Source organism: Ambystoma mexicanum, chromosome 3q, assembly GCF_040938575.1.
Source record: "Ambystoma mexicanum isolate Mex_15411 chromosome 3q, UKY_AmexF1_1, whole genome shotgun sequence".
Classification (NCBI taxonomy): domain Eukaryota; kingdom Metazoa; phylum Chordata; class Amphibia; order Caudata; family Ambystomatidae; genus Ambystoma; species Ambystoma mexicanum.
In genome coordinates, this window is record NC_090926.1 from 1,228,148,274 (window position 1) to 1,229,292,486 (window position 1,144,213).

Consider the following 1,144,213-nt stretch of genomic DNA (forward strand, 5'->3'; position numbering starts at 1 on the left):
GTAATGTTGAGAGTTAGTGGAAGTGAGAAACAACCATTGCAGACATTTTAGATGACTCGCAGACAGTTCAGGAGATCCATAGAGAGGCACGCAGATTTTTTTCAAATCGTGTTTAGCCTTTCTAGCACAAACATGGGAGAGCGACCTGGCCTGTGGAACTCCAGCAGTCTCAGCTTTCCGCTCACATGCATGGAAACCGAAAGCAAGACGGCAGAATAAACAATCACTGGGTCATTCTGCAGAGCCCAAGTAAAAGGAGACAAGCCTGAAACAAAAACAGACCACCAATCAGAATACAAGTATCCCACACAAACACACCTCCAGCCCCTTAGACCATAGAAAAGGGTGTGGGTGTTTGGAGGACGCTGGTGTGTTGGAAAGAACGAGGGCAGGAGGCTAAGAGTTGGAATAGGAAGAAATAGGGGACTAGGAGCAGGGGCACATTGGACCCGGAGAGAACCATGGTATTAGTGTGGAGTAGTGCATACCCTGAATCTTGGGAGGAACCTGGGACATTTGGAGGAACAAGCATGTGGCACAGCATTGAGGAGCTCCAGGTGGAGTGAGAGGAAAGGTATATGAGGTAATCCATTAGCTCATTGTGGAGAGACATTGAGGAGGAAGAATAGAGTGGGCTGGTGAGCTGGAGAGCCAGGACCTCTGATGCAGGGCGGTGGCTTCCTGTTTCCTCAAGACTGTGGGTGGTGGTGAACAGTCTGATCAGGCTCAATTAATTGTGCAACCCTGCTGGTAATTACCAGCCTGCATCTGAAACCACCGAAGGATGCCTTGCTACCTTACACAAGATACACAAGACAGCCAAAAAAGCAGAACATTCAAGAAGAATGCTTCACTCAGAGACTGAGTGCCGGGGAGAGACCTAGAGAATCTCTGTTGGGGTGGTGGGGAAGACATTCTAATGATATGTTTTCATGTGTTTCTTTCGGCCACCCTTTTAAATAAATCCCGTTGAACAACACTTCGTTTGTGGTTGTTGTCTGGGCGGGAACTGCCTGGGTTGAAATCCACAAGGTATATGTTAGTACAAAGGGAGCAGTGGCAATTACTCGTGAAGTTTGACTTTTCAGTGTGGAAGATGGGATTGTGTGTTGGTGGGCAGTAACAGAGGTGGATGAGTGTGGGGTGTGGGTGCGATGGTGGGGAGCTACTGAGATGCTTTCAAAGGCTGTGCATGGTGGGTCGGGTTGCTGAGCGTTCGCGAGTCTTTGGAAATGATTGCAATTCCACCACCTGTTTTGTATGGGCCTTCTCTGTGGTGGATGGGGTCATGTGGGGCGCATGTAAGCTTGTGTGATTTAGACTCGACTCTGGGAAAGAGCAGGTCTGGGGTGTGCGTGTGGTGATGTGGTCACTGATTCCATGTTTGTGCAAGTGCAGCCAGGCATTTGAGGCGTAAGCGGGTGTATGTAAATAGTCTCAATGAAAGTGTGTGCCCCCTTTTCATTACACAGTATGCATTCTTTCTGTTCTCTCTTAGAGGGGTGGGTTAGTAGTGTTCTGATTAGGTGTGTGTACTTTTAATTTGATTTACGTATATTGTTGTTTGAATGCTTCTGTGTATAGCCTGCCACTGGTCTGCACTACCTTAAAATGTAAAGGAGGTGTATCATTCAGGTTGTCTGTTGTACCTTTATGATTAGAATCACTGGTTTAATTGTACTGTGGGGCAGAGTAGGCCCTTTAGTCACGACTCATCTCTACACTCCAGCACAGCAGTAGACATGTCGTTACACTGGTGTGACAATCCTATCGACCTAGGGTGCAGCTGGGCGATGTTGCAACACCAATACTACGGGGAGCGCCTGATCCTTGTCCTAGGTTCCCTGAGCTTAGTGCGATCAGAGTCCTTGATACAGACCACCACCAAAAGCAGAGCAGATCATTTTAAAATGGGGGTGCAACTTACCGCATTTATGGTATGGCACAAACATGATGAATGCGAGGTGGTCCAGAACAGCAGCACTGTCATCTCTCCCAAAATAACGGACCACAACCGTTCTCGATATTAGCAACATTTATTTTCTTTAACAAATTTTACATTCTTTGACACTTCATACCATGGACACAAAATGTATGCTACACACGACTAGCTCTTAGATATCGAACAAACATAACATTCCAACAAAAAAACATAAAATCAGTGACAAGGTATGGTGAAGGCACGTCGCAAGAGCAGCCAGCTCATGATATTCTGACGTCACGGAGCATTGCAAAGTCTCAGCACGTCGCTGCATGCTACTGCCTCGGCTGCAGAGACTGCTGGCAGTACGTCCAAGCAATGGTATCAATGCGTACCGCTGATAAATCAGCCCAAGAGACACGGTGGTTAAAAACACAGAAAGCATACAGATTCATTCTGACATTTGAAAGATTGTGGTTTTCTCGCAGCAGTGTGCCCTCGTTTCCATTCAGATGCTGAAATGCCACGTCCTAGAATTCTTGGCTTACTCTGCAAGATATTCTCCATATAATGTACCATCCCAACCAGGGCTTTCGAGTCAGCGAAACCTAAATGGATCATCCCACTGGAGTGCATTGAAACAACGGAATATGCCATATAAATGCTGTGCATTCTTTTCAGCAGGAGGCAACCATTCCCCAGTCTTCTAACCACATACACTTACAGGTATTCTGCATTAGCCGCAAGGACAAAGCAGGCTGCAGATACACAGAAAAAACGGTAAAATGAGCAGCAAATCACAGTGCTATACAGTAGTCTGTTCTAAATGTTCATTCAGAGGCGTGTACCATCAATTCTCCTTGGCTAGTGTCTAGCTTTGGCACCTCTGTTTGGGGTGCAGTGGCAGGCAACTCAACTGGCTTTTTCTCTTGGTATATAATCTCAGGTTTGACCCATAGCATACTGCTGAAAGATATACTTTTCAGATTCCAATCAAGGACTGGGATTATGAACTTTATGTCCAAATATCGGACTCCCTTATAAAACACTGTTCCTATGCACTCTGGGATTACAGAGCTTTTAAATAGTGGACAGTTAGACGATAGCTATCCCAACTTCATGTAGTGCATAGCGGCTTTAGTCATCTCCATCCGTTCACTAGTGGACCCTTGCAGAACACTGGGGGGTCTGCTCCAAGCAGGCACACCCAACTAGTGGATTGGGCTACCAAAAAGGTGACACCAGAAGAGTTGATAATCTTTGTGGCTACCACTCCAGCACGAGGACAGCTGTTAGGAGCAGCGAAACAGGTCCTTCTTCCTACGGTCATCCAGTGCCTCAGTGTTCATCAGGATAGAAATGTAAACATATACGACTAGGGCATGGGTACAACTTTAATATATGGTCTCAAAACACCCCACCCCTAATATTTGCGTTAAAAGAAACAACTAAGTCTTAGCTTTCAATGTCCATGATATAACGTATGATAAGCACCTCCTTTCTGAATTCACCCTTGAAATCTATATAGGACAAGAAAAAATATCCAGCATGCACCAGACTCCATTATAGGACCACATGATAAGCAAGCCCACTCATGGACATTACTTAATGGGAAGGAAGCTACACAACAGCGCACCGCTTAAAAAGTATGAAAATCTGCACAGCGAGCCGCAGGTTAAAAAAAGAATAATAAACATGCTTTCCCCTTTCATTTTGAGACAGCCCTAAACACGTTAGTGCTTGCCTGAAGAGATACCACTCTCACAGGATCCGGTATTTGTTGACTTTGGGTATCATTTACCACAGACAATGTGAGTGTTCTCCTTGGTGTTACTCTTTGTTTTGGATTAAAATACCTTGGGAGATGGGATGCAGGCAAGACTGGTGGTCAGTCAAGTCACATAAATTGGGAGTATTAAACCAGCTGCCACTTCAGTAACAGATGTTCCCGTCAGAAAGTACAAAGGACAGTTTGCGTTGCAAGTTAAGGCATTCCCAGCTCCATTACCCTGGAATGGAGTTGCCAGTTGGCTTTCTATGCCATTGCTGCTAAGCATGTGGCCATCAAGACAACTATGACTACAGCCCACATGAATCCTTGGCCAAAGACTATGCTGCCTACAGCTAATGGGCACCGAAGACCAACACATCTGTAGTGCCACTTACTGAGTTGGCACGTTCTAGTTTCTCGCAATTTTACTGCAGGGAGGATCAGGTAAATTGGAGGCGCTTTACTGTTTTCCCAAAGAGGAAAGTAAGGCAGTGAGCATTATGTGCCCACACAGTGATATCAGCAGTCAAAAAAACGTGTACTTCTCGAAGGAACAGTCTATTAAAAATACACTCAGTACATCATTTTGCAACAAAAAACATTCAGTATTTAAAAACGTCCCCTTGGGCATTTACTGGTATCAAGATGCAACATGTTTCGCCTCAATTGACCTTGACCCTGGTAAATTAACCTTGCAGATTGCACGCTATGATCTCACAGCTCGATCAGGTTTACATTTTCACTGTAGGCAATTGATCTGCCCTCTGCAATCAGGTACCATCCTTCTCCGCCATTTGGATGGCTCACCAGAGGGTACGAGCGGTCCTGTCACATGGGTGCAACAGGAGGCGGCTTTGAAACTGTATGGCTGCAATCCATCTCCTACCCAATGATTCTTGGCAGCAGTGGATGTCTTCCGACAGCAAGTAGGCCGCATTTGCTGACAGTTAAAGGTTTGTTGTGTACCCAGCGAATTGACCCAGCTGTTTCTAAACATCTTTAAAAGATTCCTTGATGTTGCTTCAGAGGACTGTATTGGTAACCATTTCCAAATGCGAGTGCAATGTGCTGATTACGTAGGGTTGCGCGCCATTATCATGTGCTGAAAAATGCACTTAATATCGAGGCTGCTATGTCATTCATCCCCTTTTTATTTTTACAGGGGCGACTGGTACACCCCTTTCAAAACCATCAACTACCTACCTCTTCCTGCCTTAAACCTTTCATCCCCCTTTACGCTGCCCACAACATATCTTATATCGGCCAAATGACCTTTGAAAATGTGATGTTAAGTGCACACTACTAATGCCAGGATGTAGTGAGCGGTCATGGTTGCCCACCAGCAGCTCCAGATGAAAGGCTTATGTGTAGGAGCCACTGTCCACCAGCCACAATCCCTTAGCGCTGGCACACTTGGTCTGTGGTCAAGGGTGTAGGTCAATTTGGGTGACTTGATTATCGTTCATGGTTTTTGAAGGAGATCACAATGAGTCTACCCTCAGCTACTTGGATGTGGAGGGCTCCATGAGACTAAGATTGAGGCCAATCGCTAGACACTTCAAGGAGGCAAGCTGACAACGCGGTAAAGAAGTGTAGAAGGAGCCAGAGAGGGATCTCCAGCTAAGGAGATCCACCGGAGATCCACCGAGACTTCAGCAGGTGGACACGCTCTTCTATTTCGTGTGTGCTGGGATAAAAGCCAATGACTGCCTGCAAGCCCTGGAGGTATCTTGGATGGAAAGTGAATTTACAGTATCATGTTTACCCTTGAAAAAAAGCCATCTTCGTAGAAAACAACAGCCAGTAAAAGCCAATTAACAGTTCTTAAAATAATCCCCTAAAAGAATCCAACAATTGAATTATAGGAAATGTTCCAGCATAGGCCTTATTAAGAGACATAGGGTGTAATGCGAGACATTCTGCAGAAATTCAATTGACAAATTTTTGTTTTGCTAAATAACCATAATTCACAATACACTCGCTAGTAGCTAAAATACTACATCGGTATGTGCCTGACCGCATTACAGCACCAGTGCACTCTTGCAAAGTGAATCCCATGTACTCCTCAGTCTGGTTTTGTTTCAATGCAATTCGTCAGGCAATCATTTACCTGGGTTCAGTTTGTTTTGGTTTTCCAAAACAAGCAAGTCTTATATGTACAACTGCCACCATGCCCATGCGGAGGTTGGGATAGAGGCACATCGCTTTGACTGGCACATTTGTGTCATCCCTTGGGCTCCTTGCCACGCATGTGCTCTGTGGGGTGGAAGTTGCATGGTTTATCGCTTTGACTGGCACATTTGTGTCAGCCCTTGGGCTCCTTGCCACGCATGTGCTCTGTGGGGTGGAAGTTGCATGGTTTGTTAATATGGGACATGTAGGCTACAAAACACTCCAGGGGATACTAGCAACAGGACAGTCAAACAATAGAAACGGCTGCAGTGTCCCTGGTCAGGCAGAAAATCATTTGGCAAATCTACGAACATTCGGGATGGGCCAGATCCCTTCATCTGGAAATACACCAACCACTGGCCTGCCATCAGAGAACAAGGCTTTGAAACTGCAGCAAGGGCGATCATGTGATTTAAATATACTCAGCCACTAGCATGCTGCAGAAAAGACATGCACAATTCCTGGGCACAGGTGTCTTCCGTATGCAGCCCCATTTTAGGGCGGAACAGGGAGGGGGGCATCTGACTGAAGCCCAGAATGGGCACTGGAGTGGCTTGTGCCCAGACAGTAGCAGTGCTCATCACTGAGTAACACCAACGCTCGCCGGATGGGGAGGGAACAGATGTGCCATGCTCCAGGGCGGTTTGGAAACTGTGGCAGCTGGACCACTTTCCACCTGGTGGCTGGAGGAAAGCTGCAATTTCAGTTTAGTATTGTTAGGCACAATGTTCGGTGAACACATAGGGAAAATTGATAGCAAAAGCAGTGGATTTATATGGCAGCACTATTTGGGCATGGGCACGTTCTGGTACTTCTCAGCAGGGTAGCAACACCATTAGACCTCCAGCACCAGGACTTCTCTAAAAGGCAATGTGAGGAGCACCAGAACTTGTTTCGTTTTCCCTACGGTGCAAACTTAGAGTAAACTGGCTGAACAAGCTTCGCATTATTCTCCCAACCAGAGGTGAGGGCATCGGTTTTTTTTTTACTTGTGAGAAAGAGCGAGTGTGTCAGGGAAAAAGTAGAGGAACCAGGAACACCAGAATAGGGCAGTACGAGGTGAAAGGGAGCGAGAGAGATGCCGGAAGCAGATAGCAGCTAAAATGAAACAATATGGGGCCTAGCGATTTGTACCCACCCAACACTAAAATTGTGTTGGGGTAGAGTCCATTCACTTTCCCCCGTGACTGAGCACCTACATTCGTGCTTTCTTGTCTTCTATCGTTGGTGTGGGAAAGTTGACCTTCCAAAGCTTCACTCCTCTGCCCCAGGCCCCAACCTCCCTTGCTTTGGCTTCAGTGGTACGGAAAGCAACAGTACTCAGTGTTCGCTCGCCTAACAGGAGCAGCCGCTCTGCGACGCAGGCGGGTTCTCACTCAAGACTGCATTCTTGTTGCTGCCGACAGGTGACACGTTGCCGTCCAGACTCTCATTCATCTTCTCACAGATGATGTCCACCAAGCGCTCAAAGACTTGCTTGACATTGATGTTTTCCTTGGCGCTTGCTTCAAAGAACTCAAAACCTTGCAAGGGAGAGAGGAGAGAAAAGGACTTAAGCAAATATAGAACGACCACCAAGGGTTAGTCATCTAACAATGATTTACATACCACTTAGCCCGCCCTGCACACTTAACCCTTCATTCCTATTTTGTCTTCTACTCTGCTGCACTACAGTTCCCACAGTTACCCTCTCTATTCTTCCCACCATTTCACAGGCTCCTCTACCTTACCTGCGTATTTCAGCTCCATCCCACCTTCTGGACTTAAGCACTCCCGCAAGGCACCGGAGGGCTACAAACTAACCTGCTAACCTATCACGTATGGACTTTGCTGCCATTAACAAATCATGCGGGCAGCAGATCGTAGCATATGTCGTGTTATAAGCTTTAGAAATGGACTGCAAGAGTTTGCATACCACATGACGGGAACAGAGTCGAGCCAGACAAACCCCCTATGGTAAAGAACCACTGACCAAGTGGAGACACACTGGCCAATGCACGTTGAAAGCGGTCTCCAAATCCAATAGTTGCCAACTCCAGACAGCCCAAAGCATCGTACAAATGTTACACCCATGCATCTTACCTGAATCTGACTATCCCTTACGGTTAGGAGTGTCCAACCAATTATTCCCTGGATGTGTCACATAGACCCACATTCTCTGGGGAGGAGTGCCTCTTTATGTCCCATGCTGCCTTGATGAACATATGGCTATCTGTTTGAGAGCAAAGCGATCTGTTATTTATAGTAAGTGTATGTCTGCATGAATTGGGATCCTCGGTGTATGTCCTAGACACTTGGAGGTAGACAACGGCTTTGGGTGTAACACAAGAGCACATATATTCCATGCATTTTCCCTTGGTGTTCTCGCTTACTGCCAAGGTGTTGCAAAGGCTAATATGACTACTTGCCCACCAACCTACCCAGAAGGCCTCTGTAGACCAGGGTGGCCAAGGGATTGAAAAGGCTAATGTGACTACTTACTTGCCCACCAACCAACTCAGAAGGCCCCTGTAGATCAGAGAGGCTGGGGTGAAAGTTCCATGGCCAGTCGTAGGACGTCCTATTCCTGAAGAACCCTTGCCTCTGTGTGCATGCACCTCTCTTTGGGATAATGTATGCGCTATGTTGCCCAACCAGTATTGTGGCTGACCCTATAAAAGCCAGCACCGCAGACCATCATTTGCCCAAACACATCTTAATATCTGCAGCCACAGCATCTCCTGTCTTTCTTAACACATGACCTGCAACGCTATATAGTATTCTGCAGTCATTTTCTTCCTGATGGCTCTGGTGGTGCCCATTTCTTTTTTTGCTACCTATATTTGCCTTCCTTCTGAATTATGTTAGCGTTGCTTATATCTTCTCTGCTTTACTGAATCTATTTTTGGCTCCTAATTGGCTTAGGTACCCTCTGTGTCCAGAAATCCAACACTTGAGACTTTCTATGACATTTCACAGCCCCTATAAAATGCTCCAGACAGATCCAACCTCCCTCACTTACAGAATTAAAATGCACATATGTACCCCCGTATATTTTGTTTATTACTAAAACAATTTATTTATATAGCACAATAAACCGCTAGGCATCAAGGTGCTAGTTACAAAGGTTACATAGATTGGTTACAAAGATTCAGAGTCTGTAATTGGTTGTCAGCGTCCAGTCTTTTAGAGTGGTAGTGGGCTGTGAGCAAAGAGCAGCGTCTTGAGTTGTTTCCTGAATGTCCAATAGCATTGCTCTGCGCTTAGCGCGGGTGGCAGCGAATTGCAGTATTTGCAGGCAGTGGCTGGGAAACTTGGGTCACCTGCTCTCTTTAGTTTGTGTCTTGGGGTGTTCAGCTTGTGAGTATTCATGGAGCGGGTGGGTCTAGCAGTCTGCATTTTGTTAAATGTGTGTGGCAGGTAGGCTGGGGCCTCGTTGGTTATGCATTAATGGCTAACGTTTTTAAAATGATGCGCTCTTTGACTGGGAGCCAGTGAGCTGGTTTTCTGGCTACAGATATATGCTCATGCTAAGGGATGTTAAGTGCAGCTCTGAGGGTATTGTTCTGGATTACTTGTGTAAGAAAGGCACAGTATCAAAGCAAGATAGACACATGTAATAACAGTCCAAGGGTGTTTTAAAACTGTAAAATGCGTGAGATAAACACCTAATCTAAACCTAAATCTGAAATGGGAGCAAGCTATGGCCATTAAATAATAATAATACTGTCCAAGTAGAGTCTAGTTAAATAAAAAGGGCCTATGCTAAGAAACCTATTGCCAATCCTTACTGCTATGTTACAAAATAGTGTGGGATAATGTTCATAAGAACAGAAAGAAGTGTTCACCAAAAATGATAAGTCAGGATGTTATAGCCGGGGTCTCCCTTCCCCACATTTTCTAGCACTGGACAAGGTGTGTCCCCTGAGCACAGTACACTCCTGGTCTTCTCCAGCATGAGGTTACAGTTCCTTTTCCAGTATCAAGGCTTTCTGTGCTTAAGTCTCTTCTCATGCACAGTCTCTTACTTGAGAGGGCGTGACACACCAAAACAATAGAACAAAAGTTCCTTCGGGTTATCTTTACGTGGGGTGACTACCCGTCACCCTTGGATTCCCCCTTAGCCGGGTTTCGATCCTTCTCTCAATCGTCAGCCTCCCTCAGTCGGGTTCAGACCAACCACTCACTGTGGATATCCCTCAGTCGGGTTCACACTTGTCATCACAATGTTCACAGGTGTTTTAACACGGTGCAGGATTCACTTCCCTTGGATTTCCAGCTCCCAGTCAGGCTCTCTCAAGCCCCCAGTCAGGCTCAAAATAGTTCCATCATCACTATGTTTCTGCAGGCATCCCTCGGTCGGGTTCACATTTTCCCAAGAAACAGTCTCCTTTGTTTAACTTTTCTTTCCTGTTAAAATATTCGCAAGTCTTAACGTCTTTTTAAACAGTAACACAAGGTTCAGATTAGGCCCCCTTGTCCAGGCTAAGACTAACCAGAGCGCTTGCCGATTCAAACAGACTTCCGAAGGGCAATCTTGTCTCACTGGGTCACTCTGTTAGCAGACGGCAAGGGCAGGCTTTTTACCATCACAGTTTGTACGGCGTACCCCTCAGCCAGGTGTAAACGCCAATTTGCAACAACAAAATGTCTGCAATGTGTCAAGGACTTTCAATTGTACAAAGGATGTGACATGACATTTTTATGACCCCCTTAACACCTTATAGCACAGCCTTCCCTATGGCCTCTTGGTACTAGTTTTCCTTTAACTCAAATTTTCAACACAGTCTCTTTATTCAGGAGAGGGATACCAGCCAGAGACCTTTCGACTGAGCGTCTACGTAATGCTCGAACACTCTGACTCTGATACCCAGTTTGTTCACAAACAATGTTTGCCCACTTTATCTTCTTACGGCTGCTACTGAAACCTTGAGCCTAACACAAGCCGGTTTACTATCAGGTGCTTCTGACTCACCAGTAGTGTTGAACTCGCTCTGTTCCTTTTTCCGCTGGAGTCAAGGATGTTACCTCGATGGCCACCACATCACCCCGCCCTGGCTATCAGTGCAGCGGGGTGCCATGTACCGCTGACATCTGTCGCACCACCTGCCAGCTGCGATGCCCGGTCTTATGTATTTTTCATCAGACGCTTTGCGGATCTGGGTTGAAAAGGCAAGAGCAACTCCCTCCTTGCCGTTTTTCTGGTCTCACCGTTTTTCTCCTCCGTTTGAACTGCCATCCTGGAATGGCTGCTTCCTTGTGCGTTTGGTCTTTCTTTGAGTGTGTTCCGCCTTTTATCCCTACGAGGAAGCAAAAGGGTGGTCAGGTGTGTGTAGTTGTCGCTAATAGCCTGACTCTGCCTGACCCTTGTGTCAGGTCAGGTAAACGGCTCGGGTATAGGTCCAGTGTCGCTCATGCTCTGGGAAAGTGTTTGTGTTAGGAAAGGGGTTGGGGGTAGAGTGAGCATCCTACTGGGCATGATGGGGAAAAGGTGTCATAAGGAAGGGGATACCGCGTCTCACCCTTCAGTGTCCCACTTCCCCTCCGCAAGGACACCTCATTCAGGTGATCCTCCCTCACTAGTCCACCCCTAGTTACTGGATCCCATAGCGATGGCTGTATTCTGGCCACCCGGATGACAGATCCCTGGGGACTAGTAAGTGAGATACCTTCAGGTTTCTCACACTTGTAACTTGTTGATATTCCGGGTTGATGTACCTGCAAAGAGGGAGTTGCAGTAGTCAATCCTCGAGCCAATAAGCACCCGGCGATATGTTGGCAGCTGTCGTGAGGAGAGAAACGGTCTGCTGGCGTTGAGTAGTTTTGTGGTGTAGGCTGCAGAGGAGACAATGGCATCGACCTGCCGCGTAAGAATGAGGGTGACATCAAGGTCTTAACGTAGCTCAATACTGGGATCATGAGCCCCTCCATGGTAAATGAGCTGTAAGCTTTGTCCAGTTTATGGAGGACAGTTCGGGAACTAACAAGGGGGATCTCTTTCTGGTCTTTCAGGCACATCAGGTGAGAGGCCATCTATGCCTGTATTGTTTGGTGCGCTGAGGACAGCAGGTCGCAGTCCGAGGCATAGGACCTGCGTGTCACCCGCATAGTAGGTATAAGAAACGCCCCGCTCATCGAGCAGATCAAATAGCAGGTTTGCGAAGATGTTATACAAGGCTGGAGGGATGCGGGATCCTTGTGGTACGCCAGAGGTAGCAGGAGAGGGGGAGGGCTGCCGTGTCTAAAACACTCTCATGGATCTGTCGAACAGGAAGGAGGCGATCCAGGAGATGGCTTCCGGCGAGAAGTTAGCTGCAATGGCGAGATGCTGGCACAAGATTTGGTGGTCCATCCAATCAAAGGCAGCAGATAGGTCAAGCAGGATTGTTGACTTATCAGGGTCCTTGATGTCATCTAACAGGTTTTTTTTTTAAGTCAAGTAGTGGCGATTCAGTTCCGCGTCCAGGTCTGACGCCAGATTGGCGTAAGTATAAGATGTTGTTAGCTGCGAAGTAGCGTGTCTGGATGTAAGCTTCTCCATTGAGGATCTTCAATAAAAACGTGACTGTGGTAATAGGATTGTAGTTGTTGGGTATTTCTGGGTCAAGCAGGGGTTTCTTGAGCAAGGGGAGTACCCAGGCTTCCTTCAGGCTGGCTGGCACTTGAAAGTACGAGAAGGACGCATTGATGATGGCGGTGATGAAAAGTGCTAAAGCTTCAGTGCAGTCCTTGATGACCATGGCTGGGTAGGAACCACCAAGGCATCGGGAGGATTTTAGGCCTTTCATGAGCAGAGAGACCTCAGTCACATCGGCTACATGAAAGTGGAATTGTGGAAAGTTTGATTGGTCTGTCACAGGGATGTTCGTGAGTGGGATCAGAGAGCAGACATCCAAAGTTGTTTTATTGGAGATCTTTTTTGGAGCGTCTCGACTTTGTTGATGTGAGCCGCTTGTATGCTGGAGCACCAGACAACATCCTTGGGTGCAGGTCGATGGGGTGGCAGTGGGGGATTCTAGCTAGCGTAGAATAGAGAAAAGCTCTTGTGAGCTTCGATTTGGTGTTTGAGATTCTGGAATTGTATGTGGCTCTTTTAGCCTGTAGTATAGCTATGTTGTATTCTTTTACAATGGAGACAAAGCGCTCTTTGTTGCTGTCTGTAGGAGTATTCCTCCAAGTGGTTTCTGCCTCACATATATTTTGAGGGTCCGGGTGTCATTAGTGAACCACATGTTCCGATGCTTGGCCAGTTTAGGTTTGAGCATGGTCAGAGGAGCGATAGAGTCAATAGCGGCTGTGATAATTTTGTTGTAGAACTCTACTAGGAAGGCAGGATCAGGTGGCTGAGAGAGTGGTGGCTGCAACTCTTGCAGCAAGGTTAAGATGCTGTTTTCGGTGATGTTGCAGGTGTTTCTAGCCAGGGTGGTAGGTAGCGATGGGGTGGGCATAGGATTGGAGGTGGCAGTGGGAATGGAGAATGTAATGATATGGTGGTCCATCCAGGGACAACGTAGAATGGAGGTGATTGAGGCTTTGCATTGGAGGTCAGAGCCAATCCAGGCTGCAGCCTTTAGAGTGAGTGTGGCTCAGGAGACATCCTGTGAAGCCATTTGAGGCCAGGGATGCAGCTAGCGATGAGGCATTGTTGGCACCACGGTCATTGTATTCCAGGTTTAGGTCTCCCAGCAGTAGGGCTTTGGACAAGGGTTTGGTGTTGGTCAACAGAGCATGCACGATATCTTCCTAGAAGGATAGTGTTGGCCCAGGGGTACGACAGACTAGGTGGATGGTAATCATGGATGTGTGATTTAGTTTCAATTTGGCTGAAAACAGTTCTCTATTGGGGGAGGAACAGATTTCTCTTAGTCAATTAATGCTACCCCACCACCTTGTGCGTCTTGCCTGTCCTTGCGTTGGATAGTATTTACAAAGGGTATGCAACCGAGAGTTCAGCGGCGGTTGCAGCCTGTAGCCAGGTTTCGGATACCGCTAAGATGTTCAGGTTGTTAGTCGTGAAGAGGTCAGAGACCTGATTCCAGCTATGCTGCGTCCACCTGTGGTAGCAGCTATGATTCTGAGAAGGCTGGATTACTGCAACTCCCTGTACCTACCACAACCCAAGGGGTTGGTCGGCAGGCTACAGCGCCTCCAGAATCTGGCAGCGAGGGTGGCAATGGGTACCCCATATGGGTCCCATATATCTCCTGTGTTAAGCTCCCTCCACTGGTTTCCTGTCACACAACGTGTGCAGTTTAAGGCCCTTTGTATTGTGCATCCGGCCTTGCATGGGCTAGGCGCTGAGTATCTGCCGGTTAAATTTGAGCGCTACATCACCAATCGTCTATTCCGTTCGACATCTGCCGGCATGTTGTGCGTTCCGTCCTCTGCCGCTCTCGGCTGGGGGGGGGTCATGCCTTCTCTATCACAGCAGCACAGCTGTGGAACAGCCTTCCTCTTGCCTTAAAATGTGTGTCTAATCATCTGGCCTTCCGTAAGGCTCTGAAGACTCATTTGTTCTGAGCTACCTGCAATTGGTTTTGTGGTGCCTTTCGGTTCTTGTGGCTTTTATCTCTCCAGCGCCAAGATGCCCTTGGGTGACCGGGCGATATACAAATAGCCATAACATAACATAACAGAGATGTCTAGTGAGTGGGCTGGTATAGATATAGCATTAACCAGTGCACAGGTAAGCAGGACAGAGGGAGTAGCAGAGGTGCCTTCACAAGTGTTGTGTGCCCTATATTTAATAGACTCAAGTTTGGATTTTGTGAGTGGGATGCTCTGGATGTTGTGGAAATTGGAGCTGGGCACCTCCACCTGGATAGGACAACCCATGCTGGCATTGTTGTTGGTATGGACGTGGCCTGTGCGTTGGACTGAATGTGTAGGAGTATTGTGTCTTGAGGGATGTCACAGTATGTATGCTTGGAGAGTGGGCACCTCAAGGGGATAGTGCATGTATCCCCTCTGAACGTGGTTAGTTCACTTAGGTCAATAGCTGTAGTCTGAAGCAGGCCACTGCGTGTGATGTGAGGAAGACCAGGCTGGCGATGGCTATTCCTCAGTGCAAGAGATTGCTGCACCGTGAGAGGGGAATGTATGTGGGCAGTACGTGCCTCTAAGGGCACTAATCTGGTGAGGTGCAGACCGGAATGCTAGAGGGTATGGGTTGCCAAAGAGCAGGGCCCGTTTCTGTAGTTAACACTTGATTAGAAGTGGGTAGTTAATCAATGTGGATGCATGGGGGGTAAGGCAGGGTGAAAGGAATGGGGTGGGGGTAATGGTTGAATAGTGCAGTATGAGTTTTGGGAGCATACATGATGGCTTGATATTGGGTAGCGGTGCCACATTGTGACAAATCACTTCCGTGACACCGGTGATCCAGCGATAAATATTGGTTTCAAAATCATCAATCAGCCCCACACCTCGGGTACACCAGAAGGGATCTGAACAGATTGGAAGCACAAGCAAATTATAAAGCTGCTTGTCCAATTTTGGTAACGTGGACGGAACGGCAGGCTTATCTCTGCAAGGTTGTGGATCATTGGTTAGTTGCAACACAGCAAAAATACAATTACCCAATGATAAAAGGGGACTGTCCAGTCAAGGTTGTATACAATTATTATTATAAAATTAATATTATAAATATGTATAAAGTGCGAACTAAGGCCCATAGGGCGTCTAGGCGTAAATATCTACTTTATTATTAAACTGACAGTTCTAGCACACTGTAGAATACAACCCCACCCTGTAAAGGAATGCAGAGGACAGACCCTATCAAGAAGGTAAAGGGATACACTCTGGATACTGAGGGTAGTTGGTAAAGTAATTAATCACAATATTTCAATTATACTTGGTTTCAGCACAAAGGGAGCAATGGGTCGTATAATATCTCTAGGGGCCTTTGGAGAAGGGCGCTTGTAGAAGATCTTGGTTCTCGACAGCGTCATGTTGGTTTCAGGGGGCTTTGTAGCTTTTGCAACAGAGATCAAAACAGGATATAGCTGCGGGGTTCAGGCGGGCAGTACAGCGAACAAGGCTGGACGGACAGCTGCAGGCTGGCCTAAACGGCGGCTCGGGGTCAGGAATAGTTGTCTCAGTGCTGGTTGGCGGGTCTGAAGCACTGGTCAAGGCATCTTGGATGTGACAAACAGTCAGTGGTGCAGTCTGTTGCAGCTCGAGGGCCTTGACTGCCTCAAAAATGTCCTTTAAGGTAGACGGTGGTTGATGCTTGTCGGTGCTCCCTCCTAGCTTCTTGCTGGGTTCTTGTCGTCCTTTAAGGCTGACGGCCCAAAGCTGAGGACAGTGTTGTCAGCAACAGCCATGTCCTTGGTTTAGAGACTCTATGGCACTTCCCTCCTAGGAAACTTGCTTGAAGAGCCTAGCAGGGCACGCTGTGTGCTGGCAGGGTACCTCTGGGTTCAATACCTCCCTCTGTTCCCTGGGAGATGTTTAGGGGAGGGATCTTGCTTCCTTCATTGGAAATCCTGGCCGCCCTCAACTGCCTTCAGCCAGGGTCCAAACGAGTCCTTCTTGTTACTCCTTGCAAAATCTTCAGGTGATCTGCCAAAATAGGGGTTCAATCCTCTTTTAAAGCTAAATGGGCCCAAGTGATTGGTGTAGGCTAAGCCTACCATAACGAACCAATCCTGCGTCCCCACCAACAATCTTCTTCTATGCGTGAGGTAATAACAAGAGTGCTTTGCAACAGGAAAGGTAAAGGGGTAAAACATGTAATACTAAGTCCCACCCATCTTCCTGCCTGCGGTGGATCAAAGGGTCTCACTGGTTAATTGAGCTCTCTGTGGTTGCTGATTAAAGGCAGGTCTCCCTTGAAGTTGTGGCAAGAACAAACTCTGTCTCCATCAAATCACATACTCATACCTTCTGAATGGGGTATACAAGCACCAGACATGACCGCTCACAGTCATTGATAGTAAGAGGCTGGAGCTGGCTTCAAGTTGACACAGATGCATATCAAGTGTTGGGGTTTCATATCTTTTGTTAGCCTCTGCAGTTAGGCCCCATGTGGACCTGTTTGAAGGTTGCTCTATTAGTATGCTAATTATGTTCAATTGCTGCCACCATTTCTGCAGGGCCAACAAGGATAGGGTGGATCCATGGAGCCTTTGTTATTTAATTAGGCTGGGCATGGAAGGAGGAAGGTTTTGCCCTCTCCCTATTGAGATGCCTTGATGTACTCCTGGGGATCACATTCCAACAAAATATGACAGGGAGGACTGCATCTGTAGGCTGTGTCCACCCAGACTACACAGGTCTATGTGTATGTCGTCGGTGAGCATAGCAAAATGTGTGCAGATCAGCCCCCACATTTTCCAGAGGTTGATCTGCTATCATTCAATTTCATATAAAATGTCAACAACAAAAAAAACAGGCACGTGCACACCCACCGTGCGGATGGTCGAATTCCTTGCACACATACCTTTTCAGCAGCATGGCATGGAGGCCTGCAATATCCCAAGCAAGAAAAACACGACTTGTCCTGACAGGCCCAGGAAGGATAGAACTCGGCCCTTTTCCGTGGGCCTCCTCTGTGAGCCGGCTTCGCCTGCCGGCTCACTTGTGAGCACATTTGTTGTGTGTTGCAGTCTGCCAAATCAGTGGTAGGCAGAGGTGTGTCAAAGCAGACCCCATTCACATATGGCAAGACCCCAGCGGCCATTTTGGAGTGAAGCCTGTGCTCTTGAGAAATACATCTATTTACCCCAGGCGAGCTTATCTTGGGGACTTGTGCAGCATCAACAGCTGTGAGTAACTGTCTCCTTCGGGTTGCGGGTTAATGCAATGGCAGCAGCTAATGATACGACTTCATCTCGCATCACTGTGCAATCAGGGGTGATGATGTGGGGCCATCTCTTCATCACTGGCCCTTTTCTGTGGCCCTTCAGTTACTTGAGCTTGAGACGTTGCCCGAGACTAACCTGCTTTCAGCACGCTGTCAAGGTGTTTTCACTCCCCACGGTTTTTGATAGCACTGGCACGCCGTTTATTTCTGCTGTGGCTGGGACTTTCTGAAAGAAGTAGTTGGACTGTTCCTGATCTCACTAGGCAGCCCGTTTTATCTGCACTTCTAATTGTGCCCACCATGAAGAAGGTTCGTACACTTTTTCTGATATGTCTGAAGCATAATCAAACATGTGCAACTACAGGGGCTTCATCTGAACAACAGCCCCTCCTCACAGGATGATCCACTGGCTCAAGTTCCAGGTACTCCATAACAGAACGGATTATGTAGAACAATACTCAATTGTATGGTGGCAAAAGGTCTAGCATTTAGGATTAAAGTCTGAAATCCAATCTCCTCAACAAGAAAAACATGATTTACCCGCAAGAGTATGCTCGCTGCGTGTATCTGTTATAGATTCAAATACTATGCATAGTATGCCATCTAGTGGTTGGCACAGAACATTTCAGTTTGTGTACTTGACATCTTTGTAACAGGCGTTGAGAACCGCACAGCGGTGATCCCTGGTTGACATCGTTTACCACCCACAAAAACCTTTCTCTGTGAATTAGTATGCCTCATTTCCCACTACCCATTGGCGAGAGATAATTAAGTTTGGCGAGAGAATTCCGTTTCCGTTCTGTAGACGCTGAACCCAGAAGCCTGAAGCACAAAAGGTTGCGCACAGAAGCACGACATGCTGTGAGTGTGCGTCAGACTTCCGGGTTCCGGGCCTGCAGACCGCAGATGGAGGCCCGCAATGCTGACTTTCTGAAAATAGATCCGATAATTCACACTTGGTTGGTGCATGTGGAGAACTGACATTCATGCAAGGGACTTTTAGGACTGGCTGGCAACTTGCATCTTCAATTCGTCATCCTGATATATCCAAATTAACAAATCTTGTTTTTCATATTATACCAAGCTGAGTAGAGGCTGTGCTAGGTGCATGAGAATTATAATATATATATATATATATTTTTTTTTTATTTTTACACCTATTTAAATACATTCTTTAATATTGTCTGTCTTGAGAATCGGATCTTCTTGAGTGTCTATACCGTCGTGTTTGGTTAATGTATGCAATGAGGTCCAAGCATGTTTTGCCCACTAAGAACCTCCCCACCCTAACCTCGTCATCAGCTACGTTCAGATATATTATATCCACACCAACTAAGCCAGGCACACACACAGCTCAGTAACCGTCCCAGCCAGCGGACATCAGAAAGCCACACTTCTACAAGCAACGCATTTATCGCTGTCCGAGCTAATGCATGCTGGCTGCATGGTAATGTAAGCGAGACTCTCCGCCTGGAAACCAGAGCGCCTGCAGAACTCTGCATGCATTATCACAACAGCAAAGAGATCTTGCATGTTTCCTCTCTCCACAGTAGCCCAACAAAGTTGTTACAGCCCCGGGTTCCCTCCGTAGTTAGGCTCCCAGCCCCGGTACCTGAATGAACACGTGGACACAGGTCTGCTCATTATGAGTCCCGGCGGCAACTGCCAAGCACAGGCTCTCGTTATTGCAACGCACAAGCGCGGCCTCATTCCGTGTCACGCATGCGTACATCACTCCGTAACATCCCTCCTTTTTCATAACAAACAAAACAGTCTTACAAATTAACTAAAAAGAGAAATGTCAACGTGATACACACAGCAATATCCATCAACCAAATTAGATGAGGTCCAACATGGGCAACTATCGTCCCTTCTGGCCTTTAGGAACTCGGGTCCAGATGTAGTCCTTGAAGCGGGTCGGGCATCGTCGACCCTCCTGGCAGGGATAGCGTTCCTCCTCTCACGGGGAGACTCCACTGGCACCGGATCCCTGGGGTCTTCTTCAAGGCCAGGTGCTGCACTGGAGGTGTAGGTTGATATCCCGCCCTCACAAGGTTCGTCGAGGGTATCCCAGATGTCGACCTTCTTCAAAAAGCAAGAGTTTCTTGTGGTCATTCCTGTCATGTCGGACGCCGTCACCATCCAGCCGTTGACATGAGTCACACCCATGGAGGTGGGCTCGTAGTTGAGGGACAACTTACGTTCCAGTTGCTGGTTGCGTACGAGGACGGTGTCCCCTACTTCGATGTTTGCCGGCCTCAGATGTCTCCGGACATTTTTGCACTCATTGCGCTCTCACCTTGCTTCCAGGGTCTTTTAGTCTTCGATGACCCCAGGGGCCCATCCCGCAATTTCAGGGATAAGGTCACGGGGGCACCGGTTGAACAGGGCTTCCGCTGGGGCCACCCCTGTGGACTGGTGGGGTGTGGATCGATATTTGCAGAGGAATTGGTACAGATTTCGCCTCAATTCCCCCCTTTGGCCCAGAGTGATCCGGAACACCTTGTTGAGGGTCAGCATAAATCGTTCCACCTCCCCGCTGGCACGTGGTCACCCTGGGGTAACTTTCCTGTGCATCACGACACATTCGTCCATGAAAGCGGCAAACTGGCAGCCCTGGAACGGGGGACCATTGACCCAGCACAGCTCATGTGGAAACCCATTGGTGGCGAAGATCTTGTCCAGCGCCTGGATGGTGTGATCACTGGACGTGGACTCGACCAGCTCCACCTCCGGGTAGCGGGACAACTAGTCCATGAGGACTAGGAAGTACATGCCCCTCCTGGTGGACCCAAAGTCTGCATGCACAGTATCCCATGGCTTGTCGATCATGTCCATAGACTCGATACAGGGTTGTTTGGCAACTGGGGCGGCAGCTTGACACCAGACGCACCGCTGTAAGTGCTCGTCGACCCTCCTTTCTAGATCTGGGAACCAGACCTTAGCTCTCAGTCATGCTTTTGTCTTGGCTGTGCCTTGGTGGCCTCTGTGAACGAGTTCCAATACCCGGTCCACCAGCGCCCGCGGGATCACAATCTGCCTTCCCCTCAATAACAGTCCTTCATCGTATGCAGAGAGTTTGTGACACACTCGCCATAGCGCCTGCAGGTCGTGCTGCGCAGCAGTTCCTTTCCGGAACAGGTCCGCGAGGACCAGTTTCCAGTCCCCACTGCCCATGGCGGTTTGTATCAGCTGGAAACACTTGTCGCCCCCTGAGGCTGCGGCCAACTCGTCCAGTGACAAGGCAATCAGCATGGCTGACTCCACCACATGCCGAATGCCCTCAGCACAGTCCCCTCCTGACTGTCCAGTCTGTGCGCTGCTGCCCCTGGGATAGCGGGACAGGTAGGCCACTGGGTTATTCGTGCCAGGCCTGTACTGCAGCTCCACCCGATACTCCATGAGAGTGAGCATCCACCTCTCAATCCTCGGGGGCGGTTTGGATGATGCCCCTGTCATGATGGAATTAGGGGCTTGTGGTCCGTGACGACTGAGACAGGTTTACCCAGGATGTATATCCGAAAATGTTTGCAGCCCCACAAAATGGCCAGTGCTTCTCTCTTAATCTGTTCTCTCTGTGTCTGTTAGGGCTTACTGGCGTAGGCTATGGCCCGCATCTGCCCTTGAGGGTCCGGTTGGAGCAGCACCATCCTGAGACCCACCGGGCTGGCATCAACAGCCAGCTCGGATTCCTTCTTGTGGTCAAAGAACGCCTTTGTTTCCTCACCAGTGAGCGCAGCCTTGATGGTGTCGAAAGCCTTCTGCTCCTCCGCTGACCACGTCCAGGCGGCGTCCTTCTTTATGAGGGTCCTGAGCGGTTCCGAGAGGGAGGCAAGATTCTTGATAAACCTCCCACAATAGTTCACCATCCATCACTCCGTAACACAACACACCCACTCTCGTTCACATCCACCAGAGTTACTGGGCACCAAGCAAATGGAAGTAGTGCGCAGTATAAACCCCACTAACATATGTAAAAGATCGTATATTGGCCAGAAATGCAATTGTTGATCCGAAAGACCACATGGAATGGGCTCACAACAAATGTTGTAACATGCTAGCCTATAACATGTTTGTGCAGAATCAATTAACAAAAATCAATATAAATCAGTGTTGTCAATTCCAATGTATTAATTGGATTGCCATTGTGTAAAGAATCAAAGGTTTTGCTGATTTCTTTAGTTCTGTGAATGTAATATATAACTACTTTGTTAACATCTAATGTGTCCAGATCTCTTTCTGCATGTGACTTGGGGTCAGTAAGTTAGCCAGGCGGATCAAGTGATCATCATAACATGGAATTGAAATATGTACTCATGTATAGTTCAGCCTATCCCTGCACCAGCCATTCATGTCGTGTATCCCTGCACCATCAGCTATTCATGTAGCATATCCCTGCACCATCAGCTATTCATGTAGCATATCCCTGCACCATCAGCCATTCATGTAGCATATCCCTGCCCCATCAGCCATTCATGTTGTGTATCCCTGCAGCAACAGCCATTCATGTAGCGTATCCCTGCCCCATCAGCCATTCATGTCGTGTATCCCTGCACCATCAGCTATTCATGTAGCATATCCCTGCACCATCAGATATTCATGTAGCATATCCCTGCCCCATCAGCCATTCATGTAGCATATCCCTGCCCCATCAGCCATTCATGTAGCGTATCCCTGCACCATCAGCCATTCATGTCGTGTATCCCTGCACCATCAGCTATTCATGTAGCGTATCCCTGCACCATTAGACATTCATGCAGCATATCCCTGCACCATCAGCCATTCATGTAGCGTATCCCTGACCCATCAGCCATTCATGTCGTGTATCCCTGCACCATCAGCCATTCATGCCGTGTATCCCTGCACCATCAGCTATTCATGTAGCGTATCCCTGCACCACCAGCCATTCATGTAGCATATCCCTGCACCATCAGCCATTCATGTCGTGTATCCCTGCACCATCAGCCATTCATGCCGTGTATCCCTGCACCATCAGCTATTCATGTAGCATATCCCTGCACCATCAGCTATTCATGCACCATATCCCTGCACCATCAGCCATTCATGTAGCATATCCCTGCACCATCAGCCATTCATGCAGCGTATCCCTGCACCATCAGCCATTCATGTAGCGTATCCCTGCACCATCAGCCATTCATGCAGCGTATCCCTGCACCATCAGCCATTCATGTAGCGTATCCCTGCACCATCAGCTATTCATGTAGCGTATCCCTACACCATCAGCCATTCATGCAGCGTATCCCTGCACCATCAGCTATTCATGCCGTGTATCCCTGCACCATCAGCCATTCATGCAGCGTATCCCTGCACCATCAGCTATTCATGCAGCGTATCCCTGCACCATCAGCTATTCATGCAGCGTATCCCTGCACCATCAGCCATTCATGCAGGGTAACCCTGCACCATCAGCTATTCATGCAGCATATCCCTGCACCATCAGCCATTCATGTAGCATATCCCTGCACCATCAGCCATTCATGCAGCATATCCCTGCACCATCAGCCATTAATGTAGCGTATCCCTGCACCATCAGCTATTCATGTAGAGTATCCCTGCACCATCAGCCATTCATGTCGTGTATCCCTGCACCATCAGCCATTCATGCAGCGTATCCTTGCACCATCAGCCATTCATGCAGCGTATCCCTGCACCATCAGCTATTCATGTAGCGTATCCCTGCACCATCAGCCATTCATGTAGCGTATCCCTGCACCATCAGCTATTCATGTAGCGTATCCCTGCACCATCAGCCATTCATGTAGCGTATCCCTGCACCATCAGCCATTCATGTAGCCTATCCCTGCACCATCAGCCATTCATGTAGCGTATCCCTGCACCATCAGCCATTCATGTAGCATATCCCTGCACCATCAGCCATTCATGTAGCGTATCCCTACACCATCAGCCATTCATGCAGCGTATCCCTGCACCATCAGCCATTCATGTAGCGTATCCCTGCACCATCAGCCCATCAGCTATTCATGTAGCGTATCCCTGCACCATCAGCCATTCATGCAGCGTATCCCTGCACCATCAGCCATTCATGCAGCGTATCCCTGCACCATCAGCCATTCATGCAGCGTATCCCTGCACCATCAGCCATTCATGCAGCGTATCCCTGCACCATCAGCCATTCATGCAGCGTATCCCTGCACCATCAGCCATTCATGTCGTGTATCCATGCACCATCAGCCATTCATGCAGCGTATCCCTGCACCATCAGCCATTCATGTCGTGTATCCCTGCACCATCAGCCATTCATGCAGCGTATCCCTGCACCATCAGCCATTCATGCAGCGTATCCCTGCACCATCAGCCATTCATGCAGCATATCCCTGCACCATCAGCCATTCATGTCGTGGATCCCTGCACCATCAGCCATTCATGTTGTGTATCCCTGCACCATCAGCCATTCATGCAGCGTATCCCTGCACCATCAGCCATTCATGTAGCGTATCCCTGCACCGTCAGCTATTCATGTAGCGTATCCCTGCACCATCAGCCATTCATGCAGCGTATCCCTGCACCATCAGCTATTCATGTAGCGTATCCCTGCCCCATCAGCTATTCATGCAGCGTATCCCTGCACCATCAGCCATTCATGCAGCATATCCCTGCACCATCAGCCATTCATGTAGCGTATCCCTGCACCATCAGCCATTCATGTAGCGTATCCCTGCACCATCAGCCATTCATGCAGCGTATCCCTGCACCATCAGCCATTCATGTAGCATATCCCTGCACCATCAGCTATTCATGTAGCGTATCCCTGCACCATCAGCTATTCATGTAGCGTATCCCTGCACCATCAGCCATTCATGTAGCGTATCCCTGCACCATCAGCCATTCATGCAGTTCATGCAGCGTATCCCTGCACCATCAGCCGTTCATGTAGCGTATCCCTGCACCATCAGCCGTTCATGTAGCGTATCCCTGCACCATCAGCCATTCATGTAGCGTATCCCTGCACCATCAGCCATTCATGCAGCGTATCCCTGCACCATCAGCCATTCATGCAGCGTATCCCTGCACCATCAGCCATTCATGCAGCGTATCTCTGCACCATCAACCATTCATGCAGCGTATCCCTGCACCATCAGCCATTCATGTCGTGTATCCCTGCACCATCAGCCATTCATGCAGCATATCCCTGCACCATCAGCCATTCATGTCGTGTATCCCTGCACCATCAGCCATTCATGGAGCATATCCCTGCACCATCAGCCATTCATGCAGCATATCCCTGCACCATCAGCCATTCATGCAGCATATCCCTGCACCATCAGCCATTCATGTCGTGTATCCCTGCACCATCAGCCATTCATGCAGCATATCCCTGCACCATCAGCCATTCATGCACGTATCCCTGCACCATCAGCCATTCATGTCGTGTATCCCTGCACCATCAGCCATTCATGCAGCATATCCCTGCACCATCAGCCATTCATGCAGCATATCCCTGCACCATCAGCCATTCATGCAGCATATCCCTGCACCATCAGCCATTCATGCAGCGTATCCCTGCACCATCAGCCATTCATGCAGCATATCCCTGCACCATCAGCCATTCATGTCGTGTATCCCTGTACCATCAGCCATTTGTGTAGCGTATCCCTGTACCATCAGCCATTCGTGTAGCATATCCCTGCACCATCAGCCATTCATGTCGTGTATCCCTGTACCATCAGCCATTCGTGTAGCGTATCCCTGCACCATCAGCCATTCATGCAGCATATCCCTGCACCATCAGCCATTCATGTCGTGTATCCCTGCACCATCAGCCATTCATAAAGCATATCCCTACACCATCAGCCATTCATGCAGCGTATCCCTGCACCATCAGCCATTCATGGCGTGTATCCCTGCACCATCAGCCATTCATGTCGTGTATCCCTGCACCATCAGCCATTCATGTAGCGTATCCCTGCACCATCAGCTATTCATGTAGCATATCCCTGCACCATCAGCCATTCATGTCGTGTATCCCTGCACCATCAGTCATTCATGTAGCGTATCCCTGCACCATCAGCCATTCATGTAGCGTATCCCTGCACCATCAGTCATTCATGTAGCGTATCCCTGCACCATCAGCCATTCATGTAGCGTATCCCTGCACCATCAGCCATTCATGCAGCGTATCCCTGCACCATCAGCCATTCATGTTGTGTATCCCTGCACCATCAGCCATTCATGCAGCGTATCCCTGCTCCATCAGCCATTCATGTTGTGTATCCCTGCACCATCAGCCATTCATGCAGCGTATCCCTGCACCATCAGCCATTCATGTCGTGTATCCCTGCACCATCAGCCATTCATGCAGCGTATCCCTGCACCATCAGCCATTCATGTCGTGTATCCCTGCACCATCAGCCATTCATGCAGCATATCCCTGCACCATCAGCCATTCATGTCGCATATCCCTGCACCATCAGCTATTCATGCAGCATATCCCTGCACCATCAGCTATTCATGTAGCATATCCCTGCCCCATCAGCCATTCATGCAGCATATCCCTGCACCATCAGCCATTCATGCAGCATATCCCTGCACCATCAGCCATTCATGCAGCATATCCCTGCACCATCAGCCATTCATGTCGTGTATCCCTGCACCATCAGCCATTCATGTCGCGTATCCCTGCACCATCAGCCATTCATGCAGCATATCCCTGCACCATCAGCCATTCATGCAGCATATCCCTGCACCATCAGCCATTCATGTCGTGTATCCCTGCACCATCAGCCATTCATGCCGTGTATCCCTGCACCATCAGCTATTCATGTAGCATTTCCCTGCACCATCAGCCATTCATGCAGCATATCCCTGCACCATCAGCCAATTATGTTGTGTATCCCTGCACCATCAGCCATTCATGCAGCATATCCCTGCACCATCAGCCATTCATGTAGCATATCCCTACACCATCAGCCATTCATGTCGTGTATCCCTGCACCATCAGCCATTCATGCAGCATATCCCTGCACCATCAGCCAATTATGTTGTGTATCCCTGCACCATCAGCCATTCATGCAGCATATCCCTGCACCATCAGCCATTCATGTAGCATATCCCTGCACCATCAGCCATTCATGTCGTGTATCCCTGCACCATCATCCATTCATGTAGCATATCCCTGCACCATCAGCCATTCATGTAGCATATCCCTGCACCATCAGCTATTCATGCAGCATATCCCTGCACCATCAGCCATTCATGCAGCATATCCCTGCACCATCAGCCATTCATGCAGCATATCCCTGCACCATCAGCCATTCATGCAGCATATCCCTGCACCATCAGCCATTCATGTCGTGTATCCCTGCACCATCAGCCATTCATGTAGCGTATCCCTGCACCATCAGCCATTCATGTAGCATATCCCTGCACCATCAGCTATTCATGCAGCATATCCCTGCACCATCAGCCATTCATGCAGCATACCCCTGCACCATCAGCCATTCATGCAGCATATCCCTGCACCATCAGCCATTCATGCAGCATATCCCTGCACCATCAGCCATTCATGTCGTGTATCCCTGCACCATCAGCCATTCATGTAGCGTATCCCTGCCCCATCAGCCATTCATGTCGTGTATCCCTGCACCATCAGCCATTCATGTAGCATATCCCTGCACCATCAGCCATTCATGTAGCATATCCCTGCACCATCAGCCATTCATGCAGCATATCCCTGCACCATCAGCCATTCATGTTGTGTATCCCTGCACCATCAGCCATTCATGTAGCATATCCCTGCACCATCAGCCATTCATGTAGCATATCCCTGCACCATCAGCCATTCATGCAGCATATCCCTGCACCATCAGCCATTCATGTCGTGTATCCCTGCACCATCAGCCATTCATGTAGCGTATCCCTGCCCCATCAGCCATTCATGTCGTGTATCCCTGCACCATCAGCCATTCATGTAGCGTATCCCTGCACCATCAGCCATTCATGATCAGCCATTCATGCAGCATATCCCTGCACCATCAGCCATTCATGTCGTGTATCCCTGCACCATCAGCCATTCATGTCGTGTATCCCTGCACCATCAGCCATTCATGTAGCATATCCCTGCACCATCAGCCATTCATGTAGCATATCCCTGCACCATCAGCCATTCATGCAGCATATCCCTGCACCATCAGCCATTCATGCAGCATATCCCTGCACCATCAGCCATTCATGTCGTGTATCCCTGCACCATCAGCCATTCATGTAGCATATCCCTGCACCATCAGCCATTCATGTAGCATATCCCTGCACCATCAGCCATTCATGTAGCATATCCCTGCACCATCAGCCATTCATGCAGCATATCCCTGCACCATCAGCCATTCATGCAGCATATCCCTGCACCATCAGCCATTCATGTCGTGTATCCCTGCACCATCAGCCATTCATGTAGCATATCCCTGCACCATCAGCCATTCATGTAGCGTATTTCTGGGGGTTGTAGTGATCACATAGATCCCATCAAATGTATTTTGTTGATAATAAGTGGGCTTATCCACAGGAATTCATGACCCAATTTGTATAAAATAGATTTTACATGGCCTTTCACACCCATAACATGAACAAGTGCTGCTCTATAATTGGTTAGAGAGGGTGTACACCAAATAATCAGCCAATAAAGACTTGGTCTCTAATGCGATCGAGGGAAGACCCAGCTCCATATGGAGCAATGCATTCTGGCAACTGGATGGAAGGACAAGCAATTTCTTCAGAAAGTGGTTTTCAACGCAGCTAAGCTTCACAAGGTTTACTCCTCCCCAGGTTTCTGCACCATAAAAGGGAGGCAGCACCTTCTTGGTTCTTATATAATGTTAATGTTTTTGATACCGCCCCTCTTCAATGGGAATTGGAAAACTTCAAGGCTGCCCTGCTATGCTTACAGATGCTAAGGCAGGCCTTGTCAAATTGGGCTGACCAAAGGTCATTCTCGAAAACTATCACACCAAGGTAACCGTAAAATGCTGCCTGTTCCAAAACACAGTTATTTTTGCTAACAATGAGTTTGTCCATCCAGTAATCACTTCAAAATGTAGCTCTTTGCATTTATCTAAGAAAGTATTAAAGGTCGCCCTTAGTCCCATAGGCGAGGTGGACAATAGCGCTGCATCGTCTGCAAAGAATACATCCAGGATTGATTCTTCACCCAGTCTTGGCTGGTCCAAACAATTCGCACAGAGTGCTCCAATGACGTCCTCAATATATATATAAATATAGAAAAAGGAGGGGGGCAAGGACATAGCCGTGCCTCACCCCTTCACTTAACAAAAATGGTTCAGTGGTAGCATACCCTAGGACCCAGCGCTCCGATGCCGTATAGTGTGAATACAACTGCTGCATTACAGCAAGTAAATCTATTGGAACCCCCCCCTGTTAGCAACACCTGTCACAAATGTTTCTGCGGGACACCATCGAAAGCCGTTTGGAGGTCTATAAAGACAGCATATAATCTCAGCCGCCTCAATGTAACATACTTTTGTAATATAAGATGCAATTTAAAACATTGGTCGATCGTGCTCCTTCCTTTTCTAAACCCAACCTGCAGGAAGTTAATAATATTTTTTGTGTCTGCCCAGGCATTTAAGTGTTTCAAAATTACCTTTGCAAATACTTTACCTTTGCTATCAAATTTTTTTAACCGTTTTTGTGCCAAAAATACATTGCTTTCCTGTGAGTTCTATAAATAAGTGTATCCCTGCACTGCCAGTCATTCATGTAGGGCATACCTGCACAATACTACTGTATTTTCATGAGCAATTGCTCTCATATTGTAACATTGTAACCTTGTCGTTAGACGGACAACCTTAACTCATCGGTGGCCATCCATTTAGTACTTATTCCATATATACTTATCCATTTTCGTCACCAGCCTAATCGAGGCAGGAACCCCTAATACAGACGTATGGGGCTTAACTCGCCCCCACCCACCGCCATAGTTGATTTTTGAATCTAACCCCTAACATTGGCTATCCTTAATACTATTTTCTATTCCCACAATCTTCCCCATTCTCTGATGACATGTGTAGAAACCTGGTTTCTCCACTCCTGGTCAGTCCTTTCTTTTCACTCCCTCCCTCTCTTTTCGTTTCAAGTTGGTCTCCTCCCTCAATTTCCTTCTCTTTTCGTAATCCATTCTCACTAATTGTAACTATCACTAATCCAGCATACTGATTTATTAGAGTTCGCCACATTCAGTGTGTTTTAGCTGATCCCTACACTTGGGCCTCTGACCCTTGCATCACCAAGCATTACTGCTCAGTAACCAGTCCTCACTCAAGATGGTGTCCTTTTTTCGCCACCCGCGCCGTTAATCGGCAGTCGGGCTACGTGTTTAATTACTCGCAGGAGCCGCGCACGCCTGGCTCCTGTTCACTGTTACAGCCGAGACGCTGGTAAGACCAGCTACTTTGCGTAGACCCCTAACCTGACAGAGGGGCTACGCGTACATCCAATCTGTGCCCAGACGCGCACCGCCGCTCAATCACTAATTATTTTGTTCTGTCTGGTTCTCTCCCTTCGTGTCTGCGACATGGCTCGCTGGTTCTTGTGTACCTCCACTCACCGCCGCATTTGCAGTTTCACGCGATTGCGCTTTCAATTGACCTTGCAACTGCATCTTAAGTGGAGCCCACGATCCTTCTATCTTTTGTTGCTTACCACACATATTGTGTTATTAATAAAGACTTCCCACTACTCAGCCTCAGTAGAAGAGCAAGTGCTCGAAACACGTGTCAGGCTACCTTTTTGGGAAATAAACACATACCAACTGTAATTTATGTTGTGTGTGCGTGCAGTGTGTCTGTAAAATCAACTTGTTTCATGTAGCATATCCCTGTACCATCAGCCATTCATGTAGAGTATCCCTGCACCATCGTCCATTCACATAGCGTATCCCTGCACCATCATCCATTCATGTAGCATAACTCTGCACCATCAGCCATTCATTTAGCGTATCCCTGCAGCAACAGCCATTCATGTAGCGTAACCATCAGCCATTCATGTAGCGTATCCCTGCAGCATCTGTCATTCATGTTTATGTAATCAGGGCAACAGCAGTGTCTGTGACCTTTCAGAGGCATGTGCCCATTGTGTCTTCTGCAAAATAGCCACTTCCCCCCTTTCATATGCTTTCTGTGAGCCTAGCATAGAATGCTATTTCCAAGGCCGATGCCAAGTTTGGCCATGACCTCCTGAATGCCATTTGTTAGGTCATTGTGTGCAGCACACATCCACCCCTCATACTCTGTAACTCAAGCTAAGGAGCTTTCTCATATCCAGGATTAATTGGGCTGCCATATAAGAATAAATTACAAGTTACACATCCTACTAATTACCTTAAACTGAGTCTTTACACTCCTCTAGCTTCTATGACCTAGGACACAGCCTCCCAAATGTACCTTAAACAGAGTCATTACACTCCTCCAGCTATATGACCTGGGATTTCCCATGTCAGCCGTGCTTAAAACGGCATGTGGTATGAGCCGCAGACCCAGCCTTGTTGCTAAATGCACAGTGCGATGCAAACACTTTTATATTTGTTACAATGCAAGCCGCAAGATTTGCTTTTTGCCAGTACATTAGAGGTTGTTTTCAATAGTCTGGGCTGAGCGCCAGTAACCTTGAATTGAGTATACAATGCGCACTTACATTTAACAATCCGCTATGACTATATTGAAGGCTTTCTGGGATGAGCGCTAAATGTACCAACAATAATAAACAGAGATAAGAAGGCACTGCAAAGAACTACAAACGCAGTCTTTTCTGTGCTTTACATGGGTTTGACGATGTCTGCAGAAACATTTGTTGCAATGATTCCTAGTGCCGAATGATGATGTCCTTGGCTAATATTTACACAAGGGTGCTGTCCATTGAACACTTTTGTTGGAATGATTCCTAGTGGGGAATGATGCTTGTGTCCTCGCAATTTGCTTACACAAATAAGAAGTGTGTTCACTGATATTTTTGTTTAGAAAGAGTTTCAGTGCTGGATGAAGTTTGGTGATTGTAGGCGTGGTAGGAGTCAGCTAAGGCCCTGCACACGGCTGTTCAGGGAGTTGGAGCTGACAAGACGATCAGGGGCAGACACACACGGCTTGCTGGAGAGAGAGCACAGAGGTATTTCAGTTGTGAGTGGCCAACGTCCTCTTTTTATTTTCCTTTTACTGGATCCTAAAGCCTCCAGGCTGGCTTCTGGCCGGTGTGAAGCATTTTGAGTCCCTAAAGGACTTTGCTTATTGATATTTAAGCAGAATTTTAATTCTGTTTCAGCTGCTATGGGAGCAATTCTGTATTTACCCCCAAGGCAAATCAAATCCCCACCTAAAGAGCAGACACATTATTCTGGATTGGATATATGCTGGCGCCATTGATTCCAGTGAACACTTAATTCTCTTTTGATCAATTTTATCCTATTTCTGATACGTTTTGATGAAAAGATCATGGTTCATGAACAGGTGGCTTTTTAATATTTTGTTTTTTGTCAATGTTTCCTTGAATGGTGGATAATCCCAGGCATTCAGTCATCTCCAGGCCTCTTCAACTCCCTACCCTCTACAGTTATTGAGTATGGAGAGGCCTTTTAACCTTAATTTGATATCACATTGAAAAAGGTATTGATCGAGGCAGAGGCCTCCATGAGACTGCCTACCATGATTTGGTGAGGCAGGTGCTAGCGTCCCTAGCGTGATTCATGAGGTTGCCTAGAACGACCTGGTGAGGGAGGTAGTTGATTTTTAAGGTGACTATGGTTACTTGAAGACGGTTGCTCAGTCTTAGTGTTGATTTGAGGTAGAGGCAATGGCAATTATTTCAGCTTTTTCATTAATTACTTTTTGCATGGCAATGTTTCTTTATCAATTTTGCATAATTGTAAGATTTATTTTTTTACATGAGAGTGTAAGACGCATTCATTGAGTGTTAATTACTGAGAGCGAAGTACTTGAACATGAACTTAAAGAAGAACAAGTTACTCTCTTACCTGGTAACGTTGTTTCGATGGGATGGTCCGACGACGTATTCCATATCTATGACAGTCATCACCACAGCTGTGCTGCTTCAGAAAGTTTTGGGCTTCTGCGTCCTGCATCGATGACAGCGCAATCACCACAGCTGTGCTGCTTCAGAAAGTTTTGGGCGTCTGAGTCCTGCATCGATGACGTCGATGCGCCGTCCCCGAGGACCTCCTCGGACGGCCGACGTCACCCGATGTGATAAGTAGGACGCACGATGCCCGTAGCCTCAGTTGTAGTTTTTTCCCCAGAACGTGTGACACCAGTTTTCTGCCAGTCAGACACACAAGGCCTTGCGGAACGCAAACTGCAATCGCATAAGAAATTCTGCAGAGGGGAAGGTAGGGAGGGAGCGATATGGAATACGTCGTCAGACCATCCCATCGAAAGAACGTTACCAGGTAAGAGAGTGACTTGTTCTTCGAGGGGATTGGGTCCTCCGACGTATTCCATATCTATGACAGACTCCCAAAGCAGTACCAAGCAAGGAGGTGGGAAAAGAATTTAGAACACAAATTTAGCATGCCCAATCAAATTGCGGAATAAAGGACTGCCTTGCCAAAGGCCAGATCCTGCCCTCGGATGGAATCGAGGGAGTAGTGACGTGCAAAAGTATGTACCGAAGCCCAGGTGGCTGCATCACAGATGTGACGAATAGGAACACCCATCTGCAGGGCAGTAGACGTAGCCACTCCCCTGGTAGAATGGGCCGCAAGCCAGCTGGAGGGTCCTTATCTGCTAAGCGGTAACACTCAGAGATAGCTAAAATAATCCAACGAGACAAAGTCTGTTTCGTCACAGCTTGTCCCAGACGCTTTCCAGCGTAACCAATGAAAAGTTGATCGTCTACTCTGACCTGGGACGTGCGCGAAGTATAAAAGCTCAACGCTCTCCTAGGATCAAGCCTATGGAGCCTCTCCTCTTCCTTAACAGGATGTGGAGGAGGATAGAACGCCGGAAGAACCACCTTCTGGCTCAAATGAAATTCTGACACCACCTTCGGAAGAAAGACAGGACGAACTCGAAGGACAACCCTGTCCTTATGAAACACAGTGATGGGTGGCTTAACTGAAAGTGCCTGTAACTCACTCACTCTGCGAGCGGAAGTAACCACAACCAAAAACACAGTTGTAACAGTTAACAGTCTCAAAGGGCAAGAATGCAAAGGCTCAAACGGAGCACCCATAAGAAACTTAAGAACAAGATTCAAATCCCAACCTGGCACCAGAAAAGGTGACGGAGGAAACATTAGAGAGCCCTTTCAAAAACTGAGAAATTAAAGCAATCTTAAAATAGGAACATTCTTCGGACGAGCGCTTAAATATGGACAGCGCCGCCAGGTAACCTTTAATGGTCCCCACTTGCAAGCCCCTGTGGGCCAAAGAAAGCAACAAAGACAGAACCATGGGAATGTCACATTCAAAAGGATCCACATTCTTAACTCTGCACCAGTCGCAGAATTTACGCCAACGGACAGAGACTTTGTTGCTGGCCGTCTGGCCGAGAGCAACACCTTCAACACGTCTTCAGGGAGGTCCCAATCCTTATACCTCAACCTTTCAGAAGTCAAGCGTGAAGGTTGAGGGATCTGACCTCTGGATGGAGAACCTGACCCCCCTCCCGTGAGAGCAGATCGTCTCGGTAGGGAAGACGACATGGAGGGCAGATGGACAAGTCGAGAAGGTCCGGGTACCACGTCCTCCGGGCCCACGCCGGAGCAATGAGGATCATCCGGGAACCGAACCTCCGTAACCTCCGCAGTACTTGCGGGATGTCGGGGACTGGAGGAAAAGCGTACAGCAGTGGGAATGACCACTCTACCACAAATGCGTCTCCCAAGGCTCCTTTTGGAGGAAATTCCCGCGAGCAGAACCTTTCGCACTTCCGGTTGACACTGGAGGCGAAGAGATCCACTTGAGGGGTCCCCCAAAGGGCGAAGATCTCCAGGAGAATATCCTGAGCCAGCTTCCACTCGTGAGAGATCGTGCTCTGCCTGCTCAGAGCGTCCGCCGTCTCGTTGTCGTCTCCGGCCAGATGAGCAGCCGAGATCGAAACTTCCTGCTGGATGGCCCAGAACTCGAGCTGCATCGCCTCCCTGCACAGAGGAAGTGACCCTGCCCCCACCCTTTTTGTTGAGGTAGTGCATGGCCACCGTGCTGTTCGTTAGAATCAGGACACTCTTTCCTCGCACAGTCGGCAGAAAAGCCTTCAGGGCTAACCTGACGGTCCAGCTCAGTCTGGACTCCGACGGAGACCAATGACCGCTGACTGTCAACTCGTTGGCATGAGCTCCTCATCCCGTGAGGGATGCCTCCGTCACAATCGTCACCTCCGGCCAGGGCAGCCAAAATGGGGCCCCCTTCATCAGATTGCCTTCGACGGCCCACCATAGAAGGTCCTGGGCGACCGAGGGCGGCACCTGAACAGGGTTCGACTTCCTGCTGGAGGACTGAGACCACTGGAGCTTGAGTGCCCATTGCAAAGATCCCATCCGCAACCTGGCCTTTGGCACCAGAAGAATGCAGGATGCCATGAGGCCGAGCGGTCTCAAGAACTCGGACGCTGGGAGAGTCTGGGCAAGTTGAAACTTGTGCACCATCTGCTGAATGTGAAGAGCCCTCACCTGGGGAGGAAAACACAGCCCCAGGGATGTGTCGAGCACTGCTCCGATGTACTGGAGCCGCTGTGTTGGCATCAAATGGGACTTCTTTAAATTGAGGGAGTGGCAGGTGACGGACAGATGATCCAGGACTTGCTCGGGAGAGCTCCCCCTGATAAACCAATCGGCCAGGTAGGGGTAGACGTGAATCCCCCCTTTCCTGAGATGTGCTGCCACCACCACCATGAGCTTGGTGAAAACCCTCGGGGCGGAGGTCAATCCGAACGGCAGGACCCAAAACTGAAAGTGGGAGTCGCCAACCGCGAACCTCAGCTACTTCTTGTGCTTGGGATGGATCGGCACATGGAAATAAGCGTCCTTGAGGTCGAGAGACACCAACCAGTCCTGAAGTTGAAGGGCCTGGAGGACTTGAGAGAGAGTAACCATCTTGAACTTGTCCTTCCTGAGGAGTTTGTTCAAACCGCGCAAGTCCATGATGGGTCTCAATCCCCCGACTTTCTTCGAAATCAAAAAATAAGGGGAATACCATCCCTTGTTCCTCTCCGCTACAGGCACCAGTTCTATGGCGCCTTTCTCCATCAGGGCTTGACATTTCCTGCGCAAGGAGCGGATCCGGACTCTTCAAAGAGAGGTTACCAGGTGGATTGTCGTGAGGCCTCTGCCTCAGCCGTGGGATATGATCTCCAGAACCCACACATCTGAAGTAATGGCACGCCACTCTACAAGATGCTGCGCCAGCCTTCCCCCAACCGGCGAACCATGGGACCTGGCCTCATGACTGAGTGGTAGCGGCTGCGGCGTTGCCTGAGGGCAAAGAGGCAACTGCTCGAGCGGCCTTGGCACCTCGAGTACCCTGTTTTCCACCTCTGGCACTCTTACGGTGGCCTCTTTGACTGACAGCTCCTCTCGCTTTACTGAAGGACGAGTAATAGTGAAAGGAACCTCCCCTCCATTGTTGCCCCCTAGGACGAAAAGGCAGAGGTTGTCGAACTGCAGCGCCCAACGACTTCGCTGCAGCTTTGGAGGTCTGCAACCTCTCAAGGCTCTCGTCAGCCTTGCTTTGATTGATTGATTGAGTGTTTATTTATATAGTGCCTATACACAATGTGTTTCAAAGCACTTGCTGCCAAAAAGATGTTCACCCTCAAAGGGCATGTTGAGGAGCCGGGACTGCACATCAGGATCGAATCCCGACTTCCGCAACCACGCAAACCTGCGTATTACGGTGCTTGCCACCATGTACCGGCTGACACAATCTGTCATGTCCAAACCAGACTGAACGGCCTCACACATGGCATCCTTGCCATCCTGAACCATAGCAAGGAAACCATCCCGTTCGTCCCCTTCGGGAATATGTTCAGCCGCTAATGCAACACAGTTCCACAGAGTGTGTGTGAAACGAGACAAGGCACATACGGAGTTGGCCGCCTGAAGCGCCATACCCCCTGAAGAAAAGACTTTCTTCGCCCAGCCATCAAAACATTTGTCGTCCCTATCCGGAGGGATGGTAGGTTTCGACGCCTGCTTTGCCGGGGCCGTAGCCGCCTGCACCCACAAACTCTTCGGAGTGGGGTGCCTGGACAAGTAGCAGGGGTCGCTACTGGCTGGACGGTATTTTTGCGACAAAGACTTGCCCACTGCCGGGAGACTCTCCGGAGCAGTCCAAGCCGCCGCCAACCTTCTCTGCAGAGCCATATGAAACGGCAGTACCGGGTCAGTGGGGGGACCAAGATCGAGGATGTCCGTGAGATCATCCTGAACAAACTCCCCTGGGGGAGCCGACCATCCCAAGTACTCGGTGACCCGAGACATAAGGCGCCGGTACGAAGAATTGGCATGAGTGCCAGGCTCCGGCCTACAAATCTCCACCTCCGGAGAGGTGTCCAGTCCACTGGCATCATGCAGTGACTGCCTCAGGTCATCAAATTGGCTATGGCCCGAGAGAAGCTAATCCGGCACCGTAACAAGAACCAAGCCCTCATCAGAGCCCTCATCACCTTCTGAAATGTACTCCAGGCGGTGAGAGGAAGACACCTGGGGACCAAAGCTATGCCTGACTAGAGCCTTTCTAGGGGCTACCCCCGTGCCACGGGGCCCCTCCGACACCACCGCCTCGAAAGGCGTCAAGGGTGCCGAACAAGTCGGTGCCGGCGTCGAGAGAATCAGCGTCGAGCGAATCGGTGTTGACGTCAGCCGCAGCGCCGTCAGCATCAGCGGCGTCGACACAGGCCTCGAAGCCAGAGCTCCGAGCGTGTCCTTCGACGACCTAGGTGCAGACAGAGTCGACGACCCCCTCGGAGGCAGAGCCTCGAGAGAGGTCGTCGACGACCTCGGCGCCACAGGCGTCGAAGTCTTCCTCGAAGACTGCACAGGATCACGCGGTCTCGAGCACGTCGAGGACCGGGACCTGGAACGGGCATGGCGAGAACGGTTACCCTTATCCGAGCGGAACTTCTACCGCGAACCGTGCCGACCACTCGAGCCGAAGGCGTGCCAGCGGTGTCTCTCGACTGATCACGACCGACCCCACTCGGAGGCACGGACGGACCGGTGCCCTGCGATTCAAGAATCACCAACATCTTCTTCCCGAAGGAAGCCCATTCCTCTGGTGTCGCTTGCATGGTGGGATAAGCGACCCGCCGATGGGCGGAGTCCTCAGAAGAGGACTGGGAAGGCGACCGATGCCGGCGCTTCCGGGAATGCCTCGAAGAGGCATAGGAGTGACGAGACTGACTCCTGGAAGGAGACCCACCGGTCCTCCGATGATGACGCGGAGAGTCGCCTCTCAAATCATCCGTTGAAAGCCCCTCAAACCTGGACTTCCTGGGCTTAGACACCCTACCTACTGACAACTCCTTCTTGCGCTCCTGCAAGGCCTTGGCCGTGAGCGACTGGCAGTCGACACAGTCGTCCGTGTCGTGGGCCTCTCCGAGGCACCAGAGGCAGGCGTCATGCGAGTCCATTACCGACATCTTGGACCCACAGTCCCCGCATTTCTTGAAGCGGGGTTGAAGACTAGGTAGACATCGTCACAAACAGGTTTTCACAAAAACCGAACAGGTTCAAAGAACCGAGAAGAATACAACAAACTCCAAAGAGTCGAGGCGTACCGAGATTCACGAAGCGAACACGTTCGCGGAAAAACGGAACTGAGGCTACTGGTGTTGTGCGTCCTACTTATCACATCGGGTGACGTCGGAGGAGGTCCTCGGGGATGGCGCATCGACGTCATTGAAGCAGGACGCAGACGCCGAAAATGTTCCGAAGCAGCACAGCTGTGGTGATTACTGTCATAGATATGGAATACGTCGGAGGAGCCAATCCCCTTGAATGAGGCATCTATCAAAATGAATCATGTATTTATGTTTTATATATGGTACATGTATTTTAGTACACATATGAAGGGTTACTGTATGGTGTGGGCAGTGGGTTACCAATAAAAATATATGTGACATCGGTAAACACATCCTGTACTGATGATTGAGTAGCAGCCACCCACTGCAGGGGGTTGATTGCCTACTTTCATTACTGATGCACAGTGACAGGTATATGTTTTTCCCTGCCTCTACTCCTAACACAGCCCTTGCTGGGAGGGTCTTGCGCCACTCCCCTAGGGTTGGAGGGGAAGTTCTGGAGGATAGAAATCATGTCACTATGCTCCTTTAGCTGTATGACCCAGCTTCCAGCCTCTGCCCTCCACCTTAAACTGAGTATTTACACTCAAGGTGTATGACCTAGCCTACAGCCTCTCATATCTACCTTAAACCAGGTGTTTATCATCCTCCAGCTGTATAACCCAGCTTCTCAGCTCTACCTTAATCGGAGTCTTTACACTCCACCAGCTGTATAACCCACCTCCAGCTGCCTCACCCAGTCTTCAGCCTCTTAACTCTACCTTAAACTGAGTCTTTAATTTCCTACAGCTCTATGGCCCAGCCTACAGCCTCTAAACTCCGTCCAAGTTGCATTATACTTGCACTAGCTCAGAAAGGAGAGATTAAGATAAAATGGTGCTGAAGTGGGGAAAGGCAAGCGTGGAGCCTGGGCGCGATTTTGAGGCATCGAAATGCTCATGGTTTGGAGCAGGGTATTTTGGGTGACATATAGTTGATTTTAAGCTTTATTTTACTAATGTGCCTATACTTTGCATATCTTTATCCCATGTGTGCTACAAGAGTGCAGAAGTAATGTTCGGACACAGAGGTGACATGTTTTGGGTTATAAACTTGTATTCAGTATAATAAGAGGGTTGGTGAAACGCCTTAGTCTCCCTAAAGCTAAGAGGGATTTCCTTGCCCCAAAGAAAACAAATGAAAACTGTCTGGATGTCAAACAAATAGTCACTGTCGTGTCCAAAAACTCTACTACTGGCCCAAACACTCTTAACCTGGATCTAATGTGCAAAGATATTATCTCAACTGAGGAAATGGTGTAAAAAGTTCTTTCCCAACAAAATATTCCAAATGTTTCTAGTGGTTTTAAGAAAATTAGCAAATGTTCTCTCCAAAAGGCAACAATGTTGTAATATCTGTCCCGGGAGGATAGCTCAGTGGCAACGTGCTCGCCTTGGAAGCAAGACGACACGAAGCAACACAGGTTTGATCCCCGGGTCCGCGCTTAGAAACCTCTGGGTATTTAAGAGCGTTATAAATACGCAACTAAGACAAAAAAAAATACAATAATGCAACTAAAAAAACAAAACAATTCCTCTAACAGCGCCTCGATGCCCACGGTCTGTGTGAGCGCTTTAAAAATGCAAAAAAAATGTATAATAAAATCCAGGGAATGGCTCCATTCCCCTCGATTCCGCCTTCCACCACTTACAAACTTCGAGGTTGTCTCCTTATTATGTGGTTTCCTTGAAATTTCACAACAACACAATAAAACTTCCATAAGTCCGGAGAAGTATTTCCCTGTTCCTGGCTTCTTTTTAGACTTTCCCAGAATCCAAAACAATACTCTGTCAGCCAAGGGATTTTTCTTCCTTCTCCTGGACCCTTTTAAGCTTTCACAATAATGTGCCACAATAATATCTTACTAGGCCCCAGACCCTATATTCTCTCAGAATGTTCACCTGATCCTTTGGCTCTCATAAGTGTGCATGACCCAGACTTGCCCTGCTGTAGTGTGCCAGCTTGGTTTACTCTCCTGCCAAGCATATCAATCTACTCTCTATCTCCTTGGCACTCAGTGTCCCAGACCCTCTTATCCTTTGGTTCTCATCTGGGTGCAGACCGCAGACTCTCAATTCTGAATCATGATGGCTTGGTTTACTCTCCTGCCACGCATAGGATTCTAATCTCTCTTCACTTTTCCCTGGGCATCTTTTCTTAAGGTGGCAGTTTCCAAGATTGTGGAACTCACAGAGGATTGTCTGGGCTACGATACATGTAGTCCTTACATCCTGGACTACACCCAGTCCTTCTCCGAGCACAGTGTTCGGCTCTTCTGTCTTGCAGACAGTGCTACAGCATCGCTGGCAATTCCTCTCGAGAGAGGGGGATCTCCCTCACCTGATTTCCGTCATCTGTTTTGAATGAAGTGTTCCCAATCAGTTTCAGCGGGAGACTAGACAGTTCAGCACAGTTCTCAGGATCAATCTTCACACTCCAAGCCATCTTCTTAGTCCAGGTATTTGTATTACAAATAAATGGAAGGCCAGTTGGATTCTCTTGTGTGCTAGTTATTTTCTTAGAATAAGGTTGGCTTGTTAAAAAGTTATTAGCACTGTTTGTGACAAGTGAAGGAGGGTTTGGTTTTGGCAACGAGAGGTGGATGACAAAGCGGAAATATACCGTGTTCTCTGCAAATGGGCATCCATAATCCCATAAGGGGTTTCCTCTACAATGTGATCCCCCCCCTGTGCACCACCCGAAGGGGGCCTATTGTTCTGGGGACACACCACCCCTGGACCCATGGGAAAGGTCTCCCCCTAGGAGAGAAGGGACAACATTCACAGATCAGTCACAGCGCTCTATGCTTTTAATCAAAGTGTATATGTGCTCTAACATTGGTTGTCATCTTTTTCGGTCTACCTGGCAGTCAGAGCGAAGTTGAAGAATTGGCATGGGCTCACCTAGTGAGGTGAACAAGGCTTCAAAGCCTGCTACAGATACCTTTATTTATCCATTTTTTAAAAGGCAGAACCACAGCAGCAGAGCCGTTCCTACTCTCTGGCCTGATGTGGGAGTTCTGCAGCATTGGACTTGTCAGGTTTGACAATGGCTCCTGAAAGCTCTTCATATCTTTATGGATGTGCAGCACTGTGAACAGTATGCATTATCCATCACTTTGCCATTCTCTCTTAAAAGACTGATTTGTGTTGCATTGCGGCAGGAAAGCAACTGCTGGTCAAGATTACAATGTAGCCTGCCCATGTATCACGACTGTGCCACTGGAGTATCAATTGGCACCCATTGTGGACTATATGTTACTCAATCATCACCATAAACCTTCCCAGACAATACCTATTCATATTTTTGTCTTTACTTTCCGTTTGCAAGACTTTGGAACTTCCTTATTTAATTTCACAAACTACATGTCTCATAATGCACCTTGTGGCAGTTCACATTCCCTGGCTATTCCAATGCAGCAGTTGGAACTATAATCCCCAGAAGCCTTAGAGATCAGTGCTGCTTTCTCTTTCCCAGGACCAGAGAGAGAGGAGGCCACTTACCTTCAGGTGTGCTGCTCCAGGTGCTGCTAATCAGCCTGTTTGAGCACACGGCAGGTCAGTATTTAAGCAGCTGCCCGCAGGAGCACATGTCTCTTGCATTGAGCTCGCTTCCAGCCCTTTGTTGCCTTGATCCTTGGTATTCTGCCATGTCCTGTTGTTTTCAGAACTGGCTCCTGTTCCAGAGCCCTGTGCTCCCTGCCTTGCAGCCCTGCTACTCTGCCATCACTCCCCTGGCTTTTGCCCTGCATCTCTGTGCTTCCTGTACTGCAGCCCTGCTCGTCTGCTTGCAGTCCTCTGTTCCCCGTCTACAGTCCCTTGCTCCTTACCACCAATTATCGTGTTCCCTGCCTGCAGTTCCATGTGCTGTGCCAATTGCCCGTGTTACCCGTCTTTAGCATCCTTGAGTCTTCAGTCCTGCCCTTGTTATCCCACTTTAGAGTTGCTGTTCCTTGTTACCAGTCTGCAGTTTCCAGTCTCCTTACACCTGCACTCAGATTCTAGTTTTTTTGCGTTTCTTCTTTTTTCCGGTTCTCTGTCCTGAACCTTGCTCACTTTGACTTCCTTTTTTCCCTGGATATTTCTGTTACCGTTCTTGTTTTCACTTGTGCCTTATGCATTTCCTTTGTTCAGAGTTTGGCTGCTGGGTTTCCAGTACGCAATCTCTGCACCCTTCCCTTTGTCTCATTTCAGTATTGTACCTTGTGCCATTGTTAACAGTGTGCTGGTTCCTGTTTCAGGAGGCAGTCATTGTTCAGTTCTTGCTGGACCTGTACAGGCTTCAGTATAGTGAGTACTGTTTCCTGGTTTGTGCCTTAAGTTCCAGACACAGACACTCACTGCTATTGCTCCTTTCCATGAGCATTTAGAGTGAGGCCTTGTAATAGTAACATGCTCAGAAGGCCGGAGTTTCCATGGTTCGGGTTGAAACTCTTTCCTAATACTGCATACATCCCAAGAGGGAACCTAACATGTTTGTTTTACTTGTACTCCATGCACCTTCCTGTTCACTGCCTTGGTTGTCACCTGCTTGTGTACTTTTCTCCCTTCGGCTTTGTGGGCATGTTTCTACCCGCAAGCCCCTCTGACACCATGCCTGTGTATCTGCCATAGCTTTCTCATATTCTGCAGGCTACCGCCAAATGGAGCTTCTGTTATATCACTTAACAGATGAGTATTAAGGGCACCTAATACAAGTGTCCAAGCCCCTATATGACATCAAAAAAAAGGTGAAGCCAAGGCAAGCATTCTGGGAACTCTTGTTTAGGCAACTTGGGATCAGGAAGAATGCCAAGGCAAAGTACTGTATTGCCACCACTTTATTTGGGTACTCTGTACAAGTAGCATGTCACAAATGCTAAACTGAGATATTCCCAAAAGAAATACTCAAGATAGTCTTCTCTCAAATGTCTCATTTCTACTGGCTGCAGAAAGGGTTCTAGCCCATCCAGTTCACAGGAGGCTCAGGGGTCATTGCCAGTAGTGGAAAAGAGGGGTTCCTTTGTCTGCCTGTGTTTTCTGTTGATTCTTCTGCCCTTGCCTCTGATCCCCCCCGTAACCTCCCTGTCCCGGTCTTGTCCCTTGTCCCAGCATTATTATTAATTAATTTGGATTTATAAAGCACCCAGCGGGCCGGAGGCATTGTGGCGCCGTTCACTTAGTGCATGTTATCACATTGGTTACAAAGGCAAATACAGACAAAAGAACTTGTTGAGGGGTTTTCCGAAGTTACAGAGGAACAGTGTTGGAGGCAGTGAAGAATGGTAATGGTTTAGTTGAAGAGCTTTGTTTGTAGTACTTTTCTGAATGTAGTGAGGGATTCTTCGTTTCTTAAACTGAGAGGAAGCGAGTTCCAGGCTTTAGGCGCTAGTACTTCAAAGCTGGTTCTGCCAGCTTTAGCTCTGTTGAATGCTGGGACAGAGAGTTGGTGTGAGTATTTGTCACATACTGGTCTGTGGGTTGGTGCCTGGTGCATTCTCTCTACTAAGTAAACTGGGGTGGTCTGGGCAAGGCATCTGTGTGTGATTGTTAGGGCCTTCAATGTTATGCGCTCTTTGATCGGGAACCAGTGGGCATCTATTCTTCCCTGGGAGATGTGTTCTCTCCTGGGGATGCTGAGTGCCGCTCTAAGGGCATTGTTTTGTGCAATCTGCAGTCTGGTGATGTTGTTTGTGGTGGTGCCAAAGAGTAAGATATTGCAGTCATGCAGTTTTGCGCCAATTGTGGCTCTAGCAATTTTGAGGCAGTTCTTTGGTGATACATAGGGTTTCACAGCATTTATGATTTTTGAGGTGAGTGCTGCAAAAGATGAAATGGTGCTGACTTGCCTATCCATTGATAAGGTGGAGTCCAGGTAGACGCCAAGGGTTTTCACTGCAGCCGAGGTTGTAATGACAGTGTCTTCAATGCTGAAGGAGCTATATTTGTCATCTAGTCTTTTGAGGGCTTCTTTGGGGCCTACCGGTAGTATTTCAGTTTTTTCCCCCCATTTAGACATAGGCCACTGGCCGCCATTCTAGCCTGGATGCGTGCATATGTGTCTTAGAGGGTGTTGAGGTCTTGCTCATAGTTGCCTGTTAGAGAAAAGAGAATTTGTGTGTCATTTGCATAGTTTGTAAAGGCTATGCTGAAATCTTCTAGGTCTCTTAATAGGGGAAGGGTGAATATATTATAGAGTGTAGGGGAGGTACATGAGCCTTGCGGGACACCACAACCGATGGGTGATGGCAGGGCAGATGCCTGGTCCGAGAAGACTCTCATAGCTCGACCATCCAGCAAGGAGGTGATCCAAGCGGTGGCTTCTTGGGAGAAGTGAGCTGTGTCAGTGAGATGTTTGCACAGGATCTTGTGGTCAACCAAGTCAAAGGCCGCCGAGAGATCTAAGAGTAGAAGGAGTGAGGTCTTGCCTTTGTCCATGGCTTCAAGTAGTTGGTTCTTGAGGTCAAGTGGGGCTGACTCTGTGCCGTGGCGGGAGCGGAAGCCAGATCGCCTTTTGCTAAGGATGTTGAGTGCTTCCAGGTAAGACTGAATCTGTAGCTATGCAGCCTTATCCAGAATTTTCAACAGGAATGGCACAGTGGTAATAGGATGCTAGTTGTTAGGGGAGTCAGGGTCAAGGGTGTTTTTTTTTTTTTAATAGAGGCAGAACCCAAGCTCCCTTATGGATGAGCGGGACGGTGTTGGTGGCGAAGGAGGCATTGATGAAGGTGGTGACAAAAGAGGCCAAGGCTGTGGTACAATCTTTGATTAGGTTGGCTGGGCAAATGTCTCCTTTACATGACGGTGGTTTGGTATGCTTCATGATTAGAAGGACTTCGGGGATTGTTACTTCGCTAAATGTGAAGGACTTGGGTGGGCTTATGCTGTGTGTAGTATTTCCATCTGGTAGGTTGGTGGAAGGCATAGGTGGTGGTGAGTTAGTTTTGGGCAGTTTGTCGATTTTGTTCTCGAGTGTTTTTATTTTGTCTAACATAGCGTGGATGTTGTTGCACCATGTTGCTTTTTTCTCGGTAGGTTGTGAGGAGGTGGGGGGGATTGTAAGCTCATTGTAGATGGCGAATAGCTCTTTGGATTGTGATCTAGCTTTCTCAATTCTGTATGTGGCCGCTTTGGCCTTAGAGACAGCCTTTTTATATTGTTTAGCGACAGGGATTTGTTTGCCAAGAGGTTAGTGTTACTCTTTTGGCGGTTCGGGCATCCTGGAGTTCTTGTGTGAACCAAGAGTTTGCATGGAGAATATTTTTGGCTTTTTTCTTTTACAGTGGAGCTACAACCTCTACGATAGCTTTAAGAGTGGTGTTGTAAATCTCAACTAGTGTTGTGGGGTCGTTAGATGTGGGATGGGAGTGCCGAGGTTTCCAGGAGTGGGAGTAACCTGTCTGTGGTGAGCAGTTTTTTTTATCTTGCCACAGTTGCCGGTGCGGGTGGGTTGGGTTCCCTCCTGTTTTTAATCTGGTCCTGCCTCAGGCTGATCTGGCCCACTCGTCCCTTGTCCCACCTTTCTGCTCTGGCTGTCTTCATCCCTACCTCCTCCACCTGCTTCCAACTCCTCCTGTTCTCAGGGTTTACTTGGGGCTCTTGTTATCCCCCTCCTGGTATCGAGTCTTCCTCCGGACCTTCACCACCTCTTCCTCATATCACCTCCTTATGCTAGCCTGCTCCAGAACCTTCATCACCTCTATAATGACCTTCTCTGGATCTTCACCATCTCTTCCCATCAAGCCTCCTTCTCTGCTGTTCCCGTCTCCTGTAGCTTCTTCCTTCCTGCTACCTCCTTCCAGCCTCTCTCAAGCTCTGATCATACCCCCTTCTCCTGACTGTCTTACCTCTCAATACCTTCTTCAACTCTTCACTGCTACCACCTCTCCAGCCCCCTTGTCTCTCAAGCCTCCTCTCCTTACCTCGGCTCTCCACTCTCCACTCTCCAAAGAATCTTTAATTCATGTACTCCTCCTCTGTCAATCCTACAGTGTTTTCAGAGGAAGCCTGATCTTACTGAGTCTAAAATCAGAAAGCATATGCAATGTCAAACCAGCTATGGTCTTTCTCCCTGCGGATTCCTAGCTCCAGCTGTCATGGCACAAGTGTCATAGTTTATGTGCCTGGCTATGAAGATAAGATAGGCATTGATAACCACTGCAAATCTAGTTAGACCTTATGCCAACAGTATTTGCCTTTTGGGAAAGAAGACTAGAAGAGGTTGCCTTTTAGCCCCTGTTTCCTGGCCCTAACCCAGGCCAGCGAGCATTCAATCCTAGCCTAGGCCAGGGACAGTTCCCATGCTAAATAACATTGCTGTTAACAGGAGAAGGGCTACACCCGGAGTTCCTTGATCACTATGGGATACAGACACCAGAGTGAATTGTTTAGGCATCCCACTGGGGATCCCATTATATTGAATAAACACACTAATACCTTTACCATGTTCCCTAGGAGTCACCTTGCGTGAGCTCCAACTAGCTGGGGACCTGCTACATCAGCTCACCCTTCCTTGGCGAGGTCCCAGGGACCCTTTAGGGTGAGTCTGGCACAGGAGACCCCCTACCTAAACTCAGGTGCCACCTACATGGAGTATGAGACCAGAGGATGGCCTCTGTGGTGGCTCCATCTTGCTAGGCACCTGGAATTATGTGTGGACACCAGCCTTTACATACCTTCTTTTGGGTATGGGTCAGGCGCACTCCAAGATAGTGCCATACCATCATTTAGATACATTGGGCCTCATTCTGAGGTGGGCGCAAAGGGATACCGGGCACCGGTAATGACACCGGTGCCGGTAATCCCTTTGCGCCTTATTCCAGGTTCCCTTAGCGGGTTTCACCAGGTGTTATGGACGGGACCCGTTAAGGGATACCGCGGTCAATAACGGTACCGCAATTAGCAGTACCGTTATTGAAGCCTTCCCCCTTCCCATTGAGCCCTTTGGGTGCTCAAATGGGAATGGCTTTTACAATGGGGACTTACCGGTCCCGCCAAGGTCGGACTGGACCGGTAAGTCCCCATTGAACGAGGGCGGACACGGTCCCGTTATTGGTGCTAGTCATGGCACTAATAGCGCCATGACTAGCACCAACCTCGTAATGAGGCCCATTGTTACGTTGGGATATTTAACTTCTCACACTTTAACACGTTACGTTTTTTGATGCACTCTGTTGCTTTGAGGTGACGCCATGAGTACGGTTGCACGAGTAGGTATCCTTGTTCCTTTACCGCAATTGGAACGTACATGAAATTTCCCCCTTCCATGTTGGAGGAACACGCTACGGGATATTAACCATTCCAGTATGGCGGATTACGCAAAGAGAGGTAATGTGCGCATGCGCGGTTCCTCTAGATTGATACATCTGTTTACAGGGTGGACCTGTTTTGTTTTTCAGTACAGGAGAAGTGTGTTTCCTAGTGCACGACTGTGCGCTGCAGTATAGGTAAGTGTTAGGCGAATGGGATAGCTTGGGGCCAAGGTGAAGTATGCACTATTATACACGCAACGATTCATATTTACTAATATGTACTTGACTGATGGTAGTCTTTATGGTTGACCATTACAGGCTATTGTTAACAGCTTTGTACGCACGAGGAAGTGCTGTTTGGCTCTTTGAGCAGAGTGTCGGAGTCCGGCACTCTGGAATACTTTGATGCAGCTACTGTCTACCTTTGGGTGATTTCCCCATTGGGGGTGAGTACACGGCTTGATTTAAGATTTGAGTGTTTTAGCCTGTATGTATGCCCTATTTTTACCATCAGAGGAGGGACCACACCTTCATTTATGAAGTATTATTATGAATCTGTTGTGGGAGAACACACACCGTGGCTTAAGAGTGAGGCAGTGGTGCTGTTCCTACTACTTACATGGGTAACACACGTAGTTTCTGTTTTTTTTTTAATAGGACTTCCCCAGTGGCTTGCTTCCCCGATTCATCTGTTAAGGTCAGTACCCGGTATTTGTGAAACACTGCCTTTAGATCAGCTCAGCATGTGACCAGTATCCTGATGGGTGTTTATCTGTACTCTCTTAGGTGAACTTACACAAGGGTGAACAACATTCGGAACGATTAGGCTTTTCTTGCCCTGAAGATGGATTGCTTTTCAATCCGAAACGCGTCGGCGATGTAACATCATATACAGAAGTCTTTTCGAATATTGGTTTAAATGAAAGTAATCTGACTGTTCTCTACACACTTGTCAATACCCGATATTAAAGGGTGGATTTGCGTTATGTGAGATTTAGGAAAGATGTTACAATGCGAATCTGCTTGTTTCTAATCACAAGCACTTTATGTTTTGGACTGACTTGTTGTGTTTTGGATGATACGTATATGAGATTGATGTATCAGAAGTAGACTGGATGTTGAGTTGTGACCAAGAAACGATATGCTTCGAAATGTATTGTTGTGTTTAATGTGTTTGAACTACACCAGATTGGTATCTTTTATGTTTATTAAATGAAATTGCCTTTGAATTTTCACTGAACTGTGTCTAAAGATTCATATAGAAGTGTGTTAAGGGGGGACACCTATGTAGTGCTGATTCCCCCCCCCACACACACACTAGCATACCAACGTTGGGTTCCGAGGAGCCCTTCGGAGTGCATTTGGGGTTTTCTGTACGGTGACGTATGGTTTTGTTTTGCTCGGCCTCAGGCAGGCTGCCACTCATCACACTACTTCACGCCAGAGTACCTCCCCTCTAACCCATTCTTTAAATAATGGCCATAACTATATTACGTTCTACTTCACTATTAACCCTACTTAACACTCCCAGGTAACACTTACCCCAAACTCTACGCTTCCCCCTACTTAACCGTTAACCTACTTAACATTTAATTATTAAATAAATATATACATATATTTACACATACATTACCATACTAGATACTACATAAAACACTACGTCACAATGGGGTGACTGCTGCAGTCAGTCACTCCTACTACACAGTACCATGCGGTCTGTCCTTGGCGCTGGGCGAGCAGATTCAGAGCTGGTCCTGGATGGTGGCATTCTGATAATGCTGGGTACAGGCTGGGCCTGTCCCCTGATGGCTCCTGATGGGGCCTTGGCACCTTTTCTTTCTTCAGGGTGGCCCCATCCATGACATGGGTCCAACCGCTCTCACTGCGCATGTCCGCGCTCCCTGCAAGTCCTGGGTAGCTCCCTGTGTGAGTGGGCGTCCGCCCATGCTTCATCGCCATGCCCCGTTATTGTCTTCTGGGTGGGCCCAATTTGCTGGGCGGCCCAGTCGCACTCACTGCCACACCCACTGTGTTGTTTATATTCAGGGTGGGCTGCGTTAGCTGTAGGGCCCAGCTGTGCTCACTGCTGCACCCCAAAGCATAATTTATATATATGGATGTTATATCCGCCCTACGTCCCGCAGCGCGGTGACGTAGGGCATGTTAATAAAAGCCCCGCCCCCTGAGTGGGAGGCAGTTCCGGGCGAAGCTGAGCCAGCGTGTGTGTGTGTTTCTTTGCGCTCCCCTGCCAAGGCCGCGCCCAGGCCATGCGGCCTTCTTGGACCGGAGCCAGCCCCTCGTGCTGGGCCTCCGGCACAACGCACGACTTAACAATGGCGACGAGGAAGTGAGCGAGCATCCACGTGCTCCGGAGCCCACACGGTCGCTCCGTATAAATTTTTGGACACCCGGTGGGGGCCTCACGACCACGTGACCCCCACCCCCAAAAAAAAAAAAAAAAATTTAAAAAAAATTTTCTCTTTTCATCCCCCTTTTCCACACCTCATCCTCGTGGGGTGAAGAAAAAAAAAAGAGTTTTTTTCACGTGTCGGCCCAGGCACCACCAGCACGTCGTCTCCTGCACCAATCCATCGGAGCACATGTGCCGGTAGGACGCTGCATCACCACAGGGCACGCACGAACCTGAAAGGTAGACACTCGGCGACTGAGCGCACGCATCACCATGGCGACTGGGCTATCTACCCCTGGACCTTCCACACCGTCCAGAATGGCGGCAAACCTGTCCATAGCGTCACCACTGCCTCGCATGCAGGGAAGTTCGTCGACGTTGATCCAACCATTCGACCCATTCACGACCCATCGTCCAGTGGGCCCAGATGGCAGCTATGGCTACAGAAGTTCGAGATGGCCATGGAATGTAAGGACGTCACGTCATCCAGAGAAATGAAGGCTCATCTACTCCTTAGTGTGGGCGACGAGGTGCTGCGCATCTTTAACTCCCTGGAGGTGGACGACGGCCAAGATGCATACCAGAGTGCGAAGGACGCTCTGACAGCACATTTTCTCCCGCAATTGAATCCAGACTATGAAACCTTCATCTTCTGCACGACCATCCAGGCCACCGACGAGACTCTCGACGCCTACCACACGAGGCTGAGGAAGCTGGCCATGTCGTGTGAGTTTACGAACACTGAAAGGGAGATTAGGAGGCAAATCATAAATGGAATTCACTCGGAGAAGCTGAGGCGTCTCGTGCTCAGTGAGAAGGGTATCCCTCTACAGCGCATCCTGGAACTGGGCCGACAAAGGGAGCTTGCCCACTCCAGGGCCGCAAACATGGAAGTGACCCTACAAAAACTCCAGCCGTCACTGTCCACAGCATTGGTGGCTCAAATCTCGGACAGACAATCAACGAGGATCGAATATGGCAGCGGTTACACCCAGAACAGGTGGCAGCCTCGAGCACCAGGACCAACTGAATGTGGATGGTGTGGTGGCCAAAGGCACGGAAGGCGAAATTGCCCGGCGCAAGGCACCACGTGTGGAGCATGTGGCCGGAAGGATCACTACGCGAAAGTGTGCAGATCCGTGAGTACGCCGTTGCAGCCCCCACAAGGATCCCAGGAGAAAGGGTCATCGAAGAAAAAGAAACAAGCCAGCGCGAGGAGGGTAGCGGTAGTCAACTCCTCGACGGAAGAAGAAGGAGATGATCTCTCAGCCCTACGACAAACAGCAGGCACGGAGAACGAAGGAAAGGGCCGAAAGGTATACTTAGTATCGACACTAAACCAAGGGCCAGCCCAGTCGAAAAGAACCGCCAGGCGACGAAAATGCATGGTCAACATACAAGGCCAGGACATACAAATGACCATCGACACGGGGGCGTCGGTAAACGTCATGCCAACCACCGTTTTCCGAACCCTCGCTCCACGACCCGAGCTAAAATCCACAGACACTCGACTATTTGCCTACGGCAGTCGAAAACCTCTACCAGTCATCGGGAGGTTCCGCACCACGCTTGAGCATGGTGAACAGAAGTTGTGGTCGAAGATCTACGTCGTCAAGGCGGGAATTGAAAGCCTGTTGAGCGGAGATGCGGCTGAAGACCTGGGCGTGGTAAAATTCATATGCCACGTTGACGACACATCCGAGGTCGAGAACTTTCTCAGGCAGCACCCCATGCTACAGAGGGGGATAGGCTGTCTCAAAGGAAAGACCATCAAACTACATATTGATCAGTCAGTGCAACCACGCGCAGTAAGACACCGACGGACACCTTTCCACATGAGGGAACAAGTCGAGAAGGAGTTAAGGTCACTGGAAGCCGCTGGTATTATCGAAGAAGTCACGGGACCAACACCGTGGGTTTCCCCGATGGTGGTCACCCGGAAGCCCAAACAGCCAGGGAAAGTTCGGATCTGCATTGACATGCGCCTGCCCAATGCAGCCATAAAGAGAGAGCGACACATAACGCCGACAATCGATGAAATCATCACTGACCTCACGGGATCGTGTGTGTTCTCGAAGGTAGACCTAAAGGCGGGGTACCACCAGCTGAAGCTACACAGAGAATCGCGCTACATCACCACGTTCTCAACCCATTTGGGCCTGAGGAGGTACAAGCGCCTGAGTTTCGGCATATCGTCGGCCGCGGAGGTTTTTCAACAAACCATCCAGGAGGTCATCAGAGGCATACCAGGGGTACTGAACGTGAGCGATGACATCCTGATACATGCACCGGACATCAAGGAACACATCGTGAGACTGAAAGCACTACTGGGCAGGTTGGAAAGCGCCGGACTCACAATCCATCGAGAAAAGTGCGAATTCCTAAAACCAGAAATTACGTTTTTTGGATACCGGTTCGACCGCACCGGCATATCGCCTGATCCCCAGAAAGTGGCGGACATACAAGCTGCCAGCCCCCCCATGACTCCCACCGAGGTGCGCAGTTTCCTGGGTATGGCCACCTACTGTGGCAGATTCATTCGGAACTTAGCAACACTATCCGAACCACTGAGGGAGCTAACAAAGGCCAGCACCAAGTGGGACTGGGGACCCGAATGGCAGGAGGCATTTGAGAACATAAAAGACTCCCTGTCAACGGACACCAGGATGGCCTACTACGACACGGACCTCCCGACAGAACTATTTGTGGATGCCAGCCCAGTCGGACTCGGAGCAATCTTGATGCAGGTCACGAAAGAGGGTACAAAAAGGTCGATTGCTTATGCATCCAGGGCGCTCACTGCAACGGAACAAAGGTACTCCCACATAGAGAAGGAGGCAATTGCCGTTCTATGGGGATGTCGACATTTCCACATGTACCTATATGGGCGCAAGTTCACGGCGATCACCGACCACAAGCCCCTGCTACCAATCTTCATTGGGTCATCGGCACACCCACCAGCCAGAATCACCAAGTGGCTGCTACACCTCCAGCAATATGATTTCGAACTTGTCTACCAACCGGGCAGCGGCAACCCCGCGGACTTCCTGTCGAGACACCCACGACCAGCCACCCAGCAGGAAGTGTTAGTCGCCGAAGAAACGGAGGAGCACATCTGTCAAGTGGTCCACACCATGAGGCCCAGAGCGATAAACATCGAGGACATTACGACAGAAACCCAGAATGACCCATGTTGCGATCTGGTAAAGGATGCCATCTTGTCAGGCAACTGGAAAGACTTCATGTCGCATACACGCAATAGAACCGAGGGGGCCAAGGCGTTCCTAGCAGGCATGTTCACGATTCGACAAGACCTCTCGATCACTGAGGGAGGGCTCCTGCTAAGGGGTGACCGCATCATCATACCCCCAAGGCTGCAAGACAGGATAGTTGCCCTAGCGCATGAAGGACACCAAGGGCTTGCAAGGACAAAGGCACGGATCCGACACAGGGTTTGGTTCCCTCACATTGACGATCGAGTGGAGGACTTAGTGAACACATGTCTACCCTGCCAAATAACGAGTGGACCCCCTGACCCAGAACCGATCCTATCGGCCGAGCGTGGCCGGGCACGATGGGAAGCGATCAGCATTGACTTTTGCAAAATCAGAGAGGGTCTACATCTACTGGTGGCAATCGATGACCACTCACGATATCCAGAGGTCGAGATACTGGAGTCCACCGCCGCGGAGGTGGTCATCCCGGTGATAGAAAAGATGTTTGCCACCCATGGTCTGCCCACGACCATTAAGAGTGACAATGGACCCCCATTCACAGGGGAGGAATTCAGGTCATACCTACAGGAACTGGGCATCAAATACCACCATATCATGCCAAGGTGGCCGCAAGCTAATGGGGACGTCGAGCGTTTCATGAGAACTATCAACAAGGTACTCCGAGTATCTAAGGCAAACGGCAGCCCATGGAGGATCGACCTGTTCCGTTTCCTAAGGAACTATCGTGTCACCCCCCACAGCACCACGGGCATACCACCCGCTGACCTTATGTTCGGAACTGTCATCAACTCGTCGATTCCCCATCATCCAAGCAGTTCCCCTGACGACATCGACCATGCACGTGTGGAAACGAGGAGAACACGTGCCAATGCTCACATGAGCGCCAAGAGAAGAGCAAGGCCCTCGAACCACAGAGTGGGCGACCAAGTCATCATGTTGCGAAACCCCACAAAATCCAAGATGGACACCAGGTATGACGAACTGCCATGGACTATCAGCAACCGGCGTGGGACCATGATAACGGTCACACGGGGAGGTCGGGAAGTAACAAGGAACGCCTCCTGGTTCAAGCCCGTGCCCCAGCACCTCTGGACGGATGGCGAAGGGCACCACGACGACAACGAGCAACAAAGCAGCAACGTGCCGGCGCAAGACCCCCAGGAAGGATCTGCGGGGGATTGCAGCTGGCAATCACCGAGACTACCCAGCAGTGAGGACACATGTAATGAAGGTGAGCAGACTGACGAGCCGAGCGGGGACAGCCCCCAAGCGAAGCGGTACAGCCTGAGAAAGACCACGAGGCCGCCTGCGAGGCTGAATGACTATGTATGCTAATTTCCCCAGCAGTGGCAGAAGTGTTATAGTTGAGCATGCGGCTTATGTTTATGTTGTTTAGGTCATGTTGAAATAAAGGAGGAATGTTATATCCGCCCTACGTCCCGCAGCGCGGTGACGTAGGGCATGTTAATAAAAGCCCCGCCCCCTGAGTGGGAGGCAGTTCCGGGCGAAGCTGAGCCAGCGTGTGTGTGTGTTTCTTTGCGCTCCCCTGCCAAGGCCGCGCCCAGGCCATGCGGCCTTCTTGGACCGGAGCCAGCCCCTCGTGCTGGGCCTCCGGCACAACGCACGACTTAACAATGGAAAGGCCCCCGTTTGCTGGGGGTCCCACCCGACATCATTGCCTCGCCTGCCGTGCCATTTTATATTCAGGCGGCGTCCCCTGTGCTGTGGGGATTCTGCCGCTTTCACCACCGCAATAGCGACCATTTTAGGGACAGGTAGCATCCTCATGGCAATGGGGCACACTGTCTGTTGCCACTGCCATGTGCTGCAACCATCTTCTGGCTGCTTCTTCACCCAGGCTGCTCTGCTGGGCGGCCAGGGAATTTCTTCACCCGGGTTGCTCAACGGAGCAGCCGAGACTTCCTTCACCTCCTCCGGAACTTTGATCACCGCTACACCCTCCTGGGTGGAGCAGGCTTCACTGATCCCTCCTTCACCTCTCAGGCCGCTCCTAGCATGCGCAGCCCAGGAGGACTTCAATTAAGGGACCCCTCGCTGGCCATGAGGCAAGCCATTAGGGGGTATGGCCAGGTAGCCTGGTCTAGGTAGCCCCCCCGCACCCCCACACGTGGCCCGGGCTGTGCTTCTCTTTATTGGCCCAGGTAGTACCTGGCATGCTGCCTGGACCAGGATACTGCTGGGCCTGTCCAGTCCGGCTCCCGGGTGGGCTGTCATCCGCCACGGCCCCAGGGCAGCCAAGCTGCTCCCGATATAAGCAGCTCTTCCCCTTTGGATTAGTGTCTGGGGAGGCTCCCCATGTGCCGCCTGCAACCTTTAGCGGGATATATGCCCTGGGGCGAAGGGGTGTTCAAGGCAGCGCCCCCTCACCCCAGGTAATCCTTTCTAATTTTCTTCTCCCCTCTCACTGCTCTGTCTTTTTTTTCCAATTCCCTATAGATTCTGTTCTCTCCTCTCCTCTCCCCAGCCTATTCCTGGGCAGTGGAGTTCTATTGTATTCGTTCCATTCTTCTTTTCTTTTCTATCCAGCCCGATGGTGGGCTGGATAGTTTCTTCCCAAAACACACACAGAGGACATATATATCAATAAAACACACACTACATTTTAAATAACAACCTTTATTGTCCTGGTGTCTGCTGCTTTTATTTCTAGGTGTTCCCTCAGGGACCAAGCATGCAGCCACACTAACCGGGCCCCGTGGTGCCAGGGGCTACACCCTAATTTTCGGAACCTATTGCTTGGACATTGAGCAGTCAGCAGCCGAGTCTGGTTTTAGATTTTCTTTCTTCCTTTCATCTTCTTCTTTTTTCCCAATGGATTACATAAAGGTTTACAAAAGGTGTTTTTAAGCCAAAGTGTTTTAATAAAAATCAATCTACAGTCTTAACCAAACATGAGCCTCCTGCTCCCTCAACCCACACTGCCAGGCTTGGCTGCCTGGGTTTTTCAAGGCTGTCCCTCCTCCCCTTGGGAGGAACATCTGGTGAGGGTCTGCACCTGTGTTCTCTGATTGAGATAGGGCTTTGATTAGTTATGACCCCCGAGTGCATTTGGCACTATTTTTGGTCTAGCAAGTGGGGCCACTTCTGTAACCATCCGCCATCCCGGAACCCAGTGATCCTTTTCTGTCCTGCTTGTGCTGTACTGAGAGCCTCTTGTAAGCTTTTTACACTCGTTTTTGTGTGATCAGGGAAACTACAATAGTGTATACTCGGTAGATGCATTTTCTGCCGAGAGACCATTCTCCTATACGTTTGTCTTTCCCTCTCATACAATCCCTTGCATCTGCGGGATTCCCTGCTTCATCAAATGTCTCTTAAGTTTTAAAATGACTTCCCTGATGTTCTGGCTGAAGCTTTAAATGTTTTATAACATACGCTACCAGTGTCTTTGGAATGGAAATATTTTCCCTTAAAGGAAAAGGCAGAGGTTACTACACTGGAGCTGGAAGTTTGTCTAGCGAGAGCTGCTCAGTCTGTCAATTGCAGAGCGTTTGCCTTTTCAATACTCTGCAGGGTCTCATCAGGGGTCTCACAGCGGGCGTAGGGCTTCCAGGACTACTCTGCCCTAGTGGACCGATGGATTTGTATTTATTTTATTTATAGAGCGCTCCTTGCCCTGGGGCATCTGGGCACATGTTTAACAGCACACAATGTTACAGAGCATTTACAATAATTATACATGGGTTACATTATTTACAAGGTTAGCAGATTAATTATTACTCAGCATATACAGTATATACAGATGTTACATGGTGAGGCCAGTCAATACGCAGTATTGAGTAAGGCAGTAAAGAGAGACAAAAAAGCAGAGAGAAGAGCCGGAGGGATCAAGGGCAAGATTCCTGTCAAGAGATTAATCTTGTAGGCGTCCAGTGAGGTCAGGTTCAAGGAGCCAACGTTTAACGTTGATCTTAAATGAGTGGAAGGAGGGTTCTGATCTAAGGGAGGCAGGAAGCATGTTCCAAAGCTTGGCTGCCAAGACCGGGAAGCTAGAGCCGCCTGAGTTTTGGAGCTTGAATCTCGGGATAGACATGGTATGACCTTGGGCAGCTCTAAGTGGCCCTGTGGAAGTACACGAGGAGAGTCTGCCGGTGAGGTAGGCTGGAGCAAGGTTAGCTCTTATTTTGTGACGTGTTTTCAAGGAGGTACTGTGCTCGACAGAGAACCATTGCAGGTTGGGTCTGGTGTCCGATATGTGAGATTTCTCAGAAATGTTCAGTGCAGCCCTGATAGCATTAGTCTGTGTTACTTGCAGCTTATTCATGTTTTTTTGGCAGATCCCTAGGTAGAGGGCATTGCAATAGTCAAGACATGACTAGGGTTCTGGCAAGCGTGATTCAGTTAGCTGTTGTAAGGAACGGCCTGAAAGCAGTAATTAGTTTACAGGCCTAAACTGATGCTGCTACCACAGTATTAGTTTGCCGAGAGAAGGAAAGTGTGTGTCAAGGTAGATACCAAGAGTTTTTGTGTTGTTGGATACATTGATGGTATTACCATCAATTGTGAAGGATTTAAAGGCAGGGTCTAGCTTATTAAGCCTGACGCGAGATCCCAGGATTAACAACTCGTCATTTAAACACAAACCGTGTTGCGCCATCCAGGCTTGGATTACTGAATAGATTTCATTGAGAGCTATATTGTCTATTGCATGGTCTCCCGTGATAGGAATAAGTATCTGGGTGCCGTCAGCGTAATTGGTATACGTGACACCCAGTTGATCGAGTATGTCGAAGAGAGGCTTCGTAAAGACATTATACTGCGTAGGGGAGACACATGAGCCTTGTGGCACCCCGCAAGTTACTGGGGAAGGTTCAGCATAGGCTGTTGGAGAGAAGACTCTCGTAGTTCTGTTAGCAAGGAAAGATCTAATCCATGATGTGCTGAGTCAGAGAAGTGTGCAGCTGTTTTCAAGTGGTGGCAGAGAGTTTGGTGATTAACCAAATCAAAAGCTGCTGATAGGTCAAGTAAAAGTAACATGGAAGGTTTACCCTTGACTTTTATGTCTTGGATTTGTGTTATAAGGTCAATCAAGGCAGGTTCCGTAGCATGTCTGGGTCTGAAACCTGATTGCCTGAGTCCTAGAAGCTTGTTAGTTTCAAGATAAGCCTGTATTTGGAGGTAGGCAGCCCGGTCTAGTATTTTTAATAAGAAGGGCACCGTTGTGATGGGCCTGTAGTTAGATGGGTTACCAGAGTCAAGTGTGGGTTTTTTGATTAAGGGAATGACCCAAGCGTCTTTTAGGTTGCCTGGTACCATTCTAGTTTTGAAAGAAGCATAAATGAGGTTGGGGATAAAGGGAGCGAGATCGTGTGCAGCTGCTTTAATAACAGGTGCAGGGCATAAATCACCTTGATAGTTGGAAGGTTTAAGCTTCCTGATGATACTTTCCACTTTCCATGTTGACAGAGGTGAGAAGCTAAATGGTTTACACGAGAATACGGGAGTAGTGATGTTGTGCACTGCAGGTTTGAATTTTGGGTCTAAAAGTAAGTTAAATTTTTTGGCAGTGATTTTTGTTTGCAACATCGATATTTTATCAAGGAGGGCCTTCTAAATATTAGTGCACCATAGCGCATTTGTAATACAATTGTCTGTAGGGGCAATAGGAGATTTCAATTCTTTAAGTATCTTGAAAAGTTCTTTAGTATTGGATTCGGCTTGTGTGATACATTTATTATAAGTATCTTTTTTAGCGAGGATGATGGCTTCTTTGTAGTTGGATGAGGCTGTGGTTAGTGAGCCTTTGTTGGCTGTGGACGGGCAGTTTCTCCAGTGTGCCTCAGCATTTCGTTTGGCTTTGCGCAACTCGTGTAGGTGTGGTGTAAACCAGGAGTTGAGGTGGGATCGGGGTTTAGATTTGTACAACTTTAGAGGGGCGATAGTATTTAATGCTTTTAGTATTGAGTGGTTGAAAATACCAACTAGAATTGTAGGGTCCGAGGACGAGGGTATATTGTTAAGAAGAGGCAGAATAATTGGGAGGAGTTTGACAGTGGTTATGTCTTTCTTGTTCCGAGTGTAGGTCTCTGGGGCGATGATTGGACTAGGGCAGTTAGATGTGGCTTTAATAGAAAATGTAATTTTGTGGTGATCTGACCAGATGCAAGGTGAGACAGATGTTAGATTAATGTTGCAGTTTAGGTCGACAGGCCAATCAAGGGTTCTACCTTTGATGTGTGTAGGCTCGTGAATGTGGTAAGTGTAACCAAGATCGGATAATGTACTGGCTAAATCAGAGGCATTGGACTCCAAAGAGTCTCTGAATCCAGGATTAAGCCTCCAGCACTGTTCTGCATTGAAGAACTGTGACAGTACACTTCTATGTGATGGGGCAAAGTGGGGTGACCAGGGAATCCCATACGACCGCCAGGCCAAGCATCCACTGGCTCTGGCAGTACCCAGAGCAAGGCAGGGGGCTTTGTCACAGAACATAGTAATACGAATGGATTGGTTGTAGTATTTCCCCTTTTATGGGATCCCTAAACCTTTTGCTTTATACTGTTGGTCTTCTTGGCTTATTGACCTTATTGTGGAAAGAGGGACTTTTACTGACTACTCCATTAAACTGAACCCCCTTCTTGATGTTGCGAGGAGCCAGGAAATAAAAAGTGGTGGGGCAATTCCTCTGTCCCTGCTCTAGAGAGGTTTCCCTACCTAAAACCAAAACTAAGCCTCTGACAAGGTCAGAATGTCCAAAGCAAGACCGTCCTGTGTCCAAAGTACTATTCTGGCTCTCACTTTCTTACAAAAGAAATCCTAAGGGGAAAAGGGTAATGTCTTTAGCCTTGAGCGGTTTATAAATGTTCAAAAAGGAAAATGCGTTACTCTAACACAAAAGGTCCAGAAGGACAGAGTTCCTTATTCCAGAGGGTGGTTCCCTTCCTCTGGATTTGTCTTTCCTCTGTTGTCTATTCAAAGATATCAGTTCAAAAACAACTTGGTTCTTTATCTTTATCCTGCTAGGATACCTGGTGCACTCTCCCGCCACAATTTCACTCTTTTTATCTTTGATTTCATACAGCCTTTGGCTAGTCCTGATATCTCCTTCTCAGGACCCCTTTTGCTTATATGTTTACTGCACACTGCTCAGTTTGTCCTTGCCTGGTGTGTTCTTTACCAGAGCTTTCTTCAGTGAACATACTTGCAACTGCCTGGTATACTTTCCTGCCAGGACTTTCTCAAATGCACACACTTGCAAATCTACTTTGCCTGCTGTACTTTTTCCTTCCAGGGCTTTTCTCATGTGGGCTTGGCGCCCTTGTTAAAATTTCTGCTTCTCTCATGTGGGCTCTGTGCCCTATCACAACATACTGTCTCCTTGAACTTTATTATCTAATGCTGTCTCTGCCGAGTATACTATCCTGCCAGAGCTTTTCTCAAAAGATATATTGCATTTATTCAAAAGTAGGAAAACGTCTTACTTTTTGTCTCCATGTCCCATTTACAAAATTGCTCACAAGTTCCTGCTTTTCCAGATACTCTGTTTGCTTTCTAAACAATCTTATGTTTTTGGTCTGTCTGCTAATACGCCCTGGTGCCCTAGTTTCCCTTCTGTGGACTTGCCGTTTGCTGGTGTACTTTGTTCTCCTTATGGTATGCAGATGCCGGTCATACTGCGACTCTTCCAGTCTAACCGCTTTCACTCTTTTGGCTTCTCTACCTCTCAAGGTTCCTGCTGGGCCTCTCTGTTTTGTATCAGGCTTCGGTGAGGCAAATGCTGCCGCTTCACACCTGCGACGCCCAGGAACCCTGTGTTGTCTTTGGGCGAACCCGCAGTGCGGATTCGCTCATGGTCAGCTCTCCTCTTTTTCCTCTTTTGGGCTCGATGACTCCACAGAACCTCTGATAGCCCCACAGTCTCCCGGTTTGTACCAAGAGAAGCGGCTTTCTACCTCCAGCAGCACGCCTTCGTTCTCCTGCTGCAGCCTGAGCAGACTGCTCTCTGCACGCCGAAGAAGCTCCCTCTGCTCGCAGCTGTTGTACTATTAAATCTGCACAGGTATGCACACCCAACAGCTGGAGTGCAGCTTGTGTTCTTGGTATTTTCTAATCTGCATTAATCGGCTCATCCTCCTCCTCAAAGTATTCTTGCAGTTATGGGAATGGAAGTCAATTCCTGATGCCTCACTTGCAAAGTCTTTGTGAGTGTTCTCAGTGGTCCCAAGGGCAGGTTAGCTCTAGATGACTTGTAGGTAGAATCTGATAAAATGTTGTCATGATTCATAGAGAGAAAGTCAGATTTTGATGGTTCATATACATATCTTGTTAGAATGTATTTAGTACTTTTCCAAGGTGGATGAGGGGAAGGGTAACAATATGCCATTACAGCATTCGGTATGGGCGGTTATCCTCAAAAGTAAATGGGGGAGACCATGGCTCATCCGATGATCCATGGTACTCTCCCGGGGTTGTCTGCCCCCCATGTGTTCCTCCCTTATATAGCCACCCACACGGTTCATATATACATGAATAACTACGAGCAAAGAAATATTTATTACAAAATAATTTCTGGTTTACAGTTACACATAGTTTGAATACTCCCAGTGGAAATGGGACTTACTTTTGTACTCCGTAAAGACATTATTTTGCTCCCAACATTAAAAATATGGAGTAAAATATCCCCACTTCACAATCTTACCTAGGGCACTGCACCGGAGGAAACCAGACCGCGGGATCAGTTAGCTTCTAGGACAGGTTCCATGTGTTAAAATCGCTGCAAAAATGGCCGTTTACACAAATAAATGAAGGCAAAAAGGCAATGGTTTTGCTGCCGCAATCCATGTAAAGGATGCGGATGACACCCCGCAACCTCCAGACCCATTATACCATTCAAGGGGAGTGGGGACACACCTGCAATCCCTGCTCCCCTTAAATGGTATAATGGGGTACACCTTTACCAGGTCAAAGCACAGCATTTTTGCCATGATATTTTGTAAAGGCAACATTTTGCTACGATATTATTACTGCATACCCTTTGACACTGCTGGTTGATCCTGACATGGAGGATAGGCTTCTTGTAAACTCTGACCAAGGGGTCCACAACACATGACAGTAACTAAAACTAGGGGCAGGGAGGTTCGTCCTGAGGAACTATTGAGTAAGAAGCAGGCAATAGGAGACAGACAAGCTCCACGCTGGGTAGGACCAGACGATCTGGGAAGCGAACTGCCACCGTCTAAACAGCCCAGAGCAACACGCCCAAGAGAAGATTGGAGCTGGCTAGCGGGCACATTGGCCAGGAAGTCATAACGCCAACAGCTCTCAGAAACTGTCCTCTTCCAGAATTTGACCCTCTGCTCCTGGAACACCAGGGGATTTGCGCACTTATTTGGGGAAGGGGAACTCGTAATCGAGAAATACGATAAACTGTGCCTCCAGGAGACTTGGCTGAAAGAGGAACCATCCCTGGAAGGATACGAAGTATTCCTGAACCCTGCTGTCAAAGGGAACTTCGGACGACCCATGGCAGGACTGCTTACAGCATGCAAGGAGAACAAACAGCTGGACCAAACTTTTGCTCACAGAACCCTATACCACTGATTCATTTTGTGTTGCTGTCAAAATGTTACAATCAACACATCTGCCATCTCCTGATATGTAACATCTACTGGAGCCCCGCATCACCAATTGTAGTAAATCTTCAAGAAACAGTTATGAACTACATTGATGAAGCTAGAACTACCTATAACAACATTGACTTCTTGGGATGTGGGGACTTGAACATGGAATGTTTTGATTCTAGGAACGAATTGATAACTAATCCACCAAGAGCTGCCACTTCGAAGATATTAAGGGGTATAAGTTGGAGAGAAGACCTACAAAAAAGAAACAAACTTGATGAATGGCAATATAAGGGGTGACATCCCACCGAAAGCAACCTGGAAAAGAGGTGCTCACACCAAGATCTTAGATTACATTTTCGCGTCAGAGACTCTATTTGGCCACATGAGTCACTTAGATGCGATATCATGTAACAACAGTGACCATAATCTATTGGAGATGGTGGGAAGCCGTGCCGAAGATATGGCTGGGCAGCCTTCCCACTCACTTAATACTGCCAACATTGAGGTTACACCGGGTCTTAACCGGTTAAGAATTTCTTCTACTGACATCAGTAAACTAACTACGTCCTTGTTTAATGGCAAAAGCTGGGACGCTTCTGGCAACACCACACAACCAATCCACTACCCACTAGCCCTGAAAATCTTTCAGGCTAAAGTCGGAAAAGGTTTAAAAAGTGTGTTTACAAGGAAACACATCTTCAACAACGGCATTTATGAAAAGAAAAAGTTCATTAAAAAACTATCTATGCAACTAAAAAAGGTGTGCTCCCTGACGTAAGAGAAAAGTTGAGAAAAGAGAAACAGTCATTTAATAAATGGTTGAAAATACACCAACATCATCTATTGCAGGCAGACAGGTGGAGAATGTTGGGCCTGATGGCCAACAAGAACACAGTCGAGATCTGGAAGCTGTTGAACTCTACAACGGTTCCACAAGATTCGATCCTTGAAAGCTCAATATCATCGTCAACTTGGGAGAAACACTTTGCAGGCTTGTTCTCCAATAAGTTGGGGGAAGGACACGAAAAGGTTACACTCTCCAACTTACCCTGGACTTTCGAATTCGATAGGGAGGAGATACTTACCCTAATGAAAAAAGCAAGTGCATCAAGGGCAACGGGCCCTGACGGCCTAACAGATGCTATCCTGAAGCAACACCCGGAGCATTGTGCCGACTTCATGCTGTCTCTGTTCCAGGAAATTAAATTAACAACATTTCTTGGACCAAGTCAATCGTGGTCCCGATCTACAAAAAGGGCGACAGGTCTGACCCTGCCAACTACAGACCAATCGCCTTTTTGGACGTGGTAGGAAAGCTGTTCTCAGCAATACTTCAGAAACATTTGAACACATGGTCCAAACAATCGCACCACCAAGACCGATGGCAATCTGAGTTCAAAAAAGGGACGGGAACTGCCCTAAATCTTTTCCCGATAAACTTTTTGAAATGCAGGGCAAAAGCAACTAAGCAAAATAAGACCTATATTGCGTCTATAGACTTGGCCCACACATTCGACTCAATAAACAGGAATACTTTATGGGGAAAACTGTTAAAATGGGGCTGTCCGATCGACCTGAGGGAAGCTCTGGAACTCCTGCACTCTGTAACAACACTAAGAATATGATTGGACAGGGCAGGAACTCTGTCAAGCGAAATTGGATCATTATCAGGGATAAAACAGGGCTGCAGACTGGCACCGGCTATTTTTAACCTCTACATATCTGACATCGAGGAGGCTTTTGAAGATGTGAGGTGCTTTTGCCCAAGGATTGCAGGTATCCCAGTAGGAAGATTACTCTACGCTGACGACCTCCTAATCATGGACCAAGCTGAAGTGGGTCTGCAGAGACAGCTGAATGCCTTGTCTAAATACGTGTGTGACAACTCATTAACCATCAACCCTAAGAAATCCAAAATCATGGTTATAGGAGAAGCAAATAGAACCCACAGAACGAAAAGAAGTTGGAGTCTCCAAGGGGTAAAAATACCCGAGGTTACATCAATGCAGTACTTGGGGCTAACAGTGAACACTAGCATGGTAGATTCACACAGGGTAATGGTCGTGAAGTCAAAAGCTAAGAATCTAGCAACCCAGGCTAGAATAATCAACCGTAAATACAGCAAATTTACCCTACTACCTATTATTAACTTCTACAAACTGAAGGTGACTCCCATTTTGACGTATGGCTCTGAAACTCAGCTACAACTTGCAGGCTTCCTTTGGAGGCAGGTTGAGGGAGCATTTTGTGTTCTGAACATGCCAAGCTCCCCACCGGTAGAAGTGATCAGGAGAGGAATGGGAATGGTGTCACTGTACACCATCATGGTCTGGAGATCACTGTCATTGTTGAGGAAATGTTTACAACCACCAGGTGAAGGAGGGTATGAAGTCCTACATATAGCTATTTCCTTAAACAGTGAGAAGTCTCTAACTGAATGGAGATTTACATGTGTGGAGATACTAAAAAGTCTAGCATTGAGCGAAGAGGTTCCACTGAAAAACCCTGACCATGTCAAGAAGAAACTTTACGATCAGGATTGGATAGACACAGGTGAACGGATTCGGAGCATGAAAAGTGGTGGAGGGATAACGAAAGACGCTAGGAAACGAGGCCAAGTTCCAAGATACTTGACAAAGTTCCCCTTTCCCACTCTCAGACAAGACTTCATGAGGTTCCGCTTTAACCTGTTCCCAACAAAAGACGTTCTCGAGAGATGCAAAATAGCCTCAATGAGAAATTACACGTGTCGGCTCTGCAGGGGCATGCTTGAAACCCTAGAACATTTAACAACTGAATGTAAGTCATTGAAGGATTTAAGAACAACATACTTGGGACACTTGTTTCAGAATTCAACAACATTTCCCAACTCACTTTGGGTTAGCTTGTGTCAAGGGAGAAGAAACACAGAGATTCTAGCCCTGATGGCCTTCGTCAAAAAAATCTTTAAGAGACTGACAGTGGAAGAAGACAAAAGGAAGAGCTTTATTGAGACGAGAGGAAAAAATTGATGAAGATTGGAGCTGCCATTAGATTTTTGGGAAACGATGTGGCGGTCTTATCTACTTCCTTTTTTTTCCCTCTTTTTGTTATTCTTTTTTTTTTCCTCCTCTCTCCGAATGTATACATTTTGTATCATATTTTACATAGTTCATCTTGCTAGCAATTTTAGGAAAGTTGTTTTTTTTAGTAAATATCATAAAAACGTTTAAATGTAAACTATAAATATGCTTATAAAAATAAAAAATAAAAATAATAAAAAGTAACTAAAACTAGATGTCAGTAACATAGGGAGGCGGTGAAAGAATTAGGGTGCGATCAATCATGAAGAAACAGATCAATGGGGAAGTAGAGTCATCAACTAGAGCACTCATTGGGACGATTTCTGCCAGAGCAGGAAAATAAAAAGTTGTGCAATCCTTTGAACTCGGAGGGCGCTTGCTCGTCATTCGATTGTATGAGTTTTTTTGCAGAGAGAGGAGGAGGAAAGGCATTGGCTAGGACCAGCAGCCAGAAGATTAAAGAACAGGGTGTGGTTAAACCAAGTGAGCTACATAGGCCAGAGTGAAAGAGCAGGCTAGATTAGGGAGCCTACTAGGGGGCTGGGCCAAAAGGTTTTTATGAGTCAGATTTTGAAGGGAGAAGCTGGGAAATAGCCTGCTAGGCGCTCTAGCTGAGACATGGGTGGTAGTTCCAGGCATAAAATAAGCAGTGGCCGCATAGCAATTTGCTATGCTATTCTGAATGTTTGCTAATGAAATGGACACTTGCGTAGCAAAGTTAGCTATTTATGTTGCCCTCTTCAATGAAAGCACAGCTTGCCTTGCATTCCTCTCTTGCCCGCGGTGCGCTCTTCACCCTCTCTTCACTTCCAGTGCTAATGGGGAGAAAGTGCTGCAGTAATCATCTCCTCCACTCTTAAGTGCCAAAGGCATGCATGGGAGTGCTAGGCAAGAATACATTTTTCTTTTTCAAATAATTACAAACCAGAAATAATCTGGATGATACTTGGATTACGCTTTCTATATCCTGTCTGACAAAGTATCAACTTTATATATTTTTTTAAATACACTCATGCAATTCCATTCCTAAAATTACAGTATTCATATTGTAAAACACTGCAACATCCCCATACTTTACAGTAAAGTTAAGGTTAGTGTATCTAAATTTCATAGTGTCAACTAAATTTCCTTTTGTTGGGGAAGATGCATCATATTGACGAGTGAACACTTTTGAAAATATGCATGATCAAATGCTTTTGATGGCAAACCTAGTTCTAGAGCAGGTTGTATACATCTTGCAACTGTTGCTCAACTCTTTAGCGAACCCATACTCTTTGACATTGTAAAGTATCACCATGTTGCTTTATACCAGGTACCCTGAAAGTGAGATGACCACAAGCTACAATATTCCACTTAGTTTGCCCAGTTCACTGCCTACTATGTAATCCACTATGCTTAGTATCTTTCTTTCCTCTTACATAATGAATACACAAAGTGAACTAGATGCTTACACAAAGTACATCTACAGATCTACTGCAATAACAAACACTGTAGTTAGCCTCTATATTATCACCTGCAGGAGACAGCTGCCCAAACTGCTTTCAGAACCTTTTTATCATATATATTTATTTGTGTCCATTCATGCAGCTAACCTTTTACATTTTACAAACACTAATCTATTGCTCGTAAAGTCTTTTCGCCCACTCGCATTGTCGAGTAGAAATTATGAAGGGCGAGTAACATTTACAAGAGATGTTTGAAACTTTTAGTTAACATTTACTTTGTTTAAAGTAAATGTCAAAGGTTTCACTGTGCATGACCAGCCTCTGAGTGGCAGCAGTGTGCCAAACAAAGTGAGTTTGTAGTGACATGCACCATTTTATAGAAATCGCATTTTAAATTAGTTGTCCTCCGTTACTATGGGTCGAATGCATTTCTCTTAGGTTGAATGGGTAAACTAAGTTACCAGACCTGCATGTCTAGATGAAGTTTAAAGAATTTGCTAGGCCTGACTCCTCTCACTAATGTCTTATTTCAGCGGTATGCACCACTGCTTTATTGTTGCTCATTTCCTTTCTTGGGTACATATAACCTCTGGTGATATTAACAATACTGGTACACAATTGCTAATCAAATAGGTCAATCTGCTAATCATTTTTTGAAAACTAATGTATGCCTTGTAGTTGCAAAGTCACCAGACCCTACTAAAGATGTTTGCCACATTGAAGGAACCTGGGTGAGGAGCGAGGAAGGTAAAATACTCCCCAGAAATACTGATGTATATGGAAGGCGGCGGGGGATTTCTACTTAGATTAATTCCTAGGGCAAGAGGGAAAATAAGGCTCTTGCCCCGGCAATACACTGACGAACCCCTATGGAAGATAGGTATGATAAATGGCTTTCGCCAGTAGACTTTAAAGTCCTAAAGACGGGCAATTATCGGGATCATATGAAGGCAATGACAAAGATGTTCCACGGCAAGCAAAACATCCCTGAAACAGATCAAGGAGGGCATAGTGGCGGAAACGGCATGGGTGATTATAAACAAATGTTACATCTTGTCTAGGTAATAGCCTCATACAGTAAACAATGTTGAGTAGGTTCTAGACCCATAAACGTATACTTAGATATGCTGGGCTTGTGGCAGTGTGGAGGGGAGCTTGACCTGTTTTTTGGGGGTTGCAGCAGAGTACATGGTTGCCTTCCTGGCCACTGAAAGCTCACATGGTGACTTTATTGTGGGACTCAGTGATTGGGGATCAGAATTGGGTGCATAAAACATTCCCACTCCATGCAATGATACGTGTCAAAAAGATGATGCTGGTGGATCCCAGAAATCCGCAACTCAATGATAGAAATTAATTAACTATGGCATCACGAGAAATTGATTGATCATAGGAGAAAGGCCATCTGAAAAATGTGAGAAAATTAGGGGTAACTGTTTAAGGTTATGGGAGCTTGAGACGATAGACCACATTGATTTGTATGAAAGTTCAGGCATGATGTAGTGTGGGTGCTACACTCACAGAAGGGTAGATACCTCCATCACTCTGCACCCCTAAAACCTACTTCTATTTTTTGTGCATTCTCCATTCAAAGGATTGTGCGGATTCGGGGAATGAACAATCTAAGGAGATCCAAGAGGGTGAGGCAATCTAGGAGGTCTAGCCATAAAGAGGATAGAAGGGGCCCTCCTTGATAAAAAATATGTTGCTATTAGGGGAGAGATGTAGTACATATGTGTGAATAATTGAGCAGAGATTCCAATCTTCGTCAATTGCCTCGCCTTTCTCGACAGTCCTCTTCTTGCCAGAGTTAACAGCGCCTAAAGACCAGATCAAAACTCTTGCTCCTGCTTAACAGCACACCAAACTACCAGATGCCAGCCTCGCCACAGCCCTTTCTGAACTTCTTGAATATGTGACCTTGCAGACAGCAGTGGGCATGTACCCTGACCCCATCCCCTTCTTCATGGGTCTGCAACCTGCAGATCTCCAATTACTTTGTACTACAATGCTCATGATTCTAGAACATTGACTGTGCTGGCTAGGGCTGATGGAATTTGTAGTGCAATATAGCTAGAGAGCCATACGGTTGCAGACCCTGCTCTAATTTCACCATCTTTCCAGGATGTTCAATGCCTTGGGCTGCATAAACCTGTTCAGGCGAGCAGAGTGCAAGGCTAGAATCCTTGAGAATCCTTGATCCCTCCGCCCTAGGTAAGCCTGTAACCATGTGTCTCATCAGCAACACACCCTGTGCACCATACCCACACGCATACTCACCTAGAGACTTACCACCCATAAACAACCTGCATAACTACACCAGGCAACCTCATTCAGACGCTCTCACATCCTACCATTCAAGAACTCATTTTTGGCATGCTCATTAATGTACATTCAAGTATGTCACTGAAACTACATGCCTGTACACCAATCAGAAAGTTAACACTGACTAAGCCACAAAGAAGTCCAGCAAAATCACCCTTGGAGATGTCAACCTCACAGGAGACCCACCTCTGAAAAGCAAGGCAGTACTCCTCAAGACCCTTCACATTAAACAATGTAGCCCTGGACCCTTGCTTAACAAGGAAAACACACTCAGCATCTTCTAGCCAGTATCACCAATGCGTGTTTGCAGATCTGCACACAAGAGTGACTGGACTGACCACTTCATCATCCAATTCCGTACCTATCTTGTTTTACTCAATAACAACCAACCAAAACCCCCAAACAATAGTATCACTCCTCCAAAAATCCTCATCAATACACTCAAACAGGTCCCTGACAAACACTGTAGGCCCTCCTGCACCACTGGAGATATTCACTACTTAGTCCAAACTCTCTTCTCCATGGTATACAAGGCAACTCACTGATGGCAAACCTTTCTCCCACAAACAAGCATAAACTGGGTACAAATCCCAGTCCCACAATTACTTCACCATACCACAAACCTGTATGAGCGAGCACTAACATCTCAGCTTAAGCCACTTACAAACAATTCAAATGCTCAAAGCTATTCTAAAAAGCACCATCATAACTCTGGTACTCCTTCTGGTACCGCTGTGCACGGCTTAACTCCCACATATCATCAATGAGTTGTATGCCTCAGCTTAGGCTGGAACATGGATGAGGATGGAGTACCAGGCTTTAACAAGAACCAGGGTCTGCAAAGGCACCCACATGCACGACTTTCCCAGGGAGAAGCAAATTATTCCTAAAAATGGCAAAGATGGATGTTGGAATGCAAATGTGTGCCCGGTAGATACCAGTGGTGCGGGTGAAGTGGCAGGCATAATAAGCATCCTGAAATCGAGATCTGAGTGTTGCATTGGGCGTCTCATGGGACAATTTGGAAAGAACAGCTGGAGATACGGCTGCTGGGGCTGGTAGGAGGAAGGTGTGAGGTGTCTAGTTGACAGACAGGGAAATTCATGCAAAGGAGTCCCTATGTGCGAAAGTGATACTGGCGACCCAGAAAAATGACAGAGTGGACATTTAGGTGTTTGACAGTGACATACAGAGGTAACAGCCAGGGAAGCGAAGCATTTGTCTAAGCAACAGACATTTATGGAGGAATTTAATGAGGATTGACCAACTATGGTGGGCATCTTGGAGCCTATCATCTCCCAGGCATCCATTGAAGCCACCCTGCTCACTCTGATTGGTCACATTTATTAGGGTATTTATGTTGCGCGTACCTACCTGCGGGAAGTAACGGAGCACTTTCAATCATATGGTGAAGAACACAGTGAGGGAAGCAGAGAAACATGGCAGTGGTGAGCTAACGGGAGGGTGGGCAATTAGCAGCAAGGGATCTACAAGCAACCAGGGAAGGAAACAGTGAGAAGCAGATATCCCAGTCTCATTGATGAGTGAGACACCAGGGGAGAACTTATCAACCTTTGAGGACAAGCTACCTGATGCCTTCCTGAACTCTGATAGAATCTCTCACGATATTCCAGAGCAAAGTTAACACAATTCTGCATAGCAACAAAATAGGAGGGTGGGAACGGTGTAGATCGGAACGGTGCTGTGGAAGTCGGAACGACTGAGTATCAACGGAACAGCAGAGGTAAACATAAGAAATAAAAGCTACTTGTGATTGATTCACAAGAAATGTGTAATAGTGCAAGAGCAGTTCGCACAGGTGAGGAGAGTCCTTCAACACTGGTATCAATCAACAGGGAACAAGAAAAAGAGTCTGCGGTAAGAGCCCTATCCGACTGCCTATGGTACAGCAATGCACATGGATGGCCACATTCAATGAGAACACTGCTTCGCCAGGCAGGGCCTCAGGAATATGGGCCAGGAGTATAGCTCAGGGGCAGCGTGCTCGTCTTGGAAGCAAGACCACACCGAACAGCATTTCCAAGCTCAGAGGGTCAATTCTGGCATGAACGGCGTTACAAGAACCGAATTTATATTGAGGCTTCAAGGTAGTCCTGTGGGATTCTTGCCATACCCATTACCCAAAACGATTGCCAAATGTAATCCAGGGAGAATGAAAAGGTGAAGCACTGTGTTTTGTTTTACAGTGGAATTGTTCCTTACTTGTTCCCCACTTTGACACTCGTTCTGCCCTTTCCTCTCCTATTCCCCCCATCTACTTAGTGCGAAGAGAGGAATTGTAGACCCCGTGACTTTGTTTTGGGCTTATATTTCCCAACAAATTAGTACTTTTTTGTTCTAGTTATACCCAAACAAAACTTGCGTTAATCATCTTCGGAACCCACCGCCACAAGCATGACATCCACGAGCAAATGCAATGCCATCATTTAAATAATCAATATAAGAGCATAATACAGGTGCCACACGAGCCCTAACCTCCCTGCCCCCCGTCACCACCGCCACACTCAACACCTCACTCATGGGCAACCAGCAGCTTTCAAAACCTGACCTAATAGAAATCATCTCAACCCTCAGAGCTGCAAACAGACCCTCGCCCTTCAAATAAAAAGGCCTACCCTCAACTCGATGACCTTGTAAACTACAACCTACTAGCCATTCTTAGGAGCCAGAATAGAACAATGTGTTGCCATCCAACTAAGACTACATAAATAATCAACACCTCCTCCAGCTCATGGTTTTATTTATTTTATATTTTCATCTATTTAGCGCCCAGACCTGGAGGTATCACAGCACGTTTACAGGAATTGCGAGAGCAAACAAACCGATATGTTCGGTTAAGTCTGTACATTTGTAATGTAATCCTGTTAGAACTGTTATGTTGGCCAGCCACCCACGATACACTTTCAAGTAGGCAATATCCACAGATTGTTACCAAACACAATGGCCTAAGAAACAATGACAGGACAGCCCTAGGCTGGAGCATAATAAGTGAGTTACCCCTAAGTGTGGGCTATTACCATTGCGATTTAGCTTCCTCTACAGGAATGAGGGGATAACAACATCACATTAGCATGCCTTTATGAAACATAAAATGGCAGCTATATGTGAGGATTGCTTTTCCCTCCCTCGTTGGCCATTCAAATTTAGACCCAATATTTGGGTGGGATTTTAAAGTGAAATAGATAAGCTAAAAAACCTGCAAGATCTGTACTATTGGAAATAACAAGAAAGCATGCAACTCTATGAAACATACCAATTCTGGAGAACTTCAGTTAAAGGTGTGCAGCACATTCATTGTGCTCATGTGCTGTGTAGTTTACTTTCTGCCTTTCTGCCTTTAGAATGTGTATCGTTTTCCAGCACTCTGTGTTACTGTTCCGCCTGCGCGTGCAATGCTGTGTGTATATTCTCTTAATTCTATGACTATATTTGATGTATTATGCCTGTGTTATCTATTCATGTACATTATGTATTCTACTTATGTATGTTTGAATTATGCCTCTATGTGTCTTGCAGCCTGTCTGCCTGTGTCCTTTTTGGCTGTATTCTGCCCGTGGGTCTGTATATAGTGTGTCTGTATTTGTATTATGCCTGTGTATGTAAATATATGGGATACATTACTCACCGTAATCGTATTTCTGATGCTTGTATCTGCTTAGGCCGACATCTAGTGGAAGCTGCAGGGTATTACAGTTTGTTTTTCGAAACTCGAAAATGTGCGTCGACACAGAGCGTGCCAGTAATACTATTCCTAGTGTGACGTCCACTGTACCCATGATCCCTCACGAGTGTAGGACCCCCAGATTGTATTTTTTCTGACATGAGGTAGCATGAGGAGTAGCGTGAGTACAGATTATCCAAGCAGATAGATAGAAAGATAAGACTACAAGCGTCCATGCAGCTTCTCTCAGAGGGGAGGAAGGGCGGGCGCATGTGAATCTAAGCAGATACAAGCATCAGAAATACGATTACGGTGAGTAATGTATCCCTTCTGAGGCTTGTGGAATCTGCTTAGATCACATGCTGTGCATAGATTAGGTGGGATGTGAGAAGGGTCATGAGCAAATAAATGTCTTAGAACCGCTTGTCCCACTTGAGTATCTGTCTTGGAATGAGTGTCAATGCAGTGGTGCCGAGTAAAAATGTGAATAGAGCTCCATGTAGCTGCTTTGCAAATGGTGTCAAGGGGTAGATTGGCAATGAAAGCCAGAGTGGCCCCAGTGCCTCTAGTAGAGTGGGCTCTTGGCGTAAAAGGCAGAGTTCTTTCAGAAAGGGAGTAACACAGCTGGATACAGTTGACTATCCACTTGGAGATGGCACCTTTAGAGACACAATCTCCTTCTCTGCCTGTAGCTACGGAGGCAAACAGTTGGTCTGTTCTTCTTAGCGGCCTGGTCTTGTCTACATAGTAGAGGACTGCTCTTCGCACATCTAGAGTGTGTAGTTTCACCTCAGCAGAGCTTTTGGGTTCTTGGAAGAAGGCCGGAAGCTCAGTGGACTGGTTAACGTGGAATTTAGAAATGAACTTAGGTGAGAACCTAGGGTGTGTTTGTAGAACCAGTTTATCCTTATGAACAGTAAAGAAAGGATCCTGCACTGACAGAGCCTGAATTTCACTGACCCTTCTTATGGATGTAATAGCTACTACGAAGTCAGTTTTATAGGTCAGGTGTTTGAGACTGGCTTTATGCATGGGTTCAAAGGTTGGCCCCATGAGTTTAGCAAGCACCACATTAAGGTCCCATCCAGGTGGTGGGTTTGAAATTGGAGGGTGGAGTCTCTTTACCCCTTCCATGACGGCTTTAACCACTGGTACTTTCAACCACGAAACCTTCTTATGGGAGGTGGTGTAGGCCGACAGTGCTGCCAGGTGTACCTTGAGTGAATTAAATACCAACCCTGCATCTAGCAGGTGGAGCATGTAGGTGACAATGTTGGAAGGAGTGCAATTAACCAGGTTGATTTGTTTATTCTGGCACCAGATAATGAACCTTTTCCATTTGTCAAAGTAACAGTGCCTCGTGTTTGGCTTCCTAGATTCTTTTAAGATGTCAGTGCACCTCTGTGGTAAGTTGAGATGTCCAAACTCTATGACTTCAGGAGCCATGCTGCCAAGTTCATTGAGCTGGGTTGAGGATGCACTGTTTGACCTTGGTGCTGGGACAGTAGGTTGTACCAGCACGGGAGCCTGATGGGCTCGCACAACGCTAGTCTGCATAATTGTGGGAACCACAGTTGTCTCGCCCACATGGGAGCAACTAGGATGAGCGCCATCGATTCCCTGTGCATCTTGTTGACCACCTTCCTCAAGAGAGGGGTTGGTGGAAAAGCGTAGGCAAACATCCCTGACCAGTTCATTCACAGGGCGTTCCTCTTGGAGTCTGGCTGAGGAAACCTGGATGCGAATCCTGGCCATTGCCTGTTTTCGCTTGTGGCGAATAGGTCTATAGTGGGGAAACCCCACTGTGAGAAGATGTCTTCTACGACTTCTCTGTGTAGACACCATTCGTGTTCTTCTGGGAGGGGATCTCTGCTCAAAGCGTCCGCTAGCGAATTGAGATCCCCTGGAACATGTTGAGATGACAGGTAAATGTTCCGTCTGAGTGACCATATCCACATTTCCCGGGGCAAGCTTGGACAGATTTGGCGAACAAGTCCCTCCCTGTTTGTTTAGGGAAAACATTGCTGTTGTGCTGTCTGTTAAGATCTGCACTGATAGGTTCAACAGGTGGGGCTCGAACGCTTTAAGCACTCTGAATGCTGCCAGAAGCTCTAGCAGATTGATATGATTCTTGGCCACTGTGTGAGACCAGAGACCCTGAGCTGTGTGGTGATGGAGGTGTGCTCCCCACCCTGACAGGGATGCGTCTGTTGTGACTACAGCCTGTACCTCTGGATCGTAAAAGGGTTTCTCCTTTGACAAGTTCTGTCTTGTCCACCAGTGAAGACTTTGTACAAGTGTTGGCGAAACGACCACTAGATCGTCCCATTGACCACTTGCCTGAGACCAGTTTCACCAACCATTCCTGCATGGGTCGCATGCACAGGCGCGCGTGGGGGACCAGGTAAATACATGACGCCATCATGCCTAGCAAACGCATCGCGTTGCGCACCCTTATCTGGCGACCGGGCTGATAGAGGAATTTACAGTAGTAGATTCCGAATTCTTTCCTCTGATGTAAAATCCAACCCCTCCTGAGTGTTTAGGACAGCTCCTAGGAACTGTTTGGAGGTGCTTGGCACCAGACTTGATTTTTTCTCGTTTATGGAGAAACCCAATTCGAAGAGGAGGTCGATCGTTCTTTGAATGTTTGATCTGCAAATTACTGGGGTCTCCCCCGTGTTGAGCCAGTTGTCCAGGTAAGGGTACACTGGGATTGCCTCCCTGAATAGGTGTGCCGCCGCCACTGGCAGTATCTTGGTGAATACCCTTGGAACCGAGGCTATACCGAAGGGCAGCACCTTGAACTGGTAGTGCTGACTGTCCACCTTGAAGCGCAATAATCTTCTGTGCGCTGGGAACATGGAAATATGAAAATAGGCATCCTTCATGTCCAATGTTGCCATGTAATCCCCCTTTTTTAGGAGGGGGATTACCTCTTGTAGAGTAGTCATGCAAAATCTTTGGGACTTGACATACTTGTTTGCAGGGCGTAAGTCTAATACCGGGCGCATTGTTAAATCTTTTTTTGGCACAAGGAAGTAAGTTGAATAAATACCCTTGTTTACCTGGTTGCCTGGGATGAGTTTGATCGCGTCCTTTGCTAGAAGATTGACAATCTCCTCGAGGAGGAGCTTTTGGTGGTCCAAGGAATGTATCTTTTGACGTGGAGGGTGGTTTCGGGGGCGCTCGAGCAGTTCTATGCAGTATCATGCAGACATTGTGGACAGCACCCATCTGTCTGATGTGATCCCTTCCCAAGCTTGGGTGAAGTTGGAAATGCGTCCCTCTACTGGGGTGTGTGAGAAGGGTCCCTGACCGGAGCGTCACTGTTTTGCAGGAGGCGTGCCGCCTCTGCTGGGGCTGCCTCTATCTCTACCATGGCTTCTTTTGTTTCCTCTTCCGTAACTCTGGGTAGTCTGTTGGTTGTTACCCCATGATGTACCCTGTCCCTGTGTATAATTGGAGCCCCTTTGGGAATTCTGGCCGCGTGGGCGACGAAAATTACCATTCCCTCTTTGATTAGGGGGCTTGTTCGTCAACTGTCCCAGGGATTTCAGAGTATCATACTCGTCTTTGGCAGTTTTTAATGCGTCCTCCAAATGCTTTGCCAAAAAGGAGATTCGGTTCCACCAGCATGTCTATTAGGGATGCTTGCGTCTCTGGTTTATACCCCAACTGTCTTAACCAAACATGCCTTTTAACGACAGTGCCCTCTGCTATGAGCCTGCCCGCGTTATCTGTGGCATCAAAGGTTGTTTTAAGGATGTAACCGGACACGGCTCTCCCCTCCGACGGGACCTGGGCCAATTGACCCTTTAGTGGTTCCGGTGCAGAGTCAATGAGGGCAGCTACCTGCTCCCACTGGTGGCAAATGAAACTTGCAAGCAGATAGGTGGTGTTGGCAATCCTTGTCTGGTAAGCGGAAGTGGAGGCTACCTTCCTTCCCAACCCGTAGATTCTCTTGCTCTCCTTATCTGGGGGGGGCCTCAGATGATGATAGAGCTGTCCCCGCCTTCTTTCTGGTGTTAGTAATTACCAAGGAGTCGGGCTTCCGTTGACCCGTTATGTAAAGCGGGTCTGACTGGGCGGCCCTGAACAATTTCTCGATTCTGGGGTTTACAGCCCTGGTGAGGTTAGGAGTCAGAAGGGAAGGATCAATTCTCAGTTGGATGGACTTGAGAATTGGAATGGCTTGGGCAATGGGTCTCTTCTCTCCCACTAGTTCTTCTGCAAAGACCCTCTCCTCCTGTGCCCCCCGAGTGTCTATGCGGAAGTGTTCTGCCGCTCTAGCCTAGACCTCATTTAGGAGGGGCTGGTTGTCTACTGGATAGTAGGTAACCTGGGGTTCTTTGCAAACAGGAAAGTCTATTCTGTAGACTTCTGTGACATCATCTTCCTCGCCCTCTTAATCCCCATAATAGTCCACCCCAGTTTGGTCATCCAACATTACCAAGTCTGGATCCTCATCGTACTGTTGTGGATCCTCACCATACTGTGTGTAAGGCTGTATGTAAAAATGGTCTGAAATCAGAGTTGGAGTCTCAACCCAAGGTTTCTTAGTAGGGGGCGGAGGGTCCCTGGATCCCGAAGGAGTAGCACTGTCCGGGGTATAGGTGAGGAAGTGCTCTGGGTTCTTGGAGGAGAAGTCAGCTAAGGAGGACATTCTAGTCATTACCCTGTCTATATCTTCAATGGTTCATTTTTTGGAGCTGGGAATGACCATTTCCTGAGAGGGTTCCCCTTCTATTCCTTGTTTGAACCTAGGGGCCTGGACAGCGGTCTTGGATTTATGTTTATCTGAAGACTTTGAACTGTCCTTAAGTGTCTGTGATGCAGAAGAAGAGTGAGATGGTTTCTTCTGCTGTTTACCCTCTTCCCCATGAGTAGAAGAGTGTTTCCCTGATGTTTTCACCTCCTCAGAGCTTTTCGACACCTGGCGTCGAGATTCGGGGGTAGTGTTTCTTTCTTTCGAGTGAGCACGTCGGGGCTCGGAAGCAGCCGCCGAACGGTCTGCCGGAGCCGACTTCTAGTGCGTAGCCTGGGACTGGAGGTCGGATTCGTCTTCTGACGATCGTACCTCTGTAACTTTGGTGAGTGAGGCACTCTTGGCAACTGTGGACGGTTGCCTCGAATCGTGCGGCGATCTTGACCGGGAACGCTCAGAGGACACTGATTCGGTGGACCGCTCTCTTCGTGCCTCTTTCCGAGAACTCGACACGCGTGTCAAGTCTCGGTTGGACTTCGAGTGTTTAGGTGTAGAAGTGGTGTGGGTAGCGCTTGTGTCGCCGGGTGTGTTCCCCATAACTGCCCTGCCGGACAATCTTCCGAGGTCGGGGACTTGCGCTTGGGTGTCTTTCGACACCTCTTTGCCCTCGCCGTCCAAAAGTACGGCGTCGCTGCCATCACTGAAGGCGCCCTCCGCTTCCATGGCCTCGAATTGCCTGTCGTGGTGGGCCCAACGTTTGGTCGAGCTGTCCTTTAGTGTTTTCGCCTTGAACCGGCTACACGCTCTGCAGTTCGCCTCGGGGTGATCTCTCGGCAATCGGAGGTTACAGGTGGCGTGTTTGTCAACCCAAGGGTACTTGCGGTTGCACTTGGGGCAAAATTTAAATGGGGTACCCTCCATATGCACCCTGTGGCAGTGGGCTAGTGTGTGTAGGAAAAATAAGAGTGTAGAGTATGTTTCCACCCCCCACTCTCCCTACTTGCAGGGCCGAGGCTAGAGGCCTTCCAAGCCCCGGGCCGAGGCCAGAGGCCTTCCGAGGCCCAAAGTCCGTCGTGCAGCTCTCGACGGTTGTTTGTTCTTCGGACCGGCGTCGATCTTCGAACTTCGATGTCTCGACGTGGGAGTGGAAAAATGGGGAAATTAATATTATATTTAGCAAAATATGGCTGGAAGCCAGGGAACTCCGCACAATGCTTCCGACCAGTATGGCGGCAAAAAAACAATCTGAGGGTCCTACACACGTGAGGGATCATGGGTACAGTGGACGTCACACTAGGGATAGTATTACTGGCACTCCCTGTGTCGACGCCCATTTTCGAGTTTCGAAAAACAAACTGTAATACTCCGCAGCTTCCACTAGATGTCGGCCTATGCACAGCATGTGATCCAAGCAGATTCCACAAGCCTCAGAAATATATATAGATAGAGAGAAAGAGAAAGAGAGAGAGAGAGAGAGAGGGAGAGCAAGGGAGAGAGAGAGATAGATAGAGAGAGAGAACTCTGCTTGTGTCCATGTGGTTTTCTTGTATTCTACCTGAATGTGTTTGTTTTGTATGCTCTTGCTTCTATGTTTCAAAGTGATAAAGTCCAAGAGGAAGCATGCAGGAATTGCCCACCTAGTTCGTCCGCCAGCCTCTTCCCGTCTTCGGCTGGAATCAGGCGATCATCCTCCAGGTCGCACTTGTTCCCCACCAGGATGACTTGGGCGTTGTCCCACGAGTAGGTCTTGATCTGCGTGGCCCTGCGCCCATTTAGGAGAGAAGGGAGAAACATTAGCTTTAATGGTCACAGCGCCAGGCACATTCATGCTGCATCACAGATATCTGATAGATCTGGCCAAGCACACCCAATGTACGCATGTCAATGTTCAGGAAAAGGGATACATGTACACAGGTCTTAGTGCTACATGATCAAGGACGCTGGTAGAGCGTGTAAGTCAAACACCCTGAGAGGGCGGGCAAAGTGTACAGTTCGTAATTCACTGGCGGATGCACGCTCCCCGCTATTAAGCCAGGAACTGTTCCTTTTTGGTACATTTACATCATGAATCTAGGGGGCATTGGAGAAAGTCCAGCAGCTCTGAGCTAATATGCTTCCATCACATTTTCATGCTGCCAGAAATGCTGGAATCCATATGCATTACAGGTGGGCAGGGGTGTTGCTAGGTCTGGAAAAGACCGGGGCTACGCTAATGTTGGAACTATTGGGACTGGGGGCTAGCTAGTCTTTTGGCTGTAGCTCCTGAGTTTCTATCCGGGGCTACAACCAAAAGACCAGGGGCTATAGCCCCTTTAGCCCCCCCTAGCAACGCCTCTGCAGGTGGGGTTTTTTTATTTGTAAAAGCTACTCAGAACCTATAGAGATTCATGCTAATGAGGTCCCTTGTACATAGTAAGGGCATGAACTACTGTATTATCCACTGGCTGGAAAAAGGCACAGAAACTGCCAGATAGCCATGGCTGTAACCCTGCACGTTAGGGGGAGGAGGGGAAGTTAGTAGGACTGATCGGGAGAAAAGAAAGAGCTGTGATGTGCTGTTGGCCGCTTCAGTTCCGTTGACATTGTTCACTGAGCGTAGGTGTGTTTTTTGGGTTGGTAGCTCCCATGGGCTGTTGGGCGAGGTTATGTGTGGCTTGTTTCAATGTGGTGTAGTGAAGTACGTGCGGTTTGTTCTGCTATAAAGGTATGGTTTTGTTTATTCAGAGTATGAGAGGTGTATGCAGAAGGGTGAGTTTTAGTAGGCTTAGTGGCAGTACCTTTCATACCCCTGCTGTTATGACTAACTGTGGCCCACACCCCTTCCCCTGTCGTACATTCTGGAGTGCTGCAATTACCACGCCCACGGGTTCCTCCAGGAGGATGCGTTCCCTGTGCCCTGCGGTCCATCTGTTCCTATCTTTCTCCAATGTTTCAATCTTAGGCCCTCTATCAGTGGTCCAATTAAGTCCGACCATCTCCCTCCCCGGTTTCATCTTTTTGACCCTCTATAGAGATGGGTACACTCTAGGCCTCAAAAACCACCCCTCCATTCAGATGCCTCTCTTCTTTCCCGCAATTCACTCCGGTCTGGAACAGCTAAGGGAAGATCACCTATTTTTACACAGTAGCAGTATTTCGACCCCTAGAACTGGCACAAGGGGCTACAGGGGGGAAAACATTCCTAGATCCGAGATACAGCAGCAAGTAAAAACCACTTCGATTTGAGATGCCTGGCAAGTGGGAAAAATTGGTACATTTGAGATACATTAGTAAATGGAGAACCACCTACAATTGGGACACAGCAGTGATTGTAAAACTACTTACTAGCTGGCTAACATCGGTGTGCTATGTTATGTTAGGTAATAAGAGTGGTAGGGTTTTAATGATATACAGTAATTGCTATAATCCTCACCCTGACCACACTTACCTTATCAGTCGCTGCTGGTTGACGGCGACAGGCTTCTCAGGCAAACACACAATGGAGCTGCTTCTTCCAGAGCTGCCCTTTGCCTTTGGGCCCACAGCCAGTGCGGCTACCCGGGCAGAGGCTGCCCTCAAGGGTTGGCTTAAATGGGGCACTAGGGCCAATCAGGGGTCGAGTGTGGGCTGGGAGGCGGAAGGGGAGAGTGGAAACAGAAAGAGGGCTGTGGGAGGGGGTTGAGCAAAGAGACACCGAAAAGCGGTGAAATTCAACAAAAGTTAAACTCACTTGTGAGGGATTCGACCATCTGCACAGTGTGCGCGTGCCTGGGCTTTTTTAGGAAATGGAATAATGGGAGATCAACCTCTAAAAATGTGTGGGGCTAAACCGCACACATTTTCTAATGCTCGCCGCACAACGAAACACATAGTCCATTGTACTCTGGAGGACACAGCCTACAGGCGCAGTCCTCCCTGTCACATGTATCTGACAGGTGACAGCAAGGGGTGCACGAAAATATCAAGATGAGAAGAGCAATACCTTCCTCCTCTCTTGGCCAGCCTAATTAAATATCAAAGGCTCCATGGAGCCACCCTGTTCTATTGTCTAGGTTCTCTGTGGTGGCGGTGCATACTGATGAGAGTTAATTGAAGCAGGCCTGCGAATTGGCCGGGTCACAGAACTTAACAATGGATATGCAAACAAACACCTGTTTTATATGCAATGTGTCACCTTGAAGCTAGCTCCCACCCCTCTGTACGAAGGGCAGTGAATGTCATGTCTGGGACAACTGTTTACAGTAGGCAAACTCCCTTTCAGAGGGACGAAGTATGTGATTTGAGGGAGGCTCAGTTAATCATAGAGACACTTTGATCTACGACAGGAAGATGGGTGGGACTTAGGAGTACATGTTGTCACCCCTTACCTTTCCTGTTGCAAAGCACTCTGGTGTTGACCTCACGCATAACAGAAGACTGTTGTTGGGGACCCCAGATTGGTTCCTTAAGGTAAGCTTAGCCTGCACCAATCACTGGGGTCCATTTGGCTTTAAGAGAGGGCTGAGCCCCTCACTTAGCAGATCATCAGATAACTTTGGAAGGAGTAAGAAGGAGGACTCATTTGGACCATGGCTGAAGGCACAGTCTGCCTTACATGTTCCGTCAGTGACGGAAGGCCAGGATTTCCAAGAGGGAAGCAAGATCCCTCCCCTAAACATCTGCCACACAAGCATCAACCAGCGCCCATCTTTTAAGAACATTTGAGGCCGTTGAGCCCTCGAACCGTGACCGATTGCACCACTGACTGTTGTCACTCTGCAGTCACTAAAGCTGTCCGAGACGCCTCGACCAGTGCTTCAGATACGCCAACCAGCACATGGGTGATTCTTGACCCCGAGCCGCTGTGTAAGCTAGTCTGCAGCTGTCCGTCCAACCTTACTTGCCAAACTGTCTGCCTCCTGATACCCGCAGCTGTCTCCCGTCTTAAAGTCTTTTGCAGGAGCTGCAAAATGTCCTGGAACCGACTCAGCGCTGTCAAGCATCAAGAACATCTCAAGCATCAGGTACATTTCGAGTGTGTCCCCACGGTCCTTCTCTGAAGGCCCCTAGTGACATTTACGACCCCTTCTTCCCTTGGTGCTGAAACCAAAGAACCTTGAACAGTTAAGACTGATTGCTTTACTGACTACCCTCCTGTCAGTATCCAGAGTGCATCCCTTTCCTTCGTGAAACTGTCCTCTGTGTTCCTTTACAGTTTGGGCTGTATTTTGTAGTGTGCTAGAACTGTCTATTATAATAATAAAGTATATATTTTTATACAACCTTGACTGGACAATCCCTTTTATCATTGGGTAATAATTGTATTTTAGCTGTGTTTCAACTAACCAACTATCCACGACCTTGCTGAGATAAGCCTGCCGTTCTGTCCAAGTTACCAAAATTGGACAAGGAGGCTTATAATTTACTTGTGCTCCAATCTGTTTGAATCCCTTCTGGTTTTACTAGAGGTGTGGGGCTGATTCATGGTTTAGAAACAGATATTCATCCCTGGACCACTGGTGCCCTGGAAGTTGATTCGTCACATCAGTAACAGGCCAATGCCGGCAAGATGGGCAGTAGCTCGGAGAACAATGCCGCATCTGCAGGGGCACTCACCGGTTTGGAGTGACAAGTGGAAAGTCTGCGAAGTGCACAGGCGAGGGGATGAGAGCCTCTAGATATTCCAATCTGGGCGCTGGAACCTATCAGGAGGGGGCTGGGAGTCGGGAGGGGGAGAGTGAATAGGAAAAGGGCTGTGGGATGGGGTTGAGCGAAGAGACATGCCGAAAAGCGGCGGCATATGACAAACGTTACATGACAGTGAAAGGCAAATGCCGGCAAAATGAGCACAAAAAACAAAATTACACAGAGAAGCACACGGACACATTAACATTAGCGGGACGGTGCTCTCTGGTCAAATACCACCCCTTCTTCAGTGTTCACCCCTTTCCTGAATAGGCCTTTAATTTCAATTCAAAGCATTTACCATCGATACTGATTTGGCCAATGGCTGTACCGTGTTGGTTGTAGATTCTTGAGTTTCACCTTAGGGTGCAGAGACACATGGTTTCACATGTTTAGTAGGGTATCCTTTCCAGGCTGTTTTGTGTCTCAAGCAGAGCTAGAGGGGTATGGGCGGCAGAGGAACAGGGAAAATGGCTGCGATTTGATAGAGCTCCGGCCATAACGCCAACACCCTGCCTCAAATAAAGGACTAGTGGCTGAACTAACCAACAAATACAAATGAAGGTATTTGGTCGACAGACACAAGCCTCAGTGAATGAACTGTGAAACATGCCTGGCGCCAGAGCGTCTAGTGAGGCTTCCTGCTGACAATCAGTCGACTACTGAATGATGCCCCATGGTGACGAAGATGACCTGCGGGGGTCCATCCATGGGCACACCCCTAGCGCTGTAGTGACCTGCATCATGGACAATTCTGGACAGGAGGCTCAAAGGGCTGCAAGAGGTAGGCGTGCCTGTCATTTGCCACGGGTCCTTCCTAGCCAGTGAGATTTGTCCAGAGATGGGCCTGGAATGGTTGACATTTGGTGGCGGTCCAAGGAAAAATTCAGGGGTAAGCCAAAATTAGAATGCTCTGCTGTGGAGGGAGTATTTTCTCCCACCTATCCCACAACTAGGCTAATGTAAACAAAGCAGCAACACGTAATAGGAAGTTGCCAGAATGGTAAAAACAATTTAAATACAAACATTTTTGTGCTCTCACTGCAGATCCATGTTCTTGTCACTTATGCTTTGTGAACTAAATGCAACTCTTTCTTGGGGCACCTTGGCTCTCCTATGTTTATGCCAGGCGCAGCGTAACATGACACACACACACAATCCAGTGAAAGAATTATGCCACTCTTTCAGTGGGAAATCAATACATTCATTACGTTCTTGCGACAGAATACCGTCTGTGATGGTGAAATAGCCTATGATGTGCTAAATTCGGTTTCTGGAATAGAGATTGCGATTTGCTAATCAGGCTTCACTTTCATAATGCCCCATGCCAAAATGCATACTGATATCATATTTTATTTATATCGTGCCCATACACAAGTGTTTCAGGGCGTGACAAGGCACGGGAGGGGAACAGGGGAGAACAAAACAACTATCTTACTAGGCCCAGTGACATTGATAACGCACAAGTGCATGGAGGAGGGAACGGGGAGTGTGCAAGGGGCAGGGGAAGAGTGGAAAGTGCTGAACACGTGAACAAAACAAAAGCAGGTAGTGCGGCCAGCAGGTGGCAAGTGCAAGAACAAGGCGCAGACAACGTGGGTCTAATAAGAGCAGGAAGGGGCCTGTATGGTTGTAGATAAAGACCCAAGTGCAAGGGTTGCCAGGAGGCAGGGCGGGTATGCGGCTGGGTCTGCAGTGATCTGGGCCTGAAATCAGAGAGTAGCCAGGTGCCCAGTTCCAGAAGAGACAGAGATCAGCAGGGGAGTGGAAGAGAGAAGGCAGAAGCAAAGAGGAGGGTCTTGAGGTGCTTCCGGAACCGAAGATGGTTCTCCTCAAGTTTCAGAGAGGCAGGGAGGCTGTTTCAGAGGGAGGCCCTAGCCGAAGAAAGAGATCTACCCCCAACTCGTTGCTACTGCACAAATGTACCCTGCTGTGACCATCTCCTGACATCCCCCAGCAGCTGCCCTGCAGTGTTTCAGGGCAGGTTCAAAGGTAAAAAGGGCGTCCCTGAACACAGTTGCCAGAATACGCAGAGGAGGTTTTTCCTGCACTTCTGGCTCAAACTATTATAATTGTGTAACCAAGCAGCCTGGTGGCAGTTATTAATATTTAAATAGAAGCCATGTCTAGTTAGAAATATCAATCAAACATGGTGGCTACTAAGACTACACAATTTTAATGCCACAAGTATTGGATTTCATATTATTGTCAGCATGGTGACGGTTGACTCCTGCACGACAGGGCCTGGTGTCTATTAAACTGTCTGGCCTGGGTGTACCACAACAGCCATGCTGGATCCAGTCCAGGAATCATCCCTTTGATCACCCAGAGTGTAGACATGTTCCCACAGGGTACAGGCACCCTCCCCATGAGGTGCCCTAGAAGCTGGTGCTTTAAATCTAGTCCCATCATGACCATGGCCACATCACACAATGATGCTGATTACTGAAGTCCTTTTAAAATAGCTAGACACAGGAAGAGGTGGTATTAGTATAGCCCAGAGGACAGCTTCAGTCCATGTTGGATTTTGGGAGGGCTCACAAACATCCTGTCCCCTAGCCCCACTTACGATAGACAAAGCACTCATGGCTTGGCATCAGAAGGCATAGTGCACTTGTTACAGCAGCCATGATATGACTCTTAACAACAGGCTTTCTCTGGACCAATCCCCTCTAGCAATTTACCCATCTAAGGGGGAATCTCTCCCCTTATTTGATTTATCTTTGGACACTAGTTGAAGGATTCACTGGAAACTGATTGGGAATGCAGTCTACTACAAAGTCCTTTGCCAGAGATGCGAAGTCCAGGTTGTCCAAGGAAGAGAAAAGTTCTTCTCCCTGACCATTCGAAGGGCCTATTTGGAATGGCCAGCTGGCCCACAAGGCCTACTGCATCTGAGACACTGCTACCCAGGACCCGGCTCACTGGAGATGGCAGAACCATGCACACCTTCTTAGTTGGGAAGGGCAGAAGAAAGGGCTTGTCTTTCCCCTTAGGCTCTAGAGTGAGATTCAGTTTCCAGCAACCAGAGAATCTAGTAAGCAATCTTTGGCTCTCCCAGGATCCTGTCAACGCTGCTCCCCGACCCGAACCTGGCTCTATGCTAAAAATGCGGTTTGATGCTGTTAGGGAGAATTCTCTGTTAATGCTAATTTCCCAAACCAGTCCCCCAGCAGCTTTGCTGGATTTTTTGGGGTTTATTTTTTTCTCCTGCTAAGAGTGAGACTCTTTTGCTCCCACTCTTAGACATGATTTGAGATATCCTTTGACTTTGTAATGTGTTTAATGGGCTATGGGGTCTTTTACTCCATAGGGTTTCATGTATTTTTTGGTAAGTGTGTTACACAGAACCCTCAGTGCAGTAACACAGGGGTGTCATAGTGACCCCCAAACATAGACTCCATACCCTGGGACTGACTACTGTCTCCTAGGGCATGTAAAGTCACCATTGACTTTACTAGTTTTAAATTGGGAACAGAACCAGTACAAACCATCATACTGTGGAAGTACTGCTAGGGGTAATTAGATTGCCCCAGGGTCTGTTTTTCGAGGGGGCACTGTGCAGTCCCCCCTTGTCGAGTTTCTGGCTGGTGGCAGTGGTTACCACGCGAAATATTCTACCAGAATATTTCCTATGGGATTTTTCCATTCATTTTAAACGCACCACTTTTTGGTGCAATGTAAATAAGTGGTGTTTTAACTAAGACTTGTTCAATAAGTAATCAGGGATGTATATATATTAATAGTGACTGTGTTTGAACTTGCTTGCCATATTAGTGTTAGTGTATATTACAAAGTGTGTTTTAAAATAAATAATTATATACTTTTATACCCAAGCTCTGGTCTGTGTTTGCTTGTGCTACTGTATTTTAGTACCTATCTTATATTCTCTATATACTGTCTAACTCTTCTTGAGAGATGTCTGGCTGCTCAGCCACAGCTACCAGGTAAATCTGGGTGGTACAGACTGCTACCAATTGGGTTTACTGCCAACACATGTAGTCCTAAGCCTTTTGCAGTGGTCCCTAAAGCCTCTTGCACAGGTTTCTGCCTAACAGATGCCAAAAATGCCTAGACACCCGGTTCAACAACAAAATAAAACTGAAACACAAGAACTGCAAGGTAATTGAATTGGCCCTCTCCTTCTGGTCCCCCTTAAAATACAATGGTGACTTTTAAGCCTTCTTCTCTAACTTTTGAAAGACGTTCTATAACGTTGACATTTTGCTGCTGAAATCTTTGCCTGAGAACCCCTTCCTACAAACCCAGAATGCCTCTTTATTCTAAAGTCTGCTTTCTGTGAGAAACTAGGAATGAGACGTGGGCACAGAGGACTTGTGGTGATTGGTATACACTTTTACTTAAATAATAAAGGGGTTGGAAAATGCCTCACTGTCCCTAATCTAGGAGGTATTTGCCTACCTCAATCAAAAACTAAGGGCCTGTCCTGTGTCAAGATGTCCAAAAGTAAAAAATATCCTGCGTCCGAAATCCTATCCTAGCCCTCCCATTCTAAAAGTAATTCTAAGGTGCTAAGGGTATTGTCTTTTGGATTGAAAAGTCCACAAATGTTCAAGTCCAACAAACAGGTATAATCCGACACAAGTTCCAAATGGATAATGTTCACAGTTCCTGGGAATGGTTCCCTTCCCCAGGTTTCTCTCCAGCAAAATAAAAGTTCAGAAGAATAACCAGGTTCATTGTAGCCCAAGAGGATGACACCCTCCTCTTGATGTTGCAACTCACTCCAGGGAAAATGATTCCCTTCCCCAGGTTTTTTCCACATTCAATGCAGTTAAAAATCCTAAGAGCATCAATCTTCCTTCGGATTCTCTAACTCACAAAACACCTGCTATACTCTCCTGCCAGGTTCTCTGACAACAGGTTTCTCGATCTGAATTTCGGTGTGGGTCCCAGACCCGCAAAGCACCTGCTATACTCTCCTGCCAGGTTTCGCTCAATGTATATTTCACTCTCTCATACATCCTGGTATACTCCCCTGCCAGGCAATATCTCTAAGGATATGATTAATCCTTGACATAGTATTCTTCAACAGTTACAATTATGGGTGCGGGTCCCAGACTCTCACAACACTTGGTGTTCCAAATTCACTTTTGTCCACTTGGTTTTCACCAAGTCCCAGCCCCCTTGTACACTTCCTCGGAATGGAGCCCTCCATTTTGGGTTTCTCTGCATTCCACACCCAAAAAGCCCCAGTAACACTTTGTTTGACTTCTCAGGCTCACTGGTATTATTAGGTGGCTTTGGCGTCCTCTGTGTGTGCCCCTCTCTGCATCGTTTGTGCTTCGGTAGGCATCAGCGTCTCCAACAGTCCCCAGTCCTCTCCCTGCTCTGGGGTATGAAGCAGATGTTCCCCCTGCTCTGTGTCTCACATCAGCGTGCCGCTTGGTCTCATGTCCCTTCTTCACTCGCGGGTCGACCTGACAGCTCGGGGCTCCCGATAATCACTAGCCGGTCGGGTCTCTCTGCAATCGCTAGCCGGTCGGGTCGCTCTCCAGTTCTGCACGGCTTCATCTTTGAACTCCTGTGGTAGTGAAGGGAGCTGTTTGGTGCCAATTGGATTCCTCCAACAGCTAGGCCTTCACTTTGGTCTAGCTGAGTAATCTTCATTCTGGTTGCTCTCTTCTTCATGTCAGTCTTTGTTACTGTAACGGTTTATTGAAAGGCCACCCTCAACACAGGGAGTTGCTTCCCTTCCTAATCTAGGTGTACACAATGAACGGTTTAATGTTGTTTCTTTGTTCAGCTCTATTTCTGATTCATCTAATACCCCTTGGATCCCGCCCCCTGAGCTACCAATGAGCCAAGAACCAGGCCGGTATACAGGAAATATATTTGTATTTATTTGAATGACAAATATTGGAAATCACACCGAAACTAAACACACCACCTTCATTGTGGCTCACAATTGAACTTATTTTACATAAATAAATCAGACAAGTTGATTGGGAAAAATACAAATCACAGTACTTTACTTTATCCCGATTTCAATTCTATAAATAACCCAAACTAGTCAATGAACAAAATCAATTGACACATGCAGTGCTTCCTGCCCGATTATAAGGCTAGCAGTTTGGTTTACAGATTTGTGTAAAAGCATATGGAAATTATTATTTCACCTACACTTTTGCTTTGAAATAAACTCAGGAATGTTGTATTTCAGACCCCCTCTACTTTGAGGCCTGTTTGGGGAAGCAACAGAAAGAATTGGGATGATTTAAGAATGTTGGATTTCAGATCCGCCCCACCCCTGCCCTTAAAGTCCTGTGTTGGGGAAGCTGGGCCAATAGGATTACCCAATTTAATCACTGGGAATGAGCTTTGTTAATTTAATATTTTAACAAAAATCACCCTGTGGTGTTCTGCCAAGGGGAATTCATATTTTTAGTTAAATAGGCTAAGGATCTACACGGTTGGGCTCCACCCACCCCCCACTAAAAAGGGAAAGTATTGAGACCAAGCAGATTGCCCACCTTTTTTATTTTCAAAGGGCTCAATTCTACTTAAATTTCAAACCTCTGTGTAGGGTTCAGGAAGGCCAGCTGCATTTCAGGACCCTCTTGAAGGACAGGGTTCTGGTCACTCCACTGTCAGGGCTGGCCTCCAGCTCTTCACCATAGGGCCAAGTCAGCTTTTTTAGGCCTTCCCTGCAATAGACGGCTCCACTCAGATGCAATTCCTCAGCAATCTCCTCTGGTGTCTCCTTGCGGCTGTAAGAAGGTAATTTTCAGCAACTCTCCCTCTTCTCCCATTGTGCATATACCAGTGATGACACCATCAAGATTTCAATACTGAACCGTGCCCTGCAAGAATTCCTGCAAACAGGATTGGTCACCCTTCTCTCTCCTCGCAATTCCAGTCACTCTCTAAGGAATGGTTTAGGAGTCTGGAGCGGACATATGGCAATTCCCATTTGAAATCCCCTTTTGTTTCCATGTCAACCTTTGGCAAAAATCTAGTTGTGTGTGAAAAATATTCTGATTTACTAGTAGCTGCCATAATGTATATATTTGCTGATTCAGCTAATCATGGGGAATTTAATAAAACAACAGCCGGGTCCACACCATGTTGCAGAGCTGTTTGTCAATTTTCCACAATTTTTACAAAAAGCATAATAGTTAGGAACATGTAATTTACTCTCCACATTCCACCAGCATGCCACTTATCAAATTCGGGACATGTTCACTGCAGCCAGGAACACCTTTTAGCTGGCTATTACAATTCCCTAAGTCGCAGGTGAATTCATTTTATTTCAATAAAACCACCCAGAAATCATGTAAAGAATTACACACAAATAAAGGCAGCAGAACTTGTGGTTGTTGAGAAAAATGCTTGAGTCATATTAGTCCTTTTAATAAATATGAAATCTTCACATTATGCAAACTGTAGCTCTTTGGTCTCCACAGGCCATTTGCCACACTGGGCCAGTCTGTGAACAGTCTTTTTTTAGTCTCTTTGTAGTTTGTAGCATACGTTGCAGATCGTAAATACTTTGGATGCACCGGCCAACACAGAGATCCCCCACTGCAGACATATGGCATCCTGTCCTCTTATCTGAAGGGGACCACCATTTAAATCTGGAAAGCTTCTATTTTCCAGTTTTCTTTTCAGATTTCTGCCTTGATTGCAGCCCCTGTTTTGACAACTCCTCCCCACATTCCAGTCATGCATTGGCTGTGCCATTTGCCCTGCACACAAACGAACTTTCAGAGACAAAGTCTGGGGAAAGTTTCTTTTCAACACCCCTTAGCAGGCCACACAAGTTGTAAACAGCTGGGATGCGCACTCTGCCAACAACAAGCCAAAAGGGTCTGCCTCAGGCCTAAATTAAATCTTCATGCGACACATGGAACAACATTTTTATTTCAGTTGATGCTGGTATTTTGCATGTGAAGCATAACATTCATTACATCTTGTTTAACACAGACCAAGTCTTTTCCCGGACATCGTTATGTAATCCGGAGAATGTTTTTCAATGTCTTGATTTCAAACTGCAAATGCACATGTATAGCCATGTTCGTGTCAATATTTGCAAGTCCTTCTTTTCATGTGAAACAGGCCTTTGATTTTCTTCTGCCACCATGAATTAAAAGGCTGTTTTTTCCTTTTGTAATGACAGATAGGCCTTTTGCACATTGCACTTCCTTGTGTTACTTGCAGAACCCCGACAGTCTGCCTTCATCAGCCCATTTTCATTATGAAGGTTCTTTTCAGAAGGCTGGCAGGTCATTTGTCTTCAGTGGGCCCTTCACTTCTGTTAGTTTGGGGCCTTTGATTACACCCCACATTACTAGTAACACTGCGGGGTGTATTAAGAGTTGTATGAATATGTGTTGGGAAATATTAAGAATTACTGCCACAATATGCCATGAGGGCCTGAGGTACTGAAGGGATGTCCCTCAATGGGAATGGGGGATACCATGTCTCACCCAATGATATCGGTTCACCCCCCTGATGGTCACCTCCCCCAATATGGTCCTCTCCCAAATAGCCACCCCCAGTGTCAGGATCAGGTAGCGGCTGCCGTCCCCTGGCCACATGAAGAGAGGCTACCTCCGTGAAAGGAGTATTGACACCAATAGGTTCATCGCATTTTTCTGTCTTTTCCCTTACAGGAGTAGTCCAGAAATGCATGTTTGTTAGTTCAATGAAAAAGCCTACGTTTTGAAGAACCTTGGTTTGACATTCTTTTATTCTGGCATCACTGTACTCTTTTCATTCGGATTGCTTGAGCGCCAGCTCACACCCCTCATGAAGACTATACGGTCCGACGTCAACCCACATTACCATAAGAGGTAACCTGGGCCCATTCCACCTTCGGGATTGGGATCACAGCTGATTTAGGAGTAGGAACTTTCCTAATAAATATGTTTTAGATATATTTTTGATCATGGCCGATCTTTTGACCCAATAAACATTTTGTGTGAACTATTCCTTTAAGATGCTGTTCAGGAGCAGAGCAGAGAGTGTTCAGAATGGGGGTTCAAAATGGAGAGGACAGTGTTTGGCCACAGTAGTATGGGGGGGCAAAAACAGCGAAATCTGACTAAAGGGGTATAGAGGAGTGACAAGGGAGAAGATATGACAAAGCCTAGGTACACCCCACTTGGTGTGATGCGGGCTCAGCGACTCAGAGCGCTGGGTCCGCAGTGACAGAACAATTGATAACCTCCCCCTTGCCAGCCAATTCACAGCAGTGTAGCAGTGTATATAACGAGGGTAAAAAGAAAACTGCTAGCACTGACAAAAGGCAGATGGATATGTGTGCTGCATGAAAAGGGCCTGAGCACATGCTGCACATACAGGTCGCTTGCAGAACACAGAATCAAATCCCAAGGAGATAGCTCATCAGGTTAATGTACCTGTTGCAGAAGTGTGTAGCCAGCTTTTACTTTTTAATTTAGCCAGTAGGTCATTTGCTCAATGCCAGTGAAAAAGCCTCAGGGATACGGGCGCCCGCCAAAAGGGATGTGTGCGTAGCATGCCCAGGCAGACGGCTCATAGGGGAAAAGTACTGGCCTCTGACACGGGGCCAGCCTGCACTTCACAATTTCGATTCCCACAGCTGGACCTACTCAGCCTTTCATCCTTCAGAGGCCCATAAATTGGTTAATAAGAACACCTGCTATTTATAGCGCTACGAAACCGAAGAAACATTGTAACTTGCGGTATATAAAACAAATAGTATATTACTTGTAGGTTGCAGAGTGCAGTAGCAGTGAGATGCTCAATTCCTTTACTATAGGGTCATGGATTTCAATCCCAATAAGAGAACATGGGGTTAAAGTGTCTTCTGCAGAGATCAATGGGTAACCTGCGGGAAAGGAGTACCTTGCCTAGCAAGATAGCTCAGAGCATGACCTGTTTGCTGCAGTGATCTGCATGTATGCTATAGACCACGGGTTCAAATCCTTCAGGGCCAACACACTTTCATGTTCCCCAATGTTGATAATATACTATGCAGATGTTTTATTTGGGTACCTGTTAGAGTAGGATATGGAAACACTAGGTATTTGGCACTTTACAACAAAAAGGCAAGCCGATAATATTGCTCTACCCAAACTGATTATTTCATTCGTGTATTTGGTTAAAATAAAACTTTAACACAATTGTAATACGTCATAATTCACAGTACATCATAATACGCATAAATAGGCATACATCATATTAGAAAAAGTGACATCTTATATATATTAAAACAAATATCAAGTCGACCCGTGTAAATAGGAAATTATGTTCGTTCCTAATCACGTTACAATTCAAAAAGAGCGAAAATAGTGTAGTATGGTTACATAAAATATGTTTTAACTGGTTCCTGCCATATATGAAACTCAGCAAAATTAAGAATGGAAATGCTCCCGGAATATAAAAAGCCCAGAATTGGGCTGTTGTAACATTATTCAAATCACTTACAAACTTCCTGTAACCTTTCCTATGGATAGTTAACTTGGAGCTGGCGTTAAGAGGTTTTAAGGCAGGAGTGCGTCTCCAACCGAATGAACGCCTCTCCTCCACACTGGAGCCTTGAAAAGATTGGCATTTTAGAGTGGTACAAAGGAGCAATGTTCCAATACATGGGTCATAGTTTGTTTTGTCCCCACTCTCACATGCACGCATTACTAGCCGGAAGAGCAGGACTGCCTGGCCTGTAGACAGCCAGCGAAGTGTGCACAAGTGTGTGGCTGTTTGCTGTGAAGGACCGTTGGTTGTAGCCGAGCCCTCATAAATTATCACTTTTTTTGGAATTTGGTGCCGTTCAGAATTGGGAGGCTGCACCTTTAAGAGAGACGGGCACTGTGCCTTGAAATAGCGTAGTTTAGCGAAGTGTGCAGAAGTGTTTGGCTGTGGTAAGTTTCATCATACTTATTTACTAAACACTAATTAAACATCTTGTATGCCTCAATCTTGAAGTCAAGTTCCTATTCTCACACTGACTGTGTTCTGGCGTCACGCTAGAAAAACCTAGCGTCCTTTGAGAACAGTCGGGGTGACTGTGGGCGTATGCCTTTGAGCCCCGACAGTTGAACAAGACTTTGCTTTTGTACTTTAATCTCGACGGCGTGTGATAATTACACGCACATTCGAGTGAATAGGAGCACACTGCTGGGGCGACTGCGGGCTCTACTTGCCTTTGAGCCCCTTTCGCTGTATTTCAGTATAAATATTGAGTGCCAGTCAATCCGCTCGAAGCCGTTGCGTTTTTGATTCTTCCAGGTTCTACGCAATCTTTCTGTCACTCTCTGCACACTATTATTTAGATTGTGTATTTTTGTTGCACGCTTACCAAGTGCCTTTGTATTCATTTTAATTTGCATATTGAATACAACGAAGATACAACGAAGATGTACAATCTGCAGAGTACTATTTATCAAAGATGACTTAAAAGCCCCTGAAATGGAGGGACATCTAGAAGTCAGTGAAAACTGTCAAATGAGACATTAGTTAATCTCTCCTGCCCTGCAAGTGAAATTACAGACATCCGATCCAACACAGACAGACTGGACACACATGAGCTGTGTCCTTAATAGAGACACAGGAGCCTTTGATTCTGCCATCAACTTCTACTGATTTAATTAAAAACACATTAAACCAGAACCTGGAGTATACCATTTCGACTTAAACAGTAAAATGCTGCATCAACAACTGGATCCAAAAAAAAACAAAGATCCCGTAGCCTGAATGAACTTCAATCTCTCTCTTCTGCAGTAAACCCAATCCAACAAAATCAATATGATAACATTGATTCAACTGATTCAAATAGGCATAGTAACATTTTTCGTGAAACACACGAGATCCCGCATCACAACAACGATGCGACTCATCCTACCGAAATTATCCAACACGAGGATGGCATCGCCTCTGCATTTACGCCCACCGTAAAAGCAGCTTTGGGATCGAGATTTGGTGAGGCGAGGACACGTTGTGAAATCACCTGAGAAAAATCTGCATACTGACCCACAGAGATGTCAAGACCCCCGCTGTCAGCATTAAGTTGTGTGCTTAATTCGCTGGTAAACGTCTTCGAATCTTTCAAAGACGAAGTTCACACTTATTCACGCTCCTCCACTCTTGTTCTCAGAGAAAAATATTTTTCATATTTCGTTCACAATACAGTTTGGCTTTTTGGTATAGGATCTCATCTGGTAAGGAGATTCCTTGGTTTATTGCCTTGCTTTAATTCTTCAATGAACTGACTTTCATTAAAATGTCACTGTAATGTGCACATATTGTACAGATTCAATAATAGCAATACCTTTTTAGCTGCATTTTAGATTTCCTTTATTGAAATAGTCATTTATCTGATATGTTTTATTTTTTTATGTTTGTGTAGTCATATCTTGACTGGAGAAGTGTTACTATGAAACGTTGTTGTATCGTTGATCTTCCTTTCTTCTTACCTTTTCTATTTCCTTATTTTCTTTAACGTATTTCTATTTCTGATGACGAATGTGTAAAAAGTCCTTTTCTGTAACTATGTGCATAGTAAAAAAAATAATAGACAGTCAGCTGAGAAGTAGAGAAAGTGCAGGAATGGCTTATTTTCCCACCTACTACTCTTTAAATCTTAGTCCCACACTACGTTTGAAGGAGTCTTTGTGGCTCCTTCTCTACTTAGATCAGTGGAAGAAAGCACAGCTTAACATCTCGGGACATTGTTTTATGCGACTTTATGAAGCAGCACAGGAGCTCTGCTTGCTTCCCAAGGCGGCTGCCAAGTTTCCTCGAAGGCAGCAGGGCCCCAGTGCTGTGTACCCTTCTGCCCCTCCCCCAACCTCACCTGCAACAGCCCAGTGCTGGCCCTAGGCGTCCTGCTGAGTGTGCGCTGAATCACTGCAGAGTTTATAAAAGGGGTGGCACCCCCTCATGGCTGAAGCAGCAGGACAGGTTCTGCATCCTGAGCACTGCTTTCCTGCAGCAGCACTCTTTAGGTCCCAATTGCTTCAGCTTCTGCCCTCCCTCACCCTCCACCAGGGGCAGAGGTAGGAGGGTTGGAGACTAAAGCAAGGGTTCTGCAGTCCGCTAAACCTGCTGCATTGGAGAAGCACAGCTAGCATTGTTTGGCTGCTGAAGTAGTTAACTAGTGTCAATAATTAGGAAGCCACATTTTCGAATAATAATAATAATCAGGTGATGTATATAGCGCTTCATGATACAGTCCTCCGACTTCTAAGCGCTGTAATAATAGACATTATTATGCACTCGTGGTACTCGGTTTATCAACCTGAGGGGTGGAAGTGCTGAAAGGCAATGGATTGGGGCCTCAGCTGCCACCAACGCAACGTGTGTAGCCTTTACTATCGGTCGTTAATGTTAAAGGTAAGGTATTTATTTGCACTGCGCACCGCCGCCAGGGGAACTGGTCCCCAGGCTCTCAGGCAGATCTGCAGACAAGAAGGTGGAGTATGGGGGCCTGGTTAGTCGGGTGGAGAGGGAGTAGGAAAGTGAGAGGGTGGTGTCCTGTTGGCAGCTTCAGTTCGTGTTTCACTGTGCACCGAGCTTGGATGCGAGTATCGAATCGACGTGTGCTGTTGGTGTGGCTTGTGTGTTGATTGTTTGTTGCTGCGATGAGAGTTTTTTAAATTACAAACCATGTCCCGGTTTTGGGCAAAGGGCAGGTGACAACAATTATAATTGTAATTATTTTCACAACACTTTCAGAATTTTGAAGTTGGAGGATTGGCTCAAACACCCAACCTTTCAGGTAGGACCCACAACACTTGCTGACTGTGCCACAGAGACTGGCTTGGAAATGAGTGTACAGCAAGCCATGTAATATCAATTAAAGATTCACAGAGAAAAGTGCACATATTAGATCATATATAATGTATAGAAAGGAGAAGTGCTGGAAACCGTGTTGGGTGGTCTGCGATGGGAAGTCCTTCTTTGATGGGGTAGTTCTTTTATGTGGTGTGCCGTCCCTGTTTTTCGTTTTGGAAATCTGGTCACCCAAGGGCATCGCTCCGCCTAACACCCTAGTACCTCGGCACCCGCCTTGTGACCCCTGTTGTGTCCCCTTTGCACAGCTCTGTGTTGCTTCCGAGCGAGATGTATGCTGTCTAAAGCCCATACATAGGGGACGGGGGTACGCTTCAAAGGGCTGTAAAGAGCCGGGGATAGTGGCCCAGCACTGGGGGAGAGGGGTGTAAAGATGGGGAGCAGGAAGGGGTATTGGTGGATGAACTGGTGCAAACAGGAGGGCATATGGAAGAGGATACCTAAGGGTGGATTAAAATATGGCTGATTTTCTTATTTTCGTGGTTCTGCATAGGCCAAACATATTGCATGTGTGGCACTTGAGTACACTTTAAAGAATCGTTCCAGCTTAGCACACAACTGTACAGTGTTCTCATGCCCGCACCCGTGTGGTTAATGGGCACTAGGAAGGCAGGCAGGCAGGCAGGCAGGCAGGCATGAGTTCGAGCAGCCTTGTCAGAAGCGGCAAAGAATGCGCGGATTAGGCCAGGCATGTCTGGCTGTAGTGTCGGTTGTGGGCATTCCTGACCGCTTAGCAATCACCTGGCTCCACACTGCAGGTTACAGAGCGCATGCGCAGGGGCTGCGAGCCGTGTCCATCCTGGATTGGCGAAGATGGACGCAGCATCAGTTCAGCAGGCTTGAGGTGCATTGCTAGAACAGTTGCCAACACTCTGAAGCACCTCAGAGGCACAATTATTCAGAAAAACCGAGAGGAATTCATTTTCCCATAGGAATGCATTGGGGTTAGAATTATTTTCGGCAGGATACATGATAAAATAGCGAGTCTCCCGCCTAAATGGGGAGTATTGGCATTCATGAGTTAAGGCCATGCACTGCAGCCCTGGGTGGAGGTGCACTGGCAGAGTTGATCCCGTTTCCCAGTCTACCCGAATAGCTGGAAGCCCCGTGGAAGAGCGGTGTATAGCAGGTTGTGTTTAAGTTCAGAACCCAAGTTCCCAGTATCGTATATGTCATTTCAGTACTAAGGGGTTATGAAATCTCGTCCCAAACCTCCCCTCCCCTCACTTGCCGAATAGAATAGCGGGACACCTCTTTTTTTTCTACTGGCTCAGATGGAGCGGGAGCAGCGATTACGTAATCTCTGGCTTGTCCTGCACTTTGGGCATATTGGCCAAGCAGCATCCTGTCACCACTAAAGCAGCTTTCTGTTTTTTTAACACTATTTTGTATTGTTTTTTTTTGTCTTCCGTCAAAATACAAGCATGAATACTATTAATAATAATGTATTATGCATGTATGTACTAATCAGAAAATAATATGGCAAGGCCCTCTCCCTCCCCCCACCCACCCACAAAACAGTTAATGACGTTCCTGATCATGACTAAAAGTAAAAAGAAAAAAGCACAACAAAAGGTTATGTCACATAAGCATGGACATTTTTACTCCCTTCAATTGTAAACAGGTCCTTTCGGCTTCCTTTATTGCTGTAGAGATCCCCTCAAGGTTATATCAGAATTTACACAATGCTGTCCCATCTCTCGTGGTTACACCGATATTGTCCGCAGTAACATTCTTATCAGAGCTACCCCTATATCAGCGTACCCCGGTCTTTGGTCTTATTGAACCCACTTGGATATGAATGGCTCCCATTCCTTCTGAGAAGATCATATGTAGTCGTTAACAAGGGTTGTCAGTCTTTCCATCATAAATATATCCCAGAGCTTATGTAGCCAGTCTGTCTTGGCCAGAATTCTTGGGCTTTACCATTTTTGGGCCATTGCCTGCCTGCTCAAACATTGACTCCCACATTCTCAGTAAGCGGTATCCTTCCCTATCTCTTGGGGGATGCCAAGTAAGATCTGCAAGCGGTCTAGAGCAGGGATGTCATTTGGGGTCGCCAGGGGCCGCAGTTGCAACCCCCTGTGCTTTCCCTTGCTACCCCACAAAAACAAAATAAAATAAAAAAACATTTATTTTAAAATCTGAATCTCCTGGACTGTGGCCAGCACCACGTGCTCTTTGTTTCTGAAGTGGCTGGCTTCCTTGCTCAGACCTCTTAAAAACAAAAACAAAAAACAGGGGCTTCCACAAGTCTAACACTTTGAGCAGTGACCCTAAATAAGAAAGAATAGGAATAACAAATAATGTGTCTTTGTGGAGTTCTATACAATATTTGCTAGACTCATTAAAGGTTCATTTCAGGCACACTTCAGGGGGTGACTCACTGATGTAATCTTTTCTTAAACACCTCAAGTTCACAATGTAGACAAGGGGCCTCATTATCAGTCGACCAGCCCGGTGAAAAAGTGGCAGCATTGATGTATACCGACACTTTACTGGACCGGCCGACTACAGGTTTGCCGGTGGGGCACCTGTGTCACCTCCCGCTAAAAGCTAGAGGTAAGGCAGGTGCCCTACCGGCGTCCGTCATTACCGGCACCGGTATGGCCAGTGCCTGCAATGATGTAGCAAATCCCCTCATGGAATTCTATGGGATTCCATGAATGGGGATTAACACTGTCATTCTGGTACTCTTAATCGGGTGGCATTCCCGAAGTGCCGGAAATTGTAGTAACATTTGCCGGTATCTTGGCGGATCAACTGCCAGGATACTGGCAGCCTTGTAATGAGGCCAAAAAGCATCGATAAAAAATTTAGAGCAGAATAAGCATCCATTTCGGAGTATGTATTTTGCTTTTTGCAAGTTGCAGTTATAGCATGTTTTTTTTCTATATAGCGCTTTATATAGAAAATAAATTATGTATAATATTGCCTAACCCGTGTTGGCACTCATTTATCGACCTCAGATGGATAAAAGGCTGTCAGGGCCAAAGCCAAGACCAGACCAAGACAAGGGGTGCAGAGGGACGTGGTGGGGGCTGTGATGAGCGTACGAGTTGTGTCCAGAAAGTTGTATCCATTTAAAAGGTTGCTGTGCCCCTTCTGCAGAAAAGCAGCCTTCAAAGACTACAGCTCCCAGCAGAAGCAGTCTCCTGCCTACAACTCCCAGCATGCCCGGGGGCGCCGCCGGCCAATCAGGAGTCCAGCAGGGTGTGGCTCGTCAACACGCATTCGCAAGCCCCGAGGCACGGGGCTTGCACTCGAGACTTCGGAAGGAGAGGACGTGCAGAGCCCAGCTCCTCCAGAATCATTCACGAGGGGCCCCGCCCCGCCGGAGAAGCAGTTCGGCCCCTCGCTCCCGCAAGATAAGTCCTTAAACCCATCTTGGGGATCAGAGGGATCGGGGGAGAAGCGCAGGGGGCTTTAGCCCGCCCATTCCGAGCCCCTGCGCCTACTGAAAAGATAAGTGGGCGTGTATCCTAGGCGCGTCACCAATCCGCGCTGGTATTTGTTGTGGGGAAGTGAAGCGTACGAAAGGCTTGTACGTGTGTTCCCGCCTCCTGGGACCAGGGAGAACAAGGCGCACGGGAGGCGAAAACACATGTGGCAAAAGTTTCCGCGGCGGTCTGAAGGAAGACCCCTGTGGAAGTTAACACTGGCAGTTTCCACATCAGGAACAAGTGGAAAAGCCTCAGAAGAGTGGCAAACTTTGGCACACTCAAAAGCCCGTGATCTGAGCTCGGGTGGCAGCAAGGAATGTTGTGTGTTTGTATGTGTGTGAGGAATGAATGAGAAGGTTACGGGAATGCAGAGGCAAAACCCTAACTCGTGTTATTTCTTTTAGCTTCTTGGACCAGCACGGAACACTACGGACCTGCCACAAGACTTGACGGCTTCATCACGGACAGGACACTGAAAACCAGAGCTAAGAGTGCATGCTGAAAAAATGCTAATTAGTTGTGGACAGAACTAGGTGCATGGCTTAGACTTGTACGTTAGATTAATCAGTGAGGGGGCCCAAGTCTGACTATGTGGAAGTGGAGTGTAAATAGCTGCTTGGTACCAAGTACAATTTAAAGTGTGCAACAATCAACCCTTTTCCCTAAAATTCCCCGTCCTATCCACAACCACTACCCAATCCTCAATCCGGTTTTCCTAAAACCCCCCAACCCATCCAATCAACAAGACCCTAACCGTCCTTCCCTGCTCTGGTCCGGGTAGCCTGCGTAAGCTTCGACTTGCGGGCTCCACGACGATAGTGGGGGTGGTTGGTACTGCGTCGCTCCTGCGCCTAGGACCAGAGTGCTCTGACAGAAGCGCAAGCCCACGTATTTTCCAGGCGCCTGAGCGGCACAGCCAACCCTCACAACAGTCATGGAAGAAATTGCTAAAGCCTTACAGGATTTGCAAGGGGAGCTAGCCGTATCCAGCCAAGAATACGCTACTTTGTCCGCGCAAGTACGGAGTCTAGCTGCCCAAGCATCGCCCTTACCTGGTCAACCGTCTAACCCGTTACAGGTACATGTAACCCCGGAAGCCATAGTTCCCCTTGCACCTCCAGAGCGATATGCAGGGGATCCACAAAAATTCTCTACGTTTCTGACCCAATGTCGTCTCCATTTTCTCACCAAGGCGTCAGCCTTTCGGTCTGCTCAACCACGTACTGCCTTTGTGATATCGTACCTTACAGGGGACACCGCCTCTTGGGCGAATCCTTTGGTTCAAAAGGACGATGCCGTCCTGTATGACTGGGATGAGTTCCTAGGGGAATTTGAGAAAATCTTTAATCGACAGGCAGCCACCCTCTGTAAAGATCGGGAATTGCTGAGTTTAAGACAAGGCAATAGGGAACTGGTGACTTATGTCACGCAGTTCAACCGGCTAGTGGCAGAAGCCGAATGGCCCAGAGAAAAAAGGATGTCCCTATTTTATCAGGGATTGAAAGATGAGTTAAAGGATCTTATAGCTCAGGTTGACCCACAGCCAAGAGAGTGTTCGGATATGATAAACTTAGCCTTGCGTCTTGACCACCGCTTGGCGGAAAGGTGAGGCGATAAGAGAAGAGGAGAATCCCGTCCTGTACCACGGTTAGACCAATTTAAAGGATCTCGTGGGACGGTGGACAAATCTGAGGGGGATGAGCCTATGCAAATCGGCTCAATCCGGGGCCCCCTAACAAAAGAAGAGAAAGAGCAGAGAAGAAAAGACGGGGTCTGTATGTATTGCGGTAAGGCTGGGCATTTCGTTCGCGAATGCCCCGCCAAACCAAAAACTCAGGGAAACGCCTCGGCTCGCTGGTAGTGGGGGTCACCCGGTCGAGCCTAGTTAGCAGGGCCCCAATTGCAGGCTATTCAAATCATGGCCCATATATCACTCAGAAGGGTTGCCTGGAGTTCTTGACAAAAAAGAAACAGGTTACACTGTTAATCGACTCGGTTGCGACTGGCAATTTCATCAATGCCCAGTTCGTGGGTACTTTAGGAATTCCGGTGCAATGTAAACCTAAGTCAGAACTGGTACATGCAGTAGATGGTACCCCCCTTAGTTCGGGTCCCGTTACCCATAGTACCTGTGTTATGATCCTTCAGTGTGGAGATGGGCATACAGAAAAGATTGCCTTTGACATTATTGCCGCCCCGCAATTTGGGCTTATCCTGGGATTGCCATGGTTAAAGAAGCATGACCCACACATTCAATGGACCTCAGGGTCGATAGACCTGAATTCTCCATATTGCAGAGAACATTGTTTAAAAAGGGCTTTGCCGGACATACGCTCTACCAGCATTGCTAATAGTCAACCAGAGGTACGTCCTGAAGATCTGCCCCAAGAATATGCCGACTTTGTGGATGTGTTTAATAAACAGGCTGCTGAGTCTTTACCTCCACACCGGCCCTTTGATTGCCGGATAGACCTGGAGCCAGGAGCGGTATTGCCATGCAGCCGCATCTACGCTTTGACCGAGGCTGAAAATGACCACCTCCGGGAATATACAGCATCCAACCTCAAGAGTGGTTTTATTCGGCACTCTAATTCTCCGGTTTCGTCACCTCTGTTCTTCGTACCGAAGAAGTCTGGGGAGCTCCGGACTTGTATAGATTACCGCGGAGTGAACCGGATAACCATTAAAAACCGTTATCCGCTCCCTTTAATCCCTGTACTTCTTGACCAAGTTAGGGATGCGGTCATCTATACCAAGTTGGACCTTCGAGGCGCATACCACTTGGTACGGGTACGTGAAGGAGACGAGTGGAAGACCGCCTTCCGAACCAAGTTCGGATTGTATGAATATCAGGTCATGCCATTCGGCCTCTGTAACGCCCCCGCCGCCTTACAACATTTCCTGGATGGGGTGCTCCGAGAATATTTAGACGTATGTGCCGTTGTGTACATCGATGACATCCTCATCTATTCCAATAGCCTCCAGGAACATGTCCAACATGTACGTGCGGTGTTGCAGAAATTGCGAGAACATCATCTCTACGCAAAACTGGAAAAGTGCGAATTTCATCGTACCACTGTGGAGTTATTTCCTAACCCCAACCGGCGTACAAATGGATACCAAAAAGGTGCAGGCAATTTTAGATTGGGCACCTCCGGCTAATGTAAAAGATATACAATCCTTTCTAGGGTTTGCAAACTTTTGCAGACGCTTTGTTAAGAATTTTTCAGCATTGGTTACTCCAATCACGAAGCTTCTTCGTAAGGGTTGCCCGTTTGTTTGGGATGCCACAGCTGAACAGGGTTTTAATCAGCTCAAAAAGGCCTTCACCGACGCTCCGGTACTAAAACACCCAGACTTGTCCAGACCATTTGTGGTTGAAACGGACGCCTCCAGTTATGCTTTGGGGGCGGTTCTGTCCCAAAGAGATCCCACGACGGGTTTATTACATCCGGTGGCCTATTATTCAAGGAAGCTGCTGCCAGCTGAGGTGAATTATATCATCGCAGATCGAGAACTGTTGGCAATAAAGGCAGCATTTAGTGAATGGCGGCACTATCTGATGGGAGCACGTCATACGATAACAGTAATCACAGACCACCGAAACCTACCATTTATCAAAACCGCCAAGACCCTGAGCCCGCGTCAGTTGCGTTGGGCCATGTATTTCGCGGAGTTCGATTTTATCATCACATATAGGCCCGGAAACAGCAACCTGAAAGCTGACATCTTATCACGCTATCCCGAGCCGAAAATTCGCGAGGCGAACCCCACGCCCCAGTCAATAATCCCTCCCGCTCACATTATTGGAGCGACCTCTGACTTCTTTGAAGCAATTCAGAAAGAAATCTTTATGCAAGAACTGCATCATTGGTGCAAACAGGACCCTCGGAACGTAGTTTTTGCAGGGCTCCCCTACCACGCTCATGCTCTGTATCTGCCTACTACGGCACTCCGGGAAAAGGCCATGTTGTGGTGTCATGATTCATCCCTTGTAGGTCATCCGGGAAGATCAAAAACACAAGAACTGGTGGCTAGATATTTTTGGTGGCCAAAGTGGCGACAAGATGTTCAACAACACGTATTGAAGTGTGACATCTGTGCCCGCAATAAGGCCAGTCACCAAAAACCTGCAGGTCTTCTGCGTCCCTTACCAACTCCGGACGTACCATGGCACACTGTAACCATGGACCTCATTGTGGATCTCCCGCCTATACAAGGTCACACTTCAATATTGGTTATAGTAGATACCTTTTCAAAAATGGCCCATTTTATTCCTTGCAAGGGAGTCCCAACCGCTAGTGCAATTGCGGAACTCTTCCTGCAAAACGTCATTCGCCTACACGGGCTTCCACACCATGTTGTTACCGACAGAGGCCCACAATTTACTTCACGATTTTGGCGTGAATTTTGTAGGATTATTGGGATGGAAATCCATTTGTCATCCGGGTACCATCCCGAGACCGACGGCCAAACCGAGCGTGTGAATCAGGGGCTCGAGCAATACTTGCGTTGCTTTGCTGCAAGCAGAGAAACCACTTGGGTCCAGCATACTTGGTTAGCTGAACTGGCCTACAATAATGCCGTACACACGTCCACCAAAAAGACTCCCTTTTACTGTCTTTATGGACGACATCCACGTATTCTTCCCGTAGCTGTCCCGTCCTAGGGGTGGAATTGCCCACACTAGCCGGACAGCGAATTGAAATTGAGCAAGTATGGAAGGAGGTACAAGGTAATCTCGTTAGAGCAAAAAACTCTTATAAGTATTATGCAGACAAAAATCGTTGTGCCAGTCCTCCCTATCGTGTGGGTGACAAAGTGTGGCTTTCCACCCGCAATATTCGGTTGGATGGTCCCAGGAAATTACAGCCCCGTTACTTAGGCCCATTCCCAATTGTAAGAATCGTAAATCCAGTTGCAGTTCGATTGGAATTACCATCCCAAATGAAAATCCATCCCACGTTCCACACGTCCCTGCTAAAACCTGCCCCGTATGGAACTCCCGTCAAAAAAAAACCCCCGATAATTGTTTACGGAGAACCTGAATATGAAGTACGTGCAATTTTGAACTCCAAAAAAGGCACTAACGGCCAATTGTATTATTTAGTGGACTGGGTGGGGTATGGACCTGAAGAGCGCTCGTGGGAGCCCTCACATCACGTTCATGCTCCAAGATTGTTGCGCACTTTTCATAAGAATTATCCAGATAAACCCGGAGGGCCTACCTTCCGTGGGAGGGGGAGGGCTGTCAGGGCCAAAGCCAAGACCAGACCAAGACAAGGGGTGCAGAGGGACGTGGTGGGGGCTGTGATGAGCGTACGAGTTGTGTCCAGAAAGTTGTATCCATTTAAAAGGTTGCTGTGCCCCTTCTGCAGAAAAGCAGCCTTCAAAGACTACAGCTCCCAGCAGAAGCAGTCTCCTGCCTACAACTCCCAGCATGCCCGGGGGCGCCGCGGGCCAATCAGGAGTCCAGCAGGGTGTGGCTCGTCAACGCGCATGCGCAAGCCCCGAGGCACGGGGCTTGCGCTCGAGACTTCGGAAGGAGAGGACGTGCAGAGCCCAGCTCCTCCAGAATCATTCGCGAGGGGCCCCGCCCCGCCGGAGAAGCAGTTTGGCCCCTCGCTCCCGCAAGATAAGTCCTTAAACCCATCTTGGGGATCAGAGGGATCGGGGGAGAAGCGCAGGGGGCTTTAGCCCGCCCATTCCTAGCCCCTGCGCCTACTGAAAAGATAAGTGGGCGTGTATCCTAGGCGCGTCGCCAATCCGCGCTGGTATTTGTTGTGGGGAAGTGAAGCGTACGAAAGGCTTGTACGTGTGTTCCCGCCTCCTGGGACCAGGGAGAACAAGGCGCACGGGAGGCGAAAACACATGTGGCAAAAGTTTCCGCGGCGGTCTGAAGGAAGACCCCTGTAGAAGTTAACACTGGCAGTTTCCACACCAGGAACAAGTGGAAAAGCCTCAGAAGAGTGGCGAACTTTGGCACACTCAAAAGCCCGTGATCTGAGTTCGGGTGGCAGCAAGGAATGTTGTGTGTTTGTATGTGTGTGAGGAATGAATGAGAAGGTTACGGGAATGCAGAGGCAAAACCCTAACTCGTGTTATTTCTTTTAGCTTCTTGGACCAGCACGGAACACTACGGACCTGCCACAAGACTTGACGGCTTCATCACGGACAGGACACTGAAAACCAGAGCTAAGTGTGCATGCTGAAAAAATGCTGATTAGTTGTGGACTGAACTAGGTGCATGGCTTAGACTTGTACGTTAGATTAATCAGTGAGGGGGCCTAAGTCTGACTATGTGGAAGTGGAGTGTAAATAGCTACTTGGTACCAAGTACAATTTAAAGTGTGCAACAATGAACCCTTTTCCCTAAAATTCCCCGTCCTATCCACAACCACTACCCAATCCTCAATCCGGTTTTCCTAAAACCCGCCAACCCATCCAATCAACGAGACCCTAACCCTCCTTCCCTGCTCTGGTCCGGATAGCCTGCGTAAGCTTCGACTTGCGGGCTCCACAACCATAGTGGGGGTGGTTGGTACTGCGTCGCTCCTGCGCCTAGGACCAGAGTGCTCTGACAAAGGCTGAGTTGGCCTTCCCGGGAATCGAACCTGCAACCTGCAGATCACAACCACATCGCAGCAGCGCACGCTCAACCCACCGAGTTTCTTATCGGCTATAGTAAAATGAGCAATTAAATGCCTGAATGTTCTCCGAGTCAGAACGCAAATTACACTCTGTAGTGGATACCATTAAGCTGGTAACAGATTTAACAGCAGGCCAGTTCATCTGCAGGTCTGGTGCAAAGTTGGCCACATGTCAAGCCTGCATGGATCTACTTTTCAGGCTTCAGAGGTTGGCAAAATACATACCATTGGGAGGGTTCATAACTGTATATTGGAGGGTCCATAAGTGTATATTAAAAAATTGAAAGCAGTGTAGGGAAAAGCAGCTCACTCACACAGCATCCCGTACTCTGGGCATATATACACTCGTTACCTCCTACATGCAAACACACATCCGGAACAGCATGCCAGAGGGATAGGAAAGATAGATGCATTACAACAAAGCATTAATTGTGACGCAATTAAATCAAGGGTCACTTTATGTGCTACGGTCAAACATTTCTACAGTATACACAAGCTTTTAGGCACAAGGATTTTGTCACGTGACCGAGGTAACCGATATGGAATTTCTTTTAATGATCGTAACAGAGACAACGGCAGAAAAAAACATGCTATAACTGCAACTTGCAAAAAGCAAAATACATACTCCGAAATTGATGCTTATTCTGCTCTAAATTTTTTATCGATGCTTTTTGGTCTCATTACAAGGATGCCAGTATCCTGGCAGTTGATCCGCCAAGATACCGGCAAATGTTACTACAATTTCCGGCACTTCGGGAATGCCACCCGATTAAGAGTACCAGAATGACAGTGTTAATCCCCATTCATGGAATCCCATAGGATTCCATGAGGGGATTTGCTACATCATTGCAGGCACTGGCCATACCGGTGCCGGTAATGACGGACACCGGTAGGGCACCTGCCTTACCTCTAGCTTTTAGCGGGAGGTGACACAGGTGCCCCACCGGCATACCTGTAGTCGGCCGGTCCAGTAAAGTGCCGGTATACATCAATGCTGCCACTTTTTCACTTTGTATCACTTTATCACTTCCAAAAGGGCTCCTTCAGTGGGTAAGCAGGGGGCGCTGAGAGTAGTTGTTCCCACTACTCCAAAAAGGGGCAAAGGACCCTTGTAGGCCTTCTTGATCGATGAAGAAAAACAGGGGTCCGACAGGACAGCAGAGAGCGAAGGGTACCAAACCTTCCAATGAGTCTCTGGCATTTTCACAAGTCTGTTTCTTCGTTGCAGGATACTTGGCTCCTTCTGTAGTCCGTGGAGAACCTGGTATGGATGCAGAGCCCCTTCTCTTATCCAAGATTAGCTTTGGGCCAAAATCAAGGACTTCCAATCGAAGATCTGCACTCATGCAGAAATCCCAGTCGTGAACTAATCACGCCCCACGGTGGTCCCAGTCATTCAGACACTCCACACATCATGGCGCCAGTAGTGTCTATTGGGACCAGACAGTCCCAACCCGCTTCCTGGGCACACACATGTGACATGCAGAAGCCCTTGAAAGAGATCGGTTTTCGCCAGAGGCTGAACGCCGAAATAAGGAAAACCCGGGTCACTCAACCTGGGGGAAGCAAGGAACAAAATGGCCATGGGACAGAACACAAAAACTTTGTGGCTCGACCATTTCCAGATGTGGCCACAGTCTTGAACCAAATGCGGTAAACGTGATGTGATCTTGTAAAAAGAAGTAAAACCAACTGCTGCCACCAGTTCGCCCAAGGCACACTTGTACAATCACCAAAAATCCTTTGAGGTTGTCTAGGGCCCTAAAACAAAAAGGACCCTCCGCGCACAGCACTGGAAAGTACTGGAAAGTACATTGTGCACTGTGAAAAATGTACCAAGAAATGGCAACATAATCGAAGACTAAGGGAAGCATAGACGGTATTGACAGTCTGAAGGGTGTGCCAGTTTCCCCATAACAATTGAGCAAAAGACAGGGGAGCGCAGCTGAAGGCTGTTCTCCACTGGCTAAAGTCAGGTTAGGATAGCCACATAAAAGCAAAACATTTGGGGGCGGATTACACATTGATGAAATCTTTCCTAAAACACATCATTATCATTTGGCCTTGGATGTCTGTTTTCATTCACAGTAATATGGTAATATGGCCCTATACACACTGATATTAATGATACATATGGTGTTCCTTTCTTGTATGAAATGTATATCATATTACATACAAGATAGCTATAGCATAACCATATTTTTCGTAGTGTACTTACAACAATGTTATGTGATGTCCCTTCATTTTTTGTCAAGGGGTTTAAGGTCGTGTTCCACCGCTTCCCCTGTTGGCACTTGGGGGGAGGGGTCAAATGACATCACTTCTCTGGTCTAGGGTGATGTAAGGGATCACGAGTAAGACTCGGCCATAGTGAATTTTCAAATGTGGGTTATAGACATTTATTAGGCATAAAAGAAAACGAGTGGGAGAAATCCTATCAGTCATCAATTCTAAGAGAGGTTTTCCTACATCAACAAAACTAAGGAATCTCTGTGACAGGATGTTAAACCATAAAGCATCTTCCTTCTTGTGTCCAAAATTTCTAAAATGACCCTTACATGCTAAACCTAATATAATATGCACATGAGGTTTTTTGATAACGAAACAGTTGTAACTTTACCAAAGTTACCAACATAAAGTTCCAAGGTGCAGCAAAACAAAACAATAGAGTTCCACTAGGAAAGGCGTCTTCCCTTCCCCTAGGTTTCCTCTGGTCTTCCAAAACCTCTTCTGGTCTACTGTTTTATTTCACAGTTCCAAAAAAGGGTGAAAGGAGACAACTCCACCTTTGGACAGGTTTCTGTTTCTCTCACTCCAAAAATAGATGTGTAGATCCCCTCTGCCTTCTCTTCAATTACTCAGTTCTTTGGGGTTCTCTCTCGCTCATCACTCCCCCTTTTGTCGTTAACTGTCTCGATTTCAAAGGGGAGTGCTTTCAGCCCTTTGATTGTTCCCAAACCTTTTCTTGAACCTACTTACTTGTATTGACTAAATTGTTACTTTATCAAAGTTCCTGTTTTATTTAAGGGTGAACTCCTCCTCCCTTGAAGTTCCTTTCCCTTTAACCTCCTGGAGGCACCTACAACTCTCTTGTTACTGTTTTCACAACTTAATAGAGGGGTATTGACATCTCGACTTTCTCAGTTTTTTACCTTTTCCTGGTGTACTTTCATGCCAGGATATTGCAAATGTAGAACTTCTTTTTTTTAGAAAGTGGTATGGGTTCTCCCTTTTCCAATGTTTGTCAATTTTAGATTGGGATTTCAATTCCCCGTTTCTCTTACTCTTCTTACCCCTGGTTTACTCGCCAGCCAGGGTGTTACAACTGTTTTACATGGGTGCTTGTCCCAGACTTGCACATTGCCTGGTTCACTATCCTGCCAGGGCTTCACACCTTTCATTCACCCTCTGTTGTATCCAGAAAACAATCCTTTTCATATGCTGGGTCACCAACCTTTTCTTAACAATATCCGTGTCAGTTTTACTTTTCTTGTCTTGGCTCTTATTAATGTTCATATCAGTTTCACTGTCCTTCCTTGGACTCTTAACAATATTCGTATTGGTATCAACTGTTCCACTTCCTTCTCTTGGGCTCTCACGCATTGTGTATCGTACACAGCATTCACCCATAAGTGCCCGGTAACTCATTCACTCTCCCTGGGCTCACCGGTCTCCAGCTGCCGTTGACAGAGACGTGGCAAACTTCTCCTAGTTTCGCTTCTCTGCACGCCGTGTCACTCCACTGCACGGCGGTTCACAGCCTGCTCCATCCTCTCCTTCCCAACAGCATCAGAACAAGATAGCCACAGCTGCAGCGTCTGCCAGTCTCACTGTTTCTCTACCTGCTTACCTCTCTGCTGTTCACCTGTGTCCATTTTAAATGTCCCAGCCTTATTTTGCTTTCTCCAATGACTACAACGCGGCATTGGTTTGCCGCGCCTGGTTATCCACATTACTCCATCCGTCTTCCTCATCTCAGTACTTGAAAAGGGGAGGGAAGAGGAAAGCCATGTTGTTGGTTAAAAAAAAAGTGAGAATTCACCATCCACATTAAAACAAGCCCTAACTGAGTGTTGCAAAGTTACATGGCCATTAGTATGAGGTAGATCTGAACGGTTGTTTTTATTCAAGATCTCTGTGCCTCCCTGGAGTTTGTTCTCACCTATGTGGTCCTCCCACAGATAGCCACCCTTAGGGTCAGAGTCAGGCGGCTTCTGCCTTTCCCTGACCACATAGGAGAATCTTCCCTCCAAGAAATCATTCACGAGGCCGTCAGATTCGTCACAGTGAGCTGTACATTTGTTATTTCCTTAGTACAATTTAGGAGTTCCAGCCCAGAAATGTTGGATATTAGGAGAGGACCACAAGATATGCCATAGTGAGCCTACTTGCCCACATGCTTGGGGGCCTATGGGGGATACTCCATTAAACATCTTCAATAGTTTCAAGGGGTCCCTATGCCATCCGTGTAACATTTTAAAGTTATTGTTATATATCTATGCTTCTAATTATTTCAACTTAATGCATAAAAGTAATAACGCCATAATTATATTTCATAATATGCATATTTACCTTATAGGGTCATTAGCATCTGTTAAAAAGATGCATTTTAAGACTTGTATTTAGCAACTGTAAATAGTAAACTTGTTATGTTGCCATTGCCATGTCTGGGCATACGCATCTTGGGTAATTGTGACAAATAAACATGTTGCGATTCTGGTATAAACTATATGCATAAACATGTTGAAACACTATTGTATAGGCGCATTATAAAACCATATCATATCATGTTACGATCTCATGCCGATCTGGAATGTGCATCTTGCTGTCATTCCCATTTCTGTAACAAATCACAATAAACATGTTTGGTGGTCTTCTAGGAGACATGGAACCTCCAGAGGGTTCATAAGGACAGGATATATGTACATAACTCTCCTGGTTGCCAGACTCATCTGCAACAGGAGGGCCTCTATTTTTCTATGAAAATAAATAAATACTTAACAAGAAAACTCTCCTTGACGCCTGGAAGTCCCTCACTTCAGTTATGTTCTATTGCTGCTTTAAAGAGATTCCCATGTAACGTAACTTTATAGAGCTTATCCAAGATCTCCTCTGGGATTTATTCCCCGACTAGCGCCTCCCAATTTGTTTTGAAATGTTGCCTTCCAGATGTATGCGCAATAATGAGAACCTTATATATAATTTAGATATGATCTCTTTCCTTAAGTCTGCTATATCTATTGCTTTTTCAAGTGAAGTAAAGCCCCTCGCCAGATTGTCATTCCATTTTGGGTCGGTAATTTTGCCCTTCAATCTCAAGTATTCAAAGATGTTAATGGTATCTCGGCCTAGTATGTCACCTTGAATTCTCCCTCCATAAATAGTTTACCTGCCCTTTCAAGTCCTCCATTGGACCATTTTTGCTTGTGGCAAAACCCTTGTCTTGCTAGATCTATAGGGCCTCCCCATAGTGGGTTCTGTTATATAGTTGAAGCTTTAAGATTCTATCACTTTACAGAGAAGTTATATTTACTTATATGCTTTGTTGCCAACTTATAGTTTATCAGTGCATTGTTATAGGTATGTCACAGGTGTAGTGCAAAGTAGCTTAGTCAGGTAGGGAATCCATACATGCTACCTAAAGAAGCAACATTCTATGCGATTATGATGCACCTGTTTATGTTCATACAAGATTCCAGGCTTGTTCGTTGCTATATTGAGATTTACACAGAAGCAGCTTTATAGCTGGAGGTCCTTGTTTATACTATTAAGCTTAAATCAATACCCCATGACATTACCGTGCTAACTGAAGAGTGTCACTTAACATTGGCAACGAGGATCTGCGCTGTCCGAGGACCTCCAGCAGCCAGCAGTGCCTGAAGCGACTGCTCCGTTCCGTGGAACGTAGTAGCGGCCGGGAAGTAAGTCCTGCGCCTGCCCCGTCCGTTGCGCTTCTTCTTGCCTTTTCAGCGCTGCGCTGGGTTGTCTCGCTCCGGAAACCTCTCGCGCGGCCGAAGTCCCCTCCTCCCTTGTGCGAACGCTGTTTATTAAGGAGCCGCGTCCCTGCTGCCTGCTTTAAAGGAGCTCCCGTATACATGCTTGTTCTCGTCTATGGGAGGAGGGGTGAAGCTTACCAAAATGATGGTCAGAAGATGAACATACGGCAGTGAAGGAAGCATTCCGAGTTGTAACAGAGAGTCTGCTGGGGGCACAGAGTGGCATATGGAATGTTTATAAGGTAGTGGGCTGTAAGAGTGCAAAGGCAATATTTGAAGCTGCAAAAGAGGAAATAAAGGAGATTTAAGCAACCGTGCTAGAAGGAAGACTTCTTTCAAGAGGAGTTGTGCGTAAAGCAACCGTGTTAGAAGGAAGATACCTGTCAAGAGGAGTTCTGATAACTGGAGAGTGTTCCAAAGTAATAAAAACTTTATAGAGTTTGCATAAACCCTGAACATTTCAGTGGTATAAAATGGCTATGTCAAACCTCAGTGGTCCTCCCATGTTTATGGCGAGCCCAGGCCCAGCAAAAATCAAATGGGCTCAGTGGAAAAAAGGATTCTTGCATTACCTAAAGGCGGTTGGGGGAAATTCAATTTCCTCTGACAGAAAACTTGCTGTGCTGATGCATCATTTGGGCTATGAGGGTCAGAGAATTTTTTAAACTCTTCCGCAGTTGGCGAGTGGGGGTGAAGGAGACGAGATGTCTGAATTGGAGAGTGCTTTGGCTAGACTGGATCTTCATTTTAATCCGAAAACTAGTACTGTTCTTGAGAGATATAATTTCTGCATGAGAATTCAGGAGCCAGGTGAATCAGTGGAAGAATATATCACAGCTCTTCGCAATTAGCAGCTACATGCAAATTTCAAGGTTCACATGATGAACATCTACGTGATCATTTTATGACACACTGTAGTGCTGACCACATACGCGAAGAACTATGGTTAAAGGACGAACCTAGTCTGGATGAGGTGTTAGTTATTGGCCGCAGGGTGGAACATTCTTTGGCATGCATTGCTAAATTGGCTAAAAAGGAGAAGTCTGATTTGGTGAACGTCAATGAGCATAAGAAAAAGAAAAAAGGGTAAAGAGAAAGAAACGATAAGTCGCAGTTACGGCGGCGATAACAAGTCATGGAAACAGAAGAGTGAAGAAAAAGGAGAGAAGGGAGAAAAAGAGGAACGTTTATGCTATCAATGTGCTAGCAATTCTCATTTTGCTGCGTCTGTGGTTTGTCCTGGGAGGAGAGCGATTTGTAATAAATGCAAAAGACGCGGACATTTTGCGAACTGCTGCAAAAACTACCACAGTAGCCAGAAAAAAGTCCTATATTTGAATGAAGAGAAAGGAAGGAAGTCTTTGGATGATGAAAATGAATGGTCTTTAGAAAATGTCATTGTAAACGCTATAACAAATGATGTGGGTGATGAGGGTAATGTTGACGATGAATGTGAACGCCCGTATGCTGATAGAGTAAATGGGAGGCAAGTGCGTATGATGGCTGATTTGGGGTCAAAGATTACCTTAATGTCAAAGGATGTATATGAAAAAGAGGTGAAGGGTGACATTCGCAATCTGAGCAAACCTGACATCAGTCCAGGAGGTTACAACCAAGAGCCCATTGAGTTGTTGGGATATAGCATAAATAAGTTTGAATTTAAGAATCAAATGTGTGAAGGAAAAATATATGTTGCTAAGAAAGATCTCACTTTGTTGAAGTGGAGGGAACAAAAGAAAATTAAAATCAAACTTTACCCGAACGAAAGAAAATTAAAATCAAACTTGACCCGAACGCATGTGAACAAGTTTTGCAAGGTAGTGATTCTATCATAAGCAAACACCCTAATGTTTTCAGGAAAGGGACTGGAAAAATTAAAGGTATCCAACATCAAATCATGTTGAGAAAAGGAAGCATGCTTGTAGCGGCAAAGCTAAGGCCTGTGCCACTAGCAGTAAGAGAAAGGGTTAAAGAGGAACTTTCCAAGTTATTGTCTGATGATGTTTTTAAAAAAGCAGGAGGTGTAGATTGGGTATCGCCATTAGTGGTAGTGAAAAGAGTTCAGGGGATCTTCGATTATGTGTGGATCTACGTCAGCTAAATAAATGTGTGATGGTGGACCGGCATCCTTTACCAAACATGGCAGAAATGTTATTGAGGATTGGTCAGGGCAGAAGTGTTTCTAAATTGGATATGGCATCTGCAAACCACCAGGTAGAACTGGAGGAGCGATGCCGCAAATTGACTGCTTTTATATCCCATGAAGGAGTTTTCCAATTTAGATGCATGCCATTTGGTCTAGTGTCTGCTTCAGCAGTTTTTCAAAAGATTATGGATAGACTGGATCATGGCCCGCTTGGCCTTCCACATTAAAGTCTCTCTTTCCAGACTTGCAAGTAATGTTTCAACAAAAAGTTCACGTAGGCCTCCCTCTGTCGGGCTCAGACCGTTCACAAAAAAGTTCACATAGGTTCCCCTGTCGGGCTCAGACCTTTCACAACAAAGTTCACATAGTTCCCCCCTTTGTCTGGCTCAGACCTCTTCAGAACAAATTTCAACAGGACCTGCAAAGGGGCTCCCTTCCCCAAGCTTATTACACTTTGCGTCCCCCTCAGTCGGGCTCAGACCGCTTTTGGATGTCAAAGACTTTCGCATGTGCATGGCTTTCTTTACAGACCTCTATAGGACCACTTTGTCTAAAAGTTCAAGGTTCAACTTTCACTATCTCCTTCTCTAGGAGTTAATTTTGCTTACTTCACTTTTGCAGTTCACTTAGTTTATCGTTACAAATGATGCACCTTTCATGGAGACTTTCGAGTGGGCTCCTTCCTTTCACTGACCACTCCATTACTCAGTATTGCTGACTTCACAGCTGGCCTTACCTCAAATTTCATTCACAGGTCTACATTTCGTCGTGTCTCATCCACACGCATGCAGCCTTCACTTGCGATATAATGTTGCCTATTCAAACTTTCTTTAACACACACCGGTCTCTCAGGTTGCTTGCCAACTCACTGGCTCTGTGCGTTTCTATCTTGGTTTTATGATTTCTGGCCACCTGGATGACAAGTCCCCGAGGACTAGCGGGTGAGACACCTTTTGGTTTCTCACAGTACCCAGATTGTCTCATGTATTATAGAAATGTCCTAATTTGGGCTGCTTTATAATACTGGTGAAAGTCTGGTAGGCCAAATCCCTGCATTCCTTTGGAGGGTTAAAGTTGATTTCTTGACCCCTGTGCTTTCTCCATCTACCAAAATCAGAGCATCCACAACCCCAAGGTCTTTGTTTATCTCATTGAACCATCTGGATTCCCCATCACTTGCCTAAGGGGCTCCTGATTTGCTTACTGTTTTTCTATCTCTCGTGGGGTCAAATACCATGTTAAAATCCCCCTGTCAGTGCTTCCTAGAAGGGGACTTCGGCCGTATTTGGGCAATATACTGATCCCAGTGTTATTTTGCTACTGTGGAGGGTAGGGTCCCTGTAAGGAAAATATATCGTCCCTCTGGGTCTTCCTTCTCAACCACTATCCTGAGTTGGCTCGCAACTATATCCAACGCTCCTCTTTTTTGTGGATCCAGAGGAATGAAATATTCCGTCTATGGATCTACCCTCCAGGGACGGTCCATTGCCCCTCATCCAGTGAGTCTGCTGTAGGAACAATAGGTCTAATCAGGAGCGACTGAATTCTCAAATTGTCAAGGATCTTTTTGCTGGGGAGTTTTAATTCTCTCACATTTATGGAGCCTATCATGAGAGCTATGTCAGGGTCAGCAATGGATTTGTAGTTGTATATTCTTCAGTTCACCTCCCCCATCCATATTTTTATTGTTATTGTTATTTTACATGTATATAGCGCCTTATATACCATTGGTATGGTCTGAAGGCGCTGGTAAGTTGAACGCCATTGGGAACCGAAGTTCAGATCAGTAGAGAGAGTAGAGAGAGTCGAAAAAGGTGCATGTGGGCACCGGGTATGTGTGCAGCTCATGCGGTATCAGTGTAATAGCTGCTTCTTAGCAGTAGGTGTGGTGGTTGAGAGATCAGGAGTATGTGTTCGTTCTGGCAGGATTCATCCAGAGCAGAGGTGGCTGCGTTAGTGTGATGCTGGAAATGCATCGGAGGGACAGGGCCTCCGTATCCTTGTCCTTCACTGCTTTTTATCGTGTGTTCTGTCATGTTTTCCGCGCAGGAGTGGATGTGGGACTCCTGGCGGTGCAGCTCTCTCTCTTTTGGTTTGGATACCCTTATGGCACCCATGGGTGGGAGTACAACCCTGTGCCCCTAGTGCATGTTTTTGGGCACCTGTGGGTGGCCCGCAGAGCAGGGTATGGGCTGGTGGCAGCTCCATGCTGAAATTGACAGGTGCGCGGAGTATCCTCCATTTTGGGATACCCCGGCCCTGCCCTTGGGATCTGTTGATTCCTGATGGAAAACAAGATGGCCCCTGTGGCCTCTTGCTTTCTATTACCCATTACCTTGTTTTCCCAAAGTCCTGGGAAGCCCTGACTCTGTCCCTTCCCCCTGACTGGCTGTTGGGTGGAAATGCCATATATGGTGTTGTTGTGAAGGCCCGGACAGACTAGCTGGAGCCTTCCCGGTAATGTATGTTGTGGGTACTTCCTGTGGGTGGGACCTGGGTGAATAGAGTGTGTGACGAATATGCATTCTGTGTTGTGGATGTCTAGTATCTGGTGGTTGACACAATGACTGAGACAGCCTTGCCCGAAACCGGTATGAATGCAGCTTGGAGTGTTGAAAGCTCGGTACTTGTCCCAATACACTTAACTTGTTGCGAGTGTCTGGAGAGAAGTGAATGGCCTGAATACCTCGTGTGCCTGATTGGCTGCCTGCCTGCATGAATGCCCTTAGTCGTGATTGGATGCTTGAGTGTGACCCAGCGGAATGAATGGGAGATCAACAGTATATCTGGGGACCTCTCACTGCTAGGAATGGTGTTCAGAAGCTGAAGTCCACTACGACGAGTAACTGAAGCTTGACCTTGAAACCCCGCTGGACGAGAAGAAGTGCTGTTGCTCTCCTTCCCAATCTGAAAGCTGCTGTGCCTCCAAGGACTGACCCAGAGAGGACCTGGTAAGGCGCCCTCTTCCCGAGCTACGAGGGACCATCGTGCACAGCTGATTTTTGCCAAAGCTCCTTGGTAGACAGACCTTCGACAGGCTGCCGACCCGAGACGGAGGCTGCCGCGGAATCTCAAAGAGAAGCACTCGGACTGTTGTCCGCCACTTTTGACGACCGCCATCGCCAACCGGAGCGGCTGTGCTCCCGTTTGCCTAAGAACTTCAATTGATCATCGGACGCTCTCGTCTGCATCGTCGCCCGCGTTTCTCCCGCTGGAGAAGGCCCGACCGTCGACGCGCCGAGGAGCAACCGCCGGTGGGTTTCCCGCCACCTAAAGACCGCAGAGATGCCGGCGACTCGACGCCCTTGCTGGGCCACAGTTCTTCATCATCTCTTTGCGGTCCAGAACTATCGTCACCGAGGTGCCCCGCACACCTCTTCCTTGCAGGACCCCAACGCTCTGTCGTCGACGAGCACCGCTAGGAACGAAGCGGCCACTTCACTGCCGTAGTTCAACCTGTTCTCCGTCGGACGTTCGACGACCTGTGACTCCTGCCTTAAAGGGAGGGCACTCAAGAAGGGCCGTCGATTCCCCGACACCGAACGCTGAGTTCCTCGACGCCTCTCGACGATCCGTGGCTCCTGCCTTAAAGGGAGTCACTCAAGAAGGATCGGTCGACGCATCTCCGGAGAACTCTACTCCACCAGGTACATTGGGGGGGTAAAACCTTAATAGGAGGAAGTAAGACTATTGAAAAATATATGGACTGGGCTTGTGCTATATATCTTTATATACAGGTTGCCTAGGTGGGGATATCTCCACACTGAACTGTGCCTATCGGTAGGGGCCAGCATTCTGCCTATTGGTTCAACCATCTTACGTTCCTGCCTATCTCTATTGCTGGTTTCCTTGTTATTGATCTGTGTGACATTTTAACCGTACAGTTGATGCACTTCAATGAGATTCGAAAACATTGGTGGTACCACTTTAGAATTGTATATATTTATCATTGTTGACTTCAGAGTACAAAGTGTGTTATTGTGATCGTGTACATTCCTTTGAATATTAATTATATAAAGACTGTTTTCAGTAATACAGTGTGTGGACATTCCTTTATGGGGGTTCGGGGACTACACTGTACTTAAGAACCAGCCCACATCACCTCCTGAGAAGCAAGGCCTTGATTGCTCGTCCATTGCTACCACAATAGAGAATCTTAGCTGGGGTCCTCTGTGCCTCTCCTCTACCATATAGAGAGCGGAAGTACATACACCCCCTACCAGTCTCTACAGTTAGGCCCGAGGAGAACGCCTGGCTGGGGGGTGAGTAACCAGCAGTGTTTACTTAGAATGATGTGGAGTGAGCGGTGGATGTTGGTATAAGAACAGTTATACGGAATGGTGTAATAGTATCTCTGTGTTCTAGTTGAGTGGTGATGTAAAGGAGAGAGTAAGCGTGGTGATGTGATATGGTGGGTTGTATGGTCTTTCAAACGTTCTCTGTATTCAACCATACTATATACATCACTTCTATGCGCTCCAGTCCGTTCCTTGCACTCCTATCCACTCATGCATCTCAGTCTGCTCGATACACTCTGGTCTGTTCCACGCACTCATGCATTCCGGCTCCTCCCTCGCGCTCGAGTCTGCTCTGCGCACTCCAGTCGGCCCCACGCATGTACTCTTGTCTGTCCTTCACATGTAATATACATTCATCTGTTTTACGCACTCATCCCTTCTAGGCACTCATCCCCTCTAGACACTCATCTGCCCCCCGCACTCATCCACTTTAAGCACATATATTCATCTCTATACTCACCTGTTCTATGGCTTCATCCGTTATGTACACTCATCCTCAGTGTACCCTTATTTGCTCGTCCACTCTATCAACTCAATCAATTAATCTGCCCTATAAAGTCATCAGGTCTTATACAATCTTCCACTCTGCACCTAACCTCTCAGTCTCGGAGTACTTGTGAGGACAAATTGGTGAGTTACATCCAGAAACGTTTTAATATTGAAAATCCCCAACTCCCAGTCGTCAAACCCCAACTCCTGCCTGCCCCTCCAGTCCTGAGTGGTTGTCAACTTCACATTGGGACCGTACCACCAGATTATTCCAGACCACTGGTACACCTCTGTAGTGTTCCCCATTGGCCTGAGACTCCATCTCTTAAATCAAAATCAGAATCACTGGTTCAACCCCCTCCTTGATGTTTTCTCCCCTCACCCCCTAAAGACAACTCCCGAATTGTATGCCCCGACCAGGCCCCCATTTTCCCAATTCCCTCAAATGACATGAAACAAATACTGTTGCCAGCCCACTGCCTTTTTGGACTGAATGAACAGCAACATGTGCAGCTTTTCTCCATACCAGTACCTTTGATCTGTCCTCAAATCTTTTCAGTCGACAGGGTATGCATAATTTTAAACTTTCCAGGAGCCTGGGATTTGCCATCTGTTTTTGGATTTCCTGTCCCTCACTTTTCTTCTACTATTCATGTCGGGTTCTTGTTCTTGGGGTTCCTCCTCTCCTAGTAGCTCCCCGGAGAATATCCTCTTCAGTAACCAGCTTGTATTTCTGACCTGCGTATTCAAACGAAATTGAGAAAGGAAACTCCCAGAGGTATCTCACTGCCTTTTCATTTAGCCATCAGGTGAGGGGGAGCATAGGCATCACCTAGCGAGAGGGAAACTAGAGGAGTCATGGTATATTATGATCTTGGTAGATCTGTAGAGTATGAGCACCACTCCTCTGGCTTTTTCTAACACTTTAGTTTTCTCTCTATAGTAGTGAAACATCACTGGCACTGATCTTGGCCCTCTGACACCTCCTCCTGCCCTATACGCCCTGTCGATCGTGGGTTCTTTGATGCCTTCAATGCCAAATAATTGTCTGATAACCTCCACTTTTCCCCATCCTTCACAGGGAATCTGAAAAACCTGAGGTTGTTGCTCCTTTTTGCGATTTCCAAGATCATCCATTTTGAGAGCCATCTCTTCCTCCCTTCTTTCAAACTCCGAGATCCGTCATGTATAACTGTGTTTCTAGTATATCAACTGAGGATTGGTTGGCTTCCAGTCCTCGGAGTCTGTCGTCGATGGCTTCCACTTGTTTATCTGACGTGGGCTCATGTCTGTTCTAATGCTTCTGCTCTCTTCTAGCAATGCTGCTACATTTTTTTCCATCGCCTCAGACGAGTGATGTGCTACAGTGCACGGTTCAGTGGATGTCACCACAGGATATTTATATTTTTGGGGGGCTTCCTTCCAACCCGTCAGGGGTTATACCTCTCCTGCGGCGTGGTGTCTTTCACTGCAATCTAGCAAACCCTGCGCCACTTGGCATATGGGGTCATATGAAGTCACGGCCTGACAAACACCTATCTAATACCTAAACACATGCCAAAACCGCTGGCTTTTCCAATGCTGGCTTCTAACCAGACATCAGTGCAGGTAACAGATGCGAGGACACAGATATTGCTTATAAATCAGGACATTTATTTATTATGTCAGCAGCTCATTTACAATTAAGTCAATAACTCTCAGAAGACTGCTTACAAATAACACTGGCAGGCCATTTAAAGCATGAAGCATGATGTTACTGCATGGAAAAGCGAGGTCAAAGAGAACCGAAGAAGAGGGGGCGTTTTGGCACGGATTGGGGCAGATAGTGGGTGGGAATGGCCATAGGGATTAGCATTGCCATGGGCGATCAATGGGTGGTTCACACCGGGAAAGAGTTAAAGCTGTGTGTACCTCCTCACACCCCATTTCCCTCTTATCTGTACTCAAATGCAATAGATTTGGAATATATGTAGCAGCAAAATGCCACCAAATGGGTACACATTCCCTGGTATAAACACAGAACTCGGATTAGCAGCATCATAGAATGTACAGGTGCTCCAGCATGGATATGGGCAACAGACAATAGGGATGCTATACATATGACATAGCATACATTGAGGATACGTATGGCAAGCCACAGTAATTGTCTTTCTGTGGCTTGCATTTGTGCTTAAAATCACTTGCTTTGCTTAGGCCATCATCTAGTAGTTGCCTGGGATTATTACATTTTGTTTTTTGAATTCGAAAAAGGGGTGTTGGCAGGAGCGTTCCTGTCGCACTATGCCCATCGGTTACCAAGCCAGAGCACGTATGTCAATATGTCAGAGATTAAAAGAGGGCCAAGGTTTTCAAGCTGTTTTATCACGAGTGAGCAATGAAAAAGAAATGGAGGTGTGCAATATTTCAAGGATTGCTATTTATTGCTATTTGTATAAAGTAAAAGTACATCCAGTTAAACCAGTTTTTACCAGTATACTTGAGAACTAAATCACGTTTAGGGACTGACATTACATACTATGAGATTAAATGAGTTGCAAAGGCTCACACATGTGGTTGAATGGTCAACTGGGGATTTGAGCTCAGCCTTCAGTGTCAGCACTTGACTACAGTGTTTCCCAGTTCTCGTCATAAAGCAAAAACAGTTATATATGAATGTTTGACTTTAACCCTTTTTTGTAGAACAGACTTGGAAACACCAATCACACAGTAACCCAACATGACAATATGTTTTGAAATGCTTAAAGAAAGGTGGTATATAGAAGGAGAACTATGCTACTGTACCTTTATTTACTCAGACATCAAGTAAAGTCTACAAATTCAAAAATACTAATTGATGGGAGCGTAAAAATCTGCGATTCACTGCTGCATTTTAAACCTTTTGCAGCTGGTGTCGCTTCATGGGAGGCCAGCGGTAGCTTTCTCCACTCATCCCACTGGAGGGACGGCAGGCCCTATGTAGTCAGAACCTGCTGGATCATTATATAAATCAAAGTGCAGAAGATCCGCTGTCAGTCGGGGATCTTCTCTTTGCCACATTGTGTCCATGAGGAAGACTGTTGGATCTGGTCAGTGCACCCACACACACTCTCTCTCTCTCTCTTGTGGATTCCCTGGGATCTTGGCAATTTGCAGACCGGCTAAGCCCGAGTCGCATGCGCTCCTCGGTAGCGTTGTGGTTGTGGCCTCTTAGGCTAAACTGTTGCTCTTCACGCAATGCTAGATACCAACCCTCAAGGCTTTCTTGCTGCTGAAAAGTGACCACTGATTCGGCTCAGTTATCAAACCTGATGTTCTAGATTGAATGGTGTGCGCTCTTTCTTACGCCATCTTTGGGCTTCCAGTGACCATGTGCCCCCAAAGGATTCTCTCCACCCCCGATGTGGCAGGCAGTTTCATCTAGACGGTTGGTGCTTCCTTATTAATAGTAGGAGCCATCTTCATCAATGAACGGTGTGATTCTCAAGTCAGTCTGTAGAGGAAAAGTAGGTTGGTTTCTGGGCGCTCCATAATGGCACAGGATTTCACTTCTAAATCACTTCCCCAGATTTCTGCAGCATGCAGTTTGGTGCTCCCGAATTTCCTCCGTAGGATTACTTTAGTCTGTGGAGGCGGGCCATTTCAACGCCTCCTCACTAGGCAATTGATTGCACTTACTGAGGATTTCCCTAGTCTTGATGATATGTGCAACCCAGCGCAGATTAGCAGTAATTGCAATACACAGATACACAGTTATTTTAACGCCATCTAAGATTTCCTCCTTGTGGAAAGGCTCCTGCAGTTCGTTTCCATCCAATTTCACTGGAGACACTGGGCCTCATTACAAGTCCGGCGGTAACCCTGCTGGTGCTATCGGCGGGTTGCCGCCTGACTTGAATATTTACTGGTGCCTGGCTTGCCCGTAACACGGGGGGATTACACCACCGGCATTCCGGGAAGTCAGGCGCTGGTAAATTATAAATCCCCATTCCCATTTGAGCTCCATAGGACTCAATGGCAATGGGGATGACGGAAGCATTGGCACCGTTAATAACAGTGCCGGTGCTTCTGTGAAACTCTGCGTGCGGGTGCCGTCCTCCCGCCAACCAGGTCTGACCATGGCGGGCAGGACGGGTATCCAGACAGGGGCAGTCATGTTTCCGTCTTGGCACTGGAGGAAGGATAGGAATTTCTGTCAAATCCCCCAAAATGCCAATTTTGCCAGAGTTGGCCCTGTGCACCAGTCCAGGTAGCTCAGGGTGGCATTACCCAGCATGTGCTGGAGTAGAAGGACACCCACCTTGGTCACCTCCAGACGGACCCAGCACCCCTCTACCCCATCCAGCACATGATTGATCAACCTTTAATCCAGTCTTGCAGTACCCCAAAGTAAACTGGAGATCACTGTGCTGCTCATGTAACAATACTGGATATCCGGTTGCCTACGTTATTAGATGGCTGCGTAGAGGGTCTACCAAAAAGCACCTCAATTGAAAGTGTTGTGAAAGGCCTACATAGTGTTATGGGCTTCAGGACAATAAATCAAAAGAAAAAAGATAAGTCTATATACGTGCACTTGCACGTTCTGAATACTCACAAGGCATATTAGGGTCGTCTCCCCTTCCCTTAGTCTCATGATTTGTTTGTACTTTTAATTTAATTATTTATCATTGCTGTAATGAATGGTGTACCTTCCCCTGTGCCCACCCTGTTGCCCTGTGGGCGCTTTGAAGCAGTTGTGCTAATTGTATAACCACCTAACAAGTGACCAATAAATAAATAAATAAATACAACCATCACTGGGGGAAGAAAAAGAAAAATTGTTAAAGTAATGGAAAGAGAAAGATATGGGACACTTAGTGCATGGGTAAATAAGATGGTGCCAAATCTATATATGTTTAATGAAAGATGATACATTATGTTTCTAATTTGAGTATACTAATCATGTGTATTCATTCAGTATATTTTAAAGGCACAGAAAACAATAAATAGAACAACTTTCCCTTCCCAAGGGAAACATCGAATCACTTGGTCACAATCCTAAAAATCTAAATAGTCCCTCCAGCAGGCAGTGTTTTATTAGAGGACACCCCGGATAGAGTAAGGCAGTCGGTAAATCACTACAGCAGTCCATTACTTAAATAACAAGTCAAAGGCGCTAGTGCGGCCAACTCGCTGGGCACACTAAAGCTGGCCCTATATATTGCTTTCAGCGTTGCTTGTTCAGGGCTCAATGAAGCAATTAACACCACCAAGTCACTGAGCCCTGTTCTCCAGTACTTTGAGTTTGGCCCAGTAACAGTACTTCCAGCAACAGATGAGCCCAGCAGCCTGCCTTTTAGATGGGTGTTGGATTGTCCTTTGGCGTAATCGTATGCTGAAATCAAAGGTTTTTTTTAAACCGAAGTCGAACAGAAATGTGCCTGGTCTTTTTCCAGACGTCACAGTGTTTTCAGGCCCATTTACCTTCCTCTGGGATGGCTACATCTCCTGCCCATTCTGCCATAGTCGCATTTACATCTCGGCAGATCAGTAGCGAGAGCTTTTCCCATCGTAGTGATGGCACCTTCAGAGCTCCGCTTACAAGGTCAATGTTCAAACCAAAGATGTTGGGATATGATCATCAATGGAAAGGGGAAGTGCACTGGAGGCGAGAGGGGCGTGGGCTTGTGGGGTTGCAGGTGTGTACTATGCTCCCTAGACCGTGCTGTGCATCCTGGAGTAGCAGTGGCTGACCGGTCAGGGTATACATGCGTTGCCATAGACAAGTGCATGCTGCGGTCAAGACCGGTGCATGCCTGCATGGTAAAGGCCCTTTCCGGGCCGCCATACTCTGACACTGCGGGCGGGGGCTATTCCACCCGGCAGTGCCCACCCACAGAGTCGTCACGGAAGCACAGGCACCGTTAACAATGGTGCTGTGCTTCCGTGAACCCATTCCCAGGGAGTCCGATGGAACTCCACGGGAACGGGCACTTAACCAAACCCACCGGCTGACTAAATCATCTCAAATGCTGCCCATGCAATTGATGAGTCCCTCCCTGAGTAGAAGGGCGCTGCCTATAGCCTCCAAAGAACAAGGCAATTAGTTCTGCATTCCAGCGAGAGAACTCAACACTTTTCCCGTGTTTGACCAGCATTACCAGTTCTGTGAGCTCCATTTCGCTACACATATACCTGACACGCAGGTGATAAATGTCTTGCAGTCTAATAACTTCACCTGCCAAGGACTTGCAAAGGAAGAGAGTACAGCATTGGTCTCTCCGTTACAGGATGGCGGACTCCTCTTGGAGGAAGGCAAACGTACCTTTCCATGCAAACCAAAGGGCCAGGTGAAGGTTAACAGATAGTATGAGCAGCATCCTTCCAGGGTGGGGGGCAACAAATATGCAAAGGGTCTCCGATAAGAAAGGTTATCCATTCAGGGATCCCACATAAGAGGGGATGAAAGCCCTCTACATCAGAATTCAGCCAATCAGAATCCAGGCAACAGTTGCCAATATGGCCATGGTTCCATGATCGCAGGATTCCACTGACCCCAACATCATTTTCTCACACTATGCTTGCTCCCTCTCTCCCCTGCTTCACTCTTACCCGAGAGAAGTTCAGATTTTACATACTATCATACAGGAAATTCATCATTCTATTAAAGACACAGAGGACAAGTATTATGTTTTCTCTTTACTTCACAAACTCGAGCAGCAAACACAACAAATAAAGATTTAAGCATCAAACAAAAATAAAGAACTACAATTTCCTCGAAACTGTAAGTCTCTATGTACTGCTCCAACAGCAGCAACACATAATGCCATCCACCAGTCATAAGGTTTTACCCTTATAACCCTTCAAGTCCTTCCTAGATAGGAGATGCAGCCCTGCTGGCTGCTGAAAGTGGAGTGAGCAGGCCAGACGGAGACAAACGCCTTAGAACGGGCCTTGGAATAGGGGCCGGCTTCGCCTTGACGGCTTCGCCTTGACGGCTCCTTTGCTTGGTCATAATAGATGATGAGCAGCCAATCGGACTGTAGGGAGGGCTCCGGGGCGCACACACGAGGCACTCTGCCTCTGGCAAAAAACGGCAGCCATCTTCTATTGCACATAGATGAACTTCTGTGTCTAGCAAGTCGTTGTAGCCAAGGTTGAAGTCTCCCAGGATAAGTATTTGGGATATAGGCTTGAGGTTGGTTAAGGCAAGTTGGGTGAGGTCCTCCTCAAAGGTGGATAGGGGTCCGGGGGATCAGTTGATGAGTTAAAAGCTGACACTGGCATTGGGCGTGCATTTGATTTTGGCTGAGATAGATTCGGAATAGGGGAGAGGGGTGAAGTTGAGCAAGTGGAGTGGAAGGGTATTTTTGTAGAGGAAGGCTACCCCTCCCCCTTACTTTGATACTCTGTCGAAGGGAAGTATGGCGTATTCATGAGGGATGGTGATTGAGAGTGCTGGGCCAGAGGTGGGTGTGAGCCAGGTTTCTGTGAGTGCGAGAATATCCAGGTTGTTGGTGGTGAATAGGTCCTGGATGTTTGTGGGTGCGTTGCAAGAGACCTAGTGTTAAGAATGGCACAGTGCAATGGCGTTTGGTTGGTGTGATGAGGGACAGGTGCTTGGGTATTAGTGGTGTGAAGAGGGACAGGTGCCTGGATATTATTTGTGGTGTGAGGCAGGGCAAGTGTCTGGGAGAAGCGTACTTGGTGGGCAGTGCAATGTTTGAGCACTGCAACACGTTGCATATTAGTGGGTGGAAGGGAGTAGTCAGTAGGTGAAGTGGTACATGCTCTAAGTTGTGTGTTGTGTTCCTTAGTGGTGCGTTGAGTAGTTTTGATGTGCCCCACCAAAGTGCTTGAGGGGTTGTGGGGTTGGTCGAGTGAGCTGGTGGATTCAGGATGGGAGGAAATAGCTGTGGTGAGGTCCCATATGAGTGGAGAAGCGTTTATTCTGTTGTGGGTGCGATAGGTGGGTGATGGGGGATGTGACAGAGGCAATGGGTGTGGATAGATTAATGCGCATTAACGCACAGGTGTTTTGCAAGGTGGGGAGAGTTATGGTAAGGGGTGGGAGGAAGAGGGTGGGTGGATAGGAAGCCCGTTGAATGTTAGCTGTGGGTATAGGCATTGTTGTGAGGCTGGCTAAGAAAGGCACAGTATTTAGGGAGTGAGGTTTGGGAGGGCGCTGTGTGTAGCAAGGGGCATGACGGGCTGGCTGGGCAGAGGGGTGGGAGGAAAGGATACAGGGGTGGGCCGGGGCAGAGTAGAGTGCAGTGTTTAGCCATAATGTTTTGTGCACCAGCGTAGGACAGTACCTGGTCAGGTTTGTGAGAGCGAGTGAGTTGGTGGGAAGACATGCTGTATTCATGATCGGGGACATGGTTAGGTGATGCTAGGTTGTGCATCATGCATGATGGTGCCGGATGCGGGCGGGAGCCAGTGATGGAAGAAAGCCTGGTGGAGCGGGTCGCCTGGCCGGTGCCAGTCAATGAAGGCAGTACTGCGTAATAGTGAAAAGGCGGGAGGAAGGCAGTGGGGGCTGAAGACGGCACAGGATGAGAAAGGAATTGGAGTGCAGTAGTAACCAGAGGGGCTACAAGGTAATGGTGAGTTGTTCCGATGAGCGGTGGCGTGACAATGAAGGAGAACGGTAGAATAGGAGGGTGTGTGCAGTTGGGCAATGGTATGGATGGAGACTGCATTAGCGCTGTAGCGGGGCAGATATTAGCCAATGCAAGTGTGGAGAGTAGCAGGCAATGCTTACTCTTTTCGACGACTGGAAGAGGGAACAGTTTCCTGACTTCTTTCTCACTGAGTTTCTTTTAGGAGGTGCCTATTGTGGTGCCTAATACAACGTTCATCGGATCATCCTTGCTGTTTTTATCTACATTCTTCGTACATGCCCTGCACTGGTGGGTAGAACTACTGACATTCATAATTTCCTGCAAGATCCTAAGACTGGTCCAATTGGGAGGATATTGCTCACAGCTCTAATAGAGCAAGTTCTTCGACTTACTGAGTACAGTGGGGAAAACACAAATGCCCCTATCTGATGACAATGCACATAGACTGGTTAGTATGGTGTTTTATCACCTGATTGAGGAATGCCCGCTTCCGGTTGGTAGAAAAACGGATGTAGGATGTTTTTGAGAGACCCGAGGAACAACGAAATTGTTTCAAGACATAATAACGCAGGTTAATTTGTATTCTGAAAGAACACTGAGAACAGAACGAGACTTTTGAAGAAGAGATCCAGAGCTTAATAGCTGTGGTCGTTTACTTCTTGCTAAAGGAGAATCTTTATTTCATCTGATGAAAGGACGATTCCTTTGTCTTCATTGGGAACTTTGTTGATCGTCTAGTAGCAGTCAGCTGATCAAGGAACTTATGGAGAAAATTCTGCAGCCTTCAGAGTATTGCATGATGTTGCCCAATAAAAAATGTTTTTCCCCTTTCTTAAAAAACAGAGAATGGGCAGCATCAATAGCAACAACGTGATGGCAGTCAACGAGATACGTCCACATTGTGCAAGACGTTATTGTTGTAAGAAACGGGGTTACCTGTATATCATTTACACATGCATTTTGTTCATATTAATACTTCTTTCACTTACTGTTTATTAGGTGAATCCAAACAGAGAAAGGATTCCTGTGTCTCTTCCTATGCAGAAGGATGGTACAGATGTGGCAACTACAAGGCAGCCAAGACCTTATGTAATTATCCCTACTCTAGAGGTACATTCAAAGGCACCTAGTTCTGAAATGGATAAAGCCAGGCTTCCTATTAAGAGGATGTCACACCTGGAGATTATGGAAGACAACATTATGCCTGCACATTATGTTAATGGGATGAGGCTTTTGGAACTTTCTCCTACACAGGTAACACATGTAAAAGCACCAGGTCCACTGACAAATGTCTCTATGATTGGTCCAGTAAGAAGGAATTATGCTGGCATGCTTCATGAGATGATTAAAGAAGCTCAAAAGAAAATAAATGATGCCTAAACGAAGTACTAAGGAAGATGATCATGAGTTAAATGAATACCTGGACAGTACAACACACTTGGGGAATAACATATGGTATTAGCAAATGAAGGAAGTGGGAAGGAGGACCTCAAAGGATGAATGTTTTGTATGTGCACTCTGACCTTATAGCATGGGGAAATCTAAAATCTTCATAGCTATTGAAATAGACGTCTAGACAGCACATAGTCTTTCACACATAGCACTCTGCCTTACAAGAGGCCAGTTCATGGGTCGAGATGCCTACCTCAAATTGGCATTTGAATGGACAATCCAGATGAAGATGATTATATCCAAGACACGAAGATAAGAAACAGGGCGCATACCAAGAATCACGTGATAAGATACGAAAACCTGGAGTAAAAGGAACTGAAATTAGATAGGAAGTAAACACACGACTTGAAAGTCCATGAAAATCTGCAGAAGAAATTCAGAGATGGAAAAACAGAGGTCAGATGCAGATTCGGGGATCAGTGCTATGACCAGATGGATGGGAAGAAGAAGTGGTCATCTACAGAGCCTGGGTGATCATTGGTTGTTATCAGCCAGTCATTGATATAGTACAGAATGGATGCAAGCCTCTATAGCCAAGACTTGCTAAATTACTGACCTGGGTCGAAAATAGAGGAGGACCCTTGCAGATAGTGGCTTTGAAAAGTGCAAAGCAGTGCTTCAGAAACAATGGCACAAGAAAAGTCGGAGAAAACCAGAACTGTGGTTGAATCGTTGATGTACCAGGAATGAAACTTGGAACAGCAGTAATTATGGATCTTTACTGGGCATGTGGATCCAGAGCTTATATGAAGCTACCCAAGGGTTGGGGAGGAAAGTGTTCATTAGTAAATGTACATGTTCCGACGTTGGTGGTTCCGAAAAGTGACTTAAGCATTGACAGCATTCCGAAAGCAGATTGTCACCTGAGGAAAAAGATCTGCAGAGCTGATAAATCGAACGAAGAGAGGGAACTATTTCTCAGCCATGTCAATAGAAGCTTTTGATGCCATTCCTTATGAGAACAGACGGTTCAGTGAGACTTCATCGCTATTCACGTTGGAGCAAATACTAAATGGATGCATATCACCAGATGGTAATTGCTGCAATCAACACTAACATAAAGGGATTCAATGCTATCAGAGAAGAGATGAGAGCCATACGACTGATGACACTTTAAAATAAAGACGTCCTGGACATGATTAAAGCTATGGATGGAGGTGTTTGTGCAGAAATTGGAGAATCATGTTGCACGTTCATACCTTCTCATGACGACAAGAATGGGACCTTAACAGAGGCCATAGAGATGTTGACAAAGCTACACATCCAGATTGTAGACGAAGTGGAAGACATTGCAGATGATAGCTGGTTTGGGTCGCTCTTTTATTGGGTTCGACAATGGATCCATATATATTCAAGTTAGTTTGAGTCCTGATCGAGATGGTGTTGCTTGGATTCTGTGTGATTAGAATAATAATCACACAATGCAAGAAGACAGCAAAGAAAGTCATAGGGATGAGGATTATGATTGATGTTGAATTAGGATGGATGGCCAGAGACCTGACAGATGAAGAAATCCAAGACTTTGTGAAGGCCAGTATCCATGCACCTGAGGGAACGAAGTTCTTATATCCAAAGACAGTGCATGCTCATGACATGGAACAATGATGAGCATGTGAAATCAGCTGGATGCCTGAAAGGAGTCGTAAAGATATGGGTCCCGAAAAAGCATTTCTTGAGACAAGGATGTTTGGATGTGAAGAATGATGGAAGAGTGGTCGATGAATTGCCCAGAGGGGGGAGTGTAGAGGAGGAGCCAAGTACCCCCACCTCAGCCATCTCGCCCACATTGCCTATATGTTGGGAACCAGAGTGTGAGACACGTGCAGTGCTAGTGAAAATACCAATACAGAGGAGAATCCTGGCAGCAAGGTTCCCATTAATTAAGCCATACCTGCATACAAGACACTATGATGGCCATTTGAATGAAATCCCATAAGAAGCAGAGCAAATGTCTGGAAGAGAAGGATAGTGACATCACACACAAAGCTGTTCCAACGTACATAGAAGAGATGCAGGGACAAGAGAATGAAGATATTCTATAAGGCATCAAGAAAGTATCAAAGATAAATGACATCTTGGGCTCAAGATGAAGAAACATATGCTACAGAAACGATGAATATATCAAGTCATTTTATACGTGTACATGCAATGAAATGCAAGCAGATGAAGTATCCTTGAGACTAACTATGTAGTCAATCGATTGCGGCAAGCGCCAACGTATATATAGGAACGAGTGAATTATGGACGTTTCCACAAAATGTTATAGTAGAGCTAGACCAAAAGAAGGAAGGCCTCTTTTCCAGTGTGTTGCAGTCAAAAAAGCAATTGAATTACAGAAGCGGATCTAAGAAAGGTGAGGTTGGATGAATACCAAGAAGCCGATGCCTTTTCAGACTTGGATGAGCAGAAAGTAGTTACAAATCGTGTGAAAGAACAAAACTCTTGTTCAGAAAGCATGGACAGAACAAGGAAGACGTCAGAGGTCTATTAAAAAATAGTATTTTAAATGCACCAGAGCTCAAATATGTGGTCTTCAGTCACGTGGAAAGATGAAGTTGGACAAACATAACGGACCGCACCTACGCATGAAGGCAGAGCGTGCCTTCCCTCCCCTGAATTCTCCAGAGCAAGGAACATTTCCAAGGCCAAGTTCAAAGCCTTAATTGACATGCAGACCACTGAGGTGATGATATAATAATTGGTGGGAAACTATGGTTATCTCCAACACCTGGAAGTCTAGCCTGCGTGCTGCTAACGTAGGTGGAAAAGTGTGGATGAATGTAAGAGTGCCAACCAATTGTAGGGGGCCGCATGATTAAGAGTTCATATAACCAATGGGACATTGTGTATTTAGTGACGCTCATAGTGACTTGTTGAGGGGAGGGATTAGTTGCTCCACCTGATGTTAAGATCACTTTCTTAGACAAGTATGGAACGTATACCTAGACGTTCCTTTTGAGCCTATCACATTTGCCACTAGGTTTTAGTAGTTTGCCATGTAGGAGGATGTTTGTAAATACGTAGGTTCACGTCATCCATGACGAGTTTTTATTATATAACTCATGTTTTTTCTGAAGCAAATTTAGAGATCATGCGTTGAGACGTCTGTTGATGTCTGTTGTACTCCCTGTTTTAGATAATTGATATTAAAACAGTTAACCTTTTTGCCAACTACCTGAGTCGTTTCGATTGATGTTTGAGTAACTTCTGCATCCCCATTCATCTCAATGTATTGCTACCCGGTCTTTGGAAATGGCATCTAAATGGACATTTACAATAAAAGCCAAAGTACCCCCTGTGCCACGTGTAGAGTTTGCTCTGGGTTTGAAAGGCAGAGTTTTGTTACAAAGGGAGAAGCAAATTTGAGTGCATTTGACTATCGACTTTGAGAGACAGGATCCCCTTCTTTTCAAGTAGCTATGGACACAAAGAATTCATCAGTCTTCCTTATTGGCCTTGTTTGTTAAGGTAATACATATCAGCCCTCCGAAAATCTACGGTATGGAGGTTCTTTTCTGCTGAATTGGTCCAGTTTTGGAAGAAAGTTCTATGGAATGGTTAACATGGAACTTTCAAATACATTTAGGTGAAAAACATGGATGGGTTCTTAACACCACTTTTTCTTTACTAATGGTAATAAAGTGATCTTGAACAGAAAGTGCTTGTAGTTCACTGACCCTTTAATGGATGTAATGGCAACAAGAAAAGCAGTCTTGTAAGTGAGGTGTTTGAGAACGATTTTACACATTGGCTTAAAAGAGGAACACATGAGCTTTGCAAGAACATGATTTAAATCCCATCCGGAAGTTGATTTTGAAATAGGTGGGTGTCATCTTTTAACCCCTTACATGAACGCTTTAACTGCTGGCACTTTCTACCAAGAAACCTTTGTTTGAGAGGTGGAGTATGCAGACAGTGCAGCTAAGTGGACTTTAAGAGAGTTGAAAACCAACCCTGTGTCCAAAAGGTAAAGCAAATACAGAACAAAGTGTGAAGGAGTGCAATCAATTGGATTGATGTCTCAAGCTTTGCAAAGGATAACATACTGTTGTTAGGCAGAATCCTATGCAGTTCCCTTAGGGAGCACTACAGGAGATTAAGACTACAGGTATATGCAATAGTCCGTACCACACATATTTAGTTGGTAGCTGTGGCTAAGCAGTCAGGCTTATCTCAAGAGGGAGATGAGCAGTATTAAGTGTTTATACAATAGGCCTACAACACTATGGAACAAGGAAACACTGACCAAAGCTTTGTATTAAAAAGAATATATATTTATTTTATACACTCAAGTTCAACACACAATTCACTATTATTAAAGTAAGTTAAAACAGTCAAGAAAAGTATACACAGCTCTCTATTTAAATTGTAGACAAGTTAGAGCAAGAGTGAAAACTGAGCAAAGCGGCACAGTGTAAACCAAGCACAAATGGCACTCTAACAATTTCTCAAAATGGAGGGAAAGGACAAGTTATATAGGTTTAGACTCTTTAACACACAAGCAACACTTCCCAAGTAGATTGTGAACAGGTTAGGCAAGGCAGTACTTTAGCATATGCAATATTGAGGTGAAAACCGAGCAAAATGGCACTTCACAATATTAAAAAGAGGAATGAAAAAAGGTGGTTACAACAGTTAGGTGCACCAACACATTTCTAGGTGAGAAGCAATCTAGAGAAGGCAGTTGTAACAGATTTAGCCAGAGTCAATAGGCCTGTGCCAGAGTCAGTGGTACAAGGCAAAGTGCCCATGATCAAACGGTTCTAGTAGCTGCAGTCAAGTCTTTGTTTAATGATTTGAAAAGGCAGTTGCAGAAGGTAAAAGACAATGTTAGACGAAAGGGGCGGCCAACCCAGTAGGTAAGTAAAGTATTTAAAACACCTTTAGGTATACCCAACGAAATGGGAGGCCTGGCGGAACAATGTACCTTTAAAGTGGAAGAGGCTCCTGCGGTGGCTGTAGTTCCTGGCAGTTCCTGCAGTTCGGGAGATCCAGCAGAGGAAGGTTCGAGTTACTGCACTGCCCAGGGATGAAGCCAGCCGCGGTGCTGCAAAAACAAATACAAGGTACGATCCTTTAAATCGCGGTCATGGTGTACGGGTGCCTGGCTATCCGGTCTCCGAGTGCAGGGCACTGGCGACCAAGGCAGGTCCTGGAAGGCGATTGGTGAACTGGTTGGCCCCACAAGCTCAAGGGAAGAAGACTCTTGCAGGCGAAGATCTTCAGAGTCGTTGGAGAGAAGTGGTGAGGATCTGCAGAAGGACTTCACCGGTGGTTTCAGTCGTTGCAGAGGTCTTCAGCTTCTCTCCTCTTCGGGTTTCTAGTTCCAGTGGCGACGTCTTGTCCTCCAGTCCTCAGGACCTTGCTTTTATGCAGCAAGACCCCCATTCATACAGCCTAGCTGTCACTCACACAGTGGGGTGGCTCTCCTGGCGGGAGAACCCCCAGCCTATCAGGGCAGAGTGCGACTTGGGTTCCGTAGGCAACCCTGTTCAGGGTGCCTATTCCCCCTCCCACACATCCGGTCTACCCCAGACTCAGTGGTGCTGAGAGGAGGGCTTCCACGAGGACCTCCTCCGATGGCCGAAGTCACTGGATGTTATAAGTAGGGCGCACAACGCCGTAGCCTCAGTTGTGGGTTTTTTCCCCAGAACGTGTGGCACCAGTCTTCTGCCAGTCTGACACACAAAGCCTTACGGAAACGTAAGCTGCAATCGCATAACAAATTCTGTAGCGGGGAAGGTAGGGAGGGAGCGATATGGAATACGTCGTCAGACCATCCCATCGAAAGAACGTTACCAGGTAAGAGAGTAACTTGTTCTTCGAGGGGATTGGGTCCTCCGACGTATTCCATATCTATGACAGACTCCCAAAGCAGTACCAATGCAAGGAGGTGGGAAAAGAATTTAGAAAAACAGAAATTTAGAATGCCCAATCAAATTTCAGCGTAAAGGACCACCTTGCCAAAGGCCAAATCCTGCCCACGGATGGAATTGAGGGAGTAGTGATGTACAAAAGTATGTACCGAAGCCCAGGTGATTGCATCACAGATGTTACGAATAGGAACCCCCCTGTGTAGGGCAGTAGAGGCAGCCATACCCCTGGTAGAATGGGCCAGTAAGCCGACCGGTGGGTCCTTACCCGCCAAGCGGTAACACTCAGAGATAGCCAAAATAATCCAGCGAGACAGTTTGCTTCGTCACAGCTTGTCCCAAACGCTTTCCAGCGTAACCAATGAAGAGTTGATCGTCCACTCTGACACGGGACATGCATGAAATATAAAAGCTTAACGCTCTCCTAGGATCAAGCCTATGGAGCCTCTCCTCTTCCTTACCAGGATGTGGAGGAGGATAAAACGCCGGTAGAACAACCTTCTGGCTTAAATGAAATTCCGACACCACCTTCGGAAGAAAGGGAGGACGAACTCTAAGGACAACCCTGTCCTTATGAAACACAGTGAAGGGTGGCTTAACTGAAAGTGCCTGTAACTCACTCACTCTGCGAGCGGAAGTGACCGCAACCAAAAATAGTTTTAATAGTTAACAGTCTCAAAGCGCATGAATGCAAAGGCTCAAACGGAGCACCCATCAAAAACTTGAGAACAAGGTTCAAATCCCAACCGGGCACCAGGAAAGGTGACGGAGGGAACACATTAGTGAGCCCTTTCAGAAAGTGAGAAATTAAAGGAATTTTAAAATAGGAACACTCTTCAGATGAGCGCTTAAATATGGACAGCGTCGCCAGGTAACCTTTAACGGTACCCACTTGCAGGCCACTGTAGGCCAAAGAAAGCAAAAAAGAAAGAACCATGGCAATGTCACATTCAAAAGGATCCACATTCTTAACCCTGCACCAGTCGCAGAACTTACGCCAACGGCAACGGTACAGGGACTTTGTTGCTGGCCGTCTGGCCGAGAGCAACACCTCCATCACGTCTTCAGGGAGGTCCCAATCCATATACCTCAACCTTTCAGAAACCAAGCGTGAAGGTTGAGGGATCTGACCTCTGGATGGAGAACCTTAACCCCCCCACCCTGCCGTGAGAGCAAATCATCTCAGTAGGGAAGACAACGTGGAGGGCAGATGGACAAGTCGAGAAGGTCCGGGTACCACGTCCTCCGGGCCCACGCCGGAGCAATGAGGATCAACCGGGAACCGAACCTCCGTAACCTCCTCAGTACTTGCGGGATGACGGGGACTGGAGGAAACGCGTACAGCAGTGGGAATGACCACTCCACCACGAACGCGTCTCCTAAGGCTCCTTTTGGAGGAAATTCCCGCGAGCAGAACCTCTCGCACTTCCGGTTGACACTGGAGGCGAAGAGATCCACTTGAGGGTCCCCCACATGGCGAAGATCTCCAGGAAAATCTCCTGAGCCAACTCCCACTCATGAGAGATCACGCTCTGCCTGCTCAGAGCATCCGCCGTCTCGTTTTCGTCCCCAGCCAGATGAACAGCCGAGATCGAAACTTCCTGCTGGATTGCCCAGAACCAGAGCTGCATCGCCTCCCTGCACAGAGAAAGTGACCCTGCCTCCCACTTTTTGTTGAGGTAGTGCATGGCCACCGTGTTGTCCGTCAGGATCAGGACATTCTTCCCTCGCACAGTCGGCAGAAAAGCCTTCAGGGCTAGCCTGACGGCCCTCAGCTCCAACAGATTGATATGGAGTCTGGACTCCGACGGAGACCAACGACCGCTGACTGTCAACTCGTTGGCATGAGCTCCCCATCCGGTGAGGGATGCGTCCGTCACGATCGTCACCTCTGGCCAGGGTAGCCAAAATTGAGCCCCCTTCATCAGATTGTCTTTGACGGCCCACCACAGAAGGTCCTGGGCGACCGAGGACGGCACCTGAACAGGGTCCGACATCCTGCCGGAGGACTGAGACCACTGGAGCTTGAGTGCCCATTGCAAAGATCTCATCCGCAACCTGGCCTCTGGCACCAGAAGAATACAGGATGCCACGAGGCCGAGCAATCTCAAGAACTCGAACGCTGGGAGACACTGAGTAAGCTGAAATTTGGGCACCATCTGCTGAATGTGATGAGCCCTCACCTGGGGAGGAAAACACTGCCCCAGCGACGTTTCGAGCACTGCTCCGATGTACTGGAGCCTCTGAGTTGGTGTCAAATGGGACTTCTTTAAGTTGAGGGAGAAGCCCAGCTTGTGGAGTGAGTGGCAGGTGACTGACAGATGATCCAGGACTTGCTCGGGAGAGCGTGCCCTGATCAACCAATCGTCCGGGTAGGGGTAGACGTGAATCCCCCCTTTCCTGAGGTGCGCTGCCACCACTACCATGAGCTTGGTGAAGACCCTCGGGGCGGAGGTCAATCCGAATGGCAGGACCCGAAACTGAAAGTGCGAGTCGCCAACCGCGAACCTCGGGCACTTCTTGTGCTTTGGATGTATCGGCACATGAAAATAAGCGTCCTTGAGTTCGAGAGACACCAACCAGTCCTGAAGTTGAAGGGCCTGGAGGACTTGAGAGAGAGTAACCATCTTGAACTTGTCCTTCCTGGGGAGTTTGTTCAAACCCTGCAAGTCGATGATGGGTCTCAATCCCCCGTCTTTCTTGGAAATCAAAAAATAAGGGGAATACCATCCCTTGTTCCTCTCCGCTACAGGTACCAGTTGTATGGCACATTTCTCCAGCAGGGATTGAATTTCCTGCGCAAGGAGCGGATCCGGACTTTTCAAAGAGAGATTCCCCGGTGGATTGTCTTGAGGACTCTGCCGGAAAGGAAGACAGTAGCTGTGGGTTATGATCTCCAGAACCCACAAATCTGAAGTAATGGCACGCCACTCTGCAAGATGCTGCGCCAGCCTTCCCCCAACCGGCGAACCATGAGACATGGCCTCATGACTGAGCTGAAGCGGCTGTGGCGTTGCCTGAGGGCAAAGAGGCAACAGCCCGAGCGGCCTTGGCACCTCGAGTACCTTGTTTTCCACCTCTGGCACTCCTACGGTGGCCCCTTTGACTGGCAGCTCCTCTCACTTTACCAAAGGACGAGTAATAACGAAAGGAACCTCTCCTCCATTGCTGTCCCCAAGGACGAAAAGGCGGAGGTTGGCGAACTGCAGCGCCCAACGACTTCACTGCAGCTTTGGAGGTCTGCAACCTCTCAAGGCTCTCGTCAGCCTTGCTGCCAAAAAGATGTTCCCCGTCAAAGGGCATGTTGAGGAGCCAGGCCTGCACATCAGGAGCAAACCCCGACTTCCGCAACCATGCAAACCTGCGTATCACGGTGCTCGCCGCCATGGACCGGCTGACGCAATCTGCCATGTCCAAACCCGACTGAACGGCCTCACACATGGCGTCCTTACCATCCTGAACCATGGCAAGGAAACCATCCTGTTCATCACCTTCGGGAATATGTTCAGCTGCTAAGGAAACACAGTTCCACAGAGTGTGCGTGAAACGTGACAAGGCACATACAGAGTTGGCCGCCTGAGGCGCCATACCCCCTGAAGAAAACACTTTCTTCGCCCCAGCCGTCAAAATGCTTGTCGTCCCTATCAGGAGAGATGGAAGGCTACGACGCCTGCTTTGCCGGGGCCGTAGCCGCCTGCACCACCAAACTCTCCGGAGTGGGGTGCTTGGTCAAGTAGCAGGGGTCGCTACTGGCTGGGTGGTATTTTCACGGCAAATACTTGCCCACTGCCGGGAGACTCTCCGGAGCAGTCCAAGCCACCGCCACCCTCCTCTGTAGAGCCAGGTACCGTAGGAACGGCAGTACCGGGTCAGTTGGTGGACCTTGGTCGAGGATATCCGTAAGGTCACCCTGAAGAAAATCCCCCGGGGGAGCAGACCATCCCAAGTACTCGGTGACCCTGGACATAAGGCGCCGGTACGAGGAGTCGGCATGAATGTCAGGCTCAGGCCTTCAAAACTCCACCTCTGGAGAGGTGTCCAGCCCACTGGCATCATGCAGGGATTGCTGCAGCTCTTCAATTTGGCTATGGGCCGAGAAAATCTTGTCCGGTATCGTATCCGGAACCATGCCATCATCAGAGCCCTCTTCCACCTCCGAAATAAACTCAAGCTGGCGGAAAGAAGGCACAGAATGCGGAACAAAGCCAGAGCCCCGAGGAACCTCGAAAGGCGTCGAGTGAATCGGCGTCGACGCCGAACGTGGCACCGACAGCATCGATGGCACCGACAAAGTCCTCGAGGCCGGGGCCCCGAGCGCATCCCTCGACAGCCGGGGCACCAATGGCGTCAACGACTTCTTCGAAGGCGGGGCCTCGAAAGAGTCAGTTGACGACCTCGGCACCACCGGCGTTGAAGTCTTCCTAGAAGATACCACAGGTTCACATGGTCTCGAGCGCGTTGAGGACCGGGACCTGGAACGGGCATGCCGAGAACGATTCCCCTTGTCCGAGCGGGACCTCTCCCGCAAATCGTGACGACCACCCGAGCCCGAAGGCGTGCGAGTGGTGTCTCTCGACCGATCACGACCGACCCCACTCGGAGGCGTGGACGGACCAGTGCCCTGCGATTCGAGAATCACCAACATTTTCTTCCCAAAGGAAGCCCATTCCTCCGGCGTCACGTGCTTGGTGGGGTAAGCGACCCGCCGACGGGTGGAGTCCTCGGAAGAGGACGGGGAAGGCGACCGATGACGGCGCTTCCGGGAGTGCCTCGAAGAGGCAGAGGAGTGGCGGGACCGACTCCGGGACCGAGACCCACTCGACTTCCGACGACGACGCGGAGAGTCGCCTCTCGAATCGTCCGTCGAAAGCCCCGCAGACCTCGACTTCCGTGGCTTAGACACCTTACCTACGATAACTTCTTCTTGCACTCCCGCAAGGCTTTTGACGTGAGCGACTGGCAGTCGACACAGTCATCCGTGTCATGGGCTTCCCCGAGGCACCAGAGGCAGGCATCGTGCAAGTCCGTAACCGACATCTTGGACCCACAGTCCCCGCACTTCTTAAAGCCCGGACGCGGTGTGGAAGACCAGGTAGACATCTTCACAAAGAAAGACTTCACAATACGAAACAGGTTCAAAGAACCGAGAAAGAACAGGGACTCCATCGAGGCGCGCCGAGATCTCCGAAGCGAACATGTTCGCGGAAAAAACGGACTGAGGCTACGGGCGTTGTGCGTCCTATTTATAACATCCAGTGACGTCGGCTGTCTGAGGAGGTCCTCGAGGGCGGTGTATCAACGTCATCGACGCAGGACGCAGCCGCCAAAGATTTTCTGAAGCAGCACAGCTGTGGTGATTACTGTCATAGATATGGAATACGTCGGAGGACCCAATCCCCTCGAAAAAAGGGTCTCACTCTTAGCAGGAGAAAAAAATAAACCCTTCTGATCCAGCAAAGCTGCTGGGAGACTCTATAGGTAAGCTTTAGAAGAGAATTCTCCCTAACAACCATTTCCATTCAATGTAGTAGCAATGTCTGGTATTCGATTTCCAACACCTTTGTGGTAAGTTTAGATGACCAAACTCTATGACCTCAGGAGCCAAGCTGCCAGGTTCAGAGTGCGAGAGCAAGGATGATATACTGTCCCCTGGTGTTGGACAGCATGTTGTATGGGTACAGAATATTCATTGGTCAGCACAGAGACATTGTGAGTAGGGTTGAGTACCATGGTTGACGTGCCCACATTGGAGCTATTAGAATGAGGTTGACTTGTTCCTGGTGCATCCTGTGGATAATATTGTTGAGAAGTGGTAGTGTGGGGAAACGCGTAAGCAAAGCTCCCTGATCATCCACAGAGCATTCCCCTTGGACCTTGTTTGTGGGTACCCGGAAGCGTAGTCTGGGCATTGTGTGTTTTGCTGCATTGCAAAACGATCTATGTCTGGGTGACCCCAGCTTAAGTAGAAGTTGTAGAATGTCTTTGTGCAACTGCCATTCGTGTTCTGATGGAAGCTGTACGTCTCTGCTTAAGAAACCGGCTAGACAGTTGTGTACTCCTGGAAAGTGGTGGGACAGGAGGAACATGTTGAATTTTAGTGCCCAGCTCCATATTTTCTATGCTATTTTGGACAGACCTGGAGTGCGTTACCACTTGTTAGTTTATGTAAAACATGGCTGTTGAACTGTCCGTTAGGACTAAGACTGTATTACCTTGAATTAGGTGTTGAAAAGCTTGGAAGGCTTTGAACACTGCTAACAAATCTAGAAAGCTGATGTGTTTCTTTGTGAGTCTTTGAGTGCCCTTGCTGTGCGTAGTGTGGTTGAGGAGATGTGCCCCCCAGCCCGACAGTGATGCGTATGTGGTAAGAATGGCTTGTACTGCGGGGTGGTGAATGATTTCCCTTGCAGAAGCTTCTCCCTTGTCCACCACTGCAGAGAATGAACTGTCCACCACTGCAGAGAATTAACTAAATTCTGCGAAATTTCCACTAGATTGTCCCACTGATCGCTTGCTTATTTCGCTAGCCGCTCTTGCATAGGAGGCATGCGCAGCTGGGTGTGAGGTACTATGTAAATGCAGGAGGCCATCATCCCTAGTAGGCACATGGCCTTCCATACGGTTATCTGACGACCAGCTACATAAATTGGAATTTGAAAAAGGGACAGTCTTGTCTGGATTTGTGCCCAAGAAACTGTTTTGTTTGACTCGGAAACAATACGCTTTCTTTTTGTTGATTGAGAAGCCTAGTTTGAAAAGCAGGTTGATTATTTCTTGGGTGTTCTGATGAAACCTTCGAGGTGTCTTTGTCGTCGAGATAAGGGTACACTGGAATCAACTGTCTGCGCATGTGGGCAGCAGCCACTGTGAGTACTTTGGTGAATACCCTTGGCGCTGAGGATATGCCGAACGGGAAGCACTTTGAACTGGTAATGAGTCATGCCGACTTCGGACCTGAAATATTTTCTGTGAACTGGCAAAAAATGATATCTTTCATATCCAATGTCGCCATGTAATCCCTGTGTTTTAATAGCGGAATTACTTCCTGAAATGTAGTAATTCGAAACTTTTGTGGTTTGGCATATGTGTTTGCTGGTCGAAGGTCTAACACAGGGTGCATGGTTAAATCCTTTTTGGGAACAATGAAGTAAGATGAATAAATACAAGAGGCCAGTGCATGGGTCGAGATGCCTAGCTGAAATTGGCATCTGAATGGCATCTTGTTTACCTCTCCTTTTTGAAGAAGGGCTTGGATTTCTTCTTTAAGAATTTGTTGATATTCTTGCAACATCTTGTGCTGTTTTGGAGGAGGATGATGAGGTTTTGATAGGAACTCTATGGAGTACCCTTTTGTTACGGTGGAAAGCATCCACTTGTCCGAAGTGATCCCTTACCATGCGTGGGGGCATAATGTGGTATTCGATCCCCTACCGAGGTAACATGGGAGGGAACCTGAACTGGAGCGTCATTTTCTTTGGGCAGTGGCACCTTTAGAGGCTGCAGCCCGAGATCTACCTCTACCCAGTCTAAACCCTTCTTGATAGGTAGGCTAAAAGGGTGTGGCTTACGCTGTGTTCTGATATTTATTTTGGCTGAATGTAGATTGAGAGGCTCTTGGGTTACTTAAGTCTCGAAAAAAATGGCATGCATTGAAGACACATCTTTGAACGTAAGATTTGTTTGAAATTTGACATAGAGATTTTAAAGTCTTATGATTCTTTCTTGGCTGTTTCAAGGGCTTCATCTACTCCCAAATAGCAAACTGCATATTTACCAGCATTGATTACAATTTAAATCCTGACCAACGTAGCGAGGCATGGTGTTTTAAAGGTTCCCACTGCAACAATTCTGCCTGCATTATCTGATAATCGAGGTTGCCTTTAATCATGTTATTTGCCACCTGTGTACCTTCATTGAAAGTTTTTCCGATTTCTGTATGCATAGGGTCTGGGACAGAATCTAGTTGAGTTTATACTTTATCCCAAAGGGACCTATTGTAACTGGAGAGCAGGGATTTGTTAGCAATTCGCACCTGGTATACGGCTGATGTTGCTACTTTTCCCCCAATTGCGAAAACCTTTTTGCTCTCTTTCTCTAGGGGTGCCTCAGCAGAAGCTAATGGTGTCCCTGCTCTTTTGCAGGTGGTGGTAATAATGGTGGATGTGATCTGACCCTTGATGTACAAAGGGTTAGTAGGTACAGGGCAAAGACAATGCATTACTTACCGTAAAAGCATTTCTGATGGTTGTATCTGCTTAGATTCACATGCTGTGCATAGGTCCGACATCCAGTGGTCACTGCGGAGTATTGCATTTTGTTTTTCGTAGTCGAAAAGGGGACGTCGACAAGGCGTGTCTGTAACACTATCCCTATAGTGACGTGCGTTGTACCCACAATCCCTCACGCGTCGAGGTCCCTCTGTTTGTATTTTTCTGCCCTGAGGGAGCCTTATAGACGTGAGTGAGTACAGAAAAGAGAGATATAAAGGAAGTCTATGTTCCTTCCATCCGAGCGGGGAGGAAGGGTGGGCGCATGTGAATCTAAGCAGATACAACCATCAGAAATGCTTTTACGGTAAGTAATGCATTGTCTTCTGATGTTTGTTAATCTGCTTAGAATCACATGCTGTGCATAGACTAGCGAGCAGTACCCGGAGTTGGCGGTGGGTTATGAGAAGGAACAGTAGAGAAAAGATGTCTTAATACTGCCTGTCCCACCTGGGAGTCAGATCTAGAGTGTGCATCTAGACAGTAGTGTTTTGTAAAGGTGTGCACAGAACTCCAGGTAGCCGCTTTGCAGATGGACTCAAGGGGAACATTTGCAATGAATGCTATGGAAGCCCCAGTGCCTCGAGTGGAATGTGCTCTTGGCTTGAAGGGTAGTTCTCTCTTAGCAAGAGTGTAACAGAGAGTGATGCATTGAACAATCCATCTAGATATAGTGGATTTTGAGACCGCATCTCCTTCTCTTCCTGCTGCCACCGAGACAAAGAACTGATTAGTCTTTCTCAGTGGTCTGGTTCTTTCCATGTAGAACATGACAGCTCTGCGTACATCTAGTGTATGCAAACTTTTTTCTCCCGAGCTGGAAGGGTTTTGAAAGAACGTTGGTAGTTCTATAGTTTGGTTTACATGAAATTTCGAGATGAATTTGGGTGCAAACCTTGGGTGTGTGCGTAGAACCACTTTATTTTTGTGAACTGTTACGAAGGGGTCTAGTACAGAAAGAGCCTGTAGTTCACTTACTCTCCTAATGGAGGTGATAGCTATTAGGAAAGCAGTCTTAAGGGTGATATCTTTAAGAGTTGCCTTGTGCATGGGTTCGAAGGGAGGGCCCATGAGTCTGGAAAGTACCACATTTAAGTCCCATCCGGGAGCTGGGTTAGCTATCGGAGGGTGTATCCTCTTTACCCCCTCCATGAAGGCTTTGATAACTGGTATCTTCCACCACGACACTTTAAGTTGGGAAGTGGTGTATGCAGAAAGTGCCGCTAGGTGGACTTTAATGGAATTGAACACTAAACCTGAATCCAGTAAATGGGTCAAGTATAGAATAATGTCAGTAGGAGAGCAGTCAACTGGGTTGATGCTAGTACCTCTACACCAGATAACGAATCTTTTCCATTTGCTAGAATAGCAGTGTCGAGTATTAGGTTTTCTGGCTTCCCTGAGGATGTCCATACATCTCTGTGGGAGTTGTAAATGTCCAAATTCTATGATCTCAGGAGCCAGGCTGCTAAGTTCATGGTCTGAGGGCATGGATGCAGTGTCCTGCCCTTGTCTTGTGACAGCATGTTGTACGGGCAGGGAAGTTTCACTGGGGGAGATAGGGACATCTCCATCAAGTGAGCGAACCAAGGTTGCCGTGCCCACATTGGGGCCACTAGTATCATGGTAACCTGCTCCTGGTGCATCTTGTGCACCACTTTGTTGAGAAGGGGAGTCGGGGGAAAGGCGTAAACAAATTTCCCTGACCATTGAATCGACAGACCGTTCCCCTTGGACTGGTTCTGGGGGTACCTGGAGGCGTAACTTTGGCATTGTGAGTTCTCCAGGGTTGCGAATAGGTCTATATCCGGGAATCCCCATTGCGTGAAGATGTCTAAGACGATGTCTTCGTGCAATTGCCATTCGTACTCTTCGGGCAGGGGGAAGTCTCTGCTGAGTTTGTCTGCTAGCAGATTGAGTTCCCCTGGTACATGTTGTGCTAGTAGGAACATGTTGTGTTTGAGAGCCCACTTCCATATATTCTGGGACAGCTTGGACAGTCCTGGAGAGTGAGTGCCCCCTTGCTTGTTGAGGTAGTACATGGCTGTGGTGCTGTCTGTGAGGACCATCACTGTCTTTCCTTGTAAGTGTTCCTGAAAGGCTTTCAGTGCTTTGAACACCGCTAGTAGTTCCAGCAGGTTTATATGCTTGGATGCTAAACTCGGAGTCCACACTCCGTGTGCCGTTTGATGGGATAGGTGAGCCCCCCATCCTGTAAGGGATGCGTCTGTGGTTAGAGTGGCTTCCACTGCGGGTGTGGCAAAAGTTTTCCCTAATAACAGGTTTTCTTTTGTCCACCACCGTAGCGAGAGAACCAAGGCCTGCGAGACCACCACTAGATCGTCCCATTGTCCGCTGGCCTGACACCACTGGCTGTAGAGCCACTCTTGCATTGGGCGCATGCGCAGGCGCGCGTGAGGTACCAAATAAATACATGCCGCCATCATCCCTAGCAAGCGCATTGCTTTGCGTACCGTCACCTCTCGGCCTGCTACATAATGGGGAATTTGAAACAGCATGTTTTGGACCCTCTCGTTGGAGGGGAATACGAGGCCGTCCCTTGTTCGAATTAGAGCCCCTAGGAATTGTTTGGTTTGGCTGGGGTCTAAGCTTGACTTCTTTTCGTTGATGGAGAAGCCCAGTTGGGACAAGAGGTCTACGGTCTTTTGGGTATTGGAGAAGCATGTTTCGTAAGAATCCCCTGTTATGAGCCAGTCGTCGAGGTAAGGGTATACCGGGATGGATAATCTGCGCAGGTGGGCCGCTGCCACTGCCAGTACTTTCGTGAATACCCTTGGTGCAGATGCTATCCCGAAGGGTAGTACTCTGAACTGGTAGTGTTTGTCCTCTATTTTGAACCTGAGGTATTTTCTGTGCGATGTCAACATTAAAATATGAAAGTATGCATCTTTCATGTCCAGTGTTGTCATGTAATCCCCTTGTGATAACAGTGGGATTACCTCCTGTAAGGTCACCATACGAAACTTTTGGGGTTTGACAAAAATGTTCGCTGGGCGCAGATCTAATACAGGGCGCATGGTTAAGTCCTTTTTGGGTACAAGGAAGTACACTGAATAAATACCTTCTGTTACCTGTGATAGGGGGACGGGCTCTATAGCTTCTTTTTTCAGTAGTTCTTCCACCTCTTGAAGAAGAATGGAGAGGTGTTGCGGTGTCATGCGCCGGTTCCGTGGGGGTTTGTACTTCGGGGAACCGTTGAACTCGATGCAGTATCCGTGGGCTATGGTGGATAATACCCAACGGTCTGACGTGATTCCCTCCCATGCTGAAAGGAACGATGTTAGCCGGCCCCCGACCGGTGAGGCATGGGAGGGGACCCGAATTTTTGGGTCATTTGCTGGTATTGGGCGTGGAACCTCTGGGGCTGGAGCCACGACCTCTTCCTTTGCCACGGCGTTGGCCTCTTTGAGTGAACTGGGTGTTACCCTGGTTGGTGGGCCAGTTGGAGCCAGAGTAATATTGTTGTTGTTGGTTCTGCTGCTGTCTTTGGCCACGAAAGGAGCGTTTATTACCATAGCCTCGCCTGTTAGGGGGCCTAGAAATTTGATCAAGAGTCTTGATGGTATCAAACTCTTTTTTAGCATGTTCTAGGGCCTCATCTACTGCTTTTCCAAACAGATGTGTCTGTTCAATGGGTTTATTTATGAGGGAGGCTTGGGTTTCGGGCTTAAAACCTGAATTGCGTAGCCAAACGTGGCGCTTGAGAAGTATTCCCTGCACTAGGGAGCGGCCAGCCGTCTCAGCGGCATCTAGGGAGTTTTTAACGATGCCCTGGTTTACCAGTGTGCCCTCTGATATTATAGCTAGCAGGCGAGAACGCAGAGGTTCAGGTGCTTCCTCTGCTTCGCTGCGCAGCTTGTTCCACTGTGCATCTGCGTAGCTAGCTAAAAGTGAGTTGTTATTAGCAATTCTAGTAGAGAAGGCGGCGGAGGTCGTGATTCTCTTCCCCAGTGCGTAGAGTTTTTTGCCTTCTTTGTCTGGAGGTGCTTCACTAGTGGATAGTGGCACCCCTGCTCTTTTTCTTGTGTTGGTAACCACAAGGGAGTCCGGGATAGAGTGTCCTCTGATGTATAAAGGGTCAGAGGATGAAGGGCTGAAAAGCTTTTCTATTCTAGGGTTGACCCCTCTTACTAAAGCTGGGTTAGTAAGGGAAGGAGAAATTCTTCTTTTAATAGAAGCCAAAAGTGGAATAGATTGGCTAACAGGGGCTTTTTCTTTGATGACTTTTTCTACAAAGTCAATGTCTGGAAGAGTTTCCCCTGTATCAATCTCAAAATGCGCTGCTGCCTTGCGCAATAGTGCATTGAGGGAAGGTTGGTCATCTATGGGAGAGGAGTTCCCATGTGAATCTTTGAGAGGAGAAGGGAGAAAGGCATCAGGGTCTGAATGTACTGATGGGGATTGCCAAGGCTGCACTGACGGTGAATGCCAGGGCTGCGAGGTAGCTGTATCCTCTTCAAACCCTGTAGCAGTGGTGTAAGGATCTTCTTCGAACCCCTCTTCCTCAAGTTCTACCTCTTCTTCTCCACCCAAACACTCCTCTTCTTCTTGGAGGTATTGCTCCTCCTCAGTGAGATCAACCAGCCTAGGAATCTTGACTCTAGGGTCATCCTGTGGCCATTCTCTTTGCCTTTTGTGAGTGGGTGGGTCTTGGTTTCCTAGAAACCTTTCCATTTTCTCCATGCAAGAATGGAGTCTTTCAAGGGTCTCATGGGGTACCCCTGAATAGTCTAGAGGGGGGAAATTAGTGTTTTCGCCGTCGAATCGTTTCGAACGCTCCCACAACGTCGACGAGAGGTTCCCGTCTCCTTCTGAAAAACCTTCAGGTAGTTCGGAAGCGTCCTTTGGAGAAAGGGGCAGATCCTGGCTACTTTTGTGTTTTTTCGACGCGGTATTCGACGTTTGTTTCGTCGTCCGCGTACGTTCGTCTTCGGCGACAATTCTCGCTAGGCTCTCGGCCACGATTTTCTCCGTCGAGGGCTTTGGTGTCGACGTTGTGTGCGTTGCGCGTTGTACCTCGACGGTCGCTCTATGGAGCGTTGCGTCGGATGTTTTTGGGGTAGCGCCCGTGTTAGATGGAAGCCCAATCGCTGGTCGCGGCTGCGTTTGCGGGTGGGGCTTGTGACCTTTACGGTCTGCGGTAGACGCCGGAGTGCCCTGCGTCCCCTTCGGCGCTGATGGATCCTTCGTTCTCGACGAAGAAGAGCCGTGGGTAGTGTGTTTAGCCTTATGGGGTTTGTGTGCGTCCTTGTCGCCGGGGTGTTCATCCCCATAAGCAGGGCGTGAGCCGAGCCCGTCGGGGCCGGGGACGGACGACGAGGAGCGGGAGCGCTCCTTCTGGGGGTTCATGACTTCCGTAACGGACGTCGAGTTATCGCACTCCTCGTCACTTTCAGTAACAGCGGCAGCGGGTGAGGAAACTGACTTCGACATCGCGTAGTCCGCCCACCTCTTAACCCTACGTTCTTTAAGAGTCCTGGGTTTTAAGAGCTTGCAGGCTGCGCAGCTGTTCTCTATGTGATCGAGGGGTAAGCAACGATTACAGAGCTTGTGCTTATCTTTCCAAGTATATTTGCCCCTGCAGCGTGGGCAAAACTTAAATGGTGTCCTCTCCATAGCTGAGGCAATAATAGCTGGCGATAACAACCCCAAGGGAAAGAAAAGGGAGAAAGAAAGACATTCTCAAAGAGAAGAGACAAAGTTCTAACCCCCACTCTCCCTACTGTAAGTTGGCCGTCGAGGCCAGGCCACGTGTTCGGCAGCGCCGAAGGATCTCCTCCGCTCTTCCTCTCCGTCGAAAATAGTTCGGCGGAGAAACAGCTTCACAGCTAACGTCGAGGGGGAGCGATTGTTACCAGTATATTAAGTTATGATAAAAGGACCGAGGTCCGTGGTAAGTATAGCAATGTCTCTCTAGGAGCTCCGCGAAAGGCGACCAGAAACTGGGCGGAAAAAAACAATCTGAGGGACCTCGACGCGTGAGGGATTGTGGGTACAACGCACGTCACTATAGGGATAGTGTTACAGACACGCCTTGTCGACGTCCCCTTTTCGACTACGAAAAACAAAATGCAATACTCCGCAGTGACCACTGGATGTCGGACCTATGCACAGCATGTGATTCTAAGCAGATTAACAAACATCAGAACATGTATTTTCTATTTTGGGGTGTACAGCCCTGGTAAGTGATTATGTTACTAGAGAGGCTTTACCTTTCTATTTATTGTCTGTAGTAAAGGTAAACATTGGTCCACTGCAGATTTGTCTTCAAACATTTTGTCTACAATATCTAGATCCTGGAGAATATCCTGTGTTTGCAATTTGCAGTGATCTGCTGCCCTTTTGAGTAGATCTTGTATAAGATCTGATCATGCACATCATGCACAGGAGAATCAGCTACTAGCTGATCAGCATGTGGAGGTGAGGGGATGAAGAGTTGGTTGTCATCATCATAAGTATCGTCATCACCAAATGAATCATCATAATAGCCAGTATTGTCCTGATCTACATCATTGGCCTTGTCTTGTGTAAGAGTGATAAAATGGGGCTGTAAAAGGGCATCCACCTGTAATCTGGAAGATTTAGAGTGAGCCTCTCCTTGCATTAATTGTGTTTGTTTCTCTGTAAGTGGAAATGTTTACATAAAGTTTACAAAGGAAGAGACCTTGTCCATAGTTTGTTGGAATTTCCCCTTTGACCAATGACTTGAAGAATGCTGAAAAGGGAATGTAGCATCTTCAAAGCAGGCCGGCGCGAGAAAGCTCCGCAGAGGAAAGCTGGAACTTCCATCTGAACCAGACAAGCAGTTGGAGAGGCCAGGTGAGAGCCGGAGAAGCACAAACGAGCGAAACGCAGCAGAGAAGGAGCTAGCAGGGTCACAGCGGCAGAGAGGTGCATCGGATAGACCGCTGGGCGAGAGAGAAGCTGTCCACGAAGCCGCAGGAGGAACAACAGGACAGCGAACACTTCCAGGTGACATGAAAAGTGCCCAGGAGCGCTGGGAGTCCCAGGGCGCACCAACACATGTTTCAATTGGCTAATTACCGTATATGACAAGCAGATGAAAGAAAGAAACTTATGTGAATTTCCTGACATAAGTCAATTTGGTAAAAATACAGAATACATGCAACAACCAAGTAATGAACAAGTTTCCTGTACCATGGGAGACACTCCTTTTAAATTCTGCACCTCCTGCCATAAACAGTATCCCTGGAAGTACACGCATAAGGAGTACAATCGGTGCCTTACTCGAGATCACCCCAAAGAACGATGTGCAGCCTCCAAGCTTTATCGACCTAAGAATCTATAGGACCGGCGTACCAAACGTTGGGCGCCCCATGCCATGCAGGCCAAGGTTCTTGTAAAGGTGCCAGAAGGTACCGAAGAGCCATTTCATGTTTTCAGGTTTAGCTAAATAAACTTTAATGGCTTTGTAAACTAATTACTTTCTTTTAAATAATTTCCATAGTTTAGGATACATTTAATTGCTGCACTTAAAAAGGTAAACGTAATGTTATAAACAGAACGCTGCGAAGCATTTCCATCGCGAAGAACGGCTTCCTTGTGTTGTTATTCCTTTTCTTTGCTACTGTGGAATTGTCACAAATTGTTTTGATAAACCCTAGTATTCAAACACTAAAACCTTTAGGAGCCGCCCTGCCAAAGCGAGTGGATTCATGTCTGAATGGACGATTTCATTTCCTTCCATCGTGAGCAAATTGTGGGTTATTGGAAAGGCCCAGAAAGAAACAGATTCCCTGCACGATGATGGAGCCACTGCTACCCAGGTGAAATCAATATTTTTGAAGCCAGGCCCAAATTCTACACAAATACATAGACAAAGCTCTGGTATTAGGCCATCCAGTCCTGTTATTTCCCCATTGGATTCTGAGCTTTTACAAGTCCCAACATTCAAAGCAACAACAGGAGTAGATGCCCCTTGTAGGAAACACGCTGACTCGTTATAGTAGTGTACAAGTCCACTTTATTACGGAGCTCCCCAGAGCCACGTCCACCGCACATTCAAACCTTAACCGTCTCCCTCCGGTCGCGTGGCTCTCGCTCACCAGCCTACCAGAAAGCGCGCGCGACCATCACGAGACGCAACATTCCAAACACATAGGTCTCTACATATCTTCCCCCTTTTGCAGCAATTAAACTAAAGTCAGCATAAGAGAAAAACAATAAAGAAAACAACACATTCTCAATGTAACCAACATAGTCACATTAGAGAAAATTAGCTAAAACAGAAAAGTTAAGTGCAAAGATTATCTGCATTAAAATTCAAACTCATGCATTACAATCTAATGCGCATTTATAATAGAATATCAAGTTTCGTAGTCTTTCATCCACATAGGCTTTGACCTAAACCTATGCGAACCCTCTTCATTGCCCCGCACACCAGTATTATCATCGTTTACAACCACATCTCCTTCTTTCCTCTCTTCCTGCACTCCCCTTTCATTGCTCACATTCACTTTCCTTCCTTTCACTTGCTCATCCAATGCATTGTCTTTCCCGTCCCCCACCTTTGCCAATCTTCCCTTTGACCAAACTTCTCCTCCCTCCACGATAACCACATTGCCTTTCACGGCACATATCTTCTTCGGTCCCAGGAACTTACTTTCTACACATTTGTTCACTAATCTGGGATTTTTAACATACACTAACTCTCCAATCTTCCATTCCTGTTCCTTCACTCGCATTCTGTCATCAAACAATTTCTTATTCTTTTCTTGACTCAAAGCAATGAGTTTCATTATTTGACCCCGATCCACATTGACTACCTTGGCCATGCCTAACCATCCTGGACATAGCCTTGTTCCAGGATCCCTACCCTTCATAGACACAAATGGAGATACTCCAGTCACAGAATGTGGTGTAGTGACATAATTCCAGGTTAACATCTTTAATATCTCCCTCCATGGTTGTCCCGATTTCATGGCCATTTGTAGAGCCCCCTTTATGTACCTGTTAACTCTTTCAACAAGTCCATTCGCCCTGGGACTATACAATGCTGTCCTCGTGTGTTTTATACTATATCCCGCAAGAAATTTCTTCATTGACATTGATACAAATTGTACTCCATTGTCGGATACAATTTCAAAAGGTACTCCCTCCTTAAGAAAAACACCTTCCAAAAAAACAATCAAATTCTTAGCCGTGACCTCTCTCACCACTTCCCATTCGAACCATTTGGAATGGTAATCTACAACCACAAATACAAACTTTAATCCATCTCCCAAACCTGCTACGGGACCTATTATGTCCACTGCTAGCTTGCTCCAAGGTTGGTCTGGTACTACACTCGGTATTAACGGCGCCTCTCTCACCACCCTGCATTTGTCACTAGTTTGGCAATCCATGCAATCTTTGACAAACCTCTCCGCACTCCTGTCTATCCCTGGCCACCAATAGTTCTGCCTTAACTTCCTTTTCATTGCAGCTTCTCCAGGATGTCCCTGATGTGCCAGCTTTACTAGTATAGACCTGATTGATTGTGGGGGAACAATGCACCTACCCCTCCTTAGCCTGTTGTCACACAAATTCAACTCGTTTTTTATTTCCCACCATGTATTGAATTTACTATCCAATTCTTTCTTTTCCGGCCATCCCTTCACAGTCCAACACTTCACAAGTTTAAGATCCTCATCTAAATCTTCTTCACGTGTCCACTCTTCCTTGCTAACTGCATTTTGTATTTCTGCCACTACTGACTCCTCCTCTGCCTCCCTTTCTTTTTCTTCCACCAGATCACTATATACCGGCAGCCTGGACAGGCAGTCCGCTACCACGTTTCTCTTTCCTGGCAAATAGCTCACATCAAAATTAAAATTTTGAAGTCCTAAACCCCACCTGCTTATTCTTGGGGAACCCAAGGCCCACCTTCCACTCTCAAAAAGCTGAACCATGGGCTTGTGGTCCGATCTGACCACAAATCTCCTCCCCCACAAGAAGTACTTAAAATGATTCACAGCCCAGAACATGGCCAACGTTTCTCTTTCAATGACTGAATATTTGCACTCCGCCCCTCTCAGTGTCCTAGACGCAAACGCAACCACTCTCTCTTTATTGTCTCTGTCATACTGTACTAATGTTGCACCCAGCCCCAACATGCTGGCATCAACCACCAAAACAATTTTGTCCTTAGGATCAAACCTACCTATGGATGGTGCCCCACTTACCGCTTGCTTAATACATTCAAAAGCTACTTGACAATCTGCTGACCATTCAAACCTCACGCCCTTCTTGAGTAACATTCTAAGAGGAATGGACACCGTGGCAAAATCTTTCACAAACTTGTGATAATATTCTGCCAAACCTAAAAATGATTTCACTTGTTCTTTATCCTTTGGCACTGGTGCACATTGTACTGCCTCTACTAGACTACTCTTAGGTCTCACTCCCTGTTCATCTATCTCATGGCCGAGATATTCTACCTTGTTTACCGCAATCTTACACTTACTTCTTTTTACCGTCAATCCTGCCTCACTCAACTTGTTCAACACCTGTCAACACCTCATCATGCTCTTCAATGGAATTAGCATAAATCATAATATCATCTTGGAACACAATAATGTTTTTAACACCGTTCATCACTGTCTCCATCACCCTTTGGAATACCGCTGCTGCCGATGCGAGTCCAAACGGCATCCTGCAATATTTGAATGTTCCAAACACCGTAATGAATGCTGTCAGATGTTGACAATCCTCCTTTAGTGGAATCGGATGATATGCTTGAGAAAGATCAATAACTGAGAATACCTTGGCATTGTTTAGCACCGATAACTGGTCACTAATTATTGGCAAGGGATGTCTATCGATTAAGATATTCCTATTGAGATCTCGCAGATCTACACACAGTCTAATGTCTCCATTCGACTTCATAGCCACCATACCGGTGACAGCCATTCCGAGCTTTCACTCTTCTCTATTATGCCTCTTTGAAGTAAAGTCTCTACTTCCACCTTTAGCTTCTCACCCAGCTCCTGAGGTACCGGCCTCACCTTGTGCACCTTAGGATTGGCGCCCACTTTCAGCTGAATCTGATGCTCGAATCCTTTCAACATCCCTAATTCCTCTCGAAACACTTTCGGGTATTCTTTCTCCCACTTGTCCTTTACTTCTGCAACATCAATTGGTCTTTCTGCATTCGCTTGTATCCTTATTCCCAACTTCCACTGTTCACCCCATCCCAGAAGTGATGAACCTTCTTGAGTAACATATATTTCTGATTCGCAGCTTCTTCCCTTATACTTAATGGAAGCCTGGAACATCCCCACAATTTCAATTCTCACGTTCCCATATGCATAGGGCTCAATATTGTGCTCCCTCAACATTCTCATATCTCCTTGCATGCAACCCAAAAATGTTGCCTTTGACATTAAAGTCCATGGTGAACAACTGTCCACCTTCATTGTCACTACTCTTCCATTGACCATGAACATATCCGTAGGCGCACCTCCTTTATTTGATACTTCCGATATCTCCAGCACATGTTTTACTTGGCCACTTAGTCCCATTACTTGTTCTTCCTCTTGTTCGGGTACTCTCTCACTTGCTTCAATATTGTGCACAACCCCCAATTCACGACAAACTCTCGCGAAATGACCCTTCTTACATTTCAGGCAGGTGATATTCTTGGCCGGACAGAACATGCTTGTAGAAATGTGGCGGTTGCTTCCACACTTGTAGCACCGTATTTCTTTGTTCGGGGCCCCCTTTCGGAACCCTTTCACCGCCGCCACTTCCCCTTCCTGCTTGTCTCCTTTCATAGTTGACATGTACTCATGGGTCTGCTCCATACTTCTCGCCATGTCTATGGCTGACTCTAGTGATGCATCTTTTGATAACAGCCTCTCTTGTATCTTCACATTATTCGTGCATCGGACCAATTGGTCCCTTATCAGAGAGTCTGCAAGCGGTCCAAACTCACAAGTATGACTAAGCGACCTCAGTGCTGCAATAAAATTCTCCACAGGTTCTTGTGTACCTTGTACCCTCTGGAAGAATTTATGCCTCTCAAATGTTATGTTCTTCTTAGCCTCAAAATGTACTTCCAACTTCTTCTCTGCCATAGTGTATTGATCCATCTCTCCTTGGCCCAGATGTTGAATGTCAGGTAGTCCATCATAGACACTCCTGCCCTCAGTTCCTAAATTATGGAGCAAAATTGCTTCTTTCCTTGCACTTGCAAATTTATCACCCCCTATGGCAATCAGGTAAGTATCAAACAGCTTTTTCCATCTGTCCCATCTTATTGGCGGGGTACCTAGTTCTGACAGGAACGGCGGTGGTGGTGACATACTTGCTGCAGCCATCTTTTTTTTTTTTTTGATGAAGTTACTCCCTAATGCTGCTCACTCTAACAGACTGGAGCTTCTTATTTTATCCTCTATATTTGCCAATCTCTAGCTGGCTCTTCCATCCACACCCTCCTTTCACAATGTCTCTGCTTCTTTGTATGCTGTAGTTACAGTTCAATATTCTTTCCAACTGCTTGAATCCAAGTTGTCCACTAGATGGCACTGTTCTATCTTCCAGGCTGTCAGGGACAACTCCTTTTTCTTGAATGTCCCCCTCTTGTTTATTTTCCAGCCCAGCCCAGTCCCCACTCCCCCTCTGCTCCTCACCTTAACATCCAAGGAAAGTTGGGGTGGGCGGCACCAATCCAGGACAGCTGTACAGGCTCAACTCTGTTTAGTGAGCCGAGGCAGGGATAGTGAAGTGCGCCACACTACTCGCCCGCCACGGAGACTGTTCTCCTGCAGCACCTCGCTGTCAACAGCTGCGGCGACAGTCCCCCTGCGGCCCCACACCTCTCCGTAATGCGCTACCGTTCTTCTCCGACTGCTCTCCTCACCCCGCCGGCTCCGTGGCTCCGTGGCGAGCTCCGTTTCCTCGTCGCCAAATGTAGGAAGCACGCTGACTCGTTATAGTAGTGTACAAGTCCACTTTATTACGGAGCTCCCCAGAGCCACATCCACCGCACATTCAAACCTTAACCGTCCCCCTCCGGTCGCGTGGCTCTCGCTCACCAGCCTACCAGAAAGCGCGCGCGACCATCACGAGACGCAACATTCCAAACACATAGGTCTCTACACCCCTCTTATGTATGGCTAGAGGAAACATGAGAGCTATGCATGGGATATTGCTTCTGTGTGGCTGTAGATGTGCCAAACCTGGCATATTTTATTTCCCATAGTACAAACAGCCAGATCTGGTGTGCCTCAAATCTGAATATGCGTCAACGTTCTTGACAGATTTCTTTTTCGCGCGCGTGTGAGTGTGAATGGTTCTTGTAGAGTCAAGTATGGAAGATTGCTGTCACGGTGCATATTTCTGCAATCACGCGAAACTTTTGCTGCAAAATACTAAATTTAATCTCTATGCTACCTTGGTTGGACAAGTTTCCCCACTTTAAATGATTACAAACCAAATGATAATAAGACTACCATGTTGCATACATGTTAGTTTTAACTGCAATAATTTGATGTGGAGGGGACTGTCAATCAGACACCACTAAACTTGGACTGGTGTGTGTTGTGTCGGTCTGTAGGGCATCCATTGTTTTTATTCTCAGGGAAGAGCAGCTTTTGAGCGGCTTGTAACTTTGGTGTTGTACGACAATTCCTCACTAAACTTTACAAAAAAAAGTATATGCAGACATCGGAATGATTTTGTGGAGTTTGGTGCGGTTCCTCCAGCAGGAGGCAAAGTTATAAGAGGGGTCCCAACACTTTTGAAATCCTCATAGACATAATGGAAAAAGTATTTTGCTCATGCCTACTGCCCAAACCACAGGACTGATTGGCACCAAACCTGCGCGAGGAGCGGCAGCTTGGTCCCAAAAGCGTGCATTCGCAGATTTGGTGTAAATCCATCCAGTAGTTTTAGAAAGAATGGGCAAAAATTAGATGAACAAAAATGTGTGATATCTGCGTACGGTCTGTGGATTCATTTCCGCAGACACCTCTGAACCAGCCAGAGGACGGTGTGGTGTTCGCAGATATCAAACAAGCACGCTGACTGGTTGTTACAAACATGATCTATGTCAAGCTTTCTGAAACGGTTGCCATATTGGATCAGCAGACCAGTCTTTGTCCACAGACAGCGCAGTGAGAAAAAATTCTAGAAAATACATTTGGGGTTATTTTGTGACTGAAAGTGTCTGGGAATGGTGGGGAGTGGAATAAAATTAGAATGAAGCCAGTTTTATTTGTGCGATTAGAATAAACTTGTCACAAACTGGACTCCCTCTTTTGCTTTTGTTAATCCCCGACTTGCCTAACTCAAGATTGAAAGTTTACCGAATATTGCCCCCAAGCCCCCGTTTTCCCATGTTTAAAACCCAAACCCAACCCCCTTCCCACTATTTTTAAACCCTAACCCACCCCATATATATATTTTTTGTATTCTGTATTTTTTCATTGTTTTTGTTTTCGTTAAAAATGCATTCTTTATTTTCTATTCGTTAAAATCGCTGGATACCCGCCAGAGCCACCTCTCTTTCATCCTGCCCTCAGGACTACACTGGAATTGGTAAATATGAAAATAATGGTCTGAGGCTCCCAATGATAAACAATGTAAGGTTCTCCAGTCCCTGTCCATGGTGTATGTTCCTACTCTTACCCCTCAACCACCGTGCATATGTCATTCAACCTCATACAACCCAAAAATGCTCCTTTGTGAAGGCACCTTAAAAGGACTGCCTCTTCCCTCTTTGCAAGTTGTTTATGTTTGAAAGGACAATGATTTAATACTAGCCCTCACTATTAGAAACAGAGAAGTCTGTGCAGGGGAATTTCAAGCGAAGCACAATTTGTACAGCAGCTGCTGTCTCTTTTCACTGCAGACAGCAATTCTCCTTAACTCTCCTTCACCAGCCAATCGTCGAGCGTTGGATGCCCATGTATTGAATCTCTTGGTAAATGTGCCACCACCAATTGCCAGGCATTTCATGAAACCCTTTGGTGAAGACTGGAACCCAAAAGGTAGGTCTTGCGCATCAATGCCCTCTGTTGCTTCACAGCTAGGATTGTGCTATGGAAAACCCAGAACATACATACTTACATCACATGCATGGCAGTGTGCATCCATAAACTTTCTGGTTGCCATAAAGTCTCATCCTTGTTACAACAGGGTGATGTCCTGTAACTTTGTCATTTTTAACATTGTAGAGTTGCTGCAGATCCTATATACACAACACACTGTTCCAAACTTCATCGGAGAAGGAAGTGGGTACTCAAGTGTCCTCGGAAGTAGGTGGAATACTTAAAGAGCTCCCTTTTCCTGGTGAGGATGATCTTCTAGTGCCCCTCTGCTCAACAGCACCTTGTGAGAAACCAGAGTGTATTCTCACTCCTATTCTCCCTGGATCTTCTTCTCAGGTGGCCAGGGGAAGGCTGCTGCTGTTGGATCCAGAACCTGCGGGTGGACAAGATGGGGAGGATCACTTGGGTAGAGGGTCCTTGGGGATTGGGAGTGAGGTTTCCAGGGGTGGGATGTGGTATCCCCCTTTTCCTACTGATGGTCAATCTTCTCTTACCCCTGCCATGACCTCTTTAGGTGCGGTAAAACCGCTTCTCTCATTTTCCCACAGGTAACATCTATGGGTACAGAGACACACTATTTCCCCCTTCCCATTTATACATCATCCCACTCTCCCTCAGCCTTTAGGAGGTCTTTTTAATCTCACCCCAGGTCCCCCTCCACATTTCCAATAAGTACTAGGATGAAGAAGAGGTGATGGGGAGCAATGAGGATTACCCCTAGGAATAACACTGTGCAGAGAGAGGCCTACTATACTCCACGATTAGGCTGTCCTGTTAATAGAGGCAGGCAAGGTCAGGCACTTGACAGGAATCCTACACACCTATACTCTTAGGATTGTAGGATTGACCAGGAGAAAAAGGGGTCCTAAGGGTCAGTCATGTCCTATTAAGTGGCCCAATGGAGGTCAGGCAAGAGAGACCAAGGACTCGCACCTGAAGCCCCTTACCCAGGTGTATAATAGGTAGGGCATTGAGCAGTGCAGCCAGCAGTAGTTGGGAGAGCAGAAGGGAGGCTGTGGGCCTCATTACACGGTATGCGGTAACCATGGCGCTATTAGCCGCCGGTATTTTACAGTGTCCGCCATGGTGGATGGCGGAATTACCGCCCTACTCCTAGGTGAGCGGGGGCGGTAATTCCCCATTCACCAAGGCACTTCCCCATTCCCATTTTGCCCCCATTAAGGCCTTATTGATTGATTGATATATTTTTATTTAAATTTCAATACTACACCGCAGGCTTGTTCCGTGAATTTTTTGTTGATAGAAAAACAAAGGGTCAGGATTTGTTCAAATGAGTTACAGTTTGCTCTAGGATTAGATTTGTTATAGGGCATATAGGGCATCTAGGGCATCTAGAGTTTTCTTGGGTTCTCTATTCTTTTTGGATACGAATGAGATAATGTGTCCCCATAGGGCCGCTTTATACGCATCCCCAGTTTTTGACTGGAGAGGAGACCTCATCTTTATTAATGTGGAAAAGAAAGTGATGGAAATCAAGAACAGATTTTTGAAAATTGGTATCCTGAAGAAGTGAGTTATTAAATCTCCATCTGTTTATACCCTTTTAAACATATCCCAGGTCTAAACTAGTGATTAGAGGAGCATGGGCCGATATTAGTGAACATTCAACAGTAGAGTCAATAATAGCAACACATATGTAATCTATCCGTGATAACGAATTATGTGGGGAGCAATGGAAGGTGAAATCTAGATCAGTAGGATGTGAGAGCCTCCATGAGTCAACAGTTCCAATTTCCATGAGACATTTAACACATTCAGTATGTGATTTGTTACTTTTGAATTGAGAGGGGGACCTTCTGTCTAAGAAAGGAACAATAATATTGTTTAAATCTCCACATAATACCAAATTGGGAAGATCTGATTGCAGACTCATTTGTTTCAACTCTGTCCAGAATTTAGGCTCTGGGTTTGTGGGTCCATAAACTTTGAGGATTGAGATAATTTGAGAACCCATTGATAGCTTGGCCAAAACCCACCTGCCTTTGAAGTCTGAGTCCTTGTGTAGGACTTGATATTTAGTACCTTTTTTAATTAGAATTGCCACTCCGTTATGCTTACCATCAGCTTGGCTCGCAAAAACCTCTGCCACCAAAATGTTTTACATTTCATAATATTCGTAAGGATAGGTGAGTATCCTGCAAGCAGGCCACAGTTGGCTTAAATGTATTAATGTGAGCTAGTACTTTCTGTCCCTTAATGTGGTTATTAAGACCTTTTACATTCCACGTCATAAACTTTAAAGGCATATATTAAAACAGCACAATAGTAACAATAGACAAACAGAGTCAGCAGTTAAAACCTGTATAAACATTAAGTACAATTCACTTATCCAGAAGTTAGCCTATGCCAGAGAAGGAAAATAGTTACAAAAATTGTCACACAAAGATAGAAATAGGTGTAAAAAATAAAAAAGGAGGACAAACGTGAAAACAAACATCGCAACAACTGATAATAGGGAGTGAAGGAACAGGTATACATAACTTGGTGATGATTCAAACTTTCCCACCCATACGTTATACAGTAATGAAGTAGAGCAAAAATAAAAAGCCCGGAAATTAGCATTGCATTATCAAGTGCCAGAAGGGGGTGTAGGCACATCCCGTATGGGGTGATACGTCAGGGAAAAACCAGAGAAACAATCCGCTCTGAAAAAAAATCAAAAGTTGCTAATTCCAGAGGGATGATTATTTTGAGGAGGCCTCCCTTTGAGCTGAATTATGAGACACAACCGGTAAGGGAAGATGGTACATCATGTGTTGCTAGTAGAGCCTGTGTCCATTGCTTCCATCTTTTGTAGTCTGATGTAATTCTTTAGATCTTCTGGTCTTCAAAGGAAGCAGTCTTGCCCTTAATAGTGACCTTGAAAGTGCATGGGTGAATCAGGCCATATCTCGCATTTAGTTGTTCTCTTCTCCGTTGTGCAGTTGTTTTGGATACATCCTGTGAAATAAAGATCATGTGCCCATTCCTTTGGCTTTCTGTAGGATTAGTTGAAGTTGGGAGTACTCCATAAGCATGAACATTTTTGTTCTTGGTGAATTCTTCTTGTATGACTCTGCCCTTTTGGGTCCAAGTCAATGTGCTCCTTGAACATTAAGATTAATAGATGGCTGTATATTCAGAATGTGGGAAGGATTTTTTGGAGAAAGAGGGCAACATCATCCCCTTCCGCCCCTTTGGGAAAGATAAACACACAAAGATTGCTTCTGCGATTCCTATTTTCTAAATCTTTGTTTTGTTTTTGGAGGGTGAGAATGGACTTTTGCATATGGGCTACTTTACTAGCAACGTCTTCAGCCACACTAATTCATTTTTTCTACTTCTTCGACCCTATTCTCAAGATTCCTCCATCTTTCATCCATTTGTTGAAGTTTGGCATTCATAATTACCAGAAAAGGGTTTGAGAACCTTCATTTCCATCAGTATCATCTCCATGTTTGTTTCCAACGTTGTTTGAGTAGGCGGGGGAGTCACTTGTGGGTCTTTTTAATGTGGTTATTGCCACATCCTTGTCGGTGGAACCTTTTTTTTGTGTAATGCCATAATGAAAGGACGGTTGTGCTAGTCCGCCAGCTGGTGTTAATAATGTGCCTGAAGTTCAGAATAAATTCGATGTCTGCTATAGAATTCACCACAGACAGTTATACAAGCGAAGACATTTCTAAGAGGCCACCATTAGCTGAAAGTCACTTGTAGGAAAACTCCAATGACGCAGATAGGCACAAAGTGGAATTATTCGCCCTTAAAAGCAGAACAAGCAGTTCCTTCCATGGGGACCAGAGGGCAGAATTCTATAAATTATAATATTCAACTAGCCGGCTTTGAAGAAGTATTATATGACGTGTGAGAAGTATCACAGGCAGAGAGGATAACTTAAAGGCTGCTTCCTGAAGTTATAAAATCTGAGTATGAACCTAAGTCTTTTAAAGGTTAGCGGAGAGAAGCTTTATTAGAAGGTTAAAGGTAACTTAGACATTGAGAAAAGGGGTTGCGTGTAGTATTAATGCAGGGGTTGCGAACCATTCAGCTTCCGCAGAAGGAATATCGATGTGCATCACTAGCGTTATCCAACAGTGCTGACAGGAAATATGGCCTCAACTTCTGCTAGACACTGCTGCTCCAGGGCCTCTTCGTATCACCGGTGAAGGATGGAAAATGGCACCGATAAAAAAGTTCTTCCACTTCCTAGAGCACCGGGAGGTCGAACGAGCCCAAACGGAAGGCAGTTGTAAAGTTTTAATGTCCCTCAGTATATTAAATAAAAGAAACAGAGCGGAAGCTCCGATTCAGCCTGCCCTTCTGTGCCCAGCGTGAACATGCCTTCCATACATTTTCTACAATGATCATTTACATTTTTGTCCCTGAAATTAAAATGGAGTTAAAACAAGCACATAGCGATCAAGAACAGCTAATCAATGTGCTGCATTATATTGTAATGCCCACACGGATATCCTTAAACTTCTTTAATTGAATGAGATTATCATTTTTCATACTCTTGCTTTTTTTAAACTCTTCAATGTGTAAGAGTCTAAGCCTGCAACCTGCGGATCTCTGGATGTTTTCTAGTTTTAATTGTCCCTGATGAAAACAGACCCACAAGTAGTATTTAATAAACATTCAAAAAGTAAAAGGAAATGATCAGTATGTGTCTGTGGCAAAACCACTGTCTTTACCACTGCTGTCCGGCGTGGTGTAGGAAGCGTTCTTTAGCGAAAGGCTCTCCTATTATTTTCAGGGCCAGGTTCTTCAAGGCCATTGGTTTTGATTCAACATTTGTACTTGATCTTTCCTTGCAGCTACTATACAATCGCCGCACATTTGGAATACAGTCATAAGGCCTTGTGCACATGGAACTATTCTAGTTGGAGATCCCCTTTTCAGGATTTGTGTTCATTTCCTCTTGATCTCGCTGTCCAGAGACCCCGGATATGCAACATTGGAGAGTACACCGGCTGGCAAGCTCAAGCCATAGCGTAGGCAAGCCCTTCAAAGAGTAATTTCCCTTCAAAGAGTTTTCAAGCCCAATACTCTGTGGCATCGTGAATCCTAGGTTTCTCCATCCTCAAGAAAACGTTTGTGCTCCTAGGACAAACCCTACAACGAATTCTTACAGTTTTTCCCATTCAAGCTTTCTTTGTTGGACACTGACGCAATCTGCCAGAAAATAACCTTTTCTAATGCGTGAATTTCCCTAGGAATTCAAAGGGATCCACCACTCTCCATCCCTCGTTGCTCAAAATTCCTGGGCTTTAGGCCATGCACTTTTTGTCACTTGCCAATTGGTCCTCAATTTTCTCTGGATGAGACGTAGCGTCCTAGACTAGGTAGGTACTATATACTGGATGAGACCTCCACAGTTAGAGGTACAGTAATAACCTGCTCCTGTGTGCTCATTAAGCATTCCAAGACTCTGCCGCATACTTCCCTCAACACCTTGTCCAATGGTTTATCCTCACATAGGACTGCTTCAAGATCATTCTCCTACTTGGTGACCTTAAGGACTCGCCTTCCACGGAGAGGCTCAGGATTCCTTACTTAGCTGCAATGTCTGTTTCCCAGTGTTCTATCTCCTCCCCTTACTCACCTGTTAATGAACAGCCACTCAACCAGTTCACTCTCAGGTCTCCTGCGAGTGCAACTTGCACATGTGTGACATATCATCAAAGGTTACAGTGACGTTTTAAACTGTTCACATTTATTATTCAACCATTGTTGCTTTCTCAAGTCACAAGCCAAAAAACCTCAAAATAAACTGGCATGATTTCCCCTCTGATGACCCCATGCCACCCTGGATCCTGTAAGTGATGCAAGTGATAGGATTCATGCCACTGGAGCCAAGTGCGTGGCCAAAATGGCACCCTAAACTGCTGCTTAGATTTCCCTTATTGTACCTCTAGCCCTGCTTGATGCCGATTAATCTCCAGGTTGATGATGTGTTTTTCCCCATCATTGGTGTCACTGTGATGTAGAGCTTGACAGGGCAAAGATCCAAGTAACACAGCAAACACTGTTCGTTCTTTAGAAGAGGGTCCATTCATGTTTTCCTGCCCTCTCAGCTCCTGGCTCTGTGAAGTGGGACTAGATGTACCTTTTGCCACCAGGTCGCTGAGACCTTTCCAGTATGTTACTAGCCCTGCCTCCACCTCTTCATGCTTTTTTAAAGACCAGCATGTTTAGCATCCTACCCCGTTGCAAACTTCTGAAGGCCTCTGTGTTAAACAACCTCGCACCCATTGCCCCTCATTCATCTTTGTGACCCGGTCAGAATTCTTTGTATGTTTCGTTTGCATTGATTGAACAACTGCCTTTTCCTAAAGGTCCTTCACATGTCCCAACCCTTCTGGTGCAGTTTACCTCATAGTCGCACCTCTACTTTTCATCCCTTCAACAGATATAGCTAAAACGAGGTTTTACGCATCTCATGGTTTTGTCAGCATTCTCCTCAGTTTGAGAGTTTGCTTATCATACAGGCCGACACATGCATTCTATATTTCTGATTTGACATTTTCTCATATGTGGTTTCATCCCTGTTTGCGCCTGTCTGAGCCGGTGAGAGCCAACATTTAGGATGGTAACGCCTTGCTGTAAAACAACTGTTACACTTTTGTACGATTCTACTGGACGTATTCCAGTTATGGGAACTTTCTCATGCTCCTCCCCTGGCCTTAAAGCGCAATCCCCTTAGCGCTTGACCCAGAAATGATCTCTGCACACCATAACTGCTATTAAGGAGCCTAATAAACATCTGTTAAGATGTGAAAATTGCAGCTGCCCTTCACAATATGGTTACATGGGAACATCTTGATCTACTGGTAGTTACAGAAACAGTTCCCCAGAAATAGTTCCCTGATCTCAATGAAATTCAGCCCTCTGGGTTTTCAGGGCTTTGTAAAAATAGGGTCAGCAAAAGATGGGGTTTGGTTATCTAATCGTCTCTGAATCTGTTGTTCTCAGATTCAGCTCATAATTTCGATACTTAAGTGTTGCGCACTTGACTTTGAATGGTACATAAAGAGTGCACTCTTCAGCATGTGTCGCTGAATTCCCTCCTCCTCTTAATGCCAGCTTGATTTCTGAATTGCAGGTATTCTATGAGAACTTGCATACTTATTGTTTTGGAGGATTGTATCTGCATATTGATTCTGAAGATTCTTTTCTAGTGCACCATGCAGGTTTTTTAAATGTATTTGGTATTTTTTCCTCAGCGTACGTAGGGACCCACTCATTCAGCAGAGCATCTTTTAGATGTTATTAAAGACCCTCCCATGGTGCCGAGAGATCCAGTACAGTTATCCATTTCATGCTCTTACCGCGTGTTAGTAAAAAAGTTCCTGTAGTGATGGCAGCAAATTAAGAAGTAAACCTAATCCTATCTAGTGCTTTGAAACCAGAATTTGAAATGTGCTGTAAATTTGATTTTATTGCGCTTAGCACTTAGAAGAACATTATGTTTTACCCACGTTTCAAACGTGTCCGATTCGCCAGTCTACAATCTCAATTTAAAGATAAAATGGCAGTTTGTCTCCCTCTTACTCAATGCAGTGAAGTCCTCTAGAATGAATTATGATCCTTAGAAGTCTGCAGAATTATGGTCTTTAAATTCTCAAGATACAGCAGTGGATTAAGGGCCCGCTCGAAAGATCTGCAGGTTTCGATCCAGCCTTTCTTTCTTCGGTCATCAAATGAGTACTCATTTTGGTGGGGTCATAATAATTGTATATAAAAGGTTACATGTCCAGTATTTTGGCAAAAGTGCTATATAAATAACAAATGGTTTTTATAATATAGGTATATGGATTGTAACTCGAGTTACTCCTGCACTGAGGTGGATAAGACCAAGTGTGTAAATCATGTGGCTCTTTACAGGAAAGCTATTTAGTCGCTAAGAAACATTATGCCAACAGAATTTATTAAACTCAATCTTACAGGGCATAATTGTTTAAAATGTGCCAGGAATTAGCCTCTTCAAAATTATGCTACTATAAAGGCTATTCCATCACAAATCTTGTGTGATGAATTACCCTCTTTTTTCGTGTCTTAAATTTCCACCATCCGGGCATCGATAGTAGACGAGTGTAGACTATATGTCTCATCTCTTCTCAGATAACTGGACTTCTTTTCAGTTTGGATCTAGTTAGCCTTCCCCTGTGAGAACTTTGAGGGAGCAGGCATTGGCAGTCTCAGATGATTGACTCTTGACTGGCTTACAAATCGCCGACCAAATGCCATAGGCTATTCGGAGGCCTTGCTCCGATCTGCGAGACGCTCAGCTGCGCTGCCCCATCCCATCTCTCGGCACTGGTCAGACACGGCAGTAATGCTCGGCAGCTAGGTTAAAAGAACAGTTTTCAGAGAGCAGGGCTTGGGGGCAAATCACTTGGAGTACAGGGCAGTCATCTTTGGAATGCTCTTCCATTGACCATTAGAAAGTGTACATGGTAATTGGTTTGAAGATTAAATTGAAACGTTATCTGCTTGCTAGTCAAGTGGTCCAATTGCTTCCCTTAGCTTGTGGCCCACGTTTTTAAACGCAGGAATCCGGGATGTGCACTTTGTCATTTTTCCTTTTGTCCTTGTTTTTTGTAAAATATGTTATTGGCTACTGGTGTTTCAGCGCCATGCAACTGTTTTATTCTGGTGTATGCCTGTGCTTAACAAATACGCTTTACTACAACTGTACAACTCCTACTACATCTCTGTCCACCAGCTAGAGGAGGCATATATTCCATCCAATGTGTATAGAAAGAAGTCTTTTTTTGTCTTTAACCTTAGATCTTACTTACTTCCACTGTATATGGCTGCCAATAGTGCACAGTGCCGCAAAATGTGCGCGGCAATTCATCAGCAAGACTGTTTTGTCCTATTTCTATGCACCAATGTTCCACTCACCAGAATGACATTTACACCTACCAATGTAAAGCCCGCTCTTATGGGAATGCCTAATTCTGAAGGTTATTAGTGTAAAATGTTCCTGGTAGGAGCACTACATCCCCCATCTCGCTAATAAATAGAAATGAAAAAACACAGTTCTCGAGCAATGGTATTTCTCAAGGATTCACAGGGTAAAATCAAGTCTGGAGGTCGAGAATAGACATCAATAGGCTACACTTGCACTATACAACCTGAAGTTGGCCTCTGGAGACATCATCTATGGTCTATTCCCTCATCGGCCAGGTCTGAAAAAGAGCGAAAGAGTTGAACAACCTACTTAACAAGCTGTTCAAGGGCCACTATTGTACTGAGGCTTGTCATGAGCAGGGCGGGGAAGAATTCAAGACGTGGGAATGCACGATGGATGCCTTTTCAGGAGAACTATATGTTACTAGATTTTCTTCTGGGCTTCCAGGACACAGTATTGACTCAATCTCTTGCTAACAACACTATCAAGATGCTCGAACATACATTAAGTACATCCACTCGTTGAACCCCATGAACAGGGGGTAAACGTCGCCTGAATTTCCATCAGGGGGAAATTGCTGATGAGGCAATGACTATTCTGCAGCTTCACATTCTGTTTATCTCCTTCAAAGGACGCACCTCTTGAACACACATAAACAGGACCCATTTTAAATTAAGAAAATGCTGAAAATCCATCAAGTGAGCCGACAGTTCCGAAATGCAGTGATTTGGATGGTGCTGATTGAAGGAACAGACCATGGCAATTGAGGTTAGAAGGCGCAAACCCCTGGAGACCTGGAGAGACATTTGATAAGAAACGGCACTCAGAGGTGGACTATTAGAACCTGGAAAATCTGCACCTATGTGGAGCTGCAAACTCGCGCATCTTGCTGCTGTGTGGTAGAGAGCACAGCACGCTGTCATGTTGCGGCACCTTTACCTACTGCCCTGTGAAGGTCTGGGAAGACCTACCCAATCCTTGGTTTAAAGGACCCCATAGAGGAGGGCACTACCTAAACTGCTCTCTCATCAGTGGAGTGCCTGGTCTGGGTGCACGAAAGCCCCCCTGTAAGGTCTCTGTTGAAAGGGGCAGGGTCACTCCCAACATGCAGCGAATGAGGGGTCACTGATCAAGAAAGCCAGACCAGTTTACCATCTTTTTTCATATACTTACACGATTGGGCAACTCGAATAAAAGAGGGTATCTCCCCAAAAGAACAAAAAAATCAGGATGGACTCTCTACCTTCAATGGGGTGAGTTGCATGCCTTCAGAAATCTCTCCCCTGCCCCAATGTCTCTTCCGCAATGTGGATTTGTTGGCCTTCTTAGTTACAAATGCAAATGTCCCCGTTTGTACAGTTAAAGAGTGGTTATCTCAACCCTTTTGACGTTTGGATAACCTGAACCCTTCTTCTTGGTCTGCAATGACCGCAGCCTCTCCCAGGTCCCATGCCCTACAATTCACTCAATGATACAGTCTTGTAAGCAAACCTGTCAGTGGATGTGGCCTGCAGTGAGAACTAGAAAGTGGTCTTGGGGGTCTCCCTAGTCTTTCTCATGATTTCACGGTCTCCACTTCTCTGAACTCCAAGTAATCTCCCTGATGCCAGCTCGTACCTCCTCTCGCCTACCTACCTACTGAGACCCAGCCGGGCCATGCCTGTTCTTCGTAACGAGCACTGGCTTCCCTCTCTCCTCCTGGCCTGTTTCCCCATCACCTGGTGGTCCTACTTCAGCTTCTTTTCTTATACTGATGTTATTCCCTCAGTCTCCTCTGTACCAGCTTTAGTACTACGGTCAACTCCTCTAGAGGTTCTCAATCAGTCCCTTTAAGGCCCTTCTATGCCCCTGATGTTTCTTCCACCGTGGCACTACCAGTCACTCCCACCTCCCTCCCCTGGGGTCTCACCACTTTCTACTGGTCCTACCACCTCCTCCTTTTCTTTAGGTCTCGCCTCCTACCACCTCCGCTGAACATCAAGAAAGGAGAGTGAAAGTAATCTTCTCCTCCTGCCACCATCCTGATGTTACTACCTCTTCTGCTCCCAAAACCCACACTTCCTAACTAGAGCTGGTTCCTTTTATAGGATCTTCCATCCTCCCCCTAGGTCTGTTTTCTAGCGAGGGTCTGCACTGGTGGCTAGGAATTAGGGGAGAGCTATGACTGGCTGTTCTCCATTTGTCAACCCCAGGCTGCTATGGGCTCAAGGGTTTCAACCAACACTATAATTTCTGCCATCTTTGTTTTTAGGCTTTCTTCCCAGACCCTCATTGGTGCTGCCTGGGCTGTGCAGAGCTCTCCTGCGTTTCCCTCATGTGTTTGGAAAGATGGAAACACACTGGGCGAGCTTTTGGAAAACGTAGTTTCGCTGTGTGTAGGGGGAACTTGCGAAATTGTATATCCAGCATGAGAATCTCTTGCAGCTGAGCAATGCTGTTGAGACTTCTTTCTGTGCTCAACTCTAAACGTTTAAGTGTGAACTAGCAACATTGGCACTCTAGTAGGAGAGTACTTTGATATACAGAGGGTCGTTTTAACTGTATATAAACCCTTGGGCTTGCTACCAACCACAAGTGAAGTGTGAGACATTTCCTTAAAGTTCAAGCTCTTTTCTCCAATGTTACACATTTGTGTCTGCTCTGTCTGTTGGGAAGGGGAGTCCTAGAGTCGTTGTGCGGATTCTGACCAGGTGTTTTTGTATGGGCAATGTGGTTAGGACTGAGCTGCTTTAGCTTCCAAGCAGGGTGGGGTAGGTCTAGAGTCTCTTAATGGGCCTTAAGTACAGCATTGTGATTGTACCCTGCTGCATGACTGGGGCTAAGGTGGCATGACCAGGGTTTTCTCCCACTGCTACACCCAGGCCCAACATCCACTGGTTCAGGGTGGCACCGGCCCTCTGAGTCTCCAAACTTACAGGTCCTCATAGCCAGGTAGGGGACTATATCATAGGATGTAGAGTCTATGGTTCTTCCCCAAAGTGGAGAACAGATGGTACAGGGTTGGGGGAGGGGCATCTACGCTGCAACCTAAAAAAATACAGGGCCACACCATACGTGGAGACACATTCAGTCTCTGGACTCCTTTGACACTGCGCATGATTTTTGTATGAAAGCATGCACAAGCACAAAAATAATTCCCTGATTGCACAGGGCCCCTTGGGGTGCACAAAAGAAACCTTGTTCCCGGTTAGGTAGGAGCATAAACCAAAGCCCAGTTGCCGAGTACCCTTGCAGTGCAATTTGTGTGACAGCATTGTCCTAGGTTTCTCCACTAACTCAGAACAAATCCAGGTGTACGTACCAGTCCTGTACGGCGCCGAAGGAGTCCTGGTTTGAAATGTCATACATGAGCAGGAATCCCATGGCCCCTCGGTAGTACGCCGTGGTGATCGTTCTATACCTCTCCTGACCGGCTGTGTCCTATGGGGAGAGAATAGGGGAGTGGGTCAGAGAGACCAGTAGACGGACAGTTACAGCAAGATAGAGAGGCCCTGAAGCCCCACAACACACCCAAACTATAACAAGCTAAATGCATGCATCGAACGACAGTTCAGTCTCTGGTGGCCACTATATAGGCAGGCATTCTTTTATCTCATTGGGTTCTTTGGCACTGCTGTGCCCCTATAGGAAGCGTACTGAATCTGTGTGCTTCGCAAACATTCACATCCGACGTGGAGGGGCTTTGCTTGCAGAAACCACTGCTTGCACAGTCTTCTCCCAGACCTAATCCCATAACACATCAGTCATAGGGTGTTTACTTAAAATAAAACCAATAGTGACTTCTTTTGAATAGTAGGACCCTTTCCTGTGTCTACACCTATGACCTGAATTATCTTGAATGGGTTTTCCAGCAGCAAATACGCAGTATATACATTACACTCACTCGCAACAGGGCAATTTAAGAGTGCAGGCGTTAGCCAACAATACGAGTGATCCTTCATGAACGAGCCCCATTCGCTTGTTAGATTTCACTCATGTTTTGACTATCCATTTGGCTGGTTATTCGAGCTGGGCAGCATTAATGGGTGGTACCAGCTTAAGATGCAAATGGGTAGTTCCCCCACCCTGGTATGGCAGACGGCCCCACTGAGCTCGAGATCTGGGCATCATTGCCACAGTCCATACAAAAAGATCATTGGCATTTGTTTGTTTCAGTAGAGGACTTCCCACTTTGCTGGCAGTATAGGTATTACCCAGAGCATTATTTTGGGCATATCCCTAGATGGTGGCCTACGCATATCCTGTGGATCTAAACCAAATTTACATTCTGCAAAATGGCACCTCCGCCATCAGACAGGACAAGTAGAACCCTCTCATACACTGCCTACAAGGAATGACCACATCTTTTACCCATGCTGACCCCTTTGACGAAGATCCACCCCTGAGGCTGCTCCATGATGCCAACCCCGGAGGTGGAATAAGGAGGGTCCCCCCGGGCATAGTGCCCATTCTCACACTCACTTACCGGGTTAGAAGGAGAGAGAGAGGGGGAGAGAGAGAGAGAGCGAGAGAGCTAGATAGATACACAGAGAAAGAGAGAGGGGGAGAAAAAGAAAAGAGGATTGGAGCACAATCATTGTTCGCTCAGGACCTTAAGAGAATTGTAAACACAGGGAGGGCAGCAGAAGCCACAAACCTCAGCAGAGAAGTGGGACAGGAGCCAGTGCCACACATGCAGATTGGAGGGAACCATGGCAGAGCAGATAGGCCATGATGGGGCTATCCGACTCCAAAATGGCACCCCACTATTCATAGACTCAGCCTGCAGAGCAGCGGACCACCTAACAATTCCCTTGATCACAAGCAGCTAGCTGTCCATGGGCATGGGGTAGGGTCCCGTATATTTGCCCAACCAGATGTCACAACTAGTAAGCCTGCACAGGTGTCCCCACTGTTTCCATCATTGGCACAACCACAAAGTAGTTCCAAACATGAAAGAGTCCACTCAAGCGCTGAGCATTGGCATTTGGAGACAAGACGACAATGAAAGAGTGAGCATGACAGTCTCCAAAAGAGGCAACTGAAGGGAAAGTTTGGCAGTGGAGAAGGAAAAGGTGGATAGCGGACAGAGGAGACCATCGGAGGCAGGGAGAGGTTAGAGGCAGAGAAGGGTCAGATAGGGGAAAGGGAACAGAGTGGTCCCAAGGAGAGAACAGCACTGGCCAAGCTTTGAGGGCCAAAGACAAGACTACAATGGCCAGAAAATGTACCCAGGACAGCCTGGAAAGAAATACAGTCATCAGCAAGCAGGCACGCACTGCTTAGGAGGGCCATCTTACGTCAGCAGCGACCAGGAGGGGGTGCCTGAAACCCCACGACCATGAGAAATGGGAGCATCTTAATACCTTGGTCAGGATTGCCTCCTTCCTCAGCAACAGGAAACAAATAACCGCTGTCTCAAATAACCGCTGTCTTCGCTCAGTGAGCACTGTTAGGGAGAATTCTCCTTCTAGGGCTAATTTCCCTCACCTAGGGAGTCCCCCAGCAGCTTTGCTGGATTTCTGGAGTTTATTTCTTCCACCTGGTAAGAGTGTAAATCCTTTTTCCACTCTTGGATGTGTTTTGGCCTATGTGTTTTTACTCATTGTGTGATCTTGGGCACTGGAGCACACCACTCCAGGTGCCCCTGTTCTTGTATGGGTTTCACAGCACCTTCAGTGTAGTAATCCAGGGTTGTCTTTAAGACTTCCCTCTGACTCCATTTTGCTGGGGCTGGCTACTGTCCCCCAGAGAAAGGTAGTTGCCATTTACTTTACATAGTCATTTTTACCACAGACCCAGTACACCCCATCTTACATGGAGTACTGGAAAGGGCTAATCTGTACCCCTTTTCTTTCTGTACCTCCCTGAGCATTGTTTCGCTCTTTTAACATTTAGACTTGGCTGGTGGCAGTGGTATCTACCCTAACTTTTCTACCGCGATTATATTAGATAAACGTGGTACTGTTCTTGGCTATTATATTAGCCTCGAACATAAACCCGCTTGACCAAATCGTCTTTCTTTTGGCTCCGGTTGTGTTTATTCGCCATTTCTTTTTGTTAAAATCCTTCTTGTGTTTTACTTTGCGCGGCAAACTAGGTTTGCCTTCTTTGTTCACCGTCTTTTGGCGGGCTTCTGTAGAGAAGCCCTCCTCTTGGCGCCTGGGTGTCTAGGTAGACTGAATGTGGGGAAGGGCTGTAGTCACCCCCTGCACAGGGTATCCTAGGAAACCCAAGTTGCACTTTGCCATGATTGGCTGAGGTGGTTGTCCCGGCTGGAAAACCCCCCTGCTGCGTGATTGACAGCCAGGCTGTGTGAATGGGGGTTTTGCGCATAAAAGGCAGGTCTCTTGGGCTAGAAGTCAGAGTCACCTCTGGAACTACAAGGAACCGAAGAGAAGCGGAGAGAACGACGGCTGCTGCAACTACCCCGTCCCGGTGAAGCCCTGCTGCAGTCCTGAGCCATCTACCCTTTGACGACTAAGAGGAGATCCAGTCCGGAGTCTTCTTCCCTTGAGCCTGGTGGGGTTAACCAGCTCATCTTTTTCAGCCAGAGATCTCCGCCGTGGTCGAAATCGCTTCACACTGCTGAAGTGGTCCGGATAGCCACCTGCTGAGCCTCTCCTGTTTTTAAGGAGCACACCTTTTTCGTTGTCGCTACTGCCGGCTTCATCCCTGTGTGGTGCAGTCCTCCTTCACAACGAAGCTCCAGGAATCGTGGGTCTGCGGGAAACCAACAGGAACAACTGCCAGGGCACCAGCTGCATCGTGGAAATAAGGTACTGTGTTCTACTCGAGGAAACTGGGTGAATCCCTTTTCTTCATCCTCAAGGCTCGTCCTTTTCTTCCCTCCTTCTTATAACTTTTGCTTCCGAACATTGACAATATTCAAGTACTTTTGGGCTACGCTGAATCGTGAACTGTCTAACGGTGTGATCTTCGGCACAGGTCTCCGGTGTCACTTAAACCTGGCTCCGACCCTTTGACTTTTGAACTCCTGTTTCTGAGTGTTTCTCGATACTGTCTGTCTAACCTAAATATTGCCTGTGATTTTTGCCTCCAACTCCCTCTGGGTATCTCAGGTGCTAAGTGTGCTTTTGCCCCGGTAGCATTTCATGTCACGGATACGCGTTTATGGAGTAGACCGAACTGTCAAAAAGTGATGGCAACCGTATCCGCGGTATCGTGTTTTGTTCATAACACCGGTTCATTCAAACACAGGGTACTTACCTTGAGACATACTGTACAAAGTGAATTGGTTTGTTGTTGTATATGTAACGTGTGGTTTTGTTTAAAGTTTAATAGAGGTGTTGTGTTTATAACTGATGGTTTAAAAATAAATTTACTTATATTTTTTACCTGAAACCTTGAGTCAGTGTTTGCTTGAGTCACAGTGATTGTGGTCCCTTTGTGTAATCTCTGCTACTGCTCATATACTCTTGAGATAAGCCTGGCTGCTCTGCTACTGCTACCACTATAGCTGGTCCCTAAGGGCACTGCACAGGATTCTACCTAACAGGCACTGGAGTACCCAAGGCGCATGCCTATCTGCTCTCCTGTTCAACCTCTATCTGACCACTCCACCATGAATCATCCACACGCACAACCTCTCCTATTACAACTACGCTAACGATACCCAAATTATCCTAAGAATCCCCAAGACAAGCACCAACCCTCGTCCCAACCTTGAAGCTTGTCTCTGTGATATTGACCGATGGATGACAAAAAAAACACCAACTATTGAACCCTGATAAAACTGATATCATGGTGTGTGGCAATACAGCCCTTCTCGCACATCTGCTCCCATGGCCCCCCTCCCTCAAACCCCACACCCACTCCAATAACGTCAGAAACCTAGGCTGCACTATGGACTCAGGCCTAACTCTCTCCCGTCAGATCAATAACATGTCAAAATGCTGTCACTACCACCACAAACCTCTCAGACGCATTTTTCCCTACCTCTCCTACCCTAACAGACTTGCCGCAGTTATGTCAAGACTGGACTATGCCAACTCCCTATACCTGAGTGCACTCAACAAACTCCCAAAGAGCCCAAAAACGCTGACGCAAAACTGCTCCTCAGCCTAGGCCACAGAGACCACATCTCACCCGAGCTCTCCGAACCTTCCAATTGCTCCCAGTCAGGTGAAAGTGCCACCTTCAAGACCCTATGCATCAATCACTCACTGAGCAGTGAACAAGATTGGTCCAACGTACCTACAAGAGAAGATAAAACCCTACCTGACATCTTGCACCCTAAGATCAAGCACTGCCCTTTTTCTAGTGATTCCAACCTCTAACTCGGTCAGGAACGGAGGATCCACCTTCTTCAACCTTAGCCCCAACTCTGTGGAACTCACTCCACCCACATATTCGACACACCCAAGAATATATGACCTTCTGCAAAGCTCTAAACACCTGGCTCTTTCCGTCATGCCGACTATGACCATCTGAGGCGACTGAAACCTTGCAACCCTATGACAAATGTTCAATGAGATCCCGAGCAATGGCGCCACTGGATTCGCTTATTAAGTCACTAATAAGCAAACGCGTGCTTGAAATCCAGAATAACAAGCTTGTTAGATCATAACTCCACCCAAACACTCAACTCCCCTATCACTATGCTTACTCTCTACTCTACACCAACACACAATTAGAGTGCAGCTACACCCCTCGATCAATTTCGGCCTACCTGCTCACTTACGGACAATACTCTCATGAACATCTCATCCTTCTAATAAAACGCAGCTACACCCCATGGAAACCGGCCTAGCTGCACACATAAGAGTCCTACACAGGCCTAACACAGCCAGAACCCTGCCTGGGTGTCCACCCACCAGACTGCACACATTCAACTGATATCAAATTCCACCACACCTAATGCTAGTCTGCAGCTACCACAAGGCAATTGCAACAGCTGCGCACATAATTGGTGCCTCCAAGCACCGTATGACTCCTTACTCTCTCAACTGACCTGGACTATGGTCCCTGAGGGTGTGCAAACTACCAGCGCTTTGAGGTCATACCAATGATATATAGAGCGCTATATAAATTCCAAATAACATAACATAACAGGAAGGTGCAACTTGACCTCAACTAGGACATTAGGATTTAAGAACCTAAGGACCTATATCAGCAGCATAGCTCTGGGCTTTCTGAACATTCTTTGCCCTTCCTTGGGTTCCGCTTTGAACTGCCCAATGTTATTGTGGACTTGGCTGGCATCCCTTACTCCCACCCTGGCTTTATGGACAATGAACCCTCCGTTGCACAGCAAATGTGGAATGTGAGTCCCGTGTTGATCCCTCGGTCCCGACACCCTTTAAATTAGGCTCCATTGGAGCAGCCCCAGCCAGGTAGTATAGGGATGACACACCCCTGCCCCCCCCAAATCTGGCACTATAGAAATGCTGCCAAAAAGCAAACTAAATATGACCCTCAATCAGGGAGTATAGGAATGAAAAAAGATTACCATAATGCAGCATCACATATTACCACATTAAAGGCCATGTATATAGCGCGTGGACATTTCCCCCAGTAAAGCCTAGCCAGGTGCAGGGTAAGGCTTCAGCACTTTGAGAAGTCTAGCACTTGTGCAGCATGAATGTTATATATTCTAGCTGCATTTCCAGGACTATATACCCCTAATCTCTAACCCTGTGCCTTCCCCATACCTCCCTCGCTCTTCCCGTCCTCAAACAACCAACCTGCCTGCCCTTTCCTCAAGTGAGCCAATCCCATAATCAGCATGAACATTACAATAAATACACTATTATGCCCATTTCTACATTGCCCCTAGCAAGGTATAGATTCTCATGCCAGCAGCCACAGTGTACCAGTCTAGACATCATGTTTGCGTCAGCCTGGCAGCTACTGTCCAGTTTGCATAATGCCTCAGGCCGTGCACGCATACACAGACAAAACACACTGAGCGTCCACGCCCACCAACATCAGAAGGAGGATAGGCTACATGTCTTCCTCCTGACAGCCACACACTGCTCGTCAAAGCCTACCAACATCAGAAGGAGGATAGGCTACATGTCTTCCTCCTCCCAGTCCCACAGTGCTCGTCAAAGCCTACCAACATCAGAAGGAGGATAGGCTACATGCCTTCCTCCTCACAGCCGCACACTACGCGTGCATGCCTACCAACATCAGGAGGAGGATAGGCTACATGGCTTCCTCCTCACAGCCACACACTGCGCGTGCATGCCTACCAACATCAGGAGGAGGATAGGCTACATGTCTTCCTCCTCACAATCACACACTGCGTGCCCACCCCTACCAACATTAGAAGGAGGATAGGCTACATGTCTTCCTCCTCACAGCCACACACTGCATGTCCACGCCTACCAACATCAGAAGGAGGCTAGGCTACATGTCTTCCTCCTCACAGCCACACACTGCATGACCACGCCTACCAACATCAGAAGGAGGATAGGCTACATGTCTTCCTCCTCACAGCCACATACTGCTCGTCAAAGCCTACCAACATCAGGAGGAGGATAGGCTACATGTCTTCCTCCTCACAATCACACACTGCGTGTCCACGCCTACCAACATTAGAAGGAGGATAGGCTACATGTCTTCCTCCTCACAGCCACACACTGCATGTCCACGCCTACCAACATCAGAAGGAGGATATGCTACATGTCTTCCTCCTCACAGTCACACACTGCGTGTCCACGCCTACCAACATCAGGAGGAGGATAGGCTACATGTCTTCCTCCTCACAGTCACACACTGCGTGTCCATGCCTATCAACATTAGAAGGAGGATAGGCTATATGTCTTCCTTATCACAGCCACAAGAGTCAGCGGATGCACACAATAAAAAAAAAACAGCACATTTGGTGATTGTCTCGTGCATCTGCCACCCATATTTCTTATTTCTTCATTTTGGGCAACCAGGTAGCACTTCTGCACCGGTCATAAAGCAAACATTGTTTCTTTTCTGTATTAGCCTATAGTGGTACACAGGGCCCTGCAACAGATGGGAGTCGCCTGTGTCAAATGGTACAAGAGGGGACAACACACATGCCCAGGATGTCATTCATAAATACTCGAGACACATGCCAGGCAACGCCTATGCCTTTCCACTGGTCTTCCCAGATAGAATGGTCCTCCATGACTCCCCCCCCAGCCCTCGACTCTCTCAAGCAGAGACTCTCACAGGACTCTGGAAATGGCTCTTCGTTGTGATCCACAGCTTCACCTTCTAGTACCAAGGTTCACTTGCATCTCGCCTCAAACCAGATCTGCAGTACCCTTTCATATTCTGTACTGGTGCCAGCGACGGCGTCTGGCCCTTTCAACCTTTTCAGTTGAAAGAAACCTTCCAGTACTTATTACTGCTTGCCTTACAAGCTGTGTTTTCGTTTGCTGGACAGCTTTCGGCCGTCACTTCCCTCGAGGTATATAGAAGTGTTATCACCTCATTGCCTTTTAACATTGGTTCCTCCACATCAGACCCATGCTGTCATTAGTAGATGAGAAACCCACCTGGATGCAACAACACAATGGTACCTACGCAAAAACTATGCAACGATCTTGCAGACCACTTTTAAAATAAAATCACTGACATACACTAGATCATACAAAGCAGACCAATCAACCAGACTGTGCACCATGCCCCGACTACACTGGAACCACAGAACCAGCTGCAAAGCTTCACCAAAATATCAGGAGACAGATTCATCAAGCTAATGAAATATAGCAACAAAGCAGGCTCCCCAATGGACCCCTGCACACCAGACATCTATAAATCAATCCTTACACAGGGCACGCCACTGGAATGACACAGAAACCTCTTCAACCGATCGCTCTCAACGGGAAGAGTACCGCAATTTTACATCTGCATACATCAAACCACTCATCAAGGATACTGCGAGCGATGCGGAAGGCCACTCAAACTACAGACCGATAACAAACATTCGCTATCCGGCAAAAACTGCTAGAGATCCATGTCTACGAGCAAACACTGGAACACTTGGAAAACTACCAACTATTGGACCAGGCACAAGTCGGCTTCAGACCCATGAGAGAGACAGACAGCACTTCTCTCTATCTGGGATGACCTAAAGACCAACGCAGATTCCAACACAAACTCGTCAGCGTTGACACAGTCAGCTACAACATCCTCATCAAGAGACTGGAAGAAATAGGGATCACCGACACGGCGCTGCTCTGGATTAAATCTTTCCTGTCTGAAAGAACAGAAACAGTATGGATGAAACCATTCAAATCCGCGCGGCGGGACAACGCATGTGCAGTACCACAAGGATCCTCCCTATCCCCACTCCTCTTCAACTTCTACATGACTCCACTAATAAACCTCATCAAAATGCACGGCCTCACATGATACAACTACGCAGATGACACCCATATCAGCTACAAAAAAATCGAAGATGTACAAGATGAGAACACAACGCTAGTAGACTGTCTCAAAGAACCTTACAAATGGATGAACACAAACAGCCTCAAAGTCAACCCAGGCAAGACAGAAATCATGATTATATTAAAAAACCAGGGAAGAAACCTATACATACCATGGCCCACAGAACTAGGAACAGCGCCCTTGCCATCAAAATAGTCAGAAACCTTGGAATCCTAATGGACGAGTTTACTCTAGAACCACAGGTAAATGCAATAATTAAGAAGAACAAGTTAGACTCTTACCTGGTAACGTTCTTTCGATGGGATGGTCCGACGACGTATTCCATATCTATGACAGTAATCACCACAGCTGTGCTGCTTCGGAAAATTTTTCGGCGTCTGCGTCCTACGTCGATACGCTGTCCCCGAGGGCCTCCGTTGAGCCGACATCACCGGATGTTACAAGTAGGACGCATGACGCCCATAGCCTCAGTTGTAGTTTTTTCCCCAGAGCGTGTGGCACCAATCTACTGCCAGTATGACCACAGAAAGCCTTGCAGAAACGTAAGCTGCAAATGCATAAGAAATTCTGTAGCGGGGTAAGCAGGGGGGAGTGATATGGAATTAGTCGTCGGACCATCCCATCGAAAGAACGTTACCAGGTAAGAGAGTAACTTGTTCTTCGAGGGGATTGGGTCCTCCGACGTATTCCATATCTATGACAGACTCCCAAAGCAGTACCAACGTAAGGAAGTGGGAAAAAAATTTAGAATATACAAATTTAGAATGCCCAATCAAATTGCAGAGAAAAGGACCGCCTTGCCAAAGGCCAGATCCTGCCCACAGATAGAATCTTGGGAGTAGTGACATACAAAAGTATGGACCGAAGCCCAGGTGGCTGCATCACAGATGTTACGAATAGGAACACCCCTCTGCAGGGCAGTAGAGGCAGCCATACCCCTAGTAGAATGGGCCCGTAAGCCTACCGGAGGGTCCTTACCCGCCAAGCGGTAACATTCAGAAATTGCCAAGATAATCCATCGAGACAAAGTCTGCTTAGTAACAGCCTGTCCCAAACGCCTTCCAGCTTAACCAATAAAGAGCTGATCGTCCACTCTGAGCCGGGACATGCGTGAAATGTAGAAGCTTAAAGCTCTCCTAGGATCCAGCCTATGGAGCCTCTCCTCTTCCTTACCAGGATGTGGAGGAGGATAAAATGCCGGAAGAATAACCTTCTGTCTTAAATGAAATTCCGACACCACCTTCGGAAGAAAGGAAGGACGAACTCTTAAGGACAACCCTGTCCTTATGAAACACAGTGAAGGGTGGCTTAACTGAAAGTGCCTTAACTCACTCACTCTACAAGTGGATGTGACCGCAACTAAAAATACAGTTTTATGGGTTAACAGTCTCAAAGGACAAGAATGTAAAGGCCCAAATGGAGCACGCATTAGAAACTTGAGAACAAGGTTCAAATCCCAACCGGGCACCTGGAAAGGTGACGGAGGGAACACATTAGTGAGCCCTTTCAGAAACTGAGAAATTAAAGGAATTTTAAAATAAGAACACTCCTCAGACGAGCGCTTAAATATAGACAGCGCCGCCAGGTAACCTTTAATGGTACCCACTTGCAAGCCCCTGTGGGCTAAAGAAAGCAAAAAAAGACAATCACAGGAATGTCACATGACAAAGGATCCACATTCTGAACCCTGCACCAGTCGCAGAACTTTCTCCAATGGCAACGGTACAGGGACTTTGTTGCCAGCCGTCTGGCCGAAAGCAACACCTCCATCACGTCTTCAGGGAGGTCCCAATCCTTATACCTCAACCTTTCAGAAGACAAGCGTGAAGGTTGAGGGATCTGACCTCTGGATGGAGAACCTGACCACCCTCCCTTGAGAGCAGATCGTCTCGGTAGGGAAGACGACGGGGAGGGCAGATGGACAAGTCGAGAAGGTCTGGGTACTACGTCCTCCAGGCCCATGCTGGAGCAATGAGGATCATCCCGGAACCGAACCTCCATAACCTCTGCAGCATTCGCGGATGACGGGGACTGGCGGAAACGCGTACAGCAGTGGGAAGGACCACTCCACCACGAACGCGTCTCCTAAGGCTCCTCTTGGAGGAAATTCCTGCAAGCAGAACCTTTCGCACTTCCGGTTGACACTGGAGGCGAAGAGATCCACTTGAGGGGTCCCCCTAAGGGCGAAGGTCTCCAGGAGAATCTCCTGAGCCCACTTGTGAGAAATCACGCTCTGCCTGCTCAAAGCGTCCGCTGTCTCGTTTTCGACTCCAGCCAGATGAACTGCCGAGATCGAAATTTCCTGCTGGATGGCCCAGAACCAGAGCTGCATCGCCTTACTGCACAGAGGAAGTAACCCTGCCCTCCCCCACTTTTTGTTGTGGTAGTGCATGGCCACTGTGTTGTCAGGACATTCTTGGGTATTACAATTTTTATTTTACATAAATAAACATGAACATGAATAATCCAATAAACACATAGCCAATCAATTCAATGTAAATAATCAACATATCACAACCAATTTAAAAATACACATCAATGTACTAAAAATAAAACCGGTTGAAGAAGAAGAAAAAGAGGAAAGAAAAAAGAGAAAAAAAAAAAAAAAAAAAAAAGGAAAGAGAAAGGAAAAAAGAGAGCAAATGCAGGAAATAAGGACTAAGAATACTAATTGCATGAACCATACAACAAATTCAATAATAAAACAATCAATATATTGTCCCAGATCAAAGTTCTGCTTTATTCATAGGCATCAAGAAAGCAGCCCCAAATGTTCCAAAACTTGTCAATGTCATCAGTGAGTTTGTAAATAGCTCTTTCACATGTCAGGACATTCTTTCCTCGCACAGTCGGCAGAAAAGCCTTCAAGGCAAGCCTCATGGCACTTAGCTCCAACAGATTGATATGGAGTCTGCACTCCGACGGAGACCAACGACCGCTGACTGTCAGCTCGTTGGCATGAGCTCCCCATCCCGTGAGGGATGCGTCCGTCACAATCGTCACCTGCGGCCAGGGAAGCCAAAATGGAGCCCCCCTCATCAGATTGCCTTCCACAGCCCCCCACAGAAGGTCCTGGGCGACCGAGGGCGGCACCTGAACGGGGTCCGACATCCTGCCAGAGGACCGAGACCACTGGAGCCTGAGAGTCCATTGCAGAGATCTGATCCACAACCTGGCCTCTGGCACCAGAAGAATGCAGGATGCCATGAGGCCGAGCAACCTCAAGAACTCGAACGATGGGAGACTCTGGGTATGTTGAAACTTGTGCACCATCTGCTGAATGTGGTGAGCCCTCACCTGGGGAGGGAAACACTGCCCTAGGGACGTGTCGAGTACTGCATCGATGTACTGGAGCCGCTGAGTTGGCGTCAAGTGGGACCTCTTAAGTTGATGGAGAAGCCCAGCTTCTGAAGGGAGTGGCAGGTGACGGACAGATGATCCAGGACTTGCTCGGGAGAGCGCGCCCTGATCAACCAATCGTCCAGGTAGGGGTAGATGTGAATCCCCTCTTTCCTGAGATACGCTGCCACCACCACCATGAGCTTGGTAAAGACCCTCTGGTGGAGGTCAATCCGAACGGCAGGAACCGAAACTGAAAGTGCGAGTCGCCAACCGCGAACCTCAGGTACTTCTTATGTTTGGGATGGATCAGCACATGAAAATAAGCATCCTTGAGGTCGAGAGACACCAACCAGTCCTGAAGCTGAAGGGCCTGGAGGACTTGAGAGAGAGTAACCGTCTTGAATTTGTCCTTCCTGAGGAGCTTGTTCAAACCGCGCAAGTCCATGATGGGTCTCAATCCCCCGTCTTTCTTCGAAATCAAAAAATAAGGGGAATACCATCCCTTGTTCCTCTCCGCTACAGGCACCAGTTCTATGGTGCTTTTCTCCAGCAGGGATTGAATTTCCTGTGCAAGGAGCAGACCCGAACTCTTCAAAGAGAGATTCCCTGGTGGATTGTCGTGAGGCCTCTGCCGGAAAGGAAGACAGTAGCCGTGGGCTATGATCTCCAAAACCCACACATCTGAAGTAATGGCACGCCATTCTACAAGATGCTGCGCCAGCCTTGCCCCAACCGGAGAAGCATGGGCCTCATGACAGAGCTGAAGCGGCTGCGGCAGTGCCTGAGGGCAAAGAGGCAACTGCTCGAGCGGCCTTGGCACCTCGAGTACCTTGTTTTCCACCTCTGGCACTCCTACGGTTGCCCCTTTGACTTGCAGCTCCTCTCGATTTACTAAAGGACGAGTATTATCGAAAGGAACCTCCCCTCCATTGCTGTCCCCTAGGACGAAAAGGCGGAGGTTGGCGAACTGCAGCACCCAACGACTTCGCTGCAAGTTTTGGAGGTCTGCAACCTCTGAAGACTCTCGTCAGCCTTGCTGCCAATCAAAGGGCATGTTGAAGAGCACATCCGGAGCAAACCCGACTTCCGCAACCACGCAAACCTGCATATTACGGTGCTCGCCGCCATGGACCGGCCGACGCAATCAGCCATGTCCAGACCCGACTGAACGGATTCACATATGGCATCCTTGCCATACTGCACGATAGCAAGGAAACCATCCCGTTCCTCCCCTTCGGGAATATGATCAGCCGCTAAGGAAATACAGTTCCACAGAGTGTACGTGAAACGAGACAAGGCACAAACGGAGTTGGCAGCCTGAAGCGCCATACCCCCAGAAGAAAACACCTTCTTCGCCCAACCGTCAAAACGTTTGTCGTCCCTATCAGGAGGGATGATAGGGTACGACGCCTGCTTTGCGGGGGCCGTAGCCGCCTGCACCACCAAACTTTCCGGAGTGGGGTGTGTTGTCAAGTAGCAGGGGTCACCACTGGCTGGGCGATATTTCTTCGGCAAGAACTTGCTCACGCCGGGAAACTCCGGAGAAGTCCAAGCCGCAGCCACCCTTCTCTGCAAGGCCATATGGAATGGCAGCACCGGGTCAGTTAGTGGACCTTGGTCTATGATATCAGTCAGGTCATCCTACTGAAAATCCCCAGGGAGGGCAGACCACCCCAGATAATCTGCGACTCTCGACATGAGGCGCCGGTATGAGGAGTCGGCATGCGTGCCAGGCTCCGGCCTACCAAACTCCACCTCCAGAGAGGTGTCTAGACCACTGGCGTCGTGCAACGACTGACGCAGGTCCTCAAGTTGACTATACCAGAAACAATGTAATTTGGAACCTCTGCAGGAACCTCACCTTCCTCAGACCCCTCATCCACCTCAGAAATATAATCCAGAGGCTGTAGGGAGGGTACAGAAAAAGGAACAAAGACATGCTTAGCCTTGGCCAGAGCCTTTCTTGGGGGTTCCACCGTGCCACGGGGTAACCCCGACAACGCCGCCTCGAAAGGCGTCTAGGGCGTCAATGGAATTGGTGTCGACGTCGAGCGCGGCACCGACAGCATCGACAGCTTCAACACTGGCCTCGAGGGCGTAGCCCCGAGCGTGTCTCTCGACAGCCTAGGCGCCGATGGTTTCGACGACTTCCTCGGAGGCAGAGCCTCGAGAGAGTCGGTCGACGACCTCGGCGCCGCAGGCGTCAATGTCTTTTTTTGAAGACTTCACAGGTTCTCACGGTCACGAGGGCATCGAGGACCGGGGCCTGGAACGGGCATGTCTAGAGCGACCATCCTTGTCAGACCTCGAAGGCGCCCAGGTGGTCGCGACGACCGCTCGAGCCGAAGGTGTATGAACAGCGTCCCTAGAACGGTCACGGCCGGCGTCTTTCAATGGCGCGGACGGACCAGAGCCCTGCCATTGGAAAATTGCCAACATCTCCTTTTGGAAGGAATCCCATTCCTCAGGAGTGGAATGCTTGTTGGGACGGCGACCTGTGACGGCGCTTCCTGGAGTGCCTTGAAGAGGCAGAGGAATGGCGGGACCGACTCCCAGACCGAGAACCCCCGGACTCACGACGACGATGCGGAGAGTCGCTCCTCGAATCATCCGTCGCAAGACCAGTGGAACGCGACTTCCGGGGCTTGGCCACCTTACCCACCGACAGCTTCTTCTTACGCTCCCGCAAGGCCTTCGATGTGAGCGATTGGCAGTAGACACAGTTATCCGTATCGTGGTCCTCCCCGAGGCACCAGAGGCAAGCGTTGTGCGTGTCCGTCAGCAACATCTTGGACCCGCACACCCGACACTTCTAAAACCCGGACCGCGGGGTGGAAGAAGCCGAAGACATCATACAATTAGCAAGGAAGAAAACAGGCTCGAAGAACCGAAAGAACAGGATTCAGTAGAATCGAGGCGCGCCGAGATCTCCGAAGCGAACACGTACGCAGAAAAAACAGAACTGAGGCTATGGCCGTCGTGTGTCCTATTTATAACATCCAGTGACGTCGGCTCGACGGAGGCCCTCGAGGACAGCGTATCGACGTCATTGACGCAGGACGCCGATGCCGAAAGATTTTCCGAAGCAGCACAGCTGTGGTGATTACTGTCATAGATATGGAATACGTCAGAGGACCCAATCCCTTCGAAATGCTTCTTCCACCTGTACACAATCAAAACAATTCTACCATTCTCCTTCACGCACAAAACACTGGCCATCATTTCCCTTATGTCCAGGATAGACTACGCCAACAGCCTATACCTTGGAATGCCGGATTATCTACTGAAGAAACTGCAACAAATACAGAACGCAGCAGCCAGACTTCTCCTCGAACTCTCAGAAAGGGACCACATCACTGCAGCGTAAACGATGCTACATTAGCTGCCAGTTAAAAAATGAATCACATTCAAAACAATGGCTTGCCCGGGTTGACACAGAGCAATCCACAGCCAAGGAGCAGAATTCATACAAAAGAAAATCACTATTTACCAACTGGCCAGAACATTCGGATACAGCAACGACATCCGCCAGGAACCTAAACCATACACAAGGAAAAATAATCAGTGGATCAGCATTCCCTTGCCTAGCTGCAGAAATTCCGAACTCCCTTCCGAGAGAAATATGAAACATGAAGGACCATCTAATATTCGGAAAACTCCTAAAAACCTGGCTCTTCAACTCAGAACCAGACGAAAACGAATGAGCAACACCCACAACCCTCGGAATAAACACACAAATGGAAAGATGGAGGACTAGACAAAACCATGAAAAACTGCAGGGAGTTGGAGGGACGTCCGAGTGGAAGGGAGACCCTGGTGCACCCATTGCCATGGAGGGCCCTACCTGAGAGATGGGAGCATAATTGGTTGAACGACAGACATATGGCATTAGAGTTAAAGAGGAAAGAGTGGCGGTCGAACAGATAAACCAACCACAGGGTCCAGGGAGCTCAAGGGCACAGGGAAGAGCCCGACCCTCCCCCGCAACCCCCCCAGCGGTGTAGACATCCATTAGTCTGAACACGGGGGAGGAGGAGGCATCACCACTAAACAGGCCTGCTGACAACCCACAAATCTTCACAGAATATAGGAGAGAGTCCCCCCTAGCACACCACAATGCATGACACTGGCAGGGACATGTGCCATAGGTGGCCAAAGCGGTGGGGGTATGATGGAGCGCCACCACTAACCAACCCACTTAAAAAACAAACACATCCCTCTGCTTACACCGTCCCTATAAAGCACAACCAACTGCACACACTTCACTATACCACAACAACGAAACAAACCACATATACCCTCGAACAACAGCACATGACAATTACTGAGCAGAAAATCACACCTACGCGCAGCGAACTGTGGAAACCGAACTGAAGCTGCCAACAGCACATCACAGCTCTCTTGCGCTTTTTCCTCTCTCGTTCTTACTAACTTACCCTGCCAACTTGATTTTCTGATCCACCAGAGTGCCAGGGGACCACAGAAGTGGTGATAGTGTGCAGTATAAATATCCTTTAACATAAAGTATTATTTGTAGCTTTTCAGTGGGCATTTAGTGTTTCAGCTCCCTGCCTGCTGGCCGTCACGCGTGATAATCGGCAGCTATTAAAAATTGCTGAATTTGTCTCCAATATGATGTGTTCATGGGCGCCTCAGACTGTTTTCTTCTCAAGGCAAAGGGGCCCACAACTATCATGTTGAAATGGGCCCCCACACATCTTCAGCCAGGCCTGACTGCGGCCCAGAAGCAATCCTGCTAACATACCTCAACCACGTCCCTGCAGCACCACCTGCTCTTTCAATTCCGAGTCTCACAATCCTGACCACCAGCAACTCCTTCCTCTCCTTTTCTCACTTCTAGTGCTCAATGTGCATGGTGGTACTCATGGGCCATGGCCATCCCTTGAGAGGGGGGGGCAAATGTGGAATTTGGCCTCCAAAATTGCTGCTTCGCTTCTCAGCCCCAAATTTGAGCTCAAACCCCAAACCCTATGGAGGACATTACATTTTGACAGTGTGTGTTTGCTTAGCCTGTCCTTTCATCTGGCCTGAAACAGACACGCCAGTAATAGATGGGCCTTCTATGTGGTTGGGGTGGGGGCCATCTGTGTTAAAAGCAGGCTTCCAATATGCTGGGCACAGAGTTTGCTATATGTGCTGCTTACAATTTAACATGACACAACCAAAAGACATTTTCAAATGAAACTCTTTGCTTAAACTTAAAGGCCACCCACCATTTTTTTTAAAATATGCGTTTTTGTTTAAATCCGCCCAGAAAAAGCCTACCCTGTTTGTGCCCCCTTCCGTTTAGTATTGTATTGCATGGTATACTGCTAAACTCGATATTGGTTAGTCAAACACCCCATCGAAATGAAAGGTTCCCGTTATTCTGACAGCAGTTATTAGGAAACTGAACTCTGGGTTCTTGGGTGCCACCATTCGATTTTCACCCTGGGGGCAGCACCCTTGCCATGAAAAATCAACAAGCAACCTGCCCAAGGCTAACGGTGCATTTTAAAATTTCTTATAACAAATTACAATAAGTGTTAGGATTTAGAGGCTGCTTTAATTACCTTTCAGCAACAGTCAATACATATGTGGCTCCTCGATTGTGCTCACATTCAGTGCACTACTAACCGTGCAGGTCACATACATGACTTAAAAGCCAATAGCATTTCATCTTCAGCTAGACTGTGTGACGGGGTCAGGGACCAGACCATGGCAAGAAGGGTTGGAGACCCCCCTCATCCTGAGGGTGGGAGGCTTACCAGGGTGTGGAAATTTGGAGGGCCCCAGTCCCTGTCCGTTCTACATGTGCTTTGAGGTCTGAAACAAGTACCTTCTTTTCTTGACCCATACCTGTATTGCACAATGCAGGCACGTCTCTTTCTGTTTGTCCCGTAGGACTACACTCCCAGAGATCATGGCCAGAGAAGCAACCCAATCCAGAGAAATGGTGAACCGGCTGGGCATTTCTCGCATCAAAGTAGCCATTCCAGTGCTGTGTGTAACACAGACCTGCAGGTAACTTTCAAATGGCCTCAGAGCGGCCTGCACAGCGAAGCAGAAATCCCAGCCCTCTACATGCTACAGCCATTCAGTTCATCAGCAACAGGGCCACAGAGTGGTCCGCACAGCAAAGCGGCAATTGCAGCGGTCAGCGCATTACGAACTTGGACCTTGCCTGTGTTGAGAGCGGGCGGCCATTCTCAAATACCAGCAGACCCATATACGAAAAGGAAGCGGGACGTAACTCCCATTCCATGTCATTACTTACCTGTTACTCCCCTCTGGGGGGCAGAAAGACAGCGGTTGTGCTGGGGAACCATCTGAGGGAGTGAGCCAATGAAAAAGGAAGGGGAGGTAAAAGGAAGACGTGGCATGTTTGTATGAAGTCAAGGGAGGAGAAGAAGGAGCAAAAGAGCAAGCAGGAGAAGGACGGTGCAGGACAGCCGGGAGGATTACTGAAGGGGTGTGTATGGTGAGGGATTGGTTGGTGGGATAAAGTGGTACTTTGGTGTGAGTGTACATGTAAGGTGGGTGAGTAAGACCATCAGAAAGAGAGCAGGGGTTGAATGAGACTGAATGGGAAGTGAAAGAGGGTGACTGTCGGAGAAGGTGTGGGTGGAGTGGAGTGGAGTGCAGTAGCAGTAGTCTAGATGTGACGGTAGTAGTGGTAGAGGGGAGGAGAGTAGGAGTAGCAAGGGAACATTGGAGGGTGTTTTTGCATTTTAATTAAAAGTCAAACTTGTGTGTTTTTGCATTTTACTTGAAAGTCAAATTTGGGTGTTTTTGCATTTAACTTGAAGGTCAAACTTGCGTGTTTTTGCATTTAACTTGAAAGTCAAACTTGGGTGCTTTTGCATTTAACTTGAAAGTCAAACTTGGGTGGTGTTTTGCATTTTACTTTGGCCATCGACTGTAACCTGCTAGCCCAGTGACTGCTCTATACCGCTGTATTTGCTTCTCCTCCCTCTGCCTCCTCTCCCCCCACATATGGTGCTTTCGGTTTCTCCCATCTATTCAAACTGCTTCTCTATCAACTATCCCTCTCTTCTTACTAAGTCTGGAAAAAAAGAAGTTTAAAAAGGATATCCTGGCTTCAAACCCTGGTCTCCTTATTGCAGATACTTATACCAGTGCCTATTCCAGACAGAACCTCACTGACATCCTCTTTGTTGTTCCTTCGCCGGATCTATGGACCCCCCATATGATCACTTTGCTCTTTCCTGTCTCCTCCTCTCCCATTAACGGTGGCACTCGCTGGGAAGTCCTCATGGCTTCCTTTGACTCCTCCAGAGTCATACTTAATGTTTACCTAAACGGCGCTGTCATGGTCCAAGGCCCTCAGGCCAACCTCCTCCTCTTCGACAGGCGCTTCCCTCGCCTCATCAACTTCCTTTCTTCTCCGGCTGTCCCCTCCTCTCATTCCTTGGCTACCTTGCCCACTTTCCCCCCTCTTCTGCCCCCCTTCAGGCTCCCTCCACAGCTCTGCAGGGTGTACCTCTGATTTGTACCCCTCCTCGGAAGGTCTTTAAGGCAGGCAACCTTCTTCATCTTGCCACTCTAAATTCTCGCTCTGCTGTCAAACACTCCTCTAACATCTGCCACCTCCTTGAAGAATTGGACTTTGATATCCTCGGTCTTACGGAGACATGGTTCACGGCCAGCTCTGTCACGAGCTTTGACACTCTCCTCCCTGATGGCTACAAGATCCTCTCCGCACCCAGATCCACTCGGCCCGGAGGTGGTGTAGCCCTGATCTTTCCTGAGTGGACTCCGGCCACTATCATTCCCACTCAGATTTACTCCTCTTTCGAATGCCTTGTCTGCAGACTCGCAATCTCTCCTAGCCACTCTCTTACTGTTCCTACTCTCTACCGGCCCCCTGGGCAAATCACCTCTTTTCTCTCTGAGTGGTCCGACCTCGCCTCCTCCCTCCTGACCGCTACCACTAAACTCCTCCTCCTTGGTGACCTCAACATCCATCTGGATTCCCCCTGTCCCTCATCTCTGCTTTTTCACGACCTTTGCTATTCCCTCTCCCTCTCTATCCTCCCCTCTGGCCCGACACACTCTGCAGGACACACCCTCGATGTCCTGATCTCTTCTGGCCTCCCCCTCTCTATCACTTCGAGCATTCCTCTCTCCTGGAGTGACCATTGCATCCTCCCCTCCCATCTCTCACTTTCGTCCCCTCAAGCCACGCTCACCCCAACACTGCCACCTACCTTCTTGGACATCTGACCTATGAAGCGTGTGTCAGTTGAGGCTTTCGCTGACACCTTCTCCCCACCCTCTCCTCCTCTTGCTGAATCACACCCAGACACAACCCTTCCCTTCTCTACTCTTCCATTTCTGATACTCTGGATGTTTTTGCCCCTGTCATGAGGATCCGCTTGAAGTCCAAAGCCAAGTGTATTCCTGCTATGATTCAGACCTACCTACACTTAAACGCAAGTGTAGGGCGGCTGAGAGGAAATTGAGGTCTTCTTGCTCATGCTCTGACAAACTGGCATGTCGCCTGCTCCAAAGGCAATACTGACTCTCTGTCCTCACCAAGAAGAGAGCCCACATTCAAGCCCGTGTCTCTGCGGCATCTAACAACTCGGCTGAACTCTTCAAAATCTGCAAGGAGCTTGCCAACCCTGCTGCAGTCTCTTCCCCTCCTCTTACCTCCTAAGATTAATCCCGCCGCCTAGCTTCCGATCTGCAGAACTTCTGTCAGCTAAGCTCCAACTCTCTGCCACACAAACCATACTATTACACCTCCTTTACAGACCTCCAGGCCCCATCACCACATTTGAGGAAGAGATATCTGACCTCTTGACCACCAACACCAAAACAGGATCTCAAATTATCCTTCTTGGCGACCTCAACCTCGGTCTCGGCGACCCAAACGATACCAATGCACTCTCCCTGGAAAGCACCATCTCCCAACTAGGGTTCAAGCTTAGAATCACAGACCCTACCCACAACAAAGGCAGGACCCTGGACTGGCTAGCGGATCTCAACTGCTCTACGACCATTACAAAAAACGAGCAAACTGCTTGGTCTGACCACCACGCCATCTCCTTCTCCATACAAGGGAATTCACAACCAAACTCTCCAACCCCTACCATCCCCCAAACCCTCACCAGAAACAACCGCAACATTACTTTACAAAACCTCTGCCCACTTATAGACAATATCTGTACCCCTACAAACTACGCCAACCTAGATGCAGAGAAACTCGCTGACCTCTACAACAAAACGTTAGAATCAGCAATAGACACCATCGCCCCACTCAAACTCACCAAAGCCAAACCGGCAGCTCATATGAACAAATGGTTCACACCAGAGCTAAAAATCCTCCGAAACTCCAAACGAGCCGCAGAAGCCACCTGGAGAAAAATGCCCAACCTTTCCAACAAAACTCAACTCTCGATAGCAGCCACCACCTACAAAACTGCTATCCTTAAGGCCAAAAAAGAGACATATGATAACAGAATTGAGAACGCCAAATCCAAAACAAAAGAGCTCTTCAATATCCTTAGGGAACTCGAATCCCCCCCCACTCTGGCTGAAACCTGCGTGAAAGATGCAGACTGGTGTGAGAGGATTCAAAAAGCCCTTGCAGACAAAATCACCATGTTACAATCCAAAATCGAACTGAAAAAGCTCAGCCTATCCAAAAAAACAAACCACCCTCCGCCCACCAACCCCAAAACACCTACTTGCCCCCCCTTCTCCTTCTCACCAGTTTCCACTAAAGAAGTGGAAAGCATCATTAAGGGCCTCAAGCCCTCTAGATGCCAAGGGGACTCATGCCCAGCTCCCATCATCCAAGAAGGCGCCAACACTCTGGCCCCCTTCATAACAGCCCTCATCAATGCATCCTTCAAATCAAGCTCAGTGCCCAGTAGCCTCAAGGAGGCCTGGGTCATGCCACTTCTAAAAAAACCTAATCTAGACCCCAATAACCCAACTAATTACAGGCCAATCACCACCGTTCCCTACATCCTAAAGATCCTAGACAGAGTGGCCTACCTGCAAATACAGAAGCACCTGGAAGACAACAACCTCCTGGGTCTCAGACAATCCGGCTTCAGGCCAAGGCATGGAACAGAGTCAGCCCTACTGGACCTAAAAATCCAGATGGACGAGGCAAAGGACAAGGGTAATCTAGCCATTCTCCTACTGCTAGATCTATCAGCTGCCTTCGACCTCGTCGACCATCAGATCCTCACAGAACATCTGATGACCTCAGCGGCCTTCTCTAACCAGGCGACTGCCTGGATCCAGTCCTTCCTAACCAACCGAACCACCCGAGTCTTCTCCCCAGGGGCATCAGCACTCCCTGTCCCCATCACCTGCGGCGTTCCTCAAGGCTCGTGCGTCTCGCCGACCCTATACAATATCTTCACAAAGCTATTGTTTGACCGCCTAGATAATCTAGGTGTCACTTACACAAACTATGCTGACGATACCCAGGTTCTCATCACCCTATCAGGGTGCTACGACGAGGACTCCACCAAAATCAACAACCTTTATTTAGAGATCCAAGCCTGGATGGCAGAGCACGGCCTATGCCTCAACGATGAGAAAACTGAGCTCCTCATTGTCGGCTCCCAACCCCGGCTAAAAAAACTAGACCCCCGTTACGCGTCCTTCAACATAGACGGTAACCTAATCACAGTAGCCAAAGAAATTAAAACCCTTGGGGTTTATCTAGACTCTACTCTCTCGCTCAAAAGACAGGTGAACGCAACTGCCTCTTCAACCGCTTACACCAATAAGCTCATCAACGCCTGCAAACCTTTCCTATCACCTTCTAGCTGCATTACACTAGCCAGAGCGTTAGTGCTCTCAAAAATTGACTACTGCAACACCCTCTTACTTGGCTCATCAGAACACAACCTGAACAAACTACAGGTACTTCAAAATAATGCCATCAGAGCAGCCCTCAGTATCCCACGAAACGCCCACATCTCCAGCTTCAGACAAGATGCTCACTGGCTCCCAGTACGAGACAGAATCTCCCTCAGATCCCTCGTCATCGTCCATAAATGCCGCTCTAACGACGCACCCAAATACCTGGCAGACAAGTTCCACAATCACACCTCAACTAGACCAACTAGAACTCCATACGCACACTGCCTCTCTGTTCCCAAATTCTCCCTAAAAAAAGCAGGCGGCGCCAGCTTCCCGGTCCTAGCTGCCAAACTATGGAATGCTTTGCCACCATACCTTAGAGCAGAACCCTCATTTTGGACTTTTAGAGCCAAAACAAAAACATGGCTTTCCAACAAAAATGCCGTTTAATGCACTTTCTCTCTGCTTGCCTTTGTTGACCACCTGTAACCCGGTCTACTAAGCCGTTGTTGTTTTTTCACAATCTGTACTGTATATTTTTGCCATGCTGTAACTGTTTTTAAGTCTCCGGCGCCCAGCTACCCCAGGGTTCGGTGCGCGGTACAAATAAATAAACTAAACTAAACTAAACTAAACTAAGCTCTCTGCAACGACCTTGCCTCTCACTTTATCTCAAAAACCAAGGACATCTTGTCCCTCCCTCTCCTCACCTCCCCTCACCCTGCGTTTGCTAACCCACCCTTAACCACCCCCCCTTCCTCCTTCTCTTCCTTTCCCCTTTTCTCACCTGATGAGGTCTCTAGACAAGTACGATCTATGAAAGCCTCGTCAAAACAGGTTCATCCCCGCTCCTCTAAAACCATCAAGGACCACATTGACACCCTCGCCACAGCCCTTGCCGATTTCTGTAACCATTCATTTTCCTCAGGATATTTCCCCTCCTCTCTGAAACATTCCCTTGTGCATCCTCTCCTCAAGAAACCCACTGCTGATCCTTCCTGTCCAGCTAACTATCGCCCAATCTCCATTACTCCCTTCCTTGGCAAACTCCTTCAGAAGACGGCCATCTCTCAGCTTAACCTTCATACTGACTCTGTTGGTTGTCTTCATGACTACCAATCTGGTTTCAGAGCAGCCAGAAGCACAGAAACTGCTCTCCTGAACCTCCGTGAAGATCTACTCTCCAACCTTCACTCTAACATTCCCTCTGTTCTCATCCTACTCGATCTCTCTTCTGCCTTTGACAAGGTCAACCATACCATCCTGCTCAACCGTCTGTGATAACCTGGCTCTGGCTTGGCTGACCTCTTTCCTCTCTGATCGAACCTCCTAGGTCCAACTGGGGTCCTTCCGATCATCCTCTCTACCTGTAGTGTTCTTTATGGAAGATTCTTGAACTGCCATGTTGGATTTGCACAGATGCCAACTTTTTACAGCTTGAGGGTCACTTACGTGTTGCCCACACTCACGTGCTAGGCCCTCAGAAATGTGCATATTTGCATAACCTCTCGTACCTCCCTGAAATGGATACAATGTTCTTAGAGAACCCATCACTTTGAGAGCAAATTAATAATAATTTGTTTTTTATACTGCTTTAAGCTCTACAAAAGGACCTATTCACATACATTACTATTATTATCCAATCAAAATTGGTAAATTGCATTCAAGCACAGTTAACTTTGATTTACATTTGTAAGTTTTTAATAGTGTCGATGAGTGAGTGTGTTTGCCCCAATGAAGAAGAGCGCTCCTTAGTTGACTGTTAACGCCATCACACTTAAAAGCGCTTTTTTTTGTACAATTTTTGCCAAATAGGGATGATGTGTCCAAGATCACACACTTTGAGTGGAGAAGCTGGTATTTGATCTCAGTCTGCAGTTTAGGACCCTGAATGACCTCTTACCTTCTCACTCTGGTTGTTAAAATATCTAAACATTCAATCTAACATATATAAATCCTTATAGAGCTACATTATATTCCCCATTCAGAGTGGAAATACGCAAGCAACAGAATGCTAAATAATGTCAAGCTGGCCATTCTCCTTTTGGCTGTGCAACTTCATTTGGAGTGTTAAGGGAAACCAGCCTGCAGCGTGAAATCATGTACAATGTAAAGGAGATGTGAAGTGTCAAGGAATAAGGAATGAAAACCTTTGTCTGTCCATGACATCATGCATGTCCTAAGGTAAGATGCTGATCATTTCACATCACCCATGCTAGAATTCTAAATTAGAGAACTTGCTGACTTTTTAAATGTGCAGGAAAGTAAAGTGCCCCCTGGAGAGCGAAATCTGCAATGGTGAGGTTATCACGGGATATCAAAGCCCCGTACTGTTTACAGTAGCAGACCTCAGCACAGCTAGCGTAAGCAGATGAAAAGGCTACCTTTGCATTTGAAAGAAGACTTCCTTTAGGAAAGTGATGCCCTTGCTTCCTGCACCGAGAGGCTCCTGCAGGTTTTTCGACACCTTTGCAGCCTCTGGGGTTTGGAGTTTTATTTATGGACAAAACCTGGAGACACAGGTAATTGGCAGCTATGGTCTTGCATACATGCCAACATTCTGTGACCAAAAATCTGCATGAATCTTGAAGTTTAAAAAATAGTAAGTAGCATAATGATGACATCACAGGAAATGTCACATCAATTTTACCCAATAAAATGACAAATACATCTAGGGGTTAACAGCCGCCGATTACCACGAGATGGCCAGGCAGCAGGGGGCTGAATCAAGAAAGCCCCACTGAAAAGCTATAAATCCTTTTATGTCAGCATATGCCTGCTGTGGAGGAACCGTGTGAAAAGGCAACAAGGTGATAACACTTCTGTATACCCCAAGGGAAGTGACGGTCGCAGGGGCTCCTGCAAATGCTGCTTGTAAGGCAAGCCGCAGAACAAAAGTAATATAGAGAGAAATATATTGCTGTGTTATAAGACTGCTAACTGGCAACATGGGGCAGTTGCTGGGGACATCCCTGATGCTCATGGCCACTTTCAACTGAAAAGGCTGAAAGGCCCTGATGCCATCTCCCCTTGACACATGAGCTTCTTGTTCCCTTCCTGGATTCGTTTTTGTGCACCCGATCTGTGGCCAGGCACACATCCATCAAATGAATGGGCCATTTAAGAAGCCCACCTTCTGAATGCCGGGGATGGTGCAGGCCTGGCTGGGCCTGGAAATCGGTAGGCGGTAGGAGAGCGTAAAAAGCAGGAGCTCACCGGTAGGGTTGTCAAGCATGGACTTGTAACACGTGTGTTTGGCTGAGTTGCAATTCAGTGAGTCCTTCAAGGTATCCGATGAGGGGGAAGGAAGAGTGGGGGTGATTGCAGGCTGTGCATTTCTTTTGTTATTTATTTATTCAATAGTTGATACAAAGCGACAGCAACAAAAGATGACAAAACGTGTTCGTGGAGAGAAAAAAAAACACAGTAAAATATTTGACCAAATACTCTGGGAGGTTGTTGGGGGGACCTTTTGCAGATGTTAAACATGTTACCTTTCCAGGGTGTATATTAACTTCATACACATCGTTCATTATCTCAAACTGTCTCCGAAATTATAGGTCACAGTTTAAATAACTGCAAACAGCTCGCTTTCCTTAAACGAGTCATTCGTTGTGAACCCACCGCCCCTTTGTTTTGTGTCCCCCGCCCTCGCCTTGGGACCCCCTGGAACTATACCACCATTCTCACCATGCCCGAGATGTTAATGCATTTCATTTGTTCATAATCCCCTCGCCTCGACCCCACCGTTCACCTGACACAGGTCCCCGAACAGTCCATGAAACCTGGGTCAGGCTCCCCTGTACCGGTGAGGGCAGAGCGAAACCCTCCTTCCCACCTCCCCCGCACTAGATTTACTGGATTATTGCATGCGGGCCCCATTTAAGCATGGCCATTATATGTTTCCATAAGATGGCGTCCACGTTTTATTGTGATGGTGGAAAGAGCAGCGTCTGATGACGCAGGCAGGGATGCGAGCGTGGGCGCAGCGGCGCCGCCTGACGTCCGGAGAGCAGTTAAGAGCAGAGCCTTGATGTCAAGGCCAGGAGATGCAGATCTCCGTTACTCTGGCAACCTGCTCCAGGCTCCAGCCGGGGACACTGGGCTCCTGCAAAGATCCGGTGGATGACCCGCGGCGGACGCAGAGGCATCGAGGCACACCTGACGTGAGCTACTTTCCATGTGCTCAGAGGTTTATGTCTGAAATTGGCCATATAGAAAATGACACCAGTCCAAAAAAGGCTTGTATTTATTGATGTATTTATTGTTTGCTTGTTAGGCGCTTATACAGCGAGTACATTCTGTTTCAAAGCGCCCATGATTGTGGATGATATTATCAACTGTTTTCTGTGAAGCGGTTTGTTCCCCCTTGTTGCCGGCAGTGCTGGCCAATGGGCTGGCTCTTACTGGATCTGAGATCCGGAATCAGATGTGTAGCTGGATCTCGGAATCCGGCCCGCCTCAGCCCCAAATAGCCCATCACAAGTGCTCAATATAGTTTGAAGAAAAAAAAACACAAAAAAAACAAAGCGCTTATCACGCTATAGTATGGAGTGGGGGCGGAGCTGCACACAGCATATTGGCGCCATGAGCGCTATTCTGGTTCCACCGCCCTACCTATGCGTGCACAGTACGCTCGCACAGAGCAGATTAGATCACTGAGGCGAGCCCCCAGGTTTGCAGAAGGTCAAAGATCCTGCCAGTGAGCAGAAAGAGCCCTGTGCGCACAAAGCAGAATCCATTTGGAAAACGCAATGATCACTGAGCCACCAGCTACGCGGGCTCGGTGATCACTGCCTTTCCCAAATTAATTCTGGTATTTATAGCTTGGGATGTCAAAATACATTCTGACACAGACGGTACATGCAGGGCCGGCCTTAGGGGCAGCAGCGCCTTGGGCAAATTGGCACCTCCCTCGTGAGCCGCTGGTCAACGTGGGGCGGGCCAGGATGTGCCTTTTTTTTGTTCTTTTTTTTAACCTCCTTGCTCTTGCGAGGAGGTAATGATATGAATAGGGCGATTCATACCCTATTGTTATTAGAGGTGCTCTACCTCGGCGGGCGCATAACAATGAGGCGCCTGCCACGCCTTTTGGGAGAGCCCTTGAAAGACTCCCCCGAGCAGTCGTGGCAGAGGGCTAATGGCACCTTTTGTTATTAAAAGCACCTGCAGCGGAGGGGCGCATTTAATGACAATAGGGTGCTGACAACAGCACCCTATTGTCATTAAATGCACCCGCCAACACAGGCGCATTTAATAGAAAAGGCCTGCCTGCAGCGCCTTCCCCCACTCTGCCAGCTTGGGGGAGCCCTTGAAAGACTCCCCTGAACTGGTGTGGCAGGGGCTAATGGCACCCTGGGAGGGGCGTGGTGCCCCGGGCAGTCACCCGGCTCCCCCTCCTCCTCTAAGGCTGGCTCTGGGTACATGCTGTGATGGCTTGAGAAGTATGCAAACCATAGTAGGGTACACTTACTACAATTTGTGACTATTATTTTGAACATTTGCTTTGATCGAGCTCAACTGGCAGCTCCACCCCCTCCTCCAAACTCCGCCCCCTCACCATCCCTTGTGGGATCTCCCTCCATAATATTTCCATTTCCACCACTGGTTTGCAGTCCATCGTATATAATGCCCATGCCGTACTCACCGGCCCCAATCTGCTCTGCTTCTAACCCTCTGCCATTTCTGCTGACTTCACCCAGGACTCCTGCTGGAAAGGTATGTAAACTCTGTCCATTTAAGGGCGCAGAAACGTTTGCCATGTTGAATTTAACATCCTCCCCCAGAGAACACGAGGCATTTGCTCCGGTCTGCAAAGAGACGGACATCCATCCTTATTCAAGAAGAAATAATGTCCACAAATGATGCATGGGGAAAAAGCACAAGTTGCATTCTACAGGTTTGTTATGGCTAGCGCTAAGACCCAACCACACTGTGTCTTAGTGCTACATGGCAGGGCAGTGTCTCTCTGCCACCAAAGCAGCCCTTTCTGAGAAGAAACTTGGACAGGTGCTGTGGGCAAGTACGGGCTCTCTCCAACTCGGTGCCAGTGCAACGCAAAGCCAGTCCTGGCTCAATGGGGCGTAAGCTCAGGAGGACCGACAATTTAAGAAATGAGCCCTGACCAATCGTGAGGCGTTCATGAAGTTTCAGTAGGAGATGTAATAACATTACCCCGAGCCCAGACATTCCGGTCCTTGGTGGCTTCCTAAGGGCAGGGTGTAAAATGTGCACTTGCCGCGAGCCATTGGTTAGTGACATAGAATTGCGATGGCAAATGACTTTTTATGGCTGGCTAGTAGTTTAATTTGAATTTTCGCCCCTGCTAAGAGTATGCAGGAATGCTGCTTCAGAGTCCCTGCAATGGCTTTATATACCACCAGCCATGGCTTTATTCTCAGCTGGACCTATGCTGACGGAATGCTTTCTTTTTCATGGACTATGTCCACATTAGAAACCAGGCACAACCTGTGGAAATGAACAGGCAATGGTGGCTGCGATGCTTGGTCATTACAGAATCTTCTATTCACAGTGAAAAGCTTGGGAACTCTAAGATCTTGAGTGCTGTGCCTTTTACTTCACCTACAGGCTGGAAGGCCAGCCCAAAAAGCTAGCGTGGGACTGTTTATTTGGTCAAAGTGGGCCGGTTTTTCAGGTTACTGCACTGAGCAGCTGGTAGATCAGACCAATATTACTCACCAAACACGCTTTACAAAGCCACATTTGTAAAAACAAAAATATTCTCCAGCTTGGGGTCTTCCGTGGATTCACATGCTATGAATATGCCCCGTTGCTGGGAATCCTCAGTAATATAAAGTAGTATAGCTTTAAGCTAAAGAAAACTGCTTGGCGCTTTAATGGCATATTGCTGTCACTTTTGGGTCATACTGCCCCAGCTAATGACATTGGCTCTGCTTAGCTCCGTCCCTGGTGGCCATATTCAGATTTTTACCACACCATGGGAGTCCTCTAGTTTTGCTCCTCGCCTTACTTGATTATTTGGTCTTTTTCTTATAGTTCTTTTCTTCAATCCGTCACTGTTGTGACTTGTCGGCAGCGGGGATACGTTGCCGGTCTCAATCTCACTGTCCATCGTATCACTACGTTGTGTGAGACTGCAAACAGAGTTTTGAGCCTAGTTCACGCGCCATGTCAGAGGCCGAGAAGAAGAGCCTCTTCAAAGCCTGTTCCAGATGTGGTCAGAGGAATGTCTTCATCGAGGACCGCCACCAAAAGTGCATTTACTGCTTGCAACCCCGACCACAATTTGGAAGAATATCCCATTTACCAGTCTTTCTCTACTAAGATGAGGAAGGATCGCCATCAGAGACTAGTCTCATGTCTGGACGAAGGACTCTGAGTCAGAGTCTGTGCGTAGGCCTAGCAGCCCAAAGAATGTATTCCCTCTGGGAAGAGGTAGAGATCTTTGAGGACCCTTCCTAGAGGAAAGTACCTACAAAGGCAAAGTTGTTGCATGCTCAGACTTTCTCGTCAGCGAGCATCACGGCATCTTAGTTGTCTGGATCAGCAACGGGCATGAAGGGAACCCATTCGGAAGGTCAGAGATCGCCCACTCAGTCACCGTGTACAAAACGTCATTGGCAGCGTCATCAATGGCAACCACAAAGACTTCTTCATCGATAACACCAAGAATGTTGTCGAAATTGTCATCGATAACAGTTTGCCAGGCCAGCGGTAACGTTATTTTTCTTCACATCTACAGGCTCATCAACGACTGCAACCATCTCAACGGCCATGACGGCTGTCTCAAGGGGTGCACTGCCTCCAAGGCCTCTGTCAGTACCGGCTGGATCTGTCCCATCCGCATTACCTTCTCCAAGTGCACCTTCCCGAGAGGTTCCAGCAGAGAGGGAGGCACCTCCAGATGCCTCTTGTCTACCAAGGCCCACAAAGGGCCCTCACCTGCCTGCTGCATCCCCTGTGAGGCCTCCCAGGGTCGAGTCTCCAGCCCCTGTTTCCACTCCTGCCATTGCACGCTCCCAACTTCTTAGTCGGCGAGCACTGCACCGTCTCATTCGTCTGGATTGGTGACGGGCATGAAAGGAACCCCATCTTCGGAGGGCCTGAAATCGTCCACTATGTCACCGTCAACAAAATATCCTTCATAGTTGTCATCTTCAGCGACCCTGAAGACTTCCTCATCGACGACACCAAGACCATTGTCGAAATCGTCATCATCATCGATGAAGACTCCGTCGGCGCGGAGGAAGAAGTCTTTGAAGGCGTTCGCTGACACCCTATGGAGGGTGGTGTTGGCCTACTTCCACAGTTGCTGCCCACTGCAGCCTGCACAACCGCTTCAACCTACTCGCCATACGGGCCCTGACCTCATGCTCCAATCTTGATGCCTTAGGCTCAGAGAGATCCATTGCCAAGAGAGGTTTCTTTGGACATTTTGTCAACTCTCCACACTCTGGTCTCAAGAGATTCAGCAGTGAGTACTGCCTGTGGCTCCTGTAGTTCTGGGCCCTGCCCCGGTGGCCAGTCCACCAAGACCGTCTCAGCCCCGCCAGGCGCCGCCTCCTCCAGTGCCTGCGATCCCGCAGCCACCATCTGCTCCACGGCCCAGATACAGAGGGTACCGAGGGTATGGATGAATTTAACGACAATGTCCATACAGACAGTGAGCTGCCAGATGCAGACCTACCATCTAGGAATTCTCCCCTGGATGAAGTGGGATATGATATGATATGGCATTTATAACACGCCTATACACAAGTGTTTCAAGGCGCGACAAGACAAGGAAGGGGAACAGAGGGAAGACAGAGACAACGATCCTACTAGGCCAGGTGGCATTGAGATTGCGCAAGTGAAGGGGGATCTTTCCAGGTGATGATTTCCCAGGCGGCCAAGCTTTTCAAAATTTTTCAGGAGGGAAAGGAGGGATTTTCTTTTCCAGCACTGTGAATCCTCCAGAAAGACTGGTCTCAAGTCTAGCTTCTGGGTGACGTCTGGGAGGACGGGCTGCTGGCCCTTTTCCTCGCCTAGTAAAAAGGAGAGGCTGGTGAAGAAATATATGGTCCCCGGGTATGGCTCCTAAATGCCTCAGTGGTCATCCAACACTGGATTCAGTAGTCTCGGCTGCTGCGAGTACGAGGTTGTCTAACCCTTCATCCTCTTCCGTCTGACCTGAAGGGAAGGAAGCTGGATGCGGGTGGAAAGTGCATAACCACCATTGCGGCCTCTACAGTCAAGGCCGCCACCGCTCTAGCCATCCTTGCACACTATGACAGAGAAGTCTGGTACAAGTTAGGACTCATCCTCGATTCCCTGCCAGAGGACAAGAAAGGAGAGGCCAAGGCCATATTTCAGGAGAGGGAACTGCCATCTGATCATGTGATCAGTCGCTCGCAACATTGCCGATTCGGGTTTCCGACAGATGGACAACAGGTGGCCGAAATGCTCTTTGAGGGGATAACCTTTTTGGCAAGACATACACAGAAACGGCATGCTCTCTGAGCACTCTGCAACAGAGGACACTGGACCTTTGCTCCCAGAAAGAGAAGGTCTCCCAAACTTCCAAGTTGCTCAGCCCTTCCTACAGTCGGACCTCCCGCTCCACTGCTCAGGAGGCGTATAAAGGCCGTTCCCAGGCCTATAGGGGAGAGATCCAGAGTTGTCATCCGCAAGCCATCAGGACGCAAGAAGGAAGCCTGACCAGGCCCAGCCCAGAGCCCCCACTTCAGCACCCCAGTGGGAGGCCGGCTATCTCAGTTCGTCGACATGTGGCGCAACATATCCACAGACAAATGGGTGCTCAAGGTCATTGAGCAGGGATACTCTCTAGAGTTCCAAGACAGGTGCCCACGCATTCCCCCCATAATGAGACAAAACAGCACAGAGCCCAACTCGTCAAGGAAGTTCAGGCCATGCTTCTGAAAGGGGAAATATAACCAATGCCTCTGTGCCTCCGGGGCTCTCGAGTATACTCCAGGTACTTTCTGGTTCACAAGAAGTCAGGCAGGGTGAGGCCCATCCCGGACTTGCATCGTCTAAACAAATTTCGGAAGTTCCAGAAATTCAGGATGGTCACGTTACAGCACATACTCAGCCAAATGGAAGAGGGAGATTTCCTGGAGATGCTGGATCTGGAGGATGCATATTTCCACATCCCCATTTACCTGAAACATCGGAGGTCCCTAAAATCTGTTGTCCAAGGAAGACATTGCCAGTTCAAGGCTTTACCCATCAGCCTCAAGCGTGTTCAACAAATGCCTAGCCCCAGTGGCGGCGTTCCTTCGTCTGAAGGGAATATATTTCTACCCCATCCTGAACGATTGGCTGGTCCCGTCTTGTGCTCATGCCGAAGAAGCACAAAATATAGCGGAGATGGCTCACACTCTAACCTCTCTGGGATTCTCTAAAAACAATCCCATATCCTGCATGGTGCCTTCCCAGGATGCCCTGTTCCTGGGTGCCTGACTCAACACAGTATCATGTCTGGCTACCCCATTGGAAGAAAGGATAAGGACCATGCTAGGGAAAGTTCAACGGCTGTAGTCAACCAGCGTTGCTCCAGTCCGGTCCATCAAATCCCTTTTGATGATGATGTCCTCGTGCATCCATCTGGTCCCTCATTGCAGACTGCAAATGAGACTGCTTCCAAGCTTTCCACCAAGTCCTGCACTGGTTGTCCATTCACCGTCACATCTCGCAGGGAGCTACTTTCAGGACCCCTGCGTATCAGGAGACAGTCACAACTGACGCCAGAGGCCTATAGCTCCCAGAGGATAAGGTGTTGCTTATCAACGTTCTGGAACTACCGGCAGTTGTCTGGGCTCTCAAGTTTTTCAAGCCTCAGCTCTTGGGAAAGGTGGTCAGAGTCTTCACAGACGACAGAACCGGATGTATACGAATTGTTCGAACTACAATTGTTCGAATTACAATTGACCTTTGCACAATTGACCGAATTGTGAAGGTCAATTGTTACATATATGCGGGGGGAAACCCCCCGCAACCCCCCATTATATATATAAATATATATTACCAAACCAATATATATATATATATATATATATATATATATATATATATATATATATATACGGTCAATTGTGCAAGGGTCAATTCGGACCCTCGACTTTCGGTCAATTCGGTAATTCGAACAATTGTGTTCGAACAATTTGGGTAATACCGACAGAACCACCATGTATTACATCAAGAAGCAGGGCGGGAAAAGGTCACCCCTTCTCTCTCTGGAGGCACAGAACCTAAGGCGCTAGGCCATTGCTCACCGGATGTTTCTAGTCCCGTTCTACCCGGCAGGCGTTCAAAACACCATTGCAGATTCTCTTAGCAGGGAGATGTGGTCCTGCCCCAAGTGGGAGTTACGACAAGCTCAAGCCTCCTGGATCTTCAGCGAGTGGGGCAAGCCTCAATTCAACCTGTTTGCAACAGCAGCCAATACCAAGTGCCAGCAGGTATCCTCAATCAAGCAGTCTGGGGAACACCTTCGAGTTACCGTTCGTGTGATCAAAACAATCAAACTATCCTGTTGCAAGATGATCCTCATTGCACCAGCATGGCTCGGACCTTCACCTGTCATTGGTGCCGGCCGTGAAGCCGCCTCCTATTCCAGACCTGCTATTCAGAGAAGGAGTGGCAATCCTGCACCACGACCCAGCACCCATGAACCTGTTGGCCTGGCTCCTGCAGCCTTAGAATGTGGGCATTTCTCACTGCCATTGGAATGTAAGAAGATTCTAGCTAAGGACAGGGCTCAGTCTACACTTGCATGCTAAAAACACAAGTGGAAGTGCTTTACAGTGTGGTGCCCGCCACAGAAGATGTCTCCTCAGCGTGTTACAGCGCCGCAACTTCTGCCTTACCTTCTTTTGCTGGTTAAGGCTGGCCTTGCCCATGTGTCCATCAAAGTACACTTAGCCGCAATATCCTGGTATACCCGGGATCCTGGAAAACGCTCTCTGTGGTCTATAAGGGTGCAGAAGTTGAACACAGTGGTGAAATAATTTTGTGCAAAGACGTTTATTAACACAAAAAGGTTGAAAAAATACCTCTCTAACCCCAAGTACTATGAGGGGTTTCCATGCCTCAAAGTAAACTAATAAACATGTCAGGAAGTCCGAAAACATAAATGTCACTGTTGTGTCAAAAACGTACTTCTGTCCCTAACACTTACATTCCAAGATAACTGTTCAGGGTATTCCGTACTAAATGAAAAAATGTTCTTAGTGTTCTCAATTAACAGAAATGTTCCCAGTTTAGCTGGTAGTAAGATGATAAAAAGAAATGTTCAAAAACCACAAATCTCCAAGTGTGGGTTAGTGCCCCTTTCCCCTAGACTTAAACAATGCTCTTTCAAGAGGCTGGATCACAAATAAGGTAAAGTCCCTTATATTGTCAGTCTTTATATCCTATTGACCCCAGATTCCTCACCGCCAATTATTGCATTCACTGATAATAAATTATTTAATTTATTATTCCACTGTTTTCCAACTTTGTATGTGGGTGCCGGTCCCAGACTCACAATGATGATTCGGTGTCCTCTCTTGCCAAACTGGGTAGTTCTTAATAAATGTCTTTCACAGGGTCGCAGATCCTCTTGTGTTTAGGCCTTGGTCTCAGATATGGGTGCGGGTCCCAGACTTGCACAGCAGCGTTACACTCCCCCTTAGTTTACTCTCCTGCCAAGTGAGCAATTGGTTTTGGTTTTGTTTTGGGTCATAGACCCTCTCTTTTCAGTGCGAGTCCCTGGCTCGCAAGGTGGCGCTACTCCCCCTTGGTTTACTCTCCTGCTAAGTGGGTAACAGGTTTGGGTTCTTTTAATATTCCCCAGACTTCTAACAACTTCTGGTTAACTCTCACATAAGGTTTAATAGTGGTATACATAGGCAATTTACAGTGTTTAGCCATTTGTATAGTCTTTGTTTGAAGGTGCATTTACTTTCATTTCTGTTGTACTGTTGGCCCTGGTGCTCAGGAATGTTTTCATGTTGCTGGGGTGATGGCACAGCATTATCCATTCCATCTGAGGATATATATTGGCCTGCCCAATGAGCCAAGATCAGATGTGCTGGTTGTGTTGAAGGGGGGGCCTCTTTACCATACTGCTTAAATGAAACCGGTGAAGATTTGCTTGCTTTTATTTGCATTTTTTTTAAAGCGCTCACACAGCCTGCAGGCATCGAGGAGCCGTTACAGGAATTGTTTTTGTTTTTTAGTTGAGTAATTGTTTTTTTTGTTGTTGTCTTAGTTCTGTAATTATTACGCGCTTAAATACCCAATGGTTTCTAAGCGTGGACCCGGGGATCTAACCTGTGTTGCTTCATGTCGTCTTGCTTCCAAACGAACACGTTGCCGCTGAGCTATCCTCCTGGGTTTGCCACGGTTATTGGATTCAAACGTAACATACTTGGCCAAGGAGCACCCAAACCTGTTGGCAGTCCCGCTGCTGTTCGCCCGTCAGCCTCGACTTTACGGCCTCGGTCACTGTGTGCGCTGCCGGCCCCGTGTCTAAGAATCTTCGCCTGGAGCTGTGGAGTGACCTGTGCTTCGTTATTGTGTGAGGCAGATCACTGTGGCTATTCCTGCCTCACTTGCTGGCATCACACAGCTGTGTGCTTTGCTTCATTTGAGTTTGCCAGCTTCGGCAGCAGCGCACTGTGTGTGCCGCTATAACTCACTGGTGCCCCTTTCATGTTCGCGAGGCCTGCCAAGCCTCTGGAGTGGTTTCTGCAACCCGGAGTGTGTCTTGCCGGTCTGTGTACAGCAGAGCACTCTGTTTCGAGGAAGGGACCCCAGCGCTGATGTCATGAACTTTGTCCAGTAGGAGCCCTTCGTCTGTTTTAAGTTGTTGATTAGCATGGCTGCGAGGCGCTCATACTCGTCCCAGTACTTTCAGTGTGAAGTTTTTATTTTTGGTGTTTTATTTTGTGTTTGGTGTTGTGTTGGGTGCATTTAATGCGTTACTGCATAACTCCCTCAATTTACATCCACTCCAGGAGAACCATCTGTTAAGTGGATTACCTGGAAGGAGAATTTCCAGGACTATGTCCTGGCATTACATGGGCCCAGCTACAGCATTGAGCACAGGAGAGCACTCCTGACGCACTCATTAGTTTGAAGGCAGATACATCTTCAAAAGGCTTCCTCAGGTACAAATCATGAAAGGAGAAGGAGAAGATGTTCTTACACCATATGAGGTGATATTAAAAAAGATGGGCATCCTTTTGATAAAAAAATAATATTATTTTACAGAGGTATTATTTCACAACGAGCAACCAAGATACTGATGAAATCAGAAGATTTTGTGACTGCCCTCGCGGAACTGGCCAATAAATGTAACTTTGGTGTCACTTATATTTAGAGAATTAGAGACCAGTTCATGTTGAAGGTATAAGAAAGCAAGGTAAGGGAAGAAATGTGGGCCAAAGGTGACCCCACCTTGGATGAGGTTCTAGCAAAATGAATTTAACATCCTGTGTTAAGGAAAAAAAGAACATAAAAGCTCTATCACGGTTATTGATTCTCAAACAGACAGGAAATCAGCACACAATATCAATAACAATGGGCATGCTATTTACCCTGGTGTGAGGAATGAGCTACAAGGTGAGAACCATCTTAACCCTCGGGCGTTAAGAAATGTTTCCATTCTGGGAGCACCTCTCATTTTGCCAAAAATATTGGGTACCCAGAACACAGGGTTATATGAAGTAAATGTGGACGGAGGATATCCTCAGAGACTTACAACAAGGTGTCAAAGAAATTAATGACATGGGACAGTGTGATGTTGTAGACTGAGGAAGCAGTGTCGGAAGAGGAGGACTTGGGAAATTGTTGGTCGGTAAGTGAAGTTGGTCCTGTGGGAGGGGTGGATAAGAAACCTCATGGAGAGATTGTAGTAAATGGCATTGAAAAAATGCTAAAGACATTTGTGTTTTAAAATCAGTTGTTGGGTTTTTCTGTTCTTTTTTTTCAGCGACAGGGTGCCTTCGGGCGTTTGTGCGCTCTATAAATTCCATAACATAACAACAAGAATGGTGATTGACTCGGGTTCCGATTACACGATTATAAGCAGAGAAGTATGGCAGAACACATTCCCCAAAACTAATCTCATGCCAGCAACCATAAGAGCGAATGTGTATGGTGGGGTATGTATTGATTTTGTGACATTAGATGGGCGGAGCAAGAGAACCAAGGCCAAGGTGTATGTCTCAGGAGAAGGGGGCTGTCTGTTAGGGTGATAGCAACAATCTGAAATGGACAGAGTTATTGACCCTAAAGTCCCAGGAAGTACATGAACAGTGGTGTCAAGGAGTCAGAAGCCAGGTTGCCCGAGGGGATATGTTCAAAAGATTTATGTCTTAGAAGGGAGTACTCCCCTGTGGTCTCCAAACGCAGATGTCTGCCACTGGCGTTGCGTGAGCAAGTTTCACGTGATGTAAAGAGATTGGTGATGGAGGACATTATGGAGCCGAATGAAACTGCGGAGTGGAGTTCTCCCGTGATGGTGGTAAGGAAAGGGGGCAGTGCTGTTCACCCGTGTGTGGCTTGAGTAAATGTGTGGTTGTGGATAGATTTCCCTTGCCTAATACTGGGGAATTGCTGAGTGGAATAGCTGAGGCTAAGGTTTTACCACTCTGGACTTTGCTGCGGCATATCATCAGGTGGTTTTACAGGTATTGCCCCAGAATAGCGGAACATAAATGCCAAATTAGCAGTTTCAGGCATTCAGCATAGGTAAAAATGACCAATCCCAAAATGCCAAACTAGGTGAGCGGGTGTTGCAGGGGTGTCCCCTGCTCTTCTAGTTCGGCAATAATGTGGTTGCAGGGGTGTCCCCCTCCTACATTAAAGGGAATGCAGGGGACACTAACACATTCCGAAGAGTTGCAAAATGCGACGAGATGGACTTTGCAATTTTGTCATTGGAGCTTTTCGACGTAGAACCGTTTTACACCCAGAATCCTGTGACTTCACGACATTCCTCACACATGATGGTACATTTTGGTTTAAAAGAATGACCTTGGGTCTGATTTCAGCAGCTGCATTTTCCCAACGCATTATGAATGCGGTCTTGGGTGATATCAAAGGAATCGTGACATATTGGTCACAGGTATTGATGAAAAGATCACGATAGGAAATTGTGTGCCGTGCTGGAGACGCTGCAAGAGGTGGGCCTGACGCTGCAGACGGCAAAGTATAAATTCAGAGCGAGGGAGATAGAATATCTGGGGCATAAGTTGATATGAGAAGGAATATATACCCGAAAGAGAGTCTAGTGAAAGCCATTCAAGAGATGGCAGCTCCCAAGGATAAACAAGGGGTGCTGTCGTTTTTAGGAGTGGTGGAGTATCCGCAAAAGGTATTCAGAATTTCCCCGACTGCTGCATTACCATCAGAGGATTGTGTAAGAAGGATGCTGTGTTTGAGTGTACTCAAAGTGTTCAGGAGGAATTTATTAACATAAAAACGATGATTTTGAATGCACCTATGCTAGCGTGCTTTGATCGTCGCACAGAAGTTGCTATAATGACGGATGCCAGCGCCACAGGTCTGGGTGCGGTCTTCATGCAGAAGGATAAAGGTGTGGACAGTAGAACTGCATTTGCATCAAGGGTGTTGAGAGGAGCAGACGCCTGCTATTTGTTTCTCAAAAATGAGGCCATAAGTGTTTCGTGGGCAGTAAAAAAAAAGTTCTAAGCTTTCTTTTGGGGCAGAAACTTTATGGTCCTGCGCGACCACGAACCTTTGGTTGCAGTTTTTCGGACCAAAGGTTTGGATGGAATTGCAAGATGGGTTACTTGTCTGAAGGGGCATGAGTTCAGGGTACAATATGTGCCAGGTAAAGAATTATAGTATTGCTGATTGTTTGTCAGGAAATAGCACGGATGATGTCAATGGGATGGGAACTGAAGCGGAGGTTGACAATTATGAGGATTTTGTGGTGTGTGGTGACCAAGGAGGAATGGCAGGGGGCGAGTAGTAATGATGTGGATTTGCAAAGGGTTAAGGCGTTGGCTGCGTCTGGCTGGGAGGGTTGGAACAATGCGGCTAGATTAGAGGCATTTCATCATGTTGTGGACGACTTGAGTGTAGAAGGAGGGGTTGTGGTACATGCACGACGTGTGCTTCCCCCTTCGGGTGCGAGGAAAAATCTCCTTGAAGAGGCACATAGCAGACATTTGGGGATTGCAAAAAAGAAAGGGAGGCTCAGGGCGGACAACTGGTGGCCTGACAGATGGTGAGGTTGAGCAGCTAATTAAGAGCTGCAGTGAGTGTCAGGTGTCAGATAAGGTGTTCAAAACACAAGTTCAACCGCTTAGGCCCATTGGTTTTCCCACGCTACATTGGACATTCTGGGGCCAGTGTCCAAGAGAAGAGTAAAAACATTTATTTTTGTGTTGGTTCACATGTATTCTAAATGGTTTGAAGTCAAAACGGTTCAGATGGCAGATTCAAGGGCGGTAGTTGATTTCTTGGATGAGTTATTTCAACGAGAAGGATTTCCTAAAAATATGTTAACAGACAATCAAGTATTTATTTGGTTTTTATAATGTGCCTAATACCATACCTGAGTTTGGTTTCTAAGCGCTGATTCAGGATTCGAACCTCTGTTGCTCTGCGTGGTCTTGCTCCCAAGACCACCACGTTGCCCCTGTGCTATTGCAGGATTAAGAGAGACTTTTTGAGGAACAAAGGTTTAGAACACCACAAGACATTGTTATTCCAGCCTTCCACCAATGGCGTAGTAGAGAGATTTAACAGGATGCTGATGCAGAGCATTAGGATGGCTGTGCAAGGTAGCAAGGATTACGAAGAATGTGTGCGGAAAACTGTATGCTTATAGGATGCCGTCCCACGCCATGACAGGGTTGATACCCTTTGAATATTGAGAAGAAGGAAGGTAGCCACATCTGTCTGCCCTCCATGGCAGGAAGAATGAATGGCATTCGTATCATGGGATGAAGAAGAGCTTAGAGAACAGATAGTGGTAAATATTGAGAAGATGGAGCGTTACGGTGGCGAGAAGAAAGCACGCCACACAAGAGTTGAGCTGCGTGATAGAGTGAGTATTCAAAGACCCTGTGCAATACTAAAAGGTGAAAGTAAATGTGTGGGTCCCATTCTAGTGAGAAGAGTGTTCAGAGATGCTGTGCAGTTGGAAGATTGTAGGACAAGGAATAAGAGTATGATGGCCGTGGGAAGTTCTAGAGTGATGAATTAAACCTCCTTCCTTCTCTGTTTTTCAATGTGTATTAGGAAGGGAGGTGTGTTGGGTGTTCAATAACGCTCACATAAGGTTTAATAGTGTTGTACATCTGTATATAGGCAATTTACAGTGTTTAGCCATTTGTATAGTCTTTGTTTAAAGGTGCATTTACTTTCATTTCTGTTGTTGTACTGTTGGCCCTGGTGCTCAGGAATGTTTTCATGTTGCTGGGGTGATGGCACAGCATTCTCCATTCCATCTGAGGATATATATTGGCCTGCCCAATGAGCCAATGTAATTTGCCCTGGTTGTGTTGAAGGGGGGCCTCTTTACCATACTGCTTAAATAAAACAGTTGAAGACTTACCTGCTTTGCTGTGGTTATTGGATTGAAACTTAACACTGCATACCTCTTTTCGTCTTGAACAGTACCGGCGTTTCACCAGTCACTGTGATGCTCGCTGAGGCTCCAACAGCTTTTCAGAGAGAGATGGGTTCTGCAGTGCTTTGGAGCAACATTTCAACTCTCGCGGCTGCACGTCCTGCCCTGCAAGTGCTTCACCAGAGCTTGGGTAGGCTCGAGGTAAGTACCGGCACGAACGCACTCGGTCCTTTGAACTTGGACCTTCGTCGGCCTTTCATGTACCTCACGCCGTGGCAACCCGTTCGGTTTCCCTCTGCTAACTTGGTGCAGACAACCCGCTATGCTATCTCGCAAGACCCATTCTCTTGTGACTCGTACTCGGAAGGTTCGTCTCACTCAGGCTTCTCAGCTGTTTGACTTTCTTTTTGAACACCTGCGCCGGCCAGCTGCCTCCATTCCAGCAGTTGACATGTCAGAATAAACTAGACCAAGCACTTCGTTTCTTTGAAGAGATCTTCCTTGAGCCAGTACTAGTTCTTTCCTCTGAAGCGGGACGCTTAACATCTTTGGATATTTCAGGTTCGTCAAGGGTATTAAGAGAATACGCCTTACAACAGGGTATATTAGTTCTCCCTACAAGGGAGGGAGGGGGGCTCAGTATTGTAGAAGGGGTTGGAGTTATCAAGGAAAATTAATGCTGCGTTCCCTGAGAATAATCATCCCTAATTACACGGGGAGCTTCCCTCCCCATTTGATCCTCCTTTGGTGCACCACCCCCAGGAGGATTATCGTACTGTGGACGAACTGCCCTGGCCCCAGGGAAAAGGCCTCCCCGTAGGGAAGAAGGGAGGATATCCTCAGATTCTTCACAGGCTCGTGAAGGAGTTCAAGGGCCTCCTCAGAACATTCCCTCTGGTGAAGGCTCCTGCCCCGGCATGTGAGTTGAATGTGGTCCTGTCCAAACTGATGGGTGCTCCATTTGAGCCTATGCATCGGACATCTTTGAAGTTCCTCTCGTGCAAGACCACCTTCCTAGTGGCAATCACCTCCGCCAGGTGTGTTCCTCTAAGCCTCCATACCTGCCTTTTCATCAAGCCAAGGGGGTTCTACAAACTCATCTGTCCAGTCTGGCTTTCATTTAAGCTAACCTTTTTTGTGTCAGCCAAGCAGTGCTTCGCAACCTGTTTGCACCCGGTGAGTCTGTGCCAGGGGTAAGGAACAAGTTACTTACCTGTAACTGTTGCTCTCCAGCATGGGTCTGGCATGGATTCACATGCTCATGAATATTCCCCGTCGTCAGTCTGGGAATCCTCGGTAAAGAAAAAATCAGTATCAGTTTCGTTTCTGATCTGTCTTTCTCAGTAGTAAACAATCACTGGTCTCTGGGTCATACTGCCCCCAGCCAATGACTGCCCTCTCCCTAAGCCCCGCCTCTGGCAGCCATCCTCAGATTTGGTAACACGTAAAGTGGCATTATGACCAAGTGAAGAGCCGCAGAGGGGTAGGAGGGAGGGTTCGCATGTGAATCCATGCCAGACCCATGCTGGAGAACAACAGTTACAGGTAAGTAACTTGTTCCTTCTCCAGCATGGGGTCTGGCATGGATTCACATGCTCATGAATATAAGAATACATAGCAGTACACACATGCACAAACACGGGAGGTGGCAAGGCTCAACATTAAGCATTACATCAAAACTCAACATTAAGCATTTCTTACCTCCTCACCAGGCTCACCTTAGGCGAACAGGTTGCGCAGCACTGCTTGGCCGACCCTGGACTCCTCCCTGGAATCCCGGTCGATGCAGAAGAATCTCGAGAAGGTGTGCGTCGACCTCCACGTAGCAGCCCTGCAGATGTCCAGCAGGGGCACACCAGACAGGAACGCCATGGTAGCAGCAATAGCTCTGGTCGATTGGGCTCTCGGACGGCCGGGCAACGGGCGGTTTGCCAACCGATGACAGTGCATGATGCAGCCGGAGAGCCATCTGGAAATGGAGGCCTTCGAGAGAGCCTTCCTTTGGTTCACAGGTCCAAAGTTCACAAACAGCTGTGATGTCCTCCGAAAACTCTTTCGGTCCACGTAGAACTTCAGTGCTCTAGCTACATCCAGCGAGTGCAAAGTCCTCTCGGCCGGCGACGGAGGCTACGGGAAAAAGACTGCTAACACCAAGGGCTCGTTGAGATGGAAGTCCGACGGCACCTTGGGAATGAAGGAGGGGTGCGTCCTCAGCACTACCCTCGTATTGTGAAAGGTCAGGCATGGAGGCTTGCAGGATAGTGCCTGTTTTCCACGACAGAAACTTCACGGGGCTGAATGCAACGGCTCGAATGGTGGACCCATGAGCCTGGTCAGCACCACGTTGAGCTCCCACACCGGGGCAGGTGCCTTCACCGGCGGGAATGATCGAAACAGTCCTTTCATAAATTCCTTAACCAGGCGATGAGACCACAGGGATGACCGCCCTGTAGTCCTGGTGTATCGGGAAATCGCTGCCAGGTGTATCTTGATTGAAGCGTGAGATAGTCCAACTTTGGCTAGCGACAGTAGGTACGGCAATACTTGAGGGGCCGTAATCCGCAGAGGGTTAATCTTCTGTGCCCGGCACCAGATAGAGAACCTCTTCCACTTATGTCCGTAGCACTTGAGAGTTGAGGATGCCCTGGCCTTCGCAAGAACCTCTCTGCAGTCGGCCGGGATATCGTACCCTCCAAACTCTAGTGCTGCAGTAGCCAGTCCTGAAAGTTCAGCGACTCTGGGTCGTAATGAAGAATGGCGCCTCCTTCTCTGGAGTGAAGATCTGCGTCCGTCGACAGCTTGACTGGTGGGGACGCCGACAAGTCCAGAAGGTCCAGGAACCAGATCTGTCTCGGCCACGCTGGTTCGACGAGGATCATCCTGCATCGGGACTTCTTGAGCTGGTTGACGAGTCGGAGCAGCAATGGCAATGGAGGGAACGCATATAGGAACAGGCCGTCCGAGGGGAAAGAGAAAGCATCGGCCATGCTCCTCGGTTGGGGAAACCTGCTGGCGAACCTCTGGCACTTGGAGTTCGTCGCTGTCGCGAACAGGTCGATCTGGGGTTTGCCCCATCGCTGAAAGAGTCGGTCCACTTGGCCCTGGCGTAGTTCCCACTCGTGGCACGAGCGCAGCTCTCTGCTGAGTGAGTCAGCGATGGTGTTTATCCCTGTCAGATCAAACAGCACCAGAAACCTCCCTTGAGCAACGGCCCAATGCCACAGATCCTGGGCTTCCTTGGATAGGGCTGGGGACCTGGTTCTGCCCTGCTTCCGGATGTAAAACATTGTGGTGGTGTTGTCGGTGAAGATCCTCACAATCTTGCCCTTGAGGGACGGGAGAAAGGACCTGAGGGCCCAGAACACTGCCCGGAGCTCCAGGATGTTGATGTGGAGCGGCTTCTCCTCCGGGATCCAAAGGCCTCTCGCGAGAAGATCTCCGGTGTTCGCTCCCCACCCCTCCAGGGAGGCATCCGTCATCACTATCACCTGGTGGGCGGGGTCTGAAAATCTGTTCCTGCCGCCAGATGAGTGCGGGTGCCCCACCACCGGATCACTCACGAAGGTCTCGTTGAGAGGGATCATGTCTTCGAAGCTGCCCATTGCTTGTTTCCAGCGGGCATCGAGGAACTCCTGTAGAGGGCGCACCCGAAGCCTGCACAGGCGCACGAGATATATGCAAGAGGACATCATCCCGAGGAGGGACTTGATGGACCTCACCTTGGCCACGTCCGTGGCCAGCAGAAGCTGCACCTTGCCTAGGATGGCCTTTGTCCTTTCCTCCGACGGTGAGGCCAGACGCGCCACTGTGTCGAGCTTGGCTCCCAGAAACCGTGCAACTTGTGAGGGGACCAGGTGGGACTTGGGGAAGTTGATGGAGAACCCCAGGTCCGCGAGTAGCTGGATGGTCTTCGCTGTGTGTTCCACGGTGAGCTCCCTTATCCTTGCGCGGATGAGCCAATCGTCCAGGTAGGGGTAGACGTGGATCCCCTGTAGGCGCAGCCGCGCCACCACTGGAGCGAGGCACTTGGTGAAAACCCTGGGTGCCGATTTCAGTCCGAACGGGAGGGCCTTGAACTGGTAGTGCCGCCCTTGGACCACGAACCTGAGGAACTTTCGGTGTCCTTTTAAAATGGGGATGTGAAAGTATGCATCCTCCAAATCCAACGACGACAGGAAATCGCCCTCCTCCAGCTGTCCCAGCACGTGCTGGAGGGTGACCATCCAGAACTTCTGTGCCTTGATGTACTTGTTCAGTCGTCGCAGGTCTAGGATGGGTCGCCATCCTCCTGTCCTCTTTTTCACGAGGAAGTACCTTGAGTATACCCCGGAGCCCCGGAGCATCTTTGGGACAAGCTCAATGGCACCTTTTTTGAGCATCGCCCTTACCGGCAATAGCAGTTGAGGGGCGTGATTTTCCTTCCTAGCCACGGGTGGAATGCGGGGGCACTTTTTTAGAAATTCGAGGGCGTGCTCCTGGGCCAGGGCGTCCAGCACCCAACGGTCAGTGGAGATGGACTCCCACACGCTGACGAACTTTGCCAGCCGGCCTTCCACCGGGGTGCTTTGGTGGGGGCCCGACACCACGGTCGGTTCAATCTTGCTTGGAGGACGCCTTGCCGCCTTGGCCTCCGTGGCGATGATGGCGGGGTCCACCCGACTTACCTCGTCCTCTATAGGCTTCCTGCGACGAGGAGCAGGACGCTTGGCGGTACGTAGAGGAGCCACCGCCAAATCCCTTGGAGGCACCCTGCTTGCCTCCGGTGCTCCGAAAGCACGGCCTTCGTTGCTGGAGAACGGCTAGGGCCTTAGCTGTCTCCGTGTCCGCCTTGATGGCTTGGAGGGACTCATCCACTGTTTTCTCAAACAGATTGTTCCCGTCGAACGGCATGTCCAAAACCTTGGCCTGTACGACCTGGCGGAAATCTGTCGCCTTGAGCTACCCTCGTTGTCTAAGGCAAACGCTGTTGCCTAGCTGGCGGAAACCGGTGTCGGCAATGTCCGTTGCCACCGTAATGCCATGGTCCGACGCCACTTCGCCTTCTTGCAAGATCTCCAGGGCCTCGGCCCTCTTGTCGTCCGGTAGGAAGTCCAACAGGGGGGCGATCTTGTACCATAACTCCCTGTCGCAGCGGGCCACGATCGCAAGGGCGTTGGCCGCCTTAATCATTGTTACAGCCGACGAGATAATTCGTCGACCCATTGCGTCCAGCTTCTTTCCTTCGCCGTCCGGCGGGGAAGTTGACGTTGAGGCCGATGCCCCCCCACCCCCGCTTTCTTCTTGGCTGCCGCTGAGATGACCAAGTCAGGGGTCGGTTGTGCCCTAAGGCACAAAGGGGCCGCATCAGGGACCCGGTACTTCTTCTCGTACCGATCCCTCTTAGCAGGCGTCGTAGACGGGTTCTTGAGAATGGTGAGACCCTCGTCCCAGATGTCATCCAGCAGAGGCACGGCAAGGACTGTTTTCCTCTTGGCCTCGCGCCGTTGATAAAGGAAACCTTCCTTCTTTTTCTCTTCGGGGCAGAGCTGAAAAAGCTTGGATGCCCTGGCGATCATTGCATGGAAAGATCTGATCCCGTCGGGCGAGGAGGCCGGGGCTGGGGGCGATGGAAGCTCCGTCCCGTCGTCACTGCTGTCATCGTCGGTACTCGTCGTGGCCGTGTCCGTTCACGTGTCATCCCCAGGGACGGGGGACGTGGGCAAAGGTTGAGTAGGCCGCGAGGGCTGAAAAGGCGGGGCTGGATGGATCCGTCTTCTCATGTATGTTTGGGGGGCTTCCTGCCGGGCCTGGCTCTGGCTCCTCCGTCGAGCCTGGTTCCGGTTCCTCCGTCGGTGGTAAGGGCAATCTCGTCCTTATCTCCGAACATAAGGATTGTATTGCCAACAAAATGGCTGCCGAGTTGTCCTGCGGCTCCGGGAGTGACGGGTGACTAGGACCCTCGCCGGTGCCGCCGTCGGTCTCGTCATCACCTTCGTCGGGATCCCTCCCGTGGGAACGGGCCTCTTCGACGCCCTTGTCGAGGCCCTCTAAGACTTCTACCAGCTCCTCCTCGGATGCTGTGTCTGTGTCCACAATGGCCCCCACCCCCCCTCTTTTTCCGCCGGGGTCTTCACGGGGGTCTTTTCGATGAGTCTGAAAGAGGCTTCCCTCCGCGCAGGCAGGGAGACTCGGGGCCCCGAGGTCACCTCCACTGGTGTAGCCCCCACAGGCTGCGCCAGGGCCGCCGCGACTTCCTCGATAGAGACCTTGGCCGGGTGAATCAGGGCCTTTACCACCTTATGTGGGCCTATGGCCTTCACCTTGGGGGGAGGGTCACCGCCTCTCTCTCCCTCGGCCGGATCCTTTGAGCTCGACCGGGGCCTCTCCAGAAGCTTTGCCGGGTTCTCAGCCTTCCTCTTCCCTGAGCCAGAGCATTGGCTTGTGGTTGATGGCGCTGGAGAGGAAGCGCCCTGCCTGGCAGCCGAGGAGCCTGACCGTTCGGCGCTCCCGGTGTCCGCGGACTCGCAGTGCTTTGCCTTCTGTTGGGCCCCCGTCCCCGGGGCGCCCTCACAGGACTTAGAAGACCACTCGGACTTCTTCTTCTTCTTCTCACCAGACGGGCTCTTTCCTTCCAGCCAGTTGGAGAGACGAAGGTGTCGGTCCCTGATGGTCCGTTCTGACATGTTCCTGCAAAACGCACAGTCCTTCTCCACGTGCGTTTTGTCCTCATGAAGGCAGTAGAGACATTTCGAGTGCTCGTCCTCCTTGAACACATTCTGCAGCTGACATCCATGGCAAACCCTGAACAGCTTACCGGGCGTTGAGCTTCCTTTCTCCTGGACCATGTTCGGGTAGGCCGCAGAAACTCCTGGACTCCAAGAAGCGTAACTCGACGAAATCTTCACCCTTGAGGGGCGTAGAAAAATCTGACAGGGATCCTCGTTAATCGGATGTAGAGACGGTGGAGCTTCAGGCTCTATTTGACCGAAAAATTTGAAATTCTCTTTGAAAAAAGCACGAAAACGCAGCAAAATCTCGAGAGCTAAACACGAGGACTCCCAACACTTGAGTGTGCGGTAAAAATCTGAGGATGGCTGCCAGAGGAGGGGCTTAGGGAGAGGGCAGTCATTGGCTGCGGGCAGTATGACCCAGAGACCAGTGATTGGTTACTACTGAGAACGACAGATCAGAAATGAAACTGATATTGATTTTTTCTTTACCGAGGATTCCCGGCCTGACGACGGGGAATATTCATGAGCATGTGAATCCATGCCAGACCCCATGCTGGAGAAGTGTACCGCTTCTGTGTTGAGCCTTACCACCTCCATGTTTGTGCGTGTACTGCTGTGTAATCGTATTCATAGCATGCAAATCCATCGAAGACCTCATGCTGGAGAAGGAACAGGTTACTTACCTGTAACTCTTGTTCTCCAGCATGGGTCTTGCATGGATTCACATGTGAACCCTCCATCCTTCCCCTCTATGGCTTTGTTTGGTTCCTACAGCCACTTTACGTGCATTACCAAATCTGAAGATGGTCACCAGGGGTGGAGTTAAGGAGGACCAATGTCATTGGCTGTGGCAGTATGACCCAACCATGACAGCAATAGGCTATTAAAGCGACGCGCCATTTTTTAGCTTACAGAAATACTGCTTTATATCATTGAGGATTCACAGCCTGACGGCAGGAAATATTCATAGCATGTGAATCCATGTAAGGCCCTTGCTGGAGTACAAGAGTTACAGGTAAGTAACTTGTTCCTTACCAAACCTCCCCCTTAAGCAGTACTTAATCTGGCTGTCATGAAAATTAATGAACATCTTGTGACGGAATACATCTGGTGAGATTAGGATAGTGCAAGGTTTTATGATCTTTCTGAATGGGTGGTCTGCTAATATGCCCCCTTTCATAAATGCTCCAGGCAGAAATGATAGTGTTCAAATGTGCCTTGCTGTATCCAGTCTCTGGACAACTAGAGTGCCAGTTTTGCAGTGGCATAGCGCAGGTTCAACGTCAAATGTACATCCCTCACAGCTGCTGGTACACAACGTTCCTGCATGCAGAGGTGGCATTTCTGCACCTCTGAGCCAAATTTAAATGTTTGTAGAGCCTAGACAGTGTGGTGGCACATACATTTGTAAATATAAGCCAAGTCTCAGTTTGGCACGGTGATGGCTAGATTCACAATTACAAAGCTGCAACAATTTGATATTGCACCAGTGTCAGGCCCTTGATGGTGATATACAAAGGTTCTGACAGTTAGAGAGGTCACTGGAAAGAAAGTTAAATTAAGACAAAAAATGAGATTTGTCAATTTATAACTAAATCTGGATATGATTCTCCACATATGCCACTATATCCAAGCAGATATACCTGTATTTTTATATTTAACACAAATTCTACCATGCCTTTCGGATTTATGGTTGCATGGAAACTCGTTTGTTTACCATCAAAGGGATTCCAAAAAAGGCCAATGCCACACCATTCTTTCCGTCACCCAATAATACTGGATTTATGAGGGGCGATGTGAAGGGGTTGCTTTAGAGCCAATTACTCATATAAAAGGGAACGTGCACGAGGAACGGTTCATCAGCTTCTGCATTCGCGCATTTCCTTCCCTCCATACTTTTATGTTAGGTACTATGTGCCCTAAGAGCTGCTGGCATGCCAATTACTGATGCCCACCAGAAAGCATACATGTGGTGTCTGATAATGGACGTTGCTAAATTCCAATATACCCTGAATGTCTGGCAAGCCCACCTCTAAGCAAACCCACCAACACCAGTTTTAAAAACTCAGAGCGCTGCATGAAAATGAGGCTGTGTAGCAGATCTGACTTTCATGGCAGAATCCATTTACTAGGCCAACGAAAATGTCATGAAATATTGGGGCTTGCAAGTAGCGGGCGGATATCGGTCAGAGCCACACTTCTGCGACACGCAAGTCACAGTACAACCCTGAGCACCCATGCACCCAATCTCTGATCCTGTGTGCAGAGATAGACCAGGAGCCCAGAAAGGAGTGCAAATGAGCAGGCATGCTTACTTTGATGCTTTAAACAGTAATGGAACCGGGCTCATCACAATACACCTGTGAATATGCAGCCTCCTTTAACCTCCTCCCAAGGGGGGGGACATTGCAATAGCATTTGTAACCCCAAAGGCTCGTTTCCCCTCTCCTCCTGCACCTCGATAGCCCCATTCTTCCAGAACAATAACCATAAGATTATAATAATAATGTGCACCGGAAGGATGAAGTTCTAAGTTGGTTCTGACTACGGGATTCAAACTTTCAAAGTGCATGTTACAGACCAGCACATTACTGTGTAGCTATCCATCCTTGGCAGTGTGACCATTTATTTCATTTATAAAAACGCACAAACGACCCAAAGGCATCCAGGCGCAGTTCCGGGTACCAGTTACAAGCAATAGGTAGACATAGATAGATGCGAAGAGTTCATTTACAAGACATGAGACTCGAGGACAATCAAAGAATAGGCAAACCACAATGTTTTCAGGCATTTCCTAAAGACGCAGTATAAGGATTCTGCTCTTAAGGTGGGCAGCAGGGAATTCCACTGCTTAGCACCGATTAAGGGAAGCTAGCGCCTCCTGCTTTGGATCGTTTGACTTTGGGTAGGGTGAGGCGGTGTAGGTAGGAGGACCTGGTAGGTCTGGTCGTCTGTGCTCTCGAGAGTCTCAGAGAAAGGTGTGGGGGGCTGTTTTGGAGATGCATTTGTAGGTGATGAACATGGTTTTGAATATTATGCGTCCACGGATGGAAATCCAGTGAGCTGCTTTCCTGGCTGCTGAGATGTGTACTTTTTTGGGATATTCGCGGCGGCTCAGAGCACAATATTGTGAATGACTTGGATCTTTTGGTTGTTTTTGGAAGAGTTGCAGGCGAAGAGGGTTTTACAGTAGTCCATACTGGCCCCTATGACTACCCGTGCAATAGTTAGGCAATAATCTGTAGATAAGAGGGCCTAGAGGCAATCGACAGTTTGGTGGTGTAAGCGGCAGAGGAGGCAATCACATTCCCTTGGGAGGTCAATGGATTCTAGAGAGAAGCAGAAGCCAGCGTTCAGGTGCTTCATTTCTAATCTGGGCTCTGTAAGGAAGGCATGGTATCAAACAGTGAAGACAGACACAAGTTATCACAATTCAAGGGTGTTTATTGAACTTCGATGGGTTGGTAAAATGCGAATCTAAACCTAAATCTAAGGATGGGAGCAAGCTACGACTATCAAATAATAATAGCAACGCAGTTCTAATAAAGTCTGTCAACATAAAAGGGCCTATACTAAAAAACCTATTGCCAATCCTTACTTCTAAATACAAAATGGTGTGGGATAACCATTTACGCAAAAGAAAGGTGTTCAAGAAATGATATGTCAGGATAGTTGCGTCCCTTCTCCATGTTTTCAGTATATGGCAAGGCGGCACGTGCAGGCTTTGAACACACTCTAGCTTTTTGGCCATGAGGTAACAGTTCAAAACATAGGCATCAGAATCTTCTGCCAAAGTCCCTCTCGCAATGATAGTCTCTTAATGCAGAGGGCCTGATGCAGCAAACACAACACACAAGTTCCTTTCCTTTGCCATGGTTTCACTTTCACAAGTTCAAGACTGGTCTCCCTCATTCGGGCTCGGACCAAGCATAACCCACATCTGGGCTCAGACCTCTTTTCTACAATGTTCACAATCTGGTCTCCCTCGTTCGGGCTCGGATCATGGATCCCCCCCCGCCCAGGCTCAGATCCCCCATTTGATACCAGAATCGAGGACTTTCGAATGTACAATGGATTTTGCTTAAACCGTTGCAGGACCACTTCGATTCACTTCACACAATTTACAATTCACATCGATCTTCTGCTTTTGTTTCCTTTTGTCAAGATACTGTGCAGAGACCTTCGATTGAGCACATTCACAGTGCCGTAACAACTCTCTCAACGGTATCATATCTTTTCTTCTAATGTTCATATATTCACCAGCAATTTAGCTTCACTCACGTTTTTTATCACACACATTTAACAATGTTCCTTCCAGCACTCACTTTACAATGTTGCCACTTGCAACCTTGACTTCAATACAGACCGATCTCCCCAACTCACCGGCTCTGTTGTTCTCTGCCGCTTATTTGTTCTTGGAGCCAAGGACGATACCACAGCGTCTGCTGCTCCCCCCGCCTTGTTCAGTTACGCAGGAAGACCCTTGATATCTCCGACACACATAGCAGGATTCTTTAGCCTTGTTTCCTGGTCTTACATTTTCTGCGTTGAAGGTTTCTTGAAAGTAACGGCTTCCTGTCAACAAGGGAAAGGGTGTTGCCCCTCTCACGAACCTTTTGTGTCTTGCCGTCTTTCTCCCCTTGTTCAACTGTCAACTCAAAACTGCTGTACCTTTGTGTGTTTTGCCTTGCTCAGAGTGTGCTCTCGTACTCAGTCGTTTATCCGTGTGGGGAAGTGTAATGGAAGTCAGGTGTGAGTGATCATGGATGATTGCCCGACCTCACCTGGCCATATTATTGGGACAGGTCATGTACATGGTTCGGGTGCGAGTCTGTCCAAGAGCGGGCTATCCGTGAGAAAGTGTTCATGCAGGAAGGGGGGGGGGGTGGTTGAGTTTCTAAATATCCCAGGATGGGATAAAGGTGTTACAGGATAAAGCATCTCACCATCTGGTGCCCCACTCCCACTTCCCGAGGACCCCCTAACCAGGTTATCCTCCTGCACTGTTCCACCCCCAGGGCCTGGATTCAAAGGTGGTGGCCGTGCCATAGCCATCCGAGAGAGATCCGCAGGGACTAACGGGTGAGACACCTTCGGGTTTCTCACAGCTCATTGAGGTTTCCTGACCTATGTTGCTGTAATAAGAGCCCACAGGGAAGGCTGTTTGGCACCCCAGGATAAACAACGTTTTGCCGTCCGTCGGCTAAAGTTTGGCAGATGCCTAGAACTGGCCCCAACTAAAGGAGTACTGCAGAATACATCCATCTATACAAAAATAAGTGATTGGTTTCAAATTCATGAAAGAAAAGTTTATAGACCCCTTTTCTATTCTAACCAAATGTCGCTTCGGAATTGTGAATCAGAACAATGACAATGTTCTTCCGGGACCCAATTCAACATCTGCATTTTCTGAAGACTCTTTTCTATTTGTTTGGACAGATCATGCAGCATTTCCTGCCATATTCCACTCACTTCTGAGCGCTGCAATAATAGGTATTTTTATGAAATGTAATGTACGCAGAAAGGTTTCAAGCAGTGTTTTGTCCCATTTCAAAACATACAAAATAGATGTTTTATTACCTTCTATTGGACTAACTGCAAGTATTTTGCAGCGGTAGAACAATGCATAAGCTTTCAGGGTCACATAGACTTGCTCAGGTGGTGCAGAGGGGAATGAGATCACCACATGGAAATCGTTTGCCTTTGCACTGATGAAGCAGTCTATGCCACTTTGAAAGCTTATGCATTGTTCCACCGCTGCATAATACTTCCAGTTAGTCCAACAGAAGGTATCCAAACCAGAATTTACCAAATGTAAATGCTACTTTAAGATCAGAAATGGCTACTAGCATAAAAGAGCACGAGCTGAAGTCTGATTTCATCATCAAACTGCGAAGCCCAAATGAGCCAGGACCAGGTCATCAGGTTTCCATGTGGTAATGACGCCTGGAAAAAGTCACCAAGTAGGCGATTTATTTTGCCTGACCCCTAAAATACTTTGCCCAAATATTCTAAGAGAGGTATACTGGTATATTATAAACTCCAATCCACGGATATTTGGGAAAGTGTTTGATTTTACTGAGGGTGCATTTTTTGGGAAATGTCGCCCCCTGGTAGCCATTTCCCAGGTTACTTTATCACTGGACACAGTCATAAGGAGTCCGGCCTCATTCCTGCAAGGGGGGAGCCAACGCTAACCGTAGAGTACTGATGCATATTGCTCCTTCATCAGCAGCTTTTAAAACCGCTCGCATGCCATATGGCAGGTGGCAAGTGTGCACCCGCCATGTTGGATTGGGAAGTACCCAATGTGATGCCTAGAAAGAAAGTGTGGGAAGAAATACTGCTAGGCCTCTTGGAATCATCAATACAACTGGGCGCTACATGGGCACCGTTCATCCAAACCCACTCTCCTGCACAGACACCAATCCCGCACCATTCAGGTGAGCGCGTGGCATAGTGAGGCATAGCGATGCCGAGCCAGACTTCACTCCCGCAACCAAAAAACTGCACATCACATCATAATCAAGACTCCCGACACTGCCATGAAATGGGGCACTGGCGTGGAAGTCCGATTTCAAAAGCAGGATATAGCCACAGCTGAAGCCTGACTTGGTTCCGGTCATCCAGGTTCAAAAAAGAAGACTGGTGTTAGTTAAAGGCTCTTTAGACCTTATGTGCGGGTGAATGCACTATGTGGGCCTGTGCGCGCCAACAACAGTGTGCAGTGAAGGCCTGGGTGCTCAAGAAGCTCCATCCTACACACCGTAGGCTGCCTGCTGACCTTGCCCGAACTGGCAGTTGGGCAGGCATAAGATTTCAGACTGGAATTTGGTTTTGATTCTCTGTACACATGGGCATATGTCTCTGGGTGGTGAGGTGCCCTCCTGAATCACGCTGTCATACCACCCCTCTTAGCCTCCGAACGCAGAGGCTCTAGTTATTTGCATCCTGGGGCTCCCTAGGGTGCAAATACATTTTGGGTTTTTGAGTTATACCTCTCAACATATTTATTCTCCAAGTGGGGTGAATTCAGGTATGTTTGTCGGGTGCACCCATTGAAGTGACCAGGAATTAATGCATGTTTGACTGTTGGTAAAGGTTTTCCTGAGCAAGTGAGTCCACTGTAGTCTATGGTAGACAAGTTGTGTTTCGGAAGGATAAAAATGCATCGGAGGCGGGTGACACACTCCTAATGCGTGCGAGTTGGGAGACTTACGCCTACCTACATCACCAAAAAACAAACTAAGATGGCCGCCAATGGAAATAGTAAAGAGACCTCATCCTTTAACTTTTTTCCAAGGCCATGAGGGGGAGGGGGAGACAGCTGCGTAAGGACCCAAGAGGTGCAGACTCCCGATTTTGAAATGAAAAGTATAGCAAAATATTGCTATTTTTCACGTACTCCCGCCTAAAATAATTCTAGCCCCAATGCATGATGGGGAAATTAATTTCTCCCGAATTCTCTCGTGAAATCTCCCTCCTAGGAGCCTCAGAATGTTGGCATTTATGGAGGTGGGTTGGATGGTGAGAGAGGGAAGGGGGAGGAGGGTGAAGATGGTGGCTGTTAAGGCACAGGAGGTTGGTTGGCGAGGAATGTGTGCAGATACTGATGGATTTTACTCTCGTTCTGTGACCCCCCTTGTTGGTGAGCACCTCCCCATCAGGTGTTAGTAGGGAGCCTTTCCGACAGGGTAGCCCCTTCTCAATCCATCTGAAGGCGAGATCCAAATGAAACTTTAGCAGTGGCAGAATTGGCAAGAACTAGTTCCCAGTAACCCATTAGTTTAAATATAAAATCCTTCATCCACTATCTTTATCCCAAGTAGACCTCCACCCCCCCCAAACACCCTTTTTCAGGAAAGGGCAGGCTCAGGGGATTGGCGAAAGGACACAGAGCCGGGCACCTCTATAGTTGCGTTTATCGTGGCATTGCGAGTACACGGTGCTGACACAGAGGCGCAGGACCCGTCACCTCTAGGGCTGGGTGGGCAGAGGGGACTCACACATGAGTGAAGAACCTGTCACCTTTAGGGCTGGGTGGGCAGAGGGGACTCACACAGGAGTGAAGAACCCGTCACCTCTAGGGCTGGGTGGGCAGAGGGGACTCACACAGGAGTGAAGAACCCGTCACCTCTAGGGCTGGGTGGGCAGAGGGGATTCACACAGAAGTGAAGCACCCGTCACCTCTAGGGCTGGGTGGGCAGAGGGGACTCAAACATGAGTGAAGAACCTGTCACCTCTAGGGCTGGGTTGGCAGAGGGGACTCACACATGAGTGAAGAACCTGTCACCTCTAGGGCTGGGTTGGCAGAGGGGACTCACACATGAGTGAAGAACCCGTCACCTCTAGGGCTGGGTGGGCAGAGGGGATTCACACAGGAGTGAAGAACCCGTGACCTCTAGGGCTGGGTGGGCAGAGGGGACTCACACAGGAGTGAAGAACCCGTCACCTCTAGGGCTGGGTGGGCAGAGGGGACTCACACAGGAGTGAAGAACCCGTCACCTCTAGGGCTGGGTTGGCAGAGGGGACTCACACAGGAGTGAAGAACCCGTCACCTCTAGGGCTGGGTGGGCGGAGGGGAACCTGTGACCTCTAGGGCTGGGTGGGCAGAGGGGACTCACACAGGAGTGAAGAACCTGTCACCTCTAGGGCTGGGTTGGCAGAGGGGACTCACACATGAGTGAAGAACCTGTCACCTCTAGGGCTTGGTTGGCAGAGGGGACTCACACAGGAGTGAAGAACCCGTCACCTCTAGGGCTGGGTGGGCAGAGGGGATTCACATAGGAGTGAAGATCCTGTGACCTCTAGGGCTGGGTGGGCAGAGGGGACTCAAACAGGAGTGAAGAACCCGTCACCTCTAGGGCTGGGTGGGCAGAGGGGACTCACACAGGAGTGAAGAACCTGTCACCTCTAGGGCTGGGTTGGCAGAGGGGACTCACACAGGAGTGAAGAACCCGTCACCTCTAGGGCTGGGTGGGCAGAGGGGAACCTGTGACCTCTAGGGCTGGGTGGGCAGAGGGGATTCACACAGGAGTGAAGAACCTGTCACCTCTAGGGCTGGGTTGGCAGAGGGGACTCACACAGGAGTGAAGAACCCGTCACCTCTAGGGCTGGGTGGGCAGAGGGGATTCACACAGGAGTGAAGAACCCGTCACCTCTAGGGCTGGGTGGGCAGAGGGGACTCACACATGAGTGAAGAACCTGTCACCTCTAGGGCTGGGTTGGCAGAGGGGACTCACACATGAGTGAAGAACATGTCACCTCTAGGGCTGGGTTGGCAGAGGGGACTCACACAGGAGTGAAGAACCCGTCACCTCTAGGGCTGGGTGGGCAGAGGGGATTCACATAGGAGTGAAGAACCTGTGACCTCTAGGGCTGGGTGGGCAGAGGGGACTCACACAAGAGTGAAGAACCCGTCACCTCTAGGGCTGGGTGGGCAGAGGGGACTCACACAGGAGTGAAGAACCTGTCACCTCTAGGGCTGGGTTGGCAGAGGGGACTCACACAAGAAATGAAGAACCCGTCACCTCTAGGGCTGGGTGGGCGGAGGGGAACCTGTGACCTCTAGGGCTGGGTGGGCAGAGGGGACTCACACAGGAGTGAAGAACCTGTCACCTCTAGGGCTGGGTTGGCAGAGGGGACTCACACATGAGTGAAGAACCTGTCACCTCTAGGGCTGGGTTGGCAGAGGGGACTCACACAGGAGTGAAGAACCCGTCACCTCTAGGGCTGGGTGGGCAGAGGGGATTCACATAGGAGTGAAGATCCTGTGACCTCTAGGGCTGGGTGGGCAGAGGGGACTCACACAGGAGTGAAGAACCTGTCACCTCTAGGGCTGGGTGGGCAGAGGGGACTCACACAGGAGTGAAGAACCTGTCACCTCTAGGGCTGGGTTGGCAGAGGGGACTCACACAGGAGTGAAGAACCCGTCACCTCTAGGGCTGGGTGAGCGGAGGGGAACCTGTGACCTCTAGGGCTGGGTGGGCAGAGGGGATTCACACAGGAGTGAAGAACCTGTCACCTCTAGGGCTGGGTGGGTAGAGGGGACTCACACAGGAGTGAAGATCCTGTCACCTCTAGGGCTGGGTGGGCATAGGGGACTCACACAAGAGTAAAGACCCTGTGACCTCTAGGGCTGGCTGGGCGGAGGGGACTCACACAGGAGTGAAGAACCTGTCACCTCTAGGGCCGGGTTGGCAGAGGGGACTCACACAGGAGTGAAGAACCTGTGACCTCTAGGGCTGGGTGGGCGGACTCACACACAGGAGTGACTAACCTGTGACCTCTAGGGCTGGGTGGGCAGAGGGGACCCACACAAGAGGGAAGAACCTGTGACCTCTAGGGCTGGGTGGGCAGAGGGGACTCACACAGGAGTGAAGAACCTGTGACCTCTAGGGCTAGGTGGTATTAGAGAATAGGTACAGAACCTAAAGGTCCCCTTTAAGTAGTGGATTCGGACAGAGCCCGTCACCTGCAGGGCCGCATTTATCAGGGCATTGGTACAAGGATACAGAGCCTGCCATGTCTCTGGAGGCCTTGAGTAGGGGATTTGGACAGAGATACAGAGCCTGTCACCTCTAGGGCCGTATTAATTAATGGATTGGGGACGTATAGGGCCGCTTCTATGAGGTGATTGGAACAGGGATGCTGAGCCGGTCACCTCTAGGCTGAGTGGGCTCAGATGGTGACTTGCGCTGGGGTGGAGAACCCGTCACCTCTACGGCTGGATATATCACAAGGCACCCAGCTCATGCAGCTGGGGGGAGAGGGGGCGAGCTCCATTGACACCGGGCTACAGTAAACCCCTCGCTTCCAGGGATGGAGTAGCCCATGGAGAGAGTTTGAAAGGGTGAACAGAGGCTGCTGGAGTGATTCACGCTCAGGGGCAGCGCTGGTTATTGGGCCGGATTTTCCCGGATCTGAGATCCAACAAAAAATGTCACCCTAGATCACGAAATCGGGAAATTACCTTGTGCCGATTAATGCATTCGATCTGCGTTTGAAGCAGAAACGAGGATTCGAACTCTGGGCATCGGGACCAAAGCAGAGTGACTTACTCACTAGACTAGTGGGATGTGGGATCGGATATGATACGTTATTTATAACGCGCTCAACACCCAGAGGTTTCTAAGCGCGGACCCGAGGATGGAACCTTGCTTCCAAGGAGAGCACGTTGCCCCTGAGCTATCCTCCTGAGAGAATATTCTCATTACAACACATGTGAATATTCCTGTCGGGAGTGTACTCTCCGGAAAATATTCAAGTACAGCTGTGTACATTTAAAAGATGAGCACTTTTTCTAATTTGCTTGCAACATTGTTGGAAACGCTCCTCTTTTCTTTAATAATGTATTAACTTCCTGAAATATAAATGTTTATTTAGTGGGTCGGAACACCCATCCCCCTTCCCCTCCCGTGGCTTGTGTGATGATGCTTAGGGCAGCGTAGTCACGCTCACCGGTGAGTCACGCTCATCCTGTTCCTATGGAAAGAGGAGAGCGGCCTCCAGCAGGATACGCGAGCGGCACCGCGACATTAGAAACCGCCATTCCCAGGAAGGGTTCTTTCACGAGAACAGGACACCAGCGTGGAGTCTTATGCATCCAGGGCAAGGCTAAAGCATGCAGTGCAGCGTAGGTTTCCTAATACAGAAACGGTTCACTTTACTTTAAATGCAAACTTGTTAAAAGGGTCCAATTTCAACTAACTCTACAATTAAACGTCCTATCTTATAAAGACACCCTTGCTATCCACATATTGTACATTAAAAAGCACATTTTTTTTTTTTTTTTTTTTTTATTTGTTTAGTCGTAAAACAACTTTTCAAATCAATTACATAACACTTTTCAACATTATTTCATCAATCATTAATGATGATCATAATTAAAAAATAATAAAAGATACATAGTACAAACATTTAACCACAATTAAATTTAGATCGTAAAGTTTTTTTTTGCCGTTGAGACCTCTTTGGTCTCAACGCATTGGGTTCAATGCAAAAGGGGAGAGAAAACATTCATACTTTGCATAGATCAAAGTTCTCAAATTCATTAAAAAATATAATCATCTGGTAAAACTAAGTCTAAAAATTGCGTAATTGCTATTTGCAGAGATATTCTAGGGCTAGAGAAGAGCATTTGCCATTTCTGGAACTGAGTTACATGGTTCTGAAATATTAATTTACCTTTAAAACATTTATTTCTCGCCTCTGACACTGCTTCACAGTCTACTAACAGATGCTGCATGGTTTCAATTTGAGCTTTATTTTTGCAGTATCTGCAGTAATTTTGCTCACCTGTGATGATCTTTCTTCTATGCAAAATGTCACGAGTGTTATATAGGTTCAGCCTGAACCTCATGTACTTTCCTCTGAAGTGCGAGCTCGGATGTTTTATAAGGTAAGAGGCGGTTATGCCAAGTTTCTTCAGCCCAAAAAGAGTAACATCAAAGTCCTTATAGGTTGAGCACTTATTAATGTTTTCCGCCCAATCATGCTGGAATATTTTTACTTTAGCTCGATCAGGGTTTGATAGCAGTAAATCAAGTGTTATTGCCGCATCACTAAGTGCATCTAATGTATGATTACGCCACTTACGAGGGAAGATATTGCTAGATGTTAATAAGTTATGGGCTACAACCTGTAAAATGGTTGATTTCTCCAGCCCTATTATAGCTTTCCGTAGGAATGCACATTGTTTCCATGCTACTTGTGAATAGAGCGATGTAAGACCCAATTCAAAACGAATTATTGCCATGGGTGCACAAACAGGGAGTCGCAACACTTGTTTCCAGTAATCTGATTCTATTCTGTCCCAAAATGTGCGGTTCCTATGTGGGCAAGCTTCAACTCCATACAATAAGATGGGTGTTACTTTCATCTTATAGAATGTAATAATGTGCATCACTGAAAACTTCCCATATTTTCGTAAGAGGATTCGGGATTGTGACACCAAAGATTGTAATTTAACTTTCATCTCATCTTTATATTGCTCCAATGTTTTGCTGTGCTGTACCATTACACCCAAATATCTATATTGCTTGACGATATCCATTTTAGCTTGCTGTAGATGCCAACTATAGTTGCTCATTCTGGAGTGCTTTTTAGGATCACATACAACTATCTGAGATTTGTGTGTGTTGATATTCAAGTTGTTGTCCTGAGCATACTCGCTCAACCGATTTAACATGTTTTGCAATCCTACAGGGGTCTGTGACAAAAGGACTAAATCGTCTGCATATAATAAATATGGGACTCTCTGTGATCCTATTCTTGGTGGATCACCTGCACAGTTGTTCAAATATTCGCCTATGTCAAGTATAAAGAAATTAAACAAGAAGGATGCCATAGCACATCCCTGTTTTAATCCCCTATATGTTCTAATCCTCGGCGATAGTTGGCCATCAAAGGTAATGCGTACTTGCATAGAGGTATTAGAATGGAGCAGGATTATCAAAGAAAGTAACGTGCTTGGGCAGTCATTTTTCTTTAATTTACTATAAAGTCGTTCTCGATCGATTGAATCGAAAGCGGCTTTAAAGTCTATAAATCCCAAATACAAAGGGGCACCCTGCTTTAGCTGCTGAGCCTGTATAATAGCAAGTGCAAATATATTAGGGATGGTGCCTAATCCCCTCACAAATCCAGACTGGTGAGGGTCTAATAATGATTTTTTTCCAATCCAAGCATTGAGTTCGTGGAGTATGATTCTACAAAAGATTTTACCTGGGGCATCCAATAGTGATATTGGGCGATAGCTATCTGGGGATTGTCGATCACCCTTTTTGTATATTGGGACTGTAATTGCCTGGGTCCATGTTAAAGGAATCATCTGATAGAGATTGATTGCGGTGAAGATGTGAAACAGGATGGTTGCCCATATCTCCGGATGCTTTTGCATAGCAAAGTTGGATAAACCATCTGGCCCCACTGCTTTTGACTTGCTAGCAGTTGTGATCAGTTGATATATCCCCGCCTCATTAAACTCTAGATTGAACGATGTGGTGCTAATCAAATTGCTGGAAGGGGAGCTACTCTGAGGTGCAGCATAGAGTTTACCAAAGTGCAAGATCCACGTCTGTGCACATTTAACTCACTAACACGTTTGTGCATTTATTTTTCACTTTAAAAGCAAAAATTGAAAAACCTTCACTGCAATTAGCTTCTGGTCTTACAAATGTCGGGAGAGGTCATTATCTCGGGATAATTAATGGCCCTCGCTGTGGGTGGACGTGTATCCTGCTGTTATGAATCTTCTCTTGCTCTACTGGCCTAAAATAACTCCAGAACTGGCCTCTGGATTTGTGCCAGGCATCCCTTTTTACACAATTTTAAAGTCCAAAAAAGCCAATAAACGTCTTAACAAAAGAAGGCACAAAGTCGTCCATAGAGTCCATCATAGCTGCCAAATGAGGCTCTACTGGAGGGTTTCACCAGCCCACTCGAGGACGCAGAGGCGCCAGAAAACCACGAGCAGGGCAGGCTGCTAACAATATCGTGGCTGAAGTCTGCGGCTAACAGTACAGTCACCTGAGAGCACCTCAGCTCTGCAGACTCTGGAACGGAACAGCGCTAGACTCTCCTGGGTCACCACGAGTAGGAAGAGGCTGATGTGTCTCCAATGCACTCTCCCCAACCTGGTATTAGGGCCATGTAATATGGACTGTAGGGTAATACGTGCTGGTGGTGGCTTTTGCATTTTAAAGTCCCCATACAGAACCAACAGATGACTTTGGAAAACTGCATATTCCCCCAAGACAGTTTTATTATCATTATTAGGGTATTTATTGAGCGAGGACCTAGGTTTGGGAAGCAACAATTCGTTTTACAATCATAGGGGGAAGAACACAGTGAGGGAAGCAGAGAATAGCAGAGGGCACTAACAGGGAAGGCGACGGTGGTCAATTGGCTGCAACGGATCTACATACAAGCGACCAGGGGAGGAGACAGTGGCGAGCAGATCACGGCATCTCCGGTAGGGTGCGGAGTGCAGGGTGTGTGGGCCTAGGTGTTGGGGTGGAGCCATTCCTTGAAGATGAAGGGGGTTTTGAGGGGGGGATTGCTTTTTCTCTGTTCAGGATGTAAACTAATAAAAGTATTTTTTTTTTTAAAAGAGAGCTGAAAAGAGAGCTGTAGGGACCTCTTTCAACCGTCCCATACAATTTGTGTAGAATTTTAATGATACACTGTAAATCTACTCTCTATGAGGGAATATGGAGGCCATCAGTGGCACGCGACAAAGATATTTGAAGAGGCCCTGTCCGCCATAAGGGGCCTTGGTGACTTAAGCCACTCTACTTTGCTTTTTTAAAAGACATCAGGGCTCATTACGAGTTCGGTGGTATCCCGGCAGTAATTGCACTGGGCCGCAACCAAATGGTGTTTCCATTACCACCACTTGGTCCGGCGGTATAGCCGGTATACACTTGGTCCAGCGGTATATAATCTTGATAATACCACTGGATTAAAAGTGGCGGTTTGGTGGTGTAAATCCCCATGGGGATTTTTGGTGGTATTACCTCTGATGGAATTATTGGATGGTAATACCACCAATTTATGGAGGTAAAGTGGAGGAGTTACCTCCACTTTCTTTCCCGCGCCGCCAAACTCGAAATGAGGCCCATTATCTTAAACATTGACATTTGCTGCTCAAATCTTGTCGGTACCCCTGCCTTCACCCAGAGTGCCCCCTCGGCTCTCAAAGTCTGCATTGTATGCGTTTACTTTACAGGGGTCGGTATGTAATATATGTTGCCCCGCTCAGTGGCATTACAGAAACATCCAGCACCCCAGGACGGGTACATGTGCACTCATGACGTGACAGTAGCACATGCGTTATGTGCTTGCCTTGAGAAAAGGGAGCAGCCATGCAGCATGGGTGTATTATCATGGCTGGGTCAACTAAGCCTTCCAACAACGCCCACGCCCCGGGTTGATAAAACGGGTGTCACGAGTGGGTTATAATAGCATCACTTATTATTACAGCCATGACTCGAATCGAGGAGGGAGCACGCCAGTGGACGGCGTATGCCCACTTTGAGAAGGCGGACGCCATCCCACTGTGCTTATAAGGAATACAAAAAAATAAACACTCGAACCCGGGTTGCTCAGTTGAAAGGCGACACTTAAATACCAGACAAAGTCCGTATTAAGACAACATTAAATGTATCATATGTTCACTTCCTGTGAGGTCACTTCCCAATGCTTGCATTACCGTCCCCACACTTTTTTAAATTTAGGATTGGAGCACTGATTACAGCGCTTATAAGCTGATGCGAGGCGGCATTTTGTGTTATATAAATTACCTTTTTTTATTATTCTACATGCCTTCCTAATTATTGACACTACCCAACTACTGCAGTGCAGCAGCCATACAATGGCAATGATCCATAATTCCAAATGGCCGTTTAGCGGATTGGGTAACCAGTGCTACAAGATTCCTGAGGGGGGCGGGCGCTACACTAACCACAGCAGTTACCTCGGATTTCTAACCCAAAGACAAGGTTGCAAGAGAAGCGGTGCTCAGGCGGAGCTTGCAAACTTAAGGCTGCAGAACCTGTCCAGCTACTGTGGGCCAGGGGGGTTCCCACCCCTTCAGTAAACTTTGCGATGATTCAGAGCGTGCACGTACACACACTCTCAACACGCAGCCCGGGCCGCATCACACCCCAGAGAAGGGCATCGCCCAGGCCTCTTCACACATGGCAGACACCCGCCCCCACCCACCACCTTGTCAGATTAGTAGAGGAGAGGCGCCGCCCGGGTGGGAGTGAGACCCTCTGCTGCACCCAAACACAAAGACTTTTGGGCGCCTCCTTTATAGTGTGATGGTGTGTACGTTTTTTTAAAAAAAATTAAAATGCCTCCTTGTTGGTTAACTTTCAAATAATCAGCACGCTTTCAAATAATCAGCGTGACATAAGCACCAGAATACTCGTCCAGCAGCAAAGACAAAATACACTTTGTAAAATATTTTAGTGTTATTCATATTTAAAAAAAATGCCTTTAAGGAACGTGAAACAAGGCGCCTAATGAGTCGGGGTCATGACTCCCCGAGCAACCAATCACAGTAGTTAGAGGTCCACGTCATGAGTCTGTCTTCCTCTTCTCTGCTGCCCATCACAGCAGATAAGAAGATGCGTCCTCGCCGGGTCCACGTGTTCGCGTTTCTCTTTCTGTGACTGTCTTGCTGTACACTCTGCTGTACACTTGCCGCTTTGTTGAAGTACACAGTTGTTCTGTGTGGCTGTTCCTTTGAGTGAGGGCCACCTTGGTGCACTGGCATATTCTCGCAGACGGGGCTGGCGACGCGAGTTCAATGTCCGGGACCAGGCAGGGATGTTTATGTCCAAATACATTAACCTTCGAAAGCTCGAGGGCGCGTTCGCTGCATTTCTTTTCTGGTCTGCAGTGTGGCACTGGGCCATACAATTGTTTCGGGCACTAATGAAAAAGTGGCCCACAGCAGTTGCACATGTCCTTTTGTGACACTGTTTGACTGGTACCCAAGGGGGAGTTTTTTGATAAAATGCGATGCAAATTGTGCATCGCATTTTAGCATTAAGCAACACTGGTCAAAAATATTAGCCGCACAGTGAAGTAATGCATTAAACTGGCCCACAGCAGCATTTTGCGTTTTTGGTTCGGCCGTGGGCCCACTGACCTATAGGCCATTCCGAGCCTGCTGGTCTGCAGCATGACATCCTTAATGACCGTGCTGGAGTGTATTTCAGTGCACGTGAAGGTGTGGAGTGTGTTAATATACTTGCTTACCTTCACTCTTAATCTGATGGTGTATTTTATCTCAGTAGTTGGATTGAATCCATTGACTACTCTACTATGGAATGGATATACTTTATAGGTGCAGCTAGCTATCCATTATCACATTCCCTCCTGGACTGCCAAGGGGAGATGCACGTGCTCGTTTATTGGGGCCATGCCAGAAATACTCTCGGCAGTTGAAATGCTATCGCTGCAGGGGGTACAGTTGAGGTGTATTACCGTGTATTTTCCAATTCTAGGAAAATATAATCCCTGCAAAGGCTCATAAATTCCAAGAAGAGAGAGAGAGAGCCCTTATTGCTATTTCTATCTCCCTCCATATCTCCTTTAGGGTTGTTCCTGCCCCTTTCCCAGGGCCCCCATACTTGGTATTGAGGACGTTCATTCCTGTTTAGCTTTGAATAAAGGGGGTTACGCTAAAAGAGATGCAAGGATGGAGAGCTTGGCTCGTGCTTCCGCACACGCCTTGCCCTCCTGCATGCATTAGGATGTGGTGCCGTTATTGGTGTTGGCTCCCTAAGCGAGGGCACCTCCTGGGAAATTGCCCGTTTACATTTTGCTACACCCTATGTGGTGTCACCTCCCATGGGCCATAGCTTGGGAGCATGTGATGCACCACGTAGCTTTCAGTGTCACACATGTCCCCAAACATAACAGGGTATTTATATTGAATCAAAGCTGCTCATGTGCCGAGGACACTTCATGGAGATTGTGGATTTGTTATTTTGGTATCCTTGTATCTCATACTTGCCTCTCCCATGGTAAGGTTACCTTGCAGAGCGAACAGGGTGCTTGCTTCGCCCATAACACTTTGTCTTGCTCAGCAGAGAATGGTTTCATTGGTGGCAGAACTACTTATGCACTATCCCATTAAGGTTCTTTTTTGCCCCTCCCATGCTGGTGCATACATGTTTCCCTTACAGGTGATGCGGGTGGAGTTTCTCCCATTGGTCTTGGCAGGTTTTTGTCACTGTGATTCTTTTAGAATGACATTGTAAGGGTATTCTGTCTAGGCTTTTTCTCAGGCGTTAAGTGCTCCAGTTTACACTGTTGGTGACTGTATGAAGTTAGGATTTGTGTTTAATATGTCTCCCATCCGGTTGGTTTCCCCTTATAGTGTAGGTGGGAGTTGCTAGGCAAAGGAGGCCCAATTAATTTCTTTCCCCCCTTTTAAGACTTTATTATACACCCTGTGAACTCTTCAGTTTAACGTTTACAACCCTTGCTGTATTTCCTCCCCCGTCCTACAATATCTAGACTCATGTGAGCAAGTAGGGACTTCCTACGGAATTGGATATGCAACACATGGCTTGTGGTCATGTTCCTTGGGGTAATCCCTAGATCACACCAACAAGGGTGCACAACACTGCAGTGTGGCTTTGAACTTGCATAATAGGAAGCATACAGTCTTGCCATAGACTAGCTAATCCCCCTCTCTATCGCGAGTGAGGGTTTGGATTCTATTAAAGAGACAGAGGCGACTATTAACTCTTCCTCCCTCCCAGGGCTATGGGAGTGGGTTTGCTGGGGGAGGGAGATGAGCAATGGTACAGAGAAACGATGGAGTGACGCCGGTCACAAGTCCTGTCCCTTCTATGGGCACAGCTTAGGTAATAGACTCATCTCATGATGGGTGTTCGGAATGCCTTTTTTTCTCCAGAACGGTAATTTCTCTTGCCATTCGTTTAGGAATAAGTGGGACATAATTCTAGTGTATTTTCACTCCTAAGTGTACATTGTGATCTTCTATTGCAATGTCTGCAACGGGTACGGTGCACAGTGCTTGTATCAGACATTTATCTTGCCTTTGTCATCAGTATACAATTTCCTACATCCCTTGACATAATGCAGGAGAGTATTTTATCATGGTTAAGAGAGAAGTGACAGGAATTGTATGGTGACACCTTGTTAGGTAAAACACGTCAAGGTCAATGGGGAATGTTTGGTTTTGCTTCATCTTCTTGTGTGGCGATAGGCAAGGTACCTGGTGACACCCATCTAGAGTTCAAGAGAAGATTCTTTTTCCTTTGGAGGTTGAATAAGGTAATAATTAGGTAGTTACGGTCAGGAAATGCTAAAGGGGGGACATAGTAATGTACCTTATCCTACCAGACATTGGGCCTCATTCCAAGTCGGGCAGTCCGGTAAAAAAGGGTCAGTATTCGTGGATACCAGAACTTTACCGGACCGCCAGACTATGGGTTTGCCGGTGGGCCACCTGGGTTACCTCGAGGGAAAGGCTGAAGGTAAGCCAGGCGCCCTACCGGCCCCGTATTGCCGGTAATGATGGCAGATTCCCTCATGGAGTACTATGCGAGTCCATGAATGGGGATTTACACCTTCATTCCGGCACTCAGAATCCTGCAGCAATGCTGCCGGACCAAGTGCTAGAAACGGTAACACCATTTGCCGGTATCCTGGCGTCTCTACCACCAGGATACAGCAAGCTTGGAATGAGGCCCACTGTCCTTTTTCAGCAAAACTGTAGTCCCCCTGGGATGGATCACATGGGAAGGAATCCCCCCCTCCCCTATGGGACTGGCGACAATCATCATCAAGGAATGCAGTATGGACTGGCGACAATCATCATCAAGGAATGCAGTATCAACACACGTTACCTCACCCTACCCCTCTTCCAAGATTAACTTCTACTATCCCCTTCCTCGATACAGCTAATATGTATTATTGCTAACTTGTATATTAATGCTGAAGAGCTAGGCAGTATTGGGTATTACGCAAACTAACCTGCATAATAACATTGAAAATGCACATAATTAAACCAACATGCATAACATTACTGACAATGCATGTAGCCAAACTAACATGCATAACACCATTGATGATAGTAAATATTGTGCAGGTAGTTTGACAGACGATACTCTGACAAGGAAAATGGCCAGGAGTACAAAGATCACTTGCAGGCAACTGAACGAGCGGTCTAGTGCTCAAAGGGCGGGGTTTGGCTTGAAGGAGAATGTTAATCCAACGCAGGAGGAGTTACTCGCGGTTCAAGGTGCAGTTCAAGCTCAGGCTCAAACAAAAGCATTGGAGAGACACGAAAACGGAAAGGCTATCCCCAAAGAGGACAAGTGGGAAGCCAAACCAGACGAGAGTTGAAGCGTGGAAGAAACAGAACACATGACCGGGGTGAAGCCTTAGTCTTCAGCGAGGCTGCAGACCCCACTGGACACTCTATTACGGCTGGATATTCCTACAAGGAGACAGCTGTCGGAGACCACCACAAAGGAAGCAAGCAGGTATCAGTTGCGCCTGGGAGCTCTAGGAGTCTGGGGAAGTGCATGGGTGAGTTAAGGAGCTGGAGAGGGAGGGTCTGGGACCCTCCAACGAACCAAAACCCGTTGTATATTTGGCATGCACGTGAAACAAGCGATACAACGATCCTGTGCGATTTTGGGACCCGCACCCAAAACTACAAGGATCTGGAACACCGAAACAAATGGGGGGGGGGCGGGTCTGGGACCATACATCTAACGAAAGACAGTTGTATGTTTGGTAAGAGTACACAATGCACCTGTGAGAGTCTGGGTCCTACACCCAGAACCACAGGGGTCTAGGACCCTAATAATTGATGAACATCTAACGAGAGACAGTTGTATGTATGGCAGGAGGATAAGCCAAACAAATACAAGGCATATGTGCGAGTCTGGGATACACACCCAAATCCACCAAGGTCTGGGTCCCTGGATCTATCAAAGGATATTTAACTATTTTGATGAGAGGGACTGAGACCCTGAAACAAACAAGACATTTGAAGCAAAGGTTAAGACCCCTAAGACTTAAGGCAGAGGAATCCTACACCAGTAGTACACCCGAGATGTGAGCTAAAAGAACAATTCCTTGTAAGCCATTCACAGAGTAAGTTCGAGGAAATGAAAACATCCCCAAGTTTGGAACGTTACCTTTATGAACAGTATTTTTGCAACACTTTTTACGGCCAGCAAGACTGGGAACTTGTCAGTTGTTTGAACAAATAAAGAACACTATTTCCTTTGAGAGGAGATCAACCCTGCACCTTATATTAGTTTGTTAGTGTTGAGGACAGTAGCAGAGTTTTGGGACACGGCAGTGACAAACAATTTAGTGTCGGACAGCCTAACAATACCATTAGTCTCCTTTGAGGTAGAGAAACCCCTCGTAGCATTAGGGATAGAAAGGCATTTTCCAGTCCTACTTCTGCCCCTTACAGTAGTTGTTTGTGCCTTATGTACAAGTGGGTATCCAGATTATGGAGGTTTGGTTCATTGGATTGTCCCCCTTTATTTTCATGCCCTTCTAGGTGGGTATTCATGAACCTTTAAGGTTGGCAGGGTAGCAACTCATCTTCCGCCTTTGGCACATATATCCTCTTCAGGGGCTTTTCCTTGGGAACCACCCTAATAGAATATGTGCACCCTAGCCCTTGGGATTCCAGGGACGATTGCCTCATTTGCCCAGGGCTCCTTTCTCCGGGATTCTTGCAAGCTCCCAAACTCAGGGGATGACACTATTCCCGTTATGAGAAGGTCTCATGCATGAACTCAACTCTTGGATTCCTTCCCTCATAAAGCAGGGGTTGGTAACTCCACCAACAGTCATTCTTTATAAAACCCCTCATGCACATAGATGGCATTAAATAAAAGTGCATTGTAATATTGCTTTCCTGCATTACATCAGGGTGGTGCAGTACGTTATAGCGGTTTAATTTATTTTGCGCTGAAGCACGCAATCAGGGCGCACACCAACACAGGAGAGGCACCACACAAGACAGGACACAGAGGAAAGCAAGGTAAGAGGGGGGTTCAGTTATTCAAATAAACAGGGTTTCAAATGTTTCCGAAAGGAAGACGAGTTCCTTTCCTGCCATAAATCAATAGGCAAGGAATTTCAAGCATGGGAAGCTGGGCAGCCAAGCTCTAGTTTTATTTCCACAAGCCCTTATGGCATGTCTTGCGTCAATAAGTTGGTTTGTCATTATTTATTTTCCTCCAATAGATTAAAAAACGTAACTGTAAAAATATTGTATAGTGAGGGAGATAGGCAGACTCCTTGATCCATACATTGTAGTAGTCTGGACTTCAGATCAAGCAGGGCCTGACCCTGCCTGAACCCAGACTGCCATTTGTTAAGGATGCCAGATTCATTCAAAAAATATGAAATGTGCAAATGCGCCACTCGATCCAAAATCTTCAAAAGGAACGGGGTATTTAGTGATGGGTCAGTAGTTCGCCAGAGTTTTAAGCAAGGATGTGATCCATGCCTTCTTAAGTTCACTCGGAACATGGTTCTCCTCGAAAGAGGCATTCACAAATCTACACAGAGTGACCATTAACACAGGGGAGCATTCCTTAATTATCAGAGAGGGGCACAGATCTGCTTTACAACAAGTAGGTTTTAGATTTGCACTAAACAAGGAGGTTCACTTTCTGTGATAGATCTAAATTTAAATTGATGGTCTATACCCTCGGGCGGCCAATTACGATTCTCCACAGAGCTAGCTCCTCTAGCACATGATAATTCATTGCTCTTTACACTTTTTTAAATCTTATCCAATTTCCCCAATATGGCTTCTTGGATCGTGGTGCACTAAGCCACATCCTTTACAATGATATCTGATTTAGTCTTACAGGGGTCCTCCAATTCTTTTAATATCTTAATCATTTCCTTAGAGTTAGAACGCACATTTCTGATCCTATTTTTTTTTTAATTGTGTTTAACTGTATTTTACCCATTTTTTTTTAAAAGTCCCTCGTCATGAACACTACTTGTTTCTTTAACTTTAAAAGTTCCAAATCCTTGGTTTACTTGTGATTTTTTTTGTGTGCAATGAGTTCAGGTCAAGGCTCTCCAGGAAGTTTCCAACCGCGATCACCGGCTTTTGGTTTGTCCCGTCCATCAAATAAGCCCACCAGTAATCTGATACTATTATCATACAAGTCTTTCTTGGCTCCAATGACTGCCAATTTAAAATCTTTCACTGCCAATCTATCTTTTTCCAGAGAACATTGTCAGGATTTCCATGCATAAAAAATGTATTCTTGGTGGATTTCAACTTTTGTAGGTCTGAAGAAAACCATAGGTTATTTCTCCTTTCTATGGCCAGCTTTGTTCTCAGAGGGCCTAGACACTCAACAGCTTCCTGTAAGGACTGCCTATATGCCGCAGCAATTTCATCCGCTGTTGCAAATTCCGTCACTTTCTGTGACATGGGTGTTAACCAACGAGCAAGAGATACTGGCGTCAGTTTTTTAAAAGAATTCCTAACCATAAGGCTTTTTTTCCACAACATTGGGCAAAAAGGGTTTGTCTAAAACCACCCTACATTGTATAAAGAAATAATGATCAGACCAAGGACATGGAGACCGATAAGTCCTCCATTTTAATATTATGCAGGCTATCATCACTATTGCTGAGCCAAAAATGTGTTTGGGTGGCTTAAGGTAGTACTGGTTGAGACATTTTTATTACACCAGTAGCACTTTTACAGCTCCAATTAAGCCATTAACTCTCAGAAGACTGCTTTGCAAAAACAATGGCAGGCAAAGTTTGATTACACGCATTGGGCGGGTAGGGCCGGTAACTGGTTGGAAATGGCTATAGGGATGGGTTAATAATCAAACACTTACAAGCTGCGTGTTCCTCCTCATATGCCATTTCTTCCTATCTGTATTCTAATGCAATAGTTTCAGCTTATAGCCATTAGGTGGCTTCAGCGCCACCTAATAGCTCAAACAGGAAATGAATCAACACAAAAAAATAGTAAAAGGAGATGTTCCCATAATGTTGCTGACAAAATAGGTACGCACATTGAAACGTCCGAACCTGCTTCAAAATATTCGCTGCAGAGGAGACCACTAGGGGATGCGGAGCAAGATGGCTGCGTAGTAGCACAGCTCCATCCCCAACCAGCAAATCCAGAGAAATTCCCTACCTCACAAAGTTAAATCTCTTCCCTGGGACCTGCAGACGTGTGGCGGAACAAGCGGGCAGCACTCCGGGTGGTTGAGGAGTACTTTGTGATGCGGACAGCGACTGACCAGCCAGAATGGGACAGCTTGCCGGCCTGCGGTCTTGTGGCATCAGTGCGATACAGGAATGCTGTAACCCCTCCCTGGGGAGGCGCAGCGCCAGAGGAGAGCTAAGCGGAGGCCAGCCGCACGACCATCTAGGCGGTGGCTGCAGCATCAAGGAGTGTGTTGGGGGAGTGAAACGATGCAGGGGAGAGCTGGCGGGAGCCAGCCCTGGTAGTGTGGAGGAGTGCATGCAGGTTGCTGCAGGAGGCTGGACCCTGCATGCCGAAGGACTGTGAGCGCACTTCCCACTGCAGAGGACAGCCCCTGTGCGCTATAAGATAGAGGAAACTCCAACGGGTAGACCGCCCATAAATGAAGGCAGAGTGGCGTGTGGCTGTAGCCTAGTAATCATCCTGGGCCTGGTCCATCATTGGTGCCTCACATTGCCTGCAGGACTGCGCGACATAGTGCAAGTGAGAATGTAAATCTGCAGGGAGAAACGGGACTGCCACGGTGAACCATGGATGGGAGACAAGTGGAGTAACAACCGATGCCAGCAACGTTGGAACCATAGTTTAATTGGTGCAGGGGGCCTGCTGAGCACCGTTAACCCCTATTGGTAGAGGCCACCAACGGGAGCATGGACGTTTGAAAGAGGGATTAGAAGATCCCTGTCAAGGAGGTAGAGCACACCCCGAGTAAGCAGAATGAGCTCACGAAATGGGGCGCCCGAAGAGGTGGTGGATTTGGGGCAATGTTAGCAGGGCCCCGACCCACAGAAGAAGTGGGGCCTGTGAAAACCCATTCTTCCAAGTGGTTATGGGTTCCAAGAGCACAGGTGCATTATTGCCAGAAACAAGAAGAAAGATGGGGGAGTGACAGGTGGCTTGGACAGCCTACAGCAAGATGTCCAAATGATTTTATTGGAACTGAAAGCTTTTAAGGTGGAGGTGCAACTGACTATGGGCACGGTCACGGAATGTCTTCAAAAGTGGAGGACACAGTGGAGGCCCTGGAGCATAGTCAGCACTTGGCAGACGTTGGAAATTTTGGTATGGAAGCACGAATTAAAGAATTGGAAGCCAGGGAAAGGAAAGCGAGAAGCAAACTGGATGATGTAGAGAACAGGCAGAGGCGAAATAACATACAAATATGGTGCCTGCCATCGACGTAATACGTTTGGTATACAGGTTTTCATTCTAAACCCCTCTCCTCCTACCGGATAGAACGACGCCGGTAACGTTGGCCCCTGACACAGTGGCTTCAAGAGGAGGGGCTGGATTACCGGTGGAGGTTCCCCTTTGCTCTCTCCTTCGAATACAAGGGCACGCAGTACGAGGTAAAGCAAGGGGAAGAAGCAGGCCTGGAAGGGGAGGAGATGCTCCAAGACGGGGGAGAGCAGTGCCAGCTGATGGAGCACTTTCGAAATGCATTTGCCCAGGTATCATTTCTTGGCAGATGTGTGGAGGGTTCATTTTCCACGTAAACCAGGAAAGACAGCTCCCTGGTCAATAAAGTAACCTCGCCCAAGGTGGAGGCTGTCACATGGTCTGACCACAAGATGGTTACGGTGGGGTGGAAGGTTGAGCGAGCGGATGGGGGGGGGTCGACCCGATTACGCTTCAACAACACATTGATGAGACCCAATCTTTAGAGCGTTCCTGGGAAAAGAGATAAAGGGGTACTTTAAAACCAATGACACAGGGGAGGTCCCCAGGAGCACGGTTTTAGAAGTGGCCAAGGCCACAGTGTGAGGGTTGCTGATTGTGGAGGGGGCAAGGACAAAGAGAGAGAGGGACTTTGTGTAAAACAGACTGCGGGAAGAACTGTGGGTGCTGTGTGCCCAGTACATGGTGAAAGGCAGGGATAAGAAGAAGCTGGTGTCCACGATGAGGAATAAACGACAAGAGCTGCACTCGGGTTTGATTGGAGGGGTGGTTAAAAAGATGAGGTACACCAAGCAGAAGTACTACAAGAAGGGTGACAGTCTGGGTACCCTGCTAGCGAACAAGAAGGGTGGAGAGGAGAGTGGACCGGATACATAGGGAAGATGTGACCTTACTGGAAAAGAGGGGCGGTATCCAGTTTTGTTTTGCAAAATACTATGAGAATCTTTACTCCGAGATAGGAGGCGAGTGCCTCAAAGAATATCTGAACACACTGACGATCCCATGGCTAACGGCAGAGGAGGGAGCAATGCTGGAAACGGGAATCACAGGAGAGGAAGTGACTCTTGCAATAAGAAGGCTAAAAGGTAGGCAAGGCTCCAGGAGAAGATGGGGTTACTGCTGACTTCTATGAGCAATACCAGAAACTCTTGGCAGAGCCACTAGCCAAAGTGTTTAATAGAGTCTGTGAGGCAGGGGATATACCTCTCTCCTTTCTGAAAGCTATAATCTTAGTTACACCCAAACCGGGGAGGGACCACACAAGCTGTGCTGCATATAGACCCATCAGACATTCTGCGTAAGACCCTCCACAGAAGCAAGGAAGCAGTGTGTCCCTGATTGTCATTGGATGCCGAAAAGGCTTTTGACTGGATCAACTGGAGGCGCTGGATCTCAGCCCTCTATTCCAGGCCGAGAGCGAAAGTAGTGGTTAACGGAGTGAAATTCCAGGTCCTCATCTTAGAGAGGGCCACGATGCAGGTAGGCCCGCTTTCTCCCCTCCTAAATGTTCTGGCTAGGTCATGGGCAATTGCAGTGAGGGAAGATCTAGGAATCTCAGGGATCAAGATGGTGGGTGGAGAGTACAAGCTGAGCCTCTTTGCTGACTAGGCCCTGCTCTATATTACTAACCCGAGGATGTCCGTTCCCCGCCTGCTACAGGGGCTGGCCAGATACAGCGATCTGTCTGGATTGAAAATGAATGTGGAAAAATTGGTCACCTTTGTGCAAGGGGACTTCCCAATCGAGGACAGGGAGTGTACTAGGGAATTACTCTTTCAGGTGCAATCGAATGGCTTCCGTTATCTGGGCGTTGAGGTTTCACAGGACTTCGCAGATCTCTTTTTGATAAACTTTACCCCACTTTGGGCTAGCATACAGTGGGACATGCATCGTGGGAGCAGGCTCACTATTTCGTGGATGGTACGACTAACCTGCATAAAAATGGTAATATTGCCCCCAAGTTCCTGTTCCTCTTACAAAGGCTTTCAATTATTTCCACCAGCTTTTTTTTGGGCTGGAGCTAAACTCAGAATTGCAAATAGAGTATTTATTATCCCACGAACAGAGGGTGGGGTGGGTTTCCCAGACTTGAGGCATTATTACCGGGTGGCCCAATTACGCATTATGGTGGCGTACATATGGACAATGCAGTTTTGGCCCCGATTACGTTGGAGGAGTGATGTGTGTGCCCCAGAAACAGATCCCGAGGAGGGTGATTCAACACCCGGTGCACGCTGTGTTTAGGTCCATTTGACATGACTGCGGTGCCACACATTGGCTCTTCACATGGCCCTCACCATTAAGTTGCATATGGGCTCCCCCCACTGAGAGATCTTAATGCAGAACCCCTACAGTTTCAGCCCTGGTGTGAGGCTGACCTGACTAGAGCGGGTCAGATTTGGAAGGGGGGGGGCCTTAATCCCGGTGGAGCAGATGGAAGAATGCCTCCACATTGGCAGTAGCTCTGTATTTCGGTACCTACTCAAGGGGGCACTCATGGACCCCAGGGAAGGGGGGGGAGAACCTGGAGAGAGACCCAACTGCCTTTGAAGAGCTGTTATTGCGCAATGAGGGATCCAAGGGCCTAATAGCAAGGATGTAAAAGGCCCTTCTGTTAGTGGAGCCTATTGATCCACCACTGGCAAGGAAACAGTGGGCACAAGATCTAGAGAGGGCGATAAGATACATTGTGGGCTCCGATGTGTATGACAGTGTCTCTCTCTACGGTCTCCTTACAATACAGGATGTAGGCGATAAAACTTCTCCATAGGTGGCAGTACCTCTTGCCCCCCTCCACCCCGCACCTCCCTCCCACCATCTACCTCATCTGTACTCAGCCATGGACTCTCGCTGTTGGAAATGTCGCCAACCAGGAGGGGATTACTACCATATATGGTGGGGCTGTTCCTGCATACAGATATACTGGAAGGAAGTCATCTCCTGGGTTAAAAGGATTGATGGGGCGAAAGGGGGCTTTTGCTGTGGATGGTATTGTGTCCAGTAAAATTAGAAGAGGGAGAGTTAGAAGAGGAGGGACATATGTGCGTGTCTTGATAGTGGCGGCCCGGAGCTGTATTGTGCAGTTTTGGAAGAGGAAAAAAGTGTGTACAGAGAGAGGATGGGTCGCGGAGGTGCGATCTACTTATGATATGGAACAATATTGAAGGAGCACAGCACCCTTCTTCAGCAAGTATGGGAGATAACTAGCCCCGGGGCAGAGAAATGCCCCAGACGCAAGTTTATTAAGAGTTATTGATGTGATGCATAAGGGGGGGGGAGGTGGGCGGGTGACGGTACTACTTATAAGTGAAACATGCTACTGATTGTAACTGGACAAATAGTGATTACTTATGTGAAAATGACAATCACATTTCATTTGAAATAACAAACAGCACATAGATATGGGCAAATGTTTGTCTATTGACATTATTTGCATAGAATTGGAAATATAGAATTACAAAATGTACACGTTTAGTAGTAGGAGGAAAGATCAGGGACATATTTGTCATAAGAATATTAACATTCAAAGAATGTCAAGATTTGTTTTCCTATATCCATGGGATATTTTAATTAGCAATGACTTATTGAAAATGATACCAATTTGCTTTAATGTTAGAAGCTATTATAAACTCTCTCACGCTGCATTGTGAGTGCTATATTTTCTTTGTATTGCTACTGTGATTGTCTTTTTGCTAGAGGCTTCTTGCGTTATGGTGCATGGTTCTAAATACACAGCTTTAAATAATGTTCTATTGTGGGTTTTGGGTACAGTCAAACAATAAAAGGAATCGTTGTCATTAAACATAAGGTGGTTTTGAATTATTTTTTAAGACAATGGGCCTCATTACACATCGCCCGGTATGGAAACAACGGTGGCGGTAAACCCGCCGCCACCATTGTTTCCATGCCGGGCGATCACAACTCCTGCAGGCGGGAGGTAATGTTCCCGCCAGGTCTGACCTGGCGGGTTTAACACCGCCCGCCTGCAGGGGGACGAGATGCTGCCGGTGTTTCCATGATCCCCATTCCCATTGAGTCCCATAGGACTCAATGGGAATGGGGATTTACACCATTCCGCTTCCGTGATTCCCGGGAAACCGGGGTTGTAATGCCCCGGTAATTCCGGGAATCACGGAGGCGGAATGGTAATACGAGTCTGGCGGTAACCAGGCGGTTTTACCACCGCGGTTACCGCGGACTCGTAATGAGGCCCAATGACCCTTCAGAAGAAATCAAGTTATGCAAATACTGCAGCCTCGTTGACAGTATGTACATGAACATAAAACAAAGCATTTCTCGTGCCAACAGAAATAAAACACAAAAGCATACATTTACTAAAAATAAAAAATAAAAAAACGAACTCCCTGCGAAGCAAAACCCCAATATGAGACGTTTTGCACGCTTCGGCGCGCTTTCATGTGGTCTTGTGGGGAAATATGCAGCCAAGCAACCAGGCGACCTTGGTGCGACTCCCCGCTACGACTAATCTATTTATGAACAGATTACAATATTTTTCATCACCAGCCTACCGTTTTTGCATCTGCCCTCTGATAAAAGGTGGAAGGATGCCGCTCACCCACCTGCACCTTCAACTTGTGCCCTGAATTGTTGGACAGCGCTTTCCATTTTTATTTATTTATTTTTTTATTTATTGATACATTTTACAGACACGCTTAGCATTTCAGCACGCCTGCTGGCCTCACAACCTCATTTTGTGGATCTTTGTCAGGTATCTGGTCACGTGACACAGAGCATGGCCATGCACTTGAAAAGACTGACTGAGAAACAGGAAGGGGCGGACTCCTGACGCAGCTCGGAGGCCGAAGTTTGCTGGAAAGCAAGGGTCACGCTAGTAAGTTGGAAGGACCCTATGGATGAAAGGATGCAGACAGCTCACGCAGTTCAGAAACTAAAGCACTGAGCAACAGCAAAGGGCAAGGGAACACGCACTGAAGCCATTGCTTTGAGTCGGAGGCAAAATTGAGTGGGGTGGCTCCAACAAGTGGGAATGGCCGAAGTGCTGGACATGCCCCTGTAGGTCAGGGGAGGGTGGCGTGAGGAGTCAGGAACGAGACGCGGACACAGGAGACATGCTGGGGGCTGGAAAATACTTCACTATCCCTATTCTAGGAGAATTGTTCCTACCTCAACCAAAAACACATGAGTCTGTCCTGTGTCAAGATGTCCAAACATAAGGTATGTCCTGTGTCCGTAATCTTGTTTTGGTCCTCACACTCTGAATTCTCTATATCCGTCGTTCTCCGCCAGTGTATACATTGTTTTCAATCCCATGTTGTTTCCCTGTTGCCCTGCGGGCGCTTTGAAACACAATTCACATGTTGTATAAGCGCCTCACAAATGCACAATGAATAAATAAATACATAAACTCTACAGTGCAAATGATGCTGTTCACACAAAATTTAAAATTCAACAAAAATGTTCCAATGACCAATGTTCACAGTTCCAGGGAACAGCTTCCTTGCACAGTGTCCTTGTGTCTATCTTACCAATTCAAAAAGAATAACTAAGTTCCAAGAGGATTACTCTCTCTCCTCTTGGTCAAAAAGGAGTTCCAATGAACAATGTCCCCAACCTGAGGGAATGGATATCCTTCACCAGATTCCTTTTACCAGTCTCACCAGTTCAAAAAGAATAATCAGGTTCCAAAAGGATTACTTTTTCCCCTTGGGGTATTCATTTTTCTTGGGGCATCGAGTCCCTTCCCCAGGCCTTCTCTTCCTGTTTAATATTAGCAAATCCTAAGGGTATGTCTCTCCCTAAGCACTCTCCTTTCTTCTGGGCTTGTTCTCAACAGTTCGTGATTTCAAGGGCATGGCCTTCGTTGAAGTTCGTTACCATTTATGTCTATATTTGTCTTCATCTGGTATACTCTCCTACCAGGACTTGGTTACACAAACACTTAGCTTCGCCTGGTATACTTCCCTGACAAGACTTTACTACACAAATTACTTTCTTTCAGGTTTGGGTTTAATAACCCATTAATGGCTTTCTGTACTATTACTTTCGCTTGTTTAATGGCTTTGCTGTTCACGTCTCGTTGCGTTTTCAAGAAGCGCTTTAGGCCACCCGGTAATCCACTTGCTTTCATTAGGTTCACCGTTGGTTTTTGGCTTCTCCTCGCTTCGGTTGCCTTCAGTTTCTGTTACTTCTACGAAGCGACATTCACAAGCTGGCAACCCAGTACCTCTTTCCTTCCCAGGGCTGTTGCCTCCAACACTCTATTGCTGTCTCCTGCTGTAGCGTACTGGCTCTGTGTGCGCCCCGTCAAGCACTCTAACTATGTCTCCTTTCGCAGTGTGCAGTTCCCACTGTTCTCTCAGCGGTGGAGTCCCTGCACCCAGGCATCTCCTCTCCTGCTTTGGATTCGCCTTCAGGTCGCATGCAGCGGCATGTTTCTCTGAAGCGTGGTAACGGACTGAGCTCTAATTCGGTGTCTGCAGCTCTCCTCTCTCCGTGTCAGCTGTAGCCGGCCCGTATTGGAACTTCATGGCTTGCTTAATCATTTTCCAACAACTAGACTGCTGCGATGGTCGCCCCGGTCCTCGTGATCTTCATTACTCTGTTGTTCTTTCCTGTGTCAGTAGTTCTGGGACCAAATCCTGTAAGGTTTTGAGGAAGTGGCTACTGAGCCTCCTTGGAAGTGATCCTCACTACTCCCTGCCTCTTCCTTGTCCCAGTTGCCAATGTACTATCCCTAATGGGAGTTTGGGGAGCAATAACAGTTGATCCGTCAGGAGGTTGGGAAGGAATGTGGCAATATGACATCAAGGCAAGTGGGACAGAGGAAACATCCCTTAAAGGAAAAGGGGGGGTATGTGGTTTACTCCAACAATGCGCTGTTACTCTCCCGAGGTGTACCTCCCCCAGATGGTCCTCCCTCGTATATCTGCCCCCAGAGTTAGGATCAGGTAGCGGCTGCCGTCCCAGTGCCATGTAGGCGGAGGCCTCCTCAAGGTAAGAAGTGAGGACATCGCCAGATTCATCACAGTGGGCAGCTGCCACAAACAAACCACCATGGGACCCTGAAAAAATGCATTGTGAGTCTCTCTGCATGGTTCAGATGGCCTTCTTTGCATCCTGTCTGCATATTGTAACCACATCTCTCTGGAATGAAACACGGTCTTAATCAGTATACAAACAATTCAGTCTGTAAATGATCCTCATTATGTAAATAAATCACCTGTGTGAAAATGGAGGGGAATGAATAGCACTAATTAGGGTTTGTGACTGCTTTGCATAAAGCCAAAGACCATAAGAATCATTGCATATTGTTATTCTTGACAAATACACATTTCGAAGGGATTGTGTCCTCCGACGTATTCCTTATCTTAGATATAAATCCTTCAGCTTTGCTGGCCTCGGAAAATTTTTTCGCCAGAGGGCGCTGCGCGTCGATGATCGCCGAGTCGATGACCCTCGACGGCCTCCGTGCCGACGTCGACGTCATCCTGCCTATAAAGGCCGCGCGCAGCGTCCGTTGCTCAGTTCCGTTTTTCCGCGCTTCGTTGTGCCTCGGAACACCGTTGCTCAGTTCTCGTCAAGATAAACGTATATAATAACTACTATTTACCTCGATATCGATGGCATCCTCCTCCGACCCGACGACCCCTCGGTCCGGTTTCAAAAAGTGCCGAGACTGCGGGAAGAAAATGTCGTTGACGGACCCTCACAGGGTCTGTTTGTGGTGTCTGGGAATCACGCACCAGAGTTCGGAGTGTGAGGAATGCCTTTCCATGACGGCGAAAGCCTTGAAGGAGCGTAGGGGGAAGCTCGAGAGAGGTAGGTCAACTTTAACTTCCTCGAAAGCTTCTTCGGTAGAGTCGAGACGTTCGTCTCCTCACCATAAAAAACACTCTCGATCTAGATCACGAAGTGGCTCCCACCACTCGTCGACATCGAGACACTCGAAGAAGAGACGTAGGAGATCCCCTTCGTCATCTTCGTCGAGTTCTCCTGAGAGAGTTCATTGCCCCACAAAACGCAGCTCGCAAGCTGAGTGGGAGGAATTCAGGAAAAAGATGCTAAGCGTCTTCGAGAAAGCGGCCTCGTCCCCCTCGAAGACAGCTGAGGGTGATACCCCGGGTAAAAAACCCAAAAAATCTAAACGCCGCGAGTCGCAGTACCCGGCGGAAAAGTCAACCCGAAAGCGCCTCGAGCCATCGGGAGATAAAGCATCATCGACGCCATCGTCGAAAACTCCTTCGAAACAGAGGTCGGCGCCATCGACGCCGTTGTCGAAGGATCCATCGGCGCATCAGTCGATCGAGTCGACGCCGACGTCGACGCCGATATCGACGCCGGTGAAGGAAAGAACCACGGCTACTCCACAGCCAACGGTTAGACAAAAGACCTCCGACTCGACGCCGAGAACGTCGACGTCGTTCTCGAGCAGGACTCCGATCCTTTCGAGTTCTTCGAGGCCTAGTACACATTTCTCGACGCTTTTCACGGCGCCTTCGAGTACTTTCACGTCGGTGTCGACGACATCGACGTTTTCAAGGCCTGTGATGATGGCTCCTTCTGCATTGGAAATGGGGTTTATACCATTCCAAAAACCAATGTATCCCCCTTTAACCTCGATTTTTGAGGAAAGGGAGGTTTCAGACCAAGATATTGATTTACAGAGGACCACATCACCAGAGCCAGAGACTTTCGCCTCTGAGGAAGGAAGATTAAAAAATCTTCAGGATGCACTTCAGGAAGCTAGTGGCTTGGACACTTCTCCTGAAGCAGAATTTATCAAACCAGACCCAGGAGAACATGCGGAGACTCCATATAGAGCTCTGATGTCTAGAATCATAGAATTTATGGGTTGGTCTGCACCTTCTCCTGCCTTTCAGCAGGATGACCTCACTGACATACTGGACAAGGGCCCACAGGAGGATCCTGTGGTTCCATTTCACTCTGCTCTACAGAGAAGGATTTTGACAAACTGGGAAACGCCAGAAATTATCCCGGCAGTAAATAAAAAACTGTCAACAAAATACAGGGTGGCTAGTTCTGACCCTGAATATTTGTCAAAACACCCTACTCCTGAGAGCTTGGTTGTACAGGCTGCAACCTCATCAGGCAGCACATCTGCATACCCCACTGCTCCGCAGGATAGGGATGACAAAAAGTATGATGCCATGGCTAAGAAGGTTTTTTCTGCCTGTAGCATGGCGTTAAAGTCTATTAACGCGACCTGTACGCTCGCTAGGTTCAGCCACACCCTTTGGGAGTGCGCTTCATCAGCGGCTGACTGCCTCCAAGAAGGAGAGGAAAGGGACGCATTTTTAAACATCATCAGGGATGGTAAAGATGCGATGTGCGAGACCCTACAAACTGGCCTAGATTCTGCTGACAGTATCAGCAGGGCCATGGCGGCAAGTACCACAATCCGCAGGCATGCGTGGTTGAGGAAGTCTGGTTTTGCCTCTGACGTGCAGACCAGGCTTTTGAATATGCCCTTTGACGGTTCTACCCTCTTTGGAAAGAAGGCGGATGACAGTTTGGAGAAACTGCAAACGTCCAAGGCAGCAGCCAAGTCATTGGGAGCTGCTATCCGTCAGAATACCTTTCGTCCTTCGGGATCATCGTGGAGAGGACGGTCCTTTCGTTACTATTCCTCATATGGAAGGGGCAGGGGACGACCGGCTCAAAGAGGCCAAGGAAGATTTACCCGTGGTGGACGGGGTAGGGGAAAGAAAGCCGCACCCGCAGGAGCAGGAGCCACTTTACCTTCGGCAACTGCATCAGCCGCTTCAAAACCACTCTGAGGTCTCCCCTCACAGAACACCAGTAGGGGGCAGGTTAACTCACCATCTGACGGAATGGCAGGCTATTACGTCAGATGCTTGGGCTCTGGAGACAGTGGCCCAAGGTTACTGCCTGCCCTTCCTACATATCCCTCAGAGTCATCCACCGGGGAACAACCCTTTGAAGCTTCCAGATCCGCTCCTCTTGCAGGAGGTTTTAGACCTGCTAGAGAAAGGTGCCATAGAACTGGTACCTGTAGCGGAAAGGAACAAGGGTTGGTACTCCCCCTACTTCATAATACCGAAGAAGGACGGAGGACTGAGACCCATCTTAGACTTACGGGAATTGAACAAATTCCTCCGAAAGGACAAGTTCAAGATGGTGACTCTCTCTCAGATCCTTCAGGCCCTCCAGCTTCAGGACTGGTTGGTATCTCTAGACCTCCAGGACGCTTATTTCCATGTGCCGATCCATCCCAGGCACAGGAGATACCTGAGGTTCGCAATTGGCAGCTCTCATTATCAATTTCGAGTTCTGCCATTTGGGCTAACCTCCGCCCCGAGGGTCTTTACCAAGCTAATGTCGGTTGTGGCTGCAAGTCTAAGGAGGGAAGGGATTCATGTCTACCCTTACCTAGACGATTGGTTGATCAGAGCTGTATCTTCGGAACAGGCTCAGAGACAACTGGATTATGTTTGCCACTTCCTTCACAAGCTGGGCTTCTCCCTCAATTTAAAGAAGTCACAGATGATACCATCACAGAGACTCCAATTCATTGGAGCAGTCCTGGACACTTCCCTGGGAAAAGCCTTGCCACCAGAGGTGAGGGCTCGAGATATTCTGCAGATGGTCATCAGATTTCAGAATGCCCAATATCTCCCAGCCTACGACTTTCTGAGGTTGCTAGGCCTCATGGCATCCTGCATATTCCTCGTGCCGGAGGCTCGCCTGAGAATGAGATCCCTCCAGTGGGCACTGAGAACTCAGTGGTCACAGTTCTCAGGAAGGATGACAGATCTCCTTCGGATCCCGGTCAAAGTAGCCCGAGACCTTCAGTGGTGGGCCTGTCGGGAGAACATCCTGAAAGGAGAAATGTTTTGGCAACCATGGCCGGAGATAACAGTAGTCACGGATGCCTCACTCACGGGGTGGGGAGCTCACGCCAACGACTTGACCATCAGCGGTCGTTGGTCTCCATCGGAGTCCAGACTACATATCAACCTGTTGGAGCTGAGAGCCATCAGACTAGCGCTGAAGGCTTTTCTGCCGTCTGTACGGGGAAGAAACGTCCTAATAATGACGGACAATACAGTGGCCATGCACTACCTCATCAAAAGAGGAGGCGTAGGCTCACTACCACTGTGCAGAGAGGCGATGCAGCTCTGGTTTTGGGCAATTCAGGAAGGAATCTCTCTATCGGCAATTCACCTAGCCGGAGAGAAGAACTTGACAGCGGACGCTCTGAGCAGGCAGAGCACAGTCTCTCACGAGTGGGAGATAGCTCAGGAAGTCCTTCAAGAGATCTTCGCCCTTTGGGGAACCCCTCAAGTGGATCTGTTCGCCACCAGTATCAACAGGAAGTGCGACAGATTTTGCTCAAGGGAATTTCCCCCGAGAGGAGCTCTAGGAGATGCGTTCGTAGTGGACTGGGAGTTCCCACTTCTGTACGCGTTCCCTCCGGTCCCTGTCATTCCTCAAATGATCAGGAGGTTGAGAAGGTTTCGGAAGACCATGATCCTAATTGCCCCGGATTGGGCCAGGAGAACGTGGTACCCGGACCTTCTAGACATGTCCATCTGCCCTCCAATTCGACTGCCATACAGAGAGGATCTTCTCTCGCAGAAGGAAGGTCAGGTTCTCCATCCAGCCATCAAGACCCTCAACCTTCACGCTTGGTGTCTGAAAGGTTGAGGTACAAGGATTGGGACCTTCCGGATGATGTTATGGAGGTGTTGCTTTCGGCCAGAAGGCCGGCAACTAAAACTCTATACCGCTGCCGTTGGAACAAATTTTGCAGCTGGTGCAGAGAAAAGAATATTGAACCCTTTTCTTGTGGTACACCTATGGTGTTGTCATTCTTACTTTACCTGGCTAATTCAGGCCTACAGGTTGGCACAATTAAGGGCTATCTCGCAGCGCTATCAATCTTTAAGCGCACTGCAGAGGAGCCTTCATACTTCAAAATTCCATTGGTAATACAATACCTAAAAGGATTAACTAATGTTTATCCCCCGAAACCTTTTCAAGTTCCCTTATGGGATTTAAACCTAATTTTAAACTTCCTAAAGGGTGCCCCTTTTGAACCACTACACTCTTGTTCATTGAAGCTTCTCACCCTCAAAACTGTTTTGCTAATAGCATTGACATCTGCTAGAAGGGTTAGCGAGTTGCAAGCCTTATCGTGTAAACCTCCACATACAATCTTTTACAAGGACAAAGTTGTTCTTCAGGTGAAGCCTAACTTCCTCCCGAAGGTAGTCTCGGAGTTTCACATCACTCAGAAGATTATATTACCTTCTTTCTACCCTCCTCCTCATCCGGGGAAGGAGGAAGAGAGACTGCACAGGCTGGACCCTAAGCGAGCCTTGAGCTTCTATATCAGCAGATTGGCTAAGATCAGACAAGCAGACCAACTCTTTGTAGGTTATGCAGGACATAAGTTGGGCCTTCCAATAACAAAACAAACCATCTCCAGATGGATTATTTTAGCCATTCTGGAGTGCTACAAATTGGCAGGAAAGGAGCCTCCTCAAAATCTAAGGGCTCATTCTACCAGGGGTATCGCAACATCCTCAGCCCTTCAAAGAGGGGTGCCAATTCGAGATATATGTGCGGCTGCCACATGGTCGTCCGCACATACATTTACCAAATTCTATAGCCTGGATTCCTCCTCTAGTCAAGAAACTAGATTCGGCAAGGCTGTGTTACACTCTGTCCATTCTGGAAGGGTAACATAACTTTTATTACTCCCGCCTCCAGTCACAATACCACTGCTATGGGAGTCTATCTAAGATAAGGAATACGTCGGAGGACACAATCCCTTCGAAGAACTAGTTACTCTTACCTTGTAACGTTCTTTCGATGGGATGTTCCTCCGACGTATTCCTTATCGACCCTCCCATCCATCCCCGCAGTATGACTTCCTGTGGGTTTGCAGCCTATGCTCCTTCAAGGTGATTAGTCTAATCCAAAAACATTACTGGGGACTACAAAACGGAACTGAGCAACGGACGCTGCGCGCGGCCTTTATAGGCAGGATGACGTCGACGTCGGCACGGAGGCCGTCGAGGGTCATCGACTCGGCGATCATCGACGCGCAGCGCCCTCTGGCGAAAAAATTTTCCGAGGCCAGCAAAGCTGAAGGATTTATATCTAAGATAAGGAATACGTCGGAGGAACATCCCATCGAAAGAACGTTACAAGGTAAGAGTAACTAGTTCTTCACCACTAGAGACAAAGTTACTTTGCACAAGGCTTGCAATACAGAGCCTTTCACTTCCAGTACTGCATAGGCGTAGCGACTCACACAGGACACTAGAGAGAGTCTTTCAACACTTGATACAGAGCTATTCCCCAGAATGACTTAGTTCGGCCCAGGTGTTCTTCTGCAAAGGGAGACAGAGCCTTTGCTGTTTAGGACTCAGTGGGCCCTGTGGTTCAGCCCAGGGATACCCAAGCTTTCACCTGTAGAACATACAGGCTCAGGGGTTTGGCACAGGGCCGCAGAGCCTAGTGAGAATTTAGCAACTTCAGTACATTCAAGTCATCAGCCCCCACGAGTGAGTCCTCCACCAACGACCTCTTGCACTACAGTGGCAGGCGAAAGCAGGGACTATCCTGAGACAGGTACTCAACCTAGGTCACGAATAACCCATGGATACTGGAGATCCAAAGATGGCTTTTTGATCAATTGAAACATTTACCTATAAAGAAAGCCCACCAAGGACAAAAACCAGATTACCTGGTATACTTGTGCTACCATCAGGGGTGGACTGGCCTACAGGGAAGGTATTTCCAAATGGTCCCATTGGAAAAGGGTTGGGCTTGCTCAAACTGTGTAATATGGGGCCACTTTGACAATTATTTGCAGGGCCTCTTTTGGTTCCCAGTCCACCACTGTGTACTGTTACAAATCATTTGTAATGCATACTTGCGCAGATGTAGGATTTCCGGAGGACTGCGGTCCAGGGCTGACATTGCACAACAGAATTCATTTCATAAATACACTGCAAGCTAGTGCGCAATCCAGCAATTGCGAGATTAAGGCCACACAGCGTTGCATGATCCATTTCATAACAAAGCAGTGTCATCGAGGGCTACTCCTTCAGTGGGGGAGGGGAGATACAGGCTGGTGTGTGGGTGGGCTATGTCAGTTGCTAGTTGTTGATGAGTGTGCTGCCGAGTAGTGGCGCTTCTTGGTGCTTACGGCTAAAGCAAGCATGTGCGTTGTGGATGCCAGAAGGGAGGCTGGCGACCAGTTAAAAACACGCTGGCCGAGCACCGCAAGCACCAAAGCACTTGCTGCATTGGCCGGCATCGCACAAATAGCATTTTATACATACTTGCAGATTGATAGGCATTTCAGCGTTTAGGCATTTAAGAGACATACAGTGGTAAACTGGCCTACCACTGTATGGCTGGCTTCTTTTGCGTGGTACCCCAGCATATTTCCAAATTTTCTTATAGGAAAAGAGTTGGGCTTGCTGAAATGTGGCCACTTTGAAAATTATTTCCAGGGCCCCTTTTGGTTCCCATTCCACCCCTGGAGACATATGGCATTAACGTCACTCAAGTCTTAAAAGGAGGCATTAACGGCTTGCTCACACAGTGTCATACGGGGCAACTTTGAAAACATGTCCAGGGCCACTTTTGGTTCCCAATCCAACCCTGCCACAAACGGCATAGAGGGCAGAACATGTCATGGAAGGCATAAAAGGCGGTGGCATGAAGTGTAGGTAAAGAATAAAGGCAGGATGGGTGAGGAGCCATACGTAGCCAAGTCCCCTGCCTGCCGCTGAAGAGCGAGGCTGAGATCAGATTCTAGAGTTACTCAGTACAGCAGCCCCTATCAAGGGTGGTCAGTGCTTTAAGTGGGGTAAAAATGGGGGGGGGTCATTTGAGTGCATGGCCTGCATGATGGGCGTGGCCTAAAGAACAACATGTACAAATACACAGGGGCAGCCTTGCCCACATAAAGCCCTGAGTTTAACAATGATGATATCGGGGGGCGTGGCCAGCATTGGAGCGATGAGGACGTGAGCCCCTGGAGTCCGGTGGCCACTGCAAACATCCTGATTGAATAGCCTGCTACGAGTGTCTAATCGACCCAAAACGCTCTCCTCCTGTGGGTAAGCGCCTCGGGCTCACACGGACAAAGTCACAGGCCAAAACGCAACATTCTGAGTGAGTTCGGTGTGGCGGAGTACCGCCTGCCCACAACCGCGATACGGCCCGGAAGGCTGCCATAAGAGGCCTCGAAGCGGAGGACAAACACGCGCAATCCACCGCATGCAGAAACACCCCATATGTTAAATACATTTGAATGGTGGGCTGCAAACTGGGGGTGGATTGCCAGTACATGTAAATTGCCCGCGACTGCAGGTGCAAGAAACAGGATTCCTCTATTTCCCCCCCACATCACATTCGTGCAGCATCCACGCTAAGCGGGAACAGTTCGCCTCTCAGCCTCAGCAGGAAAGGTGTGACACAAGACTGCTGCACCCTAAAGAAATTAGAACACAGTGCAGAATCACAGACAGCTGCATCTGCAAACCTGCAACCTGGCCGCAGCGAACAAGATAATCAGGACGGATAGTCACTGAGGACAGCGGGCGCCCGCATCAGCCAGACCATACGCCCACCACCGACACGTTGAGGATGTACTAAAAGAGTCACTTCAATCCTTACAACAACACAGCAACACAGGCAGAGACATCCAGCATGGGCAAGGACAAATCTAAAAAGTTGATCTCCCAGAGCAGGATAGATCAATTCACCACACCATCAATGAACAGCCAGCCAGAGCAAGATCAACCAGACACCATGGCAGGCATGGAGGGCACGATATCACTAAAGGACATCATGGCAGCCATAGCGGACTCGCGTGCCTCTATGGAGCAGAAAATGGACGGGGTCAGCACAGACTTCTCCCTCCTGCGCCACGACCTCCAGAAGTTGACATCACGTACCGGAGAGGCAGAACAACGCATATCTGGCACGGAGGATGGGATAAGAAACATAGAACAACATCTGGCTAGAGTCACAATGTGCCTGAAAACCATGGAGGAGCGAGTGAATGAGAGCGAAGGAAGATCTAGGCGCAACAACGTTAGGATCCTGGGATTACCGGAGAAAGCAGAAGGCCCACAGATGGAGCTATTTCTGGAGCAGCTGCTCACAGATATGTTCGAAGCAAACACATTCTTTAACTTTTTCTCCATTGAAAGAGCCCATCGTGTACCAACGGGTCGTCCACTGCCAGGCGCCCCACCTCGTACACTGATCGCCAAACTATTGAACTATCGTGATCGTGATGCACTGATTCAATCTGCAAGGGCGAAAGGCACTCTTACCTACAATGGATCCAAAATAGCATTCTTCCCAGACTACACCAGAGAAGTGCAGAAGGCTAGACAATCGTTTGACCAACTGAAAAAACAGCTGCAGTCCCTCAAGGTGAAATACGGCCTGATGTTCCCTGCCCAACTCAAAATTTACCATGCAGGCACAACGGTCCACTTCACCGACCCCAAAGAAGCGTGGAAATGGGCGGAACAACACATCGAGGGAGATTGGACGGCGACAAGGAGCAACAGAGACAGACCATTCTCTGCTCGACCAGGTCCTGAACCGCCAGACCAATGGCCGCCTGCACCGGGACTCGCACCACGGCCGCAGGAATGAGAGCATCGACTCCTGAAATGTATGCGAGAAGGAACACTTGTGACTCTACTATATGGGGTTTAAGGTACTGCATATCAACTCAATGCTGAATATGGGTACAGAACAGCCACGTAGAAACACACAGCCAAGCGGCCAGCCCAGACGGAAGCCCCCCTTTCCCTGGGATGCCACCTTGCGACATTGCACCGGGATATGTCTGGAACTTACGCACAGGGATACAGTTCCGAGCAGTTTACTTGTTAGCGGGCTCACTCAGCTGCGGTTAGCTGAGGTTTATAGTTGAATGTTCGGGCGACAGATGCTTCGAGTTGGAAGGAGTATAGGGTGGGGGATGAGAAGTTTGTTAAACGATCGGTTTGTTAAGAGAGGGATCCAGGGTCCATTTCTAGAACATTTTGGCACAACACCACCAGCAAATGACACGTGTACACGGTGCTATGAACCAGTGTCTAACCCTTACTCTTCACTAAATGGCCTCCACTAACGTAGATGTCAGAACCCTACGACCCCTAACCTGGAATGTTAACGGGATGGGAGGCGGGATCAAGAGGCGACTCATCACACAGCTCCTAACACACCAGATGTAGCCTTCCTAACCGAGACCCACTTAGCAGATACTACATGTAATTTGTTCAAACGCACGAACTACAGAGTTGCAATACACGCTGGATTCACCACAGGCTCTTGTGGGGTACTTATATTAATACACAAACGCCTGCCCCTGACCATGATACAGGTGATCCAAGACACTAGTGGCAGGTATACATTCATTTCAGGAACACTATGGAACCAGACGATAGCTCTGATATCGGGAGATAACTCAGACCTAATGATAATTGGGGGCGACTTCAACAAAGTCATGGAGGTGGGGATGGACCGCTCACACTTAAGAGGAAGAAACCCCACTGCCTGAACCAAATTAGCAGCGTTCACCACGGCAATGGGGCTGAGAGGCTAGATTCTGTCATGGTCTGCTGCACACAAAAAGAAACACCAACAGAAATTAACAGAAGCCGAAGAACAAGTGACACATGCTGAACTAAACCACTTGGCAGCAGACCAACCGGTAACAAATCGAGCATTAATACTTGCCCAAAAACGTTTACAGAACGTGACACTAGATAATGCTAGACAAGCGCATAAGACGATGAGAGCCAGAATATACGAGACCGGTGGTAAGGCCTGCAAAATGCTGGCTTGGTTAGAAAAACGCGAAATAGGCAGCAGCCAGGTCAGAGAGATAAGATCAGAAAGAGCTGAACCCTTACTGACCGACCGAGATATAGCCGAGGGCTTCGCAGCCTACTATACAGAGCTGTACAGGCCACCCACACTGCCTATCAACAGTTCGGTACTAAACGACATAACCCTCCCCATGCTCGACACAGAACAGCAGGCTCTACTTGAGAGAGATACTACAGAGGAGGAATTGATAGCGGCCATGTCGGAACTCCAGACAGGGAAAACACCAGGGCCAAACGGCTTCCCGATTGAGATGTGGCGTAAATTGGGTACGAACGAAATTGCCCCCCACCTGCTACGAATGTTCCTATAATCCAAAGAGTGAAGGATGCCTACCGGCAGACCTCCGGAAAGCCACGATAATTGTGATCCCCAAAGCAGATAAACCGCCGGACCTCTGTAGTTCATATCGACCAATTTCACTCATAAATAGTGAAACCAAAATATTAGCAAAAGTGCTGGCCAACCGCTTGCAACAGGTCATCACAACATTAATCCACCCTGACCAGTGCGGTTTTATTCCAAAACGGTCCACCCGCATGAACATTCACAGGCTACATACAGTAATAGAGGAAGCGCCCACCACCCGAGGTCCCCTGGCTGTACTGGCGATTGACTTTGAAAAGGCCTTCGACTCTGTGTACTGGGAGGTAATCTGGGAAGTTCCTGAGCTGGGTACAACTCCTATATGAATCCCATGAGGCACAAATGAGGGTGAATGGGTGGCCATCGCACACTTTTATGCTTGGGAAGGGAACCAGACAGGGGTGCCCACTATCCGCCATGATATTTGCCCTGGCCATAGAACCGCTAGCAGAGGCATTGAGAACGTCACCGGCCTGGCGCGGTATTCAATGGGAAGACGGACGTGAGTATAGAGTCTCCCTGTACGCGGATGACCTGCTTCTTTACTTAAAAGACCCACACCACGCCTGCCCTGTGATTGTAGACATACTAGAGGGCTACGGTGCTTTCAGCGGGCTAAGAGTAAACTGGCCCAAATCAACTCTGTTCCCAATAGGCACCACAACCTTTATACTACCAGCCAATTGTCCCTTTCGCTTAGAAACTGAGCAGTTTAAATACCTTAGCATTCAGATTACTAACGACTTAAGCAAATATGTGACCAACAATCTCCACCCGATAACCAGATTCACAGAAGATACCAGACACTGGGTCTCTCTCCCATTGACCCTACTAGGAAGGGCAGCGTTATTCAAAATGATGGCTCTCCCACGTTTTTTATACATACTACAAAACGCCCCACTACACATCCCAGCGAAAGAATTCAAAAAGATAGACAGCGCACTAAGGAAACTCCTCTGGAACAATGGACCTCCACGCATTGCACTGAGCACTCTGCAGCGTTCCATATGGGAGGGAGGAATAGGGCTCCCCCGCCTACAGTCCTACTACTGGGCCAGCCAAATGGCAGTGGTCAATGACTTACTGCACAGGGACACCACGTTGCCCCACAATAGACTGGGGAGCATCGGAGGACGCAACAGACCTCAAACTGAACTCCTTTACAGAGTAATAGGTAATTCAACCCCACAGTCTATGCATTCACACATTGCCCGAGTTTGGAAAGACACACACAGGTTCCTGGGATGGGAAGGGAAAATCACCCCACTACAACCATTGTGGAACAACAGGAATCTACCTGAGGTGAATAAGCTTCCGAGGTGGTGCACATGGTTACAACATGATATCAATACAGTGGGCGATATTGTGGAGGGGGGTAGACTGGTATCCTTTGAAACCCTTGAATCCAGATTTCACCTCCCAGGCACTGAACGGTTCCAAAATGCGCAGATGCGGCATGCCCTGCAAGCACACCTCCCAGCACTAGAAGACATGGCCGAAAGCACTCCCCTAGAAAGAAACATAGTTGAGGCAAACATCGAGACTAAAGTAACGTCCAGCATGTACAATGCAATTACTTCCTTTGCCACCACCGAACTAACCAGCCTAAAAAACAAATGGGAAAGGGATATAGGGCCTATACAACCAGAAGACTGGGTGGGGGCTCTCATGTTCCCTCGGGAGGTGGCCATTTCGGCCAGACTCAGACTAATCCAGCTCAAAATATTACATAGGATCTACTACCCAAGGGTGGCGCTATATCTCTGGGGGAAAACAACCGACCCACACTGTCTACGGTGCAAGAGGGAGGAGGGAACCTTCTTCCACATACTGTGGGAATGTAACCATATACAACAGTACTGGCAAAAATGTTGTGATGAACTTTTGCGGGTACTGGGGAGAACAATACACAGAGATCCGAAGCTATTCCTGCTTGGGGTGGAGGAGGAGGGAGAAATGTCTAAATACGAGAAGTTGCTCCTATCGACGACATCAGCAATAATTAAAAGGAACATTGCACAATTGTGGGGCTCGGAAATAACACTGCAGTATGAACAATGAGTGACGGACGTCAACATTTGCATTGCAATGGAACGAAGGGTATATACAACCAGGGGGTGCCCGAGGAAGGCAGACAAGGTATGGAATAAATGGGAGGAGGCCCAGTGAATGACTGTACCAACATGAATAATGGACGATAAGGTACAGTGTACAAAAGTAATCCAATCTGGCACATAGCGTGAGATACAATGGACATTGCAACACCCTTTTCTTCCCTTTCTTTCTTATTTTCTCCTTTATTCTTCTTTCACCTAACCAAGAATTGTTTTATTGGTCATATAGGTGGAATGTTTATATGAAGAATGTATGTTTAATGCTGTTAAGATGAAAAACAATAAAATGTGTTGTCAACAAAAAAAAAACAAAAAAAGAAATATGATAATATCTTCAGACTGTTTTAGCTGTCTGGTCTGGCAGCAGCGGGTTATTCTTGGGTGCAGACGTTTACGCCCCCCCCCCCTACTTCCCCAGGCAAGTACCATGCTGATGTGCATTAACCTTCAAATAGATTGTGTCCTCCAAAGTATTCCTCATCTTTCACATGTAATGTCCAGCTCCAACTGCTTCGGAAAAAACTTTTTCGGCAGAGGGCGCTGTGCGTCGATGGCATAGAGTCGATGTCCCTCGAAGGCCTCCGTCAAGGGTGACCTCATTGGAGATCATATATAGTGCGTGCGGCGTCCGTTGGCCTCAGTTCGGTTTTTCCGCAACTGCAATCGGCGCACCTCATCATCTTACGACTTGTTTTCGAGAAATTCTTTGAAAAATCCTTCGAGATGTATTCATCCTCGACGTCTTCAACACAGAAAACCTGTTTAAAAAAATGCCGGGGCTGCGGGTCTAAGATGTCCCATACCGACCTGCACTGGGTCTGCTTGTGGAGAGGACCATGACACGACCAATTGTTCAAAATGTCAATCCATGACAGGAAAGGCCTTGAGGGAACAGAAGGGGAAACTCCAGGTAGGAAGATTACCCAAATCCCCTAAACCCCGACCTGCTAAGCCTTTGGCCGATGAGTCGAGAGGAGACTCTCCTCGTAGAAAGAAGACAAAGTGATCTAGGTCAAGGAGTGGTTCGCACCACTCGTTGTTGTTGGCTAAAAAGTCGAAGGGGAGGCACCGGAGGTCCTCCAACGACTATTAATCTGTAAGGGTCGCATGTCCCACAAAAAAAACCTACCCCAGCAGAATGGGAAGTTTTCAGAGAGGAAATGTTAACATTTTTAAAAAACAGGGTCATGTTCCTACCGAGCCTTCCAGGCAAGCCAGTAAGTATAGGTCTCGGCCAAAATCCCACGTGCCCTCAAGCCCTGGAAACCGGCCTGACAAACATCGAGAGCCCTCGAGGACCTCTTTTGATGAAAAGCACAAGGAAAAATCTACATCGAGGTCCTCCACACCATCGAGACCCTCGACGCCATCAAAACCACCGACACCAACAGTGTCCTCGACAGCTGCTAAACCTTCGTCCACGACAGTGTCATCTACAACTTCGAAGACAGCTACGCCGCATACGCTGGCTGTTCCATCAAAGCCAAGCGTCTTTCCTAATCCGACACCAATGAAGCCTTCAACGCCATCGAAGCCTACACTGACTCCATCTGAAAAAGTCTATACTCCTTTACCCAGAAAGGAGTTTGTGAAATCACTCTCTTCAATCGATGAAGATGAAAAACACTGATGGGAAGAATGCTCCTTTTGGACTGCAATATGGAACGCCCAATGCTCCAGAGTGTCTGATTTCAGAGGAGTCCAGGATTAAATATCTATATGACAATTTCCAGTCAGCGAGTGGAGTTGATGCTTCACCCGAGCTAGAGTTCGGTAGACCTGTGCCTGGTGAACATGCTGACACTACATACAGACAACTCACGTCCAGAATTGTAGAGTACCTAGGATGGAGCAGACCACCACTCCCTTATGAACAGGACGATTTAACCAATATTTTGGATAAAGGTCCCCAAACTGACCCGGTATTGCCATTCCACGTGGCTTTCGTGGCTTTACAAAAAAGGGTGGCTGGAAATTACAAAACTCTGGATACCAATTCAGCAGTTAATAAAACTCTGACATGAAAATACCGGCCCTCCAGTAGTGACCCAGACTATCTGTCAAAACACCCCAACCTGGAGAATCTGGTGGTGCAGGCATGCTACAGCAACATCGAAGCAGGCAGCATAACCTACAATCCCTCCTGATAGGGACACCAAGCATGTAGATGAATGGGCAAGAAAAGTATTTTCAGCGGGGAGCATGGCTCTGAAATTAGCCAACTCCACCCGTGCCCTGGCAAACCTTTTGCACACTCTGTGGGATTGCATATCTATGGTGGCAGAGCATATCCCTGAGGGGGGAGAAATGGATGGCTTCTTCGCTATAAAGGACGGCAAAGAAACTAGTTATGAATTCCATCAATCTGGGTTGAATACTGCGGATAGCGTCAGCAGATCCATGGCGACCAGCACTGTAATACGCAGACATGCATGGTTGCGGAAGTCAGGTTTTGCACCAGATGTGCATTCGAGACTTCTCAACATGCCTTTTGACTGGTCTCAGCTTTTTGGCAACAAGGTTGACGCAAGCCTCGAGAAGTTGCAGACCTCTAAGGCAGCAGCCAAGTCTTTAGGTGCTGCTCTTAGGCAAACTCAGCCTTTTTTTAGTAGTGGACTTCCTTGGAGGGGTAGATCTTTTCGCTACTACTCCTCAGTTGGAAGGGCGAGACGAATGGCCAGTCAAAGAAGCTAGAGAAAATGTTCTTGTGGTGGAGGAGGAAAAGGTGCCAAGCCAGCTCAAGCAGCAGCCTCTTTACCATCGGCCTCTGCAACAGCCGCCTCAAAACCACTTTGAGGTCTTGAATCAAAATTCACTTGTGGGGGCCGACTGTCTCAGCATTTAGAAGAATTGACGAGCCATTCGTTCGGATACTTGGGCTCTGGAAACCGTAGCCCATGGTTACTGCCTTCCTTTTATAAAAAGACCTCAAAACAATCCACCGGGGAGCCACTCTTTGATGGTTCCGGATCCGCTCCTTGTGCAGGAAGTTATAACCCTGCTAGAGAAAGCTGCTATAGAACCGGTACCAGTAGCGGAGAGGAACAAGGGATGGTACTCCCCATATTTTTTGATCTCCAAAAAGGACAGAGGACTGAGACCCATCTTGGACTTGAGATACTTGAACAAGTTCCTCGGGAAGGACAAATTAAAGATGGTCACACTTTCTCAGATCCCCTCCAGGCCCTCCAACTCCATGATTGGTTGGTGTCATTAGACCTTCAGGATGCTTATTTTCATGTGCCAATCCATCCCAAGCACAGAAAATACCTGAGGTTTGCAGTTGACAGTTCTCATTATCAGTTTCGAATTCTGCTTTTCGGGCTAACCTCCGCCCCGTGGGTTTTCACCAAGCTGATGGCAGTAGTGGCAGCGAATCTCAGGAGAGGGGGAGAGGGTCGGGTTCTCCGGCTACCCCTACCTGGACGATTGGCTGATCAGGACGCGTTCTCCCAAACAAGCCCTGGATCATCTCAGAGTCACCTGCCACTCCCTTCACAGATTGGGCTTCTCCCTCAATTACAAGAAGTCCAATATGACACCTTCCCAACAGCTCCAATACATCTGCGCTGTGTTAGATATGTCTTTGGGAAAGAGCTTGCCTCCCATAGTGAGGGCTCAAGACATTCTTCAGATGGTATCCAAATTTCAGAATGGCCAGAATCTTCCGGCCTTCGATTTCTTGAGGTTGCTCGGCCTCACGGCATCCTGCATTTTTCTGGTGCCAGAAGCCTGCCTGAGAATGAGATCCCTTAAATGGGCTCTAAGAACACAACGGTCCCAATTCTCAGGAAAGATGTGGGACAAACTTCAGATTCCAGCCAAGGTCTCACAGGATCTTCTGTGGTGGGCATTCAAGGCAAATATTCCGAATGGAGAACCCTTTTGGCAGCCATGGCCGGATATTACATTATTGACGGACGCCTCACTCCCGGCGTGGGGAGCACATGGTAACGATTTGACAGTCAGCGGTCGTTGGTCTCCATCGGAGCCCAAACTAAATATCAATCTTTTGGAGCGGAGGGCAATCAGACTAGCGCTGAAGGCCTTCCTGCCCCCTGTACAGGGAAAGAATGTCCAGATAATGACGGACAACACAGTGTCCATGTACTACCTCAACAAGAGATGAGGTGCACGGTCACTACCACTGTACAGAGAGGCAATGCAGCTCTGGTTCTGGGCAATTCAAGAAGGAATCTCACTATCAGCAGTTCATGTAGCCGGAGACGAGAGCACAGTGGCGGACACTCTGAGCAGGCAGAGCACAGTCTTCCACGAGTGGGAACTAGCAAGAAGTCCTTCAAGAGATCTTCACCCTTTGGGGAACCCCTCAAGTGGATCTGTTCGCAAACAGTGTCGACCGGAAGTGCGAACTGTATTGCTCAAGGGAATTTCCCCCAAGAGGAGCTCTAGGAGACGCGCTCGTGGTTGACTTGGAGTTTCCACTCTTGTACGCGTTTCCTCCAGTCACTGTCATTCCTCGCGTGATCAGGAGGTTGAGAAAGTTTGGGAAACACATGATCCTAATTGCACCGGATTGGGCCAGAAGGATGTGGTACCCAGACATTTCAGACCTGTCCATCTGTCCTCCGATACGTCTTCCCCAGAGAGAGGATCTTCTCTCACAAGAGGTGGGTTGGGTTCTCAATCCAAAGGTCAATATTCTCAACCTTCACACTTGGTTTCTGAAAGGTTGAGATATAAGGATTGGGATCTCCAAGATGACGGTATAGAGGTGTTGCTTTCGGCTAGAAGACAGGCAACAAACTCTTTGTACCGTTGCTGTTGGAACGAGTTTTGCAACTGGTGCAAGGAAAAGAATGTGGATCCTTTCCTGTGTAAAGCACTGGATGTATTGTCCTTTCTTCTATCCTTAGCCAATTTGGGGATCCAGACTGGTACCATTAAAGGCTATCTGGAGGTGCTATGCATTTTTAAGCGCTCGTCAGAGGAATGTTCTTATTTCAGAATCCCTTTAGTGACTCCGTTTCTAAAACGACTCATTAATGTGTATCCTCCAACTCCCTTCCAGGTTACCGGTTTGGGACAAATGTGTGTACCCTTTGCACCCCTGCACACGTGTCCTCTAAGGTTGTTAACCTTTAAAACCATTTCAGTGGTTGTTCTCACATCAGCACGAGTGAGCGAGTTGCAGGCACTGTCAGTAAAGCCACCCTTTACAGTCTTCTAGAAGGACAAGGTTGTCTTGAAGGTCAAACCTTCATTCTTACCGAAAATCATATCGGATTTTCATTTGAACTAGAAAATTGTCCTGTCTTCCTTCTAGCATCCATCTCACCCTGGTAGGGAGGAAGAAAGACTGACTTCATAGGTTAGATCCTAGAAGAGCATTAAGCTTTTACATTTCAAGAACATCCAAAATTTGGTTTGACGGTCAGTTGTTCATAGGGTATACGGGACACAAACTAGGTCAGGCTGTTACCAAACAGACCTTATTTAGGTGGATAATTTTGGCCATTTCTGAGTGCTACAGGTTTGCAGGGAAAGACCCTCCTGAAGGCTTGCAAGCTCATTCCACTAGGGGCATGGCCACATCTACAGCCCTGCAAAGGGGAGTTCCTATTGGGAATATTTGTGACGCTGCAATGTGGTAACAATACACACGTTCACAAAACATTATGTCCTGGATGCTTCCCATTCTCAAGATCTTGCTTTTGCAAGGCAGTACTTTGCTCTTCCCTGGAAAAGGTATAATATGTAGAATTCTACTCCCTCCTCCAATTATTAATATTGCTTTGGGAGTCTGTCAAAGATGAGGAATACGTTGGAGGACCCAATCCATTTGAAGAACAAGTTACTTACCCCTGGAAACGTTCTTTCGACTAGATGCTCCTCCAACGTATTCCTCATCGCCCTCCCATCCTACCCATCTGTAGAATTTACCATGCTATTACAGCTTCCACTCCACCAAGGTTAAGTACTCTCATGACTGTATTTGTGGGCATCTCTGCTGCATGAGGTGGAGGAAAAACAGAACTGAGGCCAACGGGCGCCACGTGTGTTATATATGATCTCCGATGATGTCACCCTCGATGGAGGCCTTCGAGGGACTTCAACTCGAGGCCATCGAAGCACAGCACCCTCTGCCGAAAAGGTTTTCCGAAGCAGTTGAAGCTGGTCACTACATGTCAAAGATGAGGAATACGTTGGCGGAACATCCAGTCGAAAGAACGTTACTATGGGTAAGTAACTTGTTCTTCTGAGCTGCAGTGAATGAGTTGCGATCCGTATGTTCTGCTGTTGTCCATTTTAAATTATGAAGACACGTTGCCTGCATGTGCCCCTGTCCACTAATATACCTAATATATTACCCTGCCCACACACACTCTCCCACATAAAGACCATTGTTTATCAGGGTCAAGAGAGTGCATTCCACCCCCCCCCCCCCCGGTCCCCCACCTCCGACTCCCCTGGAAATCTCCTGCTCGTTGGCTATTCTCTGCTCTGGTACAGAATCCCCCTCCCCCTTCTTAAAGTGCATTCTTGTCTGAGGATTTCGACCATCCGCACAGGGAGAGGGCGCTCAACTGGGCTTTTTTTTATTTTTTCATAAATGAATGATGGGAGACCAACCTCTGAGAAATGAGTGCAGCCATTCCGCACCCATTTCATCGGCTTCCCGAACCAAACACATAGTCACCTGTACTCTGGACAGACAGCCTACGGGCGCTGTCTTCCCCTGTCATATTCACATGGAATGTGACTGCCCTGAATACAGCAAAGCATTCCAAAAAGGGGGAAGGCACACCTTCCTCCAGCCATGAGCAGCCTAATTGAAATATCAAAGGCGCCATGGATCTGCATTCCTTTGTTCTCCGGCTGGTGGCAGTGCAAACTAATGAGAGATAATTGAGGAAAGCCTGCCCAGTGGGTTTGTTTGCCGGAGAGACAACATTAAGGTGGGACTAACACCCCTTTGGTGTGCAATGTGTCATCTTGAAGCTAGTTCTCAACCCTCTGTATGAACGGCAGTGAAATGCATGTGTGGGTCCACTATTTACCGTAGGCAAACCACTGCAGTGCTGACCCCTTTCAGAGGGGAGAAGTATGTGGTTTCGGGGAGACAGGAAGTCTGCTCCCAGAAATACTTCAAGGGAAAAACCTGCGCTTTAATCAAGAGTCACAGAGGGCTTAGTTAACCAGAGAGACACTTTGATCTAAAACAGACAGGGAGATGGGTGGGACTTAGGTATATGTTGTCACCCCCTTGTCTGCCCTGTTGCAGAGCACTCTGGTCCTGACCTCATGCATAACAGAAGATCGTTGGTGGGGACCCACAATTGGTTCATTAAGGTAAGATTAGCCTACACCAATCACTGGGCCCATGTGGCTCTAAAAGAGGGCTGCACCCCTCCCTTAGCAGATCATCTGAAGACTTTGCAAGGAGTAAGAAGGAAGACTCATTTGGACCTGAGCTGAAGGTACAGTCTACCTTACATCTTCCACCAGTGAAGGAAGGCCATCTCCCATGGAACAGAGGGAGATACTGGACTCAGAGGACCAGTCCAGCAGCTCCAGAATCGGTACCCAGCCGGCACACAGCATGCCATGCTAGCTTCCGACAGCAAGCTTCCTAGATGGGAAGTGCCGGAGAATCTCTGGACAAAGGACAAGGCTGTTGCCTGCTAACACCCCCCTGAGCTTTGGGCCATCTGCCTTGAAAGGACACAAGAGCCCTGAGAAGAAGCAAGGACGAGTGCCACACAAGCATCATCCAGCGTCCAAGGACAATTTTGAGGCAGTCGAGTCCTCGAAACGCATCCAGCTGCACCGCTGACTGTTGTCACGCTGCAGTCGCCAGAGCTGTCCGGGACGCCTCGACCAGCATGCTGTCCAGTCATTTGGTCGAAAGACAAATGGTCGAATTTTTTTTTTATTTATATATATATTTTTCAGGTTTTCGTTTAGGAAAAAAAAGGGTTTTTTAGCAAAAAAAGGGGGTTGGTGATGGACCCCCTCAAAAAAAAAAAAAAAAATGTGAAAATACAAAAAAACAAAAATTCGACCATTTGTCTTTCGACCAAATTGCGTCGACCATTTGTCCTGTCGACCATTTATTTTCGACCAAATGTGACCGGTAACCGACCAGCATTCCAGATCCGCCAACCAGCACAGAGACAACTATTCTTGGCCCGAACGCGCGATGGACAGCCCGCAGACGTCCGTCCAGCCTTGCTCGCCTCGCTTGCCGAACTGTTTGCAGCCTGGTTTGCAGCGGTCTCCCGCCACTAACTCTGTTTCACGGGCTGCAAAACGCCCTGGAACCGCTTTGTCGCTGATGAGCACCAGTGTGCTAGAACGGTTTGCTGTAGTAATAATAAAGTAGATATTTGTATAAAACCTTGACTGGACAGACCCTTTTATCATTGGGTAATAATTTTATTTTCGATGTGTTGCAACTAACCAACGATCCACGACCTTGCAGAGATAAGCCTGCCGTTCCATCCAAGTTACCCAAATTTGGACAAGGTCTTATAATTCACTTGTATTCCAATCTGTTTGGATTCCGTCTGGTTTCGGGTTGATGTATAGTTTAGAAACCGATATTCATCCCTGGACCATTGGTGCCCCGGAAGTTGATTTGTCACACTGCCCCCCTCCATTCATCTCGCGGCAGATCCCACCCCCTCCCATTCCTTCTCCTTCTCATATAAGCCTCTCAGATGCTACACCTGCAACCCTCCACCACCAGACCACCCTCAGTGATCAAAGCCCTCCATAAACATCCATGCTCTCCTACTATTGATCTGCCCCCCTTACTCTCAGTACCCCCCTGATCACAGCCACCTCCCACCCCCCGAACCCCCAGCCCATCTCTGGGCAGATGCAGGTGCTGCTGGAACAGAGCAGGGACTGGGCAGAGGGGAGCAGAGCTAACCTGTGTCCTTTCCACCCATGGAGCAGGGCGAACACAGGACAACTCAAAGGAAAACATAAGTTGGTTAAGAGGAGAGCAACAGATGTACATGTCTGATGCAGTTTCATCTGGCCGAGGCGAACGCTTAGGAGAGAAGTTTGCCTCAACCAGTAGAAACTGCAACAGCAAAATCAGTGGCAGCCGGCTGGAAGTCACTTACCTTGCCGTGGTTGTGGCTTCTTGTCGGGTGTGTCATCTTGGTGTTCGTCGCAGGCAGGGGGGCTTGGACTCCAGCCGCAGGTGAGTGAGGGAGACCAATATGGCGCACCCTTCTATTAGGGCTGGCCTGGCTGCCTGGGACTGCAACTTCCTCTTGCGAACCCTTAACAAGGGGTCGCGAGAGGAAGTTGCAGTTTGGGACCACTGTACTTCCTGAAGCGGTGACTGACAGAAACGCCAGCCATAGCGTTGCAGGCAAACTGGCACTCCTGCCAGTCACACAGTTGTCTTTGATCATGGTGGCAGCCGGTGGAAAAATGCTCCATTGCGGCTGGATAATGTTCCAGCGTGGCAAGGTGGGACTGGGGGCCACGGTCAGCCCCCCTTTCTGGAGCCCCTGCTAGCCCCAGCCCACTTAAAGCCCTGAGGGTGGTCAATGGTGAGGGATCATGGGAGTCGTAGTCCAAAACATATGGAGTACCCCATGCTAAGAACACCTGCTCGAGGACATGGTCGCCCCTCCCTACCCCAGACAGAGGGGTTCCAGGCCTAGCGGATTCAGTGATATTCCAATATAGCAAGAAAATTGCGGGGCCCTGGAGGATAGCGCTCAGGGACAACACACTTGTCTTGGAAACAAGACAATGCAGAGCAGCATGGTTTTGCTCCCCGGGCCAGCTCTTGCATCCCCCATACTGCGCTGGGAAGATAAGTAAGAGCCAGTATCTGCAGGTGTACTGGTAGTCCCAGTGTAGGCCTCGTCAGTGCAACTAATCCCCCGAGGTGACTCCGAGGCACAAGCGATCCCAGCATCGGCGAAACCGGCCGCAAAAACAAACAGGCCGCTTGTTTGCCAAGTGGGCAGGTTGGCGGACGCCCTTCCCACCTGTGAAGCGTGACAGCTCTGGGCGGGCGCGGCCGGGGCTTCAAGCAGCTGTGGAGAGCAGTGGTTACCGGGGACACACGGGGTGTCCGCCTGCCGCTCGCTGGGGCCAACCCCCGGCCACGGTGACAGAAAGAGGACAAACTAAGAAAATGCAGGCGCTCACCCTCACCACCCTCGCCCCTTACGGAACAGCACATGCCGCTGCTTAACGATAGGAGTTCAAAGCTTGATTTAAGCCGCAATATTCCAACATTGGACCATTCTATGCCTTTTAGAATGGGGCTTGAATGCAAAGAGACAAAGCTTCCCTGTGGCATATGCGATCAGAAGTGCACTGGGAACCAATAGGAAGAGCGTGTAAACCCGGAGACTAGGCAGGTCGGCCTAACAGGATGGACACGCACTCATGCCATCACAAACCCCTCCACGCAATTCTCCCCCTTGTGTCAGTGGCACTAACCCCAACTCTAGCTATGCAGACTACTAACCTGGCGCTCTGGGCAGTATAAACAACTACTTGCATACCATACCATGTTCTTGTGCTATAATGAACAGGTTACCCAACTAAAGGGTACTCAAAATAACAAGCTTGGTGGCTTAGAAAATCAAAGTACACACCCACACGCTTCCTCCACCCCTCCTGCCTTCCGAGTGTACCTGAGGGTTCCCCCAAATCTCATTGTCCTGACTGGAATTTACCAAATATTTTCTCCAGATCGCTGCTGCGTTCCCTGCAAATCTCCCACATATCTTCTCTAGATGGCTGCTGCGTTCCCTGCCAATCTCCCACATATCTTCTCTAGATGGCTGCTGCGTTCCCTGCAAATCTCCCACATATCTTCTCTAGATGGCTGCTGTGTTCCCTGCAAATCTCCCACATATCTTCTCTAGATGGCTGCTGTTTTCCATGCAAATCTCCCACATATCTCCTCTAGATCGCTGCTGCGTTCCCTGCAAATCTCCCACATATCTTCTCTAGATGGCTGCTGTTTTCCATGCAAATCTCCCACATATTTTCTCCAGATCGCTGCTGTTTTCCATGCAAATCTCCCACATATTTTCTCCAGATGGCTGCTGCGTTCCCTGCAAATCTCCCACATATCTTCTCTAGATGGCTGCTGTTTCCATGCAAATCTCCCACATATCTTCTCCAGATCGCTGCTGCGTTCCCTGCTTATCTCCCACATATCTTCTCTAGATGGCTGCTGCGTTCCCTGCAAATCTCCCACATATTTTCTCCAGATCGCTGCTGTTTTCCATGCAAATCTCCCACATATTTTCTCCAGATGGCTGCTGCTTTCCCTGCAAATCTCCCACATATCTTATCTAGATGGCTGCTGCGTTCCCTGCAAATCTCCCACATATCTTCTCTAGATCGCTGCTGCGTTCCCTGCAAATCTCCCACATATCTTCTCTAGTTGGCTGCTGTTTTCCATGCAAATCTCCCACATATTTTCTCCAGATCACTGCTGTTTTCCATGCAAATCTCCCACATATCTGCAAATCTCCCACATATTTCGTCTAGATCGCTGCTGCGTTCCCTGCAAATCTCCCACATGTTTTCTCCACATCGCTGCTGCAAATCTCCTCAGTGTTGCCTGCACATCTCCCCAATGTAGCCCGCAAATCTCTCCAATGTTGACAGCCAATCTCCCCAATGTTGCCAGCCAATCTCCCCAATGTTGCCAGCCAATCTCCCCAATGTTACCAGCTAATCTCCCAAATGTTGCCCGCCAATCTCCCAAATGTTGCCCGCCAATCTCCCCAATGTTGCCAGCCAATCTCCCCAATGTTACCAGCTAATCTCCCCAATGTTACCAGTAAATCTCCTGAATGTTACCAGCTAATCTCCCCAATGTTACCAGTAAATCTCCTGAATGTTACCAGCTAATCTCCCCAATGTTACCAGTAAATCTCCTGAATGTTACCAGCTAATCTCCCCAATGTTACCAGTAAATCTCCTGAATGTTACCAGCAAATCTCTGTTGACTATTTGAACACCTAGTCGTGCTGTTCTGTGCCCACTTATCACTTGAACAGTCTTCTTGGAGGGCTAAAAGGGAAGTTACCTGAGCAATGACGGCTTGATTAGCACTATAACCCGGAACACCTACAGAGCCGCAGACTGCATACCTTAGGCTACCTGTTACAGCGCGTGTGTTGACTAACTGGTGCTTCCTGTGCCGCATCCGCCAGACTTCTAGGATATGTTACACACCAACCAGAAGTGATTTTAGCCAGGATGGTAAAACCAACTTCAATGTGTTTGAGGCATCTGATCCGAAACTTGTATCCAGAGGGAAATGCTGTCAGAAAGCATGCGGCCTGCATCGGAGGCCTGTGTGGTGGGTGGGCCACAGGTGACCTTCACAGCACGGGCACTGTCGGAACACTGCACGCTTCACACTACCCAACAGGATGAAGCGGCCTGGCAAGGGCGTCCTCTGAAAGAGGGGCTGTCCAGAAAACATATCGGGGTCCATGCATGCAAAGAGGCGGGTCGGGGACGGCGCACAGGCTTCCATTGCAGTTCTAGGAATGCATATACCCCAGGCGGTGCCAGTACCGGCCACCACCACTTCCCTGCATCTGCATTAAGCACACTGAAGCCGCCGCGCCACTGCACGGCTCCTGGGCAGCGCCAGCCGGAGTGCTGCTGTAAAAGGGACACGTGCTGGGGAAGGGAAGGGAACGGAAGGAGTGCCAGCGGGGTGGGAGTGGTGTGTAACCGAGCACAATGACGGGGCAAGTTTCTGCCACATCACCCTTATCTCAGCCCTGCAGGAAACGTTCTGTGCGTGTTGTTATGCTGGGACCAGTCACCAGTAGTCAGCCCCTGCCAGGCAGTTTAACCGGCAACCACTGTGAAATGACACCCCCCTTCCCCATTAAAGACAACACTTGCAATATCCATCAAGTGTAACCCGAGTAACTGACCTCCCCTAGACAACCTAACCAACCAGACCTCACCCCGAGCATCGCGGGACGGCATCTCACACCAGAGCCTTCCGCTCCCCCAGGCGCATGCGGGGGCAGGCCATGCATTCCTAAGTTGCTTTGAATTCTGGGACTTTTAGTTTTCCTCATTTTCAAAGACAAAACAAAAAACGAGAAGTCCAAGAATGTGAAAAAAACAGGACTAGGTGGCCTTCTCGCGCATGGCCACAAGAAACTGTACAGCTCTGCTCATATCAGGCCTGGTCACGAAAGTCGTTGTTGACGGATCATGGGAGTTGTAGGCCAACACACCTGAAGAGCCTCAGTCTGCCTACTCCTGTCGCAGACTGCAGACATCACTGACAGTGGGCAATAACGCTGAGTGGTCAAAGTGAGTGGAAATGGTTGGGAGTGGACTTTCATTACTTTTATTTTTTACTGTTGACAGTTCCACTACTTTTTGGAACCATTTTCACTGTTCCGGAACTGTTCTTTGTGAAATTAAAGTACATGTTTGCACTACCAGCCTATAGCAGTTACAGCTAAACTGAAATCGGTTTCAACCCAATTGGCTGGCAAGTAGTCTGGCTGCAACCCTTGACAAATGCGTTGCACGTTGCTTCCCGCCCGGGTCACAGTTCCACTACTTGGTTTGGGACACTTCTACCACTCCATATTGCTAGCATAAGAGGAAGTCTCTTACGAGACATCACCTACAGCGCACATTAACTTAGAACCAGAGTAGGATGACGTTTTCCAAACTCCAATTAACTTATAACAAAGCAAAATGACCTTCATTCCACTTAGAACCATTACCCTCCACGCATAAGATCTTACAATCAGCGTGAGATGACCGATTCTATACCAGGAGACATCCCTCTTAGCTTGCTTGAACACAGAGAACAGGAAATAAGATCTTGTATATATAATTACTTGATCAGGACTGGTGCCTTTGTAGCGCGGGAACTCTGAGGCAGCGGAGAGAGTACACACAATGCAAGCGCTGTTATGTTACATGGAATGTATTATTCCTGCCATTCACCCGTCAAGGTGTCTTGGCTCCGGCCTGGAACACACAGAGACTTAGCACGAGGAAGTTTACATTGTCTCAAGTGTGGGGAAAAGCCATGCTTCAGCGGCTCGGAGGAACGTCAAATTTCCACAATGAACCGAATATGTTCCGGTAGAGAGCTCGATCATTAAGCGGCAAGAAAGGAGAAGGGCACGGCCACCCCAGCGTAAGAGTCTTCGTTCTGGGAACGCAGAGGAGGTGGGAGTCGCAGAAGCAAATGTTCCAAGAATATTGGCACAGAACTAACTTACTGGAGAAGAGTCCCGGGCCTATGCCATGTAGACCGTGACGAATCGTGGATCGGACACTTATCAACCGGTACCCAGAGAAGGATTCAGAGAGCAGGGTAAATATGGCCCCAGGGTGCCAACCTCAGGCTGCCATGTTGGACTTCTTTTCAGCTCATTCACGGCCCATTTCGGAAGGCCCATGGAGACTCTGTTGGTGTAGTGCAGGTGGGATGATTTGAATGCATTAGCAGACATGACCTGAGGGTAAACTAGATATTTCAAAACGCCCCTAAGACTTCATAGTTAATAGACGCTCAATTTAGAACACTTTGACATCTACTTTTGCAATGGGAGGTCAAGGGCTAGAAGAGTCCATGCGTGTTTAGCCTGACACATTGACCTATTGTCAAGAGCCCAATGGTCCGAACCAGAGATCTGGTTTCAAATTGTCCACAGCGAACACAATCTCAATCTTCATTGGATTAAACTGCAATTGATTACTAGGCAATCAAGCAGCAACCTCAGTGAGATAGGTCTGAATGTCACCTCTGACACTTTTTCTGTGCCAAGTGGGCGTATAAAACAGGAGGCCAAACGAAGGAGTAGGTTTGACCAGCGGGCGCATCCACTGATTGAGAAGAGGTGACCGGGCCAGAGCGCTAAGGCAGTCCATCATTTAGAGCGCTCCGTTAAGACGAGAGCGAAGAAGGAGGGATCTGACTGGGGTCTATTCTGTGTAAAAATTGCAACAAGACGGGAGTTTCTCCTATTCCAACATGGTAGAGTCGTCCCAGGAGATTCCGATGGCCAACAGTTTCAAAACAGCAGTAAGGTCCACAATGAATAGTGTGTCGACAACCTGACTATTCATTAGTCTACGGAGGCCATCATTTTTCTCACCCGGGACTGACTCCATTCATCCAACCAAGTAAGCAAGAGGAGCAGTAGTCCTGAACGCCCCCAGGAAAGCAGGAACCATCTTCTCCAGTAGGTTTTGTAGCAAATGGTACCCAAGATCAAGACTAGACATTGGGGGAGAGGCTGCTTATGGAACGGGTTTGTTCAAAAGCAGTAGCAATGCTGTCAGCTTCATAGAGTTAGGAAAGAGTGCAGATGGGTTAAGGACTGTAGAACTCTAGAAGGGAATGAGTCATTTGGGAAACCAGGGTCATTACCAGTCTCAAAAAGTGAGGCACGCTGCTCGGAGAACAGCAGGTAAAAACAGGTTCATACTTCTGAAGAGATAGTTAGGCTGTCAGCTGACCCAGCAACATTCGGGGCACGTAACAGTGTCTGTGCCACAATGTTACTTCTAAAGAACGGGCAAACGTATGGTTGGCATATAGAGGCTTGAAAAACCCCTTCCACTTGAAATGTGAAAGTAGAATAAGTCATTTCAGCAAGGTCACACAGAACACACCACCACCCAGCAGCCACCACTTGAGGTTCACCTCCATTTCTTAGCTACGTGAGCAATGCACTGTGGGTATGCAAATGATCTCAAATGCAAGTCTTTAGTTCCGGAAACGTGTCTTTGTCCATAGGAAGAGCTATTTTATACATAGCTTTTTAAAATCAAGTGGATCGCACCGGTCATGGCTAGAGCAAGAGGGCTAAGTCCTCACGTGCCAATACGGACTTGGGAGTGGGTGCATTAACATTTTCAAAGGAGTAGCTTACAACACAAAATGGCACCAGGTGGTTGATAGTTATATTAAGAAATGATAAAAACACTAGCTTGGGATTCAGTTGCCATCAAGACCTTCCTCTTCTCTTCCTTCTCTCTCACCCTACCCTGCTAACCTAGCTCTCTGCTCTTCCTCCTCTCCCTCCTTCCATACAGCTTATTGACTGGCCGCCTGGTGTACCTCAGAGTCTCACAGGTCCCAGGCACCCCTGCCAGTCTTCTGCGCGGCCCCACCCCAACTGCACTTGTAATAAAACCTCGAGAGCTCCTCTCTCCGCACATCACCAAGTCTCTGACTGGGCGCTGTTGGACACCTGCACCTCCCTTCCCACCTGCACTTAAAAAAACACAGAATCGCCAGCAGGCCCATTTGCTGTATCTAAACTGTTATATGTATAATATTCACTTAATCTGCCTGTGTAGACCGTTATCGTCTCAGAAATTCAAGGGCTCTGAGCGACTGTTTTTCCCTGTGTACATTCCCTCCTTGAGCACTTTGCAACACTTGCCTGTGTATAGGCGCTATACAAATAAACATTACCATACCATGTCATCCCGATAGTCGTCACAATAGTCGTGAGCAATAGCTCGCTCGTCAAGTCTCATTTTGTTACATGTACAGTTACTAAACTATGGTGACATTTTCACTCAATATCTCCCAAGTGGCAAGAAACCCAAGTGAAGATGGTGCTCACCCATATCTGCAGCTTGACCCTCTTCTCGTTCCTGTAGACCGTTTTCACCTTGAAGTCGATGCCCACAGTGCTGACGAAGGCCGAGGTGAAGGAGTCGTCGGCATAGCGGAAGAGGAAGGAGGTCTTGCCCACACTGCTGTTCCCGATGATGAGCAGCTTGAACATGTAATCAAAGTTCTGGTCGGCGGCATCCTTGGTGGTCTGCCGCGAGTCGTTGGCAGAAGCCATCTGTGGTTCGAAAAAATAAAAAGGGTTTGGATGAAGCCAATAAGCAAACACATTACCAACGATGGCAGTACCATCAAGGATAGATTTAGCATGGAATTCATGTGTCGAGAGAATTTCCAATTGTTAAATCATGTGAAACCACCTGCACAAGCGCATGTGGGGAAGAAAAGAGGATGGGGAAAATAATATGGGACCACTTACTAAAGGACTTGTGTGGCCTAGACCAAGGCCTGCCTCACACTTCCCCAGTTTGGGCTTGTCACGCACAAGGCCACAGAAAGCATGACTACACTACTCGGATCTGTGAGGGGGATGAATTACCTTAAAGGTGAGAGGTTAGGGTGAAAAGCAGTTTGTGCTCAGTATCTTTGTTCATATTTTTCTGGAACACTCTTCCGTACACTTGGGCCCCATACCAATAACTACTGGCTTTACATTTACGCATTCATCTTGTGTAACCTGCAATCCCATTGGATGAAATTGTATTTATTTATTTAATTGTTCAATCATAACACGCTTAATACCAGCGAGTGGTTTCTAAGCACGGAATCTGGATTAGAACCTTGTTATGCCGGGTTTTCTTGCTTCCAAGACAAACACATTGCCCCTGAGCTATCCTTCCTCCCCAGTTGCCAAAGGTGTATGATCTAAAATGATAGTCGAACTTCAGTTGGGAAAACCAAGACAGAGTATTTCTCATAACCCGATAAAAACAGCTATATTTGGCACTAGCTCTGACCGCCCCCTCCCAATGCAACAACCACAAGAAAGAGCAATTATTTTGATCCGGCAAAATGCTACACTTCGAATTGAAGGAGAACTCCACCTTCACACCTGTTTTTGGTAGTGATAATGTTATCGATACCTTCCATACAACTGTAGACATACATAAAGCTTTAGATAAAGGCAACCCACCAATGGGTAGGAAAAATGTATTGTTGGCTGAAAGACATACACTGAATTCTCTAATGACATAAAAATTGTGATTGAGCAAGCCGACAAAGGAGGCAACATCGCGATTCTTAATAGACAGGATTATGTACTGATGGCGAGTGAACACCTTGAGACACCCGGCTGGTATGAAAAATTGACTATTAATCCAAGTTGTGATATTTCGGTCAAGGCTAAAGAATTCCTCTTTAAAAGGGACCCGGTTTGGTCTATTGACTGATGAAGAAAGGGGATTTCCGACATAGAGTACCTGTAATCTACTTCCTCCCTAAAATTCCTAAGGATTTTGAGAGACGACCAATAGTTAGCGGCTGGGGCGTGATCGCTGAGAGATTCTCACAATACGTTGATTCAATCATTAATATGGAGGTCATTACACTTCCAGAGTACCTCAGAGATACCGTGCATCTCCTCCAAATTCTTGAGTATTGCACTTGGGAGGCTGATTATTGCTTTGTGATGTTGGACGTCAAAGCATTATACACTTCAATTGCACACAATTTTCCCCTTAGAATCACTGATTACACTTATGAGAATCAGCGAGCATCGCACATGGTGCATGTGATGAGGGTTAAAGAGATGCTATATTTTTTTAGCAAATATGTGTTTTTATTTGATGGCAAATCTTTCAGACAGACAAGAGGGGTAGCAGTGGGAGCCAATTATGCCCCGTGGCTAGCCAATTTCTTTATGGGCTTTTTTGAACAGACAAAACATGTCTAACACAAATAACCATACAGCTAATATGCTAAACTGGCATCGATTAATCAATGATATTTTTCTAATTTGGCGAGGGAGTGAAAGTCTTCTCCAAGGCTTAAATAAATATCTAAATATTTTAACCACTTTGGGATCAGTTTTACCTGTACCACTCCCCCACAGAGATTAATTTCCTTGATGTTCATTTGTATGTGAAAGATAACTAAATTCTATCAACTACGGACAGGAAACCTTCTGAGGTTAATACTGTGCTACTAGCTTCCAGCAATCACAGGAAGAGTGTAATTAAGAAGCTACCCCTTGGCGAATGTGTACATGCTCATTGCAACTGGAGCACTAGTGAGACTTTTAAAAAGGAATCTGAATTGTTGAGGAGTAGGTTTTCGAACCGTGGCTACAGTGTGACTAACTTAGTGCAGGCCAGACAGAAATGTGTACAGATGGATAGGAGTACTTTACTGAGGCCCAAGCAGAGAACACCCACTCAGTACAATGAGCTGTCACTTGCTTTCATTAGATTCAGACTTGAAAAATTGCATTAAAGAGGCACCCACCTTTTATTATACTAAAGCTAGACCCTTAAAGCCCATTTAAACCCATTTATTCTCAACCCATTAGAGACACAGAGAACTACCATTCAGCCCTGGCTGGGTTCTACAAATGGGGGACATGTAGTGTTTATTAGCATGCATTGAACTGGGCATTAAACCTTTTAAAATGAAAGATGTCATCAATTGTCAGTGAAGGATTGTAGTACATGCTATACAATGCATTTGTCATTTAACATTCATTGGAAGCACAATTTGAGAGCTACGAACAAGAATTATGGAACACTTGGATTCCATAAGGAGTCAAGACCTAAGGATACCACTGGCAGTTCACTGGCAAGGAAAACACCAACTGGAAACGAACACATTCGGTTTGTGGAATTACAAACTGTGAAGAGTAACTGAGTAGGAGGCAGCAGGAAAAGATGCCTATGTCAACTGCAAGCAACATTAATTTGCGAGTACAGGACCGTCTTGCGGGTTTTAAACTCTGAAAATGAAATGAGTGTTTTCTTGCAATCATCTTTAACAACCTGTCTTTCTACCTTGTGTGCTGGCAAGCACCCCAAACACAAATGGGACGCTGGGCCAAGCCGAATGTACACTTCAGCAGTTATGTGCCAGCGGTTAATATATCGGTTAATATAGCAGAGTTTAAATATTTGTAGAGTGGAGAAATCATTCCTTGAAAATGTGGTCGAAATATACTCAACTGGTGTACTTTCACGTCACTAGTCCCTGAAACCTTCTCGCTAGTGGTCAGACTTGGGGGAGGGAGTAAAGATTAAGTTCTCGCAAGAGATTTAGAGGTTTGACCAATCGGGGTGCGAGTATAGTAGGCTGTACACCTCTGTGACAGACAATTAAGCTTGTTTGCCCTGGTCAGTACCAACCACAATAATATTTGGGCCATGGGTGAACAGCAACTGGTATAATGTTGAATGCCTTTTCTATTGGGTCTTGTCCCCCTTAGGGAACCGACACAGTATATGGCTATGTTGAGCATTGACATTCACAGTGGGATAGAACAGGCTACCCTTCAATAGTGATGGGCACCAAGTATTGTTTTGGGAAGATTATTTTCGTTCTTTCACATCACCATGAGCACTGTGCTACCCAATTCACTTTATATTTTCAGTGTCTATGCCTTGGTTGTACTTTTGAATCAATAAGAGCATCGCAAGATACAGCTCACTTTACACCTTTAGCACCAAGGTATTGGCCAAACAACATTTTCTACAGATGTACATTCCTTTGTAGTAGGTTGTGGTTTCTTTAAGGGATATATATATATATATATATATATATATCTCCATTATGGTGAATACTTTGTGTCTTCATCATAATAGTTGCAGTTATTGTCAATGATATCAGCTTTTTAGAGGTGCACGAGAAACTAGGTTTTCAAGAATTAATGATTACCAGCAATTGGATTGATACACATAAGATTGTTGCGCGTTTTACGTTGGTGTTGTCACACATCCACGTACGACGTCACTCTGCCTATATAATTGTAGCATTCTAAGATGGCGGCCGAACGCACGTGAAATGCTGCTTTTTACGTCCAACTGGATCTTGGCTTAAACCACCTTTTTTATAAGTAAGTTCAGATAATTTCACTTTAACCGTCTGACGTGTGCTCGTTCATGGCATTAAACCAGGATTAGAAGGGTCACTTTTGGCTGGATTTTGGCTGACTTTAGGCACATAGGAAAAGGAAATTACTTTTCAGGATTCACTTTGACATACTTCGATCCATTTCTGATGGATATGAATTCCAGAACCTGAAAAAGATATGCCTGGGTTCTTTTTGAGTATGATTTGATAAATTGGGCTTCAATTGGTAATTGGATTTCTTAGCTTGGATTCTTTTGCGATTCAGGTGCTTCTGTAGGATAGAACCATACACTAATCAAAAGTTTAAACGTTTTGTGATGCAACTATTTAGTAAGATGTTATTTCTTTAAACACACGTGACTGTGATTTTTAATTATTTAGTCCATACCATAGTGATACAATTGTGAGAACTGGGTTCGAGGATTCAGTTATAATTGGCCACCTTCTGGAACCGATTACTGTACTTATTGTTCTCAATACATTTTCAAAGAATTAAGGGTGAGGGTTTTCCAATTATTCCACCCTCTTTGCCCCAACACAGTTTGTTTGTTTGTTTATTTAATATAGCGCAAAACCAAACCCGCAGGTAGCAAACATTACAAGGATACTTGTGAACTTATTACAGTGACAAGCAAAATGGGCAGTAGGACAGTTCAGCAGCGTTACAGTCTGAATAGACTTATACAGTTAATGCCAGTTGTCGGAAGCATAAAGAGCTAAGCAACAATCAACCACAGTTTTGTAGTCCCGTAGGGTCCAGTGAAATTCCTAGATACTAGCAGTGGTAGTCGGGGTCCCTATGGGGGGACAGGTTAACATAGGGCCTAGTCGGGAGGTGTCACTCAGGACGAGTGGTTCTAGTAAAAGAGGGTGATCACATTAGATGTCATTAGATCGTATCCATGAAAGAATCTTGTGCCTGAAACGTAGGTAGGGTTGGTCCTTTCTAAGTTCTAAGGGGAGTTTGTTCCAGGTTTGGGCAGCTATGACTGGAAAGCTAGCGCCGCCAGCTGTACTCTTTTTTATATCTAGGCACCATCAAGGTATAAGCGTTAGTCATTCTTGTGGGGCGGTTTCAGATTCTCTTGTTTATTTTATTTGCTAGATAGGGAGGAGCTATATTGTTGAGGCATTTGGACGTGAGCGAAAGGGTTTTGAGGGTGATCCTGTCTTTAATCTTTAGCCAGTGGATGTTCCTTCTGGCGGTGGAGACATGGGCTCTGTTAGGTATGTTTAAGGCTACTCTAAGAGCGTTATTTTGGAGAGTTTGGAGTTTGTTAAGGATATACTTGTTAGATCCCGCATATAGGGCATTACAATAGTCCAATCTGGATATGATAAGTGCATTAGCTAAGGTAATACAGTTAGCCTCTGTTAGGAATGGCCTACATGCTCGGATCAGTTTACAAGTATAGGCTGTGCAGGAAGCTCGGGAGTTAGTTTGTTTCTTAAAAGTGAGTGCTGAGTCCAGATAGACCCCCAGGGTTTTGACTGCAGGCATCACTTTAATGACATTGTTGTCAATGTTAAACGAGGCACAGTTCGGGTCAAGTTTTTTAATCGCTGTCTATGTGCCGAGAATCAGAATCTCCATTTTGTCGTCATTCAGAAGAGGCCATGGATGCCATCCATGCCTGAATGAGGAGATATAGCTTGTTTACCAAAGCTGAGTCTTCCAAAAAGTTACCTGAAAGGGGGGTGAGGATCTGAGTGTGATCTGCGTAGTTAGTGTAGAGGACACCCAGTCTATCCAACTTGTCAAACAATGGTTTGGTAAAGATGTTGTACATAGTAGGAGACACACATGATCCCTGGGGGACACCGCAGGAGACTTGTATGCAATCAGCAGCTGCTAGAGTGGAGAAGACTCTCATTGTCCGGTATATTGTCCAGTATACGCATGGTTTGACTCGTAAGGGTTCATGAGTTTTTTACAGTGAATATTCTTCTGAAACCTATATTAAGGACAGGATTTTACTTATGCGCCTATTTCATTTTTGTCATTTTTTCTTTCGATCTCATTTTTCATTGTGTTGGTGTGTATGTTCCGGTCATACATTTGACCAATTTTCAATATTTGATTCCTATAATTGTAACGTTCTTTTTTTTACTTTGGTCAACATAACTGCATAGCTCTCAACCCACACGCTTTTGGCGGGTGTCACCTGCCCTGTAAGCCACTAACTCACCCGCCAAGCCTCCTGCACGCCCATTTGTTTCAATGAGCTCTCAACCACCACAAACAAAATCGGGTGTTTTCACCCGCCTTTGTGACACAAATGGTTGAGAGCTATGTAACTGTGATCTATCAATGATGACTCTGTGGCGACATTATTCAGCCTGTAACTACATATGAATTGTTATGTATGGTTGTATATGTTTCAATTTAAATACTCAACTGCCCTGAGGAAGACATTAATTGGTTGTAACATGTGTTGCCTGTTTTGCAGTTTTCATTTTTTGGGCACATTTGCTTAAAAATCTTAAGGAGATCTTTGTTAATGAATCCTTGCATTTGTGCGATCAAGGTAGCAGCAAATTGGCACATCGTTATGATGTTCTTTTTGTGAACATGGAGTTCTAGACAACCCCTTACATATCTCAGTATATTGTGGCCCTGATGCTAGTACCTTAACACACCAGGTATCTATTGGCAGAGTAGCTGGAACCCTGGTAGAGCCCATCTCTGTTGAGTTTATATATGGCAATAGGATAAGGTTGCAGCTTGATTGAGATATACACCATGCTAGTTGATAAGTCCTCAAAGAAATAGACCACAAGCTATCAGATCTATTAATTGGAAATTAGTCAATGTTTTGACTGTCAATTTCCAAAACATTCATCAGGACACAGATTTCTTGTTGAACATGGTCCTTCTCAATTTCCATGATCAGAAAATATGGAAAGATTGTGCAGGAGCTTCCAGTGTTATAGTACACAAAAAGGAGTTGTAGGACGACACAGCTACAAGTCTATCGAGAATTAAACCGGGAGTACCTGCAAATTCCACGCTGGCATTGTCCATTGTGCAAGCGAACATTCAGGGCTTTAGATTAAAAAATTGAGCTTAAAGTGCGGTGAAGGACAATTACTGTAGCGACTGCCCCGTTCACTGCTTTGCCACTGCACTTCTTTCGACTGATCAGGATCTGGTGTGGCATAGTTTGCGGGCACGGCACTATTGATTGAGATCCCTGGGAATGAAAGGGTTACTGCACTTTTAGTCATGTTGACTGCATGTTTCCTGAAGCCCAATACTGCCAGTACTCAGACACCTGTAGAGCCTGCCCTAGAGTACACAGGGAGAGTGCACCCTTCCATGAACTGGCCAGGAGCGTGGGATAGAATGTACTGGGTACTTCCGCTGCTGAAAAAACCCTCTCTAGCATTATCTAGAAACCAACCATATCCTGGGAATGCACCAGTCTGGTTTCCGCCCAGGACATGGCACACAATCTGCACTGCTTCACCTAAAAAAATAGATGGACGAGATCAGGGATGAGGGCAAGCCTGCCTTGCTCCTCCTACTTGATCTGTCAGCTGCTTTGAACCTGGTTGACCACAAAATCCTATGCCACCCACCTTAACACCAGAGCCAATTTTGCCCCTGAAGCCACTTCATGGATTGCTTCCTTTCTAGGGGGAAGAGTTAAGAGAGTGTTCACTAAGAATGCAAGTGCACCACCAACACCCATCACGTGTGGGGTACCACGAGAATCCTGCATATCCCATACAGTCTGTGAGGAACCCGAGTGCGTCATCACTTCTTTTTCTCCGGGATCCTCTGCTCAGGTGGCAGGGGAAAGGCCATCGGTTTTGAATCCCGACCCTGGGGGTGCATATGTGAGTGAGGATCACCTACGCGGACAGAATGCGTGGAATGGGGAGAGGACATGTTTGTGTGAGACATGCATGGTATGCACCTTTCCCTTGTCAAAGTGAATCTGATACTCCCCCCTGTCTTTGTAGGCTATTGTCAGCCTTTGTCCCTTGCTTCTGCCCAAAATGTCCACAGTCATTTCATGTGGATCGGGATGAGGAGGAAACAACGGGGAGTTTTGAACTCTTCCATTCATTCACACCACTTTGGTACTGAGACGGGGAAGAGGGCTTTGGAGGAATTCCATGGTAATAGCCAGGCATGTCCAGCTAATAGATTTTCCCATAGACAGGCAACTGAAGTGAAGGACTCGCACCTGTATGCATTTAACAAGTCCCAGGTGTATAAGAAGGGCAACAACCCAGCAGAGAGAGAGAGACGACCTGGAGAGAAGGACGTAGCTCGTAGAAGCAGAGCGGGCTGGGGAGGAACCATCTTGATGAAAGCTGTGCTGAGCAGGTGTGTGAAAGAGGTGCCGGGGCCAGAACGGACTGCGAGAGGATCAGAAAACCTGCTGTCCTCTCTGCCCGGTGTCCACAGCAGGAAGTGTCGGACATTAAAACCTCCCAAGGATGCAGATCGCTGCCAGGGTGAGAGATGCTCTCTGTAGCTTCTGCGGTGGAAGATCACAGCTACGCGAGGCAGAGGAAGGTGAGCACTGCTCGCTGTGGCTCCCTTGTGGAACAGGTGGAGTGACTAGAAGTCGGAACAAGTGGCCAGATGGAGCTCCTGCATACCGCCGGTGAGTGTAAAGAAGGGAACACTCGTACCGGGGTGCTCAGAGGGCTGCAAACAAGCATAGTAGAATATTGAACGGACTGAAAACTATCACAAGGGCTATGGGAGGCCAAACCAAGTGATTTTTAATACATAACAAGTTGCAAGATGTTATAAATACTTTTGAAAGTTGCAACAAGCATTTTTGAATACCGACCTAACTAAACGATAGGATGAATATATTTGAATACCGCACAAGAGAAAAACAAATGGTGAACATTTATTATGTGAATGCAAGGTGGTGCAAAGGGGTAAACACCACGGTGTAAGAGACAAGTTGTAGCACAGCCAAAAGATTGCCAAGAAGAATGTGAAAGATACAGCAGTCCAAGGACCTACAGGTGAAGAGAGAAAACATGTGTTGGCAAAAGCATGAAGAACATAGAAGCATAACAAAGTGCATGGGGTTATCAGTTGCATGACCTGTAATGGGTGGACCGGTTGGTCACACGGCTGCACCTTGACCCAGTGACCCCTACATGGAAACAGCCAGGGAAAGCAAATTTAAAGAGGTTTGCATGTTGCAACAGTTGCTAAAAGTGAATGGTAAATGCAGAAACAGAGCCACCTATGTGAGCCATTGAAAAGCCTGCTTGACCAAGGATTTGAACTGGAACTGTTTTTGAAAGCTAGAAGATGTGAACAGATTTTGGAATTTGGACGAGCTGAAATCTTGGGGAAGGGAAACCCAGGGTCTTTTGGAACTGTTATGAGCTTAGGGAAGGGGAAGCCGGGTATAAGCCAAGAGCTGGAAGAAGTACAGAACTTTACTTTTGACCACTATTTATTTTGCTCCCGACATCCCTACACATTTTATATACTTAGTTGTGAGGGCAAGGGTAGGTTTTAGACACAGACGGACTTGGTTTGAACTTACTGACACAGGCTATCCGCCTTTTACTTATGAAGTTGAATCTGTTGCCTGTCTCTTACTTCATGATGCTTTCACAGCTCTAACAACTTCACCAGACCCCTCTTTGACATTCTGGACCTCATCGGCACAGCACACACCAACTATGCCAGTGACAAAGATTCTCCTCCCGCTCACTGTTAACTACGATGCAGGCTCCAACACCCTCAATGCTGCTTACTCCACCATTCAGGCTTGGATGGGCGAGAACCGTCTCCGCCTGAATAGGGACAAGACAGAATCCTGCGTAGGACCCCCTGCGGTACTACATAAACTCAATTACCAATATTCAGCGTTCAAAATGGACACATTGGTCCCTGTACCTTCCTCAGTGAAGATGCTAGACGTATAACTGGATGCCACCCTTGCACTGTCCCGCCAAGTGAATGCCATTGCCTCCTCCGCAGCCTATGCCACTAAACTGTTAAATGCCTCAAGACCCTTCCTAACCACAGATAACTGCCTTATGTGTGCCAGGCTGGATGACTGCAACGTCCTCTTTGCCGGCACCTCATCTAAAAACCTCCAGAAAATGCAAGCCACACAAAATATGCTCTCTGAGCAGCCCTTAACATTCCTAAACAGAAACACATATCAGCATCCAGGAGAGCAGTTCACTGGCTACCAATCCGTGAACGGATTATATTCAAAACCTTGTCCATTACTCACAAGTGTCTGTCTAACACTGCTCCTCCTTGCCTCTCTCAGAAAATCTCCAGAGCCCAGTCATCCAGCCCAAAATCAGACATCCAAAGATCGCTGCCAAACTGCGCAACTCCTCGCGCCTCACCTTGAGAGTAGAACCGTCATACTGGGTATATTCCGGCGATGCCGCAAAACATGGCTGTTTGCTTAGCCTGGACCTTCACTGCCATATTTGTGAACTATACTACTGCCAAGTGTTGATGGTTTAGTTGTGTGTACTTGTAAACTATAGTACTGTCATGTGTTTATGGTTTAGTTGTGTGTACTTGTAAACTATACTACTGCCAAGAGTGTATGGTTTAGTTGTGTGTACTTGTAAACTATAGTACTGTCATGTGTTTACTGTTTGTTCGGTTTTATTGCAAGTAACTTGTTTCTGTAACAGCCCCTTGATGCCTCCTGGTTATTTGGCCGCTTTATAAATGAAAAAAGTAAATAAATATAACGAGTATTTATCAGATGCCATCTCGTAATCACTATACCATGCTTCAGTTGGAATTATGCTGATTTGTGCTATTTGCATAGAATATTTAATTGCCCTGACGAAAGTCCTATATTTTAGAAAGGACTGAAACATTCCAGCGTTTGTTATGCTGCACTCCTAATAATAAGGAACTGTTGAGTAAGGGGGGTTGTGGTTGGCGCGTGACACCTCATGTGTTGATCGGACATTTAAAATATTTGCTGGATGTATTTTGGCAATATAGCTAGCTATCGATGTGTACGTTTTTTGTCACCAAGTTTTGGCGATGGTTTTAGATGCATGTGAAAGTTATAATGGCATATTTTCAATTATTATTTTGGAATTACCATATTTGATTATGTCCCTGTACGCTTCTTTTTGTAAGACTATATATAACTTTGTATTTGTGGACTGAAGACCAGTTTGTCATATTGGGGGAAATGTGGACACGTTCCTGTAGGAAAAGAATTAGACAGCGTTATGGATTCTCTGGAGTTTCCAGATGAGACCCTGCGGGTTGAGAAAGGAGAGACTGCTGACATAGCTCTATTTGGAGAATAGGAGGGCATGGGTGCAAGTAAACCTGTTGAGGAGGGCAAGGAAGGAGGCCATTGTTAGGAAGGCAGGAATGTGGTGCACGTGCTGACCATTCAGTGCATTTGACGGGTCAGTGAACGACCTAGGAGCAGAGTCTTTATTACTTGAGAAGGAGCGGCACCTAGAGAGGCTGGCCCAAGGAGAGGCATCCAGTGCTCTGGGCAGTGGTTCATTATCCGAATATGCGTCTTGTTTCCATTTAGTTTCAGAGATCCGGATTTCACCCAGTTACCTATATCCATGGTCTATACTATGTACCAAGAAAAGGCGAGAGCTAGAGAAGGGGAGGTGCCATCATGTCTTGGGGAGATCATCTGTGTAGTAGGAGAAAAGTAAGTCTTTAAGAGGAAATTAGGGAGCAGAATAGACGGAGAGGAGAAGCAAGGGGCCTAGAGCACCACTGGGGTAGAGCAAGCCTTTGGGTTCTGTTAGACAGGAGGAAAGAGAACAGGAAAGAGGAGTTTTGCTTAAATCAAGAAGCTTTGAGATGATAAAGGTTGGGTTGGGAAGGAAGTTGGATCTAGGTACTGAGGACAAATGCAGGGTTCTAAATTTCTGAGAGCCCTTTCCATCCTGGGTCTAGCCGAGTAGAACCTGGTTACCTTGGAACCAGCACCTACCAGGAGCTATGTTTGGCTCACCAGACTAACTGGTGCCTTACAAACATTAACTTTGAGTGTTCGAGAATGTTAATAAAGAAGAATTGGGATTCCATATGGAAGTTAGATTTGCAGTGCGCTGTGTACTCGTTCCTGGTTCAATAGCAGCATAGCAGCAGCTCCTCCTGACTGGGTGATGCCCGACAACCAAGAGCTGGTTTTAGCACCTGCTCAACGATTCTTATTTTCGAAGCCTGCAAATGCACTTGCCCTATTTATGTCCCAGAGTCTTCTGAAGTGGTTGTGAATAAAGAAAGATAGAAATGGCGCAAGTAGATTGGAGTGGGGCGACACAGAGAGAAGGATGACACAGAGCAGGAGGTGGTGAGGGAAGGGGGTGGCACTGAAGAAGGGGGATACCATGGTGGGCCAGTCATGCAAAGTCAGTGACTGAATTCTTCATAGCAAGGGCAATCATGAGATCGGCAAAGGTGATCGTGATTGCAGACAGGTAAGTGATTCGAGAAGGGTGGCGTTAATGGAGTAATTATAATTATATATTTTTGTTTAACGCACTTAATACCGAAGAGGTTTCTGAGCGCAGGGATTCGACTCTGTGTTGCTCTGCATTGTCTTGCTTCCAAGACGAGCGCGTTACCAGGGAGCTGTAAACATAGCTCAGTAGGGTTTATCTGTGCTACGGTGGATAAGCACAGCCTGGCATGAAGAAGGGGGTTCCAGAACAGAGGCGGAGAAGGAGTGCATCTAGAGGAGAGCCATCCCACCGCACACTCCCGATGTCGGCCAGGCTTTCGACAGTGATCCGAAAGCAGTGTAAGAGGTTAAGGGGTACATTTATAGGTGGGCAGAGAACTGATGAGAAGGCAGCTCGTGCCCTTGCAAGTAGGCAGTGAGCGGAAAAGGGAAGGAAGGCGGGATCTGAAGGAGGCAATAGAAGCAGAAAGGAATGGGCCAGTGGGAGCGTATGGGCACGTGGAACGCTGGTTGCTACACAGGCAGTTGGGGATCCAGCTGCTGGCAGGGGAAAAGGATATGAAAGGTGCCAAGAGGTGCTGGCAACTGGCCCGGTATGCCCAGCTCCTGTGCGTACAAGCAAACCTCGGGAAGCGGGAGAGGGATTGCACAAGGACAAGAGAAGAGCACTGCAGGGGAGAATGAGGAGGGAGGCACTGGCATGGAGGTGTCCATCAGTGGAGGAAGAGAGTGGGTGCTCCAGATCCCAGACACGTGAGCAGTTCTAATCATATGTAACTGCGGGATACCAGCCGGCTAAGAGGGGCGAGACATCGCAGGGCTTTGAGGATGAAAGGCGGCTTAGCAGTCCCTTCACAGGTAGAGCGCCAGCTGTTGATTTCCTTTCCCAAAGGGCACCCAATGAACATTCTCCCCACAGTCTTGCGGTGCCAGTGCTCCTGATAGGAATCTCTAGGTGGGGGTGGGAAGCAAAGGGAAGATTTTAGATCACGTTGGAATCAGGTTCATAGTGCAAGATAAGTGGGGAAATGGGGATTCGGCTGATGACAACCCACAAAAAACCTACAGGAGAGAATGCGGCATGAAGCGCTAAGAGGAACTGCTGGCTTGCACACGGATTCACCAAGTTTAAAGCAGAAGTGTAGCTGTATCCCAATAAGTAAACTAAAATGTAACCCATGGCAACTCATTATGTGGCCCTCCAGATGTTTTAGACTACACCTCCCATGATCCTTCACCACTGAGCTGGCTAGGGATAATGGGAGTCGAAGTCCAAAACATCTGGAGGGCCACACTAGTAACCCTGATGTAGCCTAATGATGACCACCTACTGTCAAATGTAATGCCAAGATTGGCTCTAGCTAAGCGCCAAAATGAAGAGCCATTCAATCAGCTTCCCAACCATTCCTTATACTGAATCCCAGGAACCGTGTAAGTCAAGAAAGTCTAGAGAGGACGCATGAGGGCCAACAATGCAATGCCACAAATGACCCCTGCTCCCCGCATGGCTCCTCCCACTGGATCCGTCGCACTTGGGGCTTGTTTTCCAGCCTACCTTTAGAAGACGTTCCTTCCTGTAAGCATCATCCGGTTTTACTAAAATAACAGCTGTTACTATTAGCCCATTCTCAGCCCTGCCAAGCTGCAGGCTGCACTCATGCCAGAGCCGCATTATGCTCTTAAAAATGCCGCCCGGCGTCCTTGAGACCCCAAAGGATGTGTAGTCCATTGCCTTAACTACAGCTCCGTCCCATCAGCATAACACTGATACAAACGTCTAAGGAAGGGACCAGGAAGAGCGCTTCGGGGCGCCATCTTGACTTGGGGAATTTTGGCGAAGAGTACGAGCACTCGTGAGTTCTCCTGGCGTCTGGCTGGGTCTAGTCTCCAGGTGGGATCAATGGCTGGAAAGGGTGGGCATAGTAAAACTATGCTTCTGAGTTCAGGTTGCCTTTTGCCACCTTGACCCTGGCTTTCTTTTGTCTGATTGGTGGGAACGGCGATGGACCAGATTTCCTCCAGCCACGGTTCCAGTTTCTACATGACTGAAGGGAGCCGGTGGCCGCCCACAGCCCTGGCCTAGGACTAAGTGTCATCTTGGCAGAGAATTGCTTCCCCTTGGCTAGGTGCCCAGGCCTGTGACATTGGCTCGTCCCATTTCCTCATTAGGCCGCCTCCTCTCTTGCCCTCTACGCTCTCAGTGCTTTGAGGCGAAGTGAACGTTCTGGAAAGTAACATCCAAGCAACCAACACAACGTAACACTTCACTGCCTCCTTCGATCCCCCCCCACCCCCCCAGCCCTCCAGAGCTTTAGGACGGTCTGATAACATACCAAAGTGATATGCACGTTATCGGCAAAACATGTTGTCACCTCTTATACTCAGTGCTTTGAGACAGCTTAACAGCATGTTGGCGCTACAAGGATTCAACTTAACGTCATGGTTTTCTATTCCCAGTTTTCCCTTTCTCTCTACTTTTCTGCTCCTCCCTTCAAGTTCCTCTCAGCATGTTGAATTTCGATCCATAGCTCCCGTTAGGGGGGAAAACTGGACTCCCCCCGCCCCCAATCATTCTTATTGAAGCTAGGGCACAGCACCTTGAAGGGAAATGGGCATAGCGACTGCTGGTTGGCTGACATCCTTGGTCTTCCGACTGTGGGCCTGGTGAGGCAGAGGATGTCGAGCGGGCGGCGTAGGGTGGAAGTCTTTTCCCAGAGAGGCGGTGGGAGGACGGCTTTTAAGAGACAGCACAATAGCATGTGGTTGGGCTCAGGTGGTCTTGGCATGAAGTCTGGAACCTCCGGATTAGATAGAAGACCCTGCGTGGGGGTCCTTTCTAATCTCGGCGCGCTTCTCCTTAAGGTTCCTAGCCACTGCCTGCAGTGGAGCAGCTGTAACCTGCCTGGAACTGGCCTGTACAGGAGATCGAGGTCTCTTTATTCACAACCTCATGAACTGGCTCCCCACTAGTTCCCATCTTTGCGGTTCTGTACAGCCCCGCCCCAGGCACCCCCCGAGCCCCTCCACCCCCCGCAAGACCTACGCCATCTGTAACGTTTCTGATTCTAATGGTCATCCCTGCTCTTCAAATAAATACACAAATACAAATAAAGGCCAGTGGGATGCAGGGTGCTTGTTTTACTGCACGAGGAATACGTGCGGCCCCCCAGCATTTGGGCTTTATGGCGTTGCAGTGTTCTTTCAGCTATTGTTCAGTCGGATTGGGCACGCTTATGGTGCCGCTTCTCTCCCATTTTCAGCATACCCAGAAATAATGCCACATAACTACCCCCACACCTCACCAAGCCAGTGCAATACAGAGCGGATACCCTTCACCTGCCCACCTCACCTCTCTCCCCTGAGCAGGCTTGTGCGCACACCGATTCAGGAGCTGTGGTTGCCCGGCGCTGTTCCGTGAAAAGAGCAGGCAGCTCAGTAAACTGAGCGGTTGCCCTGGGTGATCTGCCTTCCCCCGACTGCCATCTGTCCATATCAGTAAGCAGCTGCCACACACAAAAGGGGAGGCATATATACACATTATTTCCAAGAACCCTAGACACGTAGTGCACATATGCAGGGCACCATCCATCACTTTTTTCAGAAAGGGCCTCAAAACATACCTGCTTCCCCACACATAAGCCCGCCCTCCTCCTCCATTGCCATCACTGGTCTATCCTCATCTTCCTATCCTTTCCTGAAAACATTTCAACTCCCACCTTTTCAACATTTGAACCAGGTTAGGTAGGGCCAGCGCTAAACAAAAATTCTATTAAATAGTAAGTCTTCAATATGACTACACTCACCCAATGGGCTGTCCTTAACCCCCATTGTCTACTGGGGCATATACCCTGGGCTGTAATCTACATACTAACATGCCCCCTGACCTGGGGGTGTCGTCGGGGCCCCCCAGTCCTCCAATCTCTAGAACTAGGTATTGGGGCAGGAGGGTCTTGTCCTCCGGATCTCCAGCGCAGGACTTATGTCCCGCTTGTGCTTGCTCTATGGTGCCAGCCGTGCTACTAACGAAAAAATATGGAATCTTTGTTTAAAATGTATATGGGGGTGGGCTAAGGGGTTAAAACGGGCGGGGAGGGGTTTGGAGTGGCTTTAAAATCATAGGGGAACGAGGGGTTTAAAAAATTAAAACAAATAAAATTGATATTTTTCGTTATAACATTTTCGCTATTACAGAATTCTCTGTAATTTAATTTGTTAAAATCACATTAAACCTGTGCCAGCAAACCCCTCCTTTCATGGAAGTGTGGATCGGTCCTCGAGCCCCCCTGCACTGTTCCTGTATACCCCCTTTCCACCTTTCTGGGCCTCACCTGGAGGCTAGGCAACCAAATCTCAGTCCCCAGGACGCTGTCCAGCTTCCATCTCTGGACCTCAACACATCACCTTAAAGTCACGCTGATGACGCCTGTGAGGGTTACTCAGCGGCCTAGGAGCCGTGCCGCAGACATGTTGTCACCACGAGGCACATCCCAACTAGTGACTTTCTGTTATTTGGAGATGGTAACAATTCTTTCTTTCACGGTGAAACCTGTGTCCATACCAAATCCAGTTTACAGAAACAACTATAAGGAGTTCGGGGGTAGGGAGTGAAAGACGTGATAGATGGCCTCGCGACATTTCCCATTGCCCAAAGAAGTTTCACTCCAAAAGAACAAGGCTGTACATTTTAAATAAGCACATCTTGTCTTGGACACATATCGGAGAAATGTACGGGTAAAGAAGATCCTGGGGCAGCAGCCCCCTAAACATGGCCAATGTTGTCTCTTCTATTGTGACCCCAACAATCTTTGGAAATGTTTTGGGTGACCTTTGCTATCTTATGTCACTGTCATGTATGGCACACTCGGCTGCCATTTGCATGGTATGGTCGCAAGGCGCTTTGGAGGATCTGAACGCGCGGAGAGGGGTTCCGTTAGTGGAGGGATGGGAAGAATGCAAGGTAGCTTGCCTGTTGTGTTGGTGCATGCAGTGTGGAAGTGCACGGAGCTCTGCATGCGGCCCTATTCCTAGGTCATCGGCATGGAAGGCATTTGCATCCAGAAGAGAGCCTGCTGTGGCCTTGTCGCTAGGATGCGTTGGCCAAGGCGGAGGTAAATTGCCGAAGAGCTCTGTTGCCTGGAGTCTGCAGGGAGGGGTTTCATAACTGCCGCCTTCTGTCTTCTTCTTGCGGACAGATGTTATCCATAAGCAGTGATTATTGGATACCCAGGCTTGAGCCTCATTACTCCATCCTCTCGGGTCGTGGGTTGGATTTCTCCATGGTCTGTGTGGACTTATCACAGTAAGGCTGCTTTCACAGCGTCTTAGGTTTGCTGTGATGGGCCGCGGGTAGCAGACCTCAAAAACTGATATGTGCATTTAGCCAGGTGCGGTGCCAGCCCCTGGCTATGAGGGACTAAAGCCCTCCCACTTTGAGGCAGAAGTCACCGCTCTGGTGCGATACCCAGCCCTGTGCTCCGGTACAGGAAAGGTGGGACAGCAAGAGCCTGCCTAATCTCTCGCCTCAGAGAGCGTGCGTTTACGTGATGTTCAAACAATCATTAACGTGGTGGTCGTGGCAAACAGACACTGGCGGAGGACAAAAGCCTGCCCGGGCAATATCAAAAGACCCCCTATGACGAAGCCAAAAACTTAACTGCACTGATCGGCTTTTAGGTGGTCCATGCTTCCATTGATTAGCATCTCCTATGAACTGGGGTGAAAGTTGCATCTAATGGGCCCAAGGAAGGCATAATAGCCATTTAGCCGTCTGGGCTCGGCGGAAGAAGTGGGGGGAGGGAAAATTCAGCAGCACAGTGGGTTTAATCACTGCACTCACTACCAGCTTTCAAAACTGGCATCCAGTCCCCACAAAATGTTGAGACTGGCTCCGCCCCTGCCTATAGTGTGCTTGAGCACGGACGATGGCAGTGTTAGTGTTTGGAGGGTGATACGCCACTCAGAGCGTTCCTCAGGAGCAGCATTACAGTCGGGAAAGCTGTCCAATTGGACAACACAGTGGGGTGGGGATGGAAAGGATAGTAGGATATCAGGGAGCAAAAATGATTTGTTGAACAATGATTTTTATTAGAATCACTCAGGGCTCTGTTGCACACGGACAGTGCTTGCTGGATGTTTCAGAACACTTAGCGGAAGGAAATAAGGTTCTATTCGCTCATCCGCCTCAAACTCCCTCAGGGTCAGTCGCTTCTCCAAGCAACGAGTTGGTGGTAGATCTCTTTTTTCAGCTGGTGCCTCCCTCAGGAACAGCTGCCCTGCCTCCCTTAAACTTGAGGAGAACCATCTATGGTTCCAAAGCACCTCAAAACCTTTATCTTTGCTTCTGCTTTTTCTCCTCCTCTACTCTGCTGACCTCCTGGCTGTAAACAAAACTACACTGGCTACCTGGACACCCTCTGATCTTGGGCCCAGGTCCCTCCCCCACCAGCATCACACACCTGCACTGCCCGCCTGGCAACCCCCGCACTTAGGGCCTGTTTTTGTATCCCTACAGTCCCCCTACAAGCTCTTGATACCTGGTGTCTGCACTTACCCTGCACTTGCCACATGCTGGCCGTTACTTACCTATTGTTATCATCTATTCTCATGTAGAGCACTGTTCCCCGTCCCCCTTCCCCTGCACTTGCGCCATCTGAATGACACCTGGCCTAGTAGGATTGTCGTCTGTCCTCCCTTTGTCTCCCCCCCTTGCCTCGTCGCGCCTTGAAACACTTGTGTATAGGCGCGTTATAAATGCCATATCATATCATATATGTCATTTCATCGACACCCGTTTTTACAAATGGGTGTTTTGCTGCAGAATTTTAGTGGGAAAAACTTTTGGAAATTTAAAAAAATATATTTTTGGGGGCTCCCCCCTGACCCACCCTGTCATTTACTTATGTTTTCTTATTCCTGACTCCCCAACCCTTTATATGCCCTTGTCCACCCCCCAAAACAATTTCAAACTTTTTTTGGCAAAAATTCTGCGGCAAAACACCGGTCGTAAAAAAGGGTGTCGATGAAAGGACGCTATACCAGAAAAATAAAAGATGGAAGCGGGCCAACGGTGATGGAAGGGTAAGATGGGAGAAGAGTTAGTGGCCGAGGCATCCGCTGGTGCTTTCATTGCTACAGCCATTTTACGTAGCCCTTATGGCAAATAAAGTCATATGGTTTAAGCACCGGTGTGCAATTACCTTAGTACTGGGTACGCAGCCCCAAAGACGTAACATACACCTCTTCAGCACTTTAGGGGATACGGAAGAGGAGGGTCTTCCTCTTTTTGCATATTAAACGTGTCTTGGGAGAATTCAAATATCGATTACTCCAGTCCTGCTTAAGTGACACAGGCAAGTGCACATTAGTGGAGCTTTAAAAGACTCCCCTGGTACCAGTATCAAAATTAAAAGAAATCAAGATGATTAGTATGGTCCACAAATCCTGCGTCTCAAATCTATCCCAGTTCTTAATATCTAAAGCGCTTCCCACCCTTAATCGTACTGGCTGGGCTCACCGATCAGCCATAGTGGCCTGTTCTATATTCCCCAGGTCAAATCGATAACATGGGGCAGGGGCTCATCTGTGTGCATCAGGCCTTATCCTGTCCTCTACGTCATAATCACGCACTCACCGGAACTTTCGCAAAAGCATTTAGGTACAGAGAATGCTTGCTAACTTTAGGTTCATTTCTGGACCGCACTGCCAAAATGCCTGAAGAATGTCTGGCTTAACAAAGTGAGTACAGTAACTAAATATTAAAGACAGAGGGGGGGAGAGAGGGGCAAAGAATTCCATAGTGGAGTCTCTCCCCCTTCAAAAGGATTGTATATGATATGATATGGCATTTATAACGAGCCTATACACAAGTGTTTCAAGGCGCGAAACACTTATGCTAAAGAGGTCATGCAATTCTTGATCAGGACGCTTCCCGTGTACATCATTTTAACTTACACAGAAATGTATCCATCTTGCCCTTGGGAAGGGCATACGTGCCAAGAGTGGATGCAGACAAGGAGGCAGGCATTAAAGGCTCTCCACCCCAGATAGCAAAATACTTCCATTGACCTAGGAGAGCCAACTTTGCAACGTCCCAGTAAGCGGTGTTGCTAGGCCTGGAAAAGATGCAGGCTTAAGCTAATGTTGGGACTGGCGGGACTCGCGGCAAGCTAGCCTTTTGGTTCTAGCTAGCCCTTGAACTTCTATCCGGGGTTAAAACCAAAAGCCCTGGGGCTATAGCCCCACCCCAGCCCCCACTAGCCCCCAGTAGCGACGCCTCTGGAGTGGATGGCCAGGCTTAGTGACCAGGTCGTGACATGGGAGGGGAGCCGCAGTGCAGAATAAATGCATATGTGCGGCGGGGTACAGGGGGCCCCAGAGCACGTAGGCCAGAGGGCCCTACATGTGCATGGGTTGGGGACAGTTCTGGGATTCATTCAGTCAGTGCAACCGTTGTTCTTACTCCCCAAAGCCGCCCCTGCTAATTATTTCTATGTGCCTGAAGGGAGCGGATGCCTCTGGGCAAGTGCTTCGTGACCTGGTATCCATTGCATTTGTGGCAGAACCCTGGGTTTGAAATTGCTGGGAGCTATCCAGCTCCTACTTCCAGCCTAATAGAGAGCCCAGCCAGGTCAGCTTAAATTAGCGGGTACCAGGAGATGCCTTTGGGCCTCAGGCCGAGCGTTGAACATCCCTATGTGGCATTAACTTTGAGTAATTGAAACTGTGGTTAAAGAAGAATTGTGACACATCTAGTTCGCATTTAAACTTAATGGATCATACATATTGGGCAACAAGTTAAAAGTTTGCCTCTCCTGTGGAAGTGAGATTTGCAGTGCACTGTGTACTTGGTCCTGGTTTTCCAGTGGTAGCTTGTGCCTACTGGGTGAACTCCAAAACCCAAGTGCTGCTTTTAGCTCCTGCTAATTGAATCTTAAATTTGGAACCCAGAGAACCGATTATAAAAGGAACTTTTAACAAAAGGTGTGCTGTGGAATGCATCTTTTTAATCGGCCACCCCAGCCGCACAAATAGCCTTTGTCCAGGATCTCTGGCTGCACGGAGTAGCCTGCATAGGCGTTGCTGTGGGGCGGGGGAGGGGGGGTGCTGAGGGGCTATAGCCCCAGATAGAAGCTCAAGGGCTACAACAAAGAGGCTATAGCTAGCCCCGAGTCCCGACATTAGCGTAGCCCCAGATCTTTTCCAGACCTAGCAACACCTCGCTAATTTACTGCAAATATAAAGGTTTATACATATGCCTTTAAACATGCATGAGTGTTCAAGGTCACTCCACTCTAGGGGTTTACACTGGAGCACCGCTTTCCTTTCAACGGACGAGGTAACTCAGTGCAAAGTATTTCAGACCCGTGTTCTGAGGGCAACAGTTTGACTCTATCTTCAGCTGATTGTAGAGCGAGATGTTACAAGAATGTTTAATGCACCACAGTTCTGCAGCTGGGGTCGTTAGCCGTTTTGTAATATTGTTATAATGTCTTAGGTGCCAGCCAAAGGGGAGCTTGGCCCCAAGTTCACTTTTTGGTGGGTGCCCAGGAACCGCAGAACCCACGTATCCGGCGCCACAACATGGACCTCAGATTCAATACATGAAAGGGTTGGAACAAGTGCCAGGCACTCGCCACTTACCTCAATGCGCCTTACTGCCTTAGGTGACGACTTGCCCAATCCCCTCAAATGCCTCAACACCTTCATCACCCTTGGGCAGAGGCGTAGACAGGGTAGGGCCTGAGCGGGCACGGCCCACCCAAAATCTGTAAATGCCCACCCAGCATTTACAGATGTTAACGTCACTGCGGTGGGCCCACTACATTAGCTTCAGGCCCCACCCACTCAGAACACCCTGGCTACACCTCTGTCCTTGGGAAGCATGCGCAAAGTGCAGCGATTGGCAGGCTGCAAGCAGCAGGTGGCAAGTCGCCATGCCTCACCCACTCAGAACACAGAGGTGGCTCCGGTGTACCCATTCATGAAAATATCCACCTCCCAGGCGATGGGCCTACGAGAAGAGCGCAGGAGGCCTGGGAGAACCAGCGCCTGGAAGCAGCGATTGGCAGGCTGCAAGCAGCAGGTGGCAAGTCGTCATGCCTCACCCACTCAGAACACAGAGGTGGCTCCGGTGTACCCATTCATGAAAATATCCACCTCCCAGGCGATGGGCCTACGAGAAGAGCGCAGGAGGCCTGGGAGAACCAGCGCCTGGAAGCAGCCAACCACAGACCTTGGGATGAGTACACACTGGCCTTGGGCTAGTTCTGCGGAAATTCCGCACATTGTTTTATTATGCTTCTCTCAAAAACATGCTTTAAGTTAACCAAACCAAGGAAGACACATGACATTACTCCTGCCTGGTCCCCACTTCCTCGACACAGTCCTCACTAAATGACGTCAAGCCGCTTCCAGGTGAATCAACTCAAATGCACCCTTTTTTTCAAAACCACTAGAATTTTGCCAATTTTTTGGAGCTTTTGTCTAAGCATGGGATAGGCATTTTCCAGGCACTGCCATACTGGTACTACCTGACCACAAGCTAGTAACAGCTGTAAAACATTGTTTGTCCCTGGGCTTATTATGGCAAATGCCTTTCTAATACCAATACAAAAGACAAAACTGTTGGCTTTGCCAATGCTTGTGTTTAAAAGGAATGCAGTGCAAAGAACAGATGCAAAGACACACATTTCTTATACATCAAGTGGCTGAAAACTCACTGGTCGATTTTGTATTGCACCAGGAGATGTTTTAAAGTGCTTTTTAAGTCAATACCTTTCAGAACACTGCTTAGAAATAATATTAGCAACCCCTTGAAGGCACATAGCTGGCTCAAAGAGAGCTTGGTTGGGTTTCATTTTGGGCAAGGAGGGGCAGAATGTGGATGGGAATTGCCACACGGACTAGCATGGCCTTGGGTGGTTAATGGGTGGGTAAAAAGTCAAACAATACCCAGAGGCTGTACCTATGACATCAAATCTGAACTCTCTCCTGTCGTCACATCCCACGACAATAGTTTCAGCTTGTAGGCAGTACTCTCAGTGATACTCCACACCAAAAACTAAGAGGGCTGCCCTCCTATCCCTGGGCCTCCGTTTAGTTTTCACCATTAGATGCAATCTATTTCAAAGCGGAGGCCAGTCCATTGCTGTTTTCGCTGTAACCAAAAGTACACTCTAAATGAACCGGAGTGTGTGGCCGAGCTGTTGCATGCTAGATCTCAAGAGGGGCACAGCATTGGCTGTAGGACCTCAAGAGGGACACAGCATTGGCAGTAGGACCTCAAGAGCGGGACAACATTGGATGTAGGACCTCAAGAGGGGCACAGCATTGGCTGTAGGACCTCAAGAGGGACACAGCATTGGCAGTAGGACCTCAAGAGCGGGACAACATTGGATGAAGGACCTCAAGAGGGGTACAGCATTGGATGTAGGACCTCAAGAGGGGCACAGCATTGGCTGTAGGACCTCACGTGGGGCACAACATTGGATGCAGGGATTTCAAGTGTAGAATCAGGTTTGCTTTGTTGCTTTTACCTGTAGCATATTCCTCCAGTAGATATTGGACCATGTGGAGCTAAATAACAGAGTCAGCACTGATTAATAAGGACCTGTTGCCCCTCCAGCCATGACCATGCCTCTCATGGTGGCACCGAGTATGTGAAGGACCCCTCGATCAGTGGCTGTTTGTAGTTAGCTTAGTGAAATCCTTGTGCTCCATGGCTGCAGCCTAAGGGGCACCTCTGCTCTCCTTCCTGGAGATCTCCTCCATGATCCAGTGGCTGGCATCACAGCCACAGGCAGCAGAGACCCTCTGGATCCCGGCAACCCACGATGGAGGCTCAGATTGTCGATCGGAGGCCAGGGCTCCTGCACTCAGTCCCACTTAAATCTCCCGTGATCCCTATTGCAGGGAATGTCGTCCCTTTGCCATGAAGTGAAGGTCCAAGAAGGGTGGGAACACGGAAAGGGCGGTTTGCTCTGGAAAATACATACAATATGAGGACTTGAAAAGAATATCTAGGGATTATAAAGCCGTCTTCAACTGGGTAGTGCCGCAGATTAGAAGCATCTCCCGATGTTCAGGAGAAAGCTGGAAAATCCTGGACATCCTTTCTGCTGCTTTCAAAATGGGCTCCTGGATCTCGACACTTGGTTTCTGCTGAGCAGCGATAAAGGCCTCCAGGGCTCTCGATCAGCAAGTAGCCATTCATGCGTCAAGGCCACCAGTCCGAGAACCCCCTACCGGGGTCTGCAACATCTGGCTCTCCATATGTTTTGAACTACAACTCCCATCAATTCTAGCCATCTTGTTCAATGGTGAGGGATCATGGGGGTTATAGTCCGAAACATCTGGAGAGGCTCGGGTTCTAGACCCCTGCTAGGAAATAACTGGTTCCAACCTGGGATCCTTCATTGAAGCTACAACTGTAAACTTCTCCTTTTGACACATTAGAAGGAGTAGCTCTCAGGTTTGCTTCTTGCAAGTCCTTTTCTTGGTGGGCGCAACAATCACCTTTAGCCAGATGCCTTCCTCCTTTCAGGGGATACCTTTGGTAGAGTACGGACGCATCCATGTCATTCACCAGCCTGAACTTTCTGCCTAAAGATTGCACAGAGTCACATCCTTCTCCTTTCTCGCAGGTACGGCCATCGGCCGAGTGCCCATTTGCTTCTTTCCTGATTTGTTTTCATTGTTTCCTTATCGGATATCCTTTTAGGTCGTTTTACGAGGGGGCGGGTGACTGGACGCCACGTTTTTCGCTTTATTCCTTTAATTATATTTTCTTTGTATACTTTTATTTATGTTATTATTTGGTTCCTTGTGGACCGCTACTCGGTCTGGAAGTTGCCTGGCTTCCTGGCTCCGACCTACCATGCCCCCTACCCCGGACAAAACATGCTTTGCGGTCTGTCTTCGCTCTCTTCGAGCAGTGGGTGGGGTTAGCGCGGTGGATAACAGGTGCCTAACTAAGTTACCATCGACCAGGCCGTGCAGCGGGCAAGGGCCTTGCGTGCAGAAGTCACACCAAAGTCAAGCCAGTCTGTGCAAATCCGGGCTGAGAGAGGGCTGTGGGTGAGGAGGCAAGCTGCATGTACTCATTGCAGTCCCATTCGCTGTCTCGTGAACACGGTATGGCCCGTCAGTTATAAACATTTGCAGAGAGCAATGCCAGTCTTTGTGATTAATGAGAACTCTTCTGCTTTGCCCAAGTCATCCTGAGTGGGATGGGTATGCCCAGAAATGGGTCTTGAGCTTGCCATGCCTGGAGATCTAAGTTACACCTCATTGACAACACACACGGAGTCTGAAACATGCCTGGGGTTGCGTGTGGTCTTGGGCAGAATCAGGCACCGCTGCCCCCCCTGTCTGCTTTGGGGGTTCAGTTAGCGGAATAACATCTGCGGAGGTGGACCCTGTCCTATTTGAATATGTTCTTTCCTTTTGTGAAAAGGCATGGCAGACTGAATAACAATGGAGCAGGTGTTTGCAGAGAGCAATGCCAGTGGTTATGATTCATTCAAAATCTTCCACCCATCACACACTTGAGTTTTGCAAAATAATAATTATGCTAACGTTACACTTTTTACTGCAGCAGCAGGGAACAGTTTTCTAGTGTGAGGGTTAGGAAGTGTTCTGGGCAGGGGGGTCCAGTTTTTCCACGCAATGGCAGAAGGTCTTCGCTTTCTAGCCAGCAGACACACACATCATTCTGCACATGATTTTCAAGAATCTTATGAACAGTAAATCAGAATGTAGAAACAATAGCCTGTGCATGTGTATTTGCTCTTTAAAAAGAAGGTACTGTTCCAGTCAGTGTGTTTTTTGAGAAGAAGTGTTGGTGTTCTGTGTGTTCTTCGTTCTGTACGGTTGTGTGTGCTCTTTAAGTATGGCAAACCTGTGTAAGCCACTGACTGTTTTGAAATAATTGTGAAGATTTCTGCCTCTTTATGCGTTTAACTTGCAACCCTTGCTACCCTTCATGACCCTGCCGACACCTTCACCCACTCTCTCCACCTCACTGACAGGGGTGGGTTTTCATCTTCCGAACTTCCCGTCTCTCCTACTCCCCCCATCTCCCGCTAATTCTTCCTCTTTCGAATACAACATCTCCACAAACACTGCTCCTTGCAGCATTCATATTATCTCCATCGGCTACTTGGTCAGGACGGTCAATTCTTTGGCCACCTATCCAAACTAATTGACTCTCTCCCTCCCGATCACAACCTCATTGGTGACTTTAACTTCGCTCTGCTGCTCTCTCTACTAACTTGAACTCTCTTCTCCTTAACCACTCACTCTTCTGTCCACTCTCTGCCCACCTATTCAAATGAAAACTCCCTCAACCTTATTCTCATCTCCTCTTAACTCTCTGCCTCTAATATCTCCACCACTCCTACTCCCTCAGATCAATCCATCATCTTTGCCTCAATCTCCACTCCTGCTTTGTCCTCACTCCCTCCATCTAATACTACTGTTATTAAGCTCGCCTTTCCCTCCTCCCAACTCCCCGACTACCTCTGTGACCTACACCACACTCTCTCCTCCCATGCTGACCTCACCATTCCATCCAATGAAGAAGCCTTTTCTAACTGCTCTCTATGCTCCCTTCTCCTCTCGATAGCCTCTTCCCACATTTACTCCTAAATCCTCTGCTCCACGGTCTTGGATTACACCTCTCATCTGCACACTAAAAACAACAACGGGAAAAAAGCTTTGCACTTGGCAAACGTCAAGACACAACCTACTTTGAATCTAAAATGTCTACTATTTGCAGTACCCTCTCTACCCACCTCCTGCTCTCTTTTCTCCACCACTGCTACCCTCCTCTCCCGCTATTATGTCTTCCCTTGCGCCCACCAACCCCGATGAGATTCTTGCCCTACTCCTCGTGGCTAACCCTTCCTGTGCCCTCATTGACCCACTGTCCCTGCCTATTACGAAGCACATAGCTCCCAGTATTGCTCCCCATCTTACTTACCTCTTCAACTCATCTCTTGATAAAGTTACTTTTCACCTCAACCTACAAGTCAGCTTCTGTCTTCCCGCTCCTTAAGAAACCAGGTCTCGATCCCAACTGTCCTGACAACATTTCGCCTGTTTCTCTTCTACAACCCTATTCCAAAATCATAGAGCGAGTAGTGTTCAATGGACTCGCCGAGTTCACTGATGCTCACAACCTCCAGGACCCTCTTCATTCTGGCTCCCCACCTCTGCATTCTACTGAGGCAGCGCTCATCAATGTCAGCAACCTCATCTCTTCCGCACGTAATGCGAACAGTTCATCTATTCTTCTCGACCTCTCTGCAGCATTCGATACGGTCAACCTTCTCTCTACATTATCTCTCCTTGGCATCAGAGATAAGGCCCTCGCTTGGCTTCCTTCATGCCTTGCCCCCAGACACTTTCAGGGGTCCTGGAATAACTTTACCTCCCCACTCACCCATCTTACTGTTGGAGTTCCCCAAGGGTCTGTCCTTGGTCCACTTCTCGTCACTCTCTATATACTTCAGCTCTTGGGGCCCTGATCTCCTCTTACTGCTTCTCCTATCAACTCTTCACTGACGACACTCAGATCTTCTCATTTCTTTCCTTATCCGACGAGCTGTTGTCATAAATTCCACACGGTCTCTCCACCATAAAATATTGGATAGAGTGTTACTCGCTCATGCTCAACTCCACTAACACTGAAGTTCTCTACTTCCCAGCCAAGAAGACTACCTCTTCCTCTTTCTCTGTTTTCTCCTGACCACCTTACACTGCTTCCGCTAGTAACCTTGGTCTCATCTTCGACCCATCACACAACTTCTCGCTCTTCCTCTACAAATCTGCCACTCCAACCAGACTCAACATCCTCAATATCAGAAACATCCGTCTTCTTTCTTTCAATACTGCTTACAGTTAGTCACCTCCTTAGTCCTTCCTAGATTGGACTACCCTGCCAGTCTCTTCAATGGCCTTCCCAACTATGCTTTTTCACCTCTGGGCAAAGTCCTCTCTTCACGGTTCAACACTTTTCAACCTTTCTCGCTTTACCTCTCCCTCCTCTACCCGTCCCTAGATTGGCTGGCTGTCTAAAAAAGAAGGAACTAAATATACAACTCTTATTGTCAGAACTATACATGGACTTGCCTCACCATACCCATCTGCTCATCTCACTCTCTACTCTCCCCTCGCTCGTTACAATCATCCTGCCACTACTCGAGCCGCCTGCATTCCCTCTGATTTCCGCTCTCCTTCTCCTCGCTCCCATTCTCTGGAATGCTCATCCTCTTCCTCTCTGTACTACTCCAACTCTACCACTATTGAAATCCAACCTCAGCATACTTCTTAAGAACACTTTTCATAGCACTCTGTTACTCCATCACCTGGCTTCTCTCTCTCCCTACCCTCATGGAGAAGCCTACAGCACTTCTCCGTCACCCCTCCATCCTTAATTTAGCACTTCCTTCACCATCCCGTTCTTATGTCATTCTGCCCTGCCCTCGTCCCTTGTTTCCCCTGCAACATCTGGTCTCCAAGTCACATTCTCTTACCCCCATTGTAAAGGACCTACGTCTTCCGCTCTGTTACCAATGTTACATTTTGTAAGCATGTGTGCCAAAAATACATTGCTTTCCTGTAATTTCTAGAAAAAGAATTTTTTAAAAATCCAGATCTCTACATTATTTTAAAATGTTGCATGTAACTCACGCATTCATAGGGTGATATTTAACATTTATAGAATCTATGTGATCACTGCGCAGCCCGTAATTCAATTCTGCCGACGAAAATGTCACGCCAATTACGTTGCAGCGCAGTGATCAGATAAATCGCTTTTGCCCGAATGCCCCGGCCCGCAATCCCCCAACCTGCACCCCCCCACTTACCTTTACTGCAGCGCAGTCTTTATGCGTCGCCGCCTGCCTTGTACCCTTGCAGCGGCATTTCCTCCCACTTACGTGGGGTGGTGCTGGCTCCTTTTAAAAACACAGCTTAACATAGGTAAGCGGGGAACAACCCTGCATCCCCATTACACTGACTAAGAGGAGCAGGGGACACCCCCGCAATACCTGCTCACCAATCGTGGTGCCACTTTGGGATGATTCCCATTTATAAACTTATATCCCTGCACTGTACCCTTACAGAACGCCACCAGTGCAGTACTGGGCCCTTCTGCGACTCCTGCCACCAGTGCAGTTCTGTTCCCTTCTGCGACTCCTGCCACCAGTGCAGTACTGTGCCCTTCTGCGACTCCTGCCACCAGTGCAGTTCTGTGCCCTTCTGCGACTCCTGCCACCAGTGCAGTACTGTGCCCTTCTGCGACTCCTGCTACCAGTGCAGTACTGCGCATTTATAAAATACCACAATTGCTGTACGGGGACCTTCTAGAACGCCGCCATGCGATACTGTGCAGAAGTTGTAAAACAAGAAGACTCCACTTCATCGGGACAGCACCCAAGCTTTCCTCTAACAAACTAACGCATTCTGGGAGATGTAGTCTTGGTAAACCACCAAGGAATTACAAAGAAAAGTCCAGGATGTGAAATAGGTTTTCTGGCGACAAGGAATATTCGGATCACCATACCTTTAGAAGACAACCCGCGCATTACCAAGACACTAGCGAGCAAAAATAGAAAGAAAGGTAAGACGCAAGTGGGGGGTGGGGTAAAGGGGGGCGACGTTACACCCGACTGTGTTCCAGTGTCATGCGACGTCAGGGAAAGCTGCACACCAGACTGGGGACACACGATGAGAAAACCCCAAAGGGACAGAAAGAAATATATGTAAGTCCGAAGAAATCCCCAAATTCGCTGCCATTGGCTGGCGAGTCATATGCCACACGACACCCTAGCTACTCACAACACATGTCCAGCACAATATGAGATACTGGCGTGAAATGTAAAGTGATATGTTATTACACCGCTCTTTTTTTGCTGCTTCCCTCGCTGTGTTCTTCCCTCTGTGATTGTAAAGCGCTCCGTTGCTCCCGGAAGCTGGGTCGGCGCTCCATAAATACCTTAACAATGTTACTAAGAATGACTCTGATGTATGCTATATTCATGGGCATTTGTATCACGCATTTCACGATTGCTATGGCCTCAATGTGCGGTATAGTCAGGGAAGTAAGTAGTGCTGTGTGCACTGATAGCTGCATTCTAGTGGAGGTGGTGCTGTGGTGCCACGTGTAGGAGGAATGCGAGGTTACGCGTGCAGCTGGGCCGAGATTATCGTGGTGGACAGCTACATTCTAGTGGAGGTGGTGCTGTGGTGCCACGTGTAGGAGGTATGCGAGGTTACGTGTGCAGCTGGGCTGAGATTATCGTGGGGGATAGCTGCATTCTAGTGGAGGTGGTGCTGTGCCACGTGTAGGAGGTATGCAAGGTTATGTGTGCAGCTGGGCCGAGATTATCTGGGGGGGTAGGGGGGAATAGCTGCATTCTAGTGGAGGTGGTGCTGATCCACGTGTAGGAGGTATGCGAAGTTACGTGTGCAGCTGGGCCGAGATTATCGTGGGGGACAGCTGCATTCTAGTGGAGGTTGTGGTGTGCCACGTGTAGGAGGTATGCAAGGTTACGTGTGCAGCTGGGCTGAGTTTTTCGTGGGGGACAGCTGCATTCTAGTGGAGGTGGTGCTGTGGTGCCACGTGTAGGAGGTATGCAAGGTTACGTGTGCAGCTGGGCCCAGTTTTTCGTGGGGGACAGCGGCATTCTAGTGGAGGTGGAGCTGTGGTGCCACGTGTAGGAGGTATGCGAGGTTACGTGTGCAGCTGGGCCGAGTTTTTCGTGGGGGACAGCTACATTCTAGTGGAGGTGGTGCTGTGGTGCCACGTGTAGGAGGTATGCGAGGTTACGTGTGCAGCTGGGCTGAGATTATCGTGGGGGATAGCTGCATTCTAGTGGAGGTGGTGCTGTGCCACGTGTAGGAGGTATGCGAGGTTATGTGTGCAGCTGGGCCGAGATTATCTGGGGGGGTAGGGGGGGATAGCTGCATTCTAGTGGAGGTGGTGCTGATCCACGTGTAGGAGGTATGCGAAGTTACGTGTGCAGCTGGGCCGAGATTATCGTGGGGGACAGCTGCATTCTAGTGGAGGTTGTGGTGTGCCACGTGTAGGAGGTATGCAAGGTTACGTGTGCAGCTGGGCTGAGTTTTTCGTGGGGGACAGCTGCATTCTAGTGGAGGTGGTGCTGTGGTGCCACGTGTAGGAGGTATGCGAGGTTACGTGTGCAGCTGGGCCGAGATTATCGTGGGGGACAGCTGCATTCTAGTGGAGGTGGTGCTGTGCCACGTGTAGGAGGTATGCGAGGTTACGTGTGCAGCTGGGCCGAGATTATCTGGGGGGGTAGGGGGGGATAGCTGCATTCTAGTGGAGGTGGTGCTGTGCCACGTGTAGGAGGTATGCGAAGTTACGTGTGCAGCTGGGCCGAGATTATCGTGGGGGACAGTTGCATTCTAGTGGAGGTTGTGGTGTGCCACGTGTAGGAGGTATGCAAGGTTACGTGTGCAGCTGGGCGGAGTTTAGCATGGGGGACAGCTGCATTCTAGTGGAGGTGGTGCTGTGGTGCCATGTGTAGGAGGTATGCGAGGTTACGTGTGCAGATGGGCCGAGTTTATCATGGGGGACAGCTGCATTCTAGTGGAGGTGGTGCTGTGGTGCCACGTGTAGGAGGAATGCGAGGTTACGCGTGCAGCTGGGCCGAGATTATTGTGGGGGACAGCTGCATTCTAGTGGAGGTGGTGCTGTGCCACGTGTAGGAGGTATGCGAGGTTACGTGTGCAGCTGGGCCGAGATTATCGTGGGGGACAGCTACATTCTAGTGGAGGTGGTGCTGTGGTGCCACGTGTAGGAGGTATGCGAGGTTACGTGTGCAGCTGGGCTGAGATTATCGTGGGGGATAGCTGCATTCTAGTGGAGGTGGTGCTGTGCCACGTGTAGGAGGTATGCAAGGTTACGTGTGCAGCTGGGCCCAGTTTTTCGTGGGGGACAGCGGCATTCTAGTGGAGGTGGAGCTGTGGTGCCACGTGTAGGAGGTATGCGAGGTTACGTGTGCAGCTGGGCCGAGTTTTTCGTGGGGGACAGCTGCATTCTAGTGGAGGTGGTGCTGTGGTGCCACGTGTAGGAGGTATGCGAGGTTACGTGTGCAGCTGGGCCGAGATTATCGTGGGGGACAGCTGCATTCTAGTGGAGGTGGTGCTGTGCCACGTGTAGGAGGTATGCGAGGTTACGTGTGCAGCTGGGCCGAGATTATCTGGAGGGGTATGGGGGGATAGCTGCATTCTAGTGGAGGTGGTGCTGATCCACGTGTAGGAGGTATGCGAAGTTACGTGTGCAGCTGGGCCGAGATTATCGTGGGGGACAGCTACATTCTAGTGGAGGTGGTGCTGTGGTGCCACGTGTAGGAGGTATGCGAGGTTACGTGTGCAGCTGGGCTGAGATTATCGTGGGGGATAGCTGCATTCTAGTGGAGGTGGTGCTGTGCCACGTGTAGGAGGTATGCGAGGTTATGTGTGCAGCTGGGCCGAGATGATCTGGGGGGGAGGGGGGGATAGCTGCATTCTAGTGGAGGTGGTGCTGATCCACGTGTAGGAGGTATGCGAAGTTACGTGTGCAGCTGGGCCGAGATTATCGTGGGGGACAGCTGCATTCTAGTGGAGGTTGTGGTGTGCGACGTGTAGGAGGTATGCAAGGTTACGTGTGCAGCTGGGCTGAGTTTTTCGTGGGGGACAGCTGCATTCTAGTGGAGGTGGTGCTGTGGTGCCACGTGTAGGAGGTATGCGAGGTTACGTGTGCAGCTGGGCCGAGATTATCGTGGGGGACAGCTGCATTCTAGTGGAGGTGGTGCTGTGCCACGTGTAGGAGGTATGCGAGGTTACGTGTGCAGCTGGGCCGAGATTATCTGGGGGGGTAGAGGGGGATAGCTGCATTCTAGTGGAGGTGGTGCTGTGCCACGTGTAGGAGGTATGCGAAGTTACGTGTGCAGCTGGGCCGAGATTATCGTGGGGGACAGTTGCATTCTAGTGGAGGTTGTGGTGTGCCACGTGTAGGAGGTATGCAAGGTTACGTGTGCAGCTGGGCCGAGTTTATCATGGGGGACAGCTGCATTCTAGTGGAGGTGGTGCTGTGGTGCCATGTGTAGGAGGTATGCGAGGTTACGTGTGCAGAAGGGCCGAGTTTATCATGGGGGACAGCTGCATTCTAGTGGAGGTGGTGCTGTGGTGCCACGTGTAGGAGGAATGCGAGGTTACGTGTGCAGCTGGGCCGAGATTATTGTGGGGGACAGCTGCATTCTAGTGGAGGTGGTGCTGTGCCACGTGTAGGAGGTATGCGAGGTTACGTGTGCAGCTGGGCCGAGATTATCGTGGGGGACAGCTACATTCTAGTGGAGGTGGTGCTGTGGTGCCACGTGTAGGAGGTATGCGAGGTTACGTGTGCAGCTGGGCTGAGATTATCGTGGGGGATAGCTGCATTCTAGTGGAGGTGGTGCTGTGCCACGTGTAGGAGGTATGCAAGGTTACGTGTGCAGCTGGGCCCAGTTTTTCGTGGGGGACAGCGGCATTCTAGTGGAGGTGGAGCTGTGGTGCCACGTGTAGGAGGTATGCGAGGTTACGTGTGCAGCTGGGCCGAGTTTTTCGTGGGGTACAGCTGCATTCTAGTGGAGGTGGTGCTGTGGTGCCACGTGTAGGAGGTATGCGAGGTTACGTGTGCAGCTGGGCCGAGATTATCGTGGGGGACAGCTGCATTCTAGTGGAGGTGGTGCTGTGCCACGTGTAGGAGGTATGCGAGGTTACGTGTGCAGCTGGGCCGAGATTATCTGGAGGGGTATGGGGGGATAGCTGCATTCTAGTGGAGGTGGTGCTGATCCACGTGTAGGAGGTATGCGAAGTTACGTGTGCAGCTGGGCCGAGATTATCGTGGGGGACAGCTGCATTCTAGTGGAGGTTGTGGTGTGCCACGTGTAGGAGGTATGCAAGGTTACGTGTGCAGCTGGGCCGAGTTTTTGTGGGGGACAGCTGCATTCTAGTGGAGGTGGTGCTGTGGTGCCACGTGTAGGAGGTATGCGAGGTTAAGTGTGCAGCTGGGCCGAGATTATCGTGGGGGACAGCTGCATTCTAGTGGAGGTGGTGCTGTGCCACGTGTAGGAGGTATGCAAGGTTACGTGTGCAGCTGGGCCAAGATTATCTGGGGGGGTAGGGGGGGATAGCTGCATTCTAGTGGAGGTGGTGCTGTGCCACGTGTAGGAGGTATGCGAAGTTACGTGTGCAGCTCGGCCGAGATTATCGTGGGGGACAGTTACATTCTAGTGGAGGTTGTGGTGTGCCACGTGTAGGAGGTATGCGAGGTTACGTGTGCAGCTGGGCCGAGTTTATCATGGGGGACAGCTGCATTCTAGTGGAGGTGGTGCTGTGGTGCCACATGTAGGAGGTATGCGAGGTTACGTGTGCAGATGGGCCGAGTTTATCATGGGGGACAGCTGCATTCTAGTGGAGGTGGTGCTGTGGTGCCACGTGTAGGAGGAATGCGAGGTTACGCGTGCAGCTGGGCCGAGATTATTGTGGGGGACAGCTGCATTCTAGTGGAGGTCGTGCTGTGCCACATGTAGGAGGTATGCGAGGTTACGTGTGCAGCTGGGCCGAGATTATAGTGGGGGACAGCTACATTCTAGTGGAGGTGGTGCTGTGGTGCCACGTGTAGGAGGTATGCGAGGTTACGTGTGCAGCTGGGCTGAGATTATCGTGGGGGATAGCTGCATTCTAGTGGAGGTGGTGCTGTGCCACCTGTAGGAGGTATGCAAGGTTACGTGTGCAGCTGGGCCGAGTTTTTCGTGGGGGACAGCTGCATTCTAGTGGAGGTGGTGCTGTGGTGCCACGTGTAGGAGGTATGCGAGGTTACATGTGCAGCTGGGCCGAGATTATCGTGGGGGATAGCTGCATTCTAGTGGAGGTGGTGCTGTGCCACGTGTAGGAGGTATGCAAGGTTACGTGTGCAGCTGGGCCCAGTTTTTCGTGGGGGACAGCGGCATTCTAGTGGAGGTGGAGCTGTGGTGCCACGTGTAGGAGGTATGCAAGGTTACGTGTGCAGCTGGGCCGAGTTTTTCGTGGGGGACAGCTGCATTCTAGTGGAGGTGGTGCTGTGGTGCCACGTGTAGGAGGTATGCGAGGTTACGTGTGCAGCTGGGCCGAGATTATCGTGGGGGACAGCTGCATTCTAGTGGAGGTGGTGCAGTGCCACATGTAGGAGGTATGCAAGGTTACGTGTGCAGCTGGGCCGAGATTATCTGGGGGGGGGTATGGGGGGATAGCTGCATTCTAGTGGAGGTGGTGCTGATCCACGTGTAGGAGGTATGCGAAGTTACGTGTGCAGCTGGGCTGAGATTATCGTGGGGGACAGCTGCATTCTAGTGGAGGTTGTGGTGTGCCACGTGTAGGAGGTATGCAAGGTTATGTGTGCAGCTGGGCCGAGTTTTTCGTGGGGGACAGCTGCATTCTAGTGGAGGTGGTGCTGTGGTGCCACGTGTAGGAGGTATGCGAGGTTACGTGTGCAGCTGGGCCGAGATTATCGTGGGGGACAGCTGCATTCTAGTGGAGGTGGTGCTGTGCCACATGTAGGAGGCATGCGAGGTTACGTGTGCAGCTGGGCCGAGATTATCTGGGGGGGGGGGTAGGGGGGGATAGCTGCATTCTAGTGGAGGTGGTGCTGTGCCACGTGTAGGAGGTATGCGAAGTTACGTGTGCAGCTGGGCCGAGATTATCGTGGGGGACAGTTGCATTCTAGTGGAGGTTGTGGTGTGCCACGTGTAGGAGGTATGCAAGGTTACGTGTGCAGCTGGGCCGAGTTTTTCGTGGGGGACAGCTGCATTCTAGTGGAGGTGGTGCTGTGGTGCCACGTGTAGGAGGTATGCGAGGTTACGTGTGCAGATGGGCCGAGTTTATCATGGGGGACAGCTGCATTCTAGTGGAGGTGGTGCTGTGGTGCCACGTGTAGGAGGTATGCAAGGTTACGTGTGCAGATGGGCTGAGTTTATCATGGGAGACAGCTGCATTCTAGTGGAGGTGGTGCTGTGGTGCCACGTGTAGGAGGAATGCGAGGTTGCGTGTGCAGCTGTGCCGAGATTATTGTGGGGGACAGCTGCATTCTAGTGGAGGTGGTGCTGTGCCACGTGTAGGAGGTATGCAAGGTTACGTGTGCAGCTGGGCTGAGTTTTCGTGGGGGACAGCTGCATTCTAGTGGAGGTGGTGCTGTGGTGCCACGTGTAGAAGGTATGCGAGGTTACGTGTGCAGCTGGGCTGAGATTATCGTGGGGGATAGCTGCATTCTAGTGGAGGTGGTGCTGTGCCACGTGTAGGAGGTATGCAAGGTTACGTGTGCAGCTGGGCCGAGTTTTTCGTGGGGGACAGCTGCATTCTAGTGGAGGTGGTGCTGTGGTGCCACGTGTAGGAGGTATGCGAGGTTACGTGTGCAGCTGGGCCGAGATTATCGTGGGGGATAGCTGCATTCTAGTGGAGGTGGTGCTGTGCCACGTGTAGGAGGTATGCAAGGTTACGTGTGCAGCTGGGCCCAGTTTTTCGTGGGGGACAGCGGCATTCTAGTGGAGGTGGAGCTGTGGTGCCACGTGTAGGAGGTATGCGAGGTTACGTGTGCAGCTGGGCCGAGTATTTCGTGGGGGACAGCTGCATTCTAGTGGAGGTGGTGCTGTGGTGCCACGTGTAGGAGGTATGCGAGGTTACGTGTGCAGCTGGGCCGAGATTATCGTGGGGGACAGCTGCATTCTAGTGGAGGTGGTGCTGTGCCACGTGTAGGAGGTATGCGAGGTTACGTGTGCAGCTGGGCCGAGATTATCTGGAGGGGTATGGGGGATAGCTGCATTCTAGTGGAGGTGGTGCTGATCCACGTGTAGGAGGTATGCGAAGTTACGTGTGCAGCTGGGCCGAGATTATCGTGGGGGACAGCTACATTCTAGTGGAGGTGGTGCTGTGGTGCCACGTGTAGGAGGTATGCGAGGTTACGTGTGCAGCTGGGCTGAGATTATCGTGGGGGATAGCTGCATTCTAGTGGAGGTGGTGCTGTGCCACGTGTAGGAGGTATGCGAGGTTATGTGTGCAGCTGGGCCGAGATTATCTGGGGGGGTAGGGGGGGATAGCTGCATTCTAGTGGAGGTGGTGCTGATCTACGTGTAGGAGGTATGCGAAGTTACGTGTGCAGCTGGGCCGAGATTATCGTGGGGGACAGCTGCATTCTAGTGGAGGTTGTGGTGTGCGACGTGTAGGAGGTATGCAAGGTTACGTGTGCAGCTGGGCTGAGTTTTTCGTGGGGGACAGCTGCATTCTAGTGGAGGTGGTGCTGTGGTGCCACGTGTAGGAGGTATGCAAGGTTACGTGTGCAGCTGGGCCGAGATTATCGTGGGGGACAGCTGCATTCTAGTGGAGGTGGTGCTGTACCACGTGTAGGAGGTATGCGAGGTTACGTGTGCAGCTGGGCCGAGATTATCTGGGGGGGTAGGGAGGGATAGCTGCATTCTAGTGGAGGTGGTGCTGTGCCACGTGTAGGAGGTATGCGAAGTTACGTGTGCAGCTGGGCCGAGATTATCGTGGGGGACAGTTGCATTCTAGTGGAGGTTGTGGTGTGCCACGTGTAGGAGGTATGCAAGGTTACGTGTGCAGCTGGGCCGAGTTTATCATGGGGGACAGCTGCATTCTAGTGGAGGTGGTGCTGTGGTGCCATGTGTAGGAGGTATGCGAGGTTACGTGTGCAGATGGGCCGAGTTTATCATGGGGGACAGCTGCATTCTAGTGGAGGTGGTGCTGTGGTGCCACGTGTAGGAGGAATGCGAGGTTACGCGTGCAGCTGGGCCGAGATTATTGTGGGGGACAGCTGCATTCTAGTGGAGGTGGTGCTGTGCCACGTGTAGGAGGTATGCGAGGTTACGTGTGCAGCTGGGCCGAGATTATCGTGGGGGACAGCTACATTCTAGTGGAGGTGGTGCTGTGGTGCCATGTGTAGGAGGTATGCGAGGTTACGTGTGCAGCTGGGCTGAGATTATCGTGGGGGATAGCTGCATTCTAGTGGAGGTGGTGCTGTGCCACGTGTAGGAGGTATGCAAGGTTACGTTTGCAGCTGGGCCCAGTTTTTCGTGGGGGACAGCGGCATTCTAGTGGAGGTGGAGCTGTGGTGCCACGTGTAGGAGGTATGCGAGGTTACGTGTGCAGCTGGGCCGAGTTTTTCGTGGGGGACAGCTGCATTCTAGTGGAGGTGGTGCTGTGGTGCCACGTGTAGGAGGTATGCGAGGTTACGTGTGCAGCTGGGCCGAGATTATCGTGGGGGACAGCTGCATTCTAGTGGAGGTGGTGCTGTGCCACGTGTAGGAGGTATGCGAGGTTACGTGTGCAGCTGGGCCGAGATTATCTGGAGGGGTATGGGGGGATAGCTGCATTCTAGTGGAGGTGGTGCTGATCCACGTGTAGGAGGTATGCGAAGTTACGTGTGCAGCTGGGCCGAGATTATCGTGGGGGACAGCTGCATTCTAGTGGAGGTTGTGGTGTGCCACGTGTAGGAGGTATGCAAGGTTACGTGTGCAGCTGGGCCGAGTTTTTCGTGGGGGACAGCTGCATTCTAGTGGAGGTGGTGCTGTGGTGCCACGTGTAGGAGGTATGCGAGGTTACGTGTGCTGCATTCTAGTGGACGTGGTGCTGTGGTGCCACGTGTAGGAGGTATGCGAGGTTACGTGTGCAGCTGGGCCGAGTTTTTCGTGGGGGACATCTGCATTCTAGTGGAGGTGGTGCTGTGGTGCCACGTGTAGGAGGTATGCGAGGTTATGTGTGCAGCTGGGCCGAGATTATCGTGGGGGACAGCTGCATTCTAGTGGAGGTGGTGCTGTGCCACGTGTAGGAGGTATGCAAGGTTACGTGTGCAGCTGGGCCAAGATTATCTGGGGGGGTAGGGGGGAATAGCTGCATTCTAGTGGAGGTGGTGCTGTGCCACGTGTAGGAGGTATGCAAAGTTACGTGTGCAGCTCGGCCGAGATTATCGTGGGGGACAGTTACATTCTAGTGGAGGTTGTGGTGTGCCACGTGTAGGAGGTATGCAAGGTTACGTGTGCAGCTGGGCCGAGTTTATCATGGGGGACAGCTGCATTCTAGTGGAGGTGGTGCTGTGGTGCCACATGTAGGAGGTATGCGAGGTTACGTGTGCAGATGGGCCGAGTTTATCATGGGGGACAGCTGCATTCTAGTGGAGGTGGTGCTGTGGTGCCACGTGTAGGAGGAATGCGAGGTTACGCGTGCAGCTGGGCCGAGATTATTGTGGGGGACAGCTGCATTCTAGTGGAGGTCGTGCTGTGCCACATGTAGGAGGTATGCGAGGTTACGTGTGCAGCTGGGCCGAGATTATAGTGGGGGACAGCTACATTCTAGTGGAGGTGGTGCTGTGGTGCCATGTGTAGGAGGTATGCGAGGTTACGTGTGCAGATGGGCTGAGATTATCGTGGGGGATAGCTGCATTCTAGTGGAGGTGGTGCTGTGCCACGTGTAGGAGGTATGCAAGGTTACGTGTGCAGCTGGGCCGAGTTTTTCGTGGGGGACAGCTGCATTCTAGTGGAGGTGGTGCTGTGGTGCCACGTGTAGGAGGTATGCGAGGTTACATGTGCAGCTGGGCCGAGATTATCGTGGGGGATAGCTGCATTCTAGTGGAGGTGGTGCTGTGCCACGTGTAGGAGGTATGCAAGGTTACGTGTGCAGCTGGGCCCAGTTTTTCGTGGGGGACAGCGGCATTCTAGTGGAGGTGGAGCTGTGGTGCCACGTGTAGGAGGTATGCAAGGTTACGTGTGCAGCTGGGCTGAGTTTTTCGTGGGGGACAGCTGCATTCTAGTGGAGGTGGTGCTGTGGTGCCACGTGTAGGAGGTATGCGAGGTTACGTGTGCAGCTGGGCAGAGATTATCGTGGGGGACAGCTGCATTCTAGTGGAGGTGGTGCTGTGCCACGTGTAGGAGGTATGCGAGGTTACGTGTGCAGCTGGGCCGAGATTATCTGGGGGGGGTATGGGGGGATAGCTGCATTCTAGTGGAGGTGGTGCTGATCCACGTGTAGGAGGTATGCGAAGTTACGTGTGCAGCTGGGCCGAGATTATCGTGGGGGACAGCTGCATTCTAGTGGAGGTTGTGGTGTGCCACGTGTAGGAGGTATGCAAGGTTATGTGTGCAGCTGGGCCGAGTTTTTCGTGGGGGACAGCTGCATTCTAGTGGAGGTGGTGCTGTGGTGCCACGTGTAGGAGGTATGCGAGGTTACGTGTGCAGCTGGGCCGAGATTATCGTGGGGGACAGCTGCATTCTAGTGGAGGTGGTGCTGTGCCACATGTAGGAGGCATGCGAGGTTACGTGTGCAGCTGGGCCGAGATTATCTGGGGGGGGTAGGGGGTATAGCTGCATTCTAGTGGAGGTGGTGCTGTGCCACGTGTAGGAGGTATGCGAAGTTACGTGTGCAGCTGGGCCGAGATTATCGTGGGGGACAGTTGCATTCTAGTGGAGGTTGTGGTGTGCCACGTGTAGGAGGTATGCAAGGTTACGTGTGCAGCTGGGCCGAGTTTTCGTGGGGGACAGCTGCATTCTAGTGGAGGTGGTGCTGTGGTGCCACGTGTAGGAGGTATGCGAGGTTACGTGTGCAGATGGGCCGAGTTTATCATGGGGGACAGCTGCATTCTAGTGGAGGTGGTGCTGTGGTGCCACGTGTAGGAGGTATGCGAGGTTACGTGTGCAGATGGGCTGAGTTTATCATGGGGGACAGCTGCATTCTAGTGGAGGTGGTGCTGTGGTGCCACGTGTAGGAGGAATGCGAGGTTGCGCGTGCAGCTGTGCCGAGATTATTGTGGGGGACAGCTGCATTCTAGTGGAGGTGGTGCTGTGCCACGTGTAGGAGGTATGCGAGGTTACGTGTGCAGCTGGGCTGAGTTTTCGTGGGGGACAGCTGCATTCTAGTGGAGGTGGTGCTGTGGTGCCACGTGTAGAAGGTATGCGAGGTTACGTGTGCAGCTGGGCTGAGATTATCGTGGGGGATAGCTGCATTCTAGTGGAGGTGGTGCTGTGCCACGTGTAGGAGGTATGCAAGGTTACGTGTGCAGCTGGGCCGAGTTTTTCGTGGGGGACAGCTGCATTCTAGTGGAGGTGGTGTTGTGGTGCCACGTGTAGGAGGTATGCGAGGTTACGTGTGCAGCTGGGCCGAGATTATCGTGGGGGATAGCTGCATTCTAGTGAAGGTGGTGCTGTGCCACGTGTAGGAGGTATGCAAGGTTACGTGTGCAGCTGGGTCCAGTTTTTCGTGGGGGACAGCTGCATTCTAGTGGACGTGGTGCTGTGGTGCCACGTGTAGGAGGTATGCGAGGTTACGTGTGCAGCTGGGCCGAGTTTTTCGTGGGGGACAGCTGCATTCTAGTGGAGGTGGTGCTGTGGTGCCACGTGTAGGAGGTATGCGAGGGTACGTGTGCAGTTGGGCCGAGATTATCGTGGGGGACAGCTGCATTCTAGTGGAGGTGGTGCTGTGCCACGTGTAGGAGGTATGCGAGGTTACGTGTGCAGCTGGGCCGAGATTATCTGGGGGAGCATGGGGGGATAGCTGCATTCTAGTGGAGGTGGTGCTGATCCATGTGTAGGAGGTATGCGAAGTTACGTGTGCAGCTGGGCCGAGATTATCGTGGGGGACAGCTGCATTCTAGTGGAGGTTGTGGTGTGCCACGTGTAGGAGGTATGCAAGGTTACGTGTGCAGCTGGGCCGAGTTTTTCGTGGGGGACAGCAGCATTCTAGTGGAGGTGGTGCTGTGGTGCCACGTGTAGGAGGTATGCGAGGTTACGTGTGCAGCTGGGCCGAGATTATCGTGGGGGACAGCTGCATTCTAGTGGAGGTGGTGCTGTGCCACGTGTAGGAGGTATGCGAGGTTACGTGTGCAGCTGGGCCGAGATTATATGGGGGGGTAGGGGGGATAGCTGCATTCTAGTGGAGGTGGTGCTGTGCCACGTGTAGGAGGTATGCAAAATTACGTGTGCAGCTGGGCCGAGATTATCGTGGGGGACAGCTGCATTCTAGTGGAGGTTGTGGTGTGCCACGTGTAGGAGGTATGCAAGGTTACGTGTGCAGCTGGGCCGAGTTTTTCGTGGGGGACAGCTGCATTCTAGTGGAGGTGGTGCTGTGGTGCCACGTGTAGGATGTATGCGAGGTTACGTGTGCAGCTGGGCCAAGATTATCGTGGGGGACTGCTGCATTCTAGTGGAGCTGGTGCTGTGCCACGTGTAGGAGGTATGCAAAGTTACGTGTGCAGCTGGGCCGAGTTTATCGGGGGGGAGGGGGATAGCTGCATTCTAGTGGAGGTGGTGCTGTGCCACGTGTAGGAGGTATGCGAGGTTACGTGTGCAGCTGGGCCGAGTTTATCGGGGGGGAGGGGGATAGCTGCATTCTAGTGGAGGTGGTGCTGTGCCACGTGTAGGAGGTATGCGAGGTTACGTGTGCAGCTGGGCCGAGTTTATCGTGGGGGACAGCTGCATTCTAGTGGAGGTGGTGCTGTGGTGCCACGTGTAGGAGGTATGCAAGGTTACGTGTGCAGCTGGGCCGAGATTATCGGGGGGGACAGCTGCATTCTAGTGGAGGTGGTGCTGTGGTGCCACGTGTAGGAGGTATGCAAGGTTACGTGTGCAGCTGGGCCGAGATTATCGTGGGGGACAGCTGCATTCTAGTGGAGGTGGTGCTGTGCCATGTGTAGGAGGTATGCAAAGTTATGTGTGCAGCTGGGCCGAGTTTATCGGGGGGGAGGGGATAGCTGCATTCTAGTGGAGGTGGTGCTGTGCCACGCGTAGGAGGTATGCGAGGATACGTGTGCAGCTGGGCCGAGTTTATCGGGGGGGAGGGGGATAGGTGCATTCTAGTGGAGGTGGTGCTGTGCCACGTGTAGGAGGTATGCGAGGTTACGTGTGCAGCTGGGCCGAGATTATCATGGGGGACAGCTGCATTCTAGTGGAGGTGGTGCTGTGGTGCCACGTGTAGGAGGTATGCAAGGTTACGTGTGCAGCTGGGCCGAGATTATCACGGGGGATAGCTGCATTCTAGTGGAGGTGGTGCTGTGGTGCCACGTGTAGGAGGTATGCGAGGTTACGTGTGCAGCTGGGCCGAGATTATCGTGGGGGACAGCTGTATTCTAGTGGAGGTGGTGCTGTGCCACGTGTAGGAGGTATGCAAGGTTACGTGTGCAGCTGGGCCGAGATTATCGTGGGGGACAGCTGCATTCTAGTGGAGGTGGTGCTGTGCCACGTGTAGGAGGTATGCGAGGATACGTGTGCAGCTGGGCCGAGTTTATTGGTGGGGGGGAGGGGGATAGCTGCATTCTAGTGGAGGTGGTGCTGTGCCATGAGTAGGAGGTATGCAAGGTTACGTGTGCAGCTGGGCCGAGTATATCGGGAGGGAGGGTGATAGCTGCATTCTAGTGGAGGAGGTGCTGTGCCACGTGTAGGAGGTATGCGAGGTTACGTGTGCAGCTGGGCCGAGTTTATCGGGGGGAGGGGGATAGCTGCATTCTAGTGGAGGTGGTGCTGTGCCACGTGTAGGAGGTATGCGAGGATACGTGTGCAGCTGGGCCGAGTATATCGGGGGGAGGGGGATAGCTGCATTCTAGTGGAGGTGGTGCTGTGCCACGTGTAGGAGGTATGCGAGGTTACGTGTGCAGCTGGGCCGAGATTATCGTGGGGGACAGCTGCATTCTAGTGGAGGTGGTGCTGTGGTGCCACGTGTAGGAGGTATGCAAGGTTACGTGTGCAGCTGGGCCGAGATTATCGTGGGGGATAGCTGCATTCTAGCGGAGGTGGTGCTGTGGTGCCACGTGTAGGAGGTATGCAAGGTTATGTGTGCAGCTGGGCCGAGATTATCGTGGGGGACAGCTGCATTCTAGTGAAGGTGGTGCTGTGCCACGTGTAGGAGGTATGCAAGGTTACGTGTGCAGCTGGGCCCAGTTTTTCGTGGGGGACAGCTGCATTCTAGTGGAGGTGGTGCTGTGCCACGTGTAGGAGGTATGCAAGGTTACGTGTGCAGCTGGGCCGTGTTTATCATGGGGGACAGCTGCATTCTAGTGGAGGTGGTGCTGTGGTGCCATGTGTAGGAGGTATGCGAGGTTACGTGTGCAGATGGGCCGAGTTTATCATGGGGGACAGCTGCATTCTAGTGGAGGTGGTGCTGTGGTGCCACGTGTAGGAGGAATGCGAGGTTACGCGTGCAGCTGGGCCGAGATTATTGTGGGGGACAGCTGCATTCTAGTGGAGGTGGTGCTGTGCCACGTGTAGGAGGTATGCGAGGTTACGTGTGCAGCTGGGCTGAGATTATCGTGGGGGATAGCTGCATTCTAGTGGATGTGGTGCTGTGCCACGTGTAGGAGGTATGCAAGGTTACGTGTGCAGCTGGGCCCAGTTTTTCGTGGGGGACAGCGGCATTCTAGTGGAGGTGGAGCTGTGGTGCCACGTGTAGGAGGTATGCGAGGTTACGTGTGCAGCTGGGCCGAGTTTTTTGTGGGGGACAGCTGCATTCTAGTGGAGGTGGTGCTGTGGTGCCACGTGTAGGAGGTATGCGAGGTTACGTGTGCAGCTGGGCCGAGATTATCGTGGGGGACAGCTGCATTCTAGTGGAGGTGGTGCTGTGCCACGTGTAGGAGGTATGCGAGGTTACGTGTGCAGCTGGGCCGAGATTATCTGGAGGGGTATGGGGGGATAGCTGCATTCTAGTGGAGGTGGTGCTGATCCACGTGTAGGAGGTATGCGAAGTTACGTGTGCAGCTGGGCCGAGATTATCGTGGGGGACAGCTGCATTCTAGTGGAGGTTGTGGTGTGCCACGTGTAGGAGGTATGCAAGGTTACGTGTGCAGCTGGGCTGAGTTTTTCGTGGGGGACAGCTGCATTCTAGTGGAGGTGGTGCTGTGGTGCCACGTGTAGGAGGTATGCGAGGTTACGTGTGCAGCTGGGCCGAGATTATCGTGGGGGACAGCTGCATTCTAGTGGAGGTGGTGCTGTGGTGCCACGTGTAGGAGGAATGCGAGGTTACGCGTGCAGCTGGGCCGAGATTATTGTGGGGGACAGCTGCATTCTAGTGGAGGTCGTGCTGTGCCACATGTAGGAGGTATGCGAGGTTACGTGTGCAGCTGGGCCGAGATTATAGTGGGGGACAGCTACATTCTAGTGGAGGTGGTGCTGTGGTGCCATGTGTAGGAGGTATGCGAGGTTACGTGTGCAGATGGGCTGAGATTATCGTGGGGGATAGCTGCATTCTAGTGGAGGTGGTGCTGTGCCACGTGTAGGAGGTATGCAAGGTTACGTGTGCAGCTGGGCCGAGTTTTTCGTGGGGGACAGCTGCATTCTAGTGGAGGTGGTGCTGTGGTGCCACGTGTAGGAGGTATGCGAGGTTACATGTGCAGCTGGGCCGAGATTATCGTGGGGGATAGCTGCATTCTAGTGGAGGTGGTGCTGTGCCACGTGTAGGAGGTATGCAAGGTTACGTGTGCAGCTGGGCCCAGTTTTTCGTGGGGGACAGCGGCATTCTAGTGGAGGTGGAGCTGTGGTGCCACGTGTAGGAGGTATGCAAGGTTACGTGTGCAGCTGGGCTGAGTTTTTCGTGGGGGACAGCTGCATTCTAGTGGAGGTGGTGCTGTGGTGCCACGTGTAGGAGGTATGCGAGGTTACGTGTGCAGCTGGGCAGAGATTATCGTGGGGGACAGCTGCATTCTAGTGGAGGTGGTGCTGTGCCACGTGTAGGAGGTATGCGAGGTTACGTGTGCAGCTGGGCCGAGATTATCTGGGGGGGGTATGGGGGGATAGCTGCATTCTAGTGGAGGTGGTGCTGATCCACGTGTAGGAGGTATGCGAAGTTACGTGTGCAGCTGGGCCGAGATTATCGTGGGGGACAGCTGCATTCTAGTGGAGGTTGTGGTGTGCCACGTGTAGGAGGTATGCAAGGTTATGTGTGCAGCTGGGCCGAGTTTTTCGTGGGGGACAGCTGCATTCTAGTGGAGGTGGTGCTGTGGTGCCACGTGTAGGAGGTATGCGAGGTTACGTGTGCAGCTGGGCCGAGATTATCGTGGGGGACAGCTGCATTCTAGTGGAGGTGGTGCTGTGCCACATGTAGGAGGCATGCGAGGTTACGTGTGCAGCTGGGCCGAGATTATCTGGGGGGGGTAGGGGGTATAGCTGCATTCTAGTGGAGGTGGTGCTGTGCCACGTGTAGGAGGTATGCGAAGTTACGTGTGCAGCTGGGCCGAGATTATCGTGGGGGACAGTTGCATTCTAGTGGAGGTTGTGGTGTGCCACGTGTAGGAGGTATGCAAGGTTACGTGTGCAGCTGGGCCGAGTTTTCGTGGGGGACAGCTGCATTCTAGTGGAGGTGGTGCTGTGGTGCCACGTGTAGGAGGTATGCGAGGTTACGTGTGCAGATGGGCCGAGTTTATCATGGGGGACAGCTGCATTCTAGTGGAGGTGGTGCTGTGGTGCCACGTGTAGGAGGTATGCGAGGTTACGTGTGCAGATGGGCTGAGTTTATCATGGGGGACAGCTGCATTCTAGTGGAGGTGGTGCTGTGGTGCCACGTGTAGGAGGAATGCGAGGTTGCGCGTGCAGCTGTGCCGAGATTATTGTGGGGGACAGCTGCATTCTAGTGGAGGTGGTGCTGTGCCACGTGTAGGAGGTATGCGAGGTTACGTGTGCAGCTGGGCTGAGTTTTCGTGGGGGACAGCTGCATTCTAGTGGAGGTGGTGCTGTGGTGCCACGTGTAGAAGGTATGCGAGGTTACGTGTGCAGCTGGGCTGAGATTATCGTGGGGGATAGCTGCATTCTAGTGGAGGTGGTGCTGTGCCACGTGTAGGAGGTATGCAAGGTTACGTGTGCAGCTGGGCCGAGTTTTTCGTGGGGGACAGCTGCATTCTAGTGGAGGTGGTGTTGTGGTGCCACGTGTAGGAGGTATGCGAGGTTACGTGTGCAGCTGGGCCGAGATTATCGTGGGGGATAGCTGCATTCTAGTGGAGGTGGTGCTGTGCCACGTGTAGGAGGTATGCAAGGTTACGTGTGCAGCTGGGTCCAGTTTTTCGTGGGGGACAGCTGCATTCTAGTGGACGTGGTGCTGTGGTGCCACGTGTAGGAGGTATGCGAGGTTACGTGTGCAGCTGGGCCGAGTTTTTCGTGGGGGACAGCTGCATTCTAGTGGAGGTGGTGCTGTGGTGCCACGTGTAGGAGGTATGCGAGGGTACGTGTGCAGTTGGGCCGAGATTATCGTGGGGGACAGCTGCATTCTAGTGGAGGTGGTGCTGTGCCACGTGTAGGAGGTATGCGAGGTTACGTGTGCAGCTGGGCCGAGATTATCTGGGGGAGCATGGGGGGATAGCTGCATTCTAGTGGAGGTGGTGCTGATCCATGTGTAGGAGGTATGCGAAGTTACGTGTGCAGCTGGGCCGAGATTATCGTGGGGGACAGCTGCATTCTAGTGGAGGTTGTGGTGTGCCACGTGTAGGAGGTATGCAAGGTTACGTGTGCAGCTGGGCCGAGTTTTTCGTGGGGGACAGCAGCATTCTAGTGGAGGTGGTGCTGTGGTGCCACGTGTAGGAGGTATGCGAGGTTACGTGTGCAGCTGGGCCGAGATTATCGTGGGGGACAGCTGCATTCTAGTGGAGGTGGTGCTGTGCCACGTGTAGGAGGTATGCGAGGTTACGTGTGCAGCTGGGCCGAGATTATATGGGGGGGTAGGGGGGATAGCTGCATTCTAGTGGAGGTGGTGCTGTGCCACGTGTAGGAGGTATGCAAAATTACGTGTGCAGCTGGGCCGAGATTATCGTGGGGGACAGCTGCATTCTAGTGGAGGTTGTGGTGTGCCACGTGTAGGAGGTATGCAAGGTTACGTGTGCAGCTGGGCCGAGTTTTTCGTGGGGGACAGCTGCATTCTAGTGGAGGTGGTGCTGTGGTGCCACGTGTAGGATGTATGCGAGGTTACGTGTGCAGCTGGGCCAAGATTATCGTGGGGGACTGCTGCATTCTAGTGGAGCTGGTGCTGTGCCACGTGTAGGAGGTATGCAAAGTTACGTGTGCAGCTGGGCCGAGTTTATCGGGGGGGAGGGGGATAGCTGCATTCTAGTGGAGGTGGTGCTGTGCCACGTGTAGGAGGTATGCGAGGTTACGTGTGCAGCTGGGCCGAGTTTATCGGGGGGGAGGGGGATAGCTGCATTCTAGTGGAGGTGGTGCTGTGCCACGTGTAGGAGGTATGCGAGGTTACGTGTGCAGCTGGGCCGAGTTTATCGTGGGGGACAGCTGCATTCTAGTGGAGGTGGTGCTGTGGTGCCACGTGTAGGAGGTATGCAAGGTTACGTGTGCAGCTGGGCCGAGATTATCGGGGGGGACAGCTGCATTCTAGTGGAGGTGGTGCTGTGGTGCCACGTGTAGGAGGTATGCAAGGTTACGTGTGCAGCTGGGCCGAGATTATCGTGGGGGACAGCTGCATTCTAGTGGAGGTGGTGCTGTGCCATGTGTAGGAGGTATGCAAAGTTATGTGTGCAGCTGGGCCGAGTTTATCGGGGGGGAGGGGATAGCTGCATTCTAGTGGAGGTGGTGCTGTGCCACGCGTAGGAGGTATGCGAGGATACGTGTGCAGCTGGGCCGAGTTTATCGGGGGGGAGGGGGATAGGTGCATTCTAGTGGAGGTGGTGCTGTGCCACGTGTAGGAGGTATGCGAGGTTACGTGTGCAGCTGGGCCGAGATTATCATGGGGGACAGCTGCATTCTAGTGGAGGTGGTGCTGTGGTGCCACGTGTAGGAGGTATGCAAGGTTACGTGTGCAGCTGGGCCGAGATTATCACGGGGGATAGCTGCATTCTAGTGGAGGTGGTGCTGTGGTGCCACGTGTAGGAGGTATGCGAGGTTACGTGTGCAGCTGGGCCGAGATTATCGTGGGGGACAGCTGTATTCTAGTGGAGGTGGTGCTGTGCCACGTGTAGGAGGTATGCAAGGTTACGTGTGCAGCTGGGCCGAGATTATCGTGGGGGACAGCTGCATTCTAGTGGAGGTGGTGCTGTGCCACGTGTAGGAGGTATGCGAGGATACGTGTGCAGCTGGGCCGAGTTTATTGGTGGGGGGGAGGGGGATAGCTGCATTCTAGTGGAGGTGGTGCTGTGCCATGAGTAGGAGGTATGCAAGGTTACGTGTGCAGCTGGGCCGAGTATATCGGGAGGGAGGGTGATAGCTGCATTCTAGTGGAGGAGGTGCTGTGCCACGTGTAGGAGGTATGCGAGGTTACGTGTGCAGCTGGGCCGAGTTTATCGGGGGGAGGGGGATAGCTGCATTCTAGTGGAGGTGGTGCTGTGCCACGTGTAGGAGGTATGCGAGGATACGTGTGCAGCTGGGCCGAGTATATCGGGGGGAGGGGGATAGCTGCATTCTAGTGGAGGTGGTGCTGTGCCACGTGTAGGAGGTATGCGAGGTTACGTGTGCAGCTGGGCCGAGATTATCGTGGGGGACAGCTGCATTCTAGTGGAGGTGGTGCTGTGGTGCCACGTGTAGGAGGTATGCAAGGTTACGTGTGCAGCTGGGCCGAGATTATCGTGGGGGATAGCTGCATTCTAGCGGAGGTGGTGCTGTGGTGCCACGTGTAGGAGGTATGCAAGGTTATGTGTGCAGCTGGGCCGAGATTATCGTGGGGGACAGCTGCATTCTAGTGAAGGTGGTGCTGTGCCACGTGTAGGAGGTATGCAAGGTTACGTGTGCAGCTGGGCCCAGTTTTTCGTGGGGGACAGCTGCATTCTAGTGGAGGTGGTGCTGTGCCACGTGTAGGAGGTATGCAAGGTTACGTGTGCAGCTGGGCCGTGTTTATCATGGGGGACAGCTGCATTCTAGTGGAGGTGGTGCTGTGGTGCCATGTGTAGGAGGTATGCGAGGTTACGTGTGCAGATGGGCCGAGTTTATCATGGGGGACAGCTGCATTCTAGTGGAGGTGGTGCTGTGGTGCCACGTGTAGGAGGAATGCGAGGTTACGCGTGCAGCTGGGCCGAGATTATTGTGGGGGACAGCTGCATTCTAGTGGAGGTGGTGCTGTGCCACGTGTAGGAGGTATGCAAGGTTACGTGTGCAGCTGGGCCGAGATTATCGTGGGGGACAGCTACATTCTAGTGGAGGTGGTGCTGTGGTGCCACGTGTAGGAGGTATGCGAGGTTACGTGTGCAGCTGGGCTGAGATTATCGTGGGGGATAGCTGCATTCTAGTGGAGGTGGTGCTGTGCCACGTGTAGGAGGTATGCAAGGTTACGTGTGCAGCTGGGCCCAGTTTTTCGTGGGGGACAGCGGCATTCTAGTGGAGGTGGAGCTGTGGTGCCACGTGTAGGAGGTATGCGAGGTTACGTGTGCAGCTGGGCCGAGTTTTTTGTGGGGGACAGCTGCATTCTAGTGGAGGTGGTGCTGTGGTGCCACGTGTAGGAGGTATGCGAGGTTACGTGTGCAGCTGGGCCGAGATTATCGTGGGGGACAGCTGCATTCTAGTGGAGGTGGTGCTGTGCCACGTGTAGGAGGTATGCGAGGTTACGTGTGCAGCTGGGCCGAGATTATCTGGAGGGGTATGGGGGGATAGCTGCATTCTAGTGGAGGTGGTGCTGATCCACGTGTAGGAGGTATGCGAAGTTACGTGTGCAGCTGGGCCGAGATTATCGTGGGGGACAGCTGCATTCTAGTGGAGGTTGTGGTGTGCCACGTGTAGGAGGTATGCAAGGTTACGTGTGCAGCTGGGCTGAGTTTTTCGTGGGGGACAGCTGCATTCTAGTGGAGGTGGTGCTGTGGTGCCACGTGTAGGAGGTATGCGAGGTTACGTGTGCAGCTGGGCCGAGATTATCGTGGGGGACAGCTGCATTCTAGTGGAGGTGGTGCTGTGGTGCCACGTGTAGGAGGAATGCGAGGTTACGCGTGCAGCTGGGCCGAGATTATTGTGGGGGACAGCTGCATTCTAGTGGAGGTCGTGCTGTGCCACATGTAGGAGGTATGCGAGGTTACGTGTGCAGCTGGGCCGAGATTATAGTGGGGGACAGCTACATTCTAGTGGAGGTGGTGCTGTGGTGCCATGTGTAGGAGGTATGCGAGGTTACGTGTGCAGATGGGCTGAGATTATCGTGGGGGATAGCTGCATTCTAGTGGAGGTGGTGCTGTGCCACGTGTAGGAGGTATGCAAGGTTACGTGTGCAGCTGGGCCGAGTTTTTCGTGGGGGACAGCTGCATTCTAGTGGAGGTGGTGCTGTGGTGCCACGTGTAGGAGGTATGCGAGGTTACATGTGCAGCTGGGCCGAGATTATCGTGGGGGATAGCTGCATTCTAGTGGAGGTGGTGCTGTGCCACGTGTAGGAGGTATGCAAGGTTACGTGTGCAGCTGGGCCCAGTTTTTCGTGGGGGACAGCGGCATTCTAGTGGAGGTGGAGCTGTGGTGCCACGTGTAGGAGGTATGCAAGGTTACGTGTGCAGCTGGGCTGAGTTTTTCGTGGGGGACAGCTGCATTCTAGTGGAGGTGGTGCTGTGGTGCCACGTGTAGGAGGTATGCGAGGTTACGTGTGCAGCTGGGCAGAGATTATCGTGGGGGACAGCTGCATTCTAGTGGAGGTGGTGCTGTGCCACGTGTAGGAGGTATGCGAGGTTACGTGTGCAGCTGGGCCGAGATTATCTGGGGGGGGTATGGGGGGATAGCTGCATTCTAGTGGAGGTGGTGCTGATCCACGTGTAGGAGGTATGCGAAGTTACGTGTGCAGCTGGGCCGAGATTATCGTGGGGGACAGCTGCATTCTAGTGGAGGTTGTGGTGTGCCACGTGTAGGAGGTATGCAAGGTTATGTGTGCAGCTGGGCCGAGTTTTTCGTGGGGGACAGCTGCATTCTAGTGGAGGTGGTGCTGTGGTGCCACGTGTAGGAGGTATGCGAGGTTACGTGTGCAGCTGGGCCGAGATTATCGTGGGGGACAGCTGCATTCTAGTGGAGGTGGTGCTGTGCCACATGTAGGAGGCATGCGAGGTTACGTGTGCAGCTGGGCCGAGATTATCTGGGGGGGGTAAGGGGTATAGCTGCATTCTAGTGGAGGTGGTGCTGTGCCACGTGTAGGAGGTATGCGAAGTTACGTGTGCAGCTGGGCCGAGATTATCGTGGGGGACAGTTGCATTCTAGTGGAGGTTGTGGTGTGCCACGTGTAGGAGGTATGCAAGGTTACGTGTGCAGCTGGGCCGAGTTTTCGTGGGGGACAGCTGCATTCTAGTGGAGGTGGTGCTGTGGTGCCACGTGTAGGAGGTATGCGAGGTTACGTGTGCAGATGGGCCGAGTTTATCATGGGGGACAGCTGCATTCTAGTGGAGGTGGTGCTGTGGTGCCACGTGTAGGAGGTATGCGAGGTTACGTGTGCAGATGGGCTGAGTTTATCATGGGGGACAGCTGCATTCTAGTGGAGGTGGTGCTGTGGTGCCACGTGTAGGAGGAATGCGAGGTTGCGCGTGCAGCTGTGCCGAGATTATTGTGGGGGACAGCTGCATTCTAGTGGAGGTGGTGCTGTGCCACGTGTAGGAGGTATGCGAGGTTACGTGTGCAGCTGGGCTGAGTTTTCGTGGGGGACAGCTGCATTCTAGTGGAGGTGGTGCTGTGGTGCCACGTGTAGAAGGTATGCGAGGTTACGTGTGCAGCTGGGCTGAGATTATCGTGGGGGATAGCTGCATTCTAGTGGAGGTGGTGCTGTGCCACGTGTAGGAGGTATGCAAGGTTACGTGTGCAGCTGGGCCGAGTTTTTCGTGGGGGACAGCTGCATTCTAGTGGAGGTGGTGTTGTGGTGCCACGTGTAGGAGGTATGCGAGGTTACGTGTGCAGCTGGGCCGAGATTATCGTGGGGGATAGCTGCATTCTAGTGGAGGTGGTGCTGTGCCACGTGTAGGAGGTATGCAAGGTTACGTGTGCAGCTGGGTCCAGTTTTTCGTGGGGGACAGCTGCATTCTAGTGGACGTGGTGCTGTGGTGCCACGTGTAGGAGGTATGCGAGGTTACGTGTGCAGCTGGGCCGAGTTTTTCGTGGGGGACAGCTGCATTCTAGTGGAGGTGGTGCTGTGGTGCCACGTGTAGGAGGTATGCGAGGGTACGTGTGCAGTTGGGCCGAGATTATCGTGGGGGACAGCTGCATTCTAGTGGAGGTGGTGCTGTGCCACGTGTAGGAGGTATGCGAGGTTACGTGTGCAGCTGGGCCGAGATTATCTGGGGGAGCATGGGGGGATAGCTGCATTCTAGTGGAGGTGGTGCTGATCCATGTGTAGGAGGTATGCGAAGTTACGTGTGCAGCTGGGCCGAGATTATCGTGGGGGACAGCTGCATTCTAGTGGAGGTTGTGGTGTGCCACGTGTAGGAGGTATGCAAGGTTACGTGTGCAGCTGGGCCGAGTTTTTCGTGGGGGACAGCAGCATTCTAGTGGAGGTGGTGCTGTGGTGCCACGTGTAGGAGGTATGCGAGGTTACGTGTGCAGCTGGGCCGAGATTATCGTGGGGGACAGCTGCATTCTAGTGGAGGTGGTGCTGTGCCACGTGTAGGAGGTATGCGAGGTTACGTGTGCAGCTGGGCCGAGATTATATGGGGGGGTAGGGGGGATAGCTGCATTCTAGTGGAGGTGGTGCTGTGCCACGTGTAGGAGGTATGCAAAATTACGTGTGCAGCTGGGCCGAGATTATCGTGGGGGACAGCTGCATTCTAGTGGAGGTTGTGGTGTGCCACGTGTAGGAGGTATGCAAGGTTACGTGTGCAGCTGGGCCGAGTTTTTCGTGGGGGACAGCTGCATTCTAGTGGAGGTGGTGCTGTGGTGCCACGTGTAGGATGTATGCGAGGTTACGTGTGCAGCTGGGCCAAGATTATCGTGGGGGACAGCTGCATTCTAGTGGAGCTGGTGCTGTGCCACGTGTAGGAGGTATGCAAAGTTACGTGTGCAGCTGGGCCGAGTTTATCGGGGGGGAGGGGGATAGCTGCATTCTAGTGGAGGTGGTGCTGTGCCACGTGTAGGAGGTATGCGAGGTTACGTGTGCAGCTGGGCCGAGTTTATCGGGGGGGAGGGGGATAGCTGCATTCTAGTGGAGGTGGTGCTGTGCCACGTGTAGGAGGTATGCGAGGTTACGTGTGCAGCTGGGCCGAGTTTATCGTGGGGGACAGCTGCATTCTAGTGGAGGTGGTGCTGTGGTGCCACGTGTAGGAGGTATGCAAGGTTACGTGTGCAGCTGGGCCGAGATTATCGGGGGGGACAGCTGCATTCTAGTGGAGGTGGTGCTGTGGTGCCACGTGTAGGAGGTATGCAAGGTTACGTGTGCAGCTGGGCCGAGATTATCGTGGGGGACAGCTGCATTCTAGTGGAGGTGGTGCTGTGCCATGTGTAGGAGGTATGCAAAGTTATGTGTGCAGCTGGGCCGAGTTTATCGGGGGGGAGGGGATAGCTGCATTCTAGTGGAGGTGGTGCTGTGCCACGCGTAGGAGGTATGCGAGGATACGTGTGCAGCTGGGCCGAGTTTATCGGGGGGGAGGGGGATAGGTGCATTCTAGTGGAGGTGGTGCTGTGCCACGTGTAGGAGGTATGCGAGGTTACGTGTGCAGCTGGGCCGAGATTATCATGGGGGACAGCTGCATTCTAGTGGAGGTGGTGCTGTGGTGCCACGTGTAGGAGGTATGCAAGGTTACGTGTGCAGCTGGGCCGAGATTATCACGGGGGATAGCTGCATTCTAGTGGAGGTGGTGCTGTGGTGCCACGTGTAGGAGGTATGCGAGGTTACGTGTGCAGCTGGGCCGAGATTATCGTGGGGGACAGCTGTATTCTAGTGGAGGTGGTGCTGTGCCACGTGTAGGAGGTATGCAAGGTTACGTGTGCAGCTGGGCCGAGATTATCGTGGGGGACAGCTGCATTCTAGTGGAGGTGGTGCTGTGCCACGTGTAGGAGGTATGCGAGGATACGTGTGCAGCTGGGCCGAGTTTATTGGTGGGGGGGAGGGGGATAGCTGCATTCTAGTGGAGGTGGTGCTGTGCCATGAGTAGGAGGTATGCAAGGTTACGTGTGCAGCTGGGCCGAGTATATCGGGAGGGAGGGTGATAGCTGCATTCTAGTGGAGGAGGTGCTGTGCCACGTGTAGGAGGTATGCGAGGTTACGTGTGCAGCTGGGCCGAGTTTATCGGGGGGAGGGGGATAGCTGCATTCTAGTGGAGGTGGTGCTGTGCCACGTGTAGGAGGTATGCGAGGATACGTGTGCAGCTGGGCCGAGTATATCGGGGGGAGGGGGATAGCTGCATTCTAGTGGAGGTGGTGCTGTGCCACGTGTAGGAGGTATGCGAGGTTACGTGTGCAGCTGGGCCGAGATTATCGTGGGGGACAGCTGCATTCTAGTGGAGGTGGTGCTGTGGTGCCACGTGTAGGAGGTATGCAAGGTTACGTGTGCAGCTGGGCCGAGATTATCGTGGGGGATAGCTGCATTCTAGCGGAGGTGGTGCTGTGGTGCCACGTGTAGGAGGTATGCAAGGTTATGTGTGCAGCTGGGCCGAGATTATCGTGGGGGACAGCTGCATTCTAGTGAAGGTGGTGCTGTGCCACGTGTAGGAGGTATGCAAGGTTACGTGTGCAGCTGGGCCCAGTTTTTCGTGGGGGACAGCTGCATTCTAGTGGAGGTGGTGCTGTGCCACGTGTAGGAGGTATGCAAGGTTACGTGTGCAGCTGGGCCGTGTTTATCATGGGGGACAGCTGCATTCTAGTGGAGGTGGTGCTGTGGTGCCATGTGTAGGAGGTATGCGAGGTTACGTGTGCAGATGGGCCGAGTTTATCATGGGGGACAGCTGCATTCTAGTGGAGGTGGTGCTGTGGTGCCACGTGTAGGAGGAATGCGAGGTTACGCGTGCAGCTGGGCCGAGATTATTGTGGGGGACAGCTGCATTCTAGTGGAGGTGGTGCTGTGCCACGTGTAGGAGGTATGCAAGGTTACGTGTGCAGCTGGGCCGAGATTATCGTGGGGGACAGCTACATTCTAGTGGAGGTGGTGCTGTGGTGCCACGTGTAGGAGGTATGCGAGGTTACGTGTGCAGCTGGGCTGAGATTATCGTGGGGGATAGCTGCATTCTAGTGGAGGTGGTGCTGTGCCACGTGTAGGAGGTATGCAAGGTTACGTGTGCAGCTGGGCCCAGTTTTTCGTGGGGGACAGCGGCATTCTAGTGGAGGTGGAGCTGTGGTGCCACGTGTAGGAGGTATGCGAGGTTACGTGTGCAGCTGGGCCGAGTTTTTTGTGGGGGACAGCTGCATTCTAGTGGAGGTGGTGCTGTGGTGCCACGTGTAGGAGGTATGCGAGGTTACGTGTGCAGCTGGGCCGAGATTATCGTGGGGGACAGCTGCATTCTAGTGGAGGTGGTGCTGTGCCACGTGTAGGAGGTATGCGAGGTTACGTGTGCAGCTGGGCCGAGATTATCTGGAGGGGTATGGGGGGATAGCTGCATTCTAGTGGAGGTGGTGCTGATCCACGTGTAGGAGGTATGCGAAGTTACGTGTGCAGCTGGGCCGAGATTATCGTGGGGGACAGCTGCATTCTAGTGGAGGTTGTGGTGTGCCACGTGTAGGAGGTATGCAAGGTTACGTGTGCAGCTGGGCTGAGTTTTTCGTGGGGGACAGCTGCATTCTAGTGGAGGTGGTGCTGTGGTGCCACGTGTAGGAGGTATGCGAGGTTACGTGTGCAGCTGGGCCGAGATTATCGTGGGGGACAGCTGCATTCTAGTGGAGGTGGTGCTGTGCCACGTGTAGGAGGTATGCGAGGTTACGTGTGCAGCTGGGCCAAGATTATCTGGGGGGGTAGGGGGGGACAGTTGCATTCTAGTGGAGGTTGTGGTGTGCCACGTGTAGGAGGTATGCGAGGTTACGTGTGCAGCTGGGCCGAGTTTATCATGGGGGACAGCTGCATTCTAGTGGAGGTGGTGCTGTGGTGCCACGTGTAGGAGGTATGCGAGATTACGTGTGCAGATGGGCCGAGTTTATCATGGGGGACAGCTGCATTCTATTGGAGGTGGTGCTGTGGTGCCACGTGTAGGAGGAATGCGAGGTTACGCGTGCAGCTGGGCCGAGATTATTGTGGGGGACAGCTGCATTCTAGTGGAGGTCGTGCTGTGCCACATGTAGGAGGTATGCGAGGTTACGTGTGCAGCTGGGCCGAGATTATAGTGGGGGACAGCTACATTCTAGTGGAGGTGGTGCTGTGGTGCCACGTGTAGGAGGTAAGCGAGGTTACGTGTGCAGCTGGGCTGAGATTATCGTGGGGGATAGCTGCATTCTAGTGGAGGTGGTGCTGTGCCACGTGTAGGAGGTATGCAAGGTTACGTGTGCAGCTGGGCCGAGTTTTTCGTGGGGGACAGCTGCATTCTAGTGGAGGTGGTGCTGTGGTGCCACGTGTAGGAGGTATGCGAGGTTACATGTGCAGCTGGGCCGAGATTATCGTGGGGGATAGCTGCATTCTAGTGGAGGTGGTGCTGTGCCACGTGTAGGAGGTATGCAAGGTTACGTGTGCAGCTGGGCCCAGTTTTTCGTGGGGGACAGCGGCATTCTAGTGGAGGTGGAGCTGTGGTGCCACGTGTAGGAGGTATGCAAGGTTACGTGTGCAGCTGGGCCGAGTTTTTCGTGGGGGACAGCTGCATTCTAGTGGAGGTGGTGCTGTGGTGCCACGTGTAGGAGGTATGCGAGGTTACGTGTGCAGCTGGGCCGAGATTATCGTGGGGGACAGCTGCATTCTAGTGGAGGTGGTGCTGTGCCACGTGTAGGAGGTATGCGAGGTTACGTGTGCAGCTGGGCCGAGATTATCTGGGGGGGTATGGGGGGATAGCTGCATTCTAGTGGAGGTGGTGCTGATCCACGTGTAGGAGGTATGCGAAGTTACGTGTGCAGCTGGGCCGAGATTATCATGGGGGACAGCTGCATTCTAGTGGAGGTTGTGGTGTGCCACGTGTAGGAGGTATGCAAGGTTACGTGTGCAGCTGGGCCGAGTTTTTCGTGGGGGACAGCTGCATTCTAGTGGAGGTGGTGCTGTGGTGCCACGTGTAGGAGGTATGCAAGGTTACGTGTGCAGCTGGGCCGAGATTATCGTGGGGGACAGCTGCATTCTAGTGGAGGTGGTGCTGTGCCACGTGTAGGAGGTATGCGAGGTTACGTGTGCAGCTGGGCCGAGATTATCTGGAGGGGTATGGGGGGATAGCTGCATTCTAGTGGAGGTGGTGCTGATCCACGTGTAGGAGGTATGCGAAGTTACGTGTGCAGCTGGGCCGAGATTATCGTGGGGGACAGCTACATTCTAGTGGAGGTGGTGCTGTGGTGCCACGTGTAGGAGGTATGCGAGGTTACGTGTGCAGCTGGGCTGAGATTATCGTGGGGGATAGCTGCATTCTAGTGGAGGTGGTGCTGTGCCACGTGTAGGAGGTATGCGAGGTTATGTGTGCAGCTGGGCCGAGATTATCTGGGGGGGTAGGGGGGGATAGCTGCATTCTAGTGGAGGTGGTGCTGATCTACGTGTAGGAGGTATGCGAAGTTACGTGTGCAGCTGGGCCGAGATTATCGTGGGGGACAGCTGCATTCTAGTGGAGGTTGTGGTGTGCGACGTGTAGGAGGTATGCAAGGTTACGTGTGCAGCTGGGCTGAGTTTTTCGTGGGGGACAGCTGCATTCTAGTGGAGGTGGTGCTGTGGTGCCACGTGTAGGAGGTATGCAAGGTTACGTGTGCAGCTGGGCCGAGATTATCGTGGGGGACAGCTGCATTCTAGTGGAGGTGGTGCTGTACCACGTGTAGGAGGTATGCGAGGTTACGTGTGCAGCTGGGCCGAGATTATCTGGGGGGGTAGGGAGGGATAGCTGCATTCTAGTGGAGGTGGTGCTGTGCCACGTGTAGGAGGTATGCGAAGTTACGTGTGCAGCTGGGCCGAGATTATCGTGGGGGACAGTTGCATTCTAGTGGAGGTTGTGGTGTGCCACGTGTAGGAGGTATGCAAGGTTACGTGTGCAGCTGGGCCGAGTTTATCATGGGGGACAGCTGCATTCTAGTGGAGGTGGTGCTGTGGTGCCATGTGTAGGAGGTATGCGAGGTTACGTGTGCAGATGGGCCGAGTTTATCATGGGGGACAGCTGCATTCTAGTGGAGGTGGTGCTGTGGTGCCACGTGTAGGAGGAATGCGAGGTTACGCATGCAGCTGGGCCGAGATTATTGTGGGGGACAGCTGCATTCTAGTGGAGGTGGTGCTGTGCCACGTGTAGGAGGTATGCGAGGTTACGTGTGCAGCTGGGCCGAGATTATCGTGGGGGACAGCTACATTCTAGTGGAGGTGGTGCTGTGGTGCCATGTGTAGGAGGTATGCGAGGTTACGTGTGCAGCTGGGCTGAGATTATCGTGGGGGATAGCTGCATTCTAGTGGAGGTGGTGCTGTGCCACGTGTAGGAGGTATGCAAGGTTACGTTTGCAGCTGGGCCCAGTTTTTCGTGGGGGACAGCGGCATTCTAGTGGAGGTGGAGCTGTGGTGCCACGTGTAGGAGGTATGCGAGGTTACGTGTGCAGCTGGGCCGAGTTTTTCGTGGGGGACAGCTGCATTCTAGTGGAGGTGGTGCTGTGGTGCCACGTGTAGGAGGTATGCGAGGTTACGTGTGCAGCTGGGCCGAGATTATCGTGGGGGACAGCTGCATTCTAGTGGAGGTGGTGCTGTGCCACGTGTAGGAGGTATGCGAGGTTACGTGTGCAGCTGGGCCGAGATTATCTGGAGGGGTATGGGGGGATAGCTGCATTCTAGTGGAGGTGGTGCTGATCCACGTGTAGGAGGTATGCGAAGTTACGTGTGCAGCTGGGCCGAGATTATCGTGGGGGACAGCTGCATTCTAGTGGAGGTTGTGGTGTGCCACGTGTAGGAGGTATGCAAGGTTACGTGTGCAGCTGGGCCGAGTTTTTCGTGGGGGACAGCTGCATTCTAGTGGAGGTGGTGCTGTGGTGCCACGTGTAGGAGGTATGCGAGGTTACGTGTGCTGCATTCTAGTGGACGTGGTGCTGTGGTGCCACGTGTAGGAGGTATGCGAGGTTACGTGTGCAGCTGGGCCGAGTTTTTCGTGGGGGACATCTGCATTCTAGTGGAGGTGGTGCTGTGGTGCCACGTGTAGGAGGTATGCGAGGTTATGTGTGCAGCTGGGCCGAGATTATCGTGGGGGACAGCTGCATTCTAGTGGAGGTGGTGCTGTGCCACGTGTAGGAGGTATGCAAGGTTACGTGTGCAGCTGGGCCAAGATTATCTGGGGGGGTAGGGGGGAATAGCTGCATTCTAGTGGAGGTGGTGCTGTGCCACGTGTAGGAGGTATGCGAAGTTACGTGTGCAGCTCGGCCGAGATTATCGTGGGGGACAGTTACATTCTAGTGGAGGTTGTGGTGTGCCACGTGTAGGAGGTATGCAAGGTTACGTGTGCAGCTGGGCCGAGTTTATCATGGGGGACAGCTGCATTCTAGTGGAGGTGGTGCTGTGGTGCCACATGTAGGAGGTATGCGAGGTTACGTGTGCAGATGGGCCGAGTTTATCATGGGGGACAGCTGCATTCTAGTGGAGGTGGTGCTGTGGTGCCACGTGTAGGAGGAATGCGAGGTTACGCGTGCAGCTGGGCCGAGATTATTGTGGGGGACAGCTGCATTCTAGTGGAGGTCGTGCTGTGCCACATGTAGGAGGTATGCGAGGTTACGTGTGCAGCTGGGCCGAGATTATAGTGGGGGACAGCTACATTCTAGTGGAGGTGGTGCTGTGGTGCCATGTGTAGGAGGTATGCGAGGTTACGTGTGCAGATGGGCTGAGATTATCGTGGGGGATAGCTGCATTCTAGTGGAGGTGGTGCTGTGCCACGTGTAGGAGGTATGCAAGGTTACGTGTGCAGCTGGGCCGAGTTTTTCGTGGGGGACAGCTGCATTCTAGTGGAGGTGGTGCTGTGGTGCCACGTGTAGGAGGTATGCGAGGTTACATGTGCAGCTGGGCCGAGATTATCGTGGGGGATAGCTGCATTCTAGTGGAGGTGGTGCTGTGCCACGTGTAGGAGGTATGCAAGGTTACGTGTGCAGCTGGGCCCAGTTTTTCGTGGGGGACAGCGGCATTCTAGTGGAGGTGGAGCTGTGGTGCCACGTGTAGGAGGTATGCAAGGTTACGTGTGCAGCTGGGCTGAGTTTTTCGTGGGGGACAGCTGCATTCTAGTGGAGGTGGTGCTGTGGTGCCACGTGTAGGAGGTATGCGAGGTTACGTGTGCAGCTGGGCAGAGATTATCGTGGGGGACAGCTGCATTCTAGTGGAGGTGGTGCTGTGCCACGTGTAGGAGGTATGCGAGGTTACGTGTGCAGCTGGGCCGAGATTATCTGGGGGGGGTATGGGGGGATAGCTGCATTCTAGTGGAGGTGGTGCTGATCCACGTGTAGGAGGTATGCGAAGTTACGTGTGCAGCTGGGCCGAGATTATCGTGGGGGACAGCTGCATTCTAGTGGAGGTTGTGGTGTGCCACGTGTAGGAGGTATGCAAGGTTATGTGTGCAGCTGGGCCGAGTTTTTCGTGGGGGACAGCTGCATTCTAGTGGAGGTGGTGCTGTGGTGCCACGTGTAGGAGGTATGCGAGGTTACGTGTGCAGCTGGGCCGAGATTATCGTGGGGGACAGCTGCATTCTAGTGGAGGTGGTGCTGTGCCACATGTAGGAGGCATGCGAGGTTACGTGTGCAGCTGGGCCGAGATTATCTGGGGGGGGTAGGGGGGATAGCTGCATTCTAGTGGAGGTGGTGCTGTGGTGCCACGTGTAGGAGGTATGCGAGGTTACGTGTGCAGATGGGCCGAGTTTATCATGGGGGACAGCTGCATTCTAGTGGAGGTGGTGCTGTGGTGCCACGTGTAGGAGGTATGCGAGGTTACGTGTGCAGATGGGCTGAGTTTATCATGGGGGACAGCTGCATTCTAGTGGAGGTGGTGCTGTGGTGCCACGTGTAGGAGGAATGCGAGGTTGCGCGTGCAGCTGTGCCGAGATTATTGTGGGGGACAGCTGCATTCTAGTGGAGGTGGTGCTGTGCCACGTGTAGGAGGTATGCGAGGTTACGTGTGCAGCTGGGCTGAGTTTTCGTGGGGGACAGCTGCATTCTAGTGGAGGTGGTGCTGTGGTGCCACGTGTAGAAGGTATGCGAGGTTACGTGTGCAGCTGGGCTGAGATTATCGTGGGGGATAGCTGCATTCTAGTGGAGGTGGTGCTGTGCCACGTGTAGGAGGTATGCAAGGTTACGTGTGCAGCTGGGCCGAGTTTTTCGTGGGGGACAGCTGCATTCTAGTGGAGGTGGTGTTGTGGTGCCACGTGTAGGAGGTATGCGAGGTTACGTGTGCAGCTGGGCCGAGATTATCGTGGGGGATAGCTGCATTCTAGTGGAGGTGGTGCTGTGCCACGTGTAGGAGGTATGCAAGGTTACGTGTGCAGCTGGGTCCAGTTTTTCGTGGGGGACAGCTGCATTCTAGTGGACGTGGTGCTGTGGTGCCACGTGTAGGAGGTATGCGAGGTTACGTGTGCAGCTGGGCCGAGTTTTTCGTGGGGGACAGCTGCATTCTAGTGGAGGTGGTGCTGTGGTGCCACGTGTAGGAGGTATGCGAGGGTACGTGTGCAGTTGGGCCGAGATTATCGTGGGGGACAGCTGCATTCTAGTGGAGGTGGTGCTGTGCCACGTGTAGGAGGTATGCGAGGTTACGTGTGCAGCTGGGCCGAGATTATCTGGGGGAGCATGGGGGGATAGCTGCATTCTAGTGGAGGTGGTGCTGATCCATGTGTAGGAGGTATGCGAAGTTACGTGTGCAGCTGGGCCGAGATTATCGTGGGGGACAGCTGCATTCTAGTGGAGGTTGTGGTGTGCCACGTGTAGGAGGTATGCAAGGTTACGTGTGCAGCTGGGCCGAGTTTTTCGTGGGGGACAGCAGCATTCTAGTGGAGGTGGTGCTGTGGTGCCACGTGTAGGAGGTATGCGAGGTTACGTGTGCAGCTGGGCCGAGATTATCGTGGGGGACAGCTGCATTCTAGTGGAGGTGGTGCTGTGCCACGTGTAGGAGGTATGCGAGGTTACGTGTGCAGCTGGGCCGAGATTATATGGGGGGGTAGGGGGGATAGCTGCATTCTAGTGGAGGTGGTGCTGTGCCACGTGTAGGAGGTATGCAAAATTACGTGTGCAGCTGGGCCGAGATTATCGTGGGGGACAGCTGCATTCTAGTGGAGGTTGTGGTGTGCCACGTGTAGGAGGTATGCAAGGTTACGTGTGCAGCTGGGCCGAGTTTTTCGTGGGGGACAGCTGCATTCTAGTGGAGGTGGTGCTGTGGTGCCACGTGTAGGATGTATGCGAGGTTACGTGTGCAGCTGGGCCAAGATTATCGTGGGGGACAGCTGTATTCTAGTGGAGGTGGTGCTGTGCCACGTGTAGGAGGTATGCGAGGTTACGTGTGCAGCTGGGCCGAGATTATCGTGGGGGACAGCTGCATTCTAGTGGAGCTGGTGCTGTGCCACGTGTAGGAGGTATGCAAAGTTACGTGTGCAGCTGGGCCGAGTTTATCGGGGGGGAGGGGGATAGCTGCATTCTAGTGGAGGTGGTGCTGTGCCACGTGTAGGAGGTATGCGAGGTTACGTGTGCAGCTGGGCCGAGTTTATCGGGGGGGAGGGGGATAGCTGCATTCTAGTGGAGGTGGTGCTGTGCCACGTGTAGGAGGTATGCGAGGTTACGTGTGCAGCTGGGCCGAGTTTATCGTGGGGGACAGCTGCATTCTAGTGGAGGTGGTGCTGTGGTGCCACGTGTAGGAGGTATGCAAGGTTACGTGTGCAGCTGGGCCGAGATTATCGGGGGGGACAGCTGCATTCTAGTGGAGGTGGTGCTGTGGTGCCACGTGTAGGAGGTATGCAAGGTTACGTGTGCAGCTGGGCCGAGATTATCGTGGGGGACAGCTGCATTCTAGTGGAGGTGGTGCTGTGCCATGTGTAGGAGGTATGCAAAGTTATGTGTGCAGCTGGGCCGAGTTTATCGGGGGGGAGGGGATAGCTGCATTCTAGTGGAGGTGGTGCTGTGCCACGCGTAGGAGGTATGCGAGGATACGTGTGCAGCTGGGCCGAGTTTATCGGGGGGGAGGGGGATAGGTGTATTCTAGTGGAGGTGGTGCTGTGCCACGTGTAGGAGGTATGCGAGGTTACGTGTGCAGCTGGGCCGAGATTATCATGGGGGACAGCTGCATTCTAGTGGAGGTGGTGCTGTGGTGCCACGTGTAGGAGGTATGCAAGGTTACGTGTGCAGCTGGGCCGAGATTATCACGGGGGATAGCTGCATTCTAGTGGAGGTGGTGCTGTGGTGCCACGTGTAGGAGGTATGCGAGGTTACGTGTGCAGCTGGGCCGAGATTATCGTGGGGGACAGCTGTATTCTAGTGGAGGTGGTGCTGTGCCACGTGTAGGAGGTATGCAAGGTTACGTGTGCAGCTGGGCCGAGATTATCGTGGGGGACAGCTGCATTCTAGTGGAGGTGGTGCTGTGCCACGTGTAGGAGGTATGCGAGGATACGTGTGCAGCTGGGCCGAGTTTATTGGTGGGGGGGAGGGGGATAGCTGCATTCTAGTGGAGGTGGTGCTGTGCCATGAGTAGGAGGTATGCAAGGTTACGTGTGCAGCTGGGCCGAGTATATCGGGAGGGAGGGTGATAGCTGCATTCTAGTGGAGGAGGTGCTGTGCCACGTGTAGGAGGTATGCGAGGTTACGTGTGCAGCTGGGCCGAGTTTATCGGGGGGAGGGGGATAGCTGCATTCTAGTGGAGGTGGTGCTGTGCCACGTGTAGGAGGTATGCGAGGATACGTGTGCAGCTAGGCCGAGTATATCGGGGGGAGGGGGATAGCTGCATTCTAGTGGAGGTGGTGCTGTGCCACGTGTAGGAGGTATGCGAGGTTACGTGTGCAGCTGGGCCGAGATTATCGTGGGGGACAGCTGCATTCTAGTGGAGGTGGTGCTGTGGTGCCACGTGTAGGAGGTATGCAAGGTTACGTGTGCAGCTGGGCCGAGATTATCGTGGGGGATAGCTGCATTCTAGTGGAGGTGGTGCTGTGGTGCCACGTGTAGGAGGTATGCAAGGTTATGTGTGCAGCTGGGCCGAGATTATCGTGGGGGACAGCTGCATTCTAGTGGAAGTGGTGCTGTGCCACGTGTAGGAGGTATGCGAGGTTACGTGTGCAGCTGGGCCGAGATTATCGTGGGGGACAGCTGCATTCTAGTGAAGGTGGTGCTGTGCCACGTGTAGGAGGTATGCAAGGTTACGTGTGCAGCTGGGCCCAGTTTTTCGTGGGGGACAGCTGCATTCTAGTGGAGGTGGTGCTGTGCCACGTGTAGGAGGTATGCAAGGTTACGTGTGCAGCTGGGCCGTGTTTATCATGGGGGACAGCTGCATTCTAGTGGAGGTGGTGCTGTGGTGCCATGTGTAGGAGGTATGCGAGGTTACGTGTGCAGATGGGCCGAGTTTATCATGGGGGACAGCTGCATTCTAGTGGAGGTGGTGCTGTGGTGCCACGTGTAGGAGGAATGCGAGGTTACGCGTGCAGCTGGGCCGAGATTATTGTGGGGGACAGCTGCATTCTAGTGGAGGTGGTGCTGTGCCACGTGTAGGAGGTATGCAAGGTTACGTGTGCAGCTGGGCCGAGATTATCGTGGGGGACAGCTACATTCTAGTGGAGGTGGTGCTGTGGTGCCACGTGTAGGAGGTATGCGAGGTTACGTGTGCAGCTGGGCTGAGATTATCGTGGGGGATAGCTGCATTCTAGTGGAGGTGGTGCTGTGCCACGTGTAGGAGGTATGCAAGGTTACGTGTGCAGCTGGGCCCAGTTTTTCGTGGGGGACAGCGGCATTCTAGTGGAGGTGGAGCTGTGGTGCCACGTGTAGGAGGTATGCGAGGTTACGTGTGCAGCTGGGCCGAGTTTTTTGTGGGGGACAGCTGCATTCTAGTGGAGGTGGTGCTGTGGTGCCACGTGTAGGAGGTATGCGAGGTTACGTGTGCAGCTGGGCCGAGATTATCGTGGGGGACAGCTGCATTCTAGTGGAGGTGGTGCTGTGCCACGTGTAGGAGGTATGCGAGGTTACGTGTGCAGCTGGGCCGAGATTATCTGGAGGGGTATGGGGGGATAGCTGCATTCTAGTGGAGGTGGTGCTGATCCACGTGTAGGAGGTATGCGAAGTTACGTGTGCAGCTGGGCCGAGATTATCGTGGGGGACAGCTGCATTCTAGTGGAGGTTGTGGTGTGCCACGTGTAGGAGGTATGCAAGGTTACGTGTGCAGCTGGGCTGAGTTTTTCGTGGGGGACAGCTGCATTCTAGTGGAGGTGGTGCTGTGGTGCCACGTGTAGGAGGTATGCGAGGTTACGTGTGCAGCTGGGCCGAGATTATCGTGGGGGACAGCTGCATTCTAGTGGAGGTGGTGCTGTGCCACGTGTAGGAGGTATGCGAGGTTACGTGTGCAGCTGGGCCAAGATTATCTGGGGGGGTAGGGGGGGACAGTTGCATTCTAGTGGAGGTTGTGGTGTGCCACGTGTAGGAGGTATGCGAGGTTACGTGTGCAGCTGGGCCGAGTTTATCATGGGGGACAGCTGCATTCTAGTGGAGGTGGTGCTGTGGTGCCACGTGTAGGAGGTATGCGAGATTACGTGTGCAGATGGGCCGAGTTTATCATGGGGGACAGCTGCATTCTAGTGGAGGTGGTGCTGTGGTGCCACGTGTAGGAGGAATGCGAGGTTACGCGTGCAGCTGGGCCGAGATTATTGTGGGGGACAGCTGCATTCTAGTGGAGGTCGTGCTGTGCCACATGTAGGAGGTATGCGAGGTTACGTGTGCAGCTGGGCCGAGATTATAGTGGGGGACAGCTACATTCTAGTGGAGGTGGTGCTGTGGTGCCACGTGTAGGAGGTAAGCGAGGTTACGTGTGCAGCTGGGCTGAGATTATCGTGGGGGATAGCTGCATTCTAGTGGAGGTGGTGCTGTGCCACGTGTAGGAGGTATGCAAGGTTACGTGTGCAGCTGGGCCGAGTTTTTCGTGGGGGACAGCTGCATTCTAGTGGAGGTGGTGCTGTGGTGCCACGTGTAGGAGGTATGCGAGGTTACATGTGCAGCTGGGCCGAGATTATCGTGGGGGATAGCTGCATTCTAGTGGAGGTGGTGCTGTGCCACGTGTAGGAGGTATGCAAGGTTACGTGTGCAGCTGGGCCCAGTTTTTCGTGGGGGACAGCGGCATTCTAGTGGAGGTGGAGCTGTGGTGCCACGTGTAGGAGGTATGCAAGGTTACGTGTGCAGCTGGGCCGAGTTTTTCGTGGGGGACAGCTGCATTCTAGTGGAGGTGGTGCTGTGGTGCCACGTGTAGGAGGTATGCGAGGTTACGTGTGCAGCTGGGCCGAGATTATCGTGGGGGACAGCTGCATTCTAGTGGAGGTGGTGCTGTGCCACGTGTAGGAGGTATGCGAGGTTACGTGTGCAGCTGGGCCGAGATTATCTGGGGGGGTATGGGGGGATAGCTGCATTCTAGTGGAGGTGGTGCTGATCCACGTGTAGGAGGTATGCGAAGTTACGTGTGCAGCTGGGCCGAGATTATCATGGGGGACAGCTGCATTCTAGTGGAGGTTGTGGTGTGCCACGTGTAGGAGGTATGCAAGGTTACGTGTGCAGCTGGGCCGAGTTTTTCGTGGGGGACAGCTGCATTCTAGTGGAGGTGGTGCTGTGGTGCCACGTGTAGGAGGTATGCGAGGTTACGTGTGCAGCTGGGCCGAGATTATCGTGGGGGACAGCTGCATTCTAGTGGAGGTGGTGCTGTGCCACATGTAGGAGGCATGCGAGGTTACGTGTGCAGCTGGGCCGAGATTATCTGGGGGGGGTAGGAGGGGATAGCTGCATTCTAGTGGAGGTGGTGCTGTGCCACGTGTAGGAGGTATGCGAAGTTACGTGTGCAGCTGGGCCGAGATTATCGTGGGGGACAGTTGCATTCTAGTGGAGGTTGTGGTGTGCCACGTGTAGGAGGTATGCAAGGTTACGTGTGCAGCTGGGCCGAGTTTTTCGTGGGGGACAGCTGCATTCTAGTGGAGGTGGTGCTGTTGTGCCACGTGTAGGAGGTATGCGAGGTTACGTGTGCAGATGGGCCGAGTTTATCATGGGGGACAGCTGCATTCTAGTGGAGGTGGTGCTGTGGTGCCTCGTGTAGGAGGTATGCGAGGTTACGTGTGCAGATGGGCTGAGTTTATCATGGGGGACAGCTGCATTCTAGTGGAGGTGGTGCTGTGGTGCCACGTGTAGGAGGAATGCGAGGTTGCGCGTGCAGCTGTGCCGAGATTATTGTGGGGGACAGCTGCATTCTAGTGGAGGTGGTGCTGTGCCACGTGTAGGAGGTATGCGAGGTTACGTGTGCAGCTGGGCTGAGTTTTCGTGGGGGACAGCTGCATTCTAGTGGAGGTGGTGCTGTGGTGCCACGTGTAGAAGGTATGCGAGGTTACGTGTGCAGCTGGGCTGAGATTATCGTGGGGGATAGCTGCATTCTAGTGGAGGTGGTGCTGTGCCACGTGTAGGAGGTATGCAAGGTTACGTGTGCAGCTGGGCCGAGTTTTTCGTGGGGGACAGCTGCATTCTAGTGGAGGTGGTGCTGTGGTGCCACGTGTAGGAGGTATGCGAGGTTACGTGTGCAGCTGGGCCGAGATTATCGTGGGGGATAGCTGCATTCTAGTGGAGGTGGTGCTGTGCCACGTGTAGGAGGTATGCGAGGTTACGTGTGCAGCTGGGCCGAGTTTTTCGTGGGGGACAGCTGCATTCTAGTGGAGGTGGTGCTGTGGTGCCACGTGTAGGAGGTATGCGAGGTTACGTGTGCAGCTGGGCTGAGATTATCGTGGGGGACAGCTGCATTCTAGTGGAGGTCGTGCTGTGCCACGTGTAGGAGGTATGCGAGGTTACGTGTGCAGCTGGGCCGAGATTATCTGGGGGGTATGGAGGGATAGCTGCATTCTAGTGGAGGTGGTGCTGATCCATGTGTAGGAGGTATGCGAAGTTACGTGTGCAGCTGGGCCGAGATTATCGTGGGGGACAGCTGCATTCTAGTGGAGGTTGTGGTGTGCCACGTGTAGGAGGTATGCAAGGTTACGTGTGCAGCTGGGCCGAGTTTTTCGTGGGGGACAGCTGCATTCTAGTGGAGGTGGTGCTGTGGTGCCACGTGTAGGAGGTATGCGAGGTTACGTGTGCAGCTGGGCCGAGATTATCGTGGGGGACAGCTGCATTCTAGTGGAGGTGGTGCTGTGCCACGTGTAGGAGGTATGCGAGGTTACGTGTGCAGCTGGGCCGAGATTATATGGGGGGGTAGGGGGGATAGCTGCATTCTAGTGGAGGTGGTGCTGTGCCACGTGTAGGAGGTATGCAAAGTTACGTGTGCAGCTGGGCCGAGATTATCGTGGGGGACAGCTGCATTCTAGTGGAGGTTGTGGTGTGCCACGTGTAGGAGGTATGCAAGGTTACGTGTGCAGCTGGGCCGAGTTTTTCGTGGGGGACAGCTGCATTCTAGTGGAGGTGGTGCTGTGGTGCCACGTGTAGGAGGTATGCGAGGTTACGTGTGCAGCTGGGCCAAGATTATCATGGGGGACAGCTGTATTCTAGTGGAGGTGGTGCTGTGCCACGTGTAGGAGGTATGCAAGGTTACGTGTGCAGCTGGGCCGAGATTATCGTGGGGGACAGCTGCATTCTAGTGGAGCTGGTGCTGTGCCACGTGTAGGAGGTATGCAAAGTTACGTGTGCAGCTGGGCCGAGTTTATCGGGGGGGAGGGGGATAGCTGCATTCTAGTGGAGGTGGTGCTGTGCCACGTGTAGGAGGTATGCGAGGTTACGTGTGCAGCTGGGCCGAGTTTATCGGGGGGGAGGGGGATAGCTGCATTCTAGTGGAGGTGGTGCTGTGCCACGTGTAGGAGGTATGCGAGGTTACGTGTGCAGCTGGGCCGAGTTTATCGTGGGGGACAGCTGCATTCTAGTGGAGGTGGTGCTGTGGTGCCACGTGTAGGAGGTATGCAAGGTTACGTGTGCAGCTGGGCCGAGATTATCGGGGGGGACAGCTGCATTCTAGTGGAGGTGGTGCTGTGGTGCCACGTGTAGGAGGTATGCAAGGTTACGTGTGCAGCTGGGCCGAGATTATCGTGGGGGACAGCTGCATTCTAGTGGAGGTGGTGATGTGCCATGTGTAGGAGGTATGCAAAGTTATGTGTGCAGCTGGGCCGAGTTTATCGGGGGGGAGGGGGATAGCTGCATTCTAGTGGAGGTGGTGCTGTGCCACGTGTAGGAGGTATGCGAGGTTACGTGTGCAGCTGGGCCGAGATTATCATGGGGGACAGCTGCATTCTAGTGGAGGTGGTGCTGTGGTGCCACGTGTAGGAGGTATGCAAGGTTACGTGTGCAGCTGGGCCGAGATTATCACGGGGGACAGCTGCATTCTAGTGGAGGTGGTGCTGTGGTGCCACGTGTAGGAGGTATGCAAGGTTACGTGTGCAGCTGGGCCGAGGTTATCGTGGGGGACAGGTGCATTCTAGTGGAAGTGGTGCTGTGCCACATGTAGGAGGTATGCGAGGTTACGTGTGCAGCTGGGCTGAGATTATCGTGGGGGACAGCTGCATTCTAGTGGAGGTGGTGCTGTGGTGCCACGTGTAGGAGGTATGCGAGGATACGTGTGCAGCTGGGCCGAGTTTATTGGTGGGGGGGAGGGGGATAGCTGCATTCTAGTGGAGGTGGTGCTGTGCCATGAGTAGGAGGTATGCAAGGTTACGTGTGCAGCTGGGCCGAGTTTATCGGGGGGGGAGGGTGATAGCTGCATTCTAGTGGAGGTGGTGCTGTGCCACGTGTAGGAGGTATGCGAGGTTACGTGTGCAGCTGGGCCGAGAGTATCGTGGGGGACAGCTGCATTCTAGTGGAGGTGGTGCTGTGGTGCCACGTGTAGGAGGTATGCAAGGTTACGTGTGCAGCTGGGCCGAGATTATCGGGGGGGACAGCTGCATTCTAGTGGAGGTGGTGCTGTGGTGCCACGTGTAGGAGGTATGCAAGGTTACGTGTGCAGCTGGGCCGAGATTATCGTGGGGGACAGCTGCATTCTAGTGGAGGTGGTGCTGTGCCACGTGTAGGAGGTATGCAAAGTTACGTGTGCAGCTGGGCCGAGTTTATCGGGGCGGGGGAGGGGGATAGCTGCATTCTAGTGGAGGTGGTGCTGTGCCACGTGTAGGAGGTATGCGAGGATACGTGTGCAGCTGGGCCGAGTTTATCGGGGGGAGGGGGATAGCTGCATTCTAGTGGAGGTGGTGCTGTGCCACGTGTAGGAGGTATGCGAGGTTACGTGTGCAGCTGGGCCGAGATTATCGTGGGGGACAGCTGCATTCTAGTGGAGGTGGTGCTGTGGTGCCATGTGTAGGAGGTATGCAAGGTTACGTGTGCAGCTGGGCCGAGATTATCGTGGGGGATAGCTGCATTCTAGTGGAGGTGGTGCTGTGGTGCCACGTGTAGGAGGTATGCAAGGTTATGTGTGCAGCTGGGCCGAGATTATCGTGGGGGACAGCTGCATTCTAGTGGAAGTGGTGCTGTGCCACGTGTAGGAGGCATGCGAGGTTACGTGTGCAGCTGGGCCGAGATTATCGTGGGGGACAGCTGCATTCTAGTGAAGGTGGTGCTGTGCCACGTGTAGGAGGTATGCAAGGTTACGTGTGCAGCTGGGCCCAGTTTTTCGTGGGGGACAGCTGCATTCTAGTGGAGGTGGTGCTGTGCCACGTGTAGGAGGTATGCAAGGTTACGTGTGCAGATGGGCCAAGTTTATCGGGGGGGACAGCTGCATTCTAGTGGAGGTGGTGATGTGCCACGTGTAGGAGGTATGCAAGGTTACATGTGAAGCTGGGTCGAGTTTATCGTGGGGGATAGCTGCATTCTAGTGGAGGTGGTGCTGTGGTGCCACGTGTAGGAGGTTTGCAAGGTTACATATGCAGCTGGGCCGAGTTTTCCATGAGAGATAGCTGCAGTCTAGTGGAGGTGGTGGTGTGCCACATGTAGGAGGTATGCAAGGTTATGTGTGCAGCTGGGCCGAGTTTTTTGTGGGGGACAGCTGCATTCTAGTGGAGGTGGTGATGTTCCATGTGTAGGAGGTATGCAAGGTTATGTGTGCAGCTGGGCCGAGATTATCGTGGGAGACAGCTGCATTCTAGTGCAGGTGGAGCTGTGCCACGTGTAGGAGGTATGCGAGGTTACGTGTGCAGCTGGGCCAAGTTTATCGGGGGGGGATAGCTGCATTCTAGTAGAGGTGGTGCTGTGCCATGTGTAGGAGGTATGCAAGGTTACGTGTGCAGCTGGGCCGAGTTTTTCGTGGGGGATAGCTGGATTCAAGTTGCATTGTAGTGGAGGTGGTGCTGTGCCACGTGTAGGAGGTATGTGAGGTTAGGTGTGAAGCTGGGCCGAGTTTATCATGGGGGACAGCTGCATTCTAGTGGAGGTGGTGCTGCCACGTGTAGGAGGTATGCAAGGTTACGTGTGCAGCTGTGCTGAGTTTTTCGTGAGGGATAGCTGCATTCTAGTGGAAGTGGTAGTGTGCCAGGTGTACGAGGTATGCAAGGTTACGTGTGCAGCTGGGCCAAGTTTTTTGTGGGGGACAGCTGCATTCTAGTGGAGGTGGTGATGTGCCACGTGTAGGAGGTATGCAAGGTTACGTGTGCAGCTGGGTCGAGTTTTTTGTGGGGGACAGCTGCATTCTAGTGGAGGTGGTGCTGTGGTGCCACGTGTAGGAGGTATGCAAGGTTACGTGTGCAGCTGGGCCGAGTTTTTTGTAGGGGACAGGTGCATTCTAGTGGAGGTGGTGCTGTGCCAAGTGTAGGAGGTATGCAAGGTTACTTGTGCGGCTGGACCTAGTTTATTCTGGGTTACAGCTGCATTCTAGTGGAGGTGGTGCTGTGGTGTGCAGCTGGACTGAGTTTATCGTGGAGGACAGCCGCATTCTAGTGGAGGTGGTGCTGTGCCACGTGTAGGAGGTATGTGAGGTTATGTGTGAAGCTGGGCCGAGTTTTATCGTGGGGGTTCCAAAGGTTGTTGCGGTGTGCAAGGTGGCATATAATTATGTGTGCAGCTAGGCCGAATTAATTGTGTAGGATAGTTGCGTTCCAGCGTTGTAGGGGCGGAAAGTCTGGGTAATCAATACATTACCCTTGGAAGGATGAAGGCCTGAGCCTGCTATGCCAGAACGAAAAACTGCAGCTAAACAATAAATAAATAAAAGCTGCAGCAGTAGGCTGCACACAGATTGGTGTCGGGGAGTGTGCTGAACTCGGAGCATTACATGAGACATGAGTCATGTCGTTTCGAATACGTTTCATGGTAACTTTGTGTGTTGGCATGGAGAGGGGAGCAGGTTAATTCATTTATTTGTGTTTGCTAGATTAAGGTAAACTACCCCTGGAAGAAGTTTTCATTTTTTGAAGTGCTATATACACTATGAAGCACTATAAAACACAATTTCTTGATGTATAAGTGCCTTACAAATGCCCAATAAAATAAAAAAGGATTAACCACATTAATGGTACTCGGTGTATTAAGTTAGGAAGGTTGAAGGTCAGTACGCCCTATCGGGATTTGGAGCCAAGACTGCAGGCACACAGGGATGTCAGAGACAAGCACTTTACTCACTGACCCCAGGCCTTTACTTTAATTTTCGCCTGGGTGTGCATAGCACATACTTCGCTAGGAGCAATGGAGTGCATTACGTGTAATTTGGGGTGCACAGGGGTCGGTGGAATGGGAGGTTACAGGTTATAGTAGCTTGAATAAACCATACTTGCAGGGTGGGACATACCTAAGAGAAGCAGGTCCCAAATGACCCGTAGGTATTCCCAGAAGAGCGGGCCTGTAGCTTCTTCCTGAACAGCAGGTGCATTGGAGCAGTCCCCATTGCGACTGGGATGGCATTTCAGTAGGCTGTGGCGATTGCGACTGGGAGTGTGTTCCAGTAGGCTGTGGCGATTGTGACTGGGAGGGTGTGTTCCAGTAGGCTGGGTCAATTGCGACTGGGAAGGCGTTCCAGTAGGCTGGGGCGATTGCGACTGGGAGGGCGTTCCAGTAGGCTGGGGCGAATAGGCTGGGGGATAGCTGGATTCAGGTGCATTGGAGCAGTCCCCATTGCGACTGGGATGGCATTTCAGTAGGCTGTGGCGATTGCGACTGGGAGTGTGTTCCAGTAGGCTGTGGCAATTGTGACTGGGAGGGTGTTCCAGTAGGCTGGGTCAATTGCGACTGGGATGGTGTTTCAGTACGCTAGGGTGATTGCGACTGGGATGGCGTTTCAGTAGGCTGTGGCGATTGCCACTGGTATGGCGTTCCAGTAGGCTGGGGCGATTGCCACTGGGATTGCATTCCAGTAGGCTGGGGTGGACTGCGACTGGGATGGTGTTCCAGTAGGCTGGGGCGATTGCGACTGGAATGGCGTTCCAGTAGGCTGGGGCGAGTAGGCTGGAGCGATTGCGACTGGGATGGCGTTTCAGTAGGCAGGGGCGATTGCGACTGGGATGGCGTTCCAGGAGGCTGGGGCGATTGTGACTGGGAGGGCATTCTAGGAGGCTGGGGTGGACTGCGACTGGGATGGTGTGCCAATAGGCTGGGGCGATTGCGACTGGGATGTTGTTCCAGTAGGCTGTGGTGGTGTTCCAGTAGGCTGGGGCGATTGCGACTGGGATGACGTTCCAGTAGGCTGGGGCGATTGCAACTGGGATGGCGTTCCAGTATGCTGGGGCGATTGCGACTGGGATGGCATTTCAGTAGGCTGTGGCGATTGCAACTGGTATGGCGTTCCAGTAGGATGGGGTGGACTGCGACTGGGGTGGTGTTCCAGTCGGCTGGGGCGATTGCAACTGGGATGGCATTCCAGTCGGTTGGAGTGGATTGCGACTGGGATGACATTCCAGTAGGCTGGGGCGATTGCAACTGGGATGGCGTTCCAGTAGGCTGGGGCGATTGCGACTGGTATGGCGTTCCAGTAGGCTGGGGCGATTGCGACTGGGATGGCGTTCCAGGAGGCTGGGGTGGACTGCGACTGGGATGGCATTCCAGTCAGTTGGGGTGGATTGCGACTGGGATGGTGTTCCAGTAGGCTGGGGCGATTGCGACTGGGATGGCGTTTCAGTAGGCTGGGGCGATTGCGACTGGGATGGCATTCCAGTAGGCTGGGACGATTGCGACTGGGATGGGGTTCCAGTAGGCTGGGACGAGTAGGCTGGAGCGATTGCGACTGGGATGGCGTTTCATTAGGCTGGGCGATTGCGACTGGGTTGGCATTCCAGTCGGTTGGGGTGGATTGCGACTGGGATGACGTTCCAGTAGGCTGGGGCGATTGCAACTGGGATGGCGTTCCAGTATGCTGGAGCGACTGCGACTGGGATGGCGTTACAGTAGGCTGGGGTGATTGCGACTGGGATGACGTTCCAGTATGCTGGGGCGATTGCGACTGGGATGGCGTTACAGTAGGCTGGGGTGAGTAGGCTGGAGCGATTGCGACTGGGGTAGGTTCTAGTATGCTGGGGCGATTGGACTGGGGTGGCATTCCAGTAGGCTGGGGCGATTGTGACTGGGGTGGCGTTCCAGTAGGCTGGGGTGATTGCGACTGGGATGACGTTCCAGTAGGCTGGGACGATTGCGACTGGGATGACGTTCCAGTAGGCTGGGGCGATTGTGACTGGGATGGCGTTCCAGTATGCTGGGGCGATTGCGACTGGGATGGCGTTCCAGTATCCTGGAGCGACTGCGACTGGGATGGCGTTACAGTAGGCCTGGGTGATTGCGACTGGGATGACGTTCCAGTATGCTGGAGCGACTGCGACTGGGATGGCGTTACAGTAGGCTGGGGTGAGTAGGCTGGAGCGATTGCGACTGGGGTAGGTTCTAGTATGCTGGGGCGATTGGACTGGGGTGGCGTTCCAGTAGGCTGGGGCGATTGTGACTGGGGTGGCGTTCCAGTAGGCTGGGGTGATTGCGACTGGGATGACGTTCCAGTAGGCTGGGGCGATTGTGACTGGGATGGCGTTCCAGTATGCTGGGGCGATTGCGACTGGGATGGCGTTCCAGTATGCTGGAGCGACTGCGACTGGGATGGCGTTACAGTAGGCTGGGGTGATTGCGACTGGGATGACGTTCCAGTATGCTGGGGCGATTGCGACTGGGATGGCGTTCCAGTAGGCTGGGGGGAAGCAATAGAAAGGCCTGTTCCTGCTCTTCTATTGCAGCAAGTCTTTGACCGGAGGCCAGGCCCGATTCATGGATTATATGATAAGCATATGCGTGTGTGAGACTGGGGCAGGTCAGCAGGTTTCACTTCATTGTACTTGGGTACGGATATGCAGGGCCAAGCCAGCAGGGGGGCTTGTGGGGTGATTGTGCACACTACAGACGTCTCTCTCTCAATGCGACAAGTCTAGGCGCTCTGAGATCACCACAGCGGCGATTCTGTGCAGTATTAAAGCACTAGAACATAACACAACATGAGTATGTTGGCAAACCAAAGCAGGGCAGTAGTGGCTCTGTAAGTAGCCGATCTATTGGGGAACTAAAATCTATAGTAACCAAAGCATCAACCGCTGAGTGCTGGAAGCTGTGACTGCATGTTTCTCAGAGACATGCGGGCAAGTGCTTAACCTGCTGAGCTATTTTAGAGAGCCCATGGCATATTTTTCTCCAACGGATAGATAGTGCAGTGTCTTCAGTTAAGCACTGGCTCCTGGAGTGGGCAGAGCACCAGTGGGGCATTTTCAATAGCAGAAAGTAAATAAAACATTAGATTAAATGAAGTTCATTATAAACTAGCTACAAGGGATGAGGGTGGCAGGATGCCCCGATTACCTCTCAGAGGCGTCGCTTGGAGGTTTTGGTGGGCTATAGCCGGTCTTTTGGTTGTATCCCTAATAGAAGCTCAGGGGCTAAAACGAAAAGGCTAGCCAGCCCCGAGTCCCGACAGTCCCCACTTTAGAGTAGCCCCGGATCTTTTCCAGACCTAGCAACACCCCTGCAATACCGCTGTATACAAGGTTTCCCCAAAAAACGAGGAAGCAAGAACATGGAGCAGACTCCTCAGCCGAGGATGATGGCTACACAGTGCTCCAGGCTGTACAGTAGGATGCGGGGTGGTGAGCGGGGCGCAACAAATTAAGAAGCATTGGCCGAGCCAACAGACTTGCCCATTGTGCAGGCAGATGTTGCCACAATGGGACTTTCTGGTCCTAAATTGGCCAACGGTGTGAGCACCGGGACATATTATGGCAGTGCCTGGGAAATGCCTATCTAATGCCTACGCATTGGCTGTGCCAAGGCTTGTTTTAACCGGAATCTAGTTCTCACACATAGCTTACAAATTATGTGGCTAAAAGCACACTTGGTAAAGAGACTTTTATTACACCGGGAGATGGTTTACAGCTTCAATTAAGACATTGGGCCTCATTATGAGTTTGGGCCTCCAAACCGGGCTCCTTTTCCGGGTTCCTGCAATGGGGACTTACCGGGTCATTCCGACATAGGAGGACCCGGTAAGTCCTCCTTGTTGAAACCATTCCCCATTCCCATTTGAGCCCCCATAGGGCTCAGGGGGAAGGGGGATGGAGGTAACAACGGGTACATTATAAGTGTCCCGTTGTTACCTCCCTCTTCCCCTCGCGGGACACGGAAAGGACGCCTGGGAAGCTCGTAATAAGCTCTGACGGAAGGAAGGGGGCTGGCCCCGTACCGGCCCCCTTCATTCCGTCAGCGCAAGCCTCGTAATGAGGCCCTATGATTGCTTTGTTGTACAGTGGCAGAACACCAGCAGTGCAGCACTGTGCACTAACAGAATGCCACCCGTGTGTAACTGAACCAGCACATTCCTAAAACGCCTCGAATGCTGTACTGGGATGCCACGCCGGTCTTACCCAGCCCCACTCCCCCACGCCACCTCACGCCGGAGCCCTCTGCATGGCGAGCTGCAGAAAGAACCTGCTGTGCAACACAGGGTGTGCAGCGGTTTCCTCTTCCCAGCTTCCCCGGAACAATGTTGGCAGATAAAGCCGCTCGGCTGGCTCCAAACATGGGGCCTCGGGCAGCAGGCCGCGTTTCCGAGCGGGAACGCCCGCATCAGGTTGCTGCACCCAGGAGATTGCCACACGCTTTCAAACTCAAGCTCTGCAGGTTCCATTGAGGAGGTGCTCTTCCTGCAGACAGTGCGGCGCTGTGGAGCAGCAGCGGAGGCAGCTTTCGGTGCCAAGGGGGCACTGGGCACCAGGGGGGCGCCTGCCCCACCTGGCACTGCCGTGGAGCAGGGGCTATTGGTGTTACAGCGAGTGCAGGCAGTAATAGGGAAGGTGGCACAGGGTTTCTGCACATAATGCACGTGGGCGCCGCAGGGTCCCGTGAGACACCACAGGGAGGCGGGGCAGGTTTCCTTCCATGCAAAGCAGGATGGTAGGTCAGGGTTCCTGGAGACGCTGCAATCGGCTATGCAGCTGCGTTTCAAAAGGCTGCACACAGATGTGGATGAGGGTTCCTGGAAGTACTGCAATGGGTGGAGCAACGTCCCTACTGGCAGTACAACGTGTAATTTATCTGAAGAACAGGGATGTCAACTTCAATCAGAAATGAAGTCACACATTTACAGATGGCGGAGGTATTCCTGCCAAGGGTGCCTGTACAATAACAATCGCACAAAGAGGAGTACAAGTGGTGAGCCAATTTATGAGGGTGTGAACAAAGTGGGACATAGACCACTGGTGGGGTGCGGGTGGGGGGAGCGGAGAGATGAAAATAAATTGCGCACACACACGCTTGATTCATTAATGGTATTCTTAAACTAGGTGGGCAAGTGCTTCAAATTAAAGAGGAGAACTGTACAAATATACAAAGTGTCAGTATTGGGAGTGGTGCGGTCAGGTAGGGGGGATGGGGCGAGGGCAGGCACTCGTCTGATGTTGTCAGTGGGCATGACACGGAGTTGAAGAACAGCAGACAGAGCAGGGAGCTCCGCCAGGGTTTATGCACCCAGTTCAGGCACGAGGAACAGGGTTTATGGAGAAGCTAGAAGGATGGCCTCATCACGACCCAGGCGGTAAGTTACCGCCTGAGCCGTGACTTTACCACCATGGCGTAAACTATGTTTACTATGTTTACGCCGTGGTGGTTGGCGGACTTACCGCCCCATTCCGACCTTGGCGGGGCGGTAAGTCCCCAATCCCCATTTACCCTTCCCCATTCCCATTTTTGCCCCATAGGGCATAATGGGAGCGGGGAAGGCGTTAATTACGCCACCGTAAATTACGGTGGCGTAATTAACTCCATGGTCCCTTAGCGCCATGGATTTTAACACCTGCTAAAAGCAGGTGTTAAATCCGCCATGGCGCTAAGGGACCTCGTACTCAAGCGGTAAGGGTTGGCACTGTTTACGGCGCCGTAAACCCCTTACCGCCTGAGTTGTAATGAGGGCCACAGGGTTCCAGCCAGCAGGACATGGGAGGGGGCGCATGTACTTTGTGCAAGAAGATCAGTGTTTCAGCAGGCAGTACAGTCATGTGGACCAGGCACCCTAAAGACAGTACATGCACATGGGACAGGTATGCTGCAGGCAGTCCAAGCATGTGGACCAGGAACCGGTTGGGCTGTACAAGGAGTTGGACCACGACTCTTGCAGGCTTCACAGGCACGTGGAACGGGAATATTGCAGGCAGTGCAGCGTGAGCTAAAGCTTACGTGGGAACTGGAAGATGCCAGAGCAAGGTTCCCGCAGGCAGTGCAGTCATGCTGATCCGAGCCCTGTAGTTTGTACAGGCACGTGGATCAGGAATCGGGCAAGTTGACCTGCAGGCAGTGCAAGGCAGGTGGGGCAAAGTTTCTTCTGGTTTTGCGAGAAGCAGGGATCCACATTGGGATTTGCAGACGGGGAGAAAAGAGCAGCTCCTGGGGATCCGGCATAAGCAGTTAAGCAGGGGCTACCTCTGGTTAAACGGGAGCTAGAACACAGTGCACAGCAATTCTAACATTGCGCCAGATGCAAACCTAACCTTTTGCCCATTTTATATCATCCAATATGCTCTAAATGTCCCTTGGGTGTGGTTCTTTATTCTATTTTATATACATTCCCCATCAGACACAGTTAATATTTCATAGCTAGGTTTGTATGATACCACTTGGCAAAATAAAAATAAATAAAAAAAACGAATTTCTGAAAATACAATAACCATGCACTGGGGTACCAGATATGACAAGATATTTTATGTATAGCGTGCCTATACACAAGTGTTTCAAGGCGCGACGAGTTAAGAGAGGGGAGCAAAGGGGGACAAGACAATGATCTTACTAGGCCCAATGACATTGAGAATGCGTACGTGCAGGGCAGAGGCAAGGGGAGGAGGAGCAAGTGCAAGACATAGGATAAAATATCGAAAACAAGAAGTGCGGCCAGCAGGTGACAATGCAGGCTTAAGTGCAGACAAGTGTTAGATAAGTGCAGGTAGGGGGCCTGTAGGATTGCACATACAGCCCCAAGTGCAGGGCTGCCAGGTGGCAGTGCAGGTGTGCAACTGGCAGGGCAGGCACCTGGGCCCATGGTTCAGTGGGTTGCCAGGTAACCAGTGCAGTATCAGACAGAAGATCAGCAGGGAAGAGGAATAGAGAAGGCAGAAGCAAAGAGGAAAGTCTTGAGCTGCTTCTGGAACCCGACACGGTTCTGCTCAAGTTTCAGAGAAGCAGGGAAGCTCTTCCAGTCGGAGGCGCCAGTCGAAGAGAGAGATCTGCCCCCAACTCATTGTTTGGAAAAGCGACAGACCCTCAAGGAATTGGAGGTGGAGGAGCAAAGAGGTTGAGTAGAAAGATACTTCCGAAGGGAAAACTAGAGATATTTTGGTCCCAGGCCCCAAAAGGCCTTCGAGCCAATGGAGAGATGTCAGAGCTGGAGAGATACGATTCCTGGGATTGTGGCCAAGGGCAAGTCTCACAATCCTGTTCTCGATTAGTTGCAGAGGACTGAGAGTAGAGGCAGGCAGAGTTTAAAAAGAGGCTGTTGCTGTAGTGCAGCCTAGAGAGAACTAGAGCTCTGGATAGAGTGAGCTTCTGGGGGAAGGAGAGGAAAGGAAGAATACCTCTGAGGAGGTGCAGCTGGTAGCGTGACTTCTTAGAGACGTCAGAGATGTGAGGAGAGAAGGAAAGTGTCGAGTCGAAGATGACACCAAGGTTCTTAGCCTCACAGGTGGGAGCGGGAGAAGGGCCAAGGGAGGCCAGCCAGAGAGTGGAGGGAAAGAGGGGTGTAGATGTACAATTTGGTTAATTGCAACTCCAGACAATTTTATTTGCTCCACGAGAGTTCCCATCAGTGAGAAATGGACGGCCCCTTCTGGGGCTGGACCAAGCCTGATTTGCATATGGTCCTTTCCCTTCTGTAATGGCTTGGCAGGCTGAAGAACGATGGTCTGAAGGGTTTCCCAGAGCTGTGCCTGTGGTTATGATTGATTTAAAACCTTCCAGCCATAACCTTTCTTGGGAGGATAGCTCAGGGGCAACATGCTCACCTTGGAAGGAAGACCACACGGAGCAACACAGGTTCGATCCCCGGTTCCCAGCTTAGAAGCCTCTGGGTATATTAAGCACGTTATAAATAAATAAAGAATAACCAATTAACCTTTCAGTTTTCCATAAAACAGAGCAAGCTTCCTCCAAGTGGTAAATTTAGTTAAAAGAAGGGGGTCTGTATGCGGTACATGTAGGTCGAGCAGAGTTCCCGGCAGGCAGGAAACATAGGCATACACAGCAAGCTTGCTGCAGTCAGCACAAAGGTATGTGGACGTGAAGCAGAGTTCATGCAGGCTGTAAATAGGGTGGAGGTGCGTCCCTGCAGCGAGGGTGATCACTTTTCCTGCAAGCAGTACAGGGAGATACGCAGGGTTCCTGCTGGTTTGGAGTTCCTGCAAGCAGTAAAAGGCAGGGTAATTTTCCTATATTTCAGGGCAGACGACAACTGTTTTGGCCGTCGCACAGGCATGTGGCGCTGGGATCCTTTTGGACGTACTAGGTCCTGGAAGGACAATAGAACCCGGACAAACATTCACGGTTCCTGCAATCAGTACAAGGAGGCGACATGAAACTTTGAAATGCAATAGGTTTAGCTGACGTAGGATAACTGCAGTAACTACAAAGAGTGGACCCGGGTTCCTGCTTCTAGTACTAGGAGGCAGAAGATCTTGTTAAATTGCCTGCGTAGGTAGGCTTGGGTTCCTGCAGGGAGTACAAGCAGGTAGCTCAGAGTGTCACAGAATAGGACCGTGGGGAGCATGCAGGGTGGGTGGACCCTCAAGGTCCTGATGGGAGGTGCAGCAGAGCTCCTGCAGGAGCTGAATGGAGTGAATGGTTCCTGTCGGCAGTACTCCGACACAGTGTGGTTCTTGCATATAATATATGGAGGTAGAGAAGAATTCTTGCAGGTATTTGGAACATGGTCCTTGCAGGTAATACAGGGTTAGTGAGCTGGGTTCCACCAGGAGGTGAAACAAAATGGAGCAGGGTTTATTCTGGTAGAGCAGGGTTCCTGCAGATATGCTAGCGACGTAGAGACAATGCAGTCAAGTTGTGCGGGACTCCTGCATACACTACTGCAGCAAGGCTTCTACAGGCATTGTAGAGTCAACAGGGTTCCTGCAGGAACTCTGAAGAGGTAGCAAAGCCAGCAGGTCCTTAATGGCAGTGCAAGAAGGTCAATACAGGATTTTTAGAGAGTTAGAGCTAAGGTACTGGAAGCATTATGGGGAGGTGGACTCCTGATGGGACCCGAGCTCGGCTGGCCGGATTACACAATTTGTGATTAGTTTGGGTTCAGGTCTTCAAATAGGCCATTTTGGTGGCTCTCCATCTTTGAGACCAGGCCTCTTTGGAAACTTCAGAAATGTATCAATTGAAGGCAAGAGAAACCCCAGGCGGTTTGTGTATGTCTGGCACTTGGTTTAGCACAGGCCTGAGCAGCCCTTTGCTCTCATTGGCCCCACTACCAGGTCATCTGTTTTTCTTGATGCATTTCCCCGACGGAAAGGGCGGGCCCTGTTCCATCTACTTCACACCTTACACTGAAGCGTACTAACAGTTACTACGGTTGCAAATACACCAGCGTCTAATCCAGCATGCTGAGATGTAACCCAACTGAGCCGATTCTAAATTGCTATGCAGGCTGTGGTGGATCAGGGAGGGAACGCAGACAACTGGATAGGTTTGAGAAAATACTTCAAGTAAAAGAAAATCCCTCACCTAGCACTATTGCTAAGGGAGAGGTTCCTCATCGAATGAAGCAAAACAAAAAGGTGCTCCTCAGGATGTCATACACAAACAAAACGCAATCTACACAAACCGGTGCTGCCCTCTATCCAAAACGCAATCTAGGATGCCGTACACAAACTGGTGCTGTCCTCCATCCAAAACGCAATCTAGGATGCCGTACACAAACTGGTGCTGTCCTCCATCCAAAACGCAATCTAGGATGCCGTACACAAACCAGTGCTACCCTCCATCCAAAACGAAATCTAGGATGTCACACACACAAACTGGTGCTGCCCTCCAACCAAAACGCAATCTAGGATGCCGTACAGAAACTGGTGCTGCCCTCTATCCAAAATGCAATCTAGGATGCCGTACACAAACCGGTGCTGCCCTCCATCCAAAACGAAATCTAGGATGTCACACACACAAACCGGTGCTGCCCTCCAACCAAAACGCAATCTAGGATGCCGTACAGAAACTGGTGCTGCCCTCTATCCAAAATGCAATCTAGGATGCCGTACACAAACCGGTGCTGCCCTCATTCCAAAACGAAATCTAGGATGTCACACACACAAACCGGTGCGGTCCTCCATTCAAAACGAAATTCAGGATGCCGTACACAAACCGGTGCTGCCCTCCAAACAAAACGCAATCTAGGATGCCACACACAAACCGGTGCTGCCCTCCAACCAAAACGAAATCTAGGATGTCACACACAAACCGGTGCTGCGCTCCATCCGAAACGAAATCTAGGATGTCACACACAAACCGGTGCTGCCCTCCATCCAAAACGAAATCTAGGATGTCACACACAAACCGACCCTACCACTACTAAAAGGAAACAAATTCAAACAATGGTTCTGCTGGCTGTTGGCTGATCCATGACCCCCACCCCCTCTACTAACCAATGTCTCTGGAAATTGACCCTCTCGGTTTCCAAGGTTCTCAGTTACTTTCACAGTTCCAATAAATCAACGAAGGTTCTTCTGTCAACAAAATAGAAGTGTTCCTCTCGTCTTTCTCAGACCTGATCTCCTGTTATAATATTACTGCATCATAAAGTTCCTCTAAATTACCTCAATGCAAAAATGGGAAAACTCCAGTGCCCCTCCATCGAAGTCTGTGCAAACTTTACAAGTCTCTGCTGCTTCTAGGACTTCGTTAGACATATGTTTCAATTGTTTAAGAGTTTGCTTTGGCTCCTCCTTCGGGTCTCTTCCGTTCTCTCATGGGGATAACTGTGGACGATCTCGTGTGGACCTGTAGATGTGGAGTCAGCTGACTGATTATGGGTTTCTAGCCACCGTCTGTGGCTTTGTTTGTCTGATTCTGGCCTTTCACCCTCGGCCGGGTCTCTTTCAGGAAGGTTACCCCCTCTTGGGGCTTTTCATCTTCTTCACTCTTCCCCTTTATAGGGTACAGGCTTCTCGTGTGTCCCCTCTTTTGGATTCCTTTATCTCCTGGTTTCTAGTAATCGCGTCTTCAGTTCAGGATTTTTGAACCGCTTCGTTGGTGTTTACTTTCTCTTCTTTGTTAGACCCCCGTGGCCAGTGTGCTACTATAAATGGATTTGTTACTCAGAGTGTCTCGCGTAGTGCCGTGCCGCTTGACCGCGGCTCTCTCTCTCTCCTCATTGCATACCGCGCACTTGTTTCTCCACGGTCTTATTCGCAGAGGGAGGCAGTAAATCTGTGGCAGAACCTTCTTGCGTTGCACGCCAGTTCCTTGCTTCCTGCTGTGGCTGCCTTCACACTGGTACTTCAGTCTCCCCCGCTGGTCGTGGTTTGGTCTCTCGCGGACAGACCTCGGGAGCTGCAGTGCTCCAGCACACCTGGGCTCGGCAGTGTTGCACGACTCTACCCCACCACATAGCAGTTGTGGTCCTGCCTCCAGGATGCGTCCGCTCCGCAGTATAGTGGCAAAGTCCGCTCAGCGCAGCTTCCTCCTGGTTGAGTGGATGCGTGCCAGCTCCTATCTTCCCCTATGTCCTTAATACGCTTGTGACTAAATGGAGGAACGCCATTCCATAGGTCCTGGGGCTTCTTCGTACAGACACCAAGCCAAACATGCGCAAGTACAAAATTACACTAATACCATCAAGTGCTCTCATGTATGCAGAAAATACTGAGGTTAAAGAAGGTGTTACAACCTTGTTCGCGTGGGAGTCCTCCTTGGCCCCTAAGGAGGAGTCACTCTCATTGAGATCCCGCTTGGTCAAACCACTAGGGAGGGGTTTTGCATAGCTGACTCACCTTCCCAGTCCCAATAGCAGGCCGATCACCAGAAAATATGCTCTGCACAAGGGCAACACTGGATCATGTGCTGATGATCTCCTGGACCCAATCCCAGAAGCCTTTCTTCTGCTGTCTCCAAGCTCTCCTGAGGGAGATGGCATGGGCATGTCAGCACAAGCCAACAAACCATCCCAAAACCCTCCCAGGAACAGTGGCGGCTGGTACATTATGGACGTGTGCACATGTTTCCCACAAATATGCGTGAGTGACCAAACATAGTGAGGGAGCCTGAACCAACCAAAGGGAGCTGTCGCCTCCAACAAAAAGAACGGATTACAACAGCACACTTCCTGTGAGAAATTGGGTAAAACGGCACACAGTTTGCAATCGGTTTTGTAGGGTAACAATGCATTCCCATGATGCCTCTGTCCCCAATATTTGCCAGTATAAAAACATTTTCATGCTGGCTGTGCCCGTACATGTCCATGCTGGTGGCACCAATATATGCCAATATTCCAATATATAGGAACATACATGTTTGTTTTGCCCATGCCAGTAATGATACTATAAGTGATACTATAAGAATGGAAGATGGGATAGCTCAGGGGCAGCACGCTTGTCTTGGAAGCAAGACAACGTGGAGCAACACTGGTTCGAATCCCGATCCCGCTTAGAAACCACTTGTTGGTGTTAAGCACGTTATAAATGAAAAATATTATTAATATTATAAAACTGGCCTATGCTATCTTTGCCAATATAGACCAGTATTCCCACATAAAAACCAAGTCTTATTGGTTTTGTCAGTAATAAATGCCATGCCACAGTAAAAAATAAAATGTCCAGACTGGCACCACAAAGGTCACCCAGTATGGCCCGTTAAGAACACTAATCATGCTGGCTTTAGCCTTGATGCCTAGTAAAAAGAAAAGCCATGCCTCAGTAAGAAAACATGTCCTGGCTGTCAGTCCACAAATGTCATCCCTCCTCCACACCCCAATCAGACGCCCGCTCTACAGCACACACTCATTCATTCATACAGCATTGTTAAACTCTAATTCACCCAGGCACCCATACAGCATTCATACCTCTTTCATTCACTTGTGCACTTACAGACACAAACCCTCGCATACACACATACATATATAGTTTGATTGGATTTTGATTAGAAATTAAACCAGCTTATAAATTAACTCTAAAATAACAAAAAGTCTGTCTATGAGAGGAAATAGTCAACCAAACTATTAAACACTTAAATAATCAATGACGTCAAATACTAAATAGTGGAATTGTTGTTCAGGGCCTCTTCCCGCCTACTCCAATTCTCGAAAACATGGATTTACTGGCCATTACTGGTGGTTAGGGAACAAACCAGATGTGGAAATTAGGCTCTCGACCAACAAGCGAGAACAGAAGAAAGGACTTGCAAACACGATCGGTGGGTTGAAAAAAGTATCATATCAACGGAGAAACCTTCGAGAGGAATTGGGTCCAATATGGTGCCTTGAATCTGATTATTGCCAACTGTATGCGTCTCTTCCCTTGTGCATGGCCGTGGGGGTCCTTTTCCTATTGTGTCTTCCCAAAGTGGATGTCTCCGTTTAAGTCAAGCTTTGATGTCTGAGATCGTGAAAGTACCCAATTTCGGGATGGCGTATGTCTGTTCGGATATTATTCTATCAGGGGGCAAAAATTCAAGTTCCAAGCCAGCCAAAAAGTCCCTCGCCACTGCAAATCAATACATACACAGAGCACACAATATCTTACTCACCAAAGTCAGATATCACTAGCTAATGGCTAGTGGCAAGTGCAAATTCCGTGCCCTTGTGTTGTTATACGCTACTCTGTCACTTTTTTCTCAATAAGAATGACTAAATCGTCCTATATTTCTATGTAAATTATTACAATGTAAACCGTGCGCCGCTGCCATTTGCATGGTCTCTAGGTGCTGTGGCGGATCTGAAAGAGAAGGGATGAAGGTGGCAGGTGGAGGGCTTTCCTCCAGTTGGTGCATGCATGCAGATATAAGAGCCATTTTTAAGCACCATTGATCTGATATGACGTGGCATTTATAACATGTATACAAGTGTTTCTAGGCGCGACGAGACAAGGAAGGGAGAAACAAAGGGAGGACAAAATAACGATCTTACTAGGCCTTGTGTCATTCAGATCGTGCAAGTGCGGGGAAGAGGGAACGGGAGAAATGCCAGGTTGGGGGGGCAAGGGGTAAGTGTAGTTAAATCACAAGTGCAGCGAGCGGGTGGCTCATTCGTGCAGAGAGAAGGGACTGTATGGTTGCAGACACAGACCCCTTAAGTGCTGGGGAGCCCAGAGGCAGTGTGAGGGCAACAGGACATGCAGGAGCCTGGGCCCGTGTTCAGAGGGTGACGAGGTGACCAGTGTGCAGAGCAGTCCGGTGTATCTGCAGGGGAGAGGAAGAGAGAAAGTAGAAGAGAAAAGGAAGGTCTTGAGTTGGTTCCGGAACCAGAGGTGGTTCTGCTCAAGTATGAGAGAGGCAGGGAGGCTGTTCCAGAGGGAGGCCCCAGCCGAGGAGATAGATCTGCCCCCAACTCTCTGTTTGGAGAAGCGTCTGATCCTCAGAGTTGGAGGTGGATGAGCAGAGAGCTCGAGAAGGAAGATGTTTTGGAAGAGAAAATTGGAGGTACAGCGGTCCGAGGCCTCAGAAAGCCTTGTGGACGATACTGAGGGTCTTGAAGTGGTCCTTGCAGCCACAGGGAGCCAGTGAAGAGATTTCAGAGCTGGAGAAATATGATCCCTGGGCTTCAAGCCAAGGACAAGTCTTGCAGTCCTGCTCTGGATAAGTTGTAAAGGTCGAAGAGTAGAGGCAGGAAGATTTAGAAAGAGGGTGAGAAAAGAGGTCAACCAGACCAGGGCCTGATCAGTAAAACCAAGGTTGTCGCGGAGGCGATTGAGCAGGATGCCATGGTTGACCGGGTCAAAAGCAGAGGATAGATCAAGGAGAATGAGGACAGAAGGGAGATTAGAGTCAAGATTGGAGAGAAAGTCTTCACGGGTGTTCAGGAGAGCAGTTTCCGTGCTTCTGGCAGCTCTGAAGCCAGACTGGAAATTGTACAATGGCCGACATATAGTGGTACGGTCCTTACACTGGTAGGGAAGGGACAACTAAAACAAGGTCATAATGTACTTCATTTTCTTTTACATGAATAGTATTTTGATAAGGGAGGAGAGTGGGTAAAATCATGGCCTTTTTATTGTTAATATTTTAATTTCTTTTTTGTTGAATTACTTTGGCCTTGAGAAACCTGTTTAGACCGGTGTAAAAAGAGGACATTTGAATAATGAACGACAAAGTAGTTCAGAAACAGGAGTGACTTCATTTAAAAAAGTGAAGAAGTGTGATAATGGCACAAGAAAATGTTGCTGCTTCAAGAAAAATGCAAACAGCAAGCTTATTGCACCATCTTGCAGGCAGTGGCATGAGATGACCATGTTCTCCCATCATATGCCAGTTTTGCCACAGTGTGCCTAGACACACCACCCTTGTCCTGGCATTGCCAGAATGGACTCAGTTAACCCAATTGTTTTGCAGAGAATGTCAAAGGATGGGAAGTAAGGCATATGATATGGCAAGCGTTGCTACCATATGCCAGGCATTGCCATTATACGGCCAGGTACTCACATGGTTATCAGTTACTTTCCTTAACGTCTTGGTACTCGCATCATTTTCCAGCTATGGCCATAGCAATACTAATAAAGGTAGAAATATGGCTCCTTGACACACTGTCTACCGTTTCCCTATCTCTTCTGCCCCTCCGTACCCTAGTCACCTACTCGCACAGTCGACCGTCTTTAACAGCCTTGGGGCTGTGTTGGAGAACATGCATTCAATTCCACAACTCAACACCGCCCATGCTTTAAGGATCAGCTTAAGCACATCCGGCCTCCTTGTGAAGGCATCAGGCAGCAACTCTCACTGCGCTTGTGGCCTCTAAATGTGGTCTAAATCACTGACCAACTACAGACTCCCCTCTGCCGCCATGTATACGCCAACACCTCTTGCTCAGACCATCATTCGTGAGCTCCAACACGTCGAAGCCCCTCTTCACAGCACCAGGTCTGGCTATCCCAAGCATTGGACCAATAGGAATTGCAGGCAAGACACTGCGCTGGAAGACCACTATGCCGGTAGCAAGTATACATTCAGATCACATTACACCAGGGGTGAAAATTCAAGTTGCAAGCAACTATCAAGACCTAAAAAGTCACTTGGCACCTCAATTCTTCACATGCACATCTCTTACTCACAGAGAGTCAATTCTCACCAGTGAGTGACCAGTAACGAGTGCACATTTGGAGGATTTCCCCCGTGCAAACACTAGCGACTGGAAGAAGTACACACTATACAGGCTACCTCACGGCAGACTGAAAGAACACTCATCGTGCCAGGGTAGCGGGGGAAGGTGTGAGGAAGGAGGAGGGCAAGAAAGACTGTCCCACAGTATTGAAGGGCTTGAAAATGTGTGCCCACACTCTTCCACCAATGAGGAGGGCCCACTTTGACGTCCAATACCCACATACAATTCTACTCAGCAAATGGTTCCCAAAATCCAGAGATGTATATGCTAATGGTTCGACAAATAGAGGCCACCACACGAGACCATCTGCAGACACATGGATCCGTACACCTGAATTCACCAATTCCCAAGTGATACCGCCCGCGGCAGAAACATTCTCATCCCTCATGTAGGAGCTAAACCCCATAGGCTGCATCGATCAGGCCACGCAGCAGTTCATTCTGGGTGGGGGGGATAGAGGGAGCCACCACCAGTCCTGGCTGGGCTCCAACTGCCCAACCACTGTAATTTACCACCAAACATTTCACGTACCACCTTTTTGCAGCTTAACCCAATGTTGAACTTGGCGTTTGTTGAAATTGACGAGCCCTGAAGTGTGCACTCAGGAACATGTTGACATTCCGGGCAAGTGCAAGCAAATGTGTCGCCCTCCTTCCCTAGAAATGGGGCCATGTTTCTTACTGACAGGGACACCCACACCCATGGCTGGTCGATAATAAGACGATGAAATAAATAGAATTGCTTGCTATCAAGAGCTAGAAGTTTACTTCCGTCTGGGTCTTGAGAGTCTTTCGGGAAGTTTGCTCCCCTACTGTCCTCCACCCTCCCCCAAGTCCCTTCAAGATCAGTGTTCCCTTGCACTACGATACAAGCAGCCACCATCAGGAAGCCGCCACTGAATGGAAGGTCATGCACCACACCGGCTCACCAGGGAAACCTGCACGACCGGTTCCGAGCCGCTGCAGATTCCAGAATGGCAGAAAAGCCTGCAGAACCGCAAAATTCTTTCCTCTCTCGACAACCACATGTGGAGTGCATCGTGGCATGGTCCGCCCTTGGAGGACAATGCACCCTGATGCTCAGGCACGCCAGCCAGCATTCCACATCTCTAAAGAATGGCATAACCGCACCATGGAGACAAGTCAATGCAACACTGTGTATGCACTTAGAGGACTCTACCAAGGTCCTTCCAGAACCCAGTGCTCCTAAGGATGTCATTAATCACATGGCACAGTGGGCATTACAGACCGGTGCCACAACCGAACACAGTATAAGGATGGCATATGCTCACCAGGCAAGCTCAGCCCAGCACTGTGTCCCCTTCCGATAATGGCAAACTCATTAGGGGGAGAGTGGACTCCAGTATTGAGGACACAATGATAGCAAGAGGGTAATAAACCACTGAGCATCAATTCACAGCACGGCGTGCTACTGGAGAACACCACGCACAAGCAGGACTATGAGCCTGGAGTATGGCGAGTAAGCCCCATTGCCCTCCGCCATTTTCTTGGTGCCAGCCTAAAGGCCCCCACAGCTGTTCACGCCGTGCCTGGGAACCCCCATTAGAGGGCATGAAGTCGCTTTGCGAGAGTGGCCTGGTCCATCTACAAAAGCAGGGTACCAGTGCTCTCTGGCAGAGGTCAATGAAGCCACTGGAGATTGCAATCGTGCCAATGTTGGATGCCAGGCCCTTCTCCAATCAAACCAAGTGTACGCGTGCAAATACAAATAAGACAGTAAGTACTATGACCGAGTATTCTCCCGGACGGACGAGGCTCCAGCGAGACAAAAATCTGATTTTAAGCATGACGCAGGGGGAAATCGCGAGCGACACTCACCCCCACCCCCTACCTTCCAATCAGATCCATCAACTGATGCAAGCGAGGAAGAACCACAAAGTGAATCGAGAGGCCCGTCAACATCAAAATCTCCATCAACTCTTAAAAAAACTATTTCCGTTTTCATACCAAAGACCTTTAGGGAGAAGAAAGGGAGAAGAAATAAGAAAAACAAGATTGCAACACGAAAACAATTGTAAATCTCGCGTGGCGGACTTACAGTCGCTTACAACAGAACATGTTACAAATGATTTAGCGTGTCCATGCTCTACAGGAAAAGATACACCGGAGACCCGGCAGATCTACAATGATTTGTTCAGGAAATTGAAATGATGGTATTTCATTGACAAAGAGGACCTACATCACGTGATCAATGCACATACCGTAAATTCGAAATGAAGAGCAAGTATTTCCCACTAAGAAGAACACATTAAATCCTAGACAATTTTCGTGCCTTAGCATCACACAATGTGGACAAATTACACTTTAAAACGTCTCCTAAATTCAATATTCTTTCACCACAAGTTTGGCAATCTGTGAAAGTTCTGGATATGACCCAATCAGGGGTCATGAAGGCAGAATTTTAGCATTGTGCGGCAATCGTTCAAATGCCACATGTAGTATTGAGTGGCGTCTCCACAGGGGCAATGTGAGAATTACTAGACTGGATCTTACAAAAAGGCTTAGAAACCTATAGTTTAATGAAAACCATACACATTTCTACTCTCATTAACTTCAACAAGTCCTTTTTTTAGACCATACCTAAAAGTCATGAATTCCAAGAATATCCAACAAAAAGACACAGAACGATGGATGACTAGCTGGCATCACGCGATACAGATACATTTTGACAGGAATTGATGACGTATAAAAAGGACACTACATACTTTCTCAGTATCAAATACCCTCCTTTTCAAGGAGTGGCTCCTCCCTAACACTTAGGTCCACGCACCCTCCACTCCTCACCCGAACTGAGACTGGGTAATCTGCTCCCCTCGTTTGCTTGTAGAGCCCTTGCTGCCAAGTTGCCCACCCACCTATTCCCCCCACCCCATCGTTGTTGCTTTCCTCACTCAGTCCTTTCTGTAAGACTTGTAAACCGCTTTGTCGCGTCCTGAAGCTAGGTCTGCGCTCAATAAATACCCAAACAATAACTACACTATGCAAACGAAATAGGCAAATTGCATTTTAGTTCCTTGGTGCGACTCGTCTGTATACAACAGTTCTCATGCGTAGGGCCAGGAGGGAACGAGGTTGGCTTTAGACACTATCACAGGGAATACAGTCAGAAATTGGTAGCACTGCTGAGCTTTTCCAATTTACAAAAACATCTAAAAAATCTGTTTCTGCTACAGCACAAGCAGAACCACCATAAAAAAGAGAATGCAGTATTAAGCACCAAAGATTACAGAAAAGTCATGGACTAACAATTTAGTGACATTTGATTCATATAATCCACGGAGCATTCAAAATCGATCCCATGTTCACAATTTTTCAGATTTTAAGGGAGGAGAATTTGCTCAAAAACCCAAGGGAAAATGTCAGTTTCCAGGAAAGACTTTGCCGAAATGACTACTGCTCTGCAAGAGTACATGGGTGCAGTGGCTACACCAACAGTGCCACACACAACTACCAGCACCAATCCCAACCGTAAAAGGTGAAAAAGGCACAAACCGTCATCTATACTTGCTTCGCCTCTTGCGATAACATGGGCTGAGGGCAGACAACACTCTTCACGAGGGTGTGAGCCGATAACCGTAGCAACCCAAACAACCTAAGCACAATGGTTCCAAAATAAAAGGATGTCGAATCAAGGCTCTATAAAATAAGGATACTTTAAACAACATTATGCAATCCAGCAATTAGCAAACACTCACCCACCCCTGTAAAGAAACACAGAGAATGCAGAAAAGACAACATGCTATGGCTAGATGAGTAGGGGTGACCAGACAATAGTTTCACAACAACGTAAGTGTTCAAGAATAGGTTGAAGAAATAAAAGGTAGAGAAAGAGGGTTTTAAAGAAATCCCTATAGACCCAGAAAGTGGGCCTGGGGGAAAGGGTTTCTTCACAGTACATTTTATTCTGGTCTTTGGATGCTGAACAGATTCAAGCTGGGATTCCTGGCTATTGGCTGTGGTCAAAGCAGCGTCGCAGTGTTCAAGTCAACGCGGTTCCAATGACGATCGTCATCAAGTCGGCTCGACAATGTGGTCTCCCAATGAGTCAAGTGAGCTTTCCAGGTTGCGAAACAATGGTTTTCAATGGCTCGGGGTAGCGGTCAATATGCCAGCGAGACAGTGGCTATGCTGGATCTAGTCAGTGTTCGGGATAGCAGAGCTGGATGGCTTACAGCAGTCGAGTTGGCCCTAGAGTCAGTTGCTCCCATCCGCGATCAGGTTGAGATGAGTCAGTCTATTTTAAAGTGTCAAAAGTAGTACCTGTAGCGTCTCGAAATGCATGGATCGCGAATCCAGCACGGAGACGTCCCGAGGTGACGAAACAGGATTTCAGATGCTTCTGGGCTTCTTGGTTTTAAGGAGTCCCAATCCAGGTGCTACAAGACAAGGTGAGTCCTGTTTAGCGGCCCATGCCAGGAAGCTTGGCTGGCCCTAACTGTGACCCATCACTCCCAGCCCTGTTCCAATATAGCTGCAGAGTGGCAGGCCTTGTTCAACAGCAGTTCACAACCTCTGTGCCCTGGGGATGCTTAGGGGACAGAGCTCTCCTCTGTCTCGGACGCCTTTTCCCTTCAGCTCACAGTTGGAGGACTTTGGATTGGATTGCACTTCCAACACAGGTCCAGGGAATTAGTCTCATCTTCAAGTCCAAAGTTGAATCAAACAACTAGGTGGTGCCCCTCTCCGTTCAAAGGCAAAATGTCACAGATTGGTCCAAGACAAGCCTGCTGTAATGGGTGCAATCCAGTTTGTTGTAACAAGTTCTCTTTCCCTCATTACACCACACACACATCATGTCTTGCCTGCAGAAAATGGGGGGACGGGGGTGCTGTTGATCAGCCAAAGGGAATGGAGGTCTAAAAGAGAACTCCAGCCCCGGCAAAATCATGCAAGTGGTAAAATCTGGTTAATGTCAGAACTGTAACCACATACCCACCTCCGGAAGGAGCTGATACCAAGGTGCGAGCCCCGTCCAAGTCTGGTCCCGATCCGCAGGCTGGAAAGTGTAAATGGGCCACTCATAGATCCTGCGGTGCTACTGCTAGAGTGACACTGACATCCGGGAGAACTTGAGGGGAAGATACCTGACACTACACCGCTGCCAGCCTAATGGAGGAGGGGCTGAGAAGCTGACGACCTACTCCGCTTTGATCCGTAGCAGCACAGAAGCGGACCTCGGCAAGCCGTGACAACTTCTGGCACAGCTATATTGTGGACAATCGTAGACCCCAGTGCTAACCTGATCACCCCGGAGAGAGGTAAGTGGGGAGGGATGAAAGCGATCGAGACGCCAGGGGAGGCGCTCTCACTGTTGTAATTGCTTAGTTCCCGGCAATGAGAACCATCTAGAAACTTAATCTCTCCCGGCAGTGCCCCTCCCATCTGACTGCTTGAGATCCACCTGTTGGGGCTACAATAAGAAGACAAACCCCTGGCCACACTGCGGGTCCCATACTACGTGCTCCACCACCGCCATCTTTCTGTGTTTGAAGCAGCGCGTTACCCTCTGCCACTTGCCAGGAGATGCATGATTCGCCTTAATAACACTGGCCATCGAGTGACACAACATGAAACACGACAACCTCTACATTAGTTACTGAGACAACCATAACTCCAGCAAGGTGACACGAACTCCGGTCCCTGCAGCCCATCAGAAATAGTGCTAACGCAGAGGCATACAGAGCCTGATCGCAGTATTTCTTGGGACATCAACGGACCTTGCACACAGACCCACCTGAACAGGCGGAGAGGGACACTGCCGGGCACCACCAGCCACAAACCTAGCACGAAACCACTACACCCACTGCCATAAGGCAGCAATATAGTGGATAGATCCTTGCTGGACTCAGAAACTTGGCAAGTCAGTGTATTACTACCCACGAAGCAGCGGAGAGGATCTGAGATCCGTAAGGCATTATGACCAAAGGAGCTGGCAAGAAGAAAGGCCCAATGGATTAGTTTACTAGTAACCAACCAGTTGCCCTGCAACCTGTAAGCCATATGCAATGAGAGAGTTTGAATAAAATTCCTGGGGACGCACGCAAAGACCAACTGATGCTTCATGTGGCGTCATGTCCATTAATGTTCAACTGGACGATATTGTGGCAAAGATTGGATCCCTGAAGTCCAAGCTTGAGAAGGAGACTGCCTGTATTAATGAGGCTGAAACCAGAATTGGTGAGACAGAGGATGCGGTAGACGGCACGACCGAGACATAGCTGAGCTTATGTCCGAACTCACTAAAATACGTGGCAAGTGCGATGTCCTTGAGTCGCGCTCAAGACTAAACGACATACACATTGTTGGAATACCCGAGGCGCATGCAAGGGGTGCATGGAGCAGTTTGTCAAAAGCCTGCATGTTTGGAACAGCCAAATTCTCTACACACTTCTTAGTTGAACGTGCCACCCGCATTCTAGCACCATTACCTAGACCAGGCGCTCCCCCACGCAGAAAGAGGGACCTCATCTTGAAACTATCCAGGGAACAAGAGACACTCAGATACGAATCCAACAACATCCAGATATACCCAGATTCTGCTGCTGAAGTACAGGTCCTGAGGCGATCGTATGACCCAGTGAAGAAGATTAGGACCAGGCGTGTTTCATACACCCTTATGTTCCCTGCAAAACTGCATATACAACATGGAGGCAGGGCACACTTCTTTGAAAATCCTCCTTCAGCGGCTGTAGCCTATGTCGAGGCAATGATCTCGCTCCCACCCCTCGGCCAGGGGAATGATCAAAATCACAGCCCTGTAGCAGAAGCTTTCCTGCAACGATGTGGGAGACTGAACATGAAGCTCACACAGAATATGATAACAATATTTGGTTCGGACATATTAAATTGTTAACTGAAGACGGGCACATGGCAGTGGAACTTGCCATTGCAAGCGATGACTGCTCGAGGCGATCCATGGGAAAGTTCCATGGTTGTTCAGGAAAAACACCATGTAGTTGGGGAAAATGGTGAGGGAGGTAGGAGGAGGGCACGTCAGGATTTTGGGGGAGTGTTACAAGCAAGGATGTTTGGGGAAATGTGTAGTCGGGAGGAGACGAGTGGAAGTTAAAAGCAGACCGTGTTGGGAGGATTGTTGAATGCGGGAGCTACCATGCTCAAAGTGGGTATCCAAGACAGAAATATAAAAATTGGTGTGGTTCACAAATAAATGCTGGGTGAAACAACAGATTTGCTCTCATGGAATATCCGGCCCTGAATAATCCGATTAAAGCTAGGAAAATGATGGCGTACCTTGAACGCCATTCCCCCAGAATTGTAATGCTACAGGAAACGCATGCGCTATGACCAGTGCATGAGGGGTTTGTGTCCAAATGGGGCCCACAAAGTTTCTACACAACTTATTCCTCACAGGCCAGGGTGTTACTCACCGTGGTGCTCCATTCCATAAGTGTTCAGGCGGAGTATACAATAACGGATCCAGAGGGACGATACATCATAAGAAGAGGGAAAATGGCAGGGGAAAAGGGCATATTTGTAAACACATACAGACCAAACAGATGATCCGGGATTCTATTTCCAGATATCGGGGAGGTTAGCAAAGATGGCAGAGGTTCCCATTATATGGGGAGGAAACTTCAATACAATCCTGGACTTAAATAAAGACCGATCATCCACTACACAACGTGCCCTTACCGCCGCAGCTAAAATGATTAAACAAGAAATGGAACAACTGCAGCTTATAGACGTCTGGAGGGAGGAACACCCTAGAACGACTGAATACACATACTACTCTACAGCCCACGATGGCGCATCGTGGATTGATTATTGGTTACTTCCATATACGTGGGCTCCATGTTTACGAGTGAGCAAAATCCTGCCACACACACTTTCAGACCACTCCCCAGTGATGATATCACTGGAACTTACTGATCCACCCACCCATGCCCGCTCTGAACCATGTCACGAAATTTTCTTCTAGACAATACACTGGTTGAGGAAATGGAAAGATTCTTGGCGCTCAACGAAAACTCGGTCTCAAGTTACGCCACAGTATGGGAAACCTTTAAGGCCTGGCTGCGGGGTACGCTTATTTCAATTACATCTGGAGTACTAAAGATCACTAGATTAGAACTAGCAGAGACCGAAAGTAGGCTACGTAGATTAGAGAACGAGTATGGCACCACTGCCAACAATACACTAGTGGGGGTAACTAAGGACAACCTGTGGAAATTACACAAGCTGGCTAATCACAAAGTACAATACATGACAAAGCCTGTTCAAGCACGTCGATATGGGGAGGAAGACCGCCCTGGACGATTTCTGGCTAGTGTTATTAGGGGGGGGAGAGAGGGGTGAAACCCACTACTGGAATCCAAGGGGCGACGGGAAAGTTTCTTACATCTAATGAGGCAATTAATGAGGAATATATGGGATACTACTGTATGCAAATGCAGATACCTGCACTGAAGACGAGGTAGACCTCTATATGAATGGGATAGCACTGCCGAATCCCCCCCCCCCGGGAAACATGCGAAGCATTAGACACCCCGGTCACCTCTGACGAGGTTGCGGAATACATTGCTATACTTTTGACGGATAGGGTCCGGGTCCCGATGGACTAGGCATAAAACCATACAAGACATACACTAGAACATTGGCACTGCGCCTACTCATCGTTTGTTAAGACAGTTGAAAATTGGGCGATTCCTACCCACGTTCACCAAGGCCGTAATATCACTACTCCCGAAAATATGTAGACCACCGAATAAGGTCGCATTTTACCGTCAGTTATCATTAATTAACGTTGACGCCGAGATTTATAACCTACCTGGAGCATTCTGACAAATCAGGTTTTATTCCCATGAGATCAACAGCCCTTAATTTACGGCAACCTTTTCCCATTGTATCGCAAATAAATCCGCAGGCCCAAGCAGTTGCAGCATCATTAGACGCCGAAAAGGCTTTTGACTCTGAAACTGTTTGCAGTGCTCAAACACTTTGGCATGTGCCACAACTTTATTGGGTGTGCAAGACTGATGTATGCGAACCCAGTAGCCAGGGTCCATACAAACAGCACATTGTCCAGGGTGTTCTCATTAGCCTGGGATACACATCAGGGTTGTCCCTTCTACCCATTGCTGTTATATTAGCAATAGAGCCACTAGCGCGAGTAACCAGGGAGTAACATGCACACAGGGGATTACACATTGCCGGACCCCCACTAATCATACCATTACATGCAGATGACACTCTGTTATACCTACGTAACCCAAATAAAAACCTGGGTCCATTTATGGTACGCCTCTAAATCCGAATTATTTCTTTAAAAAGACCACACAGCAACACCATTTGACCTTAGAGGATCCTCCTTTAAATACTTGGGGGTCATAGTAGCTCGCACACAACGAACCCTCTATGAAGACAATCATAAAACAAACATGAATGCTCTATCTAACGGTTAAACTTGCAGTGGACTAGATTTCCGATCTCTCTTAATATGGCAGATTGTCCCTGTTAAAAATGGTGGTGGTCCTATGCCTCAATACCAATCTTGCCTGGGCACTCTTTTTTTTTCAAGGCTCCCATCACGGGTGGTGCCATTTGCCCGAGGAAAGGTACCTCCCGTATGAGCTGGGAGGGACTGACAGAACCATGCAAAAGGGGTGGACTGGCAGCACCAGACTTCGAGTTATATTATCTAGTGGCCCAGGCACAATTCACGGGACATTGGTATGCACCTACTCCGGGCCTGGTACACTTAGCACTTGAAAGATACGGTGCAGCCCTGACAGACCTTAGATCAGTTATACTGGAGGACCGTCACTCTGACACTTGCACATTCTACCCCATGCACACAACAATTAATGCATGGACCGAGTGTTCAGGCGGCTGGCGATTACAATAACCTATAGTAGAGGGGTCGGGATCTGGTGCTGCCCTGGTCGCCCCCTACATATGACCACGATGTACCCCGATAGTGGGATCCCGGGAACACAATGACACTGGGAGACATATTTACTGAAGTGAGGTTCGTGACTCAGTAGGTGATCACCCTGTTAAATTGTTACGGTGTTACCGTATGCGAGCAGCAGCACGTAGAAAATGGATGTCATTCCTTCTTGAGCCTGAAACATGTGAATGCATGGAGGCAGTGATATAGAAAGACTCTCAGAGGCGCTTGGTGTCGAAACTATACAAGGGGGTACAAGCTGCTCAGCCTTTATGAAATACAGCAAAGTCCAAATGGGAAAATGCCCTAGCTATTGACATAGAGGACACCAAACGGCATAGATATCGTCTACTGACGAAGGTCGCTCTTAATGCCCGCCTGCGCCCGATTCAATTCAAGGTCTTCAACCAACTACATTATACTCCCGTCAGGGTAGCCTGCTTTTCCCCAGATAGTGATGGTACATACATGAAGTGCTGAAACGAGGGTGCCGACTCAATCCATATGTTCTTGACATGTCCGAAAATACTACAATTCTGGCAGGAAATAGTGGGAATATTGCCCCTTATGATTGCCATACCACGGCAACTTCGCCCCCTCAAATACTTACTGGCAGACATGGGTAAAGTTTCAACCAAAACGCGTAAACTGTTTAATATAAGTTGTATGGTTGTGAAAAAATGTATCTTGTTGAAATGGAAATCCAAGCTAGTACCATCAAGCACGGAATGGCTTAAGCAGCTTACGTATGAGACCGAGCAGGGTTAGGGGTATATTGCAACTGTTAGTGCAACCAGTAGCCCTAGAAACATATTGGACCCCCTGCATGAATACCTGAGCAAAGTGCAATCTAACAATGTATAAAATCATGTTGGCTTACCTATCTGTAGAGCACCTGTACATGATATTAACCATTATGATATTAATTGTTATACGTATTATGTGTGGAGTGCAACCTGCATCCAATCTGACGGCCTGCCTGCTTGAATAAATAAAGTTCTTTTTAAAAAAAAATGAAAATGGGGGTAGGAAGAGGGAAGGAGCCTTAACATGAATTACAATAGGGAAATCATTTCTTAAACCCACCTTTCCGTCCTCAATACGCTAACACCACCACCTTTCCATGCCCGCCGATCTCAGACTACAGTGCACTCGGTGGCAAATGGTTTTTCAACTTGTCAGTGCCTGCCTTTGAAGCACGGTTCCCAGGAGAATTTCTGATAGAGGTTCCTGTGCCCTGATGAAAGGTGTCACCCTTCCAACAGGAGAATCAAGAAGCAACATTGTGGCTATTCTAACACATGACTGTAGTGAAGACTGTCAGACCAGACACCAATTCTCATCAGTCCTGGTATGGCTGAACCTGCTCACTAGTGTGGTATCAAATGGCTGTGGCTGTATAATTGTGTATTCTTAGCAGTGACTGTGCCACAACTAAGCATGGTCTAAATGTCAACGTTTACTTCCACCAGAGGGGCTAAGGCATACAATTATCATGATTTAGATTTGATGTGCAGAAGATTAATAAGGCACCTCTTCCTACAGGAGTGCGGTGTCCTAGCAGCTGTCAGAGATGCAGCTGTGGCCTTTGAACTTGCGCTCTGCCACTGCAGAGGTGGGAGCGGAAGGTGCCTGTAGGCTGTTTCAGCAAAGGCACATGTTAGCACTATAATGTTGGCAAGTCTCTTTTCTGAAAGACCGTCTGGTTAGCAGAATTATCTGTATCAATTTATGGTAATAAAAATCAAAACACCAGAGGGCATTCTTTTGCAGAGATTACTGGGAATTTAGCTTCAAACTGTGGGTCAGCAAACCAAAAATCATGTACACGAAATTGACCCAAGGAATATCAAGTGTGTATTTCTCGTTATGGACCCATGAGCACATCGAACTGAGCGATCATGATGAGATAGTGGAAGAATATTCAACATAGCAAGGATTTAGGAAAAGCCTTTAAGCACATGGTGTTCGGTGTATTCAGTAGGGGCATATGAATGAATGTCAAATGTCAGCGGGAATGTAATCAAAACAGTTACTTTGCAAAGAAGACTCAACCCATTGAGCTGTACCATTGTCCATGATCAAGGTGTAGGTGTTGTGGCACAGAGGGCTTCCACCCAAAAGCTGGAACAAGCATTGCTTCCGAATGGCACAGAACGAGTTGCTCAATCTTCCCGTTACAATGCCCTGGTGGATTGCCTTACGGTGGCGAAGAATCACAGAGCGGAACCCGATCACAGGCATTCATTCAAAATATTAAATCCCCGCTGATAAGACACTGGAATCAACAATAGCGCACAATTCTGAAACTAGACTTTCAAATACTGGAACGGGTACAAAAAAGGAATCCCTGTGGAAGGGTCAGAAAAACAAGAAGATACAAACAGACACATTTAGGATTTAGTTTGTCAACGTTGTCTCCCTGAGGGAATTTACACTCATTGTGATTATATTGTATCTAATTGTATTAGAGATGTTTTAGTCACAATGTGATTTTAGTGATTACACTGTTTTTAGTATTAATAGAAATGGTCTTCTAGACAGGTTGAGTGTGCCTAGAGCCCAGCTGCATTTAATCCTGAAGCAGGATCTCTGTAAACCACCTAAATTCCGAGTTATGGTAGCTCTTCCTGACTGCATCTCCCAGCAGTCCTTGCTACTACTAGCTGTAGTCTTTTATTAGATATAGCGGCACCAGCTGAGGACCTCTGAGACTCCTCTGGTATGAATGGTGTGGTCTCTTTCCCTCCATATGGAAATGGGAGCACACCACCGGCGACCACTGGAATGTGATGGGTACGCGCAAAGGAGACTAACTGGGGAAGTTGCGGGAGTCCTCCAAGTAGCAGAGGTAGGGCTAAACACAATTAGCTCTAACTATTACCGCAAAGACTACTTCATGTATATGGTAGGTTATCCCTCGAACACCGAGTGCATACATGTGGGGCATGGCGAGTTAATGGTACAGCACAGGGCATTCAGAAACATGGTTTCCATAAGGTTGGGAAGCATGCAAAAAGATGGGATGAAAACGCCCCAGGATGCATGCCTCCGCCAGCAATAAAGCCCGCTCGCCCAAATAAGGCCTCTCTTGTCAGCAGCGTCCATTCTCACTCCTTTATTTCGCATAATCTTTCGGCAGACGCTCCAGGATACCACGGAATGAAATAAAAAAACATGTGCAGCATAAAAAAAAATGTTGTGGTACTAAAATGTTATTTATTGCAGCATTTTTCATGCACATTTTTATTGACTGCCTGGTGTCAGATTGGCAGTTTCAAGAAAGAGGCAGTATGGGAGGCCAGGTTGTCATTATTTGCAGCTTTTATATCAATTTCATAGGAAGAGTCCCAGAGGTCCCCGGCATGACAGAACAGTGTTTGGTTTTGGTTTTGTGTAATGCACGTGCCCATTCTATAGCATACATGTTATTGATCACTATCAGCTACATTGGTGAAAATATTCCCCTTCCATGTCATCCTGCATTCTTTCTTGGTCCTTCTCCATCTTGCCTCCTTTCTCCCATTCTATTGAACTCCTGCCCCAATCTGCAGACCGCTGCCTCTTTGCGCCCAACCACTCCCTGCTCTGCTGTCTTGGCTGCCGCTCCCTCCCTGCAGTCTGGTCGAAGTCTCCCCATCTAGCCCACCGCTCCCTCTACTTCCTGTCCCTCTGCTCCCACTCTGCTTTCTGGTCTGCAACTTCATGTCTGCCATCTTCCCCACTGTTCTCCCTCTACTTTCTTGACCATTGATTCCCCTCTTCTCATTCTGTCTCGTAATGTGACTATATTTAAAAACTAGATTTTGTGCCTGATCCTCAAAAAATGGGGCTTCTAAAAATAGAAGGGGATGTGCTATTTTTAGATGCCCCATTGTTTTAAAATGTAGATCACCTATTTCTAAAAGATGTCCTGTGCCTTTCCAGGGGGCTAAGATGTAGCGCAAATGATGCGCTGGCCAGCAGCCTTTAATATGTTAGTGCTCTCATGATATTAATATTATACAGGCTCCCAGTGCATTTCAAGGGAACTCATTTTAAAATTTGAACTTCAAATGATAATAAAAAACAAGATTTCAATCCAGTTTAAGGAATAGATGTGCAGGTTAGACAGTAGGAGCTGTGACGATTCACTTAATGTTGTCACTCCTCCCCGAGTGGGGAGCCCTTTCCAATAAAGCCAGGAAGGTGGGGATGCACCCCGATACTCCTGCTGGGGGTGGTATAATGTGGGAGGATCTCCTCCTCTTGGGAGGAGGACGACCATTTATGGTACAGCCCCTATAACAACATCCCCCCACATACTCTAGACCCTTCTTCCTCGATTAACCACTTTGTAGACAGTAGACCCATGTACTGTTATAGGGCAGAATATCGCGAGGCTCTTGAAAGCACTGAGACGAAGAAGAACAACAGGAACCTAGGTAATCCAATTACTGGGGTGAGTTGGCCCCGCAGCCCAATAAAGATGAAACCTGTGAGGAGACAAAGGAATAATAATAATAATATGGGCCCAGACACTGCTGGCAACATTTTATAAAAATCGACAATGGATTAAACACTTCGCCTCATGCAGCCAAAGACTGCAGGTGTGCTGCACACTGAACGCGGGAGATTCAATCCTGCATTGCTGATCTGGAGGGAGAGAGCTCAAAGGACGCTGGCAGTCCGCCACGTCTGATGATCGGAAGGTCTGCAGGAGCAGACCTGTGCCCAGCAGTGTCGAGAGGAGGAAGAACACAGAAGGCAGCCGAGAATGCCATTGAACAGCCGCAGGGGAAGCAAGAAGCTGGAGGAGTCGAACCAAATGCCTGCCATCTTTCTCGTAGCAGTACTTGGCAGGGACGTGAACCAAGTGGATCAGTTCAGAACAGAAGAGGAACCAGGGTTGTGGACCCTTCTAACACTTAGAATTGGGTGTTGTGGGTGTGAAGCCTAATGAAAAGAAGACCATGGGAAGGGTATCATTCCCCCTAGTTGTAAGGAACGGATAACAAGATACCAGGAGAAGGGAGCCATTCTCTTGGTAACCCGGACCAGTAGTAAGGTCCAAAAAGGCCTGGGGAAATCATTCCTGCTAGCTGAAGTCGGACGTCAGGAGAAGGGAGGCATTCTCCTGGCCCACCAAGAAAGTATTGTTTGGAACTTTGCCACCAGGGGAAGGGAGCTGTTCCCCTGATAACCTGCGAGAGAGTATTGTTTGGAACTTTACCATTACAGGGAAATCAATCCCACTGGCAATGTGTGAGACACAAGACTGTTCTAAGATTTGGGAACTATTTCACCAAACCACAAACTATAACCCAGGAGAAAGGAGGCATTCTCCTGGGACCAGAACAGTACTGCCTTATTCTTTAGTTTCTAGTGCAAGGGATAGATCTACTGCAAGGGATTGAAGTAAGGTTTTCTTGACACAGAACGGTGGATATTTTTGAGTTGACAAGACATCCTGACAGGGACATTATCTCTTTAGTTGAGGAAGGTAAACCCCTCCTAGGAATAGGGATAGATAGGTTTTCTTCTGCACCCTTACACGGTTCACACCTCTGCTGTCACGCTTAAAGAAATTGCATGACAGGGTCGAGTTGCCGAAATGTAGCCACGAACAAAATGGTGCGCAACATGGATGTACATAAAACAAAGTCTAATTAGAGCAAAACAATGTCCTAAAGAAGATATAAGAACCTATGCTGAAACAATATGAAAATACTTAAGAATGACGATGTAACTGAAGCACTAAGATAATTGTTTACTCCATGATGCAGTACTTATGAACATAAAGAAGAATACATTGACTCACTGGTCAATAACTGTAAATATGCTGAAACCGAAGGTAGTAATAATACGTAGAAGCTTGCTTATGAGAGATATATATTCAACGTTTAGGACGATCATTAGAAGAAGATGGACGACGGCTTATGTCAATCAACCCAATTACCTCAAAACACGAGCCAAGGATCTTAATGTAGAAAGATGATGAAGAAGCTGTTTTTCCTTTGCAGAATAAAGGAGTACATTGGCTTGGAACCAAAGATGCTATTTCGAGAGATGAAGCAAAAGCACAAAGGGAGTCTACAAGCAGACCATGCGCAAGGACATATCTCCCAAAGATTAGGAGTAACAAGAACATTTGTGGACGCAAAACATTGGACAATTAAAAGGGCATAAAGTTAATATGGGATAGAGTGAGCAAGTCTCTAAAGGCCAAGAAGAGCAACGGCACCACGCATAATTGAATCACATGGTGTTAAATAGGTTTTTGCAGTTTTCCCCATGGGATGACGTCATTGATGACTCATCTAGCATTATATAAACTAAATAGAACCGGAAAGACAGTGTGATCCTGCATGAGTCAAATTGATGAGTGTTCATTCGCCCTGCTTTACTTCGAGATTAAAGCAGTATTTTACCACCTCCTTTGAGCCGGTCTGGTTATTTGCTGTGAGACATTTTACGGTAATTCCATCTAGCACACAGATGCTTCAAGATGCTATAGCACAGGAGAAGGGGGTTTAAAGAGGGGACAGGAAACAGGAAATGTGGGTTTTATGGGTGAGGTCAGAGGTGAAGTTGGAGGACGGCCAAAACACCAACAGGAGAAAGGAAGGAAGGAGTGGCGGCTTGTGAAGGACATTTCTGGAGCAGGTGAGTTATTGGCTAAGGAGTAGACGTGGTTCTGCAGTATGAGTGGGCGCGTTTGTGAAAAGAGTAGAGATTAGTGTAAAGAGTGAATGTGAACTTCATACAGCTTGAAAGGAGGGTGTTTGAGTAGTTTGTGGGAGGATGAGAGTACTAGTGGGAGGGGAATGAGTACTGTATAGTAGTATATTTCCATTTGTATCGCACATACCCCTGTAGAATGAGGAACCTCTCAGGGGACCCGCATCGGGTATATGTCAAAAATCATTATTGAAAAATATAGTCTTTTTACTTTTTCCTAAACAGCAAAGGGGAATCTGAATTCCGAAGGTTCTGTGGCTGCCAATTCCACAGTTTAGGACCCGATACTGGGTACCGTCTGTCTACTCATGAGTAGAACTGTAAACGAGGAACTACCAATAAACGTTTATCTTCAGAACAAAGTTACCTTGAGGGACAATGCAGAAACATGTTCATACATAAATAGGGAGGAGTTGGCTCATGGACGCGCGTGTAAGTAAGACAAAGGAGTTTCAAAATGACCCTTGGCTGAACTGGCAGCCTGCGAAATTGTGTACGATAGCGCACTGTAGTATTATGAATCAGTTGTAACTTGTGCAGCAAATTGCTGGAGATACCAGCACAGGGAGCGCTGGCATAATCTAAAAATTAATTTATAAGAGTGTCCACCATAAGACAATGCATATCTTTGGGAATAAACTCGAGGGTCTCTGTGAGCAGCCAAAGTCGGGAAAGGGATACTCTGGATAATTCATGGATTGGAGCTTTGGGAGATAAATCTGTGTCGCAGATAAACCCCAAATCGTTCACTTCATTGGCATAAGATGTGGGGAAGCAAAAGAGGATTAGGGCAGTTGTGTCCATGCCGGGTCTTTACACAGGTAGGCAGGACCTAACCGCATGTCCTCGGTTCTAGAAGGATTTAATTGAACGCCACTCACATCCATCCCCTACCGAACCACTCCCAAGTAATTGGCTAGAGCACAGGCATTCTCAGAGGGACACGCTGCTCCAACATAAAGCTGCATATCGTCTCTATATGAGTAGAATTGAAGATGGACGTTATGGAGGATGGACATCAGTGGTTACAGGTAGATGTTGAAAAACATGGTAGACGGGGCGTCCCTGCGGTAGACCACAATTAATTCAAACTGGGTCAGATGCAGAAGGTTGCATCCTTATCAATTCATGTCTCTAAGAATACTCTTTAACCAATCTAGCGAGGAGCCAGTTATCCCTGTTAAAAGTGTTCAGGAGAGATATTGGGATCAAAAGGTCCATAGTTCTGAAAGCTGCTGATTGGTGTAGCATGACCAGCGACGACAGATGTCCAGATTCGGCCATAGCCAAGATGTTGTCCCACACAGTTGCCAGTGCAGACTCTGTACCATGTTTTGGGCGAAAGTCTGATTGACAAACATCTAAAATACTTTTTTGCTCAATACATTCTTGGAGTTCTATTGTCACCAACATTTCCAGCACCTTAGCTAACCATGGTACATGGGCGATGGGAATAAATTTACGCATGAGCATGGGAGCGAGGTTAGATTTTCTATTAGGAGTGGGTCAATTAGCACAAATTTATGGGTTCCAGGCATAATCCCTTGGTTGAAGAACAGATTAGCAAGATCAGATACAAAATGTGAACAAACTCGATGCGTCATGGTGAGCGTTAATAGCAGGAAGGGTGTCTTATAAAAATTGGGTTTGTTTAAATGCCACCAACAGAGGTAAGACTACATCTGGTGTTAGATTACAAAATTCAAAGTTTACATCTGGAGTAATGGCCTGAACCATTGTGACCACACAAAGACATGCCGGTTCATTCTGGAGAGGAAGATTCTATTAAAATAATTTGCAAACTGCGAAGATGGTTTGAGAGGTTAAACAATATGGAGTGTTAGAAACCTGAGGGCATTCTCACACCTTTTCTCCAGGGATCTTCTAGTCAGGTGGCCAGGGAAGGACAATCACTTTTGGATCCCGGCCATGTGGGAGGACAAGCAAGGGAGAATCACCTGGGTAGAGTGTCTCTGGGGACTCGGGAGAGAACGCCAAAGGGCGAGACATGGTATTCCCCCTGTCTTGACAACAATTCATCCTACACATACTCTACCTTTGTAGGCTACTGTGACAGTAAGTACTGCGAAGAGGAAGGGGCATCTTCGAGTGAAGAAGATTACCTATGATAGAAACCATTATAGTACAGAGAAGAAGAAGAAAACTAGTACTTTCAATACACGTGTCCCACTAACGAGGTCAGGCAACGTCAGGCACTTAAAACTAACTACCATCACCTGCAGCCTATCAACCTTTGCTGGGAGTATAAAATGGACACAGTCATACAACCCAGGGAGACCAGGGAACGCAGAGCACAATGAACAGCAGGAAGTGGTGGTGTGTCCGAGGGTGTCCCTGAGAGTACTGAGTGGCAAGTCGTCACAAGGCTGCACAAGAAAGTCGGCAGTGTGGCGAGGAAACCGTGTCTTCAGGGAGCCGGACGGAAGGAGTGCACAGAGCCGCGTCTGCAGGCGGCCCCTGTGGTGAACTCCCAGAACTGCTTGTTGTCTTGGTTGAGGGAGTCAGCTCAGGGTTGTCAGAGGGGCAGGTGGAGCAGCCCAACATTTCACGAAGAACAAAAATTCCACAGATCCAGATGTGAATGCCGGTGAGTTTCAGAGGCTGAAGGTTAATTGTGACCGCGTAGTCGCATGCAGCAGGCTGCTAAGTTGTAGAAGTGTGAAACTAAAGAGTGCCTGGCCAGTAATGGAAAGCGGTGACTTTGTAACACGGCTGAATCGCCCGAAACCGCTGAGTGAAAAGCTGCCGAGGGAGCTAGCGAGAAATGGGCAGAGAAGTGTGGGTCTGTTGAGAGGGTCCCAGAGATGGAATAAAGAGAATGATAACGACTGTAGAAAGGCAGAAGAGCTTGAATCATGGATAGGGCCAGAGAAGTGCCTGGGATTATACGAAAGAAAGTTATCAAAGAGAAAGTAGAGGCTAAGGGCAGTACTGGGATGACTAGTTGCGTGACCTCTAATGGGTGGGGCATGTGGTTTAAAATTGCGTCTAGACCAGGAAGCCCTAATATATAAAGAAAGGCCCTAAGCCCCAATGTTATGCCAAGGATAAAGAGCCACTGGTTGCGCGGCCTGTCATGGGTGGACCGTGCTGTCTAACTGCGCCACGACCAGGAGGGGGTTCCAACAAAACAGTTGCAAGCTGAGAAGAATCTGTGAACTTTGTTTTGTGAAGAAAGAACTGTGTTGAGCTTGGGGAAGGAACCCTGAGCTTTGAATGAATACAACAAGACTGTTTCATGTGATAACTTGATACTTTATGAACAGGTACCTGAAGTTTGGGGAATGGCGCCTGAACTTCTTATGAATCTTTTCTAGCAGAACTTTTGCCAGTAAACCTTGTGTGGATTATAACCATAGACTATACCCCAGAGGGTGCAAGCTTTGCAAGATCCTACTATCCTGTCTTGGGAAAGGAAGCTAGCCTGTGCTCGCACTTTGTTATTCACTTCTTCAGTTGAACCACCCCTTCACTATAGTTGTCTCTTAGTTGATGATCCTTAGTTTATTTAGGCGGGACAATACAGCCATAGCGATAGGGCCAGATAGGCATTTCACCCATCCTGATTCAGGCATTTCACCCATCCCGATTCATTAAATAAAGGTCTTGAAACTGTATCACCTGTGCCTCTCCTGATACCATGCCTGTCTCACAGGAGACACCACGTTTTGAACTATAGTAAAGTATTCTTTGTGTTTGTTAGCAGCTGGAAGTCTCTGATCATGACGGTAGTCCGATATTGCTTCACAAATCGCCTTTTTTTAGCCTATACGGCTATCCTATATAAACAACCGGTAAGATAGACCTCTCCTTGAGTACCTCCTTTTCTTGGATTTCCCAACTTCTTATTTAGGAAGTAAAGTGGTTTAGACTCATCTGTGCATCCAACATTTTTTACAGGAGCTAAATGATAGACCAATGTCTTTCAGGATTCCAATGGATAGTCAAAGTATCTTTCACAGTTCTGTGTCGGGTACATCAGCCTACAATGATCGCAGAAGGATGGTAAGTAAGGGTGATTTTAAGTGAACACGGTGCATTCAGTTTGTTCAACTTAACCAAAAAGATATGTGAAAAAGAAACATACTAATGGACCAGGCCATTACACAGGGCTGGTAATTATGTCTGTAATGGTATGGTGTCTGTGTATAATAATACAGTGATAGCGATGAGCCTTGGGGTACTCCGCAGCTGGTGTCCCGTGGTGCGGATTTGAAAGGTTTTAACCACACTGTTTCTGTTCTTTCCGAGAGGAAAGATTTGATCCAGAGCAGCACTGTGTCATTGATCCCTATTTCTTCCACTCTTTTTATTAGGATGTTGTTGTTGACTGTGCCAAAGGCAGCTGAGGAATCGAGTAATATCAGTGCTGATTTGGTGCCGGAGTCTGCGTTCATCTATAGATCGTCCCATATTGAAAATAGTGCTGTCTCAGTTCCTCTTAAGGGTCTGAATCCTACTTCTGCCCGGTCCACTAGATGGGTTATTTTCAACGTTCTCCAGTCGTTGTTCATAGACCTAATAGTTTTGAAGGGTATGGGATTTTTGAGATTAATCTATAGTTTGAGAGGACTTCCACATCGCCTGTTGTGTTCTTGAGCAGAGGTCTGTTTTAGGCCGTTTTGAATGTACTTGGTACATTCCCTGTTGTAAGTGATTGAAGAGGTGGTATTCCTATGGTGTGTCCTGTGCAAGGATGGATTTATAGATGTCTGGAGGCTAGGGGTCCAATGGGGGACCCTGCCTTGTTACTCTTTTTAACTCTTGATATCTGTTGGAAGCAGTACATTTTGTTTTGTGGTCCAGGAGCTGGTGGTAGCTGGTGCATTTATTTGGTAAAAACTAAAAAAAGTGCTAGAGCCCAAATATTTTCTAGCACGCCTGTGACACTGCTGGTGGGCAGTTCCCCACCACTGCTGCCACCACCCACAGCTGCTCCCCACGGTGTCCACATATTTGAGGTTCTACTAAAACCCGTACCTGCTCATTGTGGACTGACCATCACCACTTCATAATTAAAGTGAGTCTGAGACAATAAGTGCCAGGCCTCAAAAATAAGTGCCAGAGCTGAGCACTGACAAAACCCCACCAAATATTAAGCACTGAGAAGCCCTGTGTTTGTCTCTTTTCTATGTCTATGGTGGCGGCCAAACTGGAGGAGCTGTGTGAACCAGAGCACAATTCTAAGGTCCCGCAGGTAAGTGGAGGGCGTGGGGGCGGGAGGGGACAGGGAGAGGCTCACTGTTGCCACTCTGCAATGATAAAAAAAAGAAGAAAGAAAAGTGACACCTGGGCCAGGACCTCGGCTGGGACAGAAGACAGGGATTGTGTATTCTTGCCTGCTGTTCCAGCCACCTATTTGGATGTGTGCCCTTTCCCATGTGCAAAGGCACATTCATGCCATACTTTAAGATGGTAAACAATTAAACATTTGGTATAGCTCAAGGCGGTAGAGGCAAACCATTTAACAAAGAGCTTAGTAAGAATTGATTTTGGGGGCCAGGTGGCAGATAAAGTAAAACTGTACAAGAATCAGAGGTCAGCAACATAGTCATGACGCTAATTTGAGATACCGCCTCCCATGAATATTTGGTCAAATTGGTGACTGTAAGCTCCATCAAAAGATAAAGTAGTAGTGGGAGGGGAGTAGTATTGTAAACGGGGAGTAGTCGAGCGGAGTGGGAGGAGAGGTAACATCAAAGAGTAGAGGCAAGATCAGGAGAAGTGAAACATTGAAGGAACACCAGAAAGAAGGAAGGAAGGAGTGCACGGAAAGTAGTCAGAGGAGAGGTGACAGAGGACGTGCAAGGATAGGCGGACTCGAATCAGTAAGCGCAAGGTATTATCCTTATTCTCATTAGAACACTAACCCTTGGATAGAGTAGGGATAGTTAGGAAGTCCAAGTGAGATTAGACATCCAGTGTCTCATGTGTACCATGTATAGAAGGAGACAGTAGGGGCCAACATTCGCTAGCGCTAAAGGGGTTACAGACGCCTGAGTTAGGGATGAGAGTTAAATTCGGAAGGGAGAAGGGAGAGAAAGAGGGAACTGGGTCTCTGACTTGGAATGACTTTGTGCCATCTGTGATCCCTAAGATCTAACAACCAGCATTACTCGAAATACACCACTTCAAAAAGGCTACAGCAGGAGCCGCCAGTTTTCAGCATTTAGCCCCCAAACACTGGAACACTTTGCCGATCTCTGTCAAAAATGAGACAATCCTCAAGGGGTTAAAAAAATGTTGAAACCTGGCTTTTTAATCAATAACAATAATATAGTCATTGCAATGTTATGTAAATATATCTTACCATGTATATTCGATTGTGTTATGAATATCTATCCTATGTTCTATCTCTTGTATTGTTGCCACTTTTGCCAATGTAATATATGCATCACCACGCGGTCTGTAACCTCGCCGTGGTACCCAATGGTCTGGGCGAGTAACAAATGTAATAAAATAAAATAAATAAATGACACTACCCAAAAGCGTTGTACTTGTAAAGTGGAAACACTGATCTCCAGAATAATCTTTTAGTCTTAAAGGCGACATGAAGTGCTTTTCAGAAGGATTATCGAGTACAGTCTTGCTGTTACCCAGCTCTACATTAGAAGTAATCTCTGTTGCTTTCAATGTATTCTCAATGTTCCTTCCCACACAGGTCTGACAGGACTGGCGAATCTACTTATAGCAGGACTACAAATACCAGCAATAGCTCATGCAGTATTGAGGTTCCTAGTGAGCCAATTGAACCCGTTAATCAAGACCATAGGGACCGTCCAATGGAAACGTTTTCTTGGTGCAATATAGCCACAGCTTGTCCATATCAGTTATGTAATCATCATCATTTGGGATGGGTGCGTGGTCCCATGAGGGTCAAACTCCCCCCCTTTAGAGTCAAAGATGGGTCTAGTACCATTTGATTTTGCAATAACCCGATATAGCCACTTGCTCATGAGTAATCAGTGTGAGACATAGTGATGTCATTAGCTACTCTCTCCAACAATAGGCATAATATGGTGACTGTATTCCTGGTTGAATTCAACACAAGCACCAGGCATTAGATATCCTGTTCTATCAGAAAAACGGTTCCCACCCGGATTCTCTCGTTGGTGCAGGGGAAATACGGAGGAGTGTTTGATAGACAGAATATAGCCCATATATCAACTCCTACTCCAATCTGAGTACCCAGAAGTAAGCATTGCCTCACAGGTTAAGTTCCATGATAGGTTGTGTACCCCAACTCTGTAAATGTAAGCCCTTTGTCAAAGGAAAAGGTAAACATTTTTATGACCACACTAGTGTTGGTAGACTGGGCATTTGTTCATGGCTTGTGTCCATGTATACAGAAACTTTATTGGTGCAACAGAGAGTGCTCGTGGCGGTAGAGGATGGGTGTATTGATCTGTGTAGGGAACATCTAGGGGAAACGAAAATCCCATTTGGGGAATTAAATCCGAGGACAGAGCTCAAGACTGTTGGTTCCAGAGACCAGTCTAAGATTGCTGCCGATGTCAACCCAATTAAAAGGAGCCGGGGCTACAGCACACCCTGAAGCCAGCTCATGTAGGAGGTGTGCATGGACCAGGCAATCAGAAACCTTCTGATAGAAGCATACGTCAGGTGGTATTGAATGCGAGAACAGTAAAAGAGCTTAAGTGTACAGCAATTATTCCAGATGATGGCTCTGCAAATACCCATCTATGCAAACTAGGACATTTCCTAGTAATCTCTGTATGGAATTATTTTTGCAAGAACATTTATTTTTGGTATTTGATCTGGGGACGTAGCTCCATGGATCAGAACCTCTTTAAGAAAAGTGGAGTATGTGGACCCCTGGGGAGCCGGCACATCACCGGAACAGAGTCTCTAAACTGTTTAAGTGAAAACATGGCGAATGGAAGGAAAATATTTGGAGAACCTCTGGCATGAGACAACACCCCAACGACTGAACTCCATCGGTAGGATGGTCTATTGGGAAAGGATTGCCAGTGGCCTGGTGAGTGGCCATTTTCTGCAGCCACCGTGCACACGCAAGTAGTGCTGTCCTTGCGCACCGCTCCTGGTGAAAACCAGCACTAGAGAGACTTGAGGGTGTTTCCCCACGATCTGTTCCACCTTGGCCAGGAATAGCACCTCACTTGTGGGTAGATATGTGTACAGGGAGGTGCTTTCGGATTTTTTTGTTTTTTAAAGCAACTTTGTAATCTAGAATAATTTAAGATGATCCTGGACCAGATCTAAATCGAGTGAGGAGTTGTTTTCACGAAGTGTGATAAACTAAAGTCCTTTTTTGCAAGCACTCTTAGAATAGATGTGGGGCAAGGGTTTGCAGGGCAGGAGGTTGCGTTTTATTTTGAGGAATTCGAATCTCATCAGGTTTAACTCTAATTAATTAATAAAAACATTCGGGGGTGCTGCACCAGATGTATGTAGAGTCACAGGTGTAGGTGGAGAGTCGTTTAAGGTTCTTCCAATTTCTGCGAACCTCGCCCTTTCAAAGCGTAAGAGACCGTTTCCTCCGAGTCCAACCACCTCGATCCTAAATCCACTATCACCGCAGCACGTGGCCAATCACATGCAGTGTGCAGATCTCTCGGCCCAGGTGATCTCCCGGCCAGCATATGTCACCTCTTCCAATATCGCCATGGTCTGAGTGGCCACACTGTCTCTCTGCCTTGCTGTTGTCTCAACACCCTCTACTCTCCCTTCAAGCACTGAAGGATGCTGTATGCAGTGCCCCCCTTCCCTGCTTCCAGCCAAAGAGGACTAGCTCCCATAGACGGACCTATACAAGCCCCGTCTCCACAGGCGCCAGCTCAATTTGCTAATGCGAGGGTTTATAAAACAATTAAATAAATGTTGTGGTGAGGGAACTAAGTGGCTTTGCTTCAGTTACCACACTATACAGCTGGTAGTTTTGAGCATTTCTACTGGCCAATTGGTCTTGAAAATGTAAAAAATAGACTTTTAAGTAACCCATTTGACAAAAAACTCAAGCACTTTGACACAAAAAGTTGAAAATTGCTATTCGTTACAGGTGCCCAATGTTTTATTTTTACTTGGACGTATTTTATGTCCCACTTGGACCATGATGCACGGATAGTGCTGGCAACACTCAACATGAGGTTGGCTGCCAGAGCCAAGAGTGCAGGATTGGCGTGCAATCAGTAAGGGCCACCCATGTCCTTTTTGGACTCATGGCTGCATAAGCAACATGCCTGGACTCTTATGACACTTTTTAATGGGTTGGTTTTGGCATGGGGAATAACCAGACCCAATTGTCGTTAATTAGGAGTGTGAGCAGAGGTGGATTTAACAAGCACACCTTTCTCAACCAAACACGGGGCTTCTCAGTGCTTAATTTGAGGGGGTGTTTGTCAGGGCTCACCCCTGGCACTTATTTTCGAGCCCCGGCACTTATTGTCTCAGGCTCACTTTAATTGTGAAGTGGTGCTAGTCAGTGCATCCATCAACCACAATGAGCAGATACGAGTTTTAGTAGAACCTCAAATATGTGGACACCATGGTGAGCAGCTGTGATGCTGGAAATGCATCAGTGGGACAGGGCTTTGTTTGTTTATTTATTTAGTATGGCGCGCAAAACCCAGAGGTAACAGGGCACAACAGAGGGCAGGAAGATAGGATTACATAAAAACTTAGTTGCAGGATAAGGCACACATGAGCAAAGAACAAAAAAAAAAAAAGAGGCATGGCATTACATTGCGTGGAGTGTACATATATACATATAGTTGAACGAATGCTTACATATTTAGTGCTGTGCATAGGGGCAGTTTGGTTGCACTTACATATTTACATATTTCAAGCTGTGTATGGCAGTCAGGTTAGAACAACGCCATGGGCAGATGAGATGGCAGGGTTAGTCATGAGGATCGTTGGCCCGCAACCAGGTGACGGTGTTTTGCCTGAAGCTATAGTAGGATTGGTCTGTCCTAATGTTGAGTGGGAGGGCGTTCCAGTATTGGGCTGACAAGACAGGGAAGCTACTACCGCCGGTTTTCTTTAGTCTGAAATTGGGTACCTGCAGGCAGTAACAGTTAATCAATCTGGTGGGGCGGGTGGAGGTTTTTTCTTTCTTCTGGATACGAGATATGGGGGGCTGCGTTGTTTAAGCATTTGTAAGTGAGTGATGCCGTTTTGAGAGAGAGGCGGTCAGAGATTTTGAGCCATTTGTGTTCTCTCCTTTTGTTAGAGATGTGTTCCTTAGAGGGTAGGTTGAGGGCTGTTCTGAGAGCGTTAATTAGTAGTATCTGTAGTTTGTTGGTTATGTATTTGTTGGCGCCTAGGTACATGGCGTTGCAATAGTCCAGTCTGGATAATATTAGGGCGTTGGCTATCATGATTCAGCTAGCTTGGGTGAGGAAGGCTCTACTTGCCCTGATTAGCTTGCATGTGTAGGCGGTGGAGGATGCTAGTGAGTTGACTTGTTTTTTTAGTGACATGGTTGCATCAAGGTGAAAGCCTAGCGTTTTCACTGTTTTGGCCACTGTGATGGTGTTGCCATCAATGTTGAAGGCCTTATAGTTGGAACTGAGTTTTTGTAGATAGGGATTGGATCCGAGGAGCAGGATTTCGATTTTCTCATCATTCAGGCATAAGCCGTGTGTGGCCATCCATGCCTGAATGATGAGATATATTTTGTTTACCACGGCCGTATCTGAAACGAAGTTGTCCGAAAGGGGTATGAGGATCTGGGTGTCATCTGCATAATTGGTATATGAGACACCCAGTCTGTCCAACTTGTCAAATAGGGGCATGATAAAGATGTTGTAGTGGGTGGGAGAGATGCAGGAGCCCTGGGGTACCCCACACGTTATTTTAATGGGGTCTGCTGAGGCTAGGGTAGAGAAGACCCTCATGGTTCGGTTGTCCAAGAATGATTGGATCCAGGCTATGGCCTCTTTCGAGAAGTGGGCAGCTGAGGCCAGGTGTTCGCAAGGGACTGCGTGATCCACCAGGTCGAATGCTGCCGACAGGTCGAGGAGGAGCAACATGGCGGTGTTCCCTTTGTCGTTAATCTCATTGATCTGGGTTTTAAGATCGATTAAGGCTGTCTCGGTACTGTGCTGCGGTCTGAAGCCCAGAAGCGCCTCCGTATCCTTGTCCTTTACTACTTTTTATTGTGTGTTCTGTCGTGTTTTCTGCACAGGAGTTCATGTGGGACTCCTGGCGGTGCAGTTCTCTCTCTTTTGGTTTGGTGAACGGACCCGTGGGATACCCTTATGGCACCCATGGGTGGGGGTAGAACCCTGTGCCCCTAGTGTATGTTTTTGGGTACCTGTGGGTGGCCCACAGAGCAGGGTATGGGCTGGTGGCAGCTCCATGCTGAATTTAACAGGTGCGCGGAGTATTCTCCATTTTGGGATACCCCGGCCCTGCCATTGGGATCAGTTGATTCCTGATGGAAAACAAGATGGCCCCGGTGGCCTCTTGCTTTCTATTACCCATCACATTGTTTTCCCAAAGTCCTGGGAAGCCCTGACTCGGTCCCTTCCCCCTGACTGGCTGTTGGGTGGAAATGCCATATATGGTGGTGTTGTGAAGGCCCGGCCAGACTAGCTGGAGCCTTCCCGGTGATGTATGTTGTGGGTACCTCCTGTGGGTGGGACCTGGGTGAATAGAGTGTGTGACGAATATGCATTCTGTGTTGTGGATGTCTAGTATCTGGTGGTTGACACAATGACCGAGACAGCCCTGCCCGAAACCGGTATGAATGCAGCTTGGAGTGTTGAATGGCTCGGTACTTGTCCCAATACACATAAATTGCTGTGAGTGTCTGGAGAGAAGTGAATGGCCTGAATACCTTGTGTGCCTTATTGGCTGCCTGGCTGCATGAACGCCTGTAGTCGTGATTGGATGCTTGAGTGTGACCCAGCGGAATGAATGGGAGATCAACAGTATATGAGGACCTCTCACTGCTAGGAATCGTGTTCAGAAGCTGAAGTCCACTACGACAAGTAACTGACGCTTGACCTTGAAGCCCTGCTGGACGAGAAGAATTGCTGTTGCTCTCCTTTACAATCTGAAAGCTGCTGCTCCAAGGACTGACCCAGAGAGGACCTGGTAAGGCGCCCTCTTCCCGAGCTACGAGGGACCATCGTGCACAGCTGATCTTTGCAAAGGCTCCCTGGTAGACAGACCTTCGACAGGCTGCTTACCCAATACGGGTTCTGCTGTGGAACTCCAAGGAGAAGCACTCGGACTGTTGTCCGCCGCTGTCGACGACTGCCCTCACCGACCGGAGCCGCCGTGCTCCCGTTTGCCTAAGAAATACCATTGATCATCGGACGCTCTCGTCTGCATCGTCACCCGCTTGTCTCCCGCTGGAGAAGGCCTGACCGTCGACGCGTCGAGGAGCATCCATCGGTGGGTTTCCCGCCACCTAAGGACCACAGAGACGCCGACGACTCGACGCCCTTGCTGGGCCACAGTTCTTCATCATCCCTTTGCGGTCCACAACTATCGTCATCGATCCTTGCAGGACGCCAACGCTCTTTCATCGACGAGCACCATTAGGGACGAAGCTGTCGCTTCCCTGCCGTAGTTCAACCTGTTCACCGTAGGACGTTTGACGACCTGTGACTCCTGCTTTAAAGGGAGGGCACTCAAGAAGGGCCGTGGATTCCCTGACACCGAATGCAGAGTTCCTCGACACCTCTCGACGATCCGTTGCTCCTGCCTTAAAGGGAGTCACTCAAGAAGGATTGATCGACGCATCGTCGGAGAACTCTACTCCACCATGTACATTGGGAGGGTAAAACCTTAATAGGAAGAAGTGAGACTATTGAACATATGGACTGGGCTTGTGCTATATATCTTTATTTATAGGTTGCCCAAGTGGGGGGATCTCCACATAGAACTGTGCCTCGTGGTAGGGGTCAGCATTCTGCCTACTGTTTCAACTATCTTGCATTCCTTCCTATCTCTATTGCTAGTTTCCTCGTTATTGATCTGTGTGACATTTTAACCGTACAGTTGATGCACTTTAATGGGATTCGATAACATTGGTGGTACCACTTTAGAATTGTATATATTTATCATTATTGACTTCCGAGTACAAAGTGCGTTATTGTGATCGTGTACATACCTTTCGAATATTAATTATATAAAGACTGTGTTTTCAGTAATACAGTGTGTGGACATTCCTTTGTGGGGGTTCGGGGACTACACTGTACTTAAGAACCAGCCTGCATCACCTCCTGAGAAGCTAGGCCTTGATTGCTCGACCACGTACCAATAATAGAGAATCTTGGCTGGGGTCCTCTGTGCCTCTCCTCTACCATATAGAGAGCGGAAGTACAGACACCCCCTACAATTCTTTACAGCAGCTATAAGTGGTGACAGCAGTGGTGGGGAACTGCCCATCCACAGTATCAGAGGCGTGCTAGAAAATATTTGGGCCCTAACACTTTTTTTGTTTTTAACAAATAAATGCACCAGCTACCAGCAGCCCCTGGACAACAAAACAAAATGTACTGCTTCCAACAGATATCAAGTGTTAAAAAGAGTAACAAGGCAGGGTCCCCCATTGGACCCATAGCCTCCAGACATCTATAAATCCATCCTTGCACAGGACACACCATAGGAATACCACCTCTTCAATCACTTACAACAGGGAAAGTACCAAGGACATTCAAAGCGGCCGACAACAATCCTCTGATCAAGGACACAATAGGCGATGTGGAAGTCCTCTCAAACTATAGACCAATCTCAAACATCCCATACCCGTAAATAGTATTATGGCTATGAACAACTACTGGAGCACGTTGAAAATAACCATCTAGTGGACTGGGCACAAGTAGGATTCAGACCCTTTAGAGGAACTGAGACAGCACTAGTCTCAATATGGGATGATCTAAAGATGAACGCATACTCTTGCACCAAATCAGCACTGATATTACTCGATTTCTCAGCTGCCTTTGGCACAGTCAGCAACAACATCCTAATAAAAAGAGTGGAAGAAATAGGGATCACTGACACAGCGCTGCTCTGGATCAAATCTTTCCTCTCAGAAAGAACAGAAACAGTGTGGTTAAAACCTTTCAAATCCGCACCACGGGACACCAGCTGGGGAGTACCCCAAGGCTCATTGCTATCACTGCTTCTCTTCAAGATTTACATGACCCTGCTAATCAACCTCATAAGAAAACGTGGACCAACATGCTACAACTACATAGATGAGACACAAATCATCTTCAAATACAGCGACATACAAGAAGAGAACGCACTCCTAACAGAGTGTCTCAAGGAGCTCTTCCAATGGATGAACACCAAACAAACTCAAAATTAACCCAAACAAAACCGAAATCATGATTACACCGGAAGACAGGGGAAACAATCAGCGGATCCCATGGCCCATAGAACTGTGCAGCTGAAAAAAACCTTGGAATCATCATGAACAACAGGCTAGTTCATACGATAATCCAGAAGTGCTTATTCCACCTGCAAACGATTCAAATAATGCTACCATTCCTCTCATTCACACTCAAACCACTGGCCATCATGTCCCTCATGTCCAGGATAGATTACACTAACAGCATTAACCTTGGAATGCCAGACAACCTACTAAGGAAACTGCAACAAATACAAAACATGGCAGCCACACTTCTCCTTAGACTCAACCGAAGAGATCACATCACACCAGCTCCGATACATTGGCTCCCGGTCAAAAATAATCACTTTCAAAACAATGTGCATAATACACAGAGCAATGCATGGCTAGGGAGCTCAATTTATTCAAAAGAAACTTTCCATCTACAAACCAACCAGAACCCTGAGATCCTGCAACAACATCTGCCTAGAACCCAACCAATACACAAAGAAAACACTGGGTGGGTCAGCAGTCTCCTGCTTAGCTGTGAAACTATGGAACTCCCATCCCAGGGAAATACGAACTATAGAGGACCCTACAAAATTCAGAAAACGTCTTAAAACCTGGCTCTTCAGTTCCGAACACAATGAAACCGACTTAACAGCGGCAGCACACATCGTAACCGACCAAGTACTGGAAAAAGGAAACAATAGAGGAATGATGGATTGGAATGGGAAGAGAAACCTTAAACGGATACCTCCTCCCCTCCACCTAGGGAATGTGATGCACTTAGGTGGATTACAGGTGTAGGATATGTGATGCACTAGATGGATTTCAGGGGGTGTGAGATGTGGCGCAGTTGGGTGAATTTCAGTTGTGGGAGATGTCAAGCACTTGGATGGATTTCTAGGTGGAGGGTGACGCACTTGAATTGATTCCTAGGGTGGGGGAGTGGTGCACTTGGGTGAAATTTCAGGAGGGTCGTGTGGAGCACCCAGAGTGATACCTAGGGTGGGAGATATGGTGCACTTGGGTGGATTTTCTTGGGTGGTGGAGGGGAGTGACGCACTTGGATTAATCCTAGGGTGGAAGATGTGGTGCACTTGGGTGGATGGTGTAGAGCAACTGGATGAATGACGTTCACCAGCAATCCGTATCAATAAATTCACTCCTCTCCATACAACTCTCAAACTCACTTGCACAACAGCACATGATGGCCAACTTCCAAAAACTACATTTATGCTCAGTGAACGGTGTTTACGAACTGAAGTTACCAACAGCACATCACAGCTCTCTTGCTCTTTTTTCCACTATACCATACTAACCACCCACTCTCTCTCCTATCATTACAGATTCGCCCGAGAGCCTGGAGACCACACAAGTGGCATTGGTGCGCGGCATACATTAGCATGTGCCTGATGTGCTAAGGAAGTTCCAGAGGTGAGATGCACAGGACCCAATAGAGGGTACTGGCCTTATGTTTGACACCCGAGTCATAAACGAATTGGGGATCATCCAGTGAGAGCACGTTGAGGGATATTTGCTTGGGATTTTGGATAAGCCACCCAGATGGGCCGAAGGTGATGCTGGAGTCTTCTCGTTTTTGCTAGTGCCACTGGTTCTCCAAGAGCAACCTTGCCCATTCCACGTTGCAATGAACCTTCTCAGGCCCTGCTTTCCTCTTTCTGTCACCTTTCTGCTCTTTCACATACCTGCGGACATTTTAAAAGCAAAAACCCGGAGACTGACATCACCAGAGGCAACGTCCACATTGGCACATGTCTCCACTGCCCACGCCCTGTCCATATGTTGAAGTTATACACTACACGCCGTGTGGTGACTTGGGCACCAGATATGGGTGGGATTTCCGCACTATACAGGCTTTCGATGAAATAGGCCACTAATGCTCCTTTTTGTAGCCAATCACATGGAGGCATGGGCAGAGTTACTGGAACGGTCTGAAATGCCAGAGACTTCACACTCTTCCACAGAGACGCGGAGAAGAGCATAAAAACCTGGAGTCTCTGGGCTAAACCTGCAGACTAGGCAGGTCTGCTCTATCGCCTCTCCCACAAGGCACTAGGAAGCTAGAGCGCAGCATGACAAGTGGACGAAAGTGCCCAAACCTATAAAGGGGCTAGCATAGGCGTAGCTTGGATTGTCTATCAAGTGGGGCCCTGAAGCAAATCAAGTTGGGCCCACCACAGTGACATTAACATCTATAAATGGCTCACACTGCTGCTGAGTGGGCATTTACACATTTTGGGTGGGCCTTCCCCGCTCAGGCCTTACCCCGTCTAGGGCTAGGTTGTATTGTAGACAGAGCTGCGCCCTGTGCGGGCGCTGCCAGCTCACACGATGTATAGTGTCATCATGACAAGTTTGTCCAACCAAACAAGTGGTTACTTGAGTGGCACTTTGAACATTTTTGGATAGGCCACCCATTTCTAGTTTTGTTCTACTTTGATTCGTTTTCACTATATTTGGGATTGATTCATGTCTACAAAAAAACGTTTTCTTTCTGTTTTTGGTGTTCTGATTTTCTCTCTCCTTACCGATTGAATTTAGCATTTTAATTATGAACACCATTGTTTTCTTTTTCCATTAAAGAAAATCCATCTTGAATTTCTTGTTTGAAAACAATGTTCCTGTATATTTGGATTTTTAATGATTTTTTAAAACCTCCATTCAAATGCAATAATTAAATTGTTAACTAATCTACCTCATGGATTGATTTCAGTATCTATACAGGCTTCAACTAATTGCGATATCTGTTTTGGATACACATCATTTGAAATCAATTTAAATTACTTTCAAAAACTAAACTTAGCTCAGTGGATACCATGGTTTGTTTCTTCTCTTTAATATCCTGATCCACTTTTGCTTTAGGGACTCTCCCTAATTTCCTTTTTTGTATGAAGGTGCCCTTTTGTCAGTCAATTACGTTCTATTATAATTAGAGAGGGACAGAGGCGTGGCGTGTCACGCTGCGCCTGTCACTTATTAAAAGAAAGTCTTTGACTGACACGTTACATGATAGTGCCGCCGGCTCACACAACGTAAAGTGCCATGAGCTGGCGGCGCCCTTTTATTTGCGGCACCCGAGTGTGACCGCACCCCTTGATCGCCCCTTGAGCCGGCTCTGATTTTAGAAATCAGAAAATGTGCATTTTGAACAAAAACACGTTGCATGCGATAAAGACTGGTGATGGTAGCAATCCCATTTCTGGTCTATTTGCTGGGGGTGTGCGTTAACAAAGACCAAGCAAGGAAAGGGTAATGGGAAGAGGGGTGTGAATTACTTGCTATGTGTGATGTGGAACCAGAAGCAGTGGGGGGATGGGATTATCTGTGGGAAAGCAGTGCCATCCCACAACTAGGTGGTGGAAATGACTGTGGTGGCCTGCCTCCGGTCACCGGGGCGGGCCACAGATGGTGTCGGGGTGCCCGACACAGCACCAGGACGCTGCGTGCACACAATGTGTGAGGGGCAGGGATCACCCTGCCCAGTCCGGATCACCAGCTCCAGCGACCATAGCTGGGGGCACCCAGCTCAGATCAGCATTGGCGTGGGGGCACCCAGGCCAAGGCGCCCAGCCTAGCCCACGATCACGTTGCAAGGCCCACCGTCAATAAGAACACACAGGCACGAGTTGCCGCTTCCTGCGGCTCTGCTGTAATGCCATCTGCGTGCCAGCAGAGCCCCTTTTATTAAAGGAGCGTCATGACAGAGTCATGACGCTCACGCAGGAAGACCACTAGACCAACAAACAACATCCCTCTTTTATTATAACAAAGAAAAACCACCACCCACTGCAAACAAACAGCAACCCTCGGTAGGGTCTACCTTGGTGCATTCTAGTCATTGGGCTCCTACATCATCACTGCAAACATAGGGTGCATTCCAGTCCGTGCACCACCTACTAGCTACTCATAAACTTCAACTTTTGGTAATACAAAACAAACAGGTGTGTTCCAGTTCGCACACCACGGGCCCAACAGCGGGCTTTTGGAGCTCAGAAGATTCCGGGATCGAATTGGCCTGTGGCGCTGCTGCAGGACAGAAAGAATATATTTTCTTCATCTGCCTCCTCTCCCGCATCATACTGCCCTCTCCCTTGATCTTCCGCCGCTTGGACCGCAGCCACTCTGGGGGTCCTTTTCCCATTCGACTCAATCCCCTGCTATGTCCCCGCCATGCTGGCTGGTGTCGGGGCGAGGCACACCCATGCGAAGTGATCCATCTCCCACAGATTTGTCCTTTCGCCGGGCAGTCCTGCGGGTGTGGAAGATCCCACCCACACTGATGGCATAGTGTGGCATTGAGGTCTCTCCTTGGCCAGTCTCCCCTCCTCACCAGCTTTCCTCCTTGCCACTTGCCGACAGCTGCCACCTCCTCCAGCTTGACTCGCTGCATGGGGGCCTTCAGCTTGAGGTGTTGTATGGATGAGTCCATGACTGAGGCCCGTACCTCTGCCAGTTCCTGGGCCCGGCCAAGGTCTAGTATCCGGTCGAAGGTCAGCGTTGGGTCCCTCACGACTTGCTTGCGCAGCTTGGCCGAGCTACAGCTGTAGATGATCTGCGCCCTGACCTCATCCTCCTCCAAATTTCCCAGGGCGCAGGACAGTGCGATGCCGCGTAGTTTATTGTGGAATGCATCGAGGCTCTCCTCTTCCTCCTGCCTCTCACACCTCATCCTGAACCGTTCATAGTCCCTGTTGACCATGGGTCTGAAGTATTCGTTCATGGACGCGATGGCTGCATCATAGGTCTGATTTGCGGGCCTTAATGTCTTGAACAGCCTCTGAACAGCCAGTCCAGCGGAGTGCAGGAGTGTGGGTCGTTTGGCAGTGCCCTTGATCTCCACCGCCTCGAATTACAATTCCAGGTTCTCTACCCAGGCTGTCCACCGGGGTCCCAGACTGGCAGGCGCACCCAGGACATCAAAATGGGGTATTGGTACGAGCTGACCCCGACATGTCCCTTCGTCCTCTGATATGATGGATGCTGGTCACGATGTCTGTTGTGGCCACTGCGGTTGGGTGTGTGGATTGTTCAGTCACGGGGCTGCAGGTGGCCTGACCCCTTTTTGTGGGTATTGATGGTGGCAGGGGTGTCCAGATGGGGGAAGCCCATTGACGTATTCCCTGGGGTGGGCCCACATGTTCTTGTCGCTGTAGGCCCCACCCCTGGTACTCACTGGTAATAGGCCTCAGTGGTGCCAGCCAGCATGTACTTCGCAGCGGGCGCACAAGCACTCCGGGTGGAGCCGCTACCCCTGGGGCGTGAGGCAGATGCAGCAAACAGGATGGGTTGATGACGGCCTCTTCTGCAAGGATGACCTTCTGCTGTTGTGTTACCTCCCCCTTGTGAACGGGAGCATAGAACCACTGTTATCCTCTTCACTGAGGCCCGGTTCAACAGGGCACGCCCCTCTTTCTTTTGTTGACCCACTGGGGACACACCCCTTTCCTTTGTGGGCCCGCTGGGGCCATGCCCCCCCTTTTTGTGGAGTACGACACAGGTGAGAATGTCTCTCTCCCCCTCTCATCCACAGCCCGCGTTGTTGGCCTCGCACCTCGTTGCAGCCCGGGAGTCCCTGGGGGCCTTCCGGTCCTTTCCTCCGGGCGAGTGTTTGAGGACGCCCCTGTGGCGGGCCGGCGTCGGCGGAGGCCACGCCCCTTTCTGCCGTTCCCCGTTGATGCCTGGAGGGGTGGGCTGCGGACCACTGGAGGCCACGCCTCCCTTTCGGCCTGCTTCACCGTCCACGCGAACTGCTTTCTTTCCTCCACGCACGCGGCTTGATGCCGCTTCAGTCCTGCTACAGGCTTCACGGAGCCGAGCCTGTGTGCGATGCACACCCAGGGCGCGATCCTCGTCGTCAATGTGGTGGCCCGCCTCCGGTCACTGGGGCAGGCCACAGATGACGTCGGGGCCCTGACACGGCACCAGGACGCCTCGTGCACGCAGCGTATGAGTGGCAGGGATCACCCTGCCTAGTCCGGATCACCGGCTCCAGCGACCCTAGCTGGGGGCACCCAGCTCAGATTAGCCTTGGTGTGGGGGCACCCAGGCCAAGGCGCCCAGCCTAGGCCATGATCACGTGGCAAGGCCCACCGTCAATAAGAACACAGACACAAGTTGCCGCTTCCTGGGGCTCTGCTGCACTGCCGTCTGTGCTTATTCTTCTTCTTGCTGATATATTTTTATCCATCAACAGTGATTTTGGATACCGAGGCTTGAGCCTCATTACTCCATCTTCTCGGGTTGAGTATGTAGTCGTGGGTTTGTATTCTTCTTGGTCTGTGTGGTCTTGTCACAGTAGGGCTGGTTTCACAGGGTCTTCACAGTGATGGGCCGCGGGCAGCGGTCGAAGGGGTTTGCAGTGGTGGCAGTGAGTCTTTTGATCAGAGGGTTCGGGTTCTGATCCAGTCCTTGGCAGAAGTTCTTACTCAGCTTCGCTAGATATTCGTCCAACATCTCGATGTCCAGGTCTCTGTGAAGGTCTGCTATCCTTGTGAAGATTGGAGCTCCAGACGATATCTGCAGGGCCTTGTTCTGGACTATCTGAAGACTCTTCCGGGTTTCGCTCATGTCAGGTCATCCATGCTGGGGAAGCATACGTCACGGTTGGTCTGATGATCGCCTTGTAGACGTTGATCTTTGTCCGGAGGGGCATGGACTTGCTCTTCAGGAGTGGGTACAGTGCTGCCATATTTCCTTTTGCCTTCTGCTGAGTATTCTCGATGTGACTTTCCCAGTTGAGTTTGCTGTCCAGGGTCACATCGAGGTAGCGGCTGCTACTCTCCCATTTGATGGTCTCCCCTTTGAGGCTGATGTGCGGGTGCTCCTTGATCTTCTTTCTGGTGAACAGCGTTGCGGTTGTCTTGCTGGTGTTGACTTCTATCCTCCAGTAACTGTACCACTTCGCAATGGTATCCAATGAAGCTTGCAGGTTCCTCGCCACTTCCGTTTCGCTGAATGCCTGGGAGATGACTGCAACATCGTCTGCATACAGCGCCAGGTCGGTCTTGTGGAGATCTGTCAGGATGTTGTTGGTGGCGATCACGTGGCAAGGCCCACCGTCAATAAGAACACACAAGACACAAGTTGCCGCTTCTTGGGGCTCTGCTGCACTACCGTCTGCGTGCCAGTAGAGCCCCTTTTATTAAAGGAGCATCATGACACACTCTCACGCAGGAAGACCACTAGACCAACACACAACAATGACCACGGCATAGCCTATATATACCAGGTTATATTCTGTGCAAAAACACTAGCACTTCAACAGTGGGCAACATCACTGCTGTTTCTATTGGAATTTAGAATCCAGCCTCTGCATAAAGACCGAAAGCACGTCGGATACAGCCCAGGACCTGCCAAGCAAGTGTCAGCCCCATGGCACATCCAAAACCTGCCTAGCGCAGCTCGCGAACATAAACACCGGCCGCCATAGATTTACTGCACGCGACCGCTTGAGAAGTTAAGCGTATTTATAGCACCATGGTAAGGAATGCCAGTGCTAAGCCACTAAAAAGTGCGGCAGGCTGCTGAGAAATGCCAGTAGCGGACCCTGGGAAGACACGAAAAGCGTCAATCTATTAAAACGTAGACGAACTCCCTGAGGAGAAACGCAAATGCTAAATACAATCCGCGCTCGAGCGCCTGCTGCACCGTCAAACCTGCTTGCAGAGGCGCACAGGAATACATGCTCCGGAAGCCAGGAAAAAAGCAATAGGTACGGGTGTATTTATTTTGCAAAACTGATTTCATATCATCAAGCGCATAGTTGTAATCTGAAATCGCAAAATGTTCATCTTCTCCCCTACCTGCATTCACGGAAGCAATTAACCATTTCATCTACTCACAAACTTTCCATCCATTCGCCAGCCAATGCACCGACCGTTTGCCTATACTACCACGCCATCCAGTCGCAAGGAAAAAGTCCACCCAATCACAAGGCTCAACACTCCCATCCATCCATCCATCCGGACCCACAGTCCCAAAGGCCCACACTCCCATCCACACACCCGACCTGCCCAATGCTCCATCCATCTGCCCACCCGGACCAACACTCCCATCCATCCGGCCCCACAGTCCCATCAATCTGCCCACCCGGCCCCACAGTTCCATCCACTCCCCCGACCTGCCCAGGGCTCCCATCCACCCACCCGACCTCCCAATGCTCCATCCATCTGCCCACCCGGACCAACACTCCCATCCATCCATCCGCCCATCCAGCCCTACAGTCCCATCAATCCGCCCACCCGGCCCCACAGTCCCATCCACACCCCCGACCTGCCCAAGGCTCCCATCCACCCACCCGACCTCCCAATGCTCCATCCATCTGCCCACCCCTACCAACACTCCCATCCATCCGCCCATCCAGCCCCACAGTCCCATCAATCCGCCCACCCGGCCCCACAGTCCCATCCACACCCCCGACCTGCCCAAGGCTCCCATCCACCCACCCGACCTCCCAATGCTCCATCCATTCGCCCGCCCGTCCCAACACTCCATCGATTGGTCCACGTTTCACCCATTCACGTCCACCAACATTCTGCAACAAACTGACCATCTGTACAAACTGTCCTTCCAACCACCCCCTGAATACCCATCCATCAACCCACCAACACATTGTCCATACACCAATAAATGATATCGCCCTACAAAACTCTCCATCCACACATGCAGACAGAAAATCACCATCTATCTACCCATCAAAAACTTGCACCCATACAACCAAGCATACTCTCATCAACGAACTGCCGACTAACTCAAACACACACACATTCCTCCACTCACCAGCCTAGACACAAAACAATTCCCAGACCCACCCATTGACCCACTAACCATTTAACAATAAACAAAAACACTCCCACATATATAGAGAACAAATCATTCGGTTTGTCAGTGTGCATTAGCCATCATTCGCACCCGGTAAGGGCGATCAGCCAATCAAGTAACTGGAAATGCAGGTGAGAACACAGTGTACCGCCCGCATTTTCCAGGCACCCAAAGCCCTTCCCCAGCTGCTACCATCTTGATTGTGGGGAGGCAACATGGAGCCTCTCCCCTTGCACTTCACTTCTCAGACATCCCACTACCTTGCTCCACCCACCTCCCTCACCAATTACCTGCTGGACCAAAGCTTTGTGCTCCAGTTCTAGCAATCAGCCCGCCTGCGTCCATCACCACGATAGAAATAGAAAAGGGAGTCCCTTTCTATTTACTATGGTGATGGCTATCTTGTTTTTAAGAGGCGATTGAGCTTGTGCAATATGCATGGAGACCAGTTTCTGAAAAAAATAAAATAAACCTATTTGCACCCAGGACGAACATCGGGGAGCGAATAACAATCACCCCCTCTCAAGGGGGGGGTCAGGAGTTGTACAGGGCTAATCAGTAACATCCCTCAGCCCTTGCCGAGGCTCTCGCTTCACTCTGGGCTACATAGGCTTAGGCTGGTGGGATGTTACCGGTACAGTGCGCATCGCCCGGGCCTGGTGATTGGCATTATAAATAAAACACATAGAGCTTAGGCTTACAGATAGGCTGGCACCTGTATAGTGAACTTAATGGACAGCTAGGAAGAGAGATGGTGCATCGAGAATGGTCCTCCAGTAGACAACTCTCATTAGGAAGAGCATTCCACACTGATGGGGCCAATACCGAATAATGCACGTCCTCCTGATTAATCGAGTTAACATGAGGGCATGTATTGGGGTGATTTGGGTATCGGTGCATGAGGCAAGTAGAAGAATAGGCAGAGATCATTTACTCCTATCAATGTGGGTCTTACAAAATTAACCTCCGTGCTTGCAATACACGGCACTTAGAAAAGAATTCTCGCGTCCGTGGTCCACTGGTAACCAGTAGAGCTGGCACAGAGCAAGCATGTAGACCACTCATCCAAATGTCCATCAAACTCGGGGCGCTAAATTCTGGACACGCTGCGGTCTCCCAAGATCGGGTTTAGGAGTAGTCAATGTAATGGAATTACAATAGACGGTTTACACCAACATAATTGCATTGACAGTGTCCACTCTAAGAAAATAGCGGACTCCCTCCAGAGCAACAGCGTTGACAGATACAGGATTGTTCTTCAAGTGATATTTGAGGGTAAAAGGAAAAACCTAAATCTATAGAGGAGAGCAAGTGGAAGCTGAAAAGAGTCAAAGGGTAGGAGTCAAAACTCAGTGCCCAGGTAACCTCCAGACCACCAAAGTTTGGCTATTCAGATACAGCTGGATTCAATTCATCCATCCATTCGGCAACCCCAGCCAACCATGCAGACCTTGAAAACCTCTGCCAAGCTGCCATCCTGACCAAGGAGGACTGGAGTGTCATAAATTCGGACACTGTATTAATACCCAAGGTTTAGATGCTAAACTCTCTGAAACACAGGCCCGTAGTCATCATCTTCAAGATTTGGAAATATTCCCGCTTAACCCCTCTAACGGCGCTATTGTCCAACACCAATACATTCGATACAGCTGAAAAGTTTCTTACGCTCAGCCGGGAGACTGGTCTTCACTCAATCCTGCCACCATTCAGTGCCCTGAACCCATGCTGCCCAAGCCCAAGGTGTAAGACAAAGTACTGATCTGTACAGCCCAGTACTTTCACATAAAGTCTACTAGAAAAGAGGCTATCTGCCTAAATGCAGCTCTAGTCTAAGGCTTGTATTTTAGGTTCATTCTGAAGAACGCGTGCCACTGAAATTAGGAACCGCCGGACATGCACCCTGCCCAATACATTACCACATGCTGCCGAGGGTAGCCCCTTCACACTAAAATCCACCGAACATTAGTCGGTGGCAGTGATATTATGCAATAAACCTTTAGGTAGAGTTAAAGTCTCCATAACCCAAGAGGGATCGTCTTACACCAACCCCCCCCCCCACCACATACCCATAAAAGAAAATCCAAGTAAGGATAACTGATCTTCGGTGCCTCTAGTATTCATACTGGAATCTCTATAGCTTGCCCAAGTGGTTTGCTAATTCTTCAGTAAGCAGAGCATCACCGGCCCAATTCGTAAGACCACCCCCTCTGCATTTACCCCGCGCCTAAATAAGCGGGACACTAGATCCCCTCTCAATATAGATAAAAAGAATGGGGGCAAGAATTCAAAAAGGATTCACCGTCCATAGACTGATGCCTGGAAGAGGAGCGGCCATGCACTTGCCCATGATTGGTTCCCGTTTTAGTGACTGAATGATGTCTGGGAATGAGCAGCGGGAGGTGGTGAATTGTTCTTTTAACAGCTTTATTTAACAAGTTGGCAATGGCTTACAGGCCGTTCAACAGAATTCTTAGAGCGGTCATAGCTTAACATTGTTACACATATTCAGAAGTCGTTGACTGCCACATGGTGAAAAGGTGGCTGCAGCTGGCATGCACACTGCAGTCTGCTCACATGGCCACCACCCTACCCCTCTAAACCTGAACCTCATATGTTTCCCACATTTGCAGACTCTGTGACCAAACAAACAGGAATTGAGACCTTAGTTTCTATTATTAGCCCCCCCCGCCCATATTGACCATGACAGATCCAGAATGCCTAGAGTGTGAAGGCCTGAAGTGGCACAGAGAGTGGGGTTTACCAACAATACTGTAGATTTCTCAGGCCCTAAAGTCTCAAGAATTATTGCAGAGCCACGACAGTGGGTCTTCTGTTGCAACCCAACTTAGCGGAACAATGCTGGATTTTATAGTCGGATTCCTATAAGTAGGGTTTTAATAAAGACATTGACTGGCACACAGTCCTTTCAGTTAAGGTTTAACAAGTTGTCATTTAGATTTTACCAATATCGCCTAAGAGGAATATTTTAGGTGCCAAAGTTAGTAATGTCACTTTAAATGTCATTCGACTATTTGAAAATATAATATTTAAGACACTACTGAAAATATGTAAAAAGAAACAAAAATGTACAACAAATCAGTTTGAATAAGGGTAGAATAAGGTAAAAATGAACCTATTCCAATATGGCACCAAAACAACTCCGATTTACCAGAAAGTCCTCCTACAACACATGATCACTTCATGCAGGTACGACAATGCAGTTCAAGGGACATGGCGCATGTGGTATACTACATGTGGTTTGCAGACACACAGACAGGAGTGCTCTGTGCTAGGGATATAGTAAAAAGTAAAAGTTGAGAGACAAAAGGTGAAAAAAGGCTCCCTCTTCTTGCTACTACCCTCCTGGCTGTTAACCAATTAATAAATGGAAAGCTGAACACCATTGTGTGCAGGATCCAGATTGTGAATTTCTATTTTCCAGGGTAGGGGAAAAATAGAGCAATTATCTCCTGTGAGAAACCTGAAGGTGCCTCCCTGACTAGTCCATGGGGGTCTGTCATCCAAGTGGCCAGGACACGGCCATCGCTATTGGATCCAGTTCCTGGGGGTGGACTAGTGAGGGAGGATCATCTGAATGGGGGTCCTCTGGGAGTGTAAGTGGGACACCGAGGGGTGAGACGCGGTATCCCCCTTCTTCCGACACTTTTTCCCCATCCTATCATGTAGGATACTCAAAAACACCCCTTATCCGACACGAACACTTTCGCATATCAGGAAAGACAACAGACTAACACCAGAGCTGTTTACCTGACATTTCCTAACACAATGGTCAGGCAAAGTCAGACAATTGACCAGAATCACACACACACCCGACGGCCCTTTCCTTTCCCCACAGGGATAAAAGGTGTAGCATGAGAGCACACGATGAGCAAGGCAGCCAGCACAACAAGACAGCTATCCAAGCATGGCAATTCAAGAGGAGGAGAAAGGCGGCAAGAACTGAAAGGGTGACGAGGAGAGACGCGACCTTGCCCTTTCCGACCCAGGCCTGCAAAGCCTCCATGAAAGGAATCGTAAAACCAGCGTACCGGGATTAGCCGACAATGGTAAACTTACTGGTTCCTCCACAAGCGTCTGATCGACCCGCTGCGATGGTTCGTTCTGCCTCCTGCACATCAGACTGCTTCAGTGTGTTTTCCGCGGCCCACGCAGATCGGGAAAGGAGCTTCAATGTTGGAGACCCTCTCAGGACCGTCATCCGCCCCAAAGAAAGCAGTGGCTCCGGCGGCTCCTTCTCCTTCGACTGCAATTGTGACAGGTGGTCTCTGCAACTCCACCTTGTGTTTATAATGGCCGGCACCTGAGGGGTCCTTATATATTCAAAGGTCCCGCCCAAGTGTGGGTCATTAGAACCATTAGGCTGAACCTTGCAGTTTAGTGCCTCTGAGTCCCTCTTCCTTGTCCCAGTCCTTAGGGCATTGCAGGACTTGAAGTCCCCAATGTTTTGATTTCTTTTTCCTTCAGTAATACAAAGTTCAACTTTTTTACCCAGTTGACCCCTTGGGAAGGGTTTTAGCGGCATCAATGGTTGGTTCAGATTTAAGGGAGAATTATATTCATCAGAAGTCAGGGTATTAAGGTTCTGATCCTACACATATTATTCCCCTGTTGATCATAAGCATTTTCACTACCATTAACTTGGGACGCTTTGTGAGGTGAAACCTTACTCGGACAGCAAGTGTTCAAATATTGCGGTATTACAGAGATCTACTTTCCTGAAGAAGATACATACTGTGTCTCTTCTAATTGAGTCTTCCTGTTCCTTTAGGGGCCTTCTCCTCCCAGGTGATCCACCTCGCTAATACCACTCCCAGCGATAGGATCAGGTAGTGGCTGCCTTCCCCTGGCCACCTGGAAGGAGACGTTAGGCAGGTATTCTTTGAGGATTCATCAAATAGACCCAACAGTTATTCTTATTCTCCTGTTCAATTCTTATATTACTGAGAAAAGTAAGTGAAGTTGCATAATGATTCTCTCTCTTCTTTGGTTTATGCCATTTACTGGGACCAGTAGGATGAGTCTCACACTGTTTCTCACTCTTCTTAGTTTTGGCCTGCTCAGTTAGACGAGTAAATTGTGTCCTAGAGAGCTGCTCACTCTTAGTTTCGGGGGTACTTACTGGGACCAGTTGGATGAATCCCAGAGGGTTCCTCACTCTTCTTAGCTTTGAGCGATTCACTGGGACGAGTAGGCTGAGTGAACTCTTTATCCCAGGTCTCCTGGCATTCACGTTATCTTATTTTCTATGGGTTGGTATCACTGGGCCTGTTTTCAGGCTAGTGACTTTCTTCACGGTCAGGATAACTTCGGTTCTCGCTCATCTCCTTCCGGTTCTTCTCCACAGCACCTGTTCTCAAGGGGTCTCGAATGTTGTTAACAGACCAAATAATTCCACCTCTCTGCGGTCACGCCACCGCACCTTCTCCTGGGGATTTCTTTCCCCTCTGTGTCTCTGGCTTTTAGCTTCCTCAGTGCTTCGTGCAGACAGCACCTTGTGGTTTCCTCCCGACAGAGGATCTCCCCATCTCTCTCAGCACTCCTCACTCAAGTAGTATGAGTTCCACTTCTCATGGACAGTGGTCAATCGTCTCTTTATATGATTGGCTGCTGGGTCCTTACCAGAGGAGGATTATAGTCTGTTCTCTCTTTTCGTTGATCACTCTGAACCCACGAATGGGCCCTTTTAAATCAGTAACACTTCATACAATAGGAATAACTCTTACACCAAATAATTAGACCAACACAGGAAGTTTGGCAAAATGTCTCCTCCAGCTGTTTTATTTTCAATTGTCTAAAAAGGGAGTTATAAAACAAATCAGTGGACGTTCAATTGTGCTCTCAATCTTTTTGCATAAAAAAAAACACACTTAAGTATTAGAAATTCATGATAAGTGACGTCATACTACGTGGAAAACTAAGAAAACCTACGTGGGATTGTGATAGGTTCAAGAGGAACATCTAGGTATACTTTCTTTAAGGGATTGGTTAGTGATTGGGTCTCTACAATCAGGTGGACAACTTATACCCACCCCTAGTGCAAGTCATCCTCATCAGTTACTAGATACACGATACACCATTGGCTCTCAAACTATAAGGCCCTTCATTATATGGCATTTTACAATTGGTTGGCACACTCGTGCCATTCTGGAACATTCGGCTCACTAATGGCACGTAAACTGGTACCCCAGATGCTGGTGGGTGGACTTGACTGTCTCCCCACCCAATTAGCCCTATATCTCTCATTGCTCATGCTTTCTGTCATTCAGATTGTCTTTGAACTTGTCTTGACAAAGTATCACTGCTCCAGAGAATAAAAAGGGAGTATAGGCGCATCCTTATCGTAGCTCAGGTCTGCACATTCACTCCTATTTCTATCCTTGACTCACGTGACAGGAGACCGTAATTCGGCCCGTTTTGCAGCATTTAATTGTCTTGAATTAACAAACGTGGTACTCATGCTGTTCTTTCCTTGCACCTTAACAAGGGCCGATTCAGCTTCTCGCGTTCACTGTTCTTCAAGGATAAACGGTTCTTGGCTGCTCCATCCCTTGACATCAGGCCAGACAGCTATTGTAGGACTTTCCTCGATCTTCAGCTGTTTTCTTACTGCGACACACAGCCCTCAGATTCTTCTTTCTTCACGGGTCTGAGCTTACTAAATACGTGACACCGATGTGCAGAATTCTATATAATGGCAGCACTGTCTGCAGTCTATTGACTATGTGTAGCCAGCCTTTATGATTACTTAATCTACTTGCGTTACAGCATCTGTACAATTATAAAACAGCTTGCATTTTCTGCAGTGCTATTCACACGTGCAATCTTCATTCCGCATATGAAAGTCTTCTCGATTCTTTACTTCGTCATCAGAGTCTATAAGGTCTATGCATCTTCTTCTTCGACCATTCTTCTCAGTGCGTCACGCTTATTTATTGTGACATCATCGGCCTCTTTCCTTCTCATCTTCATATTCCTTTGGGGACCTCCTCCAAGAGATGGTCATCTCTGCGAGGGTACATCACATGGGGTCTTCTGAACGGATATCTTGTCTCAAAGGCTCTCCGTGGAATAGGCACCATCACTGGTGTTGCACATGTCGCAATTTCCGTCTTCCAACTGTTGGGTGTCCTGACCCACGTTTGAGCTATCATGCTGCAACATTTGGTGCTGTGGGCTTAGAAAATCCAAGATGGCCAAAAAGCCCACAAGTGCGCCAGAATCCAGGAGAACCACGCAGTTTGTGCGCACACCAAAATGGTTACCTAACTTTCCAACTACCAGTGTGAAGAAAGATCTTTGTTAACAAAATCCACTGTTACTGATGTCAAAAAGTTGCTGAAATCGTGGCTCCTTGGACCACTTTAAAGATTCACCCTTTTGTGGGGTTCCACATAACCATCTTACTGTAAGGAGCCCCATCAAAACAATGTTAAGCAAGGATTATTTACTACCATGTAAGAACCATTCCTGTTTAGAATGCATTAATCCAAGAAAGATCCCAAAATTGCATGCAGTACCAACAAAATCCTCAAGGCGGCGCTAGCGGTCTAAACTCTGACAGGAGAACTGAGTGCAGTTGCTGACAAAGGGATTTGACTCAGCTGACTTCAAAGGCTGCATTTTAATTAAAAATTTGCCACATGCTGTTCCCAGAGGCCTGAAGCCTGGGAAACCCTCTCACCTCCAGAGATTCACACCAGGAGTTAGAATCTCACATGACCTCTTGATTGATAGAAGGCAGACTGGCTGGGAGCCTCCTGGAGACCACACAATAGGCTCTTGCAATTGAATAGGTTATGTTTATTTTGACTGTTTCCTGTCAACAAAGGCCTGCCTGCCAGAAGACACATGTGACTGACCCACCCAAGTCTTAGAGGCGGACTCCAACACTCTGAGAACTGAATTGAAAGCAAAATATATATTTTACAGAAACACTGATAACTCTTTGTAATCAAATGACAGAAATGTATAACTTTGAGAGCCTTAATTTAAAAAAATGTACCTTCAATTCAAGCCCAAACTCCAATTTGTGTGATTTTCTGGGGGCAAACTAGCAGTTAAGAGGGTATTACTTAAAATGTCTGCATGTGAAAAGTCTGATACTTCATCAATCAATGCCTGCATGCCTTGCACATATTTGGGTAAATTTGAGTAAGAATCTGATATTGGTAACTTGACCAAAAAGTGAAATATGTTGCCATTTCTCAATGCAAGCTCTCAGGAAGAGCAGATTTGAACAGGGTATATCTCATGTTATATGTGATGGGTGCATGTAATTTCAAACCACTGTGTATCTATGAAACATGTCTGTTTGAGCAAATACAGATTGTGTGTAAAGTTGACAGGGGTGGGTTCTCTGTATCATAAACAGACCTCATCATGATGACACTTCATTTCATTCCCCCAATCAAGGGGAAGAGGATGAAGTGGCCAATGACAAGTGGAGAGGGGTAGGGCCTAGGAAGCTAGCCTTTCCACCCACTTTCAAAACACATACAAGCAGACAGTCAGGACAGATAGGGACATTCTATTCCATCTGCTGCGGGACGCTCTGCCGGGAAAATCCATACTTTACCTCCATCAACCTCCAGAGAGCCAACATAGAGACTTCAATCTATCCACCTTCAGAGACCAAGACTTTACTTCAGAATTTGTAGCAGAGAGGTCAACTACAAGCTAAATCCCTCTTTAGCAGGCCTCAAATCATTGCCATTATCACAGCCAGGCGAGCTGTTTGAATTCTTTGCAAGAACTCTTGCCATTTGCCAGAGAGCAGTGTTGTATCCAGAGAGAGACCAGCTGAACCGGAGACCGCTGTATCCGGACCCACAGACCTGATCAGAACCAGAGACCCAGACCAGACCAGCAGAGTAGAGCTGACCCAGACGCTGTGCGCAGAGACCGTCCATGGCGAGTGAAGAAAACCTGACCAGATCCGTGGCGAGGCCCATTTATTTCAAAAATATATTGTGAGTACCTAGCAGAACTGTGCAGAACCAATCTCTTAGTTAAAATAATCTAATCCAAGCTATTTTAATCTAAGTAGAACTGCCTCCTAACTGTCACCTGTCATTTGCAAAGCTATCACCGGTCATTTCTAGTTGCTGGCTGTCACTTGTCACTTTGAACTTTTAAAATTTCAAATCGGAAAAACGACCTTTACCATATCGCTCATATCTCCAAGACCGTTTGTCTTAAGAGACTTGCAGTAACTTTCTTCTGAAAGCTGGGAATCTTGGCTTTTCAACGAACCTAGAACCGCATTCCTACCCCCTATAATTTTGCCGCAATCGCGAAAAACGCACTTGCGAATTTTACCGCGATTTGCAAATTTCTCCACGTGTGAAAACAGCAGTTTTCTTGCTTTCATTTGGCAAAAATTCGTTTAACCTGCTAGTTACTCCTAGATCCTTGCTAAAGTGAGCCTGAAATCATCCCAAGTATATTTCACTCACCCTGAACCTCTAGAGGGAATTAAAAGCATTTTAGCATATTTTTCACTTCATTGCCAGCACATTTAAAAGCATTTTGGGCCTGTGTTTCAAACTTCTGTAGTCTAAGCTTGCTGGGGTGAACTGAATTACAGTTGATTGCATTTCTGAGAACTGTGTGCTTTCCTTCCATTTCCTTGCATTGCATAAAGGGGGGAGGGGATTGCCAGAGAAAAGTGATTACATTGTTTTGTTGAAATCATATTGAGTATTTTCTGTATTGCATTTTCATTCAACATTACATCCATCTGAACTTATATAAAGCATTCTCTACCACCTTATTCTTCTGTTCCTATTCACAAGTGTGCTAATGCCAGACTATCCATTATTGATTACTGCTCAGATTCAGTGTGATATTTAATTATTAATTTATTATAAAGCGTGATATATATATATATTGTTTAAATTATCAAATAAACCTTTAAACTTGCAAAACAGAACTACTTCTTGGCTCAGTGGGGTCAGGGGGATTCCAAGAGAGGGGTGTTATATAGGGGTAGTCATCCAGAGCGCATGAACTGGACATAAAGATATATCAATAAGGGTTTCCATTCAGTATCCCAGGCTAGGCATTGACTTAGCTGTAGTGTTGAATTGAATCCTCTTACACAACATATGGGCAGAATGGGGGGCGGGACTTCCTGCAGAGGCATTCACCTGCTCCTCTACAACTCTTCATTGTTTGTTCATTTGGTTCCATGTTATTTTTTTCGACAGGAATTCTGCCTGAAGAAAACTCACTGATTTTCTCTTTTTTATTTGGGGTGGGCCGTTCTCCCTAAGCCCCCCCCTTTACCTACACTTATCCCCAGACCCCTCCCAACCCGTTTTTACCCCTTATCCACCCATATAATTTGATGGGTTTTTTTTCCGACAGAATTCTGTCAAAGTAAAGTACTTCAGCAGAATTCCTGTTGAAAAAATGCCTTGATACTGTTCATTCTTCTTCCTCAAAGTAGTGTTGGTTTTCAACCATTGAGTAATCGATATTACTCACTGTTCATTCTTCTTCTCCTCAGGGTAGTTCAATTACACTGATCCTCAGTTTGGATTGTGGGTCTTATTTTACAATAACAAATAGTGGTTTGGTTTGATGGATGTCGCTGGAGTTCTGATGTTACTGTTGGGTTGTAGGGAGTTCCTCTGCAGAACGGGAATCCTTGTCCCTCAGAGGGACAGGACCTTCTGTAAGGTCCCGCTCACCGCCACCCCTAGGGGGATTATGTTGTAGCAGGTTCACAGCCCTAGCCTCACAAGGAAAGGGTCCTCTCTGACTGAAACCCAAGATCTGTCAGTGTCCATGCCAGCAGATGTTGCAAAGAATTTGGCAGTTTCAATCTCCCTACTGAATATGAGAGTGTGGGAAACGCTCCCCCAATAGCAGTGGAGCGATTCCATGAAAGACATATATTCGCACCCTCAGGGATATCCGATGGAGGCCCTCTCCCACCGCTGTTCATCGACTCCATGCTGGCTAGTCTCTCTCCTACCTCTCACCTCTGCTTATCAACTTCATAAGGGCTGATGAGACTCCCCCACCGCTGCTCATGAAATCCATGCTGCCACGTGCACCTCTCGCAAAAAACAGGGACTGACCCGCCAAAACTGGGATGTCTGGTCAACCTAACTTAGGCCCAATCACAACATCCACGGTGAGGTATAGGAGGCAGAGTGGGGTCACGCGGGAGGGGCAAAAGCAAGAGAGCGTGGGACTGTGGGGACCTGACCCTCCTTCGTCATCACTCGCCAGTCTGCCAAAGTCATGCGCGGTGCTATACGGTGCGGTACACTGACACAGTCTTTAACAACTATCCCACTTGCGTGAGCGCAGTGGTCATGACCTCTTACTATTTCCACACGCGTCTGCGTCAGAGTGCGACAGGATGCATGGGCGTCATTTTAGGGGTGGGGGAACAAGGGAGTTTCCCCCCAACTTTTGTGGCACACCCACTCATTTGGCAGGGACCCAATTCGTTTAGATGCCATGTTCCCCCGAACATTTTCAGCAAAGTTACTGCATGCATCAGTGTGAGGGGAAACACTGCACCGCCACCACAGGCAGCTCCGATCTGCATGACCAGCTTCATGCATCAGTGTGAGGGGAAACACTGCACCGCCACCACAGGCAGCTCCGATCTGCATGACCAGCTTCATGCATCAGTGTGAGGGGAAACACTGCACCGCCACCACAGGCAGCTCCGATCTGCATGACCATCTTCATGCATCAGTGTGTGAAAGACGAAAAGGCACGAGATGTATAATCGCAGAGACAGATTTGTGGGGCTTTCGCCCATTAAACCCTTCCTCCTAATATCTCACCTGCCCCTCCGCGCAGGGAATCCGTTCCTGGGTAACACTGCGGAAAGTTTTGTAAAGGTGGCAGGTCTGACCGGGCAGTTGCTCCCCACCAACAGAGGAAGACAGGGCATGAACAGGAGCAGCCGCCAGCACTGCAGTAGGGGGTGTAGGGCCAGTAGGGGACACCGAAATGGACAGCCCAATATTTCAACAGTTGGTCTTTTTTCTTCGCCAACACCTGCCGTGCATTGGTCTGGAATTCAGATCTCCACGCCTAACCTGCTCTCAAAGCACTGCTTTTATGCCAGTCCACCTCAGAGTCCGCCCCCACCAGCAAAGTTGTATTATCCCACCTGTTTTTACTTTCTCCATTATGAAGTGGGCCTGCGGGTTAACCCTGCCCCTGACTTAGTGGAACAGGGGCCCCATGCGGCCCCTCATCTCTTTGCCAAATCTAAGGCGATGGGGCCTTGGAGCTATACAGTAAGCTTGACTGGACTTTCAGGACAATGAGACCGCGCCCTCAAATGTCCCCATTCTGGAATTTAGGACAGCAAACTGGGCGGCTACCCTACTCCTGTACACGGACTCCGGAGACCGCCGGCGGACCGGCTACATCAACGCGTTTGCCAGTGTGAAGGGGCCACATATGCTGCTGGCCCGGAAACACCCCGGAGCTGGAGTGGCCGGCCATCATGCGTCAGGCTACTCGGGCTGGCTAAGCAATGGGGCGTTTCCTGCCAATCCACCTGCCTGATTGCTCCACGTGGAAGTAGCAGGCAGGCAGCACAAGCGCACTCCCTTCCGGTACACCCGGCACCCCGCGCGCGCCACAGAAAGCACCTTCTACCTGCTCCCTGCCATTCCGGCTCCTTCGCCTTGCATTCTGGGACTTGCAGTCCCATCATGCAAAGAGAAATCCACGCAGCACCAGAGGCAGTACAGCGGACTGGGCAACAGCGAAGTAGGCAGCGCTCGGGCAGCATCCCGGGGGTGGGGGAGGGCAGGGCTTCACTAGAGACACTTCACCCCTGACATGCTCCCCTGCCCAGAGCACCCGCGAATGGGCATGCATTGACGGTGACCCTCGGGTAGTGCCCATGCTTATTCCTCTTGTGGCAGACCGTTCGATAGTACCCAAGGGGGGAGTTTAAGAAACTGCGTTGCAAATTGTGCCTTTTAAAGAATAAGTATTCAGTAGCATTGCTCAAAACTAATAACCGCACCGTGAAGTAACTAATCAAACTGGTCTACATTGGTCTAATAAGTGGCCCACACGAGCAAGTTCGGCCATTGCCCTATAGGCCAGTCCGAGACTGGTAGAGCGAGTTCCTGCTCTTTCATGCACATGTTTTTTTCATTTGAATTGTTATTTATACATGTGCGTTCATACGAAATACGATCACATGTTCAACATATAATCCCACCTGACATTAAAACACTATATAATAAACCCCATGTTCTAATGACATGGTACCATTTCCCCAATAGGAAATGTCCACTAAAATCAAGGAACTCGGTTTCCCTTCTAATGGGACATCCTGGAAATGGTGCAAGAATGCTGGCTTTGATGCCAGCAGACGCTGGCAATGCTGTGGCATCTGGGTATAAGGATAATGGTGGTTGGCAGAGGGCGTGAGCCCATGATGGCAGTACAAAAAGCCAAGGCTGCTTGCTTATTTGATGTTTGTTTTTCTCTTTGCATTCTGGTAGTTGTAGTCCGTGTTTCAGAAGGTGATAAGCCAAACTATATTACCCCGAATGCCAAGAAAAAGCAAGCCTGGATAAGCCTAATCTCGACAGTGGCACGGGGCATACTGGCATGTATGCCGACTAGTGGTGCCAGCCTGCGTTGTACGCACTAAAACAGGCTGGGCAGAATAGTGTGTGTGGGGTGCGGGGGGGCGGGGCGTGCACATGGGTGCCAATCTAACCCCAGGTCAGGCGCGAGATGCATATCCAGTCCGGTCCAGCTTTACATTCTCACGCGAGGTTGTGATTTTTACCTGTATATCAGCACTAGATGGGGTTAACGCATGGCGTGTCGCGCCTTCACTCATCCGTGTGAAGGAGTCACCAGGCAACACATGGCACCGACCTCCGCCCCTACATCGGGCAGCCTGCAGGCAACTCAAGATGCCCCCCCCCCATACGCCAAAGAGGCCAGCCTGGAGGCATCTGCCCACTGTAGATGGGGGCTAGCGTGTGACCATCACTCTTGGGGCCGTCTGAGGGTAAATGGCTGGCTTTGCCTACAAAAACCAGCTCAGTCGGTTGTCTGTGTGTGGTGGCGCCTAGAATCAAAAAGGAACACCACACAGCACAGCCAGCGGTTTCTAGTGCTGCGCCCATCTTTGCAGGGTTCACCTAGCAGGGCCGGTGCACGAGCAGCCGGGACACCTAAATACCAAACGATGCGAGCCGTCTCCTTGCCCCCCAATCTCCCCCAGCGCGGCCCTGCCAATACTGGGGGCAGACAGACAGTGGGGAATAAGTGTACAGCACGTGCCCCACACAATACCAGCTGCAAAAAGTGCCGGGGAGTTTGGGAACTACATATGACGTGGCACGGCGGCAGTCCCCTCGGTGTGCAGAGGGAACGATAACACCACCCTCATCCCAGCTCACGGGCTTGGGCAGTAACTGCGGGCAAACGTGTGTGTATGACAAAGCCGCCAGAATCAGCCAATGGCATCACAGGGCCGAAAGACACGAGGACTTTACATTCTGGTAGCCAACAGACTCCAGTTCACCACCTCCCTGCTTCCAGTCCTCAGCTTCGTTTAACACACCAGTGCAATCTGGGAGATGCAGTCTCAACTGAACCCATTCGACTAGCACACCTGCTCCTAGAAACATGGAGTCATTCATATAGAAACAGGTGACTAATGCCGTGGTACACTTCAGACATGGAAAACAACCAATTTCAGCATTTATATAGTTATATAAACTATTCCTATAAAACTCGCACCAGAAATACGTTCAGCCCTTTGCCCCCAAGGGTACTCATGTAATTGGATGGATGAAAGGCGGCCCCGGACACATCTACGACTCACTTCTGCGTCGTATAGATGTCAGACTCTACCCCGGAGCCTTCAAAACTATTTATACAGGAATCATTCCCATGACAGGCAGGTTACGAGCAGACTTACAGCAGGTGCATTAACCAGCCTGATCGATATTGCCGGGATTTAAACTCGTGACCGTCACTTTTTACATAGCTCTGAAACGGCCGCTGAACCGCCCAAGCAATCTTGCCAGGATTGAAACCTACATATAAAACTTTCAGGTGAACACATAAACTCGTTGCCGCGTGGTATTAACCTACTGAGCTATCTCACCAAAATGAAGCCTGTGACACAGATCACTGCAGCTAGTTCCTGGGGCGATATAAAAAGCAATAACATTTACACAAGATAAAACAAATGTGATCAGGGCTACCCACTATTAACAGAATAGAACAGCTGGACGCGCTGAAGCGAATGCACCTGCTGGCAAGAGAATACGATAAGCGCCCCCATTCCCCCCGCCCCCAAACTGGGACACCTCTGCAGCCCAGCTGCCTTTTCCCAACACCAGCTGTTCTTCAGAATGACAATGGGGCTGGCAAGCGGACTTTACTGGCACACCCCAAATACTCCCGGGGCTGCCAGGCATACTGGATCAGTGAAAGTGCACAATTCGGGACATTCAATGCAGCCCACCGTGTGTAAGAGTGTCGCCCCTACCCCAGGGACGGGGCATGTTACCTGACAGGGTTCTCGCCTCTGGCTGCAGGTCGCGGCTGCTCGTCTCTCCCTCTGCAGTCTGTCTCGGGCCGGGTTTCCGTCTCTCACTCTCCCCGCAGGTCTCGCCCCACACCCGGATCTGGCTTATTTGCAGATCTCTAATTCCTCGCTGGGAAAGCCCAGAACACAGAGGGAGGGAAGCAGCGTGAAAGGCAAGGAGCGTCCTGTGCACGGCAGCAGACCTCAACAATCAACCCTGGACAGCATCCACCCACTGCGGGCCTCCCTCCCGTGCTGCCAGCGCGCGCGCACACAGAGGCACACACACGGGCAGGCAGGCAGGCCTGCCCCTCGCCTCCAGCGGCCCGGCCCTCCCCCACAGGTCTGTCCTGTTCCTCCTCCCAGGGTCAGCGCCGCATGCCTTTCCCCAGCCCCGCGGCCCTACCCTCTCCCATTACCCGAGCCATCGCTCTGCTCTCTTTCTTGTACTAGGGGCCTACCCTCTGTCTACCCCCAAGCCTAGGTAGCTTCTAGTCTCTTTAGCCAGGGCCTCGTTTCACTGCTCCCATGACAACACAGGGCCCAGTCCTACCTCTCCCTTGGCCCCCAGATTCAACTCTACCCACTTTCTCCTCCTAGACCCAGATCTGCCCTATCTCTCTAGCCCAAGCCTATGTATATTCTAGTCTCTCTACCCATGTCCTCGCTCTAGTGTCGTCATAAATACACACCATGCCCAGTCCTGCAACATGCCAACATAGACACTAGTCCAGACCTGTAGTACTGTGAAGGGGTCCGCCTCTCTTCAGTCACACAAGAAGGGGGCCGACACAGAGCTGGGGTGCAAAACCTCTTTATTCTTACAGTGGCTGCCAGGCACTGGCGCCTTACCCTTCCCTCCGTCCCCTGGTACTCCTCACGTGATGTGAGTGCAGTGACGACACCACACTCCTCCTCCCCCCACCCCCCTTACTAAACACAAATTTCTTCTTTAGTTCATTTTGTTCAATGAGGCGGTGAGGTTTCTTGCGGGTTCTCTGGAGTCGAATGTCCATTCTTGCAGGGGGGCTTGGGGTGGCCTCCTGTGACATGTTCTCTCCTGAATCTTCTCTGTCTCCTTCATAAGGAGCGTCCCAGGTGGAGTGCCTATTATCTGGACTCCTGTTGGCAGTGGGTATGATTCCCAGCATCTGTCGGAAATGTGGCAAGTTTCTTGTGGTGGATCTGCGTTCCCCTTCTGCTGTGATGAGTGACCCTTTTGTCTCGATGATGGTGAGGGGGTCTTCATTGAATGGAGCCATGTTCTTGCGGTTTTCTGGTTGTCTGACTACCACGACGTCTCCTGGTGAGAGATCATTCTCTTTGGCTCTTTGAGATACATCAGCTGACCTTTTCATGCCTTTTTTCATGATGGTGTCCTTCCTTCTCATTTCCTGGTCATGTTCATACTGGTCTTCCTCAGCGGTTGCTTGTGGCAAGCGTGTCCTGATGTTGCGTCCAAACATTACCTCTGACGGCGTTTTCCCAGTGGTACTATGTGGCGTGTTGCGGTAGTCTCACATGAGCTGGTTTAGGAGCTTTTCTACGGGTTCTCCTGTGAGTCGCGCGATTTGTGTTGTGCGCTTAACATTGCTCATAAATCTTTCTACTGTGCCATTGGCTTGTGGCCACAACAGTGTTAATTTCCTGTGACGGAAACCCATATACTCTGCAAATGTTTTGAAGTCTTGCCCGGTGAAGGGGGGCCCGTTATCTGATTTTACCACTTTTGGAATGCCGTATGTGGCAAACATCCTGTCTAGTGCCGGAATGGTGTGATGCGCTGACGTGGACGGTGCTATCTGCAAGTCCGGGTATCTTGAGTGTTTGTCGACTACCACTAGGATGTGTTCCCCTCCTTCTATTGGTCCAAAATGGTTGACGGCTATTTCCTCCCATGTGCCTTCGGGCAGGGATGTCATGCACAGTTGTTCTGGTGCGGTGTATGGTCTTATGAAAGTGCATGTCGGACAGTTCTTGAGAAGTTCTTCCACTAGTGTGTCGAGCTGCGGGAACCACAGTTTTTGTCTTAACATTCTTTTTGTGGACACTATGCCCCTGTGTCCTTCATGGGCCAGTTCCAGGACTTTCTGTTGTAAGGTGCGTGGTATGATAGCTTGGTGCCTTTTCGCAATAGGCCCCCGTCAGACTTTGCGAGATCCTCTTTGACTGCTAAGAAGCATGCAATGTCTTGTTTCGTGTCCTCATTTACGGTTTCTTTGATTTGCTTTGCGTGTTTCCATCGCCCCGTTTCTAGGCACCTCAGAATTATTTGTATCCCTGGATCAGTGTTGGATTCCCGATCTATCTTCTCCAAGTCTAGACCCTGAGGTGTGTTGTTCTGGATGACATATCTTATGTATTGATCCGCAATGGACTTCTCTTGTTCACATTTGTCTCGTGGGTGACGTGAGAGATAATCGGCTGGGTTCTTCTCTTTGCTCGGTCTGTGTGTAATCGTGAATTGGTAGTCCTGGAGGCGGAGTGCCCATCTTGCTATCCGGGGGGGCATCTTGGCTTGTGGGTTGTCATATATGAAGATTAGTGCCTGGTGATCCGTGACTACGACAAAAGGTTTCCCATACAAAAATAAATGGAAATGTTTGCAGGCCCAGACCACTGCTAGCCCTTCCTTCTCAGCCTGAGAATATGCTTGTTCTGTCTTGGAGAGGCTTCGGCTGGCGAACGACACAATGTGCTTTTCTTGTCCTTCTCTTCCATCCAGTTGTGTGAGGATGGTTCCAAGTCCTACCAGACTTGCGTCTACAATGAGCTCCGTGGATTTTCGTGGATAGAAGTAAGCCATGCTTTTGGCGTCCGAGATGCGGTCCTTGATGGATTGGAAAGCTTCCTGACACCGTTGTGACCAGACAAATTCAGTGTTGAGTTTTGTGAGGGCCCTGAGGGGCTCACTGACAGATGCGAAATCTTGGATATATCTTGTGCAGTAGCTGGCAAGCCCTAGAAAAGATCTGAGGTTGGTTGTTGTGATGGGTGGCTCAGCATCTCTGAGTGCGCTAACCTTCTCTGGGTCGGGTGTCATGCCCTTCTCTGAGAATATGTGTCCAAAGAATCAAAGTGTTTTCTTCCAAAATTCACACTTCTTCTTGTTCAGGGTCAATTGGGCTTCCTCTAATGCCATGCATGCTTTCATCAAGGTGTCGTCGTGTTGTTCCTGTGTCTGCCCGAAGACTAAGATGTCGTCGCTATAGTTCAGGCAGTTGGGCACATGCTTGATGACGTTATGGATTTCTGCCTGAAAGATTTCTGCTGCCGACGATACACCAAAGCTTAATCGCTTATATCTAAATAGCCCGAGGTGCATGACGAAAGTTGTTATGCAGCAAGAGTTCTTGCTGAGCTCGAGCTGGTGATATCCTTTGTTCAGGTCCAGTTTGGAGAAAACAGTCGCCCCATATAGAAGATGTACCACATCGGTTATTCGAGGGGCGTGATGGCGTTCCCTCATGATGGCTTTGTTTGGTCTCCTCATATCTACGCATATTCGTATGTCAGATGAGTCCCTTTTGGGCACTGGTACTATGACGGAGACCCATGGCGTGGGACCTTCCGCTGGCTCTATGATGTCTGCCTCCAGTAATTTAGTCAGCTCGTTTTCAACTTGTTTTTGAATGTTGATGGGGATTCCCCTATAGTGCTGGGCTACTGGCGTGACATTGGTGTTGATGTGTAGTTCGATTTGTTTGTTTTTGAGTTTTCCCAGCCCTTTGAATAGTGAGGGGAAGATTTGTTCGATGCTGGCGGTAGGGTCAAGATACTTATGTACCATGAGTCGATATAGTATGTGTATTAGTCCCATTTCTGTGGCAGCTTGGTAGCTTAAGATGCATCTGCTGTCCGTGGAGGCTTCTTGGACATGCATGGGGATGTTTTTTGCGTGGTCCTTGTACCGGCATGACACCATGAGGAATCCTTTGCAGGCTAAGGGTACTTTTGAGTCGTAGGGTATGATGAGGGCCCTTGCGGGTTGTAGACGGGGGGTGTTTGGTATGCATTTGTATACCTCTTCGCTGATTACATTTACGGTCGCTCCTGTGTCCATGAGAAATTCAGCTGCTGTTTGGTTGACCTTTATCATGAGCGTGGGACAGTGTTCTTTCGCTGTGTTGTTTCCTAGTGCATATAGGTAGCCCCTTTTTCTCGATTCTTCTTGGTGTCTCTCCTGCCTGCGGGGATTCTCTTCTGAGGACGCACTTGATGCACTGTCAGATAGCGATTGCTCTACGAGGCACCTGACGTATCTCCTGGGTCTCCTTCTGGGTTTGGACGGCGTGGTTTTGGTGTCTCTCCATTCTCTTCTGTCTTGTCTTCTTTCCGATTGTTTGTCGTGATGTCTATGGCATGCCGTGTCATGGTGTTGGTGTGTTGCTTGGTGAGGGGCCTGCTGACTTTGTTCCTGCTCCAAAGTGAATTTTCCGTTTCTCCCCATACCTTTTATCTTGCTGCGGAAGATAAGGCGTACAGATTTGTAATGGTTTTCTCCTGCGCAAGCGGAGCATGTTTGGCCCATGGCGGGGCATTGCCCTTCATGCGGGTATTCATGCCCACACCGGTAGCAGAATGGGTCGCTGTTGTTTCTTGTGGCGCTGTCTAGCTTGTTGAGGTTCTCATATTTGCTTTGTGTGATTTTTATGTCATCTAGGTCCTCCACTTCCAGGGTTCGCGGATGTTGCAGTAGTCTCTTTCGGAATTCGTCGCTTTCGCATCCTACTATGATTTGTGATCTGAGGGCTTCCTCGTTTGAGTAGTTGTTAAAGTCGCAGTGCTTCATTCTCAGCCTTATGACGAATGCGTTGATGGTTTCACCTCTGATTTGCTTTGTGGTGTGGAAAATGTGTCTTTCGTAGTCCACATTTGTGTGGGGGGTGAAATAGTCTGTGAGGACTGACTTCAGGCTGGTATAGGTGTCTATGGTGTTTTCTGGTATCTCGTCTAAGATGTCCCTCACGTTTGATCCCACTGCATGGTGGAGCAGACTATGTTTCTGTTCATCTTCCAAATGGCCCTGCTGCTTTAAGACACACCTCAGAGTCCCTTAGCCACCTTTTCCATCTTGACCCAAGAGTGCTAGTGTCAGTGAGGTCAAAACTGGATGGCAGCTGTTATAGCAGGCTGTCCGTCATTCTTTTCTGTGTAGGTCTATTGGGGGTCACTGGGACAGTCAGTGACTCCTCTTCGGAGATGCTCATGAAGCGGTAGCTTTCTTTCCTTTCAGCAGTTGGATTGCCGTGCCCAGTCTGCCAGATGAGGCCTTGCCCTGTGTGTGGTGCGGCCTGGGTGCCAGATGGGGGCGCTGTGCTGTGTGTTGGGGCTTTCTGTGGCCTTCACCCAGTGGCGCTGTCTTTGTACTGAGCACATGCATGCTCTTATGGCTGCCGTCCCGCGTGGGGCGCTGTGCGGTGTTGTGGTGGGCCTTGATGGGCCTTGGTGGGTCTTGTTCTGGGCTGTGGTGGTGGGCGAGTAAAATTTGTAAAAGGTGCGGGCAAGTTTCGGGCGCGCAATGCTCTTACCCATGCTTGTGTGCTTGGAGAAGGAGGGCCACACCTCCACCGCTCTCAGAGGTTTCTCTGCTCTTAAGGTTGCCATTGGCGGGAAGTTTAAGAGCCCCGACCGCCCAGAGTGTTGTAGGCGGGGAGTCGTTGCTCCACCCGCTGATGTTTATGTGCACGAGGTCCTGCCTGCACCCGTACTGTTGCCGTCGGTGGGAGATTCTCTCGTCGCCACCGCCCGGAGATGTATGTGCGGGGAGCAGTAAGCTCCATCCGCCGATGCTGGTGTACACGAGGTCCTCCCTGGACCCGTGTCGCTGCCGTTGGCGGGAGACCTTGTCTCCACCGCCTAGAGTTGTGCACGTGGGGAGTCATGGCTCCACCCACGGATGGCCGGCGGGGAGCCTTCACGCTCACACCCGCTTCTGCGCTGGCACTGTACATGGCGTCAGCTGCACAGATTGAGAAATGGCGGCCTGGTGAGCTCGAAGATCGGCCTTGTCACCAATGTAGTATTGTGGAGGGGTCGCCTCACGCTGCATTCATGCTCAGCCTCTCTTCAGTCACACAAGAAGGGGGCCGACACGGAGCTGGGGTGCAACACCTCTTTATTCTTACAGTGGCCGCCAGGAACTGAAGTGGCCTTACCCTTCCCTGGCTCCTCCCCTTCCCTCCGTCCCCTGGTACTCCTCACGTGATGTGAGTGCAGTGACGGCACCACAAGACCTGGATTCTGGAACTTGTACTCCTGGATTTGCATTCTGGGACTTGTAGTCTAGGTTTAGAATAGGAAAAGTTACTGTGGTTCGAGGCAGTGCAAAGCACTGGACGTGGGAAGCCCAAGGAGAGAAAGGGATCCGCTCCCAGAGGGCTGGAGGAATGTACAGAAGCAGGAAGGAAACAAGCAATCTGGGGAGATTCCAGGAGACAATGACAGAATAAGAAGGTTGTCAAGCAAGGAGACCAGGAGAAACAAGGGAAAGAAGCAGATACTTGGAGAACTGGGCAAAGCAGCAAAACAAAGCGTCACCTCCAGGAAAGATCAGGACGCGAGGAGCAGAGGACAGAGCACTCACTATTTATGTGTTCCGGAGCTCAGCGGCAAAAGACGTGTTGCTGTGGGCAACGGACCAGGCCATGGCACTGTGCATGTGCAGAAGACAGACGCTGGCCCAGCACACATGCATGCTTTGGCCAACATGGCGGCCCCCATAGGCCAGGCCACAACAATGGAGAATGCTGTAGAGGTCCCTGAGGAGGTGGAACATGCTGCAGCGGTGCCCGGGGGCAGCGGTCCGGCAAGCAAACACCAGCGAGCCTGGCAGGAGGTAATGGTGCGACCCGAGCTGTAAGGTGGGGGCGTGACACTGTGTCCTCTGTCTAGTGCCCCCATGGCTGCGCCAGTCCCAGCCCTACCTCTGCATGGGCTCATCCTTGCTCTCTCTCTACCACACTGGCCAGCTCTACCACAGGCTCAGCCTTGCTTGTACGCAGACCTACCCAAAACCCAGGCCTAACTCTCCAATTGCACAAACCTACGCATATATATCCCAGGCCAACCTCTACCCTCTAACTACTCCAGCCACAACTCTATCCTCGTTTCTTGTCATAAGCCCAGACCTACCCTCGTTCCTCTAGCCCAAGCCTAGGTATCCACTAATCTCTAGCGCTGCTATGTCTACTTCCCGCCCAGTCCTGACTTAACCCTAACACAAGGATCAGCTCTGCCCCAGGCCAAGCCCTGCTTGTTCCCAGGTCTACCCTCTGTCTACCTCAGGCCCAGCCCTGCCTCTCCAGACACAATTCTGCCCATGTGAAACCCAGGCTCAACTCTACCCTCTTCAACTACCCCAGGCCTAGATCTATAATTTCTCTGCTCATGTCCTCGCTATAGCGCCCATGTCTAGCCAGGCCGAATCTGCCGCTGCCCAGGTTGAGCCCTGCCCTCTCTCTCTACTTCATGGTTGGCTCTGGCTCAGTCCCGTCTCCTCCCAAGGGCCAATGGCCAGGCCAGCCCATGTCTACTCAAGGCCCAGCCATGCCAGGCCTCGCCCGGCAAAACTCATTGCTCTCTCTCTACCCCATGGGCCAGATCTGCACCTCTACTTCCAAGAATGGCCTATTGCAATCCTAGGCCCAGCATTCCTATAGCTGCCCCATAACCTCCTACCTTTGGGGTCTCTAAGAATGATGAAATGAAATGTTTGGGGGGCTGTCCCATTAACCTAAATGGGATGAATATTTATTTTGGTGGGTGCATTGGCACGTATGCTATTCCAAAGCCAGACATGTGCTTTCCTTCCCAGGCCGACACCTGACCCTCACCACTTAAGACCAAGGCTTCCCCTCTCTCTTTGCCACAGGCCTTCCCTCTCCCTGTAAGAGAACTGCCTTGGTTACCATCCTCAGGCAGACCGACTCCTGCCTTCCTTTACTCTGAGCAAACCTACCTCTATACCGCAAACTCCTGGGGTCCAAGGCACACACTCATTTGGGGTGCCTTGAAAAATCAAATGATGGGGTCCAAGATTCTCTCTGATCACCCCACTCTCATTGCAGTAGTTTGATCTGCTGCATCTACATTGAACAAAACAATTCAAGGTCATTGATGACTGGTGAATAATTTCAGTTGAGGGCTATAACATCTCCACTAAATTATCATGAGCAAACAAGTGCAGTGGTGAAGCCCTACTAAATGAAGAGAGGTTTGGATAGGGGGCGCGGCAGAGGTTTCAGGGGGTGGGATGCCTACCTGTGAACATTTCTATCATAATGGCCTGAAATGGTACATTTTACAGCACACCTTCTTGAGAACAATTGGTTAAAAAGCATACAATTTACACCTGGTTCTCTAGGGTAACACAGGAATAATTCAATAGATGTCAGGCCACCAACACCAGAGAAGAGCATCGAACAACATGTTGATGCCTGTGTCCACAATATATTCCAGCATTTCCATTGTGAATCATTTTCATGAGACTGCACTCACCATGCATGTCAGTATATAAGTCCATGACAGTGCACACTATATATGCCAGTTTACTGTGTCCACGAAGCTGAGCCCACAATATATGTCATTGTTGCCACTGTAAAGCATATTCAAGAAGCTGTTCCCACAATATACACTAGCATTTAAAAGTGTAAATCACGTTCATGAAGCTGCACCAATTATGCCAGCATTGCCATTGTATATCACTTTTTTGATGATGCACCAACACTACATGCCAGCAGTCGTACTTTAAATTGCTTTCATTTGGCACCCACAATGTATGACAGTATTGCCACTGTATATCACTTTCATGAAGCAGCACCAAGGGTTTATGCCAGAGCTGTTCAAACATATGCCAACATTTGTGACAAATTGTGGGAATTTGTCCCTTCTCCGCAAGGGGGAGCTCCTCCATGTGAGGCTTGGGAGGTGAGCCCACTCTGCAATACCCTCCCTAGGGGTAGAGGCAAGTGGAACCTCACTGTTTGTCCTTTGGGGACAAAGACTCCCATTCTGATGAGGAACACCCTAAAAACCATCTCAAACATACCTCTGAGAACATTTACTATGGAAGAATGTATGAAGACGAAACCAGTATCAGCTACTGTCACCCAGAAACTGTAAATATCTCTTTAAACAAAATATCTCATTCAGCTGGGATGAGGAGGATGATATATGGAGGAAGAGAGAAGCCATGCGAGAGGGGAAGTCGAATACCCGGACGTACACCCGGGAAGTCCCAAGCATATGCCACGCATAAGGAGCGAGGAGGCTGGCAGAGAGAAAATCCTGGGAGTTACAAAACATGGCAGCTGCCTGCTGCAGAGAGAGAGTTGTTCATGCAGCATGCTATTACTAGAAAGGAACCCGAAGCCGAATCAGACATGCATCGTCTTACCTGATGGAGAGCGAGAGAAATAGTCGGATGCAGAGCATCCTGGAGTTCAGACAGAGAGAAAGCAAGGCGGGTAGCATGACCAAGAAAGACGTGTGGTGGACCAAGAGTCCCCCAAACAATGCCAGAACTACTCCGCAGACAGAGACACATAACAGAACAGTACTGGAAGTACCAAGCTACCATCCTTGACAATAGCATGAAAGAAGAGGCATTATAGGTGCAAGAGAGAACATGCCGACGGTACAGAGAACCGACCCCGAGCAGCTAGAAGTCCCAATGACGTTATCCCTAGGAGCCTCAGGTAACGGGCACAATGGGAGACCCCGGAGGGGAACGGAGAATCGTTATGGGACCAATCATACTTGTCCCAGTCAAAGTAAAGGGACTGTGATACTTAAACCCAGAGGAATAAATGAGAATCATTATGGTACCACCCATACTCGTGCCAGTCAAAGCAAAAAGACTGTGATACTTCAACCCAGAGGAGTGAACGAGAATAGTTATGGGACAATCATACTTGTCCCAGTCAAAGAAAAGAGACTGTGATACTTCAACCCAGAGGAGTGAACGAGAATCGTTACGGGACCAATCGTACTCGTCCCTGACGAAGCAAAGAGACTGTGATATTTCAACCCAGAGGAGTGAACGAGAATCGTTACGGGACCAATCGTACTCGTCCCTGACGAAGCAAAGAGACTGTGATACTTCAACCCAGAGGAGTGAACGAGAATCGTTATGGGACCAATCATACTCATCTTAGTCAAAATAAAGAAATCCATATATTGAAACCTCAAGAAGTGATTGAGAATCAATACTGCAATGCTCAGTCTTGTATAGGTACAGTCCAAGAAAGTAAAATAGGAGAGACGTGTACATGTTGGATAACTTTACTATGGGAAGTGTAAGGGTGCAGAAGTAGGAGACTGACACACAGGTGGTATGCTTTTGGTTAGAGACTTTTATTACAAACCAAAGGAAAACCCTAACTATCCCTATTGCTAAGAGGGGTTTCCCTGTCTCAGATAAACTAAGGAATCTCTCAGGAGGTCTTGTCAAAAGTAAATGGTCCACCGTTGTGTCAGGAGCCTATTTCCTTCCCTTACAGCGTAAATCAACTAAAGAAAATAGGAGGATCTTCTTAGTTCAAAAGGATGGCTCTCTTTACCTGAAGGATTTCTCCACCATTAGTTATAGGGAAAATGTAATGTTTGTAGTCAAGGGTAGGACATCAAAACAAATCTTCAAAAGGTTCCTTGGACTGACTCTCCACTAGGGTATAAAGAAAACACATTATTTTATCTCCACAATGTTCAATAACTCCTGGGGGAATGTTTCCCTTCCCCAGGTCTTTCTCAGGTTTCTTAAATGCCAAGATAATTACTTCTTCTCTTAGTGGTTTATAGAATGTTCACAAAACCCAAAGGGGTATAACTCCCTTCACCTGATCTCAGGCTTCCTTATAGCGCCAAGAGAATGACTCCCCTCTCTTGGCTGTTTGCAGATTCTTCACAACACACTAGGGGTTATGACTCCCTTCTCCTGGCGTTAGACATTCTTTCACCACCCACCTGGGCTTCCACTTGGCCAGGTATTACGCATACAATGCTTCCAAAACGGTGTCAAGGGTAATGCTTCCTTTCCCTTGTTTTACCTTTAGTCTCACAGTCAACATGGCTTTCTTTGCTGTGACTTTCAAGATTGATGAGGACACTTAAATGGGTTCAGATCCAAGACTTGCATACACAAACATCTGTTATACTCTCCTGTCAGGCAGTATTATTATGGGGTTCAACAAAGATGCTTTATGGCTGCAGGTCCCAGACTCACAGATACAGTTCCCCTGGCATACTCTCCTGCCAGGTACTGTGACTATGTTTACTTGGAGGTCTTGCTCGCCTTTATGGGTGTGGGTCCCAGACTCTCACTTTCTTCTTTACACATTCAGTCAACCTCGTATACTCCCCTGCCAGGTACTGAGACTATGATGATTAACTTGGAGGCCTTGATCACCTTTATGGGTGTAAGTTCCAGCCTCACACTTTCTTCTTGCCACTTTCAGTCCACCTAGTATACTCCCCTACCGGTTACTGAGATTATGATGATTAAGTTGGATGCTTTCATATCTCCGTATATATTCTTGGGGTTGGGGTGCCAGACTCTTAACCATTGTTTCCCTCCAGGTTCCCAGCTCCTACACCATATCCTTGGGACCCTTTCACCTGCCCTTGCAGACCTTTCTCTATGGCCCGCAGTGCTCTCAGGGTTTCCATGGTGCTTCTGGCACAAATCAGTGTTTCTTCGCCGGTCAGCGATCCCCTTATGCCTACGGTGGCTTAGTGGGGAAAATTTCCTTCCAGCAAGCTTGCTCCCTGCTCGCACATTCGCCAACCCAACAAGCCACCGGAGCCGCTTCCTCCTCCTTTCGTGATGACATGCACCCTTTGTGAGGTTCCGGTCTGCCTTCTCTCCAGTGCTTCCTTCTATGGACTGCTGGTTCCGTCAGGGAAGGCTCAATATTAGTCTGAATCCTTCCTCAGTTTTTATACACTGATCAAGTCCATATTGACTAGACTGCTCACTTTGGTTCTGCGCGGTACTCTGCAGTACTCTGTGTCACCTCGCCGTCCCAGTACTAAATGAATCAGTCTCCCAAGAACTAATAGAGTCCATCCTCATGGTACTTGGAAGGGTCAAAAGGAGAGCAATAGAACCCAAAATGGTCACCATCAAGGAATGGCAAAGCCAAGCAAAGTCTTGAACGTATTGTATGAACTGATCAAAACTATCTGAAAATGAACTATTGAAATAGATGTTTGCAAGAAGCAAATAATCTACAGGAGGAGGGGGTCATTCTCCTGTCTTTAGTTATTATTAGAGAGGTAGGTTCAATTGGGATTAGTTTGGCCGGAGGACAGATTCTGTTAAGACATTCACCGACAACCAACAAGCACCTTAGCTAGTTTTGTTAGGCAGGGACGACTTGTAGCATAGGGAAAGTTAGACCTTTTTCCTTGTCTTTAATACACTTTATAGTGAAATGACTTATCAGAGCCTGCATCCTTTTTCTAGCCGCTACACAGATCTGTGCCAACGTATGCCAACATTGCAATGAATAATAACTTCGACGAAGCTGCAACCATAATGCCTGCCAGCATTGCCTAAATCTGTTTGATGAATCTGCACCCACAATATATGCCAGCATTGTGTATAAAATTAATAATGCTTTGCCCACAATAACTTTGATGATATCCTGTACATATTATATGCTGGTGTTACAAATGGTAAATACCTTTCCAGATGCACCCCGACCAAACAAACACACATCATGCATGCAGTAAACACACCCACCTATATGCATGCAGACACACAAACTCCCCTCTCTCTCTCTCTCTCTCTCTCTCTCTCTCTCTCTCTCTCTCTCTCTCTCTCTCTCTCTCTCTCTCATACCCTTGCGTGTACTCTAAGGGTGGCATGTTGGTTGGTATAGAATGGTATTTATATTAAAAGAAAATGTAACTATCCCCAAGGTAAAGACCGGAGGGGGGGGTCTGCACTTCTGCTCTCTAAATGGTAGAGGGGAGGCACAGAGACCCCTGCCAAGATTCTCTATTATTGGTACGTGGTCGAGCAATCAAGGCCCAGCTTCTCAGGAGGTGATGCGAGCTGGTTCTTAAGTACAGTGTAGTCCCCGAGCACCCACGAAGGAATGTCCACACACTGTATCGGTTAAAACACAGTCTTTATATAATTAATATTTAAGGTCATATGCACAATTACGATAACTCACTTTGTACTCCGAAAATCAACAATGGTAAATATGTACAATTCTAAAGTGGTACCACTAACATTATTAGATCTCCTTAAAGTGCATACGGTCAGAATGACACACAGATCAAAATAAAGAGGAAACCAGCAGTAGAGAGAGGAAGGAAAGCAAGATGGTTGAGCAATAGGCAGAATACTGGTAACTACCGTTAAACACAGTTCTGTGTGGAGATCCCCCCTGCCTGGGCAACCTGTGGAAGAAAGATACAAGCCCAGTCCATATATTGTTCACACTAGACTTTCCAAGAGTTCTGCAACCCCAAAGTACCTGGCGTTGTAGCGTTCCTCGTCGGGGAAATCGACAACCTTTCTTGAGTGTCCTCCCTTTCAGGCAGAAGTCACAGGTCATCGAACGTCCGACGGAGAACAGGTCGAGCTATGATGGTGAAGTGGCTCGTTGTTCCTAGCGCTGCTCGTTGACGGGGAAGCGTAAACGTCCTGCAAGGAAGAGGCGTGCGGGGCACCTCGGTGTCGATAGTTCTGGACCGCTAAGAGTTGAAGAACTGTGGCCCAGCGAGGGCATCGAGTCGTCTGTGTCTCTGTGGTCATTGGGTGGTGGGAAACCCACCAGTGGATGCTCCTCAACGGTCAGGCCTTCTCCGGCAGGATACAGCGGCGACGATGCGGACGAGAGCGTCCTTGGATCAATGAAGTTCTTAGGCAACGGGAGCATGGCAGCTCCAGTCGGCGATGGTGGTCGGCGACAGTGGCGGACAACAGTCCGGGCGCTTCTCCTTGGAGTTCCGCAGCAGTCCCCGTTTCGGGTCGGCAGCCTGTCGAAGGTCTGTCTACCAGGGAGCTTAGGTAAAGATCAGCTGTACATGATGGTCCCTCGTAGCTCGGGAAGAGGGAGCCTTACCAGGTCCTCTCTGGGTCATTTCTTGTAGCACATCAGCTTTCAGATTGTGAAGGAGAGCAACAGCAATTCTTCTAGTCCAGCAGGGCTCAAGGTTAAGCTTCCCTCCAGTTACTCGTCTTAGTAGACTTCAGCTTCTGAACACAATTCCTAGCAGTGAGAGGTCCCCAGATATACTGTTGATCTCCCATTCATTCCGCTGGGTCATACTCAAGCATCCAATCACGACTACGGGCATTCATGCAGGCAGGCAGCCAATCAGGCACATGAGGTATTCAGGCCATTCACTCCTCTCCAGACACTCACAAGGTATGTGTATTGGGACAAGTACCGAGTCATTCAACACTCCAAGCTGCATTCATACCGGTTTCGGGCAGGGCTGTCTCAACCATTGTGTCAAACGCCAGATACTAGACAGCCACAACATAGAATGTATATTCGTCACACACTCCATTCACCCAGGTCCCACCCATAGGCGTACCCACAACATACGCTTGTTGAGAAGGCTCCAGCCAGTCTGGTCGGCACTTCCCCACACTACCATATACGGAACTTCCACCCAACAGCCAGTCAGGGGGAAGGGACAGAGGCAGGGCTTCCCGGGACTTCGGGAAGATCAAGGTAACAGGTGATGGAAGGCAAGAGGCCATGGGGGCCATTTTGCTCCATCAGGAATCTACTGATTCCAATGAAAGGGCCTGGGCATCCCAAAATGGAGGACGCTCAGGGCACCAGTCATTTCAGCATGGAGCTGCCACCAGCCCGTACCCTGCTCTGTGGGTCACACACAGGTGCCCAGAAACATACACTAGGGGCACAGGGTTGCACCCTTACCCATGGGTGCCATAAGGGTATCCCATGGGTCTGTTCACCAAACCAAAAGAGAGAGAGCTGCACCGCCAGGAGTCCCACATGAACTCCTGCGTGGAAAACACGACAGAACACACAATAAAAAGCAGTAAGGACAATGATACAGAGGCCCTGTCCATCCGATGCATTTCCAGCATCACAGTCGCCCCCCCCAGACTGAGGTGGAGGGTTCCTAATCTCCCACGGGATAGACACCCTCATCCAGACGGTCAACATACCTTCTGGAAAGGCCATCTGCATTATCGTGACTCTTCCCTGGTCTGTGCTCAATGGTAAAGTCTAGTCCTTGCAGACTAATGGACCACCTGAGCAGTTTCGGGTTTTCACCCTTCATCTGCATAAGCCACTTCAGGGGCTTATGATCGGTTTGGACCTTGAATGTAGACCCGGTAAGGTAGCGTCTAAAATGCCTAAGGCTCCAAACAATACTAAAACATTCCTTTTCTACAGTAGCCCACCTAAGTTCCCTACCCTTAAGTTGTCTACTGATGAATGTGATCGGATGTTCTCTTCCTTTGTCATCTAACTGGGACAAGACAGCTCCGATTCCGATGTCGCAGGTGTCCGTTTGAACGATAAAGGGCTTGCTGTAATCAGACACACACAGCAAGGGTGCCCAACACAGACTTCCTTTCAAGCCATCAAAGGCCCTCTGACAGTCTTCGGTCCAATTAACCTTCCTAGGCTGTTTGGGTGAAGTTAGAGCTGTCAGGGGTGCAGCTATGGTTCCATAGTCTGCCATGAAATTGCGATAGTACCCAGTGAGGCCCAAAAAGGCTCTCACCTGGGTTTGAGTAGTGGGAGTCTCCCAGTTCTGTACATCCTGTACTTTACTGGAGAGAGGTTGGATTTGACCCCCTCCTACCTCATGACCAAGATAGGTGACTTTCCCCTGAGCTATCTGGCACTTGGTGGCCTTGATAGTGAGGTTAGCCCTCTTTAACGCCTGCAACACTTTATCCAGATGAGTCAAATGCTCTTCCCAGGTGGAACAGTAGACGGCAATGTCATCTAAGTAAGCCACACAAAAGGCTTCCAGCCCACTGAGCACATGGTTGACTAATCTCTGGAAAGTGGCAGGGGCGTTCTTCAGCCCGAGAGGCATGACTCTAATCTGGTAGAGTCCTTCTGGTGTTGAGAACGCCGTCTTTTCCTTGGCATGGTCCGTCAGAGCTATTTGCCAATAGCCTGAAGTAAGGTCGAAGGTGCTCACAAATTTAGCAGCACCTATGGTGTCCACAAGGTCATCAGCCCGGGGCAAAATGTGCGCGTCAGTTTTGGTGACGGCATTGACTCCTCGGTAGTCCACACAGAACCTCCAATCCTTGGTACCGGCCTGGGAACTTGCCTTGTGGACAAGGACCACTGGACTAGACCAGGGACTTGTTGAGGGTTCAATAACACCCAGGTGACCTCAGCCTGGATGTAGTTCTTGATGGCATCTGACATACGGTAGCACCTGCTTTTGACAGGCACACGGTCACTCTTGTGTCAATCTCGTGCCTACACCACGGTGTAAGGCCTGGTGTCGGTGAAAACAGAGAGGCGTACTGCCGGAGCAAAGTCCTGCAGGCCTTCTGCTGCTCTGTCGTCCGATCGGGAGAGAGATGTACTCCCTCCACTGAGCCATCCTGAGTGTTTCTATGCAGCAAATCAGGAAGGGACTCAGTCTCATCCTCTTCTAGCCCTGAGGCTAGCAAGAGACATGAGACTTCGGCCCGCCTGTGGAAAGGCATGAGCCTGTTAACATGGAATATCTGGGGGGGCTACCCCAGAGGCTCCCATGTCAACCAGATAATTGACCTCGCCCATCTTGGAGATTATCCTGAAGGGTCCAGTCCACTCATCTGCCAAAGCCCGAGGCTTGGTAGGCTCCATCACGAGGACCTCCTGTCCCGGAGTCCAATCCACTTGCGATGCTTTAAGGTCATGCCAGTACTTATTCAATTCCTGGCTGGCCTTGAGATTCGCTGTTGCCTGACCCATCATCTGTGACATCCTTCGTCTGAGGCCTAACACATAGTCCCCCACTTGCTTGGCGGGACCTGGAGGGGTGGCCTCCCAACCTTCTCGGATCAAGGCGAGGGGCCCCCTCACGGGGTGCCCAAAGAGTAACTCAAAGGGGCTGAAACCAACACCCTCTTGAGGTACCTCTCGGTAAGCAAACAGCAGGCATGGCAGGAGAAGATGCCACTTTTTCTTGAGGGGCTCTTCCAAAGCACCTAGCATGCCTTTGAGAGTTTTATTAATTCTCTCAACCAGACCATTGGTCTGGGGGTGGTAAGAGGTGGAGAACTTTTAGGTTACACCTCACTCTTTCCACATGGTTTTCATGTAACTCGACATGAAGTTGGATCCTCTATCAGAGACAACCTCCTTAGGGAATCCAACACGGGTGAAAATGCCCAGGAGAGCCCTGGCAACCACCTTGGCCGTAACCGTCCGAAGAGGTATAGCCCCAGGGTACCTGGTAGCATGATCTACCAAGACTAGGATGAACCGATGTCCACCCGACGTGGGAGGGTCAAGGGGACCGACGATGTTGATGCCCACCCTCTCAAACGGTGTGCCCACTACTGGCAACGGTTGCAGTGGGGCGATGACTCTGCCTCCAGTCTTGCCAGACAACTGTCAAGTTGGGCAGGTCCTGCAGTGGGACTCCACTTCTACTCCCATCCGTGGCCAGTAGAAATGGGCAGAGAGCCTCTGCTTAGTCTTCTTGGTACCAAGATGACCAACCAAGGGCACCTCATGCGCCAACTGCAGCAGGAAGGGCCGGTAAACCTGGGGTACCACCAAGGGCACCAGGTTCAGGCTTAGTGGGCTCACTAACAAGGAGCTCACCCTCCCAATAAATCCGAAATGTCCTAGGCACTTCTCCTTGTGCCTGGAATAGGGCCTGTGTCCTCAGACCCTCGAGAGAGGGCACTCTCTCTGTCCCTTACAGAGGTCTGCCCGGGAGGGTCCCCCTTCAGCCAACAAGCATTGAAGGTCGGGATGATCCTCCGGGTTAAGAGCCTCTCCTACAGGAAAGTCTTCTGGCTCGTCTCCCACAGTAGTTGAGATGGGATTTACCACTGGGCCCAGCCCGTCCGGAGCATGGATCCCAATGGGTGCTGTCGGAACAGCGGGAGGAGCAGGGGCTCCCTCCACAGGGGCAGCCTTCTTACTCCTCTGTTTATTTCATGGCTTGGGTTTCCCCGTCGGCAAGGGTACCGGCCTCACAGCCGGACCCTGTGTGACCTGTGATCGGGTGACTGCCACAGCAGCCATGGGTAGACCATCCGTGATCATCCCCAACTCGACCAAATCATTTCCCAACAAATGTTTGCAGGCACGTTGTCCTGAACCAGGACCGGAAGCTTTGCTGTCTTGTCTCCAATCGTAATGTTGACTAAGGCTACAGGCGATAATTTGGGAGGCCCACCAGCTAACCTGGTGGTTCTCAGAGGAGCACCTACATAGTCCTCTGGCTTGAGCAGGGTCCTATCCACCACTGTCATGCATGCCCCAGTCTCTCTCAAACCAGTAGAAGGCTGGCCATTCAAGAGGACACTTCTTGTGGGATAGTCGCCAGTACTTCTGCGTACTGGTCCCAGGCCCCAAGGGACACTAAGGAAATCTCTACGGGAGCACCGAAGGTGATCCCAGTAGAGTAGGAGAGGACGGTGGCCTCCACCTCAGGTACGGAGTAGGGATAGGTCAGGCTGACAGCCTGGACTCCAAGTGCCTTACCCTTACACTTGGGGTCACCCCTTCGGTGATCCAGAGCCCCACAATCCAAGCATGTGCCGGGTGTGCGGGGTACGGTACTGGGACAAGGATACGGAGGCCCTGTCCCTCCGATGCATTTCCAGCATCACACCCAACTCGTCAGAGGGGTTTCCCTGCCTCAAACTAAACTAACACTGAAGGATCTCTCAGAATGTCCGTCAAAATCAAACTTCACCGTCCCGTGTCACACCCTACATCTATCCCTAACACTACAACTGAAGAGTAATATAATCCAACAGAAAGTTCCTTCTCCAGGAGAATGACCGCTCTACTGGAGGTGTTGTTCCAAAAATGTTCTCTTGAAAAAGGTTGTCAAGGGACTGACGCCCTTCTCTTGGTCTGTGGTTCCAGCAAAACCATGTACAAAAGTTTCTTGACCAGGAGAATGGCTCCCTTCTACTGATATTTGTCTGCACACTCCAATATAGTTCACAACAAGGCCAGTGGGAGTAACTCCCTTCCCGTGGTGTCTCAAGTATTTTCAAAGGACTTTGGTTTCCTCACCAGGAGAATGACTCCCTTCTTCTGGTATTAGAGAGGTGTTTTCTGCATCCTTTAAACTTTGTGTGTATCTTGCCATTCTCTCATGGTATCAGCAAAGTCCCAAATCTTTCTCTGGGCTTCAGTGGACTTAGCCCTGCCACTGCGATGAGGAAGATTTCCTCGGATACCTCTTTTACTGGCATTAGGGTCCCACCCCCTTCTCTGCTGATCAGTGGGCTTACCGCTCCCACTGAAAGTGAGGATGACTGTCAGATGTTTAGTTCTCTCAGGCAGAGTTCCCAACCCTTTCTGTGGTGGTCAGTGGGCTTATCTCTGTGACTGCTGTAAGGAGGGTCTCCTCGGATACGTGCTTTACTTATATTGGGGTCTCAGACCCTTTTCTGGTGGTCAGTGAGATTATCTTTGCCACTGCTGTGAGGAGGGTCTCTTCAGATACATGTCTGGCCCAACAGCTGTGTTGCTGCTTGTGAGCCAAGGGAGAGTCACCTAAGCCTGTCCTGCTTGCACCCATGTGTCTCGTTTGGGTCTCTTGTACCACCCGTTACCTTCACTAGGGCTTTGGTATGTCACCATGGCTTCCTGGGAATGAGGTTCGTCTCGGACTCTTCGGCTTCTCTGCTCCGCTCTTGTTGCACCATGGCATCTCAGCATGCAGCTCCACTCAGCTTCTTCTCGGTTCCATGCCTGGCTACTGGGAAGAATCCTGCAGATCCCTCACTGAAACCCTGCCTAAAGCCTCCACCCAGGTGGCCAGAGGAGGGCAGATGCTTCCTGATCCCGACCCTGGGGGTAGTGTACTGCGGGAGGATCACCTGGGTGGAGACAGGGCCCAGGGTAGGGATGAGATTCGATGGGATGAGACACAGTATTTCTCCTCTGATGGGGATATTCTTACCACTATGACAGAAAAGGGTATGGCTTATTGCCATTTCAATATCTCCCAACCTCCTGTTAAATCTAAAGTGGTAACACCCAAACCTATTATATTAAAAGAAGAATCCTTTCAGTCCCTAAAAACAAATATCCTCCTCAATACCAAGGGTACAATGCAAGGAATAGTGAATGTGTTGCCTGCTCTACACTATCTTCTTCGAATAAAGATAAAACCTACAGCCCCCCTGTTAGAATTATTAAGGGAATTACATCTACCTTTAAAATTATACCAGAAGTAGAACAACCTAACTTTGAGAATGTGGACTACATGTCCCAGAATCCCAAAGGGACTGAGATGAAGAAGAGGGCTGAAGAGGCATGTACGAGTGGAGGACAGGCAATTAGGCCTAACAACTGTAGCAAAGTTCCAGCAATTAACAGTAATGGTCTGCACCTGAAACCAATTGCCCCACCTGAGAGGCATAAAAGGCTGCAGCAGGAGAGAGGAGGAGGAAGGAGCTGGAGAAGGAGCAGGAGCTGGAAAGCTGGCAGTAGTAGTAGAAGGAGAAGAGCACATGGCTGGCAGTTCATGAGGACATGTGAACACTTAAGGGATGCCAGGACGTGGAGAAAGCAGATACACCTGCAAGTTCTGAGAGGGTTTTGTGTTCACAACCTCTGCCTTGCCATGGCTGCACTGAGAGAGACGTGCTGGAAGTGAAGGCCTTCCCAGGTCCGCCTAGTGGTTATGATTGCAGAGCCATGCTATAGCCTGAGGCCCATAGCAAGAAGCAAGCTGAGGGACGGCGGAGTGCAGGAGACTCCCAGTTGGCGTGGCCGGACCTAAGACACCCATGCTGCAGGTGGGTGTGGGTCTAAAGTGTACCCAGAGCCATAGTAGAAGAAGAATCCGGGAAGGTGAAGAAGCCCGCAGCCGCTGTGTTCCTGGAGCCGGTGAATGAAGCTCAGAGTTCAGGTTCACTCTGAAAACCTTGCCAGCTCCAAACTAACTTACATGCAAATAGAAGCAAGTATAAACTGTTTGTTGTTTTGAAGAGTCTCGCCGACAATGGGAATTTGCTGACAATGGAGTCCGCTGCTGAGTTTGCTGCAGTCTCTGTTAGCAGTGTCTGTTTAAAGTGTCTATTGGTGCGAGGAGAAGCCTTCTGACAAAAACCCCTGCGAGGCGCTGCTGCAGTCTCTGGCAGTCTGGAGCAGGAGGAGCAAGCAGTTGGTCGCAACTTTTCCAGTGGGTGGGACACGCAAGTACTAACTTGTAAACGTTTGGGGGGCGGGCTCGGCCCATTGAACTACAACCAGGACAGTGGTAAAAACCCAGGCCTCCCAACCCTTAATTTTCTTCAGATTTCGGTATTACTGACAGCGCTTTTGCACCCCCTCTCCTCCCCTAAATCTGTCCCGAAAGCTCTGAAAGCTCATGAGGAGAGGAAGGGGCGGAGTGGTCCAACCATGGCAATCACCGAAATGACTATGAATGATAACAAAAACAAGGATCTGGACTTGGAAGCCGCTTTTGAGGCTTGTAATGGGACTTTGTCAGGGAAGGAACCAACAATTCAAAGTGTGTCAGATGATTGTGGCTATAACAAACAGTCACTGCCTCTATAGTCGCAAGTAGTGGGCAACACCCTTACCCAACGGCTAACTTTGGAAAAACTTTCCCATATTGCTCAAGAAAATACACACGAAAACACAAATGGGGTTATGGACAAAATACATGTCACTTTTGCTAAGCATCCTATGACTGTTACGTCTATAGAGGTGGTGAGTGAGCATGCAAATAAACCCCTGGATATCACAGAGACTAACTGCAAGAACATAAATGTCCCACCCTGAGGACGCTACTAATGTGGGTAAGGCCAGGCAAGGATTAGTGAGCCATGCTATCTGGAACGGCAATAACATTAGCGTTTTGGATCACTCCTTTGAAAAACTGTATAATGACATTGATGGTATCTTGGAGAGCTGTCATCGCACAGCCCAGAAAAGAGATGGGGGAGGGAGGGTCTATTACAGAAGCAGTAACTGAAGGCCTTGCCCTGTCTTATGGTTTGAGCCCTCTCCGTAGTTCAGTCCCCGACCAAACTCATACCATGCAGTCCTGCCCAATTCTTAAACAGCTACCCAGCAATAACTATTTTACACCGAAAAACATCTCTCTAAGAAGGGACTCGAACATCATGCCGCAGATGGAATCGCTCGGACCAGCGTCAATCTCAGCTCTTCGCCTTGTCTTAGAATCCCTACTAAGAATCTATGACAACATTAAAGAGGTGGTCCAACAGAATGCCCAGAAACGAAACACACTAGATGTCATCAAGAAAGTAGTCCATTTAAACACCCAAAAGCTAAACTCACTGAACAACATTAAAGAGGCGGTCCAAGAAAATACAGAGAAGTTAAACACACTGGATAGTAGTAAGGCTGTGACCCAAGACAATGCCCTGAAGCTGAATGCACTGGAACAGGGTGTTACACAGTTGCTATCTAGTGCAACAAAATCACACATCTTGTCTGTGGTGCCTGATGAGAGGGGGAATGAAGGAGTCAATGCCTCAAATACAGATAACCTATCACCACACGATGCCTCAGTATTGGTTGTGGGCTCGAGATTTATTGAGGACCATTCACAATCTATCAGATTTAGTGGATCACCAGATAGTTCTACACCATTGGCCGTTCTATGTGCCCAAGAGACTGAAACCACTATGGTCTCTCGTAGTGGCATAGACGAAGAGATGGAGCAAACTAACAGTGCCGAACAGGAATCTAGTGCTCACAATCACCAAGAGGGCAGGATCAGAGTAAATAGACAAAAAAGAAAGGGGAAAGAAACAGCAGTTGACCAAAAAAAGACAAAAAGATGCCTGTTCTAACGAAAAACAGAGGTAACAACTCAAAATTCTTTAGCGCTTTGTCAGCGCGGGCAGAGGAGTGGGACCAAACTGAGGGTGAATCGGATCAGAAGACAACACATATGGAAGTGTAGAGGAGCAGGTGAATGCCTCTGCAGGAAGTCCCGCCCCCATTCTGCCCATATGCTGGAAGACGGAAATTGCGACATGTGCAATACCAGTGATGGTGCCTATTCCACGGAGAGCCTTTGAGACAAGGTATCCGTTGAGAAGCCCTTATTTGATGTATCCTCTTGGAGGTCGTCCCTGAAGGAATATGAAGATTAGAAGAAAAGAGGCTGGTGACGTCACAGGAAATAAGCGTGACGCACTGAGGGGAATGGTTGAAGAAGATGCATAGACCTTATAGACACTGATGACAAAGTAAAGAATCGAGAAGACATTCATATGTGGAACTAAATTGCACGTGTGAAGAGCACTGCAGAAAAATGCAAGCTGTTTTATAACTGTATCGATGCTGTAACGCAAGTAGATTAAGTAATCATAAAGGCTGGCTACACGTAGTCAATAGACTGCAGGTGGTGCCGCCATTATATAGAATTCTGGACATCGGAGTCACAAATTTAGTTAGCTCAGACCCGTGAAAAAAGAAGGATCAGAGGGCTGTGTCCCAGCAAGAAAACAGCTGAAGATCGAGGCAAGGCTTGGAATAGCTTTCTGGCCTGGTGTCAAAGGATGGAGCGGCCAAGAACCGGTTATCTATTCTTGAAGAACAGTGGATGTGAGAAGTTGAATCAGCTTTTGTTACGGTGCAAGAAAAGAACACCAAGAGTACCAAGTTTATTAATTCAAGACAATTAAATGCTGCAAAACAGGCAAACATACAGTCTCCTGTCAGGTGAATTGAGGATGGAAATAGGAGTGGATGTGCAGACCTGAGCTATGATGAGGATGTGACTATACTCCCTTTTTATTCTCAGGAGCCTTGATATTTTGCAAGGCCAAGTTCAAAGACAATCTGAATGGCAGAAGGCATGAGAGATGTAGGGTTAATTGGGTGGGGAGACATGGTCAAGTTCACTCACCAGCACCTGGGTTACCAGCTTTTGTACTGCTAGCGAGCTGAATGTTCCATAATGGCTCGAGCATGCCATTCCCATGTAGGATTTCCTAGGTTGCCACATATTATGATGCCACTTATGTCACATTTTTAGTATTTTAGTGTGTTTTTTATGCAAAATGATTGAGAGCACGATTGAATGTCTGTTGATGTCTGGTGTAACTCCCTGTTTTAGACAATTGAAAATAAAACAGTCGGAGGAGACGTTTTGCCAAACTTTCTGAGTCTGTCTTATTTTTTGGTGTAAGAGTTATTCTGCATCCTTGTATGACATGTTACTGATTTAAAAGTGTCCATTCGTGGGTTCAGAAGAAAAGCGTGAGGGGACCAAGAAACCCACCAAAAAGAAGAAGCAATTGAAAAAATCTCTATCTTCTTTGAAAACCCCAATAACAACAACGCTGCAGCTTTGTCCTCTTCTACAAGTACAACAGAGCCTATAATAGTGAACGTGGAAGAGCAGAGCAGCACTAAACCATTACATTTGAGCATGGGGACATCTGCATTGGCCAAAATGGATGGGAACGATCAGTCCCAAAATCTTTTAGCGGGAAACAATCAAAAGGAAATCCTAAAATAAACTATACCACAAATGACTTGTAACACTTTCAGGGAGAATAATGGGCTGGTCAACAAATCTTGAACCATGTGTCAGCGTCACATGAATAGGGGTCAAATGATAAAGGGGTTCCAATTAATCCCTGCACTATGTGCGCTGCATTCAGATGATATACAAAGGGTAGACTTCCCAAAAAAAGTTGCTAAGAGCTCAGTGTGTTACTTTGCCACTAACTTAATAGCGCAAACTGTGTGGAACAATTAGGAATCCCTGAAATCTCTGGGCTATGACTTGGTGGAGCTAAAAAATAAAGAATCAGCAGAGTCGTTTCTGCTTCCACCACCTAGCGTCACACCAACGGACAAGAACACCTCAGGCAATAAAGCAGATCAAGCGAACACTAGAGGTGGGTCAGAGGATTGGTTATGGTTGGAGGCGGTAATCGAGATGTTTAAGAAGTCCAAATCCAATCAGACCAGTCTCTTGGGGAAACAGGTTGAGAGTGGCCTCTTGGAATCTGTGTGGGTTCCAGAGGTTAATTAGATCAAATGTTGAGACCTTAAATACAGTAGGTGTGCTCTTGCTGCAAGAAACTATGTCTGTAGAGGCTTTTATATTGGAGGGGTGTCATACCTATTGAAAGAAAGTGGCAAGAGGCAATAAAGGTCAGCAGAAAGGGGATCTTGCGATAGCAGTAGACCTGAATTACAACTATACCCATTCTGAAGTTTAGGTAAAGTCTCCGGACTTGATGGCTATCAATGTACACTTACCATGTCGAAAAGAAAATTTACTTTTGTAAATGTATATTGAAACCATGCAACTACAACATTAGCGGATCTACACACTGAATTGGACACACTGTTTTTTCATAGTTGGGGAAACCTCATAACTAATTTGTTGTACTAGCAGGAGACCTAAATGCTGCATGAGTAGACACGCAGGGCTTGATAGGGCGATCTCATTTTGAAACGGCTGCCTCAAATAGTGAGCTTCCTGGTCTCTGTTGGAATCAGTATCTCACTAGTTGTGACATGCAATTTTGCACTCCAGTGGAGGTGCAAGCCCTAAATGGGTTCTTTACGTGGTCGAGGTGCCTAAATAAATCTTGGATTGTCCATTTCTATGTCTCCCCGTGTTTGGCCAGCATGTGTGAACCTCTGATTAAAGGTGATTCCCTTGGGAGTGATCCCACACCGTTACGCCTCAACACGGGCCTTCGGTTGACTATGCAACTGACAGATTACTGTGCTGTTTTTCATTACACCAAACAGGGCAGATTAACTGTGAAGTGGAATGCAAAGGCATGTAAGATCTATATGAGGGAATGGGAACAAACGTTGTTGCAGATGGGCTTTCTGGGTGGCTCCCTAAACGTAGAAAACTACAACTTTACCCTGCAGTTATACATAATAAATGTTACTATTGGGGGAAAGCCCATCAACATACATTCGATCATAGGGTGAAAGAGGCAAAGATAGTCAAGAGGAAGGCATTGAAGGCTCTCCTGCTTAATCATGAGTGGATGGCTGGATACAACAAGGCAAGAAATAGGTTTGACTATCTATAAAGGCACCTTGAAAGTGATTAGAAGGGAATCCCACAACAGAACAAATCAAGAGATTATTAGAACTATCCTTGATGGAGATTCCTCTAAATTTTGGTCACTTCTGGGAGCTAAAACCAAGGGGTTGGAGTGGGGTATGATATGTCCTATATCATCGCAGGTATGGGTCAGCTACCTGCAGGAAAAATACTCCCTACCTAAAGATGAAATTACATCACATCTGTACACCAAACCAAGAGGTGACCTTACTAGCTACATCTGGGACGAAGAGGATATTGCTTGGGTCATTGGGAAAGCCAAGGCATCGAGGGTGCCGGGTCCTGACACTAGTCCCCCAATACTGATCAAAAAAAATATGAGTGCCTGAGTTAGACCGTTGAAGGAACTTTTCAATAAAGTCTTTCTCTCGGGTAGGGTCCTAGAGACATGGAGACAGTCCCTCATAATACCCATTCACAAACAAAGCGGCAAGGCTGACCCAAACAATTACAGGCCCTCTTGGACTTATCAAGTAAAATCTTCGCAACTTTGTTGCTGAAGGAACTGAGAGCAAAAACAGCCTCACTGCACTTGTCTCCTTTCCAAGTAGTTCCAAAATACTGGCTATTTTCACTATTTATGTTGTTTATAATTCACTATGAATGTTTAGTGTGAGAGCCAGTTTGCTTTTGTTAAGAGTTATTCTCCTAGCCTTTAGACTAGTTAGGGAATTCCCTGATAGAATAGGTTTAGTGACAATTTATTTGAAATCTTTTCTTTAATAAAATATTAAATTTTCAGAAAAACACAAGCAGTTGTCCACCTCGCGTTACTGACCCCTCACATATGGTGTCAGCGGTGGGATTCAACTCGCTTGATACAAACTAGGGACCCAAATACTAGTGTGGGAATAAGATTCCTGCATGAAAATAATAATACATATTACAGAGGGAGAGGAATTTGTGGTACATGTAAAATCTATAGATACCATTTTTCAATTGAAACAACAAATAGTTGATAGAAAGGACTTTCATCTAGACCATCAGACAACATTTTTTCACCAAAAATCTTTCTAATAATAAAAGGGCATCAGATTATCACTCAAAATCTTACAGTAAAGTTATGTTGGATCTTAGTACCTCAGATTAAAGCTTCTTCCTCCCTTTCCATAACGCCACCTGATATTGAAATTAAGGGGGACGAAGAGCCCGAGATATCTGGAGAAGTGTCGTCTGAAGAGCCTATTGAGGTAGACAGGATATCAGGGTCAGAGGTTAGTGATGAGTACTATACTCCCCTATCTGACGATCCTGAAGAAAGTACTGGCAGAAAATTATTATCTGAAACTGCCACCATGACCACAATAAACAAACTCCTGGTGAAATTAACTGAACATCAGATCCAAGTTGAAACTAGGTTTCAGGAGGCTCTCGACAGAATTATAAGTTCTGCACAGAGACCTGTAATTCCACAGGGAATATTACAACCATATAAGGAAGGAGAAGCTCTGGGATTTTTTTCTCAACTTTGAAAGGTTAGCCCTCCAGTTAAATTAAAGACCTGTTATTTGGCTACCCTTCTCAAAGGTGAGATTCAAAATACTTATCACCTTCTCAACCCATAAGGCGCAACCCCTTTCGCTGAGATCAAAGAGGAATTGTTAAAGAAGGTGGGTCAAACAGAAAATGTCTATAAGCAGAAATTACGTAACATAAATTTAAACCCTGGTGAAACTCCAATAGAATTAGCTGCTAGGATTCAAAACACTTTATCCTTTTATCCTTATGGTTAAGGAAGAAAACATTAGCAGAAGTATTATAAACACTGGCTATAAAACATATATAATATTGTAGGGACATTAAGATCTACAGAACCCTGCTATACTGAGCAGGAGATACTGATGGTGTCAGAAGATCATGGGTCTGATATGCGAAAAATTGGGAGCAGGCACTACAGCACAGCCCATATACAACATAAACCAGACAGGTCCTGATTTATTAGGTTGCTCAGTTGCAACACGCATGGACACAAGCACCTGTTAGACAAGGAGGGATCCATGAATACATTCTCCGGCGTTGATATATTTATGCTACAAGAGACCTGACTAGATAGCCCTGTATATTTTGAGGGCTATCACCTGTACCACTTATTTGCTAAGAAAGGTACCAAGGGGAGACCCTATGGGTGGTTCTTGGTTAGTGTTAGTCAGAGCCTGGGCTCACGTGAAGTCTGGCGCATCCCGGATGACGGCTATGCACTTGGGGCGGAAGTTAGTAGTAATATCAGTAATGTAAGATTCCCTATGTTAATTATTAACATATACCTTCCCCCCAGTTTAAAATCCATTAGTGGATTCTTTTGTAATTTAGAGGAATGTTTAGCCATGAACCTTAGAAATAATGGTGAAGATGGGCTAGTTCTCCTGGGAGGGGACTTTAACGCACGGTGTGTAGACCACACACTGGGTGTGACATACTCTGATGTTGCCCCTAGAAGTATCATGTTGCAGTCTAGTGATAATCTGGGATAGAAGATACTGACTGGGTTCCTCCAGCAATGGGATACCAGCATGCTGAATGGTCGGACTCATGGGGATGTATCTGGTCAATATACTTGGGGGGGGGTTTAACTCCTTAGCCACCTTGGACTACATGTTTGGAAATAACAACTGTCTGTTGGTAGCTCGAGAATGACAAATCACAGACCTGGGTTGTAGGGATCATTTCTCATTGGGTTTGGTACCGCTGCAGGCACGCGATAGGCAGCCGGTGGCACGAGAAAAACCTGGGTAGGATTGGGATTAAGGTTGCCTCACTTGATATCACTGATATTGAATGTTTGGGGATTTCAAGCCGAGATGAAATGGAGGATTGGATAAATCAATTAGCCACATTGACTGGTAAGTGCAGTATGAGGCCTTACACGGTATGTTCCAAAAGAAATAACCTCTACGATCCTGTAGTTCCGGACGCTAAGTACATTATGCACAGGGACATTAGAAGGATTAATGTCTTAAATATCCCTAGAGAAGATAAGAAAGCCAAGATAAATAAGAACAAGAATGGACATAGGGGATGGTGTAAGCGCTGGAAATTGTCTATTAAAAACCAGGGCTGGCAAGATATGATTAGTGTCCTGTGTAAGCAAAATGTTAAGGACGTATGGAGGCAGCTAAATAAGGCTAAGGCAGTTAATAAGGAGAAGACACTTAACCCCACCCAGGAAAGTGAATGGGTAGAATACATGTCTCAGGCTAACAGAATGGATAATCCTACGTCCCTACCAGTTTCCTGTTTGAATGGGTGGCACTTGAACATTAGTGAGGAGATTCTTGAGGAAAAGATTCAGACACTAAATAACTCCAGAGCGCCTGGCCCCAATGGCCTTGCTAATGCGGTCTTGAAGATGAATCCTACCATTGATGCAAAATTACTCAACATTCTCTATGATAAAGTTTGCACTACACAGAGAATTCCTAGGTCATGGCAACAGGCTTTATTGATGCCTGTCTATAAAAAAGGCGAGCGGACTCTACCAGTGAATTATAGGCTCCTGTCCCTGTTAGATACTACAGGAAAAATCTTTGGGACATTTGTGCTTGAAGCCCTTTAAAAATGGGGAGATGACTCAGGCATACTGAGTTTTACACAAACTGCGTTTAGGCCTGGCTTTAGTACTGGTCATAATATCTTGGTGATGGATACCCTTTATAGGGAAGCTTCGGCCTCTAGGGGGTGGGGGGGAGTGCCCTTTACACCATATTTGTGGACTTTAGGTCCGCCTTTGATGGGGTCTGTAGACAAAAACTGTGGGCCAAGATGAGGTGCTGGGGATGTCCAGGATGGTTACTCAGTGTATTAAAAGGATTACATCACGAGACATCGGTACGGGTAAGGATGGATAATACTGGTGGATTGTCAGCACCTGTGCTTACTAGTATGGGGGTCAAGCAGGGGTGCACACTTGCACCCCTGCTTTACTGTATTTATGCGGCAGACTTACCACTGATATTTACCCAATCCAAGTGGTGTTTACCCAAGATAGGGGCCCGGTTGATACCTTGCATGTTATATGCAGATGATCTTGTGTTGTTTAATTTCACTTTTGGTGGTATTAAGGCGATGATCGAGAAACTTATAGAAAACACAATTGATAATGATTTGACAATAAAGTTGGAAAAAAAGTTAATGATTGTGGGTTAGAAATTGACAAAATGTCCGGTGCTTGCAACTAGTTTGGGTATAATCGAGAAAGTCGATAAATACCCCTACTTGGGGTTGGAGATGAGCCCCTCAAGAACTTATTCTTATATTAAGGAAACTAAGAGGCTTAAAGCAAAGCAATTAGTTAATTTAATTAGTACATTTTCTACTCAAACTGCGGGTTATTCATTAGAGGGCATCACGGTGCTGTACAAACAATGTTTTAGCCCTATGGTTCTTTACGGACTGGATGCTCTTGCTATGTCAGATTTTTTATGGCTTGACAGAATCGAAGGATATTTTTGGAAAAAAGTACTTAGTTTGCCAAGGACTATGCCCATGGAATATCTTAGACTTGAGACGGGCTTGCCATCACTTGACGATCTAGCCATTATGAGGCAGTGAGTATTATATTCGAAAAAGAATACCCTGCCGCAATGTGAATTTTTTAGGATAATGGCAACTGTGACGGATAATAAGCAAACAAATGTAAGCTGGGATTTCGACACATGGGTTGTAAATGGTCTGGGGAAAATAGCTTGGAAACCAGACTTTAGAGGTGGTACCATTTTTGAAACACTAAAGTATATATTTAAAAAGAAGCTATGTCGTTGGGATTGGACGGAGACTTATGCCCTGTTTCTATAGGTTGCGGTCCCACGCTGGAGTGTCGAATGTTGCACACACATATCTTAAGGTGCAAAGATACTTTATATGTTACCCCAGCCCTCCTTTGAGAATGTTTCTGCTGAAGCTTAGGACAAACCAGCTGCCTACACTGATGCATCTTGGGCCAATTTACAATATTGCTCGTAAGGAGCGTACATGCCGGATATGTTAAAGTAATAGCATGTTGGAAACTACCAGTCACCTGCTTAACGAATGTGCGGGGCTTGCATCGGCTATCATGGCGATCCTTGTTGGCTTTGTACATGATATCGAGGCCATAAAGTCAGACCCATTCTGGACATATTGTCTGAACACTATGAATGGTAAGGTGCATCTTGCTCTGTTCAGCCCATGGAAAATGATTTGGAAAATGTTGCCTAGTATACAACCCTAATGCCATATTGTACTTAACAGTTGTCTGTCAGGTTGGCTGGTCAACTGAGCTTGGCATATGGAGTGACTATGGGAGATTTTAATAGGTAAACTGGTTCTCACAATTTTACTATTTATGATCTTAAAAATGATGTGAATTGTGTTATTGTGTTATTTAGGGAAAATACTGATACACATGAATCAGTCTGTTGATGATATTATGGTTTCAACGATACAGGTTTTTGAGTTTATTTTTACATGCAATATAATGCATTGTGTTTTATCTATTCAAATGTAATCGTATTTGCTAAATGATTGTAAAAGTTATTATTACTATATACAAATAAATTAAAATAAAAAAAACATGTTATCCTTATGGTTAGGGAAGAAAACATTAGCAGAAGTATTAGAAACACTGGCTATAAAACAATGTATTCATTCTGTTCCAATTTACTTACAAAAAGGACCAGTTTGCTTATGTTAGGAGTTATTCCCTTAGCCTTTAGACTAGGTAGTGAATTCCCGGATACAGTAGGTTTAGTGAGGATTTATTTTAACTCTTTTCTTTAATAAAATCTTTAATTTTTGAAAGAAACATAAGTATTTGTCTGCCTCGCATTAATGACCCCTCACAGTACGTTCCAGCGAGACCTCAGGTGTACTCTCTCAGATGCTCGCCAGCATCCTCTATTCTTCTCTTCCTTGGGTCTGCCATCCAGGTTTGAAACTCCAGCGTGCGACAGTCTCCACCTCTGCTGGTTCTCCAAGCTGGGCTTGAGAAGTTCTTTATGTTGTGTATGGCTTGGCTATGCAGACGGCTTTGCAGAAGGAATGTTGTGATGTCATGTGGAGTGCTTGTGTCTGAGTGTTGGAATGCATGGGTGAATATTCTAACCTTGTCAGTTGGTCAGCCAGGGGCCTGTGTGATGGGCTGCCAGTGTTCATTGTCCTATATGTAATTTATATGTAACCTGTTTGACTGCTATAAAGATGCCTATGGAGCTGGAAATTAACCTAGCATGTCAACCTAAGAAGGCTGGGAGTTACCTCGTTACATTGGCGACGAGTTGGTCTTTTAAGAGAAGAATCCATGCATGAAAAAGCTGGTGCCCTGCTGCGGGGGGTGCAGGAAGGAGAAAAAGGACAACACTGCCCCCAAAAGCTGACAAGTAAGGCCCATCACCCAGGGCGGGAAGGGGAAGGAGAGGAAGGATTGAGAAATAGTCCCATTATGTTTGGATTAACTCAGCACAGACGGGGAGGTGTTTTCTGAAAGAGAGAGCCCCATAGCAAGTGGGACCTCCAGCAGCCCGTGGAAGGGAGGGGAAGCTGGATCCTGGGGACGAAGGTGGATTGAGGCCCATAAGGCATGAAGGGACCTGCGTGTGTATGGTCCTAATCGGGAAGATGCCTATAGACTGGAATCTGCGCTCGCTTATTGAAGGGGTGTGGCACCATTTGCAGAAGGAAGGGGCTGTGACACCATGCCTACTGCCAGTATATTGTTGGGCAGAAGGGGCTGAGAACCTCCCATGCGTTGATCAGCTGGCAGAAGGGGCCAGAGCATATCGCGTGCGATTCTAGTGTTCCTCAGTTGGGCAGCCCATTACTACCATTAATGTGTCCCTGTACGAGGCAACAGTTGTAATCCTTTGGCACCTCTGGACTGTGTGGCGCAGATGACTGGTCGAGGTAGATGGCGGTTAGTGATGTAGATCTCTGCGAGACGTGGCAAGCAGCAAGGGACTGATGGCGTGTGCTCGGCAGCAGGAGAGATTGGTAAATGTATCGAACCCCGCATGTGTCATTGTTCGGCTGAAACTCTGCGGCCGTTCGAGCCTGTCGTGACCAGGAAGTACTTCTTCGTGTGCGCTGCCATTTGCTGTTGCGCTCAATGAAGCGAATGGATAGTGAAGTTGCACTGTCCCTTCAGTCCAGATGAACCTCCTGGCAGCATCAGTAGGTAGGTTACGCCAGTGTATGGTAGATGGTAGATATCGCTCTGAGCGTGACATGAAGAGATGCTGGAATGGTATAGTGAACTGGGCCAACGATTTTGCTCGCATTGAGGATGTTGACATAAGTTTCGAAGGGGATTAAAGCGTTCTTTTCAAGAATTAAGACGGTCGTATTTGACGTGGGACAGATCTATGTGGCCTGCGATGGTGCACAATGGTTGGAAGCTGCATGTCTGCAAACTTGAGGAAACGAGATGAAACGGTGTAGGACAGATCTATGTGGGCTGGAACTGCCCAACCTGGTTTGATGTTGCTCGTCTGTGAATTGGAGGAAAGCGAACTGTAGAGCATCCTAGAGTATCCTTTTTATGTGCTTATCCATGTTTCTTTGACTGTAATGTGCACAGATGGATCTCAGTTTTGTACCTGCTGTATTTTAAGGATGGATGGTTACTGGATTTTACTTGCTGTTTTAAGGATGGATGGTTACTGGGTTTTAGTTTTAACTTTTGAGGATTTGCAGCTTAGGGTCGCAGGAGGTGATGTGGACTTTTAGCAATCTGTTAAGTTTAGGTTGCCAAATAGTGAAACTGACATTTGGCAATCTGCTCAAAGTTTTGGTATGGTGCATATTGGATGGGAATGATTTAGCTTTTATGCTAGATGTAATCTATTTGAGGCTTTGCAGGTCAGGGTTGCAAGTTTGCAACATGGACTTGTAGGTTTGAAGAGCGTAAAAGTAATAGTCATAACATGTAGTGATGCATGGTTTAGGCAACACAGTGAGTGTTTTTGCGTTATTGATGGTTTGCATAAAATGTTAAAAATGCAAGGTTAGGGTGTTGCAAAAATGGCTCGTCATATCCATGTGTGCATGTGTCAAGCTGGATACAAAGTTTGGATATTTGGTTGGCGGATGGCGTGTGAGTGCCAGGTCAGCATATTGTTTGTCTGGGGGTAGCACCTTCAGGTCATCTTAGTGCCTGTGTATATGTATGGGTTGGGAGGTGGTTCCACGTTGTGTGGTATAAGGGGGTAGCGCCCCCGGTTTTGGTATGGGCATCATTGTGATAAGTTGTGCATGGTTAAACAGTGTACGTGGGTTTCTGGTGGTAGCGCCACCAAGTATGTTGGGGTGTGGCTATTAATGAGGCTATGCATGGTTATTTCATGTATGGCTGTGTGAGGTGGTAGCGCCACCAATTGTCAGGGAGTGACTTAGGTTAGTCATCCGAGGTGAATGGTTTGGCATCTGGGTAGTAGCGCCCCAGTAGGTGTAGGGGTGTGACTGCAGTATAAATCACGCATGGTTAGGGGTATGTGTGTGTGGGTGGTAGCGCCCCCGGTATTGATATGGGCGTGTCTGTGGTATTAGGCATTGCATGGTAAAACATTACCCCAACTTTGTGATTTATTTACCACAAATCATTAGTTGGCTTTGTGCACATGTGGCTGTGTTTAGTTGTACTGTGTGCGCTTTTATGACTCATTTCACCCTCATCAGGGTCCAGATCATGATAGTGATATTAGTTGTTGGTCCTGGTGTGCCTGGCCAGTGCATCGGGCATGAGGTGAGAGGCAGAGTGTCAGAGCCCTGATGATGCGAGTCGTGTGAATGGCTTATGTTGGTGTGTGTGGAGGTGTGTTATGTAATCTCTTACGCTGATGTCGGAAGAGGGGAGATGTGTTGTGTAATGCTTCGTTGTGTGTGATGTGCAATGTAAAGGGGGGAGATGTGTTGTGTATGGCTTGGCTATGCAGAAGGCTTTGCAGAAGGAATGTTGTGATGTCATGTGGAGTGTTTGTGCCTGAGTGATGGAATGCATGGGTGAATGTTCTAACCTGGTCAGTTGGTGAGCCCTCTGCCTGGGTGATGGGCTCTCAGTGTTTTATTGTCCTATATGTAACTTAAATGTAACCTGATTGACTGCTATAAAGATGCCTATGGAGCTGGAAACAAACCTAGAATGTCAACCTATGAAGGCTGGGAGTTACCTTGTTACACTTTAGTCCATCATTTCTTCTTATACATTGTTGCCAGTCCCTCGTCAGTGGATTGTCAAAGTCTTTAGTTTCTTTTGACACCCTGATCTTTATGCCTCCTCTATCAGTACTAGCATGGTCAGTCATTTTCATGTTTTTTGTGCTCTTCTTCACCATGTAATTTCTGCTTTGGTTTTCAAGGAAGTAGTTTGGAATGGAGGGGGGCGGGGGCTATGGAAGATTGGGGTGTGCCGTTCAACAGGCTGTACCCTAGGTGATCATCTTTGTCCTCAGAAGGGAAGCCCCTCCCCATGAGGTCCTGCCACATTAAACCACGGCTAGGGTGACTATTGAGTAGCAGCTGCACCCCCATAGCCTCATGGGAAAGGGTTCCACCGTGGGGAGAAGTGACAATACCTAGCAAATCGTCCCATACTCCTCCCCTAATGCTACTGGCTTCCCCATCTCCATCGAAGGGAAATTGGGAAGGAAATCGACATTTCCTTGCTCTTTGCCTTTTCTGTGTTCTACACTAAAACAAAAAGGTTGGAGATCAAGGAACCAGCAGATTATTCATGGGTTCGCGTCTTTCCATAGACTGAGCCAGGTGAGTGGATAGTGGTTGGTTTCTAACTTGAACATTCCACTGTTAGATAGTATTTCAAGGAACCCACCGCCCATTTGATTGGCAGAGTCTCAAGTTCGATGGTTCCATGATTGTTCTCCCTTGGTAAGAGCTCCTGACTGATGTTTAAAACCGGATGCTCTATCCCGTGATACTCGTGGGATAAAACTGCTCTTATTCCCACTTTAAAAGCATCCGTCTGAAGGATTCTCACCCGAGCCTGATGATTCCGATCCTTTCAGAGAGGTTTTAGATTTTTCCTTCTTGGTTTTATTCTTGGCATGATGTCGCTCTTTGTAGAGGAAGGGCCTATCCTGACCAGCCACCACTATGGCCTACTGTGGCTGACTATACAGAGGACAAAGCGGCCAGCAGGAAGGATAGGTCCTATAGTAGAGGGAAAAGCCTGAAGGCAGGAAAACTCTCTCCAGATGGATGGAATGTAGAAAAGGAGGCACCAGAGAAACTGAGTCACAAGAGAGATCCAAAGAGATGGTCCACAGTGAACTGGCAATAGTATAGGAAAAGGGAGAAAACCCCCCAAGTAATGCAAGAGAGGGCCAGTAAGGAAGGACCAGGAAGAGGGAGCAAGGTGGGTGGGAGCCAGAAAAGGGGGTTCCAGGACGAGAGACCAAAAGGATAAACGGGAGCAAAAGGGGGAACAAAAGAAGGAAGGCAAGCAATAGGAAAACTAGCATCTTACTCAAAAGCCGGAGCGAGAAGAGTTGCAACGTGAGGAGCTCCGTGGCTCACTGGCTAATGAGGAAAGCTGCAGCTGCAAGCGCCCATCTTAGAAAAGAACTAGACCGATCAAAGTAGAACGTGACGGAACACATGCTGCTTCAGGAGAAACAACCCCGTTGTGAGACGTTGCTTCCCCTTGCCCCATTGATGCCACAGTGATCAACGGGCAGCTGTGACAAGGATGAATCCTTTGTTAAAATTGGAAACCTTTAACACGAGTTCACTGCATAAGATGTGTTGCAGTGTATTAAACGTAGACCGATCTTTCTTTTGCCAGTGAAGTTTTTGTGGAACAGCATTTTTCAGTTTGTTAGTGAGCCAAGATGTTATGTCTTAATAATTAGACATTAACCTCTGGTAATACCTGGTAAGTCCCCAAAAGGCCCTCAGGTCTCTCTTGGTCTTTGGGGGATGTTTTTCCTGCACAGCCCTGTCTTTCTCCAGTTGGGGTTGGACAAAGCCATTTCCCACAAAAAACCCAGACATTTGACCGCCGACAGTGCTAGGTGATACTTTTTGGGATTGGCGGTAAGGCCGGCTTGTCTCAAGAGCGTGGGTGACTTGATATAATTGGAACAGGTGCTCCTTCCAGGTTTGGCTGTGGATCATGATGTTGTCCAGATACATGCCGCAGACGTGGGCAAAGGGTTGCAGTATCTGGTCCAGCAGCTGCTGAAAGGTCGCTGAGGCCCCATGAAGTCTGAAGGGAAGGACCTTTAAGTGAAATAGTCCTCTGTGAGTGGTAAAGCGTCTTCTCCTTATCAGAGGGGTTCAATGGCACCTGACAATAGCTCTTCATTAGGTCATGCAAGCGATATTCAATCAACACTACAGCTAAGTCAATGCCTAATCTGGGATGCTGAGGAAAACCCTTATTGATGTATGTTTATATCCAGTTCAGTACTCTGGATGACAACCCTTGTATAACACCCCCCTCTTAGAATCCCCCTGACCCCACTGAGCCAAGAAGTAGGTTTGTTTTGCAAATTAAAAGGTTTATTTGAAAATTTAAACAATATATATATATATATCACACTTTTATAAATAAATTGATAATGGATATTACACTTGTGAATATGAGCAGTAGTCAGCAAGAGGTAACTTATAAATAGGAACAGAAGAATAAGGTGGGAAAGAATGCTTTATATGGTTCAAGGAAACGCAAGGTGGAATAAAATACAGTACAGAAATAACTTGTTATGATTTTAGCAAAAGGTAATATGATCACTTTTTCTTTTGACAATTCACTCCCCCCCCTATGCAATACAAGAAATGGAAGGAGAGCACACAGTCTTCAAGAATCCCAACAAATCACACAGTTCAGGCTCACTTTAACAATACTCTATGAATGATTAGCAGATTGCAAACGAATTTTAGCAAAGAGAAGCAAAAAGCTGCTGATTTCTACAGATGAAGAAATCGGGCCAAATTGCAAATCGCGGTAAATTTTGCGAGTGCGTGTCTCGTGATTACGGAAAAAGTATAGGGAGTAGGAAGTCGGTTCGTCGGAAAGCCTAGATTCTAAGCTTTATAATGAAAGTTAAACCACGTTCCTAGCCCAAACGGTTCCAGAGATACGGACGATTTAATAAAGGTAGAATTTCGGATTTAGAGTAAAACTCAAAATGACAGGTGACAGCTTGCAGCTGCAGAATTGACAGGTGACAGTTGTGCAGCTTTAAAAATGACAGATGACACGATTTCTAGGAGGCTGTTCTACTTAGGTTAAAATAGTTTGGATTAGATTATTTTAACTAAGAGATTGGTTCTGCACAGTTCTGCTAGGAACTCACAATATCAATTTGAAATAGGCCTCGTCACGGTCTGGTCAGGTTGGACGGGACTTCCGGCGGCTGGTTCTGAAGTCCCGGCTATCTGGGTCAGTTCTGCTCTCTGGGTCTGTCAAGCACCGGATCTGCTCACAACGGTCTGGTTTGTGGTTCTCTCGGGTTCCGGATACAGCACTGCTTTCTGGATACTGCTACAGGATCTTGCAAAAATTCTTGGCAAAAATTCAAACAGCTCGCCCGGCTGTTGAATAGTTTGGTTGGTTTTGAGGCCTGCTGAAGAGGATTCAGCTGGTGGATTCAGGCCTCTCTGCTACAAATTCTGGAGTTAATTTCTGCTACAGGTTCTGGAGATTGATGGATTTGAAGACTGGATCTCTGGATGTGAAGTCGTCGGTCAGCATGCTCCGCAGCAAATGGAATTGAATCTCTCTACCTGTCCCAGCAGTCTCTTTTTATGTGTTTTTTAAAAAGTGGGTGGAGAGGCTAGCATCCCTAAGCCTGCCCCTCTCTTGATTTGATAGGTCAATAGATTCTTTGGTCCCTGATTTGGGAAGGGATTGTGTGTCAGGGTGATGTCATTTTTATGACCTGCAGAAATGACACTCCCCTGGTCAATGTGCACACAAATCTATTCCTGATCCAAATACATATTTCCCAGGTACACAGTTGTTTGACATCACATACACACATCATATATTACTAAAGATAGTCCCTGTCCCGACTCTGGCATTTCTAGGAGCTTGCATTCAAAAATGGCAACTTATTTTCAATTTTAGTGGGTTTTGCAACATTGGTTTTTCATCAAAAATTATACAAAGGTACATTTCCCTTCCACATATATCCCAGTAACTTTCCATGTCTCTAGCTTAAACACATTGTCTACGATAATCATAATTAGCGGGGTTTTGCCCCAGAATCGTGAGGGCATTTTTCAAACTAAGACTCTCAAAGTTGTACATTCCTGTCATTTGGTTACAATAAATGATCACTGTTTCTATAAAATATATATTTGTTGCAATTCAACCCCCCAAAGTGTTTGGGTCCGCCTCCAGAAGTCTGGGTGGGTCAGTGATCACATGTCTCTCCTTGCTGGCAGAGGGCTGTTGACAGGAAACACTCAAAATTAACATACCCCATTCAACAGAAAGAGCCTTTTGTGTGGGCTCCAGCAGGCTGCCTGGAAGTCTCTCCTCAATCAATCAACAGGGTCATGTGATATCCTGCCTCCTGGTGTGGAATCTCTGAGGTGTTAAGGTTTCCCAGCTTCTTGGCCTCTGGGAACAGCAGGTGGCTAAGATTTCCAATTAACTAACAAGCTTTGAAGTCCCTGCCCCTCTTGCAACTCCTAAATACAGTTTCCCTGTCAGAGTTTAGACCGCTAACGCCACCTTGGGGAATTTGTCGGTACTGCATCCATTTTTGAGTTGTCTTGAATTACTGCATTTCAATAGAGTGGTCTTTTGCCTGATAGTATAGGACCCTTGCTTAACATTGTTTTGATGGCATCCTTACAGTAGAGTGGTGATGTGGAACCCCCCACAAGAAGGATGTATATTTGGAGTGGTCTCGTGCCAACTGCGCAGTTCTCCTATTCTGGCGTGAATGTGGGCGGCGATAGCTCATTCCCACACCCACCCAGTCTATTGATTTAGTTTGTTCTGGGATAGAATAATGGGTGGCGACAGCTCATCCCCACATCTACCCAGTCTATTGATTCAACATGGGTCAAAACCCTTGACAGTCAATTGTGGAGATATAGACAGCCAATCCCAGCCTGTCAATGAGGTCATCAATCCGAGGCATCGGATAGTTATCAAACTGGGCTACAGCGTTCAATTTCCGGAAGTGTATACAAAACCTCCTCCACAGATCTAGTTGGCCATAAATACCCAGAAACCTCTGTGTATTAAGCGCCTTATAAATAACCTATCATATCATATCATAAGAACTATTAGAGATGCCCACGGATTCTGTTATGGTTCAGGTATATCTGCGGCTCGCATTTACTCCACCACCTGGTGGACTACGTCCTTCCTTGCCTCTGGAATTCGGAAAGGCCTCAGGTTAACAAAGTACCTCGGGGGTGGTGTGAATCCAAGGCTTAAACCCTTTACTCGCCCGGGTTCACTATGGAAGATCTGGGAATTGATCTATTACATCCTGGATGTCCTGCTGTTGTTGCACTGGTAAATCGCAGGGGACTAGATTATTTTCGGATTTCTCCTCGGCTAATAAGGTGGCCATTAGGACAGAAGAGGGGGTCCCCTCCTTTCACTCCTTTATAAGGTTTAGATGATACATTTGGATTTTGAGTCTTCTATCTGGCTGAGCGGCCTAATAATTATAGGGACCTGTCCTCTCTAATATTTCATAAGATCTGTAACATTGTGAAAGTATTTTGTGGTCTGAGGTGGGTGGGAGGACAAACAATTTGTGTCTGATGGAAAAGGACTGTGATACTGCCTTTTCGGGTAATGGGTCTTCTGGTTTTCTTGGGCCTGCCCTAGATGTTTTAGGACTAGATGCCGCACGATAGCCATATGCTCTTTAAACCATTGGGCCATTTTCGACATAGGTAACACTGTCTCTTCCCTTTCTTTCCACATCTCCCCGAGCATGTCCAATACGTCTTGGGGGTCACGTCCATAATGAGCTCAAAAGGGGAGCACTGTAGGGAGGTCTTGGGGGGATTTTTGATGGCAAAAAGGACCCTAGTGGATCATTGTGTCCTAGTTGTGTCCATCTGCTTTCACTAGTTTATTTAGAACGTTCTTTAGGGTTTTGAAATGTTCTACTAAGCTGTCTGTCGGAGGGTGGTAAACAGAGGTGGATATGGTTTTGATCTGTAAGATCTGCTTCACGTCCACCAGCAATTTTGACATAAAGGTACTCCCTTAATTGGTCAATATTTCTCTCAGAAAGCCCACCAGTGACGGAAAAGAAATTAGGTGTTTAAGAATCTGTTGTGAGGTATCATCTTTCATCAGGAAGGCCTGCAGATACTTAGTTGCATAATCTAGAATCACTAGAATATACTTATTCCCTAGTTTGGATGGTTCTAATTATCCCTCTATGTCCATGTCAATTCTAAAGAAGGGCACCACCATCATAGGGAGAGGTTGTAACGGGGCTGGTGGAGGAGAGTGTTGAGCTGTTTTCTGGCACAGAGGACACATGGCTACGAAGTTGGGGACGTCAGCGTATAACCTTGGGCCAATAAAACCTTCCCCTGATAATCTGCCCCTGCGTATTTTCCATTCCTATGGGTTTCAAAAGTCAAATGGGCATGAGCTATCTCCAGGACAACCCTTCTATGGCTCCTACAAACAATAATCTGGGTACTAGTTATCCCTTCTGGTGTGAGATCTCCCCTATAGAGAAGGCCTTATTTCAGAGAAAAAATGACCCATCTTAAAACCATCCTTCTTCTTCAGGAACGGGCTTTAAGAATGCTTCCAACAGAATAGTGTCATTTCGCTGAGCAAAAGCTAGGTCAGGAATTATCTCTGCCTCTTCCCCAGTGGTTCTAGGCATTACTGGGGCCACAATAGATGGGGGTCCTTCATCAGCCTCCCCAAAACATTTAGTACCTCTTTCCGTGAGCTCTTGTTCCTGAACCTCTATGGATTTTGGAAAGAGGGCACATTCTAAGATTCTCTGGGTGACTTACTCCAGCCATTACATGCAAGCCGTAAGTTGAGTCACATCCCACTACTGACACCATATGTAAGGTCGTTGAAGAAGGAAGCTGACACATCAGTGGCATGTTGGTTGCTATAAACATGTATTGATAGTAAAAGAAAGCTTCACTAACCCTATCTCATAAGAGGGGTTACCCAGCCTCAAACTAATGCTAAGGATATGTCAGAATATCCGTCAAAATCAAATTCCACTGTCCTGTGTCACAACCTACTTCTATCCCTAACACTACAACTAAAGACTAATATAATCCAACAGAAAGTTCCTTCTCCAGGAGAATGACTGCCTTCCCCTGGTATTTGGGTGTTGTTCCCAAAATGTTCTCTTGCAAAAGGATACTAGGGAGAATGACTCCCTTCCCCTGGCTTGTAGTTCCAACACACCTTGTACAACTCAGCTTTATATACCAGGAGAATGACTCTCTTCTCCTGGTATTCAGGTGTTGTGCCCAAAATGTTCTCTTGCAAAAAAATACCAGGGAGAATGGCTCCCTTCCCCTGGCTTGTAGTTCCAACACACCTTGTACAACTCATCTTTATATATCAGGAGAATAACTCCCTTCTCCTGGTATTCAGGTGTTTTTCCAAAAATGTTCTCTTGCGAAAGGGTGCCAGGGGGAATGACTCCCTTCCCCGGCTTGTGGTTCCAACAAAACCATGTTATACTCAAGTTTTTGGACCAGGAGAATTACTCCCTTCTCCTGATATTGGTCTGCACACTCAAATATAGTTCACAACAAGGCCAGGGAAATGACTCCTTTCCCCTGGTGTCTCTTGAGTAGTTTCAAAGGACTATAGTTTCCTCACCAGGGGAATGACACCCCTCTCCTGGTGTTCGAGAGTTCTTTTCTGGATCCTTCAATCGTGAGATTTATCTTGCCACTCTCTCATGGTATCAGCAAAGTCCCAAGTCCTTCTCTGTTGGTCAGTGGGCTTATCTCTGCCACTGCTGTGGGGACGGCTTCCTCAGATATTTAGTTCTCTCGGGTTGAGGTCAGAGCCCCTTCTCTGGTGGTCAGTGGGCTTATCTATGCTGCTGCTGTGAGGAGGGTCTATCTCTAACAATACACTTTCAATGCCACTGCCCTAAAATCTGGCAACCCTCAGGAAATTCATAAGTGGGCTCCCCTGTCTGCAAGCCTGCTGAGGGTTATAACTCCGACCTTGGCAGGAGACAGGAACCATGGACGAAAACCTAAGGTCTGGAAGCTTTGACGTAGGAGGGTGACCTGTGGCTTCTGAGAGAGAAAAGCACAGTCTTGCAAAAACCCTAAGCAAGGGGGTAGAAATACCCACTGGTAGGAGTGTGCTAAAAATAATAGCCTTATCAGGAGGGGAGCAAATACTTTCTGGGGGGAGTTGGTGAAGAAGCATGCTGAGACTTGAGTTTTGAGGCTAGGAGCAAGCTGGACGCTACATCCTTGAGCCTGTGTGGGAGGAGTAGGGAATCCTAATAAGAACAGGTGATTCTTCAGTAGTACTGCCACATCATTTTGAGCACAACTATCCTGAAAATGTCATACAACTGCTCCTATTGAGTCTCAGTGGAAACCCCTAGGCATGTGTTCAACCCAGTCTGTAGTGTAACAAAAAGCATTGAACTTTAATTTGGTCTTATGTTCTGTTGATCCTTTGTAACATATATTTTACCTTTTGAAAATCAAAATACTCCAATGCATATCATTTTAGGAGTACAAGACATCTGGGAAAATAAAATAAAAGTGATTATTCGAGTCAGAAGACAGGAAGAGGCAGAGGTACCCAAACCGCATATGTTTTGGAGGCCGGGGTCAACTCTGCAGTATTCTCTTGATTATCTGCATGAAGCAAATGTAGAAATGGCAGGCAAAGGGACTCCCAGGACCCCCCCTTGTTTTTTGCCTATTTAATTAACTTTGGATCTCACCCTAAGTTACTAGGGGAATCCAGACGTGGACCCCTTGCTCACTATTCTTACAGAGGCACAGCTCCACCCTACTGATGAGGTCCAACCAGACCGAAACACGTGTCTGGGGATGCTGTTGGTACTCTTGTTCAGAGGAGAATTGCTTAGCATTTCGGTATTGGACTGCCTTCTGGCAGGACAAAGACTAATATGTTTTAGATATTTCTCCTCTGTGAAAGATAGTGAGCTAAAGACTCTGGGTAAGTCTCTTGCAACCAGGACTAATGTCTGGCAGAGAGACTCCCAGGACCCCCCCTTGTTTTTTCTGTATTGATTTTTATGCATTCGATATATATATTTATATTTGTATAGTGCTCAGTTGCAATGTGATTGTGTTGGTGCCCTATACAAATTATAAATAAATTAATTAATAATAACAAAATGCAGGAAAACACGCTGATGGTTTGTCTCTGTGTGTTTTCCCATATTAGTGTAATTAAGTGATCCCAGCAAAATCTGTCTCAAAGTAGTAATTGTATTTGTAAATGTCACAAAATGCCCAGAGGGAGGGGCTTCAGGAAGCATCTAAGTAAAACCACAAGGCAAGATGGGTGTTTCAGAAAACATGTGATACACCATAGCTGGGAGCCATCTTTTAAACATCTTACAATCTGTAGCTATCTCTGACTTATTTGCTTCTATTTGTTGTATGTTTTCTTCTTTTTCTGGTCTTAAAGAACTTAAAAAATGGCTTAACTGAAGCAGTAAGTGGGGATCTCGGAGTCAGGGCCCCACCATCTCCGCTGTCATTTGTTGCGCCCCTCTGTTATTTTGTCTCACCCCCTTCTCTCACACAGATCTGAAGTTGCCCTCATGCTGGTGAGTACTTCCTCCAGTCCTGTGCTTTTCTTATCATTCTGGCACCTATAATCCTGGATTTATAATGGAAAATGGAAAACTACAAGTACCCAAATGCAAACGCAACCCCTGCCATCCGGCTATTCCCCATCGCCACGACGTACCACAACACAGAAGATGAAAAGGGTGGGACATCACCAACCTCTCATGCCCTTCCTGGCAAGTGAGTCATTGCCCATCACTGTGAGCCTAGTGATGGGTAATGACTGATGTGTGTCGCAATAAGCCAGCACAGTGGTTCCAGCGCCTCCATACGATGAAAGTGAAGGCAGCAGAGGGATAAGATATACCAATGTCTTCTTGGCTCTTAACCCCTTGCTGGGGGTAACATGTGACTGGGTCCTGATCCCTTGTATCACCTAACGCTAGACTGCTCACTTATTCTTTCACCAGCACCTGGGAACAACTATATATTTTACAGCTGCATGGCTCATACACTGTAGGGAAATATAATACAAAGAAAAGATGCAGAGGAACACGCCATGTTAAACACAAATGTGTAAACATCTGCCTGCTCACAGCATTTAGAAAACACGTGCAAGCAAATGTGCAATGTTTTACAGCCACTCAAATAAAACTTCAACTGAAAAGGTCAGAGTTAAACATTTCCAATGACAAGAAAGCACTCTGCAACTGTTATTAAAAATTAGGGAAGTGCTTAATCTGAGGATAAAAAGAAAAGCGATTTCAAGTACCAGAAAGAAAAACGAACTTGCATTTTCTGCTGCCGTTGGTTCTATTTTCCTTTACAAAAATTAAGAGTCAGGATTAGGAAATCTACAGAAGTGGAAAAATGTGGATCTTTGATCAAGGTTTGATAAATCAATACAATGATTAAATTGCCATTTGCATGAAAAATGTAATATCTAGGGGGAACAGGTAAATGTATATTTAAGTGCAGCAATTGTGACAGGGACCAAATCAATTGGAATGAGGGCTGAACTCTGACCTCTGGTATTATGTTCAATCTACCAACAACAAGTAATACAGCAACAGTACTGATCTGCCCTGCCCTCTCAAGGAGTTGGAATGTATTTGAAGTTCAGCAATGGTGGTAATGACGGTCTCTGGGCCTATGTCATAGGGAGGCCGTACTTGCTATCGATTCTAAGGGGGCATTTTTATGGGCTGCATCTGGATGGTGGGCTTAACCTCTTAAAAAAAGAAATAATAGGAATTCAGCAGAACCAGTATATCTGCTTTCTCCAATTTGCTATTTCAATCTCACGGGCCTTCCTGAGGAAAGGAATCTTGATACTTGGAAAAACAAAATGGTTTTCTAAGATTGCCAGACCTTGGAAACCTCCAAGAACTTCAAACTTCAAAAGGCTGTACCACTGCCAGGCTGAAGTCATGAATACATTTAGCCATGAACTAACAGCTAAAGAACTAAAGACACCAGATCCTCTGTTATTGACAGTAATATCTTTTATTAGAAAAAAAGTCTTATAAACGTTACATTGGGATTTGCTATTTCACTCATAATTCTTATACAGAATGTAATTTTTCTTTTGAAATGTTCCGCTTGAAATGCTCTTTTTGGTGGTTTAAACGAAATTTGTGTATGGTAATTTTTATGGTGTAAATTAGGCAAATTTGTATTTTGTTGCACCGAAACAGCACACACTTGGGATACATATGTCCTAGCGTCTGCAGTGACGAGCTTGTTGCTTTGAAATTGGAAAATAATGTGTGCCAAAAAGTATAAATACGCTATAAGCCAAAATGTATAAGTCATTAACCATTTGTGCTATCATGATCAAAATTGTGTCATTTGGTTCGTGACAGAGAGAGAAATCAGATGAGCTGATTAGTAAAGTGATTATTGATGTGGAATTCACTATTTCAGAATGTTGCAATGTTTAATGTAAGAAATCTCTGATATTACCACATCAAATGGGAGCGATAACTGGGTTTACAAATTACTCCCATCAGACTACCCCTTCATTAATATGCCCAATGACTGCAGAGGGGTATGTCTACTGTGATGTGACCTTTGGAACACTGTATAATCACATACATTGATCAATTGGATTCAGGGACTTATACACACCTCAAAAAGGTAGAGGTTGTGGTCTATAAAAGATTCAGCACATACTCATGGGGGATTTCGCTGGCTGGTGGCGAAGAAGAAGCAGAATTGATAACAACAGGAAGGAGAAGGAATAGATTGCTCTCAATTTGGACCCATTTTGGATTATCATCAAAACACTGCAGGGGTGGCATAGTACGAGTTAAATTCCAGGCCATCTTCAGAGGAAGAGACACCAGACAGGCTGTGGAGGAAAGCTGACTGATGCCCACCTGTTCATAGAGGAGAAGAATTGAACCAGTCCTTAAGAGGGTACCCACCTGTCTGTGATCCAGCCAAAAGAAACTCATATGTGAGCATGATCTAAAGGGGACATAATCCTGAGGGGAGTGATACTATTAAGGGAAATAAAGGAATGCCTTCCATGTCCCCCAGACAAATTTCACATTTCTACAGTCTATGAAAAAGAAATGACAGGCTTGTCATACAAAGCATAACACTAGGACTGGATTATGTTATATTGTGTAACTACATAAGATTAAAATGTTTATCTTTAAAATGGTGGCTGCAAGCAATCGCTGGACAACTGAAGCATGTGTGTGTGTATGTTCAAAGCTGTTTATTTTTGTTCAGCCTAGGCCCCCTGCTCAGCCTGCTGTATTATGACATGTTAGAATGTCAGGTATGTATATATGGAGCGCACATGGTGATGCACAGGCAATTGCTGCAGCCCGATTGTGGAGAGGAGCATTTAGATGAACCTGAGTAAAGAAGATAAAACAAGCATTGTGGTGGATTTACCTCTTTCCAGGATACTACAGATTAACTACTCACACTTAACATTGTAAAACATGAGAGCTCTACCCTTATTCCAAAGGCCTGTTCCATGAAATGTGTTCCTCTGACCCTGAGCTGCACTGATACCTTCTGACTTGCTCCCATGTCACTGCCACCGTTATCTCTATTGCATGCACACATGGCCCTCTAACCCCTGTACCTTGCATACCATTTCTGAGGTTTACAGTTTCCAATTGTCACAGTTTGTGCAGTACACAGTGGGCATCATTATGAGATTGGCGGTAACACCGTTTCTGTCGCCTGATAACCCGGTGTCACCGGGACATTACAAATCTGGCCCAGGATCTCAGGCGGGGGAAATCGTAAGCCCCCATTCCCATAAAGTCCCATAGGATTGTATGGGAGAGGGGAGACGGAAGCACCAGCACCGTTGATAATGGTGCCGGTGCTTCCATGAAAACTGTGGCGATCGGGGCAGATGTGTCCAGCAGGTAAGACCCTGCCGGGCGCAGAGGCCCCGGCAGGCACAGTTGTAGTCTGCTGGTCCGGAATGGGTGCCGGTACCTTGCTACCGGCACCCTTAATTCTGGACCGGCAAACTTGTAACGAGGCACAATGTCTCTTGTTTCAGTCTCTCATCTCCCACCTGCAATGCAGGTGCTCTGAGTCTCGCCCCTCCACTCATGACTATAAGCTCTCACCCATTTCCCATCTACGAGCTCACCGTCCCTGGTCTCACTACGAGGAGTACCAAGAATGGCTAATGAGTTACTTCCGCCATGCCTCTCAAGTACAGTGCACAGCAAAATTAATACAAAATAGAATTAATAAGGACTAGGGAAAAGAAAATGTACTGAAGATAAGTTAGAATAAGGAAATCATAGATATCTGGGCTTCAGTTTAGAAACAAAAAGGAATAAAAGTACTTCTGGCCGGCAGTGGCGTGGTTTAGAGCATGAGAAGAAGGGGCAGTGGGTTGTCTTCCTCCTTTAGGGTACACAGGGTACCTGGGCACAGGATAAGAAATAGGGTACTTAATTTTGAAAGTATAAACTCATCGATGGAACTAGGTAAGTGTAAAAGAACTGGTGCTTAGTTTGGCTGAGATAAACAGGGTGGGGTTTCCCTGCAATACTAAATCAATAACAAACCATTAAACGTGTTCTTTTAAAACCAATTCATACAAAATACATATGTTTGGGCAGAAATTCCTTTATTAGAAACAAAACAATTAAAATGATATATTTGACCATTAAAAATTCTCTTTAATTTTACTGTTTGTATTTCAAATGTAAAATGCATAATTGTTTTCTCTTCGTTTTTTACCTCTTCATTATGAGTCAACTCGGTTATTTTTGCCTGGGGTATTTTTACCCAGAACCCTTTCTCATACTCACCAACTGAGAAGGTATGATGCTGGGCGGTATTGCCCCCCTCTCCTTTCAGCCTCCAGTCCTAGCCACTCTTTCCTCTAACTACCCCTAACCCTCACATCCACCTTCCACCCATGGCAAAGAAGACAGGAGGTCTCTCGTCTCGCCAGTCGCCCCTCTAACCAGTGCCGACACAAGGGGTGATCTGATGGTGTGGTCGCAGAGGGGCACTACAAATAAAGGGTGCCAGCTGCCAGCAGATTGTAGTGTAAAGTGTCAGTCAATGATTTTGTATCATTCAGTGATTCACTGAAAGATAAAAATCATTGACTGACACTTCAAACTACAGACCTGCAGTGAGTGACATTGTCTCTCTGTAATGTCACCCATTGCAGTGAGTCTCTGCTCTGGACCGGAGTCTAATCTGGCTGCTGTGGCGTCCCCGACTCCGAAGCGTGCCCCAGTCCAAGATGGTGGGTGGGGTGTTGTGGCGTGGTGGCAGCGCAGGCAGCATCTATGCAATCAATCACGCGCCAGATTCCCATGCACGTATCGCTACTAGCCAGACGCCTGCCTATCAAGAGCAACACAATGCGCACGAGGTCCGGCTGTCACTGACACCACCAACGCCTACATGGGCAGCAGGGCCGGCCTTAGCCCCGGCCGTGCCCTGGGCAGCAAAATAAAAATGTGGCACCTCCTCCCTCTCCCCGAGCGCTCCAGGTCATGCGGACAGGGCTTGCGCCAAATTTTAGTTTTTCAATTGGCGCCGACGTGAAAACATCAGCACCCTATTGTTATAAAAATGTGCCTTCTCCCAGCACGCTAGCTCAGGGAGACCTTGAAAGATGCCCACTGACAACTGATGAAAGGGGCCGGTTGGAGGAAGGGCGGAAGGTGGCTCTGAGGGAGAACACTAAACTACTACACCACAAGAGTCCATTGCATACACTCTATTATAACTTATATAAGACTGGTGACGTCTTCTGAAACATATAACACTACAGTTGGTCTTTAGAATTCACTGCATTGACAACAGTAAAAAAGCCTATGCCCCCTCTACCTAAAGTGGGCCTGCAAGCAGCCTGAAGGGAGCTGGTGTTTGATTATTGCCACCAGGGCACTGACTCAAACAAGCATATAGACATAATACAAAATGGATGCCTGCAAGGTTTTAATACAGCACATTAGGTTGCTTATTCTGATTTCATTAATTACTTGCAACAGTCTGACTCATTAAAATGAAAGGTATGTTTTCCTGTGTTCAAATGACCCCAAGCAGTAGCGTACCGAGCGGGAGGTCAGGCCGGGACATTTGTCAGTGGGATGCCACTCCCCTTTGGCACCTCAAAGAGGGTGCCCAACACAAAATGTGTCCCACTGCTAGGACAATGTGTGCCAAGCAATTCCTGCTCAGCACACTTATTGTCCTGGCAACAGGACACCTTACCCTTTCCAAACGGTGCAGGTGTCCCGCTGCCAGGACAATGTTCCAAGGAGCTCCGGGAAGCAGAGGGCCCTCACGTTGATCTGTGTCAACAGAGCATTACGCTGTGAGCCATTAAGCACTGATGAGGGGCATGGGGCGACTATTAGCAGGGACCTTTGCCCTTTAGAAATGTGTATGGGAGGGAGTGTTCAGAAGGGAGAAGGGTGTATAATGTTGCATGTTTTATGAAATAACGACTATGGCTTTAAAACCCAAGGGGGATTTGTTAGGCTCATGTTAATCTGCATGATGCTATTGTGACTTTGCCTGCAGGATGGGGGGAATACAACTAAAGCCATACTTACATTCCTCAACATATTTCTAAGGCAATGTATATAGTGTACAGTTTGTTTTTACTATTAAAGGCTAGTTTATCATGTAAGGTGGTTTGCTTCCAAGGCATTGCCAGAAATAACTATTTAAGCACATGAAATGTAAGGCAAAACATAAATAAATATCTATATCACCTATACCTGGGAAGATGTGCACAGTTGCTTAAATCAGTTTCACCATTTAACCAAAGTGTGTGATCCTGGGCAATTCATTTTATCACATTGGGCCTCATTACGAGCCTGCTGGTCCGGAAAGAACGGTGGCGGTAAAAACCGCTGCCAGCATTGTTTCCGGACCAGCTCATTCAGAGTCCTGCAGGCGGGAGGTGTCACTCCCGCCAGGTCTGAACTGGCGGGATTAACACCATCCGCCTGCAGGCAGACATGGAAACACCGGCTCTGTCATAGATGAAACTGGTGTTTCCATGGTCCCCATCCACATGGAGTCCTATGGGACTCCATGGGAATGGGGATTTACAGAATTCTGCCTCCGGAATTACCGGGTCGCCGGGGTTGTAATGCCCCGGTGATTCCGGCAATCACGTAGGCGGAAAGGGATTACGGGTCCAGCGGCAGCCTGCCGGTTTTTCCGGCACGGCTACCACCGGACTCATAATGAGGCCCATTGTATCTTATCTCAAGCTCTGTATGCAATTCTGATTTACTTCAAAGCTTATGTTAATATATCATGCTATTATAATAAAAAAGCCTCATGACTATAGAGTTGCTCCATATATAACAATAGTGCAATTTAGGTATTTTGCACCACAAAGTTATTTGCCACTTGGCTCACTTATGGCAACTTATTCTAAAGTCACTACCATGGGACCTCCACGTATCAAAGAGTAATGATGCTCCTTGAAATGTCCTTTTGTGTGAAGTCAATACTGTTGGTGCCATATGCAAATTAGGAGGTTTCCATGTATTTTGCTCCAGAGTGCCCGGACAGAGCTCTAATAGATGAGTTTGCTGCAGTTTTGCAATGATCCTGCAGTTTTATTTTGTTTTTATGTGAAAAATTGCATCTGCCACTAATGTTACCAAAAAAGTAGATTGGGGCAGGGTTCGGCTGGGGCAGGGTTCGGCGGCTTGGGGTGTGAATGAAACTATTACACACACTGCATTTCATAGCTCACCTCACCCCTCACACTTGCAATGCTGGATTCTCCCCTGACAAATGTAATTGTCCAAATGTGCCCCCTCACTAGGGTCAGCCCGCAGTCCATTCCTCCAACAAACATACACGCAGCTGAGCTCAGCTTGGCATTATGTAATGAGACAGTGCCAGCCTGGCTGGGCACCTCAGCCAAGCTCAAGCTGTCCCATTACATGATCAATGAATGCGGCGGCCACAATGCGGCCCCCCTGCCCTCCCACCAAAAGATGGGAGGGACAAAAAGGCATGCCACAAAAGTAGGGGGGACTTGTCCCCTGTATCCCCCCTTATAATTACGTCCATAAGGAACGAAGCAGCGTACCCGGCAGCTGTAGGCAGGTGGGCGAGGGGACTGCCACTTCTAGTGCCAAGTGCTAGCCTGGCCTGAGTAGCAAAGTAACTGCCAGTGATATCGACAACTCCTTACAAACCAGGTTTTTAAGGAGTTGTTGATATCAAGCGATGGCAGCAGCACCCATTCTAATTGCCTTCATTACTCATTCCCACCCTGATCCTCACCCGACCCCTCCCAAAGGCTGAGGCTCCGCTCCTACGTCGCCTCTCTTCGTCTGCCGCAGGGCAAATCACCATTTTACATTTTTGCCCAAAACACAATATCTTCATTGAGGCAACAAGTAAAGCTGCCGATGGCCATCAATGGTAATGAGGATTGGCCAACTAGGTAGAGCGACTCCACTCTCACTCCCTTTCACGCTGGACCTGCTCGGGCAAGAGACTGCACTCCAACCCCGAGAGCCTCATTGAGGAGGTGCTCGCTCTGTGTTTGTTGCTGTTTTAGGCCGCCTGCATGCCACTTGGAGCCGCTTCCAAAGGACCAGCCTTGGAGTACCAATTGCCATTATTACTAATTTGCCATATTTTCCAATAAGGGTCAGAACACAAAATAGGTACGAGTTAGCTCCAGAAATGACGTGCACTGGCCATTGGTCTCATAAAGCAGAAGTGCCCAGCCGAGTTCATGCAGGTGTAGGCCTCATGCGTGTGTTGGGGCAGTGCAGCTTTGGATGCGACTGGTGGGTGCCCGCCGTCATCAGTGGGCCAGTACAGGTGTCACCAGCGAGAGAAGAGGGAGAGAATGAAGGCGCCACCTATCTGTCTGCTGAGTGACCCTAGTGGCCTCATGGATAAGGCACCGGTCTCTTAAACCAGGGATTGGAGGCCCATCTGTGGTGGTACCTAGCATTTTGTTCACACTACTGCTAAAGCATGTGGCGAGCTGATTGGTGGGGAGAGTTGTTCTACGTGGTTTGTCGGGTTCTTGAGGGGTCCTAACACCATCAGAGAGGTCTACCCTCTGAGCATGACACGGCTCTCCGCACCCATCCTCCATTTTGATGGGATATTTTGCATCCATTCTCCAGCGTATAGTTTTCTGCAAGCTCAGTGTTGTGGCATGCTCCCGGGTCACCGGAGCGGGCCACGCAGATGTCGGGATCACCCGACCAGTACCCTTGGGGCTGCGTTCACGCAGCTGACAGATCACAGGGATCACCCTGTGAGCTCCGGATCACCGTAGACAAACATGTGGGCTGGGGGCACCCAGCTCTCCGTAGCCCCGGCACTGGGGGCACCCAGGCCGGGGTTGCACCTTCAGCCATGGTCACATGGCCCGAGCATTCCACGGGCGCGGTGTTGCCCAGCAGGGGCCCCGTCCTCGTGCAGGGCCTCGTCCTTGGGCCTGCTGCACGCGGTGTGGCACCAGCATGGTGCCTGGAAGCAGGACACCGGAGTCAGCTTAGGATCGACTGACGAGCCGGAAACGGCTAGTCCTTTTTATTAGCTTGGTCACATGGTTATCACCATGTAACCATGACACAGATCCTGGGAGCTACCATGCTCCCCAGCAGGGGTGACATACAACACTCAGTATACTGGCCCGGCTTGTTAAGATGTTGCACTCAACATACTGAAAGCAAAGGCGGCTTGCGTTGCTGCACGGCCAATGGAGCTACCAGCTAACGTGGCTTAGGCCTCCTCCTCGCCATGCCCCGGTGATGCTGCGTGGCGGGGCGCGCTGGAATTGCCAGCTAACGTGGCTTTGGCCTCCGGCCTCCCCCTCGCCAGCCACTGGGATGCTGGGTGGCATGGTGCGCTGGAGCTGCCAGTTAACGTGGCTTTGGCCTCTGGCCTCCCCCTCGCAAGCCACTGAGATGCTGGCCGGTGGGGCACGCTGGAGCTGGAGGTTAACGTGGCTTAGGCCTCCTGCTCGCCAGCCACTGTGATGCTGCGCGGCGCTGCGCGCTGGAGCTGCCAGCTAACGTGGCTTTGGCCTCCAGCCTGCTTCCTTGCCAGCCACTGTGATGCTGGGCGGTGGGGCGCACTGGAGCTGCCAGCTAACGTGGCTTTGGCCTCCCCCCCTCGCCAGCCACTGTGATGCTGGGCGGTGAGGTGCACTGGACCTACCAGATAACGTGGCTTTGGACTCCTCCTCGCCAGCCACTGTGATGCTAGGCGGGGGGGGGGGGGGGCGCACTCGAGCTACCAGCTAACATGGCTTTGGCCTCCCCCTCGCCAGCCACTGTGATGCTGGACGGCGGGGTGCACTGGAGCTACCAGCTAACGTGGCTTTCAGACGATGCTGTGGTTTTGATTTTTTGGTGCGACATCAAAGTTCCTAATAAGAGGACAGTGGACTGCCTCAGTGGATCTGTTCTCAACGGAAGTGCCCTCTGCCGCATACAGCCTATCACTCTATTTGAGCTAGATCTATTTAGTCAAAGTGACACCTTTTTCTAGCTAGGCCAGCTCCCTCTTTGTCCCTCCTATTCTCCAACATGTATCAAGATGCCTGACCTTTAGCTCTATATATAGATATATCTATATATCTATATATAGAAGCGCCAATATCTTCTCTATGGCGACCTGGTGGCGACCTGGTGGAGTGCCCGCTACACCTGGTGGGGTGTCCTCTACATCTGGTGGAGTGCCCTCTACACCTGGTGGGGTGTCCTCTACATCTGGTGGAGTGCCCTCTACACCTGGCGGGGTGTCCTCTACACCTGGTGGGGAGTCCTCTACATCTGGTGGAGTGCCTTCTACACCTGGTGGAGTGCCCTCTACACCTGGTGGGGTGTCCTCTACACCTGGTGGAGTGCCCTCTACACCTGGTGGAGTGCCCTCTACACCTGGGGGGGTGTCCTCTACACCTGGTGGGGTGTCCTCTACATCTGGTGGAGAGCCCTCTACACCTGGTGGAGTGCCCTCTACATCTGGTGGAGTGCCATCTACACCTGGCGGGGTGTCCTCTACACCTGGTGGGGAGTCCTCTACACCTGGTGGAGTGCCCTCTACACCTGGTGGAGTGCCCTCTACATCTGGTGGGGTGCCCTCTACACCTGGTGGGGTGTCCTCTACATCTGGTGGAGTGCCCTCTACACCTGGTGGGGTGTCCTCTACATCTGGTGGAGTGCCCTCTACACCTGGTGGAGTGCCCTCTACACCTGGTGGGGTGTCCTCTACACCTGGTGGGGAGTCCTCTACATCTGGTGGAGTGCCCTCTACACCTGGTGGAGTGCCCTCTACACCTGGTAGGGTGCCCTCTACACCTGGTGGGGTGTCCTCTACATCTGGTGGAGTGCCCTCTACACCTGGTGGAGTGCCCTCTACATCTGGTGGAGTGCCCTCTACACCTGGTAGAGTGCCCTCTACATCTGGTGGAGTGCCCTCTACACCTGGTGGGGTGTCCTCTACATCTGGTCATTGGTCCTTTCTCACTTCACTGCTAACACAGGTATAATAAGCCCCTATAAGCACACAACCACAATAGTACCCCAGGATCCAAGCATCCTGTTCCACAAATTGAACTCTCACCTTTCCCTACACCTCAGCCCTAGTATGCTTGCCACTACACACACCCCTATGTCCCTACCTTGCTCTACCGCCCGTAGGAACAAAACACTTGGCTCCCACACCTCAACCAATTACCGATCCCAATTTAAGACCTCAATGCCCAATAGCTCCAGCACCACCAGTAAAGACCCATGTATTCATTCACCTCCTATACTACAAAAACTGCTGCATACTGCCCTTGCAACTCCATCTCAGCCTGAAGCTGCCACTATTAAAGGGGCTCTTATTAATGCTTCATCGCTAATTGCTCATGCTCGAGACATCTCAGACTTCACCACCACTAATAAATTAGATTTTCTAGCGGTCACAGAAACATGGCTACACCCTGCTGCAGGTCCAGCGCTTATGCTAGCAGTCCCGGACGAGTACAATATCTTCAGAACCGACAGAACCATCAAGAGTGGAAGTGGGGTATCTATTATTGCCAAAAACTCACTCTCCATTAAAGAAAATGCTAGCTCACCTTCCCCCTCCTTGCTGTAAAACTCCCTCTCTCCACCGAGCAGACACTCCTCATCCACATTCTATACAGACCACCTGGTCAGCTATCCTCCTTTGAGGAAGACATCACATGACTCCTCACACAAAACACCAAACCTGGATCGCAAATCCTGCTTCTAGGTGACTTGAATCTTGGCCTACTTGACAATTCAGATACCAACGTCCTGGCCATCCAAAGCATGATATCAGAACTAGGCTTTTTACTGTACATATCTGACCCTACACACTGTAAAGGCAGAATTTTAGATTGGATAGTAGACTTCAACTGCAATACTAAAATCCTCTCCAATTCCCTGTGCTTGGTCAGATCACAACGTTATTTCCTTCGAAATCCACGACTCTAAACAAGCATCACCTAAGGATCTCCAAGCCCCACCAGCGTTAACTAGAAATAACCGTCTCATCTCATTAGAAAGCATACTCCCTCTACTCAAACCCATCACCCATCAACAGCTGGCTTCTGCCTTAAATATTCCTCGCTCCAACCACATTTCACAAATCCGACGGGACAGGTAATGGCTCTCAATCCAAGACAGGATCACCTTTAGAAGGCTTATGATTACCCACAAGTGCCTATATAATTGAGCCCCTAAGTATCTGATAGACACATTCTCTAGGAAATAGTCCATTAGAGCTACTAGAGCTGTCTATGCCCGCTGCCTCAATTGCCCCTAAATTCGAACTCAGTGAAGTGGAGGGTCCAGCTTTCCGGTGCTGGCGGCCAAGTCCTGGAATAAACTACCACTTGCTCTAAGGACAGACTCAATATTCCTCTCGTTCCGGAACAAAGTAAAAGCTTGGTTGTTTGATCTAAATAACTAACTACCTCTTCTACATTCGTGATTCCAAGACTTAGCTGCCTCATCGACTTTGCCCATTGCTCAAGAACACCCCTCCAGCTAGCCGCCTTTTGCTAGTCCGCCCTTGAGCCATGTTATGAACTTTGTACATCATGTATATTTTCCTATCTTGTATATATCTGTACATGACTATATCTATGACTGTATATTTTTCTATATCACTGTAGTAACTTTGTTGTATCCTAAGAAAAGCGCCCAGATACCCTTGGGTTCGGTGCGCTATGTAAGCAGATAAAACAAACAAACAAACTTAGATGATTGCCATTTTAAGTAACTGGCAAAAGGTGCCGCCTGAAAGAGTGTACATCCTACGACGGATGGGGAAAAGGAGTAGAAATAGGTAACACTTTGAATCTTCAGCACCTATTGCCGTTAGGAATACTGAGCGGGACCCCAGAACCCACAAGGCATGTAATATGAACAGGTTTTCAAAGTACCCCTTAGGAATGTTAGGCCTGAAATCATCACATTTCACATCTGAACAGGAAACTCTTCTAGGGTTGGGTAATGCCTCAGCAGAGATATACAATAACAATTCTCTACTTCATCTCTGTTTATCGCTACAGATGTATGTCAACTGCGACCATGTTCAATACGTCCTACAGTGGAAGCCACTGTTTGTTCGGAACATAATATGCTAAGGAATCTGGTGGTAGAGGTCAATTCTAGTCAAAGACTCTGATATTCTCTCCATGACTCCGCCTGTGAGCCTGTGAGTCGGAGCCTTTTAGGAGATGTTCCGGACGAGCCGAACAGCCATAATAGCACAATTTCAACAGAAGAGAATGATGGTCTCTTGTTACAGAATTAAGCTATACACTTTGGATTGAAATGACTGTTGAAACTGTGCAATTCTATTTCTAATGAGACCCAGAAACCAACTTACCTTTTGGAACAGATCTCATTAAGGGCTACAACTACCACGGCAAGCAATATTGGTATCCAGTCATTTTATTGCAAACAAAAGAGAGCGGCCAATAACACTGAAAGTGCAAATATGAATGAAATAAATAAAGAGTAGTGCAGTAAGGGGTTAAAATGGGCCGGGTTGGGGTGGTGTTAAAAGGTTAAAGAATGGGAGGCTTTGGGGCCCTATGCAATTTATTTTAAAAAGATCAGTGTTTTCTGTGTTTTGTCTGCAATGAAATTTACCACTCTGTAATTGTGGTCAGTAAAATCACATATAACCGCATCATTTCACCTGTCGGGATTTCTGATAAAATGTGTCTTCTCGAATAAAAGCTAAAACGTTCCTTTAACGATGGTGGATGATAGAGAAAAAAGTATTCCTCAGGGGTCTACTTTTGTTGAGTCTCCTATTGCCTCGGAGGATGCTTTCACAGAAGCCGACCCTCATTATAATGTGGCCATATCAAGAAAAGAGCGCCACAAGCGATTAATGACATCCAAGGGAAACAAGGCAGAAAATCAGATTCCTACTCAACCAGATAAGGACATTGATATCTTGAATGTGTCTAGTAGTACAACTAAGGCTGCGCCCTCGCAGAAGAAGGCAGCAAGAAGACTTCGACGCAACAAGAAAAAGGATGGAAACTGAACCTCGTGGCTATTAACTTGTCAGTGTAAAAAAATCCAGCGGAAAATAAACTGTCCAAGAAAATGGTCTGCATCCTAATGAGGAAGATGTAACCATTCACTCAGACCTTTCAGAGGACGACTCTGTTGAAACAACTAAAATAGACCCTCCTCAGAGGAGGCTTGTGGAAAAAGAAGCAGGCAATGCTGAACCTGATTGTATAATCGCTACCAGCAAGCACTTTGAGCGCACCTTTTCTCTGTTATCTCCAACTTCTTTCACAATATCTAGACTATTTGAGGATGATTTTACGACTATAAATCAGCAAGTACTTTTAGGTCCTTTGTGCCACTTGCCTGCCCGGCGAGTCTTGCAGAGTAGCGATTTGGACTTTGTAGAGCAGATGGAGGATTATATCTCTGTAACGACAAGAGTGCATTGTAAAGATTCTGAAATCCCAGTGTTGGTCAGAAGCAATGCTACATCCATATTAAAAAGGGGATATGATATAGATCAAATGTTAGTTAAGAACGAGAAACAGCAGTTAAAGTGGAAAGCTACTGACTTTGTACAAACATCAAATATTGTTTTAATGCATAATGTTGCTTGACATGTCTCTAAAGGTAGTGTCCCAAATCTTCCCGAAGAGGTTATGGTGAAATCTCACCGGGAATGGCTTCTTTCTTTTTTGCCTGTTCCCACAGAGCATTCCTTAAAGCCACTTTCCCATTTGCTTCTGGAATACGCGTGGTCCCCATCATTGATTTGCAGAGGGTGGCTCTTATGGTCTGTTTTATGATCTTGATGTTATATTATTCAAGGGACATGGCTGATGGGGGAGGTTACTTTTGATGGATCTATGGGTTTTCCAAATCAGGCTAGTAAGGGTGAGGAGGGTCGTCCTTATGGAGGGTTACTGACCCTCTGTTCTAGCTCCTTGGTGTCTAAGGCAGCTGTTATGTTAAAAGACAATCCTAACTTCATGTTGGTAGATGCCGAGCTTCACAATGGTCTTCATTTATTGGTGTTAACTCTGTGAGGTCCTCCAGGGGGAGATTTCACCAAAGAGATCCAAATGGCAATTTATGAATGCATTATTTCAGATACTAGGATTTATCAGGCCATGGACATTATTATTGTTGTTGATGTTAACTCTTCCTCCATTGATTACCCAGTGAATGACAAAGGCGATGTGATGGTATTGGTAAACGATCAAAACTGTTCTAAATCCAGTAGTTCGGCACGCTTGCTCTCGTCATTCTCTTTTGATTTGGGGCCTGAAATGTTTAATGGCTCCACGCATGGTGATGTTACAGCAGCAAAGACTTAGCATAACGGTGTCTTTCAATCAACTATTGACTTTTTCTATGGAAGTATTGCTTTGTTTAATAATGTCCAAGAGATAAGTCATGTTGATTTTAGAGACCATTCGATAACGAAAATTAGGATAAACAGGTAGGCTATGAAATCTTTGGATCAAGACACAGCAGGGGAAGTGAGAGTGAATAATTCACTGAATAGAATAGGTTTGTACGGCAGAAATATAGATGCAATAACAAGGTAATGAGCAATCTTGATGCAGTGTATTAAAACTGTGGTTCTCCGAATCTAATAATTGAATGGATTAGCTTGATCACCAATTACTTTATAGATAGTGGTCGAGGTACACATGTTTACCATTCTGATAAGATAAGATAATAACTCTAAAAAAAGAACTTTGAGATAGAAGATTAGGAGGGTTAAAACCCAAAATGTCAGGAATAGGGGTTGGGGCAGACGTGGGGTATTACAGTTTGCCCGGTAACAGAGCTTGCAGGGTTAACAGGCTAGTGGAATCAGGAAAACTAGTCTGGGAACTTCAATTCCCAGCAGCCCATGGTACAAATGTAGTTCTACTCTTCGCGCGCATCGCCAGCTGACAATGAATGGGGTCAGTTTATCAGCAAGCAAAGGCGCTGCTCAGGTGCAGATTATTTTGGTTTGTAGGGGCGTTTTCGGGCGGAGGAAGGAGGATTCCCCTGCGTGTCTCCTCGCACGCTGAAGAACTGCAAGCGAAGGGAAGGAGAACCGCGAGCCATGCAGTGGTGAACCAGCCAGGCCCCCTGACTATGCGCTACTTCTTCCATCCGGGTAGTCCCGCGGGGTCACCGGACCAAAAGCTAAGTACTTGGTTGCATGCTGTGAATACTATGATTACTAAAGTCGACCCGCCGACTGCAGGGACAATGGCTTTCGGGCACCATGGTTCATGTTAATATGATATTTCCTACGCTACGTGAGGAAAGACTGCATTAGGTGTTGGCCTCATTTCTTTCCGACGAATGGGAAGAGCGTTCATTGATGATTATGAACGCAGACCTTTTGTGTTTCATATTATTCCCCCACAGTTATGATTTTGAGAAAGCGGGGAGACAACTATGTTACATTTTGGGCCACGTGTGCTTAGATAACACGTGCTATTCCTACTCAGCAAGCTCAGTGCAACTTGTTTCATGCTGAGAAGTGATGTTATGTTCCGCTGTGTATGTAGGCTCATGCCTGCTCACTGGGCCATGTGTTTTGTCAGTTCAATTGGGAAGCATCCTTTGTTTGTCCCATCCAGCTTGCTGCTACATGTCCTCATGCCTTCATATTTATATGTTCATGTGTTATGTTGGGTTTGACTAGGTTAGGAAGGAGTAAGGTACTTGATTTAGTCCATATGGTACAGGAAACTAAGAGTTCAGCAGACAGGCAGGGATTGGAGAAAATAAGTATGGCTAGTTATGTTTGTGTATGCTAGTTTTTTTTCCCTGTTGCTTCCCCCATACCTAGCCCAACTAGACTTTACCCTCTACCCCTTTCCGGTGTTCCTAAATACCCCACCATATCCACAACCTCTCCCTAATCCCTCTTCCCCCCATTGGCTGCCACCAGGTGCCTGTGCTAACCATGGTGGGAGGGTTGAATCCATTCGGCTTCTGTGGTTTGGGGGAGAGTGTCGAAAACTCTTCCCTTGCATGTGTGGTTGGCACGAAATATTGACAGTCAGATTCATTATGTTCAAATCTGAAGCTTAAAAACAGCTATTGCTCCTGGTGCAAGTGCTATCGGCTTTCCCATCGTACAACTGTTTGGAGAGACTTATATGAAGTCATTCAGAAACATGATACCAAACGCTGGTGGCTTTTATTTAATAGTCACAGGTTACAGTCATTGCCTTGCACGGCTAATACAATCACTAGCAAAATCTGGGAAATGTATATATATAGTAAACTTACTGCAAGTCATCCTGTTTCTCCATTACCTCCTCTGCCTTTGAACTTGTCCTTTGATACGAGACAATTTGGTTGGCATAATAAGAAAACTCCAAATGTGGCCATATTGCCGATTTCTGGAAGCAATTGCATTTCACCCCTATTCTCAAACGGGGCAAAAATGGCGACTCTTCAAATTATAGGATATTCTCCTTGTTGGATGGCCCTAGTAACATTTTTGCCACATTTTTATTAGGGATGATTGAAAATTGGATTGATGAAAATCATATAATTAGTCCCTTTCAGACGGGATTTAGGAATGGCTGCTCCGCAAATTATAATCTATTTGTCCTTAATTCTCTGATTAAACAGCTCCTGCCAAATTTGCCATACCTCTCTATATATTATTCATGGACTTCGCTTCTGCGTTCGACACGATTGACTGGTCATTATTGTGGGAAAAAATGAAAGAAGTTGAAGAAGCCGACTGACCTACTGGTAGCCTGCCAGCTATTACATGAAAATAACATTGCTTGTCTGAACCGATAGATGATAGGTTATTTTTATTTATTTATTTATTTAGATACTGCCGGGGGTGTGAAGCAGGGGTGCATATTGGCTCCTGCTTTATTTAATCTGTTCATGTCAGATGTTGGGGAGTACCTAACTAACACCCATAATTTCCCCCGAAGTTAGGTCATTTGAAAGTTCTATATCTTGCATACGCAGACGACCTGGCAATATTCGTACCACCTATGTAGGTTTGTGTAGAAGTGCAAATGCAATGATCGAATACGCCAGAATTAGTAACAAGTATTTCATATGCACTGGGATGCTCTTATGTGGATCACGATATTTGGGCTTATCAGCTAGAGGGGTGTATTTGGCGTCGTATCCTGGGTCTTTCTAGGTCCACTCCCATACAGGCAATAAGAACTGAGTTGGGTCTAACCTCCCTAAGCACGATTATAAAGGTGTATAGAGGTAATCTATTTATAAAAATAATGTGCGATGAATCGTCATCAATGCTAGAGGTCTGCTTAAGACGGATTAAGGGGTTCAGTAGGTCTTTCCTGGAGTTTAGAGTTAAGACCGAGGAATTCTTTTCCCGATTGTCATGGTGCCCAGATTGCTCTGAAGGCCTGGGCTCTTTGTTAAGAACATTTCAAATCAAAGCCCAAAAATGGGATTAGGCATGTTGCCATGGCCATATTGGAGGATTTCCCTCTTTATGTACCCACGCCAGGCTATTCTACCCGTATCGAAAAGGCCCAAGAGTATATACATATCAATTCCCCAATCCTTGTGCTAGGCGGCCATTCATGCAGATGCATTTAAATAAATTGCCAGCAATGGAGGTTAAAGGGTCATGGGTGAGTCTTCCCATCGAAGGTCGTGGTTGTCGTTTATGCAAAAGTGAGGAAGTTATTGAATCCCTCCGGCATTTGCAAACATCGTGCAGTATTATGATCAAGATCTATGTTAAATTTTGCTGATAGTTTTCAGGATCTTCAGAGTGAAGTGTTTTGGCTAAATAGCCTTTCCGGCTTTAGTAGATCTCGGGAGGATAGCTCAGGGGCAACGTGTTCTCCTTGGAAGCAAGACGACACGGAGCACCACAGGTTCAATCCATGGGTCCGCTCTTAGAAACCTCTGGGTATTAAGCACGTTATAAATAACCTATCATAGTATGTCTAGATCTTAAGCCTTGGTTAAGGTATGGTTGGCTTTATAGTTTGAGCTTTCAGGGCAAGGTGATATAACCCCTCTTAAAGTACCAGATAAGAGTGTGTTGTATTTTTTTCTTCTGATTTCTATTTGTTTGGCATTTTGATGCCCTTGTTTATAGCAACATGTAATAACTAATTAGATGCCAGATGTATTTTATTTTGAATGTTTTTATTTAACTTGTTTGAAATTGATATGTTTTATGTATTGTATATTTTCTTATACATTTGTGAAAGGTTTGCAATGAACTAGAACACAATAAAAAATACAAAAGCACGCAGAAGTTATTTAGGAGACAATTCACCGACAGAAGCACTTGCCAGGCCTCTTCTTGAGCACTGCACTGCCCAAAGTTACCTTGGCACTAGGAATTAGATACAGGGCAAATGAGGCCATTGATAACCGCTGGATAACATGAGGGCACATGCTTCTGCTTTTGGATATTTTTTTATGTGATAGATGTATTTAAAATGGTAAAAGATGCAATTTCTAGGGGGCACACAACAGACGAGATAGCTGAAGGGTGGAAAAACCTAGATTTAGCAGGTGTCTGTGTGTGTTGCTGTATGATGAGGCGGAAAGAGGAAACCGTGAGTCTCGACCTTTGAAGTCTCCAAGGCAGGTCAAATTAGATGTTTTGGCAGGGGATCCCATTGAAGTCAATGGCAACGAATACATTAGCTTTGCTGGTGAGAAAAGGTTTTCTGGGTGGGTGAGCCCATTATAGTGTATGGAGCATATGCGGCTTGCCATCAGGGCAGTGCTTTAAGTGGGCCGGGACCTGCCGGGGCTGGGCCCCGGCAGTCTCCAAAAAGTGTGGCTGAGCCGGGGCCCTGCCGGGGCCCTCCGTTCCCACAACTTGACGGCCATGACCGGAGATGAGCCCACCGCCATCAAGGCAGGCAGCTGTGACTGACAGAAGTGCAGGGCAGTCACAGCTTCGCTCAATCGAGTTTGCGCGAAGCTGGGGCTGGCTGGCACTTTTGTTAGTCCCAGCTCAGCGTCCCCACCCACCACTAACACCCCTTTGTCTCCACTCCCTGTTGTGCCATTTAGAGCGTAGGGCTGAGAGTAACAGGCACAACAGGAATGGAGACAAAAGGGTATTAATGTTTGACCCATTAACCCCATGACGGGACTCCAGGGGAAGCGGGAAAACCAGAGGCCGGCAGCACTCGGCAGGAGAGGGACACAACGTGGGGGCAGTGACAGAGACAGGTGTCAGAATAAGTAGTTGGGAGGGACAGGTGAGGGAATGAAGGAAGGAAGGAAGTTATTTTAGGGGCCATTATAGCAGAACCCAGACACACACACTGCCTCTGCACCGCTCCTCCCCTGTGCCCACCCTCTCTTCCTCACACGGTCATAACCGTCTCTTATTTCTTACACAACACCCCCTGCGAGCAGGCATCTCAGCCTTCACTCCAGAGGACACCCCCCCTGCGAGCAGGCATCGCGGCCTTCACTCCAGAGGACACCCCCCCTGCGAGCAGGCATCGCGGCCTTCACTCCAGAGGACCCCCGCCCCTGTGAGCAGGCATTGCGGCCTTCACTCCAGAGGACCCCCGCCCCTGCGAGCAGGCATCGCGGCCTTCACTCCAGAGGACACCCCCCCTGCGAGCAGGCATCGCGGCCTTCACTCCAGAGGACACCCCCCCCTGCGAGCAGGCATCGCGGCCTTCACTCCAGAGGACCCCCACCCCTGCAAGCAGGCATCGCGGCCTTCACTCCAGAGGACACCCCCCCTGCGAGCAGGCATCTCAGCCTTCACTCCAGAGGACACCCCCCCTGCGAGCAGGCATTGCGACCTTCACTCCAGAGGACACCCCCCCTGCGAGCAGGCATCGCGGCCTTCACTCCAGAGGACCCCCGCCCCCGCGAGCAGGCATTGCGGCCTTCACTCCCGAGGACACCCCCCATGCGAGCAGGCATCGCAGCCTTCACTCCAGAGGACACCCCCCCCTGCGAGCAGGCATCGCGGCCTTCATTCCAGAGGACACCCCCCCTGCGAGCAGGCATCGCGGCCTTCACTCCAGAGGACACCCCCCCTGCGAACAGGCATTTCGGCCTTCACTCCAGAGGACCCCCGCCCCTGCGAGCAGGCATTGCGGCCTTCACTCCAGAGGACACCCCCCCTGCGAGCAGGCATCTCAGCCTTCACTCCAGAGGACACCCCCCTCTGCGAGCAGGCATCGCGGCCTTCACTCCAGAGGACACCCCCCCTGCGAGCAGGCATCGCGGCCTTCACTCCAGAGGACCCCCGCCCCTGCGAGCAGGCATTGCGGCCTTCACTCCAGAGGACCCCCGCCCCTGCGAGCAGGCATTGCGGCCTTCACTCCAGAGGACCCCCGCCCCTGCGACCAGGCATACGGCCTTCACTCAAGAGGACACCCTCCCCCCCCTGCGAGCAGGCATCGGGGCCTTCACTCCAGAGGACACCCCCCCTGCGAGCAGGCATCTCAGCCTTCAATCCAGAGGACACACCCACTGCGAGCAGGCATCGCGGCCTTCACTCCAGAGGACACCCCCGCCCCTGCGAGCAGACATCGCGGCCTTCACTCCAGAGGACACCCCCCCTGCGAGCAGGCATCGCTGTCTTCACTCAAGAGGACCCCCGCCCCCGCGAGCAGGCATTGCGGCCTTCATTCCCGAGGAAACCTCCCCCTTGCGAGCAGGCATTGTGGCCTTCACTCCAGAGGACACCCCCCCTGCAAGCAGGCATCGCGGCCTTCATTCCAGAGGACCCCCGCCCCTGCGAGCAGGCATCGCGGCCTTCACTCCAGAGGACACCCCCCCTGCGAGCAGGCATCGCGGCCTTCACTCCAGAGGACCCCCGCCCCTGCGAGCAGGCATCGCGGCCTTCACTCCAGAGGACAGAGGACACCCCCCCTGCGAGCAGGCATCGCGGCCTTCACTCCAGAGGACACCCCCCCTGCGAGCAGGCATCGCGGCCTTCACTCCAGAGGACACCCCCCCCTGCGAGCAGGCATCGCAGCCTTTACTCCAGAGGACACCCCCCCTGCAAGCAGGCATCGCGGCCTTCACTCCAGAGGACCCAGGCATCGCGGCCTTCACTCCAGAGGACACCCCCCCCTGCGAGCAGGCATCGCGACCTTCACTCCAGAGGACACCCCCCCCTGCGAGCAGGCATCGCAGCCTTTACTCCAGAGGACACCCCCCCTGCGAGCAGGCATTGCGGCCTTCACTCCAGAGGACACCCCCCCCTGCGAGCAGGCATTGCGGCCTTCACTCCAGAGGACACCCCCCCCTGCGAGCAGGCATCGCGGCCTTCACTCCAGAGGACCCCTGCCCCTGCGAGCAGACATCGCGGCCTTCACTCCAGAGAACACCCCCCCTGCGAGCAGGCATCGCGGCCTTCACTCCAGAGGAACCCCACCCCTGCGAGCAGGCATCGCGGCCTTCACTCCAGAGGACACCCCCCCTGCGAGCAGGCATCGCGGCCTTTACTCCAGAGGACCCCCCCCTGCGAGCAGGCATCTCAGCCTTCACTCCAGAGGACACCCCCCCTGCGAGCAGGCATCGCGGCCTTCACTCCAGAGGACCCCCCCTGCGAGCAGGCATCGCGGCCTTCACTCCAGAGGACCCCCCCCCTGCGAGCAGGCATCGCGGCCTTCACTCCAGAGGACACCCTCCCTGCGAGCAGGCATCGCGGCCTTCACTCCAGAGGACACCCTCCCTGCGAGCAGGCATCTCAGCCTTCACTCCAGAGGACCCCCACCCCTGTGAGCAGGCATCGCGGCCTTCACTCCAGAGGACCCCCCCCCCGCGAGCAGGCATTGCGGCCTTCACTCCAGAGGACACCCCCCCTGCGAGCAGGCATTGCGGCCTTCACTCCAGAGGACCCCCGCCCCCGCGAGCAGGCATCGCGGCCTTCACTCCAGAGGACACCCCCCCCCTGCGAGCAGGCATCTCAGCCTTCACTCCAGAGGACACCCCCCCTGCGAGCAGGCATTGCGGCATTCACTCCAGAGGACCCCCGCCCCTGCGAGCAGGCATCTCAGCCTTCACTCCAGAGGACACCCCCCCCCTGCGAGCAGGCATCGCTATCTTCACTCCAGAGGACACCCCCCCCGTGCGAGCAGGCATCGCTATCTTCACTCCAGAGGACACCCGCCCTGTGAGCAGGCATCGCGGCGGCCTTCACTCCAGAGGACCCCCGCCCCTGCGAGCAGGCATCGCGGCCTTCACTCCAGAGGACACCCCCCCTGCGAGCAGGCATCGCGGCCTTCACTCCAGAGGACACCTTCCCTGCGAGCAGGCATCGGGGCCTTCACTCCAGAGGACACCCCCCCTGCGAGCAGGCATCGCGGCCTTCACTCCAGAGGACACCTTCCCTGCGAGCAGGCATCGGGGCCTTCACTCCAGAGGACACCCCCCCTGCGAGCAGGCATCGCGGCCTTCACTCCAGAGGACACCCTCCCTGCGAGCAGGCATCTCAGCCTTCACTCCAGAGGACACCCTCCCTGCGAGCAGGCATCGCGGCCTTCACTCCAGAGGACCCCCACCCCTGTGAGCAGGCATCGCGGCCTTCACTCCAGAGGACCCCCCCCCTGCGAGCAGGCATCTCAGCCTTCACTCCAGAGGACACCCCCCCTGCGAGCAGGCATTGCGGCCTTCACTCCAGAGGACACCCCCCCTGCGAGCAGGCATTGCGGCCTTCACTCCAGAGGACCCCCGCCCCCGCGAGCAGGCATCGCGGCCTTCACTCCAGAGGACACCCCCCCCTGCGAGCAGGCATCTCAGCCTTCACTCCAGAGGACACCCCCCCTGCGAGCAGGCATTGCGGCATTCACTCCAGAGGACCCCCGCCCCTGCGAGCAGGCATCTCAGCCTTCACTCCAGAGGACACCCCCCCCCTGCGAGCAGGCATCGCTATCTTCACTCCAGAGGACACCCCCCCCCCTGCGAGCAGGCATCGCTATCTTCACTCCAGAGGACACCCGCCCTGTGAGCAGGCATCGCGGCGGCCTTCACTCCAGAGGACCCCCGCCCCTGCGAGCAGGCATCGCGGCCTTCACTCCAGAGGACACCCCCCCTGCGAGCAGGCATCGCGGCCTTCACTCCAGAGGACACCTTCCCTGCGAGCAGGCATCGGGGCCTTCACTCCAGAGGACACCCCCCCTGCGAGCAGGCATCGCGGCCTTCACTCCAGAGGACACCTTCCCTGCGAGCAGGCATCGGGGCCTTCACTCCAGAGGACACCCCCCCTGCGAGCAGGCATCGCGGCCTTCACTCCAGAGGACACCCTCCCTGCGAGCAGGCATCTCAGCCTTCACTCCAGAGGACACCCTCCCTGCGAGCAGGCATCGCGGCCTTCACTCCAGAGGACCCCCACCCCTGTGAGCAGGCATCGCGGCCTTCACTCCAGAGGACCCCCCCCCTGCGAGCAGGCATCTCAGCCTTCACTCCAGAGGACACCCCCCCTGCGAGCAGGCATTGCGGCCTTCACTCCAGAGGACACCCCCCCTGCGAGCAGGCATTGCGGCCTTCACTCCAGAGGACCCCCGCCCCCGCGAGCAGGCATCGCGGCCTTCACTCCAGAGGACACCCCCCCCTGCGAGCAGGCATTGCTGCCTTCACTCCAGAGGACCCCCGCCCCTGCGAGCAGGCATCTCAGCCTTCACTCCGGAGGACACCCCCCCGCCTGCGAGCAGGCATTGCGGCATTCACTCCAGAGGATCCCCGCCCCTGCGAGCAGGCATCTCAGCCTTCACTCCAGAGGACACCCCCCCCCTGCGAGCAGGCATCGCTATCTTCACTCCAGAGGACACCCCCCCCCCCTGCGAGCAGGCATCGCTATCTTCACTCCAGAGGACACCCTCCCTGTGAGCAGGCATCGCGGCGGCCTTCACTCCAGAGGACCCCCGCCCCTGCGAGCAGGCATCGCGGCCTTCACTCCAGAGGACACCCCCCCTGCGAGCAGGCATCGCGGCCTTCACTCCAGAGGACACCCCCCCTGCGAGCAGGCATCGCGGCCTTCACTCCAGAGGAACCCCGCCCCTGCGAGCAGGCATCGCGGCCTTCACTCCAGAGGACACCCCCCCTGCGAGCAGGCATCTCAGCCTTCACTCCAGAGGACACCCCCCCTGCGAGCAGGCATTGCGACCTTCACTCCAGAGGACACCCCCCCTGCGAGCAGGCATCGCTGTCTTCACTCCAGAGGACACCCCCCCTGCGAGCAGGCATCGCGGCCTTCACTCCAGAGGACACCCCCCCTGCGAGCAGGCATTGCGGCCTTCACTCCAGAGGAACCCCGCCCCTGCGAGCAGGCATCGCGGCCTTCACTCCAGAGGACACCCCCCCTGCGAGCAGGCATCTCAGCCTTCACTCCAGAGGACAACCCCCCTGCGAGCAGGCATTGCGGCCTTCACTCCAGAGGACACCCCCCCTGCGAGCAGGCATTGCGGCCTTCACTCCAGAGGACACCCCCCCTGCGAGCAGGCATTGCGGCCTTCACTCCAGAGGACACCCCCCCTGCGAGCAGGCATCTCAGCCTTCACTCCAGAGGACACCCCCCCTGCGAGCAGGCATTGCGGCCTTCACTCCAGAGGACACCCCCCCTGCGAGCAGGCATCGCGGCCTTCACTCCAGAGGAACCCCGCCCCTGCGAGCAGGCATCGCGGCCTTCACTCCAGAGGACACCCCCCCTGCGAGCAGGCATCGCGGCCTTCACTCCAGAGGAACCCCGCCCCTGCGAGCAGGCATCGCGGCCTTTACTCCAGAGGACACCCCCCCTGCGAGCAGGCACCCCAGTGCATTTAAGACAGAACCATTTGCAAACTTTTCTGTTTGCTTGTTGGGGTGGGGGGATATGAGGGCCCCCCGTAGTGCGCTTTCGTTGCCAGTATCTTCCACCTGTCACCTGACCCTGTCGGCAGCACACCCACGTTCAGGCGCTGGTCTCTGCAACCATGCCCTGGCCGCATTGGGCAATCGCAGTGGTATACAAACTTTTTTATGTCGAGCCCCCTGAGAAAAACGTTGTTGGTAGGCCCCCCGCCCCGAATGAAAGGACTGCTTGTATTTTATATTAAAAGCAGTCAACTTTCTCTCTTTTTGAAAAGCCTCACCTTCAGCAGTGCAATTAAAGGATTTGCACAGGACCACACGTTTTGGTTGTACCAGCAGTGTTGCAGTATGTAGACGAGACCCCCCCTGTTCATTCCACGCCCATCAGGCAAGCCACGCCCCCAAATGAGCCCCCCACCCCCTCAATTTCTTACCCCACTTAAAGCACTGCATCAGGGTGAAAGCCTCCGAGCGAGGGCGACGAGTGGTAAAACGAACGGTGTAAGGGATAAGAGCCTGCAGGCCTGGACGTGGTATGGGTGCGAGTGGAGCAGCGGTGTGAGGACATGTGTGACCCTCTGCGGTGCTGAGAGGGAGAGCTCTCGCAAGAGAGTCATCTGCCTGCCAAGCACCCACTCTCGCACTCCCATTTCCTGCACACAAGGGCTTCCACAGCAGATGAGTGCCGGGCTACTATTTGGCACGGCTCAGCATAAGCACACTCTGTTCTTTAGCGTGGATTACGCCACCTCGCCTCCTGCCCACAGTGTACGCTCCGTGCACAGGCAGTGTGGAGAGAAGACAGAACTGCCGGATAATAAAGCACCCCCCCAGCAGTGCTCTCCCATCTGAGCACCCAAACCTCGCGCACAGGGCGCTGGTGCACCTGCGGCCGGCACTGTCTCTACCTTACCTGTAAATCAGGGCTCTGACATAATTCGAGCGAGTCCTGGCACGTGCAGCCAGCCAGAAAAAAGACACTTTCTCTCACTTTCAAAACATTCGTCCATGAGGAGTTCACCATTCAAAAAGTGCAGTAATGGCGCCACCCTGTGTTTAACACCGGAATGCGTGCGTTCTGCATGCATTCAGTCCGAAGATACACTGAGGCCTTCCCATCTTTTCCTCAACCTCAGTTATACTTTCCTCACCCCGTAGGCGTTGCTACTGTCTCACTACTGCCGACACTCTCCCCCCCCCGCACCTCTCAACTCAGTAGCCCACCTGGATCCTTATGGTGAGAAACAGAAAGGCACGAAGCAAGATAGCGCAGTCGTGTGAACACTTTCTACAGACACATGCTCGATACCTGTAGGTCACAGGCTTTAATTCTGGCAGGGATAATAACCCAGCCTTTGATTTTGTAGATGAAATAAGTACAACTTTGTTTTGTAACAGTAACCAATTCTATTTACAATAAGTCACGAGAGCAGGGGTGGACTGGCCTATAGGGAACCCTGCGGATGTCCCGTTAGGCCTCTGCACCCTGGGCAGGGGTGGACTGGCCTATAGGGAACCCTGCGGATGTCCCGGTAGGCCTCTGCACCCTAGGCAGGGGTGGACTGGCCTATAGGGAACCCTGCGGATGTCCCGGTAGGCCTCTGCACCCTAGGCAGGGGTGGACTGGCCTATAGGGAACCCTGCGGATGTCCCGGTAGGCCTCTGCACCGAGGGCATGGGTGGACTGGCCTGTAGGGAACCCTGGATATTTCCTGGTAGGCCTCTGCACCCTGGGCCTAGGGGTGGACGGGCCTGTAGGGAATCCTAGAGATGTCCCGGTAGGCCTCTGCACCGAGGGCATGGGTGGACTGGCCTATAGTGAACCCTAGAGATGTCCCAGTAGGCCTCTGCACCCTGGGCAGGGGTGGACCGGCCTATAGGGAACCCTGCGGATGTCCTGGTAGGCCTCTACACCCTAGACATGGGTGGACTGGCCTGTAGGGAACCCTGGATATTTCCTGGTAGGCCTCTGCACCCTGGGCCCAGGGGCGGACAGGCCTGAGGGGAACCCTAGCGATGTCCCGATAGGCCTCTGCACCCTGGACATGGGTGGACTGGCCTATAGGGAACCCTGCGGATGTCCCGTTAGGCCTCTGCACCGAGGGCATGGGTGGACTGGCCTATAGGGAATCCTAGAGATGTACCGATAGGCACCTGCACCCGGGGCCCAGGGTTAGGCTGGCCTATAGGGAACTCTGGAGATGTCCCGCTTGGCCTCTGAACCCGTGGCCTCTCTTCTGTGGTAACCTATTTTGTTTCCACATTTCCTCATAGGAAAAGGGTTGGGCTTGCTGAAAATGGGTAATATGGGACCACTTTGAACATTATTTCTAGGGCTTCTTTTGCTTCCCAGTCCAGCCCTGACCGCGAGACAATACAGTAAAATAAAGTGAGGGTATGTATGGCATGTTGCAGCTTCCTCCATGTGCCCCTCAACCTTGCCATGTCCTCTCACGCTGCTTCGCCTGAAGTGTCATGGTTCCTCTCTAGCCTATGCCACAGACAGACATCTCGGCAAAGGGCTCCACGGGCTCTGGTCCCCTATCCAGGGATCTCCTCTGCGTTCTGTGTTTGGATCATGGGCACATTCCATTGGATCTCCTCCCATGAATAAAGGACACCCGAGGAGTGGCTGGGAAGGTGATCAGCGACTTGCGTTCAGAGACCTGACGTTTGGAGTTGTTAAAGGGAGGCCTTCACCCTAGGCAGTATCAGGGTGCCACAGGCCGCTGCATGTAAAATTACTCCCTCAGTACCAAGGGCCTCATTCACGCCTGAAGCTGTATGGGGCCCCTCTGCTGTGGCTATACCATGCAACCTCTGCCCTGAAGGAGACTGGCCAAGGCTCTTATGCAGCCTCTTCTCAAGATCCATGCTGGTGCCTTTGCCACCCAGTATCAATTGAGCCCAACAGCCCACACCTGAATGGACCAGGGAGGCGTACAAGCCATTTTCGGGTAGAGAAAGAAGGAAGAAGCTTGGACATTAGCTGGAGTGCAGGCTGTAGCAGTGGAAGCAGAAGGAAGATACAGTGCTGGAAAACTAAGCAGAAGTGGGAGAACAAGGGGGATGCTGGAGCATGGAGACAGCAGATTTCACCTGCCTGTTCTGAGAGTGTCATGCCCTCCCAAACTCTGAGGTGCAGAGGCTGCACAGAGGAAGACATGCAGGAAAAACGGTTTTCGACATGTGGGCCTGTTTGCTGTGGTTGCCAAACTGTTGGCATGCCAGAAGCAATTGTCGAGCCGAGGGTCTTGGGAGCAGAGGAGACTTCCAAAATGTGATTCCAGAACAGAGACACCTGTTCAGGAGAAGAGTGTGGGTCACCAGCGAGCCAGATGCAGCAATTGTTGTAGCAGAAGTTGGGAAAAGCAGTGCGCTCCACAGAGAAATTGTCTCAGAAGCCACTGAGTGAAGCACAGCATTCTAAAACATTGCATGAGCCTTGTCGGGAACTGTAACCAGCTCCTTTGCCACTCGCGTAAGACTTCTAAGCGAGTAGAAGTTGATTGTTGTATTAAAAGTCCACTGAACAATGGAATTGTAACACACGCGTATAGAGTGAAGAGATTCTTACATAGGAAGCTAACGCTGTTAAAATATATTGTTCCACTAACCACAGACTATTATTGTTAAGAGAGTGGTCATGTGCCCCTAATTAAGGAAATGGAAAGCTGCTAAATCCATTTAAAAACATTTAACTGTGACGATATCAAAGTTACAATCTTTTCTGTGGCAAAACTACATTAACAAATGGTTGTATGTGTCTTATTGTGATTCCCTGAGGAGGCCTGACCTCTATCCTTTGCTTCTACAGGAATACAATTAAATATTCATCTTTAAAGCTTGAACACTACATCAAAGAGTGGTTGTATGTGCCTAATTGTAGTTTCTACCAAAAGACTGAACCTTATACCTTGTATAACAGTAACATTAATTTACAAGATGTTAAGACTATAAACGATTGAAGAGAACAAGCATTGTCCCAAGCAAAGAGGCACCCCATACTAATTGTGAAGCTGAACCTTTTCCAGAGTTTAGAACAATCCAGCTACATTGTGAAGTTACTAACAAACAAAAGGCCTAGGATAAAAGTGTGCAAGTATTACCTGAAGCTAAGAGAGTGGCACCAAGGCTTCTGGGTAGTTGTTTGGGCTGATAGCCAGGAGAAAGGCGAAGGTAAAGCTGACAAAAGAGAACTGGATGCTTGTGTCAACTATTTTGAAGCATACTTAACCTATAAGGCGCAAGACTACTGAAGCCAGAGAGAAGACGGTCTTGAAGGCAACCCCAAGTTACTATTGTGGCAGTTAAGACAAGAGAGGCAAAGAGGCTACCCCTTTGAAGAAAGCTATTTAAAGGAAGAGTGTCTTACCGACCTGAAGAGGTTACAAATTCTATCTTGTCAAAATCTGTCTAAAAGTCATAGTAGCTGTGGCAGTAGTCCAAAGCACTTAAACTAAAGAAGTATATCTGGTTGTCGGTAGATGCTACATTGCAGTTGTCGAAACCAAGGTGAAATACTGTGGGACAAAGGTGACAGTTCTCATAGTGAAGCAAGTAGAAGTATAGTGGTAGAAGCGGAAGTAGCAGCATTAAGAAGTCATCTGACACATTTACTCTTTTGACTGTAGAAACCATAATTCAAGAAGTCCTAACTGTTAACCAAGAACTGTGTAACATTAATAGTGTGGTTATTGTATTTTTATTTGAACTGTGACAAATCTTCATGTGGGATTGACAGAAGCATCGTGGCCAGGATTACGACTGTGGCTATTTTCTTAGAGGTGGACAGTGAATACATTTAACCCAGGAAGAACTGAGACATTTTCTTTCTATGGTTGAATATTTTCATGAAGAGACTCTACATTCTGGGGAAGGGAAATCTCCCAGGACATTAGAAGGTCATTTAGGAAATGTAAATAATGTTCATGTCATGTTGAATTGCCATTTCTTTATGTGCTTGTTGTTTAGTGTGAGGGCCAGTTATCCTGTGTTAGAGTGTGTTCCCTTAGTTTTCAGACTAGGCAGGGAATTCTTCAGCAGAGTTGGGACTGTGAGGCGTTTTTGACAAATATTCTTTAAAAATAAATTGGCATATTTTGAAAGATCTACAAACAGTTGTCCACCTCACATTACTGACCCCTCACACAAGGCTGAAACCCAGAGACCATTAGGGTTTCCGAGTACTGTTACAGTTTGCCTGTATGAAGCATGATTGCCAAAGCTTCCACCCAGACACTGTTGGGTTTTGTCTGTATGAGGCATGAATGCCAAAGCTTTCACCCAGACAATGTTGGGTTTTCCCAGTACTGAGCACGATTACCAAGACTCCCACCCAGATACAAATGTTTTCCCAGTTCTGAACATGAGTGCCAAGGTTTCTTGTCAGATGCTGTTGGGGTTTACCTGTACTGAGCATGATTGCTGAGGCATCCACCCAGACACTTTTGGGTTTTGCCTGTATGAAGCATAATTGCCAAGGCTTCCGGTCAGACACTGTTAGGTTTTGCCAATACCGAGCATGATTGCCAAGTCTTCCACCCAGAAACTATTGGGCTTGTAGTCAGAAAGTGTTGGGTTTTGCCAATACACTGTTGGGGTTTGCCAATACCGAGCATGATTGCTTAGGCTTCCACCCAGACTCTATTGGTATTTGCCTGTATGAAGCATGATTGCTTAGGCTTCCACCCAGACTCTATTGGTATTTGCCTGTATGAAGCATGATTGCCAAGGCTTCTCGTCAGACACTGTTGGGGTCCGCCTGCAAGAAGCATGAATGCCAGGGCTTTCACCCAGACAATGTTGTGTACTGAGCATGATTGCCAAGAATCCCACCCAGATACAAATGCTTTCCCAGTACTGCGCATGAGTGCCAAGGTTTCTAGTTAGACACTGTAGGGGTTTACCAGTACTGAGGATGCTTGCTGAGGCTTCCAGTCAGACACTGTTGGGTTTTGCCAGTACTGAGTGCAATGCCAAGACTCCCACCCAGACATTGTTGGGTTTTGCCTGTATGAAGCATGATTGCAGAGGCTTCCACCCAAACACTGTTGGAATTTGACAATACCGAGCATGATTGCCAAGGCTTCTGCCCAGCCACTTGGGGTTTGCCTGTATGAAGCATGATTGCTGAGGCTCTCACCCAGACACTATTGGGGTTTGCCTGTATGAAGCATGATTGCTGAGGGTCTCACCCAGACACTATTGGGGTTTGCCTGTATGAAGCATGATTGCAGAGGCTTCCACCTAGACACTGTTGGGTTTTGCCAATACCGAACATGATTGCCAAGGCTTCCGCCCAGCCACTTGGGTTTTGCCTGTATGAAGCATGATTGCAGAGGCTTCCACCTAGACACTGTTGGGTTTTGCCAATACCGAACATGATTGCCAAGGCTTCTGCCCAGCCACTTGGGTTTTGCCTGTATGAAGCATGATTGCTGAGGCTCTCACCCAGACACTATTGGGGTTTGCCTGTATGAAGCATGATTGCCAAGGCTTCCAGTCAGACACTGTAAACAAGGTTTGTGGATTCGCAACTGAGTACCTCTGCGCTATTTGTCACTTATCAAAAATTGGGAGAAATGAAGTACAAAAAGAGGTGTAAGCAGCAGTCCAACTCCCGCCAACCTATCCACACAAGTTGGTGCTAATACAATGATTAAGTGAAAAGAGGGGTGGAATTCCGCTTTACACCATTGGGTTAAACAATTGCAATCACAATTCAGTATTTTAAGAAAGTAAAGAACAGCTGACACGTGTTTCGACGCTCAGGTCGTCTTCAAGGCTGAGTAGTTGGATCAAAATCAATTATCAGTTAATAATAATGAAGGACATTACAGAAAATAATCAAATAAAATACATCGACATAAGTCACAAGTACATGTTAACATAGTAAAATTGCATTTGGTTGGCAAAATAAAAAGGAAATAATGAGATTGTCAAACATTACATGTACGATTTGACATTAACCATGAGGGCACATTAACAAGTAAACAAAATGTGAGCAATTCAATGAAATTATAAAGAAAAAAAGAAAAAAATAAGGCATACAATGTCAGGTAGGGAAGGAAGGACAGAAGTTGCGGAACACTGAAGGCAAATAGCAGGAAAGAAAAAATTATTACAATGAATACTAATGAATGTGGTTATGTATGATAATAGATTAACATGAATGATGTTTGCTGTATATGCCTCATTTACCACTGTCAACCCCCATGCAGATTAAGCACCAGCCGCAAAAGTGAAGGCAAAACCATAAATCATGAGGCACCAACATGTGAACTGAAATATAAACGAGTGAGTGAAAAAAAGGGCAAGTGAGCCCATGCACATAATCTGGTGAGGGGATGTACCATAAAGAAGAAGCAAACGATTGAAATGAAACCCAAATGTGAGGAAACCATAAAACCCAAATGGTAGTAGGTATTATGGTAATAATCCGAGATGAGCTTACCGTAGAGGAACGTAAATGGCAAATAAGCATGGGACTCCTATTAGAAATGAACCTTATGTCAGATTTGATAAATATGAAAATTGTCAAATGATGAAACAAGATGCTAGCACATACTGTATGGAGAATGACTGTCTCAATGTTAGGTCGTTCGGCTTTCAGTTTATTAGTTTCTTTTTCTTGCTTGTGATTCAACTTGTCTACCATTGACGTCATTCGTGCGACGTAATTCATCCGCATTACCGCCGACGTCGGGCAAATATATTGTCTTTAGATCAAAATTTGAAATAATGTGGACATTCCTTAAATAAATTGAAACTCCAATCTAGTACAGTTGTGTGGCGCAGGAGTTTTTGTGTGAGGACAAGTTACCTTCTTTGCTATAACATAAGATGTTGGGGCTTGACCTTTGTTCTTCCGTCCTCACGCATCTGCGACACCGGAGAAATCTGAACCACATTTAGGGCGCAGAGCTAACTTTAGCTGGCACACCTAACAACCCCACTACCTAGTTTAGAGTGATTAAATATGACCAACAATACTCCTCGATCAAACACATAGAGAGGGAGGTGGTGAACGCCAGCAGAAACCGTATAAGAAAATACAAACAAAGTGGCAAAGCCTTAAATGACAAACTACGCACAATCATGTCAGAGGTAACAGATTAGACAGTAATGAGAATGTGCTCTCCTGAAGAGTTTACGAATGTTGTATGGTAAATCTAATGTCCGAGAGCTCTCTGTTCGTTCAAAGCAAAAACCCACTTACACGAATTTGATGAGGAATCTCAGAACAAAAAGAAAACCCTAAGGAAAGCAATTTCCAAACTGAAATCTTTTAGGCTACCATCAGCAGAATGCCTGCAGGCCAAACAAAACACTTATCACCACATACAGGAATTGGTCAAGAGCACACAATCATTTAAGCACATAGAAAGACGGCAAAATAATGTTAAATAACCTGCTCCCAAAAGATTCAGGCAACTTCTGGCAAATAATTAACGGCATTAATACACAGCAATATGAAATTCAAAGCAACGTCATCTTAGAAGCAAAATGGACAGCCTATTTCACAGAGATTTATCAAGGCGACACCAGCATACCGACAGATGCTAAATCTCCAGCAGTTTAGCATTTGAATTTTGATGAAGACCTAATCAAGGAATTGATTAGGAAATCCTCATCCTCTAGAGCTGCGGGCACTAATGGGCTGACCAATGCAATCTTAAAATCAAACATCGACCTCTGGAGCAAAATAATGAGCTCACTATTTGCAGAGTACATATGCAAAGAATCTCTCCCATTGTCCTGGAAGAGTGCAATTGTAATGCCTATACACAAAAAGGGTAATCGAGAGATACCAGAGAATTATTGGTCGATCATGCTATTAGACATGGATGGGAAGATATTCGTTGCTGTGGTTCTGCGAAATCTAGAATAGTGGATTACTAAGAATAACATTCTAAGTAAATTTCAAACAGATTTCGCAAAGGGCTATCCACGTCTCTAAACAGGTTAGTGCTGTCAGTGATCTCACAACAATCCTATAGAAAGAAAGGGCAACCGCTGTATGGAGCATGGCTAGACCTATGTCGCACCTTTGAGCCCATTAACAGAGACCGCCTGTAGGCAAAACTGGAACATGCGGGATACCAAAAGGTTTCTTTCAATAATATGATCCCTCTATATGGAAACATTGATGCAAATATGGCTAAACACTGAAGGCTATTTAACTAGTAAGACACCAACAACGATCGGAGTACGGCAAGATGCATTATCGCAGCATGATTTTTCAACTTGTACCTAGCCGACTTATCAATGGCCCTAGTTCCCCATGCATTAGCAAGCCCAAAAATTGGAAACCAACCAATACAGTGGATAGCATACGCTGATGACGTGCTCCTATTAGATTTTACACCACGAAGTCTACAATGCCTACTTTGTGCATTTTAGCAGTATGTATACCTAAATAATCTAATAGTAAAACCAGAAAAGTCTCAAATTCTAATCTTTAAAAACCAGGGTGTTACAAAAACAAGCTACACCTGGCTTTTACAAACTCAATCAATTGAGATGAAGAAAGAACTAATCTATCTGGGAATCAAAGTGCAGGCCACACAAACAAAAACTGCACGTGAACAAGCCCAAGAGCTACAAGTAATTTCACTAGGAGCCCAAATGAAAATGTTGTGTGCAGTCTACTGCAAATTTTCAATGATGCCCTTGCTCACCTTCTACAGAGTGAAGATGGTCGCAGCACTTATTTATGGATTTGGAACCATCCCGGCAGCACAGCTAATCAACTGGGATCGTCTTGAAGGAAAGCTATGGAAAAATGTACTCTGCCTTCCGACGAGTTATCCAATCAGTAGCCTATCGGACTATAACTATTCCACCAGAAGACTCCTTATATACAGACATACAAAGAGAACTAAAAAACAAAGGAAATTATTTCCTAAATCGACTGGAAAAGTATGTGATGTGCTTACTGGAGGCATGCAATCATACCACGCAGGATTTAGAAAACAACCAAATCGGCATTAAACAAGCATTGGCACGTACAGACTGGATAAAGACAACAGCAAAGATGAGATCTTATAGAATTTGCAAATTACTATTGCAATTTGACAAACCAAAACACTTCCCCCTAAATATCTCACATGGTTCCTTGATCCTGTTATAAGATCAGTCTTTCTCAGAGCCTAAACTTAGTACAATTGAAGGAAGTGCTGGCAGCGAGAGATCAAGTCCACCAGGCCCCAGAATGCAATCTCTGTGGGGTTACCACAGTCGAATCGCTGAAGCACATCTTGACATCATGCTCGGGAACAAGTGAACTATGAGCAACTCAACTGGGTTGGTTCATATGGAATGGCTAGACACGGGAACGGTTGATTGCAGGGCATGAGCTACCACTAACGATCGAGTTATTCAAACTCCTAAAAGAGCTGGACTTAATTGAGTAAGATGGAAAATAAGAGAATTAAGTAATGTTTGTTGAAAACAAGAGTTGGGTAGGTTCACAAGCAAGACAATGAGCAAATTGTAAATGGATTTGTAATTACCTATCTAAATTTGTCAATTTAATAATTAAAAAAAAAAATTTGTAGTATTGTTTAACAAGAAAATGTATGCAAGATCACGTGAGACGTGGTGGAAATGTGGTGCCTAAATGTGTAAAAGACAATGCGCCTCATTATGACTTCGGCGGCAACCATGCCGCTATTGGCGGCATGGCTGCCGCCGAAATCGGTTCCGGGTTCCCAGAATGGGGAATTACCAGGCCATTCTGAGTTCGGAGGGCCCGGTAAGTCCGCCCTCCAGGAACCCGGGCCCGGACCTTTCCCATTCCCACCTGAGCCCACAGGGGGCTCAATGGGAATGGGAGAGGGTGCAAACAACAGGCCGATTACGAGCAGCCTGTTGTTTACTCCATCTTCACCTCGCGGGACCCGGTAAGGACGCCTGGTTTGACCAGGCGTTACTTACCGGGTCCCGCGAGGGGAGCTTGTAATGAGGCGGAACGGGTTTAACGGGTCCGCCTCCTTTAGCGGAGCCCGTTAACCCGCTCCGCCTCAGTCGTAATAAGGCCCAATGAAAGTGTGTACTAAAAGTCGAAATGTTGACTAAATGTACACAATAAATAAATAAATAAAATAAAAGCCAAAATAGGTGATAAATCATTTGCTGTTGCATTGTAGCACTTGTACCAGTTGCAATTGGAAAAGGTTGTCACACAGGTAGGTGGATCTGTAGGTTTTTCTTTAGGTTGTGGGTTGATCAGGGCTTCCCTGTTATAGTAAAGTGCTCTCTCAGAGGGGTTTTTAAGGAGTCACTTTGGGTACCCCTTGTAATACGTTTGTTCTGCAGGATTTTAGCTAGATAGGCACATCAGTACTGTCCCTTTTTGAGTCTAAAGATTTGTCCGAAAGGGAGATTTGCTTTAACGTGATGGGCATGTTGACTATCGATATGTAGAAGATCATTCCGGTCAATCGGTTTGTGGTTTGGTTTGACTTTCAACACTGAGTCATCTATATAAATTGCCATGGCGAGGAAATTAAGTTTGGCTTTGCTTATAGACTTGGCAAATCTGGGGTATCTGTTTTGTGCATTTAACCATGTTGTAAATTCCTATGCTGCCGTGGGAGTACCTGAGCAGATAATCAGGATATCATCAATATATCTCAGCCATTTAGCAATGTTAGTCTGAAATGGGTTTGTCTCAGCATAAATTGTACTGATTTTGAACATTTCCACAGATACGTTTGCCAGGCTGTGGGCCATGGCGGAACCCATTGCTGTGTCTTCAATTTGTTGGTAAAATGCGTTCAATAGGTGAATGTAATTCTGAGTTAATGCTGTTTCGCTACACCATCAAATAAATGAATTTGGGACTGGTAAAGTGTCCTCCCCTTTGTGCTAAGATGTTTGCGCGGAGGCCACTGCTAGCTCATGCCATACCTTAAATAGTTGCTCACCAGCCTCCTCATATGTGTTTCAGATAACAGGTGTTCGAGCAAATAGACCAAAATGCAGGAAAGGAGCATACATTACCTGTCAACTGGTTTGGAGGGAGGAGTAGTGGTTTGAGGGAGGAGGAGTGGTTTGGAGAGAGGAGTGGTGAATTGTAGGAAATAGTAGTGGTTTGGAGGGGAAAGTAGTGGCTTGGAGGGAAGAGTAGTGGTTTGAGGGAGGAGGAGTGGTTTGGAGAGAGGAGTGGTGAATTGGAGGTGGGAGTAGTGGTTTGGAGGAAATAGTAGTGGTTTGGAGGGGAAGGTAGTGGTTTGGAGGGAGGAGTAGTGGTTTGGAGGGAGGGGTAGTGGTTTGGAGAGAGGGATAGTGGTTTGGAGAGAGGGTAGTGGTTTGGAGGGAGGAACAGTAATCTCGAGAGACGAGTAGTAGTAGGAAGGAGGAAGTACTATTAGTAGACAGAGGACTCACATCAAAGGGTGCAATCAAGAGCTAGGAGGAGTGAGAACATTGAAGGGATAGAAGAGTGGTGGGAGCAGTGAGGCGGAGTAGACAAGAAGAAATGATAGGAAAGGGAGTGGTGAGAGGTGAGAGTGAGCGTGTTAGAAGAAGCCCGAATCAAATAGAGTATTTGTAAGCCACCACACAAATCCTATTAGATCACCAACAACTGGAGAGAGTATGGACAATTAGGAAGTCCCTGCGAGAGAGTCAGCATTTAGCTCATCACCTCTAGCACAAGGCAGCTCTTGGACAGTAGTGCTCAACATTCAGTAGCACTAACCTGGGGTCGGATACCTGACTTAGGGAGGAGGGCCATATCAAGATGAGAGAACAAGGGACAGCCTTAGGCCCCACAAAGAGATACATACAAATCCCTTGAACTCTCCTTGCAACTTGGAGTCATTCTTGTGCCATGGGTTATATATGTTTGTTATTGCCGACCTTAACCTGTTTAGTATTTGCATGGTCTAACCCATCTCTAAATTTTGGGGCGTGAGGGTACTGTATCCAGGGGTGATCCTCTTACCATTGTCACAGATGGCCTCAAGAATACACCAACTCTCGGAAAAGGTTCAAGGGTTTTTGTGATCCATTTTAAGGGATGTCACTCCCTCTTTCGTCTTCTTGTGTGCTTCCTCCGCCCTAGCCCAGTCTTCTCTGATGTGCAATGGCCTGGCTCCTTTGGCAGCCTGTCAAAGACAAGCCACTCAACACTAGGCTAGGGCCCCTCTACAGTTTTCTACCTCATACCATCTTTTCGACGCCTTTTGATAGCATGATTAATTCCATGCAAAGTTGTTGATGTTGTCTTCTCCTGACAATGCGTTGGTACAATGGAAGTCTTATTGCCTTATCTGATGGAGGTGTAAGAATGCCTATGAGCGGAAATTCTTTACCGCTCACTGCCATTGCAAAAGGCTCATTGGCCCTCATCACAAGGTTGGCGAAATGGGTTTACCGGCACCGGTAAAGGTGCCGGTGTCGGTAAACCCATTCCGCCCTACCACGAGGTCTCCTCGCGGGACCCGCAATGGGCGCCTGGAAAAATCAGGCGTCCATACCGGGTCCCACGAGGACACCAGGGAGCTAACAACGGGCCCGTCATTACGGGGCCCGTTGTTAGCTCCATCCCCATTCCCATTGAGCCCTATGGGGGCTCGAATGGGAATGGGGATGGACCGGGTCCGGGTTCCTCGGACGGGGAATTACCGGTTCCGCCAAGGTTGCGATTGCCCGGTAAATCCTCATTCGAGGGACCCGGGCCCGGATTGCGGTAAGGAGGCAACCATGCCGCTAAAAGCGGCATGGTTACCTCCAACCTCCTGATGAGGGCCATTGGTAGGAGTATAACAACATAGACAGACGACTGCTGAAAGAGAGTCTGCTGGAAGCAAGGCCAGACGTTTTTAATTCAGGCCATATCTTTAATCTTATTCAATCCTCACCTCCACCTATGTTATGTGTAACAGTGACTTGGCTCTCAAATACTTTGCGTCAATTTACTGACTGGCTCCAAACTGCTACCTACTGACAATGTGACGCACAGCGTCGCATTCATTTTCAAAGAAACTTTGCCTTTTACTAACCTTTACTGTCTGCAAGATTTACTAGTAAGGACTAGCTAAGTCATGCTGTTTCGCTAGCAGCGGTTTGGAAGGAGCGCGCCCCACGTGTTGTTCCTGGCCACACGCCCCATCCCCGGAACCAGGAAGAGCGGATATAGTCATCCTCTGGAGCAACAGCAGCCACCCCTTAGCACGGACAGCCCGCACCAGCGCCCTTCTGCCACGCCATTCCTCCCCACTGGTGCTTGCCCTCTGTCCCTTCACCTCTGGGACTCTGCATCCTCACCACCTGGGCATTCCAGCCGACCATCCCATGCCCGCAAATAACGAGCCAGGACCAGCTGATAAGGTGAAACAGTCTTCCGGAGTAAAGAGCCAGTCCAGAGAGGGCAACCTCATGCCCAGGGGCGTTGCTAGGGGGGGGCTAAGGGAGCTATAGTCCCTGATCTTTGGGTTGTAGCCCCAGATAGAATCTCAGGAGCTACAGCCAAAAGACTGGCTAGCCCCCAGTCCCAACAGTTCCGACATCAGCGTAGCCCCAGGTCTTTTCCATACCTAGCAACTCTCCTGCTCATGCCCACGAGGCCTTGAATTCCCCTCATCAGGAAAGGATCCCCACTTCCAGTGCTCCGCCATGAGTCATTTCCCCTTGACCCCTTCCCATTCAATTCACTCCCCTTAACCCCACCACCTTTCCCCTCCCTAAGGCCCAGCAGCAATGGGCGTCACTGCTGGGGATGACGCGGACACCAAGCAGAGTCACAGCTGAGTCGCGCTGTTTGGGTGGACGGCTGGCTGGTCTGGAATGGGTGCAGCGACTGTTTGACGTGGAAGAGACCCAAGACACCGAAAACTCTGGAAACCTTTTTAACTTCCTGGTTCTTCTAAGTAAAGGGGGTGTTAGGGTAACCCTGTGGCGGGGATTTTAACTGGCCGCCTGCCCGCTTGTTTAGTCACTCCATAATACACGCTGATATCACGTTTTCTGGGGCCTTATACCTGTAGGTCTACAGGAAGGCACTGTGTAAATATTCTGCTCCACTCGCCCCCAAGAACCTGCCCATTGCTGGATCTTCTGTATCAGAGGACAATAATGCCCCTCTCTCCGAAATGGAGACACTTATGCTCGATTTCCCCTTAAACAAGTCATGTTCCAATGTTTGTAAGCATGGGGAGGAAACAAAATGACTTCTTAAGAATTCTGATAAAGACTACTTAGGAGAAATGACCTTGAATTTGAATAATAATTATAATTGATTATTTATAACGCATTTAGTACCCAGAGGTTTTTATGCCCGGAATCCAGGATCGAACCTGCGTTGCTCTGCATCGTCTTGCTTCCAAGGCTAGAGAGTTGCCCCAGAGCTATCCTCCCGAGGATTTCTGTCTCTGAACCACCAAATATTCTACCTCGATTGACCACAGGCATAGATACGCAGCCACATGGTTATTTGCCCCAGAATTCACCCTGCCTCGCTCAGAAAACATATCACACATGACTACATGTCCCACAATGCACCCGGCTTAGGTAGGAGGATGGTGTATGGCAGATGAAACAGCAAACGTCCGAGCCCCACCCACCCATACACTCACTTCGATGAGGGAGTATAGATGGACTGGTCGCAAGAAGCGGGCTCGTTCAGAGACGGCATGAGAAGGCCGCCAGCCACTGGTGACAGTAATACTCACCTTGCCACAGGAACTCTTTCATGGAAGCATGGACACTGAACAACCACTGAACGTGAGTTCTGACATCATGCGACTGCTTGTTGGCACGGAACAATTCATTTTCTGATATTTGGTTTCCTAAGAGAGAAGCTCTGGCTGTTTACTACCAGAGCTAAAAAAATATATAAATTAAAAAAAAAACTTTTAGAAGCACTAAGCAGAGAAAATTGTCACGGGACAATGAACATTGTACCGGCTTTTCCCCCTTAACGCCTTACTCTTTTATTGGGTCTACTTTGCTTTGATTATCGCCATCGCTCACATGTTCTTTTTGCAATATTTTTCAGGAGGAGGCATAAATCCTCTAGCGCGCTGATAGGATGTGGAGGGGGCCGGTGCCCAGATTGCTGCCCTGGGTCCTTGCAGTCTATCTCCTGCCAGAAGCCCCTTGATAGTGAACTGGTGGGCAGGCCTCTGGCAACATTACTGTGCAAAGGACGCGGCTTGGGATGGTATCTCTTTACAGCAATATGCGCCACAACTGATGGAGCCCCCCCCACTCCTTAGCGCTATAAGAATGAACGCAATTGTACTCAATTTACTGGAAGGATGGAGGATGGAGGCCAGAGGTGGCATTGTGGATTCGACTGTCTGGCTGAAGGTTGACACGCAGTTTAATCACTGAGCTAGCCTACCACCAGCTTCCCTGTACTGTAGCAGAAAACAAAAAGGTGTCCTGCCAGGTTCACTAAACATACATATAAATTCTATTTATAGTAGTCTCCTCAATGCCAAGAGTATGGCACAAACTATCTGAAATAGTTCCTAGGTATGATTTTTATAATTTTATGTTCCCCTAAGTCTTCATTGGGATAAGTCTTTCAAATCCACCATTTCATACTTCTGTTTAAGAATTTAAACAAAAGTAACTTCTTATTATTTTTTTGTTATTGCGCACAAGCAAGGTCTATAAGTTACCAAGCACAATTGGCGAAAAATAAATTCCAAAGCAAGCACAATCTATACAAAAATGGAACAGATGGGTATCCTGCTAATGTACACACATTTTCATATAGAACAAAATACAATTATTTATACACATTTGAAAAGAACATTTGAAAGAAGAAAAAAACTTTTTCTCTAAACAGTCAACACAATGTGAATATTGGAAATGATAGGACCCCTCTCGGTGGTTGAAACCATATGTAGCTGAATTTTAAATTTTCAGTTCAGTTGGGGGCATTTCCAGTTTGCTAGCTGAACTCAAGGTCTACTAGCTGAACTCGGGGACCCCGAGTTCAGCTAGCAGACCTTGAGTTCAGCTAGCAAATGTTTTTTTCTTTTTCACAGAGCAACTTAATCCAGCAGAAACCATTTGGTAATAGCCAAGTAGACTATCCACCTGGACACCCTACCTTTAAGTAACAACCGAGATAGCAGACATCCCCTTTCAAAGTATACCAGCTTTGTGTAGATCTTGCTAGTGGCATTTCCAATTGGCAAATAAGAAATCAGTTCTACTGTATCCAATTTTGGTAAATAGATTTTATTACTGGAATTCCCTTGATAAAATAAAATCACAAAACACTATGTGAGGGAGGACCAAGGAGCAGCAACTTCCACCTGATGCTCTGGTAACAAGTCAAATGCCCCAAGTGAATTGAGAGAGGGTCACATATAGTGATGTCCTATAGCTTTTTATCTCTCCCATTGCAGGCTGGAAATATGATATGATATTTTATTTGTATTGCGCTTGTACACAAGTGTTTCAAAGCGCGACAAGGCAAGGGAGGGGAACAGGGGAGAACAAACAACGATCTTGCTAGGCCCAGTGACATTGAGAACGTGCAAGTGCATGGGAAAGGGAAAGGGGAAAAGTGCATGGGGGTGGATAGTGCGGAGTAAATATAAATACTAATAAATAGATAGGAGGCAATAAAACTTGGTAGTGCAGCCAACAAGTGAAGTGCTATGTTTCCGGCAGCAGGCTGGGTAGGTCAAATGCGTGCCAAAAAAGAGGGAAATGGGGGAGGGGGCTGTATGGGTACAGATGCAGTCCCTAGTGCAAGGGGTGATCAGGAGGCAATGCAGGAGTGTGGCAGGGTGAGCAGGTACTTGGGCCCAAGGGACAGAAGGTGGCCAGGTGCACAGTGCCAAGAGAGAGCAGATCGGCTAGGGAGAGGGGGAGCGAAGGCAGAAGCAAAGAGGAAGGTCTTGGGGTGCTACCGAAACTGGAGATGGTTCTCCTCAAGTTTTAGAGCGGCAGTGGGAGGCTCCAGCCGAAGACTGAGATCTACCCCCAGCTCGTTTCTTCGAAAAACGACTGACCCTAAGGGAGTTAGAGGTAGAAGAGCGGAGAGCTCGAGAGGGGAGGTATTTGCAGAGGGATAGCTGAATGTATTTTGGAACCAGGCCTGGTGGACAATGCAGAGGGTTTTGAATTTAATCCTTGCATCCATTGGGAGCCAATGGAGAGATTTCAGAGCTGGAGAGATACGGTCCCAGGGCTTGAGGCCAAGGATAAGTCTTGCAGTCCTGTTCTGGATTAGATGCAGAGGGCGGAGAGTAGAGGCAGGTAGATTTAAAAAGAGGCTGTTACAATAGTCCAACCTAGAGAAAACCAGAGCTCGGGAGATAGTGAGCTTCTGGGGGAAGGAGAGGAAAGGCAGAGTACCTCTGAGGAGATAAAAGAAATAAATAAAAGAAGAGATGCACACTCTTACCCACATTGAAGAGAGGACTCATCGCCCTTCTGCTTTTAGAGAGAGTACAGTTTTGAGGCTGTGCTCTGGTCCTGAAGAAAGCGGCCAGATGAGAGCATAGTCTGATGAAACCGGTAGACGATAGTGTGTTCAGGCTGATTCCCTGAATCCCTGGGGCACTCATATAGACAAAATCATTCGAATTGTTTAATATATAGCGGTAATATCTTCACTTTTAATTCACAAAAGAGGGAGCATTAAAGCACATTATACTCCCCCAAGTGTTTGGGTTCTGATCCTTGCAATAGCAGGAAAGTAGTGAGCTAGGTTAGGGTCAGCCCTTCTTCTATCCCCTTTCCTATATAGGTAGTATGTCAGCGCCCTCTAGGGATATACAGGCAATTATATTGAGGGATAGTTAGACTGTCCTTTAGGGAGATTTAGTGAGCTCCAGGCCATTTACTGTTGAGAAGTGACAAATAGAGTCTTAAAAAAACGTCCCTCTGTGTCGTGATAAAATAAAATCACCACTAGACTTTTTCAAGAGGTTTACATACACCCATCCTTGAGCAACTTGATTCAGGAGAAACCATTTAGAAACACCCAACTGGTGTGCACCCAGAGCAGCTTTCTGCCTGAAAAGCATGAGGCAGAAGAGGCTAATCACAACAAGCTTGGTATATCGCAAATGACTTCTACTGAACCCAGTTGCTGACATGTACTTTATTTGACAATCAGGTAACCCATTCACATGGAAGAACATAAACAGGCATCCTTGTCATGCACCACCACAAAAGAATGTCAGACACCACCTAATATTCACACATTGTTCACTAAATGCAGAGTGCAGATATGGTCATAAGTGTTCTTTCCATGCAGCTCATATATATTTTACCTAAATATAGATGGACATCTTTGCAACTTGGTTTCCCATTATAGTAAATATTTCATGCTTGAATCTTGCAGAGCTGTCTAACCTCTGGGATGGGCCCAGAGACTCCTAGTTTCCCCCCCCTATCTCAGCCTTCGAAGGAGAGAGGGACACCAAAGGTTAGATGGCCTAACGGGAGTCGAACCTCCATCCCGCACAATGTCTTAAGTCAAGAACATTCATCTAGCTGAGAAATCTTGCATGTACACTGTTTAAGGTGTTTTGTGTGCGTTTACTTGATGCCTGCCCCTCACTCTCATGCACATTCAAGGAGGTAGAGAAATTCTGGGCATAATATGCAGCAATAAGGGGGGCTTATATGTGAGGCTGTCTAATTACTCAGATTTCACAGATTCTATTACTGTAATAAGTTACCTGACATATTATACATTTGAATTCTGGTAGTTTTAGTCTTCTAATCAAGAAGGGGAAAGAAAGCTAACATTATACTCTTTGCTTAACATATCTTTATAGGGGTTCATATATTTGTCAACTGTGTTTATTGTGGTTTGTGTACTTTTCTAATAATTTCATTAAAACAATCTTGAAATCCAAACGGAACACATTTCTGCTAACTAGATCTGAGAATCTTAGGTCAAATCCCTAAATTGATTAATAGTCTCAGGTCCCATTTTAGACACGCTGACTAAAGAGAGAGAGAGTGTGTATGTGTGTGTGTGATCTTGTGCAAGTCAGTTATCCTTTTGTGGGAGATGTAATGCGAACTACTCAAACCCTGCGTTTGCACCAGGCATGGAGTGATAAAACAGAATGACTATATGAGTAATTGTTTTCACTTATGAACAAAAAAGCAATATTTCGGTTTCGCAGAAATGTAGCAGGCATTGCCGGGTTTTTGATTTTCAAATGTGGGCAGGTCTGGTCTTACATGTTTTTTTATATGAAATGCGGCAAATATGGGAGGTCCATTATTTGTCTGGGTTCTACAAAGCGATGTGTACGTTTACTCTCCCCTCATAGGGAACGTCACAGGCCCACACATTCGATTCCCGCGTAGACGTCTCGCGCTCCCTACCTCAGGAAGTGACGTGCCGGCGCGCGCCTCCCAGTTCTTCCGGTTCGCCCTCGCCCCAGGCTGCCGCTGCTTCTTATAGAGGGCAGGCCTGGCTGGTGCTCGCAGTCGTTGCCTGCGGACCCTCTGTGACTCTGAGGGACTCGGGGTGCCTCTCATCTCAGCCTGGACCCGCCGCTGCCCCCCCGAGCTCTGTACACACCGGAGGCCGAGCATTGCGCACCAGTCCATTTCCTTCCTGAATGCCGTGTTTCCTCTTGCAGACAGGAAGCATTTATTGGAATACATGTTGACAGGGCCGCCAGCTCCGCGGGCCTTGCGTCAGACCCTTGGTTTCCTGAGCTGCTACTTGTCTCATTGCTGCACTAACCCCTCTGCCTTCTCCGTGCCCCCCATCCATGCTTCTCTTCTCGCTCCTGATGTCCGAAATACTGCATGCACTAATGTTCACCCCTTACCACACCAAGCTCAATGCCTTCCATGAACTTCAACTGGTCTATCCGACGTCCCAGCAAACAGGGCCACCTACTTTTGGTATTCCTGAGGGGGGCTGGCACAAAAAAAAGCCCATTGAAAGTATAGGGCATTTTACGCAGATGGCCTTTCGTTGGGGGTGGGGGAGCACCCGCATACTCGCCAGTCCCGCCAGCAAACCTTGATCACCCTCCGCAAAATAAATCTTCATAGCATTGGCTTCTGTGGGTTCACCCTCCAAATTATTGCCATTCACCTTGCTCGTAGACGCAACAGGTTGAAAGGTATGAGTGCCCCTTTAATGCAGAACCACTTCTCTGTTTTGAAGGAATATGCACCCTCTGCACTTTATCCTGCAGGGGGGGTGACTAACATTGCCCAGATTGAAGGTCTTTTGGCCAGAGGCAGAGGTTAAGGGCCCCTTTTCTCACTGAGACCTGTGCTGGGGCGTGTGTGTTCTCACTGGGGTGACAAGCCTTTGCTGGGCTGGACACCACAACAGGTGATGGGTCCCTAGAGTCATAAAATGGGGTGGAGTGGCGAGGGGACACATTTCAAAAGGTCAGCGCTTTCCTAAGCTCCACACTACCTGTCTTTAAATTGATCACGTTTAAAAGAATACTTAGAGGCGACCAGAAGTTGAGTTGTCATCCTTTTATTTGACTCACACAGGCAATGCCTCTCTCACAGGTTGTGTGCATGCTGTTACATTACTGCCTGCTTTGTGATTTGCTCAAAAGTAGGTGCCCTACTTCTTTGCAGGAACAAAACGACCTGTTGTTGCTAATGAAACTCTAGTGCTTCATCGTGCCACAGCTTGACATGGACTCCTGCACAGGTTTTTCATCTAGGAGCCCCTTTGCCTCAAGCTATTTGTCTCCACTGCATCACCAGAGGCCTATATTGTGATTCACAGCTGAGGCAGAGGTCCTGCCTTCCACGGTCTGGAAGGTCATCACATGTGGGTCTGCTGACTTTGTCTGTGTTGCTGGAACCATTTGCCAAGTCTTTGTGTGCAGGCCCCGCACCAGGAGTTAAAACCACGATCTTCAATATCTGACATCTCCTTTGACAACTGTATCCTCGAAAACGCGGGCCAGTCCCACTGGACTCTGCAGCCTCTTCAATATCACTAGGGTCTCTGGCCACACCTTTGGCACTTGCAGCCCTTTTTGCAGACTTTCTTCCAAGGTACTGCACCGCAACTCTGTCTATCTCTAATCCTCTTGGATCACCTTGACAACCTTCCCTTCCTGGGCCTCAGGTTGTCGAACCAAGGTAAGGATCTCATCTGGTTGGGTCCTACAGACTCAGGTTGCTGTTTCTGGAGCTACCCTGAAACTGGCAATACCTACCTTTTTTTTTTTATTATAACCAGGAACCGACCTGTTGTCCCATTTGGTTTCTACAGACACACTTTTATGAACTTCTAAAACTCCCTAAAAGTACTTGAGACACATACTAACCTGTACATCTTCATGACGCACTTGTTCTCATTGTGTTCTAAAAGTTTTTGAAATACACCTATGATTTTTACTACATAGCTGATATTTTATACATATTTCTGAGTAAAAATCACCACTCTTCACTCAAAGTATTTTATTGTGCTTACCTGTATAATAAATGTTTCCTTCTGACTTTCTAGCGGCTTTGTGTTTTTTATAGACGCTTCACTTCTTTTACAGTCATTTTGCATATATTTACTACTTTCCTCTTATATATATTTATGGGGGCTTTATGGTAGGTGGGGGGGGTCTACGTGATCCGACCGCGGCTGATTTGGCAGCAGCCGAAATGTTCGCATGTGAAATGTACGAACCACGAAAGGTTTGTACATTTCCTATTCAAACACACCCCCAACATACCCACACCACACTTACCTGTCATTGCGTCACGCTTTGTGTCTGCACTTCCGTGATCGTGAACCGGTGCCGCAGGGTCCTTTTCTTTTTCTTTATTTTTTTTTTTTAGGGGCTTTTCCCCGGAACCCCTGCTCAGTATACTGTAAAGTATAGTGAGCAGGATGTTTGCGGGGGACACCCCCGAAGTCCCCGTTTTTTTTTCGGGGTATGCTGCGGGGGTGTCCCCTGCAACACCCCGCTCACTATACCACACAGTATAGTGAGCGTGGTGTTGCGGGGGACACCCCACAGTCTTTTTTTTTTTATACTTACCTACAATGCTACCACCAAAGGTTCGAACTTTTTGTGTTCGAACATTTGGTCGTAGCATTTTTCTGTCTTTTTTGTTTTCGGTCCGATCGTACAATACCGGTGGGGGTGATGATTCCTACATAATCCTCTCACAATCTCTGCCTAAAGTCTCCTCCCAGGTGGCCAGGGGAAGGCAGTCGCTACCTCGTCCTATACCTGGGGGTGGTATTAGCCGGGTGGACCACCTGGGAAAAGAAGACCCCAAATAGGAACAGGAGGACTCCATTTGGAAAGCCACAGTATTTATCTTCTTCTGAGAGAGATTTCTATGGTGCTAGAATATTTAATGGCTTGTCATCAGAGTATGACTTCCCTTCACAAAGTTAACCACATTGATAGTAGTGAAAACTCTTCTATCAACAGAAGAACAAAATATGTGGGAGTCAGAATTTTAATACCTTGACTTCTGATGAATATAATTCTCCCTTTAATCTCTACCAACTATTGACCCCTCTAAAATCCTTCTATGGAGATCTATTTAATTTAATACCCAGAGTAAATCCAATAAAGTAGAAGTTTGTATTCATGAAGGAAAAGGCAATCAGGACATTGGGGACTTCAAGTCCTACAATGCCCTGAGTACTCAGATGAGGAAGAGGGGCTCGGAGGTACTAAACTGCAGTATGCAGTTGAGTGGTTCTGATGACCCTCACCTGAGCGGGACCGTTGAATATATATATATAAGGCCCCCTCAGGTGCAGGCCATTAGAACAAGAAGGAGTTGCAGAGACCACCAGTAGCAGTGAAAGAAAAAAGGAGCCGCCGCTATCTTTGAAGTTGATCTCAGTCCTGAGAGGGTCTCCCAAGGTTAATTACAGAGGCTCGCAGCAGGAAGCAGTGTTGTGGCAGGCTTTCCCCCTGGAGAGAGAGGCTCTCCTGATTGCATGCTGTGTCCCGGGGGCTGGAGAGCACCGGTGTACACTGGGAACAAGAGAAGCTCCTTTCCCAATCAGCGCGGGCTGCGGAAAAATCAAAGCCGTCTGGCGGCAGAAGAGGCAGAACGAGCAGCGTTTACCAAGTTGTCCGCCTCACATTTCTGACCCCTCACATTAGACTATAATGTAGCATGCTGTGAGTCATTAAAAAGTACTGTCAGTCATTCTCCCTTTCGAGGAGTGAAGCCTGGATGCTCTTATCACATTACCATTGTGTGAGTCAGGAGTATCTTGGTGCAGACCCCTGCCCATCACTTGTGACAGTGTTGCCAATAACTCACGTGACCGTATCAGTACGTTTTCAGTTCTTATTTAGATAATACATACAAATACAGGCAATGCCATTGTTTGCGATGCATATACCGGTGTAGGTCCATAACCAGAGGCATTAACTAGGGTGATTGTCATCTATTCATTTTACTTCAGTTCATGGTTGGTTACTCTGCAGAGACTCGTGCTTCAGTGTCCAGGCGGTGGGTGCGTTTATAGTTCTGGGTGCCGGGTGGTGCTTAATGTGCTCCAAACTTACAGGCTGTTCATCAGGAGCAGAGCTTGTGAATATTGTCTTCTCTTAAACCAAGCTGTAATATTTCAATTGTGCAGATTGTGGGAGCCCGGTGTAGAACGCCCAAAGGGAGAGGGCTATAATTCAACTTATTTTACCCAACAAGGACATTTCTCTTTATACCCAAGTCAGTCCCCTGTTGTGGTTCTTGATGAACGATCAATGCTGGCACATTGATGGAGTCTGTATTACCACCACCCTGCCTTTTACCTAATCTACCCCAACCTCCTTCTGTAAGAGTAGGGGTCTTGACCCAGGCCAGTAAAGGGAATTCTGGGCTCTTAGGAAAACTGAAACCTAGAGGGTGTGGTTTGGACCCTTTTGTTGAACAAAGTATATTCTAAGTTGCCCTTTGTCTTCCTCAGGGCAACTATATGGGGAGTCTTCTAAACCCAAGGTATTCCTCAGTTCTATTACTCACATATCTAGGCAGGTCTTCTTTACCCCTGAAATTTCTGTAGGACAATCCATCCCTGGGGAGAACCCCAGCACATCTTTAATCCATTCTTTTAAGTTCTCAATGTTGGATGTTCACAGTAATGAGGAAGTGTTAATCTAATGCCAGGTGGTGGACTGGGAAGCCTGAGGGATCCTTCAGGTCCCTCCACCAGACAAGGCTCATGGAGCGGGTGGTGGCACCCAGGCCCAAGGTCCCCTGCACCTCTTAAACCAGCCTGTTTATGTTACCTTTTCACAGTATCCAAAGTTTAGTAATTACTGACATGCTCTCTTTAGTGGCATGTTTCCATTGAACACACAAACCATTCCCTCCCTTTGGGAAACATTGCTGTATGTATTGTTCAGCTTTTAGCTGTACTGACTGATCTTTCCAACGTATAAAGCAAGAGGTCTATTGAAATCTGGGAGTCAATAATACTGTGAATGTTAATCCTGCCTCCCAACTCTCAATTATGAAAGGTGACTAAATAATGAAGTTAATTCTGACCCATCCACAGCACTTACTAAATCACAACTCTTTCTCTTCCAAAAGTAGCTGTTGCTCTGTACCAACTTTGCTATTCTAAAAACCGCCAGCTCCTCCAAAATCTAGCAGATCCTATACTGTCTTCTTAGATATTAGAACTTTCTTTGAACTGAATGAGTAAATAGGGTTTTTGACAACTAGCATCACACAATAAAACAATTGTGTCATCGTTCTGCACAGGCTCCCTCACCTTCTGTGCATTCCTTCTCTGTACAGACTTCCTTGCCTTCTGTGCCCTCCTCCTCCTCTCTGCACAGGCTATCTCGCCTTCTGTGCCCTCATTCTCTGCACAGGTCTCCCTATCTTACCATACTGTCCCGGCTCCCTTGTCGGCCTTGGCTCCTTCGCCATCCTCCTCTATCCCTCTGACCCTCTTGCCACCCTCGGTGTGGACCACTATCCCCTGTGCCCCCCCCATCCGCCCGAGAAAGACCTTCAAAGATGGCAAGCGGCTCAACATTGCCACTCTCAACACTCTCAACACTCGTTCTGCCGTCAAACACTCGGCTGACATCTGCAACCTTCTCAAACTCATGGATCTTGACGTGCTCGCCATCACTGAGACATGGTTCAGGATAGCTCCATCACAGGCTTTGACACGCCCCACCCCCTTCCCGGAAGGCTACAAAATCCTCTGTGCCGAGGCCTAAGAGGACAGGTGGGCGAGTGGCGCTCCTCTTCCCAGACCTGTGACCATCATCCAGACTCAGGCCTATTCCTCCTTCGAGTGCCTAGCTTGCAGACTCTCACTCTCACCTAAATCTTCTCTCACTGTGCCCACCTTCTATGGGCCACCAGGTCAGACCACCCTTTTCCTCTCGGAATGGGCTGACCTGGCCTTTTCCCTACTCTCTTCCTCCTCCCAACTCCTCCTCATGGGTGTTCTGGACTCCCTTGACTCCTTTCTGCAACCTTTGCGACTCTCTATCCTACCCTCTGGCTCCACGCATACCGATGGCCACACCTTGGATGATCTCATCTCTACATAGACACCCCTCTCTCTATCTCTCCCACTACTTCCCTCTCTTGGACTGCTCACCCTCTTCTCTCAACACAGCCACTTGGCTTCAAAGTTACCAGACCCATGAAAAAAGTGACAGTGGCTGCCTTTGTCTCCACCTACTCTCCTACCATTCCTTCGGCTGACTCCCACCCTGACACTACACTCGCTAACCTCAACCTTTCTATCTCCAACACTCTTGCCCCTGCCATGAGGGTCCGACTGAAGCCTTCCAAAAAGTGCAACTGTTGGTAGACTCCGATCTGGCTGCCCTTAAACGCAAATGTAGGGCAGCTGAGCGGAAATGGAACTCATCGGGCGGACCATCTGACAAACTGGCCTGTAGCCTCCTTCAAAGGCAATATCGACATCCGTTCCAAGAAAAGACTCTATATTCAAGCCTGTATCTCTGCATCATCAAACAACACGGCCAAGTTTTTCAAAGTCTGGAAGGAACTAGCCAATCCTTTTGCAGCCTCCTCTTCCGTCACACCCACTGAGGACCTTTGCTTGGCCCTGGCTGCATACTTGATCACAAAAGCCCAAGACATCCTTTCCTCCCTCTCTTCCACCCCACAGCATACACCAACATCGGAGCCTCCCTTGGCCCCCCTCTTCTTATCCTCTCCTCTCACCCGTCACACCTGATGAGGTCACTAGACAAATCCGGTCTATGAAGGCCTCATCCAAACAGCTGGTCCCCTGCCCCTCTAAAACCATTAAGGACAATATTGACTCCCTCGCCCCAGCCTTGGCTGATCCCTGCAATCTCTCTTTTCCCACTGGAGTTTTCCCAACTGCCTTAAGCACTCACTTGTGCGCCGTCTGCCGACCCCTCAGTTCTGGCAAACTACCACCCTATCTCCATCACTCCTTTCTTGGGCAAAACCCTGGAGAAGTTGGCTATCAGTAAGCTGACCCTCCACACTGAATCTATTGGCTGCTTATATGACCATCAGTCTGGCTTTAGAGCATCCAGAGGCACGGAAACTGCTCTTCTGAACACCCATGAAGACCTGCTCTCAAATCTTGACACTAACACTCCCTCTGTCCTCATTCTCCTTGACGTCTCCTCTGCTCTTGACATGGTTAACCACAACATTCTTATTGCATGCCTCCGTGACACCCTGGGCATCACAGGTCAGGCTCTGGCGTGGTTAATCTCCTTTCTGTCCGACCGCCCATCCCAGGTGGAACTCTGAGCCATCCTCCCGACTATTGCTCTCTCAACCTGTGGCGTTCCCCAGGGATCTAACCTCTCCCCTTGGTTCTTCAACATCTATATGGCTACCATGGCATGTTTAATTTCCACTTTCACCTCTAACTTCCAGTGCTATGCGGATGACACGCAACTGTCTGTCTACTATTCAGTCATAGTGTGCCGCAAACGACCTCTGCCTCAAAACCAGTAAAACTAAGATTGTTTGCATTGGGACCCCTGCTCCCCCTTTCACTCTGGCCGGCCTCCCCTGGCCCTGCCCCCGCACCCTCCTGCGAGGCAAAAAATCTTTGGGTCATCTTCAACTCCACTCTTTCCTTCTCCTTTCATATTTATGACATCGCTAAAAAGTCTAACTACCAGCTACACCTCCTCAGAGGTACTCTTTCTTTTCTCACTTTCCCCCAGTGGCTCACTGTCTCCAGAGCCTTGGTTCTCTCTAGACTGGACTATTTCACCAGCCTCTTCCTCAACCTCCCTTCTTCTGCCCTGCGCCCTCTGCAACTCATCCAGAATAGAACTGCGAGACTTATCCTTGGCCTCAAGCCCAGGGACAGGACCTCTCCGACGCTGAAATCTCTTCACTGGCTCCCCGTGGCTGCAAGGATCAAGGCCCTCTGCATTGTCCACAAGGCTTTCTGGGGACTGGGACCCACCTACCTGCAACGCTGCCTACCTAAATACTGTCCCTCACAAGCCCTCTGCTCATCTACCTCCAACCTTCTGCGAGTGAGTCGGTTCTCCAAGCAGAGATTTGGAGGGAGATCCTTATCCTCATCAGGTGCCTCCTTCTGGAATAGCCTCCCTGCCAACCTGCGTCTTGAGCCTGACCTTCTTAAGTTCAGGAAACTCCTCAAGACCTTCCTCTTCTCCTCTTCCTTCACTCTCCATCTTCCCTGCTATCATAGCATCTCTCCCTCCCCTTCCTTACAGCTTGCTAACTGGCCGCCTGGTGTACCTCAGAGTCTCACCGGTCCCGGGCATCTCAACCAGTCCTCTTGCACTTGCCTCATGGCCCTACTCCCATCCACTTTCACTGCACTTAGAATAACTCAAGAGAGTGGCTCTCTCTGCACTTACCCAAGTCTCCGCCGACTGGGTGCACCTGGACCTCCCCCTCCCTTTGACCGTCTATGCACTTGCACGACCCATGCAACGTGCCTGATGATCGTCTGTCTGTTCTCCCTTGTCCTCCCCCCTCAATTGCGCTGGTAAACTGCAGAATCGCCGTCAAGCCTATTTGCTGTGTCCCAATTGTTAAATGTATTTTACGCACTTGCGCTGCCTGTGCAGACTATTATCGTCTCTGAATTTCAAGGGCTCTGACCGACAGTTGTTTTTTCCCTTTGTTCCCACCATCCTTGAGCGCTTCGAAACACATGTATGTGTATAGGCGCTATATAAATGAACAATACAATACAATTTCCTTATCGCTAAGCCATGCCATTTCCCCTTTATTATTGCCTATTTCTTGTCAAACAGGCCTTCTCATCCCAACTCGTGGAATAACTGACCTATGCTGCTTTCAACATGATGTATTACACTTTACCTTTGAACTTACCTTATGTACTACTAAATGCTGTATCTACATCTTTGAAATATCCTTCTATCTGGTAGGAGTCAGTGTAGACTTTAGTTGAAGTGACAACTCAATCATTGTCAGCATTCCGGGGTCCCATTCCCGTTTTCAGGTCTCTGGTCCCAATTTCAGAACGCCCACTTCCAGGCGCGTGCAACGCCTGGCTGCCCCTTCTACCAATGCTGCCGGTTGCCTTGGAGACAGGCAGTGTCCACTCTACTTCCCACAAAGCGGAATTCGAGGACCACACACCACACGTCTTTGGATGATCATGTTATCATGGCAGATGATCAGCGTGGTAGGCCCTGCCTACTGCGTTCGCATAAGTGGCTCCCGGACACAGCTCTCGCTGCTTCTGTTTAGCTTTAGCAGGTTGCCTCTTATTTCCTGTAATCATTACTATCCTCTTGACTCACTCCTGCCTATACGGACTGCTTTGCCTAATGGTTCTGTGTTACGTGCCTGGCTGTTGTTCACCTGCTTTTCACGGACTGGCTTTGCCTGCCGCTTTGGTACTTTGCATTACTCGCTGTTATTGAACCACGCCTGCCTTCACGGACTGCTCTTGCCTGCCGCTTTGGTACTTTGCATTACTCGCTGTTATTGAACCACGCCTGCCTTCATGGACTGCTATTTCCTGCAGCTTTGGTACTTTGATTGCCTTGCCGTTCCTTTTTTTTTTAACACTCAAGAATCCGCATCTAGAACGATAAGGACACAACCCTCACAGCGCGTTGCTGCACTGCCGGATTCCAACCACTTCCAGTGGGTAACGTCCAGAGACTGGTTTTCAACCTCCAAGATTCCTTGTGCACATCTGCCGGATGCTCTGCTGTATTCAGGTGCACCAACCCAGAACTAGTGCGTCCCTCGTGCCGGCCGGGCTGAGTTCCTACTAACCTCCCCTTTTTATTATTTTGTACCTTCCTCGTTTAATTCAAGTGGAACACCGTTTCTAGCAACAACTTCACCATCCTCTCATAGTGCACTGGTAAGATAGCCACTCTATTCGTGTACTTATAATTACCTAAAAGTATTACCAATACCCACTGTAATTCCCTCTTTATTGCCACTAGGTACCTGGTCCTGAAAGAGGGTCACCTCCACCCCTCGCTTGTCTTTGGACATCTGAGTTAAACAAAACAGGTTAATTACTTGTGCTAAGGGGATACTTATATACCTTTCTCACTGGCTACCATTAACCTCTGTGTTTTTCCCTAACAACCTGGTACCGCAGCGGTGTGGTCTCCCCACTCTTTCATCTGATCTGCTCCTCTATCTGGCCTCATTAAAACAGAACAGAGGGGTGCATCAAGGGAAAGAGTTCCCTCAAGCGAGGAGGCTTGGGTTAAGGACTAACCCTTGTTCTTCAATCAAATAGAACAGCTCTGACATCTTGGCATTTGAAGAGCGAGGCTAGAAGAGGAGCATAGAGGGCGCACATTGGTTTTAACTGAGATGCGGGGGATATGGTTGGATGGGGCATTCTTATGCACACAGCGTTGAGTGATCGCTAACGTTTTGAATTCAATCCTCGCTTTGATGGGTAGCCAGTGTTCTTCTTGTCTCGTGGCAGAGATGTGGTCATAGTATTTTAGGTCCACTCCTGCCCTTAGGGCCTTGTTTTGTAGAAGTTGCAGCTTGCCGAGGTTCTTGGAGGAAGTGCTTGTGAAAAGCACATTGCAGTAGACCAGTTTGCTGCATATGATAGATTGTGCGAGAGTCAGGCAGTTGGATGAAGAAAGGTATTTTCTGCTTAGGGCAATGAGTTTAGCCACGTAGGCTGTAGGCCAGAGCATTTTTGTGGCGGGACAAGTTAAGTTTAGAATCGATGTAGACGCTGAGCCTCTTAACATTCTTGGAAAGCTGGATGATGGTGCCATCGATGGAGAAAGAGGAGTAGGAGGGATCCAGGGAGCGTAGGCGTTGTGGGTAGCCCACAATGAAAGTTTGGTTTTCTCGTCATTGGGACAGAGGTTGTGGAAGACCATCCAGTTTTGAATGACACTGTCTGACTGATAGTTGTGACATCCTGTGTGTAGTTCCCTGAGATAGGGAGAAGGATTTTGGTGTTCTCAGCAAAAATGGTGTAAGAAATGCCAAGGGAATCAAGGTGTTCAAAAAGGGGCTTGGTGTAGGTATTATAGAGGGCAGGGGAGATGCACGAACCGTGATGGGCAACAAACGGGACAGTGATGAGGTCAGCAATAGCATCTCCAGTGAAGACCCTAGAAGTGCGGTCACTCAAAAAGGATTTGATCCATAGTGCTTCCTCATGAGAAAAGTGGAAGTTTGAGAAGAGGTGTTGGCAGAGGACATCGTGATCAGCAAGGTCAAAAACTGCTGAGTGGTCGAGGGTGAGCAGAACCACGATGTTGACTGAATCGCGGAACTCCTCAGGTTGGATTTTGAGATCAAGGAGGGCTGTTTCTGTGCTGTGGTTGGGGCAGAAACCAGATTGTCTGGAGCAAAGTAGCTGGTGTTCTTCGTGGTAGGTTTGGATCTGGGAATAGGCTACGCAGTCCATGATTTTAAAGAGGAAGGGTACTGTAGTAATTTGCTGGTAGATAGTGGGGAGGGAGGGTTTCTTGATGAGAGGGGAAACCCAGGTTGCTTTGAGACAAGTCAGGATGGTGTTGGCAGCAAAGGAGGCGTTGACAAAGTGTCATGAACCGCCATTCATGTCCCTTCTGGACTTCATGGTCCCTGACCCATAGGGGACTGAACTCAGTAGTACTCCCAACATGGCCGCTGAATGCGGAACACTGTTTGCCAGTCTCTGCGTTGTATGCTCTACGTTCTACAAAGCAGAAACGCCCCCGCGGCTCTGCGCGTCTCAACGCTACCGCTTGCAGTAGTCGGACGTGTGTTGCCAGAGCTCGTTCAGTGCTTACCTTTTGATTCCTGGTACCCGGTCCCCTGAATTTCTCTTCTTTCTTCCTTCCCCTTATCCTTACCTTGCATATCCTGGATTTCCATCGCATTCGGGTCTCCAAGTGCGAACCTCATTATTTCCTGGTCTTCGTCCCGGACATCTGAGCATATCCTGAGCTGGGTCACGAACCACACGCTGGAATCCGAGGACCAACGCACAGGGTTATATAAACCCCGAACAGTGCGAAAGAAGACATCTCCGAAGATCACAAGCAAACAATACAGACAGGTGAGACAGATTGAGACGCCAACAAATTGATACAGTTGCAGAAATGGATGCCGCAGTTCAAGACCTCATGCGAGGCATGCAGGAGTTAACAACAGAAGTTCAAAATCTTAAAGCCGAAAATGCTGCATTGAAACAGCTGGTCTTGTCACGTGACACCGCAACCAAGGAAAGCATGTTGTTGGGAGGAGCAGTGGATAAATATGATGGCTCTTCAAAGACCCTTCGTGCCTTCCTCGATTCATGTTTAGTGCACTTCACCTTTAAGCCCTACTACTTCTCCACTCCCAGGGCAAAGGTGGGCTTTATGATCTCCCATCTCACTGGGAATGCCTTGACCTGGGAAACTCCCTTAGTTAATTCGGGCGACGCCCTCCTGGATGACTATGATGGCTTCGTGCAGGCGGTAAAGACCATGTTTGATCGCCCAGAGCAGGTTTACAGTGCTCAAGAACGTTTACTGGACTTTCAACAAGGATCCCAGGATATGCTTACCTATGTGACCCACTTTAAACAACTTGCCAAGGAAGCAGACTGGTCTCCACAGGCCTGTTTCACCCTCTTTCAAAGAGGATTGAATGAAGAGATAAAGGACGAGCTAGCCAGGGTAGCTCGCCCAAGTTCCTTCCAGGCTCTCATGGATCTTTCCTTGCAGATCGACTTTCGAATCCAGGAAAGAAAGGCAGAAAAGAAGAAAATTAAATCACCCTTCCAAAAGGCCTCTACAGACCATCCTTCTAGACCTGAGCCTGCAGCTTCTCCGACCACGGACCCACAACCCATGCAACTTGGGGTCTTCCGTGGACCCATAACCCCGCAAGAAAGGATGCGACGGATTCACACTGCTCTGTGCATGTATTGTGCCTCTGATAAACAGCTTGTGAGAGAGTTTTCTATTGCCTCTCCACAGCGTTCGGGAAACGCCAGCTCCCGATCCTAGATGGAGCGCAGTTTCTGGAGAGAGATGTTTGCTCCACATCTATTCCATCCTTGAACTCTCCTGGACAGAACAACCTTGTGATTCTGCAGGCCTTTCTATCGCCTTCCAAGAAAGAATCTTACCCCATTCTGGCATTAGTGGATTGCGGGGCCATGGGGATATTCATAGATCATGATTGGGTCACTACCCATAACATTCCATATGAAACTCGAGACATCATGCAACCTGTAGAGGCTATTGATGGAAGACCCCTCTCTTCAGGACCCATAACCCTTCAAACCAAAGAGATCCTGCTTTCTATAAACCACCATCAAGAGAGAATCAAATTCGACATCATAAGATCTGCCCATTACCCAATGGTTCTGGGCATGCCCTGGTTACAGAAGCATAACCCCTACATCAACTGGGCAGTAGGATCCTTGTTTCTTGGTTCAGAACATTTTATGTCCCACTGTTTATCCCTAGACTCCTCGTCAGGATCCTCTGAAGACTCGCAGGCGAACCAGCAAGGTCCACTCACTGTCTCTAATATAATTCAGATTCCCAGGGCCTACCAGGCTTGTATTTTCGACCGCCATAGTTCAAGCTCTTCCCCCTCACAGACCTGAGGACTGCGCCATCGATACTGAACCCTCAGTGGTGATTCCTTTTGGGAGGATGTTCATTCGATCAGAACCTGAGAAAAGAGCCCTCCGAGAATACTTGGATACTAACTTGGAAAATGGTACCATACAACCATCCAAGTCCCCGGCGGGAGCTTCGTTGTTTATCGTTCCCAAGAAAGATATCAAGGAGCTTAGGCCCTGTCTATATTATCGTGGCCTTAATCAATGCACCCTCAAGGACCGCTACCCATTGCCCCTCATCTCGGATATCTTGGAAGCGGTAAGAGGAGCTGTAGTGTTCACAAAATTAGATCTCAGAGGTGCCTACCATCTCATCCGTATAAAAGAAGGTGACAAATGGAAAACAGCCTTTAGAAGACCCTTTGGTCATTTTGAATACTTGGTTATACCCTTCGGACTTGCCAATGCCCCAGCGGTCTTCCAACGTTTTATGGACCGGGTGTTCTCCGATATGCCGTTCCTCTTCGTCATCGTATATCTGGACGACATACTGATATACTCTAAGGACCATCTGAAGCATGAAAAACATGTTAAGGCAGTTTTACAATGTCTGCGTCAACATAAGCTCCTGGCTAAACCCAAGAAATGCCTTTTCCATGTGTCTACTGTTCACTATCTTGGATTCGTCCTTAGCCCAAAAGGAATTGGAATGGACCCCTCGAAAGTAGATTCCATTCTATCCTGGCCTGTTCCAACTACAGTAAAACAAATTCAATCCTTCCTGGGGCTTACTAACTTCTACCGGAAATTTATACCCTCTTTTTCGGATATTGTACATCCGATCATTACATTGTTAAAAAAAGATACCCCCTTTCACTGGACAGCAGCCCAAGATGAGGCGTTTCAACGGTTAAAGTCGGAGTTCACACAAGCCCCCATCTTAGCCCAACCTGACATTGATCGACCCTTTCTTGTGGAAACTGATGCCTCCAACTACGCCATCGGGGCAGTCCTGAAACAGGAGTTCGATGACAAGCTAGAACACCCCATCGCCTATCTTTCTCGCACCTTGACTCCTAGCGAAACCCACTATTCTGTTTTAGAAAAAGAATTTCTAGCCATCCGTCAAGCCTTCACAGATTGGCGTCATCTACTCCTGGGAGAGAAACACCCTGTTCAGGTCCGCACGGACCATCGGAATCTTCAAGTCCTGCAATCCCTGGAATGTAGGAACAGTCGTCAAGCCCGTTGGGCCTTCTTTTTTGCTCAATACCAGTTTCAAATCCATCATGTTCCTGGAACACACAACATAATAGCCGATGCCTTATCCCGACGTTCTGACTACGAAATCCTTGAAGATCGATCCTTCCCAAAGATGTTTCCCCACACAATATTTGTTGCCCAAGCAATCAACCTCCTGGAGGATTTCGGATTCAAACTCAGTCCTCTGAAACCTGGAAGGAGTTTAATGGTAATAATCGATGGAATCTCAAAACGAAGGACGGATATCTATTCAAGGACAATTGCCTGTTCATTCCCACTCAGAGACTACGACAAAGGATCACAAGCCTATGTCATGATACCCTTCATTCAGGACACTGTGGCATCACCAACACCCTCTGTCCAATACAAAGACAGTTCATGTGCTGTCTGCAATCAAAACAAGCATGATAACAAGAAACCGGCAGGTCTCCTGCTCCAACCAGCGCTGCCAACAAGACCGTGGGAATTCATCGCCACAGACTTTATTGTGGAACTACCGCCTTCCAGGGGCCACACAACTATCATGGTTACCATTGATTTGTTCACTCACATGGCTCATTTTACACCTTTATATAAATTGCCATCTTCATCTGAACTTGCCGGAATCTTCCTGGAACACATATTCCGACTCCACGGGCTACCCTCCAAGATCATATCTGACAGAGGACCCCAGTACATATCCCAGTTCTGGAAACAATCATGTTGTATACTGGGAATCCAACGTGCCTTTTCCTCAGGTTATCACCCACAGACCAATGGAGCTACTGATCGCGTAAACCAAACTCTGGAACAATATCTTCACTGTTTTGCCACCAAGGTCCAGGACGATTGGTCACTCTTAATACCTGTGGCTGAATTCGCCTACACAATTCAGATCACTCGGCTATCAAAACCAGTCCCTTCTTCTGTAGTCAAGGATACCACCCTTCGGTTCTATCATCCATTCTCCCACATCCTACCCCAGTTCTTACGGTTGACTCCTGGATTGAAACCCTTATCAACGTACACAAAGAAGCAAAAGAACACCTAGAAAAGGCCCGAAGAGACGCTAAACATCATGCTGACTCCAAAAGAAGACCAGGGCCTTCATACTCAATAGGTGATATGGTCTGGTTGTCTTTGAAACTTCTACCTCGACACCTACGACCAAATAAATTGGCTCCCATGGATTACAGCCCTTTTTCTCATAAAGGAAGTCATTAACCCAGTGGCCTTTCGACTCAGACTACCAGAATCTTGGAAGAGGATCCACCCGGTCTTTCACACTTCTCTGTTGAAACCATACGTCCAGCCCTCTCGAACTGCTCCAAGATCTACCCCTGTGATTGTCAATGATCAGCTAGAATATGAGGTTTCCAGAATATGTGACTCCAGGTACAGACTTGGTCAGCTACAGTATCTAGTCGAGTGGAAAGGGTACCCTCCCAGTGAACGCACCTGGGAACCCGTCTCAAACATGAATCGCCCAGACTGCTCCGAAGATACCACCTTAAACATCCGGGTAAACCCAGAGGAGCTAGGTTTCAGAGGAGGCATGCTGTCATGAACCGCCATTCACGTCCCTTTTGGACTTTGTGGTCCCTGACCCATAGGGGACTGAACTCAGTAGTATTCCCCACATGGCCGCTGAACGCATTTTACGCTCTACGTTCTACAAAGCAGACACGCCCCCACGGCTCTGCGCCTCTCAACGTTACCGCTTGGAGTAGTCGGACGTGTGTTGCCGGAGCTCGTTCAGCACTTACTTTTTGATTCCTGGTTCCCGGTCCCCTGAATTCCTCTTCTTTCTTCCTTCCCCTTATCCTTACCTTGCATATCCTGGATTTCTATCGCATTCGGGTCTCCGAGTGCGAACCTTATTATTTCCTGGTCTTCGTCCCGGACATCTGAGCGTATCCTGAGCTGGGTCACAAACCACACGCTGGAATCTGAGGACCCACGCACGGGTTATATAAATCCCGAACAGTGCGAAAGAAGACATCTCCGAAGATCACAAGCAAACAATACAGACAGGTGAGAAGGGGGGAGACTTGTGACACAAAGTCAGTTATGGTAGGTGCGAGAGTGCTGCGCACAATTTGATTATATGGGCTGGGCAAGCATTTCGTTTACAATTCTAGGGTTTAAAATAGTGGATAGTCTTGAAAATGTCTTCCGTAGTGACCGGGGCGATGTTAAACTGAAAAGGAGAGGGAGTTTGACTGTGAGGCTGGGGATATCTGGAGGTGGTACGTTTGGCCGAGAACTGGAGTTTTGTAACTGAGATTTTGTCTCTGAGTTTGTCAATTTTGCTAGAGAGAGCTGATCGGATGGTGGATCACCAAGATTTGTCAATGTGGACCAAGGAGGTGTGTGGAGAATCCTATAGATCCCTCACTGAAAACCTGCCTAAAGACTCCTCCCATGTGTCCAGGAGAAGGCAGATGCTTCCTGGTACCAACCCTGGGGTTGGTGTACTGCAGGAGGATCACCTGGGAGGAGACAGGGCCAGGGTGGTGAGGGATTCCGTGGGATGACACCGTTTTTTTCCTCTGTCAGGGAGACTTCTTCCACTGTACCAAAGGAGGTCATGGCTTATTGTCATTGTAATGTCTCTCACTCTGATATAAGATAAAAAGTTGTGATATATGAACATATAGAGCACATTATATCAAAAGCAAGACCCTTATTGGTGTCCCTCCCAAACTAAATACCCTTCTCAATCGCAAAGGTGCAAGATTAAGGAGTATGGGAATGTTGCCTTCACTACACCAGCTTCATTTGGAAAAGTTGAAAAGGTAACATTTTTTTGTTGTATTATTTTAAAATGTATTGTGCATTAGCCAAAATAAATATGAGTTTTTGCACATTTCAACAATTAGAATCCGAAAACAAATAAGGAGATAAAAAGAAAAAAAAGAGAAGAAATTATATCACTTCATAAAACACGATAGAAAAGAGGAAAACACATTTAAAATCAATTTAAATATTACAAAATCACATTTTCCAGTATACAGCACTCCCATAGAAAAAGCCACTCACAGAAACACAGTTCTTACAGTTCATCTACTATGAAACTGGTGGGATCCCTTTTCTTCCAATGAGGTTAAGTTCTTTAAGGACAGAGACTACCTCTACAGTAAGAAAGACTTTAATGTCCAGAGACATATCTGTCCCAAAACATCTCTGTGTCAAGATAGAGAGGATAAAGAACAAATCTCTGGAACCTTGCTAGCCTAAGAGGCCAGGTTCCCGTACATTTTGACAGAAGATGACGAGTAGTTTGTGGATGTTTTGCATCACATTTATCACAAATACCTGATATATAGATATATATCTCTTTGTACCTAATATTGAGGGGTATGATGACTGCTTTGATAGCCTAATTTTTTCAATGTTCCTAGTCCAGTCCATGCGATGCATGGCTTCCTTTGTTTTCAAAGGGTTTGAATGAGGGTGTCAGCATTACTGACCGAATAGGTAAGAATCTGATTACATTTAGACCTCAGTTTATTGAGGAAGAGAGAAGACGAATTATACATAGAGACTGCCACTTCCTCATATAGAGCTGATTTTGGAGGATCCAAAATGAGTCTTTATGTTGACACCCATTTCCACTCCATGAAGGCATCCAATGAGATAAGACACAATTTGAACCTTATGCATAAAATAGGAACACAGCTGGGGAGTGCAAGAGTTTCTTTTCCATATTTTGCCTTCAATCAATGCCCAGTCAATATCAAAGGCCAAAAAATTACATTCCATGCTAAATGTAATGACCGGGACCACCTTGCCAGTGTAGAATTTTAAAAGAAGCAAAATAGAAAATGTACAGCATTCCAGACAAATTTTCTTCATTTGTGCACCCAAATTAATCACTTTCAGATCTAGAATTGAAAGGAGGTCAGCCTTGGTAGGAAACGCTATTATCTTAGAGCCCAAGTAAGTAACTTATTTAGAGGTGGAAATCAAACAGTTATATATTTGCCAAGCAAAAGGTTTCAACTTCCTTAAGGGATGTTTGAAGGCAATAGTTTTTGATTTGTTCGGATTGATTTTCAAATTATTTTCTCGAGCATAGTCAGATAAGGTGGTTAGTAAGCGTTGCAGACCGACTTGAGTGTGGTCAAAGATTACAATGTCGTCATCATACGCTGACCAGTTAATTCCCATATTACCAATTTCGGTCCTGCCAGGCCAATCTTCTTTAACCACTGTGGCAGATCTGAAAGGTATAGAATACAGAGAAACGGGGCAATTAAACAACCTTGCCGTACTCCTCATTTTATCTGGATGGACTGGGACAAGGTCCCCCTGACTTTGGCATTCAAACTCTTTGGGAGGACCTTTCATGTAATTCTATCAGAATGGACAACAAATTGTCAGGCAATCCCCATGCTTTTAGTTTCATCCATAGCCTGTTTCTATTTATGGAATCGAAGGCCTGGGAGAGGTGGAGCCAGGCTCCGAATAGGGGAGTCCCGCCCTTTGTGAGAGATTCTGCACTAAATCAGATAAGGATCAAAGTGTTCAGGGAGGTGGATGGTTTCCTCCTGAACCCTGTCTGCTGCTTTGGAAGAATTCATTTGTCTTACACCCATTTATGTAGTTAACCTAATATGAGGACTGAAAAGATTTTCCCATCAGCAGCTAAGAGCGATATGGGCCGATAATTTGATGCAATTAATCGGTCTCGTTTTTTATTAATGGGAATTATAACCAAATCTCTCCATGACTCAGGAATTCTTCTACTGTTAATTATATTATCGAAGAGACTCTTTAAGACCCTTACCCATACTTCTGGATTTAATTTCAAAACTGAATTACTCAGACCATTAGTTCTCAATGTCCTCAGATGTATAATTCAGAGACCATATTGAGCCCACTTCTAATTTCTGTGTCTGCAAGCCTGAGGAACCATATACCAAGGAAACGTGGTCAATCCAGGTCTGCTCTTGAATAACTGTATCTTGAAGATATACCTTCATAGAGCCTACAATGGACCAGACATTTCTGGAATTTCTCATGCAGACAGCCTTTAACATTTCCTCCCCCTCTCTCTGTTTGCTCATATATTTATACAAGCTCATCCAATTTCTTTGGCTATTAATTAGTGACCTAATTTGTTGTTCCAACACTTTAGGGTTCATTTTATTTTTCTTTAAAAGAGACCTCTGACGCCTATAGTGCCTTTTCCTTTCATAGATTATTATATCACAGGAATACTTATGGGACTTCCTCTGAGAGGTAGAAATCGAGAGGGGGGAGTTTAGGTCCCAGAGAAACTCACAGAATCTAGCCGGTTCACAGTATTTATTGAGCTGCTCGGCTGTAAAATAATTTGTTGTAATTTCTAGTTTATTAGTAGGAGTTTGCCCCCGACTTTCGAACCTAATTTTTTTTTGTATTTGTATATGGTTAGTATAAACCTTTACAAACATGTTTTATAATAGGACAGCATAAACAACAAAAAGAAAGAAATATTTACAAGGCAAAGATAAAACCATTACAGTCCCTATATAAATTATTTTAAAGGTAAAAACAGAACATGAATAACATTTGAAAAAGGCTAGGCAAAATACACAAAGTACTTAGAATCATAAAAAAAGAGGAAGAAAAAAAGCAATCGGCATCATATACTCATTAACCACATTACCCAGGCCGGATGTCAATTACATCATACAATTTAGGAGCCCAGTTTAAGCCTCTTCAAAAACCCGGAAATAGCTATGGCCTCTCTGTTATTTTGGATGTTTAAGCAGTGTTTGCAAAACCTGATCAATAGGTGAACCTGAGTAGGAAGCCATTAAGACACCCATAAAAGGATTTCTCCTATCTTCCAATTTGACACAGCTAAGAATTAGGTGTTTTGCTGATTCTTGCTCAGAGTGACAGAATCTACACATCGAGTCTGCCATATTCGATAGCTTTCTTTTAATAAGAATTTCTTTAGTTGGTAAGATGTTCCAACTGAGTCGTAACAGCAAACCACAATGATATCTACTAGGAAATAGTGTTAGAAGTTTGGAAAGGGAGCCCCTTTTCTTATGCTCATGTGAGAGATGTGACATGGATTTGTAAGAGTGAAAGGTTTCTAACGTACAATCCAGTCAATTTCTAGAAGCTTCTTTTCGGCTAACATTGGATTAGTGATCAGGGTTTCCAAATTTGATCCTATATCTGTTAAGATGTTTTCACAATCTGAAGAAAAAGTAATAAGGAACCCTGATAAGGTGATAGTCTTACCTATACACTCATAGAGAGTATTTGCGGGGGGATCCTTAATTTAGCGTGTAGCGTGAACATTTTCCATTGAACCCGGGCCCATATGGAGGCATACCCCAGCTCAAACCGAATTGCAGATACAGGAACTGCATTGGGGAGACCCAGAACTCATCTCCATATTCCACCCTCATAGCCGATTTAGTTGCAGCTTGTCATTTCCTTGACACAGTTCCAAAACATACGCTTATTTTGGGACCACCTTTCCTTAAAAAAAGCACAGTTTTTATCGAGAACTTCCCAAATTTACAATCCATTTTCAGCATTTGGGAGCCCAGCAATTTAGTCTTGTGCGCCAAGCTTTCCAGCTGTAAACCTTCCCCCCTGTATGCACCCATCTGGTAACCCAAATATGTCACGCTGGGGGGGATGCCTACCTTGACACCCTCAAGGGACCAACTCGGTCGGGACTTCTTACAGTCCCGCTTCATAAAAGATAGGATTTTGGTTTTAATCGGATTGATAATCAGGCCGTTGTCTTTAGCATATGAGGAGAAGGTTTTCACAGCAGCTGTTGGAGTCCCACCCTAGTGGAGTCAAATAGCAAAAAATCATCTGCGTAGGCCAGCCAAATAAGTTTGGAAAGGCCCACACAAGGGGCAAGGAGTCCCTCCTTAGGTAAGGTATTCACCATGTCAGAGAGATACTGATCAAATATCCAAGTTGCCAATACACACCCTTGCTGCCCCCCTACATATGTTTGGAGTATAGTTGACATCTCCCCCTGGTGCTTAGGTCAAATCTTAATGCCTGCATTCCTATAAACACCCTCCACAGGCCCGTTGGCAGACCCCAATAGGCTAGTTTACTCCATCGTTTGTTGCGATCGACACAGTCAAAGGCTGTTGAGAGGTCAACCGATGCCATAAATGTGCAACCTTTCACCCTCTTCCATGCCGTCTCCTGAATACATTTGACAGCTAGGCCATTGATGTTGGTCGAGTGGCCCTTTCGAAATCCTGTCTGAGAAATGCTCAAGGGATGGTAATGTTTTTCCCAGTCCTCAAGGTGGGACAGCAGTAGAGCAGAAAAGATTTTGCAATCCGCGTCGATCAAAGAGATTGGACTGTAATTCTTAGGCTCTGATCTGCTGCCACACTTGAAGATCGGGATAACGTGAGCAGTAGACCAGGAGGGAGAGCAAACCCCAGATGATAATATATCTTTAAATTCGTAAAAAAAGCAGAATAGGCCATAAGTTGGGGTCAGATTTAAACGTGTTGTTAGCGAGGCCGTTGGGTCCCGGCGCCCTTGATCTCTTACATTTTACAATCAGCCCCCTAACTGTGTCCAAGCCTCAGAGGAGTCTTGCACAGAAAAATCCTGTTAAGACCCTCTACTGGGATATAACTGAGCCCCAAACCTATCCCCATAGAAGGCTAGTCACTCTTTTTCTGAGATCGGATTTAATTGAGAAATGGTACAAGTACTATCATGGCCATTCATAATTTTCCAGATGGTGCCCAAGTTAGCCCTAGATAATATTAGGAGCATAGACTCTGCATCTTGCTGGAGAAGACAGTGTTTTATGGATCGATAGAAATGTTTATATTTGTGCTTAATCTGTCTGATCATGGTAGGCTGAAGCGGCTCTTTAGGGGGCTTTAAGTGTAATGATTTTAGCTCTTCTAAGATCTTTCCTTATGCGAGTTTTGGCCCGGGCCAAATCCTGATTATAAGAATGGATATGTTGGGGTTTAGGGACTGCTCTCTTTGGGCAAGAGACAATAGGGGTCATTACGACCCTGGCGTTAAGGGTTTAACAGCGCCGTGAAAGGTGTCGGCGCCGTTAAACCCTTAACGCCTGATTATGAGGTCCCTTTGCGGGACCCGACCTTAACGGCTGGTCTAGGCCAGCCATTAAAGTAGGGACCCGCAAAAGGACCTTGGTGCTAAGTACGGTACCGCAATTTGCGATACCGTACTTAGCACCTTCCCCAGTCCCATTGAGCCCTATGGGGCGAAAATGGGAATGGGGATGGGCCATGGTTCAATGGGGAATGGGCAACCTTGGAATGGGGTGGTAATTCCCCATTGAACCATGGCGGACCCGTTACAACACCAGCAGCAACCATGGTGCTAATAGCGCCATGGTTTAGCGCCGGGGTTGTAATGAGGGCCAATATCCCTAATTGTAGCATTAATCAGGGGCATCTGCCCATTGACTTGGAAGTTATTTAGCTTCCATTCCAGTGTGGAGCCATTCAGGAGCGCCCTCAATTTAAGGTTTAAGGCATCAATGTTTTTCGGCGTCCATCGGATTGCATTACCCGCAATGGAAACTGAAACCTGTAGATGAGAGTTAAATTTCCTAGTGATGGGTATCTAATTACAGCGAGCTGTTAATATTGCATGATCACTCCAGTCGTTAAAGGCAACTGAAAAGGAGGTACATCTATTTTTTAGATAGTCGTTTAAGAAGATGTAGTCCAGCAAGGAGGAACTCCGTCCACGCCGCCACGTATGCCAGGCCGTTTTCCCAGCCGATTTGATGTCAAAGCCAACAAGGGGAAGCAATCCCAGGTTACCCACATACCAGGTCAATCCCAGTTGTTGTTTCCGGGAAGGACACAGTGAAATAAGTTCCGAGTTGCCAAGTTCCCAAGGGGACTGGTCAAATTGGCAATCTGTGTTCAAATCACCAACAACCAAAATTCGACCGTTCTCATTATCAAGAGCCCATGTAGTTATAAGTTGTCAGACCCGTTCAACAAATACATCCACAGTCATCATTCCGCTGTGCCAATATATGTTTATAATGAGTAACTTCAGATCACCATCCCTCAGAACAATCCCCAGCGCCCCAGGAGGGAGTCCTTGGAGGAGATTTCCCCCAAGGCCGAGCCCGTTTGGGATGGCTATAAGAAGGCCCCCATAGGGCCTACCCCTTGTTGCCCTGACAACCACCTGATCATAGATCCGATAGCCATCCATGTCATGGCTCGTTGGCGCCGCCGCTCTCTTTGGCAACACTGGAGGTTGCGAGCATTGTCTATTTTTCCTTCTTCCAACATGGCTCCTCTTGCTCGGGGTAGCGGTGCAGCGTTTCCGCGTTTGGAAGTCAGACGTCATCTGACGCCATCACGTTGTTCCGGGGATTCCGGATATGGCCCAGCGGATCCAAAGCTCAGCGCGTCGCTTCTCTCCCTAGACGCTATGTGAGTTCGCAGCTAGGGTGCATGCTACCTACATCCTTGCTTCTACTTACCTTTTCCTTCTTTTCCTTCCCACAGCCTTGGGTCTTTATCCTGCCATTTACTCCCATCATCAAAGACCCTCAAGAACCTTCGTTAGGCTCTTCATCGCGACACATTGGGTACTTCTCCACCCCTTTTTCATCTGATTTAACTACATGTCTGTCCCTCGGGTAATATCCTGTTTGTTTAGAGTGCAGACGTTTTCGGGATCCCGTGGCTAGAACCTGTGAGTTCCTTCCCGTATTGAAGAGCGGCATACAAGCGACGAATTGATCCATCCAGCTACACATCCGTTACAGCAGGGTTTTATTCCCCAGGAGGGTTTCCCTGGCATCCCTCGCACCACCCCTTCTTTCCCTTTTAAGGGGAAGGGAGGTGTCGGGGTCCTCAGGGGACTCCCCAAGTGCCTCGTTGATTACTGCACAAAACAGGTTAGTTTTGAATTATTACAATCCAGGCATGGGGTTGAAACCAACCAAGTCTCCTGGAGACATACAACATTCGCTTCTCTCAATTCTAGTAGGCAAGTGGGATTACAGAATAGATGTTAGTTTCCTCTAGTATTCTAAGATTTAACAATCAAAACATTCTTAGTGGAAGCATCTACGATAGCTGAAACCTGCTTATGGGACAGGTTTTTGCCACAATGTAGAGATAATTTCTGCCCATTTCATATCTGAACCCTGTTTCTTTACCAAATTGCCTGTTTCTTGCCATCCCGCCATTTCAACCAAGGGCCTAGGAAGCCTTTTCATCTTCTGTGGCTGTAGGGTCCGACAACAGGGACTCAATTTCAAAGCCTAGATTACTCAGCGGGACACTTTGAGACATATAAGTTCCTTTACCAAGGGTGACTCCAGATATAGGACACTGCTGTCTCGATGCTCTCTATTCGGGAAAGCCACCCTGGTAATGTATTAGAGGTAATCAGAGCGATTGCTGGGATATCTGCAAAAATTGTAAGGATATTAGATCTGTTCAAACAGATCACTTCTGCACGGTTTAAGAAACTCTTAATGGAGATTTAAGCAGGAGATCTACTCACAATTCTAGGTGGCTGATTATTGGAAAATTTACCACTGGCAGGTTTTTGTACAAATATCCCTTGAGCCCCTGATTGAGGAGTAATCTTATCACCAATTTTAGAATAGTCACTCACAGGTTTGTGAAGTAGATTCACCAAGTCTCTGATTCCTGTAGAGATCGTTGGGTAGCAGATAACTGGAGGGATATTTTCTTCCTTAAATTTTCCCCAACCAACACCACACTCATGGTGCTGAGGAACTCATAAATGTACATGGGTTTTATCAATAGATGAAGAGCTACCTTGGGTAGAGCCCCATATTGAGGGGGGAATTGCAAATGCACTGTCAGGATTAGATATCACTAATGGTTCAAAGATATGACCTGCCTCGCCTGGGGCAGAAGGGGAAAACACACACGCTGATGGGTTGAAGATGTCAATCTTTTTAGTTTTCCCAGGGCCACTGCCCCATACAGCCAATGGAGTCTCGATTTTAGGGGCAATAATGTACTGGACAGTATGGGGCTTAATATGGATATCATGATTTACTGTCACGTCCATCTTTAAGACCCCCCCCCCAAGAGAGTACTTACTTCTGGGGCTGTATTCAAAGCAATCACATCAGTTTGCACAATAGAGTCCACCTGGACAATCTTTGGCTGAAAAAAAGGAGTAATTGACCCTAATGCCGGTATTGCTACCAGATTGGGTCTAAACATAGTGGATCAAGGTGCTTTTAAGTATCTACTACGTACGCTTTCCATTGAACCTTTCCGCTTCAGGAGTTTGGTTTTCAATTGTGATGTTACTTTCCTTGGTACAGAGACCACGGGCACACTAGCCGCCACAATCAGACAGTCATCAGCCACAACATTATTTCTAACAATAGACTCAACATTGTTAACAATGGTAGAAAGAATATTAGCAGGAGGAACATTCAGAGCACCCTTAGCCTCTCCCCCCTTATGATTGTGGATCATAGGGGTTCCTGCAATAGGCCCAGTTGGGTCTTCCGTGTCTGAGATTTCAATTATCTCATCCAAGGGGTTTAATCTGAACGGGTCAACCTCAGGGCTTCTACCACCCCCCGAACCCAAAAGGCCCCCCACACTAAGGCTTCTAAGATGAGGTTCTGAGCCAATAGTGGTCAATTTTGAGTTCATCTCAGCCAGTAGTTCAGATCCAATACAATCAGCCTTTTCGTTAACTTCTGCCAATAGTCTTTGTGAATTCTTCAGTTCAGCCCATATGTTGTCGTACAGCTCCACAAATGAGCTCAGGACGACGTTAAGGTCTGAAACAGTAGGGTGTGATAGTCTGATCCTGTCATCAATATCCTTTAATGCGTGGTGCAACCGTGGGGATTCTTCTTGGGTGACTGACACCATAGGACTCTTACAAAGAATGAATAGGAGAGAGTGCACAGCTTATTTAAATTCTTTTCTTCTGTGGCATTGTCTTTTTGATGCTTCAGTTTACTAATAATTAGTAGGGTGCAGCCCACTATTAAGTGCCACCGTGCTGGGCACTAATGTTGTCCGATAAGAGAAAAAGAGACCTAGGCTAATTAGCCTTCGGTGTGGGCCGCACACCCGTAATACCCACTTAGGGTTGAACCACTTAATTCAGTCTGTATAATCACTCTGAACAAGTTATAAGGTGTTTCAAATTCATTTATTTTCTCAGAAAGATAGTTGTGATTGGTTCTGTTTCACCAATTAGACAAATGCTGAAATTAGGGCAAACAATAACCCTTTGGCTAATGCATTTCAGAACAATTCCTTCTTCAGAGCCGGGTTTTATGTACAATATCTTTCCGTGGTAATATAGCGTTGGTGCATTCAATTTGGAACAGTGCCATTAATCATTCAGTTAAAAAACAGGGCACCCACATGTAAGAACAAACATGTAACATAAAGAAAGAAGAAAAAAAAAAGAACACAATGAACTCAATTGTTCTTAATGTTAATAAAAGTTCAGCTTGACCATTCGATGCTTATTGCTACACAACGTCTCGGTAACCTGTGTCAGTCAGCAGTATGCTGGTTATTGCGCTTGAAACACGTGTGTATTACCATATTTAGTAAGTTCCAAATCTTTAAAGTTGCACAACTTGTCAGGAATATTGGTGGTGCCTATTGCACTGAGAAAACATGTAAGCATTGCTTCTTTCCGTTAGCTTATAACTTGGTGTTAACTCGCAACATTTACATGCTTTGATGTTAGCTTTTGTATACCAAAAGCTTGATTTAATAATTAGAGTACTTGTTCAGTGACATGTTCTAGTCTATTTCACCCCCTACACCATGTGCATTTCTCAGACCTGTCCTTTTAGCTCTTGCCAAAGATCCACAAGGGTCTAAGTAATTCACCCGGAAGACCAATATTAGCGGCCAGAGGAGGAATTTTGCAACCTCTTGGGACATACATCGACTATTTCCTCCAATCACTAATACAAAAGACAGAGCCATATGTGAAAGACAGTACACACCTTTTGAACATCTTAGAAGAAGTACAGCTAACCGATAAAGACATTCTTTTCACGACCGACGTGACCAGCTTATACACAAGCATCCTTCATGACTTGGGGCAAGAAGCAGTAGAGTGCCTTCTTTTGCAGGAAGAAGAGATAGGAGCAGTTAAAGAATTCAACCTAACACTACTAATCTTCATCTCAACAAACTCCTATTTCAAGTACAAAAATGAGTTTTATATTCAAACCTCTGGTACAGCCATGGGTGCGACAATGGTACCAGCATACGCAAATGCTTTTATGTATCGATTCGAAAAAACTCATATTTTGAACAAAGCTCAAAGGAAGAACAAATTGAAGATGTGGGTATGTTACATCGATGACATTTTCGGTATTTGGCAAGACACAAGAGAGACACTGGACGAATTTTTGGCATACATAAACAGCATAGACCAACGCATCCAATTTACCTCAGAAATAGGTAATCCTGGTATACACTATCTGGACATTAATGTCAACGTACACAACCAACAGATCACAACCTCCCTGTTCACTAAACCCACAGACAGAAATAATTTACTGCATCGCATGAGCTTTCATCCACAGAACACTCTGAAGGACTTACCATATGGACAAATGTTGCATCTGAAAAGAATCATTAGTGACCAGAGAGAATTTGAGCAAGAACTAGAAAAACTGAGCAGAAAGCTAGAAGAACGAGGCTACCCAGAAGAGGATTTGAAAACAGCGATGGACAAAGTAGCCACAAAGACGAGAGCAAGCACTCTCATTCCAAAGAGCAAACCACAAGCGCCATCACTGGTATACGTGTCAAAATTCTCCTCAGAAAGTATGCAGATCAAAAGATGCATTAACAACTACTGGCCAATACTTAAAAGTGATGAGAGAACCAAAAGCGTATTTACTGACCCACCAATGTTTGCATATCAGAGGTCAAGCAATTTAAGGGATCTACTTGTGAACACAAGGGATGACAAACCAAGAAGAAGCACGCTCAAGAGGGTGGGCACTCACCCCTCCTTAAACTGCAGTAATTGCAATAATATCATAAATGGTGGAATTGTTTTACATCCCTATACTGGATAAAAGATAGCCATAAGATGCTATGCGACCTGCAACACAGAAAACTGTATTTAATACATACGTTGCCCTTGTGGACTATACTATGTAGGCAAAATGGGCCGTAAACTGAGAATTCGTATGAACAAGCATACATCTTGCATCCGCAATAAGAATGTTAATTCAGCAGTTGCAAGACATTTCAATGAGAAGAAGCACAACATTTCACAGATAAAATGTCAGGCCTTAAAAACCATCGCGGTGTGCAGCTCTCACATAGACTTGAACAAAAGAAGGCAGAAAAAGGAAGCCTATTGGATCGATCAATTGGAAGCATTATCTCCACGAGGAATGAATGAAGAATTTGACCTTAATTGCTTTTTATAATAACACAATTTTGTGGATTTGTTTGCACAATGCAGTTATTCACTTTTCTGAAATATTCACAATGATACAATAGTCCAATACACCTAAATAGCTAGTGTTGTTGCACAGTTGTAGTTACTACACCCTACATAATCGTATCCAACACAGGAGTAGAAACTTACCACTTCTGCTAGATTAACTATCTATGTTATACACAAGAATACATGCATAACAACACAGGTACTTCTAACTTTAGCAGGTGGTCAATAACATCAACATATAGATACTCATAGGAACTATGCAAAAGATAGGACAAATAACATTTTTGTCCGGCCGCATAATGGACTAATCCACATTCAGTTTCAAGGCGCTACACCGTTTGACCTTTGCTACAAATGTGCTTATTACCTCAACACTAGCATACAACATGGTTGACATAACCACATATACTCGAAATTGTATAATTGCATGTGCATGTAACATGATCTATTCACCCTAATTAGCATCACTATTCTCCCTAATTTGCATCACCAACCAACATTCAGCATTATCTATTACCATCTTACAGTATCCCGTATAGGGCAAGGAATGAGAAGTATTTTTACTACCTCATAATAATGTTAACAGTAGACAAGCGTTTCCTTTTATTCTATTTTAAAAGAATACTTAGATCAGAGCATGTTAGTCGCCTTTCTGCGCGTAATCAAGTAAACTGAGCCATTTCCCATACCAACATGGCCGACACGAGTGATTACGAGCGGCCGTATTGGTACCTAAACTTTGCCATGACAACGTATCGAATCGTGGTTTTGGCCGGCGGTCACAGAAGTTTGAGATAGCAGCAGCAGGACTTCGAGCGCTGTGTTATCGACTAATTTAGGTAAGATGTAACCCTTAACATTGACACTCCAGCATACAGACGTATTTTGTTGTTATCAGAGCGTAAATCACAGTGCACCTTACTCGATTCTTTGCAGAGTGTAGAAAAGGCGAACTGATTCAATCTTGACTGCCAGACAGGGAAGACTTTGGCAGACAGGTTCTGAGAAATGCACATGGTGTAGGGGGTGAAATAGACTAGAACATGTCACTGAACAAGTACTCTAATTATTAAATCAAGCTTTTGGTATACAAAAGCTAACATCTAAGCGTGTAAATGTTGCGGGTTAACACCAAGTTATAAGCTAACGGAAAGAAGCAATATTCACATGTTTTCTCAGTGCAATAGGCACCACCAATATTCCTGACAAGATGTGCAACTTTAAAGATTTGGAACTTACTAAATATGGTAATACACACGTGTTTCGAGCGCAATAACCAGCATACTGCTGACTGACACAGGTTACCGAGACGTTGTGTAGCAATAAGCATCGAATGGTCAAGCTGAACTTTTGTTAACATTAAGAACAATTGAGTTAATTGTGTTCGTTTTCTTTTTCTTCTTTCTTTATGTTACATTTTTGTTCTTACCTGTGGGCGTCCTGTTTTTAACTGAATGATTAATGGCACTGTTCCAAATTGAATGCATCAATGGTATATTACCACACACAGAAAAATATTGTACATAAAACCCGGCACTGAAGAAGGAATTGTTCTGAAATGCATTAGCCAAAGGGTTATTGTTTGCCCTAATTTCAGCATTAGTCTAATTGGTGAAACAGAACCAATCACAACTATCTTTTAAGCAATATATCATTTCTGAGAAAATAAAGGAATTTGAAACACCTCATAACTTGTTCAGAGTGATTACCATAGGACTCTTAACCATTCTGCGTTCCTCCTTTTGCTGGTTTCTTCCCTTCTCACTGGCATCTTTAATGTTAGTTAAGGCAGTAGGGGAATCTTGAACTGAGGCATCACAGGTTTGTTGGACCACACTCTCCAGGAGCTTCCATAACAGAGTCGGCGCATTAGATTATGCTAATATCGGTAATTTCAGTCTGTTTCCCATAAAAAACTTGAGAGGTCATAGCAGACTGGTCCAATTTTGCGTTTCATCGAAAAACCTTGGCCAATTTAAGTTCTGTGCTCGTAGAAGCCGATTTAAAAACATAATAATCCATGTACCGTTGCCCCTTTATCAGCTTAATTGATCTCAGGCTTTTGGGGGTATTCAACTGGGCATTTGTATTCAGAAGTACATGTTTTTTGCACCACACAGAGCTCCTCCGTATTGTGTATTAGCACTTTGTGCAAAGTAGCCGGATTGAACTGATCATCATGCTTTAAGTTTAGTTGTGAGACCTGAATACCAACAACAGGCAAGCCCATCTTCCCATCCCCTCTAATAGGCCCCCTAAGAGACATAGAAATAGGAGAAAGGCGACACAGTGAGGTGGAGATCGCAGGTTGAGGGTAGATGGCAGGTAACACGTTACTTAGTTCAAGTTGGGGTGCCTTTTTATCAGAGTGGACCACAACAGGGCTACTTTGATTGTCCATGGGCCCCATTTGACTCCGAAGCCCAGCCCGCATAGTTATCGCCGTATTCCTAGGTAAATCAGATCAAAGGGCAGAACAAAGCCATGCATTCTCTGCACCCAGACGACAAGGTAAATCAATAGGATAAATCAATATAGTAAGGCTCCCAGTTGATCTTAAACCCTATGGTTTGTGTGTTTCTTGTGTCACCGTAGTCGAAGCAAATGAAAAGGTATGAAGCAGAATCGGAGGCTCACAGCTTGGTTCAAAGAGGTATATAACCTCTGCAGTCACCCTCCATAAATCGTGCAAGCACCTTTATTGTATGCAAAGAACTGTTGCTGAGATTGGAAATGAGAGGGTTTACCGTAGTAAACTCTTGGCCACAAGTAGTGTTTTCCAGCCAAGGTGCGGCTGCCCCCTCCGTACCTCCACGGAACGGCTTTGCTTTGCTTTCACAAGGGGAGAAGTTTTAAAGGCCCCGTGTGCAGGTCAATCAAGCAGAGGCCCATGCTTAACAAGAGTTCCAGTGACAAGGGTAAATAAACCAGGATAACAGTTATTCCCTCGTCCCCCCCACAGTCCTCGATTCAAATGAATGGCGCGAGAAATTCCAGTAATCCTAGATATATTATAGATGGGTTCCAGGGGCTTCTTTAATAGAGAGTGGCCTCCCCGCCGAACACCGCCAAACACAATCACTTGCGCCCCACTTCGAACCTAATTAGACGATTACCCGCAGGGTTTACAACAAGTTCTTGAGTATAGGAGAGAGGCTGGGTTCTCTGGCCTAAAGAAAAGGTTGCCTCCAACATGGAGTGATCATCTTGATTACCCCCATTGTCCCCAAATTCACTACAACTTTCAAAGATGACTTTAGAGGTAAAAAAGTAGTCTATCGTCGAAAATGACGAGCCTCTTTGCCAGGTATGAGTACTCGGGATGTCACCCTGAATATCACCGTTAAGCATCATCATATCCCAATCAGACATGAAATTGCACCAGGCAACACCTTTATGATGTTTCCCTTTGTACGAAGAGTTATTAAAAATTGTTGTGGAGCACTGGGAATTGAAATCGCCCATTATAATGACCTCATCAGCTGGAAATTTGACTGAAATCCCCACCATAAGATCGGATAACTTTTGTAAGAAGACTATCAAAGAGGAAGACACAGGATTCCAATACAGGTTAAATATAATCCAATGTGACCTACTAACTTCACCTATTCTTCTCAGTCTGGTTACCAAAATTCCCTTAATGTCATTAGATAACAGATTTGAGGTAGAAAATGACACGGTACTACATAAAGTAATTACTCCTCCACTTGGACGCCCTCTTCCACCCCTAGTTGCCATCTGCTGAAACAAAGAAAAGCCATCTACAGCAAGAGTGTCAGAGGATAGAGATTCCTGGAAAGAGATCAAATGAAACTTTTGCAAGATAGAACGTTTTTTGGAGTCCTCGCAAAACGAGCTGCAGCCTGTTGTATTCCAGAATAAGCATCTCATTTCATCATTCACTAGAGCTTCTGCTCCACTATCCTTAGTTTAGGACAGACTTGGGGTATCATTTCCGGAACAAGTTCCCAGAGACTTGAAGATGAAGTTAAATCTCTGTTAAAAATATTACGGAAATAACATCTATCTTTGAAAAGATTGCTAAAGTTGAAAACCTAATTGTAGAACCAGAAGGAATCCAGGGGAAAGGAGCTTAACCCCTGATAACTGGAGTTATACATTAAGGGAAAAGGAACATTTCTTGTATTGATATATGATATGCTATGGCATTTATAACACGCCTATACATAAGTGTTTCAAGCCGTGCCGAGACGAGCGAGCGGAGCAGAGGGAAGACGGAGACACCGATCTTACTAGTCCAGGTGACATTGAGATTGCGCAAGTGCATGGGAGGGGGGCGGGGAAAGGGGGAGGGAAAGTGCAGTACATAGGATAAACAGTAAATAAATAAATAAAATACAAACAACAAACAAGAACAATAAATAAGAAGCGTGGCCCGCTGGTGGCAGGTGCAAGGGTAAGTGCAGACATCAGGTGTCAAGTGCTGGGAGGGGGTCTGTAGGGATACAAAAACAGCCCCAGAGTGCAAGTGTTGCCAGGGGGGCAGTGCAGGTGTGCAACTCGTGGGGGTGCGGGGTGTAGAACTGGGCCCAAGAACCGAGAGTAGCCAGTTGACCGTGCCGTTTCAGTTTCAGCCAGGAGTTCAGCATGGGAGAGTAGGAGAGAAAGCAGAAGCAAAGAACAAGGCCTTGAGGTGCTTCCAGAACCGGAGATGGTTCTCCTCAGGTTTCAGAGAGGCAGGGAGGCTGTTCCAGAGGGAGGCCCCTGCCGCGGAGAGAGATCTACCCCCAGCTCGTTGCTTCGAGAAGCGGCTGACCCTGAGGGAGTTGGAGACGGATGAGCGAAGAGCTCGAGAAGGAAGATATTTAGTAATGGAGAGTTGAAGGTATGGAGGCCCTAGGCCCCAGAATGCCTAGTGGTCAATGCAGAGGCTTTTGAACTTAATCCTCGCAGCCACTGGGAGCCAGTGCAGAAATTTCAGTCCTGGAGAGATACGATCCCTGGGCTTGAGGCTAAGCACAAGTCTCGCAGTCCTGTTTTGGATGAGTTGCAGAGGGTGGAGAGTAGAAGCAGGCAGATTTATAAAGGAGAGATGTGAGGAGAGAAGGCGCGTGTGGAGTCGAAGATGACCCTGAGGTTTTTAGCCTCACAGGTGGGAGCAGGAAGACCACTTTGACCACCTGAGACATTGTGAATTCTTCTGTTGGCAAGAACTGTCATTATCACTTTAAGTTCTGGAAAGATCATCCTTGCATATTAGATTTAGGTTATTAGTGTTAGGGTCAGAAGCAGGGTTTTTGGACATAACCGTGACAGGCTGTTTGACATCCTGACATTTTCCATTGCTTACTTTGAGGCAGGGAAACCCCTCTTAGCTTTACGGACAGGGAGGCCATTGTTCTAAAAGTTTATAACCAAAACTATGTCACCTTTGTGTCCAAGCCTCACTTCTACACCCTTGCATGTGGTAGTACTTAGAAGGCAAGGACGGATTTTCAGCCAGCGATACAATCGAAAGTGCAAGACATGCGGTTCGAAGTGGAGGAATTATCGGACAAGCAGATAGATGAAGCCATAAAGGTCATAAAAACAGATGCTGATACGGCAACGTCGCTAACATCTCTACGCGCAAATAAGTCTTGTAGACCCTTTCAAGGAGACTAGGGCTGTTCATCTGCGACCACCAAAGGAAGAAGGTCTTATCGTTGCCAATCTTCCTATACACAAGGATTCCGCAAAAATGACCAAAGGTATCAGAAGCCGAAAGACTATAGAGCAGCATCCAAAGAGGCAGGCCCAATGAGCAACAATCGTGATGACCAGTTTTTATATAACGCTAGCTCACCCGAGGGCATCAAAGCGCTGTAATAACAGTTGATATCATTTATTGACCTCAGAAGGATGAAAGGCTGAGTTGGCTCTGCCAGGATAAAAACCTGCGTCCGTAGGCTACGCACAGAGATTAGAAACAAGCGTTCAGCTCGCTGTGCTATCTGACCGGCTAATGTGGAGCAGCGGCATCTGGCCCACGTTGGCCACGTGACAGTTTGTCTTATTTGTTTTTTCTTGGTTCATTGTTGTATGACCTTTGCTCCTGGCAGGATCGACAGTAAAAAGGTTAATTGCAAAATCGCAGCCTCCGTGTCTTGACTTAAAATCAGATTCTCTTGATGCCAGCCACCACTGTGAAACCACTGCTGTGGTGACAAAAAGCCGTTAACAATCGCCCACTTCCCCTGTTCAACATTTCCCGCAGTGCGCGGTGATGAAACACAGCGCCAACATTTCCCAACTCATTGCCCAGAATCAACTGACCAAAGGGCATGGAAATCCCATTAGCCCTAGAACTGGAGAACGCACAACCTCCAGTCAGCTACTGAGCTCAGAGTAGAACAGCACGATGGTAAGCTCGCTGCCACGGCTTTTTCCTGCTTCCGGAATGCATGCGCCGCAACTCCAATTAGGCGCCAAATGTGGTCTGACGTCACTTTTCTCAATGATTCTTGATGGTGGCTTGAACTGCCTCCATCCAACCTAAAATCTCAGCTGTTCGGCGCCATAATGTACCAGCCTTCACTTCATTAAGTTCGAATCCCGGAAATGACAGCTCAGCCCTTCATCCTTCTGAGTACCACTCCATCCATCGAGTAATAATACCAGCTGTTAGTACCCCCAAGCCTGCATCATGGAGGGCAGTTGGCCAATTTGCGAGCTATGTATAGGAACCGCTATATATCCACTGGATTGTCTGACGCAACATTTTCAGGAAGGGATTGGGGTAACCCTTCAAAGGTTAGGAGAGGCACTAACTTCAGACACTGTGGGGAGGGGCAAAATTACTTGTGTGAAGGCATCGTACTTCTTTACACATTATAATGAGACGCTTCTGGTGCTACTTCAATGTTACAAGCAGTTAACGCTCTCCGTCTTGTCTGAAACCACACACTTCAGAACTGCTGTGAGAATAAGCTGTCCCCTGCCCCCCCTCCATCCTTCCAATCACTCCTACGACATCCAAATACTAACGCCCATCACGATTTCCATTGCCTAAAAATGTATGCATAAGAATGCAGGTCCTAACAATGAAAAGTTGTGTTGGGCTTAGCGACCGCTGCCCCAAACCACCAGCTTTTACTGGAGTTGGACCTCCCGCCAGTTGGAAAACTATGTAGGCCAAAGCCAGTCCTTTTGTGGCTAAGGCTATGGAATAATCCGAAACCCGCTTAAATATTGAGGGGCCGTAGAGGATATGATGGTACAGGAAGGAGCTCTGAGCCTGCCTTGGCTATCCTTCTTAAAAAAGGAGTTATTAGTGCTTGGCCTTTCTGGCCAATCCGGCTGCCACTAATGTCAACTCCAAAGGCAGTGTGTGGCGAGCTCTCGTGAGTGACAGGGAAGCGGCGATCGCAAGGAAATCTCACATTCCACCCCAATTCCCCACATAGTGGGCCATGAAGCCGAAACAGGGCTACGGAGACTACCTGGACCTAATGTCTCCCAAAGCGACGAGAACTCGCTTTATTAGGGCACGCCTGGGCACATTGCCCGTAGCTGCTGTGAGGTCCAGGTGGCACATCAATTATAGCCCAGTCTGCCCTCTCTGCCTGGGCCCCACTGAAGAGGTGGTCCATTTCCTGATCTTCTGCCCCAACTATGCAGATTTGAGAAAAGGACCCCTAGTACCTCTTTTTACTCTGTTACTAGTGTTGCCGAGTCTGTACCTCTCTGTCTAGCAGCCAAAGAGCACCTTGCTACTTTTACCACAGGGTGGATCCTGACTAGGGCGTGGGGAAATATGTGGAACCTATGGCCTTACCTTCCAGCAGGCCCTAGGCATAAGGAACCTCCGGCATATATGGCACTCTATGGGCCTCATTACACGGAATGCGGTAAGGGTTTACCGGTACCAGTAAGGGCACCGGTACCGGTAAACCCTTACCACCTTACTACGAGGTCCCTTTGCGGGATCCGACCTCAATGGCTGATTTTACCAGCCGTTAAGGAACAGGCCCGCAAAGGGACCTTGGTGCTAATTACGGTACCGCAATTTGCGGTACCGTAATTAGCTCCTTCCCCATTCCCATTGAGCCCTATGGGGGCAAAAATGGGAATGGGGAAGTGCCTTGGTGAATGGGGAATTACCGCCCCCGCTCACCTTGGAGTAGGGCGGTAATTCCGCTATCCACCAAGGCGGACCAGGTAAAATACCGGCGGCAACCATGGCGCTAATAGTGCCATGGTTACTGCCTTCCGTGTAATGAGGCCCTATATGTGGTTTTCTGTATTAACACGTACCTTTGGGCATATTGGCACTCTATGAGTTCTCATTGCTGTTTCATCTCTGCCCGCAGGGGTTTGGGAAATGTGTCTTCTATCTTGCACCTGTTGCACTATTACGCAGTTAGGCACATCTGCACTTTATGAACGGCTTAATAATTCATTGCTGTTTAATATCTGCCTGAAGGGGCATGGAAAATGCTCTTATTACCTTGTATTTAATTTGCCGAACTATCATGTACTATTAGCACATCTGCATTTCTTTGAACCCAATTTCTGCTTCATTATTATTTAAAGGGGAAGATAAATGAGGTCAAGCTATGACTGTATTCCTGAAAAGCCTCGTGATCATTCTTGATTTGATCTTTTGTATGATGTGGTCTCAAGTTTTGATATCCTGAGATGACACCTTGTTTTAAATGTGATGATTTTTGATGTGTTGGCTTTTAGGGTAAAAGAAAAATACCGAAATAAAAGCTGTAACTAACAAAAAGTTTTACGATTTTACGTTTGTAAATGCCGGGCCTTTGTTGACTGTGCAGCCTTTGTTAATTGTGTTAATTGTGCAGCCTTTGTTAACTGTGCAGCCTTTGTTAACCGTGCAGCCTTTGTTAATTGTGTTAATTGTGCAGCCTTTGTTAACTGTGCAGCCTTTGTTAACTGTGCAGCCTTTGTTAATTGTGCAGCCTTTGTTAACTGAGAAGCCTTTGTTAACTGTGCAACCTTTGTTAACCGTGCAGCCTTTGTTAAATGTGTTAATTGTGCAGCCTTTGTTAACTGTGCAGCCTTTGTTGCAGCCTTTGTTAATTGTGCAATCTTTGTTAACTGAGAAGCCTTTGTTAACTGAGCAGCCTTTGTTAACTGAGAAGCCTTTGTTAACTGAGCAGCCTTTGTTAACCGTGCAGCCTTTGTTAACTGTGCGCCTTTGTTAATTGTGCAGCCTTTGTAAACTGAGAAGCCTTTGTTAACTGTGCAGCCTTTGTTAACCGTGCAGCCTTTGTTAAATGTGTTAATTGTGCAGCCTTTGTTAACTGTGCAGCCTTTGTTGCAGGCTTTGTTAATTGTGCAGTCTTTGTTAACTGAAAGCCTTTGTTGACTGTGCAGCCTTTGTTCATTGTGCAGCCTTTGTTAATTGTGTTAATTGTGCAGCCTTTGTTAACTGTGCAGCCTTTGTTAACTGTGCAGCCTTTGTTAATTGTGTTAACTGTGCAGCCTTTGTTAACCGTGCAGCCTTTGTTAATTGTGTTAATTGTGCAGCCTTTGTTAACTGTGCAGCCTTTGTTAACTGTGCAGCCTTTGTTAATTGTGCAGCCTTTGTTAACTGAGAAGCCTTTGTTAACTGTGCAGCCTTTGTTAACCGTGCAGCCTTTGTTAAATGTGTTAATTGTGCAGCCTTTGTTAACTGTGCAGCCTTTGTTGCAGCCTTTGTTAATTGTGCAGTCTTTGTTAACTGAGAAGCCTTTGTTAACTGAGCAGCCTTTGTTAACTGAGAAGCCTTTGTTAACTGAGCAGCCTTTGTTAACCGTGCAGCCTTTGTTAACTGTGCGCCTTTGTTAATTGTGCAGCCTTTGTTAACTGAGAAGCCTTTGTTAACTGTGCAGTTCACTGTGCAGCCATTGTTAACTGTGCAGCCTTTGTTAATTGTGCAGTCTTTGTTAACTGAGAAGCCTTTGTTAACTGTGCGGCCTTTGTTAATTGTGCAGCCTTTGTTAACTGTGCAGCCTTTGTTCACTGTGCAGCCTTTGTTAACTGTGCAGCCTTTGTTAATTGTGCAGCTTTTGCTAACTGAGCAGCCTTTGTTAACTGTGCAGCCTTTGTTAACTGTGCGGCCTTTATTAACTGTGCGGCCTTTGTTAACTGTGCGGCCTTTGTTAATTGTGCAGCCTTTGTTAACCGAGCAGCCTTTGTTAACTGAGCAGCCTTTGTTAACTGAGCATCCTTTGTTAACTGTGCAGCCTTTGTTAACTGTGCAGCCTTTGTTAACTGTGCAGCCTTTGTTAACTGAGCAGCCTTTGTTAACTGTGCAGCCTTTGTTAAACTGTGCAGCCTTTGTTGACTGTGCAGCCTTTGTTGACTGTGCAGCCTTTGTTGACTGAGCAGCCTTTGTTAACTGAGCAGCCTTTGTTGACTGAGCAGCCTTTGTTGACTGTGCAGCCTTTGTTAACTGAGCAGCCTTTGTTAACTGAGCAGCCTTTGTTAACTGTGCAGCCTTTGTTAACTGTGCAGCCTTTGTTAACTGTGCAGCCTTTGTTGACTGTGCAGCCTTTGTTAACTGAGCAGCCTTTGTTAACTGTGCAGCCACAGGCACCGCTTTTCTTGTCTGCGTCCTGTTCTGTCTGGCCACGGCTCTGTGGGTTAGCCAGGTCAAGTCAACATAGCCCACCATTTTCAGGGAGGGTGGGGGCTAAAGCCTGATCTGCCCAATGGTCGTGGCGCCACTGGTCGCAAGCTTTATGCTGCCACTGCACCCTCGGCTGCTGATTCGCATCGCGAGCTATGCCACTCTCCACTAGCGCACAAGACCCACTTCGCTCAGTGACAGCAATGCCGGCGAGGAGATGCGAGTGCGCCACCCTGACGGAGACCACCTTCAGTCTGCTAAGAGCGGTTAGCTAAAGACCGCCGGTGCCCCTTCTTTTCGCACAAGCATTTGGGCAACAGCCGTTTCGGCGCAGTGCTTTGAGTGCACTTACAATTTGGGTGCTCGCCGCAGCCAACAGGAAATGAAATGATATTTTCTTTTTATTTATATTCACGCTCTGAAACACTTGTGTATGAGCACAATATAAATAAAATATCATTTCATCATTTCATTTCATTTATTCACCCATAAACCTTGCTAACCTTGTCTTCCAGGCCTATAATACCCGGTACGGCCCTCAGAATGGGTCTATAAAGCTTCACGAGCACACATAAGTCAGTATTGATCACCTCTAAACCATTCATGGATTTATTTGCGTGAAAAACGCAGATTTGTGCGCCTTTCTGCCCGAAAATCCCCATACTTCAAACAGGGATTTTCGGGCAGAAAGGCGCGCAAATCTGCGTTTTTTACGCAAATAATTCCATGAATCAGTCACTTGGACTTTAGCAGCAGTTTTTCATATGCTGTTACAAATTTGAATACAAGGGTCATTTATCCTAAAATGTATATTGCACCAAAGAAAATGGCTCCATTTGCACTTTCATGCAAAAAGTTTACCTCCATGCAATATTTAAGTTTTTCGGAGACATTTAGTGGGTAAACAGCATGTAAAGCCTGGCGGCTTTAGGTTTTACGCATTTTCAGCACATCCAAATGGCTCTTGCAATTAACAAGGCTTTTATAATGGATTCCAAAGGAATCTTACCTGGTGCAAAAAACAGGTGGATTCCATTGATATATTTATGCTGGCGGAAAACCTGACAGATTTGTTAGGCGGATTATTAGAGCTGGCAGACATGTTAAGTCAGTCCAGGGACCTCATTATGACCCAGGCGCTAAGTGAAAAACGATGGCGGTAAATGATTACCGCCATCGTTTTCCGGTAGATCCGATCATGAGCCGTGACCGTTAACTATGATGCCATTAGCGGCACCAAGGACGCGCGCACGCGAGATCCCACACCGTAATTACCGGCATGGCGCAAAGGTACGCGAATGCCGACCCAAGCGGACATGCACCTAACGCCATCACCCAGCCCGTTAAGTACCTTACCGCCATGGTGCTAATTACGCCATCGCGAACCAACTGTAAAGGGCCATGTAAAGTGAATCCAGCTGCCACAGGTGCACAGAATCAGCACAGGTTGAGGCAATACAGACTCAGGAAGTACAAAAAGAGCACACCCAACCCCTTTCCACACCCAGTCACACTCCACAATGATACCAATAGGACTAGCAATGTCGAGGCTGGAGGACCTGATAGCAATGCAAGTGCTACAACTGCAAATACAACAACAACAACAGGCTGCACAGAGGAGACGCAGGAGGAGAAGGAGGGCAAGGCAGGGCCAGCAAGCCCCACCAGCACAGCCAGTGGCACCACGCAGGCAGCCCCCAATCCCACGCATCAGAGCCAGTCCATTCACCCTCACCCCTGAGCAGATCCACACCCTGTACCGACTAGACCGGGACACCATCACCACCATTGTGGACATGATACACAACGACATCGTCAGCATGATTGAAACACCCACCGCCACCCCCCCCCCCCCACTGAAGGTAGTGTCCGTGCTCCACTTCCTGGCCACAGGCACCTACCAGCACACAGTGGGGCACTTGCATGGCATATCACAACCATTATTCTCACGTACACTGATCCAAGTGCTGGATGCCCTCCTCAAGCACACAGATGACCACATCTCATTGCCACAGTCTGCCCAGGAGATTGCTAACACCAAAGTCGGTTTCCATGCACTAGCTGGCATACCTGGTTGCATTGGTGCCATCGACTGCACCCATGTGGAATTGTCGGTCCCACGTGCCATGGAGGTACCGTACCGCAACCGTAAACTATTTCACTCAATCAACGTGCAAATGGTCTGTGACTCCAACAGGATCTTCACACATTGTTGTGCCCGATTCCCCGGATCAACCCATGATTCAATGGTCCTGCGTAACTCCACAATACCACGCTACATGGAGCGACATGCAGGGCCAAGATCCTGGCTACTCGGTGAGTCTCATGTCATGAGCATGGAAATGTGAAGTGGGTAGGTGATCGACGTACCAATTCATACTTCACCTGGCAGAAAGGGGGGGGGGGAATGATGCATACTTCACCTGGCAGAAAGGGGGGGATGATGCATACTTCACCTGGCAGAAAGGGGGGGAATGATGCATACTTCACCTGGAAGAAAGGGGGGGGGGAGGTGGATACTTCAACTGGCTGCGACTAGCAGTAGCCAGATCATATCCTGAGGCAGCACTTACATCATCTGACACCTGTATACCTGTATACGTGATGCCTGACCTAAGCAGCCCTAACATGTGAATGAAGGTGTGTCCCAACCATGACACAACCATCTTCAAGTGCATTGTACAAAATGTGACCACATTGACTCCAATGAAATGCACCTACATGCACGTCACCAAACACCATCTACTGAAAGGCCTGTCCCCCATAACTGTGCCCAAAGGAGGCACATGAAGGACTGGAACATCAATGCACCACAACACAGACAGCAAGGCCCACAAACTGTCCCTATTGACATCAGTATTGTTCACTGGGGTCATAATGAGGCAGACAGCAATGTTGTTATCATGTGAGCGTTAACCTCACAGGACACGTGCCAGGTCACCTAATGATACGGCCTGAACGTACACAGTGGATGGGCACTGACAAGGCACTTGCCCCCCCCTGCATACATGTTTTGGCATGCAAAACAGTACATGAGAGCCATGAACATATACCGGTTGCATAGTGTGAATCCATTAGCGCAACTAAAAGTGGTGCAAAGTAACAGTTGAATGCAAGGCATGGTGGCACGTCATGTTCATAAATCAATTCCATCCCTGACACATACATTGTCGCCCACATACAGGGGATGCAGGCTATCCCCTGAAGAGGTGGCTTCTTACACCAGTCCGGAACCCACAGAACCAGCATGAGGAGGACTACAACCGTGCCCATGCACATACCCGTGTGGTGATTGAGTAGGCTTTCGGCCTACTGAAGGCACGTTTCCGCTGCATCAGCAGGTCTGGCGGGGCACTTCGGTACCGCCATGAGAAGGTTGCGAAGATCGTCATGGCATGTGTTATGCTACACAATATGTGCGTCAGACGGAATGTGCCCCTGCCCCCTGACGCAGAACTGCAACCACCTGACGATGAGGATGAGGAGGCTGGGGATGTGGCAGCACCTCAAGGAGGCAGCGATGCACAGGAGGGGCGTGAAATGCGTCAGAATCTCATTGACCAATGCTTCTAGCACACACGGCGGGTGTGTGTAACATGGAGACGGCACTTGTGGCACTGTGTGTGTCTGGGACATGCACACTGTGGACTGGACAACAATAAAGCACACATACGCAATGAGCAATGTCCACACATTGGATTTGTGCTAAACGATAAAGTGTATTATAATAGTGAAAAGGTATGACACACCAACTCCTCCCTCCCCCCTACCCCCTGAACACAACACACCCACTCCCCCCTCCCCCCTCCCCCTGAACACCCCAACACACGCACACCCCCTCACCCCTCCCCCTGAACACCCCAACACGCCCACTCCCCCCTCCCCCCTGAACACCCCAACACACCCACTCCCCCCGCCCCCCTGGAATCCCTACGAAGGTGTGGTTCAGTCTGTGCAGCAGTTTGTGATGAAGTTCTTCTCCACTGTCCCGGCACTAATGACAGTCCCCTCCCCTGGCCCCCGGGGCACCCCTGCCCTTGCTGCGCAGGTTCCTCCCTGATCTGCGGATGGGGCTGCTCTGTGCAGAGCTGGTAGACGAGGAGGGTCCTGGCTGCACATTTGGACGGCTGACCCGAATGGTGTGCACCAGTTCTGAGAGGACGTGCCGCACAGCGGCGAGTTCTGTGCAGATGTCCTTCGTGGAGGACTCAATGGCAGCCGTGACTCTGTCTGCGCATTTCTCCATGGCATCCCTTGCCCCCACACACTCTGCAACGTGTTAATTGAGGAGGGTGGATAGCTGCTGCTGCCGGGTGACAATATCATCCAGGGTCTGCTGGTTCCTCTGGCTCATGGCCAATGGCATTGGCATGCCCATTGGGCTGCTCACCTCCGGCAGCGGGATGGGGTGGCTGGCCAATCCTTGGCCTCCATCTGCCCCTGTGTGGCATCCGCCTGCAGGGGGCTTAGGGATGTGTAGGGGGAATGTGGGTGGGCAGTGGGGCTTCCATCATCAATCTCCTCGATGCTCCGTGCCTCACTGTCGGAGGATGCTGCTATGGCAGCAATTTCACCAAGGCTGCTGCTTGCAGCAGAGCCTGTCCCTTCGGTGGGCACGATGTGTGTCATGTGCGCTGCTGCTGCTGGTTCTGTGGTGACAGTTGTGGTGGCTGTCAGTGCCCTGTCCTCTTCCCCTGGCAGGGTTTGTGGCTGCTGGGGTGTCATCCTCGGGACGGCAGAGGTGGAGGCTTGCGGCCTAGGCACAGTTGTCCTGGCCCTCCTGGTGGCTGTGGAGGCAGTGGTGTCCTCATCCTGGAGGTCTGAATCAGAGCCTGTGGTGGAGCAAAGGAGGGAGAGTGTTATTGATGGGTCTGCGGACATTGTGCGTGCATTGTGACGGATGACATCTTATCAGTAGGTACATGCTGCACATTTGAGGCAGGGGCATACAGGTTGTCTGCCTTTTGTGTGGAAGTAGCATGGTGGTATGTGGGGGCCGGCAGTTAGGGTGTGCATGCTGCATGTGTACAGGGTGGATTTCGGATGTGTCTGTGGCCAGTCTCCTACTGATGTGTTGCATTTGCACTATGGGGCAACATAGTACCTCACATGATTGGACTTTGGTGATTTTTGCAAGGCTTGATTGGAGCCACCTACCTGCATCTCCTGATGTCGGGACTCCTCTCTTCATCCCTCCGACTCCTTGTGTGCTCTCCATTCCAATGGTGGATGCACATATTTCCTCCCATGCTTGAAATTTGATGGGGGAATCACATCCACCCCCGGTTGCCGTGCCCAGGTTCCTATTCGCCGAGAGGATGCTCCTGCCGCGGAGCCTCAGGTCGTCCCACCGCTTTCTGCACTGCTGTGCGTTGCGGGGTACGCTCCCCACCGCACTGGCACGCTGTGCCACCAGGGACCATAGGGCCTTCTTTTTGGCTATTGCCGGCCTGGACATTTGCGTAGAGAAGACCACCGCAGCATTGTCCTGGAGGGTCTCGGCAAGCATGGTTAGTTCCTCCCGGGAGAAGCGGTCCTGGCGCTGCCGGTCGCATGCTTTCTTAACAACTTTGGGCATTTTCAGATTGGTAATTGGGTGGGTTATGGGTTTGGACAGGTCTCAGGGTCGGATGTGGAATGGTTGGGGAGGATGGCAATGGATTGTGTTTTTAAAGATGGCCGCTGTGCTCTTTCCCGTTCCGCCACGATGACGCTACTTCCGGTTCCGCTTATTTACGGTCACCGCTAACTGCGGTGACCGCTAATTAGGGTGACCGCTCACTACGGTCGCCGCTATGATGGGTGGCGGTAGTGCACCTTGCGTGGCGTACTATGCCGGTAGGGGCCGTTTTAGGGTCATTTGCACCATGGCGTGATTTACATTACCGGCATGGCGTAATGCTTGTGCGCGATGGGTCGGAATGTGCCGCTCTTTACGCCATCGGGCCACGGCGTAAACGTTCATTACGCCATGCCGGTAATGTTCAATACTTACCGCCTGGGTCGTAATGAGGCCCCAGGTCTTTAAATCTACCTGCCATATGCATACAAATCCTGCGGATAGTAAAACGTGTCTGTAAAATGTTGCAGCTACCTTTACCGTCTCTTTACCCAGTCCTGCGAGAAAATGCAAAATGATCCCCCATATATTAAAAGCCCTATAGACTTGGTGAGGGGTCATTATTGCTTTGGCTTGGGCAATAACTCAGTGGTGGCACTCTTCATACAATAATGACCGCCCACTCAGTCCATAAGACTTCACTATTTCAGTGGATCAGGAGGACTCCAGCATGAATTGCTGTGTGAAAAGCATGATATTATAATTAATTATTGCTCACAAAGAAGTGCACTGCTTTCTGTGTGGTCAGGTTAAATATAACTCTCCCCAGAGTGTGAGAGAGTGCTTATTTAAGTTTATTAAAAATATGTGTTAAGTTAAGCCAAATAATAGATGTCATAAAGTGAGTTTATGTGATAATGCCCTCCGAAGCCCTGCGACAGTACTGGAAAGTAGCAGATGAGATGCATGTAGAGAATGGCTGCGACAGCACTGGAAAGTATCAGATGAGATGCATGTGGAGAATGGCTGCGACAGAGATGCATGTGGAGAATGGCTGCAACAGTACTGGAAAGCAGCAGATGAGATGCATGTGGAGAATGGCTGCGACAGCACTGGAAAGCAGCAGATGAGATGCATGTGGAGAATGGCTGCGACAGTACTGGAAAGCAGCAGATGAGATGCATGTGGAGAATGGCTGCGACAGTATTGGAAAGCAGCAGATGAGATGCATGTAGAGAATGGCTGCAACAGTACTGGAAGGCAGCAGATGAGATGCATGTGGAGAATGGCTGCAACATTACTGGAAAGCAGCAGATGAGATGCATGTGGAGAATGGCTGCGACAGTACTGGAAAGTAGCAGATGAGATGCATGTAGAAAATGGCTGCGACAGTACTGGAAAGTAGCAGATGAGATGCACGTGGAGAATGGCTGCAACAGTACTGGAAGGTAGCAGATGAGATGCACGTGGAGAATGGCTGCGTCAGTACTGGAAAGTAGCAGATGAGAGGCATGTGGAGAATGGCTGCGACAGTACTGGAAAGTAGCAGATGAGGTGCACGTGGAGAATGGCTGTGACAGTACTGGAAAGTAGTAGATGAGATGCATGTGGAGAATGGCTGCGATAGTACTGGAAAGCAGCAGATGAGATGTATGTAGAGAATGGCTGCGACAGTACTGGAAAGCAGCAGATGAGATGCATGTGGAGAATGGCTGCGACAGTACTGGAAAGCAGCAGATGAGATGTATGTAGAGAATGGCTGCGACAGTACTGGAAAGCAGCAGATGAGATGCATGTGGAGAATGGCTGCGACAGTACTGGAAAGCAGCAGATGAGATGCATGTGGAGAATGGCTGCGACATTACTGGATAGTAGCAGATGAAATGCATATGGAGAATGGCTGCGACAGTACTGGAAAGCAGCAGATGAGATGCATGTAGAAAATGGCTGCGACAGTATTGGATAGTAGCAGATGAAATGCATGTGGAGAATGGCTGCGACAGTACTGGAAAGCAGCAGATGAGATGCATGTGGAGAATGGCTGCATCAGTACTGGAAAGTTGCAGATGAGATGCATGTGGAGAATGGCTGCAACAGTACTGGATAGTAGCAGATGAAATGCATATGGAGAATGGCTGCGACAGTACTGGAAAGCAGCAGATGAGATGCATGTAGAAAATGGCTGCGACAGTATTGGATAGTAGCAGATGAAATGCATGTGGAGAATGGCTGCGACAGTACTGGAAAGTAGCAGATGAGATGCATGTGGAGAATGGCTGCATCAGTACTGGAAAGTAGCAGATGAGATGCATGTGGAGAATGGCTGCATCAGTACTGGAAAGTAGCAGATGAGATGCATGTAGAGAATGGCTGCGACAGTAATGGAAAGTAGCAGATGAGATGCACGTAGAGAATGGCTCCGACAGTACTGGAAAGTAGCAGATGAGATGCATGTAGAGAATGGCTGCGACAGTACTGGAAAGCAGCAGATGAGATGCATGTAGAGAATGGCTGCGACAGTACTGGAAAGCAGCAGATGAGATGCATGTAGAGAATGACTGCGACAGTACTGGAAAGCAGCACATGAGATGCATGTGGAGAATGGCTGTGACAGTACTGGAAAGCAGCAGATGAGATGCATGTGGAGAATGGCTGCGACAGTACTGGAAGGCAGCAGATGAGATGCATGTGGAGAATGGCTGCGACAGTACTGGAAAGCAGCAGATGAGATGCACGTAGAAAATGGCTGCGACAGTACTGGAAAGTAGCAGATGAGATGCACGTGGAAAATGGCTGCGACAGCACTGGAAAGTAGCAGATGAGATGCACGTGGAGAATGGCTGCGTCAGTACTGGAAAGTAGCAGATGAGAGGCACGTGGAGAATGGCTGCGACAGTACTGGAAAGTAGCAGATGAGATGCACGTAGAGAATGGCTGCGACAGTACTGGAAAGTAGCAGATGAGATGCACGTGGAGAATGGCTGCGACAGTACTGGAAAGTAGCAGATGAGATGCACGTGGAGAATGGCTGCGACAGTACTGGAAAGTAGCAGATGAGATGCACGTGGAGAATGGCTGCGACAGTACTGGAAAGCAGCAGATGAGATGCATGTGGAGAATGGCTGCGACAGTACTGGAAAGCAGCAGATGAGATGCATGTGGAGAATGGCTGCGACAGTACTGGAAAGCAGTAGATGAGATGCATGTGGAGAATGGCTGCGACAGTACCGGAAAGCAGCAGATGAGATGCATGTAGAAAATGGCTGCGACAGTACTGGATAGTAGCAGATGAAATGCATGTGGAGAATGGCTGCGACAGTACTGGAAAGTAGCAGATGAGATGCATGTGGAGAATGGCTGCATCGGTACTGGAAAATAGCAGATGAGATGCATGTGGAGAATGGCTGCATCGGTACTGGAAAGTAGCAGATGAGATGCATGTAGAGAATGGCTGCAAATGGTTTACTATTCAGAGGTGACTGAGTGACAGCTCCCTTGGGCTAAGGAACATTATACTGTGCAGAGTTAATTCGGGGCATCGAGGAGAAGCCAAACAGCATTCTGGTTGATCGATAAGTGCCAAATGGTGTGATGAACGCTGTCAACGACCTCGACTCTTTAAGACTGTAACTCTGTAAACTTATCTGATGATAAGCATCCCGCATATCCAAATCCGAAAAAAAGTACTTTGTCTCCTTCATCATCAGAATCAATTTGTTTATACCCAGTATCAAATAGATAGCTATCCACTATGATCTCCATGTTTAAGGCCGCAAAAGTCTACACAGAATAATGCACCTTGTAAAGTCTTACTTAGCCCATCTAGCTTGTGTTACAGATGGCCTCAAGAACCCACCAACAGTGGAGTACCTTTGCTGAAAATGTTGAGGGGAGGACATGACATCTAATTGAAAGGGGTCCCTGCCAAATGAGTGGGGAAAAATAGTGTGCCACACCCTTGTCCCCCCTAAAATTATGCCCAGGCCCACCAACTCTCGAAGAAGGTTCAAGGGTTATTTCGATTTTGGAGAAGGGGCTCACTAAGGGCAGCCCCTCTCTCTCATCTCTCGTGGGGTTTCCCCTCCTTAGCGCAGGTGCCCCTATGTCCCAATGTAATCACTACTATCTACAGCTGGCTGAATGTAATGACCTAAAGGCAAGCTCATCACAGGGTGTGGCCTAACAACTCATTAGGGCACGCCCCTTGATGATCCCCAGCTTAATGGCCTGCTGGCACCCCCGCCAGTCAGCCCTTTGCGTAGAGATCAGCACCCTCTCCCCCTCTGTAGGAGAGGTTGTTGATCTCTGCATCTATTACCTAAAGGGATGCCTCCGGGCATAGCAGCCGCATGGTTTCAGCCTCAATAATGGTCGCGCTGCCCCTCAACAGGCATTTATGAGAGGCAGCAGCACCATTAAGGCTAAAAAGGTGAGGCTGCTGGAAGCCAAGGCCTTTTTTCCTAAAGCCTGAATCTCCCACGAACAAGCCCTCAGCTGCCTGCGGCCTCACATTTTCTTTTATAGTGGTGGCACTGGCCTATGGTCATCTCTTGATTAAAGGGATGCCTTGCAGGTGCTAGCTCCACCATCATAGAGAAAAGACCTTTTTTCTGAAGCATGAAGCTGTCACACATGAACGAGAGCTAGCTTCAGTCTTCAGAAAAAAAGTCTTGTCCTCTAGTGGCGGGGTCTGCCAGGAGATGTTAGGGAGCCCCAATAGGGCCCCGCCTCAGACCCATATTTCAGAGCCTGTCGGGGCTTGGCCCTGGCTAGTCCTGGCCCACTTAAAGCCTGGGTTCTTCCTCTGCCTAGTCTCCTAGTCTGCCTTCTCAACCTTTGACCTCACCCTAACAACCCACACTGACCGGTCCCCTCTTCTACCCACTTTATTCTCCCCCTTCTCTCCTGATTGGTGCTCTGTTTCAGCTGGCTGCCCGGGCATTTGTAATGGGGCTAGTGAAGGTGGATTTGACTACCGTGATTTGGGAAAGTATCAAAAAGGGTCCATGCTGAAAAAGGCAGCTTATTTATTTTACGCCAGAGGGGTCTAGGGTGCCGTGTTGGGTGGATTTCGAAAGGGAGGTGGTGACACCATTTCCATTGGACAATATATATTCTAGGGATAAAACGGAATTCTCGAAATAATTTCTTGCCTTTGATTGAAGCTACTCGTGTGGCGTTAGTTACTTGGTTTAAAGAGAATGAACAAGATTGGTGGTTCACTTATGAGGCTTCCATATGGAATAATCCTGCACTGCACATTGATAATCGAACACTGAAATGGAAGAGCTGGATTCCGAGAAGGATTATGAATATAGGGATTTTAAAGAATGATGTTACGCTAGGTTTTGAAGCGTTCAGGCGTAAATACTGCTCGGGGAAAAGAGAAAGGTATATGAGCCTCCATAGGTTGTTCTTACATAGAACGAGTTTGTTACCATCGGTGCTTGAAAGCAGACCAGATCTGTATGAGATCTTTAACACTCCTCCGCGCATGATTTCTACTTTTCTTAATTTGTTCCCAGTGGAGCTCGGATATGTAGAAAATTGGGATAAATTGCAGCAGAAATGGGAGACGGATTTGCAGTGTGAGATTACACCGGATCATTGGGAATAGCTGGTGAGAGCAGGATTTAGGGTGAAGCTGGATCCAAATGTAGAGTTGATTCATCAGAAGGTCCTGGGTCATTTATATTGGACACCGGTACACATGCATAAACATGGGTTGATAGATAGTGATTTGTGCTGGGGTTGTGGTTTGGAGGCAGGTACTTTGCTACATATGCTATGGCAGTATACGAGGGTTTGTGACTATTGGAAACATATATTGGAAGGGTTGGACCTGATAATGGGTATAGCTTTCCCTCGTCTGCTCTCTTCATCTGGGTTGTTATCTAAGTATGGTTGATGTACTGTAGCCCAGTTGAATAGCCGATTGATAGATAAATGGATTGATTGTTGATAGTAGCTATCAAACAGATAATGAAAGTGTGGAAGACATGGAAAACGTCAAAGGCTATTGATTGGATTTGTGAGCTACAGGTTTTGTCAAACTATGAGAAGGTTTTATTTACAAAAAGAGGTATGGTTGAAGACTATGTTGAGAAATGGACATCCTTTTGATTTATATGTGTAGCCTGAGTGTCTAGATTTATGAATTTATGATATGGGAAGTGGGGTTATGTAGTTTAGCTGATGGTAGTGTATGGTCGTGAGTTGCTGAGTATGCTTTGTGTTGGGGAGTATCTTGAGTATAATGTAGTTCATTTTGTAAATATCTTTATTTTTGATTGTATTAATGTTTGATCTTTTTGGTGATTGCTTGTACTATTATGAAAATGTAAAATAAACATAAAAAACCTTAAATGACTATTTCACTCATACAAATATTGATTATGAGTGGCATGTAATCCACACCACCACACAACCCAAAGGTGAGCCATTGAACAGCTTTGATGTGTCTACATGCACGTGTTAAGCAATGTGAGCTCCACTGATATAGAAATGGGGCCTTGCATTTGGAAGTGGTTGTAGGGTGTGAATCAACAGCCTTCCAAAAATAATTGTTGCAAAGGTCATGCACCTAGACAAAATATTGATGGCATGGCCATTGATTTACAAATAGAAACCATGGAAAAACTAAAACTTGCGTTGTCTAGCCACAATAACTCCAGGCAAATCCTCTGCGTAGACGTGCTACACATGTGTATAGGACGTCACTCACAAGGGTGCATGCCCTGCCACAGCACAATCTTGCACAGCATGCCGACGAGTGAATCCCTTCGGAGCAGTATGTCGCGTATCCACCTCTTCCAGACCGCCCACCTCCAGGATGAATGAAAGATCATCCCTACGATGATACGCACGCTCCCCACGACTTGAAAATGAAAGAAGGCACTCTACTGGCTACAGACAACAGGCGCTGCAGGAGCAATACATTGAACGCAGCACCAGCAAGTACCATTCCCCACATCACACGCACACACGCAAATCTTGCCAATGATTGCACTACATCCCTTCAGAACTTCTTTCTTTGCGTTGACTCTGACTCTTCAACTAGCGATATGAAAAGGAGTTACGTGATCTCACTCTGGAATTGAAGATAACCCCCTCCTACTACTTGACATCAATAATGTTATGCTAATTGGCGCTTATATAGAGCCTAATGCCGGAGTCCCGAAAGCATTAGTTGAACATCAACAAGAGGCGATCACAGCGTGGTTGAGTGGAAGTAAATTTGAAAGAGAACACTTATAAGATGTTATTCTAAGTGTAGTAAATTGGGAGAAGCATAAAGAGATTCTGGTAAGGAATTCCCTATATTAGCACCCTCTACTGCAAACCCTTGACCCCAGCAGATTAAAGATTACATTTAGAGGGTGGGGGAGCAAGTGTGGAAAAAGAGGAATGTAATGTTCGAGTAGGCTTGTAGAAATTAATTTGGGATGTCAGATATGATGGGGCAATCTTGTGGAGGCATTTAAATCTAAAGTGGCTACCTTACATTTGATTTTGGCCTCGACCGGGTAGCCAGTGTAAACTAAACAGAATTGGTGAAACGTGATCTTTGGTAAACTCATGGAAACAATTTTGCTACACAGTTCTGAACTATTTGGAGAATTTAGAAGAAATAAATTGGTGCTCCCATGTAGGTCACTTAACGTACTCTAAGAGCCCACTATGGCTCTGGCGGTAGTGAAGAGATGTTCATCTGAGAGGGAAGGGCTAATCAAATGAAAGAGCTTAATGTAATGTTTGGAAAATCTAAACCCAATATTAATGTGGGCGCTTATTGAACATCACATCACTAATTAGACCTTTTAGAACTAATGGTAGTGGCAAGGAGTTAACAGTGAGATTACCCAAGAGAACTCCTGATTGACATCGGTGCCACAGTAAATGTGATAGGAGAAACAATATACCGTGGTACCACAGTTCCCAAAATTGCACTCCTTGGATGTTGACATTTTTCTGTATGGAACTTAAACACCAGTGCTGTGCATTGGCATGTTCTTAGCCAGGCTTTCTCACAAGAATCATGCTTCCAAAATACAACGTCACGTTGTGCCCATAGGTGCATCCTTAGTTTCAAGATTGCCCTTCAAATGGGCCTTCACCACATATTAATATGGAAGATCATAATCTCAAAACAGTCGCTAAAATTGACAAACACTTTCCTTCCTTGTTTCTGGGACAGGGATGTTCAAAAACTATTGAGTAAAACTGCATATTGATGCAACATTAAACCTACAGCATAACGCTTCACAGGCATACCGTTCAACATACAATAAGAAGTTTAAGATAAGCTACATCTTTTACTCAAATAACATCACTGAACCAGCTATAGAGCCCATTCCCTGGGTCTCTCCCATTGTGCCTGTACCCAAGAAAGGTTCAGACAGATGCATCCACATTTGCGTTGATATGAGAAATCCAAAATCAAGCCATACAGGAATAATGGCTCAAGTACCATGGATAACAGATATGATTCACCTTCATGATGCTGGCAGCACATTTTCCAAATTAGATCAGCTTTACTTGGCACCAGCATCAAAGTGCTTCACAATGTATCCCACCCACCATGGCTGTAAACAACTTGGTTTTGGCATATCCTCAGTAGCTGAGATATTACAAGTTGGGATTCACAAATGGATACATTCCCAACTGCATAACAACCTTGTATTTGGCACATCACAAGAGACACACGACGCCATGTTGCATAGAGTATTCATGGCCCTGGAATATGCTCCGCTAGCATTAAATAGTGGCACATGGGAATTTGTGAAAAATACGCTAAGGTTCTTTGGCCACATTTTCCCTGGAAAAAGGGGTTGAGCCAGATTCTGAGAAGGTGGCAGTGCTAACCAACATCCCTCATCCTCAGAATCTAGCAGCACTAAGCTTGTTCTTAGGCATGGCCAGTTACTATGCAAGATGCAGCCAGGACTTTGCCTCCATCCGTGCCATGCTTGACAATTGACCAGACAAACCAAAGATGTTGTTTGGTCCTTGTCGTGTCAGGACACTTTTGATGGCATACAGCATTGCATCCACATCTTTAGTTTGTATGAAAACATAAAGCACCCCTTGCTGAATAGAACCACCCCGACGCATGCCTGCCTCTGGGAATTGCCATGTGGGGCGTGTGACGGCGGATTCCTGTTTCATCATCAAACAAAAACCAGGGAAAGGTGCAAATCAGGCGATTTCTTGTCTCATTATCCCTTACCAGCACATCAAATAAAGGCCTCAGTGTCTGACCACTAGATCAACTATATTATACAACAGGCGAAACCGGAACTATCACTAGAAGACATTGAACCAGAAAAGACCCGGCAATGAAAATCCTCATGGAATGTCTCAAAGGTTGAACACGGATATATTCAAAGGAACTAGACAAAGACACAATAAAAGATGACCAGCATTGCTTATAGACACTACTACTAGTGAAAGAGGAGCTGTCAGCAGTTAATCCCACCATGATTTCCAAAGGCAACAAGATAGTCATCCTGTGATCACTATAGCAATGAATGGTAGCCCTTGCTCACGAAGGCCACGGAGGAATAGTGCCGCCAAAAGATTAATGTGTCAAATGATCCGGTCCCACAGGATGGTCTCCCTCATTGAAAATACCTTTAGGAAGTGCACAATTCACCAAATCTCTTCAACTATCTCCTCTATCGCCCGGAAGATGGGAAGAAGTTCCTGTTGATGCCTGAAATGCTGATAATATCGTCCACAGTCGCCTCAACTGTAGTTCCTGCTCTTCATAAAATATTCGCTGACCACAGCATGCCAAAAACCGTCACGCCTAAAAACGCACCTGCAAGTCTCGGGAGGATAGCTCAGGGGCAACGTGCTCGCCTTGGAAGCAAGACGACACAGAGCACCACAGGTTCGATCCCCGGGTCCGTGCTTACAAACCTCTGGGTATTAGCGTGTTATAAAAAACCTATCATAAGGTACCTATCATAAGCAATTACGAGTCAGGGGACCAATGGTTTTCTACAAACATGCATCTCCAACACATGCGTGTCACGCGCCTAGGGGCCTAAGCAAATGAAACAGTGGAGCACTTCATAGAAAATTTAAAGAGAACCCTACAAATCTCTCACATAGCCAATAAGTCCGTTGAATAAGCCGTGAACCCATTACTGGGAGACTATCGCAACACGCCTCATAGTACGACTAAATCAAGCGTCCCTCAGAATTGGTGTTTGTTGGGAAAATACGCACTCGCCTTCCTCAGTGCTTGTTAAAGGTATTTGTACTGCGCACCGTCACCAAAGGAATTGGTCCTGAGGTGCTCTGGCGGATGTGCAGACAAGAAGGCAGGTTGAGGTTAGTCGGGTGAAGAGGGAGTAGGAAAGTGAAAAAGGTGATGTCCTGTTGGCAGCTTCAGTTCGCTTTTCAGCGCGCGCTGAGCTTGGGTGTGAATATCAGATCGATGTGAGTCCTCGTGTGCTGTTGGTGTGACTTATGTGTTTTGTTGTTGTGGTGAAGTGCATGCGGTTTGCTGTACGAGAAGGTGGTTGTGTGGATTTTTGTGTAAGTTAATTATGCAGGAATTTGAGCTTTTGGGTTAGTGGCCTATGGGCCTCATTATGACCCTGGCGTTGGACCATGGTGCTATTAGCACCATGGTCCATGCCGGGGTCCGCCATGGTGAATGGCGGAATTACCGCCACATTCCAAGGTTGGCGGGGCGGTAATTCCCCATTCACCATGGGCCCTTCCCCATTTCCATTTTTGCCCCATAGGGATCAATGGGAATGGGGAAGGCGCTAAGTACGGTGCCGCAAATTGCGGCACCGAACTTAGCACCAAGGTCCCTTTGTGGCACCCTACTTTAACGACTGGTAAAACCAGCCGTTAAGGCCGGGTCCCGCAAAGGGACCTCGTAATCAGGCGTTAAGCGTTTAACGGCGCCAACACCTTTTACGGCGCCGTTAAACCCTTAACGCCAGGGTCGTAATGAGGCCCCCATATGTCCTAGTCCTTGTTCTATGTATCCGGTTGTCCTATGGGGTAGGCACACTGACAGACACACAGATGAAAAGTATATGCAAGCCAAGGCACCCGGGATGTTGTATATTGACAGGTGAAACGCAATAAAATCGCATTTAAAAAAATGTGATTTCGTAGTGACATGCCAACAGGTAATTTATAAGGCAAAACCACCATAACAAAGGTGAATGGATCCAGGTGGACCTCTGAAAAAGGAGTTAGGGAAATCACCAGAAGTGCCTCTTATTTAAGAATCTACGGGAGATTTCCTCAGAGTATCAGCCATTCACTGTGGGCTACTCGGGAGACAGTGAAAGGTCAGACAATGAGTAGGGACCTCCTCACAGCATCACAGACATTCCCCCAAAGATCACCCATCTCGACTGAAAACGAAACCCATCAGATGGATCGAAAAAAATGAGTACATTTTCATTTAAAACCAGGGGATATAACGTCTTATTCAGGGCATCCAAGTGATGTGAGTAAATTCATGTAAGCAAGGCTTTAAGTGGGCCAGGGCTGGTCAGGGTTCATCCTCTGCAGTCTCCAAATATTGGCCTCAAGCCAGGGCTTTGTCAGGGCTCTGCGGCCAGATTTCTTTTTCTGCAGTGATGTAAATGGAAATATGAGAGGCAATGACTCTCCTCACCAGTAGATGTCACTTTCAGCTGCGTTTAGAATCACAACTTGAGTTAAAGAATTGTGGATATTTTTAAAGACTGGCGGAAATTACAGGAGAATCATGTTTACAGCACGCATTCAAGAATTGCCTTCAGAATGGATTTTAAATAGTTTGTAAGACTCATAGATTTCTTTCAAAAGAACTGTGGGATTGCATGGTGCGCTGGTATATTTTGATTTTTAAACACATTGATTATATTTTTAAACATCCTTTAAAGTAAAATGGACTCCTTTTCATTGAAAATTTGAAATCTGGATTGCTCCGTTAGCTCATTCCTTTATTTACATATTCCCCACCTCTTTTAAAGTCTATTAGCTAATTGGGATGTTAGGTTGCACAAGACCCTTTTCAGGACACACCTCCAAATACTGCATCACGTTAGACCCCACCCCACGATTTCTTATCCCACTTAAAGCACTGCATGTAATGTAAACTGTTTTTTTTGTTTTACAGCGCTCTTCTGACACTAGTGCTGGCCTCGCTGTGCATTGCTCTGTAAGAGAGGAGGGCAGGGAGTGCTAGCCGGATAACGGGATGGCAGATGCAGAAACCTTTGGTGTTGATGGGTACAGGTTGGAAGTACCCACTACCTGTGTGTAGATATGAACATCTTTATGCTGTTGTGGTTGGCACCGACTGGGCGGGTTAGCCACGAGGGCAGCCCCCGGAATGAGGAGTGCCAACATTAACAGCATGTTTGTTGATAGAAGATGGATAGGGTCTGGAGCTGTTAAGTACACTAGACCTAGGAGGCCGTCTGTAGGCGTGTGGGAGGTGCAACGATGCACAAATCTAGTAGTCAGGAGGTAGATGGGGAGGGGGTGAGGGTGTGGTCACTTCCTGGCTATTGGTGGTAGATGTCACTGAGATTAAAGTTGCGGACCATGTGGTTGCCAGCAACATGAAAAGAATAATACATATACCACCTGGGGAAGAAAGCAGCGAGTTTGCCACCATCATGAAGGTGAAAATCCCACTGGGGAGAGAGAGGTTGCAGCGTGGCTTGTGTTGCCGGCCCTAGAAATAGATGAATATGAACCTGCCACATAGGAAGCAGAGGAGCGGAGTGTCGTCACTGCCGCAAGGAGGAAGTGAAGTTTCCCACCTGGGGGAGCGGGAGAGGAAGGGATGCGGCCTCTGCTACTCCTGCTGGAAAAGAGAAATGATTAACATTTGAATCTCCTGCCTGGGGGGGAGAGAACAAGACACCAAGCAGAGACATCTACTGCAATGGAGTCTCCTTTCTGGGGGGAGAGGAGCGGCCTAGGCCACCAGAGTGACTGTAAATGCTCCTGCCTGGGGGAGGGGGGTGGCCCATGCCGCAACCTTTATGTTAGGTTCCCCTGCCTGGGGGAGCGGGGGGAGAAGAGCAGCCCATGCTGCCACACTAGTTTGAGCTTGTGCCTGGGGGAGAAGTGCGGCCCAAGCCACTACAGTAATGTGCTATGCTCCTGCCTCCGGGAGAACACAGAGGAGCAGCCTGCCCATCTAGACACTTAGTAGAGGCACTTCTGGCAGGGGGAGAGGTGCACTGCCTCAAGAAAGGCACTCCTTTCGGGGGAGAGGTGCACTGCCTAAAGTAAGGGAACTCCTGTTTGGGGGAGAGGTGCACTGCCGAACGAACAGCTCCTGCCTGAGGGTGAGGCCTAGAAGGACAGGAGCAAACCATGCCACTACAGTGACTGAACACTCCTGCCTGGAAGAGAGCGGTGCAGCAAGAACTGCTGCTGCAGTGGCTTTTACAGGAAGCCACAACCGTGACCCTGCCTATTCTAACGGGCAAAGAGCCAGCAGCAGGTCATGCAGCGAGGTACGTCCCCAACACCTTTAATGGGAGAAGAGTGGCACAGCAAGAACGACCGCCACAGTGGCTTTACCTCGGAGCCCACAACAGCAACCTCCTACTTGAGGGTGGCAACAAGGATGCAACATCCTTGGCCCGGCCGTGGCCCTCCCCTGAGAGAGGGCTTGTCTGGTCAGGCAAAAGGCAAGCCAGGAAGGGCAGCACAGCCCAAGGGCACTGCCGTCAACTCCTGCTTGTGGTGAGCTACTGCACGGCCGTTGCCGCTGCCGTATCAAAATGAGCATGACCGCCATGAAGAGAGAAGACATGGCGGGCCCTGACCACTGCCTGTGACAGCTCCTGCAGCAAGGAGCCTCAACGCGGTGGGGCTGCCACCAATGCGGTAGCAAGAAATAACTCCCACTGAGGGGAACACGGGTGCGTCCGCCCCTTGCCCCTATCCTCACAGGGGAGAGGGTACCCAAAAGACTCCAGACTGTCTGCCGCAAGAAGAAAGGCCCACCTAGGCCCCACTGGAACGACCAAACTGCAGAAATGGCAGCAGAGGGGGCTGCAAAGCCCTTCCACCAGCTCCGTAGTGGCAGCCTGCACACTCAGCCCAGAAGGGGCAGACACCTACTGGCGAGACATCAGCCGATGTGGCCCCTGGTATCCCTAGGCTTGGCTTTGCCGGCTAGTGAAGTGCACTCCATCTTGGGTAAATGGACAAAGAGGGACTGCCCTATGACAATCTGCCAATGTGACCCGGTATCCCTGGTGCAGCATTTCCAGACAGTGGGGCCCTCCCCACTCTTGGGTAGACTAAGAATGAGGGGCTGCCCCCATGCCCAGCCTGCCGATGTGGCCCCGGTATACCCGGAGTGGCTTTGCCGGCAAGTGGGGCGATCCCAACTCTTGGGTGGACTAAGAATGAGGGGCTGCCCCCATGACCAGCCTGCCGATGTGGCCCCGGTATACCCGGAGTGGCTTTGCCGGCTAGTGGGGGGATCCCCACTCTTGGGTGGACTAAGAATGAGGGGCTTCCCCCATGACCAGCCTGCCGATGTGGCCCCGGTATACCCGGAGTGGCTTTGCCGGCAAGTGGGGCGATCCCAACTCTTGGGTGGACTAAGAATGAGGGGCTGCCCCCATGACCAGCCTGCCGATGTGGCCCCGGTATACCCGGAGTGGCTTTGCCGGCTAGTGGGGGGATCCCCACTCTTGGGTGGACTAAGAATGAGGGGCTTCCCCCATGACCAGCCTGCCGATGTGGCCCCGGTATACCCGGAGCGGCTTTGCCAGCTAGTGGGGCGATCCCCACTCTTGGGTGTACTAAGAATGAGGGGCTGCCCCCATGACCAGCCTGCCGATGTGGCCCCGGTATACCCGGAGCGGCTTTGCCGGCTAGTGGTGCGATCCCTACTATTGTGCTGGACTAATAAAGTACTGAAGGTGTGTGTTGCACGCCAATGTTTATATGTGTGTAAATTGCTATCCTAACAATGAGGGATGTTTACAATGCAGTGTTACCACAAACATGCTACACTTAAAGTGGACTAAGTAGTAATGTGTACTGTAAGGTGTGATCCTGCGTATGACTCACCTGCTTAAAGAAGGCCCAGTAAAATAGCATCTCATCAGTGTTGGCCAGAACTCCAATTGGGTCAAGTAGTTACCACCATTACTCACAAGATAATAAACTGAACTCCCAAACGATGGTAGTGGACCCCCCTGTAAAGAGTGTGTATTGTACTGTGCCAAAATGACCCCCGAGTGCAAGGTGTGTTTCAGCGGTCACTGTAACACACGCTGTTTGATATTGTTGTTATTGTGTGAATCACTTGTTTTTACCCTTGGCATGGGATGTTGTGACCCGCAATAATAAAGGTGGCCAGCGGTGTTCTGCTCGGCAGTTGAAACCACTACTGGTGACGAGTGGTCATTGCGGCAATGGGCCTACCAGGTCGACCCACACGTCACCACGTGGGGGCTGGTGACCTTGGCCCCTTACAACTGACTCAAAACCAAGGTTGAGTACATTCTTGCAACTATACTCTAGGCCTTGCGGCGAAATGAAACCTCTGCCTTACACAAATAAAGTACAAACCCTCCTGCCAGGCCCTCATGGCGTTAGTCTGTCGTTGAAGCAGATATCAGGGTGACGTGTCACGTGACTCGCTCCTTCTTGTGGGCGCCTCCCATTGAGGCGACTCTCCATAAACCTTCAATGGATTCTTTGTGAAAGATGGAAATACGCAGTTATATCAGTCACATAACATTGGCACAAAAAAGTACCAGCCAGCAGTTTTGTGAACATGATCTGCGCATGTCAAAGACCAAGTAGGGTAGAAAACAAGCACTGCCAAGAGCAAAACCCAATAATAACCAATACGAATGAAGTCTGCTGTAAAACAACAGGCGAAATAGAGAAAAGGGATTACAAAGACATCATCAAGGATTTTTTCAATAAAGAAACAACTTTTACATTTTTTTAAATTGTGTTATGGTTTATTACAAACCTTTATTCATCACTCTGATGAGACAAATATTACAATGAATTAACATTTCCTAAAAATGTTGGCACCTCATTTAGTTCATGTATGTACAATTCCTACTCATACAGAAATATAATTGTTGTGACATAAGTATTACAAAAATATTAGGGATGGAAGCGAGTCACTGACGCGTTAGGCGTTTCAATATTCTCTGGAAGGGGGCGTGCCTCCCATCCATAGGAGGAGGGGCCTTTTATGTCGCCTTTTTGCCAATAGTACGGAAAGTACGGAATGCCCGTCTGTCCTCAGTACCGTCTGACCTGCGAGGCCGCGCACGACGCAACTCAAATTCAAAGGGCTGCAGCTGAGAGTCTAATCCTGCCGCTGCACCAGTGCAGACATATTTGCCAACCCAAGTATGCCCACAGGGGCGTAGGAGACACATACAATCTGAAGGGGGGCAGGGGAGACCTTGGGGACTATGCATGGTAAGATGACACGATCCATCAGGCCAGGCCAGCAGCCGGACAGTCCATGTTGTGCACCCTGCTGTGTGCTGCCCTACTGCTATAAGGGTTGTTACTTGCGTCTACATCCCATTACATAGCAACCGGGTTCAGGAAGCTGTCTCGGGTCTCCCCCTGCCTGTAGAAGCCGCAATTCCCTAGGGAATGTTTTGATAGGCGGTGCCCGCTGACTGACGGCAGATGGAGCGCGTAAAATATGGCGCTGTGTGTTGCGTGCGTGTAAATGGGCCGGGAACGGATGCCACAGAATAGTTGCCATTGCTTCTTCCCAAGGGTGTCAAAGTACTGTCCAAGTGGTTGTGTTGGCCCAAAAAGAAACAAAAGTGTTTTTAATGAGCCTGTATGTTCCATCTGTGCAGTGTTGCAATGGAAACTGGGAGTGCTGGGATTCTGCAACAAGAGGAGCCTGCATATGACAGCATGACCAGGGATATCCAACCGCATTAGACCAGAGAGCATGGCACAGTAAAGAGTAGGTTGAGCTGCCCACCCCCCTTGAATGGTACATGTAAAGTGAGAGGCAGTGGCAGTGGGTCAAGGAAGAAGACTAGAGTCTTTTGGGTTAAACGCAGGCAGTGTGAAATGGCTTGAGGGGGAATGGTGCCAGTGACAGCGCAGAGATCATATAGCCCAAGAGCTTGGTGATGGGAAAGAGAACAGTTCAGGCAGAGTGTGAGGGATGGGGCCAGGGGAGAGATTGAGAGCTGTATGCAAGGATTGAAGAGGAGTTGGGAGCCAGGATTATGTAATTGGAGGGGACAAACAGAATACATAGTCACAGAGGGAATGGAACTAACATTGGAGAAAGCTTTCCATGAGAGGATAATTCTGGGCAACAAACAGCTAAAAATGCCCAGTATTCCACAACTCTGATTGGGTGGGCAACCATAAACATTCTGGAAAGGGTCCTAAAATATTTTTGTACCTATGCTGATTCAACTCTAGGTTCCAGCTCTTATTTCCGTTTGTATTGTCCAGAAAGTGGTGGCATAATAAAGCATGACTAGCCAGTGTGTCCCAACCAGTAATAGCCCACCACCTGAATTAAGGCGCAAACGCAGTGAGAAAGCATGACTAGCCAGTGTGTCCCAACCAGTAATGGCCCACCACCTGAATTAAGGCGCAAACGCAGTGAGGGCTTTTGGCAGGTGCTGCGCAGAGCTCTTTATTGCCAGTATGGCCTTTCAAAGCATGCTTTATCACCACTATCACCCGATTTGTTTGTGGCAAACAGATGTAAGCTGGAAGGGCATACTTGTTTTTCAAATACAAACACAACTACAAAAAGGGGGCTGTCTTGGAGAATCCAATGGAAGCTTTATGAATATCTCCTGTTTCCGTTTCAATGGCCGTCACAGTGCTTGAGTTAATGTGGGTCGGAAGCAAGGGTGTAAGTAAGCAGACATATGCATTTTGATTCATTTAGTTCCATTACTTCCAGATCTAGACGGAAATGGAAAAGGGAAAGCAGAGGAGATGGATAGTGAGCAAATACTGTTAGCCAACTAAAAAAGGGGGCTGGTTAAAATGGATAAAGCCCATGTCCAAGCACACTCTTTGGTTGTAGCATCTATTGATAATGCTAATGAATGATAACACATGAGTGTGCAGGTGAATTAATGTATTCATTGGACGGGAATACATATTTCTCATGGATGTGTGTGAGCAACCAACCATTGTGAGGGCTTCCAAAACCAAGCAATGGGAGATCGGTGGGATAACCCCCCACCACCCTTAGATTTAACTTTTTTAACTAAAAGATTACAATTGTGCATTTTATGACAGAGCTTTTTTGAAACAATGGGTAAATATCTATAAAGCATACAATTGGTTGTGTGGGCATCACATGAATACACTACACAAATTGGATGCTAGGTTATCAACAGTACACAAGAGTATTGTTCAGTGTATTTCTGGATCCTTCTGCACACAATATATCCCAGTATTCTGCTAGTGTCAAAAGACATTTTCAATCTCCATGTTTGAATATACGCCAGTATTCCAAAAATAAGAACACACTCATATCGGTATTGCCCATAATGCCAGTAATGCCACTGTAAGAAGAAAAGTTCACACGGGCCGGACTCATATAAGGCAGTATCCCCACATATGTTAGTACTCCCATGTAAGAATACTTATGATGGATTGGCCCATAATGGTCTTGCCACATCTTAGTTGTTCTAATTAAGGGCAATATCCTTATCTAATAAAACTCAAATTGCCTTTTCACATAATACCTCAATACTGCCAGATAAAAAATCATCAATGTTGGCTGTGGCAATATCTCCATGGTAGAGCCCTCATGATGCCTTTGCCAATAATGCCAGTAATATTACCATGCCATTATAAACATGTCCATGCAGGTTATGCCACTATAGGCCATTGTCCCTCCTAAGAACACTCACATTGTCTTTGCCAAAAATGCCAGTAATATTGTCATGGCACATGGAGAAAGTATACTCATGCTGCCACTGTAAACATGTCCATGCAGGTTGTGTAACATTTACCCATATAAGAACACTCATTTTGGCTTTGCCCATAATGCCAGTAACACTGCAATGACACAGCCATAAAAACATGCCCATGCAGGTTGTGCCAACACAGATAAGTACCTACATGTAAGCAAACTCATGTTGGCTTGGCCCATAATGCCAGCCACATTGCCAGGCTATTGTATAAAAATATGTTCATGCAAGCTGTGCCAACATTGGCGATAACACTGTTAAGAACAGTCATGCTGCCATTTCCCATAATGCCAATAACATTGCCATGTCACATTAAAAAAAAGATCAATGCTTGTCCACGTTTAACAATCACCATCCTCTCGCAAAGTGGCCATGCACCAGCTCCTTCCATCACAGCCCACAAGCCCCTATGTCTTTTCATCACATCACAAACACAACATCCCCACGCAGACTAAATCTCACTCGAGAATTCATAACCACACAAGCTCACACACAAATACTCTAACACAAACTCACACTTGAACACACACATATGCTGACATCCAGGCCCGGACTTTCCTATAGGGCAAATGGCCCATGGTCGACCCAAAAATACAAAATGCTGGTGTGGGCCAGTTGTTGGTCAAAATGGGCCACTTTTTTGGCCAGTTTGGGCCAGTAGATGAGTTTATTCACTCTGAAGATAGTAGTTTTAACCAGTGTTGCTGAATAAATATTCTGTAAAATGCACAATTTAGATCACACGTTATCAAAAAACTCCTCCTCGGTTAATATTCAAACCGTGTCACAAAAGGAATGAATAGCCATTTGCAACAGTGGGCCACTTTTTCATTGGTGCCCGAGACAATTTTATGGGCCAGTTCTACCCTGCTCACATCGCACATTCATACGCCATTATAGCACTTGCACATGAACAGTATCGCTTTCTCTCGCACAGAGACAGGCACACACACATTTGCCTTTGTACTTACCTTCAGGCCGCAGTAGCAATTGCTTCGAGTATGCATGCACTGTGCACACAGTTGAGGGCTCAGGTCCCTCCCTTCAGTCCTCCATCTTATTACTCTCAATCAGACTCGGGGTAGGTCAGCAGGGGAAGGCAGAGGGGTGGGTGAAGACATTTGTTTTCAGCCACAGTCTGCAGAACTTGTACTTTTGCATGCTAACGGCTGCAGCCTTCATATGTAGTTTTACATGCTGCATGATGTGATTGCAGACAGTGCAGAGACACAGTGCACTGCACTGTGCACAACAACACTTACATATGCTGGGGGAAATAAATTGATTGCTTGATTGATTTGTTTATTTATAGAGCGCCTTACACCAAGGCACTGTACAATGGAACAACTAATACAGTGAACAACAATAAACATTGGGAGCAAAAATTACATCATGAATCATTCTACAACAAAACAGTGCAAAGAGCAATTAACTGAGGGGGAGGGGAAGTGGAGTGGGAATAGGATTGGTGAGGGGGGACATGAGAAGGATAGAGCGAGTGAAAATGGAAGGGAGAAAGAGAGAAATAGGAGTGGGGAGAGAGGAATTAGAAGAGGGAAAGAAGGGGGGAAGAAGAGAGGACGGGGATAAATGCCATTATATACCCCCCACTTAAAATTGTGGGGGGGGGGGATTTGTTCCCCATGTCCTACGCCCATGTATGCCCCACACGCCTCCAGTCACCTCAGCACACAGTGCAGAGGATCCACAGAATTTGCAGAGTGGACCATCGGGGAACATTCCCAAGTATGCCCCACACGCCTCAGCACACAGTGTAGATGAAACACAGAGTCTGCAACGTGGGCCCTCGGGGAACATTCCCAAGTATGCCCCACACGGCCCCAGTCACCTCGGCACACAGTGCAGAGGAACCATAGAGTCTGCACCGTGGGCCCTTGGGGTAAATTCCCAAGTATGCCCCACCCGCCTCACGTCACCTCAGCACACAGTGGCAGAGGACTCACAGAGACTGCACTGTGGGCCCTCAGGTAACATTCTCAAGTATGCCCCACACGCCTCTAATCGCTTCAGCATGCAGTGCAGAGGCCCCACAGAGACTGCACCGTGGGCCCTCGGGGAACATTCCCAAGAATGCCTCACACGCCTCCAGTCACCTCAGCACACAGTGCAGAGGCCCCACAGAGACTGCACCGTGGGCCCGTAGTAATTCTGTCAATTTCTAGCACTGACACTTGTTACAGTAGGCCTATTAATTATGAACTTCTAACTGGAGGTCAGAGTTAATGGAACAATACCAAGCACTGCTAAGGGTACTTGAGGCAGGGGCTTACATTTTGTACATGTTTGCTTTGGAACGTCTGCCACGCTCTTGCCCCAGGCAAAGGTCTGAGTGTGCCAGGCTAAAGGGGCTGCCTCAGCTCTACTTTCTCCCATGCTGCCTGCTCTGAGCCCTCACAGCAACGTAGTCGCTCATATTATGCCCTCACAGCCTGTGTTCTCTCCCAGTACCTGTGCCATGCTTTCAGTGTCTGTACTATGACCTGGTTTTCCAGTAACAAAAGCTTCTGATAGCTTCTGTTAGTCCCGTGGAGTAAACTGAAGTGAAACAGGAATATAGCCCCCAGAATGCACTAGTGCGCTACAGGAATACTGGGAATTGAAACGTGGCATCTGGGTGAATTGGAGTGGCCTTGGGCTAGGAGGACCTTGTGCTCGAGCTCTCCCTTTGTACTTGTTCCCTGCTTTCACTGCTTGTACCCTCGATTCCAAGCCTGCGCCCTGCTCCTGCTGTCTACCCTCTGCCTTAGATGCATGCCCTCATTGTCTATGATCTGCTATCTCTGCCTGGGCCCTTCCTCTTTGCGTGTCTGTGCTCTGCTATCCCTGCCTGGGCTCTCCCTCTTTGCTTGTCTGTGCTCTGCTATCCCTGCCTGGGCTCTCCCTCTTTGCTTGTCTGTGCTCTGCTATTCCCTGCCTGGGCTCTCCCTCTTTGCTTGTCTGTGCTCTGCTATCCCTGCCTGGGCTCTCCCTCTTTGCTTGTCTGTGCTCTGCTATCCCTGCATGGGCTCTCCCTCTTTGCATGTCTGTGCTCTGCTGTCCCTGCCTGGGCTCTCCCTCTTTGCTTGTCTGTGCTCTGCCATTCCCTGCTTGGGCTCGCCCTCTTTGCGTGTCTGTGCTCTGCTATCCGTGCCTGTGCTCTCCCTCTTAGCTTGTCTGTGCTCTGCTGTCCCTGCCTGGGCTCTCCCTATTTGCTTGTCTGTGCTCTGCTATTCCCTGCCTGGGCTCTCCTTCTTTGCTTGTCTGTGCTCTGCTATCCCATCCTGGGCTCTCCCTCTTTGCTTGTCTGTGCTCTGCTATCCCTGCCTGGGCTCTCCCTCCTTGCTTGTATCCCTGCCTGGTCTCTCCCTCTTTGCTTGTCTGTGCTCTGTTGCTTGTCTGTGCTCTGCTATATCTGCCTGGGCTCTCCCTCTTTGCTTGTCTGTGCTCTGTTGCTTGTCTGTGCTCTGCTATCTCTGCCTGGGCTCTCCCTCTTTGCTTGTCTGTGCTCTGTTGCTTGTCTGTGCTCTGCTATCTCTGCCTGGGCTCTCCCTCTTTGCTTGTCTGTGCTCTGCTGTCCCTGCCTGGGCTCTCCCTCTTTGCTTGTCTGTGCTCTGCTATCCCTGCCTGGGCTCTCCCTCTTTGCTTGTCTGTGCTCTGCTATCCCTGCATGGGCTCTCCCTCTTTGCATGTCTGTGCTCTGCTGTCCCTGCCTGGGCTCTCCCTCTTTGCTTGTCTGTGCTCTGCCATTCCCTGCTTGGGCTCTCCCTCTTTGCGTGTCTGTGCTCTGCTATCCGTGCCTGTGCTCTCCCTCTTAGCTTGTCTGTGCTCTGCTGTCCCTGCCTGGGCTCTCCCTATTTGCTTGTCTGTGCTCTGCTATTCCCTGCCTGGGCTCTCCCTCTTTGCTTGTCTGTGCTCTGCTATCCCTGCCTGGGCTCTTCCTCCTTGCTTGTATCCCTGCCTGGGATCTCCCTCTTTGCTTGTCTGTGCTCTGTTGCTTGTCTGTGCTCTGCTATCTCTGCCTGGGCTCTCCCTCTTTGCTTGTCTGTGCTCTGTTGCTTGTCTGTGCTCTGCTATCTCTGCCTGGGCTCTCCCTCTTTACTTGTCTGTGCTCTGCTGTCCCTGCCTGGGCTCTCCCTCTTTGCTTGTCTGTGCTCTGCTATCCCTGCCTGGACTCTCCCTCTTTGCTTGTCTGTGCTCTGCTATCCCTGCCTGGGCTCTCCCTCTTTGCTTGTCTGTGCTCTGCTATCCCTGCATGGGCTCTCCCTCTTTGCATGTCTGTGCTCTGCTGTCCCTGCCTGGGCTCTCCCTCTTTGCTTGTCTGTGCTCTGCCATTCCCTGCTTGGGCTCTCCCTCTTTGCGTGTCTGTGCTCTGCTATCCGTGCCTGTGCTCTCCCTCTTAGCTTGTCTGTGCTCTGCTGTCCCTGCCTGGGCTCTCCCTATTTGCTTGTCTGTGCTCTGCTATTCCCTGCCTGGGCTCTCCCTCTTTGCTTGTCTGTGCTCTGCTATCCCTGCCTGGGCTCTTCCTCCTTGCTTGTATCCCTGCCTGGGATCTCCCTCTTTGCTTGTCTGTGCTCTGTTGCTTGTCTGTGCTCTGCTATCTCTGCCTGGGCTCTCCCTCTTTGCTTGTCTGTGCTCTGTTGCTTGTCTGTGCTCTGCTATCCCTGCATGGGCTCTCCCTCTTTGCATGTCTGTGCTCAGCTGTCCCTGCCTGGGCTCTCCCTCTTTGCTTGTCTGTGCTCTGCCATTCCCTGCTTGGGCTCTCCCTCTTTGCGTGTCTGTGCTCTGCTATCCGTGCCTGTGCTCTCCCTCTTAGCTTGTCTGTGCTCTGCTGTCCCTGTCTGGGCTCTCCCTATTTGCTTGTCTGTGCTCTGCTATTCCCTGCCTGGGCTCTCCTTCTTTGCTTGTCTGTGCTCTGCTATCCCTTCCTGGGCTCTCCCTCTTTGCTTGTCTGTGCTCTGTTATCCCTGCCTGGGCTCTCCCTCTTTGCTTGTATTCCTGCCTGGAATCTCCCTCTTTGCTTGTCTGGGCTCTGTTGCTTGTCTGTGCTCTGCTATCCCTGCCTGGGCTCTCCCTCTTTGCTTGTCTGTGCTCTGCTGTCCCTGCCTGGGCTCTCCCTCTTTGCTTTTCTGTGCTGTGCTCTGCTATCCCTGCCTGGGCTCTCCCTCTTTGCTTGTCTGTGCTCTGCTGTCCCTGCCTGGGCTCTCCCTCTTTGCTTGTCTGTGCTCTGCTGTCCCTGCCTGGGCTCTCCCTCTTTGATTGTCCTCTTTGCTTGTCTGTGCTCTGCTGTCCCTGCCTGGGCTCTCCCTCTTTGCTTGTCTTTGCTCTGCTATCCCTGCCTGGGCTCTCCCTCTTTGCTTGTCTGTGCTCTGCTATCCCTGCCTGGGCTCTCCCTCTTTGCTTGTCTGTGCTCTGCTATCTCTGCCTGGGCTCTCCCTCTTTGCTTGCCTGTGCTCTGATATCCCTGCCTGGGCTCTCCCTCTTTGCTTGTCTGTGCTCTGCTGTCTCTGCCTGGGCTCTCCCTCTTTGCTTCTCTGTGCTCTGCTATCCCTGTCTGGGCTCTCCCTCTTTGCTTGTCTGTGCTCTACTGTCTCTGCCTGGGCTCTTCCTCTTTGCGTGTCTGTGCTCTGCTATCCCTGCCTGGGCTCTCCCTCTTTGCTTGTCTGTGCTCTACTATCTCTGCCTGGGCTCTCCCTCTTTGCTTGTATCCCTGCCTGGGCTCTCCCTCTTTGCTTGTCTGGGCTCTATTGCTTGTCTGTGCTCTGCTATCCCTGCCTGGGTTCTCCCTCTTTGCTTGTCTGTGCTCTGCTGTCCCTGCCTGGGCTCTCCCTCTTTGCTTGTCTGTGCTGTGCTCTGCTATCCCTGCCTGGGCTCTCCCTCTTTGCTTGTCTGTGCTCTGCTGTCCCTGCCTGGACTCTCCCTCTTTGCTTGTCTGTGCTCTGCTGTCACTGCCTGGGCTCTCCCTCTTTGCTTGTCTGTGCTCTGATATCCCTGCCTGGGCTCTCCCTCTTTGCTTGTCTGTGCTCTGCTATCCCTGCCTGGGCTCTCCCTCTTTGCTTGTCTGTGCTCTGCTATCCCTGCCTGGGCTCTCCCTCTTTGCTTGTCTGTGCTCTGCTGTCTCTGCCTGGGCTCTCCCTCTTTGCTTGTCTGTGCTCTGCTGTCCCTGTCTGGGCTCTCCCTCTTTGCTTGTCTGTGCTCTGCTGTCTCTGCCTGGGCTCTTCCTCTTTGCGTGTCTGTGCTCTGCTATCCCTGCCTGGGCTCTCCCTCTTTGCTTGTCTGTGCTCTGCTATGCCTGCCTGGGCTCTCCCTCTTTGCTTGTCTGTGCTCTACTATCTCTGCCTGGGCTCTCCCTCTTTGCTCGCATCTGGTCTGACTGCTTGTAAATATTGTACCTGCAGTTTTGATGCCAGTCTCCTGCCATCCATGCCAGTATATTGCCATTAATACCAGTGTCTTGCCATTGATAGCAGTATCCTTCCATCATGGACGCCAGTCCTGCTCTTGGTGCCAATGCCTGCCGCTGATGCCAGTAGGTTGCCATGAAAGCCAATGCCCTGCCGTTTGAGCCAGCGTCTTGGCCTTGATGCCAGTGGTCTTCTACTGATGCCATTGTCTGGCCATTAATGTCAGTGTCATGGCATTGATGTGGCCTGACACTGATGTGTCCTGGCACTGATGTCTGTGTCATGCCATTGTTGCCAATGCCCTGCCCATTTAATTTCCCTATGATTGATGCAAACACCTCACCTTGAGGCCTGTGCTGTCCCCCGCTGCCGAGGCCCGGCAGGCAGCGGGGGACACCCGCAGGCCCTCAGTGTCTGTGGCAGACCAGAGGAGGTGGTGTGATTGCAGAAGCTCTCTGTTGCAAGCAGCCTTATCAGAAAATTAATTGCCCTGCTTTGCTGACGCAATCTCCCTTTGTCATTCTCTGTTTCCTCTTTCATTGGCATGTTACAAAAGATTGCATTGAACCCTTTTGAAAAGTCTATTTCAAACATTATATTATTTACATGAGCTGTATGGCAGCATGACATGGGGTCGAAATTAGAGTGCCGAATTTAAGGTTCTGATGGCATGTTCTACAAAATACAGGGGTTCAAACAGGTATTTGCTTTCGCTCCACTGTGTTGTCGTTTAGTCGCACTCTCCTTGCTGCTTCTCGGCAGCAGTGCTGGATACTGTGGGGTGTTGTCACTGAAGTCAGGGTTAGGGTGACCAGATGTCCCGCTTTTGCCGAGACTGGCCGGGATTTGGAGCTCTGTCCCCCCCTTTGTCAAGATAATGTTTATATTGGAAACTGCAGTGGTCCCGGTTTTTGGTAGTAGGTCTTCATAGCTGGCAGACACAGCTGGCACAGAAGAAATGCCACAGTTTAGAACTTAAGATAGTGTTAGTATGTGATAAATGAATTATAATATGTGTTTATTTGAACAGTAACCCTTAAACCCCCTTCTCCTCCAACCGCTACTGAAGTTTAGTGCCTTAACAGCCACTTTCAAGAGTTAGTCCTACTTTTATGTTAGCTGTCCTGTCGCTGTTTTTCAGGGGGCAAACAGAGCGCAACAGGAGAGCGCGTGGGCCCCTTCTAAACTCAAGAAATGCACGTGGGTAAAGAGGCAGTTTCAAGACCCTGCCAGATGGTATAGACGGGGGGGAAGGGGTGTGTGTGTGGAAAGCCAAACTAGGAAAACATGACAATCTAAAATGCTACAGATCACCGGGAAAAACTTTAATTTACATAGTGCTTAACTTTTGTAAAAAAAAAAAAAAGAAATACTGGAGCATGGCCAAACACCAAATACAGAAGGAGTGAAAACAAACAGTAAATAGAGGCTCGCCCACAGAGTGCAAACAACATCTGTCAGCAGTGTGACTTGCAAGTAGAGAATGAGAGACCTTTTCTCCTGTGCTGACGTGCATACCGAGGCATAGAGGTGACTTGTTTCCCCCCATTCTGCAAGAATAAGGAAGTCTTTGCAAGTGAAACTGTTGACGAGCAGCTCCGCAGCAACATCCCTCGGCCACCCGAATTAAAGAAGGAGCTGCAACATATGCCCCAGCAGAATCATAACTCGTTATTAATATGACACTTTCATCCAAAGCGCTTTACATAGAACACATTTACATATTGTGACGAATCTGAGAATGCCGTCCCGTCTCCCCTAAGGAGAGACATTTCCCCTGGGGCTAGGGCGCTGTGTCCACGGTACAATAGTCCCCCTGGGGGGCTGCACTGAGGGAGGATCACATGAGGAGGAATACCCCTATTGGATTGGGGACGACCATCACCACAGAACGCAATATCATCTGCTTTAATACCTCCATCCCCTTCTTCAACTCCAAGTCCTCCTTCCCCCTTCCTGGATAGAGCTAATATATTTTGTTGTCAACTCAGTTCACCTAGCCTACATGACAACACTGAAAAGCCAGAATGTAGAAAGTATCATGTATATAGCTTTAAGTCTGGTACTGGGACGAAGAAGATGGCCACGAGTCCAAGGATCACTCGCGAGAAGCAGAGCGAGCTGTCTAGCTTCCTAATGCCAGTGATTGGCCCAAAGCAGTACATAAATCCCACTTGGGAGCTTTGAAGAAGAAGCTCATACTGGGGCACAGCTGTGACGCGCAAGAGAGAGAGACGTCCCCCAAAGAGGAATAGCAGGAGCCGTGCACAAGAGCAGCTAATGAGAGCCGCAAGGGAAGCCCGAACCGGAGGTAAGAAAACCTGAGCCTGGTCTGTTAGGAAAGGACTACTCGAGCTTCCTCAAAATGGATCCTTTTTACCTCCCAGGGCCTGGCAACGCATGGAAAAGACAGCACGCCTTTTCTTTTCCAGCTGGGAAAAGGCATCAGACTGCAGAACCGCTGCAGATTCCGCTGGACGCCCGAACGCTACCTGGTACGTGGGTTGCCCAGGAGCTGGTACAGGTCTGGGGGAGCAACAGGTTGAACTCAGGAATTGAAAAGAGAGGGTCTGGGACCCAGAAGCAAGTGAGAGAGAGTTGCATACTTAGCAGTAGAGTGAGCCAAGCGGATACAACAGAACAGTGCAAGTCTGGGACCGCACCCAAGAATAATGTCTGAGACCCTGGTGAGAAGGAGGGTCTGGGACCCAGAAGAAAACAAGAGCGAGTTGTATACTTGCCAGAAGAGTGAACCAAGTGGACACAATGCAACAGTGCAAGTTTGGGTCCTACACCTTGTACGAGAAACCAAGGTTTAAAGCGAAGAGGGTCTGGGACCCTGTGAGAAATGAAAGAGAGACCATCTATGAGAATCCACTGGTTTGGCAGGAGAGACAACCAAGCCACTTTTGCAAATCTGACACCCGCACACATATGAGAGTCTGGGAACAAGAGGGTCCAAACCCTGGAACTGATAAAGGTAATCCTGTATTTGGTAGCGGAGTGTGCCAAGCTTGTAGGATATAAAAACGGTGAAATCAAGAAACAGTTCATCGTGCATTATCCACTAACTTAAGATAAGAGGAAATCTAGAGGAAAGGAGCACAACCCTAGCATTGGAATCTCGTATTTTAGAACATTATTTTTCATTGCTTTATTACCAGAGAAACTGGGAACCTTTCTGTTGACTGAAAATATCAAGAGCACTGTTTACTTTGAGAAGAGATCATCCTTGCACAGTTATCCTATATAATTAGTGTTAGGGACAGAAGTGGGTTTTCGGGACACACAACAGTGACAGACCTTTTAGTTTTGGACTTCCTGACAATTTCACTACTTTCCTTTGAGGTAGGGAATCCCCTCTAAGCTTTAGGGATAGAGAGGCCTTTTTCCAACCCGTTCTTATTTACTAAAAGTCTTTACCCAAAAACATGCCACCATTGGGACTGAGCCTTACTTCTGCACCCTTACAATACATTATTATTACCCAATCGAAACTGCAGCTCAAACACAGATCACAACGATCGCTCAACCCGTTGTACTATCTTACCGGATTTGCATGTCAGCAAAGAAGGCAAAGTGCAGCAAGCATTATTGACTTAAAGAAAAGCTAAAAACCAACATGAGCACTAATGGAGAGAATGTAACTTTGTATGTATTCGATGTATTTACTCTGGCAATATTTGCCTAACTTGTCATGGGAATAACGTACCTTATATTGCATTGTATCGATGGGCGGAGGTACAGCTTTCAGAGCCAAGATCCCACGTTGCCGGCACTCAAGCACTTAGCAGGACACCTAATATTTCATAATATATAGGAAGCCGACCTTAGGCCGGGGGTGGGTTTGGGCTCCCTATTCGCATGAAGGACATGTGCACTCATTTCCCTAGTCTCTACTTCTATATCAGGTATTTGTGGGGGGTGGTTAGATACCGATTTTCCCTGCCCCTATGTGGGATTATACAATAATTCCTTTGTTTTTTGTTTCTTCTTCCCTTTAGCACGTACCCTACTGATATAAACAAGCATTGGCAATGCCAAGAGTTTTGGCTTTTGTGTAGGCATGGGAAAAGCATTTGCCAGGCACTGCCATGGGGGCATTAACTAACCATTGCTGTTAGCAGCAGCAAAATAGTGTGAGTACCTGGGCATATAATAGCAGTGCCAATGCTTATTTTTAATGGGACTTCAGTGAAGTACACACATAGGGCTTCATTACAAGTTTGGCGGTCCAGCAATAAGGGTGCCAGCAGCAACATACCGGCACCCTATCCGGACCTCCAAACGAAGAGTCTGCCAGTAGGGGCACAGAACCCCCAGAAGGCCTGACTTGCCGGAAGTTCAAGACCCTACTGGCAGATTTTTCAATGAAGCACCTATAGCGTTACTAATGGTGCCGGTGCTTCAGGTTTCCCAGTCCCACGGGACTGGGAAATAAACGTTCCGCCACCTATGATATCCCAGTGGAACCGGGATGTCAGGTGGTGGAAACAGTGTTATGATATGATAGGTTATTTATAACACGCTTAATATCCAGAGGTTTCTAAGCGCGGACCCAAGGTTGAACCTGTGTTGCTCCGTGTCGTCTTGCTTCCAAGGCAAGCACATTGCCCCTGAGCTATCCTCCTGAGACGTTACAGGGTCGGCGGTAGCCCACTGCCTACAGGCGGGTTTTACCGACGACCCCGTAATGAGGCCCATAGTGATTATAAATCGAGTGGCTGAAGGCAGAGCTGGTTAAGGCATTTTTATGCCACCACCAGTAGTTTGTTTACAGCTCCAATTAAGTGATTAACTCTCGGAAGACTGCTTTGAAAAACACTGGCAGGCACTGCAAGCACAATGTGTGATGTTAAAGCTTGATAAAGCTAGCTCAAGAGATCCCATATGGATGTGTTGGAGCTGGTCTGGGCAGGAAGTGGGTGGGAATCACCATAAGAATTTACATGGCCCTGACCAGTCAGTTTGTGGGTAAATAGCTAAACATCTACAAGCTTTGTGTCCCTCTTCATATGCCAATTCACCCTAGCTGTACTCGAATGCAATAGATTTTGCTTATAAGTGGCCCATAGCCATAACTACAAATGGAATGTTACCAGACAATTTTAGGAGGCCTCAGCTGTTAGGGCTGCTGTTATGATGAAAAGTGCTGGCACTGCTAGAAGGTCTTGCCACCCTGAGGCAGTGCAAGGTTCACAATCATTAGAAGATAACAATGTGAATGTGACATTACGGAAAAGTACAGGATGCCAAGTGTTGGGCATTTCAAGGAGATTTGAGTTACGCGACAGAGCAAGCGCACATGCAGTGGAAAGCAAAGAGGGAAAAGCAAGTGTAAACTCCCTGAGGTGAGCGAAGGCCTCTTCTTAGAAATGGCCAACCTTTCAAGGCCAAGTGGGCTTATTGTGATGAGAAGTCTATTTGTAAACTCCAAAAACAGTGTGTGTCACAAAGTCTTATCTCATCAAGACATGGGTTTGGTACCAATCGCAATTTGGACCATAAAACAGGGCACGATTTTTTAACATACGGAACTATATTCTGTTTTATTATACATTTTTACACATAACAATACAATGTCATAAAACATTAAACATAATGGATAAACCAATAATACGATACACATATGTATCCAGAGATCATACAATATGAAACCACAGTATATCAGTGCCCTGAATTTCAACAACATGGATGTATACATGGAATTAGCCAATTTCTTTGAGTATAATCGATTGAATGGTGCATTTGACTGAATTCGGCCGGTACCATTCGATCGATTATAATAAATATCGAACATGTGGAGCGGAGGTTGCAGGGGTGTACCCCGCACCCCATGATCAGTATTTTTGGCCTTGGGGGCTGCAGGGGTGTCCATCGCTTCCTGAACATTGGAGACAGAGGACCTCCAAAAAAAAGGGAAAAAAGAAAAAGGGACCCTGCAGCATCGGATCAGGTTTGCATTAGAGGGACGGATCTGACGCCGCAGGGGAAGCGCAGGGGAGCAAGCAGGTAAGTAGGGCGGGGGAGGGTGGAGATGGGGATGGGGGCGGTGTAAGGGACAAATTGTATGCATACATTTACAAACAGATTGCTAATGCAAGCACGTTTATTGCACTCAGTTCACCGCAAGCAATGTTCACATAAACAAACCACCCCATTCCTGTATAAATCACACTGTTTCTCGTTGTACCAAATCTTCTTCACTGTCCCTGCGAATGTTTAACAGTTGTATACACTCTTTGGCTGAGAGCATCACGCTTCATCAGCACACACTGCAAATGTATGGGGATGATATATATATATATGCATCTGCACCTGAACCAGTAGCAGAAACAATGAATCGGAAACAGCAGAACGCCTGCAGCACATGCATGTATTTGTATTTATTTATTTATAACGCGCAAACCAGCAGGCCCGGAGGCATCAGGGCGCAATTTGTAAAAGGTTACAGATATGCAGGTATAACAGAGAATCATAAACATTTACACATGGGATCCGATATGCAGGTATAACAAAGAATCATTATATACATTTACAAGAGGATCTTATATACATATGTACAGTAGTTTCAGTGCCGATAGGTGATAGTAGCGGTCGGCAAGTCAGGGTAGGTCAGGAAGAAACGCGAAGCCGGCCTTAAAGCTGGTTGAAAAGCCAAGATCTAGTATTGGCTTTGAAGGTATTGAAAGAGTCTTCCGCTCTAATTGAAACAGGGAGGGAGTTCCATAACTTGGAAGCTAAGACGGGGAAACTTGAGCCCCCTGCTTTTTGCAATTTAAATCTGGGGATCGCTAGACAGTGGGATTGGGCTGTTCTTAGAGGTCGGGAGGTAGAGTGGCGCGACAGTCGACTACCAAGATAGATCGGGGCTTTGTTGGCTAGGCATTTGTGCGTAAGGGCGAGTGTTTTGAGTGAAATTCTCTGTTTGACAGGTAGCCAATTTAACTTACTTCTGGTTTCTGTGATGTGGTGGTGTCGGGGAATGTTTAAAGCGGCACGAATGGCGTTGTTTTGTGTCGTTTGAAGTCTGTTCAGGTTCTCTTGGCTGGTGCCAAGATAAAGAGCACTGCAATAATCAATTTTAGCCATAATAAGGGTTCTCGCTAGCGTAACGCTGTTAGACGTAGTGAGGAATGGTCTGCAAGCTGCGATAAGTTTGCATGTGTATGCAGACGCAGATCTGACAGCATTAGTTTGTCGGGTTAATGAGAGTGTGGCATCAAGGAAGAAACCTAACGTTTTGGTATCTTTTGAGACACGAATGATATTACCATCTATGTTGAATGACTGATAGGACGGCTCTAGTCTGCTCAGGCGTTGTGCAGTGCCCAAGATCAGGAGCTCCGTCTTGTCATCATTCAAGCACAACTGATGTTGGGCCATTCAGGCTTGGATGACCAAGTAGACGTCGTTAAGGGCCTTGGTGTCGCCTAGATAAGCACCAGTGATGGCGATGAGTATCTGGGTGTCGTCCGCATAGTTAGTATAGGAGACACCCAGATAGTCAAGCACATCAAAGAGTGGTTTCGTGAAAATGTTATAGAGTGTAGGTGACACACAAGATCCCTGAGGAACGCCACAGTGAATCGGGGAAGGGTCCGCGGCTGCGGATGGGGCAAAGACTCTCATGGATCTGTTGCTCAGGAAAGATTTGATCCAAGCCGCAGCCGAGGAAGAGAAGTTGGCAGCTGAATGGAGGTGCTCGCACAGGATCTGATGGTTGACCAGATCGAATGCGGCTGAAAGGTCGAGAAGTAGTAGCATTGCTAGTTTGCCTTGATCCTTAAGATCCTCGATTTGAGTTTTAAGGTCTAATAATGCGGTCTCTGTCCCGTGTCTGGGGCGGAAACCAGATTGTCGTAGACCTAGCAAGTTATTAGTTTCCAAGTAATTTTGGATCTGAAAGTATGTGGCACGGTCTAGGATCTTGAGCAGAAATGGTACAGTGGTGATAGGTCGGAAGTTAGTGGGAATGTTAGGGTCTAGGGAAGGTTTTTTAAGCAGTGGGATAACCCAAGCTTCCTTCAGATTGTCCGGGACAATACCTGTTTGAAAGGAAGAGTTGATGAAGGCCCTGATGAATGGGGCCAACTCATGCGCTGAGTCCTTGATAGTAGGGGCTGGGCACGGGTCACCTTGGCAGTTAGTTGGCTTAATTCTAAGAATTATATTTTCTACCTCTGCCACGGTAAGCGGAGAGAATGCGAATGGTGTGATGTTGGTAGAGTCTGGCAAGGGGGCCTTAGTGAGGGAAGGAGCGTGGTTGTCGCGCTTCAGGCTGTCCTGTTTATCTTTGATTTTGTCTTGTAGTGTGGAGATTTTATTTAGTAAGGCTGCTTTATGGGATACATATAGTGTGTACCTAGCTAGAAAGCAGAGAACAAAAAAGGAGGAGAATAAAGAGAGAAAGGGAATGGGGGACACGGGGAGGGGGTACAAGTAAAAAGTGCTATCAGTGGGTCACAAGGTGTTCCTTGAAGAACCAATCCTTCAGTTCCTTCTGAGAGTGCAGGAGCGGTGTGGCCAATCTGACGCGCGTCATTGTAATATTCCGGAGACTGGGCTCGTAGCAGAAGAATGCCGGCCCCTTGTTCTTTTCTTCTTGTATTTTAGTCGGGATGAAGCAATGAAAGTTGAAGGAAAGTAACTTGCTTCTGGACAGCACAAAATCCGAGATCCTGGTGACAAGCAATGCAACCTTGCGTACCTTAACACTAGCATGACCACAGCTCTTGAGAGCGGCTGCTACACCTTGGGAGAAGCTGAATCTTCTTAGCGTCTTGATTGACACTCATGTTTCATTCTCCCCACCTGATAGATGCCGCCATAAAAAATACCACTGTCAATCTTTCGAATCTTAGAAACGCCTTCCTTTAGTCCAACAATTGGCTTGCAACTACTGGCGTGCTCCTATTTTCACAGTTATATGACTGCAACTCGGTCTACAAGGGAAGCTCAAAATACACAAATACTAGAGGATCCAGAGCCAGGCTTTGCCTGAACCTAAAGAAGACTTGAACGTTCTTCACCGGTTGCCGATTGAGCAGTGTACCATTATGTACAAAGCTTAACGGGGCAAAGAGTCTGAATACCAATAAAGAACAAGTGCCCTTTAGGATATCAGGTCATGCAAAAGCAGTTCCATCGAGCATGCAACCTTTAGGCGAAAGGGAGGGAAACCTCTTGGGGCAGAGGTCTGTTGCCTCTGGAACCATAAGTGAAGAAGCTACCGAGTCTACCTGCCCTCAGGAATGCCATGTCAAAGGGTATAGGGTTTAAGCCCCCACTCCCACCAATCTTCTATGAGGGACCCGGCCCATTAATATCCAACCATGACTTGAGACCAAACGAATCTTAGATGAAGGTTTGAACAAGTTGCCGGTCAAAGCATGATACTACACCAGAGATCCCATACGGACCCCATTCGGCAGATCTCGGTGAGACGGCTCTTACCCAAGAGCGGTGCTCTCATACCTTCCCCCATGAAGAGTGATCCCAGGAAGGTCCGGTAGAGGACAATTGTTGTTTTATTGACACAACCTGATGTGAGAAACTGTTCACTTGAAGGTACCATCCTTACCAAGACCCATAAGGTACACAGCGGTGACTTGTCACTTTGAATGTTGGTCTCCTGTATCTAGCATCTGAAATTTCAACTGAGTCAGAGTTGTATAATTACAAAAAGGAGGAACTGACAAGAAAGTAAGAAATTATTTCTGTCTTAAGAACTTCCTGACTTCTAAGAAATTGCTGTAACACATCCCTATGTCCAGAGAAAATTGAGCAAAGTGGATACAGCTTGACTCTCACTTACTTTCCTGGAAGGAGCCATTACAAAAACAACCTCCGCTTTCCAGTTTAAGGATCTGAAGTCACACGTATGCCTTAAGTCAAAAGGAGGTCAATAGAATAAAACTGACCGTCCTATCCAGATCATCCTATCAGACCATAACCACTCTGAAATGAAGCGCATTGGAGGAGCCCCCGCCCCTAACAAGATAGTTTGTCTTAGCTGGAAAAGGTCTTACGACAGGCTGATGGCGCATCACCTCACCCTCAAAGCAAAGAAATGTGACCAAAAATTACCAAAAAAGCCACGAGTTGCAGAAGTGATTCTGCACTCCCGTGGATACCAATGACATCACCGGAAGTGATGCCCTGTGACCATTGACCCTGTTATCAACACAGGAAGTGACATCACGTACATGTATACAAAGATACACAATAAAGAGGTTCCATGTGTTAAAATCGCTGCAAAAATGTCTGTGAACACAAAATATTGCTGCAAAATACTGTGGTTTTGACACCACAATCCATGTAAAGGCTGCGGGGACAGCCCCGCAACCCCCGGACACAGTATACCATTTAAGGGGGACGAGGGACACCCCCGCAACACCCGCTCCCCTTAAATGGTGTAATGAGATACACCTTTAACAGGTCAAACCACATTTTTGCCGTGATTTTTTTTACAGGTGATATTTTTGCCGCGATTTTATCACTGCATACCAATAAAGAGTGTAATAAACAAAATATTGGCCGATACAGTGGCTAGAGTCCAGAGACACACAGTTGAAGGCCTAGACATGGGTCACAAGGTCCAAATCAACAGAAGGGGTACTAAAATATGGAAAGAAATCCACAGCGGGCTACCCTTGTGGGTCGCAATGGACTTTCGGAAGGATGAAATCCTCTGAGTTTGGCAATGGAGAATGGCTGATCAACTATATCTCCAGACACACTCTTGTGGAAAGTTAAGCCAGAGCACCAGAGCACTCGGGCTTTCCCTAGTTCTGGACCTAGTGAGGCGTGGCGATGGGTCCTGCGTAGGGATAGGCCTAGGAGGATCAGGTTTGGAGCATGGATAAGCCTCCGGACTTCGAGGACGATTCATTCGAGCTAAGGATGAGCCTAAGCCGAATGCTTGGCAAGGTTAACTTTCACTGGGACGAGTAGTGAAACAGAGTCCCATGTGTAGCGACTCTTTCAACACAACACTACTGTGTCAAAACAGCTGCCACTAAGACTTCACCTGCTGGGAGACTTCTCCTCTCCAGCACTCGCGTAGGGCCCTCTTTCCAGGGCAGATTCTCAGCAGTATAGCTCGAGGGCCAAATACCAAGACGCAACCTTACACCTCAAACCCTGCCCCAAAAGTAGGGGTGTTGCTAGGTCTGGAAAAGACCTGGGGCTAAACTGATGTCGGAACTGTTAGGACTGGGGGCTAGCTAGTCTTTTGGCTGTAGCTCCTGAGATTCTATCTGGGGCTACAACCAAATGACCAGGGGCTATAGCCCCCTTAACCCCCCCTAGCAACGCCTCTGCCCAAAAGTATAAAAATCACTGTCATATAAACAAAAGCTGGTGTAGTTTACTTGCAATTAAAGTACTTAAGAGTAGTATGTAGACCCTCTCTTAGATTTTGCATCCCAAACGTCTTGATTGCTGCTTCATGATCTAATTAATATTCAATTATTTAGCTCTCAGTTGAAAGAATAACTAGAGCAAATAACTCCTCTTTGGACAATGAAAATAAAAATATGATTTATCCTTTGCAAGGTACTAAAATTCTTTCAACGATCCGGAACGGCGACCATAACCAAGATCTTCAATGTGACCAACACATTTAGAAACAGCAAATATAGTTTAGTAAATACGCTGCAATTAATAACACATTCTAACTGCAAACCACACCTGTTGGCGTCGAGAGTGCTACATTGGAGTATAGAGCACAATATAAAAAGAATTCTAGGGACTCACAATTTTGTCAGACAAGACCCAGTGAGATTAAATAATTTGCCCAGGATCACAGATTTTGGTTAACGGATGAAGCACGGATTTGAGCCCAGTACACAAGTTAGGTCCTTGATCACATATTTTTCCAAGGAGGGCCTGGAGGATAGCTCAGGGGCAACGTCAGATAACGCTGAGCAGCACAGATTCGAAACACGGTGCCGCACGTAGACGCTGGACTCCGGCCTGAAGCGTGATATAAGATGCCCGTTTTTTTTTTTTTAATCCCAAGCAGCAGTCGGTAGAGATGTTTGTTATTTGGCTTCCGAGAATACTGTGCTTTATAAAAATGACGTAAGAGGTGAAGTTAACTGTTGAGATAACTCATGAGTGAATTGATGTCCTGTCCTGGAACACCCGAGGATATAAACATTTGCTTGACTGGACAGGTTCCTTGGAATTGTTGCACTCTTCTAAAATATTTATGTTACATGAGAACTGGGTGACCGGCAATTTAATCATCGAAGGATTTGGGGTCCTCCAGAATAAGGCAAAGGATTGGACATTGGGTAGATCTATTGGGGGTCCTGTCATAGGGATTAGAAATGGTCCCTGTGCTAAGGAAATAATGATTCCCGCAAACGAAAAAATATTCTTGCTGTGGAAGTAGGTTCAGGTCCTTCAACCGGTGTACAAAGAATTCTTCTGTTAAACGTGTATGACGCTCCAGGTGGTAAATGGAGCGCAGACCTTTTTGTCAGTGTAACTGAAGTGATTGTCACATGGTGGCAGTATGATACAGATTGTATTATACTGGCTGGGGACTTGAACGCCTATTGCAAAGATCCAACTGAAGTGGAAGCAAGTTAATGGGTTAAGTGCCGGTCGACTCTATCCCAATAAAAAACTAATAGGGCCGGCCAGCTGTGAGCCACATGCATGTGGGAATGTGATCTATCCATGCTTAATGGTAGATTCAGGAGAGATGTTCCAGGCGATTATACTTTGCATGTGGGCACTAAGCGTACGACTATTGATTAGGTATATTGCTCCCAGGAGGTAATTCTGTATGATTGCCACCTTCCTCTGCTCTTTTGGTCCCATAGCGTGAGGTAAGGTTGTATTTGAAGCCCAACCACCGCAATTGGCTCTCATTTGTAGTTTTGTTTACCTGGGTTCACCGCCCGAGCTGCTGTGTGCCTCCCCGTCCCCACTGAGTGTTGATAGTGGAGATTTCTGCCCCTTGGAGCTCCTCATGAGCCTGATTGGCTATCGCATTGCATCTACTGCAACAAGGAGCTAGGCCCTGCATTTCCCCCCTTCCTCTGCTTTTTTGGCCCCATAGTGCAAGATAAGGTTGTCTTTGGCCCCCTGCCATTCAATCCACTCTCATTTGTACTTTTGTTTACCTGGATTCACCGCCCGAGCTGTTGTGTGCCTCCCCAACCCCACTCACTGTTGATAGTGGATATGTCTGCCTCTCAGACCTCCCCCTGAGCCTGATTGGCTATCAGATTCCATCTATTGAGACGAGGGGCTAGGCCCTCCGTTTGCCACCTTCCTCAGCTCCTTTGGTCCCATATCGCGGGCATTTGGCCCCCTGCCCGCAATCCACTCTCATTTGTACTTTTGTTTGCCTGGTACCACCCCCCGAGCTGCTGTGTGCCACCCCGTCACCACCGAGTGTTGACAGTGGAGATTTCTGCCTCCCGGACCTCCCCCTGGGCCTGATTGGCTATCGGGTTCCATCTACTGCAACGAGGGGCTAGGCCCTGACTTTGCCACTTTCCCCGGATCCCATAGTGAGAGGCAAGGTTGTATTTGGACCATGCCCCGCTGCAATCAGCTCTCATTTTACAGGCTACATTGAAGCGTCCATAGCATGGCTAAAAACCAGGCCTTTTCCTCCCACTATCTAGGAGTATCAAATCTATGTGTTTTTTTCTCATTGTCTACCATTTTGGAAAACCTAGGCCTTTTCTCCCACTATCTAGGAATCTAAAATATAGGTGTGTGTTTCTCATTGACTGCCATGTTGGGAAATCTAGGACTTTTCTCCCACTATCTAGGAATCTCAACTCTAGGTGTGTTTTCTCACTATCTGCCATTCTATGAAACCTAGGCCGTTTCTACCACTATCTAGGAATCTCAAATCTAGATGTGATTTTCTCAATTGACTGCCATTCTGTGAAACCTAGCCTTTTCACCCACTATCTAGGAATCTTAAATCTAGGTGTGTGTTTCTCAATGAGTGTCATTTTGCGAAACCTAGGACTTTTCTCCCACTATCTAAGAATATCGAATCTAGGAATGCTCTCGTTTTACCTACCAGTTTGTGAAACCTAGAACATTTTCTCCCACTATCTAGGAATCTCAAATCTAGGTGTACTCTGCCTTTGCCATCTGCCATCCTAGACCTGCCTTTCACCCAGGAATACCCAGCAAACACTGAAATCAAGTAACGACAGCCTGGTCACTGCACAAGTTAACTAGGAACCCGTCACTCACCTCCCATATCCAACTGCGCTGCCCTCTTAGATAGAGGAACACCAGATCCTAATCCACTAATTGGACAACCACCCATAGAGGGCATCCAGCTATCACCGCGCAAGAGGGTAAGAGTTGAAACCAACCAAACCACACAAGGCCCAACAGGTGGACTACCACCCCTGTAACCTCAATACCCTAATTATACTACTACCACGGACCTTAATATGCCCCAACACAGAGTTGTACGCTGCCAAAGAGAATCGGAACAAGGAACAAACCAAACCGATCCATTGCCATGACCCATCGGACACGCCCCTTCTGGGCCTCCTCGTCCCTATCACGTCGGGGCTTGGACTCTGTTGTACTACCAACATGGCCGCAAACACTGAATGCTGCCTGCCAGCTTTCACGTTCATTGCAGCACGCTCGATAAAATAGCCACACCCCTGTGCTTCCGCGCGTCTCAATGCTACTGTTAGCTGTGGCTAGACGTGTGCCCCGTAGTTCGCTTTCTCAGAACTTTGTTGCTTTCCTGGTTCCCGGACCCTTGCTTCATTCTATCCCTTCTCCTTCTTACCCAACCTTCTCCTGCAATCCATGCACCCGCCTCTGAGTGCTTTCCTTATTTTTCTTCCTGGATTTCCTGGAGTTTACTGTCAATCCCGGACAAGAAGTTGAACGAACACTGGAAGCCGAAGACGGCCGAGCGGGCTTATACAAGACCCGAACCAGAAGGAAGAAAACCTCTACAACGGAATCCATCAAGCAGCGAAAACAGGTGAGAAAGGGGGAAACCTGTGACAGATTGAGACGCCACCTGACCGAAGTCAATACAGACATGGAGGCGGCCGTTCAGGATCTTATGCGCGGCATGCAGGAACTAACGACCGAAGTACAAAATCTAAAGGCAGAGAATGCCGCGCTAAAGCAATTGGTTTTATCCCGCGATTCTGCCACAAAGGAGAGCTATTGGGCGGCATTGTTGACAAATACGATGGGTCAGCAAAGAACCTTTGTGGATTCCTAGATTCCTGTTTGGTCCACTTTACTTTTAAGTCCATCATTTCTCCACCCCCAGGGCTAAAGTGGGCTTTATTATTTCACACCTTACCGAGAATGCATTAATCTGGGCCACACCATTAGTTAATGCCGGAGATGCCCTCCTGGATGATTATGACAGATTCATTCGAGCACTTAAGACCATGTTTGACCGCCCAGACCAGGTCTATACTGCTCAGGAACGTCTTCTCGATTTCCAGCAGGGCTCCCAGGGTATGCTTACATATGTTACACGATTTAAGCAATTGGCTAAAGAAGCAGACTCTGAAGCCCATTTTACTCTCTTTCGAAGAGGGTTGAACGAAGACATCAAGGATGAACTGGCCAGGGTGGCACGTCTAAGTTCATACCAGGCCCTTATGGATCTTGCTCTACAGAATGACTTTCGCATACAGGAAAGGAAGGCAGAGAAAAAGAAAACCAAGTTACCCTTCCAGAAGAATCCCATAGAGACCCCCACGAAATCCGAAGACAGTTCTGCCCCTATTAACCAACCTGAACCCATGCAATTAGGGGCCTTCCGTGGACCAATATCCCCCCAAGAAAGATTATGAAGGATCCATACCGGCTTATGCATGTATTGCGCATCGGACAAACATTTAGTGAGAGAGTGTCCTATAGCTCCTCCACGGCGTTCGGAAAACGCCAGCTCCCGATCCTAGATGGAGCGCAGTTTCGGGAGAGAGATGTTGGCTCCACATCTATACCATCCTTGAACTCTCCTGGACAGAACAATCTGGTAATTTTACAGGCCTTTCTATCGCCGTCCAAGAAGAACACCTACCCCATTCTGGCATTAGTGGACGGTGGGGCCATGGGAATATTCATAGACCAAGAATGGGTCCTTAAACACCATATTCCCTAAGAACCCCCCAAATGTCATGCAACCTGTAGAAGCAATTGATGGGAGACCCCTTTCTTCTGGACCAATAACCCTCCAGACTAAGGAAATCGAGCTAGCAATAAAGCACCATCGAGAGAAGATAAGGTTTGACGTCATAAAGTCCACCCATTACCCAGTGTTTTGGGAATGCCCTGGCTACAAAGACACAATCCATACATCAATTGGACATCAGGTTCCTTGTTCCTGGGTTCCGAACATTGCATGTCTCATTGCCTACCCCTGGATCCCGCTCCGACACCAGCGGAAGGACTTTCAGCAAACCATCTACGTCCACTCTCGGTCTCAAACATCATCCAGGTTCCTAAAGTCTATCAGGAATACTCTGATGTGTTTTCTTCTGCTATTGTTCAAGCCTTACCTCCTCATAGATGAGAAGACTGTGCTATTGAAACCGAACCTTCAGCTGTGATCCCCTTTGGGAGGATGTTCATTTTATCCGGACCCGAGAAAAAGGCCCTCCGTGAATACCTAGAAACTAACCTTGAAAATGGCACCATACGACCATCCAAATCTCCAGCAGGAGCATCACTGTTTTTTGTTCCAAAGAAAGACACCAATGAGCTCAGACCTTGCCTTGATTATCGAGGCCTAAATCAGTGCACCCTAAAGGATCGAAATCTGTTGCCCTTGATCTCAGACATCCTGGAAGCAGTAAGAGGAGCTGTGGTATTCGCCAAATTGGATCTTAGAGGTGCCTATCATCTGATCCGTATTAGAGAAGGTGACGAATGGAAGACAGCCTTCAGGACACCCTTTGGTCATTATGAATACTTGGTCATGCCTTTCGGACTTGCTAACACCCTGGCGGTCTTCCAACGTTTCATGGATCGGGTGTTTTCGGATATGCTATTCCTTTTTGTCATTGTGTATCTGGATGATATCTTAATATTCTCGAAGGACCCACTCAAGCATGAGGAACATGTTAAGGCAGTGTTACAACGGCTACGTGAACACAAGCTCCTGGCAAAACCCAAGAAGTGCCTCTTTCATGTCCCTACTGTCCACTATCTAGGATTTGTTCTTAGCTCAGAAGGTATTGGAATGGATCAATCCAAGGTAAAGGCTTTACTATCCTGGCCAAGTCCGACCTCTGTGAAACAGATCCAGTCCTTCCTGGTCTTAGCTAATTTCTATAGGAAATGTATACCTTCCTTTTCCGAGATAGTCCAACCGATTATTGCCTTGTTGAAGAAAGACGCTCCCTTTCATTGGGGAACAGCTCAGGAGGAAGCCTTCCAACACTTGAAAACAGAGTTCACTCAAGCTCCCACCCTGGCTCAACCTGATTTCAATCAGCCCTTCTTAGTGGAAACAGACACCTCTATCTACGCCATTGGAGCAGTTCTGAAACAAGAATTCGACGACAGACTGGAACATCCTATTGCTTATCTTTCACAGACCTTATCTCCCACTACTCTGTCTTAGAAAAGGAACTGTTAGCCATCCGTCAAGCCTTTACGGAGTGGCGTCCTTTATTCTTAGGAGCAAAACACCTGGTCCAGGTTCGCACGGACCATCGAAATCTTCAAATATTACAGGCCTTGGATGTAGAAATAGCCGTCAAGCCCATTGAGCCTTCTTCTTTGCCCAATACCAGTTCCAGATTCACCATGTCCCTGGAACGCAGAATATAATTGCTGACGCTCTCGAGGACCTGATTACGTACCTCCTGAAGACCGGACATTCTCTAAGATGTTTCCCCATACGATATTTGTAGCTCACGCAATCAACCTCCTGGAAGAAATTTGCTTACAAACCCAGTCCTCTGAACTCTGGAAGAACATTTCAAGGAAGAATCAATGGGATCTGAATGGGATCTGAAAACCAAGGATGGATATTTGTTCAAAGTTAATGCTTTAGTCATTCCCACACAGAAACTACAACAAAGGATAATAAACATTTGCCACGATACACATCGTGGCATTACCAATACCCTCCGTTTTATACAAAGGCAATTCTGGTGACCTAGAATGAAGACTGACGTTAAGCTGTACGTCCAAGCCTGTTCTGTCTGTAGTCAGAACAAACATGATAACAAGAGACCGGCGTGTCTCCTACTGCAGCCTACACTGCCAACAAGGCCCTGGGAATTTATCGCTACAGACTTCATTGCGGAATTGCCAGCTTCCAGGGGATACACGACTATCATGGTCACCATTGACTTGTTCACTCATTTGGCTCATTTTACACCCCTGTATAAATTACCATCCTCATCGGAACTTGCTGGAATTTTCCTGGAACACATATTCCGGCTTCATGGTCTCCCTTCCAAGATAATATCGGACAGAGGACCCCAATACATTTCTCAGTTTTGGAAACACCTTTGTCGAATACTAGGAATTCAACGTGCTCTCTCCTCAGGCTATCATCCCCAAACCAACGGAGCTACTGAATGTGTGAATCAAACCTTAGAACAATATCTTCGATGTTTTGCTACCAAGGTCCAGGATGATTGGTCCCTTTTAATACCTGTGGCTGAATTTGCCTATAATAACTCGGATCACTCGGCTGTTAAAACCAGCCCTTTTTTCTGTAGCCAAGGGTTCCATCCTTCGGTTCTACCTTCTGTCCTCCCCCATCCTACACCGGTTCCTACAGTCAATTCCTGGATTGAAATACTTATCAATGTACAAAGAGAAGCCAAAGAACAGCTAGAAAGAGCCCAGAATCAGACCAAACATTATGCAGACTCAAAGAGAAGACCAGGGCCCTCCTACGCAATAGGCGTAAAGTATGGTTATCCTCAAAACTACTGCCTCGACATCTACGGCCAAATAAACTGGCTCCCCGATATTATGGGCCTTTTCCTATAAAAGAAATCATCAACCCAGTGGCCTTCCGCATCAAATTGCCAGATTCCTGGAAGAAGATCCATCCAGTTTTTCATACATCTCTAATAAAGCCATACATCCAGACCTCTCAGACTAACCTCAGACCTAGCCCTGTCCTTGTCAATGACCAACTGGAATATGAAGTCTCCCGAATATGTGACTCCAGATATAAACATGGTCAGCTCCAGTACCTGGTGGAATGGAAAGGATATCCACGAAGTGAACGCACTTGGGAACCCGTCTCCAATTTGAATACCCCCAGGTTAATCCGAAGGTTCCATCTCATACACCCGGGCAAACCTGGTGGGACGGGTTTTCGGAGGAGGCATGGTGTCATGACCCATCGGACACGCCCCTTCTGGGCCTCCTGGTCCCTGTCACATCGGGGCTTGCACTCTGTTGTACTACCAACATGGCCGCAAACACTGAACGCTGCCTACCAGTCTTCACGTTCATTGCAGCACGCTCGATAAAATAGCCACACCCCCGCGCTTCTGCGCGTCTCAACGCTACTGTTAGCTGTGGCTAGGCGTGTGCCTCGTAGTTCTCTGAACTTTGTTGCTTTCCTGGTTTCCGGACCCTTGCTTCATTCTATCCCTTCTCTGTTACTCACCGCTCCGTGTGCTGATTGGAGCCTGGGTAAGACGACCTCGTGGAGGGAGGTAGGATTTAACAGGTTCGGGTTCAGCCTCCAGGATTCCAGATCTCCTGAATTCTGTGATTCAGGCTTCCTCTAAGAGGGGCTCTTTTCTACGATGTACCTCTCTGCCGTTTGAGTAAAAACCAGATGTCTATCGCTTAAAAGAGCATGAGAACACACACCGCCAATAACAAATGCTGCAAAGAAAACACAGTATGATTAGAAGCAATCCGGCAATATGGAGTTATTTAGACAATCAGATAATTCTCTAAGTACCTAGACAATGGTTGAGGTGGTGTTGGACCTTAATAGATGAACCTACAAGAAAACCCAAGACTATGAGTATGCACAAGTGATAACCACAAACTCACTATGACTGATACAACCCCCAACCGACCTGATAAGTGGGATTCCTAGGGAAAATGGGTACCAGTTGAAAGGAAAACAACGGCAGCTACAAAACAACAAATGGGAAGGTTAGTAAGGAAGAATATATCCGGGCGGCACGAGGGTCGCACTAGTGACGGGATGGTGCATACACTGGAAAGCGTCACTACTATGCACTTGGTTGATGTACAAAAGGTAAGAATAAATGATACAGTTCCAGGAAGCCACACGTATGAGAAAGGACTGATGAATTTCAGGCAATGAACACTACAGGAGAGTTGGATGGTTTTTACCTTAATTGCACAAACACAGGCCAAGTTGGTGAGGCAGTCTTGTAATGTGCAGCGTGGTACTCCGCGTAGGAAGATAGTTCAAATTGCGTAGAGCGGCAAGAAAAAGTAATCTCATCAGACAGGCAAAAGCACAGTGGGAATCCAGGGACAGTCCGAGTTCGGCAACAGGATTCACTGATCAGAATGGAGGAAAAAGCAAATGCAATCCAAGGACAATACGAAGTCGGCAACAGAGTTCAAAATCAGGTTGAAGGAAAAGGCAAGGACAATCCAAGTAGAGAAAGGTGGGTCGAAGAACCAGGAAGTCAAGTATCAAGAGGAAAAAGGGAATGAGCACTGGAACGGGATGAAACCGAAGGAACGTAACGCCACAATTAGCAGCAACAAGCTACTGAGTCCCTTCGGCTTTTTTGGTGCAAGGGGGCGGAGCCTCCTTACGCGTTCTCTGCGCACGGGACGTCTCAGCTGATGCGACGTTCTCTGCTGTACGGCCAGATGCCATGGCAACCGATACTGAAGCCACAACGAAGTTCTGGTACGCGCTTGCCCCCGTATGTGGAAACGGGAGGTACTGCAGGACGGGGCCGATATGTAACATTCTCCTTCTTACCCAACCTTCTCCCGGAATCCGTGTACCCGCCTCCGAGAGCTTTCCTTATTTTTCTTCCTGGATTTCCTGGAGTTTACTATCGATCCCGGACAAGAAGTTGAACGAACACTGGAAGCCAAAGACGGCCGAGCGGGCTTATACAAGACCCAAACCTTAAGGAAGGAAACTTCTACAACGGAATCCATCAAGCAGTGCAAACAGGTGAGAAAGGGGGAAACCTGTGACATCCACACCCTCACCATCCCACAGTAGAACCCATCACAAATCCAGAACGCACCCCAACAAATACTACAGCCAACAGAACAAAGATCATGAGAAGAGAAAAATCCCTATATCTCACACCATACCTCTCAACAACCACAACACCTCGACCCTCCAATGCCCTCCAATGCCATCGACAAGCTAAGAACCTATTGTAACCCCGCACATGTCCCCCAGCCCTCCCACCCCCCAGCTTTGACAGGCACCTGCCAGCAGGCCTCAACACATGTCCCCCAGCCAACACCTCATCACAATCTAGATCCCTGGTTCTTATGGCCACCCGAATCCCACCCCACGCCACCCCAGTCCAAACACCCAACCAAGCTTTACATCCACTCCAAATTGAAATCCCCATCACAAATAAGCAGTATGCGCATGAGTACAAGTCTGTCAGACCCACACAATGGCAAAACATGACTGAGAAAACCCACATTGTGACATGCATGAAACCAATGAGAGAAGACCACACATTGAAATAAGAAACAAAAATGTATTCAAGTCAAATTGAAGGGAATGAAATCAAAACACACAATAATGCCAATAATAATCAAAATGCAGCATGTCCCAAAAAACGATAAATAAATAAAATGAGAATCCAAATGAATCCAAATGAAAATGTGTCCAAAGTCACCGTCCAACAAAGCAAATCCAAAGGGAAAGAAAAGCGTAATATCCATTGCTCCATGGTGAAGAAAAAAAAGATGAAGGAGAAAAATCCACTGTAAAACTATGTACAAATAGCAAATCCAGGGTCCATGAGCCCAACGACATAAATGAAACCTACAATGAAACCTACCTATTTACTAACTATATACAAAAATATGGGGCATAGTCCATGCGCCCCAAATGAAAGAAAAAAGAACTGAAACTTAACACTAATGAACTATATACAATGGCGGCGGGCAAGTCCAACGGCTCACTTGTTGATGTCATGGGCCAGGGTATCATCGAACTCCTGTTCAATGTCTTGGAGGCGGGCCTATTCTCTGGCCCCGAGGTCTCGCAGGGATAACGCCATGTCCACCTCCAACTCCCTGCGAATTCCCTCGAGGCACTCAGCCCGCCTCAGTGCCCTGTGCATGGAGTTCTCCGCCCTGACCATTGTGAGCCGTGCCTCCTCTGCCCGCCGTCGCTCCGCACCTTTCTGCTGGCCCAACCGCTGCCACACAGAAGACACTCCCATTGCAGGGTCCTCCTGCCCTCCGGCCGATGCCTGCCCCTCTGATGTAGATGGCCCCGAGCCATGATGCCTCCCACGTTGAGCCTGCCGCTGCCTCCGACGCAACTGCCTCTGCCAGCACGACGGCATCCAGGCTGATGGAATCCACCGACGTCATCGTGCACGTGCCCTGCCCGATGATGCCGGCACATCCTCCATCTGCTGGGGTCCAGGTTGCTGTGGTGTCCACCCCTGCTGGACCTCCGACTCCCGACTGTGGCAGAGATGGGATCCCCACCGAGCTGGCTGCGTTGGTCAGGGCAGGTCCACATGGGGCCCTGGTGGCATCTGGGCCAGAAGACGGCATGGAGAATGACTGGCGCATAGTCTCCACAGAGGAGGAGAGGGCCGCCAGAGTGGCCGACACATGTGCAAAACCCCCGCCCATGGACACTCCCAACTGGGCCACGTTGGCACGCTGCTCTTCATGATGATGTGCGTGCTCCCCCCGGGAAGCACGCACGTCATCACAAATGTCATGCGTGCGCAACACACCACCAATCAGGACCTTCTCCATACGGCCAGGGGTCCCCTCGTCCGCAGGTAGAGGAGTGTCAGATGACATGGACATCCCCCCTACCTGCGGACGGGCCTGGGATGGGACATCCCTGCTGGTGCATGATGGTGCAGTCACAGTGTCAGGGACAGTGACATGCACAGGCCCCTCCACGGCGATCTGTGCTGCCTCCTGCCCCTGCCCCTGGATTGCACCACTTGCACCAGTGGTACCACCCCCACCAGGCCCCATGTGCGGCTCAGTAGCGGCCTCCTCCTCCTCTGTGGAAACCACCAACCTGGATGGCTCCACACCGTCTTCCGCCGTTACAAGCCCCTGTGGGGGCTCACCCACCCCTTCCGCTGCAGCCGGTAAATTCTGGGAGGGTGACTGGGCCTTGCGTCGCTGGCCAGTGGGGGCATCCCCGCCGCTTTGCTCCACAGCACCGTCTCCACCCTCTTCATCACTTGCCGCTGTGTAGAAGGAGACATAGAACACAAGCATCAGGGTACTGTACAATGGTCCCCTAGACAGGAAGCAATAGCAGATGAGTGGCACTGTCAAACATCACTTCCATCATGTCACTCCACAACACATGGGTCAGTGCAGGCAAAACACATGCAGTAACAGGCATGGCGCATGTAATGAACATTAGCATACATGTCCAAGGGACTCTTGAAACATACAATGCTGGTTTGAAACTCACATGCATCATGGTCATGCATATCACATGCACGCACTTCACCGTAGTTTCATCCATCTGGCCTCGTACACCCCAGACACAGTGGATACAAGGATGAGTAGGCTGCATCAGTGAATCTGAACATTGTCACAGACATGTGTCATGCATCCATGGCATTTACAAGTCACAGACACGCAAGTCAGACACACAGACATGGACACCATACATGTCCATGACCGCAGCCCCCATATCTCACACCCCATCCATGTCCAATAACAGAGACAGGCATGCATTAATGTGTGCATTCCGCATGCTGCTCCGCATGTTGCATTGTAACACATGCACCTACCATGTGGTTCACACATTACTGGTCTCACATGCATGACCATGATGTCCCTGCACACACACATATGTACATGGCCTATGTCATACATACAGGCAAGTATCAGACAACCAGCACCCTGCAACATGCCCTGTCTCACACAGCAATGCTTGGCTACTTACCGCTCAAATCCAGATGGATCTGCCTCTGAAGGATCTGGGGGTGGAGCGCTGGGGCTACGCATTCCAGGACCCTCATCTGGATGGTACTCATGCTGTTTGGCCCCCCTCCACGAGGCGCCGGGCCTTTATGAGGGTCCTGGACCTCAAATCCTCCCAGCGCTTCTTGACTTGCTTGATGTTGCGGGTTGCCACCCCCTCCGCATTGATGGCAGCCACAGAGTCGTCTCAGGTCCTATCCCGTCCTTCCTTGTTGGCGCGTGATGTTCCGAAGAGGGCATCATAATGCCCCAGCACATGCTCCACCAGGACACCAACTTCCTTCTGACTGAAGCTGGTGGCCCTCTGCCCCTCTGGCTGGGGGTCGCCAGTGGTCCCAGATGGTTTTTGCCCCGACATGGCGACCCCCGAGGCAGGCGTGGGTGGGCAACTGGGTCCTGGGGCTGGGCTGTGGAGCGATGGTATCCCAGTCGGGAGTCTTCTGTTCCAGCAGGGGTGGACACAGCAACTGGACCCCTGCAGATGGCTGATGTGCAGACACCAAATAGCAGGGCACGTGGGCAGCAGGCAGTCAGGCAGCAGCAGATGGCAGGTGGGAGCGTGCTCGGGGCTCTGGGGGGCAGGAAAATGGCCTTCAGGGCAGGGGAGTGGTCTTCCGTGTGTTTTCGCGTGGCCAGCTTGATACGGAGTGATTTGGCACGTGAAAAAATTGCACGTCAGTGTGTAATTCGAGGAAAGGCCCTTAGCGCGTAAGCGCGTCAGCGATTTCATTGGACCAAAGGCCCTTCCCTCGTAAGCGCTTCTGTGACGTGACGCGCACGGGTGTGCGCGGGCGTTTCCCCTATGATGTGGGCATAGTGGATTAGCGTGCATGCGAAAAAAATGCACGTCCCCGTGTGAATGCGTGTAATCCGAGGAAAGGGACTACGCGCGTAAGTGACGTGACACGCGTGGGCGTTTCCCTCAGCATGGGTTAAAGGTGAGCGGGGCCAGCAGTTCGCTGTACGTGCCTTTCGTGGAGACCGACGTGTGTTGCTGCTCCGTGTTGTTTCGCGCGCCATCACTTCTTCACAGCTATCAAGGACGTATCTCTTCTTTTGGCGGGGGTATTGGCTACGCATGTTTTTCTGCATCGCGCTAGTCAGACGGTGAGTCGCGCACGCTATTTTTCCCACTGCGGGTGCCCCTGTTTATCACACCATTTTTGATGTCATAGTAGCCTGCGTGTCCCACACGTACGCGTTTTCCGTGTTACTGGGTGCCACCGCGTACTGCGGGAGGTTGATTCTACGCACGTAGGCTGCAGGGTTGCGTGCACGGTTTTCCAGCAGTTTTGGGGTGCCTGAGCGTTGCGTGACCCGTCACTACATCACCGGGGTCACATACAGCCTTGCAGGTACAGGGGGGCTGTTAACATCTTGCTTCCCACCCCCTTCACCCCAATTGCCCAGGTCAATTGTGATGTACACCTCCCATTGGCACTACTCCATCTGTGCCGGCACTACTACATCTGTGCCATGGTTTGGAGGACACCAAAGGTGAGGGGCGCCTCCTCGTGGCGGGTGTGGTCAGGGATGTGGCCAGGGTGACCAGGGAGTAGGGGGACTCCAGGGTGTCCAGGGCAGCCGCAGAGGGGGAAGAGGCAGGGGAGCGCCACTTGAGCACGATGTCGTGCCATGTGTTGGTGCAGTTATGCCACCACCCCCTGTGGTTCCGGGAGATGCAGCTTCTGCATCTGGTACTGGCGCCCGTGTGACCCGGCAGTCCGTTCCATCGACTGCCACGGGCCCAAGGGTAGTGGTAGCTGCAGGTGCAGCTGTGGACACCGCCACCACCCAGGCTCAGGGTCTGCCAGCACAGCCTGCGTTGGCACTTGAGGAGCCCTTGGAAGATTTCCAACAGGCCAGGAGGGAAACCGTAGGGGCACGCAGGGCTGCCCTGACCAAGACACGTGTCCATGGGGCAGTTATGTCATCTGCTGCCCCAAACAGCCGGGTGTTGGCAAGTGCAGGGGCAGATGCACCCAACAACACCCCGGTTGTGAGTCTGCCAACCAGGACAGTTGCGGTCAATGACACTGCCACAGCGGATGTTGCTGCACAGGGTCCATTAGAGGGCACCCAGCTGCCACTGACAGAAGTCAGGCATTTGGTCGTCCCTCCACCTGCCACTCCCTTGGCTCAATCCACCGAACCCAGTGGCCATACTGGTCAGGGCAGCATTAGCCAGCCAGGGTGTGAGCCACAATCCAAGAGGAGGAAGGTTGCACCTGCAGCACAGGCTGGGACCTCACACACAGCCACGACCTCCTGCACGTCGAGGAAGAAGCCTTTCTGCAACCAGGAACTGGACTTCCTCGTGGGCTACGTGCAGGGCCACAGCCGTGACATGCTAGTGGGTGCCAATAGTCAGACTATGGCTGCCCAACGTGATACCCACTGGAAGCAAGTTGCGGAACACGTCAGTGCATTCGGCCATGAGGTGCGCACGGCGCAAGAGTGCAAAAAGCGTTGGAATGACATCCAACGCAGCGCTAAGGCGAAGCGTGCCTCAAATTACAACTTGACTCTGGTGACTGGCGGTGCAGCCAGAGACAAGATGGTCTGTAGCACTTGGGGGTTTTCGTAGCCTGCCACCCCACGACCCCCACTTGTGCCGAGTTGATGTAGTGATACCAACCCTGTGCCTGGCATGACAACACCATCCTCCGGCTCCATTGCGTCATCATCTGAAAAATAGAGAGAAAAAAGGTCACTACACATGTCAGAAGTACACAACACACACACACACACCGACAACATCAGGCAGACATGTGACACACAAAATAGAACCTGGCATGCATGCTGGGTCAACTTGGAATTGCTTCTGTGATCAGACCTGTTGAAAGGTGGCAGTTTGCATTGAAGTGGGTCTATGCAGTGCAGCCAATGTGTATGTTACTCACTACCTACATGTACAAGTACTTCATGGTGTGTGTCAGAAAATGTGAAGGCAGTGCAAGGTCAACTTCAGGCATCACGTGCAATGTGCATTCAATGGGTAGCATATCTACAAGCAAAGCACCCCTCCACCCAAGTGCAAAAGCAGGGATGCCTAGCATGGTATCAAAAGGCTGACCATAGACCTGTGTATTGACAGACAGTGTTGACTAGCATCAACAGCTTCATGTGAGTCAAGTGACAACTGCAAATGATGATGGGACAGTAAGCAGGACACATGATGAAACGTCTGAAGGCCACCCACGTGTGAAGAAGACACTACACCAGTTGGACAGAGTCATTGGCCATTAAACAGGCTGAGGCCTGTGACCCACCCAGATTGTCAGACCCTAAACATGTGTGCAACGCAGTACTGAGCCACAGTTGACATGGGAAGGCTGATGAAATGCCATGCAATGTATGTCACCCAGGATTTGTATTACAGTGATCATCCAGTCAAGGACACATAGCGGCATGCGTGCAATGCACATGAAGCATGAATGGGCCCTCATGTCCCTGCGGGGCATCTGACCTCTGCACAGTACAAGTGAGACACCCTGCATCAAGTACTAAGGCTGTACCACACAGCATATGTCTGGCAGATTGGTTGCGGGAAGTTAGCATGTACACAGAACGCATTAACAGGGAAGTACCCAACGGCAATATTGAAGCAGACCAGTGCAAATAACATCGTGCCTGGGCTGAGAGGAAGATCACCCCACGCTACATGCAGAAGGGCCAGTGAGCTGGAACATGGACCGGAGGGGCATACTGGTAACCAGCATGTGAGTAGGGTGAAAGAGTGTTGATGCGGACAGTCCCCGTCTGCTCCACATGTCCACCATCCAGCAGAGCAGACATGCATCACGGAAGCATTGCATTACTTGCACATCCGAACCATGTACACGTCACATGTAGTGGCAATCATGCACAACACATCCCACAAGTAAAACACACGTCCTCAACAAACACGCATCAACACTCACTGGACTGGGCATCAAAGTCCGGCATCTCTCCCACTCCTTCGACCGATTCAGATGGTATGAACTCTGCAACGAGTGACTCATGCGGAGTGAGGACTTCCTCCTCTGGTGCAGGCGGTAAGTTTATTGTAGAGTGCAGTGTTCTGTTTTTTGTTGTCTGATGGAAGGGATTTTAGGATTGCTGTGTGTGCAGGTCGGTAGGTAAGTTTATGGCAGAGTGCAGTGTTCTGTTTTTTGTTGTCTGATGGAAGGGATTTGTAGATTGCAGTGTGTGCAGGGCTGTAGGTAACTTTATTGCAGAGTGCAGTGTTCTGTTTTTTGTTGTATGATGGAAGGGATTTGTAGATTGCTGTGTGTGCAGGGCTGTAGGTAAGTTTATGGCAGAGTGCAGTGTTCTGTTTGTTTTTGTCTGATGGAAGGGATTTGTAGATTGCTGTGTGTGCAGGGCTGTAGGTAAGTTTATTTTAGAGTGCAGTGTTCTGTTTTTTGTTGTCTGATGGAAGGCATTTGTAGATTGCTGTGTGTGCAGGGCGGTAGGTAAGTTTATGGCAGAGTGCAGTATTCTGTTTTTTGTTGTCTGATGGAAGGGATTTGAGGATTGCTGTGTGTGCAGGGCTGTAGGTAAGTTTATTGCAGAGTGCAGTGTTGTGTTTTTTGTTGTCTGATGGAAGGGATTTCAGGATTGCTGTGTGTGCAGGGCTGTAGGTAAGTTTATTGTAGAGTGCAGTGTTCTGTTTTTTGTTGTCTGATGGAAGGGATTTGAGGATTGCTGTGTGTGCAGGGCTGTAGGTAAGTTTATTGTAGAGTGCAGTGTTGTGTTTTTTGTTGTCTCATAGAAGGGATTTGTAGATTGCTGTGTGTGCAGGGCTGTAGGTAAGTTTATGGCACAGTGCAGTGTTCTGTTCTTTGTTGTCTGATGGAAGGGATTTGTAGATTGCTGCGTGTGCAGGGCGCTAGGTAAGTTTATTTTAGAGTGCAGTGTTCTGTTTTTTGTTGTCTGATGGAAGGGATTTGAGGATTGCTGCGTGTGCAGGGCTGTAGGTAAGTTTATTGTAGAGTGCAGTGTTCTGTTTTTTGTTGTCTGATGGAAGGGATTTGTGGATTGCTGTGTGTGCAGGGCTGTAGGTAAGTTTATTGTAGAGTTCAGTGTTGTGTTTTTTGTTGTCTGATGGAAGGGATGTGAGGATTGCTGTGTGTGCAGGGCTGTAGGTAAGTTTATTTTAGAGTGCAATGTTCTGTTTGTTTTTGTCTGATGGAAGGGATTTGTAGATTGCTGTGTGTGCAGGGCTGTAGGTAAGTTTATTTTAGAGTGCAGTGTTCTGTTTTTTGTTGTCTGATGGAAGGCATTTGTAGATTGCTGTGTGTGCAGGGCGGTAGGTAAGTTTATGGCAGAGTGCAGTATTCTGTTTTTTGTTGTCTGATGGAAGGGATTTGAGGATTGCTGTGTGTGCAGGGCTGTAGGTAAGTTTATTGCAGAGTGCAGTGTTGTGTTTTTTGTTGTCTGATGGAAGGAATTTCAGGATTGCTGTGTGTGCAGGGCTGTAGGTAAGTTTATTGTAGAGTGCAGTGTTCTGTTTTTTGTTGTCTGATGGAAGGGATTTGAGGATTGCTGTGTGTGCAGGGCTGTAGGTAAGTTTATTGTAGAGTGCAGTGTTCTGTTTTTTGTTGTCTTATGGAAGGGATTTGTGGATTGCTGTGTGTGCAGGGCTGTAGGTAAGTTTATTGTAGAGTGCAGTGTTGTGTTTTTTGTTGTCTCATAGAAGGGATTTGTAGATTGCTGTGTGTGCAGGGCTGTAGGTAAGTTTATGGCACAGTGCAGTGTTCTGTTCTTTGTTGTCTGATGGAAGGGATTTGTAGATTGCTGCGTGTGCAGGGCGCTAGGTAAGTTTATTTTAGAGTGCAGTGTACTGTTTTTTGTTGTCTGATGGAAGGGATTTGAGGATTGCTGCGTGTGCAGGGCTGTAGGTAAGTTTATTGTAGAGTGCAGTGTTCTGTTTTTTGTTGTCTGATGGAAGGGATTTGTGGATTGCTGTGTGTGCAGGGCTGTAGGTAAGTTTATTTTAGAGTGCAATGTTCTGTTTGTTTTTGTCTGATGGAAGGGATTTGTAGATTGCTGTGTGTGCAGCGCTGTAGGTAAGTTTATTTTAGAGTGCAGTGTTCTGTTTTTTGTTGTCTGATGGAAGGGATTTGAGGATTGCTGTGTGTGCAGGGCGGTAGGTAAGTTTATTTTAGAGTGCAGTGTTCTGTTTTTTGTTGTCTGATGGAAGGGATTTGTAGATTGCTGTGTGTGCAGGGCGGTAGGTAAGTTTATTGTAGAGTGCAGTGTTGTGTTTTTTGTTGTCTGATGGAAGGGATTTGAGGATTGCTGTGTGTGCAGGGCTGTAGGTAAGTTTATTGTAGAGTGCAGTGTTCTGTTTTTTGTTGTCTGATGGAAGGGATTTGTGGATTGCTGTGTGTGCAGGGCTGTAGGTAAGTTTATTGTAGAGTGCAGTGTTCTGTTTTTTGTTGTCTGATGGAAGGGATTTGTGGATTGCTGTGTGTGCAGGGCTGTAGGTAAGTTTATGGCAGAGTGCAGTGTTGTGTTTTTTGTTGTCTGATGGAAGGGATTTGTAGATTGCTGTGTGTGCAGGGCTGTAGGTAAGTTTATGGCACAGTGCAGTGTTCTGTTCTTTGTTGTCTGATGGAAGGGATTTGTAGATTGCTGCGTGTGCAGGGCGCTAGGTAAGTTTATTTTAGAGTGCAGTGTTCTGTTTTTTGTTGTCTGATGGAAGGGATTTGAGGATTGCTGTGTGTGCAGGGCTATAGGTAAGTTTATTGTAGAGTGCAGTGTTCTGTTTTTTGTTGTCTGATGGAAGGGATTTGAGGATTGCTGTGTGTGCAGGGCTGTAGGTAAGTTTATTGTAGAGTGCAGTGTTCTGTTTTTTGTTGTCTGATGGAAGGGATTTGTGGATTGCTGTGTGTGCAGGGCTGTAGGTAAGTTTATTGTAGAGTGCAGTGTTGTGTTTTTTGTTGTCTGATAGAAGGGATTTGTAGATTGCTGTGTGTGCAGGGCTGTAGGTAAGTTTATGGCACAGTGCAGTGTTCTGTTCTTTGTTGTCTGATGGAAGGGATTTGTAGATTGCTGCGTGTGCAGGGCGCTAGGTAAGTTTATTGTAGAGTGCAGTGTTCTGTTTTTTGTTGTCTGATGGAAGGGATTTGTGGATTGCTGTGTGTGCAGGGCTGTAGGTAAGTTTATTGTAGAGTGCAGTGTTGTGTTTTTTGTTGTCTGATGGAAGGGATGTGAGGATTGCTGTGTGTGCAGGGCTGTAGGTAAGTTTATTTTAGAGTGCAATGTTCTGTTTGTTTTTGTCTGATGGAAGGGATTTGTAGATTGCTGTGTGTGCAGGGCTGTAGGTAAGTTTATTTTAGAGTGCAGTGTTCTGTTTTTTGTTGTCTGATGGAAGGCATTTGTAGATTGCTGTGTGTGCAGGGCGGTAGGTAAGTTTATGGCAGAGTGCAGTATTCTGTTTTTTGTTGTCTGATGGAAGGGATTTGAGGATTGCTGTGTGTGCAGGGCTGTAGGTAAGTTTATTGCAGAGTGCAGTGTTGTGTTTTTTGTTGTCTGATGGAAGGAATTTCAGGATTGCTGTGTGTGCAGGGCTGTAGGTAAGTTTATTGTAGAGTGCAGTGCTCTGTTTTTTGTTGTCTGATGGAAGGGATTTGAGGATTGCTGTGTGTGCAGGGCTGTAGGTAAGTTTATTGTAGAGTGCAGTGTTCTGTTTTTTGTTGTCTTATGGAAGGGATTTGTGGATTGCTGTGTGTGCAGGGCTGTAGGTAAGTTTATTGTAGAGTGCAGTGTTGTGTTTTTTGTTGTCTCATAGAAGGGATTTGTAGATTGCTGTGTGTGCAGGGCTGTAGGTAAGTTTATGGCACAGTGCAGTGTTCTGTTCTTTGTTGTCTGATGGAAGGGATTTGTAGATTGCTGCGTGTGCAGGGCGCTAGGTAAGTTTATTTTAGAGTGCAGTGTACTGTTTTTTGTTGTCTGATGGAAGGGATTTGAGGATTGCTGCGTGTGCAGGGCTGTAGGTAAGTTTATTGTAGAGTGCAGTGTTCTGTTTTTTGTTGTCTGATGGAAGGGATTTGTGGATTGCTGTGTGTGCAGGGCTGTAGGTAAGTTTATTGTAGAGTGCAGTGTTGTGTTTTTTGTTGTCTGATGGAAGGGATGTGAGGATTGCTGTGTGTGCAGGGCTGTAGGTAAGTTTATTTTAGAGTGCAATGTTCTGTTTGTTTTTGTCTGATGGAAGGGATTTGTAGATTGCTGTGTGTGCAGCGCTGTAGGTAAGTTTATTTTAGAGTGCAGTGTTCTGTTTTTTGTTGTCTGATGGAAGGCATTTGTAGATTGCTGTGTGTGCAGGGCGGTAGGTAAGTTTATGGCAGAGTGCAGTATTCTGTTTTTTGTTGTCTGATGGAAGGGATTTGAGGATTGCTGTGTGTGCAGGGCTGTAGGTAAGTTTATTGCAGAGTGCAGTGTTGTGTTTTTTGTTGTCTGATGGAAGGGATTTGAGGATTGCTGTGTGTGCAGGGCTGTAGGTAAGTTTATTGTAGAGTGCAGTGTTCTGTTTTTTGTTTTCTGATGGAAGGCATTTGAGGATTGCTGTGTGTGCAGGGGTGTAGGTAAGTTTATTGTAGAGTGCAGTGTTCTGTTTTTTGTTGTCTGATAGAAGGGATTTGTAGATTGCTGTGTGTGCAGGGCTGTAGGTAAGTTTATTTTAGAGTGCAGTGTTCTGTTTTTTGTTGTCTGATGGAAGGGATTTGAGGATTGCTGCGTGTGCAGGGCTGTAGGTAATTTTATTGTAGAGTGCAGTGTTCTGTTTTTTGTTGTCTGATGGAAGGCAATTGTAGATTTCTGCGTGTGCAGGGCTGTAGGTAGGTTTATTGTAGAGTGCAGTGTTGTGTTTTTTGTTGTGTGATGAAGGGATTTGTAGATTGCTGGGTGTTCAGGGCGGTAGGTAAGTTTATGGCAGAGTGCAGTGTTCTGTTTTTTGTTGTCTGATGGAAGGGATTTGTAGATTGCTGCGTGTGCAGGGCTGTAGGTAAGTTTATTTTAGAGTGCAGTGTTCTGTTTTTTGTTGTCTGATGGAAGGGATTTGAGGATTGCTGTGTGTGCAGGGCTGTAGGTAATTTTATTGTAGAGTGCAGTGTTCTGTTTTTTGTTGTCTGATGGAAGGCAATTGTAGATTTCTGCGTGTGCAGGGCTGTAGGTAGGTTTATTGTAGAGTGCAGTGTTGTGTTTTTTGTTGTGTGATGGAAGGGATTTGTAGATTGCTGGGTGTTCAGGGCGGTAGGTAAGTTTATGGCAGAGTGCAGTGTTCTGTTTTTTGTTGTCTGATGGAAGGGATTTGAGGATTGCTGTGTGTGCAGGGCTGTAGGTAAGTTTATTGTAGAGTGCAGTTTTGTGTTTTTTGTTGTCTGATGGAAGGGATTTGTAGATTGCTGTGTGTGCAGGGCTGTAGGTAAGTTTATTTTAGAGTGCAGTGTTCTGTTTTTTGTTGTCTGATGGAAGGGATTTGAGGATTGCTGTGTGTGCAGGGCGGTAGGTAAGTTTATTTTAGAGTGCAGTGTTCTGTTTTTTGTTGTCTGATGGAAGGGATTTGTAGATTGCTGTGTGTGCAGGGCGGTAGGTAAGTTTATGGCAGAGTGCAGTGTTGTGTTTTTTGTTGTCTGATGGAAGGGATTTGAGGATTGCTGTGTGTGCAGGGCTGTAGGTAAGTTTATTTTAGAGTGCAGTGTTCTGGTTTTTGTTGTCTGATGGAAGGGATTTGTAGATTGCTGTGTGTGCAGGGCGGTAGGTAAGTTTATTTTAGAGTGCAGTGTTCTGTTTTTTGTTGTCTGATGGAAGGGATTTGAGGATTGCTGTGTGCGCAGGGCTGTAGGTAAGTTTATTGCAGAGTGCAGTGTTCTGTTTTCTGTTGTCTGATGGAAGAGATTTGTAGATTGCTTTGTGTGCAGGGCTGTAGGTAAGTTTATGGCAGAGTGCAGTATTCAGTTTTTTGTTGTCTGATGGAAGGGATTTGAGGATTGCTGTGTGTGCAGGGCTGTAGGTAAGTTTATGGCAGAGTGCAGTGTTCTGTTTTTTGTTGTCTGATGGAAGGGATTTGAGGATTTCTGTGTGTGCAGGCTGTAGGTAAGTTTATTGTAGAGTGCAGTGTTCTGTTTTTTGTTGTCTGATGGAAAGGATTTGAGGATTGCTCAGTGTGCAGGGCTGTAGGTAAGTTTATTTTAGAGTGCAGTGTTCTGTTTTTTGTTGTCTGATGGAAGGGATTTGAGGATTGCTGTGTGTGCAGGGCGGTAGGTAAGTTTATTTTAGAGTGCAGTGTTCTGTTTTTTGTTGTCTGATGGAAGGGATTTGTAGATTGCTGTGTGTGCAGGGCGGTAGGTAAATTTATGGCAGAGTGCAGTGTTCTGTTTTTTGTTGTCTGATGGAAGGGATTTGAGGATTGCTGTGTGTGCAGGGCTGTAGGTAAGTTTATTTTAGAGTGCGTTGTTCTGTTTTTTGTTGTCTGATGGAAGGGATTTGTAGATTGCTATGTGTGCAGGGCGGTAGGTAAGTTTATTTTAGAGTGCAGTGTTCTGTTTTTTGTTGTCTGATGGAAGGGATTTGAGGATTGCTGTGTGTGCAGGGCTGTAGGTAAGTTTATTGCAGAGTGCAGTGTTCTGTTTTCTGTTGTCTGATGGAAGAGATTTGTAGATTGCTGTGTGTGCAGGGCTGTAGGTAAGTTTATGGCAGAGTGCAGTATTCAGTTTTTTGTTGTCTGATGAAAGGGATTTGAGGATTGCTGTGTGTGCAGGGCTGTAGGTAAGTTTATGGCAGAGTGCAGTGTTCTGTTTATTGTTGTCTGATGGAAGGGATTTGAGGATTGCTGTGTGTGCAGGGCTGTAGGTAAGTTTATTTTAGAGTGCAGTTTTCTGTTTTTTGTTGTCTGATGGAAGGGATTTGAGGATTGCTGTGTGTGCAGGCTGTAGGTAAGTTTATTGTAGAGTACATTGTTCTGTTTTTTGTTGTCTGATGGAAGGGATTTGAGGATTGCTCAGTGTGCAGGGCTGTAGGCAAGTTTATTTTAGAGTGCAGTGTTCTGTTTTTTGTTGTCTGATGGAAGGCATTTGTAGATTGCTGTGTGTGCAGGGCGGTAGGTAAGTTTATGGCAGAGTGCAGTATTCTGTTTTTTGTTGTCTGATGGAAGGGATTTGAGGATTGCTGTGTGTGCAGGGCTGTAGGTAAATTTATTGCAGAGTGCAGTGTTGTGTTTTTTGTTGTCTGATGGAAGGGATTTCAGGATTGCTGTGTGTGCAGGGCTGTAGGTAAGTTTATTGTAGAGTGCAGTGTTCTGTTTTTTGTTGTCTGATGGAAGGGATTTGAGGATTGCTGTGTGTGCAGGGCTGTAGGTAAGTTTATTGTAGAGTGCAGTGTTCTGTTTTTTGTTGTCTTATGGAAGGGATTTGTGGATTGCTGTGTGTGCAGGGCTGTAGGTAAGTTTATTGTAGAGTGCAGTGTTGTGTTTTTTGTTGTCTGATAGAAGGGATTTGTAGATTGCTGTGTGTGCAGGGCTGTAGGTAAGTTTATGGCACAGTACAGTGTTCTGTTCTTTGTTGTCTGATGGAAGGGATTTGTAGATTGCTGCGTGTGCAGGGCTGTAGGTAAGTTTATTTTAGAGTGCAGTGTTCTGTTTTTTGTTGTCTGATGGAAGGGATTTGAGGATTGCTGCGTGTGCAGGGCTGTAGATAAGTTTATTGTAGAGTGCAGTGTTCTGTTTTTTGTTGTCTGATGGAAGGGATTTGTGGATTGCTGTGTGTGCAGGGCTGTAGGTACGTTTATTGTAGAGTGCAGTGTTGTGTTTTTTGTTGTCTGATGGAAGGGATGTGAGGATTGCTGTGTGTGCAGGGCTGTAGGTAAGTTTATTTTAGAGTGCAATGTTCTGTTTGTTTTTGTCTGTTGGAAGGGATTTGTAGATTGCTGTGTGTGCAGGGCTGTAGGTAAGTTTATTTTAGAGTGCAGTGTTCTGTTTTTTGTTGTCTGATGGAAGGCATTTGTAGATTGCTGTGTGTGTAGGGCGGTAGGTAAGTTTATGGCAGAGTGCAGTATTCTGTTTTTTGTTGTCTGATGGAAGGGATTTGAGGATTGCTGTGTGTGCAGGGCTGTAGGTAAGTTTATTGCAGAGTGCAGTGTTGTGTTTTTTGTTGTCTGATGGAAGGGATTTGAGGATTGCTGTGTGTGCAGGGCTGTAGGTAAGTTTATTGTAGAGTGCAGTGTTCTGTTTTTTGTTGTCTGATGGAAGGGATTTGAGGATTGCTGTGTGTGCAGGGCTGTAGGTAAGTTTATTGTAGAGTGCAGTGTTCTGTTTTTTGTTGTCTGATGGAAGGGATTTGTGGATTGCTGTGTGTGCAGGGCTGTAGGTAAGTTTTATTGTAGAGTGCAGTGTTGTGTTTTTTGTTGTCTGATAGAAGGGATTTGTAGATTGCTGTGTGTGCAGGGCTGTAGGTAAGTTTATGGCACAGTACAGTGTTCTCTTCTTTGTTGTCTGATGGAAGGGATGTGAGGATTGCTGTGTGTGCAGGGCTGTAGGTAAGTTTATTTTAGAGTGCAATGTTCTGTTTGTTTTTGTCTGTTGGAAGGGATTTGTAGATTGCTGTGTGTGCAGGGCTGTAGGTAAGTTTATTTTAGAGTGCAGTGTTCTGTTTTTGTTGTCTGATGGAAGGGATTTGAGGATTGCTGCGTGTGCAGGGCTGTAGGTAAGTTTATTGTAGAGTGCAGTGTTCTGTTTTTTGTTGTCTGATGGAAGGGATTTGTGGATTGCTGTGTGTGCAGGGCTGTAGGTAAGTTTATTGTAGAGTGCAGTGTTGTGTTTTTTGTTGTCTGATGGAAGGGATGTGAGGATTGCTGTGTGTGCAGGGCTGTAGGTAATTTTATTGTAGAGTGCAGTGTTCTGTTTTTTGTTGTCTGATGGAAGGCAATTGTAGATTTCTGCGTGTGCAGGGCTGTAGGTAGGTTTATTGTAGAGTGCAGTGTTGTGTTTTTTGTTGTCTGATGGAAGGGATTTGTAGATTGCTGGGTGTTCAGGGCGGTAGGTAAGTTTATGGCAGAGTGCAGTGTTCTGTTTTTTGTTGTCTGATGGAAGAGATTTGAGGATTGCTGTGTGTGCAGGGCTGTAGGTAAGTTTATTGTAGAGTGCAGTTTTGTGTTTTTTGTTGTCTGATGGAAGGGATTTGTAGATTGCTGTGTGTGCAGGGCTGTAGGTAAGTTTATTTTAGAGTGCAGTGTTCTGTTTTTTGTTGTCTGATGGAAGGGATTTGAGGATTGCTGTGTGTGCAGGGCGGTAGGTAAGTTTATTTTAGAGTGCAGTGTTCTGTTTTTTGTTGTCTGATGGAAGGGATTTGAGGATTGCTGTGTGCGCAGGGCTGTAGGTAAGTTTATTGTAGAGTGCAGTGTTCTGTTTTTTGTTGTCTTATGGAAGGGATTTGTGGATTGCTGTGTGTGCAGGGCTGTAGGTAAGTTTATTGTAGAGTGCAGTGTTGTGTTTTTTGTTGTCTCATAGAAGGGATTTGTAGATTGCTGTGTGTGCAGGGCTGTAGGTAAGTTTATGGCACAGTGCAGTGTTCTGTTCTTTGTTGTCTGATGGAAGGGATTTGTAGATTGCTGCGTGTGCAGGGCGCTAGGTAAGTTTATTTTAGAGTGCAGTGTACTGTTTTTTGTTGTCTGATGGAAGGGATTTGAGGATTGCTGCGTGTGCAGGGCTGTAGGTAAGTTTATTGTAGAGTGCAGTGTTCTGTTTTTTGTTGTCTGATGGAAGGGATTTGTGGATTGCTGTGTGTGCAGGGCTGTAGGTAAGTTTATTGTAGAGTGCAGTGTTGTGTTTTTTGTTGTCTGATGGAAGGGATGTGAGGATTGCTGTGTGTGCAGGGCTGTAGGTAAGTTTATTTTAGAGTGCAATGTTCTGTTTGTTTTTGTCTGATGGAAGGGATTTGTAGATTGCTGTGTGTGCAGCGCTGTAGGTAAGTTTATTTTAGAGTGCAGTGTTCTGTTTTTTGTTGTCTGATGGAAGGGATTTGAGGATTGCTGTGTGTGCAGGGCGGTAGGTAAGTTTATTTTAGAGTGCAGTGTTCTGTTTTTTGTTGTCTGATGGAAGGGATTTGTAGATTGCTGTGTGTGCAGGGCGGTAGGTAAGTTTATTGTAGAGTGCAGTGTTGTGTTTTTTGTTGTCTGATGGAAGGGATTTGAGGATTGCTGTGTGTGCAGGGCTGTAGGTAAGTTTATTGTAGAGTGCAGTGTTCTGTTTTTTGTTGTCTGATGGAAGGGATTTGTGGATTGCTGTGTGTGCAGGGCTGTAGGTAAGTTTATTGTAGAGTGCAGTGTTCTGTTTTTTGTTGTCTGATGGAAGGGATTTGTGGATTGCTGTGTGTGCAGGGCTGTAGGTAAGTTTATGGCAGAGTGCAGTGTTGTGTTTTTTGTTGTCTGATGGAAGGGATTTGTAGATTGCTGTGTGTGCAGGGCTGTAGGTAAGTTTATGGCACAGTGCAGTGTTCTGTTCTTTGTTGTCTGATGGAAGGGATTTGTAGATTGCTGCGTGTGCAGGGCGCTAGGTAAGTTTATTTTAGAGTGCAGTGTTCTGTTTTTTGTTGTCTGATGGAAGGGATTTGAGGATTGCTGTGTGTGCAGGGCTGTAGGTAAGTTTATTGTAGAGTGCAGTGTTCTGTTTTTTGTTGTCTGATGGAAGGGATTTGAGGATTGCTGTGTGTGCAGGGCTGTAGGTAAGTTTATTGTAGAGTGCAGTGTTCTGTTTTTTGTTGTCTGATGGAAGGGATTTGTGGATTGCTGTGTGTGCAGGGCTGTAGGTAAGTTTATTGTAGAGTGCAGTGTTGTGTTTTTTGTTGTCTGATAGAAGGGATTTGTAGATTGCTGTGTGTGCAGGGCTGTAGGTAAGTTTATGGCACAGTGCAGTGTTCTGTTCTTTGTTGTCTGATGGAAGGGATTTGTAGATTGCTGCGTGTGCAGGGCGCTAGGTAAGTTTATTGTAGAGTGCAGTGTTCTGTTTTTTGTTGTCTGATGGAAGGGATTTGTGGATTGCTGTGTGTGCAGGGCTGTAGGTAAGTTTATTGTAGAGTGCAGTGTTGTGTTTTTTGTTGTCTGATGGAAGGGATGTGAGGATTGCTGTGTGTGCAGGGCTGTAGGTAAGTTTATTTTAGAGTGCAATGTTCTGTTTGTTTTTGTCTGATGGAAGGGATTTGTAGATTGCTGTGTGTGCAGGGCTGTAGGTAAGTTTATTTTAGAGTGCAGTGTTCTGTTTTTTGTTGTCTGATGGAAGGCATTTGTAGATTGCTGTGTGTGCAGGGCGGTAGGTAAGTTTATGGCAGAGTGCAGTATTCTGTTTTTTGTTGTCTGATGGAAGGGATTTGAGGATTGCTGTGTGTGCAGGGCTGTAGGTAAGTTTATTGCAGAGTGCAGTGTTGTGTTTTTTGTTGTCTGATGGAAGGAATTTCAGGATTGCTGTGTGTGCAGGGCTGTAGGTAAGTTTATTGTAGAGTGCAGTGCTCTGTTTTTTGTTGTCTGATGGAAGGGATTTGAGGATTGCTGTGTGTGCAGGGCTGTAGGTAAGTTTATTGTAGAGTGCAGTGTTCTGTTTTTTGTTGTCTTATGGAAGGGATTTGTGGATTGCTGTGTGTGCAGGGCTGTAGGTAAGTTTATTGTAGAGTGCAGTGTTGTGTTTTTTGTTGTCTCATAGAAGGGATTTGTAGATTGCTGTGTGTGCAGGGCTGTAGGTAAGTTTATGGCACAGTGCAGTGTTCTGTTCTTTGTTGTCTGATGGAAGGGATTTGTAGATTGCTGCGTGTGCAGGGCGCTAGGTAAGTTTATTTTAGAGTGCAGTGTACTGTTTTTTGTTGTCTGATGGAAGGGATTTGAGGATTGCTGCGTGTGCAGGGCTGTAGGTAAGTTTATTGTAGAGTGCAGTGTTCTGTTTTTTGTTGTCTGATGGAAGGGATTTGTGGATTGCTGTGTGTGCAGGGCTGTAGGTAAGTTTATTGTAGAGTGCAGTGTTGTGTTTTTTGTTGTCTGATGGAAGGGATGTGAGGATTGCTGTGTGTGCAGGGCTGTAGGTAAGTTTATTTTAGAGTGCAATGTTCTGTTTGTTTTTGTCTGATGGAAGGGATTTGTAGATTGCTGTGTGTGCAGCGCTGTAGGTAAGTTTATTTTAGAGTGCAGTGTTCTGTTTTTTGTTGTCTGATGGAAGGCATTTGTAGATTGCTGTGTGTGCAGGGCGGTAGGTAAGTTTATGGCAGAGTGCAGTATTCTGTTTTTTGTTGTCTGATGGAAGGGATTTGAGGATTGCTGTGTGTGCAGGGCTGTAGGTAAGTTTATTGCAGAGTGCAGTGTTGTGTTTTTTGTTGTCTGATGGAAGGGATTTGAGGATTGCTGTGTGTGCAGGGCTGTAGGTAAGTTTATTGTAGAGTGCAGTGTTCTGTTTTTTGTTTTCTGATGGAAGGCATTTGAGGATTGCTGTGTGTGCAGGGGTGTAGGTAAGTTTATTGTAGAGTGCAGTGTTCTGTTTTTTGTTGTCTGATAGAAGGGATTTGTAGATTGCTGTGTGTGCAGGGCTGTAGGTAAGTTTATTTTAGAGTGCAGTGTTCTGTTTTTTGTTGTCTGATGGAAGGGATTTGAGGATTGCTGCGTGTGCAGGGCTGTAGGTAATTTTATTGTAGAGTGCAGTGTTCTGTTTTTTGTTGTCTGATGGAAGGCAATTGTAGATTTCTGCGTGTGCAGGGCTGTAGGTAGGTTTATTGTAGAGTGCAGTGTTGTGTTTTTTGTTGTGTGATGAAGGGATTTGTAGATTGCTGGGTGTTCAGGGCGGTAGGTAAGTTTATGGCAGAGTGCAGTGTTCTGTTTTTTGTTGTCTGATGGAAGGGATTTGTAGATTGCTGCGTGTGCAGGGCTGTAGGTAAGTTTATTTTAGAGTGCAGTGTTCTGTTTTTTGTTGTCTGATGGAAGGGATTTGAGGATTGCTGTGTGTGCAGGGCTGTAGGTAATTTTATTGTAGAGTGCAGTGTTCTGTTTTTTGTTGTCTGATGGAAGGCAATTGTAGATTTCTGCGTGTGCAGGGCTGTAGGTAGGTTTATTGTAGAGTGCAGTGTTGTGTTTTTTGTTGTGTGATGGAAGGGATTTGTAGATTGCTGGGTGTTCAGGGCGGTAGGTAAGTTTATGGCAGAGTGCAGTGTTCTGTTTTTTGTTGTCTGATGGAAGGGATTTGAGGATTGCTGTGTGTGCAGGGCTGTAGGTAAGTTTATTGTAGAGTGCAGTTTTGTGTTTTTCGTTGTCTGATGGAAGGGATTTGTAGATTGCTGTGTGTGCAGGGCTGTAGGTAAGTTTATTTTAGAGTGCAGTGTTCTGTTTTTTGTTGTCTGATGGAAGGGATTTGAGGATTGCTGTGTGTGCAGGGCGGTAGGTAAGTTTATTTTAGAGTGCAGTGTTCTGTTTTTTGTTGTCTGATGGAAGGGATTTGTAGATTGCTGTGTGTGCAGGGCGGTAGGTAAGTTTATGGCAGAGTGCAGTGTTGTGTTTTTTGTTGTCTGATGGAAGGGATTTGAGGATTGCTGTGTGTGCAGGGCTGTAGGTAAGTTTATTTTAGAGTGCAGTGTTCTGGTTTTTGTTGTCTGATGGAAGGGATTTGTAGATTGCTGTGTGTGCAGGGCGGTAGGTAAGTTTATTTTAGAGTGCAGTGTTCTGTTTTTTGTTGTCTGATGGAAGGGATTTGAGGATTGCTGTGTGCGCAGGGCTGTAGGTAAGTTTATTGCAGAGTGCAGTGTTCTGTTTTCTGTTGTCTGATGGAAGAGATTTGTAGATTGCTTTGTGTGCAGGGCTGTAGGTAAGTTTATGGCAGAGTGCAGTATTCAGTTTTTTGTTGTCTGATGGAAGGGATTTGAGGATTGCTGTGTGTGCAGGGCTGTAGGTAAGTTTATGGCAGAGTGCAGTGTTCTGTTTTTTGTTGTCTGATGGAAGGGATTTGAGGATTTCTGTGTGTGCAGGCTGTAGGTAAGTTTATTGTAGAGTGCAGTGTTCTGTTTTTTGTTGTCTGATGGAAAGGATTTGAGGATTGCTCAGTGTGCAGGGCTGTAGGTAAGTTTATTTTAGAGTGCAGTGTTCTGTTTTTTGTTGTCTGATGGAAGGGATTTGAGGATTGCTGTGTGTGCAGGGCGGTAGGTAAGTTTATTTTAGAGTGCAGTGTTCTGTTTTTTGTTGTCTGATGGAAGGGATTTGTAGATTGCTGTGTGTGCAGGGCGGTAGGTAAATTTATGGCAGAGTGCAGTGTTCTGTTTTTTGTTGTCTGATGGAAGGGATTTGAGGATTGCTGTGTGTGCAGGGCTGTAGGTAAGTTTATTTTAGAGTGCGTTGTTCTGTTTTTTGTTGTCTGATGGAAGGGATTTGTAGATTGCTATGTGTGCAGGGCGGTAGGTAAGTTTATTTTAGAGTGCAGTGTTCTGTTTTTTGTTGTCTGATGGAAGGGATTTGAGGATTGCTGTGTGTGCAGGGCTGTAGGTAAGTTTATTGCAGAGTGCAGTGTTCTGTTTTCTGTTGTCTGATGGAAGAGATTTGTAGATTGCTGTGTGTGCAGGGCTGTAGGTAAGTTTATGGCAGAGTGCAGTATTCAGTTTTTTGTTGTCTGATGAAAGGGATTTGAGGATTGCTGTGTGTGCAGGGCTGTAGGTAAGTTTATGGCAGAGTGCAGTGTTCTGTTTATTGTTGTCTGATGGAAGGGATTTGAGGATTGCTGTGTGTGCAGGGCTGTAGGTAAGTTTATTTTAGAGTGCAGTTTTCTGTTTTTTGTTGTCTGATGGAAGGGATTTGAGGATTGCTGTGTGTGCAGGCTGTAGGTAAGTTTATTGTAGAGTACATTGTTCTGTTTTTTGTTGTCTGATGGAAGGGATTTGAGGATTGCTCAGTGTGCAGGGCTGTAGGCAAGTTTATTTTAGAGTGCAGTGTTCTGTTTTTTGTTGTCTGATGGAAGGCATTTGTAGATTGCTGTGTGTGCAGGGCGGTAGGTAAGTTTATGGCAGAGTGCAGTATTCTGTTTTTTGTTGTCTGATGGAAGGGATTTGAGGATTGCTGTGTGTGCAGGGCTGTAGGTAAATTTATTGCAGAGTGCAGTGTTGTGTTTTTTGTTGTCTGATGGAAGGGATTTCAGGATTGCTGTGTGTGCAGGGCTGTAGGTAAGTTTATTGTAGAGTGCAGTGTTCTGTTTTTTGTTGTCTGATGGAAGGGATTTGAGGATTGCTGTGTGTGCAGGGCTGTAGGTAAGTTTATTGTAGAGTGCAGTGTTCTGTTTTTTGTTGTCTTATGGAAGGGATTTGTGGATTGCTGTGTGTGCAGGGCTGTAGGTAAGTTTATTGTAGAGTGCAGTGTTGTGTTTTTTGTTGTCTGATAGAAGGGATTTGTAGATTGCTGTGTGTGCAGGGCTGTAGGTAAGTTTATGGCACAGTGCAGTGTTCTGTTCTTTGTTGTCTGATGGAAGGGATTTGTAGATTGCTGCGTGTGCAGGGCTGTAGGTAAGTTTATTTTAGAGTGCAGTGTTCTGTTTTTTGTTGTCTGATGGAAGGGATTTGAGGATTGCTGCGTGTGCAGGGCTGTAGATAAGTTTATTGTAGAGTGCAGTGTTCTGTTTTTTGTTGTCTGATGGAAGGGATTTGTGGATTGCTGTGTGTGCAGGGCTGTAGGTACGTTTATTGTAGAGTGCAGTGTTGTGTTTTTTGTTGTCTGATGGAAGGGATGTGAGGATTGCTGTGTGTGCAGGGCTGTAGGTAAGTTTATTTTAGAGTGCAATGTTCTGTTTGTTTTTGTCTGTTGGAAGGGATTTGTAGATTGCTGTGTGTGCAGGGCTGTAGGTAAGTTTATTTTAGAGTGCAGTGTTCTGTTTTTTGTTGTCTGATGGAAGGCATTTGTAGATTGCTGTGTGTGTAGGGCGGTAGGTAAGTTTATGGCAGAGTGCAGTATTCTGTTTTTTGTTGTCTGATGGAAGGGATTTGAGGATTGCTGTGTGTGCAGGGCTGTAGGTAAGTTTATTGCAGAGTGCAGTGTTGTGTTTTTTGTTGTCTGATGGAAGGGATTTGAGGATTGCTGTGTGTGCAGGGCTGTAGGTAAGTTTATTGTAGAGTGCAGTGTTCTGTTTTTTGTTGTCTGATGGAAGGGATTTGAGGATTGCTGTGTGTGCAGGGCTGTAGGTAAGTTTATTGTAGAGTGCAGTGTTCTGTTTTTTGTTGTCTGATGGAAGGGATTTGTGGATTGCTGTGTGTGCAGGGCTGTAGGTAAGTTTTATTGTAGAGTGCAGTGTTGTGTTTTTTGTTGTCTGATAGAAGGGATTTGTAGATTGCTGTGTGTGCAGGGCTGTAGGTAAGTTTATGGCACAGTCCAGTGTTCTCTTCTTTGTTGTCTGATGGAAGGGATGTGAGGATTGCTGTGTGTGCAGGGCTGTAGGTAAGTTTATTTTAGAGTGCAATGTTCTGTTTGTTTTTGTCTGTTGGAAGGGATTTGTAGATTGCTGTGTGTGCAGGGCTGTAGGTAAGTTTATTTTAGAGTGCAGTGTTCTGTTTTTGTTGTCTGATGGAAGGGATTTGAGGATTGCTGCGTGTGCAGGGCTGTAGGTAAGTTTATTGTAGAGTGCAGTGTTCTGTTTTTTGTTGTCTGATGGAAGGGATTTGTGGATTGCTGTGTGTGCAGGGCTGTAGGTAAGTTTATTGTAGAGTGCAGTGTTGTGTTTTTTGTTGTCTGATGGAAGGGATGTGAGGATTGCTGTGTGTGCAGGGCTGTAGGTAATTTTATTGTAGAGTGCAGTGTTCTGTTTTTTGTTGTCTGATGGAAGGCAATTGTAGATTTCTGCGTGTGCAGGGCTGTAGGTAGGTTTATTGTAGAGTGCAGTGTTGTGTTTTTTGTTGTCTGATGGAAGGGATTTGTAGATTGCTGGGTGTTCAGGGCGGTAGGTAAGTTTATGGCAGAGTGCAGTGTTCTGTTTTTTGTTGTCTGATGGAAGAGATTTGAGGATTGCTGTGTGTGCAGGGCTGTAGGTAAGTTTATTGTAGAGTGCAGTTTTGTGTTTTTTGTTGTCTGATGGAAGGGATTTGTAGATTGCTGTGTGTGCAGGGCTGTAGGTAAGCTTATTTTAGAGTGCAGTGTTCTGTTTTTTGTTGTCTGATGGAAGGGATTTGAGGATTGCTGTGTGTGCAGGGCGGTAGGTAAGTTTATTTTAGAGTGCAGTGTTCTGTTTTTTGTTGTCTGATGGAAGGGATTTGAGGATTGCTGTGTGCGCAGGGCTGTAGGTAAGTTTATTGCAGAGTGCAGTGTTCTGTTTTCTGTTGTCTGATGGAAGAGATTTGTAGATTGCTTTGTGTGCAGGGCTGTAGGTAAGTTTATGGCAGAGTGCAGTATTCAGTTTTTTGTTGTCTGATGGAAGGGATTTGAGGATTGCTGTGTGTGCAGGGCTGTAGGTAAGTTTATGGCAGAGTGCAGTGTTCTGTTTTTTGTTGTCTGATGGAAGGGATTTGAGGAATGCTGTGTGTGCACGGCTGTAGGTAAGTTTATTTTAGAGTGCAGTGTTCTGTTTTTTGTTGTCTGATGGAAGGGATTTGAGGATTTCTGTGTGTGCAGGCTGTAGGTAAGTTTATTGTAGAGTGCAGTGTTCTGTTTTTTGTTGTCTGATGGAAAGGATTTGAGGATTGCTCAGTGTGCAGGGCTGTAGGTAAGTTTATTTTAGAGTGCAGTGTTCTGTTTTTTGTTGTCTGATGGAAGGGATTTGAGGATTGCTGTGTGTGCAGGGCGGTAGGTAAGTTTATTTTAGAGTGCAGTGTTCTGTTTTTTGTTGTCTGATGGAAGGGATTTGTAGATTGCTGTGTGTGCAGGGCGGTAGGTAAGTTTATGGCAGAGTGCAGTGTTCTGTTTTTTGTTGTCTGATGGAAGGGATTTGAGGATTGCTGTGTGTGCAGGGCTGTAGGTAAGTTTATTTTAGAGTGCAGTGTTCTGTTTTTTGTTGTCTGATGGAAGGGATTTGTAGATTGCTATGTGTGCAGGGCGGTAGGTAAGTTTATTTTAGAGTGCAGTGTTCTGTTTTTTGTTGTCTGATGGAAGGGATTTGAGGATTGCTGCATGTGCAGGGCTGTAGGTAAGTTTATTGTAGAGTGCAGTGTTCTGTTTTTTGTTGTCTGATGGAAGGGATTTGTGGATTGCTGTGTGTGCAGGGCTGTAGGTAAGTTTATTGTAGAGTGCAGTGTTGTGTTTTTTGTTGTCTGATGGAAGGGATGTGAGGATTGCTGTGTGTGCAGGGCTGTAGGTAAGTTTATTTTAGAGTGCAATGTTCTGTTTGTTTTTGTCTGATGGAAGGGATTTGTAGATTGCTGTGTGTGCAGCGCTGTAGGTAAGTTTATTTTAGAGTGCAGTGTTCTGTTTTTTGTTGTCTGATGGAAGGCATTTGTAGATTGCTGTGTGTGCAGGGCGGTAGGTAAGTTTATGGCAGAGTGCAGTAATCTGTTTTTTGTTGTCTGATGGAAGGGATTTGAGGATTGCTGTGTGTGCAGGGCTGTAGGTAAGTTTATTGCAGAGTGCAGTGTTGTGTTTTTTGTTGTCTGATGGAAGGGATTTGAGGATTGCTGTGTGTGCAGGGCTGTAGGTAAGTTTATTGTAGAGTGCAGTGTTCTGTTTTTTGTTGTCTGATGGAAGGCATTTGAGGATTGCTGTGTGTGCAGGGCTGTAGGTAAGTTTATTGTAGAGTGCAGTGTTCTGTTTTTTGTTGTCTGATAGAAGGGATTTGTAGATTGCTGTGTGTGCAGGGCTGTAGGTAAGTTTATGGCACAGTACAGTGTTCTGTTCTTTGTTGTCTGATGGAAGGGATTTGTAGATTGCTGCGTGTGCAGGGCTGTAGGTAAGTTTATGGCAGAGTGCAGTGTTCTGTTTTTTGTTGTCTGATGGAAGGGATTTGAGGATTGCTGCGTGTGCAGGGCTGTAGGTAAGTTTATTGTAGAGTGCAGTGTTCTGTTTTTTGTTGTCTGATGGAAGGGATTTGTGGATTGCTGTGTGTGCAGGGCTGTAGGTAAGTTTATTGTAGAGTGCAGTGTTGTGTTTTTTGTTGTCTGATGGAAGGGATGTGAGGATTGCTGTGTGTGCAGGGCTGTAGGTAATTTTATTGTAGAGTGCAGTGTTCTGTTTTTTGTTGTCTGATGGAAGGCAATTGTAGATTTCTGCGTGTGCAGGGCTGTATGTAGGTTTATTGTAGAGTGCAGTGTTGTGTTTTTTGTTGTCTGATGGAAGGGATTTGTAGATTGCTGGGTGTTCAGGGCGGTAGGTAAGTTTATGGCAGAGTGCAGTGTTCTGTTTTTTGTTGTCTGATGGAAGGGATTTGAGGATTGCTGTGTGTGCAGGGCTGTAGGTAAGTTTATTGTAGAGTGCAGTTTTGTGTTTTTTGTTGTCTGATGGAAGGGATTTGTAGATTGCTGTGTGTGCAGGGCTGTAGGTAAGTTTATTTTAGAGTGCAGTGTTCTGTTTTTTGTTGTCTGATGGAAGGGATTTGAGGATTGCTGTGTGTGCAGGGCGGTAGGTAAGTTTATTTTAGAGTGCAGTGTTCTGTTTTTTGGTGTCTGATGGAAGGGATTTGTAGATTGCTGTGTGTGCAGGGCGGTAGGTAAGTTTATGGCAGAGTGCAGTGTTGTGTTTTTTGTTGTCTGATGGAAGGGATTTGAGGATTGCTGTGTGTGCAGGGCTGTAGGTAAGTTTATTTTAGAGTGCAGTGTTCTGTTTTTTGTTGTCTGATGGAAGGGATTTGTAGATTGCTGTGTGTGCAGGGCGGTAGGTAAGTTTATTTTAGAGTGCAGTGTTCTGTTTTTTGTTGTCTGATGGAAGGGATTTGAGGATTGCTGTGTGCGCAGGGCTGTAGGTAAGTTTATTGCAGAGTGCATTGTTCTGTTTTCTGTTGTCTGATGGAAGAGATTTGTAGATTGCTTTGTGTGCAGGGCTGTAGGTAAGTTTATGGCAGAGTGCAGTATTCAATTTTTTGTTGTCTGATGGAAGGGATTTGAGGATTGCTGTGTGTGCAGGGCTGTAGGTAAGTTTATGGCAGAGTGCAGTGTTCTGTTTTTTGTTGTCTGATGGAAGGGATTTGAGGATTTCTGTGTGTGCAGGCTGTAGGTAAGTTTATTGTAGAGTGCAGTGTTCTGTTTTTTGTTGTCTGATGGAAAGGATTTGAGGATTGCTCAGTGTGCAGGGCTGTAGGTAAGTTTATTTTAGAGTGCAGTGTTCTGTTTTTTGTTGTCTGATGGAAGGGATTTGAGGATTGCTGTGTGTGCAGGGCGGTAGGTAAGTTTATTTTAGAGTGCAGTGTTCTGTTTTTTGTTGTCTGATGGAAGGGATTTGTAGATTGCTGTGTGTGCAGGGCGGTAGGTAAGTTTATGGCAGAGTGCAGTGTTCTGTTTTTTGTTGTCTGATGGAAGGGATTTGAGGATTGCTGTGTGTGCAGGGCTGTAGGTAAGTTTATTTTAGAGTGCAGTGTACTGTTTTTTGTTGTCTGATGGAAGGGATTTGTAGATTGCTATGTGTGCAGGGCGGTAGGTAAGTTTATTTTAGAGTGCAGTGTTCTGTTTTTTGTTGTCTGATGGAAGGGATTTGAGGATTGCTGTGTGTGCAGGGCTGTAGGTAAGTTTATTGCAGAGTGCAGTGTTCTGTTTTCTGTTGTCTGATGGAAGAGATTTGTAGATTGCTGTGTGTGCAGGGCTGTAGGTAAGTTTATGGCAGAGTGCAGTATTCAGTTTTTTGTTGTCTGATGAAAGGGATTTGAGGATTGCTGTGTGTGCAGGGCTGTAGGTAAGTTTATGGCAGAGTGCAGTGTTCTGTTTTTTGTTGTCTGATGGAAGGGATTTGAGGATTGCTGTGTGTGCAGGGCTGTAGGTAAGTTTATTTTAGAGTGCAGTTTTCTGTTTTTTGTTGTCTGATGGAAGGGATTTGTGGATTGCTGTGTGTGCAGGCTGTAGGTAAGTTTATTGTAGAGTACAGTGTTCTGTTTTTTGTTGTCTGATGGAAGGGATTTGAGGATTGCTCAGTGTGCAGGGCTGTAGGCAAGTTTATTTTAGAGTGCAGTGTTCTGTTTTTTGTTGTCTGATGGAAGGGATTTGTAGATTGCTATGTGTGCAGGGCGGTAGGTAAGTTTATTTTAGAGTGCAGTGTTCTGTTTTTTGTTGTCTGATGGAAGGGATTTGAGGATTGCTGTGTGTGCAGGGCTGTAGGTAAGTTTATTGCAGAGTGCAGTGTTCTGTTTTCTGTTGTCTGATGGAAGAGATTTGTAGATTGCTGTGTGTGCAGGGCTGTAGGTAAGTTTATGGCAGAGTGCAGTATTCAGTTTTTTGTTGTCTGATGAAAGGGATTTGAGGATTGCTGTGTGTGCAGGGCTGTAGGTAAGTTTATGGCAGAGTGCAGTGTTCTGTTTTTTGTTGTCTGATGGAAGGGATTTGAGGATTGCTGTGTGTGCAGGGCTGTAGGTAAGTTTATTTTAGAGTGCAGTTTTCTGTTTTTTGTTGTCTGATGGAAGGGATTTGTGGATTGCTGTGTGTGCAGGCTGTAGGTAAGTTTATTGTAGAGTACAGTGTTCTGTTTTTTGTTGTCTGATGGAAGGGATTTGAGGATTGCTCAGTGTGCAGGGCTGTAGGCAAGTTTATTTTAGAGTGCAGTGTTCTGTTTTTTGTTGTCTGATGGAAGGCATTTGTAGATTGCTGTGTGTGCAGGGCGGTAGGTAAGTTTATGGCAGAGTGCAGTATTCTGTTTTTTGTTGTCTGATGGAAGGGATTTGAGGATTGCTGTGTGTGCAGGGCTGTAGGTAAATTTATTGCAGAGTGCAGTGTTGTGTTTTTTGTTGTCTGATGGAAGGGATTTCAGGATTGCTGTGTGTGCAGGGCTGTAGGTAAGTTTATTGTAGAGTGCAGTGTTCTGTTTTTTGTTGTCTGATGGAAGGGATTTGAGGATTGCTGTGTGTGCAGGGCTGTAGGTAAGTTTATTGTAGAGTGCAGTGTTCTGTTTTTTGTTGTCTTATGGAAGGGATTTGTGGATTGCTGTGTGTGCAGGGCTGTAGGTAAGTTTATTGTAGAGTGCAGTGTTGTGTTTTTTGTTGTCTGATAGAAGGGATTTGTAGATTGCTGTGTGTGCAGGGCTGTAGGTAAGTTTATGGCACAGTGCAGTGTTCTGTTCTTTGTTGTCTGATGGAAGGGATTTGTAGATTGCTGCGTGTGCAGGGCTGTAGGTAAGTTTATTTTAGAGTGCAGTGTTCTGTTTTTTGTTGTCTGATGGAAGGGATTTGAGGATTGCTGCGTGTGCAGGGCTGTAGGTAAGCTTATTGTAGAGTGCAGTGTTCTGTTTTTTGTTGTCTGATGGAAGGGGTTTGTGGATTGCTGTGTGTGCAGGGCTGTAGGTAAGTTTATTATAGAGTGCAGTGTTGTGTTTTTTGTTGTCTGATGGAAGGGATGTGAGGATTGCTGTGTGTGCAGGGCTGTAGGTAAGTTTATTTTAGAGTGCAATGTTCTGTTTGTTTTTGTCTGATGGAAGGGATTTGTAGATTGCTGTGTGTGCAGGGCTGTAGGTAAGTTTATTTTAGAGTGCAGTGTTCTGTTTTTTGTTGTCTGATGGAAGGCATTTGTAGATTGATGTGTGTGTAGGGCGGTAGGTAAGTTTATGGCAGAGTGCAGTATTCTGTTTTTTGTTGTCTGATGGAAGGGATTTGAGGATTGCTGTGTGTGCAGGGCTGTAGGTAAGTTTATTGCAGAGTGCAGTGTTGTGTTTTTTGTTGTCTGATGGAAGGGATTTGAGGATTGCTGTGTGTGCAGGGCTGTAGGTAAGTTTATTGTAGAGTGCAGTGTTCTGTTTTTTGTTGTCTGATAGAAGGGATTTGTAGATTGCTGTGTGTGCAGGGCTGTAGGTAAGTTTATGGCACAGTACAGTGTTCTGTTCTTTGTTGTCTGATGGAAGGGATTTGTAGATTGCTGCGTGTGCAGGGCTGTAGGTAAGTTTATTTTAGAGTGCAGTGTTCTGTTTTTTGTTGTCTGATGGAAGGGATTTGAGGATTGCTGCGTGTGCAGGGCTGTAGGTAAGTTTATTGTAGAGTGCAGTGTTCTGTTTTTTGTTGTCTGATGGAAGGGATTTGTGGATTGCTGTGTGTGCAGGGCTGTAGGTAAGTTTATTGTAGAGTGCAGTGTTGTGTTTTTTGTTGTCTGATGGAAGGGATGTGAGGATTGCTGTGTGTGCAGGGCTGTAGGTAATTTTATTGTAGAGTGCAGTGTTCTGTTTTTTGTTGTCTGATGGAAGGCAATTGTAGATTTCTGCGTGTGCAGGGCTGTAGGTAGATTTATTGTAGAGTGCAGTGTTGTGTTTTTTGTTGTCTGATGGAAGGGATTTGTAGATTGCTGGGTGTTCAGGGCGGTAGGTAAGTTTATGGCAGAGTGCAGTGTTCTGTTTTTTGTTGTCTGATGGAAGAGATTTGAGGATTGCTGTGTGTGCAGGGCTGTAGGTAAGTTTATTGCAGAGTGCAGTTTTGTGTTTTTTGTTGTCTGATGGAAGGGATTTGTAGATTGCTGTGTGTGCAGGGCTGTAGGTAAGTTTATTTTAGAGTGCAGTGTTCTGTTTTTTGTTGTCTGATGGAAGGGATTTGAGGATTGCTGTGTGTGCAGGGCGGTAGGTAAGTTTATTTTGGAGTGCAGTGTTCTGTTTTTTGTTGTCTGATGGAAGGGATTTGTAGATTGCTGTGTGTGCAGGGCGGTAGGTAAGTTTATGGCAGAGTGCAGTGTTGTGTTTTTTGTTGTCTGATGGAAGGGATTTGTAGATTGCTGTGTGTGCAGGGCTGTAGGTAAGTTTATGGCACAGTACAGTGTTCTGTTCTTTGTTGTCTGATGGAAGGGATTTGTAGATTGCTGCGTGTGCAGGGCTGTAGGTAAGTTTATTTTAGAGTGCAGTGTTCTGTTTTTTGTTGTCTGATGGAAGGGATTTGAGGATTGCTGTGTGTGCAGGGCGGTAGGTAAGTTTATTGTAGAGTGCAGTGTTCTGTTTTTTGTTGTCTGATAGAAGGGATTTGTAGATTGCTGTGTGTGCAGGGCTGTAGGTAAGTTTATGGCACAGTACAGTGTTCTGTTCTTTGTTGTCTGATGGAAGGGATTTGTAGATTGCTGCGTGTGCAGGGCTGTAGGTAAGTTTATTTTAGAGTGCAGTGTTCTGTTTTTTGTTGTCTGATGGAAGGGATTTGAGGATTGCTGCGTGTGCAGGGCTGTAGGTAAGTTTATTGTAGAGTGCAGTGTTCTGTTTTTTGTTGTCTGATGGAAGGGATTTGTGGATTGCTGTGTGTGCAGGGCTGTAGGTAAGTTTATTGTAGAGTGCAGTGTTGTGTTTTTTGTTGTCTGATGGAAGGGATGTGAGGATTGCTGTGTGTGCAGGGCTGTAGGTAAGTTTATTGTAGAGTGCATTGTTGTGTTTTTTGTTGTCTGATGTAAGGGTTTCGTAGATTGCTGTGTGTGCAGGGCTGTAGGTAAGTTTATGGCACAGTGCAGTGTTCTGTTCTTTGTTGTCTGATGGAAGGGATTTGTATATTGCTGTGTGTGCAGGGCTGTAGGTAAATTTATTGTAGAGTGCAGTGTTGTGTTTTTTGTTGTCTGATGGAAGGGATTTGTAGGTTGCTGTGTGTGCAGGGCTGTATGTAAGTCTATGGCACAGTGCAGTGTTCTGTTCTTTGTTGTCTGATGGAAGGGATTTGTAGATTGCTGTGTGTGCCGGGCTGTAGGTAAGTTTATTGTAGAGTGCAGTGTTGTGTTTTTGTTGTCTGATGGAAGGGATTTGAGGATTACTGTGTGTACAGGGCTGTAGGTAGGTTTATTGCAGAGTGCAGTGTTCTGTTTTTTGTTGCCTGATGGAAGGGATTTGTAGATTGCTGTGTGTGCAGGGCTGTAGGTAAGTTTATTGCAGAGTGCAGTGAACTGTTTTCTGTTGTCGGATGGAAGGGATTTGAGGATTGCTGTTTGTGCAGGGCTGTATGTAAGTTTATTTTAGAGTGCAGTGTTCTGTTTTTTGTTGTCTGATGGAAGGGATTTGTAGATTGCTGTGTGTGCAGGGCGGTAGGTAAGTTTATGGCAGAGTGCAGTGTTCTGTTTTTTGTTGTCTGATGGAAGGGATTTGAGGATTGCTGTGTGTGCAGGGCTGTAGGTAAGTTTATTGCAGGGTGCAGTGTTGTGTTTTTTGTTGTCTGATGGAAGGGATTTGTAGATTGCTGTGTGTGCAGGGCTGTAGGTAAGTTTATTGTAGATTGCAGTGTTCTGTTTTTTTGTTGTCTGATGGAAGGGATTTGAGGATTGCTGTGTGTGCAGGGCTGTAGGTAAGTTTATTGTAGAGTGCATTGTTGTGTTTTTTGTTGTCTGATGTAAGGGTTTCGTAGATTGCTGTGTGTGCAGGGCTGTAGGTAAGTTTATGGCACAGTGCAGTGTTCTGTTCTTTGTTGTCTGATGGAAGGGATTTGTAGATTGCTGTGTGTGCCGGTCTGTAGGTAAGTTTATTTTAGAGTGCAGTGATGTGTTTTTTGTTGTCTGATGGAAGAAATTTGTAGATTGCTGTGTGTGCAGGGCTGTAGGTAAGTTTATTGCAGAGTGCAGTGAACTGTTTTCTGTTGTCTGATGGAAGGGATTTGTGGATTGCTGTGTGTGCAGGGCTGTAGGTAAGTTTATTTTAGAGTGCAGTGTTCTGTTTTTTGTTGTCGGATGGAAGGGATTTGAGGATTGCTGTTTGTGCAGGGCTGTATGTAAGTTTATTTTAGAGTGCAGTGTTCTGTTTTTTGTTGTCTGATGGAAGGGATTTGTAGATTGCTGTGTGTGCAGGGCGGTAGGTATGTTTATGGCAGAGTGCAGTGTTCTGTTTTTTGTTGTCTGATGGAAGGGATTTGAGGATTGCTGTGTGTGCAGGGCTGTAGGTAAGTTTATTGCAGGGTGCAGTGTTCTGTTTTTTGTTGTCTGATGGAAGGGATTTGAGGATTGCTGTGTGAGCAGGGCTGTAGGTCAGTTTATTTTAGAGTGCAGTGTTCTGTTTTTTGTTGTCTGATGGAAGGGATTTGTAGATTGCTGTGTGTGCAGGGCTGTAGGTAAGTTTATTGTAGAGTGCAGTGTTCTGTTTTTTGTTGTCTGATGGAAGGGATTTGAGGATTGCTGTGTGTGCAGGGCTGTAGGTAAGTTTATTGTAGAGTGCAGTGTTGTGTTTTTTGTTGTCTGGTGGAAGGGAATTGTAGATTGCTGTGTGTGCAGGGCTGTAGGTAAGTTTATTGTAGAGTGCAGTGTTCTGTTTTATGTTGTCTGATGGAAGGGATTTGAGGATTGCTGTGCGTGCAGGGCTGTAGGTAAGTTTATTGTACAGTGCAGTGTTGTGTTTTTTGTTGACTGATGGAAGGGATTTGAGGATTGCTGTGTGTGCAGGGCTGTAGGTAAGTTTATTGTAGAGTGCAGTGTTCTGTTTTTTGTTGTCTGATGGAAGGGATTTGTAGATTGCTGTGTGTGCAGGGCTGTAGGTAAGTTTATTGTAGAGTGCAGTGTTCTGTTTTTTGTTGTCTGGTGGAAGGGAATTGTAGATTGCTGTGTGTGCAGGGCTGTAGGTAAGTTTATTGTAGAGTGCAGTGTTCTGTTTTTTGTTGTCGGATGGAAGGGATTTGAGGATTGCTGTTTGTGCAGGGCTGTATGTAAGTTTATTTTAGAGTGCAGTGTTCTGTTTTTTGTTGTCTGATGGAAGGGATTTGAGGATTGCTGTGTGTGCAGGGCTGTAGGTAAGTTTATTGTAGAGTGCAGTGTTGTGTTTTTTGTTGTCTGGTGGAAGGGAATTGTAGATTGCTGTGTGTGCAGGGCTGTAGGTAAGTTTATTGTAGAGTGCAGTGTTCTGTTTTATGTTGTCTGATGGAAGGGATTTGAGGATTGCTGTGCGTGCAGGGCTGTAGGTAAGTTTATTGTACAGTGCAGTGTTGTGTTTTTTGTTGACTGATGGAAGGGATTTGAGGATTGCTGTGTGTGCAGGGCTGGAGGTAAGTTTATTGTAGAGTGCAGTGTTCTGTTTTTTGTTGTCTGATGGAAGGGATTTGTAGATTGCTGTGTGTGCAGGGCTGTAGGTAACTTTATTGTAGAGTGCAGTGTTCTGTTTTTTGCTGTCTGATGGAAGGGATTTGTAGATTGCTGTGTGTGCAGGGCTGTAGGTAAGTTTATTTTAGAGTGCAGTGTTCTGTTTTTTGTTGTCGGATGGAAGGGATTTGAGGATTGCTGTTTGTGCAGGGCTGTATGTAAGTTTATTTTAGAGTGCAGTGTTCTGTTTTTTGTTGTCTGATGGAAGGGATTTGTAGATTGCTGTGTGTTCAGGGCGGTAGGTAAGTTTATGGCAGAGTGCAGTGTTCTGTTTTTTGTTGTCTGATGGAAGGGATTTGAGGATTGCTGTGTGTGCAGGGCTGTAGGTAAGTTTATTGCAGGGTGCAGTGTTCTGTTTTTTGTTGTCTGATGGAAGGGATTTGAGGATTGCTGTGTGAGCAGGGCTGTAGGTCAGTTTATTTTAGAGTGCAGTGTTCTGTTTTTTGTTGTCTGATGGAAGGGATTTGTAGATTGCTGTGTGTGCAGGGCTGTAGGTAAGTTTATTGTAGAGTGCAGTGTTCTGTTTTTTGTTGTCTGATGGAAGGGATTTGAGGATTGCTGTGTGTGCAGGGCTGTAGGTAAGTTTATTGTAGAGTGCAGTGTTGTGTTTTTTGTTGTCTGGTGGAAGGGAATTGTAGATTGCTGTGTGTGCAGGGCTGTAGGTAAGTTTATTGTAGAGTGCAGTGTTCTGTTTTATGTTGTCTGATGGAAGGGATTTGAGGATTGCTGTGCGTGCAGGGCTGTAGGTAAGTTTATTGTACAGTGCAGTGTTGTGTTTTTTGTTGACTGATGGAAGGGATTTGAGGATTGCTGTGTGTGCAGGGCTGTAGGTAAGTTTATTGTAGAGTGCAGTGTTCTGTTTTTTGTTGTCTGATGGAAGGGATTTGTAGATTGCTGTGTGTGCAGGGCTGTAGGTAAGTTTATTGTAGAGTGCAGTGTTCTGTTTTTTGTTGTCTGGTGGAAGGGAATTGTAGATTGCTGTGTGTGCAGGGCTGTAGGTAACTTTATTGTAGAGTGCAGTGTTCTGTTTTTTGCTGTCTGATGGAAGGGATTTGTAGATTGCTGTGTGTGTAGGGCTGTAGGTAACTTTATTGTAGAGTGCAGTGTTCTGTTTTTTGCTGTCTGATGGAAGGGATTTAAGGATTGCTGTGTGTGCAAGGCTGTAGGTAAGTTTATTGCAGAGTGCAGTGTTCTGTTTTTTGTTGTCTGATGGAAGGGATTTGTAGATTGCTGGGTGTGCGGGCGCTAGGTAAATTTACAGCACAGTGCAGTGTTCTGTTTTTTGTTGTCTGATGGAAGGGATTTGAGGATTGCTGTGTGTGCAGGGCTGTAGGTAAGTTTATTGTAGAGTGCAGTGTTGTGTTTTTTGTTGTCTGATGGAATGGATTTGTACATTGCTGTGTGTGCAGGGCTGTAGGTAAGTTTATGGCACAGTGCAGTGTTCTGTTTTTTGTTGTCTGATGGAAGGGATTTGTAGATTGCTGTGTGTGTAGGGCTGTAGGTAAGTTTATTGTAGAGTGCAGTGTTCTGTTATTTGTTGTCTGATGGAAGGGATCTGAGGATTGCTGTGTGTGCAGGGCTGTAGGTAAGTTTATGGCAGAGTGCAGTGTTCTGTTTTTTGTTGTCTGATGGAAGGGATTTGTAGATTGCTGTGTGTGCATGGATGTAGGTAAGTTTATTGTAGAGTGCAGTGTTCTGTTTTTTGTTGTCTGATGGAAGGGATTTGAGGATTGCTGTGTGTGCAGGGCTATAGGTAAGTTTATTGTAGAGTGCAGTGTTGTGTTTTTTGTTGTCTGATGGAAGGGATTTGTGGATTGCTCTGTGTGCAGGGCGGTAGGTAAGTTTATTTTAGAGTGCAGTGTTCTGTTTTTTGTTGTCTGATGGAAGGGATTTGAGGATTGCTGTGTGTGCAGGGCTGTAGGTAAGTTTATTTTAGAGTGCAGTGTTCTGTTTATTATTGTCTGATGGAAGGGATTTGTAGATTGCTGTGTGTGCAGGGCGGTAGGTAAGTTTATGGCAGAGTGCAGTGTTGTGTTTTTTTTTGTCTGATGGAATGGATTTGTACATTGCTGTGTGTGCAGGGCTGTAGGTAAGTTTATGGCAGAGTGCAGTGTTGTGTTTTTTGTTGTCTGATGGAAGGGATTTGAGTATTGCTGTGTGTGCGGGGCTGTAGGTAAGTTTATTGTAGAGTGCAGTGTTGTGTTTTTTGTTGTCTGATGGAAGGGATTTGAGGATTGCTGTGTGTGCAGGGCTGTAGGTAAGTTTATGGCAGAGTGCAGTGTTGTGTTTTTTGTTGTCTGATGGAAGGGATTTGAGGATTGCTGTGTGTGCAGGACGGTAGGTAAGTTTATTTTAGAGTGCAGTGTTCTGTTTTTTGTTGTCTGATAGAAGGGATTTGAGGATTGCTGTGTGTGCAGGGCTGTAGGTAAGTTTATTGTAGAGTGCAGTGTTGTGTTTTTTGTTGTCTGATGGAATGGATTTGTACATTGCTGTGTGTGCAGGGCTGTAGGAAAGTTTATGGCAGAGTGCAGTGTTCTGTTTTTTGTTGTCTGATGGAAGGGATTTGTAGATTGCTGTGTGTGCATGGATGTAGGTAAGTTTATGGCACAGTGCAGTGTTCTGTTTTTTGTTGTCTGATGGAAGGGATTTGTAGATTGCTGTGTGTGCATGGATGTAGGTAAGTTTATTGTAGAGTGCAGTGTTCTATTTTTTGTTGTCTGATGGAAGGGATTTGAGGATTGCTGTGTGTGCAGAGCTGTAGGTAAGTTTATTGTAGAGTGCAGTGTTCTGTTTTTCGTTGTCTGATGGAAGGGATTTGAGGATTGCTGTGTGTGCAGGGCTGTAGGTAGGTTTAATGTAGAGTGCAGTGTTCTGTTTTTTGTTGTCTGGGGGAAGGGATTTGAGGATTGCTTTGTGTGCAGGGCTGTAGGTAAGTTTATTGTAGAGTACACTGTTGTGTTTTTTGTTGTCTGATGGAAGGGATTTGTAGATTGCCGTGTGTGCAGAGCTGTTTATGGCACAGTGCAGTGTTCTGTTCTTTGTTATCTGATGGAAGGGATTTGTAGATTGCTGTGTGTGCCGGGCTGTAGGTAAGTTTATTGTAGAGTGCAGTGTTTTGTTTTTTGTTGTCTGATGGAAGGGATTTGAGGATTGCTGTGTGTACAGGGCTGTAGGTAAGTTTATTGCAGAGTGCAGTTTTCTGTTTTTTGTTGTCTGATGGAAGGGATTTGAGGATTGCTGTGTGTGCAGGGCTGTAGGTGAGTTTATTGTAGAGTGCAGTGTTTTCATTTTTTGTTGTCTGATGGAATGGATTTGAGGATTGCTGTGTGTGCAGGGCTGTAGGAAAGTTTATTGCAGAGTGCAGTGTTCTGTTTTTTGTTGTCTGATGGAAGGGATTTGTAGATTGCTGTGTGTGCAGGGCTGTAGGTAATTTTATTGTAGAGTGCAGTGTTGTGTTTTTTGTTGTCTGATGGAAGGGATTTGTAGATTGCTGTGTGTGTAGGGCTGTAGGTAAGTTTATTTTAGAGTGCAGAGTTCTGTTTTTTGTTGTTTGATGGAAGGGATTTGTAGATTGCTGTGTGTGTAGGGCTGTAGGTAAGTTTATTTTAGAGTGCAGTGTTCTGTTTTTTGTTGTCTGATGGAAGGTATTTGAGGATTGCTGTGTGTGCAGGGCTGTAGGTAAGTTTATTGCAGAGTGCAGTGTTCTGTTTTTTGTTGTCTGATGGAAGGGATTTGTAGATTGCTGTGTGTGCAGGGCTGTAGGTAAGTTTATTGTAGAGTGCAGTGTTGTGTTTTTTGTTGTCTGATGGAAGGGATTTGAGGATTGCTGTGTGTGCAGGGCTGTAGGTAAATTTATTGTAGAGTGCAGTGTTCTGTTTTCTGTTGTCTGATGGAAGGGATTTGTAGATTGCTGTGTGTGCAGGGCTGTAGGTAAGTTTATTGTAGAGTGCAGTGTTCTTTTTTTTGTTGTCTGATGGAAGGGATTTGAGGATTGCTGTGTGTGCATGGCTGTAGGTAAGTTTATTGCAGAGTGCAGTGTTCTGTTTTTTGTTGTCTGATGGAAGGGATTTGTAGATTGCTGGGTGTGCAGGGCGCTACGTAAGTTTACAGCACAGTGCAGTGTTCTGTTTTTTGTTGTCTGATGGAAGGGATTTGAGGATTGCTGTGTGTGCAGGGCTGTAGGTAAGTTTATTTTAGAGTGCAGTTTTCTGTTTTTTGTTGTCTGATGGAAGGGATTTGTGGATTGCTGTGTGTGCAGGCTGTAGGTAAGTTTATTGTAGAGTACAGTGTTCTGTTTTTTGTTGTCTGATGGAAGGGATTTGAGGATTGCTCAGTGTGCAGGGCTGTAGGCAAGTTTATTTTAGAGTGCAGTGTTCTGTTTTTTGTTGTCTGATGGAAGGCATTTGTAGATTGCTGTGTGTGCAGGGCGGTAGGTAAGTTTATGGCAGAGTGCAGTATTCTGTTTTTTGTTGTCTGATGGAAGGGATTTGAGGATTGCTGTGTGTGCAGGGCTGTAGGTAAATTTATTGCAGAGTGCAGTGTTGTGTTTTTTGTTGTCTGATGGAAGGGATTTCAGGATTGCTGTGTGTGCAGGGCTGTAGGTAAGTTTATTGTAGAGTGCAGTGTTCTGTTTTTTGTTGTCTGATGGAAGGGATTTGAGGATTGCTGTGTGTGCAGGGCTGTAGGTAAGTTTATTGTAGAGTGCAGTGTTCTGTTTTTTGTTGTCTTATGGAAGGGATTTGTGGATTGCTGTGTGTGCAGGGCTGTAGGTAAGTTTATTGTAGAGTGCAGTGTTGTGTTTTTTGTTGTCTGATAGAAGGGATTTGTAGATTGCTGTGTGTGCAGGGCTGTAGGTAAGTTTATGGCACAGTGCAGTGTTCTGTTCTTTGTTGTCTGATGGAAGGGATTTGTAGATTGCTGCGTGTGCAGGGCTGTAGGTAAGTTTATTTTAGAGTGCAGTGTTCTGTTTTTTGTTGTCTGATGGAAGGGATTTGAGGATTGCTGCGTGTGCAGGGCTGTAGGTAAGCTTATTGTAGAGTGCAGTGTTCTGTTTTTTGTTGTCTGATGGAAGGGATTTGTGGATTGCTGTGTGTGCAGGGCTGTAGGTAAGTTTATTGTAGAGTGCAGTGTTGTGTTTTTTGTTGTCTGATGGAAGGGATGTGAGGATTGCTGTGTGTGCAGGGCTGTAGGTAAGTTTATTTTAGAGTGCAATGTTCTGTTTGTTTTTGTCTGATGGAAGGGATTTGTAGATTGCTGTGTGTGCAGGGCTGTAGGTAAGTTTATTTTAGAGTGCAGTGTTCTGTTTTTTGTTGTCTGATGGAAGGCATTTGTAGATTGATGTGTGTGTAGGGCGGTAGGTAAGTTTATGGCAGAGTGCAGTATTCTGTTTTTTGTTGTCTGATGGAAGGGATTTGAGGATTGCTGTGTGTGCAGGGCTGTAGGTAAGTTTATTGCAGAGTGCAGTGTTGTGTTTTTTGTTGTCTGATGGAAGGGATTTGAGGATTGCTGTGTGTGCAGGGCTGTAGGTAAGTTTATTGTAGACTGCAGTGTTCTGTTTTTTGTTGTCTGATAGAAGGGATTTGTAGATTGCTGTGTGTGCAGGGCTGTAGGTAAGTTTATGGCACAGTACAGTGTTCTGTTCTTTGTTGTCTGATGGAAGGGATTTGTAGATTGCTGCGTGTGCAGGGCTGTAGGTAAGTTTATTTTAGAGTGCAGTGTTCTGTTTTTTGTTGTCTGATGGAAGGGATTTGAGGATTGCTGCGTGTGCAGGGCTGTAGGTAAGTTTATTGTAGAGTGCAGTGTTCTGTTTTTTGTTGTCTGATGGAAGGGATTTGTGGATTGCTGTGTGTGCAGGGCTGTAGGTAAGTTTATTGTAGAGTGCAGTGTTGTGTTTTTTGTTGTCTGATGGAAGGGATGTGAGGATTGCTGTGTGTGCAGGGCTGTAGGTAATTTTATTGTAGAGTGCAGTGTTCTGTTTTTTGTTGTCTGATGGAAGGCAATTGTAGATTTCTGCGTGTGCAGGGCTGTAGGTAGATTTATTGTAGAGTGCAGTGTTGTGTTTTTTGTTGTCTGATGGAAGGGATTTGTAGATTGCTGGGTGTTCAGGGCGGTAGGTAAGTTTATGGCAGAGTGCAGTGTTCTGTTTTTTGTTGTCTGATGGAAGAGATTTGAGGATTGCTGTGTGTGCAGGGCTGTAGGTAAGTTTATTGCAGAGTGCAGTTTTGTGTTTTTTGTTGTCTGATGGAAGGGATTTGTAGATTGCTGTGTGTGCAGGGCTGTAGGTAAGTTTATTTTAGAGTGCAGTGTTCTGTTTTTTGTTGTCTGATGGAAGGGATTTGAGGATTGCTGTGTGTGCAGGGCGGTAGGTAAGTTTATTTTGGAGTGCAGTGTTCTGTTTTTTGTTGTCTGATGGAAGGGATTTGTAGATTGCTGTGTGTGCAGGGCGGTAGGTAAGTTTATGGCAGAGTGCAGTGTTGTGTTTTTTGTTGTCTGATGGAAGGGATTTGTAGATTGCTGTGTGTGCAGGGCTGTAGGTAAGTTTATGGCACAGTACAGTGTTCTGTTCTTTGTTGTCTGATGGAAGGGATTTGTAGATTGCTGCGTGTGCAGGGCTGTAGGTAAGTTTATTTTAGAGTGCAGTGTTCTGTTTTTTGTTGTCTGATGGAAGGGATTTGAGGATTGCTGTGTGTGCAGGGCGGTAGGTAAGTTTATTGTAGAGTGCAGTGTTCTGTTTTTTGTTGTCTGATAGAAGGGATTTGTAGATTGCTGTGTGTGCAGGGCTGTAGGTAAGTTTATGGCACAGTACAGTGTTCTGTTCTTTGTTGTCTGATGGAAGGGATTTGTAGATTGCTGCGTGTGCAGGGCTGTAGGTAAGTTTATTTTAGAGTGCAGTGTTCTGTTTTTTGTTGTCTGATGGAAGGGATTTGAGGATTGCTGCGTGTGCAGGGCTGTAGGTAAGTTTATTGTAGAGTGCAGTGTTCTGTTTTTTGTTGTCTGATGGAAGGGATTTGTGGATTGCTGTGTGTGCAGGGCTGTAGGTAAGTTTATTGTAGAGTGCAGTGTTGTGTTTTTTGTTGTCTGATGGAAGGGATGTGAGGATTGCTGTGTGTGCAGGGCTGTAGGTAAGTTTATTGTAGAGTGCATTGTTGTGTTTTTTGTTGTCTGATGTAAGGGTTTCGTAGATTGCTGTGTGTGCAGGGCTGTAGGTAAGTTTATGGCACAGTGCAGTGTTCTGTTCTTTGTTGTCTGATGGAAGGGATTTGTATATTGCTGTGTGTGCAGGGCTGTAGGTAAATTTATTGTAGAGTGCAGTGTTGTGTTTTTTGTTGTCTGATGGAAGGGATTTGTAGGTTGCTGTGTGTGCAGGGCTGTATGTAAGTCTATGGCACAGTGCAGTGTTCTGTTCTTTGTTGTCTGATGGAAGGGATTTGTAGATTGCTGTGTGTGCCGGGCTGTAGGTAAGTTTATTGTAGAGTGCAGTGTTGTGTTTTTGTTGTCTGATGGAAGGGATTTGAGGATTACTGTGTGTACAGGGCTGTAGGTAGGTTTATTGCAGAGTGCAGTGTTCTGTTTTTTGTTGTCTGATGGAAGGGATTTGTAGATTGCTGTGTGTGCAGGGCTGTAGGTAAGTTTATTGCAGAGTGCAGTGAACTGTTTTCTGTTGTCGGATGGAAGGCATTTGAGGATTGCTGTTTGTGTAGGGCTGTATGTAAGTTTATTTTAGAGTGCAGTGTTCTGTTTTTTGTTGTCTGATGGAAGGGATTTGTAGATTGCTGTGTGTGCAGGGCGGTAGGTAAGTTTATGGCAGAGTGCAGTGTTCTGTTTTTTGTTGTCTGATGGAAGGGATTTGAGGATTGCTGTGTGTGCAGGGCTGTAGGTAAGTTTATTGCAGGGTGCAGTGTTGTGTTTTTTGTTGTCTGATGGAAGGGATTTGTAGATTGCTGTGTGTGCAGGGCTGTAGGTAAGTTTATTGTAGATTGCAGTGTTCTGTTTTTTTGTTGTCTGATGGAAGGGATTTGAGGATTGCTGTGTGTGCAGGGCTGTAGGTAAGTTTATTGTAGAGTGCATTGTTGTGTTTTTTGTTGTCTGATGTAAGGGTTTCGTAGATTGCTGTGTGTGCAGGGCTGTAGGTAAGTTTATGGCACAGTGCAGTGTTCTGTTCTTTGTTGTCTGATGGAAGGGATTTGTAGATTGCTGTGTGTGCCGGTCTGTAGGTAAGTTTATTTTAGAGTGCAGTGATGTGTTTTTTGTTGTCTGATGGAAGAAATTTGTAGATTGCTGTGTGTGCAGGGCTGTAGGTAAGTTTATTGCAGAGTGCAGTGAACTGTTTTCTGTTGTCTGATGGAAGGGATTTGTGGATTGCTGTGTGTGCAGGGCTGTAGGTAAGTTTATTTTAGAGTGCAGTGTTCTGTTTTTTGTTGTCGGATGGAAGGGATTTGAGGATTGCTGTTTGTGCAGGGCTGTATGTAAGTTTATTTTAGAGTGCAGTGTTCTGTTTTTTGTTGTCTGATGGAAGGGATTTGTAGATTGCTGTGTGTGCAGGGCGGTAGGTATGTTTATGGCAGAGTGCAGTGTTCTGTTTTTTGTTGTCTGATGGAAGGGATTTGAGGATTGCTGTGTGTGCAGGGCTGTAGGTAAGTTTATTGCAGGGTGCAGTGTTCTGTTTTTTGTTGTCTGATGGAAGGGATTTGAGGATTGCTGTGTGAGCAGGGCTGTAGGTCAGTTTATTTTAGAGTGCAGTGTTCTGTTTTTTGTTGTCTGATGGAAGCGATTTGTAGATTGCTGTGTGTGCAGGGCTGTAGGTAAGTTTATTGTAGAGTGCAGTGTTCTGTTTTTTGTTGTCTGATGGAAGGGATTTGAGGATTGCTGTGTGTGCAGGGCTGTAGGTAAGTTTATTGTAGAGTGCAGTGTTGTGTTTTTTGTTGTCTGGTGGAAGGGAATTGTAGATTGCTGTGTGTGCAGGGCTGTAGGTAAGTTTATTGTAGAGTGCAGTGTTCTGTTTTATGTTGTCTGATGGAAGGGATTTGAGGATTGCTGTGCGTGCAGGGCTGTAGGTAAGTTTATTGTACAGTGCAGTGTTGTGTTTTTTGTTGACTGATGGAAGGGATTTGAGGATTGCTGTGTGTGCAGGGCTGTAGGTAAGTTTATTGTAGAGTGCAGTGTTCTGTTTTTTGTTGTCTGATGGAAGGGATTTGTAGATTGCTGTGTGTGCAGGGCTGTAGGTAAGTTTATTGTAGAGTGCAGTGTTCTGTTTTTTGTTGTCTGGTGGAAGGGAATTGTAGATTGCTGTGTGTGCAGGGCTGTAGGTAAGTTTATTGTAGAGTGCAGTGTTCTGTTTTTTGTTGTCGGATGGAAGGGATTTGAGGATTGCTGTTTGTGCAGGGCTGTATGTAAGTTTATTTTAGAGTGCAGTGTTCTGTTTTTTGTTGTCTGATGGAAGGGATTTGAGGATTGCTGTGTGTGCAGGGCTGTAGGTAAGTTTATTGTAGAGTGCAGTGTTGTGTTTTTTGTTGTCTGGTGGAAGGGAATTGTAGATTGCTGTGTGTGCAGGGCTGTAGGTAAGTTTATTGTAGAGTGCAGTGTTCTGTTTTATGTTGTCTGATGGAAGGGATTTGAGGATTGCTGTGCGTGCAGGGCTGTAGGTAAGTTTATTGTACAGTGCAGTGTTGTGTTTTTTGTTGACTGATGGAAGGGATTTGAGGATTGCTGTGTGTGCAGGGCTGGAGGTAAGTTTATTGTAGAGTGCAGTGTTCTGTTTTTTGTTGTCTGATGGAAGGGATTTGTAGATTGCTGTGTGTGCAGGGCTGTAGGTAACTTTATTGTAGAGTGCAGTGTTCTGTTTTTTGCTGTCTGATGGAAGGGATTTGAGGATTGCTGTGCGTGCAGGGCTGTAGGTAAGTTTATTGTACAGTGCAGTGTTGTGTTTTTTGTTGACTGATGGAAGGGATTTGAGGATTGCTGTGTGTGCAGGGCTGGAGGTAAGTTTATTGTAGAGTGCAGTGTTCTGTTTTTTGTTGTCTGATGGAAGGGATTTGTAGATTGCTGTGTGTGCAGGGCTGTAGGTAAGTTTATTTTAGAGTGCAGTGTTCTGTTTTTTGTTGTCGGATGGAAGGGATTTGAGGATTGCTGTTTGTGCAGGGCTGTATGTAAGTTTATTTTAGAGTGCAGTGTTCTGTTTTTTGTTGTCTGATGGAAGGGATTTGTAGATTGCTGTGTGTTCAGGGCGGTAGGTAAGTTTATGGCAGAGTGCAGTGTTCTGTTTTTTGTTGTCTGATGGAAGGGATTTGAGGATTGCTGTGTGTGCAGGGCTGTAGGTAAGTTTATTGCAGGGTGCAGTGTTCTGTTTTTTGTTGTCTGATGGAAGGGATTTGAGGATTGCTGTGTGAGCAGGGCTGTAGGTCAGTTTATTTTAGAGTGCAGTGTTCTGTTTTTTGTTGTCTGATGGAAGGGATTTGTAGATTGCTGTGTGTGCAGGGCTGTAGGTAAGTTTATTGTAGAGTGCAGTGTTCTGTTTTTTGTTGTCTGATGGAAGGGATTTGAGGATTGCTGTGTGTGCAGGGCTGTAGGTAAGTTTATTGTAGAGTGCAGTGTTGTGTTTTTTGTTGTCTGGTGGAAGGGAATTGTAGATTGCTGTGTGTGCAGGGCTGTAGGTAAGTTTATTGTAGAGTGCAGTGTTCTGTTTTATGTTGTCTGATGGAAGGGATTTGAGGATTGCTGTGCGTGCAGGGCTGTAGGTAAGTTTATTGTACAGTGCAGTGTTGTGTTTTTTGTTGACTGATGGAAGGGATTTGAGGATTGCTGTGTGTGCAGGGCTGTAGGTAAGTTTATTGTAGAGTGCAGTGTTCTGTTTTTTGTTGTCTGATGGAAGGGATTTGTAGATTGCTGTGTGTGCAGGGCTGTAGGTAAGTTTATTGTAGAGTGCAGTGTTCTGTTTTTTGTTGTCTGGTGGAAGGGAATTGTAGATTGCTGTGTGTGCAGGGCTGTAGGTAACTTTATTGTAGAGTGCAGTGTTCTGTTTTTTGCTGTCTGATGGAAGGGATTTGTAGATTGCTGTGTGTGTAGGGCTGTAGGTAACTTTATTGTAGAGTGCAGTGTTCTGTTTTTGCTGTCTGATGGAAGGGATTTAAGGATTGCTGTGTGTGCAAGGCTGTAGGTAAGTTTATTGCAGAGTGCAGTGTTCTGTTTTTTGTTGTCTGATGGAAGGGATTTGTAGATTGCTGGGTGTGCGGGCGCTAGGTAAATTTACAGCACAGTGCAGTGTTCTGTTTTTTGTTGTCTGATGGAAGGGATTTGAGGATTGCTGTGTGTGCAGGGCTGTAGGTAAGTTTATTGTAGAGTGCAGTGTTGTGTTTTTTGTTGTCTGATGGAATGGATTTGTACATTGCTGTGTGTGCAGGGCTGTAGGTAAGTTTATGGCACAGTGCAGTGTTCTGTTTTTTGTTGTCTGATGGAAGGGATTTGTAGATTGCTGTGTGTGTAGGGCTGTAGGTAAGTTTATTGTAGAGTGCAGTGTTCTGTTATTTGTTGTCTGATGGAAGGGATCTGAGGATTGCTGTGTGTGCAGGGCTGTAGGTAAGTTTATGGCAGAGTGCAGTGTTCTGTTTTTTGTTGTCTGATGGAAGGGATTTGTAGATTGCTGTGTGTGCATGGATGTAGGTAAGTTTATTGTAGAGTGCAGTGTTCTGTTTTTTGTTGTCTGATGGAAGGGATTTGAGGATTGCTGTGTGTGCAGGGCTATAGGTAAGTTTATTGTAGAGTGCAGTGTTGTGTTTTTTGTTGTCTGATGGAAGGGATTTGTGGATTGCTCTGTGTGCAGGGCGGTAGGTAAGTTTATTTTAGAGTGCAGTGTTCTGTTTTTTGTTGTCTGATGGAAGGGATTTGAGGATTGCTGTGTGTGCAGGGCTGTAGGTAAGTTTATTTTAGAGTGCAGTGTTCTGTTTATTATTGTCTGATGGAAGGGATTTGTAGATTGCTGTGTGTGCAGGGCGGTAGGTAAGTTTATGGCAGAGTGCAGTGTTGTGTTTTTTTTTGTCTGATGGAATGGATTTGTACATTGCTGTGTGTGCAGGGCTGTAGGTAAGTTTATGGCAGAGTGCAGTGTTGTGTTTTTTGTTGTCTGATGGAAGGGATTTGAGTATTGCTGTGTGTGCGGGGCTGTAGGTAAGTTTATTGTAGAGTGCAGTGTTGTGTTTTTTGTTGTCTGATGGAAGGGATTTGAGGATTGCTGTGTGTGCAGGGCTGTAGGTAAGTTTATGGCAGAGTGCAGTGTTGTGTTTTTTGTTGTCTGATGGAAGGGATTTGAGGATTGCTGTGTGTGCAGGACGGTAGGTAAGTTTATTTTAGAGTGCAGTGTTCTGTTTTTTGTTGTCTGATAGAAGGGATTTGAGGATTGCTGTGTGTGCAGGGCTGTAGGTAAGTTTATTGTAGAGTGCAGTGTTGTGTTTTTTGTTGTCTGATGGAATGGATTTGTACATTGCTGTGTGTGCAGGGCTGTAGGAAAGTTTATGGCAGAGTGCAGTGTTCTGTTTTTTGTTGTCTGATGGAAGGGATTTGTAGATTGCTGTGTGTGCATGGATGTAGGTAAGTTTATGGCACAGTGCAGTGTTCTGTTTTTTGTTGTCTGATGGAAGGGATTTGTAGATTGCTGTGTGTGCATGGATGTAGGTAAGTTTATTGTAGAGTGCAGTGTTCTATTTTTTGTTGTCTGATGGAAGGGATTTGAGGATTGCTGTGTGTGCAGAGCTGTAGGTAAGTTTATTGTAGAGTGCAGTGTTCTGTTTTTCGTTGTCTGATGGAAGGGATTTGAGGATTGCTGTGTGTGCAGGGCTGTAGGTAGGTTTAATGTAGAGTGCAGTGTTCTGTTTTTTGTTGTCTGGGGGAAGGGATTTGAGGATTGCTTTGTGTGCAGGGCTGTAGGTAAGTTTATTGTAGAGTACACTGTTGTGTTTTTTCTTGTCTGATGGAAGGGATTTGTAGATTGCCGTGTGTGCAGAGCTGTAGGTAAGTTTATGGCACAGTGCAGTGTTCTGTTCTTTGTTATCTGATGGAAGGGATTTGTAGATTGCTGTGTGTGCCGGGCTGTAGGTAAGTTTATTGTAGAGTGCAGTGTTTTGTTTTTTGTTGTCTGATGGAAGGGATTTGAGGATTGCTGTGTGTACAGGGCTGTAGGTAAGTTTATTGCAGAGTGCAGTTTTCTGTTTTTTGTTGTCTGATGGAAGGGATTTGAGGATTGCTGTGTGTGCAGGGCTGTAGGTGAGTTTATTGTAGAGTGCAGTGTTTTCATTTTTTGTTGTCTGATGGAATGGATTTGAGGATTGCTGTGTGTGCAGGGCTGTAGGAAAGTTTATTGCAGAGTGCAGTGTTCTGTTTTTTGTTGTCTGATGGAAGGGATTTGTAGATTGCTGTGTGTGCAGGGCTGTAGGTAATTTTATTGTAGAGTGCAGTGTTGTGTTTTTTGTTGTCTGATGGAAGGGATTTGTAGATTGCTGTGTGTGTAGGGCTGTAGGTAAGTTTATTTTAGAGTGCAGAGTTCTGTTTTTTGTTGTTTGATGGAAGGGATTTGTAGATTGCTGTGTGTGTAGGGCTGTAGGTAAGTTTATTTTAGAGTGCAGTGTTCTGTTTTTTGTTGTCTGATGGAAGGTATTTGAGGATTGCTGTGTGTGCAGGGCTGTAGGTAAGTTTATTGCAGAGTGCAGTGTTCTGTTTTTTGTTGTCTGATGGAAGGGATTTGTAGATTGCTGTGTGTGCAGGGCTGTAGGTAAGTTTATTGTAGAGTGCAGTGTTGTGTTTTTTGTTGTCTGATGGAAGGGATTTGAGGATTGCTGTGTGTGCAGGGCTGTAGGTAAATTTATTGTAGAGTGCAGTGTTCTGTTTTCTGTTGTCTGATGGAAGGGATTTGTAGATTGCTGTGTGTGCAGGGCTGTAGGTAAGTTTATTGTAGAGTGCAGTGTTCTTTTTTTTGTTGTCTGATGGAAGGGATTTGAGGATTGCTGTGTGTGCATGGCTGTAGGTAAGTTTATTGCAGAGTGCAGTGTTCTGTTTTTTGTTGTCTGATGGAAGGGATTTGTAGATTGCTGGGTGTGCAGGGCGCTACGTAAGTTTACAGCACAGTGCAGTGTTCTGTTTTTTGTTGTCTGATGGAAGGGATTTGAGGATTGCTGTGTGTGCAGGGCTGTAGGTAAGTTTATTGTAGAGTGCAGTGTTGTGTTTTTTGTTGTCTGATGGAAGGGATTTGTACATTGCTGTGTGTGCAGGGCTGTAGGTAAGTTTATGGCACAGTGCAGTGTTCTGTTTTTTGTTGTCTGATGGAAGGGATTTGTAGATTGCTGTGTGTGCAGGGCTGTAGGTAAGTTTATAGCAGAGTGCAGTGTTCTGTTTTTTGTTGTCTGATGGAAGGGATTTGTAAATTGCTGTGTGTGCAGGGCTGTAGGTAGGTTTATTGTAGAGTGCAGTGTTGTGTTTTTTGTTGTCTGATGGAAGGGATTTGCAGATTGCTCTGTGTGCAGGACGGTAGGTAGGTTTATGGCACAGTGCAGTGTTCTGTTTTTTGTTGTATGATGGAAGGGATTTGAGGATTGCTGTGTGTGCAGGGCTGTAGGTAAGTTTATTGTAGAGTGCAGTGTTCTGTTTTATGTTGTCTGATGGAAGGGATTTGAGGATTGCTGTGCGTGCAGGGCTGTAGGTAAGTTTATTGTACAGTGCAGTGTTGTGTTTTTTGTTGACTGATGGAAGGGATTTGAGGATTGCTGTGTGTGCAGGGCTGTAGGTAAGTTTATTGTAGAGTGCAGTGTTCTGTTTTTTGTTGTCTGATGGAAGGGATTTGTAGATTGCTGTGTGTGCAGGGCTGTAGGTAAGTTTATTGTAGAGTGCAGTGTTCTGTTTTTTGTTGTCTGGTGGAAGGGAATTGTAGATTGCTGTGTGTGCAGGGCTGTAGGTAACTTTATTGTAGAGTGCAGTGTTCTGTTTTTTGCTGTCTGATGGAAGGGATTTGTAGATTGCTGTGTGTGTAGGGCTGTAGGTAACTTTATTGTAGAGTGCAGTGTTCTGTTTTTTGCTGTCTGATGGAAGGGATTTGAGGATTGCTGTGTGTGCAAGGCTGTAGGTAAGTTTATTGCAGAGTGCAGTGTTCTGTTTTTTGTTGTCTGATGGAAGGGATTTGTAGATTGCTGGGTGTGCGGGCGCTAGGTAAATTTACAGCACAGTGCAGTGTTCTGTTTTTTGTTGTCTGATGGAAGGGATTTGAGGATTGCTGTGTGTGCAGGGCTGTAGGTAAGTTTATTGTAGAGTGCAGTGTTGTGTTTTTTGTTGTCTGATGGAATGGATTTGTACATTGCTGTGTGTGCAGGGCTGTAGGTAAGTTTATGGCACAGTGCAGTGTTCTGTTTTTTGTTGTCTGATGGAAGGGATTTGTAGATTGCTGTGTGTGTAGGGCTGTAGGTAAGTTTATTGTAGAGTGCAGTGTTCTGTTATTTGTTGTCTGATGGAAGGGATCTGAGGATTGCTGTGTGTGCAGGGCTGTAGGTAAGTTTATGGCAGAGTGCAGTGTTCTGTTTTTTGTTGTCTGATGGAAGGGATTTGTAGATTGCTGTGTGTGCATGGATGTAGGTAAGTTTATTGTAGAGTGCAGTGTTCTGTTTTTTGTTGTCTGATGGAAGGGATTTGAGGATTGCTGTGTGTGCAGGGCTATAGGTAAGTTTATTGTAGAGTGCAGTGTTGTGTTTTTTGTTGTCTGATGGAAGGGATTTGTGGATTGCTCTGTGTGCAGGGCGGTAGGTAAGTTTATTTTAGAGTGCAGTGTTCTGTTTTTTGTTGTCTGATGGAAGGGATTTGAGGATTGCTGTGTGTGCAGGACTGTAGGTAAGTTTATTTTAGAGTGCAGTGTTCTGTTTATTATTGTCTGATGGAAGGGATTTGTAGATTGCTGTGTGTGCAGGGCGGTAGGTAAGTTTATGGCAGAGTGCAGTGTTGTGTTTTTTTTTGTCTGATGGAATGGATTTGTACATTGCTGTGTGTGCAGGGCTGTAGGTAAGTTTATGGCAGAGTGCAGTGTTGTGTTTTTTGTTGTCTGATGGAAGGGATTTGAGTATTGCTGTGTGTGCGGGGCTGTAGGTAAGTTTATTGTAGAGTGCAGTGTTGTGTTTTTTGTTGTCTGATGGAAGGGATTTGAGGATTGCTGTGTGTGCAGGGCTGTAGGTAAGTTTATGGCAGAGTGCAGTGTTGTGTTTTTTGTTGTCTGATGGAAGGGATTTGAGGATTGCTGTGTGTGCAGGACGGTAGGTAAGTTTATTTTAGAGTGCAGTGTTCTGTTTTTTGTTGTCTGATAGAAGGGATTTGAGGATTGCTGTGTGTGCAGGGCTGTAGGTAAGTTTATTGTAGAGTGCAGTGTTGTGTTTTTTGTTGTCTGATGGAATGGATTTGTACATTGCTGTGTGTGCAGGGCTGTAGGAAAGTTTATGGCAGAGTGCAGTGTTCTGTTTTTTGTTGTCTGATGGAAGGGATTTGTAGATTGCTGTGTGTGCATGGATGTAGGTAAGTTTATGGCACAGTGCAGTGTTCTGTTTTTTGTTGTCTGATGGAAGGGATTTGTAGATTGCTGTGTGTGCATGGATGCAGGTAAGTTTATTGTAGAGTGCAGTGTTCTATTTTTTGTTGTCTGATGGAAGGGATTTGAGGATTGCTGTGTGTGCAGAGCTGTAGGTAAGTTTATTGTAGAGTGCAGTGTTCTGTTTTTCGTTGTCTGATGGAAGGGATTTGAGGATTGCTGTGTGTGCAGGGCTGTAGGTAGGTTTAATGTAGAGTGCAGTGTTCTGTTTTTTGTTGTCTGGGGGAAGGGATTTGAGGATTGCTTTGTGTGCAGGGCTGTAGGTAAGTTTATTGTAGAGTACACTGTTGTGTTTTTTGTTGTCTGATGGAAGGGATTTGTAGATTGCCGTGTGTGCAGAGCTGTAGGTAAGTTTATGGCACAGTGCAGTGTTCTGTTCTTTGTTATCTGATGGAAGGGATTTGTAGATTGCTGTGTGTGCCGGGCTGTAGGTAAGTTTATTGTAGAGTGCAGTGTTTTGTTTTTTGTTGTCTGATGGAAGGGATTTGAGGATTGCTGTGTGTACAGGGCTGTAGGTAAGTTTATTGCAGAGTGCAGTTTTCTGTTTTTTGTTGTCTGATGGAAGGGATTTGAGGATTGCTGTGTGTGCAGGGCTGTAGGTGAGTTTATTGTAGAGTGCAGTGTTTTCATTTTTTGTTGTCTGATGGAATGGATTTGAGGATTGCTGTGTGTGCAGGGCTGTAGGAAAGTTTATTGCAGAGTGCAGTGTTCTGTTTTTTGTTGTCTGATGGAAGGGATTTGTAGATTGCTGTGTGTGCAGGGCTGTAGGTAATTTTATTGTAGAGTGCAGTGTTGTGTTTTTTGTTGTCTGATGGAAGGGATTTGTAGATTGCTGTGTGTGTAGGGCTGTAGGTAAGTTTATTTTAGAGTGCAGAGTTCTGTTTTTTGTTGTTTGATGGAAGGGATTTGTAGATTGCTGTGTGTGTAGGGCTGTAGGTAAGTTTATTTTAGAGTGCAGTGTTCTGTTTTTTGTTGTCTGATGGAAGGTATTTGAGGATTGCTGTGTGTGCAGGGCTGTAGGTAAGTTTATTGCAGAGTGCAGTGTTCTGTTTTTTGTTGTCTGATGGAAGGGATTTGTAGATTGCTGTGTGTGCAGGGCTGTAGGTAAGTTTATTGTAGAGTGCAGTGTTGTGTTTTTTGTTGTCTGATGGAAGGGATTTGAGGATTGCTGTGTGTGCAGGGCTGTAGGTAAATTTATTGTAGAGTGCAGTGTTCTGTTTTCTGTTGTCTGATGGAAGGGATTTGTAGATTGCTGTGTGTGCAGGGCTGTAGGTAAGTTTATTGTAGAGTGCAGTGTTCTTTTTTTTGTTGTCTGATGGAAGGGATTTGAGGATTGCTGTGTGTGCATGGCTGTAGGTAAGTTTATTGCAGAGTGCAGTGTTCTGTTTTTTGTTGTCTGATGGAAGGGATTTGTAGATTGCTGGGTGTGCAGGGCGCTAGGTAAGTTTACAGCACAGTGCAGTGTTCTGTTTTTTGTTGTCTGATGGAAGGGATTTGAGGATTGCTGTGTGTGCAGGGCTGTAGGTAAGTTTATTGTAGAGTGCAGTGTTGTGTTTTTTGTTGTCTGATGGAAGGGATTTGTACATTGCTGTGTGTGCAGGGCTGTAGGTAAGTTTATGGCACAGTGCAGTGTTCTGTTTTTTGTTGTCTGATGGAAGGGATTTGTAGATTGCTGTGTGTGCAGGGCTGTAGGTAAGTTTATAGCAGAGTGCAGTGTTCTGTTTTTTGTTGTCTGATGGAAGGGATTTGTAAATTGCTGTGTGTGCAGGGCTGTAGGTAGGTTTATTGTAGAGTGCAGTGTTGTGTTTTTTGTTGTCTGATGGAAGGGATTTGCAGATTGCTCTGTGTGCAGGACGGTAGGTAGGTTTATGGCACAGTGCAGTGTTCTGTTTTTTGTTGTATGATGGAAGGGATTTGAGGATTGCTGTGTGTGCAGGGCTGTAGGTAAGTTTATTGTAGAGTGCAGTGTTGTGTTTTTTGTTGTCTGATGGAATGGATTTGTAGATTGCTGTGTGTGCAGGGCTGTAGGTAAGTGTATGACAAAGTGCAGTGTTCTGTTTTTTGTTGTCTGATGGAAGGGATTTGTAGATTGCTGTGTGTGCATGGCTGTAGGTAACTTTATTGTAGAGTGCAGTGTTCCGTTTTTTGCTGTCTGATGGAAGGGATTTGAGGATTGCTGTGTGTGCAGAGCTGTAGGTAAGTTTATTGTAGAGTGCAGTGTTCTGTTTTTCGTTGTCTGATGGAAGGGATTTGAGGATTGCTGTGTGTGCAGGGCTGTAGGTAGGTTTAATGTAGAGTGCAGTGTTCTGTTTTTTGTTGTCTGGGGGAAGGGATTTGAGGATTGCTTTGTGTGCAGGGCTGTAGGTAAGTTTATTGTAGAGTACACTGTTGTGTTTTTTGTTGTCTGATGGAAGGGATTTGTAGATTGCCGTGTGTGCAGAGCTGTAGGTAAGTTTATGGCACAGTGCAGTGTTCTGTTCTTTGTTATCTGATGGAAGGGATTTGTAGATTGCTGTGTGTGCCGGGCTGTAGGTAAGTTTATTGTAGAGTGCAGTGTTTTGTTTTTTGTTGTCTGATGGAAGGGATTTGAGGATTGCTGTGTGTACAGGGCTGTAGGTAAGTTTATTGCAGAGTGCAGTTTTCTGTTTTTTGTTGTCTGATGGAAGGGATTTGAGGATTGCTGTGTGTGCAGGGCTGTAGGTGAGTTTATTGTAGAGTGCAGTGTTTTCATTTTTTGTTGTCTGATGGAATGGATTTGAGGATTGCTGTGTGTGCAGGGCTGTAGGAAAGTTTATTGCAGAGTGCAGTGTTCTGTTTTTTGTTGTCTGATGGAAGGGATTTGTAGATTGCTGTGTGTGCAGGGCTGTAGGTAATTTTATTGTAGAGTGCAGTGTTGTGTTTTTTGTTGTCTGATGGAAGGGATTTGTAGATTGCTGTGTGTGTAGGGCTGTAGGTAAGTTTATTTTAGAGTGCAGAGTTCTGTTTTTTGTTGTTTGATGGAAGGGATTTGTAGATTGCTGTGTGTGTAGGGCTGTAGGTAAGTTTATTTTAGAGTGCAGTGTTCTGTTTTTTGTTGTCTGATGGAAGGTATTTGAGGATTGCTGTGTGTGCAGGGCTGTAGGTAAGTTTATTGCAGAGTGCAGTGTTCTGTTTTTTGTTGTCTGATGGAAGGGATTTGTAGATTGCTGTGTGTGCAGGGCTGTAGGTAAGTTTATTGTAGAGTGCAGTGTTGTGTTTTTTGTTGTCTGATGGAAGGGATTTGAGGATTGCTGTGTGTGCAGGGCTGTAGGTAAATTTATTGTAGAGTGCAGTGTTCTGTTTTCTGTTGTCTGATGGAAGGGATTTGTAGATTGCTATGTGTGCAGGGCTGTAGGTAAGTTTATTGTAGAGTGCAGTGTTCTTTTTTTTGTTGTCTGATGGAAGGGATTTGAGGATTGCTGTGTGTGCATGGCTGTAGGTAAGTTTATTGCAGAGTGCAGTGTTCTGTTTTTTGTTGTCTGATGGAAGGGATTTGTAGATTGCTGGGTGTGCAGGGCGCTACGTAAGTTTACAGCACAGTGCAGTGTTCTGTTTTTTGTTGTCTGATGGAAGGGATTTGAGGATTGCTGTGTGTGCAGGGCTGTAGGTAAGTTTATTTTAGAGTGCAGTGTTGTGTTTTTTGTTGTCTGATGGAAGGGATTTGTACATTGCTGTGTGTGCAGGGCTGTAGGTAAGTTTATGGCACAGTGCAGTGTTCTGTTTTTTGTTGTCTGATGGAAGGGATTTGTAGATTGCTGTGTGTGCAGGGCTGTAGGTAAGTTTATAGCAGAGTGCAGTGTTCTGTTTTTTGTTGTCTGATGGAAGGGATTTGTAAATTGCTGTGTGTGCAGGGCTGTAGGTAGGTTTATTGTAGAGTGCAGTGTTGTGTTTTTTGTTGTCTGATGGAAGGGATTTGCAGATTGCTCTGTGTGCAGGACGGTAGGTAGGTTTATGGCACAGTGCAGTGTTCTGTTTTTTGTTGTATGATGGAAGGGATTTGAGGATTGCTGTGTGTGCAGGGCTGTAGGTAAGTTTATTGTAGAGTGCAGTGTTGTGTATTTTGTTGTCTGATGGAATGGATTTGTAGATTGCTGTGTGTGCAGGGCTGTAGGTAAGTGTATGACAAAGTGCAGTGTTCTGTTTTTTGTTGTCTGATGGAAGGGATTTGTAGATTGCTGTGTGTGCATGGCTGTAGGTAACTTTATTGTAGAGTGCAGTGTTCCGTTTTTTGCTGTCTGATGGAAGGGATTTGAGGATTGCTGTGTGTGCAAGGCTGTAGGTAAGTTTATTGCAGAGTGCAGTGTTCTGTTTTTTGTTGTCTGATGGAAGGGATTTGTAGATTGCTGGATGTGCAGGGCGCTAGGTAAGTTTACAGCACAGTGCAGTGTTCTGTTTTTTGTTGTCTGATGGGAGGGATTTGAGGATTGCTGTGTGTGCTGGGCTGTAGGTAAGTTTATTGTAGAGTGCAGTGTTGTGTTTTTGTTGTCTGATGGAAGGGATTTGAGGATTGCTGTGTGTGCAGGGCTGTAGGTAAGTTTATTTTAGATTGCAGTGTTCTGTTCTTTGTTGTCTGATGGAAGGGATTTGTAGATTGCTGTGTGTGCCGGGCTGTAGGTAAGTTTATTGTAGAGTGCAGTGTTGTGTTTTTTGTTGTCTGATGGAAGGGATTTGTAGATTGCTGTGTGTGCCGGGCTGTAGGTAAGTTTATTGTAGAGTGCAGTGTTGTGTTTTTTGTTGTCTGATGGAAGGGATTTGAGGATTGCGGTGTGTGCAGGGCTGTAGGTAAGTTTATTGAAGAGTGCAGTGTTCTGTTTTTTATTGTCTGATGGAAGGGATTTGTAGATTGCTGTGTGTGCAGGGCTGTAGGTAAGTTTATTGTAGAGTGCAGTGTTCTATTTTTTGTTGTCTGATGGTAGGGATTTGAGGATTGCTGTGTGTGCAGGGCTGTAGGTAAGTTTATTGTAGAGTGCAGTGTTGTGTTTTTTGTTGTCTGGTGGAAGGGGATTGTAGATTGCTGTGTGTGCAGGGCTGTAGGTAAGTTTATTGTAGAGTGCAGTGTTGTGTTTTTTGTTGTCTGATGAAAGGGATTTGTAGATTGCTGTGTGTGCAGGGCTGTAGATAAGTTTATTTTAGAGTGCAGTGTTCTGTTTTTTGTTGTCTGATGGAAGGGATTTGTAGATTGCTGTGTGTGCAGGGCTGTAGGTAAGTTTATTTTAGAGTGCAGTGTTCTGTTTTCTTTTGTCTGATGGAAGGGAATTGTAGATCGCTGTGTGTGCAGGGCTGTAGGTAGGTTTATTGTAGAGTGCAGTGTTGTGTTTTTTGTTGTTTGATGGAAGAGATTTGTAGATTGCTGTGTGTGCAGGGCGGTAGGTAAGTTTATGGCAGAGTGCAGTGTTCTGTTTTTTGTTGTCTGATGGAAGGGATTTGTAGATTGCTGTGTGTGCAGGGCTGTAGGTAAGTTTATTTTAGAGTGCAGTGTTCTGTTTTTTGTTGTCTGATCGAAGGGATTTGTAGATTGCTGTGTGTGCAGGGTGGTAGGTAAGTTAATGGCAGAGTGCAGTATTCTGTTTTTTGTTGTCTGATGGAAGGGATTTGAGGATTGCTGTGTGTGCAGGGCTGTAGGTAAGTCCATTGCAGAGTGCAGTGTTCTGTTTTTTGTTGTCTGATGGAAGGGATTTGTAGATTGCTGTGTGTGCAGGGCTGTAGGTAAGTTTATTGTAGAGTGCAGTGTTGTGTTATTTGTTGTCTGATGGAAGGGATTTGAGGATTGCTGTGTGTGCAGGGCTGTAGGTAAGTTTATTTTAGAGTGCAGTGTTCTGTTTTCTGTTGTCTGATGGAAGGGATTTGAGGATTGCTGTGTGTGCAGGGCTGTAGGTAAGTTTATTGTAGAGTGCAGTGTTCTGTTCTTCGTTGTCTGTTGGAAGGGATTTGTAGATTGCTGTGTGTGCAGGGGTGTAAGTAAGTTTATTGTAGAGTGCAGTGTTGTGTTTTTTATTGTCTGATGGAAGGGAGTTGTAGATTGCTGTGTGTGCAGGGCTGTAGGTAAGTTTATGGCACAGTGCAGTGTTCTGTTCTTTGTTGTCTGATGGAAGGGATTTGTAGATTACTGTGTGTGCAGGGCTGTAGGTAAGTTTATTGTAGAGTGCAGTGTTCTGTTTTTTGTTGTGTGATGGTAGGGATTTGAGGATTGCTGTGTGTGCAGGGTTGTAGGTAAGTTTATTGTAGAGTGCAGTGTTGTGTTTTTTGCTGTCTGGTGGAAGGGAATTGTAGATTGCTGTGTGTGCAGGGCTGTAGGTAAGTTTATTTTAGAGTGCAGTGTTCTGTTTTTTGTTGTCTGATGGAAGGGATTTGTGGATTGCTGTGTGTGCAGGGCTGTAGGTAAGTTTATTTTAGAGTGCAGTGTTCTATTTTTTGTTGTCGGATGGAAGGGATTTGAGGATTGCTGTATGTGCAGGGATGTATGTAATTTTATTTTAGAGTGCAGTGTTCTGTTTTTTGTTGTCTGATGGAAGGGATTTGTAGATTGCTGTGTGTGCAGGGCGGTAGGTAAGTTTATGGCAGAGTGCAGTGTTCTGTTTTTTGTTGTCTGATGGAAGGGATTTGAGGATTGCTGTGTGTGCAGGGCTGTAGGTAAGTTTATTGCAGGGTGCAGTGTTCTGTTTTTTGTTGTCTGATGGAAGGGATTTGAGGATTGCTGTGTGTGCAGGGCTGTAGGTAAGTTTATTTTAGAGTGCAGTGTTCTGTTTTTTGTTGTCTGATGGAAGGGATTTGTAGATTGCTGTGTGTGCAGGGCGGTAGGTAAGTTTATGGCAGAGTGCAGTGTTCTGTTTTTTGTTGTCTGATGGAAGGGATTTGAGGATAGCTGTGTGTGCAGGGCTGTAGGTAAGTTTATTGTAGAGTGCAGTGTTCTGTTTTTTGTTGTCTGATGGAAGGGATTCGAGGATTGCTGTGTGTGCAGGGCTGTAGGTAAGTTTATTTTAGAGTGCAGTGTTCTGTTTTTTGTTGTCTGATGGAAGGGATTTGTAGATTGCTGTGTGTGCAGGGCTGTAGGTAAGTTTATTGTAGAGTGCAGTGTTCTGTTTTTTGTTGTCTGATGGAAGGGATTTGAGGATTGCTGTGTGTGCAGGGCTGTAGGTAAGTTTATTGTAGAGTTCAGTGTTGTGTTTTTTGTTGTCTGATGGAAGGGATTTGAGGATTGATGTGTGTGCAGGGCTGTAGGTAAGTTTATTTTAGAGTGCAGTGTTCTGTTCTTTGTTGTCTGATGGAAGGGATTTGTAGATTGCTGTGTGTGCCGGGCTGTAGGTAAGTTTATTTTAGAGTGCAGTGTTCTGTTTTCTGTTGTCTGATGGAAGGGATTTGTAGATTGCTGTGTGTGCAGGGCTGTAGGTAAGTTTATGGCAGAGTGCAGTGTTCTGTTTTTTGTTGTCTGATGGAAGGGATTTGAGGATTCCTGTGTGTGCAGGGCTGTAGGTAAGTTTATTGCAGGGTGCAGTGTTGTGTTTTTTGTTGTCTGATGGAAGGGATTTGTAGATTGCTGTGTGTGCCGGGCTGTAGGTAAGTTTATTGTAGATTGCAGTGTTCTGTTTTTTGTTGTCTGATGGAAGGGATTTGAGGATTGCTGTGTGTGCAGGGCTGTAGGTAAGTTTATTGTAGAGTGCATTGTTGTGTTTTTTGTTGTCTGATGTAAGGGTTTCGTAGATTGCTGTGTGTGCAGGGCTGTAGGTAAGTTTATGGCACAGTACAGTGTTCTGTTCTTTGTTGTCTGATGGAAGGGATTTGTATATTGCTGTGTGTGCAGGGCTGTAGGTAAATTTATTGTAGAGTGCAGTGTTGTGTTTTTTGTTGTCTGATGGAAGGGATTTGTAGGTTGCTGTGTGTGCAGGGCTGTATGTAAGTCTATGGCACAGTGCAGTGTTCTGTTCTTTGTTGTCTGATGGAAGGGATTTGTAGATTGCTGTGTGTGCCGGGCTGTAGGTAAGTTTATGGCAGAGTGCAGTGTTCTGTTTTTTGTTGTCTGATGGAAGGGATTTGAGGATTCCTGTGTGTGCAGGGCTGTAGGTAAGTTTATTGTAGAGTGCAGTGTTGTGTTTTTTGTTGTCTGATGGAAGGGATTTGAGGATTACTGTGTGTACAGGGCTGTAGGTAGGTTTATTGCAGAGTGCAGTGTTCTGTTTTTTGTTGTCTGATGGAAGGGATTTGTAGATTGCTGTGTGTGCATGGATGTAGGTAAGTTTATGGCACAGTGCAGTGTTCTGTTTTTTGTTGTCTGATGGAAGGGATTTGTAGATTGCTGTGTGTGCATGGATGTAGGTAAGTTTATTGTAGAGTGCAGTGTTCTATTTTTTGTTGTCTGATGGAAGGGATTTGAGGATTGCTGTGTGTGCAGAGCTGTAGGTAAGTTTATTGTAGAGTGCAGTGTTCTGTTTTTCGTTGTCTGATGGAAGGGATTTGAGGATTGCTGTGTGTGCAGGGCTGTAGGTAGGTTTAATGTAGAGTGCAGTGTTCTGTTTTTTGTTGTCTGGGGGAAGGGATTTGAGGATTGCTTTGTGTGCAGGGCTGTAGGTAAGTTTATTGTAGAGTACACTGTTGTGTTTTTTGTTGTCTGATGGAAGGGATTTGTAGATTGCCGTGTGTGCAGAGCTGTAGGTAAGTTTATGGCACAGTGCAGTGTTCTGTTCTTTGTTATCTGATGGAAGGGATTTGTAGATTGCTGTGTGTGCCGGGCTGTAGGTAAGTTTATTGTAGAGTGCAGTGTTTTGTTTTTTGTTGTCTGATGGAATGGATTTGAGGATTGCTGTGTGTGCAGGGCTGTAGGAAAGTTTATTGCAGAGTGCAGTGTTGTGTTTTTTGTTGTCTGATGGAAGGGATTTGTAGATTGCTGTGTGTGTAGGGCTGTAGGTAAGTTTATTTTAGAGTGCAGAGTTCTGTTTTTTGTTGTTTGATGGAAGGGATTTGTAGATTGCTGTGTGTGTAGGGCTGTAGGTAAGTTTATTTTAGAGTGCAGTGTTCTGTTTTTTGTTGTCTGATGGAAGGTATTTGAGGATTGCTGTGTGTGCAGGGCTGTAGGTAAGTTTATTGCAGAGTGCAGTGTTCTGTTTTTTGTTGTCTGATGGAAGGGATTTGTAGATTGCTGTGTGTGCAGGGCTGTAGGTAAGTTTATTGTCGAGTGCAGTGTTGTGTTTTTTGTTGTCTGATGGAAGGGATTTGAGGATTGCTGTGTGTGCAGGGCTGTAGGTAAATTTATTGTAGAGTGCAGTGTTCTGTTTTCTGTTGTCTGATGGAAGGGATTTGTAGATTGCTGTGTGTGCAGGGCTGTAGGTAAGTTTATTGTAGAGTGCAGTGTTCTTTTTTTTGTTGTCTGATGGAAGGGATTTGAGGATTGCTGTGTGTGCATGGCTGTAGGTAAGTTTATTGCAGAGTGCAGTGTTCTGTTTTTTGTTGTCTGATGGAAGGGATTTGTAGATTGCTGGGTGTGCAGGGCGCTACGTAAGTTTACAGCACAGTGCAGTGTTCTGTTTTTTGTTGTCTGATGGAAGGGATTTGAGGATTGCTGTGTGTGCAGGGCTGTAGGTAAGTTTATTGTAGAGTGCAGTGTTGTGTTTTTTGTTGTCTGATGGAAGGGATTTGTACATTGCTGTGTGTGCAGGGCTGTAGGTAAGTTTATGGCACAGTGCAGTGTTCTGTTTTTTGTTGTCTGATGGAAGGGATTTGTAGATTCCTGTGTGTGCAGGGCTGTAGGTAAGTTTATAGCAGAGTGCAGTGTTCTGTTTTTTGTTGTCTGATGGAAGGGATTTGTAAATTGCTGTGTGTGCAGGGCTGTAGGTAGGTTTATTGTAGAGTGCAGTGTTGTGTTTTTTGTTGTCTGATGGAAGGGATTTGCAGATTGCTCTGTGTGCAGGACGGTAGGTAGGTTTATGGCACAGTGCAGTGTTCTGTTTTTTGTTGTATGATGGAAGGGATTTGAGGATTGCTGTGTGTGCAGGGCTGTAGGTAAGTTTATTGTAGAGTGCAGTGTTGTGTTTTTTGTTGTCTGATGGAATGGATTTGTAGATTGCTGTGTGTGCAGGGCTGTAGGTAAGTGTATGACAAAGTGCAGAGTTCTGTTTTTTGTTGTCTGATGGAAGGGATTTGTAGATTGCTGTGTGTGCATGGCTGTAGGTAACTTTATTGTAGAGTGCAGTGTTCCGTTTTTTGCTGTCTGATGGAAGGGATTTGAGGATTGCTGTGTGTGCAAGGCTGTAGGTAAGTTTATTGCAGAGTGCAGTGTTCTGTTTTTTGTTGTCTGATGGAAGGGATTTGTAGATTGCTGGATGTGCAGGGCGCTAGGTAAGTTTACAGCACAGTGCAGTGTTCTGTTTTTTGTTGTCTGATGGGAGGGATTTGAGGATTGCTGTGTGTGCCGGGCTGTAGGTAAGTTTATTGTAGAGTGCAGTGTTGTGTTTTTGTTGTCTGATGGAAGGGATTTGAGGATTGCTGTGTGTGCAGGGCTGTAGGTAAGTTTATTTTAGATTGCAGTGTTCTGTTCTTTGTTGTCTGATGGAAGGGATTTGTAGATTGCTGTGTGTGCCGGGCTGTAGGTAAGTTTATTGTAGAGTGCAGTGTTGTGTTTTTTGTTGTCTGATGGAAGGGATTTGTAGATTGCTGTGTGTGCCGGGCTGTAGGTAAGTTTATTGTAGAGTGCAGTGTTGTGTTTTTTGTTGTCTGATGGAAGGGATTTGAGGATTGCGGTGTGTGCAGGGCTGTAGGTAAGTTTATTGAAGAGTGCAGTGTTCTGTTTTTTATTGTCTGATGGAAGGGATTTGTAGATTGCTGTGTGTGCAGGGCTGTAGGTAAGTTTATTGTAGAGTGCAGTGTTCTATTTTTTGTTGTCTGATGGTAGGGATTTGAGGATTGCTGTGTGTGCAGGGCTGTAGGTAAGTTTATTGTAGAGTGCAGTGTTGTGTTTTTTGTTGTCTGGTGGAAGGGGATTGTAGATTGCTGTGTGTGCAGGGCTGTAGGTAAGTTTATTGTAGAGTGCAGTGTTGTGTTTTTTGTTGTCTGATGGAAGGGATTTGTAGATTGCTGTGTGTGCAGGGCTGTAGATAAGTTTATTTTAGAGTGCAGTGTTCTGTTTTTTGTTGTCTGATGGAAGGGATTTGTAGATTGCTGTGTGTGCAGGGCTGTAGGTAAGTTTATTTTAGAGTGCAGTGTTCTGTTTTCTTTTGTCTGATGGAAGGGAATTGTAGATCGCTGTGTGTGCAGGGCTGTAGGTAGATTTATTGTAGAGTGCAGTGTTGTGTTTTTTGTTGTTTGATGGAAGAGATTTGTAGATTGCTGTGTGTGCAGGGCGGTAGGTAAGTTTATGGCAGAGTGCAGTGTTCTGTTTTTTGTTGTCTGATGGAAGGGATTTGTAGATTGCTGTGTGTGCAGGGCTGTAGGTAAGTTTATTTTAGAGTGCAGTGTTCTGTTTTTTGTTGTCTGATCGAAGGGATTTGTAGATTGCTGTGTGTGCAGGGTGGTAGGTAAGTTAATGGCAGAGTGCAGTATTCTGTTTTTTGTTGTCTGATGGAAGGGATTTGAGGATTGCTGTGTGTGCAGGGCTGTAGGTAAGTCCATTGCAGAGTGCAGTGTTCTGTTTTTTGTTGTCTGATGGAAGGGATCTGTAGATTGCTGTGTGTGCAGGGCTGTAGGTAAGTTTATTGTAGAGTGCAGTGTTGTGTTATTTGTTGTCTGATGGAAGGGATTTGAGGATTGCTGTGTGTGCAGGGCTGTAGGTAAGTTTATTTTAGAGTGCAGTGTTCTGTTTTCTGTTGTCTGATGGAAGGGATTTGAGGATTGCTGTGTGTGCAGGGCTGTAGGTAAGTTTATTGTAGAGTGCAGTGTTCTGTTCTTCGTTGTCTGTTGGAAGGGATTTGTAGATTGCTGTGTGTGCAGGGCTGTAAGTAAGTTTATTGTAGAGTGCAGTGTTGTGTTTTTTATTGTCTGATGGAAGGGAGTTGTAGATTGCTGTGTGTGCAGGGCTGTAGGTAAGTTTATGGCACAGTGCAGTGTTCTGTTCTTTGTTGTCTGATGGAAGGGATTTGTAGATTACTGTGTGTGCAGGGCTGTAGGTAAGTTTATTGTAGAGTGCAGTGTTCTGTTTTTTGTTGTGTGATGGTAGGGATTTGAGGATTGCTGTGTGTGCAGGGTTGTAGGTAAGTTTATTGTAGAGTGCAGTGTTGTGTTTTTTGCTGTCTGGTGGAAGGGAATTGTAGATTGCTGTGTGTGCAGGGCTGTAGGTAAGTTTATTTTAGAGTGCAGTGTTCTGTTTTTTGTTGTCTGATGGAAGGGATTTGTGGATTGCTGTGTGTGCAGGGCTGTAGGTAAGTTTATTTTAGAGTGCAGTGTTCTATTTTTTGTTGTCGGATGGAAGGGATTTGAGGATTGCTGTATGTGCAGGGATGTATGTAATTTTATTTTAGAGTGCAGTGTTCTGTTTTTTGTTGTCTGATGGAAGGGATTTGTAGATTGCTGTGTGTGCAGGGCGGTAGGTAAGTTTATGGCAGAGTGCAGTGTTCTGTTTTTTGTTGTCTGATGGAAGGGATTTGAGGATTGCTGTGTGTGCAGGGCTGTAGGTAAGTTTATTGCAGGGTGCAGTGTTCTGTTTTTTGTTGTCTGATGGAAGGGATTTGAGGATTGCTGTGTGTGCAGGGCTGTAGGTAAGTTTATTTTAGAGTGCAGTGTTCTGTTTTTTGTTGTCTGATGGAAGGGATTTGTAGATTGCTGTGTGTGCAGGGCGGTAGGTAAGTTTATGGCAGAGTGCAGTGTTCTGTTTTTTGTTGTCTGATGGAAGGGATTTGAGGATAGCTGTGTGTGCAGGGCTGTAGGTAAGTTTATTGTAGAGTGCAGTGTTCTGTTTTTTGTTGTCTGATGGAAGGGATTCGAGGATTGCTGTGTGTGCAGGGCTGTAGGTAAGTTTATTTTAGAGTGCAGTGTTCTGTTTTTTGTTGTCTGATGGAAGGGATTTGTAGATTGCTGTGTGTGCAGGGCTGTAGGTAAGTTTATTGTAGAGTGCAGTGTTCTGTTTTTTGTTGTCTGATGGAAGGGATTTGAGGATTGCTGTGTGTGCAGGGCTGTAGGTAAGTTTATTGTAGAGTTCAGTGTTGTGTTTTTTGTTGTCTGATGGAAGGGATTTGAGGATTGATGTGTGTGCAGGGCTGTAGGTAAGTTTATTTTAGAGTGCAGTGTTCTGTTCTTTGTTGTCTGATGGAAGGGATTTGTAGATTGCTGTGTGTGCCGGGCTGTAGGTAAGTTTATTTTAGAGTGCAGTGTTCTGTTTTTTGTTGTCTGATGGAAGGGATTTGTAGATTGCTGTGTGTGCAGGGCTGTAGGTAAGTTTATGGCAGAGTGCAGTGTTCTGTTTTTTGTTGTCTGATGGAAGGGATTTGAGGATTCCTGTGTGTGCAGGGCTGTAGGTAAGTTTATTGCAGGGTGCAGTGTTGTGTTTTTTGTTGTCTGATGGAAGGGATTTGTAGATTGCTGTGTGTGCAGGGCTGTAGGTAAGTTTATTGTAGATTGCAGTGTTCTGTTTTTTGTTGTCTGATGGAAGGGATTTGAGGATTGCTGTGTGTGCAGGGCTGTAGGTAAGTTTATTGTAGAGTGCATTGTTGTGTTTTTTGTTGTCTGATGTAAGGGTTTCGTAGATTGCTGTGTGTGCAGGGCTGTAGGTAAGTTTATGGCACAGTACAGTGTTCTGTTCTTTGTTGTCTGATGGAAGGGATTTGTATATTGCTGTGTGTGCAGGGCTGTAGGTAAATTTATTGTAGAGTGCAGTGTTGTGTTTTTTGTTGTCTGATGGAAGGGATTTGTAGGTTGCTGTGTGTGCAGGGCTGTGTGTAAGTCTATGGCACAGTGCAGTGTTCTGTTCTTTGTTGTCTGATGGAAGGGATTTGTAGATTGCTGTGTGTGCCGGGCTGTAGGTAAGTTTATGGCAGAGTGCAGTGTTCTGTTTTTTGTTGTCTGATGGAAGGGATTTGAGGATTCCTGTGTGTGCAGGGCTGTAGGTAAGTTTATTGTAGAGTGCAGTGTTGTGTTTTTTGTTGTCTGATGGAAGGGATTTGAGGATTACTGTGTGTACAGGGCTGTAGGTAGGTTTATTGCAGAGTGCAGTGTTCTGTTTTTTGTTGTCTGATGGAAGGGATTTGTAGATTGCTGTGTGTGCAGGGCGGTAGGTAAGTTTATGGCAGAGTGCAGTGTTCTGTTTTTTGTTGTCTGATGGAAGGGATTTGAGGATAGCTGTGTGTGCAGGGCTGTAGGTAAGTTTATTGTAGAGTGCAGTGTTCTGTTTTTTGTTGTCTGATGGAAGGGATTCGAGGATTGCTGTGTGTGCAGGGCTGTAGGTAAGTTTATTTTAGAGTGCAGTGTTCTGTTTTTTGTTGTCTGATGGAAGGGATTTGTAGATTGCTGTGTGTGCAGGGCTGTAGGTAAGTTTATTGTAGAGTGCAGTGTTCTGTTTTTTGTTGTCTGATGGAAGGGATTTGAGGATTGCTGTGTGTGCAGGGCTGTAGGTAAGTTTATTGTAGAGTTCAGTGTTGTGTTTTTTGTTGTCTGATGGAAGGGATTTGAGGATTGATGTGTGTGCAGGGCTGTAGGTAAGTTTATTTTAGAGTGCAGTGTTCTGTTCTTTGTTGTCTGATGGAAGGGATTTGTAGATTGCTGTGTGTGCCGGGCTGTAGGTAAGTTTATTTTAGAGTGCAGTGTTCTGTTTTTTGTTGTCTGATGGAAGGGATTTGTAGATTGCTGTGTGTGCAGGGCTGTAGGTAAGTTTATGGCAGAGTGCAGTGTTCTGTTTTTTGTTGTCTGATGGAAGGGATTTGAGGATTCCTGTGTGTGCAGGGCTGTAGGTAAGTTTATTGCAGGGTGCAGTGTTGTGTTTTTTGTTGTCTGATGGAAGGGATTTGTATATTGCTGTGTGTGCAGGGCTGTAGGTAAATTTATTGTAGAGTGCAGTGTTGTGTTTTTTGTTGTCTGATGGAAGGGATTTGTAGGTTGCTGTGTGTGCAGGGCTGTATGTAAGTCTATGGCACAGTGCAGTGTTCTGTTCTTTGTTGTCTGATGGAAGGGATTTGTAGATTGCTGTGTGTGCCGGGCTGTAGGTAAGTTTATTGTAGAGTGCAGTGTTGTGTTTTTGTTGTCTGATGGAAGGGATTTGAGGATTACTGTGTGTACAGGGCTGTAGGTAGGTTTATTGCAGAGTGCAGTGTTCTGTTTTTTGTTGTCTGATGGAAGGGATTTGTAGATTGCTGTGTGTGCAGGGCTGTAGGTAAGTTTATTGCAGAGTGCAGTGAACTGTTTTCTGTTGTCGGATGGAAGGGATTTGAGGATTGCTGTTTGTGCAGGGCTGTATGTAAGTTTATTTTAGAGTGCAGTGTTCTGTTTTTTGTTGTCTGATGGAAGGGATTTGTAGATTGCTGTGTGTGCAGGGCGGTAGGTAAGTTTATGGCAGAGTGCAGTGTTCTGTTTTTTGTTGTCTGATGGAAGGGATTTGAGGATTGCTGTGTGTGCAGGGCTGTAGGTAAGTTTATTGCAGGGTGCAGTGTTGTGTTTTTTGTTGTCTGATGGAAGGGATTTGTAGATTGCTGTGTGTGCAGGGCTGTAGGTAAGTTTATTGTAGATTGCAGTGTTCTGTTTTTTTGTTGTCTGATGGAAGGGATTTGAGGATTGCTGTGTGTGCAGGGCTGTAGGTAAGTTTATTGTAGAGTGCATTGTTGTGTTTTTTGTTGTCTGATGTAAGGGTTTCGTAGATTGCTGTGTGTGCAGGGCTGTAGGTAAGTTTATGGCACAGTGCAGTGTTCTGTTCTTTGTTGTCTGATGGAAGGGATTTGTAGATTGCTGTGTGTGCCGGTCTGTAGGTAAGTTTATTTTAGAGTGCAGTGATGTGTTTTTTGTTGTCTGATGGAAGAAATTTGTAGATTGCTGTGTGTGCAGGGCTGTAGGTAAGTTTATTGCAGAGTGCAGTGAACTGTTTTCTGTTGTCTGATGGAAGGGATTTGTGGATTGCTGTGTGTGCAGGGCTGTAGGTAAGTTTATTTTAGAGTGCAGTGTTCTGTTTTTTGTTGTCGGATGGAAGGGATTTGAGGATTGCTGTTTGTGCAGGGCTGTATGTAAGTTTATTTTAGAGTGCAGTGTTCTGTTTTTTGTTGTCTGATGGAAGGGATTTGTAGATTGCTGTGTGTGCAGGGCGGTAGGTATGTTTATGGCAGAGTGCAGTGTTCTGTTTTTTGTTGTCTGATGGAAGGGATTTGAGGATTGCTGTGTGTGCAGGGCTGTAGGTAAGTTTATTGCAGGGTGCAGTGTTCTGTTTTTTGTTGTCTGATGGAAGGGATTTGAGGATTGCTGTGTGAGCAGGGCTGTAGGTCAGTTTATTTTAGAGTGCAGTGTTCTGTTTTTTGTTGTCTGATGGAAGGGATTTGTAGATTGCTGTGTGTGCAGGGCTGTAGGTAAGTTTATTGTAGAGTGCAGTGTTCTGTTTTTTGTTGTCTGATGGAAGGGATTTGAGGATTGCTGTGTGTGCAGGGCTGTAGGTAAGTTTATTGTAGAGTGCAGTGTTGTGTTTTTTGTTGTCTGGTGGAAGGGAATTGTAGATTGCTGTGTGTGCAGGGCTGTAGGTAAGTTTATTGTAGAGTGCAGTGTTCTGTTTTATGTTGTCTGATGGAAGGGATTTGAGGATTGCTGTGCGTGCAGGGCTGTAGGTAAGTTTATTGTACAGTGCAGTGTTGTGTTTTTTGTTGACTGATGGAAGGGATTTGAGGATTGCTGTGTGTGCAGGGCTGTAGGTAAGTTTATTGTAGAGTGCAGTGTTCTGTTTTTTGTTGTCTGATGGAAGGGATTTGTAGATTGCTGTGTGTGCAGGGCTGTAGGTAAGTTTATTGTAGAGTGCAGTGTTCTGTTTTTTGTTGTCTGGTGGAAGGGAATTGTAGATTGCTGTGTGTGCAGGGCTGTAGGTAAGTTTATTGTAGAGTGCAGTGTTCTGTTTTTTGTTGTCGGATGGAAGGGATTTGAGGATTGCTGTTTGTGCAGGGCTGTATGTAAGTTTATTTTAGAGTGCAGTGTTCTGTTTTTTGTTGTCTGATGGAAGGGATTTGAGGATTGCTGTGTGTGCAGGGCTGTAGGTAAGTTTATTGTAGAGTGCAGTGTTGTGTTTTTTGTTGTCTGGTGGAAGGGAATTGTAGATTGCTGTGTGTGCAGGGCTGTAGGTAAGTTTATTGTAGAGTGCAGTGTTCTGTTTTATGTTGTCTGATGGAAGGGATTTGAGGATTGCTGTGCGTGCAGGGCTGTAGGTAAGTTTATTGTACAGTGCAGTGTTGTGTTTTTTGTTGACTGATGGAAGGGATTTGAGGATTGCTGTGTGTGCAGGGCTGGAGGTAAGTTTATTGTAGAGTGCAGTGTTCTGTTTTTTGTTGTCTGATGGAAGGGATTTGTAGATTGCTGTGTGTGCAGGGCTGTAGGTAACTTTATTGTAGAGTGCAGTGTTCTGTTTTTTGCTGTCTGATGGAAGGGATTTGTAGATTGCTGTGTGTGCAGGGCTGTAGGTAAGTTTATTTTAGAGTGCAGTGTTCTGTTTTTTGTTGTCGGATGGAAGGGATTTGAGGATTGCTGTTTGTGCAGGGCTGTATGTAAGTTTATTTTAGAGTGCAGTGTTCTGTTTTTTGTTGTCTGATGGAAGGGATTTGTAGATTGCTGTGTGTTCAGGGCGGTAGGTAAGTTTATGGCAGAGTGCAGTGTTCTGTTTTTTGTTGTCTGATGGAAGGGATTTGAGGATTGCTGTGTGTGCAGGGCTGTAGGTAAGTTTATTGCAGGGTGCAGTGTTCTGTTTTTTGTTGTCTGATGGAAGGGATTTGAGGATTGCTGTGTGAGCAGGGCTGTAGGTCAGTTTATTTTAGAGTGCAGTGTTCTGTTTTTTGTTGTCTGATGGAAGGGATTTGTAGATTGCTGTGTGTGCAGGGCTGTAGGTAAGTTTATTGTAGAGTGCAGTGTTCTGTTTTTTGTTGTCTGATGGAAGGGATTTGAGGATTGCTGTGTGTGCAGGGCTGTAGGTAAGTTTATTGTAGAGTGCAGTGTTGTGTTTTTTGTTGTCTGGTGGAAGGGAATTGTAGATTGCTGTGTGTGCAGGGCTGTAGGTAAGTTTATTGTAGAGTGCAGTGTTCTGTTTTATGTTGTCTGATGGAAGGGATTTGAGGATTGCTGTGCGTGCAGGGCTGTAGGTAAGTTTATTGTACAGTGCAGTGTTGTGTTTTTTGTTGACTGATGGAAGGGATTTGAGGATTGCTGTGTGTGCAGGGCTGTAGGTAAGTTTATTGTAGAGTGCAGTGTTCTGTTTTTTGTTGTCTGATGGAAGGGATTTGTAGATTGCTGTGTGTGCAGGGCTGTAGGTAAGTTTATTGTAGAGTGCAGTGTTCTGTTTTTTGTTGTCTGGTGGAAGGGAATTGTAGATTGCTGTGTGTGCAGGGCTGTAGGTAACTTTATTGTAGAGTGCAGTGTTCTGTTTTTTGCTGTCTGATGGAAGGGATTTGTAGATTGCTGTGTGTGTAGGGCTGTAGGTAACTTTATTGTAGAGTGCAGTGTTCTGTTTTTTGCTGTCTGATGGAAGGGATTTAAGGATTGCTGTGTGTGCAAGGCTGTAGGTAAGTTTATTGCAGAGTGCAGTGTTCTGTTTTTTGTTGTCTGATGGAAGGGATTTGTAGATTGCTGGGTGTGCGGGCGCTAGGTAAATTTACAGCACAGTGCAGTGTTCTGTTTTTTGTTGTCTGATGGAAGGGATTTGAGGATTGCTGTGTGTGCAGGGCTGTAGGTAAGTTTATTGTAGAGTGCAGTGTTGTGTTTTTTGTTGTCTGATGGAATGGATTTGTACATTGCTGTGTGTGCAGGGCTGTAGGTAAGTTTATGGCACAGTGCAGTGTTCTGTTTTTTGTTGTCTGATGGAAGGGATTTGTAGATTGCTGTGTGTGTAGGGCTGTAGGTAAGTTTATTGTAGAGTGCAGTGTTCTGTTATTTGTTGTCTGATGGAAGGGATCTGAGGATTGCTGTGTGTGCAGGGCTGTAGGTAAGTTTATGGCAGAGTGCAGTGTTCTGTTTTTTGTTGTCTGATGGAAGGGATTTGTAGATTGCTGTGTGTGCATGGATGTAGGTAAGTTTATTGTAGAGTGCAGTGTTCTGTTTTTTGTTGTCTGATGGAAGGGATTTGAGGATTGCTGTGTGTGCAGGGCTATAGGTAAGTTTATTGTAGAGTGCAGTGTTGTGTTTTTTGTTGTCTGATGGAAGGGATTTGTGGATTGCTCTGTGTGCAGGGCGGTAGGTAAGTTTATTTTAGAGTGCAGTGTTCTGTTTTTTGTTGTCTGATGGAAGTGATTTGAGGATTGCTGTGTGTGCAGGGCTGTAGGTAAGTTTATTTTAGAGTGCAGTGTTCTGTTTATTATTGTCTGATGGAAGGGATTTGTAGATTGCTGTGTGTGCAGGGCGGTAGGTAAGTTTATGGCAGAGTGCAGTGTTGTGTTTTTTTTTGTCTGATGGAATGGATTTGTACATTGCTGTGTGTGCAGGGCTGTAGGTAAGTTTATGGCAGAGTGCAGTGTTGTGTTTTTTGTTGTCTGATGGAAGGGATTTGAGTATTGCTGTGTGTGCGGGGCTGTAGGTAAGTTTATTGTAGAGTGCAGTGTTGTGTTTTTTGTTGTCTGATGGAAGGGATTTGAGGATTGCTGTGTGTGCAGGGCTGTAGGTAAGTTTATGGCAGAGTGCAGTGTTGTGTTTTTTGTTGTCTGATGGAAGGGATTTGAGGATTGCTGTGTGTGCAGGACGGTAGGTAAGTTTATTTTAGAGTGCAGTGTTCTGTTTTTTGTTGTCTGATAGAAGGGATTTGAGGATTGCTGTGTGTGCAGGGCTGTAGGTAAGTTTATTGTAGAGTGCAGTGTTGTGTTTTTTGTTGTCTGATGGAATGGATTTGTACATTGCTGTGTGTGCAGGGCTGTAGGAAAGTTTATGGCAGAGTGCAGTGTTCTGTTTTTTGTTGTCTGATGGAAGGGATTTGTAGATTGCTGTGTGTGCATGGATGTAGGTAAGTTTATGGCACAGTGCAGTGTTCTGTTTTTTGTTGTCTGATGGAAGGGATTTGTAGATTGCTGTGTGTGCATGGATGTAGGTAAGTTTATTGTAGAGTGCAGTGTTCTATTTTTTGTTGTCTGATGGAAGGGATTTGAGGATTGCTGTGTGTGCAGAGCTGTAGGTAAGTTTATTGTAGAGTGCAGTGTTCTGTTTTTCGTTGTCTGATGGAAGGGATTTGAGGATTGCTGTGTGTGCAGGGCTGTAGGTAGGTTTAATGTAGAGTGCAGTGTTCTGTTTTTTGTTGTCTGGGGGAAGGGATTTGAGGATTGCTTTGTGTGCAGGGCTGTAGGTAAGTTTATTGTAGAGTACACTGTTGTGTTTTTTGTTGTCTGATGGAAGGGATTTGTAGATTGCCGTGTGTGCAGAGCTGTTTATGGCACAGTGCAGTGTTCTGTTCTTTGTTATCTGATGGAAGGGATTTGTAGATTGCTGTGTGTGCCGGGCTGTAGGTAAGTTTATTGTAGAGTGCAGTGTTTTGTTTTTTGTTGTCTGATGGAAGGGATTTGAGGATTGCTGTGTGTACAGGGCTGTAGGTAAGTTTATTGCAGAGTGCAGTTTTCTGTTTTTTGTTGTCTGATGGAAGGGATTTGAGGATTGCTGTGTGTGCAGGGCTGTAGGTGAGTTTATTGTAGAGTGCAGTGTTTTCATTTTTTGTTGTCTGATGGAATGGATTTGAGGATTGCTGTGTGTGCAGGGCTGTAGGAAAGTTTATTGCAGAGTGCAGTGTTCTGTTTTTTGTTGTCTGATGGAAGGGATTTGTAGATTGCTGTGTGTGCAGGGCTGTAGGTAATTTTATTGTAGAGTGCAGTGTTGTGTTTTTTGTTGTCTGATGGAAGGGATTTGTAGATTGCTGTGTGTGTAGGGCTGTAGGTAAGTTTATTTTAGAGTGCAGAGTTCTGTTTTTTGTTGTTTGATGGAAGGGATTTGTAGATTGCTGTGTGTGTAGGGCTGTAGGTAAGTTTATTTTAGAGTGCAGTGTTCTGTTTTTTGTTGTCTGATGGAAGGTATTTGAGGATTGCTGTGTGTGCAGGGCTGTAGGTAAGTTTATTGCAGAGTGCAGTGTTCTGTTTTTTGTTGTCTGATGGAAGGGATTTGTAGATTGCTGTGTGTGCAGGGCTGTAGGTAAGTTTATTGTAGAGTGCAGTGTTGTGTTTTTTGTTGTCTGATGGAAGGGATTTGAGGATTGCTGTGTGTGCAGGGCTGTAGGTAAATTTATTGTAGAGTGCAGTGTTCTGTTTTCTGTTGTCTGATGGAAGGGATTTGTAGATTGCTGTGTGTGCAGGGCTGTAGGTAAGTTTATTGTAGAGTGCAGTGTTCTTTTTTTGTTGTCTGATGGAAGGGATTTGAGGATTGCTGTGTGTGCATGGCTGTAGGTAAGTTTATTGCAGAGTGCAGTGTTCTGTTTTTTGTTGTCTGATGGAAGGGATTTGTAGATTGCTGGGTGTGCAGGGCGCTACGTAAGTTTACAGCACAGTGCAGTGTTCTGTTTTTTGTTGTCTGATGGAAGGGATTTGAGGATTGCTGTGTGTGCAGGGCTGTAGGTAAGTTTATTTTAGAGTGCAGTTTTCTGTTTTTTGTTGTCTGATGGAAGGGATTTGTGGATTGCTGTGTGTGCAGGCTGTAGGTAAGTTTATTGTAGAGTACAGTGTTCTGTTTTTTGTTGTCTGATGGAAGGGATTTGAGGATTGCTCAGTGTGCAGGGCTGTAGGCAAGTTTATTTTAGAGTGCAGTGTTCTGTTTTTTGTTGTCTGATGGAAGGCATTTGTAGATTGCTGTGTGTGCAGGGCGGTAGGTAAGTTTATGGCAGAGTGCAGTATTCTGTTTTTTGTTGTCTGATGGAAGGGATTTGAGGATTGCTGTGTGTGCAGGGCTGTAGGTAAATTTATTGCAGAGTGCAGTGTTGTGTTTTTTGTTGTCTGATGGAAGGGATTTCAGGATTGCTGTGTGTGCAGGGCTGTAGGTAAGTTTATTGTAGAGTGCAGTGTTCTGTTTTTTGTTGTCTGATGGAAGGGATTTGAGGATTGCTGTGTGTGCAGGGCTGTAGGTAAGTTTATTGTAGAGTGCAGTGTTCTGTTTTTTGTTGTCTTATGGAAGGGATTTGTGGATTGCTGTGTGTGCAGGGCTGTAGGTAAGTTTATTGTAGAGTGCAGTGTTGTGTTTTTTGTTGTCTGATAGAAGGGATTTGTAGATTGCTGTGTGTGCAGGGCTGTAGGTAAGTTTATGGCACAGTGCAGTGTTCTGTTCTTTGTTGTCTGATGGAAGGGATTTGTAGATTGCTGCGTGTGCAGGGCTGTAGGTAAGTTTATTTTAGAGTGCAGTGTTCTGTTTTTTGTTGTCTGATGGAAGGGATTTGAGGATTGCTGCGTGTGCAGGGCTGTAGGTAAGCTTATTGTAGAGTGCAGTGTTCTGTTTTTTGTTGTCTGATGGAAGGGATTTGTGGATTGCTGTGTGTGCAGGGCTGTAGGTAAGTTTATTGTAGAGTGCAGTGTTGTGTTTTTTGTTGTCTGATGGAAGGGATGTGAGGATTGCTGTGTGTGCAGGGCTGTAGGTAAGTTTATTTTAGAGTGCAATGTTCTGTTTGTTTTTGTCTGATGGAAGGGATTTGTAGATTGCTGTGTGTGCAGGGCTGTAGGTAAGTTTATTTTAGAGTGCAGTGTTCTGTTTTTTGTTGTCTGATGGAAGGCATTTGTAGATTGATGTGTGTGTAGGGCGGTAGGTAAGTTTATGGCAGAGTGCAGTATTCTGTTTTTTGTTGTCTGATGGAAGGGATTTGAGGATTGCTGTGTGTGCAGGGCTGTAGGTAAGTTTATTGCAGAGTGCAGTGTTGTGTTTTTTGTTGTCTGATGGAAGGGATTTGAGGATTGCTGTGTGTGCAGGGCTGTAGGTAAGTTTATTGTAGAGTGCAGTGTTCTGTTTTTTGTTGTCTGATAGAAGGGATTTGTAGATTGCTGTGTGTGCAGGGCTGTAGGTAAGTTTATGGCACAGTACAGTGTTCTGTTCTTTGTTGTCTGATGGAAGGGATTTGTAGATTGCTGCGTGTGCAGGGCTGTAGGTAAGTTTATTTTAGAGTGCAGTGTTCTGTTTTTTGTTGTCTGATGGAAGGGATTTGAGGATTGCTGCGTGTGCAGGGCTGTAGGTAAGTTTATTGTAGAGTGCAGTGTTCTGTTTTTTGTTGTCTGATGGAAGGGATTTGTGGATTGCTGTGTGTGCAGGGCTGTAGGTAAGTTTATTGTAGAGTGCAGTGTTGTGTTTTTTGTTGTCTGATGGAAGGGATGTGAGGATTGCTGTGTGTGCAGGGCTGTAGGTAATTTTATTGTAGAGTGCAGTGTTCTGTTTTTTGTTGTCTGATGGAAGGCAATTGTAGATTTCTGCGTGTGCAGGGCTGTAGGTAGATTTATTGTAGAGTGCAGTGTTGTGTTTTTTGTTGTCTGATGGAAGGGATTTGTAGATTGCTGGGTGTTCAGGGCGGTAGGTAAGTTTATGGCAGAGTGCAGTGTTCTGTTTTTTGTTGTCTGATGGAAGAGATTTGAGGATTGCTGTGTGTGCAGGGCTGTAGGTAAGTTTATTGCAGAGTGCAGTTTTGTGTTTTTTGTTGTCTGATGGAAGGGATTTGTAGATTGCTGTGTGTGCAGGGCTGTAGGTAAGTTTATGGCACAGTACAGTGTTCTGTTCTTTGTTGTCTGATGGAAGGGATTTGAGGATTGCTGTGTGTGCAGGGCGGTAGGTAAGTTTATTTTGGAGTGCAGTGTTCTGTTTTTTGTTGTCTGATGGAAGGGATTTGTAGATTGCTGTGTGTGCAGGGCGGTAGGTAAGTTTATGGCAGAGTGCAGTGTTGTGTTTTTTGTTGTCTGATGGAAGGGATTTGTAGATTGCTGTGTGTGCAGGGCTGTAGGTAAGTTTATGGCACAGTACAGTGTTCTGTTCTTTGTTGTCTGATGGAAGGGATTTGTAGATTGCTGCGTGTGCAGGGCTGTAGGTAAGTTTATTTTAGAGTGCAGTGTTCTGTTTTTTGTTGTCTGATGGAAGGGATTTGAGGATTGCTGTGTGTGCAGGGCGGTAGGTAAGTTTATTGTAGAGTGCAGTGTTCTGTTTTTTGTTGTCTGATAGAAGGGATTTGTAGATTGCTGTGTGTGCAGGGCTGTAGGTAAGTTTATGGCACAGTACAGTGTTCTGTTCTTTGTTGTCTGATGGAAGGGATTTGTAGATTGCTGCGTGTGCAGGGCTGTAGGTAAGTTTATTTTAGAGTGCAGTGTTCTGTTTTTTGTTGTCTGATGGAAGGGATTTGAGGATTGCTGCGTGTGCAGGGCTGTAGGTAAGTTTATTGTAGAGTGCAGTGTTCTGTTTTTTGTTGTCTGATGGAAGGGATTTGTGGATTGCTGTGTGTGCAGGGCTGTAGGTAAGTTTATTGTAGAGTGCAGTGTTGTGTTTTTTGTTGTCTGATGGAAGGGATGTGAGGATTGCTGTGTGTGCAGGGCTGTAGGTAAGTTTATTCTAGAGTGCATTGTTGTGTTTTTTGTTGTCTGATGTAAGGGTTTCGTAGATTGCTGTGTGTGCAGGGCTGTAGGTAAGTTTATGGCACAGTGCAGTGTTCTGTTCTTTGTTGTCTGATGGAAGGGATTTGTATATTGCTGTGTGTGCAGGGCTGTAGGTAAATTTATTGTAGAGTGCAGTGTTGTGTTTTTTGTTGTCTGATGGAAGGGATTTGTAGGTTGCTGTGTGTGCAGGGCTGTATGTAAGTCTATGGCACAGTGCAGTGTTCTGTTCTTTGTTGTCTGATGGAAGGGATTTGTAGATTGCTGTGTGTGCCGGGCTGTAGGTAAGTTTATTGTAGAGTGCAGTGTTGTGTTTTTGTTGTCTGATGGAAGGGATTTGAGGATTACTGTGTGTACAGGGCTGTAGGTAGGTTTATTGCAGAGTGCAGTGTTCTGTTTTTTGTTGTCTGATGGAAGGGATTTGTAGATTGCTGTGTGTGCAGGGCTGTAGGTAAGTTTATTGCAGAGTGCAGTGAACTGTTTTCTGTTGTCGGATGGAAGGCATTTGAGGATTGCTGTTTGTGTAGGGCTGTATGTAAGTTTATTTAAGAGTGCAGTGTTCTGTTTTTTGTTGTCTGATGGAAGGGATTTGTAGATTGCTGTGTGTGCAGGGCGGTAGGTAAGTTTATGGCAGAGTGCAGTGTTCTGTTTTTTGTTGTCTGATGGAAGGGATTTGAGGATTGCTGTGTGTGCAGGGCTGTAGGTAAGTTTATTGCAGGGTGCAGTGTTGTGTTTTTTGTTGTCTGATGGAAGGGATTTGTAGATTGCTGTGTGTGCAGGGCTGTAGGTAAGTTTATTGTAGATTGCAGTGTTCTGTTTTTTTGTTGTCTGATGGAAGGGATTTGAGGATTGCTGTGTGTGCAGGGCTGTAGGTAAGTTTATTGTAGAGTGCATTGTTGTGTTTTTTGTTGTCTGATGTAAGGGTTTCGTAGATTGCTGTGTGTGCAGGGCTGTAGGTAAGTTTATGGCACAGTGCAGTGTTCTGTTCTTTGTTGTCTGATGGAAGGGATTTGTAGATTGCTGTGTGTGCCGGTCTGTAGGTAAGTTTATTTTAGAGTGCAGTGATGTGTTTTTTGTTGTCTGATGGAAGAAATTTGTAGATTGCTGTGTGTGCAGGGCTGTAGGTAAGTTTATTGCAGAGTGCAGTGAACTGTTTTCTGTTGTCTGATGGAAGGGATTTGTGGATTGCTGTGTGTGCAGGGCTGTAGGTAAGTTTATTTTAGAGTGCAGTGTTCTGTTTTTTGTTGTCGGATGGAAGGGATTTGAGGATTGCTGTTTGTGCAGGGCTGTATGTAAGTTTATTTTAGAGTGCAGTGTTCTGTTTTTTGTTGTCTGATGGAAGGGATTTGTAGATTGCTGTGTGTGCAGGGCGGTAGGTATGTTTATGGCAGAGTGCAGTGTTCTGTTTTTTGTTGTCTGATGGAAGGGATTTGAGGATTGCTGTGTGTGCAGGGCTGTAGGTAAGTTTATTGCAGGGTGCAGTGTTCTGTTTTTTGTTGTCTGATGGAAGGGATTTGAGGATTGCTGTGTGAGCAGGGCTGTAGGTCAGTTTATTTTAGAGTGCAGTGTTCTGTTTTTTGTTGTCTGATGGAAGGGATTTGTAGATTGCTGTGTGTGCAGGGCTGTAGGTAAGTTTATTGTAGAGTGCAGTGTTCTGTTTTTTGTTGTCTGATGGAAGGGATTTGAGGATTGCTGTGTGTGCAGGGCTGTAGGTAAGTTTATTGTAGAGTGCAGTGTTGTGTTTTTTGTTGTCTGGTGGAAGGGAATTGTAGATTGCTGTGTGTGCAGGGCTGTAGGTAAGTTTATTGTAGAGTGCAGTGTTCTGTTTTATGTTGTCTGATGGAAGGGATTTGAGGATTGCTGTGCGTGCAGGGCTGTAGGTAAGTTTATTGTACAGTGCAGTGTTGTGTTTTTTGTTGACTGATGGAAGGGATTTGAGGATTGCTGTGTGTGCAGGGCTGTAGGTAAGTTTATTGTAGAGTGCAGTGTTCTGTTTTTTGTTGTCTGATGGAAGGGATTTGTAGATTGCTGTGTGTGCAGGGCTGTAGGTAAGTTTATTGTAGAGTGCAGTGTTCTGTTTTTTGTTGTCTGGTGGAAGGGAATTGTAGATTGCTGTGTGTGCAGGGCTGTAGGTAAGTTTATTGTAGAGTGCAGTGTTCTGTTTTTTGTTGTCGGATGGAAGGGATTTGAGGATTGCTGTTTGTGCAGGGCTGTATGTAAGTTTATTTTAGAGTGCAGTGTTCTGTTTTTTGTTGTCTGATGGAAGGGATTTGAGGATTGCTGTGTGTGCAGGGCTGTAGGTAAGTTTATTGTAGAGTGCAGTGTTGTGTTTTTTGTTGTCTGGTGGAAGGGAATTGTAGATTGCTGTGTGTGCAGGGCTGTAGGTAAGTTTATTGTAGAGTGCAGTGTTCTGTTTTATGTTGTCTGATGGAAGGGATTTGAGGATTGCTGTGCGTGCAGGGCTGTAGGTAAGTTTATTGTACAGTGCAGTGTTGTGTTTTTTGTTGACTGATGGAAGGGATTTGAGGATTGCTGTGTGTGCAGGGCTGGAGGTAAGTTTATTGTAGAGTGCAGTGTTCTGTTTTTTGTTGTCTGATGGAAGGGATTTGTAGATTGCTGTGTGTGCAGGGCTGTAGGTAACTTTATTGTAGAGTGCAGTGTTCTGTTTTTTGCTGTCTGATGGAAGGGATTTGAGGATTGCTGTGCGTGCAGGGCTGTAGGTAAGTTTATTGTACAGTGCAGTGTTGTGTTTTTTGTTGACTGATGGAAGGGATTTGAGGATTGCTGTGTGTGCAGGGCTGGAGGTAAGTTTATTGTAGAGTGCAGTGTTCTGTTTTTTGTTGTCTGATGGAAGGGATTTGTAGATTGCTGTGTGTGCAGGGCTGTAGGTAAGTTTATTTTAGAGTGCAGTGTTCTGTTTTTTGTTGTCGGATGGAAGGGATTTGAGGATTGCTGTTTGTGCAGGGCTGTATGTAAGTTTATTTTAGAGTGCAGTGTTCTGTTTTTTGTTGTCTGATGGAAGGGATTTGTAGATTGCTGTGTGTTCAGGGCGGTAGGTAAGTTTATGGCAGAGTGCAGTGTTCTGTTTTTTGTTGTCTGATGGAAGGGATTTGAGGATTGCTGTGTGTGCAGGGCTGTAGGTAAGTTTATTGCAGGGTGCAGTGTTCTGTTTTTTGTTGTCTGATGGAAGGGATTTGAGGATTGCTGTGTGAGCAGGGCTGTAGGTCAGTTTATTTTAGAGTGCAGTGTTCTGTTTTTTGTTGTCTGATGGAAGGGATTTGTAGATTGCTGTGTGTGCAGGGCTGTAGGTAAGTTTATTGTAGAGTGCAGTGTTCTGTTTTTTGTTGTCTGATGGAAGGGATTTGAGGATTGCTGTGTGTGCAGGGCTGTAGGTAAGTTTATTGTAGAGTGCAGTGTTGTGTTTTTTGTTGTCTGGTGGAAGGGAATTGTAGATTGCTGTGTGTGCAGGGCTGTAGGTAAGTTTATTGTAGAGTGCAGTGTTCTGTTTTATGTTGTCTGATGGAAGGGATTTGAGGATTGCTGTGCGTGCAGGGCTGTAGGTAAGTTTATTGTACAGTGCAGTGTTGTGTTTTTTGTTGACTGATGGAAGGGATTTGAGGATTGCTGTGTGTGCAGGGCTGTAGGTAAGTTTATTGTAGAGTGCAGTGTTCTGTTTTTTGTTGTCTGATGGAAGGGATTTGTAGATTGCTGTGTGTGCAGGGCTGTAGGTAAGTTTATTGTAGAGTGCAGTGTTCTGTTTTTTGTTGTCTGGTGGAAGGGAATTGTAGATTGCTGTGTGTGCAGGGCTGTAGGTAACTTTATTGTAGAGTGCAGTGTTCTGTTTTTTGCTGTCTGATGGAAGGGATTTGTAGATTGCTGTGTGTGTAGGGCTGTAGGTAACTTTATTGTAGAGTGCAGTGTTCTGTTTTTGCTGTCTGATGGAAGGGATTTAAGGATTGCTGTGTGTGCAAGGCTGTAGGTAAGTTTATTGCAGAGTGCAGTGTTCTGTTTTTTGTTGTCTGATGGAAGGGATTTGTAGATTGCTGGGTGTGCGGGCGCTAGGTAAATTTACAGCACAGTGCAGTGTTCTGTTTTTTGTTGTCTGATGGAAGGGATTTGAGGATTGCTGTGTGTGCAGGGCTGTAGGTAAGTTTATTGTAGAGTGCAGTGTTGTGTTTTTTGTTGTCTGATGGAATGGATTTGTACATTGCTGTGTGTGCAGGGCTGTAGGTAAGTTTATGGCACAGTGCAGTGTTCTGTTTTTTGTTGTCTGATGGAAGGGATTTGTAGATTGCTGTGTGTGTAGGGCTGTAGGTAAGTTTATTGTAGAGTGCAGTGTTCTGTTATTTGTTGTCTGATGGAAGGGATCTGAGGATTGCTGTGTGTGCAGGGCTGTAGGTAAGTTTATGGCAGAGTGCAGTGTTCTGTTTTTTGTTGTCTGATGGAAGGGATTTGTAGATTGCTGTGTGTGCATGGATGTAGGTAAGTTTATTGTAGAGTGCAGTGTTCTGTTTTTTGTTGTCTGATGGAAGGGATTTGAGGATTGCTGTGTGTGCAGGGCTATAGGTAAGTTTATTGTAGAGTGCAGTGTTGTGTTTTTTGTTGTCTGATGGAAGGGATTTGTGGATTGCTCTGTGTGCAGGGCGGTAGGTAAGTTTATTTTAGAGTGCAGTGTTCTGTTTTTTGTTGTCTGATGGAAGGGATTTGAGGATTGCTGTGTGTGCAGGGCTGTAGGTAAGTTTATTTTAGAGTGCAGTGTTCTGTTTATTATTGTCTGATGGAAGGGATTTGTAGATTGCTGTGTGTGCAGGGCGGTAGGTAAGTTTATGGCAGAGTGCAGTGTTGTGTTTTTTTTTGTCTGATGGAATGGATTTGTACATTGCTGTGTGTGCAGGGCTGTAGGTAAGTTTATGGCAGAGTGCAGTGTTGTGTTTTTTGTTGTCTGATGGAAGGGATTTGAGTATTGCTGTGTGTGCGGGGCTGTAGGTAAGTTTATTGTAGAGTGCAGTGTTGTGTTTTTTGTTGTCTGATGGAAGGGATTTGAGGATTGCTGTGTGTGCAGGGCTGTAGGTAAGTTTATGGCAGAGTGCAGTGTTGTGTTTTTTGTTGTCTGATGGAAGGGATTTGAGGATTGCTGTGTGTGCAGGACGGTAGGTAAGTTTATTTTAGAGTGCAGTGTTCTGTTTTTTGTTGTCTGATAGAAGGGATTTGAGGATTGCTGTGTGTGCAGGGCTGTAGGTAAGTTTATTGTAGAGTGCAGTGTTGTGTTTTTTGTTGTCTGATGGAATGGATTTGTACATTGCTGTGTGTGCAGGGCTGTAGGAAAGTTTATGGCAGAGTGCAGTGTTCTGTTTTTTGTTGTCTGATGGAAGGGATTTGTAGATTGCTGTGTGTGCATGGATGTAGGTAAGTTTATGGCACAGTGCAGTGTTCTGTTTTTTGTTGTCTGATGGAAGGGATTTGTAGATTGCTGTGTGTGCATGGATGTAGGTAAGTTTATTGTAGAGTGCAGTGTTCTATTTTTTGTTGTCTGATGGAAGGGATTTGAGGATTGCTGTGTGTGCAGAGCTGTAGGTAAGTTTATTGTAGAGTGCAGTGTTCTGTTTTTCGTTGTCTGATGGAAGGGATTTGAGGATTGCTGTGTGTGCAGGGCTGTAGGTAGGTTTAATGTAGAGTGCAGTGTTCTGTTTTTTGTTGTCTGGGGGAAGGGATTTGAGGATTGCTTTGTGTGCAGGGCTGTAGGTAAGTTTATTGTAGAGTACACTGTTGTGTTTTTTGTTGTCTGATGGAAGGGATTTGTAGATTGCCGTGTGTGCAGAGCTGTAGGTAAGTTTATGGCACAGTGCAGTGTTCTGTTCTTTGTTATCTGATGGAAGGGATTTGTAGATTGCTGTGTGTGCCGGGCTGTAGGTAAGTTTATTGTAGAGTGCAGTGTTTTGTTTTTTGTTGTCTGATGGAAGGGATTTGAGGATTGCTGTGTGTACAGGGCTGTAGGTAAGTTTATTGCAGAGTGCAGTTTTCTGTTTTTTGTTGTCTGATGGAAGGGATTTGAGGATTGCTGTGTGTGCAGGGCTGTAGGTGAGTTTATTGTAGAGTGCAGTGTTTTCATTTTTTGTTGTCTGATGGAATGGATTTGAGGATTGCTGTGTGTGCAGGGCTGTAGGAAAGTTTATTGCAGAGTGCAGTGTTCTGTTTTTTGTTGTCTGATGGAAGGGATTTGTAGATTGCTGTGTGTGCAGGGCTGTAGGTAATTTTATTGTAGAGTGCAGTGTTGTGTTTTTTGTTGTCTGATGGAAGGGATTTGTAGATTGCTGTGTGTGTAGGGCTGTAGGTAAGTTTATTTTAGAGTGCAGAGTTCTGTTTTTTGTTGTTTGATGGAAGGGATTTGTAGATTGCTGTGTGTGTAGGGCTGTAGGTAAGTTTATTTTAGAGTGCAGTGTTCTGTTTTTTGTTGTCTGATGGAAGGTATTTGAGGATTGCTGTGTGTGCAGGGCTGTAGGTAAGTTTATTGCAGAGTGCAGTGTTCTGTTTTTTGTTGTCTGATGGAAGGGATTTGTAGATTGCTGTGTGTGCAGGGCTGTAGGTAAGTTTATTGTAGAGTGCAGTGTTGTGTTTTTTGTTGTCTGATGGAAGGGATTTGAGGATTGCTGTGTGTGCAGGGCTGTAGGTAAATTTATTGTAGAGTGCAGTGTTCTGTTTTCTGTTGTCTGATGGAAGGGATTTGTAGATTGCTGTGTGTGCAGGGCTGTAGGTAAGTTTATTGTAGAGTGCAGTGTTCTTTTTTTTGTTGTCTGATGGAAGGGATTTGAGGATTGCTGTGTGTGCATGGCTGTAGGTAAGTTTATTGCAGAGTGCAGTGTTCTGTTTTTTGTTGTCTGATGGAAGGGATTTGTAGATTGCTGGGTGTGCAGGGCGCTACGTAAGTTTACAGCACAGTGCAGTGTTCTGTTTTTTGTTGTCTGATGGAAGGGATTTGAGGATTGCTGTGTGTGCAGGGCTGTAGGTAAGTTTATTGTAGAGTGCAGTGTTGTGTTTTTTGTTGTCTGATGGAAGGGATTTGTACATTGCTGTGTGTGCAGGGCTGTAGGTAAGTTTATGGCACAGTGCAGTGTTCTGTTTTTTGTTGTCTGATGGAAGGGATTTGTAGATTGCTGTGTGTGCAGGGCTGTAGGTAAGTTTATAGCAGAGTGCAGTGTTCTGTTTTTTGTTGTCTGATGGAAGGGATTTGTAAATTGCTGTGTGTGCAGGGCTGTAGGTAGGTTTATTGTAGAGTGCAGTGTTGTGTTTTTTGTTGTCTGATGGAAGGGATTTGCAGATTGCTCTGTGTGCAGGACGGTAGGTAGGTTTATGGCACAGTGCAGTGTTCTGTTTTTTGTTGTATGATGGAAGGGATTTGAGGATTGCTGTGTGTGCAGGGCTGTAGGTAAGTTTATTGTAGAGTGCAGTGTTCTGTTTTATGTTGTCTGATGGAAGGGATTTGAGGATTGCTGTGCGTGCAGGGCTGTAGGTAAGTTTATTGTACAGTGCAGTGTTGTGTTTTTTGTTGACTGATGGAAGGGATTTGAGGATTGCTGTGTGTGCAGGGCTGTAGGTAAGTTTATTGTAGAGTGCAGTGTTCTGTTTTTTGTTGTCTGATGGAAGGGATTTGTAGATTGCTGTGTGTGCAGGGCTGTAGGTAAGTTTATTGTAGAGTGCAGTGTTCTGTTTTTTGTTGTCTGGTGGAAGGGAATTGTAGATTGCTGTGTGTGCAGGGCTGTAGGTAACTTTATTGTAGAGTGCAGTGTTCTGTTTTTTGCTGTCTGATGGAAGGGATTTGTAGATTGCTGTGTGTGTAGGGCTGTAGGTAACTTTATTGTAGAGTGCAGTGTTCTGTTTTTTGCTGTCTGATGGAAGGGATTTGAGGATTGCTGTGTGTGCAAGGCTGTAGGTAAGTTTATTGCAGAGTGCAGTGTTCTGTTTTTTGTTGTCTGATGGAAGGGATTTGTAGATTGCTGGGTGTGCGGGCGCTAGGTAAATTTACAGCACAGTGCAGTGTTCTGTTTTTTGTTGTCTGATGGAAGGGATTTGAGGATTGCTGTGTGTGCAGGGCTGTAGGTAAGTTTATTGTAGAGTGCAGTGTTGTGTTTTTTGTTGTCTGATGGAATGGATTTGTACATTGCTGTGTGTGCAGGGCTGTAGGTAAGTTTATGGCACAGTGCAGTGTTCTGTTTTTTGTTGTCTGATGGAAGGGATTTGTAGATTGCTGTGTGTGTAGGGCTGTAGGTAAGTTTATTGTAGAGTGCAGTGTTCTGTTATTTGTTGTCTGATGGAAGGGATCTGAGGATTGCTGTGTGTGCAGGGCTGTAGGTAAGTTTATGGCAGAGTGCAGTGTTCTGTTTTTTGTTGTCTGATGGAAGGGATTTGTAGATTGCTGTGTGTGCATGGATGTAGGTAAGTTTATTGTAGAGTGCAGTGTTCTGTTTTTTGTTGTCTGATGGAAGGGATTTGAGGATTGCTGTGTGTGCAGGGCTATAGGTAAGTTTATTGTAGAGTGCAGTGTTGTGTTTTTTGTTGTCTGATGGAAGGGATTTGTGGATTGCTCTGTGTGCAGGGCGGTAGGTAAGTTTATTTTAGAGTGCAGTGTTCTGTTTTTTGTTGTCTGATGGAAGGGATTTGAGGATTGCTGTGTGTGCAGGACTGTAGGTAAGTTTATTTTAGAGTGCAGTGTTCTGTTTATTATTGTCTGATGGAAGGGATTTGTAGATTGCTGTGTGTGCAGGGCGGTAGGTAAGTTTATGGCAGAGTGCAGTGTTGTGTTTTTTTTTGTCTGATGGAATGGATTTGTACATTGCTGTGTGTGCAGGGCTGTAGGTAAGTTTATGGCAGAGTGCAGTGTTGTGTTTTTTGTTGTCTGATGGAAGGGATTTGAGTATTGCTGTGTGTGCGGGGCTGTAGGTAAGTTTATTGTAGAGTGCAGTGTTGTGTTTTTTGTTGTCTGATGGAAGGGATTTGAGGATTGCTGTGTGTGCAGGGCTGTAGGTAAGTTTATGGCAGAGTGCAGTGTTGTGTTTTTTGTTGTCTGATGGAAGGGATTTGAGGATTGCTGTGTGTGCAGGACGGTAGGTAAGTTTATTTTAGAGTGCAGTGTTCTGTTTTTTGTTGTCTGATAGAAGGGATTTGAGGATTGCTGTGTGTGCAGGGCTGTAGGTAAGTTTATTGTAGAGTGCAGTGTTGTGTTTTTTGTTGTCTGATGGAATGGATTTGTACATTGCTGTGTGTGCAGGGCTGTAGGAAAGTTTATGGCAGAGTGCAGTGTTCTGTTTTTTGTTGTCTGATGGAAGGGATTTGTAGATTGCTGTGTGTGCATGGATGTAGGTAAGTTTATGGCACAGTGCAGTGTTCTGTTTTTTGTTGTCTGATGGAAGGGATTTGTAGATTGCTGTGTGTGCATGGATGCAGGTAAGTTTATTGTAGAGTGCAGTGTTCTATTTTTTGTTGTCTGATGGAAGGGATTTGAGGATTGCTGTGTGTGCAGAGCTGTAGGTAAGTTTATTGTAGAGTGCAGTGTTCTGTTTTTCGTTGTCTGATGGAAGGGATTTGAGGATTGCTGTGTGTGCAGGGCTGTAGGTAGGTTTAATGTAGAGTGCAGTGTTCTGTTTTTTGTTGTCTGGGGGAAGGGATTTGAGGATTGCTTTGTGTGCAGGGCTGTAGGTAAGTTTATTGTAGAGTACACTGTTGTGTTTTTTGTTGTCTGATGGAAGGGATTTGTAGATTGCCGTGTGTGCAGAGCTGTAGGTAAGTTTATGGCACAGTGCAGTGTTCTGTTCTTTGTTATCTGATGGAAGGGATTTGTAGATTGCTGTGTGTGCCGGGCTGTAGGTAAGTTTATTGTAGAGTGCAGTGTTTTGTTTTTTGTTGTCTGATGGAAGGGATTTGAGGATTGCTGTGTGTACAGGGCTGTAGGTAAGTTTATTGCAGAGTGCAGTTTTCTGTTTTTTGTTGTCTGATGGAAGGGATTTGAGGATTGCTGTGTGTGCAGGGCTGTAGGTGAGTTTATTGTAGAGTGCAGTGTTTTCATTTTTTGTTGTCTGATGGAATGGATTTGAGGATTGCTGTGTGTGCAGGGCTGTAGGAAAGTTTATTGCAGAGTGCAGTGTTCTGTTTTTTGTTGTCTGATGGAAGGGATTTGTAGATTGCTGTGTGTGCAGGGCTGTAGGTAATTTTATTGTAGAGTGCAGTGTTGTGTTTTTTGTTGTCTGATGGAAGGGATTTGTAGATTGCTGTGTGTGTAGGGCTGTAGGTAAGTTTATTTTAGAGTGCAGAGTTCTGTTTTTTGTTGTTTGATGGAAGGGATTTGTAGATTGCTGTGTGTGTAGGGCTGTAGGTAAGTTTATTTTAGAGTGCAGTGTTCTGTTTTTTGTTGTCTGATGGAAGGTATTTGAGGATTGCTGTGTGTGCAGGGCTGTAGGTAAGTTTATTGCAGAGTGGAGTGTTCTGTTTTTTGTTGTCTGATGGAAGGGATTTGTAGATTGCTGTGTGTGCAGGGCTGTAGGTAAGTTTATTGTAGAGTGCAGTGTTGTGTTTTTTGTTGTCTGATGGAAGGGATTTGAGGATTGCTGTGTGTGCAGGGCTGTAGGTAAATTTATTGTAGAGTGCAGTGTTCTGTTTTCTGTTGTCTGATGGAAGGGATTTGTAGATTGCTGTGTGTGCAGGGCTGTAGGTAAGTTTATTGTAGAGTGCAGTGTTCTTTTTTTTGTTGTCTGATGGAAGGGATTTGAGGATTGCTGTGTGTGCATGGCTGTAGGTAAGTTTATTGCAGAGTGCAGTGTTCTGTTTTTTGTTGTCTGATGGAAGGGATTTGTAGATTGCTGGGTGTGCAGGGCGCTAGGTAAGTTTACAGCACAGTGCAGTGTTCTGTTTTTTGTTGTCTGATGGAAGGGATTTGAGGATTGCTGTGTGTGCAGGGCTGTAGGTAAGTTTATTGTAGAGTGCAGTGTTGTGTTTTTTGTTGTCTGATGGAAGGGATTTGTACATTGCTGTGTGTGCAGGGCTGTAGGTAAGTTTATGGCACAGTGCAGTGTTCTGTTTTTTGTTGTCTGATGGAAGGGATTTGTAGATTGCTGTGTGTGCAGGGCTGTAGGTAAGTTTATAGCAGAGTGCAGTGTTCTGTTTTTTGTTGTCTGATGGAAGGGATTTGTAAATTGCTGTGTGTGCAGGGCTGTAGGTAGGTTTATTGTAGAGTGCAGTGTTGTGTTTTTTGTTGTCTGATGGAAGGGATTTGCAGATTGCTCTGTGTGCAGGACGGTAGGTAGGTTTATGGCACAGTGCAGTGTTCTGTTTTTTGTTGTATGATGGAAGGGATTTGAGGATTGCTGTGTGTGCAGGGCTGTAGGTAAGTTTATTGTAGAGTGCAGTGTTGTGTTTTTTGTTGTCTGATGGAATGGATTTGTAGATTGCTGTGTGTGCAGGGCTGTAGGTAAGTGTATGACAAAGTGCAGTGTTCTGTTTTTTGTTGTCTGATGGAAGGGATTTGTAGATTGCTGTGTGTGCATGGCTGTAGGTAACTTTATTGTAGAGTGCAGTGTTCCGTTTTTTGCTGTCTGATGGAAGGGATTTGAGGATTGCTGTGTGTGCAGAGCTGTAGGTAAGTTTATTGTAGAGTGCAGTGTTCTGTTTTTCGTTGTCTGATGGAAGGGATTTGAGGATTGCTGTGTGTGCAGGGCTGTAGGTAGGTTTAATGTAGAGTGCAGTGTTCTGTTTTTTGTTGTCTGGGGGAAGGGATTTGAGGATTGCTTTGTGTGCAGGGCTGTAGGTAAGTTTATTGTAGAGTACACTGTTGTGTTTTTTGTTGTCTGATGGAAGGGATTTGTAGATTGCCGTGTGTGCAGAGCTGTAGGTAAGTTTATGGCACAGTGCAGTGTTCTGTTCTTTGTTATCTGATGGAAGGGATTTGTAGATTGCTGTGTGTGCCGGGCTGTAGGTAAGTTTATTGTAGAGTGCAGTGTTTTGTTTTTTGTTGTCTGATGGAAGGGATTTGAGGATTGCTGTGTGTACAGGGCTGTAGGTAAGTTTATTGCAGAGTGCAGTTTTCTGTTTTTTGTTGTCTGATGGAAGGGATTTGAGGATTGCTGTGTGTGCAGGGCTGTAGGTGAGTTTATTGTAGAGTGCAGTGTTTTCATTTTTTGTTGTCTGATGGAATGGATTTGAGGATTGCTGTGTGTGCAGGGCTGTAGGAAAGTTTATTGCAGAGTGCAGTGTTCTGTTTTTTGTTGTCTGATGGAAGGGATTTGTAGATTGCTGTGTGTGCAGGGCTGTAGGTAATTTTATTGTAGAGTGCAGTGTTGTGTTTTTTGTTGTCTGATGGAAGGGATTTGTAGATTGCTGTGTGTGTAGGGCTGTAGGTAAGTTTATTTTAGAGTGCAGAGTTCTGTTTTTTGTTGTTTGATGGAAGGGATTTGTAGATTGCTGTGTGTGTAGGGCTGTAGGTAAGTTTATTTTAGAGTGCAGTGTTCTGTTTTTTGTTGTCTGATGGAAGGTATTTGAGGATTGCTGTGTGTGCAGGGCTGTAGGTAAGTTTATTGCAGAGTGCAGTGTTCTGTTTTTTGTTGTCTGATGGAAGGGATTTGTAGATTGCTGTGTGTGCAGGGCTGTAGGTAAGTTTATTGTAGAGTGCAGTGTTGTGTTTTTTGTTGTCTGATGGAAGGGATTTGAGGATTGCTGTGTGTGCAGGGCTGTAGGTAAATTTATTGTAGAGTGCAGTGTTCTGTTTTCTGTTGTCTGATGGAAGGGATTTGTAGATTGCTATGTGTGCAGGGCTGTAGGTAAGTTTATTGTAGAGTGCAGTGTTCTTTTTTTTGTTGTCTGATGGAAGGGATTTGAGGATTGCTGTGTGTGCATGGCTGTAGGTAAGTTTATTGCAGAGTGCAGTGTTCTGTTTTTTGTTGTCTGATGGAAGGGATTTGTAGATTGCTGGGTGTGCAGGGCGCTACGTAAGTTTACAGCACAGTGCAGTGTTCTGTTTTTTGTTGTCTGATGGAAGGGATTTGAGGATTGCTGTGTGTGCAGGGCTGTAGGTAAGTTTATTTTAGAGTGCAGTGTTGTGTTTTTTGTTGTCTGATGGAAGGGATTTGTACATTGCTGTGTGTGCAGGGCTGTAGGTAAGTTTATGGCACAGTGCAGTGTTCTGTTTTTTGTTGTCTGATGGAAGGGATTTGTAGATTGCTGTGTGTGCAGGGCTGTAGGTAAGTTTATAGCAGAGTGCAGTGTTCTGTTTTTTGTTGTCTGATGGAAGGGATTTGTAAATTGCTGTGTGTGCAGGGCTGTAGGTAGGTTTATTGTAGAGTGCAGTGTTGTGTTTTTTGTTGTCTGATGGAAGGGATTTGCAGATTGCTCTGTGTGCAGGACGGTAGGTAGGTTTATGGCACAGTGCAGTGTTCTGTTTTTTGTTGTATGATGGAAGGGATTTGAGGATTGCTGTGTGTGCAGGGCTGTAGGTAAGTTTATTGTAGAGTGCAGTGTTGTGTATTTTGTTGTCTGATGGAATGGATTTGTAGATTGCTGTGTGTGCAGGGCTGTAGGTAAGTGTATGACAAAGTGCAGTGTTCTGTTTTTTGTTGTCTGATGGAAGGGATTTGTAGATTGCTGTGTGTGCATGGCTGTAGGTAACTTTATTGTAGAGTGCAGTGTTCCGTTTTTTGCTGTCTGATGGAAGGGATTTGAGGATTGCTGTGTGTGCAAGGCTGTAGGTAAGTTTATTGCAGAGTGCAGTGTTCTGTTTTTTGTTGTCTGATGGAAGGGATTTGTAGATTGCTGGATGTGCAGGGCGCTAGGTAAGTTTACAGCACAGTGCAGTGTTCTGTTTTTTGTTGTCTGATGGGAGGGATTTGAGGATTGCTGTGTGTGCTGGGCTGTAGGTAAGTTTATTGTAGAGTGCAGTGTTGTGTTTTTGTTGTCTGATGGAAGGGATTTGAGGATTGCTGTGTGTGCAGGGCTGTAGGTAAGTTTATTTTAGATTGCAGTGTTCTGTTCTTTGTTGTCTGATGGAAGGGATTTGTAGATTGCTGTGTGTGCCGGGCTGTAGGTAAGTTTATTGTAGAGTGCAGTGTTGTGTTTTTTGTTGTCTGATGGAAGGGATTTGTAGATTGCTGTGTGTGCCGGGCTGTAGGTAAGTTTATTGTAGAGTGCAGTGTTGTGTTTTTTGTTGTCTGATGGAAGGGATTTGAGGATTGCGGTGTGTGCAGGGCTGTAGGTAAGTTTATTGAAGAGTGCAGTGTTCTGTTTTTTATTGTCTGATGGAAGGGATTTGTAGATTGCTGTGTGTGCAGGGCTGTAGGTAAGTTTATTGTAGAGTGCAGTGTTCTATTTTTTGTTGTCTGATGGTAGGGATTTGAGGATTGCTGTGTGTGCAGGGCTGTAGGTAAGTTTATTGTAGAGTGCAGTGTTGTGTTTTTTGTTGTCTGGTGGAAGGGGATTGTAGATTGCTGTGTGTGCAGGGCTGTAGGTAAGTTTATTGTAGAGTGCAGTGTTGTGTTTTTTGTTGTCTGATGGAAGGGATTTGTAGATTGCTGTGTGTGCAGGGCTGTAGATAAGTTTATTTTAGAGTGCAGTGTTCTGTTTTTTGTTGTCTGATGGAAGGGATTTGTAGATTGCTGTGTGTGCAGGGCTGTAGGTAAGTTTATTTTAGAGTGCAGTGTTCTGTTTTCTTTTGTCTGATGGAAGGGAATTGTAGATCGCTGTGTGTGCAGGGCTGTAGGTAGGTTTATTGTAGAGTGCAGTGTTGTGTTTTTTGTTGTTTGATGGAAGAGATTTGTAGATTGCTGTGTGTGCAGGGCGGTAGGTAAGTTTATGGCAGAGTGCAGTGTTCTGTTTTTTGTTGTCTGATGGAAGGGATTTGTAGATTGCTGTGTGTGCAGGGCTGTAGGTAAGTTTATTTTAGAGTGCAGTGTTCTGTTTTTTGTTGTCTGATCGAAGGGATTTGTAGATTGCTGTGTGTGCAGGGTGGTAGGTAAGTTAATGGCAGAGTGCAGTATTCTGTTTTTTGTTGTCTGATGGAAGGGATTTGAGGATTGCTGTGTGTGCAGGGCTGTAGGTAAGTCCATTGCAGAGTGCAGTGTTCTGTTTTTTGTTGTCTGATGGAAGGGATTTGTAGATTGCTGTGTGTGCAGGGCTGTAGGTAAGTTTATTGTAGAGTGCAGTGTTGTGTTATTTGTTGTCTGATGGAAGGGATTTGAGGATTGCTGTGTGTGCAGGGCTGTAGGTAAGTTTATTTTAGAGTGCAGTGTTCTGTTTTCTGTTGTCTGATGGAAGGGATTTGAGGATTGCTGTGTGTGCAGGGCTGTAGGTAAGTTTATTGTAGAGTGCAGTGTTCTGTTCTTCGTTGTCTGTTGGAAGGGATTTGTAGATTGCTGTGTGTGCAGGGCTGTAAGTAAGTTTATTGTAGAGTGCAGTGTTGTGTTTTTTATTGTCTGATGGAAGGGAGTTGTAGATTGCTGTGTGTGCAGGGCTGTAGGTAAGTTTATGGCACAGTGCAGTGTTCTGTTCTTTGTTGTCTGATGGAAGGGATTTGTAGATTACTGTGTGTGCAGGGCTGTAGGTAAGTTTATTGTAGAGTGCAGTGTTCTGTTTTTTGTTGTGTGATGGTAGGGATTTGAGGATTGCTGTGTGTGCAGGGTTGTAGGTAAGTTTATTGTAGAGTGCAGTGTTGTGTTTTTTGCTGTCTGGTGGAAGGGAATTGTAGATTGCTGTGTGTGCAGGGCTGTAGGTAAGTTTATTTTAGAGTGCAGTGTTCTGTTTTTTGTTGTCTGATGGAAGGGATTTGTGGATTGCTGTGTGTGCAGGGCTGTAGGTAAGTTTATTTTAGAGTGCAGTGTTCTATTTTTTGTTGTCGGATGGAAGGGATTTGAGGATTGCTGTATGTGCAGGGATGTATGTAATTTTATTTTAGAGTGCAGTGTTCTGTTTTTTGTTGTCTGATGGAAGGGATTTGTAGATTGCTGTGTGTGCAGGGCGGTAGGTAAGTTTATGGCAGAGTGCAGTGTTCTGTTTTTTGTTGTCTGATGGAAGGGATTTGAGGATTGCTGTGTGTGCAGGGCTGTAGGTAAGTTTATTGCAGGGTGCAGTGTTCTGTTTTTTGTTGTCTGATGGAAGGGATTTGAGGATTGCTGTGTGTGCAGGGCTGTAGGTAAGTTTATTTTAGAGTGCAGTGTTCTGTTTTTTGTTGTCTGATGGAAGGGATTTGTAGATTGCTGTGTGTGCAGGGCGGTAGGTAAGTTTATGGCAGAGTGCAGTGTTCTGTTTTTTGTTGTCTGATGGAAGGGATTTGAGGATAGCTGTGTGTGCAGGGCTGTAGGTAAGTTTATTGTAGAGTGCAGTGTTCTGTTTTTTGTTGTCTGATGGAAGGGATTCGAGGATTGCTGTGTGTGCAGGGCTGTAGGTAAGTTTATTTTAGAGTGCAGTGTTCTGTTTTTTGTTGTCTGATGGAAGGGATTTGTAGATTGCTGTGTGTGCAGGGCTGTAGGTAAGTTTATTGTAGAGTGCAGTGTTCTGTTTTTTGTTGTCTGATGGAAGGGATTTGAGGATTGCTGTGTGTGCAGGGCTGTAGGTAAGTTTATTGTAGAGTTCAGTGTTGTGTTTTTTGTTGTCTGATGGAAGGGATTTGAGGATTGATGTGTGTGCAGGGCTGTAGGTAAGTTTATTTTAGAGTGCAGTGTTCTGTTCTTTGTTGTCTGATGGAAGGGATTTGTAGATTGCTGTGTGTGCCGGGCTGTAGGTAAGTTTATTTTAGAGTGCAGTGTTCTGTTTTCTGTTGTCTGATGGAAGGGATTTGTAGATTGCTGTGTGTGCAGGGCTGTAGGTAAGTTTATGGCAGAGTGCAGTGTTCTGTTTTTTGTTGTCTGATGGAAGGGATTTGAGGATTCCTGTGTGTGCAGGGCTGTAGGTAAGTTTATTGCAGGGTGCAGTGTTGTGTTTTTTGTTGTCTGATGGAAGGGATTTGTAGATTGCTGTGTGTGCCGGGCTGTAGGTAAGTTTATTGTAGATTGCAGTGTTCTGTTTTTTGTTGTCTGATGGAAGGGATTTGAGGATTGCTGTGTGTGCAGGGCTGTAGGTAAGTTTATTGTAGAGTGCATTGTTGTGTTTTTTGTTGTCTGATGTAAGGGTTTCGTAGATTGCTGTGTGTGCAGGGCTGTAGGTAAGTTTATGGCACAGTACAGTGTTCTGTTCTTTGTTGTCTGATGGAAGGGATTTGTATATTGCTGTGTGTGCAGGGCTGTAGGTAAATTTATTGTAGAGTGCAGTGTTGTGTTTTTTGTTGTCTGATGGAAGGGATTTGTAGGTTGCTGTGTGTGCAGGGCTGTATGTAAGTCTATGGCACAGTGCAGTGTTCTGTTCTTTGTTGTCTGATGGAAGGGATTTGTAGATTGCTGTGTGTGCCGGGCTGTAGGTAAGTTTATGGCAGAGTGCAGTGTTCTGTTTTTTGTTGTCTGATGGAAGGGATTTGAGGATTCCTGTGTGTGCAGGGCTGTAGGTAAGTTTATTGTAGAGTGCAGTGTTGTGTTTTTTGTTGTCTGATGGAAGGGATTTGAGGATTACTGTGTGTACAGGGCTGTAGGTAGGTTTATTGCAGAGTGCAGTGTTCTGTTTTTTGTTGTCTGATGGAAGGGATTTGTAGATTGCTGTGTGTGCATGGATGTAGGTAAGTTTATGGCACAGTGCAGTGTTCTGTTTTTTGTTGTCTGATGGAAGGGATTTGTAGATTGCTGTGTGTGCATGGATGTAGGTAAGTTTATTGTAGAGTGCAGTGTTCTATTTTTTGTTGTCTGATGGAAGGGATTTGAGGATTGCTGTGTGTGCAGAGCTGTAGGTAAGTTTATTGTAGAGTGCAGTGTTCTGTTTTTCGTTGTCTGATGGAAGGGATTTGAGGATTGCTGTGTGTGCAGGGCTGTAGGTAGGTTTAATGTAGAGTGCAGTGTTCTGTTTTTTGTTGTCTGGGGGAAGGGATTTGAGGATTGCTTTGTGTGCAGGGCTGTAGGTAAGTTTATTGTAGAGTACACTGTTGTGTTTTTTGTTGTCTGATGGAAGGGATTTGTAGATTGCCGTGTGTGCAGAGCTGTAGGTAAGTTTATGGCACAGTGCAGTGTTCTGTTCTTTGTTATCTGATGGAAGGGATTTGTAGATTGCTGTGTGTGCCGGGCTGTAGGTAAGTTTATTGTAGAGTGCAGTGTTTTGTTTTTTGTTGTCTGATGGAAGGGATTTGAGGATTGCTGTGTGTACAGGGCTGTCGGTAAGTTTATTGCAGAGTGCAGTTTTCTGTTTTTTGTTGTCTGATGGAAGGGATTTGAGGATTGCTGTGTGTGCAGGGCTGTAGGTGAGTTTATTGTAGAGTGCAGTGTTTTCATTTTTTGTTGTCTGATGGAATGGATTTGAGGATTGCTGTGTGTGCAGGGCTGTAGGAAAGTTTATTGCAGAGTGCAGTGTTCTGTTTTTTGTTGTCTGATGGAAGGGATTTGTAGATTGCTGTGTGTGCAGGGCTGTAGGTAATTTTATTGTAGAGTGCAGTGTTGTGTTTTTTGTTGTCTGATGGAAGGGATTTGTAGATTGCTGTGTGTGTAGGGCTGTAGGTAAGTTTATTTTAGAGTGCAGAGTTCTGTTTTTTGTTGTTTGATGGAAGGGATTTGTAGATTGCTGTGTGTGTAGGGCTGTAGGTAAGTTTATTTTAGAGTGCAGTGTTCTGTTTTTTGTTGTCTGATGGAAGGTATTTGAGGATTGCTGTGTGTGCAGGGCTGTAGGTAAGTTTATTGCAGAGTGCAGTGTTCTGTTTTTTGTTGTCTGATGGAAGGGATTTGTAGATTGCTGTGTGTGCAGGGCTGTAGGTAAGTTTATTGTCGAGTGCAGTGTTGTGTTTTTTGTTGTCTGATGGAAGGGATTTGAGGATTGCTGTGTGTGCAGGGCTGTAGGTAAATTTATTGTAGAGTGCAGTGTTCTGTTTTCTGTTGTCTGATGGAAGGGATTTGTAGATTGCTGTGTGTGCAGGGCTGTAGGTAAGTTTATTGTAGAGTGCAGTGTTCTTTTTTTTGTTGTCTGATGGAAGGGATTTGAGGATTGCTGTGTGTGCATGGCTGTAGGTAAGTTTATTGCAGAGTGCAGTGTTCTGTTTTTTGTTGTCTGATGGAAGGGATTTGTAGATTGCTGGGTGTGCAGGGCGCTACGTAAGTTTACAGCACAGTGCAGTGTTCTGTTTTTTGTTGTCTGATGGAAGGGATTTGAGGATTGCTGTGTGTGCAGGGCTGTAGGTAAGTTTATTGTAGAGTGCAGTGTTGTGTTTTTTGTTGTCTGATGGAAGGGATTTGTACATTGCTGTGTGTGCAGGGCTGTAGGTAAGTTTATGGCACAGTGCAGTGTTCTGTTTTTTGTTGTCTGATGGAAGGGATTTGTAGATTCCTGTGTGTGCAGGGCTGTAGGTAAGTTTATAGCAGAGTGCAGTGTTCTGTTTTTTGTTGTCTGATGGAAGGGATTTGTAAATTGCTGTGTGTGCAGGGCTGTAGGTAGGTTTATTGTAGAGTGCAGTGTTGTGTTTTTTGTTGTCTGATGGAAGGGATTTGCAGATTGCTCTGTGTGCAGGACGGTAGGTAGGTTTATGGCACAGTGCAGTGTTCTGTTTTTTGTTGTATGATGGAAGGGATTTGAGGATTGCTGTGTGTGCAGGGCTGTAGGTAAGTTTATTGTAGAGTGCAGTGTTGTGTTTTTTGTTGTCTGATGGAATGGATTTGTAGATTGCTGTGTGTGCAGGGCTGTAGGTAAGTGTATGACAAAGTGCAGAGTTCTGTTTTTTGTTGTCTGATGGAAGGGATTTGTAGATTGCTGTGTGTGCATGGCTGTAGGTAACTTTATTGTAGAGTGCAGTGTTCCGTTTTTTGCTGTCTGATGGAAGGGATTTGAGGATTGCTGTGTGTGCAAGGCTGTAGGTAAGTTTATTGCAGAGTGCAGTGTTCTGTTTTTTGTTGTCTGATGGAAGGGATTTGTAGATTGCTGGATGTGCAGGGCGCTAGGTAAGTTTACAGCACAGTGCAGTGTTCTGTTTTTTGTTGTCTGATGGGAGGGATTTGAGGATTGCTGTGTGTGCCGGGCTGTAGGTAAGTTTATTGTAGAGTGCAGTGTTGTGTTTTTGTTGTCTGATGGAAGGGATTTGAGGATTGCTGTGTGTGCAGGGCTGTAGGTAAGTTTATTTTAGATTGCAGTGTTCTGTTCTTTGTTGTCTGATGGAAGGGATTTGTAGATTGCTGTGTGTGCCGGGCTGTAGGTAAGTTTATTGTAGAGTGCAGTGTTGTGTTTTTTGTTGTCTGATGGAAGGGATTTGTAGATTGCTGTGTGTGCCGGGCTGTAGGTAAGTTTATTGTAGAGTGCAGTGTTGTGTTTTTTGTTGTCTGATGGAAGGGATTTGAGGATTGCGGTGTGTGCAGGGCTGTAGGTAAGTTTATTGAAGAGTGCAGTGTTCTGTTTTTTATTGTCTGATGGAAGGGATTTGTAGATTGCTGTGTGTGCAGGGCTGTAGGTAAGTTTATTGTAGAGTGCAGTGTTCTATTTCTTGTTGTCTGATGGTAGGGATTTGAGGATTGCTGTGTGTGCAGGGCTGTAGGTAAGTTTATTGTAGAGTGCAGTGTTGTGTTTTTTGTTGTCTGGTGGAAGGGGATTGTAGATTGCTGTGTGTGCAGGGCTGTAGGTAAGTTTATTGTAGAGTGCAGTGTTGTGTTTTTTGTTGTCTGATGGAAGGGATTTGTAGATTGCTGTGTGTGCAGGGCTGTAGATAAGTTTATTTTAGAGTGCAGTGTTCTGTTTTTTGTTGTCTGATGGAAGGGATTTGTAGATTGCTGTGTGTGCAGGGCTGTAGGTAAGTTTATTTTAGAGTGCAGTGTTCTGTTTTCTTTTGTCTGATGGAAGGGAATTGTAGATCGCTGTGTGTGCAGGGCTGTAGGTAGGTTTATTGTAGAGTGCAGTGTTGTGTTTTTTGTTGTTTGATGGAAGAGATTTGTAGATTGCTGTGTGTGCAGGGCGGTAGGTAAGTTTATGGCAGAGTGCAGTGTTCTGTTTTTTGTTGTCTGATGGAAGGGATTTGTAGATTGCTGTGTGTGCAGGGCTGTAGGTAAGTTTATTTTAGAGTGCAGTGTTCTGTTTTTTGTTGTCTGATCGAAGGGATTTGTAGATTGCTGTGTGTGCAGGGTGGTAGGTAAGTTAATGGCAGAGTGCAGTATTCTGTTTTTTGTTGTCTGATGGAAGGGATTTGAGGATTGCTGTGTGTGCAGGGCTGTAGGTAAGTCCATTGCAGAGTGCAGTGTTCTGTTTTTTGTTGTCTGATGGAAGGGATTTGTAGATTGCTGTGTGTGCAGGGCTGTAGGTAAGTTTATTGTAGAGTGCAGTGTTGTGTTATTTGTTGTCTGATGGAAGGGATTTGAGGATTGCTGTGTGTGCAGGGCTGTAGGTAAGTTTATTTTAGAGTGCAGTGTTCTGTTTTCTGTTGTCTGATGGAAGGGATTTGAGGATTGCTGTGTGTGCAGGGCTGTAGGTAAGTTTATTGTAGAGTGCAGTGTTCTGTTCTTCGTTGTCTGTTGGAAGGGATTTGTAGATTGCTGTGTGTGCAGGGCTGTAAGTAAGTTTATTGTAGAGTGCAGTGTTGTGTTTTTTATTGTCTGATGGAAGGGAGTTGTAGATTGCTGTGTGTGCAGGGCTGTAGGTAAGTTTATGGCACAGTGCAGTGTTCTGTTCTTTGTTGTCTGATGGAAGGGATTTGTAGATTACTGTGTGTGCAGGGCTGTAGGTAAGTTTATTGTAGAGTGCAGTGTTCTGTTTTTTGTTGTGTGATGGTAGGGATTTGAGGATTGCTGTGTGTGCAGGGTTGTAGGTAAGTTTATTGTAGAGTGCAGTGTTGTGTTTTTTGCTGTCTGGTGGAAGGGAATTGTAGATTGCTGTGTGTGCAGGGCGGTAGGTAAGTTTATGGCAGAGTGCAGTGTTCTGTTTTTTGTTGTCTGATGGAAGGGATTTGAGGATTGCTGTGTGTGCAGGGCTGTAGGTAAGTTTATTGCAGGGTGCAGTGTTCTGTTTTTTGTTGTCTGATGGAAGGGATTTGAGGATTGCTGTATGTGCAGGGATGTATGTAATTTTATTTTAGAGTGCAGTGTTCTGTTTTTTGTTGTCTGATGGAAGGGAATTGTAGATTGCTGTGTGTGCAGGGCGGTAGGTAAGTTTATGGCAGAGTGCAGTGTTCTGTTTTTTGTTGTCTGATGGAAGGGATTTGAGGATTGCTGTGTGTGCAGGGCTGTAGGTAAGTTTATTTTAGAGTGCAGTGTTCTATTTTTTGTTGTCGGATGGAAGGGATTTGAGGATTGCTGTATGTGCAGGGATGTATGTAATTTTATTTTAGAGTGCAGTGTTCTGTTTTTTGTTGTCTGATGGAAGGGATTTGTAGATTGCTGTGTGTGCAGGGCGGTAGGTAAGTTTATGGCAGAGTGCAGTGTTCTGTTTTTTGTTGTCTGATGGAAGGGATTTGAGGATTGCTGTGTGTGCAGGGCTGTAGGTAAGTTTATTGCAGGGTGCAGTGTTCTGTTTTTTGTTGTCTGATGGAAGGGATTTGAGGATTGCTGTGTGTGCAGGGCTGTAGGTAAGTTTATTTTAGAGTGCAGTGTTCTGTTTTTTGTTGTCTGATGGAAGGGATTTGTAGATTGCTGTGTGTGCAGGGCGGTAGGTAAGTTTATGGCAGAGTGCAGTGTTCTGTTTTTTGTTGTCTGATGGAAGGGATTTGAGGATAGCTGTGTGTGCAGGGCTGTAGGTAAGTTTATTGTAGAGTGCAGTGTTCTGTTTTTTGTTGTCTGATGGAAGGGATTCGAGGATTGCTGTGTGTGCAGGGCTGTAGGTAAGTTTATTTTAGAGTGCAGTGTTCTGTTTTTTGTTGTCTGATGGAAGGGATTTGTAGATTGCTGTGTGTGCAGGGCTGTAGGTAAGTTTATTGTAGAGTGCAGTGTTCTGTTTTTTGTTGTCTGATGGAAGGGATTTGAGGATTGCTGTGTGTGCAGGGCTGTAGGTAAGTTTATTGTAGAGTTCAGTGTTGTGTTTTTTGTTGTCTGATGGAAGGGATTTGAGGATTGATGTGTGTGCAGGGCTGTAGGTAAGTTTATTTTAGAGTGCAGTGTTCTGTTCTTTGTTGTCTGATGGAAGGGATTTGTAGATTGCTGTGTGTGCCGGGCTGTAGGTAAGTTTATTTTAGAGTGCAGTGTTCTGTTTTCTGTTGTCTGATGGAAGGGATTTGTAGATTGCTGTGTGTGCAGGGCTGTAGGTAAGTTTATGGCAGAGTGCAGTGTTCTGTTTTTTGTTGTCTGATGGAAGGGATTTGAGGATTCCTGTGTGTGCAGGGCTGTAGGTAAGTTTATTGCAGGGTGCAGTGTTGTGTTTTTTGTTGTCTGATGGAAGGGATTTGTAGATTGCTGTGTGTGCCGGGCTGTAGGTAAGTTTATTGTAGATTGCAGTGTTCTGTTTTTTGTTGTCTGATGGAAGGGATTTGAGGATTGCTGTGTGTGCAGGGCTGTAGGTAAGTTTATTGTAGAGTGCATTGTTGTGTTTTTTGTTGTCTGATGTAAGGGTTTCGTAGATTGCTGTGTGTGCAGGGCTGTAGGTAAGTTTATGGCACAGTACAGTGTTCTGTTCTTTGTTGTCTGATGGAAGGGATTTGTATATTGCTGTGTGTGCAGGGCTGTAGGTAAATTTATTGTAGAGTGCAGTGTTGTGTTTTTTGTTGTCTGATGGAAGGGATTTGTAGGTTGCTGTGTGTGCAGGGCTGTATGTAAGTCTATGGCACAGTGCAGTGTTCTGTTCTTTGTTGTCTGATGGAAGGGATTTGTAGATTGCTGTGTGTGCCGGGCTGTAGGTAAGTTTATGGCAGAGTGCAGTGTTCTGTTTTTTGTTGTCTGATGGAAGGGATTTGAGGATTCCTGTGTGTGCAGGGCTGTAGGTAAGTTTATTGTAGAGTGCAGTGTTGTGTTTTTTGTTGTCTGATGGAAGGGATTTGAGGATTACTGTGTGTACAGGGCTGTAGGTAGGTTTATTGCAGAGTGCAGTGTTCTGTTTTTTGTTGTCTGATGGAAGGGATTTGTAGATTGCTGTGTGTGCATGGATGTAGGTAAGTTTATGGCACAGTGCAGTGTTCTGTTTTTTGTTGTCTGATGGAAGGGATTTGTAGATTGCTGTGTGTGCATGGATGTAGGTAAGTTTATTGTAGAGTGCAGTGTTCTATTTTTTGTTGTCTGATGGAAGGGATTTGAGGATTGCTGTGTGTGCAGAGCTGTAGGTAAGTTTATTGTAGAGTGCAGTGTTCTGTTTTTCGTTGTCTGATGGAAGGGATTTGAGGATTGCTGTGTGTGCAGGGCTGTAGGTAGGTTTAATGTAGAGTGCAGTGTTCTGTTTTTTGTTGTCTGGGGGAAGGGATTTGAGGATTGCTTTGTGTGCAGGGCTGTAGGTAAGTTTATTGTAGAGTACACTGTTGTGTTTTTTGTTGTCTGATGGAAGGGATTTGTAGATTGCCGTGTGTGCAGAGCTGTAGGTAAGTTTATGGCACAGTGCAGTGTTCTGTTCTTTGTTATCTGATGGAAGGGATTTGTAGATTGCTGTGTGTGCCGGGCTGTAGGTAAGTTTATTGTAGAGTGCAGTGTTTTGTTTTTTGTTGTCTGATGGAAGGGATTTGAGGATTGCTGTGTGTACAGGGCTGTCGGTAAGTTTATTGCAGAGTGCAGTTTTCTGTTTTTTGTTGTCTGATGGAAGGGATTTGAGGATTGCTGTGTGTGCAGGGCTGTAGGTGAGTTTATTGTAGAGTGCAGTGTTTTCATTTTTTGTTGTCTGATGGAATGGATTTGAGGATTGCTGTGTGTGCAGGGCTGTAGGAAAGTTTATTGCAGAGTGCAGTGTTCTGTTTTTTGTTGTCTGATGGAAGGGATTTGTAGATTGCTGTGTGTGCAGGGCTGTAGGTAATTTTATTGTAGAGTGCAGTGTTGTGTTTTTTGTTGTCTGATGGAAGGGATTTGTAGATTGCTGTGTGTGTAGGGCTGTAGGTAAGTTTATTTTAGAGTGCAGAGTTCTGTTTTTTGTTGTTTGATGGAAGGGATTTGTAGATTGCTGTGTGTGTAGGGCTGTAGGTAAGTTTATTTTAGAGTGCAGTGTTCTGTTTTTTGTTGTCTGATGGAAGGTATTTGAGGATTGCTGTGTGTGCAGGGCTGTAGGTAAGTTTATTGCAGAGTGCAGTGTTCTGTTTTTTGTTGTCTGATGGAAGGGATTTGTAGATTGCTGTGTGTGCAGGGCTGTAGGTAAGTTTATTGTCGAGTGCAGTGTTGTGTTTTTTGTTGTCTGATGGAAGGGATTTGAGGATTGCTGTGTGTGCAGGGCTGTAGGTAAATTTATTGTAGAGTGCAGTGTTCTGTTTTCTGTTGTCTGATGGAAGGGATTTGTAGATTGCTGTGTGTGCAGGGCTGTAGGTAAGTTTATTGTAGAGTGCAGTGTTCTTTTTTTTGTTGTCTGATGGAAGGGATTTGAGGATTGCTGTGTGTGCATGGCTGTAGGTAAGTTTATTGCAGAGTGCAGTGTTCTGTTTTTTGTTGTCTGATGGAAGGGATTTGTAGATTGCTGGGTGTGCAGGGCGCTACGTAAGTTTACAGCACAGTGCAGTGTTCTGTTTTTTGTTGTCTGATGGAAGGGATTTGAGGATTGCTGTGTGTGCAGGGCTGTAGGTAAGTTTATTGTAGAGTGCAGTGTTGTGTTTTTTGTTGTCTGATGGAAGGGATTTGTACATTGCTGTGTGTGCAGGGCTGTAGGTAAGTTTATGGCACAGTGCAGTGTTCTGTTTTTTGTTGTCTGATGGAAGGGATTTGTAGATTCCTGTGTGTGCAGGGCTGTAGGTAAGTTTATAGCAGAGTGCAGTGTTCTGTTTTTTGTTGTCTGATGGAAGGGATTTGTAAATTGCTGTGTGTGCAGGGCTGTAGGTAGGTTTATTGTAGAGTGCAGTGTTGTGTTTTTTGTTGTCTGATGGAAGGGATTTGCAGATTGCTCTGTGTGCAGGACGGTAGGTAGGTTTATGGCACAGTGCAGTGTTCTGTTTTTTGTTGTATGATGGAAGGGATTTGAGGATTGCTGTGTGTGCAGGGCTGTAGGTAAGTTTATTGTAGAGTGCAGTGTTGTGTTTTTTGTTGTCTGATGGAATGGATTTGTAGATTGCTGTGTGTGCAGGGCTGTAGGTAAGTGTATGACAAAGTGCAGAGTTCTGTTTTTTGTTGTCTGATGGAAGGGATTTGTAGATTGCTGTGTGTGCATGGCTGTAGGTAACTTTATTGTAGAGTGCAGTGTTCCGTTTTTTGCTGTCTGATGGAAGGGATTTGAGGATTGCTGTGTGTGCAAGGCTGTAGGTAAGTTTATTGCAGAGTGCAGTGTTCTGTTTTTTGTTGTCTGATGGAAGGGATTTGTAGATTGCTGGATGTGCAGGGCGCTAGGTAAGTTTACAGCACAGTGCAGTGTTCTGTTTTTTGTTGTCTGATGGGAGGGATTTGAGGATTGCTGTGTGTGCCGGGCTGTAGGTAAGTTTATTGTAGAGTGCAGTGTTGTGTTTTTGTTGTCTGATGGAAGGGATTTGAGGATTGCTGTGTGTGCAGGGCTGTAGGTAAGTTTATTTTAGATTGCAGTGTTCTGTTCTTTGTTGTCTGATGGAAGGGATTTGTAGATTGCTGTGTGTGCCGGGCTGTAGGTAAGTTTATTGTAGAGTGCAGTGTTGTGTTTTTTGTTGTCTGATGGAAGGGATTTGTAGATTGCTGTGTGTGCCGGGCTGTAGGTAAGTTTATTGTAGAGTGCAGTGTTGTGTTTTTTGTTGTCTGATGGAAGGGATTTGAGGATTGCGGTGTGTGCAGGGCTGTAGGTAAGTTTATTGAAGAGTGCAGTGTTCTGTTTTTTATTGTCTGATGGAAGGGATTTGTAGATTGCTGTGTGTGCAGGGCTGTAGGTAAGTTTATTGTAGAGTGCAGTGTTCTATTTCTTGTTGTCTGATGGTAGGGATTTGAGGATTGCTGTGTGTGCAGGGCTGTAGGTAAGTTTATTGTAGAGTGCAGTGTTGTGTTTTTTGTTGTCTGGTGGAAGGGGATTGTAGATTGCTGTGTGTGCAGGGCTGTAGGTAAGTTTATTGTAGAGTGCAGTGTTGTGTTTTTTGTTGTCTGATGGAAGGGATTTGTAGATTGCTGTGTGTGCAGGGCTGTAGATAAGTTTATTTTAGAGTGCAGTGTTCTGTTTTTTGTTGTCTGATGGAAGGGATTTGTAGATTGCTGTGTGTGCAGGGCTGTAGGTAAGTTTATTTTAGAGTGCAGTGTTCTGTTTTCTTTTGTCTGATGGAAGGGAATTGTAGATCGCTGTGTGTGCAGGGCTGTAGGTAGGTTTATTGTAGAGTGCAGTGTTGTGTTTTTTGTTGTTTGATGGAAGAGATTTGTAGATTGCTGTGTGTGCAGGGCGGTAGGTAAGTTTATGGCAGAGTGCAGTGTTCTGTTTTTTGTTGTCTGATGGAAGGGATTTGTAGATTGCTGTGTGTGCAGGGCTGTAGGTAAGTTTATTTTAGAGTGCAGTGTTCTGTTTTTTGTTGTCTGATCGAAGGGATTTGTAGATTGCTGTGTGTGCAGGGTGGTAGGTAAGTTAATGGCAGAGTGCAGTATTCTGTTTTTTGTTGTCTGATGGAAGGGATTTGAGGATTGCTGTGTGTGCAGGGCTGTAGGTAAGTCCATTGCAGAGTGCAGTGTTCTGTTTTTTGTTGTCTGATGGAAGGGATTTGTAGATTGCTGTGTGTGCAGGGCTGTAGGTAAGTTTATTGTAGAGTGCAGTGTTGTGTTATTTGTTGTCTGATGGAAGGGATTTGAGGATTGCTGTGTGTGCAGGGCTGTAGGTAAGTTTATTTTAGAGTGCAGTGTTCTGTTTTCTGTTGTCTGATGGAAGGGATTTGAGGATTGCTGTGTGTGCAGGGCTGTAGGTAAGTTTATTGTAGAGTGCAGTGTTCTGTTCTTCGTTGTCTGTTGGAAGGGATTTGTAGATTGCTGTGTGTGCAGGGCTGTAAGTAAGTTTATTGTAGAGTGCAGTGTTGTGTTTTTTATTGTCTGATGGAAGGGAGTTGTAGATTGCTGTGTGTGCAGGGCTGTAGGTAAGTTTATGGCACAGTGCAGTGTTCTGTTCTTTGTTGTCTGATGGAAGGGATTTGTAGATTACTGTGTGTGCAGGGCTGTAGGTAAGTTTATTGTAGAGTGCAGTGTTCTGTTTTTTGTTGTGTGATGGTAGGGATTTGAGGATTGCTGTGTGTGCAGGGTTGTAGGTAAGTTTATTGTAGAGTGCAGTGTTGTGTTTTTTGCTGTCTGGTGGAAGGGAATTGTAGATTGCTGTGTGTGCAGGGCTGTAGGTAAGTTTATTTTAGAGTGCAGTGTTCTGTTTTTTGTTGTCTGATGGAAGGGATTTGTGGATTGCTGTGTGTGCAGGGCTGTAGGTAAGTTTATTTTAGAGTGCAGTGTTCTATTTTTTGTTGTCGGATGGAAGGGATTTGAGGATTGCTGTATGTGCAGGGATGTATGTAATTTTATTTTAGAGTGCAGTGTTCTGTTTTTTGTTGTCTGATGGAAGGGATTTGTAGATTGCTGTGTGTGCAGGGCGGTAGGTAAGTTTATGGCAGAGTGCAGTGTTCTGTTTTTTGTTGTCTGATGGAAGGGATTTGAGGATTGCTGTGTGTGCAGGGCTGTAGGTAAGTTTATTGCAGGGTGCAGTGTTCTGTTTTTTGTTGTCTGATGGAAGGGATTTGAGGATTGCTGTGTGTGCAGGGCTGTAGGTAAGTTTATTTTAGAGTGCAGTGTTCTGTTTTTTGTTGTCTGATGGAAGGGATTTGTAGATTGCTGTGTGTGCAGGGCGGTAGGTAAGTTTATGGCAGAGTGCAGTGTTCTGTTTTTTGTTGTCTGATGGAAGGGATTTGAGGATAGCTGTGTGTGCAGGGCTGTAGGTAAGTTTATTGTAGAGTGCAGTGTTCTGTTTTTTGTTGTCTGATGGAAGGGATTCGAGGATTGCTGTGTGTGCAGGGCTGTAGGTAAGTTTATTTTAGAGTGCAGTGTTCTGTTTTTTGTTGTCTGATGGAAGGGATTTGTAGATTGCTGTGTGTGCAGGGCTGTAGGTAAGTTTATTGTAGAGTGCAGTGTTCTGTTTTTTGTTGTCTGATGGAAGGGATTTGAGGATTGCTGTGTGTGCAGGGCTGTAGGTAAGTTTATTGTAGAGTTCAGTGTTGTGTTTTTTGTTGTCTGATGGAAGGGATTTGAGGATTGATGTGTGTGCAGGGCTGTAGGTAAGTTTATTTTAGAGTGCAGTGTTCTGTTCTTTGTTGTCTGATGGAAGGGATTTGTAGATTGCTGTGTGTGCCGGGCTGTAGGTAAGTTTATTTTAGAGTGCAGTGTTCTGTTTTTTGTTGTCTGATGGAAGGGATTTGTAGATTGCTGTGTGTGCAGGGCTGTAGGTAAGTTTATGGCAGAGTGCAGTGTTCTGTTTTTTGTTGTCTGATGGAAGGGATTTGAGGATTCCTGTGTGTGCAGGGCTGTAGGTAAGTTTATTGCAGGGTGCAGTGTTGTGTTTTTTGTTGTCTGATGGAAGGGATTTGTAGATTGCTGTGTGTGCAGGGCTGTAGGTAAGTTTATTGTAGATTGCAGTGTTCTGTTTTTTGTTGTCTGATGGAAGGGATTTGAGGATTGCTGTGTGTGCAGGGCTGTAGGTAAGTTTATTGTAGAGTGCATTGTTGTGTTTTTTGTTGTCTGATGTAAGGGTTTCGTAGATTGCTGTGTGTGCAGGGCTGTAGGTAAGTTTATGGCACAGTACAGTGTTCTGTTCTTTGTTGTCTGATGGAAGGGATTTGTATATTGCTGTGTGTGCAGGGCTGTAGGTAAATTTATTGTAGAGTGCAGTGTTGTGTTTTTTGTTGTCTGATGGAAGGGATTTGTAGGTTGCTGTGTGTGCAGGGCTGTGTGTAAGTCTATGGCACAGTGCAGTGTTCTGTTCTTTGTTGTCTGATGGAAGGGATTTGTAGATTGCTGTGTGTGCCGGGCTGTAGGTAAGTTTATGGCAGAGTGCAGTGTTCTGTTTTTTGTTGTCTGATGGAAGGGATTTGAGGATTCCTGTGTGTGCAGGGCTGTAGGTAAGTTTATTTTAGAGTGCAGTGTTCTGTTTTTTGTTGTCTGATGGAAGGGATTTGTAGATTGCTGTGTGTGCAGGGCGGTAGGTAAGTTTATGGCAGAGTGCAGTGTTCTGTTTTTTGTTGTCTGATGGAAGGGATTTGAGGATAGCTGTGTGTGCAGGGCTGTAGGTAAGTTTATTGTAGAGTGCAGTGTTCTGTTTTTTGTTGTCTGATGGAAGGGATTCGAGGATTGCTGTGTGTGCAGGGCTGTAGGTAAGTTTATTTTAGAGTGCAGTGTTCTGTTTTTTGTTGTCTGATGGAAGGGATTTGTAGATTGCTGTGTGTGCAGGGCTGTAGGTAAGTTTATTGTAGAGTGCAGTGTTCTGTTTTTTGTTGTCTGATGGAAGGGATTTGAGGATTGCTGTGTGTGCAGGGCTGTAGGTAAGTTTATTGTAGAGTTCAGTGTTGTGTTTTTTGTTGTCTGATGGAAGGGATTTGAGGATTGATGTGTGTGCAGGGCTGTAGGTAAGTTTATTTTAGAGTGCAGTGTTCTGTTCTTTGTTGTCTGATGGAAGGGATTTGTAGATTGCTGTGTGTGCCGGGCTGTAGGTAAGTTTATTTTAGAGTGCAGTGTTCTGTTTTTTGTTGTCTGATGGAAGGGATTTGTAGATTGCTGTGTGTGCAGGGCTGTAGGTAAGTTTATGGCAGAGTGCAGTGTTCTGTTTTTTGTTGTCTGATGGAAGGGATTTGAGGATTCCTGTGTGTGCAGGGCTGTAGGTAAGTTTATTGCAGGGTGCAGTGTTGTGTTTTTTGTTGTCTGATGGAAGGGATTTGTAGATTGCTGTGTGTGCAGGGCTGTAGGTAAGTTTATTGTAGATTGCAGTGTTCTGTTTTTTGTTGTCTGATGGAAGGGATTTGAGGATTGCTGTGTGTGCAGGGCTGTAGGTAAGTTTATTGTAGAGTGCATTGTTGTGTTTTTTGTTGTCTGATGTAAGGGTTTCGTAGATTGCTGTGTGTGCAGGGCTGTAGGTAAGTTTATGGCACAGTACAGTGTTCTGTTCTTTGTTGTCTGATGGAAGGGATTTGTATATTGCTGTGTGTGCAGGGCTGTAGGTAAATTTATTGTAGAGTGCAGTGTTGTGTTTTTTGTTGTCTGATGGAAGGGATTTGTAGGTTGCTGTGTGTGCAGGGCTGTGTGTAAGTCTATGGCACAGTGCAGTGTTCTGTTCTTTGTTGTCTGATGGAAGGGATTTGTAGATTGCTGTGTGTGCCGGGCTGTAGGTAAGTTTATGGCAGAGTGCAGTGTTCTGTTTTTTGTTGTCTGATGGAAGGGATTTGAGGATTCCTGTGTGTGCAGGGCTGTAGGTAAGTTTATTGTAGAGTGCAGTGTTGTGTTTTTTGTTGTCTGATGGAAGGGATTTGAGGATTACTGTGTGTACAGGGCTGTAGGTAGGTTTATTGCAGAGTGCAGTGTTCTGTTTTTTGTTGTCTGATGGAAGGGATTTGTAGATTGCTGTGTGTGCAGGGCGGTAGGTAAGTTTATGGCAGAGTGCAGTGTTCTGTTTTTTGTTGTCTGATGGAAGGGATTTGAGGATAGCTGTGTGTGCAGGGCTGTAGGTAAGTTTATTGTAGAGTGCAGTGTTCTGTTTTTTGTTGTCTGATGGAAGGGATTCGAGGATTGCTGTGTGTGCAGGGCTGTAGGTAAGTTTATTTTAGAGTGCAGTGTTCTGTTTTTTGTTGTCTGATGGAAGGGATTTGTAGATTGCTGTGTGTGCAGGGCTGTAGGTAAGTTTATTGTAGAGTGCAGTGTTCTGTTTTTTGTTGTCTGATGGAAGGGATTTGAGGATTGCTGTGTGTGCAGGGCTGTAGGTAAGTTTATTGTAGAGTTCAGTGTTGTGTTTTTTGTTGTCTGATGGAAGGGATTTGAGGATTGATGTGTGTGCAGGGCTGTAGGTAAGTTTATTTTAGAGTGCAGTGTTCTGTTCTTTGTTGTCTGATGGAAGGGATTTGTAGATTGCTGTGTGTGCCGGGCTGTAGGTAAGTTTATTTTAGAGTGCAGTGTTCTGTTTTTTGTTGTCTGATGGAAGGGATTTGTAGATTACTGTGTGTGCAGGGCTGTAGGTAAGTTTATGGCAGAGTGCAGTGTTCTGTTTTTTGTTGTCTGATGGAAGGGATTTGAGGATTCCTGTGTGTGCAGGGCTGTAGGTAAGTTTATTGCAGGGTGCAGTGTTGTGTTTTTTGTTGTCTGATGGAAGGGATTTGTAGATTGCTGTGTGTGCAGGGCTGTAGGTAAGTTTATTGTAGATTGCAGTGTTCTGTTTTTTGTTGTCTGATGGAAGGGATTTGAGGATTGCTGTGTGTGCAGGGCTGTAGGTAAGTTTATTGTAGAGTGCATTGTTGTGTTTTTTGTTGTCTGATGTAAGGGTTTCGTAGATTGCTGTGTGTGCAGGGCTGTAGGTAAGTTTATGGCACAGTACAGTGTTCTGTTCTTTGTTGTCTGATGGAAGGGATTTGTATATTGCTGTGTGTGCAGGGCTGTAGGTAAATTTATTGTAGAGTGCAGTGTTGTGTTTTTTGTTGTCTGATGGAAGGGATTTGTAGGTTGCTGTGTGTGCAGGGCTGTGTGTAAGTCTATGGCACAGTGCAGTGTTCTGTTCTTTGTTGTCTGATGGAAGGGATTTGTAGATTGCTGTGTGTGCCGGGCTGTAGGTAAGTTTATGGCAGAGTGCAGTGTTCTGTTTTTTGTTGTCTGATGGAAGGGATTTGAGGATTCCTGTGTGTGCAGGGCTGTAGGTAAGTTTATTTTAGAGTGCAGTGTTCTGTTTTCTGTTGTCTGATGGAAGGGATTTGAGGATTGCTGTGTGTGCAGGGCTGTAGGTAAGTTTATTGTAGAGTGCAGTGTTCTGTTCTTCGTTGTCTGTTGGAAGGGATTTGTAGATTGCTGTGTGTGCAGGGCTGTAAGTAAGTTTATTGTAGAGTGCAGTGTTGTGTTTTTTATTGTCTGATGGAAGGGAGTTGTAGATTGCTGTGTGTGCAGGGCTGTAGGTAAGTTTATGGCACAGTGCAGTGTTCTGTTCTTTGTTGTCTGATGGAAGGGATTTGTAGATTACTGTGTGTGCAGGGCTGTAGGTAAGTTTATTGTAGAGTGCAGTGTTCTGTTTTTTGTTGTGTGATGGTAGGGATTTGAGGATTGCTGTGTGTGCAGGGTTGTAGGTAAGTTTATTGTAGAGTGCAGTGTTGTGTTTTTTGCTGTCTGGTGGAAGGGAATTGTAGATTGCTGTGTGTGCAGGGCTGTAGGTAAGTTTATTTTAGAGTGCAGTGTTCTGTTTTTTGTTGTCTGATGGAAGGGATTTGTGGATTGCTGTGTGTGCAGGGCTGTAGGTAAGTTTATTTTAGAGTGCAGTGTTCTATTTTTTGTTGTCGGATGGAAGGGATTTGAGGATTGCTGTATGTGCAGGGATGTATGTAATTTTATTTTAGAGTGCAGTGTTCTGTTTTTTGTTGTCTGATGGAAGGGATTTGTAGATTGCTGTGTGTGCAGGGCGGTAGGTAAGTTTATGGCAGAGTGCAGTGTTCTGTTTTTTGTTGTCTGATGGAAGGGATTTGAGGATTGCTGTGTGTGCAGGGCTGTAGGTAAGTTTATTGCAGGGTGCAGTGTTCTGTTTTTTGTTGTCTGATGGAAGGGATTTGAGGATTGCTGTGTGTGCAGGGCTGTAGGTAAGTTTATTTTAGAGTGCAGTGTTCTGTTTTTTGTTGTCTGATGGAAGGGATTTGTAGATTGCTGTGTGTGCAGGGCGGTAGGTAAGTTTATGGCAGAGTGCAGTGTTCTGTTTTTTGTTGTCTGATGGAAGGGATTTGAGGATAGCTGTGTGTGCAGGGCTGTAGGTAAGTTTATTGTAGAGTGCAGTGTTCTGTTTTTTGTTGTCTGATGGAAGGGATTCGAGGATTGCTGTGTGTGCAGGGCTGTAGGTAAGTTTATTTTAGAGTGCAGTGTTCTGTTTTTTGTTGTCTGATGGAAGGGATTTGTAGATTGCTGTGTGTGCAGGGCTGTAGGTAAGTTTATTGTAGAGTGCAGTGTTCTGTTTTTTGTTGTCTGATGGAAGGGATTTGAGGATTGCTGTGTGTGCAGGGCTGTAGGTAAGTTTATTGTAGAGTTCAGTGTTGTGTTTTTTGTTGTCTGATGGAAGGGATTTGAGGATTGATGTGTGTGCAGGGCTGTAGGTAAGTTTATTTTAGAGTGCAGTGTTCTGTTCTTTGTTGTCTGATGGAAGGGATTTGTAGATTGCTGTGTGTGCCGGGCTGTAGGTAAGTTTATTTTAGAGTGCAGTGTTCTGTTTTTTGTTGTCTGATGGAAGGGATTTGTAGATTGCTGTGTGTGCAGGGCTGTAGGTAAGTTTATGGCAGAGTGCAGTGTTCTGTTTTTTGTTGTCTGATGGAAGGGATTTGAGGATTCCTGTGTGTGCAGGGCTGTAGGTAAGTTTATTGCAGGGTGCAGTGTTGTGTTTTTTGTTGTCTGATGGAAGGGATTTGTAGATTGCTGTGTGTGCAGGGCTGTAGGTAAGTTTATTGTAGATTGCAGTGTTCTGTTTTTTGTTGTCTGATGGAAGGGATTTGAGGATTGCTGTGTGTGCAGGGCTGTAGGTAAGTTTATTGTAGAGTGCATTGTTGTGTTTTTTGTTGTCTGATGTAAGGGTTTCGTAGATTGCTGTGTGTGCAGGGCTGTAGGTAAGTTTATGGCACAGTACAGTGTTCTGTTCTTTGTTGTCTGATGGAAGGGATTTGTATATTGCTGTGTGTGCAGGGCTGTAGGTAAATTTATTGTAGAGTGCAGTGTTGTGTTTTTTGTTGTCTGATGGAAGGGATTTGTAGGTTGCTGTGTGTGCAGGGCTGTGTGTAAGTCTATGGCACAGTGCAGTGTTCTGTTCTTTGTTGTCTGATGGAAGGGATTTGTAGATTGCTGTGTGTGCCGGGCTGTAGGTAAGTTTATGGCAGAGTGCAGTGTTCTGTTTTTTGTTGTCTGATGGAAGGGATTTGAGGATTCCTGTGTGTGCAGGGCTGTAGGTAAGTTTATTGTAGAGTGCAGTGTTGTGTTTTTTGTTGTCTGATGGAAGGGATTTGAGGATTACTGTGTGTACAGGGCTGTAGGTAGGTTTATTGCAGAGTGCAGTGTTCTGTTTTTTGTTGTCTGATGGAAGGGATTTGTAGATTGCTGTGTGTGCAGGGCGGTAGGTAAGTTTATGGCAGAGTGCAGTGTTCTGTTTTTTGTTGTCTGATGGAAGGGATTTGAGGATAGCTGTGTGTGCAGGGCTGTAGGTAAGTTTATTGTAGAGTGCAGTGTTCTGTTTTTTGTTGTCTGATGGAAGGGATTCGAGGATTGCTGTGTGTGCAGGGCTGTAGGTAAGTTTATTTTAGAGTGCAGTGTTCTGTTTTTTGTTGTCTGATGGAAGGGATTTGTAGATTGCTGTGTGTGCAGGGCTGTAGGTAAGTTTATTGTAGAGTGCAGTGTTCTGTTTTTTGTTGTCTGATGGAAGGGATTTGAGGATTGCTGTGTGTGCAGGGCTGTAGGTAAGTTTATTGTAGAGTTCAGTGTTGTGTTTTTTGTTGTCTGATGGAAGGGATTTGAGGATTGATGTGTGTGCAGGGCTGTAGGTAAGTTTATTTTAGAGTGCAGTGTTCTGTTCTTTGTTGTCTGATGGAAGGGATTTGTAGATTGCTGTGTGTGCCGGGCTGTAGGTAAGTTTATTTTAGAGTGCAGTGTTCTGTTTTTTGTTGTCTGATGGAAGGGATTTGTAGATTACTGTGTGTGCAGGGCTGTAGGTAAGTTTATGGCAGAGTGCAGTGTTCTGTTTTTTGTTGTCTGATGGAAGGGATTTGAGGATTCCTGTGTGTGCAGGGCTGTAGGTAAGTTTATTGCAGGGTGCAGTGTTGTGTTTTTTGTTGTCTGATGGAAGGGATTTGTAGATTGCTGTGTGTGCAGGGCTGTAGGTAAGTTTATTGTAGATTGCAGTGTTCTGTTTTTTGTTGTCTGATGGAAGGGATTTGAGGATTGCTGTGTGTGCAGGGCTGTAGGTAAGTTTATTGTAGAGTGCATTGTTGTGTTTTTTGTTGTCTGATGTAAGGGTTTCGTAGATTGCTGTGTGTGCAGGGCTGTAGGTAAGTTTATGGCACAGTACAGTGTTCTGTTCTTTGTTGTCTGATGGAAGGGATTTGTATATTGCTGTGTGTGCAGGGCTGTAGGTAAATTTATTGTAGAGTGCAGTGTTGTGTTTTTTGTTGTCTGATGGAAGGGATTTGTAGGTTGCTGTGTGTGCAGGGCTGTGTGTAAGTCTATGGCACAGTGCAGTGTTCTGTTCTTTGTTGTCTGATGGAAGGGATTTGTAGATTGCTGTGTGTGCCGGGCTGTAGGTAAGTTTATGGCAGAGTGCAGTGTTCTGTTTTTTGTTGTCTGATGGAAGGGATTTGAGGATTCCTGTGTGTGCAGGGCTGTAGGTAAGTTTATTGTAGAGTGCAGTGTTGTGTTTTTTGTTGTCTGATGGAAGGGATTTGAGGATTACTGTGTGTACAGGGCTGTAGGTAGGTTTATTGCAGAGTGCAGTGTTCTGTTTTTTGTTGTCTGATGGAAGGGATTTGTAGATTGCTGTGTGTGCATGGATGTAGGTAAGTTTATGGCACAGTGCAGTGTTCTGTTTTTTGTTGTCTGATGGAAGGGATTTGTAGATTGCTGTGTGTGCATGGATGTAGGTAAGTTTATTGTAGAGTGCAGTGTTCTATTTTTTGTTGTCTGATGGAAGGGATTTGAGGATTGCTGTGTGTGCAGAGCTGTAGGTAAGTTTATTGTAGAGTGCAGTGTTCTGTTTTTCGTTGTCTGATGGAAGGGATTTGAGGATTGCTGTGTGTGCAGGGCTGTAGGTAGGTTTAATGTAGAGTGCAGTGTTCTGTTTTTTGTTGTCTGGGGGAAGGGATTTGAGGATTGCTTTGTGTGCAGGGCTGTAGGTAAGTTTATTGTAGAGTACACTGTTGTGTTTTTTGTTGTCTGATGGAAGGGATTTGTAGATTGCCGTGTGTGCAGAGCTGTAGGTAAGTTTATGGCACAGTGCAGTGTTCTGTTCTTTGTTATCTGATGGAAGGGATTTGTAGATTGCTGTGTGTGCCGGGCTGTAGGTAAGTTTATTGTAGAGTGCAGTGTTTTGTTTTTTGTTGTCTGATGGAAGGGATTTGAGGATTGCTGTGTGTACAGGGCTGTAGGTAAGTTTATTGCAGAGTGCAGTTTTCTGTTTTTTGTTGTCTGATGGAAGGGATTTGAGGATTGCTGTGTGTGCAGGGCTGTAGGTGAGTTTATTGTAGAGTGCAGTGTTTTCATTTTTTGTTGTCTGATGGAATGGATTTGAGGATTGCTGTGTGTGCAGGGCTGTAGGAAAGTTTATTGCAGAGTGCAGTGTTCTGTTTTTTGTTGTCTGATGGAATGGATTTGTAGATTGCTGTGTGTGCAGGGCTGTAGGTAATTTTATTGTAGAGTGCAGTGTTGTGTTTTTTGTTGTCTGATGGAAGGGATTTGTAGATTGCTGTGTGTGTAGGGCTGTAGGTAAGTTTATTTTAGAGTGCAGAGTTCTGTTTTTTGTTGTTTGATGGAAGGGATTTGTAGATTGCTGTGTGTGTAGGGCTGTAGGTAAGTTTATTTTAGAGTGCAGTGTTCTGTTTTTTGTTGTCTGATGGAAGGTATTTGAGGATTGCTGTGTGTGCAGGGCTGTAGGTAAGTTTATTGCAGAGTGCAGTGTTCTGTTTTTTGTTGTCTGATGGAAGGGATTTGTAGATTGCTGTGTGTGCAGGGCTGTAGGTAAGTTTATTGTCGAGTGCAGTGTTGTGTTTTTTGTTGTCTGATGGAAGGGATTTGAGGATTGCTGTGTGTGCAGGGCTGTAGGTAAATTTATTGTAGAGTGCAGTGTTCTGTTTTCTGTTGTCTGATGGAAGGGATTTGTAGATTGCTGTGTGTGCAGGGCTGTAGGTAAGTTTATTGTACAGTGCAGTGTTCTTTTTTTTGTTGTCTGATTTAAGGGATTTGAGGATTGCTGTGTGTGCATGGCTGTAGGTAAGTTTATTGCAGAGTGCAGTGTTCTGTTTTTTGTTGTCTGATGGAAGGGATTTGTAGATTGCTGGGTGTGCAGGGCGCTACGTAAGTTTACAGCACAGTGCAGTGTTCTGTTTTTTGTTGTCTGATGGAAGGGATTTGAGGATTGCTGTGTGTGCAGGGCTGTAGGTAAGTTTATTGTAGAGTGCAGTGTTGTGTTTTTTGTTGTCTGATGGAAGGGATTTGTACATTGCTGTGTGTGCAGGGCTGTAGGTAAGTTTATGGCACAGTGCAGTGTTCTGTTTTTTGTTGTCTGATGGAAGGGATTTGTAGATTGCTGTGTGTGCAGGGCTGTAGGTAATTTTATTGTAGAGTGCAGTGTTGTGTTTTTTGTTGTCTGATGGAAGGGATTTGTAGATTGCTGTGTGTGTAGGGCTGTAGGTAAGTTTATTTTAGAGTGCAGAGTTCTGTTTTTTGTTGTTTGATGGAAGGGATTTGTAGATTGCTGTGTGTGTAGGGCTGTAGGTAAGTTTATTTTAGAGTGCAGTGTTCTGTTTTTTGTTGTCTGATGGAAGGTATTTGAGGATTGCTGTGTGTGCAGGGCTGTAGGTAAGTTTATTGCAGAGTGCAGTGTTCTGTTTTTTGTTGTCTGATGGAAGGGATTTGTAGATTGCTGTGTGTGCAGGGCTGTAGGTAAGTTTATTGTCGAGTGCAGTGTTGTGTTTTTTGTTGTCTGATGGAAGGGATTTGAGGATTGCTGTGTGTGCAGGGCTGTAGGTAAATTTATTGTAGAGTGCAGTGTTCTGTTTTCTGTTGTCTGATGGAAGGGATTTGTAGATTGCTGTGTGTGCAGGGCTGTAGGTAAGTTTATTGTAGAGTGCAGTGTTCTTTTTTTTGTTGTCTGATTTAAGGGATTTGAGGATTGCTGTGTGTGCATGGCTGTAGGTAAGTTTATTGCAGAGTGCAGTGTTCTGTTTTTTGTTGTCTGATGGAAGGGATTTGTAGATTGCTGGGTGTGCAGGGCGCTACGTAAGTTTACAGCACAGTGCAGTGTTCTGTTTTTTGTTGTCTGATGGAAGGGATTTGAGGATTGCTGTGTGTGCAGGGCTGTAGGTAAGTTTATTGTAGAGTGCAGTGTTGTGTTTTTTGTTGTCTGATGGAAGGGATTTGTACATTGCTGTGTGTGCAGGGCTGTAGGTAAGTTTATGGCACAGTGCAGTGTTCTGTTTTTTGTTGTCTGATGGAAGGGATTTGTAGATTGCTGTGTGTGCAGGGCTGTAGGTAAGTTTATAGCAGAGTGCAGTGTTCTGTTTTTTGTTGTCTGATGGAAGGGATTTGTAAATTGCTGTGTGTGCAGGGCTGTAGGTAGGTTTATTGTAGAGTGCAGTGTTGTGTTTTTTGTTGTCTGATGGAAGGGATTTGCAGATTGCTCTGTGTGCAGGACGGTAGGTAGGTTTATGGCACAGTGCAGTGTTCTGTTTTTTGTTGTATGATGGAAGGGATTTGAGGATTGCTGTGTGTGCAGGGCTGTAGGTAAGTTTATTGTAGAGTGCAGTGTTGTGTTTTTTGTTGTCTGATGGAATGGATTTGTAGATTGCTGTGTGTGCAGGGCTGTAGGTAAGTGTATGACAAAGTGCAGTGTTCTGTTTTTTGTTGTCTGATGGAAGGGATTTGTAGATTGCTGTGTGTGCATGGCTGTAGGTAACTTTATTGTAGAGTGCAGTGTTCTGTTTTTTGCTGTCTGATGGAAGGGATTTGAGGATTGCTGTGTGTGCAAGGCTGTAGGTAAGTTTATTGCAGAGTGCAGTGTTCTGTTTTTTGTTGTCTGATGGAAGGGATTTGTAGATTGCTGGATGTGCAGGGCGCTAGGTAAGTTTACAGCACAGTGCAGTGTTCTGTTTTTTGTTGTCTGATGGGAGGGATTTGATGTTTGCTGTGTGTGCCGGGCTGTAGGTAAGTTTATTGTAGAGTGCAGTGTTGTGTTTTTGTTGTCTGATGGAAGGGATTTGAGGATTGCTGTGTGTGCAGGGCTGTAGGTAAGTTTATTTTAGATTGCAGTGTTCTGTTCTTTGTTGTCTGATGGAAGGGATTTGTAGATTGCTGTGTGTGCCGGGCTGTAGGTAAGTTTATTGTAGAGTGCAGTGTTGTGTTTTTTGTTGTCTGATGGAAGGGATTTGTAGATTGCTGTGTGTGCCGGGCTGTAGGTAAGTTTATTGTAGAGTGCAGTGTTGTGTTTTTTGTTGTCTGATGGAAGGGATTTGAGGATTGCGGTGTGTGCAGGGCTGTAGGTAAGTTTATTGAAGAGTGCAGTGTTCTGTTTTTTATTGTCTGATGGAAGGGATTTGTAGATTGCTGTGTGTGCAGGGCTGTAGGTAAGTTTATTGTAGAGTGCAGTGTTCTATTTTTTGTTGTCTGATGGTAGGGATTTGAGGATTGCTGTGTGTGCAGGGCTGTAGGTAAGTTTATTGTAGAGTGCAGTGTTGTGTTTTCTGTTGTCCGGTGGAAGGGGATTGTAGATTGCTGTGTGTGCAGGGCTGTAGGTAAGTTTATTGTAGAGTGCAGTGTTGTGTTTTTTGTTGTCTGATGGAAGGGATTTGTAGATTGCTGTGTGTGCAGGGCTGTAGATAAGTTTATTTTAGAGTGCAGTGTTCTGTTTTTTGTTGTCTGATGGAAGGGATTTGTAGATTGCTGTGTGTGCAGGGCTGTAGGTAAGTTTATTTTAGAGTGCAGTGTTCTGTTTTCTTTTGTCTGATGGAAGGGAATTGTAGATCGCTGTGTGTGCAGGGCTGTAGGTAGGTTTATTGTAGAGTGCAGTGTTGTGTTTTTTGTTGTTTGATGGAAGAGATTTGTAGATTGCTGTGTGTGCAGGGCGGTAGGTAAGTTTATGGCAGAGTGCAGTGTTCTGTTTTTTGTTGTCTGATGGAAGGGATTTGTAGATTGCTGTGTGTGCAGGGCTGTAGGTAAGTTTATTTTAGAGTGCAGTGTTCTGTTTTTTGTTGTCTGATCGAAGGGATTTGTAGATTGCTGTGTGTGCAGGGCGGTAGGTAAGTTAATGGCAGAGTGCAGTATTCTGTTTTTTGTTGTCTGATGGAAGGGATTTGAGGATTGCTGTGTGTGCAGGGCTGTAGGTAAGTCCATTGCAGAGTGCAGTGTTCTGTTTTTGTTGTCTGATGGAAGGGATTTGTAGATTGCTGTGTGTGCAGGGCTGTAGGTAAGTTTATTGTAGAGTGCAGTGTTGTGTTATTTGTTGTCTGATGGAAGGGATTTGAGGATTGCTGTGTGTGCAGGGCTGTAGGTAAGTTTATTTTAGAGTGCAGTGTTCTGTTTTCTGTTGTCTGATGGAAGGGATTTGAGGATTGCTGTGTGTGCAGGGCTGTAGGTAAGTTTATTGTAGAGTGCAGTGTTCTGTTCTTCGTTGTCTGTTGGAAGGGATTTGTAGATTGCTGTGTGTGCAGGGCTGTAAGTAAGTTTATTGTAGAGTGCAGTGTTGTGTTTTTTATTGTCTGATGGAAGGGAGTTGTAGATTGCTGTGTGTGCAGGGCTGTAGGTAAGTTTATGGCACAGTGCAGTGTTCTGTTCTTTGTTGTCTGATGGAAGGGATTTGTGGATTGCTGTGTGTGCAGGGCTGTAGGTAAGTTTATTTTAGAGTGCAGTGTTCTATTTTTTGTTGTCGGATGGAAGGGATTTGAGGATTGCTGTATGTGCAGGGATGTATGTAATTTTATTTTAGAGTGCAGTGTTCTGTTTTTTGTTGTCTGATGGAAGGGATTTGTAGATTGCTGTGTGTGCAGGGCGGTAGGTAAGTTTATGGCAGAGTGCAGTGTTCTGTTTTTTGTTGTCTGATGGAAGGGATTTGAGGATTGCTGTGTGTGCAGGGCTGTAGGTAAGTTTATTGCAGGGTGCAGTGTTTCGTTTTTTGTTGTCTGATGGAAGGGATTTGAGGATTGCTGTGTGTGCAGGGCTGTAGGTAAGTTTATTTTAGAGTGCAGTGTTCTGTTTTTTGTTGTCTGATGGAAGGGATTTGTAGATTGCTGTGTGTGCAGGGCGGTAGGTAAGTTTATGGCAGAGTGCAGTGTTCTGTTTTTTGTTGTCTGATGGAAGGGATTTGAGGATAGCTGTGTGTGCAGGGCTGTAGGTAAGTTTATTGTAGAGTGCAGTGTTCTGTTTTTTGTTGTCTGATGGAAGGGATTCGAGGATTGCTGTGTGTGCAGGGCTGTAGGTAAGTTTATTTTAGAGTGCAGTGTTCTGTTTTTTGTTGTCTGATGGAAGGGATTTGTAGATTGCTGTGTGTGCAGGGCTGTAGGTAAGTTTATTGTAGAGTGCAGTGTTCTGTTTTTTGTTGTCTGATGGAAGGGATTTGAGGATTGCTGTGTGTGCAGGGCTGTAGGTAAGTTTATTGTAGAGTTCAGTGTTGTGTTTTTTGTTGTCTGATGGAAGGGATTTGAGGATTGATGTGTGTGCAGGGCTGTAGGTAAGTTTATTTTAGAGTGCAGTGTTCTGTTCTTTGTTGTCTGATGGAAGGGATTTGTAGATTGCTGTGTGTGCCGGGCTGTAGGTAAGTTTATTTTAGAGTGCAGTGTTCTGTTTTTTGTTGTCTGATGGAAGGGATTTGGAGATTGCTGTGTGTGCAGGGCTGTAGGTAAGTTTATGGCAGAGTGCAGTGTTCTGTTTTTTGTTGTCTGATGGAAGGGATTTGAGGATTCCTGTGTGTGCAGGGCTGTAGGTAAGTTTATTGCAGGGTGCAGTGTTGTGTTTTTTGTTGTCTGATGGAAGGGATTTGTAGATTGCTGTGTGTGCAGGGCTGTAGGTAAGTTTATTGTAGATTGCAGTGTTCTGTTTTTTGTTGTCTGATGGAAGGGATTTGAGGATTGCTGTGTGTGCAGGGCTGTAGGTAAGTTTATTGTAGAGTGCATTGTTGTGTTTTTTGTTGTCTGATGTAAGGGTTTCGTAGATTGCTGTGTGTGCAGGGCTGTAGGTAAGTTTATGGCACAGTGCAGTGTTCTGTTCTTTGTTGTCTGATGGAAGGGATTTGTAGATTGCTGGATGTGCAGGGCGCTAGGTAAGTTTACAGCACAGTGCAGTGTTCTGTTTTTTGTTGTCTGATGGGAGGGATTTGAGGATTGCTGTGTGTGCCGGGCTGTAGGTAAGTTTATTGTAGAGTGCAGTGTTGTGTTTTTGTTGTCTGATGGAAGGGATTTGAGGATTGCTGTGTGTGCAGGGCTGTAGGTAAGTTTATTTTAGATTGCAGTGTTCTGTTCTTTGTTGTCTGATGGAAGGGATTTGTAGATTGCTGTGTGTGCCGGGCTGTAGGTAAGTTTATTGTAGAGTGCAGTGTTGTGTTTTTTGTTGTCTGATGGAAGGGATTTGTAGATTGATATGTGTGCAGGGCTGTAGGTAAGTTTATGGCACAGTGCAGTGTTCTGTTTTTTGTTGTCTGATGGAAGGGATTTGTAGATTGCTGTGTGTGCAGGGCTGTAGGTAAGTTTATTGTCGAGTGCAGTGTTGTGTTTTTTGTTGTCTGATGGAAGGGATTTGAGGATTGCTGTGTGTGCAGGGCTGTAGGTAAATTTATTGTAGAGTGCAGTGTTCTGTTTTCTGTTGTCTGATGGAAGGGATTTGTAGATTGCTGTGTGTGCAGGGCTGTAGGTAAGTTTATTGTAGAGTGCAGTGTTCTTTTTTTTGTTGTCTGATGGAAGGGATTTGAGGATTGCTGTGTGTGCATGGCTGTAGGTAAGTTTATTGCAGAGTGCAGTGTTCTGTTTTTTGTTGTCTGATGGAAGGGATTTGTAGATTGCTGGGTGTGCAGGGCGCTACGTAAGTTTACAGCACAGTGCAGTGTTCTGTTTTTTGTTGTCTGATGGAAGGGATTTGAGGATTGCTGTGTGTGCAGGGCTGTAGGTAAGTTTATTGTAGAGTGCAGTGTTGTGTTTTTTGTTGTCTGATGGAAGGGATTTGTACATTGCTGTGTGTGCAGGGCTGTAGGTAAGTTTATGGCACAGTGCAGTGTTCTGTTTTTTGTTGTCTGATGGAAGGGATTTGTAGATTCCTGTGTGTGCAGGGCTGTAGGTAAGTTTATAGCAGAGTGCAGTGTTCTGTTTTTTGTTGTCTGATGGAAGGGATTTGTAAATTGCTGTGTGTGCAGGGCTGTAGGTAGGTTTATTGTAGAGTGCAGTGTTGTGTTTTTTGTTGTCTGATGGAAGGGATTTGCAGATTGCTCTGTGTGCAGGACGGTAGGTAGGTTTATGGCACAGTGCAGTGTTCTGTTTTTTGTTGTATGATGGAAGGGATTTGTAGATTGCTGTGTGTGCAGGGCTGTAGGTAAGTTTATTGTAGATTGCAGTGTTCTGTTTTTTGTTGTCTGATGGAAGGGATTTGAGGATTGCTGTGTGTGCAGGGCTGTAGGTAAGTTTATTGTAGAGTGCATTGTTGTGTTTTTTGTTGTCTGATGTAAGGGTTTCGTAGATTGCTGTGTGTGCAGGGCTGTAGGTAAGTTTATGGCACAGTGCAGTGTTCTGTTCTTTGTTGTCTGATGGAAGGGATTTGTAGATTGCTGGATGTGCAGGGCGCTAGGTAAGTTTACAGCACAGTGCAGTGTTCTGTTTTTTGTTGTCTGATGGGAGGGATTTGAGGATTGCTGTGTGTGCCGGGCTGTAGGTAAGTTTATTGTAGAGTGCAGTGTTGTGTTTTTGTTGTCTGATGGAAGGGATTTGAGGATTGCTGTGTGTGCAGGGCTGTAGGTAAGTTTATTTTAGATTGCAGTGTTCTGTTCTTTGTTGTCTGATGGAAGGGATTTGTAGATTGCTGTGTGTGCCGGGCTGTAGGTAAGTTTATTGTAGAGTGCAGTGTTGTGTTTTTTGTTGTCTGATGGAAGGGATTTGTAGATTGATATGTGTGCAGGGCTGTAGGTAAGTTTATGGCACAGTGCAGTGTTCTGTTTTTTGTTGTCTGATGGAAGGGATTTGTAGATTGCTGTGTGTGCAGGGCTGTAGGTAAGTTTATTGTCGAGTGCAGTGTTGTGTTTTTTGTTGTCTGATGGAAGGGATTTGAGGATTGCTGTGTGTGCAGGGCTGTAGGTAAATTTATTGTAGAGTGCAGTGTTCTGTTTTCTGTTGTCTGATGGAAGGGATTTGTAGATTGCTGTGTGTGCAGGGCTGTAGGTAAGTTTATTGTAGAGTGCAGTGTTCTTTTTTTTGTTGTCTGATGGAAGGGATTTGAGGATTGCTGTGTGTGCATGGCTGTAGGTAAGTTTATTGCAGAGTGCAGTGTTCTGTTTTTTGTTGTCTGATGGAAGGGATTTGTAGATTGCTGGGTGTGCAGGGCGCTACGTAAGTTTACAGCACAGTGCAGTGTTCTGTTTTTTGTTGTCTGATGGAAGGGATTTGAGGATTGCTGTGTGTGCAGGGCTGTAGGTAAGTTTATTGTAGAGTGCAGTGTTGTGTTTTTTGTTGTCTGATGGAAGGGATTTGTACATTGCTGTGTGTGCAGGGCTGTAGGTAAGTTTATGGCACAGTGCAGTGTTCTGTTTTTTGTTGTCTGATGGAAGGGATTTGTAGATTCCTGTGTGTGCAGGGCTGTAGGTAAGTTTATAGCAGAGTGCAGTGTTCTGTTTTTTGTTGTCTGATGGAAGGGATTTGTAAATTGCTGTGTGTGCAGGGCTGTAGGTAGGTTTATTGTAGAGTGCAGTGTTGTGTTTTTTGTTGTCTGATGGAAGGGATTTGCAGATTGCTCTGTGTGCAGGACGGTAGGTAGGTTTATGGCACAGTGCAGTGTTCTGTTTTTTGTTGTATGATGGAAGGGATTTGAGGATTGCTGTGTGTGCAGGGCTGTAGGTAAGTTTATTGTAGAGTGCAGTGTTGTGTTTTTTGTTGTCTGATGGAATGGATTTGTAGATTGCTGTGTGTGCAGGGCTGTAGGTAAGTGTATGACAAAGTGCAGAGTTCTGTTTTTTGTTGTCTGATGGAAGGGATTTGTAGATTGCTGTGTGTGCATGGCTGTAGGTAACTTTATTGTAGAGTGCAGTGTTCCGTTTTTTGCTGTCTGATGGAAGGGATTTGAGGATTGCTGTGTGTGCAAGGCTGTAGGTAAGTTTATTGCAGAGTGCAGTGTTCTGTTTTTTGTTGTCTGATGGAAGGGATTTGTAGATTGCTGGATGTGCAGGGCGCTAGGTAAGTTTACAGCACAGTGCAGTGTTCTGTTTTTTGTTGTCTGATGGGAGGGATTTGAGGATTGCTGTGTGTGCCGGGCTGTAGGTAAGTTTATTGTAGAGTGCAGTGTTGTGTTTTTGTTGTCTGATGGAAGGGATTTGAGGATTGCTGTGTGTGCAGGGCTGTAGGTAAGTTTATTTTAGATTGCAGTGTTCTGTTCTTTGTTGTCTGATGGAAGGGATTTGTAGATTGCTGTGTGTGCCGGGCTGTAGGTAAGTTTATTGTAGAGTGCAGTGTTGTGTTTTTTGTTGTCTGATGGAAGGGATTTGTAGATTGCTGTGTGTGCCGGGCTGTAGGTAAGTTTATTGTAGAGTGCAGTGTTGTGTTTTTTGTTGTCTGATGGAAGGGATTTGAGGATTGCGGTGTGTGCAGGGCTGTAGGTAAGTTTATTGAAGAGTGCAGTGTTCTGTTTTTTATTGTCTGATGGAAGGGATTTGTAGATTGCTGTGTGTGCAGGGCTGTAGGTAAGTTTATTGTAGAGTGCAGTGTTCTATTTTTTGTTGTCTGATGGTAGGGATTTGAGGATTGCTGTGTGTGCAGGGCTGTAGGTAAGTTTATTGTAGAGTGCAGTGTTGTGTTTTTTGTTGTCTGGTGGAAGGGGATTGTAGATTGCTGTGTGTGCAGGGCTGTAGGTAAGTTTATTGTAGAGTGCAGTGTTGTGTTTTTTGTTGTCTGATGGAAGGGATTTGTAGATTGCTGTGTGTGCAGGGCTGTAGATAAGTTTATTTTAGAGTGCAGTGTTCTGTTTTTTGTTGTCTGATGGAAGGGATTTGTAGATTGCTGTGTGTGCAGGGCTGTAGGTAAGTTTATTTTAGAGTGCAGTGTTCTGTTTTCTTTTGTCTGATGGAAGGGAATTGTAGATCGCTGTGTGTGCAGGGCTGTAGGTAGGTTTATTGTAGAGTGCAGTGTTGTGTTTTTTGTTGTTTGATGGAAGAGATTTGTAGATTGCTGTGTGTGCAGGGCGGTAGGTAAGTTTATGGCAGAGTGCAGTGTTCTGTTTTTTGTTGTCTGATGGAAGGGATTTGTAGATTGCTGTGTGTGCAGGGCTGTAGGTAAGTTTATTTTAGAGTGCAGTGTTCTGTTTTTTGTTGTCTGATCGAAGGGATTTGTAGATTGCTGTGTGTGCAGGGTGGTAGGTAAGTTAATGGCAGAGTGCAGTATTCTGTTTTTTGTTGTCTGATGGAAGGGATTTGAGGATTGCTGTGTGTGCAGGGCTGTAGGTAAGTCCATTGCAGAGTGCAGTGTTCTGTTTTTTGTTGTCTGATGGAAGGGATTTGTAGATTGCTGTGTGTGCAGGGCTGTAGGTAAGTTTATTGTAGAGTGCAGTGTTGTGTTATTTGTTGTCTGATGGAAGGGATTTGAGGATTGCTGTGTGTGCAGGGCTGTAGGTAAGTTTATTTTAGAGTGCAGTGTTCTGTTTTCTGTTGTCTGATGGAAGGGATTTGAGGATTGCTGTGTGTGCAGGGCTGTAGGTAAGTTTATTGTAGAGTGCAGTGTTCTGTTCTTCGTTGTCTGTTGGAAGGGATTTGTAGATTGCTGTGTGTGCAGGGCTGTAAGTAAGTTTATTGTAGAGTGCAGTGTTGTGTTTTTTATTGTCTGATGGAAGGGAGTTGTAGATTGCTGTGTGTGCAGGGCTGTAGGTAAGTTTATGGCACAGTGCAGTGTTCTGTTCTTTGTTGTCTGATGGAAGGGATTTGTAGATTACTGTGTGTGCAGGGCTGTAGGTAAGTTTATTGTAGAGTGCAGTGTTCTGTTTTTTGTTGTGTGATGGTAGGGATTTGAGGATTGCTGTGTGTGCAGGGTTGTAGGTAAGTTTATTGTAGAGTGCAGTGTTGTGTTTTTTGCTGTCTGGTGGAAGGGAATTGTAGATTGCTGTGTGTGCAGGGCTGTAGGTAAGTTTATTTTAGAGTGCAGTGTTCTGTTTTTTGTTGTCTGATGGAAGGGATTTGTGGATTGCTGTGTGTGCAGGGCTGTAGGTAAGTTTATTTTAGAGTGCAGTGTTCTATTTTTTGTTGTCGGATGGAAGGGATTTGAGGATTGCTGTATGTGCAGGGATGTATGTAATTTTATTTTAGAGTGCAGTGTTCTGTTTTTTGTTGTCTGATGGAAGGGATTTGTAGATTGCTGTGTGTGCAGGGCGGTAGGTAAGTTTATGGCAGAGTGCAGTGTTCTGTTTTTTGTTGTCTGATGGAAGGGATTTGAGGATTGCTGTGTGTGCAGGGCTGTAGGTAAGTTTATTGCAGGGTGCAGTGTTCTGTTTTTTGTTGTCTGATGGAAGGGATTTGAGGATTGCTGTGTGTGCAGGGCTGTAGGTAAGTTTATTTTAGAGTGCAGTGTTCTGTTTTTTGTTGTCTGATGGAAGGGATTTGTAGATTGCTGTGTGTGCAGGGCGGTAGGTAAGTTTATGGCAGAGTGCAGTGTTCTGTTTTTTGTTGTCTGATGGAAGGGATTTGAGGATAGCTGTGTGTGCAGGGCTGTAGGTAAGTTTATTGTAGAGTGCAGTGTTCTGTTTTTTGTTGTCTGATGGAAGGGATTCGAGGATTGCTGTGTGTGCAGGGCTGTAGGTAAGTTTATTTTAGAGTGCAGTGTTCTGTTTTTTGTTGTCTGATGGAAGGGATTTTGTAGATTGCTGTGTGTGCAGGGCTGTAGGTAAGTTTATTGTAGAGTGCAGTGTTCTGTTTTTTGTTGTCTGATGGAAGGGATTTGAGGATTGCTGTGTGTGCAGGGCTGTAGGTAAGTTTATTGTAGAGTTCAGTGTTGTGTTTTTTGTTGTCTGATGGAAGGGATTTGAGGATTGATGTGTGTGCAGGGCTGTAGGTAAGTTTATTTTAGAGTGCAGTGTTCTGTTCTTTGTTGTCTGATGGAAGGGATTTGTAGATTGCTGTGTGTGCCGGGCTGTAGGTAAGTTTATTTTAGAGTGCAGTGTTCTGTTTTTTGTTGTCTGATGGAAGGGATTTGTAGATTGCTGTGTGTGCAGGGCTGTAGGTAAGTTTATGGCAGAGTGCAGTGTTCTGTTTTTTGTTGTCTGATGGAAGGGATTTGAGGATTCCTGTGTGTGCAGGGCTGTAGGTAAGTTTATTGCAGGGTGCAGTGTTGTGTTTTTTGTTGTCTGATGGAAGGGATTTGTAGATTGCTGTGTGTGCAGGGCTGTAGGTAAGTTTATTGTAGATTGCAGTGTTCTGTTTTTTGTTGTCTGATGGAAGGGATTTGAGGATTGCTGTGTGTGCAGGGCTGTAGGTAAGTTTATTGTAGAGTGCATTGTTGTGTTTTTTGTTGTCTGATGTAAGGGTTTCGTAGATTGCTGTGTGTGCAGGGCTGTAGGTAAGTTTATGGCACAGTACAGTGTTCTGTTCTTTGTTGTCTGATGGAAGGGATTTGTATATTGCTGTGTGTGCAGGGCTGTAGGTAAATTTATTGTAGAGTGCAGTGTTGTGTTTTTTGTTGTCTGATGGAAGGGATTTGTAGGTTGCTGTGTGTGCAGGGCTGTGTGTAAGTCTATGGCACAGTGCAGTGTTCTGTTCTTTGTTGTCTGATGGAAGGGATTTGTAGATTGCTGTGTGTGCCGGGCTGTAGGTAAGTTTATGGCAGAGTGCAGTGTTCTGTTTTTTGTTGTCTGATGGAAGGGATTTGAGGATTCCTGTGTGTGCAGGGCTGTAGGTAAGTTTATTGTAGAGTGCAGTGTTGTGTTTTTTGTTGTCTGATGGAAGGGATTTGAGGATTACTGTGTGTACAGGGCTGTAGGTAGGTTTATTGCAGAGTGCAGTGTTCTGTTTTTTGTTGTCTGATGGAAGGGATTTGTAGATTGCTGTGTGTGCAGGGCGGTAGGTAAGTTTATGGCAGAGTGCAGTGTTCTGTTTTTTGTTGTCTGATGGAAGGGATTTGAGGATAGCTGTGTGTGCAGGGCTGTAGGTAAGTTTATTGTAGAGTGCAGTGTTCTGTTTTTTGTTGTCTGATGGAAGGGATTCGAGGATTGCTGTGTGTGCAGGGCTGTAGGTAAGTTTATTTTAGAGTGCAGTGTTCTGTTTTTTGTTGTCTGATGGAAGGGATTTGTAGATTGCTGTGTGTGCAGGGCTGTAGGTAAGTTTATTGTAGAGTGCAGTGTTCTGTTTTTTGTTGTCTGATGGAAGGGATTTGAGGATTGCTGTGTGTGCAGGGCTGTAGGTAAGTTTATTGTAGAGTTCAGTGTTGTGTTTTTTGTTGTCTGATGGAAGGGATTTGAGGATTGATGTGTGTGCAGGGCTGTAGGTAAGTTTATTTTAGAGTGCAGTGTTCTGTTCTTTGTTGTCTGATGGAAGGGATTTGTAGATTGCTGTGTGTGCCGGGCTGTAGGTAAGTTTATTTTAGAGTGCAGTGTTCTGTTTTTTGTTGTCTGATGGAAGGGATTTGTAGATTGCTGTGTGTGCAGGGCTGTAGGTAAGTTTATGGCAGAGTGCAGTGTTCTGTTTTTTGTTGTCTGATGGAAGGGATTTGAGGATTCCTGTGTGTGCAGGGCTGTAGGTAAGTTTATTGCAGGGCGCAGTGTTGTGTTTTTTGTTGTCTGATGGAAGGGATTTGTAGATTGCTGTGTGTGCAGGGCTGTAGGTAAGTTTATTGTAGATTGCAGTGTTCTGTTTTTTGTTGTCTGATGGAAGGGATTTGAGGATTGCTGTGTGTGCAGGGCTGTAGGTAAGTTTATTGTAGAGTGCATTGTTGTGTTTTTTGTTGTCTGATGTAAGGGTTTCGTAGATTGCTGTGTGTGCAGGGCTGTAGGTAAGTTTATGGCACAGTACAGTGTTCTGTTCTTTGTTGTCTGATGGAAGGGATTTGTATATTGCTGTGTGTGCAGGGCTGTAGGTAAATTTATTGTAGAGTGCAGTGTTGTGTTTTTTGTTGTCTGATGGAAGGGATTTGTAGGTTGCTGTGTGTGCAGGGCTGTGTGTAAGTCTATGGCACAGTGCAGTGTTCTGTTCTTTGTTGTCTGATGGAAGGGATTTGTAGATTGCTGTGTGTGCCGGGCTGTAGGTAAGTTTATGGCAGAGTGCAGTGTTCTGTTTTTTGTTGTCTGATGGAAGGGATTTGAGGATTCCTGTGTGTGCAGGGCTGTAGGTAAGTTTATTGTAGAGTGCAGTGTTGTGTTTTTTGTTGTCTGATGGAAGGGATTTGAGGATTACTGTGTGTACAGGGCTGTAGGTAGGTTTATTGCAGAGTGCAGTGTTCTGTTTTTTGTTGTCTGATGGAAGGGATTTGTAGATTGCTGTGTGTGCATGGATGTAGGTAAGTTTATGGCACAGTGCAGTGTTCTGTTTTTTGTTGTCTGATGGAAGGGATTTGTAGATTGCTGTGTGTGCATGGATGTAGGTAAGTTTATTGTAGAGTGCAGTGTTCTATTTTTTGTTGTCTGATGGAAGGGATTTGAGGATTGCTGTGTGTGCAGAGCTGTAGGTAAGTTTATTGTAGAGTGCAGTGTTCTGTTTTTCGTTGTCTGATGGAAGGGATTTGAGGATTGCTGTGTGTGCAGGGCTGTAGGTAGGTTTAATGTAGAGTGCAGTGTTCTGTTTTTTGTTGTCTGGGGGAAGGGATTTGAGGATTGCTTTGTGTGCAGGGCTGTAGGTAAGTTTATTGTAGAGTACACTGTTGTGTTTTTTGTTGTCTGATGGAAGGGATTTGTAGATTGCCGTGTGTGCAGAGCTGTAGGTAAGTTTATGGCACAGTGCAGTGTTCTGTTCTTTGTTATCTGATGGAAGGGATTTGTAGATTGCTGTGTGTGCCGGGCTGTAGGTAAGTTTATTGTAGAGTGCAGTGTTTTGTTTTTTGTTGTCTGATGGAAGGGATTTGAGGATTGCTGTGTGTACAGGGCTGTAGGTAAGTTTATTGCAGAGTGCAGTTTTCTGTTTTTTGTTGTCTGATGGAAGGGATTTGAGGATTGCTGTGTGTGCAGGGCTGTAGGTGAGTTTATTGTAGAGTGCAGTGTTTTCATTTTTTGTTGTCTGATGGAATGGATTTGAGGATTGCTGTGTGTGCAGGGCTGTAGGAAAGTTTATTGCAGAGTGCAGTGTTCTGTTTTTTGTTGTCTGATGGAATGGATTTGTAGATTGCTGTGTGTGCAGGGCTGTAGGTAATTTTATTGTAGAGTGCAGTGTTGTGTTTTTTGTTGTCTGATGGAAGGGATTTGTAGATTGCTGTGTGTGTAGGGCTGTAGGTAAGTTTATTTTAGAGTGCAGAGTTCTGTTTTTTGTTGTTTGATGGAAGGGATTTGTAGATTGCTGTGTGTGTAGGGCTGTAGGTAAGTTTATTTTAGAGTGCAGTGTTCTGTTTTTTGTTGTCTGATGGAAGGTATTTGAGGATTGCTGTGTGTGCAGGGCTGTAGGTAAGTTTATTGCAGAGTGCAGTGTTCTGTTTTTTGTTGTCTGATGGAAGGGATTTGTAGATTGCTGTGTGTGCAGGGCTGTAGGTAAGTTTATTGTCGAGTGCAGTGTTGTGTTTTTTGTTGTCTGATGGAAGGGATTTGAGGATTGCTGTGTGTGCAGGGCTGTAGGTAAATTTATTGTAGAGTGCAGTGTTCTGTTTTCTGTTGTCTGATGGAAGGGATTTGTAGATTGCTGTGTGTGCAGGGCTGTAGGTAAGTTTATTGTAGAGTGCAGTGTTCTTTTTTTTGTTGTCTGATTTAAGGGATTTGAGGATTGCTGTGTGTGCATGGCTGTAGGTAAGTTTATTGCAGAGTGCAGTGTTCTGTTTTTTGTTGTCTGATGGAAGGGATTTGTAGATTGCTGGGTGTGCAGGGCGCTACGTAAGTTTACAGCACAGTGCAGTGTTCTGTTTTTTGTTGTCTGATGGAAGGGATTTGAGGATTGCTGTGTGTGCAGGGCTGTAGGTAAGTTTATTGTAGAGTGCAGTGTTGTGTTTTTTGTTGTCTGATGGAAGGGATTTGTACATTGCTGTGTGTGCAGGGCTGTAGGTAAGTTTATGGCACAGTGCAGTGTTCTGTTTTTTGTTGTCTGATGGAAGGGATTTGTAGATTGCTGTGTGTGCAGGGCTGTAGGTAATTTTATTGTAGAGTGCAGTGTTGTGTTTTTTGTTGTCTGATGGAAGGGATTTGTAGATTGCTGTGTGTGTAGGGCTGTAGGTAAGTTTATTTTATAGTGCAGAGTTCTGTTTTTTGTTGTTTGATGGAAGGGATTTGTAGATTGCTGTGTGTGTAGGGCTGTAGGTAAGTTTATTTTAGAGTGCAGTGTTCTGTTTTTTGTTGTCTGATGGAAGGTATTTGAGGATTGCTGTGTGTGCAGGGCTGTAGGTAAGTTTATTGCAGAGTGCAGTGTTCTGTTTTTTGTTGTCTGATGGAAGGGATTTGTAGATTGCTGTGTGTGCAGGGCTGTAGGTAAGTTTATTGTCGAGTGCAGTGTTGTGTTTTTTGTTGTCTGATGGAAGGGATTTGAGGATTGCTGTGTGTGCAGGGCTGTAGGTAAATTTATTGTAGAGTGCAGTGTTCTGTTTTCTGTTGTCTGATGGAAGGGATTTGTAGATTGCTGTGTGTGCAGGGCTGTAGGTAAGTTTATTGTAGAGTGCAGTGTTCTTTTTTTTGTTGTCTGATTTAAGGGATTTGAGGATTGCTGTGTGTGCATGGCTGTAGGTAAGTTTATTGCAGAGTGCAGTGTTCTGTTTTTTGTTGTCTGATGGAAGGGATTTGTAGATTGCTGGGTGTGCAGGGCGCTACGTAAGTTTACAGCACAGTGCAGTGTTCTGTTTTTTGTTGTCTGATGGAAGGGATTTGAGGATTGCTGTGTGTGCAGGGCTGTAGGTAAGTTTATTGTAGAGTGCAGTGTTGTGTTTTTTGTTGTCTGATGGAAGGGATTTGTACATTGCTGTGTGTGCAGGGCTGTAGGTAAGTTTATGGCACAGTGCAGTGTTCTGTTTTTTGTTGTCTGATGGAAGGGATTTGTAGATTGCTGTGTGTGCAGGGCTGTAGGTAAGTTTATAGCAGAGTGCAGTGTTCTGTTTTTTGTTGTCTGATGGAAGGGATTTGTAAATTGCTGTGTGTGCAGGGCTGTAGGTAGGTTTATTGTAGAGTGCAGTGTTGTGTTTTTTGTTGTCTGATGGAAGGGATTTGCAGATTGCTCTGTGTGCAGGACGGTAGGTAGGTTTATGGCACAGTGCAGTGTTCTGTTTTTTGTTGTATGATGGAAGGGATTTGAGGATTGCTGTGTGTGCAGGGCTGTAGGTAAGTTTATTGTAGAGTGCAGTGTTGTGTTTTTTGTTGTCTGATGGAATGGATTTGTAGATTGCTGTGTGTGCAGGGCTGTAGGTAAGTGTATGACAAAGTGCAGTGTTCTGTTTTTTGTTGTCTGATGGAAGGGATTTGTAGATTGCTGTGTGTGCATGGCTGTAGGTAACTTTATTGTAGAGTGCAGTGTTCTGTTTTTTGCTGTCTGATGGAAGGGATTTGAGGATTGCTGTGTGTGCAAGGCTGTAGGTAAGTTTATTGCAGAGTGCAGTGTTCTGTTTTTTGTTGTCTGATGGAAGGGATTTGTAGATTGCTGGATGTGCAGGGCGCTAGGTAAGTTTACAGCACAGTGCAGTGTTCTGTTTTTTGTTGTCTGATGGGAGGGATTTGATGTTTGCTGTGTGTGCCGGGCTGTAGGTAAGTTTATTGTAGAGTGCAGTGTTGTGTTTTTGTTGTCTGATGGAAGGGATTTGAGGATTGCTGTGTGTGCAGGGCTGTAGGTAAGTTTATTTTAGATTGCAGTGTTCTGTTCTTTGTTGTCTGATGGAAGGGATTTGTAGATTGCTGTGTGTGCCGGGCTGTAGGTAAGTTTATTGTAGAGTGCAGTGTTGTGTTTTTTGTTGTCTGATGGAAGGGATTTGTAGATTGCTGTGTGTGCCGGGCTGTAGGTAAGTTTATTGTAGAGTGCAGTGTTGTGTTTTTTGTTGTCTGATGGAAGGGATTTGAGGATTGCGGTGTGTGCAGGGCTGTAGGTAAGTTTATTGAAGAGTGCAGTGTTCTGTTTTTTATTGTCTGATGGAAGGGATTTGTAGATTGCTGTGTGTGCAGGGCTGTAGGTAAGTTTATTGTAGAGTGCAGTGTTCTATTTTTTGTTGTCTGATGGTAGGGATTTGAGGATTGCTGTGTGTGCAGGGCTGTAGGTAAGTTTATTGTAGAGTGCAGTGTTGTGTTTTTTGTTGTCCGGTGGAAGGGGATTGTAGATTGCTGTGTGTGCAGGGCTGTAGGTAAGTTTATTGTAGAGTGCAGTGTTGTGTTTTTTGTTGTCTGATGGAAGGGATTTGTAGATTGCTGTGTGTGCAGGGCTGTAGATAAGTTTATTTTAGAGTGCAGTGTTCTGTTTTTTGTTGTCTGATGGAAGGGATTTGTAGATTGCTGTGTGTGCAGGGCTGTAGGTAAGTTTATTTTAGAGTGCAGTGTTCTGTTTTCTTTTGTCTGATGGAAGGGAATTGTAGATCGCTGTGTGTGCAGGGCTGTAGGTAGGTTTATTGTAGAGTGCAGTGTTGTGTTTTTTGTTGTTTGATGGAAGAGATTTGTAGATTGCTGTGTGTGCAGGGCGGTAGGTAAGTTTATGGCAGAGTGCAGTGTTCTGTTTTTTGTTGTCTGATGGAAGGGATTTGTAGATTGCTGTGTGTGCAGGGCTGTAGGTAAGTTTATTTTAGAGTGCAGTGTTCTGTTTTTTGTTGTCTGATCGAAGGGATTTGTAGATTGCTGTGTGTGCAGGGCGGTAGGTAAGTTAATGGCAGAGTGCAGTATTCTGTTTTTTGTTGTCTGATGGAAGGGATTTGAGGATTGCTGTGTGTGCAGGGCTGTAGGTAAGTCCATTGCAGAGTGCAGTGTTCTGTTTTTGTTGTCTGATGGAAGGGATTTGTAGATTGCTGTGTGTGCAGGGCTGTAGGTAAGTTTATTGTAGAGTGCAGTGTTGTGTTATTTGTTGTCTGATGGAAGGGATTTGAGGATTGCTGTGTGTGCAGGGCTGTAGGTAAGTTTATTTTAGAGTGCAGTGTTCTGTTTTCTGTTGTCTGATGGAAGGGATTTGAGGATTGCTGTGTGTGCAGGGCTGTAGGTAAGTTTATTGTAGAGTGCAGTGTTCTGTTCTTCGTTGTCTGTTGGAAGGGATTTGTAGATTGCTGTGTGTGCAGGGCTGTAAGTAAGTTTATTGTAGAGTGCAGTGTTGTGTTTTTTATTGTCTGATGGAAGGGAGTTGTAGATTGCTGTGTGTGCAGGGCTGTAGGTAAGTTTATGGCACAGTGCAGTGTTCTGTTCTTTGTTGTCTGATGGAAGGGATTTGTGGATTGCTGTGTGTGCAGGGCTGTAGGTAAGTTTATTTTAGAGTGCAGTGTTCTATTTTTTGTTGTCGGATGGAAGGGATTTGAGGATTGCTGTATGTGCAGGGATGTATGTAATTTTATTTTAGAGTGCAGTGTTCTGTTTTTTGTTGTCTGATGGAAGGGATTTGTAGATTGCTGTGTGTGCAGGGCGGTAGGTAAGTTTATGGCAGAGTGCAGTGTTCTGTTTTTTGTTGTCTGATGGAAGGGATTTGAGGATTGCTGTGTGTGCAGGGCTGTAGGTAAGTTTATTGCAGGGTGCAGTGTTTCGTTTTTTGTTGTCTGATGGAAGGGATTTGAGGATTGCTGTGTGTGCAGGGCTGTAGGTAAGTTTATTTTAGAGTGCAGTGTTCTGTTTTTTGTTGTCTGATGGAAGGGATTTGTAGATTGCTGTGTGTGCAGGGCGGTAGGTAAGTTTATGGCAGAGTGCAGTGTTCTGTTTTTTGTTGTCTGATGGAAGGGATTTGAGGATAGCTGTGTGTGCAGGGCTGTAGGTAAGTTTATTGTAGAGTGCAGTGTTCTGTTTTTTGTTGTCTGATGGAAGGGATTCGAGGATTGCTGTGTGTGCAGGGCTGTAGGTAAGTTTATTTTAGAGTGCAGTGTTCTGTTTTTTGTTGTCTGATGGAAGGGATTTGTAGATTGCTGTGTGTGCAGGGCTGTAGGTAAGTTTATTGTAGAGTGCAGTGTTCTGTTTTTTGTTGTCTGATGGAAGGGATTTGAGGATTGCTGTGTGTGCAGGGCTGTAGGTAAGTTTATTGTAGAGTTCAGTGTTGTGTTTTTTGTTGTCTGATGGAAGGGATTTGAGGATTGATGTGTGTGCAGGGCTGTAGGTAAGTTTATTTTAGAGTGCAGTGTTCTGTTCTTTGTTGTCTGATGGAAGGGATTTGTAGATTGCTGTGTGTGCCGGGCTGTAGGTAAGTTTATTTTAGAGTGCAGTGTTCTGTTTTTTGTTGTCTGATGGAAGGGATTTGGAGATTGCTGTGTGTGCAGGGCTGTAGGTAAGTTTATGGCAGAGTGCAGTGTTCTGTTTTTTGTTGTCTGATGGAAGGGATTTGAGGATTCCTGTGTGTGCAGGGCTGTAGGTAAGTTTATTGCAGGGTGCAGTGTTGTGTTTTTTGTTGTCTGATGGAAGGGATTTGTAGATTGCTGTGTGTGCAGGGCTGTAGGTAAGTTTATTGTAGATTGCAGTGTTCTGTTTTTTGTTGTCTGATGGAAGGGATTTGAGGATTGCTGTGTGTGCAGGGCTGTAGGTAAGTTTATTGTAGAGTGCATTGTTGTGTTTTTTGTTGTCTGATGTAAGGGTTTCGTAGATTGCTGTGTGTGCAGGGCTGTAGGTAAGTTTATGGCACAGTGCAGTGTTCTGTTCTTTGTTGTCTGATGGAAGGGATTTGTAGATTGCTGGATGTGCAGGGCGCTAGGTAAGTTTACAGCACAGTGCAGTGTTCTGTTTTTTGTTGTCTGATGGGAGGGATTTGAGGATTGCTGTGTGTGCCGGGCTGTAGGTAAGTTTATTGTAGAGTGCAGTGTTGTGTTTTTGTTGTCTGATGGAAGGGATTTGAGGATTGCTGTGTGTGCAGGGCTGTAGGTAAGTTTATTTTAGATTGCAGTGTTCTGTTCTTTGTTGTCTGATGGAAGGGATTTGTAGATTGCTGTGTGTGCCGGGCTGTAGGTAAGTTTATTGTAGAGTGCAGTGTTGTGTTTTTTGTTGTCTGATGGAAGGGATTTGTAGATTGCTGTGTGTGCCGGGCTGTAGGTAAGTTTATTGTAGAGTGCAGTGTTGTGTTTTTTGTTGTCTGATGGAAGGGATTTGAGGATTGCGGTGTGTGCAGGGCTGTAGGTAAGTTTATTGAAGAGTGCAGTGTTCTGTTTTTTATTGTCTGATGGAAGGGATTTGTAGATTGCTGTGTGTGCAGGGCTGTAGGTAAGTTTATTGTAGAGTGCAGTGTTCTATTTTTTGTTGTCTGATGGTAGGGATTTGAGGATTGCTGTGTGTGCAGGGCTGTAGGTAAGTTTATTGTAGAGTGCAGTGTTGTGTTTTTTGTTGTCCGGTGGAAGGGGATTGTAGATTGCTGTGTGTGCAGGGCTGTAGGTAAGTTTATTGTAGAGTGCAGTGTTGTGTTTTTTGTTGTCTGATGGAAGGGATTTGTAGATTGCTGTGTGTGCAGGGCTGTAGATAAGTTTATTTTAGAGTGCAGTGTTCTGTTTTTTGTTGTCTGATGGAAGGGATTTGTAGATTGCTGTGTGTGCAGGGCTGTAGGTAAGTTTATTTTAGAGTGCAGTGTTCTGTTTTCTTTTGTCTGATGGAAGGGAATTGTAGATCGCTGTGTGTGCAGGGCTGTAGGTAGGTTTATTGTAGAGTGCAGTGTTGTGTTTTTTGTTGTTTGATGGAAGAGATTTGTAGATTGCTGTGTGTGCAGGGCGATAGGTAAGTTTATGGCAGAGTGCAGTGTTCTGTTTTTTGTTGTCTGATGGAAGGGATTTGTAGATTGCTGTGTGTGCAGGGCTGTAGGTAAGTTTATTTTAGAGTGCAGTGTTCTGTTTTTTGTTGTCTGATCGAAGGGATTTGTAGATTGCTGTGTGTGCAGGGCGGTAGGTAAGTTAATGGCAGAGTGCAGTATTCTGTTTTTTGTTGTCTGATGGAAGGGATTTGAGGATTGCTGTGTGTGCAGGGCTGTAGGTAAGTCCATTGCAGAGTGCAGTGTTCTGTTTTTGTTGTCTGATGGAAGGGATTTGTAGATTGCTGTGTGTGCAGGGCTGTAGGTAAGTTTATTGTAGAGTGCAGTGTTGTGTTATTTGTTGTCTGATGGAAGGGATTTGAGGATTGCTGTGTGTGCAGGGCTGTAGGTAAGTTTATTTTAGAGTGCAGTGTTCTGTTTTCTGTTGTCTGATGGAAGGGATTTGAGGATTGCTGTGTGTGCAGGGCTGTAGGTAAGTTTATTGTAGAGTGCAGTGTTCTGTTCTTCGTTGTCTGTTGGAAGGGATTTGTAGATTGCTGTGTGTGCAGGGCTGTAAGTAAGTTTATTGTAGAGTGCAGTGTTGTGTTTTTTATTGTCTGATGGAAGGGAGTTGTAGATTGCTGTGTGTGCAGGGCTGTAGGTAAGTTTATGGCACAGTGCAGTGTTCTGTTCTTTGTTGTCTGATGGAAGGGATTTGTGGATTGCTGTGTGTGCAGGGCTGTAGGTAAGTTTATTTTAGAATGCAGTGTTCTATTTTTTGTTGTCGGATGGAAGGGATTTGAGGATTGCTGTATGTGCAGGGATGTATGTAATTTTATTTTAGAGTGCAGTGTTCTGTTTTTTGTTGTCTGATGGAAGGGATTTGTAGATTGCTGTGTGTGCAGGGCGGTAGGTAAGTTTATGGCAGAGTGCAGTGTTCTGTTTTTTGTTGTCTGATGGAAGGGATTTGAGGATTGCTGTGTGTGCAGGGCTGTAGGTAAGTTTATTGCAGGGTGCAGTGTTTCGTTTTTTGTTGTCTGATGGAAGGGATTTGAGGATTGCTGTGTGTGCAGGGCTGTAGGTAAGTTTATTTTAGAGTGCAGTGTTCTGTTTTTTGTTGTCTGATGGAAGGGATTTGTAGATTGCTGTGTGTGCAGGGCGGTAGGTAAGTTTATGGCAGAGTGCAGTGTTCTGTTTTTTGTTGTCTGATGGAAGGGATTTGAGGATAGCTGTGTGTGCAGGGCTGTAGGTAAGTTTATTGTAGAGTGCAGTGTTCTGTTTTTTGTTGTCTGATGGAAGGGATTCGAGGATTGCTGTGTGTGCAGGGCTGTAGGTAAGTTTATTTTAGAGTGCAGTGTTCTGTTTTTTGTTGTCTGATGGAAGGGATTTGTAGATTGCTGTGTGTGCAGGGCTGTAGGTAAGTTTATTGTAGAGTGCAGTGTTCTGTTTTTTGTTGTCTGATGGAAGGGATTTGAGGATTGCTGTGTGTGCAGGGCTGTAGGTAAGTTTATTGTAGAGTTCAGTGTTGTGTTTTTTGTTGTCTGATGGAAGGGATTTGAGGATTGATGTGTGTGCAGGGCTGTAGGTAAGTTTATTTTAGAGTGCAGTGTTCTGTTCTTTGTTGTCTGATGGAAGGGATTTGTAGATTGCTGTGTGTGCCGGGCTGTAGGTAAGTTTATTTTAGAGTGCAGTGTTCTGTTTTTTGTTGTCTGATGGAAGGGATTTGAGGATTCCTGTGTGTGCAGGGCTGTAGGTAAGTTTATTGCAGGGTGCAGTGTTGTGTTTTTTGTTGTCTGATGGAAGGGATTTGTAGATTGCTGTGTGTGCAGGGCTGTAGGTAAGTTTATTGTAGATTGCAGTGTTCTGTTTTTTGTTGTCTGATGGAAGGGATTTGAGGATTGCTGTGTGTGCAGGGCTGTAGGTAAGTTTATTGTAGAGTGCATTGTTGTGTTTTTTGTTGTCTGATGTAAGGGTTTCGTAGATTGCTGTGTGTGCAGGGCTGTAGGTAAGTTTATGGCACAGTGCAGTGTTCTGTTCTTTGTTGTCTGATGGAAGGGATTTGTATATTGCTGTGTGTGCAGGGCTGTAGGTAAATTTATTGTAGAGTGCAGTGTTGTGTTTTTTGTTGTCTGATGGAAGGGATTTGTAGGTTGCTGTGTGTGCAGGGCTGTATGTAAGTCTATGGCACACTGCAGTGTTCTGTTCTTTGTTGTCTGATGGAAGGGATTTGTAGATTGCTGTGTGTGCCGGGCTGTAGGTAAGTTTATTGTAGAGTGCAGTGTTGTGTTTTTTGTTGTCTGATGGAAGGGATTTGAGGATTACTGTGTGTACAGGGCTGTAGGTAGGTTTATTGCAGAGTGCAGTGTTCTGTTTTTTGTTGTCTGATGGAAGGGATTTGTAGATTGCTGTGTGTGCCGGTCTGTAGGTAAGTTTATTGTAGAGTGCAGTGTTGTGTTTTTTATTGTCTGATGGAAGGGAGTTGTAGATTGCTGTGTGTGCAGGGCTGTAGGTAAGTTTATGGCACAGTGCAGTGTTCTGTTCTTTGTTGTCTGATGGAAGGGATTTGTAGATTACTGTGTGTGCAGGGCTGTAGGTAAGTTTATTGTAGAGTGCAGTGTTCTGTTTTTTGTTGTGTGATGGTAGGGATTTGAGGATTGCTGTGTGTGCAGGGTTGTAGGTAAGTTTATTGTAGAGTGCAGTGTTGTGTTTTTTGCTGTCTGGTGGAAGGGAATTGTAGATTGCTGTGGGTGCAGTGCTGTAGGTAAGTTTATTTTAGAGTGCAGTGTTCTGTTTTTTGTTGTCTGTTGGAAGGGATTTGTGGATTGCTGTGTGTGCAGGGCTGTAGGTAAGTTTATTTTAGAGTGCAGTGTTCTATTTTTTGTTGTCGGATGGAAGGGATTTGAGGATTGCTGTATGTGCAGGGATGTATGTAATTTTATTTAAGAGTGCAGTGTTCTGTTTTTTGTTGTCTGATGGAAGGGATTTGTAGATTGCTGTGTGTGCAGGGCGGTAGGTAAGTTTATGGCAGAGTGCAGTGTTCTGTTTTTTGTTGTCTGATGGAAGGGATTTGAGGATTGCTGTGTGTGCAGGGCTGTAGGTAAGTTTATTGCAGGGTGCAGTGTTCTGTTTTTTGTTGTCTGATGGAAGGGATTTGAGGATTGCTGTGTGTGCAGGGCTGTAGGTAAGTTTATTTTAGAGTGCAGTGTTCTGTTTTTTGTTGTCTGATGGAAGGGATTTGTAGATTGCTGTGTGTGCAGGGCGGTAGGTAAGTTTATGGCAGAGTGCAGTGTTCTGTTTTTTGTTGTCTGATGGAAGGGATTTGAGGATTGCTGTGTGTGCAGGGCTGTAGGTCAGTTTATTGTAGAGTGCAGTGTTCTGTTTTTTGTTGTCTGATGGAAGGGATTCGAGGATTGCTGTGTGTGCAGGGCTGTAGGTAAGTTTATTTTAGAGTGCAGTGTTCTGTTTTTTGTTGTCTGATGGAAGGGATTTGTAGATTGCTGTGTGTGCAGGGCTGTAGGTAAGTTTATTGTAGAGTGCAGTGTTCTGTTTTTTGTTGTCTGATGGAAGGGATTTGAGGATTGCTGTGTGTGCAGGGCTGTAGGTAAGTTTATTGTAGAGTTCAGTGTTGTGTTTTTTGTTGTCTGATGGAAGGGATTTGAGGATTGATGTGTGTGCAGGGCTGTAGGTAAGTTTATTTTAGAGTGCAGTGTTCTGTTCTTTGTTGTCTGATGGAAGGGATTTGTAGATTGCTGTGTGTGCCGGGCTGTAGGTAAGTTTATTTTAGAGTGCAGTGTTCTGTTTTTTGTTGTCTGATGGAAGGGATTTGTAGATTGCTGTGTGTGCAGGGCTGTAGGTAAGTGTATGGCAGAGTGCAGTGTTGTGTTTTTTGTTGTCTGATGGAAGGGATTTGAGGATTCCTGTGTGTGCAGGGCTGTAGGTAAGTTTATTGTAGATTGCAGTGTTCTGTTTTTTGTTGTCTGATGGAAGGGATTTGAGGATTGCTGCGTGTGCAGGGCTGTAGGTAAGTTTATTGTAGAGTGCATTGTTGTGTTTTTTGTTGTCTGATGTAAGGGTTTCGTAGATTGCTGTGTGTGCAGGGCTGTAGGTAAGTTTATGGCACAGTGCAGTGTTCTGTTCTTTGTTGTCTGATGGAAGGGATTTGTATATTGCTGTGTGTGCAGGGCTGTAGGTAAATTTATTGTAGAGTGCAGTGTTGTGTTTTTTGTTGTCTGATGGAAGGGATTTGTAGGTTGCTGTGTGTGCAGGGCTGTATGTAAGTCTATGGCACAGTGCAGTGTTCTGTTCTTTGTTGTCTGATGGAAGGGATTTGTAGATTGCTGTGTGTGCCGGGCTGTAGGTAAGTTTATTGTAGAGTGCAGTGTTGTGTTTTTTGTTGTCTGATGGAAGGGATTTGAGGATTACCGTGTGTACAGGGCTGTAGGTAGGTTTATTGCAGAGTGCAGTGTTCTGTTTTTTGTTGTCTGATGGAAGGGATTTGTAGATTGCTGTGTGTGCCGGTCTGTAGGTAAGTTTATTGTAGAGTGCAGTGTTGTGTTTTTTGTTGTCTGATGGAAGAAATTTGTAGATTGCTGTGTGTGCAGGGCTGTAGGTAAGTTTATTGCAGAGTGCAGTGAACTGTTTTCTGTTGTCTGATGGAAGGGATTTGTGGATTGCTGTGTGTGCAGGGCTGTAGGTAAGTTTATTTTAGAGTGCAGTGTTCTGTTTTTTGTTGTCGGATGGAAGCGATTTGAGGATTGCTGTTTGTGCAGGGCTGTATGTAAGTTTATTTTAGAGTGCAGTGTTCTGTTTTTTGTTGTCTGATGGAAGGGATTTGTAGATTGCTGTGTGTGCAGGGCGGTAGGTAAGTTTATGGCAGAGTGCAGTGTTCTGTTTTTTGTTGTCTGATGGAAGGGATTTGAGGATTGCTGTGTGTGCAGGGCTGTAGGTAAGTTTATTGCAGGGTGCAGTGTTCTGTTTTTTGTTGTCTGATGGAAGGGATTTGAGGATTGCTGTCTGAGCAGGGCTGTAGGTCAGTTTATTTTAGAGTGCAGTGTTCTGTTTTTTGTTGTCTGATGGAAGGGATTTGTAGATTGCTGTGTGTGCAGGGCTGTAGGTAAGTTTATTGTAGAGTGCAGTGTTCTGTTTTTTGTTGTCTGATGGAAGGGATTTGAGGATTGCTGTGTGTGCAGGGCTGTAGGTAAGTTTATTGTAGAGTGCAGTGTTGTGTTTTTTGTTGTCTGGTGGAAGGGAATTGTAGATTGCTGTGCGTGCAGGGCTGTCGGTAAGTTTATTGTAGAGTGCAGTGTTCTGTTTTATGTTGTCTGATGGAAGGGATTTGAGGATTGCTGTGCGTGCAGGGCTGTAGGTAAGTTTATGGCACAGTGCAGTGTTCTGTTCTTTGTTGTCTGATGGAAGGGATTTGTATATTGCTGTGTGTGCAGGGCTGTAGGTAAATTTATTGTAGAGTGCAGTGTTGTGTTTTTTGTTGTTTGATGGAAGGGATTTGTAGGTTGCTGTGTGTGCAGGGCTGTATGTAAGTCTATGGCACAGTGCAGTGTTCTGTTCTTTGTTGTCTGATGGAAGGGATTTGTAGATTGCTGTGTGTGCCGGGCTGTAGGTAAGTTTATTGTAGAGTGCAGTGTTGTGTTTTTTGTTGTCTGATGGAAGGGATTTGAGGATTACTGTGTGTACAGGGCTGTAGGTAGGTTTATTGCAGAGTGCAGTGTTCTGTTTTTTGTTGTCTGATGGAAGGGATTTGTAGATTGCTGTGTGTGCCGGTCTGTAGGTAAGTTTATTGTAGAGTGCAGTGTTGTGTTTTTTGTTGTCTGATGGAAGAAATTTGTAGATTGCTGTGTGTGCAGGGCTGTAGGTAAGTTTATTGCAGAGTGCAGTGAACTGTTTTCTGTTGTCTGATGGAAGGGATTTGTGGATTGCTGTGTGTGCAGGGCTGTAGGTAAGTTTATTTTAGAGTGCAGTGTTCTGTTTTTTGTTGTCGGATGGAAGGGATTTGAGGATTGCTGTTTGTGCAGGGCTGTATGTAAGTTTATTTTAGAGTGCAGTGTTCTGTTTTTTGTTGTCTGATGGAAGGGATTTGTAGATTGCTGTGTGTGCAGGGCGGTAGGTAAGTTTATGGCAGAGTGCAGTGTTCTGTTTTTTGTTGTCTGATGGAAGGGATTTGAGGATTGATGTGTGTGCAGGCCTGTAGGTAAGTTTATTGCAGGGTGCAGTGTTCTGTTTTTTGTTGTCTGATGGAAGGGATTTGAGGATTGCTGTCTGAGCAGGGCTGTAGGTCAGTTTATTTTAGAGTGCAGTGTTCTGTTTTTTGTTGTCTGATGGAAGGGATTTGTAGATTGCTGTGTGTGCAGGGCTGTAGGTAAGTTTATTGTAGAGTGCAGTGTTCTGTTTTTTGTTGTCTGATGGAAGGGATTTGAGGATTGCTGTGTGTGCAGGGCTGTAGGTAAGTTTATTGTAGAGTGCAGTGTTGTGTTTTTTGTTGTCTGGTGGAAGGGAATTGTAGATTGCTGTGCGTGCAGGGCTGTCGGTAAGTTTATTGTAGAGTGCAGTGTTCTGTTTTATGTTGTCTGATGGAAGGGATTTGAGGATTGCTGTGCGCGCAGGGCTGTAGGTAAGTTTATTGTACAGTGCAGTGTTGTGTTTTTTGTTGACTGATGGAAGGGATTTGAGGATTGCTGTGTGTGCAGGGCTGTAGGTAAGTTTATTGTAGAGTGCAGTGTTCTGTTTTTTGTTGTCTGATGGAAGGGATCTGTAGATTGCTGTGTGTGCAGGGCTGTAGGTAAGTTTATTGTAGAGTGCAGTGTTCTGTTTTTTGTTGTCTGGTGGAAGGGAATTGTAGATTGCTGTGTGTGCAGGGCTGTAGGTAACTTTATTGTAGAGTGCAGTGTTCTGTTTTCTGCTGTCTGATGGAAGGGATTTGTAGATTGCTGTGTGTGTAGGGCTGTAGGTAACTTTATTGTAGAGTGCAGTGTTCTGTTTTTTGCTGTCTGATGGAAGGGATTTGAGGATTGCTGTGTGTGCAAGGCTGTAGGTAAGTTTATTGCAGAGTGCAGTGTTCTGTTTTTTGTTGTCTGATGGAAGGGATTTGTAGATTGCTGGGTGTGCGGGCGCTAGGTAAATTTACAGCACAGTGCAGTGTTCTGTTTTTTGTTGTCTGATGGAAGGGATTTGAGGATTGCTGTGTGTGCAGGGCTGTAGGTAAGTTTATTGTAGAGTGCAGTGTTGTGTTTTTTGTTGTCTGATGGAATGGATTTGTACATTGCTGTGTGTGCAGGGCTGTAGGTAAGTTTATGGCACAGTGCAGTGTCCTGTTTTTTGTTGTCTGATGGAAGGGATTTGTAGATTGCTGTGTGTGTAGGGCTGTAGGTAAGTTTATTGTAGAGTGCAGTGTTCTGTTTTTTGTTGTCTGATGGAAGGGATCTGAGGATTGCTGTGTGTGCAGGGCTGTAGGTAAGTTTATGGCAGAGTGCAGTGTTCTGTTTTTTGTTGTCTGATGGAAGGGATTTGTAGATTGCTGTGTGTGCATGGATGTAGGTAAGTTTATTGTAGAGTGCAGTGTTCTGTTTTTTGTTGTCTGATGGAAGGGATTTGAGGATTGCTGTGTGTGCAGGGCTGTAGGTAAGTTTATTTTAGAGTGCAGTGTTCTGTTTTTTATTGTCTGATGGAAGGGATTTGTAGATTGCTCTGTGTGCAGGGCGGTAGGTAAGTTTATGGCAGAGTGCAGTGTTGTGTTTTTTGTTGTCTGATGGAATGGATTTGTACATTGCTGTGTGTGCAGGGCTGTAGGTAAGTTTATGGCAGAGTGCAGTGTTGTGTTTTTTGTTGTCTGATGGAAGGGATTTGAGTATTGCTGTGTGTGCGGGGCTGTAGGTAAGTTTATTGTAGAGTGCAGTGTTGTGTTTTTTGTTGTCTGATGGAAGGGATTTGAGGATTGCTGTGTGTGCAGGGCTGTAGGTAAGTTTATGGCAGAGTGCAGTGTTGTGTTTTTTGTTGTCTGATGGAAGGGATTTGAGGATTGCTGTGTGTGCAGGGCGGTAGGTAAGTTTATTTTAGAGTGCAGTGTTCTGTTTTTTGTTGTCTGATAGAAGGGATTTGAGGATTGCTGTGTGTGCAGGGCTGTAGGTAAGTTTATTGTAGAGTGCAGTGTTGTGTTTTTTGTTGTCTGATGGAATGGATTTGTACATTGCTGTGTGTGCAGGGCTGTAGGAAAGTTTATGGCAGAGTGCAGTGTTCTGTTTTTTGTTGTCTGATGGAAGGGATTTGTAGATTGCTGTGTGTGCATGGATGTAGGTAAGTTTATGGCACAGTGCAGTGTTCTGTTTTTTGTTGTCTGATGGAAGGGATTTGTAGATTGCTGTGTGTGCATGGATGTAGGTAAGTTTATTGTAGAGTGCAGTGTTCTATTTTTTGTTGTCTGATGGAAGGGATTTGAGGATTGCTGTGTGTGCAGAGCTGTAGGTAAGTTTATTGTAGAGTGCAGTGTTCTGTTTTTCGTTGTCTGATGGAAGGGATTTGAGGATTGCTGTGTGTGCAGGGCTGTAGGTAGGCTTAATGTAGAGTGCAGTGTTCTGTTTTTTGTTGTCTGGGGGAAGGGATTTGAGGATTGCTTTGTGTGCAGGGCTGTAGGTAAGTTTATTGTAGAGTACACTGTTGTGTTGTTTGTTGTCTGATGGAAGGGATTTGTAGATTGCCGTGTGTGCAGAGCTGTAGGTAAGTTTATGGCACAGTGCAGTGTTCTGTTCTTTGTTATCTGATGGAAGGGATTTGTAGATTGCTGTGTGTGCCGGGCTGTAGGTAAGTTTATTGTAGAGTGCAGTGTTTTGTTTTTTGTTGTCAGATGGAAGGGATTTGAGGATTGCTGTGTGTACAGGGCTGTAGGTAAGTTTATTGCAGAGTGCAGTTTTCTGTTTTTTGTTGTCTGATGGAAGGGATTTGAGGATTGCTGTGTGTGCAGGGCTGTAGGTGAGTTTATTGTAGAGTGCAGTGTTTTGTTTTTTGTTGTCTGATGGAATGGATTTGAGGATTGCTGTGTGTGCAGGGCTGTAGGAAAGTTTATTGCAGAGTGCAGTGTTCTGTTTTTTGTTGTCTGATGGAAGGGATTTGTAGATTGCTGTGTGTGCAGGGCTGTAGGTAATTTTATTGTAGAGTGCAGTGTTGTGTTTTTTGTTGTCTGATGGAAGGGATTTGTAGATTGCTGTGTGTGTAGGGCTGTAGGTAAGTTTATTTTAGAGTGCAGAGTTCTGTTTTTTGTTGTCTGATGGAAGGGATTTGTAGATTGCTGTGTGTGTAGGGCTGTAGGTAAGTTTATTTTAGAGTGCAGTGTTCTGTTTTTTGTTGTCTGATGGAAGGTATTTGAGGATTGCTGTGTGTGCAGGGCTGTAGGTAAGTTTATTGCAGAGTGCAGTGTTCTGTTTTTTGTTATCTGATGGAAGGGATTTGTAGATTGCTGTGTGTGCAGGGCTGTAGGTAAGTTTATTGTAGAGTGCAGTGTTGTGTTTTTTGTTGTCTGATGGAAGGGATTTGAGGATTGCTGTATGTGCAGGGCTGTAGGTAAATTTATTGTAGAGTGCAGTGTTCTGTTTTCTGTTGTCTGATGGAAGGGATTTGTAGATTGCTGTGTGTGCAGGGCTGTAGGTAAGTTTATTGTAGAGTGCAGTGTTCTTTTTTTTGTTGTCTGATGGAAGGGATTTGAGGATTGCTGTGTGTGCATGGCTGTAGGTAAGTTTATTGCAGAGTGCAGTGTTCTGTTTTTTGTTGTCTGATGGAAGGGATTTGTAGATTGCTGGGTGTGCAGGGCGCTACGTAAGTTTACAGCACAGTGCAGTGTTCTGTTTTTTGTTGTCTGATGGAAGGGATTTGAGGATTGCTGTGTGTGCAGGGCTGTAGGTAAGTTTATTGTAGAGTGCAGTGTTGTGTTTTTTGTTGTCTGATGGAAGGGATTTGTACATTGCTGTGTGTGCAGGGCTGTAGGTAAGTTTATGGCACAGTGCAGTGTTCTGTTTTTTGTTGTCTGATTGAAGGGATTTGTAGATTGCTGTGTGTGCAGGGCTGTAGGTAAGTTTATAGCAGAGTGCAGTGTTCTGTTTTTTGTTGTCTGATGGAAGGGATTTGTAAATTGCTGTGTGTGCAGGGCTGTAGGTAGGTTTATTGTAGAGTGCAGTGTTGTGTTTTTTGTTGTCTGATGGAAGGGATTTGCAGATTGCTCTGTGTGCAGGACGGTAGGTAGGTTTATGGCACAGTGCAGTGTTCTGTTTTTTGTTGTATGATGGAAGGGATTTGAGGATTGCTGTGTGTGCAGGGCTGTAGGTAAGTTTATTGTAGAGTGCAGTGTTGTGTTTTTTGTTGTCTGATGGAATGGATTTGTAGATTGCTGTGTGTGCAGGGCTGTAGGTAAGTGTATGACAAAGTGCAGTGTTCTGTTTTTTGTTGTCTGATGGAAGGGATTTGTAGATTGCTGTGTGTGCATGGCTGTAGGTAACTTTATTGTAGAGTGCAGTGTTCTGTTTTTTGCTGTCTGATGGAAGGGATTTGAGGATTGCTGTGTGTGCAAGGCTGTAGGTAAGTTTATTGCAGAGTGCAGTGTTCTGTTTTTTGTTGTCTGATGGAAGGGATTTGTAGATTGCTGGATGTGCAGGGCGCTAGGTAAGTTTACAGCACAGTGCAGTGTTCTGTTTTTTGTTGTCTGATGGGAGGGATTTGAGGATTGCTGTGTGTGCCGGGCTGTAGGTAAGTTTATTGTAGAGTGCAGTGTTGTGTTTTTGTTGTCTGATGGAAGGGATTTGAGGATTGCTGTGTGTGCAGGGCTGTAGGTAAGTTTATTTTAGATTGCAGTGTTCTGTTCTTTGTTGTCTGATGGAAGGGATTTGTAGATTGCTGTGTGTGCCGGGCTGTAGGTAAGTTTATTGTAGAGTGCAGTGTTGTGTTTTTTGTTGTCTGATGGAAGGGATTTGTAGATTGCTGTGTGTGCCGGGCTGTAGGTAAGTTTATTGTAGAGTGCAGTGTTGTGTTTTTTGTTGTCTGATGGAAGGGATTTGAGGATTGCGGTGTGTGCAGGGCTGTAGGTAAGTTTATTGAAGAGTGCAGTGTTCTGTTTTTTATTGTCTGATGGAAGGGATTTGTAGATTGCTGTGTGTGCAGGGCTGTAGGTAAGTTTATTGTAGAGTGCAGTGTTCTATTTTTTGTTGTCTGATGGTAGGGATTTGAGGATTGCTGTGTGTGCAGGGCTGTAGGTAAGTTTATTGTAGAGTGCAGTGTTGTGTTTTTTGTTGTCTGGTGGAAGGGGATTGTAGATTGCTGTGTGTGCAGGGCTGTAGGTAAGTTTATTGTAGAGTGCAGTGTTGTGTTTTTTGTTGTCTGATGGAAGGGATTTGTAGATTGCTGTGTGTGCAGGGCTGTAGATAAGTTTATTTTAGAGTGCAGTGTTCTGTTTTTTGTTGTCTGATGGAAGGGATTTGTAGATTGCTGTGTGTGCAGGGCTGTAGGTAAGTTTATTTTAGAGTGCAGTGTTCTGTTTTCTTTTGTCTGATGGAAGGGAATTGTAGATCGCTGTGTGTGCAGGGCTGTAGGTAGGTTTATTGTAGAGTGCAGTGTTGTGTTTTTTGTTGTTTGATGGAAGAGATTTGTAGATTGCTGTGTGTGCAGGGCGGTAGGTAAGTTTATGGCAGAGTGCAGTGTTCTGTTTTTTGTTGTCTGATGGAAGGGATTTGTAGATTGCTGTGTGTGCAGGGCTGTAGGTAAGTTTATTTTAGAGTGCAGTGTTCTGTTTTTTGTTGTCTGATCGAAGGGATTTGTAGATTGCTGTGTGTGCAGGGCGGTAGGTAAGTTAATGGCAGAGTGCAGTATTCTGTTTTTTGTTGTCTGATGGAAGGGATTTGAGGATTGCTGTGTGTGCAGGGCTGTAGGTAAGTCCATTGCAGAGTGCAGTGTTCTGTTTTTTGTTGTCTGATGGAAGGGATTTGTAGATTGCTGTGTGTGCAGGGCTGTAGGTAAGTTTATTGTAGAGTGCAGTGTTGTGTTATTTGTTGTCTGATGGAAGGGATTTGAGGATTGCTGTGTGTGCAGGGCTGTAGGTAAGTTTATTTTAGAGTGCAGTGTTCTGTTTTCTGTTGTCTGATGGAAGGGATTTGAGGATTGCTGTGTGTGCAGGGCTGTAGGTAAGTTTATTGTAGAGTGCAGTGTTCTGTTCTTCGTTGTCTGTTGGAAGGGATTTGTAGATTGCTGTGTGTGCAGGGCTGTAAGTAAGTTTATTGTAGAGTGCAGTGTTGTGTTTTTTATTGTCTGATGGAAGGGAGTTGTAGATTGCTGTGTGTGCAGGGCTGTAGGTAAGTTTATGGCACAGTGCAGTGTTCTGTTCTTTGTTGTCTGATGGAAGGGATTTGTAGATTACTGTGTGTGCAGGGCTGTAGGTAAGTTTATTGTAGAGTGCAGTGTTCTGTTTTTTGTTGTGTGATGGTAGGGATTTGAGGATTGCTGTGTGTGCAGGGTTGTAGGTAAGTTTATTGTAGAGTGCAGTGTTGTGTTTTTTATTGTCTGATGGAAGGGAGTTGTAGATTGCTGTGTGTGCAGGGCTGTAGGTAAGTTTATGGCACAGTGCAGTGTTCTGTTTTTTGTTGTGTGATGGTAGGGATTTGAGGATTGCTGTGTGTGCAGGGCTGTAAGTAAGTTTATTGTAGAGTGCAGTGTTGTGTTTTTTATTGTCTGATGGAAGGGAGTTGTAGATTGCTGTGTGTGCAGGGCTGTAGGTAAGTTTATGGCACAGTGCAGTGTTCTGTTCTTTGTTGTCTGATGGAAGGGATTTGTAGATTACTGTGTGTGCAGGGCTGTAGGTAAGTTTATTGTAGAGTGCAGTGTTCTGTTTTTTGTTGTGTGATGGTAGGGATTTGAGGATTGCTGTGTGTGCAGGGTTGTAGGTAAGTTTATTGTAGAGTGCAGTGTTGTGTCTTTTGCTGTCTGGTGGAAGGGAATTGTAGATTGCTGTGTGTGCAGGGCTGTAGGTAAGTTTATTTTAGAGTGCAGTGTTCTGTTTTTTGTTGTCTGATGGAAGGGATTTGTGGATTGCTGTGTGTGCAGGGCTGTAGGTAAGTTTATTTTAGAGTGCAGTGTTCTATTTTTTGTTGTCGGATGGAAGGGATTTGAGGATTGCTGTATGTGCAGGGATGTATGTAATTTTATTTTAGAGTGCAGTGTTCTGTTTTTTGTTGTCTGATGGAAGGGATTTGTAGATTGCTGTGTGTGCAGGGCGGTAGGTAAGTTTATGGCAGAGTGCAGTGTTCTGTTTTTTGTTGTCTGATGGAAGGGATTTGAGGATTGCTGTGTGTGCAGGGCTGTAGGTAAGTTTATTGCAGGGTGCAGTGTTCTGTTTTTTGTTGTCTGATGGAAGGGATTTGAGGATTGCTGTGTGTGCAGGGCTGTAGGTAAGTTTATTTTAGAGTGCAGTGTTCTGTTTTTTGTTGTCTGATGGAAGGGATTTGTAGATTGCTGTGTGTGCAGGGCGGTAGGTAAGTTTATGGCAGAGTGCAGTGTTCTGTTTTTTGTTGTCTGATGGAAGGGATTTGAGGATTGCTGTGTGTGCAGGGCTGTAGGTAAGTTTATTGTAGAGTGCAGTGTTCTGTTTTTTGTTGTCTGATGGAAGGGATTCGAGGATTGCTGTGTGTGCAGGGCTGTAGGTAAGTTTATTTTAGAGTGCAGTGTTCTGTTTTTTGTTGTCTGATGGAAGGGATTTGTAGATTGCTGTGTGTGCAGGGCTGTAGGTAAGTTTATTGTAGAGTGCAGTGTTCTGTTTTTTGTTGTCTGATGGAAGGGATTTGAGGATTGCTGTGTGTGCAGGGCTGTAGGTAGGTTTATTGTAGAGTTCAGTGTTGTGTTTTTTGTTGTCTGATGGAAGGGATTTGAGGATTGATGTGTGTGCAGGGCTGTAGGTAAGTTTATTTTAGAGTGCAGTGTTCTGTTCTTTGTTGTCTGATGGAAGGGATTTGTAGATTGCTGTGTGTGCCGGGCTGTAGGTAAGTTTATTTTAGAGTGCAGTGTTCTGTTTTTTGTTGTCTGATGGAAGGGATTTGTAGATTGCTGTGTGTGCAGGGCTGTAGGTAAGTTTATGGCAGAGTGCAGTGTTCTGTTTTTTGTTGTCTGATGGAAGGGATTTGAGGATTCCTCTGTGTGCAGGGCTGTAGGTAAGTTTATTGCAGGGTGCAGTGTTGTGTTTTTTGTTGTCTGATGGAAGGGATTTGTAGATTGCTGTGTGTGCAGGGCTGTAGGTAAGTTTATTGTAGATTGCAGTGTTCTGTTTTTTGTTGTCTGATGGAACGGATTTGAGGATTGCTGTGTGTGCAGGGCTGTAGGTAAGTTTATTGTAGAGTGCATTGTTGTGTTTTTTGTTGTCTGATGTAAGGGTTTCATAGATTGCTGTGTGTGCAGGGCTGTAGGTAAGTTTATGGCACAGTGCAGTGTTCTGTTCTTTGTTGTCTGATGGAAGGGATTTGTATATTGCTCTGTGTGCAGGGCTGTAGGTAAATTTATTGTAGAGTGCAGTGTTGTGTTTTTTGTTGTCTGATGGAAGGGATTTGTAGGTTGCTGTGTGTGCAGGGCTGTATGTAAGTCTATGGCACAGTGCAGTGTTCTGTTCTTTGTTGTCTGATGGAAGGGATTTGTAGATTGCTGTGTGTGCCGGGCTGTAGGTAAGTTTATTGCAGAGTGCAGTGTTCTGTTTTTTGTTGTCTGATGGAAGGGATTTGTAGATTGCTGTGTGTGCCGGTCTGTAGGTAAGTTTATTGTAGAGTGCAGTGTTGTGTTTTTTGTTGTCTGATGGAAGAAATTTGTAGATTGCTGTGTGTGCAGGGCTGTAGGTAAGTTTATTGCAGAGTGCAGTGAACTGTTTTCTGTTTTCTGATGGAAGGGATTTGTGGATTGCTGTGTGTGCAGGGCTGTAGGTAAGTTTATTTTAGAGTGCAGTGTTCTGTTTTTTGTTGTCGGATGGAAGGGATTTGAGGATTGCTGTTTGTGCAGGGCTGTATGTAAGTTTATTTTAGAGTGCAGTGTTCTGTTTTTTGTTGTCTGATGGAAGGGATTTGTAGATTGCTGTGTGTGCAGGGCGGTAGGTAAGTTTATGGCAGAGTGCAGTGTTCTGTTTTTTGTTGTCTGATGGAAGGGATTTGAGGATTGCTGTGTGTGCAGGGCTGTAGGTAAGTTTATTGTAGAGTGCAGTGTTGTGTTTTTTGTTGTCTGGTGGAAGGGAATTGTAGATTGCTGTGCGTGCAGGGCTGAAGGTAAGTTTATTGTAGAGTGCAGTGTTCTGTTTTATGTTGTCTGATGGAAGGGATTTGAGGATTGCTGTGCGTGCAGGGCTGTAGGTAAGTTTATTGTACAGTGCAGTGTTGTGTTTTTTGTTGACTGATGGAAGGGATTTGAGGATTGCTGTGTGTGCAGGGCTGTAGGTAAGTTTATTGTAGAGTGCAGTGTTCTGTTTTTTGTTGTCTGATGGAAGGGATTTGTAGATTGCTGTGGGTGCAGGGCTGTAGGTAAGTTTATTGTAGAGTGCAGTGTTCTGTTTTTTGTTGTCTGGTGGAAGGGAATTGTAGATTGCTGTGTGTGCAGGGCTGTAGGTAACTTTATTGTAGAGTGCAGTGTTCTGTTTTTTGCTGTCTGATGGAAGGGATTTGTAGATTGCTGTGTGTGTAGGGCTGTAGGTAACTTTATTGTAGAGTGCAGTGTTCTGTTTTTTGCTGTCTGATGGAAGGGATTTGAGGATTGCTGTGTGTGCAAGGCTGTAGGTAAGTTTATTGCAGAGTGCAGTGTTCTGTTTTTTGTTGTCTGATGGAAGGGATTTGTAGATTGCTGGGTGTGCGGGCGCTAGGTAAATTTACAGCACAGTGCAGTGTTCTGTTTTTTGTTGTCTGATGGAAGGGATTTGAGGATTGCTGTGTGTGCAGGGCTGTAGGTAAGTTTATTGTAGAGTGCAGTGTTGTGTTTTTTGTTGTCTGATGGAATGGATTTGTACATTGCTGTGTGTGCAGGGCTGTAGGTAAGTTTATTGCAGGGTGCAGTGTTCTGTTTTTTGTTGTCTGATGGAAGGGATTTGAGGATTGCTGTGTGTGCAGGGCTGTAGGTAAGTTTATTTTAGAGTGCAGTGTTCTGTTTTTTGTTGTCTGATGGAAGGGATTTGTAGATTGCTGTGTGTGCAGGGCGGTAGGTAAGTTTATGGCAGAGTGCAGTGTTCTGTTTTTTGTTGTCTGATGGAAGGGATTTGAGGATTGCTGTGTGTGCAGGGCTGTAGGTAAGTTTATTGTAGAGTGCAGTGTTCTGTTTTTTGTTGTCTGATGGAAGGGATTCGAGGATTGCTGTGTGTGCAGGGCTGTAGGTAAGTTTATTTTAGAGTGCAGTGTTCTGTTTTTTGTTGTCTGATGGAAGGGATTTGTAGATTGCTGTGTGTGCAGGGCTGTAGGTAAGTTTATTGTAGAGTGCAGTGTTCTGTTTTTTGTTGTCTGATGGAAGGGATTTGAGGATTGCTGTGTGTGCAGGGCTGTAGGTAAGTTTATTGTAGAGTTCAGTGTTGTGTTTTTTGTTGTCTGATGGAAGGGATTTGAGGATTGATGTGTGTGCAGGGCTGTAGGTAAGTTTATTTTAGAGTGCAGTGTTCTGTTCTTTGTTGTCTGATGGAAGGGATTTGTAGATTGCTGTGTGTGCCGGGCTGTAGGTAAGTTTATTTTAGAGTGCAGTGTTCTGTTTTTTGTTGTCTGATGGAAGGGATTTGTAGATTGCTGTGTGTGCAGGGCTGTAGGTAAGTGTATGGCAGAGTGCAGTGTTCTGTTTTTTGTTGTCTGATGGAAGGGATTTGAGGATTCCTGTGTGTGCAGGGCTGTAGGTAAGTTTAACGCAGGGTGCAGTGTTGTGTTTTTTGTTGTCTGATGGAAGGGATTTGTAGATTGCTGTGTGGGCAGGGCTGTAGGTAAGTTTATTGTAGATTGCAGTGTTCTGTTTTTTGTTGTCTGATGGAAGGGATTTGAGGATTGCTGTGTGTGCAGGGCTGTAGGTAAGTTTATTGTAGAGTGCATTGTTGTGTTTTTTGTTGTCTGATGTAAGGGTTTCGTAGATTGCTGTGTGTGCAGGGCTGTAGGTAAGTTTATGGCACAGTGCAGTGTTCTGTTCTTTGTTGTCTGATGGAAGGGATTTGTATATTGCTGTGTGTGCAGGGCTGTAGGTAAATTTATTGTAGAGTGCAGTGTTGTGTTTTTTGTTGTCTGATGGAAGGGATTTGTAGGTTGCTGTGTGTGCAGGGCTGTATGTAAGTCTATGGCACAGTGCAGTGTTCTGTTCTTTGTTGTCTGATGGAAGGGATTTGTAGATTGCTGTGTGTGCCGGGCTGTAGGTAAGTTTATTGTAGAGTGCAGTGTTGTGTTTTTTGTTGTCTGATGGAAGGGATTTGAGGATTACTGTGCGTACAGGATTGTAGGTAGGTTTATTGCAGAGTGCAGTGTTCTGTTTTTTGTTGTCTGATGGAAGGGATTTGTAGATTGCTGTGTGTGCCGGTCTGTAGGTAAGTTTATTGTAGAGTGCAGTGTTGTGTTTTTTGTTGTCTGATGGAAGAAATTTGTAGATTGCTGTGTGTGCAGGGCTGTAGGTAAGTTTATTGCAGAGTGCAGTGAACTGTTTTCTGTTGTCTGATGGAAGGGATTTGTGGATTGCTGTGTGTGCAGGGCTGTAGGTAAGTTTATTTTAGAGTGCAGTGTTCTGTTTTTTGTTGTCGGATGGAAGGGATTTGAGGATTGCTGTTTGTGCAGGGCTGTATGTAAGTTTATTTTAGAGTGCAGTGTTCTGTTTTTTGTTGTCTGATGGAAGGGATTTGTAGATTGCTGTGTGTGCAGGGCGGTAGGTAAGTTTATGGCAGAGTGCAGTGTTCTGTTTTTTGTTGTCTGATGGAAGGGATTTGAGGATTGCTGTGTGTGCAGGGCTGTAGGTAAGTTTATTGCAGGGTGCAGTGTTCTGTTTTTTGTTGTCTGATGGAAGGGATTTGAGGATTGCTGTCTGAGCAGGGCTGTAGGTCAGTTTATTTTAGAGTGCAGTGTTCTGTTTTTTGTTGTCTGATGGAAGGGATTTGTAGATTGCTGTGTGTGCAGGGCTGTAGGTAAGTTTATTGTAGAGTGCAGTGTTCTGTTTTTTGTTGTCTGATGGAAGGGATTTGAGGATTGCTGTGTGTGCAGGGCTGTAGGTAAGTTTATTGTAGAGTGCAGTGTTGTGTTTTTTGTTGTCTGGTGGAAGGGAATTGTAGATTGCTGTGCGTGCAGGGCTGTCGGTAAGTTTATTGTAGAGTGCAGTGTTCTGTTTTATGTTGTCTGATGGAAGGGATTTGAGGATTGCTGTGCGTGCAGGGCTGTAGGTAAGTTTATGGCACAGTGCAGTGTTCTGTTCTTTGTTGTCTGATGGAAGGGATTTGTATATTGCTGTGTGTGCAGGGCTGTAGGTAAATTTATTGTAGAGTGCAGTGTTGTGTTTTTTGTTGTCTGATGGAAGGGATTTGTAGGTTGCTGTTTGTGCAGGGCTGTATGTAAGTCTATGGCACAGTGCAGTGTTCTGTTCTTTGTTGTCTGATGGAAGGGATTTGTAGATTGCTGTGTGTGCCGGGCTGTAGGTAAGTTTATTGTAGAGTGCAGTGTTGTGTTTTTTGTTGTCTGATGGAAGGGATTTGAGGATTACTGTGTGTACAGGGCTGTAGGTAGGTTTATTGCAGAGTGCAGTGTTCTGTTTTTTGTTGTCTGATGGAAGGGATTTGTAGATTGCTGTGTGTGCCGGTCTGTAGGTAAGTTTATTGTAGAGTGCAGTGTTGTGTTTTTTGTTGTCTGATGGAAGAAATGTGTAGATTGCTGTGTGTGCAGGGCTGTAGGTAAGTTTATTGCAGAGTGCAGTGAACTGTTTTCTGTTGTCTGATGGAAGGGATTTGTGGATTGCTGTGTGTGCAGGGCTGTAGGTAAGTTTATTTTAGAGTGCAGTGTTCTGTTTTTTGTTGTCGGATGGAAGGGATTTGAGGATTGCTGTTTGTGCAGGGCTGTATGTAAGTTTATTTTAGAGTGCAGTGTTCTGTTTTTTGTTGTCTGATGGAAGGGATTTGTAGATTGCTGTGTGTGCAGGGCGGTAGGTAAGTTTATGGCAGAGTGCAATGTTCTGTTTTTTGTTGTCTGATGGAAGGGATTTGAGGATTGCTGTGTGTGCAGGGCTGTAGGTAAGTTTATTGCAGGGTGCAGTGTTCTGTTTTTTGTTGTCTGATGGAAGGGATTTGAGGATTGCTGTCTGAGCAGGGCTGTAGGTCAGTTTATTTTAGAGTGCAGTGTTCTGTTTTTTGTTGTCTGATGGAAGGGATTTGTAGATTGCTGTGTGTGCAGGGCTGTAGGTAAGTTTATTGTAGAGTGCAGTGCTCTGTTTTTTGTTGTCTGATGGAAGGGATTTGAGGATTGCTGTGTGTGCAGGGCTGTAGGTAAGTTTATTGTAGAGTGCAGTGTTGTGTTTTTTGTTGTCTGGTGGAAGGGAATTGTAGATTGCTGTGCGTGCAGGGCTGTCGGTAAGTTTATTGTAGAGTGCAGTGTTCTGTTTTATGTTGTCTGATGGAAGGGATTTGAGGATTGCTGTGCGTGCAGGGCTGTAGGTAAGTTTATTGTACAGTGCAGTGTTGTGTTTTTTGTTGACTGATGGAAGGGATTTGAGGATTGCTGTGTGTGCAGGGCTGTGGGTAAGTTTATTGTAGAGTGCAGTGTTCTGTTTTTTGTTGTCTGATGGAAGGGATTTGTAGATTGGTGTGTGTGTAGGGCTGTAGGTAACTTTATTGTAGAGTGCAGTGTTCTGTTTTTTGCTGTCTGATGGAAGGGATTTGAGGATTGCTGTTTGTGCAGGGCTGTAGATAAGTTTATTGTAGAGTGCAGTGTTGTGTTTTTTGTTGTCTGATGGAAGAAATGTGTAGATTGCTGTGTGTGCAGGGCTGTAGGTAAGTTTATTGCAGAGTGCAGTGAACTGTTTTCTGTTGTCTGATGGAAGGGATTTGTGGATTGCTGTGTGTGCAGGGCTGTAGGTAAGTTTATTTTAGAGTGCAGTGTTCTGTTTTTTGTTGTCGGATGGAAGGGATTTGAGGATTGCTGTTTGTGCAGGGCTGTATGTAAGTTTATTTTAGAGTGCAGTGTTCTGTTTTTTGTTGTCTGATGGAAGGGATTTGTAGATTGCTGTGTGTGCAGGGCGGTAGGTAAGTTTATGGCAGAGTGCAATGTTCTGTTTTTTGTTGTCTGATGGAAGGGATTTGAGGATTGCTGTGTGTGCAGGGCTGTAGGTAAGTTTATTGCAGGGTGCAGTGTTCTGTTTTTTGTTGTCTGATGGAAGGGATTTGAGGATTGCTGTCTGAGCAGGGCTGTAGGTCAGTTTATTTTAGAGTGCAGTGTTCTGTTTTTTGTTGTCTGATGGAAGGGATTTGTAGATTGCTGTGTGTGCAGGGCTGTAGGTAAGTTTATTGTAGAGTGCAGTGCTCTGTTTTTTGTTGTCTGATGGAAGGGATTTGAGGATTGCTGTGTGTGCAGGGCTGTAGGTAAGTTTATTGTAGAGTGCAGTGTTGTGTTTTTTGTTGTCTGGTGGAAGGGAATTGTAGATTGCTGTGCGTGCAGGGCTGTCGGTAAGTTTATTGTAGAGTGCAGTGTTCTGTTTTATGTTGTCTGATGGAAGGGATTTGAGGATTGCTGTGCGTGCAGGGCTGTAGGTAAGTTTATTGTACAGTGCAGTGTTGTGTTTTTTGTTGACTGATGGAAGGGATTTGAGGATTGCTGTGTGTGCAGGGCTGTAGGTAAGTTTATTGTAGAGTGCAGTGTTCTGTTTTTTGTTGTCTGATGGAAGGGATTTGTAGATTGGTGTGTGTGTAGGGCTGTAGGTAACTTTATTGTAGAGTGCAGTGTTCTGTTTTTTGCTGTCTGATGGAAGGGATTTGAGGATTGCTGTTTGTGCAGGGCTGTATGTAAGTTTATTTTAGAGTGCAGTGTTCTGTTTTTTGTTGTCTGATGGAAGGGATTTGTAGATTGCTGTGTGTGCAGGGCGGTAGGTAAGTTTATGGCAGAGTGCAGTGTTCTGTTTTTTGTTGTCTGATGGAAGGGATTTGAGGATTGCTGTGTGTGCAGGGCTGTAGGTAAGTTTATTGCAGGGTGCAGTGTTCTGTTTTTTGTTGTCTGATGGAAGGGATTTGAGGATTGCTGTCTGAGCAGGGCTGTAGGTCAGTTTATTTTAGAGTGCAGTGTTCTGTTTTTTGTTGTCTGATGGAAGGGATTTGTAGATTGCTGTGTGTGCAGGGCTGTAGGTAAGTTTATTGTAGAGTGCAGTGTTCTGTTTTTTGTTGTCTGATGGAAGGGATTTGAGGATTGCTGTGTGTGCAGGGCTGTAGGTAAGTTTATTGTAGAGTGCAGTGTTGTGTTTTTTGTTGTCTGGTGGAAGGGAATTGTAGATTGCTGTGCGTGCAGGGCTGTCGGTAAGTTTATTGTAGAGTGCAGTGTTCTGTTTTATGTTGTCTGATGGAAGGGATTTGAGGATTGCTGTGCGTGCAGGGCTGTAGGTAAGTTTATTGTACAGTGCAGTGTTGTGTTTTTTGTTGACTGATGGAAGGGATTTGAGGATTGCTGTGTGTGCAGGGCTGTAGGTAAGTTTATTGTAGAGTGCAGTGTTCTGTTTTTTGTTGTCTGATGGAAGGGATTTGTAGATTGCTGTGTGTGCAGGGCTGTAGGTAAGTTTATTGTAGAGTGCAGTGTTCTGTTTTTTGTTGTCTGGTGGAACGGAATTGTAGATTGCTGTGTGTGCAGGGCTGTAGGTAACTTTATTGTAGAGTGCAGTGTTCTGTTTTCTGCTGTCTGATGGAAGGGATTTGTAGATTGCTGTGTGTGTAGGGCTGTAGGTAACTTTATTGTAGAGTGCAGTGTTCTGTTTTTTGCTGTCTGATGGAAGGGATTTGAGGATTGCTGTGTGTGCAAGGCTGTAGGTAAGTTTATTGCAGAGTGCAGTGTTCTGTTTTTTGTTGTCTGATGGAAGGGATTTGTAGATTGCTGGGTGTGCGGGCGCTAGGTAAATTTACAGCACAGTGCAGTGTTCTGTTTTTTGTTGTCTGATGGAAGGGATTTGAGGATTGCTGTGTGTGCAGGGCTGTAGGTAAGTTTATTGTAGAGTGCAGTGTTGTGTTTTTTGTTGTCTGATGGAATGGATTTGTACATTGCTGTGTGTGCAGGGCTGTAGGTAAGTTTATGGCACAGTGCAGTGTTCTGTTTTTTGTTGTCTGATGGAAGGGATTTGTAGATTGCTGTGTGTGTAGGGCTGTAGGTAAGTTTATTGTAGAGTGCAGTGTTCTGTTTTTTGTTGTCTGATGGAAGGGATCTGAGGATTGCTGTGTGTGCAGGGCTGTAGGTAAGTTTATGGCAGAGTGCAGTGTTCTGTTTTTTGTTGTCTGATGGAAGGGATTTGTAGATTGCTGTGTGTGCATGGATGTAGGTAAGTTTATTGTAGAGTGCAGTGTTCTGTTTTTTGTTGTCTGATGGAAGGGATTTGAGGATTGCTGTGTGTGCAGGGCTATAGGTAAGTTTATTGTAGAGTGCAGTGTTGTGTTTTTTGTTGTCTGATGGAAGGGATTTGTGGATTGCTCTGTGTGCAGGGCGGTAGGTAAGTTTATTTTAGAGTGCAGTGTTCTGTTTTTTGTTGACTGATGGAAGGGATTTGAGGATTGCTGTGTGTGCAGGGCTGTAGGTAAGTTTATTTTAGAGTGCAGTGTTCTGTTTTTTATTGTCTGATGGAAGGGATTTGTAGATTGCTGTGTGTGCAGGGCGGCAGGTACGTTTATGGCAGAGTGCAGTGTTGTGTTTTTTGTTGTCTGATGGAATGGATTTGTACATTGCTGTGTGTGCAGGGCTGTAGGTAAGTTTATGGCAGAGTGCAGTGTTGTGTTTTTTGTTGTCTGATGGAAGGGATTTGAGTATTGCTGTGTGTGCGGGGCTGTAGGTAAGTTTATTGTAGAGTGCAGTGTTGTGTTTTTTGTTGTCTGATGGAAGGGATTTGAGGATTGCTGTGTGTGCAGGGCTGTAGGTAAGTTTATGGCAGAGTGCAGTGTTGTGTTTTTTGTTGTCTGATGGAAGGGATTTGAGGATTGCTGTGTGTGCAGGGCGGTAGGTAAGTTTATTTTAGAGTGCAGTGTTCTGTTTTTTGTTGTCTGATAGAAGGGATTTGAGGATTGCTGTGTGTGCAGGGCTGTAGGTAAGTTTATTGTAGAGTGCAGTGTTGTGTTTTTTGTTGTCTGATGGAATGGATTTGTACATTGCTGTGTGTGCAGGGCTGTAGGAAAGTTTATGGCAGAGTGCAGTGTTCTGTTTTTTGTTGTCTGATGGAAGGGATTTGTAGATTGCTGTGTGTGCATGGATGTAGGTAAGTTTATGGCACAGTGCAGTGTTCTGTTTTTTGTTGTCTGATGGAAGGGATTTGTAGATTGCTGTGTGTGCATGGATGTAGGTAAGTTTATTGTAGAGTGCAGTGTTCTATTTTTTGTTGTCTGATGGAAGGGATTTGAGGATTGCTGTGTGTGCAGAGCTGTAGGTAAGTTTATTGTAGAGTGCAGTGTTCTGTTTTTCGTTGTCTGATGGAAGGGATTTGAGGATTGCTGTGTGTGCAGGGCTGTAGGTAGGCTTAATGTAGAGTGCAGTGTTCTGTTTTTTGTTGTCTGGGGGAAGGGATTTGAGGATTGCTTTGTGTGCAGGGCTGTAGGTAAGTTTATTGTAGAGTACACTGTTGTGTTTTTTGTTGTCTGATGGAAGGGATTTGTAGATTGCCGTGTGTGCAGAGCTGTAGGTAAGTTTATGGCACAGTGCAGTGTTCTGTTCTTTGTTATCTGATGGAAGGGATTTGTAGATTGCTGTGTGTGCATGGATGTAGGTAAGTTTATTGTAGAGTGCAGTGTTCTGTTTTTTGTTGTCTGATGGAAGGGATTTGAGGATTGCTGTGTGTGCAGGGCTATAGGTAAGTTTATTGTAGAGTGCAGTGTTGTGTTTTTTGTTGTCTGATGGAAGGGATTTGTGGATTGCTCTGTGTGCAGGGCGGTAGGTAAGTTTATTTTAGAGTGCAGTGTTCTGTTTTTTGTTGACTGATGGAAGGGATTTGAGGATTGCTGTGTGTGCAGGGCTGTAGGTAAGTTTATTTTAGAGTGCAGTGTTCTGTTTTTTATTGTCTGATGGAAGGGATTTGTAGATTGCTGTGTGTGCAGGGCGGCAGGTACGTTTATGGCAGAGTGCAGTGTTGTGTTTTTTGTTGTCTGATGGAATGGATTTGTACATTGCTGTGTGTGCAGGGCTGTAGGTAAGTTTATGGCAGAGTGCAGTGTTGTGTTTTTTGTTGTCTGATGGAAGGGATTTGAGTATTGCTGTGTGTGCGGGGCTGTAGGTAAGTTTATTGTAGAGTGCAGTGTTGTGTTTTTTGTTGTCTGATGGAAGGGATTTGAGGATTGCTGTGTGTGCAGGGCTGTAGGTAAGTTTATGGCAGAGTGCAGTGTTGTGTTTTTTGTTGTCTGATGGAAGGGATTTGAGGATTGCTGTGTGTGCAGGGCGGTAGGTAAGTTTATTTTAGAGTGCAGTGTTCTGTTTTTTGTTGTCTGATAGAAGGGATTTGAGGATTGCTGTGTGTGCAGGGCTGTAGGTAAGTTTATTGTAGAGTGCAGTGTTGTGTTTTTTGTTGTCTGATGGAATGGATTTGTACATTGCTGTGTGTGCAGGGCTGTAGGAAAGTTTATGGCAGAGTGCAGTGTTCTGTTTTTTGTTGTCTGATGGAAGGGATTTGTAGATTGCTGTGTGTGCATGGATGTAGGTAAGTTTATGGCACAGTGCAGTGTTCTGTTTTTTGTTGTCTGATGGAAGGGATTTGTAGATTGCTGTGTGTGCATGGATGTAGGTAAGTTTATTGTAGAGTGCAGTGTTCTATTTTTTGTTGTCTGATGGAAGGGATTTGAGGATTGCTGTGTGTGCAGAGCTGTAGGTAAGTTTATTGTAGAGTGCAGTGTTCTGTTTTTCGTTGTCTGATGGAAGGGATTTGAGGATTGCTGTGTGTGCAGGGCTGTAGGTAGGCTTAATGTAGAGTGCAGTGTTCTGTTTTTTGTTGTCTGGGGGAAGGGATTTGAGGATTGCTTTGTGTGCAGGGCTGTAGGTAAGTTTATTGTAGAGTACACTGTTGTGTTTTTTGTTGTCTGATGGAAGGGATTTGTAGATTGCCGTGTGTGCAGAGCTGTAGGTAAGTTTATGGCACAGTGCAGTGTTCTGTTCTTTGTTATCTGATGGAAGGGATTTGTAGATTGCTGTGTGTGCCGGGCTGTAGGTAAGTTTATTGTAGAGTGCAGTGTTTTGTTTTTTGTTGTCAGATGGAAGGGATTTGAGGATTGCTGTGTGTACAGGGCTGTAGGTAAGTTTATTGCAGAGTGCAGTTTTCTGTTTTTTGTTGTCTGATGGAAGGGATTTGAGGATTGTTGTGTGTGCAGGGCTGTAGGTGAGTTTATTGTAGAGTGCAGTGTTTTGTTTTTTGTTGTCTGATGGAATGGATTTGAGGATTGCTGTGTGTGCAGGGCTGTAGGAAAGTTTATTGCAGAGTGCAGTGTTCTGTTTTTTGTTGTCTGATGGAAGGGATTTGTAGATTGCTGTGTGTGCAGGGCTGTAGGTAATTTTATTGTAGAGTGCAGTGTTGTGTTTTTTGTTGTCTGATGGAAGGGATTTGTAGATTGCTGTGTGTGTAGGGCTGTAGGTAAGTTTATTTTAGAGTGCAGAGTTCTGTTTTTTGTTGTCTGATGGAAGGGATTTGTAGATTGCTGTGTGTGTAGGGCTGTAGGTAAGTTTATTTTAGAGTGCAGTGTTCTGTTTTTTGTTGTCTGATGGAAGGTATTTGAGGATTGCTGTGTGTGCAGGGCTGTAGGTAAGTTTATTGCAGAGTGCAGTGTTCTGTTTTTTGTTATCTGATGGAAGGGATTTGTAGATTGCTGTGTGTGCAGGGCTGTAGGTAAGTTTATTGTAGAGTGCAGTGTTGTGTTTTTTGTTGTCTGATGGAAGGGATTTGAGGATTGCTGTGTGTGCAGGGCTGTAGGTAAATTTATTGTAGAGTGCAGTGTTCTGTTTTCTGTTGTCTGATGGAAGGGATTTGTAGATTGCTGTGTGTGCAGGGCTGTAGGTAAGTTTATTGTAGAGTGCAGTGTTCTTTTTTTTGTTGTCTGATGGAAGGGATTTGAGGATTGCTGTGTGTGCATGGCTGTAGGTAAGTTTATTGCAGAGTGCAGTGTTCTGTTTTTTGTTGTCTGATGGAAGGGATTTGTAGATTGCTGGGTGTGCAGGGCGCTACGTACGTTTACAGCACAGTGCAGTGTTCTGTTTTTTGTTGTCTGATGGAAGGGATTTGAGGATTGCTGTGTGTGCAGGGCTGTAGGTAAGTTTATTGTAGAGTGCAGTGTTGTGTTTTTTGTTGTCTGATGGAAGGGATTTGTACATTGCTGTGTGTGCAGGGTTGTAGGTAAGTTTATGGCACAGTGCAGTGTTCTGTTTTTTGTTGTCTGATTGAAGGGATTTGTAGATTGCTGTGTGTGCAGGGCTGTAGGTAAGTTTATAGCAGAGTGCAGTGTTCTGTTTTTTGTTGTCTGATGGAAGGGATTTGTAAATTGCTGTGTGTGCAGGGCTGTAGGTAGGTTTATTGTAGAGTGCAGTGTTGTGTTTTTTGTTGTCTGATGGAAGGGATTTGCAGATTGCTCTGTGTGCAGGACGGTAGGTAGGTTTATGGCACAGTGCAGTGTTCTGTTTTTTGTTGTATGATGGAAGGGATTTGAGGATTGCCGTGTGTGCAGGGCTGTAGGTAAGTTTATTGTAGAGTGCAGTGTTGTGTTTTTTGTTGTCTGATGGAATGGATTTGTAGATTGCTGTGTGTGCAGGGCTGTAGGTAAGTGTATGACAAAGTGCAGTGTTCTGTTTTTTGTTGTCTGATGGAAGGGATTTGTAGATTGCTGTGTGTGCATGGCTGTAGGTAACTTTATTGTAGAGTGCAGTGTTCTGTTTTTTGCTGTCTGATGGAAGGGATTTGAGGATTGCTGTGTGTGCAAGGCTGTAGGTAAGTTTATTGCAGAGTGCAGTGTTCTGTTTTTTGTTGTCTGATGGAAGGGATTTGTAGATTGCTGGATGTGCAGGGCGCTAGGTAAGTTTACAGCACAGTGCAGTGTTCTGTTTTTTGTTGTCTGATGGGAGGGATTTGAGGATTGCTGTGTGTGCCGGGCTGTAGGTAAGTTTATTGTAGAGTGCAGTGTTGTGTTTTTGTTGTCTGATGGAAGGGATTTGAGGATTGCTGTGTGTGCAGGGCTGTAGGTAAGTTTATTTTAGATTGCAGTGTTCTGTTCTTTGTTGTCTGATGGAAGGGATTTGTAGATTGCTGTGTGTGCCGGGCTGTAGGTAAGTTTATTGTAGAGTGCAGTGTTGTGTTTTTTGTTGTCTGATGGAAGGGATTTGTAGATTGCTGTGTGTGCCGGGCTGTAGGTAAGTTTATTGTAGAGTGCAGTGTTGTGTTTTTTGTTGTCTGATGGAAGGGATTTGAGGATTGCGGTGTGTGCAGGGCTGTAGGTAAGTTTATTTTAGAGTGCAGTGTTCTGTTTTTTATTGTCTGATGGAAGGGATTTGTAGATTGCTGTGTGTGTAGGGCTGTAGGTAAGTTTATTGTAGAGTGCAGTGTTCTATTTTTTGTTGTCTGATGGTAGGGATTTGAGGATTGCTGTGTGTGCAGGGCTGTAGGTAAGTTTATTGTAGAGTGCAGTGTTGTGTTTTTTGTTGTCTGGTGGAAGGGGATTGTAGATTGCTGTGTGTGCAGGGCTGTAGGTAAGTTTATTGTAGAGTGCAGTGTTGTGTTTTTTGTTGTCTGATGGAAGGGATTTGTAGATTGCTGTGTGTGCAGGGCTGTAGATAAGTTTATTTTAGAGTGCAGTGTTCTGTTTTTTGTTGTCTGATGGAAGGGATTTGTAGATTGCTGTGTGTGCAGGGCTGTAGGTAAGTTAATTTTAGAGTGCAGTGTTCTGTTTTCTTTTGTCTGATGGAAGGGAATTGTAGATCGCTGTGTGTGCAGGGCTGTAGGTAGGTTTATTGTAGAGTGCAGTGTTGTGTTTTTTGTTGTTTGATGGAAGAGATTTGTAGATTGCTGTGTGTGCAGGGCGGTAGGTAAGTTTATGGCAGAGTGCAGTGTTCTGTTTTTTGTTGTCTGATGGAAGGGATTTGTAGATTGCTGTGTGTGCAGGGCTGTAGGTAAGTTTATTTTAGAGTGCAGTGTTCTGTTTTTTGTTGTCTGATCGAAGGGATTTGTAGATTGCTGTGTGTGCAGGGCGGTAGGTAAGTTAATGGCAGAGTGCAGTATTCTGTTTTTTGTTGTCTGATGGAAGGGATTTGAGGATTGCTGTGTGTGCAGGGCTGTAGGTAAGTCCATTGCAGAGTGCAGTGTTCTGTTTTTTGTTGTCTGATGGAAGGGATTTGTAGATTGCTGTGTGTGCAGGGCTGTAGGTAAGTTTATTGTAGAGTGCAGTGTTGTGTTATTTGTTGTCTGATGGAAGGGATTTGAGGATTGCTGTGTGTGCAGGGCTGTAGGTAAGTTTATTTTAGAGTGCAGTGTTCTGTTTTCTGTTGTCTGATGGAAGGGATTTGAGGATTGCTGTGTGTGCAGGGCTGTAGGTAAGTTTATTGTAGAGTGCAGTGTTCTGTTCTTCGTTGTCTGTTGGAAGGGATTTGTAGATTGCTGTGTGTGCAGGGCTGTAAGTAAGTTTATTGTAGAGTGCAGTGTTGTGTTTTTTATTGTCTGATGGAAGGGAGTTGTAGATTGCTGTGTGTGCAGGGCTGTAGGTAAGTTTATGGCACAGTGCAGTGTTCTGTTCTTTGTTGTCTGATGGAAGGGATTTGTAGATTACTGTGTGTGCAGGGCTGTAGGTAAGTTTATTGTAGAGTGCAGTGTTCTGTTTTTTGTTGTGTGATGGTAGGGATTTGAGGATTGCTGTGTGTGCAGGGTTGTAGGTAAGTTTATTGTAGAGTGCAGTGTTGTGTTTTTTATTGTCTGATGGAAGGGAGTTGTAGATTGCTGTGTGTGCAGGGCTGTAGGTAAGTTTATGGCACAGTGCAGTGTTCTGTTTTTTGTTGTGTGATGGTAGGGATTTGAGGATTGCTGTGTGTGCAGGGCTGTAAGTAAGTTTATTGTAGAGTGCAGTGTTCTGTTTTTTGTTGTGTGATGGTAGGGATTTGAGGATTGCTGTGTGTGCAGGGTTGTAGGTAAGTTTATTGTAGAGTGCAGTGTTGTGTTTTTGCTGTCTGGTGGAAGGGAATTGTAGATTGCTGTGTGTGCAGGGCTGTAGGTAAGTTTATTTTAGAGTGCAGTGTTCTGTTTTTTGTTGTCTGATGGAAGGGATTTGTGGATTGCTGTGTGTGCAGGGCTGTAGGTAAGTTTATTTTAGAGTGCAGTGTTCTATTTTTTGTTGTCGGATGGAAGGGATTTGAGGATTGCTGTATGTGCAGGGATGTATGTAATTTTATTTTAGAGTGCAGTGTTCTGTTTTTTGTTGTCTGATGGAAGGGATTTGTAGATTGCTGTGTGTGCAGGGCGGTAGGTACGTTTATGGCAGAGTGCAGTGTTCTGTTTTTTGTTGTCTGATGGAAGGGATTTGAGGATTGCTGTGTGTGCAGGGCTGTAGGTAAGTTTATTGCAGGGTGCAGTGTTCTGTTTTTTGTTGTCTGATGGAAGGGATTTGAGGATTGCTGTGTGTGCAGGGCTGTAGGTAAGTTTATTTTAGAGTGCAGTGTTCTGTTTTTTGTTGTCTGATGGAAGGGATTTGTAGATTGCTGTGTGTGCAGGGCGGTAGGTAAGTTTATGGCAGAGTGCAGTGTTCTGTTTTTTGTTGTCTGATGGAAGGGATTTGAGGATTGCTGTGTGTGCAGGGCTGTAGGTAAGTTTATTGTAGAGTGCAGTGTTCTGTTTTTTGTTGTCTGATGGAAGGGATTCGAGGATTGCTGTGTGTGCAGGGCTGTAGGTAAGTTTATTTTAGAGTGCAGTGTTCTGTTTTTTGTTGTCTGATGGAAGGGATTTGTAGATTGCTGTGTGTGCAGGGCTGTAGGTAAGTTTATTGTAGAGTGCAGTGTTCTGTTTTTTGTTGTCTGATGGAAGGGATTTGAGGATTGCTGTGTGTGCAGGGCTGTAGGTAGGTTTATTGTAGAGTTCAGTGTTGTGTTTTTTGTTGTCTGATGGAAGGGATTTGAGGATTGATGTGTGTGCAGGGCTGTAGGTAAGTTTATTTTAGAGTGCAGTGTTCTGTTCTTTGTTGTCTGATGGAAGGGATTTGTAGATTGCTGTGTGTGCCGGGCTGTAGGTAAGTTTATTTTAGAGTGCAGTTTTCTGTTTTTTGTTGTCTGATGGAAGGGATTTGTAGATTGCTGTGTGTGCAGGGCTGTAGGTAAGTTTATGGCAGAGTGCAGTGTTCTGTTTTTTGTTGTCTGATGGAAGGGATTTGAGGATTCCTGTGTGTGCAGGGCTGTAGGTAAGTTTATTGCAGGGTGCAGTGTTGTGTTTTTTGTTGTCTGATGGAAGGGATTTGTAGATTGCTGTGTGTGCAGGGCTGTAGGTAAGTTTATTGTAGATTGCAGTGTTCTGTTTTTTGTTGTCTGATGGAAGGGATTTGGGGATTGCTGTGTGTGCAGGGCTGTAGGTAAGTTTATTGTAGAGTGCATTGTTGTGTTTTTTGTTGTCTGATGTAAGGGTTTCGTAGATTGCTGTGTGTGCAGGGCTGTAGGTAAGTTTATGGCACAGTGCAGTGTTCTGTTCTTTGTTGTCTGATGGAAGGGATTTGTATATTGCTGTGTGTGCAGGGCTGTAGGTAAATTTATTGTAGAGTGCAGTGTTGTGTTTTTTGTTGTCTGATGGAAGGGATTTGTAGGTTGCTGTGTGTGCAGGGCTGTATGTAAGTCTATGGCACAGTGCAGTGTTCTGTTCTTTGTTGTCTGATGGAAGGGATTTGTAGATTGCTGTGTGTGCCGGGCTGTAGGTAAGTTTATTGTAGAGTGCAGTGTTGTGTTTTTTGTTGTCTGATGGAAGGGATTTGAGGATTACTGTGTGTACAGGGCTGTAGGTAGGTTTATTGCAGAGTGCAGTGTTCTGTTTTTTGTTGTCTGATGGAAGGGATTTGTAGATTGCTGTGTGTGCCGGTCTGTAGGTAAGTTTATTGTAGAGTGCAGTGTTGTGTTTTTTGTTGTCTGATGGAAGAAATTTGTAGATTGCTGTGTGTGCAGGGCTGTAGGTAAGTTTATTGCAGAGTGCAGTGAACTGTTTTCTGTTTTCTGATGGAAGGGATTTGTGGATTGCTGTGTGTGCAGGGCTGTAGGTAAGTTTATTTTAGAGTGCAGTGTTCTGTTTTTTGTTGTCGGATGGAAGGGATTTGAGGATTGCTGTTTGTGCAGGGCTGTATGTAAGTTTATTTTAGAGTGCAGTGTTCTGTTTTTTGTTGTCTGATGGAAGGGATTTGTAGATTGCTGTGTGTGCAGGGCGGTAGGTAAGTTTATGGCAGAGTGCAGTGTTCTGTTTTTTGTTGTCTGATGGAAGGGATTTGAGGATTGCTGTGTGTGCAGGGCTGTAGGTAAGTTTATTGCAGGGTGCAGTGTTCTGTTTTTTGTTGTCTGATGGAAGGGATTTGAGGATTGCTGTCTGAGCAGGGCTGTAGGTCAGTTTATTTTAGAGTGCAGTGTTCTGTTTTTTGTTGTCTGATGGAAGGGATTTGTAGATTGCTGTGTGTGCAGGGCTGTAGGTAAGTTTATTGTAGAGTGCAGTGTTCTGTTTTTTGTTGTCTGATGGAAGGGATTTGAGGATTGCTGTGTGTGCAGGGCTGTAGGTAAGTTTATTGTAGAGTGCAGTGTTGTTTTTTTGTTGTCTGGTGGAAGGGAATTGTAGATTGCTGTGCGTGCAGGGCTGAAGGTAAGTTTATTGTAGAGTGCAGTGTTCTGTTTTATGTTGTCTGATGGAAGGGATTTGAGGATTGCTGTGCGTGCAGGGCTGTAGGTAAGTTTATTGTACAGTGCAGTGTTGTGTTTTTTGTTGACTGATGGAAGGGATTTGAGGATTGCTGTGTGTGCAGGGCTGTAGGTAAGTTTATTGTAGAGTGCAGTGTTCTGTTTTTTGTTGTCTGATGGAAGGGATTTGTAGATTGCTGTGTGTGCAGGGCTGTAGGTAAGTTTATTGTAGAGTGCAGTGTTCTGTTTTTTGCTGTCTGATGGAAGGGATTTGAGGATTGCTGTGTGTGCAAGGCTGTAGGTAAGTTTATTGCAGAGTGCAGTGTTCTGTTTTTTGTTGTCTGATGGAAGGGATTTGTAGATTGCTGGATGTGCAGGGCGCTAGGTAAGTTTACAGCACAGTGCAGTGTTCTGTTTTTTGTTGTCTGATGGGAGGGATTTGAGGATTGCTGTGTGTGCCGGGCTGTAGGTAAGTTTATTGTAGAGTGCAGTGTTGTGTTTTTGTTGTCTGATGGAAGGGATTTGAGGATTGCTGTGTGTGCAGGGCTGTAGGTAAGTTTATTTTAGATTGCAGTGTTCTGTTCTTTGTTGTCTGATGGAAGGGATTTGTAGATTGCTGTGTGTGCCGGGCTGTAGGTAAGTTTATTGTAGAGTGCAGTGTTGTGTTTTTTGTTGTCTGATGGAAGGGATTTGTAGATTGCTGTGTGTGCCGGGCTGTAGGTAAGTTTATTGTAGAGTGCAGTGTTGTGTTTTTTGTTGTCTGATGGAAGGGATTTGAGGATTGCGGTGTGTGCAGGGCTGTAGGTAAGTTTATTGAAGAGTGCAGTGTTCTGTTTTTTATTGTCTGATGGAAGGGATTTGTAGATTGCTGTGTGTGCAGGGCTGTAGGTAAGTTTATTGTAGAGTGCAGTGTTCTATTTTTTGCTGTCTGATGGTAGGGATTTGAGGATTGCTGTGTGTGCAGGGCTGTAGGTAAGTTTATTGTAGAGTGCAGTGTTGTGTTTTTTGTTGTCTGGTGGAAGGGGATTGTAGATTGCTGTGTGTGCAGGGCTGTAGGTAAGTTTATTGTAGAGTGCAGTGTTGTGTTTTTTGTTGTCTGATGGAAGGGATTTGTAGATTGCTGTGTGTGCAGGGCTGTAGATAAGTTTATTTTAGAGTGCAGTGTTCTGTTTTTTGTTGTCTGATGGAAGAGATTTGTAGATTGCTGTGTGTGCAGGGCTGTAGGTAAGTTTATTTTAGAGTGCAGTGTTCTGTTTTCTTTTGTCTGATGGAAGGGAATTGTAGATCGCTCTGTGTGCAGGGCTGTAGGTAGGTTTATTGTAGAGTGCAGTGTTGTGTTTTTTGTTGTTTGATGGAAGAGATTTGTAGATTGCTGTGTGTGCAGGGCGGTAGGTAAGTTTATGGCAGAGTGCAGTGTTCTGTTCTTCGTTGTCTGTTGGAAGGGATTTGTAGATTGCTGTGTGTGCAGGGCTGTAAGTAAGTTTATTGTAGAGTGCAGTGTTGTGTTTTTTATTGTCTGATGGAAGGGAGTTGTAGATTGCTGTGTGTGCAGGGCTGTAGGTAAGTTTATGGCACAGTGCAGTGTTCTGTTCTTTGTTGTCTGATGGAAGGGATTTGTAGATTACTGTGTGTGCAGGGCTGTAGGTAAGTTTATTGTAGAGTGCAGTGTTCTGTTTTTTGTTGTGTGATGGTAGGGATTTGAGAATTGCTGTGTGTGCAGGGTTGTAGGTAAGTTTATTGTAGAGTGCAGTGTTGTGTTTTTTATTGTCTGATGGAAGGGAGTTGTAGATTGCTGTGTGTGCAGGGCTGTAGGTAAGTTTATGGCACAGTGCAGTGTTCTGTTTTTTGTTGTGTGATGGTAGGGATTTGAGGATTGCTGTGTGTGCAGGGCTGTAAGTAAGTTTATTGTAGAGTGCAGTGTTGTGTTTTTTATTGTCTGATGGAAGGGAGTTGTAGATTGCTGTGTGTGCAGGGCTGTAGGTAAGTTTATGGCACAGTGCAGTGTTCTGTTCTTTGTTGTCTGATGGAAGGGATTTGTAGATTACTGTGTGTGCAGGGCTGTAGGTAAGTTTATTGTAGAGTGCAGTGTTCTGTTTTTTGTTGTGTGATGGTAGGGATTTGAGGATTGCTGTGTGTGCAGGGTTGTAGGTAAGTTTATTGTAGAGTGCAGTGTTGTGTTTTTTGCTGTCTGGTGGAAGGGAATTGTAGATTGCTGTGTGTGCAGGGCTGTAGGTAAGTTTATTTTAGAGTGCAGTGTTCTGTTTTTTGTTGTCTGATGGAAGGGATTTGTGGATTGCTGTGTGTGCAGGGCTGTAGGTAAGTTTATTTTAGAGTGCAGTGTTCTATTTTTTGTTGTCGGATGGAAGGGATTTGAGGATTGCTGTATGTGCAGGGATGTATGTAATTTTATTTTAGAGTGCAGTGTTCTGTTTTTTGTTGTCTGATGGAAGGGATTTGTAGATTGCTGTGTGTGCAGGGCGGTAGGTAAGTTTATGGCAGAGTGCAGTGTTCTGTTTTTTGTTGTCTGATGGAAGGGATTTGAGGATTGCTGTGTGTGCAGGGCTGTAGGTAAGTTTATTGCAGGGTGCAGTGTTCTGTTTTTTGTTGTCTGATGGAAGGGATTTGAGGATTGCTGTGTGTGCAGGGCTGTAGGTAAGTTTATTTTAGAGTGCAGTGTTCTGTTTTTTGTTGTCTGATGGAAGGGATTTGTAGATTGCTGTGTGTGCAGGGCGGTAGGTAAGTTTATGGCAGAGTGCAGTGTTCTGTTTTTTGTTGTCTGATGGAAGGGATTTGAGGATTGCTGTGTGTGCAGGGCTGTAGGTAAGTTTATTGTAGAGTGCAGTGTTCTGTTTTTTGTTGTCTGATGGAAGGGATTCGAGGATTGCTGTGTGTGCAGGGCTGTAGGTAAGTTTATTTTAGAGTGCAGTGTTCTGTTTTTTGTTGTCTGATGGAAGGGATTTGTAGATTGCTGTGTGTGCAGGGCTGTAGGTAAGTTTATTGTAGAGTGCAGTGTTCTGTTTTTTGTTGTCTGATGGAAGGGATTTGAGGATTGCTGTGTGTGCAGGGCTGTAGGTAGGTTTATTGTAGAGTTCAGTGTTGTGTTTTTTGTTGTCTGATGGAAGGGATTTGAGGATTGATGTGTGTGCAGGGCTGTAGGTAAGTTTATTTTAGAGTGCAGTGTTCTGTTCTTTGTTGTCTGATGGAAGGGATTTGTAGATTGCTGTGTGTGCCGGGCTGTAGGTAAGTTTATTTTAGAGTGCAGTGTTCTGTTTTTTGTTGTCTGATGAAAGGGATTTGTAGATTGCTGTGTGTGCAGGGCTGTAGGTAAGTTTATGGCAGAGTGCAGTGTTCTGTTTTTTGTTGTCTGATGGAAGGGATTTGAGGATTCCTGTGTGTGCAGGGCTGTAGGTAAGTTTATTGCAGGGTGCAGTGTTGTGTTTTTTGTTGTCTGATGGAAGGGATTTGTAGATTGCTGTGTGTGCAGGGCTGTAGGTAAGTTTATTGTAGATTGCAGTGTTCTGTTTTTTGTTGTCTGATGGAAGGGATTTGAGGATTGCTGTGTGTGCAGGGCTGTAGGTAAGTTTATTGTAGAGTGCATTGTTGTGTTTTTTGTTGTCTGATGTAAGGGTTTCGTAGATTGCTGTGTGTGCAGGGCTGTAGGTAAGTTTATGGCACAGTGCAGTGTTCTGTTCTTTGTTGTCTGATGGAAGGGATTTGTATATTGCTGTGTGTGCAGGGCTGTAGGTAAATTTATTGTAGAGTGCAGTGTTGTGTTTTTTGTTGTCTGATGGAAGGGATTTGTAGGTTGCTGTGTGTGCAGGGCTGTATGTAAGTCTATGGCACAGTGCAGTGTTCTGTTCTTTGTTGTCTGATGGAAGGGATTTGTAGATTGCTGTGTGTGCCGGGCTGTAGGTAAGTTTATTGTAGAGTGCAGTGTTGTGTTTTTTGTTGTCTGATGGAAGGGATTTGAGGATTACTGTGTGTACAGGGCTGTAGGTAGGTTTATTGCAGAGTGCAGTGTTCTGTTTTTTGTTGTCTGATGGAAGGGATTTGTAGATTGCTGTGTGTGCCGGTCTGTAGGTAAGTTTATTGTAGAGTGCAGTGTTGTGTTTTTTGTTGTCTGATGGAAGAAATTTGTAGATTGCTGTGTGTGCAGGGCTGTAGGTAAGTTTATTGCAGAGTGCAGTGAACTGTTTTCTGTTTTCTGATGGAAGGGATTTGTGGATTGCTGTGTGTGTAGGGCTGTAGGTAAGTTTATTTTAGAGTGCAGTGTTCTGTTTTTTGTTGTCGGATGGAAGGGATTTGAGGATTGCTGTTTGTGCAGGGCTGTATGAAAGTTTATTTTAGAGTGCAGTGTTCTGTTTTTTGTTGTCTGATGGAAGGGATTTGTAGATTGCTGTGTGTGCAGGGCGGTAGGTAAGTTTATGGCAGAGTGCAGTGTTCTGTTTTTTGTTGTCTGATGGAAGGGATTTGAGGATTGCTGTGTGTGCAGGGCTGTAGGTAAGTTTATTTCAGGGTGCAGTGTTCTGTTTTTTGTTGTCTGATGGAAGGGATTTGAGGATTGCTGTCTGAGCAGGGCTGTAGGTCAGTTTATTTTAGAGTGCAGTGTTCTGTTTTTGTTGTCTGATGGAAGGGATTTGTAGATTGCTGTGTGTGCAGGGCTGTAGGTAAGTTTATTATAGAGTGCAGTGTTCTGTTTTTTGTTGTCTGATGGAAGGGATTTGAGGATTGCTGTGTGTGCAGGGCTGTAGGTAAGTTTATTGTAGAGTGCAGTGTTGTGTTTTTTGTTGTCTGGTGGAAGGGAATTGTAGATTGCTGTGCGTGCAGGGCTGAAGGTAAGTTTATTGTAGAGTGCAGTGTTCTGTTTTATGTTGTCTGATGGAAGGGATTTGAGGATTGCTGTGCGTGCAGGGCTGTAGGTAAGTTTATTGTACAGTGCAGTGTTGTGTTTTTTGTTGACTGATGGAAGGGATTTGAGGATTGCTGTGTGTGCAGGGCTGTAGGTAAGTTTATTGTAGAGTGCAGTGTTCTGTTTTTTGTTGTCTGATGGAAGGGATTTGTAGATTGCTGTGTGTGCAGGGCTGTAGGTAAGTTTATTGTAGAGTGCAGTGTTCTGTTTTTTGTTGTCTGGTGGAAGGGAATTGTAGATTGCTGTGTGTGCAGGGCTGTAGGTAACTTTATTGTAGAGTGCAGTGTTCTGTTTTTTGCTGTCTGATGGAAGGGATTTGTAGATTGCTGTGTGTGTAGGGCTGTAGGTAACTTTATTGTAGAGTGCAGTGTTCTGTTTTTTGCTGTCTGATGGAAGGGATTTGAGGATTGCTGTGTGTGCAAGGCTGTAGGTAAGTTTATTGCAGAGTGCAGTGTTCTGTTTTTTGTTGTCTGATGGAAGGGATTTGTAGATTGCTGGGTGTGCGGGCGCTAGGTAAATTTACAGCACAGTGCAGTGTTCTGTTTTTTGTTGTCTGATGGAAGGGATTTGAGGATTGCTGTGTGTGCAGGGCTGTAGGTAAGTTTATTGTAGAGTGCAGTGTTGTGTTTTTTGTTGTCTGATGGAATGGATTTGTACATTGCTGTGTGTGCAGGGCTGTAGGTAAGTTTATTGCAGGGTGCAGTGTTCTGTTTTTTGTTGTCTGATGGAAGGGATTTGAGGATTGCTGTGTGTGCAGGGCTGTAGGTAAGTTTATTTTAGAGTGCAGTGTTCTGTTTTTTGTTGTCTGATGGAAGGGATTTGTAGATTGCTGTGTGTGCAGGGCGGTAGGTAAGTTTATGGCAGAGTGCAGTGTTCTGTTTTTTGTTGTCTGATGGAAGGGATTTGAGGATTGCTGTGTGTGCAGGGCTGTAGGTAAGTTTATTGTAGAGTGCAGTGTTCTGTTTTTTGTTGTCTGATGGAAGGGATTCGAGGATTGCTGTGTGTGCAGGGCTGTAGGTAAGTTTATTTTAGAGTGCAGTGTTCTGTTTTTTGTTGTCTGATGGAAGGGATTTGTAGATTGCTGTGTGTGCAGGGCTGTAGGTAAGTTTATTGTAGAGTGCAGTGTTCTGTTTTTTGTTGTCTGATGGAAGGGATTTGAGGATTGCTGTGTGTGCAGGGCTGTAGGTAAGTTTATTGTAGAGTTCAGTGTTGTGTTTTTTGTTGTCTGATGGAAGGGATTTGAGGATTGATGTGTGTGCAGGGCTGTAGGTAAGTTTATTTTAGAGTGCAGTGTTCTGTTCTTTGTTGTCTGATGGAATCGATTTGTAGATTGCTGTGTGTGCCGGGCTGTAGGTAAGTTTATTTTAGAGTGCAGTGTTCTGTTTTTTGTTGTCTGATGGAAGGGATTTGTAGATTGCTGTGTGTGCAGGGCTGTAGGTAAGTTTATGGCAGAGTGCAGTGTTCTGTTTTTTATTGTCTGATGGAAGGGATTTGAGGATTCCTGTGTGTGCAGGGCTGTAGGTAAGTTTATTGCAGGGTGCAGTGTTGTGTTTTTTGTTGTCTGATGGAAGGGATTTGTAGATTGCTGTGTGTGCAGGGCTGTAGGTAAGTTTATTGTAGATTGCAGTGTTCTGTTTTTTGTTGTCTGATGGAAGGGATTTGAGGATTGCTGTGTGTGCAGGGCTGTAGGTAAGTTTATTGTAGAGTGCATTGTTGTGTTTTTTGTTGTCTGATGTAAGGGTTTCGTAGATTGCTGTGTGTGCAGGGCTGTAGGTAAGTTTATGGCACAGTGCAGTGTTCTGTTCTTTGTTGTCTGATGGAAGGGATTTGTATATTGCTGTGTGTGCAGGGCTGTAGGTAAATTTATTGTAGAGTGCAGTGTTGTGTTTTTTGTTGTCTGATGGAAGGGATTTGTAGGTTGCTGTGTGTGCAGGGCTGTATGTAAGTCTATGGCACAGTGCAGTGTTCTGTTCTTTGTTGTCTGATGGAAGGGATTTGTAGATTGCTGTGTGTGCCGGGCTGTAGGTAAGTTTATTGTAGAGTGCAGTGTTGTGTTTTTTGTTGTCTGATGGAAGGGATTTGAGGATTACTGTGTGTACAGGGCTCTAGGTAGGTTTATTGCAGAGTGCAGTGTTCTGTTTTTTGTTGTCTGATGGAAGGGATTTGTAGATTGCTGTGTGTGCCGGTCTGTAGGTAAGTTTATTGTAGAGTGCAGTGTTGTGTTTTTTGTTGTCTGATGGAAGAAATTTGTAGATTGCTGTGTGTGCAGGGCTGTAGGTAAGTTTATTGCAGAGTGCAGTGAACTGTTTTCTGTTTTCTGATGGAAGGGATTTGTGGATTGCTGTGTGTGCAGGGCTGTAGGTAAGTTTATTTTAGAGTGCAGTGTTCTGTTTTTTGTTGTCGGATGGAAGGGATTTGAGGATTGCTGTTTGTGCAGGGCTGTATGTAAGTTTATTTTAGAGTGCAGTGTTCTGTTTTTTGTTGTCTGATGGAAGGGATTTGTAGATTGCTGTGTGTGCAGGGCGGTAGGTAAGTTTATGGCAGAGTGCAGTGTTCTGTTTTTTGTTGTCTGATGGAAGGGATTTGTAGATTGCTGTGTGTGCAGGGCGGTAGGTAAGTTTATGGCAGAGTGCAGTGTTCTGTTTTTTGTTGTCTGATGGAAGGGATTTGAGGATTGCTGTCTGAGCAGGGCTGTAGGTCAGTTTATTTTAGAGTGCAGCGTTCTGTTTTTTGTTGTCTGATGGAAGGGATTTGTAGATTGCTGTGTGTGCAGGGCTGTAGGTAAGTTTATTGTAGAGTGCAGTGTTCTGTTTTTTGTTGTCTGATGGAAGGGATTTGAGGATTGCTGTGTGTGCAGGGCTGTAGGTAAGTTTATTGTAGAGTGCAGTGTTGTGTTTTTTGTTGTCTGGTGGAAGGGAATTGTAGATTGCTGTGCGTGCAGGGCTGTAGGTAAGTTTATTGTAGAGTGCAGTGTTCTGTTTTATGTTGTCTGATGGAAGGGATTTGAGGATTGCTGTGCGTGCAGGGCTGTAGGTAAGTTTATTGTACAGTGCAGTGTTGTGTTTTTTGTTGACTGATGGAAGGGATTTGAGGATTGCTGTGTGTGCAGGGCTGTAGGTAAGTTTATTGTAGAGTGCAGTGTTCTGTTTTTTGTTGTCTGATGGAAGGGTTTTGTAGATTGCTGTGTGTGCAGGGCTGTAGGTAAGTTTATTGTAGAGTGCAGTGTTCTGTTTTTTGTTGTCTGGTGGAAGGGAATTGTAGATTGCTGTGTGTGCAGGGCTGTAGGTAACTTTATTGTAGAGTGCAGTGTTCTGTTTTTTGCTGTCTGATGGAAGGGATGTGTAGATTGCTGTGTGTGTAGGGCTGTAGGTAACTTTATTGTAGAGTGCAGTGTTCTGTTTTTTGCTGTCTGTTGGAAGGGATTTGAGGATTGCTGTGTGTGCAAGGCTGTAGGTAAGTTTATTGCAGAGTGCAGTGTTCTGTTTTTTGTTGTCTGATGGAAGGGATTTGTAGATTGCTGGGTGTGCGGGCGCTAGGTAAATTTACAGCACAGTGCAGTGTTCTGTTTTTTGTTGTCTGATGGAAGGGATTTGAGGATTGCTGTGTGTGCAGGGCTGTAGGTAAGTTTATTGTAGAGTGCAGTGTTGTGTTTTTTGTTGTCTGATGGAATGGATTTGTACATTGCTGTGTGTGCAGGGCTGTAGGTAAGTTTATGGCACAGTGCAGTGTTCTGTTTTTTGTTGTCTGATGGAAGGGATTTGTAGATTGCTGTGTGTGTAGGGCTGTAGGTAAGTTTATTGTAGAGTGCAGTGTTCTGTTTTTTGTTGTCTGATGGAAGGGATCTGAGGATTGCTGTGTGTGCAGGGCTGTAGGTAAGTTTATGGCAGAGTGCAGTGTTCTGTTTTTTGTTGTCTGATGGAAGGGATTTGTAGATTGCTGTGTGTGCATGGATGTAGGTAAGTTTATTGTAGAGTGCAGTGTTCTGTTTTTTGTTGTCTGATGGAAGGGATTTGAGGATTGCTGTGTGTGCAGGGATATAGGTAAGTTTATTGTAGAGTGCAGTGTTGTGTTTTTTGTTGTCTGATGGAAGGGATTTGTGGATAGCTCTGTGTGCAGGGCGGTAGGTAAGTTTATTTTAGAGTGCAGTGTTCTGTTTTTTGTTGTCTGATGGAAGGGATTTGAGGATTGCTGTGTGTGCAGGGCTGTAGGTAAGTTTATTTTAGAGTGCAGTGTTCTGTTTTTTATTGTCTGATGGAAGGGATTTGTAGATTGCTGTGTGTGCAGGGCGGTAGGTAAGTTTATGGCAGAGTGCAGTGTTGTGTTTTTTGTTGTCTGATGGAATGGATTTGTACATTGCTGTGTGTGCAGGGCTGTAGGTAAGTTTATGGCAGAGTGCAGTGTTGTGTTTTTTGTTGTCTGATGGAAGGGATTTGAGTATTGCTGTGTGTGCGGGGCTGTAGGTAAGTTTATTGTAGAGTGCAGTGTTGTGTTTTTTGTTGTCTGATGGAAGGGATTTGAGGATTGCTGTGTGTGCAGGGCTGTAGGTAAGTTTATGGCAGAGTGCAGTGTTGTGTTTTTTGTTGTCTGATGGAAGGGATTTGAGGATTGCTGTGTGTGCAGGGCGGTAGGTAAGTTCATTTTAGAGTGCAGTGTTCTGTTTTTTGTTGTCTGATAGAAGGGATTTGAGGATTGCTGTGTGTGCAGGGCTGTAGGTAAGTTTATTGTAGAGTGCAGTGTTGTGTTTTTTGTTGTCTGATGGAATGGATTTGTACATTGCTGTGTGTGCAGGGCTGTGGGAAAGTTTATGGCAGAGTGCAGTGTTCTGTTTTTTGTTGTCTGATGGAAGGGATTTGTAGATTGCTGTGTGTGCATGGATGTAGGTAAGTTTATGGCACAGTGCAGTGTTCTGTTTTTTGTTGTCTGATGGAAGGGATTTGTAGATTGCTGTGTGTGCATGGATGTAGGTAAGTTTATTGTAGAGTGCAGTGTTCTATTTTTTGTTGTCTGATGGAAGGGATTTGAGGATTGCTGTGTGTGCAGAGCTGTAGGTAAGTTTATTGTAGAGTGCAGTGTTCTGTTTTTCGTTGTCTGATGGAAGGGATTTGAGGATTGCTGTGTGTGCAGGGCTGTAGGTAGGTTTAATGTAGAGTGCAGTGTTCTGTTTTTGTTGTCTGGGGGAAGGGATTTGAGGATTGCTTTGTGTTCAGGGCTGTAGGTAAGTTTATTGTAGAGTACACTGTTGTGTTTTTTGTTGTCTGATGGAAGGGATTTGTAGATTGCCGTGTGTGCAGAGCTGTAGGTAAGTTTATGGCACAGTGCAGTGTTCTGTTCTTTGTTATCTGATGGAAGGGATTTGTAGATTGCTGTGTGTGCCGGGCTGTAGGTAAGTTTATTGTAGAGTGCAGTGTTTTGTTTTTTGTTGTCAGATGGAAGGGATTTGAGGATTGCTGTGTGTACAGGGTTGTAGGTGAGTTTATTGTAGAGTGCAGTGTTCTGTTTTTTGTTGTCTGATGGAAGGGATTTGTAGATTGCTGTGTGTGCCGGGCTGTAGGTAAGTTTATTGTAGAGTGCAGTGTTTTGTTTTTTGTTGTCTGATGGAATGGATTTGAGGATTGCTGTGTGTGCAGGGCTGTAGGAAAGTTTATTGCAGAGTGCAGTGTTCTGTTTTTTGTTGTCTGATGGAAGGGATTTGTAGATTGCTGTGTGTGCAGGGCTGTAGGTAATTTTATTGTAGAGTGCAGTGTTGTGTTTTTTGTTGTCTGATGGAAGGGATTTGTAGATTGCTGTGTGTGTAGGGCTGTAGGTAAGTTTATTTTAGAGTGCAGAGTTCTGTTTTTTGTTGTCTGATGGAAGGGATTTGTAGATTGCTGTGTGTGTAGGGCTGTAGGTAAGTTTATTTTAGAGTGCAGTGTTCTGTTTTTTGTTGTCTGATGGAAGGTATTTGAGGATTGCTGTGTGTGCAGGGCTGTAGGTAAGTTTATTGCAGAGTGCAGTGTTCTGTTTTTTGTTATCTGATGGAAGGGATTTGTAGATTGCTGTGTGTGCAGGGCTGTAGGTAAGTTTATTGTAGAGTGCAGTGTTGTGTTTTTTGTTGTCTGATGGAAGGGATTTGAGGATTGCTGTGTGTGCAGGGCTGTAGGTAAATTTATTGTAGAGTGCAGTGTTCTGTTTTCTGTTGTCTGATGGAAGGGATTTGTAGATTGCTGTGTGTGCAGGGCTGTAGGTAAGTTTATTGTAGAGTGCAGTGTTCTTTTTTTTGTTGTCTGATGGAAGGGATTTGAGGATTGCTGTGTGTGCATTGCTGTAGGTAAGTTTATTGCAGAGTGCAGTGTTCTGTTTTTTGTTGTCTGATGGAAGGGATTTGTAGATTGCTGGGTGTGCAGGGCGCTACGTAAGTTTACAGCACAGTGCAGTGTTCTGTTTTTTGTTGTCTGATGGAAGGGATTTGAGGATTGCTGTGTGTGCAGGGCTGTAGGTAAGTTTATTGTAGAGTGCAGTGTTGTGTTTTTTGTTGTCTGATGGAAGGGATTTGTACATTGCTGTGTGTGCAGGGCTGTAGGTAAGTTTATGGCACAGTGCAGTGTTCTGTTTTTTGTTGTCTGATTGAAGGGATTTGTAGATTGCTGTGTGTGCAGGGCTGTAGGTAAGTTTATAGCAGAGTGCAGTGTTCTGTTTTTTGTTGTCTGATTGAAGGGATTTGTAGATTGCTGTGTGTGCAGGGCTGTAGGTAAGTGTATGACAAAGTGCAGTGTTCTGTTTTTTGTTGTCTGATGGAAGGGATTTGTAGATTGCTGTGTGTGCATGGCTGTAGGTAACTTTATTGTAGAGTGCAGTGTTCTGTTTTTTGCTGTCTGATGGAAGGGATTTGAGGATTGCTGTGTGTGCAAGGCTGTAGGTAAGTTTATTGCAGAGTGCAGTGTTCTGTTTTTTGTTGTCTGATGGAAGGGATTTGTAGATTGCTGGATGTGCAGGGCGCTAGGTAAGTTTACAGCACAGTGCAGTGTTCTGTTTTTTGTTGTCTGATGGAAGGGATTTGAGGATTGCTGTGTGTGCAGGGCTGTAGGTAAGTTTATTGTAGAGTGCAGTGTTGTGTTTTTTGTTGTCTGATGGAAGGGATTTGTAGATTGCTGTGTGTGCAGGGCTGTAGGTAAGTTTATGGCACAGTGCAGTGTTGTGTTTTTTGTTCTCTGATGGAAGGGATTTGAGGATTGCTGTGTGTACAGGGCTGTAGGTAAGTTTATTGCAGAGTGCAGTGTTCTGTTTTTTCTTGTCTGATGGAAGGGATTTGTAGATTGCTGTGTGTGCAGGACTGTGGGTAGGTTTATTGTAGACTGCAGTGTTGTGTTTTTTTGTTGTCTGATGGAAGGGATTTGTAGATTGCTGTGTGTGTAGGGCTGTAGGTAAGTTTACTGTAGAGTGCAGTGTTCTGTTTTTTGTTGTCTGATGGAAGGGATTTGAGGATTGCTCTTTGTGCAGGGCTGTAGGTAAGTTTATTGCAGACTGCAGTGTTCTGTTTTTTCTTGTCTGATGGAAGGGATTTGTAGATTGCTGTGTGTGCAGGGCTGTGGGAAAGTTTATTGTAGAGTGCAGTTTTGTGTTTTTTTGTTGTCTGATAGAAGGGATTTGTAGATTGCTGTGTGTGTAGTGCTGTAGGTAAGTTTATTTTAGAGTGCAGTGTTCTGTTTTTTGTTGTCTGATGGAAGGGATTTGTAGATTGCTGTGTGTGTAGGGCTGTAGGTAAGTTTATTTTAAAGTGCAGTGTTCTGTTTTTTGTTGTCTGATGGAAGGGATTTGAGGATTGCTGTGTGTGCAGGGCTGTAGGTAAGTTTATGGCAGAGTGCAGTGTTGTGTTTTTTGTTGTCTGATGGAAGGGATTTGAGGATTGCTGTGTGTGCAGGGCGGTAGGTAAGTTTATTTTAGAGTGCAGTGTTCTGTTTTTTGTTGTCTGATAGAAGGGATTTGAGGATTGCTGTGTGTGCAGGGCTGTAGGTAAGTTTATTGTAGAGTGCAGTGTTGTGTTATTTGTTGTCTGATGGAAGGGATTTGTAGATTGCTGTGTGTGCAGGGCTGTAGGTAAGTTTATTGCAGAGTGCAGTGTTCTGTTTTTTGTTGTCTGATGGAAGGGATTTGTAAATTGCTGTGTGTGCATGGATGTAGGTAAGTTTATTGTAGAGTGCAGTGTTCTATTTTTTGTTGTCTGATGGAAGGGATTTGAGGATTGCTGTGTGTGCAGAGCTGTAGGTAAGTTTATTGTAGAGTGCAGTGTTCTGTTTTTCGTTGTCTGATGGAAGGGATTTGAGGATTGCTGTGTGTGCAGGGCTGTAGGTAGGTTTAATGTAGAGTGCAGTGTTCTGTTTTTTGTTGTCTGGTGGAAGGGATTTGAGCATTGCTTTGTGTGCAGGGCTGTAGGTAAGTTTATTGTAGAGTACACTGTTGTGGTTTTTGTTGTCTGATGGAAGGGATTTGTAGATTGCCGTGTGTGCAGAGCTGTAGATAAGTTTATGGCACAGTGCAGTGTTCTGTTTTTTGTTATCTGATGGAAGGGATTTGTAGATTGCTGTGTGTGCCAGGCTGTAGGTAAGTTTGTTGTAGAGTGCAGTGTTTTGTGTTTTGTTGTCTGATGGAAGGGATTTGAGGATTGCTGTGTGTACAGGGCTGTAGGTAAGTTTATTGCAGAGTGCAGTTTTCTGTTTTTTGTTGTCTGATGGAAGGGATTTGTAGATTGCTGTGTGTGCAGGGCTGTAGGTAATTTTATTGTAGAGTGCAGTGTTGTGTTTTTTGTTGTCTGATGGAAGGGATTTGTAGATTGCTGTGTGTGTAGGGCTGTAGGTAAGTTTATTTTAGAGTGCAGAGTTCTGTTTTTTGTTGTCTGATGGAAGGGATTTGTAGATTGCTGTGTGTGTAGGGCTGTAGGTAAGTTTATTTTAGAGTGCAGTGTTCTGTTTTTTGTTGTCTGATGGAAGGTATTTGAGGATTGCTGTGTGTGCAGGGCTGTAGGTAAGTTTATTGCAGAGTGCAGTGTTCTGTTTTTTGTTATCTGATGGAAGGGATTTGTAGATTGCTGTGTGTGCAGGGCTGTAGGTAAGTTTATTGTAGAGTGCAGTGTTGTGTTTTTTGTTGTCTGATGGAAGGGATTTGAGGATTGCTGTGTGTGCAGGGCTGTAGGTAAATTTATTGTAGAGTGCAGTGTTCTGTTTTCTGTTGTCTGATGGAAGGGATTTGTAGATTGCTGTGTGTGCAGGGCTGTAGGTAAGTTTATTGTAGAGTGCAGTGTTCTTTTTTTTGTTGTCTGATGGAAGGGATTTGAGGATTGCTGTGTGTGCATTGCTGTAGGTAAGTTTATTGCAGAGTGCAGTGTTCTGTTTTTTGTTGTCTGATGGAAGGGATTTGTAGATTGCTGGGTGTGCAGGGCGCTACGTAAGTTTACAGCACAGTGCAGTGTTCTGTTTTTTGTTGTCTGATGGAAGGGATTTGAGGATTGCTGTGTGTGCAGGGCTGTAGGTAAGTTTATTGTAGAGTGCAGTGTTGTGTTTTTTGTTGTCTGATGGAAGGGATTTGTACATTGCTGTGTGTGCAGGGCTGTAGGTAAGTTTATGGCACAGTGCAGTGTTCTGTTTTTTGTTGTCTGATTGAAGGGATTTGTAGATTGCTGTGTGTGCAGGGCTGTAGGTAAGTTTATAGCAGAGTGCAGTGTTCTGTTTTTTGTTGTCTGATTGAAGGGATTTGTAGATTGCTGTGTGTGCAGGGCTGTAGGTAAGTGTATGACAAAGTGCAGTGTTCTGTTTTTTGTTGTCTGATGGAAGGGATTTGTAGATTGCTGTGTGTGCATGGCTGTAGGTAACTTTATTGTAGAGTGCAGTGTTCTGTTTTTTGCTGTCTGATGGAAGGGATTTGAGGATTGCTGTGTGTGCAAGGCTGTAGGTAAGTTTATTGCAGAGTGCAGTGTTCTGTTTTTTGTTGTCTGATGGAAGGGATTTGTAGATTGCTGGATGTGCAGGGCGCTAGGTAAGTTTACAGCACAGTGCAGTGTTCTGTTTTTTGTTGTCTGATGGAAGGGATTTGAGGATTGCTGTGTGTGCAGGGCTGTAGGTAAGTTTATTGTAGAGTGCAGTGTTGTGTTTTTTGTTGTCTGATGGAAGGGATTTGTAGATTGCTGTGTGTGCAGGGCTGTAGGTAAGTTTATGGCACAGTGCAGTGTTGTGTTTTTTGTTCTCTGATGGAAGGGATTTGAGGATTGCTGTGTGTACAGGGCTGTAGGTAAGTTTATTGCAGAGTGCAGTGTTCTGTTTTTTCTTGTCTGATGGAAGGGATTTGTAGATTGCTGTGTGTGCAGGACTGTGGGTAGGTTTATTGTAGACTGCAGTGTTGTGTTTTTTTGTTGTCTGATGGAAGGGATTTGTAGATTGCTGTGTGTGTAGGGCTGTAGGTAAGTTTACTGTAGAGTGCAGTGTTCTGTTTTTTGTTGTCTGATGGAAGGGATTTGAGGATTGCTCTTTGTGCAGGGCTGTAGGTAAGTTTATTGCAGACTGCAGTGTTCTGTTTTTTCTTGTCTGATGGAAGGGATTTGTAGATTGCTGTGTGTGCAGGGCTGTGGGAAAGTTTATTGTAGAGTGCAGTTTTGTGTTTTTTTGTTGTCTGATAGAAGGGATTTGTAGATTGCTGTGTGTGTAGTGCTGTAGGTAAGTTTATTTTAGAGTGCAGTGTTCTGTTTTTTGTTGTCTGATGGAAGGGATTTGTAGATTGCTGTGTGTGTAGGGCTGTAGGTAAGTTTATTTTAAAGTGCAGTGTTCTGTTTTTTGTTGTCTGATGGAAGGGATTTGAGGATTGCTGTGTGTGCAGGGCTGTAGGTAAGTTTATGGCAGAGTGCAGTGTTGTGTTTTTTGTTGTCTGATGGAAGGGATTTGAGGATTGCTGTGTGTGCAGGGCGGTAGGTAAGTTTATTTTAGAGTGCAGTGTTCTGTTTTTTGTTGTCTGATAGAAGGGATTTGAGGATTGCTGTGTGTGCAGGGCTGTAGGTAAGTTTATTGTAGAGTGCAGTGTTGTGTTATTTGTTGTCTGATGGAAGGGATTTGTAGATTGCTGTGTGTGCAGGGCTGTAGGTAAGTTTATTGCAGAGTGCAGTGTTCTGTTTTTTGTTGTCTGATGGAAGGGATTTGTAAATTGCTGTGTGTGCATGGATGTAGGTAAGTTTATTGTAGAGTGCAGTGTTCTATTTTTTGTTGTCTGATGGAAGGGATTTGAGGATTGCTGTGTGTGCAGAGCTGTAGGTAAGTTTATTGTAGAGTGCAGTGTTCTGTTTTTCGTTGTCTGATGGAAGGGATTTGAGGATTGCTGTGTGTGCAGGGCTGTAGGTAGGTTTAATGTAGAGTGCAGTGTTCTGTTTTTTGTTGTCTGGTGGAAGGGATTTGAGCATTGCTTTGTGTGCAGGGCTGTAGGTAAGTTTATTGTAGAGTACACTGTTGTGGTTTTTGTTGTCTGATGGAAGGGATTTGTAGATTGCCGTGTGTGCAGAGCTGTAGATAAGTTTATGGCACAGTGCAGTGTTCTGTTTTTTGTTATCTGATGGAAGGGATTTGTAGATTGCTGTGTGTGCCAGGCTGTAGGTAAGTTTGTTGTAGAGTGCAGTGTTTTGTGTTTTGTTGTCTGATGGAAGGGATTTGAGGATTGCTGTGTGTACAGGGCTGTAGGTAAGTTTATTGCAGAGTGCAGTTTTCTGTTTTTTGTTGTCTGATGGAAGGGATTTGAGGATTGCTGTGTGTGCAGGGCTGTAGGTAAGTTTATTGTAGAGTGCAGTGTTTTGGTTTTTGTTGTCTGATGGAATGGATTTGAGGATTGCTGTGTGTGCAGGGCTGTAGGAAAGTTTATTGCTGAGTGCAGTGTTCTGTTTTTTGTTGTCTGATGGAAGGGATTTGTAGATTGCTGTGTGTGCAGGGCTGTAGGTAATTTTATTGTAGAGTGCACTGTTGTGTTTTTTGTTGTCTGATGGAAGGGATTTGTAGATTGCTGTGTGTGTAGGGCTGTAGGTAAGTTTATTTTAGAGTGCAGAGTTCTGTTTTTTGTTGTCTGATGGAAGGGATTTGTAGATTGCTGTGTGTGTAGGGCTGTAGGTAAGTTTATTTTAGAGTGCAATGTTCTGTTTTTTGTTGTCTGATGGAAGGGATTTGTAGATTGCTGTGTGTGCAGGGCTGTAGGTAAGTTTATTGCAGAGTGCAGTGTTCTGTTTTTTGTTGTCTGATGGAAGGGATTTGAGGACTGCTGTGTGTGCAGGGCTGTAGGTAAGTTTATTGCAGAGTGCAGTGTTCTGTTTTTTGTTGTCTGATGGAAGGGATTTGTAGATTGCTGTGTGTGCAGGGCTGTAGGTAAGTTTATTGTAGAGTGCAGTGTTGTGTTTTTTGTTGTCTGATGGAAGGGATTTGAGGATTGCTGTGTGTGCAGGGCTGTAGGTAAATTTATTGTAGAGTGCAGTGTTCTGTTTTCTGTTGTCTGTTGGAAGGGATTTGTAGATTGCTGTTTGTGCAGGGCTGTAGGTAAGTTTATTGTAGAGTGCAGTGTTCTTTTCTTTGTTGTCTGATGGAAGGGATTTGAGGATTGCTGTGTGTGCAGGGCTGTAGGTAAGTTTATTGCAGAGTGCAGTGTTCTGTTTTTTGTTGTCTGATGGAAGGGATTTGTAGATTGCTGGGTGTGCAGGGCGCTAGGTAAGTTTACAGCACAGTGCAGTGTTCTGTTTTTTGTTGTCTGATGGAAGGGATTTGTACATTGCTGTGTGTGCAGGGCTGTAGGTAAGTTTATGGCACAGTGCAGTGTTCTGTTTTTTGTTGTCTGATGGAAGGGATTTGTAGATTGCTGTGTGTGCAGGGCTGTAGGTAAGTTTATTGCAGAGTGCAGTGTTCTGTTTTTTGTGTTCTGATGGAAGGGATTTGAGGATTACTGTGTGTACAGGGCTCTAGGTAGGTTTATTGCAGAGTGCAGTGTTCTGTTTTTTGTTGTCTGATGGAAGGGATTTGTAGATTGCTGTGTGTGCCGGTCTGTAGGTAAGTTTATTGTAGAGTGCAGTGTTGTGTTTTTTGTTGTCTGATGGAAGAAATTTGTAGATTGCTGTGTGTGCAGGGCTGTAGGTAAGTTTATTGCAGAGTGCAGTGAACTGTTTTCTGTTTTCTGATGGAAGGGATTTGTGGATTGCTGTGTGTGCAGGGCTGTAGGTAAGTTTATTTTAGAGTGCAGTGTTCTGTTTTTTGTTGTCGGATGGAAGGGATTTGAGGATTGCTGTTTGTGCAGGGCTGTATGTAAGTTTATTTTAGAGTGCAGTGTTCTGTTTTTTGTTGTCTGATGGAAGGGATTTGTAGATTGCTGTGTGTGCAGGGCGGTAGGTAAGTTTATGGCAGAGTGCAGTGTTCTGTTTTTTGTTGTCTGATGGAAGGGATTTGTAGATTGCTGTGTGTGCAGGGCGGTAGGTAAGTTTATGGCAGAGTGCAGTGTTCTGTTTTTTGTTGTCTGATGGAAGGGATTTGAGGATTGCTGTCTGAGCAGGGCTGTAGGTCAGTTTATTTTAGAGTGCAGCGTTCTGTTTTTTGTTGTCTGATGGAAGGGATTTGTAGATTGCTGTGTGTGCAGGGCTGTAGGTAAGTTTATTGTAGAGTGCAGTGTTCTGTTTTTTGTTGTCTGATGGAAGGGATTTGAGGATTGCTGTGTGTGCAGGGCTGTAGGTAAGTTTATTGTAGAGTGCAGTGTTGTGTTTTTTGTTGTCTGGTGGAAGGGAATTGTAGATTGCTGTGCGTGCAGGGCTGTAGGTAAGTTTATTGTAGAGTGCAGTGTTCTGTTTTATGTTGTCTGATGGAAGGGATTTGAGGATTGCTGTGCGTGCAGGGCTGTAGGTAAGTTTATTGTACAGTGCAGTGTTGTGTTTTTTGTTGACTGATGGAAGGGATTTGAGGATTGCTGTGTGTGCAGGGCTGTAGGTAAGTTTATTGTAGAGTGCAGTGTTCTGTTTTTTGTTGTCTGATGGAAGGGATTTGTAGATTGCTGTGTGTGCAGGGCTGTAGGTAAGTTTATTGTAGAGTGCAGTGTTCTGTTTTTTGTTGTCTGGTGGAAGGGAATTGTAGATTGCTGTGTGTGCAGGGCTGTAGGTAACTTTATTGTAGAGTGCAGTGTTCTGTTTTTTGCTGTCTGATGGAAGGGATTTGTAGATTGCTGTGTGTGTAGGGCTGTAGGTAACTTTATTGTAGAGTGCAGTGTTCTGTTTTTTGCTGTCTGTTGGAAGGGATTTGAGGATTGCTGTGTGTGCAAGGCTGTAGGTAAGTTTATTGCAGAGTGCAGTGTTCTGTTTTTTGTTGTCTGATGGAAGGGATTTGTAGATTGCTGGGTGTGCGGGCGCTAGGTAAATTTACAGCACAGTGCAGTGTTCTGTTTTTTGTTGTCTGATGGAAGGGATTTGAGGATTGCTGTGTGTGCAGGGCTGTAGGTAAGTTTATTGTAGAGTGCAGTGTTGTGTTTTTTGTTGTCTGATGGAATGGATTTGTACATTGCTGTGTGTGCAGGGCTGTAGGTAAGTTTATGGCACAGTGCAGTGTTCTGTTTTTTGTTGTCTGATGGAAGGGATTTGTAGATTGCTGTGTGTGTAGGGCTGTAGGTAAGTTTATTGTAGAGTGCAGTGTTCTGTTTTTTGTTGTCTGATGGAAGGGATCTGAGGATTGCTGTGTGTGCAGGGCTGTAGGTAAGTTTATGGCAGAGTGCAGTGTTCTGTTTTTTGTTGTCTGATGGAAGGGATTTGTAGATTGCTGTGTGTGCATGGATGTAGGTAAGTTTATTGTAGAGTGCAGTGTTCTGTTTTTTGTTGTCTGATGGAAGGGATTTGAGGATTGCTGTGTGTGCAGGGATATAGGTAAGTTTATTGTAGAGTGCAGTGTTGTGTTTTTTGTTGTCTGATGGAAGGGATTTGTGGATAGCTCTGTGTGCAGGGCGGTAGGTAAGTTTATTTTAGAGTGCAGTGTTCTGTTTTTTGTTGTCTGATGGAAGGGATTTGAGGATTGCTGTGTGTGCAGGGCTGTAGGTAAGTTTATTTTAGAGTGCAGTGTTCTGTTTTTTATTGTCTGATGGAAGGGATTTGTAGATTGCTGTGTGTGCAGGGCGGTAGGTAAGTTTATGGCAGAGTGCAGTGTTGTGTTTTTTGTTGTCTGATGGAATGGATTTGTACATTGCTGTGTGTGCAGGGCTGTAGGTAAGTTTATGGCAGAGTGCAGTGTTGTGTTTTTTGTTGTCTGATGGAAGGGATTTGAGTATTGCTGTGTGTGCGGGGCTGTAGGTAAGTTTATTGTAGAGTGCAGTGTTGTGTTTTTTGTTGTCTGATGGAAGGGATTTGAGGATTGCTGTGTGTGCAGGGCTGTAGGTAAGTTTATGGCAGAGTGCAGTGTTGTGTTTTTTGTTGTCTGATGGAAGGGATTTGAGGATTGCTGTGTGTGCAGGGCGGTAGGTAAGTTCATTTTAGAGTGCAGTGTTCTGTTTTTTGTTGTCTGATAGAAGGGATTTGAGGATTGCTGTGTGTGCAGGGCTGTAGGTAAGTTTATTGTAGAGTGCAGTGTTGTGTTTTTTGTTGTCTGATGGAATGGATTTGTACATTGCTGTGTGTGCAGGGCTGTGGGAAAGTTTATGGCAGAGTGCAGTGTTCTGTTTTTTGTTGTCTGATGGAAGGGATTTGTAGATTGCTGTGTGTGCATGGATGTAGGTAAGTTTATGGCACAGTGCAGTGTTCTGTTTTTTGTTGTCTGATGGAAGGGATTTGTAGATTGCTGTGTGTGCATGGATGTAGGTAAGTTTATTGTAGAGTGCAGTGTTCTATTTTTTGTTGTCTGATGGAAGGGATTTGAGGATTGCTGTGTGTGCAGAGCTGTAGGTAAGTTTATTGTAGAGTGCAGTGTTCTGTTTTTCGTTGTCTGATGGAAGGGATTTGAGGATTGCTGTGTGTGCAGGGCTGTAGGTAGGTTTAATGTAGAGTGCAGTGTTCTGTTTTTGTTGTCTGGGGGAAGGGATTTGAGGATTGCTTTGTGTTCAGGGCTGTAGGTAAGTTTATTGTAGAGTACACTGTTGTGTTTTTTGTTGTCTGATGGAAGGGATTTGTAGATTGCCGTGTGTGCAGAGCTGTAGGTAAGTTTATGGCACAGTGCAGTGTTCTGTTCTTTGTTATCTGATGGAAGGGATTTGTAGATTGCTGTGTGTGCCGGGCTGTAGGTAAGTTTATTGTAGAGTGCAGTGTTTTGTTTTTTGTTGTCAGATGGAAGGGATTTGAGGATTGCTGTGTGTACAGGGCTGTAGGTGAGTTTATTGTAGAGTGCAGTGTTCTGTTTTTTGTTGTCTGATGGAAGGGATTTGTAGATTGCTGTGTGTGCCGGGCTGTAGGTAAGTTTATTGTAGAGTGCAGTGTTTTGTTTTTTGTTGTCTGATGGAATGGATTTGAGGATTGCTGTGTGTGCAGGGCTGTAGGAAAGTTTATTGCAGAGTGCAGTGTTCTGTTTTTTGTTGTCTGATGGAAGGGATTTGTAGATTGCTGTGTGTGCAGGGCTGTAGGTAATTTTATTGTAGAGTGCAGTGTTGTGTTTTTTGTTGTCTGATGGAAGGGATTTGTAGATTGCTGTGTGTGTAGGGCTGTAGGTAAGTTTATTTTAGAGTGCAGAGTTCTGTTTTTTGTTGTCTGATGGAAGGGATTTGTAGATTGCTGTGTGTGTAGGGCTGTAGGTAAGTTTATTTTAGAGTGCAGTGTTCTGTTTTTTGTTGTCTGATGGAAGGTATTTGAGGATTGCTGTGTGTGCAGGGCTGTAGGTAAGTTTATTGCAGAGTGCAGTGTTCTGTTTTTTGTTATCTGATGGAAGGGATTTGTAGATTGCTGTGTGTGCAGGGCTGTAGGTAAGTTTATTGTAGAGTGCAGTGTTGTGTTTTTTGTTGTCTGATGGAAGGGATTTGAGGATTGCTGTGTGTGCAGGGCTGTAGGTAAATTTATTGTAGAGTGCAGTGTTCTGTTTTCTGTTGTCTGATGGAAGGGATTTGTAGATTGCTGTGTGTGCAGGGCTGTAGGTAAGTTTATTGTAGAGTGCAGTGTTCTTTTTTTTGTTGTCTGATGGAAGGGATTTGAGGATTGCTGTGTGTGCATTGCTGTAGGTAAGTTTATTGCAGAGTGCAGTGTTCTGTTTTTTGTTGTCTGATGGAAGGGATTTGTAGATTGCTGGGTGTGCAGGGCGCTACGTAAGTTTACAGCACAGTGCAGTGTTCTGTTTTTTGTTGTCTGATGGAAGGGATTTGAGGATTGCTGTGTGTGCAGGGCTGTAGGTAAGTTTATTGTAGAGTGCAGTGTTGTGTTTTTTGTTGTCTGATGGAAGGGATTTGTACATTGCTGTGTGTGCAGGGCTGTAGGTAAGTTTATGGCACAGTGCAGTGTTCTGTTTTTTGTTGTCTGATTGAAGGGATTTGTAGATTGCTGTGTGTGCAGGGCTGTAGGTAAGTTTATAGCAGAGTGCAGTGTTCTGTTTTTTGTTGTCTGATTGAAGGGATTTGTAGATTGCTGTGTGTGCAGGGCTGTAGGTAAGTGTATGACAAAGTGCAGTGTTCTGTTTTTTGTTGTCTGATGGAAGGGATTTGTAGATTGCTGTGTGTGCATGGCTGTAGGTAACTTTATTGTAGAGTGCAGTGTTCTGTTTTTTGCTGTCTGATGGAAGGGATTTGAGGATTGCTGTGTGTGCAAGGCTGTAGGTAAGTTTATTGCAGAGTGCAGTGTTCTGTTTTTTGTTGTCTGATGGAAGGGATTTGTAGATTGCTGGATGTGCAGGGCGCTAGGTAAGTTTACAGCACAGTGCAGTGTTCTGTTTTTTGTTGTCTGATGGAAGGGATTTGAGGATTGCTGTGTGTGCAGGGCTGTAGGTAAGTTTATTGTAGAGTGCAGTGTTGTGTTTTTTGTTGTCTGATGGAAGGGATTTGTAGATTGCTGTGTGTGCAGGGCTGTAGGTAAGTTTATGGCACAGTGCAGTGTTGTGTTTTTTGTTCTCTGATGGAAGGGATTTGAGGATTGCTGTGTGTACAGGGCTGTAGGTAAGTTTATTGCAGAGTGCAGTGTTCTGTTTTTTCTTGTCTGATGGAAGGGATTTGTAGATTGCTGTGTGTGCAGGACTGTGGGTAGGTTTATTGTAGACTGCAGTGTTGTGTTTTTTTGTTGTCTGATGGAAGGGATTTGTAGATTGCTGTGTGTGTAGGGCTGTAGGTAAGTTTACTGTAGAGTGCAGTGTTCTGTTTTTTGTTGTCTGATGGAAGGGATTTGAGGATTGCTCTTTGTGCAGGGCTGTAGGTAAGTTTATTGCAGACTGCAGTGTTCTGTTTTTTCTTGTCTGATGGAAGGGATTTGTAGATTGCTGTGTGTGCAGGGCTGTGGGAAAGTTTATTGTAGAGTGCAGTTTTGTGTTTTTTTGTTGTCTGATAGAAGGGATTTGTAGATTGCTGTGTGTGTAGTGCTGTAGGTAAGTTTATTTTAGAGTGCAGTGTTCTGTTTTTTGTTGTCTGATGGAAGGGGTTTGTAGATTGCTGTGTGTGTAGGGCTGTAGGTAAGTTTATTTTAAAGTGCAGTGTTCTGTTTTTTGTTGTCTGATGGAAGGGATTTGAGGATTGCTGTGTGTGCAGGGCTGTAGGTAAGTTTATGGCAGAGTGCAGTGTTGTGTTTTTTGTTGTCTGATGGAAGGGATTTGAGGATTGCTGTGTGTGCAGGGCGGTAGGTAAGTTTATTTTAGAGTGCAGTGTTCTGTTTTTTGTTGTCTGATAGAAGGGATTTGAGGATTGCTGTGTGTGCAGGGCTGTAGGTAAGTTTATTGTAGAGTGCAGTGTTGTGTTATTTGTTGTCTGATGGAAGGGATTTGTAGATTGCTGTGTGTGCAGGGCTGTAGGTAAGTTTATTGCAGAGTGCAGTGTTCTGTTTTTTGTTGTCTGATGGAAGGGATTTGTAAATTGCTGTGTGTGCATGGATGTAGGTAAGTTTATTGTAGAGTGCAGTGTTCTATTTTTTGTTGTCTGATGGAAGGGATTTGAGGATTGCTGTGTGTGCAGAGCTGTAGGTAAGTTTATTGTAGAGTGCAGTGTTCTGTTTTTCGTTGTCTGATGGAAGGGATTTGAGGATTGCTGTGTGTGCAGGGCTGTAGGTAGGTTTAATGTAGAGTGCAGTGTTCTGTTTTTTGTTGTCTGGTGGAAGGGATTTGAGCATTGCTTTGTGTGCAGGGCTGTAGGTAAGTTTATTGTAGAGTACACTGTTGTGGTTTTTGTTGTCTGATGGAAGGGATTTGTAGATTGCCGTGTGTGCAGAGCTGTAGATAAGTTTATGGCACAGTGCAGTGTTCTGTTTTTTGTTATCTGATGGAAGGGATTTGTAGATTGCTGTGTGTGCCAGGCTGTAGGTAAGTTTGTTGTAGAGTGCAGTGTTTTGTGTTTTGTTGTCTGATGGAAGGGATTTGAGGATTGCTGTGTGTACAGGGCTGTAGGTAAGTTTATTGCAGAGTGCAGTTTTCTGTTTTTTGTTGTCTGATGGAAGGGATTTGAGGATTGCTGTGTGTGCAGGGCTGTAGGTAAGTTTATTGTAGAGTGCAGTGTTTTGGTTTTTGTTGTCTGATGGAATGGATTTGAGGATTGCTGTGTGTGCAGGGCTGTAGGAAAGTTTATTGCTGAGTGCAGTGTTCTGTTTTTTGTTGTCTGATGGAAGGGATTTGTAGATTGCTGTGTGTGCAGGGCTGTAGGTAATTTTATTGTAGAGTGCACTGTTGTGTTTTTTGTTGTCTGATGGAAGGGATTTGTAGATTGCTGTGTGTGTAGGGCTGTAGGTAAGTTTATTTTAGAGTGCAGAGTTCTGTTTTTTGTTGTCTGATGGAAGGGATTTGTAGATTGCTGTGTGTGTAGGGCTGTAGGTAAGTTTATTTTAGAGTGCAATGTTCTGTTTTTTGTTGTCTGATGGAAGGGATTTGTAGATTGCTGTGTGTGCAGGGCTGTAGGTAAGTTTATTGCAGAGTGCAGTGTTCTGTTTTTTGTTGTCTGATGGAAGGGATTTGAGGACTGCTGTGTGTGCAGGGCTGTAGGTAAGTTTATTGCAGAGTGCAGTGTTCTGTTTTTTGTTGTCTGATGGAAGGGATTTGTAGATTGCTGTGTGTGCAGGGCTGTAGGTAAGTTTATTGTAGAGTGCAGTGTTGTGTTTTTTGTTGTCTGATGGAAGGGATTTGAGGATTGCTGTGTGTGCAGGGCTGTAGGTAAATTTATTGTAGAGTGCAGTGTTCTGTTTTCTGTTGTCTGTTGGAAGGGATTTGTAGATTGCTGTTTGTGCAGGGCTGTAGGTAAGTTTATTGTAGAGTGCAGTGTTCTTTTTTTTGTTGTCTGATGGAAGGGATTTGAGGATTGCTGTGTGTGCAGGGCTGTAGGTAAGTTTATTGCAGAGTGCAGTGTTCTGTTTTTTGTTGTCTGATGGAAGGGATTTGTAGATTGCTGGGTGTGCAGGGCGCTAGGTAAGTTTACAGCACAGTGCAGTGTTCTGTTTTTTGTTGTCTGATGGAAGGGATTTGTACATTGCTGTGTGTGCAGGGCTGTAGGTAAGTTTATGGCACAGTGCAGTGTTCTGTTTTTTGTTGTCTGATGGAAGGGATTTGTAGATTGCTGTGTGTGCAGGGCTGTAGGTAAGTTTATTGCAGAGTGCAGTGTTCTGTTTTTTGTGTTCTGATGGAAGGGATTTGTAAATTGCTGTGTGTGCAGGGCTGTAGGTAGGTTTATGGCACAGTGCAGTGTTCTGTTTTTTGTTGTATGATGGAAGGGATTTGAGGATTGCTGTGTGTGCAGGGCTGTAGGTAAGTTTATTGTAGAGTGCAGTGTTGTGTTTTTTGTTGTCTGATGGAATGGATTTGTAGATTGCTGTGTGTGCAGGGCTGTAGGTAAGTGTATGACAAAGTGCAGTGTGTTCTGTTTTTTGTTGTCTGATGGAAGGGATTTGTAGATTGCTGTGTGTGCATGGCTGTAGGTAACTTTATTGTAGAGTGCAGTGTTCTGTTTTTTGCTGTCTGATGGAAGGGATTTGAGGATTGCTGTGTGTGCAAGGCTGTAGGTAAGTTTATTGCAGAGTGCAGTGTTCTGTTTTTTGTTGTCTGATGGAAGGGATTTGTAGATTGCTGGATGTGCAGGGCGCTAGGTAAGTTTACAGCACAGTGCAGTGTTGTGTTTTTTGTTCTCTGATGGAAGGGATTTGAGGATTGCTGTGTGTACAGGGCTGTAGGTAAGTTTATTGCAGAGTGCAGTGTTCTGCTTTTTCTTGTCTGATGGAAGGGATTTGTAGATTGCTGTGTGTGCAGGGCTGTGGCTAGGTTTATTGTAGAGTGCAGTGTTGTGTTTTTTTGTTGTCTGATGGAAGGGATTTGAGGATTGCTGTGTGTACAGGGCTGTAGGTAAGTTTATTGCAGAGTGCAGTGTTCTGCTTTTTCTTGTCTGATGGAAGGGATTTGTAGATTGCTGTGTGTGCAGGGCTGTGGCTAGGTTTATTGTAGAGTGCAGTTTTGTGTTTTTTTGTTGTCTGATGGAAGGGATTTGTAGATTGCTGTGTGTGTAGGGCTGTAGGTAAGTTTATTTTAGAGTGCAGTGTTCTGTTTTTTGTTGTCTGATGGAAGGGATTTGAGGATTGCTGTGTGTGCAGGGCTGTAGGTAAGTTTATTGCAGAGTGCAGTGTTCTGTTTTTTCTTGTCTGATGGAAGGGATTTGTAGATCGCTGTGTGTGCAGGGCTGTGGGTAAATTTATTGTAGAGTGCAGTGTTCTGTTTTTTGTTGTCTGGTGGAAGGGATTTGAGCATTGCTTTGTGTGCAGGGCTGTAGGTAAGTTTATTGTAGAGTACACTGTTGTGGTTTTTGTTGTCTGATGGAAGGGATTTGTAGATTGCCGTGTGTGCAGAGCTGTAGATAAGTTTATGGCACAGTGCAGTGTTCTGTTTTTTGTTATCTGATGGAAGGGATTTGTAGATTGCTGTGTGTGCCAGGCTGTAGGTAAGTTTGTTGTAGAGTGCAGTGTTTTGTGTTTTGTTGTCTGATGGAAGGGATTTGAGGATTGCTGTGTGTACAGGGCTGTAGGTAAGTTTATTGCAGAGTGCAGTTTTCTGTTTTTTGTTGTCTGATGGAAGGGATTTGAGGATTGCTGTGTGTGCAGGGCTGTAGGTAAGTTTATTGTAGAGTGCAGTGTTTTGGTTTTTGTTGTCTGATGGAATGGATTTGAGGATTGCTGTGTGTGCAGGGCTGTAGGAAAGTTTATTGCTGAGTGCAGTGTTCTGTTTTTTGTTGTCTGATGGAAGGGATTTGTAGATTGCTGTGTGTGCAGGGCTGTAGGTAATTTTATTGTAGAGTGCACTGTTGTGTTTTTTGTTGTCTGATGGAAGGGATTTGTAGATTGCTGTGTGTGTAGGGCTGTAGGTAAGTTTATTTTAGAGTGCAGAGTTCTGTTTTTTGTTGTCTGATGGAAGGGATTTGTAGATTGCTGTGTGTGTAGGGCTGTAGGTAAGTTTATTTTAGAGTGCAATGTTCTGTTATTTGTTGTCTGATGGAAGGGATTTGTAGATTGCTGTGTGTGCAGGGCTGTAGGTAAGTTTATTGCAGAGTGCAGTGTTCTGTTTTTTGTTGTCTGATGGAAGGGATTTGAGGACTGCTGTGTGTGCAGGGCTGTAGGTAAGTTTATTGCAGAGTGCAGTGTTCTGTTTTTTGTTGTCTGATGGAAGGGATTTGTAGATTGCTGTGTGTGCAGGGCTGTAGGTAAGTTTATTGTAGAGTGCAGTGTTGTGTTTTTTGTTGTCTGATGGAAGGGATTTGAGGATTGCTGTGTGTGCAGGGCTGTAGGTAAATTTATTGTAGAGTGCAGTGTTCTGTTTTCTGTTGTCTGTTGGAAGGGATTTGTAGATTGCTGTTTGTGCAGGGCTGTAGGTAAGTTTATTGTAGAGTGCAGTGTTCTTTTTTTTGTTGTCTGATGGAAGGGATTTGAGGATTGCTGTGTGTGCAGGGCTGTAGGTAAGTTTATTGCAGAGTGCAGTGTTCTGTTTTTTGTTGTCTGATGGAAGGGATTTGTAGATTGCTGGGTGTGCAGGGCGCTAGGTAAGTTTACAGCACAGTGCAGTGTTCTGTTTTTTGTTGTCTGATGGAAGGGATTTGTACATTGCTGTGTGTGCAGGGCTGTAGGTAAGTTTATGGCACAGTGCAGTGTTCTGTTTTTTGTTGTCTGATGGAAGGGATTTGTAGATTGCTGTGTGTGCAGGGCTGTAGGTAAGTTTATTGCAGAGTGCAGTGTTCTGTTTTTTGTTGTCTGATGGAAGGGATTTGAGGATTGCTGTGTGTGCAGGGCTGTAGGTAAGTTTATTGTAGAGTGCATTGTTGTGTTTTTTGTTGTCTGATGTAAGGGTTTCGTAGATTGCTGTGTGTGCAGGGCTGTAGGTAAGTTTATGGCACAGTGCAGTGTTCTGTTCTTTGTTGTCTGATGGAAGGGATTTGTATATTGCTGTGTGTGCAGGGCTGTAGGTAAATTTATTGTAGAGTGCAGTGTTGTGTTTTCTGTTGTCTGATGGAAGGGATTTGTAGGTTGCTGTGTGTGCAGGGCTGTATGTAAGTCTATGGCACAGTGCAGTGTTCTGTTCTTTGTTGTCTGATGGAAGGGATTTGTAGATTGCTGTGTGTGCCGGGCTGTAGGTAAGTTTATTGTAGAGTGCAGTGTTGTTTTTTTTGTTGTCTGATGGAAGGGATTTGAGGATTACTGTGTGTACAGGGCTCTAGGTAGGTTTATTGCAGAGTGCAGTGTTCTGTTTTTTGTTGTCTGATGGAAGGGATTTGTAGATTGCTGTGTGTGCCGGTCTGTAGGTAAGTTTATTGTAGAGTGCAGTGTTGTGTTTTTTGTTGTCTGATGGAAGAAATTTGTAGATTGCTGTGTGTGCAGGGCTGTAGGTAAGTTTATTGCAGAGTGCAGTGAACTGTTTTCTGTTTTCTGATGGAAGGGATTTGTGGATTGCTGTGTGTGCAGGGCTGTAGGTAAGTTTATTTTAGAGTGCAGTGTTCTGTTTTTTGTTGTCGGATGGAAGGGATTTGAGGATTGCTGTTTGTGCAGGGCTGTATGTAAGTTTATTTTAGAGTGCAGTGTTCTGTTTTTTGTTGTCTGATGGAAGGGATTTGTAGATTGCTGTGTGTGCAGGGCGGTAGGTAAGTTTATGGCAGAGTGCAGTGTTCTGTTTTTTGTTGTCTGATGGAAGGGATTTGTAGATTGCTGTGTGTGCAGGGCGGTAGGTAAGTTTATGGCAGAGTGCAGTGTTCTGTTTTTTGTTGTCTGATGGAAGGGATTTGAGGATTGCTGTCTGAGCAGGGCTGTAGGTCAGTTTATTTTAGAGTGCAGCGTTCTGTTTTTTGTTGTCTGATGGAAGGGATTTGTAGATTGCTGTGTGTGCAGGGCTGTAGGTAAGTTTATTGTAGAGTGCAGTGTTCTGTTTTTTGTTGTCTGATGGAAGGGATTTGAGGATTGCTGTGTGTGCAGGGCTGTAGGTAAGTTTATTGTAGAGTGCAGTGTTGTGTTTTTTGTTGTCTGGTGGAAGGGAATTGTAGATTGCTGTGCGTGCAGGGCTGTAGGTAAGTTTATTGTAGAGTGCAGTGTTCTGTTTTATGTTGTCTGATGGAAGGGATTTGAGGATTGCTGTGCGTGCAGGGCTGTAGGTAAGTTTATTGTACAGTGCAGTGTTGTGTTTTTTGTTGACTGATGGAAGGGATTTGAGGATTGCTGTGTGTGCAGGGCTGTAGGTAAGTTTATTGTAGAGTGCAGTGTTCTGTTTTTTGTTGTCTGATGGAAGGGATTTGTAGATTGCTGTGTGTGCAGGGCTGTAGGTAAGTTTATTGTAGAGTGCAGTGTTCTGTTTTTTGTTGTCTGATGGAAGGGATTTGTAGATTGCTGTGTGTGTAGGGCTGTAGGTAACTTTATTGTAGAGTGCAGTGTTCTGTTTTTTGCTGTCTGTTGGAAGGGATTTGAGGATTGCTGTGTGTGCAAGGCTGTAGGTAAGTTTATTGCAGAGTGCAGTGTTCTGTTTTTTGTTGTCTGATGGAAGGGATTTGTAGATTGCTGGGTGTGCGGGCGCTAGGTAAATTTACAGCACAGTGCAGTGTTCTGTTTTTTGTTGTCTGATGGAAGGGATTTGAGGATTGCTGTGTGTGCAGGGCTGTAGGTAAGTTTATTGTAGAGTGCAGTGTTGTGTTTTTTGTTGTCTGATGGAATGGATTTGTACATTGCTGTGTGTGCAGGGCTGTAGGTAAGTTTATGGCACAGTGCAGTGTTCTGTTTTTTGTTGTCTGATGGAAGGGATTTGTAGATTGCTGTGTGTGTAGGGCTGTAGGTAAGTTTATTGTAGAGTGCAGTGTTCTGTTTTTTGTTGTCTGATGGAAGGGATCTGAGGATTGCTGTGTGTGCAGGGCTGTAGGTAAGTTTATGGCAGAGTGCAGTGTTCTGTTTTTTGTTGTCTGATGGAAGGGATTTGTAGATTGCTGTGTGTGCATGGATGTAGGTAAGTTTATTGTAGAGTGCAGTGTTCTGTTTTTTGTTGTCTGATGGAAGGGATTTGAGGATTGCTGTGTGTGCAGGGATATAGGTAAGTTTATTGTAGAGTGCAGTGTTGTGTTTTTTGTTGTCTGATGGAAGGGATTTGTGGATAGCTCTGTGTGCAGGGCGGTAGGTAAGTTTATTTTAGAGTGCAGTGTTCTGTTTTTTGTTGTCTGATGGAAGGGATTTGAGGATTGCTGTGTGTGCAGGGCTGTAGGTAAGTTTATTTTAGAGTGCAGTGTTCTGTTTTTTATTGTCTGATGGAAGGGATTTGTAGATTGCTGTGTGTGCAGGGCGGTAGGTAAGTTTATGGCAGAGTGCAGTGTTGTGTTTTTTGTTGTCTGATGGAATGGATTTGTACATTGCTGTGTGTGCAGGGCTGTAGGTAAGTTTATGGCAGAGTGCAGTGTTGTGTTTTTTGTTGTCTGATGGAAGGGATTTGAGTATTGCTGTGTGTGCGGGGCTGTAGGTAAGTTTATTGTAGAGTGCAGTGTTGTGTTTTTTGTTGTCTGATGGAAGGGATTTGAGGATTGCTGTGTGTGCAGGGCTGTAGGTAAGTTTATGGCAGAGTGCATTGTTGTGTTTTTTGTTGTCTGATGGAAGGGATTTGAGGATTGCTGTGTGTGCAGGGCGGTAGGTAAGTTCATTTTAGAGTGCAGTGTTCTGTTTTTTGTTGTCTGATAGAAGGGATTTGAGGATTGCTGTGTGTGCAGGGCTGTAGGTAAGTTTATTGTAGAGTGCAGTGTTGTGTTTTTTGTTGTCTGATGGAATGGATTTGTACATTGCTGTGTGTGCAGGGCTGTGGGAAAGTTTATGGCAGAGTGCAGTGTTCTGTTTTTTGTTGTCTGATGGAAGGGATTTGTAGATTGCTGTGTGTGCATGGATGTAGGTAAGTTTATGGCACAGTGCAGTGTTCTGTTTTTTGTTGTCTGATGGAAGGGATTTGTAGATTGCTGTGTGTGCATGGATGTAGGTAAGTTTATTGTAGAGTGCAGTGTTCTATTTTTTGTTGTCTGATGGAAGGGATTTGAGGATTGCTGTGTGTGCAGAGCTGTAGGTAAGTTTATTGTAGAGTGCAGTGTTCTGTTTTTCGTTGTCTGATGGAAGGGATTTGAGGATTGCTGTGTGTGCAGGGCTGTAGGTAGGTTTAATGTAGAGTGCAGTGTTCTGTTTTTGTTGTCTGGGGGAAGGGATTTGAGGATTGCTTTGTGTTCAGGGCTGTAGGTAAGTTTATTGTAGAGTACACTGTTGTGTTTTTTGTTGTCTGATGGAAGGGATTTGTAGATTGCCGTGTGTGCAGAGCTGTAGGTAAGTTTATGGCACAGTGCAGTGTTCTGTTCTTTGTTATCTGATGGAAGGGATTTGTAGATTGCTGTGTGTGCCGGGCTGTAGGTAAGTTTATTGTAGAGTGCAGTGTTTTGTTTTTTGTTGTCAGATGGAAGGGATTTGAGGATTGCTGTGTGTACAGGGCTGTAGGTGAGTTTATTGTAGAGTGCAGTGTTCTGTTTTTTGTTGTCTGATGGAAGGGATTTGTAGATTGCTGTGTGTGCCGGGCTGTAGGTAAGTTTATTGTAGAGTGCAGTGTTTTGTTTTTTGTTGTCTGATGGAATGGATTTGAGGATTGCTGTGTGTGCAGGGCTGTAGGAAAGTTTATTGCAGAGTGCAGTGTTCTGTTTTTTGTTGTCTGATGGAAGGGATTTGTAGATTGCTGTGTGTGCAGGGCTGTAGGTAATTTTATTGTAGAGTGCAGTGTTGTGTTTTTTGTTGTCTGATGGAAGGGATTTGTAGATTGCTGTGTGTGTAGGGCTGTAGGTAAGTTTATTTTAGAGTGCAGAGTTCTGTTTTTTGTTGTCTGATGGAAGGGATTTGTAGATTGCTGTGTGTGTAGGGCTGTAGGTAAGTTTATTTTAGAGTGCAGTGTTCTGTTTTTTGTTGTCTGATGGAAGGTATTTGAGGATTGCTGTGTGTGCAGGGCTGTAGGTAAGTTTATTGCAGAGTGCAGTGTTCTGTTTTTTGTTATCTGATGGAAGGGATTTGTAGATTGCTGTGTGTGCAGGGCTGTAGGTAAGTTTATTGTAGAGTGCAGTGTTGTGTTTTTTGTTGTCTGATGGAAGGGATTTGAGGATTGCTGTGTGTGCAGGGCTGTAGGTAAATTTATTGTAGAGTGCAGTGTTCTGTTTTCTGTTGTCTGATGGAAGGGATTTGTAGATTGCTGTGTGTGCAGGGCTGTAGGTAAGTTTATTGTAGAGTGCAGTGTTCTTTTTTTTGTTGTCTGATGGAAGGGATTTGAGGATTGCTGTGTGTGCAGGGCTGTAGGTAAATTTATTGTAGAGTGCAGTGTTCTGTTTTCTGTTGTCTGATGGAAGGGATTTGTAGATTGCTGGGTGTGCAGGGCGCTACGTAAGTTTACAGCACAGTGCAGTGTTCTGTTTTTTGTTGTCTGATGGAAGGGATTTGAGGATTGCTGTGTGTGCAGGGCTGTAGGTAAGTTTATTGTAGAGTGCAGTGTTGTGTTTTTTGTTGTCTGATGGAAGGGATTTGTACATTGCTGTGTGTGCAGGGCTGTAGGTAAGTTTATGGCACAGTGCAGTGTTCTGTTTTTTGTTGTCTGATTGAAGGGATTTGTAGATTGCTGTGTGTGCAGGGCTGTAGGTAAGTTTATAGCAGAGTGCAGTGTTCTGTTTTTTGTTGTCTGATTGAAGGGATTTGTAGATTGCTGTGTGTGCAGGGCTGTAGGTAAGTGTATGACAAAGTGCAGTGTTCTGTTTTTTGTTGTCTGATGGAAGGGATTTGTAGATTGCTGTGTGTGCATGGCTGTAGGTAACTTTATTGTAGAGTGCAGTGTTCTGTTTTTTGCTGTCTGATGGAAGGGATTTGAGGATTGCTGTGTGTGCAAGGCTGTAGGTAAGTTTATTGCAGAGTGCAGTGTTCTGTTTTTTGTTGTCTGATGGAAGGGATTTGTAGATTGCTGGATGTGCAGGGCGCTAGGTAAGTTTACAGCACAGTGCAGTGTTCTGTTTTTTGTTGTCTGATGGAAGGGATTTGAGGATTGCTGTGTGTGCAGGGCTGTAGGTAAGTTTATTGTAGAGTGCAGTGTTGTGTTTTTTGTTGTCTGATGGAAGGGATTTGTAGATTGCTGTGTGTGCAGGGCTGTAGGTAAGTTTATGGCACAGTGCAGTGTTGTGTTTTTTGTTCTCTGATGGAAGGGATTTGAGGATTGCTGTGTGTACAGGGCTGTAGGTAAGTTTATTGCAGAGTGCAGTGTTCTGTTTTTTCTTGTCTGATGGAAGGGATTTGTAGATTGCTGTGTGTGCAGGACTGTGGGTAGGTTTATTGTAGACTGCAGTGTTGTGTTTTTTTGTTGTCTGATGGAAGGGATTTGTAGATTGCTGTGTGTGTAGGGCTGTAGGTAAGTTTACTGTAGAGTGCAGTGTTCTGTTTTTTGTTGTCTGATGGAAGGGATTTGAGGATTGCTCTTTGTGCAGGGCTGTAGGTAAGTTTATTGCAGACTGCAGTGTTCTGTTTTTTCTTGTCTGATGGAAGGGATTTGTAGATTGCTGTGTGTGCAGGGCTGTGGGAAAGTTTATTGTAGAGTGCAGTTTTGTGTTTTTTTGTTGTCTGATAGAAGGGATTTGTAGATTGCTGTGTGTGTAGTGCTGTAGGTAAGTTTATTTTAGAGTGCAGTGTTCTGTTTTTTGTTGTCTGATGGAAGGGATTTGTAGATTGCTGTGTGTGTAGGGCTGTAGGTAAGTTTATTTTAAAGTGCAGTGTTCTGTTTTTTGTTGTCTGATGGAAGGGATTTGAGGATTGCTGTGTGTGCAGGGCTGTAGGTAAGTTTATGGCAGAGTGCAGTGTTGTGTTTTTTGTTGTCTGATGGAAGGGATTTGAGGATTGCTGTGTGTGCAGGGCGGTAGGTAAGTTTATTTTAGAGTGCAGTGTTCTGTTTTTTGTTGTCTGATAGAAGGGATTTGAGGATTGCTGTGTGTGCAGGGCTGTAGGTAAGTTTATTGTAGAGTGCAGTGTTGTGTTATTTGTTGTCTGATGGAAGGGATTTGTAGATTGCTGTGTGTGCAGGGCTGTAGGTAAGTTTATTGCAGAGTGCAGTGTTCTGTTTTTTGTTGTCTGATGGAAGGGATTTGTAAATTGCTGTGTGTGCATGGATGTAGGTAAGTTTATTGTAGAGTGCAGTGTTCTATTTTTTGTTGTCTGATGGAAGGGATTTGAGGATTGCTGTGTGTGCAGAGCTGTAGGTAAGTTTATTGTAGAGTGCAGTGTTCTGTTTTTCGTTGTCTGATGGAAGGGATTTGAGGATTGCTGTGTGTGCAGGGCTGTAGGTAGGTTTAATGTAGAGTGCAGTGTTCTGTTTTTTGTTGTCTGGTGGAAGGGATTTGAGCATTGCTTTGTGTGCAGGGCTGTAGGTAAGTTTATTGTAGAGTACACTGTTGTGGTTTTTGTTGTCTGATGGAAGGGATTTGTAGATTGCCGTGTGTGCAGAGCTGTAGATAAGTTTATGGCACAGTGCAGTGTTCTGTTTTTTGTTATCTGATGGAAGGGATTTGTAGATTGCTGTGTGTGCCAGGCTGTAGGTAAGTTTGTTGTAGAGTGCAGTGTTTTGTGTTTTGTTGTCTGATGGAAGGGATTTGAGGATTGCTGTGTGTACAGGGCTGTAGGTAAGTTTATTGCAGAGTGCAGTTTTCTGTTTTTTGTTGTCTGATGGAAGGGATTTGAGGATTGCTGTGTGTGCAGGGCTGTAGGTAAGTTTATTGTAGAGTGCAGTGTTTTGGTTTTTGTTGTCTGATGGAATGGATTTGAGGATTGCTGTGTGTGCAGGGCTGTAGGAAATTTTATTGCTGAGTGCAGTTTTCTGTTTTTTGTTGTCTGATGGAAGGGATTTGTAGATTGCTGTGTGTGCAGGGCTGTAGGTAATTTTATTGTAGAGTGCAGTGTTCTGTTTTTTGTTGTCTGATGGAAGGGATCTGAGGATTGCTGTGTGTGCAGGGCTGTAGGTAAGTTTATGGCAGAGTGCAGTGTTCTGTTTTTTGTTGTCTGATGGAAGGGATTTGTAGATTGCTGTGTGTGCATGGATGTAGGTAAGTTTATTGTAGAGTGCAGTGTTCTGTTTTTTGTTGTCTGATGGAAGGGATTTGAGGATTGCTGTGTGTGCAGGGATCTAGGTAAGTTTATTGTAGAGTGCAGTGTTGTGTTTTTTGTTGTCTGATGGAAGGGATTTGTGGATAGCTCTGTGTGCAGGGCGGTAGGTAAGTTTATTTTAGAGTGCAGTGTTCTGTTTTTTGTTGTCTGATGGAAGGGATTTGAGGATTGCTGTGTGTGCAGGGCTGTAGGTAAGTTTATTTTAGAGTGCAGTGTTCTGTTTTTTATTGTCTGATGGAAGGGATTTGTAGATTGCTGTGTGTGCAGGGCGGTAGGTAAGTTTATGGCAGAGTGCAGTGTTGTGTTTTTTGTTGTCTGATGGAATGGATTTGTACATTGCTGTGTGTGCAGGGCTGTAGGTAAGTTTATGGCAGAGTGCAGTGTTGTGTTTTTTGTTGTCTGATGGAAGGGATTTGAGTATTGCTGTGTGTGCGGGGCTGTAGGTAAGTTTATTGTAGAGTGCAGTGTTGTGTTTTTTGTTGTCTGATGGAAGGGATTTGAGGATTGCTGTGTGTGCAGGGCTGTAGGTAAGTTTATGGCAGAGTGCAGTGTTGTGTTTTTTGTTGTCTGATGGAAGGGATTTGAGGATTGCTGTGTGTGCAGGGCGGTAGGTAAGTTCATTTTAGAGTGCAGTGTTCTGTTTTTTGTTGTCTGATAGAAGGGATTTGAGGATTGCTGTGTGTGCAGGGCTGTAGGTAAGTTTATTGTAGAGTGCAGTGTTGTGTTTTTTGTTGTCTGATGGAATGGATTTGTACATTGCTGTGTGTGCAGGGCTGTGGGAAAGTTTATGGCAGAGTGCAGTGTTCTGTTTTTTGTTGTCTGATGGAAGGGATTTGTAGATTGCTGTGTGTGCATGGATGTAGGTAAGTTTATGGCACAGTGCAGTGTTCTGTTTTTTGTTGTCTGATGGAAGGGATTTGTAGATTGCTGTGTGTGCATGGATGTAGGTAAGTTTATTGTAGAGTGCAGTGTTCTATTTTTTGTTGTCTGATGGAAGGGATTTGAGGATTGCTGTGTGTGCAGAGCTGTAGGTAAGTTTATTGTAGAGTGCAGTGTTCTGTTTTTCGTTGTCTGATGGAAGGGATTTGAGGATTGCTGTGTGTGCAGGGCTGTAGGTAGGTTTAATGTAGAGTGCAGTGTTCTGTTTTTGTTGTCTGGGGGAAGGGATTTGAGGATTGCTTTGTGTTCAGGGCTGTAGGTAAGTTTATTGTAGAGTACACTGTTGTGTTTTTTGTTGTCTGATGGAAGGGATTTGTAGATTGCCGTGTGTGCAGAGCTGTAGGTAAGTTTATGGCACAGTGCAGTGTTCTGTTCTTTGTTATCTGATGGAAGGGATTTGTAGATTGCTGTGTGTGCCGGGCTGTAGGTAAGTTTATTGTAGAGTGCAGTGTTTTGTTTTTTGTTGTCAGATGGAAGGGATTTGAGGATTGCTGTGTGTACAGGGCTGTAGGTGAGTTTATTGTAGAGTGCAGTGTTCTGTTTTTTGTTGTCTGATGGAAGGGATTTGTAGATTGCTGTGTGTGCCGGGCTGTAGGTAAGTTTATTGTAGAGTGCAGTGTTTTGTTTTTTGTTGTCTGATGGAATGGATTTGAGGATTGCTGTGTGTGCAGGGCTGTAGGAAAGTTTATTGCAGAGTGCAGTGTTCTGTTTTTTGTTGTCTGATGGAAGGGATTTGTAGATTGCTGTGTGTGCAGGGCTGTAGGTAATTTTATTGTAGAATGCAGTGTTGTGTTTTTTGTTGTCTGATGGAAGGGATTTGTAGATTGCTGTGTGTGTAGGGCTGTAGGTAAGTTTATTTTAGAGTGCAGAGTTCTGTTTTTTGTTGTCTGATGGAAGGGATTTGTAGATTGCTGTGTGTGTAGGGCTGTAGGTAAGTTTATTTTAGAGTGCAGTGTTCTGTTTTTTGTTGTCTGATGGAAGGTATTTGAGGATTGCTGTGTGTGCAGGGCTGTAGGTAAGTTTATTGCAGAGTGCAGTGTTCTGTTTTTTGTTATCTGATGGAAGGGATTTGTAGATTGCTGTGTGTGCAGGGCTGTAGGTAAGTTTATTGTAGAGTGCAGTGTTGTGTTTTTTGTTGTCTGATGGAAGGGATTTGAGGATTGCTGTGTGTGCAGGGCTGTAGGTAAATTTATTGTAGAGTGCAGTGTTCTGTTTTCTGTTGTCTGATGGAAGGGATTTGTAGATTGCTGTGTGTGCAGGGCTGTAGGTAAGTTTATTGTAGAGTGCAGTGTTCTTTTTTTTGTTGTCTGATGGAAGGGATTTGAGGATTGCTGTGTGTGCATTGCTGTAGGTAAGTTTATTGCAGAGTGCAGTGTTCTGTTTTTTGTTGTCTGATGGAAGGGATTTGTAGATTGCTGGGTGTGCAGGGCGCTACGTAAGTTTACAGCACAGTGCAGTGTTCTGTTTTTTGTTGTCTGATGGAAGGGATTTGAGGATTGCTGTGTGTGCAGGGCTGTAGGTAAGTTTATTGTAGAGTGCAGTGTTGTGTTTTTTGTTGTCTGATGGAAGGGATTTGTACATTGCTGTGTGTGCAGGGCTGTAGGTAAGTTTATGGCACAGTGCAGTGTTCTGTTTTTTGTTGTCTGATTGAAGGGATTTGTAGATTGCTGTGTGTGCAGGGCTGTAGGTAAGTTTATAGCAGAGTGCAGTGTTCTGTTTTTTGTTGTCTGATTGAAGGGATTTGTAGATTGCTGTGTGTGCAGGGCTGTAGGTAAGTGTATGACAAAGTGCAGTGTTCTGTTTTTTGTTGTCTGATGGAAGGGATTTGTAGATTGCTGTGTGTGCATGGCTGTAGGTAACTTTATTGTAGAGTGCAGTGTTCTGTTTTTTGCTGTCTGATGGAAGGGATTTGAGGATTGCTGTGTGTGCAAGGCTGTAGGTAAGTTTATTGCAGAGTGCAGTGTTCTGTTTTTTGTTGTCTGATGGAAGGGATTTGTAGATTGCTGGATGTGCAGGGCGCTAGGTAAGTTTACAGCACAGTGCAGTGTTCTGTTTTTTGTTGTCTGATGGAAGGGATTTGAGGATTGCTGTGTGTGCAGGGCTGTAGGTAAGTTTATTGTAGAGTGCAGTGTTGTGTTTTTTGTTGTCTGATGGAAGGGATTTGTAGATTGCTGTGTGTGCAGGGCTGTAGGTAAGTTTATGGCACAGTGCAGTGTTGTGTTTTTTGTTCTCTGATGGAAGGGATTTGAGGATTGCTGTGTGTACAGGGCTGTAGGTAAGTTTATTGCAGAGTGCAGTGTTCTGTTTTTTCTTGTCTGATGGAAGGGATTTGTAGATTGCTGTGTGTGCAGGACTGTGGGTAGGTTTATTGTAGACTGCAGTGTTGTGTTTTTTTGTTGTCTGATGGAAGGGATTTGTAGATTGCTGTGTGTGTAGGGCTGTAGGTAAGTTTACTGTAGAGTGCAGTGTTCTGTTTTTTGTTGTCTGATGGAAGGGATTTGAGGATTGCTCTTTGTGCAGGGCTGTAGGTAAGTTTATTGCAGACTGCAGTGTTCTGTTTTTTCTTGTCTGATGGAAGGGATTTGTAGATTGCTGTGTGTGCAGGGCTGTGGGAAAGTTTATTGTAGAGTGCAGTTTTGTGTTTTTTTGTTGTCTGATAGAAGGGATTTGTAGATTGCTGTGTGTGTAGTGCTGTAGGTAAGTTTATTTTAGAGTGCAGTGTTCTGTTTTTTGTTGTCTGATGGAAGGGGTTTGTAGATTGCTGTGTGTGTAGGGCTGTAGGTAAGTTTATTTTAAAGTGCAGTGTTCTGTTTTTTGTTGTCTGATGGAAGGGATTTGAGGATTGCTGTGTGTGCAGGGCTGTAGGTAGGTTTATGGCAGAGTGCAGTGTTGTGTTTTTTGTTGTCTGATGGAAGGGATTTGAGGATTGCTGTGTGTGCAGGGCGGTAGGTAAGTTTATTTTAGAGTGCAGTGTTCTGTTTTTTGTTGTCTGATAGAAGGGATTTGAGGATTGCTGTGTGTGCAGGGCGGTAGGTAAGTTTATTGTAGAGTGCAGTGTTGTGTTATTTGTTGTCTGATGGAAGGGATTTGTAGATTGCTGTGTGTGCAGGGCTGTAGGTAAGTTTATTGCAGAGTGCAGTGTTCTGTTTTTTGTTGTCTGATGGAAGGGATTTGTAAATTGCTGTGTGTGCATGGATGTAGGTAAGTTTATTGTAGAGTGCAGTGTTCTATTTTTTGTTGTCTGATGGAAGGGATTTGAGGATTGCTGTGTGTGCAGAGCTGTAGGTAAGTTTATTGTAGAGTGCAGTGTTCTGTTTTTCGTTGTCTGATGGAAGGGATTTGAGGATTGCTGTGTGTGCAGGGCTGTAGGTAGGTTTAATGTAGAGTGCAGTGTTCAGTTTTTTGTTGTCTGGTGGAAGGGATTTGAGCATTGCTTTGTGTGCAGGGCTGTAGGTAAGTTTATTGTAGAGTACACTGTTGTGGTTTTTGTTGTCTGATGGAAGGGATTTGTAGATTGCCGTGTGTGCAGAGCTGTAGATAAGTTTATGGCACAGTGCAGTGTTCTGTTTTTTGTTATCTGATGGAAGGGATTTGTAGATTGCTGTGTGTGCCAGGCTGTAGGTAAGTTTGTTGTAGAGTGCAGTGTTTTGTGTTTTGTTGTCTGATGGAAGGGATTTGAGGATTGCTGTGTGTACAGGGCTGTAGGTAAGTTTATTGCAGAGTGCAGTTTTCTGTTTTTTGTTGTCTGATGGAAGGGATTTGAGGATTGCTGTGTGTGCAGGGCTGTAGGTAAGTTTATTGTAGAGTGCAGTGTTTTGGTTTTTGTTGTCTGATGGAATGGATTTGAGGATTGCTGTGTGTGCAGGGCTGTAGGAAAGTTTATTGCTGAGTGCAGTGTTCTGTTTTTTGTTGTCTGATGGAAGGGATTTGTAGATTGCTGTGTGTGCAGGGCTGTAGGTAATTTTATTGTAGAGTGCACTGTTGTGTTTTTTGTTGTCTGATGGAAGGGATTTGTAGATTGCTGTGTGTGTAGGGCTGTAGGTAAGTTTATTTTAGAGTGCAGAGTTCTGTTTTTTGTTGTCTGATGGAAGGGATTTGTAGATTGCTGTGTGTGTAGGGCTGTAGGTAAGTTTATTTTAGAGTGCAATGTTCTGTTTTTTGTTGTCTGATGGAAGGGATTTGTAGATTGCTGTGTGTGCAGGGCTGTAGGTAATTTTATTGTAGAGTGCAGTGTTCTGTTTTTTGTTGTCTGATGGAAGGGATCTGAGGATTGCTGTGTGTGCAGGGCTGTAGGTAAGTTTATGGCAGAGTGCAGTGTTCTGTTTTTTGTTGTCTGATGGAAGGGATTTGTAGATTGCTGTGTGTGCATGGATGTAGGTAAGTTTATTGTAGAGTGCAGTGTTCTGTTTTTTGTTGTCTGATGGAAGGGATTTGAGGATTGCTGTGTGTGCAGGGATATAGGTAAGTTTATTGTAGAGTGCAGTGTTGTGTTTTTTGTTGTCTGATGGAAGGGATTTGTGGATAGCTCTGTGTGCAGGGCGGTAGGTAAGTTTATTTTAGAGTGCAGTGTTCTGTTTTTTGTTGTCTGATGGAAGGGATTTGAGGATTGCTGTGTGTGCAGGGCTGTAGGTAAGTTTATTTTAGAGTGCAGTGTTCTGTTTTTTATTGTCTGATGGAAGGGATTTGTAGATTGCTGTGTGTGCAGGGCGGTAGGTAAGTTTATGGCAGAGTGCAGTGTTGTGTTTTTTGTTGTCTGATGGAATGGATTTGTACATTGCTGTGTGTGCAGGGCTGTAGGTAAGTTTATGGCAGAGTGCAGTGTTGTGTTTTTTGTTGTCTGATGGAAGGGATTTGAGTATTGCTGTGTGTGCGGGGCTGTAGGTAAGTTTATTGTAGAGTGCAGTGTTGTGTTTTTTGTTGTCTGATGGAAGGGATTTGAGGATTGCTGTGTGTGCAGGGCTGTAGGTAAGTTTATGGCAGAGTGCAGTGTTGTGTTTTTTGTTGTCTGATGGAAGGGATTTGAGGATTGCTGTGTGTGCAGGGCGGTAGGTAAGTTCATTTTAGAGTGCAGTGTTCTGTTTTTTGTTGTCTGATAGAAGGGATTTGAGGATTGCTGTGTGTGCAGGGCTGTAGGTAAGTTTATTGTAGAGTGCAGTGTTGTGTTTTTTGTTGTCTGATGGAATGGATTTGTACATTGCTGTGTGTGCAGGGCTGTGGGAAAGTTTATGGCAGAGTGCAGTGTTCTGTTTTTTGTTGTCTGATGGAAGGGATTTGTAGATTGCTGTGTGTGCATGGATGTAGGTAAGTTTATGGCACAGTGCAGTGTTCTGTTTTTTGTTGTCTGATGGAAGGGATTTGTAGATTGCTGTGTGTGCATGGATGTAGGTAAGTTTATTGTAGAGTGCAGTGTTCTATTTTTTGTTGTCTGATGGAAGGGATTTGAGGATTGCTGTGTGTGCAGAGCTGTAGGTAAGTTTATTGTAGAGTGCAGTGTTCTGTTTTTCGTTGTCTGATGGAAGGGATTTGAGGATTGCTGTGTGTGCAGGGCTGTAGGTAGGTTTAATGTAGAGTGCAGTGTTCTGTTTTTGTTGTCTGGGGGAAGGGATTTGAGGATTGCTTTGTGTTCAGGGCTGTAGGTAAGTTTATTGTAGAGTACACTGTTGTGTTTTTTGTTGTCTGATGGAAGGGATTTGTAGATTGCCGTGTGTGCAGAGCTGTAGGTAAGTTTATGGCACAGTGCAGTGTTCTGTTCTTTGTTATCTGATGGAAGGGATTTGTAGATTGCTGTGTGTGCCGGGCTGTAGGTAAGTTTATTGTAGAGTGCAGTGTTTTGTTTTTTGTTGTCAGATGGAAGGGATTTGAGGATTGCTGTGTGTACAGGGCTGTAGGTGAGTTTATTGTAGAGTGCAGTGTTCTGTTTTTTGTTGTCTGATGGAAGGGATTTGTAGATTGCTGTGTGTGCCGGGCTGTAGGTAAGTTTATTGTAGAGTGCAGTGTTTTGTTTTTTGTTGTCTGATGGAATGGATTTGAGGATTGCTGTGTGTGCAGGGCTGTAGGAAAGTTTATTGCAGAGTGCAGTGTTCTGTTTTTTGTTGTCTGATGGAAGGGATTTGTAGATTGCTGTGTGTGCAGGGCTGTAGGTAATTTTATTGTAGAATGCAGTGTTGTGTTTTTTGTTGTCTGATGGAAGGGATTTGTAGATTGCTGTGTGTGTAGGGCTGTAGGTAAGTTTATTTTAGAGTGCAGAGTTCTGTTTTTTGTTGTCTGATGGAAGGGATTTGTAGATTGCTGTGTGTGTAGGGCTGTAGGTAAGTTTATTTTAGAGTGCAGTGTTCTGTTTTTTGTTGTCTGATGGAAGGTATTTGAGGATTGCTGTGTGTGCAGGGCTGTAGGTAAGTTTATTGCAGAGTGCAGTGTTCTGTTTTTTGTTATCTGATGGAAGGGATTTGTAGATTGCTGTGTGTGCAGGGCTGTAGGTAAGTTTATTGTAGAGTGCAGTGTTGTGTTTTTTGTTGTCTGATGGAAGGGATTTGAGGATTGCTGTGTGTGCAGGGCTGTAGGTAAATTTATTGTAGAGTGCAGTGTTCTGTTTTCTGTTGTCTGATGGAAGGGATTTGTAGATTGCTGTGTGTGCAGGGCTGTAGGTAAGTTTATTGTAGAGTGCAGTGTTCTTTTTTTTGTTGTCTGATGGAAGGGATTTGAGGATTGCTGTGTGTGCATTGCTGTAGGTAAGTTTATTGCAGAGTGCAGTGTTCTGTTTTTTGTTGTCTGATGGAAGGGATTTGTAGATTGCTGGGTGTGCAGGGCGCTACGTAAGTTTACAGCACAGTGCAGTGTTCTGTTTTTTGTTGTCTGATGGAAGGGATTTGAGGATTGCTGTGTGTGCAGGGCTGTAGGTAAGTTTATTGTAGAGTGCAGTGTTTTGTGTTTTGTTGTCTGATGGAAGGGATTTGTAGATTGCTGTGTGTGCATGGATGTAGGTAAGTTTATTGTAGAGTGCAGTGTTCTGTTTTTTGTTGTCTGATGGAAGGGATTTGAGGATTGCTGTGTGTGCAGGGATATAGGTAAGTTTATTGTAGAGTGCAGTGTTGTGTTTTTTGTTGTCTGATGGAAGGGATTTGTGGATAGCTCTGTGTGCAGGGCGGTAGGTAAGTTTATTTTAGAGTGCAGTGTTCTGTTTTTTGTTGTCTGATGGAAGGGATTTGAGGATTGCTGTGTGTGCAGGGCTGTAGGTAAGTTTATTTTAGAGTGCAGTGTTCTGTTTTTTATTGTCTGATGGAAGGGATTTGTAGATTGCTGTGTGTGCAGGGCGGTAGGTAAGTTTATGGCAGAGTGCAGTGTTGTGTTTTTTGTTGTCTGATGGAATGGATTTGTACATTGCTGTGTGTGCAGGGCTGTAGGTAAGTTTATGGCAGAGTGCAGTGTTGTGTTTTTTGTTGTCTGATGGAAGGGATTTGAGTATTGCTGTGTGTGCGGGGCTGTAGGTAAGTTTATTGTAGAGTGCAGTGTTGTGTTTTTTGTTGTCTGATGGAAGGGATTTGAGGATTGCTGTGTGTGCAGGGCTGTAGGTAAGTTTATGGCAGAGTGCAGTGTTGTGTTTTTTGTTGTCTGATGGAAGGGATTTGAGGATTGCTGTGTGTGCAGGGCGGTAGGTAAGTTCATTTTAGAGTGCAGTGTTCTGTTTTTTGTTGTCTGATAGAAGGGATTTGAGGATTGCTGTGTGTGCAGGGCTGTAGGTAAGTTTATTGTAGAGTGCAGTGTTGTGTTTTTTGTTGTCTGATGGAATGGATTTGTACATTGCTGTGTGTGCAGGGCTGTGGGAAAGTTTATGGCAGAGTGCAGTGTTCTGTTTTTTGTTGTCTGATGGAAGGGATTTGTAGATTGCTGTGTGTGCATGGATGTAGGTAAGTTTATGGCACAGTGCAGTGTTCTGTTTTTTGTTGTCTGATGGAAGGGATTTGTAGATTGCTGTGTGTGCATGGATGTAGGTAAGTTTATTGTAGAGTGCAGTGTTCTATTTTTTGTTGTCTGATGGAAGGGATTTGAGGATTGCTGTGTGTGCAGAGCTGTAGGTAAGTTTATTGTAGAGTGCAGTGTTCTGTTTTTCGTTGTCTGATGGAAGGGATTTGAGGATTGCTGTGTGTGCAGGGCTGTAGGTAGGTTTAATGTAGAGTGCAGTGTTCTGTTTTTGTTGTCTGGGGGAAGGGATTTGAGGATTGCTTTGTGTTCAGGGCTGTAGGTAAGTTTATTGTAGAGTACACTGTTGTGTTTTTTGTTGTCTGATGGAAGGGATTTGTAGATTGCCGTGTGTGCAGAGCTGTAGGTAAGTTTATGGCACAGTGCAGTGTTCTGTTCTTTGTTATCTGATGGAAGGGATTTGTAGATTGCTGTGTGTGCCGGGCTGTAGGTAAGTTTATTGTAGAGTGCAGTGTTTTGTTTTTTGTTGTCAGATGGAAGGGATTTGAGGATTGCTGTGTGTACAGGGCTGTAGGTGAGTTTATTGTAGAGTGCAGTGTTCTGTTTTTTGTTGTCTGATGGAAGGGATTTGTAGATTGCTGTGTGTGCCGGGCTGTAGGTAAGTTTATTGTAGAGTGCAGTGTTTTGTTTTTTGTTGTCTGATGGAATGGATTTGAGGATTGCTGTGTGTGCAGGGCTGTAGGAAAGTTTATTGCAGAGTGCAGTGTTCTGTTTTTTGTTGTCTGATGGAAGGGATTTGTAGATTGCTGTGTGTGCAGGGCTGTAGGTAATTTTATTGTAGAATGCAGTGTTGTGTTTTTTGTTGTCTGATGGAAGGGATTTGTAGATTGCTGTGTGTGTAGGGCTGTAGGTAAGTTTATTTTAGAGTGCAGAGTTCTGTTTTTTGTTGTCTGATGGAAGGGATTTGTAGATTGCTGTGTGTGTAGGGCTGTAGGTAAGTTTATTTTAGAGTGCAGTGTTCTGTTTTTTGTTGTCTGATGGAAGGTATTTGAGGATTGCTGTGTGTGCAGGGCTGTAGGTAAGTTTATTGCAGAGTGCAGTGTTCTGTTTTTTGTTATCTGATGGAAGGGATTTGTAGATTGCTGTGTGTGCAGGGCTGTAGGTAAGTTTATTGTAGAGTGCAGTGTTGTGTTTTTTGTTGTCTGATGGAAGGGATTTGAGGATTGCTGTGTGTGCAGGGCTGTAGGTAAATTTATTGTAGAGTGCAGTGTTCTGTTTTCTGTTGTCTGATGGAAGGGATTTGTAGATTGCTGTGTGTGCAGGGCTGTAGGTAAGTTTATTGTAGAGTGCAGTGTTCTTTTTTTTGTTGTCTGATGGAAGGGATTTGAGGATTGCTGTGTGTGCATTGCTGTAGGTAAGTTTATTGCAGAGTGCAGTGTTCTGTTTTTTGTTGTCTGATGGAAGGGATTTGTAGATTGCTGGGTGTGCAGGGCGCTACGTAAGTTTACAGCACAGTGCAGTGTTCTGTTTTTTGTTGTCTGATGGAAGGGATTTGAGGATTGCTGTGTGTGCAGGGCTGTAGGTAAGTTTATTGTAGAGTGCAGTGTTGTGTTTTTTGTTGTCTGATGGAAGGGATTTGTACATTGCTGTGTGTGCAGGGCTGTAGGTAAGTTTATGGCACAGTGCAGTGTTCTGTTTTTTGTTGTCTGATTGAAGGGATTTGTAGATTGCTGTGTGTGCAGGGCTGTAGGTAAGTTTATAGCAGAGTGCAGTGTTCTGTTTTTTGTTGTCTGATTGAAGGGATTTGTAGATTGCTGTGTGTGCAGGGCTGTAGGTAAGTGTATGACAAAGTGCAGTGTTCTGTTTTTTGTTGTCTGATGGAAGGGATTTGTAGATTGCTGTGTGTGCATGGCTGTAGGTAACTTTATTGTAGAGTGCAGTGTTCTGTTTTTTGCTGTCTGATGGAAGGGATTTGAGGATTGCTGTGTGTGCAAGGCTGTAGGTAAGTTTATTGCAGAGTGCAGTGTTCTGTTTTTTGTTGTCTGATGGAAGGGATTTGTAGATTGCTGGATGTGCAGGGCGCTAGGTAAGTTTACAGCACAGTGCAGTGTTCTGTTTTTTGTTGTCTGATGGAAGGGATTTGAGGATTGCTGTGTGTGCAGGGCTGTAGGTAAGTTTATTGTAGAGTGCAGTGTTGTGTTTTTTGTTGTCTGATGGAAGGGATTTGTAGATTGCTGTGTGTGCAGGGCTGTAGGTAAGTTTATGGCACAGTGCAGTGTTGTGTTTTTTGTTCTCTGATGGAAGGGATTTGAGGATTGCTGTGTGTACAGGGCTGTAGGTAAGTTTATTGCAGAGTGCAGTGTTCTGTTTTTTCTTGTCTGATGGAAGGGATTTGTAGATTGCTGTGTGTGCAGGACTGTGGGTAGGTTTATTGTAGACTGCAGTGTTGTGTTTTTTTGTTGTCTGATGGAAGGGATTTGTAGATTGCTGTGTGTGTAGGGCTGTAGGTAAGTTTACTGTAGAGTGCAGTGTTCTGTTTTTTGTTGTCTGATGGAAGGGATTTGAGGATTGCTCTTTGTGCAGGGCTGTAGGTAAGTTTATTGCAGACTGCAGTGTTCTGTTTTTTCTTGTCTGATGGAAGGGATTTGTAGATTGCTGTGTGTGCAGGGCTGTGGGAAAGTTTATTGTAGAGTGCAGTTTTGTGTTTTTTTGTTGTCTGATAGAAGGGATTTGTAGATTGCTGTGTGTGTAGTGCTGTAGGTAAGTTTATTTTAGAGTGCAGTGTTCTGTTTTTTGTTGTCTGATGGAAGGGGTTTGTAGATTGCTGTGTGTGTAGGGCTGTAGGTAAGTTTATTTTAAAGTGCAGTGTTCTGTTTTTTGTTGTCTGATGGAAGGGATTTGAGGATTGCTGTGTGTGCAGGGCTGTAGGTAGGTTTATGGCAGAGTGCAGTGTTGTGTTTTTTGTTGTCTGATGGAAGGGATTTGAGGATTGCTGTGTGTGCAGGGCGGTAGGTAAGTTTATTTTAGAGTGCAGTGTTCTGTTTTTTGTTGTCTGATAGAAGGGATTTGAGGATTGCTGTGTGTGCAGGGCGGTAGGTAAGTTTATTGTAGAGTGCAGTGTTGTGTTATTTGTTGTCTGATGGAAGGGATTTGTAGATTGCTGTGTGTGCAGGGCTGTAGGTAAGTTTATTGCAGAGTGCAGTGTTCTGTTTTTTGTTGTCTGATGGAAGGGATTTGTAAATTGCTGTGTGTGCATGGATGTAGGTAAGTTTATTGTAGAGTGCAGTGTTCTATTTTTTGTTGTCTGATGGAAGGGATTTGAGGATTGCTGTGTGTGCAGAGCTGTAGGTAAGTTTATTGTAGAGTGCAGTGTTCTGTTTTTCGTTGTCTGATGGAAGGGATTTGAGGATTGCTGTGTGTGCAGGGCTGTAGGTAGGTTTAATGTAGAGTGCAGTGTTCAGTTTTTTGTTGTCTGGTGGAAGGGATTTGAGCATTGCTTTGTGTGCAGGGCTGTAGGTAAGTTTATTGTAGAGTACACTGTTGTGGTTTTTGTTGTCTGATGGAAGGGATTTGTAGATTGCCGTGTGTGCAGAGCTGTAGATAAGTTTATGGCACAGTGCAGTGTTCTGTTTTTTGTTATCTGATGGAAGGGATTTGTAGATTGCTGTGTGTGCCAGGCTGTAGGTAAGTTTGTTGTAGAGTGCAGTGTTTTGTGTTTTGTTGTCTGATGGAAGGGATTTGAGGATTGCTGTGTGTACAGGGCTGTAGGTAAGTTTATTGCAGAGTGCAGTTTTCTGTTTTTTGTTGTCTGATGGAAGGGATTTGAGGATTGCTGTGTGTGCAGGGCTGTAGGTAAGTTTATTGTAGAGTGCAGTGTTTTGGTTTTTGTTGTCTGATGGAATGGATTTGAGGATTGCTGTGTGTGCAGGGCTGTAGGAAAGTTTATTGCTGAGTGCAGTGTTCTGTTTTTTGTTGTCTGATGGAAGGGATTTGTAGATTGCTGTGTGTGCAGGGCTGTAGGTAATTTTATTGTAGAGTGCACTGTTGTGTTTTTTGTTGTCTGATGGAAGGGATTTGTAGATTGCTGTGTGTGTAGGGCTGTAGGTAAGTTTATTTTAGAGTGCAGAGTTCTGTTTTTTGTTGTCTGATGGAAGGGATTTGTAGATTGCTGTGTGTGTAGGGCTGTAGGTAAGTTTATTTTAGAGTGCAATGTTCTGTTTTTTGTTGTCTGATGGAAGGGATTTGTAGATTGCTGTGTGTGCAGGGCTGTAGGTAATTTTATTGTAGAGTGCAGTGTTCTGTTTTTTGTTGTCTGATGGAAGGGATCTGAGGATTGCTGTGTGTGCAGGGCTGTAGGTAAGTTTATGGCAGAGTGCAGTGTTCTGTTTTTTGTTGTCTGATGGAAGGGATTTGTAGATTGCTGTGTGTGCATGGATGTAGGTAAGTTTATTGTAGAGTGCAGTGTTCTGTTTTTTGTTGTCTGATGGAAGGGATTTGAGGATTGCTGTGTGTGCAGGGATATAGGTAAGTTTATTGTAGAGTGCAGTGTTGTGTTTTTTGTTGTCTGATGGAAGGGATTTGTGGATAGCTCTGTGTGCAGGGCGGTAGGTAAGTTTATTTTAGAGTGCAGTGTTCTGTTTTTTGTTGTCTGATGGAAGGGATTTGAGGATTGCTGTGTGTGCAGGGCTGTAGGTAAGTTTATTTTAGAGTGCAGTGTTCTGTTTTTTATTGTCTGATGGAAGGGATTTGTAGATTGCTGTGTGTGCAGGGCGGTAGGTAAGTTTATGGCAGAGTGCAGTGTTGTGTTTTTTGTTGTCTGATGGAATGGATTTGTACATTGCTGTGTGTGCAGGGCTGTAGGTAAGTTTATGGCAGAGTGCAGTGTTGTGTTTTTTGTTGTCTGATGGAAGGGATTTGAGTATTGCTGTGTGTGCGGGGCTGTAGGTAAGTTTATTGTAGAGTGCAGTGTTGTGTTTTTTGTTGTCTGATGGAAGGGATTTGAGGATTGCTGTGTGTGCAGGGCTGTAGGTAAGTTTATGGCAGAGTGCAGTGTTGTGTTTTTTGTTGTCTGATGGAAGGGATTTGAGGATTGCTGTGTGTGCAGGGCGGTAGGTAAGTTCATTTTAGAGTGCAGTGTTCTGTTTTTTGTTGTCTGATAGAAGGGATTTGAGGATTGCTGTGTGTGCAGGGCTGTAGGTAAGTTTATTGTAGAGTGCAGTGTTGTGTTTTTTGTTGTCTGATGGAATGGATTTGTACATTGCTGTGTGTGCAGGGCTGTGGGAAAGTTTATGGCAGAGTGCAGTGTTCTGTTTTTTGTTGTCTGATGGAAGGGATTTGTAGATTGCTGTGTGTGCATGGATGTAGGTAAGTTTATGGCACAGTGCAGTGTTCTGTTTTTTGTTGTCTGATGGAAGGGATTTGTAGATTGCTGTGTGTGCATGGATGTAGGTAAGTTTATTGTAGAGTGCAGTGTTCTATTTTTTGTTGTCTGATGGAAGGGATTTGAGGATTGCTGTGTGTGCAGAGCTGTAGGTAAGTTTATTGTAGAGTGCAGTGTTCTGTTTTTCGTTGTCTGATGGAAGGGATTTGAGGATTGCTGTGTGTGCAGGGCTGTAGGTAGGTTTAATGTAGAGTGCAGTGTTCTGTTTTTGTTGTCTGGGGGAAGGGATTTGAGGATTGCTTTGTGTTCAGGGCTGTAGGTAAGTTTATTGTAGAGTACACTGTTGTGTTTTTTGTTGTCTGATGGAAGGGATTTGTAGATTGCCGTGTGTGCAGAGCTGTAGGTAAGTTTATGGCACAGTGCAGTGTTCTGTTCTTTGTTATCTGATGGAAGGGATTTGTAGATTGCTGTGTGTGCCGGGCTGTAGGTAAGTTTATTGTAGAGTGCAGTGTTTTGTTTTTTGTTGTCAGATGGAAGGGATTTGAGGATTGCTGTGTGTACAGGGCTGTAGGTGAGTTTATTGTAGAGTGCAGTGTTCTGTTTTTTGTTGTCTGATGGAAGGGATTTGTAGATTGCTGTGTGTGCCGGGCTGTAGGTAAGTTTATTGTAGAGTGCAGTGTTTTGTTTTTTGTTGTCTGATGGAATGGATTTGAGGATTGCTGTGTGTGCAGGGCTGTAGGAAAGTTTATTGCAGAGTGCAGTGTTCTGTTTTTTGTTGTCTGATGGAAGGGATTTGTAGATTGCTGTGTGTGCAGGGCTGTAGGTAATTTTATTGTAGAATGCAGTGTTGTGTTTTTTGTTGTCTGATGGAAGGGATTTGTAGATTGCTGTGTGTGTAGGGCTGTAGGTAAGTTTATTTTAGAGTGCAGAGTTCTGTTTTTTGTTGTCTGATGGAAGGGATTTGTAGATTGCTGTGTGTGTAGGGCTGTAGGTAAGTTTATTTTAGAGTGCAGTGTTCTGTTTTTTGTTGTCTGATGGAAGGTATTTGAGGATTGCTGTGTGTGCAGGGCTGTAGGTAAGTTTATTGCAGAGTGCAGTGTTCTGTTTTTTGTTATCTGATGGAAGGGATTTGTAGATTGCTGTGTGTGCAGGGCTGTAGGTAAGTTTATTGTAGAGTGCAGTGTTGTGTTTTTTGTTGTCTGATGGAAGGGATTTGAGGATTGCTGTGTGTGCAGGGCTGTAGGTAAATTTATTGTAGAGTGCAGTGTTCTGTTTTCTGTTGTCTGATGGAAGGGATTTGTAGATTGCTGTGTGTGCAGGGCTGTAGGTAAGTTTATTGTAGAGTGCAGTGTTCTTTTTTTTGTTGTCTGATGGAAGGGATTTGAGGATTGCTGTGTGTGCATTGCTGTAGGTAAGTTTATTGCAGAGTGCAGTGTTCTGTTTTTTGTTGTCTGATGGAAGGGATTTGTAGATTGCTGGGTGTGCAGGGCGCTACGTAAGTTTACAGCACAGTGCAGTGTTCTGTTTTTTGTTGTCTGATGGAAGGGATTTGAGGATTGCTGTGTGTGCAGGGCTGTAGGTAAGTTTATTGTAGAGTGCAGTGTTGTGTTTTTTGTTGTCTGATGGAAGGGATTTGTACATTGCTGTGTGTGCAGGGCTGTAGGTAAGTTTATGGCACAGTGCAGTGTTCTGTTTTTTGTTGTCTGATTGAAGGGATTTGTAGATTGCTGTGTGTGCAGGGCTGTAGGTAAGTTTATAGCAGAGTGCAGTGCTCTGTTTTTTGTTGTCTGATTGAAGGGATTTGTAGATTGCTGTGTGTGCAGGGCTGTAGGTAAGTGTATGACAAAGTGCAGTGTTCTGTTTTTTGTTGTCTGATGGAAGGGATTTGTAGATTGCTGTGTGTGCATGGCTGTAGGTAACTTTATTGTAGAGTGCAGTGTTCTGTTTTTTGCTGTCTGATGGAAGGGATTTGAGGATTTCTGTGTGTGCAAGGCTGTAGGTAAGTTTATTGCAGAGTGCAGTGTTCTGTTTTTTGTTGTCTGATGGAAGGGATTTGTAGATTGCTGGATGTGCAGGGCGCTAGGTAAGTTTACAGCACAGTGCAGTGTTCTGTTTTTTGTTGTCTGATGGAAGGGATTTGAGGATTGCTGTGTGTGCAGGGCTGTAGGTAAGTTTATTGTAGAGTGCAGTGTTGTGTTTTTTGTTGTCTGATGGAAGGGATTTGTAGATTGCTGTGTGTGCAGGGCTGTAGGTAAGTTTATGGCACAGTGCAGTGTTGTGTTTTTTGTTCTCTGATGGAAGGGATTTGAGGATTGCTGTGTGTACAGGGCTGTAGGTAAGTTTATTGCAGAGTGCAGTGTTCTGTTTTTTCTTGTCTGATGGAAGGGATTTGTAGATTGCTGTGTGTGCAGGACTGTGGGTAGGTTTATTGTAGACTGCAGTGTTGTGTTTTTTTGTTGTCTGATGGAAGGGATTTGTAGATTGCTGTGTGTGTAGGGCTGTAGGTAAGTTTACTGTAGAGTGCAGTGTTCTGTTTTTTGTTGTCTGATGGAAGGGATTTGAGGATTGCTCTTTGTGCAGGGCTGTAGGTAAGTTTATTGCAGACTGCAGTGTTCTGTTTTTTCTTGTCTGATGGAAGGGATTTGTAGATTGCTGTGTGTGCAGGGCTGTGGGAAAGTTTATTGTAGAGTGCAGTTTTGTGTTTTTTTGTTGTCTGATAGAAGGGATTTGTAGATTGCTGTGTGTGTAGTGCTGTAGGTAAGTTTATTTTAGAGTGCAGTGTTCTGTTTTTTGTTGTCTGATGGAAGGGGTTTGTAGATTGCTGTGTGTGTAGGGCTGTAGGTAAGTTTATTTTAAAGTGCAGTGTTCTGTTTTTTGTTGTCTGATGGAAGGGATTTGAGGATTGCTGTGTGTGCAGGGCTGTAGGTAAGTTTATGGCAGAGTGCAGTGTTGTGTTTTTTGTTGTCTGATGGAAGGGATTTGAGGATTGCTGTGTGTGCAGGGCGGTAGGTAAGTTTATTTTAGAGTGCAGTGTTCTGTTTTTTGTTGTCTGATAGAAGGGATTTGAGGATTGCTGTGTGTGCAGGGCTGTAGGTAAGTTTATTGTAGAGTGCAGTGTTGTGTTATTTGTTGTCTGATGGAAGGGATTTGTAGATTGCTGTGTGTGCAGGGCTGTAGGTAAGTTTATTGCAGAGTGCAGTGTTCTGTTTTTTGTTGTCTGATGGAAGGGATTTGTAAATTGCTGTGTGTGCATGGATGTAGGTAAGTTTATTGTAGAGTGCAGTGTTCTATTTTTTGTTGTCTGATGGAAGGGATTTGAGGATTGCTGTGTGTGCAGAGCTGTAGGTAAGTTTATTGTAGAGTACACTGTTGTGGTTTTTGTTGTCTGATGGAAGGGATTTGTAGATTGCCGTGTGTGCAGAGCTGTAGATAAGTTTATGGCACAGTGCAGTGTTCTGTTTTTTGTTATCTGATGGAAGGGATTTGTAGATTGCTGTGTGTGCCAGGCTGTAGGTAAGTTTGTTGTAGAGTGCAGTGTTTTGTGTTTTGTTGTCTGATGGAAGGGATTTGAGGATTGCTGTGTGTACAGGGCTGTAGGTAAGTTTATTGCAGAGTGCAGTTTTCTGTTTTTTGTTGTCTGATGGAAGGGATTTGAGGATTGCTGTGTGTGCAGGGCTGTAGGTAAGTTTATTGTAGAGTGCAGTGTTTTGGTTTTTGTTGTCTGATGGAATGGATTTGAGGATTGCTGTGTGTGCAGGGCTGTAGGAAAGTTTATTGCTGAGTGCAGTGTTCTGTTTTTTGTTGTCTGATGGAAGGGATTTGTAGATTGCTGTGTGTGCAGGGCTGTAGGTAATTTTATTGTAGAGTGCACTGTTGTGTTTTTTGTTGTCTGATGGAAGGGATTTGTAGATTGCTGTGTGTGTAAGGCTGTAGGTAAGTTTATTTTAGAGTGCAGAGTTCTGTTTTTTGTTGTCTGATGGAAGGGATTTGTAGATTGCTGTGTGTGTAGGGCTGTAGGTAAGTTTATTTTAGAGTGCAATGTTCTGTTTTTTGTTGTCTGATGGAAGGGATTTGTAGATTGCTGTGTGTGCAGGGCTGTAGGTAAGTTTATTGCAGAGTGCAGTGTTCTGTTTTTTGTTGTCTGATGGAAGGGATTTGAGGACTGCTGTGTGTGCAGGGCTGTAGGTAAGTTTATTGCAGAGTGCAGTGTTCTGTTTTTTGTTGTCTGATGGAAGGGATTTGTAGATTGCTGTGTGTGCAGGGCTGTAGGTAAGTTTATTGTAGAGTGCAGTGTTGTGTTTTTTGTTGTCTGATGGAAGGGATTTGAGGATTGCTGTGTGTGCAGGGCTGTAGGTAAATTTATTGTAGAGTGCAGTGTTCTGTTTTCTGTTGTCTGTTGGAAGGGATTTGTAGATTGCTGTTTGTGCAGGGCTGTAGGTAAGTTTATTGTAGAGTGCAGTGTTCTTTTTTTTGTTGTCTGATGGAAGGGATTTGAGGATTGCTGTGTGTGCAGGGCTGTAGGTAAGTTTATTGCAGAGTGCAGTGTTCTGTTTTTTGTTGTCTGATGGAAGGGATTTGTAGATTGCTGGGTGTGCAGGGCGCTAGGTAAGTTTACAGCACAGTGCAGTGTTCTGTTTTTTGTTGTCTGATGGAAGGGATTTGTACATTGCTGTGTGTGCAGGGCTGTAGGTAAGTTTATGGCACAGTGCAGTGTTCTGTTTTTTGTTGTCTGATGGAAGGGATTTGTAGATTGCTGTGTGTCCAGGGCTGTAGGTAAGTTTATTGCAGAGTGCAGTGTTCTGTTTTTTGTGTTCTGATGGAAGGGATTTGTAAATTGCTGTGTGTGCAGGGCTGTAGGTAGGTTTATGGCACAGTGCAGTGTTCTGTTTTTTGTTGTATGATGGAAGGGATTTGAGGATTGCTGTGTGTGCAGGGCTGTAGGTAAGTTTATTGTAGAGTGCAGTGTTGTGTTTTTTGTTGTCTGATGGAATGGATTTGTAGATTGCTGTGTGTGCAGGGCTGTAGGTAAGTGTATGACAAAGTGCAGTGTGTTCTGTTTTTTGTTGTCTGATGGAAGGGATTTGTAGATTGCTGTGTGTGCATGGCTGTAGGTAACTTTATTGTAGAGTGCAGTGTTCTGTTTTTTGCTGTCTGATGGAAGGGATTTGAGGATTGCTGTGTGTGCAAGGCTGTAGGTAAGTTTATTGCAGAGTGCAGTGTTCTGTTTTTTGTTGTCTGATGGAAGGGATTTGTAGATTGCTGGATGTGCAGGGCGCTAGGTAAGTTTACAGCACAGTGCAGTGTTGTGTTTTTTGTTCTCTGATGGAAGGGATTTGAGGATTGCTGTGTGTACAGGGCTGTAGGTAAGTTTATTGCAGAGTGCAGTGTTCTGCTTTTTCTTGTCTGATGGAAGGGATTTGTAGATTGCTGTGTGTGCAGGGCTGTGGCTAGGTTTATTGTAGAGTGCAGTGTTGTGTTTTTTTGTTGTCTGATGGAAGGGATTCATAGATTGCTGTGTGTGTAGGGCTGTAGGTAAGTTTACTGTATAGTGCAGTGTTCTGTTTTTTGTTGTCTGATGGAAGGGATTTGAGGATTGCTGTTTGTGCAGGGCTGTAGGTAAGTTTATTGCAGAGTGCAGTGTTCTGTTTTTTCTTGTCTGATGGAAGGGATTTGTAGATTGCTGTGTGTGCAGGGCTGTGGGTAAGTTTATTGTAGAGTGCAGTTTTGTGTTTTTTTGTTGTCTGATGGAAGGGATTTGTAGATTGCTGTGTGTGTAGGGCTGTAGGTAAGTTTATTTTAGAGTGCAGTGTTCTGTTTTTTGTTGTCTGATGGAAGGGATTTGAGGATTGCTGTGTGTGCAGGGCTGTAGGTAAGTTTATTGCAGAGTGCAGTGTTCTGTTTTTTCTTGTCTGATGGAAGGGATTTGTAGATCGCTGTGTGTGCAGGGCTGTGGGTAAATTTATTGTAGAGTGCAGTGTTCTGTTTTTTGTTGTCTGGTGGAAGGGATTTGAGCATTGCTTTGTGTGCAGGGCTGTAGGTAAGTTTATTGTAGAGTACACTGTTGTGGTTTTTGTTGTCTGATGGAAGGGATTTGTAGATTGCCGTGTGTGCAGAGCTGTAGATAAGTTTATGGCACAGTGCAGTGTTCTGTTTTTTGTTATCTGATGGAAGGGATTTGTAGATTGCTGTGTGTGCCAGGCTGTAGGTAAGTTTGTTGTAGAGTGCAGTGTTTTGTGTTTTGTTGTCTGATGGAAGGGATTTGAGGATTGCTGTGTGTACAGGGCTGTAGGTAAGTTTATTGCAGAGTGCAGTTTTCTGTTTTTTGTTGTCTGATGGAAGGGATTTGAGGATTGCTGTGTGTGCAGGGCTGTAGGTAAGTTTATTGTAGAGTGCAGTGTTTTGGTTTTTGTTGTCTGATGGAATGGATTTGAGGATTGCTGTGTGTGCAGGGCTGTAGGAAAGTTTATTGCTGAGTGCAGTGTTCTGTTTTTTGTTGTCTGATGGAAGGGATTTGTAGATTGCTGTGTGTGCAGGGCTGTAGGTAATTTTATTGTAGAGTGCACTGTTGTGTTTTTTGTTGTCTGATGGAAGGGATTTGTAGATTGCTGTGTGTGTAGGGCTGTAGGTAAGTTTATTTTAGAGTGCAGAGTTCTGTTTTTTGTTGTCTGATGGAAGGGATTTGTAGATTGCTGTGTGTGTAGGGCTGTAGGTAAGTTTATTTTAGAGTGCAATGTTCTGTTATTTGTTGTCTGATGGAAGGGATTTGTAGATTGCTGTGTGTGCAGGGCTGTAGGTAAGTTTATTGCAGAGTGCAGTGTTCTGTTTTTTGTTGTCTGATGGAAGGGATTTGAGGACTGCTGTGTGTGCAGGGCTGTAGGTAAGTTTATTGCAGAGTGCAGTGTTCTGTTTTTTGTTGTCTGATGGAAGGGATTTGTAGATTGCTGTGTGTGCAGGGCTGTAGGTAAGTTTATTGTAGAGTGCAGTGTTGTGTTTTTTGTTGTCTGATGGAAGGGATTTGAGGATTGCTGTGTGTGCAGGGCTGTAGGTAAATTTATTGTAGAGTGCAGTGTTCTGTTTTCTGTTGTCTGTTGGAAGGGATTTGTAGATTGCTGTTTGTGCAGGGCTGTAGGTAAGTTTATTGTAGAGTGCAGTGTTCTTTTTTTTGTTGTCTGATGGAAGGGATTTGAGGATTGCTGTGTGTGCAGGGCTGTAGGTAAGTTTATTGCAGAGTGCAGTGTTCTGTTTTTTGTTGTCTGATGGAAGGGATTTGTAGATTGCTGGGTGTGCAGGGCGCTAGGTAAGTTTACAGCACAGTGCAGTGTTCTGTTTTTTGTTGTCTGATGGAAGGGATTTGTACATTGCTGTGTGTGCAGGGCTGTAGGTAAGTTTATGGCACAGTGCAGTGTTCTGTTTTTTGTTGTCTGATGGAAGGGATTTGTAGATTGCTGTGTGTGCAGGGCTGTAGGTAAGTTTATTGCAGAGTGCAGTGTTCTGTTTTTTGTTGTCTGATGGAAGGGATTTGAGGATTGCTGTGTGTGCAGGGCTGTAGGTAAGTTTATTGTAGAGTGCATTGTTGTGTTTTTTGTTGTCTGATGTAAGGGTTTCGTAGATTGCTGTGTGTGCAGGGCTGTAGGTAAGTTTATGGCACAGTGCAGTGTTCTGTTCTTTGTTGTCTGATGGAAGGGATTTGTATATTGCTGTGTGTGCAGGGCTGTAGGTAAATTTATTGTAGAGTGCAGTGTTGTGTTTTTTGTTGTCTGATGGAAGGGATTTGTAGGTTGCTGTGTGTGCAGGGCTGTATGTAAGTCTATGGCACAGTGCAGTGTTCTGTTCTTTGTTGTCTGATGGAAGGGATTTGTAGATTGCTGTGTGTGCCGGGCTGTAGGTAAGTTTATTGTAGAGTGCAGTGTTGTGTTTTTTGTTGTCTGATGGAAGGGATTTGAGGATTACTGTGTGTACAGGGCTCTAGGTAGGTTTATTGCAGAGTGCAGTGTTCTGTTTTTTGTTGTCTGATGGAAGGGATTTGTAGATTGCTGTGTGTGCCGGTCTGTAGGTAAGTTTATTGTAGAGTGCAGTGTTGTGTTTTTTGTTGTCTGATGGAAGAAATTTGTAGATTGCTGTGTGTGCAGGGCTGTAGGTAAGTTTATTGCAGAGTGCAGTGAACTGTTTTCTGTTTTCTGATGGAAGGGATTTGTGGATTGCTGTGTGTGCAGGGCTGTAGGTAAGTTTATTTTAGAGTGCAGTGTTCTGTTTTTTGTTGTCGGATGGAAGGGATTTGAGGATTGCTGTTTGTGCAGGGCTGTATGTAAGTTTATTTTAGAGTGCAGTGTTCTGTTTTTTGTTGTCTGATGGAAGGGATTTGTAGATTGCTGTGTGTGCAGGGCGGTAGGTAAGTTTATGGCAGAGTGCAGTGTTCTGTTTTTTGTTGTCTGATGGAAGGGATTTGTAGATTGCTGTGTGTGCAGGGCGGTAGGTAAGTTTATGGCAGAGTGCAGTGTTCTGTTTTATGTTGTCTGATGGAAGGGATTTGAGGATTGCTGTCTGAGCAGGGCTGTAGGTCAGTTTATTTTAGAGTGCAGCGTTCTGTTTTTTGTTGTCTGATGGAAGGGATTTGTAGATTGCTGTGTGTGCAGGGCTGTAGGTAAGTTTATTGTAGAGTGCAGTGTTCTGTTTTTTGTTGTCTGATGGAAGGGATTTGAGGATTGCTGTGTGTGCAGGGCTGTAGGTAAGTTTATTGTAGAGTGCAGTGTTGTGTTTTTTGTTGTCTGGTGGAAGGGAATTGTAGATTGCTGTGCGTGCAGGGCTGTAGGTAAGTTTATTGTAGAGTGCAGTGTTCTGTTTTATGTTGTCTGATGGAAGGGATTTGAGGATTGCTGTGCGTGCAGGGCTGTAGGTAAGTTTATTGTACAGTGCAGTGTTGTGTTTTTTGTTGACTGATGGAAGGGATTTGAGGATTGCTGTGTGTGCAGGGCTGTAGGTAAGTTTATTGTAGAGTGCAGTGTTCTGTTTTTTGTTGTCTGATGGAAGGGATTTGTAGATTGCTGTGTGTGCAGGGCTGTAGGTAAGTTTATTGTAGAGTGCAGTGTTCTGTTTTTTGTTGTCTGATGGAAGGGATTTGTAGATTGCTGTGTGTGTAGGGCTGTAGGTAACTTTATTGTAGAGTGCAGTGTTCTGTTTTTTGCTGTCTGTTGGAAGGGATTTGAGGATTGCTGTGTGTGCAAGGCTGTAGGTAAGTTTATTGCAGAGTGCAGTGTTCTGTTTTTTGTTGTCTGATGGAAGGGATTTGTAGATTGCTGGGTGTGCGGGCGCTAGGTAAATTTACAGCACAGTGCAGTGTTCTGTTTTTTGTTGTCTGATGGAAGGGATTTGAGGATTGCTGTGTGTGCAGGGCTGTAGGTAAGTTTATTGTAGAGTGCAGTGTTGTGTTTTTTGTTGTCTGATGGAATGGATTTGTACATTGCTGTGTGTGCAGGGCTGTAGGTAAGTTTATGGCACAGTGCAGTGTTCTGTTTTTTGTTGTCTGATGGAAGGGATTTGTAGATTGCTGTGTGTGTAGGGCTGTAGGTAAGTTTATTGTAGAGTGCAGTGTTCTGTTTTTTGTTGTCTGATGGAAGGGATCTGAGGATTGCTGTGTGTGCAGGGCTGTAGGTAAGTTTATGGCAGAGTGCAGTGTTCTGTTTTTTGTTGTCTGATGGAAGGGATTTGTAGATTGCTGTGTGTGCATGGATGTAGGTAAGTTTATTGTAGAGTGCAGTGTTCTGTTTTTTGTTGTCTGATGGAAGGGATTTGAGGATTGCTGTGTGTGCAGGGATATAGGTAAGTTTATTGTAGAGTGCAGTGTTGTGTTTTTTGTTGTCTGATGGAAGGGATTTGTGGATAGCTCTGTGTGCAGGGCGGTAGGTAAGTTTATTTTAGAGTGCAGTGTTCTGTTTTTTGTTGTCTGATGGAAGGGATTTGAGGATTGCTGTGTGTGCAGGGCTGTAGGTAAGTTTATTTTAGAGTGCAGTGTTCTGTTTTTTATTGTCTGATGGAAGGGATTTGTAGATTGCTGTGTGTGCAGGGCGGTAGGTAAGTTTATGGCAGAGTGCACTGTTGTGTTTTTTGTTGTCTGATGGAATGGATTTGTACATTGCTGTGTGTGCAGGGCTGTAGGTAAGTTTATGGCAGAGTGCAGTGTTGTGTTTTTTGTTGTCTGATGGAAGGGATTTGAGTATTGCTGTGTGTGCGGGGCTGTAGGTAAGTTTATTGTAGAGTGCAGTGTTGTGTTTTTTGTTGTCTGATGGAAGGGATTTGAGGATTGCTGTGTGTGCAGGGCTGTAGGTAAGTTTATGGCAGAGTGCAGTGTTGTGTTTTTTGTTGTCTGATGGAAGGGATTTGAGGATTGCTGTGTGTGCAGGGCGGTAGGTAAGTTCATTTTAGAGTGCAGTGTTCTGTTTTTTGTTGTCTGATAGAAGGGATTTGAGGATTGCTGTGTGTGCAGGGCTGTAGGTAAGTTTATTGTAGAGTGCAGTGTTGTGTTTTTTGTTGTCTGATGGAATGGATTTGTACATTGCTGTGTGTGCAGGGCTGTGGGAAAGTTTATGGCAGAGTGCAGTGTTCTGTTTTTTGTTGTCTGATGGAAGGGATTTGTAGATTGCTGTGTGTGCATGGATGTAGGTAAGTTTATGGCACAGTGCAGTGTTCTGTTTTTTGTTGTCTGATGGAAGGGATTTGTAGATTGCTGTGTGTGCATGGATGTAGGTAAGTTTATTGTAGAGTGCAGTGTTCTATTTTTTGTTGTCTGATGGAAGGGATTTGAGGATTGCTGTGTGTGCAGAGCTGTAGGTAAGTTTATTGTAGAGTGCAGTGTTCTGTTTTTCGTTGTCTGATGGAAGGGATTTGAGGATTGCTGTGTGTGCAGGGCTGTAGGTAGGTTTAATGTAGAGTGCAGTGTTCTGTTTTTGTTGTCTGGGGGAAGGGATTTGAGGATTGCTTTGTGTTCAGGGCTGTAGGTAAGTTTATTGTAGAGTACACTGTTGTGTTTTTTGTTGTCTGATGGAAGGGATTTGTAGATTGCCGTGTGTGCAGAGCTGTAGGTAAGTTTATGGCACAGTGCAGTGTTCTGTTCTTTGTTATCTGATGGAAGGGATTTGTAGATTGCTGTGTGTGCCGGGCTGTAGGTAAGTTTATTGTAGAGTGCAGTGTTTTGTTTTTTGTTGTCAGATGGAAGGGATTTGAGGATTGCTGTGTGTACAGGGCTGTAGGTGAGTTTATTGTAGAGTGCAGTGTTCTGTTTTTTGTTGTCTGATGGAAGGGATTTGTAGATTGCTGTGTGTGCCGGGCTGTAGGTAAGTTTATTGTAGAGTGCAGTGTTTTGTTTTTTGTTGTCTGATGGAATGGATTTGAGGATTGCTGTGTGTGCAGGGCTGTAGGAAAGTTTATTGCAGAGTGCAGTGTTCTGTTTTTTGTTGTCTGATGGAAGGGATTTGTAGATTGCTGTGTGTGCAGGGCTGTAGGTAATTTTATTGTAGAGTGCAGTGTTGTGTTTTTTGTTGTCTGATGGAAGGGATTTGTAGATTGCTGTGTGTGTAGGGCTGTAGGTAAGTTTATTTTAGAGTGCAGAGTTCTGTTTTTTGTTGTCTGATGGAAGGGATTTGTAGATTGCTGTGTGTGTAGGGCTGTAGGTAAGTTTATTTTAGAGTGCAGTGTTCTGTTTTTTGTTGTCTGATGGAAGGTATTTGAGGATTGCTGTGTGTGTAGGGCTGTAGGTAAGTTTATTGCAGAGTGCAGTGTTCTGTTTTTTGTTATCTGATGGAAGGGATTTGTAGATTGCTGTGTGTGCAGGGCTGTAGGTAAGTTTATTGTAGAGTGCAGTGTTGTGTTTTTTGTTGTCTGATGGAAGGGATTTGAGGATTGCTGTGTGTGCAGGGCTGTAGGTAAATTTATTGTAGAGTGCAGTGTCCTGTTTTCTGTTGTCTGATGGAAGGGATTTGTAGATTGCTGTGTGTGCAGGGCTGTAGGTAAGTTTATTGTAGAGTGCAGTGTTCTTTTTTTTGTTGTCTGATGGAAGGGATTTGAGGATTGCTGTGTGTGCAGGGCTGTAGGTAAATTTATTGTAGAGTGCAGTGTTCTGTTTTCTGTTGTCTGATGGAAGGGATTTGTAGATTGCTGGGTGTGCAGGGCGCTACGTAAGTTTACAGCACAGTGCAGTGTTCTGTTTTTTGTTGTCTGATGGAAGGGATTTGAGGATTGCTGTGTGTGCAGGGCTGTAGGTAAGTTTATTGTAGAGTGCAGTGTTGTGTTTTTTGTTGTCTGATGGAAGGGATTTGTACATTGCTGTGTGTGCAGGGCTGTAGGTAAGTTTATGGCACAGTGCAGTGTTCTGTTTTTTGTTGTCTGATTGAAGGGATTTGTAGATTGCTGTGTGTGCAGGGCTGTAGGTAAGTTTATAGCAGAGTGCAGTGTTCTGTTTTTTGTTGTCTGATTGAAGGGATTTGTAGATTCCTGTGTGTGCAGGGCTGTAGGTAAGTGTATGACAAAGTGCAGTGTTCTGTTTTTTGTTGTCTGATGGAAGGGATTTGTAGATTGCTGTGTGTGCATGGCTGTAGGTAACTTTATTGTAGAGTGCAGTGTTCTGTTTTTTGCTGTCTGATGGAAGGGATTTGAGGATTGCTGTGTGTGCAAGGCTGTAGGTAAGTTTATTGCAGAGTGCAGTGTTCTGTTTTTTGTTGTCTGATGGAAGGGATTTGTAGATTGCTGGATGTGCAGGGCGCTAGGTAAGTTTACAGCACAGTGCAGTGTTCTGTTTTTTGTTGTCTGATGGAAGGGATTTGAGGATTGCTGTGTGTGCAGGGCTGTAGGTAAGTTTATTGTAGAGTGCAGTGTTGTGTTTTTTGTTGTCTGATGGAAGGGATTTGTAGATTGCTGTGTGTGCAGGGCTGTAGGTAAGTTTATGGCACAGTGCAGTGTTGTGTTTTTTGTTCTCTGATGGAAGGGATTTGAGGATTGCTGTGTGTACAGGGCTGTAGGTAAGTTTATTGCAGAGTGCAGTGTTCTGTTTTTTCTTGTCTGATGGAAGGGATTTGTAGATTGCTGTGTGTGCAGGACTGTGGGTAGGTTTATTGTAGACTGCAGTGTTGTGTTTTTTTGTTGTCTGATGGAAGGGATTTGTAGATTGCTGTGTGTGTAGGGCTGTAGGTAAGTTTACTGTAGAGTGCAGTGTTCTGTTTTTTGTTGTCTGATGGAAGGGATTTGAGGATTGCTCTTTGTGCAGGGCTGTAGGTAAGTTTATTGCAGACTGCAGTGTTCTGTTTTTTCTTGTCTGATGGAAGGGATTTGTAGATTGCTGTGTGTGCAGGGCTGTGGGAAAGTTTATTGTAGAGTGCAGTTTTGTGTTTTTTTGTTGTCTGATAGAAGGGATTTGTAGATTGCTGTGTGTGTAGTGCTGTAGGTAAGTTTATTTTAGAGTGCAGTGTTCTGTTTTTTGTTGTCTGATGGAAGGGATTTGTAGATTGCTGTGTGTGTAGGGCTGTAGGTAAGTTTATTTTAAAGTGCAGTGTTCTGTTTTTTGTTGTCTGATGGAAGGGATTTGAGGATTGCTGTGTGTGCAGGGCTGTAGGTAAGTTTATGGCAGAGTGCAGTGTTGTGTTTTTTGTTGTCTGATGGAAGGGATTTGAGGATTGCTGTGTGTGCAGGGCGGTAGGTAAGTTTATTTTAGAGTGCAGTGTTGTGTTTTTTGTTGTCTGATGGAAGGGATTTGTAGATTGCTGTGTGTGCCGGGCTGTAGGTAAGTTTATTGTAGAGTGCAGTGTTTTGTTTTTTGTTGTCTGATGGAATGGATTTGAGGATTGCTGTGTGTGCAGGGCTGTAGGAAAGTTTATTGCAGAGTGCAGTGTTCTGTTTTTTGTTGTCTGATGGAAGGGATTTGTAGATTGCTGTGTGTGCAGGGCTGTAGGTAATTTTATTGTAGAGTGCAGTGTTGTGTTTTTTGTTGTCTGATGGAAGGGATTTGTAGATTGCTGTGTGTGTAGGGCTGTAGGTAAGTTTATTTTAGAGTGCAGAGTTCTGTTTTTTGTTGTCTGATGGAAGGGATTTGTAGATTGCTGTGTGTGTAGGGCTGTAGGTAAGTTTATTTTAGAGTGCAGTGTTCTGTTTTTTGTTGTCTGATGGAAGGTATTTGAGGATTGCTGTGTGTGTAGGGCTGTAGGTAAGTTTATTGCAGAGTGCAGTGTTCTGTTTTTTGTTATCTGATGGAAGGGATTTGTAGATTGCTGTGTGTGCAGGGCTGTAGGTAAGTTTATTGTAGAGTGCAGTGTTGTGTTTTTTGTTGTCTGATGGAAGGGATTTGAGGATTGCTGTGTGTGCAGGGCTGTAGGTAAATTTATTGTAGAGTGCAGTGTCCTGTTTTCTGTTGTCTGATGGAAGGGATTTGTAGATTGCTGTGTGTGCAGGGCTGTAGGTAAGTTTATTGTAGAGTGCAGTGTTCTTTTTTTTGTTGTCTGATGGAAGGGATTTGAGGATTGCTGTGTGTGCAGGGCTGTAGGTAAATTTATTGTAGAGTGCAGTGTTCTGTTTTCTGTTGTCTGATGGAAGGGATTTGTAGATTGCTGGGTGTGCAGGGCGCTACGTAAGTTTACAGCACAGTGCAGTGTTCTGTTTTTTGTTGTCTGATGGAAGGGATTTGAGGATTGCTGTGTGTGCAGGGCTGTAGGTAAGTTTATTGTAGAGTGCAGTGTTGTGTTTTTTGTTGTCTGATGGAAGGGATTTGTACATTGCTGTGTGTGCAGGGCTGTAGGTAAGTTTATGGCACAGTGCAGTGTTCTGTTTTTTGTTGTCTGATTGAAGGGATTTGTAGATTGCTGTGTGTGCAGGGCTGTAGGTAAGTTTATAGCAGAGTGCAGTGTTCTGTTTTTTGTTGTCTGATTGAAGGGATTTGTAGATTCCTGTGTGTGCAGGGCTGTAGGTAAGTGTATGACAAAGTGCAGTGTTCTGTTTTTTGTTGTCTGATGGAAGGGATTTGTAGATTGCTGTGTGTGCATGGCTGTAGGTAACTTTATTGTAGAGTGCAGTGTTCTGTTTTTTGCTGTCTGATGGAAGGGATTTGAGGATTGCTGTGTGTGCAAGGCTGTAGGTAAGTTTATTGCAGAGTGCAGTGTTCTGTTTTTTGTTGTCTGATGGAAGGGATTTGTAGATTGCTGGATGTGCAGGGCGCTAGGTAAGTTTACAGCACAGTGCAGTGTTCTGTTTTTTGTTGTCTGATGGAAGGGATTTGAGGATTGCTGTGTGTGCAGGGCTGTAGGTAAGTTTATTGTAGAGTGCAGTGTTGTGTTTTTTGTTGTCTGATGGAAGGGATTTGTAGATTGCTGTGTGTGCAGGGCTGTAGGTAAGTTTATGGCACAGTGCAGTGTTGTGTTTTTTGTTCTCTGATGGAAGGGATTTGAGGATTGCTGTGTGTACAGGGCTGTAGGTAAGTTTATTGCAGAGTGCAGTGTTCTGTTTTTTCTTGTCTGATGGAAGGGATTTGTAGATTGCTGTGTGTGCAGGACTGTGGGTAGGTTTATTGTAGACTGCAGTGTTGTGTTTTTTTGTTGTCTGATGGAAGGGATTTGTAGATTGCTGTGTGTGTAGGGCTGTAGGTAAGTTTACTGTAGAGTGCAGTGTTCTGTTTTTTGTTGTCTGATGGAAGGGATTTGAGGATTGCTCTTTGTGCAGGGCTGTAGGTAAGTTTATTGCAGACTGCAGTGTTCTGTTTTTTCTTGTCTGATGGAAGGGATTTGTAGATTGCTGTGTGTGCAGGGCTGTGGGAAAGTTTATTGTAGAGTGCAGTTTTGTGTTTTTTTGTTGTCTGATAGAAGGGATTTGTAGATTGCTGTGTGTGTAGTGCTGTAGGTAAGTTTATTTTAGAGTGCAGTGTTCTGTTTTTTGTTGTCTGATGGAAGGGATTTGTAGATTGCTGTGTGTGTAGGGCTGTAGGTAAGTTTATTTTAAAGTGCAGTGTTCTGTTTTTTGTTGTCTGATGGAAGGGATTTGAGGATTGCTGTGTGTGCAGGGCTGTAGGTAAGTTTATGGCAGAGTGCAGTGTTGTGTTTTTTGTTGTCTGATGGAAGGGATTTGAGGATTGCTGTGTGTGCAGGGCGGTAGGTAAGTTTATTTTAGAGTGCAGTGTTCTGTTTTTTGTTGTCTGATAGAAGGGATTTGAGGATTGCTGTGTGTGCACGGCTGTAGGTAAGTTTATTGTAGAGTGCAGTGTTGTGTTATTTGTTGTCTGATGGAAGGGATTTGTAGATTGCTGTGTGTGCAGGGCTGTAGGTAAGTTTATTGCAGAGTGCAGTGTTCTGTTTTTTGTTGTCTGATGGAAGGGATTTGTAAATTGCTGTGTGTGCATGGATGTAGGTAAGTTTATTGTAGAGTGCAGTGTTCTATTTTTTGTTGTCTGATGGAAGGGATTTGAGGATTGCTGTGTGTGCAGAGCTGTAGGTAAGTTTATTGTAGAGTGCAGTGTTCTGTTTTTCGTTGTCTGATGGAAGGGATTTGAGGATTGCTGTGTGTGCAGGGCTGTAGGTAGGTTTAATGTAGAGTGCAGTGTTCTGTTTTTTGTTGTCTGGTGGAAGGGATTTGAGCATTGCTTTGTGTGCAGGGCTGTAGGTAAGTTTATTGTAGAGTACACTGTTGTGGTTTTTGTTGTCTGATGGAAGGGATTTGTAGATTGCCGTGTGTGCAGAGCTGTAGATAAGTTTATGGCACAGTGCAGTGTTCTGTTTTTTGTTATCTGATGGAAGGGATTTGTAGATTGCTGTGTGTGCCAGGCTGTAGGTAAGTTTGTTGTAGAGTGCAGTGTTTTGTGTTTTGTTGTCTGATGGAAGGGATTTGAGGATTGCTGTGTGTACAGGGCTGTAGGTAAGTTTATTGCAGAGTGCAGTTTTCTGTTTTTTGTTGTCTGATGGAAGGGATTTGAGGATTGCTGTGTGTGCAGGGCTGTAGGTAAGTTTATTGTAGAGTGCAGTGTTTTGGTTTTTGTTGTCTGATGGAATGGATTTGAGGATTGCTGTGTGTGCAGGGCTGTAGGAAAGTTTATTGCTGAGTGCAGTTTTCTGTTTTTTGTTGTCTGATGGAAGGGATTTGTAGATTGCTGTGTGTGCAGGGCTGTAGGTAATTTTATTGTAGAGTGCACTGTTGTGTTTTTTGTTGTCTGATGGAAGGGATTTGTAGATTGCTGTGTGTGTAGGGCTGTAGGTAAGTTTATTTTAGAGTGCAGAGTTCTGTTTTTTGTTGTCTGATGGAAGGGATTTGTAGATTGCTGTGTGTGTAGGGCTGTAGGTAAGTTTATTTTAGAGTGCAATGTTCTGTTTTTTGTTGTCTGATGGAAGGGATTTGTAGATTGCTGTGTGTGCAGGGCTGTAGGTAAGTTTATTGCAGAGTGCAGTGTTCTGTTTTTTGTTGTCTGATGGAAGGGATTTGAGGACTGCTGTGTGTGCAGGGCTGTAGGTAAGTTTATTGCAGAGTGCAGTGTTCTGTTTTTTGTTGTCTGATGGAAGGGATTTGTAGATTGCTGTGTGTGCAGGGCTGTAGGTAAGTTTATTGTAGAGTGCAGTGTTGTGTTTTTTGTTGTCTGATGGAAGGGATTTGAGGATTGCTGTGTGTGCAGGGCTGTAGGTAAATTTATTGTAGAGTGCAGTGTTCTGTTTTCTGTTGTCTGTTGGAAGGGATTTGTAGATTGCTGTTTGTGCAGGGCTGTAGGTAAGTTTATTGTAGAGTGCAGTGTTCTTTTTTTGTTGTCTGATGGAAGGGATTTGAGGATTGCTGTGTGTGCAGGGCTGTAGGTAAGTTTATTGCAGAGTGCAGTGTTCTGTTTTTTGTTGTCTGATGGAAGGGATTTGTAGATTGCTGGGTGTGCAGGGCGCTAGGTAAGTTTACAGCACAGTGCAGTGTTCTGTTTTTTGTTGTCTGATGGAAGGGATTTGTACATTGCTGTGTGTGCAGGGCTGTAGGTAAGTTTATGGCACAGTGCAGTGTTCTGTTTTTTGTTGTCTGATGGAAGGGATTTGTAGATTGCTGTGTGTGCAGGGCTGTAGGTAAGTTTATTGCAGAGTGCAGTGTTCTGTTTTTTGTGTTCTGATGGAAGGGATTTGTAAATTGCTGTGTGTGCAGGGCTGTAGGTAGGTTTATGGCACAGTGCAGTGTTCTGTTTTTTGTTGTATGATGGAAGGGATTTGAGGATTGCTGTGTGTGCAGGGCTGTAGGTAAGTTTATTGTAGAGTGCAGTGTTGTGTTTTTTGTTGTCTGATGGAATGGATTTGTAGATTGCTGTGTGTGCAGGGCTGTAGGTAAGTGTATGACAAAGTGCAGTGTGTTCTGTTTTTTGTTGTCTGATGGAAGGGATTTGTAGATTGCTGTGTGTGCATGGCTGTAGGTAACTTTATTGTAGAGTGCAGTGTTCTGTTTTTTGCTGTCTGATGGAAGGGATTTGAGGATTGCTGTGTGTGCAAGGCTGTAGGTAAGTTTATTGCAGAGTGCAGTGTTCTGTTTTTTGTTGTCTGATGGAAGGGATTTGTAGATTGCTGGATGTGCAGGGCGCTAGGTAAGTTTACAGCACAGTGCAGTGTTGTGTTTTTTGTTCTCTGATGGAAGGGATTTGAGGATTGCTGTGTGTACAGGGCTGTAGGTAAGTTTATTGCAGAGTGCAGTGTTCTGCTTTTTCTTGTCTGATGGAAGGGATTTGTAGATTGCTGTGTGTGCAGGGCTGTGGCTAGGTTTATTGTAGAGTGCAGTGTTGTGTTTTTTTGTTGTCTGATGGAAGGGATTCATAGATTGCTGTGTGTGTAGGGCTGTAGGTAAGTTTACTGTATAGTGCAGTGTTCTGTTTTTTGTTGTCTGATGGAAGGGATTTGAGGATTGCTGTTTGTGCAGGGCTGTAGGTAAGTTTATTGCAGAGTGCAGTGTTCTGTTTTTTCTTGTCTGATGGAAGGGATTTGTAGATTGCTGTGTGTGCAGGGCTGTGGGTAAGTTTATTGTAGAGTGCAGTTTTGTGTTTTTTTGTTGTCTGATGGAAGGGATTTGTAGATTGCTGTGTGTGTAGGGCTGTAGGTAAGTTTATTTTAGAGTGCAGTGTTCTGTTTTTTGTTGTCTGATGGAAGGGATTTGAGGATTGCTGTGTGTGCAGGGCTGTAGGTAAGTTTATTGCAGAGTGCAGTGTTCTGTTTTTTCTTGTCTGATGGAAGGGATTTGTAGATCGCTGTGTGTGCAGGGCTGTGGGTAAATTTATTGTAGAGTGCAGTGTTCTGTTTTTTGTTGTCTGGTGGAAGGGATTTGAGCATTGCTTTGTGTGCAGGGCTGTAGGTAAGTTTATTGTAGAGTACACTGTTGTGGTTTTTGTTGTCTGATGGAAGGGATTTGTAGATTGCCGTGTGTGCAGAGCTGTAGATAAGTTTATGGCACAGTGCAGTGTTCTGTTTTTTGTTATCTGATGGAAGGGATTTGTAGATTGCTGTGTGTGCCAGGCTGTAGGTAAGTTTGTTGTAGAGTGCAGTGTTTTGTGTTTTGTTGTCTGATGGAAGGGATTTGAGGATTGCTGTGTGTACAGGGCTGTAGGTAAGTTTATTGCAGAGTGCAGTTTTCTGTTTTTTGTTGTCTGATGGAAGGGATTTGAGGATTGCTGTGTGTGCAGGGCTGTAGGTAAGTTTATTGTAGAGTGCAGTGTTTTGGATTTTGTTGTCTGATGGAATGGATTTGAGGATTGCTGTGTGTGCAGGGCTGTAGGAAAGTTTATTGCTGAGTGCAGTGTTCTGTTTTTTGTTGTCTGATGGAAGGGATTTGTAGATTGCTGTGTGTGCAGGGCTGTAGGTAATTTTATTGTAGAGTGCACTGTTGTGTTTTTTGTTGTCTGATGGAAGGGATTTGTAGATTGCTGTGTGTGTAGGGCTGTAGGTAAGTTTATTTTAGAGTGCAGAGTTCTGTTTTTTGTTGTCTGATGGAAGGGATTTGAGGATTGCTGTGTGTGCAGGGCTGTAGGTAAGTTTATTGCAGAGTGCAGTGTTCTGTTTTTTCTTGTCTGATGGAAGGGATTTGTAGATCGCTGTGTGTGCAGGGCTGTGGGTAAATTTATTGTAGAGTGCAGTGTTCTGTTTTTTGTTGTCTGGTGGAAGGGATTTGAGCATTGCTTTGTGTGCAGGGCTGTAGGTAAGTTTATTGTAGAGTACACTGTTGTGGTTTTTGTTGTCTGATGGAAGGGATTTGTAGATTGCCGTGTGTGCAGAGCTGTAGATAAGTTTATGGCACAGTGCAGTGTTCTGTTTTTTGTTATCTGATGGAAGGGATTTGTAGATTGCTGTGTGTGCCAGGCTGTAGGTAAGTTTGTTGTAGAGTGCAGTGTTTTGTGTTTTGTTGTCTGATGGAAGGGATTTGAGGATTGCTGTGTGTACAGGGCTGTAGGTAAGTTTATTGCAGAGTGCAGTTTTCTGTTTTTTGTTGTCTGATGGAAGGGATTTGAGGATTGCTGTGTGTGCAGGGCTGTAGGTAAGTTTATTGTAGAGTGCAGTGTTTTGGTTTTTGTTGTCTGATGGAATGGATTTGAGGATTGCTGTGTGTGCAGGGCTGTAGGAAAGTTTATTGCTGAGTGCAGTGTTCTGTTTTTTGTTGTCTGATGGAAGGGATTTGTAGATTGCTGTGTGTGCAGGGCTGTAGGTAATTTTATTGTAGAGTGCACTGTTGTGTTTTTTGTTGTCTGATGGAAGGGATTTGTAGATTGCTGTGTGTGTAGGGCTGTAGGTAAGTTTATTTTAGAGTGCAGAGTTCTGTTTTTTGTTGTCTGATGGAAGGGATTTGTAGATTGCTGTGTGTGTAGGGCTGTAGGTAAGTTTATTTTAGAGTGCAATGTTCTGTTATTTGTTGTCTGATGGAAGGGATTTGTAGATTGCTGTGTGTGCAGGGCTGTAGGTAAGTTTATTGCAGAGTGCAGTGTTCTGTTTTTTGTTGTCTGATGGAAGGGATTTGAGGACTGCTGTGTGTGCAGGGCTGTAGGTAAGTTTATTGCAGAGTGCAGTGTTCTGTTTTTTGTTGTCTGATGGAAGGGATTTGTAGATTGCTGTGTGTGCAGGGCTGTAGGTAAGTTTATTGTAGAGTGCAGTGTTGTGTTTTTTGTTGTCTGATGGAAGGGATTTGAGGATTGCTGTGTGTGCAGGGCTGTAGGTAAATTTATTGTAGAGTGCAGTGTTCTGTTTTCTGTTGTCTGTTGGAAGGGATTTGTAGATTGCTGTTTGTGCAGGGCTGTAGGTAAGTTTATTGTAGAGTGCAGTGTTCTTTTTTTTGTTGTCTGATGGAAGGGATTTGAGGATTGCTGTGTGTGCAGGGCTGTAGGTAAGTTTATTGCAGAGTGCAGTGTTCTGTTTTTTGTTGTCTGATGGAAGGGATTTGTAGATTGCTGGGTGTGCAGGGCGCTAGGTAAGTTTACAGCACAGTGCAGTGTTCTGTTTTTTGTTGTCTGATGGAAGGGATTTGTACATTGCTGTGTGTGCAGGGCTGTAGGTAAGTTTATGGCACAGTGCAGTGTTCTGTTTTTTGTTGTCTGATGGAAGGGATTTGTAGATTGCTGTGTGTGCAGGGCTGTAGGTAAGTTTATTGCAGAGTGCAGTGTTCTGTTTTTTGTTGTCTGATGGAAGGGATTTGAGGATTGCTGTGTGTGCAGGGCTGTAGGTAAGTTTATTGTAGAGTGCATTGTTGTGTTTTTTGTTGTCTGATGTAAGGGTTTCGTAGATTGCTGTGTGTGCAGGGCTGTAGGTAAGTTTATGGCACAGTGCAGTGTTCTGTTCTTTGTTGTCTGATGGAAGGGATTTGTATATTGCTGTGTGTGCAGGGCTGTAGGTAAATTTATTGTAGAGTGCAGTGTTGTGTTTTTTGTTGTCTGATGGAAGGGATTTGTAGGTTGCTGTGTGTGCAGGGCTGTATGTAAGTCTATGGCACAGTGCAGTGTTCTGTTCTTTGTTGTCTGATGGAAGGGATTTGTAGATTGCTGTGTGTGCCGGGCTGTAGGTAAGTTTATTGTAGAGTGCAGTGTTGTGTTTTTTGTTGTCTGATGGAAGGGATTTGAGGATTACTGTGTGTACAGGGCTCTAGGTAGGTTTATTGCAGAGTGCAGTGTTCTGTTTTTTGTTGTCTGATGGAAGGGATTTGTAGATTGCTGTGTGTGCCGGTCTGTAGGTAAGTTTATTGTAGAGTGCAGTGTTGTGTTTTTTGTTGTCTGATGGAAGAAATTTGTAGATTGCTGTGTGTGCAGGGCTGTAGGTAAGTTTATTGCAGAGTGCAGTGAACTGTTTTCTGTTTTCTGATGGAAGGGATTTGTGGATTGCTGTGTGTGCAGGGCTGTAGGTAAGTTTATTTTAGAGTGCAGTGTTCTGTTTTTTGTTGTCGGATGGAAGGGATTTGAGGATTGCTGTTTGTGCAGGGCTGTATGTAAGTTTATTTTAGAGTGCAGTGTTCTGTTTTTTGTTGTCTGATGGAAGGGATTTGTAGATTGCTGTGTGTGCAGGGCGGTAGGTAAGTTTATGGCAGAGTGCAGTGTTCTGTTTTTTGTTGTCTGATGGAAGGGATTTGTAGATTGCTGTGTGTGCAGGGCGGTAGGTAAGTTTATGGCAGAGTGCAGTGTTCTGTTTTTTGTTGTCTGATGGAAGGGATTTGAGGATTGCTGTCTGAGCAGGGCTGTAGGTCAGTTTATTTTAGAGTGCAGCGTTCTGTTTTTTGTTGTCTGATGGAAGGGATTTGTAGATTGCTGTGTGTGCAGGGCTGTAGGTAAGTTTATTGTAGAGTGCAGTGTTCTGTTTTTTGTTGTCTGATGGAAGGGATTTGAGGATTGCTGTGTGTGCAGGGCTGTAGGTAAGTTTATTGTAGAGTGCAGTGTTGTGTTTTTTGTTGTCTGGTGGAAGGGAATTGTAGATTGCTGTGCGTGCAGGGCTGTAGGTAAGTTTATTGTAGAGTGCAGTGTTCTGTTTTATGTTGTCTGATGGAAGGGATTTGAGGATTGCTGTGCGTGCAGGGCTGTAGGTAAGTTTATTGTACAGTGCAGTGTTGTGTTTTTTGTTGACTGATGGAAGGGATTTGAGGATTGCTGTGTGTGCAGGGCTGTAGGTAAGTTTATTGTAGAGTGCAGTGTTCTGTTTTTTGTTGTCTGATGGAAGGGATTTGTAGATTGCTGTGTGTGCAGGGCTGTAGGTAAGTTTATTGTAGAGTGCAGTGTTCTGTTTTTTGTTGTCTGGTGGAAGGGAATTGTAGATTGCTGTGTGTGCAGGGCTGTAGGTAACTTTATTGTAGAGTGCAGTGTTCTGTTTTTTGCTGTCTGATGGAAGGGATTTGTAGATTGCTGTGTGTGTAGGGCTGTAGGTAACTTTATTGTAGAGTGCAGTGTTCTGTTTTTTGCTGTCTGTTGGAAGGGATTTGAGGATTGCTGTGTGTGCAAGGCTGTAGGTAAGTTTATTGCAGAGTGCAGTGTTCTGTTTTTTGTTGTCTGATGGAAGGGATTTGTAGATTGCTGGGTGTGCGGGCGCTAGGTAAATTTACAGCACAGTGCAGTGTTCTGTTTTTTGTTGTCTGATGGAAGGGATTTGAGGATTGCTGTGTGTGCAGGGCTGTAGGTAAGTTTATTGTAGAGTGCAGTGTTGTGTTTTTTGTTGTCTGATGGAATGGATTTGTACATTGCTGTGCGTGCAGGGCTGTAGGTAAGTTTATGGCACAGTGCAGTGTTCTGTTTTTTGTTGTCTGATGGAAGGGATTTGTAGATTGCTGTGTGTGTAGGGCTGTAGGTAAGTTTATTGTAGAGTGCAGTGTTCTGTTTTTTGTTGTCTGATGGAAGGGATCTGAGGATTGCTGTGTGTGCAGGGCTGTAGGTAAGTTTATGGCAGAGTGCAGTGTTCTGTTTTTTGTTGTCTGATGGAAGGGATTTGTAGATTGCTGTGTGTGCATGGATGTAGGTAAGTTTATTGTAGAGTGCAGTGTTCTGTTTTTTGTTGTCTGATGGAAGGGATTTGAGGATTGCTGTGTGTGCAGGGATATAGGTAAGTTTATTGTAGAGTGCAGTGTTGTGTTTTTTGTTGTCTGATGGAAGGGATTTGTGGATAGCTCTGTGTGCAGGGCGGTAGGTAAGTTTATTTTAGAGTGCAGTGTTCTGTTTTTTGTTGTCTGATGGAAGGGATTTGAGGATTGCTGTGTGTGCAGGGCTGTAGGTAAGTTTATTTTAGAGTGCAGTGTTCTGTTTTTTATTGTCTGATGGAAGGGATTTGTAGATTGCTGTGTGTGCAGGGCGGTAGGTAAGTTTATGGCAGAGTGCAGTGTTGTGTTTTTTGTTGTCTGATGGAATGGATTTGTACATTGCTGTGTGTGCAGGGCTGTAGGTAAGTTTATGGCAGAGTGCAGTGTTGTGTTTTTTGTTGTCTGATGGAAGGGATTTGAGTATTGCTGTGTGTGCGGGGCTGTAGGTAAGTTTATTGTAGAGTGCAGTGTTGTGTTTTTTGTTGTCTGATGGAAGGGATTTGAGGATTGCTGTGTGTGCAGGGCTGTAGGTAAGTTTATGACAGAGTGCAGTGTTGTGTTTTTTGTTGTCTGATGGAAGGGATTTGAGGATTTCTGTGTGTGCAGGGCGGTAGGTAAGTTCATTTTAGAGTGCAGTGTTCTGTTTTTTGTTGTCTGATAGAAGGGATTTGAGGATTGCTGTGTGTGCAGGGCTGTAGGTAAGTTTATTGTAGAGTGCAGTGTTGTGTTTTTTGTTGTCTGATGGAATGGATTTGTACATTGCTGTGTGTGCAGGGCTGTGGGAAAGTTTATGGCAGAGTGCAGTGTTCTGTTTTTTGTTGTCTGATGGAAGGGATTTGTAGATTGCTGTGTGTGCATGGATGTAGGTAAGTTTATGGCACAGTGCAGTGTTCTGTTTTTTGTTGTCTGATGGAAGGGATTTGTAGATTGCTGTGTGTGCATGGATGTAGGTAAGTTTATTGTAGAGTGCAGTGTTCTATTTTTTGTTGTCTGATGGAAGGGATTTGAGGATTGCTGTGTGTGCAGAGCTGTAGGTAAGTTTATTGTAGAGTGCAGTGTTCTGTTTTTCGTTGTCTGATGGAAGGGATTTGAGGATTGCTGTGTGTGCAGGGCTGTAGGTAGGTTTAATGTAGAGTGCAGTGTTCTGTTTTTGTTGTCTGGGGGAAGGGATTTGAGGATTGCTTTGTGTTCAGGGCTGTAGGTAAGTTTATTGTAGAGTACACTGTTGTGTTTTTTGTTGTCTGATGGAAGGGATTTGTAGATTGCCGTGTGTGCAGAGCTGTAGGTAAGTTTATGGCACAGTGCAGTGTTCTGTTCTTTGTTATCTGATGGAAGGGATTTGTAGATTGCTGTGTGTGCCGGGCTGTAGGTAAGTTTATTGTAGAGTGCAGTGTTTTGTTTTTTGTTGTCAGATGGAAGGGATTTGAGGATTGCTGTGTGTACAGGGCTGTAGGTGAGTTTATTGTAGAGTGCAGTGTTCTGTTTTTTGTTGTCTGATGGAAGGGATTTGTAGATTGCTGTGTGTGCCGGGCTGTAGGTAAGTTTATTGTAGAGTGCAGTGTTTTGTTTTTTGTTGTCTGATGGAATGGATTTGAGGATTGCTGTGTGTGCAGGGCTGTAGGAAAGTTTATTGCAGAGTGCAGTGTTCTGTTTTTTGTTGTCTGATGGAAGGGATTTGTAGATTGCTGTGTGTGCAGGGCTGTAGGTAATTTTATTGTAGAGTGCAGTGTTGTGTTTTTTGTTGTCTGATGGAAGGGATTTGTAGATTGCTGTGTGTGTAGGGCTGTAGGTAAGTTTATTTTAGAGTGCAGAGTTCTGTTTTTTGTTGTCTGATGGAAGGGATTTGTAGATTGCTGTGTGTGTAGGGCTGTAGGTAAGTTTATTTTAGAGTGCAGTGTTCTGTTTTTTGTTGTCTGATGGAAGGTATTTGAGGATTGCTGTGTGTGCAGGGCTGTAGGTAAGTTTATTGCAGAGTGCAGTGTTCTGTTTTTTGTTATCTGATGGAAGGGATTTGTAGATTGCTGTGTGTGCAGGGCTGTAGGTAAGTTTATTGTAGAGTGCAGTGTTGTGTTTTTTGTTGTCTGATGGAAGGGATTTGAGGATTGCTGTGTGTGCAGGGCTGTAGGTAAATTTATTGTAGAGTGCAGTGTTCTGTTTTCTGTTGTCTGATGGAAGGGATTTGTAGATTGCTGTGTGTGCAGGGCTGTAGGTAAGTTTATTGTAGAGTGCAGTGTTCTTTTTTTTGTTGTCTGATGGAAGGGATTTGAGGATTGCTGTGTGTGCATTGCTGTAGGTAAGTTTATTGCAGAGTGCAGTGTTCTGTTTTTTGTTTTCTGATGGAAGGGATTTGTAGATTGCTGGGTGTGCAGGGCGCTACGTAAGTTTACAGCACAGTGCAGTGTTCTGTTTTTTGTTGTCTGATGGAAGGGATTTGTACATTGCTGTGTGTGCAGGGCTGTAGGTAAGTTTATGGCACAGTGCAGTGTTCTGTTTTTTGTTGTCTGATTGAAGGGATTTTTAGATTGCTGTGTGTGCAGGGCTGTAGGTAAGTTTATAGCAGAGTGCAGTGTTCTGTTTTTTGTTGTCTGATTGAAGGGATTTGTAGATTGCTGTGTGTGCAGGGCTGTAGGTAAGTGTATGACAAAGTGCAGTGTTCTGTTTTTTGTTGTCTGATGGAAGGGATTTGTAGATTGCTGTGTGTGCATGGCTGTAGGTAACTTTATTGTAGAGTGCAGTGTTCTGTTTTTTGCTGTCTGATGGAAGGGATTTGAGGATTGCTGTGTGTGCAAGGCTGTAGGTAAGTTTATTGCAGAGTGCAGTGTTCTGTTTTTTGTTGTCTGATGGAAGGGATTTGTAGATTGCTGGATGTGCAGGGCGCTAGGTAAGTTTACAGCACAGTGCAGTGTTCTGTTTTTTGTTGTCTGATGGAAGGGATTTGAGGATTGCTGTGTGTGCAGGGCTGTAGGTAAGTTTATTGTAGAGTGCAGTGTTGTGTTTTTTGTTGTCTGATGGAAGGGATTTGTAGATTGCTGTGTGTGCAGGGCTGTAGGTAAGTTTATGGCACAGTGCAGTGTTGTGTTTTTTGTTCTCTGATGGAAGGGATTTGAGGATTGCTGTGTGTACAGGGCTGTAGGTAAGTTTATTGCAGAGTGCAGTGTTCTGTTTTTTCTTGTCTGATGGAAGGGATTTGTAGATTGCTGTGTGTGCAGGACTGTGGGTAGGTTTATTGTAGACTGCAGTGTTGTGTTTTTTTGTTGTCTGATGGAAGGGATTTGTAGATTGCTGTGTGTGTAGGGCTGTAGGTAAGTTTACTGTAGAGTGCAGTGTTCTGTTTTTTGTTGTCTGATGGAAGGGATTTGAGGATTGCTCTTTGTGCAGGGCTGTAGGTAAGTTTATTGCAGACTGCAGTGTTCTGTTTTTTCTTGTCTGATGGAAGGGATTTGTAGATTGCTGTGTGTGCAGGGCTGTGGGAAAGTTTATTGTAGAGTGCAGTTTTGTGTTTTTTTGTTGTCTGATGGAAGGGATTTGTAGATTGCTGTGTGTGTAGTGCTGTAGGTAAGTTTATTTTAGAGTGCAGTGTTCTGTTTTTTGTTGTCTGATGGAAGGGATTTGTAGATTGCTGTGTGTGTAGGGCTGTAGGTAAGTTTATTTTAAAGTGCAGTGTTCTGTTTTTTGTTGTCTGATGGAAGGGATTTGAGGATTGCTGTGTGTGCAGGGCTGTAGGTAAGTTTATGGCAGAGTGCAGTGTTGTGTTTTTTGTTGTCTGATGGAAGGGATTTGAGGATTGCTGTGTGTGCAGGGCGGTAGGTAAGTTTATTTTAGAGTGCAGTGTTCTGTTTTTTGTTGTCTGATAGAAGGGATTTGAGGATTGCTGTGTGTGCAGGGCTGTAGGTAAGTTTATTGTAGAGTGCAGTGTTGTGTTATTTGTTGTCTGATGGAAGGGATTTGTAGATTGCTGTGTGTGCAGGGCTGTAGGTAAGTTTATTGCAGAGTGCAGTGTTCTGTTTTTTGTTGTCTGATGGAAGGGATTTGTAAATTGCTGTGTGTGCATGGATGTAGGTAAGTTTATTGTAGAGTGCAGTGTTCTATTTTTTGTTGTCTGATGGAAGGGATTTGAGGATTGCTGTGTGTGCAGAGCTGTAGGTAAGTTTATTGTAGAGTGCAGTGTTCTGTTTTTCGTTGTCTGATGGAAGGGATTTGAGGATTGCTGTGTGTGCAGGGCTGTAGGTAGGTTTAATGTAGAGTGCAGTGTTCTGTTTTTTGTTGTCTGGTGGAAGGGATTTGAGCATTGCTTTGTGTGCAGGGCTGTAGGTAAGTTTATTGTAGAGTACACTGTTGTGGTTTTTGTTGTCTGATGGAAGGGATTTGTAGATTGCCGTGTGTGCAGAGCTGTAGATAAGTTTATGGCACAGTGCAGTGTTCTGTTTTTTGTTATCTGATGGAAGGGATTTGTAGATTGCTGTGTGTGCCAGGCTGTAGGTAAGTTTGTTGTAGAGTGCAGTGTTTTGTGTTTTGTTGTCTGATGGAAGGGATTTGAGGATTGCTGTGTGTACAGGGCTGTAGGTAAGTTTATTGCAGAGTGCAGTTTTCTGTTTTTTGTTGTCTGATGGAAGGGATTTGAGGATTGCTGTGTGTGCAGGGCTGTAGGTAAGTTTATTGTAGAGTGCAGTGTTTTGGTTTTTGTTGTCTGATGGAATGGATTTGAGGATTGCTGTGTGTGCAGGGCTGTAGGAAAGTTTATTGCTGAGTGCAGTGTTCTGTTTTTTGTTGTCTGATGGAAGGGATTTGTAGATTGCTGTGTGTGCAGGGCTGTAGGTAATTTTATTGTAGAGTGCACTGTTGTGTTTTTTGTTGTCTGATGGAAGGGATTTGTAGATTGCTGTGTGTGTAGGGCTGTAGGTAAGTTTATTTTAGAGTGCAGAGTTCTGTTTTTTGTTGTCTGATGGAAGGGATTTGTAGATTGCTGTGTGTGTAGGGCTGTAGGTAAGTTTATTTTAGAGTGCAATGTTCTGTTTTTTGTTGTCTGATGGAAGGGATTTGTAGATTGCTGTGTGTGCAGGGCTGTAGGTAAGTTTATTGCAGAGTGCAGTGTTCTGTTTTTTGTTGTCTGATGGAAGGGATTTGAGGACTGCTGTGTGTGCAGGGCTGTAGGTAAGTTTATTGCAGAGTGCAGTGTTCTGTTTTTTGTTGTCTGATGGAAGGGATTTGTAGATTGCTGTGTGTGCAGGGCTGTAGGTAAGTTTATTGTAGAGTGCAGTGTTGTGTTTTTTGTTGTCTGATGGAAGGGATTTGAGGATTGCTGTGTGTGCAGGGCTGTAGGTAAATTTATTGTAGAGTGCAGTGTTCTGTTTTCTGTTGTCTGTTGGAAGGGATTTGTAGATTGCTGTTTGTGCAGGGCTGTAGGTAAGTTTATTGTAGAGTGCAGTGTTCTTTTTTTGTTGTCTGATGGAAGGGATTTGAGGATTGCTGTGTGTGCAGGGCTGTAGGTAAGTTTATTGCAGAGTGCAGTGTTCTGTTTTTTGTTGTCTGATGGAAGGGATTTGTAGATTGCTGGGTGTGCAGGGCGCTAGGTAAGTTTACAGCACAGTGCAGTGTTCTGTTTTTTGTTGTCTGATGGAAGGGATTTGTACATTGCTGTGTGTGCAGGGCTGTAGGTAAGTTTATGGCACAGTGCAGTGTTCTGTTTTTTGTTGTCTGATGGAAGGGATTTGTAGATTGCTGTGTGTGCAGGGCTGTAGGTAAGTTTATTGCAGAGTGCAGTGTTCTGTTTTTTGTGTTCTGATGGAAGGGATTTGTAAATTGCTGTGTGTGCAGGGCTGTAGGTAGGTTTATGGCACAGTGCAGTGTTCTGTTTTTTGTTGTATGATGGAAGGGATTTGAGGATTGCTGTGTGTGCAGGGCTGTAGGTAAGTTTATTGTAGAGTGCAGTGTTGTGTTTTTTGTTGTCTGATGGAATGGATTTGTAGATTGCTGTGTGTGCAGGGCTGTAGGTAAGTGTATGACAAAGTGCAGTGTGTTCTGTTTTTTGTTGTCTGATGGAAGGGATTTGTAGATTGCTGTGTGTGCATGGCTGTAGGTAACTTTATTGTAGAGTGCAGTGTTCTGTTTTTTGCTGTCTGATGGAAGGGATTTGAGGATTGCTGTGTGTGCAAGGCTGTAGGTAAGTTTATTGCAGAGTGCAGTGTTCTGTTTTTTGTTGTCTGATGGAAGGGATTTGTAGATTGCTGGATGTGCAGGGCGCTAGGTAAGTTTACAGCATAGTGCAGTGTTGTGTTTTTTGTTCTCTGATGGAAGGGATTTGAGGATTGCTGTGTGTACAGGGCTGTAGGTAAGTTTATTGCAGAGTGCAGTGTTCTGCTTTTTCTTGTCTGATGGAAGGGATTTGTAGATTGCTGTGTGTGCAGGGCTGTGGCTAGGTTTATTGTAGAGTGCAGTGTTGTGTTTTTTTGTTGTCTGATGGAAGGGATTCATAGATTGCTGTGTGTGTAGGGCTGTAGGTAAGTTTACTGTATAGTGCAGTGTTCTGTTTTTTGTTGTCTGATGGAAGGGATTTGAGGATTGCTGTTTGTGCAGGGCTGTAGGTAAGTTTATTGCAGAGTGCAGTGTTCTGTTTTTTCTTGTCTGATGGAAGGGATTTGTAGATTGCTGTGTGTGCAGGGCTGTGGGTAAGTTTATTGTAGAGTGCAGTTTTGTGTTTTTTTGTTGTCTGATGGAAGGGATTTGTAGATTGCTGTGTGTGTAGGGCTGTAGGTAAGTTTATTTTAGAGTGCAGTGTTCTGTTTTTTGTTGTCTGATGGAAGGGATTTGAGGATTGCTGTGTGTGCAGGGCTGTAGGTAAGTTTATTGCAGAGTGCAGTGTTCTGTTTTTTCTTGTCTGATGGAAGGGATTTGTAGATCGCTGTGTGTGCAGGGCTGTGGGTAAATTTATTGTAGAGTGCAGTGTTCTGTTTTTTGTTGTCTGGTGGAAGGGATTTGAGCATTGCTTTGTGTGCAGGGCTGTAGGTAAGTTTATTGTAGAGTACACTGTTGTGGTTTTTGTTGTCTGATGGAAGGGATTTGTAGATTGCCGTGTGTGCAGAGCTGTAGATAAGTTTATGGCACAGTGCAGTGTTCTGTTTTTTGTTATCTGATGGAAGGGATTTGTAGATTGCTGTGTGTGCCAGGCTGTAGGTAAGTTTGTTGTAGAGTGCAGTGTTTTGTGTTTTGTTGTCTGATGGAAGGGATTTGAGGATTGCTGTGTGTACAGGGCTGTAGGTAAGTTTATTGCAGAGTGCAGTTTTCTGTTTTTTGTTGTCTGATGGAAGGGATTTGAGGATTGCTGTGTGTGCAGGGCTGTAGGTAAGTTTATTGTAGAGTGCAGTGTTTTGGTTTTTGTTGTCTGATGGAATGGATTTGAGGATTGCTGTGTGTGCAGGGCTGTAGGAAAGTTTATTGCTGAGTGCAGTGTTCTGTTTTTTGTTGTCTGATGGAAGGGATTTGTAGATTGCTGTGTGTGCAGGGCTGTAGGTAATTTTATTGTAGAGTGCACTGTTGTGTTTTTTGTTGTCTGATGGAAGGGATTTGTAGATTGCTGTGTGTGTAGGGCTGTAGGTAAGTTTATTTTAGAGTGCAGAGTTCTGTTTTTTGTTGTCTGATGGAAGGGATTTGTAGATTGCTGTGTGTGTAGGGCTGTAGGTAAGTTTATTTTAGAGTGCAATGTTCTGTTATTTGTTGTCTGATGGAAGGGATTTGTAGATTGCTGTGTGTGCAGGGCTGTAGGTAAGTTTATTGCAGAGTGCAGTGTTCTGTTTTTTGTTGTCTGATGGAAGGGATTTGAGGACTGCTGTGTGTGCAGGGCTGTAGGTAAGTTTATTGCAGAGTGCAGTGTTCTGTTTTTTGTTGTCTGATGGAAGGGATTTGTAGATTGCTGTGTGTGCAGGGCTGTAGGTAAGTTTATTGTAGAGTGCAGTGTTGTGTTTTTTGTTGTCTGATGGAAGGGATTTGAGGATTGCTGTGTGTGCAGGGCTGTAGGTAAATTTATTGTAGAGTGCAGTGTTCTGTTTTCTGTTGTCTGTTGGAAGGGATTTGTAGATTGCTGTTTGTGCAGGGCTGTAGGTAAGTTTATTGTAGAGTGCAGTGTTCTTTTTTTTGTTGTCTGATGGAAGGGATTTGAGGATTGCTGTGTGTGCAGGGCTGTAGGTAAGTTTATTGCAGAGTGCAGTGTTCTGTTTTTTGTTGTCTGATGGAAGGGATTTGTAGATTGCTGGGTGTGCAGGGCGCTAGGTAAGTTTACAGCACAGTGCAGTGTTCTGTTTTTTGTTGTCTGATGGAAGGGATTTGTACATTGCTGTGTGTGCAGGGCTGTAGGTAAGTTTATGGCACAGTGTAGTGTTCTGTTTTTTGTTGTCTGATGGAAGGGATTTGTAGATTGCTGTGTGTGCAGGGCTGTAGGTAAGTTTATTGCAGAGTGCAGTGTTCTGTTTTTTGTGTTCTGATGGAAGGGATTTGAAAATTGCTGTGTGTGCAGGGCTGTAGGTAGGTTTATGGCACAGTGCAGTGTTCTGTTTTTTGTTGTATGATGGAAGGGATTTGAGGATTGCTGTGTGTGCAGGGCTGTAGGTAAGTTTATTGTAGAGTGCAGTGTTGTGTTTTTTGTTGTCTGATGGAATGGATTTGTAGATTGCTGTGTGTGCAGGGCTGTAGGTAAGTGTATGACAAAGTGCAGTGTGTTCTGTTTTTTGTTGTCTGATGGAAGGGATTTGTAGATTGCTATGTGTGCATGGCTGTAGGTAACTTTATTGTAGAGTGCAGTGTTCTGTTTTTTGCTGTCTGATGGAAGGGATTTGAGGATTGCTGTGTGTGCAAGGCTGTAGGTAAGTTTATTGCAGAGTGCAGTGTTCTGTTTTTTGTTGTCTGATGGAAGGGATTTGTAGATTGCTGGATGTGCAGGGCGCTAGGTAAGTTTACAGCACAGTGCAGTGTTGTGTTTTTTGTTCTCTGATGGAAGGGATTTGAGGATTGCTGTGTGTACAGGGCTGTAGGTAAGTTTATTGCAGAGTGCAGTGTTCTGCTTTTTCTTGTCTGATGGAAGGGATTTGTAGATTGCTGTGTGTGCAGGGCTGTGGCTAGGTTTATTGTAGAGTGCAGTGTTGTGTTTTTTTGTTGTCTGATGGAAGGGATTCATAGATTGCTGTGTGTGTAGGGCTGTAGGTAAGTTTACTGTATAGTGCAGTGTTCTGTTTTTTGTTGTCTGATGGAAGGGATTTGAGGATTGCTGTTTGTGCAGGGCTGTAGGTAAGTTTATTGCAGAGTGCAGTGTTCTGTTTTTTCTTGTCTGATGGAAGGGATTTGTAGATTGCTGTGTGTGCAGGGCTGTGGGTAAGTTTATTGTAGAGTGCAGTTTTGTGTTTTTTTGTTGTCTGATGGAAGGGATTTGTAGATTGCTGTGTGTGTAGGGCTGTAGGTAAGTTTATTTTAGAGTGCAGTGTTCTGTTTTTTGTTGTCTGATGGAAGGGATTTGAGGATTGCTGTGTGTGCAGGGCTGTAGGTAAGTTTATTACAGAGTGCAGTGTTCTGTTTTTTCTTGTCTGATGGAAGGGATTTGTAGATCGCTGTGTGTGCAGGGCTGTGGGTAAATTTATTGTAGAGTGCAGTGTTGTGTTTTTTTTGTTGTCTGATGGAAGGGATTTGTAGATTGCTGTGTGTGTAGGGCTGTAGGTAAGTTTATTTTAGAGTGCAGTGTTCTGTTTTTTGTTGTCTGATGGAAGGGATTTGTAGATTGCTGTGTGTGTAGGGCTGTAGGTAAGTTTATTTTAAAGTGCAGTGTTCTGTTTTTTGTTGTCTGATGGAAGGGATTTGAGGATTGCTGTGTGTGCAGGGTTGTAGTTAAGTTTATTGTAGAGTGCAGTGTTCTGTTTTTCGTTGTCTGATGGAAGGGATTTGAGGATTGCTGTGTGTGCAGGGCTGTAGGTAGGTTTAATGTAGAGTGCAGTGTTCTGTTTTTTGTTGTCTGGTGGAAGGGATTTGAGGATTGCTTTGTGTGCAGGGCTGTAGGTAAGTTTATTGTAGAGTACACTGTTGTGTTTTTTGTTGTCTGATGGAAGGGATTTGTAGATTGCCGTGTGTGCAGAGCTGTAGGTAAGTTTATGGCACAGTGCAGTGTTCTGTTCTTTGTTATCTGATGGAAGGGATTTGTAGATTGCCGTGTGTGCCGGGCTGTAGGTAAGTTTATTGTAGAGTGCAGTGTTTTGTTTTTTGTTGTCTGATGGAATGGATTTGAGGATTGCTGTGTGTGCAGGGCTGTAGGAAAGTTTATTGCAGAGTGCAGTGTTCTGTTTTTTGTTGTCTGATGGAAGGGATTTGTAGATTGCTGTGTGTGCAGGGCTGTAGGTAATTTTATTGTAGACTGCAGTGTTGTGTTTTTTGATGTCTGATGGAAGGGATTTGTAGATTGCTGTGTGTGTAGGGCTGTAGGTAAGTTTATTTTAGAGTGCAGAGTTCTGTTTTTTGTTGTCTGATGGAAGGGATTTGTAGATTGCTGTGTGTGTAGGGCTGTAGGTAAGTTTATTTTAGAGTGCAGTGTTCTGTTTTTTGTTGTCTGATGGAAGGTATTTGAGGATTGCTGTGTGTGCAGGGCTGTAGGTAAGTTTATTGCAGAGTGCAGTGTTCTGTTTTTTGTTGTCTGATGGAAGGGATTTGTAGATTGCTGTGTGTGCAGGGCTGTAGGTAAGTTTATTGTAGAGTGCAGTGTTGTGTTTTTTGCTGTCTGATGGAAGGGATTTGAGGATTGCTGTGTGTGCAGGGCTGTAGGTAAATTTATTGTACAGTGCAGTGTTCTGTTTTCTGTTGTCTGATGGAAGGGATTTGTAGATTGCTGTGTGTGCAGGGCTGTAGGTAAGTTTATTGTAGAGTGCAGTGTTCTTTTTTTGTTGTCTGATGGAAGGGATTTGAGGATTGCTGTGTGTGCATGGCTGTAGGTAAGTTTATTGCAGAGTGCAGTGTTCTGTTTTTTGTTGTCTGATGGAAGGGATTTGTAGATTGCTGGGTGTGCAGGGCGCTACGTAAGTTTACAGCACAGTGCAGTGTTCTGTTTTTTGTTGTCTGATGGAAGGGATTTGAGGATTGCTGTGTGTGCAGGGCTGTAGGTAAGTTTATTGTAGAGTGCAGTGTTGTGTTTTCTGTTGTCTGATGGAAGGGATTTGTACATTGCTGTGTGTGCAGGGCTGTAGGTAAGTTTATGGCACAGTGCAGTGTTCTGTTTTTTGTTGTCTGATGGAAGGGATTTGTAGATTGCTGTGTGTGCAGGGCTGTAGGTAAGTTTATAGCAGAGTGCAGTGTTCTGTTTTTTGTTGTCTGATGGAAGGGATTTGTAAATTGCTGTGTGTGCAGGGCTGTAGGTAGGTTTATTGTAGAGTGCAGTGTTGTGTTTTTTGTTGTCTGATGGAAGGGATTTGCAGATTGCTCTGTGTGCAGGACGGTAGGTAGGTTTATGGCACAGTGCAGTGTTCTGTTTTTTGTTTGATGGAAGGGATTTGAGGATTGCTGTGTGTGCAGGGCTGTAGGTAAGTTTATTGTAGAGTGCAGTGTTGTGTTTTTTGTTGTCTGATGGAATGGATTTGTAGATTGCTGTGTGTGCAGGGCTGTAGGTAAATGTATGACAAAGTGCAGTGTTCTGTTTTTTGTTGTCTGATGGAAGGGATTTGTAGATTGCTGTGTGTGCATGGCTGTAGGTAACTTTATTGTAGAGTGCAGTGTTCTGTTTTTTGCTGTCTGATGGAAGGGATTTGAGGATTGCTGTGTGTGCAAGGCTGTAGGTAAGTTTATTGCAGAGTGCAGTGTTCTGTTTTTTGTTGTCTGATGGAAGGGATTTGTAGATTGCTGGATGTGCAGGGCGCTAGGTAAGTTTACAGCACAGTGCAGTGTTCTGTTTTTTGTTGTCTGATGGAAGGGATTTGAGGATTGCTGTGTGTGCAGGGCTGTAGGTAAGTTTATTGTAGAGTGCAGTGTTGTGTTTTTTGTTGTCTGATGGAAGGGATTTGTAGATTGCTGTGTGTGCAGGGCTGTAGGTAAGTTTATGGCACAGTGCAGTGTTGTGTTTTTTGTTCTCTGATGGAAGGGATTTGAGGATTGCTGTGTGTACAGGGCTGTAGGTAAGTTTATTGCAGAGTGCAGTGTTCTGTTTTTTCTTGTCTGATGGAAGGGATTTGTAGATTGCTGTGTGTGCAGGACTGTGGGTAGGTTTATTGTAGACTGCAGTGTTGTGTTTATTTGTTGTCTGATGGAAGCGATTTGTAGATTGCTGTGTGTGTAGGGCTGTAGGTAAGTTTACTGTAGAGTGCAGTGTTCTGTTTTTTGTTGTCTGATGGAAGGGATTTGAGGATTGCTGTTTGTGCAGGGCTGTAGGTAATTTTATTGCAGAGTGCAGTGTTCTGTTTTTTCTTGTCTGATGGAAGGGATTTGTAGATTGCTGTGTGTGCAGGGCTGTGGGAAAGTTTATTGTAGAGTGCAGTTTTGTGTTTTTTTTGTTGTCTGATTTGATGGAAGGGATTTGTAGATTGCTGTGTGTGTAGTGCTGTAGGTAAGTTTATTTTAGAGTGCAGTGTTCTGTTTTTTGTTGTCTGATGGAAGGGATTTGTAGATTGCTGTGTGTGTAGGGCTGTAGGTAAGTTTATTTTAAAGTGCAGTGTTCTGTTTTTTGTTGTCTGATGGAAGGGATTTGAGGATTGCTGTGTGTGCAGGGCTGTAGGTAAGTTTATGGCAGAGTGCAGTGTTGTGTTTTTTGTTGTCTGATGGAAGGGATTTGAGGATTGCTGTGTGTGCAGGGTGGTAGGTAAGTTTATTTTCGAGTGCAGTGTTCTGTTTTTTGTTGTCTGATAGAAGGGATTTGAGGATTGCTGTGTGTGCAGGGCTGTAGGTAAGTTTATTGTAGAGTGCAGTGTTGTGTTATTTGTTGTCTGATGGAAGGGATTTGTAGATTGCTGTGTGTGCAGGGCTGTAGGTAAGTTTATTGCAGAGTGCAGTGTTCTGTTTTTTGTTGTCTGATGGAAGGGATTTGTAAATTGCTGTGTGTGCATGGATGTAGGTAAGTTTATTGTAGAGTGCAGTGTTCTATTTTTTGTTGTCTGATGGAAGGGATTTGAGGATTGCTGTGTGTGCAGAGCTGTAGGTAAGTTTATTGTAGAGTGCAGTGTTCTGTTTTTCGTTGTCTGATGGAAGGGATTTGAGGATTGCTGTGTGTGCAGGGCTGTAGGTAGGTTTAATGTAGAGTGCAGTGTTCTGTTTTTTGTTGTCTGGTGGAAGGGATTTGAGCATTGCTTTGTGTGCAGGGCTGTAGGTAAGTTTATTGTAGAGTACACTGTTGTGGTTTTTGTTGTCTGATGGAAGGGATTTGTAGATTGCCGTGTGTGCAGAGCTGTAGGTAAGTTTATGGCACAGTGCAGTGTTCTGTTCTTTGTTATCTGATGGAAGGGATTTGTAGATTGCTGTGTGTGCCGGGCTGTAGGTAAGTTTATTGTAGAGTGCAGTGTTTTGTTTTTTGTTGTCTGATGGAAGGGATTTGAGGATTGCTGTGTGTACAGGGCTGTAGGTAAGTTTATTGCAGAGTGCAGTTTTCTGTTTTTTGTTGTCTGATGGAAGGGATTTGAGGATTGCTGTGTGTGCAGGGCTGTAGGTAAGTTTATTGTAGAGTGCAGTGTTTTGGTTTTTGTTGTCTGATGGAATGGATTTGAGGATTGCTGTGTGTGCAGGGCTGTAGGAAAGTTTATTGCAGAGTGCAGTGTTCTGTTTTTTGTTGTCTGATGGAAGGGATTTGTAGATTGCTGTGTGTGCAGGGCTGGAGGTAATTTTATTGTAGAGTGCACTGTTGTGTTTTTTGTTGTCTGATGGAAGGGATTTGTAGATTGCTGTGTGTGTAGGGCTGTAGGTAAGTTTATTTTAGAGTGCAGAGTTCTGTTTTTTGTTGTCTGATGGAAGGGATTTGTAGATTGCTGTGTGTGTAGGGCTGTAGGTAAGTTTATTTTAGAGTGCAATGTTCTATTTTTTGTTGTCTGATGGAAGGGATTTGTAGATTGCTGTGTGTGCAGGGCTGTAGGTAAGTTTATTGCAGAGTGCAGTGTTCTGTTTTTTGTTGTCTGATGGAAGGGATTTGAGGATTGCTGTGTGTGCAGGGCTGTAGGTAAGTTTATTGCAGAGTGCAGTGTTCTGTTTTTTGTTGTCTGATGGAAGGGATTTGTAGATTGCTGTGTGTGCAGGGCTGTAGGTAAGTTTATTGTAGAGTGCAGTGTTGTGTTTTTTGTTGTCTGATGGAAGGGATTTGAGAATTGCTGTGTGTGCAGGGCTGTAGGTAAATTTATTGTAGAGTGCAGTGTTCTGTTTTCTGTTGTCTGTTGGAAGGGATTTGTTGATTGCTGTTTGTGCAGGGCTGTAGGTAAGTTTATTGTAGAGTGCAGTGTTCTTTTTTTTGTTGTCTGATGGAAGGGATTTGAGGATTGCTGTGTGTGCAGGGCTGTAGGTAAGTTTATTGCAGAGTGCAGTGTTCTGTTTTTTGTTGTCTGATGGAAGGGATTTGTAGATTGCTGGGTGTGCAGGGCGCTAGGTAAGTTTACAGCACAGTGCAGTGTTCTGTTTTTTGTTGTCTGATGGAAGGGATTTGAGGATTGCTGTGTGTGCAGGGCTGTAGGTAAGTTTATTGTAGAGTGCAGTGTTGTGTTTTTTGTTGTCTGATGGAAGGGATTTGTACATTGCTGTGTGTGCAGGGCTGTAAGTAAGTTTATGGCACAGTGCAGTGTTCTGTTTTTTGTTGTCTGATGGAAGGGATTTGTAGATTGCTGTGTGTGCAGGGCTGTAGGTAAGTTTATTGCAGAGTGCAGTGTTCTGTTTTTTGTGTTCTGATGGAAGGGATTTGTAAATTGCTGTGTGTGCAGGGCTGTAGGTAGGTTTATTGTAGAGTGCAGTGTTGTGTTTTTTGTTGTCTGATGGAAGGGATTTGCAGATTGCTCTGTGTGCAGGACGGTAGGTAGGTTTATGGCACAGTGCAGTGTTCTGTTTTTTGTTGTATGATGGAAGGGATTTGAGGATTGCTGTGTGTGCAGGGCTGTAGGTAAGTTTATTGTAGAGTGCAGTGTTGTGTTTTTTGTTGTCTGATGGAATGGATTTGTAGATTGCTGTGTGTGCAGGGCTGTAGGTAAGTGTATGACAAAGTGCAGTGTGTTCTGTTTTTTGTTGTCTGATGGAAGGGATTTGTAGATTGCTGTGTGTGCATGGCTGTAGGTAACTTTATTGTAGAGTGCAGTGTTCTGTTTTTTGCTGTCTGATGGAAGGGATTTGAGGATTGCTGTGTGTGCAAGGCTGTAGGTAAGTTTATTGCAGAGTGCAGTGTTCTGTTTTTTGTTGTCTGATGGAAGGGATTTGTAGATTGCTGGATGTGCAGGGCGCTAGGTAAGTTTACAGCACAGTGCAGTGTTCTGTTTTTTGTTGTCTGATGGAAGGGATTTGAGGATTGCTGTGTGTGCAGGGCTGTAGGTAAGTTTATTGTAAAGTACAGTGTTGTGTTTTTTGTTGTCTGATGGAAGGGATTTGTAGATTGCTGTGTGTGCAGGGCTCTAGGTAAGTTTATGGCACAGTGCAGTGTTGTGTTTTTTGTTCTCTGATGGAAGGGATTTGAGGATTGCTGTGTGTACAGGGCTGTAGGTAAGTTTATTGCAGAGTGCAGTGTTCTGTTTTTTGTTGTCTGATGGAAGGGATTTGTAGATTGCTGTGTGTGCAGGGCTGTGGGTAGGTTTATTGTAGAGTGCAGTGTTGTGTTTTTTTGTTGTCTGATGGAAGGGATTTATAGATTGCTGTGTGTGTAGGGCTGTAGGTAAGTTTATTTTAAAGTGCAGTGTTCTGTTTTTTGTTGTCTGATGGAAGGGATTTGGGGATTGCTGTGTGTGCAGGGTTGTAGGTAAGTTTATTGCAGAGTGCAGTGTTCTGTTTTTCGTTGTCTGATGGAAGGGATTTGTAGATTGCTGTGTGTGCATGGATGTAGGTAAGTCTATTGTAGAGTGCAGTGTTCTATTTTTTGTTGTCTGATGGAAGGGATTTGAGGATTGCTGTGTGTGCAGAGCTGTAGGTAAGTTTATTGTAGAGTGCAGTGTTCTGTTTTTCGTTGTCTGATGGAAGGGATTTGAGGATTGCTGTGTGTGCAGGGCTGTAGGTAGGTTTAATGTAGAGTGCAGTGTTCTGTTTTTTGTTGTCTGGTGGAAGGGATTTGAGGATTGCTTTGTGTGCAGGGCTGTAGGTAAGTTTATTGTAGAGTACACTGTTGTGTTTTTTGTTGTCTGATGGAAGGGATTTGTAGATTGCTGTGTGTGCATGGCTGTAGGTAACTTTATTGTAGAGTGCAGTGTTCTGTTTTTTGCTGTCTGATGGAAGGGATTTGAGGATTGCTGTGTGTGCAAGGCTGTAGGTAAGTTTATTGCAGAGTGCAGTGTTCTGTTTTTTGTTGTCTGATGGAAGGGATTTGTAGATTGCTGGATGTGCAGGGCGCTAGGTAAGTTTACAGCACAGTGCAGTGTTCTGTTTTTTGTTGTCTGATGGAAGGGATTTGAGGATTGCTGTGTGTGCAGGGCTGTAGGTAAGTTTATTGTAAAGTACAGTGTTGTGTTTTTTGTTGTCTGATGGAAGGGATTTGTAGATTGCTGTGTGTGCAGGGCTCTAGGTAAGTTTATGGCACAGTGCAGTGTGTTCTGTTTTTTGTTGTCTGATGGAAGGGATTTGTAGATTGCTGTGTGTGCATGGCTGTAGGTAACTTTATTGTAGAGTGCAGTGTTCTGTTTTTTGCTGTCTGATGGAAGGGATTTGAGGATTGCTGTGTGTGCAAGGCTGTAGGTAAGTTTATTGCAGAGTGCAGTGTTCTGTTTTTTGTTGTCTGATGGAAGGGATTTGTAGATTGCTGGATGTGCAGGGCGCTAGGTAAGTTTACAGCACAGTGCAGTGTTCTGTTTTTTGTTGTCTGATGGAAGGGATTTGAGGATTGCTGTGTGTGCAGGGCTGTAGGTAAGTTTATTGTAAAGTACAGTGTTGTGTTTTTTGTTGTCTGATGGAAGGGATTTGTAGATTGCTGTGTGTGCAGGGCTCTAGGTAAGTTCATGGCACAGTGCAGTGTTCTGTTTTTTGTGTTCTGATGGAAGGGATTTGTAAATTGCTGTGTGTGCAGGGCTGTAGGTAGGTTTATTGTAGAGTGCAGTGTTGTGTTTTTTGTTGTCTGATGGAAGGGATTTGCAGATTGCTCTGTGTGCAGGACGGTAGGTAGGTTTATGGCACAGTGCAGTGTTCTGTTTTTTGTTGTATGATGGAAGGGATTTGAGGATTGCTGTGTGTGCAGGGCTGTAGGTAAGTTTATTGTAGAGTGCAGTGTTGTGTTTTTTGTTGTCTGATGGAATGGATTTGTAGATTGCTGTGTGTGCAGGGCTGTAGGTAAGTGTATGACAAAGTGCAGTGTGTTCTGTTTTTTGTTGTCTGATGGAAGGGATTTGTAGATTGCTGTGTGTGCATGGCTGTAGGTAACTTTATTGTAGAGTGCAGTGTTCTGTTTTTTGCTGTCTGATGGAAGGGATTTGAGGATTGCTGTGTGTGCAAGGCTGTAGGTAAGTTTATTGCAGAGTGCAGTGTTCTGTTTTTTGTTGTCTGATGGAAGGGATTTGTAGATTGCTGGATGTGCAGGGCGCTAGGTAAGTTTACAGCACAGTGCAGTGTTCTGTTTTTTGTTGTCTGATGGAAGGGATTTGAGGATTGCTGTGTGTGCAGGGCTGTAGGTAAGTTTATTGTAAAGTACAGTGTTGTGTTTTTTGTTGTCTGATGGAAGGGATTTGTAGATTGCTGTGTGTGCAGGGCTCTAGGTAAGTTTATGGCACAGTGCAGTGTTGTGTTTTTTGTTCTCTGATGGAAGGGATTTGAGGATTGCTGTGTGTACAGGGCTGTAGGTAAGTTTATTGCAGAGTGCAGTGTTCTGTTTTTTCTTGTCTGATGGAAGGGATTTGTAGATTGCTGTGTGTGCAGGGCTGTGGGTAGGTTTATTGTAGAGTGCAGTGTTGTGTTTTTTTGTTGTCTGATGGAAGGGATTTATAGATTGCTGTGTGTGTAGGGCTGTAGGTAAGTTTGTTTTAAAGTGCAGTGTTCTGTTTTTTGTTGTCTGATGGAAGGGATTTGGGGATTGCTGTGTGTGCAGGGTTGTAGGTAAGTTTATTGCAGAGTGCAGTGTTCTGTTTTTTGTTGTCTGATGGAAGGGATTTGTAGATTGCTGTGTGTGCATGGATGTAGGTAAGTCTATTGTAGAGTGCAGTGTTCTATTTTTTGTTGTCTGATGGAAGGGACTTGAGGATTGCTGTGTGTGCAGAGCTGTAGGTAAGTTTATTGTAGAGTGCAGTGTTCTGTTTTTCGTTGTCTGATGGAAGGGATTTGAGGATTGCTGTGTGTGCAGGGCTGTAGGTAGGTTTAATGTAGAGTGCAGTGTTCTGTTTTTTGTTGTCTGGTGGAAGGGATTTGAGGATTGCTTTGTGTGCAGGGCTGTAGGTAAGTTTATTGTAGAGTACACTGTTGTGTTTTTTGTTGTCTGATGGAAGGGATTTGTAGATTGCCGTGTGTGCAGAGCTGTAGGTAAGTTTATGGCACAGTGCAGTGTTCTGTTCTTTGTTATCTGATGGAAGGGATTTGTAGATTGCCGTGTGTGCCGGGCTGTAGGTAAGTTTATTGTAGAGTGCAGTGTTTTGTTTTTTGTTGTCTGATGGAAGGGATTTGAGGATTGCTGTGTGTACAGGGCTGTAGGTAAGTTTATTGCAGAGTGCAGTTTTCTGTTTTTTGTTGTCTGATGGAAGGGATTTGAGGATTGCTGTGTGTGCAGGGCTGTAGGTAAGTTTATTGTAGAGTGCAGTGTTTTGTTTTTTGTTGTCTGATGGAATGGATTTGAGGATTGCTGTGTGTGCAGGGCTGTAGGAAAGTTTATTGCAGAGTGCAGTGTTCTGTTTTTTGTTGTCTGATGGAAGGGATTTGTAGATTGCTGTGTGTGCAGGGCTGTAGGTAATTTTATTGCAGAGTGCAGTGTTGTGTTTTTTGTTGTCTGATGGAAGGGATTTGTAGATTGCTGTGTGTGCAGGGCTGTAGGTAAGTTTATTTTAGAGTGCAGAGTTCTGTTTTTTGTTGTCTGATGGAAGGGATTTGTAGATTGCTGTGTGTGTAGGGCTGTAGGTAAGTTTATTTTAGAGTGCAGTGTTCTGTTTTTTGTTGTCTGATGGAAGGTATTTGAGGATTGCTGTGTGTGCAGGGCTGTAGGTAAGTTTATTGCAGAGTGCAGTGTTCTGTTTTTTGTTGTCTGATGGAAGGGATTTGTAGATTGCTGTGTGTGCAGGGCTGTAGGTAAGTTTATTGCAGAGTGCAGTGTTGTGTTTTTTGTTGTCTGATGGAAGGGATGTGAGGATTGCTGTGTGTGCAGGGCTGTAGGTAAATTTATTGTAGAGTGCAGTGTTCTGTTTTCTGTTGTCTGATGGAAGGGATTTGTAGATTGCTGTGTGTGCAGGGCTGTAGGTAAGTTTATTGTAGAGTGCAGTGTTCTGTTTTTTGTTGTCTGATGGAAGGGATTTGTAGATTGCTGGGTGTGCAGGGCGCTACGTAAGTTTACAGCACAGTGCAGTGTTCTGTTTTTTGTTGTCTGATGGAAGGGATTTGAGGATTGCTGTGTGTGCAGGGCTGTAGGTAAGTTTATTGTAGAGTGCAGTGTTGTGTTTTTTGTTGTCTGATGGAAGGGATTTGTACATTGCTGTGTGTGCAGGGCTGTAGGTAAGTTTATGGCACAGTGCAGTGTTCTGTTTTTTGTTGTCTGATGGAAGGGATTTGTAGATTGCTGTGTGTGCAGGGCTGTAGGTAAGTTTATTGCAGAGTGCAGTGTTCTGTTTTTTGTTGTCTGATGGAAGGGATTTGTAAATTGCTGTGTGTGCAGGGCTGTAGGTAGGTTTATTGTAGAGTGCAGTGTTGTGTTTTTTGTTGTCTGATGGAAGGGATTTGCAGATTGCTCTGTGTGCAGGACGGTAGGTAGGTTTATGGCACAGTGCAGTGTTCTGTTTTTTGTTGTATGATGGAAGGGATTTGAGGATTGCTGTGTGTGCAGGGCTGTAGGTAAGTTTATTGTAGAGTGCAGTGTTGTGTTTTTTGTTGTCTGATGGAATGGATTTGTAGATTGCTGTGTGTGCAGGGCTGTAGGTAAGTGTATGACAAAGTGCAGTGTTCTGTTTTTTGTTGTCTGATGGAAGGGATTTGTAGATTGCTGTGTGTGCATGGCTGTAGGTAACTTTATTGTAGAGTGCAGTGTTCTGTTTTTTGCAGTCTGATGGAAGGGATTTGAGGATTACTGTGTGTGCAAGGCTGTAGGTAAGTTTATTGCAGAGTGCAGTGTTCTGTTTTTTGTTGTCTGATGGAAGGGATTTGTAGATTGCTGGATGTGCAGGGCGCTAGGTAAGTTTACAGCACAGTGCAGTGTTCTGTTTTTTGTTGTCTGATGGAAGGGATTTGAGGATTGCTGTGTGTGCAGGGCTTTAGGTAAGTTTATTGTAGAGTGCAGTGTTGTGTTTTTTGTTGTCTGATGGAAGGGATTTGTAGATTGCTGTGTGTGCAGGGCTGTAGGTAAGTTTATGGCACAGTGCAGTGTTGTGTTGTTTGTTCTCTGGTGGAAGGGATTTGAGGATTGCTGTGTGTACAGGGCTGTAGGTAAGTTTATTGCAGAGTGCAGTGTTCTGTTTTTTCTTGTCTGATGGAAGGGATTTGTAGATTGCTGTGTGTGCAGGGCTGTGGGTAGGTTTATTGTAGACTGCAGTGTTGTGTTTTTTTGTTGTCTGATGGAAGGGATTTGTAGATTGCTGTGTGTGTAGGGCTGTAGGTAAGTTTACTGTAGAGTGCAGTGTTCTGTTTTTTGGTGTCTGATGGAAGGGATTTGAGGATTGCTGTTTGTGCAGGGCTGTAGGTAAGTTTATTGCAGAGTGCAGTGTTCTGTTTTTTCTTGTCTGATGGAAGGGATTTGTAGATTGCTGTGTGTGCAGGGCTGTGGGTAAGTTTATTATAGAGTGCAGTTTTGTGTTTTTTTTGTTGTCTGATGGAAGGGATTTGTAGATTGCTGTGTGTGTAGTGCTGTAGGTAAGTTTATTTTAGAGTGCAGTGTTCTGTTTTTTGTTGTCTGATGGAAGGGACTTGTAGATTGCTGTGTGTGTAGGGCTGTAGGTAAGTTTATTTTAAAGTGCAGAGTTCATTTTTTTGTTGTCTGATGGAAGGGATTTGAGGATTGCTGTGTGTGCAGGGCTGTAGGTAAGTTTATGGCAGAGTGCAGCGTTGTGTTTTTTGTTGTCTGATGGAAGGGATTTGAGGATTGCTGTGTGTGCAGGGCGGTAGGTAAGTTTATTTTAGAGTGCAGTGTTCTGTTTTTTGTTGTCTGATAGAAGGGATTTGAGGATTGCTGTGTGTGCAGGGCTGTAGGTAAGTTTATTGTAGAGTACACTGTTGTGGTTTTTGTTGTCTGATGGAAGGGATTTGTAGATTGCCGTGTGTGCAGAGCTGTAGATAAGTTTATGGCACAGTGCAGTGTTCTGTTTTTTGTTATCTGATGGAAGGGATTTGTAGATTGCTGTGTGTGCCAGGCTGTAGGTAAGTTTGTTGTAGAGTGCAGTGTTTTGTGTTTTGTTGTCTGATGGAAGGGATTTGAGGATTGCTGTGTGTACAGGGCTGTAGGTAAGTTTATTGCAGAGTGCAGTTTTCTGTTTTTTGTTGTCTGATGGAAGGGATTTGAGGATTGCTGTGTGTGCAGGGCTGTAGGTAAGTTTATTGCAGAGTGCAGTGTTTTGGTTTTTGTTGTCTGATGGAATGGATTTGAGGATTGCTGTGTGTGCAGGGCTGTAGGAAAGTTTATTGCTGAGTGCAGTGTTCTGTTTTTTGTTGTCTGATGGAAGGGATTTGTAGATTGCTGTGTGTGCAGGGCTGTAGGTAATTTTATTGTAGAGTGCACTGTTGTGTTTTTTGTTGTCTGATGGAAGGGATTTGTAGATTGCTGTGTGTGTAGGGCTGTAGGTAAGTTTATTTTAGAGTGCAGAGTTCTGTTTTTTGTTGTCTGATGGAAGGGATTTGTAGATTGCTGTGTGTGTAGGGCTGTAGGTAAGTTTATTTTAGAGTGCAATGTTCTGTTTTTTGTTGTCTGATGGAAGGGATTTGTAGATTGCTGTGTGTGCAGGGCTGTAGGTAAGTTTATTGCAGAGTGCAGTGTTCTGTTTTTTGTTGTCTGATGGAAGGGATTTGAGGACTGCTGTGTGTGCAGGGCTGTAGGTAAGTTTATTGCAGAGTGCAGTGTTCTGTTTTTTGTTGTCTGATGGAAGGGATTTGTAGATTGCTGTGTGTGCAGGGCTGTAGGTAAGTTTATTGTAGAGTGCAGTGTTGTGTTTTTTGTTGTCTGATGGAAGGGATTTGAGGATTGCTGTGTGTGCAGGGCTGTAGGTAAATTTATTGTAGAGTGCAGTGTTCTGTTTTCTGTTGTCTGTTGGAAGGGATTTGTAGATTGCTGTTTGTGCAGGGCTGTAGGTAAGTTTATTGTAGAGTGCAGTGTTCTTTTTTTTGTTGTCTGATGAAAGGGATTTGAGGATTGCTGTGTGTGCAGGGCTGTAGGTAAGTTTATTGCAGAGTGCAGTGTTCTGTTTTTTGTTGTCTGATGGAAGGGATTTGTAGATTGCTGGGTGTGCAGGGCGCTAGGTAAGTTTACAGCACAGTGCAGTGTTCTGTTTTTTGTTGTCTGATGGAAGGGATTTGTACATTGCTGTGTGTGCAGGGCTGTAGGTAAGTTTATGGCACAGTGCAGTGTTCTGTTTTTTGTTGTCTGATGGAAGGGATTTGTAGATTGCTGTGTGTGCAGGGCTGTAGGTAAGTTTATTGCAGAGTGCAGTGTTCTGTTTTTTGTGTTCTGATGGAAGGGATTTGTAAATTGCTGTGTGTGCAGGGCTGTAGGTAGGTTTATGGCACAGTGCAGTGTTCTGTTTTTTGTTGTATGATGGAAGGGATTTGAGGATTGCTGTGTGTGCAGGGCTGTAGGTAAGTTTATTGTAGAGTGCAGTGTTGTGTTTTTTGTTGTCTGATGGAATGGATTTGTAGATTGCTGTGTGTGCAGGGCTGTAGGTAAGTGTATGACAAAGTGCAGTGTGTTCTGTTTTTTGTTGTCTGATGGAAGGGATTTGTAGATTGCTGTGTGTGCATGGCTGTAGGTAACTTTATTGTAGAGTGCAGTGTTCTGTTTTTTGCTGTCTGATGGAAGGGATTTGAGGATTGCTGTGTGTGCAAGGCTGTAGGTAAGTTTATTGCAGAGTGCAGTGTTCTGTTTTTTGTTGTCTGATGGAAGGGATTTGTAGATTGCTGGATGTGCAGGGCGCTAGGTAAGTTTACAGCACAGTGCAGTGTTGTGTTTTTTGTTCTCTGATGGAAGGGATTTGAGGATTGCTGTGTGTACAGGGCTGTAGGTAAGTTTATTGCAGAGTGCAGTGTTCTGCTTTTTCTTGTCTGATGGAAGGGATTTGTAGATTGCTGTGTGTGCAGGGCTGTGGCTAGGTTTATTGTAGAGTGCAGTGTTGTGTTTTTTTGTTGTCTGATGGAAGGGATTCATAGATTGCTGTGTGTGTAGGGCTGTAGGTAAGTTTACTGTATAGTGCAGTGTTCTGTTTTTTGTTGTCTGATGGAAGGGATTTGAGGATTGCTGTTTGTGCAGGGCTGTAGGTAAGTTTATTGCAGAGTGCAGTGTTCTGTTTTTTCTTGTCTGATGGAAGGGATTTGTAGATTGCTGTGTGTGCAGGGCTGTGGGTAAGTTTATTGTAGAGTGCAGTTTTGTGTTTTTTTGTTGTCTGATGGAAGGGATTTGTAGATTGCTGTGTGTGTAGGGCTGTAGGTAAGTTCATTTTAGAGTGCAGTGTTCTGTTTTTTGTTGTCTGATGGAAGGGATTTGAGGATTGCTGTGTGTGCAGGGCTGTAGGTAAGTTTATTGCAGAGTGCAGTGTTCTGTTTTTTCTTGTCTGATGGAAGGGATTTGTAGATCGCTGTGTGTGCAGGGCTGTGGGTAAATTTATTGTAGAGTGCAGTGTTCTGTTTTCTGTTGTCTGTTGGAAGGGATTTGTAGATTGCTGTTTGTGCAGGGCTGTAGGTAAGTTTATTGTAGAGTGCAGTGTTCTTTTTTTTGTTGTCTGATGAAAGGGATTTGAGGATTGCTGTGTGTGCAGGGCTGTAGGTAAGTTTATTGCAGAGTGCAGTGTTCTGTTTTTTGTTGTCTGATGGAAGGGATTTGTAGATTGCTGGGTGTGCAGGGCGCTAGGTAAGTTTACAGCACAGTGCAGTGTTCTGTTTTTTGTTGTCTGATGGAAGGGATTTGTACATTGCTGTGTGTGCAGGGCTGTAGGTAAGTTTATGGCACAGTGCAGTGTTCTGTTTTTTGTTGTCTGATGGAAGGGATTTGTAGATTGCTGTGTGTGCAGGGCTGTAGGTAAGTTTATTGCAGAGTGCAGTGTTCTGTTTTTTGTGTTCTGATGGAAGGGATTTGTAAATTGCTGTGTGTGCAGGGCTGTAGGTAGGTTTATGGCACAGTGCAGTGTTCTGTTTTTTGTTGTATGATGGAAGGGATTTGAGGATTGCTGTGTGTGCAGGGCTGTAGGTAAGTTTATTGTAGAGTGCAGTGTTGTGTTTTTTGTTGTCTGATGGAATGGATTTGTAGATTGCTGTGTGTGCAGGGCTGTAGGTAAGTGTATGACAAAGTGCAGTGTGTTCTGTTTTTTGTTGTCTGATGGAAGGGATTTGTAGATTGCTGTGTGTGCATGGCTGTAGGTAACTTTATTGTAGAGTGCAGTGTTCTGTTTTTTGCTGTCTGATGGAAGGGATTTGAGGATTGCTGTGTGTGCAAGGCTGTAGGTAAGTTTATTGCAGAGTGCAGTGTTCTGTTTTTTGTTGTCTGATGGAAGGGATTTGTAGATTGCTGGATGTGCAGAGCGCTAGGTAAGTTTACAGCACAGTGCAGTGTTGTGTTTTTTGTTCTCTGATGGAAGGGATTTGAGGATTGCTGTGTGTACAGGGCTGTAGGTAAGTTTATTGCAGAGTGCAGTGTTCTGCTTTTTCTTGTCTGATGGAAGGGATTTGTAGATTGCTGTGTGTGCAGGGCTGTGGCTAGGTTTATTGTAGAGTGCAGTGTTGTGTTTTTTTGTTGTCTGATGGAAGGGATTCATAGATTGCTGTGTGTGTAGGGCTGTAGGTAAGTTTACTGTATAGTGCAGTGTTCTGTTTTTTGTTGTCTGATGGAAGGGATTTGAGGATTGCTGTTTGTGCAGGGCTGTAGGTAAGTTTATTGCAGAGTGCAGTGTTCTGTTTTTTCTTGTCTGATGGAAGGGATTTGTAGATTGCTGTGTGTGCAGGGCTGTGGGTAAGTTTATTGTAGAGTGCAGTTTTGTGTTTTTTTGTTGTCTGATGGAAGGGATTTGTAGATTGCTGTGTGTGTAGGGCTGTAGGTAAGTTTATTTTAGAGTGCAGTGTTCTGTTTTTTGTTGTCTGATGGAAGGGATTTGAGGATTGCTGTGTGTGCAGGGCTGTAGGTAAGTTTATTGCAGAGTGCAGTGTTCTGTTTTTTCTTGTCTGATGGAAGGGATTTGTAGATCGCTGTGTGTGCAGGGCTGTGGGTAAATTTATTGTAGAGTGCAGTGTTGTGTTTTTTTTGTTGTCTGATGGAAGGGATTTGTAGATTGCTGTGTGTGTAGGGCTGTAGGTAAGTTTATTTTAGAGTGCAGTGTTCTGTTTTTTGTTGTCTGATGGAAGGGATTTGTAGATTGCTGTGTGTGTAGGGCTGTAGGTAAGTTTATTTTAAAGTGCAGTGTTCTGTTTTTTGTTGTCTGATGGAAGGGATTTGAGGATTGCTGTGTGTGCAGGGTTGTAGTTAAGTTTATTGTAGAGTGCAGTGTTCTGTTTTTCGTTGTCTGATGGAAGGGATTTGAGGATTGCTGTGTGTGCAGGGCTGTAGGTAGGTTTAATGTAGAGTGCAGTGTTCTGTTTTTTGTTGTCTGGTGGAAGGGATTTGAGGATTGCTTTGTGTGCAGGGCTGTAGGTAAGTTTATTGTAGAGTACACTGTTGTGTTTTTTGTTGTCTGATGGAAGGGATTTGTAGATTGCCGTGTGTGCAGAGCTGTAGGTAAGTTTATGGCACAGTGCAGTGTTCTGTTCTTTGTTATCTGATGGAAGGGATTTGTAGATTGCCGTGTGTGCCGGGCTGTAGGTAAGTTTATTGTAGAGTGCAGTGTTTTGTTTTTTGTTGTCTGATGGAATGGATTTGAGGATTGCTGTGTGTGCAGGGCTGTAGGAAAGTTTATTGCAGAGTGCAGTGTTCTGTTTTTTGTTGTCTGATGGAAGGGATTTGTAGATTGCTGTGTGTGCAGGGCTGTAGGTAATTTTATTGTAGACTGCAGTGTTGTGTTTTTTGTTGTCTGATGGAAGGGATTTGTAGATTGCTGTGTGTGTAGGGCTGTAGGTAAGTTTATTTTAGAGTGCAGAGTTCTGTTTTTTGTTGTCTGATGGAAGGGATTTGTAGATTGCTGTGTGTGTAGGGCTGTAGGTAAGTTTATTTTAGAGTGCAGTGTTCTGTTTTTTGTTGTCTGATGGAAGGTATTTGAGGATTGCTGTGTGTGCAGGGCTGTAGGTAAGTTTATTGCAGAGTGCAGTGTTCTGTTTTTTGTTGTCTGATGGAAGGGATTTGTAGATTGCTGTGTGTGCAGGGCTGTAGGTAAGTTTATTGTAGAGTGCAGTGTTGTGTTTTTTGCTGTCTGATGGAAGGGATTTGAGGATTGCTGTGTGTGCAGGGCTGTAGGTAAATTTATTGTACAGTGCAGTGTTCTGTTTTCTGTTGTCTGATGGAAGGGATTTGTAGATTGCTGTGTGTGCAGGGCTGTAGGTAAGTTTATTGTAGAGTGCAGTGTTCTTTTTTTGTTGTCTGATGGAAGGGATTTGAGGATTGCTGTGTGTGCATGGCTGTAGGTAAGTTTATTGCAGAGTGCAGTGTTCTGTTTTTTGTTGTCTGATGGAAGGGATTTGTAGATTGCTGGGTGTGCAGGGCGCTACGTAAGTTTACAGCACAGTGCAGTGTTCTGTTTTTTGTTGTCTGATGGAAGGGATTTGAGGATTGCTGTGTGTGCAGGGCTGTAGGTAAGTTTATTGTAGAGTGCAGTGTTGTGTTTTTTGTTGTCTGATGGAAGGGATTTGTACATTGCTGTGTGTGCAGGGCTGTAGGTAAGTTTATGGCACAGTGCAGTGTTCTGTTTTTTGTTGTCTGATGGAAGGGATTTGTAGATTGCTGTGTGTGCAGGGCTGTAGGTAAGTTTATAGCAGAGTGCAGTGTTCTGTTTTTTGTTGTCTGATGGAAGGGATTTGTAAATTGCTGTGTGTGCAGGGCTGTAGGTAGGTTTATTGTAGAGTGCAGTGTTGTGTTTTTTGTTGTCTGATGGAAGGGATTTGCAGATTGCTCTGTGTGCAGGACGGTAGGTAGGTTTATGGCACAGTGCAGTGTTCTGTTTTTTGTTTGATGGAAGGGATTTGAGGATTGCTGTGTGTGCAGGGCTGTAGGTAAGTTTATTGTAGAGTGCAGTGTTGTGTTTTTTGTTGTCTGATGGAATGGATTTGTAGATTGCTGTGTGTGCAGGGCTGTAGGTAAATGTATGACAAAGTGCAGTGTTCTGTTTTTTGTTGTCTGATGGAAGGGATTTGTAGATTGCTGTGTGTGCATGGCTGTAGGTAACTTTATTGTAGAGTGCAGTGTTCTGTTTTTTGCTGTCTGATGGAAGGGATTTGAGGATTGCTGTGTGTGCAAGGCTGTAGGTAAGTTTATTGGAGAGTGCAGTGTTCTGTTTTTTGTTGTCTGATGGAAGGGATTTGTAGATTGCTGGATGTGCAGGGCGCTAGGTAAGTTTACAGCACAGTGCAGTGTTCTGTTTTTTGTTGTCTGATGGAAGGGATTTGAGGATTGCTGTGTGTGCAGGGCTGTAGGTAAGTTTATTGTAGAGTGCAGTGTTGTGTTTTTTGTTGTCTGATGGAAGGGATTTGTAGATTGCTGTGTGTGCAGGGCTGTAGGTAAGTTTATGGCACAGTGCAGTGTTGTGTTTTTTGTTCTCTGATGGAAGGGATTTGAGGATTGCTGTGTGTACAGGGCTGTAGGTAAGTTTATTGCAGAGTGCAGTGTTCTGTTTTTTCTTGTCTGATGGAAGGGATTTGTAGATTGCTGTGTGTGCAGGGCTGTGGGAAAGTTTATTGTAGAGTGCAGTTTTGTGTTTTTTTGTTGTCTGATAGAAGGGATTTGTAGATTGCTGTGTGTGTAGTGCTGTAGGTAAGTTTATTTTAGAGTGCAGTGTTCTGTTTTTTGTTGTCTGATGGAAGGGATTTGTAGATTGCTGTGTGTGTAGGGCTGTAGGTAAGTTTATTTTAAAGTGCAGTGTTCTGTTTTTTGTTGTCTGATGGAAGGGATTTGAGGATTGCTGTGTGTGCAGGGCTGTAGGTAAGTTTATGGCAGAGTGCAGTGTTGTGTTTTTTGTTGTCTGATGGAAGGGATTTGAGGATTGCTGTGTGTGCAGGGCGGTAGGTAAGTTTATTTTAGAGTGCAGTGTTCTGTTTTTTGTTGTCTGATGGAAGGGATTTGAGGATTGCTGTGTGTGCAGGGCTGTAGGTAAGTTTATGGCAGAGTGCAGTGTTGTGTTTTTTTGTTGTCTGATGGAAGCGATTTGTAGATTGCTGTGTGTGTAGGGCTGTAGGTAAGTTTACTGTAGAGTGCAGTGTTCTGTTTTTTGTTGTCTGATGGAAGGGATTTGAGGATTGCTGTTTGTGCAGGGCTGTAGGTAATTTTATTGCAGAGTGCAGTGTTCTGTTTTTTCTTGTCTGATGGAAGGGATTTGTAGATTGCTGTGTGTGCAGGGCTGTGGGAAAGTTTATTGTAGAGTGCAGTTTTGTGTTTTTTTTGTTGTCTGATTTGATGGAAGGGATTTGTAGATTGCTGTGTGTGTAGTGCTGTAGGTAAGTTTATTTTAGAGTGCAGTGTTCTGTTTTTTGTTGTCTGATGGAAGGGATTTGTAGATTGCTGTGTGTGTAGGGCTGTAGGTAAGTTTATTTTAAAGTGCAGTGTTCTGTTTTTTGTTGTCTGATGGAAGGGATTTGAGGATTGCTGTGTGTGCAGGGCTGTAGGTAAGTTTATGGCAGAGTGCAGTGTTGTGTTTTTTGTTGTCTGATGGAAGGGATTTGAGGATTGCTGTGTGTGCAGGGTGGTAGGTAAGTTTATTTTCGAGTGCAGTGTTCTGTTTTTTGTTGTCTGATAGAAGGGATTTGAGGATTGCTGTGTGTGCAGGGCTGTAGGTAAGTTTATTGTAGAGTGCAGTGTTGTGTTATTTGTTGTCTGATGGAAGGGATTTGTAGATTGCTGTGTGTGCAGGGCTGTAGGTAAGTTTATTGCAGAGTGCAGTGTTCTGTTTTTTGTTGTCTGATGGAAGGGATTTGTAAATTGCTGTGTGTGCATGGATGTAGGTAAGTTTATTGTAGAGTGCAGTGTTCTATTTTTTGTTGTCTGATGGAAGGGATTTGAGGATTGCTGTGTGTGCAGAGCTGTAGGTAAGTTTATTGTAGAGTGCAGTGTTCTGTTTTTCGTTGTCTGATGGAAGGGATTTGAGGATTGCTGTGTGTGCAGGGCTGTAGGTAGGTTTAATGTAGAGTGCAGTGTTCTGTTTTTTGTTGTCTGGTGGAAGGGATTTGAGCATTGCTTTGTGTGCAGGGCTGTAGGTAAGTTTATTGTAGAGTACACTGTTGTGGTTTTTGTTGTCTGATGGAAGGGATTTGTAGATTGCCGTGTGTGCAGAGCTGTAGGTAAGTTTATGGCACAGTGCAGTGTTCTGTTCTTTGTTATCTGATGGAAGGGATTTGTAGATTGCTGTGTGTGCCGGGCTGTAGGTAAGTTTATTGTAGAGTGCAGTGTTTTGTTTTTTGTTGTCTGATGGAAGGGATTTGAGGATTGCTGTGTGTACAGGGCTGTAGGTAAGTTTATTGCAGAGTGCAGTTTTCTGTTTTTTGTTGTCTGATGGAAGGGATTTGAGGATTGCTGTGTGTGCAGGGCTGTAGGTAAGTTTATTGTAGAGTGCAGTGTTTTGGTTTTTGTTGTCTGATGGAATGGATTTGAGGATTGCTGTGTGTGCAGGGCTGTAGGAAAGTTTATTGCAGAGTGCAGTGTTCTGTTTTTTGTTGTCTGATGGAAGGGATTTGTAGATTGCTGTGTGTGCAGGGCTGTAGGTAATTTTATTGTAGAGTGCACTGTTGTGTTTTTTGTTGTCTGATGGAAGGGATTTGTAGATTGCTGTGTGTGTAGGGCTGTAGGTAAGTTTATTTTAGAGTGCAGAGTTCTGTTTTTTGTTGTCTGATGGAAGGGATTTGTAGATTGCTGTGTGTGTAGGGCTGTAGGTAAGTTTATTTTAGAGTGCAATGTTCTATTTTTTGTTGTCTGATGGAAGGGATTTGTAGATTGCTGTGTGTGCAGGGCTGTAGGTAAGTTTATTGCAGAGTGCAGTGTTCTGTTTTTTGTTGTCTGATGGAAGGGATTTGAGGATTGCTGTGTGTGCAGGGCTGTAGGTAAGTTTATTGCAGAGTGCAGTGTTCTGTTTTTTGTTGTCTGATGGAAGGGATTTGTAGATTGCTGTGTGTGCAGGGCTGTAGGTAAGTTTATTGTAGAGTGCAGTGTTGTGTTTTTTGTTGTCTGATGGAAGGGATTTGAGAATTGCTGTGTGTGCAGGGCTGTAGGTAAATTTATTGTAGAGTGCAGTGTTCTGTTTTCTGTTGTCTGTTGGAAGGGATTTGTTGATTGCTGTTTGTGCAGGGCTGTAGGTAAGTTTATTGTAGAGTGCAGTGTTCTTTTTTTTGTTGTCTGATGGAAGGGATTTGAGGATTGCTGTGTGTGCAGGGCTGTAGGTAAGTTTATTGCAGAGTGCAGTGTTCTGTTTTTTGTTGTCTGATGGAAGGGATTTGTAGATTGCTGGGTGTGCAGGGCGCTAGGTAAGTTTACAGCACAGTGCAGTGTTCTGTTTTTTGTTGTCTGATGGAAGGGATTTGAGGATTGCTGTGTGTGCAGGGCTGTAGGTAAGTTTATTGTAGAGTGCAGTGTTGTGTTTTTTGTTGTCTGATGGAAGGGATTTGTACATTGCTGTGTGTGCAGGGCTGTAAGTAAGTTTATGGCACAGTGCAGTGTTCTGTTTTTTGTTGTCTGATGGAAGGGATTTGTAGATTGCTGTGTGTGCAGGGCTGTAGGTAAGTTTATTGCAGAGTGCAGTGTTCTGTTTTTTGTGTTCTGATGGAAGGGATTTGTAAATTGCTGTGTGTGCAGGGCTGTAGGTAGGTTTATTGTAGAGTGCAGTGTTGTGTTTTTTGTTGTCTGATGGAAGGGATTTGCAGATTGCTCTGTGTGCAGGACGGTAGGTAGGTTTATGGCACAGTGCAGTGTTCTGTTTTTTGTTATATGATGGAAGGGATTTGAGGATTGCTGTGTGTGCAGGGCTGTAGGTAAGTTTATTGTAGAGTGCAGTGTTGTGTTTTTTGTTGTCTGATGGAATGGATTTGTAGATTGCTGTGTGTGCAGGGCTGTAGGTAAGTGTATGACAAAGTGCAGTGTGTTCTGTTTTTTGTTGTCTGATGGAAGGGATTTGTAGATTGCTGTGTGTGCATGGCTGTAGGTAACTTTATTGTAGAGTGCAGTGTTCTGTTATTTGCTGTCTGATGGAAGGGATTTGAGGATTGCTGTGTGTGCAAGGCTGTAGGTAAGTTTATTGCAGAGTGCAGTGTTCTGTTTTTTGTTGTCTGATGGAAGGGATTTGTAGATTGCTGGATGTGCAGGGCGCTAGGTAAGTTTACAGCACAGTGCAGTGTTCTGTTTTTTGTTGTCTGATGGAAGGGATTTGAGGATTGCTGTGTGTGCAGGGCTGTAGGTAAGTTTATTGTAAAGTACAGTGTTGTGTTTTTTGTTGTCTGATGGAAGGGATTTGTAGATTGCTGTGTGTGCAGGGCTCTAGGTAAGTTTATGGCACAGTGCAGTGTTGTGTTTTTTGTTCTCTGATGGAAGGTATTTGAGGATTGCTGTGTGTACAGGGCTGTAGGTAAGTTTATTGCAGAGTGCAGTGTTCTGTTTTTTCTTGTCTGATGGAAGGGATTTGTAGATTGCTGTGTGTGCAGGGCTGTGGGTAGGTTTATTGTAGAGTGCAGTGTTGTGTTTTTTTGTTGTCTGATGGAAGGGATTTATAGATTGCTGTGTGTGTAGGGCTGTAGGTAAGTTTATTTTAAAGTGCAGTGTTCTGTTTTTTGTTGTCTGATGGAAGGGATTTGGGGATTGCTGTGTGTGCAGGGTTGTAGGTAAGTTTATTGCAGAGTGCAGTGTTCTGTTTTTTGTTGTCTGATGGAAGGGATTTGTAGATTGCTGTGTGTGCATGGATGTAGGTAAGTCTATTGTAGAGTGCAGTGTTCTATTTTTTGTTGTCTGATGGAAGGGATTTGAGGATTGCTGTGTGTGCAGAGCTGTAGGTAAGTTTATTGTAGAGTGCAGTGTTCTGTTTTTCGTTGTCTGATGGAAGGGATTTGAGGATTGCTGTGTGTGCAGGGCTGTAGGTAGGTTTAATGTAGAGTGCAGTGTTCTGTTTTTTGTTGTCTGGTGGAAGGGATTTGAGGATTGCTTTGTGTGCAGGGCTGTAGGTAAGTTTATTGTAGAGTACACTGTTGTGTTTTTTGTTGTCTGATGGAAGGGATTTGTAGATTGCTGTGTGTGCATGGCTGTAGGTAACTTTATTGTAGAGTGCAGTGTTCTGTTTTTTGCTGTCTGATGGAAGTGATTTGAGGATTGCTGTGTGTGCAAGGCTGTAGGTAAGTTTATTGCAGAGTGCAGTGTTCTGTTTTTTGTTGTCTGATGGAAGGGATTTGTAGATTGCTGGATGTGCAGGGCGCTAGGTAAGTTTACAGCACAGTGCAGTGTTCTGTTTTTTGTTGTCTGATGGAAGGGATTTGAGGATTGCTGTGTGTGCAGGGCTGTAGGTAAGTTTATTGTAAAGTACAGTGTTGTGTTTTTTGTTGTCTGATGGAAGGGATTTGTAGATTGCTGTGTGTGCAGGGCTCTAGGTAAGTTTATGGCACAGTGCAGTGTGTTCTGTTTTTTGTTGTCTGATGGAAGGGATTTGTAGATTGCTGTGTGTGCATGGCTGTAGGTAACTTTATTGTAGAGTGCAGTGTTCTGTTTTTTGCTGTCTGATGGAAGGGATTTGAGGATTGCTGTGTGTGCAAGGCTGTAGGTAAGTTTATTGCAGAGTGCAGTGTTCTGTTTTTTGTTGTCTGATGGAAGGGATTTGTAGATTGCTGGATGTGCAGGGCGCTAGGTAAGTTTACAGCACAGTGCAGTGTTCTGTTTTTTGTTGTCTGATGGAAGGGATTTGAGGATTGCTGTGTGTGCAGGGCTGTAGGTAAGTTTATTGTAAAGTACAGTGTTGTGTTTTTTGTTGTCTGATGGAAGGGATTTGTAGATTGCTGTGTGTGCAGGGCTCTAGGTAAGTTTATGGCACAGTGCAGTGTTCTGTTTTTTGTGTTCTGATGGAAGGGATTTGTAAATTGCTGTGTGTGCAGGGCTGTAGGTAGGTTTATTGTAGAGTGCAGTGTTGTGTTTTTTGTTGTCTGATGGAAGGGATTTGCAGATTGCTCTGTGTGCAGGACGGTAGGTAGGTTTATGGCACAGTGCAGTGTTCTGTTTTTTGTTGTATGATGGAAGGGATTTGAGGATTGCTGTGTGTGCAGGGCTGTAGGTAAGTTTATTGTAGAGTGCAGTGTTGTGTTTTTTGTTGTCTGATGGAATGGATTTGTAGATTGCTGTGTGTGCAGGGCTGTAGGTAACTTTATTGTAGAGTGCAGTGTTCTGTTTTTTGCTGTCTGATGGAAGGGATTTGAGGATTGCTGTGTGTGCAAGGCTGTAGGTAAGTTTATTGCAGAGTGCAGTGTTCTGTTTTTTGTTGTCTGATGGAAGGGATTTGTAGATTGCTGGATGTGCAGGGCGCTAGGTAAGTTTACAGCACAGTGCAGTGTTCTGTTTTTTGTTGTCTGATGGAAGGGATTTGAGGATTGCTGTGTGTGCAGGGCTGTAGGTAAGTTTATTGTAAAGTACAGTGTTGTGTTTTTTGTTGTCTGATGGAAGGGATTTGTAGATTGCTGTGTGTGCAGGGCTCTAGGTAAGTTTATGGCACAGTGCAGTGTTGTGTTTTTTGTTCTCTGATGGAAGGGATTTGAGGATTGCTGTGTGTACAGGGCTGTAGGTAAGTTTATTGCAGAGTGCAGTGTTCTGTTTTTTCTTGTCTGATGGAAGGGATTTGTAGATTGCTGTGTGTGCAGGGCTGTGGGTAGGTTTATTGTAGAGTGCAGTGTTGTGTTTTTTTGTTGTCTGATGGAAGGGATTTATAGATTGCTGTGTGTGTAGGGCTGTAGGTAAGTTTATTTTAAAGTGCAGTGTTCTGTTTTTTGTTGTCTGATGGAAGGGATTTGGGGATTGCTGTGTGTGCAGGGTTGTAGGTAAGTTTATTGCAGAGTGCAGTGTTCTGTTTTTTGTTGTCTGATGGAAGGGATTTGTAGATTGCTGTGTGTGCATGGATGTAGGTAAGTCTATTGTAGAGTGCAGTGTTCTATTTTTTGTTGTCTGATGGAAGGGATTTGAGGATTGCTGTGTGTGCAGAGCTGTAGGTAAGTTTATTGTAGAGTGCAGTGTTCTGTTTTTCGTTGTCTGATGGAAGGGATTTGAGGATTGCTGTGTGTGCAGGGCTGTAGGTAGGTTTAATGTAGAGTGCAGTGTTCTGTTTTTTGTTGTCTGGTGGAAGGGATTTGAGGATTGCTTTGTGTGCAGGGCTGTAGGTAAGTTTATTGTAGAGTACACTGTTGTGTTTTTTGTTGTCTGATGGAAGGGATTTGTAGATTGCCGTGTGTGCAGAGCTGTAGGTAAGTTTATGGCACAGTGCAGTGTTCTGTTCTTTGTTATCTGATGGAAGGGATTTGTAGATTGCCGTGTGTGCCGGGCTGTAGGTAAGTTTATTGTAGAGTGCAGTGTTTTGTTTTTTGTTGTCTGATGGAAGGGATTTGAGGATTGCTGTGTGTACAGGGCTGTAGGTAAGTTTATTGCAGAGTGCAGTTTTCTGTTTTTTGTTGTCTGATGGAAGGGATTTGAGGATTGCTGTGTGTGCAGGGCTGTAGGTAAGTTTATTGTAGAGTGCAGTGTTTTGTTTTTTGTTGTCTGATGGAATGGATTTGAGGATTGCTGTGTGTGCAGGGCTGTAGGAAAGTTTATTGCAGAGTGCAGTGTTCTGTTTTTTGTTGTCTGATGGAAGGGATTTGTAGATTGCTGTGTGTGCAGGGCTGTAGGTAATTTTATTGCAGAGTGCAGTGTTGTGTTTTTTGTTGTCTGATGGAAGGGATTTGTAGATTGCTGTGTGTGCAGGGCTGAAGGTAAGTTTATTTTAGAGTGCAGAGTTCTGTTTTTTGTTGTCTGATGGAAGGGATTTGTAGATTGCTGTGTGTGTAGGGCTGTAGGTAAGTTTATTTTAGAGTGCAGTGTTCTGTTTTTTGTTGTCTGATGGAAGGTATTTGAGGATTGCTGTGTGTGCAGGGCTGTAGGTAAGTTTATTGCAGAGTGCAGTGTTCTGTTTTTTGTTGTCTGATGGAAGGGATTTGTAGATTGCTGTGTGTGCAGGGCTGTAGGTAAGTTTATTGCAGAGTGCAGTGTTGTGTTTTTTGTTGTCTGATGGAAGGGATGTGAGGATTGCTGTGTGTGCAGGGCTGTAGGTAAATTTATTGTAGAGTGCAGTGTTCTGTTTTCTGTTGTCTGATGGAAGGGATTTGTAGATTGCTGTGTGTGCAGGGCTGTAGGTAAGTTTATTGTAGAGTGCAGTGTTCTGTTTTTTGTTGTCTGATGGAAGGGATTTGTAGATTGCTGGGTGTGCAGGGCGCTACGTAAGTTTACAGCACAGTGCAGTGTTCTGTTTTTTGTTGTCTGATGGAAGGGATTTGAGGATTGCTGTGTGTGCAGGGCTGTAGGTAAGTTTATTGTAGAGTGCAGTGTTGTGTTTTTTGTTGTCTGATGGAAGGGATTTGTACATTGCTGTGTGTGCAGGGCTGTAGGTAAGTTTATGGCACAGTGCAGTGTTCTGTTTTTTGTTGTCTGATGGAAGGGATTTGTAGATTGCTGTGTGTGCAGGGCTGTAGGTAAGTTTATTGCAGAGTGCAGTGTTCTGTTTTTTGTTGTCTGATGGAAGGGATTTGTAAATTGCTGTGTGTGCAGGGCTGTAGGTAGGTTTATTGTAGAGTGCAGTGTTGTGTTTTTTGTTGTCTGATGGAAGGGATTTGCAGATTGCTCTGTGTGCAGGACGGTAGGTAGGTTTATGGCACAGTGCAGTGTTCTGTTTTTTGTTGTATGATGGAAGGGATTTGAGGATTGCTGTGTGTGCAGGGCTGTAGGTAAGTTTATTGTAGAGTGCAGTGTTGTGTTTTTTGTTGTCTGATGGAATGGATTTGTAGATTGCTGTGTGTGCAGGGCTGTAGGTAAGTGTATGACAAAGTGCAGTGTTCTGTTTTTTGTTGTCTGATGGAAGGGATTTGTAGATTGCTGTGTGTGCATGGCTGTAGGTAACTTTATTGTAGAGTGCAGTGTTCTGTTTTTTGCAGTCTGATGGAAAGGATTTGAGGATTACTGTGTGTGCAAGGCTGTAGGTAAGTTTATTGCAGAGTGCAGTGTTCTGTTTTTTGTTGTCTGATGGAAGGGATTTGTAGATTGCTGGATGTGCAGGGCGCTAGGTAAGTTTACAGCACAGTGCAGTGTTCTGTTTTTTGTTGTCTGATGGAAGGGATTTGAGGATTGCTGTGTGTGCAGGGCTGTAGGTAAGTTTATTGTAGAGTGCAGTGTTGTGTTTTTTGTTGTCTGATGGAAGGGATTTGTAGATTGCTGTGTGTGCAGGGCTGTAGGTAAGTTTATGGCACAGTGCAGTGTTGTGTTGTTTGTTCTCTGGTGGAAGGGATTTGAGGATTGCTGTGTGTACAGGGCTGTAGGTAAGTTTATTGCAGAGTGCAGTGTTCTGTTTTTTCTTGTCTGATGGAAGGGATTTGTAGATTGCTGTGTGTGCAGGGCTGTGGGTAGGTTTATTGTAGACTGCAGTGTTGTGTTTTTTTGTTGTCTGATGGAAGGGATTTGTAGATTGCTGTGTGTGTAGGGCTGTAGGTAAGTTTACTGTAGAGTGCAGTGTTCTGTTTTTTGGTGTCTGATGGAAGGGATTTGAGGATTGCTGTTTGTGCAGGGCTGTAGGTAAGTTTATTGCAGAGTGCAGTGTTCTGTTTTTTCTTGTCTGATGGAAGGGATTTGTAGATTGCTGTGTGTGCAGGGCTGTGGGTAAGTTTATTATAGAGTGCAGTTTTGTGTTTTTTTTGTTGTCTGATGGAAGGGATTTGTAGATTGCTGTGTGTGTAGTGCTGTAGGTAAGTTTATTTTAGAGTGCAGTGTTCTGTTTTTTGTTGTCTGATGGAAGGGATTTGTAGATTGCTGTGTGTGTAGGGCTGTAGGTAAGTTTATTTTAAAGTGCAGAGTTCATTTTTTTGTTGTCTGATGGAAGGGATTTGAGGATTGCTGTGTGTGCAGGGCTGTAGGTAAGTTTATGGCAGAGTGCAGCGTTGTGTTTTTTGTTGTCTGATGGAAGGGATTTGAGGATTGCTGTGTGTGCAGGGCGGTAGGTAAGTTTATTTTAGAGTGCAGTGTTCTGTTTTTTGTTGTCTGATAGAAGGGATTTGAGGATTGCTGTGTGTGCAGGGCTGTAGGTAAGTTTATTGTAGAGTGCAGTGTTGTGTTTTTTGTTGTCTGATGGAATGGATTTGTACATTGCTGTGTGTGCAGGGCTGTAGGAAAGTTTATGGCAGAGTGCAGTGTTCTGTTTTTTGTTGTCTGATGGAAGGGATTTGTAGATTGCTGTGTGTGCATGGATGTAGGTAAGTTTATTGTAGAGTGCAGTGTTCTGTTTTTTGTTGTCTGATGGAAGGGATTTGAGGATTGCTGTGTGTGCAGGGCTGTAGGTAAGTTTATTGTAGAGTGCAGTGTGGTGTTATTTGTTGTCTGATGGAAGGGATTTGTAGATTGCTGTGTGTGCAGGGCTGTAGGTAAGTTTATGGCACAGTGCAGTGTTCTGTGTTTTGTTGTCTGATGGAAGTGATTTGTAGATTGCTGTGTGTGCATGGATGTAGGTAAGTTTATTGTAGAGTGCAGTGTTCTATTTTTTGTTGTCTGATGGAAGGGATTTGAGGATTGCTGTGTGTGCAGAGCTGTAGGTAAGTTTATTGTAGAGTGCAGTGTTCTGTTTTTTGTTGTCTGATGGAAGGGATTTGAGGATTGCTGTGTGTGCAGGGCTGTAGGTAGGTTTAATGTAGAGTGCAGTGTTCTGTTTTTTGTTGTCTGGTGGAAGGGATTTGAGCATTGCTTTGTGTGCAGGGCTGTAGGTAAGTTTATTGTAGAGTACACTGTTGTGTTTTTTGTTGTCTGATGGAAGGGATTTGTAGATTGCCGTGTGTGCAGAGCTGTAGGTAAGTTTATGGCACAGTGCAGTGTTCTGTTCTTTGTTATCTGATGGAAGGGATTTGTAGATTGCTGTGTGTGCCGGGCTGTAGGTAAGTTTATTGTAGAGTGCAGTGTTTTGTTTTTTGTTGTCTGATGGAAGGGATTTGTAGATTGCTGTGTGTGCAGGGCTGTAGGTAAGTTTATTGCAGAGTGCAGTGTTCTGTTTTTTGTTGTCTGATGGAAGGGATTTGAGGATTGCTGTGTGTGCAGGGCTGTAGGTAAGTTTATTGCAGAGTGCAGTGTTCTGTTTTTTGTTGTCTGATGGAAGGGATTTGTAGATTGCTGTGTGTGCAGGGCTGTAGGTAAGCTTATTGTAGAGTGCAGTGTTGTGTTTTTTGTTGTCTGATGGAAGGGATTTGAGGATTGCTGTGTGTGCAGGGCTGTAGGTAAATTTATTGTAGAGTGCAGTGTTCTGTTTTTTGTTGTCTGATGGAAGGGATTTGTAGATTGCTGTGTGTGCAGGACTGTAGGTAATTTTATTGTAGAGTGCACTGTTGTGTTTTTTGTTGTCTGATGGAAGGGTTTTGTAGATTGCTGTGTGTGTAGGGCTGTAGGTAAGTTTATTTTAGAGTGCAGAGTTCTGTTTTTTGTTGTCTGATGGAAGGGATTTGTAGATTGCTGTGTGTGTAGGGCTGTAGGTAAGTTTATTTTAGAGTGCAATGTTCTGTTTTTTGTTGTCTGATGGAAGGGATTTGTAGATTGCTGTGTGTGCAGGGCTGTAGGTAAGTTTATTGCAGAGTGCAGTGTTCTGTTTTTTGTTGTCTGATGGAAGGGATTTGTAGATTGCTGTGTGTGCAGGGCTGTAGGTAAGCTTATTGTAGAGTGCAGTGTTGTGTTTTTTGTTGTCTGATGGAAGGGATTTGAGGATTGCTGTGTGTGCAGGGCTGTAGGTAAATTTATTGTAGAGTGCAGTGTTCTGTTTTCTGTTGTCTGTTGGAAGGGATTTGTAGATTGCTGTGTGTGCAGGGCTGTAGGTAAGTTTATTGTAGAGTGCAGTGTTCTTTTTTTTGTTGTCTGATGGAAGGGATTTGAGGATTGCTGTGTGTGCAGGGCTGTAGGTAAGTTTATTGCAGAGTGCAGTGTTCTGTTTTTTGTTGTCTGATGGAAGGGATTTGTAGATTGCTGGGTGTGCAGGGCTCTAGGTAAGTTTACAGCACAGTGCAGTGTTCTGTTTTTTGTTGTCTGATGGAAGGGATTTGAGGATTGCTGTGTGTGCAGGGCTGTAGGTAAGTTTATTGTTGAGTGCAGTGTTGTGTTTTTTGTTGTCTGATGGAAGGGATTTGTACATTGCTGTGTGTGCAGGGCTGTAGGTAAGTGTATGACAAAGTGCAGTGTGTTCTGTTTTTTGTTGTCTGATGAAAGGGATTTGTAGATTGCTGTGTGTGCATGGCTGTAGGTAACTTTATTGTAGAGTGCAGTGTTCTGTTTTTTGCTGTCTGATGGAAGGGATTTGAGGATTGCTGTGTGTGCAAGGCTGTAGGTAAGTTTATTGCAGAGTGCAGTGTTCTGTTTTTTGTTGTCTGATGGAAGGGATTTGTAGATTGCTGGATGTGCGGGCGCTAGGTAAATTTACAGCACAGTGCAGTGTTCTGTTTTTTGTTGTCTGATGGAAGGGATTTGAGGATTGCTGTGTGTGCAGGGCTGTAGGTAAGTTTATTGTAGAGTGCAGTGTTGTGTTTTTTGTTGTCTGATGGAATGGATTTGTACATTGCTGTGTGTGCAGGGCTGTAGGTAAGTTTATGGCACAGTGCAGTGTTCTGTTTTTTGTTGTCTGATGGAAGGGATTTGTAGATTGCTGTGTGTGTAGGGCTGTAGGTAAGTTTATTGTAGAGTGCAGTGTTCTGTTTTTTGTTGTCTGATGGAAGGGATCTGAGGATTGCTGTGTGTGCAGGGCTGTAGGTAAGTTTATGGCAGAGTGCAGTGTTCTGTTTTTTGTTGTCTGATGGAAGGGATTTGTAGATTGCTGTGTGTGCATGGATGTAGGTAAGTTTATTGTAGAGTGCAGTGTTCTGTTTTTTGTTGTCTGATGGAAGGGATTTGAGGATTGCTGTGTGTGCAGGGATATAGGTAAGTTTATTGTAGAGTGCAGTGTTGTGTTTTTTGTTGTCTGATGGAAGGGATTTGTGGATAGCTCTGTGTGCAGGGCGGTAGGTAAGTTTATTTTAGAGTGCAGTGTTCTGTTTTTTGTTGTCTGATGGAAGGGATTTGAGGATTGCTGTGTGTGCAGGGCTGTAGGTAAGTTTATTTTAGAGTGCAGTGTTCTGTTTTTTATTGTCTGATGGAAGGGATTTGTAGATTGCTGTGTGTGCAGGGCGGTAGGTAAGTTTATGGCAGAGTGCAGTGTGTTCTGTTTTTTGTTGTCTGATGAAAGGGATTTGTAGATTGCTGTGTGTGCATGGCTGTAGGTAACTTTATTGTAGAGTGCAGTGTTCTGTTTTTGCTGTCTGATGGAAGGGATTTGAGGATTGCTGTGTGTGCAAGGCTGTAGGTAAGTTTATTGCAGAGTGCAGTGTTCTGTTTTTTGTTGTCTGATGGAAGGGATTTGTAGATTGCTGGATGTGCGGGCGCTAGGTAAATTTACAGCACAGTGCAGTGTTCTGTTTTTTGTTGTCTGATGGAAGGGATTTGAGGATTGCTGTGTGTGCAGGGCTGTAGGTAAGTTTATTGTAGAGTGCAGTGTTGTGTTTTTTGTTGTCTGATGGAATGGATTTGTACATTGCTGTGTGTGCAGGGCTGTAGGTAAGTTTATGGCACAGTGCAGTGTTCTGTTTTTTGTTGTCTGGTGGAAGGGATTTGTAGATTGCTGTGTGTGTAGGGCTGTAGGTAAGTTTATTGTAGAGTGCAGTGTTCTGTTTTTTGTTGTCTGATGGAAGGGATCTGAGGATTGCTGTGTGTGCAGGGCTGTAGGTAAGTTTATGGCAGAGTGCAGTGTTCTGTTTTTTGTTGTCTGATGGAAGGGATTTGTAGATTGCTGTGTGTGCATGGATGTAGGTAAGTTTATTGTAGAGTGCAGTGTTCTGTTTTTTGTTGTCTGATGGAAGGGATTTGAGGATTGCTGTGTGTGCAGGGATATAGGTAAGTTTATTGTAGAGTGCAGTGTTGTGTTTTTTGTTGTCTGATGGAAGGGATTTGTGGATAGCTCTGTGTGCAGGGCGGTAGGTAAGTTTATTTTAGAGTGCAGTGTTCTGTTTTTTGTTGTCTGATGGAAGGGATTTGAGGATTGCTGTGTGTGCAGGGCTGTAGGTAAGTTTATTTTAGAGTGCAGTGTTCTGTTTTTTATTGTCTGATGGAAGGGATTTGTAGATTGCTGTGTGTGCAGGGCGGTAGGTAAGTTTATGGCAGAGTGCAGTGTTGTGTTTTATGTTGTCTGATGGAATGGATTTGTACATTGCTGTGTGTGCAGGGCTGTAGGTAAGTTTATGGCAGAGTGCAGTGTTGTGTTTTTTGTTGTCTGATGGAAGGGATTTGAGTATTGCTGTGTGTGCGGGGCTGTAGGTAAGTTTATTGTAGAGTGCAGTGTTGTGTTTTTTGTTGTCTGATGGAAGGGATTTGAGGATTGCTGTGTGTGCAGGGCTATAGGTAAGTTTATGGCAGAGTGCAGTGTTGTGTTTTTTGTTGTCTGATGGAAGGGATTTGAGGATTGCTGTGTGTGCAGGGCGGTAGGTAAGTTCATTTTAGAGTGCAGTGTTCTGTTTTTTGTTTTCTGATAGAAGGGATTTGAGGATTGCTGTGTGTGCAGGGCTGTAGGTAAGTTTATTGTAGAGTGCAGTGTTGTGTTTTTTGTTGTCTGATGGAATGGATTTGTACATTGCTGTGTGTGCAGGGCTGTAGGAAAGTTTATGGCAGAGTGCAGTGTTCTGTTTTTTGTTGTCTGATGGAAGGGATTTGTAGATTGCTGTGTGTGCATGGATGTAGGTAAGTTTATGGCACAGTGCAGTGTTCTGTTTTTTGTTGTCTGATGGAAGGGATTTGTAGATTGCTGTGTGTGCATGGATGTAGGTAAGTTTATTGTAGAGTGCAGTGTTCTATTTTTTGTTGTCTGATGGAAGGGATTTGAGGATTGCTGTGTGTGCAGAGCTGTAGGTAAGTTTATTGTAGAGTGCAGTGTTCTGTTTTTCGTTGTCTGATGGAAGGGATTTGAGGATTGCTGTGTGTGCAGGGCTGTAGGTAGGTTTAATGTAGAGTGCAGTGTTCTGTTTTTTGTTGTCTGGGGGAAGGGATTTGAGGATTGCTTTGTGTGCAGGGCTGTAGGTAAGTTTATTGTAGAGTACACTGTTGTGTTTTTTGTTGTCTGATGGAAGGGATTTGTAGATTGCCGTGTGTGCAGAGCTGTAGGTAAGTTTATGGCACAGTGCAGTGTTCTGTTCTTTGTTATCTGATGGAAGGGATTTGTAGATTGCTGTGTGTGCCGGGCTGTAGGTAAGTTTATTGTAGAGTGCAGTGTTTTGTTTTTTGTTGTCAGATGGAAGGGATTTGAGGATTGCTGTGTGTACAGGGCTGTAGGTAAGTTTTTTGCAGAGTGCAGTTTTCTGTTTTTTGTTGTCTGATGGAAGGGATTTGAGGATTGCTGTGTGTGCAGGGCTGTAGGTGAGTTTATTGTAGAGTGCAGTGTTTTGTTTTTTGTTGTCTGATGGAATGGATTTGAGGATTGCTGTGTGTGCAGGGCTGTAGGAAAGTTTATTGCAGAGTGCAGTGTTCTGTTTTTTGTTGTCTGATGGAAGGGATTTGTAGATTGCTGTGTGTGCAGGGCTGTAGGTAATTTTATTGTAGAGTGCAGTGTTGTGTTTTTTGTTGTCTGATGGAAGGGATTTGTAGATTGCTGTGTGTGTTGGGCTGTAGGTAAGTTTATTTTAGAGTGCAGAGTTCTGTTTTTTGTTGTCTGATGGAAGGGATTTGTAGATTGCTGTGTGTGTAGGGCTGTAGGTAAGTTTATTTTAGAGTGCAGTGTTCTGTTTTTTGTTGTCTGATGGAAGGTATTTGAGGATTGCTGTGTGTGCAGGGCTGTAGGTAAGTTTATTGCAGAGTGCAGTGTTCTGTTTTTTGTTATCTGATGGAAGGGATTTGTAGATTGCTGTGTGTGCAGGGCTGTAGGTAAGTTTATTGTAGAGTGCAGTGTTGTGTTTTTTGTTGTCTGATGGAAGGGATTTGAGGATTGCTGTGTGTGCAGGGCTGTAGGTAAATTTATTGTAGAGTGCAGTGTTCTGTTTTCTGTTGTCTGATGGAAGGGATTTGTAGATTGCTGTGTGTGCAGGGCTGTAGGTAAGTTTATTGTGGAGTGCAGTGTTCTTTTTTTTGTTGTCTGATGGAAGGGATTTGAGGATTGCTGTGTGTGCATTGCTGTAGGTAAGTTTATTGCAGAGTGCAGTGTTCTGTTTTTTGTTGTCTGATGGAAGGGATTTGTAGATTGCTGGGTGTGCAGGGCGCTACGTAAGTTTACAGCACAGTGCAGTGTTCTGTTTTATGTTGTCTGATGGAAGGGATTTGAGGATTGCTGTGTGTGCAGGGCTGTAGGTAAGTTTATTGTAGAGTGCAGTGTTGTGTTTTTTGTTGTCTGATGGAAGGGATTTGTACATTGCTGTGTGTGCAGGGCTGTAGGTAAGTTTATGGCACAGTGCAGTGTTCTGTTTTTTGTTGTCTGATTGAAGGGATTTGTAGATTGCTGTGTGTGCAGGGCTGTAGGTAAGTTTATAGCAGAGTGCAGTGTTCTGTTTTTTGTTGTCTGATGGAAGGGATTTGTAAATTGCTGTGTGTGCAGGGCTGTAGGTAGGTTTATTGTAGAGTGCAGTGTTGTGTTTTTTGTTGTCTGATGGAAGGGATTTGCAGATTGCTCTGTGTGCAGGACGGTAGGTAGGTTTATGGCACAGTGCAGTGTTCTGTTTTTTGTTGTATGATGGAAGGGATTTGAGGATTGCTGTGTGTGCAGGGCTGTAGGTAAGTTTATTGTAGAGTGCAGTGTTGTGTTTTTTGTTGTCTGATGGAATGGATTTGTAGATTGCTGTGTGTGCAGGGCTGTAGGTAAGTGTATGACAAAGTGCAGTGTTCTGTTTTTTGTTGTCTGATGGAAGGGATTTGTAGATTGCTGTGTGTGCATGGCTGTAGGTAACTTTATTGTAGAGTGCAGTGTTCTGTTTTTTGCTGTCTGATGGAAGGGATTTGAGGATTGCTGTGTGTGCAAGGCTGTAGGTAAGTTTATTGCAGAGTGCAGTGTTCTGTTTTTTGTTGTCTGATGGAAGGGATTTGTAGATTGCTGGATGTGCAGGGCGCTAGGTAAGTTTACAGCACAGTGCAGTGTTCTGTTTTTTGTTGTCTGATGGAAGGGATTTGAGGATTGCTGTGTGTGCAGGGCTGTAGGTAAGTTTATTGTAGAGTGCAGTGTTGTGTTTTTTGTTGTCTGATGGAAGGGATTTGTAGATTGCTGTGTGTGCAGGGCTGTAGGTAAGTTTATGGCACAGTGCAGTGTTGTGTTTTTTGTTCTCTGATGGAATTGATTTGAGGATTGCTGTGTGTACAGGGCTGTAGGTAAGTTTATTGCAGAGTGCAGTGTTCTGTTTTTTCTTGTCTGATGGAAGGGATTTGTAGATTGCTGTGTGTGCAGGACTGTGGGTAGGTTTATTGTAGACTGCAGTGTTGTGTTTTTTTGTTGTCTGATGGAAGGGATTTGTAGATTGCTGTGTGTGTAGGGCTGTAGGTAAGTTTACTGTAGAGTGCAGTGTTCTGTTTTTTGTTGTCTGATGGAAGGGATTTGAGGATTGCTCTTTGTGCAGGGCTGTAGGTAAGTTTATTGCAGAGTGCAGTGTTCTGTTTTTTCTTGTCTGATGAAAGGGATTTGTAGATTGCTGTGTGTGCAGGGCTGTGGGAAAGTTTATTGTAGAGTGCAGTTTTGTGTTTTTTTTGTTGTCTGATGGAAGGGATTTGTAGATTGCTGTGTGTGTAGTGCTGTAGGTAAGTTTATTTTAGAGTGCAGTGTTCTGTTTTTTGTTGTCTGATGGAAGGGATTTGTAGATTGCTGTGTGTGTAGGGCTGTAGGTAAGTTTATTTTAAAGTGCAGTGTTCTGTTTTTTGTTGTCTGATGGAAGGGATTTGAGGATTGCTGTGTGTGCAGGGCTGTAGGTAAGTTTATGGCAGAGTGCAGTGTTGTGTTTTTTGTTGTCTGATGGAAGGGATTTGAGGATTGCTGTGTGTGCAGGGCGGTAGGTAAGTTTATTTTAGAGTGCAGTGTTCTGTTTTTTGTTGTCTGATAGAAGGGATTTGAGGATTGCTGTGTGTGCAGGGCTGTAGGTAAGTTTATTGTAGAGTGCAGTGTTGTGTTATTTGTTGTCTGATGGAAGGGATTTGTAGATTGCTGTGTGTGCAGGGCTGTAGGTAAGTTTATTGCAGAGTGCAGTGTTCTGTTTTTTGTTGTCTGGTGGAAGGGATTTGTAAATTGCTGTGTGTGCATGGATGTAGGTAAGTTTATTGTAGAGTGCAGTGTTCTATTTTTTGTTGTCTGATGGAAGGGATTTGAGGATTGCTGTGTGTGCAGAGCTGTAGGTAAGTTTATTGTAGAGTGCAGTGTTCTGTTTTTCGTTGTCTGATGGAAGGGATTTGAGGATTGCTGTGTGTGCAGGGCTGTAGGTAGGTTTAATGTAGAGTGCAGTGTTCTGTTTTTTGTTGTCTGGTGGAAGGGATTTGAGCATTGCTTTGTGTGCAGGGCTGTAGGTAAGTTTATTGTAGAGTACACTGTTGTGGTTTTTGTTGTCTGATGGAAGGGATTTGTAGATTGCCGTGTGTGCAGAGCTGTAGATAAGTTTATGGCACAGTGCAGTGTTCTGTTTTTTGTTATCTGATGGAAGGGATTTGTAGATTGCTGTGTGTGCCGGGCTGTAGGTAAGTTTGTTGTAGAGTGCAGTGTTTTGTTTTTTGTTGTCTGATGGAAGGGATTTGAGGATTGCTGTGTGTACAGGGCTGTAGGTAAGTTTATTGCAGAGTGCAGTTTTCTGTTTTTTGTTGTCTGATGGAAGGGATTTGAGGATTGCTGTGTGTGCAGGGCTGTAGGTAAGTTTATTGTAGAGTGCAGTGTTTTGGTTTTTGTTGTCTGATGGAATGGATTTGAGGATTGCTGTGTGTGCAGGGCTGTAGGAAAGTTTATTGCAGAGTGCAGTGTTCTGTTTTTTGTTGTCTGATGGAAGGGATTTGTAGATTGCTGTGTGTGTAGGGCTGTAGGTAAGTTTATTTTAGAGTGCAGAGTTCTGTTTTTTGTTGTCTGATGGAAGGGATTTGTAGATTGCTGTGTGTGTAGGGCTGTAGGTAAGTTTATTTTAGAGTGCAAAGTTCTGTTTTTTGTTGTCTGATGGAAGGGATTTGTAGATTGCTGTGTGTGCAGGGCTGTAGGTAAGTTTATTGCAGAGTGCAGTGTTCTGTTTTTTGTTGTCTGATGGAAGGGATTTGAGGATTGCTGTGTGTGCAGGGCTGTAGGTAAGTTTATTGCAGAGTGCAGTGTTCTGTTTTTTGTTGTCTGATGGAAGGGATTTGTAGATTGCTGTGTGTGCAGGGCTGTAGGTAAGTTTATTGTAGAGTGCAGTGTTGTGTTTTTTGTTGTCTGATGGAAGGGATTTGAGGATTGCTGTGTGTGCAGGGCTGTAGGTAAATTTATTGTAGAGTGCAGTGTTCTGTTTTCTGTTGTCTGTTGGAAGGGATTTGTAGATTGCTGTTTGTGCAGGGCTGTAGGTAAGTTTATTGTAGAGTGCAGTGTTCTTTTTTTTGTTGTCTGATGGAAGGGATTTGAGGATTGCTGTGTGTGCAGGGCTGTAGGTAAGTTTATTGCAGAGTGCAGTGTTCTGTTTTTTGTTGTCTGATGGAAGGGATTTGTAGATTGCTGGGTGTGCAGGGCGCTAGGTAAGTTTACAGCACAGTGCAGTGTTCTGTTTTTTGTTGTCTGATCGAAGGGATTTGTACATTGCTGTGTGTGCAGGGCTGTAGGTAAGTTTATGGCACAGTGCAGTGTTCTGTTTTTTGTTGTCTGATGGAAGGGATTTGTAGATTGCTGTGTGTGCAGGGCTGTAGGTAAGTTTATTGCAGAGTGCAGTGTTCTGTTTTTTGTGTTCTGATGGAAGGGATTTGTAAATTGCTGTGTGTGCAGGGCTGTAGGTAGGTTTATGGCACAGTGCAGTGTTCTGTTTTTTGTTGTATGATGGAAGGGATTTGAGGATTGCTGTGTGTGCAGGGCTGTAGGTAAGTTTATTGTAGAGTGCAGTGTTGTGTTTTTTGTTGTCTGATGGAATGGATTTGTAGATTGCTGTGTGTGCAGGGCTGTAGGTAAGTGTATGACAAAGTGCAGTGTGTTCTGTTTTTTGTTGTCTGATGGAAGGGATTTGTAGATTGCTGTGTGTGCATGGCTGTAGGTAACTTTATTGTAGAGTGCAGTGTTCTGTTTTTTGCTGTCTGATGGAAGGGATTTGAGGATTGCTGTGTGTGCAAGGCTGTAGGTAAGTTTATTGCAGAGTGCAGTGTTCTGTTTTTTGTTGTCTGATGGAAGGGATTTGTAGATTGCTGGATGTGCAGGGCGCTAGGTAAGTTTACAGCACAGTGCAGTGTTCTGTTTTTTGTTGTCTGATGGAAGGGATTTGAGGATTGCTGTGTGTGCAGGGCTGTAGGTAAGTTTATTGTAAAGTACAGTGTTGTGTTTTTTGTTGTCTGATGGAAGGGATTTGTAGATTGCTGTGTGTGCAGGGATGTAGGTAAGTTTATGGCACAGTGCAGTGTTGTGTTTTTTGTTCTCTGATGGAAGGGATTTGAGGATTGCTGTGTGTACAGGGCTGTAGGTAAGTTTATTGCAGAGTGCAGTGTTCTGCTTTTTCTTGTCTGATGGAAGGGATTTGTAGATTGCTGTGTGTGCAGGGCTGTGGCTAGGTTTATTGTAGAGTGCAGTGTTGTGTTTTTTTGTTGTCTGATGGAAGGGATTTATAGATTGCTGTGTGTGTAGGGCTGTAGGTAAGTTTACTGTATAGTGCAGTGTTCTGTTTTTTGTTGTCTGATGGAAGGGATTTGAGGATTGCTGTTTGTGCAGGGCTGTAGGTAAGTTTATTGCAGAGTGCAGTGTTCTGTTTTTTCTTGTCTGATGGAAGGGATTTGTAGATTGCTGTGTGTGCAGGGCTGTGGGTAAGTTTATTGTAGAGTGCAGTTTTGTGTTTTTTTGTTGTCTGATGGAAGGGTTTTGTAGATTTCTGTGTGTGTAGGGCTGTAGGTAAGTTTATTTTAGAGTGCACTGTTCTGTTTTTTGTTGTCTGATGGAAGGGATTTGAGGATTGCTGTGTGTGCAGGGCTGTAGGTAAGTTTATTGCAGAGTGCAGTGTTCTGTTTTTTCTTGTCTGATGGAAGGGATTTGTAGATCGCTGTGTGTGCAGGGCTGTGGGTAAATTTATTGTAGAGTGCAGTGTTGTGTTTTTTTTGTTGTCTGATGGAAGGGATTTGTAGATTGCTGTGTGTGTAGGGCTGTAGGTAAGTTTATTTTAGAGTGCAGTGTTCTGTTTTTTGTTGTCTGATGGAAGGGATTTGTAGATTGCTGTGTGTGTAGGGCTGTAGGTAAGTTTATTTTAAAGTGCAGTGTTCTGTTTTTTGTTGTCTGATGGAAGGGATTTGAGGATTGCTGTGTGTGCAGGGTTGTAGGTAAGTTTATTGTAGAGTGCAGTGTTCTCTTTTTCGTTGTCTGATGGAAGGGATTTGAGGATTGCTGTGTGTGCAGGGCTGTAGGTAGGTTTAATGTAGAGTGCAGTGTTCTGTTTTTTGTTGTCTGGTGGAAGGGATTTGAGGATTGCTTTGTGTGCAGGGCTGTAGGTAAGTTTATTGTAGAGTACACTGTTGTGTTTTTTGTTGTCTGATGGAAGGGATTTGTAGATTGCCGTGTGTGCAGAGCTGTAGGTAAGTTTATGGCACAGTGCAGTGTTCTGTTCTTTGTTATCTGATGGAAGGGATTTGTAGATTGCCGTGTGTGCCGGGCTGTAGGTAAGTTTATTGTAGAGTGCAGTGTTTTGTTTTTTGTTGTCTGATGGAATGGATTTGAGGATTGCTGTGTGTGCAGGGCTGTAGGAAAGTTTATTGCAGAGTGCAGTGTTCTGTTTTTTGTTGTCTGATGGAAGGGATTTGTAGATTGCTGTGTGTGCAGGGCTGTAGGTAATTTTATTGTAGAGTGCAGTGTTGTGTTTTTTGTTGTCTGATGGAAGGGATTTGTAGATTGCTGTGTGTGTAGGGCTGTAGGTAAGTTTATTTTAGAGTGCAGAGTTCTGTTTTTTGTTGTCTGATGGAAGGGATTTGTAGATTGCTGTGTGTGTAGGGCTGTAGGTAAGTTTATTTTAGAGTGCAGTGTTCTGTTTTTTGTTGTCTGATGGAAGGTATTTGAGGATTGCTGTGTGTGCAGGGCTGTAGGTAAGTTTATTGCAGAGTGCAGTGTTCTGTTTTTTGTTGTCTGATGGAAGGGATTTGTAGATTGCTGTGTGTGCAGGGCTGTAGGTAAGTTTATTGTAGAGTGCAGTGTTGTGTTTTTTGCTGTCTGATGGAAGGGATTTGAGGATTGCTGTGTGTGCAGGGCTGTAGGTAAATTTATTGTACAGTGCAGTGTTCTGTTTTCTGTTGTCTGATGGAAGGGATTTGTAGATTGCTGTGTGTGCAGGGCTGTAGGTAAGTTTATTGTAGAGTGCAGTGTTCTTTTTTTGTTGTCTGATGGAAGGGATTTGAGGATTGCTGTGTGTGCATGGCTGTAGGTAAGTTTATTGCAGAGTGCAGTGTTCTGTTTTTTGTTGTCTGATGGAAGGGATTTGTAGATTGCTGGGTGTGCAGGGCGCTACGTAAGTTTACAGCACAGTGCAGTGTTCTGTTTTTTGTTGTCTGATGGAAGGGATTTGAGGATTGCTGTGTGTGCACGGCTGTAGGTAAGTTTATTGTAGAGTGCAGTGTTGTGTTTTTTGTTGTCTGATGGAAGGGATTTGTACATTGCTGTGTGTGCAGGGCTGTAGGTAAGTTTATGGCACAGTGCAGTGTTCTGTTTTTTGTTGTCTGATGGAAGGGATTTGTAGATTGCTGTGTGTGCAGGGCTGTAGGTAAGTTTATTGCAGAGTGCAGTGTTCTGTTTTTTGTGTTCTGATGGAAGGGATTTGTAAATTGCTGTGTGTGCAGGGCTGTAGGTAGGTTTATGGCACAGTGCAGTGTTCTGTTTTTTGTTGTATGATGGAAGGGATTTGAGGATTGCTGTGTGTGCAGGGCTGTAGGTAAGTTTATTGTAGAGTGCAGTGTTGTGTTTTTTGTTGTCTGATGGAATGGATTTGTAGATTGCTGTGTGTGCAGGGCTGTAGGTAAGTGTATGACAAAGTGCAGTGTGTTCTGTTTTTTGTTGTCTGATGGAAGGGATTTGTAGATTGCTGTGTGTGCATGGCTGTAGGTAACTTTATTGTAGAGTGCAGTGTTCTGTTTTTTGCTGTCTGATGGAAGGGATTTGAGGATTGCTGTGTGTGCAAGGCTGTAGGTAAGTTTATTGCAGAGTGCAGTGTTCTGTTTTTTGTTGTCTGATGGAAGGGATTTGTAGATTGCTGGATGTGCAGGGCGCTAGGTAAGTTTACAGCACAGTGCAGTGTTCTGTTTTTTGTTGTCTGATGGAAGGGATTTGAGGATTGCTGTGTGTGCAGGGCTGTAGGTAAGTTTATTGTAAAGTACAGTGTTGTGTTTTTTGTTGTCTGATGGAAGGGATTTGTAGATTGCTGTGTGTGCAGGGATGTAGGTAAGTTTATGGCACAGTGCAGTGTTGTGTTTTTTGTTCTCTGATGGAAGGGATTTGAGGATTGCTGTGTGTACAGGGCTGTAGGTAAGTTTATTGCAGAGTGCAGTGTTCTGCTTTTTCTTGTCTGATGGAAGGGATTTGTAGATTGCTGTGTGTGCAGGGCTGTGGCTAGGTTTATTGTAGAGTGCAGTGTTGTGTTTTTTTGTTGTCTGATGGAAGGGATTTATAGATTGCTGTGTGTGTAGGGCTGTAGGTAAGTTTACTGTATAGTGCAGTGTTCTGTTTTTTGTTGTCTGATGGAAGGGATTTGAGGATTGCTGTTTGTGCAGGGCTGTAGGTAAGTTTATTGCAGAGTGCAGTGTTCTGTTTTTTCTTGTCTGATGGAAGGGATTTGTAGATTGCTGTGTGTGCAGGGCTGTGGGTAAGTTTATTGTAGAGTGCAGTTTTGTGTTTTTTTGTTGTCTGATGGAAGGGTTTTGTAGATTTCTGTGTGTGTAGGGCTGTAGGTAAGTTTATTTTAGAGTGCACTGTTCTGTTTTTTGTTGTCTGATGGAAGGGATTTGAGGATTGCTGTGTGTGCAGGGCTGTAGGTAAGTTTATTGCAGAGTGCAGTGTTCTGTTTTTTCTTGTCTGATGGAAGGGATTTGTAGATCGCTGTGTGTGCAGGGCTGTGGGTAAATTTATTGTAGAGTGCAGTGTTGTGTTTTTTTTGTTGTCTGATGGAAGGGATTTGTAGATTGCTGTGTGTGTAGGGCTGTAGGTAAGTTTATTTTAGAGTGCAGTGTTCTGTTTTTTGTTGTCTGATGGAAGGGATTTGTAGATTGCTGTGTGTGTAGGGCTGTAGGTAAGTTTATTTTAAAGTGCAGTGTTCTGTTTTTTGTTGTCTGATGGAAGGGATTTGAGGATTGCTGTGTGTGCAGGGTTGTAGGTAAGTTTATTGTAGAGTGCAGTGTTCTCTTTTTCGTTGTCTGATGGAAGGGATTTGAGGATTGCTGTGTGTGCAGGGCTGTAGGTAGGTTTAATGTAGAGTGCAGTGTTCTGTTTTTTGTTGTCTGGTGGAAGGGATTTGAGGATTGCTTTGTGTGCAGGGCTGTAGGTAAGTTTATTGTAGAGTACACTGTTGTGTTTTTTGTTGTCTGATGGAAGGGATTTGTAGATTGCCGTGTGTGCTGAGCTGTAGGTAAGTTTATGGCACAGTGCAGTGTTCTGTTCTTTGTTATCTGATGGAAGGGATTTGTAGATTGCCGTGTGTGCCGGGCTGTAGGTAAGTTTATTGTAGAGTGCAGTGTTTTGTTTTTTGTTGTCTGATGGAATGGATTTGAGGATTGCTGTGTGTGCAGGGCTGTAGGAAAGTTTATTGCAGAGTGCAGTGTTCTGTTTTTTGTTGTCTGATGGAAGGGATTTGTAGATTGCTGTGTGTGCAGGGCTGTAGGTAATTTTATTGTAGAGTGCAGTGTTGTGTTTTTTGTTGTCTGATGGAAGGGATTTGTAGATTGCTGTGTGTGTAGGGCTGTAGGTAAGTTTATTTTAGAGTGCAGAGTTCTGTTTTTTGTTGTCTGATGGAAGGGATTTGTAGATTGCTGTGTGTGTAGGGCTGTAGGTAAGTTTATTTTAGAGTGCAGTGTTCTGTTTTTTGTTGTCTGATGGAAGGTATTTGAGGATTGCTGTGTGTGCAGGGCTGTAGGTAAGTTTATTGCAGAGTGCAGTGTTCTGTTTTTTGTTGTCTGATGGAAGGGATTTGTAGATTGCTGTGTGTGCAGGGCTGTAGGTAAGTTTATTGTAGAGTGCAGTGTTGTGTTTTTTGCTGTCTGATGGAAGGGATTTGAGGATTGCTGTGTGTGCAGGGCTGTAGGTAAATTTATTGTACAGTGCAGTGTTCTGTTTTCTGTTGTCTGATGGAAGGGATTTGTAGATTGCTGTGTGTGCAGGGCTGTAGGTAAGTTTATTGTAGAGTGCAGTGTTCTTTTTTTGTTGTCTGATGGAAGGGATTTGAGGATTGCTGTGTGTGCATGGCTGTAGGTAAGTTTATTGCAGAGTGCAGTGTTCTGTTTTTTGTTGTCTGATGGAAGGGATTTGTAGATTGCTGGGTGTGCAGGGCGCTACGTAAGTTTACAGCACAGTGCAGTGTTCTGTTTTTTGTTGTCTGATGGAAGGGATTTGAGGATTGCTGTGTGTGCACGGCTGTAGGTAAGTTTATTGTAGAGTGCAGTGTTGTGTTTTTTGTTGTCTGATGGAAGGGATTTGTACATTGCTGTGTGTGCAGGGCTGTAGGTAAGTTTATGGCACAGTGCAGTGTTCTGGTTTTTGTTGTCTGATGGAAGGGATTTGTAGATTGCTGTGTGTGCAGGGCTGTAGGTAGGTTTATTGTAGAGTGCAGTGTTGTGTTTTTTGTTGTCTGATGGAAGGGATTTGCAGATTGCTCTGTGTGCAGGACGGTAGGTAGGTTTATGGCACAGTGCAGTGTTCTGTTTTTTGTTTGATGGAAGGGATTTGAGGATTGCTGTGTGTGCAGGGCTGTAGGTAAGTTTATTGTAGAGTGCAGTGTTGTGTTTTTTGTTGTCTGATGGAATGGATTTGTAGATTGCTGTGTGTGCAGGGCTGTAGGTAAGTGTATGACAAAGTGCAGTGTTCTGTTTTTTGTTGTCTGATGGAAGGGATTTGTAGATTGCTGTGTGTGCATGGCTGTAGGTAACTTTATTGTAGAGTGCAGTGTTCTCTTTTTTGCTGTCTGATGGAAGGGATTTGAGGATTGCTGTGTGTGCAAGGCTGTAGGTAAGTTTATTGTAGAGTGCAGTGTTCTGTTTTTTGTTGTCTGATGGAAGGGATTTGTAGATTGCTGGATGTGCAGGGCGCTAGGTAAGTTTACAGCACAGTGCAGTGTTCTGTTTTTTGTTGTCTGATGGAAGGGATTTGAGGATTGCTGTGTGTGCAGGGCTGTAGGTAAGTTTATTGTAGAGTGCAGTGTTGTGTTTTTTGTTGTCTGATGGAAGGGATTTGTAGATTGCTGTGTGTGCAGGGCTGTAGGTAAGTTTATGGCACAGTGCAGTGTTGTGTTTTTTGTTCTCTGATGGAAGGGATTTGAGGATTGCTGTGTGTACAGGGCTGTAGGTAAGTTTATTGCAGAGTGCAGTGTTCTGTTTTTCTTGTCTGATGGAAGGGATTTGTAGATTGCTGTGTGTGCAGGACTGTGGGTAGGTTTATTGTAGACTGCAGTGTTGTGTTTTTTTGTTGTCTGATGGAAGCGATTTGTAGATTGCTGTGTGTGTAGGGCTGTAGGTAAGTTTACTGTAGAGTGCAGTGTTCTGTTTTTTGTTGTCTGATGGAAGGGATTTGAGGATTGCTGTTTGTGCAGGGCTGTAGGTAATTTTATTGCAGAGTGCAGTGTTCTGTTTTTTGTTGTCTGATGGAAGGGATTTGAGGATTGCTGTGTGTGCAGGGCTGTAGGTAAGTTTATGGCAGAGTGCAGTGTTGTGTTTTTTGTTGTCTGATGGAAGGGATTTGAGGATTGCTGTGTGTGCAGGGCGGTAGGTAAGTTTATTTTAGAGTGCAGTGTTCTGTTTTCTGTTGTCTGATAGAAGGGATTTGAGGATTGCTGTGTGTGCAGGGCTGTAGGTAAGTTTATTGTAGAGTACACTGTTGTGGTTTTTGTTGTCTGATGGAAGGGATTTGTAGACTGCCGTGTGTGCAGAGCTGTAGGTAAGTTTATGGCACAGTGCAGTGTTCTGTTCTTTGTTATCTGATGGAAGGGATTTGTAGATTGCTGTGTGTGCCGGGCTGTAGGTAAGTTTATTGTAGAGTGCAGTGTTTTGTTTTTTGTTGTCTGATGGAAGGGATTTGAGGATTGCTGTGTGTACAGGGCTGTAGGTAAGTTTATTGCAGAGTGCAGTTTTCTGTTTTTTGTTGTCTGATGGAAGGGATTTGAGGATTGCTGTGTGTGCAGGGCTGTAGGTAAGTTTATTGTAGAGTGCAGTGTTTTGGTTTTTGTTGTCTGATGGAATGGATTTGAGGATTGCTGTGTGTGCAGGGCTGTAGGAAAGTTTATTGCAGAGTGCAGTGTTCTGTTTTTTGTTGTCTGATGGAAGGGATTTGTAGATTGCTGTGTGTGCAGGGCTGTAGGTAATTTTATTGTAGAGTGCACTGTTGTGTTTTTTGTTGTCTGATGGAAGGGATTTGTAGATTGCTGTGTGTGTAGGGCTGTAGGTAAGTTTATTTTAGAGTGCAGAGTTCTGTTTTTTGTTGTCTGATGGAAGGGATTTGTAGATTGCTGTGTGTGTAGGGCTGTAGGTAAGTTTATTTTAGAGTGCAATGTTCTGTTTTTTGTTGTCTGATGGAAGGGATTTGTAGATTGCTGTGTGTGCAGGGCTGTAGGTAAGTTTATTGCAGAGTGCAGTGTTCTGTTTTTTGTTGTCTGATGGAAGGGATTTGAGGATTGCTGTGTGTGCAGGGCTGTAGGTAAGTTTATTGCAGAGTGCAGTGTTCTGTTTTTTGTTGTCTGATGGAAGGGATTTGTAGATTGCTGTGTGTGCAGGGCTGTAGGTAAGTTTATTGTAGAGTGCAGTGTTGTGTTTTTTGTTGTCTGATGGAAGGGATTTGAGGATTGCTGTGTGTGCAGGGCTGTAGGTAAATTTATTGTAGAGTGCAGTGTTCTGTTTTCTGTTGTCTGTTGGAAGGGATTTGTTGATTGCTGTTTGTGCAGGGCTGTAGGTAAGTTTATTGTAGAGTGCAGTGTTCTTTTTTTTGTTGTCTGATGGAAGGGATTTGAGGATTGCTGTGTGTGCAGGGCTGTAGGTAAGTTTATTGCAGAGTGCAGTGTTCTGTTTTTTGTTGTCTGATGGAAGGGATTTGTAGATTGCTGGGTGTGCAGGGCGCTAGGTAAGTTTACAGCACAGTGCAGTGTTCTGTTTTTTGTTGTCTGATGGAAGGGATTTGAGGATTGCTGTGTGTGCAGGGCTGTAGGTAAGTTTATTGTAGAGTGCAGTGTTGTGTTTTTTGTTGTCTGATGGAAGGGATTTGTACATTGCTGTGTGTGCAGGGCTGTAGGTAAGTTTATGGCACAGTGCAGTGTTCTGTTTTTTGTTGTCTGATGGAAGGGATTTGTAGATTGCTGTGTGTGCAGGGCTGTAGGTAAGTTTATTGCAGAGTGCAGTGTTCTGTTTTTTGTGTTCTGATGGAAGGGATTTGTAAATTGCTGTGTGTGCAGGGCTGTAGGTAGGTTTATTGTAGAGTGCAGTGTTGTGTTTTTTGTTGTCTGATGGAAGGGATTTGCAGATTGCTCTGTGTGCAGGACGGTAGGTAGGTTTATGGCACAGTGCAGTGTTCTGTTTTTTGTTGTATGATGGAAGGGATTTGAGGATTGCTGTGTGTGCAGGGCTGTAGGTAAGTTTATTGTAGAGTGCAGTGTTGTGTTTTTTGTTGTCTGATGGAATGGATTTGTAGATTGCTGTGTGTGCAGGGCTGTAGGTAAGTGTATGACAAAGTGCAGTGTGTTCTGTTTTTTGTTGTCTGATGGAAGGGATTTGTAGATTGCTGTGTGTGCATGGCTGTAGGTAACTTTATTGTAGAGTGCAGTGTTCTGTTTTTTGCTGTCTGATGGAAGGGATTTGAGGATTGCTGTGTGTGCAAGGCTGTAGGTAAGTTTATTGCAGAGTGCAGTGTTCTGTTTTTGGTTGTCTGATGGAAGGGATTTGTAGATTGCTGGATGTGCAGGGCGCTAGGTAAGTTTACAGCACAGTGCAGTGTTCTGTTTTTTGTTGTCTGATGGAAGGGATTTGAGGATTGCTGTGTGTGCAGGGCTGTTGGTAAGTTTATTGTAAAGTACAGTGTTGTGTTTTTTGTTGTCTGATGGAAGGGATTTGTAGATTGCTGTGTGTGCAGGGCTCTAGGTAAGTTTATGGCACAGTGCAGTGTTGTGTTTTTTGTTCTCTGATGGAAGGGATTTGAGGATTGCTGTGTGTACAGGGCTGTAGGTAAGTTTATTGCAGAGTGCAGTGTTCTGTTTTTTCTTGTCTGATGGAAGGGATTTGTAGATTGCTGTGTGTGCAGGGCTGTGGGTAGGTTTATTGTAGAGTGCAGTGTTGTGTTTTTTTGTTGTCTGATGGAAGGGATTTATAGATTGCTGTGTGTGTAGGGCTGTAGGTAAGTTTATTTTAAAGTGCAGTGTTCTGTTTTTTGTTGTCTGATGGAAGAGATTTGGGGATTGCTGTGTGTGCAGGGTTGTAGGTAAGTTTATTGCAGAGTGCAGTGTTCTGTTTTTTGTTGTCTGATGGAAGGGATTTGTAGATTGCTGTGTGTGCATGGATGTAGGTAAGTCTATTGTAGAGTGCAGTGTTCTATTTTTTGTTGTCTGATGGAAGGGATTTGAGGATTGCTGTGTGTGCAGAGCTGTAGGTAAGTTTATTGTAGAGTGCAGTGTTCTGTTTTTCGTTGTCTGATGGAAGGGATTTGAGGATTGCTGTGTGTGCAGGGCTGTAGGTAGGTTTAATGTAGAGTGCAGTGTTCTGTTTTTTGTTGTCTGGTGGAAGGGATTTGAGGATTGCTTTGTGTGCAGGGCTGTAGGTAAGTTTATTGTAGAGTACACTGTTGTGTTTTTTGTTGTCTGATGGAAGGCATTTGTAGATTGCCGTGTGTGCAGAGCTGTAGGTAAGTTTATGGCACAGTGCAGTGTTCTGTTCTTTGTTATCTGATGGAAGGGATTTGTAGATTGCCGTGTGTGCCGGGCTGTAGGTAAGTTTATTGTAGAGTGCAGTGTTTTGTTTTTTGTTGTCTGATGGAAGGGATTTGAGGATTGCTGTGTGTACAGGGCTGTAGGTAAGTTTATTGCAGAGTGCAGTTTTCTGTTTTTTGTTGTCTGATGGAAGGGATTTGAGGATTGCTGTGTGTGCAGGGCTGTAGGTAAGTTTATTGTAGAGTGCAGTGTTTTGTTTTTTGTTGTCTGATGGAATGGATTTGAGGATTGCTGTGTGTGCAGGGCTGTAGGAAAGTTTATTGCAGAGTGCAGTGTTCTGTTTTTTGTTGTCTGATGGAAGGGATTTGTAGATTGCTGTGTGTGCAGGGCTGTAGGTAATTTTATTGCAGAGTGCAGTGTTGTGTTTTTTGTTGTCTGATGGAAGGGATTTGTAGATTGCTGTGTGTGCAGGGCTGTAGGTAAGTTTATTTTAGAGTGCAGAGTTCTGTTTTTTGTTGTCTAATGGAAGGGATTTGTAGATTGCTGTGTGTGTAGGGCTGTAGGTAAGTTTATTTTAGAGTGCAGTGTTCTGTTTTTTGTTGTCTGATGGAAGGTATTTGAGGATTGCTGTGTGTGCAGGGCTGTAGGTAAGTTTATTGCAGAGTGCAGTGTTCTGTTTTTTGTTGTCTGATGGAAGGGATTTGTAGATTGCTGTGTGTGCAGGGCTGTAGGTAAGTTTATTGCAGAGTGCAGTGTTGTGTTTTTTGTTGTCTGATGGAAGGGATGTGAGGATTGCTGTGTGTGCAGGGCTGTAGGTAAATTTATTGTAGAGTGCAGTGTTCTGTTTTCTGTTGTCTGATGGAAGGGATTTGTAGATTGCTGTGTGTGCAGGGCTGTAGGTAAGTTTATTGTAGAGTGCAGTGTTCTGTTTTTTGTTGTCTGATGGAAGGGATTTGTAGATTGCTGGGTGTGCAGGGCGCTACGTAAGTTTACAGCACAGTGCAGTGTTCTGTTTTTTGTTGTCTGATGGAAGGGATTTGAGGATTGCTGTGTGTGCAGGGCTGTAGGTAAGTTTATTGTAGAGTGCAGTGTTGTGTTTTTTGTTGTCTGATGGAAGGGATTTGTACATTGCTGTGTGTGTAGTGCTGTAGGTAAGTTTATTTTAGAGTGCAGTGTTCTGTTTTTTGTTGTCTGATGGAAGGGATTTGTAGATTGCTGTGTGTGTAGGGCTGTAGGTAAGTTTATTTTAAAGTGCAGAGTTCTGTTTTTTGTTGTCTGATGGAAGGGATTTGAGGATTGCTGTGTGTGCAGGGCTGTAGGTAAGTTTATGGCAGAGTGCAGCGTTGTGTTTTGTGTTGTCTGATGGAAGTGATTTGAGGATTGCTGTGTGTGCAGGGCGGTAGGTAAGTTTATTTTAGAGTGCAGTGTTCTGTTTTTTGTTGTCTGATAGAAGGGATTTGAGGATTGCTGTGTGTGCAGGGCTGTAGGTAAGTTTATTGTAGAGTGCAGTGTTGTGTTTTTTGTTGTCTGATGGAATGGATTTGTACATTGCTGTGTGTGCAGGGCTGTAGGAAAGTTTATGGCAGAGTGCAGTGTTCTGTTTTTTGTTGTCTGATGGAAGGGATTTGTAGATTGCTGTGTGTGCATGGATGTAGGTAAGTTTATTGTAGAGTGCAGTGTTCTGTTTTTTGTTGTCTGATGGAAGGGATTTGAGGATTGCTGTGTGTGCAGGGCTGTAGGTAAGTTTATTGTAGAGTGCAGTGTGGTGTTATTTGTTGTCTGATGGAAGGGATTTGTAGATTGCTGTGTGTGCAGGGCTGTAGGTAAGTTTATGGCACAGTGCAGTGTTCTGTGTTTTGTTGTCTGATGGAAGTGATTTGTAGATTGCTGTGTGTGCATGGATGTAGGTAAGTTTATTGTAGAGTGCAGTGTTCTATTTTTTGTTGTCTGATGGAAGGGATTTGAGGATTGCTGTGTGTGCAGAGCTGTAGGTAAGTTTATTGTAGAGTGCAGTGTTCTGTTTTTCGTTGTCTGATGGAAGGGATTTGAGTATTGCTGTGTGTGCAGGGCTGTAGGTAGGTTTAATGTAGAGTGCAGTGTTCTGTTTTTTGTTGTCTGGTGGAAGGGATTTGAGCATTGCTTTGTGTGCAGGGCTGTAGGTAAGTTTATTGTAGAGTACACTGTTGTGTTTTTTGTTGTCTGATGGAAGGGATTTGTAGATTGCCGTGTGTGCAGAGCTGTAGGTAAGTTTATGGCACAGTGCAGTGTTCTGTTCTTTGTTATCTGATGGAAGGGATTTGTAGATTGCTGTGTGTGCCGGGCTGTAGGTAAGTTTATTGTAGAGTGCAGTGTTTTGTTTTTTGTTGTCTGATGGAAGGGATTTGTAGATTGCTGTGTGTGCAGGGCTGTAGGTAAGTTTATTGCAGAGTGCAGTGTTCTGTTTTTTGTTGTCTGATGGAAGGGATTTGAGGATTGCTGTGTGTGCAGGGCTGTAGGTAAGTTTATTGCAGAGTGCAGTGTTCTGTTTTTTGTTGTCTGATGGAAGGGATTTGTAGATTGCTGTGTGTGCAGGGCTGTAGGTAAGCTTATTGTAGAGTGCAGTGTTGTGTTTTTTGTTGTCTGATGGAAGGGATTTGAGGATTGCTGTGTGTGCAGGGCTGTAGGTAAATTTATTGTAGAGTGCAGTGTTCTGTTTTTTGTTGTCTGATGGAAGGGATTTGTAGATTGCTGTGTGTGCAGGACTGTAGGTAATTTTATTGTAGAGTGCACTGTTGTGTTTTTTGTTGTCTGATGGAAGGGTTTTGTAGATTGCTGTGTGTGTAGGGCTGTAGGTAAGTTTATTTTAGAGTGCAGAGTTCTGTTTTTTGTTGTCTGATGGAAGGGATTTGTAGATTGCTGTGTGTGTAGGGCTGTAGGTAAGTTTATTTTAGAGTGCAATGTTCTGTTTTTTGTTGTCTGATGGAAGGGATTTGTAGATTGCTGTGTGTGCAGGGCTGTAGGTAAGTTTATTGCAGAGTGCAGTGTTCTGTTTTTTGTTGTCTGATGGAAGGGATTTGTAGATTGCTGTGTGTGCAGGGCTGTAGGTAAGCTTATTGTAGAGTGCAGTGTTGTGTTTTTTGTTGTCTGATGGAAGGGATGTGAGGATTGCTGTGTGTGCAGGGCTGTAGGTAATTTTATTGTAGAGTGCAGTGTTCTGTTTTCTGTTGTCTGTTGGAAGGGATTTGTAGATTGCTGTGTGTGCAGGGCTGTAGGTAAGTTTATTGTAGAGTGCAGTGTTCTTTTTTTTGTTGTCTGATGGAAGGGATTTGAGGATTGCTGTGTGTGCAGGGCTGTAGGTAAGTTTATTGCAGAGTGCAGTGTTCTGTTTTTTGTTGTCTGATGGAAGGGATTTGTAGATTGCTGGGTGTGCAGGGCGCTAGGTAAGTTTACAGCACAGTGCAGTGTTCTGTTTTTTGTTGTCTGATGGAAGGGATTTGAGGATTGCTGTGTGTGCAGGGCTGTAGGTAAGTTTATTGTAGAGTGCAGTGTTGTGTTTTTTGTTGTCTGATGGAAGGGATTTGTACATTGCTGTGTGTGCAGGGCTGTAGGTAAGTGTATGACAAAGTGCAGTGTGTTCTGTTTTTTGTTGTCTGATGAAAGGGATTTGTAGATTGCTGTGTGTGCATGGCTGTAGGTAAGTTTATTGCAGAGTGCAGTGTTCTGTTTTTTGTTGTCTGATGGAAGGGATTTGTAGATTGCTGGATGTGCAGGGCGCTAGGTAAGTTTACAGCACAGTGCAGTGTTCTGTTTTTTTTTTTCTGATGGAAGGGATTTGAGGATTGCTGTGTGTGCAGGGCTGTAGGTAAGTTTATTGTAGAGTACAGTGTTGTGTTTTTTGTTGTCTGATGGAAGGGATTTGTAGATTGCTGTGTGTGCAGGGCTGTAGGTAAGTTTATGGCACAGTGCAGTGTTGTGTTTTTTGTTCTCTGATGGAAGGGATTTGAGGATTGCTGTGTGTACAGGGCTGTAGGTAAGTTTATTGCAGAGTGCAGTGTTCTGTTTTTTCTTGTCTGATGGAAGGGATTTGTAGATTGCTGTGTGTGCAGGGCTGTGGGTAGGTTTATTGTAGAGTGCAGTGTTGTGTTTTTTTGTTGTCTGATGGAAGGGATTTGTAGATTGCTGTGTGTGTAGGGCTGTAGGTAAGTTTACTGTATAGTGCAGTGTTCTGTTTTTTGTTGTCTGATGGAAGGGATGTGAGGATTGCTTTTTGTGCAGGGCTGTAGGTAAGTTTATTGCAGAGTGCAGTGTTCTGTTTTTTCTTGTCTGATGGAAGGGATTTGTAGATTGCTGTGTGTGCCGGTCTGTAGGTAAGTTTATTGTAGAGTGCAGTGTTGTGTTTTTTGTTGTCTGATGGAAGAAATGTGTAGATTGCTGTGTGTGCAGGGCTGTAGGTAAGTTTATTGCAGAGTGCAGTGAACTGTTTTCTGTTGTCTGATGGAAGGGATTTGTGGATTGCTGTGTGTGCAGGGCTGTAGGTAAGTTTATTTTAGAGTGCAGTGTTCTGTTTTTTGTTGTCGGATGGAAGGGATTTGAGGATTGCTGTTTGTGCAGGGCTGTATGTAAGTTTATTTTAGAGTGCAGTGTTCTGTTTTTTGTTGTCTGATGGAAGGGATTTGTAGATTGCTGTGTGTGCAGGGCTGTAGGTAAGTTTATTTTAGAGTGCAGTGTTCTGTTTTTTGTTGTCGGATGGAAGGGATTTGAGGATTGCTGTTTGTGCAGGGCTGTATGTAAGTTTATTTTAGAGTGCAGTGTTCTGTTTTTTGTTGTCTGATGGAAGGGATTTGTAGATTGCTGTGTGTGCAGGGCGGTAGGTAAGTTTATGGCAGAGTGCAGTGTTCTGTTTTTTGTTGTCTGATGGAAGGGATTTGAGGATTGCTGTGTGTTCAGGGCTGTAGGTAAGTTTATTGCAGGGTGCAGTGTTCTGTTTTTTGTTGTCTGATGGAAGGGATTTGAGGATTGCTGTGTGAGCAGGGCTGTAGGTCAGTTTATTTTAGAGTGCAGTGTTCTGTTTTTTGTTGTCTGATGGAAGGGATTTGTAGATTGCTGTGTGTGCAGGGCTGTAGGTAAGTTTATTGTAGAGTGCAGTGTTCTGTTTTTTGTTGTCTGATGGAAGGGATTTGAGGATTGCTGTGTGTGCAGGGCTTTAGGTAAGTCTATTGTAGAGTGCAGTGTTGTGTTTTTTGTTGTCTGGTGGAAGGGAATTGTAGTTTGCTGTGTGTGCAGGGCTGTAGGTAAGTTTATTGTAGAGTGCAGTGTTCTGTTTTATGTTGTCTGATGGAAGGGATTTGAGGATTGCTGTGCGTGCAGGGCTGTAGGTAAGTTTATTGTACAGTGCAGTGTTGTGTTTTTTGTTGACTGATGGATGGGATTTGAGGATTGCTGTGTGTGCAGGGCTGTAGGTAAGTTTATTGTAGAGTGCAGTGTTCTGTTTTTTGTTGTCTGATGGAAGGGATTTGTAGATTGCTGTGTGTGCAGGGCTGTAGGTAAGTTTATTGTAGAGTGCAGTGTTCTGTTTTTTGTTGTCTGGTGGAAGGGAATTGTAGATTGCTGTGTGTGCAGGGCTGTAGGTAACTTTATTGTAGAGTGCAGTGTTCTGTTTTTTGCTGTCTGATGGAAGGGATTTGTAGATTGCTGTGTGTGTAGGGCTGTAGGTAACTTTATTGTAGAGTGCAGTGTTCTGTTTTTTGCTGTCTGATGGAAGGGATTTGAGGATTGCTGTGTGTGCAAGGCTGTAGGTAAGTTTATTGCAGAGTGCAGTGTTCTGTTTTTTGTTGTCTGATGGAAGGGATTTGTAGATTGCTGGGTGTGCGGGCGCTAGGTAAATTTACAGCACAGTGCAGTGTTCTGTTTTTTGTTGTCTGATGGAAGGGATTTGAGGATTGCTGTGTGTGCAGGGCTGTAGGTAAGTTTATTGTAGAGTGCAGTGTTGTGTTTTTTGTTGTCTGATGGAATGGATTTGTACATTGCTGTGTGTGCAGGGCTGTAGGTAAGTTTATGGCACAGTGCAGTGTTCTGTTTTTTGTTGTCTGATGGAAGGGATTTGTAGATTGCTGTGTGTTTAGGGCTGTAGGTAAGTTTATTGTAGAGTGCAGTGTTCTGTTTTTTGTTGTCTGATGGAAGGGATCTGAGGATTGCTGTGTGTGCAGGGCTGTAGGTAAGTTTATGGCCGAGTGCAGTGTTGTGTTTTTTGTTGTCTGATGGAAGGGATTTGTAGATTGCTGTGTGTGCATGGATGTAGGTAAGTTTATTGTAGAGTGCAGTGTTCTGTTTTTTGTTGTCTGATGGAAGGGATTTGTGGATTGCTCTGTGTGCAGGGTGGTAGGTAAGTTTATTTTAGAGTGCAGTGTTCTGTTTTTTGTTGTCTGATGGAAGGGATTTGAGGATTGCTGTGTGTGCAGGGCTGTAGGTAAGTTTATTTTAGAGTGCAGTGTTCTGTTTTTTATTGTCTGATGGAAGGGATTTGTAGATTGCTGTGTGTGCAGGGCGGTATGTAAGTTTATGGCAGAGTGCAGTGTTGTGTTTTTTGTTGTCTGATGGAATGGATTTGTACATTGCTGTGTGTGCAGGGCTGTAGGTAAGTTTATGGCAGAGTGCAGTGTTGTGTTTTTTGTTGTCTGATGGAAGGGATTTGAGTATTGCTGTGTGTGCGGGGCTGTAGGTAAGTTTATTGTAGAGTGCAGTGTTGTGTTTTTTGTTGTCTGATGGAAGGGATTTGAGGATTGCTGTGTGTGCAGGGCTGTAGGTAAGTTTATGGCAGAGTGCAGTGTTGTGTTTTTTGTTGTCTGATGGAAGGGATTTGAGGATTGCTGTGTGTGCAGGGCGGTAGGTAAGTTTATTTTAGAGTGCAGTGTTCTGTTTTTTGTTGTCTGATAGAAGGGATTTGAGGATTGCTGTGTGTGCAGGGCTGTAGGTAAGTTTATTGTAGAGTGCAGTGTTGTGTTTTTTGTTGTCTGATGGAAGGGATTTGTAGATTGCTGTGTGTGCATGGATGTAGGTAAGTTTATGGCACAGTGCAGTGTTCTGTTTTTTGTTGTCTGATGGAAGGGATTTGTAGATTGCTGTGTGTGCATGGATGTAGGTAAGTTTATTGTAGAGTGCAGTGTTCTATTTTTTGTTGTCTGATGGAAGGGATTTGAGGATTGATGTGTGTGCAGAGCTGTAGGTAAGTTTATTGTAGAGTGCAGTGTTCTGTTTTTCGTTGTCTGATGGAAGGGATTTGAGGATTGCTGTGTGTGCAGGGCTGTAGGTAGGTTTAATGTAGAGTGCAGTGTTCTGTTTTTTGTTGTCTGGGGGAAGGGATTTGAGGATTGCTTTGTGTGCAGGGCTGTAGGTAAGTTTATTGTAGAGTACACTGTTGTGTTTTTTGTTGTCTGATGGAAGGGATTTGTAGATTGCCGTGTGTGCAGAGCTGTAGGTAAGTTTATGGCACAGTGCAGTGTTCTGTTCTTTGTTATCTGATGGAAGGGATTTGTAGATTGCTGTGTGTGCCGGGCTGTAGGTAAGTTTATTGTAGAGTGCAGTGTTTTGTTTTTTGTTGTCTGATGGAAGGGATTTGAGGATTGCTGTGTGTACAGGGCTGTAGGTAAGTTTATTGCAGAGTGCAGTTTTCTGTTTTTTGTTGTCTGATGGAAGGGATTTGAGGATTGCTGTGTGTGCAGGGCTGTAGGTGAGTTTATTGTAGAGTGCAGTGTTTTGTTTTTTGTTGTCTGATGGAATGGATTTGAGGATTGCTGTGTGTGCAGGGCTGTAGGAAAGTTTATTGCAGAGTGCAGTGTTCTGTTTTTTGTTGTCTGATGGAAGGGATTTGTAGATTGCTGTGTGTGCAGGGCTGTAGGTAATTTTATTGTAGAGTGCAGTGTTGTGTTTTTTGTTGTCTGATGGAAGGGATTTGTAGATTGCTGTGTGTGTAGGGCTGTAGGTAAGTTTATTTTAGAGTGCAGAGTTCTGTTTTTTGTTGTCTGGTGGAAGGGATTTGTAGATTGCTGTGTGTGTAGGGCTGTAGGTAAGTTTATTTTAGAGTGCAGTGTTCTGTTTTTTGTTGTCTGATGGAAGGTATTTGAGGATTGCTGTGTGTGCAGGGCTGTAGGTAAGTTTATTGCAGAGTGCAGTGTTCTGTTTTTTGTTGTCTGATGGAAGGGATTTGTAGATTGCTGTGTGTGCAGGGCTGTAGGTAAGTTTATTGTAGAGTGCAGTGTTGTGTTTTTTGTTGTCTGATGGAAGGGATTTGAGGATTGCTGTGTGTGCAGGGCTGTAGGTAAATTTATTGTAGAGTGCAGTGTTCTGTTTTCTGTTGTCTGATGGAAGGGATTTGTAGATTGCTGTGTGTGCATGGCTGTAGGTAAGTTTATTGTAGAGTGCAGTGTTCTTTTTTTTGTTGTCTGATGGAAGGGATTTGAGGATTGCTGTGTGTGCATGGCTGTAGGTAAGTTTATTGTAGAGTGCAGTGTTCTTTTTTTTGTTGTCTGATGGAAGGGATTTGAGGATTGCTGTGTGTGCATGGCTGTAGGTAAGTTTATTGCAGAGTGCAGTGTTCTGTTTTTTGTTGTCTGATGGAAGGGATTTGTAGATTGCTGGGTGTGCAGGGCACTACGTAAGTTTACAGCACAGTGCAGTGTTCTGTTTTTTGTTGTCTGATGGAAGGGATTTGAGGATTGCTGTGTGTGCAGGGCTGTAGGTAAGTTTATTGTAGAGTGCAGTGTTGTGTTTTTTGTTGTCTGATGGAAGGGATTTGTACATTGCTGTGTGTGCAGGGCTGTAGGTAAGTTTATGGCACAGTGCAGTGTTCTGTTTTTTGTTGTCTGATGGAAGGGATTTGTAGATTGCTGTGTGTGCAGGGCTGTAGGTAAGTTTATAGCAGAGTGCAGTGTTCTGTTTTTTGTTGTCTGATGGAAGGGATTTGTAAATTGCTGTGTGTGCAGGGCTGTAGGTAGGTTTATTGTAGAGTGCAGTGTTGTGTTTTTTGTTGTCTGATGGAAGGGATTTGCAGATTGCTCTGTGTGCAGGACGGTAGGTAGGTTTATGGCACAGTGCAGTGTTCTGTTTTTTGTTGTATGATGGAAGGGATTTGAGGATTGCTGTGTGTGCAGGGCTGTAGGTAAGTTTATTGTAGAGTGCAGTGTTGTGTTTTTTGTTGTCTGATGGAATGGATTTGTAGATTGCTGTGTGTGCAGGGCTGTAGGTAAGTGTATGACAAAGTGCAGTGTTCTGTTTTTTGTTGTCTGATGGAAGGGATTTGTAGATTGCTGTGTGTGCATGGCTGTAGGTAACTTTATTGTAGAGTGCAGTGTTCTGTTTTTTGCTGTCCTATGGAAGGGATTTGAGGATTGCTGTGTGTGCAAGGCTGTAGGTAAGTTTATTGCAGAGTGCAGTGTTCTGTTTTTTGTTGTCTGATGGAAGGGATTTGTAGATTGCTGGATGTGCAGGGCGCTAGGTAAGTTTACAGCACAGTGCAGTGTTCTCGTTTTTGTTGTCTGATGGGAGGGATTTGAGGATTGCTGTGTGTGCCGGGCTGTAGGTAAGTTTATTGTAGAGTGCAGTGTTGTGTTTTTGTTGTCTGATGGAAGTGATTTGAGGATTGCTGTGTGTGCAGGGCTGTAGGTAAGTTTATTTTAGATTGCAGTGTTCTGTTCTTTGTTGTCTGATGGAAGGGATTTGTAGATTGCTGTGTGTGCCGGGCTGTAGGTAAGTTTATTGTAGAGTGCAGTGTTGTGTTTTTTGTTGTCTGATGGAAGGGATTTGTAGATTGCTGTGTGTGCCGGGCTGTAGGTAAGTTTATTGTAGAGTGCAGTGTTGTGTTTTTTGTTGTCTGATGGAAGGGATTTGAGGATTGCGGTGTGTGCAGGGCTGTAGGTAAGTTTATTGAAGAGTGCAGTGTTCTGTTTTTTATTGTCTGATGGAAGGGATTTGTAGATTGCTGTGTGTGCAGGGCTGTAGGTAAGTTTATTGTAGAGTGCAGTGTTCTATTTTTTGTTGTCTGATGGTAGGGATTTGAGGATTGCTGTGTGTGCAGGGCTGTAGGTAAGTTTATTGTAGAGTGCAGTGTTGTGTTTTTTGTTGTCTGGTGGAAGGGGATTGTAGATTGCTGTGTGTGCAGGGCTGTAGGTAAGTTTATTGTAGAGTGCAGTGTTGTGTTTTTTGTTGTCTGATGGAAGGGATTTGTAGATTGCTGTGTGTGCAGGGCTGTAGATAAGTTTATTTTAGAGTGCAGTGTTCTGTTTTTTGTTGTCTGATGGAAGGGATTTGTAGATTGCTGTGTGTGCAGGGCTGTAGGTAAGTTTATTTTAGAGTGCAGTGTTCTGTTTTCTTTTGTCTGATGGAAGGGAATTGTAGATCGCTGTGCGTGCAGGGCTGTAGGTAGGTTTATTGTAGAGTGCAGTGTTGTGTTTTTTGTTGTTTGATGGAAGGGATTTGTAGATTGCTGTGTGTGCAGGGCGGTAGGTAAGTTTATGGCAGAGTGCAGTGTTCTGTTTTTTGTTGTCTGATGGAAGGGATTTGTAGATTGCTGTGTGTGCAGGGCTGTAGGTAAGTTTATTTTAGAGTGCAGTGTTCTGTTTTTTGTTGTCTGATCGAAGGGATTTGTAGATTGCTGTGTGTGCAGGGCGGTAGGTAAGTTAATGGCAGAGTGCAGTATTCTGTTTTTTGTTGTCTGATGGAAGGGATTTGAGGATTGCTGTGTGTGCAGGGCTGTAGGTAAGTCCATTGCAGAGTGCAGTGTTCTGTTTTTTGTTGTCTGATGGAAGGGATTTGTAGATTGCTGTGTGTGCAGGGCTGTAGGTAAGTTTATTGTAGAGTGCAGTGTTCTGTTCTTCGTTGTCTGTTGGAAGGGATTTGTAGATTGCTGTGTGTGCAGGGCTGTAGGTAAGTTTATTGTAGAGTGCAGTGTTGTGTTTTTTATTGTCTGATGGAAGGGATTTGTAGATTGCTGTGTGTACAGGGCTGTAGGTAAGTTTATGGCACAGTGCAGTGTTCTGTTCTTTGTTGTCTGATGGAAGGGATTTGTAGATTACTGTGTGTGCAGGGCTGTAGGTAAGTTTATTGTAGAGTGCAGTGTTCTGTTTTTTGTTGTGTGATGGTAGGGATTTGAGGATTGCTGTGTGTGCAGGGTTGTAGGTAAGTTTATTGTAGAGTGCAGTGTTGTGTTTTTTGCTGTCTGGTGGAAGGGAAGTGTAGATTGCTGTGTGTGCAGAGCTGTAGGTAAGTTTATTTTAGAGTGCAGTGTTCTGTTTTTTGTTGTCTGATGGAAGGGATTTGTGGATTGCTGTGTGTGCAGGGCTGTAGGTAAGTTTATTTTAGAGTGCAGTGTTCTATTTTTTGTTGTCGGATGGAAGGGATTTGAGGATTGCTGTATGTGCAGGGATGTATGTAATTTCATTTTAGAATGCAGTGTTCTGTTTTTTGTTGTCTGATGGAAGGGATTTGTAGATTGCTGTGTGTGCAGGGCGGTAGGTAAGTTTATGGCAGAGTGCAGTGTTCTGTTTTTTGTTGTCTGATGGAAGGGATTTGAGGATTGCTGTGTGTGCAGGGCTGTAGGTAAGTTTATTGCAGGGTGCAGTGTTCTGTTTTTTGTTGTCTGATGGAAGGGATTTGAGGATTGCTGTGTGTGCAGGGCTGTAGGTAAGTTTATTTTAGAGTGCAGTGTTCTGTTTTTTGTTGTCTGATGGAAGGGATTTGTAGATTGCTGTGTGTGCAGGGCGGTAGGTAAGTTTATGGCAGAGTGCAGTGTTCTGTTTTTTGTTGTCTGATGGAAGGGATTTGAGGATTGCTGTGTGTGCAGGGCTGTAGGTAAGTTTATGGCACAGTGCAGTGTTCTGTTTTTTGTTGTCTGATGGAAGGGATTTGTAGATTGCTCTGTGTGCAGGGCTGTAGGTAAGTTTATACCAGAGTGCAGTGTTCTGTTTTTTGTTGTCTGATGGAAGGGATTTGTAAATTGCTGTGTGTGCAGGGCTGTAGGTAGGTTTATTGTAGAGTGCAGTGTTGTGTTTTTTGTTGTCTGATGGAAGGGATTTGCAGATTGCTCTGTGTGCAGGACGGTAGGTAGGTTTATGGCACAGTGCAGTGTTCTGTTTTTTGTTGTATGATGGAAGGGATTTGAGGATTGCTGTGTGTGCAGGGCTGTAGGTAAGTTTATTGTAGAGTGCAGTGTTGTGTTTTTTGTTGTCTGATGGAATGGATTTGTAGATTGCTGTGTGTGCAGGGCTGTAGGTAAGTGTATGACAAAGTGCAGTGTTCTGTTTTTTGTTGTCTGATGGAAGGGATTTGTAGATTGCTGTGTGTGCATGGCTGTAGGTAACTTTATTGTAGAGTGCAGTGTTCTGTTTTTTGCTGTCTGATGGAAGGGATTTGAGGATTGCTGTGTGTGCAAGGCTGTAGGTAAGTTTATTGCAGAGTGCAGTGTTCTGTTTTTTGTTGTCTGATGGAAGGGATTTGTAGATTGCTGGATGTGCAGGGCGCTAGGTAAGTTTACAGCACAGTGCAGTGTTCTGTTTTTTGTTGTCTGATGGAAGAGATTTGAGGATTGCTGTGTGTGCAGGGCTGTAGGTAAGTTTATTGTAGAGTGCAGTGTTGTGTTTTTTGTTGTCTGATGGAAGGGATTTGTAGATTGCTGTGTGTGCAGGGCTGTAGGTAAGTTTATGGCACAGTGCAGTGTTGTGTTTTTTGTTCTCTGATGGAAGGGATTTGAGGATTGCTGTGTGTACAGGGCTGTAGGTAAGTTTATTGCAGAGTGCAGTGTTCTGTTTTTTCTTGTCTGATGGAAGGGATTTGTAGATTGCTGTGTGTGCAGGACTGTGGGTAGGTTTATTGTAGACTGCAGTGTTGTGTTTTTTTGTTGTCTGATGGAAGGGATTTGTAGATTGCTGTGTGTGCATGGCTGTAGGTAGCTTTATTGTAGAGTGCAGTGTTCTGTTTTTTGCTGTCTGATGGAAGGGATTTGAGGATTGCTGTGTGTGCAAGGCTGTAGGTAAGTTTATTGCAGAGTGCAGTGTTCTGTTTTTTGTTGTCTGATGGAAGGGATTTGTAGATTGCTGGATGTGCAGGGCGCTAGGTAAGTTTACAGCACAGTGCAGTGTTCTGTTTTTTGTTGTCTGATGGAAGGGATTTGAGGATTGCTGTGTGTGCAGGGCTGTAGGTAAGTTTATTGTAGAGTGCAGTGTTGTGTTTTTTGTTGTCTGATGGAAGGGATTTGTAGATTGCTGTGTGTGCAGGGCTGTAGGTAAGTTTATGGCACAGTGCAGTGTTATGTTTTTTGTTCTCTGATGGAAGGGATTTGAGGATTGCTGTGTGTACAGGGCTGTAGGTAAGTTTATTGCAGAGTGCAGTGTTCTGTTTTTTCTTGTCTGATGGAAGGGATTTGTAGATTGCTGTGTGTGCAGGACTGTGGGTAGGTTTATTGTAGACTGCAGTGTTGTGTTTTTTTGTTGTCTGATGGAAGGGATTTGTAGATTGCTGTGTGTGTAGGGCTGTAGGTAAGTTTACTGTAGAGTGCAGTGTTCTGTTTTTTGTTGTCTGATGGAAGGGATTTGAGGATTGCTGTTTGTGCAGGGCTGTAGGTAAGTTTATTGCAGTGTGCAGTGTTCTGTTTTTTCTTGTCTGATGGAAGGGATTTGTAGATTGCTGTGTGTGCAGGGCTGTGGGAAAGTTTATTGTAGAGTGCAGTTTTGTGTTTTTTTTGTTGTCTGATGGAAGGGATTTGTAGATTGCTGTGTGTGTAGTGCTGTAGGTAAGTTTATTTTAGAGTGCAGTGTTCTGTTTTTTGTTGTCTGATGGAAGGGAATTGTAGATTGCTGTGTGTGTAGGGCTGTAGGTAAGTTTATTTTAAAGTGCAGTGTTCTGTTTTTTGTTGTCTGATGGAAGGGATTTGAGGATTGCTGTGTGTGCAGGGCTGTAGGTAAGTTTATGGCAGAGTGCAGTGTTGTGTTTTTTGTTGTCTGATGGAAGGGATTTGAGGATTGCTGTGTGTGCAGGGCGGTAGATAAGTTTATTGTAGAGTGCAGTGTTCTGTTTTTTGTTGTCTGATAGAAGGGATTTGAGGATTGCTGTGTGTGCCGGGCTGTAGGTAAGTTTATTGTAGAGTGCAGTGTTGTGTTATTTGTTGTCTGATGGAAGGGATTTGTGGATTGCTGTGTGTGCAGGGCTGTAGGTAAGTTTATTGCAGAGTGCAGTGTTCTGTTTTTTGTTGTCTGATGGAAGGGATTTGTAAATTGCTGTGTGTGCATGGATGTAGGTAAGTTTATTGTAGAGTGCAGTGTTCTATTTTTTGTTGTCTGATGGAAGGGATTTGAGGATTGCTGTGTGTGCAGAGCTGTAGGTAAGTTTATTGGAGAGTGCAGTGTTCTGTTTTTCGTTGTCTGATGGAAGGGATTTGAGGATTGCTGTGTGTGCAGGGCTGTAGGTAGGTTTAATGTAGAGTGCAGTGTTCTGTTTTTTGTTGTCTGGTGGAAGGGATTTGAACATTGCTTTGTGTGCAGGGCTGTAGGTAAGTTTATTGTAGAGTACACTGTTGTGGTTTTTGTTGTCTGATGGAAGGGATTTGTAGATTGCCGTGTGTGCAGAGCTGTAGGTAAGTTTATGGCACAGTGCAGTGTTCTGTTCTTTGTTATCTGATGGAAGGGATTTGTAGATTGCTGTGTGTGCCGGGCTGTAGGTAAGTTTATTGTAGAGTGCAGTGTTTTGTTTTTTGTTGTCTGATGGAAGGGATTTGAGGATTGCTGTGTGTACAGGGCTGTAGGTAAGTTTATTGCAGAGTGCAGTTTTCTGTTTTTTGTTGTCTGATGGAAGGGATTTGAGGATTGCTGTGTGTGCAGGGCTGTAGGTAAGTTTATTGTAGAGTGCAGTGTTTTGGTTTTTGTTGTCTGATGGAAAGGATTTGAGGATTGCTGTGTGTGCAGGGCTGTAGGAAAGTTTATTGCAGAGTGCAGTGTTCTGTTTTTTGTTGTCTGATGGAAGGGATTTGTAGATTGCTGTGTGTGCAGGGCTGTAGGTAATTTTATTGCAGAGTGCAGTGTTGTGTTTTTTGTTGTCTGATGGAAGGGATGTGAGGATTGCTGTGTGTGCAGGGCTGTAGGTAAATTTATTGTAGAGTGCAGTGTTCTGTTTTCTGTTGTCTGATGGAAGGGATTTGTAGATTGCTGTGTGTGTAGGGCTGTAGGTAAGTTTATTTTAGAGTGCAATGTTCTGTTTTTTGTTGTCTGATGGAAGGGATTTGTAGATTGCTGTGTGTGCAGGGCTGTAGGTACGTTTATTGCAGAGTGCAGTGTTCTGTTTTTTGTTGTCTGATGGAAGGGATTTGAGGATTGCTGTGTGTGCAGGGCTGTAGGTAAGTTTATTGCAGAGTGCAGTGTTCTGTTTTTTGTTGTCTGATGGAAGGGATTTGTAGATTGCTGTGTGTGCAGGGCTGTAGGTAAGTTTATTGTAGAGTGCAGTGTTGTGTTTTTTGTTGTCTGATGGAAGGGATTTGAGGATTGCTGTGTGTGCAGGGCTGTAGGTAAATTTATTGTAGAGTGCAGTGTTCTGTTTTCTGTTGTCTGTTGGAAGGGATTTGTAGATTGCTGTTTGTGCAGGGCTGTAGGTAAGTTTATTGTAGAGTGCAGTGTTCTTTTTTTTGTTGTCTGATGGAAGGGATTTGAGGATTGCTGTGTGTGCAGGGCTGTAGGTAAGTTTATTGCAGAGTGCAGTGTTTTGTTTTTTGTTGTCTGATGGAAGGGATTTGTAGATTGCTGGGTGTGCAGGGCGCTAGGTAAGTTTACAGCACAGTGCAGTGTTCTGTTTTTTGTTGTCTGATGGAAGGGATTTGAGGATTGCTGTGTGTGCAGGGCTGTAGGTAAGTTTATTGTAGAGTGCAGTGTTGTGTTTTTTGTTGTCTGATGGAAGGGATTTGTACATTGCTGTGTGTGCAGGGCTGTAGGTAAGTTTATGGCACAGTGCAGTCTTCTGTTTTTTGTTGTCTGATGGAAGGGATTTGTAGATTGCTGTGTGTGCAGGGCTGTAGGTAAGTTTATTGCAGAGTGCAGTGTTCTGTTTTTTGTGTTCTGATGGAAGGGATTTGTAAATTGCTGTGTGTGCAGGGCTGTAGGTAGGTTTATTGTAGAGTGCAGTGTTGTGTTTTCTGTTGTCTGATGGAAGGGATTTGCAGATTGCTCTGTGTGCAGGACGGTAGGTAGGTTTATGGCACAGTGCAGTGTTCTGTTTTTTGTTGTATGATGGAAGGGATTTGAGGATTGCTGTGTGTGCAGGGCTGTAGGTAAGTTTATTGTAGAGTGCAGTGTTGTGTTTTTTGTTGTCTGATGGAATGGATTTGTAGATTGCTGTGTGTGCAGGGCTGTAGGTAAGTGTATGACAAAGTGCAGTGTGTTCTGTTTTTTGTTGTCTGATGGAAGGGATTTGTAGATTGCTGTGTGTGCATGGCTGTAGGTAACTTTATTGTAGAGTGCAGTGTTCTGTTTTTTGCTGTCTGATGGAAGGGATTTGAGGATTGCTGTGTGTGCAAGGCTGTAGGTAAGTTTATTGCAGAGTGCAGTGTTCTGTTTTTGGTTGACTGATGGAAGGGATTTGTAGATTGCTGGATGTGCAGGGCGCTAGGTAAGTTTACAGCACAGTGCAGTGTTCTGTTTTTTGTTGTCTGATGGAAGGGATTTGAGGATTGCTGTGTGTGCAGGGCTGTAGGTAAGTTTATTGTAAAGTACAGTGTTGTGTTTTTTGTTGTCTGATGGAAGGGATTTGTAGATTGCTGTGTGTGCAGGGCTGTAGGTAAGTTTATGGCACAGTGCAGTGTTGTGTTTTTTGTTCTCTGATGGAAGGGATTTGAGGATTGCTGTGTGTACAGGGCTGTAGGTAAGTTTATTGCAGAGTGCAGTGTTCTGTTTTTTCTTGTCTGATGGAAGGGATTTGTAGATTGCTGTGTGTGCAGGGCTGTGGGTAAGTTTATTGTAGAGTGCAGTTTTGTGTTTTTTTTGTTGTCTGATGGAAGGGATTTGTAGATTGCTGTGTGTGTAGGGCTGTAGGTAAGTTTATTTTAGAGTGCAGTGTTCTGTTTTTTGCTGTCTGATGGAAGGGATTTGAGGATTGCTGTGTGTGCAGGGCTGTAGGTAAGTTTATTGCAGAGTGCAGTGTTCTGTTTTTTCTTGTCTGATGGAAGGGATTTGTAGATCGCTGTGTGTGCAGGGCTGTGGGTAAGTTTATTGTAGAGTGCAGTGTTGTGTTTTTTTTGTTGTCTGATGGAAGGGATTTGTAGATTGCTGTGTGTGTAGGGCTGTAGGTAAGTTTATTTTAAAGTGCAGTGTTCTGTTTTTTGTTGTCTGATGGAAGGGATTTGAGGATTGCTGTGTGTGCAGGGTTGTAGGTAAGTTTATTGCAGAGTGCAGTGTTCTGATTTTTGTTGTCTGATGGAAGGGATTTGTAGATTGCTGTGTGTGCATGGATGTAGGTAAGTTTATTGTAGAGTGCAGGGTTCTATTTTTTGTTGTCTGATGGAAGGGATTTGAGGATTGCTGTGTGTGCAGAGCTGTAGGTAAGTTTATTGTAGAGTGCAATGTTCTGTTTTTCGTTGTCTGATGGAAGGGATTTGAGGATTGCTGTGTGTGCAGGGCTGTAGGTAGGTTTAATGTAGAGTGCAGTGTTCTGTTTTTTGTTGTCTGGTGGAAGGGATTTGAGGATTGCTTTGTGTGCAGGGCTGTAGGTAAGTTTATTGTAGAGTACACTGTTGTGTTTTTTGTTGTCTGATGGAAGGGATTTGTAGATTGCCGTGTGTGCAGAGCTGTAGGTAAGTTTATGGCACAGTGCAGTGTTCTGTTCTTTGTTATCTGATGGAAGGGATTTGTAGATTGCCGTGTGTGCCGGGCTGTAGGTAAGTTTATTGTAGAGTGCAGTGTTTTGTTTTTTGTTGTCTGATGGAAGGGATTTGAGGATTGCTGTGTGTACAGGGCTGTAGGTAAGTTTATTGCAGAGTGCAGTTTTCTGTTTTTTGTTGTCTGATGGAAGGGATTTGAGGATTGCTGTGTGTGCAGGGCTGTAGGTAAGTTTATTGTAGAGTGCAGTGTTTTGTTTTTTGTTGTCTGATGGAATGGATTTGAGGATTGCTGTGTGTGCAGGGCTGTAGGAAAGTTTATTGCAGAGTGCAGTGTTCTGTTTTTTGTTGTCTGATGGAAGGGATTTGTAGATTGCTGTGTGTGCAGGGCTGTAGGTAATTTTATTGCAGAGTGCAGTGTTGTGTTTTTTGTTGTCTGATGGAAGGGATTTGTAGATTGCTGTGTGTGCAGGGCGGTAGGTAAGTTTATTTTAGAGTCCAGTGTTCTGTTTTTTGTGTTGTCTGATAGAAGGGATTTGAGGATTGCTGTGTGTGCAGGGCTGTAGGTAAGTTTATTGTAGAGTGCAGTGTTGTGTTTTTTGTTGTCTGATGGAATGGATTTGTACATTGCTGTGTGTGCAGGGCTGTAGGAAAGTTTATGGCAGAGTGCAGTGTTCTGTTTTTTGTTGTCTGATGGAAGGGATTTGTAGATTGCTGTGTGTGCATGGATGTAGGTAAGTTTATTGTAGAGTGCAGTGTTCTGTTTTTTGTTGTCTGATGGAAGGGATTTGAGGATTGCTGTGTGTGCAGGGCTGTAGGTAAGTTTATTGTAGAGTGCAGTGTGGTGTTATTTGTTGTCTGATGGAAGGGATTTGTAGATTGCTGTGTGTGCAGGGCTGTAGGTAAGTTTATGGCACAGTGCAGTGTTCTGTGTTTTGTTGTCTGATGGAAGTGATTTGTAGATTGCTGTGTGTGCATGGATGTAGGTAAGTTTATTGTAGAGTGCAGTGTTCTATTTTTTGTTGTCTGATGGAAGGGATTTGAGGATTGCTGTGTGTGCAGAGCTGTAGGTAAGTTTATTGTAGAGTGCAGTGTTCTGTTTTTCGTTGTCTGATGGAAGGGATTTGAGGATTGCTGTGTGTGCAGGGCTGTAGGTAGGTTTAATGTAGAGTGCAGTGTTCTGTTTTTTGTTGTCTGGTGGAAGGGATTTGAACATTGCTTTGTGTGCAGGGCTGTAGGTAAGTTTATTGTAGAGTACACTGTTGTGGTTTTTGTTGTCTGATGGAAGGGATTTGTAGATTGCCGTGTGTGCAGAGCTGTAGGTAAGTTTATGGCACAGTGCAGTGTTCTGTTCTTTGTTATCTGATGGAAGGGATTTGTAGATTGCTGTGTGTGCCGGGCTGTAGGTAAGTTTATTGTAGAGTGCAGTGTTTTGTTTTTTGTTGTCTGATGGAAGGGATTTGAGGATTGCTGTGTGTACAGGGCTGTAGGTAAGTTTATTGCAGAGTGCAGTTTTCTGTTTTTTGTTGTCTGATGGAAGGGATTTGAGGATTGCTGTGTGTGCAGGGCTGTAGGTAAGTTTATTGTAGAGTGCAGTGTTTTGGTTTTTGTTGTCTGATGGAATGGATTTGAGGATTGCTGTGTGTGCAGGGCTGTAGGAAAGTTTATTGCAGAGTGCAGTGTTCTGTTTTTTGTTGTCTGATGGAAGGGATTTGTAGATTGCTGTGTGTGCAGGGCTGTAGGTAAATTTTATTGCAGAGTGCACTGTTGTGTTTTTTGTTGTCTGATGGAAGGGATTTGTAGATTGCTGTGTGTGTAGGGCTGTAGGTAAGTTTATTTTAGAGTGCAGAGTTCTGTTTTTTGTTGTCTGATGGAAGGGATTTGTAGATTGCTGTGTGTGTAGGGCTGTAGGTAAGTTTATTTTAGAGTGCAGTGTTCTGTTTTTTGTTGTCTGATGGAAGGGATTTGTGGATTGCTGTGTGTGCAGGGCTGTAGGTAAGTTTATTGCAGAGTGCAGTGTTCTGTTTTTTGTTGTCTGATGGAAGGGATTTGAGGATTGCTGTGTGTGCAGGGCTGTAGGTAAGTTTATTGCAGAGTGCAGTGTTCTGTTTTTTGTTGTCTGATGGAAGGGATTTGTAGATTGCTGTGTGTGCAGGGCTGTAGGTAATTTTATTGCAGAGTGCAGTGTTGTGTTTTTTGTTGTCTGATGGAAGGGATTTGTAGATTGCTGTGTGTGCAGGGCTGTAGGTAAGTTTATTTTAGAGTGCAGAGTTCTGTTTTTTGTTGTCTGATGGAAGGGATTTGTAGATTGCTGTGTGTGTAGGGCTGTAGGTAAGTTTATTTTAGAGAGCAGTGTTCTGTTTTTTGTTGTCTGATGGAATGGATTTGTACATTGCTGTGTGTGCAGGGCTGTAGGTAAGTGTATGACAAAGTGCAGAGTTCTGTTTTTTGTTGTCTGATGGAAGGGATTTGTAGATTGCTGTGTGTGTAGGGCTGTAGGTAAGTTTATTTTAGAGTGCAATGTTCTGTTTTTTGTTGTCTGATGGAAGGGATTTGAGGATTGCTGTGTGTGCAGGGCTGTAGGTAAATTTATTGTAGAGTGCAGTGTTCTGTTTTCTGTTGTCTGTTGGAAGGGATTTGTAGATTGCTGTTTGTGCAGGGCTGTAGGTAAGTTTATTGTAGAGTGCAGTGTTCTTTTTTTTGTTGTCTGATGGAAGGGATTTGAGGATTGCTGTGTGTGCAGGGCTGTAGGTAAGTTTATTGCAGAGTGCAGTGTTCTGTTTTTTGTTGGCTGATGGAAGGGATTTGTAGATTGCTGGGTGTGCAGGGCGCTAGGTAAGTTTACAGCACAGTGCAGTGTTCTGTTTTTTGTTGTCTGATGGAAGGGATTTGAGGATTGCTGTGTGTGCAGGGCTGTAGGTAAGTTTATTGTAGAGTGCAGTGTTGTGTTTTTTGTTGTCTGATGGAAGGGATTTGTACATTGCTGTGTGTGCAGGGCTGTAGGTAAGTTTATGGCACAGTGCAGTGTTCTGTTTTTTGTTGTCTGATGGAAGGGATTTGTAGATTGCTGTGTGTGCAGGGCTGTAGGTAAGTTTATTGCAGAGTGCAGTGTTCTGTTTTTTGTGTTCTGATGGAAGGGATTTGTAAATTGCTGTGTGTGCAGGGCTGTAGGTAGGTTTATTGTAGAGTGCAGTGTTGTGTTTTTTGTTGTCTGATGGAAGGGATTTGCAGATTGCTCTGTGTGCAGGACGGTAGGTAGGTTTATGGCACAGTGCAGTGTTCGGTTTTTTGTTGTATGATGGAAGGGATTTGAGGATTGCTGTGTGTGCAGGGCTGTAGGTAAGTTTATTGTAGAGTGCAGTGTTGTGTTTTTTGTTGTCTGATGGAATGGATTTGTAGATTGCTGTGTGTGCAGGGCTGTAGGTAAGTGTATGACAAAGTGCAGTGTGTTCTGTTTTTTGTTGTCTGATGGAAGGGATTTGTAGATTGCTGTGTGTGCATGGCTGTAGGTAACTTTATTGTAGAGTGCAGTGTTCTGTTTTTTGCTGTCTGATGGAAGGGATTTGAGGATTGCTGTGTGTGCAAGGCTGTAGGTAAGTTTATTGCAGAGTGCAGTGTTCTGTTTTTGGTTGTCTGATGGAAGGGATTTGTAGATTGCTGGATGTGCAGGGCGCTAGGTAAGTTTACAGCACAGTGCAGTGTTCTGTTTTTTGTTGTCTGATGGAAGGGATTTGAGGATTGCTGTGTGTGCAGGGCTGTAGGTAAGTTTATTGTAAAGTACAGTGTTGTGTTTTTTGTTGTCTGATGGAAGGGATTTGTAGATTGCTGTGTGTGCAGGGCTGTAGGTAAGTTTATGGCACAGTGCAGTGTTGTGTTTTTTGTTCTCTGATGGAAGGGATTTGAGGATTGCTGTGTGTACAGGGCTGTAGGTAAGTTTATTGCAGAGTGCAGTGTTCTGTTTTTTCTTGTCTGATGGAAGGGATTTGTAGATTGCTGTGTGTGCAGGGCTGTGGGTAGGTTTATTGTAGAGTGCAGTGTTGTGTTTTTTTGTTGTCTGATGGAAGGGATTTATAGATTGCTGTGTGTGTAGGGCTGTAGGTAAGTTTACTGTATAGTGCAGTGTTCTGTTTTTTGTTGTCTGATGGAAGGGATTTGAGGATTGCTGTTTGTGCAGGGCTGTAGGTAAGTTTATTGCAGAGTGCAGTGTTCTGTTTTTTCTTGTCTGATGAAAGGGATTTGTAGATTGCTGTGTGTGCAGGGCTGTGGGTAAGTTTATTGTAGAGTGCAGTTTTGTGTTTTTTTTGTTGTCTGATGGAAGGGATTTGTAGATTGCTGTGTGTGTAGGGCTGTAGGTAAGTTTATTTTAGAGTGCAGTGTTCTGTTTTTTGTTGTCTGATGGAAGGGATTTGTAGATTGCTGTGTGTGTAGGGCTGTAGGTAAGTTTATTTTAAAGTGCAGTGTTCTGTTTTTTGTTGTCTGATGGAAGGGATTTGAGGATTGCTGTATGTGCAGGGTTGTAGGTAAGTTTATTGCAGAGTGCAGTGTTCTGTTTTTTGTTGTCTGATGGAAGGGATTTGTAGATTGCTGTGTGTGCATGGATGTAGGTAAGTTTATTGTAGAGTGCAGGGTTCTATTTTTTGTTGTCTGATGGAAGGGATTTGAGGATTGCTGTGTGTGCAGAGCTGTAGGTAAGTTTATTGTAGAGTGCAGTGTTCTGTTTTTCGTTGTCTGATGGAAGGGATTTGAGGATTGCTGTGTGTGCAGGGCTGTAGGTAGGTTTAATGTAGAGTGCAGTGTTCTGTTTTTTGTTGTCTGGTGGAAGGGATTTGAGGATTGCTTTGTGTGCAGGGCTGTAGGTAAGTTTATTGTAGAGTACACTGTTGTGTTTTTTGTTGTCTGATGGAAGGGATTTGTAGATTGCCGTGTGTGCAGAGCTGTAGGTAAGTTTATGGCACAGTGCAGTGTTCTGTTCTTTGTTATCTGATGGAAGGGATTTGTAGATTGCCGTGTGTGCCGGGCTGTAGGTAAGTTTATTGTAGAGTGCAGTGTTTTGTTTTTTGTTGTCTGATGGAAGGGATTTGAGGATTGCTGTGTGTACAGGGCTGTAGGTAAGTTTATTGCAGAGTGCAGTTTTCTGTTTTTTGTTGTCTGATGGAAGGGATTTGAGGATTGCTGTGTGTGCAGGGCTGTAGGTAAGTTTATTGTAGAGTGCAGTGTTTTGGTTTTTGTTGTCTGATGGAATGGATTTGAGGATTGCTGTGTGTGCAGGGCTGTAGGAAAGTTTATTGCAGCGTGCAGTGTTCTGTTTTTTGTTGTCTGATGGAAGGGATTTGTAGATTGCTGTGTGTGCAGGGCTGTAGGTAATTTTATTGCAGAGTGCAGTGTTGTGTTTTTTGTTGTCTGATGGAAGGGATTTGTAGATTGCTGTGTGTGCAGGGCTGTAGGTAAGTTTATTGCAGAGTGCAGAGTTCTATTTTTTGTTGTCTGATGGAAGGGATTTGTAGATTGCTGTGTGTGTAGGGCTGTAGGTAAGTTTATTTTAGAGTGCAGTGTTCTGTTTTTTGTTGTCTGATGGAAGGTATTTGAGGATTGCTGTGTGTGCAGGGCTGTAGGTAAGTTTATTGCAGAGTGCAGTGTTCTGTTTTTTGTTGTCTGATGGAAGGGATTTGTAGATTGCTGTGTGTGCAGGGCTGTAGGTAAGTTTATTGCAGAGTGCAGTGTTGTGTTTTTTGTTGTCTGATGGAAGGGATGTGAGGATTGCTGTGTGTGCAGGGCTGTAGGTAAATTTATTGTAGAGTGCAGTGTTCTGTTTTCTGTTGTCTGATGGAAGGGATTTGTAGATTGCTGTGTGTGCAGGGCTGTAGGTAAGTTTATTGTAGAGTGCAGTGTTCTTTTTTTGTTGTCTGATGGAACGGATTTGAGGATTGCTGTGTGTGCAGGGCTGTAGGTAAGTTTATTGCAGAGTGCAGTGTTCTGTTTTTTGTTGTCTGATGGAAGGGATTTGTAGATTGCTGGGTGTACAGGGTGCTACGTAAGTTTACAGCACAGTGCAGTGTTCTGTTTTTTGTTGTCTGATGGAAGGGATTTGAGGATTGCTGTGTGTGCAGGGCTGTAGGTAAGTTTATTGTAGAGTGCAGTGTTGTGTTTTTTGTTGTCTGATGGAAGGGATTTGTACTTTGCTGTATGTGCAGGGCTGTAGGTAAGTTTATGGCACAGTGCAGTGTTCTGTTTTTTGTTGTCTGATGGAAGGGATTTGTAGATTGCTGTGTGTGCAGGGCTGTAGGTAAGTTTATTGCAGAGTGCAGTGTTCTGTTTTTTGTTGTCTGATGGAAGGGATTTGTAAATTGCTGTGTGTGCAGGGCTGTAGGTAGGTTTATTGTAGAGTGCAGTGTTGTGTTTTTTGTTGTCTGATGGAAGGGATTTGCAGATTGCTCTGTGTGCAGGACGGTAGGTAGGTTTATGGCACAGTGCAGTGTTCTGTTTTTTGTTGTATGATGGAAGGGATTTGAGGATTGCTGTGTGTGCAGGGCTGTAGGTAAGTTTATTGTAGAGTGCAGTGTTGTGTTTTTTGTTGTCTGATGGAATGGATTTGTAGATTGCTGTGTGTGCAGGGCTGTAGGTAAGTGTATGACAAAGTGCAGTGTTCTGTTTTTTGTTGTCTGATGGAAGGGATTTGTAGATTGCTGTGTGTGCATGGCTGTAGGTAACTTTATTGTAGAGTGCAGTGTTCTGTTTTTTGCAGTCTGATGGAAGGGATTTGAGGATTGCTGTGTGTGCAAGGCTGTAGGTAAGTTTATTGCAGAGTGCAGTGTTCTGTTTTTTGTTGTCTGATGGAAGGGATTTATAGATTGCTGGATGTGCAGGGCGCTAGGTAAGTTTACAGCACAGTGCAGTGTTCTGTTTTTTGTTGTCTGATGGAAGGGATTTGAGGATTGCTGTGTGTGCAGGGCTGTAGGTAAGTTTATTGTAGAGTGCAGTGTTGTGTTTTTTGTTGTCTGATGGAAGGGATTTGTAGATTGCTGTGTGTGCAGGGCTGTAGGTAAGTTTATGGCACAGTGCAGTGTTGTGTTGTTTGTTCTCTGATGGAAGGGATTTGAGGATTGCTGTGTGTACAGGGCTGTAGGTAAGTTTATTGCAGAGTGCAGTGTTCTGTTTTTTCTTGTCTGATGGAAGGGATTTGTAGATTGCTGTGTGTGCAGGGCTGTGGGTAGGTTTATTGTAGACTGCAGTGTTGTGTTTTTTTGTTGTCTGATGGAAGGGATTTGTAGATTGCTGTGTGTGTAGGGCTGTAGGTAAGTTTACTGTGGAGTGCAGTGTTCTGTTTTTTGTTGTCTGATGGAAGGGATTTGAGGATTGCTGTTTGTGCAGGGCTGTAGGTAAGTTTATTGCAGAGTGCAGTGTTCTGTTTTTTCTTGTCTGATGGAAGGGATTTGTAGATTGCTGTGTGTGCAGGGCTGTGGGTAAGTTTATTATAGAGTGCAGTTTTGTGTTTTTTTTGTTGTCTGATGGAAGGGATTTGTAGATTGCTGTGTGTGTAGTGCTGTAGGTAAGTTTATTTTAGAATGCAGTGTTCTGTTTTTTGTTGTCTGATGGAAGGGATTTGTAGATTGCTGTGTGTGTAGGGCTGTAGGTAAGTTTATTTTAAAGTGCAGTGTTCTGTTTTTTGTTGTCTGATGGAAGGGATTTGAGGATTGCTGTGTGTGCAGGGCTGTAGGTAAGTTTATGGCAGAGTGCAGCGTTGTGTTTTTTGTTGTCTGATGGAAGGGATTTGAGGATTGCTGTGTGTGCAGGGTGGTAGGTAAGTTTATTTTAGAGTGCAGTGTTCTGTTTTTTGTTGTCTGATAGAAGGGATTTGAGGATTGCTGTGTGTGCAGGGCTGTAGGTAAGTTTATTGTAGAGTGCAGTGTTGTGTTTTTTGTTGTCTGATGGAATGGATTTGTACATTGCTGTGTGTGCAGGGCTGTAGGAAAGTTTATGGCAGAGTGCAGTGTTCTGTTTTTTGTTGTCTGATGGAAGGGATTTGTAGATTGCTGTGTGTGCATGGATGTAGGTAAGTTTATTGTAGAGTGCAGTGTTCTGTTTTTTGTTGTCTGATGGAAGGGATTTGAGGATTGCTGTGTGTGCAGGGCTGTAGGTAAGTTTATTGTAGAGTGCAGTGTGGTGTTATTTGTTGTCTGATGGAAGGGATTTGTAGATTGCTGTGTGTGCAGGGCTGTAGGTAAGTTTATGGCACAGTGCAGTGTTCTGTGTTTTGTTGTCTGATGGAAGTTATTTGTAGATTGCTGTGTGTGCATGGATGTAGGTAAGTTTATTGTAGAGTGCAGTGTTCTATTTTTTGTTGTCTGATGGAAGGGATTTGAGGATTGCTGTGTGTGCAGAGCTGTAGGTAAGTTTATTGTAGAGTGCAGTGTTCTGTTTTTCGTTGTCTGATGGAAGGGATTTGAGGATTGCTGTGTGTGCAGGGCTGTAGGTAGGTTTAATGTAGAGTGCAGTGTTCTGTTTTTTGTTGTCTGGTGGAAGGGATTTGAGCATTGCTTTGTGTGCAGGGCTGTAGGTAAGTTTATTGTAGAGTTTTTTTGTTGTCTGATGGAAGGGATTTGTAGATTGCCGTGTGTGCAGAGCTGTAGGTAAGTTTATGGCACAGTGCAGTGTTCTGTTCTTTGTTATCTGATGGAAGGGATTTGTAGATTGCTGTGTGTGCCGGGCTGTAGGTAAGTTTATTGTAGAGTGTAGTGTTTTGTTTTTTGTTGTCTGATGGAAGGGATTTGAGGATTGCTGTGTGTACAGGGCTGTAGGTAAGTTTATTGCAGAGTGCAGTTTTCTGTTTTTTGTTGTCTGATGGAAGGGATTTGAGGATTGCTGTGTGTGCAGGGCTGTAGGTAAGTTTATTGTAGAGTGCAGTGTTTTGTTTTATGTTGTCTGATGGAATGGATTTGAGGATTGCTGTGTGTGCAGGGCTGTAGGAAAGTTTATTGCAGAGTGCAGTGTTCTGTTTTTTGTTGTCTGATGGAAGGGATTTGTAGATTGCTGTGTGTGCAGGGCTGTAGGTAATTTTATTGTAGAGTGCACTGTTGTGTTTTTTGTTGTCTGATGGAAGGGTTTTGTAGATTGCTGTGTGTGTAGGGCTGTAGGTAAGTTTATTTTAGAGTGCAGAGTTCTGTTTTTTGTTGTCTGATGGAAGGGATTTGTAGATTGCTGTGTGTGTAGGGCTGTAGGTAAGTTTATTTTAGAGTGCAATGTTCTGTTTTTTGTTGTCTGATGGAAGGGATTTGTGGATTGCTGTGTGTGCAGGGCTGTAGGTAAGTTTATTGCAGAGTGAAGTGTTCTGTTTTTTGTTGTCTGATGGAAGGGATTTGAGGATTGCTGTGTGTGCAGGGCTGTAGGTAAGTTTATTGCAGAGTGCAGTGTTCTGTTTTTTGTTGTCTGATGGAAGGGATTTGTAGATTGCTGTGTGTGCAGGGCTGTAGGTAAGCTTATTGTAGAGTGCAGTGTTGTGTATTTTGTTGTCTGATGGAAGGGATTTGAGGATTGCTGTGTGTGCAGGGCTGTAGGTAAATTTATTGTAGAGTGCAGTGTTCTGTTTTCTGTTGTCTGTTGGAAGGGATTTGTAGATTGCTGTGTGTGCAGGGCTGTAGGTAAGTTTATTGTAGAGTGCAGTGTTCTTTTTTTTGTTGTCTGATGGTAGGGATTTGAGGATTGCTGTGTGTGCAGGGCTGTAGGTAAGTTTATTGCAGAGTGCAGTGTTCTGTTTTTTGTTGTCTGATGGAAGGGATTTGTAGATTGCTGGGTGTGCAGGGCGCTAGGTAAGTTTACAGCACAGTGCAGTGTTCTGTTTTTTGTTGTCTGATGGAAGGGATTTGAGGATTGCTGTGTGTGCAGGGTTGTAGGTAAGTTTATTTTAGAGTGCAGTGTTCTGTTTTTTGTTGTCTGATGGAAGGGATTTGTAGATTGCTGTGTGTGTAGGGCTGTAGGTAAGTTTATTTTAGAGTGCAATGTTCTGTTTTTTGTTGTCTGATGGAAGGGATTTGTGGATTGCTGTGTGTGCAGGGCTGTAGGTAAGTTTATTGCAGAGTGAAGTGTTCTGTTTTTTGTTGTCTGATGGAAGGGATTTGAGGATTGCTGTGTGTGCAGGGCTGTAGGTAAGTTTATTGCAGAGTGCAGTGTTCTGTTTTTTGTTGTCTGATGGAAGGGATTTGTAGATTGCTGTGTGTGCAGGGCTGTAGGTAAGCTTATTGTAGAGTGCAGTGTTGTGTATTTTGTTGTCTGATGGAAGGGATTTGAGGATTGCTGTGTGTGCAGGGCTGTAGGTAAATTTATTGTAGAGTGCAGTGTTCTGTTTTCTGTTGTCTGTTGGAAGGGATTTGTAGATTGCTGTGTGTGCAGGGCTGTAGGTAAGTTTATTGTAGAGTGCAGTGTTCTTTTTTTTGTTGTCTGATGGAAGGGATTTGAGGATTGCTGTGTGTGCAGGGCTGTAGGTAAGTTTATTGCAGAGTGCAGTGTTCTGTTTTTTGTTGTCTGATGGAAGGGATTTGTAGATTGCTGGGTGTGCAGGGCGCTAGGTAAGTTTACAGCACAGTGCAGTGTTCTGTTTTTTGTTGTCTGATGGAAGGGATTTGAGGATTGCTGTGTGTGCAGGGTTGTAGGTAAGTTTATTTTAGAGTGCAGTGTTCTGTTTTTTGTTGTCTGATGGAAGGGATTTGTAGATTGCTGTGTGTGTAGGGCTGTAGGTAAGTTTATTTTAAAGTGCAGTGTTCTGTTTTTTGTTGTCTGATGGAAGGGATTTGAGGATTGCTGTGTGTGCAGGGCTGTAGGTAAGTTTATTGCAGAGTGCAGTGTTCTGTTTTTTGTTGTCTGATGGAAGGGATTTGTAGATTGCTGTGTGTGCAGGGCTGTAGGTAAGCTTATTGTAGAGTGCAGTGTTGTGTTTTTTGTTGTCTGATGGAAGGGATTTGAGGATTGCTGTGTGTGCAGGGCTGTAGGCAAATTTATTGTAGAGTGCAGTATTCTGTTTTCTGTTGTCTGTTGGAAGGGATTTGTAGATTGCTGTGTGTGCAGGGCTGTAGGTAAGTTTATTGTAGAGTGCAGTGTTCTTTTTTTTGTTGTCTGATGGAAGGGATTTGAGGATTGCTCTGTGTGCAGGGCTGTAGGTAAGTTTATTGCAGAGTGCAGTGTTCTGTTTTTTGTTGTCTGATGGAAGGGATTTGTAGATTGCTGGGTGTGCAGGGCGCTAGGTAAGTTTACGGCACAGTGCAGTGTTCTGTTTTTTGTTGTCTGATGGAAGGGATTTGAGGATTGCTGTGTGTGCAGGGCTGTAGGCAAGTTTATGGCACAGTGCAGTGTTCTGTTTTTTGTTGTCTGATGGAAGGGATTTGTAGATTGCTGTGTGTGCAGGGCTGTAGGTATGTTTATTGCAGAGTGCAGTGTTCTGTTTTTTGTGTTCTGATGGAAGGGATTTGTAAATTGCTGTGTGTGCAGGGCTGTAGGTAGGTTTATTGTAGAGTGCAGTGTTGTGTTTTTTGTTGTCTGATGGAAGGGATTTGCAGATTGCTCTGTGTGCAGGGCGGTAGGTAGGTTTATGGCACAGTGCACTATTCTGTTTTTTGTTGTATGATGGAAGGGATTTGAGGATTGCTGTGTGTGCAGGGCTGTAGGTAAGTTTATTGTAGAGTGCAGTGTTGTGTTTTTTGTTGTCTGATGGAATGGATTTGTAGATTTCTGTGTGTGCAGGGCTGTAGGTAAGTGTATGACAAAGTGCAGTGTGTTCTGTTTTTTGTTGTCTGATGAAAGGGATTTGTAGATTGCTGTGTGTGCATGGCTGTAGGTAACTTTATTGTAGAGTGCAGTGTTCTGTTTTTTGCTGTCTGATGGAAGGGATTTGAGGATTGCTGTGTGTGCAAGGCTGTAGGTAAGTTTATTGCAGAGTGCAGTGTTCTGTTTTTTGTTGTCTGATGGAAGGGATTTGTAGATTGCTGGATGTGCAGGGCACTAGGTAAGTTTACAGCACAGTGCAGTGTTCTGTTTCTTGTTGTCTGATGGAAGGGATTTGAGGATTGCTGTGTGTGCAGGGCTGTAGGTAAGTTTATTGTAGAGTACAGTGTTGTGTTTTTTGTTGTCTGATGGAAGGGATTTGTAGATTGCTGTGTGTGCAGGGCTGTAGGTAAGATTATGGCACAGTGCAGTGTTGTGTTTTTCTGTTGTCTGATGGAAGGGATTTGTAGATTGCTGTGTGTGTAGGGCTGTAGGTAAGTTTACTGTATAGTGCAGTGTTCTGTTTTTTGTTGTCTGATGGAAGGGATGTGAGGATTGCTTTTTGTGCAGGGCTGTAGGTAAGTTTATTGCAGAGTGCAGTGTTCTGTTTTTTCTTGTCTGATGGAAGGGATTTGTAGATTGCTGTGTGTGCAGGGCTGTGGGTAAGTTTATTGTAGAGTGCAGTTTTGTGTTTTTTTTGTTGTCTGATGGAAGGGATTTGTAGATTGCCGTGTGTGTAGGGCTGTAGGTAAGTTTATTTTAGAGTGCAGTGTTCTGTTTTTTGTTGTCTGATGGAAGGGATTTGAGGATTGCCGTGTGTGCAGGGTTGTAGGTAAGTTTATTTTAGAGTGCAGTGTTCTGTTTTTTGTTGTCTGATGGAAGGGATTTGTAGATTGCTGTGTGTGTAGGGCTGTAGGTAAGTTTATTTTAAAGTGCAGTGTTCTGTTTTTTGTTGTCTGATGGAAGGGATTTGAGGATTGCTGTGTGTGCAGGGCTGTAGGTAAGTTTATGGCAGAGTGCAGCGTTGTGTTTTTTGTTGTCTGATGGAAGGGATTTGTAGATTGCTGTGTGTGCAGGGCTGTAGGTAAGTTTATTGTAGAGTGCAGTGTTGTGTTTTTTGTTGTCTGATGGAAGGGATTCGAGGATTGCTGTGTGTGCAGGGCTGTAGGTAAGTTTATTGTAGAGTGCAGTATTGTGTTTTTTGTTGTCTGTTGGAAGGGAATTGTAGATTGCTGTGTGTGCAGGGCTGTAGGTAAGTTTATTGTAGAGTGCAGTGTTGTGTTCTTTGTTGTCTGGTGGAAGGGAATTGTAGATTGCTGTGCGTGCAGGGCTGTAGGTAAGTTTATTGTAGAGTGCAGTGTTGTGATTTTTGTTTTCTGATGGAAGGGATTTGTAGATTGCTGTGCGTGCAGGGCTGTAGGTAGGTTTATTGTAGAGTGCAGTGTTGTGTTATTTTGTTTTCTGATGGAAGGGATTTGTAGATTGCTGTGCGTGCAGGGCTGTAGGTAAGTTTATTGTAGAGTGCAGTGTTGTGTTTTTGTTGTCTGATGGAAGGGATTTGAGGATTGCTGTGTGTGCAGGGCTGTAGGTAAGTTTATTGTAGAGTGCAGTGTTGTGTTTTTTGTTGTCTGATGGAAGGGATTTGTAGATTGCTGTGTGTGCAGGGCTGTAGGTAAGTTTATTGTAGAGTGCAGTGTTGTGTTTTTTGTTGTCTGGCAGAAGGGAATTGCAGATTGCTGTGTGTACAGGGCTGTAGGTAGGTTTATTGCAGAGTGCAGTGTTCTGTTTTTTGTTGGCTGATGGAAGGGATTTGTAGATTGCTGTGTGTGCAGGGCTGTAGGTAGGTTTACTGTAGAGTGCAGTGTTGTGTTTTTGTTGCCTGATGGAAGGGATTTGCAGATTGCTCTGTGTGCAGGATGGTAGGTAAGTTTGTGGCACAGTGCAGTGTTCTGTTTTTTGTTGTATGATGGAAGGGATTTGAGGATTGCTGTGTGTGCAGGGCTGTAGGTAAGTTTATTGTAGAGTGCAGTGTTGTGTTTTTTGTTGTCTGATGGAAGGGATTTATAGATTGCTGTGTGTGCAGGGCTGAAGGTAAGTTTATTTTAGAGTGCAGTGTTCTGTTTTTTGTTGTCTGATGGAAGGGATTTGAGGATTGCTGTGTGTGCAGGGTTGTAGGTAAGTTTATTTTAGAGTGCAGTGTTCTGTTTTTTTTGTCTGATGGAAGGGATTTGTAGATTGCTGTGTGTGTAGGGCTGTAGGTAAGTTTATTTTAAAGTGCAGTGTTCTGTTTTTTGTTGTCTGATGGAAGGGATTTGAGGATTGCTGTGTGTGCAGGGCTGTAGGTAAGTTTATGGCAGAGTGCAGCGTTGTGTTTTTTGTTGTCTGATGGAAGGGATTTGTAGATTGCTGTGTGTGCAGGGCTGTAGGTAAGTTTATTGTAGAGTGCAGTGTTGTGTTTTTTGTTGTCTGATGGAAGGGATTCGAGGATTGCTGTGTGTGCAGGGCTGTAGGTAAGTTTATTGTAGAGTGCAGTATTGTGTTTTTTGTTGTCTGTTGGAAGGGAATTGTAGATTGCTGTGTGTGCAGGGCTGTAGGTAAGTTTATTGTAGAGTGCAGTGTTGTGTTTTTTGTTGTCTGGTGGAAGGGAATTGTAGATTGCTGTGCGTGCAGGGCTGTAGGTAAGTTTATTGTAGAGTGCAGTGTTGTGATTTTTGTTTTCTGATGGAAGGGATTTGTAGATTGCTGTGCGTGCAGGGCTGTAGGTAGGTTTATTGTAGAGTGCAGTGTTGTGTTATTTTGTTTTCTGATGGAAGGGATTTGTAGATTGCTGTGCGTGCAGGGCTGTAGGTAAGTTTATTGTAGAGTGCAGTGTTGTGTTTTTGTTGTCTGATGGAAGGGATTTGAGGATTGCTGTGTGTGCAGGGCTGTAGGTAAGTTTATTGTAGAGTGCAGTGTTGTGTTTTTTGTTGTCTGATGGAAGGGATTTGTAGATTGCTGTGTGTGCAGGGCTGTAGGTAAGTTTATTGTAGAGTGCAGTGTTGTGTTTTTTGTTGTCTGGCAGAAGGGAATTGCAGATTGCTGTGTGTACAGGGCTGTAGGTAGGTTTATTGCAGAGTGCAGTGTTCTGTTTTTTGTTGGCTGATGGAAGGGATTTGTAGATTGCTGTGTGTGCAGGGCTGTAGGTAGGTTTACTGTAGAGTGCAGTGTTGTGTTTTTGTTGCCTGATGGAAGGGATTTGCAGATTGCTCTGTGTGCAGGATGGTAGGTAAGTTTGTGGCACAGTGCAGTGTTCTGTTTTTTGTTGTATGATGGAAGGGATTTGAGGATTGCTGTGTGTGCAGGGCTGTAGGTAAGTTTATTGTAGAGTGCAGTGTTGTGTTTTTTGTTGTCTGATGGAAGGGATTTATAGATTGCTGTGTGTGCAGGGCTGTAGGTAAGTTTATGGCGCAGTGCAGTGTTCTGTTTTTTGTTGTCTGATGGAAGGGATTTGTAGATTGCTGTGTGTGCAGGGCTGTAGGTAACTTTATTGTAGAGTGCAGTGTTCTGTTTTTTGCTGTCTGACGGAAGGGATTTGAGGATTGCTGTGTGTGCAAGGATGTAGGTAAGTTTATTGCAGAGTGCAGTGTTCTGTTTTTTGTTGTCTGATGGAAGGGATTTGTAGATTGCTGGGTGTGCAGGGCGGTAGGTATGTTTACAGCACAGTGCAGTGTTCTGTTTTTTGTTGTCTGATGGAAGGGATTTGAGGATTGCTGTGTGTGCAGGGCTGTAGGTAAGTTTATTGTAGAGTGCAGTGTTGTGTTTTTTGTTGTCTGATGGAAGGGATTCGAGGATTGCTGTGTGTGCAGGGCTGTAGGTAAGTTTATTGTAGAGTGCAGTGTTGTGTTTTTTGTTGTCTGGTGGAAGGGAATTCTAGATTGCTGTGCGTGCAGGGCTGTAGGTAAGTTTATTGTAGAGTGCAGTGTTGTGATTTTTGTTTTCTGATGGAAGGGATTTGTAGATTGCTGTGTGTGCAGGGCTGTAGGTAAGTTTATTGTAGAGTGCAGTGTTGTGTTTTTTGTTGTCTGATGGAATGGATTTGTACATTGCTGTGTGTGCAGGGCTGTAGGAAAGTTTATGGCAGAGTGCAGTGTTCTGTTTTTTGTTGTCTGATGGAAGGGATTTGTAGATTGCTGTGTGTGCATGGATGTAGGTAAGTTTATTGTAGAGTGCAGTGTTCTGTTTTTTGTTGTGTGATGGAAGGGATTCGAGGATTGCTGTGTGTGCAGGGCTGTAGGTAAGTTTATTGTAGAGTGCAGTGTGGTGTTATTTGTTGTCTGATGGAAGGGATTTGTAGATTGCTGTGTGTGCAGGGCTGTAGGTAAGTTTATGGCACAGTGCAGTGTTCTGTGTTTTGTTGTCTGATGGAAGTGATTTGTAGATTGCTGTGTGTGCATGGATGTAGGTAAGTTTATTGTAGAGTGCAGTGTTCTATTTTTTGTTGTCTGATGGAAGGGATTTGAGGATTGCTGTGTGTGCAGAGCTGTAGGTAAGTTTATTGTAGAGTGCAGTGTTCTGTTTTTCGTTGTCTGATGGAAGGGATTTGAGGATTGCTGTGTGTGCAGGGCTGTAGGTAGGTTTAATGTAGAGTGCAGTGTTCTGTTTTTTGTTGTCTGGTGGAAGGGATTTGAACATTGCTTTGTGTGCAGGGCTGTAGGTAAGTTTATTGTAGAGTACACTGTTGTGGTTTTTGTTGTCTGATGGAAGGGATTTGTAGATTGCCGTGTGTGCAGAGCTGTAGGTAAGTTTATGGCACAGTGCAGTGTTCTGTTCTTTGTTATCTGATGGAAGGGATTTGTAGATTGCTGTGTGTGCCGGGCTGTAGGTAAGTTTATTGTAGAGTGCAGTGTTTTGTTTTTTGTTGTCTGATGGAAGGGATTTGAGGATTGCTGTGTGTACAGGGCTGTAGGTAAGTTTATTGCAGAGTGCAGTTTTCTGTTTTTTGTTGTCTGATGGAAGGGATTTGAGGATTGCTGTGTGTGCAGGGCTGTAGGTAAGTTTATTGTAGAGTGCAGTGTTTTGGTTTTTGTTGTCTGATGGAATGGATTTGAGGATTGCTGTGTGTGCAGGGCTGTAGGAAAGTTTATTGCAGAGTGCAGTGTTCTGTTTTTTGTTGTCTGATGGAAGGGATTTGTAGATTGCTGTGTCTGCAGGGCTGTAGGTAATTTTATTGTAGAGTGCACTGTTGTGTTTTTTGTTGTCTGATGGAAGGGATTTGTAGATTGCTGTGTGTGTAGGGCTGTAGGTAAGTTTACTTTAGAGTGCAGAGTTCTGTTTTTTGTTGTCTGATGGAAGGGATTTGTAGATTGCTGTGTGTGTAGGGCTGTAGGTAAGTTTATTTTAGAGTGCAATGTTCTGTTTTTTGTTGTCTGATGGAATTGATTTGTAGATTGCTGTGTGTGCAGGGCTGTAGGTAAGTTTATGGCACAGTGCAGTGTTCTGTTCTTTGTTATCTGATGGAAGGGATTTGTAGATTGCTGTGTGTGCCGGGCTGTAGGTAAGTTTATTGTAGAGTGCAGTGTTTTGTTTTTTGTTGTCTGATGGAAGGGATTTGAGGATTGCTGTGTGTACAGGGCTGTAGGTAAGTTTATTGCAGAGTGCAGTTTTCTGTTTTTTGTTGTCTGATGGAAGGGATTTGAGGATTGCTGTGTGTGCAGGGCTGTAGGTAAGTTTATTGTAGAGTGCAGTGTTTTGGTTTTTGTTGTCTGATGGAATGGATTTGAGGATTGCTGTGTGTGCAGGGCTGTAGGAAAGTTTATTGCAGAGTGCAGTGTTCTGTTTTTTGTTGTCTGATGGAAGGGATTTGTAGATTGCTGTGTGTGCAGGGCTGTAGGTAATTTTATTGTAGAGTGCACTGTTGTGTTTTTTGTTGTCTGATGGAAGGGATTTGTAGATTGCTGTGTGTGTAGGGCTGTAGGTAAGTTTACTTTAGAGTGCAGAGTTCTGTTTTTTGTTGTCTGATGGAAGGGATTTGTAGATTGCTGTGTGTGTAGGGCTGTAGGTAAGTTTATTTTAGAGTGCAATGTTCTGTTTTTTGTTGTCTGATGGAATTGATTTGTAGATTGCTGTGTGTGCAGGGCTGTAGGTAAGTTTATTGCAGAGTGCAGTGTTCTGTTTTTTGTTGTCTGATGGAAGGGATTTGAGGATTGCTGTGTGTGCAGGGCTGTAGGTAAGTTTATTGCAGAGTGCAGTGTTCTGTTTTTTGTTGTCTGATGGAAGGGATTTGTAGATTGCTGTGTGTGCAGGGCTGTAGGTAAGTTTATTGTAGAGTGCAGTGTTGTGTTTTTTGTTGTCTGATGGAAGGGATTTGAGGATTGCTGTGTGTGCAGGGCTGTAGGTAAATTTATTGTAGAGTGCAGTGTTCTGTTTTCTGTTGTCTGTTGGAAGGGATTTGTAGATTGCTGTTTGTGCAGGGCTGTAGGTAAGTTTATTGTAGAGTGCAGTGTTCTTTTTTTTGTTGTCTGATGGAAGGGATTTGAGGATTGCTGTGTGTGCAGGGCTGTAGGTAAGTTTATTGCAGAGTGCAGTGTTCTGTTTTTTGTTGTCTGATGGAAGGGATTTGTAGATTGCTGGGTGTGCAGGGCGCTAGGTAAGTTTACAGCACAGTGCAGTGTTCTGTGTTTTGTTGTCTGATGGAAGGGATTTGAGGATTGCTGTGTGTGCAGGGCTGTAGGTAAGTTTATTGTAGAGTGCAGTGTTGTGTTATTTGTTGTCTGATGGAAGGGATTTGTACATTGCTGTGTGTGCAGGGCTGTAGGTAAGTTTATGGCACAGTGCAGTGTTCTGTTTTTTGTTGTCTGATGGAAGGGATTTGTAGATTGCTGTGTGTGCAGGGCTGTAGGTAAGTTTATTGCAGAGTGCAGTGTTCTGTTTTTTGTGTTCTGATGGAAGGGATTTGTAAATTGCTGTGTGTGCAGGGCAGTAGGTAGGTTTATTGTAGAGTGCAGTGTTGTGTTTTTTGTTGTCTGATGGAAGGGATTTGCAGATTGCTCTGTGTGCAGGACGGTAGGTAGGTTTATGGCACAGTGCAGTGTTCTGTTTTTTGTTGTATGATGGAAGGGATTTGAGGATTGCTGTGTGTGCAGGGCTGTAGGTAAGTTTATTGTAGAGTGCAGTGTTGTGTTTTTTGTTGTCTGATGGAAGGGATTTATAGATTGCTGTGTGTGCAGGGCTGTAGGTAAGTTTATGGCGCAGTGCAGTGTTCTGTTTTTTGTTGTCTGATGGAAGGGATTTGTAGATTGCTGTGTGTGCAGGGCTGTAGGTAACTTTATTGTAGAGTGCAGTGTTCTGTTTTTTGCTGTCTGACGGAAGGGATTTGAGGATTGCTGTGTGTGCAAGGATGTAGGTAAGTTTATTGCAGAGTGCAGTGTTCTGTTTTTTGTTGTCTGATGGAAGGGATTTGTAGATTGCTGGGTGTGCAGGGCGGTAGGTATGTTTACAGCACAGTGCAGTGTTCTGTTTTTTGTTGTCTGATGGAAGGGATTTGAGGATTGCTGTGTGTGCAGGGCTGTAGGTAAGTTTATTGTAGAGTGCAGTGTTGTGTTTTTTGTTGTCTGATGGAAGGGATTCGAGGATTGCTGTGTGTGCAGGGCTGTAGGTAAATTTATTGTAGAGTGCAGTATTGTGTTTTTTGTTGTCTGGTGGAAGGGAATTGTAGATTGCTGTGTGTGCAGGGCTGTAGGTAAGTTTATTGTAGAGTGCAGTGTTGTGTTTTTTGTTGTCTGGTGGAAGGGAATTCTAGATTGCTGTGCGTGCAGGGCTGTAGGTAAGTTTATTGTAGAGTGCAGTGTTGTGATTTTTGTTTTCTGATGGAAGGGATTTGTAGATTGCTGTGTGTGCAGGGCTGTAGGTAAGTTTATTGTAGAGTGCAGTGTTGTGTTTTTTGTTGTCTGATGGAATGGATTTGTACATTGCTGTGTGTGCAGGGCTGTAGGAAAGTTTATGGCAGAGTGCAGTGTTCTGTTTTTTGTTGTCTGATGGAAGGGATTTGTAGATTGCTGTGTGTGCATGGATGTAGGTAAGTTTATTGTAGAGTGCAGTGTTCTGTTTTTTGTTGTGTGATGGAAGGGATTCGAGGATTGCTGTGTGTGCAGGGCTGTAGGTAAGTTTATTGTAGAGTGCAGTGTGGTGTTATTTGTTGTCTGATGGAAGGGATTTGTAGATTGCTGTGTGTGCAGGGCTGTAGGTAAGTTTATGGCACAGTGCAGTGTTCTGTGTTTTGTTGTCTGATGGAAGTGATTTGTAGATTGCTGTGTGTGCATGGATGTAGGTAAGTTTATTGTAGAGTGCAGTGTTCTATTTTTTGTTGTCTGATGGAAGGGATTTGAGGATTGCTGTGTGTGCAGAGCTGTAGGTAAGTTTATTGTAGAGTGCAGTGTTCTGTTTTTCGTTGTCTGATGGAAGGGATTTGAGGATTGCTGTGTGTGCAGGGCTGTAGGTAGGTTTAATGTAGAGTGCAGTGTTCTGTTTTTTGTTGTCTGGTGGAAGGGATTTGAACATTGCTTTGTGTGCAGGGCTGTAGGTAAGTTTATTGTAGAGTACACTGTTGTGGTTTTTGTTGTCTGATGGAAGGGATTTGTAGATTGCCGTGTGTGCAGAGCTGTAGGTAAGTTTATGGCACAGTGCAGTGTTCTGTTCTTTGTTATCTGATGGAAGGGATTTGTAGATTGCTGTGTGTGCCGGGCTGTAGGTAAGTTTATTGTAGAGTGCAGTGTTTTGTTTTTTGTTGTCTGATGGAAGGGATTTGAGGATTGCTGTGTGTACAGGGCTGTAGGTAAGTTTATTGCAGAGTGCAGTTTTCTGTTTTTTGTTGTCTGATGGAAGGGATTTGAGGATTGCTGTGTGTGCAGGGCTGTAGGTAAGTTTATTGTAGAGTGCAGTGTTTTGGTTTTTGTTGTCTGATGGAATGGATTTGAGGATTGCTGTGTGTGCAGGGCTGTAGGAAAGTTTATTGCAGAGTGCAGTGTTCTGTTTTTTGTTGTCTGATGGAAGGGATTTGTAGATTGCTGTGTGTGCAGGGCTGTAGGTAATTTTATTGTAGAGTGCACTGTTGTGTTTTTTGTTGTCTGATGGAAGGGATTTGTAGATTGCTGTGTGTGTAGGGCTGTAGGTAAGTTTACTTTAGAGTGCAGAGTTCTGTTTTTTGTTGTCTGATGGAAGGGATTTGTAGATTGCTGTGTGTGTAGGGCTGTAGGTAAGTTTATTTTAGAGTGCAATGTTCTGTTTTTTGTTGTCTGATGGAATTGATTTGTAGATTGCTGTGTGTGCAGGGCTGTAGGTAAGTTTATGGCACAGTGCAGTGTTCTGTTCTTTGTTATCTGATGGAAGGGATTTGTAGATTGCTGTGTGTGCCGGGCTGTAGGTAAGTTTATTGTAGAGTGCAGTGTTTTGTTTTTTGTTGTCTGATGGAAGGGATTTGAGGATTGCTGTGTGTACAGGGCTGTAGGTAAGTTTATTGCAGAGTGCAGTTTTCTGTTTTTTGTTGTCTGATGGAAGGGATTTGAGGATTGCTGTGTGTGCAGGGCTGTAGGTAAGTTTATTGTAGAGTGCAGTGTTTTGGTTTTTGTTGTCTGATGGAATGGATTTGAGGATTGCTGTGTGTGCAGGGCTGTAGGAAAGTTTATTGCAGAGTGCAGTGTTCTGTTTTTTGTTGTCTGATGGAAGGGATTTGTAGATTGCTGTGTGTGCAGGGCTGTAGGTAATTTTATTGTAGAGTGCACTGTTGTGTTTTTTGTTGTCTGATGGAAGGGATTTGTAGATTGCTGTGTGTGTAGGGCTGTAGGTAAGTTTACTTTAGAGTGCAGAGTTCTGTTTTTTGTTGTCTGATGGAAGGGATTTGTAGATTGCTGTGTGTGTAGGGCTGTAGGTAAGTTTATTTTAGAGTGCAATGTTCTGTTTTTTGTTGTCTGATGGAATTGATTTGTAGATTGCTGTGTGTGCAGGGCTGTAGGTAAGTTTATTGCAGAGTGCAGTGTTCTGTTTTTTGTTGTCTGATGGAAGGGATTTGAGGATTGCTGTGTGTGCAGGGCTGTAGGTAAGTTTATTGCAGAGTGCAGTGTTCTGTTTTTTGTTGTCTGATGGAAGGGATTTGTAGATTGCTGTGTGTGCAGGGCTGTAGGTAAGTTTATTGTAGAGTGCAGTGTTGTGTTTTTTGTTGTCTGATGGAAGGGATTTGAGGATTGCTGTGTGTGCAGGGCTGTAGGTAAATTTATTGTAGAGTGCAGTGTTCTGTTTTCTGTTGTCTGTTGGAAGGGATTTGTAGATTGCTGTTTGTGCAGGGCTGTAGGTAAGTTTATTGTAGAGTGCAGTGTTCTTTTTTTTGTTGTCTGATGGAAGGGATTTGAGGATTGCTGTGTGTGCAGGGCTGTAGGTAAGTTTATTGCAGAGTGCAGTGTTCTGTTTTTTGTTGTCTGATGGAAGGGATTTGTAGATTGCTGGGTGTGCAGGGCGCTAGGTAAGTTTACAGCACAGTGCAGTGTTCTGTGTTTTGTTGTCTGATGGAAGGGATTTGAGGATTGCTGTGTGTGCAGGGCTGTAGGTAAGTTTATTGTAGAGTGCAGTGTTGTGTTATTTGTTGTCTGATGGAAGGGATTTGTACATTGCTGTGTGTGCAGGGCTGTAGGTAAGTTTATGGCACAGTGCAGTGTTCTGTTTTTTGTTGTCTGATGGAAGGGATTTGTAGATTGCTGTGTGTGCAGGGCTGTAGGTAAGTTTATTGCAGAGTGCAGTGTTCTGTTTTTTGTGTTCTGATGGAAGGGATTTGTAAATTGCTGTGTGTGCAGGGCAGTAGGTAGGTTTATTGTAGAGTGCAGTGTTGTGTTTTTTGTTGTCTGATGGAAGGGATTTGCAGATTGCTCTGTGTGCAGGACGGTAGGTAGGTTTATGGCACAGTGCAGTGTTCTGTTTTTTGTTGTATGATGGAAGGGATTTGAGGATTGCTGTGTGTGCAGGGCTGTAGGTAAGTTTATTGTAGAGTGCAGTGTTGTGTTTTTTGTTGTCTGATGGAATGGATTTGTAGATTGCTGTGTGTGCAGGGCTGTAGGTAAGTGTATGACAAAGTGCAGTGTGTTCTGTTTTTTGTTGTCTGATGGAAGGGATTTGTAGATTGCTGTGTGTGCATGGCTGTAGGTAACTTTATTGTAGAGTGCAGTGTTCTGTTTTTTGTTGTCTGATGGAAGGCATTTGAGGATTGCTGTGTGTGCAAGGCTGTAGGTAAGTTTATTGCAGAGTGCAGTGTTCTGTTTTTGGTTGTCTGATGGAAGGGATTTGTAGATTGCTGGATGTGCAGGGCGCTAGGTAAGTTTACAGCACAGTGCAGTGTTCTGTTTTTTGTTGTCTGATGGAAGGGATTTGAGGATTGCTGTGTGTGCAGGGCTGTAGGTAAGTTTATTGTAAAGTACAGTGTTGTGTTTTTTGTTGTCTGATGGAAGGGATTTGTAGATTGCTGTGTGTGCAGGGCTGTAGGTAAGTTTATGGCACAGTGCAGTGTTGTGTTTTTTGTTCTCTGATGGAAGGGATTTGAGGATTGCTGTGTGTACAGGGCTGTAGGTAAGTTTATTGCAGAGTGCAGTGTTCTGTTTTTTCTTGTCTGATGGAAGGGATTTGTAGATTGCTGTGTGTGCAGGGCTGTGGGTAGGTTTATTGTAGAGTGCAGTGTTGTGTTTTTTTGTTGTCTGATGGAAGGGATTTATAGATTGCTGTGTGTGTAGGGCTGTAGGTAAGTTTACTGTATAGTGCAGTGTTCTGTTTTTTGTTGTCTGATGGAAGGGATTTGAGGATTGCTGTTTGTGCAGGGCTGTAGGTAAGTTTATTGCAGAGTGCAGTGTTCTGTTTTTTCTTGTCTGATGGAAGGGATTTGTAGATTGCTGTGTGTGCAGGGCTGTGGGTAAGTTTATTGTAGAGTGCAGTTTTGTGGTTTTTTTGTTGTCTGATGGAAGGGATTTGTAGATTGCTGTGTGTGTAGGGCTGTAGGTAAGTTTATTTTAGAGTGCAGTGTTCTGTTTTTTGTTGTCTGATGGAAGGGATTTGAGGATTGCTGTGTGTGCAGGGCTGTAGGTAAGTTTATTGCAGAGTGCAGTGTTCTGTTTTTTCTTGTCTGATGGAAGGGATTTGTAGATCGCTGTGTGTGCAGGGCTGTGGGTAAGTTTATTGTAGAGTGCAGTGTTGTGTTTTTTTTGTTGTCTGATGGAAGGGATTTGTAGATTGCTGTGTGTGTAGGGCTGTAGGTAAGTTTATTTTAAAGTGCAGTGTTCTGTTTTTTGTTGTCTGATGGAAGGGATTTGAGGATGTCTGTGTGTGCAGGGTTGTAGGTAAGTTTATTGCAGAGTGCAGTGTTCTGTTTTTTGTTGTCTGATGGAAGGGATTTGTAGATTGCTGTGTGTGCATGGATGTAGGTAAGTTTATTGTAGAGTGCAGGGTTCTATTTTTCGTTGTCTGATGGAAGGGATTTGAGGATTGCTGTGTGTGCAGGGCTGTAGGTAGGTTTAATGTAGAGTGCAGTGTTCTGTTTTTTGTTGTCTGGTGGAAGGGATTTGAGGATTGCTTTGTGTGCAGGGCTGTAGGTAAGTTTATTGTAGAGTACACTGTTGTGTTTTTTGTTGTCTGATGGAAGGGATTTGTAGATTGCCGTGTGTGCAGAGCTGTAGGTAAGTTTATGGCACAGTGCAGTGTTCTGTTCTTTGTTATCTGATGGAAGGGATTTGTAGATTGCCGTGTGTGCCGGGCTGTAGGTAAGTTTATTGTAGAGTGCAGTGTTTTGTTTTTTGTTGTCTGATGGAAGGGATTTGAGGATTGCTGTGTGTGCAGGGCTGTAGGTAAGTTTATTGCAGAGTGCAGTGTTCTGTTTTTTGTTGTCTGATGGAAGGGATTTGTAGATTGCTGGGTGTGCAGGGCGCTAGGTAAGTTTACAGCACAGTGCAGTGTTCTGTTTTTTGTTGTCTGATGGAAGGGATTTGAGGATTGCTGTGTGTGCAGGGCTGTAGGTAAGTTTATTGTAGAGTGCAGTGTTGTGTTTTTTGTTGGCTGATGGAAGGGATTTGTACATTGCTGTGTGTGCAGGGCTGTAGGCAAGTTTATGGCACAGTGCAGTGTTCTGTTTGTTGTTGTCTGATGGAAGGGATTTGTAGATTGCTGTGTGTGCAGGGCTGTAGGTAAGTTTATTGCAGAGTGCAGTGTTCTGTTTTTTGTGTTCTGATGGAAGGGATTTTTAAATTGCTGTGTGTGCAGGGCTGTAGGTAGGTTTATTGTAGAGTGCAGTGTTGTGTTTTTTGTTGTCTGATGGAAGGGATTTGCAGATTGCTCTGTGTGCAGGGCGGTAGGTAGGTTTATGGCACAGTGCACTATTCTGTTTTTTGTTGTATGATGGAAGGGATTTGAGGATTGCTGTGTGTGCAGGGCTGTAGGTAAGTTTATTGTAGAGTGCAGTGTTGTGTTTTTTGTTGTCTGATGGAATGGATTTGTAGATTTCTGTGTGTGCAGGGCTGTAGGTAAGTGTGTGACAAAGTGCAGTGTGTTCTGTTTTTTGTTGTCTGATGAAAGGGATTTGTAGATTGCTGTGTGTGCATGGCTGTAGGTAACTTTATTGTAGAGTGCAGTGTTCTGTTTTTTGCTGTCTGATGGAAGGGATTTGAGGATTGCTGTGTGTGCAAGGCTGTAGGTAAGTTTATTGCAGAGTGCAGTGTTCTGTTTTTTGTTGTCTGATGGAAGGGATTTGTAGATTGCTGGATGTGCAGGGCACTAGGTAAGTTTACAGCACAGTGCAGTGTTCTGTTTTTTGTTGTCTGATGGAAGGGATTTGTAGATTGCTGTGTGTGCAGGGCTGTGGGTAAGTTTATTGTAGAGTGCAGTTTTGTGTTTTTTTTGTTGTCTGATGGAAGGGATTTGTAGATTGCCGTGTGTGTAGGGCTGTAGGTAAGTTTATTGTAGAGTGCAGTGTTGTGTTTTTTGTTGTCTGGCGGAAGGGAATTGCAGATTGCTGTGTGTACAGGGCTGTAGGTAGGTTTATTGCAGAGTGCAGTGTTCTGTTTTTTGTTGGCTGATGGAAGGGATTTGTAGATTGCTGTGTGTGCAGGGCTGTAGGTAGGTTTACTGTAGAGTGCAGTGTTGTGTTTCTGTTGCCTGATGGAAGGGATTTGCAGATTGCTCTGTGTGCAGGATGGTAGGTAAGTTTGTGGCACAGTGCAGTGTTCTGTTTTTTGTTGTATGATGGAAGGGATTTGAGGATTGCTGTGTGTGCAGGGCTGTAGGTAAGTTTATTGTAGAGTGCAGTGTTGTGTTTTTTGTTGTCTGATGGAAGGGATTTATAGATTGCTGTGTGTGCAGGGCTGTAGGTAAGTTTATGGCGCAGTGCAGTGTTCTGTTTTTTGTTGTCTGATGGAAGGGATTTGTAGATTGCTGTGTGTGCAGGGCTGTAGGTAACTTTATTGTAGAGTGCAGTGTTCTGTTTTTTGCTGTCTGATGGAAGGGATTTGAGGATTGCTGTGTGTGCAAGGATGTAGGTAAGTTTATTGCAGAGTGCAGTGTTCTGTTTTTTGTTGTCTGATGGAAGGGATTTGTAGATTGCTGGGTGTGCAGGGCGGTAGGTATGTTTACAGCACAGTGCAGTGTTCTGTTTTTTGTTGTCTGATGGAAGGGATTTGAGGATTGCTGTGTGTGCAGGGCTGTAGGTAAGTTTATTGTAAAGTGCAGTGTTGTGTTTTTTGTTGTCTGATGGAAGGGATTCGAGGATTGCTGTGTGTGCAGGGCTGTATGTAAATTTATTGTAGAGTGCAGTATTGTGTTTTTTGTTGTCTGGTGGAAGGGAATTGTAGATTGCTGTGTGTGCAGGGCTGTAGGTAAGTTTATTGTAGAGTGCAGTGTTGTGTTTTTTGTTGTCTGGTGGAAGGGAATTCTAGATTGCTGTGCGTGCAGGGCTGTAGGTAAGTTTATTGTAGAGTGCAGTGTTGTGATTTTTGTTTTCTGATGGAAGGGATTTGTAGATTGCTGTGTGTGCAGGGCTGTAGGTAAGTTTATTGTAGAGTGCAGTGTTGTGTTTTTTGTTGTCTGATGGAATGGATTTGTACATTGCTGTGTGTGCAGGGCTGTAGGAAAGTTTATGGCAGAGTGCAGTGTTCTGTTATTTGTTGTCTGATGGAAGGGATTTGTAGATTGCTGTGTGTGCATGGATGTAGGTAAGTTTATTGTAGAGTGCAGTGTTCTGTTTTTTGTTGTCTGATGGAAGGGATTTGAGGATTGCTGTGTGTGCAGGGCTGTAGGTAAGTTTATTGTAGAGTGCAGTGTGGTGTTATTTGTTGTCTGATGGAAGGGATTTGTAGATTGCTGTGTGTGCAGGGCTGTAGGTAAGTTTATGGCACAGTGCAGTGTTCTGTGTTTTGTTGTCTGATGGAAGTGATTTGTAGATTGCTGTGTGTGCATGGATGTAGGTAAGTTTATTGTAGAGTGCAGTGTTCTATTTTTTGTTGTCTGATGGAAGGGATTTGAGGATTGCTGTGTGTGCAGAGCTGTAGGTAAGTTTATTGTAGAGTGCAGTGTTCTGTTTTTCGTTGTCTGATGGAAGGGATTTGAGGATTGCTGTGTGTGCAGGGCTGTAGGTAGGTTTAATGTAGAGTGCAGTGTTCTGTTTTTTGTTGTCTGGTGGAAGGGATTTGAACATTGCTTTGTGTGCAGGGCTGTAGGTAAGTTTATTGTAGAGTACACTGTTGTGGTTTTTGTTGTCTGATGGAAGGGATTTGTAGATTGCCGTGTGTGCAGAGCTGTAGGTAAGTTTATGGCACAGTGCAGTGTTCTGTTCTTTGTTATCTGATGGAAGGGATTTGTAGATTGCTGTGTGTGCCGGGCTGTAGGTAAGTTTATTGTAGAGTGCAGTGTTTTGTTTTTGGTTGTCTGATGGAAGGGATTTGAGGATTGCTGTGTGTACAGGGCTGTAGGTAAGTTTATTGCAGAGTGCAGTTTTCTGTTTTTTGTTGTCTGATGGAAGGGATTTGAGGATTGCTGTGTGTGCAGGGCTGTAGGTAAGTTTATTGTAGAGTGCAGTGTTTTGGTTTTTGTTGTCTGGTGGAATGGATTTGAGGATTGCTGTGTGTGCAGGGCTGTAGGAAAGTTTATTGCAGAGTGCAGTGTTCTGTTTTTTGTTGTCTGATGGAAGGGATTTGTAGATTGCTGTGTGTGCAGGGCTGTAGGTAATTTTATTGTAGAGTGCACTGTTGTGTTTTTTGTTGTCTGATGGAAGGGATTTGTAGATTGCTGTGTGTGTAGGGCTGTAGGTAAGTTTATTTTAGAGTGCAGAGTTCTGTTTTTTGTTGTCTGATGGAAGGGATTTGTAGATTGCTGTGTGTGTAGGGCTGTAGGTAAGTTTATTTTAGAGTGCAATGTTCTGTTTTTTGTTGTCTGATGGAAGGGATTTGTGGATTGCTGTGTGTGCAGGGCTGTAGGTAAGTTTATTGCAGAGTGCAGTGTTCTGTTTTTTGTTGTCTGATGGAAGGGATTTGAGGATTGCTGTGTGTGCAGGGCTGTAGGTAAGTTTATTGCAGAGTGCAGTGTTCTGTTTTTTGTTGTCTGATGGAAGGGATTTGTAGATTGCTGTGTGTGCAGGGCTGTAGGTAAGTTTATTGTAGAGTGCAGTGTTGTGTTTTTTGTTGTCTGATGGAAGGGATTTGAGGATTGCTGTGTGTGCAGGGCTGTAGGTAAATTTATTGTAGAGTGCAGTGTTCTGTTTTCTGTTGTCTGTTGGAAGGGATTTGTAGATTGCTGTTTGTGCAGGGCTGTAGGTAAGTTTATTGTAGAGTGCAGTGTTCTTTTTTTTGTTGTCTGATGGAAGGGATTTGAGGATTGCTGTGTGTGCAGGGCTGTAGGTAAGTTTATTGCAGAGTGCAGTGTTCTGTTTTTTGTTGTCTGATGGAAGGGATTTGTAGATTGCTGGGTGTGCAGGGCGCTAGGTAAGTTTACAGCACAGTGCAGTGTTCTGTGTTTTGTTGTCTGATGGAAGGGATTTGAGGATTGCTGTGTGTGCAGGGCTGTAGGTAAGTTTATTGTAGAGTGCAGAGTTGTGTTTTTTGTTGTCTGATGGAAGGGATTTGTACATTGCTGTGTGTGCAGGGCTGTAGGTAAGTTTATGGCACAGTGCAGTGTTCTGTTTTTTGTTGTCTGATGGAAGGGATTTGTAGATTGCTGTGTGTGCAGGGCTGTAGGTAAGTTTATTGCAGAGTGCAGTGTTCTGTTTTTTGTGTTCTGATGGAAGGGATTTGTAAATTGCTGTGTGTGCAGGGCTGTAGGTAGGTTTATTGTAGAGTGCAGTGTTGTGTTTTTTGTTGTCTGATGGAAGGGATTTGCAGATTGCTCTGTGTGCAGGACGGTAGGTAGGTTTATGGCACAGTGCAGTGTTCTGTTTTTTGTTGTATGATGGAAGGGATTTGAGGATTGCTGTGTGTGCAGGGCTGTAGGTAAGTTTATTGTAGAGTGCAGTGTTGTGTTTTTTGTTGTCTGATGGAATGGATTTGTAGATTGCTGTGTGTGCAGGGCTGTAGGTAAGTGTATGACAAAGTGCAGTGTGTTCTGTTTTTTGTTGTCTGATGGAAGGGATTTGTAGATTGCTGTGTGTGCATGGCTGTAGGTAACTTTATTGTAGAGTGCAGTGTTCTGTTTTTTGCTGTCTGATGGAAGGGATTTGAGGATTGCTGTGTGTGCAAGGCTGTAGGTAAGTTTATTGCAGAGTGCAGTGTTCTGTTTTTGGTTGTCTGATGGAAGGGATTTGTAGATTGCTGGATGTGCAGGGCGCTAGGTAAGTTTACAGCACAGTGCAGTGTTCTGTTTTTTGTTGTCTGATGGAAGGGATTTGAGGATTGCTGTGTGTGCAGGGCTGTAGGTAAGTTTATTGTAAAGTACAGTGTTGTGTTTTTTGTTGTCTGATGGAAGAGATTTGTAGATTGCTGTGTGTGCAGGGCTGTAGGTAAGTTTATGGCACAGTGCAGTGTTGTGTTTTTGTTCTCTGATGGAAGGGATTTGAGGATTGCTGTGTGTACAGGGCTGTAGGTAAGTTTATTGCAGAGTGCAGTGTTCTGTTTTTTCTTGTCTGATGGAAGGGATTTGTAGATTGCTGTGTGTGCAGGGCTGTGGGTAGGTTTATTGTAGAGTGCAGTGTTGTGTTTTTTTGTTGTCTGATGGAAGGGATTTATAGATTGCTGTGTGTGTAGGGCTGTAGGTAAGTTTACTGTATAGTGCAGTGTTCTGTTTTTTGTTGTCTGATGGAAGGGATTTGAGGATTGCTGTTTGTGCAGGGCTGTAGGTAAGTTTATTGCAGAGTGCAGTGTTCTGTTTTTTCTTGTCTGATGGAAGGGATTTGTAGATTGCTGTGTGTGCAGGGCTGTGGGTAAGTTTATTGTAGAGTGCAGTTTTGTGGTTTTTTTGTTGTCTGATGGAAGGGATTTGTAGATTGCTGTGTGTGTAGGGCTGTAGGTAAGTTTATTTTAGAGTGCAGTGTTCTGTTTTTTGTTGTCTGATGGAAGGGATTTGAGGATTGCTGTGTGTGCAGGGCTGTAGGTAAGTTTATTGCAGAGTGCAGTGTTCTGTTTTTTCTTGTCTGATGGAAGGGATTTGTAGATCGCTGTGTGTGCAGGGCTGTGGGTAAGTTTATTGTAGAGTGCAGTGTTGTGTTTTTTTTGTTGTCTGATGGAAGGGATTTGTAGATTGCTGTGTGTATAGGGCTGTAGGTAAGTTTATTTTAAAGTGCAGTGTTCTGTTTTTTGTTGTCTGATGGAAGGGATTTGAGGATGGCTGTGTGTGCAGGGTTGTAGGTAAGTTTATTGCAGAGTGCAGTGTTCTGTTTTTTGTTGTCTGATGGAAGGGATTTGTAGATTGCTGTGTGTGCATGGATGTAGGTAAGTTTATTGTAGAGTGCAGGGTTCTATTTTTTGTTGTCTGATGGAAGGGATTTGAGGATTGCTGTGTGTGCAGAGCTCTAGGTAAGTTTATTGTAGAGTGCAGTGTTCTGTTTTTCGTTGTCTGATGGAAGGGATTTGAGGATTGCTGTGTGTGCAGGGCTGTAGGTAGGTTTAATGTAGAGTGCAGTGTTCTGTTTTTTGTTGTCTGGTGGAAGGGATTTGAGGATTGCTTTGTGTGCAGGGCTGTAGGTAAGTTTATTGTAGAGTAAACTGTTGTGTTTTTTGTTGTCTGATGGAAGGGATTTGTAGATTGCCGTGTGTGCAGAGCTGTAGGTAAGTTTATGGCACAGTGCAGTGTTCTGTTCTTTGTTATCTGATGGAAGGGATTTGTAGATTGCCGTGTGTGCCGGGCTGTAGGTAAGTTTATTGTAGAGTGCAGTGTTTTGTTTTTTGTTGTCTGATGGAAGGGATTTGAGGATTGCTGTGTGTGCAGGGCTGTAGGTAAGTTTATTGCAGAGTGCAGTGTTGTGTTTTTTGTTGTCTGATGGAATGGATTTGTAGATTTCTGTGTGTGCAGGGCTGTAGGTAAGTGTGTGACAAAGTGCAGTGTGTTCTGTTTTTTGTTGTCTGATGAAAGGGATTTGTAGATTGCTGTGTGTGCATGGCTGTAGGTAACTTTATTGTAGAGTGCAGTGTTCTGTTTTTTGCTGTCTGATGGAAGGGATTTGAGGATTGCTGTGTGTGCAAGGCTGTAGGTAAGTTTATTGCAGAGTGCAGTGTTCTGTTTTTTGTTGTCTGATGGAAGGGATTTGTAGATTGCTGGATGTGCAGGGCACTAGGTAAGTTTACAGCACAGTGCAGTGTTCTGTTTTTTGTTGTCTGATGGAAGGGATTTGAGGATTGCTGTGTGTGCAGGGCTGTAGGTAAGTTTATTGTAGAGTACAGTGTTGTTATTTTTGTTGTCTGATGGAAGGGATTTGTAGATTGCTGTGTGTGCAGGGCTGTAGGTAAGTTTATGGCACAGTGCAGTGTTGTGTTTTTTTGTTGTCTGATGGAAGGGATTTGTAGATTGCTGTGTGTGTAGGGCTGTAGGTAAGTTTACTGTATAGTGCAGTGTTCTGTTTTTTGTTGTCTGATGGAAGGGATGTGTGGATTGCTTTTTGTGCAGGGCTGTAGGTGAGTTTATTGCAGAGTGCAGTGTTCTGTTTTTTCTTGTCTGATGGAAGGGATTTGTAGATTGCTGTGTGTGCAGGGCTGTTGGTAAGTTTATTGTAGAGTGCAGTTTTGTGTTTTTTTGTTGTCTGATGGAAGGGATTTGTAGATTGCCGTGTGTGTAGGGCTGTATGTAAGTTTATTGTAGAGTGCAGTGTTGTGTTTTTTGTTGTCTGGCGGAAGGGAATTGCAGATTGCTGTGTGTACAGGGCTGTAGGTAGGTTTATTGCAGAGTGCAGTGTTCTGTTTTTTGTTGGCTGATGGAAGGGATTTGTAGATTGCTGTGTGTGCAGGGCTGTAGGTAGGTTTACTGTAGAGTGCAGTGTTGTGTTTTTGTTGCCTGATGGAAGGGATTTGCAGATTGCTCTGTGTGCAGGATGGTAGGTAAGTTTGTGGCACAGTGCAGTGTTCTGTTTTTTGTTGTATGATGGAAGGGATTTGAGGATTGCTGTGTGTGCAGGGCTGTAGGTAAGTTTATTGTAGAGTGCAGTGTTGTGTTTTTTGTTGTCTGATGGAAGGGATTTATAGATTGCTGTGTGTGCAGGGCTGTAGGTAAGTTTATGGCGCAGTGCAGTGTTCTGTTTTTTGTTGTCTGATGGAAGGGATTTGTAGATTGCTGTGTGTGCAGGGCTGTAGGTAACTTTATTGTAGAGTGCAGTGTTCTGTTTTTTGCTGTCTGATGGAAGGGATTTGAGGATTGCTGTGTGTGCAAGGATGTAGGTAAGTTTATTGCAGAGTGCAGTGTTCTGTTTTTTGTTGTCTGATGGAAGGGATTTGTAGATTGCTGGGTGTGCAGGGCGGTAGGTATGTTTACAGCACAGTGCAGTGTTCTGTTTTTTGTTGTCTGATGGAAGGGATTTGAGGATTGCTGTGTGTGCAGGGCTGTAGGTAAGTTTATTGTAGAGTGCAGTGTTGTGTTTTTTGTTGTCTGATGGAAGGGATTCGAGGATTGCTGTGTGTGCAGGGCTGTAGGTAAATTTATTGTAGAGTGCAGTATTGTGTTTTTTGTTGTCTGGTGGAAGGGAATTGTAGATTGCTGTGTGTGCAGGGCTGTAGGTAAGTTTATTGTAGAGTGCAGTGTTGTGTTTTTTGTTGTCTGGTGGAAGGGAATTCTAGATTGCTGTGCGTGCAGGGCTGTAGGTAAGTTTATTGTAGAGTGCAGTGTTGTGATTTTTGTTTTCTGATGGAAGGGATTTGTAGATTGCTGTGTGTGCAGGGCTGTAGGTAAGTTTATTGTAGAGTGCAGTGTTGTGTTTTTTGTTGTCTGATGGAATGGATTTGTACATTGCTGTGTGTGCAGGGCTGTAGGAAAGTTTATGGCAGAGTGCAGTGTTCTGTTTTTTGTTGTCTGATGGAAGGGATTTGTAGATTGCTGTGTGTGCATGGATGTAGGTAAGTTTATTGTAGAGTGCAGTGTTCTGTTTTTTATTGTCTGATGGAAGGGATTTGAGGATTGCTGTGTGTGCATGGCTGTAGGTAAGTTTATTGCAGAGTGCAGTGTTCTGTTTTTTGTTGTCTGATGGAAGGGATTTGTAGATTGCTGTGTGTGCATGGATGTAGGTAAGTTTATTGTAGAGTGCAGGGTTCTATTTTTCGTTGTCTGATGGAAGGGATTTGAGGATTGCTGTGTGTGCAGGGCTGTAGGTAGGTTTAATGTAGAGTGCAGTGTTCTGTTTTTTGTTGTCTGGTGGAAGGGATTTGAGGATTGCTTTGTGTGCAGGGCTGTAGGTAAGTTTATTGTAGAGTACACTGTTGTGTTTTTTGTTGTCTGATGGAAGGGATTTGTAGATTGCCGTGTGTGCAGAGCTGTAGGTAAGTTTATGGCACAGTGCAGTGTTCTGTTCTTTGTTATCTGATGGAAGGGATTTGTAGATTGCCGTGTGTGCCGGGCTGTAGGTAAGTTTATTGTAGAGTGCAGTGTTTTGTTTTTTGTTGTCTGATGGAAGGGATTTGAGGATTGCTGTGTGTGCAGGGCTGTAGGTAAGTTTATTGCAGAGTGCAGTGTTCTGTTTTTTGTTGTCTGATGGAAGGGATTTGTAGATTGCTGGGTGTGCAGGGCGCTAGGTAAGTTTACAGCACAGTGCAGTGTTCTGTTTTTTGTTGTCTGATGGAAGGGATTTGAGGATTGCTGTGTGTGCAGGGCTGTAGGTAAGTTTATTGTAGAGTGCAGTGTTGTGTTTTTTGTTGGCTGATGGAAGGGATTTGTACATTGCTGTGTGTGCAGGGCTGTAGGCAAGTTTATGGCACAGTGCAGTGTTCTGTTTGTTGTTGTCTGATGGAAGGGATTTGTAGATTGCTGTGTGTGCAGGGCTGTAGGTAAGTTTATTGCAGAGTGCAGTGTTCTGTTTTTTGTGTTCTGATGGAAGGGATTTGTAAATTGCTGTGTGTGCAGGGCTGTAGGTAGGTTTATTGTAGAGTGCAGTGTTGTGTTTTTTGTTGTCTGATGGAAGGGATTTGCAGATTGCTCTGTGTGCAGGGCGGTAGGTAGGTTTATGGCACAGTGCACTATTCTGTTTTTTGTTGTATGATGGAAGGGATTTGAGGATTGCTGTGTGTGCAGGGCTGTAGGTAAGTTTATTGTAGAGTGCAGTGTTGTGTTTTTTGTTGTCTGATGGAATGGATTTGTAGATTTCTGTGTGTGCAGGGCTGTAGGTAAGTGTGTGACAAAGTGCAGTGTGTTCTGTTTTTTGTTGTCTGATGAAAGGGATTTGTAGATTGCTGTGTGTGCATGGCTGTAGGTAACTTTATTGTAGAGTGCAGTGTTCTGTTTTTTGCTGTCTGATGGAAGGGATTTGAGGATTGCTGTGTGTGCAAGGCTGTAGGTAAGTTTATTGCAGAGTGCAGTGTTCTGTTTTTTGTTGTCTGATGGAAGGGATTTGTAGATTGCTGGATGTGCAGGGCACTAGGTAAGTTTACAGCACAGTGCAGTGTTCTGTTTTTTGTTGTCTGATGGAAGGGATTTGTAGATTGCTGTGTGTGCAGGGCTGTGGGTAAGTTTATTGTAGAGTGCAGTTTTGTGTTTTTTTTGTTGTCTGATGGAAGGGATTTGTAGATTGCCGTGTGTGTAGGGCTGTAGGTAAGTTTATTGTAGAGTGCAGTGTTGTGTTTTTTGTTGTCTGGCGGAAGGGAATTGCAGATTGCTGTGTGTACAGGGCTGTAGGTAGGTTTATTGCAGAGTGCAGTGTTCTGTTTTTTGTTGGCTGATGGAAGGGATTTGTAGATTGCTGTGTGTGCAGGGCTGTAGGTAGGTTTACTGTAGAGTGCAGTGTTGTGTTTCTGTTGCCTGATGGAAGGGATTTGCAGATTGCTCTGTGTGCAGGATGGTAGGTAAGTTTGTGGCACAGTGCAGTGTTCTGTTTTTTGTTGTATGATGGAAGGGATTTGAGGATTGCTGTGTGTGCAGGGCTGTAGGTAAGTTTATTGTAGAGTGCAGTGTTGTGTTTTTTGTTGTCTGATGGAAGGGATTTATAGATTGCTGTGTGTGCAGGGCTGTAGGTAAGTTTATGGCGCAGTGCAGTGTTCTGTTTTTTGTTGTCTGATGGAAGGGATTTGTAGATTGCTGTGTGTGCAGGGCTGTAGGTAACTTTATTGTAGAGTGCAGTGTTCTGTTTTTTGCTGTCTGATGGAAGGGATTTGAGGATTGCTGTGTGTGCAAGGATGTAGGTAAGTTTATTGCAGAGTGCAGTGTTCTGTTTTTTGTTGTCTGATGGAAGGGATTTGTAGATTGCTGGGTGTGCAGGGCGGTAGGTATGTTTACAGCACAGTGCAGTGTTCTGTTTTTTGTTGTCTGATGGAAGGGATTTGAGGATTGCTGTGTGTGCAGGGCTGTAGGTAAGTTTATTGTAAAGTGCAGTGTTGTGTTTTTTGTTGTCTGATGGAAGGGATTCGAGGATTGCTGTGTGTGCAGGGCTGTAGGTAAATTTATTGTAGAGTGCAGTATTGTGTTTTTTGTTGTCTGGTGGAAGGGAATTGTAGATTGCTGTGTGTGCAGGGCTGTAGGTAAGTTTATTGTAGAGTGCAGTGTTGTGTTTTTTGTTGTCTGGTGGAAGGGAATTCTAGATTGCTGTGCGTGCAGGGCTGTAGGTAAGTTTATTATAGAGTGCAGTGTTGTGATTTTTGTTTTCTGATGGAAGGGATTTGTAGATTGCTGTGTGTGCAGGGCTGTAGGTAAGTTTATTGTAGAGTGCAGTGTTGTGTTTTTTGTTGTCTGATGGAATGGATTTGTACATTGCTGTGTGTGCAGGGCTGTAGGAAAGTTTATGGCAGAGTGCAGTGTTCTGTTATTTGTTGTCTGATGGAAGGGATTTGTAGATTGCTGTGTGTGCATGGATGTAGGTAAGTTTATTGTAGAGTGCAGTGTTCTGTTTTTTGTTGTCTGATGGAAGGGATTTGAGGATTGCTGTGTGTGCAGGGCTGTAGGTAAGTTTATTGTAGAGTGCAGTGTGGTGTTATTTGTTGTCTGATGGAAGGGATTTGTAGATTGCTGTGTGTGCAGGGCTGTAGGTAAGTTTATGGCACAGTGCAGTGTTCTGTGTTTTGTTGTCTGATGGAAGTGATTTGTAGATTGCTGTGTGTGCATGGATGTAGGTAAGTTTATTGTAGAGTGCAGTGTTCTATTTTTTGTTGTCTGATGGAAGGGATTTGAGGATTGCTGTGTGTGCAGAGCTGTAGGTAAGTTTATTGTAGAGTGCAGTGTTCTGTTTTTCGTTGTCTGATGGAAGGGATTTGAGGATTGCTGTGTGTGCAGGGCTGTAGGTAGGTTTAATGTAGAGTGCAGTGTTCTGTTTTTTGTTGTCTGGTGGAAGGGATTTGAACATTGCTTTGTGTGCAGGGCTGTAGGTAAGTTTATTGTAGAGTACACTGTTGTGGTTTTTGTTGTCTGATGGAAGGGATTTGTAGATTGCCGTGTGTGCAGAGCTGTAGGTAAGTTTATGGCACAGTGCAGTGTTCTGTTCTTTGTTATCTGATGGAAGGGATTTGTAGATTGCTGTGTGTGCCGGGCTGTAGGTAAGTTTATTGTAGAGTGCAGTGTTTTGTTTTTTGTTGTCTGATGGAAGGGATTTGAGGATTGCTGTGTGTACAGGGCTGTAGGTAAGTTTATTGCAGAGTGCAGTTTTCTGTTTTTTGTTGTCTGATGGAAGGGATTTGAGGATTGCTGTGTGTGCAGGGCTGTAGGTAAGTTTATTGTAGAGTGCAGTGTTTTGGTTTTTGTTGTCTGGTGGAATGGATTTGAGGATTGCTGTGTGTGCAGGGCTGTAGGAAAGTTTATTGCAGAGTGCAGTGTTCTGTTTTTTGTTGTCTGATGGAAGGGATTTGTAGATTGCTGTGTGTGCAGGGCTGTAGGTAATTTTATTGTAGAGTGCACTGTTGTGTTTTTTGTTGTCTGATGGAAGGGATTTGTAGATTGCTGTGTGTGTAGGGCTGTAGGTAAGTTTATTTTAGAGTGCAGAGTTCTGTTTTTTGTTGTCTGATGGAAGGGATTTGTAGATTGCTGTGTGTGTAGGGCTGTAGGTAAGTTTATTTTAGAGTGCAATGTTCTGTTTTTTGTTGTCTGATGGAAGGGATTTGTGGATTGCTGTGTGTGCAGGGCTGTAGGTAAGTTTATTGCAGAGTGCAGTGTTCTGTTTTTTGTTGTCTGATGGAAGGGATTTGAGGATTGCTGTGTGTGCAGGGCTGTAGGTAAGTTTATTGCAGAGTGCAGTGTTCTGTTTTTTGTTGTCTGATGGAAGGGATTTGTAGATTGCTGTGTGTGCAGGGCTGTAGGTAAGTTTATTGTAGAGTGCAGTGTTGTGTTTTTTGTTGTCTGATGGAAGGGATTTGAGGATTGCTGTGTGTGCAGGGCTGTAGGTAAATTTATTGTAGAGTGCAGTGTTCTGTTTTCTGTTGTCTGTTGGAAGGGATTTGTAGATTGCTGTTTGTGCAGGGCTGTAGGTAAGTTTATTGTAGAGTGCAGTGTTCTTTTTTTTGTTGTCTGATGGAAGGGATTTGAGGATTGCTGTGTGTGCAGGGCTGTAGGTAAGTTTATTGCAGAGTGCAGTGTTCTGTTTTTTGTTGTCTGATGGAAGGGATTTGTAGATTGCTGGGTGTGCAGGGCGCTAGGTAAGTTTACAGCACAGTGCAGTGTTCTGTGTTTTGTTGTCTGATGGAAGGGATTTGAGGATTGCTGTGTGTGCAGGGCTGTAGGTAAGTTTATTGTAGAGTGCAGAGTTGTGTTTTTTGTTGTCTGATGGAAGGGATTTGTACATTGCTGTGTGTGCAGGGCTGTAGGTAAGTTTATGGCACAGTGCAGTGTTCTGTTTTTTGTTGTCTGATGGAAGGGATTTGTAGATTGCTGTGTGTGCAGGGCTGTAGGTAAGTTTATTGCAGAGTGCAGTGTTCTGTTTTTTGTGTTCTGATGGAAGGGATTTGTAAATTGCTGTGTGTGCAGGGCTGTAGGTAGGTTTATTGTAGAGTGCAGTGTTGTGTTTTTTGTTGTCTGATGGAAGGGATTTGCAGATTGCTCTGTGTGCAGGACGGTAGGTAGGTTTATGGCACAGTGCAGTGTTCTGTTTTTTGTTGTATGATGGAAGGGATTTGAGGATTGCTGTGTGTGCAGGGCTGTAGGTAAGTTTATTGTAGAGTGCAGTGTTGTGTTTTTTGTTGTCTGATGGAATGGATTTGTAGATTGCTGTGTGTGCAGGGCTGTAGGTAAGTGTATGACAAAGTGCAGTGTGTTCTGTTTTTTGTTGTCTGATGGAAGGGATTTGTAGATTGCTGTGTGTGCATGGCTGTAGGTAACTTTATTGTAGAGTGCAGTGTTCTGTTTTTTGCTGTCTGATGGAAGGGATTTGAGGATTGCTGTGTGTGCAAGGCTGTAGGTAAGTTTATTGCAGAGTGCAGTGTTCTGTTTTTGGTTGTCTGATGGAAGGGATTTGTAGATTGCTGGATGTGCAGGGCGCTAGGTAAGTTTACAGCACAGTGCAGTGTTCTGTTTTTTGTTGTCTGATGGAAGGGATTTGAGGATTGCTGTGTGTGCAGGGCTGTAGGTAAGTTTATTGTAAAGTACAGTGTTGTGTTTTTTGTTGTCTGATGGAAGGGATTTGTAGATTGCTGTGTGTGCAGGGCTGTAGGTAAGTTTATGGCACAGTGCAGTGTTGTGTTTTTGTTCTCTGATGGAAGGGATTTGAGGATTGCTGTGTGTACAGGGCTGTAGGTAAGTTTATTGCAGAGTGCAGTGTTCTGTTTTTTCTTGTCTGATGGAAGGGATTTGTAGATTGCTGTGTGTGCAGGGCTGTGGGTAGGTTTATTGTAGAGTGCAGTGTTGTGTTTTTTTGTTGTCTGATGGAAGGGATTTATAGATTGCTGTGTGTGTAGGGCTGTAGGTAAGTTTACTGTATAGTGCAGTGTTCTGTTTTTTGTTGTCTGATGGAAGGGATTTGAGGATTGCTGTTTGTGCAGGGCTGTAGGTAAGTTTATTGCAGAGTGCAGTGTTCTGTTTTTTCTTGTCTGATGGAAGGGATTTGTAGATTGCTGTGTGTGCAGGGCTGTGGGTAAGTTTATTGTAGAGTGCAGTTTTGTGGTTTTTTTGTTGTCTGATGGAAGGGATTTGTAGATTGCTGTGTGTGTAGGGCTGTAGGTAAGTTTATTTTAGAGTGCAGTGTTCTGTTTTTTGTTGTCTGATGGAAGGGATTTGAGGATTGCTGTGTGTGCAGGGCTGTAGGTAAGTTTATTGCAGAGTGCAGTGTTCTGTTTTTTCTTGTCTGATGGAAGGGATTTGTAGATTGCTGTGTGTGCATGGATGTAGGTAAGTTTATTGTAGAGTGCAGGGTTCTATTTTTTGTTGTCTGATGGAAGGGATTTGAGGATTGCTGTGTGTGCAGAGCTCTAGGTAAGTTTATTGTAGAGTGCAGTGTTCTGTTTTTCGTTGTCTGATGGAAGGGATTTGAGGATTGCTGTGTGTGCAGGGCTGTAGGTAGGTTTAATGTAGAGTGCAGTGTTCTGTTTTTTGTTGTCTGGTGGAAGGGATTTGAGGATTGCTTTGTGTGCAGGGCTGTAGGTAAGTTTATTGTAGAGTAAACTGTTGTGTTTTTTGTTGTCTGATGGAAGGGATTTGTAGATTGCCGTGTGTGCAGAGCTGTAGGTAAGTTTATGGCACAGTGCAGTGTTCTGTTCTTTGTTATCTGATGGAAGGGATTTGTAGATTGCCGTGTGTGCCGGGCTGTAGGTAAGTTTATTGTAGAGTGCAGTGTTTTGTTTTTTGTTGTCTGATGGAAGGGATTTGAGGATTGCTGTGTGTGCAGGGCTGTAGGTAAGTTTATTGCAGAGTGCAGTGTTGTGTTTTTTGTTGTCTGATGGAATGGATTTGTAGATTTCTGTGTGTGCAGGGCTGTAGGTAAGTGTGTGACAAAGTGCAGTGTGTTCTGTTTTTTGTTGTCTGATGAAAGGGATTTGTAGATTGCTGTGTGTGCATGGCTGTAGGTAACTTTATTGTAGAGTGCAGTGTTCTGTTTTTTGCTGTCTGATGGAAGGGATTTGAGGATTGCTGTGTGTGCAAGGCTGTAGGTAAGTTTATTGCAGAGTGCAGTGTTCTGTTTTTTGTTGTCTGATGGAAGGGATTTGTAGATTGCTGGATGTGCAGGGCACTAGGTAAGTTTACAGCACAGTGCAGTGTTCTGTTTTTTGTTGTCTGATGGAAGGGATTTGAGGATTGCTGTGTGTGCAGGGCTGTAGGTAAGTTTATTGTAGAGTACAGTGTTGTTATTTTTGTTGTCTGATGGAAGGGATTTGTAGATTGCTGTGTGTGCAGGGCTGTAGGTAAGTTTATGGCACAGTGCAGTGTTGTGTTTTTTTGTTGTCTGATGGAAGGGATTTGTAGATTGCTGTGTGTGTAGGGCTGTAGGTAAGTTTACTGTATAGTGCAGTGTTCTGTTTTTTGTTGTCTGATGGAAGGGATGTGTGGATTGCTTTTTGTGCAGGGCTGTAGGTGAGTTTATTGCAGAGTGCAGTGTTCTGTTTTTTCTTGTCTGATGGAAGGGATTTGTAGATTGCTGTGTGTGCAGGGCTGTGGGTAAGTTTATTGTAGAGTGCAGTTTTGTGTTTTTTTGTTGTCTGATGGAAGGGATTTGTAGATTGCCGTGTGTGTAGGGCTGTATGTAAGTTTATTGTAGAGTGCAGTGTTGTGTTTTTTGTTGTCTGGCGGAAGGGAATTGCAGATTGCTGTGTGTACAGGGCTGTAGGTAGGTTTATTGCAGAGTGCAGTGTTCTGTTTTTTGTTGGCTGATGGAAGGGATTTGTAGATTGCTGTGTGTGCAGGGCTGTAGGTAGGTTTACTGTAGAGTGCAGTGTTGTGTTTTTGTTGCCTGATGGAAGGGATTTGCAGATTGCTCTGTGTGCAGGATGGTAGGTAAGTTTGTGGCACAGTGCAGTGTTCTGTTTTTTGTTGTATGATGGAAGGGATTTGAGGATTGCTGTGTGTGCAGGGCTGTAGGTAAGTTTATTGTAGAGTGCAGTGTTGTGTTTTTTGTTGTCTGATGGAAGGGATTTATAGATTGCTGTGTGTGCAGGGCTGTAGGTAAGTTTATGGCGCAGTGCAGTGTTCTGTTTTTTGTTGTCTGATGGAAGGGATTTGTAGATTGCTGTGTGTGCAGGGCTGTAGGTAACTTTATTGTAGAGTGCAGTGTTCTGTTTTTTGCTGTCTGATGGAAGGGATTTGAGGATTGCTGTGTGTGCAAGGATGTAGGTAAGTTTATTGCAGAGTGCAGTGTTCTGTTTTTTGTTGTCTGATGGAAGGGATTTGTAGATTGCTGGGTGTGCAGGGCGGTAGGTATGTTTACAGCACAGTGCAGTGTTCTGTTTTTTGTTGTCTGATGGAAGGGATTTGAGGATTGCTGTGTGTGCAGGGCTGTAGGTAAGTTTATTGTAGAGTGCAGTGTTGTGTTTTTTGTTGTCTGATGGAAGGGATTCGAGGATTGCTGTGTGTGCAGGGCTGTAGGTAAATTTATTGTAGAGTGCAGTATTGTGTTTTTTGTTGTCTGGTGGAAGGGAATTGTAGATTGCTGTGTGTGCAGGGCTGTAGGTAAGTTTATTGTAGAGTGCAGTGTTGTGTTTTTTGTTGTCTGGTGGAAGGGAATTCTAGATTGCTGTGCGTGCAGGGCTGTAGGTAAGTTTATTGTAGAGTGCAGTGTTGTGATTTTTGTTTTCTGATGGAAGGGATTTGTAGATTGCTGTGTGTGCAGGGCTGTAGGTAAGTTTATTGTAGAGTGCAGTGTTGTGTTTTTTGTTGTCTGATGGAATGGATTTGTACATTGCTGTGTGTGCAGGGCTGTAGGAAAGTTTATGGCAGAGTGCAGTGTTCTGTTTTTTGTTGTCTGATGGAAGGGATTTGTAGATTGCTGTGTGTGCATGGATGTAGGTAAGTTTATTGTAGAGTGCAGTGTTCTGTTTTTTATTGTCTGATGGAAGGGATTTGAGGATTGCTGTGTGTGCAGGGCTGTAGGTAAGTTTATTGTAGAGTGCAGTGTGGTGTTATTTGTTGTCTGATGGAAGGGATTTGTAGATTGCTGTGTGTGCAGGGCTGTAGGTAAGTTTATGGCACAGTGCAGTGTTCTGTGTTTTGTTGTCTGATGGAAGTGATTTGTAGATTGCTGTGTGTGCATGGATGTAGGTAAGTTTATTGTAGAGTGCAGTGTTCTATTTTTTGTTGTCTGATGGAAGGGATTTGAGAATTGCTGTGTGTGCAGAGCTGTAGGTAAGTTTATTGTAGAGTGCAGTGTTCTGTTTTTCGTTGTCTGATGGAAGGGATTTGAGGATTGCTGTGTGTGCAGGGCTGTAGGTAGGTTTAATGTAGAGTGCAGTGTTCTGTTTTTTGTTGTCTGGTGGAAGGGATTTGAACATTGCTTTGTGTGCAGGGCTGTAGGTAAGTTTATTGTAGAGTACACTGTTGTGGTTTTTGTTGTCTGATGGAAGGGATTTGTAGATTGCCGTGTGTGCAGAGCTGTAGGTAAGTTTATGGCACAGTGCAGTGTTCTGTTCTTTGTTATCTGATGGAAGGGATTTGTAGATTGCTGTGTGTGCCGGGCTGTAGGTAAGTTTATTGTAGAGTGCAGTGTTTTGTTTTTTGTTGTCTGATGGAAGGGATTTGAGGATTGCTGTGTGTACAGGGCTGTAGGTAAGTTTATTGCAGAGTGCAGTTTTCTGTTTTTTGTTGTCTGATGGAAGGGATTTGAGGATTGCTGTGTGTGCAGGGCTGTAGGTAAGTTTATTGTAGAGTGCAGTGTTTTGGTTTTTGTTGTCTGATGGAATGGATTTGAGGATTGCTGTGTGTGCAGGGCTGTAGGAAAGTTTATTGCAGAGTGCAGTGTTCTGTTTTTTGTTGTCTGATGGAAGGGATTTGTAGATTGCTGTGTGTGCAGGGCTGTAGGTAATTTTATTGTAGAGTGCACTGTTGTGTTTTTTGTTGTCTGATGGAAGGGATTTGTAGATTGCTGTGTGTGTAGGGCTGTAGGTAAGTTTATTTTAGAGTGCAGAGTTCTGTTTTTTGTTGTCTGATGGAAGGGATTTGTAGATTGCTGTGTGTGTAGGGCTGTAGGTAAGTTTATTTTAGAGTGCAATGTTCTGTTTTTTGTTGTCTGATGGAAGGGATTTGTGGATTGCTGTGTGTGCAGGGCTGTAGGTAAGTTTATTGAAGAGTGCAGTGTTCTGTTTTTTGTTGTCTGATGGAAGGGATTTGAGGATTGCTGTGTGTGCAGGGCTGTAGGTAAGTTTATTGCAGAGTGCAGTGTTCTGTTTTTTGTTGTCTGATGGAAGGGATTTGTAGATTGCTGTGTGTGCAGGGCTGTAGGTAAGTTTATTGTAGAGTGCAGTGTTGTGTTTTTTGTTGTCTGATGGAAGGGATTTGAGGATTGCTGTGTGTGCAGGGCTGTAGGTAAATTTATTGTAGAGTGCAGTGTTCTGTTTTCTGTTGTCTGTTGGAAGGGATTTGTAGATTGCTGTTTGTGCAGGGCTGTAGGTAAGTTTATTGTAGAGTGCAGTGTTCTTTTTTTTGTTGTCTGATGGAAGGGATTTGAGGATTGCTGTGTGTGCAGGGCTGTAGGTAGGTTTATTGCAGAGTGCAGTGTTCTGTTTTTTGTTGTCTGATGGAAGGGATTTGTAGATTGCTGGGTGTGCAGGGCGCTAGGTAAGTTTACAGCACAGTGCAGTGTTCTGTGTTTTGTTGTCTGATGGAAGGGATTTGAGGATTGCTGTGTGTGCAGGGCTGTAGGTAAGTTTATTGTAGAGTGCAGAGTTGTGTTTTTTGTTGTCTGATGGAAGGGATTTGTACATTGCTGTGTGTGCAGGGCTGTAGGTAAGTTTATGGCACAGTGCAGTGTTCTGTTTTTTGTTGTCTGATGGAAGGGATTTGTAGATTGCTGTGTGTGCAGGGCTGTAGGTAAGTTTATTGCAGAGTGCGGTGTTCTGTTTTTTGTGTTCTGATGGAAGGGATTTGTAAATTGCTGTGTGTGCAGGGCTGTAGGTAGGTTTATTGTAGAGTGCAGTGTTGTGTTTTTTGTTGTCTGATGGAAGGGATTTGCAGATTGCTCTGTGTGCAGGACGGTAGGTAGGTTTATGGCACAGTGCAGTGTTCTGTTTTTTGTTGTATGATGGAAGGGATTTGAGGATCGCTGTGTGTGCAGGGCTGTAGGTAAGTTTATTGTAGAGTGCAGTGTTGTGTTTTTTGTTGTCTGATGGAATGGATTTGTAGATTGCTGTGTGTGCAGGGCTGTAGGTAAGTGTATGACAAAGTGCAGTGTGTTCTGTTTTTTGTTGTCTGATGGAAGGGATTTGTAGATTGCTGTGTGTGCATGGCTGTAGGTAACTTTATTGTAGAGTGCAGTGTTCTGTTTTTTGCTGTCTGATGGAAGGGATTTGAGGATTGCTGTGTGTGCAAGGCTGTAGGTAAGTTTATTGCAGAGTGCAGTGTTCTGTTTTTGGTTGTCTGATGGAAGGGATTTGTAGATTGCTGGATGTGCAGGGCGCTAGGTAAGTTTACAGCACAGTGCAGTGTTCTGTTTTTTGTTGTCTGATGGAAGGGATTTGAGGATTGCTGTGTGTGCAGGGCTGTAGGTAAGTTTATTGTAAAGTACAGTGTTGTGTTTTTTGTTGTCTGATGGAAGGGATTTGTAGATTGCTGTGTGTGCAGGGCTGTAGGTAAGTTTATGGCACAGTGCAGTGTTGTGTTTTTGTTCTCTGATGGAAGGGATTTGAGGATTGCTGTGTGTACAGGGCTGTAGGTAAGTTTATTGCAGAGTGCAGTGTTCTGTTTTTTCTTGTCTGATGGAAGGGATTTGTAGATTGCTGTGTGTGCAGGGCTGTGGGTAGGTTTATTGTAGAGTGCAGTGTTGTGTTTTTTTGTTGTCTGATGGAAGGGATTTATAGATTGCTGTGTGTGTAGGGCTGTAGGTAAGTTTACTGTATAGTGCAGTGTTCTGTTTTTTGTTGTCTGATGGAAGGGATTTGAGGATTGCTGTTTGTGCAGGGCTGTAGGTAAGTTTATTGCAGAGTGCAGTGTTCTGTTTTTTCTTGTCTGATGGAAGGGATTTGTAGATTGCTGTGTGTGCAGGGCTGTGGGTAAGTTTATTGTAGAGTGCAGTTTTGTGTTTTTTTTGTTGTCTGATGGAAGGGATTTGTAGATTGCTGTGTGTGTAGGGCTGTAGGTAAGTTTATTTTAGAGTGCAGTGTTCTGTTTTTTGTTGTCTGATGGAAGGGATTTGAGGATTGCTGTGTGTGCAGGGCTGTAGGTAAGTTTATTGCAGAGTGCAGTGTTCTGGTTTTTCTTGTCTGATGGAAGGGATTTGTAGATCGCTGTGTGTGCAGGGCTGTGGGTAAGTTTATTGTAGAGTGCAGTGTTGTGTTTTTTTTGTTGTCTGATGGAAGGGATTTGTAGATTGCTGTGTGTGTAGGGCTGTAGGTAAGTTTATTTTAAAGTGCAGTGTTCTGTTTTTTGTTGTCTGATGGAAGGGATTTGAGGATTGCTGTGTGTGCAGGGTTGTAGGTAAGTTTATTGCAGAGTGCAGTGTTCTGTTTTTTGTTGTCTGATGGAAGGGATTTGTAGATTGCTGTGTGTGCATGGATGTAGGTAAGTTTATTGTAGAGTGCAGGGTTCTATTTTTTGTTGTCTGATGGAAGGGATTTGAGGATTGCTGTGTGTGCAGAGCTGTAGGTAAGTTTATTGTAGAGTGCAGTGTTCTGTTTTTCGTTGTCTGATGGAAGGGATTTGAGGATTGCTGTGTGTGCAGGGCTGTAGGTAGGTTTAATGTAGAGTGCAGTGTTCTGTTTTTTGTTGTCTGGTGGAAGGGATTTGAGGATTGCTTTGTGTGCAGGGCTGTAGGTAAGTTTATTGTAGAGTACACTGTTGTGTTTTTTGTTGTCTGATGGAAGGGATTTGTAGATTGCCGTGTGTGCAGAGCTGTAGGTAAGTTTATGGCACAGTGCAGTGTTCTGTTCTTTGTTATCTGATGGAAGGGATTTGTAGATTGCCGTGTGTGCCGGGCTGTAGGTAAGTTTATTGTAGAGTGCAGTGTTTTGTTTTTTGTTGTCTGATGGAAGGGATTTGAGGATTGCTGTGTGTACAGGGCTGTAGGTAAGTTTATTGCAGAGTGCAGTTTTCTGTTTTTTGTTGTCTGATGGAAGGGATTTGAGGATTGCTGTGTGTGCAGGGCTGTAGGTAAGTTTATTGTAGAGTGCAGTGTTTTGTTTTTTGTTGTCTGATGGAATGGATTTGAGGATTGCTGTGTGTGCAGGGCTGTAGGAAAGTTTATTGCAGAGTGCAGTGTTCTGTTTTTTGTTGTCTGATGGAAGGGATTTGTAGATTGCTGTGTGTGCAGGGCTGTAGGTAATTTTATTGCAGAGTGCAGTGTTGTGTTTTTTGTTGTCTGATGGAAGGTATTTGTAGATTGCTGTGTGTGCAGGGCTGTAGGTAAGTTTATTTTAGAGTGCAGAGTTGTGTTTTTTGTTGTCTGATGGAAGGGATTTGTAGATTGCTGTGTGTGCAGGGCTGTAGGTAAGTTTATTTTAGAGTGCAGTGTTCTGTTTTTTGTTGTCTGATGGAAGGTATTTGAGGATTGCTGTGTGTGCAGGGCTGTAGGTAAGTTTATTGCAGAGTGCAGTGTTCTGTTTTTTGTTGTCTGATGGAAGGGATTTGTAGATTGCTGTGTGTGCAGGGCTGTAGGTAAGTTTATTGCAGAGTGCAGTGTTGTGTTTTTTGTTGTCTGATGGAAGGGATGTGATGATTGCTGTGTGTGCAGGGCTGTAGGTAAATTTATTGTAGAGTGCAGTGTTCTGTTTTCTGTTGTCTGATGGAAGGGATTTGTAGATTGCTGTGTGTGCAGGGCTGTAGGTAAGTTTATTGTAGAGTGCAGTGTTCTTTTTTTGTTGTCTGATGGAAGGGATTTGAGGATTGCTGTGTGTGCAGGGCTGTAGGTAAGTTTATTGCAGAGTGCAGTGTTCTGTTTTTTGTTGTCTGATGGAAGGGATTTGTAGATTGCTGGGTGTGCAGGGTGCTACGTAAGTTTACAGCACAGTGCAGTGTTCTGTTTTTTGTTGTCTGATGGAAGGGATTTGAGGATTGCTGTGTGTGCAGGGCTGTAGGTAAGTTTATTGTAGAGTGCAGTGTTGTGTTTTTTGTTGTCTGATGGAAGGGATTTGTACTTTGCTGTGTGTGCAGGGCTGTAGGTAAGTTTATGGCACAGTGCAGTGTTCTGTTTTTTGTTGTCTGATGGAAGGGATTTGTAGATTGCTGTGTGTGCAGGGCTGTAGGTAAGTTTATTGCAGAGTGCAGTGTTCTGTTTTTTGTTGTCTGATGGAAGGGATTTGTAAATTGCTGTGTGTGCAGGGCTGTAGGTAGGTTTATTGTAGAGTGCAGTGTTGTGTTTTTTGTTGTCTGATCTAAGGGATTTGCAGATTGCTCTGTGTGCAGGACGGTAGGTAGGTTTATGGCACAGTGCAGTGTTCTGTTTTTTGTTGTATGATGGAAGGGATTTGAGGATTGCTGTGTGTGCAGGGCTGTAGGTAAGTTTATTGTAGAGTGCAGTGTTGTGTTTTTTGTTGTCTGATGGAATGGATTTGTAGATTGCTGTGTGTGCAGGGCTGTAGGTAAGTGTATGACAAAGTGCAGTGTTCTGTTTTTTGTTGTCTGATGGAATGGATTTGTAGATTGCTGTGTGTGCATGGCTGTAGGTAACTTTATTGTAGAGTGCAGTGTTCTGTTTTTTGCAGTCTGATGGAAGGGATTTGAGGATTGCTGTGTGTGCAAGGCTGTAGGTAAGTTTATTGCAGAGTGCAGTGTTCTGTTTTTTGTTGTCTGATGGAAGGGATTTATAGATTGCTGGATGTGCAGGGCGCTAGGTAAGTTTACAGCACAGTGCAGTGTTCTGTTTTTTGTTGTCTGATGGAAGGGATTTGAGGATTGCTGTGTGTGCAGGGCTGTAGGTAAGTTTATTGTAGAGTGCAGTGTTGTGTTTTTTGTTGTCTGATGGAAGGGATTTGTAGATTGCTGTGTGTGCAGGGCTGTAGGTAAGTTTATGGCACAGTGCAGTGTTGTGTTGTTTGTTCTCTGATGGAAGGGATTTGAGGATTGCTGTGTGTACAGGGCTGTAGGTAAGTTTATTGCAGAGTGCAGTGTTCTGTTTTTTCTTGTCTGATGGAAGGGATTTGTAGATTGCTGTGTGTGCAGGGCTGTGGGTAGGTTTATTGTAGACTGCAGTGTTGTGTTTTTTTGTTGTCTGATGGAAGGTATTTGTAGATTGCTGTGTGTGTAGGGCTGTAGGTAAGTTTACTGTGGAGTGCAGTGTTCTGTTTTTTGTTGTCTGATGGAAGGGATTTGAGGATTGCTGTTTGTGCAGGGCTGTAGGTAAGTTTATTGCAGAGTGCAGTGTTCTGTTTTTCTTGTCTGATGGAAGGGATTTGTAGATTGCTGTGTGTGCAGGGCTGTGGGTAAGTTTATTATAGAGTGCAGTTTTGTGTTTTTTTTGTTGTCTGATGGAAGGGATTTGTAGATTGCTGTGTGTGTAGTGCTGTAGGTAAGTTTATTTTAGAGTGCAGTGTTCTGTTTTTTGTTGTCTGATGGAAGGGATTTGTAGATTGCTGTGTGTGTATGGCTGTAGGTAAGTTTATTTTAAAGTGCAGTGTTCTGTTTTTTGTTGTCTGATGGAAGGGATTTGAGGATTGCTGTGTGTGCAGGGCTGTAGGTAAGTTTATGGCAGAGTGCAGCGTTGTGTTTTTTGTTGTCTGATGGAAGGGATTTGAGGATTGCTGTGTGTGCAGGGCGGTAGGTAAGTTTATTTTAGAGTGCAGTGTTCTGTTTTTTGTTGTCTGATAGAAGGGATTTGAGGATTGCTGTGTGTGCAGGGCTGTAGGTAAGTTTATTGTAGAGTGCAGTGTTGTGTTTTTTGTTGTCTGATGGAATGGATTTGTACATTGCTTTGTGTGCAGGGCTGTAGGAAAGTTTATGGCAGAGTGCAGTGTTCTGTTTTTTGTTGTCTGATGGAAGGGATTTGTAGATTGCTGTGTGTGCATGGATGTAGGTAAGTTTATTGTAGAGTGCAGTGTTCTGTTTTTTGTTGTCTGATGGAAGGGATTTGAGGATTGCTGTGTGTGCAGGGCTGTAGGTAAGTTTATTGTAGAGTGCAGTGTGGTGTTATTTGTTGTCTGATGGAAGGGATTTGAGGATTGCTGTGTGTGCAGGGCTGTAGGTAGGTTTATGGCACAGTGCAGTGTTCTGTGTTTTGTTGTCTGATGGAAGTGATGTGTAGATTGCTGTGTGTGCATGGATGTAGGTAAGTTTATTGTAGAGTGCAGTGTTCTATTTTTTGTTGTCTGATGGAAGGGATTTGAGAATTGTTGTGTGTGCAGAGCTGTAGGTAAGTTTATTGTAGAGTGCAGTGTTCTGTTTTTCGTTGTCTGATGGAAGGGATTTGAGGATTGCTGTGTGTGCAGGGCTGTAGGTAGGTTTAATGTAGAGTGCAGTGTTCTGTTTTTTGTTGTCTGGTGGAAGGGATTTGAGCATTGCTTTGTGTGCAGGGCTGTAGGTAAGTTTATTGTAGAGTACACTGTTGTGTTTTTTGTTGTCTGATGGAAGGGATTTGTAGATTGCCGTGTGTGCAGAGCTGTAGGTAAGTTTATGGCACAGTGCAGTGTTCTGTTCTTTGTTATCTGATGGAAGGGATTTGTAGATTGCTGTGTGTGCCGGGCTGTAGGTAAGTTTATTGTAGAGTGTAGTGTTTTGTTTTTTGTTGTCTGATGGAAGGGATTTGAGGATTGCTGTGTGTACTGGGCTGTAGGTAAGTTTATTGCAGAGTGCAGTTTTCTGTTTTTTGTTGTCTGATGGAAGGGATTTGAGGATTGCTGTGTGTGCAGGGCTGTAGGTAAGTTTATTGTAGAGTGCAGTGTTTTGTTTTATGTTGTCTGATGGAATGGATTTGAGGATTGCTGTGTGTGCAGGACTGTAGGAAAGTTTATTGCAGAGTGCAGTGTTCTGTTTTTTGTTGTCTGATGGAAGGGATTTGTAGATTGCTGTGTGTGCAGGGCTGTAGGTAATTTTATTGTAGAGTGCACTGTTGTGTTTTTTGTTGTCTGATGGGAGGGTTTTGTAGATTGCTGTGTGTGTAGGGCTGTAGGTAAGTTTATTTTAGAGTGCAGAGTTCTGTTTTTTGTTGTCTGATGGAAGGGATTTGTAGATTGCTGTGTGTGTAGGGCTGTAGGTAAGTTTATTTTAGAGTGCAATGTTCTGTTTTTTGTTGTCTGATGGAAGGGATTTGTAGATTGCTGTGTGTGCAGGGCTGTAGGTAAGTTTATTGCAGAGTGCAGTGTTCTGTTTTTTGTTGTCTGATGGAAGGGATTTGAGGATTGCTGTGTGTGCAGGGCTGTAGGTAAGTTTATTGCAGAGTGCAGTGTTCTGTTTTTTGTTGTCTGATGGAAGGGATTTGTAGATTGCTGTGTGTGCAGGGCTGTAGGTAAGCTTATTGTAGAGTGCAGTGTTGTGTTTTTTGTTGTCTGATGGAAGGGATTTGAGGATTGCTGTGTGTGCAGGGCTGTAGGTAAATTTATTGTAGAGTGCAGTGTTCTGTTTTCTGTTGTCTGTTGGAAGGGATTTGTAGATTGCTGTGTGTGCAGGGCTGTAGGTAAGTTTATTGTAGAGTGCAGTGTTCTTTTTTTTGTTGTCTGATGGAAGGGATTTGAGGATTGCTGTGTGTGCAGGGCTGTAGGTAAGTTTATTGCAGAGTGCAGTGTTGTGTTTTTTGTTGTCTGATGGAAGGGATTTGTAGATTGCTGTGTGTGCAGGGCTGTAGGTAAGTTTATTGTAGAGTGCAGTGTTGTGTTTTTTGTTGTCTGGCAGAAGGGAATTGCAGATTGCTGTGTGTACAGGGCTGTAGGTAGGTTTATTGCAGAGTGCAGTGTTCTGTTTTTTGTTGGCTGATGGAAGGGATTTGTAGATTGCTGTGTGTGCAGGGCTGTAGGTAGGTTTACTGTAGAGTGCAGTGTTGTGTTTTTGTTGCCTGATGGAAGGGATTTGCAGATTGCTCTGTGTGCAGGATGGTAGGTAAGTTTGTGGCACAGTGCAGTGTTCTGTTATTTGTTGTATGATGGAAGGGATTTGAGGATTGCTGTGTGTGCAGGGCTGTAGGTAAGTTTATTGTAGAGTGCAGTGTTGTGTTTTTTGTTGTCTGATGGAAGGGATTTATAGATTGCTGTGTGTGCAGGGCTGAAGGTAAGTTTATTTTAGAGTGCAGTGTTCTGTTTTTTGTTGTCTGATGGAAGGGATTTGAGGATTGCTGTGTGTGCAGGGTTGTAGGTAAGTTTATTTTAGAGTGCAGTGTTGTGTTTTTTGTTGTCTGATGGAAGGGATTTGTAGATTGCTGTGTGTGTAGGGCTGTAGGTAAGTTTATTTTAAAGTGCAGTGTTCTGTTTTTTGTTGTCTGATGGAAGGGATTTGAGGATTGCTGTGTGTGCAGGGCTGTAGGTAAGTTTATGGCAGAGTGCAGCGTTGTGTTTTTTGTTGTCTGATGGAAGGGATTTGTAGATTGCTGTGTGTGCAGGGCTGTAGGTAAGTTTATTGTAGAGTGCAGTGTTGTGTTTTTTGTTGTCTGATGGAAGGGATTCGAGGATTGCTGTGTGTGCAGGGCTGTAGGTAAGTTTATTGTAGAGTGCAGTATTGTGTTTTTTGTTGTCTGTTGGAAGGGAATTGTAGATTGCTGTGTGTGCAGGGCTGTAGGTAAGTTTATTGTAGAGTGCAGTGTTGTGTTTTTTGTTGTCTGGTGGAAGGGAATTGTAGATTGCTGTGCGTGCAGGGCTGTAGGTAAGTTTATTGTAGAGTGCAGTGTTGTGATTTTTGTTTTCTGATGGAAGGGATTTGTAGATTGCTGTGCGTGCAGGGCTGTAGGTAGGTTTATTGTAGAGTGCAGTGTTGTGTTATTTTGTTTTCTGATGGAAGGGATTTGTAGATTGCTGTGCGTGCAGGGCTGTAGGTAAGTTTATTGTAGAGTGCAGTGTTGTGTTTTTGTTGTCTGATGGAAGGGATTTGAGGATTGCTGTGTGTGCAGGGCTGTAGGTAAGTTTATTGTAGAGTGCAGTGTTGTGTTTTTTGTTGTCTGATGGAAGGGATTTGTAGATTGCTGTGTGTGCAGGGCTGTAGGTAAGTTTATTGTAGAGTGCAGTGTTGTGTTTTTTGTTGTCTGGCAGAAGGGAATTGCAGATTGCTGTGTGTACAGGGCTGTAGGTAGGTTTATTGCAGAGTGCAGTGTTCTGTTTTTTGTTGGCTGATGGAAGGGATTTGTAGATTGCTGTGTGTGCAGGGCTGTAGGTAGGTTTACTGTAGAGTGCAGTGTTGTGTTTTTGTTGCCTGATGGAAGGGATTTGCAGATTGCTCTGTGTGCAGGATGGTAGGTAAGTTTGTGGCACAGTGCAGTGTTCTGTTTTTTGTTGTATGATGGAAGGGATTTGAGGATTGCTGTGTGTGCAGGGCTGTAGGTAAGTTTATTGTAGAGTGCAGTGTTGTGTTTTTTGTTGTCTGATGGAAGGGATTTATAGATTGCTGTGTGTGCAGGGCTGTAGGTAAGTTTATGGCGCAGTGCAGTGTTCTGTTTTTTGTTGTCTGATGGAAGGGATTTGTAGATTGCTGTGTGTGCAGGGCTGTAGGTAACTTTATTGTAGAGTGCAGTGTTCTGTTTTTTGCTGTCTGATGGAAGGGATTTGAGGATTGCTGTGTGTGCAAGGATGTAGGTAAGTTTATTGCAGAGTGCAGTGTTCTGTTTTTTGTTGTCTGATGGAAGGGATTTGTAGATTGCTGGGTGTGCAGGGCGGTAGGTATGTTTACAGCACAGTGCAGTGTTCTGTTTTTTGTTGTCTGATGGAAGGGATTTGAGGATTGCTGTGTGTGCAGGGCTGTAGGTAAGTTTATTGTAGAGTGCAGTGTTGTGTTTTTTGTTGTCTGATGGAAGGGATTCGAGGATTGCTGTGTGTGCAGGGCTGTAGGTAAATTTATTGTAGAGTGCAGTATTGTGTTTTTTGTTGTCTGGTGGAAGGGAATTGTAGATTGCTGTGTGTGCAGGGCTGTAGGTAAGTTTATTGTAGAGTGCAGTGTTGTGTTTTTTGTTGTCTGGTGGAAGGGAATTCTAGATTGCTGTGCGTGCAGGGCTGTAGGTAAGTTTATTGTAGAGTGCAGTGTTGTGATTTTTGTTTTCTGATGGAAGGGATTTGTAGATTGCTGTGTGTGCAGGGCTGTAGGTAAGTTTATTGTAGAGTGCAGTGTTGTGTTTTTTGTTGTCTGATGGAATGGATTTGTACATTGCTGTGTGTGCAGGGCTGTAGGAAAGTTTATGGCAGAGTGCAGTGTTCTGTTTTTTGTTGTCTGATGGAAGGGATTTGTAGATTGCTGTGTGTGCATGGATGTAGGTAAGTTTATTGTAGAGTGCAGTGTTCTGTTTTTTGTTGTCTGATGGAAGGGATTTGAGGATTGCTGTGTGTGCAGGGCTGTAGGTAAGTTTATTGTAGAGTGCAGTGTGGTGTTATTTGTTGTCTGATGGAAGGGATTTGTAGATTGCTGTGTGTGCAGGGCTGTAGGTAAGTTTATGGCACAGTGCAGTGTTCTGTGTTTTGTTGTCTGATGGAAGTGATTTGTAGATTGCTGTGTGTGCATGGATGTAGGTAAGTTTATTGTAGAGTGCAGTGTTCTATTTTTTGTTGTCTGATGGAAGGGATTTGAGGATTGCTGTGTGTGCAGAGCTGTAGGTAAGTTTATTGTAGAGTGCAGTGTTCTGTTTTTCGTTGTCTGATGGAAGGGATTTGAGGATTGCTGTGTGTGCAGGGCTGTAGGTAGGTTTAATGTAGAGTGCAGTGTTCTGTTTTTTGTTGTCTGGTGGAAGGGATTTGAACATTGCTTTGTGTGCAGGGCTGTAGGTAAGTTTATTGTAGAGTACACTGTTGTGGTTTTTGTTGTCTGATGGAAGGGATTTGTAGATTGCCGTGTGTGCAGAGCTGTAGGTAAGTTTATGGCACAGTGCAGTGTTCTGTTCTTTGTTATCTGATGGAAGGGATTTGTAGATTGCTGTGTGTGCCGGGCTGTAGGTAAGTTTATTGTAGAGTGCAGTGTTTTGTTTTTTGTTGTCTGATGGAAGGGATTTGAGGATTGCTGTGTGTACAGGGCTGTAGGTAAGTTTATTGCAGAGTGCAGTTTTCTGTTTTTTGTTGTCTGATGGAAGGGATTTGAGGATTGCTGTGTGTGCAGGGCTGTAGGTAAGTTTATTGTAGAGTGCAGTGTTTTGGTTTTTGTTGTCTGATGGAATGGATTTGAGGATTGCTGTGTGTGCAGGGCTGTAGGAAAGTTTATTGCAGAGTGCAGTGTTCTGTTTTTTGTTGTCTGATGGAAGGGATTTGTAGATTGCTGTGTGTGCAGGGCTGTAGGTAATTTTATTGTAGAGTGCACTGTTGTGTTTTTTGTTGTCTGATGGAAGGGATTTGTAGATTGCTGTGTGTGTAGGGCTGTAGGTAAGTTTACTTTAGAGTGCAGAGTTCTGTTTTTTGTTGTCTGATGGAAGGGATTTGTAGATTGCTGTGTGTGTAGGGCTGTAGGTAAGTTTATTTTAGAGTGCAATGTTCTGTTTTTTGTTGTCTGATGGAATTGATTTGTAGATTGCTGTGTGTGCAGGGCTGTAGGTAAGTTTATTGCAGAGTGCAGTGTTCTGTTTTTTGTTGTCTGATGGAAGGGATTTGAGGATTGCTGTGTGTGCAGGGTTGTAGGTAAGTTTATTGCAGAGTGCAGTGTTCTGTTTTTTGTTGTCTGATGGAAGGGATTTGTAGATTGCTGTGTGTGCAGGGCTGTAGGTAAGTTTATTGTAGAGTGCAGTGTTGTGTTTTTTGTTGTCTGATGGAAGGGATTTGAGGATTGCTGTGTGTGCAGGGCTGTAGGTAAATTTATTGTAGAGTGCAGTGTTCTGTTTTCTGTTGTCTGTTGGAAGGGATTTGTAGATTGCTGTTTGTGCAGGGCTGTAGGTAAGTTTATTGTAGAGTGCAGTGTTCTTTTTTTTGTTGTCTGATGGAAGGGATGTGAGGATTGCTGTGTGTGCAGGGCTGTAGGTAAGTTTATTGCAGAGTGCAGTGTTCTGTTTTTTGTTGTCTGATGGAAGGGATTTGTAGATTGCTGGGTGTGCAGGGCGCTAGGTAAGTTTACAGCACAGTGCAGTGTTCTGTGTTTTGTTGTCTGATGGAAGGGATTTGAGGATTGCTGTGTGTGCAGGGCTGTAGGTAAGTTTATTGTAGAGTGCAGTGTTGTGTTTTTTGTTGTCTGATGGAAGGGATTTGTACATTGCTGTGTGTGCAGGGCTGTAGGTAAGTTTATGGCACAGTGCAGTGTTCTGTTTTTTGTTGTCTGATGGAAGGGATTTGTAGATTGCTGTGTGTGCAGGGCTGTAGGTAAGTTTATTGCAGAGTGCAGTGTTCTGTTTTTTGTGTTCTGATGGAAGGGATTTGTAAATTGCTGTGTGTGCAGGGCTGTAGGTAGGTTTATTGTAGAGTGCAGTGTTGTGTTTTTTGTTGTCTGATGGAAGGGATTTGCAGATTGCTCTGTGTGCAGGACGGTAGGTAGGTTTATGGCACAGTGCAGTGTTCTGTTTTTTGTTGTATGATGGAAGGGATTTGAGGATTGCTGTGTGTGCAGGGCTGTAGGTAAGTTTATTGTAGAGTGCAGTGTTGTGTTTTTTGTTGTCTGATGGAATGGATTTGTAGATTGCTGTGTGTGCAGGGCTGTAGGTAAGTGTATGACAAAGTGCAGTGTGTTCTGTTTTTTGTTGTCTGATGGAAGGGATTTGTAGATTGCTGTGTGTGCATGGCTGTAGGTAACTTTATTGTAGAGTGCAGTGTTCTGTTTTTTGCTGTCTGATGGAAGGGATTTGAGGATTGCTGTGTGTGCAAGGCTGTAGGTAAGTTTATTGCAGAGTGCAGTGTTCTGTTTTTGGTTGTCTGATGGAAGGGATTTGTAGATTGCTGGATGTGCAGGGCGCTAGGTAAGTTTACAGCACAGTGCAGTGTTCTGTTTTTTGTTGTCTGATGGAAGGGATTTGAGGATTGCTGTGTGTGCAGGGCTGTAGGTAAGTTTATTGTAAAGTACAGTGTTGTGTTTTTTGTTGTCTGATGGAAGGGATTTGTAGATTGCTGTGTGTGCAGGGCTGTAGGTAAGTTTATGGCACAGTGCAGTGTTGTGTTTTTTGTTCTCTGATGGAAGGGATTTGAGGATTGCTGTGTGTACAGGGCTGTAGGTAAGTTTATTGCAGAGTGCAGTGTTCTGTTTTTTCTTGTCTGATGGAAGGGATTTGTAGATTGCTGTGTGTGCAGGGCTGTGGGTAGGTTTATTGTAGAGTGCAGTGTTGTGTTTTTTTGTTGTCTGATGGAAGGGATTTATAGATTGCTGTGTGTGTAGGGCTGTAGGTAAGTTTACTGTATAGTGCAGTGTTCTGTTTTTTGTTGTCTGATGGAAGCGATTTGAGGATTGCTGTTTGTGCAGGGCTGTAGGTAAGTTTATTGCAGAGTGCAGTGTTCTGTTTTTTCTTGTCTGATGGAAGGGATTTGTAGATTGCTGTGTGTGCAGGGCTGTGGGTAAGTTTATTGTAGAGTGCAGTTTTGTGGTTTTTTTGTTGTCTGATGGAAGGGATTTGTAGATTGCTGTGTGTGTAGGGCTGTAGGTAAGTTTATTTTAGAGTGCAGTGTTCTGTTTTTTGTTGTCTGATGGAAGGGATTTGAGGATTGCTGTGTGTGCAGGGCTGTAGGTAAGTTTATTGCAGAGTGCAGTGTTCTGTTTTTTCTTGTCTGATGGAAGGGATTTGTAGATCGCTGTGTGTGCAGGGCTGTGGGTAAGTTTATTGTAGAGTGCAGTGTTGTGTTTTTTTTGTTGTCTGATGGAAGGGATTTGTAGATTGCTGTGTGTGTAGGGCTGTAGGTAAGTTTATTTTAAAGTGCAGTGTTCTGTTTTTTGTTGTCTGATGGAAGGGATTTGAGGATGGCTGTGTGTGCAGGGTTGTAGGTAAGTTTATTGCAGAGTGCAGTGTTCTGTTTTTTGTTGTCTGATGGAAGGGATTTGTAGATTGCTGTGTGTGCATGGATGTAGGTAAGTTTATTGTAGAGTGCAGGGTTCTATTTTTTGTTGTCTGATGGAAGGGATTTGAGGATTGCTGTGTGTGCAGAGCTGTAGGTAAGTTTATTGTAGAGTGCAGTGTTCTGTTTTTCGTTGTCTGATGGAAGGGATTTGAGGATTGCTGTGTGTGCAGGGCTGTAGGTAGGTTTAATGTAGAGTGCAGTGTTCTGTTTTTTGTTGTCTGGTGGAAGGGATTTGAGGATTGCTTTGTGTGCAGGGCTGTAGGTAAGTTTATTGTAGAGTACACTGTTGTGTTTTTTGTTGTCTGATGGAAGGGATTTGTAGATTGCCGTGTGTGCAGAGCTGTAGGTAAGTTTATGGCACAGTGCAGTGTTCTGTTCTTTGTTATCTGATGGAAGGGATTTGTAGATTGCCGTGTGTGCCGGGCTGTAGGTAAGTTTATTGTAGAGTGCAGTGTTTTGTTTTTTGTTGTCTGATGGAAGGGATTTGAGGATTGCTGTGTGTGCAGGGCTGTAGGTAAGTTTATTGCAGAGTGCAGTGTTCTGTTTTTTGTTGTCTGATGGAAGGGATTTGTAGATTGCTGGGTGTGCAGGGCGCTAGGTAAGTTTACAGCACAGTGCAGTGTTCTGTTTTTTGTTGTCTGATGGAAGGGATTTGAGGATTGCTGTGTGTGCAGGGCTGTAGGTAAGTTTATTGTAGAGTGCAGTGTTCTGTTTTTTGTTGTCTGATGGAAGGGATTTGTACATTGCTGTGTGTGCAGGGCTGTAGGCAAGTTTATGGCACAGTGCAGTGTTCTGTTTTTTGTTGTCTGATGGAAGGGATTTGTAGATTGCTGTGTGTGCAGGGCTGTAGGTAAGTTTATTGCAGAGTGCAGTGTTCTGTTTTTTGTGTTCTGATGGAAGGGATTTGTAAATTGCTGTGTGTGCAGGGCTGTAGGTAGGTTTATTGTAGAGTGCAGTGTTGTGTTTTTTGTTGTCTGATGGAAGGGATTTGCAGATTGCTCTGTGTGCAGGGCGGTAGGTAGGTTTATGGCACAGTGCACTATTCTGTTTTTTGTTGTATGATGGAAGGGATTTGAGGATTGCTGTGTGTGCAGGGCTGTAGGTAAGTTTATTGTAGAGTGCAGTGTTGTGTTTTTTGTTGTCTGATGGAATGGATTTGTAGATTTCTGTGTGTGCAGGGCTGTAGGTAAGTGTGTGACAAAGTGCAGTGTGTTCTGTTTTTTGTTGTCTGATGAAAGGGATTTGTAGATTGCTGTGTGTGTGTGTGCATGGCTGTAGGTAACTTTATTGTAGAGTGCAGTGTTCTGTTTTTTGCTGTCTGATGGAAGGGATGTGTGGATTGCTTTTTGTGCAGGGCTGTAGGTGAGTTTATTGCAGAGTGCAGTGTTCTGTTTTTTCTTGTCTGATGGAAGGGATTTGTAGATTGCTGTGTGTGCAGGGCTGTGGGTAAGTTTATTGTAGAGTGCAGTTTTGTGTTTTTTTTGTTGTCTGATGGAAGGGATTTGTAGATTGCCGTGTGTGTAGGGCTGTAGGTAAGTTTATTGTAGAGTGCAGTGTTGTGTTTTTTGTTGTCTGGCGGAAGGGAATTGCAGATTGCTGTGTGTACAGGGCTGTAGGTAGGTTTATTGCAGAGTGCAGTGTTCTGTTTTTTGTTGGCTGATGGAAGGGATTTGTAGATTGCTGTGTGTGCAGGGCTGTAGGTAGGTTTACTGTAGAGTGCAGTGTTGTGTTTTTGTTGCCTGATGGAAGGGATTTGCAGATTGCTCTGTGTGCAGGATGGTAGGTAAGTTTGTGGCACAGTGCAGTGTTCTGTTTTTTGTTGTATGATGGAAGGGATTTGAGGATTGCTGTGTGTGCAGGGCTGTAGGTAAGTTTATTGTAGAGTGCAGTGTTGTGTTTTTTGATGTCTGATGGAAGGGATTTATAGATTGCTGTGTGTGCAGGGCTGTAGGTAAGTTTATGGCGCAGTGCAGTGTTCTGTTTTTTGTTGTCTGATGGAAGGGATTTGTAGATTGCTGTGTGTGCAGGGCTGTAGGTAACTTTATTGTAGAGTGCAGTGTTCTGTTTTTTGCTGTCTGATGGAAGGGATTTGAGGATTGCTGTGTGTGCAAGGATGTAGGTAAGTTTATTGCAGAGTGCAGTGTTCTGTTTTTTGTTGTCTGTTGGAAGGGATTTGTAGATTGCTGGGTGTGCAGGGCGGTAGGTATGTTTACAGCACAGTGCAGTGTTCTGTTTTTTGTTGTCTGATGGAAGGGATTTGAGGATTGCTGTGTGTGCAGGGCTGTAGGTAAGTTTATTGTAGAGTGCAGTGTTGTGTTTTTTGTTGTCTGATGGAAGGGATTCGAGGATTGCTGTGTGTGCAGGGCTGTAGGTAAATTTATTGTAGAGTGCAGTATTGTGTTTTTGTTGTCTGGTGGAAGGGAATTGTAGATTGCTGTGTGTGCAGGGCTGTAGGTAAGTTTATTGTAGAGTGCAGTGTTGTGTTTTTTGTTGTCTGGTGGAAGGGAATTCTAGATTGCTGTGCGTGCAGGGCTGTAGGTAAGTTTATTGTAGAGTGCAGTGTTGTGATTTTTGTTTTCTGATGGAAGGGATTTGTAGATTGCTGTGTGTGCAGGGCTGTAGGTAAGTTTATTGTAGAGTGCAGTGTTGTGTTTTTTGTTGTCTGATGGAATGGATTTGTACATTGCTGTGTGTGCAGGGCTGTAGGAAAGTTTATGGCAGAGTGCAGTGTTCTGTTTTTTGTTGTCTGATGGAAGGGATTTGAGGATTGCTGTGTGTGCAGGGCTGTAGGTAAGTTTATTGTAGAGTGCAGTGTGGTGTTATTTGTTGTCTGATGGAAGGGATTTGTAGATTGCTGTGTGTGCAGGGCTGTAGGTAAGTTTATGGCACAGTGCAGTGTTCTGTTTTTTGTTGTCTGATGGAAGGGATTTGAGGATTGCTGTGTGTACAGGGCTGTAGGTAAGTTTATTGCAGAGTGCAGTTTTCTGTTTTTTGTTGTCTGATGGAAGGGATTTGAGGATTGCTGTGTGTGCAGGGCTGTAGGTAAGTTTATTGTAGAGTGCAGTGTTTTGGTTTTTGTTGTCTGATGGAATGGATTTGAGGATTGCTGTGTGTGCAGGGCTGTAGGAAAGTTTATTGCAGAGTGCAGTGTTCTGTTTTTTGTTGTCTGATGGAAGGGATTTGTAGATTGCTGTGTGTGCAGGGCTGTAGGTAATTTTATTGTAGAGTGCACTGTTGTGTTTTTTGTTGTCTGATGGAAGGGATTTGTAGATTGCTGTGTGTGTAGGGCTGTAGGTAAGTTTATTTTAGAGTGCAGAGTTCTGTTTTTTGTTGTCTGATGGAAGGGATTTGTAGATTGCTGTGTGTGTAGGGCTGTAGGTAAGTTTATTTTAGAGTGCAATGTTCTGTTTTTTGTTGTCTGATGGAAGGGATTTGTGGATTGCTGTGTGTGCAGGGCTGTAGGTAAGTTTATTGCAGAGTGCAGTGTTCTGTTTTTTGTTGTCTGATGGAAGGGATTTGAGGATTGCTGTGTGTGCAGGGCTGTAGGTAAGTTTATTGCAGAGTGCAGTGTTCTGTTTTTTGTTGTCTGATGGAAGGGATTTGTAGATTGCTGTGTGTGCAGGGCTGTAGGTAAGTTTATTGTAGAGTGCAGTGTTGTGTTTTTTGTTGTCTGATGGAAGGGATTTGAGGATTGCTGTGTGTGCAGGGCTGTAGGTAAATTTATTGTAGAGTGCAGTGTTCTGTTTTCTGTTGTCTGTTGGAAGGGATTTGTAGATTGCTGTTTGTGCAGGGCTGTAGGTAAGTTTATTGTAGAGTGCAGTGTTCTTTTTTTTGTTGTCTGATGGAAGGGATTTGAGGATTGCTGTGTGTGCAGGGCTGTAGGTAAGTTTATTGCAGAGTGCAGTGTTCTGTTTTTTGTTGTCTGATGGAAGGGATTTGTAGATTGCTGGGTGTGCAGGGCGCTAGGTAAGTTTACAGCACAGTGCAGTGTTCTGTGTTTTGTTGTCTGATGGAAGGGATTTGAGGATTGCTGTGTGTGCAGGGCTGTAGGTAAGTTTATTGTAGAGTGCAGAGTTGTGTTTTTTGTTGTCTGATGGAAGGGATTTGTACATTGCTGTGTGTGCAGGGCTGTAGGTAAGTTTATGGCACAGTGCAGTGTTCTGTTTTTTGTTGTCTGATGGAAGGGATTTGAGGATTGCTGTGTGTGCAGGGCTGTAGGTAAGTTTATTGTAGAGTGCAGTGTTGTGTTTTTTGTTGTCTGATGGAATGGATTTGTAGATTGCTGTGTGTGCAGGGCTGTAGGTAAGTGTATGACAAAGTGCAGTGTGTTCTGTTTTTTGTTGTCTGATGGAAGGGATTTGTAGATTGCTGTGTGTGCATGGCTGTAGGTAACTTTATTGTAGAGTGCAGTGTTCTGTTTTTTGCTGTCTGATGGAAGGGATTTGAGGATTGCTGTGTGTGCAAGGCTGTAGGTAAGTTTATTGCAGAGTGCAGTGTTCTGTTTTTGGTTGTCTGATGGAAGGGATTTGTAGATTGCTGGATGTGCAGGGCGCTAGGTAAGTTTACAGCACAGTGCAGTGTTCTGTTTTTTGTTGTCTGATGGAAGGGATTTGAGGATTGCTGTGTGTGCAGGGCTGTAGGTAAGTTTATTGTAAAGTACAGTGTTGTGTTTTTTGTTGTCTGATGGAAGGGATTTGTAGATTGCTGTGTGTGCAGGGCTGTAGGTAAGTTTATGGCACAGTGCAGTGTTGTGTTTTTGTTCTCTGATGGAAGGGATTTGAGGATTGCTGTGTGTACAGGGCTGTAGGTAAGTTTATTGCAGAGTGCAGTGTTCTGTTTTTTCTTGTCTGATGGAAGGGATTTGTAGATTGCTGTGTGTGCAGGGCTGTGGGTAGGTTTATTGTAGAGTGCAGTGTTGTGTTTTTTTGTTGTCTGATGGAAGGGATTTATAGATTGCTGTGTGTAGGGCTGTAGGTAAGTTTACTGTATAGTGCAGTGTTCTGTTTTTTGTTGTCTGATGGAAGGGATTTGAGGATTGCTGTTTGTGCAGGGCTGTAGGTAAGTTTATTGCAGAGTGCAGTGTTCTGTGTTTTCTTGTCTGATGGAAGGGATTTGTAGATTGCTGTGTGTGCAGGGCTGTGGGTAAGTTTATTGTAGAGTGCAGTTTTGTGTTTTTTTTGTTGTCTGATGGAAGGGATTTGTAGATTGCTGTGTGTGTAGGGCTGTAGGTAAGTTTATTTTAGAGTGCAGTGTTCTGTTTTTTGTTGTCTGATGGAAGGGATTTGAGGATTGCTGTGTGTGCAGGGCTGTAGGTAAGTTTATTGCAGAGTGCAGTGTTCTGTTTTTTCTTGTCTGATGGAAGGGATTTGTAGATCGCTGTGTGTGCAGGGCTGTGGGTAAGTTTATTGTAGAGTGCAGTGTTGTGTTTTTTTTGTTGTCTGATGGAAGGGATTTGTAGATTGCTGTGTGTGTAGGGCTGTAGGTAAGTTTATTTTAAAGTGCAGTGTTCTGTTTTTTGTTGTCTGATGGAAGGGATTTGAGGATTGCTGTGTGTGCAGGGTTGTAGGTAAGTTTATTGCAGAGTGCAGTGTTCTGTTTTTTGTTGTCTGATGGAAGGGATTTGTAGATTGCTGTGTGTGCATGGATGTAGGTAAGTTTATTGTAGAGTGCAGGGTTCTATTTTTTGTTGTCTGATGGAAGGGATTTGAGGATTGCTGTGTGTGCAGAGCTGTAGGTAAGTTTATTGTAGAGTGCAGTGTTCTGTTTTTCGTTGTCTGATGGAAGGGATTTGAGGATTGCTGTGTGTGCAGGGCTGTAGGTAGGTTTAATGTAGAGTGCAGTGTTCTGTTTTTTGTTGTCTGGTGGAAGGGATTTGAGGATTGCTTTGTGTGCAGGGCTGTAGGTAAGTTTATTGTAGAGTACACTGTTGTGTTTTTTGTTGTCTGATGGAAGGGATTTGTAGATTGCCGTGTGTGCAGAGCTGTAGGTAAGTTTATGGCACAGTGCAGTGTTCTGTTCTTTGTTATCTGATGGAAGGGATTTGTAGATTGCCGTGTGTGCCGGGCTGTAGGTAAGTTTATTGTAGAGTGCAGTGTTTTGTTTTTTGTTGTCTGATGGAAGGGATTTGAGGATTGCTGTGTGTACAGGGCTGTAGGTAAGTTTATTGCAGAGTGCAGTTTTCTGTTTTTTGTTGTCTGATGGAAGGGATTTGAGGATTGCTGTGTGTGCAGGGCTGTAGGTAAGTTTATTGTAGAGTGCAGTGTTTTGTTTTTTGTTGTCTGATGGAATGGATTTGAGGATTGCTGTGTGTGCAGGGCTGTAGGAAAGTTTATTGCAGAGTGCAGTGTTCTGTTTTTTGTTGTCTGATGGAAGGGATTTGTAGATTGCTGTGTGTGCAGGGCTGTAGGTAATTTTATTGCAGAGTGCAGTGTTGTGTTTTTTGTTGTCTGATGGAAGGGATTTGTAGATTGCTGTGTGTGCAGGGCTGTAGGTAAGTTTATTTTAGAGTGCAGAGTTCTGTTTTTTGTTGTCTGATGGAAGGGATTTGTAGATTGCTGTGTGTGCAGGGCTGTAGGTAAGTTTATTTTAGAGTGCAGTGTTCTGTTTTTTGTTGTCTGATGGAAGGTATTTGAGGATTGCTGTGTGTGCAGGGCTGTAGGTAAGTTTATTGCAGAGTGCAGTGTTCTGTTTTTTATTGTCTGATGGAAGGGATTTGTAGATTGCTGTGTGTGCAGGGCTGTAGGTAAGTTTATTGCAGAGTGCAGTGTTGTGTTTTTTGTTGTCTGATGGAAGGGATGTGAGGATTGCTGTGTGTGCAGGGCTGTAGGTAAATTTATTGTAGAGTGCAGTGTTCTGTTTTCTGTTGTCTGATGGAAGGGATTTGTAGATTGCTGTGTGTGCAGGGCTGTAGGTAAGTTTATTGTAGAGTGCAGTGTTCTTTTTTTGTTGTCTGATGGAAGGGATTTGAGGATTGCTGTGTGTGCAGGGCTGTAGGTAAGTTTATTGCAGAGTGCAGTGTTCTGTTTTTTGTTGTCTGATGGAAGGGATTTGTAGATTGCTGGGTGTGCAGGGTGCTACGTAAGTTTACAGCACAGTGCAGTGTTCTGTTTTTTGTTGTCTGATGGAAGGGATTTGAGGATTGCTGTGTGTGCAGGGCTGTAGGTAAGTTTATTGTAGAGTGCAGTGTTGTGTTTTTTGTTGTCTGATGGAAGGGATTTGTACTTTGCTGTGTGTGCAGGGCTGTAGGTAAGTTTATGGCACAGTGCAGTGTTCTGTTTTTTGTTGTCTGATGGAAGGGATTTGTAGATTGCTGTGTGTGCAGGGCTGTAGGTAAGTTTATTGCAGAGTGCAGTGTTCTGTTTTTTGTTGTCTGATGGAAGGGATTTGTAAATTGCTGTGTGTGCAGGGCTGTAGGTAGGTTTATTGTAGAGTGCAGTGTTGTGTTTTTTGTTGTCTGATGGAAGGGATTTGCAGATTGCTCTGTGTGCAGGACGGTAGGTAGGTTTATGGCACAGTGCAGTGTTCTGTTTTTTGTTGTATGATGGAAGGGATTTGAGGATTGCTGTGTGTGCAGGGCTGTAGGTAAGTTTATTGTAGAGTGCAGTGTTGTGTTTTTTGTTGTCTGATGGAATGGATTTGTAGATTGCTGTGTGTGCAGGGCTGTAGGTAAGTGTATGACAAAGTGCAGTGTTCTGTTTTTTGTTGTCTGATGGAATGGATTTGTAGATTGCTGTGTGTGCATGGCTGTAGGTAACTTTATTGTAGAGTGCAGTGTTCTGTTTTTTGCAGTCTGATGGAAGGGATTTATAGATTGCTGGATGTGCAGGGCGCTAGGTAAGTTTACAGCACAGTGCAGTGTTCTGTTTTTTGTTGTCTGATGGAAGGGATTTGAGGATTGCTGTGTGTGCAGGGCTGTAGGTAAGTTTATTGTAGAGTGCAGTGTGTTTTTTGTTGTCTGATGGAAGGGATTTGTAGATTGCTGTGTGTGCAGGGCTGTAGGTAAGTTTATGGCACAGTGCAGTGTTGTGTTGTTTGTTCTCTGATGGAAGGGATTTGAGGATTGCTGTGTGTGCAGGGCTGTAGGTAAATTTATTGTAGAGTGCAGTGTTCTGTTTTCTGTTGTCTGTTGGAAGGGATTTGTAGATTGCTGTTTGTGCAGGGCTGTAGGTAAGTTTATTGTAGAGTGCAGTGTTCTTTTTTTTGTTGTCTGATGGAAGGGATTTGAGGATTGCTGTGTGTGCAGGGCTGTAGGTAAGTTTATTGCAGAGTGCAGTGTTCTGTTTTTTGTTGTCTGATGGAAGGGATTTGTAGATTGCTGGGTGTGCAGGGCGCTAGGTAAGTTTACAGCACAGTGCAGTGTTCTGTGTTTTGTTGTCTGATGGAAGGGATTTGAGGATTGCTGTGTGTGCAGGGCTGTAGGTAAGTTTATTGTAGAGTGCAGAGTTGTGTTTTTTGTTGTCTGATGGAAGGGATTTGTACATTGCTGTGTGTGCAGGGCTGTAGGTAAGTTTATGGCACAGTGCAGTGTTCTGTTTTTTGTTGTCTGATGGAAGGGATTTGAGGATTGCTGTGTGTGCAGGGCTGTAGGTAAGTTTATTGTAGAGTGCAGTGTTGTGTTTTTTGTTGTCTGATGGAATGGATTTGTAGATTGCTGTGTGTGCAGGGCTGTAGGTAAGTGTATGACAAAGTGCAGTGTGTTCTGTTTTTTGTTGTCTGATGGAAGGGATTTGTAGATTGCTGTGTGTGCATGGCTGTAGGTAACTTTATTGTAGAGTGCAGTGTTCTGTTTTTTGCTGTCTGATGGAAGGGATTTGAGGATTGCTGTGTGTGCAAGGCTGTAGGTAAGTTTATTGCAGAGTGCAGTGTTCTGTTTTTGGTTGTCTGATGGAAGGGATTTGTAGATTGCTGGATGTGCAGGGCGCTAGGTAAGTTTACAGCACAGTGCAGTGTTCTGTTTTTTGTTGTCTGATGGAAGGGATTTGAGGATTGCTGTGTGTGCAGGGCTGTAGGTAAGTTTATTGTAAAGTACAGTGTTGTGTTTTTTGTTGTCTGATGGAAGGGATTTGTAGATTGCTGTGTGTGCAGGGCTGTAGGTAAGTTTATGGCACAGTGCAGTGTTGTGTTTTTGTTCTCTGATGGAAGGGATTTGAGGATTGCTGTGTGTACAGGGCTGTAGGTAAGTTTATTGCAGAGTGCAGTGTTCTGTTTTTTCTTGTCTGATGGAAGGGATTTGTAGATTGCTGTGTGTGCAGGGCTGTGGGTAGGTTTATTGTAGAGTGCAGTGTTGTGTTTTTTTGTTGTCTGATGGAAGGGATTTATAGATTGCTGTGTGTAGGGCTGTAGGTAAGTTTACTGTATAGTGCAGTGTTCTGTTTTTTGTTGTCTGATGGAAGGGATTTGAGGATTGCTGTTTGTGCAGGGCTGTAGGTAAGTTTATTGCAGAGTGCAGTGTTCTGTGTTTTCTTGTCTGATGGAAGGGATTTGTAGATTGCTGTGTGTGCAGGGCTGTGGGTAAGTTTATTGTAGAGTGCAGTTTTGTGTTTTTTTTGTTGTCTGATGGAAGGGATTTGTAGATTGCTGTGTGTGTAGGGCTGTAGGTAAGTTTATTTTAGAGTGCAGTGTTCTGTTTTTTGTTGTCTGATGGAAGGGATTTGAGGATTGCTGTGTGTGCAGGGCTGTAGGTAAGTTTATTGCAGAGTGCAGTGTTCTGTTTTTTCTTGTCTGATGGAAGGGATTTGTAGATCGCTGTGTGTGCAGGGCTGTGGGTAAGTTTATTGTAGAGTGCAGTGTTGTGTTTTTTTTGTTGTCTGATGGAAGGGATTTGTAGATTGCTGTGTGTGTAGGGCTGTAGGTAAGTTTATTTTAAAGTGCAGTGTTCTGTTTTTTGTTGTCTGATGGAAGGGATTTGAGGATTGCTGTGTGTGCAGGGTTGTAGGTAAGTTTATTGCAGAGTGCAGTGTTCTGTTTTTTGTTGTCTGATGGAAGGGATTTGTAGATTGCTGTGTGTGCATGGATGTAGGTAAGTTTATTGTAGAGTGCAGGGTTCTATTTTTTGTTGTCTGATGGAAGGGATTTGAGGATTGCTGTGTGTGCAGAGCTGTAGGTAAGTTTATTGTAGAGTGCAGTGTTCTGTTTTTCGTTGTCTGATGGAAGGGATTTGAGGATTGCTGTGTGTGCAGGGCTGTAGGTAGGTTTAATGTAGAGTGCAGTGTTCTGTTTTTTGTTGTCTGGTGGAAGGGATTTGAGGATTGCTTTGTGTGCAGGGCTGTAGGTAAGTTTATTGTAGAGTACACTGTTGTGTTTTTTGTTGTCTGATGGAAGGGATTTGTAGATTGCCGTGTGTGCAGAGCTGTAGGTAAGTTTATGGCACAGTGCAGTGTTCTGTTCTTTGTTATCTGATGGAAGGGATTTGTAGATTGCCGTGTGTGCCGGGCTGTAGGTAAGTTTATTGTAGAGTGCAGTGTTTTGTTTTTTGTTGTCTGATGGAAGGGATTTGAGGATTGCTGTGTGTACAGGGCTGTAGGTAAGTTTATTGCAGAGTGCAGTTTTCTGTTTTTTGTTGTCTGATGGAAGGGATTTGAGGATTGCTGTGTGTGCAGGGCTGTAGGTAAGTTTATTGTAGAGTGCAGTGTTTTGTTTTTTGTTGTCTGATGGAATGGATTTGAGGATTGCTGTGTGTGCAGGGCTGTAGGAAAGTTTATTGCAGAGTGCAGTGTTCTGTTTTTTGTTGTCTGATGGAAGGGATTTGTAGATTGCTGTGTGTGCAGGGCTGTAGGTAATTTTATTGCAGAGTGCAGTGTTGTGTTTTTTGTTGTCTGATGGAAGGGATTTGTAGATTGCTGTGTGTGCAGGGCTGTAGGTAAGTTTATTTTAGAGTGCAGAGTTCTGTTTTTTGTTGTCTGATGGAAGGGATTTGTAGATTGCTGTGTGTGCAGGGCTGTAGGTAAGTTTATTTTAGAGTGCAGTGTTCTGTTTTTTGTTGTCTGATGGAAGGTATTTGAGGATTGCTGTGTGTGCAGGGCTGTAGGTAAGTTTATTGCAGAGTGCAGTGTTCTGTTTTTTATTGTCTGATGGAAGGGATTTGTAGATTGCTGTGTGTGCAGGGCTGTAGGTAAGTTTATTGCAGAGTGCAGTGTTGTGTTTTTTGTTGTCTGATGGAAGGGATGTGAGGATTGCTGTGTGTGCAGGGCTGTAGGTAAATTTATTGTAGAGTGCAGTGTTCTGTTTTCTGTTGTCTGATGGAAGGGATTTGTAGATTGCTGTGTGTGCAGGGCTGTAGGTAAGTTTATTGTAGAGTGCAGTGTTCTTTTTTTGTTGTCTGATGGAAGGGATTTGAGGATTGCTGTGTGTGCAGGGCTGTAGGTAAGTTTATTGCAGAGTGCAGTGTTCTGTTTTTTGTTGTCTGATGGAAGGGATTTGTAGATTGCTGGGTGTGCAGGGTGCTACGTAAGTTTACAGCACAGTGCAGTGTTCTGTTTTTTGTTGTCTGATGGAAGGGATTTGAGGATTGCTGTGTGTGCAGGGCTGTAGGTAAGTTTATTGTAGAGTGCAGTGTTGTGTTTTTTGTTGTCTGATGGAAGGGATTTGTACTTTGCTGTGTGTGCAGGGCTGTAGGTAAGTTTATGGCACAGTGCAGTGTTCTGTTTTTTGTTGTCTGATGGAAGGGATTTGTAGATTGCTGTGTGTGCAGGGCTGTAGGTAAGTTTATTGCAGAGTGCAGTGTTCTGTTTTTTGTTGTCTGATGGAAGGGATTTGTAAATTGCTGTGTGTGCAGGGCTGTAGGTAGGTTTATTGTAGAGTGCAGTGTTGTGTTTTTTGTTGTCTGATGGAAGGGATTTGCAGATTGCTCTGTGTGCAGGACGGTAGGTAGGTTTATGGCACAGTGCAGTGTTCTGTTTTTTGTTGTATGATGGAAGGGATTTGAGGATTGCTGTGTGTGCAGGGCTGTAGGTAAGTTTATTGTAGAGTGCAGTGTTGTGTTTTTTGTTGTCTGATGGAATGGATTTGTAGATTGCTGTGTGTGCAGGGCTGTAGGTAAGTGTATGACAAAGTGCAGTGTTCTGTTTTTTGTTGTCTGATGGAATGGATTTGTAGATTGCTGTGTGTGCATGGCTGTAGGTAACTTTATTGTAGAGTGCAGTGTTCTGTTTTTTGCAGTCTGATGGAAGGGATTTATAGATTGCTGGATGTGCAGGGCGCTAGGTAAGTTTACAGCACAGTGCAGTGTTCTGTTTTTTGTTGTCTGATGGAAGGGATTTGAGGATTGCTGTGTGTGCAGGGCTGTAGGTAAGTTTATTGTAGAGTGCAGTGTGTTTTTTGTTGTCTGATGGAAGGGATTTGTAGATTGCTGTGTGTGCAGGGCTGTAGGTAAGTTTATGGCACAGTGCAGTGTTGTGTTGTTTGTTCTCTGATGGAAGGGATTTGAGGATTGCTGTGTGTACAGGGCTGTAGGTAAGTTTATTGCAGAGTGCAGTGTTCTGTTTTTTCTTGTCTGATGGAAGGGATTTGTAGATTGCTGTGTGTGCAGGGCTGTGGGTAGGTTTATTGTAGACTGCAGTGTTGTGTTTTTTTGTTGTCTGATGGAAGGGATTTGTAGATTGCTGTGTGTGTAGGGCTGTAGGTAAGTTTACTGTGGAGTGCAGTGTTCTGTTTTTTGTTGTCTGATGGAAGGGATTTGAGGATTGCTGTTTGTGCAGGGCTGTAGGTAAGTTTATTGCAGAGTGCAGTGTTCTGTTTTTCTTGTCTGATGGAAGGGATTTGTAGATTGCTGTGTGTGCAGGGCTGTGGGTAAGTTTATTATAGAGTGCAGTTTTGTGTTTTTTTTGTTGTCTGATGGAAGGGATTTGTAGATTGCTGTGTGTGTAGTGCTGTAGGTAAGTTTATTTTAGAGTGCAGTGTTCTGTTTTTTGTTGTCTGATGGAAGGGATTTGTAGATTGCTGTGTGTGTAGGGCTGTAGGTAAGTTTATTTTAAAGTGCAGTGTTCTGTTTTTTGTTGTCTGATGGAAGGGATTTGAGGATTGCTGTGTGTGCAGGGCTGTAGGTATGGCAGAGTGCAGCGTTGTGTTTTTTGTTGTCTGATGGAAGGGATTTGAGGATTGCTGTGTGTGCAGGGCTGTAGGTAAGTTTATTGTAGAGTGCAGTGTTGTGTTTTTTGTTGTCTGATGGAATGGATTTGTACATTGCTTTGTGTGCAGGGCTGTAGGAAAGTTTATGGCAGAGTGCAGTGTTCTGTTTTTTGTTGTCTGATGGAAGGGATTTGTAGATTGCTGTGTGTGCATGGATGTAGGTAAGTTTATTGTAGAGTGCAGTGTTCTGTTTTTTGTTGTCTGATGGAAGGGATTTGAGGATTGCTGTGTGTGCAGGGCTGTAGGTAAGTTTATTGTAGAGTGCAGTGTGGTGTTATTTGTTGTCTGATGGAAGGGATTTGAGGATTGCTGTGTGTGCAGGGCTGTAGGTAAGTTTATGGCACAGTGCAGTGTTCTGTGTTTTGTTGTCTGATGGAAGTGATTTGTAGATTGCTGTGTGTGCATGGATGTAGGTAAGTTTATTGTAGAGTGCAGTGTTCTATTTTCTGTTGTCTGATGGAAGGGATTTGAGAATTGCTGTGTGTGCAGAGCTGTAGGTAAGTTTATTGTAGAGTGCAGTGTTCTGTTTTTCGTTGTCTGATGGAAGGGATTTGAGGATTGCTGTGTGTGCAGGGCTGTAGGTAGGTTTAATGTAGAGTGCAGTGTTCTGTTTTTTGTTGTCTGGTGGAAGGGATTTGAGCATTGCTTTGTGTGCAGGGCTGTAGGTAAGTTTATTGTAGAGTACACTGTTGTGTTTTTTGTTGTCTGATGGAAGGGATTTGTAGATTGCCGTGTGTGCAGAGCTGTAGGTAAGTTTATGGCACAGTGCAGTGTTCTGTTCTTTGTTATCTGATGGAAGGGATTTGTAGATTGCTGTGTGTGCCGGGCTGTAGGTAAGTTTATTGTAGAGTGTAGTGTTTTGTTTTTTGTTGTCTGATGGAAGGGATTTGAGGATTGCTGTGTGTACTGGGCTGTAGGTAAGTTTATTGCAGAGTGCAGTTTTCTGTTTTTTGTTGTCTGATGGAAGGGATTTGAGGATTGCTGTGTGTGCAGGGCTGTAGGTAAGTTTATTGTAGAGTGCAGTGTTTTGTTTTATGTTGTCTGATGGAATGGATTTGAGGATTGCTGTGTGTGCAGGGCTGTAGGAAAGTTTATTGCAGAGTGCAGTGTTCTGTTTTTTGTTGTCTGATGGAAGGGATTTGTAGATTGCTGTGTGTGCAGGGCTGTAGGTAATTTTATTGTAGAGTGCACTGTTGTGTTTTTTGTTGTCTGATGGAAGGGTTTTGTAGATTGCTGTGTGTGTAGGGCTGTAGGTAAGTTTATTTTAGAGTGCAGAGTTCTGTTTTTTGTTGTCTGATGGAAGGGATTTGTAGATTGCTGTGTGTGTAGGGCTGTAGGTAAGTTTATTTTAGAGTGCAATGTTCTGTTTTTTGTTGTCTGATGGAAGGGATTTGTAGATTGCTGTGTTTGCAGGGCTGTAGGTAAGTTTATTGCAGAGTGCAGTGTTCTGTTTTTTGTTGTCTGATGGAAGGGATTTGAGGATTGCTGTGTGTGCAGGGCTGTAGGTAAGTTTATTGCAGAGTGCAGTGTTCTGTTTTTTGTTGTCTGATGGAAGGGATTTGTAGATTGCTGTGTGTGCAGGGCTGTAGGTAAGCTTATTGTAGAGTGCAGTGTTGTGTTTTTTGTTGTCTGATGGAAGGGATTTGAGGATTGCTGTGTGTGCAGGGCTGTAGGTAAATTTATTGTAGAGTGCAGTGTTCTGTTTTCTGTTGTCTGTTGGAAGGGATTTGTAGATTGCTGTGTGTGCAGGGCTGTAGGCAAGTTTATTGTAGAGTGCAGTGTTCTTTTTTTTGTTGTCTGATGGAAGGGATTTGAGGATTGCTGTGTGTGCAGGGCTGTAGGTAAGTTTATTGCAGAGTGCAGTGTTCTGTTTTTTGTTGTCTGATGGAAGGGATTTGTAGATTGCTGGGTGTGCAGGGCGCTAGGTAAGTTTACAGCACAGTGCAGTGTTCTGTTTTTTGTTGTCTGATGGAAGGGATTTGAGGATTGCTGTGTGTGCAGGGCTGTAGGTAAGTTTATTGTAGAGTGCAGTGTTGTGTTTTTTGTTGTCTGATGGAAGGGATTTGTACATTGCTGTGTGTGCAGGGCTGTAGGCAAGTTTATGGCACAGTGCAGTGTTCTGTTTTTTGTTGTCTGATGGAAGGGATTTGTAGATTGCTGTGTGTGCAGGGCTGTAGGTAAGTTTATTGCAGAGTGCAGTGTTCTGTTTTTTGTGTTCTGATGGAAGGGATTTGTAAATTGCTGTGTGTGCAGGGCTGTAGGTAGGTTTATTGTAGAGTGCAGTGTTGTGTTTTTTGTTGTCTGATGGAAGGGATTTGCAGATTGCTCTGTGTGCAGGGCGGTAGGTAGGTTTATGGCACAGTGCACTATTCTGTTTTTTGTTGTATGATGGAAGGGATTTGAGGATTGCTGTGTGTGCAGGGCTGTAGGTAAGTTTATTGTAGAGTGCAGTGTTGTGTTTTTTGTTGTCTGATGGAATGGATTTGTAGATTTCTGTATGTGCAGGGCTGTAGGTAAGTGTATGACAAAGTGCAGTGTGTTCTGTTTTTTGTTGTCTGATGAAAGGGATTTGTAGATTGCTGTGTGTGCATGGCTGTAGGTAACTTTATTGTAGAGTGCAGTGTTCTGTTTTTTGCTGTCTGATGGAAGGGATTTGAGGATTGCTGTGTGTGCAAGGCTGTAGGTAAGTTTATTGCAGAGTGCAGTGTTCTGTTTTTTGTTGTCTGATGGAAGGGATTTGTAGATTGCTGGATGTGCAGGGCACTAGGTAAGTTTACAGCACAGTGCAGTGTTCTGTTTTTTGTTGTCTGATGGAAGGGATTTGAGGATTGCTGTGTGTGCAGGGCTGTAGGTAAGTTTATTGTAGAGTACAGTGTTGTGTTTTTTGTTGTCTGATGGAAGGGATTTGTAGATTGCTGTGTGTGCAGGGCTGTAGGTAAGTTTATGGCACAGTGCAGTGTTGTGTTTTTTTGTTGTCTGATGGAAGGGATTTGTAGATTGCTGTGTGTGTAGGGCTGTAGGTAAGTTTACTGTATAGTGCAGTGTTCTGTTTTTTGTTGTCTGATGGAAGGGATGTGAGGATTGCTTTTTGTGCAGGGCTGTAGGTAAGTTTATTGCAGAGTGCAGTGTTCTGTTTTTTCTTGTCTGATGGAAGGGATTTGTAGATTGCTGTGTGTGCAGGGCTGTGGGTAAGTTTATTGTAGAGTGCAGTTTTGTGTTTTTTTTGTTGTCTGATGGAAGGGATTTGTAGATTGCCGTGTGTGTAGGGCTGTAGGTAAGTTTATTTTAGAGTGCAGTGTTCTGTTTTTTGTTGTCTGATGGAAGGGATTTGAGGATTGCTGTGTGTGCAGGGTTGTAGGTAAGTTTATTTTAGAGTGCAGTGTTCTGTTTTTTGTTGTCTGATGGAAGGGATTTGTAGATTGCTGTGTGTGTAGGGCTGTAGGTAAGTTTATTTTAAAGTGCAGTGTTCTGTTTTTTGTTGTCTGATGGAAGGGATTTGAGGATTGCTGTGTGTGCAGGGCTGTAGGTAAGTTTATGGCAGAGTGCAGCGTTGTGTTTTTTGTTGTCTGATGGAAGGGATTTGTAGATTGCTGTGTGTGCAGGGCTGTAGGTAAGTTTATTGTAGAGTGCAGTGTTGTGTTTTTTGTTGTCTGATGGAAGGGATTCGAGGATTGCTGTGTGTGCAGGGCTGTAGGTAAGTTTATTGTAGAGTGCAGTATTGTGTTTTTTGTTGTCTGTTGGAAGGGAATTGTAGATTGCTGTGTGTGCAGGGCTGTAGGTAAGTTTATTGTAGAGTGCAGTGTTGTGTTTTTTGTTGTCTGGTGGAAGGGAATTGTAGATTGCTGTGCGTGCAGGGCTGTAGGTAAGTTTATTGTAGAGTGCAGTGTTGTGATTTTTGTTTTCTGATGGAAGGGATTTGTAGATTGCTGTGCGTGCAGGGCTGTAGGTAGGTTTATTGTAGAGTGCAGTGTTGTGTTATTTTGTTTTCTGATGGAAGGGATTTGTAGATTGCTGTGCGTGCAGGGCTGTAGGTAAGTTTATTGTAGAGTGCAGTGTTGTGTTTTTGTTGTCTGATGGAAGGGATTTGAGGATTGCTGTGTGTGCAGGGCTGTAGGTAAGTTTATTGTAGAGTGCAGTGTTGTGTTTTTTGTTGTCTGATGGAAGGGATTTGTAGATTGCTGTGTGTGCAGGGCTGTAGGTAAGTTTATTGTAGAGTGCAGTGTTGTGTTTTTTGTTGTCTGGCGGAAGGGAATTGCAGATTGCTGTGTGTACAGGGCTGTAGGTAGGTTTATTGCAGAGTGCAGTGTTCTGTTTTTTGTTGGCTGATGGAAGGGATTTGTAGATTGCTGTGTGTGCAGGGCTGTAGGTAGGTTTACTGTAGAGTGCAGTGTTGTGTTTTTGTTGCCTGATGGAAGGGATTTGCAGATTGCTCTGTGTGCAGGATGGTAGGTAAGTTTGTGGCACAGTGCAGTGTTCTGTTTTTTGTTGTATGATGAAGGGATTTGAGGATTGCTGTGTGTGCAGGGCTGTAGGTAAGTTTATTGTAGAGTGCAGTGTTGTGTTTTTTGTTGTCTGATGGAAGGGATTTATAGATTGCTGTGTTTGCAGGGCTGTAGGTAAGTTTATGGCGCAGTGCAGTGTTCTGTTTTTTGTTGTCTGATGGAAGGGATTTGTAGATTGCTGTGTGTGCAGGGCTGTAGGTAACTTTATTGTAGAGTGCAGTGTTCTGTTTTTTGCTGTCTGATGGAAGGGATTTGAGGATTGCTGTGTGTGCAAGGATGTAGGTAAGTTTATTGCAGAGTGCAGTGTTCTGTTTTTTGTTGTCTGATGGAAGGGATTTGTAGATTGCTGGGTGTGCAGGGCGGTAGGTATGTTTACAGCACAGTGCAGTGTTCTGTTTTTTGTTGTCTGATGGAAGGGATTTGAGGATTGCTGTGTGTGCAGGGCTGTAGGTAAGTTTATTGTAGAGTGCAGTGTTGTGTTTTTTGTTGTCTGATGGAAGGGATTCGAGGATTGCTGTGTGTGCAGGGCTGTAGGTAAATTTATTGTAGAGTGCAGTATTGTGTTTTTTGTTGTCTGGTGGAAGGGAATTGTAGATTGCTGTGTGTGCAGGGCTGTAGGTAAGTTTATTGTAGAGTGCAGTGTTGTGTTTTTTGTTGTCTGGTGGAAGGGAATTCTAGATTGCTGTGCGTGCAGGGCTGTAGGTAAGTTTATTGTAGAGTGCAGTTTTGTGATTTTTGTTTTCTGATGGAAGGGATTTGTAGATTGCTGTGCGTGCAGGGCTGTAGGTAGGTTTATTGTAGAGTGCAGTGTTGTGTTTTTTGTTGTCTGGCGGAAGGGAATTGCAGATTGCTGTGTGTACAGGGCTGTAGGTAGGTTTATTGCAGAGTGCAGTGTTGTGTTTTTTGTTGTCTGATGGAAGGGATTTGCAGATTGCTCTGTGTGCAGGACGGTAGGTAAGTTTGTGGCACAGTGCAGTGTTCTGTTTTTTGTTGTATGATGGAAGGGATTTGAGGATTGCTGTGTGTGCAGGGCTGTAGGTAAGTTTATTGTAGAGTGCAGTGTTGTGTTTTTTGTTGTCTGATGGAAGGGATTTGTAGATTGCTGTGTGTGCAGGGCTGCAGGTAAGTTTATGGCACAGTGCAGTGTTCTGTTTTTTGTTGTCTGATGGAAGGGATTTGTAGATTGCTGTGTGTGCAGGGCTGTAGGTAACTTTATTGTAGAGTGCAGTGTTCTGTTTTTTGCTGTCTGATGGAAGGGATTTGAGGATTGCTGTGTGTGCAAGGCTGTAGGTAAATTTATTGCAGAGTGCAGTGTTCTGTTTTTTGTTGTCTGGTGGAAGGGACTTGTAGATTGCTGGGTGTGCAGGGCGGTAGGTAGGTTTACAGCACAGTGCAGTGTTCTGTTTTTTGTTGTCTGATGGAAGGGATTTGAGGATTGCTGTGTGTGCAGGGCTGTAGGTAAGTTTATTGTAGAGTGCAGTGTTGTGTTTTTTGTTGTCTGGTGGAAGGGATTTGTAGATTGCTGTGTGTGCAGGGCTGTAGGTAAGTTTATGGCACAGTGCAGTGTTCTGTTTTTTGTTGTCTGATGGAAGGGATTTGTAGATTGCTGTGTGTGTAGGGCTGTAGGTAAGTTTATTGTAGAGTGCAGTGTTCTGTTTTTTGTTGTCTGATGGAAGGGATTTGAGGATTGCTGTGTGTGCAGGGCTGTAGGTAAGTTTACTGTAGAGTGCAGTGTTCTGTTTTTTGTTGTCTGATGGAAGGGATTTGAGGATTGCTGTTTGTGCAGGGCTGTAGGTAAGTTTATTGCAGAGTGCAGTGTTCTGTTTTTTCTTGTCTGATGGAAGGGATTTGTACATTGCTGTGTGTACAGGGCTGTAGGTAAGTTTATGGCACAGTGCAGTGTTCTGTTTTTTGTTGTCTGATGGAAGGGATTTGTAGATTGCTGTGTGTGTAGGGCTGTAGGTAAGTTTATTGTAGAGTGCAGTGTTCTGTTTTTTGTTGTCTGATGGAAGGGATAAGAGGATTGCTGTGTGTGCATGGCTGTAGGTAAGTTTATGGCAGAGTGCAGTGTTCTGTTTTTTGTTGTCTGATGGAAGGGATTTGTAGATTGCTGTGTGTGCATGGATGTAGGTAAGTTTATTGTAGAGTGCAGTGTTCTGTTTTTTGTTGTCTGATGGAAGGGATTTGTAGATTGCTGTGTGTGCAGGGCTGTAGGTAAGTTTATTGTAGAGTGCAGTGTTGTGTTTTTTGTTGTCTGGCGGAAGGGAATTGCAGATTGCTGTGTGTACAGGGCTGTAGGTAGGTTTATTGCAGAGTGAAGTGTTCTGTTTTTTGTTGGCTGATGGAAGGGATTTGTGGATTGCTGTGTGTGCAGGGCTGTAGGTAGGTTTACTGTAGAGTGCAGTGTTGTGTTTTTGTTGTCTGATGGAAGGGATTTGCAGATTGCTCTGTGTGCAGGGCGGTAGGTAGGTTTATGGCACAGTGCACTATTCTGTTTTTTGTTGTATGATGGAAGGGATTTGAGGATTGCTGTGTGTGCAGGGCTGTAGGTAAGTTTATTGTAGAGTGCAGTGTTGTGTTTTTTGTTGTCTGATGGAATGGATTTGTAGATTTCTGTATGTGCAGGGCTGTAGGTAAGTGTATGACAAAGTGCAGTGTGTTCTGTTTTTTGTTGTCTGATGAAAGGGATTTGTAGATTGCTGTGTGTGCATGGCTGTAGGTAACTTTATTGTAGAGTGCAGTGTTCTGTTTTTTGCTGTCTGATGGAAGGGATTTGAGGATTGCTGTGTGTGCAAGGCTGTAGGTAAGTTTATTGCAGAGTGCAGTGTTCTGTTTTTTGTTGTCTGATGGAAGGGATTTGTAGATTGCTGGATGTGCAGGGCACTAGGTAAGTTTACAGCACAGTGCAGTGTTCTGTTTTTTGTTGTCTGATGGAAGGGATTTGAGGATTGCTGTGTGTGCAGGGCTGTAGGTAAGTTTATTGTAGAGTACAGTGTTGTGTTTTTTTGTTGTCTGATGGAAGGGATTTGTAGATTGCTGTGTGTGTAGGGCTGTAGGTAAGTTTACTGTATAGTGCAGTGTTCTGTTTTTTGTTGTCTGATGAAAGGGATTTGTAGATTGCTGTGTGTGCATGGCTGTAGGTAACTTTATTGTAGAGTGCAGTGTTCTGTTTTTTGCTGTCTGATGGAAGGGATTTGAGGATTGCTGTGTGTGCAGGGCTGTAGGTAAGTTTATTGTAGAGTACAGTGTTGTGTTTTTTTGTTGTCTGATGGAAGGGATTTGTAGATTTCTGTATGTGCAGGGCTGTAGGTAAGTGTATGACAAAGTGCAGTGTGTTCTGTTTTTTGTTGTCTGATGAAAGGGATTTGTAGATTGCTGGGTGTGCAGGGCTGTAGGTAAGTGTATGACAAAGTGCAGTGTGTTCTGTTTTTTGTTGTCTGATGGAAGGGATTTGTAGATTGCTGGGTGTGCAGGGCGGTAGGTATGTTTACAGCACAGTGCAGTGTTCTGTTTTTTGTTGTCTGATGGAAGGGATTTGAGGATTGCTGTGTGTGCAGGGCTGTAGGTAAGTTTATTGTAGAGTACAGTGTTGTGTTTTTTTGTTGTCTGATGGAAGGGATTTGTAGATTTCTGTATGTGCAGGGCTGTAGGTAAGTGTATGACAAAGTGCAGTGTGTTCTGTTTTTTGTTGTCTGATGGAAGGGATTTGTAGATTGCTGGGTGTGCAGGGCGGTAGGTATGTTTACAGCACAGTGCAGTGTTCTGTTTTTTGTTGTCTGATGGAAGGGATTTGAGGATTGCTGTGTGTGCAGGGCTGTAGGTAAGTTTATTGTAGAGTGCAGTGTTGTGTTTTTTGTTGTCTGATGGAAGGGATTCGAGGATTGCTGTGTGTGCAGGGCTGTAGGTAAATTTATTGTAGAGTGCAGTATTGTGTTTTTTGTTGTCTGGTGGAAGGGAATTGTAGATTGCTGTGTGTGCAGGGCTGTAGGTAAGTTTATTGTAGAGTGCAGTGTTGTGTTTTTTGTTGTCTGGTGGAAGGGAATTCTAGATTGCTGTGCGTGCAGGGCTGTAGGTAAGTTTATTGTAGAGTGCAGTTTTGTGATTTTTGTTTTCTGATGGAAGGGATTTGTAGATTGCTGTGCGTGCAGGGCTGTAGGTAGGTTTATTGTAGAGTGCAGTGTTGTGTTTTTTGTTGTCTGGCGGAAGGGAATTGCAGATTGCTGTGTGTACAGGGCTGTAGGTAGGTTTATTGCAGAGTGCAGTGTTGTGTTTTTTGTTGTCTGATGGAAGGGATTTGCAGATTGCTCTGTGTGCAGGACGGTAGGTAAGTTTGTGGCACAGTGCAGTGTTCTGTTTTTTGTTGTATGATGGAAGGGATTTGAGGATTGCTGTGTGTGCAGGGCTGTAGGTAAGTTTATTGTAGAGTGCAGTGTTGTGTTTTTTGTTGTCTGATGGAAGGGATTTGTAGATTGCTGTGTGTGCAGGGCTGCAGGTAAGTTTATGGCACAGTGCAGTGTTCTGTTTTTTGTTGTCTGATGGAAGGGATTTGTAGATTGCTGTGTGTGCAGGGCTGTAGGTAACTTTATTGTAGAGTGCAGTGTTCTGTTTTTTGCTGTCTGATGGAAGGGATTTGAGGATTGCTGTGTGTGCAAGGCTGTAGGTAAATTTATTGCAGAGTGCAGTGTTCTGTTTTTTGTTGTCTGGTGGAAGGGACTTGTAGATTGCTGGGTGTGCAGGGCGGTAGGTAGGTTTACAGCACAGTGCAGTGTTCTGTTTTTTGTTGTCTGATGGAAGGGATTTGAGGATTGCTGTGTGTGCAGGGCTGTAGGTAAGTTTATTGTAGAGTGCAGTGTTGTGTTTTTTGTTGTCTGGTGGAAGGGATTTGTAGATTGCTGTGTGTGCAGGGCTGTAGGTAAGTTTATGGCACAGTGCAGTGTTCTGTTTTTTGTTGTCTGATGGAAGGGATTTGTAGATTGCTGTGTGTGTAGGGCTGTAGGTAAGTTTATTGTAGAGTGCAGTGTTCTGTTTTTTGTTGTCTGATGGAAGGGATTTGAGGATTGCTGTGTGTGCAGGGCTGTAGGTAAGTTTACTGTAGAGTGCAGTGTTCTGTTTTTTGTTGTCTGATGGAAGGGATTTGAGGATTGCTGTTTGTGCAGGGCTGTAGGTAAGTTTATTGCAGAGTGCAGTGTTCTGTTTTTTCTTGTCTGATGGAAGGGATTTGTACATTGCTGTGTGTACAGGGCTGTAGGTAAGTTTATGGCACAGTGCAGTGTTCTGTTTTTTGTTGTCTGATGGAAGGGATTTGTAGATTGCTGTGTGTGTAGGGCTGTAGGTAAGTTTATTGTAGAGTGCAGTGTTCTGTTTTTTGTTGTCTGATGGAAGGGATAAGAGGATTGCTGTGTGTGCATGGCTGTAGGTAAGTTTATGGCAGAGTGCAGTGTTCTGTTTTTTGTTGTCTGATGGAAGGGATTTGTAGATTGCTGTGTGTGCATGGATGTAGGTAAGTTTATTGTAGAGTGCAGTGTTCTGTTTTTTGTTGTCTGATGGAAGGGATTTGTAGATTGCTGTGTGTGCAGGGCTGTAGGTAAGTTTATTGTAGAGTGCAGTGTTGTGTTTTTTGTTGTCTGGCGGAAGGGAATTGCAGATTGCTGTGTGTACAGGGCTGTAGGTAGGTTTATTGCAGAGTGAAGTGTTCTGTTTTTTGTTGGCTGATGGAAGGGATTTGTGGATTGCTGTGTGTGCAGGGCTGTAGGTAGGTTTACTGTAGAGTGCAGTGTTGTGTTTTTGTTGTCTGATGGAAGGGATTTGCAGATTGCTCTGTGTGCAGGGCGGTAGGTAGGTTTATGGCACAGTGCACTATTCTGTTTTTTGTTGTATGATGGAAGGGATTTGAGGATTGCTGTGTGTGCAGGGCTGTAGGTAAGTTTATTGTAGAGTGCAGTGTTGTGTTTTTTGTTGTCTGATGGAATGGATTTGTAGATTTCTGTATGTGCAGGGCTGTAGGTAAGTGTATGACAAAGTGCAGTGTGTTCTGTTTTTTGTTGTCTGATGAAAGGGATTTGTAGATTGCTGTGTGTGCATGGCTGTAGGTAACTTTATTGTAGAGTGCAGTGTTCTGTTTTTTGCTGTCTGATGGAAGGGATTTGAGGATTGCTGTGTGTGCAAGGCTGTAGGTAAGTTTATTGCAGAGTGCAGTGTTCTGTTTTTTGTTGTCTGATGGAAGGGATTTGTAGATTGCTGGATGTGCAGGGCACTAGGTAAGTTTACAGCACAGTGCAGTGTTCTGTTTTTTGTTGTCTGATGGAAGGGATTTGAGGATTGCTGTGTGTGCAGGGCTGTAGGTAAGTTTATTGTAGAGTACAGTGTTGTGTTTTTTTGTTGTCTGATGGAAGGGATTTGTAGATTGCTGTGTGTGTAGGGCTGTAGGTAAGTTTACTGTATAGTGCAGTGTTCTGTTTTTTGTTGTCTGATGAAAGGGATTTGTAGATTGCTGTGTGTGCATGGCTGTAGGTAACTTTATTGTAGAGTGCAGTGTTCTGTTTTTTGCTGTCTGATGGAAGGGATTTGAGGATTGCTGTGTGTGCAGGGCTGTAGGTAAGTTTATTGTAGAGTACAGTGTTGTGTTTTTTTGTTGTCTGATGGAAGGGATTTGTAGATTTCTGTATGTGCAGGGCTGTAGGTAAGTGTATGACAAAGTGCAGTGTGTTCTGTTTTTTGTTGTCTGATGAAAGGGATTTGTAGATTGCTGTGTGTGCATGGCTGTAGGTAACTTTATTGTAGAGTGCAGTGTTCTGTTTTTTGCTGTCTGATGGAAGGGATTTGAGGATTGCTGTGTGTGCAAGGCTGTAGGTAAGTTTATTGCAGAGTGCAGTGTTCTGTTTTTTGTTGTCTGATGGAAGGGATTTGTAGATTGCTGGATGTGCAGGGCACTAGGTAAGTTTACAGCACAGTGCAGTGTTCTGTTTTTTGTTGTCTGATGGAAGGGATTTGTAGATTGCTGTGTGTGCAGGGCTGTAGGTAAGTTTATGGCACAGTGCAGTGTTGTGTTTTTTTGTTGTCTGATGGAAGGGATTTGTAGATTGCTGTGTGTGTAGGGCTGTAGGTAAGTTTACTGTATAGTGCAGTGTTCTGTTTTTTGTTGTCTGATGGAAGGGATGTGAGGATTGCTTTTTGTGCAGGGCTGTAGGTAAGTTTATTGCAGAGTGCAGTGTTCTGTTTTTTCTTGTCTGATGGAAGGGATTTGTAGATTGCTGTGTGTGCAGGGCTGTGGGTAAGTTTATTGTAGAGTGCAGTTTTGTGTTTTTTTTGTTGTCTGATGGAAGGGATTTGTAGATTGCCGTGTGTGTAGGGCTGTAGGTAAGTTTATTTTAGAGTGCAGTGTTCTGTTTTTTGTTGTCTGATGGAAGGGATTTGAGGATTGCTGTGTGTGCAGGGTTGTAGGTAAGTTTATTTTAGAGTGCAGTGTTCTGTTTTTTGTTGTCTGATGGAAGGGATTTGTAGATTGCTGTGTGTGTAGGGCTGTAGGTAAGTTTATTTTAAAGTGCAGTGTTCTGTTTTTTGTTGTCTGATGGAAGGGATTTGAGGATTGCTGTGTGTGCAGGGCTGTAGGTAAGTTTATTGTAGAGTGCAGTATTGTGTTTTTTGTTGTCTGTTGGAAGGGAATTGTAGATTGCTGTGTGTGCAGGGCTGTAGGTAAGTTTATTGTAGAGTGCAGTGTTGTGTTTTTTGTTGTCTGGTGGAAGGGAATTGTAGATTGCTGTGCGTGCAGGGCTGTAGGTAAGTTTATTGTAGAGTGCAGTGTTGTGATTTTTGTTTTCTGATGGAAGGGATTTGTAGATTGCTGTGCGTGCAGGGCTGTAGGTAGGTTTATTGTAGAGTGCAGTGTTGTGTTATTTTGTTTTCTGATGGAAGGGATTTGTAGATTGCTGTGCGTGCAGGGCTGTAGGTAAGTTTATTGTAGAGTGCAGTGTTGTGTTTTTGTTGTCTGATGGAAGGGATTTGAGGATTGCTGTGTGTGCAGGGCTGTAGGTAAGTTTATTGTAGAGTGCAGTGTTGTGTTTTTTGTTGTCTGATGGAAGGGATTTGTAGATTGCTGTGTGTGCAGGGCTGTAGGTAAGTTTATTGTAGAGTGCAGTGTTGTGTTTTTTGTTGTCTGGCGGAAGGGAATTGCAGATTGCTGTGTGTACAGGGCTGTAGGTAGGTTTATTGCAGAGTGCAGTGTTCTGTTTTTTGTTGGCTGATGGAAGGGATTTGTAGATTGCTGTGTGTGCAGGGCTGTAGGTAGGTTTACTGTAGAGTGCAGTGTTGTGTTTTTGTTGCCTGATGGAAGGGATTTGCAGATTGCTCTGTGTGCAGGATGGTAGGTAAGTTTGTGGCACAGTGCAGTGTTCTGTTTTTTGTTGTATGATGAAGGGATTTGAGGATTGCTGTGTGTGCAGGGCTGTAGGTAAGTTTATTGTAGAGTGCAGTGTTGTGTTTTTTGTTGTCTGATGGAAGGGATTTATAGATTGCTGTGTTTGCAGGGCTGTAGGTAAGTTTATGGCGCAGTGCAGTGTTCTGTTTTTTGTTGTCTGATGGAAGGGATTTGTAGATTGCTGTGTGTGCAGGGCTGTAGGTAACTTTATTGTAGAGTGCAGTGTTCTGTTTTTTGCTGTCTGATGGAAGGGATTTGAGGATTGCTGTGTGTGCAAGGATGTAGGTAAGTTTATTGCAGAGTGCAGTGTTCTGTTTTTTGTTGTCTGATGGAAGGGATTTGTAGATTGCTGGGTGTGCAGGGCGGTAGGTATGTTTACAGCACAGTGCAGTGTTCTGTTTTTTGTTGTCTGATGGAAGGGATTTGAGGATTGCTGTGTGTGCAGGGCTGTAGGTAAGTTTATTGTAGAGTGCAGTGTTGTGTTTTTTGTTGTCTGATGGAAGGGATTCGAGGATTGCTGTGTGTGCAGGGCTGTAGGTAAATTTATTGTAGAGTGCAGTATTGTGTTTTTTGTTGTCTGGTGGAAGGGAATTGTAGATTGCTGTGTGTGCAGGGCTGTAGGTAAGTTTATTGTAGAGTGCAGTGTTGTGTTTTTTGTTGTCTGGTGGAAGGGAATTCTAGATTGCTGTGCGTGCAGGGCTGTAGGTAAGTTTATTGTAGAGTGCAGTTTTGTGATTTTTGTTTTCTGATGGAAGGGATTTGTAGATTGCTGTGCGTGCAGGGCTGTAGGTAGGTTTATTGTAGAGTGCAGTGTTGTGTTTTTTGTTGTCTGGCGGAAGGGAATTGCAGATTGCTGTGTGTACAGGGCTGTAGGTAGGTTTATTGCAGAGTGCAGTGTTGTGTTTTTTGTTGTCTGATGGAAGGGATTTGCAGATTGCTCTGTGTGCAGGACGGTAGGTAAGTTTGTGGCACAGTGCAGTGTTCTGTTTTTTGTTGTATGATGGAAGGGATTTGAGGATTGCTGTGTGTGCAGGGCTGTAGGTAAGTTTATTGTAGAGTGCAGTGTTGTGTTTTTTGTTGTCTGATGGAAGGGATTTGTAGATTGCTGTGTGTGCAGGGCTGTAGGTAAGTTTATGGCACAGTGCAGTGTTCTGTTTTTTGTTGTCTGATGGAAGGGATTTGTAGATTGCTGTGTGTGCAGGGCTGTAGGTAACTTTATTGTAGAGTGCAGTGTTCTGTTTTTTGCTGTCTGATGGAAGGGATTTGAGGATTGCTGTGTGTGCAAGGCTGTAGGTAAATTTATTGCAGAGTGCAGTGTTCTGTTTTTTGTTGTCTGGTGGAAGGGACTTGTAGATTGCTGGGTGTGCAGGGCGGTAGGTAGGTTTACAGCACAGTGCAGTGTTCTGTTTTTTGTTGTCTGATGGAAGGGATTTGAGGATTGCTGTGTGTGCAGGGCTGTAGGTAAGTTTATTGTAGAGTGCAGTGTTGTGTTTTTTGTTGTCTGGTGGAAGGGATTTGTAGATTGCTGTGTGTGCAGGGCTGTAGGTAAGTTTATGGCACAGTGCAGTGTTCTGTTTTTTGTTGTCTGATGGAAGGGATTTGTAGATTGCTGTGTGTGTAGGGCTGTAGGTAAGTTTATTGTAGAGTGCAGTGTTCTGTTTTTTGTTGTCTGATGGAAGGGATTTGAGGATTGCTGTGTGTGCAGGGCTGTAGGTAAGTTTACTGTAGAGTGCAGTGTTCTGTTTTTTGTTGTCTGATGGAAGGGATTTGAGGATTGCTGTTTGTGCAGGGCTGTAGGTAAGTTTATTGCAGAGTGCAGTGTTCTGTTTTTTCTTGTCTGATGGAAGGGATTTGTACATTGCTGTGTGTACAGGGCTGTAGGTAAGTTTATGGCACAGTGCAGTGTTCTGTTTTTTGTTGTCTGATGGAAGGGATTTGTAGATTGCTGTGTGTGTAGGGCTGTAGGTAAGTTTATTGTAGAGTGCAGTGTTCTGTTTTTTGTTGTCTGATGGAAGGGATAAGAGGATTGCTGTGTGTGCATGGCTGTAGGTAAGTTTATGGCAGAGTGCAGTGTTCTGTTTTTTGTTGTCTGATGGAAGGGATTTGTAGATTGCTGTGTGTGCATGGATGTAGGTAAGTTTATTGTAGAGTGCAGTGTTCTGTTTTTTGTTGTCTGATGGAAGGGATTTGTAGATTGCTGTGTGTGCAGGGCTGTAGGTAAGTTTATTGTAGAGTGCAGTGTTGTGTTTTTTGTTGTCTGGCGGAAGGGAATTGCAGATTGCTGTGTGTACAGGGCTGTAGGTAGGTTTATTGCAGAGTGAAGTGTTCTGTTTTTTGTTGGCTGATGGAAGGGATTTGTGGATTGCTGTGTGTGCAGGGCTGTAGGTAGGTTTACTGTAGAGTGCAGTGTTGTGTTTTTGTTGCCTGATGGAAGGGATTTGCAGATTGCTCTGTGTGCAGGATGGTAGGTAAGTTTGTGGCACAGTGCAGTGTTCTGTTTTTTGTTGTATGATGGAAGGGATTTGAGGATTGCTGTGTGTGCAGGGCTGTAGGTAAGTTTATTGTAGAGTGCAGTGTTGTGTTTTTTGTTGTCTGATGGAAGGGATTTGTAGATTGCTGTGTGTGCAGGGCTGTAGGTAAGTTTATGGCGCAGTGCAGTGTTCTGTTTTTTGTTGTCTGATGGAAGGGATTTGTAGATTGCTGTGTGTGCAGGGCTGTAGGTAACTTTATTGTAGAGTGCAGTGTTCTGTTTTTTGCTGTCTGATGGAAGGGATTTGAGGATTGCTGTGTGTGCAAGGATGTAGGTAAGTTTATTGCAGAGTGCAGTGTTCTGTTTTTTGTTGTCTGATGGAAGGGATTTGTAGATTGCTGGGTGTGCAGGGCGGTAGGTATGTTTACAGCACAGTGCAGTGTTCTGTTTTTTGTTGTCTGATGGAAGGGATTTGAGGATTGCTGTGTGTGCAGGGCTGTAGGTAAGTTTATTGTAGAGTGCAGTGTTGTGTTTTTTGTTGTCTGATGGAAGGGATTCGAGGATTGCTGTGTGTGCAGGGCTGTAGGTAAATTTATTGTAGAGTGCAGTGTTGTGTTTTTTGTTGTCTGGTGGAAGGGAATTGTAGATTGCTGTGTGTGCAGGGCTGTAGGTAAGTTTATTGTAGAGTGCAGTGTTGTGTTTTTTGTTGTCTGGTGGAAGGGAATTCTAGATTGCTGTGCGTGCAGGGCTGTAGGTAAGTTTATTGTAGAGTGCAGTGTTGTGATTTTTGTTTTCTGATGGAAGGGATTTGTAGATTGCTGTGCGTGCAGGGCTGTAGGTAGGTTTATTGTAGAGTGCAGTGTTGTGTTTTTTGTTGTCTGGCAGAAGGGAATTGCAGATTCCTGTGTGTACAGGGCTGTAGGTAGGTTTATTGCAGAGTGCAGTGTTCTGTTTTTTATTGTCTGAAGGAAGGGATTTGTAGATTGCTGTGTGTGCAGGGCTGTAGGTAGGTTTACTGTAGAGTGCAGTGTTGTGTTTTTTGTTGTCTGATGGAAGGGATTTGCAGATTGCTCTGTGTGCAGGACGGTAGGTAAGTTTGTGGCACAGTGCAGTGTTCTGTTTTTTGTTGTATGATGGAAGGGATTTGAGGATTGCTGTGTGTGCAGGGCTGTAGGTAAGTTTATTGTAGAGTGCAGTGTTGTGTTTTTTGTTGTCTGATGGAAGGGATTTGTAGATTGATATGTGTGCAGGGCTGTAGGTAAGTTTATGGCACAGTGCAGTGTTCTGTTTTTTGTTGTCTGATGGAAGGGATTTGTAGATTGCTGTGTGTGCAGGGCTGTAGGTAACTTTATTGTAGAGTGCAGTGTTCTGTTTTTTGCTGTCTGATGGAAGGGATTTGAGGATTGCTGTGTGTGCAAGGCTGTAGGTAAGTTTATTGCAGAGTGCAGTGTTCTGTTTTTTGTTGTCTGGTGGAAGGGATTTGTAGATTGCTGGATGTGCAGGGCGGTAGGTAGGTTTACAGCACAGTGCAGTGTTCTGTTTTTTGTTGTCTGATGGAAGGGATTTGAGGATTGCTGTGTGTGCAGGGCTGTAGGTAAGTTTATTGTAGAGTGCAGTGTTGTGTTTTTTGTTGTCTGGTGGAAGGGATTTGTAGATTGCTGTGTGTGCAGGGCTGTAGGTAAGTTTATGGCACAGTGCAGTGTTCTGTTTTTTGTTGTCTGATGGAAGGGATTTGTAGATTGCTGTGTGTGTAGGGCTGTAGGTAAGTTTATTGTAGAGTGCAGTGTTCTGTTTTTTGTTGTCTGATGGAAGGGATTTGAGGATTGCTGTGTGTGCAGGGCTGTAGGTAAGTTTATGGCAGAGTGAAGTGTTCTGTTTTTCATTGTCTGATGGAAGGGATTTGTAGATTGCTGTGTGTGCATGGATGTAGGTAAGTTTATTGTAGAGTGCAGTGTTCTGTTTTCTGTTGTCTGATGGAAGGGATTTGAGGATTGCTGTGTGTGCAGGGCTGCAGGTAAGTTTATTGTAGAGTGCAGTGTTGTGTTTTTGTTGTCTGATGGAAGGGATTTGTAGATTGCTGTGTGTGCAGGGCTGTAGGTAGGTTTATGGCACAGTGAAGTGTTCTGTTTTTTGTTGTCTGATTGAAGGGATTTGTAGATTGCTGTGTGTGCAGGGCTGTAGGTAAGTTTACTGTAGAGTGCAGTGTTCTGTTTTTTGTTGTCTGATGGAAGGGATTTGAGGATTGCTGTTTGTGCAGGGCTGTAGGTAAGTTTATTGCAGAGTGCAGTATTCTGTTTTTTCTTGTCTGATGGAAGGGATTTGTACATTGCTGTGTGTACAGGGCTGTAGGTAAGTTTATGGCACAGTGCAATGTTCTGTTTTTTGTTGTCTGATGGAAGGGATTTGTAGATTGCTGTGTGTGTAGGGCTGTAGGTAAGTTTATTGTAGAGTGCAGTGTTCTGTTTTTTGTTTTCTGATGGAAGGGATAAGAGGATTGCTGTGTGTGCAGGGCTGTAGGTAAGTTTATGGCAGAGTGCAGTGTTCTGTTTTTTGTTGTCTGATGGAAGGGATTTGTAGATTGCTGTGTGTGCATGGATGTAGGTAAGTTTATTGTAGAGTGCAGTGTTCTGTTTTTTGTTGTCTGATGGAAGGGATTTGAGGATTGCTGTGTGTGCAGGGCTGTAGGTAAGTTTATTGCAGAGTGCAGTGTTTTGTTTTTTGTTGTCTGATGGAAGGGATTTGTAGATTGCTGTGTGTGCAGGGCTGTAGGTAAGTTTATTGCAGAGTGCAGTGTTCTGTTTTTTGTTGTCTGATGGAAGGGATTTGTAGATTGCTGTGTGTGCAGGGCTGTAGGTAAGTTTATTGTAGAGTGCAGTGTTGTGTTTTTTGTTGTCTGAAGGAAGGGATTTGTGGATTGCTGTGTGTGCAGGGCTGTAGGTAAGTTTATTGCAGAGTGCAGTGTTTTGTTTTTTGTTGTCTGATGGAAGGGAATTGTAGATTGCTGTGTGTGCAGGGCTGTAGGTAAGTTTATTGTAGAGTGCAGTGTTCTGTTTTTTGTTGTCTGATGGAAGGGAATTGTAGATTGCTGTGTGTGCATGGCATAGTTGATCTGCCTGTTTGAGCATAGAAGTTGAGGGTGTTAGTGAGGGAGTTTACATGAGTGCACGGGAGTCAGTTTAGAGCGCTCATCCGATGTATCCGCGGTGATCTCAGTGGAGGATCGATCACGTCTTGAAGAGTGCTTTACATGGAAAAAAAGAAACGCAGGTACCCACCAACCTACGAAGCCAAACATTCCAGTGCAGCGCTTTCCACGCCATCTGTTTCAGACTGGCATCTTGGGCACAGGCCCCTTTTAGCCACACCTTGTTCTTTGCAGGCAATGCCCAGTGAGATTAAATTATGTGCCAAGGATCACACGCTTCCAGTTTGTTGTAATGCATTGTGTTAAGAAAGTTTGAATACCTATATAAAATGAGACTTTCTTTTTAGGTATCAAACTAGCAGATATAGCTGTAAACTAAGCTTTAGAAGGGGAGTATGGTTATTTCTCGCTTTCATTGCCTAATGAGAAATCCGTTAGGTAACTGGAGCTGTGTGGGAGTTTCCCGTCAAAAACGTTCCAGCACAACTCCAATTACTTAAACATTTACATATTACAATAGGCATTGCTAATACCAAATGAACAACTTGAAAAAGTAATGTCCCAGGCTTTCCAAATTAATCCCTGCTCCGTCAAGTAAAGGTGAAGCCTAGTTTGGGAAACAGTGTTCTGCGCCTGGTGTTAGGAGAGCACAGTGGATGCATGTTTGTCCCACTTAGTGAAACACTTAGTGAAACAGTGTTCACCGCCAGGTGTGCTGGGAGCACCATAGATGCGTGTTTCTCGCACTTAGTGAAACAGTGTTCCACGCCCGGTGTGCTGGGAGCAGCATAGATGCATGTTTTCTCCCACTTAGTGAAACAGTGCTCCGCGCCTGGTGTGCTGGGAGCACCATAGATGCGTGTTTGTCCCACTTAGTGAAACAGTGCTCCGCGCCTGGTGTGCTGGGAGCACCATAGATGCGTGTTTGTCCCACTTAGTGAAACAGTGCTCCGCGCCTGGTGTGCTGGGAGCACCATAGATGCGTGTTTCTCCCACTTAGTGAAACAGTGCTCCGCGCCTGGTGTGCTGGGAGCACCATAGATGCGTGTTTCTCCCACTTAGTGAAACAGTGCTCCGCGCCTGGTGTGCTGGGAGCACCATAGATGCGTGTTTGTCCCACTTAGTGAAACAGTGCTCCGCGCCTGGTGCTCTGGGAGCACCATAGATGCGTGTTTGTCCCACTTAGTGAAACAGTGTTCCGCGCCCGGTGTGCTCGGAGCACCATAGATGCGTGTTTCTCCCACTTTGTGAAACAGTGTTCCGCGCCCGGTGTGCTGGGAGCACCATAGATGCATTTTTCTCCCACTTAGTGAAACAGTGCTCCGCGCTCGGTGTGCTGGGAGCACCATAGATGCGTGTTTGTCACACTTAGTGAAACAGTGTTCCGCGCCTGGTGTGCTGGGAGCACAATGGATACATATTTGTCTCTCCTTATGGTCTGCAGGGCGGGCCCTGAAGGAGACATTATGGGCACTGTGGGTGGTGGAGAGAGGAGGAAGGAGAGGGCGCTGCTTTCCCCAGCAAAGGCTGCAGAAGCGTAGTCCTTTAAGTTGCGATAACGTGAAATTATTATTATTACTATTATTATTATTATGGTATTTAATGAGCGTGGACCTAGCTTCGAAAAGCTTTCATTCTCACCTTGCAGCATAGTTGAGTACCGGTACTCTATTTCAGTTGTTGAGAAGTGCAGGTACTCAAATGCTCAAAAATAAGAAGTGCAGGTACTGAGGGCCGGGTAGGACCGGCCCATCTAAAGCACTGGATTTGAAGTAACGCAGTGTGAGTCCCCTTTCATGAGCTTTTGGCTCATGTACCGCGGGTGGCAATTCCGCTCGTGGTAAATCGTCAATGTTTTGGCCGCAACGTTGAGGTAAAACCTCCAGCCAAGTCCTGAAGGTTTGTCTTCCACATTGCAGCCAATCGCAGAATTTGGTGGTATGGTGAATGTGGTTGTAATCGCATTCCAGCTATTTTATCCCGCACCGTCAAACTTGTAATGAAGCCCAACGGTGCTTTCCGCTTGGGCGGCTCCTGGCAGTAACGGAGATGAGGCGACACAAGGCCGTTTAATTATTGTATTTGCAACATAAAAAAGCAATCATGATAAAGTTAAGACCATGCCTGGGTGAGCAAAGTAGAGCTCTCCCCCACGCCGACAAAAGAACAAAGGACGCAGTTCCCCCTGTGTACTTGGATCACATGCCCTATGTGAACATAAGGGTGCTGAGGCCGGGGCTGAGGCTGAATTAAGTGCCGGCCGTGCTGCATTAAATGTCGGCCGCGAGGCTGAATTGACTGTCAGCTGTGAGGCCGGGACCGCATTAACCGGCCGCGAGGCGGAGGCTGCAATTAACGCCAGCCGCGAGCCGGGCGAGGAAATGTGGGATGGCCGCCAGGCAGGGCTGTTGTTTAGTGAAACCTCGAACGAGCCAGGGAAACATAGCGGACACAAAACGGGACAGAGCCCGGCCACAACTACATGGGGAGGAAAGCAGAATTCCGAGGGAGTTAGCCGGGGTCTCTGGCGTCCCATTGTTTACAGCAATGAAGGCATAGGACCAGACGCTGAGCAAGCCCAACACAACATGAGTTTAACAATGCCCGCTCCCCGCTCACGTATTCTAACAGTAAACTCACCTGTCACTCAGGTCAACAGCAGCACGTGGAGGGGGAAAATAGCTGAAACAGGGAAGGAGACATCTTGGCTACCTTCGTTCAGAGAGGAAGGGGGTCTGGCGTATGGGGATATTTATAGACATAACCACCAAGTGCTTCCTGATTGGTCAAGGGCCCTCTGTCGCCTATTTAAGGATGAAACTGACAAAGGACTGTGTGTGCTTCATCTGATTTCTTTCAGAACATCCGAGCTGAGAGAGAGCCACACCGGAGGCGCTCTGGGCCTATGAGGACTAACCTAAGAAGGCTACAAGTACATCCATACCAAGAAGGAAAATTGAACTAAAGACATTTTTTTTCCTGAATAAAGGCTGTTTAATTTCGAATTTCCTGTCTTCCTGCCTCACCCTAAACCTCACTGGTTCACCTTTGCTAGTGAGGTCAACTGATGAAGCGGGTGATTTTCAGGATGTGCTTAGATAGGGTGACGATGTCAAGTTCCCCACCAGGAGGTCATTGTTTTCTGTAACTGCCAACCATTGTAGGTTGGCTGCTAGCCGTCCGCCTATTCTGTCCCCAGAGTGTGACCTACAAACCCTTCCTATTTGAAAGTGCCAACCCCTTGTGTAATCCTGTTGTATTCCCAAAGTTCATTGGGATCCTTCAACCTTTCTTATTTCTTTCTAGTCTGGAAAAAACCAGGAACGCATAATATATGTGCGTGCTGTGGCTAGTGTCAACACCCCCTGCTAACTTGTTATGGTAAGGAATTGCTGACAACTGAGCTGCTGCCCAATACTTTTCCCTTGTCCTTTTGAACGCCCAAATTTAGTAGGCCCTTACTGCAGAGCTTGGCTGCACTCTTGGCCAACGTGTTTTTGCCAGGCCTATTATATCTGAGGGCTCTTCTGCTGGGTCTGATCCTGGGCACTCCCTGCAGCCCCCGTAAATTTAGTAGGCACTTAATGCAAAGCTTGGCTGTACACCAGGCCAACGCTTTTCTGCCAGGCCCATTAAATATACTCGAGGGCACTTGTGCTCCTGTGCTATTCTGGGAACTCATGCAGCCCCCATCAATTAGGTGCTGTTATTTGCAGTACTGTCCTCAATTTCTTTACGCACAATGCCATGTGTGTGGAAAATCCATCAGCAGCATTCGTTTTGCTGGCAATCAGCCTGGCCTTTAGCGCCATGTTGTATTGCAATGCCCATCTTGGTATTACCCTCAAATATTATCAACACCAACTGGCATGATGGCTGTAACGCTTGACCACTTTCTTGTTCACTCATTGGCTTCTGCCAAATCACAGCGCCATTAAGACCCCAGGTCTATCATTATACGTGAGGGCTCTTCTGATGGGGGGCGATCCTGGGCACTCCCTGCAGCCCATGTCAGTTTAGTGTGCACTTACTGCAAAGCTTGCCCGTACTCTTGGTCAACGTTTCTTGGCCAAGGTTTTTTTGCCAGAACCATTAAATATACTCGAGGGCACTTCTGCAAAGCTTAGCTGTACTCTTGGCCAAAGTTTTTCTGCCAGGACCATTAAATATATTCGAGGGCACTTCTGCAGAGCTTGGCCGTACTCTTGGCCAAGGTTTTTCTGCCAGGACCATTAAATATACTCGAGGGCACTTCTGCAAAGCTTGGCCATAGTCTTGGCCAAGGTTTTTCTGCCAGGACCATTAAATATACTCGAGGGCACTTCTGCAAAGCTTGGCCGTACTCTTGGCCAAGGTTTTTCTGCCAGGACCATTAAATATACTCGAGGGCACTTCTACAAAGCTTGGCCATAGTCTTGGCCAAGGTTTTTCTACAAGGACCATTAAATATACTCGAGGGCACTTCTGCAAAGCTTGGCCGTTCTCTTATTTTATTTATTTGTTATTTATTTGCATTTATAAAGCACACAAAAGGCCCTGGGGCATCGTGGCGCTGTTACAGCGAGCTTGAACTTAACATAGGTAAAATGAAGCATAGTCGGTTGCAGTAATATACACAGGATTAAGTACTTGGAGTGCAGTAGTAAAGATAGGAATGACATGTTGTAGGTGAAAGATGCGAGTCAAGTGTTATGCTTTGCTATGGTTACAGTGCAATAGCATAACTATACAGGCTAGTTTTATACATTTTTGGAACAGTAAGGTTTTTAGGTTTTTGCGGAAGGTGGTGTATGATTTTTCATTCCTTAATGAGGTTGGCAATGCATTCCAATTTTTGGGTGCGAGGTATTGGAAGCTAGACCCTCCGGCTTTGGTTCTTTTGAAGGTAGGTTCATAGATCTGATTGGCGCGGTGGGATCTAGTAGGTCTGTTAGAGGAATTGAGGGCGATTCTTTCGAGATGTAGGGTGGGGCATCTGATGAGACATCTGTGTGTGATGGCCATGGCTTTAAAGAGTATACATTCCTTTACCGGTAGCCAATGGGCCTCTTTCCTTGCTTGAGAGATGTGTTCCCTTTTGGGAATGGTCAGCGTTGCCCGGAGCGAGTTGTTTTGAGTGACTTGGAGCTTTTTTAGATTGTTGACAGAGGTGCCTAGGAATAGGGCATTGCAGTAGACCAATTCGGTACCTATTGTGGCTCTAGCGATGGATAGGCAGTTTTTGGTGGAAAGAAAGGGCTTGACTGCCTTGATCACCTTGGTGGTGAGTGCTGCGAAGGAGGCTATGGCGTTGACCTGGCGGGACATGGAGGCATCTAGGTCGACACCTAGGGTTTTGACAGTCTGAGAAACTGTGATGGTGGAGTTGTCGATGTTGAAGGTTTTATATTGTGTGGAGAGTTTATTGAGTGTTTCGCTAGTACCTACTAGGAGGAGCTCAGTTGTGTCCCCGTTTAGGCAGAGGCCGTTGACAGCCATCCAGGTTTGGATAGCTGTGTACATTTTAGTTAGGGCTGGCGCATCTTCTTCATAGGTCCCAGTTAGTGGGAGTAGTACCTGCGTGTCGTCATCGTAGTTGGTGTATGCTATGTTGCGACAGTCGAGATCATTGAAGAGCGGAAGGGTGAATAGATTGTAGAGTGTGGGGGCGGTGCAGGAGCCCTGAGGAACGCTGCAGTGGATGATGGTAGGGGATGCAGATGCTGTGCCTGAGAAGACTTTCATGAGTCTTCCATTTATAAAGGAGTCCACCCAGGCGATAGCTTCTGGGGAGAAGTGAGCTTCATTTTTTAGGTGCATGCCTAAGATATCATAGTTGACAAGATCAAAGACGGCGGACAAATCCAGTAGGAGAAGAAGTGCCGGTTTGCCTTTGTCCATGATGTCCCCAAGTTGTATTTTAAAGTCGAGTAGGGCTGACTCAGTCCCGTGTCCTGGTCGGAAGCCTGACTGTCTTTTGCCTAAGATGTGGTTGGTTTCAAGATATTCCTGGATTTGCGTGTAGGCAACTTTGTCCAGGATCTTGAGCAAAAATGGCACGGTGGTGATGGGCCTATAATTATTAGCAATTTCTGGGTCGAGAGTAGGTTTTTTTTAGAGGGGGTTGTACCCAAGCTTCTTTTAGACTGTCTGGGACTGTGTTGGAGTTGAAGGAGGCGTTGATGAAGGATTTGAGAAATGGGGCGAGTAGTTCAGTGCAGTCTTTAATAAGACTAGCTGGGCAAGTGGCTCCTTTGCAGTTGGATGGTTCAATCCTATTCATTATCTCAATGACTTCACGTTCAGTTACTTCCCTGAAATTGAAAGGCGTTATGGGGGCTTTGACAGACGGGGGCACTGGGCTAGAGGTGGGCATGTGGTCAGTGCTATTGGTTGATTTAATGTGCTGTGACAGATTCTTGTGATGCTCCTTAATTTTTTCTTGTAGAAGTTCGATTTTATTCAATAGGGCAGATTGTATAGAGATACACCAGGTTTGGTCTTTAACAATATCTTGTGATTGGTAGCTGGTGTGGTGAGTTCTTTGAAAATGGCGAAGAGTTCTTTGGATTCGGAGCTAGCATTCATAATTCTTTCATTGTAAGATGCTGACTTGGCTGTAATTATAGCTTTTTTGTATTGAGAGGTGATTTTATTTTTTTGTAGGAGGATAACGTGTCTGGGGAGGGTAGTTTTTGCCAGGTGTTCCGCGCTTTTCTTTTCTGAGAGCGGAGCTCTTTTAGTTCCGAGGAGAATCAGGTGTTTGAATGTTTCACTGTTTAGCTTTTTTGTTCTGTAGAGGGGCAATCATATCTATAGCAGTGCGTATGGTGCGTTTGTAAATATCTGCTAGCACTGATGGGTCGGAGGACTTGAGATCTGTTGTGAGGGTGCTGAGGTGTGGTATGATCTTATCTTTGGTAAGATTTTTGGCACATCTTGCCAGGGCTAGGGGAATAGAGTTAGGCTTTTTGACCTTGGAGGCGGTGGGGATGAGGAAATGAATGAGGTGATGGTCTGACCAGGGAGTGGGGATGATGGAGCTAATGTCAACCTCACAGTTGTGGTAGGCTATCCAATCAAGGATGCAGCCTTTGTTGTGTGTGGGTGAGATTATTTTTTGGTCAAAGCCTAGTTCCTTTAGGGCTAGTGTGAGAGATTTGGCTGGTTTGTCCTTTTTGTCGTTGAAACCGAGATTGAGATCACCTAAAAGAATGCTTTTGGAGGTGATTTTTAGGTTTTCTGCTGGGCGCTGTAGGAGGTTCTCCTGGAACTCCAATAGTGAGCCAGGTGGGCGGTAAACAAGGTTGATGGTGGAATTGGGGGAGAGGATGATTTTTATAGCAAGAGAGTCTGTCTTCTGGCCAATGTTTTTCTGCCAGGACCATCATTATACTCGAGGGCACTTCTGCAAAGCTTAGCCGTACTCTTGTCGAACGTTTTTCTGCCAGTCCCATTAAATATACACAAGCTGCAAAACTTGGCCTTACATCAATTTCCTTCCGCCCACCGTCCGGTGTGCTTAACCGAGTACCAAATTAAGCTCCTTTCTTCACATTTATCCTTTATTTATTTATTCATTCAATTGCAACCACTCTTTTCTGTTGCACCTTCTCCAGGTCCTTGATCCATTTCTTTCTTTTTTTTTATCCAACTGACCTCCCACCTAGCACCCCCATTCTATTGTGTTATTACGTTTTTTGACCATCTCCTACCTATAAAGGCTCCTGAGACATAGCCATTGGATGCCAGTTGTGAAACCAAGGAGGGGAGTCACCCCAAGCCTGTCGGTGTCCCGCCCACACCCCGGGAAGACCTATTTCTACTCTTTGTAATGTCTTTCCCTATGTTTCACTTACAAACTTTACCCTGCTCCCTTTTAAACTTCCTCCTATTGACCCGATTATAACCCAGGCTATAAATTAGCCTGACATGACATAACCTAAAATAAGAACGCATCTGAACTCTGCGTAGTAAAACCTTTCAGCTATTCTGTCGTCTTCCCAACCTTGTCTCAAATAGTTACATTCTAAGGTTTATAGTAATAGTGTCGTATAGCGTTTATTTACCCACGCCCAAATTGCATAATAAGGCCAAAACCAAACGAATATCATTGTGGCATTAATGTTCACTTCCCACCTGTAAACTATAAGTCTCAGAATGCAAGATAATGCCACCCTGACAAGTCTTGTTAACCTCACTGTACTTTCTGTGATTTAATACCTGTAATACCTGATTTGTGCCAGGGTATCCGCCGAGCAACGTGAGGCCTGGGTGGTCTCTGCCTTAGCCGTGGCACACAACTGGCCATGGGAAGACCCTGCCCCCAAGCAGTTTGGGACATCAGAGGCAGACAGGGGGGTGCCAGCTAACAGGAAAGGGCAGGAGAGGGGGGACCCAAGGTGAGAAAAGGACAGGAAATGGGAAGGCAGAGCAGTTGGCGTGTCCTTTGTGGAGTGTTGCTGCTGGCCATGTGTTGTAGTTCAAGACCAGTGCACTTTATTTGACCCAATTGGATACAGACAGGTGTATTCTACAGGATGCAGTTTTCGTCAGGGCCGAGACAACGCGCCCTGTACAATCACAGTGCTTATGTACAATAGCAGGAATGTGGCGGGAGGGGTAAAGGAATGTAACCCTGCGCCCATTGTGAGGGCCATGTGTTTTGTCTGGACACCCATTATGTTGCCTGAAGTCCTGGGAGCCGTAAAGGCGATGCCGTGGTGCCTCGGGTCCACCATTCTGCAAGAAAGTACAATCGCTGAGGAGTAACGTGACGATTCATTGAAATAAACGAAAGGAGTCAGTATAGTGCCTGTCTACTTCCCCCTGTTCCCAACCACCCTGGCGGATGTGGGCTGTCGCACCCACATTCCTGGGATGCTCCCCGTGGAAGCAACAGCTGCTCGCTTTAGTGGTTGAAAGGGGGCGGGAAACAGCCATGTTCCCGATTCCGCTTCCATATTTGCCACCAAAACCCAGCAGAGTCCGGAAAAGTCCCAGGAAAGGTGGTTTGCTCCCCAGTGTGCGCTGGAGAAACTACCTCACTCACTCAGTCAAAAAGGCGCCATTCACATGTATTCAAGTCCACGTAATTGCTTAGTGTCGCGACCAGCAATAGGGTATAGAGGTTACACCAGGTTACACCAAAAGTGGGGCACTGGACTTTTGAAGTGCTTAGTAAGAGAAGTCAAGCTGCAAGGAAGAGGAGGGGTACACTGGGAAAGGATGTCTCGCTATCCCAGAGAGCGCGGCCAGCTCGGAACAGTCCACATGATCAGGCTGTGCTTCAGCGAAACACAGAACCAAAGTAAAAGGGCTAGTGAGCTACGCAAAAAGGTGTATGCCAATCACAGTGTCATGCCCTGGCGCGGTGGCAAAAAGAGGTGAGGGACGCCCTAAATTGCATAAATAGTGACGTCACAATGCTTCATTTTTGTCTATTTTTAATTGCACCAATCAAAGTTGGTTCCATGGCCTGTTACTCATGGGCAAGTCATTAAAGCAATGCTTATATATACCCTGCAGAACAACATTTGGTAGAAAATTGTAATCTATATTATGGCGCCTTAAACTCATCTCGGGTGTTCGCGTAACCTCTATGACCCCCTTGTCGTTCTGATTTGGGGTTGTTTTACCACGACTGAATGTTTACGATGGAAATGACCGAATAAGAAATGTACGTAATGCAAAATTTTTCGTATATTTCCCAATCAGTCAAACAAAAGGTAAAATAAGCCCAAATCCATAGAAACCCCAACCCCCTCCCGCATCCCCCTACTTACCTATCCTTCCGTCTCGCTGGTCCCTGCAATGTCAGATCCCTTTCACTTCTGTGATCGGGAACCAGCGCCACAGGGTCCTTTTTTTTTTGTTGGTCGGAACAACTGTGGGTTGTCCCCTGCTAACTATACTGTATAGTATAGTGAGTGGGGTGTTGCGGGGGACACCTGCGCAGCTGACCCGACTTTAAAACAAAAAAAATGACCTACACCACCAAATAGATGCTACTAAATGTCCTACGAACATTTAGTCAGTAGGACATTTAGTAGTATCTATTTTCGGTAATTTGGTGGTGTAGGTCATTTGGATTTGGTCATTTTGACCGACTCAGTCTTTTTAGTAAGTAGGAAAAAATTCCATGTTGTTTTCAGTCGATACTGCTAATCTCTTGCTGAGCGCAGCTTTCCCGACAGACAAATCTACATAATATATGCCAACAGCGGGGGTTACCCACTACTCCTGTGGGCGCCCCTATCCTCGATCCACTCCTTACAGTATTTTTGTTTGCATTTTGCTCTTACATGATGTAATTTCCGGGAAGGACACCGTTAATACAGCGTGACGAGCAACCTCGTCACACTGAACTGGGATCAATGAGAATGCGCAAAGTTGCGCATGCGCGTTAGGGATTTTGCTGCATTTGTCGGCAGTGACAAAAGAAATGGAATAAAAGCAGACTACTTTCTCTTGTCTCGATGCCCCTCATTTTGGCGCCAAGCTGCGCAGCAACAGTTGGAGAGAGCGCTGGTCCCATAAAAGGTGGGACACAAAATCTGGCGACGAGGATGGGATATTTGCACTTCCTCAGATGAGAGAGAAAAAAAAAGGAAAATATCAATGTATAAAGCTGCCGAGCACCACACTTTCCTAGAGAGCAAGGTCTTCAACCAACATGTCCGGATGTGAAGAGAGAGCAGGCCAGAGGCCGGCAAGAGAAACGTCAGAGGATGAGGGGCCCAGCGTAGCTGCATTCCGCCTGCCAGGCCCTTTGACATAGGTGACCAGCAAGCCTTGGGACAGCAACGGGAATGATGGATGCGAAGGTTCGAGAACTACATGGCTGCATACGATGAGAAGGTGCCAGATAAGTTAGTGTGAGATGAAGTTGAATACCTCATCCGTATATTCCCATCTGAAGAAATAAAGACATACAAGGGACTCAAGGAGGCACTGTGTACATATTATGACCCTCAGTCCAACGTAGACCATGAGAGACATACATTCAACACAATGGGCCTCATTAGGACCCAGGCGGTAAGGGGTTTACGGCGGCGTAAACAGCGCCGACCCTTACCGCCTGATTCCGAGGTCCCTTAGCGCCATGGAGGTTTTAACACCTGCTTTTAGCAGGTGTTAAAATCCATGGCGCTAAGGGACCTTGTTGTTAATTACGCCACCGTAATTTACGGTGGCGTAATTAACGCCTTCCCCACTCCCATTATGCCCTATGGGGCAAAAATGGGAATGGGGAAGGGTAAATGGGTTAATGGGGACTTACCGCCCCACTCACCTCGGAATGGGGCGGTAAGTCCGCCAACCACCATGGTGTAAACTTTACGCCATGGTAGTAAAGGTACGACCCAGGCGGTAACTTACCGTCTGGGTCGTAATGAGGCCCATGTCAAATGACGGGTGTGTTCATGGATGCGTTTGCACAAACTGGTGGCGCACTGTGTCTTTGACACATTTTTAAATAAAGAAGCCATTAGACTGAGAATCTTTGGATGGTGCCTATCGTCCATGTTCAGGAAGAAACTACACTGCGAAACCTCTTCCCCTTGCTACCATCTTGCAAATGGCAAGGACCGAAGTGAATGCCGATTCAGGCCACGCGGATCGAGACAAGCAAGGAACAAGGAACAGAGCAGGCATATTACATCAGTCAAGGAGGAAGAGGTAACAACTCTAGCAATGCCCCAGCCACAAGGTATAGCTCAACTGGAAAATGTTGTAGGTGTGGTCTACCATTCCCACACGAGGAAGGCACGCAGTGCCCTGCATTTGGACAAAAATGCACCAACTGTGGAAGGGAAAATCACATGGCAAGAGTATGTGGGGCCAGACTAGCACATACTATGCGGGGCCCAGAAGAGACATCCATGCGAGAAGAGATCTAGTTAGTCATGTCCAGCAAATAACTGGGAGGTCTCCATCACCCCCTGCAGTGCAGGAAATAGGACCGCATGAGTATGCGTATATAATGAATGATATGGTGACTGTCCAGAAGGAGACATCGATATCCAAGTAGGTCAACACCCTGCAAAGTTTGTCTTTGACACGGGAGCGACGCTAAACATAATGTGGATCTCAGAATTTCGCAAAATGCTGAATCTGCCCAAGTTGATACCATCAGAGTTGAAAGTATTCCAGGGGGCCGCCAATGGGTCCAGTCCAAAACCATGGAAAGTTCTTGATGCAACTAATCTACAAAAGGCGAGAATCCATAGCAGAGTTGCATGTCCTCCAAGGAGAAGTGCCGGGAAATAATCTTCTGGGGAGACCCACAGCCCTTGGAATTCCAGAGTTCCAGGAGGTCATTTCACAGAGAGTCTTTTTTACAAAAAATGAGAACTTGTACCTGCATGGCAATGTCTGATGATTGTAGGACTGATGGAAGCCAGGACTAGTCCATTAGATTCAGAAAAAACATGTCCCACACAATTGTGGATGGTATATCAATTGAAAATCGCTGCAGTGATGTATACCATGCAACATGGAGTGACAATAACGCAGCGATTTCCAGAATTGTTCAAGGGAATTGGATGTTTGAAAGGAGACCCAGTTACCCTCCTAATACATGGGACAGTACCTCCGGTAGCGTAGCATTCTCAACGAATACCCATTCGCATACAACTGTAGGTAGAGAAGGATATTGAATGCCTATTGAGAGAAGGCATCATAGAACCTGCCTGCGGCCCCATGTGGTGCCGTGCCCAAGCAAGGATCATTTGATAAAATTCAGCTGTGTGTGGACATGCGTCAAGCCAATAAAGCAATCGAACGTAACAACACCCTGGTATGCATCCGGACGACATGATTAGCATGCTAAATGGAACAAGAATATTCACTAAGCTTGATCTATACAAAGGGTACCACAAGATACTATTGGTAACAATCGTGTTACATAACTACATTTGCAACTCACAAGGGCTTATTTTGGTACAAGAGATTAAGCTTTGGGATATCGTCGGCTGCCAAAATCTTCCAGGAGAGCATCAGGAGAGTTATTAGACACATCAAGAACTGCTTCAATTACAGTGACGATATTTTAGTTTTTGGTGTGGATCTCGAACAACACAATCGAACACTACATCAGGTGTGTCTGGCGCTCTCTCAAGCGAGGATGACACTGAATGCTGAAAAGTGTTCATTTAAAAAGAAACACCTCAAGTTCTTTGGACATGTGTTCTCGCAAGATGGAATAAGGCCTGATCCCAGCAAAGTGGCCGCAATTGCAGACATCTCATCCCCACAAGATGTAAGTGAAGTGAGGTAGTTTCTGGGTATGGCCAGTTACTGAAGCAGATACTTGAAGGATTTTGCTACAGTCAGTGTGCCTTTAGAGATCTCACCAAACAGGGAAAGGAATATCAGTGGGACCGATCTTGTCAAGAGGCCTTCGCACAAATAAAGAAAGGCAACGGATTGGCTGAGTGCATGGCCTATTTTGCTCAAGCCAAGTGCACTAAACTAATGGTGGATGCTAGCCCCGTTGGTCTGGGTGCTATCCTTGCCCAACATAGACCGAGGAGAGACAGCCCAAGAGCCATTGTCACCTACACCTCCAAAAGTCTAACGGATGTCGAAAGAAAGTACTCACAACCAGAAAAAGAAGGGCTAGCGTCTGGGCATGTGAACTCTTTCAAATGTTTTTGCTAAAAAAGCCATTCACAGTGGTTACTGATCACCAAGCCCTAGTCACTATCTATGGGAACCCTCACTGCAAAATGCCTCCCAGAATTGAGAGGTGGGGCTAAGGCTGCTGGACTTTAACTTCACAATCATTCACAAGCCAGGAAAAGAGTACAATCTGGCATAAAGTCTGCCAGCACCTGCTTGGGAAACAAAGCAGACACTTGTCCATGGCGGAGGAATACATCAATTTTCTTGCACAGCAGGTACTGCCGAAACCACTTACAACAAGGATGGTGAGAGATCACACCCTGAATGACAGAACATTGAGAAAAGACAAAGAGCTCATAGCAACTCGCAGGTGTAGCGACAGTGATCTAGAGTACGCACGGGGAAATCAAGTGACCCCGAAACAAGTAATGCAAGCGTTCAGAAATGTGAAGGATGAGCTGTCTGCTGTAGAAGAATTGGTGATGCGTGGGTGGCGCATAATAAAACCTATGGCTCTCGTCCAGCAGGTAGTAGACTTGGCACACGAAGGACAATGTGGCATGGTGGCCACTACGAGACAGATAAGAGATATCATGTGGTTCCCAGGAATTGATTCAATGGTGGAAAACACAGTAAAAAGAGGATACCTGTGTGAATGCACGTCAAAGCCGAACAACCCAGAACCACTCAGGATGTCAGAGTTGCCAGAAGCTCCGTGGACACATGTAGCGGTCGATTTCTTTGGACCGTTTAGAGGTGGAAAATACTGGATGATGGTTATGGAGGAGTTCTCTCGTTTCCCTCTTGTTCGAATGATCACGTCCATGGCAGCCAGCATTGTTATTCCCGAATTGGACAATATTTTCTTGGCATGGGGCATTCCTGAAATATTGAAATCGGACAATGGAGCACCATTCAGCAGTCTGGAATTTGCACAGTTTATGGGCTACATGGGTATACATCACCAGACAATCACACTGGTATGGCCTCAAGCCAACGGAATGAATGAGAAATTCATGGGGAGTTTCAAGAAACTGATTCAACAAAATTAGCTGATCCAGACGTCATTAAATCAAGCGTTATGCAACATGCTCTGGGACTATGGAAATTCCCTGAACGGGATGACGGGAGGGTGCCCATCCGAGCTGGTGTTTCAAAGAAAAGTGAGAACACGTCTTCCTCAAAGAGAAGAGGTTCAGGAGAATGACCTCATGACACTACAGGCAAAGAAAGCAGCCAAGAATTGTGAGATGAAAAGATATACTGATGAGAAACAGCAAAGTCTTCTACATTTCAAACGGGTGACACAGTGTTTGTGTGTCGAAAACAAGAACGAAAATCAGAGTCAAAGTTTGATCCAGAGGATTTAGTAACTACACAGATCAAGGGATCCATGGTGACTGCCCGTCTCCATGCAGGGTGGTCATCCGGAATGTGTTACAATTCAAGCTCTATCGTGGGTGAGAGAAGTCACATGACAGGGAAAAGAACAGTGAAGAAGGTGAGCAAGACAGGTCAAGAAATGATGATGGAGGCTCAACAGAGCCTGGGCCTGCTGTGGAGATCTCGGCAAGTTCCAAACGATTTATCACAGGACCCTGTAATTCCCCCTTCCCCTATTGCCCTTCCCCATTCCCATTTTTGCCCCATAGGGCATAATGGGAATGGGGAAGGTGCTAATTCCGGTACCGCAAATTGCGGTACCGTAATTAGCACCCTGGTCCCTTTGCGGGTTGGTTTTTAACGCCTGCTAAACAGCAGGCGTTAAAAGTACCTACCCGCAAAGGGACCTCGTAGTAAGGCGGTAAGGGTTAACGGTCCCCGGTAGCATTACCGGTGACCGTTAACCCTTACCGCCTTCCGTGTAATGAGGCCCTTAGACATTTTAGAGATGTCTGAAATGTGAGAGGAGAAGGAGAGAGTGGAGTCAAAAATGACCCCAAGGTTTCCACCTTTGACTGCTAATGTTCCACTTGAAATGCTACTTGTTTATCATTATGATTACAGAAATAATGAAGAGGGTAAGGTGGCTGAAGGGAGGTTTGCCATGCTTATTTTGATCTCTGCAAACAGCATACCAACCTATGGGTTTTGATCAAAACAGACGTGGGGTGGGGGCAACAAGAATGTTCTATATCCCTTAATTACTTTGGTCCAGTGGAGGGGGGCCCAATGGTGTCCATGCCCCGGGCCCCTAAAGTGCTTAAGATGGCCCTGCCTGCAGTGAGAGCGGGGTGAGCCGGGTTCCTGGCTTCAGTGAGTACATTTCGGGCTGGCTCAGCTACGGTCCCGCCGGAGGAGCACATTTACATGCAGACCAGCGCTAAGGTAATAATAATGCAATATCAAAAGAAAATGTATAAGAGAAGAATATGTTTATCCTGTGAGATAGGTCAGTGCTCAGTTACGAGTCTCATGTTTTGTGTCCCACCTTTTATGGGGTCTGTGGTCTCTCCAACTGTCGCTTTGCGTCAAAATGAGGGACACAGAGACAAGAGAAAGTAGTCTGCCTTTATTCACTTTCTTTTTCTCACTGCCGACATACGTGGCTAAACCCCTAATGCGCATGCGTCATTGGTGTCAGTTCAACATGACAAGGCTCCTCGTCATCTGCATTAACTGTGTACTTCCAGGACACAACATCTTCCCCTCCCTGGCAAAACAAACCACTGTACTCATAGTTTGAATTAAATCTCTTCAATCAACCTCACATAACACACTTATGGGGCGCATACGCCCAAAATTGACCCCCTCCCCTTGTGTTTTAAGACCTGTTCAACATGGCTTGTCCTTTTTGTTGGTCCTCCCTCTTTCCTTGCCAGGTGGAGGAGGGCCCCCTTTCTTCTTGCACTTTGGTGGGCTTCTCGAAAGAGGCCTGCAAAGTCTCTCCTTTGCACTTGTGCTGGCAGGAAGCGGGTAGGGAGGCTGTCTGTCCACAATCCATATTCCTCCGTGGGCTTGGATGTTGCTTGCCCATTCTGGAAGGCTGGTAATCCACTACTGGACATCAAACTCCAAGCTTGAATTTTGCAAAGTGTCCTTATTGGAGGGCTAGGTTTGCCCCAAGCCTTTTTACTACTTAAAATCAGGATTTTCGTCCCTGGAATCCCCTTTCCCGTTGCCTGGGACTGTTCTTGACTTTCTAGGGTCTCGGTGGCCGGAGATCCCTTATATCTCTTGACCCATCACCCATTCCCACTGGGTTTGCAATGGGCACAAGTCCTGCTATTCTTAGCCCTTTTCAGGGCTGGCCCAGGACGGGGATGTGTGTGGATCATCCTGGAGAACCCCAGCAGTGGTAGCTGCTCCTCTTTCTCAGTGAAATCGTCTTAAGACATGCACGTCCTTATTTCCCATGTTGCATTTGCCCCCCACTAACTTCCTTACCTTTCCTGCACTAGCGGAGTGGGACCTTCTGGACTATTCACCTTTCACCTGAGAATCCTTTAGGGACACAAACTTCCACAGACTTTGTACCGGCTAGGGATGGGCCTCTGAAGTTTCAGTAACTGGTGCTGGCACCCAGAAGAACATTCAAGTACTGTTTACTGAGGCGGCAGGTTATTTTCAGCAGGCGCTCCGGTGAAGCATCGTGATCCTCTTCTCCACATGGCGACTTGAGGGAAATTTGTTTGAAATTCGTCTGGAGGACGTCTTTCCTTGTTGCACTTGGCAGCCTGGACCTAACAACACAGAAAAAGAGGACTGTTGGCACTCGCGTGCACGTTTGGAAACAATCTTGTGCACGTTTGGAACTATCTAACTCGTGCACGTTTGGGACTGTCTCTGAGACATAGTTTATATTGTTTATGGTCCTGACACTGTCTTTTCTTTTTGCATCTTATTTTGATAGGTCAGGCACTGCGGTCTTGGCTCCGCCCCCTGGGTGTCTACGCCGTCCTTTTGCATGGACATAAGCCCACTGACCAGCGCACCCGCGCGCGCACCCAGAACTACATTCAAGTACTGTTTACTGTTCACGGTGCGTGGCGCGGGTTGCGGGGGCCTCCTACATGGGGGAAACTTCCAGGGCAATACTGGTATAGCGCAAGCCTTGATTGAGAGGCTTCGGGGGTAGTCATTGGAGCTCGCCCCAACCTGGAAGAGAAAAGTTTTTTTAGGGGTGAGTGCCGTATTGATGGCTATACCTTCAGTATCATTTTATGTGCATAATGGGGCACATTTGACTCACTTCCAGCATTTTTTCTTCCAGTCCAACTTCCCATACGTCCTCCATATTGAATCAGTCCTTTGGAACCAATGATCCCCTTATAGGACCGTTATTTGATGGCATCAATCAAGAGGACACGCCCACGACATATGCCACGTTTCCTGTATTAACCAGGATTCTGAATCTTCTGGATAAGGGCCACGAACGAACCCACTTAGATATTCAGGAACTCAGATCCATATTACTGGTTAATACAGAAAAGACCTGTAAGCTGGAGGGCTGTCTTTTGGCAATGGAAAGATGTGCACTGATGGGGTGGCACGTCAAACCCCAAATTCATATAGTCTCCCACGACCAGACGGTGCAGACTGATTGTGAGATGGAGGTATGTCCTAAATCCTATGCAGAAGCCCTCACCCAAGGAAACAAGGACTCGCTGGCTGCCCTGTTGAGTGGTCTGGCAGAACTTAAAGTTCTGGTGTCCACTAATGGTACTCAGATTATGAGTATAAGGGAGAAGATCGAACTGGTTCACACAAACTTTACAAGATTGGATGAGAAGCTAAAAACTAGTGTAAGCATCTCAGAGGCTCCGTTGAATGCTCCCGAAACGGATAGTCCATCTGCATTACTAAGGGCTCTAGAGGAGGGAGGAGAGCCGGACGGTGAGAAGGGGGGAGTCAGAGAAAGGGATTCCTCCTCAGAATGTCCAACTAACCATAATCCACATCTATCTCAACGAGAGAAAAAAATGAGGGCTAGGGCCATTAGGCGCAGGGCGGCTAGGACAAATAGCTGTGCAAAAAACTAAGAATTTACCGGCACTAAAAATTCCCAATACCAACGCCAACCTGAAAGATATATGTGGATTGGCTGTTGAAGGTTGTATTGACCTGTCTCAACTTGATGATGCAAGCATAAAAGCCCTCGAATTGAAAGAATTGGGGACCCCAAAAAAGCTAATCAGGGAGAGCCTGCCATTCAAACTCAGAGTCCTTCAAGTTCATTAGAAACTGTAGAAGGCGATTATGGGGAAGCATCTGATACCTTGAATGATGCTATGACCCATAAGGGAAAGGCAAAGGCTTGCAAACAACCAATAAAGAAAAAGAAGCATATAAAAATGAACAAGCACTTGATCAGAAACAAGCTGGGGGGACATTTGTCCAAGGCACTACAAATGGCCATAATGTGTTGTCCACTACAAAAAAGGCCACAAAGAAAACAAACTGTAATAAAAAAGCAATGGTTGCAAATGATAAGATGGACATTAGGCTCTTTTTCACTCCAAAAATTTAAAACGGCTCTTTTAGCAGTGAGGAGATTAAGAGTTCTTCAACAGCTCCCAAAATCACTCCTTTAAAGCAAGTAATTACAAATCCTCCCCCTGTAGCGCAAGAGAAGACGAACATTGGGAATGTAACCAGGGAAGTGCTGAGAGGAGTGGGGCACTCCGCTAGTACTGGGGGGGGGGGGAATTCTGGGAGGAGAAGCCCACACATCAGAAAATATGATGGGAAGGATTGCTGTGGAGGAATCGTTGCAGTCCTTGACACCTAGCATGGTTCCAAGTGAGGATATTAAAATTTTGGTTAAACAGGCCTTACAGAACTTGCTAGAAGACTCTAGGAGGGCAAGTGCCTCAGCCTCAGCTACCCATAATTGGAAGGAAGCAACGCTCCAAAGTAGTGGAAAAAAGGATAATTCAGAAGGAGTGACAGGGGACAATAGTGCAATTGGACCCACTTATGATAGTGACACCAAAGGCATATACCCATCTAAGCCACCAACCGATACAGGGCTGGGCCGAGATAAAAGTATCTTGACTCAGAACTCGGGAGGCCTTATAGGGCATGGGGAGGAGGTGAAGGTTCAACCTTCTCACCATGCATTTGTAACCCAACCCTGCCAGGAATCCGCCAAAGTGCAACAAAACGAGAGGTGTGAGCAGCTGGAATTGAGACACAGCTCTGAAAGAAATTCGTATGATCAGCTGCCCAAAGCATGGATGAATCTGGTACAAGCTGCACATCATTACGAGGGGGGAAACAGTAAGACGCATTTGGCAGAGGCACGGGTACCCGGTAATGAACTGCAGAAAGAGCTGGAGAACAAAACCAGCTCTGAATACCTGTCGGGGGGGGGGGGAAGTACAATCCTCATAAATCCACTAAACAAACCTCAAACAACAGGTGGCCAAATAGAATGGATTGGAGACCTCCTGCCTGCACCGATTGCCCTAGCAGTATGCTTTACTCCATATTCCCGCAAAGGGGACCCACCTCACTGAATTACCATAGAATCCTAACTTTATTCAGCGAAATCCCAATGCTTTTTTCAGTTATATCTTGGAATTCTCGAGGTAATAAAACTTTGAGGACGGAATCTGACTCTTTATGCTACCTTATGGAGGCTAGCATTCTCTGTCTTCAGGAAACTTGGGCACTCTCTTCACTGGTGCTAGATGGGTACAGCTTGCATCAAGCTACAGCGGTACAAAAGGCAATGGGAAGGCCTTCGGGGGGTTTGCTTATTGCGGTACGTAACACCATGCCCTTCAAGTGCCTCAAGGTCTTCTCTCCTCATAAGGGTTGCATTGCTATGTTATTACACTTCATTTCACCTGTTCCCCTCGGATACCTGTTGATAGTTAATGTCTATTGGAGTCCCGAGCTAGATCTGAAGGAATTTATTAACATGGTGGATGAAATTATTCAAATAGCATGTCAAACTCTGAATGTCATGGTCATGGGTGATTTCAATGCAGATGCGGGCATATGCTCTAACAACCTTGGCTCGTCAAGGAAACAAGCACAGTGTCATCAGTGGAATGTTTTTCTGAGGAATTGGGGCCTAATGTGCGTAAACGATTACCTGAGTAAGGACATGATTGATTATACTTGGACTAATGGAATTGAATTTTCTACTATAGATTTTATGTTTGTAAGCACGTCTTTACGCAACTTTTTACATGATTTTAAAATTATTCCATAATTGGTCAGTGATCATAGTATCCTTAAATTGACCCTACAGGTACAAACCACCCCTGTGTCCTCTGAAGTATTTCCACTGATGATGGAGCTCAATTGCGCTGGGAATAGAATTAATTGGCACGGGGATAATGTTGAAAAAGTGAACAAGGTCTTTTTAGAGGACTACGAAAAAATATGCATGTGAAAAAAAGATCTTGATGTATGCACATGGGGAATTTAACGGCTATATCAAGGATATCATCCTTGGGCTGAAAGAGATTGGGAGACCCAAGAAAATGGGTACTATCCATACACATGTATTCGACCCGACTTTACATCAGCTAAAAAGGGAGAGGAACTGTGAGATTCGGAGATTACTGAAGCTCCCTTTTACCCGACTTTTGGGAGAAACGATCAAAAAAGTAAAACCTAAATGGAGATCCAGAGTACGTGCATTGAAAGCAAACATGGTGCAGAGGGATGCAGAAAATATATTGGAGGCTTTGTCAAAAACCAACACAAGACATTTTTGGTCCCTCGTAAACAGAAGAGGAGATGCGTATGCAAGAGAACAAGGAGTGTGCATATCCTCGGCTGTTTGGGAGGGGCATTTTGGTTCTTTATATGGACCATCGGTTTCTAATTGGGTGGTTCCGGATGAGATTTCATCATGCCAGTGGAACTTCCCTTTTTGTTTGCAGGATGTCCAAAGACTGATCTCTAGATGCTCGTCTTCTTGTGCTCCAGGTCCAAATATGCTTGCCAATGTGGTCTTTAAAGGTAATACGTCTCTGTGGGCCAAAATTTTGTTTCTATTGTTTAAGGACATTGCTATATCTAGGGTTTTCCCAATTACTTGGCACATGTCTTATGTTGTCCCAATTTACAAAAAGGGCGATAGATCCTTACCGACTAGTTATAGACCTATCGCCCTGCTTGACGCTGACTCTAAGATCTTTGCATCTTTTAGTCCTTGAACACATCCACGTTTGGATGGAGGAAGAGGCAGTATTGTCACCACAACAATTTGGCTTCAGGAAAACGGTGGGAACCGATGCAGGGGGTCTTCTATTAACCATCATGCAGCAACAGACCAGGCAAAGAGGTAGCCAACCAATATACTTGGCGTCAATTGACCTTTGTTCCGCTTTTGACTTAGTCGACAGATCCACGCTGTGGAGTAAAATGCTTGCCCTGGATATGCCTGCACAGCTCCTAGCTATCCTATATAATCTCCATGCAGAATCTAAGATAAGGGTACTTCTTAATACTGAGGGAACTCTTTCAGAGGAAATCCTCACAGGAAACGGTCTTAGCCAGGGGTGCATATTTATGCCTACTGTCTTTAATTTGTACTTGTCAGATGTTGGCCCGTATCTGGAAGAGACATCCTTTGCCGCCCCAAAAGTGGAGGGTACTAGGATTGTGTGGACTGCATACGCGGATGACGTATTATTGTTTGACTTAACGCCTTTGGGCCTGCAACAAGTCCTGTCTTCTTTTAAGAAATACACGGTGGAAAATGCACTAGCCATAAATCAATCAAAAACTTTTATCATGCAATTGAGCTACAGGAAGAGGCTAACTAAATTCGCGTGGTTCTTGGATCATGCTAAACTCACCATATGTCATGCTTTCGGGTACCTTGGCTATCCTATTTTTGAGACTGTAACCAGGGCTAATCTGTGCAACTATCTGGATAAAAAAATAACTCCATTGATCTCCCAACTATTAAAAATTGATAACAAATACGGGAAAGTCTCGATGCTACCATGTTTACAAATGTACTGTAGCAAAACCATTGCCCAGTTTTGCTACGGGATGGAACTGGTTCCGTCTTGGTTTAGGAGTGAATTTCTGAAATATTAGGCACGTTTGCTAAGGTCCCTGATCTGGTATCTCCCGAAGTGTGTTCCACTCGCGGCAATACGCTTCGAACTTGGGCTATATTCTCTTTCCAGTGTAATCCTAGGGCGTAGAGTATCGCTGTTTAGGAAACTGCTTTTGGGTAAGGAATCCACCATGTATGGAATCCTAGGACGGTGCCTGGTTGCTGGTAAGGAATCTTCTCTGGTATTGCGGGATCTGGAAAAGGAGGTTCATGAACTACTGGCATTTGTAGGGGTCTCCAAAAAACTGCTTATTAGCAATCCAACTAAGGTGAAGATACTTCTGCAATATGCAGACTGGAATCTGACAGTCAACTTAATACAAAGCAAAAAACTATATGTGCATCTGGTTGGTAATTATAAAAAAAATTGCTACAACAGAACCCTACCTCAGAAGATTTCCCAGCAAAGGGCACAAACAGGAATTCATGCGCTTTCGCTTTAATGTACTTGCAACGGGCCAAATTATGAGCATAAGGCAATGTTTGTCTACTCCCATGGCTAAATGTTTATTTTGTGATCTAGACATCAGGGAAGTAACTCTCCAACACTTGATGACACAATGTACAGGATTAAGACTAGCACGCATTGAATATTTTATTAAGTATGTGCCCAATCCAGAGTGTGTTGATTTAGAAGCCCTATGGAACAATATGTTGCACGGCTCAAGGGTTAAACCGCAATTGGCGGTACTACGCTTTTTAAAAGCTAAATGTGAATTATAGGGAGGTAGCATGGATAGAAATGATGGGTTTTTTTCATTAGATATCCAGTATTGTGGTTTAGTTTGTGTACAAGTCATTTTTTTGTTTTGTTTTGTATGTATTGGATTTTATGTAATGAAATTTCATGTCATGTAATTTTATGATCTTTTATTATCTGACTTCTATATTTTGTAAAGGTTACTGTGTAGCCAAAACAAATAATAAAAAAAAGTAACTGGTGCTGGGTGCCATATAAGGCATTTGTCTTGATATTTGCTTAACATTCGTTCTCCCTACTTTGCATTTATTGTTTAGATAGCATGTGATTCCAAAGTGGTGTGCAACCCATAGTGGGTCATCTACCTAGGAGTTGTATATGTGACTTACTTACCTTGAAATATTTAAAGAGTCTAGTATGTAATGACTGGTATTTTGTTAGACCTGTGTGGGTCTTTTTCCTCATCAGTACTGCTAAATGTTAACTGTCCTACCGGACAGTGCCCTCTTCCTCCTTCATTCAGCTCTTCTCAGTCAGTCAATTCTACTTAAATGAGTGTCTCTGCTCAGCTGGGGCTGTGACTGTGAATAACCTGCTAACCCTAGGTTGGCATTTCCAAGTCCTACTCCAGGAAGAGACTGTGTAAAACCTTCTTAACAGCATGAAAAGGTTTAAGCCAGCTAGACAGCATAAGTTATTTTGAAAGAGTTCTCCCTATTAAAAAAAAGAAAAAAGACATCCCACAGATAGGCTGGGAAAGTCAGGGTTTATGAAGATAAATGACAGTCTAAAAACAGATTTCATCATGACGTCACCTTGTTATGTTGGCATGTCAAAAAAGAACATACAATACCACAAACATCCTCCAGATCGTGCAACAGCATGTTCAATTCTTAGAGTTTCCATGTTGCTGTTTCAAAGTGATAGGCTAAATAGGTGACGGGGAAGGTCATAGCCCTAGTGTGCACAACACTTCAACAGACTGCGCAATACTGATGTTCCCACATTTTTAGGTGCCAACAGCAAACCTGTTCTCCCCTCATGGGATCATACATAGTTTTTTGTCCCTGGTATTTGGAAAGCCTCATCTTGGTATGATGGATCAAGAGGCTCATTACACTTCACACTCTCGAAGTCATGCTGGCTTCTTCTCGCCATCGTGCTATCCCCTCTTCCCCATCAAGGTATGGCTTCACCCATTGCTTCTATTCTAAAACTGAAAATATTTGAGACACCCTCTTGTGCTGTTTCTTTCTCCCAGCTTAAACCCAGGTGTACCACCTCCTTCTAGGGTGCCTTCTCCGCAACCCCTCCCAGTGAACTGGCAACTATCTTAAGGAATGCCAACCCCTCCCTGCTGATCGATTTACAAAAGGCTATGCAGAATCAGGCACCACCCACCTGCTTTTGTCTCTTTCCTCTTAAACTTCTGACTCTCCCTTGGAACATTTCCTGCCTGAATTAAGGAAGCAACTGTCCCATGCTACTTTAAAATCACTGAATGTCTTGCTTTTAATGGGATCTCTTCCCATCTGGTCACTACAGACCTCTAGCACCCTCATCAATCTTGGTTTTGCTGACCGCATTCTACTGAATCAGCCAACGTGGCATCTCCAACTTCCTGAACTCTGCTCGCCACTATAAACTATCCACCATCTTAGTCCTACTGGACCCTTCAAGCGCCTTTGAGAGGAAGGGGGGTCAATTTTCACTTTGTACCCACGTTGATTTTGGAATCCAGGACAATGCCCTCACTGTGTTGCCCCTTACCTTTCTCATCGGTCCATCTCTTGGAGCACTGCTACTTCTGATGTAATCTCCCTTAAGGCGCCATCCCCTTACCCTCAGCACCTCCTCCATCAGTCACCTGATCGCCTCCTATGGATTCTCCTACCACCTCTTTGCAGTTCACCTTCTCCTTTGCTACCTTTACTCCTGAACTCCCTGCTGTGAAGGCATCATCAAGGAGACATAGACAACTGAAAAGATTTTGCGATATACACTTTTATTAACTAAAATGGAGGGTTGGTAAAAGCCTAACTTGCCCTATGCTAAGATGGGATTCCCCTACCTAAATAAAACTAATGATAGTTTGCGTCAGGAAGTCCAAAGCAAATGTCTCCATGTGTCCAAAACCTATACTTGCTCTCACATCTAATTGGATACAATGTGTAGGGATGTCAGTATCAAATGAGAAGTGTTCCAAATAAAAGTTCAGAGCTTCTTCCAGCTCTCAGGTGGAAAAGGGGTTTCCATTCCCCAAGATTCAAATCGTTCACATTACAAAAGAGGTGTTCCCTTCCCCAAGCTTTCAAGTCTTCCAATGTTCCAAAATAACACAATTCCTTGGGCTACTTCCCAGCACTTCTGGTTTGGTTACCTTTCACCAATTTATGAAGTTCAGTTCCTCAATTTCAGTTCACACAGGCTTTCCTTTATTCAATCACAAAGGGGCTTTTCCTTAGGTGGGTGTTCTCGGTCTAGGTGCAGTTGTCGGACCACACAGTCCACCCATTACAGGTCACGCAACTGACACACCTTACTTGTATCTGCTTCATAGGTATCTTGCCACAGTTGCAGCTTCACAGTGAGGCTTGACTTTGTATCCTTTCACATGGCCTTGTATGAGAAACCTGAGGGTATCCTTACACCTACTTCCTTTGGATCCTCTTCTCAGGGGACCAAGGAAAACCATCGCTTTTGTATCCTGACCCTGGGAGTGGAAAAGCGAGGGAGGATCACCTTGGTGGAGAGTCCTTGGGGATTGGGGAGAGGATATCCACAGGCGAGATACACTATGGTACTGGGACATGGAAGAGACAACGCAGAGTGATGAACACATGTAGGTCATTTCACCACTCTAGTACTGAGACAAGGAAGAGGCCTCCAGAGTATTGTAAGGATCAGGCTTGTCCCTCTAATTATGGTCAGGCAATTGGACTAAGTGACCAGCACCTGTGGCCACTTAGAAAGCCCAACGGATATAAAAATGTGGGCTTTCAGTTGGAAGAGGTCACATTGCAGGCTGGAACGTGGAGCCAGCTGGAACTGGACGCTAGCGAGCTGGATAGACAGGAGCAGGACATGCGAGTGGGCGAAACCGTGTCAGGCGCAGACGAGAGACACAGGGGCCAATGCAGGCTCAGAGAAGGTCGAGATGTCCTTTGTACCCTCTGTGTCGGGCGCAAGCCGGAGCTGTGGGCGCCGAAGAACTCCAGTCCTCATGGACCAGAGGGAAAGCCAGCAACACTCCCCCTGAACTCCACGAGAGAGAAGCAGAGGCTGTGGAAGCAGGAAATACACTGCAGGGACGGGCAAAAGGGCGCTGTAGTGTGAAGCCGGTGAGTGCCAATGGGAAGCACTCATACTGGAACGCTCCAGAAACCATCAAAAAACCGTTCTTGAATATCGAACATTGTGTAAACAGTCCTAAGTACTTTTAAACGCTGAAGTAAGTGTTTATTAGTCTGAAAGGAAGTGAAGATATTATCAAGGGTGAACCAGATATCTTTTTGAATACCGAACAAACTGAAAGCATTATTGAATACTGTACAGATTTAAGGCAACATGAAAGTATGATTCAATAAGCATTTCTGAATGCTACAAAGAGATGAAGCAAATATGAGAATGCTTTGAATGAAACAAGAGCAACGTGGTACAAGAGGCGAATACCACAGAGCAAGTTGATTGAAATACAAGAGTAGGCAAAGCAAATAAGGGTTGAGAAGAGAAACAAGTATTGAACAAGCCAAGTGGTCAAGGAACTAGAGGTTAAATGAAAACCTGTATTGACAAGGGCCAAAGAAGTTACCCAGCATAACCAAGTGAATGGTGTACAAGCTAACCACAATAAAGTGTTGGAAGAGGATCATTCTGATGCACCAAGTACTTTTCACTGTCAAGGTAAAGCAGTAGAAAACTGTTGCAAAAGCTGATGAAGAGGGGTATCGGTTGTGTGACTTGTGCTGGGTGGAACCTGTGGTCCGTTAACTGTGCCTTGAGCGAGTGCCCTGCAAGTAAAGAGAATAGTGAATATCCAGGAGTAAGTTAATGAAAATATAGAAAGACTTGTGTTGTACCAGACGTGCATTGGTGAACTAGGCAAATCACTCTTGGTAAGAAGATTGAGGAGGACCTGTTAAGTGTGAACTGTGAACTTTCTTTCTTGAACTCGGGGAAGGGAACTCCAATACTTTGTGGAACTGTCTTAAACTTGGGAAGGGAAGCCTGAGAGTTTTGTGGAACTATTTTAAACTTGGGGAAGGTGATCTGAAAAGTAAGCCAGTAGCTGGAAGAAGCTCAGAACTTTGTTTGGAACACTATTTCTTTTATTATTGGCATCCCTACACCTTGTTTGGCTTTAGTTGTTGAGGGCAAGCATAGGTTTTGGACACAGACAGACTTTTATGTTGAATTCTTTGACTCAGACTGTCCTTAGTTTCTTTTGATAGGGAAACCTTAGCATAGGGAAAGTTAGACCTTCATCCATCCATAAAGTATGTTTATTTGAACTTTGAATCTGTTGTCCGTGTCTTCCTTCAGGATGCCTTTACACTTGATGCTTGATTATTACTTCTATTCTAACACGTGTGTGGGCCTCAGAGTGCTCACAAGACGAAACAAACGAGAAAACGCGTAAGTGGGGCACTAAAGCAGTAGTATAAAGTCAGTAGAAAGAAAAGGGATTTCCAAATTCCACCTCCATCAAACAGATACGTTTTCAGGGCTTCCTTGAACTGGCCAGTTGACGGCATCTGTCTGATGGAGTGAGGAAGGTAATTCCAGACCCTTGGAGCCCAAGCGTTAAAGGTCAGGCCTCAAAATATCTTTAGTGTGAAACGCGGCTGCATCAGCAGGTCCTTCTTGTTGGACCGTAGGTTACGTCTATGCGGCAGTCTTGTAATTCGCGAGCTAAGGTTAACCAGGGGCATCGCCTGCAAGACATTTATAAACCAGACAGGATGCTTTAAAATGAATCCTCTGATGAACAGGGAGACAATGCAGCTTCCTGCGGGCAGCAGTGACATGGTCTCTGCGCCTCATGCCACAGACAGCTCTGACTGCCCCATTCTGAATGGTCTGCAATTTATTCACATTGGCTTGCGAGGTACCTACTAATAGCCCATTACAATAATCCGACCTAGTGTTTATTATGGTTGTGACTATCAGAGCCCTATTTTCCTCTTAAAGGTATGGTTACATCTGCCACAGCAGTTGTGTCATGTAAGTGCAGCTGGAGCTCAAAATAGACACAGGTTTACTAAAGTTTAAATTACAATCAAAGACAACTCCCAGGGCTTTGACATAATTGGAGACCTGTATTCTAGCACCCCCTACTAGAAAGGCCTCATACTGGGTGTCTAGTTTCTTTAACTTGGCCGTGCTTCCAATGATCAGAATGTCAGTTTTGTCATTATGGGCCAAAGAGTTATTCTCCATCCATACCTTGACTGCATCAAAAACCTTACTGACCATCAACGAGTTGGCTTCATAGGATCCCGAGAATTCCAGCATGATCTGAGTGTCGTCAGCATAATGAGCGAACCCCTCACCCATGCCTTCTAAAAGCTCAAATAAGGGCTTTGAAAAAATTTCATACAGGAAGGGAGAGACACAGGATCGCTGTGGTACTTCACAGAAAAGTTGTTTTTCTAACACTAACTTGTTTAATAACTTTCACTTGCAAAGACCAACCTGGGCTTCTCAGTACACTCTCCTGCTAGGAAACTCAGTGTTATAGTTCTCTTGACCAAAGCATTTGGCACCTTTTGCAAGACTTCTCTTGCATACAGGTTTTCTTTTCAAAACCATTCATTTCTTTCAACAATGCTTAAAAATATTTTGGCAATGCTCGTTTACCTCTGGACAATGTTCATCACAACTCATTACTTTCAGTGATACTTAACGATATTTACTTAACTCTTGGCAATGCATGACTCTTGGCAATGCTTATTTGCCTCTTTAAAAGTTCTCGGTCCCCTTTTCTCAGACCTTTAATATATTAAAGTGTTCTTAACTTCTTTTGTGCAGTCCATACGGCCCGGTGTCCCCCTGCCTTCTGGGCAGAGCCACCAGCTTCCAGTTGCGTGTCTGTCGGCTTTGGTGTGGCGCTGGAATAACTCCTTCCATTCCCACTGTTTCGTGCCTCCTTTCCACGGTCTCGGATTCCCTTCTAAAGGACTTCACTTCACCTTGCTGCCTTCCCTGGAGCATCAGTAAGCATGGTCCTTGCAATCTTGCCACTGCGAATGCCCAGGAAGCTTCTCTCTGCTTCCGGCGTCTCCACAGCATTTCACAATACTGGTTCAGCTCCACCCGGCTCACTCGTGAGTGTCGACCTGGCTTCTCTCTGGTTCCCGCTCCTCTGCTACTGCAACTTCTCTAGGTCTCTGTGTCTCATTCCATGTCCCGTCGTGTTCTACCAAGGACGAAGTTGATCCTCTTGCCATTGTTTCCTCATTTTAAAGATCCTGGCATCAATTAAGGTTTCAGAAAGACTAGACCACTCTGTGCCAAACCAAAAGTCTTTCTCCCGTCTTTGATGCCTCTGCCTCATCTCAGTACCAAAGTGATGTTCGTGTGTATAAGAATCAATACAGAGAGGATGTATGGCTCTGGTGTGTCTCTTCCTCATCCCAGTACATGACTGGTGATTACTGGGAGATGTTTTATGGGAAAGATAGGGAAGGGACCAGTAATAACCTACACAGGCCTGTGGGATATTAGACTCATTAGAAAAGGGAGTCTAGAAAAGTCTCCCCCCCCCCCCCCCCCCCGAGGTGATCCTCCCTCGCATATGCATTCCCAGGGTCAGGATCCAATAGCGACAGCCTTTCCTGGCCACCTGGGAGGAGGATATATTGAGGACTGAAGTGTGGACGCCCTCCGATTCCTCACACTGTCCACTTACCTGCCCATCCCTCCGTGATCATCAATGGATGGCACTTCATTGTCTTATGCTCAACTCCTCTAACATGAAAGTATCGTGCCCCCCCCAACTCATGTTCACATAACTTACTCTCCCCTTCTCCAAAGCATGCTACCTTGTGTTCCATTTTGACAGTGACATTAACCTCAAATGTGGCTAGTATTCATTTGCTGAGTATCATGAGCATCTGTCCCCTCCTTATTACCACCAACATGCTCATACATACCTAGCTACCTGGACTAGTTGTCCCAGACTTACACTTAGCCTCCACATCTACTCCTTCTCGACACTTGTAAAAGTACTCCTAGTGGTCCCACAGATTCACCCCCTACAATCTTCCCTGCTCTTCTCCCACGTAAAGCTGGATGGCTTTCCAGGAAGAACCAGTCCATCTAAACAACTTCTTGTTTTCAAACACCTGCATGAATTTGCACCCACCTACATAGCTAATACTATATCCCACTATCATGCTCCATTTACTCTAGGCCATCTCTTAATTCCCCGATTACACAGAACTTTTTCTCCTGCTTCCATGCCGACCACTGGAGCGAACGTCGTCTTCATATTGAAAGCGTTGCTACTATTCTCCACTTACTCAACCAAGAGGGAGCAGCGCCCACATTCCCCCACCCTCAAAATGACCTACACTGTACACATTCAGTCACATAGGACTAATATAATGACTGTCATGCCCAGTCGCTGCTCCATGTAAACCCAACTATTCACCAGTCATCTGTTCACTGCATCTCCCACTTATCCAGGGGTACCTTACTTAGTACCTCGTGGATTGTTTCCTTGTTGTAAGTGTTTTGGTCCCTGTACCCTAAAAACGAATACAGTTTGCTATTGTGTTCTATGGTATGTGCTGTCCATTTTCATGCAGAAGTGGATATGGAGAATCTGCCAAATGGAAGCCTCCTGTAATCTACATGATATTTAGGGCTGACTAAGGAATGGTTTTAAGTGCTATTTGTGGCTATAGAGCCATCTAAATAATCAGATTTATGCCAGTTTTAGCACTGGTGCAAATAAACTAAGTGCACACATTGAGGTTTGAGAAAGGACCACACGTGCACTGGTATCAGTTCTAATGCTGGTGAAAATGTTGTCACTGCACAAGGCCGAAGACCATCCATACTTATGGCCTCATCACGACTTTGGCGGTAACCCTTAAATCTGGCAGTCGCGCTATTACCGCTGGATTTAAGGGTCCGCCAAATCAGGATTTCGCCCTAGCTCTGAGCTGAGGGGAAATCTGGCAAAAGATTTGCGCTATTACCGCCGGCGGGAAATCCGCCGGCGGTAAGAGCGCAAATTTTCCCCATTGAGCCCAATGGGGAATGGGGCATTCCCGAATGGGCTCAATGGGGAATGGGGATTAACATTACCGCCAAACTCGTGATCCGGCGCTAATAGCACCGGGGAGTTCGGCAGTAGGGCTAATACCGCCAAAGTTGTGATCAGGCTATTAGTGTTTGTACTAGTCTACAATGAGCAACCCTGGTGCAATAGCACGGTTTGCACTGGTGCAAAGACTGGAATGGTGTTTCTATTGGTGCAAATCCTCACATTGCACCAGATAAAAAAAAAATCATTACCAGTGCAACCAGTCACTGCTTCAGCACGGAGACCAGTCTAAAGACTGGCATTGCTGCAATGATACAGCAAGTAATGTACATGTGTCTTGAAGAAATGGGCAAAGAAAGTGCTCTTAGAGGCTCCAGCCACACCAGTCTAGTGGCAGGTAGGGTGGGACTGGAAAATTCAGCCCACTCCTGCTAGCCGGCAAGCCAATAGCAGTCACATCCTGAGGAGGTCGGATTCTTTACTGCAGATTTCCGCGCTGGTCGGAGTCTTGCTGCTCCGCAAGGCCCAGAAATACATGGGGAGCATCCCTTCTTTCAGGCATCAAGAAGAGAAGGTCACATCTGCAGGAAGAAGGGAATTAAGGACAGGTAATGATGGGTTAAGTGAACATAATGGCAGCCAACAATAATGTAGGGCCTAGCAAAACCTGCAAATGACAAGTCGCCACAAGGTAATTTGAGAACTGGAAATACTCTAAACTGGCAATTATGTGCCAAGTACGTTTGATAGAAACGGGGAAAGATGTGCTGACTAGTCATAACTTAATTTGACGATGTGCTATCAACGTTCTAAAAGACATGCATACAAATAAAGAGATTATTTATTCATCAAAATTATTGGTATAGTAACACAGGTACCTTGATGTATTTTTAGGAACATACATTGTAGGTTTAAATCTTATTAACAATTGTTCCGATACCCCCATGAGAAAGGGCGGACCTGCACAAAACAAGGAATGACGGAGCAAAAGAATCATTGGGAATGTTTGCAATCCTTTGCAATGTGACATTTCACATGGACACAGAGCCTGAGGATTGATTGAAAAGTCACTGGGAGACAGTGATGAGGTTTCAGAATAGGAGAGACTTATTTGGCCTAGGAGAGCTCAACCACAGGCTTGAGATGCCAGCCAGCCACCATTGAGAATGTAGTGGGTTTTCACCAGCTGTTGCCAAATGTATCAGGTTAGAAACAGAAAACTACTGACCACACACAGAGCAGGAAGGAGCAACATCTTCTTACAGACTGAATGCATCACTTGGGGCAGGGGCAGTAGACTCTGAACTCTAGATAAGTAGGTCAGCACGGGGTCGCCTTCAGCCACAAAGCTGTACAACAGGCTTGGGATCTTACCCAGAGGTAACAAGAGCAGGGCGGGATCAGGAGGCAACCCAGAGGCTGTGCATCAGGCTGAGGCAAGGCTTCTTACCACAGGTAACCAGAGCAGGAAGGGACTTGCAGTAGGAGGCTTCCAGCCACAGGTAACTAGACTAGAATGTGCTCTACCAACCGCCGGAAAGCTGTAGGCCAGGCCGTAACAGGTCACTTCCAACAACAGGTAACCAGCATAGGGAGGGTTCTGCCAACAGCCAAAGAGCTGCACATGAGGCCTACAGACCAGCCAGCTGCAGCCCAGTGTATGCCAGGTTCACCCCGTTGCACACAAGGCAGGTCAAGTTGCAGAGCGAGGAGAGGCCATGGTAGCGGAAGAACTTGTGCCGCAACGCCTTATACTTGGGATCCTTTTCCCGCAGCATCTTGTAGGCCTCCTGCTTTTCCTTCCGCCCGACTTCATCACCCAAGCTGTGTTCCCGCTCAATCGCCTGCATCTTCAGCATGGTCTTGGTGGTGCTTTGCGAGAGCCACTGCGCGTTTATCGCCGCGAGAATCAGACATATGAAGAAGAGGGAGATCTAGAAGAGAGGAGGTAGAAAATGACAATGGATAAATATAAATATGTCAACATGATCCACTGCATACATCCATTCACCCCACAAAGCCTAGCACAGGGGACTGCAACCTGTGGCTCTCTTTGGACTACACCACCCATGATCCCTCACCCTTTAATATGCTGGCTGAGGTCGATGGGATTTGCACTCCAAAACATCTGGCGAGTCAAAGGGTTGCCGACCAATGATCTTGCATGGCAATTTCAATAATTCAACACACACATTTCTGCCACAAAGACCCATTGCAACAACAACATTGCTCCAAGGTACACATATGCACACGCCAAAAATCTCTGACATGATAATAACAATGCTCCATCACAAAGCTTCATCAGGCAATTAGACTGACCACCACGCTGGGCCACAGAATCAGATTTAGCATGATCCTCTTCACCACACACATGTCCTTTCAATGATCCTAGGAAGCGTATCTGTTTTGGAATGCATCATAGACTGGAGTGCCGCATCTCAGCAGCTGCCACGGATCATAGTGGGGGAGTGGGGAGGCACGGGGGTCCTACCTTCCCTCTCTCTGCAAGTAAATATTCTCCTCCACCTGCCAAAGACCTTCTTAGCTTGCTTTCCTGCCATTTTCCCTTCACTTAAACGCTTCCTAATCAAAGGCTTCCCAGCTTCAATTCAAGCCGCCCTGCGTCCCAGATGAGTTTGCAGCCAGGCTACCGACCACACTCCTAGCACTCTTGCCCTCCTTACCCAGTAACTTCAGGGTTTACCATTTCATCCCATGCCCTTGTAACAGCCATTATTTGAGGGTGGGGTCGTATTCAGAAAAAGACAGATACCAAAGACCACTTTCCCTTGAATAATACAGAACGTTTGAAGCCATCACTTTGACCTTTTAGGATGTACTGACCAACACCCAGGAAACTCTGGGTAATTGAGTAGACGTGTCTCCCAGAGCAGCCAGGAACCTCACAAACACAGATATGGCAGTCTGTTTCATGCATAGCCCCCTTACTTTTTTTAACTCCAAATACAGGTTTTTCTTTGTGCTTTCTTTAACTATGCCACTGGAATCTCCTCTAAATATTTATTTCACATTTGGCAGGGTTTTTTTTTCAATGAACAAATGTCATTTACGGGTCAACAGGGTTCACAACTGCTTTCCCTCCATCAACTCCACATTATTCACTGTAATCGTATTTCTGATGCTTGTATCTGCTTAGATTCACATTGTATGCATAGGCCGACATTTAGTGGTAGTCGCAGAGTATTACATGATTTGTTTCCGAAACTCAAAAAGGGACGTCGACTGGGCATGTCAGTAATACTATCCCTAGTGTGACGTCAGCTGTACCACATGGTCCTTCGAGCGTCGAGGGCCCTCGGATTGTTTTGTTTCTGATATTAGGATGCATGAAGTGCAGCGTGAGTACAGATGTAATAAAGCAGAAGAAAAAGCGATAGGGCAAGAAACATCTATGCACCTTCGACTGCAGGAGGGGAGGAAGGGTGGGTGTATGTAAAACTAAGCAGATACGGTGAGTAATGTATGCCTTCTGAGGCTTGTGGATGGTACAGCGGCAAATAGATGTTTTAGCACCGCTTGTTCCACCTGTGAATCTGCTTTAGAATGTGTGTCAATGCAGTAGTGCGGAGTAAAAGTACGTATGTAACTCCAAGTAGCGTCTAGAGGGAGGTTTGCAATAAATACTAAAGTAGCTCCTGTACCTGTGGCAGAGTGAGCTCTCGGTGTTAAAGGTAAGGTCTTCTTTGTGAATTGCACAGCTGTATGCACTTGACTATCCGTTTGGAGATGGCGTTTTTTGAAATGTGATCACCTTCACTACCAGGTGCTATGGAAACAAAGGGTTGTTCTGTTTTGTTTATGTAATTCAAGACCACCCTCCTTACATCTAATGTATGGAGGCTTCTTTCAGCTGAGTTAGATGGATTTTGGAAAAAAGTAGGTAGTTCAATGGATTTGTTGACATGGAACTTGGAGATGAATTTTGGTGAAAACCTAGGATATGTTCTAAGGACACCTTGTGGATTTCAAAGAAAGGGTCTTGTACGGATCATGCTCGTAGTTCACGACTCGTCATTATTGAGGTGATGGCTACCAGAAAAACGGTTTTGAATGTTAAGTGTTTTAGGCTGGCCTTGTGCATAAGCTCAAATGGCGGACCCATGAGTTTTGAGAAGACAACATTAAGTTCCCAACCTGGTGGAGGGTTCGTAATGGGAGGGCACAGTCTCTTTACTCCCTCCATGAAAGCCTTGATAACAGGAACTTTCCACCAAGACAACTTATTCTGCGAAGTGGTGTACGCGGACAGAGTCGCTAGGTGTACCTTGATGAAGTTAAATGCTAGGCCAGAGTCTAGTAGATACAGCATGTAGTGTAGACTGTTGGATGGTGAACATTGAATTGGATTTAAGGATTGTGATCGGCACCATATTACAAACCTTTTCCATTTGTTGAAATAGCAGTGCTTGGTGCTGGTTTTGCTAAATCTGATTCTGTGGCCCAGCGTGGTGGTCAGTCTAATTGCCTGATGAAGCTTTGTGATGCTTCCTTTAGGATATCCATACATGTTTGAGGAAGTACCCAAACTATAATTTCAGGAGCCAGGCTGTCAAGTTCATAGACTGAGGATGTGGATGGATTGTTGTCCCCTCGTGCTGGGACAGCATGTTGTAGGAGCCCGGAAGTTTGATTGGTTTGCACATCACCAGTTTGAGCAGATGTGGAAACCAAGGTTGTCTCGCCCACATAGGAGCAACCAGGATTAGAGGTACTTGTTCCTGGTGCATCTTGTGCACTATTTTGCTCAGGAGAGGTATAAGGGAAAAGCGTAAGCAAATTTCCCTTACCAGTTCATCCACAGGGCGCTCCCCTTGGATCTGGGTTGGGGAAACCTGAATGCGAAGTCTGGGCATTGTGCGTTTAGGCTTGTTGCGAACAAGTTGAATGTAGGGGGTGACCCCATTGTGAGAATATTCTGTCTAGGATATCTCTGTTGAATTGCCACTCGTGCTCTTCTGGAAGAGGGTATCTGCTTAGCGTGTCTGCTAGAGAACTGAGATCCCCTGGAACACGTTGAGAGGTTAGGAACATGTTCTGCTTGAGAGCCCAGTTCCATATTTCTTGGGATAGCTTGGACAGACTTTGAGAGTGTGTGCCTCCCTACTTGTTTAGGTAGAAGATGGCAGTGGCATCTGCACGATGTTGCTGAAATGCTTAAAGTGCCTTGAAGACTGCCAATAGTTCCTGGAAGTTGATATGTCTTGGATTTGTCGTTGGGCTGGGTAGTAGCACTTGTCCACTGGCCGTGGGCTGTGTGGTGAAGGAAGTGAGCCCCGATCCTCCTCCATCCGGCGAGTGAGGAGTCTGTAGTTAGGATCGCTTGTGCTAGTGGAACACGGAAAAGGTTTTGCTTTTTAGCAGGTTTTCCCTGGATCACAAGAAAAGAGCCTGTACCAGGGTTAGGAAAACAACCACTAGATCGTCCCACTGACTGCTTGCCCGAGACCATTGTTGCGCTAACCATTCCTGCATTGGGCGCTTGTGCAGGCACGCCTATGGGACCAAGTGGATGCATGAAGCCATCATCCCGAGCAAGAGCATTGCTTTGCGTACAGTTATCTGGAAAACGGTCTTGTAGCGAGGTACTTGCAACAGGTGTTGTACTCTCTTGTTCGACGGGAAAGACAGCTCCTCCTTTGTCTTTAGAATCGCCCCATGAAATTATTTTGTTTGGCTGGGGACTAGGCTTGATTTCTTTTCGCTGATGGAGAAGCCAGATTGAAAAGAAGGTTTATTGTCTTTTGTGCATTTTGTTTGCAAATTAGAGGACATTCCCCGCTAATTTGCCAGTCGTCCAGATAAGGGTATACTGGGATTGACTTTCTGCGCAGATGTGCTGCCACTACCGCGAGCATGTTTGTGAATACTCTTGGCGCTGAGGCGATGCCAAAGGGGAGTACCTTGAACTGGTAGTGAACTCCCGCTATCTTGAAACGCAGATATTTTCTGTGCACAGGGAGCATTGAAATATGAAAGTATGCATCTTGCCATGTAGTCCCCCCGTTTTAGGAGGGAAATTACCTCTTGGAGTGTAGTCATGCATATTTGTTCCCAGGGCGCAGATCTAGTACTGAGCGCATGGAAAGGTCTTTCTTTGGCACAAGGAAGTACGTAGAATAAATACCCTTGTTTACCAGATTTGCTGGGACAATCTCTATGGCGTCCTTTTCCAGCAGTGCCTTTACTTCTTCCAACAGTATGCGTTTTTCTTCTGGCGAAATTTTCCTTTGTCTTGGTGGGCGGTTGGGTGGTTTTTGTAACAGTTTGATACAATCCCCGCCTGCCACTGTGGACAACACCCACTTGTCTGATGTTATCCCCTCCCATGCATGGGTGACGTGTGAAATTCGGCCTCCTGCTGGAGGTTCTCCCAGGTGAGCTTCTGCCTCTTCCTCTGGCCCTTTTATTTCCTCTTTGAAAACTGGAAGTTTATCCTTGTGATGGGCCCCAAGATTAAGACTGTCCGCCCCGAGTATAGCCAGAAGAACGTTGAGCACCCCGGCCCAGAAACCTTTTGGAGGTTGAGGAGCCCCGTTGTGCATAGGGCTCGTTTGTCATCTGGCCAAGGGATTTAACAGTGTCAGATTCCTCCTTAGCACTCTTCAGGGAGTCTTCGACATCCTTACCGAAAAGTACATTAGGCTCCACCGGCATGATAAGTAGGGTGGGCTCATTATCCAACTTAAACCCAGAATGTCTAAGCCAGGCATGGCGCTTGATGAGCGTGCCTTCTGTAATGATGCGTCCTGCATTGTCTGCTGCAGCAAGATATTTTTGAGGATACGGTATTGCAGAGGGCAAACAGGTGTTAGGGGTTCTGGAACAGCTTCAATTTGACATTCCAGGTCATCCCATTTGTGGCGGCCGTAACGAGCTATAAGCTTCTTGTTGGTGGTGATTCTGGCTTGGTGGCTTGGTATGCTGCTGAGCAGGAAATCTCTCTCTAGAGTATAGATTTTCTTGCTTTCTTTGTCTACTGGGCCCTTAGCCGATGCCTGGGGAGTGCCTATCCTTTTTCTGGTAGTGGTGACCACTAGAGAATCAGGGCTAAGCTGACCCCTAATATACAAAGGGTTGGTGGGTGCTGGCCTGAGGTTTCTCTATTCTGGGGTTACCCGCCCTTGTGAGACTAGACACAAGTAGGGAGGGCTATATGCAGAAGCGGAATAAACTGGGTGGCAGACATTTTGTCTCCCAGATCGTCCTGCACAAAGTCCTTATTGACTTGTGCCTCTTGAGTGTCGACGTTAAAGTGTTGTGCAGCCTTCAGCAGCAGTTCATTGTATTGTAGTTGGTTGTGAACGGGAGAATCTGCTACCGGCTAGTTCTGGTGTTCTGGCGACTGGATTATGTAGATATCGTCATCACTGTCGTCATAGAATTGGTCTGGACTATAAAGGCCCCCTTGAAATCCCGGTTCTTGTGACCCTGAGAGATCGTCATAGTACATCGGAAAAGCAGAGAATTTGGGCAGAAAATGAAGCAAAATAGCACAGTTCAAGATAGTACATGGGGCATTGTAAGTATAAGCAATGGACATGTCAAGTGGTAAATATCAGTTAGATAAGGCACAACAAGGCATATGCAATGTGAACAGGTAAAACACGGTGAGCTAGTCCAAAATAACACATAAGTATGGCCACAGAGTACGGTAGGCGCAGATTAAGAGGGTAGGCTAGTCCAAGATGGCGCGAGGGTTGATGGCGCGTAGGTCTGATCACAAGTGTATTCCCTGGTCAGTTGGGAAAAAATAAATAGTATGAGCATGTGCGGTAGATGCAGAGTAAACGAGATAGGCTAGTTCAAAATGGCGCGAGGCTCTGAACACAGGATGCAACAGGCAGAGATTAGGATAAGGTATGCTAGCCCAAAGTGGTATAAGAGTCTAAACACAAAGTGTGTGCACTAGTCAGCTCGGCAAGGCAATACAGACATATGCGGTAGACACAGAATAAGACAGGTATATTGGACAAAAGTAGTACGTGGATTTCAGCACAGAGTATGGTTCCAGCTCAGTTGGCCAAAACAGTACGAGTTTATACAATAGGTACAGGATAAAGGCTAAATAGGCATGTACCGAATATCGCATACATTTGAGCACAGAGGCAAATGCACTGCTCAGTCAGATAAAGCAATAGAGCCATGTGCGGGGGGCAGTGGTTTAGATTAAAAGGTGGGCTGGTTCTCAGCAGCGCACGGGGCTAGGGCATGATATATATACACATGAAGTCAAAGCACTAGGTCAGAACAACGCCGTATTAGACAGACTTATCAGAGAATAGACATATGCGTGAGCAAATTTCGTAGTTAGGAACGCTGCGAGAGGCTTTCAATGTTAAATTCTGGGGTGGTAGGTACTCACTGGTGACTTGAATGATAATAGGATGTCCAATGGATTACGGCAGTGGCAGCTCAGCGGCCACGGACAGGCACAGACAGGCTTTGTGCCTTATATCGGGTGCCTTAGTGCAGGGTGCCGGCTCACGCCTTTCGACGTGGTCATGTGTGAAGGCATCATGAAGCACACCACAGACAAATACTTAAAGTTCAAACAAAAGATATTTATTACATTGGTTGAAGCCCTAACTTGTCCTATGCTAAGGAGGGATTTGCCTACTCGAACAGAACTAAGGAAAGTCAGAGTCAAATAATTCAACTTAATAGTCCGTCTGTGTCCAAGACCTATTCTTGTCCTCACAACTAGAACAAGTAAACGTGTAGGTCAAAATAAAAAGTGTTGAACATAATGTTCTGAGCTTCTTCCAGCTCACAGCTTTCTCTCAGCTCCCCTTCCCCAAGCACAAGAAAGTTACATGAAAATGAGTGTTCAGGTATACCTTTCGCCATTTCAAAAGTGATAATTCAAAGTTACTCCTGGGTGTCCCTTCTCCAGGTTTCAAACACAATAATCCAAAGAACAGATGGTATTAGGATCTCAATCCCAAGACAATATGATTCAAAGTCACTCCTGGATTTCCCTTCTCCTGTTTTCAAATATAACAATCCAAAGACAAGACAGAGTCTTGAGATTCCAATCCCAAGACAACATAGATAAACTTGCTAGGCCTCAGGGTTCCCTTCCCCAAGGGGTCAATGTCTCACACAGGATCATTAACACTTACTCCTGTGCGTCAAGTTACTTTCACTTGCTTCCCTTTATTGTTTCCCGGGTTAGGGTGCGCTCTTTGGGCTTTTCTGGTTTCTCCTTAGCTGCCCTGTGACTGTCACCATGTGGCACACACCATTTTCCAAATGGCAGACTATTCAATTGTAGTTCATACTTTTAATGCAGTCTTTTAATGTATTTTTATACTGCTTAATTATTTTCAGTTTCAAAATTTGGATCGGTTTGTTGTGCAAAAAACAATTTGCATTTGTTGTTGTACTCGTTTGTTGCACAGTTACATTTCCTTTTTCAGTTAAATATTCAATTATGCTTTCACTCCTAAGTTCATTTCATGTGTAACCGGCCTTCAGCATCTTATTGTTGTCTTTGAATGTTAAAGTTCTTTTTGAGTTAAGCCTGCAATAGGCATTCACTTCCTTTATATTTCCTTTTCGTTTGGTATTCAATAACCGTTGGTTTCTGTACTTTTATTCTATTACTGAAGACTTTCGAAAACGTTCCAGCAAGGCTTGTAACCACTTCAGCAAACTTTAATTGATTCACAAATCATGGATTCCCAACGTTCAGAGGCTTTCCAAACCGTGCTTGCCCCTTGAACAAGGCACGTGACCACTCTGCTACATTCTATCAGTTTCAGACTCCTAGACAATATCGCTTCACCCGCAGTTCTAGTAACACAGGGTTTCTCGTTCTGAAAATCTCACTGGCTCACTTTGGAGTCTTCTTTTGCATTGCGCAGGCCACCAACTGGACGGCATCAGCATAGGGGAATCACTCTACCCCTCAGACACTGCCGTGCTCTTGCAGTATCACGGGAGATTGAGCAGTCTCGTAATTGAAACAAAAGATTAATCTCTGAAATCCGGTTCACATAGGGAAAAGCAGTCTTTCTTTACGCCTTCCGCTGCACAACCTCTGCACTTCAGATTTAGTGGGAGGAGGGGACAGGACCCTCTCAGGACAGGCAGTTGAAATCTGCTTAATCAAAGTTCTGGCATCCCTTCTTCTCACCCTCTTCTGCTTGGATTGCCAACACTGTGAGCTGCTTCTGCTGCTGCTACTGATGCAACCCTTCCAGCTACAGCGCCATCTCCTTCTACATCTAATGGCCTGCACCCGAGGGGGCCTTTTAGGCCTCTGTGCTTCCCTCAGATGTGAGTCATTGGGCTTAACAGACTGACTACTCCTGCAACTTTGCTCTTCAGTCCTCTTCCTCGTCCCAGTACTTAGGGAGTTATGGGACTTGAATTAGGCTTTCTTGTGTGTTTTCTCATTCTAAATGAAGATGTATTCCTCTTATCTGCATTTAAGAAAAATGCAGGAGAATTTACGTGGAAAGAAGAAGGCAGTTTATTCACGCCATTAGTCATAGGTTTCATGTCACTATACCTCGGGAAGAAAGGTGGATTTTTTACTTTAGAAGTCTCAAATCAAATTTCCTTCCTTGGGATATTTAAAGACGTTGCACCAGCTTTACCCACATCTACAGGTTTAATGTGTGCTTCTGCTACATCAGAGCGACAATGAGCCATTACATAGCTTGGTATCTTTAAAAGGTTCTTCCCCCAATACCGTCTCCTCACCACCCTGGGCCTGGTCTCCTCCCATGTGATTTTCCTGCAGCACACCACCCCCAAGGTCAGGAAGCATCTGGCCTTTGCCTAGCCACCTGGGAGGAGACTTTAGGCAGGGTTTAGTGAAGGATTTGCAGGAGTCACAGCATCAACAGGCACAGAAAGCAAGAGGGATCTCAAAACAGCTGTGTTTACTTTCTGCAATTCCCAACTCGGGTCCTACGTTAGCTGCAAAATGAAATGCTATTGAGGAGCCCAGTGAGGGAACAGGCAGAGGGCAGAACCAGTGCGGGTCCCTACACCATGCCTTTACCAGCCTCCTAACTGCTGATCATGGCGCCATACCCACCCAGGAGAGTGCCCATTCATGAGAAAACAGTATTATAAGGCAGGCCACCTTAAGGTACTGCCTTCCCAGACTCCCAATTGTTTGTATTTGTATTTTGTATTTTATTACTTTTATTGCGCTCCAGACCCGTAGGTATAAGGGCGCATTGCAGAAGAAGACTTACAGCTTAGTTACACATCATCATCATGTTAACAATTTACACAACGTAACAGGGTTAGAATGACATAGTATCGTACAATTACCACTCATCTACGCAGTAGACAGGGTAGTATACTTATATACAGGTTAAATACACATTTAACAGGATCATAGAGTCATATATGACAATTTAGATAGTATGCTACTATTACAGAGTGGTTCATAGATCGCAATGGTTGGTCAGGAAGGGAGTGACAGAGTCATTATTTGTCAGAGTTTTTGAGCCATGTTATGAAATTCTTCTGGAATTTCAAGTAAGTTTGATCCGCGCGCAGAAACGGAGGTAGAGAATTCCAGAGTGATGCTGCTTTAACCTGGAAACATTGACCCCCTACTCTGGATAATTTGAATCTCGGTACAGAGACACTGTTCGAGCAGGGTGATCTGGTGTACTTAGTGGGGATAGTTTTGATGAATCTGTCAACAAGGTAGCAGGGTGCTGCATTGTTCAGGCATTTGAATGTGAGTGAGGCAACCTTAAGTTGGATTTTTTCATAAGTAGAGAGCCAGTTGTTTAGTTTGCTAATTTGCGACATGTGCTCTCTTCTGGAAATACCAAGAGCTGCTCCCAAGGCATTATCCTGGAGGATCTGGATTCTTTTAATGGTAGCCTTATTTGCTCCAATGTATAGCGCATTACAATAATCCAACTTTGACAGAACAAGCGCTCTTGCCAAACTAATACAGCTGTTATTAGAAAGGAAAGGTTTGCCTGCTCTGATTAGTTTACAGGTGTATGCGGTGGAAGATGCCATCGAATTGACCCGTTTATTAAAAGGTAAGAGTAGTGTCCAAGTATACGCCCAGAGTTTTCACCTCATTGGCGGTCTTGATAAGGTTGTTGTCTATGTTGAAAGAAGAGTTGCTGGGTCCAAGTTTCTTAAGAGTAGAGGGGGTACCCAAGATGATGATCTCTGTCTTGTCATCATTCAGGCATAGTCCATGAGTGGCCATCCAGTCCTGGATGATGAGGTACACACCGTTCACCAAGGCCAAATCCTTTTCATAATCACCAGTAAGAGGTAGGAGAATCTGGGTATCATCAGCATAGTTCGTGTAGGTGATACCAAGATGGTCCAGAGCATCGAAAAGGGGCTTTGTGAAAATGTTGTATAGTGTAGGAGAGACATGTGAACCCTGGGGAACCCCACAGGTAATGGGAATGGGGTGTGCTGAGGCTGTAGGGGAGAAGACTCTCATAGTCCTGTTGTTAAGAAAGGATTGGATCCATGTTATAGCTTCGTCAGAGAAGTAGGCTGCCGTGACTAAGTGGCTACATAGGACCTTATGATCCACAAGGTCCAATAGGAGGAGTAAGGCCGATTTGCCCATGTTCCTAAGCTCATCAATTTGGGCCTTGAGGTCGATTAAAGCTGTTTCAGTTCAGTAACGGTGTGGGAGAACCCCATAGCGGAGGACCGCTCTCCCGCTTGTGCATCCCTGCTCTCCCGCTTGTGCATCCCCGCTTTCCTTGTTCAATGGGGAAGACTCAGGAAAGGACCCTGGGCTCAGAGGCGTTTCTAGAAAACCCCAGTGCCTACTGCGTATTGTGCTCTATACCGAGGGTGGGCGCGTTTGCGCTGTTGTGAGTGAGAATAGGGAGCTACACTGAGATCACCCATGCTTAGAACGGCAGATGATATTCTTGAAAGAAATAGACAGTGATTTTTGTGAGAAAGTATTTTGTTTAAAGAAAACATTTGGTTTTAAAAACATTTGTTTGAAAACAAGACCGAATTTAAACAGGAGGATGTGGGAGTGAACCCCACCTCCCTAGAAATGTTTAAAGTAGCGATTGATTTTGTAAAATGACAGCCCTTTCAATCGTTCCATACGGGGTGACACCGTCCAATGATGGAGGATGAAGGAGGCGTATGGCCCCGAGGTTCACCCCTGACCCACCGCCCATTCTGTGATATAGGCCTTTTATAAGGTACGCAGCCCCACCCCCACTCACCAGCCTCTGGGGAATCCAGCATGGAGTCTGCCAGCCTCAAAACCACTCCAATTAGCCAGAGCCCAGCACCACGAGTCACCTGTATTCTAGGGGACAGGTGAGGGCACTAACTGAGGTCCCACCACTTAACTGGCAGCTGGGGAGAGGAAAGAAGAGACATAACTCAGCAGAACCCCAGAGAAAATATGCCATGGAGCGCGCCGCTACACATCGGCCGACCTGGTCGTTATACGAGACTAGCCCTCCTTAAAATGCCGGCTGACAGGTTACAACATAGCAGTACTGAGTTTGGCAGTACAGGGTGGTTTCCAGCATGCATGTGCAGGAGGGAACAATGCAGCAGGTCGACGCAAGCCGCACAAGATTGTACACTAGGGGTGTACTGGAATTCTGCTTCGAGTAAGTCTTCCACCAAATTTTGGCTGGAGAAAAAAAACGATTTGGATTCGGACAAATAATTTTTACTCGAGGCCGAATAGTTTCGCGTTCTAGAGACATTAGGTTTTCCTGGAAACTTTCAGACCAGGCATGGCATTTTCGGCCGCTAAAAAGGTTAAGTAAACAAAGGCTGCCGTCAGTTTTTTTTAATGAAGACAGGCAAATATTTAGCTGAAGCAATCGTTTAGGAAGTCCCTAGAAACTGAAAAATACTGTTGCTATTACATCATATTGAGTTGCTGATGAACTGTGTGAGTAATCTCTAAATTACAAATGTCAATCCCACCAGGGCCCAGTCCAATGGCAGTAAAATAGCTCCGTAGGTGGTGCGCCTGACCCAAAGAGCTGCAATCAGCCTGCAGGCCCGAGGTAGGAAAGCAAGTGAGAGGGCAATGCGCAAAGTGCGCCTGTGGTAGAGATCGGTTTGCAACAGCACAACAAAGATTGCAATTCCCGCAGGGCCAACTTTCACCCTTTTTGTGTTGCCAAAACATGTACCAGTCATAGAACCTGGCTATCCAGTTGTTTGCGACTTTTAAAAAATAAATATAAATTTTCTTTAAACTGCAATGTCCCACCCTAACATGGGAAAACACCCTTCCCAACATAAGACAGCAAAGAGTGGGATATTTGCATAATAAAAAAGGCATGGAGGAACAGATTGGATTTTTAAAACATTGGACCAAACGGATGTACAATAAAAAGAAATGAGTAAAATATACATTCACGCGCTCCCTCCCAATGGAGGGCTCAGTATTCCCTGCGTGCTTCCTTTCCTGGAGCCCTTTTCCACGCCTCGAGGCACCTCAAGAGCGACAGCTTTTATAAGCATCCAATTCCCTGGGCACAGGTGGGAAAGCTAGACTTCGCCTCCAAGAGGGTCGCCTCCGGAAGCACTTCAGCAGTCAGCAGGGCGCCTGGTGCGTTTCCCTGCCGTGCTGCAGCCAGAGGGCACGGGATGGGCAGGCCCAAAAGGAACATTTGAAAGGATGAGTGACTAGGCCCCGGCCCGGTCCATGCTCTCCCGCGGATGGCGCGCCTGCCTGCGCTACTTTTGTGCATAGTCCAGGTTGCTCGGGCCTTGCCCAAAAATAGACAGCGCACTGCTACTGCACGTTTCTATCCTTTACATGCATTAAACAAACATGTTCTGTAGACAACACAAAGTGAAATAAATAAAGAGACATACAGATTTCAAAGTGTTTTTTTTTTAACTTACAACGTGTGTGTGTGCGCGCAACTCATAGGCAACAATTATTCGTCTCCCAACTTTGAAAAGGCAACAACTATTCGTCTCCATCCGAATACCTTAACCAACTACCCCGCCGAATACTAACAGGCCGATTCATGTAATTCCCCTCAAAAGTGTTGCACGCGGCTGCCGCACAGCGTGCCCGTGCGAATGTCTGCGCCAGCCGCGTGCGATAAAACCAATTCCCGCGCACCGCGTATTCATGGATTCTCGCCTCCAAAAGCAGACGTGGCGCAGCGACCCTGCAGCAGCGCCAGTTACGCCCCCAAGAACGCCCTAGCGCAAGGAAAAGCCATCAAGATCGCAAAACCATCGCAAAGGGCTGTGCCAACACTGTACCAGTTTACCGGACTGGCAAAAGCGGGGAACGCGTATTACGGGTGTCAGGAACACGCGTGCGCGAGAAGATTCACACGCGATCGGGCCAGGGGGAGCGTGTGCGTGTATTTCAGGGGTGCGCGAGAAGTCCTACATGCGAATGACCTGGGTGCGTGTATTTCAGGGGTGCGCGAGAAGTTCCACACGCGATTGGCCTGGGCGCGTGTATTTCAGGGGTGCGCGGGAAGTTCCACACGCGAATGGCCTGGGTGCGTGTATTTCAGGGGTGCGCGAGAAGTTCTACACGTGAATGGCCTGGGTGCGTGTATTTCAGGGGTGTGCGGGAAGTTCCACACGCGATTGGGCTGCGTGCGTGTATTTCAGGGGTGAGTGGGAAGTTCTACACGCGAATGGCCTGGGTGCGTGTATTTCAGGGGTGCGCGGGAAGTTCCACACGCGATTGGGCTGCGCGCGTGTATTTCAGGGGTGCGCGGGAAGTTCCACACGCGATTGGCCTGGGCGCGTGTATTTCAGGGGTGCGCGGGAAGTTTCACACACGATTGGGCTGCGTGCGTGTATTACAGGGGTGCGCGGGAAGTTTCACACGCGATTGCCCTGGGCACGTGTATTTCAGGGGTGCGCGGGAAGTTCCACACGCGATTGGGCTGGGCGCGTGTATTACAGGGGCTCGCGGGTGGTTTCACACGCGATCGGGCCTGGGGGAGCGTGTGCGTGTATTTCAGGGGTGCCCGGGAAGTTCCACACGCGATTGGCCTGGGCGCGTGTATTTCAGGGGTGCGCGGGAAGTTCCACACGCGATTGGCCTGGGCGCGTGTATTTCAGGGGTGCGCGGGAAGTTCCACGCGCGATTGGGCTGCGTGCGTGTATTTCAGGGGTGCGTGGGAAGTTCCACACGCGATTGGGCTGCGTGCGTGTATTTCAGGGGTGCGCGGGAAGTTTCACACACGATTGGGCTGCGTGCGTGTATTACAGGGGTGCGCGGGAAGTTTCACACACGATTGCCCTGGGCACGTGTATTTCAGGGGTGCGCGGGAAGTTCCACACGCGATTGGGCTGCGTGCGTGTATTTCAGGGGTGCGCGGGAAGTTCCACACGCGATTGGGCTGGGCGCGTGTATTACAGGGGCTCGCGGGTGGTTTCACACGCGATCGGGCCTGGGGGAGCGTGTGCGTGTATTTCAGGGGTGCGCGAGAAGTTCCACACGCGATTGGCCTGGGCGCGTGTATTTCAGGGGTGCGCAGGAAGTTCCACACGCGAATGGCCTGGGTACGCGAATGGCCTGGGTGCGTGTATTTCAGGGGTGCGTGAGAAGTTCCACACGCGATTGGCCTGGGCGCATGTATTACAGGGACTCGCGGGTGGTTTCACACGCGATCGGGCCTGGGGGAGCGTGTGCGTGTATTTCAGGGGTGCGCGAGAAGTTCCACACGCGATTGGCCTGGGCGCGTGTATTTCAGGGGTGCGCGGGAAGTTCCACACGCGAATGGCCTGGGTGCGTGTATTTCAGGGGTGCGCGAGAAGTTCCACACGCGATTGCCCTGGGCGCGTGTATTTCAGGGGTGTGCGGGAAGTTCCACACGCGATTGGGCTGCGTGCGTGTATTTCAGGGGTGAGTGGGAAGTTCTACACGCGAATGGCCTGGGTGCGCGAATGGCCTGGGTGCGTGTATTTCAGGGGTGCGCGAGAAGTTCCACACGCGATTAGCCTGGGCGCGTGTATTACAGGGGCTCGCGGGTGGTTTCACACGCGATCGAGCCTAGGGGAGCGTGTGCGTGTATACCAGTGGTGCGCGGAAAGTTTTACACGCAATTTCAGCAGGGTATGTGTATTTCAGGGTTGCCGGGGAGTCCTACATGTGATTTGCCAGTCTGGGTCCTCCCAGGTGTTCCCTGTACACCCTCCACGGCCCCTGCAGGCAGCCCACACCACAGGGGACTACCCTGCATCCCTGGTCATGTCCCGCAGGCAGCCACCCAACATGGGCATGCCCCCCAGCAAAGGCACATGTCTCCTTGCACTAATGATCACCAACTCATGTCCCCTTGCAACCCCACCCCCAGAATTGCGGGGCACCTGCCAGCAGGCCCCCACCAATGTCCAACTCAGGTTCCCCACCACCCCCACCCCCCAGCAGTGCAGGGGCACCCTCCACCAGGCACCCACCCATGTCTCCCACCACCCCCACCCCCAGCATTGCGGGGCACCTGCCAGCAGGCCCCCACCCATGTCCAACTCATGTTCCCCACCACCCCCACCCCCCAGCAGTGCAGGGGCAGCCTCCACCAGGCCCCCACTCATGTCTCCCACCACCCCCCACCCAGCCACCAGGGGCACCCTCCACCAGGCCCCCACCCATGTCTCCCACCACCCCCACCCCCCAGCACTGTGGGGCACCTGCCAGCAGGCCCCACCCATGTCCAACTCATGTTCCCCACCACCCCCACCCCCCAGCACTGTGGGGCACCTGCCAGCAGGCCCTCACCCATGTGCAACTCATGTTCCCCAGCCAACATGTCATCACAATCTAGATCCCTGGTCCCTATGGTCAGCCTCCAAATGCAAAATCACGAATTGCAAGTTCCGAAACAAACACATCTCCCTCACATACACCCAATGGGTGTCAGTGAATCTCAAAACACATATCATGAAATGCATGAAACCAATGAGATACCACACATTGAAGTTCACCAAAATAAATATGTATTAAAGGAAACATAAATAGAATAAAAAATGAAGAAACAGAAATGTGAATGTACAAAAATTAAAAGAAGCATGTCCGTGAAAAAAAGCAAAACCAAAAATAAAAATCCAAAGTAATGTTGTCCAAAGTCAATGTCCACAAAACAAAATCCAATGGGAAATAAAAAAGAAAGCCATTGCTCCATGGTTGAAAAGTGAAAAAGTGAAAAAAAATACAATCCAACAGTGAACTATGTACATGGGAACAAGCCAGGGTCCATTATCCCAACAAAAGAAAGGAAACCTATCTAACTACACTAACTAATAAAATAAACTATATACAAAAATGTGGCCAATGTCCGAAAGTTCCAAATAAAATCAAAACAAAAATGAAACCTAACACTACCTACATAACTATGTACAAGGGCAGCGGGCTAGTTTGACGGCTCACTTGTGGATGTCCCGGGCCAGGGCGTCATCAAACTCCTCCTCAATGTCCCGGAGGCGGTCCTCCTCCATGTCCCCGAGGGTCCGCAGGGCCGTCAACGTCTCCACCTCCAAACCCCTGCGGATTGCCTCGAGGCACTCGGCCCGCCTCAGGGCCCTCCGCATGGAGTTCTCCGCCCTGACCATTGTGAGCCGTGCCTCTTCCGCCCGCTGCCGCTCCGCATCTATGGCGTGGCCCAACCGCTGCCACACGGAAGACACTCTCTGTCCTGGGTCCTCCTGCCCTCCGGCCGATGCCTGCCCCTCCGATGTTGAAGGCCCCGAGCCTTCATGGCTCCCACCACGTTGCTGCTGCTGCTGTGCCTCTGCCCGTGCACTGCCTCCTGCTGCCTGCACATCCTCCGCCGGCTGGGGTGCAGTCGTAGATGTGGCCACCCCTGCTGGACGTCCGACTCCCGACTGTGGCAGGGATGCCTCCTCCACCAGCCTGGCCGCACCGTCAGAGGCAGCTCCACAGGGCACCCAGGTGACTGATGGGTGGGAAGATGGCACAGAGGACGTCTGGCGCGTAGTGGGTCCAGTTGAGGAGGGGGTCGTAGCAAGCCCCATCAGACGGAGGAATCCGGCCTGGGTGACCTGTCCCAGCAGGATGACGTGGTCAACGAGCCATTCGAGATGATGTGCAGTCTCTTCATGAAAAGACTGCAAGTCACCTCGCATGGCCCGTTGACGCAACGCCACACCAGCCAGGACAGGCTCAACCCGGACCCGGATAGCCACGTCCGCAGGCAGAGGAAGGCAAGTTGACGTGAGCTCATCCCCTGCCTGAAAACGGGTCTGGACGTAGGCATCCCTGCTGGTGCAAGATGATGCAGGGACAGGATCAGGGACAGGATTGCACACAGGCTCCTCCGCGGCGGCCTGTGCTGCCTCCTGTCCCTGGTCCTGCACTGCACCACTAGCACCAGTGGGATCCCCACCTCCAGACCCCGCCTCTGGTGCTTGCACGGCCTCCTCCTCCACCAAACCCCCCACCAACCTGGATGACTCCGTGCCATCTTCCCCTGTTGGGCCCTGTGGGGTCCCAGCTGCCCCTTCTGCTGCCGAGGAGTCCAACTCCAACCTCCGCCTCTTGGACCTTCCCCCCTGGCAGCTGCAGCCTGGGAGGCGGCACCGGACTCCTCACTCCCCGACGAGATCACAACATGGGAGGGGAGCCGGGCCTTGCGTCTCCGGCTGGCAGTGGGATCCCCGCCGCTGTGCTCTACAGCACCTTCTCCGCCCTCTTCATCAGTTGACGCTGCAGACAGGGAGAAACATAACACAGGCATCAGGGCACTGTACAATGGACACATACACACATGACAGTTGTACATGAGTGGCATTGGCAAACCCCAGACATGTCATCACAATCCCCAACACTACAACTCGCACTACAACTCGCACACATGAGCCATACCACAGCCATATCGCAACTGCCACCACCATCCATACACATACAACAGCATGAACAGCCAAAGGTGAGCCAGACATCACATGCAACACAGGAAGTGCACCACACATGTACACACGCCACCACACTTGCATGCATGTGTACACCTCTGCCAAGTGTTGCAGTGTTCAGACGGGCATCCATGTCACATCTGCCAATCAGGCTTCCACATACCGCTGTCACATGCATCCATGTTGCATCACTGTTGCACCCTTGTCAAATACACACACATGTACATGTACACAGTGCTGATACATGCAGCCAAAAACAACATACATGCGTGGCATCACGGACATGTCTACTTACATACACATTCATCCATACATGTGTGCCCACACAACTGCATTTGGCATGCAAGCCTACACACACAAGCACCATCCATGTCTCACACATTCCAGCCCTCGCATGTGTCAGCCCCATGGCCCTGTACACCCCCACCCATACTCGACCCCAAACAAACAGATGTGCAACCTGCACACTACTGAATAATCACCACACGCACTGCTCACAATCAGGATACATGTACACTCACCGCTCGACTCCAGACGGGTCTGCCTCTCAAGGACCTGGACGTGGAGCGCTGGGGATATGCGTTCCAGGACCCTTATCTGTTCTTCCGACAAGTGGCCCCGGTGCCCCTTGGCATCCGCTGCCTTGTTCAGGGTCCTGGACCTGAAGTCCTCCCAGCGCTTCTTGACATGTTGTAAGTCGCGGACTGCGAGCCCCTCTGCGTTGATGGCAGTCACGATGTCAGTCCAGAACAGAGTCCGTCCTTCCTTGTCGGCGCGGGAACTTCCGAAGAGGGCATCATACTGCCCCAGGACTTGCTCCACCAGGACACCAACTTCGGTGGCACTGAAGCTGGTGCCCCTCTGCCTCTCTGGCCGGGGGTTGTCAGTGGTCTCAGATGGTGTTTGCCCTGACATGACAACCCCAGAGGCAGGAGTGGGTGGGCAACTGGGTCCTGGGGCTGGGCTGTGGAGCGATAGAATCCCAGTCGGGAGTCTTCGGTTCCAGCAGGGGTGGTCACAGCAACAGCACCCCTGGCTGATGTGCAAGCAGCAAATGGCAGGGCACGTGGGCAGCAGGCAGTCAGGCAGCAGCAGATGGCAGGTGGGAGCGTGCTCGGGGCTCTGGGGGGCAGTAGTTCGGCCTTCTGGGCAGGAGCGTGGTCTTCCGTGTGCTTACACGTGGCCAGCTTGATACGGAGTGATTTGGCACGCGAAAATTCTGCACGTCAGCGTGTGAATCGAGGAAAGGCCCTTAGCGCGTAAGCACGCATACGCGATTCAATTGGACCAAAGGCCCTTAGCGCGTATGCGTGTCTGTGACGTATAGCGCACGGGCGTTGCTTTTCGTGGGGTGCGGTGCGTGTGTCTTGCAGGCGTTGGGGTTCACACGCTATTACTTCACAGCGGGTGGGTGTTGGCTACGCGTTCTTCTACACGCAAGGCAGACGGTGAGTGGTACCCTGCTCCCCTAGGCCCGATCGCGTGTGATACCACCCGCGAGCCCCTGCAATACACGCGCCCAGGCCAATCGCGTGGGGAACTTCTCGCGCACCCCTGAAATACACGCACACGCTCCCCCAGGCCCGATCGCGTGTGAAACCACCCGCAAGCCCCTGCAATACACGCGCCCAGGCCAATCGCATGTGGAACTTCACGCGCACCCCTGTAATACACGCACACGCTCCCCAGGCCAGATCGCGTGTAAAACTTCGCGTGCACCCCTGAAATACACACGCACAGGCCAATCGCGTGTGAGTAACTTCTCGCGCACCCCTGAAATAGACGCGCCCAGGTCAATCACGTGTGGAACTTCACGCGCACCCCTGTAATACACGCACACGCTCCCCCAGGCCAGATTGCGTGTAAAACTTCGCGCGCACCCCTGTAATACACGCGCGCAGGCCAATCGCGTGTGAGTAACTTCTCGCACACCCCTGAAATACACGTGCCCAGGCCAATCGCGTGTGGAACTTCACACGCACCCCTGTAATACATGCACACGCTCCCCCAGGCCAGATTGCGTGTAAAACTTCGCGCGCACCCCTGAAATACACGCGCACAGGCCAATCGCGTGTGAGTTACTTCTCGCGCACCCCTGAAATACACGCGCCCAGGCCAATCACGTGTGGAACTTCACGTGCACCCGTGTAATACACGCACACGCTCCCCCAGGCCCGATCGCGTGTGGGCCTTCTCGCGCGTGTAGGACTTTGGCGCACATTTTTTTCCTGCGCAGGGACGCTACCGCCTGCTTTCGTGTGGCGGACATGTATGGGCCTGTGCGCGTCTTTGGCCGTGCGCTGTTTTTCCCTATTCGATTCCATGAATACGTGTTGTAGGCGAGCGTGTGGGCGTTCTGTGCACTTGCCTCCTGTACTTCCCCCGTGACGCCCACATTTTCACGAGTTGTTCCCCATTCTGCGTGTGACGCCCCGTGTTACGCCTACTTTTGTTATGTGCGCCGTGCTATGTGCGAATTCGCTGTGGCCTTATCGCACAGCTTTCGATGACCTGTGCGCCAGCGTGCGCCGCGCACTTTCTCAGCGCAAATCCCACATTTCGCGCGTGCACGGGCTTCCATGAATTGATGTGCAATGTTTTCTGTGCGATAATCGCACATGCACTGCGATTTTCGCTGTTTCTCTGCGAATCGCACGTTTTTGTACGCGTGCGCCGTTTTTTCGGCGCACGTTGATTCCATGAATCGGCCTGTAAATCTACTATTCGCTACACCGTCTGCGCAGAGACAGTCTGCCTTCATTGGCAGCAGTTTACGGGACCAGAGGCAGCTCAGTATGTGAATGCAAATGCTTACTCACGAAAGAGTTAATCGAGAACAAAAACAAGAGCTTCAAGGGCAGTCCGAGTCACAGAAGCCGAAAGAGCGAAACAAAGATTGCAGCCCTCCCTCACAAAATGAACAACGGAGCCACGTTATCGCATACACAAGGATTATAATCATTTGGGGAGGGGGGTTGGAATGATTCGTCAATTATCCAATCATAAGGGTCACATGAGACGAAACAATACTGAATACTTTACACACTCGTGATGTCAGCAGGCTCACCCACTAGATTAGGAACAGGCCTAGAAGAGTGGGGGCGAGCCTCTCTCTCTCTCTCTCTCTCTCTCTCTCTCTCTCTCTCTCTCTCTCTCTCTCTCTTCTCTGTCTCTCTGTCTCTCTCTTTATCTCTCTCTCTGTCTCTCTCTCTCTCTCTCTCTCTCTCTCTGTCTCTCTTTCTCTCTCTCTGTCTCTCTCTTTCTCTCTCGCTCGCTCGCTCTCTCTGACATGAGGTCTTGGAGAGGAAGAGTGGGCTTGAAGGAGAGACGACCTATCGGGTAGAGACCAAAAAAAGAGAAGGCCGTGGTAGTGACCAAAAAAAGAGAAGGCCGTTAGGAGAATAAGGAGCAGAGATGAGGTAAAGGAGGGTGAGAGGAACTACGAGTAAGAGAACGAAAGAAGAACAGGATTTATTGGCGGAAAAGGGTTAAAAGAGAAAACGAGGAGGCAGGGACAACAGCTAAGGTGTGTGTGCGGGAAAAGAGACCATCAATGAGGTGTGTGATGATTTAAGAAAGGACAGTCATTTCGAACAGATAGAGCTCTAGAGAAAGGTGTATTACAGAGGATTGCATTCAACGATGAGGTGGAACACATAGGGAGGACAGAGATTAGAGGACATCATATTTTTAACATGGTCAGCCTGAGGCCAGCATTTAGGAGTTACACAAGAAACTTAAAAGAGGAGTTCCCTCCTCTTAAGCGATGGTTACAAGGAGGAGAGGCTGAGAAGAGTAAAGCCAAGAGGGCAGGAGGAGAGGAGCGGGGCGGGGCGAGGCATTGAGGCGGGAAGGAGCTCCACAAGGCCTGAAAGAAGCAGAGTCAAGGCACAGACACGTAGATCGCTACAAAGGAGGAGATGCCCAAGTCAAAGGGTAAAAAGCCAGGACCATGAACGAGATCCTAAAGCAGGGAGGGAATGTGGCAGAGGTTATGCCAGCACCATTACGGTTATGCGGCAAAATCCCTGGGTCCACCGCAATCTTGCCTACATGCCAAAGACGTCTAACATCTACCCATATCCAGGCAATCCAGAGCAAGAGAGGGGTCTGCATCCATAGAAGAAGGATACCCTGACAACCTCCTCGACAGCCAAGCATGCAACCACATGGGCCAAAAGAGAAGCCTGGTAGCCCTTAAACCCTAAAGACATGGCCTCAGCCTCAAAGACATGGCCTCAGCTTCAATCTGCCTAATGATCACCCGGAGTGGTGAAATATTGGAGTATCTACAGCACCCATCACAGACCCACACACGGAATATCCCAGGACTAATGACTTCCATTTACACACCTAGAGCCAGAACACATGGCTGCTGAACGGTTAGCATATCTTTACTCCGCACTACCCCCACCTCCAACCCTACACACAGCCTACCCTGCCTGGATATATGTACCGGTACGTGCCCTCAATACCACCCCAACATCCACCTCCTACAGCCACCCATGCGTGGCATAGACACCATTTATGCTCTTGTCCAAATATCCATCAGAGCCACAATCATCTATTGCATCACTTACCACACTATACTACATGCTACCCACAACCACCCTGGGACACCTAACCCTGCCTAAAGCCTGCAGATGGCAACCCAGCATAACCAATACGAAGTGCTTCCACTGCCATCGCCCCACCAACGGGGAACCCCCAGGCACTGCAGACACCAGAAAGACTCAAGCTGCCACCCCAATCCTGCATTACCCGCCACACGCATCCCCGCTCCAGCACATGGAAAACCCAACTCACACACCTGTGACCTGCAATCAAATGCACGCATACATGCCACACAAAGTATACAAAACAGGCCTCATTGCAAATTCCTGGCTGGACTGACTGCACAGAAATTCACACACCAAAGCCTATGGGACTTCAAACGGCCACTATCTGCATCTTGAACACAAAAAGCATGAACTGGACATCCCCACACTGCAGCATTTGGCAAACCACAACCTTAATACTAGCCTAAACGTATCGTGTCGCGCCGCCAAATTATGCTTTTGAGCAAAAGGAGCTAGATTGTGTGATTTAATCAAGCTTAATGGTCCAATGTAGTGATTTCCTGTGATGCCATAGAGTCAACCATTGTATGACAGCACACCCTGTGGTTCTCTTAAGATTGGACTATTGCAACATCCTCTTTATAAATCTACCTGCTTCTACTCTCCGGCACTTTGCAACTTATCCAGAACAGGACTGCAAGCCTTGTCCTTGGCCTCAAGCCCTGGGATCGTAGCTCTCCAGCACTGAAATCTCTCCACAGGCTCCCAGTGGCTGCAAGGATTACATTCAAGACCCTCTGCATTGTCCACAAGGGTTTCTGGGGCCTGGATCCAAAATACATTCAGCTGTCCCTCCGTAAATACCTTCCCTCTCAAGCCCTTCACTCCTCCACCTCTAACTCTCTCAGGGTCAGCTGTTTTTCTAAGAGAACGAGCTGGGGGTAAATCTCCATCTTCGGCTGGGACCCAATCTCTGGAACAGCCTCCCTGACACTCTAAAACATGAGGAGAACCATCTCCCATTCTGGAAGCACCTCAAGACCTTCCTCTTTGCTTCTGCCTTCTATCCTCCTCTCCCCTGTTGATCTGTTCTGTATCAGCATCGTGCACCTGGTCTCCCTCTGTCTTTAGGCCCAGGTACCTGCTCACCCTGCCACCCACCTGCACTGCCTCTGGGCAATCTCTTGCACTGGGGTCTGTATCTGTAACCCTACAGTCCCCCCTCCCCCTTTTATCTTTTTCTGCACTTATTCAGACACACCCTGTCTGTCTGTTGCCTTAATCCTAGCCCTTGCCACTTGCTGGCTGCACTACCAATGTTTGTTGATTTTGTTATTTATTTATTTATTCGTGTTATTTACTTTTTGCTCAGCTCTTTCCACCCCTCCCCCCTCCCTTGCACTTACCCCTCTTCCTCTCCCATGCACTTGCGCATTCTAAATGTCACTGGGCCTAGTAAGATCGTTGTTTTTGTTCTCCCTTATTCCCCTCCCGTGCCTCGCCGTGCTCAGAAACAGTTGTGTATGAGCGCGATACAAATCAAATATCAATATCAATATCAATTTAGGTGTGGAAGGGACGGCTCGATAGGCACTTTAAGGCTCCAAAGAGTGATGCCTTGGAGAGGAAGGAGGTCAAATAGTGGCTGTTTTGATGTGAAATTTTAGTGGCCCAACATACACAAGCACCAGGAGTTTAATCACCCTGTGCTCTTTGGTTGACCTCCAACCCTTCTCTTCCCATTCTTCTTGAGGGAGTTAAAATTGGGTCTGTATTTTAGAAATATGCAGATGATTAAGCATTTGTAGGGGTTTGAAACTACAAGTGCTGAACCATGGAGTGGCGAGAGCTGGGAGTTTTATCCCAGCCAAGGCCTTCTGAAGTCTCTATGGCTTCCCGAATGTATCAAAATGTTCCCCCTCTTTTCCTACCAAGAGCTAGTCTTCCCCCTTTGGTCCGAGCCCCACTTTGGGATCCGGGATGCGATTGGCTGGAGTCCCCATCCCTTTTTATGCTTTGGCTTTAGATATCAGTGTCTTGCTACAGCAGGGTAAAAGGCCTTACCCCCACCCCCCCACCCGCCTCCATTCTCTGTGTTCACTCACCCTGGGTTTGGAAGAGCATCTCTCTCCTCAAAGGGTGTGTTTAGATTTGGCTGAAAGGTAGCCACACTAATACAGGGAGGTTTATGATTTTGTGGAAAGAGAGAGCACTTTGGCAGCATTCTACAACCCGAGACCCAGTTTACTGAGTATCCCAGGCATTTAGAAACTGGCTGATCCTAGCCAGACTAATGCAACTTTGCTCAATGCTCAGGGAGCTGAAACTGGTTCCTTGTGTTGCACTTCCCCTATTTAAATTTCTCAGCTGGTTTAGCGTGAGACAGAGAGAGGGCCACGTGCCATTGCTTTTCTGGTCACAGAGGGCACACAGAGCAGCTTCCCAGTTTAGGAGCGAGTACTTCTGCTGCCATTTATGACATTTCCCTAAGTCACCTGACAAACTTGTAAAAGTTGTAAACCTAAGAGTACCATTTGTCGACATTCTCCTTCCCCTCTTGTGTAAATAGCTGTGTCAGGATGCAGAAGCTACCTTCCCTGGCTCCAGGAGACCCACTGCACAGCTGTCACCATGTGCATGTGCTAATCCAAGACAGTCCCTCCCCTACCCCTCGAAAGACATCCCTTGGAATCTGGATGAATAAAGCATGGCTGTTTTGCACTGGTCCCATCATTTACCTGTGGCACATGTTTTGATATCTCCAGAAAAGCTCTTAGCTAGCAAGGGGCCAGAGACTGATATTCAAGATTGTAGCCTTACTGGAAAGTCCATCATATCCCCCCCCCCACCCCACTCCCAAATATCTGGCATGTCACTGCCAACACACTGCTCCACACCATCCTGCAGCTGTATCAACTCCTGGTGTCCTTTTTTTAGGCTGAGGTGCTGCTCATTTGTTTTTTTTTACAAATCCACAATCCAGCTTTCCATCATGAAGTCTCCCCTACATGGTTGCAGCATCGCTGGCATGGAAGACAAGGTGCTTCGTCAAAACCTGGTTGTGGCTGTTGGTATAGGGGGTTCCTTTTGGACTATGTGAGATGAGTTAGGGGCTTATGGGAGACAGCAAGGCAGGCCTGTAGACAAAACAACTAGGGAGAGAAAAGTTCGTTTTTTCTGGATTAAAAAAAAAACAAATTTAAGATTTTACTGACGTGAGTTTTGTAAATTGATTGAAGCAGTTTAGTTTTATTATTCTGTAAAAGTGTTAAAAGTCAAATGTTGGCTATTGCACAATAAATAAAAAAAGTAGACAAAACAACCTGGGATTCTGCCCATTCCCTGACCATTCCCCTGACGAACTCCTGACAAACGCCTTGGCCTGCCCTCAACAGGCAAAAGTCCCAGCAGGCCACCGAGCACAACACCTGTCAGAGTAAGGGTTGAGGTGTCTCAGCCTGCTAAGCAAGGAAGGTGAAATGGGTGACTGCGTTACTCACATTTTAAGGTGCCTTTCCACTGTACCTAAAGTAGTTGGATCGGATAAACCTTAGCAGATTATGGTAATGTCTGAGTATCCACACCACCCTTTGCCCTCATCTGCCAACTCGCATGATGCTAGTGTAGTTCCTCATGGGGCACAATGTATAGGGCCTCTCCTGCCTTTCCCCCACTAACCGGCTCCCCTCTATGACCTACTACCACCTTATACTACACACACACATACAACCCTCCCCCCCAAAGAAAGCCACCACAAGCCCATCCATGAGCACATCAACACTAACCAACTGAGCTCTCCTCTTTAGCTAGGTTGCATTCTCCCAAATGAGCAGCTAACCAGACCCAAGGTGCTGTGGCCCATCAGATCTATGGATAACTTACTCCCAAGTTGCTTCTGGCAAACCCATAGAAAGCAGATGGGCACTCAGCAATCAATATTTCCAACCTGCACCAATCAACACCACAGATTGTGAATCCGTTTTTCCCACTGTCTCACTAATTAACCCCACCCTCATTTTGTCTTACGAAGCCAAGCGCATCAACGCCACCAATAGTGGCAGACATAGACATGCACTATACAAGACCACTTACATTGCATAGTGCTTAACAGGAAGGAAACGTCAAGCCAATCAGGTTCTCCCTGAAATTCATCACCTCTGGTCCTCTCCCTCCCAGTCCAAGCCTGATAAAACCCGAATTCATACAATGTAATTTCACTCTGAAACACATTGTAAACACACAGAACCAGGCTAAGAAATTAAACAACTTTTTGGAAAACGTATGTGAAAGGCACAACAATATTGTTTTTAAAAATCTGGCAGGATTTCTACAACTGCAGACAAGATTGAAATAAACACCAGAGAGAAGAGGAATAAGTAAGCAATCACTTGCACTGTACTCAACAAACACACACACCTGTCATTGTTGTTCCAATTGCACTAATGGAAGCCTGCACAGCTGTGCTAAATTCTCATAATGGATCCCGGCACTGCTTTGCTAACGGGGTATAATGATATCTGGCAATTCTATGCAAAATCGGGCCTAGTGGAATCGGTCACTATTATGTGCAACGTGCATATCATCGACAATGGTGAGAGTACCTGGGCATTGGATGCAACAGTGCAAGTGTCTGGGATTGGGAGCACGTTTCTTGATGCATAAGAGAAATGCCTGCCATTTGATGCTGAAAGTAGTGCAGATTAACATACTACCTGAGAGTTCTGATGGTAATAGCAAGCAAATTATGAGAATGAAGGGGATACAAGGCCAATGCCTATACATCAGCCAAAACTATGGCCCTTACGTTTAGCTTCCCAATGTTGGTTGAAAATTCTGCCGTAACGGCTATACAGATGTGGCAGTCAACCTTTTTCAGTGGCCCGCCCAAGGCTATGGAATTCTCTCCCTCTATTTTTATGTAAGATTCAGGACTTCGGTCTTATTAAAGGCGCAGTTGAAGACCTATTTGTTTGCCAGAGTTTCTTTTTCCTCGTTTCAGCTTTTTTTTTCTTTTTTATCTAGCGTCATGAGGCCTCTGTTGAAGGCTTTTGCGCTTTCTGAGTGTTGTTTGATGGTCTCCGTCAATGCTTGTTTTATTAGGGATATCAAGGTAATGCAATTGCTGCCACAAAACCCCCAACTTGGGTTTAACCCCAAGCAATGTCGTAACAAACTTTGGTGGGTCCCCCTGCGAGCCATTCTGAGGGTCCTACCCCACCTGCCAAGCGTGCCAACAGAGTATGGGACGCGCCAAACTCTGGGCCTGCCTGAACCACCATGATTGTGCAATGTACATGGTGCAGAGACATGCAGGTGAAAGATGTATGTTTTTAAATCAAAGCTTAAATCTTTCACCCAGCGTAGGAACAAGGGGGCAGTGCCTCCCACCCAAATGTATCAGCGACCAGTGGTGGCTGGTGATTTCTTTTAAAGGAGGGCCATCAATATTTGCCACAAGCATGCAAGAGCGATCAAGCGTAGTGAGGGAGCCTGAACCCACAAAATGGGAAGCACAGGCTATTTTTGGCAGCACCCCCGTAAATCATGGAGCTCACTGGTGACAGCCTGGCTAGCAGTAGCTTGAAAATCCTTTACTTTAGTAATCGACACAGTCCCTTGAAAGAAGCAACTGGCCCGTTTTATCTTTTTAACTCTCTCTTCTGTTAATGATTTTATCAAGATAATACTTTCTGAGTAATGTAAAAGGGAATTTGTGTTTTGTTCACTTTGTTCAACTGCCTGCATTTTGTAGGTTACAGGGTTAAAGCATCTTGAATCATGAACCAGCTTTTCACTTTGCTTTGGGACACAGGTAGTATTGGGTAAAATTAAAATTGTCTTAAACAAGGGCTGCATTTCTGCGTAATTGGCTTTAATGGAGCCAGCGCAGTTGCAGCAGCATGGACATTTCATACTTTGTTTTCTTTTCATCAGAGAAGCACATCAATTGCATAGCTAGGCATGTTATCAGAACTTTAACTCCCTTTCTGAACACCCACCACGAGCAGGTTTAATGGATACAGGTAGAAGCAGGAATGTATATATTGTCAGTGAAACAGATTGTACCTATACCACTCAAAAGGACTGCTGTATATTCAGGCAAAGTGGCCTAATTTATCAACAGAGCTGCTATACCGTACACATGTCATCACACAATGCCAAATATTCAAAGCAGGACTGATTGCATCACACCCACATTTCTTAGTAGGACTGATATGTTTTGGGACAGTACCCACATTTCTTAACAGAGCTGCTGTTAAGAAAGAACAAAAATGTGATGGCATTTTCTGCAGCGAGCTAAGGTACAGAGCAGGAACAGTGTCTGAGCTCTTCCCACCAACCTCTGACAGTATGAGAAGATGGCATTGCTGTCATACACTTCAATCCCTTCTACTCGGTCTTGCACTTTTCAAAACATCTGCTTCTCCCATGTCCGATTACGGAGTCCCACTGCTATCCAGCACATTTCAAAGCCTCATTATGAATCTCTGGACTAATGCAGGATATTACAAACAGGCTTAGAGCTTTTGACAAGCCATTTATGTCAGGCAAGCCTCACATGGAACTGCCAGTGCCCTAACCTTATGTGTCCTTCAGTGTAAACAGCCTGTTGGGAAAGGCAGCTCAGTGGGTCAATAACCCTACTGCAGGGATTGTGTAACCTGTTAGTTCAAATCCTGTTAATAGGAGAGTTAATGAGTCTGCATCAGAGATATGCATTTAAGATGCAGGTAAATTTCGATTGCAACACAGTTGACTTAACATTCGATTTAAAAGGACTACTAAATAAATGTTCAGTGATTCAGAACACACACATTTCATCCGGGATGCTCTACTTGTAATGGCTCATAACACAACTCATCAGGGCTGCTATACCTGTGATTGCTCAGAACACAACTCTTCACGGTTGCTGTGCTTGTAATGGCTCAGAACACACACCTCATTGGGCCTGCTATACCTGTGATGGCTCAGAACAGACACGTCTCATTTGGGCTGCTATACCTGTAATGGCTCAGAAGAAGCACATCCCATGAGGACGGCTCGGCACACCTCATCAGGACTGCTATACATGTGATGGCTCAGAAGTACAACACACACATCCGATAAGGACCACTATACTTGTAATGGCTCAGAACAGACATCTCATTTGGGCCGCTATACTTGCAATGGCTCAGAACACACAACTCATCAGGGCTGCTATACTTTTAATGGCTCAGAATACCCATCTCATATGGGCTCTTGTACTTGTAATGGCATACAGTGCTGGTAAATCATCTGCATTCAAGCAAGTGCTGCATCTGGTCAGACAAACCTTACTCTATAATTCCCAGCCTAATGGCCAAAAGAAGGTTTGCACACATCTAAAAAGGAGCACCCAATGGTAAAGCTGCACTAGATTATTAAACAGAAAAGGCATTTCCAGCTTTTTGGATATTTATTTGTGCTATGTTAAAAGACAAACTGAAAAACAGGAGAAGAAGAGCAACTCTGAACCTAAGCAATACAGAACAACAACGGTGTGGTGGGGAGGAGTGGGGCGAAGTGACAGAACATACTACACAATACAAAACAGGAATTCGAGCAACAGGAAGCGAGAGCAATGAGCTACATGATAGGGCAACAAAGAAAGTGAGAAGGGAAACAGTTAATAATAGGACAAACACACAATAGGAGTGAGGGATAGAAGCAGAGCAAAAAAGACATTTGGAGACAGTAACATAAAACACAGATCAACAGCAGGTCGGGAGACATGGAAATAGACAAGCAAGACTAGAGAAGGGCAGGCCAATAGCATAAGAGACAGTGCAAGAAAGATTATCAAAAGGAGTAGCAACCACAACCGAGAAAATGAAAAAACAGATATAGCCAGAGTAATGACATGTGAAAGGAAGAGGAGTTATATCAGCCGACACAGAGCAATATAGGAGGGAAAAAGCATATGGGAGAGGCAGAGTGACAGAGAAACAGGCTGCAAAATTTGGCATTGCAACACTTAAGGGTGAGAGGCAGAGCGTCAGAGCGTGAGAGACATGGGAAACAAAGTAGCAAAGGGAAGGAAAGATGGAACTACAACATGGAGTGGCTGTCAAGCAGGTAGTGGCAGGCAGCAACAGTAGACCCGAGAGGCAGAGAAGTGATGCTGGTGGAGTGAGGGACTTGATTTATGAATCACCTGATGTAACTAGCTGGCCTCTGTAGTAACTCTTAACAGATTTTGTGCCCCAGTATCATGAAGATGAAGCTGGGTAGTATGCATCTACAAGGTTCTTGTGTGGGGAAAATGTTTTCCACAGGTGCAACAAATTATTTAGAACAACTTTGAAATACAGCTGTTTTCGAACAAAGTTTTAATTTTACGCACAAATTGGATAGTTGTCAGACACTTTTTACTCTCTTGCAAAGGAGGCAAATCATTTTTACTCACTTGAAATTGGACTTACTCTCTAAATTAAAAAAATTGGGAGTAAAATACTCTCACTCCAAAATCCTATCTGGAGCACTGGATGCAGGAGTAGTCAGCTTGTTAAACATAATGACCTACAGCTGAGGGAAGCAGAGAGGCTTAAAAGGCCCCCTCAGGTGAAGACCATTAAATGGAGATGGCGGTGTGACTGGAATAGTTTCAGCAGTAGAGCAAGAACATGTTGTTGGCAATCTAAACAGAAGCTGGTGGAAAGAAGTGACGCCAGGACTTTGAACAAGCAGATTCCAGCTGCCTGTTAGAGAGGATCTGGTTCCCCCTAAATCTGAAGTGCAGAGGTTGCACAGCAGAAGGAAGATTGCTTTCCCTCATGTGAACCTGATGGAGATTGCACAGCCGGAAGCGTGCCGGAGACCGTGGATGAAAGGTGTTGTGCGGTCAACGGTCTCAGGAGCAAGAGGAGCTCCATGACTGCGTCGCAGAGATGAAGATGCCTTCAAAGAGGAAGGGTGCGTCTCCAAAAGAAGCCAGAAGCAGTCCAAATCCAGCAATACACGAAGGTAGCAAGACAGACGGCGGTGAGTGTTACCGAGCTTTCTGAACACTTGCGCGAACAAAGGCAGGCAACTGTAGCCAAGCAAAATCACTTGTGTATGAGTGAAAGCAGAAATAACCTGACCATAGATTGTCGTACAATGGAAAGTTACAAAAGTAGCTCTCGTGTATGAACAAACATCTTCCATAACACTCGCGTAACAGTAAAACACTCTGAATCAAGTTAATTGAATCATTTTTTAATTATTTATTGTATTTTAGCCATTTAAAAAAGAAAAACAAAATTATGACTTTTAACACATCTACAGCATAAAAATCTCATACATTACAAAATCATGAAAATGCTCAGAACTGATAGTAAATAAAAATAAAATAATATAGTACCATCTTATTACACAGACCATATATATATATACATATATACATATGTATATATATATATATACACACACATACACATATACACTTGAGAGAATTTTGAGAGAATGTCTCAATAGAATCAGTAAAATTATTCTCATAGAAGAAAAGAAAAAATCATCTTAACATCAAAAAACATAATAAAATACAAAAAAAATCACAAAGGCAAAAAGCAGTAACTATAAATAAATTAGGCATTGAAAAGCACATCAAGCATTTGATCTGATCGAGAGAAAAGAAAACTCAGTTAGAGCTATTTGGGGCAACAGAGGAGAGTTGTGCATTTGATTTCACTTCTTACTATATTGGATTTCACCTCTCCCCCGCCTCCAAGTTCAAATTCTTCAGAAGAGTAACAACTTTAGCCGTCAGGAAAGTTTTGTTTCCTGATATCAATCTGTTCCAAAAGATATCCGAATTCAGCCAACATACCTCATGAACAAATCGCGGAAATCTTGCCACTCAAGTTCCAGGTCACTGGACATTTCGACAGTAGGTGTTGGAGCGTCTGCCTTTCCTTTTCATCACATGTATGACATATGTTGGTGGGGTATTCCTCATTGTCTCTAATAGACAAGATTTCTAAAGTTGGATGCAGATTTAATCTACATCTCAGAAATTCTGATCTTGAAACTGGATCGGACTATTTATTTAAATAGGAGGGTAGTAATGACCTACGTTCATCAATTTGTGTGAGTGATGATGATATCTTAGTCAACCTCATTTTGTCAATCGTCCGTATCCAATCCATACGTTTAATACGTTCTTTTACTTTACAGGGATTTTGGATAAGGAGATCAATTGTGCAATCTGAGTTAGCTAATATTTCACAACACTTTGATCTAACGTTATTAAGGAACGTGTTGTCAGTTCTTTGCATTAATAAAGCCACATCTTCATAGAGGGAGCCCAATGGTGGAACTATGATCAACCTAAACATAGAGATCTATTTCCATTCCATCCAGGCTGTTAGGGAGGTCAATCCCAATTCGTATTTTAGGCACACTATGGGGACGCAGTTGGGAAGATTCAGGGTTCTCTTACATAGCTTAGCCTCAATTTTGTCCCAGTCTATGTCCGCGGATAATGAATTCGAATCTAACCCAAATAAAATAATGGGAACCACTTTTCCTATGTAAAACCTCATCAACAACCGGATGGAGAATTTACAGAATTTGACACAAATTGTTTTCATTTGTGACCCCAAGTTAATAGCCTTTAAGTCAAGGGTTGAAAGAAGATGATTTTTTGTCAGGGAGGCTTTAATTACGGAACCCAAATAGGTCACCTCAGTGACTATTTCAATTGCCTGTTTCTCCAGTTCCAAGGTATAAGACTTAATGGCCTTTTTTGGATGTTCAAAAATTAACACCTTGGCCTTCTTTGGGTTAATTTCTAAATTGTTTTTTTGAGCATAGTCCACCAATGCGGACAGTAGACGTTGCAACCCGACTTGAGAGTGGTCTAGTACCACAACATTGTTGGCGTACGCCAACCAATTTATTTTGGGGTTTCCAATTCTTGGGGTAATTAGGCCTATCCCTTGCAACCATTGACATAGGTGTAACGCTCACCTGGTATGAACGGGGACGTCACTCAGCCGGTTCTGACCTCTTACGACCTCAAACCCTTCCCTGGAGTCTACTTGACTGGGGACTGGGCCTGAAACACAGGATTGGTAGAGTTTAACTCTCTATTGTCTCTGTCTGCTTGAACCCCTTCTTCCCCGGGGTCCCACCCTTCCCTTTGATCCACAGCTCACCTTGTTTTCTTGGAAAGTGTGCTCTCGGTCCTGCTTTCAGCGCAGGGGCGCGTCGATTGATGCAGACTCGTTGCTGTCTAGTTACTTCACTGGCAAGAGTCTGAAAAGTAAGTATAATGAGTCTTTTGAACAGTTCTCTAACTTTGTTCCTTTCCTTCCTTAGATGATGGCCGGCGTCTGGGGATGGCGAAGTGCTGCTGAGATGAGTAGCAATGAAGGTGAGTGGTTGCGAGATGCAACCCTTTCGTATTTGTATTGAACGGAGTTCTTTTTCTGTCTCTTTTAGGTGCCGCAACGTTTTCAGCGTGGATGCCAGTTATGAAGAAGAAATGCAGTGAGTAAGCGCGGTATGCAGCGCCTCTAGATGTTTCCACGCTAACTTGGAGTGTCTTTTCCCTCTTGCAGATGGATGAGAAGTTCCGGAGACAGAGTTCCTCCAGAGCGGCTGGGATTCAGGTAAGCGTTTGAAGCTCGTACAGTCTTTAAAAATAAGCAAAGATTTTCTGAATGCTTACTAATGCCTTTTTCTGTTCTTTTCCCTTTTCCTTAGGAAGTGGTGTGCCGGGATGAGAATGACACCGCCGAAGATGCCCGCAGAACAGAAGAAGCGATGAATGATGGGCAGAAGCGCCGCAAGGTAAGGCTGTTCCTAACGGTCTTCTTGTTCTTGCAGGAGCTGAGCGCAGAGGAAAGATGCAGGTCTACTGGAGACCGATCCGAACACGGTAAGTGTCACGCTGCAGGTGCAGAAAACACAAAGCATGTTTCTCAGCCTGGGCGTGGCTTAAATAGTCTCTGGGTATCCCAGGTGTCTCTGGGCTGAACCACACCCAAAAGACTAGACTGCACATGCAGTTCTGGGAACCCAAATATGTGGGGGCATCCATCTTGTCCCCATCAATGCACTACAAGTCCAATCCCCAATGTTATCCTATGGGAGTGAGCGAGTCTGGCTCCAAGTGGGTCTTTGGAGGGAAGGAGGCCCTTGAGGGCCATGTAGGTGATCGTGGCCTGGCTCCAGCCTGACATCTTGGAGGGCTGGAGACATGAGGGGCAGGAATCATGACAATAGGTCGGTCATAAAAAAGAATAAAGAGAAAAGGCTCAATCAAGCGCCCTTGTGCGCACTCCTCCTTCGATCTTAATAGGACCCGATGTTACACGTATTGGCCGCGAGTCACTTTGGCATTGCAGTCGCCTATGTGGATCGACTAGTATGAACACGTCCAATATGGCGGGCTGCCTGGTGGATTGTGCGGATTGCAGCGGTACAGCCTTTTCACGTTCGCAAGAGACGCCGGCGACTGCCCACGTGATTCCATATACGGAACAAGGATCGGCTCTCCAATGCGTCGCTACTGTTGATACTGGCGCTCCGTGAGTTCGCTTCTAGGGCACTTCTAATCTCTACCTATTCCTGGGACTTTCTTTACTGCCTATAACCGTATCTCTGTGCTTCCCTTCTGACCAGGTCTTCACAGCGCTCTCTCCCCTCGCCCCTACCTCTCTGTTTTCCACTTCGGCTATCCATCAATCAAACCATTCTACTCATCTTCGCTCTCATTTGGCATTGCATAACTCTTTCTGTGAGCTTCCTAAAGTAAGTTTCGTCATCCGATCGCTAGGAAAGTCTTCCATTTCCTGGTATCATTACTTTCCTAGATTTATATCCTCTCTGTTTGTTATAGGAATCCTTTCTTCCAAACCTTGTCGGCTCCGGTTAGCACAATTCCTGGGCTTTGAGCTTGTTCCCTCATCATAATTAAAGTCAGTTACTCCCAGTAGGTGAGGATTTCCCTTCCTAGCTTGCTTGTCACCCGATCCCATCTCTCTTTCTCTCTTGTGAAGTGTTCTCACTATTCTTTGTTTATTCGTTCTTAGAGGAAGGTTCCCGACTACCATCCTCGCCTCATTCAACCTGTGGAAACCGTCCTCAAGACTTGATTCAGAAGTTCCATTACCTACCTCAACACAGGGCTTTCTTCCCCAGAGGGTTTCCCTGGCTGTCGTGTCCTTTCTCCCTGGTCTGTATTTTCCGGGTGAGGAGGGATAGGTCGGTCCGGGAGGTCCTTATTGCTGCATCTGTTTCTCCATTGGAAGTCCAGCTGTCTGCCCAGGTGAGAGTACACTTGAATCCAATCCTACTTGTCCAGAAGTTGTCTGAACGTTTATAACCCTTAACACCTGAGTTATAACACCTGACAGCACTCCTGATCTGGAGATCCTGACTCGCATTGTGAATTGTGATGGAGTTCCATCAGGATAGACAGCAAATTAGGCGGGACCCCCAGGCATTCAATTTTTGCCGTAAAAGATTTATGTAGTGTGGAACGGCTGAGCTAGGTCAATCGATGCTCCAAAAAGGGGTGTACCGCCCTTCATGAGGAATTCGGCACTAATGCAGCTTAGGACTAGCCCATTTAAAGATGTTGATAGGCCCCTCCTGAAACCAGTTTGCTGTTTTGGTATAATGCCTTTTGATTTTGCCCTGGTCTCCAACTCACGTAGTAGCAAATCAGCAAAAACTTTGCAGTCTGCATCTAAGAACGAGATCAGGGTTACAATGGACAATCTCCAGGACTCTGGTATTTTCTTTGTCAGGATTATATCGTCAAAGAGAGTTTTTAACACTCTCGCCCAAACGGCCAGGTTCATTTTTAAGATTGTGTTACTAAGACCATTTGGTACCACCGCTCTGGAGGAGGATGATATTTTAATCAAAATTTCAATATCCTCACAGGAAAAGGTTAAGGACCACTTGGAGATCAATTCTATTTTGGAGACCACCGTTATATCTCTTCCTGTAAAATGGCTTCCTGATTTGGTTTAGGTGAATTGCTCATAGACCCAACAATTGTCCAGCAATTTCTGGAATTTCTCAAACACAGTGCACTTAACATTTTTCCACAACTTGCTGGAGTATCATGTACCTATGCGGGCAAATCCAGTTTCTGTACTTATGATTTAGGCTTCCGAGTTCGTCTTTGTAATCTTTTGGATCATTTACCACTTTTTTTAATTGGGCCCTTTGTTGTTGTTTTTGACTCTTTTTTGTAGAATTAGTGCATCAAAGGAGTGTTTATGGGCCGGATGATGTTTCTGAGTAGAGTTATTTCGGGGATTCAAATCCCATAGGAAAGAGAGGAAGCTGTCTGGCTCACAACATACTGAAATTTGTTGATCAGATAGTTGTTGATTCATTCAGTTTATTTTTTAAGTGTTCGGCCCCCTCTGTCAAACTTCCCCAATTGATTGCCAGCAGGATTGAGATATAAATCCGGGGTCTAGAGGGGTACCTTATGGTTAGAGTCAAAACCCAGGAGACATTCCAACATGGCATGATCATCTTGATTACCCTCACCAATATTGAATTTAAGACAACTATCAAAAATCCTTCTGGTAACAAATAAGTAGTCGATCGTTGAAAAGGAGGAACCCCTACGCCAAGTAGGAGCGCTCGGAATGTCCCACAAAACATTACCATTGAGCATCCATAGGTCCCACTCCCTCATAAAATGTATCCAAACGTTTCAATTTTTTGTTTTAAATTTAGTTTTCCCAGAGCTCAGATCTTTTGTTGTAACGCACTGTGAATTCAGATCTCCCGCTACTATTTCATCTGAGGGGAAAAGAGACCGAGTATTCTACTAAACAGTCGGACACATTTTGCAAAAACGAAATTAAGGAAGAGACCTGGGGGTTCCAATACACATTGGGCCTCATTAGGACCCAGGCGGTAAGGGGTTCACGGCGGCATAAACAGCGCCGACCCTTACCGCCTGATTCCGAGGTCCCTTAGCGCCATGGAGGATTAAACACCTGCTTTTAGCAGGTGTTAAAATCCATGGCGCTAAGGGACCTTGTTGTTAATTACGCCACCGTAATTTACGGTGGCGTAATTAACGCCTTCCCCACTCCCATTATGCCCTATGGGGCAAAAATGGGAATGGGGAAGGGTAAATGGGGATTGGGGACTTACCGCCCCGCCAACCTCGGAATGGGGCGGTAAGTCCGCCAACCACCATGGCGTAAACGTAGTTTACGCCATGGTGGTAAAGGTACGACCCAGGCGGTAACTTACCGCCTGGGTCGTAATGAGGCCCATTGACTGCTATCCAGCTCGATCCAGACTTAGGCCCATTTTCACCACCAAAATACAGTGTTTTTCATTTGAGAGCAATTTTGAGGATCAAAAAACATCATTTTTACAGGCAATTAGCAGTCCACCCGTTGGTCTACCCCCTCCCGAACCAAGTGGCAACTGCTGGTCCATCGAAAAACCATTAATTGAATCTTAAACCCTCTGAAAACAGATGAAAGACTGGTCGCGTGTGCTTAAATAGTAACTCTGGGGTAAAGGTTAACCGAAGAGTCATCTGTGAAGTTATTAACGTTGAAGTAGCACTGAAGTGAAGTAACATTGAATTGTGAGTTTGAGGGAACAAGCATTTCCCAAGCCAAGAATGGAATAAGCATTGCCCAAGCTCAGAGTGAAACAGACATTTTCTAGAGCCAAGCATTGCCCTAGGCCAGAGGTATTCAAACTGTGTGGTTGCCCCCACATCCCTCCAGGGGACGCAGCTGCATTCCGGAGGGTGGGGGAGGGGAATGGGGAAAGAGACCCCAGCCTGAAATGTAAAAAAAGAAGGAACGAAAAAGGACATGGGGAGCTTTAGGCATGTTTGCCATTATGGGGGGCGGGGTGTCAGCCCAGTGGCCCCCTCACCCATTATGGCGGAGCCGAGGAGACAGCCCAGTGAAACACTGAGCACTCCTTCAACAACTTTTTCCAGCTGAGGGAGTGCTCCTGGCCTGGCTGAACTGTCAAAGGGAAACACCATTTTGCTTTGGCAGTTCAGTTCCCCAGTCGCACATGCTCAATGAGCCATGCAAGGCTGGGCCAGCCTTGCTTCGCCCTCCTTGCATAGCTCATTAGAAATGCTGGCTGGGGAACTGCATGTCTCATTTGTGAGGCAAAAGTCCTGCACCGCCTCGCACATACAGACAGAGCAAGCTGGAGCATGGCATTTCAGCACCACACTCTGGTCCCTGCACGCATGTGCAGGAACCTGGAAGCTCCTGCTTCCGGATTCCTATTCATGATGCAGGAGCTGTAGTGCTGGGCAGGAACTTCAGGGCAGGGGCAGAAGGTATGTTTAAGTTCATTTATTTATGTGTATGCTTGTATTAGGAGTGAGTGTATGATAATGGGTGCTCGTGTGAATGATAGTGCTTGCTGTGTGAATGTGTGTGTGCTTGTGTTGGTCCGTGGATCTGATTTTGGCGAGTGTGGGGGCAGCAGGGTTGTACAGCAAAGGCATTTTTGCACAATCCACTACCCACCTGCCAATATCGGCTCTCCTTCTGAGGCGCTTTGGAACCGGACATCTATCACAGATGTCCAGTAAAAAATACCATTCCTGCTTCATAGGCCCCCCAGCGCCAATTGCAAACTGTTTGGCTTTTTACCCAATGTTTGTGGCTTGTGCTAATGCCACTTTTTGTTCGCTTTTTATTCCTCTTGACGAAACAGCCCAGTGTGGCTGGTGTTCCTCGGTGGCCACGAACACCTTCAACATGGCTGTCGCCATTACCCACAATGGTGTTCCTCCCCTGCCCGCCTGGACTCTGCTGTGATTGGCCATCAGAAAAGCCTTTAGGCCAATCAGATAGCCGGCAGGCTAGCTGGCCCACCTCCCAAGGCCCACCACTAAGGCCTCTGTCTGTCCCTGTCCAGGCCTTTGCGTGCCTCCACAAACAATGCTGCTCCTGCATTAATCTGGTCCACAGCACCTCCAGACTCCCTTGCAACTGAATTCTGAGTGATGGCTCAACTGTCCTATTGCCTCCTCCACCTATCTCCTTAACCATATTCTGTGCCTATCCTATTCTGTCCTTTGCTCCCTCGACCACCTATTTTCTTCCCTGCACTCTGTGTCACAAAGGTTCATTCATTTCAAGTTGTGATCCTCTTTTTTTATCCATCCTGCATCCCTGTTCTGCACTGCATTCATTTATGATCCATTTAAAAAAAAAAAATATCTAGGTGTGTGTGCTTTACATCCTGCATCCATTTTGTACACTGCATTGTGATCCTTTTAAAATTGAATCCTGCACCCCACCTATTGCTCTGCATTTGTACTTGTGCCCTAACTACTAGGCCGCCATTGGAGTAAGTGCCAGGACTGTGCAGTGCAGCCTCCCTTCTTTCATTCTCTCATCTACCCTCTCCCTCTGAGATGGCGCTCACCATCTCCCCCATCTTCTCTAACTACTACACTATCACCTATCCTCCCTCTCTCACGAAGCCTGGATGAAAAAAGAAAAGAGACATACTGGTGTCAGGATCCGTCCCTGGAAGCTGTGGCATAATTGGAAAGTATCGTCACGGAGAACCTTCAGTTAACGGGCCAGTCCTCATCCAATATGGCTGACATTGTTATTTAAGCAAGCCCCGCCCACTTTCCTGCGCGTTGTATCTGTGTTTGTCTCTTCGATACCAACGCTCCGGCTAAACCCCCGTTTGGCTTTTCCTGTGCCTTCTGCAGCTTATTTTCCTACCCGCCTGTGCTCGCTAGCCTCCACCCTTAGCTCATTCTCGGCTCTCTGCCGTTTTGTATTTTCCACCTTTTCCTTTCTCTTTCGGCGCTTTTCCGCTCCAACTCGCGGCTTGTCCGGCTTCCTCGCGAATCTTCGTGTTCCTCCCTGTGCCTTTCGTGGATCTGACATTATCTGGTATGTAGGGGCTGTTACTAAACCTTCCCTTTCATTTCTAACCACTTTGTTTCGGTACGGGACGTCTCTCCGTTCCGTACAATCCTCCTCTTCTTCATTACCTCCCGTATCCCTTTACATTTACTGGATCCTGTTATCCTCCTCCTCTGCTTCATGTCTTCTTCGCCGTTGCTCCACGGAACAGACTTTCCATAAACCGCTGCTTTCTTGTATTTACTCCGGATTACAAACATCGGCCCCAGCCACTGAAGAAGCCATCTCCAAGATCTAACTCCTGAAGATTCCACAGGGTTTTTTGCCGTCCCTCTGCCTTTTCCCTGTCGCGGGGGCTTGGCTCCTCGGGGCCCCCCAAGACAGGTTCCACTTCCTGTCGAAGTGGCCTCCGAGGGAGCCAGGCCCCATTTACATGACAGGAAGTCCAGAGAAAGGTCCACCAAGGAAGATACTAAGACTCTCCGAAAGCATTCCAAGCACACCAAGGATAGACAAGAGGAAGCAACAGGTGCGGAGCAGGGTGGTGAAGGGGAACAGCCTGACAACTGGGTACAAATCCTGACCTTCCCATTGCAGACACCTACGTCAGCACATCTTCCAGAGAGATCTTTATCAATATCCTTTTCTCTGTCCCCTCTCCAGATCTATGGACTCATCTCACCTCTATTCTCTCCCCTTTCCCATCATCTTACATTAATGGTGACACTAAGTGGGAAGTCCTCTTGGCGGGCTTCTTCTCATTACGCTGCATCATTAATGTCAACCACAGGCACTATCCTGGTTCAGGGTCCTCAAGCCAACCTCCACCTTTGACCGGATCCTGCCGTCCCTCATTAACTTTCTTCCTTCTTCTGCCTCTCCCCCTACCACTCTCTGTCCCCTTCTCCCACTACCACTTTCTCTGCCCCCCTCCTCTGTCTGGAGTACCACGACCCTGTACACCACCTCAGAAAACCTTTAAAAGGCAGAGACCATCTCCGCCAAGGGACTCTTAATGCCCGCTCAGCCAACAAACACTCTGCTGACAAGTGCCTCCTTCTCGAAGACACCAACCTCAATATTTTCACTCTTACCGAGACATGGTTCAATGCCAGCTCAGTCACTGCTTTGGACTCCCTCCTATCTGATGGCTTCAAGATAATTTCCAAGCCTTGACCTCACAGTGCTGGCAGTGGGGGTTCCTTAATCTTCCCTGAGCGGGTTACTTCTTTCATCTTACCCACCCAGCTCTACTCTTCCTTTGAGAGCCTGGTCATCTCTCCCTCCTCCACCTTGACCATTGCTACCATTTACCAGCTACCATTTACCGGCCTCCAGGCGCCACCTCCCTGCTCCTCTCTAAATGGGCCGATTTCTGCTCCTCCTTACTTTCAACCTCCTCCAATCTACTCCACTTGGGGGATTTCAACATCCAATTGGACTCTCCTGGCACAGCATCCACTCTTTTCATTGACCTATGCACCTCTCTATCCCTCTCCATTCTGGTCCCACCCACTTCGCTGGTCACACACTCATCTACTCTGACTTCTCTCTCTCTCTCTCTCTCTCTCTCGCATGAGGTCTTGGAGAAGAAGAGTGGGCTTGAAGGAGAGACGACCTATCGGGTAGAGACCAAAAAAAGAGAAGGCCGTTAGGAGAATAAGGAGCAGAGATGAGGTAAAGGAGGGTGAGAGGAACTACGAGTAAGAGAACGAAAGAAGAACAGGATTTATTGGCGGAAAAGGGTGAAAAGAGAAAACGAGGAGGCAGGGACAACAGCTAAGGTGTGTGTGCGGGAAAAGAGACCATCAATTAGGTGTGTGATGGTTTAAGAAAGGACAGTCATTTCGAACAGATAGAGCTCTAGAGAAAGGTGTATTACAGAGGATTGCATTCAACGATGAGGTGGAACACATAGGGAGGACAGAGATTAGAGGACATCATATTTTTAACATGGTCAGCCTGAGGCCAGCATTTAGGAATTACACAAGAAACTTAAAAGAGGAGTTCCCTCCTCTTAAGCGATGGTGACAAGGAGGAGAGGCTGAGAAGAGTAAAGCCAAGAGGGCAGGAGGAGAGGAGCGGGGCGGGGCGAGGCATTGAGGCGGGAAGGAGCTCCACAAGGCCTGAAAGAAGCAGAGTCAAGGCACAGACACGTAGATCACTACAAAGGAGGAGATGCCCAAGTCAAAGGGTAAAAAGCCAGGACCATGAACGAGATCCTAAAGCAGGGAGGGAATGTGGCAGAGGTTTTGCCAGCACCATTACGGTTATGCCGCAAAATCCCAGGGTCCACCGCAATCTTGCCTACATGCCAAAGACGTCTAACATCTACCCATATCCAGGCAATCCAGAGCAAGAGAGGGGTCTGCATCCAGAGAAGGAGGATACCCTGACAACCTCCTCGACAGCCAAGCATGCAACCACATGGGCCAAAAGAGAAGCCTGGTAGCCCTTAAACCCCAAAGACATGGCCTCAGCCTCAATCTGCCTAATGATCACCCCCAGTGGTGAAATATTGGAGTATCTACAGCACCCATCACAGACCCACACACGGAATATCCCAGGACTAATGACTTCCATTTACACACCTAGAGCCAGAACACATGGCTGCTGAACGGTTAGCATATCTTTACTCCGCACTACCCCCACCTCCAACCCCACACACAGCCTACCCTGCCTGGATATATGTACCGGTACGTGCCCTCAATACCACCCCAACATCCACCTCCTACAGCCACCCATGCGTGGCATAGACACCATCTATGCTCTTGTCCAAATATCCATCAGAGCCACAATCATCTATTGCATCACTTACCACACTATACTACATGCTACCCACAACCACCCTGGGAAACCTAACCTTGCCTAAAGCCTGCAGATGGCAACCCAGCATAACCAATACGAGGTGCTTCCACTGCCAGCGCCCCACCAACGGGGAACTCCCATGCACTGCAGGCACCAGAAAGCCTCAAGCTGCCACCCCAATCCTGCATTACCCGCCACACGCATCCCCGCTCCAGCACATGGAAAACCCGACTCACACACCTGTGACCTGCAATCAAATGCACGCATACATGCCACACAAAGTATACAAAACAGGCCTCATTGCAAATTCCTGGCTGGACTGACTGCACAGAAATTCACACACCCAAGCCTATGGGACTTCAAACGGCCACTATCTGCATCTTGAACACAAAAAGCATGAACTGGACATCCCCACACTGCAGCATTTGGCAAACCACAACCTTAATACTAGCCTAAACGTATCGTGTTGCGCCGCCAAATTATGCTTTTGAGCAAAAGGAGCTAGATTGTGTGATTTAATCAAGCTTAATGGTCCAATGTAGTGATTTTCTGTGATGCCATAGAGTCAACCATTGTATGACAGCACACCCTGTGGTTCTCTTAAGATTGGACTATTGCAACATCCTCTTTATAAATCTACCTGCTTCTACACTCTGGCACTTTGAAACTTATCCAGAACAGGACTGCAAGCCTTGTCCTTGGCCTCAAGCCCTGGGATCGTAGCTCTCCAGCACTGAAATCTCTCCACAGGCTCCCAGTGGCTGCAAGGATTAAATTCAAGACCCTCTGCATTGTCCACAAGGGTTTCTGGGGCCTGGGTCCAAAATACATTCAGCTGTCCCTCCGTAAATACCTTCCCTCTCAAGCCCTTCACTCCTCCACCTCTAACTCCCTCAGGGTCAGCTGTTTTTCTAAGAGAACGAGCTGGGGGTAAATCTCCGTCTTCGGCTGGGGCCCAATCTCTGGAACAGCCTCCCTGCCACTCTAAAACATGAGGAGAACCATCTCCCATTCTGGAAGCACCTCAAGACCTTCCTCTTTGCTTCTGCCTTCTATCCTCCTCTCCCCTGTTGATCTGTTCTATATCAGCATCGTGCACCTGGTCTCCCTCTGTCTTTAGGGCCCAGGTACCTACTCACCCTGCCACCCACCTGCACTGCCTCTGGGCAATCCCTTGCACTGGGGTCTGTATCTGTAACCCTACAGTCCCCCTCCCCCTTTTATCTTTTTCTGCACTTATTCAGACACACCCTGTCTGTCTGTTGCCTTAATCCTAGCCCTTGCCACTTGCTGGCTGCACTACCAATGTTTGTTGACTTTGTTATTTATTTATTTATTCGTGTTATTTACTTTTTGCTCAGCTCTTTCCACCTCTCCCCCCTCCCTTGCACTTACCCCTCTTCCTCTCCCATGCACTTGCGCGTTCTCAATGTCACTGGGCCTAGTAAGATCGTTGTTTTTGTTCTCCCTTATTCCCCTCCCGTGCCTCGCCGTGCTCAGAAACAGTTGTGTATGAGCGCGATACAAATCAAATATCAATATCAATTTAGGTGTGGAAGGGACGGCTCAATAGGCACTTTAAGGCTCCAAAGAGTGATGCCTTGGAGAGGAAGGAGGTCAAATAGTGGCTGTTTTGATGTGAAATTTTAGTGGCCCAACAACCACAAGCACCAGGTGTTTAATCACCCTGTGCTCTTTTGTTGACCTCCAACCCTTCTCTTCCCATTCTTCTTGAGGGAGTTAAAATTGGGTCTGTATTTTAGAAATAAGCAGATGATTAAGCATTTGTAGGGTTTTGAAACTACAAGTGCTGAACCATGGAGTGGCGAGAGCTGGGAATTTTATCCCAGCCAAGGCCTTCTGAAGTCTCTATGGCTTCCCGAATGTATCAAAATGTTCCCCCTCTTTTCCTACCACGAGCTAGTCTTCCCCCTTTGGTCCGAGCCCCAGTTTGGGATCCGGGATGCGATTGGCTGGAGTCCCCATCCCTTTTTATGCTTTGGCTTTAGATATCAGTGTCTTGCTACAGCAGGGTAAAAGGCCTTACCCCCACCCCTCCACCCGACTCCATTCTCTGTGTTCACTCACCCTGGGTTTGGAAGCGCATCTCTCTCCTCAAAGGGTGTGTTTAGATTTAGCTGAAAGGTAGCCATACTAATACTGGGAGGTTTATGATTTTGTGGAAAGAGAGAGCACTTTGGCAGCATTCTACAACCCGAGACCCAGTTTACTGAGTATCCCAGGCATTTAGAAATTGGCTGATACTAGCCAGACTAATGCAACTTTGTTCAATGCTCAGGGAGCTGAAACTGGTTCCTTGTGTTGCACTTCCCCTATTTAAATTTCTCAGCTGGTTTAGCGTGAGACAGAGAGAGGGCCACGTGCCATTGCTTTTCTGGTCACAGAGGGCACACAGAGCAGCTTCCCAGTTTAGGAGCGAGTACTTCTGCTGCCATTTATGACATTTCCCTAAGTCACCTGACAAACTTGTAAAAGTTGTAAACCTAAGAGTACCATTTGTCGACATTCTCCTTCCCCTCTTGTGTAAATAGCTGTGTCAGGATGCGGACGCTACCTTCCCTGGCTCCAGGAGACCCACTGCACAGCTGTCACCATGTGCATGTGCTAATCCAAGACAGTCCCTCCCCTACCCCTCGAAAGACATCCCTTGAAATCTGGATGAATAAAGCATGGCTGTTTTGCACTGGTCCCATCATTTACCTGTGGCACATGTTTTGATATCTCCAGAAAAGCTCTTAGCTAGCAAGGGGCCAGAGACTGATATTCAAGATTGTAGCCTTACTGGAAAGTCCATCATATCCCCCCCCCCCCGCCCCACTCCCAAATCTCTGGTATGTCACTGCCAACACACTGCTCTACACACTGCTCTACACCATCCTGCAGCTGTATCAACTCCTGGTGTCCTTTTTTTTAGGCTAAGGTGCTGCTCATTTGTTTTTTTTTTACAAATCCACAAGCTTTCCATCATGAAGTCTCCCCTACATGGTTGCAGCATCGCTGGCATGGAAGACAAGGTGCTTCGTCAAAACCTGGTTGTGGCTGTTGGTATAGGGGGTTCCTTTTGGACTATGTGAGATGAGTTAGGGGCTTATGGGAGACAGCAAGGCAGGCCTGTAGACAAAACAACCAGGGAGAGAAAAGTTCGTTTTTTCTGGATTTAAAAAAAAAAAATGTAAGATTTTACTGACGTGAGTTTTGTAAATTGATTGAAGCAGTTTAGTTCTATTATTCTGCTGAATTGTAAAAGTGTTAAAAGTCAAATGTTGGCTATTGCACAATAAATAAAAAAATAAAACAAGTAGACAAAACAACCCGGGATTCTGCCCATTCCCCGACCATTCCCCTGACGAACTCCTGACAAACGCCTTGGCCTGCCCTCAACAGGCAAAAGTCCCAGCAGGCCACCGAGCACAACACCTGTCAGAGTAAGGTTTGAGGTGTCTCAGCCTGCTAAGCAAGGAAGGTGAAATGGGTGACTGCGTTACTCACATTTTAAGGTGCCTTTCCACTGTACCTAAAGTTGTTGGATCGGATAAACCTTAGCAGATTATGGTAATGTCTGAGTATCCACACCACCCTTTGCCCTCATCTGCCAACTCGCATGATGCTAGTTTAGTTCCTCATGGGGCACAATGTATAGGGCCTCTCCTGCCTTTCCCCCACTAACCGACTCCCCTCTATGACCTACTACCACCTTATACTACACACACACACACACATACAACCCTCCCCCCCAAAGAAAGCCACCACAAGCCCATCCATGAGCACATCAACACTAACCAACTGAGCTCTCCTCTTTAGCTAGGTTGCATTCTCCCAAATGAGCAGCTAACCAGACCCAAGGTGCTGTGGCCCATCAGATCTATGGATAACTTACTCCCAAGTTGCTTCTGGCAAACCCATAGAAAGCAGATGGGCACTCAGCAATCGATATTTCCAACCTGCACCAATCAACACCACAGATTTTGAATCCGTCTTTCCCACTGTCTCACTAATTAACCCCACCCTCATTTTGTCTTACGAAGCCAAGCGCATCAACGCCACCAATAGTGGCAGACATAGACATGCACTATACAAGACCACTTACATTGCATAGTGCTTAACAGGAAGGAAACGTCAAGCCAATCAGGTTCTCCCTGAAATTCATCACCTCTGGTCCTCTCCCTCCCAGTCCAAGCCTGATAAAACCCGAATTCATACAATGTAATTTCACTCTGAAACACATTGTAAACACACAGAACCAGGCTAAGAAATTAAACAACTTTTTGGAAAACGTATGTGAAAGGCACAACAATATTGTTTTTAAAAATCTGGCAGGATTTCTACAACTGCAGACAAGATTGAAATAAAAATCTTTGGGATGACGTTGGACACTTGTGCAACTAAACACCAGAGAGAAGAGGAATAAGTAAGCAATCACTTGCACTGTACTCAACAAACACACACACCTGTCATTGTTGTTCCAATTGCACTAATGGAAGCCTGCACAGCTGTGCTAAATTCTCATAATGGATCCCGGCACTGCTTTGCTAACTGGGTATAATGATATCTGGCAATTCTATGCAAAATCGGGCCTAGTGGAATCGGTCACTATTATGTGCAACGTGCATATCATCGACAATGGTGAGAGTACCTGGGCATTGGATGCAACAGTGCAAGTGTCTGGGATTGGGAGCACGTTTCTTGATGCATAAGAGAAATGCCTGCCATTTGATGCTGAAAGTAGTGCAGATTAACATACTACCTGAGAGTTCTGATGGTAATAGCAAGCAAATTATGAGAAAGAAGGGGATACAAGGCCAATGCCTATACATCGGCCAAAACTATGGCCCTTACGTTTAGCTTCCCAATGTTGGTTGAAAATTCTGCCGTAACGGCTATACAGATGTGGCAGTCAAGCTTTTTCAGTGGCCCGCCCAAGGCTATGGAATTCTCTCCCTCTATTTTTATGTAAGATTCAGGACTTCGGTCTTATTAAAGGCGCAGTTGAAGACCTATTTGTTTGCCAGAGTTTCTTTTTCCTCGTTTCAGCTTTTTTTTTCTTTTTTATCTAGCGTCATGAGGCCTCTGTTGAAGGCTTTTGCGCTTTCTGAGTGTTGTTTGATGGTCTCCGTCAATGCTTGTTTTATTAGGGATATCAAGGTAATGCAATTGCTGCCACAAAACCCCCAACTTGGGTTTAACCCCAAGCAATGTCGTAACAAACTTTGGTGGGTCCCCCTGCGAGCCATTCTGAGGGTCCTACCCCACCTGCCAAGCATGCCAACAGAGTATGGGACGCGCCATACTCTGGGCCTGCCTGAACCACCATGATTGTGCAATGTACATGGTGCAGAGACATGCAGGTGAAAGATGTATGTTTTTAAATCAAAGCTTAAATCTTTCACCCAGCGTAGGAACAAGGGGGCAGTGCCTCCCACCCAAATGTATCAGCGACCAGTGGTGGCTGGTGATTTCTTTTAAAGGAGGGCCATCAATATTTGCCACAAGCATGCAAGAGCGATCAAGTGTAGTGAGGGAGTCTGAACCCACAAAATGGGAAGCACAGGCTATTTTTGGCAGCACCCCCGTAAATCATGGAGCTCACTGGTGACAGCCTGGCTAGCAGTAGCTTGAAAATCCACTCTTTACTTTAGTAATCGACACAGTCCCTTGAAAGAAGCAACTGGCCCGTTTTATCTTTTTAACTCTCTCTTCTGTTAATGATTTTATCAAGATAATACTTTCTGAGTAATGTAAAAGGGAATTTGTGTTTTGTTCACTTTGTTCAACTGCCTGCATTTTGTAGGTTACAGGGTTAAAGCATCTTGAATCATGAACCAGCTTTTCACTTTGCTTTGGGACACAGGTAGTATTGGGTAAAATGAAAATTGTCTTAAACAAGGGCTGCATTTCTGCGTAATTGGCTTTAATGGAGCCAGCGCAGTTGCAGCAGCATGGACATTTCATACTTTGTTTTCTTTTCATCAGAGAAGCACATCAATTGCATAGCTAGGAATGTTATCAGAACTTTAACTCCCTTTCTGAACACCCACTGCGAGCAGGTTTAATGGATACAGGTAGAAGCAGGAATGTATATATTTTCAGTGAAACAGATTGTACCTATACCACTCAAAAGGACTGCTGTATATTCAGGCAAAGTGGCCTAATTTATCAACAGAGCTGCTATACCGTACACATGTCATCACACAATGCCAAATATTCAAAGCAGGGCTGATTGCATCACACCCACATTTCTTAGTAGGACTGATATGTTTTGGGACAGTACCCACATTTCTTAACAGAGCTGCTGTTAAGAAAGAACAAAAATGTGATGGCATTTTCTGCAGAGAGCTAAAGTACAGAGCAGGAACAGTGTCTGAGCTCTTCCCACCAACCTCTGACAGTGTGAGAAGATGGCATTGCTGTCATACACTTCAATCCCTTCTATTCGGTCTTGCACTTTTCAAAACATCTGCTTCTCCCATGTCCGATTACGGAGTCCCACTGCTATCCAGCACATTTCAAAGCCTCATTATGAATCTCTGGACTAATGCAGGATATTACAAACAGGCTTAGAGCTTTTGACAAGCCATTTATGTCAGGCAAGCCTCACATGGAACTGCCAGTGCCCTACCTTATGTGCCCTTCAGTGTAAACAGCCTGTTGGGAAAGGCAGCTCAGTGGGTCAATAACCCTACTGCAGGGATTGTGTAACCTGTTAGTTCAAATCCTGTTAATAGGAGAGTTAATGAGTCTGCATCAGAGATATGCATTTAAGATGCAGGTAAATTTCGATTGCAACACAGTTGACTTAACATTCGATTTAAAAGGACTACTAAATAAATGTTCAGTGATTCAGAACACACACATTTCATCCGGGATGCTCTACTTATAATGGCTCATAACACAACTCATCAGGGCTGCTATACCTGTGATTGCTCAGAACACAACTCTTCACGGTTGCTGTGCTTGTAATGGCTCAGAACACACACCTCATTGGGCCTGCTATACCTGTGATGGCTCAGAACAGACACATCTCATTTGGGCTGCTATACCTGTAATGGCTCAGAAGAAGCACATCCCATGAGGACGGCTCGGCACACCTCATCAGGACTGCTATACCTGTGATGGCTCAGAAGTACAACACACACATCCCATAAGGACCACTATACTTGTAATGGCTCAGAACAGACATCTCATTTGGGCTGCTATACTTGCAATGGCTCAGAACACACAACTCATCAGGGCTGCTATACTTTTAATGGCTCAGAATACCCATCTCATATGGGCTCTTGTACTTGTAATGGCATACAGTGCTGGTAAATCATCTGCATTCAAGCAAGTGCTGCATCTGGTCAGACAAACCTTACTCTATAATTTCCAGCCTAATGGCCAAAAGAAGGTTTGCACACATCTAAAAAGGAGCACCCAATGGTAAAGCTGCACTAGATTATTAAACAGAAAAGGCATTTTCAGCTTTTTGGATATTTATTTGTGCTATCTTAAAAGACAAACTGAAAAACAGGAGAAGAAGAGCAACTCTGAACATAAGCAATACAGAACAACAACGGTGTGGTGGGGAGGAGTGGGGCGAAGTGACAGAACATACTACACAATACAAAACAGGAATTCGAGCAACAGGAAGCGAGAGCAATGAGCTACATGATAGGGCAACAAAGAAAGTGAGAAGGGAAACAGTTAATAATAGGACAAACACACAATAGGAGTGAGGGATAGAAGCAGAGCAAAAAAGACATTTGGAGACAGTAACATAAAACACAGATCAACAGCAGGTCGGGAGAGATGGAAATAGACAAGCAAGACTAGAGAAGGGCAGGCCAATAGCATAAGAGACAGTGCAAGAAAGATTATCAAAATGAGTAGCAACCACAACCGAGAAAATGAAAAAACAGATATAGCCAGAGTAATGACATGTGAAAGGAAGAGGAGTTATATCAGCCGATACAGAGCAATATAGGAGGGAAAAAGCATATGGGAGAGGCAGAGTGACAGAGAAACAGGCTGCAAAATTTGGCATTGCAACACTTAAGGGTGAGAGGCAGAGCGCCAGAACGTGAGAGACATGGGAAACAAAGTAGCAAAGGGAAGGAAAGATGGAACTACAACATGGAGTGGCTGTCAAGCAGGTAGTGCCAGGCAGCAACAGTAGACCCGAGAGGCAGAGAAGTGATGCTGGTGGAGTGAGGGACTTGTTTTATGAATCACCTGATGTAACTAGCTGGCCTCTGTAGTAACTCTTAACAGATTTTGTGCCCAAGTATCATGAAGATGAAGCTGGGTAGTATGCATCTACAAGGTTCTTGTGTGGGGAAAATGTTTTCCACAGGTGCAACAAATTATTTAGAACAACTTTGAAATACAGCTGTTTTCGAACAAAGTTTTAATTTTACGCACAAATTGGATAGTTGTCAGACACTTTTTACTCTCTTGCAAAGGAGGCAAATCATTTTTACTCACTTGAAATTGGACTTACTCTCTAAATTAAAAAAATTGGGAGTAAAATACTCTCACTCCAAAATCCTATCTGGAGCACTGGAAGCAGGAGTAGTCAGCTTGTTAAACATAATGACCCACAGCTGAGGGAAGCAGAGAGGCTTAAAAGGCCCCCTCAGGTGCAGACCATTAAATGGAGATGGCGGTGTGACTGGAATAGTTGCAGCAGTAGAGCAAGAACATGTTGTTGGCAATCTAAACAGAAGCTGGTGGAAAGAAGTGACGCCAGGACTTTGAACAAGCAGATTCCAGCTGCCTGTTAGAGAGGATCTGGTTCCCCCTAAATCTGAAGTGCAGAGGTTGCACAGCAGAAGGAAGATTGCTTTCCCTCATGTGAACCTGATGGAGATTGCACAGCCTGAAGCGTGCCGGAGACCGTGGATGAAAGGTGTTGTGCGGTCAACGGTCTCAGGAGCAAGAGGAGCTCCATGACTGCGTCGCAGAGATGAAGATGCCTTCAAAGAGGAAGGGTGCGTCTCCAAAAGAAGCCAGAAGCAGTCCAAATCCAGCAATACACGAAGGTAGCAAGACAGACGGCGGTGAGTGTTACCGAGCTTTCTGAACACTTGCGCGAACAAAGGCAGGCAACTGTAGCCAAGCAAAATCACTTGTGTATGAGTGAAAGCAGAAATAACCTGACCATAGATTGTCGTACAATGGAAAGTTACAAAAGTAGCTCTCGTGTATGAACAAACATCTTCCATAACACTCGCGTAACAGTAAAACACTCTGAATCAAGTTAATTGAATCTTTTTTTTAAATTATTTATTGTATTTTAGCCATTTAAAAAAGAAAATCAAAATTATGACTTTTAACACATCTACAGTATAAAAATCTCATACATTACAAAATCATGAAAATGCTCAGAACTGATAGTAAATAAAAATAAAATAATATAGTACCATCTTATTACACAGACCATATATATATATATACATATATACATACATATATATATATATATACACATACACATATACACTTGAGAGAATGTTGAGAGAATGTCTCAATAGAATCAGTAAAATTATTCTCATAGAAGAAAAGAAAAAATCATCTTAACATCAAAAAACATAATAAAATACAAAAAAAATCACAAAGGCAAAAAGCAGTAACTATAAATAAATTAGGCATTGAAAAGCACATCAAGCATTTGATCTGATCGAGAGAAAAGAAAACCCAGTTAGAGCTATTTGGGGCAACAGAGGAGAGTCGTGCATTTGATTTCACTTCTTACTATATTGGATTTCACCTCTCCCCCGCCTCCTAGTTCAAATTCTTCAGAAGAGTAACAACTTTAGCCGTCAGGAAAGTTTTGTTTCCTGATATCAATCTGTTCCAAAAGATATCCGAATTCAGCCAACATACCTCATGAACAAATCGCGGAAATCTTGCCACTCAAGTTCCAGGTCACTGGACATTTCGACAGTAGGTGTTGGAGTGTCTGCCTTTCCTTTTCATCACATATGTTGGTGGGGTATTCCTCATTGTCTCTAATAGACAAGATTTCTAAAGTTGGATGCAGATTTAATCTACATCTCGGAAATTCTGATCTTGAAACTGGATCGGACAATTTATTTAAATAGGAGGGTAGTAATGACCTACGTTCATCAATTTGTGTGAGTGATGATGATATCTTAGCCAACCTCATTTTGTCAATCGCCCGTATCCAATCCATACGTTTAATACGTTCTTTTACTTTACAGGGACTTTGGATAAGGAGATCAATTGTGCAATCTGAGTTAGCTAATATTTCACAACACTTTGATCTAACGTTATTAAGGAACGTGTTGTCAGTTCTTTGCATTAATAAAGCCACATCTTCATAGAGGGAGCACAATGGTGGAACTATGATCAACCTAAACATAGAGATCTATTTCCATTCCATCCAGGCTGTTAGGGAGGTCAATCCCAATTCGTATTTTAGGCACACTATGGGGACGCAGTTGGGAAGATTCAGGGTTCTCTTACATAGCTTAGCCTCAATTTTGTCCCAGTCTATGTCCGCGGATAATGAATTCGAATCTAACCCAAATAAAATAATGGGAACCACTTTTCCTATGTAAAACCTCATCAACGACCGAATAGAGAATTTACAGAATTTGACACAAATTGTTTTCATTTGTGACCCCAAGTTAATAGCCTTTAAGTCAAGGGTTGAAAGAAGATGATTGTTTGTCAGGGAGGCTTTAATTACGGCACCCAAATAGGTCACCTCAGTGACTATTTCAATTGCCTGTTTCTCCAGTTCCCAGGTATAAGACTTAATGGCCTTCTTTGGATGTTCAAAAATTAACACCTTGGCCTTCTTTGGGTTAATTTCTAAATTGTTTTTTTGAGCATAGTCCACCAATGCGGACAGTAGACGTTGCAACCCGACTTGAGAGTGGTCTAGTACCACAACATTGTTGGCGTACGCCAACCAATTTATTTTGGTGTTTCCAATTCTTGGGGTATTTAGGCCTATCCCTTGCAACCATTGACATAGGTGTAACGCTCACCTGGTATGAACGGGGACGTCACTCAGCCGGTTCTGACCTCTTACGACCTCAAACCCTTCCCTGGAGTTTACATGACTGGGGACTGGACCTGAAACACAGGATTGGTAGAGTTTAACTCTCTATTGTCTCTGTCTGCTTGAACCCCTTCTTCCCCGGGGTCGCACCCTTCCCTTTGATCCACAGCTCACATTGTTTTCTTGGAAAGTGTGCTCTCCGTCCTGCTTTCAGCACAGGGGCGCGTCGATTGATGCAGACTCGTTGCTGTCTAGTTACTTCACTGGCAAGAGTCTGACAAGTAAGTATAATGAGTCTTTTGAACAGTTCTCTAACTTTGTTCCTTTCCTTCCTTAGATGATGGCCGGCGTCTGGGGATGGCGAAGTGCTGCTGAGATGAGTAGCAATGAAGGTGAGTGGTTGAGAGATGCAACCCTTTCGTATTTGTATTGAACTGAGTTCTTTTTCTGTCTCTTTTAGGTGCCGCAACGTTTTCAGCGTGGATGCCGGTTACGAAGAAGAAATGCGGTGAGTAAGCGCGGTATGCGGCGCCTCTAGATGTTTCCACGCTAACTTGGAGTGTCTTTTCCCTCTTGCAGATGGATGAGACGTTCCGGAGACAGAGTTCCCCCAGAGCGGCTGGGATTCAGGTAAGCGTTTGAAGCTCGTACAGTCTTTAAAAATAAGCAAAGATTTTCTGAATGCTTACTAATGCCTTTTTCTGTACTTTTCCCTTTTCCTTAGGAAGCGGTGTGCCGGGATGAGAATGACACCGCCGAAGATGCCCGCAGAACAGAAGAAGCGATGAATGATGGGCAGAAGCGCCGCAAGGTAAGGCTGTTCCTAACGGTCTTCTTGTTCTTGCAGGAGCTGAGCGCAGAGGAAAGATGCAGGTCTACTGGAGACCGATCCGAACACGGTAAGTGTCACGCTGCAGGTGCAGAAAAGACAAAGCATGTTTCTCAGCCTGGGCGTAGCTTAAATAGTCTCTGGGTATCCCAGGTGTCTCTGGGCTGAACCACACCCAATAGACTAGACTGCACATGCAGTTCTGGGAACCCAAATATGTGGGGGCATCCATCTTGTCCCCATCAATGCACTACAAGTCCAATCCCCAATGTTATCCTATGGGAGTGAGCGAGTCTGGCTCCAAGTGGGTCTTTGGAGGGAAGGAGGCCCTTGAGGGCCATGTAGGTGATCGTGGCCTGGCTCCAGCCTGACATCTTGGAGGGCTGGAGACATGAGGGGCAGGAATCATGACAATAGGTCGGTCATAAAAAAGAATAAAGAGAAAAGGCTCAATTAAGCACCCTTGGCGCACTCCTCCTTCGATCTTAATAGGACCCGATGTTACACGTATTGGCCGCTAGTCACTTTGGCATCGCAGTCGCCTATGTGGATCGACTAGTATGAACACGTCCAATATGGCGGGCTGCCTGGTGGATTGTGCGGATTGCAGCGGTACAGCCTTTTCACGCTCGCAAGAGACACCGGCGACTGCCCACGTGATTCCATATACGGAACGAGGATCGGCTCTCCAATGCGTCGCTACTGTTGATACTGGCGCTCCGTGAGTTCGCTTCTAGGGGCACTTCTAATCTCTACCTATTCCTGGGACTTTCTTTACTGCCTATAACCGTATCTCTGTGCTTCCCTTCTGACCAGGTCTTCACAGCGCTCTCTCCCCTCGCCCCTACCTCTCTGTTGTTTTCCACATCGGCTATCCATCAATCAAACCATTCTACTCATCTTCGCTCTCATTTGGCATTGCATAACTCTTTCTGTGAGCTTCCTAAAGTAAGTTTCGTCATCCGATCGCTAGGAAAGTCTTCCATTTCCTGGTAGCATTACTTTCCTAGATTTATATCCTCTCTGTTTGTTATAGGAATCCTTTCTTCCAAACCTTGTCGGCTCCGGTTAGCCAATTCCTGGGCTTGGAGCTTGTTCCCTCATCATAATTAAAGTCAGTTACTCCCAGTAGGTGAGGATTTCCCTTCCTAGCTTGCTTGTCACCCGATCCCATCTCTCTTTCTCTCTTGTGAAGTGTTCTCACTATTCTTTGTTTATTCGTTCTTAGAGGAAGGTTCCCGACTACCATCATCGCCTCATTCAACCTGTGGAAACCGTCCTGAAGACTTGATTCAGAAGTTCCATTACCTACCTCAACACAGGGCTTTCTTCCCCAGAGGGTTTCCCTGGCTGTCGTGTCCTTTCTCCCTGGTCTGTATTTTCCGGGTGAGGAGGGATAGGTCGGTCCGGGAGGTCCTTATTGCTGCATCTGTTTCTCCATTGGAAATCCAGCTGTCTGCCCAGGTGAGAGTACACTTTATCCCATCCTACTTGTCCAGAAAATGTCTGAACGTTTATAAACCTTAACACCTGAGTTATAAAACCTGCCAGCACTCCTGATCTGGAGATCCTGACTCGCATTGTGAATTGTGATGGAGTTCCATCAGGATAGACAGCAAATTAGGCGGGACCCTCAGGCATTCAATTTTTGCCGTAAAAGATTTATGTTGATAGTGTGGAACGGCTGAGCTAGGTCAATCGATGCTCCAAAAAGGGGTGTACCGCCCTTCATGAGGAATTCCCCAATAATGCAGCTTAGGACTAGCCCATTTAAAGATGTTGATAGGCCCCTCCTGAAACCAGTTTGCTGTTTTGGTATAATGCCTTTTGATTTTGCCCTGGTCTCCAACTCACTTAGTAGCAAATCCACACAAACTTTGCAGTCTGCATCTAAGAACGAGATGGGGCGATAATTTGATGCTGCTAGTCAATCCCCCCTTTTGTGGATCAGGGTTACAATGGACAATCTCCAGGACTCTGGTATTTTCTTTGTCAGGATTATATCGTCAAAGAGTTTTTAACACTCTCGCCCAAACGGCCGGGTTCATTTTTAAGATTGTGTTACTAAGACCATTTGGTACCACCGCTCTGGAGGAGGATGATATTTTAATCAAAAGTTCAATATCCTCACAGGAAAAGGTTAAGGACCACTTGGAGATCAATTCTATTTTGGAGACCACTGTTTCTGATGGTCCATAGACCTCAGAAAATTGGTCAACCTATATCTCTTCCTGTAAAATGGCTTCCTGATTTGGGTTAGGTGAATTGCTCATAGACCCAACAATTGTCCAGCAATTTCTGGAATTTCTCAAACACAGTGCACTTAACATTTTTCCACAACTTGCTGGAGTATCATGTACCTATGCGGGCAAATCCAGTTTCTGTACTTATGATTTAGGCTTCCGAGTTCGTCTTTGTAATCTTTTGGATCATTTACCACTTTTTTTAATTGGGCCCTTTGTTGTCGTTTTTGACTCTTTTTTGTAGAATTAGTGCATCAAAGGAGTGTTTATGGGCCGGATGATGTTTCTGAGTAGTTATTTGGGGGATTCAAATCCCATAGGAAAGAGAGGAAGCTGTCTGGCTCACAACATACTGAAAGTTGTTGATCGGATAGTTGTTGATTCATTCAGTTTATTTTTTAAGTGTTCGACCCCCTCTGTCAAACTTCCCCAATTGATTGCCAGCAGGATTGAGATATAAATCCGGGGTCTAGAGGGGTACCTTATGGTTAGAGTCAAAACCCAGGAGACATTCCAACATGGCATAATCATCTTGATTACCCTCACCAATATTGAATTTAAGACAACTATCAAAAATCCTTCTGGTAACAAATAAGTAGTCGATCGTTGAAAAGGAGGAACCCCTACGCCAAGTAGGAGCGCTCGGAATGTCCCACAAAACATTACCATTGAGCATCCATAGGTCCCACTCCCTCATAAAATGTATCCAAACGTTTCAATTTTTTGTTTTAAATTTAGTTTTCCCAGAGCTCAGATCTTTTGTTGTAACGCACTGTGAATTCAGATCTCCCGCTACTATGTCATCTGAGGGGAAAAGAGACCGAGTATTCTACTAAACAGTCGGACACATTTTGCAAAAACGAAATTAAGGAAGAGACCTGGGGGTTCCAATACACATTGGGCCTCATTAGGACCCAGGCGGTAAGGGGTTCACGGCGGTGTAAACAGCGCCGACCCTTACCGCCTGATTCCGAGGTCCCTCAGCGCCATGGAGGATTAAACACCTGCTTTTAGCAGGTGTTAAAATCCATGGCGCTAAGGGACCTTGTTGTTAATTACGCCACCGTAATTTACGGTGGCGTAATTAACGCCTTCCCCACTCCCATTATGCCCTATGGGGCAAAAATGGGAATGGGGAAGGGTAAATGGGGATTGGGGACTTACCGCCCCGCCAACCTCGGAATGGGGCGGTAAGTCCGCCAACCACCATGGCGTAAACGTAGTTTACCCCATGGTGGTAAAGGTACGACCCAGGCGGTAACTTACCGCCTGGGTCGTAATGAGGCCCATTGACTGCTATCCAGCTCGATCCAGACTTAGGCCCATTTTCACCACCAAAATACAGTGTTTTTCATTTGAGAGCAATTTTGAGGATCAAAAAACATCATTTTTACAGGCAATTAGCAGTCCACCCGTTGGTCTACCCCCTCCCGAACCAAGTGGCAACTGCTGGTCCATCGAAAAACCATTAATTGAATCTTAAACCCTCTGAAAACAGATGAAAGACTGGTCGCGTGTGCTTAAATAGTAACTCTGGGGTAAAGGTTAACAGAAGAGTCAACTGTGAAGTTATTAACGTTGAAGTAGCACTGAAGTGAAGTAACATTGAATTGTGAGTTTGAGGGAACAAGCATTTCCCAAGCCAAGAATGGAATAAGCATTGCCCAAGCTCAGAGTGAAACAGACATTTTCTAGAGCCAAGCATTGCCCTAGGCCAGAGGTATTCAAACTGTGTGGTTGCCCCCACATCCCTCCAGGGGACGCAGCTGCATTCCGGAGGGTGGGGGAGGGGAATGGGGAAAGAGACCCCAGCCTGAAATGTAAAAAAAGAAGGAACGAAAAAGGACATGGGGAGCTTTAGGCATGTTTGCCATTATGGGGGGCGGGGTGTCAGCCCAGTGGCCCCCTCACCCATTATGGCGGAGCCGAGGAGACAGCCCAGTGAAACACTGAGCACTCCAACAACTTTTTCCAGCTGAGGGAGTGCTCCTGGCCTGGCTGAACTGTCAAAGGGAAACACCATTTTCCTTTGGCAGTTCAGTTCCCCAGTCGCACATGCTCAATGAGCAATGCAAGGCTGGGCCAGCCTTGCTTCGCCCTCCTTGCATAGCTCATTAGAAATGCTGGCTGGGGAACTGCATGTCTCATTTGTGAGGCAAAAGTCCTGCACCTCCTCGCACATACAGACAGAGCAAGCTGGAGCATGGCATTTCAGCACCCCACTCTGGTCCCTGCACGCATGTGCAGGAACCTGGAAGCTCCTGCTTCCGGATTCCTATTCATGATGCAGGAGCTGTAGTGCTGGGGAGGAACTTCAGGGCAGGGGCAGATGGTATGTTTAAGTTCATTTATTTATGTGTATGCTTGTATTAGGAGTGAGTGTATGATAATGGGTGCTCGTGTGAATGATAGTGCTTGCTGTGTGAATGTGTGTGTGCTTGTGTTGGTCCGTGGATCTGATTTTGGCGAGTGTGGGGGCAGCAGGGTTGTACAGCAAAGGCATTTTTGCACAATCCACTACCCACCTGCCAAAATCGGCTCTCCTTCTGAGGCGCTTTGGAACCGGACATCTATCACAGATGTCCAGTAATAAATACCATTCCTGCTTCATAGGCCCCCCAGCGCCAATTGCAAACTGTTTGGCTTTTTACCCAATGTTTGTGGCTTGTGCTAATGCCACTTTTTGTTCGCTTTTTATTCCTCTTGACGAAACAGCCCAGTGTGGCTGGTGTTCCTCGGTGGCCACAAACACCTTCAACATGGCTGTCGCCATTACCCACAATGGTGTTCCTCCCCTGCCCGCCTGGACTCTGCTGTGATTGGCCATCAGAAAAGCCTTTAGGCCAATCAGATAGCCGGCAGGCTAGCTGGCCCACCTCCCAAGGCCCACCACTAAGGCCTCTGTCTGTCCCTGTCCAGGCCTTTGCGTGCCTCCACAAACAATGCTGCTCCTGCATTAATCTGGTCCACAGCACCTCCAGACTCCCTTGCAACTGAATTCTGAGTGATGGCTCAACTGTCCTATTGCCTCCTCCACCTATCTCCTTAACCATATTCTGTGCCTATCCTATTCTGTCCTTTGCTCCCTCGACCACCTATTTTCTTCCCTGCACTCTGTGTCACAAAGGTTCATTCATTTCAAGTTGTGATCCTCTTTTTTTATCCATCCTGCATCCCTGTTCTGCACTGCATTCATTTATGATCCATTTAAAAAAAAAAAATATCTAGGTGTGTGTGCTTTACATCCTGCATCCATTTTGTACACTGCATTGTGATCCTTTTAAAATTGAATCCTGCACCCCACCTATTGCTCTGCATTTGTACTTGTGCCCTAACTACTAGGCCGCCATTGGAGTAAGTGCCAGGACTGTGCAGTGCAGCCTCCCTTCTTTCATTCTCTCATCTACCCTCTCCCTCTGAGATGGCGCTCACCATCTCCCCCATCTTCTCTAACTACTACACTATCACCTATCCTCCCTCTCTCACGAAGCCTGGATGAAAAAAGAAAAGAGACATACTGGTGTCAGGATCCGTCCCTGGAAGCTGTGGCATAATTGGAAAGTATTGTCACGGAGAACCTTCAGTTAACGGGCCAGTCCTCATCCAATATGGCTGACATTGTTATTTAAGCAAGCCCCGCCCACTTTCCTGCGCGTTGTATCTGTGTTTGTCTCTTCGATACCAACGCTCCGGCTAAACCCCCGTTTGGCTTTTCCTGTGCCTTCTGCAGCTTATTTTCCTACCCGCCTGTGCTCGCTAGCCTCCACCCTTAGCTCGTTCTCGGCTCTCTGCCGTTTTGTATTTTCCACCTTTTCCTTTCTCTTTCGGCGCTTTTCCGCTCCAACTCGCGGCTTGTCCGGCTTCCTCGCGAATCTTCGTGTTCCTCCCTGTGCCTTTCGTGGATCTGACATTATCTGGTATGTAGGGGCTGTTACTAAACCTTCCCTTTCATTTCTAACCACTTTGTTTCGGTACGGGACGTCTCTCCGTTCCGTACAATCCTCCTCTTCTTCATTACCTCCCGTATCCCTTTACATTTACTGGATCCTGTTATCCTCCTCCTCTGCTTCATGTCTTCTTCGCCGTTGCTCCACGGAACAGACTTTCCATAAACCGCTGCTTTCTTGTATTTACTCCGGATTACAAACATCGGCCCCAGCCACTGAAGAAGCCATCTCCAAGATCTACCTCCTGAAGATTCCACAGGGTTTTTTGCCGTCCCTCTGCCTTTTCCCTGTCGCGGGGGCTTGGCTCCTCGGGGCCCCCCAAGACAGGTTCCACTTCCTGTCGAAGTGGCCTCCGAGGGAGCCAGGCCCCATTTACATGACAGGAAGTCCAGAGAAAGGTCCACCAAGGAAGATACTAAGACTCTCCGAAAGCATTCCAAGCACACCAAGGATAGACAAGAGGAAGCAACAGGTGCGGAGCAGGGTGGTGAAGGGGAACAGCCTGACAACTGGGTGCAAATCCTGACCTTCCCATTGCAGACACCTACGTCAGCACATCTTCCAGAGAGATCTTTATCAATATCCTTTTCTCTGTCCCCTCTCCAGATCTATGGACTCATCTCACCTCTATTCGATCCCCTTTCCCATCATCTTACATTAATGGTGACACTAAGTGGGAAGTCCTCTTGGCGGGCTTCTTCTCATTACGCTGCATCATTAATGTCAACCACAGGCACTATCCTGGTTCAGGGTCCTCAAGCCAACCTCCACCTTTGACCGGATCCTGCCGTCCCTCATTAACTTTCTTCCTTCTTCTGCCTCTCCCCCTACCACTCTCTGTCCCCTTCTCCCACTACCACTTTCTCTGCCCCCCCCCCTCTGTCTGGAGTACCACGACCCTGTACACCACCTCAGAAAACCTTTAAAAGGCAGAGACCATCTCCGCCAAGGGACTCTTAATGCCCGCTCAGCCAACAAACACTCTGCTGACCAGTGCCTCCTTCTCGAAGACACCAACCTCAATATTTTCACTCTTACCGAGACATGGTTCAATGCCAGCTCAGTCACTGCTTTGGACTCCCTCCTATCTGATGGCTTCAAGATAATTTCCCAGCCTTGACCTCACAGTGCTGGCAGTGGGGGTTCCTTAATCTTCCCTGAGCGGGTTACTTCTTTCATCTTACCCACCCAGCTCTACTCTTCCTTTGAGAGCCTGGTCATCTCTCCCTCCTCCACCTTGACCATTGCTACCATTTACCAGCTACCATTTACCGGCCTCCAGGCGCCACCTCCCTGCTCCTCTCTAAATGGGCCGATTTCTGCTCCTCCTTACTTTCAACCTCCTCCAATCTACTCCACTTGGGGGATTTCAACATCCAATTGGACTCTCCTGGCACAGCATCCACTCTTTTCATTGACCTATGCACCTCTCTATCCCTCTCCATTCTGGTCCCACCCACTTCGCTGGTCACACACTCATCTACTCTGACTTCTCTCTCTCTCTCTCTCTCATCTCCTCTGGACACTCCTCTCTCTTGGTCAGACCACTCTCTTCTCTTCTCCCACCTGGGTCTCTTTGGCCCGCTGCCGCACCCCCAAAAGCCCTGCCAAACTCGTTCATGAAAATTCGTCCGATGAAACGAGTGTCAGCTGCTAACTTCAATTCCACCTTTTACCCTGTGGCCCCTAACTCAGATTCTACCACTGACACCGCTCTCAGCAACTTCCACCTGTCCATTACCGACACTCTTGACATTCTTGCCCCAGTCATGAGGATCGGCCCGAAACCCGCCTCAACACCTGGTACGACTTGCAGCCCTGAAACGAAAGTGCAGAGCAGCGGAATGGAAGTGACAAACTTCATGTTCACCCTCTGACAAGAAAAGGTCCCACATTCAGGGAACTGGTATTTAGAGTATCACGGCTGAACTTTCCAAAATCTGCAGCAAACTAGCTAACCCATCTGCAGTCTCCTCCTCCTCTCTTCCTTCCCAGGCCATCTACAACGCTCTGGCCACCCACTTTGCCACCAAAATGCAGACTATCCCGAACAGCCCTTTTACTCTCCCTTCCCACACTCCTTTGCCTCAATTGGCCCGTCACCCTCCTTCCTCCTTTGAATCTGTCACACCTGATGAAGTCACCAGAGTTGTCCACTGTCCACTGCATGAAGGTCTCTTCTAAACAGATTTCCCCTTGCTCATCCTGAACCATCAAGGACAAAATTGGCTCTCTTGACCCCACGCTCGCCGACCTCTACAACCACTCTTTTGCCTCTGGTTCTTTCCCCTTCTCCCTCAAGCACTCCCTTGTGCGCCCCTTCAAAAGAAATCTCAGCAGACCCTATCTGTCCAGTCAACTACCGCCCTATCTCCATCACCCCCTTCCTCGGAAACTGCTGGAAAAGATGGCCTTGCCCCAACTCAACTTTCACACTGAACTTGTTGGTGGTCTTCACGACCATCAATCTGGATTCTGAGCATCCAGAGTCACGGAAACCGCTCTTCTGAACACCTGTGACAAACTGCTTGCATCCCTCGATTCCAACTCCCCAGCTGTCTTCAACCTACTTGATCTCTCCTCTGCCTTCGACACGGTCAACCACTCCGTCCTCATACAAAGGCTCCATGACACCCTTGGTATCTCGGAACAGGCACTGGACTGGCTGACCTGCTTCCTAACTGACCGCTCCTCCCAAGTAATCCTGGGCACCTTCTCTCCTACTTCCTTCGCCTCATGTGGGGTCCCTGAAGGCTCTATCTTCTCCCCTGGCTCTTTAACATGTACCTTATTCATCTCTTCCTTCTCTCCCAACTTCCAGTGTTATGCAGATGACGCACAACCCTTTTTCAAACTTCCTGCTGACCCGCTTGCACCTTCGTTCATCCCTAACTGCCAATCTGCCATCCAGGCCTGATGCACTTCCAATGATCTCTGCCTCAATCTCAGCAAAATGGAGATGCTTCCCATTGGGTCCCATGCCCCAACCTTCTTCCCTTCTCTCTGGCCTTCCTCCATGAAATCACCTCCTTCTTCTGAAGCCACAAACCTTGCAGTCATCTTCGACCCCTCTCTCGCCTTCATCCCTCACACTTCAGACATTGCCAAGAAGTCCCACTTTCAGCTCTTCCTTCTCAAAGGAATTCTACCTTTTCTCACCTTCCCCAAGGAGCTCAATGTTACCCGACCACTTGTTCTACCTAAGTTTGACTATTGCAATAGCCTCCTCCTGAATCTACCTACTTCCACTCTGCGACCCTCCAGCAAATCTAGAATGGGGCAGTGAGACTTATCCTGGCCTCAAGCCCAGATGCAGCATCTCTCCTGCCCTAAAAAGTCTTCACTGACTCCCAGTTGTTTCACGGATTAAATTAAAATCCCTCTGTATCATTCACAAGGCTGTCTGGGGCCGGGGTCCACACTACCTGCAACTTCCTCTTACTAAATATTCTCCCTCTAGACCTCTCCGTTCCTCTGGCACCAACTCTGTGTGTAAAGTGGTTCGTTAAAGAGAGGACGGGAGGCCGTTCACTTTCCTCTGCTGGCTCCCTTCTATGGAACAGCCTCCCACTATCTCTGCGTCTTGATCAGGATTTTCCTAACTTCCGGTAGCTCCTCAACACTTTCCTCTTTATCCCCTCCCTCTGCCCCCTCTTCTCTCCTCTCCTAATTTTATAGTTACTTTGATTGGTGACCTGATTGGTGACCAGGGTCCTCATGCATCCTCTGAGCCCTGACCTCCCACACCGAATCCCCCCCAGCTTCTGTCCATCCTCAGCACTTGGCTCTGCACACCCTCCGTCCTGGAGGCTCGCACTTACCATACCTTGCACTTCCTCTGTTGCTCACCCAGGAGCACGGGCTTCCTAGCACTTACCCCTACTGCCCCCTCCCTTACGGATTAGCATGTTCTGAATAATCAAAAGGCGTAGTAGGTTTGTCCTGTTGCCCTCCCACTGTATTTAATATCTGCATGTATTTAATGGGTCTCATTCCCATGTCCCCTCCCTGATGCCCTGTGAGCGCTTTCAAACAGTATTTACTTCCTGTATAATGGCATAACAAGCGAACAGTAAACACATAAATAAATATTTTATTAAAGTATGCTCTAAAATGCAACATTCTAACACATTTTGTAAAAGGAATTACTGGGGGAGACCCACTAGAACCCCCTTTGTTTGGCCCTAGCTCCCTCTTTATGCTCAGTTGCTGTGGCATATCTGAGATAAATAATGAAGGCCCTCCACTTAAAAAATAAACCACAAGCCGACAATGGCCCTGGGACTGTGCTGGGAGCGGGGTGGGGTGAGCCCACGGTCTGTTGTGGAAGCAGAATGGGGTGTAGGAGGGGTGCCATGGCATAGTGGTAGGAGCAGGATGGTGGGAGCACAGGGTCATTGGTGGGCTGGGAAGAGCCCAGGGACTGGGCTAGGAGTGGTATGAGCGAGCACACAGACGGTGATGGGAGCAGGTGGGGGAGCCCAGGCACTATACTGGGTGTAGGGTGCAGACTGTTCAGAAGAAGAATGCCTTGCTTACTTGGAGGCATTGAGGGGCACTTAAGTAGATCTCGTCTTTTCTGAAAAGTTGTTCAAAGTCATAAAAGTGCCAACTGCTGAATCTGTGGTAAATATTAATGTTGCAGAAAGACAAGTGGCAAAGAGGCTGTCCTTCTGACAGGTGAATGGTCAGAGGAAGGGAGCCTTGCCTACATGAGGGTGTTGAAGAACACTGATGTGAATAATGTCTTTTCAGAAAACTTATTCAAAGTCACAAAGTTGCAAATTGTTGAAGCTGTGATAGAACATTTGGTTGTAGATTTAAAACTTCAGAAGCCCAGTTGAATGCGGAACACTGTGGGGCAGTAGAGGAGACCTGCATGGTGAACCCTTGCAGAAGTTAACCTGGTGTGAGAGTTGCCCAGGTAGTAGCAGTGGTGCTCTGAAGTCATCCTTACAAAAATGTAAACTGTGATCCATAAAGCTGCACAGCGAAACTTGAGAAGTGCTACCAAGAAGCTGTGTTTGTTTTACCTTGCTAGAAGTTGGGTTTCGTTGAATTCGACAAGGAACTGCATTTCTTCTATGACATTTTGAAGTTGTGGGAAAGCATTGTGACCCAGAATATCAATGATGCTATTTGATGAAGTTAAAAGTATTATTTTAGGAAGAAGAAGAAAGATGTGTTGATTGAACATTGTTTAATGGAACTTTCTTTTGACTAAGGGAAGGAGTCAAAAAACTGAGTTGGAACTTTGTTGCAAACCAGGATTTCCTTGTTTCTTTATGTTGATCATTGAAACTTAACCTAACTTGAAACCTGGGAAAGGGGAGCTCGCCCAGGTTATAAAGAGAGACTTGGACTATATGAGAAATACCATTGTGTAGTCCAGATATCCTTTGTCAGGATGTTTTATTTAGTTTTTGACAGGCAGTGAAATCCTCGTCAGAGTAGGGATAGTGAGGCATTTGATGAAACGTACGATTGAATAAAATTGCATATTTTGAGGAATCATCCAGAAGTTGTCCACCTCACATTTCTGACCCCTCACACTCACGCTCCCAAATACTCACTCGAGTAGGGATACATCTTGCACCGAGTTCTGACACCCACTAATGCCGTCCCTTCATATTAGTCCTCCTTCCTTATTTAGTCCATTTAACGTGGTGAAATTGACCAACACAAGAGGGCAAAGGGGAAGGAGAAAAATAGATACACAATCAGTTACCAGATGGTGCATCTAGCTAAGTGTGACTAACTTTGACTCACTAACAGGGGTGTGGGTGTAAAAAGTAGATGCCAATCTGTCTTAATTCCCAGGGGTAGAAATTGAGGGGAGCTGGGAGCTATTTAGCTCCTGCTTGTAGCCTAGAAGAGTGTGGTTATCCTGATACAAACTACCACAAGAAGCTACTTCAGCTCCCCAGACCAAATGATACTGAACAAAAACAACTAGGTGAATTTAACTCTGTGTGTTTTGTCCAATCTACAAATGAACATCAGTACACATTAGGATACTTCTCTACAACATTTAAAGCATATGTGGTTATAAATAATGGACACAATCATATGTGTGCATCTTATGTGGAACTGAGATTTGTGTAATGCTTTGTACTAGCTACTTGCTCCCAAGCGTTAGCTCCTGATTAATGCCGGATACCCAGGATCTGCTTTTAGCTCCTGCTTGCCCAATCCTAATTTTAAACCCTGAATTCCAGACGCTTTCTCTAGTTTAACATCTTCCAGAAATGGAAGGTTACGATATGTGTATGTGTATGTTTGTGTGCCACTGTAGCAGTGACGCTGATACCAGACAGTTCTTGCTTGAGCTCAGAATCTCCCAGGAGGGTAGCCCGCAAAGCTCACTTTTTCATATAGTGATGTATTCAGTCTAATCCCTGAAGACCTTTGCTCAGCGTTAATAGCTACTTCGAATTGGAGGCAGTGCATCTGACTTTCTCAATAGACATGTAGCTCTCTGGCCGCATAGAGTGGACAGTTAACATTCTGTGTGATACCTGCAGGCTCTCGCTCGGACTCAGCAGCTCCCGGGGATGGTAGACTGCGTAGATGGACAAGTTCAGGAAGGCACAGCCCAGCACGGAGTAGAAGTAGAACGGAAACAGCTTGCTCTGAACAAGGCCAAAGGTGTGCCGACTCACTCCCCGGAACAGCACAAACCCTGGGAGGGGATAAACCAACAGGATTAGTACTGGAATTCTAAGGGCAGAGGTGGAATGCTTACCCATCAGCTCACCTGACCTAATGCAAGGATATCACTTACTGTGCTACATTAATGCTTTCATTCACCTGGACCCTCTTCTGGTTTTACTTTTGCAGGAAACATTGGTTTTCAAATATCACCAATAAATCTAATACAGCTTGGCTTACCCAAGAGATTAACAAACTCCCCATACATCTTTTTGATAGTGTTTCATTGATAAATATGATATATCACACAAAATATGTATACGCTTTTTTAAATATCCCAGACTACTGGTTTCCTTTTTTTCATCCCTGTGTTCCATTTTGATAAGGCTGATCTGGACAGAAGGACATCCCTGGCTCAAGTAGGAGAAGCTCACTCTAGAGAAAGAGGTCAGATGTTTTGGACTACAACTCCCTATAGTCCTAGTCGCCATAATCAGTAGTGAAGAATCATGGTAGTTGACGTCCAAAACACTTGCAGGGTCACATAACGAGTAGCCATGTTTAAAGAGCAGTGGTTTAGAATTATCCGGCATGGAAAGATGCTACCTTGTTGGCCAGTCATAACACTATATACAATGGCATAGTCTTTCACTGGGTGTGCAGCATGTTCAACACGAAAGACAACCTTGAAACAGTACTCTTGAACACACCTACATTTCGTAGAGACAAATGAGGTCCTGGAATCACAGCAGTTTGGGCTTGCTCCACATTGCGTGCTAGATTTCACCCACCTTAATATTATGTAGACAGGATCCCTGGGCTACCCGTTACCTATGAGCCGACTCCAATTTTAAAAAATGAGGCATTGGGCCTGGTGATGCTGCATGATGAGAATGAGGAATAGCTCACCAAGACATTTCATACCCAGGAAAGGGCTGTTGCTTGACTGTAGGTTGCTGAGTTTCTGTTGGTTCAGTGTGGGCTGTTTGGTTTTGGACATGGTATCCTTTATAACTTTAGTCTAAGCGTTGCCACCCTCTTGTCTGTACTTACGTTTGCTTTGTCGCGAATGGTGGCATGGTGTGGCGTTTGTCCTGCTGTCCTCTGGGGCGGGTGCAGAGGCATGGGCGGCGGCACATCTATTTCCTAGAAGCATGTTGCCCATTGAACCTCTGGTACCTGCACCTCTCCCCTAGTGGAAGTTGGACATTTTGACTGCTCACCAATGGAGATAGATTGCGGCCCGCATGGTTCATGTAGTGAAGTTTCGGTTGGAGAGGGTATGTTCTATACTGAGAAAGTACTATTCTGATACTGTAACTGATGATTAAATAAGCTTTCCTGTTCTACATGTGGCTCCTGGCCATCTTGTCAAGGTTCAACAAAACCTTTCTCTTGCAAATTCTAATGCCGATTCAGGATTGCCCACTATTTAGACCATATGTGTGTTTTGATATTCTATGTAACGTTTGAGAAATGTACATGCCGGACTTCTTGTTGTATGCCACTGGATCGTGTGTGTTGCTATGCCATCCTCTGTGTATGTTTCACGGCACTATAGTTGAGAATCAAGTTCCATAGGAAACCCGAAAATTCAATTACTAATAACTTTTGACACGCATGATGGATGTTGCTGATATACTGCAAACATAACATGTGTCATGTCAACCCCAACCCCCAAACTGGAAATTCTGCGAACGATTCATTAGAAAATGAAAAAGTTATTAGGAACGCAAAAAAAACACTGTTTTCGTACAACTCCCATTCATTTCCCCATAGAGAAAAGGTCAAAATGTCTGTGCAGCGCACAGCAAAAACCACTGGATGGAATTGGACCATGTTCGCAACAGGGGTGGGGGGGATTAAGGGGAGTTGCTTCAAATGAGAGTACTGAATTTCAAGGGTTTCATTATACTATAGTTTCTTTGGGGCCCACTAGCTATGGTCAGTTACACAAAGACCCATTACCCCCTGCCTAGTAGATGTAATCACTGTAGGTGTAAAATCTGCTTTTTTTCTTTCGATTCCCCAGATATTGGCAATGAACTATGCATACAGCCAAAATGTATTACTCTTGCCCGTGGTATTCCCCTATCCCCCCCCCCCCCCTAAAATCCGAAAACGTTGGAAAATCAAAAACTCTTCGCAGTCCTTTTAGGCACTCACCTTTTTGGTCCACCCCCGCTCCCCTCAGCTGCTTTTTCCCCTCCCTGGCCTTCTCCCATTACCCCCTTTCACTCTTCTGCTCATGTGATGCATTTTCTTTTCCGAGCGACTTCCATTGTCGTTGCGAGAATCTCGCGAGATTCCCCTGATAATCTGAAAAGGTTCATACTGTACCTGGTCCGTAGACCATCCAATTTCACATGGTATCCTCGTCACCCTTCCCAACCTGTAGCCTAATGCAAATGCATCCGTTCCCCTCCACCAAATAGCTTTTTAAGTACTTTTCGTTTTAGCATTAGCCTGGTATAGCCTGGTAATTACGCACATCAAGCTCAAAAAACCCCACAAAAAAGCCCCTCTGCTGCAAAGCACAATGGGAGATATAGCTATATATTTGGGAGCAGGGTAAATCCTCTTCCCCGTCACATATTTTAAAAACTCCCAAATGGAATAACCCCAATCCTTTCCAAGAAATTAAGTCAACGCTGCATGCTTACGTTGTTTCTTATTTGGTACAAATCCATCCAGCAGTTTTTGCGCTTCGGCTTAACGAAATCTGGACTGTTTATTTATGGGGAAATGACTGGGAGTAGACCGAAAATCGCATGCGTTTGCTTTCTTATTAACTTGTTCATGTTTTAATAAATCCTTCCCAAACTTTCCATTCGGGAGGGGGAATCGGTGCATGTGACAAAACGTTTGTTTGGAAAATATAAGCCATATCCATCCTGCAAGTCAAAAGTTATTAGCAATAGAATTTTTGGATTTCCAATGACTCAAGGCTATCACCTCAACTATAGGGTGGCGACTGACGCCCTATAAGTTATCTTATTGCATATTATTTTGTATCTACTGTTAAAAGCTAAAATCTCAATGAAAAGCTAAAGAAATATAAAACTGCTTGATCGCAAACATTCCATGAGGCCAGGGACCACTGCTCATGCCCTCTGGTGCCTTGTTCTCCCTTCTTCCCAACTGGTTTGGCCTATGTGAGAAACCTGAGGTTATCCTCCCACACCTACTCCCCTTGGATCCTCTTCTCAGGAGGCTAGGGAAATGCCTTCGCTTTTCGATCCTGACCCTGGGGGTGGAGATACGAGGGAGGATCACCTGGGTGGAGGGTCTGTGGGGAGTTGGGGTGGGGGGAGGGAATGCCCAAAGGCGAGGCATAGTATTCCGCTTTTGTTTGTGAAACACAATCTTACCCTCCCCCGCCTTTATAGGCTTTTGCCAATCATTTCCCTCCATTTCCCCTCATTCATGCCACTATAGTACTGGTACAAGGAAGAGGCGACTAGGAGTGGTATACACTAACATGCCACTTCATCACTCTGGTACTGAGACGATGAAGAGGCCGAAGACCGTTGTGAGGGTCAGGGATGTCCCCAGCATTAGGGAACTAGACTTGAGGACTCACAACCGCAACCTGTTAAATGGTTGCTGGTTCATAAAAGGAGAGGCTAGCAGAGAGACGAGGAGGAGAGAAGGCGGGCTGAGCGTTTCGGGCTTGCAAGCGGAGAAATTCTGTTGAAGAGGAGGTTGCCGAGGAGGGTCATGCCTGGAGGCCGGCATATACCCCGGGGAGACTGCACGCTGCGACCGGAGCGTACCCAAATGTACATTCTGCGATTTCCCGCTGAATCCAGGGCATTTTTCTCATTTGACCTTGTATTCATCTTGATGTTTGAGAGGAAAACTTTGCAGTCATGACAGCAGAGAGAAATATGAAAATGCTACAAGAGTAAGAAGCTCAGAATTTGACATTATTGCAATGAAAGATCAATTATTTTTGGGCCTCCATTGACATGGGTCCATTGTGAATTATTTAACTGCAACGGGTGTTCTGGTTGTCCCATGCAGGGCGACTCATCGGCTATGGGTGTTAACATTAGTAGGCTGGACAAGTATTGTTCGTGGAGTAGTAACATGATTAAGCCCCATTTTGCAGGAATGCTTTGAATGCATCCACTTTTCCAGGAGCTCTGGCACTGATTTAAATGGTTTACACTCACAGCTTAATGTGATCTCTCAATCTGTTGGCCTTGAAAACTGTTTTTCCATAAGCCTTTGCATCGCCAAGAAGAATGGTCTAACTAAAAGGTTATTCCTCCAAAGAACCTGATTTGACTTTTCAGGCGCCTATCGTCATGCTCAGCATAGTTACTTCCTCTGTGCCACAGATTTGTTGGGTTTATACTTCAATAAGGATATATTTCATCCTATAATTCACCGTAGACCTCATACTACTTCAGCTCATGACATAATCTGGATGTTTCCAGATCCTTCACATTTTATATAAACTAGGAATTAAATGTTTTTGATCATCTTCTGGTAGACGTTTCTTCTAGTAACAAGACAATGGGCCTCATGCCGAGTGTGCGGGTCCGGACATAAGCATGCCGGTAAGCTCACCAGCACTCTTGTTTCCGGACCGGCAAACTACGGGTTTGCCTGCCGGAGCCGCTTACCGGCTGCGCCAGACGTTTAACAGCCCAGAGGCACCGGGAAGCCAGGCGGCAGTAATTCTTTACGGGTCCAGCGACAACCTGGCGGAAGCACTGGCAGTGTTAGCGCCAGACCCGTAATGAGGCCCAATGTGTGAGTATAGGTTTCCTATGCAAATGAAACCAAGGGTTCTACGTTATTTCGCCGAATGATTTTACATCGTAGGACTTTTCATCGCCACCCTTTCATCGCCAAAAACTCCTTTTTAAATTTTTTTTATTTATGGGGGGGCTTCGCCCCCCAAACCCTCCCTTACTTAAATAATCATACCCCAAACCGCACCAAACACCCCCGCCCATAAAAAAGTTTTAAAAAAAAAGTTTTTGCCGATGAAAAGTCCCACGATGTAAAATCATTCCACGAAATGCGTGTATACTAAACCAAGAAGGCACCTCAAGCTACCATCCTTAAGTGGATTCTCCACTGCCTTTCCACACGCTAGGACATTTGAGGGATCACCATTCTGCAGACACTACATGCTCATTCCACTAAAACAGCTAACCTTTGGCTTCACAGATGTTTTGGACTACAACTCCCATCAGCCCTCTGCAGCATTGTCAATGGTGAGAGATTATCAAAGACATGGTCCAAAACAGCGGGAGAGTCATAGGTTGACAGGAGTCAAACTTAGAATTCATGGTCCAGAGGCTGGAATGCGCTCTAGGGTGTCGCCAGGATTTTCCACTGACCAAGAGTTACTCATTGAGACCTAGGTGCTGTTAAAGTGAAGTCTTGTGAATGACTTGTTAGGATGGGGTACGTTTAATGAATAGCTTAAAATAAAATGATAACAAGAAAATCAAATGACTAGCATAAGAATATTAAAATAATTTCAGATATTTGAAAACGACTTGTATGCTACTAATTCAATATTGAGATATACTAATTCAATACTGAGATATGCACACATCAGAATAGCCACTATGGAGTGCCTGAAAAATTATACTGGTAAGATAGCTCTGCGAGTTAAGCACTCGCAGCTGTGATCTATGTGGGATCTGAAGGCTTGAGGTGCAAGGCAAACTCAGCCTTTCATCCTCCTTCCGAGGTCCGAGTACCAACTTCAGTTGGGTGATAGTGTATGTAAATATGTTCTATGTAAAGTGCTTTGGCGAAAGTGCTATATAAATAACACAAAATTATCATACCACTTGGCTGTTTTTTTTTTTTTTCAAACTTTGGTATGCACCCAAAAATGCCATTAACCTCTTCCTATTGCTGTGCTGCTCGGTCTTTGGCACTATTACCGACTATTCCTATTGATTCTTCTCAGCCTCTCTCCAACTTTCTTTCCATTTCTGTCCCTTTGATTCCCTCTTTACAGTTTTTCTGTCTTGCTACCTGTTGTGATGTGCGTTACGTGTATGTAGTGTCTTTGGACGAAAGGGAGATGTGTTGTGTTGTGCTTGTGATGTAAACCAAGGGAGTCTGTGAGGAATCCCGGTTCACACTAAGCCAACCTGGGTTGGGAGTGTGAACACTATCTAGGTCCGGGGTTGGTAGACACTTTAGAATAAAAGAGAGAGTAAGGCGTAACTGGTAGTAGTTCAGAATTGGTGAGTTAACATACAATTCAAAAATAGAAATATTTTAATAAATCTGAAACAACAGTTAAAAAGAATATTAAATAGATATGTGTGGGTTGATGCTAAAATATTTCTATTTTTGAATTGCTTGTGAACTCACCAATTCTGTTAATTACCACTACTACCTTTTACGCCTTTCTCTATCTCATTTATTCTAAAGTGCTTGTGAGAATGTTGATGTGCTGCAGTGGAATGTTTGGGTGTGAGTGTCTGTCAAGGTTCCAGCCTGAGTCCTTTGAGAGAAGTCCGCCTGGGTGATGGGACCCAGTGGTTCGCTCTGTAACCTCTTGAAGAGACTTAAAATAAAGCTTAACTTAAGGAACCTACCAGAGTGTCCAAGAAGGCTGCTTTGTGACACTACCCAGTTAGTTATTGCCCATCTGTGCCCCTACACGCCTCAATCTCCAATGCCCTATCTCTTTTTCTGTGATGCCACCTTGCTTGCTCTGCTGCTGCAGAATGAGAAACGAATACATAGCGTTCAACACATCCAACCTCCACATAAGCTTCTAATGAAACCTTTCTGTCCATTATTATTCTTTCAATGTCTTCCTGGCATTATACACAGTCTCAAACAGGCATTACATGTCACATGTATATGTTTCCATGGCACCAGTTAACTTGGGGGTCCATCTCCTGGTAGTTCTGTGTGAAGCTAACCAGGCTCTTCTAGGCTCTATCCAGGCACCAAACAGCTCCCAGCTATTTCGAACCCAGGGTTGGTGGACGCGGCACTAGAGCAAAGGCTGTTTCTGTGGCGTGCTTCCGTTTCAGAAATGTCTAGGGGTGCTCCATGAGCTTCTGCATACATTCTTTTCAGGCAATCTTAAAAGAATGCCTCCTTTGGCCAAGAAGTGCTTTGCAACTGGTTTGCTCGAGACCAACTATGGCTAGGCAGCCTCTATAACCAGAGGCAAACCAGGTCTGTGAGGTCTCATTGAAACCAATTGGAAAAAGGGGAGATAAAGACGAAGACAATACAGAAATTAAGAAGTACCTTCACTTAATGCTTGCTCTCCAGCCTGAACAGCCACCATCCTTCCATCTCGAGTGCTGTCCTACAACCACCCAAGGAGGAGAAAAACCAGCTCGGCTTTGCAGTTGACAATGTACGGACAGTGAAGGCGTACAGAGTGATGCATGCATGCATGCAGACCTTGCACTATAAAGTTTTTAACCGGTTCACCGCTGGCACCTGAATGCTTTTTTATGGAAATGAGAAATGTATACATGGGCATCCACAGCACCTTAGCTGCTTACCTGCTATAAAGGTCATCCAGAGCTGCATGCCCCAGGAGAAGGACAGAATCATCAGGTGGAGGACCCTCACCAGGGCACTCGGGTCTCCTTCAGTCACCATCTTGCCAGCTACTGGACAGGACGAGCTAGGCATGAAACAGAAACTTGTTTTAGGAGAGGCAGGTTAAGTTTAGGAAAGAGACTGGATGTAGGCATGGGGCTTTCAGCCTGGCATGAGACAGACTAGTTTTAGGGGTGGAAGCTCTGAACTATTTAAGACCATTCATCAGAGATGCAAATTGCAGGCATGTGAGGCATGGCCTCCAAGGCACGTTACAAACACAGGCTTTTAGGGACATAAGGCACCAAAGAACAAAAGACTGCTTCCTAAAGAGGCAAAATGGGGGACCGTGACACAGACCTTGTCAACACTGCACGAGACACCAGGCTGGGCACAAAGCCAGCTTTTTGGGACACCATGGACAAAATGAGGTCCTCAAAGACAATCAAAAAGAAGCCCAATTTAAATACAGCTTTTTAAGTAAGTCAGGTACAAAACACGGATGCATGTCTGGTCAAGATGAGCCGGAGCCCGGCAAGCCGATGCCATGTTGGGTGTCCAGCAGGAGGTCTTTTTAGGGGTATCCTGCACAAAAAGTAGTACGTGAGAACTAGGCAGAAGACAAAAACAGCTTCCTAAAGATGCCATGCGCATAAAAAGACCTTTGAGACGAGCTAAGTTCCGACAGAGACAAAGATAACTTCTACGGGTCAAAAAACAGGGTTCTACGAGACAGAATGAGCCAAGCAGAAGTAAACTGCTTCTATCATCAGCTGAAGGCCACAAGAGGCTCCTCTGGGAACACCAATCAGGAAGCTATCGCCTCATCCCAGCAACACCAGGGATAATATCAGAAAGACCAATCACTGATGGAGTAGGCAATCAGGTGACGAGAGCTTTTGCCATCCCTTCTGGTTTTTGGCTTCACTTTCTGTCTGGAACTTCGCTTTCTATAAGCTCCTCTGGGAGCACCAATGAGTGAGATATTGCCTCATCCCAGCAACACCAGGGATAATATCAAAGAGACCGACAACTGATCAGGTGATGAGAGCATGTGTCATCACCTGATCATCACCAAAACTATCAAGGACCACATTGACTCCCTTGCTCCTGCCCTGGCTGATTTCTGCAATCATTCCTTCGCCACTGGAGTCTTCCCATCCGCCCTGAAGCACTCCCCTGTGCATCCTCTTCTTAAGAAACCCTCTGCCGATCCCTCCTGCAGGGCCAACTATCGCCCAATCTCCATCACTCCATTCCTGGGCGAGCTCCTGGAGAAACTGGCCATCTCCCACTGAATCTGTTGGTTGTTTACATGACCACCGGTTTACTTTCATAGCTGCTAGAAGCATGGAAACTGCTCTCCTGAACATCCGTGAAGACCTGCTCTCCAACCTGGACTCCAACACCCCCTGTGTCCTCATCTTGCTTGATCTCTCTTCTGCCTTTGACACGGTCAACCATGCCATCCTGCTCAACCGTCTCCGTGATAACCTGTGTATCACAGGTCAGGCTCTGGCTTGGCTGACTTCTTTCCTCTCTGACCAACCCTCCCAGGTCCAACTTGGGTCCTTCCTCTCTGCTATCTTTTTCTTTACCTGTGATGTCCCCCAGGGGTCTAACCTCTCTCCCTGGCTGTTCAACCAATACCTGGCACTCCTCGCCCACCGCATCACCGCTCTCTGCCCCAACTTTCAGTGCTATGCTGATGACACCCAGCTCATTTTCAGGCTACCCTCGGCTTCCTCCTCCCCCTCCCTCATCTCTGACTGTTTGTCTGCTATCCAGGAGTGGGTAGCCGCCAATTACCTCTCCCTTAATGCCAGTAAGACTGAGATTCTCCTCATCGGCACATGCACTCCCTCCTTCCCTGCAGCTCTCTGGCCGGCCTCTCTTGGCCCTCTTCCTGCTCCCACCTGCAAGGCTAAGAACCTTGGGGTCATCTTCGACTCCACACTCTCCTTCTCTCCTCACATCTCTGACGTCTCTAAGAAGTCACACTACCAGCTGCACCTCCTTAGAGGTATTCTTCCTTTCTTCTCCTTCCCCCAGAAGCTCAGTGTTTCCAGAGCTCTGGTTCTCTCTAGGCTGGACTATTGCAACAGCCTCTTTCTAAATCTGCCTGCTTCCACTCTCCGACCTCTGAAACTTATCCAGAACAGGACTGCAAGACTTGTCCTTGGCCTCAAGCCCAGGGATCGTATCTCTCCACGACTGAAATCTCTGCACTGGCTCCCAGTGGCTGCGAGGATTACGTTGAAAACCTTCTGCATCATCCACAAGACCTGCTGGGGTCTGGGGCCTCAATACCTTCAACTCTCTCTTCCGAAATACCTCCCTTCTCAAACTCTTCGCTCATCCGCCTCCAACTCCCTCGGGGTCAGTTGCTTCTCTAAGCAACAAGTTGGTGGTAGATCTCTTTCTTCGGCTGGTGCCTCCCTTTGGAACAGCCTCCATGCCTCCCTTAAACTCGAGGAGAACCATCTCCAGTTCCGGAAGTTCCTCAAAACCTTTCTCTTTGCTTCTGCTTTTTCTCCTTCCCTCCTCTGCTGACCTCCTAATGCAAATGGAAACTGGACCGGCTACCTGGACACCTTCTGATCTCGGGACCAGGTCCTCCCCGCCAGCGTTTCACTCCTGCACTGCCTACCTGGCAACCCCCGCACTTGGGGACTGTCTCTGTATCCCAACAGTCCCCCTTCCAGCCCTGACACCTGATGTCCGCACTTACTCATGCACTTGCCACTTGCTGGCAGCTACTTACTTATTATTATCATCTTGCCATGTACTGCACTTTCCCTGCCCCTTTTCCCACGCACTTGCGCGGTCTGAATGACACCTGGCCTAGTAGGATCGTTATCCGCCCTCCCTATATTCCCCTCCTTTGCCTCGTCGCGCCTTGAAACACTTGTGTATAGACGTGTTATAAATGCCATATCATATCCCTTCTAAACTCCCTAGGGGTGTCCAGGTTCAGGGTATAACCGTGAAGGGTGAAGACCAGCCGTTGACCAGCCTCTTTGTCTATGAGCCTTTGCTTTATTCTGTTACTTGTCTGCAAGTACCCATGATTTGGTTTCTGCAGAAGTACAAGGATGAGTAGGGGCTAAAGCCGGGGTCGAGCTGAAGTTTTTTGCCGTTGGGAGATGTGCAGATCGTGAGGAGCACTAGAGTCAGTTCGTTAGTTAAGTGGCTGGTGACTGGAATGAACCGTTCAAGTCGAACCACTATAGTGCGGTGTTCGGAGATCATGGTTCGAAGGCTCCTCAAGGGTCTGGCAGGCTGCTGATGAAGATCTACAGCAAAGATGCTGGTGGTTCAAAGAGGCTATTCGTAGATGGTGGGTGCACTGATGAACTTCAGGTTTAAGCCTGGGCAACGACAAATTGATTTAAAGTTGCAGTTCAGAGGTTTGGGAGGAGCAGTCACATTATGCTAGTTGGGGAGCAGTATCAAGTTGGGTATAAACAAGGGCTTGAACACGATGCTTGAGAAGGGTGAATCGGTTCAACCGTTGGTTTGAATGAAGATGCTCGAGACTGGATGCGCTATTCCGCTGGATTGGTTTGATTGAGTGCCTGAGGAGCAGAGGATCAGAAGTGCCATCAGGGCCAGCAGTTCGACAGCGAAGATGCTGTAGACTGGAAATGCAGTTTGGTTGGGTCGAGGCAGTGCTAGATGATCGGTGCTCAATGGACCACCATGGTCGGTTCGACTGGCGATGGCAATTGGCAGCAAAGATGCTGGTGGTTCGAAGGCCGCAGATGCAATGCTGAGCGTGTAGTTCGAGCCGAAGCAATGATGCAGTAGGCTACCGCGGTGCGACTTCAAACTGGTTCAAACATGCAGGACGGCGGTTCAAGGAGGTAGCGTGCCAACAGCAGCTCCGAAGGGTCCTGATGATTCAAAGGCGTTGAATGGGCTCTAATCATGGCTCCAATTGTTCGGCAGTTGGAACGCAGCTTTCCTGGCTGTCTTGGTCCTCTAGTTGCTGCAAGTCCAAATCCAGGATAGGTTTTGGTCCTTGTTCTCATTCTCCCAAGAACTAGGGAGAGGTGGCCCACAAGTCCTACAACGTAGCAAGGTCCTGTGTACTGTTGTGACTGGCAGAGAGGCAGGTCTTGTCCCAGCAGCAGGTCACCCCCAATGGTCCCTGGGGATGGTTAGGAGACGGAGCTCACCTGTGCCTTGGACACTCTTCTGGCAGGGTACTTTGGAGAGATTAACTCTCACAACAGAGGTCCAATGAAATGTTCTTGAAAGGTTGAAGTTCAGAAGATGATCCAAAGAAGTGGTTTGAGACCCCTTCTTTTAAAAGTAAAAAAGTCCATAGGTGATTGGACTAAAGCTAGCCTCCTTTAGGGGTCAAAACCCTGTTCTTTAAAAAAATTGACTTTGCTCTTCTGTCATCACTCTCAGTGCTTTGTGCTAAAGGATGTTGAGGGGACAGGAAGGAGAAGCAAAGTGAAACAAGATGGTGGAAAACTTCAGCTTTGCAGAGCTCTCCCTGTCTACATTAACCCTGCCCTTCTCAATAGGACCAAAGGCCTTTATATATGCAACAATCTGATGTGAGGCCAAGACTTTTGTGGATCAGTGTGCCCTTTGATTCCTGTTCCCAGGCCAGCTTCCTGTGAAGTGGCTTTCCCTGGGAAAGGGTATTACCTGCCCTTACAAAGGAACAAGGAGCCAATCCGACTCACCCCAAGCTAGATTCCTGCTAGTAGGGCAAGGTCCAGCCTGTCCGGGGAGAATACACATAACCCGTCCACAGTTAAAATGGGACTACAGGGCTGAGACGTGCAATATCAAATTGGATGTGGCTGCAAGGATTAGAATAGTGCCATGCACTATGCCCTAACTCAGGCATGGCTAATATTTAGAGTATACCCTGCCACCAGCATGGGCTACTTATATTACAATTTGGAACAGGGGTGCATATCTTAAATGTAGCTCCTTTGCTGCAGAGACTTGGCTGTCACTGCAGTTGACAAGAGGGCACCTGTGACCTCTAAACCTGCACTGTGCCACTTGTAGAGCATGCGCTGCAGATCAGAATCCTGATACAGCAAGGCACATATACACAATATGCTTTTGCCGTGGAGCTTGTGAAAGGGGAATCTGATCAGCAGATTTCCCTTTCAAAAATGGAATTGCCCACATCATTTTATTAAATTAATTAAAATTTAAAAAAAGCATGAGCTTGTACACCCTTGCCAAATAGTTATCCGTCACAGGGGCATACTGTATCAAGCACTGCTTAAGTGACATGGCACCAGTATCTCTCTACTGTGGTCCAGCGGTTCTATACTTTCGACAATTTTCTGATAAGCCAGAGAGGATTTAGTAAAGCCAAGAAATAGTCACGTTAGACCTGACCTCTAAAGTATTGCAACAGATGGGAAAAAATTGCAAGCTACTAGCCTGCCACAAGTCAAATATCACTAGCCAATGGTTAGTGGCAAGTGCAAAATGTGCACCCCGATTGCAATATCTTCTGTGCTCATTTACAGAATTGCCTGTAAATCCTCTGGTTATCCAATTTCTGTTGGAAAATCATGTGCAATTCACCATCTTAACGCATTAGTAGTGTGGGTATTAGGTGGCATTATCATCAAACTTTGCACTGAAGTGCCTGCCAGTGTTTTTCAAAGCATTTTTCTGAGAATAAATGACTTAATTGGAGCTGTAAACTAGCTACCGGTGCAATACAAATGTCTTAACCATGTCTGCTTTCAGCCACTCGATTTATGAGCACTATGCGTGTCCTTCACTGAAGCCCTGTTAAAAACTAGCATTTGCAAAGCCAACAGTTTTGGTCTGTGTATAAGGCATTTGCCAGGCACTGTTATTAGATGCCCAGGTACTCGCTTAATGTTGCACCTGCTACAATCAATGGCCAGTTATTACCACTACGGTTGTGCCTGGCAAGTACCTTTCCCATGCCTACACAAAAGCCCAAACTGTTGGCATTGCAGATTGAGGAGAAAAGTATTGGTAGCAAGGGCATGGGAGAGCAGTGTTTAGGGCAGGGTGGGAAGTGATATAGGGCCTCATTACGAGGTGGGCAGAATGGGTTTAACTGCGCCGGTAATGGTGCCGGCCCGGTAATGGTGCCGGTGCCAGTAAACCCATTCGCCCTTTTACGAGGTTCCCTTGCGGGACCCGCTCAGAACGTCTAGTCAGACCAGACGTCCTTTGCGGGTCCCGCAAGGGGACCAGGGAGCTAATAACGGGCCCGTTGCTAACGGCCCATTATTAGCTCCATCCCCATTTTCATTGAGCCCAATGGGGGCTCAAATGAGAATGGGTTTTCTGAATGAGGAAGACCCGGTAATTCCTCATTCAAGGAACCCGGGCGCGCGTTTGGAGGCAGCCATGCCCTTTCTAAGAGCTGGCTGCCTCCAAACTCGTAATGAGGCCCAGGATTTCTTGGCATACGGACAGCAATGCAGTATTAGGAGTAGTTGGGTGAGAGGGGCAGTGGTAGAGAAGAGGGGGGCAGGTTGAGAGTATAGAAAAGCAGTTCAAGTTGGCATGTTATCAAGTAATAAGAAAGGGAGGCAGGTCACTAATGTACAGGGGAGGGAAGGGCACGCCTTGCACACACTGGACAACTTACCACACCACGCATTCCATTCTCCACACCTACCTACCTACCTTCCCAGGCGGCTACCGAGGGGCAAGAAGTGTGTGCTCACCCTGGCTGGCGTGAGTGAAAGTTGGAGTCAGGCGGAGAAGAGGCGGGGACAGGATGCCCAGAGCTGCAAACCGATGACTCAGCACGGAGTCTGCCAAGTCACGTCAAAGCACCGCCCTGGGCAACTCTGCCTCTTTCAGGGGGAGTCTCTCCTCTAGCACAGTGGCGCGTCGCCTTGTGTGCAATCGCGTATGATGTGCCAATACATGTCAAGGGGCAGCTGCAGAGAGGGAAGGAGGTATTGGTTCCGCCCTCGCCACAGTCCGGCCGTTGCCATTTGCTACTGCCTGCGTGTGGGGCCGTTCTCATTGGCTGCCTTTGATGCCACTCTGACATCATGAGCCATGCTCACTTGTGGAGTTATCAGTAAATGCAGAAGGCGGGCCATGGGTCGAGTAACAGAGCTGCAAAATCGCGTGGTGCAGTGGAATGAGTGCATTGGCAAAGTGCATAGAAAAAGAATGATCGTACATACAAAGGGTACCTATTTAGCTCATGTTCAACAAACACTCATGGTCATGGCAATTTTCATTCATGGTGCTGCTTAGAAAATGCACTTTAACATGGTACTTGTGTTTATAATCTATTTGATTTTTTATTAGGCAAGCTTGCATTGAATAATATTGTTGATTATCATTGATTTTTTTTATAAACTGACCCTATATTATAGCATTATATAGATTTTTGGCAGCCTCCAATTTAAATAAAAACTTTTTTATTTTTATTTTTTTATTTATTTAAAGTGCATTAGCCAAAGTTTGACTTTTAACACATTTCACACACAATATATTACGTAAACAATAAAAACAAACATTTGCAGTTTTTAAGTACACATATCTCATATAAAAGCATACACGCTTGTAAAATGTTACCTTTCATTAAAAAAAAAAGCATTTTTGATGTTGCATGGAAGCGGCGTTTACATCATGTAAAGGACAATCAAAGCCTCGTGATTTGGCAGTGAGTTTAAAGATAAGACGATATGGGTGATCTCTGTTAAGTGAAAAGAAAGCATGAATTGTATCTTACTGAGCAGAGCATGGTGTTTTAACTAGAAATGGGTGCAAACAGGAGCAGCACAGGGCACTTTCCCGAGCGGGGCCCGGCAAAGGTCCTCTTGCAATCGAACATGAGCCAAGTGTTTGAACGTGAGATGGGACATGAACAAGAAGGCACAGGCACGCAAAGGAACGCCAGTGTAATTCACAGGGCTGTGTGATGGTGGTGGCAGTGTGATGGTGTTGCGCACATACTATAAAATAAAGTGGGTGTGCCCGGGCAAGAGAGTTTGCGCCGGGAGCCCGAGGAATGCAGTCCTGTGTCCCGTGTCTTATTTCAGGTATGGTGGGCAAGGCCTGATCACGCAAATCCCAGGGGCTAACAAGAGGCATCACATTGGCGACGAGGACGCTACTGGGCAGGGAGTGAAGGTGACGACGGAAATACAGAAAGAAAATGGAGGAGGCACCCCGATAACCGGGGCAGGGGCCTTCCTCCTTCCGCTCTCTCGCCCCTCTCGGGGGCAGGGGAGAGGGCGGCAAGAGTTCCAAAAGAGCGCCAAGCGCAACCGTAAGCCCGCGAAGGGCAACAATGGAAAGGGGAGGGGCAAGGGCTTCATATGCAGCAGACGCCCAGCACAGGAGCACTTGGAGCTCTTCCAGCAGCCGGGCGCCCGTCAACCAGGAGAGGATTTCGTTTTGGAGAGGATTTCGTTTTCAGCTCCTTGTTCGTGTGGATGGAAATCCTGGTGTCTGGGGTCCCGGCGTGGAGGTTCCAGTGTTCGTGTTGAGAAGCCTCGTGTTCCGGCATGGAGGTGCGGTTCCTGTCGGGTAAGCAGCGTCAGGTCACGGCACATTAGGGAGATGGGGAACGGCGAGGGAGAGAGCCAGGCAGATAGCACAGCGAGGAGAGTGCTAGCTGTGACTTATGTTTAGTTGGCAGTATCAGAGTTATTTAAGCGGGCTAGACTAAACAGCAAGTGCTGGCATTTTAGCAATAGCTCGGTGCAGGACGTACGACAGCATAATGCTTTTCAGAATGCCACCTGTTTTGAACGGGGGGATTATCACGATTTGGGACGCATTACCGAAAGCGGCCGCTTAAATGTAACCATGTTAGCTTATCCCTATGAGTGGGCGTCAGGGGAAGGCCTAAAGGTCTATTGAATGGGGGATGTTAACATGTTTTGCAGTACGCAGGCGTTAGATAGTGGGGTGAATCAAAGGACATGGACCGCAATGGGCTCGGGATGAAGGGAGGTGCAACAGGCGGCGCAAGGGATGAGTAATGTAAATAGCGATCTGGGTGTGTTTCGCGGTGATGCAGCTACTGTTGTTGGAGGCGGGCCAGGAGCATATCCGATCCCTAGACACATGTTGTAATCGCGCAGTACATATGTCCGTGAAATGCAGTTTTACATCTTGCACAAACATTTTAAAGAGAATGGCTTGCGGACAATGGGCCTTATGAGTGAACTCTGGTGTGGAATGGGTTTATACTTGAGTGCACAACGTGGGCCTTGAATGCCGCCTTGGCAGCATGCAGTAAAAAGGTTTGGTTTACATCGAGGTATTTCGATGTCTCGGCAACGGACGTAGGAACATTTTAGCCATGGCTCGGTGCCACACGTTCATTATGGTACACACTGCAGTTAAGGGTTTCTGGGGTTGAGGTTAATTAGGGCCTTAGGTGTTTATGGTCTTGGCGCCGCGTGTGCATTATGATACAAGTGGCAAGGGAGTGTTGCTGGCGATAGGTTTTTACCAATGGCCCTGGCGCCACATGTTTGGTATGGTAGACGTTGCCTTTGAGTGTTTCTTGCTTTGGATTGATTCATGGCCTTGGCTCCGCGCGACCATTGGTTGGTGAGGTATTTGGGGCTCGCCATGGCCGCTGCGCCGCATGTTTTGATTGATGGCGGTTATACAATTCACACAGGCTTGTGAGACTATGGTTTGTAGTTGCCACGCTTCCATGGGGCCGGTATTGTTCATGACCCGCACGGGCCGCGCCTCATTTTGCTTGTAAATGTCAGCATTTTCTCATGTCCATTTCGCTGGGGATTAACAAGAGTAGCGGGCTCACAACAAGGAAAGTGGTTGTAGGGACCTCCATTTTTGCAAGCATGGTGTTTTGGGCATAACCTCAGTGGGTTATGCGCGCGCGCATAACAAGGCAAGTTTACCACAGAGGGCAATTTTGCCATTGCGTGCACACGGCTGGCAAACCGCGTGGGAGCCATGATCGGGCATCGATTTAGCAGGTCGATAGTGTGGATGGAGGATATGTTATATGGTTCAGTCGCGTTGGTGCCGATGGCCCTCATGCTCTTTATTTTCATATTGGCGAGGTGCTTTGAAGAAAAATAAATAAATAAATAAATAAATAAATAAATAAATAAAAATGGAGGGTACACTGCTGTTTGGGTTTCAAGGGAGCCTTTTACTAAGATTCGAAGGTCGATTGAGCGCTGTTAATGGATGGAAGTCTTAATTTGTGGCAAGCGGTGGGGTTTAAATCCTGTAGGACGCGGCACCGCCCCTTGTTTCTTGGTCCTATTGTTAGACTATTGCATTTTCTCTGGTCGGCCCAGTGTACGGTTTTCTACTGCTAAATTTTGATTGCGGGGCGGCAAACTCCAGCCAGGATGCCTTTGCTTCGGGAATCCTTACTGGTGAGAGTTCACGGTGTGGGGCGCTGTGCGTCCAAGGCTCGTTTTTCGAAAGTGGATCTACTCACCGCAGTAACATGAGGAGAGGGGCGTGATTCCACATTGGTGGTGGGGGACAAATAAGGGCAGCTTGCTGACAACTCTGGTTCACCAAGGTGGCAGAGAAGGTTGCATGGGGAGATGGGGTGAAAAGATTGGTGTATTTATTTCAGATGCAAAGACCCGTGTGATGGGACATATAATGGGGTCTTGGTTACAGTCAGCGGGGCATGGGCTCCCGGGAATTAATAATCGCCCTGGGGAAGCAGTTAGCAGGCTTTGGTAAACAAGGGGGGTAGCTATGATTGAGTTGTACGGTTTATTGCGCCATGGTTTGCAGCAGGGGCTTAAGAAGTGTATTGGTAAACAACAGTGGCGGGCAACTCCAACCATATGAGGCAATGGGAAAAAATGGGTAGCGAAAGCCTCGGGTTGTGGGGATTTTAATATCACCCATCCGGCTGGAACGGTAGCGGCAGAACATATCCCCCTTTTTGATGGTTCGGAACATTGGGGGTTCTCCCCTTCTTTACTGTTGTTCTACGGCTGATTAAGAGCTTGGGAGGGCCTGCACATCGTCCCCTATGGGCTGGATAGGCCCAGGACAGGGAACTTAAGGGGCATGTTTGTGTAATAGATGGTACCCACGGGGACTGCAAAGTATTCATTGCTGCGAGCCGATGGTGCGGTTTCCGTTGGTAGCCGCATTTCTTAACTAAGGAGGGGTGAAGAGCAGAGTGCAGGTTGGGCCCGCAGTGGGCCTAAGGTAAGCGGGGCTTGGGGATGGTCTGCTGGGGGGGGGGAATTCAGCGTTGTAGCGCAAGGCTAATTGGACAAACTGCGCTCCCAGATCACTCGGGTGTAGATAGGCAAGGCACCAATACTCGGAATCTCTTGACATCTGGAAGGAGGGTCGATCCTCACATTGCCCTGCCAGTATGGGGGCAGGTGAGGGTAGCACATTGCCCTGCCAGTATGGGAACAGGGGTGGGTAGCAGGACACCTCAACTACCGTTCTTGGCCTCCCGATTCTCGAAAGTGGCAAGTATAGGACACGGGCAGGTTATCAGGGTTCCTAGGTTTAGGAACGCACTTCACAATTGATTGGGGCACATTGTAGCGGTAAGGGGCCTGGGCTCGGCGGCGACATTATCACCTTTTGAGCGAGAGGAGACGGAACAGCACGGATGCAGGCACCGAATACGCTCGGTGAAACTTCTGGGTATTAAGCATGTTATAAAAGACGCATCATAGCAGATACCAATGGAATTCAATTAGTGCGGTTAGTGCTTTGGCTTTCAGGGCCCGCCCCCCCCTTCGCTCCACCCACACCCGGGGAGGTAATAAGGACACAGAGGTAGATGGATACCCCTATGGGCTACCATATCTGAGCAGAACTAGGGTTCTCGTTATGGGGCATACCTGAATTGGCCGGGGGGTGAAGGTTGCTGGGGCACTCAGGTCAGTTGCTGATCCACCGAGGTGGATGCACAAGAGGGCATACCCTACCAGGCAGGTTGTCCAGTTGGGGCATGGTGGGGTACCTTATCACTGCATGGCCTGGTAGTTGCAAGGGCACCAAAGCGGGGGAGAGGGCTCAGGCTACCCTCTGGGCTGCAGAGGTGGCCACGAAGGATACTATTACACGACGCAATTTATTGGGAATTGTGCACGTGGGTCAGTTAAGTGGAACAATATAACACTGGTAGTATGAAGCAAAAGGTGGGATAAGTTTCGATGCGGAATACAAGTCAGTGGGTACAGTAGCCTCGTGTTTAGACTCCACTTACTCATGAGGAATGCCAGGGGCAGAGTGGTGTGCGGAGGCTGATTAAAGGTGGTAGGGGCTGATGTATTCCCCAGAGCAGGCCCGCCCGGGTTAAGGCGGAGCCCCAAGCAGACAAAGCAAGGAAGGGAGTTTGACCAGCGCTTCTTGGGAGCCTAACACGTGAAGGCAAGCGTCCCCAACCAGCACGATCCTCCCCTCAATGAGAGACAATGAAGGACTCTCCCAGGATGGGAATAAGGCCAAGACAAAGTGCGGGTGAGCGTAAATGGGAGTTTATCAATCAGAATAGGGCATGCAAAGAACTCTGCAAACTCCGAGAGCGCTCTGTCTGACAATAGCAAAGACAGGCGTATATATTTACAAAAAACGTCATCAGAACCTACATACTATAGGGGGCACAAGTTCAATGGGATTGGGTGGCGACCACTAGCTATAGGTGCTGCTGTGATGTGGTTGGTCTTGGCCAGAGGACGTCACTGGTCAGCCTCGTGGGTTGGGCTGGGCCTGGCGGGTCAGCTGGGTTCATCCGGGCGGTGTTGTTGTGCCACTGTGGCCAGTGTCAGAGATGAAGGTCTTTCCCTGACTTCTTTGCCCTAGGCCATGCACACCGCAGTCATTCAGTTATTGCAATATTATCTTCTTCAGTAAATCTTCCAATAGGTTATTCTACAGGTTAATGCAACACAGGAGGAATGCACCTTGAGAGGGGTTTGATGGCGATTCATCAGTACATGGTTACCAGTGTCCTGTTGACCGGGTACCATAGGTCGTGGGGCTAGGTCTCAGGGCATGGGACAGGCGGTACATGTCTTTCTGTCTTGTTAGAAGTCGTTATGAATGTGCTGCTGTATGTTGCCATAGTATTGGGTGTCCTAATTGTACAGGGGCCATAAGCCTAAGGTGATCCGGTGGGTTGTGGGGTTTAAGAGAGGGCGCCTCTGGATTTGTGTATTCAGGCGGAGGTTTACTGCTGGGCTGTAAATAATGCAGGTGGCGGGCCGTGGCCTTGGGTGCTGCAGAGGGGACTACAAATCTTTGAAGCGGCTCCAGCCTAGTTGGGGGAGGTGGAGCAGCGCGGCGCGGGCCTCTGCTCTCTTGTTTGGCAGGCTTTGCAGGGAGGGAGGGGGAATGGCCTTGCACATATTCACAAAGGTATCTTCCTCGTGTGTTGCCGATTTTAGGTGAAAGCATCATAAACATTCGAATACTATACAATACTCATTTGAATCATTCCAAAACATACATTTTAACTTTGCTAAATGTCTCTCAAATATAGCCAGTCTGAGCACATTATTTGTACACTATGTTTTAACAACTACAACATTTAGTTATATGCAAATACATTTGCAGTAAGTGAGGTAGTAGTGAGGTTGGTGGAGCACATGGAAAACGACTCGCCACCGTACGTGACGGTAGTGGCACATAAGGGGCTTAGACATACACACATGAAGGGTGCATTCTCGCGCGTCCTTCGCATGAGCCCTCTGTATGGTTACATTTGTCTTTCCTTGCACTCTAGCAGCATAAGTTCGGTTATGGCGCGGGACCGTGGGGTGTAAGCTTTTCAATGATACACATAACGAATATTCCCCCGGAACGCTTTTTATTATTTGCACACAACTGCAGTGGTGTGGGTGCTTCATTGCTAATGTCATGTAAACATGCATTCTACCATATTTATACATTTTACAGGTTTCCTTAATAGAAGAAGTTTTGTGGAGAAAATGCGCGCATTGCAAGTAGTTTTGGCATTAGTATTTGGGAACTTTTGCTTTTATCCGAGGGCCATTTTACAGTTCTCTTTTTCACCCAGGCTTCGCTGGCCGGGTCATGCTGGGAGCAGTGATGCACTGCGGAAGGTGAAATGTTACAGTGTTGGTATCTTACACTAGCTCATGTCCGTCTTGGTCGTGGGAACGGGCTTACAGCGGATCTGCCAGGGAGCTGCGGCCACAGGGATAATTGAAACTCTCCAAAGGTGGGGGCCGCGCTACAGTGCGCCGAGCTCACACCATCTTTATTAGACAAAATGGTTTCTGGGGCCTAGCTAAATTCAATACGTTTGGGCAATGTCTTCAGCAGGTGAGCCCTCCACCACCTGGGCCCTGGTGGTAATGAGGGGACGCCCGATGAGCCATGGGCCTCACCTGGGGAAGAGATGTAGGCAAGGGGGGACTTTTGGACCAATCCTCCCCTACACACGGCAGGGGCGTCTGGTGGTGGCCACGATGGCTCCGCTTCCTCAAACCAGTGGCACTCTCTCAGCCCAAAAACACCTGCAGGGGGGTATCAGCCACGGGGGTTGAGAGAGTGGTGTCCACGAGGGAGATGGTTGGACAAGGCAAGGAACGGAGTCAGACCAGCGCCGCTTGGGAGCCTAAAAACGGCAGGGGCGTCTGGTGGTGGCAACGAGGGCTCCGCTTCCCCGAACAAATTGCGCTCTCTCAGCCCAAAACACCTGCAGGGGCAGGGGGGTATCAGGCATGGAGGGTTGAGAGAGTCGTGTCTACAAAGGAGATGGTTGGAAGAAAGGGGAGGCAGTTGGCCTCAAAGCAGTGTTAGAAAAAGGACCCGGTTGTGCAGGTAAAAGGAGAACGGAAAGGTGGAAGGGGACTGAAGTACCGCCAGATCAGGCACGACCAGTAAAGGTGACACCCCTGGTCAAAGAAGGATAGAAGGACTGGCACTGGGCAGCAAGGTGTACACAGAACTTCTAGAGCGACAAAATAGGAAAGGAGGGAGCCACGGTGGGCGGTAACCCACCTTTGGCGTGGCAGTGTTGTGGCGACCAATGAGAAGAGAAAGACTCCGAATGAGCCATTGCTAAACCGGAAGGGGCTTCGCCCATTCTGGACAGCGCCTCCTGGGAGCCTAAACGGCGGGGGTGTCTGGCGGTAGCAATTGGGGCTCAGCTTACCCCCAACAAACGGCGCTCCCCCAGTCCGCAAATACCTGCAGGGGCAGGCGGTTCTCAGACTCAAAGGTCTTGGGGGTGTTAGGCCTGCAATGGACAGGGATAAAAAGGGGGAAGCAGGACAAGGAGCAGTCGCTACATCTTTGGAACGATTTTCAAGATCTGTTTGCTGTTATTGTATATATGTGAAAATAAATCCACGGCCTTGTTACGCCAAACCAAAAGAAAATGTCTCATTCAACACCTTACTAGAGGGGAAAGGAAAGGGACTGGCAAGAATGAGAAATGGGTGATACACATGGCCTAACTAATGGACAAATGCCCAGGTTATTAACCATCCAACAATTTATTTTGCATCGGTTCCGACGTCTGCCAGGAGCATTATCCCTCGCGGGGACGTTTCCACCGCCATTTTGCGAAGCCTATGCTAGGGCTCCACATGTGAAGTGCTTGTGTGCAATAAGGTACATTTTTGGAGCCCATGAGGGTAGAACTTCCTAAGAAGGCCACAGGGGCCATAAAGGGGGCCAGTGTGGCCCTCCCTTTCACAAAAAAAAATGTTTTCTTAAACAAAAATGTTTTCTTCTTTTTCTCAAGAGAGAAAGGATCTCCTCCTATGAGGACACCATTTATCATCCTGAGGTGGGAACCTGGGAAAAGACCATGTTACCCCAGAGATACACCCTGAGGGTTACACGACGTCCCTTGCGAGGGTGTCTGTGCGATTGCACCACCACGGCGGTCTATTGGAAGAAGCAGATTTCAGCCTGTGTGATCTGTTTCATGAATGACGCCGATTATGCTGTCCAAGGTGCAGAAGAGGCCCCTCAAGGGAGAAGAACGCCCCGTCATCAAGGCACATTGGCCCCGATGCCTGAGTTTGACACATCGAGAACCCCCTCGAAGCTGGTGCCAAAATGTCTGCTGTGGGTTGAAAAACTCGACATGTACTTAAAGCAACAGGGGAGACAGACGATGAAGCCAAAGTGGCGACACTCTTCTACGCAGCTGGGTCCGAAGTGCATCGCATTTTAAAATCTCTTATTCCTGCCGATAACTCATACCAGGCTGTGAAAGACTGTCTCAAGGAACATTTTATGCCGCTGGCGAATTAAGATTTTGAAAGATTTGTCAGGTGCAGCAAAAAGCAGAGGGACGATGAATCTCTCGATCAATTTTGTGGAAGGCTCCGTCAATTAGCGGGCATGTGCCAATGGGAGAAGGAAAAGGTCATGTTCTGCAACCAACTGCTGCAGGGGTGCAGTTTAGGAAAACTACACAGACAAGTTCTCCGCGAGCCAGGACTGATGCTAACTCGCATCCTCGAGATTGGGAGGTCCTACGAACTTGCAGACAGCCGTGCCACTAAAATGGACGCTGCGGTCAAGTCTTTGAAAGGGGAAGACACCTGTGCGATTGGGTGGTAATCGAACGTCGGCCCATCAAGACCCAGAGGGCCCCTGAGGAGAGCCAAGATGCCGCAGCCATGCCCCAAATGTGGCTATGATCTCCCACATGCAAGTGACTGTCTGGCAAAAGGGAGAGTGTGTGGGCGCTGTGGAGCAGCAGGGCACTTTGCGAGAATGTGCCTGGCCGCTGCTCCAGTTGCCATTCCCAGAGGGCTGAGCAGAATGACCAATGACATGCCTCGGCAACAAAGACAAGTGGCAGTGGTTGAACAGGAGATGCAGGGTCTGGAAATAGCTAAAGAAGAGGAAGAAAAGGAAGAGGAGGAAGAGGTCTTCTTCATTTCGAGCATTGACACCTTCAAAAAGAAAAGAAGACAACCACGTGCACAGTGACGGTATGTGAACATTGACTCTGGTGCTTGTGGACACAGGTGCATCAGTGTGCATCCTAGCGACCCGCCACTATGAGTCACTCCCAGGGCCTCTAGCGCTAAAGAAGGCACACGCCAACATATTTTCGTTTGGAGGGACCCAACCACTGCCCCTCAGGGGCACGTTTGTGGCTCAGGTGGCCCACGAAGACTAAGTGATCCGAGCAAAATTCTTTGGGACAGACATCAGCACACACTCCCTCTTGAGCTGTGCTGCCTCGGAAGCGCTGGGGATTGTACATTTTGCGCTCAACTTGTACGTGGAGGACATCAACAAAATCTTGGCGAGGTTCACCGAAGTGTTCAGAAGAGTCGGAAAGCTCAAGGGCGAGCCCATTAAATTACACATTGATGAAACGGTGCACCCAACGGCACTGAAACACCGGCGCA

General features: G+C 46.2%; 2 protein-coding genes across 8 annotated transcripts in view; both read right to left on the reverse strand.

Moving 5' to 3' along the window:
- Nucleotides 1-2,017: 2,017 nt before the first annotated feature.
- Nucleotides 2,018-520,602, reverse strand: RAB3D (RAB3D, member RAS oncogene family). 4 transcript variants are annotated; one of them, XM_069604147.1, is made up of 5 exons: nucleotides 520,477-520,602; nucleotides 283,601-283,828; nucleotides 172,099-172,217; nucleotides 79,805-79,929; nucleotides 2,018-7,387 (listed from the first exon to the last, which is right to left on the reverse strand). In XM_069604147.1, exons 2-5 carry the CDS (start codon nucleotides 283,826-283,828, stop codon nucleotides 7,200-7,202), a joined length of 660 nt encoding a protein of 219 aa, XP_069460248.1. In that variant the 5' UTR covers nucleotides 520,477-520,602; the 3' UTR covers nucleotides 2,018-7,199. The 4 variants fall into 4 exon arrangements, with proteins under 4 accessions (XP_069460248.1, XP_069460251.1, XP_069460249.1 ...); XM_069604150.1 differs by lacking the exon at nucleotides 520,477-520,602 and adding an exon at nucleotides 430,116-430,135; XM_069604148.1 differs by lacking the exon at nucleotides 520,477-520,602 and adding an exon at nucleotides 429,362-429,659.
- Nucleotides 520,603-1,050,323: 529,721 nt separating this feature from the next.
- The window catches only part of TMEM205 (transmembrane protein 205), a 98,223-nt gene continuing 4,333 nt past the window's right edge, over nucleotides 1,050,324-1,144,213 (reverse strand). Inside the window, exons 1-4 of one of the 4 annotated variants that reach the window (XM_069604151.1) lie at nucleotides 1,133,532-1,133,815; nucleotides 1,126,832-1,126,956; nucleotides 1,119,182-1,119,345; nucleotides 1,050,324-1,051,434 (exon numbers count right to left, since the gene is read on the reverse strand). In XM_069604151.1, coding sequence (XP_069460252.1) covers nucleotides 1,051,132-1,051,434; nucleotides 1,119,182-1,119,345; nucleotides 1,126,832-1,126,931 — 567 coding nt within the window. In that variant the 5' untranslated portion in view covers nucleotides 1,126,932-1,126,956; nucleotides 1,133,532-1,133,815 and the 3' untranslated portion in view covers nucleotides 1,050,324-1,051,131. Of the gene's footprint in view, nucleotides 1,051,435-1,119,181; nucleotides 1,119,346-1,126,831; nucleotides 1,126,957-1,133,527; nucleotides 1,133,816-1,144,213 lie in introns of those variants that run through there. The other 3 variants (XM_069604153.1, XM_069604152.1, XM_069604154.1) reach the window with 3 other exon arrangements.

Bases quoted from the DNA above. Each gene is read 5' to 3' on its own strand.
- RAB3D (XM_069604147.1), bottom strand. From the start codon at position 283,828: ATGGCTTCTGCCAACGACTCGCGGCAGACCACCAAGGATGCCGCCGAC. The intron at 172,218-283,600 runs GTGAGCACCATC...CTCTCCCCATAG, and splicing joins GGGTCAAGCTGCAGATATGG to GACACAGCCGGTCAGGAGAG. The intron at 79,930-172,098 runs GTACGTACACCT...AAATGGGCGCAG, and splicing joins TTCGGCGCCGTACAGGACTG to GGCCACGCAGATCAAGACCT.